The sequence below is a fragment of the Plectropomus leopardus genome, chromosome 1, assembly GCF_008729295.1.
Source record: "Plectropomus leopardus isolate mb chromosome 1, YSFRI_Pleo_2.0, whole genome shotgun sequence".
Taxonomy (NCBI): Eukaryota; Metazoa; Chordata; class Actinopteri; order Perciformes; family Serranidae; genus Plectropomus; species Plectropomus leopardus.
This window is the reverse complement of record NC_056463.1, coordinates 33,738,647-34,822,516: the sequence shown is the minus strand read 5'-3', so window position 1 is coordinate 34,822,516 and position 1,083,870 is coordinate 33,738,647. Positions and strand designations below refer to the sequence as shown.

The 1,083,870-nt window shown below is 39.1% G+C and overlaps 17 protein-coding genes and 1 non-coding gene across 24 annotated transcripts; 13 read left to right on the top strand and 5 right to left on the bottom strand.

Moving 5' to 3' along the window:
* Positions 1–281,944: 281,944 nt before the first annotated feature.
* phospho2 (phosphatase, orphan 2) lies at positions 281,945–284,435 on the bottom strand. The gene is made up of 4 exons (XM_042484354.1): positions 284,377–284,435; positions 283,589–283,669; positions 282,973–283,067; positions 281,945–282,830 (listed from the first exon to the last, which is right to left on the bottom strand). Exons 2-4 carry the CDS (start codon positions 283,660–283,662, stop codon positions 282,265–282,267), a joined length of 735 nt encoding a protein of 244 aa, XP_042340288.1. The 5' UTR covers positions 283,663–283,669; positions 284,377–284,435; the 3' UTR covers positions 281,945–282,264.
* A 1,113-nt stretch (positions 284,436–285,548) lies between these two features.
* LOC121941529 (synapse-associated protein 1-like) lies at positions 285,549–290,884 on the top strand. Its single transcript, XM_042484343.1, has 9 exons — positions 285,549–285,851; positions 286,247–286,365; positions 286,485–286,551; positions 287,844–287,917; positions 288,016–288,155; positions 288,259–288,410; positions 289,338–289,387; positions 289,509–289,665; positions 290,261–290,884. Exons 1-9 carry the CDS (start codon positions 285,653–285,655, stop codon positions 290,389–290,391), a joined length of 1,089 nt encoding a protein of 362 aa, XP_042340277.1. The 5' UTR covers positions 285,549–285,652; the 3' UTR covers positions 290,392–290,884.
* Positions 290,885–301,687: 10,803 nt separating this feature from the next.
* On the top strand, positions 301,688–321,947 carry LOC121941515 (adhesion G-protein coupled receptor G5-like). Of its 2 annotated transcripts, XM_042484331.1 has the most exons (16): positions 301,688–301,906; positions 310,149–310,227; positions 311,454–311,749; positions 312,431–312,617; positions 312,878–312,923; positions 313,203–313,317; positions 315,227–315,349; positions 315,566–315,682; positions 316,378–316,420; positions 316,554–316,660; positions 316,915–317,030; positions 317,140–317,402; positions 317,492–317,591; positions 317,818–318,092; positions 319,515–319,661; positions 320,289–321,947. In XM_042484331.1, exons 2-15 carry the CDS (start codon positions 310,164–310,166, stop codon positions 319,640–319,642), a joined length of 1,980 nt encoding a protein of 659 aa, XP_042340265.1. In that variant the 5' UTR covers positions 301,688–301,906; positions 310,149–310,163; the 3' UTR covers positions 319,643–319,661; positions 320,289–321,947. The 2 variants fall into 2 exon arrangements, with proteins under 2 accessions (XP_042340265.1, XP_042340256.1); XM_042484322.1 differs by having other exon boundaries at positions 319,515–321,947.
* A 1,447-nt stretch (positions 321,948–323,394) lies between these two features.
* Positions 323,395–335,467, top strand: slc7a6 (solute carrier family 7 member 6). The gene is made up of 10 exons (XM_042484310.1): positions 323,395–323,468; positions 328,586–329,167; positions 329,295–329,420; positions 330,364–330,508; positions 331,094–331,217; positions 331,316–331,419; positions 331,602–331,698; positions 332,124–332,273; positions 333,574–333,757; positions 333,875–335,467. The coding sequence occupies exons 2-10, from the start codon at positions 328,678–328,680 to the stop codon at positions 333,940–333,942; spliced, it is 1,488 nt and encodes a 495-aa protein (XP_042340244.1). The 5' UTR covers positions 323,395–323,468; positions 328,586–328,677; the 3' UTR covers positions 333,943–335,467.
* Positions 335,468–349,083: 13,616 nt separating this feature from the next.
* phkb (phosphorylase kinase, beta) lies at positions 349,084–495,301 on the bottom strand. Of its 3 annotated transcripts, XM_042484300.1 has the most exons (32): positions 495,237–495,297; positions 493,255–493,361; positions 490,696–490,782; positions 471,980–472,118; positions 465,927–466,026; positions 458,958–459,065; positions 457,969–458,049; positions 453,839–453,954; positions 446,533–446,596; positions 442,638–442,733; positions 440,169–440,366; positions 430,895–430,952; positions 429,094–429,171; positions 425,911–426,069; positions 425,360–425,454; positions 388,044–388,099; positions 387,212–387,305; positions 375,665–375,748; positions 374,714–374,818; positions 372,269–372,351; positions 371,468–371,558; positions 367,497–367,555; positions 367,076–367,238; positions 364,569–364,650; positions 364,120–364,177; positions 358,130–358,220; positions 356,703–356,908; positions 354,828–354,962; positions 354,353–354,482; positions 353,020–353,127; positions 351,814–351,954; positions 349,084–351,535 (listed from the first exon to the last, which is right to left on the bottom strand). In XM_042484300.1, exons 2-32 carry the CDS (start codon positions 493,307–493,309, stop codon positions 351,398–351,400), a joined length of 3,258 nt encoding a protein of 1,085 aa, XP_042340234.1. In that variant the 5' UTR covers positions 493,310–493,361; positions 495,237–495,297; the 3' UTR covers positions 349,084–351,397. The 3 variants fall into 3 exon arrangements, with proteins under 3 accessions (XP_042340234.1, XP_042340225.1, XP_042340217.1); XM_042484291.1 differs by lacking the exons at positions 358,130–358,220; positions 493,255–493,361 and adding an exon at positions 363,580–363,670 and having other exon boundaries at positions 495,237–495,301; XM_042484283.1 differs by lacking the exon at positions 493,255–493,361 and having other exon boundaries at positions 495,237–495,301.
* Positions 495,302–495,664: 363 nt separating this feature from the next.
* Positions 495,665–688,037, top strand: itfg1 (integrin alpha FG-GAP repeat containing 1). The gene is made up of 18 exons (XM_042484273.1): positions 495,665–496,036; positions 496,330–496,414; positions 496,617–496,750; positions 497,623–497,680; positions 498,194–498,271; positions 498,404–498,498; positions 540,638–540,687; positions 554,060–554,147; positions 572,516–572,610; positions 591,270–591,421; positions 622,768–622,918; positions 624,053–624,161; positions 644,856–644,884; positions 648,890–648,968; positions 671,109–671,233; positions 677,186–677,268; positions 678,048–678,165; positions 686,799–688,037. The coding sequence occupies exons 1-18, from the start codon at positions 495,859–495,861 to the stop codon at positions 686,856–686,858; spliced, it is 1,767 nt and encodes a 588-aa protein (XP_042340207.1). The 5' UTR covers positions 495,665–495,858; the 3' UTR covers positions 686,859–688,037.
* Positions 688,038–689,919: 1,882 nt separating this feature from the next.
* LOC121943310 (neuropilin and tolloid-like protein 2) lies at positions 689,920–711,674 on the top strand. Its single transcript, XM_042486824.1, has 10 exons — positions 689,920–690,316; positions 695,571–695,627; positions 695,862–696,005; positions 698,821–699,069; positions 699,571–699,618; positions 700,175–700,302; positions 703,757–703,985; positions 708,328–708,441; positions 708,613–708,743; positions 709,768–711,674. Exons 1-10 carry the CDS (start codon positions 690,307–690,309, stop codon positions 710,497–710,499), a joined length of 1,842 nt encoding a protein of 613 aa, XP_042342758.1. The 5' UTR covers positions 689,920–690,306; the 3' UTR covers positions 710,500–711,674.
* Positions 711,675–713,255: 1,581 nt separating this feature from the next.
* dnaja2a (DnaJ heat shock protein family (Hsp40) member A2a) lies at positions 713,256–726,055 on the top strand. The gene is made up of 9 exons (XM_042484262.1): positions 713,256–713,510; positions 714,790–714,849; positions 716,839–717,068; positions 717,169–717,249; positions 717,408–717,541; positions 717,644–717,840; positions 721,778–721,922; positions 723,312–723,439; positions 724,929–726,055. The coding sequence occupies exons 1-9, from the start codon at positions 713,436–713,438 to the stop codon at positions 725,115–725,117; spliced, it is 1,239 nt and encodes a 412-aa protein (XP_042340196.1). The 5' UTR covers positions 713,256–713,435; the 3' UTR covers positions 725,118–726,055.
* Positions 726,056–727,672: 1,617 nt separating this feature from the next.
* trnat-agu lies at positions 727,673–727,746 on the top strand. Its single transcript has one exon. It is a non-coding gene; the product is annotated as a tRNA-Thr (tRNA).
* Positions 727,747–729,147: 1,401 nt separating this feature from the next.
* On the top strand, positions 729,148–742,461 carry lrp3 (low density lipoprotein receptor-related protein 3). The gene is given in 8 exon segments (XM_042489222.1): positions 729,148–729,253; positions 729,256–729,339; positions 736,391–736,529; positions 736,612–736,817; positions 738,031–738,647; positions 739,175–739,647; positions 740,439–740,571; positions 741,038–742,461. Coding segments are annotated over 8 exon segments (2,598 nt in total). The 5' UTR covers positions 729,148–729,186; the 3' UTR covers positions 741,917–742,461.
* A 5,491-nt stretch (positions 742,462–747,952) lies between these two features.
* Positions 747,953–778,183, bottom strand: slc7a10a (solute carrier family 7 member 10a). The gene is made up of 11 exons (XM_042484249.1): positions 777,985–778,183; positions 770,348–770,552; positions 769,649–769,800; positions 755,178–755,303; positions 754,008–754,161; positions 753,647–753,770; positions 752,766–752,869; positions 752,484–752,580; positions 752,228–752,377; positions 749,847–750,024; positions 747,953–749,728 (listed from the first exon to the last, which is right to left on the bottom strand). The coding sequence occupies exons 1-11, from the start codon at positions 778,088–778,090 to the stop codon at positions 749,628–749,630; spliced, it is 1,497 nt and encodes a 498-aa protein (XP_042340183.1). The 5' UTR covers positions 778,091–778,183; the 3' UTR covers positions 747,953–749,627.
* An 18,374-nt stretch (positions 778,184–796,557) lies between these two features.
* On the top strand, positions 796,558–831,307 carry rhpn2 (rhophilin, Rho GTPase binding protein 2). The gene is given in 17 exon segments (XM_042484238.1): positions 796,558–796,689; positions 796,691–796,741; positions 803,039–803,154; positions 809,826–809,954; positions 816,439–816,514; positions 817,795–817,872; positions 818,337–818,461; positions 819,620–819,786; positions 821,825–822,012; positions 822,204–822,360; positions 823,933–824,052; positions 825,304–825,498; positions 825,904–825,980; positions 827,897–828,043; positions 829,134–829,289; positions 831,025–831,093; positions 831,096–831,307. Coding segments are annotated over 17 exon segments (2,064 nt in total). The 5' UTR covers positions 796,558–796,674; the 3' UTR covers positions 831,294–831,307.
* Positions 831,308–834,775: 3,468 nt separating this feature from the next.
* cep89 (centrosomal protein 89) lies at positions 834,776–915,831 on the top strand. 2 transcript variants are annotated; one of them, XM_042484220.1, is made up of 18 exons: positions 834,776–835,010; positions 835,646–835,752; positions 836,952–837,098; positions 838,361–838,556; positions 844,245–844,296; positions 845,635–845,730; positions 847,014–847,250; positions 848,796–848,938; positions 851,413–851,463; positions 851,946–852,029; positions 852,258–852,361; positions 853,756–853,871; positions 855,407–855,587; positions 856,548–856,715; positions 858,920–859,061; positions 865,692–865,781; positions 897,120–897,268; positions 914,554–915,831. In XM_042484220.1, the coding sequence occupies exons 1-18, from the start codon at positions 834,969–834,971 to the stop codon at positions 914,822–914,824; spliced, it is 2,376 nt and encodes a 791-aa protein (XP_042340154.1). In that variant the 5' UTR covers positions 834,776–834,968; the 3' UTR covers positions 914,825–915,831. The 2 variants fall into 2 exon arrangements, with proteins under 2 accessions (XP_042340154.1, XP_042340163.1); XM_042484229.1 differs by lacking the exons at positions 897,120–897,268; positions 914,554–915,831 and adding an exon at positions 893,824–893,864.
* zgc:165481 (uncharacterized protein LOC100073327 homolog) lies at positions 873,919–897,126 on the bottom strand. Its single transcript, XM_042484237.1, has 2 exons — positions 896,991–897,126; positions 873,919–876,129 (listed from the first exon to the last, which is right to left on the bottom strand). The coding sequence occupies exons 1-2, from the start codon at positions 897,052–897,054 to the stop codon at positions 875,387–875,389; spliced, it is 807 nt and encodes a 268-aa protein (XP_042340171.1). The 5' UTR covers positions 897,055–897,126; the 3' UTR covers positions 873,919–875,386.
* Positions 915,832–920,461: 4,630 nt separating the features above from the next.
* abcc12 (ATP-binding cassette, sub-family C (CFTR/MRP), member 12) lies at positions 920,462–950,886 on the top strand. The gene is given in 33 exon segments (XM_042484208.1): positions 920,462–920,488; positions 920,767–920,933; positions 923,858–923,914; positions 924,152–924,303; positions 924,402–924,548; positions 924,777–924,924; positions 925,875–926,111; positions 927,317–927,490; positions 928,035–928,182; positions 928,558–928,706; positions 929,024–929,131; positions 929,972–930,196; positions 930,281–930,352; positions 930,579–930,703; positions 932,633–932,705; positions 935,149–935,326; positions 935,329–935,351; positions 939,475–939,609; positions 940,479–940,575; positions 941,081–941,131; positions 942,149–942,244; positions 942,389–942,492; positions 943,501–943,680; positions 943,865–944,091; positions 944,355–944,492; positions 946,237–946,426; positions 946,533–946,622; positions 946,840–947,029; positions 947,826–947,985; positions 948,098–948,176; positions 949,157–949,270; positions 949,883–950,047; positions 950,129–950,886. Coding segments are annotated over 31 exon segments (4,119 nt in total). The 5' UTR covers positions 920,462–920,488; positions 920,767–920,933; positions 923,858–923,863; the 3' UTR covers positions 950,222–950,886.
* Positions 950,887–954,604: 3,718 nt separating this feature from the next.
* LOC121941399 (myocyte-specific enhancer factor 2A-like) lies at positions 954,605–1,009,506 on the top strand. The gene is made up of 10 exons (XM_042484196.1): positions 954,605–954,690; positions 979,684–979,857; positions 985,996–986,199; positions 997,209–997,343; positions 998,280–998,506; positions 998,947–998,999; positions 1,000,829–1,000,995; positions 1,007,182–1,007,308; positions 1,007,887–1,007,989; positions 1,008,450–1,009,506. Exons 2-10 carry the CDS (start codon positions 979,804–979,806, stop codon positions 1,008,769–1,008,771), a joined length of 1,392 nt encoding a protein of 463 aa, XP_042340130.1. The 5' UTR covers positions 954,605–954,690; positions 979,684–979,803; the 3' UTR covers positions 1,008,772–1,009,506.
* Positions 1,009,507–1,012,109: 2,603 nt separating this feature from the next.
* Positions 1,012,110–1,063,489, top strand: LOC121941378 (multiple C2 and transmembrane domain-containing protein 2-like). 3 transcript variants are annotated; one of them, XM_042484169.1, is made up of 23 exons: positions 1,012,110–1,012,228; positions 1,025,080–1,025,640; positions 1,030,397–1,030,441; positions 1,031,959–1,032,076; positions 1,036,551–1,036,693; positions 1,036,955–1,037,031; positions 1,038,434–1,038,548; positions 1,038,717–1,038,749; positions 1,040,844–1,041,014; positions 1,042,897–1,043,027; positions 1,043,646–1,043,832; positions 1,045,858–1,045,951; positions 1,046,048–1,046,150; positions 1,046,312–1,046,414; positions 1,046,604–1,046,705; positions 1,046,824–1,046,898; positions 1,050,357–1,050,476; positions 1,055,393–1,055,506; positions 1,057,835–1,057,876; positions 1,059,814–1,059,923; positions 1,060,134–1,060,243; positions 1,060,762–1,060,859; positions 1,062,551–1,063,489. In XM_042484169.1, exons 2-23 carry the CDS (start codon positions 1,025,128–1,025,130, stop codon positions 1,062,596–1,062,598), a joined length of 2,652 nt encoding a protein of 883 aa, XP_042340103.1. In that variant the 5' UTR covers positions 1,012,110–1,012,228; positions 1,025,080–1,025,127; the 3' UTR covers positions 1,062,599–1,063,489. The 3 variants fall into 3 exon arrangements, with proteins under 3 accessions (XP_042340103.1, XP_042340112.1, XP_042340119.1); XM_042484178.1 differs by lacking the exon at positions 1,038,717–1,038,749; XM_042484185.1 differs by lacking the exons at positions 1,059,814–1,059,923; positions 1,060,134–1,060,243; positions 1,060,762–1,060,859; positions 1,062,551–1,063,489 and adding an exon at positions 1,058,575–1,059,779.
* A 4,345-nt stretch (positions 1,063,490–1,067,834) lies between these two features.
* Positions 1,067,835–1,068,608, bottom strand: LOC121942931 (high choriolytic enzyme 1-like). The gene has a single exon (XM_042486244.1). It carries the CDS (start codon positions 1,068,606–1,068,608, stop codon positions 1,067,835–1,067,837), a length of 774 nt encoding a protein of 257 aa, XP_042342178.1.
* Between the last annotated feature and the right edge of the window lie 15,262 nt (positions 1,068,609–1,083,870).

The following is a 1,083,870-nucleotide window of genomic DNA, read 5'->3' as shown; positions in this document are numbered from 1 at the left end:
GTATGTTAAAAAGGTAAATTGGAAGGGCAAGAGAAACAGTGGGGCGGGACGAAAGAGGCCAGGGAAAAAAGAGAAACACCAGTGCTTTGACACCAGGGAAGCAAAGAACTTTTCTTTTATTCACATAAACAGAAAGAGCACTTCTTTTACTGTAAGTCACCTTTCATATAAGCCTCTTGATCCCCAAGGTGAGTGACTTTCCGAGAGGGGAGGAGAGAGGCACTGAGTAGAACATTTACAAATCCAGCAATGCTGCAGTGTTTGTGTGACACGGCTGGCAGCCCTCTTCTTTTCCAGCTTTTGTTAATATACATACCAAAAAACACACACACACGCACACAACTGAGCATGCAGGCATGCATCAAAACATCTGTATTCAGCAGCTTTAATTTCATTTCCTGCCACAGTGTTTCAACAGAGATTCCTGTGGGAGCGTGGCTTGGGTGCAGAATAGCAAGGTAAAAAATCTGTCGGTGAAATTCCCGACCTCTAAACCCCCCGCAATGTTTTTATAAGCTGGCTTTTATGCATATACTGTCTCGGAGGTGTTGTTTGCAGACACTGACAAAGCACATTCACTTAAATTGTCACACCTTGCACTTTTGTTTTCCTAATTGTGCCATCATTTCACATGAATGATGTAGCTCATTAACACAAATGCCTCGCAACATCCTGCACACTGAGAAACTCTTTAAATGAGCTCAAATTAATGATGGTCTGTCATTGTTTTTTTTTATCCTACGTGGGACTTCTTGTGTGTCGTGGTATGCCTGTGGCTCAGCATGTATGGCTGCATGTTTCCTCTCATAGGGGGGATAATTACATTTTAGCCTGCACATTGATTTTGATTGTGTTGTATATCACACATATTTTAAGCAACCCATTAACAATGTAATCCTCGTGTTCTTAAGACTCAGATACTCCACTTAGCATGAATACCATGAGGTAATCCATGTAAAAACGATGTGCAATTATGTTGAAATAGGTTGATTCCAAACCTGTTATAAAGGGACAGTTCACCCGAAAATACATATGTTTCCTCTTACCTGCAGAGCTATTTGTCAGTCTAGATTGTTTTGCTATGAGATGCAGATTGTTGGAGAATTTGGCCATCAAGATGTTTGTCTTCTTTCTAATATGATGGAACTAAATGGCACTCAACTTGTGGTGCTCAAAGTGCCCAAAAAAATACATTTGAAAACTCAACAGCGATGTCTCTGTCTTGAAATGATGACCACATTAATCGAGATAATCCACAGACCTCGTTGTGAGCAGTTTCATGAAGGGACTATTTTCTTTGTATGGAACAACACATGCCATATTACATAGTTTAGATCTTTATTTCAAAGTTACAAAATAAAATGGGAGGATAAAATTTAAAAAATGTGAATAAGAAAAGCAACACCAGAATACCCATCAGACATATTCTTTAAACAACATAAGTTTTCCATGTCCAAAAAGGAGTAGGAGGAAGTGAACACTTTAAATCAAATCCTGCTCGCTTTTTTGTTTTTTGTTTTTAATTTTATCCAAAGAAAAAACATCACAGAAGGAAGCATTCATCTACTAATGGAGAGGAGGCTTGTGCTCCTGACAGTGCGAGATGTTAACATTATCGCAGCTTCCTCTGAGTTGTAATGTTAACTAGCTCAGTAGTGCTGGGTAAGATGGCAGTAGATGCATGCTTCCTTCTGTGCAGTGAGCATAATACAGTTGGCGAGTGTAGTTCGCTAGAGAGAAAATAGTTCCTACATGAAACTGCTCCCAACAAGGTCTGTGGATTAATTTGAGTAACTGGGTCATAATCTGTGTAAAGACACATTGCTGCTGAGGGTTTCAGATGTTATTTTTTGATGCTTTGAGCACCACAAGCTGCGTGCCATCTAGTTCCATTATATTGGAGAGATGGCAGACATCTCCACAGGAGTTATCTCCAACACTTGGCAACTCACTCACTTATGAATAGCACCACAGGTCAGAGAAAAAATATGTATTTTTTTGATTTGGGGGTGAACTGTCCCGTCAATGTCAAAATCATGAAGCACAACTTTTAAGTCCAGTTAAATCTGAAGACTTCCAGTACTGTACAAATTCAATCTGCTGATGAGGACCAGGCGACATGGTTAAAAGTGAGTAAGTGGACCTTTATATTGTCTTGTCAACTGCTGTTTTCATGACAAAAGAATGAACTCTCAAGGACGCTAATGTCTATCAACATGCATAAGTTTGCTGCTTCACCTGACTTGGTATCATATTTTCAATATCACATTAATATTTGTTGAACATTGAAATTCATTAATGACCTTGTATATACACAAGCTTGGGAAAAAATACTAAAACCTTGAGGTGACCTGGTGGCAGGGGGCCTTTATTGCATATCATACCCTGTCTCTCTCTTTCATTATTTCCTGTCATCTCTGTCCATTCAACTACTGTATCAGATAAAAGCATACAGATGATTTTTTTTAAAAAGTATTGAAAATGGCTGACTTTGTATCTTTTGACTGTGTGCTAAAAAATTGAACTGTCACCTTAAAATTATAGTACTTTACCACAGCTACAATATGTTGCTTTATAAGTATGAATTAACAAATCGATCTGAATGCTCCCTATGGTCTAGGACTGTCCTGTCTACTCATAATCAAAAATAAAAAAAATATAGATGATAAAAGTGAACCAATACAATAAATAAAACAGATAAAAGACATAATACACAACAATAATGGTGATAAAACCAGGCTATAGAGTAAGAAGTAAGTATTTTAGATTTTTGACTTCAGCTGCTCTAAGGAGGCTATGTTCACCTAAACTTTTTGTTATGCTCTTTGGAACAGCATTAAGACTTGTGCCAGGTGAAGTAATGGCTCTTACTGGTATCCATTGATATCCACATGGTCATTCCAGGGCTGTGCCTTGTACAGCTATGAAGGGGGAGGGTCATGTACCACCCAAGCACTGTGACTTCATGACTGACAACAACACTGATACATATCTACCACACAGCAAGCTTACTGCTTTGATTTATTTAGATGATTGATTCCTCTGCTTTTGAACAGTTGTAACACTTAAACTGAGTTACCACCTTGTCTAGCTGTCTGGGTAGCACCAGCCACACCGCATTTTGTCTGACAAGTTAACAAAAATTACAGATTGATGACTAAATCCTCTATTTTACAAAAATGGCACACTGTGTACTTTCTTTAAAGGGGAAGAAAAAGAAATAGTCATGCAATCAATCATCAGTGCTATAAACTGCAGCTCTAACACTGCATTCTTTGAAAGTTGAGCCGAGCTGGCAGCAACCAGCTGCGGTTCTCAGAGTTGATGTATCCTCTAAATGCCCTGGTTGCCCACTTCTTAGACAGCCTTCGCACTGGAGTGCACAAATGGTCATCAAAGACCACAATTACTGAAGGATAGGGGGGGGTAAAAGTCTGTCACAAGTCCCTGTCATTAACTGAGTTGCCTGGGCAACTAAAACAGCACAGAGAATCAGTGACATTGACTGTGGCATTCAGGAAACAAGCAGATAATGGATAACAACATACTGTAGTCATGAAGATTATGTGCTAGAATGCAGACTGGAGTCGCAAAACAGCAATACCGTATTCTGAGCACGCACACAGATCATTGCCCTGCCTATGTTTATTTTATATTTGACTAGGAACTGTGGCGATGGAGCTGTAACCTGTCCTCACCAGCTGTAAACTCTGAGAAAACCTTCAGATTCCTTGAATAATACTGAGATGTGCTGCAGCTGTTGTGTAGTTTCAATCCACTTCTATCCAAAGTAAACAATATAATTGCTTTATTGTAAACAGAATATATCATAAAGAGGAAATAATGCCATTAGTGAGTACAGTGCGTGTTCACAGACTGGGAAAGTTATTATTACTCGCCTTAGCTGCTGTGCTGGTGAAAAGGCAGACATCCATATATTTTGAAGCTACAAGTCAGAATGATAAGAAAAGCCTTGATTGACTTAAAAAATTATCTAGTGGCAGTACTTCACAGTACTCTGCTTCCTGCACACCCACATACGCACACTCACATGCACACCTCCATTTGCCAACCACAACTCCCAATCAGGGGTTGCATGGGACTGCTTATCCTATCAGCGGTGGAGGAAATATGTCAGTCCCTGCTGAAGATGAGCTTTTACGGCAATCACTTGAGCAATCACTGTGTCCTAATGAGGAAGATTCTGCTCCCACCACCACCAGCCCCCCCACCCCTGCCTCGAGCCTGGGTTCCACATGCTGAAGTGTAGCCCAACAGAGAGAACTAATGATTTTGCTCCTTGTCAGGGCAAATCTTAGATAGGACATGTGCTCCTCCTATGTATGTACCAATAGGACTTGGGAATGAGAGTTAGACTGAAGCGAGGAGCAGGAGGGAGGAGATGCTGTCACTATGATGCAACTAGTCAGCTACTGTCTGCTAGAACAGACTGCACGGAGTACGTCGGACTGCCTTCACCAAATTCTGCCTCAGCTGGTTCTGAGTAAGGGTCAGTAACTACATTTGCTGGATAAACTCTGAGAAATGAGGGAAAAAAGGTAACGCCTGCACACTTCCGCCATGTCTCACACAAGTTTATTTATTTATTATTATCATTTATCATTTATTAAAGACAACATTTCGGTCCTGCTTGGATCTTTGTCAGGTCAAATGAATTAATTTTTTGAAATCCTTGCACCTACGTGAAGTGCATATAACTATCTACTATTGTCTACCAGGCCTTTTCTTTGTGTTTGATTATAATGGCTGTGTTTCCTTTCTTTTATTGCAAATCATATACTTTAACTCCTCATACATTTTCATGTGAAGCTGCTGCTCACTTGCTAACAACAACGCCACTTGTGTCTTCTCCATGTCTGCATCAGGAAAATCTGTGATCGACATCATGGTCTATTTGTGAAAGCTGTGAACGAGAATTTATTGGAAATACTTACACGAGGTTTGACAAAGTCGTATCTCCTCATCCTGGCTTGACAAACATGCAGCAGATTAAGCCAGGAGGCACTGATTAGACTAGGTCAAGCCTTGCTTTTTCCCTTATCCTGGATTTCTGAATTCTGTTTTTGATTTTTTGAGCCTCCAATAGCCTCCAGGTCTAACTGGCTCAAAGCCCTGGAGGAAAACTCCTCCAAACAGACATAAAACATGGATAAGCACAACATGTTTTTTTTTTTTTTTTTTTTTGTATTTAAAGTTTTAAGTAAGTAACTATTTAGATTTACAATATGTGGTTACTTCATCTAAGTCATCAGTTCCCAACTGGTGGGTCATAATCCAAAAGTGGTTCGCGGGTCCATTCTGAATGGACTTGTTAAACTTGTTAAAATCCATGCCAGTGAGCATTTCTCCTTTTCCATCCATCCACCTGACAGGTGTGGCACATAAAGATGCTGATTAAACTGCATCGTTACTGCAAAGGTGTGCCTTGGTAACAATCAAAGGTGACTCTAAAATGAGCAGTTTGATGACCCAACACAGAGCTACAGATGTCATAAATTTTAAGGCAACCACGTCATTGCCCTGTTTTTGATATTATTTGGCCTATTAACATGCTTTGCGTTCACAGTGTTTATCACTGGACATGGAAGCACAAATATGCACTATTTTTTGGTTGCAGTAATATATTTTTACCAAATTTTAAGTAATAGCACTTTATTCTTGCAGTAAGTAAATTTCACTGTGTTGTAAGCACATGTTTACATTTTGTAAAATAAAACTGAATATTTGGTCATTTATTTTATGTTTGGACCTTACACTATTGACTAAGGAGAAATCTGGACCCCAATTGGGAACTGCTAAATAACATTGGTTTGAAAAACTGCTGCAATGTTGTCAAGGATGTGAGATCCACTGGCTGTGTCAGATCGGCTGTCAGTCATGTGATACAGTCATGCTGCTTGAGTACACTTCAGTTTGAACTCTGTTGGTAATGGCATGCTTACGCGCTCTTTTAGTAGACAGTATATGCAGTACATGCAGTGCAAGTTTGTAGCAGGCTGTACAATAGCATGCAGTACAGAACACAGCCTTAGTTACTCTCCACCACTGCTATTTATTTTCATATGCAGCATTTGATGTTATTAAATGTAGCAAGTGATGCAAACTGGCAGAGACATGGAGCAGCATGAAAATGTGCTATAATGCATCACTGTGTTGACTTTAAATGTCATGTTTGGTGAGATCCTGACGGGGTGAAGATGAGATTGCATGACCAGACCGGGCGATCATACTAGAAAATGCCATGTTACGCATTAAATATGTAGTGGATTGCATGTTGTTATGTAAAATGTATGGGAACCCCAAGGCCATGCATCGCATGGACTAGTTTACATAGCACCTTTTGTAACAGCCAGATGTTGACCTTTTTCTATTTAGATCAGTCACTTATTATGGCCCAGTTCTCCTCATCTGGTCACTGTGACCCAGTCTCACAGAGCAAATCCAAAGAATTCATTCACACTGCAGTGAGGGATCAACAGGGCTAATTCATTGCCAAAAGTGGTAAAATTAGAGCTACCATTTTTTTCCCATCTGTACAGCCTTAGGCAACTGTAGCCTAAATAGTTACTCCAGATAGATTCTGCTCAAACATGTCTGGAAATTAATTGTAGCTTCTTCCCATTTGTTGGATTTTGACTCTGTTAATTACACCTACATGAATAATCTGTAATTCTAAATATTGCAATAACATTTTGAATGTACGGAACAGATGGCGCGATGCATGATATATGATACACTTAGCTATTCTTGGGAACATTTTCCCTGCAGTCTGTCTCATGGCACGTAGCGTTTTATCAACTTGGACAGAAAAGTTCCCTTCTGGTGTGAACCACAACAGACTTTATTGAAGGAAACTATAGAGTGAGCATCCATTGTGCTGGAACATTGGAAATGAAATATTTCATTCAGAAATATTATAGGCTCCCTAATTTTTTCTCATCAGACAAGATCAAATTTAAAGGTTTTACATGACTTTTTAACTATCATGAGTTTTTTTGTCCCTGTTGGATATAAGAACAAAAACTGAATATCTTACATTTAATTTTTGTTAGACTTGACACCAAAAGTGACATACCAAATTAAATAAAATATCAGTTATTATTTTTAATATTTAAAAAATTATTATTACTATTATTATTGTTGTTGCTGTTTTTATTATTAATTAATTTATTTTTTATTTTTACTATATTTCCTTTGTCCCTGAGCCATATTTTGGACATTCAACCTTCCTTAATTTTTAAATTTATATTGATTTGATTGATTATTGACACATAAATACTAATTTTAATTAATGGGTTCAAGATATACACAGAGCAAAAATTTAAATGCAACACTTTTGTTTTGCTCCAATTTTTCACAGGTCTAAGTTAAATATCTAAGACCTAAATAAATAAATATCTCACTTCATAGATATATTTCTCACAAATTTGGGTAACACATTTGTTAAAATCCATGTCAGTGAGCACCTGACAGGTGTGGCACATCAAGATGATGATTAAACAGCATTGTTACTGCAGAAGTATGCCTTGGGATGGTTACAAAGGCGACTCTGAAATTTGCAGTTTGATCACACCACACAGAGCTACAGATGTCACACACTTTAAGGAATAGTGTGCCACTGGCAGGCTGACAACCAGAGCTGTTGCCTGTGAACATATTCATGTCACTTACATATGATCTCCAATGTTGTTTCCATAAATTTGGCAGTATCAAACTTGCCCTACAATCACAGACCACATGGAGCCAGTCTTTGAGTTGCTAGAGTTTTCACCACATTTTACAAAATGTAAATTCTGTTTTTTTTTTTTTTGTTGTTGTTGTTGTTTTTTTTCATATATTTGATGAACACAAAGTCACATCAGGAGAGCACATGGCTGGAGGACAATTAGCTTCCACGAAGGGAAGTGAAATAAGCAGAAATAGAGGTTGTTTTTTTTTTCCTTAAATCAGGAATATGTTCATTGGCTGTCATTACCAAACAGCCTGTATTTCCTTTGAATGTATAAATAAGAAAAATAACATTTTATATTGTGTATTTTGTGTATGATTCATGCTAAAACACACTCTAGCAAACAAATGTATTCTGAGAATTAAAAAAAAAAAAGAACAAATGTCATTTCCAAAACAGCCATGTCCATCAGGATTTTCATGGTGATGGAAATGGGATATGCTAATGAAAATGACAATGCTTTTCTACCAAAATCTTTAAATATAATTTCTCTAAATATGAGTTTAGTTTTTTAGAAGTTTTCAAACCAAAATGGACCCCAGTTAAAGAAAGACCCAATAGCTACAAGACACATTTTTTTTTTTTTAATTTTGTTCTAAACAATATTTTTCTCTTAACTCAGTCTGGATAAAACTCTTTAAATGCTAGGTTATCTGGTGTTGCTCTCTTTCGCTGGCCACAAAGGAATTAATTCCATGGGGATTTGCGGGCATCTACAAAAGAACAATAATCAATATTGCTCGTCTGAGAGGTCAAACACAGTCTTCACAGAGGCCAGAGAGGGGAAAGAGCGTCGTGCATGTCTTCTTGTTTATTTATCACTGCAGACACTCTTCCTTTATTGAGACAATGGGAAAAAGATGGTGTCATGACCTGCACACAAGCAAAGGTGACAGTGTGTAATTGAAGCCTGCTCCACTCAGAAAAGGTACAGTAATTTCAATCAGCATTGAGACTCTTGTGTTATTCCTTTTTTTTTTTTTTCTCTTGGACAATCATGAATTAATGGGACAAAAAAAGACACAATTCGTACAGAATCGGTGTGCAATTTATACCAAGTCAATCAGGGCTAATGTGTTCCGTGTCTATCCCTGCACTTTGAGCAATGGCACATGTGGTGCGTTGATCAATGCGGGCGCATTATTGCTTCTGGAGAATAAGTCAAAGTCAAAGCAGCTACCTTTAGTACAAGAGGGCAACACAATTAGATTTAGCCACCCATGAAAAGCCTTTTGTTTGTGAGTTCGGATGCATGGAAGGATGCATTTTAATCATAGAAGGGCAGTGTCACCAGAGAGAGAATGGGAGATAGGAAAATAAAAACAACTCTGCATAATGCATCCAGGCTGTCGGCTGCAGCGGCTCTCATTCAGGAATGGCCTGGACGGTTGTATGCAAGCAATCTTCGGTATAGATTTTTTACCGCCTGCTCATTACAGCCTGTTGTACCAACAAGATAGTATTAGACAATCAGTCTGTGCATTGGTGTGTGCCCGTGGAAAAAAAGGTAAAAAGAAACTCCTGGCATAAAACATTTGTCCAATTTATGGCAACTCCACATGTGTCCTGTGAAGAGCTCTGCAGCCCGAATTAAGCTTGCAAAGAGAAAACCTGTGATTTGAACAAACCAAACAAAAAAAAAAATAAGAAAGGAACGCTGTAAACAATAAAGAGCCGTGAAAAAGTGTAAATGAGCTCATCTGCGGAGGCTGTGGCGCACACGCTGAGTGTTAAATAGAGGGAGATTTTTTAGCATTAACCTCGACTACTGTCATTACCCTACCTGTGGGCCCAAAACTCATCGGCATGCTGGAGGTGGGCGAATGTGGAGGGGGTGCAAAACAAAACAAGCTTAATCAAGGAGCACAACAGTTTTCTCTTTCTTCAGCGTGGCTGACCTAATCAAATCAAGGAATGAGATTGATTTCACGAGGTGCAGATGGATCCCGTAGCAAGTGTAATTCAATGTGCTGGCTCTCCACTATGATGCGTGTTTTCTCGGTCCAGATGGTGCTGCTCGGGTTTGTAATTCATATTTCAGCATTTTACCCCCCCCCCCCCCCCCCTTTCTTTCACTCTCTCACTAGCTCGTTCACCCCCTTTTTTGTTGCTAGTTTAACCACAGAGTAAATGAGTGTGAATGTGGGAGTATCACAAACTCATCCGTAAAACATGCGATCCTGTGATCCTGTTAAATGTAACAAACAACACATGCCCTCTGATGAATTTTATGTTGAGAGTTTGTAGCTCATGTGAGGAAAAGAGAACAGAGAACAAGTCCTATACAATGTAAGGGAAAGTACAAACTGGTGGTGGGAGCGACACAGTCGCACAGAAATTCCTGAAAACACGAAAGCAATACAAATGCAAAGTCTGTTTCTAAAAGTCACAGTTTTGTTGTGAAACGGTTGCAGTTTCGGTAGATTTAAAGAAAAAATATTATATTGACTAATTTAGCATAAAAATACAGAGCTCTCAAATACTTTCTATCTGTGAAAAGTGGTCTTCCCAAACTGTGAGAACACAACACATTTCATGTTATAGTATGTACTATGGAGAGCATAATCTGCTTTGAATCTGGAATAAATGAAACAAATAATTATAATGAAATACATAATAAAATGATTGAGAAAAACCTTCAGGGAGCAAGAGTCATGGTTATGATTTTTTTTTTTTTTGCATTGCAATCAGCATGTTCCAAGAAGTGTTTCATATATAGTATATATAGACATGCACATATTTTCATAATTGGAAGACATGAAGTGCCGAAGCCATTCTTGGGGCTTATTCCTGTGGAAAAATGCAGATGTGCTCCACAGTGCCTGTTCAAGCTGTCAAAGTCATTGTTCTCAACCTGAGAAGCCTTGCAAATTAGCCAGTTTCAATGCCAACTGCCACTGCTGGAAAGCCATGCATTGCTGGTGTTGGAAATTCCTGCAGGTATATAGTAAGTTTCCTCCATGGGGACTTGAATAATGGGCTCTGACAGCTTTTGCTAAGCACTTTTGTTTGTCTTATAGCAAGTCTCGACTGTGGGCCCTTTCTCAGGGAACACTGCAGGCTATAGCTTTATTATATCAATTGTAATGCGCATTAACTGCACGTGATCAGTCAAATCTCTGTAACTGTGAATGCCAAAATAAAGCTCCATCATGTATCAGATTTATGAGCAATCTATGGATCTATTTGTTGCCTAAAAAAAACCCATCATTTCTGATCTCATCTCTAATTGGATCAATACCTTGGCTACATTATTTTGACTAAGTATCTCTTTTGTACATCAGTCGCTTATTCCAGCGTCCAATCTGACACAGTGAGATGCACAAAGGATTCGCACGCATCTGCTGTGGTTTTTCCGCATTCAAAGCCAACACGTCTCTCTCTGGGAAACGGCTTTTAATAGTCAGGTATTGGAAAGCAGTATTTGCTCAGGCCTAAGAACAAAAGGCAGTATAAATGAGGGCTTCATTGGCTGTATTAATAATCATCTGTGCCTTCTCCTTTGAGAGGCCTGTGATATCGAGTATCATTAGACATGCAAATAACAGCTCCATTTTCCCGTCCCTGGGATTAGGAAGGAAAGAGAGAAAAATGAAGAAGAGGCATGGCTGTGGCAGAAACAATTAAGCCATCCTCTTCGCGGAAGCACTTGGCAGCCGGCTTCAGACTGGTACGGGGAGGCAGGGAGGGGGACAGGAGGGGTCCTTTGGCTAGGCAGCAACGTCAACACGCTTGTCTGAGTGAATGTGCAATTGCACAGAGCATCACTTTAAGATGTCAGATCACCTTGGAGTGGACGGCAACTACAAGCACAAGCACTCCCTCTGTGTGTCATGATGCCACTATATGTGTTTCACACTCTGCCTGGAACACAGAGCAGGAGATGGAGGGAGGGAGGGAGACCAAAGGAGCAAGTCTCAAGGAAAAGTAGACAAGAGAGAGGAGACAGAGTCATCTCTGTAGTTTTAACGCGGCGGACAGTGATGACATGTTCCTTTTATCCCTCCCTTCACCCCACGCGGCAGAGGCGACCATCGAGTGCATTACTGCGTCGAGACAGAAGCCCCCCAGCCTCCCTCCGCCACATTAGACAAATGTCCAAGGCTTCTCTCGCTTACATAATCATATCCTTTGGCTAAACACGGCCAACTTTTACATCCCGTTGCACCACTCCAATAGCACAAGAAGCAGCAAGAGGAATACCTCCTGGAATGCGACACTTGAGACAACTAAATATTTTCACAAAGTAAAAGTCATTTACTCGCTGCTTGGAAAGGGGGAGTGGGCATGGAAATTGCCTCTCATAACCCATTTCCCTGATTCCCTTGTTACCTTCACTTCATTTCCAAGTTATCTTCATTTTTTCCACTTCCTGCTTTCACACAACAAAGCTAGCTGAGATGGGGGAAAAAATCAATCTTTGTCTGTTAAAAGGTTACCAATGAAAAGTAAGAAAACAGGTTAGGCCTAGGGGGTATTAAGATCCAGCAGCTGAATTAAAGGTGCTTTTTTAAGACCGGTTAAAACAGGTAGTTTCTATGTCAGACTATCAAAGAAAAAGGAAGAGAAAAAAAGACATTAAACATGACAAATCTCAATGAGAGACTGGGGATGAAAGCGTACAGAGTCCGGTCAGGCATTGCGGAGAAGGAGACGAGACAGTGAGTCAAAAAGTAAGAAAGTCAAAAGTGACTCCATGAAATGCTCCCGTCTCCTCACATCTCTCTCTTTCTCGCTCCCTTTCCGTCTTTATCACTCCCCCACCCCCCCTCTTCTCCTGCTCCTGCTCTGTGTCTTTTTCTGGAATCGCCCGTCGGTAATGTCAACAGAGATTTCACGGCACAGTGCCGGTGCATCAGCCGGGCTCACATTTCCCCTACCTGTGATTTACATCAGTGAAGAGGCTCATGGGGGATTTTCCGTGCCAGCGCAGGGAGGGGAGCAGTGGTGATGGCGTTGGGTGAGGGGGTGAAAGTGGGGGGTGGAGCTTGTACCCTGGGGCTTGGTAAGGCACTCTAACAATGGTGGCATAGACAACCCAGCTGAGAGATGCTTTTACTGCAAAAGAGAACCTGCATGACTGCATTCAGGCCCCGCTCCTTAAATGTCACATCATCGTTCTCACACAGGACAAGGGTCTCACTCACTCACTTAGCATATTTGGAGGAGTTAGCACACGCTTCCGTGCTTATTGACCATTTGTTTGCATGTATGTATACCATGCTGAAGTTGCAATATTTTATGTTTTGAAGGCTAAAACTTTTATCAATATTTCATAGGGGTGAAAGAAATCCTCTGAAACAGCATTTAGATTATTACGGAAAATCAAAAAGGGCAATCAAATAATTCATGATACTACTGAAAGGGTCTATTCTTCCAAATAATAATAAATATATATATATATATATATATATATATATATATATAAAACACTATTCTTCACTTTGGCATTAAAACAGAAGCTAAACTTCAAGAGAAACTAAACCTCCACTTTTTAAGTTAGTCAACTACATGTACTATATTGATCCTGGTTTTATTTTGTTGTGTTCATTGCAACAAACGTTATTTACCTTTTCCAGAGAAAATACAGAAATCCTTTCTACTTAACCCCCAGAAATTAAGTGGTTTCCACAAGAAGTAATTCTGATCCGGAAAGCCCCGGACATTCATCCTGGAGACTGTTGATCATGTCCCATGTGAAACCAAAAGTCAACTTAGTGTTATTTTAAGGACGCACTGTAGAATATACATGTTTGTCATGTGACACATGTGATGTGTGCCATGTGACATTGATCGCATTGCGTTACCTTAGTTACAAAAGTACTTTATTTTAACCCATGATTAAGCCATGATCTGTTTTCTAAACCTAACCACGTATGTTTGGTGCAGCTGTGACTTTTTCAAAAATGTTGCCCTCATGTTAAAAAATGTAACTGTTCAGGGTCATAAATAAGCAATTCTGTGGTGCATAAATTTAGGAAATGCTCCTGTGTTTTGTATTCATAGGAAGGAACATGTGACAAATAGACATACAAACAGAAATTTGGAGGGGGGCATGTTCAAGTTAAAATAGGGTGTTATGTTGCTCTTCAAAAATACAAAAATGCTACTTAGGCTGAATTATTCACTGTTGTGAAGGGACAGGCTGAGCTTAAATTTAGCTAAGTGTGTTCAACACCATTTATTTATTTTTACATACACTCACATGCTCTATTTACAGGGATCCAGATCAAGAAATTTTGGAGTGAAAGTGATTAATTAGATATGAAACCCAAAATCAGACTTCAGCTCTTCCGTGCATTTTAGCAGCTGAAGTGGACAGTGTAAACGTTATTGCAAAACTAATTGAAATTTTGTTATTTGTCGTAAGCCTTACATTGTGGATTTCCAAAAATGCATCTCCAGTGACAGATTGTAATAAAGTGGTGTTAAGAATATTAACTTAAAGCAATCATTCATAGATAGCGAGGAATCCTCTGGGCAGGAATTAAGTGTGTGTGTGTATGTGTGTGTGTTTGTGTGTTTGTGTATTAGTGTTTTACCTGATGTTTTGTGTGTCTTAAATTGCTTGTTGTATTTACTTTGAACTGGATTGATCATTTCGATCATAAGCAAACTTTTGTTGACAGTGCTCCGTGGATTATTATAAAAGAAACTGGGACACCTTATCTGTATGGAGATGTTTTGTTTTTTTTTTCTGTAATTTTCTTAATGTTGTAAAAAAACACAAAATTATTTTTTCTTCTTTAAACTGAAAAACCCAGTCACATATATCCAAATCTGGAAAATACCACTGAAAAATCAGTGTACATTTTAATTGGGTGAACCATCCCACTAAGACAGAGTGACTTTAGTGTTAATATTATCTATGAGTGATAATCTACAAAAAATAAAATAAAAATAAAAATGAATTAAAAAAATATATATAGTGCAGTTATGGACAGAGAGGAACCTTTTATCATACCAGAAATGACACAGACAGGCTAATATCTATTATTTATCTGAAACCCCAAATCACCCTGATGCATCTACAACTACACTTCCCAACAATCCCAACATGTGTGCTGTCTGAGCACTCCCCATGATCCACCAATGAGAGCAGACACAGAGACGTGAAACATGTGGCGATGGTTGTCATGTCCGCAGCTAACGAGCGGAGACGCAGTGTTTGTACAACATGTCGTTTGTCTCCCATAATAAGACATGAGAGCTCGCAGACATTTGAAGGAAGTCAGCTTCGCAAAACGACTCCTTCCTGGAAAGACACACAGTGGAGCTTGCCAGGAAGGCTTTTTTTTTCCCCCTGAGTCGGTGTGTGTGTGTGTGTGTGTGTGTGTGTGCCTCAATGAGTGTGTATGTGTAGTTCACTTACAAGTGTGTGTGTGTGTGTGTGTGTGACAGATATGTGTGTGCATCCTTGCTTGCTAAAATTTGTAGAAAACACAGGCTTTAGCGTGCATGTGTGTTTATTCGTGTGTGTGTGTGTGTGTGTGTGTGTGTGTGTGTGTGTCCCTGTACAAATGCCCCCTCCCTATTACAGCTGACTAGTAGATGGATGCTGGCTGTCACACCTGCCTGACTTTGTTCCTGCCAGATGCGGAGGGGTCACAGGGAAAGCGCCCAAACACTCATCAATCTCAACCATTGTCCAACATTCTTTCGGCTCCGGCAACAGCTTCCAATATCCATTTAGTCGCCCCAGATGCTGGTGAAAATGCTTACATACACAGAAACGGGGTGGCCAAACCTATTGACCTGCACTGTCAGTAGGGGTGGATGAAAAAACAAAGGACGTCGCAGGATCAGGGAATTATCTCTAAGAGCTTGTGACAAATAAAAGTTGAACTTTAAAGGGACAGTTCAGATTTTTTGAAGTGGGGTTGTATGGGGTACTTATATACAGCATAATAAGTGTATTGCATACAGTAGTCGTCAGTGTGCAGGCCCCCAGTTTGGAGACGCAGGCTGGAGTCCAAACAGGGAAGCCAAGTGTTGCACCCACAAGTCACAGTAGACCTAAGGTCCACATATTTTTTTTTTTAAAATATGAAGAAACAGCCAACTCACCAGACTCAAATCAATAAAAATTAAAGCATATTAAATAATCACAGAATCATTTAAAAATCACAACACTGTATAAATATATAACATTAAATAGATGATTATTATAATGATCAAATGAAACATTTGCACATTTTCATGACAATATATCAAAAGGCATGTAAACTCATTCTGTCATCTCCAGTTTTTAGGATTAAACAAATCAGAAAACAAATCATTCGAAGATTGCAATCAATTAAATACATGTTACAAATGAAACTATTTCATACACATTTCCCTAACTATTGATAATATGCATATGCATATATATGCATACCACGCTAAATACAATTTAAGTTATATTTACAGAGTGAACAGTTTCTGCTGTCTAGTACAAGCATAGATTCTCACCTGAATATTTAATGTTGCCATAGCAATAGGTCTCTGCTAGCATTTTCAGGCTAATGTAACTAAGTGCTCAATAAATAATCACCATAAACTTAAAATTCAGAACTGACATCATCTACCAATGGTCATACTTCCCAAACCCTTAACTAATACATACCTGAGCAAGAAGATACATTGAGAATATATGCATACATATAAAATAACATATTTAAGAAACAGGGCAACAGGTTAGAAATATCCTCTGTGTGACATGAGCAATGTGCTGCTGTTGATGGGGGTCAACAACAAAATGTATGTTAACTGCCGAAAAAAAGTCACACCCTAAAAGATCCATATCACTTTAAGTATTTGCAATATTGAGAGTATTTTTGCTGCTTTACTTTTTAGGCAGACAGCAGGCAGCAAAGGGAAAGCCATTAATTGCTTCAAGTCCCCATTTATGCCCAAATCACCAGATAATAAGAGTAATTTTAACTCTCTGACCAGGAGTTGCTGGTCTGCCGCTGCTTTATCAGTTAGTTTGTGTTCAGGCTTTTCTCAGAAATGGTATGTACATTTTCCAACAAAGAGTAATGCACAAAGTAATTCATACATATCTTAGGTATTTTGAACGGTATTTTGATCATGTGACCAACGTGCTGACATGAGTTAGGAAGCAGTCTTGTCAGGTGGTAGGTTGGGGTGAAAGATGGGTCACAAAAATCCAGACTCTCACCTGAGTGAACTTTGAGTTATTTTGAAGTATGTCCTCACCACATTTGTTTGTCTAAACCCAGGAGTGGTTGAACTTTTTGAACGGGGGCCAGCTCAGATAATAAGAAAATACTAGGGGGCCAGCTGCCTCTGGCATCAAATTGATTTTTAAAAATAAAGAAAAAACAGACTAGACAAGCAGTTTGATCTTAGAGTGATAACCTATTCAACTTTCCACCATTCTTGAAAGCAGCTGTTTTTGTTGTTGACATCATGCTTCTTTGCTGGCAGGACATTTCTCCGGTTAGGTATTCTGTTTACTTGTCCATTGTGTGTTTATGACACATTAGCTCTGCATTATGTGCGTGTACAAACTGCATGATGATCCTACCTGTGTGAGGTAGGAGGGAGGTGGGAGGGAGGTGATCTTGCCTGATTATTGTGCGACTGGCCACACATATCATATGTTTGAAAATCAAGCAGAGGGCTGTTTAAAATTGGTCATCTGCCAAAACCTAGCATCAGTAACTTAAAATGCATAAATCTACCCCAAATAACTTTTATTGCCTAAACCTAGCCTTCATAACTGTATGTTAATTACATAACTTTATATCAGACAATGAGCATAAATCTAAATAAATTTTCAAAGGATATTACATGACCCTTTCCATTGAAAAGACCATTGTTGTTTCATTGTGTGACTTTTATGAAACCAAGCAATTGCCAAAGTAACACAACACAAACAAACTGACACAAACAAACTGAATGATCAAGGTGAGGTAGACCAGCAGCTCCTCTGTTCAGTGATGATAAATCATTGTTTTTCTCAATGGAGTCTGGCTTTGAAGAGGGCAATATAACCGCTGCATTTTCCTGTTGGAAATCATTGTTTTACATTAAGATAAAGCAATGAAAATACTCTCAATATAGCACTAACTTGAACTGATCATGATTTTTTTATATACATTTTGGCATTTTGGCTTGTAACAACACATTGTAACAACACAATGCTTTGCTTCAGTGTCAGACTTCAGTCTGCTTCCCCCGACTGGGGTCGTGCCGAACAACATCTGCTATATATAATTAACTGTCAATAGATGAGTATTCCATAGAACCCAACTTCAAAAACACTGAACTACCCCTTTAAGCATTTTACTCTGCGAGGTCGTCATTGTCATTAGGCTGCCAGTAAGAGAAATTGAATTTGGTGTGTTCCCAAATGCCGCTGTCGACTGCAATGCTGTGAGCAAGTGCCAGTATACTCCCCACAACCTTTTCATTTAATAACATCAAAGCCAAATGGAGGCGCATGGGAGTCACATTGAGGGGGGGGGTGTAACAACACAATGCTTTGCTTCAGTGTCAGACTTCAGTCTGCTTCCCCCGACTGGGGTCGTGCCGAACAACATCTGCTATATATAATTAACTGTCAATAGATGAGTATTCCATAGAACCCAACTTCAAAAACACTGAACTACGGGGGGGGGGGGGGGGGGGGGGGGGGGGGGGGGGGGGGGGGGGGTGGAAGGTCTTCCTAAAGGACGTAGGTATGAAACAAAAGCAATCACATAACATTAACAAGCAGATCCCGGGGTAGTTTTTGGAAGGAGGCAGATATAGCCACGCTAAAAAGTTTGGCTGCGAAATAATGTGCATCGTTTTGGTGACAAACACACCATTTTGCCTTTGTGAATGCACCAAACTCAATTACATTTGAAATACACTCCTGGCCTTATAGTCACGCCACACAGAGAAGCCAGAAAAGTAATTTCCATCATTCTGGCTTGTGTAGAGTTTTGCAGTTCCCTTGATAGAAAGCAGCACTTCAGCAGCCAATCCGCTAATGGGAAGGAGGGATAAACCTGACATATAAATTTTTATCCTGCTGGTGTTTTTTCACCCCCCCCCAACAAAAAAAAAAACAAAACATTTTGATGGGTTTGTAGAGTTTTAAATATTTATGGCAAAACGTGTAAAAAGTTGAAACAGAGGATATGCCTCTGAGCAATGATGTCTTTAAGCATAGAAAATCATTCAAGTTGTGTTTATAGTTTGTTGGTCAACTGCTATTGCTACGGGTCATGGTGTCGTATTCCACAAAGATGTTTTCATGCAGCAGCACAACACTTTTTTTTTTTTTTTTTTTTTTTTTTTTTTTGACATAGCGTAGTTACTCAGGGTGCTAAAACGCTCTCCAAACAGTAATGGTGTGAAAATACAGCCCTCTCACACTCTCCCCGCTCTGTCTGCTTCTCTCCGTCTTCCTCTCAGCAGCGTTCCTCTCCGTGTCTTTTTCTACATTTTCACTCCTCAGCTCTTTTCTCTCCCTTTTTAATTCTCCCTCTCCTCCGTGGAGCCTCCTGAGGGTTGGGGAATAATGTACACAAACATAACAGGCGAACGGGATAAGCGCTCATGTTGTTTACGGGAGGAAAAGGAGAGAGACAAAAAAAAAAAAAATAGGGGGAGGAAGAAATCATCACAGCATGTGTTTCCATTCCCCGCACCCATTGTAACTGTGAAGAAATCAGAAAGTTGGGAGAGTTCCCCGCAGTATGCAGATGCACTTTGATGCTGTCACTCACACCGTGTGGGGCTTTTGATTAGGCCTTGTCTGTGCACTGGAGGCTCATGACCACACTTGGCAAGCAGGAGCCATTAAAAACCAAGCAACTCTGGCTCCCCCCTCAGTCTCTCTGTCTCTCTTTGTCTTTCTCCCTCTCCCAACTGGGTCACCCGCTGTGCGAGACTTGATACCAAAGGTAACGCCATTAATAACTAGTGCTTGTAATGCAGGAGAAAGGGGCGGGGGAGGCTGGGGCATTACAAAATATTATGGAATGAGTTGAAATTTGGCAGAGAGAACAAATTATTTACACTGAGCCCATTCATACACATGTTAGAACTTGCAAGAAAGTTACTAAGTACATTTATTCAAGTACTGCACTTAAAAATATTAATGAGATGCTTGTACTGTTATTATGTATTCAATCTGTCCTATTACTCCACTGCATTTTGCCACCTTAGAATATAAGGATCTATCTGTGTTGTGAGCAGTTTTGAGATATTGAGCTTCAAAGTTTTGCATTCCAAATGGCAAAATTATATGAACCTTTTTGTTTTCTAAATAAAAAGTCCAAAATGCATACTACTTAAAAAAAAAAAAAAAAAAAAAACCCACCTCACTTTGTTCATAAGTAGTCACATAATAACTCAATTTTGACAGAAATGTCAGACAGAACCTTATAAGGTGATGATTTCACATGAAAATATTGCATTTTTAGCTCATTTATCTGACAGCAGCTACTTACTTTACAAATTAAAATATTACATCTAAAGCCCTATAAGCCTGGGACTAGTATTATCATGGAAACTCGTGATTTAGAATTTACTCTCCCTGTTATGTAAGAGAACTCAAAAGCTAAGTCTGTATTTTACTCAGATTTACTGACAATACATCATGCGCACAGTCATTTGTAACTTCACTCTATAAAACAGAATTACTACACAAAACTGGAGGAAATGTACAGTGCTAACCTCTTTTTCTTTCTATTTAATATATATATTTTTAAGTAAGTTAAAATAACTGAACCCATTCTGCCACACAACATGTCATCTATCTCAGATCTTTCAAAATGTTGCTCTGTAGATTGATTGAATTTGTTTTGCCTGTAAAGGTCTTCATGCTGTGTGTTGAGATGAGCTTCCAGCACCGGAAATGCCACCACTTTATTTATTATTATTTATTAATTTATTATATTATAACTCCTGACCAGGAAAGAGGCAGAAAAGAGGTGCAGAGCAAACAAAAAAAAAAAAAAATAAAATATGACACCAAATTCTAGGGATAGGCCTATCGATTGACAGAAGACTATTTGGCAAAAAAATAAAATTAAAAAAAAGGTAGATAATTTGCAGTGGAAGATTTTTTTCTTGAAGACATGGCAGATTCACATAATTAAGATCATAGACAGCCTGTGCAGTTATTAAATATTACTAGAGGTCCAGATAACACTTATCCTGTGCATATAATAGGGCTTACTGTACAACACAAAATATGTTAGAGATTAAACTGCCTGACAGTATATAAATCCATTATTATGAGGTCTGCATTGCAAACATTAAAATGCTACCTCCACATTAATGCATCAATGGTAATATTCCAGTAATATAAGAAGAAAATGATTAAAAGTACATTCCTGTATAGAAAGTATTTTCACTTTTAATACTACCAGCCAGTTTTTCAGCACATTTTTACATATAAACGTATAATTTAAAGCTTTTGCCTCAAAATAATCTAATGCATACTTTTTTTTTTTCGTATCAAAAACAGCCTGCCACAGTTTTTCTATGGTTACAGTGTGAGCAAGACATTTTAGTCGCACATGCAGTATTAGCTCATATCGGTTGCTCAGGTGGAGTCCACAGCATGCTCACTGATGTCATGTTACGTCACCTAAAGCAGATGGGAACCCTGCTGTAAACACTTCATATTTATCACAGATGGAAATGAGAAAAGATAAAACAGTTGAATAAACTACAAAACAAACAAAAAAAGATTTTGTTGTTTGTTTTGTTTCATGAATATGTTAGTTGTCTGAACGCACTTTCTTTTATTTCCATGATAAGAGGGTATTCTGCTCCATCCATTCATGTACTGTAAAACATGTTTGGTGTGCGCTTAAAACCTGTGGACACACAAATTAAAATAGCTTGATATTTATTATCCATAAAAAAAACAACCTCCAGCTGAGGCCTCACAGTAGCTGAGTGAATGAGGTGCATACCGCATCACCTCAATGTCCCCACCTTCCCTGTTCCACCTCATCCCATTCTTCCTCTCCCAATGTTTCGCATCCGTATTTCCTGTCAATATGGTCTAAAAAAAGTCTTTACAAAGGTGTTTTAGGAAAGTTACTCTTGACTGTATGCTTTCAATAGATTGGATGGCCTCTGTGGAATTTTCGAGTTTACTTTCTACCTCTGAAGGACTCACAACAATGTCGACCGAACACCTTAAAATATTGACTCTTTGATTTTAAAAGTATTGTTCCATTTGTTGAAAATGTGAAAAACATGCATGGTATGGTCACCTCTGCACCAAGCAAAAATCTAAAAGGGACTCAATGCCTTGTATTTCTTTCATGTTATGTGATCATTAGGTGATTTGTTAGCCTCTTGAAAGCTTTATACTGGTTTTGAACAGTCTGAGGGAAGAATAAACACAAACGCACTTTCTACAACTCACTAATTTCTCCAACTGTTGTCTCTTGTCTTGTCTCTCCACTGTGTGTGTGTGTGTGTGTGTGTGTGTGTGTGTGTATGCGTATGTGATTAGAATCGTAGTGCTTCTGGTAATGCACCGATATGTGTGTTTATTTACAGAGCATGCAACTGGTTCAGTTCCAGTGCCATACAGACTAGAAAGGCTGCGCCATTTAACCTTGTGAAACTTGGATCAGTGTTCTTGTGCTGCATTCAGACACCTTTCAGAAAGCTATTTAGGCCTTCGAACAGCAAATGGGCAAACAGCTTTTAGTTCTTTGGAAAACATCGGGGAAAAATGCAATGAAAAACTTGTCAAGTAATGTCACACAAAAAGCAAGAAATTGGTAATAGGTGACAAAATTTTTTTAGAAAATTAGATTTTAAAAAATGGGGGATTGTCAGAAAATTATTATTAGAAAAAACTAGGCAAAATGACAAAAAAAATATTTTCATTATATATATAAAATGTTGTATTTTTTATATAAATTTCAGCTCATTTTCTGGGTGTTTATCTTGTTTGTTTTTGTTTTTCACTTTTCTATTTTGCTGGTTTTCAGGGAATTTTCTTGTACATTTTCACTAATTTCTTGCTATTTTTGGGGCATTTTTTTGTTAAATTGCTCATTGACTTGTGTATGTTTTTGAAAGATATTCAATTAATTTTTTCAGGTTTCAGAGGGTTAAAATAAAGGGCTCAAACAAAATGTAATAATACTCAATAATCTATCAGTTGTAGGTCCAGAGTCAGGACAGAATGGCGCCTGGGTCTGGACCTGGATCACAGTCCGCCTATCAGTGACCCTGGGGACGATGGAGAGGAACAGCAGATCATCAAACGGGACACAGAAAGGGAGTCCCTTCTCAAATTACCTATTTTATGTAATATAAATTATTTTCTACAGTGTCTTTGAAAGGAAAAAAAAACTAAAGTCTAAAATTACAGTTTTTCACTCAAGAAAGATGTATGTGAAAGGTGTAGAGAATCCATTTGCTCCTTTCTTTGTATTATCATTCTCAGTAAGTGGTGGTAAAAATGTTACCAGTGACAATATACAGCATACCTAACAACAATATGCCAAGGGGCTGCAGAGAATGCTTGTCAAAGCAGCCCAGGGTTAAATGGGTTAAAAAAATATTTGTGGTTGAACATTTGGTAAAGCGTCAGCGAGTGTGAAGCAAAGATACAGCAGCCATGTGCGACAGACAGACAGGGAACCAGAGACAGAGTGACACTTACAGAGAGGGTGACACTTCCACTCTGCCGCCCACTCCTCTGCACGACCACACTTCCTCTCTGCCTTGCCGCCTTGCCGAGTCCTGGGGACATCTTCCATGCACGCTGGGTGTCACAGCAGACGGATGACTAGCTTCAGCAGCACCATGCCATTTCCCTTTCTCACACTAAACTGTCACACCCCCCTCTCCCTCCTCCTCCTCCATGCCTTCCCGGCCTGCCAGGCCTTACTGCTTTATGGCCCGAACTGCGATTCACACACACACATTCAGACAATGAGGAGGGCACACACATATTCACACAAAAGTCCATGCCTCTATCCTTCTTTCTGCGATTTACACTCAGTGGGAAACTGCGTGGCCAGGCACTAACCGGCTCCGGGAGCCTTTTCTCCCGGCTAAGTGAGTACCAGATTGCATCCACACTGTTATGCTATAAAGGTCACGCCACAAGTTCTTACTACACAACCCGGATGTTTCAAAACATCAGCAGGTTTTGGTCCTTGGATTCCAAACTATTTTGCCATCAGAATATGTTTCATAAAATCCATCAGTGCTGTTTTATAAACTTACACTTGACCTCACATAGCTGTTACAATGCTTTCTCAAGTATAAATGATAGATGATTTGGAGAGTGATGATTGCTGTGACTGAGTGCAACATTCAGTCCTGAAAGTGCACACACACACACACACACACACACACACACACACACACACACACACACACCCCTAAGCTGTGTGCCCAAGCAGCTCCCACCACCACCAGTGATTATTATTAGGACAGTTGCAACTGCGGCCAGGAAATTATCATAAGCAGCCTTTTGCTGCTCCCTCTGCCTTCCAATGATTGGGAGAATAAACTCGAGAAAAAACAAAATCGGGCATAAAACAAATGCTACCCCCAAGACAGCACACAACAAACAGAATATTCAAGAGAGAAGAAAAACTATGGACAGGGATGAAAATTCTTTTGCCTGGAGAATTCAAGATTTGCCAATATGAAAGCATTGCGTACTTACAAATCAAAATTTACCACCAATTTGCTCTTGTTCAGATTTCTGGAGGTTTCTGTGGCTTGTCTGTGTCCCCTGTCAGAAGGGTTCAGAAATTAAGCCGATGACAAAATACGCACAGTTACTGTACTGGAAAGAAGGGGGTCCACCAGCAGTGCACATCACCATTCATTCTTATCAATACAATTAGAGTTCATTTGCAAAACAGCATTAATACTGCTGGAGAAAAAAAAAAGAAAAAAAATCCCCCCTCCTCTGTCTCCCCTTTAAATCTGTCATAAATCTCTGAGCATCTACCAGTGTCATCACACGGAGCCACACTTTCCAATTTCTGGAGTGAGAAAGGGACAGGGGGTAAAAAGCCTCTTCCAGTATTACATCTTTTCTACTTTATTACCAGTCTTCTGGGAAAATGGGGGCAGCTTTGCAGCCTGGCAATCTGTTTACATTTTCTTTACAAGACTATATTGGAATTATAATTGTGTTCTATGGCGCCTTCTTCTGGTGCCTTGCTCTGTTTAAAGGTCCTGTGGACCTGGGGAGATGAAGAAAAATGGACCCCTTTTGAGGGATTCGATTACTGAGGAAGAAAATGCAGCTGCACACTGGCCCTTTTTTTTCTCTGCTCCTTTTCGTTTTCTGTTTTCCTCCGGGTGCCAATCTCTCGAGATGCTCTATATTAGCGCTGGAACGGCTCTGAAGCAAACACAAGAGTACCATGGTGTTGGGAAATAATTTCTCTCTGCAATTAAGGTGGAAGCGGACAAAGGAAATATAACTGTGAGATAGGTCATTATGAATTAGATAATTAAAAATGTTTCTGACCATTGGTTCTGCTGGGTGATAGTAATTGCTTTATTGACTTGGGTGACTCATGACTTCTTTCTTTCTCTCTTTTTTTTTTTTTTTGGCTCTCTGTTTCAAGGTTACCAGAGGTCACAGCGTTGAAGTGCCACATGTGGTGTTTGTGATTGCTTTGATTTATAGTCGAAATAGCACTGTGCTCAAAATTGGCCTTAAGAAAATAAAAAAAGCATGAAGTGCATTTACACAGTTTCCACAGAATCCAGCCTTTAGATTTATAATTTAGCAGAGGTGATTTTGTGTTGAAACAGACTGAGTAAGAACTTGCAACATGATGTTAATCAAAATAAACTAATTCTGAGATGTCACCTTTTTCAGTTTGCAATAGAATCTTGTTGGGCAAATTGGACTGATTTCTTTAAAAAAAAACCCAAAAAAAAAACAAAAAAAACAAACAAACATGGGAAGAAGGCAACAAGCAACCTATATGACCCAAAAATTAGCAAGAAAAAAAAGAATATGCAATTATAATAATTATTAATATAGTTTAAGTTGAAACTAAAAAAAAAAAAAAAGAAAAAAGATTCTAAATAAATCATGGAATTTGTGGGACATTTCTTGCTCATTGCCTTGCCATGTTTTCAAAGAAGAATTTGAAGGCCCTTTGCTCAGGGTTCATAGGTTTAAATAATTGGAAAAAAGCACAAGAAAAGTCATTCAGGTTTCAAAGGGTTAAACAAGAGAAATTGATTTGTTGTGTTTTCCAACTCTGCATGTTAAGGGTGAGAAAAAAAATGCTTTATCACCGGTCAGGACACAATGTGACATGCAGGTTACACAAACACAGCATAAATATTCCATCACAATATGGATAATTGCTGATATTCCTGCAGCTCGACTACATTGTGTAGTGCAGCGGAGTGAGACAGTGAATTTGTATCCTTAATAATGTTTGGAATTAATTAAAATGCAAAGCCACAAGCCCAGGGTGCAACCACAGGTGGCGGCGAGGAGAGTGCACTGAGAGAAACAAGCCTCCATAACTCACGTCCATTTAACTGATGATTTCTAATTTTATTATTGTTATTCTTATTATTTTTTCGCCACCATTTTCAATGAGATGAGTCTGCCATTTTATACAACAATTTCCTGTGTAATATCATTCTATCAATAAGTAATTACTTGCTTGGCAAATTGCTGTGCAAAATGTTCATCGGAGGGGAGAAGATCCATATCAATTGTTCATTTGCATAATGCAAATGAATCCACGGAGAGGGGGAAAAACAACTTTGCTGCCATCGCTGACAGTTGGATTGCAGCACTGCTGCTGGAAAAGCATAAGTGCCTCTACTACAGAGCAGCGCAAAGGTCTACAGCATTTTGCTGTCCGGAGCAGGAAAGTAAACTGAGTCCAAGCCCCAAGCTGATGGAATGATTTTGTTGTTGTTTTTTACAGATACAATTTCAACTGGCGGGAGAGGAAATGCTACCAATATTTGACAAGTGGAGCAGGGGGTTTGTGAGCAGTTGTCCGTTTGTCAGAGCTCAAGCATTAGCAGAGGATGAGCTCCCCGCCACCCTATTAGGCTTTCCCCTGATAGAGTAACACCATTTTAGCCCCCTGTTTACTTAATATGCAGGATCCGGCCCTGTCTATTTGCTTCTAATCAACTGATAAGACGAAAGGCCTTTTCTGTGGCCCCTGGAGGATGAAAACCAAACTCCTAATGGTCATTAGTAGCAATTATGTTCCGTAACTGGCACAACCCTCTCTCTTCTTTTGCTGCGTTGGCTGCTTCTGCGCATGTTGATCTGATGTAAATTCAGGGGGAGCAGCTCTGGTGCATCTCAGGATACACTTTTATAGGCCGGCCTCGGCTCCTATATGATGATGGACATGTTTAGTTTTCTCCATGATTGCCTGCTGGGAAAAGTTGTTATTTGCGCACATAGTGTTCAGAGTGTGTGCACGGTGTGTCAATTGCTGCATGACTCAAAACAGCCCTCTCCACTCTGAAAGCATCATTAACACAGCACTCTGACTTTACTGTAATTGCAGCGGTTGTCAAAGGCATCTTGAGGACACTATACGGAGCTACAGTGTGTCCATCCCGGCAACGCAGCAGCACCTCCCAATTAGCTAACTCAGCTCCTTTGCTGCAGGATTCAGGAGACTTGTGATTTTTATGCAAAACCACAAAGATCAAACGGCCTGTGCCCTAATCCCTGGAGTCGAACCTGGGGAGTGTGATCCTTATCGACAAAAACGCAGAGTTGGTGCCGAGCGGGATCCCATTACGTATGCACAGAGACCTTTCTGACATGCATTTTCCCTCTGCACAGGTGATGCAACAAAGGCAGGAATCCCACTCCGGTTTTTGCATTGTAAATGTTAGTGCACAAAGATCCCACTCAACACACCTGATCTGAATTCCGTCTTGATCTAATGCGGTATTTGTTGAAGTAATACAGAGCGCTGCTTGGTTAAATCCCCTCCATCCTATTTCCATCAACGTGTTCGGTGGATATGATCCATTTATGAATCCCCAGAGATCATTCCTAAGAAGCTCCTGTAGATGAACAACTGGATAATAAATGGGATATTATGGATTTTATTGTTGAGCTAAACTGACATAAATAGAGGCAACATCACACACTGGCTCCATTGTCTTTGGCAGCAGCGTGTACTATGAGGCATGCTGGTGTACTGTAGGATTCAGCTGTGTAAACAGGACAACAGAAGCACGCATTAACACACACACACACACACACACACACACACACACACACACACAGCACTCAGCGGTGATGAGGAAGGCCATTGTCAGAAAACTAATAAAGAGGCTTCGTGTTGCTGCTGTGCGGTAATTACAAATCCCAGGATATCAGCACGGTATTTATAAAAAAACACCGGGCATCAACAAAGAAGAAAAGGTCATCAAGGCAGATATGACATTAGCATTTTGACTGCACACACATTGTGCGGACATATGGGTGTGCACACAAATGCATGTGCATGCGTGTGTGTGTGTGCATGCATGTACGGCAGACACACCAAAACAGATAATGTCATGTTTTCTTATCTGGCCACTCAATGAGACACATAGACAATGTGTGTTTGTGTTTGCATGTGCATCTGTGTTTATGTGGCCCAGCGTGTTACTGTGTGCAGAGAGAGACGCTGATAAACATGCCACATCTTGGCAAGTGTGGATTCAAGCGGGCGCCGGCTTCTGTAAACACTGGGAGTGCTGCACAGATTGAGATGGAGGGAAATGAGGACCTGTGTGACTGCATCCATCCAGATGGAGGCTACAATGGTTTTGGGGGTTGGCCCAGGTCGTTTCCCCCGATGACAGACCATTCAAAGATCTGTGGAGCCATTAAAATATTGCTGCCTCACCACAGCTGCTCCTCGTCTTCATCAGCTAACAGCAGCGATGCGGCTTCGTGACGCGGATAAAGCACGGAAAGTAACATAAAAGGGCACTGTGCCATTTGGCAGAGTGTTCCTCTTCTTAGAGGCGAGAGGAGAGTCATCTCATGAGACTTGTAGGGGGTTTTCCCTCCGAGGCACGGCTCCTCACTTTTGTGAAATTTAAAGTATCTTTACACTTCTTTTTTTTCATGGCTCAGTACTTCAGGAGACTTTCCTCAAAGGATAATATTGTTGACTATGTTGTATTTGGGGATTTTCAGTTTAAAACGTTACTCAAATGGCATTCTTAATCACACAAGTGAATAGAAAATCAAGCATTAATTTTGATTTTAACTGTCATGGAGAACATTTTTTTAAGTATATTAGCAAAAACAAAAGAAAAAAAAAAAACATTAATTCATAAAGGCAGCCCAGTGGTGCAACATGCAGGTTGACTGGTGAACTGGAAATTCTAAATTGCCTGTAGGTGTGAATGTGAGTGTGAATGTGTCAGTGTGTGCTGAGCCCTGTGATAGATTGGCAGACTGTGATGGCGTACCCGCCCAATGCCCAGTGCATGCTGGGAGAGGTGCCAGCCTCCTGTGACCCTGAGAAGAATGGAATTAGAAAATGGAAGTCACATGCATTTATACATAATCACTGTTGGTGAGTTGTTAAATTAAATTACAAAACAAATGTAGCTGTAATCAGTTACAGTTACTGAGAAAAAAAAGTATGTATTTAAATTACAGTTACTAATCAAATGTGGGTAATTTCAAAGAGGTTACATAATTGAAAACCATTTCCCGTAACGTTCCAAAAGTAACCTTCCTAACACTGCATATATTGTTAAAGTGAAATTTATTTATAAATTTAATTACATTTTTTTGTTTATAAATCAGTACATATGGTCATGACTGCATGACTATTTTTACCTCTGCAACGACAGTGCCCTTTACCATATTTTTTCTCCAGTTGGTGTGAAATTCTTTTCTAACTGACAATGTCAGTATTGACATTTGATTGGTGCAAATTCTGTGTAGGTGAGCAGTAAAAATAATTAGTTTTATCACTTCCGTTCAAATTGCTTAAATGTTTTATCTGCTGCTCAGTCCCATGAGTAAACCAAGCCATCACCGCAACAAGACCCATAAAATGGAACAGCTAGTGCAAGCTAAAACCCCTCTGTTGCATAATGTAAGGTGAACACAACACAAAGTGTGCAGGGGCTGTCAATGCAGCAGGTGTTGGTAGTAACACAGCCCGAAGTCACATTGTAGCACTAAGTGCAGCCTGCGGGCCAATGGTGGCCCTCAGAAATATTTTGCTCAGACGCAGCATGAAACACATGCCTTATATTTTAATCATCCACAGTCCATTTCAATACTTACACTTCCAATACTTTAGAATTAATACATTTTGAGGCAACTACGTCAAACCATAGACAATATATCAAGACATGACAGCCCAAAAAAGTGAAGCCAAAATACCTAGATTGCCCCCTGCTGGCTGGTTGTAGTACAGGTCATTAACTGCCCCCCCACCATGTAAGTGGTCATAGGTCAAACTAAAAAAAAACGAAAAACTAAAAAAGTGCAAGTCAAAAGTGCAAGTCAGTTTTTTTTCTCCCGAAAATTATTTCTGTATTTGGGGTAGCTCTTGTCACCCTGTTTTTTTTTTTCCTTATTAGTTTGGTTTAATATGTCATTTGATGCTATTAAAAGGGGGTTTTGTATCATGATTGACCGCTGTGTGTGCTGATCATGTCACAGTCCTGCTGGAAGCACTTTTGCTAAAGACATTTTATTGAAGACTATCTGGAATATGTCATATCAGTAATCTATTTTTGTTTCATTATTTTGAGGATTTTCAGTGTTTCTGTGTTGCACCATGTTTTTTGTTTTATTCTGTTAAATTCTCCTAATGTGTCATAGCCATGTTTTTCTGTTTGTTTTTCTTTGTTTCATGCATTCATTTATGTTTTATCTGTTTCCTGTTTTATTGTGTAGGTTATCTCCTCATGTGTCATGTTATGTGTTGCTTCCTGCCTCTGTCTGCTTCCCGCCTGTTTTCTGTCACACCTGTCTTACATTAGCCTCGTCAGTCCCTCTCTGCTCCTCAGTGTCCCCCAGCCAATCAGCTCCCTGCCTGCTCTTCTGCCTGATCATCTTATCCTCCTCATCTAAACTTCTCCGCCCTTTTTTATCCACCTGCACGTCATCCCCTCGTCAGTCTAGCTTGCATTTAAGTCCTGGTTTTCATTCCAGTCTTTGTTGGGTCCTTGTTTTCCTTGTTACATACTGTTTGCTGTTTCCGTGTTCTGACTTGGAATAAAGACTTCTCTGTTTGAGTGTTCTGCAGCTCCACCTGCTCTGCATTATTGTACATATCAAACAAATCAGTGTGTTCATCATCAGTGATGCATTGTCAATCTTGATATACAGTCTATGCAATACAATCATCATCAGTACATATTGTAGTACTGACAATGATGATGACAATGATGATGATGACAATGATGATGATGACAATGATGATGATGATGAGGTAACAGTAACAGTACATACTGTACTCATAGTAATAATGACGTTGTTGATGATGATTGGGTGATAGTTAACAGTACATATTGTACTTGTGAGCTATATTGCAGCATTGGCCTTCATGGTACTGGCCCTGATGCGTCATTATTGTGAATGTCAAGACCCGTTAAAAGTGCTGTATACCACTCTGAAAGTGTTACATTATCAGGAGATGTTGTCATATTTAATGCTCATTGAATTATTATAAACTCTTTGGAATTATGGTGGACACTTACTAATCCGCTCCTGTGGAGCCTGAATGTGCATAGATGCAAGTCACCCTGTTTACAGATTAATGTCAACTGTTGTATGTTTCTGCCATATTGTTTGTGCTTTTTGTGTTTTTACACTGTTTTTACACTTGCTGCAACACAGACTGCACAAATAATAAAACTGAATTGCATCAATAGTGTCTGTCAGGTTAAGATTGACAACTTGTGCATCATTGTGCCTGTTGCACTCTATAATCAACACTTGTGCTGTTAACTAAAGTTAGTGATTCTGAAGGGCACCTCAGCCTGTCAATGTGGAAGTGACATTTTTGCATTTTTCCTGCTCAGCCTGCAGTCATGTGCTTGAAAAATTGCACTCAGTCATCCAATCTTTGACAACCTCTGATATAACGTGACAGAAAACGACACCATCTGTTCAAAACAAGTGCTAATGTTAGCAATTTAGGCTTCAACTTTGGAATTGCAAGCTAGTTAGCCTAGTTTGTTTTCTGAGTGGAATATGAAATTAACATCCTCCCAAATGTTGAGTGTTGCAAAGGAACAAGCAGCTGAAATTGCAAACGGTACATAACCGAAGCTACAGTTCTGTATGTGTGCTTGTTGAATAACGACAAAAAAAACCATTTCTTGTATCAACATTTGTAGAGACGTTCTTCAGTCAGTTAACAGCTCGTCTCGTAACGATGCTGGCTCTCAAATATCATTCAACTGTTGCCATGAGAACTCAGGGCTTAGTGTCTACAAATATGTACAACACTGATTTTATCCTCTTTCGAAAAACAGTAGTTTATGTTTCTTTACACAAAAAGTGAAACTCAAACTTCAGATTAACTTTAACCCTTTGAAAACCATCCAAAAACAGTTATCCAAAAACATGGAAAAAGGTAATGAGCAACTTAACAAGAAATGACCCCAAAAATAGTAAGAAATTACTAAAATGTTACAAGAAAATTACTTGGGGAAAAAAAAGCAAAAATGAAATAAACCAGAGTACAAAACAAAAACAAACAAGGACATGGCATGAAAAAAGGGCAAAACTATTAAATAATAATAAATGAAATATATTCTGTAACATGATTTCATATATATAGTTATTATAATCTGAACTATTTTTTTGGACATTTTCTCCTTTAAAAAAAAATCTAATAATCTCTCTTTTATTTTTTTTTGTATTTTTGTATTTTGTGAGCTATTTCTTGTGAATTGATTACCTTCGTTTCCATGTTTTTGAATGTAGTCAGACCACTTTGCTCACGTTTTAGAAGTTTAAATGCTTGTGAGAGGCGTCTGAACGCAGTACAAGAAAACTGATGCCAAAGGGTTAAATTCTGTTCAGAGTAACTCCCTTATTTGTAATTCTGTGTCAAAGCACTGCACGAGGTTGAAACTATAGGCTATGTATGACGTCGTCACCGAGTCATGAGCGATCGACCTACACAGGCCTCCTCCACTCAAACACTTTGATAACTTAACTAAATGTTCACATTCCTCCAACACCACACCAGTCCAGTCTTTCATCAAACTCATCTGCGATGATGTTACACTAATTGGATGTTCTATTATTCATAATAGCTGAAGTTTTTCTTGGAACTCTGCACTTTCATTAAAATACAATAGAGAAGACCGGGTGTTAGCAAAGATTTGTTAATATTTCAACAGATAGACCATCGGTGCGTGTCCGATCCGCAAGCACAACAACAGGCAGTTGCAGCCAGGATAAAGGCAATTAGCCAGACTTCGATAACAGACGGCCTCTAGCCCCTAAAAGCTTTTCACATGTTTCTGGCATCCTCTATTCAGTGTCCCTCAACACCTCATTTCGTTGCCGTCGAGAGAGACAGAGCGGCCGAGAGAGGCAACGTAACACGCCGTGTCCCTCTTTGTGCACGCGGTGCTGGCAGACAAAGCACATACACCAGGATTCTTTGAGAACAATTTTAACATCCTGCACGCTCGGCCCTGATTCCCATTAAGCATTCATGATTCATCTGGATTTTATATTATAACGTTTTGAATTTTTCATGCATGCACCCCCCCCCCCCCCCCCCCCCCCACCCCCAGGGATACAGGTGTCTTTTCTGATCCGACAGGAAAAAAAAAGAAGAATTAATCAAACATTGGAGGAGGGGGAAAAAAGAAATCCAAAGTGTCACTTTCATACACACAAGAGACGCATGTTTTACCACCTGCTTGTTACATCCAGAGTATTTTTTTCTTGAAGTTAGTTCATTTACACGGCTCAGGCTGGATGTGTCACATGCACCTTGGAGACACAAACACAAGGAAAAGGCATTATTAGAGGGATACAGGTGTCTTCACAGGTAGGGTGTTAGTGAGGTTGGAGAATAAAGTATAGGGTGTGTGTGGGTGCTGCCCTTTTACGTCCCCCCTCCCCTCCCTCTCCTCCCGTGGCTATTATTTCAGCTATCTTTTTGTTCTTTCTGCAGAAGGGATCATTAAACCGAAATAATTCATTTGTGAGAAAGGTCAAAGCCACAGTCTGTTGGCACCCAGATACCAGAGTTAGGAGTGGTTGCAATAAGGGGGAAAAGACAGCAAAGGACGGAACCATTGATTCTTCTTGTGTGTGTGTGTGTGTTTTTTCTTTTTTATTGTCAACTCAGTGATTGAGGTGAGCAACCTTCTGCCTTTCGCTCAGCATTAATGATAATCATCATCTTTAATACCTGTTATAGGTGAAGACACCGATCTTCAAGTAAATGTCACATCCGCTGTTTACTGAGGCCACTTTCTTGTCATTATGTTGGATGCACTCTTTGAAAAAAAGGTTCCAAAAGGTTTCATCCTGAAGGGCTGAGGTTCTACGCAGAACCATTTGCTTCTGAAGAATCCTCTTATGAATAAAGGGTCATTGTAAGACTAAGTTATCCACTAAAACAATGGTTAGTGGGAGAGAGATCTGTGGGTAATGTAGTCAATTCCTGGTTTTAGAGCCCGCCCCCCAATTGGATTCTCGAATAAACCCACGGAATATACAAGTGTTCTCGGTTCTACATTAGCCAGAGGAATAAAAATGTTGTCCTTGGTAGAATCCACTGGATGGGTTCTAGAATAAACCCTGGGGATTTAAATTTGATTCTAAGTAGAACCTCCTAGGTGGATTCTAGATTAAACGTTTGGACATAAAAGGGTTCTTGGTAAAATTCCCTGGGTGGATTCTAGATTAAACCCTTGGAATATAAAAAGGGTCTTGGCAGAGTCCCCAGTTGGGTTCCAGATTAAACCCTTGGAATATAAAAAGGTTCTCCTAGAGTCCCTGGGTGGGTTCTTGAATAAACCCTTACAATGTAGAGTGGTTCTCAGTAGAACATCATGGGTGTGTTTTTGATTAAAGCTGTGGAATATAAATTGGTTCTCGTGGGTAACTGTATGCATCCTTAGAAGGTGGAAAGGTCCTGGAAAGAACCTCCCATAGGGTTTTCTGTGTGGAACCTTTCCCAGATGTTCTCAGTATTACCCTTTATGTTGGATTCTAGGTAGATCCCTCCAAAAGAGTTCCAGTTGAAATATTCATACAATGTTCTAGGAGGAACCACATAGAGTTCTCCTGCGGCAACAAGACGAAGGACTCTTTATGGCTCTAATTAGCACCTTTATTTCTAAGAATGAGAGGAGGGAAAGTAAGGAGGCAGAGGAAGAGGACTGTCATCTTTTAAGTGCCAGAAATAGGCACTCACCCGCCCGATCCAAAACTCCCCTCCCCATTGTCTCTCCGGCTCCAGCCCACGTGTGCTCCCAGCTAACCGTGAAGCCAAATGCACATCCAGTCGCACAATAACAACATCCATTCTTAACAAGATTACTCCGGCAGTCCCAGTTTGGCTGATGGGACGTGTATGGGAGCAGAGGCGCAGGGATAAGCTGCCTGCAGCCGCCTGCAGCATTTCACATAGCTCTATCCATAGGAGAGGAGCCGCCTGGGGAGCGGAGCCAAACATTGAGCCCACAAGAGCACACTGGCACTGGGAGAAGGAATCTTGAGCTGCAACTGCTGCTGCTGCTGTGGCTTATGCCCACAACTACTATGTCAGAGGCAGGGGCCAATTAGCAGGTTTCAGATAATCATAATCTTTTGATTTGAATAATCAGATTTGAATAATTGTAACCTCATTTACTGCTACTGATGCTTGGCCAGTGTTTTGACTGGAAAACAGATTCATAAGTAAGCAGAATGTCCAACATCAGGCTCTTTTAATGTCGCCTTAATTTAGCCGTCTAACACTGCCTGGTGAAAATATGATTATACACGGGGCCGGTGTTTAGCCTAACAAATCAACAATCGCTTAAATGTCAGCACAAGACAAAGGCCAAGAGGCTTAAGCCTGTTAAATTGATGCTCTGAGAAAGATATTAACCAAACAAAGCAAAAAAAAAAAAAAAAAACCCTATTTTGAAAAGACTAATTTAGCCAAAGCTGCACACGAGCCAAGTGTTTTGAGGTGAACTGCTTTAATTCCTATAAATTAGTTAGAGCAAAGTTCAAGGCAGAGTGCCAGATGATTTAGCCTGCTAAGCGCTCCACCTCCGCAGAGCCAGCACAGGCCGGGGCCCGGTGAGCCAGGGAGTGCGAGAGGGAGGCGGGAGGAAAATGAGAGGAGAGGGGAGGGGAAGCAGTTAAGAGGGGGCTGGGTGGACTTAATGAGAGGTGGGGGGCTTTTCTGGATTTCCGCTGGAAGAGTTTGACACCGTCGACTGGCAAAAACTGACGTGGGAGCGAGCTAATCGCGGCGATGCAGTCCAAGGTGAAACCATAAAGGGGCCATTTGCTGTGAATTAGCAGTGATGTAGAAGCTCTGCAAAAAAAAAAAAAAAAAAGTGGCCCCCGTGCGCTCTCCTCACTGTACAACACGGATTTAATCACGCTGAGCCACAGATGTGAGTGATAGCAGCAAGCTTGTTATTTTGCTCAGGGACTCTGAAGCCGTGTGAATGGATGTGCTTTCCTGTTAAATTATAATTGCAGCTGATGCATGTACACAAGAGAGCTTCCAGGGATCGCGGACGAGACGCGTCATGCGCCTCCTTACAATACACTGAGCCGAGACATGATTTCAGCTCCCTTATGGAAATACACGGGGAGGAAAATACAATGTGTGATTTAATGCACAGCAGTCTGCAAGGTACATGTAAAAAGAGAGCTGCATGCTTTGTGTTTAGACATGTGGGTGTGTTTCCAAAGACATAAAGAGGGAAACTGAGCCAGTGATATTTAAAAAAAATGACACATCTGCCAATGGTTGGTAAAATTACTCGGCAATAACATTTAAGGCGCAAGCAGTGATGATGCTTTGAAAGTAATAATGCCAGCAAGGATGAGGTCACCGGTAAATTTGAAACAGCACAGCATTCAGACTGCAATTTCAGCTGGAAAACACATATCCAGCAGTTTAGAGAGAAATCTTTCATAAATATGACTCCGTCGACACTCCAGCAAATGTTTGCAAAGATACACCAGCTATAAAAGCTGCGCGGACACACGGTATTTACTGTTGTAACCCACATGTCTAAATATACTCCATCCAAGCCTGCTCGTCTCATTTCAGTCCATAACACCCCCGAATGGACTGCTGTACGACATGCACACAAACATACTTGTTAATGGGAAGCAGGACGACAACACGAAGCCATAGACAACCTGTCAAGCTCTTGGAGGGCAGCACTAATGTGATCCCACAGCTCTATCAGAGCCACCACTGGGCCCAGTGTTTTATTACAGACCGGGAGGGACAGACAGAGGGAGAGATTGGAAAGCAAGAGGGAGACTGTGACCATGGCCCATTGATATAATGGCCCTGCTGGCATTAGTGATATACAGTACAGGTGAGCCTCCAGGAGAGAGAGGAGCGCGCTAACCGAGCAGAGAAAAAGGAGGTAGAAGCAGAGGACAGAGGGATGTTAGTATGCCTTTTTTTTTCTAAATTACACAAGAGGAGGGGATGGAGATCTAAGGGCTGAGAGACAGAGGAGCTGCTGCTAGACTGCAGCTCAATACAGATCTTTGTGGTGCTGCCTGAGGAGAGATTACAGAGCTGTATTCCAGGAGCTGTTGTGGGTGTGAGAAACCAAATGGAATGAAATGAAGTCCAACAAACATCGATGGGCTTTCCCCCCGCCTGGATTTAATGACAGCTTTTTTTGACGCAATCCCTCTCACCATGGCACTGGAACCTGTGTCTAATTTGGGCTATAATTCAGAATTTATTATATCTGAGCCAATGCTTGTAATTTATGTGTCATAATGGCTATCAATCAAGGGCAATAATTCGGCTAATATTCTCGTTAACTCCCACTCCTCATCCATCCGTCAGAGGCAGCTCGATTGTTGAAGCCAGAGTAAATGCAGATTAAAGGGATAGTTCAGATTTTTTTTAAGTGGGGTTGTATGGGGTACTTACACCTCCAGTTTGGAGAAGCAGATTGGAGTTCGACACAGAGGCAAAGCACTGTACTGCTGTGGATGGGGTCCTGCATCAAAATGTATTTTAGCCTCCTAAGGAAAGTTTCACCTGAAAAAAAACAGTTCAAGTGTGCGCTATATTGACAATATTTTCACTGCTTTTCCCTTTCTATCAGACAGCCCCTTCCATGGGGAGCTGTTAACAGCTTCAGCTCTCTATCAACCCACCAGTCTCTGCTGTCATTTTAGCTCGCTGAACTCACGGGGCTGCTAGTCTACCGCTACTTCAGCCAGTTGGTTAGTTTGTGTTATTGTGTGACATTGGCAAGTATTTATTGGTATGTAATCCTAGTAAAGGCTCAAGTCACACAATCAAATGGTCAACAACATTAATTCTTTGAACCCTGGGTAAATTGTCTTGATTTCTTTCAAAGACATGGAAAAAAGGCAATGAGCAACTTACAGAAAAATGACCCAAATATTGGCAATAAATTTGCAAAAAAGGAAGAAAATTTCTTCAAAAATCTTTCTTGCAATTTGTGGGACATTTCTTTTCAGGTTGTTCATTGCCTTTTTTACCCATGTTTTCAAAAGAAAATAATTCGTTGAAAGATTTAAATACACAAGAAAGTAATGTTGATTCAGGTTTTAAAGGGTTAAATCAGTGCTATTTCTCATTGGAGTCTGGCTTTTATGAGAGCAACATAATGGCTTCATTTTCTCACTGGAGATCACTGTCTGGCATTTAGGTAAAACAGTGAAAATACTCTCAATATAGTGTTACATTTAACTAATGCAGAATTTTTTAGGTGAGCCTTTTTTTGGACAGCTAAAATACGTTTTGTCGCTAAACCCTCCACAGCTGACCATTGTTTTGCTTCCATGTCCAGCCTGCTTCTCCAACCTGAGGGTGTGCCAACTGACATCTACTGTATGTAATACAGTAACGATAAGTACCTCATACAACCCCACTTCAAAAAATCTGAACTATCTCTTTAAGACGGGGGGGGGTCCTCACTAATCAAAGGCCACATCGGCACAATGCATTCAAGAAGGGGGATCAACCTTTGATCTGCTGTAAACCAGCAACAGTCGGGCCCTTTGGCAGGACCAGGCAGTCTCAGCTGCATTCAGGAGTCAATCTTGCTGTAGCTTTGCCTCGCTGCCTCGCATCGACGACGCCAAACACTTGGAGAAAATTTTAACAATGTCATTGCACCACACCCCATCGGCCCTGGAGGCAAGCTTACTCAGGCTCAAGAGTCACTCTCTCTCCATAATCACCCCGTCACAGACAGAAAGAGAGAGAGCGGGGCAGAGGTGGAGGTGGGGGACAGAGACGGAGAGAGGCAATCCAGCCGAGCAGAAGTAGCTCGCATCAGTATTTATAGACTGATGTCCCACATCTTGTTCTGGCTCTCCAAAGTGCAGAAAGCAACAAGAAGTTCTGAATTGAATTTGGAAAAACCATGCTCAGATAAAAGATGGTTTACTGAGGTCCAAGTAGAGGTGGTAAACAGATAGGGAAAAAAGTAATCTTGTATCATTGTGAGCCATAGAAATCCCACTATATCAGATATACCATTCAGCAAATAAATACATGTTAAGGGTGCCTTTTTTCTGAGCAACACACCAAACCAATGATTCCAAGGGGTGATCTCTTATCACCTGAATGTACCTCGAAAGGGAAAAACAAGAAAGAAGGATTAAACCATTTCAGACAAGTCACAACAAAAAAAAAAAAATTGTCTTCAATTTTGGGGGCACACATCACTTTTATTATAGAATATCACCTCTGCTTTGAGCAAAACACCCTGCAGGCTTCTATTACACCACTGATGTGGTACTACCAGGGCCCTTTTTGTTGGGAATCCTGTCAAACAGCTTGTTTGGAAGAACGAAGCTTGTGTTTCTTTCTCTAACCACACACACACACACACACACACACACACACACACACACACACAGACAAAGCTATTTTTTCTTCTGGACATATCCGTTTTCTTTGCTGAATCAATAATCAAAGCCTTTCTTTTCTCTTCTGTATCACTGTCAGTCCTCACAATCTCACAGTTCAAGCTTGAATTGATGAATATTAATGGTTGATTATCAATTCTCTTTGTGCAAAAAAAAACACACACACAATGCCGCAGCGGATAAAAGCATTGGACAATGGGTACGAGGGATCAGTCAATTTACCACATCTACACTACAGACTGGAATCCATCATTATCAATCCACCGCACGCTATATGCTAAACGATCGCCGGGAAGGGAAGTAAAAGGAGTCTGGAAAAGTTAGCGTCTGAGGCTGTTAAGATGTTCCGGCGTTCGCTGCCATCCATCTGCCTCACACAACAAAGGCAGGAATTCTGATTTCTCTTTGGTGCAAACACAGCAATTTGTTCACTGTTTGTCTTTTGTTCTGAGGCGATGTTTTGCCTTTAATGGCCTGGTGTAATTGAGCTGCTTCTTTGTATGTTTTGAATAATTAAAATAGCTTTGATTGAAGAGGCGGGAATACATGGCTGACGTTGCAGAAGGTTTGCCAAACTGATCAACGATATTACAACAACCTCATGCACATTTTATTTTAAAACCCAGGCTTTTCCATTGCGGCTGTGCATTGGTAAATCAAGAGCTGCTTTACCTAAAAGTACCCTTGGCTTGCCTTCCAATGGCCTACATGAGAGTCTTTACTCGCTCAAGTGGCATCTCCTACTTGTCGTCAACAATGAGCGAATGCACGTCCCCCCAGCTCGGTCCGTGCGGGCGCTACGTTCAAGCCTATCTACCTTCACACTCCATTTGCCTATTTCTATCCTTAATGACGGGTTATTTCTGAAGCGTCCCTGGCTCATGATGAGTAATCCTAAAATCCCTTCCAACACCGTGTTCGTTTTAAGCTACAGCCGAGCAACAAGCTTTCACAGCTGTCTCCCCTGCTTCACTTTAACAGGTACTGCATGTCTGCTTCCCCGACGCCGACGGGACTGACGGGGGCTGACGAACACGCCGCTCAGTGAATCACAATGTCAAGAAACGACGCGCTGAAGAAGAACAGCAAAAGGGAAGGGTGCTGTCACGCCTTGTGGCCGTCCTTCTCACTCTTCCACACCTCCACCTCCTCTAAACCTCCTCCTCCTTCTCCCCTCTTGCTTTCCTGCGCTCGTGCTTTTGCCGAGAGAGAACACTGAGAGTGACACACCGTTAAAAATCGATGGCGCAATCTCTCTCTGTCCCTCGCACAAACACTATCTCTTACTCGCTTCCTCGCAGTGTTGGTGGAGTTGAGGGTTGCAGATTGGGGATGCACACATAATTAAACCTCAGAGTGTGCCCGACAATAAAAAACTATGGGATGGAAAGAGTCCAATATTGGCCCTGGACTTCCTTGATGATAGGCCCACAACCACAGACGGCCTCACACGCAGTGGAGGAAATTGTGCAAAACACACAGAGAGCTGTATGACCCATTTGAATCACACCTCCCACCCATTTGATTCATTTTTTAATTACGCGTGAGAAACACAGAGGAAAGGGGAAGAAAAAAGGAGAAGAGAGAGATTTATCGTCTTCAAACCAATGCAGTGCCATCTCGGTTTAACATAGGACTTATCTGAGCTCTGCCAGGCATAGTCATGAGCACTTAACCTTGCAGTGAACGCAACCTATCATCATCACCTCGCGAAAGGCAAGCTGAGTTCTTCTTCACCCTGAGCTGCCCCCCTACCCTGCGCCCGATCCCTGAATGTCCTTCAGAGGGAAGATGCTTATATCTAACCTATCCGAGAGTCGAGCTTGTTGCAAAGCATTAACCGAGGCCGAGGAGAGAAAGCATCCTTCATGAGCGGATACTTGATTTTGTGCCACCAACCCTAGCAACATTTCACACAAAGGCCACAGGCATCAAAGACAAAGTGTGTAAGCTTGAAATTATGAATCACAACTCTGTTTTTTTTGTCAGTAAATGTTCTTATTGATTGCATTTTCTGGTATTTTGTGTCAAATCTTTGATGCTCAAGCTCTCACAGCTGAGCTCTAACCTTTAAAATTCCAAGCTCTCCGGATGGTCACCGTGGCCCCGGTGAGTGCTTGTTTGTTTCCTGACGAGCAGCCATTGTCGAATCCAGCAGAGGCTGCCTAATTGACTCGCTTGAAAAATTAATGCATCGCTTAACAGCATTTTTGTGTTCGTATGGTATTTAGAAAACACAGGTGCAAATCCCACATGGTGGCGAATGTTTAATTGATTCAGCCGTATGACAATGCTCGGAACAGAAGAGGAAAAAACAGGAGGAGAAATTTAAACTTGGACCACACTTGACTTGTTTTCTTGTGCTACGGCAGCTTTTTTGCTCCTGTCAGGTGCCATGTCTGGAAAAAACATAGTAATACAAAGCACTACAATGGCACTATGTCATGAACAAGATAGGCATACCCAACAATTATCAAATATTAGGCACCACAACATTGTTTGCAAAAGCTATTACCGAACAAGATCAAATATGCTTGATGGCATGCAATCGGGTCCATGCCAGAGTGGCTGGGTGATATTCTGGGGGAGGGAAGCAAGCGTGGCTGCCAGGCTGACTCTCCCCAGGTGAGTCCCAGCAATGAGCTGTGAACAAGCTGCTTTGGCCGGGGCTGGCCAGCAGCCTCAACCCCCTCCTCCTCCCCTGAAACCTGCCTGACACTTCCACAGGCCAGGGAGCAGGTGGCCCCTTAGCCGCAGGATCAGCCCGCAGTTCTGTTCATTACAGAGCTCCGATGGAAAAAATAACCCTCTTTTATGTTATGCACAATTTCACCTTCAATCACAGGAAGACAATGTAAGCGAAAATGGGGGATATAAAGAAAGACTGTTTCATGCATGTAGATTTTTGTGTGAAAAATGTGATGAAGTAAAAACAATCTGACTACGACACAGTGTCTCCTATTTCAAGGACATCCAACAAAATGTTGCCACTATTATTTGATGAGAGTTTAATTATTTCCAAAGGCATTTTGCCCCCCCATCCCCTCCCCTTTCTCTTGTCCCCCCATATTTCTGCTTCCCCTTGACAACCAAAACCCTCCCACAGCCCATGGGGAAAGGAGGAAAAAAATTGGAGGGAGCATTCAAATGGCCGAATTAATGTTTCCACACGATAAGCGAGCTTAATATAATGCTGACAATCACAGCACTCACCCTGCCAACTAGAATTGGATCGGGTCCAGAAAATTCCTCCAGCACAAACATTTGATTCCAAACCCATCCTCTCTTGGCGCGGCTCAGTAATCTTTGTCCTTCGCCAGGACCGCTCGCCGCCACCACTGCGGACCCACCAGTTTGTGTACTTTTGGACTGCCCCATGATAGGAGTCATAGACACACAGGGAACACAAGTAATCCACACCAGCAGCAAGGACATCCACAGATCCACCAGCATCTCCTCGGACCGCTTTGGCATCCTGTCGTTGTGTGTTTTTTGTTTTGTTTTTGTTTGTTTGTTTTTTTTTCTCTTTATGAGACTCTTTCTCTCTCCCCCGGCCCCTCTCTCTCTCGTTTCCAGCTCCTCTCTTCAGATCAACAGCTCCTTCTTAGATAACAAGAAAAGGTTACTTGTGTCCTCTTTGAACGGCGGAGCTTGCATTCATGGTGTGATAAAGGTCACTTGCATGGCTTGGCATGCCTCCATAGCAGTTGGTGAGGGGGTGAGGAGCTCAGCGCAGCATCCATTTGGCATTATTCCGAGGGGGAGACCTGTATGGGAGCAATCGCAGTTGTTTGTTAGTTGTCTTTTAGTCTTGCGAGGAGTTCTTAGGAGGAGGGAGGGGGAATAAGAAAACAGAGACAAATAAACATTTGAGCAAATCAGACGAGACAGACAGATTGAGATAAAAGAAAATAAATGTTCCTGAGGCAAGCAAAAATAGATATTTAAAAAAGGGGATTTACTTTAAAAAAAAACAGGAAGAAAATTCTCATTCATAATGTCACTTCATCGTTACACATGATCCATCTGCACCAGTCATGACCCTTTATTGCAATCTTGTTTTCATATGATGCTGCTCCAATTGAACAACAAACGGGGATGTCTGTACTCTGAGGCTATTCAGCCCACAACATCAGATTGCCTTGCTTTAATCTGTTGTTCTGGGGATTATCCTGGAAAGATTTTGAGCAATTACATGTTCCTTGTGATTAATGTTTTCACAATTACATTTTGGGGTGAAACATTGTCATGGGCTGCAATCAAATTCTCTTAACATCCATGCATGATTGCATGCATGCAATAGTGTGAGCTTTGGGTAGAGGGGGTGGCTGCAGGTGAGCGCTACAGTGTCAACAGCGCTGCAGATCATTGATATCATAGTAATCCAGATCAGATAGTTGTGGAGGCATTTAGAGAGGCGTTTAATTAGTGAATCTAATATGTATTGTTACACCACAGCTGCTTTTTTTTTCTAACATAACAACTTCTTTTAAACACAGAAAAACTGTCATAAAATAAATCAAATTAAATACAACAGAATGAAGGATGTAGCCTAGTGTGAATTTTGCCAGTTAACCTGCTCACTCGCTTCACACTCAGAATGCTAAACCAAAGGGTTTTCCAAAAGCACTGACACAAAGGGCTGGTTTAGACTTGTCCTCGGCTAAAAACTGATGCAGGTGGACGTGCTATCACAGCCCGGAATGGCTCGCTTTCAGCACAGTGTCACTGTTAGTTCTGGTAACTTTTACCACGCACAGGGTTCCGCTGCTGTGTTCGTATGCTGGCTGCAGGAATGCAATCCCAAGGACAATAAACTGCACCGTATTCCACCTGAAGCCAACTGCAATATCATAAAGTGTGGAGTGATCCGAGTTACAGTGACAACTATACGATGCCTGGAGACTAAAAGATGCAGGAGCAGGTTAATAAAGGAGAGAAAGGAGGTGAATATACGTCTGATAAAATAGAAAATTATACATTATATAGAATTAAGCCATAAATATTTGGTGCATTTTCCTCTTTTTAGTGCGTTTTAAGTCTCTGTGGTGCGTGACTAAGCAGGAGGTTTCAGCACCACGGAGGTAGGACAGCTCCCCGCCTGAGAAGCAGCAGTTCCAGACAGCTCAGCCGCAAAGCGAGCGCCGGCAGCGGAGGAGCTGTCCAAGGTACACAGATGCAATCCATTTCGTTAATTCCTGATCACCCGGTGGAAAAAATAAAAAAATAAACCCACGAATTGATGTACAAAGTTTGAACCACTTGCCTTTTAACGCCTCTGCGATACTCTGCAGCACTACCCAGATTACCCAAATTCGCCCTCTCTCACTCTCCCCCTCTCTCTCTGAAGTTTTACCCTTTGAGGACACATTGTTTCCAATAAGCCCTGCTCGGTGCACCAAATGTGGCACTAGAGCGCACAAGCAGTCCGATTTACGGAGAATAAAGCACATGCAGACAGTATATGTGCCACTTAGACGGCGGCACAGGCAAGTGAAATGTGAATAAAGATGATAAGTTGCAGACCTTTCTGTCGCTCCGTGCCGGGGAAAAAAATGAGCGTATCCCCGCGATGGATAAAGGCTCTATGAGAAGTCCCCCCTCCGCTAAACACCAGTGTAATTCAGTAATACCTGTTTATATAAATATAACATTGGCGGGCTGTACTTACTAGTGAGATCATTTTCCGTTGCTGCACCATTTTTTTCTCCTTCAAAATACGCAAAAGAAAGTCCAATGCGTTTCATTCGAGGCGGTGGGAAAATGAGCAAAAACGGCGGAGAGGCTAGAAATCCTTCCTGCAGTTTGTCAAGGCGGAGTGACAGCGTTTGGGGTTTGTAGTTAAGAGCTCCGACAGGCTTGCTGGCCGACTGGAAAAGTGAGGAGGAGATGGAGGAGAGATGCACGGTGGCAAAGAGAGCCTCCCCTCCACGGCGCTCATTGGGTTGATGAGGAGCCGGGTCAACAGGCGCACAAATGAATGCATGCCGCTCTTGGCCAGGCACTGACGCGCAAAGGTTATCGTCTCATATTGCCAGCTCTACTGTAGCTGGAGATATCACATAGGTGCGTTCAGGTAAAAATCCCTCTCATTACTGTGTTCCTTTTCGCTCTATATTCTCTTCGCTTTGCTGAAGCAGCGACGCACAGTTGACCCTCACTTCTCTCCTATATTAGTGAAATGAAATAGGCCGGGCGATTAGTGAAACGAAACCGAGGCTGCTCATTTACACTGTCATTTGATAGGGTTAACATATGGACACGCACATTGTAGCCCCGTTGAAACATAGTAAAGCTTTTCATGTCATATTCTACTTCCTAAATCCCTTAAACGGAAACTTTTGTGGTTCAGTTTATTTACATTCTTGGCACACCAGTGCGTAAAAAAACATCAAAGCCCACATAATTAAAAGACAAGAAACAGAGAACGCGTTACACAGGTCTTATTGAGACAGTTAGTGAAAAGGTCATGCTCATCATTGCATAGCTGAGTGTGTGTGTTTGTGTGTTATGAGTGACAGCAGAGGGGGCCCATGCTGCTGTCCGTGAAGAGAGCCCTCTAGTGTTTGGTCGACTACTTGGCAGCAGCAGAGGAGGCCTTTGGGGAGCAGCCTTCATTAGTACAACAGGAGAGGATGGTCAGTGTCTGACACCAACCCTGACACTCATGACTTTTTTTTTTTTTTCAGCTGTGAGTCTCTTTATGAAATTAGCCCATCGAGTAATAAACTGCTCAAGTGATAGCGTCTCATTCCCACCACCTCAAACCAAGTGCTGAGGTGCATAGATGCATATTCAGCAAGTCAGAGGGGGAAAGTCTGCAAACACAACATGTGATTGTATCTTACCACCTTAGCACAAGGGAGTTGTTCCTCTTAGGCTTTGCCTGGTGGAGGCCTTTTGACCCAAGTGCCAGAGATCCCAATTAGCAAAGACATCAAGTCTACCATTATTTATTTCTGTACCATTTAATTTTCTTTCCGCTCATGCTTTGATGTTGCAGCTGCGTTTCAGATGGGAATTCTCCAATCATCTTTTTTAAAAGCTCCTGCTGCATAATACATTAGGCTGTAAATGTTGAGCCATGTTGCTCTTGCTCCATATGAATGAAGATTTCATTGACAGACACATATCTAATGTGTGTGTGGACAGAGTTAAATGTATTAGAAAGACTGCCTCAGGGGAGAGCTGTTCATTTAAAATCACAGTACATGTTTAAGTAAATAAACAGTGAAAAAGCACATGACAGTGGCTGAATCTGTTGGCGTGGTGGAATTAATTGCCACAATAATGGGCTAGTATTATTTTTAACCTTGTGATTCTGTGTGTGTGTGTGTGTGTGTGTGTGTGTGTGTGTGTCATTGTGGCAAAATGTGGTCCTGGAGAAACACATACTGTAGCAGGAACTACCACAGAAGTTGTTTTGAGTACTTTTTATAGGTGTTTGTAGCCCAATCAATTAACCCTAAATATGAATACACACAATGGAGGGTTAATGGCTAAGTATTAGGGGTAGGCTGTCCAGATTCCAGTTGTGATAGAGGGTCAGGGCAAAATGTCAAAGTTCATTTATACCGCCTTTACGTATAAGAACAGACACATCCATTTCAAACGTAAATATCATACTTCCATGCGTCCTTTATGATGTCATAGATATGGCCAATAGATGGCATTGAAGGGCAGAGCCAGAAGTTTCAGGGATCAGTGGAGGAGGTCTCAATATTTAACCTTTAAACTGAGGCATCTATTAATAAAGATTTAAATAGTACGATAACCATCATATTATCGTTATTATAGTTTCATGTTGTTTTGATGTATTATATTCCTTTTCTTTATAACAAGCATGACAAGAGAAATATCTAGCATTCAAGTGTCTCATTGTTAATATTGATTTGTGTATTGTATTAACACATTTTGACATATTCCCAAGTCACATTCCCCCCTCTGATGGCCATACGATGTCTGAAATTTAACAGAAGTACAGCAGCGAAGTTGCTGCACTTGTTACTGCCACTCTTCTATCAGTGCAGACTGGCAGGATTTCTAGCATTAGCCTGCAGATTACAGCTAGTGGTGTGGTAAAGAAGCAGTGTTCTTTTTCAATTTGATAACTTATGTGATCAATATGGGCTGAAAAATTAAGCAAACACATAAGTACTAAACACTGCATGTCATCAAATGGCCATTTGAGGCTGGCTCCAAAACGGTCAACCTCTGTAGGCCCCTATTTTAAAATACTCAACTTTACAGCAGACATACACATGTTTACACCCTGCTTTGGTCTCTAAAGCTAATTTCAACATTACTGACAACTATATGGGAGGTTAATTTTTGTTTAACTTACCTGTTGACCAAAATATGTTAAATACGGGGCCTGAATAAAATGCAGCTTTATTGACAGGATGTCTGCAAGGCATCACCATAATCTGTGAGTCAGGTCTATCCCTTGGTCTTCTACTTCTTGTCTTTGGTCACTTTTGGCTCCAAAACACCAGGATGATGACAGCCAAAATGCTGAATTTGACTTTTCAAAACAGCAGTCCACCCACCAGTCGGTGATGTGGCAGTAGCTATGTAACTATTTTTATACAGCCTATGGGTGAAACTTAGGTTTTAAATTAATTGTGAGCATCGTGACGATTGTAAAACTTTGCCTATGGCCCACATAACAGCAATTACCACTACAGAAGACAGCATATTTACGAGGTCCTGCAACATTCTTCTATTTACATGAATTCCAGCATACTAATGATGTATCAGGATCTTGAAGGGTTGTCCCATGTAATAGGGAATGCTTTTAACCACTTGTAACGCAGCTCTGGAGGGCAAGGTTGCGCTCAAAAACAAGGGGTGGGGCTAAAAAAATATTAAAAGGGATTGGGCCTGTCTGTATGTGGATTGATTTTGTCAGTGTGATAGTGTCACAACCATGCACGATGCGGTCTCAAAACTTCACAGGTGTGTAGTTGAGATCAAAATAAATGCTGATTACTAAGACTGAGGATAGGAAGAAGGGAAGGGGCAAATATTCACCCTCACTTTTTGTATCCCAGCTCGACCCTAACAAGATGGTCTCTTGTTATTTAATGACGCAGTCTGATCTCCCACTTTCTGTCACACACACACAAATATACACACACACACACACACACGCTGCTGGGGACTGAAAGCCATACACCCTATAGTGAAGTGTTAAAAATGGCGTGTGTGATTGAGTCATTAAAATACCTGCTCCAGCCAGCAGGTGCACAGCTGAGTATGGAAATTAACACACACACCTTCAGGTCCCCTCTTGGCAAAAATAAAAAAAATTCACTAGAGGCCTAAAGACAGAATTTAGTAAGATTTAGAGCCTGACCAAGTGGGGACTTAAAACACGTCCCCTTTTTGCACTTTAGTCCCCTGTTGGTGAATGTGTAACAACATGGAAGAACACTGTTATATAGGTTCACCAGTGCACAGACATACACACACACACACACACACACACACACTACACGGTAAAAGCAGAGGTCAAAGCATATCCTCTAATTCATGCTTAACAATATATACTACTTTAAAATTGAATTACTATTATTTGTGGCACGTTTTTTAAAAGGTGGGGCAAAACATCCATTGACAACCCATGAATCTGAAACAAACTAATCATTCCAAAATGTCTCAATGTGAGTGGAGTTCTGTCAAAATAAGAAGGCTCCAGCTTTAAATTAGTGATTAATTCCACTGACATGTCTCCTGCCAGTGATCAAAATATCAGATGGCTTTGAAAAAGGCAAAGTAAGTGAAGGGGAAATGGTCTTTAGAATGCAAGCGTCCTCAATCGATCATTAGTTACTGCTTTGTCAGTGGTATTAATCACAGAGCTGTTGCAGTGTGCGCCACCGACTTCTACATCTGAGAGTCCGCCGAACAAGTCACCACCACAGGGACCTTTACTATACCCACGTTATTGCTTGATTGAGGTTTTCTTGTATGTAATTTGTTCACTGACCAATCATTTAAAGCACGAGCCTGCCCACTCTTATGGTTATTCACACCACGGTATTCTCAAATGCAAGTGTAAGAGCCTGTTAAGGCAGGTGTATGTGTCGTCAAAGACACATTTTTGCAAATAACCCCACCACCACCAGCATCACCGCCGCCCCCGCACTCTCATTTGGCCGAGTGTCTGACTCAACACCTATCACTCGTTTGGATGAGTCTTCATTGAAACAGCATCCAGCCTGAGGTTGAGATAACCAGCAATGGCAAACTATGCTTTTAGCTTGATGTTCCTTCTTTGCTTTGCTTTACTTTACTGTTATTGCTGTCGTTGCTGGTTAGACTCCCCACTCCCCCTGCTGTGCCACCACAATGCTAATCTTGACAGCTGCGGCTGGCCAACTGAATCCACAGTAAATGCTGCAAATTCCTTTAAGGGAAACTCCTCATAACTGTAGACTATATAACATAAGGGACATAACCACCTTGATGTCACTCATTGGTTTGCAGACTCCTATTTTGAAGTCCTGAGCTTGGCTTTTTTTTGTTGTCACTAACTTTGAATTTTGGAATCAGAAGTGGCCATGTTTTTAAAAGAGTGGCATTTGCATTAATACTAGCTGCTAGCTCTTTTAGCATTGTACATTTAAAGCAATGATTAAATGTGATAATACAAATTTTTGCTGACGTAAAAAAAAAAAACATTTAAACAATGTACTAACAGGAAAACTGAACATCTGAGTCCTTATTGCACACAACGTCATTTGAGTGTGAGTTTTTTGGCATCCAGTTATTGAGGCATTGACATCCACATTTTGACTGGAACTGTGTCATATTTCTTACTCATCTAGCACTATTTTATTGTTAAAAATAAAATAAAATCACAGTGCAGCTTTAAAGGAAGTGGGGCCGTTGGGACCAATGCTCATTCACTTCCTCCTCTTAGGATTTCCCTGGTGATCAAGAGATTGAAACTACTGTAGTTTCCCTGTGGTCACAAATGTGTCTCTCTAATGTTTGAGCTACTGCTACAGTCACTACTGCAAAAAAAAAAAAAAGGTTACAATGACGATGTCATTACAGTTCAGGTGTTAGGGGTAGTGTTGGAGATGGAGGTTGGGGGAATGGCTCTGTATCTAAACTGACCAAACTGTCTTCCGCTTCCTCCGCTTCCTCCTCTTCACCTCGTCCCTCTGTCTCGGTCAATAAAAAATTAAATAGAATCAGTAAAAGTGCTCTACTCAATAGACATGCAGCTGGTGGACATGAAAGGCATGGAAATATTCATTGTTCTTCATTGTCAAGTGTTGCCCTCTCCATTTGACAGTATAATATTAACAGCACAATTGAATACCTGCGCTGGTTCCTTCCATTTGGCTCCTTCAAAAACTGCCATGGCTGATTTCAGGCAGGTTTTTAAAATCCCTTTTTTGAGCCGTGAATTGTTTAAAATGTCAAAATATGCAAATCACTCCTGACCTCTTTTGAATCATAAAACGCGGCATAAAATCAAACTTATATTCGACTCGAGTGTGAGGGAAAAAAATATGAAAAAAAATACCCCTCCTGCTTAAACACTTTTCCTGTTCAGGCAATACTCAAACCCCAGGCTTGAAGTCGCTGTGGAATTTCGGGTGACGTCTGTGTTTGAGCAAGCCGGGATATAAGTACAGCATGTGGCACATTAGCATTCCTAAAAGTCACACTTTAATTGGTTGCAGATTAAAGTTAATTGATTTAGCTGATAGTTTTAAAGCTCCTGAAGATAATTAAGTGCAGTGTTGAGAATTCTGATATGTTGACATTTTGGAGAATGAACAACCTGCAACGTGTGGGTACAACATAATGTTAACTAACATCTTAATCATGCAAATTAAAAAACACGGCAGATTTAATTATCATCGGTCGAATCATTGGTCCTCATTAATTACATTGGGCTTATTTATTCACTTCCACATATCTATTCCACTTACTTCCCAATTATGCAGGACAGTCCTCAGACCCCCGCTGCTATAACAAACAGTGATTCCATTCCTGCTTCATTAGGGGATGCATGTAATAAGACGCTAAGGGGATGGAGGGACAAATCAGCATCCAAGGTTGAGGAGCTGCATAAAAAAGAATCCTGAGTATCAGACATTATCATCAAACTTTCTTAATATGCACATATTTGTATATATTGTGTCTTCTGTGGGGGTAATGACGTGTGATGAGAGGCCTTAACTTACATATCAGAGTGACATATGTGAAATGACACACATTACACACAGCCCATCCATAAAAAAAAAAAAAAGTTTATCTGCTGTTTTAAAAGTGGAAGTTGAATCATGATGGTGATTAGTTGATGTTTGCACACAGAGTGACCTTAATTTTAACAAGGTTGATCAGCAGATGTTTAATCTGAAGCATTAATTAACACGAAGTATTCAAATTGTGTAGTGTTTGAGGGTCATGACTCAAACCGAATTTTGAGCATGGTTGTAAGACTTATTTTGATTGAATTATTCAACTAAGATATCTTTAGAACAACTCTGTCCCTTCATAACATCCTAAATTATTCAAACTATGTAAAAAGGAAGGTAATTGTCATGGTTCCTGCATTCTCCTCCTCCCCACTGCCAGTGTTTTTCCACTCACCTCACTCTGACCTGCTCTACCTGCCAGCCACGCCCACTGCTGCAGCCCGCTCTCCCTCAGCTGCAGTTCATCTCCAATCAGTCCAGTATTTAAGACACTCCCACACATTCACTCACTGCCAGATTGTTCCTCTGCTACTATGCACAACTCTCCAGCGTTTTATTGCCAGACTTCCTGTTGCCGACCCAGCCTGTTCCCAACCAGCTCTCTGCGCCTGCCACCCCGTGTACCTACCTGCCTTCTGTCCCCGACCACGTGCTTCGCTCCGGCGTTCCGGAAATCTGACGGCTCCACTGGCAAAGACCTCACTGCTCGACCACGACGATCCTCCTGCCTGCTCCTCGACGGTACCGTTATTCTTTCGGACTGTTTTCCCGGCTACAGATCCTCTGCCTGTCCCCGACCATGATTCAGCGCTATCCCCGACAACATTCCCACACGTGTTGTCGGCTCGTCGAGCTACGGGGTTTCCTGCTCTCCAGCCACAGTAGGTTCAAGCTTCGTGTCTTCGCTTCGTGGGATTCCCAGAGACATTGTTTGGGCTAACCGCCAGAAGAACGAACTGAATATCTGTGAGCTGATCTTCGTTTGTGTTGGTCTTAATAAAAGTCATTACCAACTGACTCTGAGTTTTGGCGTACTGCATCTGGGTTCAAACACAACCCATTTCAGTAATGAGTTTCTTTGATTAACAAAATAAATAAAGTAAAATAAATGTAAATGGCACTGAACATGTCTGCATTCCATACGTAAGTAACATTTGTAAGTTTCATGTATATGTTGAAACTTCATATTTCATCATTTTAATTTTAATGTAGTTAATGTGTGGTTATATTTAAGCACAAAAACCAGTTGGTTAGGGTTAGGGAAAGGTTACGTTTGAGCTTTAAATACCTGTTTCAGTTGCCACAACCATTGCTTAATATATTACAATTTCTTGCTAAAAATGACCTGGTTTTGTATCACAATTGCAGCTGGAAATGCTGCAATGTCTCCCTAAAAACTTTGAGTTACAGTTCCATAAACATGACTGAAAACGCGGCGACGTTTGCTAAATTAAAAGGCCTGGTTTTGGTTTCACAATCGCAGCTAGTTTTAGTGCCCAAGTTTTGGCTGGAAATGCTGTGATGCATCACTAAAATAGCCCAGTCTGGATTCATAAAATGCTGCTGAATGTTTGTTATATAAAAAAAAGCCCATCTGGTTTTTGGTGCCACGGTTGAAGCTGCAAATAAACCCATGTCTTAAAAAAAAACAACAAAAAACTATCAGCTTAGGTTCCATTAACATGCCTCAAAATGTTGCAATTTTTGCTATAAAAAAAAAAAAAAAAAACAATTTTAGTGCCACAATTGTAGCTAGAAATGCTGCAATGTGTAGATGAAAAAAATCCCACTAATAATTTGACAGGAATGCTGTAGGATATGCAGCTATGTGTGCTGAAAAAACATTGGTTTTGGTGCCTGTAGTTGGAAATGCTGCAATGTGTAGCTAAAAATTCCCAGTAAAAACACAGCAGGAACGCGGAAAGAACATGGTAGAATATGAAGCAATGTTTGAAAAACAAAGTTTTGGTGCCACAATTGTAGCTGGAAATGCAGCAATGTGTCACAAAAAAATAAAAATAAAAACATCTGATTTTGTTGTGTGTTAGTCTCAAACAGTGGTTTGCAGTGCTTGGCAGCCATTCCACCTAGGTTGCATGACATATACCATCCCCTCGCTCTAGTGATGACAAAATCAGCTCATGTACATCAGACATACTGTATACACACAACAAATGTCAATGTGCTACTTATGAAATGCACAGATGTAACATATCCATTGCTAGCAGAAATGTACATGCCAAAATATTCTCCTGGCGACTGCACTGACTTTTCCAAGGGGGGTCCCCAGGATAGCTGTGGGATTCATATCATTGGGTACAACACATGTGCATTGAAATCTGGTCTGCACTTACTGAAAGGCTCAATGGCTGGAACTCTACCATATAACACAGGGATGATTGATTTGTTTCACTGAGGCCTCCACAGTCAGCCTCAGGTCAATTACAATTCTGCAATTATTGAAAGGGTCCTTAATAAACAACAATAAACAAATGCTTTCTTCATGAAAATGATTTATTCTTTATCCTCCACCATGCATTCAAGCGTAGCCTAGGAGGCTTAAAAGAGTGCACTCAGAGAGCACCTGAGCGGACACCACATATCCAACGTATCCTCATAAAGCACTTCATATGATATCCTACGAACATGCACACGAGAGTTAGTTGAGGTAACAGTACATAATTAACATAAAGTACTGTTATTAGGTTTAGGCAAAGAAACATGGTGATCATGTTCCTCCTTATTTAATCGCATTAGCGCATTGGTCACGGGATCACAGCACTCCAAAAAAAAGCACAAATTAGTGGATCGTGATTACGTGGGATATGTATGAATTTGGTTGCCTTACCTTTTGCAGAAAAACTTTTACAGTTTACAAGATCAGCTTGTGCAGTTATATGACAAATGTGTAATAGCCCTTTGCTCCCAGGGGGTCGAAGACGGTGTCCCAGCCTACATGTAATAGCCTTTAGGAATGTGTCCCTTGAGTCCATGCAATGTAAATCACACCTTGACTGCAACATAACATTAGTTACCCAAAAAAATAAAAATACAAAAAGTACAGATGAGAAGTAGTTTCGACAGTGTTGGAAATTTCTTAGCAGTCCGTCTTTTAATTGTTGAGATTTTTTAAGTCCAGACCAAAAGACCAACAGTGCCATCCCTGGAGCCGCTAGTGAGGCGAGAAATCTGTTTTTGAAAAAGCCTTGTTGCTAATGACTGGTTGCAACAGCCTCAGTTTGAAAGTTGCTGCGCGCTTGTTAGAGCCAGTTAGGTGGAGTGGTTCAAAAGGTGATGCAAAATGACTTCTCATACAAAACGAGAGTGGTCATAACCCACAGAGGACTGTCCAAGGACGTTAAATATAGGAGTGGATACATCTGCTCATAGCTCAAGTTCCCAATCCTCTATTTATCTTCAGTGGACAATAACCTTTTCTTTCAGCAATTCCCCAGAATCACCCTGGATGAACGACATGAATGTTTTCACAACTCAGAATTAGATACAAATTACTAACTCTTTGGTAGGTATCCAGACAGCACACGTAGTGAGAGAAACCCGTAGACTTTGTTTCACTAAATTGCATTAAATTTTTAAGACGCTTCTTTGTGGAAACTCACTTTCAAGAGAAAGTTACAACAAAACTCCACATGAAGCTGTTCTATTTATTAACATCAGGCTGTCTCTCCATCTCTGTCAGCCACTCTGGCAGTTGTGATGCTTTATGAGCAGTGGGATACAATAGCAAAATGGAATGTGGCAAAAAGGAAGTAATTTGACATTAATCTCTTGTAATGTGAGAGGGAGGTTATAGATGAAGACAAGTGCTAGCAGAAGAGTTCTATGATTAGATGAAGACAGACATCAATAGACATTGATGGTTGTAATGAATAGACAGAGTGCTGTGGTAATGACACTTTACCTTTAATAGTGCTCATTAAGAAGACTAGCCACTTGGTTAACGAGGATGAGAGATGGGATCTGTCGTCATAGATGGAGGAAGGGTTTTATGAATTTCTTTGCTGATAAGAGATTAAAAAATATATCGAGAGAAGCCGGAAGGCTCTTATAGTGAAGTGTATGTAAACCAGAAATGGATCTATGCTATTTTAAAAACGGAGGCCAGATGGAGACACACATTGAAAGAGACAGGGGGCACATTTAGATAACAAATAAAAAGGTGTGAGCCTGAAATTAAAGCCTTGCCTCTACGGCCATGTATTATTAATATTTTGTTGTTGTTTTTTTCAGTGTAAGAAATGTAAAATACACAGCTTTACATGTTGTGATTTGCAATAATATTGGATCTGAATATATTCTGCTTTACTGTAATTATTTTTTTTGTCACAAGCAGTAAAGCATCTAAACAGAGGTGCAAAAAATGCACAGTACAGTACATACAGTACATACAGAATTAATAATAATAAATATACAATAAATATAGAAAATAGAATAAATGGAAGGGGACGATGTGAATATGCTTGAACCCAGCCAACAGTTGTATGTGGGTAATGAATGAGCTGGAAAATGAGGCCCTTTTTGGGATGATCCAAAAGTTCCATAATGACCGCATGCCAATTGCCCACATGAATGGGCCCCCGATAAGATGCCCATTTTGGGCCCATACCCCCTTTATAACCAGGTATCTCTAACATAACTTATGTGGGGCCTACTTCAGTAAACTTACTCATGAAGAGAGTTTGCATGGGGCCGTCGATCCTATTTGGGGCCCTTCTTTCAGCATAAGTACAAAAAAAGCTAATAGTAGAAAAACACAGAATACACAGCTGGATATGAATATTGTTAGTTTTCCACAGTCTCTCTCTTTACATCCTTGTGTGTCATTTTTTTCTTTTACTGTCCCTGCCCTCTGTGTGTGTCTTGTTTGTCTCTCCCTGTCTGTGAGTTGGTGTTTTGCTCAGGGCAGGGCTGGTCGGCTCTCCAATGGTTTCATCTCTGCCTCACCTGCACAGCTGTCGCCTTTCATCTAATCAGCCATGCCAATCAGACCTAACCTGCTTGCAGCTTAAAAGACTCACACCAGATCACCAGTAATCCTCAAACTGTCCATTGCTCCTTGTGGTAACTAGCTTGACTCAGAACTGAAGATTTTCGCCTTGCTTGTACGCCCACTGATCTCTGCTTCCGTCTGTCAGAAAACCCGTCGCCTGCCATAAGTCACCTGCCTCACCCTGAGAGAGTTCGTGCCACATTTGTCTGCTAGGTTCACTGCTTCAATTCTCATTCATCTCCTCATCATCAGTAGACTAGAGAAGACTTGTTTCCTGCCTTTCTGCTAGTTTAAAGACTGTTGGTCAAATCTGCCTGCCTGGCTCTGAGCACTGTAACCTGCGATCATTAAATTCACTGTTTTATCACTATCACTTTGCCTCTGTCTCTAAGTCTCATCATCTGGGTTCCATCTGTCCTGGTAAATCACAACAAAAATAGTGTATGGAAACGATATGTACACTATGGACAAGTGATACTCAACTTAAGGTCTGCATATCAGATATGGGTGCCAAGTGGCCCTCTGTCCCATTTTCTGATTTACAACGAAAATACTGGGACTTTCTTTGCAATTTCCATATAAATAAAGTGCCAAAGTGCACATAAAAAACATCAAAATAGAACTTGTAGAAGAACCCCAGCGTATACTCGGAGCCCTGAATGTCTTCATTGTCCTCCTATTAACTGGCCCCTGTCCTCTGTTACACTGCAAAAGTGGCCCCGGGCGAAGCATGTTCAGTTGTATGTTCAGTGGTATACATATGAATACTGTACATCACTGTAAACAGTATGGACAGCGGATGTATGGCTATGTGAGCGGGTATTTAGTGCAAAGTAAGTAAGTGTATGTTCAGTAGTTTGGCAGTGTAGAGTAAGTGTGAGCTAGCAGCCAATATCAATAAAAACAGCCATTTGTAACTTCAAACAGCCATAAACAATACGCAGAAGTGCTTTCTAACCCAGATCTTACTACTATTTAATTTTATTAACAGTGAGGTATACAAAAACCTGACTAACAGCTGTAGCCATGAGAAACTAACCTTTAAACCTCCATGTGAGCTCAGTGAGGAGCTGCAGCATTGACTTAACGCCCCCATTTCAACTATCAAAAGAAGTTGTCCTTTGCACAATTCAACATTTTAATAAGGTCACGATTGAAAAGATGATGGTTCTCTTTAAAGTCTTGGTTTTATGCACTAAATGTACATTCACAGTTTAACTGCTTTTGCACAAAACACAGTATCACAATATTAGCCTGATTTATGCCATGCTCCTCTCCCACCCCGTTCCTTTTCCTGCATACTAACTCTGCAGGTATTTCACACCATGCCATTCCCTCCTGACCTGCAGTAACCCCTGCTCCCACCATTCCCTATCATCTAACTGCCCCACCCAACTGTTCCTTCATCATCCCTCATCTGCCCTCCTGTTATCCGCCTACATGACTTTTAACTCTGAAACTTTTTTTTTTCCTGTCTACTTGTATTTTAAGTTGTGCTTTTGAATACTTTTTGTCACAATTTAAGCTTCTGAAACACATTAGTTTGTGCATAAGGATAGGTACCTGTGCGATGAGCCAACAACTAATGTAACGCTTAGTTCAATTAGATGTGTTTACTTTAGTAATTAGAACTGTTGCATTCAGTTAGTCATACAGAATGAGCATGGTTCTTGATCACAGCAGTGCTCCTGGAGAATGAGCATGAGTGCATAAAGACAGCAAACGTAAAAACGTCCATCTATATTCTTCTTGGCACGACAACTATTTGTTGTGTAACCACAACAAATAGTGTTTGGAGTTCATTTCGACTGAGAATTTCCAGACAGCTCTGATGGACCACAGGATTCACGAGATTGGCCTATACTATTCCCAGTTAAGACTACGTATAAACTATAAACTAAATGTGTGTACTACCTTACCCATCTGGCAGAATGTGAAAAAAAGACACACACACACATATACACACACACAACACTTAACGTTAGATCCTGGTGCCACATTAAAAGATGCAAATTAGTTAGTTACTAGTGTTGGAGGTTGAATTTTTTACAATCCATTCATGAATAACTGCCATAATTGTTAAAATTTGCATTTTGATGGGCATTTCAATCCTTTCCACTTTGAAGGTGAAATGTGTGGGATATAGCAGTATATAATGACTGAAAAAATATATAATATTCATGTTTTCATTGGTTTATAAGTACCTGAAACTAAGAATTGTGGTTTTTGTTATCTTAAAATGAGCTGTTCCTATCTACATATGGAACGGGTCTTCTTCTATGAAGTCCACCATGTTGTTTCTACAATAGCCCTGAATGGACAAACCAAGCCTTTTCACATTGGCCATCATAGGTCTGCTACATGCCTGGCACTTGAGTGATGTTTCTGTTGGTTGCAATCTGCAACCTCACCACTGGATGGCACTCAGTTCTACACATTAGACCTTTAAAAAGTGTAAAAGCAAAAGAGTGTAAATGTAAAAAAAAAAAGGCAACAAACAACAAAAGAAAGGTGTCATGTACTTTTGGAGTAGTGTGTGTGTGTGTGTGTGTGTGTGTGTGTGTGTGTGCGTGCGTGCGTGTGTGTGCATGTGTTCCGCTTCCATCTAAAGCAAGGTGGAAAAAAAACTATGCATCTCTGATGTTTCTTGATCCTAGTTGCACCCAGAGCACGCAAAAACACGAAATACCTTGAACTGAATTCTGCTTCAATCAACACTGATAATAACAAAATAACAAATGGCAGTGGTTACTTATAGTAATGAAAGAGAAGAATACAGAGAAAAACACCTGAATCTTCAGCCCCCCCTCGGTTATATGGAGCTTTATAGTGAGTTTAATCTCACTGTCCACCCCACAACCATTGCTGTTTAGGTTCAGCTCTCATAGGGTCATTTTGGGCCAAACCAAACAGCAGACAGACACAGCCAGCATCTATTGAAACAATTAGCTGCTTAAAGAGCCAGATATTTACAGCAGGAGTTGGTGGGGACCAAAAAAAAAAAGCTAAGATTTGGGGGGTGACCAGAAACGTGCCTCCAAATAAATACTAATATCAACTTAAAAGTTGATTTCAAGCCAATGCTGTGTTCACAATTTGTCTCTAAGTGGACAAAAAACATCAGTCATTGTTTGTTTAAATGATAAATGCTGAATTTTGCTAAATGAATAAATTCCATTTCAAATAAGGGAATTTCTGAAGATTTTAAACTAATATTCGAGAATTTGAAATACGATGGAAACCTCTTTTGTAATCATCACATTGCTCCGGGTTGGTTGATTTAAAAAAAAAAAAAAAAAATCTTATGCAGTTTAGCTTCTGCATCTTGCTGGCTAGTTTCTGGCAGTTTGTCATAAGCTTCAAGGTGGATAAGGTTTTCAGTGAGAGAAAAGACTTTCTAATTCCTGACATGATTTCAATATGCACACATGCACCAGCCTCAAGTTGGGAGCTAGAAGCAGACAGGTCGCTGTAAGGCAAAGATTGAAGAGAATGAAATTAAAAAAGAATAAAAAAAAAAAAATAAATAAATAAAAATAAATAATAATGACTTATTACTTGATTACTATGAGGAAAGTTTTTTTGTATAGAAATGATTTGGTTCCAAGCTTTTCAGTCACTGTAACCGTGACCATTATTAGTAGTTTCGTCTTTATTTATGTTGTTGCAAACAGAAGGTTATTTGTTACTACAGCCCAGAACAAAGAGCTCATGTATTTGTGTCACTATGTGTATATACGTATATATATATAAAATCTAACTGAAGACGCTGTGATTTATCTATCCCAACATCTCTTGGATACCTGGCATTACATCCCACATCTGAAGATGAACCTGATATAGCTCGCAGCTCGGTAACTCTGACAACCTAATTTTTTTTTTCTTGCACCAAGACGAGATCTCAGAGGGATTTCCAGTTTCTAATTAATAATTGGTATATGTGGCTGACGCTCTGTGAGATTATTTGAAGTCATTAGAAAACACCCCCTTCCACTGAATCTTAGGAGAGAACGAAAGCGACCAGCAATCCTGCAGGGATTGCACAGCCGCACCAAAAGTGTTTTGTTCAGGAAATTTAATTGCGGCATCCACAAACTTGTTCCTATGAGTATTACAAAATAATGACTCTGTTCTAACATGAAATTAAATGCAAAAAAAAAAAAAAAAAATTTCTCCAGGCTGGAATAATCTTAATGGAAAAATATTAACGCTAACACCCTAAGTCCTGTTGTTCTCAGTGCCTTATTTCATTGTTTGATGATAAATTGCCACTTGTCCCGACTCTCAATCAAATTCCCTCTGTGTTTGGTTTTCCATATCTTGTAGCTTTCACAGTCCAAAAAGGCTTCTCCCATGGTGCCGCATACAGAAACTTTCCTTTGTTCTCTATAAAATTAACCAAAACAGACAGCCAAGTGTGAAGTACTGTTTGATGACAAACACAGGGAAATACTGTGAAATACTGTATCATGACAAATTAGCAGAAGGCGCAATTTGCAACAGCTTTTAGATTATGTCTGAAAAATAAGCTTAAAAATAAGATGTAAAAGAAGAACAAAGGGACATAGATATCAAAGAGGACGTGTTGGGAGTAGCAAAAGGAAAGAAAGGTACTTGCCGAGCATATGGAAAGGGCTTGAGGAGAATGGAAAGCACCAGGACAAACACATCTAGGCTATTGATTTATTGGAGGGTATAGTCTTAGAGACGGGTGCAAGATTGATCAAATGGAAGGTTATCCTTACTCACAGAGGCAAGCTGTTTGCCAATATCCATCACTGGAAACTCAAAATGGCTCAAAGGATCTTTGACATTCTCCAACACTGCAGAGGCAGGAGCTGGACAGGTTAGGAGATGTTCTGTGTGTGGAGGGATTGTTTTAGACTACACACTGATTGAAAAGCTGTATCCTTCGTGGAGGTAAAGCCATGGCCAGTTTCAATAGATTTATTATTTTTCTTGTCTAAAAATACATATTATTTGACATTTATCAAGCTTCATACCTACAGATCTACTTACATCTTCATCTTCTCTTCTACCTACTAATGCTGCATTTATCACAATATTTTTTATGTCAGTTGCTACATGAACAATAATTTGATAGATATTAACTCACTATTTCTGTTGAGACCCTTTTATGCCCAGCTAACCTGTGTGCGTAAGGCCCATGTGGGTAATAAATGGTCTGAAAACTGGTCCTTATATGGGATTATCCATGGGTTCCATAACGAACCAATGCTTATACCTACCAAGTGAGTATAAGGGCCCAAAATCTTGCCTCAGGCCCACAGGTAAACAGACCCCTGTGGGCAATTGGCATGGGGACATTATTGAACCTGTGGACAGTTCCATATAGGCCCCATTTTTCAGCTCATTTACTACCCATATGGGCCCAACATACAAATGTTCACTTGGTAGTAGATTTGGAACCTGTAAAATGACCAACGACTACATCAGCTGTAAAACATATGATCATTTTAAGTAAATAAAATGTACAAAAATAAACAAAAATCTCAGTACATTTAACCCACATAGTGAAATGTTTGAAGCAAGTATCTCACATCTTGGGTTACATTCATCAATATAAATCATGCAAATCTATCTGTCTTTTGCAGTGAAAATAGAGAAACAAAACAGGTAATGCATGTTACTGTGTGTGTGTGTGTGTGTGTGTGTGTGTGTGTTTTATTGGATGATAATTCTAAAGGCTATACACAATTTACAAAGCATAGAGTGCAGTCGCTGGTATCACCATGAATTGTGCATGACTTGCAGCCGCTATCAGCCCTGTCTTAGGGTCTGATTCACAGAAGATATTACACTAATGATTTTACCACACAAACATGCCTTTGAAGTTTTGCAGCTGGGTGCAATTTACCTTTTATTGTTTTTTTATCTGATTGCAATTATCCATATGGGAAATTTTAGATGCTGCCTTTGTAACAGCAACAAAATATGTAGAACAATGAAAGAGTAAAATAAAATACCATGAGCTACAGGTCATGACCGACAAGGTGCAGAGGCATTCTTTAAAACTTAAGGCAAGGAAATCAGAGAGACACAGAGTAACAGAATTTGGGATTTTATATCCCAGTCAGTTGGTGTGCCTAACTTACCACCATCTCTCTGAAGACGCTAATAATTTCATCGTTTCTGCATGTGGCTATTAGCATTGATCTTTGTGAATTGGACTGTCTTTGCAATGAGGCTCATTTGCATAGAAAAGGGACAATTTTGCGCCAAATGTATGCATATTACCAAATTTAAATATGTGCAAAGACCACAGGAGCACCGAGACGATTTGCTTGGTAACGCAATTAGGGGTCCAACTCATCCTTTGCCGGTGCTTTGAGAATTGCAGTTCTTTTTGGTCTTATTTGTGCAATCCTTTTGTGAATTTGCCAGTTCGTCTTTGTCTGCATATATTTTTATTGGACTTAACAGACCTTGGTAACTCTAGGAGAAGGGAAACAACACAACACTGACATATTAACACATTTCAAGTAGATTAGGATAAATAGAACGCAGTTGCTTTTGTAAACGTCAAGTAGGCATGTACATAAGTTGTGTTTCTGGCCACCTGATGACCGTAAGTCCAATATTCACTCTACTTTTACCTCTGCTTTGGTCTCCACCAACTACAGAGGGGGATATTTTTCTTTTAACTTGCTTAAAGATCCATTATGTTCATCAGCTAACTTTTTTCACAGTGAGTTTGAGAGTGAACCAAAACAGTAAAACTGGGGCCATAAAACCACAATTAGCTAAAATTAAGCCACCCTATAGAGCTAAAGGGAACTGCAGAGTCAGGTGATAATTATCTGAAGGCGTGTCACCTCTTCCACATACATGTAGTCATTTAGTGTTATTAATCTAAAATATTGATTATAGAAGCTTTAAGTACCCATGCCCCCTGTCTCTGACCCCCTTTATGGCTAAGCAGGGCCTTAAGTAGAGCCATAACACTGATGTCTTGTTACCTCATTTATCCACACCAGCTCTTTAAGGTCATTGTGACCGTGGAGCAGAAGCCTTCTGTGCTGACACTTTAAGTTTCCTCTCCTCTGTCTGTCTGACTTTTGATACCAAACAATAGCATGTTGTGTGTTTAGTTAGCTGAGCCAAGGCCTCCGGGCTACTGTCTCTTCTCGCAAGGTTGTTATAATATAAGGTTGGTTAGAGAGAGCTTTGTTTCTTTGACACAATTTTAAAGTTGTCAAGGAATGTAAACTAAAGTGGAATAAAATATTTTATTGAAGAAATATTACAGTCTCAGTAAGTGTTTCTATTGTACGTGTATGGCAGAGGTGGGACCAGAGATTATTTTTAAGTCACAAGTAAGTCTCGAGTCTTTGACATCAAGTCCCAAGTCAAAACTGACAAGTCTAAAACTTTGAGTTTTGAGTCCTACACAAGTCAAATTGTGTCGCTTACCAAATGTAACGACAGAGTAGTAAGTATACTAAGTAAGTATTAATTTACAAAACTCATAAATTCTTTTTAATTTTTTTAATTCTTTGCGTAAGATTTTTTTTAAACAACAAATACATCAAAATAAAGAACACATCTTCTGTTTCCTTTACAAAAAAAGCTTTTTATTCTGGCTACTTCCATTCCCTTTTTTTATCAACACTTGAATTAGTGCGTTTCCATCAAAAAACAAAAATTCAGACATAAAGAGGAGAAAATTGCATTTTTGTAAAAAAAAAAAAAGAAATGAGAGTAGATTCGATTTCATATTTACATTTGTTGTTGTTGTTGTTTTTTTCCTCTTGCTTTTTTCTTGAATTGTATACAAATAATATTGAAAATAATATTCAGTTTGAGTAGAAGAGCTAGAGAGTGAAAGATTCCCCAAAATGTCAGGAAGCACCACAGCCTAAAGAACAGTTCTTAAGCAATGCCTTTGGTGCAAACTTTGCATATTCAGCTTCAAGGTGGGAGCTAGCAGGAATCATACATTCAAATATCAATTTATTATTTCAGCATAACCAGGCTAGACACCCACTACAGCTTTTTTCATTGAGAATAACATATTTTTCCAGCTTGCACTCTGTAACATGATAGGTCTTCATAGTTCTCTCCTGCAACTTGATTGGATATCTTTGGATTGGTGCAAAGAGAATTTCGGACTTAAATATCAGCTTACCTGGAATAAATCGTTTTAACGTTAGATGATTCAGGAAATCAATTGATTGTTGGCACATTTTTAAAAAACAGACTTTTTAATTTTAAGGAAAGGTATCAAGTACTTTAAAGTCAAGGGCACAAATCCAACTGAAGTCACGGGTCATTGGTGTTTGGTGTCAGTTTTGTCAAGTCAAGTCTGTCAACAGATTTGTGATTTGAGTCTGTGGTCTCTATCAGATTAATCAACTCATTAATTGGTTAATCAATGAATGCTTTATCAGTGAATTGAAAGAAAATAGTTATTTCGTAGAGGTTACAGTACAGACATTTTGCTGATGCATGTGCTGTACACAACACTTTGACTCTAACTGCGAACAATTGAAGGAGAAAACCAACATAAAAGGTTTTAGCACTGCAACACTCGGTAGGCTTTGTGCATATCCACTATATATCTCAAACCTGCTTAGACTGCTGTGGGAAGTTATGGCCTGTTGAGCATCTATTAATTTGCATCTGCACTCATGTTGACAAGAATCACCACCAGGTTTACTGGCCTGATTGTTTCATCTGTTGGGGCATGGGAGTAAAATGAGACACAATTAATTCCTGTGAACCAAAATCCACCCTGTCCATTTATCTTGTAATTGTAGCAGAACGCAGCGGTGGCAGCTTGTCAAGTGGGGGATGTAAGGTGAAGGACATCCAGTCATCCTGCAGATTGATCGAGAAAGCTTTAACACACCGCTGATTTTTCTAAAGACGTTTAAGTTCATCACTGGTGTTTTTTTTGTAGTTTCATGGAGCTGCACATAAAATCATATACACGGGCACACATACATACAGCATTACATTAAATGATACCAAGACATCGGTTGCTCATTCTTACTGCACATTTAAAAATACAAATATTCAAAAGCTGTAAATCCTAATAGATCACTATTATAATAATACTTTAATTTAACCCCCTATTCAATTTAATATTTATAAGCAGTAAATAAACAGTATATATATATTTTACTGTTATGCAGATGTATACATCAATCATAGGCAGATTTGAAAATGTTTCTTCATGTGATCAAACATGATGACGTCGTGTTGGTCTTGAATCTTAATTCTTGAAATAGCAAACAATAGTTTTGTCCAAATTCTGTATTCTATACAAATCTTAACCGCTATCCCCCCAAAATGTAGTTTTGCATGCCTAACGTTTGATTCTCAAACATGCTGTTGGCTAGTCTTACAATCTGAAAGCTTCTCACTGCTTCCAAATACATTGTGATTGGTGGACAGATTCAGGGAGATCTCTGAAGAAGTTTAATCGGCAGCTCCATTCAAAAGTTGCAGTTTGACATCTAACCCATCTTATTTCCTGTTAGTGTAAAACCCTCTTGCAAAGTAACTGTATGATATAAGGATCACTATGTTTTACGTACTATACACATTTAGTACAAATAATGGGCTGTATATCGCTGCTTGGGCACAAACCTTCTATTCCCAAAATTGCTATTTTTCAGGAATCATAAAAAACACTGTGTTTTTGAAATAATCCAGTGGAGATTAGAGGTTTACTCACAAGCTTTTTTAAATACATTTTATAGGTTCAGAAATGGTAAAACACACTGATAGACGTAGACGGGGGCCAATAGAATTGATTCACGAAAAAAAAAAGTAAAATTTGGAAATACATGGTTTGCACCCAACAGCGATGATATGAAGTATGTGTTCTATGTTGCCCATGAAGATAAATAGTTCCACATGTACTTTAAAAGGCTCAAGAGATATGAAATGAGCTATTTCTTCAGGATAAAGTAGTTCCAACTAACAACTGTCGACTGTATCCTCTTTGGATCACCGACCATAACTGGAACGCTGTTTCTAGAAGGATACACTGTTGTTGAGTCTTCCATATATCATTTTCCAATGCTCTGAGCACCACAAACAAAACTCCAGTCACCTCCAGTGCTTTGGGCTGGAGGCATAAATCTCAGAGACAACATCTCAGCAAACAAAGTCAGAATTATCTGCATGGGTAGATACTACAGAAGGTGAGTGATAAAATCGGCTTCTTTATTCTGATTCGGGTGAAGTGACCCTTAAAAGAGACAGTGGTGACACACCACAACTGCACCTTGAATGAACAACCTACAACCAGCAGCATTAGGATTGACTTGGTCACATTTGGAGGCTCCATTTTCAGGAAGAATCAATACATCATATACAGGAGTTCTATGATTCCATATTCTGAGATATTACAGCATAGTCTGCAGTAAGGCATTGTGAGCGTATATAAATTTCTTTACATGAAACATCAAAACATTGAGACAAAGAGCAAAGAAAACACATCATAGAATGACATTCCAGTACATATAAACTGACATAAAGCTGCATATTTAGTTTGCTTTGTTATCACCATTTTCAGTCATCTTTGAGTTTTTATACTTACTTTCCCTGCACACGCTGTATTTGATTAAATTGTAATTCCTCAGCACCCTGAATCTACTCTCAAAGAGAAGCGCCAGGTGTTTCACAGATAGCTCGATTTGTCATCTGGTATGTTCTGCTGGTGTGTAGGCCGCTATATCATAAGAAAAAGTCCCACAGTTTCCACTGCAGGCGCTTGTGTCACGCTCATCACGTTTGACAGCTGTTCAAACTTCACCGCATCTGCTTATTTGGAGGAAAAGTCTGCTGCTATCATTAGTACATTCACAACATTGCCATATTGCCCCCTTTTGCATCTGTTCTCAGAAGTAAACTGTAACTGATGGTATTATCTAAAGCCGTGATTCAATAATCTGGCTAATCCTTTGGGACTTCTTAGAACTGGATGTTGTAGGACTGAACACTTGCTGTGCTCTTGGAAAAGTAGGGAGCCTTAGAGTCAAGAGTTGAAATTATGGTGTGCAGGATAAAACTATTTTTGGGATTAGGAATATTTCATTTGTAAAATTAATGAACGTATTCTACAGAAGTGAAGAAAACTTTTTTTAGCTTGCACACAGATGATGAACACTATGAAAACTATAGGGTTTAATCCAAAAACTATTCCTATTTAACACAAACAGCAGCATTGCAGCGTGACAGCGATTAAAATGCATGCTTGTTTAGGGGATGCACTGGATTGGAAGGCCCCATTGTGTTTGCAGTGGGGCTATGTTTAGACTGGAGCAACACTAAGGTCATAAGAAGCTTTGGGGTGAAAAAAAATACACATACCACCTCCTACCCTCCATCCCTTATTCCTTCACACTTTCCTGCAAACCCTGCCATTTCAGAGATTTATAAATAGTATTAAGCCTGTTCTTGGCTCTCTTGTCGTTATGGGCCGCTCAGTTTGAGTGGCGGTTGTCACAGACAATTTCTATCATACTTTTATAGAAAAAGGCTGTTCATCGAGGAGTAGAAAATTCCCTTTGAGGAGGCAAAGTCTTAGTTAGAGGAAAATTGAGCACACCAAATGATGATATATTTTGGCGAGTCATTGTAAAGCTCAGTATTCTGAAGGTCTCAGAGGCTTTCAGGTAAACACTTTGACTTCAAGCAAATAATTTCAAGTGTTAACGCAACATGATTTGATGACCTGCAGCCATTCAAACCCAGTTTATAAACCTTTACATGTTAAAGTTTATGTTTTTGCGGGAAAGCAAAGAAAAAGAAAAACATTCCTGGACTATTTAAACTAATTTATGACATCATTAGCTGCACATCAGTCTAAGTCATTTATTTTATATTTCACCTCCTTTTGCTGCATATTCAGACGGTGTGAGTGGAATCAAGCGGGCTTATACAGCAATAAAACATTGTGGCTCGACAAATCATGCGCCTAATTGCCAGGGAGGTATAACAAATGCCAAACAAAGCTGTAATGTATATTTCAGTGTTGGAAGGGTTTAGGCAGACACTCTATGCACAATCTGACAGGCGTCAGGGGATATCAGCAAAAAAAAGGCAAATCCCTTTCAGACTCAGAAGTGAATAAAAAAATAACTGATGTAATTGGCAGAAAATGTCTCGGGTCTGAAGCCTCGTGTTCTGCAGAAGTTCTCCATTCAGAGTAAAATTTATACACATACTGCAATAAGTGAGAAATAGCCCTGACTCTGGGAAGGTTGCACGGAGCTGCGCTCTGTTTGTGCAGCTCTTTGCCCTCAGGTCCATGAGATGCCCTGAGATCTACCATCCACAAGACACCTACTCCGCTCCTATACTTTTCAACTCTTTTTGCCTACTAGCACAGTATCACCTCGCATTACTTCACTGCTTACAATATTCAGCATTTCACACTTATTGTAAATGCTATATGTCGCCTTATTTTAAAGGGTCTGAAGTGATCACAGCAAGATGCGGCCTCTTCATGTAATTGTTTTTAATGAGTGTGAAGCGAAGCATGCTGGTTCTGCGCCACAGGCACCTTACGTCTACCTGCTTCTGGCAGTTTTGAGGAAGCGCCTGGTACTCTCAAAGCTGAAAATGATCCAACTCTTGATGTGCTCCCAGTAGAAAAGCACCCTACGTTACTGTCATTATTTTCTCCTCTTGTCAAAACATATAAATACAGAGAAGGACCTTTCTCGTAAGCAACAGAAACAGTGGGAAAGTTTGATGCCTTACCACCAAAAGAGTGTGATAAGAGTGCTTGGCTTGTCATTTTCAAGACGGCTTCCCTAGTTGTTTTTATTTTTGCCTGTTCTGCCTCTATGTTCCTCCTTTTGGCCACATACCCATTTCCCTGAGTCTCCAGTAGGACCGGCAACGACAACTGTTGTGTCTCCTCATGTCACCTCTGTCTCACCTAAAACACACCGCAAAGACTACAGGCAACGGCCAACTAGCACGTACGTTCTTCACCTGTGTAAGAGGAAATAATTCCATACGAGCAGACAGCAGTCGTCTGTCTTCATTCAGTCCATCAATCAATGATTTCTTTCTGTACGGAATTATACAAGGTGCAACTCCAGTGAAATGTGATCCCATCAGCTCTTTGAAGTTGTGCTCTGTAATTTAATCTTTTTGGTGTCTTTTTACACTGTTGGCTACTGCTGATTGATGATTGTCCATGTTTCCAGGTGGTTTTAGTATTCCACAGTTTCTGGTTGTGGAGCAATTTAACTGTCCAAACAACCCGACCTTGACTGCAGTTTGTTGGTCCACTTGAACACAGGTAGAGAGTTCTGCTGCAGCCAGTTGTACACTGTTTAACTTCATGGGAGTGAGCCACAGCAGGAACGGGACAGTACTTAACAATCTTACTGTTGCACCAGTCCTTATTCAGCAGAGGTCATCCATTTTATCTCTAAAGCGAGCTGGTGTCCATCTCCATCTTTCCTAAATGCTTACTGATGTTTACATTTGAAAACCTTGATCTGACTAGCCAGCTAGCTAGCAGAATTCGGCAGGTGGAGAGATTACAGATTGGTGAGCTGATGTCCTCATCCTGATTGACTCCACACACCTCCACCCTCCAACAAACCGCAACCACAAAAAGCACCATCAACACTTGCAAAATAGACATAAGAGCCTAAATTTAGGACAAATTTAGCATACATTTATCTCAGCTGACAGAGAGGTGGCTGGAAGCATCTTTGCCTCAGTCATCATGTCGGCAAAAAGGGGGAAAAAAGGGAAACCACCAGGACAGAATCAAGAGGCTAGTTAGCAAATTACCAACAAAACCCAAAGCTAAAAGAATAGATTATAATACCTTGTAATAGTGAACAATCAAACACTTTAAAATAATTTCTGGTAAAGATCTCAATGGCTAAAATAATAATATTGCTTAATATAAAAAGATTGTCTGATCTTGCGCCATCTTGACTTTAGCTGTTTGTTTGCGATCATCACTTCGAAGTATCTTTTTTTGCACTGAGCTGAAAAGTCAATCTGAGTGTATATATTCATCAATGGGCTCCGCTGACTACACAACATCCTAAATTGGCAGAAAAGCCTCCCAAAATTGACCGACGGCTGACAGTCAACCTGGTGTGTCAGGGCCTTTAGACTGTATTGTCGCTCTTCATCACTCAGGCTTTCCTCCTCCTGGTCACCCACCCACATCCCCCTGCAGAATTAGTGGTAGCAGAATTACCACTTAAAATCTTTGATGATATTTTTGAGACGTTATGCACCAAATACAACAAATGTAGCATTATTTGATTGCATCAGTTTCAAAACTATTCAAATAGTGTTTTGCCCCTTTGACATAGATTTCCATGTCCATGTTAAGTCAGAAGCCCCTCCAAGCTATCCAACCACCAACAACAAACTGACGAATGGAAAAAAAAGTTTTGTGCAAAAATGATGCTGCTTCTCATGCAAAGCACACATGCAATGTGAGGAAACCGAATTCAGCAACAATAGCAGGGCATTTAATTGCCATTCATGTGAAATATCTTGAACAGGATTTGTCGGCTCTTGACATTTTAGTGTTCTGCCCATGTTGTTAGCGTTCAACAGGCAAATCAATGGCACCACCTGTAAAGCTATTTGCAGCCATCTTTGCCCAGGTCTTCTTCCCACTGTGTCAAAACAACAAGCCCAGGAAAATACTAAAAATATGTTGACAAGGGCAGACTGCCTACACAGCCTTTGGACAAAAAAAACAACAACAAACAGAAGAAGAATAAGAAGGGGAAAAAAAACTCGTCTTCACCTCCCACCAACCCCTTGGAGTCTGACCCCCCTTCCATTTGGATCACTTGCTCCTTGTTAAAAGGACCCAGCCCTGGATGGAGCGGGGGTGGTGATACCCTTAATGAAGATGAATATTCAGCTGCTCTAGAAAGGCTCCTGGAAGGCTGCCCGGCCTGCACTCGCTGTTCCAGTCAAATTGGCGGCATGGTGAGGGAGGGAGGGAGGGAAGGAGGGAGGGGCCTGCAACACTGGGCTGAAGTTGGGATGATGTGTGGAGGGGGCCGGTGGAGATGACTGGGGTGGCAGACAGGCAGGGAAGGCAGGCATGTCTGTGTCCTCCTGAAGAAAGGGATGCATAATCTGTATTTGCACACATTAACATGCGGACACACATGTGTGACCACCAATGCATTCTGTTTTCAAAGGGGTGAGGCAGACATGTAGAACTATTGTGGAAAGTAGAGAATAATCAAGAAAATGGATACAGTTATTTAACACGTATGAATGTTTTAAATTTTACATCTGATCACGTGCTTCCACTTAATCCAGTGACTAGCTGAAGTGGATTTAATGTTGCATTTTTACTTAAAGGATCACAGCCACCTGTAGCACCAACACGTTCTCATCCCAAGTCATCACATGGTAGCACAGCACCAAAGGTCAAATGTTAAAATTTCAAAGTCCAGTGTGTCAGGAATTTATTGGCTGAAACTGAATAAAATATTCATAACTAGGTTTTCATTTGTTGATAATCGGCTGGAACCAAGAATCCCCGTTTTTATCTTTATATCAAGTGAGCACTACTTCACAAAGTCTGCCCTTGTTGTTTCTAAGGTAGCCCAGAATGGACAAATCAAACACTTGCTCTAGATAGGACCATTTTGGCATTTTTGTGTTGGGAATGTGGGAGAAGGTTTGTTTGGTTGTAATCATGTCAGCGCCATGGTAGGAAATTAACAGTGTTTGCATTTCATGAATGTTCATGTTTATGTTACTCATTGCCCTTCTCCCAATTTTTTTGAAAGAAAGCAAATCAATGTGCTCAGAGTTTACAGGTTTAAATGTGAGAGGCGTCTGAGAAAAAATGATGTGATTCCAGGTATTAAAGGGTTAACCAGCTGTCTGAGCACACTGCGCTTCGCTAAATGCAACAGAAATAGACTCCTAGCATTATAGAATGTCTCTGGTTATCATGGAGATGACAGAAACCTGTCGCCACAGCATTAATTGAAAACATCATGCTGTTCTTTAATTTCTGTGGAGTGACACTCAAATGTCGAGTGCTCTATCATAAATCAACCCTTATGAGACATGCTGTTGTGTTCTGATAACCACATATTATAATATGTGGTTATCAGAAAACTGATCTGACCGAAAAACTGAGTTTAAACAGTAAAACTAAGCAGCGCTGATCAAATAAAAAACAAGATTCTGTCACTGTGTTACCTGTTTCTTGCCTCAAATGTTATCAGAAAAACATTTTTGCTCACCATGTGGCTGTAATACAAGACTGTTTCTTGCTATCCGGCCGCTTTTGTTTCACATGTATGAGTTATTTTCTACCACTTAAGCAAAAAATGAATGCCAGAGCCTTTTTTTTTGTCTTTTCTCCAGTCATGTAGCACCAATGTCAAAAATATTTTTCTGTCTACTTCATACACATTCTAGTTGTATTCCAGTAATGAAATATTTCTTCAAGAATAAGATATTACATCATAAATGTGGGTGGAATAAATATGACACTGCATCCATATTCCACCCACCCTCCGCACTGTAGGACAAGGTGAAATAGTGTTCAGGTAAAAAATAGGAGAGAATTAGGAGAGAGCATGTAGCCATACAAATATCTTGCATTTCACAAATTTGGAATTCTACTTCTGTAGGCTGCACATGTTCTGCACATGTCCACTAGAGAGTCATGTTAGCAAACCAAAATATAAACTACACAATTTTACTATTAGTGAGGGTGTTAAGACACGACTACATCAATTATCCCAGTTGCATATAAAACTGGGATAGTGGTTTATATTGGATTGGGTTGTATTATGTTATACTTTAGCAGGATCAAGGACAAATAAATCTTCCGTCTACCTCTACTTGTATATAAAACTGGGATAATTGTCCATATCGTAGCATGTTGTCTATAAAATTGGGCAAGTTGTTTATATAGAATGTTAATGTATAAATAGGAGTAGTAATAAATTCATTGCACTTGGCCATAAGGCCTGTTTTTGTGTGTATGTGTGTGTGTGTGTGTGTGTGTGTGTGTGTTTAGCTTTTTTTTCTTTGCTTGTTTTGTTTTGTATCAGTCATTTAAAAAAAATAATAGTAATCATGAAATAATTTGGATTTTTCAATGCACAATAATAATAATAATAATAATAATAATAATAATAATAATAATACAGTTTATTTATATAGCACTTACGAAAATCAACGTCACAAAGTGCTATACACAAAATACACAGGAAAAAAAATTAAAACACAACACAAAAGAAAAATATAAGAACAACACACAGCAAAAAATACAACACAGAGTAAAAGTTTATATCAGTGGTTGATAATGAAATCAAAACAGTGCAATGCAAGACTTGAGTGCAATTTCAGGTACCAGATATTAATAAAACAATCCATTAAAAAGAGACTATAGGACTGCCTTTCAATAGAAATAAGTTTTTTAAAGTGATTCAAGTTTTCAATAGTGATGTAGCAAGATGGAGATTCTCAGGCAGATCATTCCACAGCTGAGAAGCCCTAACAGCAAAGTCGTATAAGGGCAGGAAAATGATGACATGGATTGACGACAACATTAAGTTCCTTGATTTTTTTTTTTTTTTTTTTTTGTTCCCGATAATCTTTCAAATTACCACCTAAGAATTGTGTTGAAATGTGCATGCAAACAGCAGAAATACAGAAGACTTCCTGACAAGGTGCTGGAAGGACAAAATCAGGTTGCTGGAAGCTCAAGTTCGTAGTTCATGTTTTTGAGACTTTGAAGGTATGTATGCTGACAATGCAACATCCTTCCTTTGCTGCAAAAAACTATGATTTTTAAGAGTGAAATAAATCTGTAAAAAAATCTCTCAAAATACTATTTTAAGTTGATATTGTTAAAAAAAAGAAATGCACAATGATTAATTTCAAGTGGATGTCGATGCCATGTTCAAAAGCTCAGTGCTGTGCCATGTGCTGTCACAGTTCAGCCTACCTTGGCCGCGGCTGCGAGCACGCTGCTGTTGCCAGGTGGAGAGGGGAGATGGAGAGAGAGCGCCGGCCATTAGCGATGTTGGCTATTGGAAGTGAAAAGAGAAGAAATGTGGGGCAGCTTTGCCACCCGTTTGAAGTAGGGACAGCTTGTTTGTGAAGTGGAGGCCGAGTGCCTGGCTTTCATGTGCTGCTCTCATGTGACCTGGAGAGACCTCAACTTCATAAACCATATTGACTATATTGTCTGAAAAAAAAAAAAAAAAACACTGACACAATCTATTCCAGCACTTATGGGGCTGGGAAGCCTGAAGCCTTCTGAAGTGTGATGAATGAGAGAGAACTGGGTGTTTCAAGGCCAGCCCTTGACACAACTTACAAACAGACAAACATTTAAATGTCTCGAGTATTGACTCGTTACCTGGGTAATAAGTAATAAGTTTAAGAAAATTCCAAGCTGCATAACAATACCAACACTGTGACATTTGTTCATGAATCTTTTAGCAACACTGTCAGACTCCATCAGCACTCGCTCTGTGATCCCGCAAACGATTGTGTGATTAAACATGAATTAAAAGTGAAACCATGAAATTGCAAGTCCTCCCACCACCTTCTCTAAAGTTGAAATCTTGTGCTCTTAACGGGAGTTTTTGACACAACTGCTGATCCAGCTCTCGGGGATGAGGGCTTGAGAGACTTAGACCTTTTTTTGTCGTCTCTGCATTTCTTGGGAGGGAATTGGCAGATTATTTGGTCAACCTCGATCAGTTCCACCACAGCTTAGGGGGATACATGCTCACTGACTAATATTGCCCGGAAATCCATCAAAGTCAGAGGGCTTGTCCCCCTTTTAAAAACGTGTGTGTTCCAATCAAGCGCTCAGCTAGTCAAAGCCATCACAAACAGAGGCCACACTCTGCCTGCAACCGACGCTGACAGATCCCGATCAAAATAAATTATGCCGTCTCTGAGCATGAAAGTACCTACTGTAATGTCGAATGACGCGACAGTGAACTTTAATCTTCAAAGCGCTCTTATAACGTAATGCAGTTTTCTTTGCCGGTTTAATATCCCCAAAATAAAAAATAAAAAGTTAAGATGCTTTTCATACCCTCAAGAGTTTCAATGTAGGACACAAAAATGTCTTTCGCTGTTAAGGAGTTTGAGTGTTATACATGATTGTAAGTTTGCAGTTATTGTTAGCTGTGGGTGAAATTCTGGAGAGGTGATTGTACAAGGAAAATACAGTAAGCCAGAGGATCTGCTGAGAACGAAGGCCACTCAGGGAACAGACGGAGGCATTGTTGCAGTTTAAAGCTTAAATGAGAAGGAATAATAATTCAATAATTCAATTATTTTTAAAAAAAATGTTATTAATAAGCACAATATCATTCATTCATTCATTTAGTATGCCTCAGAGGGCTACAAAATGACACCAAAAGAAAGAAAGAAAAAGAAAGAAAAAAAACCTACAAGGAAAAAAATGGTAGAAACTTCAGAAGCAACTGAGGAGGCATCCCTCTCCTAAGACGGACAGATAACTTATAATTACTTAGGCACAACCTCCAAATTTGGCCCATCCTCCTTGGCAAAATTTGTGCTGTTTTATACACGTATATACATATATATATATATACATATATATATATATATATACATATATATATATATATATAGCTAATAAATACCAGGTGTGCCAGCTGATTGCATAGTTGCATCTGTTACACTAATGCTGATGTCACAGACTTATGTTGCATGTAAAGGTGTCAGTATGCTTAAACTAATGACATTAAGAAAAAATGCTTTTTGATGAAGTGAGGAAACATAAGAAAAAACAATAACAAAGTAACAGGAAAATTAAACCAAGTACAAACACTGTGTTACAAAACCAAGCAAGGCAGCAAATAACAAGGACAGGTTTGCCAAGAGCAATATGTGAATAACAGATAAAAACAAATGGCGACAAAAGAAGAATAAAACGTGAAATATAAGAAAACCAGTTCTCATGAAACTTCCTCCAACCACATTTGAGCTTCTCTGTTTACAGCTATTCCTAGCAGCCACATATGGATGGGGGTAGGATGTCATACTGTATATTCTGAAGCCCTCTGAGGCATATTATGAGTTTTGATATTGTGATCATATAATTAAAATTCAACTGATTCAAATTAACCAACAATTCCCACATAGCATTTATTTAAGCTTTAAACTGCAATAATGTCCTCCTCTGTTCTTTAACTTAAAGTCATGTATAACACCCAGGCTGGCAAACAAAACTGCACTATTTTATAGGAGTGCTTTGAGGATTAAAGTTTATAGTTCAATATCACAGTAGGTAATTTCATGGGCTGTCACAGACACATAAAGGCGCAACATATGAAGACATATAGGGGCCAGATTTTGTTCAATGACAGAATTATACATGAAAAGACAGAATTTTAAACTGAAAGTTAAAATTGAAAATCATGACAAAACCAAAATGTTATTGGTATTATTTTTTTATCATTTTGATATTGCTCATTTGAATTTCTTTGAGCAAATCATTTGCTTTTCTTTTTTTTTCCATTTCATATTTATTTATTCTCCTTAATTCCGAAAGTAATTACAACTTTTTTCCTATAACTGATTTTGTTTCTATTTTGTTCCTCTTACTGAGAAAAATGTGTGAAGTTGAACTTCAATCAAATTGTGTCTTTGATTTGACTTCCCATTAAATACACAAGGAGAAAATAAAATGCTTTTCTAAGATTTAATGTTTGTTTTTTGTTTTTTTGTTTTTTCAATTTATCTATTTTGTTTTGTTTCCCTGGATCTTTCTGGAGCTGTCTTACCACCACCCACAAACCTATTTTAGTGGTGACACTTAAATCAAGTAAGGTCAAGCTTTATTTAAACAGAATATACAGTACAGAAAGTAACAATACAACCACGATAATATCATACAAATGCAGAATATGCATAACAACAGGTTTATAATACAGTATAAACATTTATGACAACCTGATAATTGATGAATCATCAAAAACAAGCTCCTGAATAGCTGAGAATGTGTTGTGGTTTTGGGTTTTTGTGTTCAGGTTTTTGTTTTTTACTGTGTTTCTTTTTGCTTTCCCCTCCCTGTTCTGTTTCTGCCCCTGCAGTGTGTGTGGTGGGGGTGTGTCTGGTTCCCTCTCTCTCCTGATTTGGCAACAAGGCACACCTGGTCTTCATCAGCAGCAATCAACTCCTCCATAAAATCCTGCTCTTCATGCCACTAGACCGCCGTGTCATTCTGTCTCGTTTGGTTGTGCTTCTCAGTGCTCCTTTTTCCAGTGCTTTTCCTATGCTAACCTTTGAATACTTCCAGTGGTTTTGCTGCTTGTTTTTCAGCATTTGTTCTCACTGTATTCTTTTTTTCATTGCTGCTTTGCCAGCCGTCATGTGCTTCAGTGTTTTTCCTCTGTGTCACCTGGAGACTCACCTGCTCAGCTGCCGTCATCTTCCAGAAATCCTTGCCAGTGCCAGCCTTCTCTCTGACAGCATTGCCTGCATTTTTTTTTGTTTGAACTCATGTTTTATTAAAACTCTTAATACTGCTCCTTGTGTCTGTTTCAGCCATCCTGCATCAAGAACACAAAAACGCATAAACCACAGAATGATCTCTGATTAACTCTGAAACACATGCAGGGTGACACATGTACTATGAGACAATAGAACTATTAATAATGTGAAGTGATGTGTCATACTGAGAGTGATTCACCTTCATGTAGCACTTTACATGAGGGAGGACATTAGCAAGACACTTTATTTAATGGGGGCACAGAAATTAATGTTTATTTTCAATGAATTCATATTTAACAGTTAATATTTACATGGTAAAATACATTTACAATATTTACTTTGATATTTAAATATTTCTCTTTGCATTAGGCAGTTTGTGATTTACATCTTTGAGTATTTGCATTATTTGCATCTTAAAAGTGGTTCATCTGCCTCTGAGTTTATGTCATTGCATGGCAATAAGGAACTTGATATGACATGATCCACAAACAAGAAAATAGTAGATTTTGAAAATTATTTTTTTTTAAAAAGCTAGGGAAAAAATTCTAGGGAAAACTATATTTTTAATTATTATGATTACATATCTAAACTTGAGCTACAAAATTATTTTGTTTTTAAGCACTTTACCCAGTCTTGTTTCCCTTGTTTGGATTTTTTTGAGACTTTTCTTCTTTTGTAGCTCATTGCCCTCTACCTGTGTTTTTTAGATAAGTCAAGCCAATGCCCTCAGGTTTTAAAGGGTTAATATTACTATATTTATTAAATCGGTGACAATAGCTATTGAGAAATTAACACATATAAACATCTTGGAGAAAACAAGAACAAACACATTTTAAAATAAATGTATGTGCATGTCGGGGTGGCCATTAATGGTGTCTATGGGATCCACCATTAAAAACACCACCATCTGGCAGTGTTTGAAAGTAAAACTAAAAACTCGAAACTGCAACAATACCTCTGACTTTCATTTCAGTAAGTCCACTCAAATGTATAGAGAGATTTTAAACTTTTTATTCTCCTCTAACAAGCATAGAAATAAAGTTCACTGGACTTCTAGGTGGGCTTTAATTTGACATAGCCTGTGGTAAAAAGTTAAGAATCCATTGTTCCTTCATTTGGGGATAAATTGAAATAGGAAGGTTTCTTTCTCTTTTTTTGCTCACAGACACAGATAAATTTATGTGTGAACAGAACTGATGAGTCAAGGTAAAGTACGCTGTGTTATAGATCTTCGCCCAACTGTTCTCTTCTTACCTCCAGCCATTACAAACGTCGGTGCTGTGCTTCGCTCAGCAGGCCGCTCAGCGCACAAACACAGGCATGCACACAACTTCACATTCCTCCTGGTCCTCCACTGCAGCACGTGACAGAAAAACAGTTATTCGGCACAGGTCCCACGGGTTGACTGTCTGCTCGTTTGTTAATGACAGGCATTTGGGGTAGCCATCGATTTCCTGTGGCACTAATTAAGAGTAGACTCATTAAAACGTTTGCAATACATCCTGTGTTAACTTTGCCGGTTGTTTTTTTCTCTCTCTCTCTCTTTCTTTTCATTCTACTTTGATCGTCATTTGTCTTTTCTCTTGTTGAGGCAACTACGGAGAGACTGATCACAGAGAACAAATGGGGACGCTAAGATTCACGGCCCCGCTGCAGCTACGTTACAAATAGAGGCAGATACATAATTGTGTTTAATATGTTTCAATCACTGACCAAGTGTTTTTACTCTTGCCTTTAGGCTGGGTTTGTTCATTAAATTTGGCACAATATCAGTAAATAGAGCTATTTTCAGCTATTTTACCCCATATATTCATGCACTTAAGGGCCAGCACAGTTTACATGAGTGAGACAAAGACAGAACACTCTGGACTCTGATTCCAACAAAGCAACACTGGGAGGCATCTGAGCAGACGTTCACATCCATTTAGGAGAGCAATCTGTATTAAAAGCCAAGTACTTCTTATTCCGCACAGCCATATTGATCCGTCCAACTGTCCTCCTGGTGTGTGTGTTTACGTCTGGTGCCAGGTCGGATATCTGTTCCTGGTGCCTGCTGATGTCCATGTGCTGCAGCCTGATCACAGTTCACAGGGTAATACTGGTCTGGTCTGGTCTGTAAAGGGCTGGTTTGCCAAATTCGCCCACTCAAAAAATTAAAAAAAAGTCTCTGTCACCCTTTACGGTATCCAGCAATGTCGTTTTGGTTTTGCTTTCATGAAGCGATGTTTTTTGAGATATTCATCCACCTCTGAAATGTCTGCTGTTAGCCTAATAAAATAGAGGTGAAAGCAATTTTGTTTGTTGTGCTCAAATCTTTGAAAGATGACATTTGAAAAACTTTCCAGAAACAATGGCCCCAGACACTCAGGATACTCCACATAACTCACTGCCAACAGTTTTCACTTGAGCTACAGGATACTATTTTTTGGAAACACATGTTGCTAATGCTGATCTTTTTCTTGTTTTTTTCATTGTACTCTTTTGAGCAACACAGAGAAAAGTCCATTAAACTTCATTGTATTTTGCACCAGCCCAAAAACTTTCAGAGATGAGTATTTTTAAAACCGTAGCACATAAAACTCTGTGTGGTTAGATACAACAAGCAGTAAGTAACGAAAAAAAAAAAAAAAATGTGTGTGTGTGTGTGTGTGTGTTTTTTCTTTTTTTTCTTTACAAAAAAAAAAAAAAACTTATTATTTATTGCTAGGACAGTGGGATTTTCATGCTACTGTCTTAGTTGGTAACACAGTTGGTAATATGCCCTAATATTTTCTAACCTAGGCTGTTACCCAGTAAATGCTTATGTTATACAAGTTGATGTTACAGATCTCAAAACATAGAACAAACAAAGAAGATGACACACCATATCTCAGTATAACCGGCCCAGTCTCCGGAAAAATAGTTGACACTGAATATTTCTGCAAGCCAAGGATGTGTTATATTTGCATATTATTATAAAGCAAATGCGTTAAAACTAGGGGTGTTAAATGATAAATTTTCTAAATTGTGATTACTCGCAATTTTCAATCCTATGTTTTCAATTCCACTATTTTGCATTTCAATCAGTTTTGAAGTCAATATTGATAAGGTAAAGTAATTCTTACCAGATTGTTTTGATTAGGAATCGAATGACCGCAAAGAACTGCATGGGAGGAGCATAAAGTGGGAAGATCTGTAAAGGGGAGAGTCATGGGTACCCATAGAAGGCATTTTCATTTAGATATATTGCAGTCAAAGGGACCATACCATTTCTCAATTGCCAAAATTTAACCTAATGCTGGAGTGTTATTTAACCGACTTCCTGACAAGTCAGCATGACATCATTGATAACAGCTCAGGTCTTCTAGTTTCACATGATACCAGTAACATCAAGAAAGATGTAACATCTTGGCAATTAAAAAAAAAAACACATAAAAAGGGATGACATGTTCTGACTTTAAATACACAGTTTTGGGGACACAATTTCTGCTGGAAAAGCAGCTATGTCACTGTGGATAACAACAGCTCTCATGGCGCTGTCCCTGATACAAATAAAGCAGCTAAACACTGAAAAACACCCATCGTTTGGGAGCTAAAACACTGCTGGCAAAAGGGCCACAGTTCGCTAAAAAACAACTTATTGAGAAATCACTGGAAGCACTGCAATGCCACCACCCGGCGGCATTCCACGTGCTGGCAAAAGGTGCCTTTTAGCACTGGCACTGACACCAAAAGCACCTAAAAATGCCGCTATTGGAAGAGTTCGGAATGAGAACAGGCTAGGATAAAAAGAAAAGGAAAAGCTCTTATGTAAGCATCCCAGCATTACTTCAAGATAATTTTCCCCTGTTGCTAGCATAGTCCCACCAGACATATAAACTAGATTTTGGGGATTGTTTTGTTTATTTTCTAATTTTGTAGACTAGGAAAACCAGCCTTAAATAAAAAATGCGTTCTTTGGTTGCTAATAAATATGTTCTTTGCAGTACAGCATACATGGCATGCTACCTAATGAGAACATCAGTACTAAATGAAGAGAACCTCGGGAAATTTGTTCTGCCATAAATCTGTTCTACCATAAATAATATTTTTTTCATGCAGCTGCAAAAGCATCTATTTGTTTTTTTGTGGGTTTTTTTTGTGTGTGTTTTCTAAAATAAGAGCTCTCTTCTTGAAAAAGTCTCTGGCTGATACTTTCTCATCCCTAACTCTCTGAGCACCTTGTACCAGAAAAATCAATCAGCCGAACAAAGAAAGGAAACATAGTTAATGGCGTACCACCTTTCCACAGTCCACATGATGAACTGTTAGCTCCGTTGGCACTTTGCGAACACAACATTTGTCCCATTATAATGGCAGGCACTCTCTTCCTCCAATCATGCTCTGCTAGTGGGCAGCGCTTGGAAAATGTGTGGAATGAACAGCCTGCAACAATATCAAGTGTTAGCAGTCAACTCAACAGAAAGCTAATGAACCATAGCAAACAGCTTGTGGGGTGTAGCAAGAGAGAGCAGTTGCTTCAAAAACCCTTCATCGGCAGCTTGAGCATGCTTAAGTGAATAAACTATATCCTAAGGCTGGTGGAAAATCGACAAAATCCATTGACATGTATGCAACTCAAAGTGAGAGAAGGAACAGACAGTGTTGCACTAAACAATAGATGTCACACATAACCAAGATTCCACTGGACATGACTGTGGAAATGAATCACATTGACCTCGATATAGAGACTTGCTCCTTGTATAAGTAGTCACATGGTCTGGGGTTGATGTACAATGTACAGCATTGAGTATGTTTACATGCACAAAAAAAAAATCATTCTTTTGCCCTTATTCTGAAAAAGACAGTATTTCTATTTGGCTGTTTACATGTCGAAAGAAAATGACTATTCCACTAACGATCCCATTTACATGCAGTTGTGCATGCTTTGATTTATGTTCTCTAACATGTTTGTCACATCAAAATATTTTTTAAAAAAATTATTAAAATAATTTCTCTGCTCTACATAAAAATAGGATTTTTTTAAGGTTTCTTATCAATAGTGGATTTGTTGGACCATATGAACACAGCCTCCAAAGGGTTGATGTTGCAGTGTTGGTGTATAATCAAAAACTTGTTGATATCAGAATGTATCAGATTTCAAAATGCTAATAAGTACATACAGGACGGTGCAGGACGGTGCAGGATGGTGGGGGTTCAGTTCCTGTCTGTGTTGCGTTTGTTGACGTATTGGTATTGGTTGCCATGTGCTTGTGTTTTCAAAATAAAAACATTTGCAATGTCATCCCACCATGTGCTTGTGTTTTCAAAATAAAACCATGTGCAGTGTCATCCTATCATGTGCTTGTGTTGGCATCATGGTAGCACCATCCGGGAAAGTCAACAGCAGAAGGATACTTACAGTATAATATGTAGAAGCCGAAGTCCACTGCAAAGCGGCAGTTATGGTCACCTTGGGATGAAAACATGTCGGCATATTGCATGTCTTGATCAGAAAGTGCTGAAATAGCCTAACTTGGAATACCTACACAGAATATGCTGTGAAAATTACCTTCATCAAATACAGAATGTTGTCATGTTCTGAATAATAGAGGAATATTAGAGTGCATATAAACATACATAGCCACCGAGAGAAAGAACTTTAGACAGAGAGAAACCTAATTTTTTATTTAAATTTACTTATTTATTTTATTTTTTATTCAAATTTTGAACATCGATGATAAAAGTTTGACATGGAGGCTTTGTTTAAAACAAGATATCAAATCAGTTTGGTCAAGGTCAGGGCAATAATATGGCTGTAGTACAAATCTTTTCTTCAAGTCAGTAAATGTACCTGTGACCCCTTCCACCCTGCCATTCAATTCCAATGTCTTACCACAACCTGTGTGGAAAATAATGAAAATCATTTTTCAGTAAGTTAACAGCACACACAGCCCATGCTAACTGCTAACAGCGAAGAAATGCTGTTGGTTGATGATGAGAGCTCATGCTGCACTTCTTGTCGTGTGTGTGTCAGTACTTGTTTGTTTGTTTTTTTAGCCATTCTGCTTTAACGAGCTTTAAAGCTAAAAATACTTCATCCATGCAATATTTCAAACTGAGCTTTTAACAACAAATGTAGACAATGTACTTGAAGAGAAACTATGTCTAGTTAATGTCAGCTAACATTAGCAGACCGAAAATTATGTTGTCAACTGGTTTTACAGTAAAGGTCAACTGCCTTCACATACAAACGTTTTATTGTGTAGCACATAAGTAAGAGAAATAGTTTATTAAATTAAAAGTTGTTTAAGACAATTTTAATCAACAGGTCGTCAAATACTGACTCTTTGTCAAGCCCCTCAGCGTGTGCCATCGACGCCAAGGGCACCTTTGAGAATCTTAATGAATGACTCCATGCTTTCTACAAAATACTAACTCCAATGTAAAAACATCTTTAGCCACTCTTAATGATGAGAGTAAATGATGGAATTTAAAAACAGCAAGAAAGTCTACATAGGGCAAGAGGGTTTTTTTAAACCTAACTTTTTTTTGTCCGAACCTTATAACTGTGACTGTTTGCTAACATAACTGACATGTTACAATGTGTTTCAGAGATGTGTCACACTGAGACACAAAAGGCTGCCCTCTGCATCACTATATGTCACTGACAGGCATGGCAAAGCATAAGTCTTTGATGTCCTTGGAATGAGAACATGTTGGAAGCTCACAGCAACAAATAAACTGCAGGACAGAAAATGTTACATGTTAAAGTGCAATGTTGTTTTGTCATCTCTGGATATCAGTCAGTATCTCCCCATATAGCGATCTGAGTCGCCGGATTGGTTTGTCCCTGTAAAAAACACATGAATTAAAGGCATGCTGTGGCACTAAAGTCTATTTTGATTCTATTCTACTTGCATCGCCCTGCTGCCTATAATGATCTCTAAAGCACCAAATGTGTTTTAACCCACTGGAGAAAATAGTCAATAGTAAATGCACTATTTACTCCTGTTTGAGTATCGTTTGCTAAAAATCACTGTGCCCATCTGTTTTTGAAAACTGCATCACCTTTTTAAAAGATAAACCAATATTTATGACCAATTTCTAAAGAATTACAGTCAGAGAAGATGGGCTGAGTGCCCCAGACGGGAGGCAATTTGCAAAGTATTTTAGATAAACTACCACACTGCTGGTTTGTTTTGAATGTTTTGGGTTTTTTTATTTTTTTACTTCTATTTGTTGATAGTAAGAAAAATATAAAATATGCCACTAGACATTAAGAAGTGCTCGATTTATGGAATTTCAGGAGAAGATAGAAACATGCTGACACAAAGGATAAACGTCAAAGTTCTTATGAATTTGCTGCCCTCTCCTCCATCACCGCTGTAGCATTCAGACATTGGTAATAATTAAAATTCATGTCCTATGACTCCTCACTCACAAAAGTATCCTCCTCCCGGAGTCATCTGCCCTAGCGTTGTGATCCTCAGCTAGTCCTCCTCGCTGCAAATCCTGCTCCTGCTTCCCATGCAGGTGTTGGACTCACAACGTGAATGGCAGCATGAATGCTAATAGGCCGTTGTAATAAGGTCTTTGAAGTATGCAATACACTGTTGCAGAATCATAATGTGAAAATCCCTCTTTGAATCGGGAGACTCGGCCCTGCTTGACACTAGAAACCCCCCCACCCCCCTCTCTCCCTCTCTCTGTCTCCCCACTCACTGCCCCCCAACCCTCCCCCCGCCCCACCTCCCCTACATCTTTTAATAATCACTTCTGGCAGAAAGACTTCCCTTGCTCTGATAGGTCTTAGATGACAAGCAGGATCTCCAAATACCAACATGCGGGATGCTGCGATCCGTGGGAAAAAAAAAAAAAAGTAAAGGAGTAGAGAAGCGGAGTGGACCCAACAGGGAGGGGGTTGGATTATTGGTTTAGGTGAGAAATAGTAGGACGTGGTGGGGTTGGTCGGAGGGGGGGGCATAAAGGTGCATTAGACCAATGGTGAGGATGTTGTGAATATACTGTAAATATTTTTTTTTTTCTGACTACTATCAATATTTGGATATAGGAAGCAAGCAATGAGCCACGGAAAAAGAAATAAGCAAGAAAATATTAACAAGTACAAGAAAATTACCTGAAAATTTGTAAAAAAAAAAAAGAAAAAAGAAGTTTATATATATAAATATATATATGTGTGTGTGTGTGTGTGTGTGTGTGTATAAACGAAAAAAAGCAACCCTAGAATCATGAATAAATAGATAATTAAACAGATAAGAATAGAACAAGGCAAACAAGACTTTTGTGTTGGTGTTTTAGAAAATGAATAAAAAATCTGTAATAATTGTAAATATAGTTTTTTTTCCTTTGTTTTTTTCTTTTCTTTTTTTTGCCTTGGAAATTTTTCCTTAACTTTTTGAAAGATAATTTTCTTAATCTACTCATTTCATTTTATTTTTAGAACATTTCCCACCAAGTAGAAGGCTTAGTGCCATTCTTTTATGTTTTTTGAATGAAACTGCAGTAATATGTTAAAGGTTCAAAAGTTTTAAATACTTGTGAAAGGTGTCTGAAAGCAGCACAAGGACAGTGACGTCGCCCCATGTTTCAAAGGGTTTAACTATGAATAGTAAAGTCTAATTTGAGTGGAGTGGCCAATAGTAAATTGAACAACTGATGAACGAGATACTGAAGGTGCAAAAACACATAAAAGGGTTTGGTGCTGGAGTTCATTGGCTTGCATTACATGTATAAACTGTTTTGAGAGCTTCACTAGAGGGCTGCTGAATATTGTGAAACCCCTGAGATTTGGATTGCAATTGCCATAAGAGTTTAAAATGACAGAGGTCTTTGTTCATTTTGATTAACTGGATCCTAAAGCAGGAAATCGTCAAACCACTTGAAGTCCTGTTTGTAATTCAATCAAGACCACTTCAAATTTTAAAAGGCATCTCTAAAAGCTGACCATGTAATTAATTAATTAACTATTCATGCAGCCCTTATAATTGCATCGTGATTTTTTCACCACCAACCACAGGAAATATAACATTTAATACAAAATAAAAACAATTATATTCCATCTTCAAGTTTAATTCATAATCAATTAAAAAGTAATTTTAATCAAAACCCAACATCTGTTTATCTGGGTGCTCAGAACAAAAAATGTTGGGATGATTCACTGGGCATTCACACATTCAGGGTTTACTTTAAAAAAAATAAAATACATAGGATTGTAAATAAGTGCAATTTCTTTTGTTAGCAGCATATGCAAATGCCTAATTATGACCCACAGTAAGCCAGCAGTGAATTAAATTCGCCATTTGGAAAAGAAATTACTAAAAGGACTGGATCACAACCTTGCAAACAGTATGTTGTGCAACCACTCCATTTGTCTGAATAGGCATGGTGAATGTTATGTAATATATTTTATGTAATTCAATTTCAAATTTGAGCTGCTTTGAATGCACTTCATTTATTACAAACCTAAGTGTTTTGTGGATTAAATGTCACCAGTTTAAGTGAGCTGCCAACAGCTAGTTCAGACATGTTTGTAACAACAGCAGAGAGGGATACCAGAAGGAAGTACACTACTTTTTAGACTTGCATGGACAATGACATTAGAAGAGAACATTAATGAATAAGAAATAAACCAAATGTTATGATGATGTTGTACATATGCTGCCTCATTAGTAAAACTTAACTGGAGCTGCATTTCTGTTTGCTTACAAATTAATTGTCTAAAATTTTGAAAGGTTCAAATATGCATTGCTAGTGACTTAGTGAACATCCAAACTACATGCACACTAAACTCAGCACTTGCGTACTATTTTTTGACAGGCTATGAAATTAATATTGTATTGAAATGAGAACATTGTTAGTGTCATGACAGTTAGTCTTTATTGTGCAGTAGAAACTCCAGCCCCTTTTGTAACTTTCTTTCTTTCTTTCTTTCTTTCTTTCTTTCTTTTTAATAAGTAGTTGATGTTGATTTTGTTTTGTTATTTAAACTGCAATAACCTTTGTGGCCACTCGGGGGCAGTGAAAACAACTGTACACAAAAAAACCGACATATTATCATCTTATAAAGTTGATACATTAGCAAAGTGTTGCTCTCTATACATCCTGCAGATTCAGAGGCACATTCGTATGCATTTGGAGGTGTGTTTGTGTCTAAAATGACTATTGTAAATCCAATAAACACTAATTTTTTCTCTGATTTGGTCTCCACCAACTCCTCAGTCAAAGTATGTGGCTCTGCGGTTGACAACTGCACCACAATGTTCACCAGCTACTGACCAGCAAGCTAACTTTGCCAGCTGTTTGGTGCTTATCTGGTGGTATACAGTGTGTTTTTTTTTCTGTCTGCTGTGGACACAACAATGCTAGGACAGCAGTGAGATCAAAACAGTAAAGTTGTGGGAGAAATGACAATAACACTCAATAGCGCTGATAGAAACTGCACAGCTGAGTAAAATTTATTGTGGGTTAATGAGCAAGCCCTTTCACAACTTACAAGTAGTTAGGATAGATGTTAAAAAAAAAAAGTCCTAATTACAAGCAGCTGTCCTAAATCTGGAATCCCACTTTTTCCCAGCATTAGACTAAAATCAAGTTATAAATTAGTTATAGCCTCATAACAAATTAAACACTGATTGTTGTGAAACATCATTTAGGTTTTCAACATAGATGTGCACTGTTATGTCTTTAGCCCACATGAATCGTGACTGTTGCAGTTTTTTTTGTTTTCTTTTGGTGCCACAAATTGGCAAACAAGACTGCAACACAAAATTGTTCAAGTAAATTATTTATTGAGGAAAATGAAACCATTTATTGCTGACAGGCTGCTGACTTCATGTTCATGAACAATGCATTTTTCGTGTTGCGTTTTGACTACTACATGTTTTTCTGTTTCTGGTACAGTTTGCTGACCCTGAATGTAATGTACTTGAGGCCATGTCCATCAACTCACTCCCCTGTCCCAAATTTCACCCACTATCATCTGGTCACTCTTCATGTCATCATGTAGGCTTTGTATTATTAATTATAGCAGCTTCATACTGTATTTCTTGTTGAGAGAGAACTATTCAAAACATATACTTTAAATATTCATGTAAACTTTATTAAAATTTCAACACTGTGAAAAAAAAAACTTGTCCTAACTTTTTTTTCTCCACATAGGTATGGTAGCTGTACAAAGAGTAAGGTGCTAAGAGTAAGGTCCCAAAAAAGAGTGAAACATTGCAGACTCTTGCCAGATCCAATTGAACTCACAGTTAATGACTGTAGAGTGAAGAACTTTAAATTGCATTGAATTCACTGTACATTCTACAACATTTTCGAATGTATCTGTTCACAGTGCAGCCAGTTCCACCAATAGAATATTAACGATGATAACACATACAAACAAAGTAAGTGAAAGGGTAGCACATTTGAACAATTGAAGGTTCTGTGATTGGATTTTTATACTGCCATCAATTTTCCTTAAATTCAGCTGCTCCTTAGTTGGATTTTATATTTAATTTATTTGAAATCCCTCATGTTTTGATAAATTAAAGAGCTCGGTGCATATAATAAACAAAAATGAGTTAGTCTTATGATGCAAGAAAAATTGCAATGAGTCAATAGGGGTTAAAACATTTTATATCCACTCTACCCTGGAAACAATTACTCTGGACTAAATGAATAACAATATAAAAGGTTGTGAGCGATTCATTTGTTCTACCTTCTCTCATCCTGTATTGTCTACCTCTGCTTAGTGAAATTGTGCTTTCCCCTGAAACATGTTTTTGACAAGCTCTCAGTAAAGAGCTCCCTGAGCTGCATACATGTAGGTGGAGAGAGTGATAACGGCAGCACAGAAGGGTTTCGGAAAAAAAAAAAAAAAAAAAAAGGTGAGAATAGACAGAAAAGCACTGCTGTAATGTGCCATGCTATATAGAATGTATATATTTCAGGATGGATTTATCTTTTAAATGTCTGTGTGTGTGTGTGGCTTATCTTCGTATTTGCCTGCCCGTCCTCACTCATCTCTCCTCTTCCTCCCATCCATCTCCGCTGTCACTTCATCACTTATGCCGCTGTCAGTCACCCAGTCATGCTTATAAAGCAGCTGAGTTATGAAGTGCTTTTATTTGCCAGGAGCGCCATTGAACTTGACCCGTGATAAAGCCTTGACAGAGAACGTGTTAATGATGAAGCCGGGCTGACTGATGTGCCGCCATACAGGAGTCAGGAGGGGAGGTTGTGAGAGGTTGACCTTTGTCAGCTAAATGCGATGCGGGGCCTCCACTTCTTCGCTCACTTGTTGGCCGCCGGAATATCGACCTCATCGACATTATCATCAAAATAATTACATCCTGTCTGTAGCAGTAGTCTCTGTTTCTCACTGCTTTTCCTCTTCCCCACCGATTCCCCTTCCTGCATGCTTTTGTGAACAGATGACTCATTCTTCTCGCTGCATCTCTTATTCGGTCTCTTTTCAAGCTCCCCTAGTCCTATTTTATCTCTCCGAACAGGTGATTCACCCCGTCTCTCTGTCTCTGCTTTGCTCCTCTTGCTATCGCTCAGTCGTTCTCATTACAAAAGGTGATCACCCATTGAGCTCATCAGCCGAGAGTGAACTTCCCTCATCCGCTGACGGATGAGTCTGAGAAGGGGGCTGTCGCAGGGCTGACAGCTTCTTCTGAGCAGAAACATATTAATGGCTCTGCTTTCCGACTAAAATGCTACGCGCGGACCCTCCCGTCCCACCCACCCTGCCGATACCACGGCGCTCTTCGCTGGTATTTCTTAAATGCCAACGTCAGTCATGAATAGGTCAGGACAACAAGCACTTAAATAAGGCTTTGTCACTGATTAATGAGAGGTGGAGAGGACTGGGAAGGCCTCTGACTGCCTTGCACAGATAAAACAATGAATGTTTTGTAAATAGCCACGGGTGCCTCTCTTCGTCTCTGTCTCTCTCCCCCCATCTCTCTCTGTTCTGTCCTTCCACCGGTGGAGAGAAACATCGCTGTCAGAAAACTGACAGCCGCTCTGGGGATCGCAGAAACACATGTTCCCAGCCGCAGGACTGGGGGAAATCCAATCAGATCCCAGCGAGCCCACAGTGGCTCAATTTGCAAAGCCAACAGGCCTTTTACCAGTATTGTTGTAATGGTATTAACAGCTTGGATCCCAGCCAAGGAGCACTATGGCAGTAACATGCTGATGTTATTGACTACTTATCCATAAAAATGCATCCCTTCTCACTGCATTATACTCAAGCATGGCACAAATCGACTAATCTGAGCAGATTAAAGTCACTTAGAGGAGATTGGAGTTCACCCATGGTTTTATTAAAATGCACAAATCTAATCAGAGACGATGTGTAAATTGGCTGGCGAAAAGGCAAAGATGTTACATGGTGTAAAATGTGATGAAAAAAAGGGATGTTCACTTGGTTGTTTGGTCTTGGCTATCAATCACAATCACTCAGAAATAAAACACTGATGAAATCAAATAGCACAATAAGATTTTTGAGTTTTAATAATGAATTGTGAGAATGGAATATTTCTCTGGATGTAGTGTCCTGAGTAGGCTCGGGCGTAATCACAGTATAATGGTATACCAGGGTATTTATAATTCTTGAAGATATGTTTTTCAATACCGTCATAAGTAGAGGCACTTCTCTTTCTATTAAACTCTTTATATGTAGTGTACAGTATGCACCACCAAAGCTCAGTTTGCAGTCTCTACTGGTAGAACAGGAAACTGAGCTGAAATGCTACACTTAGTGGTATAGGGATAAGTTACAGGACTGTAAACAGCTGGCAGCCAGCTAAGCGAGCCTGTTGGAAATAGTGGCATATTTTTTACATCTAACTTGGTGAATTAAGGATTTATTTCGACCCCAACCAAAGCTGGTAATTGTTGGAACAGTTGGAACAAGATTACCAACTAGAGTAACCAAGACAGAGGTTTAGAGTTTTACTTTTGTTTCTGTCAAGTGTGAATGAAATGTGTTTTATGATGAGTTAACAAGGCAATTAAGCCTTGTCGGCCTTCAGTGACAGAGGAAAAAAATGTAATTTAAGCAATTACAGTTGCTTTTCCCCTTGTAGTAATGAACATAGAGGTGACAATATTACTTTTCTTAACATTTTTGTGGGTTTCTGTTGTGTATTTATCAGTATGAAAAACTTAAAGTAAGTCGCGCACCCCCTGTCAGTCATACACAGTATACCACAAAATTTCAGGAAGGTATGAAATATTACATACCATCCAAGCCTAGTTTTGAGCCCTTTTTCCACTGGGTAAAATATACAGTAGTGCTAATTTGCATACATTCCTAGGACAAATGACCCAATTGGCAGGGATGGTACGATAACAAACCAAGTGGACATGATAATTTTTGTCCTTTTTCTGGGGCCTCTGTCAGTAACTTCTGTCAACCGAAGAGACCATAATTTTGTTTTGTGCCAGGCTGTAGACATGTTTATTTCAGCTGTAAAGTTGGACATTTTAACATGGGGGTTTATGAGGATTGACTGTTTTGGAGCCAGCCTCAAGTGACCATTTGATGGAGTGCAGTTTTTGGCAAGTCTGCATTGGCTTAATTTCTCAGCCTTGGAGGTTGCTGGTTGATCCTGAGCTCCTTTTTCACTGAGGAAAAGTCCACTAACATCTGGCTTTTGTCTATATGCATAAAGGCTAGAATTGGCACTCATCCCTGAGACAAATAACTCTGCAGTACTTACAGGTATTTATCACCTTCAACTCTGATCTGCAGGAATACAAACATGAGACCGGGATGGACAAGCTTGTTTTCAACACTTGTCTGGTACCTCTTTAGGTAATTCTCAAAACTCTGTGATCTCAGCCAAAGATTCACCCCATCTCCATCCTAGCAGTACTCGAACATCGCTCCAAATTAGTCAGTTGAGAGAGGTTGAGAGAGAGGCTGAATAAGTACAGGCATAAAAAAGAAGTAACCTTTGCAATATTCTCGCTGCTGCTAAAAAATCTAAATATGTCCACTTATTTTGCTGGAAAAGAGGATTTTGAAAAGGCAGAAACTTTTAGTACACAGGTTTCCATATTATTTTACATCTGGGTATATATTCCTCAGCATCCTAGCAACATCAAACTGCCTTTATTTTTTTTAGCTATTTTGCTAAGGTTAATATACACAGCATGCATTAGGCAGTGTTACTTATCCCTAAGAACTGAAAATAACTAGTCAGCATAATCTAAAAATAATAAACCAATGTTGGATCTCACAGGATTGGAACACCAGTTTCTTGCATTAAAGTCCTGTGCTTGGCCTATTCATCCACATCTTACTCCCTCCATGGACTGTCACTCTTTTTTCTTAGTCACCTGACTTTCTGGCAGTACATTTGTGAGTTTTTTTTTTCTTGTAAATTTAACACTTAAATCCCATTGAATATCTGAGATTATCCAATATTAGCCCCAACCATGACCTCTTTGCTCAAATCCTAAATGTTTCTGACCTTGATATGTCAAACTGATGAGTTCTACCCAATCACAGCATTCAGTAGGATCCACACTAACTCGTTGATGGGTGTAAAAAGTTAAAAAGCTGCAGTAGTATCACCCAGGAGCAAACAGACATTCCTTTCTGAAAAAGTCCTTATTTAAAGTTCGACTAATCTATAAACAGCAGCTAACACAGAGCAGTGTGTGTGATCCATCAGTCGGTAAGTAGTGGTGTTCCCTCGGTACAGACCTGGCTCTTACACTCTGCACAGATGCCTCAGAGTTTCAGCCGTGTTTTTTTTTTTTTTGTTCTTCCAAAGTAATTAACTTGTGGAAATGATTTACCCTTGAATGGTTGTCAGATCAATTTCTCATTGGAGGTCTCTGTAAACCTGCTGTGGCACCCGTAGCCTGTCAGATCTCAGCCACTGGGCACATCATGTCCCACATGAGTGGTTTTAGAGTGTAACCTAGTGCAGTGAGCTCTTAAACAAAGGCCGGATGCCTATAGGTTTCAAGTGACAATATACTAATGACATGGAATTTTGTTAGGGTAGTTCATAGTGAAAGTCTATCACAAAAGTCTTGACCATTACAATAGATACATTTTTTAACACAAATAATACAAATAAGATTAAAAATTAATTATTGAACTGAATTTCTGTAGCATTGTAATCAATATTTTGCTAAATAGCTTCAAACTGTTGCTAGAAATTTTATTTTCCTTAATAATAATTCCAACTGTCAACCCTTCAGCCCAGTCGCCAGAAGTTTTTCTTCTGGCATTGTATGTTTCTGCAACTTATCACAGTGCTTCTAAAGTGACGTTGTACATGAGCTAATTTTGTCATCTGGGGGTGGAGGGGATGGTGGATAGTGTGACACACGAATAAGATTCCTGCCAAGCTGCAGACCACTGCAGACCCCTGTTCAAAACAACAAACAACAAAACTCATTGTTGTTTTAGCAAGTCAGAACTGTGTTTCCAGCTACTTTTTAGCCCCTAAATATGGGTGTCTTTTTGCAACCCCTAGCTTTTGTCCCCTTGGATAGTACCACAAAAAGTGATTGTTTTTAACTTACACCAAAAACACTGACAGAGCAGAGCTATTTGATGAGTTTGGGGTCAGAACGGATGGTATTTAAAAAAGATACGATCTTTCTCTCACCATAACCAAGTAGTTCTTGCACCTAAACCTAACCATACATCAACCAGCATTGTTAAAAAGCTAGGGTCCTGCCGATGGTCGACTGTTGTCAGGCTGTTGTATTGGGCTGTTAGTGAGTGTCTGTCGCCCTTGTTTTCACAGTGTGCCCTATGCTGTTGTTAGCCCTTATAGGCCCTTGAAATGACTCTGATTAGCAGTTCAGCTCAGTGGACAAGAAGAGAAACTAAAGTGTAGAAAACAAACTGACAGCTAAGTTAAGAGGGAATGAGATCAAAACAAACTTGTCACATAATGGGGATTTTTGTTGTTTTGTTTTTTAGCTATTGAGCTCTTTTGCATAACCACTTCTTAATTGTTTGTGTTGTACACATGGTAAATATTATGTGTTCTGTTAATAGTGGGTTGTGTTTTTAATGTGCAGATTGGCTAACTATCGTTTTGAAACTGTTCTGTCTTACAGTTTTATTTTTGAATGAGGAATACAGACAGACACCATCTGCTGGAATGGGGAGTTATTTATCCTCTCGCAGATGCAGAACATACATGCTATTTGGCTGCTGACTTTAGTCTTTGTAGTGTGTTTAAGTGCAACTTTTGAGGAAAGACACAAGATGTGAGGCATCGCATGGGTTGGCCTTTATTGCCACTGGTTATTTATTGGTGGTTTGGTGTGTCTAGACTTGAGAGTTTCAACATATCCACTAAATAATAGTGTACAAATGTCTTTTTTACTGTTTTTTTTCCTCTCCCTTATGTGGGAGTGTCTGTTCATTGTCTGTTCCTCCACTGTCTGTGTGTAAGTGTGTGTGTGTGTGTGTGTGTGTGTGCGTGTGTGTGCGTGCGTGCGTGCGTGCGTGTGTGTGTATGTTTTGTCTGGAGCTGGGCGGGGTCATGGAGTTTGGGATTATCCATACACCTGCAGTTCATCACTCACCTGCTGCTGATCATGCAATCAGGCCACTGCTGCAGGATAAAAGGACTGGCTCATTCCTCCACTCTTTGGGAGACTGTCTCTTACCTATAGGTGGTACATTGTCAGGCTCTCTTTTTGGTCTTATGCTCTTGTTGTGTTCGTGTTCCCTCAGTACCCAGCTCCAGAACCCGGCCAAGCCTCTGCCCCCCTCCAGAAACTCAGAGACTAAGTCAGTTGTTATTTTGTTCAATAAATAACTTCTTGTTGCAACTTACCTGTTGTTTCCAGGGGCCTCATGTACAAAGGGTGCGTACACACAAAAACGTGGCGTACGCTCTTTCTCACGGCAAAGTTCAGATGTATCGAGAGTGAAATGACCGTGGAAATGTGTGGTGCCTCACGCCAACTTCATAGCTGGCGTACGCACGTTTTTACAGCCGCTGATACTTTGGCGACACTTAGAGGTGATCCTGGGAAACATAAAATAAACACATGTGTAACCAATCCGTCCTCTGAATGATGACTTAATGATGTGCACATCAGAGACACATGAACAATTAACACCAGTGAACAATTAACACACACACACACACACATACGTGTCTCCAATTACATGAGTGGATATAAAAACGTGTGCAAAGTGGTGCAAAAAGTACCGCTGAAAACAATGGCAGCTTTAGCAGCATTAGAGGACATTGCAAATGGTGCAATTAGAAGAGAGCGTGTGTTTCGAGACAGAGACGATGTACTGGCACACGATGACGACTGGCTCATCAGCCGCTTTAGGTTCCCGAGGGCAATCCTCGTGGAACTGTGCGCAGAGCTGCGGCCGGCCTTGGAGCGCAACACAGCCAGGAGCCATGCGCTGCCTGTGCCCATACAGGTGCTGACCACACTGGGGTTCCTGGCAACCGGGGCATTCCAGAGGGAGCTGGCCGATCGATCGGGACTGTGCCAGTCGACCCTCAGCTGAGCCATGCCAGCCGTGTGGGACGGAATTATCCGCATGTCAGCCAGATATATTAAATTCCCATACCATGCAGCTGAACAGGTCAACATTAAAGCGCAATTTGCAGCGAGAGTCGGTTTTCCTAATGTTATCGGAGCTATCGACTGCACACACATTGCTATAAAAGCGCCGTCACATGATGAATTTGTATACGTGAACAGGAAACACTTTCATTCCATCAATGTACAGATCATATGTGATACGCAAATGCAGTTAACCAACATTGTGGCGAGGTGGCCTGGTTCAACGCACGAGTCACGCATTCTGAGTAACAGCATGGTTGGGAACAGACTACAAGCTGGCACTGTGCGCGATGGGTGGCTTCTTGGTAAATAAATTTGTAGTGTAATTGTCCTAATATTAGTCCCTGTGATGCGCATTGAGCATGTGCGCCCCCAAATCATATCCCGTCTTCACCGCATCATTACTAGTCAGCGGTTAGAGTTAGTGACTTGCTGTGTTTTGCTGGTTAAACTACAGTTTCAGATCTTTTTAACAAGCCCCTATTTGTCACTGTGCGCAACATACTTATGTTAATAACCCCGTGCGTAAAGTGTGTGTAAAGACTTATCAGCCTCACCTTCTCCCCGGCGCACTTCTGCACTAATTTACAACAATAGTATGTGATCCGTGTAAGTGTATAAACTTAATGAATGGAAGCTTAAAATCCTGTCTTACTCATCTTTTGTTTCTTATTTTCTGATCGTGCAGAGAGGGGAATCTCAGGTGCAGGGCTTATTTAAATATGATTTGCGTATTTAAATGGGGGCGTGGACAGGGAGTGGTCGGGTACTCCAACATGTGCGCTCAATTCCACACTTTGGATTCATGCGTGCGCACAGATTCATACATCAGGATTTTTTTGTGCGTACAACGTTTTCTGGAATGAGCGTACGCCATGTTTCAGTAGGAAGTCCACGCAAGTCTTTGTACATGAGGCCCCAGGTCTCTGTCTGCACTGTGCTCCAGCTGAAAAAAAAAAAAAAAAACTTTTTGTAACACTAAAGTGTTCATTGGGAGTTGCATTTGTTCTAACCAACAGTTTATAGGTTATAATTATTGCTCCCTTGACAGGATGGACTGTAGCAGCACTTTGGAAATTCTGCAATGCACATTCATTATTTTCAAAATACACAGGCACAGAAAGTCCAGTAGGATTCAGGGATCCCAAAATTGTCCAATACCAGCTACAGCAACAGTTGTATTGTTTACTCTCTTACAAAAACACATATAAGCTTTGGTTGAGCCTACTATAATGTTACCTGGCATTAGTTCAGGTAGTAATCAGTTCTGATTTCATCTTTATATCTCTTTATGAGATTTTGGTTGTTACACAGCCACCATACCCCAGTGTACTGTATATTCAGTCATTTAAAGTTGTTTTTTGTCTTTTATCCTATGGCAGCTATTTTTATTCCTAAAATATCTTACCCAGCGAAGAACAGAATCAGTCAATTCTGAAAAACTACAAATTATGCTCGCTAACAACTTTTTTTTTTTTTGCCCCAAACCATTACTTTTATCTTCCTACAGTATCTGCACATAGTAACACAACATGGTTGGGTGAGATCAGGAAAGAATGTTTATTGTTCAGAAAAGCTAATGTTCGCTTTTAGATTGTGATTGGTCACGATCCCCTGTTATTTGCATGAAAGTCAGGGTGTTTACATATCAGTATATCACTCTAATCTCCATACTCTTTGTAGTTCCTACTTCCAGAACAGATCTTCCTGCAATGCCACTAAATGTTGGTTTTAGACATAAAAAAATGCTTTGCATGTCCAGTATGAATGTCATTTCAGGGGAAACTGGATATCATGTTACCCAGTGCCAGCTGTAATTGCTCACATGGTGGTTTATGCAAAGCCTTGGACCTGGGTGAACTTTTCAGCTGCTTACATACTTCAGAGATGCTCGTCCTGCTTGGACAGGTACTACTGTCTTTGTTGATGAAACAGATTTCTGGTGTTGCATTCAAATCCCTTTGAAACTATGTGTCTCTTAAGAGAATCAACTCATGTTCATCATTAAGGTTCGCCTGCATAGCCTAGTGCACATGCTGCAAAACGCTACCGTGAATTTGGAATGAGGTTTTGATGACATAAACCCAACAAGACCTCAAAATGAAACAGAATGTCACAGAGAAAGTTTCTGAACCAACACCCAGTCTCCAGGGTGATCATTTGTCTGTCTTTCAAAATCAATACAAATCTCCAATTGAAAAAGGATTCTCTTTGATGATGTAAAAATGTTATAGTTAAGGTTTGGCTAGGTTTAGACCAATCTCAGAATCCATCAGCTTTGGTCTTATGACAAAAGTCTCCAGGGGCAACAGTCAGTTGTTCGAGGGTCCCAGTGAAGATAGCAGATATGCCTCCCAAGACTTCCTCTTCTGTTTGCTGCTAATTTTAGTTTATCTCTATATACAGATATCTGCATATGGATGCAGATAAATTAGAACAAACCTGATAAAAAGTGAAATAGTCTTCAAAGCAGATGGGCTCAAAGATGCATGTTGGCTAATGCAATCTGCCTCCTTTACTCCTCACTCGGACTATTTACCAGCTGCCCAAACATGATTGACCAATACTAATCAGACTACAGTCGGAAACCATAATGCCTCCATTATCAAAATCTTGTAGTGTTTGCTACAGATTCCCCAAGCAGATATTTTTTTTATAGAGATTAGGTTTGGGTATAATGTGACAGCCATTAAAATGATGGCTGGGGGGTTTAAATTACTACTCTGTTACAGTTAGGGGAATTTCACTGTCATGTTCACAATAATAAACACGTTATGGAACAGCCATCGTCAGGCTTTAAAAAGAAATAAATAAATCATGTTAAGCTGTACAGCAGTCTCTAGTGTCTGATGTTCTGTTGACACACTTCATTCTCCTCTCAAATTTGTGGCTCTATATCACCTGACTTCCTCTGTTGCTCCCGTCAAAATTACCAAACTGACAAAAGGGCTTTGTTGTTCAAACAGGTGTCATTTTGGGGTACTTGTTAAAACAAGATGTCATCAGTTTTGTTTAGGTTTAAAAGTAGGGCTTGAGACCAATGGTGTCCTGCCCGACTCATTAGTGATGCTTCAGGGGATGTACCCTACTTTTTCCATGATAACCGGGACATTAACAGGAGGAGTGCTAGTTATTGGCAACTGTTTGCAGCCAGTGACCAGAATTAAGTGCTCCCAGAGACTGTGCTTAGTTACATTATGATGCATTTAAGCTCTTCTCAGTAAAAATACAGAAGGTAAATTATAACGTTCTCTTGTGTTCAATGTAATCTTGTTATATGTCATTTTTCGTGAGACACTTAAATAAATACAGCTGTTTGAAGGATGAAGCTTTATTGTATTTATTGTACTCACAGTAATATAAAATGGATATTTGAGAGGGAATTACAATATTTTATATTGAGTAAAAAGTCTTTTGAAGCACTTTTTAAATATGTTTTTCATGTGAAAGGTTATATTAAAGGCAGTTTAATAAACGTGTATGATTGGATTTTTGCTCATTAATAGGTAGTGTAATGAAAGACTGAATGACTTTTAAACAGTTCGGTTACTTTTTTTATAATGAAGATTGATTTGCTTTTTCTGTTACAAGAGCCATCAGTCAAATTTTAATATCAAAGAACTGTACCATTATCAGTATCAGCCCAGTATTTTCAGCCCATTCTAACTCCAAACTTCAACATCAGATATCACCGCTCTGTAGCTGCTTTCAGCGTATGAGCATGACGAGTGTGCACTTCAACTTCAGCTTCTGCACAACCGTCCAACCTTTTGTACATGCATTTTATGTCCTCTATATTCTATTTTTCTTTTTTTTTATATATATATTTATTGCTTCTGTATTTTTATCTCTTACTATTTTTACTTCTTACTAAATGCTAATTGTTTTGTACCAAAACACCAAGTCAAATTCCCTGTATGTGTAAATGTATTTGGTAATATAACCAAATTCTGATTCTTATTCTGAAAAGCCACCTTTCATGTGCAACCGGAAAGCGGCTGGATGGCGTCGGATGAGAATGTGAATGGCACTGGCTGCGTCCACATGCAATGCACATGGGCAGTGTCACTTGAGAATGTGGCCAGTAGTGTGTGCACAAAATGCTAAAAGATGGTGTCAGGAAACAAAGCTGCCGGTAACCACGGTATTTAAGAGGCATGAGTGTGCATTTGTGCGCTTCCGACTTTTGACGGGAGTCTGCAGTTTGCTTCCCATGTGGATGTGTCCTAAAACCATTTGTCTATGTTGCCTTACCCTAACCATCTTGACGGTCCACGCTGTTGTGCAATCATAAGGACCGTGCTGCTTCATCCCACCATATGCATTTGTTGACATCATGGTAACGGCATTACGGTAACAGCATCACGGTAACGACATCACAGAGCGTAAACAGTTGCACAGAAGCACCATGTAAGTTGGGATGAAAACATATTGGTATTTTACAATCAGTGCATCCGTGCACTACACAGTCAAAAGTTTGTAAGAAATGTCCAACAGGGAAAACTGCTGAAAGTCATCAACAACTATGTTGGTTCATCAAATTGTTATATTTAGAATGCATTACTCTGTAAGGCAGTATATTCTTACTTTTATATCCTTGGTGATGAATGCAAGATAGACACAAACCAGACTGCACTCTGTCCTGTTGTGATATAGCTTGCCAACAAGTTCTCCTGTATATGTCTTACATGGAGCCAAGGAGTCTATTTTCAGATAGATGAACATTTCAGCTGTCTCATATGACAATGTCATTCCTGTGGTATGAAAGTGGTCATGTTGGAGTTAAGGTCTTTCTCTCATTCACATCAACTCTGACTCTTTTACAGAAGGAGTGCATGTTTAAATTCCCCCTGCTTTAAATAACACACTCTGCCACAGATAATCATGCGCCTGTGCAGTCTTTGCATGCGCTTTTATTATGACCACAATGATTTAGTGTGCTATGGCGTTGAGACATCGAGATGATACTTCTTGCCCTCTCGCAGTCTTCCTGGCAGCTTCCCAAGGACAGGCAGCAGAAAGCAATTGCTATTAGTGCACATATATAGTCCGAGCAGATAAATATAGGCTGCTTTTAGCAGATGAGCCACAGCGCCATCAATTAAGATTAGGGCAAGCGCTATCACAGTCTCATAAAGAACAACAAGACGGCATTCCCTCAATGTCAGAGGTAAGATGAACATGTACAAGCCGTTGGGAAAAATCAAAGAAACCCGATAGCTCATATACATAATGCTCACATTGACAAATAGCTATTGATGTTTCTTCATCAATGAGAGTGACACGGCTCAAACAGCTTGGAGGCGATCCCGATTGAGCACTGAAATGAAATTACACCGAAATTTGGCGAGGATGAATCTAATTAATTTATTTCAGGCATCGGTGTTATTTTTTCGATGGGTGGGTGGATGAAATCTTGGACTTCTTTGTGCAGCGAGGGAAACGTTTTTTTATTTTTTTTTTTATTTTTATTTTTTTTAGCTCAAGTTGAAGTCTGCCTCCATCCCACAGTTGCAAAATAAGACTTGGAAAACATGGACGAGGAGAACAGAAATAGAGCAGCTGGTTGTGTGTGAAAATGAGAAATGGATGGAAGGATGGAATCTGTCTCTGCTCTGTTGTCCAATCACATTCCACAGCCACCATCCGACCCTATCGCTGCCCGGTGTTCTTGTCTTGTTCCCCCTGTAGTGTCCTCTTTTCTCTGGCCTGGTTGTAGCAAAGAGTATGGCAGAAATCTCCATGCCAGGCCAAAGGGACGTGGACAATGTGTGTGCCCTGTGTCTCTCCAGTGGTTTCCAAGTAAAGGCCATCACTCTCCCTAATTAGCTGGTCTCTTTTGGGCTGAGACTAAAATCACCTCTGTGGCTCCTTCCTCCATCGGATCACACCTAATTTTAATTAGACCCCTCGGAATATTAGCCGGGGTCTTTGTTCCGCTTCCTCTCATTAAGGAGCCAGACAAATGAGTCTTTAAAATCCTTTATACATTTCCTCTACATTTCTCCCTCTAACCCACCCCCACACCCACACTCACATCCCACCACCCTCCTCTCTCTATTGTCCTCATCATTTTCTTGTGCATGCTCTTTTGCTGTGATATACTGTATATAATCAGCCCCCGGCCTAGCAAAAGCCATGTGAGCAGTGATTGCCCATTCTGTCCAAATATCCTGGCAAAGTCGCAGTCTGCAAGGGCAACAGATACAGTTTGGGATGGACCATACAAACCTATAGATTACAGAAAGCTACAGACCTGCAGAGCAGACAAGGGAAAGAAAAATAGCACTAGCAAACCAAATATTCAGCCATAGATTAGCAATGAGGTTTGGCTGGGAAAAAGATTATATTAACAATTCGAATGTTATTTGACACGGATGTATATTTTTTTGTCATTGTGTTAGTGGCAGACATGACAGAAAAACATGCAAATAAGAATACAACAATATTAAACTCTGTTTAATTTGAATTTAAAGCTTTGAATCACATTGAAATCATATTTTAGCGTATGTATGCGTAACCATACAAAACACACAAAGCAAAACAGCACTCACAAGAAAGACTCAGTTGTTAAGTCATTGATGGACAATTCATAGATCAGTCATTGTCCAGTTGGGCACCTTTCCTAGCAATTTCAGTGTATCCAGTATCTTGTTTTCATCAGAAGAGCTTCATCTCTACAACCTGCTTTTTAATACTTTATTGTTTCCTGCAGTGTTGTGGTACTCATAGTGGTAGTGTTACCTATTCCAAGACTAACACTGGTCTCAAAACCACTTTTTTAAAGATTATTCAGGGGCTTTTTACCTTTATTTGATGGGACAGCTTAAGTGTAAAAGGGAGAGAGAGAGGGGATGACATGCAGCGAAGGGCTGAGGAAGGAATTGACCCCGCAGCCGCTGCTGCAACATGTGGCCTCTGTACATGGGGCGCCCACTCTACAAACTGAACTACTGGGCACCCCTTGAAACCACTTTCTGAAGTGTCTCAGACTGGTTTAACTTGGTCTTTCCTTGGTCTCAGACAAAGAGGACTCTGGATTTTTTTTCCCGTCTGGGCTAGACCACTACTCCAGGGATATCATCAAACTGCCTGCGCAGTAAAGGGGTGTTAAATAATAATAAGTTAATTTTCAGCTCCTTCGTGTTTGTTAGTATTTGTTCGCTCATAGAAAAAAAGTAAGAATTCCCACACATAATATTTTGCTCTAAATGCCTTTTTGATTAGTTCATCAAGACTTTTCTCATGGTACACTTCTAAATACACACATTTATACACAGTAGGGAAATAAAAGGGGTGAATGAAGAGGAATCATTATTTGTTTTCTGCGGGTGTGTTTTTTATGGTAATGTGGATCTTTCAGATCAATCTGAGGAGTGCGTATTGCATGTTCACCATTTTATAGTGATTGTATCATCCATTGTGGGACTCTGATTGGTCTGGTCTTGGTCTCGACTTGGACTCAGTCCTTCAAGGTCTTGTCTCTGTCTCAATACACTCTGGTCTCAGCCATTACTTGGTCACTGCAGTGACTACAACACTGGTTTGCCATCTTGTTTCCAATTGTGGGTTGTGGCCTATGTAGAGGTAAACAGAGCATTAGTCATCGCTCATTAAGAAAATATGAGCATGGAGAGAGAACAAGGCATTGTGCCCAGTTGAAATTACAAAAATGCATTCTTGTCTTTTGTGGCGACTGGAGAAAATAATGTCTCCCATGTCCTTATATGACTGTTGAACAGTAATGTCTTGTGATATCCTCCCTGGCTTGTAGATTTTTGACCCCTTATAACATATTATGGCCTCAGTGTAGGCATGATCAGTGATCTTTTTTCTGTCTTATTTCATTTGAAGAACTGTTAAGGCCCAATGAGCATTTACATACACAAAAAGCAAAAACTCATGGGAAAAAATCTAAAACTAAATCCCATGGATTCACTCCAGATTGTGAACTACTGTTCTATTTATTAGCTAAATGTTCTTCTTTTAAAGGCCATCGTAGATTTACCTAAAAAATGTCTGAATGTGACATAATATTATATGGTAACAAAAATACACATCGACCCTAAACATTACCTCAGAGATATGAATTACGTTAGTAAGTCAAGAAAAAGAGGAAGCGGGCAAAGCAGGAGCAAATATTAAACAATAAACAGTGTGAATTAGATCCGTGCCATCGCAGAACACAGACTGCTTCAAGCATGCAGCGCAGTTCCTCGTTATGGGCAATGCTGTTAACAATGGGCATGTGGACACCCACCAGCTGCCAATCTTTTTTGGATGGCAGCGGCACCTGTAGGAAAAAAAACAAACAAACAACCACAACAGTCAAAACACATTAGTATCACCCAGTGGCAACTCACCCGAGTTCAAGTTCATAGTCTTACTCACTCACGATATTAACATCTGCAACCATTTAGCCCACATGCAAATTCCGGGCTTTGTGTTTTCCTTTGTGTGTGTGTGTGTGAGTGCACACACACAAACACACACACACACACACACACAAACACACACACACACACGCACGTGTTTACTATTTGTCTGTGTAGAGCAAGTGTGAGGATGCACTCATGGGTGGTTGAGTAATAGATGCTGGTGCTCTGCCAGTGCCGCACGCCCTTGTTCATGAATTATAAAACCAAGAGCAATTATGGCTTTTACACAAATTAACCAAAGCATGCTGGATGCAAACTGTAATTGGGTCAGTGGTTATTTCCTGCAACACACCTGGGCTTGCAGTAAACGTTGGGTATCAATTATGAATGGCTCCTGTCCTATCCGGGGTGTGTAGCAGACCATGGCCTAACACAGCATATACAAGTGCATTAGCATACACATGATGGCTGTAATAATCTCCCTGATAAAGTTCTATTGTCTCCTAAGCATAGTCTAACTCTCAGTGTGTGCATTCCAGGGTCAAAAGGGGATGAAATGTATTTGCTCTTTTGTTTTAAAGTACTCATTTTGAGCCACTTTTTTATGTACAGATAGGTCAATTGTAATATTTAATTTTATTTCTATGCAATTAAAAAGCATATTGAGACACTGTATTTATATGTTGAAGTGCCTTATATGTTTCATTGCCTCGGGATCAAGAACTATTCAGTTGCCTTGTTTTGGCAGACCGTCAATCCTTGGGTTTTTTAGTTCTTTCAGTTATGCACAATTCCGGCCCACCCACCAGGATAAAATTTTTGCATTGTACATTTTTTGCAACATGTTACATTTGTAAGTTCCACATGTATCATCATCATCAGCATTTCAATTTTTATCATATCAACATATATAAAGTGACACAGTTCAGAGTCCATGTATATCAATAGGGTTTTCAAAGTTGTCAAATACCACCGCTTGGTCGGTGATTTCAACACCAGACACCAATACCAACATCCACCTGTTACAAGGATATGATATTCCACAGAGAGCGTCAGTTTATGACTTGGCTTGGTGGCACCTTTTGAGGTAGTGTGATACGGCACCAGTCCTGGTGGTGTGATACGCTGATACGTGGTGTCAGCTCAGACTGAACCTGTCGCAGCAGAATCATACACCGTTGAAGAGTGTCAGTCTGAAACGCTGCCGGCAACAACGTAATGTGAGGAGCTGGAAAGTCCCAGTGGGGCGGGAAGGAGGGGAGGTGGATGCTTCGAATAAACCTGGACTTTCACCTGGGAGCCCACTGTTTTCTTCCTGCATGAAAGTTGAGCCAAACCATGGTGGGTTTTTTTCTAAACCTAGCCACATGCTTTTGTTGCACACGGAAATGAACATAAATACAGAATGTTTTGCTGGTGTAAGTTTATTTTGACAAAGACTGCATCATTTTCACATTTACTATCAAAATGTGTGTTTTAAAAAGACAAAAGGCATTTGACAGGTGAAAATTGTATCATCCATTGTGGGACTCTCATTGGTCTGGTCTTGGTCATGACTTGGTCTCAGTCCTTCAAAGTCTTGTCTCAGTCTCAATACACTCTGGTCTCGGCCATTACTTGGTCACTGTTTAAGTGTTCTTTATTACAACACTGAAAATGTCAACAACAGATTCAGTACCCAGTGCATAATATGTAGACGTGAACGGCACTTAGTAAGCGCCGACTTGGAATGAGAATGTGTTGGAGTTTTTCATCAAGAGGAGTATGGGGTGGCAGATGGCATGTCACCTTGGCAAGATGGCTGCCAAAGAGCAGACACCAGCAGACCACTGTTTGGGACCAACAAACAACAAAGCAGGCATTTTTAAAGAAATGTTTTGCCATTACAGACATATTTCCTGCATTAAAACCGCCCGTTAACAACAACCTTGCCACAACAAAAAACTGAAAATTGCAACTTAAATTTCAACACATCCGCTTCATGTGAAATGTACAAATTTAACATATGAAATACAAATATATAACATATTCATGGTATGCCGATACCAGCATTTATTTGGGGATTGGGTTGAAAATACAGCAACAACATGAAAACTCAATTTGATTTTATGGAAATTGGCAGAATGATGTCTAACAAAGCAACCAGTGGCATTACTGAGCATGTTGGGACGAATGTCACATACTTTCCATGCTCAAGTTTGGCGTACCTGATGTGGTTTCCCAATTATCAACTAAATATTCCTCTAAATGTCTTAAGGCATGCTGCTCAGCTGGTTGTTGGTGCCATTTACTTAAGAAACAATCTCTAGCTATAAAAGTGTTTTGTATGAAGAAGGATTAGCCATATGAAAAAAAAAAAGTTACAAGAATTAAAGTCAGAATTTTACGAGAAGTCATGATATTATGTGATTAAACTCGTAAATTTACGGGGAAATATACCAGATTTAGGCTGGAAAGAGGTGATATCTTTTTTGTCAGCTAATATTACAAAAAAAAAATTATTATAAAATTCCAACTTCATTCTTTTAATAGTGGGACTTCCTTTCTTGACATAGCATGACTGAATTCTCATTCAGTTACAACTTTATTCTCATAATGTTTTTTTTTTCTCTAAATTTTGACTTTATTCTTCTAATATTGTGACTTCATTCTCAAGACATAATCTTCTTTTCTTCAATGTGGCACTAACATTTAGAGTTTTGAAACACATAGTATTCAGTAAAGATTTGGCCTAAACATGTTGAGCCATACAGTATCTCAGCTGTGCTACATGTGACCCAAAAGTAAAGCACATGTTGTCAGGGAGTGGTGTGTGAACAGGCACAGCAGGTGGCTCCAGTTTATCAATGGAGCGACCGTGAGGAGTGTTTTCCGGTTGTGTTTGTGCTTGTTTGTGCAGCTTTAGCTGTGTAGTAAAGTTGCACTACACCAATATTCTTTAAGCGCCATTATAAATGTCACAACCACTTAATGTGTTTTACATATTATTACTCACAACAGCTATGGCAGTCATACTGAATCTTCTCAGCATCAATGTCAATCTTCCACCAATGGCTAAATTGCTGTTATCTAAGACGACCTTTGATGTACTATAGAATTTAGCTGTGTGAACTACACCTACACACTATATCTACAACATTTTTAACATTAATTTGAGCACTGAGAAACAACAGAGCCTTTGATAGCTAAAGTCAATGTCTTTAGTAATTTCTGCATATCTGCATGTGTAAACACCTGCCTTGGTATAAAAAAAATAATGTTCTGACCCCAGGCTTAGTGACAAAATTGTCAAATATACTCAAGATCTGTTCACCTAGCAAGTCAAGACCCCAAGGAAAGTTTCAGTATTTGAATTTATAATTCATTCTCATTAATAAAAGAGCTATTAGACAGTTTTAATGCTCTGTGCTCCCGCAGTTGCACAGTGTAACTAAAAACCAGATGCTTCAAAAAAACACAAGTATAAATAATATTTTTTTTAGCATCTGAGAATCCAAGTTTATCAAAGTCATAGCCTTTGGTTGAGTAATAATCCCGAGCAATAACAAATGAGATGTCACATTGGCAAAAACAACCTAGGCTGACATATCTGCTTTTAAAGCTATTAAAGGGGGATCAAGTACAAGAAAAATAGTTCCACTTTTGGTTTAAAAGAACATAATGAGCAGACAGCTGAATCAGCTGCACAGCCACAATGTGCTGGATGTCCCAAACAATTGCTTCGGTATTGCTTGTACTTTCCAGATAATAGTGTGATTAGACTGGGATGTGAATAAATGTTCCAAGGTCTGGACAAGTTTGGTCTAATTTTGATATTAAACCTGAAGTCTCTGTTAAATGTTAAGGGAGGTAGTTTGAACGAATTACATGAACAAATTTAATACACATGTTGCAGTTTGACAAATATGTAAATGTTTCCTCTTTACATTGACGACATGGACATAGACTTTTCAAATGTTATCGGACATACATACATTCATATATATATATATATATATATATATATATGGGCAATGTCAATTCCTGTGATATACATTATAATTTGAAATCTAATGACTGTAGTCTGTGTAATAGAATATATTAAATAGGTGTAGAAGTGAACAACCAAAACAAATTTTGAACAATCTGCTGTAATTAAGTGATGATTAGCTCTGTTGATCCAGACTGAGGAACAGGTATTACCTCACAGCCATACATGAACGTAACTCTCACCCCCCTTCTTATTTAACAGTTATTTGTTTTAATGTGTGAGTATATGAGTGTGTTTGAGCAGAGTGAATGGAAACAGTTTTTTATGAGAGACAGTAAATCTTGTTGTATGTGGACATGTAATGACAATAAAGGCATTCACTTATTCATTCATTCATTAATTCACCTATGCTTTTATGGCTCATTAGGGGTGTATCAGGAACTATTTACCAACTGGTCTTTAAGCAAGGTCTGTAAAAATGTCACTGCAGTAAGAAAGTGTATGAAACAGGCCTTTAGTCACAGATGAATCTACATCTGAATGTTTTAACTTCAGACTCAAGAGATCTGAATTGGAACAGAGGAAAATACTTGTAGTTGTACATCTAACAATTCGTATGTGTACAGGGAGTAAAAAGCTTTGCAACAGATAAACTCGGGCCAAGCCCTGTATTGATTTAAGAAGGGATCAGAAAACCTTAAATTCTAGTGCAATATAAACACAACAAACGAGAATAACATGTCTGGAAGTTATTACTCTTCTTCACACAACACTGATATATGTGCAAGCTAATCACGAACTTTACCATTACATACCATCTTTGATCATATAGTCAGTGAAGAAGAAAATGCAAAATAATGTTAATCAAGCTGTTTTGGATTTTAAGATTTCTCTGGAAACATTCAGCCTTTTCAGCAGCTGGGCTTCAGACCTTGTTTCTCTGCAGCTACTTTGCATGTATTGATCGGGGCTTTCACAGGCAAAAAAACAAAACATAATACAGGAATTTTAAAGTGTAAGAGCTGGATTGCATAGTCGCAACTGGATTGTAGCTGTAATGATTTTGCAGCCTCAGATCCCTGTTGAGCTGCAGTCTATTCTATCGCCAGGTAGTCCCATATGAGGCCTCTGGCAGAAAAGCCATTGCAACTTCTCCAAAAAGCCCATCTACTGCTCTGCAGGTGCATGAGTATAAAACTGAGCATGTTTTCAGGTCAAAATGAACCAAATCATTCTTTCCTCCAACAGCTTTCTTTTCTCTTTTTCTACAGCTGGCACTGTAACCAAGGTTTTTGTTATGTTAAGGACTCACTTATAACTTAATTTAATATCCTCCTATTTCTCCTTTGTGAGGCAAATTCTAAAGAAATACATAACATTAACAAGACAGGCTATTAAAGGCATTTTATTAAAAAGATTTGGCTTAAAAATGGTGACATTTCAAACTCCAGACAGTATTATTGTTGAGAAAGCCAGTGTGATGACGCTCTTCTGTGCCAATTTAAAAAAACATAAGCTGAGAAGAAGCAGTCAAATCTGAATTGGTCCAAAAAGGAAAAGGGCACGAAAGCTAAAGCTAAATCACAACTGCAGTGTTTTTACCCCAGTCATTTGTCTGATGTTCCTGTTCGAGCCGAGCTGACATCAAAGTTTCTGCAAAAGAAGACGTGAGGGCAGAAGAGGTTGCACTGCAATAAGGCAGCTTTGCAGCTAGATAATTTCCCTTTTTACAATTCAAGAGAGCCACTGTCACAGCTGTCATATCAGAATTACAGTAAAAAGGGGGCCAATATGTTCTAAGCACACACACACGCACACACACACACGCACACACACACACACACACACACACACACACACACACACACACTCATGCAGCATTTAAATTCCCAGAAATTCATCCTATATTGATAGTGACCGGTTTGGTTTTTGTACAGAAAGCTCAGGCAATGAATATTTCAACCCAACAAATCTATAAAATGTATTGTAGCTTCCAAAAGAAAGCACCCTATTTCAGTTTCAAGCTTCCCTTTAAAGAAACAGGAAACATGATATTTTACCCTCTACTTCCTGTTGCTGTACCTATGGGGGCATAAGCAAGTTCATATTAATAAAAGGAGGAAAAGCTACTGTCTTGAATTTTTTTCAACATACAAAACAACCATTTTAACTGGATAGCGGTGTAAATCTGATGCCCTTGTGATATACCAGCCCTTTCTTACTCTGAACTCGTCAAATACTTCCGCTCTGTCAGTGCGCTAAAAGCTACCTTCCGCATCTAACTGGAACACGGCTGGACAGTGTCAGATGAGAACACAGGCAGATAGAACTGGTGGCTTTGTTACTATATGTCGGTGGACAGCCAGACGGCTGGACAGCACCAGACGCATCCACATACACACTCAGGTAGCGTCACTTGAGAATACAAACAGTAACAACAAAATAAAATGTGTAACAAGTTTACTTCCAGTGTGAAGTGAAGGGTTTTTTCTCTCTTTTTTTCATTTTCTACACCTTACCATGTGCCTTTCTTGCCTAAACCTAACAATCCGTGACTTTGTTCCCTAAACCTCACCATCGTGACAGTCCACGTTGGTTACCATGTGCTGTTGTGTAAACATAAGGACCATACTGCTTCATCCCACCATGTGTGTTTATTGACATCCCAGTAACATCCCACCATGATGTCATCCCATCATGTACATTTTTTGAATCGAAGGTACTGACCATCTAGCTGCTGCTGACACTGGCTCTTCATTTTAAGTAATAAGTGAGTAATAGCAAGCTTGAAGGTCAACCTGAACCTGAACCTGATGTTTATTTAACTAAACATAATTAAAAGGAAAATAACGTGCATATCAGTAAATCAGTGTGTGAGGTGGAATGAGGTGTGTGTGTGTGTGTGTGTGTGCGCGCAACAAACAAAGAACAAACCAATCTAATCTAAACCATGTCGGCCATGTGGCGTCAGCTGCTCAACCACCAGAGAGAGAGAACAGAGTGACTCCAGCAGCCGTTTTATAGAGGTAGGCCCCGCCTACAGGTGTGGCCAGCCATTTAGACGGCCCAACTACTCTGGGGCTGCAGCAAAGGAAGAAGCTGAGGAGAGAGGCACAGATTAGTGAGGCCGTCACACTTGGAAACAGCTGTACTCTTACTGAGTGAAAGAAGAGAAGAGTAAGGTTAGTTTTGTTTCTACTGGTGACTGGTGAGAGGGTTGTCACAGCTCAGCTGTCATAAAAACAAATAGCTTGTTATGAAATAAATGTAGCATTTGGAAAAAACCCCAAAACTATTTCACAACTAAGTTTTTGCTTAATTGTTATATTCCACTTTATGTATCAAGTTTGCCCTGTATCTGTATGATATCTTATATATAAATGTATAATTTATTTATTTACTTTACAATATTATGGGAGCACAAATGAAGAAAAGCTACAATAGGGTTTTAAGTCATTTGTAGCCTACCTTTGTAAATAAAAAAAAAAGAAAAAACAGACTAAAATACTCCTCTGACATGACAAGAAGATAACAACCATTTTAATATCAACCCCTAAGTTATTTTGGTAAGCTACAAAAGCATCATGTGTTTCCATGGATTTATCTATTCACTGTGGGGTCTGTGAAATCTGAGGCTTGGGGCTATATGGACAGACGTCAGACTCTTAAGTGGTACAACTGCGAACAGATTTGGAGGACAGAGAATGAAACATGCTGTTGATTCACCAGACTCCTTTTCCTTCCTGCAGGAAACACCATCTCGGATCAGCAGGGGTTCTCAGCTATGTGGGTCAATCAGCTTAAAGAAGAGTGGAAGCATAGAATCTGTAAATCATGGCTTTCACATTTCCAATGGGGTGATCCCTTTCTCCGTAAATATGATGTCGACTCGGGCACTTTTGTTTATGATATCATGCCATCATCACGCTGCACACCAACTTCAATTATGGATTAGAGAGTGAGTCCAGAAGCATAAACCTTGAATTGGAGGATGCAGCTTTCTGAGACATATGGGAAGCATGCATACTTCAGAATGCGCCTTGGCCCTCCACCTCCACAAAGCATTGTTTCTCTTGCTCTGTTTTGAGTAGCTCACCTTGAGCTGTTCATCTGTTTCTATGGTGATTCTGCTTTTCAGTTGTCTCACTTTTTCATCGCCATTGGGTCTGAAATACTTTGGGCATTCTTTTTTATCTACTGTGCAGATTTTGGTATTTTGGATATACAGTATGTCAGTTATTTCATTGCATTAAACTTTTTTCAACTCCACATTATAGGTGACAGAATCCTACTGATAGTTGACAAAATACAGAATTGGTCAGTTTCTCTACAAAGACAAGATCGCCTTTCACAAACTTACATGTACAACTGACAGTTGGAATATATACAGTGGACCAACACATACTTTATAAAAATATAGCAAAATCTAATGACAAAAATAATACTTTTGACTTCAAAAAACTCCATGTGGGCTGCATTTATTCAGATTTTTTTTTTCTGCCTCAGGCAGCCCACAAGCAATGTTCCAGAGATGAAGACATGTTAATAAGATGGAAATACCTGGAATATCCCGTATGAGGAATACTGTCTTTAGTGTCATCATCACTCTCTAGGTGTCATGCCGGGCTTGCCAGTAGGTCAGTTTAGGCTATGGAGGAGGAACGAAGGCAAAATTAATCTCATGCAACAACTCCAAATGATGAATATGTGAAGTTTACGACAGGGGAAATAATGGAAACAAAGACACTTGAAGCTTGAAGACATTTTTTGTGCAAGTTATAATAATAATTTAAGAAAAGAGTGTTCTTATCTATTGCCTCTGCAATTACAAATCTTCATTGGTGCATCAAGGTAGTTGTCAAAATCTATGAAATACTGTACATTATTTTTGAACATATGCCCCTGAGCAAGTTTGAAAAGCATAGTTAGCAGAGAAGAGTGACATTTTTGTAAAACTTTTGTGAAGTTACAAAGATTTAAAGAGTTGGATGGAAAGTAATGTTTCTCAGATATTTATCAAAATTTAACTCATGACATAAATACCAGGCAGATGCAATAGGGTTTTGCCACCTTTTGACATGTTAGCGGCTCAAATGAACTTACTGTTTGTGAGAAACAGTGGATTTAAACATAACTTATTTTTTTTGGGTACCTTCACTGTCAGCTCATCAAGCTAATTGACCCTTTCCTTCTCCCCACTGGTCACTGTTTATTACATGACATGACACTCCACTCTCACTCCCTATGTGTATCACACTGCTGTTTTGTCAATGATATCCACGTCAGACACAAAGAGGTGGTGCATATCATACTACACAAAAGTTTTCAGTGCAGTGGACAACAACCCAATTTGTCATATACCTCCCCTTTGTTAGTGGATGTCAGTGTCACACAGACTCACAATGCCTTCCTTTGCGGTTGTATTATAAGTACCAGGCTGCAACAGTTTGAAACTCCACCGGCAGCTACCATAGTATAAAAAGCGAGAGTCCATATAGGGTGGGAAGGAGTGGCTGCAGATTGGTCGAACAATCCGGATTTTCCCTCAGGCTCTTCATTCCCCAAGGGAAACCAAAAATCAATGGAGTTATATTAATAGCATTGTAATGTGTTAGTATGCATAAACTACAATGGTAGTGACAAATTTCAAATGACGTTTCATTATGTTAGTAACAACTGTACTTATTTCATTATTACCGGAGCCCCCCGGGGCTGTGTGTTCAGCCCCCTTCTGTTCACACTGTACACCCATGACTGCACTGTGCGACCCCTCAACTCCTCCTTCCATGCCAAAAGGATGTAGCAGGATGTAGGAAGGTGCCTGGCATGTCATATTTTGACATGTAGGCGCACTGACAAAGCAGGGGTATTTGACTAGTTGGGATGAGAAAGTGTTAATCATGGATGGATTCAGAACATTAGCACAAACAGAGAGAGTGTCATGTTTCATTACCCAACTGGGTGAAGGGCTAAAGGTAGAAAATGCATTTTAAACCACTGCCAAAAAAAACAAAAAATAATTGAGAATTTGTTAGACTCGAGAAGAGGTAATATAACATGTCAAGTTGTGGTTCTGGGAAAAAAGTACAACTTGAAAGTTTGAGCCTGAAGAGGTCCCCTTGTCCTTGATATCCTCTAAAGTAGTATATTGCCCACTTTTTCCTACAACCCACGGGCCCCTGCTGCTTGTGAAAGTCATTCAGAACAATTTAGCTGCATCGTCTCTCAGCCCCATTGTTCAGTACACTATGAATACACTGCCACCCAAGATAATGCTAGCGCAGCAAGCCAATCTCCACAGAGAGACACCTCAAGCGTGAATCAATACCTCTGACTTCTATGACACAAAAGCTAAGACCTTGCCAAGCCAAGAGCCACTTTGCCAGGGACATGTACCCATGACTTTCCCATGTATGGCAAAAGCCCAGAGACACTCTGCTATTGTAACAAACAGTGACAAAGCTCGGTTTAGTTTAAATCTACTTTCTTCCCAGTTGATTCAGGAATTAGACACTCACTAATATTCGAGCAATAAGTGCTTTTTTGTACAAAGTTTCCATCTTTTGGCGTACAAACACAAACATTTGGGATTTAAAGCCCCTTTGATTAATGCACGATGTTTCAGCTTGTCACCTTGCTGTTTTCTGACTTTCTCACTGAAAGTGAAGTGAACTGTTGTGTCTGTGGCTTAATACAACACAGGGCTCTACAAAAAATAAGACTGCACGCAAATATACACCCACACAGGGACAGAGCAGGAGGCACCAAGAGACAGAGAAGAGAGGAACATGAGGAAACCCCGAAAAAGCAAGTTATAAAACACCAAAATCGCTTCTCGTTCTCCCTATGGAGCTGTTGAAGAAACAAAAACACCTAAAATCCTCAAAACATTAGAAACAGAAAGTTGATTTTATTGAAAATGAGTTAATGGAGTGATCTTTTTTTCTTTTTATTTATTCACAAAGCTCTGTCTGAAGTATAAAGACTGGCAGTGGATTTTGTTTCTCAGGTGGTGACTGCTTGTCACAAGCACTGAAAAAAAGTGTGCAGGAGGCAGGATTGTGTGGGTGGGTGCATCGGTCGATGGGGGAGCCACAAATCTGGGGTGCTCTGATGAGTTTGTTTGGAGCCCAGCTGTGTGTTTGCCTGTGACGCCTAAAATCCATTAGAAATCTGCTGGGGGTCAGGGCTCCACTTCGACTGCGATGGCTGTGTGCCTTGGAGAGGCCCGAGTGGCCCACCTCAACCTCATTTTCTCCACAGAGCAGGGGCTGTGAGGCAATCAGGCTCCACAGGACAGATGCCTGGAGAGCCCTGAAGCATCAAAACATGCTGTCCAACCTTCCCTAGAGAGTCTAACACAGTGTGGCCGGCTTGAAAAAGATCTTTAGGTGAAGACTGATTATGTAGTTGGGTCTGTGTGATGCATCAATGGCTTTGTGGTGTATATATATATATATATGATGTTTGAAGTCTATTTTTTTCCAACTGAATTTTGGGTTTCTCTTTTATGTCATGTTTTTAAGTTGACGACAATGCAACAGCAGGTTGCAATTTTAGCTGTACAAACAATTTTTGGAGGCAGATTGGGAGTACCATATGCAGTCTCCAAGCTGCTAGATTCACAACTGTTGGTGTTCTTATTATTATTATTATTATTATTAGTAGTAGTAGTAGTAGTAGTTGTTGTAGTTTTAAAAATGAATGGTAATATTAATTATAGTAGTGGTAGTAAGCAGTATCTTTTTCTTAGCTATAGCTATAGGCTTATAGGATTGTTGATCTTAATTTAGAGGGTTAGCCAGGCTGACAGGGCTTTATTCTTAAGGATGATTCCATTTTTTTTTTTCCTTTTTCCAACCATTTAAAAAGCATGGTTTGTCTGTATAATTTTTAGGATCCCCATATGTGCTTTAGGGCCTTGCTAATCTTCCTGGGGTCAACAAAAATTCATATGTTTTAGTTCATATTACTAAGTAATATACTTTGTCTACTTACTTTTAAATTTAATACATTGCATTTATCCTGGTTTAAAGTCCATGCTTCTTTGATACACCCACCACCTTTTCCATCTGTTCAACACAAACTTTTTACCTCACTTGTGTGGCCACCACAATGAAATCCTGAAATTTGAAACTTTGTGTCACATTTCTGAGGCTGAAATGTTTTTGTAAAAGAGAAAAAAAAGGGCTAAAACTATAACCTAAACCATTGTAAATACCCCCCCACAGTTTAGTGACCATCTTCTTTGTTCAACTTTCACCTACCATATTTGCTGTTCCCTTCACAAGATTATTAACCAACATTTTGGATGCGCTAACCTTCGGTTTTACCTTCAAATTAAGTTGTTCAAATACCCTGGCTAAACTGCTGTTTTGTTGTTTTTAACCCATCTCAGTGATTGTTTTTTTGTTTGTTTGTTTGTTTTGTATTGCATTTTTATAATAATAATTATAATAACAATAAGCTTTATTTGTATAGCACCTTTAATACATAAAATGCAATGCTTTGCATACAAGATTTAAAACCTAACAATTCATGAGAAACGTGTATGTAAATACATATATAAAATCATGCAAACACACAAATACAGCATATATATATATATGCTGTATACCCAAATAAGCACAAAAAAATAAGATAAAATAAAATAAATTACAAATTATTATAAAACACATGTATACCATAGCTTTGGTAGTGAGTTGCAGAATAGGTCAGTGGTTAAATAAAATGCAAAAATATAAAAGATATATTAAAACAAGAAGAGTTCAATTATAAAAGTGCATTAAAAGCATAAAACACATTTTTAAGAAAGTAAAACCATTATATGTGATTAAATGAGTTAGATGACTGGACTAGTTAAAAGCAAGAGTGTAGAAATGTTACTTAAGCTGCTTCTTAAAACTATCCACGGTTACCTCTCTTATTTGTGCTGGCAGTCTGCTCCAGGCCACAGGTGCGTAAAACAGAATGCTCACATACTTTTTGCATTTTACTTTAGGTATGTTAAGCAGACCAGCACCTGAAGACCAAAGACATTGGGTTGGAACATATTCAGATAGGCTAAACCATGTAGTGCTTTATAAACAAGTAATTTTAAAATCCCTTCTAAAAGCTATCGGAAGACAGTGCAGTGACGCTAAAACTGGAGCAATGTGATCTGCAGATCTGCAGTTCTACTATGACCGATTGCACCTCATAATGATAGCTAAAGATGGAAGTCACCAGAAGATGTTGGCACTGTACATTTCAGCAGAACATGATATCTGTAAATTCTACAGTAAGAATCAAATGTGTTGACACTGAATCCATTTGCATTAGCTTTCATCTCCAAGTTATTGGCAGAGCCGGTGGCTAATGCCAGGTTTCCTCAGGCAGTCCTTGAGCCATCACAGGGACAAATTGACAAGTGAGTGATATGTGCAGGAGCCCATCGGCGCCACCTGCTGTGAGGAAGAGACGGAAAGCATTTTTAGGAGAGGCAGATTTACTGGTAGCCCTCCCGTCTGTGTTGAGAGCTGGTAAAATGACCAGGTCTTGACAAGACTTCAATTCACGGGTCACAAAACATGTCAGAGTAATGGCAGAAAGGTTGAGAAGCACACTTAGCTTGACAGGTTCCTTTTAATGCTAGCTGCCTCCGAGCTGTGATCCACGTGATACGTTGCACATACAGATTAACTTTCAGCAGACATGGTTTGCATGTCAGTTTCCTCTTTAATGTCAATCTAAGGCAGTGGAGGGATCAGCGGTGTTTTCGCCCTGCTAACAGGAAGCACATATCCATGAATCTTTACACCGTATGAATTGCCTTGAATTAAAAAACACTTTCTTGTTTACAGAGCCACCAACTCTGTTTTACAGGATGAGATTAAAAGGCTTTAAAAAATCACTTTCGGATATTAAAGTTTCTCATCATAGCCTCACTAATCAATGGTTATCCAGCATGGCTAGATGGAAAATGATTTCTCTCTCATGTGTGGCCCTTTCAGAGGTGACTTCATCATTGGTGCCTGAAAGACACGGTGCCCCTGAGTAACAAATGATTACCTCTGAATGAATCCCTAAAGTCTCGCTGCTAATGCAGAACAATAGGTAGTGAGAATAGGGAGGCTGTGCTTTGCTTCAAGATCTATTTTTTATACCCGGCATCATTTTTTGCTTCACTGATCTATCACTAAACAACAGCTGCTGAGCAGGAGCCAAAGAGACGCACTGCAGGGAGGACGAGGCAAAGTGGTAGAGGGAGAGACATGGAGAAAGCAACACAGAAGGAGAGGAGAAGAGAAAAGGCATCTAAAATTGGAGACAGATGAGTTTTAAGAGGTGAGGTCACTGGTGATAGCCCGAAGCTCTTAGGTATGGTGGCCCACTGCGAGGGAGAGTGAGAAGAGGGATCCTGGCAGGTCTGCCTCTCTCATGACGGATAACAAGTCACCTGAAATGGCTTCCTGGGTGGCAGCCATTAGACAGACAATTTGCAATCATCCCTGGCCCAATTTCTCTCACCTTCCCTCCCTCTCTTTCTCTCTCACTTTTTCTCCTATTACTCGGCTTCTCGCTCTGGTGCCCCGTAGACCCTGGCAGCTTGAGTGACAGGGACTTAACTAGTCTAGTCATACAAATGTGAGAGGGGAAATGAGGAAAAGAGAGGGGAGAATTTCATTCATCTCACAAATACCAAATAACCTCTGCTGCCTCGGTCTATTTACATATTCTCCGCACACTCTCTGTTGGCCAGGTGCACTATCCTGTTTCCAAGTCACCTCATCTGGAACTCGCCGACGCCGTGTGACACCATGGAGGCATAAAGCAGAGGTGTAACTACAGTAGCAGATGTGAGGGCACAAAGGCCTGGACTTATGTCTGCATCATCAAAAATATGAGATGCAACATGTAACGGAATGGGCTGCTGCATCAGGTGCCGGGCACTGGTAAATACATGATGTGGCCAAAAGTATGTGGACATGGGAATGTTACACCCAAATATTAAGGTTTAATCTCTTATTCTAAAACCACCCGCATCAATCTGCTGCTATGACGGCCTACACTCCACCCTGGGTGTGAAAATATGGTTTCAAATCTGAGGTTTTTCTCTGTATCATTAAATATTCATAACTAAATAAACACCAATCAAAGTTAAAGCTCATAAAACATTATGTATTAGTGTGTTTTTATGATTAAAATGTAAAAAAAAAAACAGCTACTCTGTTACACAGGACTTTTGTTGGTGTGGTTTGATAGGATATTAATTAAACTTGTAGGTAGAAACCCCCTACGCTATGTACATAAAATGAAATGAAGCCAATCTCTCAGTTTTTTGATATTATTACTATTATTATGGCCCTGCGATGGTCTGGCGAACTGTCCAGGGTGTACCCCGCCTTTCGCCCGATGATAGCTGGGATTGGCTCCGGCCCCCCGTGACCCTTACGAGGACAAGCAGTTACAGAAAATGACTGACTGACTACTATTATCATTATTATTAGTAGTAGTAGTATTACATTATTCAGTTTTCTTATTCTCTAACAGCTACATTGTACATATTTGTCATGTTATTGTACTTTTTTACAATTTTTTATTGTGAATTCTTTCTATTTTACATTTAATATATTAAGAGGATAAAAATTAGAATAAGGCAAAGTACTGCAACACTTAAGAGCCTAAATATATGTTTAATGTTTGCATTAAGAACCAAAGCAAATTTCTTGCAAGTGAAAACCTAAGTGGCAATAGATCCCTTTCTTATTCTGATTCTGATTCTGAAAGCCACCAGACAAAATTGACCATTGACAAAAACATGAATGTTACTTTTGGCTGTACAGTGGTCCTTCGTTTATCGCGGGAGTTACGTTCTAAAAATAAACCGCAATAGGCGAAATCCGCGAAGTAGTCAGCTTTATTTTTTACATTAATACAATAATACAATTTACATTTTTTTTTATTATAGATGTTTTAAGGCTGTAAATTTGGCAAGCAGAACGCATTCTGTACTGTACAGGGGACACGGCACGGAGGAGATTGATTGACAATGGTCTACAGTCCCTTAGCCAATCAGGACGCAGAACACAATGCGCTGTAAAAAAAAAAAAAACGCATGCAAAATTGCACTAAAAAAAATCTGCGAAACTGTGAGGCCGCGAAAGGTGAACCGCGTTATAGCGAGGGACCACTGTAATACTAAAGTTTGTGAAACAGAAAGTGAGCCCATACTATTTCCTGTATCGTGAAATCTACCATTCTACTGTTTAAGTGTAATTTGATATTACTCACTACTAATCAACCATCATAATGTTTGTTTTGTGAAAAAGGCTAAGTACGCATAACATTACCAACCAGCAGGAGCGTTGATTATTGTGATGCAGTGCAGTGATTTCTGGTAGGCAAATGCCACAGCCCTTTTCCTTTGTTTCTTCTGGTTATGTAGCACCAATGTCAAAGGTATTTAGATCTTTCTGCTGCATAGACAGACCAGATTTATGAAAATAACCTCTTTCCACCAGTGAAATACATCTTAAAAGTATGCAAAAAGAAAAGATATTGTCAGCAGTGTACACATATGGCCAGTTTGTTAGTACACCACATCGTCATCATGGTGGCTTCAGGTTTGCTTTCAAGGTTCACTCTGGTAGTTTTTCATTGTACTGTAACAAGAAATGTGCTTGCTGAAAATTGGTTGTCAAGAACTATATGGGAGGACGATGTTATGAAGTGTCAGTGTACGTGTGCAGCCAGGGCGAAGAGGCACACAAAAGCCAATTGCCTTCATTTAGCTGCTAGACAGCAAGCGAGAAATACATTCCATCCATGACTACCTTCGGCCGCCAGCTTTATTATCTGCTTGTTACATCGTCCACTCTTAAAATTAACCATGATGCACTTAAGGGACAAAAGAAGCTTTTTGGAACTGAAAAAGCAGTTCTAAGAGGAAGAACTCACTGTCTTTTTTTCCCCATAACCAGAGCTCCATGAGGTGAGCTAAAGATCCTCCGACTCAACTGCTGAGCCAGATGTTGTCCTGTTCGTCAGTATGTGGCAGCACTCTGCGGCGCTGACACTGTTTCATCTTGTCAGAGCGAAGCCATGTGTGATGTGATTATGTTGGTGGTCTTGTGTTGTAGTAGCACCATGCAACAATAACAACAGGCATGTTAGCAATGTGCACTGTGCTGATAAATCTCACTTAAAAAGAGAAAACTTGCTGGCAGCTTGGCCCCGATTTGCTCTGTGGTGATGAAGATGTTTTTGAAAGTGCACTGTAAAATTTGACAAGTTGATCTTACTTAAAATAATCTTGGAGACTTAATTGCCTTGAAAAATGAAAGTAAATATAACTATTAATCTTAATTTATGTTTACTTATATTGACTAGTCTGCAACCAGCAGATTACAGATAAAGCACAGTCAACTTGGTTTACTGAACTTAGAAAGATTGATTTGATTGAACTTGTCATTTTGATTGAACTTGTCATTTCTGAACACAACCGGTGATGTTATTATACACCACTGGACAGCCCCGGGCTCGTCCACATGTTGTGCACACAGGCAGCGTCACTTGATATTGCGGCGGAATTAAACTGGTGGTGTGCACGTGAAAGACTGAAGGACAGCGTGAGAAAATAGCGCTGCCAATAACAATTAATATAAGGAGCGTGCATGCACTAATAGGGCGGATTGATGGGGTTGCGGGACTTGGACTTGCGGGAATCTGGAGTTTGCTTCCGGTGTGGTTGTTTAATTTTTTCTACATCTTACCATTGCCTAAATCTAACCATCCATGACTTATTTGTCTAATCCTAACCATCGTGACAGTCCACGTTGGTTGCCATGTGTTGTGTAAACATAAGGACCGTGCTGTGTCATTCCACCATGACGTCATCACACCATGTGCATTTGTTGACATCACAGTAACTATATCCCAGAGTGTAAACAGCTGATGCAGAAGGATAACTAAAATGTCAAAACTAGATGCAGAAGGTCACTGACACCATGTGACATGTTGAGATGAGAAAGTTTTTTGAGTAAAATCAACTTGTCAGATTTTACAGTATGACACCGAATGCATGATAGCAGCATGGCTGGTAGAATGATTGAAGGCCGAGGTCTGGTGCATTACATCACTCTTACCAGAAACTGGGGCATTTTATGTTTAATAAAGACAGACTGCTCACACGCAACACTCAAGAAAAAAAAAAGATCCAGCTGTTCACGGGCTTCTCTTGTTGTGAAATGTCAGATTGCCCCGAGATGAGCAACAGTGGAGAAGCAGCTATCAGGCCTGATGTAGTCTAACTCTAAAGGTTCAGCCGTCTGTTGCTGCCTGCTGTTGCACCCCCCCCACACCACACCTACATGTCCCAGTACTCCTATCTTCACACAACAGACATGCACACATGCTTGCTCACTGTGATGCTAATTTCTAGAGAACAGTGAGCAAATGCTGGGCAATGAATTAACACATCATTAACACCTGACCTACCAGACAGACAGCGGATTTGAGGCCTATAACATGTTTTTTTTTTTCTCTTTCCACATTATTTTTGTTCTTTCCTCTGACTTTTAGGAGGCCTGCTGCCATGTCTCCTCCTCCCCCACGTTGTGTACAGAAACGCGTACCACACTGCAGACTGAGTCACACTCCGTCTTCCACTTTCAAAACATTTCTGAGCGTTTCGTAAAGGAACACACTGCGCTGCGAGTGTTCATTTCCTTTTAATAGCACTTGAGCTGTGCAAAACAGAATAAAACTAATAGAACAAAATGGCAGCAACAACAGTGTTGACAATAACACCAAAGAGAGATGAAGACAAAGAGAGTGAGAGGCAGAGAAAGAGGGTGTGAAAGGTAACAGCTTTCCATTAAGAGTAAATCAGCTGCTATTGTCTGCTTTTCTTTGCACAGGTTAAAATAAAAATTGGACTCTATGAGTGTGGGTTTTATCCTCTAAACAAGAATATTGACTTGTGCTTTATTATATAGATATGGATATATGGCTCTTTAGTATATGTAGTTAGCAGAACATGCAACATTAGAATGATCTTATTTGCAATGCAACATCCACTGGTTGCAAATGATGTTCCACCAATTCATTGATATGAAGACATTTCCTACCCAGCTCTTGAGAGGTAATAAGATGAGCATCAATCTGTCATTGCTCCAAATGGCAGTAAGAGCTAGTGCTGCCTGTCTAAATATTTTCCATGTAAACTCGGAAATCCTATAAACCCAGTCACATCTCAGCTAATGAGGATAGGGATGCACATCTCTGTTGCATAAGCAAGAAGGAGGTGCACTTTCTCACTGTCAAATTGGGAAGAGGAGAGTTCATCTTTCCAACCTTTAACACACAGACACACCCACACACACACACAGAGGTCCCTGCTTTTATAAGTTAAAGGTTAAAGACTTAAAGGCTTGATTAGGGCTGTCAGACTATTATTCTTTTTTTTTAATTTCTATTATTCATTGAAATTCAATAGTTAATCAAGAACAATCACATTTAAAATCACTTGTTTAAAATTCCTTTATTTTGCAAAAGAGTTTTGAAGTCCATATTAACAAAATGAAGCAATTCTTACAGGAGTTTGTTGATGACTGGGAATCACATGAAGATATTTATGATCTTGACTTTTAGATTTATTGCTTTTGAATCAGTGCTGCAATGCTACAGCAGCTTGGTCTAGCAACCATGACTTAGAAAAGGAGACAACTTCAAAGTGGTAAGTCTTTGAAATACTGTGTTTGTTTTTGTTGTTTGGTGTGCAGTTACTCTGATATAATTTTATTACCCACTTTTGTCCACTCTTGTCCAAAGAACCCCATGCAATGCAAGAGCATTTGCACTATTGTTCCCCAAAATCTTAAGGTATACAACTGGTCAGGTGACCAGTCTCATGAGCTGCACCTCTGTGCTCAGCTTGTAGGTGGTAGCTCAAACTCAAAGTATTTTGGCGATATTTTGATTCAGTTGCATAGGTGCATATTACTTTTGTCTTGTCAACTGAGCCAGCTGGGAGTTTGTTTTTTAAGTGAAAGGAGCCATTCAAAGCACAGTAGTGTTGTTATTTTGTGTCACTGTGGCAGCAAGAAGAGGGAAGCCACTACAGCAACTTGACTAGGGTGTGTCAAAGAGATAAAATAGCAGAATGCAACTAATGTGATTAAAAATCAATAAAGCGTTATGTTTGGACCTTAATTGCATTGCAATTAATTAACATGCTTATACTGAATGTATCAGCGAAATTACCTTTTTGATATGTTTTTCTGCCAAAATAGGCCATCCAAATGCCTCTGTTGCCTTAATGGCAAAGAGCAGCACTTTGCACGCCAGACACTCTCTTTAACCACTACCTTGCAAAAGCCTGCGCAGTTCATGAATGTTGTGTTTTTGTTACATGAAAGAAATGTTGTCTCTGACCATAATGCAGGCAGTAATTTCGTTAACACAACAACATAATTGAGAAAACAGCTCAGCAACATAGAAAAAACATTTCTAGGTTAGACTGTTAGAGGAAACAGAGAATTTTAAAATGACACTGATAGAGAGACTAGATTGGTCACATCAGGGCAGATGCATTTTATAAGGTCAGTATCAGCGCCAAAACAGAGCATATCGGATCAATACATCCCTAGATAGAGATATTTATCACATCAGCCTGTGCACGGTCATCATCATTCAGTTGCTGCAAGAGTCAAGGGATACAAATATGACATCTGGCACTCTAAAACATTGTTTTGCATCCCGAACGAGTGGTCGAAAAATCCACATTACCTCAATAACTATAAAGTCTCCTTGTGTTTGGTCAAAACTTGCAGTTTGTTAGTGATTGGTGTACTGTACTATATGACATGTTAATTGTTGCCTGCAATCAAAAAATGTTATGTTGTTAGCTCAAAAATGAAATTCTCAAAAATGAAATTAAAATGACAGGGAAGACTTAACTGAATGATGTTTGGCAACTTTCTAAATGAGTCTCTTTATTGTCTAACTTAGAGCTTTCCCTGTCAAGACAGAGTCATTGACATTAACAGGGCTGGCCAAATCCACATTGTGCTTGCAAACCAGCTGAAGCCAAAAGATGGCACATTGTACAGAATTTGCACCTGTCTCAACTTGATTTGCATTCAGTGTCTTATTCAGAGACCACCCACTGCAGTGCAGGCAGGGGGGCTGCTTCCCAGGAATGGTTAGTGAGCATCTGGCACTCCCCGATGTCACTGAACTATTTAGCCGTCTTTCAAGGACTTAAACTTACACCCATAATGCTTTTAATACCACCTTAATTAAAACAACAGTGCACTCTGATGCTCCACTACATTGCGGTATCTAAAGTTATTTCCCAATAGTGTGATTTACGGCTTGATTCTGCCCATCTTTTGATGCTTTGATGCATGTGTCTTCCTCTTTTCTCCCCATCTATCTATCTAACTATCTATCTATCTATGTATTTGCGTTTTAAAACTGTGACTAAAATTCTATCTTTGATTCATATAAAGTAGATGTTTTATTTTCTTACCCAAACACAATGTGTCCATCCCTGATGACTAATTCACGTGTTGAATGCATATCCCTCCTCATAATCAGACCTAAATGGAATATGCACCCTCAGAATTCCAACAAAACCTTTGCAGGTTTTCTGCAGACTTAAAGAAAAATTATATTGTACATCAGATTAAAGCATAAAAAAGTGTATTTTTATTCTGGATCACTGATTGAAACGAAGAACAAAACAAACAAACAAACAAAAACAAAAAAAAATATGCAAATTCAATTTGGATCTGCCTATGAAACATCTTTGGAGATAATTTTTGAAATATTCTAAATGGTGCATTGTTTACATCCATGATGGGGTTTTTTTCAGTTTATTCATGAATTGCTGTTTCATCGCTGATTACAGCTGTTAATAAGCAGAAAACCACCATGTGCACATGCACGTGAGGATGCACATGCACAATGTGTATGATACAAAATGGGGATCCGCTCCTAAAAAGCATTGCTCTGTAGTGCTTCTAGCAGTGCTTTAAAGCAGGATGTTCTTATGCTGTTCTTATCTTATTCGTACATTTAAAAAGAAAAAAAGTAATGCACTAAACGTTGCATAAATTCCCACGTAATGATAAGCCAGTAATTCGGACATAACCCTCATATTTTGGAAGGTGACCAGTGCACTAAAGGAAGTAAAGAAGGAAACAGTCACGAACGGTCCAGTTAGGGGGCAGGTTGGGCTGTTGGATCGGTCACAAAATGTAGGAATTTCCCCCTGGAGTAAACTGTGTAAACTTGAAGTCATTTTAAGGTATGTCCTAACTATGTAACTATGCTAATTGTATAACTTTATGTTGTTTAATGAGGAGACATTGTTTAACAGTACCTTTAAAGGAATACTTCTCTCAAAAAATTACCTTTTGTAAATCAATTAATCATGCAGTTACCTTGACTTTGAAAAGAACATTTTGTTTTTCTAGCATTCTTGCAAAGAAAATGGCCAAATGTTGATTTATTAATTGATTGTCAACCATTTTACACAACAAAAAAAAATATATCAAAACATCAGCTTACAAACTTGTGCAGTATAATCCAAGTCTCATTTATCCAGTCTTATGCTCAGTTCTTCCAAAACATGTTTGCTAAAAAAAAAGTAGTACTAGAATCTTGCTTTGAAGAGAGCATAGATCAGTTTTATATTCAGTTCAGTTTTAAATAGTTATGTTTTAGTGAAAATGCTTGTGCATAAGTAATTGACATACAAATGTGTATGTTGTGGGTGAAGTATCCCTTAAACTAACCAACGCAAACAGTCTTTACATATGACAGGGTGCATCCTATGAAATGCTCGTATGTCTTTAGGCAAAGCACTACAAAATGTGCAAAAACAATCTGTCCCAAATTTTAACAGGAATTCCTTCATTTTCATTCATCTTCTCAGGTATATTATTGGAGAAGAGACATAGCTTTATTTTCTTAAGTCAACAACTCCATGTTCCTGTTTTAATGCCTTGAAATTACTTGATGTTTTCTGTTTTGTTTTGTTTTTTGTATTACTAACTCACCTTCATTGTACTATGTATACCACCAAAACAGACCTGGAGATAACAAAAACAAAACTTTTGAAATCATACCCAATTTGTTCAGCCCTACCAAGGCCTTTTTCTGAAGACAGGAGCCTGATTCATATTGAAGCCTCCCACACTCAAAGTTCATCCTCTCCCAATGCTGTAAAGCACTTGTGATAAGCACCTCCAATCCAAAATGGCAGATATAAATGTATGTGAGAATGTGAATGTGTGATTGCCAGGTGATATGTGCTTATGATGAGCTGTTTGATGGCTTACGGCCCCTCTCAACACATTATTAATCATATCTAACGACTTCAGATACTGCACTAAACACTTTGCCCCACAGGATTTCCCCACTGCTGCAGCCAGCGCTCAATACACTGCCCAAGGCATGACTATGTAACACATGATGAGCTGTGTGTGTGTGTGTGTGTGTGTGTGTGTGTGTGTGTGTGTGTGTGTGTGTGTGTGTGTGTGCACTTCCATAGTCGAGAGAAAAAGATGGTGAGGAAGAGGGTGGGGGGAGGGGAGAGAGAGAGGGAGCGGCCTGATCTCAAGCGGCAAATTAGGGCCTCTCTGAAATCGATAACAGGGGAGCCATGCACAGATTTCATTAGTTGGCAAACGTGTGCGGCTAAAGGGATGCAAACGGATATTGATGTTTCAGATTGATTGATCTCTTCTTTTCTCAAAAATGTACACACTGAGTTGCAATGCAGAGTTTGTTTTGGGTTTGTTTGCTCTCTGAGTGCACATTCAATCTTAAATACCAGTTTGTCCGTGACCTTTTCCCTAGAAAAACAAGCTCACTTTTTATTCAACAGATAGCCATCTGTTGAAACTTGATACCACAGATATATAAAATGGACTTGCTAGGTCAAATGACAGGCATACTCTGCCTGTCCCGCCCCGCCCAGACTCTCAGCTACCAGCCACAAAATATTTCTTCCACCAGATTTAAAAATCAATAAACAAAAGTGACATTCAGGCCTTTTGCATCTTAAGCAGGTCCACCTTGTCACAGAGGTGGCGTTACAAAATACATCTAATGCACCCTCTCAAGTAAATGTAACAGATAGACCTACATGACTCAAATTCTATTTGCTATTACATTTAGCCTAATTACGTCCCTGATGGGTGTGGTTTGCCACGTAAGGAGAAGCAGAGAGGGTTAGAAAGGTTAGGTAATTACAGGAAAGCCAATGTGGGGGAAACATTAAGTGATGGACTACTTCCTTTATGTTATCTGAATTTCTTAGATGAATTAAAGGCCACTTATGTGGTTGTTAGAGCAGGTAAAAAAAGGGTTTGCCTGAGTCAACACAAGACTGGCAGATCAGCAGTGGCCCAATATCTCTCTATCTCTCTATCTCTCTATCTATCTATCTACAGACAAGCACACACACGCACACACACACACACACACACACACACACACACACACATATATATATATATATACACAAATTAAATACCTGAATTCGGGAAGTAAACACTGGACCGCCATATAAAAGTCTGTTGTTGTGGGGCTGATCCACCACTGCTACTGCCCACCCTATAGGCACCCTCACACTTCTTATTTTAATGCCGTTATTATTTAAGCATTCTTGCATTCTCAAGTGGAGTTTTATGCGTCAAAGTGGCGGTATTTTGTAGAAATGAACAGGCTGATATATTTATGTGGATGCCACATCTATATATGTATGCATATTATAATGTGATATTCGTCCCGTCTTCATTTTTCATCACACCTTTGATTTCCTGCAGCCATTTGATAAAGGTGATGTTGTGATAGTCTTAAATGATTAATTGAGCTTGAATATGTGCTTTCAAATTTCCATTCATTATGGTGCGTCACTTTTTATCTGCCGCACATTTAATCACTTGCCATATGCATATTAATGATTACAGTGGTACCTGTGTAATGGGAGTGAGTCACTTGATGTAAGTGTCTGCTTCTGTACAGCCACACTGCCCACAGTGCTGTCTGTGTGACACGTAATCCCTCAGTGGAGAATTCTCAGCTTCATTGTGTCCCTTTTAAAGTTACAGTGAGATGACTAACAGCTTTTTCACGTCGTCAGCTGACTTAATTGACAATAAATGTAAATAAAATTTTTTTTTTTTCATTGTCCTATTATTTTAGCTCATTAATCTTAGTTCCAACACAAAATGGCTTTTCGATGGTTGTTTTATAGTTTACTAGAGCACAATTTGCATAACATTTCCACTAATAATGTCCTGTGCTTTAATATCATGTAAGTTGGACATTCTTTACACAATACCAAGAGATCGAGCAATGTTGTGTGCATGGCTGACTTCTTTCTTTTTTTTCTTTCCTTTTGTAAGCTTAAAATTACAGTATGAGCAAAGAATTGAGTCACTGTCTGTGTTTGTTGTGAGGCCACCTGCTCATTTTAAACAGCCTCCATCTACTTAATGTCCTGCCACATCCTGTTTTAACTGAAAATTAGTTGAATTAGCAGAGGCATTGTGCCATGGAGTATCATGAAATGAGGACAATATCAGCTTTGTACAAAAGCAAATAAATATAACCTTGCACAAAAGTGATAAATATCTGTTTCCTCATTTGAAAAGGGTTGCAAGAAGGAAGATAGTTAGGATATTTAGGAGGAGTATATAATAGATGCTCAAAGCAACTGTTGTGGTATCAAGAGCAAGAAAGTCAGTGCAGGAAGGAGGATAGGGTTGTGGATGAGTGAAACAAATACAGAATTTTCACCTGTAAGACAAATGTTTGTGTCCTGTGTCAAACCAAACGTCAACCTTATTTTAGCATACTATTCAGGCTGTTCTCATAAGGTGTTTGTACAGTTTCCTATGAAAAGTAGCACACCCAAATTCACACATATGTCATGTAATCACAAGCCAGTAATTTGTGCATATCCCATGTATTTTGGATAGCAGTGATCATGTGACTTATTCACTGACAGGAGCAAAACACAGGACTTACCGCTGGAATTTGGATGGATATGGTTGTGTGGAATCATGTGAACTTGGAGTCACTTTAAGAAACATCCTCACTGTGTTTCTTTTCCTAAACCTAAAAACAGTAATATTATTGCCTAAACCTAACCTTTGTAACTTTGGGTTAATAATGTAATAATGTTTTTGGTTAATAATGTCACTTTGCATTAAGAACATAATGTAATTTTTTGACTCCTAATTCTAGAAATTATCTAACAAACTGATGTGTGTGCATTTTCAAAATGTGAAACGTTCCATGAGGATATGTTTTATTGTTACAGAAGTACTTTTTAAAAAATCCTAATGAAACAGCTTTGTTGCTTCAACCTAGTCTCCCAAGTCATCGCCTATCAGTAAGACTGCAATAAGCCTCTTGGGGGGAACAGCCAATATTTCAGGACATTCAGTGTAGCCAGCTAATATCCCAGCCAAGACTTCCCCCTCCATGCAACGGTTATTTTGGCTAATCCCTATGAACAGCTATGCAGATACATATCTAAAAAGCTATTATGAAGCTTAATTTTTATCAGACAATAGTCGATGGGTTCTTAGATTGCATTGTTGCTGCTGAAGATGCTTCCGCCCCTCCACACGGACTGTTGACCTGCCACTCAAAGATGATTGGTCGTTTCTACTTGGACTACAAACCAAAATCTTGTTCTCCTCCCTAGAGATTCCACACACATATGCAGATATCAGATTAGCCTACACTTTATTGCAACAGTTTCCCAACATTAGCCATGTGTTGCAAGTTGTATCACACAGGAGATAGCGGGGCATTGCATACAGACACAAACGGGTGCCCTATGCATCAATATCAGAATTAGAGGGGGGCTGACAAAGTGTTAGTATTTGCTCCCTGGGAATGAGAACATTTTGTCTCTCCTAGCCCATTCTCACTCTGAACTTGACAAATAGTGGCATTCTGCCGTTCTCGACGCCAAAAGCCACCTTTAGCGTCCCATAAACAATTTAGTTTTGTGCAGGAGTCCGGAGTTAGACTTCCCATGTCAATGTGTGTTTGTTTTTTTTTCCTACACCTTACTACATGCCTCTTCTGCCTAACCTAAACATCCGTAAGTTTGTTGGCTAATCCTAACCATCGTGACAGTCTGCACTATTATGTAAACATTAGGACCGTGCTGTGTCATCCCACCATATGCATTTGTTAACATCACTGTAACGTCATCCCGGAGTGTAAACTGTCGATGCAGAATAATACCTAAAACGTCATGAGTAGACGTGGCAGAGCACCAACATGTGACGAGTTGGGATGAGAATGTGTTGTTTCTCCATATGGTCCTCACTACATTACAGTGACATTTTTTTAAAATTGTATTGTGGGCTGGGCATATTGTTTATGCATGGCACAATAATAAAATTAAATCAATCAATCATGTACAATATGTCAAATTACAACTAACTAAAAAAACTACAATACGTCATCATATCTTCAACTTCGCATCTAGCTGGTTTGAAAATCAGTCCCTCTCATTGCTGAAATGGAGGCCATATAGATAAAAAATAAAATAAAATGTCCTAAGCTCACTTTCAGCAAGCGGAATTCTTGAATACCTGATTAATAAGGCCCCTTGGTCTATCAGATGAGCATTTTCACCAGTCCAGTAAATGTTTCAGATCGTACTGAACTCTTTGTATTCCCACAAGGCTAGTTTTCTTCAATTATTCATCACTTATGTAATCACAGTTTACACAAACACACACACACACACACACACACAAACACACACACACACACTCAGGCACTTCTTCATCATTATTCTCATCCTACACTTTTTTGTTGAATTCAGAATGATTGTTAAGGGTATAATTGTGGGTATGGAGGGGTGAGGATATAAATGGTCGGCTACATTAGCCTTTAATGATAGAGTAACAGCTTTTGTTTTTTACATTCTGTTACCCTGAGTCATGCTCATAAACAACATCACACTATAATGATAATCACACATTATTTGCATTGTATGTCTTCATTGTATTTATGGATTAGTATCCACAGTGAAATTTGGAACTTTAGGCCAAATGCATGAATTTATAACACAGCCAACATTTTTAAACTGTAATATAAAACCAGTAAAATTAAACACGATCATAAAAATGGACAGCAACAGCCAACAATAGCTGAAAAAGCAACACATTAAGTTTATTTTCACCACTAGAACATTTTTTTCTAACAGCAAGCCCTTTTCTTGCCGTCATGAAGATCTCACAAAGGAGTCATTTTTTTTTAGAGTAGAGCATCTTCTGCATGTCTGACTGTGTGGTCAGCCTCTCACAACTGCGATTTTTCTTATTTCTAGAGGAGCACAGAGAAAAGTAATAGATGGTGACATGAAAAATTGGAGGTGGGAATAGAGAGTGGAGGTGTCTATGGTGGGGTGCAGGATAGAGGGGATGAATACCTAAGTATTTAGCCCAAGTTGGAACCACCCTCAACCCCCACCCAGAAGGAGAAGGATTTTCTCTGTGGGATATCAATCCCATTTCTTCATGCCTCCCGCTGTGCACAGGTCAATTATATCTTTATTACAGTAAAATGCAGATCATTTTCTTGCAGAATGTAGGCGCAGAAAGACTGATGATCAGGGAAGGTTGCAGAATCTCTTATTTCCAGGATATGTGGCTGCTTATACAGTAGGCATGTTGCGAACGGGGAGTTCACGGTCATAAACAAAGGCAGGATTTCACTAATCTAATCGTGACCTACTCTGAAACCCAGCCATAACCTTAAACAACATTAGTGTGGATTCGGCTTGACACTTTGAAGCATCAGCACCTTTGCCTGGGTGGGGAAAAGGTGTTGTTTTTGGCACCCCACACCACAGGATTGATGCCAGAGCTCAAAAGCTAAAGGTTTCCGGGGGGTGCTTTTTATTCATTTCACGCAATATTTAAAGATCAAAAGTTGGGAGAACAATATGGAAATGGCTGTTTGCAAAAGGCTTCAACCTGATTTGAAAAAAATCTGCTGAAATGTGACCCCTACATTCACCAACTGTGGGATATCTAGTGTATTCAGCAGTTTTTAATGCCTCTATCTGTTCTTAAAGCTGTCAGAATGTCCAGCACCCCCACAGTCCTGGAAATCCTGGAAAGTTGAGGAATTTAAAAATGACGTTACAGCTCTGGGAAAAACAAACATTGGAAAGGTCATTACTATGTGCTCATAATCTTTTTTTTTTTTCCTGCGTTGGAGGGTGTTTAATGTCAAGCTTGTCTGTTGGTAGATTTAATTAGTCTTGAAGGAATAACAAGCCATAAACATGTTTCTGTTTACAAAATGACGTAACAAGGCCTCCAACATTCAGATTGGCTTGATGAAAACAAATATTGCTAATGGAAATGACTCTAGATGTCAGGTAGTGCTTATGAAAAAGTCACTTACTTTCAATAGCCACTCTGTGCAGTTTTTTTTTCCCTCCAGTGGCCTTATTGGACCGTCGGGTCATAAAACTACAGGCCTTTTGATTTTTACTGGCCCCATTATCCATCTATCCATTTTCTACACCTGCCTGTCCAATTTAGGCTGGGGAGGGGCGAAGCCTCTCCCAGCATGCACTGGGAAGGAGGTTGTGAATAGACCTACAGGCCTACAGGTAATTAAGAGTTTCCAGTTCATGTGTTCCACAGAAAAGGCCCCCATTGGCCCTGCTCAGCACCAGTGTTGGGCAAGTAACTTGAATCTGATAAATAACTAATCAGGTTTAACAGAATGAAAGAGTACTTTACTCGTTACTCAACAACAAAATAGCTACATTACACATTGTATTACTTTCAGTACTCAGTACAGGTCGCTCAAAGGGCCTTTAAACAGTGTTGGAAAGGTTACTCTTGAAAAGTATTAGGTTACAGATTATCAGTTGCCCTGTAAAAATGTAATTAGTAATATAACTATTTTTATTTACCTAACATGACTTATTACATTTGATCAATTCCTGAGTGCTTTTCTAACAAATGGTTTAAACTGGGCAATATAGTTTGAAAGTCCAATAAACATATTTGCGTAAATATCAAATTTGTCCCAACAGCTTTGCTGACCCATGCTGTCTGGAAATGAGCCAAAAGAAAGCAGTCCTGCACAGCGAAAAGATGCAAATCAACAGAATAAATCAGAATCGGATCAGGAGCAGAAAAATATTTGATGCCAAGTAGGTTTTGTAGGAATTTGCTTTGATTTTCTGTTGCAAACATTAAACATAATGCAAAGAAACTTTTACAAAGCACTTAACAAAGTTGTACAATGTGGCTGTTTCAGAATAAGCTTTGCAGTTTTGTGCAGAATGTGCAAAATTATTAAAAGGGGATTTTACTTATTTTTTTTATTTATTTATTTTCATTTTCATTTATTTTATTTCATTTCAATTTTTTGGGGATGTAATATGGATGTTTGTTTAGTTACTTACCATTGTTGTGCAGAATTAATCACAAGACACTTGTGGAGGCGTGTTATGTTGAACATGGCCTCTCAGTGTGATCCACTGCTGTCACCCACCTGCATTCACTCAGCAATGAGAACTGGGTGACGTCCACTGCCAAGCTTATAAATTGTTTTCTTGATTCTTGTTCCCCCTTTTGCACCCTGATAAAGACCATTGTCTTGAAACCTGTCTGGTGTTTTAATGCAAGTAGCCACATTCTGAATAAAGGCTTTTTGATCAAATTCAACTGCATTTGTCCCTGCTCCATGCATGAGTGACTGAAGTTTATTTTTTCATCTGATAATGCAAAGATACTTTTTAGAAGTACTACAACAGTACAAAAAATGTACAGTGCTGTTACAGAATAAGCTGTACAGTTTTGTGCAGAACGTGCAAACAGGGGATGTACAAGTTTTAATTATTACTACTTTTTTTTACTTGCATATTTTATTTTTTATTTTCTATGTAATTTTGATGTTTGTATAGTTACTTATCATTTCTGTGATCATATTCTAAACACTTGTGGAGGTGTGTCATGCTCAACATGGCCTCTCAGTGTGATCCACTGATGTCAGCCACCTGCATTCACTCAACAGAACTGGGTGACACCCACTGCCAAGCTTATAAATTGTTTGCTTGGTTCTTTTTCCCAATTCAACTGCATTTGTCCCTGCTCCATGCATGAGTGTCTAAACTTTGTTTTTTTCCTCCCATAATGCAAAGATACTTTCAAAAAAAGTGCTACAACATAACAGATATATACAATGTAGTTGTTTCAGAATAAGCTGTACAAAACCCCTCTGTAATCACCAACATCTTGATTAGTGACTGTAATTTAAATACATATTTTTGTCTCAGTATCTGTAATGGTTTAAAATTACATGTATTATTGTTATTATTTAAAAAGCTAATGGATAAAAAATGAGGTATTCACTGACCATCAACAACAGCTTAATGTCAGCCCCAGTGACCACACACATATTCTAACCGCCTCCTCCACAACTCTAGCCACTTAGACCAAACTAACACATAGCAGTACCAGACCAGTTTGTCACTAGAAATAGATTTAACAGAACGTTAGAGTAGTTTACTTTTTTAGGGTCTTAGATGATTTTTAGGTGTTTTGTGTTTGTAGGTTATAAATATCACTGTGGAATACTTGCACTTAAAAAAAAAAACCCAAAAAAAACAAACAAATTTTTCTGCTTAGTGTCTGGGCCCCTATTCTCAGCTTCAGATAGCTGATCAGGGTTCCCCATTTCATATGTCGCCATGATCATTTATGGAATGTAAATTGTATTTCAACTGTTTTGTGACTAAATTGACTTTAAACTACTATCATTATGAAGTGCACATTTAAATACCTTACACTACACCGTGAGTGTTTTGACCTTAATGACAGGTTCACATAATAAGATTCCTGCATCAGGTGTCAGAAGAGCGATAATGCGTCCCTTTTTTAATCATTTATTTGTTATGTTTTGTTTTCTTCTTATTATTATTATCTGCACTGGGATAATTGAACAGTGAGCTCTGGAATTTTTCTTTGTGTGACTTTCAGAGACCAGCAGGGGTTTTAATATCCAGCTGAGGTGACAAAGTGACTAGATTAAGAAAAAATCTTTTTTTTTATTTCAGAATATTTTCTCTTTCTTTGTTTATTCTCACATTTGTAGTGAAAGGCTTGATTTATTAATTAATTTAGCTCGACACAGTCTGGATTTAGCAAGCATTTCAAAGATGAGATTTTGCATATATCACTGAAAAAAAATATTATTAGTCCTAACTTTTTTTTCAAGTTCATAACGCTTATTTAAAACTACATAATTCACAATGTTAACCATATCAGTTTAATGTTTCAACTGGTTGGTGGTCAGGAAAGGCCATATTTGAGGGGTTTAAGTGCAAGAAATAAGACTGATAGTTGCAAAAATTATGTAAAATTCTAATTTACCAGTCTTAGATAGAATATCAGTTTCTGTCTTGAGAGTATTCCTGAAGGACAGGTTGGAACATCAGACAGTAAGGCGTGTGCAAATGTTGATGCATATATCTGCATACGATCCTATGTTGTCTTAATTCTCCAGCTCGTTGCATTAATGAAAGCTGGTGACCCACAATTCCATGTTTTTCCCGGCGCCGCTGTTTGCTGCCTCCTTGTCCTTGTTATGCCAGATGCCTCACGCGGTACAGATGTTTACCGAGCACGTGCGTCAGCCTCCCCATGGCGTTTCAGCCGGTACGAGGATAGATGGAAGATGGGGAAAGAAAGCCTTCCCACCCCTCCCTGCGCAAGGTTAATCTCGTCCTCAGCCGCAGCTAGCGTGTCACCCTAATGAAGCCCCAACAGACGAACACTTAATAAGAGTTAAGAGTAAATTAACCTTGAAGACTTTGCACGCATCTCTCCTTTTTTCATACACTTTGCAATGCATCCATTTCCCACGATCAAGGACGAGCGTTCATTTAGCTGGAGGAGGTCAGAACAAAAACATTCCCTTGACGGTTGCAAATTTCTCTCTGACATCTATGTTCCAGACAGAGCAGTGAGGAGAGGATGAGCCTCTGTTTCCCTCTTTAATGTTGTCTGAGGCAGATAAAAGCTACAAGCTGCTCCCCCACCCACTCACTGTTTTTTCTCCTCGCTGCTGATCAATGCTCTTAATGACGGTAATCAATCAAGAAAATGAAAGATTTACTCTCCAATATTAATTTTGCTCAGCATCGATTGAGGAGCGAAGAGTATTACTGCCATTAATGCCTTTTGAGGTGCTGTATTGAGTTGCTCGCCTCTAAAAACAAGCCATTCATCTTTCATTTTAACAGTTTTATTACACCTTTAAACATAATTAGAAACAGATAACAGTCACCTGAGGTGCTATTTAGTAAGCTCTTTGATTATCTTGTGCCTTTTTTTGTTTGTTTTTGAGATAATTATGTTCAAATCAGATCTCAATTCCCAAGTGTAAAAGTTCTGCAACACTGAATTTGTCCAAATCCCTTTTCAAACTGTATTGTGCCGACGTAACTGCTGTCATGTAGGAACCTTTTATCTCCAGCATGTCAGCTTTTCGCAAGAAAAAAAAAGCCTTGTTTTTACCTTAATTTTTCATGCATTTTAAAGGGGTTTTATAAGGTATAATTTGCTTGTTCTCTTTCTCAGCCCAACAATAATAACCTCCTGTCTTCACCGAGCTATAATGCACATGTAGAAACACAATGATCCCTCAGCTGCGCTGACTGGAGGTATAGTGATGACAGCCGGCGCTAATGATACGCCACTCAGTGAACCACCAGGGGCAGACAACATGCCAAACCGACGAAAGGATTTATGCCACGAGCCGATTCCGCCTGCGATATGGTGTCATGTTATCGTATCAGCTGATCAAAGGCGGATAGGGAACTTGAAAGCTCTGTGCTGCTTTTATTGGCACTTGCACAAATCTTTTTTAACCTGTCTTGCAGCTTGAGCCCCGTGACGCAACGACAAGTCAGTGTCGCAGACGTGTTTAACTCTCTGAGCTCTGCAACAGAAATGGAAATGGTCCACCAGTACCTATGGTGTTTGTTTATCATAATAACATTTCATGAAGTATCTTCACACGCTTCATATCTCCAAAAATCTGTACCACCTTAGCTTAGCTGGTTTTGTAAGGAGCAGAAAGTGGGGATATTTCTGTTTAACATTACATTTTTTTTCTGTCTTCCTTTTTTTTTTATAAAAGGAAGTAGGATTTGATTTACATCCTACTTCTCCTTTTCAGACATGAAATAACTATTTTGTCTCCTAGATATGTCTGATGGGTATCTAGTGTTGTTTTTGCTTTCTTACTTATACTTTTATTTTTCATTTTATTTTTCACATTCAAAATAATTGATGATCTAAACTAAGTCAATAAGCAATAATAATTGATTAAAGTATTGAAATTGTGGCATTTAAAAAATAACAAAAATGGATACTTTTTTTAATCAGATTTCGGCTGACATCATTTTTATTGTGCTGCGTTCAGATGCCTTTCATAGGCAATTAAACCTCTGAAATCTGACAAAATTGGTTTGATTTCTTTTAAAAACATGGGGAAAAAACATAATGTGCATCGAATGTGCAGATGTCCATATGTCCAGATGAATAAATGTCTCTGTAATTGCCAGACAATTATCTAGGGAGAGATTATCAGGAAATCAATCAAAAAAATAAGAAAAACATTTATATTTCTTATAAGTACGTATTTAATTATGTGAGAGAAAAATACATGTTTTTAGTACATTTATTTTCTTGTTTGATTTTTACTTTTTTTAATATTCTTGTTTTTCAGTTAATTTTCTTTTAGTGTTTTACTTATTTCTTGCTTATTTTGGGCCATTTTCTGTCAACTTGCAGCCGCCTTTTGGAAGAAATCAAGCCAATATGCTCAGGTTTCAAAGAGTTAAACCATGACCATTTTTCAATTTATTTTCTTTTTTGATATGCTCATAATTATGAGCAGAGTGCAAAGTGATGGATTCATCATTGATTCCTCTGTCACCACTGCACGTTTTGCAGATAACGTAGTGCAGTGACGTCACTGAGAGCGCACAACATGACGAGACAGAAGACAGAAGCCTTAGCTTTCTGCTGCATAAAGAATAAATGCTCCAGCTGTTATGATTTTTATTTTGGATTGACATGGACGGGATTATGCAAATAGTTATCACCCATGGCCAGTAGAAGAAAATAATGCTGTAATTACAGCAAAATATGTTTGCACTGAATGTAAAGTTAGGTAACATAAGGTCAGGACAGGGATGACAGGAGCCATAGCTTTCTGCTGCAAGAAGAATTAATGATCCAGCTATAATAGCTCTTATAGATCTTATATTTGCTTAATTATCTTAATTCAGAAAGTGAACAAAACATAGTTTTTTTTTGTTATGGATATCAGTAATGTGCAGATAATGATCCCAGATATGGTCACTCTTCTTGTTATCTTCACACGGATAGAGTGCCTTTTCGTTCTGTTATTCCCTAGTATAACACAGCATAATACTTTTAAGCCAGGTTGCCAGAGCGTCTTCTTTATCCCCGTCTTTCCTTTTTCTTTTGTCAGTAGTATACATACTCCACAGCCAGAGTGAGAAAAGTGGAGCAGGTTTTGTTGATGACTTAAGGGATGGAAAGCACACCGGGGCTTCTAATGCACCTAGTATTTAAATAATCCCCGGGTCTCCTCCATCCTTTTGATGCCTTTGTTCACTTTGAAAAGTTATCACCATACAGCCTGTACTGTTGGCTTGGGGATGAAGAGAGAGAGAGAGAGAGAGAGAGAGAGAGAGAGAGAGAGAGAGAGATGTCGAATCGCGCCACCATACCTTTTCTTCTGCATCCGGTTCCCAGAGCGTGAAAGAACATCTGAATACACATTCGAAATCTTATCTCACTCCAGCTGTACTGCTGAATTCTTCCCCTTTTTCCAGGCACTCTAGAAAGCAAGGCAAAAAGGGAGCCCAGAAATAATCAGCCATGCTTATCTTTCTGCAGTACTGAGGGGAGCTATAATGAGACTCACTCATCCATAGTGGAGAGCTTAATAATTCATTGTGGTAGCTTTGCAGGTGAACCCTATCACATTACAATTTAAAAGCTCTAAAGCTAGTATTGCTGAAGGGGAGAGCAGCTAGGATGAACGCTAGGCTGGAAAGCCCTCGTGCATACAGGTATATGGACGCCACACACACTCTTAATGAGTGCCAATTTTCTCTAAATAGACTTGTATTGCAGTGTGCAGGCCTCCTCACAAGACTATCAACACCATAAGCAAAAACCAAGTGGTACTTTAAAGTGGTAAACACAAACATCGTTTATTGTGAAGTGGTCCTCCTTTTCTTCTTAATTTGAAAAGCGCTCATCATATTAGCGAGTGTAAATCACTCCTCCCCTGGGAACAAAAGTTAACATTCTGTAGGCACCGAAGCCGAGAGAGAAAAAGACATAAAACAAACCATTTCACTTGTTTTTGTCTCAAGGGCAAAAGAGTTACTGTCCGGTCTTTTTATAATGCCACCCATCTACCCTATCTTACCCCCTCCCTCCCTTCGCTGCTGGCAAGGTGCCATGAAAACTTTTGCGAAAGGAGGGGGAACATTAGTATTTCTACGCTTCGACACCCTTGTTTTCATGTGGACCTTTGCTCTGATTAAGGATCTAGAACAGTCTGCTGGCATTTTTTATTCCATCCTAAAACTCATTTTCTCGCAGGGAACCTTCAGACATTCTACAAAGATGGGGTCGGCTTTGTCAGTGACCTCTGGCACTGACTGTCTGTGGAGCGCATCCCAGATGGGTTGGACTGTGGCCCGCACTTCTTCCCAGCTCCCTCTCTCTCTTTCGGTGTCTCTCTCTATCTGTTGCTCTCTCTGCCCCCCCACCCCCTTGCCTCCTCCTCCTCCCTCCCTATAGGACAGACCAAAGAGCCTGGGTCGCTTGGCACAAGGACTGCATTCTGGAGTGACCTTGCAGGGCTCCCTAATGGAGAACTTGGCTTTGTTCCATAGTTTCTCAGCCAGCAGACATGCATCCCCACCCTTACCACCGCCACCTCCTCTTGGTCTATAGATCCGGGCTATATTCACCTCTAACCCATTTTGCCCTCAACGTCCCCACCCGAGAGCTGGAACACATCACATCACTGACATTAATTGTCACCAGCGACGGCGGCTGATAAAAGCTCCCTGCCCCGTTTCACCGCAGGAATACTGCCGAGTCACACGGGAATTCGGTTTTGCTCTAAGGAAACGCACTATACAAGAAGATGACAGAATAAGCGCTCTCGTGTGTGCACATGTGTGTGCAGTGTGTTTGCACATGCAATGATGAGAAATGTCAAAACATGCTGGAGTCACGTTAGCCCACTGTAACCCTCAGGATATGAGTGTGATGGGATTAACCGATAAGTAGATAATTCACATCCAAGAGTATTATCTCAGGATAAAACAGTGCTTAAGTCATCTTAGATGATGTGCCTCAACAACACACACCCCACAGTGAACCAACAATAATCTAATGATGTATCTTTTGTACAGATGAGTTTCAAAAGCTGGTATGTAATGTGTTTGATGGCTTGCAAGAGAATGGTGTATTTAAAGGGGAGCTATTATGCTTTTTGTTATATTCTGTCATATTATATATATATATATATATATATATATATTTATATATATATATATATATATATATATATATATTATATATATATATAATGTTAAAGTGACAGATGTTCATACTATATAATATATGGCTTCAAATAATGAGCTAAATGTATGTAAACGTTTCCATTAACCCTCATGCACAAATTGAAATTGCAAATACAACATGTGCCTAATGGAAACACATCAAAAACTCCTGTTTATCACAGAAAGTGTTTAATTAATCAAAAACTTACCCCATAGTCATACCCAGATGGCAACATCTAGGACTTAAAAAAAAATAAGCCAATTCAGAAGTGCCAAAAACAGTTGCAGTTCTTTGAACAGCCACTTGAGGCTGGCTCCAAAAGCAAGTCAATCCTCACAGAACCCCACTCTAAAGTGCCCATCTTTATAGCAGAAATAAACACATCCTCCCGCGACCCTTACAAGGACAAGCGGTTGCAGAAAATGACTGACTGACTGACTAAACACATCCTTGTTCAAAAAATTGGCTTTGGTTTCTATAGATAATTTCAACATTCATGACAACTGTGCGGAGCTGATTTTTTTTTAATTTTTTTTTTTTTTTTATGAATCACCCATTTACACATTTTATTAAGACCCAAAGTTGTGCATATGTAAGGGTAAGGCTGCTTAACTGACTGCGATGCATCGTGTACCGTGAAGTCATCAAATGCACATGGTGGGATGATGCTGCACGTCCTTATGTTTTCACAACATGAGCACATGGCAACCAACGTGGACTGTCACGATGGTTAGGATTAGGAAACAAAGTCTAGTATTTGATGAGTTTTTAGATGAGAACAGGCTCGTGAATCAGATCCACTCCTCGCTCCTCCCACAGCTTCATCCTCTCAAATATGGTCACTTCTGGCTCCAAAAAACCAAGATGGCGGCGGGAAAAAAATACCAAACTCAAGACTTCAAAATGTGAATCTACAAACCAATGGATGATTTCGCATTGGCTGCATCCATTACTTTTAAATACAGTCTAGGACTGTACCGTGTAATTTAATATTACTTGAACATGAATAAGCACATGAAGAATAATCTGAATTCCAGGAAATAAAATCTTTAACTAAGCTGATCACATCCCCCAAGTTCCTTTCTACTCTACTAGCGTTGTCTTATCAAAAAAGCACAATAATCTAGAGAGCAAAAACACACAAATTATGCTGCCATGTTTCAAGAAAGAGAGCAAGATTTCCAGTTATATTCACTGATACATTCTGTTTAAAGACCAACACAGCGTCAACTTTGACAGATTCTAATCACTACCTCAATGCCTTCACTTAGGATAAAAGGGTTTCCAACACCTTAGCCCAGAATCGAATCAATGTTGGGACAAAATGGAGGTCATATGGATCATTTCACCTGATGATTCCCAGATATCATCTGAGATCATCACACCAAAGTCATTCTGCTATTTTGCCTCAGCATAGTCCAAGGAGGGTGGGGCAACAGATTGGAAAACATCATAAATCTGAGACATAAAGTTGTTCTCAGGAGGATCTACATGAATACATCCCTCTGGCCAATTGATGAGAGGGAAGGCAGGAGTGGGTTTTTTTTTTGTTGTTGTTTTTTTTTTTTCAATATTTTAAATTTGAAGGTTATAAACAGCTGGATATGAATATGGATAGGATATGGAAATGTTATGTCTTTTACTGCTTTTATTGCTTTTGCTGTGACCTCTTCTATATATATATATATATTATATTATATATATTATATATTATATATATATAATATTATTTTTTTAAATTAAATTGATATAATTAAATAATAATAATAATTTGCAGTTCCATCCTAACTGATGTCCATACTGGTTTAAGTGGATCAGGGCGCCAAGTCAAATGCTAACGCCAACCAACCATCTTTTACACCCCCTCACATATGTAGTTTATAGAAAAAAAAAATCAAAATTTATTCTTTTCAATCAAGACCTTGGAACAACCAAAAGGGCCCAGCCTGGGGATGTGAACCTGCACTCGGGCTTGCACAGGACTTCAAGGATTGTGATATAGCCACGGGACATAGCCAGCTGAGCCATGAAAGTAGAATCTTAAAAAATCAATTCTGAAACTCACAGGTAGCTGCAGCAGAGATCATTTCTCCTTCAAGCATTGCTGTAGCATTTTAGAGGAGTTGTAAGGGGGGGGGGGGGGGGGGGGGGGAGAGAAACACTTTTCAGAAACTGCAGAGAGGAATAGAGTGAGTCACAGTAATCCAAACGAAAAAAAAAAAAAATATGGAGGACTTTCTCCAGGTGTCCCTGGGATAAAAAGGCCTCAGTTTAGATACATTTTTACTGTCGGCAGGTGGTTCGCTTGGATGTGCAGGTCAGCCAGGTAGATAAGATACAGCTTTTTGCCAACTGTCTGGATGGATAGAGACAACACAGAGGCGATATAAAAGGGAAAAGGTAAATGAGCCAAATATTTGACACCTCACATTTGATGTAGTAGCACTTTCCCTGTGATTTGAAGGTGGTTCGGTGGAGAAAAGAGAGATGCAGGGTTTAGTCTTCCCCCAGAGAATCTGCACAATCTTACACCAATTTTACAGCTATGGAAAAAAGTAAAAGGCGATGAGAAATGGTGTGTACCTCCAGAGGAAAAAAATCGCACATTATCGTTATTCTTTCTGCTGGCAGCGAAAAGGGAAATGTGATAATGCCCAATGTCCCCAAATCAACTGTCAGATGAAGTGTTGTTCAGTTAGAAGTTAAAGTTGAAATGGCATGAGCTGCTCTCTGTTAATTTGTGAACACTCAAAATGCCTCCCACACCTGAGACCTTTTGAGTGAACTCTAAAATCTGCTCCCAGTCATAGCAGGTTAATGAAGACAGCTACATGAGGCTGCACTCAAAATATAACTATTCTTGCCTTGACTTTTGGCAAGAGAAATCATAAGTGAAAACTGTAGTTTGGCTTGTCCACTTTCAACAAACTGATAGTCTGCTATATAGTAAAATATGTTAAGTGTCTTTATGTAGTCAGATTCTAGGTTTACATGCAAGGTTTGGTATTTTTACAAATCCTCTTACTGTGCAGCCCTGTTGTCAAGGGAAAATATTGGCACTGTGTGCGTCTGTAAACCATGAATACATTGTATTTGCACATTTCATCATACATATCATATCATGGTTTCTTAGCTGACACTCTCATAGGGAGGTGGAGGGGATGGTGGATGGCATGTCACCTTGGCGAGAGGCCTGCAACTGCGGAGCATTATTCCAAGAAAACAAATAACAAAAATCTGTGTGTTATATTGAGTCATTGCTGCATTTCCAGGGACTTTTTAGCCACAAAATGTGGCTGTTTTTAGAAATTACCTGCTGTTTTTTGACAAGAGGGATACCGCCCTAAAAAGAGGTGGGTTTTTTTTTTTGTTTTTTTACAGATACATTGCTGCATTTCCTGCCGGCATAGTACCACAAAAGTGTTTTGTTTTTTAACAAGATATGCTGCATTCCATGCAGGTATGGTGTCACCATTTTTTTTTTTTTTTTTACTGAGACATTTCTGCATTGCCTGCCTGGATTTTGTACCCAAAATCAGGTATTTTAAACCGAACAATGACCTTTTAAATATTTTTTTTTCATTACAACTTTGTCACTGGACCTTTAACATCAACATATGATGTGCTAGGTACCCCCCTGCATCTGTTGTTGATGTACCATGACAATGTGTCAATTTAGATTCATGACATGTATTTTTGTCTTTTCAAAATACACTTCTATTTTACAGGAACCTTGCAGTTACAAATTTCACATTTCACGTTTTCTTGTGCTGCATTCAGACACCTTCACAAGTATTTAAACCTTTAAAATCTGGGCAAATTGGTGGTGGGGGGGGGGGGGTTGCAAAAAAAGGCCATGAGCAACTTGGCAAGAACTGTCCTGCAAATTGCAAGAAATGGGTAGATTTTGACAATTAATTTCAAAGAAGCTGGGGAAAATGTCCAAAACACTGTATTTATAATATTCATGATTAAATATTTTAAATTATTTTACAGAATTATTTTTACTTTTAGCATTTTTTTTTTTAATCTTCCTAAGATATCTTTTTTATTTATTTATTTAGCCTGTCTTTTTCTTTTTCTTTCTTTTTCTGTTTTTTTTGGGTCATTTACCTGAAGTGCTTCCTAAACCATAACAAAGGCATAACATTTCAATATGTCAATCACAGTCATTTATCTTCTGTGCTATGTGGAGGCTGATCTCATCCACTGCTTGGAGGGTAATGAACTCCAGAATCTCATTGTTTTCTCAGCAGACATTTAAGGCCGCCAATCTTCTTCTGTGAATTAGCTGCTATGCTAACAGCTGCTTTTTAAATCTCCCTGTAGGGTCACGCACAGAAACTCGTGATCAAAACATCATGTCTTTCCAGCTTTACATTCCAACTTTACACTTTTTACAGATCTTGTTTTAGGGCTGTTACTACCTCCAATCGTGGCCACATTGAAGGTAAAGTTTAAAGTTTAAAGGTAAAGTTTCAACATATTAACTACATGATAATGAAACATGTCCATGTCCAGAAACATACAATTCCAACATTTTCTTCTGGCAATTTGGTTGCCTGTGCATCTGCTTATATTGAAAGTGAGTGGGAGCCATGTGACTGCATTTATAAATCACAAGCGTCTACACATAAAGCAGCTGATGTTAAGTTGCAGATGTACAGTGGATTACAATGGTTTCCATAGTGATCAGTCACCTGATGTGGCTGATTTAACCTCTTTTTAACTATGTGCATATTAAGTGACATTAATGACCCTACCAGTAATTACTTTTGAGCGCCACGTCTTTCAGCTCAAGCTTTGTGGACTATTTTTCCACACAGAACTTTTGAGGAACAAAAGAGAGAAAAAAAAAGAAGTTGCATTAACTTAATCCTGCAGTTTGTAAAGATTTATAACACTAAGCGCTGACTATCAGCAGGTGTCTGTGTGTGTGTGTGTGTGTGTGTGTGTGTGTGGGAGTTATGTGATGGTCATTATCATTTTTCGGCGACTGCAAGAATATCTAAGCATTTCAGGACTAATTTCTCATTCAGTGTATGGCCAAGGACCAAACCATATACTGCTATTTTAAAAGATTCTTCCCAGGAGAGTAATGTATGAGTCTCTGTTGCAATCACTGCCTCACACCAGCTCTGGGACATGGAAAATATCCCGGAAATGCAAAATTAACATATTTCTGGGAAACCTGAGATGAAGCTTGCTGTATTATAGTTAATTATAGTTCTGCTCCCACTGTTTTTCGCTGTAGTAGCTTATAAATTTGATGCTGTTTGACAGTTGGTGGTCAGTCTTGGCAAAAACAGTATTTTTTTTTTTCAAGATCTTGGCCAGCTGAGTCAGCAGGATGTATAATCTCACAGCCTATAGAGAAGAAAGTCATGTTGGAAAGACATGACGGCAGACACATGGAATTTTGTACTCCAGGGTATCTTCTTCTGTATGCTTTCCAATAACACCATGTTTTGTTCAGCTCTGCTCAAACAGAACCACCAACATCATGAAACAAGTCCTTGATCCATGCAAAAGCGGCAGTATTTTTTATATTAAGTGTTAGTTGCAGAGACTCATCAAAATGACTCCGGGTTGCTCATCATTGCACGATGACTATTGTTCAGCCAGCTGCCGTTTATGTTCTCTTAACAGAGGCTGGAACTGGTGTATGTTTGTTTCTTGGTTATCTCAGTAAAGCGCATCAAACAGAACATACATCTAGCCAAGCATAGCTGGACCTACCATCTGCTGTAAAATGAGATTAAACAACACTTAAATAATCGTTCCACAAAGTAGATACAGTAAAATTAAGTCATTGGTCAAAAAACTTTATTACCTCTGGCCAGCTTTTAGGAGTTATGGACAGAGGCACATATTGGGCCCCTCATGCACACCAACTCCAGCACCACCATTGTATGAGTGGATGCATTGGGCCATCTAGTTTCATATGATACCAGCCCCACCCTGACTTTAAAACTGAGCCCACAAGAGTGAGTTTCACTTGCTTGTCTGCCTCACTCCTCGCCTTTGGTTAAATGTTGACTTAGACGTTGGTGTGCATGAGGGGCCCAGTATGTGCCTCTGTCCATAACTCCTAATAGCTGGCCAGAGGGAATAAAGTTTTTTGACCAATGATTTAATTTTACTGTATCTACTTTGTGGAATACAAAATAATAGATCGAATATAAATACAAACAACAGAATACAAATACAAATAAAGAGGATGACAGTTCAGATTTAGGGAGGCAGTGGGAGACAGATATTGTGAGCTTTTTTGAAAAGGTGGACTGATTTTTTAAATGTGTGGAGTGAGTCTGAGTCAGTCAGTAATTTCTATATTTATTAGCCAGGTGAGAATGTGTAATATCTTGTGTTTTTCTTAGTTTTCATTTTTTAGTTTCATTTTCTGTTTTATGTAGTTCCACACCTCTCCTCCTGTTGCACATCCCCACTCCCTGCCCTTGTGTGTTTCCAGCTTCTGTGATTGTCTGCCCCGCCCTGATACGTTTCACCTGTGCCTAATTATTACCCCTGCCTTCCTTGAGTATTTAGTCAGTTTACGCCCGGCTTCAGTGCACCAGTTTCTTTTAGTACCTCATGTCTGGCGTTCCAGCATTCCTCTCTGTTCAAGTTTTCCTGGTTAGTTAGATCCCTGCATGTTTTTTTCGACCTCACCTTTTTGTCTAGTCTTTATGACTGCCTACCTGTGTACTGAACCATTTTTGGTAGTTAAGAGCATGACTCAGTCGACAGGTTCAGTGAAAAAACAAAAATCTTGAGCCCTTTTCTATGCAAATCAGTCTTGTCAGAGTGTTCCTTCATTGCCAGAGCAGATTTTGACACATTTTACTTGGATAATACTGATACTCGCTGAGGTTAGGGCTGCATCTGGGACTACCACTGTGGAACTCCTCAAAGAAAATACATAAAGATTCTTGAAAGCAGCACTGATTGATTTTTTTTTTATATTAACCCTTTGAAATCTGAGCAAATAGGTTTGATTTTTTTGAAAAACACGGGAAGAAGGAAATGTGCAACTTGAGAGGAAATTATCCAAATTTAGCATATATCATTCATTCATTCATTCATTTTCCGTAACCGCTGGGTCGCTGGGATTTAGCATATAATTACCCTAAAATTAGTAACAAAAAGAGGGTTAAAAACAAAAACAAACTAAGGATTTACTTGAAAAAGTGCTTAAAAATTACAATAATTGTGCATGTTTGCAAAAAAATCAAACCAATTTGGGTTGGGGGTTTCCAAAAAGTCTAAACAGAACAATAGAATGTACAAAAAATAATGTTGTTCAGGTTTCAAAGGGTTAACAGTCGGGAAAATATGACTACCCATCTAAAGAGAATTATTACCAATCACATTGTGTTTGTGTGTTTAAGCTAATTGTTGTGCTGTTTTTATCACCCACAACTTAACTGTTTCACTTTACTCTAATGGCTCTCATCAACTATGTTTCCAGTTACAGGTTGCAGCTATTTTCAGCAAGCATCTGCTCAACAAGCTACTGTTCTCAGTACCCAAGATAGCAGGCAAAGTTAGTAAATAGCTAACACAGTGGAGCATCTAGCAGCTAAAGATATTTTCTTAAGGAGTTAGACTGAAAAAAAAGTTAAAAGGAGGGTGAATATTAGACTTATATTCTTCAGGTGGCCAGAAACATTACACAAAGTAAATGCTAATAATGCTAAATAGACAGTCATCATGCTTAACTGTTAAATAGCACAATCATCATATCAAAAGGTGACAATATATTAATCTTATAAATAGCTTGTCGTGCTGCCCTGGAGTGTCCAATAAATCAATAAATGCAGATTAAAATATTCTTTGTTGAAACACAGCAGAGACATGTTAATAAGAATATATACTGTGATTTCTTGATTGATAGACGCTGGTTTTCAGTCTCCCAGAATCGTTAGTCGGACTGATTCCCTCCCCTCTAACAGACAGCCAACCATGACAAGCCATTTGCCTGCAGCTCTGCCAATTCCAATCAGTGCTGGTCAATGAAACCAAAAACAACACACACACGACCATGTGAACAGAGAGCAAACATACAGAGGCATCTGTTGAGTACTTCCTCATAAAGATGACTTTGCAATGAGGGGGATTTGTGGTTGAAAGTGAAACTTTAGAAAGATCAATAATGTCAGGGCTGTCAATAATGACTTGCTTACATGTATTGATATGCTGACAACCCCAAAGAATGGCTTGTTTGTCCAGAGGCTTACTACAAATCAATACACTTGTCTAAGTTCAGTGACATTATGTTCACTGGCCATCGCAGGACTTAATGATGTGTTGCTGCACAGACATACATCTGAACGTATTTCCCCTCTGGTATCAGCTGTTAGGGATGTGAGAACGTTTAAATGTATTCAAAGTTGCAGCACCTGTAGATTTTGGACAGGGTCATTTAAAGCCCACAAATTAAATCAATCAATTTACTGGCTAATCTGACATAAACCGTGTCTTGGATCCAGGTAATCTCTGTTGGACGCAAAAAAAGCCTAACCCAGATGTGGCTACACAATCTTGTGTATGTCAAGTCCCTGATGTTGTCTGAAAGCCCTGTTTTGATTTTTCACTGTGCAGCCATTTTGCCTCAGATTTCCACACATCCACTGATAATAATACTAGCCCTTTGAAACCTGAGCAAATTGGTGTGATCTCTTGCATAAAAAATGGGAAGAAGGCAATGAGCCACTTAACATCACATGGCCCAAAAAATGAGCAAGAAATTAGCAAAAATACAAGTGACAAAAAAAGGTAAAAAAAATAATCAAAAAATAGAAAAGTGTGGAAAAAAAAGAAAAAAAAATCTATAACATAATTTTAAATATATAATTCTGATAATTATGAATATTGTTTTGTGGACATTTTATCTAGTCTTTTGGTGTCCCCCTTTTTGAAATCATAATAATTTCCAGATCTTTCTCTTGCCACCTTTTAGTTTCTTGCAATTTGTGGGACAAAATTGTTCAATGCCTTTCCCCCCATGTTTTTGAAAGAAATCAAATCAATTTGCAGTTTTCAAAGGGTCAAAAAGCTTGTTAAAGGCATCTGAACACAGCAAAAGAAAACCAATGCTGATCCAGGTTTCAAAGGATTAAAGAGCATTTTGTAGAGCATTTTCTAAAAGTGTTTTCAGGGATGTTTTCAAGAGCCTTTCTACGAACACTCCTACCTCAACAAAAACTGGAAGATGTAGTTAATTTGTTTGTGAAATTAGTTTGAATTTGTGTACCATCGCAAACATTTTATCAAAGAGAATTTAAATGAAAGATGCAATTAAATGTTCAAATAAAATCGTGCTGAACCGTGCAGTTTGCAGTTTTTCCTGCAAGATTCAGAGCTTTTTTGATGACTCTTGGCTTGTTGTACCATTTCAACACTTCTCCATCAGTTTCCCTCAATAAAAAGTTAGGCTGTAACCCAGTAAATCTGTCCTCCAATCACATTAGAGATCGAAAGGGCACAAAGTCCAGTAGGCATTTCATTTCATTACAAAGCTGTGTTGTTAAAGCTCACATCTGTTCAAGTGAGTTCACTACTTGACCAACATAATGTGATCAAAAAGACATATGAACTTTTCAGTGCTGTAATTGTACTTTTGGATCTAACATATTAATGAAAAGTTAAAATTTTAAAAACATAAAATTGCAAGAAGATTGAGTGGGTGTGAGGTTCCCATAGCACTATTTGGTGTCTATAAGAGCTCATTTGCTTTTGGAAATTGTGACCCAAAACTTTATAGCTTTTACAGAATCATACAGTTAATATTTAGTGATTCAGAACAGTAACACCTTAAAACCATGTAAATTATACATAAGAATAAGGAGTGATGGTCAAAGACCACAGATACTGGCTTAAGAACATAAAATAAAAGGAAAAATGTACTTAGGGGACTAGGATTAAGCAAGTATGTGTACCAGACGCCACAACTATTGTTGGCACTGAATGTTCCTGCAAACATTATATTTGTACGTTATGTACATATCATAAAAATGTTTCTTAAGTGACATAGCTCTGATAACATGTATGAGCTGACCTTGTCATCGAGATGGTTGACGGTGTGCAACTGTGATGAGATGGCTACCAAAATGCACACCACTGTTAACCAATGTTTGAGAACAACAACAAAAACTTATTTTTAGTGAGACATTGCAGCACTTCCAGCTGCAATTGTGCCACCAAAAGCAGGTGGTTGGTTTTAGTGAGATGTCATTGCAGCAATTTGGTCATCAGAAACAAAGAAACAATTGGTTTTTTTTCACGAAGACATTTGTATTTTTTGGGGGGGGGGGGGTTGGTTTGGTTTTTTTAACAGAACATTACTGCTTTTCCAGCTGCACTTGTGCCACCAAAAGCAATTGTTTTTTTTGTACATGGGCTGCATTTCCAGCTTAGTTATTTTGTTTTTAAACAAAACAGCACTGCATTTCCAGCCAAAACTTTGCCACCAAAAGCAGTTGGGTTTTTTAGCAAGACATTAGTCACATTTCCAGCAGCATTTTTTACAAGATATCACTGCATTTTTTGTGGCAATTGTGCCACCAAATGCAGTTTTTTTTCTTTGTTGTTGTTTTTTAGGTCGACATCAGCAGCATTTGTAGGCACAATTTTGTCATCAAAAGCAAGCAATTTAAGCCAAAACATGACCTTTCTTACCATAACCAAGAGGTTTTTTTTTGCCCAAACATAAGCAAACATTAGCCACAGCATTGCTGAAACATAAAGTTTCAACACATCCATTTAATATCTGTCTAATATGTTATGAACAAATGTTACATGTCTGTGTTTTGCAGAAATGCACTTTGCACACAACCTTTATTCAGGCATTAAGAGTTGGTGTTGGCTGTCAATTTATTCAAACAGAGCTATGCATGACACTACTCTGCTAATATACATGACATCTAATCCAACACCGTTCTATGTGTTGAGATTTGGAAAAAAATGAATACATTATGATTTCCCACACAGTTGGCAATGTTTAAGTTGATGTAAATATTGTGAAAGGAAGCTGTATGCCAGGCAATCTTATTTCTGCAAGAGAAAAAAAAATCAATGTGGTTTCAGCGTGGACAGCCAAGATGCATTTTAATGTCAGGTGTGACTGAAATCAGACTAAATCGTATCTCGACAGAGTCAAGGGCCTGTATATGTCCCATGTAAAAGGTGACATTGATTTTGATTTTGTAATGATATTCTGCAGGCCACAATATCAGTGCAAGCTTTATTTAATCTGTGACCAAATGCCATCAGTCAGTATCCTAATGCATTTCATTCCTTTCACATATCCCAGGTAGTTTTTTATCTTGATCTAAACACATGCTAGGATTAGCCGAGAGTGTCACGCACAGATATTCTTCCCTGTCACATGATTGTTCCCCTAGGTGCATGGTGAGCTTTGCCAGACTTAATTATAAAACTATGAACTTGAAGAACTATGAAGAAAGCCTGACACTGTGTCAGTTTAAAGCTCATTTACCGCGATGGCGAAAAGCCTTGAAAAGGAACGGAACAAAAGGGAGGGAAGGAAACAGAGGGGATGAAAGAGAGGAGGAAAGGAGGGAGAGAATGAAAGGAAGTGGCTTTCCACGGATGGCTTGTCATCTGAGGTGAGACTGAACAGAACAGAGGTAAACAATGGATGTTTGGTAAAAGGCAGAAGCAGTCAGTCAGGCAGTAATAAAAAAAAAAAGAGGGAAAAAATAAAAAACAGCTGCAAGTCTTCCTGAAGGGAAGCTGCCAGACTCCATTTGTCTGAGCATGCAGCACACTCTGTCACCTGCCATAACTACCCATCAACCCCCTGGATTTTTCAGCCCCAACAATCCTCTGTAGTTGTGCACCTTGTTGTGTGTGTATGTGCATGTGTGTGTCTGTGCATGAGAGTGTGTGCCTGTCACATGGTCCAGACTGGTGTGAGGGCTTGTTTTGAAGTGTATGAGAGAGACACAGGTACTGATACCACATGACAGTCTTGACTGTGTTGTAGCGCCTTGAGTGTTGACCTGCTAAGATGGCTGTGCCAACTCAAGGCTTCTGTCTGAGCTTATCTCTAGACCTTCACTTCATTTTGCAGAGAGACAGCACACGTTTGCATTTCCCTCCTGTAAAGATCAAGGTATTAAAAGAATGACTGTGCACTACACTGAAGTAAAATAAAGCCAGTTTCAATAACTGGCACATTGTCACAATCCATAATTTAACTGAGATGCGGCAACACACTTCAACAAGCCAGAATATATCTTTATCATCATAATGAGGAAACGCTCACACTGAACACCTGCAAACGCTTCTCTGCCAAGGCAAAATGTTCACAGAGAACGTGTCTACACAACGATCAATGTCAACATATTTCATTTCTTTTTCTTATGATATCCACTCCTGGCAGCTGAAGCATTATTAATGTTGTTATGGTTTTGTTCAGGGAAATTCGATCTTGGTTAACCCTTTGAAACCTGAGCAAACTGGCTTGATTTCTTTCAAAAACATGAGAAGAGGGTAATAGGCAATGTGCAACTTATGAGGAAAAAAGCAAAAAGTACAACGAAATTACCTGAAAAATAGCAATAAAAATGTGAAAAGTGTTTTAAATCATGATGATTCTGTAACATAATTTTATTTCTAGAATTTTGATAATTATAAATTTAGTTTTCATGACATTTTCCCCTTTAAAAAAAATCCCCAAATCTTCTATTTTTTTGCCATTTGTCAAGTTGCTCATTTTCTTTTACCCCATGTTTTCTAAAATATCAAACCAATTTGCTAAGGGTCCAAATGTATAAATACTTGTAAAAGGTGCCTGACTGCAGCACAAGAAAAGTGATGTCAATCCTGGTTTCAAAGGATAAATGTTATACTTACAAACAAACATTTTGTTAATAAAAAAAAGTCCATAAAATGTTTTATTCTATCATGCTGTGAGCAACCGCAATCTGATTTCATGCTGAGCACTCGAAGTTTTTCACACAATAGCCCGACACAGTGAAATTGGTTAATCTAATAGCTCACTGTGGCTGCTCCTGCCTACTTCAGGACTAGCAATATTTAAAAATTTGGCAAATGCATTAATGAATGGCCACTGTCAGTGACAAACACATTGCATTTTCTGTGACAGCTTCACATTAAGAGCGACCCTGTGGTCAGCCAGTTGAAAGTTTTAGAAGGAGCAGCAGCAGTAAATATTGAGTTTGCATTAGTAGTAGCTTAATAGTTAATAGTTCTCATACAGCTGTAGAATAGTGAGCAGTAAGCAGTGAGGCTGATATCAGTGAGATAAAATGCTAAACAGTAACGCTAAATGACATGGTGCATCCTTTCTTTTGAATCCCTTGGGCAGGTAAAGACAATTAGAATCCAGGACGGGAATGGGGATCTCTGCCACTATGACTGAAAGTCAGCGATTCTAAACGTTAGTTGGAGACTTCTCTGTCTCGGCTGAGACACTTGAAGTCCAGCAGTTGTTGTTTTTGTCTGTCGGTGTGCAGCGTACATCTGAGGACATTTCCATTCCCAGATTAAACTGCATGATGAGTGGTCCCTGCTTACATGGTGCTCTTTGGTAAAGGTAGCTGCAGACCCAGACCCAGCATGAGAAAGAGGAACCTGCCTGGAGAAAGAGAGGCATTGCTAGTTAGGTTTCTGAGATAACCTCTAATTCTTAAGTTGTGCATTTACAGTTCACAGCAACTTAATACACAATGTTTGAAAGATTACATTTGAAATTTTTACTTCATCAAGTAATGCCACTTTTTACAACTGATAACTTCTTGATTACATTTCAAATAAAATTTTTAACTTGGGCAATAAAGTGGAAAAATGTCTGGGAATAAGCTAAACCAAGTGATTCCTGCAGGGCAAAAAAAAAACAAAAAACCCCCCAAAAAAACCAAAACACAGCAACAGAATGAATGTACATATTCTACACATAAGCTTATCACTGAAAATAATAAATTTGAATGTAATTCCTTTGTAATAAAAAACATTTGGTTTAGATTTAGATTACATTTATTTTGTAATATAATTACTTACATTTAACTAATTACTCCTCAACACTCTCAATATGATACAGTCTCTAGCTTTTGTTTGGCATCTGCAAAAAATGTTGCACATTTCCATTTCTATTTCCAATTTCGTTAGAGTAGTTAGCCAGCATTAGCTCAGAGGGCTAACTTGGCTTGTTTACCATACAATGTGAATGTCACTGTAAATGAACCCTGTTCAAACTCTGTATTGAAAAACAGACCAAATATCAAATATTTTTCCTGGACACTCAAATTTCATTTAACTGGCATGATTCTGAGTCAGGTACAGACTGCCGAAAGGTAAATATATTGATTGGCTATATCACCGACCATCAATAGTGTCAAAAATGGGGCTTGATATCATGAACATCCTATAAATTTAAGGGTTAAGAAAAAATAGTGGCCTTCGTTAAATATTCAAAAAGTCAACATGACCCATCATGTTGACTTTTTGAATATATAACTAGACCCTGATATCCTGTCATCTCGCTCAGTGTCAGCTTCGCTCTAGCTCTCCTGCGACCCTAAATTGGATAAGCGGTTATGGATAATGAATGAATAAATGAATGAATGATATCCTGACAGTGTCCTGGGTTTGTCAGACAGGGGCAGACTGTCAGACAATGGGCCGCTAGGCATATATATGCAAAAGCCCCCTTTCCAAAATAGGAGCAAAACACACACATACATTTTATACTTGTTTAGCCTCTTATTTGCATCTCTTCTTTAAGAATCTTTTTTTGTGGTTTTGCATCTCTTTGCATTCTTAATGCATCTCTATGTAGTTTTGAGTCTCGTTGTAGATATTTTGTGTCTCTGCGGTAATTGTGTGTCTTTTTGAGGGAATTTTGCATCTTTTTTAGTTGTTTTGTGTCTCATTGTGGTTTTTCCCCTCAGTGTTGTCGTTATTTTGTGACTCTTTGCAGTTCCTTTGCATCTCTTTGTGGTCATGACATGCTAATTTCAGTGACCTTTTGCCAGTGAGGGTGAGCTGCCCCCCCTTACAGTTTAGGCCCCTTGGCTTGTTCCCACTAAGCCAGTTCAGTAACCATTCCATTATGTCAGACCATTCTTTGCATAAGGCAAAAAATAGACTTCATGAATTGGAAAAATAACACAATAGCAGTTAATGTTATCCAGGCAGCAACATTTCCTCCCAAATCTATTTGATAAAAGCAAATTAGCTGCATATAAATCTGTATTTTAAGAAGACAATATTGCAGAAAACACTGCAGCCTACACTCTGCTATTAAGAAATGGTGTTATGTCGCATCTGCCTTTTAAACAATACCAGTAATGTATGTACTAAATAGAGCCAGCACATTCACACCACTCATTCATTTTCACACATCAAAATCACCCGCACCAGTGTGACACTTTGCTACTTGGCACACATTCCAGATTTTGAATAAACAGAAGGCTTCTACAAAACCCTTACCATAACTCTGACATCTTCCCTGTGCTTCCACTGTCACTTCAGCTACCACTCACGTCTGGGTAGGCTGACAAAGTGCAAAAGTTAAAGATTTCAGCTTAAGATTATATAAATTTTTGTCGTATCCATTGTGAAATCTCTCGCCAGGAGTCGAGGATCTGAATATGTCAGACTGATACTTGTTATAGACGTCTCCACCTTTGAGGGTACAGAAAAAAAGATTTCTGGACACCAGCCTTGAATAACATATCTTATAGTGTTTACTCCCCCAGTATTATCTTATAATACTAGCCATCATGTAGTGTTCACCCACCTGGTTCGTTCCTGTGAAGGACAGCAATTCCAGGTGCAGCGAGGAGCATGCAAATCAATCATTTTACTCTGAGAGAGATAATTTATGATGTGCTCGGAGGGTTACAGATTCAATCTCCACCATGTTCCCACTGTCATGTCCCATGTTTAGGCCTGTCATCAGTCTTCATCAGGCGCCCCACTCTGCTCCTGCCACCCCTATCTCCAGAGTCACGATTTATCCCACAAATAATTGATTATGACAGGTTGCATGCAAACAGAGAGGGAGCTAAATGTGATTAATCACTTTGTTCGATTAATTATGGCTGATTATGCATTTTAAGCGCCAATCTCACAGCAGATGATCACTGGAAAGGCGCCCATATATTCATTAGAACTTCACCTGGGATTGACCATTCTGTGTGTGGAAAAATCACACAACAGTCCCTTTTACAATGCCTCTTCAGGCTGAGATTTTCACTTCCTTCTGCCCCCTCGCCATTCTGTATAAAAGGTACAATTGCAGAATAGAAGGAAAGAGTTGTCTTGCCTTTAGGCTGTCATCGGAGGTAGTAACAGTGCTGAAACAATATCTGTAGAAACAGGACAGGCAGAGAGCAGCAGCTAGCAGCTAACTCAAAGAAAAAGAACTTAAATTAGTGTCAAAAAATGTCCACTAATTGGAAAAACAGTGAGGTCTGGGAGTTCCTTACCACTGAGGAGGTCATCCAGCATAGTACAGGGATGGTATACGATTTTTATTGAGGTGTGATACCATTTTTATTGTTTTTTAAAGCACTGCTGACGTGCAGTGTTGGGCAGTGATAATAATACTTTTTTTCAGTAACAAGTAGTGTAACAAATTATGAATACATTATCTGTAATGATATTACAGTTGCCACAAAACAAAATAACTCATAAAAAATTATTAGCATTACTTTTGTTTGCAACCCTCTACTGACTTGAAATACTAGCAGATATATTTTTATAATCATCACACTGCTCATACGCGTCACATAGTAGCAAGCTAGTCTAGAAGATGGAACATTTAGCTGCTGGAAATATTCCCATTACTTTGTTTTTGTCAGGAAGAAGATAACAAGAATTTTGCAACAATAACAATGCAAAGTGACACTCCAAAGGTGAGCCCTGCTCAGTCCCATAAGATGGCTGTCACCCTATGCTGGCTAAATAACAAATACTGGATTTTAATGGTGGATAACTGCAGGCCACAAGCAACAAAAAACTAATAAAGCTTATGGCTGGATATATGGTGGATTAATGTTGCCTATATCCTTGGGGGGGGTCACTGGCAACAGAACACCCCCAGGTAGAAAAAATAAATAAATAAATAAAATGAAATATTTGCAAGCTGTGTAGTCTTTGCTTCCCTTACCGGAGAACAGACAGTTGCACACGTGTAGTCTCAATTGAACAATTGAAAGGAGAAAGCATACAATTACCAGTCTTGTGGGGAGTAATGGAAAAGTATTGTAATAAGTAGTGTAATAAATTGTTGGCAGTGAGTAATAAGTAATGTGACATTACTTCTGAAACGAGTAATAAGTAGCAAATAGTGTATTTTTATAGGAATGAGCCAAACACTGCATGCTATATGTCAAACTAGAGGCAGACACTGTTGTGTTACAAGTCCTACCCAGCACACCTCTTTGCTATCTAAATTCACACACTGGAGTGGCATGATGTAGCTGTCATTTGGTTCAGTGTAAAAACGCAAAGGTGCAGAAAAAGGGACTTTCTGGCAGCCCTATAGCGTAATCCCTGTGTAAAAAAAATTCATATGGATCATGTGGCAAAAGGTTTTTATACTGTTTCAGAGGGAAACTAGTCACTTTTCCCTGTTTCAGTGAATTGAGTTTGGAAAAAAAGAGGAAAAAAAGGTAACATATTAATGCCCTTTTTGAAAAGAACAATTTAATTCATCTTTTTGACAATTATAATCCTTGAATCCTTTGAACTCTGTTTCATGCCATTAAAAGTCCAAGAGCAAATTGTGGAAAGCTTGTTGCCCTGTCTGACTTTCCTTGATATTCAAAGTAATACAATACCAATCCCACTGAAAATTGCAAATCAGATCACATAAGCAGGTTCACAAAAAAGCAATTAAGATTCAGTGAAACATGTAATTTAATCAGACAAAAAATGAAATATATTAAGGTTAAGAGTGGAGTATTCAGTCCTTTTTTTCCTCGCCTATTATTCAAATGAAGTCACCATGCAAATGGTGGTTTTGACAAGCACGCACCTGCCTTGAGTGACAGACAGTGCCGAGTGATTGAGAAGACAAGAAAATGACTGAGGCCAGGCACGCGTCGTGCCTCTTAAGTCACTGTGTCTCCAATAACATGATCGTGAAGAAGAGGGGCGCTTCTGCCGAGGTAGGTTGTCAAGCATTCACTTGTTTCATTGCCTTTACATTGAGAATTCTGCTGCAATGCTCAGCATCAATTAAGCTTGCCTTACAACAATCCATATCAGTAAAACGTGTTCTTGTCGGACGAGGCATTAAGTCGATTCCTTCCAAATTACAACAAATTAAAGGAAAATAGACAACAGCTGCCGATATGTAAGGAATAGCTTCACTAACTTCTAATTGTAACAATAGACTACTGAGGACGGTTAATTTGATGAGCATCAATTCTTCAGGGGGAATTTACATCCTGTCCGCCTCCTCAGATCGCTGTTTCTTATTCCTCTTAAGAGAAAAGACAAAGTAGTAGCTACATAGGATGATAAAAAGGATTTACAATTCATAAGTGCTTTGAGGCAATATCCAGTGTTGTGTACTGTATACAGTCTACACCCACGCAGACAGAGAGTCTCTTGCCATCAATTATAATGTGTATATTGAAATCTACTCGAACTTCTCTTTGCTAGAGACATTTTAATACAGTTTCTTGTAATCCATAAACTACATTGTATCACCACTCTCAGCCAGGGAGGGCACCGGGAGTGCACGGCATGGATGGACAGAATCAGCAGCAACAGAACTCTCAGAAAAAGGAAGCCCTGGACTATAAATTAAGAGGTTGTTGAGAGGATAAGGAAAAAGCTGAGCGCCTGTCGTCTCTCGTGAATGCTCCAGAGTGCTGATCTAGTGAGTCTGTGAAGTCTGTCTTGAAGTCGAGTCCTATTCCTCAGAGTCTGTCACAAGGAGCCAATACTTAGTCCCATCACAATGATAGATGGAGGTATAATCACACGCTGACACTCTTGACTGAGAATCGCACTCGTAAAAACACTTGAGTCAGCTCGATTGATCATGCGTTTTTGGAGGCCGGATACCAGGAAGAACTTAGTTTGTGACAGTTTTCCTTTGTAAGGTCAGGTCTGCCTGAGCTAATGGCCGCTTCATCACCACTGTGACCCGTCTCGAAGGCAGCTGGCTGTAAGATAAGAACAAGTTAAGGTTAAAAGGATTTTGTCAGATTGACTCTGTCCTACAGCTGCATACATCTGCCAGTTCTTGACAGATATAGATTTAGTAGCGATTGAAAAACTGAATAGTGGAATGACAACTTAAATACTAGAGCTGTCCACTATAAAATATTACAGCTTCTAAAGCAATTATTAAGGGGAGCTGAACAATTCCAAAGATTTCAGTGAGCAAGATGGCTGTGGTGAATCATTCTTGTTTGACAACTCTTCATTGATCCATCAGTCAGACTTTTGCTATAAAGCACCTTTTGTGCAACACTGCAAACTAAGGCACTTATAAAACTCTCTGACATTTAAACACAATCTTGAAGGGATCCTTTGCTGTGGAAGTCAGTTTCTGCCAGAAAAATAATGAAAAGTTGGCAATGACTTAAAAATGAAATAACACACACAATAGCTAAAAAAACATTATTACAAAATAAATTGCAAACTTGAAATCCCCAGTCCATGATATACGCACATCCAGATACTTTGCCCACATGTCATACCCCAGCTCTTTTGGGATGAAACGCGACCCTCCAATTTGACTGCCCGTCAATTCACATTCTGAGGTCTTTGCCATTTAATAGCATAAAATTATAATGTGGTATTTCTTCTCAGCTCTGCATGTAAATCTGAGGCAGAGAATTATGTTGTTGCTGATAAATGATCAACTGTGTTATACAAAAAGAAAAAAAAGAAAATAGAGGTTGAGGTCTTGACATAAAAAAAAACTTTCTCATTTAATCATCAGGTAATTCATAGACAGTCTATTTTTCAATTGTAATACTCCTACGTGATGTAACAGCAAACTAGCATCCTGCAGCTAACATTATATAGTGGGCTACTGATTTTGTTTTCTTTTATTGTCTTTCACTCTTTGGGAAACAAGAGAAAATCAGCTGGGTTTTATTTTAATGTTTGATATGTAAAATACCCATAAACTCTGGAACAATCTGACTGAAGGGCTCTAAATTTGTTGAAACCTTCAAAAAATTCTCAAGACACTTATTTTTACTATAGCTTTCTTATAAAGAATGTTTTAATTTATAGTTTTCTTAACCTGCAGTTTTGACTGATTTATATTTTGTTTTAAGTATTTTTTTAATTAATTCCATTTTTATGATCTTTTTCTTCTTCTATTTCTATTACATTTGTTTTACGTGGGTTTTTTTATGTTCACCACTTTGTGCTGCATTTTATATATTAATTCTGCTGTATAAATAAAGTTATTATGATATCATTTAAAAAATGACACAGCAGACTTTAGGTGTGGTATTTCTTACAACCTTTAAGTGATGTATGCCTGCTTTCATGAATTGAAATACTGAGATATCTTAATAATGATTTTGCCTCATGCATTTTTATTTAACGAGTTGAAAGTTAAATTTTACTTAATTCTAATTAAGTGTCATAATTCCTGGTTTAAAGCTGCTATCACTAAAATGTTATATTAGTAATAAAATAACTTGTTATGTATATGTGGAATAGGTGATTTTAACAAATACAAATAATTACTACAATACTCTGCAGTGTTGCTCAGCTCCACTGAGCAATTTAATATCTTTATAGCTATAGTTTTGGTTTTGCTGTGCACAACTTTACTGTTTTGTTTCACTCTCACCAATCTCATCAGTGTCAACCACTGTACACTGCCCAGCAGCAAGCAGCAGACAGACACAGTTAGAAAGATTTTCCTTTTTCCTTTCATTCTTTATGCTTCCCTCTAGCATCCAAAGAAGTCTATTAGGTTTAAGAAAGAACATGGAGGGTTAGGGGTTAGTTGTTGGGGGGGTTTGTTCATTTAATCTTTACTCACAGCATTCACTGCATTTTTTCAACTGCACAGATGTAAGCTATAAACTAGCTAGTAAAGCAAGCCTGCACACTGACATTTTGTGTGTGAAGTGCGTTTCAGTTGTGTTTATATATTAGCTTTATATATTGCCCCTTTGTCAGTGGACTTCCATGTCGACACATTAAGCTCTAGGTATCCTTTTGCGTCTGCTGTTGACATTCCAGTATGCCACTACCCATGCCAGTATGTAAATAAAAGCATGTGGTGAGATTAAGCTGCAAAAGCACATGGCAATTTTTTGGCAAAAGAAACACCGCGACAACAAAGTTTGGATGTCAACAAATGCACATGCTTAGGATTAGGCAACAAGAGCATGGATGGTTAGGTTTAGGCAAAGATGGCACATGGTAAATTGCAAAAAAAACAAAAAAAAACATCACATTCAGACAGGCACTTTAATACTCCTTCTATCGTGTCATTACAGGCAGCATTTCAACCTGACCCAACCAGTTGTGTCTGACGGAGTTTTCAACTGTCGCCGATCCTACCCCTACCAATTCTGTCCAGGTGCATTCTCAGCTGATGGCGTATCATACAGCCATAAAAGGTGGCTTTTAACATCAGGATCTTACACTGAAATCACTGCAAAAGTAATTAAGGACTTCAAAATGAGAATGGGCCAGTATTCCAGTCCTTTTGGTGTCATCCTTTCAGTTTCTCTCCCTTTTCCATCTTGTCTGTTGTCTCTTTATGTTTATGAAGTAAATTCCAAAAAGAAAAAGTTCAGGCAAATCCACAGATTCATTCCTTAAGCTGAAACTCAGGTTTAAGACACAAATCACCATGTGTAAATTTGCAGCCATCTCAACTTTCAATTGACTGGAATCTCTGCGCATCTGAAGTTCCTGTCTTTTCTGTCCGAACACCCTATCACATAACAAGCAAATGGGATCAGTGCACTCTATATGTAAATGTTAAGACTCCTGCTCAAAGTGGTATGTCTTTAGATCATCTTTGTAGATTGCAAAACCCTCAAGATCTTAGCAAGGAACATCTTTATTCTATATGACTATGACATGCATTTGATTACAATAATATAGCATCCAAAAGTCATCATATCATCAAAACTTTTTGCTCTGTATAATGTTTCACTCCGAGGCATCAACATGCAGCATTATAATGTCAGCGTGGTGACCCTTCACTTCTGATTTGAGGCATCTCATAATGGCGCCAGCTACTAATGATGAAGGAAAAAAGTCTTGCAGTTGCAGAGGACCATTTTTATCCTCAATTAGAAACCAGAGTGCATTTGCAAAATGAAAGCAGGCATTTATTCAAGAGCATAAGAAGTCAGATCAAAGGCAAGTAAGAAAGCAACACAACATGATAAACACAACAACTAGTCAACCTTACGATCCCGGAGAGATCTTTGAAAATACAATTAAACACCGGGAACAAACCAACACGTCAATCAAAGCCTCGTGTCTTTGAAATCTGGAAAAAAAATCTGAAACCTTGCTGTGTTGGAAATGTGCTTTCTAACAATTCACTGAAGACAGAACAGAACCAGCATATTTATAAATGTACTTTGGTTTTACTTGATAACCCCTGTCATTTTTTTAAGTGCTACTGTTTCACCGTTGTGTTTTCTTTGTAACATCTTTTTATTTCCAAGCTCGAAGCATCATTTCTTATTTTAACTGATTATTCAGTATTCCTAATATCTTCCTAATCCTAGTCAAGGGCGAAACAAGTGAAAACAGCCACTTTAGACAAATTACATATCACCGGGACTCACGACACAAGCATTTGACTCATCGGATTAATAAAATCATTAAACTGCATAAAAGCCCTTGCCATTCAACTCTGCTCCCCACAGTGTTTCACCTTGTCTGCTTGGCAGCGAGGGGCCCTCTGTCTTGTTGAGAAATGAGAAAGGGTTAGTCTCAGCTCTCGTAGCTCTCATCGAGCCCCTCTGCCGGCCGGCACTACTGTCTCACTCAACGCCATTGATTACGTGATGCAAGCAAAAGCCAAGTTTGGCTCTCTGATCATTAATCCTGCTGCAGCCTCGCTTTTAAACAACACTCCCCCCTTACCACTTCTTTCCCCCCTTCTTCCCATATCTGGCATTTATTGAAGTCATGGGGGTATTGGCTAAATGAGACCTGAGTGATGGAAGCTTTTTCACATGGAGGAGGTGGAGCTCGCCATCCACTGACGAGAGCTTGAAAATTTCACTGTACTTTATGGCATGAGAAGAAATTCCCACTGAAATCAATATTTCATGGCAGGATAGAATCCCTACTGTACTGTAAACTGCTTTGAGCAGATATCAGAAAGTTGTTTAGATCTTCATTTAACAAAATGAAGGGGGCACTGCAGCAGACAAGGTCAGGGCCTGTATTCATCAAACTTTTAACAGTCACACTCAGGAATGCTCTAAACTGCCAATTCAGGAGTAAGAAAGGTCTTCATTGTGAGTCTTTGAACGAGAACCCATTTATCAAGCTACTTAGTCCTACTTAAGGTAAAACGTAGAAGGAAACTTTGACAGAAACTTTCAAGGGATCACATGTTTAATCACATGTATTCTTTGAGTTAAAACTGTCTGAGAGACATGGATTTATAGAAAAAAAAGATCTATTCATGATCTTCAGTACTAAGCAAAACGTAATCTGAACATCAATAGTATAGCAATTTATTAATATAATTAAATTAATTTTAAAAACATTTAAAAAATAAAACAAATAGGAGGGACACTCCTGTAGGTACAGCATGGAAATTACTGAATACAAAAGGGAAAATTTAGTTCCACACTGACACATCCAAACAGTGAAGCTGCATGGAAAGTGATCAGAGACTAAATCAATGCCAGCATTATTTTTGCTGTTTGAACCAAGAAGGAACAAAAGAGGTGAAGTCACAGTTTCAAATGACATCACACGTGCAGTGAAATCTGGTCTGCAGTTGCCCAAAGGCTCTAGCTGGTGCACTTTCATAGAACAGAAAAGTCTGTAATAAAACAAACACTCTCTGTATGCAAACATTTAATTGTATATTAGCCACCATCAGTATGAGTGTACCTAAAAGTTTTGGAGGCTAAAAATAGCGCATCCAAAGAGCACCTGAGCAAACACCATCCCTTTACCTCTAGCGCTGCCTGCTGTAACCTACTTGCACTACTGATTTGTGAATAAGGATGATGAAGTTGTGAAACGTTGTTGGCACGGATGCTTCAAGCTGCTTCTCTATCAGCTCTGCTAAATTGGCCTAAATTTGTGCTTAATTTCAGCTTTTATGCCTATTTTGTGAGTGTTGGTGGTGCTTTTTGGATGGTTTTGGCATGAGGCTGCAAGTCAATCATCAGGATGTGACAGTCAACTCACCAGTCTGTAAAATCTCCTTCTGCCAACTTCTATCAGCTATCCAAGTCAAGATTTTCAAATACAAATATTAGTAAACATCAAGGAAAAGATTAAGGAGAATGGGTACCAGCTAAATTAGCATCCTACTAGTCATTGTACAGGCACTGGAAATGAAATGGACGATCTCTGTGCCACATCAGTTTCCATCAGGATATCAGGAACTGCAGTATCCTTTGACTGACCGAAACTTGGTTAAATTCCAGACGCCACCATTCAATCAGGTGTCTCCTTCTCAAGAATTTGGCAATCTTAAAGAGCAAAGGATTCTGGTGAGATAAGGTAAGGAGGCGTATGCTTTACGGTGCATAAGGACTGGTGTGATTGCTGTGCTGTCCTGTTCCTGCTATGGATCACTGCTACATGCTGTTCAGAGGTGCCTGCAGAGCTGCGCTGCCTGGGTTACTGGAGGGTCTTGTTGGGGTCAGGACGTGCTGGTAATTAAGTCTTTTCCCAACTAGAAACATGTATTACCAGACCCATCAAGCAAACATGGACAATTATAAAGCAGCAGCCAACTATGGAAAAAAGCCTGCGAGAATATCAACTCTAAAATCAGGATTTCTGGTAAGTGGGCTATCAAACAGTGTTGGTTATGGTTACTTAGCAACCTCAGAGTAAACACAAGAGTAACACCCAATGATCAACCTCATGTTTTCCAGGTGGTTAAACACAGTATTTATCCAGGCTCTTAGGTCTGCAAGCACTGTTGGCACTGCTAGTAGTCCACTCAGCCACCTCCATGATGAGAGCCGAGTGGAGACAATGTGAATCATAAATGTGCTCTGTTAGAGTCTCTTAAAGCTTCTTTAAGCAAGTATTTTGAATAAGACATTTGAAAAATAGCTTTAATTCCTAAGTGTGTGAGTAAGACTTAAAGTGAAAGGTTTTACCCTTATCTTTCTCTTAAATCTTAAGAGACTGAGACAAAGACTCTAAAAACAATATTCACGTCAGTAGTTTGATGACTACAGACATCCCAGACATCAGCAAACTGTCATTTCAGTGCTACAGATTTTCAAAAGCACAAGCTATTGTTTCAACATCTATTCAAAGTCAAAACACGCCCTGGGCTCTTACCTGTTGTGTTTTGTTTTTTGTTTTTTTTAAGAAAGGAAATCAAAAAGGAAAATCATTATTTTTAGAATTGCTCCTTCACCCCTGGGAGAGCACCTCCAACACAGGTGTCAACACAATAGCCTCATTGTACGTCCTCACAACCATAGTCTAATTTGAGTTGTGTGACACCCACAATGGTGCGGCGGAGGCACTGACTGCGAGGAAATTTCACACCAGGTAATTGTCTACTGTTTTTCTTTGCCTTTGGGGGGAAGGTGGGCGCGGGGGGAGGGAGCAGGGGGCTGAGGAGGGTGAGGTCTCCCTTACACCCTCAGATGTGAGGGTGAAAATTACACAGCCTCTCCACAGGCTTGGAGAGCCACCAGACCTCATCAAGCAGCAGGTGAGCGCTTTTTTGCATTTCTCCCTCAACGTCGCCCTATCCAGTATAAATAGAACAGTATGGCGGCACAAGTCACATCTCATTTGGTGTGTTGTGTTTCAGAGCACCTCCACTGAGACGCTGGGCACCGAGGGCGGCTGGGAGAAAGCAGAGCCTCACTAATGGACAGGAGCCAGGCCTGGAATGTACAGTCCCTGCCGAGAAGCCATTCTTTGGGCCCTCCAGTCGTACCTTGGTGTGTACAAACACACACTGAGCAACATTTCAGGGCTTTTTTTCCTCACCCCTTTGTGTTGGTGGACTGTAGGCGCCATCTCAACGATCTCAACGATTTTTCAGTGTCTGTCTGCTGAGAGCATGTTAGTGTTAGTCAGATATAAAAAGCCAACATTGGCCTTTTATTAAAGATCAGACAGCAGCATATGAGTTGAGTCAACCACGGATGCAGTCTGTGAAATCAAACTTCATACTGTTAGATTGGCCTCCGTCCGTGGTGTATTTATTAACGAGAAATCAACTAAGTTTGATCCCACAGGAACCTAATCATGGAATGAAATGAAATGTGATCGAAATGTTAATGATCTCTCATTAATGTGCCTGATGTGGGGGCAAATTTAGCACTGTGCCAGCTCTCTGAGCCGGTTTGATTCTGATATTCCATCTCCCATGAGTCTGGGTACCAGACTGTGCATTCTGCTTTCTGGAGGCATCTCTGCAGAATGTAAAAAGAAACATACCTCATTCTGCCTTGATTAGCATGGGTAAGATCTTAAAGCTGGAGTGGAGATTTCTTATTATCCTTCCTTCCTTCTTTACAGTTCACCTTGTTGATTGTTAATCTATAGCTGTGGTTCTAGTTTTGCATTAGGTTAGGATTTAGGATTATGTGATTTTTGGAGTAATTCTGTGAAACCAACAAAGTCTGCCAAAGTGATTTGATTAAATTTTTTAATAGCAGAGGATTGAAGGGTTACAGTTAGGGGTTAAGTGCCTTAATTGTCATAAAATGTTATGACACTTCTTTATTTATTTATTTTTTTCAGATCTGACCTTGACTGGTGACTATAAATTTGGATGAAACCATTCTAATTTTTACTGTAATGTATTTTTTTTCTTTTCTTTTCTTGTTTTTTTTTTTTTGAAGGCAGTGAAAACAAGCTGTAAACACAACACTGTAGGGCTTCAACAGTCATGGATTATTTGGAAAAGTCATGGAATTACACACATCTTATTTTTAAGGCCTGAAAAAGTCATAGGATAGAACAAAACATTGAAAGTTTTGGAAAAGTCATGGAATTTTGCAGTGTATAATGTAATTTTTACACGGATAACCTTTAGCGTAATTTAAAACAAACATAATCAACAACTAGAGAGTGGAAGAGGTTGATGTTTAATTTTCACACAATAATTAACATTTGGAGTGAAGTATAAGCCTAATGTATAGTTCTGTTTTTGTTATACATTGTGAATGGTCATTAAATTTTGTTATTGTCCTTGAAGAGTCATGGAAAATGTTGTCATTAAAAATGTGTAGGAACCCTGACACTGCCATTTCATGAATGACCTTATACTGTAAGTTGATATGGCCAACTCGGTAGCAACAAGTTGCCTGTTTACACATCCAGTTAGGGAGTAACATTAGCATTCAATATGAGTCATGATTGTGTCAATGAAAACAACGCTGATGAGCGTGAACCAAAACACTGATGTTGTCAGCCATAGAACCAAAACAACAAATTTAGAAATGATAAACCACCTAAGAGCTGAAATAAACACCTACATTGAATGATACATACCTTCACTATGAAAACCCTTTATGCATACACAGAGGCAGTTCATTAATTGTTGATTTTAGAAGCTTTAAAGACATATTAAATCATACTTTACAGCTAAAATGTGCCTCTTCTCACACATTCAAACTACAACAAAAATACAAGAGCATTTGTTGACATGTTAATGCAGGCTTTCATCCTATTCATTGTTTGTATGCAGTGCAGATGCCATCATTCACCGGGTACCTTGAAAACAAATGGAGGAATGAAGTTAGATGAAAGTGGCAATGTCAACTGGACAAGTGCAACACAAAAAATGTCTTTAAAATCCAATTTATCAAAGTATTGGCAGCATCTGCAACCTCAGAAAAAATGTGCCGATTTGATGCCTCCTCAGTATACACCATTATATATTGAGTTGCACTTGTCCAGTTGACAATGCCACTTTCATCTAACTTCATTCCTCCATTTGTTTTCAAGGTACTTATATATATATATTTACATTCAAATTTATATACAGTACTGTGCAAAAATCTTAGGCCACCATAGATTTTTTGTTTTAGAGAAGTTGTACATGTACAATGTTTTAAAACAGCAAAAAAGTCAAAACAAAATGGCTTCTTCTGACTAAAGTCAATATTTAGTGTGAAACACGGAATCATACAACCATAACAAAAGGTAGACATGTCCTGAATGTTACCTGGTGCAAATACACCAGAAGATTAGTACTGTAAATCTCATATTGCCTGCGTAAGAGAGTTCAATACATGCTAAGTGGAAATGGAGGAAATATGGAATGGAAAAATGGAAATATTTACAACTTATGCCTGATGAGGTTGTTTTATTCTGAAATATTTGAATTTTTAATACTCTGGTTGTATTTTAGTAAAGAGACTACTGACAAATAAATATGTATGGTAATTATAACCTTGCTAAAATAAAGTTCAAAGTCTCCTAAGAGTCTTGCACAGTACTGTATCTGTATATATATATAAAGAGATAGATAGATAGATAGAGATATAGATAAATATATATTGATATAAAGGCAAAACATAGCCTTCCAGACATGTCTTTCTAAAGCAACAGCTCATCATGGAGGATCCTGAGGCGTTCCCAGGCCAGATGAGATATACGTATAATCCCTAAAGCGTGTTCTGGGTCTGTCGCAGGCGTCCTACCATTGGACGTGCCTGGAAAACCGCTAACTGGAGTTGCCAGGAGGCATCCTGAGCAGATGCCCAAACCACCTCAACTGGCCCCTTTCAGTATGAAAGAGCAGTGGCTCTACGTAGAGCTTCCCACTCTATCTCAAAGGCTGAGCCCAACACACCCTGCAGAGGGAACTCATTTCCGCTGCTTGTATTCACAATCTCATTCTTTCGGTCACTACCCAGAGGTCATGTCCATAGGCAAGGGCTAGAGCATAGATGGACTAGTAAATAGAGAGATTTGCCTTCTAGCTCAGCTCCATCTTCACAACCTCAATGCTCTGCCAATTTGTCTGTCCACCTAGCATTCCATTTGACACTAACTCTGAACAAGATCCTAAGATACTTTAACTCCCTCACTTACTGTAGATAACTTTCCAAACCCAAGGAAAGCAATCCATTGTTGTAGTCGTATAGTATGTAATATGCATGCCAGGCCAGTAGTTGGCAGTGTACCTTTGTAATGACATAACATAGAAGAACACCATGCCTGCCCATACGGCCCTGACGTCACCGTTCTCACTGCACATTGCCGGTTTACACAGCGACAGAAAGAGTTGCATTTTCAGAAGATTACACTTTGGAATCCGGATTCAGAAGTCTGCATTTTCAGGCCCCCAAAAATGCCTTGGTGTGTGAATGAAAGGCCAAACCACGACTAAAGTTTAACATTTCAACCCTCACACCCTCAGGTACTGATTCTTATCTTGATCCCTTTACACTCTGTAAACCGCCATCAGAACCACAGTCGCATATAGTTTCTTGGTATACCAATTGGTCCAAAGTTTTTGTTTCTTGTATATACTGTAGCCATATATTTAGATGGCTACAGTGTTTTAAAAATGAGACAAAATCATCCAGACTTTTAACCAAATGCACAAAAACACACTCCCTTGACCACCAACACACAGACTGAACAAATAAGAAATCTTATCAAACCGCACTGAATCAGTCTCAGTTTATTTGCACAAAATAAACACTGCACTGCTGCATTCTTTTTGCATGTGAAACTATAAGCCAATGGGGGGGTTAATAACGTCATTCTCCTTCATTAGATATACAATAGGTGCAGGAGCGAACAGGAGAACAATAGAGGACTCACCAGCATCTCAAGAGGCTCCCAGCAAAACATGGATTAGGTGGAGATTATTAAATGTCAGCTCTTAAGACGAATACTTTTTACAGCCTCAAAGTAAATCAATACTACTTATCTTTGATAAAAGAGCCAGAGTAGATGTGCCAGCGTAGCAGTCTGACAGCTCTTTCTTTCTCTCTTTCTCTCTCCTCAAAACCTTTACTAATCAAATTGAAAAATCCCATAGGAATGCTTTCAAAATGCATTATAGTGCAGCTGTGATTTTTACATATGTATGTGTTTGTTTCTTTGTTATATTAGTGTATAGTCCAATATCCCTCCTTTCATTTCTGTCTTCTGCTGCTTGACAGACTCACTCTTTGTTTTTCATTTTAAAAAAGGCTTTACAAATCAAATTTGAAATTCTACTGGCATGTTTCCAATCTGCAGCACAAAGCACTCAGAATCTGAGAGAACCAAACTCTTTCAGGATATTACCGGACAATTTATAATCTCTCTCTCTCTCTCTGTGTCCGTCTTTCATGCCTGTCTGTCTACCTGGTTGTAAATGCAGGAGATATTTTCAGGTGCATTTGTGCACCTCCTGGTGTATCGCATCTGTCTCTCTCTATATGTATGTATTTCTTTCTCCTACTCAATCTCTGGCAGCACTAATACCAATGATTTCTCTGAACATTCTGCTTCATGCTGAAAAATCCATTTTCTCAAAGGCGCCCAGATTGACATCTGCAAATATTGATGGTAAACAAACCAATCAGAACGGCTCCGTCGATCGCTATGTGGAGGCTGCTCGCGGACCTCATCTCCCTGCTTTCAAAACAAGCGCAGGTTGCACGGCGCTGCGCCTGATCCCACATTACTCTGCCAATGATGCTTGCACGGGCAGTTAGAAGTTTCAAGTGCCTCCACCCAAGGAGTGTGTGCCATTACTGCACCTTTAGCTCTGTGTGTGTGTGCATACATTTTTGTACATTTGTAGTGCGCCCTCAGCGCTTTCTCAGTGCCTGCATCCAAATCATAATTACAATGTAATATCACGCGTAAGGCAGTGCCCCCGCTGTTGTTTCACTTTCTCCTCCTCTTCCCTTCTATGAATATCAAATGCTCTCATGCTGAGCTCTGAAAGCTGCACAGCTCTTTCCCAGACACACATACGGTGTGTGTGTATGTGTGTTTTGGAGGAAGGGGGGGTAGTTGGATAGTACCTTCCTCCTCTGGCTTTGACAGGAAAAGCCAGCGGCGGGACCTCGATTTTAAAAATACGCCTAGTATCCCTCTGGTCTGTTGTTACCCCTGTCCAAGCAAGACAACCTTACAGCCTATTCAGCTGTCCTCTGTAGGGTATACATGATATTTCTTATTCATGTCACACAAACTGCAGAAATCACAAAGGCTATCTCAGATGCAGTGAGAGGCTATATGCCAGAGTCTTGGCATGGCTATTGTATTGAATAGATGACGCCTGCGAGGCTGTAGCAACACCAGTGGCTTAGAAAAGAGGACATCTGTCAAACGCTCACTCAGAAGAGCCCTTCTTTTTGACAAGCTACTGAAACACTACGAGTTTGGTATATGTTATGCTTGTTGTCTGTTATTCAGTTGTCCACCATGTACTGTACTGTGCATGGCATTAGTTTCCCGATGTGTTTTCTCCGCTAGATGCAGACTTTCTTTCTTTTGATCTGCGAGTTTTTGTTCCCTCGGAGAAGAGATTTTTCAAGGGATCATTTGACAGATGTTGTCTTTTCAACCCACTACCACAGTCTAGAAGAAAGTAGCACTTTTTTTTCCTGCTAAGCAGTGTTTATTGAGTAAAGCACTAATTCAAAGAAACTGCCTGGAGCAGTAATATAAACAGATTATCTATTCAACTCAGGACTGGGGGTCTCTTTTATCTATGAATCAGAATCGACAGACACGTACTACACCATTCTGATGTTTGCTCTGCAGGCAACAAACAGATGCAAACACAAACAAATTCAATAATGTTTGAGGGCTAGATAATATCAATTTGTGGGAAACAGAGGCATGTTTATGGTGACTGGCAGACAGGAAAGACCATTTCAACAAAGGGAACTTAATACATGTGGTTAAGATCCTGTTTTCGCACATGATCCCCTTGATTTGCATACCATCCAGGTAGTTTCCACTGGCAATAATAAAACCAGGAGGGAACACATTTAGTTTGCTTTATATTTTTGTTTCTGTATCCAGTTTCCATCCCAAATGTAGCCAAAATTTTAACCAAATATTCAGAAATTTGGCAAAAGAAAAAGAGAATGCATGTGCTTTTCCATCCATTGCTGTTATGTTAACACAGAGTCGGTTAATACACAATAAGTGCCGCTAATTCTAATACCGTGTGCAGAGGATGCAAAGAGATGACAAATTTAAAGGGTGCCAGTCAAATCACAATGGAAGGAAAACAATGGATGTATTATAACAGAGAAAACAATAGAAACACACATGTTCTCATCTCAAGTCGTCACATATTGCTGCTTTGCAGTGGACATCTGTGACTGTATATTACACTGTAGATATCCTTCTGCATCTGCTACAGAAGTTCCAAGATGCCTCTATCATGATGACAACAAAAGCACACGGTGGGATCCTCTTCATCTGCAGTGGCACCTGATTTTAGAATTAGTACATGATGGACAACTGAATAACGGACAACAAGCATGTTTATGTGTAAGCAACACAAGCAAAAGGCAACCAATAATCAAACACACATGCCAGCACAGATTGTTAGGATTAGGCAACAAGGGCACAAAGGGTTAGGTTTAGTCAGAAGAGATGCATGTATTAAAAAACCCCAGAAACATCACATTTAGATGTGAAGTGAACACAGGACTCCCGCATGAAGGTCCAGGGTTTGTTGGATCCATCCACCGTCTTTTGACTTGAAAATACTTGATACCTTTCCTCAAGCCAACAAATGCAGAAGTTTGTTATTTAAAAAGTGCGTCGCAAATTGGCATATCCTGAATATTAATCATCATTCCCAACCAGTCGACACTTTATTCCCCTGATGATCCACTTTGATTCAACCGACAGAATCCAATCAAGTTGCAGGAGAAAACCATGAAGAACCAGCATTGCGTTACTTAGTGCCAGTTGGGAAAAATGACACCAAAGGTAATGTAATGTAATGTAATTGTGTTTGCACACAAAAACTGTGTGTTGGTCTCAAAAAATTACATGCAGTGTGCAAAACATGCAGGTCAAAAATTGAAAACTTCAAACTCCATTCAACATTTATAGTTGCAAAAAGAACAGTAAGTTAAGCTCAATAAAATAGTTGTCATCTTATTATTATCTGTTATGTTTATACACACAAGATACACAAAAGATTTTTGAAACAGCAAGAATTCAGTTTTCATCAACATAGGAACTTCTGTTAGCTAACATATCTGGAGAATGTCAACAGCCTTTGGAATTTATCAGTGAAAAGTTCATTGACAAAATAGCCTTCTTTTGTTTCCCTTTTAGAGCAAATTCTTGCAAAACAATGTCTACTCTTTCCATCTACAGCTTTACTGAGGGTTATGTTTAGGTACTCACAGCACTCAGATAAGGTGAGAAAAAGACTGTGGCCTTGTATGGTTCAGTAAAAGTCTGAAGTGACTTGAAGCAATACCCCTGAGAGCACTGCTCAGCTATGCTTCCAATTGTTTCCAGTGCCCACTTTAGGTATTGCAGCAAAAAAATTCCCCTGCAACCCCAATAGCATTTTCTCCATAGACCACCATAATGAAAGAGACATCTGTAAAACTGCTGACAGGACACCTCAAACTTCAAACAAGATCAATAATATATTCTATGTTTTGATTGTAGAGGTTTAATAATTGTAAAACTGACAAAAGTGATTTAAAAGTGTGTGACAAGCTCTTTATACAAAGAGGTTACACTACAGAGACGCCAGGAAGTCCCTTCATTACACCACTCCAGTATGTGATTTTAGACAGCACACCAGCATCACAGAAGCAAAGGAGGCATGACGGCACACAGAAGTGTCTCCCTCTAGTGTAACAAATAACAAACACGACAGCAGACCTTTTAATAAATCACAATAGCATTACATGGCAATTACAATAATTTACCATGCCTGTTTTATCACAACTTACCTCTGCTGGCAGGGAAAGCAGCTCCAACATGTTCCAGCATGTTCTCATTCCAACTCGTCATATGTTGCAGCTCTGTCAGTGGACCTTTACGTCTACATATTACGAGTTAGGTGTCATTCTGCATCTCTGTATGTACCAGGATGCTGCTGCTAGATGTGAACAAATTCACATGGTGGGATGACATGGCATGTGGTTGTGTTTAGGTAACAACAGCACATGCAACAACACCACAGATGGTTGGGTTTAGCTGATTAAGTCATGGATGGTTAGTGTCAGGGCAAGAAGGTACATGGTAAGGTAAAGTAAAAAAAAAAACACGACAATTTAATATCAGTTAACATTTAACTCCCGTATGAAAGTCTAGGTTTGTGAGATCCATACACTTGCCCTCCCATCCAACCTATAGGAAGCTTCATGCACCTTATTTTACGTTGTTCCCCAATATTACTATCTGATACATTTCATGTGCATGTGACAGGTTCCATTCAGCATACTGGGTAGACGCGGCAGGTGCTATCCGGCAATCTGCTTGCGTGCTGCGACTGGTTCTGTCTGGCTGTGTTCTCACCTGACGTTGTCAAGTAGTCCATAAACCTGAAAGGTGCCTTTTGGCGTTGCACACTTACCCATAAAGCACTGGCAGAGCAGAGCTATTTCAGAAGTATAGAAATAGAATGGGCAGACAGTTTGCCCAATTTGCAGATATTTTCAGTTTCTGTTTTTTTTTCTTTGAGTAAGTCACTATCTGCTAGTTGCTATATAAATCTCTCTTGCTGGGCGCGCACATATAACAAGTCAAAACATCACACCCACCCTGCCCATGGTCCTGCTGGCTGTCCCTTTTAGCTAAACCTCAATTCTGCGCTGTTACTACCTCTGCTGCCGGCTTCAAGGCTAGACAACTCTGTCCCCTCATTCCATGATTGTACTTTTTATACAGAATGATGAGGTAACACAAAAGCCCTGTAGTCCTTCCTTGAACAAGCAATGTAAAGGGGGCTTTTAAGCCCAGCAGGAACTTACAGTTGGGGCTGGCAAGAGAAATACTACTGTGCTTATTCAGTGGGCCTCATATTCCAGAAGTAAAACTGGAAACTAGAAACTTTATGCTGTATGCAGTTGTCATTGGACTATATAGGTACCATCTTGCAGTCCAGTATTCAGTATTCTAATAATACATCCATGCATGAAGCATTAGAAGGGCCTGCTAGCTTTTTTTCATTTAACCAAAGCTTCAAATTTCCCCTAACCTTAAGTGATTTTGTTGCCGAAACCTAACCACACACAGGGCTCAGCATGTGATCCCTGGTCTCTGGTGTCACAGCTGTGCTCTCTGTGTTGAAAACAAAAAAAAAAAAATGTAGCACTTCACTCAAAAATAAAACAATAAAATAAAGGCAGCAATTTAAGTTGGAAAGCAAATCAGTACAATATCAACCTCATTTGTAAGAGACAGAGTTGCATTAAGATGGCACGTTGCACAAATCTGACTTTCCTCTAACTAACTGGCCCTCCAGTTTTAAGAAGTCGGACTAAAATCAGAATTTCTTAAATGATTTATACACAAAATAATTATCTAAAGCATATTCATAATTCATCATCAAATATGTTTTTTGTGTAGTCTCGTGTACATGACCACAGTTCTCTACTCAGAGTATTAAATTATCTATAAAATCTATTTTTCTCATTTTATATCTATATGCCACAGCAGGAGAAAAAAATCATATTTAACTTTTAATAATCTTGACTGCAGCCGCTGGTTTGCCATATTTTGTGACTGTAAGACATTAACTGAACCTTACAGGATTCAGTCATATGACAGAGATGCTATAGTGCGAGTCAGAATCCATTTGGCTGCGATTCAGAGGAAAATGCCAGAATATTGAATCAGACTAATTTAATGAGGAACATTATGAGGGAAAACATTCACACTGTACTTAGCTGCAAACACATAAACATTCTGGTTGTGACTTGTTGCTCAACCTGCTCCAACTTTTTAATGTACTTGTTAATAATTGTGTTTGTTGCCCTGAAGCTGCTGTTAAAAAGAAACTATTACAGCAGCAGGTTTCATACAGGTACATGCTTTTTTCTTCTGTCACGGCTCGCATTAGCATTCATCATTAGATATGGAAGATATGGAAAAATAAATCAATTCAACAGCATTCTCCACATTAGTAAGGTGCTTCTGCTGCCTGCTGTCTCATGGGAACAAGTGAGATGATGACTGCAAATTAATTTGTGACACTCGGAATTGATTTTCTAATCCCGCATGGTATTTGATAAATAACCCTTCAGAAAACGAACACCTCAGACGATAAATACAGTTATTATCTCTTAGAGGGATAATTAGTGCTTCCTGCTAAGACGGAGCACCCTTGGTCCTCTGCTGCATTGCTGCAACCCCTAAAGTAACACAACTACTAAAAGTTACATTACTCGATGATCCACAAACATAAGAAGCATTATATTATTTCAGCTTCTGGTGATGCTGGGCCGCTGGTCACAAGTGGCGCGAGAGAGCGACGTGTAAACAGCAGCAGCTTTCCCAGAAGGTAGTAAAGTATTACAAGTTTTATTTAGCCAATTATGAAGTGGGGTTTTAAGTGGAGTTATTAAACTCACCTGAGGGCACATACTGACAATTAAATAAGTTTTGGCTGCTGTCGTTAGACCAGTTTTCTATGCCTCTGCACTCTCATTAATGGACTTTAAATGAGAGGTTTTTTGTTGTTGTTTAGTTGTTGGCTGAATCTGTGAAGTAAAATCATCTTTAATGGTACCACTAACTTTTCCATTTCCTAAGTGGGTCAGTTGGTCATCAGCCGAAGAAAAAATAGTCACATGTCAATTTTATTCATATTAAAGCTGAGGTAGGCAATTTTAGCCTGTGATATTTTTCAGCCTAACCCAGCTTCAAGACTAAAACTGTACAAGTATTTGTAGCCATGCTAGCAGCATGGCTTGAGGGATGACAGTTTTAGCTGGTCAACCACTGTAGTTCAAACTGATATATCTCAACAACTGCTAGATTGATTGCAAGATGAAACTTCAGAGGAATGTAGATGTGCCAAAAATTGTAGTTCGTCAAATGGCCACTTGAGGCTGGCTCCAAACAGAGACCCCCATGGTGAAATGTCCATCTTCACAGCAGAAATACACACATTTACAGCCTGGTACAAAAAAAAGTTTTGGTCTCTATAGCTAAATTCAAAATCTGTGAAAACTGTAAGGTGGGTGATTTTTTAAATTTTTAAATAGCTCACCTATTTCCATTTAATTAAGGGCCAAAGTTTTGCTTATTTTAGGGTGGGGCTACTTTTGCGACAGGCTGTCTGTGACTTGTCCCCATCAGTCATTGCAGTCTGTGAGTCAGATCAAGCCCTTGTTCCTTCACAGCACCAACCTCTAATCAAAATCAAAAGTGGTCACCTCTGAATTAAAAAAAAAAAAAAAACAACACGATGATGACCAAAATGCTGATCTTGAGGCTTCAGACCACCAGTCAACAAACCAATGGGTGATGGTAGCTATGTCCATTATTTATACAATCTATGATTGAAAAATAAAATATTAATCAGACATTAATTGTCCCAATAGGATGTATCCTAATTACTTTGATGATTCTCTGAGTTCTCCTCCAGCACCACCATGAGGTTGGAATTTGTGTCATTTGTGTTGAAATGACTTGGTTTATAAGCAAATACCTGTAAAACAAATCAGCCTCAGCTGTACTTTGTATTTAGTATCACTGTTTTGAATTACACTTTTGTCCATTTATCTCCATTCATTCACTTGATTCATTTGTACATTGCATTCTAACTCTGCTGCCATTTCAGATCCTGCCACTCCCACTGCCTGCCCTCATCAGCAGACTCACTCCACTTGCCAATCATCACTCACCTGTTCCTCATTACTTCATTAGCTCCCCAGTCCACTTTCACTAGCTCTCTGCCAGATTTGTCTTCGTGCCCTGTGCCCTAACTTTCCAGCGTTTCAAATCTGCATTGTGGGTTTTTCATGTAGAATTTGACCCTGCCTGTATTTTGGATCCTGCTTCAGCCTGACCCCTTGTTAATTTGTACATTGCCTGGATCATTTTGCATGCTTGAACTGTTTTTTTACTGAGTGAAGACTCTCTGTTGTGTTCACCTGACTTCTGAGTTATGCTCTTGGGTTTTCATCTGAAAAAGTGACAGTTGACTAAGACCCTGGATGTATTAAAAGGTCAGGATACTAGGCGCAAAATGCCGCATGGTCACTTGGTATGAAGTGATCCCCTTTTTATGTAATTCTTTTCATTTTTACATAGAAAGAAACAACAGTGGCATGCCGCTACGATGCATGATTACAGACAGCATGCCAGCTTAATGGAATCAGAAGAGGTGTTACAGGCATGATGTTTAAACACAACAGCGCCTGCCTTTTATGTGACATAAAACACATACACTGACAGTGCTTTCTAAACAAGAACTTTGCCATAACATGGCAATAACAATTTACCACCTGTGTTATCTGGTGGCTGATCTTGTCCAGTGCTATGAGGGTTAGGAGTTTCCAAATCTCATTGTGTTCCCAATTTGTGTACATTTACAGCAGCTGTTTTCCTTCTTCGCGTTAGCCACTAACTGCTATTAGCTGCTTTTTAGATCTCCTGGGATGGGTAGCACAGATAATAAGCTGTCAAAGCATTAAATATGTCCTTCCAGTGGTCCTGTCTTCCTGGCTATTCTGTTTATACAAACCTTGTCTATGCTGTTTCTACCTCCTGTGGTGGGTTAAAAATGCTTCCCCTCATTAAATGATTGTAGCTTATATACAGGCAATGTAAAAGGGGAAATAGAATGGAATGGCAAAAATGCAGTTGAAGGTTTTGTCTTCACCATTTTACATGTCTTTTATAATGACGGTCCATGATAAAAATGCCTTATAGATTGCAGGGGGTATTTTTTGTTGCAGTACCACGGTTTGCCACTGAGACTCACCTGATGAGCATAATGGCATTTAGCTCATAACACTGCTGTGCCAAATCCAAAGACTAACATTACCCTAAGGCAGTGTGATGAGCCAGTCGTAATAGAGCGGGCAAAATGCAAAATTGTTTTAACTAATACACATTTTCAGTCAGTGTCTCCCAAAAGACAGTCATAGTGTTGCATTTGGTTGTCCACACACACACACACACACACACACACACACACAAAAGAAAAAATCAAGCTTGAGAGAGAAGTTCAAAACTTGGCAACTGTCACAGTTCTGCCCACCTGGCCATTTGCTGCAGAAGGCTGGTGTTATGTAGGTTTTATAAAGTTGTACACATCAGCCACCCCAAAAGCTGTCTGATTATCCAACAAGCACTTCTGATAGAGCACACTGGCCCCTTAAGCGCAAACCTCACTAAGAAGACTCTTGTTTTCTGATTATTATCTTCAGTGTTATCTCAGCACCTGCAGTTGAAGGGGTGACCAGGCTCCGACTAAATGCTCAAACTCTGCAGCGAAATGTCCTCAAATAGTCTCAGCGGTCTAATGTGGTCTTGATATGAAAGGGTTTGAGTACCCTTCGAGTAAAGTTTGTGGACTCCTTCTAGCTCCATTTCAAAATTCATAGAAAAAAAAAGTTCAATTTTGCCACTTTCGACACGCTGAGATTTACTCTTTTCGATTCGCCCGGCAAAATAATACTTATCATTCTGGTAAGGACTTTTGCCATAACGCCAAATTAGTGTGTCTGATGCCTCCCCATCACGAGCGACTATTGTTTTACTCTCTGTGCTCTGCAAAGTAGTAGGCAGAGAGGCTGTGAGGGGCTCACTGACAGTATGGCATTCACTCTAAATGTAAATGAGAGGGTCTCGAGAGTGGTGGTGGTCAGGTAACATGTGCACGCCTACAGTAGAATGTGCTCCTTGAGTCTGGTTTCAAAGATGACAAATGCTGTTACCAAGCAGGGGGCCTGCCAATTGCCATCACACTCTAATGTCATACATAAAACACATGCAGTGCATGCACAAACGTATGGGGACACAGGCAAACAGAGGCATCAATAAGGTATTCAGCAGCACCTACACACAAAGGGCTTTACCCACGCATGTACACATTTGCAAATATAGAGTACATACAAAGATCTTGTGGTTGGTTTGTCGATTCACTTTTACAGCTTTTTATCTGCGTGTTTGCATTCCTAATTATTCACAAAAACAAATTTAAATGGCCCGGCGAATCCATTAGAAAGCTGCTCTCTCTTAAATTAAATCCACTTCAGGATGCTTCTGTCCTGCGCACTCAAAATACTCTTCAAAAGGAAACCTTGCAGTATACTGCATCAAATTAAAGCAATCTTGCATTATATTACATTTCAGTGTACATAACTGGGGGGGGGGGGGGGGGGGGGGGGGAGGATAATAAACCCTATTGTATACTGCATTTCTAATAATCTTTAATCTAATAACATTTTCTGAAGAATCTTTTCAAGACTGTAAGGCAGCACAGTTTTTTCATCAAGATGCATTTTTCTCTTGAGTTGTGGAAAATCAAGCTTACATAACATCGCAGTACAACTCCTACTACAATGTGGACCAAAAAGAAGAATAATTTCTATAAACTTTTTAGATTTTGTGTTTGAGCTTTAAGCTGCTGCTGGTGAAGCTCTGGATCTAGTTAAAATTCAAATTATGTAATTTCAGCCTCCATTGCGAGTAAATTACATGAATAGTACAATAAACTGGTGGTTGCCTTGGCAGGGCAGGCAGAAAGTTAGTTCATCAGGTAATTAAAGTTGTTCTTAGCCTTAGTTTTCCATTATCTCAGTCCCATCTTTGGAAAGATGGTTTCATCATTCTTGCAAGATTCTAATTCAGACAAAAATACTGCATTCAAATGGTAAGTGAAAGAAGTGAGGTTATAAAGACAGCAGTGAGGGGCCACGGGACTGAAATGCAATTTAAATTATGGGAGGAAATCATTTCTTTATTGTGCTCATTGAGGCAGCTTTGTGAAAAGAAAATCCTTTTATAGATTCAATGTGATGACATATCATTGTACAAATGGAAAGTGTGCCTACTGCTCCCTAATGACAGGGTAGTGATATGAGTGTTTACTGTATATTACACACTTACGCTATCTGCAATTTACCTTTAATTATCCTACATTTGGTAGCAGAACTGCTATTTACCGTTAAAGCTCCATTCAGTCATCTATTTATCCAGTTTCTTTGCTTGCTTATTTGTGTTCAGGGTCAAGAGGAGGCCGTAGACAATCTGGATTTCACAAAGGAAACACCCTGGATAAAGTCTATCACAGGGTTAACAAATACAGACAAAAAGACATATTCAAACTCATGACCATGGGATAGTTTAGAGTTTCCAGGTCTAAGTTGAGTTTTGGGGGGCTGCAGGAAGAAACCAGAGAACCCAGAACAGAGGCCCAGAGAGAAGACAAACTCACCATTGAAGGATTGTAGTCAGCCAGTGAAGCGACCAGTGAGTCTCTCTGGCCATTCCTCTTTGTTACATTCTACAGTCCAGTCTGATTGAACGTTGATTAACTTTGTATGACTATGGCCAAGAGGAGCTCACCTTACAGCAACATCTCCTGTTAAAGTTTAAAAAAGAAGTCTGTTTCAATATGTTTTTTCAGTTGTATGAGCTTTTGTTGCAATCAATTGAACAATCAATGTGCAAAGCAGAAATATGTGACAACTTGAGATAAGAATGTGTTTTTAGTTGTAAGATGTTGAGTGGACTGACATCATTAACTTCAGCGAAGACCTTTTCCAGACCCTAACCGTGTAGTTAGTGGTAGATTGACAGATACTTTTATGTTTTTGGGGTTTTTTTAGCTTGTAACTAGAGCTAAGAGCTAACCTGCACAACACCAGGACCCTAAAACTGAGGCAGCTAAAAGGAATTTAGTCATCCTTAACTTATTATTTACACCTGTACATTTCCTACTTTGACATGTCAACAATTTTTCAATAAAAAAACATTGTATCAGTCTCTCAAGAGTCTACCTATATTCTGTAGCTGCTAACTAACTAATGTTTTATAAATTAAATGGGAACTTAATGTGAATAGATAAAGTGTTTAAAGTAATTTGATGAATTCTTGGCAGACATCACTCTGTAGTATGACAACACAGCCTGCAACACCCATGCCATTTGTGAGGAGCATAGTGTTTGCACTAATGGTAATGCAACTGTGACTTCAGCCTGAAATTTCAAAAGTGAAAAACATATGTACCTTTTTAAGACAGTTCCACAGTTGGTGGATCAGAGCAGTGTGAAGTTCCCTGAGGGCAGGACTGATGATACATTCAAAGCCAGGGAATCTGTATGTGCTGTGTAAAAAAAAAAAAAAAAAAAAAAAAAAGCATTCAGCAATGCAAACAAACGATCAAAAAGCAGCACACAAGAGTGTTGGTAGCCAAAGAACAGAGTGAAGCATTAAAGGAGCAGAGGGGGCCAGCAGGCAGGGCCAGAACCTTAACTGCAGGTGTTTTCCTGCTGAGGGGAGGGCGGGGCACAGAGTGGGGGGTAATGGAGGGGCTGAGCCAGGTAGGAGGCACATACATGCCAGCAGAGGGATGTGCTTACTGTGTGTGTTTGTGTGGGTGTGTTTTAACAAAGGAAAGAATGGGCAGCAGAACACACATAGCACCTCCCTGGAGGCGTCCAGATAGCAGGGGGTTGAGTGGCAGCAAACCGCCTTCCAGTTGCCATCAGAGCACCACCTGCAGGAGAAAAACTTTCAGGACACACACAAGCACAAAGTGTCCACTGGCAATCACACACACATGCTGAGGCCTCCTCCGGGCACCTTTCTTCAGACTGTCAATTTGTAGGCCCCCTCCCTTCCTTGGTCGTTGGACTGTGCAAGGATTTTAACTTGCAAGAGAGGACATATATAGCACTTAGTAAGAAGTAAACAAATTCGCCAACATAAACAGCCTGTGGCTAATCTTTGAAGGCTCATATCAAACTCCTTTGAGTATCAAATTCAAACACAAGCTTGTTGTGCCATGCTGTCAAATGAATAATCTGTATTAAGGTAGCACTCACAGACAAAAAAATAATAATACATGGAAAAAAACATACAGGTTATACTCTGAATATGTTTAATAATCACTAAGCTTCATGGAGCTATAAGCACATCACAAGTTGGTGTATGCCAGGAAATTGACAAGTATTATTAAGGAGGGCAACAAAAGATCTCATATTCTCAAAAAGGATCAGTTTATGCAAGAGCAACCACAGCTTACATTACAGCAATGCTCTCAAAGATTGTCACTGAAATAAATGTCTCCTAAGTCCCACTGATGAAATGACTGCAATATTAAACTAAAATGTTGAATTAACCTGTTCAGATCCCCTGTCCATTCCAATGGACTTGAACTTTCTAGGATTTCTAGATCTATTATTACTGTCATCTGACTTTACCCAAATGCACAGACTTATTTGATGGGATGTCTTTAAGTCAGTTACACTGTTCCACCTCATCTTAAATGGATTGCAATAGAGCCACACACCCTTTTTTTAACAAGCATGACTGACTGTCAGGAGAGTAGAAAGCACAAGGCATGCTTTAGTCTATAAATCATGTTGATATTGTACAGAATTTGTGTTTAATTTTTTTTAAAAACATGAAACATTAAATGTTATGTAACTCATATATGTCAAAAAATCATATGACATAGTTTTAGCTTTTACACAGAAATGTTTTGTTTTATTTTGTTTTATTTTATTTTATTTTATTTTATTTTATTTTAGTTTAGTTTAGTTTAGTTTAGTTTAGTTTATGTCCACTGGAGTGGAAGGTGGATCTGGGTGTCACCAAAGAATAAGGAAGACATTCTGTTTTGATTGGATTTTAAAGTGATAAAATCAGCTTATAATACATCCTATTGATTATGTCCATGGCATCTTCATCATAAAAAACTGTTCAGACCATTTTTACCCTTTGGTGATTTCTGCATTCTTAGTTCATTGGAATGGAAAAAAAAATAATAATAATGAAGTATCACAAAATAAAAATGGTAAAAATGTATGAGTGCATTTAAAGTTGAAATTCACCATTGTAATGTATACTTGTTTGTGTGTGCTTGTGTTTGAAATAAAATAGTGTTCTGAATGGCAGGCAAAACATGAACTGACTTTTTTTTAAAAAGTTGTCACAGCCTAGCACTTACCACTTGTGTTCATCAAAAATGCATCTACAAAACAAGACAAGTCATTTTCAGCAGTTTGAAATATTGCAGAAAGCAGTGCAACAAGAAGAAACAGTGAGCTGCAGGGGACAGGCCAGACACCTCCCAGTTAGTGAGGTAACCAGCTCCTTCCCCTGTTTCCTGCTGTCCACTGACCTACGCCATGTGCAGTGTGAAATCAGATCACGACTGCTCACAGAATAATAGGAAAAGGCCAATTATTGCCCTGCTTTTTAATTAATGAAAATTATTTGTTTTGACGTGACCAGAGCTCTGTGAGCTGTGCTATTCAACCACATTTACTGGTGCCACCGGCAACTACAGGCACCACCAAATTTTCAAGATTTCCCCTCAAACTTAAAGCCTCGATTAGCACTGAGCTGTTTGTGTCAGTGTGCATGTGCAGGGTTATTGTTGCAATGAAAAACAAAAGAGTCAAGTCCTCTGGGTACCTTTGATGGGGAGGACGTTTAATCCAAATTTATGCAGCTCAGGTAGAGCTTCAGGTCAAGGACAGTGTGGGCTTGGATCTTGGAGCTATGTTGTAAACAGAGCAGCCACTTACCTGCCAATCACCAGCCCATCGCTGGAGGACCGGACACGGATCTGCAATATCCACAGTCAGCAGGCAAACAAGATGTGTATGTGTGTGTGTTTGTGTGTGTGTGCAGAGAGAGCTCTGCATCCAGAGTGCTTTTGACCTCCAGGGTGAGACAATTTGGAGTTCCTTCAAGCAGTATGAGTGGAGATGGCATGGCAGACCCTGCTGGCCCCGTCCTCCTCTATCACACCGCCGGTTAGTCCTAATCAGAACCGACATATTGTCTGTCTGTCAGTTCATTCAGCGGCCATGTTGGCTTCAAAGTTTGCGCCACTGCCAGAAATTGCTTTCTTTGCTATGGGATGAAGGACAAAATACCAGTTACAGAATGTGAAAGTGCAGCTGCAAAATGGCTTCCTGTGAGTGAAGGCTGTGTGTAGTCATAATAGTCATAATGCTAAAAATACAGATGCAAAGAATACAGCTCACACAAAGGCAGCGCCATTAAATTCAGCAGCCTCCCATGTTAAATTAAAATCACACTCTTTCTCTCCCTCCACCTCGCTACCCATCTCTCTTGTCTGGCCCTGATTGGTTGATGGGATCCATTAAAATGTCCACACGAGATTTGTCTTGCATTACTTTCAGAGAGACAAGTGAAAATGACTAAGAATACAGTAAATAGAGAGGCAACCTAGATGTACATGCAATAAAGCCTGGAGCTAAGCAGGGGCTTTTAAATTATTAGGTGAGCGCCGGGCACCGCGCTTGATGATATTTGCATTTTTATTTTTGATTTAAATTCTCACAAACCTAATCATTTCATTTCTGCAAATGTGGGACATTTGTAAGACTCCTACATGATGAAGCTTTCCAGTCTCCCATAGGCAGAGAATGGCAGACTAATGAAACAAGGTACTCCGCATGATATTTTAGTGCTCTTTTTTTTTATGCAAATTCATGCTGCAGTGCAGAGAGTGGCAAAAGATGATGTGCAAAATGTTTTTCCTAACAGTCAGTGCCAGTGAGCAGGGAACTGGAGTTGCTGGAGTAAACACACATAAGAAAGGACATCCACATAGATGTCCATAAGTATCTGGATGGGTGGTTTATGAGACAGTGGGCCCCTGGGCACAGACATGCAAAAGGCTACCTCTCCTAGAGAGGAAAAAGGTACACAATCTTTGTGGTGGCTTTGCCTCTTTTTTGTGGTTTTGAGTCTCTTTGTCATTTTCTGACTCTTCACAGTTGTTTTGTGTCCATGCATGTCTTTGTAGTTATTTTGTGTCTCTTTGGGGTATTTTTTTTTGTTTGTTTTATAGTAATTTTCTTTGCAAGAATTATTTTTTGAGTTGTTTGTGTCTCTCTGAGGTGATTTTGTGTCTTTTCTTGGTCATTTTATGTCTCCTTGTAGTCATTGTGTCACTTTGTCATTATTTGTCTCTTTGTTGTCATTTTGTGTGTCTCTGTAGCTGTTAAGCCCCTTTTTGTAGTTATTTTGTGCTCATTGCAGTGACAATTTGCCAGACCCGGGTGCCCCCTGACAGTTTGGGCCCCTGGGCCTGTGCCCAGTAGGTCCGTTCAGTAATCCATCTTCGGTACATGACAAACTACCAGCTTCCCAAAGGAAACTTTTAAACAAGTTCATTATTATGTAGACACATTCTTTGTCAGTTTCAGTTGGGGGGATTAGTTGGGATATTGTAATGGAATTTATTATAAGCAGAAATAAAATGTTCATAACAATGAAGATAACGCAACAAAGTTTAGAAGTCTTGAGTGCCCTTCTTCGCCGGCACTAAAACAATATGCAGTCATTTCTGTGATTTACTGGATGTAAAAATCAAATTGAGATTGCGTATCCATATAATAGATGTAGTCATTATTATCATGGGGAGATATAAGGACGTCGAGTTCCATTCCCCTACAGCTGCGGTAGAGCTCTCATCTCAATGTGATTGCTCAATTGCATGTTTATCATCCATGACATTGGCGAAATGTTTCCTTCTCAGAGTCACCTCATAAAACCCTCATTTACAAAAGTTTAGCTGAGATTAGTCCATTAGCCAAATTACCTAGCCAAGCAGTTGATTTCCAAACGCAGTGTCTTCAATCTGCAGCACAGCATGGGACCTCGCTCTGAGAAGAAATAAGAGGGGGAGTGAGAGACAGGGGAAGAAGTACGTGGGAAAGCACTCGGGCCGGGGGAAGCACGCGTTGCTTATAATGTCAGCTTCCTTCATAATAGTCACACCGGCTCTGTCCTGACACCGTGTCCTGCTCACACTTAACTGAGGGATCAGAGATGAGGTAAGAGTTCATTTTGAGTGTCCTTCACAGCCAGGGGTAAAATATCAGAATGAAGCTGAGCGTATGCAGCATGGATTCCAGTCAGCTCTGTGATTAGCAGTCTGAATCCAGACAACACGGCTAAAGTGGGAAGGGACTCTTGAGAGGGGTTTCTTAAGGGCTCTCTTGAGAAGATGCCTCAGTTTGGTTGCCCTCATAATAGGTCAATAAGTCAGTCTTTTTGCAAAGGCACATTCAAGGCGATGCAAACTCTCAACGCTGTCTGCCCTTTTCTTACTTTTTCATTATCACTCAATGGCTGAGGGAGAGATTAAAAGGCTTTAATTCAGAACTACAATTACTCAATTTTCTTTCCCAAACTCTTTCTTACTCTGTTCGTCCTTCCTGTTCTACTCTTTGGGACAGGTCTGGTGTCTAAACTAAGGCTTGACCTCTTATTTGAATAAGTTAATGCGTTGGCCTGTTTGTGGGGCGAGAAATGGGGGGAAGCCTGTATCACTTCCATACAGTTGGCTCTGGGGAGAATATGATTCCTTTTCATCTGTCACTCTAAAGGTGTCATTCTCCACCCCAGGTTGTTATCGCCACGCAGGCCCTGACAGCTTCAAGCCGCTTCCTCAAGGAAAGAAAAAAAAAGAAGAAAAGAAAAAAAAAAACGTTGCAAAGCTTGAAGATGAATGCATTTGAAGGGAGACGAAAATGACATATCGTTGTGCACAGACGTCGATTTATGCTGCATTACACACCGTTCTAATAAACAGAAAACCAAAGCACAATGTTCATTTTGTTATTCAAGGGTTTTTCTTGGATTACTTTGTAAGGTCTTGTTAATGCACATTGTAATACCTATAATAGCATTTTTTTTTTGTCATGCATTAGAAGGCCAGTATAAACAAAGCCATGCGCAGTGTGAGTTTTCCGTGGCAAGATACAGCATTCAGCTACTGTATGCGAAATCAGCAGCAGAATTGGAGCCAGAGCTGACCTGACATTGCATGCCAGGAGTATTCATAGATAATGAATAACAAATTTAAAAAGTACACACTGATATCATAGGATCTCTATGAAAATGTGCAAATCTTTAACCCTTTGAAACCTGGATCAACATCAATTTTGTTGTGCTACATTTAGGTGCCTTTCATAAGTACTCCAACCTCTGGACCCTGAACAAAATGGTTTTAGTTCTTATTAAGACGTGGGCAAAGGCAATGAGCAACTTGGCAAGAAATGTAGAAAATTCATCCATCCATTTTCTACTGCTTACCAGGGGTCAGGTTGTGGGGGCAGCCGCCTAAGCAGGGAAGCCCAGACTTCCAACTCCCTGGCCACTTCGTCCAGCTCTTCCCGGGGGATCCCGAGGTGTTCCCAGACCAGCTGAGAGACATAGTCTCTCCAGCATGTCCTGGGTCTTCCCCAGGGTCTCCTACGGTGGGATGTGCCCTGAACACCTCACCAGGGAGGCGTCCGGGAAACATCCTAATTAGATGCCCGAGCCACCTCATCTTGCTCTTCTCAACGTGGAGGAGCAGTGGCTCTACTCCGAGCTCCTCTCGGATGACCAAGCTTCTCACCCTATCTCTAAGGGAGAGCCCAGCCACCCTAAGGAGGAAGCTAATTTCGGCCGCTTGTACCTGCAATCTTGTTCTTTTGGTCACTACCCAAAGCTTGTGACCATAGGTGAGGTTAGGAATGAAGATTGACCGGTAAATCGAGAGCTTTGCCTTTCGGCTCAGCTCCCTCCTCACCACGACAGATCAGTGCAGAGTCCGATCAGCCTGTCAATCTCCTGCTCCATCCTTCCCTCACTCGTGAACACCCCAAGGTACTTAAATTCCTCTACTTGGGGCAGGATCTCATCCCCGATCTGGAGAGGGCACTCCACCCTTTTCCGGCTGAGAACCATGGCCTCAGGTTTGGAGGTACTGATTCTCATCCTGGCAGCTTCACACTCGGCTGGGAAATGATCCAGTGAGAGCTGAAGGTCATGGCCTCATGAAGCCAACAGGACCACATCATCTGCAAAAAGCAGCAACCTAATCCTGAGGTCACCAAACCAGACTCCCTCAACGCCCTGGCTGCACCTAGAAATTCTGCCCATAAAAGTTATGAACAGAATCGGTGACACCGATGTAGAAAATTATCTAAAAAAAGTTTATATATAGTACTTCGCAGAAGTCTTAGGCCACCTTAAACTTATTGTTATTTTAATAAGGTTATAATGATCTTGCATATTTATTTCCCAGTAGTCTCTTTACTTAAATATAACCAGAACATACAGGAAATATTTACACAGTATTACAAATGGAAATATTTCAACTTCAATAGGCTTAGGTTGCATGTATTTAGTGTGACCTTTCTTTCCACGTAGCATGTCTTGTACTCTCTAGGGCAGACAATATGAGATTTATGATACTAATCTTCTGGTGTATTTACACCAGGTTATATTCAAGACATTTCCAAAGCTCAATATTGATTCAACTACCTTTTGTTATGATTGTACGATTCCATGTTTCACACTAAATATTGACTTCAGTCTGAAAAACCCACTTTGTTGCAACTTTTTTTGGTGTTTTTATGTATTGTACATGTTGTCTGTATTCTTTGTATCTTAATAAAGAGACTGAGAAATAAATATATATTACATATCCTACAAGAAATCTATGATGGCCTAAGACTTTCGCACATTACTGTATATATATATATAAATATATATATATATACCCTTTCTTCCTTTTTTTTAAATTTTTGCCACAGCTGTGAAAAGATTGTGTAAACACAACACTGACATATCATCACCTTTGGAAGTGATATAGCAAAGGTGTCAGTGAACAGCTGCCCTTGTACACATTCAGCAGATACAGAGAAACGAGACTATAAGTCCAATATTCACTCTTCTTTCAGCTCTCTTTAGCTGCTAAATGCTGAAATATGCTAAATGGTATATGGACTTGCACTTGTATAGCACTTTTCTAGACATTTCTGACCTCTCAATGTGTTCGCAGATATAAGTAATATTACACAAGAGGGTGTGCTTTAACGTCATATGAGCATAATAGTGATGCGGCAAGGTCTGCAAGCATCACTAAAGTGCTGGATATGACGCTATGAGAGCAATAAGAGTCAACAGTGATAAAAACTGTAAAGTTACAGGCAGATAAACCTAAATAATAAGCTAAAAGATGTTGCAAATCTCAGAAGAGCTGAGGGCCACTTCAGAATTATATTATCTCAATGGCTTTATCACTATCACTTTCACATTAGTCATTCAATCCATTGTTATTAAAATATCGATTGAAGCTGCTTTAAATGCCACTGTGCAGACTGTGGAATTGAAATGTAAAGACATGATAAAACTGTATAAGGCCAAATCTCTGAAACGATATGTATGTAGGCCTATTAATTTCGAGAATTAAGCCACACTAGAGATGGTTTTCACTGATACAATATGTCATCTCATTGAGCATGTGGAAACATTTTTTATTCTCAAAGTCCACCTCATCTGCCAAGAGCCCTGTGCTGATCAGAGTGCAATACATTGCATCAATCACTCCTGGGATTCCTGTGAATTAATTCCAGCTCACTAAATATGCAACACATTGCATTCATTATTGATAACTACAGCCAACTAATGTAAGCTACCTGCAATGTAACAGAAGCCTACTTTTTATAGGGAGAGTGGCCTGAAAAAGCAACAAATATTTGTTATACCTCTGATCATCAGGGTGAACAAAGAGTGTCCCTTGTACCTTTTGATAATAATTCAAAAGCACGCTTCTGCACAACCCTATCAATTGGTCATTCATTTGCAGGCAATGTTTTTGTACATAATAAGGAGGGTTTTTATACATTTGGATCTCACAGCCTGAATGTGCACCTCTCCAGAGTAGTTTAGCCTTTCTTACAATGGTAATGTACGCAATGAAAGTCAAAGTGAGCCATCACTGTCAGAACATAGAGATTGCAATGCACTTTCAGTTTCAAAACCTTGAATTTAAACAGTAATGGTTGGTGCATTTCATCTGCCAGTATTTGAGGAAAAAACCCTCACAGATCTTCCAAATTCTGTCATTTAACAAAAGTGTTAATGATAAAAAGTTAAGATTTTTGTTTGAAACTTCCCACATCTCCATGATTTGCTTAACTTCCCAAAATGGGATAAAAATAATAACACACGCACACACACACACACACACACACACACACACATATATATATATATATATACACATAACATTTTGTTGTAGTGTACATGATTGAGACAGAAGCCTCAGATCAGAAAAACTCTTCTGCCTATATTTCATTCAGCTCTACTGAAGTCTTGGTCAGAGGAAAAATTGCTGTTTCATTACCTTAAGAAATTGAATTTTTTTCTGTCTTCAATTTTAATAACTATTGCATGACTTGCAATGAATATATTTTTTTACATTACATCTTTTATGTTATATTTTTTTTCTCTAGCACTTTTATTTTTATTTTTATTTTTTTTATTTTATTTTATTTATTTATTTATTTATTATTTTTGTGGCACACATGCCCATGGTGCGAAGACGATGAGTCCTTTTGACTTTGGATTGGATATCCCTACACTTCTCATATAGCACCATTATTAGGTGAAAATTTAATTTGTGCAGTACCATACTTTTTCTGTTTTCTTTACAATAAGCAATACAATTTTACGGAGCAGCTAGCATGACTATAGGTGCTGCACTTGTTATGAGTGTAGAAGCTAAATGTCCTGGAAAAAAGCCTCTGCCTGCAACTGCTTGTTGATCAGAGAGTGCAATTAATGGGGGTTGTCTGTAAATTATGTAAAATGGATAAACACAGATTCTGACATCAAATGAAATATTAGATTATGTGGGTATATTGACGCAAACAAACAAACAAACAAACTAATGAAAACTGCTTTATTCCAGTCCCAAAAATAATTTTAAAGGTTTTCTAAATGTCTAATGGGAAAACAATCTTTGAATCTGGTCTAGTATTGAGTAAGAGCATTTTAGCCACAAGTGGCAAACTCAAGGGACATTTGCATTGTTAAAGTACGACCACTAGAAGTGCTTGGTTTTGCTGCTAACAGGCTCGGATTGTCATTCTAAGTGTCACACAACTTCAGGTGTTTAAAAATAACATTTCTCTTTCAGAATGAAATGTACTGAATCTGATCTTAGATGATATGAAGCTGGTATTGCCTAGAATAGCCAACACCTGGTCATAACATTAGCCTTGCCTCCGTTTGGCACATCTTTGGCTATCTCATATTCTGCACTGTTCAGAGAAGAGAGTGCCTTGTTCAGCAGAGAATCCCCCTCTGCCCTCCCTGACACTTCCATTCCTCCTTCACATCTCTCTACGAGAAGAAAAACAGAAACACACAGTGATGGGAGAAATCCCCTGACACCCAGAGATTGTAATAATCTCTTCTCTTCTTTACATTCTTCGATTCCTAATACGTCCCTACAAAAAAACAAATTTATGGTAATCCCCCCGTCGCATATCCATTGCTGATGTTAAATCCACATGAGGGCAGCCAAACATGCTTTTTCTCTCCGTTCTGTGTTCGTAAATACAGAAGCACAACAGCATTGTGCTCTGTAATAATTACTTCAAGCACACTTTCATTCACATACTTGCGCAGCTCTATTTAGATTTGGGATTACCATATCACTGCAGTGATTTTTGAAGTTCACCTCATTCAGAACTCCCTGGATCTAATGTCTGAAGTCCTTATATTTCACGATGAACACATGCTAATCTGCTTTGATGTTCTAGGGATGTATGTACATGTATGTATAGCTCACGCATAGAACTATAGTCTTAGTCAGTCTCAGAAGCTTGCAGGATCAGCATATGTGAGGAGCACTGTATGATATTAATGGAGCGATGCTGCTGTTGTCTTGGCAGATTAGACTCCTCTCAACTAACTACTGGCGTCCTGCTTGTATGAGTGTGTGTGCAGGGTTTGAATTACACCACACCTTGTTTTTCGGTGATGGGGGGGTCAGAAAGGTATTGTATATAAGTACATGCATACATGAATGTGCTCACCTACACACAAAAATATATTATTGATACATTTCAATTCATACATAGACTATTTAGCCAGGAGAAGAAAAATTATTCAGCATTGCAATGCTTTTTTAATCGGCAGAAGACGATCATTCGAAAGACAACCTACTGTGTGGTGAGTGCTCCCCACGTGTGGTCCGCTAGAGCAGGAATAGACAGCATTATGCTTTTTGTTTTTATTTTAGACTAAAAATCTAAAGTATTGCTATTTCAAATTTTATAGAATAAAAAAAAAATGCTCCTTAAATTTAAATATTTTAGTGCCCCACCTAAATTTCTCAAATGAGGCTCCACATAGCTGTCTTGTATTTTGAATCCTGCGAGTGAGTGCGTGTGTGTGTGTGTGTGTGTGTGCGTGTGTGACTACTGCAGTGACATAATTGCTGATATAATGGCTAATTTCACACTTCGGTTTTCATACGGTGTTATGACCACTGTCCTCGCCTCATGTTAACTTTTCTTGTAGTTCTTTGTATGTAAATTAGAAAGTGTGGTCCCCTGCACCTGACTGGCTGTCTCCTCCTCCCCAGAGTAAGGATCCTGATTGGAGTGGCATCTGGACTGGCTCCTCCAATCAAAAAGGTGCAGCTCAGAGCCAGACTTTGTGTACATGTATGTGTGGCCAGCTTTACGGTCTGTGCAACACAAAGATTCACAAACTGGGAAAAGACCCACACAATTCCACAAGCTACCACCCCATAAGTCTCCTCAGCAATATCGGAAAATGCTTCGAAAGAATCCTCGTCTCACATCTCACAAATCACATAGTATCAATAGGCCTCCTTGGTATATAGGTTTTGGGAAAGGAAGAACCACAACAGACAACACTCTCAGACTCTCTGAAGACATCCACAGACATTTCAACAAAAAACAAATAACTGGCTTTTTTCATCAACATAGAAAAAGCATTTGACAAAATATTGCATCAAGGTCTCCATTACAGATTGACTCCAACCTTAAACTTCTGCTACCAACCCAATCCATACTTTTAAGCTTCCTCAGTAACCAACAGATCAAGGTCAAAGTATCCACCCCCATCTCGACACCTTTCATCCCCCAAGCAGGAGTTCCCCAAGGTTCAGTTTTAAGTCCACTTCTCTTCCTTCTGTACGTCTCTGACATTTACTAACCCCCAGCCACCACAGCCAAAGTCATCCAGTTGGAAGATGATCTTTGTTTCTGGTCTAGCTCCAAATCAGCCCACAAACTCCAACAATGCATCGCTGAAATAGAAAACTGGTCCATCATGTGGACAATCAAAAATAAACCCTGCCAAGACATAATGCATCCTCTTCACCAAAAACCCACACCTGCAGTCAAACGACATCAACCTGAAACTCAAGAAACAGCAGCTACCCTCCTGCCCCTCTCATGCTCCTTATATTACGTGGTAACCATCAGCGTTATTGCGTGATACTATCCTTCAGCGATTCATATGTCTGGCCGCATTCTCAAGTGACGCCATCCATGTATGTAACATATGGATGCACCCGGTGCCATCCAGCTAGCTGCCACCATATGATAATATTGCCAGCATTTCTGTTCAAGTGTGTTCTCATCTGTTCTGGTTGGATGCAGAAGGTGGCTTTTGGCATTACACCGAAAGCACTGACAGAGCAGTGCTATCTGATAAGCTGGAGTGAGAACAGGCTGGACTATCAGACAACGACACCAAACAATAGAACAGAAATATCTGAGGACCACCTCCAACAATCTTGCCCGCCAGAAAACTGTCCACGAAACAGACCTAATAGCTGCCTTTCCCCCGTCATTCATCTTACAGCTGGCAAAAGCCCCCCAAGGACCAAACCCCCACATAACCAAGTAACCAGTTTCTACACACACACACAGAATTCTGTCCACCACTGCAGCCTCACATCACATACACATCTATGTAAATACCACACACAAGCCTTCTCACTCTATTTCTTTGACTCTTCCATTATTTGTCTTCCTTTCTCTTTTTCCTTCATTTCTAGCTTTTTCCTGTTGTTTCGTGCCTTGGTTCACATGCTTCCTCCAACCTTATAAGTCCTTTTGCTCCTTCCACCTCTGCCACCAATCCACCAGCTCACCAGCAACGGATAGAAAGTCCTGAACTATCTCACCAGGCTCATGATCCTCCATGTCAACGTCTGTCTGTGCAGCTGGAATGTTTCTTCCCATCAGCAAACTTCTTATTTTGTTTCTGGTATTATTGTGGAATATTGACAAAGTATTTGGTCTAAACCGTGAGTGTCTTTAAGGAACTGCTCAAAACATACCTTTTACTCTGGCCTTCACTTAGATCTAAAACCTTATTGGACTAGTTCACCCCCTTATGCATCTGTACTTTTTATGCTGATTTTATGGTAATGTATCGATATACTTTTTTGACTGTTAATGTCTGGATCTGTTAATATTGTCATGTTTTTGTATCTTTTATCATACCTGCTGATTCGATATGATATGATATGATATGATATGATATGATATTATATTATATTATATTATATTATATTATATTATATTATATTGAACTGTCCACAGCACCCGTTAAGCTATTTAGGAGACTGGGCTAAGGTATATTTTAAAAACTGACTAAGCATTTACAAAGCAGAATTTTCTTTGTTAGAGGTACAGGGGTACTGTTTCATTTTTTTCACGTCTTTTTAGTTTCAAGTAAGCAATTGAGGATAGTTTGGTTTATATTTTTCCATTTACTTTGGTTTGGTCAATTAGTAACTCTGGTTTAAAGAATTCTCTTTTGATTTTATTTATTCATTAATGTAATGTATTTTATTTATTTATTTATTTTATTTCATTTAATTTTATTGAGTTAAACAGCACCCACTTTTTCTTTTGTAGTTTGCCATTTTGTAAATGTATCCCCTTGTTAATAAATAACTTTATTTCACCAAATTTATTTCATGATCCTTGGTATTTTTTGTAGTTTATTTCCTGGTTTATTCTGTAAGTCAGGCTCCACGTGTGTCATGTCTTATTCTTGTATTCGTCTGTTCTTCACCTGTTTTCTTACACACTTGCCTGATCAGTATTAGTCATGTTTGTTCCACCCTTGTGTTCCCTACCACACCCTTGTTGTCAGCCAATCCCTGTGTGTCCCTCCTTTTCTGGTCCACCTTCTCTAGCTTTGTCTCGTCCTTGTGATTAGTTTTCTGTGTATATATACCTGTGTCCTTCCCCTTGTCCTGTGTCAGTTTGTCTATGTTAATCCCTGTGTTTGTGATGTTGTTCTCAGTTTCTCCCGTCCACTTTTAGATTTTTTACCTTCTTTCCCTTGTGTCATACTGATTGGTTTTCAGTTTAGTTTGATTATTCTCTCTGTTGTACTTTGAGTTTTGTTGCCTGCCTGTTTTGAAGGTTTAACCAGCATTAAAGCTCATTTTTTGTTAACTATCTGCCTGCTGTTGTGCATTTGGGTCCGCCTCTAAATTGAAACGTAATACCTTTACAAACCAGGCCTTATCATATCGATCACAAACAAATTATCAGCTGTTAATTAGGAAATATTAGTGGTTCTTTGGGGAATTCTGGAGTTCATTTAAGTTTGTGTGCTTTACTAAGCAACCTTCTACTAACATCAGCTACATAATTTACATACAGACAGCGATTAGATGTGACTAAGGTCTGGTTCTGGTTCAGACTGTGGACCTTCTGGTGATTTGTTGGGCTGCACAATCAATTGGTTACATTTGAGGGTGGCAGGGCGATTGTGGGATTTAAAATCAGAGCCATGCTGGGATGTGTAGGGTATCAATCTTGTTGTAAGAAAGCAACTAAGCATATTTTCCCAAAAATTCACACTCCTTTAGGACACCCCCTGGTTGAATATGATTGTGCATGTTTGCATATCTTCATGTGTAAGCGCCTTGTGGTTAACGTGTGCGTACATGTTTTCAGTGCCCACTGCCAGTAATGGCACACTGGCAGTTTTCATATACAACCAAGCTGTGTGAGGTTTGGCTGCAGACGCTTCTGCTAATAGGTTTCATGTGAGTGGCCCTGCTGCCGCTCTCTAAAGGTAATATGTCACAGTCCAAGTCCCCCAGGCCGTGCGGTCTGTCTCACCACCGTCCAGCCCCACTCCATCAAGTCGTCCCTCTGCACAGACTAGCCTCTGGGGGAGACGCCCAGGAGTGTCTAGAAGTCTTTAGGTAATGCTAGATAGAGATATAGGATTGCAGTGGTGTGTGTGTGTGTGTGTGAGAGAGAGAGAGAGAGAGAGAGAGGCTGTGATGTTTTCATGGTGTGTATACAGAAAGCATGGGTGTTTAAAGAAACCCCCTCCTGCAAACTGCTGAAGAAAAGCATTTTGCCTTGACTGTCAAGTAAAGCAAAGAGACAAGTCAAATGGGTAATTAAGGGCTCACATTCAAGACCATATGCTGCTTCTGTTTTTTGTTTGTTTGTTTTTTTGTTTGTTTTTTCTGTTTCTGTTGCTGGAAGCCTCTGAGTATCTGAATGTCATAATTAATCACTCTGATTCAGGATCACTGACATTTGGAAGTTCACCACCAAGCCCATATGCTCTGACATTGATTCAGTGTCAGTTTTTGATGCCTAAATACCCAAGAACGTGTCTTGTCCATAGGCGCCTGTGCAGTGGAGTGAGTGCAGCAAATTTATCCCCATTATTCAATTAGGGGGAGTAAAGTTACAGTTTTTGCCACACCACTTTTTAAAAATTAAATTTATCATCATACAGTGCCTGCAATCAGCAGCCCATAACACTTTCAATTTTGCTATTTTCAGCTGCTGATAAAAACAAGTAAAAAAAAAAAAGCACATTTTTGGACCACCTTTTGAGTTGTTTCAGTCAAACCCTCTGCCACAGCATGCTTTGGCTGTCAATCACAGTTTGACAATCCACACAGGAGTCTGATTGTTTACAAAGGAAAGATACATGCCACTGTGATCATGGATTAAAAATAGAACAAAGGAAAAAATGGGCTTGGATATATTGAATGAACCTGCTTGGTCCACAGACTAGTTTCAAACTTCAAATTAGCTAAAATTACATAGGATTGTACTCTTTCTAAGGTGTCAAACTGGTTTACAGGTCAAAGTTTGCAAACTTTGTCAGCCAGGCAAAAAAATGTAACCTGTTCATCGGACAGGATTCCATTGTGGAGATGAGACATTCACGAAGGACCTAACCAGTGAGCTCTTTTCAACCTGATTGCCAGAATAAATGTTGGCATTGTATGTTTCTGCAAACTGTAGAAATGTAAAATTTGTACATTATTATGGAGAGGTAATGGTGAAACTTTACATTTCTTCATGATTTAACGCTGTGGTTAATAGACTGTTTTTATAATGGACATCGCTACCGTGATGTCACCCATTGGTTGTGAACTGCTGTTTTGAAGCCTCAAGTTCAGCATTTCAGCCATCCACATCTATCATCAAGAAGTGACCATATCTGACAAGAGGCTGGCACTGTAGAGGAGCGAGGGGTGGATCCTACTGGAAGTCAAAGACACTATCGGCAGACAACCTGTATCTCAAGCAGCCCCACCCTTAAATTTATGTTGGAAACAGCTATAGAGACCAAAATTGTTTTTTTGTACCAGGCTGTAAAAATATTTGTTTCTGCTGCAAAGTTGGGCATTTTAACGTGGGAGTTTGATAGGGATTCACTCGGTTTCCGAGGCAGCCTCAAATGGTCATTAGAGTAACTGCAGTTTTTGGCATTTCCTCGTTTGCTCTATTTTTTCAGCCTCAGAGGTTCCAACATGTTCTAATTGCAACTTGTCACATGTTGCAGCTTTGTCAGTGTACTTCGACATACACATATTGCAAGTTAGGTATCCTTCTGTGTCTGTTGTTTATGGTCTGGAATGCCGCTAGCCTGATGTCAACCCAAGTACATGGTAGAATAACAGGACACATGGTTGGGTTTACGCAACAATAGCACATGGCAATCAACACCAGAATGTCAACAAAATGTATATGCTGGTTAGGTTTACGTGACAAAGTCACAGATGGTTAGGTTTAGGGCACCACCCCGCCCTATAGACACAACAGGTTCTAATCGGCTGCATTCTCAAGTGATGCCGCCTGTGCGCATCATGTGGATGCAGCAGGTGCTGTCCAGCTGTCTGCTGGCGTATAATAACACTGCAACAGGTTTTGTCTGTCAGTGTTATCAGCTGACACAGTCTGGCCACGTTTCATGCACACGTGAAAGGTGACTTTTGTCGTCGCACACTTACGCCAAAGCACTGACAAAGGGGCACTATTTACCAAGTTCAGAATGAAGAACAGGCTGGAGGTTGCTGTTTGTGGTTAACGTGTGAATGTATCTAGCTTCCACTAGAACTTGTGTATAAATGAACAGGTGGGACTGGAATTCGACAGTTGTTGCTAGGCCATTTCATTCATCCAAACTGTGTTCTTTAATGCCGACCTTTGGAACACTAAACAATGTTTAACTTGGCTTAATTATCCAAATCACATTGGAATATGTTGTAAGGCTATTTTACTGAATTTGTTTGACCTTGCATGACCTTTAAGATGGCCTGTTATTTATTACCATTTAATGTTACATAATGTGTTTGAGAATAGAAATTCAATATGAATTTGCCATTTTTTTCCATCATTATCTAACCATTTTCTATCCTGATCCACCCAGGCACACTCAACCATATAAATGAAACAGTGTTGGCTTTGCTTCCATTTTCCATTAGTTAAAAAAAATCTATATTTTCTATTCAAACAAGAGGTTTAGGTGGCTTATGTAAAATTTTGCTCAGAAATTTGTTAAAGTCTTTTAGTGAGCACTTCTCCCTTGCCAAGATAATTCATCCAGCTGACAGGTGTGGTATATTAAAATGCTGATTAAACAGCCTGAGTGTTATGCAGGTGTCCCTTGGGCTAGTCACAATAAAGGGCCATTCTAAAATGTGCATTTTTATCTTGACATCAAGACATTTATTAGGATTTCACATGACTAGGGCAACAGAAATACATTTTTGGTCACAGATACCCCAAAATATCAGTCAGTATCAGCACAAGGCAACAAACATGAGAACTGAGATGATCTTCAGGATTGAAAATAAAACCCAATTTTAGGTTTAATTTGATTGGGAAACAAAATTAAGACAAACTACTTAAATTACTTCTTTACTTTGACCTACTATACTTACCATAGTTGTGAAAACTAAGTTTTCCTGTTCAGTGATCGATTATTAGTGACACTTTTGTATCATTTGTATCTTCACATAAAACTGTTAATAATCTGGTAAACTGCCAGATTGTTTACAACTCATGTGATCATGTGAGTGTTCATAGTTGTTGTGCTGTTGGACCTCCTTTTAGCAATGTATCAGTGTGTCAATTTCTCAGCAACTACTTTGAGGAGTTGTCATAATAACTAGGAATAAGAGCCAGAGCTACAGAAATAAACCCAAGTTGTTATAGAACACATTTGTCTTTACAGGAACATAAATTAGTGCACTGGAAGTCCCTGTAGCTGTTGAAACAAACTACCTAGCAGCAGTACATCAGTTATCTATAAATTAAGTCCCTGTCTATCATATTGTAGCAGTCATTGAAAACTGACAAACTACCCTGTCATGTTTGCTACTACTTGTCTTTAATGCACATGTTAAATCTAAAGGGGGCACTAATCTCAAGATAATAAGCGAGTGCAACACATTCTCGTCCCAAGTCTTCACATATTGCCACTTTGCAGTGGACTTCCATGTCCACATTTACGCTTTAGGTATCCTTCTGCATCTGCTTTTTCCATTTAAGGATGCTGCTACGGTGATGTCAAGACAAGCACATGGTAAGATAACCCTGCATGTGGTTATGTTTAGGCAACAAAAGCACATGCTGGCACAGACTGTTAGGATTAGGGGAAGGATGCGGTGCATGGACGTACATGGTAAAGTGTAGAAAAAAACTACCAAATTCAGACTGGAAGTGAACACCAGACTCTTACATGAATGTTTGGGGTTTGTTGGACCCATCCATTGCCCTCCCCGCCCATCTTATAGGGGCCTTCCCCCTCCATATATTATGTCATTAACAGCAGGGTTTCAACTTAAAGCTGTCCTGATGCTCTATCATGCTGCCGCAGCAGATGCCGTCCAGTCATCCGGCAGCATAAACAATAATAATACTGCAGACAGTTCTGTCTGGCCACATTCTTAGTTGACATCGTCCAGTGGCGTAGATGTGAGTGCAGATGTGAAAGGTAGCTTTTGACATTGTGATCTTACACCAAAATCCCGGCGAAAGTGGCAGTCTTTGATGACTTCAGAATGAGAACAGTAGTTGTTGTCCAGCCATCTTCTGCCGTATAATAACACGGTTCTGTCATGCTGCTTCCTAATCAGATACCATCCAGTGGCATATTAATCAGACACGAAAGCTTTTGGTGTCTGGATCTCACACTAAAAGCGATGCAAAAGCAGTGTTGTTTGATGGCGCCAGAATGAGAACAGGCTGAATGTCTATATTTCCACTTACATATTTAAAGATATACTTTTATTCTCCAACTTATACTTACGTATTACTTACGTATTTTATCCACACAATTATGTTATAAATAAAACCTCTCCCAGTTTAGGGAGCAAGGCATTGACCAAGATCTTCACTCCCCAGACATTTGTTGCAACTGCCTCTCCACCATTTTCTGTCATCTATCCAGTTTTGCTAACAAGATAAGGCTTAAAATGCTCAAAAGTAATTTAAAAAAAATGTCTGAAGCTGATGCTGACTGTACTTAAACAAACAACTCACCTATATTTTTCTTCTTTGAGCTTTATCTGAGACCTTTTCCCTGAAACCTGCCAGCTGCAAATATTCAAAGATTCTCTGCAACAAAATGCTATGTGTTCTGTGCTGTAACATTATGTACTCCTAAAACCTCTCCATGTGTGCTTTGTAAGCCCTGGCTTGGCATATGTCAGTATGTCATGGCTGATGTGCTGCTAACAAAAGCAGGTGCATGGTAGGTGTTGCTGCGCCCAACACCTTTATCTGTCAGCTGTGGTGTTAGCCAACACACCCTCACTCTCCCTTTCCCTGCAGCAGAGGCATTAGATTGGATTGATTCTCCCTTTCTCTCTGTCTGTTTCAGCAGAGGTATTGAAGGACGTTGATTCCCTCGCAGTTCAGGCGAGACCAGCCGCTGTGTTGCTCGGCGAGAGCCAGAGACGTAGTCGAGCAAGCGAGAGGTCACCGATATGATTATCCCAGAGTGTCAATACAAAAGGGAGACGCGAGAAAGGTCCCCGCTGAGCTGGAAAATGAATGGCTTTGACCTCATCAAACCTGCGGAAGCATCTCCACTTGCTAATTAAGATTGAGTAGAAGAAAGTCATCAGTGTACAGGGCCGGCCATCATAGCTGAAGCTAATCAAGCGCACTTCACTTCACTGCTCTTTGTATTTATCAAAAGAGAACGCCCAGGACAGGACAGGAAAGGGGTGATGCAGTTTGCAGCATTTTATAATCATGATAGAGGCATTTTCTCAATAACACCCGTCCATCCCACCCTGTAGTGTGCAGTATGAGACCCTCTGTGTTTGGTTCTAGTGTGTGCTCATTTTATCAACATGGTAAGGGAATGATGTCCCAATAAGAGGCTCATTATTCCCAATTAAACCCTCTAACATCCATCATAAACTGCCACTGTAAACCAAGCATAGAGCCATTATTGGCTCCCATTAATACTGTATATACAAGCAGATGGCGCTGGAGTGGGGACTGCGTGTGTGTGTGTGTGTGTGTGTGAGTGTGTAAAAAAGCATAATCCAGCTCCATATCTGTTTAAATATTCCCGAGTTTGCAAAGCCAAGAATTTTGATTTATGACACAGATGCACATAAAGCGCATGCAAACGAACGCACACAGACATGCACAGCCGCATTATCATATGCATTGAGCAATTAGTTCAGCAAATAGCCTGTCATCATCGGCGTGCCAGCAGCCACAGAGAGTGAGGTCTCTCCCCTTGGTTAGGGAGGTAAAAATCCCCGGCTGAAAGCTCATACAACGCTGTCACCCTGCCTCTGACACCTTTTAGAAGCTCTCAGCGGGTGTCTTGCTTTCACCTCTGCAGATGTGTGGTAATCACACTTCCCAGCTCCATAGAGTGCAGTGCCGCAGACACTGAGAGACACTGCCCAGCCTTATCAGAGGGAGAAACATGGATGACCCCGATTGCACGAGGAACCCAGTGATCCTCCAGGAAGGTGTCCTCCCTACAAAGTGCTCTGTGTGAGTAATGGGGATATTTGAAGTTGGATCTGATTATCGTACCCCTCCGTGCCTTACCTCCCCTCTCCCCAACAGGAAAAAAAAAGTAAAAATAACAGCTCCGGTGTCAAAGCTGCAGTCAGATGACAGCTAGCACAGCGAGGTGCCCAAGGCAGCCACCCGTCCGTTTCCTTTCGTTCACTTTTCTGAAGGTCAATCTTCAGCTGCCCTCCACGTGGCTGCAGTCCTGTTTACCTCTCTCTGAAAGCCAATTACATCGCCGCGGTGCTGTGCTAGTCAAAGCTGTTATATTCTCCGCACACAGACACACTTGGGGCATGCACTAACACAGATGCGCCGCGCACACCCACACACACAGACAAACACCTGCAGCAGCAACTCTTCGTGGCTGCAGTAAAAGGCGCGGATAATGCCTTTTGACCTGTCTGTGGTGAAATATATCGACTTGCGCACATGGAGCGATTATTTACAGCTCGGGCGCATCATGAGGCAAGTTAGTGAGTGCATGAAAAACGATGGTTTATTTACCATGGGGTTTTATATTGGGTTGAATGTGAGATGATTATAAACCTGTCTTCATTATCTGAAAAATGGAGAGGGCTTGCTAATGTTTGCTGATTTATTCTATAACCTCAAGGGTTTAGGTCTTGATTTATGATACTCAATGACAGCTTGTGTAATCATACAAGTGTTGGTAAAATAGTGATGGATGGCAGGTCGTTGTCCTCTTCAGTACTTCAGCTTTTACCTATTACACTGAATGATGGCAGCCGTAAGTATGATCATGTAAGAGTGTGAAATCTTCTCCACGTCTGTCTCTCAGCTAGCGCCCTTAGATTCAGGAGTTTTTGTCATGTTATTATAATTCCCAGCATTTCGAGTGAGCAGTTATTACCCATGTGGTCAAGTCAAGTCAGTTTTATTTATAAAGCCCATTATCACAAATCACAATTTGCCTCCCGAGGGCTTAACAGCATACAACAACATGAAAACAGTCTGCACACCTTATATGCAATTTATTGACACATCCACAAGTGATGTTTTCAGCTCACGCTCTTCTTGAGAGCTCTACTGCTGCTTTTCTTGTCCACCACCTGCCTGACATGGTTTTTGAATATGCGTAAGTACTATGTTTTTGTCTTTAACGCAAACAACGTCCCTCTTTCCTTAGACCCTCACAGCAGATGGTGAAAATCTCTTCCCCCCCAAAAAAATTAGCGGGAGGCAGAAACATCAGGAAGAGCAACTGAGGAGGGATCCCTTCCAAGACTGACAGATGTGCAATAGATGCTGTATGTACAGAACAGATGGATGAATTTATATCAATAACAGCAGTTTATGATCATATTTATGTTTGTTACGGCCGGCTCACACACCGCAACAAATAACAAGGATGTGTGCAAGTGTAAAGCAAACAACCAATATTTATTAATATAAATGAGGCAAAAGATGGTGGGATGTGGACATGAATATCAGGGGTGAGTGCGGGTGTATGGATGCAATGATCATGTGTGGTGCGTGTTGTAGAGTGCAAAAGAAACAAAAGGAAAAATAACGTAGGGCGGCGTGGCTGGCTGACAGCCAAGCAGGAACAACAATGGGCCCCACAGCAGCATTGCTTAAAAAATCAGGAGCACTGGCCAGGTGCCTCTGATTAGGCAGTCGGCTCAGGCCCAGGACCTGGAGACACAAAACACACACAGTATACATGCTCAGAGGACCACACCCTCCACAACTCCAGGCCCCAACTCTGGGATTGTCACAATGTTACAACCATATACAGTATTTAAGTATATGTATGTGACAAAAACAATCATAAGTGTTTGAAAATACTGGAGGTATGACCAATATTAATCAGCCTGTTCTCAGTCCAAACTCGTCAAATATGTCCACTCTTTCAGTGCTTTTGGCATATGAGTGTGATGCCAAAAGCCACCTTCTGCATCCAACTGAAATGTGGAATGTGTGAAATGCGGTTGAATGATGTCAGATGAGAACGCACTCGGGCATAATCGGTGGCGTCTATAACTGCATTGGTTGAATGCTGTTCGGTAAATAAAAGGACCGTGCTGCATTATCCCATCGTGTACATTTGCTGACATTACAGTAACAGCATCCCAAAGCGTTAACAGCTGACACAGAGGGATACCTAAAACATCATAAGTAGATGCATAAGGTCACTGACAGAGTAACACCATGTGCCGAGTTGGGATAAGAATGTGTTGTAATAACAGCAGTAGTAGTGCTGATCAGGCACGACTGCAGCATCAGCGCAACCATGACCCACAATCCAGGCGTAGCCACAATCTGAGGAATCTACGAGTCAAAGGAGCACAAAGGCTCCAGAGAAGAAGCCAAGCTAGTGATATGCAGTTAAAAGACATGAGTATTTGCAAATGATGAGAGAAAGAAGGAAAGAGGAGCTCAGAGTATCATGAGAAGTCCCCCAGCAGACTAGGCCTATATCAGCCTAACTATGGGCTTGTCCAAGGCGAGCCTGAGCCAGCCCTAACCATCAGCTTTATCAAAGAGGAAAGTCTTAAGTATACTCTTAAATTTGGAGATGATGTCTATCTCCTGGGATGAAACTGGAAGATGGTTTCACAAAAGAGAAGCCTGATAGGTGAAGGCTCTGGCTCTAAATCTACTGTAGCGACTCACACTGACGAGGCTACCAGGCGTTCTCTCGTTTCTCTGTTCTTTATTTCTGACACAACACAGGTTACTGTAGGCCGTAACCAATGCCAAAATAACACAAACAGCCTGTCTACTGCTCCGGTAACACAACTCATCAACTCTTAGCTTTGCCGCCGTCTCCCCCGAATCACACACACCACGCTCTCTCCAGGAAGAATAACAACCAACCCTCCTAACTTTCTGCCAATCACATGTGAGCCTTCTCATCCAAATCACTGTGATAGGCAGCAACAAGAGACTGACAGGCTTAACGTCAAAGCATCTCATATTACAGGCATGGTGTGTTCACTGACCTGAAGAAACACTGGTAACTCTGAACGCTCTAACTGATCTCTTCCTTAATTAAGCATAACTGCCTTAACACTGTGAACCTGATATCACAATTAACATAAACATGTCAGTCAGTCCGTTACACTACCCCTGCCCTTCAAAGTCCCTCGCCCCCGAGGGGCTGAACAAAGTCTCTCAGATAAGCAGGGGGCCTACGGGTCCTTTGTGGCCTCTGGCGCCTCGGAGCAAAGCTAGGACAGGGGGACAGGGATGGGTTTGTGGGGCAAGTTGAAGAGAGTCCGGTCTGTACAGGGTGGGGTAGCATGGCAAGGTCACTGGATGGGATTGACTGGGGGCCCGGTGGGGGGACTGGGAAGGAGCCTGATGGGGTGTCAGGGCAGGGGGCAGGAAACACTGTGAACCTGACATCACAATTAACATAAACATGTCAGTCAGTCCATTACACTACTTTCGGGGACTTCAGGAACCACAAGTAACCCTGCATTCTCAGAGTGCAGTGTTCTTGTGGTAATGGCCAAAAGTCAGATTATGGGAGAAAATTGTGCACACCCCTCCTGCACTGTCCATGTTTTTCCCTGCCATGCACGCATAATATACAGACCATGTGCCAGATGCACCTGCAAAGACTACACTGTACAAGACTCCCTTTATGTCTGTGAGTCTCTGCAGTATACCTGCCGCTGTCTCATCTGCTCTCTCATGTCTTGCAACTTCCAAACATTATGTGAAGATGTAAATAAATCTGAATTCTTGCTCTCTTTTTTGGATTCCTTAATATTTAATGCAACACCCGCGCATGCACGAATGCATCAAGAAACATGTGTAGATTTCCTGTAACAGCATCCAGCAGAAGTAGGGCAGCAGATGTAAGTATTCAAACCAGATGACCGCCATCTGCTACTTGTGGTGGTGCTGTGCGGACCAGAGATGATGCAGAAAGACAAAAAAATGGTTATCTGTCAGTGAAATGAACAATAAGCATTGTTTCTTTTGTGTGCTTTTCTGTCATCAAGCTTCAGGTAACCTTGGATTGAAGTTTCTGAGACAGAATGATGAAAAACAAGAGTGGGGGAGGTATTTAGCATGTAGACAGAGTGCTATGACATCACTGTGGTAAAAAAAGTACTAAATGAAGCAGCAACCATGATTTCAGGACAATTGGGACACTTCAATATGTGTCCAAGTGATAAAAAAGAAAAGAAGGAGGTAGTCCCTGTGTGGATTGCCAGTGTAAACAGGTCTTGCTCTACCTACTAAAAAGGAGAGAAAGAGCCCCGGGGTGGAGCAGAGACGACGGGCTCCATCTGGCGCCTGGGCAGCCAATGAAAAGAATAGAGAACTGTGGGAGCCAGGGAGAAGAGGGGAACATCATGAAAAGCTCCAATTGGATTTGTCGTCCAGTTCATTGGCACTGGCTGTGAGGTGGCTAACGAGGCAGGTGGCTAAACAGGAAGGAGAAGTATTATCAGCAGCATCAACTCTTTGTGTGAGTGTTTTTTCCGCTGGTGTTCTTTGATGGAGAAGAAATCAAGAGGGAACTGAAAGTGGGTATCTGGTAAACAATTAGGGCTCCTGTGCAGCGCTCAGGCATGTTCGCTCCTTAAAAATGACTACCCTGTAACTACTCCTTCCCATGGGGAGACAGAGTGTAGTATGTGCTCTGTGCGCTACGCTCCTGAAGCATTATGGGAGAGGAAATGATGGTAAGCAGAGAGCCATCTGCTTTGCCACTTGCCACGTCTGCCTGTGCCAATACCACCTCCTTCCCTCTATTTCTCAGGTAGGGAGTGGAGTGGAGCCACACTGTCTATACACACACACACACTTTTGCCAGATGTGTAGACACAAAATGCAACTATAGAGAAATATCACATTTTTCTACACCTAAACTCCCCTCATGACTCACACGTCTGGCACATTTTCTCATGCATTATTCCCTGCTATGATAATTGACAACTGGAAGTGATGTGGATGTGATGCAGGCCACAGATGGATAGCTCCTCATTGATAAGGGAGCCAACAGAGAGAAGGGACAGTTTTCTCTCTCTCTCTCTCTCTCTCTCTCTCTCTTTCTTTTTAACCACCAGTCTGTTTTCATTTTATCAGAGCAGGAGTGCAGCAAAGATAGGCCCCAGTGTCCTTGACAGTGGTGACACTGAAGAGATGGATGTACAGCCGGTCAAAGGAAAGTCATTTATTTCCGTTGACCCACTCGGTCAAGTGGATTGAAGCTGAGCCTTTTGATTTGGCTTTTACTTTGCCTTTTTCCCCCTGCAGAGTCCACACTGCTCCCGCAATTACTGCAAACAGAGAAGGTGATGGGTCTAAGATTTTGTCCAGATAAAGGAGTCAGGACCCTATCTCTCCTGTTGACACCATTAAGCCATCACTGAGACCAAGAAAGTAGGAGGGGGCCACTGAGGGACTGTCAGTCAAAGCGTACCACACAGCTCCTGCTTAAAACCATCTGCCACTGAACTCCCACTGGCCTCTTTGTATCTGATCCCAAAACCAGCAGCAGAGGGTCGATGGACTCAGTCGTCAGGAGGCATATTCACCACATACTGTCTTATCGAATGCAAGCAAGGGACTTCAGTAGCAAGCATATTCTTGGATCGAGGTAGTAGGTGGAAAGCGCTTAAGGGTTATTTGTCAAGCCAGGCGGCACTGACTGCCAGCGCCGGAATAGAAAGTCGCTCCAAGTAGCGATCGTCTGACTGAGAGAGCTGAAACAACCGCAATCCAGCTGTCACGCTTTGGATATACATACGCATGGAGGAGCATCATGTAAAAAAACGGGTGTGGTTAATTCTGAGGGAACAGCTCAGGAGCATGAAGGAATATTTTGGGGTGTTTTTTAACCGGTGCAGGCTAGAAAGTGTGGTACTATTTAGTAACTCCAAAACCAGTTCAACTCTAATCCAACGTCAGTGTCAGACAGCACACCTAAATCTCTTCTTGGTGGGACTTATCAAACAATAACAGACGCTATACAGATCCATTTATAGCTGTAAGAGATGAATATTGTGTTGTGACTTCAGGGATGTTGCGGCACATGTGTCAACTTGTTGTAATACCCTAATATTTGATCTATTGCATAAATGTATGAGGAGTTGTCACTAGCGTTTTATTTTCACATTTTGTTCAAACGCTTGTGAGGAGATTATGTCGGAAATTGAATCACCGATTACACTTGAATTCGTCTAATTCCACCTCAGGTGACAATTTAGGTCTGAAAAACAGACTAAAACAATCTCACACAACGTGCTAAGACAGCTGTCTCAAATCAAAGCAGAACGCCCACCTCTGCTTTTCACATGGAATCATCTCACAGAATAGTGCTTTTCTATCTGAAGTTGTATAACAACTATGTTCTGTATAGAGAGTTGTCAGATTCATAGACATGGAAGTGAAATAAAACACTTTTCTGTTTGAGACGGTATTAAAATAAGTCATGTTTTTCATATCAGCATGGACAGTCATGGAGCATCCATAACAATTTCAACTCCTCTGCTCAAAAGTATCAAAGTGTTGGTGTATTTTTAAATTTTGGGACAAAGGGAAACTGTCTTTGGAAGAAAAACACCATCTGTTGATGTTAATGTTTTAGAATTTACCACGCATAACAATATTTATAGGATAAGTGTGGTGATTTTCCTTTTTTAAATTTTAAATAAATGCATTTTTAGTCACCCTACCATCCTAGATGTATGGATAGCATATAGGCTACAGCTGAATGGTTGTCAATATCTATAATATTTGAATTAGCCTAACAGCTATTGGATGGAATGCCATGTGCTTTGGTTCAGATATTTCCGGTCTCATTCTCCTGATTAATTATATTACTGTAGGAATGATGTGAATTTTCCTTTAGTGACACCATGACGTGGTTCTGAGAGACATTTCTGGACTCATTATGGGGGAGGAAGGCCATTTAAGTTGGAACACATATTCACGATACCTCAGGGTAAATTGTAATAACTTAGGTGATTTTTTTTCACGTTTCATCCAATGCCCAATACCTAGGTTTTTGACTATACCACCAAACCAATGACACTGCCATCAGCTTTAGTTGAAGCTTGTGTTAAGTGCTATAATTTGTAAATTTCAGCCTGCTGAGATGTTAAACTAAGACAGTGAACATTGTCACCATTAGCTAATAATAAGCATGTTAGCAGTGTTATTGTGAGTGTGCATCTGCAGCTGAACAAACCTGCCAAACTGTAAACTGCTGTAAACTTTATGTAAAACTTCTGTAAAACATGTATGCTAAAATATCTATGTTCGTCTGCCAAAAGTACAACCATAAACATGTACACTGTCTTGCTGCTGTAAACATTCACAAGCCGGCCTCAAAAGTTTCATAATTCGCAGCTGGAAATAGTCCTCAACAAATGCACATACTCCCTATTTACTCCCTTTTTTTATTACTGGAGAAAGTTTTTCAAATGTATTTGTTGGGCTGTTTAAGTACCACAAGCTGAGTGCCAAAGAAGGCAGACATCTCTAAGGCCGATATCTCTACCACTCACGCCAAAACAATCTCGACTGATAAACAGCACTACGGGTAAGAGGAAAAATATGTATTTTTGATTTGGGAGTGAGCTGTGCGTTAAAAGTGGAATATGGAAGGAGGCGTGTCATGTTTCTGTTTGTAAACTGCTTTAAAGTTATAAATGAAATACATAAAAAAATGGGAAACATAGAATAACATCTGCCATATCCTTTAAATAAACTTGTCGCCATGATATGACCTCAGGCAAACACCTCTGGAGAATAACAACGTTCTACTTTTACACCTTTTTACAATAGCTGATTAAAGAAAATAACAGCTTAGATGTGTCTTCCAAACTCAAACACCTTTTCATGATGAAAGCCGGAGAGAAAGAGAGATAGAGATCAGACCATCTAAATACCAGTGCTGTTAAAGGAGTCGGCGCAATATGGGATAGGATGAGCCTCTCCATCTCTTGTGTAATGAAGAATGACTGAGAGGGATTGCATGGGCAACCAGCATCTGAAGATAGGGCCATTGCTATGCACCGAGCGTTGCATTTCAGACTGAGCAAGTTGAGACCTACAGCGCGTGAGGTTAGATTGCAAAAAGACGAGAGGAGCGCAAGGTTAAACGTCTCTCCTCTTGCTCTTTATCCCCTAAATGACATGGCTCATTCATACAAGCAGCTCACATTCAAGGACATGAGCAGGTCTAGTGAAAGAATAAAAAACAGACTTGAATGGCAGTCTTATAAAGACACGGAAAAGAATAAACAAAAAGAGGAAAAGGAAGAAGCTGGCAGTGGAAAAATGACATTTAATTAAAGACTAAATCTTCAACGCTATCCAAAAAAAAAAAGAACAAGGCAAATATAGGAAACTATGCTTTTTTTTTTTCTTTATATATTAAACGACAGGGGTTAAAAGAAAAGACTTCTTGCCAAGATTTCCCTCATGTATAGAGCAGGAGGGATTTGAAAGCCAATAAATATGAAAGTGTATTTTGTTCTTACTCTGAAATTCTACAAAATATTTGGCAAATGCATGTTAGTTTACACAGTTGGTAACAAAACTGAGTGGGCCCTTTGCTTTTCACACCAAATAAGCACTGGTAAGCAAAACACGACACAGCAAAATGGAACACAGAAGAGGAGCTGGTGGGGATATGAAACACAAAATCCATGGAAATCAGGCTTGGTTCACCTGTGTGAGTTTAGGTTGGTGAAACCATGCTAATAGTTAGCTCAATATTCTGTTTTGCTCCCCAAATTTATTAATCAGTGAAGACCTTTGTTATAATCCTAAATCAGTAATTGGTAGTAGTCGTCACTTTGACACAGGTTTCTTATTTTTTTTCTTTTTCTTTTTTTTTTAGCTCGTGGCTAAGATGCACAACACCAAGACTTGAAAACTGAAACAGCTAATTAGTTTTCTTTAATTTATTATTTACACCTATACGTTTCCTACTTTGACATGTCAACAATTCTTAAATGAAAAAGGCCTCTTAAAGATCAAAGCAGTCTCTCAAGAGTCTAGCTGCTAACTATGTTTTAGCTAATGTTTTATAAACTTTATGTAAACTGAGTGTGAATAAATTAAGTGTTCAAAGCAATTTCATGAACTCTTGGCAGTGGTATGACATCATAACCTGCAACACCCATGACCGCTGTGGGGAGCACCGTGTTTGCAATTTCCCCCCGGGGATCAATAAAGTATTCCTGATTTCTGATTTCTGATTAGCATGAATGATAATGCAAATGCTAGAATACCTGCATGCAGCGTCCTTGTTGTATGTCAGAAGCACTGTGAACACAGATCTGCATGGCCATGATCCCCAGCTTGAAAGTCTCTGATATCAGGTCCTCCATTAGTGGAATCAGTGGTGAAACAACAATGAACATTGGATTTGTACCAGGAAACATCTTCATCGCCAAGAGAGCAAGTTGATAAATCAAGCTTTTGCCAAATCCTCCTCTATTTACTCTACTAATGTTAGGTTGCTTTGTAAGCCTGCATTTTACGTCATCAACTACAAAGCGGCCTCTGATTGGCTGCTTACATTGTCAGCTACAGTGTGGATCCTAATGGAAAGTGTTTGGGCTGGCAGCGAGTCATGCCGGGACACTGATACACACAGCAAAATATAACATTATGCTCACGTCATCAGGGATGTCTTACCAGGCAAGAGTGACTTTGCATAGTGGTATGTATTATATAGATGTGTTTGATATGGCACAGTCCTTGAGGAGTGGCAGTAAGTCACTGACTTGTTATAGAGAGGGATAACTAAATGAATGCTTGCTGCAGGCCCTTCTCTTCTTCAGATTTCAATCTTGGGAACCAAAATCATTTATTCATATAAGAGGCTGCTTTGTAAACCACCCAAAGGGATCACATTTGACAGTGACAGTAAGTTTATTTATTCATAATACATTCCTAACGGCGCTTGAACAACAAGTGGATTTTTTTTTCCAGCTGCCTATAGCAAGGTGCACTTGAGCACATCTGCACTTGGAAACTTTTCTCCGCCAGGGAGGGCAGCATCTCCAGCCATGAATAGCTATAATATGACATTTTTTTCCTTGATTAGAAGTCCTTTACGGTAAAATGATTCCATTCATTGTGAGAGGTAGGGAAATAATTAAGGCGAAACTCACTAAGGATTTCTCCTCTAATTGGCCATATGGACTGGAAAGAAAAGTTTTATTGTTTTCTTTTGTCTTTCAGAGCAGATGTGCCAGGTCTTAGACTTTTGGCTTTAGAGACAATGTCATCTCTCCCTTGGTGGTTCCAACCATAATTGCTATACCATGTCTTGTGCTATTTTAGTCCATGCTAAGGTTAGAAAGTTAAGTACAGTCACAGTTTTCCTTCCATGGCCTCCTCTAGGTGTATTCAGTCAACTAGCACCTCTGAAGAGAGACATGTTGTCAGAGTGATGAATGACGTCAAATGTTTACACTCTGACATCCTTGTTGCCCTTTAACACAACAAAAATCAACTATATGCTGTTATTTTTATTTGTGCTATTTTTGTTTACCATGGAAAAGTTGTTGTTTTTTTTTTTAATTGAAGAGCAGCATTGATGAATGTTACAGCACAGGCCCCCAAAGTAGAAACCCACTGGACCATAATCCCTAACTTTCACATTTTGTCCTTGGGATCTACTACAGTAGTCCCTCGCTATAACGCGGTTCACCTTTCCCGGCCTCGCAGTTTTGCAGATTTTTTTTAGTGCAATTTTGCATGCTTTTTTTTTTTTTTTACAGCGCATTGTGTTCTGCGTCCTGATTGGCTAAGGGACTGTAGACCATTGTCAATCAGTCTCCTCCGTGCCGTGTCTCCTGTACAGTACAGAATGCGTTCAGCTTGCCAAATTAACATAAATCTTTGATCGCTAGGCACGGTCGGAGGAACTGTGAAATACTCGTGAGTCACTATTAATAATTTCTTATGTGTCCAACCTCGTAGGTTGATCGTTAAAATTAAATTCGTTAGTTCTAAAAGCCATCATAATTATTTATAGGAAAACATTTATATTTTTATTTCTCAAACAAATGTTTGGGCCTGAAAACAGGTTTTGATCTTTAGTTTTATTCTATAATACTGGACTTATTTTTCTAAGAAGGTTTGAACTTTGTGTTTGTGTTGATGTGTTATGTTATGATGATAATGCCTGTCCCAGAAAAGTGTATAAAGTGTGTAGTGACGGGTTTTACAGCCTTAAAACATCTATAATAAAAAAAAATTGTAAATTGTATTATTGTATTATTGTAAAAAAATAAAGCTAACCCTATTGCGGGTTATTTTTAGAACGTAACTCCTGCGATAAACGAGGGACCACTGTATATGGCTCTTTTTGTTATTTATTTTATTTTAAGACATATGATGTTTTTATAGATAACAGTAGCTATTTAGTTTATGTGTGTTAATCAAGCAGCAACATCCGAGGCTGAAAAATGATGCCAATGCAGAAGAGCCAAAAACTGCTAATGGTCACTTGAGGCTGGCTCCAAAACAGAGTCAATCCCTGTAGACCCCAGTTTAAAATACCAAAATTTTACAACAGAAATAAAAATGTTTACAGCCTGGTACGAAAATGGTTTTTGGTCTCTATGATTAATTTTAACATCCATGACATGTTTTATTTTATTTTATTCTATTTTATTTTATTTTATTTTATTTTTTATTACTTACCTGTTTACATTTAAGTAAGTCCCAAATTTAAGTGTATTTTACGGCAGGGCCACCTGAGTAACAGGCTGTCAGTTCATTTTTCTGTAACATGAGATGCATTTACCAGCAAACTGTTCGTCAGTTTTCTGAAGTACACAGAATGTGATAAATGCACTGTTTTATCATGAAACAACCTCATCAAAAGGAATGAAAAACTAGTAAGAATGAGGAAGTGCAATTGAGAAGAAAAAGAACAGCAGGTTAAAATCACCTGTGACCTGCTATAGCAGCTCCTCCTGGTGTTACTCACTGCTGACAGTGCTGCTTGGAAGGTCAGCCAACCTGCAGCCGGAGGAATAACCACTGGCTGCAGCCGTCGATTGTTCGCAGTCCTCTGTGGTTTACCACAGGAACTCCTGGGGGTGGCTCCCACTTTAAGAAGAAAGCACTCCTTTATAATACTTGTACTTGTCGAGGTGTGTTTGATTTATAATGCAAGAAACTCCAACAGTCAGATATTTTTACATTTTGAGCAAAAAAAAAAACATAATCACAGATATTGTTTTTTGTTTTTTTTTTCACCCACTGTGCTAAACTCAGATTTTGGCTTGCAATACAGTATAAGGGAGTATTCCAGGGCCCATGTGATCCCTCTGTAATTGCACAGAGAACGCCACAAGCAAGACCTGAATAGAGATTAGTCCCGTTTCTTCGTCTTTGATGTAGGGATTCAGAGCCAAGCCAACATTTTTAAATGACTGTCACCTGCTGTGCTGCTGTATATCCCCCAGGGATGCTGTGATCATTGGCAGGTTGCTGCAAATCAGACAGACACTTGACTACCTCTCAATGACAGAAGCATCGCTGCTAGGGGGACAGAAGTTGCTCTTTTTTATTTATCTGTCTTTCTGTGTGGATCTGGAAGAGACCAGTGAGTGTCCAAACATGAATACATGAATACATAAAGGTGGCTGATGTCATGGCGCTGGCCAAAGTGTCAACTCTAAAGAGTATCCAAAATAGAGCATTGATTCCTTTCTACACTATATGCAGATTCACTGGGACAATTTGTGCACATGTTGGCACCTCCATTGCAGCATTTCCCTGATAAAATTATGTAAATGAAGTTGTGGTGCAAACAAGCCCCAGAAAAGTGCAAGTAAATAGCTCCTCCATTACCAATTACAAGTGCAAATTGCCTCAGCTTTAAAATTAATCCACCAAGGCTGGCACCTCTGCACCCTAAAGCCCCTTTACAAATGAAGCCTCCTGTGATCAAGTTTCTCAGATAGGAAAAAAAAACCTCTCTTGCTTACCTGACTTGCTGGTGACCATAGTGTGTTTAGAGGCAATGGTAAAGGTGTAACTCTGAACGGGGAAGAAATCATCGTGGAAAGTCGTTACACTGCCTTTTCTGAAGATCCTTTTGGGAGTGTGGGAGGTGAGTGTTAGTGGATTAGACACAATCTCAATTTGCCTTACCTCAACTACAAATCACTATTAAGCAGGCAAAATGAGAAGATTTACATGAAATTTACATATGCATGGTTATGATAGACATGAAGAAGCTTTATTTTTTGCTGAAATTCTAGATAACTTAGTGCTTTGCACAGTTTCCTGAAAGTTATTCCATTGAGGGGATGCATGCTCCTACATCACTTCGGGGTCACTCAGAAGAAATCAAAGGCCTTTTTTTCAGCAATATCCACTAAATGTTTTTAGTTTCTAAAATTAACTCTTTTTGTTTGTGGCTGAGTCTGCCATTTGTGTTTGGATTCCAACTGTCTTCATATACAAAAGGGATTCACAAGAAATTATGCATGCATGTGATCTAGTGTAATACACACAGTTATACTGTGCTGTGTTACTATAATGTTGTCTCATTGATGTCAGCCTCACTGGTGACTGCTCTGTCTCCCACCTGTACTAAAGCTACAGTATATTAAGTTGCTAATGCCAACCAAATGTTTTGTACTGCTGCACAATAAAAGCACTCACCATGCAAAACACACAAGGCATTTTTCACAAAGGTTAAGGCTAAATAATCATAATATGGTCATATTCTGTATCTTGTGTTACTCAAATTAGTATTTTTATAATGCAGCATAGGCTTTATATTACAGCTTATGATTTCTGTCCTGGGTGATCTGGCAGAATCGTGGACTAAATAATGGACAAAGCTACCATGACCTCACCCACTGGTTTGCAGACTGCTTTTTTAAAGCCTTGAGTTTGACATTTCTGCTGCCACCATCTTGTGTTTTTGGAACCAGAAGTGACCATATTTTAACGAGAGGTTGGACCTGTGGAGGAGCAAGGGTTGGATCTGACTAGAGGCCAAGGACACTATCAGCAGATGGCGGGTCACTCAAGCGGCCCCACCCTTAATTATGTGTAATTTTAAGCTCTAGTAAAATGTAAACGGGTCAGTTATATAAAAATCCAACCTCTATACAGTTGAAATTAGCAGCAAAGACCAAAACAGTTTTTTGTACAAGGTTGTAAACATATTTTTTTCTGCTGTAAAATTTAACATGACAGTCTATGGGGACTGACTCTGGAGCCAGTGTCAAGTGGCCATTAGAGGAACTGCTATTTTAGGCACTTCAGCATTGGCGTAATTTTTAGCCTCGGAGGTTGCTGCTTGAGTAGCACATGCTGTTTCTAGTGGTTGAAGAGGTTCTATGCAAAATTCAAAGCCTGTAAGTTGTGTGCACATGATTATCAACATGGAGATGGATGAGATAGCAGTGAACAGCTAATGTTGCTAACTCTAGCTAAACAACGGCAAAAGAACTCATGCTGTATAAAAAAATGTACTGTGTGAGTGTTGAACTATTATATATAGTAGAATATAGTAAATGACTGAATTTGTATCACTTATTATCATTAAGTATACTTAAAGATGTACTATGTAAAAGAAAAAAAAAAAAAAAAAAAACAATGTTTAGACTCATGCAAAAGTAATTTCTGCCAGTCTTCTTTTATGACCCACTCTCAGTGTGTGGGGATGTATTTATTGGCTGAGGCTCTGCATTATGCGTGTGTTTTATTATTTTCTTTTTTATGTCATATATACTCAAGATTTTTATGGGCATTTACCCTTACAGCGCTCAGGTGAGGTTGGGGCTTTACAAAAAGGTAGTGACAAGGTGCCAGACCATAAGCAGCAAAGGTCTAAGATAAACACTGCTGAAAAAAAATATATACACCAAGGCAAACACCAAATGACAGCGAACCTGTTCACTTTCACTTTCGCTAGTGAGAATGATTACAAACAGTGACAGACTGCATAGTATACCTTTAATGTGTTAGTTTAACGTTCTGAGTAACAAAATGCACTTAACGTGTTTGTTAGACCACGAGGATACACACAGTGTGCTGAGCAACACTAGGTGTATACATTTTGTTGGTTTACAAGAAAATCCCACAGGGCCCCTTTAAAGGTACTACAGTGACTCCACTGTTAGCATGACAACATGACATCAGGTGTGCTACTGCTATGCACATGGTCATTGTTCAGAATGCAGTTTTTAGCAGCTCACAAAGCCTGGATGTAGAGATAAGGAAAGTGTTCTTTACAGTATGCCCTTTGCCATTATTCACAGAAGCTACAGAGACAAGTATATTGTTTTACATTTTTACCAAGTGCGAACAAGTCCAGCAACAGCCGATCTAGTTTGCAATGACTGTGGGTTTTCCACTCCTGACTATGCATTTGCATAATGGAATTATGGGCTCAGCCATGCTATGTCTTTAGTGGACCATTAGGCAGGCCTTTACTGGATTGTAATTAGTGGCTTCTGCCCTTCACCTTCATTAGCATGCAAATGAAAATTCTGAACACCAAGAAATATTTGGCACATTGGGAGAAAAATGCCAAAGTGATTAACAGGCAATCCGAAGTGGAATTGTCTATTTCTATCTATCACAGTTTAGAGCACTTGAAATGAGACATTACAAAGTGGTCGAGTTCTTACAGGTTGATCTGAACAAGCAGCTGTTGAAATGAATGTTGATGACATGACTGGTCATTGTGTGTTCATTTTGACCAAAGGGTCTTTGGCTTTAATCGGGGAAAAAAAATCCACCTGATGTTCAGGCTGTGTTCAATTTAGCCTTTAATCCTCTAGTTTCTGTTTTGAATCAAGTCCATTTCTGATATGCTTCCACCTTATAATACACATTTTTACATCACTGCTTGGTCTTCGCATTCACACCTACCTGGATATTTTTTAACCCTACCTAATAAGACGTTGTACTTGAACTTCTAAACCAGCTAGTAGCATTTGCAATTCTAATGCACTCATTTGAATTTAACACTGCTTTGCATGAATACAATTGAACTTTGGAGACATGTCAGACAAGACCCTGCCAAAAGTAGCCCTCGACATATACACATTAATCACAGGAGGTAGCCACTGGGCTGGCGAGTGAAAACATCCTTCCAAAGGCGGCATATGCCAGAGAGAGGTGAAGCCTGGGGGTCACTCTCCTTTTGTTAACCCTGTCTAATTAAGAGGCGAAAGTCATTGCAGGGAGACAGGTTGAAGGCAGCCGCTGTTGCATTACTCTAACCAGTTATTGAATTTATGCAGCTGTAATTGAAATAAATAGGAAGAGGCCATTCTGGGAGGACAGACAGGTTTGCAGCTTATGTTTTTTTTTTCATTCATAACCCTTAATTCCCATTTGAAGGCCAAGCAGTCGCTGCCAGTGGTGGCTATGTACAGAAAAACAACCTACACAATAATTTCAAAGCCACAAGACAAACAGTTCACAGATATGAACATTTCTTTAAAAAATAATGAAAAATGTGACTTTGACAGCTCCTTCTGTTAAAAATTGTGCAGTTCATCAGCCAATTGCTATTCATTGTTTGCTCATTACTATAATAGGTGCTTGTAGAATAATGACTTTAATGCATCAAAATGACAAAATAAATAAATAAATGAACAAATAATTAAGGAAAATAAGGATGAAGTGTGAGCACAGTCATTGATGTCTGTGAACCACTACTAGATAGTAAGCAGAACAATTATGTTTATATTGGATGACTCTACAGGTCACACGCTCCAGATTGTTAAATAATAATGTTTAGTGACAATGCAGGAAGTAGTGTGTTAAAGAGAACTGAGTACAGTGCTGGGGATGGGTCTCCATTTGTGCCTTTCATGAAAGTTGACAGTGGTGCATGAAGCCAAAAAACTTAAATTGCCACACATAAAGTCAAATGATTTTTGCTATAAAGTTGGGCATTTTGACAGAGGACTGACTCGCTCAATCTTGTAGCCAGCCTCTAGTGGTCATTAGAGGGACTGCAGTTTTTTGCATCTCCACATTCATTTTTCTCATGTTGTCACTTGGTTGTCTATATATTGAGGTGAAGAGTAAGGCTGTTGTGGTTGAGGTGATGAATATAATGACCCAACATGTTCTCATTGCGACTTGCACATGTTGCTGCTTTGTCAGTGGACATATTACGCTCTTCTGCGTCTGCTATTTATGTTTCAGGATGCTGCAACCACGATGTTATCAAATGCACATGGTGAATTATGTTTACGCAACAACAGCACATGGTAACAAACGCCAGAACAACAACAAACGTATATAGTGGCATGGATGGATTAGGGGAATGAGGAAAAAAAAAAAGAAAAAAAAGTATACTACATTATTACCAGCAGCGTTTCAACCTGACGTCTTCCTGCCACGTTTCATGCACACGTGACAGGTTCTGTCCACCTGCGTTCTCAAGAGACAGCACCTGTGCGCATTTCATGTAAACATAACAGGTGACCTCCTGCCATGTTTTGGAGTCGCAACCTCATGTGTTTCTGTTTTCCTGTTACTCAAGCTCTGTTTCCTGCTTAATTTTTTAGTTTTACATTCTGTCTTTGTGTGTTTTCCCGCCTGAGTGCTTCCCTGATTAGCTCCACCCGTCACTCACTAGATGTAAAGTCCTCACCTGTTCTTACTTTCCTTTGTGGTTTTCCTGTATCTTTAGTTCTCCCTGCATTTGTCTGTTTTTAACACACCTGTCTTTTATCAGTCTTGTTTGTCCTTCCCTTTTACTCGAGTCTTCCCTGCACACCTGTTCTGTTTAAGTCTTGTTTTCCACCCATGTGTCCTCTGCCACATTTTTGTGTTTGCCAATCCCTGTTTCCCTCATTTCACTGACCACCTCTCCCAGCTGTGTGTCATTGACCTGATTACTTCCCTGTGTATATATACCTGTGTGTCTCCCTTTGTTTCTTTTCAGTCCATCTGTAATTCTCAATGTTGTTTCCTCTGTCTTTGCTTTTATCTCCACTACTGACTTCCTCCTTGTGTGTTCCTGGCTGGTTTCCATTTAGTTTGTGATTTGTGTTTCATTTGTACTTTTTGTTTTGGTCACCTGCTTGTTTTTTGGACATTTTCATCAGCATTAAAGTTCACTTTTTTGTTTGAACCCCCTGTTTTTCGTTTTTGTTTCGCATTTGGGTCTGCACCCTCTACTTATCCGTAATACTGTCAGCACCAATATCAGATAAAAACATCTTAAGATATTTAACTGTGTTTAGTAGCTGAGGTCTCTGAGACTCCAAACACACGTCATTCATCATTTTGTCATGAATGTCTAAAACACATCACTTCATGTTTATTAGAAAATGTAAAATTAAGAGGATGATTATGTTGATTATGTTTTTGAGCTGTTGAAAAGAAACAGCATCAAACTTCCTCAACTATGTACTTTTTCATACCTTACCATAATCATACTGTAATTGTCATTTCCAGACATTATAGTTTTTATTATTTATGCAGTCATAAATATTCCCACTGGATGTAATTCATTGTTGAATAAGGCAGCTGTTGTTCTACATGCATCTGCTTTTTTATGTAGTGTGTATGCTGTGAATTCAAAAATGAAAAATGCCAAAACCTCCTGAACAGTAAAGCTTCATGTATACACCTGCCTGGCATTTTACCTGATATTTACAACCTACATATATTGAGGCTGGTAATTACATCACATGAAAACAGGTTTGTAACTCTTGTTTGAGAAATTCAGAAAACAATAATGTTTTCATTACACTATATGCACAAGGAGATGGTGAGAGAACCATCCTGAGCAAATCAGTAGTCCACAGAGCCCCTGTACCCTCCTGCAACAATTTAAAGCATGTGCTTTTCATGTGGGCCCATGCCTGGGCAATGATTTATCTCCATAGCATTTTCTAAATGCAATAATCATAAAATACAAGTGTATAATTGGATTAATTGTGTATTTAAATTTTTCACATGGAAATTCTAATAAACAAAACTCTGCTGTGCAATCAAGCACAGCAGATGTCAAGTGAGAGATTTGAGTAGTTAACTACCTGTATGTCAGAGAAGGAACTGAAAATTGTTTCTGTATTCAAAGTCTTGTGAAGTATATAGAGAGCTCTTGTTTTCTACTAGCCATGCTGTGGGGTTCCATCTGAATAGCAGCAGCACATTACTGACACTCAAATTTTGTGTTAAACACATTTTCTGCAGATTGGTTTTCACAGTCAGCCACTACAGTACGTTGCACTAAATAAATTGGATTAACACAACTTAAGTATTTAAAATGAAAAAGAGGTTATGCCTACTCATCACACAGGATGTATTCATAAGTTGTCAGGAACTGATTTCTGTCAACTTCCAATCGTCTGTCATGAATAAAGGATTAATTTTTCATAGATTTTCTCAGATGAGTAATCAGCCTTGATTGCATGTTTTTTTTGATTATGAATCTGAAACCGTTAATTGGTTTGGTAAATGTATGACCAAAAAAATCTATTAAATTGCAACGGCATGATAACCACCTCTTATTTTCTGCGTCCAGATAAATGGGCCTGTGAGGTTTATTACTTCTGTATCGCCCAGCACGTCTCTTCTTTGAATGTTTATAATTTGTATCTATGGCTGCAAATTTCTTCTGTCAATCTAGAATTACAGCCTTGTGGTATGCCTCTGACTACCAGGCAAGCAGGCAAGTTGCACTCACAGTTTACATCCATGTCTGTTAACACATGGATGCTTCACACACTTCTTCCTCCCGGCAGCACAGAAGCAGAACACAATCACCACAGTTTCAAGGTGGGTGGTGACAACCAAATTCGTTAGTCCTTTTTAGTCTCAGTGGACATTTATGCTAAAGTTGAAGAAATTCTCTTGTGATGTTCTTGAGATATCTTGTTCACAAAAATGCAATGGACAGGGTAAAAGTGGATGTTTGTGCCAAATTTGAAAAAAGTAAAATAAAATCTCCCAAGGTGTTCTTGAGATATTGTGTTCACACGATTTAGACAGACAAGGTAACAGTGACCTTAACCTTGAACCTATGAGCACCAAATCGATTCATTGTTGAGTCCAGGTGGAAGTTTGTGCCCAATGTTAAGAAATTCTCTCAAGGCAGACTTGAAAAATTGTGTTTACAAGAATGAGACAGACAAGGCCACAGTGACCTTGATCTCTGACCTGTGACCACCAAAATCTCTTAGTTCATTATCAAGTCCAGGTGGACATTTGTGCCAGATTTAAAGTGATTCCTTTTAAGCAGTCTTGAGATACCATGTTGGAGTGAATGGGACAGATGGACAACCTGAAAATATAGGGCCTCTGGCCATGGCTATTACTGTCATGGAGACATAAAAACATTTTGAACAAAAGTTGATACATGATTATGTGTGTTAAAGGATACAATAAGCTGACAACCTGGGTGGTAGTTACTCTCCCTAATTAGGCTAAAGACTTCTCAGACTAACAGTGTTCAACAGTTCAGTGACCAACCAAGAGAGATCCTGCTATAAGTCAGTCCTTCCGTGGCCGTTCTCTTACAGTAACTCAAGTTAAAGAAATATTTAGGTCCAGTGGGTACATTTCATTTTATTATTTATTTAGCTTTTTCCTCCCAAAAACCAATTGCATCATTGCTCAGAATGGACAGCTTGCTCAATAATTCATACAATTACTTTTTCTCCTTAAGCAAGCTCTCTTGTTTCAGTAACCTACCTCAACCTTAGCACTGGCCCCTGTCTTATTAATCAGCCCCCATCGATTTAGTGTTGAAACTAATTAAAGCTCTGACATGTGCAGTTGATTCCAGACATCTGTATGTGTCACGAATGCAAAAGCACACGCTCTCTGCCACTCTCTAACTCACTGCCACTGACACCCGCAGAGTAACTCGTTCCACTAAAGCCAAAGAGAACTGACACTGTGTCACCGGCACACTTAGTGTTTTTTAGCAGAATCATTGACACCACACAGCCGTCATCGAATACTAACAAGCCTGTCTAAAATGTTTGTTTCTTTTGTGTTGATTCTTAAAGAAAACAACTTGGGCCTTTTTTTTATGGCCCTGCTGGTTCAGATCACATTGCTTAGATCTCAGTGGTCCATCAGGGTAGAAATATGATCAGGTCAGACAATTATACTGACATCACACAAACTATCAGTTTTGCCAGATTAGCTGCCATTTTATTTGCAAGTTAAACTGAAACTGATTAATCACAATTGACAGTTTGGGTAATACATTTTGCCCTTGTTTCTTTCTTCCAAACAACCCATGGGGGTCTGCATAACCAGTGTAATTGTCCGACTTCATTGCACCAATGCTGCTACATTCCCGGGTTTCAGCAATAACTTATGTGAGCACAGTACTGTTCCAACTAATAACATTTTTTATGCTTTGAAATAAGACATAGCTCTCCTTTACATGCCCTTAAAATCTCTTTCCTCAAACAGCTTCATGAGTTTAGCAACATTTGATCCAAAATATGCTGCCAGTTGTGGGGGTGTTACCTTATATTGCCAGGTCGCTGTCAATCATATCTCTTTAAAGCGCACCCGCACAGTCTTGATGAAGGAGATACATTTTAAAAAAAAATTTTCCCCCACAAACTTTCACTTTGAAAGTCGCTTATTTAGTCATAAATAAACAGAAATACTTAAATATCCACTCCGCATATGTTTTTACACATATACAAATACTTGACTTTAAATAAAAATTGGTGTCTTCTGCAAAGAATGTTCAGTGACATGTAATAAGGTCAGCAACTGCGTAACGAAAAACAGTGTGAGGGTGATGTGATAGTCTAAGGACAAAGGGATGTCGTATGCTGTAAAGCCCTCTGAGGCAAAATGTGATTTGTGATAATGGGCTTTATAAATAAAATTCAACTGAATTGAATTGAACATACCCATGTAGGCATGCACCCAACGGCCAATATCAAGCAGGTTCTTATCACTGATGACACAGGATTCACATATTGTACAAGATTGGCATAGAAAATAACTGCTTCTGAAATGTAACTACTTGAGCACCAGTATCCTATATTCAATATAAGAATGCAACCATATCCTTGATTATGGCACAGCAACAAATTAACTTTGTTTAACCTTGTGTCTGGCTTGCGTCTAGTTAGAAAACAAAGAGGTCAGATCAATATGAAGCAAAAAAAAAATCATACAATTTTGCACTGTCTCACCAATCTGTAGATCTAGGCTACTTTACCACAACATCTATTCCTCAATCTTTAAAAACATCATTAACAGTGTTGTTAAACTTTTCTGTACGCCCAGAATAGAAGTACAGTCACTGACCGCTAGCACAGTCACATAGCCAAAATTCTTTTCAATATACAGTATTCATCTGTACCAGTCTTTCCAAAAAACACTCGTGTCCCTCTTTTTGATGTAGGTGTGGTTAGAGGCTTAGGTCCTTTCACTATAATGTCCTTTTAGCATTTAAAATCCAATTTTGCAAAACTGTCCACTCTGAGGTATCCCCAGCCTGTTGCTCTGACATCGTGATTGCATGTTTTTCCAGTGTGGAATCTCACCTGTCATACATGACAGTGTTTATTTGTGGCATATTTACTTTTTGATGCTCATGATGTAAAATACAGGATCAAAGCACGCATGCACAACATGTTTTGTTGACTTGCATTGACAATGAATGAACACCACCTTTCAACCCATCATTATTCAGTGATGCACAGCTTTTTCTTGTTGTCGCATCTAAACTACTTAATTCATACGCAAATGAAAGATAAAAATCACAAAACAAAACAGCTGTATTACAATTACAAGTTTATAATATTTAATATTACTGGCTTAGAAAAGGTTAACTACAAGGGAGCCAGGGTAGGCACCGCCCACCTTGTCCACCCTGACCACATCACTTATTTTGTCTCTGTCAGTGAAAAAAAAGTACATATATTTATATTTTTCATTTTAAAAGTTTAACTACTGGACACAAAATGCCACTTAAAGTCCATTCTCAGTGTATGGAGGTGTCCATGATCGGCTTCCAAACTAGCTGTGATGTCACAAACGCTCATGTCTGGCTTGTCTGCACAGTACACGTTTTAAACCCAGATTTAAGGTGAGCACTGAGAAACTTTTCACCTTGAGCAGATGAAAGTGAAAAAAGCCCTCTTGTGTCAAACTCAGCGTATACATCATTCTGCAGAGTGAAGCTCAAACATCGCAGTGAAGTAACAAGAAGAAAAACACATTTTTGAGTGGAGGGGGACTTGAAGATTTGATCGTTTGTGGTTGCTTTGATGTTGCAGAGGCTGAATAAGAACGTTGCCCTCTGAGAAATGTTAAAATCTAGGGAGAATAATGTAATTCTCGTCTTTTTATAATCAGTGAATAGGTACATCCTTGTGTTGATAACTTACATTTATAGCTTGAGCCTGAATGCAGGTTGTGACACTGCACGCCCCCTAAAGCAAACCTACTACTTAGTTGATTTAAACTCATAAACGCTTCATTTAGAAGTCTTTAAATCCTAAATTGTTCAAATCCAATATACGCTCAAAGACATTTTCTATAGCTTTCAACTACAGATGCATTTAAATACTGAGCTGCTTGTGAAACTGCTGAGTCACCTCAACTGTGAAAGGCCACAGACAGCAATAAGCAGTAATGCAGTGCACTAATTATCTCACACGCTGTACAGAAGAAATGAAGTCGAGGCTAAATAGTTGGGCCTTTGCTCCCGGCAGTGGCTCTTTGCCTTTTAAAATGTATAGTTTGTGTAGTAAATGTTCCTTGCCATGATAAACACTCAACACCATTCATTAAGTAGTATAAACACGCATAACTAGACTTCATGCCCCTGAAATGAATATGTGCTACTTAAAGTAGCAGTGGTGGGTAAACAATTAGCGTATTCAGCCCTTCAATGATGAAGCTTCCCACTACCCCTATTAAGATATGGCATCTTTATACAGTTTATCCCTGCTGTTTTATGAATTCACAATTACACCTCATTAATGTGTCATTTGCATAATTACAAGGAATGGGGACACCATTCACAGTGGGAATACACACGCTACCTTGAAGAAGAAAAAAAAAGATGCAACACGATGTTGTGAGCTGTAAGAGCACAGATATCTTGGTGTTGTTCTTTTACTCGTTTTTAGGCGCATTGATTATTGTTGAATTTACTTCTCAAAAACAAGTACAAAATTCATATATATGTGTGCCGTGAGAAATTCCTTTTCCAGCGATGCCTGATTGATGACAGTTGGAATTTCCCAAACTGAAGACACCTTTGTTCATATATTATTTTCCCTAATATTTCAGCCGTATTAATTCACAAAATTTAATTCTAACTCATCGTGGGCATGAAATAGGGTGTGAAGAAGTGATATCTGCAATAAACGCTATGTGAGAAACACAGCGACAGAGATTATTTGGCCTGCACAGGTACTTTAACCCACCCTCTCTAGGTTATTTGTAAGATAAATGAAACCACAGAAACAGATGACAGGTCTTTAGCTCAACTATAAAATGCAATTAACCAGCAAATGAGGCCAGGCAAGCCACTCTGACCATTCGCTATGAGCAACAGCAAGAGGGGAAGGAGGAGAATGGTAATTTATACCCAATCTGCAAACTGCTCTGCTGCCTTTACTGGGTTGATAAATTGCATTTGACATTTTAACTGCTGCTGATTTGGGTATTCAAAGGTATTTAACTCTTCGTTTCTAGGAATATTTTTTGTCATTGCTTGCTAGCAGAAATGATCAAATGGCCTGTTTTAGTGTGATTTGCTGTTTGTTTATCTGTTTGTTCAAATACATTTTTGTGAAATGGTTCTCACATGCTCCAGTTCACCTAAAATTTTGCACCAGAAGAATGGACTTTTTAATGGGTTTAAAGCTAGAATTGCTAAAAAGTAGGTGCTCTGTGATGCTTAGGCACAGAGGTGCTTTGTGTTACATGCTAAAGTCAATGCGCTAAAATTCCCACAATGCCAACGCGAACATGGGCTTTGTTTAGAATCGCATACTAACTTAATGTGAACTACAGACTTAGTTTATATACTGCCTACTAAATGAACGATTGACTCTGCCATTACCAGTGGATTTTTCTAACTTAAGTAGGCTTATTCTCAAGCAACACGAGTCTTTCACATGACTGGCAGTCAGTCTCATCTGGCCAACAGTTCTCAACAGCATATTTCCAAATGGGTATTTGGATGAATTGTCCACATATTGGGAATTTAAATATTTACATTCTTTCCTGAAAAAATATTGTAAAACTGCAAATAAAAGCTTAGTCCCAATTGGACACCCATTGTGGCTACACACTTTGAAAAACAAACACCTGTCTCAATTAGAGGCTCAGACGGGTTGCCTTGAAGTTCATTTTAAAGAAATTTCTTTGATGTATAAAATCGGGTTGTTGACTAGAGCAGTCAGCTGCTTAAATCGCACACACAAATAAAAATGTTCAAACGTTTGCCAATATGGAAATGCTACACATATAGTTAGCTTGGTAATATTATCTACAATTTAGTCACTCAGTTCATTTTACTGAAAACATGAGCACCAAAGAAGACAAGAATACCTGCATAGTAAGATACGCATAATATAGGTTTAAATAGATAATATGATTGTATTTCCCATCTTTGTGGAGCAACAGTTTTGTTTGAAAAGGTGCCTGTCCCAGATATAAGCCTGTTGAGGTAAATGATTTAAGCGCTGTTAATTGGAAGTTTTAAGATAAGTCTTGACCAAATGACAGACCAACATTGCCACCCACAAAGCCAGATTTAGATTCAGAAGAAAGAAGAATCTGATTGTGTAACTTCATCATGGCAGCCTTTCCATCACTCAATGTTAAGAATATAATCTGGTATATCACTGCAAAGCAGGCCTACATTTCATCAGGGAAAATGTACAGTTCAGTGCATACCACCCACCCTCCCTATCCACAACCAACCCACAAGCCCCAGTGGTCGGATACCTTGCCAAGGCCTTTTGTTCTCAGCCATAATACATCTTTATTAGTATAATCCCGTTGCTCCTGTGCTGTACTCACACTCCATTAGTCTTTATCCAAATCATGTAGTTACAAACAGACTGTCATTGAAGGCAGGAGAAATACTCTCCGGACATCAACGATGGATTATTGCTTTAACTTTCCTGTTTAGCGTAACTCTTTAGTGCATCAAGTCTGAAAAGCCTTTGGCAACGAGACAACAAGCAGCCCACATTTGAAGCTAGGGGCTGAAATGAAAAGCCTCCTTCTGACAGCTATGCTGTTTCCATGCGGAAGAAACCTGGCTCTGCTCAGTCCCCGTTTCTCTCCCCCAGTCCTGATACAACTCTGTGCACAGGGGTCCTGAGATTTATGGCAGCAGCTCAATGTAGCTGGTGGGGGAAAGTCTTTGGGGGTTTTCACATCCCTCCATTTGTTTTGCACATTACTGATGTTTCCCTTAATGTGCTCCGAGCATCCCCTTGAGAAGCTTAGATGGGGCTGTTCTCAAGTTCAGGCTTCATTTAGTTTTCTCCCTGTTCTTCTCTGGAGATAAAACCTGACATACAGACCTCTCTGGCTCTCCTGAGGAGCTATTAATACAAGGAAAGGAACAGAGGAGAGGAGGTGGCAAGCCCCAGATCCACCTGGCAGGCCAAGTACTGCCATGTTTATTTGGATCGTACATGGGAAATGGATGAATAGGCAAGCAATAGCTTTTAGTAATGGTGGCAAACTGATGCTTCCAGGGTCCCTTATGAGCAGTGGATGTTTTTGCCAGCCAGAGATCTCCCTCACTAATCATCATACCTCTAAACATCATTAATATTACTGTGAGCTGTTTGAGTCATATATCACGGCAAAAGCTTTCCTAAAATTGTTAATCATCTTTGATGTATGATCTTGAGTATTTAAGAGAATATGCAATGCAGTAACAATTGGTTGGCTTTGTGCCAGTGCATGAAATATTTTCCGCAGTCTTTACATAACAGAAAAAATGCATTTCTAGTGAGGGTGACTGACCTCATTCTATAGTTTCTTCTCATAACACGTATAGATATACTATGAACATGCAGCACACGTTAAAACGCTTGAAGAATTTTTCTGGAATCATGTAATCTGGTGTCAGTAAGTGCACTCGTCTGACCAGAATAGCTTCTTGAGCACATTGTTGGTAGACATGGTGAATCCAGCTTGAACAAAATGCTCACATTTTGTTGTTCACTCCATGTAAATGGTGATTACAGTGACCAAACAAATCACCTAAAATTAATTTAAGTAATGACAGAAAATTCCATGGTATTAAATGAACCCTTATGACATCCCTTTCCCTTAAAACATATGTTCCAATCATCGCTTAGTAATCAGAACTACACATAACAAGTGTGTCAATCTTTGGAGTCAAAGCCAAATATACAAAAGTGCAGAGAAAGGGTATAAGCTACCCAGCTGTATCCTCTAAAGTAGAAAGCTAATGTTAGCATATGTGGCTAATACCACCTACAGTCACACCATTAACTTATTCCAAAGGCTAAAGAGAAGCATATCAGGAAAATACAGTATTTTTAACAGCATCATTAAATGCTGCATTCCATTTACCTTGGAAGTTGGAGTCTGGAGACAGAAAGTACATCACACCCGAGTCATCTGAGTTCCAGTACAAGTCGTAAATCCACTATGTTAGAATCAACAGGCTACCAGTTCTAACCAGGTTAGCCATTTTAAGTACAATCAGTTGATAACAAAGTGTTACCCCTGAAATGTATGCAATAAAAAACAGTAACACGTCCACAAATAGAACTGTGTCTACAACTGTTTTGATAATACAGTAGTGCTAATAAACAGTAAAGTATTACAGCTATCGCTTGTGTTGATGCACAGAGCAGACATCTTTGATTTTGAGGTTGGGGTTGGTGAGGTTCCTCTGAGTTTCTGAGAAAATCTGATTTCAAGAGGCATTCCAGTTTAAATTTTCAACTGGGTTCTCTGAATTTTGAACTTTGTAGTGCAAATGGACACACCATAAGATATTTTGTCAAGCACTGGTATGACTTTGAGGTCTTCTTTCTTGAAAAAAAAAAAAAAATCTCACTGTACCATTCTACATAAACAAGCGCTGGTTTGTGGAACTGTGTTAAAATTACGAATACTGCCTACATTTATGCACATGTTTCTCTTAAAAATTGTCAGGGAGCCCATGTTTTTTTTTTTTTACTATTAATATGTTATCATATGTTTTTAGTTTTACTATTGTTGCACTACTTACATTTTCTAGTGAATTAGTTGGAGACAGTGTCTGTTGTTATTTCAGCCAGTAAAAACTAATGGTCCCTGGATAAAAAATTAGGACCCTGTTTTTTTTACTTCCATGCGAAATCAAGGAGCAATTATAGCAAAACCCCTTAAAAAGCAAATTTTGAGCCACTGTTACCACTGTTACCACAACTACATATGTGTCAAACTAAAATGTAGCCTGCACACATAGCAACAGAACAAATGTGGTCATGACAGCAAAGGGTCAGCTGGGGACGCTTATAACAATTGTAGTTCACATTGGTTTTTCAGTGAAAGTCTACATTTGTGTGATTGTCACTTACATCCCATCAGAGGAGATTAAAAAAGGTCATGTCCTTGTGAATGTGTCCTTTCTGCTTGTTTGCTTTTTTTCTTTCCGATTTCCCCTGCCAACCCCAGGAAATATACACAATACCCAATTCTATGTTATCTACCTTTGACATCTACGCATGGATAATACACCCAGACACAGCCAGAGTTGTCTATGCTATATTCAGCAACATACCCACATGTTTACCACTCTACCAGATAACTTTGCCATGCCCCAGTCTCCTCTGGCTGGCCTCGCAATGCCTTAACATAAGGACAATGAAGAGAAGGCGATAAATCTTTATTGAAGCAATTATAGAGCAAATGTTATTTACACCACCTAATTGGGCCTGGGTATCTCTCTGCTCATAGAAATTAAGGCTCGAGGGGAGTTAAAATGGACACCAATTAATTTTTGCTGACAGAATCAGCAAAACAGCAAATGGCAACAAAGGGAGTTTCCCCAGGAGGTAGTGACTTTAGAGGGAGGTGAGAATAACTCGGCTAATGTAGTCACAACATCACACCATTTCCATATAAATAACTTCCAAAGAAATAAGAAACTCATTTGCGCGGCTGAAAAGAAATCAATTACGGCAACAAACAGGCAAGCGCCATTTCCCTAGACCTTGAAAAGTACGAATGACATGGTTATAGTACGTTCTAATGTTTTGCTGGGGTTCTGGTAGAATATGCATAATGTGCACTGACGGACAGGGAGGAGTAACATCAGCTAGTAAATGTCAAGTACACATACAGGACCACACACAGCTTATTAAAAAGCTGTCACGAGGAGAGAAGAAGCTAACAGGATGTACCAGACTTGATGAGGATTTATTACCCAGTGCCATCTTTACTAAATGGCATTCTTAGACTCTCGGAGTCTTAAAATAAATCACCCTGCCAATGTGTGTGTATGTGTCTTCGGGTGTGTGTGCACGCGATATTGGGTCACTTTTGAAAAGTTGCTTTGTTTAGCATAGTTTTTGACAAGGTAAGGAATTACAAAGGGCACAAAGAGTAGCCTCAGTTTTAACAGCTTTGTCACCGTAGAGTAAATCAAATGATCAAGAGCAAATATGGGCAGCGTGGGTCATCGTTTACTAAACTTTGGCACCATTTTGTACCTGCCAATATCAATCAAATTGTCTATTGTTGCCACTTGAATACACAGTCAGTTCCAGCAGTCAGGGCAGCCACAGGAGTAAGGGTACCCTGAATAATTTAGGGGGCCCAGAGCTAAACAAGGACCCTGTGGTTTAGATATTTATTGTTTAAGTGCTCTTGAGTTGTTGTCATGGGGCCTGAATTCCAAGCACCCTGCAGGCAATTAAAGCAAGCGCTGTCTTTGCTCCTGTAACAGTTCATAAAATAAGCTGTCTCAAAAAGTGAATAACATCCCTGTTAGACAAACGGTGAGGTCTTGCCATATTTCTCACCACCAAAAGGCTGATTAATAGACTACTGGAAACAGGCAGCCATTTGACATTGAAGTATAATACGAGCAGAGGTGGAAAGTATCCCTCTCAAATGAAAGTGCTGAAACTGCTGCAACCATGCAGTTTCCAGCAGCCTCCTCTAAAATTTGGTTCAAGTTGATGACTTGTCCCTTGAGGCCGTACCTTCACCTGTATGGCATGCTCCAGGGGACAGTGTTAACAAACAGTATATTAACGACCTGACAAAGCTCTTTGCAATTTAGAAACCTGTGTTATATTAAAACTGCTATGCTCCCTTTCCAACCCTTCCTTTACAGATGTGTACAATTTTACCGAATATAACAGGAGAATTTAATCAAAAAGCCATCTTATTGGTGGCATGCAGTCAAGTGTGGGAACATCTGATCTGTTCCACTGCACCATCTGTCCACTATCACCTGCAACCTAGAAAAAATTCTCTGCTTAATACAATAGGAGTGTGTTTTGTTTACATAGCATTGTTGGATGAAAATTTTATTTTCTGGAGATTTTAATGAGGACTGTATTAACCTCTGTAACAGCTTTTACACATTTATCAAAATGAATTGAGGCATATAATGTATTGTAATGTACAGGTTCAGTTTTTCAATGCATTTGGTCAAGTAATTCGTTTTGGGTTTTTTTAATAACTATGTGTGAAAACGATGTTAAACAAATAGCCTATTAGTATTAGTAAAATATTAGTATCTATTGATATTTTATTAGTACTACAAGTTTTGAGGGGAACTTTAAAAATTGTGTTCCTATACAATAACAAATAGGTTAATTCTGCCTGGTTTACATTATTTTTTCTTTTTCTTTTTTTAATTGAAGTGAATTTAACCTTTAACACCTGTTACTCACAAATGCTGTGACTGAAGTACACTGTATTTTTCTGTTGTTGTTGTTGCTGTTAATAAAATTGCCTAATTGAGGACAGTGGTTAAAAGATGAAAGAGAAAATGCAGTAAAATATGATAAAAACCATCATCCCAAAAGGCCAGAAGTGGTAGACCTGGACAGTGCTGCTGGACAGATTGGACAGTGGCAGAGACAGATTTTATCTGAAACCAACCTTCTTTATTTTACAACAGTTAAAGAGACATCTCTGATTTTTAGAGTCCCTCCAGACAGTTCAGAATGGATGCTGAGTCAGTCAGCAGTGCAGCTGTGACACTCACCATAAGTTGGTGTATACAGGATCTTCACGCTCTGTCTAACACCTACAGCTAAATTAAAGATATCATTCACACAAATACCAACACATTTTCAGTTGTAAGTGTAAAAATGACAACTTTTCATCTGCTTTTATTGGATACTGGTAAGGATTTTACACATTCAATAACTTTGAATTGAAGTAGCCCGCATGTCAGCTGTTTAAAGAATAAAGTGTTGGAATTCAATCTGCTGAACAAACTGGGAGCAGTCTTCATTTGAAGCAGAAATGAGTGGGGCACCAGTGGGAAAACGCAATATTGTCTGCTCTTCCCTCACTGGACAAGGTCAATTAGAGAAGGACATGGATTGGCAATCAAACCTGACACCAAAGATTGACTGTAGTGATTATAACCATGCAGATGGGGGGCTTTAAAGGTTATTAATAATGATTTATGGAATTAATTAAAGAAGTAAGATAGGATTCCGTGCTTTAAATACATTATATAAGTCCAGCTGAGGGAACATTTACCACTTGCGGGAACTCCAGTTATAAATGCAATATGTTCTATGACTGGATGGTTTGTCATTTGGGCTGTGGTGGAGTTATGATTATGATTACAGAGTGAAGATGGATTAGCTGAAGGGACGCAACATAAATATCAGATATGAGATTCTGTGGATTAATTCTGAACACATTTGTCCCAGCATGATGCATGCATCATGATGCATGCATCATGCATGACATATGCATTGTTTATTAAAGACTTGGTTTATTATTGAGCTACAGTAGACATCAAGATGTCCTTTGTCTCTGCACTTGTTTCTGCACTTTACCTCAATGGAATTGTCAGTCTGTCTCTTCATTACTGTGATGTCTTTTCATGATGAATTTGAGATTTGACAGAGTTGTTAACTTTGGTATCATATTATATGTCTTATACCATTTTACCACATACCAAAAGTATGCAGTCTTTATGTAAATCTGCAGTAGCTTTTTTGGTTACCTGGGGGAAATGGTAACAACCTGTAAATGCTAAAGTTATTATTATCACCTCATGAGTTGATAACCCAAATATGTGAGCAAACAGTTACCTATTTGCACATAGAGGAGCAACATTACCATTCAATTGGAGTATATTTTTGGTCATCTGGCAAAAGTAAGTCCAATGTTCACTACCCTAATGGCTTTTTTTTTGTTCTCCACCGACTACTAGGGGAAATTCTTAGCTTCTAAATTACTTGCTTTGTCTGTCTGCTCATTGGTGATGAGCAGGTAGAGTGGAGTGGGTTAATCAGAGTGTTTTAACTGACAGTAGCTGCCCTCTGCAGCTGGAAATGGCACGTTTGAGAGGGGTGAGATGAACAACAAAAACAACGATGAAATTGGGAAAAAACAAAACAATCAGCTAAAAGATGCAAAAACACTCCATAAAGCTGAGGAGAACTGCAGAGTTGGTAATAACAATTTTATGTATCTTTTCAAATATATAAAAACTAAGGAAATTAGTCATTAACATCACAACAATCACAACGAACAATATTAAAACATCAGATAACAGCTATGCTGCAGACATGACAGCTCAGTTTGACTTTGTGACTTTTCCAGTACAAAGCAGGCAGACATGACAAGAAATACTGAGTTTAGAGAGATGCTAACATCTTAACACTCAATTTAGAATAACCTAAACTTCATCTGACATCTGATGCTGAACATCTGAACTGGCAAAGATATAGGTGTTACTAGGGAGGAGTTACATGTGTTTGGGTACGCTACACTCAATGACAGCTCACCAAAATTGAAGCCAAAACATCTGGATCGCCCCCTAGTGGCTGGCTGCAGTACACATCATAAACCTCGTCCCCTCCATGTTAGTGAGTGGGATATGTGCCAAATTTAATAAATCAAAGTTCATGTCAGAGTTTTTCCAATTATGGTTTCAGTCATTTTAGGTAGTTCTTATCTTAACTTGATAACGCAACTCCACTTTCAAACTGATACTGTACAGGCTCCAAATGATGTCACAGCACAAGGTGGCAGCAGCTGTATTTTATCTTCAGTTTTGTCCAGTGGGAGGAAGTGGAGAGGCATTGTCCATCTTTATATACAGTCTTTGGTGACACTCTGTCAGTCTCCATGGCATCATTAGGAACCTGCTATAGCCCACAGAGAAGACGTCCATTATATAAGAAAATGAGTTATTATCTATACGCGGTTTATGTTACCTATGCTGTAGGCTGTTGCTGTAGCCCATCAATATGTCACAGGGACAGCTGTCTGGGAGCTACAGGCACTGTATGTCTGAACATTAAAACTCAGTGGTGACCCCCTTACCCTATGGCTGGTCATTTCCTCCTCAGTGGACAAATCTGTCAGCATTGTTTTTATTGTACTTTGGAAAAGTTCTCCTAAGATGTAGCCCTAAAGGTGATAAATACATAAACATTGCATAAAAGAAAGGCTCTGGATACACAGGTTGGATATATCTTATCCCAATGGACTTAAAACAACAGCGACAAGAAAAAAAAGTTATGGAACACATACTTTACAGTATATAACAAATTATATTGGTTTTCAACTAATGAAGAAAGATATGCTTTCGGAGAAATTCTTGCGCCTTTCTTTCCTGGAAACACAGCAATGCTCACATCAATGAGAGCAGCAACACAGGCGCTTATTTATTTGAAAATGTTGTATGTTATTACCTTAAAGGAAAGTGCAACCCTGAAAAGTGAAGTCCTTTTTTTGCCCGGTGGCCATTTCAGACTGCGAGACAGCTCTTCTAGCTTGTTAATCATTCCCCGTGCACGGTCAAACACTGACATGATCATTTGATGCATTACTGTGTAATGCTCCAGTAATTATTCTTTCCTTTAACAAGGCAGGCAAGCGAAGCCAGGCTGCCCTCCTTCCCTCCCATGTCTCAGTCATTTATTTCTTCATTTTCTCTCAACTTAGGAACAATCTTGGTCGTACTGGAGCATGGAGGAAATGTGACCAGGGGAGTGGTGCTCTTTAGCTAATCTAGGATGGCTAATCGGTGTTCTAGCACACTGAGCTGCACTTTTCTAATACACATGATTGTTGTTTTTAACGTTTTTGTTGCCAGGGGAGCTTGAGTTATCTCATATATCCTTTTCTTGAACTGAACTCTTCTGCATTCAAAAGAACACCCACATGCGTGAGCTGCAGAGTCAAAAGATGGCTCCTATTGTTGCTCCACAAGCACGGTTAGGGGTTAAAGGGCCTTGCTTAAAGGCACCTGATAGGTATTTTTTGATGAAGGTCAGAGAGTGACTCATTCACTTCCCACGCTGAGGTTTTTCCCTGCTATATGGGGATTTAAACCAGATGACCTCAAGGTTGCATGCCTGCTTTTACCTCTGTGCACAATTGTGTTCCTTTTGCAGCTATCGGGTGATTGTCAGAGGTGTCAGAGCTACACTGAGTGTAATTGCAGGTCAAAACATAAGACTTACAGGAGACTGATTGTAACACCTGATTGCCAGATTTCAGTGAGCTCTTACTGCCTTCTTCTACATTCGAACACACATCTGTACAGGTGCAGATTGGGAGGATTTATTTGGGAGTTAGGATGAACAAGAAGAACAAGTCCTATTAATTTTCTTTGTAGACAATGTTAGGTGACAGACAGCTGGAGCACTTCCAAGGCTTGGATGGACATAAAACTTTCCCTTCTGAAGTAACAGTACAAAAGATAAGCAACTGTTTCAAACATGGTCTTGGTGCTTGATAAAAAAATAAAATAACTAAAAAACAGTACAAGCTTGCATACCTGAAAACTTCAGAAAAGAAGTCAGCTATCCCCAAAGTGCATGTAAATGACAAACATCCATCTATGCACTATTGTGTTCCCAGTTGTAGCAACAACATGTTCTAGATTTCATTCATTTCTGATTGTTCCCTTTAGTTGCCCTCTTTGTGGTATTACACCATGTAATAACTGGACGCAAGCATCAGACTATCCCGCCACATTGTGGTATATTGCACTCTCTGTCCACGCTGCATCCATGAAAATAAAACTCTCTCATATAATGTAAACAAACAACTTACCTATCAGCTGTGCACTTAAACATAACCACTGAAAAGACGGGTGAGATCTTATTTTCTCATTATTCATATTCAAAACAATACTATCACGGGTAACTTCTAGATATCAGTGTTGAAGCTTCCACACCATGTCATACCACCATCTCCACTTTGTAAAACAAGCCAGCTTGCTAGCAACCCTGAAAATATTTACAGAAATTCCTCTATCCAGATGCCAGTTTAATGTAGTGACACCCACATTCCCATCATGCCTAGTGCTAGACTGAGTAGTTTGTAGTTCATTTTGGTGATTTATGTTTTGAAACACAAATGACACTTTCTGTCAGTGTTTTGTTTCTGCTCAGAACATGGTGGGTTTTGCTGGTTGTTGCCATTTTTTTAGTAAGTTAGTTTATAGTTTACACCATTAGTGAATTGGCTGTTACATTTCATCAAACCACCTTTACTGGGCATGTATGTAGATGGGCACTTCCTCATTAAGTCAATCTGAAAAAACACAGCTTCCTTCTTGAATAACGTGATTTCTTTCTTAATAGAAAAAGGCTACAAGATTAGATAAATGGGGAAACTTGATATGAATGTCTTAATTTAAAACTTTTCAATCAGCCATTCCTTGACCATTGCAATGCTTTCAACGCAAGCAACAGGGATAAAATACAAACATCACATGCAACAAAAGTGATGCTTAAAATTGTGTGCAGCATCATGCTGTATTATTCTGCATTGCTCACGAGCAGTGAGCATGTCCAATAGGAAATAATGTAATCAAACAGATTTAGTCACTGATGCTCGCTCTTGTGATGTCCACTTAATAGACGGTGTTCGCAGTCAGTTTGGTATCCACTGTTCTAAACTGACTACAATAACATTATCATATATTATCATTACCCAGGAGACTCTTCTAGACATTGACAAGATTATTACAAGTCATTAAAAAAAACTTTGAAAAGAGTATTTACAGCAAGAAAACATACCTTTAAAGTGTCCTTTTTGCAACTCAAAAGGGAGTTTTCGAATAGCCCAGTCACCAAAAGAAAATGTTGGCATTGTACATTTCTGCAAACTATGAATACATTATGTGTATGTTTCATACCCATGACATAAAGGTTTCTCAAGTGAAATAGTATATGAGCTCTGTCATCAGGAGGCAAGGCGTATTTTGTAAAACGTAGACGAGACCCTGCCAAGCTGCAGACTTCTGTTCGAGACCAAAAGACAACAAAACCAGGAGTGTTTAATCAAAACAAAATGTTTCCATCCAGGATAGTGCCTTGAAAAGTGATTGTTTTTGACCAAGACATCACTTCATTTCCTGCCTGGATAGTGCCCCATAAACTGGTTGTGTTTTAACAAGACATGGCTGCGATTCCTGACAGGATTGTGCCCCTGAAAGTGGGTATTTTAAGCCAAACACAGTATTTTCCTTACTGTAACCACATGAATTTTCTCTATATAACTAAACATCTATTAACAACAACAATTTTGAAAGATAAAAAACGTTTGAAGAGTTTTATATCTGCTACATTATAATGTATAAATGTGTCCATGCTTTTCAGGAACATACATGTTAACATTTTTCTGGCAATTGAGTTGTTTTGAGTCAGCTACATAGAAACTGTAACAACAATACAGGAAAGAGAGCCAGTTCAGCACTGAGCAACTCTGTGCAGTATTACTGTTTCATTGTCTTACAGAGGTCAATGGCAACAAAAGAATTAAAAACAGCAGTGAACATCTGAGAGGGTTTTAGATTTTGACAGTGACTTCTCCTTTTGCATGTGTGGTCTTGGGAGAGTAGGAGAAGGGGAGAGTCAGTGAGGAGAGATCGAGAGACTTAGAGGGACAGGTATAAGTGAAAGAAGAGGAGGTGAGCCATCAAGAAACACATCCTACATGGTTCAGGAGACTAATTATACAAGAAGGCCAAGCTAAGTCGACCACTTCAGAGAGTCTGCAGGCTACACAGGGACCAAGCGACATGGATACCCCATTCAGAGGAGGGAAACAGCTTCTCATGCATGCCTTATTACCCCAAAGACCTCCGTCTGTGGCAGATAAGTCACCTACTCCTTCTAGCCTTGCTCCTCTGCGGACACAGATCCTGTAATGATACATTTCACTTCTGGCGATTTTCTAGTTTGATGAGTAGAAATGTGAAAACAAAAAAAGGAAAAAAGCGCCCAATATGGGACATCATCTCTGACCCCCATCAAAGAGTTCTCTCTTCACATAGTGTGGTAAGACGAAACAGTGCCAACCCCTCATTTTCCTGCGGTCCATCTCTAATGGGATTTGGGTTTTATATTAAGTCCACCTTCCCCTCCCCACCCTCCCCTTGTCCTGACACTGTGGTGTGAGTGATTTGAATTTAAAAAGTGGCTAAATCCACAGAGCAGGCTTCAAATAGGATTGTGTGCGCCTTTCACTGTTAAACAGGGCCTTCCAGGTAAGCCTGTCCTGTAAAATGACAGAAAAGGTGAGGGGTGCGGTTATGTAAGGCATCACTTACACACACGTTCGCTCACAAGAGAAAGCTCTCTTAGATCGTCTTGTACAACTCGGTAAGGGGAGATTTTCTCTCTCAGCTTTTCTGTTGGCTGGTCTTCATCCAAAGGGACCGGCTGAATATAACTGAGGGTATTCCACGAACATGAACGGTCAATGTATTTTGGCACATTGGTTTAATTATTCGTGATAATAAAGAAAGGGTGAGATGCTGTTGAATAAATGATTCAAGGTCAGGTATGGAGTAGCATCAGTTACATGAAGCGTTAAACTGCTTTAGTCTACAATTTATCATATGAGCCGGTGCGGCTATGTTTAAGATGCATGATAACACCACAGGATAGTACAGCATGCTCAAAACGTAAAGATATGTCAGCCCATTATCGTTCCAAAGTCGTCAAATGATGCCAGTTTTGCAGTGATTTCTGTGTAAAATCCCAATGCCAAAAGCCATTTTTTGTGTCTACATGATATGCCGCTGGACGTTGTCAGCTGAGAACGCGGCTGGACTGAACCATTCATGTTATTATTCACCACCAAACAGCTGGGTAGCACTACCGCCAGATCGCCCAACATAATACGCTGATGGGTGATGTCAGTTGAGTATGTGGCCGGATGGAACGTGTCGCGTTTGCATGATATGCTGCTGGATGGTGTTAGGTTGAAATGCTGCTGGTAATGACGTAATATCAGCAGCACAAAGGTGCCCATAGGGCAGGCAGGACGGGAGGTGAATGAATTAAACGAACACTGGACTTTCATGCAGGAGTGCAGTTTTTGCTTTCCGTCTGAATGTGATGGTTTTTTTTCTACACCTTACCTCTAGCCTCTAAAAATTAAAAGATCTGTACTTCTTACACCTCTGGATCAGACAAAAATTGTGTGTGGGCACTCACTAATTAAACCTGATTTCTCACCTGAGAACAGGCAATAACTTTTTTGTCAGTGTCTTTATAATGATGGTGTGGTGGGTAGTAAAGCACAGGATATTTTTCAACCTTTAGTCTCCTCTCATCCATTCTTGGACACACATGAGAGACAGCAAAGCAAGAGGTGCGAATCTCTTTATTCATCTATGGTGAGGAGAGGAGTCAAGTTGGAGAAGAGCTGCTGTGGGAGCCGTGATGTTTAAGTAGTGAGTGAGTGGGTGTCAGGGGCGGCAACACTGGGAATAAGACAGTAATGTGAAGTGTAGCAGGTTGGCCTGTGCACAAGCACTAACACACACCCAGCCAGCACTATTATTATTGTAGGGTTGTACTTTGGTCTCCAATGTGTTTTGGCCTTAAAAATGTACTTAGTCACAAGGGCAATGACAATATTAATATACTGATGTTTTGCAGGTAGTGTTCACAATGTTTATAAACATGGAAACACTTTTCCAAGTATTTATCCATAAACCATTAAAATTGTGGCCACTGAAATTCATATCGAGGGGACATGATCATGGTTATAGAATTTCATCATAACCCATTCAATGGTTGTAGAGACATTTCACAAAACAACAAAGCTGTCAACCTCATGGTGGCGGTAGAGGAAGAGATCAATAAAATGCATTGGGATTCAACCTCTGGGAACCATGTCTGCAAAATTTGGTGTCAGTTTATCCTGAGGATGTTCAAATATTTCACAAAATAAGTGAACAGATTGACCTGATGATGGCAGTGGAGGAAAAGTCAGGGGATCACCAAAGTCAGTAGGTGCCATCCTCTGGGGACCATGAATGTCTCCACAAATTTGTATCCAGTAGTTGTTAAGCTATTTCTGTCTTAACCAAGATCTGATTTATTTATCAATGTTGGAAAGACCAACCAAAAACCATCCCTGTACACTGCTGTGTTTTATTTCACATCAAAATGAATAAAAACCTGTTAATCTATTCCTCAGGTCAATTCTTATTTTCTTAATTAAGTGAAATATAATATTCAACTACGACCAAGATAAAACGCATGTCCATAATTTATTGGCATGCATCTGTCAGTGTGTGGTCTTTGTCATGCATTCAATCTTAATCTGGCTGACATGTTCAGTGTCATGGCTAATTACAGAAGTATTACATCGGTCCATTAGTATCTGCCTCAACAGCACAAGAGTAATTTCTACCATAACTAGTTGGGACATTTGCATTGGTCTAAAAGCATGTACAAAGCCATGTCTTCAGCCATGAATGTTCTCCGTATTCCAAGGAAATTGTACTTTTTTCTGAGCTTTTCACTTACTTTCCCTAGCTGTATTATGATACTGAAAATATAATACTGGCATTCCTATCTGTATTTTGGAGATTCCCATGCCTCCTTTTCCACTGGTTTAGGATTTTTATTGGTGGTAGGGTGGCTAGTGTTGCTGGGCATGGGAATGAAACACTACCAAAAGTAATGATGCCTTTTCCAAAAAATTCATTTCTCATAGGTGCTGTATTGATAAGCTTATTCTATACACAGCAGTGCCACCTTTTTGGTTTTTCTTACAGGTGCACAGACAAATTGGGGCCATATCTCAATGTTATTACCAAACAATCAATTAGCCGTCCCTTGGCCACATCCCTTATTGCCCACATTATGAACAAAAGAAACATAATTCAAGGTCCACTTTCTTACTTTTTCTGGCAAGGTTCTTGACAAGAGACTAAAGGAGCTCCAAAAAAGACATCAGCTGCCTGTAAGCATCAGACAAATGGTTTTTATAGTTGTTATAATCATTTTTTAAATAAAGTTAGTTATTATGAAGTTTCATACTGATGTTCACCTGATAACATTGAGGCATCTCCATGACAACTACGGAAACTCCATTTGTCGATGAGGACCATAAGGTGAAAGCCCTGAAGAAAGTGGATGTTGAGTTTGTATAATTTTGACTTTTTCTTCACCTGTTATTTAAAATATCAGTAACTATGATATTTGTAGAAAGGCTAGGAGCAGAATTTACTTTAAACATGCCAAAGTAATCGGGACAAAGAGCACATAGAGCTGTGATAGAAAAAACAGAAAAGTGAGGAGGTCCGCAATCTCCTGCAACCATCTATCACCAGCATTTGTGTCAGGCTGCACAACATCATTATCATGATTGTTATTTATCATTTTCATAAGCTGATTTAAATATATTGTATTCCAAATTACATAACAATCTTCTCCCTTTGAAATGAAATGTTTGGTGCTATTACCAACATTAATAATACTGATTTGGTTATATGCAGTATGAGATTGAAGCCAACATTTTCCTCTAAGAAACATGTTAAATAACTGCTTGTGCAACATCAACAACAAATATATTGAAGTCACACAAAGGATATAGCAAAAATGATTTTTTTAAATTTATTATTTATATAAATTTACTTTCTTGTAGTTGTTTAGACAGAAAATAATATCACACTATAATTTCAAATACCACCAAAAAAGCTGCACTGCACTGCAACTTCTTCAACTGAAGATGCAATTCCTTTAACAGGCATTGTTTTACAATTTATAAATACATACTGGATATTTCAGCCCATTCTTATTCTGAACTTAAAAAATAGTGCCGCTTTGATAGTGCTTTTGGCATCAGTTCATCTTGTCAAAATGTATGTTTCACATGCACATGACATGTTACAAGGTGTCAGGTGAAAACATAGCTGGAAAGAACTAGTTGCCGGCTGATGGCCCCTTCTGCAGCCACATGGAAGGCAGCAAGATGGCATCAGGTTGTAATGACATAATATTAGGAGCACAAGGCACCCATTGAATTTGATGTGTTTTTTACTACACCATGTGCATATTTCCCTTAAATCCTAACCATCCATGTCAGCATGTGCATTTGTTGACATCCCAGCGTTGGTTGCCATGTGTTCTTGTTGTGTTTACATAATCACGTTCAGCGCAATCTCACCCTGTATATTTGTTGACATCACAGTAGCAGCATCCCAGAACATCAAAAGCAGAAAAAAAGGATACCTTGAGCGTAATATGTAGTCATCACCAAGTCATCACATGTTGCTGCAAAGTGGCAACATGTGATGACTTGGGCTGAGAACGTGTTGATAATACTTTCTTTGGTTGCATGCAGTTTAAGATTGAAGCCAAAAAATGTTTACCTCCAAGAAGCATGTTAAACAAACAACTCAGCCATGTATCTTAAAGACACAACTGCTTGTTTTCCATCAACAACAAATATTTATTGAAGTCAGACAAAAGATTATACTTTGAAAATTAGCTTGATTTATAAAATTTAATTTAACTTTTTCATCACTGTTTGTGTAGTTTAGACATAAAGTATTTCACACTGTAATTTCAAATACCCCCTTAGTAAAGTGATTCTTCAAGTGCAAATCCAATTCCGAAACCTACATTGTTTAACAATTTGCAAATTCCATACTTTATAGAGGGAGGCAAGATTGTGATGAACATTTTGTGACTCAGCACGTTTACCTGTGACTTTCTTAAATCTTGAAGAATCATTCCTCAAAATTTCAAATACCAATGCTCTATTTACTCCTCCACCAACACAAGCACTAATACAGAACATAGCCTTAAAAAATTGAATGACAGAATTGACATATTCAGTCTCTCAATCAAATGTGCTCAAGTTCCTCATTGATAAAAAGAAATTCCTCCTCTCCAAACACTTCTTGAGTGGCAAAGGCTTGCTGATCTTTGACAATGCCGCACAGTACATTCTGGGTGCAGGGCACGCAGGCAGTTTTTTCCCACAGAAGCATCCTGTTCAACCACAGCCACTTTCTTGGGCCTATCCATACGTTTTGTGTCTGGGCATGCCAGAAAGCTCTTAAAGCATACAAGCTGTCACCTCCAAAGTGTATGTGCAGGAGATTGTAACAATTAATTAAGGATGCTGAGAATTTTGCAGTGTTCTCACCTTTCCCCGTTTTCACCGTTTCTCATCTTGTTCTCTTCACTAAGATTGGATTATCTTAACACAGCAATGCATATTGTGCATCACAAGTTAATTCTTACTACATTTTTCTTCCCATAGCAACAAAATGTTCTCTTTCAAGATACGGAGTTACTAGGTTGATTGTTATTGCAATTCCATTTTTGTCTCTTTGGAGACCAATCCAAAAGAGTGTGTGGTGATGTCATGGACTCTGTAAGTGCATACAAATCTTTTCTTGTTACTCAAACTAGCCAGGTTGCTATGGTGCTCCCTATAGTACTTTGGCGCCAAAGACCAAGTCACTTCAAGCAATACATGACCATAACTTTGGTGTTGATGAGAGAGCTGAAACAGAGGGAGGCTGAAGATCGAGTGAAGAATGAGAATGAAGAGACAGGTAAAGCTGCTCTTCGTCAACATGATTCCCCAGAGGTGACTCCACTTTGCTCAAAGGCTGCCTGACCTTCAGCATCAAGATCCCTACACTGTATTCTTTGTTTCATATCCCTGGTAAATACCCTAAAAAAATTAAATAAGATAAATAAGACCTATGTGGGCCAATTCAGTATTTGCAGACACAATTATGTAATCATTTCAGTTGTCACATAAAATAATATAGAGTGCATTTTCAGTGAAATGTGATCCTGTCATTTCCTTTGATTTGTGCATTACAAAAGAAAAAGATTGGCCAGATGGATCTGTGATTAGGCAATTTTAGATAGGGCTTGGTGTATCTCGTAGCTTCTTCCCAACCTTAGCAGGGAGAAAGGCCATGATGCAGGTGATTGGGATCTTTAGCAGGGCATGTTTAGGGAGTGTCCTGGGGTGACTCGGCCACCCATAAAATCTGATTGGCCACCCCAGGTGCCACCCCATTATGATCGGATTGATCTGCCCAGAGAGTTTGAACTGTTTGACAAGACACTGACACTTGGTTTATAGGTCCAATTTGATCTTAAACCTGAGAGTCAGCAATGTGCCAGACAAGTGTACAGCCTGATTACTTTCATATACCAAAAAAAATTATGTAGTGTACTGTAAAAAAAAAAATGTTAACATAGGCTTATTTATTTTAATATTTTGGCACTTTATACTTGCTGTTGTAGTAATTAATTATGGAGGAGATATTTCTTCAATAAAGTATGGAAGTATTATTTTTAGGGTTGTCAAATGATTATTAAGTCACGATTAATTAAAGAATTTCTGTAGTTAGTATAATTAATCACATTTTTTTAATTGCATGTTTTAAATTCCATTATTTTGCATTACAAAACAGTTTTTAAGTCTGTGTAGACAAGGTGAACCACTTCCCACCAGATTCTCTTAATTAGGAATCACATGAAAGCAAAAGACTGCATGGGACTAGCATGAAGTGGGCATATCTGTAAAGGGGATACATTCAGATATCTTGAGATGAGAAGTCAAGGGACCTCTGTTAAATATCCATGCCGTTATTCCTTTACCCGAAATTAGCCTAACTTTGGAGTGTTACTTCACCGCCTAACTGAGAAGCTAGTGATGTGGACACCAAGCCACTTGAAGCTGTCCACCCTCTCCACTGAGGACATGTTTATATTAAGGAGTATCTTAGTCTTGGTAAAGTTCAAGAGTAGGTTGTTGTCCTCTACTTCTTGAATATTGTGTTGCAGTCCAAGTTGCCTGCACATTTGTGAGTGTACAGGGAGTACAGCAGGGGTCCAAAACATATCCCTGGGGTGCTCCGGTGTAAAGGATGAGGGTGGAAGAGGTGTGTCTGCCAACTGGGGTCTACCTGTCAGGATGTCAAGGATCCACACTGATTAAATTATGAACAAACACAAAACACAAGCTCAGTCACTGAATGAAGTATTGAGTTAAACTCTGAGTTATGCTCATTTACTACTGATTTGAAAAAAATTAAAGGCAGAATGACCCTTATAATATTGCCTTGTAATGGCAATTTATTCAGTAGCTATTGCTGATCTATCAACATATATAAGCTGCATTTTAATGTTATAGTTCATGAAGATGGAGATGACTACTTAAATTATATATTTCTTGGTTTATTTAACAGGGATGGTGCACATTAATAAACTTTGCTGTAGTAAAGCAAAAGGCCATTTTTTATCAGTAGTGGTTCATCATCCGTGCACATTCATGTTGCAAAGTCACAGTTGGAAATAAATGTCTCCAATAAACATATATTTCAGATATTTCTATATGAATAATAAATAAAGCAGCATCTTATATGTAGGGACATTAACTCGAAATATGCGCTCATTTTAGCAGACATTGGATTTAGTAAATTTTTAGATGTTCACATCAATAAGAAATAATGCACATACCATAGATACGTAACTTAGACATGTCTCTTATCTGTTTCTAAGCATACAAAAATATACACTGCTCCAAAACCTATACTCTGATACAGACCCAGAGCATTATTGAACTGGAAAAGATTGCAGGCTAAAAACATTACATCTAAAATGCTTGTGTTCACATCAAAATGTATGATTGCATGTATCAAATACATGGCTTACTCGCTGCCTACAAGGTCTGCCGTGTTCTTGTTACTTTAAGCTCATTACTCGCGCAACACAGCTTGAAAACAAAACACAAAGAAATTCTCACCAGCAACTAGCAGACCCTCTGCTCAGGCTCATTCACAAATCACACAGTCAACAGGTGACTGAACAAGCAATAAATGCAATACTGGAGGAATTCCAAATTACTCAAAGCTCTGCAGGCCCTGTGTCTGTGACTGTGTCCGTGTAGATACAACAGCCTCATTGTCCAGGCGAGCAACTTGGAGTAGACTGCATAATAGGACTTGCTTGCTGTGTTCTTGTTAAAGTGGAAATCGACAAAGTTTTTTGCTTTAACTTTTCATTATGAAGTAAATGTTGACTACACAATGCTATAGAATGGCACCATCTGTGTTAAGATTGGTTCCCTGTAAGCCTTGCTTTTCCTATGAGATTATGTTTGCTGAGTTTCTCAGCCCAAAAATCAAGCACTAAAAGTATCCTCAAGATATGGCAAGAGGGATTTATCACCAACTAAAAATAAACATTCATTGTCTGTAACCGCTTTTCTTCACAAGGGTTGTGGGGAGGCTGGAGCCAATCCCAGCTGTCATTGGGCAAGAGGCGGGGTACACCCTGGACAGACAACCTTTGACAACCTTTGGGCAATTTAGAGTCACCAATTAACATGACCTGCATGTCGTTGGAATGTGGGAGGATGCCAGAGAACCCAGAGAGAACCCAAGCAGGCACAAGTAGAACATGCAAACTTCCCCGCCCACAGACCGAACCTTGTTCCAACCAGGGGACCCTCTTGCTGTGTGTAAATCTAGGAGGATTTCATCTAGCGGTGAACTGCAGATTGCAACAATCTAAAACTTCTCCCAGCTAGCATTCTTTCAGTTTTCATTATTCAGGTTTTAATCGGGAGCCGAATTATTCACAGAGGTTTCTTCTTCTCCAATACAAACAAATCAGGTGATTAAAGCAACCAAAAACACTGAATAAAGCAATTTCATGTTACAAATCAGTGAATCTCTGATGCAGTTTGGCATGCTCACATCGTTTATTCTCATAAATTAATGTGTGCTCACCTTTTTTTCTGATTCAGATGTCCAGGAGATTTTTTTTATGCTGAATTGTCTGTAGAGGTCTCCAAAATAAACAGATGCTGTGATTTAAACTGTTAAAAAACTGAATAAAGCAGTTTTAGCTCAAAAACGCACTTTGGCATGTTGTTACAGCTGGCTAGTCCAACACAGCGTCTCTGATAACCGAATTATCCACAGAGGTTCCTCTCCAAAATAAATGGATCTAGTGAATTAAACCACTGGAAACACTGAAGCACTTTGACATTAAAAACAGTGTAACTCCATCACTGCTCATGCAGTTGGGCTTTTTCTTCTATGGTAGCTGATGAAAAAATGCAAAAATGCAAATGGCTGTAACTGGAGCCAGTGTTGGTTTTAGTGTGGACCGTTCTGGGCTACTGTAGAAACATTGCAACATGTTGATCTCCATAAACTAGGACCTGCTCCCTATGTCGATAAAAACAGCTCATTTTAAGGTCAGGGGAATACAGCGATTCATATTTAAAGCTGATTTTACACTCAAAAAAACATACTTATTATATCTGAATCCATTCTGCCAATATATCACCCTAAATTTTACACACTGGTCCTTTAATTAAGAACAAAATAATGAGTGAAAAAAAAGAATGTCCCCCCTGCAGAAGGGGATATCCAATTGGCTAAAAAGAGGCAGACTCAGAAGAACAGATTAATTTCAGCAAGCCTCTTTGAGATCCATGCATGCCCTTTGCTGCTCCTCACTCCAGTCCAGCTTGGTTTTATTGGTGGCGTTGAGACAAAAGGGCAGCTCTTTTTTTTTTTTTTTTTTTTTTTTTTTTTTTAAGGTAATACCATCCCACCAGGGCCAAAAACATTCATAGCTGCCACCTGGTTTTATGTGCCATGATCTCTGGTTGCCTCCATTTCATCCTGTTGTCTGAAAGCAATCCCTCTCAGGATCCAATATGCAACTCTCAACTCAACTTGCGTGGATTTATGCTGAGATTTATGGTCAGTTTGATCTTTTGAAAGATGTCCTCCATGTGAATGAGTGTTCTTTCTGTGAGTTTCTGAAGATGACAACCAGGTAAGCTAGTTAAATTGATTCTCTGCTGGAGAGAACTTTTTTTTATCAAGGTTGGAGAAACCTGGCTTCTCCTGAGACAGGTGTGGCATTATGAGCACCTGTAACTGTGGGCTGTCTGGGAAATACATCGGCCACATTTGTTTGCCAGTAACTTTCCATCAAAGCAATATTCACCCTTCTCTGGCTCTGGATTTGGTCCCTACCATCTCCTGGGTGAAATATCTGGCTCTTTAGCTGCTCAATGCTCCACTATGTTCACCAGCTACATTGTGTCTGTCTGCTGTTTGTTGCTGAGCAGGTTGTGTACGATGGGTTTTCAGAGGTTTTTCACCAAAAACAGCTGTCTGCTGTGGCCAGAAACAACACAATGAGAGCTGTGAGAGTAAACCAAAATGGTGAAGTTGCAGCCAGACAGCTAAATAATGAGCTGGAACTCATTATAAAGCTCCATAAAGTCACGATGTTGGGCGATAATCTCTGTGTACGGCCATTACAACAACCGATCCATTTCCCATTATCTATTGTCATTTGCCAGATTGTTACTGTTAAACACTAGCAGCTTTTGGTGCAACCAGGTTTAATAAATTGTTATTTTGCAACAAGCTAGTAGTTAGTAGTTAACTTAGGAAGTACTTTAGGCACCAATTAAGTGATTGATTTACCAATAGCCAGAGCAAATATTGGTCATGATCATGGTGGGACTGTTATCTGTGTTGTACTTTTTCTCAGTTTTTTTGTCTACCTAGCAGCTGTGTCCATTTTCATCTATTGTCATTTATCACACATCTTCTGAGGAAAGACAAAGCATGCAGCCCACTCATCAGCAGAAAATGTTGGCATTGTAAGATTCTGCAAACCATGAATGTGTTACATACGTGTTACGCATGTTTCATACACTAATTCCAACGTTTCCAAAGTGACGTAGTGTGTGAGATGACTTTGTCATGAGGAGGTGGAGGGAATGGTGGATCACCTCAGCGAGATGCCTGCCAAGTTTTAGACCACTCTTAAAGACTAACAAACAGCTAAATTGGTTGTGCGTTAGCAAGTCATTGCTGTGTTTGAAATGGCTTTTTAGACACCAAACGCAGGCGCTTTGTAGCAACACGGTGCTGTGTGTCCAGCGGCTTTTTAAGCACCAAACATGGATGTTTTGAAGCGACTTGACACTGTTTTTTATGTTGTCTTTTTAGGCACCAGATGCGTTTTTCTTTTTCTTTTTGAATTGACCTATTGCTGTGTTTCCAAGTGATTTTTAGGCACCAAACAAAGGTGTTTTGTAGTGACCTGCCTTTGTTTTTCCAGTGGAGATAGTTTTACAAAAAGCAATGTTTATTACCCAGACATCACTGCTTTTCCAGCTAATCCAGATTGTGGGTATCTTAAGCAAAGCCATGATCTTTTTAACCATTAAAAGCATTATCCACAGCATTGCTGAAAAGTTTCAACGTTTGCATTACATAGTAACATTAAATGTAGTAATGAAATAATTATAATCAGTGGTGTGCAGAAATGTACAATGCCAACATTTTTTTTTTTCTGGTGATTGGTTTGAAGCATGTCGGAATGCTTCAAGTAGAGCAGTGGCAGTTCGCTCCTTCTAACTCTGAACATGGAGTTCTATCTGATCTGAAGTTTTCTTTGCTGAACTAGAGCCTTTTCCACTCCTTATACTGGGCCCACGTCTGGGATTATGTGGGCACAATTAGAGCCCATGCATGTTGTCACACAGACTGGTTGGATAATCATCCTCACTTGAAGTAGCACTACTACTGAGATCTATGCCTTTTGCAGGACTTCTTCAAGTGCAGAAACGAAGAGGGTTTTTGTGCGACCACCTGCTCTCTGGCCTGAAGTGTCTTCCTGTCTAAAGAGAAAAAAATGGAGATGAAGGACTGGCAGCTGCTGCCTTTTCTGCCTCAATACCAGCTCAACTAGTATCTAAATAGAACCCAACAGACCTTTCTCCTGGCTGCAGTGGGGTTCAACTGGGTCTTACAGAAGAAGGTCTTGATTTCTTGTCCTTTTTCAAAATAGGTCTCCATACCTGTGCAAACCACTTTCTGATCATGATCAATGACCCATACTTTGGCCTCTGGTGACAGCACAAGAAACAGAACTTTTGAAGAATGAGACTCTTACCAACCTGTACTGTGGTTCTGCTTGGCCACCTCTACTTGTGGAAGAGTACTCTTGGTGGCAGATCTCCCAGGGGACCTTGTCCTGCTTGGTGTCAAGCTCTGTGGGTTTCATTCTGAAGACCGCTACAGTGATTTTACAATTGGTTAACAGGGCTGAGCAATATAGTTTTGAAAAGAAGTGATTATCTGATTGTATTTTTGCTTTTTCCTTTGAATTCACACCAATGGGATGTCCTTTAAAGTATTTCCTTGGAGTAAAACTGAAGAAAGTAATTTAATTTATATCATTCCCCAATCATATTGCATTGTGACCGAAATGATATTGTATAAATATCACCCATGAACCTAAAACATGTAAGCCAGCAAGTCTGCAAAAACATTTTAGATCTAGGCTTTGTGAACAATGCATTTATCAGTGATATAATTGTAACATATCCAGAATACCATCTAAATACAAGACTAAAACTCTTTAAATCAGATAGTTGATGTAATGCATCTGTCCCAGTCTAGAAGGGCTGCTGTAAGTCTTCAAGCCACCAGATATTAGTGTTTGCTGTGTTTAAAGCACTGATGCTTTGAATCTTTGTTAGCACAAGTAGAAAGAGAGCCTTTAGGTTTAAATTATTGTGCTAATCCAAGAGAAAAAGATTGCCCTATATAGAGACATAAAATTGGAAGTCAGGGTGGTGGATAGGTGTAGAGCATGTCAGATTTTACTGACGGAAACCAGAGATTACATTTCTTTTCCTATTCTTTTTTTCTTAAATACCATGCCTAAAATCTTTCCCTAACCAAGTCTTAAAGATGCCTAACCTTTAAAATGGGTCAAATGAGTATGATGAGTCAAACCCACAAGTAATTAACACCGGACTCTGTAGATCCCCGCAGTGGTTTACTGTCCTTCTGCTGTTGTGGTTCAGTCTCTTGGCTCTCATCAACCTTGTAAAAGGTGCAGCACCGTAGTAATGCATTTATCAGCTAGAGAGCATTGTATTAACCTCAAGAGCAGGTGGAGCTCAAGCTAGAGCTCAAAGTGAATATTGGACTTACATTCATCAGTGACCATCGACAAGTCCAAATGAGTTTTGATGTAACGTTATGCCTGCTGGAGCAGCAACTGTTTGCCTTTCTTAGTTGATAATCTGTCACCAGGTTAGGTTTTCATCACAGATTTGCACAAAATTTAAGCAATATGTTCAAAAAGGTCAAAAAACACAATTGTGAGATGATTACATTTCCATTGAGTGATTCTATGCGACTTTTCTCGCGATAACATTCCAAGAAGCATGGGGATGGATATTCAGAAAATTAGTAGGTTTATTTCTATTGCAGCCACCGCACTAGCAGTCATTATTTCCAACTGAAGGCAACGTAAGCTTGTTATGTAAGCAAATATGGAAAGGCAAGCCCTTATAAGTGGGAGCAGCCACATATGAGGGATTTCTGGGAGGTGATAGCCCATGATTTCACAGAGGAATTGTGGATTCAAACCTTCCAGATGATCAGCTCACCTTCTGAAGAGTTATGTGATGATATAACGCCTCTTGTAGCGCTTGCTGCATCATGCCCGAGGGAGCCAGTTCCAGTTGCCTGAAATACCACCTCATGCGAGCCTAAAAACTTTTTTGCTATGATTTTTTTTCAAAATTGACATGTTTCCTTAACTTTGAATTTGCAATTTCAGTTTGTGCAGTTTTAGGGTTAATGGAAATTTGCCTATTGCTGTGTGCTCACAGCCAAGTTGCCAGAATAAAATTGTGGTGTATACATTTCTGCAAATCATAGATTTGTTACATTTGTACACATCATATCAAAATTTTCAGAGTGGCGTAGTTTAGATTGCGTTTATGATGTACGAGGAGATTTTGGGTGGAAGGACAGCTGCAGCAGACAGCAGCAGACATTGGCTTGAGTTCACCAAATATGAATATATTATAATGTCACATCAGGACATTCCAGCCGTGTTTTTTTTCAACCAAACCTGGTACTTTAAGCCGAAAGATGATGTATTTCTAACCCTTTTGTGCTTAAGCCTAACTACATGTTAACTGCAGGGCTGACACAACACTATTGTAAAGTGAAGCATAAAGAAAAATAAAGTTTTAACATATGTCTTTAAAAACACCGGCTTGGAGCGTCAGAAAAACATTATTTAATGACACGCTGAGTTTTTCTAAATTGGGTTACCCAAGTATAGGATGAGGTTTAGGTTGTAAATGTCATTATGGAGCACTGAAACCAGAAAATGCAAATTAACACAGATATATGAAAATTAAGTTTATTAAACACTTAAATAGGGTTATTTCTCACTAAACTAGGGAATGTGGGCACAGTGTAGTATGTGATATACAGGCCATGAAAGAAAAGTAACACCGTATGCAGTGCGGCTCAGCAGGTAGCTTGCCTTGATACTGCTGACTCCATGAAGTGTATTGTGATACTTAATAAAGACATTAGAAAGGCTTACTGGTCATCATGACATCTAAGTGTACCATAGGATACACATTTATTAGAGTGCTTGTGTAAGTGTGTGTGTGTGTGTGTGTGTGTGTGCGTGTGTGCGTGTGTGCGTGCGTGCCTGTTTGTGTGAGAGAGAGAGAGGGGGTGAGGGTGTCTTGAGTGACAGTGATAATGACTTCTTGGGTACAGGTGAGCAAAAAGTAAATGACAGCCTGCAGAGAAAAAATCAGGAGAAAAGAAGACTGCCAGTACCTTAACTGACATATGATCAGAGATGTGAGATCACTAGTGCTTAATTCTGGCTACAAGATAAATGTAATTTGATGTTTCCTTGCAGAACAGGCCTACATCTATCCAGTCGTTGTTCAGCCAAACAAAACTAAGGCAAATATCCCCTTTGCATCAGAAATCAGGTTTTTTTACTTCCCATACATACTTTAGAAGCAAATTGTTTTTCTCACTGACAAGCAATTAATCACACTGACTTCCAGATGATGTCAGCGAGTGAGCGGTGGGGGTCAAGATGGGCAAGAAAAAAAAAAGGACAGACTTAACCCTTTAAAACCTAAGCAAATTGGCTTGGTTTCTTTTAAAACATAGCAAGAAGGCAATGTGCAACTTAAAAAGAATGAACCAAAAGAAAAGCACAAAATTAATTAAAAAAATTAAAAAGTACAAAAAAATGACCTGAAAATTAGTTTTACATTAAAAAAAACAAAAACAAAAGGCAAATAAGCAAAGAAAATTACCTAAAAATGATTTTAAAAAGAAAGTTGGTTTTTTTTAAAAAAAAAAAAAAAAAAAAAACCAAAAAAAAAACCCAAAAAAATTTTGAAAAAAAAAGTTGGTTTTTTTTAAAAAAAAAAAAAAAAAAAAAGCACCAAGAAAAATACCTAAAAATCTAGGGAAAAAAGGAAAGCAAAGCAAGGAAATTACCTGGAAAAAAAGTTCTTAAGAAATAATAACAATGATTCTGTAAAATAAATGATTAAATACATAATTATGGTAATGATAAATATAGTCAATTGGACATTTTCCATACCTTTTTAAATAATTTTCTTTGTCTACTTATTTCTTACAATTTGCTGGATATTTCTTGCCAAGTTGTTCTATGCCTTTTTTTCCACATTTAAAAAAAAAATCTAACCAAATAGCTCAAGGTTCAAAGATTTAAATACTGAACCCAGTACAAGAAAACTGTCTATCCGGGTTTCAACACAGACTGAAAGTATTTCTGTGATCATCTAGTACAGATGTTGTGACGATAAACAGTATGATACTAATGGCAATGCTGAATGTTACCCATCCCCTGCCCCCCAAAGCACCTCACCTCACCACCATACCCTGATTCCTCAAATGGGAACAAAAGACAAGTCGTAACATATGTTGTATCTTCTCAAACATCAGCAATGTGACTTTGATAAGAGCACTTTGCTTGCAAATGATCCTCGCCTCATCATGTATTTTTCTTTCATTTTTCTCTTCACATCATCCTGAAGGTCCCGCAGTATTGTTACGGTACAATGTAGACACTTAAAGTCTTAGGAACAGGTGCCATATTGCTGCCATGCTGCAGCGCAGACAGCCCTTGTGTGCCTTATCAGATACTTTAAAGCAATATCTCACGTTTGTAGGACATTTTTACTTTTTGCACACATGACTCAACCACTGATATTGGCTGCCCCAGGTATCTGCAATACCTAATTTGCTCACAACTTTAAAAATCTAATCTTATAATCTTCTATTGTTCAACTCACCTTACAGCAATGTGAGGATTAATTTTTTCTCTGCACAGCATTTTTTAAACGAGGTAATTTTGCCTTGTGCAATAGGCGAAAGTGTTGAAGCTACTGAAACACCATGAAACATCACTCACAGGTAATTCTTAATAATATCCTTACAAGTCTGTGAATGTGTGAACACTGGACATCTCAGTAAACAACTAATGCAGCCTTGAGTGTGTGCATCAGGTCCCATGCAATGAACTAAACACTAGTTTATCATCATTTCCATTTCATCTAGTTAGCTAAGCCTGAACATGTGTGATGAGCTGAATGAGTGGCATCCAGCTTGAAAGTTGTAATTAATCTGAAGGCATAAAGCAAGCACCGTCAGGAGAATATTCAGTCTAACAGTAACAGACTAAATGTTTTAATGGTGTAGCCCTTAGGGAGATGACTTGCTGTAAACAAACACATTTTAGAAGAATGGAACCATAAATTACTTATAACATCTGATTTCAGTTATACTATGAGAGATAGTACAATAAAGAGATGAAAAAGGAATTAAGTAAAATACAATGCAGAATCTATGGGTGTGAGTTACTAGAGGCCCCACAATATGATATTATCGAGATACTTAACTCATGATACAGTATTATTACAATTTTAAATGTTTTGTGCTATGCTTAGTATTACAGTTACATATATTGCAATCAACTATAATGTCAACTGCAAATTATGTCCCCAAAGGAAACCTGTTTCCTGTATTATTAAGAAGTTTTCAGTCTGATTATCTCACCTCAGTCATAATTATTGCAGAAAAATGTTTTCTTTTAAAGAACATAGAAACCAAAGTGATACATTTGTGCCAACTGCACACAAACCTAGACTTAATATAAAGAGTAAAATTGTAAAATTAAATCAAATTAAATTAAAAATAACAACATGGGGAGGATATTTATCAACCATTTTAAAAGGTCAGACATATGCTTTATTTATTCATTTATTTATTTACTTATTTCTGGTTCGAGTGTGTTTCATTTGTTGTTTGTTGTTTATTTTGGCTTTTTGGATTTTTTTTATTCATTTCATTTTATGTAGATACAATATATGTCTGATTCTATTTTATTTCAGTGCTCTTTAAACTTTATTTTCCCATGGAAAGCTCTTTGTAACTGATTCGGACGATGCCATATAAATGAAGTCACAAATGATAGGCTACATAACACTGTAACATCATGGATTTAATGCATTTGTCCCCCACAATACATAAAGTAGCAGAGGACCTAAATCTGAAAAAAAAAAAAAAAAAGACAATTAACAGCATAAATTGGTCCTTTAAAATTCACCAGAATGCAGGTAATTACGTATTTCATGCTCAAAATTTTCTGGCAGAGGACCTCCAAACGCCTTATTTTATGTGTCCCCCACCAATGTTGATTTTAAACCTATACGCCCTTGCACAGAGCCACCAAAATGTGTGTCGAGCACTTTGGAGAAACTGCACTAGAATGTAACAGGAATACTCCTGTGCTATTTCTCTGAGGATATAACCACTATATTGTGCTATTAAATTGTCATCCCAGATTTATCAGGCCAGCAAATGCGACAACAGCCCACCAGCAGCCTTTTCGTTGGCCGGGATGAGACATGATCGCTTCTGAAGTGTGAGGACATTTCGGCACCAGCTAATTAATTGTAATAAGGCAGGCTGGCACATACGTTGGCAATGACAGCCACAGGGTGAGAGGCAAGGGCTCGGCTTCCCTACTAAAAACCAGTGTGGAGTTTGAGCCGTCAGGCCGCTGCGCACCGGAGACTTGCTCTGGCACTCACCTAGATACACATCTGCTGTGATTAATCGCCTGCTTCGCCCAGTGCATACATTTCATTATCAGCTTTAAGTGGGCGAAAACAACAAGGATCAGGACATGGAGCAGAGCTTTGATGAGAGGGAAGATGAAAGGAAGAAATATGAGAGGAATATATTAGGTGAGGAAAGGAGGAGGATTTGTAATGGCCCTCCTCATTTTCCTCTCGGCCATGTTAAATGTTTGACCTTTATTAACCTCTATTGATAACCACCGATCTTATCTGCTGAAATCCTTCAACCCTTTTATTAATGGTTTGCCACTGTCGCCACAATCTAGATATGACAATAACATTTAGTAAAAAGGTAATATTTCAAAATTTGAAGCCATGCTTTGTCTTGGGAACTTTTTATACTTTGAGGAGGAAATATTTTATCACACAGGTTGGTCCCTTCTTGCAGGGTGCAGTACTAGGCAGGGGGTTGCGTAGCACCTGTAGTTAATGGTAATCACCATTGTGATCAGAATCCTTATAAAGAACCCACAGATGTATTTGCTGCAGCTGCTCTTGGTTAACAGCCTTGCTTAAGGGCAAAGTGACAAAAGGTTTTGAGAAGGTTGTGAATGATACTTGCTTCCCAGCCTTCAACAGCCGGGCTGCATTCTGCAAGTGAAAGTGGTTTCGACGAGGGGGCTTTACCCTCCACCACATAACTGATGAAGGATGAACACTTACCCAGGCTACATCCAAAGGTAATTCACCAAGATTCTCTTGTCCATCAGCTCTTTCATTGATTTTATGATTGTTCGTGTCCTTGCTTGTCAAGAGCAAAGCTCCTCTGAGTTTGGTTTCAAGATGTAAGAAAAACTCAAAAGAGCATGGTACAAACCATTCACACTCACAGGGACTTTGTATTTCTTGCCAAGTCTCTTCACAGATTCCACATAGAGCAACACTGCCATCCCCTGGCACTGCCCGTTCATTACTGTGACTTTTAGCCATACAGGCTGTGCTGCAAAGCCACCAAATTTGTAAGAAAGAGCCGTCATGTGCGCCTGGTATTCAGCCTTCAGAGCATAGAAATGGAACTTGAAATGAAATGGGTCAAGGAGATTTATATCTGGGCCATTATTGTCAAAGAGAACAATGAGCATAGACTTTGGAGTAATTGGTAGAAAAGGGTAAGCATTTGTCATGTAAGTTCAGACTGGGTTCTGTGCATACCTAATAGGGTTTCACACAATTTACAAAGGCATATTTGCTTTACTGCCGCCAATGCCATATTAGCTCGGCCTATTCCCAAGCATAATTAATATGTGTCATCCTTCAGTTGCTTGATAAAGACACTGTCTTTGTCCAGTATAGAACACTTCAGACTGAATCAGTAAAGCCTTGAATTATAATTAATCATTTAACTTGTACTTATGTGACAGTGGTGATTTTATATGTAACAGTTTCACGATCCCAGAACATAAAGTCAGTCAGTAATAATTATTTTTTTTGGTATTAGGCTTGCTGTTACTCAAACATTGAACAATACCCCAAGGAACTGTAAAACCAACTGTGGGCCAATACTTAAAAAAAATAAATAGATAAAAAAATGAAAACATAAAATGTAAACAGTAGCATATTTAATTTACATTTGATTCACATTCAGACAGGAAGCAAACTCTGCGCTTCTTCATGAAAGTCTGGATTTTTTGGTTCAATCCACTGCCCCGCTGTCCTATAGGGACCTCTGTGCTCCTTATATTACGTCATTACCACCAGTGTTTCAACTTGACACTGTCCAGCAGTGTATCATGCAAGTGCCATCCATTCATCCGCGGGCATATAATAACACCGTGAACAGTTCTGTCCCATCACATTCTCATCTGACGCCATCCAGCCGTGTATCATGCAGAAAGGCGGCATCAGGATCTTACACCAAAAACACTGCAAAAGCAACAGTATTTGATAACTTGGGAATGGTAATGATATACTTAGTCACAGCATTGCTTTTAGCTAAAAGCTAGTATGCTGATTCGTAATTGCAGTGCTAACATGGTAATGTTTAGCAGATTGTTTACCATGTTAACCATCCTAGTTTTGCATTTTAGAGTGCTGTTCAATATACCAATTTACTAATATACATTGGTCTGTAATTATTTCAATACTCATTTTCAACAGTATCCATACTCTGGCATCAACTCTTATTGTTAATGTTAACCACTGTCATTCTACCGTTCTTTTTCTGTGTCATGTCATGGCCTTGTTACCTTTTATTTAAAAAATTTAAATTTAGGCCCTCAGTGTTCTATTTTTGTGGTGTCTGTGACGGCCCTACTACTTTTGCAGGGCCTGCTGTGGGTGTGTGTTTCCCATGCTCTGTTTGTCTCTCTGCTGTCTTGCAAGTCCTGATAGGCGAGGTCAGTTAATCAGTGCAAGTGGGAGCACCTGGCCAGTCTCTCAGTGGCAGCTCATTTAAGACCTGGCTGTTGTTCTCAGTCCCTTTCTTCCTTCATCGAGCACCATGTTCTTGTTTGGCTTTGGCCCTGTTGGTAGTTTCAGTTTACACTCTATAACCCCTTGCATTCATCTCTCACTCATGTATCCCCTTACACATTGATCATGCTGATTTACACACCACATGACTTTACTATGCTTTTAAAGATTAGCTCTTGTGTTAATTCACAAATGGACTTTTAGTTTGAAAGTGTGTTTCGCATCGTCTGTCATGGCTTATGACTTGGGTCATAACAAATATCAAATTAGAAATGAATACTGAAAAAAAAAAATACTGAAAATTTTCAACTTAGTTTATCGTAGTGAGAATTTCCAGTATCATGAAAACACTAATTGGCCGTAAACACAGCCAGTACAGCCAAAAGGCAATCTTTGAGGCTAAAAAATGAAGATTAACAGATCAGTTTAGTACACTGGACACAGATTACTGTATTGAGTAACTATTGGAGCTTTTTAACTTAACAAACTATAGAGTGTCACAAAGCTGTCAGAGGCACACTGGGTACTCCCTCAGCGCACAGTACCGGTGGTTTCTCTCTTATCGGTGTCTGCCTCATCTGTAATGTAGCCTATTGTCCTTGTCAAACACAGTATTTATAATCAGGTCAGCCCATTGCATCCTGGTCAACCTCACTGTTTCTTCCCGACTGGCTTTGACTTATATGACAAGGAAAAATTTGGACCAGCTAAGATTTATTATTTATTTTATTTTACACCAGTATTGGCTCTAAAATGCATCATGTCATGATGTGTAACTTGAAAAAAAATATTGTAGCTTGGGTTGCAACTTTTTAGAGAAGCTGAAGTGAAATCAAGCATTTCAGGCTGCAACAATCACAACAACAGCCTGCGAAATCCTGGAGGGACTGCAAATACTGCAGTTGACCACTTAAAGCTGGCTCCAGGAGCCAATCAATCACCATTGACCTCTGTGTTAAAATGCCTTATGCTTTTATGCTCTATAGATAATTTTAATATTCATGACAACTGTAGGACTGTTAATATTTATATAACTTGTCTGTTTCATGAGTGATGCATAACTGAGGGCGTGACTGCTATGAGTGACAGGCTGTTGAGGTGTCATCTTTGGCTCTTCACCCTTCCCCTCCCCCCTTCTCCATATTTAAATAAATATGGTCACCTCGGGTCACTTTTGGCTCCAAAAAACTAAACCCAAAGCTTCAAATGGGATGCCACAAACCAGTGGATGGCATCACGTTGGCTTGGTCCATTATTTTTACACAGTCTGTGAGTACAACTGATGGCAGTGTTTTGTTGGTCATAAACCAAAGTATAGGACAAATTGATGATAATGGAACTATATGGAAAATTTAGGGACTACCAACATTATCCCAAATCATCCTGAGGGAGACGCGGATGTCTGTTTCAAAGTTAATGGCCATTTATCCAATTGTTGAGACAGACCGACTGTCCAACAGAGCCATGCCACCAACATGGCTATAAAAAATACATTTAGAAAAATAAATTTAAAACAATGGCATTATTGATTTTCTCTAAAAGCTAGCTATGTTGGACATTCAAGCTAAAATGAGTTATAAAAATTAATGTAAAAATGATGTAAAATGCAGCCCCAGTTACATGAGGAGTTTGAAATATATTAAAGGCGTTCACACCTCTGATGGTGTCATTTCTCTGTGATGATCAGTGCCAGACTGTACAAAGAGAAACTCCCTGTGATTCAAGGATTCAGATAACGGTGAGGTAGAATGAAGGTAGATGACCGGAGACTGTCCCTTTGTGTCTGTCTCTGTCTGCCTCGCTATCTGCTAGACTGCCCGTCAATCTGTCTTCATCGATCTCTTTCTTTTACTTTGTTAACTCTCAAACAGCCACACACACCCACTCAGTGCCCCCTTTTCAGAATAGATAAAACTTTAAATTGTTTTGGAGGTACTACATGAACTTGCTTGCGGATATCCAGAAACAAGACACCAGCAAATACATTGGTTTTATTGGAGGAGTTTTTTTACTGGAGGCAGAAATAATCTTAAATTTGAGTCTAACCTCAACTGAGAAAAGCGTAAGAGCCTCAAGTACTGTCAGTCTGTCAACATGCCAAAAGGAATCCCCGAGGAATAGATAAGAAATGAGGTAGATACAAATAAGGAATCCATTCATAAAACTTGTCGTCTTATAAATGTATTTATAACATGGTATTTGAAAATACAAAGGGCTCTTGAATTTCTAACCTTGCAACACTAAAAGTTTAATTTTGCTATCATGGCCTTCTCTATTCAGTCTTTTATACAACAACAATAACCGTGCTCATTTGTGTTACTTCATCTATTTCACATAGTCTGCTGTTTTGTATGGTATTCATCTGACCTTTCGTGTTCATGAATGCCATCACCATTAACTGATGAAATATACATTTAGATTTCTTTATTCTATTTAGAATTCGATCTTAGCCATTCATGATTGACAGTTGAAGGTTACTTGCACAAGTTATTTGGTTCCATAAATTAAAGAGAGACACCCCATTCTCATTATCAGGATGTCAATTAGGGCAGCTTGGTTAGTTGCCCTTGGCTTCTGTTACTGAATGTTACTACAGCGCCTGCATGAGATGCACCAGGCTTTCAACTCACTCCAATGTAATGGCTAACTTGTGATGCACACTTCGACCCAAAACCCGCAGGTCCCCCAGGTTGAGCTGTGGGTCAGGCAGTTTCAGGTAAGCTTGTTAGAAAATATTGTTGGTTTCAGATGCAGATTATTAACAACAATGCAATGTTCAGAGTAAGTTATTAATGACTTTAAAAAAACGATTGCAATAGTCCACCTGCCACCTTCTCTTCCTCTCTCTCTCTGTCTCTCATCCTGTCTCTCATCCTGGCTCTCTCACACAGCAAGCAGCTTTATCATCAGCACGGCTGTGCTCAGGGTTGCAGTTATTCGGCTTTTGACAACAAAAATCTGTTGAAGTCCAACATATTTAAATCCCTCTGAGAATATGTAGGCCTAACACTATGTCCTAACAATAAGCAAGCATAAGTGTGCCCACACTGAATCTGTAAAATATGCTCTTCTGTTATGTCATGTAAACAAACTACTGTACCTATCAGCTGTGCGTTCATTTAAACAAATCACGTAGGATATCAGCTGTGCGTTCAAGAACATACTTAAGATGTAACCACTTTAAGGTGGATAAGGACTACTTGTCCGAGTACATTAAACCAAAAACACGTTTTATATTGTGATATTTAGTGCAAAGGGCATACAGTATAGCCAACAGCAAGTAGGTTTCAGCAAGTATTATTACCAGGTATTTTCAGGTATTTTCTGGTTTGCACGTTTGCAGGCAGGTTGGGTATGCAGGTAATAATGTGCAGAGTTGTTGCAGGTTTTAAAAAACCATGACCTGCACCTCACTTAGGGGTTTGAAGAGTAGGGCCACTGACTGAAAGCGTTGAGTGAGACTGTGAAACTCTAAAAAAATAAAACACTCATGCTCATTCAGGTATTTTGTAGCTACAAACTTAACTGGTCCACTATGAGCAGAAGCACATGGTGGATAACATTAGCTAATGTCTGCAAACTTTACATTAACTGAGTCAGATCATTGACTTAACAACTTCTTTTTACTTGTGCTACTGTAACATTTAATCCTTAACCATTGTCCCATTATTTCTATTTTTTGCCACAGTGGTTGCTGTTCAGAAAAAACTTTTAAAAGTTTACTGGAGTCTAACAGGCCTTTTTTCAGAGAACACATTCTGAAATGTCACAATAGGAAAAGCACAGGTAAGTAAATAATGTAATTAATAATGGCTGAATTCACATTGCCATGGCTCACAGGAACACTGCTGGAACTGAGTGTTATTACTTATACATCAGCACATTTCCTGCTACAAGTTAAAATTTCTGCTGTGAAAAATATTGGATTGGATTATTTCTGCCCCCAGGAAAACACCTGCCATCAGTCTCTGTCAGATTCTTGTATTCTTTGAGTCTATCTGAAATGTAGCAACGTGAGTCGCAAAAAAGGTTAAAGAAAAAAATGCTCATGAATTGGCAGAAGGGGTGGCTGTGAGTGAGAGAGAGAGAGAGTAGGGGATGAGTAAAAGAAGGAAGGGAAAGATTTTTAACTGTTCTTCATGTTACATGGTTGTGGCCACTGCTTCATATTCTATAAATTCTAAAATTTAAAGGTCCAGTTGCTGTGTCAGAATTAGGGCCAATCTTTAGGTAGAAACGGTATATTATGGTCATAACTATATTTTCTTTAGTTTATTATCACCAGAAAATAAGAATCTCTGTTTTTTTGCATTACCTGAGAATGAGCTATTCTTCTTATTATTATGATTATACTACATCATGCTCCCAGGAAGTGAGCAGAGCTTTAAAGCCAAATTTCCTAGTGGCCAAACTGTGGATTTACAACTCCAGGGTTTGTCACTTGATGCTATTGAGCCCAAAAAGACATTATCTTATAGATTTACATTGGGAAAGCGATGTCTGTAACAGCATGGATAAATTGTTTTAAGTGCCACAACCCCTGCAAAATGACTCATTTCAATATCGCAATTTAATCTATTCTGTGTAACAACATTTGGAAAGTTGAGACGAGCCAGAAGATCAAATCTTTTTATCCTCATTCAATTAAGCGGAGCACTAAACCAGAAATAGCCATCCCGGCCAGCAAAGTTTCTTGTGAGCTGTTTTATGGGCCAAATGATGCAGAAACAGCGCTTGGTCAACGAGGTAATTTTATATTGCAGAAATATAGCGTTTTTGGTTTCATTAAGCAACTTTCTTAGGAATGAATGGGGTCCCGCCTTGAATGTTGTATCCAGTTCTGTTATTCATGATCTACCTCTTCCACAGACTCCACCGTGTTCCTCTACAGAAGCCCAAAACAGACAAACCAAACATTGCCTCTAAATAGGTCTAATTGTTGTTTTTGCGTTTTCATGTTTTCACATTGGCCACCATGGTTCTCCTGAATATTTGACAAACATAATAAGTTTAAGTTTTGCAACCTTACTGCTGGATGCCACTCAATCCTTCATACTAGACCTCTAAAGGAATTGTTTGAGACTTTGGGAAACATTTTGATGCCCCCCTCCTGGATGGCTGCAGTATATACATATAGGACATAAATCTGTCCCCTAGTTAATGGGCCAAACTGAAAAACCAGTACAAGTACATGTCAAATCATTTTTTTTCCAAAGACTGATTCTGTCATTTAAGGTAGTTCTTATCATGCTGATTTATGTTCAAGTGTTCTCCTTTTTTTTTTATAAAAGTTAAGTTTTAATTGGTTATTTGATTCTATAAAAAGGTTTCACATCAAGGTTTAGAGTTATATGTGCCAATCGGTTTGCTTGCTAATGCTGGTGCTACTCACGATCTGTCGGACAGTGGGAATTCTGTACACCAGAGATCGCTACTGACTCCAAATGATGTTACCAGTGCAAGATGGCAGCACCCATATCTGGGATATTTTAGCAGTAAGGGTGAGTTCCAGTGCTAGTTATAGAGCTTTAGAGGTGCTGATTAAAGGATTTTATATCATATATTATATTATAAAGTAAATACACACATTTCCCAAATTTCAACTTTCTTTTCCTTATTTTTAAAACTCCAGAGAAAATGATGCGTTCATGAGCATTAAAAATTCCCTCTCCAATTTGGTTTCTTGTTTTCCCTGCTGGTCCGGAGGGGGCAGTTCAGGATACACACCCTGGGAGAACTTCATATAATACAATAAAACTCAAACCAGCTGGTACATGACTGTCAGACTGGGAGCTATTAAACCTACTGGCACTACAATCGTTCCAGTAGGAGGGTATGATGCATTATCTTTGGCTCGCCTTTCTACACTATGTGTGATTATAAAAACAGACAGCTATGCAAATGTGCCGCTTCAGTCAGACTGCCAAATATGTTCAATGTATCTGTGTGAGGTCATATTTCTCCAGACTCTGCAGGTAGTTAGGTCCCTTTAGAGCAGGAGTAGCCCCCAGTGCCGTACGCACAGCCCAGTATGGCCACTGCCCCACTCTCTATCCTCCTCTTCTTTACTCTGGCAAGCAAGATCCATTCTTCTTTGTCTAGGTCACAGCATTCGGTGATGGTGGTCCGGCCCCCTACCAGGTACAGGCTGCTGTTTAAAGACATCAGGCACATCCCTTACTCTGCAGGGAGCGGTGACATGATGCTAACTGGCTTTCAATACAAGCATTTTTATGCAAGTACAGATTTATTATAATAAACGGGAAACAGCAAATGCTGGGGCTTTGTGTTTTTGTTCAGGTACAATCAAGAGCAGTTGAGATTTCTTTAGTGCTTGTGAGGAGTTGTTTATTTTATAATTTAATCTGAAATCACAAGTACCTGGATGGGGGAAAAGTGGTTAGGATACACCGCTGGTTGACTATCACCTTGTTACTATGTATCACCTGCTACATAGATTTTATTCCCCGAGATAGTCACAGAGGTGTTCCCTACACCTGTAAAAACAGATAGGATAATTTTCTCTATATTATTGTGGTCAATTTACTTTTGACTTTCTAGCAATTAGAAAGAAGACTTTTTGTCTGCGCTGATGTTTTGTACAGTTTCTCCAAAGAGCCGTAATCTTAAGACTGACTTTCACTGCACAGTGGAAAATGCTCAATGACATGGAGAGCAAAAACTACTATTCAAAAAAACTTTGTCTTCTACTTTCACTAAAATTCAACTACACTGCAAAAAAACATTTCACTAAAAAGAAAGAACTGATCTCTGAGCTGCCAGCTAGCAGCCTGCGGGCTTCTTTCTCCAGGGAAAGGCATGCGTGGAGCTGGGAGAATGCCAGCATACCGAGGCATCCAGCAGACAAATGAAGGCCTCACAGGCCTTCTTTATTGCTCTGAACTGCAGCAGGTCAGCAGCCCTCAGCAAACTCTCCACATTCAGCTTGGTTAGGGTGCGTCTGGAGGAGAAGATGCAGTCTACTAAGGCTGGTATGATCTCCTCTTCCACCACTGGCAGCTTTGGAGGAGAGTTATGAAGTGTGAATTACCAAGCTATGGAGGAGCGTAGCCTTTCCTCACTGCCTGACTGTGTAAAATAATGTGGGTGTGTGGTTGGAGGGTGGGGGGGCTGGTGTGTGCTCATGCATGTCGGGTCACATTATGTGAGCAATGTACTATTTTCTGATCAAGAGAAGAAACGTTTTTCCATCCAAAACATTTTCGCCACTTTACAGTTTTAGGTTATGGAATAAGTGAGCTACCTGTTGTCGCTGCATTTGATGTACTGTGTTGTAATTAATTGTGGCTGCATGGGCGCTGTCCGGTGCTGAAGTCTGCCACCTTTGCATATCCAAGATATTTGCTTAAACTTTTTTAGACAACTCTTGTTTATAAATGCATTGTTACTATAAATCACATGACCGATGGTAACAGTGATAACAAAATGTATTCAGTTACCTTTAATCACTGGTTATACAAGTGTTAGTCTTACAGACTAACAACTAATATAAATCACTGTACCATTAAGGCCAAGATCTTACCAATGTGGCCTGGGCCCTTTGGTTGCATATAAGGTACAAGGTACAAGTTAGATTGTTTTTTGTCATTTTTCTTAAACGTGGTTTAAGAAGAAATGAAATTAAAGTTGCCCCTAAATCCTGCTATGTCTTTTTGACGTCAAAGGAGGAGCTGAGGAGTCTCACACCCTGGGGAAAGAAGTTGCTGGTGGTTAAACAGCAGATACTGCCCTCTATCCCCCGTCTTTTCTGTCTATCTCTAGTAATGCAGAAAAGTCTAAAGATAGTTTTGTATCTTGTGTGTCGGTCCCTTCACCAACCATTGATTGTTACTCTGTTGTGTTGCATTGATGCACTCTGATATTCCACTGACCCTGACTTTAACACCTCATTGTACTAATCATTGTGACTCACAGTAAGAAATTTCAGTTTGTTGTTGCTAAGTTTGGTGTGCATCTCCCCTGGCAAGCCACTTCTAACAATATTCGTAATTAAAATATGTTTTAGTTAAAGACCAAATTAACACCAGGCTGAAAAACAGTGTTTTGCTGCCCTCTCTGGTTGAAAGTTTCAAGCCTATTTTACCTCTCTGACCAGCATGACCAACAAGTTCTCATCCCAAGTCATCACATGTTGTTGCTTTGCAGTGGACTACCGTGTCTACATATTACGCTCTAAGTATCCTTCTGAATCTGCTTTTGACGTTCCGTGGTGCCGCTACCAGGATGTCAGCACCAGTACACGTGGAATTACACTGCACATGGTTAGCACATGGCAGCCAATGCTGAAATGTCAACAAACGCACATGCTGCCATGGATGGTTAGCATTATGATGATGATGTCACAGGTTCCTGGAGTACATCATTACTTCACTACAGCAAGGTGAAAAGTTAAACCACTGAAGGTCAAAAAATACATGATTTTCAGGGAGGGTTTAGTCAGTCATCAAAGAAATATGATGTGGAAAATTGATTCATCCAGCATATATACACAAAATGGACTTTAAAGTGAGATAACTGTAGCTCGGGAGGTAGAGCAGCCCTCCACTATGAGGTAATGAGTGAATGAGAGGTCAGTTGTAAAGCTTTTAATGTAGAACAGCTCTATACTATATAAGTGCAGTCCATTCACCATCTCCAGTACCTATAGGCCAAAGTCTTCTACCTGCAATTTAGCTACCTGTACCAGAAATGACAGACTGTGATGTTAAGGGGGTTAAAGTCATGTCTGCACAATTGAATAATGTTGTTGTTGGTGACATGATACAGTGTACACTTTCGACTTGCATTCTGATATACTTAAATTTACATCATGCAGTGCAATACAATATTTTGGATAAGGTTCTGCAGTATTTTTATCTGTAAATGCCCCTAATAATCCTAATAATCTGTAAACTGAGAGAAATGTAAGGACACAGGAAACGGCTTACTTATTAATGACATATGTACACTTAATTAAAAATTGCCTTTAGTAAGTTACAGGTGGCACTATCCACACTTCATACCGGGAAGAGAGTGAGGGCAAGCTAAGTAAGTATTATCTTGTTTTGACGCAGACAATAGGAAGTCATGCAGGAATTCTGAAAGTGGTCAGTTTGTAAATATTACTATAACAGCACATGAAAAATGTGCCAATATCTTCTAAAACCTTTGAAAGTTTTAAGAACTATTTCCCCCAAGTGCTGCTGAAATCCATTAAGGAGAAGTTCACACACATTTGTTACACTAATTTCCTTTGTGGGGGACAATATGGAAGAAAACAGTGGTTACTTGCAGCCTTCTCTTTTCATGGGCCAGCTCCCCTCTTAACAATTACCATCTGGTCACACAGAACACACAACCCTGATTACACATGTTACAGAGGATTTTGTGATAATTTATTAATCTCTGATGGAATCTTTTCTTGCTTCTCCCCTGCCTCCTCTCTTACAGGCAGGTCAGAGGTCATGGAGCTGGCTTCAGTGTTTAATGAAAGGCTATTACAGCTCAGAGGATATCTGCAGATATGAGCAACACAGAACATAAACCAAGGGTGTCCACTTGAATGACCACCTCTTTAAATCAGTAAACCATTGCCTTGCACTATGTCTTCTAACAAGGTAATCTCACAAACTACTGAACCAGTCAGCCTAACATTTTGTGTGCACATTTAAAAAATGTATACTCAAGGAGCTTTTATGGTTGCAGTGATTCACAATTGTTGCAAAAAACTGTTTTATTGACTGTTTTATACCGTCAGTAACTGGTGACCCCTTACTTCTCTCAACCGACTGGTAGGGGCCGCAAGTTTTATGGAAATCAGCTCTGCTAAGAACAACGAGCCCAGGCCACATATGGCCTTCGTGGTGGCTCAAAAACTGACATCCATAAAAAGGTTTAGTCTCATTTTTAACAAAAGCATCTGTAGATAAATTCCACACTCCATATGTTTCTATGGTGTTATTATTCAGTAAGTTAGGCATTGTACAGGATGAATGAATCCCCTGTTTTATTTTAGCCTGGTACAGCCTCTTTAAAAAAGGAAAATGACCAGCAGTTAACGCAATTTAAAAAAAAAAAACACACACATTATTGACCTTAATGGCATTGCAATTAATGTGTTAAAGCAGACAGCCCTGCTTTTGATACTTTAAGTACGGTTTCCTAATTATAGTTATGTACTGTTACTTAAGTAGCATTTTATCTGCAGGACCTAAACTTGTGACAGTGTTTCACACTGTGGTATTACTACTTGTACTTAAGTAAAGGAACTGCATTCTTCTACCACCACTGTTTGTGGCTGTGTTTTAACTACTGAAAATATATTCTTCCTCATTATTACATTGCATCTATATTTCACATAAATTATATGAGCTATGTATTTTTATCAGCTTCTGGGATGCTGCTGGAATTTAAATAATTGTCTAGAGTGGCTGCTATCAACCCTAAGTGTACACTTTTTTGTTTTTGCTGAGGGGCCCCAGGAAATCCAAACCTTTATAATGCCCTCATGCACCATCCCTCAGAGACTTCTTTCATGGAGACATGAGGCAGACCAGCGTTACCATAAAACATAACTATCTGACCAACTTAGTTTCATGGAGTTTACAGTCGCATGTTGACTAAGAGGGCCGTTCTCCCCCTCAACATCCATAGTATGTTGCTGTGAGTTTGTAACGGCCCGAGCTCCTCCACTACAATCTTTCTTGGGCTGGCGGATTATTGAGCCAGCAAACACCAAAGCATGTTGTGTTTTCATATTTCATGTTAATACATTTGACATTGCCCTAAGTGAGTCAGTCATCCAGACAAATTTACATTCAAGAGTGCCGTTCTTCAATATTTAGTATTGCTTAAACAATCATGAGACAAGGCGGACACATGTGTGGTCTTTTATTAGGTTTATACAGATCCACAGCTGAGTCAGTGCTGATTTCCTGCAGATGGCAGTGGGGCATCGAATCTGAGCTCTTCAGTGTCCTCAGCTGACACAATCCATCCACACTGACCCCTCCTTCTTCATTTCGCTGATATACTTGTGCATACCTGACGAGGATACTGGTCCTCTCCCTCATGTCAGCAGTGAACATGACCCTGAAGTATGAGCGGAGTGCACACGACATCCAGCAGCTTTTCAGGGTGGCTCCCATCGCGGAAATCATACACCTAGAGGTCCTGGGGTCATCCTGGTGACGCAGCTGTATTTGTCTGTTTGTGGAAGTGCAAAGTTTGACACATGTCACATATTAGCCATAGGTTTGGAGATGGTTTGGAGTCAGTTTCTTTTAAACAAAGCTATTTCAACCATTTGTAATGCATGTAAACTAGATTGAAAAGATGCTGGGTTTTGGAAAAAAGTGTAATGGGATGTAAATTCTTGTAATGTCCTCGAGATCTCTAACCCTATTCTTCAGTTTTGTGTGCAAATGAGTAAGATGCCTGCCGAAATCAAGGATTGCTCTTTTAAATATTTATCAACATTTCATGCATAATAAATGGTGTTATGGGGATATAATACATAAACATGCATCATATGTGGTGTTAAATGATGGTGCTGTGTTTCTCCTATAGATCTGGTTTCCGCTCAAACAGCTTTTGCTAATATTATAAACATGTTGGAAAATCATTAATAGTATTTTAGGCAAGCCCATTTGACACACAATTATTTTACTGCCTCTGAGTTTAAGCTTTGCAAACTGTCGGCTTTATGTGTTTCCCCTTGATAATGAACTTGCGTGGTATAATGAATTATTGAGTAAAATGAGAAAAAAAGTTTTCCACAGCAAAACCATATTTTTAGCATGATACATAAATGCATGTAGATGACAGCCATAACATACATGATTAACATGGACCATAGATGTTAATGGCAGTAACACTGACTTACACCTACTGAAGAAAAAGTGTGCAAAGTGAGCATTTTAATTGATTTCTCATTCTGAAATAATCCTATCAGATATAAGAGCTATTTTTAAGTTACATGGCTTTTAATTTGGCGATGTGTTTCTGTCTTACAGGGGGGTCAAATATACAGCCTGTGGGCCAGACCCAGCCCTCTAAAGGGTCCAGTGACCTCTTCTGTACTTCCTTCAACCCTAATTCTAACCCTGTTGTTCGGACCACACAAATCGTCAAACTCATTTTTATTTCAACTGCACACCTGTGAAGTTTTCATGACGGCATCTTGCATGATTGTTCATGCGCAAGGGAAAGTATTTTCGCTCAGGGCTTTTGTACAGTATAAATTGCCCTAGACACAATTTGTTTCTGGACTGCATATACCAAAATGTCTCCTCATATTTCTTTTTGAAGTATCGGACATTCAGTTGTCTGTTCCCTGAAGCGACTCACTTCCCCTTGGGCATTTCATAAGTATACATCTGCTGGTCATTTGCACCCTCATTAGCTGCTATAAAATCTATCCCACTGGCTATGCTTCAACAGGAAGTACCTTGCATCAACATTTTTTATGGATCTACAAAACAGATCCAAAACATTCTTGGCTTTTTTTCCGGTCTTTCTCAGTCTGTTCAACCTGTCTATGCTATTGATTAGTTGCTGCTACCGTGAATCTTTCCTGAAATTTATCTAGCCCATGACCTGACCCTAACCCTTGCACTTTTTAAACATCTTCTTTCATATATTTTTTCTCAGGCACCTCGACATAGTGTTAAAAATTTTAAACAAAGGTTCAGATTTATCATTAGTCATGGTAAAATAGACTGTGCTGTTCTAACCCTTGTCAATAGGAGTTGTTGCAGCACCGTCAGCACCCACCTTCCCGCCACTACCTCGCAGTTGTGACGCTATTGGGTTGGTAAAACCGTCCACAGACAGACAAGTTACCACCTGCAAACTTCCTAAAAGCAGGCTCTGTGGCAGTTCGTGCTAATAGGGGTAACCAGGACTACATTTTACCATGATGACACACACACACACACACACACACACACACACACACACACACACACACACAGACTCACAAGGTGAAAACAATACCACCTATTGCAACACTTCTGCAGCTGGTAACCAGGATCGCATGCAGATATTTTACAGTCTGCTGTCAGCCGAATTTGAAATGAGATTATTATGGAGGCTAAAAAATGCCTGCAGAAACATAACATGTCTTATTGCTGCAAAGCATGCTGGTCTATAGGGGCTATAAGCAGACTCATAGACCTGATTTGTGTTATTTTACATTTCTATTTATGCTATAATATGTTGTATACACAAAGAGGAGGTTTATCCAAAGACAGCACTGTATTAGACTATCCATGGCATAAACGCGACAGTTCATAATGGAGTTAAATCTCTGGACACCAATCGCTGGTCTCTGGACACCAGCTGTTTCCAAGCCGTCTCTTTCTCCTGAACACCACACTTTCAGAGTAAACTTGTCCAAACTTCCAGGAGTTGTATCCCAGTTTGACAGCCTCACTGCCTGGCTGTTACTTATGTAACCAAGCATTTTCCTTTAATACAGCCAGCCTCATCTAAAGCTTCTTCCCACTGAAGACCGAATTCAGAAAGTAAACAAAGCCTGCTGAGTCTTGGATCATAACACCAGGTTAGATCTTAGGGAAGAGCTGTCTCTGGGAGTTGTTGGCCTGCATCCCTCTCCAAATCCATCTTTAAATCCCTCCCCATTTGTGCCAATCCAGTGCTTTTTTTTTCTGTTAGTCTTGGGAAGGAATATCTCTGCATCTTCACAGGATGTATCGGAGAAGAGAGGATACATCAGTTCTTCAGTTAGGTTGAAGTTTGGGTGGAAACAGCATGCTACAGAACATCACTGAGGATATAACCAAAGAAAAGGATGACGCATCAATAACTGTTAACTAAGTTTTTATGTATTTTACGTCTCTCATCATTCCAAGAGGATGAAACCCACTTTGGTGATACCCTGAACCTTCCTCTGTACTGCCAGCAGGTCAAAATCTTAACTGGAGAAACATTTCAACACCTATCAGATGGATTGGTATAAAGTTTTGTACAGACAGTCATGGTTCCCAGAGGATGAATCCAAATGACCTTTGATGATCCCCTGAGCTACCACAATGTTTTGGTTTTGGTTTGATTGACATTTGTTTGGACAGTTTTGGTTTTGAGTGACATGTTTTCAACGACTGAATAGATTGCCCTGAAATTTGGGACACACATTCATGTTCCCCTCAGAATTAATCATAATCTCTTTGGTGATGCCTTATTGATTCATCTAGTACTATCATCTGGTCAAAATATTAATTTATTTAATATTTTGTTTTATGACTGATGCCTACAGAATTAACAGCATTGATGGTGTATTTGACAAAAAAATAAAAATCTTAGGGAAAAAAAAAAGATTTTTTTTGTCTTCAAATGAAAATGTGATAATGGAAAATGTGAATTGATACATTATCAAATATGAGCTCGTACTGTTAGTTACAGACTTTGATGATTACAAACATCATCTGGTAGGAGGAGTAAAGTGAATTTAGAGCATTTTGACACTGACTGGATACTGAACAAAAATTTAAACGCAAAACTTTTCTTTTTTGAAATAGTTTGAGTTTTTTTAGTTTGCGACCGATATTTGGAACTGATATGCATTTACAATAAAAATGAAAATCTTTATGTCAATAGACAGAATTTGGAATATAACAAACTCCAACACAAAACTTTGTTTAAATGCCTTGAGCAAATGTTTAATCAAAACTGAATTGGTCAACATCATATACAGCAAGTTCCCACCAACTTCCTTTTATGAAGTCAAGTAAAAATCCAAAATTTAAAAACAAAACAAAAAATAATATAACACAATCCCACACCACTACAATTTCATAATGCCATAAGTACTGGACTGTTAGAGTGCTGTTTGACTGCAGTGCAGTTTTCTGGTCACTCAGTGAAAGGTATACAAAGAAAAAATGGATCCAAGAGGTCTCTGGTTTTATTGCATCATCAGAGCAAGATTACAAATTAACACATAACATTCCACAGTGTCAACCACAATCTCGTAATACATGTGTTTCCAGTTACATTTAAGTTGGAAACACGTACTCTAACTACTTTTCTGGTTCTGGATATGCAGAAAAGTTATCCGTATAACTCAGTAAACCTGGATGGTTTTAAAAAAGATCCAGACCTCCATTCATTTAGCTTACCATTAGCTGAGGTTTATGCTACTTAAAGAAGCCAACTTAGAGAAAACATGATCAGGTTCATCCAAACCTGTATGACTACAAACCACCAACCACCAAATGTGAAACAGTCAAAATCACCAAAGGGCAGAGATGTTTGCAGCCGCAGAGCAGCACGTATTAGATAAACTGTATAAAAAGCAAAATATATACCCAAAAAAATCCTACTACAAGTAAATTGCTTAGTTTGTGTGTTTTCTCCTACTCTTAAAATCAAAGACTGCTGCAATGGAAATGCCAGTGTGTCAGATTTGGGGGGATATAGTGGCATCTTGCAATACGGGTTGCAGATTGCAACCGGCTAAAACCTCTCCCGGTTAGAATTTCTGCAGTGTTCATTGTTCAAGAGGTTTTTACTGGAAGCCAAATTATCCACGGAGGTCCCTTCATCTCTAAAAGAAACAAACCAGGAGATTTAAGTAAAAGCACTGAATAACTGCTTTTCAAAAAATCTGTGTTTTTCCAAAGCTCATGGCGCAGAGAAGCTTTTCACTACAGTGGCTAATGTGGAAAAAGTGAATGCCCCCTTCTAGAGCCAGTGTTTGTTTTTTTGTATTTTGGGCAACTATAGAAACTTCTTATTTTCAGGGGATTATGCACTTCAGGAAATATACTTGTTATATATTTAAATTTTGCCGATATATCCCCCTAACACTGACTTTGAATAGCATACAGCTAAGTAAAGTTAACCCCTTGGAACCTGAGCAAACTGGCTTGATTTCTTTTAAAAGCATGTTGTGTTGTAGTGTTAGCCGACGACTTTTCAGGAAAAGTGTACACTAATTTATATGGTGGATGGTAAGTTAATACTTTGTAATTTTAGTTGTAGAGTTGTTACTCATTATTTCATGTCTTAAGAAAATGTTGACATTCCCCACAGCCACGTCTTTTTTCTATGCCACTATGACTTTGCATTACCTGCATTACGTGACTCACTCACTAGCTTGCTAAATCCTTGGTCTCAGTGGCCCCTAGACACTAAAACTAGCATCCACGATGTTGTTTCTAGCAGCAATGCTCTCACGACTTAACCACTTGAACGCCAAACATGTCGTGTACACGGCTTCTCATGTCGTAACTGCGAGCTCACGAGTTCTATTTGAAAACAGCAGCACCAGAGGCAGATGCCATTGTGTTAAACATGACGCCTGTCACACTTCTTCTGATGCAATTTAAAATCACACACTGGAGCGGCACGATGCAGCCATCGTTTGGTTCTGTGTAAAAATGCAGAGGCATAAAGACGGGACTTTGTAGCAGCTCTATAGTGCGATTTCTGTGTAAAAAGGGCTGATGCTGCTTTAACCTGTTCCTCAGAATTATTGTATTTACGAGTTACGAGGGCATGAACGGCCCTCCAACGTTGTCATTATATGTCAAATTTCAGTGATACCCGAGTTGCCGAGTTGTGATGTTTGCGTGACGTTTCAGGGCAGAAGAAATGCCGAAAGGCATGGAAACAGCGTCAACAATTGAAGGTAAAAAATGATATATTTTGTTCCCAGTAGCTATCATTTCCTTCAGTAACTGCACATTTTATGCATCTATTAGCTGTAGCAAGCAAGCAAACTATGTGCTTTGTTCTGCCGCTGAGCACAAAGGAGCTCTGTGCTTCTTGCTTTTTGGTAAAACATCAGCCACAAAAAAAAAGGGTTTTTTTTACGTCTAGCGTCCATGTTTGCTGCTTTTTTTTTGACCAGAGCACTTGAATGCGTGTGTGTTGGAATTTCAAATGCACAATTAGGAAGTACAACATTTCAGAGGAGCATTTGAAGGCAGCATTAAGTTCATGAGCTTGAGAGTTTGACAGTAAGATCGATAGTTTTTTTTTTTTTTCAAAGGCATGTTCATTTCCCCTAATTTCATGACTACAAACTCTAATACATTTACAAAAATGCAGGGGCAAGTAAAAATGTACTTTGGGCAAGTAGATTTCTGCCCCATTTGCCCCTCAAAAACAACCTTGAGCCCTGGTAAAGTCATAAAACGTATGTGTTTGTTTTATAGTGGGATTTTTTTTTTTTTTTTTTTTTTTTTTTAAGCTGAAGTGCTCTGCAAATGCTTCATGCATTATAAACTCTTATTTCTAAACATATTGCAAAGACATTAAGTCATAACTTGTGGGGTGATTAAAATATTGCATTTCAATGTGGCTGGCAGATGCTATTAATAAGAGATTACTTTGACAGCAGCAGTGATCATTATAAGGTAAACTGCTTTGCCAGTCACCAGCAGGGCCTTTTCTGTAAACCTTGATCCCTTCAATGTAAACACTGTTTTTGAATTTTATTTGTATCTTAACTGAGCACTGATGCCTCTGAGTCCAACCTTGTTTGAGTGTACTGTTTTCAAACGAAAAGGTCAAATTTTCTGCAGACAAATCACCAATTTTCAAGGATTTGTACCTAAAATTAAAATTATTTTCCCAGCAAAATTGTACTTAAAGAAATTATAAATACTATAATTTAAAAATTTAAACATCTGCAAGGAGCAGCATGTCCCCTTGAAAGAACAATCAATATTTTCCATCCGTGCAATTTTCAGAGGTTGATCAAGTGTTGTTAATTCATGGCCCTGGCTACAACTGTATACTTGCTTTCAGTTCCTCGAGGATGTCAGTGCCACTGTCCCAGACAATGACTTTAGCTCTGAGAGAAGCATTATTCTGCTGGTTTTGGAGTTTAGCCAGCAGCTTCTCAAGAGCGTACCCCCTCCTGGGCATCACAACATCATGCCCTCTCAGACATAAAGCAGGGCAGAGATCGTTCCCACCGTCCCCCGCGTAAAATACCCGCTCGTACTCCACACCTCTGTCAGACTGCTCTGAGAGGTACTGCTCCAGGACTTTTCTCTTACAGAGGTTGGCGGCGCATCGTTTGCAGTCGTGAGAGTGGTGGTGCTGCAACTCCATGTACCCGAGGTCATTGACCTCAGCCGGGTTGCTGAAAACCTGATCGACAGCTGCTTGCAATCCAGAGGCGTGGAGGATCCACCCTATGAACATGGTGTTGGCGTCAGAGATGACGATGCAGTCGGTGGTGTTTTTGTGCTCTGATATGAACGTCAGCAGGTCTGTCATTCCAGGTGTGAAGGGAATGGTCTCCAGCACGCTGCGGACCCTGTCAGGGCTGACCTGCTGGTCTCCTGGATGGACAGATTTTGAAAAAAAAAAGAGAAGAATAGGCAAGTTGAGGTAGCAATAAAATGTTAGTGTACAAATATTTAGATCAGCTCAATGAATGTGCAAATTACTGAGAGGCCCACAGACGGGATCATAAACTCTCACCTATGTATTTCATCACTCTGCTCATGAACTCAGTCCAGTGGCCTTTGGTGTAGGTGTTCTTTACAGAGTCAGGAAGAGTCTGATCTGGAAGGCATCTGGGAGGAGAGGAACCCAAAAAAGACCCACAGTAAAAAAAAACAACAACAAAGACCAGGCATTTTGTTATTTTTCCTGCTGGACTCCTGGATGGACAGACTTTGAATAAATAGTGTAAAGTGATGATCCTGACACTCTTTTTAGAGCACTCCTATAGACCTTTAAAACATTTTTCAGCAATAAAAAAAGGTATTATTATTATTATAACAATTGTCATTATTATTATTATTATTATTATTATTATTATTATTATTATTATTATTATAATAATAATTATAATAATATTAATAATAATAGATAGGGAGTAAGAACTCAAAGACACCTTACATGAAATGCAAAAAGAAAACAAATACAAAATAAAGAATACACAATACAAAAGATGCTTACATGAAACAGAAGAAGAGATGCAAATACAAAGAACAAAATTGAAAATACAGAATACATATAGCCAACTTGCATTTTGTAATTGAATGTATTCAAGACTTTACTAATTAATTGATTCAGTCAATGTATTCCTTACCTAAAAACCCAAGTGTCACTGTTGTCATCGACCACAGTGTGGTCAAAATCAAACACCATCAGAGTCTTCTTCATTTTTCACCTGAAAAAAAAGCATTGTTTCATATAAAAAAAATATACAACAAGACCTGGAGTGAGGAAGCAGCTGTTAACAGTGTAAAATATGTAGAAATATGAATAAGAAACATATACAATATGAGTCGTGCTGGTAAGAATAAATTAAGTTACTGGAAAAATACTGCTCAGTTGAATAATTGCACAAAGCATTGCTGTAATTGCTGTAATAAAAAATGTTGTCGTTTGATTAAGTCGTTTTCCGTATGTTTGCTGGCTCTAGCCGTGACATCACGGTTACGATTATCTACTTGTAGCTGTTCTGTGTTACTCAGCCAGCTTATCTTTTATCAGCACAAACCATGACTGACCACAATAAAGTGTACCAACCGACCGCTATATCTCAATAAATCGATATTTCTTATAAGCCGATTGTGCCATGAAATCTTCATCAATTTTGAGACATTTTTAACTTTTTTTTTATTCTATAAACGCTGAGTTTACACTTATTACTTATTAAATTGCAATTTTTTATATGAGGTCTGGTCAATCCACGTCTCCTTACAAGAAAACGGTTAGCAGCCCGGCTAATCCTCTATTAGAACTCTGATCCAACAATTTAGTCTCAGTGGAGTCCTGCAGCGATTATAGCGGTTACTGCACTACATTGTACCCCTGTTTAAGAGACATTAAATACATTACATTAAGTGAAATTGTGATCAACGACAAACTCACCTCTGCTTGTCACTGACAGTCCGCCGGTCTGTCTTCCTGCTCGCCTTCTTATTGCCAAGATGTGAACCTGTTTTGGGCTCACTACCGCCACCTGCTGGTGAAGTGCCGCAACTACTGTAACAAATAGAGCTGCATCGTTAGTTCCTATTATGTCCCGTATGAAAATATAACTTGATGTGTTATACTACCTTACATTTTCTTATTTTTCTCAATTTCTTACATTTAAACATAAACGTGGCTTTGCCATACTGAAAAATTCTGTAATAAAATTGCCACAATGTATACATTTCTTACAGTATCACCAAAGTAGGGACACAGGAGCTGAAGGCAGCAAACTTTATTAGCTGCAGTGTTTTTTTGTTAGGGACTGTTTGTCTTCTATGAAAGGGGAGGGGGTGGTTAATTTTTTTTCTAAACACTGAGGAGAGTCTCATGTTTTTTTAAATTTTATTTCTATTTTGGCTTAGGAGAGGGGCATATAACTTGGTTGTATTTTGTAATTAATTTATTTTACTTACAATTTTTATAATCAAAATCATACTGTTTGACATAGCCAGACACTGTAAAAAACAGAAATAATTTTTTCTCAAATTTGTATTGGTCCTTGAACTCATTATATGAGAAGCTTTCATCAGGAAAAAAAAGAGAAAAAAAACATAAGACCCTCGTAGCATAAATCTTAGCTCAAAATTATGATATTTCATCAGAATTATTGTATTTTATATTACTCATTTAAAATTTCGCAGAAATAAACTGTTTGCACTAACTAACCGGCATGCACGACAATAGTGAAAAACAAGGGCTTTTTTGACTTTATGATTTCATCTTCAACTTTTAACTTTCAAACATCAGCGGATACATTTTTAAAATCTAACAACAATTCATGGTGGAGGGAGGGTCATGCATTTTCCCAAGTCACTCAGGGAGGTTCAAGGGAAAAAACGTAGTTTTGGAAGGGTAAAAAAAAAAGTCACACCCCAGTCACTCCCTCCTCTGATAAATAAATATAAATAATAAAGAACAGTCCCTTAAAATATCGCATTTATGAGAGCTGTAAATCTACACTCGGCGTTGCACCCTGAGAACACTTGAAGGCATTATGCCACCTTTTCACCGCTGGGTGGCAGCAGCACGGAACTTGAATTTCACAGAAACAAACAGAGAAGAAGAAAACCAGGCGATGTATTTCCTGGTTGAATAAAGTCAAGAATCACACTCTGCTCAGATCGTTGTTTTTCTCACATTTTAGCTAAACGGTAATTTTGTTCCAAGCAACATGTTTAAAGGTTTAGGGACGTGGTTGGGTCTGGAGAACCAGCCGCACACGAATACGTCGGAGGACAAAGAAGAGCTGAGTGTGGAGCAGGAAGAGAAGGTGGTGGAGGCACAAAACGAGGTAAACAAACAGCAGCCAGCTGAGCAGGATGAAGGACCAGAGATCCAAGAAAACTTCGAGCCCGGAAAAGGACTCGGTGGTGAGAAAAACTGCCTTTAATTTAACATAATTGTCGCTGTTTTGGAGATATAACTTTATTAGCCGTCAAGCTAGTTTATTAGCAAAATAGCTTCGTAGTAGCTCGAGGAATTAGCTGCCATAACTATCGTGTGATTAGCCTGTCTGCTTGAGTTAACAAATCAATTACCCGTTAAAAGGGACGGTTTTAGTTCTTGTTAAAATGTTTTTTTCCATAATGTAACTACATTTTCACTCTAAGTTTTATGTTTGTTGTCAATTGACACCATGAGGACATGTGACAGCAGGAGGAGCTGCCTTCTCATTTATGTCAGGTGTTGTACTAATGTTTTAGCAGCAGTCCCATAATATAATGCTGTTGTCAACCCTCTTGTCATCCTCCTACTCCTTCTGAAGACTACATCTTTAGTTTTGCATCCAGTGCCACCAAGAAGATATCTGAGTCCATGGTGGAGACAGCTCAGACCATCAAGAAGTCTGTGGAAGAGGGGAAGATCGACGGCATCATAGACAAGGTGTGCAGGCATTGTCACTTTTTTTGTATTGTCACAGGGTACAACTTGCTGTGCATCTGCAAACGGTTTTAAAGTCCTCTGCTTAGTGTTAATCAATGTGTGCACTTTTGTATTTGCAGACTTTCCTTGGAGACTTCCAAAAGGAGCAGGAGAAGTTCGTCCAGGAGAAGAAGGCAAAAAAATCAGGTAAAACTGAATAAAGAATATTCTTGACATTAAAAAATAACAATTACTTAAGTAATCTCTCAATTTTGGGCTAAACTATATGCACAAAAAATCATTTTGTGATTATTTTGACAGATAATGCTAAAATTTAACAATTTAAGTGGCTTTAAAAAAGTGTCTTGTGTCCCGAAGCATCTCCTGTTTCACACAAATACAAAACAACACTGAACCAAACAAAACCATATAACAAACGCTACAAATCACCTCAAACGTTGTGATCACATTAGTCATTCCTCATTACATTCAGTGTTTGACCCAGGCACACTGAGGCAACGTAGAAACCATGAAAATGATGGTCATGTGATATTTGCTGGGGTGTGGTCCAAACAGTCATGTTCCCTTACATCTGGAGAATACAATTTGTAGGCTAGGGCATCTTTGTCACACAGCAAAGCTTTATGTCCAAGTGTGGTATGCTGTGACGTGTATCAATAGATGCAGCTCCCTGGATTTGGATATTGCGCTTGACCATATTATGATTTCTGTAGTTTTGCTGGTGTTGTTGTTGTTGTTGTTGTTTATTAATCAGCCCTATCTTCAATGCTTTTTTAGTCTGTGAAAGACCTCTTGCTTTGCAGGATAAACTACTTTCCACTGAATAGTTTGGACATCATGGTTTGTTGAGGGAAATGCTTCTGAGGATTTCTAGGCGTTGAAACACTGGAAAAGTATCAGTAATGTGGTCACTTCTTCTCTAGTGGAAAAGCTAAATCCAACAGAATGTAATAATGCAGGTTTATTAGCTTAAAGGGGATTTTATTTTTTTATAACTACTTAAAGTCCTCCCAGATTGTGTCAATAAACCAATGTTTATTCAAGCTGGCACCAGCTTCTGCATCCATATTACCTTACAGATTTCTAAAGAGACACTGAGCAAATAGTAAAGATGACCGTTAAAAATACAGCACAGAGTAGCACCTGTTGTTCCTGTCATTTTCTAAAGATACAATGAGTAAATCAAACGTTATGCGTAGATCACATGATATACAGGTCACTACCACTCAAAGTGCTTTACTGGGACTCAAAAACTGAGAAGTTCCAATATTAACAATAATGCAAATGGAGACTAATGCACATAAAAATGTTGGAAACAAGACTTTATATAACGGCCAAGAAGCTGCTATTATAACGACAGATCCAGCTGCGTGCATGTGTATATTGTCTTATAAACTTTGTGCCACAGCAAGGTGTGTGTGTGTGTGTGTGTGTGTGTGTGTGTGTGTGTGTGTGTGCTGCTGCTGATGTTTGTCCAGACGCAGCAGTGCCTCCCTGGGTCGGCTACAATGAGGAGGAGACAATCCAGCAACAGATCCTCGCTCTGTCAGCAGTAAGAGAATACAGTACATAAATGTGACACGTCTTTCTCTATCTCTGGAATATTTTGCCTGTTTTGTACAAACTGAGCTCTCTGGCTGCTGATTTTAGGACAAGAGGAATTTCTTGCGAGACCCTCCTGCTGGTGTTCAGTTTAACTTCGACATGGAGCAGATGTATCCTCTGGCTGCAGTGATGCTGGAGGAGGACCAGCTCCTCAACCGCATGCGCTTTGACCTGGTTCCTAAACAGTTAGTAGTCTTTTGTGTTTATGCCTGTTTCTACAAGGGTGTTAACAGGTTATGGTTACCCATGAAATTAGCATTATGAAATTGTTGCATTTGTGTTTGACAGTGTAAAGGAGGAGGTTTTCTGGAGGAATTATTTCTACCGGGTGTCTCTGATCAAGCAGTCAGCTCAGCTAACAGCGTTGGCAGCCCATCAGCAGCAGAAGGACGGAGAGGACAGAGGGGCCAGTGTTTCACCTGAGGACGTCGTCTTAACCGGTCAGACTTTCATCCACGAGGCCATTTCACCTGTTGTTCACAGTAACCAGAGCCACTGCCAGACTTATATGTGCTTCTTGCAGAACTATACATGCATCTAAAAAGGGTTGAATGAATTACATACCATTGTCAGTGGATAACATACAGTACATGGTGGTTGGCTTTCCTCCCAGTTTAGAGAAGCATGCAGGAGTACAAAGACAGTAACTAACCTATGTACTGCCGTGGATAGGGGTCAGCAGCAAAATGTATTTTAGCCACCTAAAAGATCAAAAGGTTGTGTGCACATGATGTCATGTCACCGCAAAGAACTGCTGATGGAGGGCAGGAAGTGATTTCTGCATGGAGAAGTGCTCCAAAAATGCTTAAGCTTTGTGCATTTACGGGTGTGCCAACTGTTCAAATCGGGTTAAAAAAAGAGCCACTCTCGAGTCCCAAAAGTAGTTAGTTTGACCGAGAAGTTCAAAAAACCCACTAAGAAATGGCGGCAGACATGGATTTAAAGACCTCCGTCTAAAGTCTGAAGGAGAGTATATTCTCTATCCTCGTTCACGCAGTTTTTAAATAATGATGTTCTACCACAGAACATGTGGTGAGAGAGAGTAATCTGCTTTGTATGCATTTGTTTTGTATCCAGAGCAGCTCATGGATTTCTGCTTCGTTTACTGTGGGGAGAGTTTTTTGGAGAGCAGAGATCTGGTTAGACAGCTGAAGGCAAAAGAATTTAGAGTTGAAGTTGTGGTGTGAGCTCTGCGGGTGGAGCTCATTTGTGTATGTTGTCAGAAGCCTTAAGTTCTCACTATCCACCTCTTTATTATTACTCAGCTTTTCATTGTTGTTAATGACACTCATCTGCACATCACCTCAAACAGGGCTGTGGTTTTAAAGGAAATCTGTGAGTCACTAATAGCGCTCTGTTCTTCGTAGACAATGTCAGACCAAAAACTCCTCCAGTTTCCATCAGCGACATACAGAAGGTAAGAGTGCTAAAATGAAGATGGGTGTGTATGCACTTATTGATATTTTAACAATCATTTAAAAACTTAAGAGAGTAGTACAGTCAAATTTCTTTTTCTGTGTTGTATGTGTGACTCTCAGCCACCACATGAAGAGGAGGAGGAGATGTCGACAAGTCCCGGAGTGTCTGAGTTTGTGAGCGACGCTTTTGACTCGACGGCCATTAACCAGGAGGACCTGAGGAAAGAGATGGAGCAGCTGGTCCTGGATAAGAAGGAGAGCACCCCCTCTCCTGATGGTTAGTTTTACAACACTTCCTGCTGATTCTTTAGATACATGTTTCTGAGGTACTCACATTTCTGTACTTAATCAGCTAATTCAGGGCTTGAAATACTTTTCTTCTCTAGACATTGTTCCAGAGCATGTAACTTTAAAAATCCCATGCACTGTTTTTTTTTACCTGCACCATTTTTTAATATGCAACATTTGTTGTATTTGTCCTTCTTTATCTGCACTTCAACCACAGCCACAGCTGGGTCCAACAGAAATTACATAATGCACAGTAAAAATTCTGAGCAGCTTCTCAGCAAATCTACAATGAAAACTTCTTTTTTTTAAAAAAATAATTATATTAGTACTTGTTCACTTATGGTAGCATATGTGTAACTGTTGGTGATTTTTTTCCAGAACAATAGATAGATAGATGGATGCATGTAGAGCTGGGAATTACGAGCACAGCTCATATTTTACGTGCCTTAGCACAAATATGCATGTGATATTTCGAGCCTTGCACTGTAGATGTTGATTGATGATGTTGATTTGATGATTACACTGAGTTTTATTTTTTGTGGAATAAATAATTGCCTTGCTCGTTATCTTCCTCGTACACTCAGATGAGTCCGCAGACTGGGAGAAGGAGCTGCAGCAGGAGCTTCAGGAGTACGAGGTGGTGTCTGAGTCTGACAACAAAGACGACCAATGGGATCAAGAGATCGAGAAAATGCTCCAGGCTGACGAAAGCTAGAGGACCACCGCGTTTTTGTCTCCTGTTCAGTGATCTGGCCCAGAATGGAGGAGCAGTGACCGTTGATGCACAAGGAGATAAACTTCCACATTCTCTGCTCCACCTAACTGTGATTACTATCTTTTAAACATTCCCCTTTTATGTAATGAAGGTGTAGATCCAGTTATAGCAAGAGTGTGTCACCTCTGCTGTAAACAGTGGGTATGTTAAGGCGTATCGGTAAAGTGCTACTTCATCGTTCCTTCCTAAATGACTTTTCATCTACTTGTTCTCCCCGCTCTGTCATTGACGGGGAAAAGCCTTCAGAGGGCGCTCCAGTACAACTACAGTGAATTTTCTAATCGATGGGTCCTGTTTGAAATGACATGATATTTGATCTGTGTTTCCACTGCTGCTTTCTGGTGGGTTGTACAATAAAGTCTTAGTATAGTTATAGTTCAGTAAAGTTAAATGTAAAGTTACATTTATGTAAATAAAGAAGATTCTAACACTATATTTAAGTTGCATTTCCCTTTCATTACATTTGTTGGTCATTTTGCATTTTTTATTTCTTTTTGACAAACTTCTGTGTGCATGTCTGCTTTACTTTTATTTCTCTGCAACTGAAGTACTAAGTCCATTTTAACCCATTTTGGTCAATCATGGTGTCCAAACTGGCAGTGCTGAGTAAAGTTTACCCAGTACCTTTAAAAAACACTGGGTCATCATTCAAACCCCAAGCAATGGGTTATGTTAAAACATTTTGTTGTTTTATTAACATTCAGCCATATGTGGTTATTTTTGACCTAGTAATAATGTCATATTTGCAGTGGTCATAAATTTAACCAAAACTGTTAAAAACTGTCATTAGACCAATAAAAAAGTCATTTATTGACCTAGAGTTCGTGATATATTTGTACTTCTGTTTAGTCATAGACCCATGCAGTTATTTTGACCTATTAACAACATCATCTTTATATTTCTTCTTAATTTCTTTTCAGAAAAAAGGGTCATTACTATTTCTAATGATGTCATTTATAGGCCACGATCAGTTAAACCAAAAAATGCATATTTTTACAATGTTAGTGTTCTCCTTGCTTACAAGTTAACCTTAAAATTGCCACCACTTTATTTCATTGCTTTCAAAACTGGACAACTTGTGACACACAAGTTTTAAAAATGACTTCATAATTTGCTCTACACTCATTATGAGGACATAAATAGTGTTGCCAATCTTACACATTCCCATTGCATTAAAAATCCAGGTGTTAGCAGGTGTTAGCTGGGTTTCTGTACAGTGGAAAATAGACTTATGAGTAAGATCCACCCCTCGCTCACCCGCAGCTCCACCCTGTCATCTTCTAGATCCAGAAAACCAAAATGGTGAGGAACCCGAATTTCAGACTTCGAAACGGCAGTTCATTAACAAATGTGTGATGTCACAATAGCAAAGTCCATTTTTTATACAGTTGAGTGGGCAGTGCCTGCTGCCAGAGACATAATATTTGCAAAAAGTATCAAAATTCAAAGGTTCAATAAATTTCTATGTATCAGTTCAAAGGAACGGATCCTGAAAAGAATCGGCCCACCCATCACATGATCCCTCTATCCCACCTTATTCACTGTTAACTCTCTGCTATGCAGTGTCTGATAAAGGCTAAGGTGCTTTTTAAAAGTAGTAATTATGTGTTGACTTTCATTTCCCTCAACTGGGGGGATCAGTGGTAACCATCAGAAACGGAGCAGCTGCCATGGAGACTGTAATAAGTCTCTATAGGTTCAGTACTGCTGCCTCAACCCTCTGAAACCCAGCTCATCAGTTTTCTTCTGCTGCGATCAGAAACCTTCCACAAGCATTTAACCCTTTGAAACATCAGAAAATTTGGTTTGATTTCTTTCAGAAGCGCGGAAATAAAGGCAATAACAAACTTTACAAGAAAAAAGACTGTGACAAGAAAAAGACCTGGAAAATAGCTGAGAGAGCAAGAGAAAAAGAAGAGCAAGAGAACTGGTGTAAAATTATCCCCCCAAAAAAGGGAGAACCTAAAAACAATTTTCATAATTATTGAAATTATCTAATTAAAACTCTGTTACACAAAAATAGATATTAAGAATTATTAATATCATTATAGCTTTTTAAAAAAAAATTGATTTGTTTTGTCTTTTTGGGTTTTTTTCAGTTTTTTTTCTTGTAGGCTTACTTATCAATTTTTTATCATTTTTTTATTTTTTTATTTTTGGGTAATTTCTTAAGTTGCTCATTGCCCTTTTTTTTTTTAAAGAAATGAAGTCATTTTGCTCTGGTTTCAAAGGGTTAGCTCATGCGTTCAGCATTTTCCGTTAGACGATCACTCCAGGCAAGGCCCTGCTGTGTATGAACTGAAAACTAAGTTGACATAAGGTTTGACATCTAATACATGGTTTCTACAGACAAACGATAAAATTCGAGGTGAAATGGAGGTGGAGCTGAGGGCAGAGTGCAGAGGTGGGCAAGAAGAAAGCCAGTTGAGAGGGTGAGTCAGTAAGTGTGGAATGATGGAAAGGAGGCCTGGATGTTTTGGTAGTAGAAAGTCTGTAATCAACAAACACATAGCTGCGTTTGTGCCAACCAGACAACCAGACAAGTCCCTGCACGCCCCATACGTTTCTGTGTACGGGTGAAAACAGATGCTGTCTGGAGTGTGAACACCACCACTCCCACCAAATGAATTGGAGAATAAATACTCATTTGCAACTGGCAATCAATGCAAGGATCAATATGCTAATGCCTGCTGTGCTTTCCCTCATGGCTCTCAGGTGTGTGTCCGAGCATATAAGCAGGCAGGTTAATGAATAATTCTCCATGCTGCACGCCGTGTTCTTTCTTTGTTGTGTCTCTCTTTCTCATACACACGTCACTCCCCATCACAGCATCGCAGTCAGGGTCCACCAGCTGGTCTCCAGCAGGACACACAGTTGTCACCATGGTGACAAAGCCTGGCAGATGAGGACCCATGTGTGTGGTTTATGGCTTGTGTATGCTGTTGGTTTAACAATGTTTTAATAATGCATAAAGGAAGGCCTGTGTGTATGTGCTTTGGTGTGTGTGTGTGTGTGTGTGTGTGTGTTTCCCATATTCCCATATAGCCTTCAGGTTTCTTGTCTGTATTCCAGACAAAGAGACTATAGAGAATAACAGAGATGAGAGATAATCATGTTGATACCAACACATCAGTGAGTAGTGTGTTTCATGTGTGTCTGGCACAAATCCTTCTTAACTACCCAGACAATTGTTTTCAGATTTAGTTCTTAAAATTGGAGAGTTTTAAAGAAAAGCAAGGATAGGCCTGTAGAAGGTAAAAGATAAAGAGAGGAAGGATAAAAGGTGCTAGACTGAGAGGAATGAGGGTTAGGGAGAGAGGATAAGGGAGGTGGAGAGGAAGAAAAGGAGCTCAAAGGTAGCTCAGACCACCTGCCTCTCATACCACATCCTCATTTAAAATCTTTTGTTACCAGTAGCTCCAAAAACTATTCATAGAGAAATTTCAGCACCTTTTGGTATATTTTTTCTCATACCAGATGCAGAACTGAAGTCCTTAAACAGAATTCAGAACAAATGTATGTACAACGAGCTGTCCGAAATGATGTAAATGTAAGGAAGTCTCTTGCTTTTCAGGTGGCGCTACTATAAACTGTAGGGTTACTGTTCATGGTAACATTTGCATTCTGCTATAAAGCAAAAACAAAGGTCTATACCAAACCACTGACAAACATAATGGCTATGAAGGACAAATAAGGCCTTAATAATTTAAATTTTATTTGCATCTCAATGCAAAAAATCTAAATTTAACTACTACTTATTATTTAATGTTCACATTTAAATGTACAGCTTTTTGACTTTAAAAACCATCCAATTCATAAGGTTTGAATTTCTCTGTTAGAGTTTCCACAAGGGTTTGTTTTTTTAATTTTTCTTTTTCAGTTTCAAAAAGAGCCCATCTTGCAATGGGATTTATGAATTAAAGCGAATGTCAGCCAGGTACTTTTGGTACCCTTACTCAGACTGCACCCATCTTTGAACTTTTAATGTGATCGCAGTGATGCATCTGTAAGGTTTTGTCAGTCAGTGGCATAAAGACTGATATATAAACACCTGGCAAAACTGCTTCTGTGGTAGTTCCTGCTACAATTTGTATCACCAGGACCACATTTTGCCTTGATGACACACACACACTCACGAGGTGAGAACAATACCAGATGTCGCAACACCATAGTAATGGCTCTCCTTGGTAATGAAAATTAAAGTGTACAGGATTTCCTGTTGCTCACCCTGTTGGGTTACATAACTGAAGTCGGATTGATACAGACTTGATTGCTTATACATAGTAGCCCTGATGTTCAAATTTAGTTTTTCATATTGAATTTTGCTGTCAGAATCTTTCCATTTAAGCAACTAGTTTTTTTGTACTTAACCTTTTTGGATATATAAAGTATTTTTGGATCTGTTAAAAATACAGGTTAAGTACATTTTCACACACAGGTTAAGCATTTTCTAAAAAACTTGAACATAAACATGTGACTTTTGAGTAAATGGTGAAGTTGTGATCAAACAGTTGCTATTTACACACCCAGCAGAGAAACAATATTGTTCATTTGGAGATGTGTTTCTGTATACCTTTTAACAATAAGTCCAATATTCATTTTTTTTAGCTCAGTTTTTGGTCTCCAACCACTCCTGAAGGAAATATCAGGCTCAGATTTAGAAATGCTCCAAAATAATCATTGACTTTGTCTGCTGTTTGGTGCTGGGCATGTAGTCTACAGTCAGAGCTTTGTTTTTTCAGACTTATTTTCACTGCAAACATCTGCCTGTTCTCTCTTATCTTAGTCATTATTCATAGTTGCTGTTTTTTTAAAGTTGCAAACTCCAAATTACCTCCACTACTAGAAATTTCAAAAAAGGGTAATTCGAAACATATTCTAACTGATGGTTCTTTAATAAGATTCAAACTTATTTGCTTCCAAGATGTTCTAATATCCTGAGCCCATCTCATGCCAAACTTGGTAAACAGCACATATTCTGGGACTAAAAGACACCTGAGGGGCCTCGGGGAACGACAACTCTGTAAACTGTACTTCCTCTTTTGTAGACTTTAGGGAAGTGACTGTCAACTGGCAGTCTATGGGCCACATGGAACCTACCAAAGCTTTCCATCCTATCAACAGATTATTAGCCCTAATTAATTAAAATGTAAGGAGGAACCAGATGCAGTCCTGTGTTTAGGATAGATAGCATTTCCCCAAAAGGTTCTTTTTTATTCATCAGCCCTTCAGAACATTCTCCGTTGCAGCTGTTCTGCGGCTTTATGTTGGTTTATTCACCTAGTGTCTGAAAATATACTCCATCAAGCCTCAAAAATCTCTTTTTAAGGATACATTGTGTTTAATATCCTACTGTTATTTCATATTTTAATGAAATGTTTTTCCAAAAGCTTTTTATGTGATTTCTCGTCTGTATATCCTTGTTTAAACTCAGATTAGAAGCACTTTGCCCGGGATGCTATTGTTTTTATTAAATAAGTCCTTTATGCTTTCAGATGTCTATAACTTAATTCACCTCCTGCATGCAATCAGGTCTGTGTTCATGCATACTACAGCAACCTTGCACTGACTCTCTGAGGACCAGAAATAGGACCCACAGACACCCACTGCAAAAAAAAAGATAAAACAACTGCATTAGCTTTAGATTGTTGTGAATCGTTGCTTCTAATTTGTGCAAAATGAGCTTAAACACAAAACTCTGTGGATGAATGGCTGAACTCGTGACAGGTGCAGAGCTGATTTAAACCCCTGTAAAACAGTTGCTTTCATAGGGAAGGCTGTCCTTTTGCCTTTATGACCGTGCTGTAAAGTCATTTAAACTATAGAGGGTCTAGCCCTGAGACCCAGAAAGGCTCTGACTATTGTTGATGAATTTAACAAGAAAGGGCTCCTGTGAGCATCTTCCATTATATAAAGGCATACATGTTTGAAAATGTCCTTGAATAAGTTTGAGATATTTTGATTCTGGAATTTGGCTTAGCCAGTTTAATTTTGACATCATTGGGCAAAAATCCCAAAATAAACTTTGAGTGTATTGCAATTCAGGTAGTCGAAAAGAGAAAACTACACAGAAAACACACAGCTCCTATTGGCTCTGTTTTCAGGCTTTAAAAAATGTATCTCCTGAAGGGAGACTTTAGCCATTTCAGAAAGAGGTGTTCCTATTGGATGTTCTTCAAATGCAGACGCGTGTGCACTTACTTTCTGATGGTAAAGCCTGATACAATGTAGAGAATCCTGCAGAGGAAGTTGCTATTCCAGCATTGGCAACAACCCCTAAAAGGGGGACATTAAAAAGAGTCTACAAGATACTCTGGAAGAGAGTCTAAAATTTAGTCTGACAGTGAATGAGATAAATCACTCTCGGTTAAGTGTTTTAGAGCTGGAGAGAAAATGTTACTATCCTCTTATGCTGAGCCAAAGGATCACACCTGCAGCTGCGTATTCACATTTATGTCGCTAATGTTGGCTACAATTTCAAATAGCTGTATGTTTATCCTACAGACCACCTTGCAGGGTGGAGAGAAGAAGCCCTGCAGATGGAACCATGGTCAGCTGCCGCAGAAAAACCCTAATCTACCAAGGGCAAACTCAGCTTCGAGAGAATGGGCAGCCTAGATTCCCTACTGCCTCAGAAAACTTTCTGCTGCTGCCGTTACATAGGTCAGACCCAACGCTGCCGCTGGCCATCAGCCCCTTGTGACACTTTGTGCTGGCAAAATCCACGCTGCCACAGCTGCCAACAGAAGGTCCGTCCACCGAGCTGCTGCTGACTCTCCCCCAGGGAAGCGGCCCACAGTGGCAGGGAGCAAGGCAAAGGGACTGTGGAGTAAATAGCTAGATAATTGTTGTCCTATTCATGGTTTAGAAAACAGAGAAAGCATGGCAAGGACGGGCTGAACAAATGAGCCATATGCAGCTCGACAAAGAAATTAGATTAAATAAAGGGACATTCTGTATTCTGTATTTGCCTTTTCCAAATCTCTGAAAACTGCAGCTTCAAGGTCTACGTTCAGATTCAGAAAAATAATTATATTTTGGCAAAAATACGCATTACTCAAGGGCAAAGTCTTGCATGTGGTTAAGTGTGTTTTAGTTGCCAGTGTTGGGCCTTATAAATGCAGTAATACCAACATGTTTCTCACCACACAATGCATAATTGTTGATATGTCGGGCAGTTTCTCACTCTAGGAAGGTGTGTGCTTCCCCTTACAGTGCGGTGTATTTGCACAGTTCACAGAAAACACACAGTTGCAGACAGAACCCTGCTTTCACAGCATGTGATATTTGTCGCAAAATACTATGTCTAGGCATGATGGATTAAAGAAAATTTGCTTCCAGATATTATCCTTTGGTGGGTGCCTGTGGGATACCATAATTGTGATTCAGTCACTTAGCAGTTGATCTGACATCCTGCAAAGTGCTGTACTCTATTTCCTGTCAGACTCACACTCGTGATAGGCAACAAAAGCATTTGCCTTCAAATTCAGACAGTAGAGAACTATTTGACCATATTTGGAGCTTTTGACAGGAGATGACATTACACGCTCAGGGGCCAATATACAACTGTAGGACATTGTTTACTGCTGACATGAATGCACAAACATTTTCTGTTTTGTTGCACCTTACCCTGTTATTGTCAGCCCTAATAGTTCATCTATTAAGGAGGAACCTCAGATACCCTCAACGCCTGCTATGGTTTTTACATGGAGATGGATGATAAGATGACTAACTTGTGAAGGCTTGAGATTATCCATTCAGTCTTGGTGTCTCATGCTGATTTTATCTGTAGTCATTGTGCACGTGCATGTGTGTGTGTGTGTGTGTGTCTGTGTGTGTGTGTGTGTGATTGTGTGTGTGATTCCAAGCGCACCTGTCAACACTGAGACAGTAGGCCCTTTATTACCCAAGCCCACGCAATTCAACTGACAAATCCTGCTTCACACAAACATGCACACACACACACACACACACACACACACAAAACCACTTACAAAGACAGTTGAACAGAAGAGAGGAGCCAGGTGCTGAATCTAGCCATCCCCCTCTCTTTTCCTCTTTTTTTCTCATTAGTACAGATGTCGGCCTAAATTTAAAAATGAAGGTTGCGTTTGTAGTGGAAAATTTGCTTTAAATTGTCATGTGAGCACGGACAATGGCATCAGATAATGCTGTAAGTTTAAACATTAACCTGCTTTAACACCTACACCTGCAGCGACAGGGATACTTTTGTGCAAGCCAGCGTACAAAAACAGGTCAAAGTCACAATCATTCAAGCTTTATTTCTAGAACAAATTTTATTAGCGAGAAAATACATGCTTTAAACAACACACAACAGAAACAATAATATATTGTGGACACAAGGGGCTTTTGCACATACACAAATATTTAGGTCTTACAAAAAAGGCTCTTGCCTTTTGTTTTGGCAGTGTTTGCTTCAAACAAGCCAGTGCCAGGAGACCTGGGAGACCTTGTTGGCTCATATCCTGAAACAAAGAAGTTTATTGTGGTGCCATTCAGAGTTTTCTAGACAAGCAGGAGAGCCACAAAGTCAACTGTAATGTCCACTCGAAGCCTTTAGCTGGATAAAGTTCAGTTTAGCTTTTCTAGGTAACACACATTCAGGCAAAGCTGCTTCATAGAAGGCCAGAGTCATGGCTTTGCAGTTATTTAATCTATTTATGGTAAAGGACATCACAGTTCTGAGTTGATATTAACAGGAGTTCCAATGTGCAATGGTCTAGGTCCCAGTGATGCTATAAATATAATCTATGACTGTGCTCATTGTTTTTTATGAAATAAGAGAAATTACCATTAATGAACTGATGGCAAGTATCAGATCTTTGTTGTAGATGCTTGATCTAAATATCTCTTCAAGACTTGCGTCTTTTGCTATTTTCTTAGCTTCACACCTGCCTAAAACCGTTTTAGGGATTTCATAGCACACCCAAGGGATTTTATGTTTGCCAGAGAGCACTTGTTATTCAGAAGCAGTTATCAATACTGCTTTTTTATTCAAGGTTCAAAGCCTCTTCAGGATGAAGCTGTGGTTTGTGGTTATACTTGAAACCTGTATGAGTGCCAGCTGCCTGTGGCATTGAAGTCTTGCAGCTCTATCTGATACCAATGTCACAGAAAATGCCTATAATAATAAAAGCCTGCATCAAGCATGGGTCACTGTTAATGCTTTGGAGATAACCAAGTTAACATTTTTCTATATGGATATGCCCATAGACCAGACAGGGCTCCAACAGTCTCAAGACATTGATAGGGTACTTATTTGAGAACTTGTGCAATACCTTGAAGTATGCTCCTCCAAAACCCAAGGCTTTAACAGAGCAGTCATTAACACAATGAACATTTATTTTCATAGGATTTTGGGGGAGGTTAGCCTATCTGATGTAATTGTCAAACTTAACATCATGCAGGGCTATGACTCAATAACAATGAGATTAAATGGTTGTTTAACAAACTTTGAAGGTTAAGTTATGTAATGTAATGTAAAGTTTTGTCCGTGTCTTGGCCTGACGGTGGCTTTAGAAAGTGAGCTGACTGATTGTACTCTCACTTATGCAGCCCCTCCTCTGTGCTCCAAAGATCCAGTCACCCCGTCTGGCTTCCCGTCAACACCTTGCAGCTCGACCGACAGCAATCAAGTGAGAAACAATAGAATACAAAGAGGAAATGACTTTGCCTTCAAAATAAAGGCGCAAATTTTAACTGGGGTGAAAAAAAGTCACAATTTACATTAGTCATGGTGTTAAACTGAAATTTTGCAATATGGGTGAATAGGCTATATGCTTGCAATTCTTGGCTTAATAAGGAATCCATTAATGAGTATACATTTATCTGCAGTCAGCATAGGCTACAGCAGTTGTGTTTTAGGTGGAATAAATGAAAAATGGTGGGACAGCAACTACTTTGCACAGATGCCAAAGCACAGTTTGACAATGGCCATAATTTGTTAATGCTCGGTTCCCTGTTTGTAGCTATGCCCTGTCGGTTTGGGTAGCTTACTATGCTTGCTAGAGACCATTCTTCTCCAAAAAAGAACACGCAGCAGGCAAAAAATGCTTCTCTGACAAAGTATGTAGCAATGTTTTTTCTGCAGAACTACTCCACATTAAATCTGCAAATTCTTTTTCCTTAAACCAGTGTTTTTTTTAATAGCAATAGGCCCTATGAGGTGAAAATCCTTTTTTTCCTTATGGTTTAAGGCTTACTATTTTTAAATTCATGCTGATTCAGAAGCTAATCCACATCATGGTGACCACAGTAACTATATTCTTTAAAAGCAATATTAGACCCTGTGATTTCTGCCAGTTGAGCAAATGATGATGGCAGTAACAACTTGGCAAGCAGCCAATCAAAGTGCAGTGGGGCAATAAGCAGTCAGCCCCACATGGCACCAAAGTTGTGCCACTGGCTTTTATTACCTGGCCTTTTGTTAACTGGCATTTGGAACACCATTTAAAAACTTTTGACCATAAATAGTAAAACAGTGATACATACTAGCACCATCAAGGTTTATTTTATGAAATGAATGAATCCAGAATTACAATCATTCTTAAATTTGCCCCACTTGCCTTCACAAGAAATCAACATCAAGTCCTACTGTAGCCTATTTGTCTCTTGTATTTTGTTTATTGTGCATAAAAAATGATAATATCTCAATAATAAATACTAAAATATTTAGCTTCTGTATCCCAGAAATTTGTAGACAAAGTTAATCTGTAAATTAGCCCTTCAGTTTCAGGAAAATATATGGGTCTGAAGTAAGAGAACTAAAAACACTTAAGAGGTGATTTATCATGGTATTCATTTATTTTTACGTTTGTTTGTTTTTTTTAAATTATTATCCTTTAGAAGGAAAACAATAGGGAAAGATAAGATTACATAAATTATACATACACAGTTATATTAAGAGTGCTTCTCTATTCCGCCGCTCAGGTTGCATGTCAGGTTGAGAGCCTACACTGTCTATGGTTGAGAGATGTATTGTGAAAGTCAATATCGGAAACTGTACTCCTTTCATCGTAGCTGCCTTCACATCAGCTCTTGCTCACACCTCGCGCGCACTGATAGTGTCCGCGAGCACAGGCTGTGTGTGACGACTCTGATCAGCCCTTCAAGACTTTCCATTTTTTAAATATCTTTCAGCGTTGTCTCGTGTGTTGAAGACGCAAGAAATGACCTGAAAAACTACGAGTCAACACGAATTAAGTTTTTTTTCCCCTCTGGTCAGCCTCAGTTCATGTGGTTCACTGAATTTAAGCGTCCATCCTAGATTGTCACTGCGCTTTGAAACGTTAGCTATTTTGACATTTTTTACAGAGTCCAGTTTGTTTGGAACAGCGGGACAAAATTTTATCTGGAGACTTGAGGCATCAGGAAGTCTTGTGTTTTTCAGGAGGAGACCAGAATCCTTCGACTGCTGACAGGAAAAGTCCTCAAGGTAAGCCGAGGAAACATAGGTTACTAAGGTTATTTGTAGCATGTAGAAACAAGCTATGCTATGCAAAGCAATAAAATTCATTTGTCATTGAAATGACTGATATTCATTTGCAACGCTATTTGTGACCTAAACATATAATCACTGTTAAATGCTAAGGTGTAACAGTTTTGTTTTAAGAAAAAAATATATAAACCTATTATATGTAAATATATATATATATATTTTTTTTAATTTAATTAATCAATTGCGTGTCCTGTCGAGTAACGTGATAATGAGTTGAACCTGACTCTGCTTACGGGCAACTTTTTTACGGGCAACACCATTTTTGCGGTTATAGATTGAGTTGCTATAGCCTATATAATTGATTGTAGGTGGGCTAATATCTTATTTATTCATGTAGGGACTGTACTTTATTTATCGTAGTAGACAGGGGGCTGCGGCGTGACTTTGTTGGTTTTGTTTTTAATATCATGACCCTACCTGGAGTCGCAATTATATTTCTTCAGGCATCTCTGAGTGACTGAGGAGAAATGCATGATCCTCCCTCAGTCATTAGAATACCATATCTCACTGTTTCTGGCTATGATAAATGTTGTGGTTTAGGAGATTTTTAAAGAAAATATGCCTTTAAAAACCCACTTGCGGGCTGAGTTCTTAGGAGCATTTAAAATAAATATAAAACATGTCCATTTAAAGCTGAATGTCTCTACCCTAAGCCAAATAAAAAAAACTCCCTGGTGCGTAAAAATTATTTGAAATGCCTCCCCTGTTTTGCACCACCCCCTCCATGCTCATTAATAATGAACAGTCCCTTATTTGTTTGGTGCTGGGGGTCATTATTTACAGTAACAGGGTTGAACACAGACTTGTGCATTATTTTCTCATGAGTGTACCCATGATGGCGTTCGATGTGAAAAGGCAGACATCAAAGACAGGCAGCAGGGACTTTAGGGCTCTACCATGCTCTTAGTACAGCTCTCATATGCGGTTTCCTGACTGTGCTGAGGCGCACAATCAAAAGACTTCACTCAGTCAAAAAAAACCATAGTGTGAAAAAGCCTAAAAAAAATATGGGCATTGCACCAGTTTAAACATTTGTAAAGCAGCGCAGATCAGATGAGCGCTTGGTGTTTGAAACTGAAAGTGAAGTTAAGGGATTTTTTTTTTTTTTCCAAACGCTTCAGCCCTTGAAATGCAAATATTGCAGTGGATGTGTGACTCATTGTAAGAATAAAAAACTTCTCTTTTGTGCTGACTTCATTTTTCATAATGAGGAAAAGAAAGCCCCTGATGGCAAATCAGACCTCGTGACCCACACCTAATGCCACACTGGGGGTGATTTAGGCCCTAATAACATGCTGGCTTTTGTCTGTGTGTGTGTGTGTGTGCGCGTGTGTGTGTGTGTTGTTTTATTGATTCATTCATAGCCCCAAAGGAAATATCTGCAGCATTCCACCTGCTCCTCCAATTTCCTCACAGACAACGGCAAGATACAGATAAAGGAACACATACACACTCATGCAGACACTGCATCACTATGGCGCTGCCACAAAGAATGCAAGGTCCTTTGTAGCCCCGGGGAAATGCCATATCAGCAATATTATGTCTTTCACTTCAAGTTGAAATGTTTCTGTGCAGAAAGCTTTGATGCTCATTCCTGCTTTGACACAGCTCTGCTGGCTTTTATTTGTTTGTTGCATCTGGTGGAAAAAAAAAGTTCATAGGAATACTTTCCATTTGATGTTATGAGTCTCACTTTCAGAAAGGTATTCAGTTTCCGCTCAGTATATGACTGTAAGCCGCCGTTTTTATACGCAAGCCCTGAACTGCTAATATGCTGTAAATCAGCATGTCACCAGCTGCTGCTTGTATTGTGCCTCAGGAAAACAAACCCAAATCTTATCTTGTAACCATGTTGGCAGCAATGCATAACACTGTAGTACTGCAGTCTTCTCACAGCAGCAGCTCCTGCAAAAAGACAGTCGAGGTCAATGTGTTGCTTCAGCACTAAGAGTGAAAGTCTTTTTCTTAACCAGTTTGCCCAACATGACTGGTTTGTGTATTACACTGTTAATTTGATTCCGTCCTTATTACTAAAATTCTTAATGGGTGAAACTGGTATATTTCAGCCTGCACCCTATTTTTGTGTTTAAGTGACTAATGAGGGAGACCATTGCAGCCAGCAGCAGCAAAATAGGCTGCAATGTAACTATTCAGGGTGCACTTCTGCCTCCAAAAAGTGCTTGTTTTTGCCACTGGCAGGCTCAGACTGTTATTCTGAGAGTCGGACACTGTTTGGTTGTTTTCAAGCAAACCAGTAGTGGAAAGACAAACCAAGACAGTTGTTGTGAGTTCTATTTTTTTTTCTGTCTGACTTTGAATGAAGTGTGTTTTATGGTGATAAACTGCTTTTTATTTAAATGGAGTCTGGTGAGTTTGGCTGTAGCCTTTTCAGAACTGTTTCTAGTTAAATAAAAAGGATCTTACTCTTTAACAAAAAAGTCTGTCATGTACTTATATATATACAAAAACAAAAATCTTTAGTCTGTATAAATTAACTGTGCAAACATGCCCAAAGTGGTTACATTGCAGCCTGTGTTCACTATTGCCAGGTGCAGCATTCTGGCTTTATACTGGATCAATTTCAAATATTGTTGTTCCCATCAGTCACTTAGACCGTTACCCCTTACCCTTAAGAACTGGAAATAATATATCCAATTAAAATATGTATGATTTCAAGATATACATTTTCAAAGTGGTCAGAAACCTCAGTCCCCTCCCTGTCATTTTGACTGAGTGTGTCTGTTTTTTTTTTTGTTTTTTTTTGTGTGTGTGTGTGTGTGTGTGTCTTTTAGCCATTGGCTTAAACAGCCTCCAAACCAGCCAGTGGTCTTTGACCCATATTCACACTCGCTGTCACTTCAGCTCTACAGGCTGACAACAAAGAGCAGCTTTTGTTTCTTAAATTACGCTTCCGTGCACATTCTTTGCTCCTTCACTCTGCTGCTTGCTGCTTGTGGAGGAGTGGGGTGGATTCAAAGTTAAACTCATGCAGGACAAAATTTAAAGTCTACTGTGAATGCATGTGCAAGATAATGATGTGAATTTTGATTTGTGTCAGGCTTTGTCGTTAGCTGAACCAGAAATGCGCTGTGCAAGCGACACCTTACTCAAAGAGAAATTAGACATGAAAATTACTAATAAAATGTTGTTCAGAGGAGCAGTCAGCAACATAGAAGAACAGATATGAAAGGCAGTCAGAAAATGAGACATTCAGATGCTGTAACATCTTAAAGAAGAGCAGGAAGTGGTATTTTCTCGAGGTGCTTTAAGGTTCTGAAAACAGGTCATGTATATCACAGGGTTTTTAAGTTTAGATCATAGGTGTAGCTGAAGCTTAAAATCAGCCTTTTGGTGTAATTCATAGCCAGACCTGACAACTTCAATTATCTAGGGAATTTGGACAACTGCAGCCTGTGACATCATCATGCACAGTGGTGCTCTGAGTTAAAAGCTAATCTCAGCATACTCAGTGTGACGATACTAACACACTAATGTTTAGCTGGTATTATGTTTACCATGTTCACCATCCTGTCTCTGTGTTTTAGCATGCCAGCATTTGTAGAACGCAAAGAACAAACTGAAATGTTGACCCAATAATGGTGCTTATAGAAAAGCCAGGTGATCACCAAACTCATGTCATGCCAATCCATCAAATAGTTTTTGAGACATTTCACCCTAAAACCAGACTTTTCAGACATTGCTGAAAAGAGTTGGTACCTTGCCCACTCTCTGTCTGTCAACATTATCTGCTGTCTGTGTCGCGCATTGTTTCGGCTGCCATTCCAATTCGCATGAGGTCAAACGAGACTTGTGAATATGAGGGTGTGAGTCAGACCCTCATGTGACGCACAGATGGGAATACACATGCAAAATTTTACTGGAAAACACAAAGTGACAGACTGGGAGGTCAGGGGTTTGCGGCGTTTGTCTCGTTCACACATGCATGGGTTGGTGGAGGTTTTGCATGTGTTGACACATAAACACACATTAGGGCTCTATATGATCCTGTATGAGTGTAGGAGTGACGAGCACAGTAAGGCAGCAAGTTTCAAGATGAGTGTGCGCTTGGTACTTACAAATGAGAAATGCTGGTATGTGAGCAGCGTTCCAGTCTGCGTCTCGCACACACATCCATTTATGCCAGTCTTTGGTCAGTGCCTCTCACACACCCACATAAGGGTTGGAGAGTGAAAGAAAAGGGGAAATTCTTGCGCTGAGCTGATGCCTGGGCGCCATGCAGGGACAATAGAGAGGGTGTGGGGGTAGAGAGAGAGTTAGTTTACACGTAGTGGCAATTCAGCGAGTTGAAACATGTGAGAGAGCGACATTAAAGTAGTTTGAGTCGTACTTAATGTTCTCTTATGAAGCACCAAAGGAAAAGTTATGTTAAATGCACATACATATACACTCTATGTAGTGGTAAGACATTTTCAGACATGTTCATTTAGGGCAGCAAGCACATACAAAAGGGGTTTGTGTTGTCAGTGGGGGACATTTTCGCCTTCTCTCAAACATCTCTAGAGAACTGAGCCTTCCACTGTGGGTTCTTACTTTAAGCTGTGGGTGGGGTGACTTTGGCCACTTCCTTCAGTGCAGCGAGTCTTCATCAATACGCTGTCTATAGTCAGAGAGCCATCACAAGCAGTCAGGGCTGACGTGAGTGACACATTAATGCAGCCGGTGAATTCACCAGCAGTGTGATGCCAAACGACTGTTGTAGAATCTTGTTGTATAGTAATGTGTCATCACTTCACCCCAAAACATGACTGCGTAGTCCTGCTTGGGTCTAATTATAGCAGATGTGGAAATTGTTTTTATGTGTAGTTATCACCAAACCCCAGGCAGTTTAACAACATTTTTGATAACTTTTTGAAAATATCCCAATTTACCTTTATTGTCTTTGTCATAGGATTTTCTGTTGTAGGAATTTTAGATTGAGACAGTTGACACAATTCAGCTGATCTATTAAAGAAGCTTAAGTAAAATCACTCTGCTTTTTTTCTTTGTTTAGCTTTTTTTTAATGCAATGAACAATTCTGTATCTCTATATTCTATTCTAATCTAATTTTAATTGATAGAGATGATTACAGATCTAATATTTTACTTTTTCCCCATGTTTGAACAATAGTCAAGTTCTTAATTTTGAATAAAAAGTGATAAAGCAGTAAAGTGGTATGTACATATAAAGTAAGACAACTTCGTTTTTAACTGGTAGAGATTTTGGAATATCATTTATACTGAGGTAACTTTCTATGCACTACAAATTAATCTGCTGAATTACTTTGATTTTTCAGTTGTTTATTTAGCTGGATTTGGCAGCCAAATTGCCAGATGTAGTCTACATATGCCATGCTGCAAGTTTCTCTATGTGTAAGCATAATAGACTGCAACCACATTTGTAGGCTGTTTGACTGTGAAGTTTGTTATTGAGAGCGAGTCAGGCCTAAACCAAACCTGAACCATTTCTTGGTATTGGCCTCTATTTTTAAATAGAATCATTTAAACATTTTTTTCATAGAGATTTTTGTCCCATTTATCAAACAAGACATAAACATGAGCTTATCTCAAGGTACAAATAGAAAACTGTAACCAAAAGAAAGACAGAGACAGATCGCAAGAAGCAAAGAAGAAAAAAAAAAAAAAACAAAAAAAAATACATGTATCATAGTGGATTCAAGCAGGGCAGACCACCTGAGGAGGTATAATGTTATAATTCCAGGCCAGGTAGACTATTCACCTAGTTTATAATGGGTGCCAGGTGAAATAATAAAATAGCTTAATTGAGCCAGTTAGAGTGCATCTGAATTTCTCCAGATTGATGTTTTGCATCACATCTGTAATCTATTGGTAACATCCTTACCATTAAATAGAATTCAGTGTCTTGTAAATTGAGAAGAAAAAGCAATAACTTTCTGTAAGTGAAAACAGACACTGGAATTATCTGAAACCAAGAAGGCATTCTGTAAGCCTTGGAAATGATGTCAAAAAAGAATGAGCAGAAAGGGGCAGGTTTTGGGCAAGATCGCAGCATATGCAGCAGTGTGTGTGTGTATGTGTGTTATATATTAGTTCCTTAACAAAACCACTGTGAAGTCACACCTTAGTGCCTTTTCCCCATAAAGTTTTATTGTCGCTCTTGAATTTAAAAAAGGGAAGTGCCAAAACCACAAGTCATGCAGAGTAAAATACACAGAGGTTGCAGTTTCACACTATCTTCCTTTGCCTTGAAATGAAAGTACTCTAAATTATAGGTATTATAGTGCATCATCTTTTGTTATTGTAGAATGATAAAGTAAAACATAAATATAATGAAAACATTTTTTTTGCAAGATGTTTTTTTTTTCTTTCATGTGTGGTAGTCATGTAGCATGCTGTATATTTAAAATAACTTCTGGTAATGCAGTTTGAGTACACTTCCAACTGGTTGTCTGCCCCCCTTGTATTTTCATAAATAATCAAAAAGGTTTCTGTAAACATAATATTTAAACACATTTTTGAAATATAACTTTTCTATCATGCTAACCTATTGGCCAAACTTATTTACAGTATTAAATGGGGTTTAGTAACCTAAAGCCAGAAATTTTTATTTTAGAAGGGCATGTTTTTGCAGACACCGGACATTTGATTGATAGATGCTTGATAAGGCATCTATAGTGAGTGTCTGTTTGTTAGTCTGGCTTGTAAATGCTAATGCTAGTTAAGCCTGGTTCAAGATATCAACCTGAAAGCTATCCTGAACAGGACCAGGGCTAGGTCTGTTCTTTATTTTGAGTATCTGTTCATCTGCTGCTCCCTAACACTCTGACTTCAGTGTGCAAATGCTATGTCTGCTAAAGGTTAGCAAGCAAGATCGAGTGTCCCCAGGAGAGTGATGTGAGCACTGTTGATTTTGTTAAAATGACTTTGGAGCTAAACATTGGTCCCTGAATACAGTAAACAGTCAATACCAATGAAGCATGTATTGAAATATTTAACTTTGCCATCTGTTTAAGTGTTGAAGTGTCACATACCACACAAATTTATCCTAGCTTGTTTCTCTATATTGCTTTAACATACTGTGTGTGTTTGTTTATCAGTCTGTCTCTGAGTGGTTTTCCACGGCTCAGGTCCTTCTCCAGTATCAGGTGTGTGTTTCAGCATATGTAGTTATAAATAGCCAGTTGACCCCCCTAGGCAATGCAGCTTGATATGTTCCTCTGTTTCTTTTTGTCTGTTTTTTTTCTTTCCATCGCTGCCTCTCTGCTTTGTCTGTGGTTCAGCCGGTTCCTGTCTTGTGATGTCAAGGACAACCACGACAGCTCTGTTTCCCTTTCATACTCAGAGTCTGTATCTTCTCGCACGTTGTCGTGTGATGATGTGGTGTCTGTTTATTTTAAATTGCAAGGTTTGACCATGATCCGACAAAGTTGGTAAATGACATAAATCTGGAACATCTGTGTGAGCACAGCTGTCTGGAATGAGTTGGCATGTTCAGTAGAAAATGTCAGAAAGTCAGAGAGACACAGTCTGAAAGTCAGACGTGTGCGTGTGAGTGTGGTAAATTGACACATGCTGTGTGGTCACACTCACATGGTTCTCAGTAAGTCTAAAATGATGCAAAGTGTTTTTTTTTAGGGCAATGTATATTGTATTTTCTTCTACTCTAAATACTTGAATGTCTACAGTGTATTATTAAAATAGTCAGTATCAGCTCAGTGTCTTTCTTCCTGCAGTGAGTAAAATCTTACTATCAGCTGATGGAATGACTGAGTTGTCGGTTGTGTGTTAGGATGTGTGCATGTGCCCGTTAAAGAGAAAGACTGTTTCCATTGATAACAGCACAGAAAGGTCCCCTTTGTGGGTTTTTGACATGAACTCATTTGTATTCATTGATAAGAGAGTATAGATAAGAAAGCAGGCGTCTGGATAAGAATAGTATCGTTAAAAAAAAAAACGTGTCATGTCGAACCTATGCCGCCTCTGGATAGGGACTTTTTATTTTATAAAGAATGTGTGTTTGCACATAGAGTGAATGTAAAGGAAACAGTATGATTGTGTTTCATTGACCTTTTAGAGTCATAATCTGTCAAAAAATGCACAGCGGTGGAGTTTCCAATCTGCTGATTGTCCCTGCCGATGCAGGATAAACTAATGAATGGTTCCTCTTTTACAACTGTATTTCTCTTTCGTTGCTTTCCAGTGACAGCTGTTATCAATGGAGCCCCGACTCACAGATATCGTGAGGGTTGTGTTCATCTTGATCATCCTCATCTCTGCAGGTAAGATAACCACACTGGGAAAACAAAACATGTTCATCTTAATTAACTCTTTGAGCATTACTTTATTTGTCACAAGTAACCAACATATTGTAGCTCCGCCTTGCCTGTTTCTGTGTATGGTATACGTTGTCATGAGAGGAAACATTCAAGACGAGACATTCAAGATGAGATATTCAGATACGACGTATGGTAGAAACTTCAAACAGACACCACACATTTCCTCTGTGGAGGAGATGATCTGATTAGATTTTGAAGCATTTTCCGACCAATATTCATATTTGTGAGCAAAACACAGCAACTTTAAATTCCTGTAACTTCTCTGTATATGTGTAAGTAACAGTATTATGGCACAATTGATAACATATAATATATATATTGGAATTATGACCTGATTGCTATAGTTTGTTATGTTTAATATTTAGCAATGTGAATTTCAGGAACATGTGCCTCCTATATATGAAAATGAAAAATATTCTGCCGACATTCCGATAATTCCACTCCACCAATGCAGTTTTACTTGTACCGGGAAATGTGTGAGGGTCAGTATGTTGAAGCAAGGTAGGATGGGCTTCATTAAGAGATAGCAGATTCTGAGGTTTAGTAAATGATCTTCAGAAATCATTTAGAATCTTATCTGTTGTTGTAAATTGGCCTTTGTAAACTGTTTAAAAAACTCTGCAAGAGTACAGACAGCATGTGTAACATCAGTGTTGCTCACATATGCATGCACACACGTAGGTTGAATTTTGCATTTTTATTTTAAACATATATGTGCACATGTCAAACACAGGGCTCTGTTTTACTGCACTGACATATTGGCTTTTTCCTATTGTGCACTCACCTGAGACAGTTTGACACACCACCACAGGCAGACGCATGTACTGTAATTTTGGTGCTGATGATATGTTTTTTTCTGAACATCATTTCACAAGTCTGAAATCTTATTAAAAGTTTTATAAGCCCATATGAATATTGGAGGATGTGGTTTAAAATGTGCCTTATTTTCAGTAAAATAACATATACATATAACATATTTTATAATGGCTGTTTTTTGTAGTGTGAGCTCATCTGTGTGTAAACCTTGAATGTTTGTTCACAGAGTTGCATTCACAACTCTTCTTTAGATTGAATTTATTTTACTATTTTGTTTACTAAAAATACATTATGCTTAGAACCAAACATTAAGCCCCCTTTTGTCAATGTCCACCTTCCTTTGTCTTCTTCAGGTTTAAGCGAAAATGACCTGGACTGGAAGTTTTGCGGCACCTGGCGCCATGGCAATGACTCCCCGAGCCTGAAACTCAACCTCTCCCCAGGCTGTAGTATGATGTCCATCTCAGCTACTGGAAGCACTCTGTCCATCGATGGGCAGATCACAGCTCAGTGTAGGCAGTCTGATGTGATTCTCCTCAAGGACCTTGGAATTGGTTCTGGGGAGGAAACTCACTTCTGTCTGTACTGGGAGCCATTGCTGGACCAGTTGAAGCTACAGGTGAATCAGACAAAGGAAGAAGGAGGCGAGGTGAGGATTTGTAAACCAGGCGAGGCTGCTGCATAGAGGCAGAGGAGGTTGCTTCCACTATATTTTTTCACAACCAAGACAAAGATCATCATCATATTATTTATGAAATTAATTTTCAAAATCAGTTATTGAAATTGTGATTAAGAGAAAGACAGTGACACTTACAGGGCAGGCTCAAGGGGAACAGGCAGTCTGTGTGGAGTGGTGGGATGGGGTGGGGGGGCAGTCTGCTGTCCTCCTCAGGGTGCAATCTCTTTAATGTAATGTGAATTTAATGTACTACTTTTTTTATGCCAATCTGCTATTGGCCAAAACACATAAAATGATGCTTCAATGGAGTACATTCTCCTTCACCAGTCAACAATTAGAATACAATATTGACATTGCATCGGTCCACTGTATTGTACGTGTGTGTGTGATGAGCTGGCAGTGAGCAATATATAGATTTATACTGTAGCAATGCACTGCATTTTGGAAACTGGTTAAATGTGAGAGGATGGCAAGGACAGTTTGTACAGGCTGTAAAGTAGAAGGTTTCTGAAATGAAAGTACATGAAATGTGTTCGACTTAAAGAAATACCAAGTGAAAAGCGTTCCAGTTCCAGTTATGCTATCGTCTTAATTGCGTTCCTTGTTAAATAGCTTTATAAAAGTTTGTTATTTTCTTATTTTGTTGCACAGGTTGGAGGGAAGAACCTCACTCTGTGCTGGCCTGCCAGTGTGCAGGGCTCCTGCTGCACCGATCTGTCTGATGGTCCCAACACATCCGAAGCAGCCTACGGCATCATGAATGCTATAGTCAAAAATGATTTTGTCACCAGCAAAATTCGAACAGCCTACAAGTTCGATGCACATTCCATCGACTGCAGTAAGGAAGAATGAATGTTGTCTACAGTACATCTATAAATGGAATATATTTAGCAACATAAGGGTTTTACTGATTGTACACAGATTATTTATCTGCTCCTTTAAGTCAGTGGATTACATTTTAAACACAAGGACTCAAAACTTAATTCAACCCAAACTCCAAAGATAATGTGAATTAACTTTAGAGTCAGATTTCTGTTTAAGTGTGAACATTTTAAAGTTTAACATGTCTAATTCTACACTTTGCCTTTTTTTTTGCAGAAGCATTGTGTAGTCAAGAGAGCCAGGGATCCACCCAAGTCAACATGTAATTTCCTCTCTCTGTTTTCTCAAATGTACATTTACTGCCGAAGTAGCATTGAACTTTTTTTTGTCAACATCCTTTTTCACATGAGTTTGTCTTAATTGCAAAGGCCACTGTTTTGAACCTTTCTGTAATCAAAGGAACCTTTACCACAAACAGGAAGCTACTTTTTATACTATGTAGGGGTGGGGGTTACAAAAATAACCTTGCATCTTTGAGAAGGCCATATGGAACCACAGTTTCTAACGTAATATCATGGTGTGTGTTGATGTTTGTGTCCAGAGCTAAAGAGACTGCGGTGATGTCCTGGGATGGGGTTCATATTCAGCATCCCTGCGCTCGCAGCTACGAGGTGGAGATGAAGAAGGATTTCAGAGGCGAAAACGTCATATCACCTGTAAGACCAACGTGCAAACACTCACACATTGTAGATGTGTGAAGTCTGTTTAATGCTTGGGTTCTTGGAAACAGCAGTCGAGAGACCAATGTTACAAGGAGGTCAATTTGGTAGCTGTTCAGGAGCTTCAAACATATCATTACATCAAAGTATAAACTGTTTCTTAGCTCAAGAATAAATTGAACTTTAGAATTTACACCACATTGTCAGGTCATGTGTTAACATATGCTGCAGCGTGCACAGGCCACATCAGCACAATTGTGGCTACACTGGTTTCATTTGAGTTGCTTTTTAGCTACATATTGAAAAATTAAGCACATTTCCTCTGAGACAGAAACTCAAATACATCCGTTTTTTGTGCTTGTGTGCGTCTTTTGCTGGAATCATAGAATTTTAGAGATTTTTTTTTTCATTATGTATAAAACATCAGTGTGTTCAAAGAGTTTCATAAGCTAGCAGACTATGTGTCCTTGCAAACATTTTTTTTTGCTTATCACCAAAGTTACAATTTTCCTGCTAAGCTGTTAATATGGCTAATGAAAATAGATATTCCACTTATATTCCTGCAATTCCATGCAGTTGTGGTATTTGTGCATATTCCAAAATATTTTGATTCCAAGTCTTACACAATGTTTAAAAGTAGGTGTGTTTTCCCCTCTGACCAGAAATTTGGGGGTTTTTTTGGGCATGTGTCTCTACCCCAGTCTTGCACACTGTTGTCAAGTTGATTTGAGTACAACTTATCCATAACATTGCACAGTGTGGATTGTAAACTGGCAAGAGCCCAATGGTTTTAAACTGTGGCAAAACAAAACAAAAAAACAGTTTAGACACAGAGACAATATTCCGAATGCACTGTATCCAAAGAATGCTCCTAAAACCAGAATACTATCAGCATATCCCACATTTTAAGATGAAAGGCCTTACTCAGAATATCCAAAGAAAATGTTGTTTACATGACCGGTATCAAATTTGGAATATTTTGATATCCACAATAAAAAAGAACATTAGTGTGCATGTACATGTTGTCATTCAAAACACTGATTATTTTTCTTTATTAGTGACTTGATTGCTCAGTGTGTGTTTAGGAAAACCGAGATAGCAATAGGTGGAACGAGAATTTAAAAGTTCTTTATCAGTGGCAGCAAAGAGAGCATTCCTGGTTATAGATAGACAATCAGTTGATAATACATAATTTATTTGAAAATTAACTCATGACCTCACATATTCATTTATTCACTTGAAGCCTGTTATTGCACCAACAGTGGTCAGAGGGCATGGAAAGCATTGCGCTGACTTGTCTCCACTTCACAGTATAATGCTGCTTAATTGAGTAGGCTGCTTCACTCCTGTGACTGTTCATGTCCATCTTTAATCAGGGGCTTACTTTATAGCAGGTTTTTAACCCACTGAATGAGTAACCGTGTAAACGTTTTCATTCAAGTCAAGGGTGGTGGTGATTTAGTTAAGAAAATAGGTAAGAGGTTAACCACATAAAAGTGAATGATAGCTGCATTTTAGTGACAAGTAGAGGATGGATTTTAAAGGCTGACATTTTTCCTCCAAACTATGTATCTTAAAATAGGGCCATTTGTGTAAGTACCCAGCAATCCCACTTGCAGATCTACTAATTACAGCTGTGTACAGCATGGGGTTGTGATGCACTCTCACAAGCACAGCAACAGGGCGGTTCAAGACTCGCCATTGATGTGAGAACATTTTAGTTAGTTGTCATTGTTCCTACTTCCTGTATTTAATGTAATAATCAAGAACTGATGCTCAGTTTATGGATAGTGGTTTTATAGTGTCAGTGTTCACTTTGCATGTATTGACATGAAGCACAACTGATCTAAACCCTGCTGTGCTGTCTTTAACTGTGCAACCCTGTGGTCTTTACTCTGTTTTCCAGGCCACTAGAGGTGTATCTGCAGAGTCCAATACCACTGTCTTCCTCCCCCCTGCTCTCAAAAAAGCAGCAAAAAACACCAGCAAAGTAGTCTGCACTTTCTTTAAAAACAACTCACTGTTCCAGGTAAGGCTCTGTTTGTCCTCAGTCAACACAGGCAGTGGAGAGGAGAAGTCAGTATGACTTAATACACCTGCCTCCTGTGTGCCATTATTCTTGATCCAAACCAAGACTTTGATACAATACATACATTGACGCTGATATACTGAAGTTCTGTGAATTAATATGTAGACTGTGTTATATCAGGAGACAGATAAAGATGTGTGTTTGTGTGTGTTCCAGGACGGTCACAGGAAGAACAGGGTTCTTGATGATGTGGTGGAAATCAATGTGGGGAACGAGGTCATCACTGATCTGTCCGAGCCAATTAAGATTGACTTTTACCATGATGTCCTACCTGTAAGTTTGTGTGCTTTTAGTGCCCTTTTATCTGTATCAGTGTGATCAGTGTCCAGACTGGCCTGTATATAAAGCTAAATACAATGAATTGAGTGATTAACTAATTAAAGCAAAAATATGTGCTGGTCCATATCTTACTTTAATGGTTACCACAGATACATATTGCTTTTATGAGCAGTAGAGTTGGATATTTTTCACAAACTTCTCAAATGTTGGTTTGCTGCGGATGCTGTCAATCCAAAACAAGAGGCTTCTATTCAGTTTTGTGATGTTGGCCTCCAGCAGTTCAACTTATGAACACAGAGAACACACAGAAACCACTTGAAGGTTTCTTTTCTTGCCTCACATCTTGCAAAAACAAATGGTGATGATGTTTCTACTCTGAGGACAGTCTGTTGCTTCCTCTCTGCAGCGCACACATGCACATAAACCCACTGTTCAGTGTCATACGTGGTCTACATTATTTTTACGTGGTAACTTCAGCCATCTGTGACAATGTGTTTAAACACAGACTACAGACACATTATGCAGCAAGGACACAAGTAGTGAATATGATTATTGACAGTGGTAGATCTTTCAGTTACTGCAGAATCAATTGGCAGTTGTTACCTTGAAACATTACTATAAATATGAATGTGTGGCATCCTAATGGAAAGTGATAACAGCCCACATCTCTCTCTCCCTTTTCGTTTCAGGAAAAATATCCGAGGAAGTGTGTTTCATGGGACACCAGGAAAGGTTGGAGCCCTTTAGAACCAACCTCATAAACAATATTCATTCAACATATATATGAAGATTTTCCTGTTTATTTACTGTCACTCACCATAGATGCAAGATAAGTATGTTTAAATGCATATCTTTTTTTTTGCAGATCCATTGCAGGTCAATTGGTTGGTGGATGGATGTGAGACAAAACTGAGAGGGGCTAAACACACGGAGTGCCTCTGTAACCATCTGACCTACTTTACTGTACTTGTGGTGAGACATACAACAGAAAGACTGCTATTTTTTCACACAAGAAACAAAACATACAGAAAGTAATGTGATACAGGAACATTTTATTACCAAGAATTATCAACAGCCTACAGGAATTAGTTTATATACACATACAGACATAATCAAACATATCAATTTATGGTGAAGAAACACACAGCAATACATAGAGAATTAAACGTGTACACTCATATTTTGATGTATGAATGACTTGTTCATTGCTCCTCATATACTGACAGCAAATGGAGCCTCGTCCAGTGCGCCACCTCCTGGCCCTGACTGCTATTACATCTCTGGGCTGTGCTGTGTCTGTGATCAGCTGCATAGCTCTCATAATTTTTCTCTGCAAAAAGAGGTAAGAGTACTTTTCGGGGGCTTATGCGGTTTACCAAAAAAGATGTATATTATATGCTATATTTTAACAATTAAGTAACCTAGTCAATTCCATTTCACTCTCCCCCCAGCAAGCGATCTAAGGAACAGTCCATACCCATCCACTTAGGCCTAGCTGTGTCTCTCGCCCTTCTAAATCTGCTCTTCTTCTTTACTGGAGTACTTGCCAACGGGGTTGGGGAGAGCATGTGCTCCTGGGTGGGGGCAAGCCTCCACTACACCCTACTCAGCTCTTTCACCTGGATGGGCATAGAAATTTTTTACACTTTCTGGATGGTCTACTTGATTTTCAGCCCCTCACCAAAGCCGTATATATGGAACCTGATTGGCTTTGGTGAGTGTTTTAAGTAATATCTCTAAAAATGTACTTCATGGTGCATTAAAGTTAACATCATAATAATATATGAACTTTGAAAATTTCAGTTCTCCCTGCTGTTCCTGTAATCATCCTGGCTGCAGTTGGTGACATTTATGGAGTGAGAAAGGTGGTGCCAAGCGATGACATCCACAATCCCTATCTGATGTAAGCAAGATTGTTTCATTCAATTAGATATTTTTTTTGGGGGAAACATAATGCTTGGATAGTGTGGAAATAAAACAGTAAATTATTAAGTTACACATCCCATGATTTAACAGTTGTCTTCAACAGGAGCATGGTGGACTGTCTGTTGAATATTGTTGTAGCATTTTATTCATCCTTTTTGGGGATTATTTGCTTTTCCTTCACTGAGTGTATTTGGTGTTTTCAGGTGCTGGATGACAACTACCTACAGTGCCTTGCTGGCCCACTATTTCACCAATATGACAGTCCTGGTTATACTGGTGTCCTCGGGCATTGTGATGCTCTTCCTGGTCTACAGGAAGATCCGAACCAGAGATGAATGGAGGCAGAACCGTGTGGCTTTTTTCAGCATCTGGGGCCTCAGCTGTCTCTTCGGGACAACTTGGGGTCTGACATTCCTGGACTTTGGGCCCCTCTCTGACTTCATTCTTTTCCTCTCCTGCACCCTCAACTCTTTTCAAGGTCTGTGTTTGCTTAGGTTTATATCATGTTGAGACTTGCTTTTTCAGACATTCAACTGTGTCACCAGACACATATTTGTCACTTAGGCAAACACACTGATCCAACATGGAAAAAACACTTGAAATAAACCACGACACACTACATTTTTTATCATCATCTTATCGTTACCACCTTCACACAAGGCTTAACTATATATAGTCTGGGGTATTTTCATTGTTGGCTCAGAGATTTGTGGCTGTGTATTTGGAGCCAGTGGTCCATTGTATCAGTGTGGGAATGAGACAATGGCTATGGTTAATCAAGGCCTTCTGTTACTGGTGCCTATCAGAAGAAAAGCTGTTTCCTCTCACATGCAGGACGCTTGTTTTTGATTCAGGTCTCAACCTGTTAACCCCATTTTTGCTGCACATTTGCAGTTCAGTAAGAGAATTTCTCTGCCAAATGGCACGCCTAGTTTTTACAGAAGGTGAACTTTATGCACAAAAATTGTACAGTAAATATGTGAGGAAGTACTTGAGCATTATGAGAAATACACCTATTTGCTTTCTTACTGAGAGGTAGATGAGAAAACCAGAATATCTCTCATATCTGTTTTGTAAAAATTTAACTGCAGCCAGGAGCTGTTAGCTTAGCTTAGCACAAAGACTGGTAACCAGGGGAAACAGTTAGCCTTGCTCTGTCCAAAGGTAACAGTATCCGCCTACTAGCACCTCTAAGACTCACACATAATGTTAATCTGTACAAAAATCCAAAGTGTAAAAACATGTTGCAGATAGTATAGTATAGATAGAAGATAGTATAGTATAAAGATGGTCACAGACAGTAAACTCTTAGCAATAATCAATTTTGTCACATTATTTCGTCTCATATGAAGTCTTGTAAACTTGGTGCTATGATACAACTAAAACCTTAAGTGATGAGTTGCATCCAGTTAACTCTTAATTGACTAATTCGGGACTGAAACCAGGGATTACTAGCAGGCAAACATTTCCTTTATCAACACAGTAATACTAAAATGCGGATGAAATGCCTGAAAATTTTGGAATACATACACAAACATCTTGTGCCAGGTAATGAAGCAAGTTCTTTATTCACAGTCTACACCTTAAGCATGCAGGTTGAATCTTTTTTTTTTTTTTTTTTTTTAAAGGTGTCATATCCTATAGTTATTATTTTTCTTAATTTGAGAAAACACTGTTTACCTTAGATTTGATTTAGAAACAAGTTAATTTAGGTTCTCCCACTGGAAGATTGTCTTGTTTTAAATCAGATTGCAATAAAGTAATTGTACAAATGTATTTGAAACCTGCCTTGACCCATCTCTCTACCTTCCACTTAGTGCACAGCTCTTAGGGATACTGAAAAATTAGAATAGAAAAGGAAAACGAATGATTGCACCTTTGTTCTTGTCTGTTATCCCAGGTTTCCTCCTGATGCTGCGTTTCTTCATGCTGGACCGGATGCGGAAACAGGCTGGTGGCTCTTCTCTCGGCAGCACCAGCACCGGGTCCACCAGGCAACACATGCTACAGGCCCAGGAGAAGAGTTAGATGGACCTAAAAAGAAAAGGTGTGGCACATAAATCAATGCAAATCAAATCTGCAGCAGTAAAGCTTTTTATGTAAAAAAATAGTCTTCTTATCAAAGTAAATGATAAAATGGAGAAGAACGGTCCACCTCTGACTGCGGCACTGCAGAATCACTTTTTCTTCAGCCGTAAGTCAGTTGTCAGCTGTGGTTTTTCCTGGGAAAGCTGAGTCAAGTGAATTCCCACATTTGAAGAGTGACTCTAAAAAGCGCTGACTGAGCTCTCCATACATCCTACAGCTCTCATTCTTGGTGTCCTGGGTTGGTAAACACAAGTACACAGTGAAATTCACAGACATCACCTCACTGGAGCACCAGATTATCAAGTTAAATTGACTTAATCAGTGCAAAGTGTGCGTATGAGCCATCTCATGAGGAGAAGAACATTTTGATCCATTTTGTTGTAAATTATTTTTGTTTAGGTAGAGCTACAGATCAGACTCAGAAAAGTGTAAAGCACATGGATGGAGATTAAAGGTCTTCACGTGTCCCAAATGATGGACCTGAACCCTAAAAGACCTGGGAAATGTATTCAGTGATCCAACCGGACCTGAAACGAACGTTTCAAAAATATATTTACATGACACATATTTGCCTGATATATTACAGATTCGACAGGATGCATTTTGGAGAGGACTGAGGACTCAGGGATCTCGGGTCTTGGGTTTATTTTATTCACTCAACAAACCTGGTAATTTAAAATTGCAACTAAAAATGCTATGCTACTGCTTCAAATACCATGTCAGATAGGCTTACAACACAGACTACTGTTCTTCCTCGTCTAAATGGATATAATGTTTAATTACATTGCAGATGTCTATTTTTATTTTTTGTGTTTTTCAATTTTCACATTTTTTGTGCTAACAGTTTATGGTAGTTGCAAGCTGCTTAGATCGCATATAAAATAATACCAGTTTGAACTTTTGTCATGTGACACATCAGTAACTTGTTTAGATTGTCCACCATTAATTGTGCAGTTCAATTTATGGAAACCGTGAGCATCAGAGTACAGTTCATTCAGATTTACCGGCATGGGAAACAAAAAGGGGAAAAAAGTTGACTCCCTGCCTTTGAAGCAGTCATGGAGTCTATATGAGTCCATTCCTCAATCATTTATATTCCTTTAGACAGATGTAAAATGTTTTTTCATCAAATTAATCCAGGTTAGGAACAGTGTTGAGCTATCCTCTATCCTCGGCTCTGTCTCCAGCTCCACTGATCACAAGAGACCATACTTGGATATTACACAAAATGATGAACAGACCCATGACCACCACTCACAGACTGAGATTTGACTCAGAGCAAAAATGTGGACCTGAGCTTGCACAGGTCCTGCGTCTAAGGGTCTAGGTAGACCCTTAGAGACCTCCAATGGAGATTACTGTAATCACACTCTGCTGGAAGTATTTTAATCAACAAAATCCACTTTGCTGTCAAAACATCATGAAAAAGATACTTGATTCTTCTTCTCTGGGAAATAGAGAAGGAATGACAGCATCACTCAGGAACTCGTCATACAGGCCTGGAGCTTGTATTTGTAGAATACCTAGACTGGGTCTAGTTTAAGAAGGGAAAACTTTTTTTTTGTTTTATTTTTTTTTATTTTTTTTATGGTAAACTGGATGTAAAGTTAAGCTTTATAGTACTGTGTTGTCATTTTTGTAAAGTTGTCAGCAAAGAAAATCTATAGGCTATATTATTATTGAAGCTCTCTTTGAACCTTAGATAAGCTTTTTATTTTTTATTTTGTACTGTGTATGCTTTTGTGTTTTAGCTCATTTTAAATCTTTTTAGCACTTTAGATTCTCAGCCTTTGAAAAAATTTTAATTATAGAACCATAGTGAGTTCTTTTTTGTATTGTTCTGATGTGCATAATAGAAGGCATTATATATATGGCTTGTGCATTATAAAATAATAGCTGAATGTTTTATAATATATGACTCCATATTTTTTCCCAGACTGTATTCAGACCTTCAGTTAAAATGTTTAACATAAATGGACCAAGTTGCATTTAAATTAGGGTAATTTTAACTAGATGTGATGTTAGAATGTGATCCGATTTTAAAAAGAAATTTCACTTTTGTGTAAAGGAAAATTCATTGAGTAGGACATTTCTTTCATCTCATGTAGAAACCACAAGTAAGTTATTACATACTGTGATATTTGCACTTTTTTTATTTTCTAAGGGTAAATTTATGTCATTCAAAACAGTGTGTACAGTTGGGTGTATATAGAAAATAAAAAAAATGGCTGGGTATTAAAACAAATGGTTGTGTGTATGTGTTTGTGTCTAAAACTAAGTGTGCAGCAGTGCAAAGTAAGCACATTAGAGGCTTGCTGTTTTCCTGCTTTGCCGTCCCTCCTCCTTATCTATGCCTGTGTGTGTTTCCTCCCTGGAGGTTTCAAATTTCTTGTTCTCTTCACAAACATGCTGCTTGCTCATCATCGAAATTCTCAATGTCTCTTCTATAAATGTGTGTGTACAGTTTTTCTCTCCCAAGCTCATGATACCGTGCTGCCTTGCAAGAAGCTGACTAAACCAAAAGCAGAGAAACTTAAAGCTACCGCCTTTTTTTTTCTTTCTTACATAAGTTATCTAAACTGTCAACCCATGCAGACATGCCAAGTGAAAGTGTGATAAAGATGGCCTCGAGCCAGAGCCAGAGGAATACTGACAAAAGTAATTAAATATTCATAAAAGCAAAACATTGTGCAGTTCTCTACTGTTTATTCAGTCGAATTTTCATGGATATATAGTATATAGAATAGATATATAGTATATGCCAGCATCCTACCATTATTTTATAGTGTCAAAAAACATAAATTACTTCAATAGTATATTGCTGTTAAACTTATTTCAGTATTCTACAGCAGAATTTGAGGTCTGCAGTGTATTGTCTCCAAAAGGCATCAGTGTAAACCGCAGTTTGTGGCCTGTGCTTGTAAATGTGTTTGACCATCCCTGACACTTCACTAACATGATAATGGCACATACTGTTCAAAGGCCTGTCCCCTCTGCCCCATGCTCCTAGCAGGACCACTCTAATTACATGTCTACTCTTCACACACTAGCAGACTTGGAGTGTTTATTTCAATATAGTAGAGAGAAGTTGATTGGAGAAATGGCACATAAGGAAATGATAACAATGCAGATGACCATAATTCAAAGCTGACTTTCAATGTGCTTAGAGAATGTATAAATATATAGAAATATAAATAAATAAAAAGGAAAAACAAAACTTGACTCCACAGTGCTTTAAAAAAAATATTTAAAGGGCCTTTGCACCATTCCCTTCACTCACATAAATAACAAACAGTCCATTACAGTGAACTTACACTAGGCCTTTATGGAATTATTTGATTTTGCATGTCTAAATAGTAATTAATTAATTTGTTTTTTTCTATATGACATTTATCAATTTAGTTGTGATTAAAGTTTAAATTGTATCACTCTCACACAAACACACGCACACACACACAAAACTAAGAGGTCTCAGATATTGACTTTCTGTGAATAGAGGAAATAAGAAATAAAAAAAAATAAACGACTGAATGACAAGCATTTTTTGGTAACTGAAGAGATGTTCTGTTCTGAAAATAAACCCATATATAAACACATATGTAGGCATGTTGTGGTCATACGATGCTCCTGAAGTAGAGCGGGGTCACGTGACGTCTCTGAGCAGCAGCAGCCAGTTGTTTACGGGGACTGATGTATTTGCGGATGGACACCGTGTTGGCTGGCTGTCAAAAAACGCCAACGCTCGGCGGGAGGCAAACCAGCAAAGGTAAGACCAGCAAATGCCCTGTAACTGTTGCGGCTGAACGGGAACAGTTTATTTTAAAACGGGACATTATCTGTGTGTTCGCCGAAGATAGAGGTACCTGAATGTAGATAAAGCGAGGGGACAAAAGGGAAGTCCTGCTTGTTTGGAGTCGCGGCAAGGTAACCGCAGTTAGCCAAGACGGTACCGGAGGTAGAGAGGTTCACATTTAAAACAAAAGCCAACATTTGAAATGCATTGCTACACGTCGTGTGTTTTGTGTATGTGCCGTTTTATTGAAGGGAGGAGAACACAGACATGTTTTGTCTAGGTCACAGCAGTAGAATAAAAAGCCATTGGTGCGCAGTGGGTGGCAAAGAATAAGCTAACATTAGCAAAAAATTTATGCTAGCTATGAACACAAATTTAAAAAATAAATAATAAGAATTGTTACAGGGAAATTTTCACTAAGAGCGTATCAACGGTGTCATTAGATTCATCTTTTACTGTCTAAAGGATAGTAAATGTGCATATTTTCTCATTGTTTTGTTGTTGCACACCAGCTAGCCTTTTCCCAGATATGGGGCTCTCCCATTTAATTCCCCCCATCGTAAAACCCATATGGTATATGACTATGTGCGTCTGGTCTAAAGACAAAGAATCTTGACTTGATATATTAAGTAAAACATGGTTTGTGAGAGACAAAAAACTTTAACTTAAGTTGCGTGCGTTTTAATTTGGCTTTACTTTGAAAGTCATAAGCGGAAACCAGCTCTAGCTATTTTAATGCTGCTTGACGTATTTAAACAAGAAAACGCCGGCCCGGTGCTTTGTAGCGTTAAAAGCGTTTTATTTAATGATCGTGTTTTATATCTTTTTTTATTTTTTTTTTGTGTCACAAATTCGTCTGGCAGAGTGACATTAAATCAATAAATGGACATTTTACCACCGTTTTAGCCTCACAACAAATTAGCTAAACGAAAGCTAGTTGAGATCATCAGAGCTGTGGTGGCAGCATCATATTCAGTTAGGAGACATGGCATTTGCGAGAGGGGCATAAGAGGAGATTCCCATGGAAATAATATTTTCATCCACTTTTCAGTTGCTGTTTCACGCATATTGCTCTTTTGCCTTGTTAAAGTATACACAGTTTCACATTTTTCTGTTAAATATTGAAACTCTCTTGAATATTTCAGTTACAATTTATCCAATATGAAAAAAATAAAGTAACACTGGTCGTTTTATGTCTCATGACATTGTGTTTTTGTATACGGAATACTAATGTTTAGAACGTATATTTAGTTCAGTACTTTATTTATCAGAGGAGGGAGGTGGCTGGGTGTGCCTTTTTTTCCTTAACCATCCCTGAAACTATAAATATTATACCGTGAGCCTCCCTGTGTGACTGGGGGAAAATGCACCATGCTCACTCCAACATAAATTCCTTTTTTAAAATATTCTCACCACATCATTGTTGTATTGGAGTAAATGCAATGAGCAAACATCATGAGAGTTGGGGCATCATTAAAACAATATCAAAAGCAAAATGCTAATCCCTCTTAAAATGATATGCCTAAAGACTGTTGAGAATGTGAAAATTAATTGATATTTTCAGTTTTCACAATGTTTGGCCTGGATAAATGGTGTGATTTTGGCAATAAAAAAACCCATCAGTACTGAGGGTTTAGAGGGTATTTAAAATTAAGTTTAATGTCCCTCACCTAAGCCAAAATAAAAAAGCATAAGTCCCTCCCCAGTGTTAAAAAAAATTATTTGAGATGCCTCCCCTATTTTACTTTACTCTCTCCCTCCTCATAATTAATGAACAGTTCCTAAGTCAAAAACAAGAAAACTACACAATAACATAGGTGGGAGAGTGGCTTTACTTGCGTTTAGCTCCTCCAACACTGAGTTGTCTCTGGTTAGTCAATAGGCTGGAAACAACCTTTAAATGGCTGGAAGGTACATATGATAATAAGCTTGCAGTGTCAGACAAAGACATACTGTACATGCTCACATACATACTTAGTTGAAAATAATAAAGCTACAAAATTATCAATGTCCATAGGGCTGCTGTCAACAATAACTATTTTCATCATTGATTAATCTGGCAATTATTTTCTCCACCAATCATTTTTTGATCTATAAGTAGTAAGAAAATAGTGGAAAAAAGTGTGTCACAATTTTAAAAAAGCAATTCTTATATAATCTAGATTACATTAGAATTGCTATTTTAAATATGTGTCACACTTTTTTCCACTATTTTCTTACTACTTATAGATCAAAAAATGATTGGTGGAGAAAATAATTGCCAGATTAATCAATGATGAAAATAGTTATTGTTGTCAGCAGCCCTATATGCTGTGCACCACACCTTTGTTATGTCTTCTCCGGGCTCCTGAACTTAATTGCATAATGCATGACACATTTCACAGCTAACACACACAGCTTCATACACATATTAAGATAAGCAACACTAAACACGTTTAGCTCCTGGCATGAATCAAGCATCAGTCATGCTTTGACTTGCAGGAAAACGCTTCTGTTTGTTGGTCTGTGTATGGGGTAGTGTCTATTGTTGAGTAATGGTATTCAAATAAATAGCAGTGTGTTTGTTTGAGTCACTGATTGGGCTGTTATCATCAGCAGGTGGTGTGGTGGTGAGTTTGCGCATGTGGAACAGATGCTAATGTCTGATGATTGAAGTGAAGCATGCAGCACACATGTGCACTGACGCAACACACAAGCACCCACCAGCCCATTGTGAAAACTGACCCTTCAGTCTTATTTATAGTTATGTTACTGTCCTGTAAATTGTGCATTCCACACCTACATTCTCGCAGCGCTACCCCTGTTATTCCAACCTGCTTTTCCGTCATCCATGTGCTACTTCTGTCCTCTAACCTCTGCCTGGAGATAGTTTATATTATTTTCAGAAATTATACCATCTTCAGACCAATTTCACAATATTTGTTCCTTAAAACATTCAATACATTTTTAATAATAACTTTATTTATATAGCACCTTTAAAAACAGATGTTAACAAAGTGCTTTAAGATAAGATATTCCTTTATTGATCCCCTGAGGGGAAATTCAAGTATTTTCAGCAGTACAAGGGTAAAGGTCAAATAGAGTAGAATATAGTAGTTAAACAGACAAAGCAAAGGCAGGAACTTTGGGAACAATAAAATAAACTCCAAAAAACGGGCCAAACACAGACAGGGCTGAAACAGTCAAACATAAAGGCGTAAAAAATGTGTATACAAAGGGTCAACAAGATTACAAAAGTAATAAAAGTGATAGGGCCTGCAGATCTCGAATGGCAGTTCAAGAACTAAATTAATCAATTTAGGAAAATTAAAGGATAAAAGCAATAGAAGACAGTAAAAATAATTAGTAGAATAGAAGTAGTGTAAGGAGACAACATTAGATCAGAAGGGATAAAACAAAGATAAGATGATAAAAACAGATAAATAACAAATAAATAAGCAAGTAAATACATTAAAAACATTTACTAAATAAATACATAAATACATTCAAATAAATACATAAAATAAAAATAAATGTTACGAACAGGAACAACAGAAGGCTGACAAATGGATATAAAGAGTATGAGCGACATAATGAATGAACAGGTAAAGAGATTAAAGAAGAATAAAGAATAATAATAAAGAATAAAGAAAGAATAAATAAATAACGATAAGATCACATAAAAGCAAGTCTGTAAAAGTGAGTTTTAAGAAGTGATTTAACAGATGTTACTGATTCTGCCAGCCATATCTCCTCAGGCAGATTGTTCCAAAGCCGAAGGGCCCTAATAATAATAAAAACTTTATTTATAGAGCACCTTTAAAAACAGTTGTTTACAATCTGCTTTGGCTGACAAAGCAAAAGCAGGAACTCAGGGAATAATAAAAACAGACATCAACAATCAAGCCAAACAGAGAGAGGTATAGGACCGTCAAAAAGGCCAGATCAAAATAAACATACAAAGGTCAACAAGAATAAAGCAAATTTTTAATGGTAAATGGCAAAGGCACAGTCTGCTTGCCAGAAGGGCTGCACTTGAGGATCTGAGGCTGCACGTTGACTTATAGGGGGTCAGCATTTCAGAAGTGTGGAGGGAAGCAAGGATGGGAGTGATGTGATGTCATCTGTTAAAACCAGTAAGGAGCCTGGCTGCTGTGTTCTGAACCAGTTGGAGGTGGGAGAGTGATTTTTGAGTGATACCTGAGAGAAGGGAGTTGAAGTAATCCATTCGAGAGAAGATCAGGGAATGAATGACTTTTTCAAAGCCAGCAGGTTATGCGATTAGCCAGAAAATAGGGCATTCTATCTTGATGTCTTGTTTTTGTGTGTGAGCTATGAAACAGGATGGCCTTAAAACATGTTTTAACTTGTGGTATTAACATGAATAGATAGATGTTTGCTCATGCCATTTAACCAAGTGGGACAGCCAGTGTGTGATCAACAGAGCTTCCCTGCTATATTTAAAGGGACAGTTTACCTCCAAATAAGAAACACATTTTTTACTCTTATCTGTAGTGCTATTTATCAACCAAGATTGATATGTTGTAAATTGCTGAGCGTTGGAGATATCGGCTGTAGAGATGTCCACCTTCTTTCCAGTATAATGGAACTATATGGCACCTGTGGTGCTCAAAGCGCCAAAAAACAAAAAAACAAAAAAATACAAAAAATCAACAGCAATGCCTCTTCCCAGAAATCAGGTTACTCAAGATAATCCACAGACCTTATTCTGTCAACATGACAAAAAAGACTTATTTTTGGTCATGTAGTTGATGATGCTGCTTCATAAGCTGCAGAATCACCCTCTGTATCATGGTACATTAAATCCTCCTAAACAAGAGTGTGTGACTCAGGGCAATGTGTTATGTTTCCCCTCCTCCCCACTTCTGCAGTGACTGTTTCCACTTTCATTGACCTTTCTGTTATCTGATCATCCCAAACCTCTTTACTGTTTCCCTCCCTACTCTGTCATAACCCTGACCTTTCTTTTACCAGAGTTTGACACATTTCAGAAAAAAATACCAGCTAACACTCTTCTGACTCACCATTGGGCATTGAGCTCCTCTCTACGTCACTAGCAATGACTTGTTACATCTTAATCTGTCCGACAGGTTGTTTCAGAGGTTGCCAGAAAGGGACAAGGATCTGTAGTGTCCACAGCCAGTCCTCGGTTCCTGCTGGTCATCCCTGAGACGGAGGCACCATGGCCGACAGTGAAGAATCTAAGAAGATAAATGGCAGTGCTGGCCACTCTCCCTCTCTTTCGGAGCCACCTAAAGAGAGCATGCAGCTTAAGAAGGAGATCTCGCTGCTCAATGGAGTCAGCCTGATCGTAGGAAACATGATCGGCTCTGGTATCTTCGTCTCCCCCAAGGGTGTACTTATCTACAGCGCCTCTTACGGGCTGTCGCTAGTCATCTGGGTCATTGGGGGCCTGTTCTCTGTGGTGGGGGCCCTCTGTTACGCTGAGCTGGGCACCACCATCACCAAATCAGGGGCATCTTACGCATACATCCTGGAGTCATTCGGTGGCTTCATTGCATTCATTCGTCTGTGGACATCTTTATTGATTATTGAGCCCACCAGCCAAGCGGTCATAGCCATTACATTTGCAAACTACTTGGTGCAGCCGCTCTTTCCAACATGTGAACCGCCATATGTAGCAGCCAGGCTCATCGCTGCAGCTTGTATATGTAAGTACTCAGATCTACTGTGTGTGTGTGTGTGTCCCACTGCTCTTTGTTTATGTCTGCCTAGCTGTTTGTTTCTACAAGAGCAGACACAACACAGAGCATCTATTAAAGGTCTCTCTCTCCGCAGGTCTACTGACATTCATCAACTCTGCCTATGTAAAGTGGGGCACGCGCGTGCAGGATATTTTTACCTATGCAAAGGTGGCAGCCCTCGTCGTTATCATCATTACTGGCATTGTGAAGCTGTGCCAGGGTGAGTAGTGTCACCCTGTATTATTCATTAATATTGTTCCTGTAGGAATAATATTATTCCTGTAGCCCATGATTTTTAACCCTGAGTGGCTCATTTCACTGGCTTTTTTCTTCTTCTTTTTTTTATAATGTAGGCTGTGTTTATGCATATGGCACACATTTTCGTAAGATTTTGTTTAATCTTGGAACTTCGAACTCAGCTCCTGCAATAGGTCTAAAATACACTTCATAAATAAAAATTGTTACATTCATACTGTTAAGTGCAAAAAATTTGTCATTGAATCCAAATCCGAATTGCAATTTTTGAGCCCACAGCCATAAAAAAACACAGAATGATAACAAACACCTGGCATTTAAAGTGTTCAAAATCTGAAAATTAATGAATATTTGATATTCATGATTAGGACTCAAACTCAATGAAAGTAGGAAATAATGTAAATGTATAAAATTTTTAAAGCCTGATTTTGAAAAGCACATTTTGTGTGCAAAGCGATACGAGTGTGTGTAATATTAAAGTGGGCCCTAAGAGTTGAAAGTGCCATAAACTCACACTTTTGGTGAGCTCACGGTTAAAAGAAAAATCACATACATGGATGTTGTGCAGTTGGCAGTGTGGTTCATACAACAAAAGAAATAACACTTTACCTGTCTGTATTGCAAATACTTACTGACATGAACTGTATCCAGTCCTAATAAAGGAAAACCATTTGTGATTATTATTTTTTTATTCATTTATTTATGGGATATACTTTAATAACTTTTTTTGTCATACAGTCAGTACTGAAACATGCCAGTAATTTTCAAATCTCAGCAGCTATTGAATGATAATGGCTGCTCAGCAACAGTTTTGATGGGCCACAAATGCAGCGTTACGATAATTTTGTACATAAATGCAAAAAATATTCACAAATTGTTCCTTTAATTGTTTACTCTTTCTCTCTTAGGTTACACAACCAACTTTGAATCCTCCTTTCAGGGATCATCTACAGACCCTGGTGACATTGCGTTGGCACTCTACTCTGCCCTTTTCTCCTATTCCGGCTGGGACACCCTCAACTTTGTTACTGAGGAGATCAAAAACCCTGAAAGGTAACTTTTACGTCTGCGTCCTTTTCTGTGTTAACCCTTTGAAACCTGGACTGACATGAGTGTGTTGTGTTGAGACACCTTTCATAATCTCTTTGAACCTCTGAAAATGGAATAATTTGGTTTGATTTCTTTGAAAACCTGGGGAAACAAGGCAGTGACCAACTTGGCAAGGAATGTCCAACCAATTGCAAGAAATTAGTCAAATGTGATGAGAAATACTTAAAAATTAGTTTAGAAAAAGAGGGGAAGATTAGAAAACTGTTAGAAAAATTTTATAAATAAAATTATGTTACAGAAACAATAAAATAACATAAATACACACACACACACACACACACACACATATATATATATATATATATTTTTCTACATAGAATTTTTTTTTCAGGGTATTTTCTTGTAACTATTTTACTATTTTTTTGCAGATTTTTGGGCCATGTCTTGTTAAGTTGCTTGTTGCCCTCTCCCCATGTTTTTGAAAGAAATCTAACCAATTTCCTAAGTTTTTAAAGGGTTTTGTATGAGCAGAGGAGAGTCAAAATACATGAATCAGCCTGGTAATGATCCAATGCCCTGTTGTTCCAGGAACCTACCCCTGGCTATCGGCATCTCTATGCCCATCGTCACTATTATCTACATCCTCACCAATGTGGCCTACTATGCTGTTCTGGATGTCAGTGCTATACTGGCCAGTGACGCAGTGGCAGTGGTGAGTAAACTAACTCATAGGTGCATAAAATGGAAAACTGATGGATGTGTGTAAGTTGAAACTGCAGTTACCAAACCAGTTTCAAAATCTGCTTTCAGACATTTGCAGACCATACTCTTGGTGTGATGGGCTGGACCATCCCCATTGCTGTGGCTCTTTCCTGTTACGGAGGCCTCAATGCTTCCATTATAGCTGCATCCAGGTAGAACACTCACACACACACACACACCAATTTGAGCAGCACTGCAAAAATCTGTAATGGTTATTTATTAATTATTATTTACTCTGGCTTTGTAGCAGTTCCATTTTAAATGACCAGTATGAAAGGCCTGTACTTTACATGGTGTTGGGACATCTTTCTTAATTCACTTTTTTTGTGTCCAGGTTGTTCTTTGTGGGTTCTCGTGAGGGTCACCTTCCAGATGCTCTGTCCATGATCCACATACAGAGATTCACTCCGATTCCTGCTCTGATCTTCAATGTAGGAAAACAGATCACTCATTTGTAAATTATAGTGGAGGAAGTACAGGACATTTCACTTACTGGCAGTAAACTGTAGAGACCCTACAGTTTACAGCCTTCTTACCCACTAGTCTCCTTCATTGTATTTTCTGATTTGAAGCTGGAACTTCATATACATATCTTCTTTATTTTTTTTTCTATGCTTAACCTATTTTTTACAAAAAAAAAGTAAAATTAGATTCTAGTGTTAATGGAAACTAAAAGCATTTAACAACTCTTAGCCTGCTCATATGACACTCATCCACCTCAGTAAAATAAAAATGTCGGTCATTTAGAATGTGATAATAATACTAATAATGATATCTGTATTCATTGACATCTTAAAGTGGTTATGTTCTTGCTCTCTGTTTTCATTTTTCCTTTCTTTGTCCGTCCACTGTCCAGTGTGTGATGTCTCTGATCTACCTGACAGTGGAGGATGTCTTTCAACTCATCAACTACTACAGCTTTAGCTACTGGTTCTTTATGGGTCTGTCCATTGCCGGACAGATCTACCTCCGCTGGAAAGAGCCCGACAGACCTCGACCTCTCAAGGTAAGACAACTGTGTAATCGGCCCGTGCGTTCATCCATTCATTCCTGTTTTTTTCTGCCTCTTATCTGGTCTGGGTCACAGTAAAAGCATATTCTGTGCAGAATTGCACTTTAAAATGTGATCAGTAATAGTTATACTGTTTTTTGATACTTAACACAGGAGACCACAGTGGAGACTTTTAACTGTTTACCATTGCCACCATTTCACAATAAGACAGATGCTTTCCCATAGTGTTAAATCTTTAGCAGATGCAGGTGCTTAGTGCCTGGGTACAGAAATGCAAAATGCCCCACCACCTCTCCTACATAGGAGCAAGATGCACACAGTTTGTGGGAATTTAGCCTCTTTCTTGTGTCTCTTTGAGGTCTATTTTTTTGTCTCTTTGGGGTTATTTTAGGTTTTTTTGCCACGTTTTGTTAGTAGTTTACGCTTCTTTGCACTTTCTTTGCTTCTGTTTGTGGTCTTTTTGTGTCTCTTCATGGTGATTTCGAGTCTCTCCGTGGTTATATTGTGTAATATAAATGACATTTTGCAGGGGTGAATGCCAGGGGGGCCTCTGGGCCTGTGCCTGGTAGGCCCATTCCCTGACACAATCATACATTTGTGTTGTTTTTTTTTTTTTTCGTTACTGAAGATGAATATATATGTTATATTTTTGTTTCTGTGTTTGGTATAAAAAAGAAAACATTTCCCACTGCAAACTTTTAGAGATACTGCAGATGTGTCCTTAAAGATCCACTTAAATATACTGCTGAATTAATGAATTGTTGTTAATTACTATAAAACATTTTAAAAATAAAGCATATTATATTAAATTGCGTATCATTAAAGGACCTATTTGTTGGTGCCAGCCACCCAGTCCAACAGAATGAGGGGCAGTATTTTACTATTTCTTAATGTCACAACACTGTCAATGCGTAGTGCCCCCCTCAGTGGTTATGTTTAGGGCTAAGGGTTTGGGTCGGGTTTAAGTGGAAGGGAAACAAAACACAAAAACACCAGCTGGCTCAACTTCTTCATCCTCTCCTGTGGCATACTCGAGGCTACAGTGACTCACTATCGCCTCTCAAGCCAGGATGTAGTTTTACAGACAGACCGTCCCTGGCTGCTGAGCAGTGGATATCTCTGCAGTACAGTACAGCACCTTTGACATAGCATCAAAAGCGTTACTTCTTCACACTCTGTTAACAGGATTAGTTCATTTTTTGAATACATTTAAACTAAAATAATGTCTAGCTCTTTAAAGGCAATCAAGTTTTCAAATCAAGCTCACAGTCTTCTTCCTGGTCTCTCTCTACAGTTGACTTTAGTGTACCCAGTGGTGTTCTGTCTGTGCGCTGTTTTCCTGGTGGCAGTTCCTCTCTACAGCGATACCGTCAACTCCCTGATTGGCATCGCCATCGCTCTGTCAGGGATTCCTGTTTACTTCCTGGGTGTCCATCTACCAGAATCCAAGCGACCACCTATCATCACCAAGCTATTGCGTGAGTTCACCACACATTCAGCACACTTAGACAACAGGCACACTTTTCATTTAACTGCATCATTCCTTACCCTCTTTCAACAACACAGACTTAACTGGCTTACATCTTTTACTGCAGGTTCTCTCACATACTTCACCCAGTACACCTGCTACTGTGTACTGACAGAGATGGACAAAAGTGAATAGCAGCCAATACACTGAAAAACTTGATCCAGCAGTCTCTGCATCCTCACAGCTGACAGTCACCACAGGAGCTATATGAGGGATTCTTTGGTGAAAAGGGGATTTTATTGTACGGTTCACAGTGGTGAAGCTCTCAGACTTGACTGACTTGTTTACAACACTGAAATTGCTGCCACAGATGCCACGTTCAGATTTATCCTGAAACTCAAGGAAATTCAAAAACTGCAACTGTAAGGATAGACAGTACTGTTAAACTGCATACTGTGGACATTGCTTCTCTTTCATTTTTGCATCACACTATTTAATGACCTCTATACATATAGTATTATATCATGGTAAAAAATTTGCCCTGTTAATTCTATAGCTATGTGTATATAATCGTGCAATGCCTGTTCAAAGCGGGCTGACCTCTGGTATTGCTGCTTGCAGCCTTCTCAAGAACCACTCATCCAAACAACTTCACACTTGACTCGGCGCTTCCTTCCTGTGCAATACACCTGCCATGACATAGTTACATATCCTAGCTATGTCAGAGTATTACGCATCTTTTGGGTGCTCACACAAACATTTTATGGCCTCAATGAAGTCAAAGCCCGGCTGCACACGGGAACAAAAAGTGTTCATTCCAAAAGTTAAATCACTGATGGTTGAAATGCTTGCGTTTGCCACACTGAAACATCAGCCTTTCTTTGTCTGTTCTTAAATGTACTGTAGCGAGCGTCACAGAGCTAACAGTGGCCAGGGGTCCCCTGTGAACACACTACACATCATGTTCTTCAGGTGGTCGTACCCCATTACTAATAAATATGCCCCGTTGATCTCAAGAACTTGCACTTCACAATGCACTTTCGTGGGTCCTCAGCAATACACCTGGCAAGTGTGAAGTGGATTGGATGAACAGGGACAGACTTACAAAGATTCTTCCATTTTACTTCAATGCCTTCTAAACAGTGTGTGCCTGTGAGATCAGACAGCTGCTGCACATGACCACAGGGACTCCTATAATAGTAAATACAATTTTCTAATATGGATTTAACCCATTTTAAAGATATTATGTACAGTATGTGTGAATGTGCTTCATTACACCAGAATCACCAAAAAAAAAAACAAATCATAAGTTATCTCTTGTTTACTTCCTGAAAGAAAAAAATGGAAGAATTTTCTTTGTCTGCTGCTATGTGAAGACTTTTATGTTATTGCCTTTATGTATTTTTGGTGTCATTGTCTCTTTTTTTTTGGTATTATAACTACTGTATGTTGAAATGATCAGATGAGTTCTTCGTTTTTTTTTCTTTCTCTTACATTTGGTGGCTGAGGCAGTTAACTGTCTGCTAAATCCACTCTGTGTACCATTGTAAGAAGCTGTCCTGTTCTTTATGTTTGCTTTAAACTGTGTGCCCCTAAATCAGTTCATAATAAATATAATTTCTAAATAATATTTCATTTGTATGTTGAGGTAAATGTGCACAAACTGAAGTAATAATTCAATAGTAATATTCACATAACAGGTAAAATTACTTTAATCTTGAATGGCACCTCTTAGTCTGTTTTCATTAAAGTGTAACTTATGTATTTTCCATTACGAACAGGTTTCCCTCGTTTTTGTGTAAAGTAAAAAAATGGAAACAGCTATTTTTGAAATTGGTCCAGTATTGAGCGAGAGTGCTGCAGCCAGTAGCGGAGAAACAGGCTGCAATGTAACCACTTGGGGAATTTGTGTGCTGTTAATTTACATCTCACTCAAATGTTTTTGCCGCTTGGATTGTTACAACAAGTATGTGACAAAATTATAGAAAAAGATCCCCACAGAGACAGACCTGTGGTTAAAGAGTAAGATCCCTTTTGTTGAACAAGAAACAGCCCTGAAATAGCTATCACCAAACCAACCCGAGTTCATATAAATAAACAGTAATTTTATTGTGAACAGAGCTGGTATGTTTTCACATCTAACTGGGTGAATAAAGGCTTTATTGTCACAAAACCTGTATTGCACAGAAAGAAATCAGAAACGTTTGACATCACGTATAGCAAACAATTTATTTAAATGCTGTAAGTGCCAGTAATTTGATTATTGACAAAACTTTCAAAATCATATTTATACTGTACCATATTGTATTATATTATACTATACTGTACTGTACTATACTATACTATATTGTACTATCCAATACTATACTATACTGTTTGTTTGATTACATACTATGCTGTGATGTTTTGATTACTGCATTTTTAAAACATGATACTGGCTCACGAACCTAAAACTTTTTTTCTGGTATTTATGAAATACTTTATGAAATACTATTTACTGAAATACTATGTTTGCATCTTTTTGACATACTTTAGAATGATCTTTTTTGTGTTTTGTTGATATACTGTACAATTACTTTTTTTGACATGTTATACTATAACTATAGAGTTAGTTTGGTTCTATACCATGCTGACTTCGATGGAGAGCCTGTCCTAGTGAGCGCTTTTCAGAGAAGGGCTGTTTGGATACAGTTTGGTCAGCTGTGTCGGATTTCGTTCTTGGAGTGACTGAACCGATTCGCATCAGGATTTTGGATAAGTCAGAGTATAGGTGCTACATAGACTATGCATTTTTTCTTGTATTTTTCAGAAATACTATACTTTAATGTCCATTGAAATACAGTATTCTTACTTTTTTCCGCATTTTATAACACCATGCTGTGACTTTTTGTCTGATTATTATAATATAACAGTTTTTTTTTTGTTGCTATTTTATAATATGACTTTTTTTAATCCATCAATCAATATGGGACATGTCATATTTTGACAGTTTTAGCCATACTACAGCCTTGCCTTTTCGGTCAATTTTTCGACACGCATCATTGGTGTTTTTGGCTGTTTTTGCAAAATTCTATGTCATGGCGTGTCTTGGAACACTATTTTATAATGTTTTGAGTTTTTTTCAGCTGTTTTGGGGACGTCATATTTTTTTAGCCATACTATAGCCTTGCTTTTTTGGTCATTTTTCAACATCCATTATTTTAGTATTTTAGCTGTTTTTGCAACATTCTGTGCTATGGCTTGTCTTGGCACGCTATTTTTTTCTGTTTTGTGGTGTTTTCAGCTGTTTTTGGGGCATGTCACATTTTGACATTTTTAGCCTTACTATAGCCTTGCTTTTTCGGTCATTTTTTCAACATGCATAATTACACTGTTTTTGGCCAATTTTGCAACATCTTTTGCCATGCCGTGTCTTGGCACGCTATTTTATACTGTTTTGAGGTGTTTTCAGCTGTTTTTGGGGCATGTCATATTTTGACATTTTTAGCCTTACTATAGCCTTGCTTTTTGGACATGCATTATTATAGTGTTTTTGGCTGTTTTTCAAAATTCTTTGCTGTAGAGTGTCTTGGCATGCTGTTTTATGCTGTTTTGAGGTGTTTTAAAGAATTTTTGGGGCATGTCACATTTTGACATTTTTAGCCTTAATATAGCCTTGCTTTTTCGGTCATTTTTTCGACATGCATTATTACAGTGTTTTCAGCTGTTTTGCAACATTCTATTCTATGGCTTATCTAGACACGTGATTTTATGCTGTTAGCCTTGCCTTTTCAGTAATTTTTTCAACATGCATTATTTTAGTGTTTTTGGCTGTTTTGTCACATTCTATGCCATGGTTTGTCTCAGCGCACTATTTTATGCTGTTTTGAGGTGTTTTAAATTGTTTTTGGGACATGTCACATTTTTACATTTTTAGCCTTACTATAAACTTGCCTTTTCGGTCATTTTTTCAACATGCATAATTACACTGTTTTTGGCCAATTTTGCAACATCTTTTGCCATGCCGTGTCTTGGCACGCTATTTTATACTGTTTTGAGGTGTTTTCAGCTTTTTTTAGGACATGTCATATTTTGACATTTTTAGCCTTACTGTAGCCTTGCTTTTTTAAGTCATTTTTTCATCATGCATTATTACACTGTTTTTGGCTGATTTTGCAAAATTCTTTGCCGTAGAATGTCTTGGCACACTATTTTATGCTCTTTTCAGGTGTTTTAAACTTTTTTTGGGACATGTCATATTTTGACATTTTTAGCCATACTATAGCCTTGCCTTTTCAGTCATTTTTTCAGCATGCATAATTACACTGTTTTTGGCTGTTTTTGCAACATTTTTTGCCATGGCGTGTCTTGGCATGCGATTGGATGCTGTTTTGAGGTGTTTTAAAGAGTTTTTGGGACATGTCACATTTTGACATTTTTAGCCTTGCTTTTTCGGTCATTTTTTCGACAAGCATTATTACAGTGTTTTCAGCTGTTTTGCAACATTCTATGCTATGGCTTATCTAGGCACGTGATTTTATGCTGTTTTGAGGTGTTTTCAGCTATTTTTGGGACATGTCATTTTTGACATTTTTAGCCATACTATAGCCTTTCCCTTTCAGTCATCTTTTTCTACATGGATTATTATAATGTTTTTGGCTGTTTTTGCAAAATTCTTTGCGATGTAGAGTGTCTTGGCACACTATTGTATGCTGTTTTGAAGTGTTTTAAACTGTTTTTCGGACATGTCATAATTTGACATTTTAGCCATACTATAGCCTTGCCTTTTCGGCCTTTTTTTTTCAACATGCATTATTATGGTGATTTTGGCCATATTTGCAACATTACGTATATTGTGTGCTGTGTCTTGGCACGCTATTTTATGTTGTTTTGATGTGTTTTCAGGTGTTTTTTGGACATGTCATGTTTTGACGTTTTTATCCATACTATAGCCTTGCTTTTTTAGTCACTTTTTCAACATGCATTACACTGTTTTTGGCTGACACTGTTTTTGGCTGATTTTGCAACATTCATGCATGCCATAGCGTTTTTCGTAGCACAGTATTTCAGTCATGCTTTTCAACATGCATTTTTTTAGATGTGTTTTTCCAAATGCCATGTTTTCTCGGCGCTACGTGTCATATTTTGACATTTTTTGACCTTTATACTATAGCCTTGCCTTGTTCTTTTTTTTTCAGTCATTTTTTTGGCCGTTTTTGCAACATTTTTTGCATGGCGTGTCTTGGCATGCTATTTTTTGTTCTGAGTGATTTTGGCTGTTTTTCCAACATTCTATTGCCATTTTCGGTTTGTTCAGCGCGCTATTTTGATGGGCTATAGTTTTGAGGATTTTATGTATTCATCTTTTTTTGGGACATGTCATATTTTGACACTTTTAGTCATACTATAGCCTTGCCTTTTCGGTCATTTTTTCAGTATTCATTATTTTGGTGTTTTTGGCCATATTTGCAACATTCTATGCTATGGTGTGTGTTGGTACGCTATTTTATAATGTTTTGAGTTTTTTTCAGCTGTTTTGGGGACATGTCATATTTCCACATTTTTAGTCATACTATAGCCTTGCCTTTTCAGTCATTTTTTCAACATGCATAATTACACTTTTTTGGCCGTTTTTGCAACATTTTTTGCCATGACGTGTCTTGGCACGCTATTTAATACTGTTTTGAGTTTTTTCAGCTGTTTTGGGGACGTCATATTTCGACATTTTTAGCCATACTATAGCCTTGCTTTTTTGGTCATTTTTCGACATCCATTATTTTAGTATTTTAGCTGTTTTTGTAACATTCTGTGCTATGGCTTGTCTTGGCACGCTATTTTTTTCTGTTTTGTGGTGTTTTCAGCTATTTTTGGGACATGTCATTTTTGACATTTTTAGCCATACTATAGCCTTTCCCTTTCAGTCATCTTTTTCTACATGGATTATTATAATGTCTTTGGCTCTTTTTGCAAAATTCTTTGCTGTAGAGTGTCTTGGCACACTATTGTATGCTGTTTTGAAGTGTTTTAAACTGTTTTTCGGACATGTCATAATTTGACATTTTAGCCATACTATAGCCTTGCCTTTTCGGTCATTTTTTCAACATGCATTATTATGGTGATTTTGGACGTATTTGCAACATTATATTGTGTGCTGTGTCTTGGCACGCTATTTTATGTTGTTTTGATGTGTTTTCAGGTGTTTTTTGGACATGTCATGTTTTAACGTTTTTAGCCATACTATAGCCTTGCCCTTTCGGTCATTTTTTTTGGACCTGCATTATTATAGTGTTTTTGGCTGTTGTTGCAGAATTCTTTTCTATAGCGTGTCTTGGCACACTATTTTATGTTGTTTTCAGGTGTTTTAAACTGTTTTGGGGACATGTCATATTTTGCGATTTTAGTCATACTATAGCCTTGCCTTTTCGGTCATTTTTTCAACATGCATAATTACACTGTTTTTGACCAGTTTTGCAACATTTTTTGCCATGGCGTGTCTTGGCATGCTATTTTATGCTGTTTTGAGGTGTTTTCAGCTTTTTTTGGGACATGTCATATTTTGACATTTTTATCCATACTATAGCCTTGCCCTTTCGGTCATTTTTTTGGACATGCATTATTATAGTGTTTTTGGCTGTTTTTGCAAAATTTCTTTGCCGTAGAATGTCTTGGCACACTATTTTATGCTGTTTTCCGGTGATTTAAACTTTTTTTGGGACATGTCATATTTTGACATTTTCGCCATACTATAGCCTTGTCTTTTCAGTCATTTTTTCAACATGCATTATTTTAGTGATTTTGGCTGTTTTTCCAACATTCTATGCCATGGTTTGTCTCAGCGCGCTATTTTATGCTGTTTTGAGGATGTATTCATCTTTTTTTGGGACATGTCATATTTTGACACTTTTAGTCATACTATAGCCTTGCCTTTTCAGTCATTTTTTCAACATGCATAATTACACTTTTTTGGCCGTTTTTGCAACATTTTTTGCCATGACGTGTCTTGGCACGCTATTTATTTAATACTGTTTTGAGTTTTTTTCAGCTGTTTTGGGGACGTCATATTTCGACATTTTTAGCCATACTATAGCCTTGCTTTTTTGGTCATTTTTCGACATCCATTATTTTAGTATTTTAGCTGTTTTTGCAACATTCTGTGCTATGGCTTGTCTTGGCATGCTATTTTTTTCTGTTTTGTGGTGTTTTCAGCTGTTTTTGGGGCATGTCACATTTTGACATTTTTAGCCTTACTATAGCCTTGCTTTTTGGACATGCATAATTACACTGTTTTTGGCTGTTTTTGCAACATTTTTTTGCCATGGCATGTCTTGGCACGCTATTGTATGCTGTTTTGAGGTGTTTTAAAGAGTTTTTGGGACATGTCACATTTTGACATTTTTTAGCCTTACTATAGCCTTGCTTTTTCGGTCATTTTTTCGACAAGCATTATTACAGTGTTTTCAGCTGTTTTGCAACATTCTATGCTATGGCTTATCTAGGCACGTGATTTTATGCTGTTTCGAGGTGTTTTCAGCTGTTTTTGGGACATGTCATTTTTGACATTTTTAGCCATACTATAGCCTTTCCCTTTCAGTCATCTTTTTCTACATGCATTATTACACTGTTTTTGGCTGATTTTGCAACATTCCATGCCATAGTGTTTCATAGCACACTATTTCATGCTGTTTTGAGGTGTTTGAAATTGTTTTTGGGACATGTCATATTTTGACCATTTTTAGCCATACTATAGCCTTGCCCTTTCAGTCATTTTTTCAACATGCATTATTATGATGTTTTTGGCTTTTTTTTTTGCAAAATTCTTTGCAATAACGTGTCTTGGCACGCTATTTTATGCTGTTTTGAGGTGTTTTAAATTGTTTTTGGGACATGTCACATTTTGACATTTTTCGCCTTACTATAACCTTACCTGTTCGGTCATTTTTTCAACCTGCATAATTACACTGTTTTTGGCTGTTTTTGCAACATTTGTTGTCATGGTGTGTCTTGGCAAGCTATTTTATGCTGTTTTGAGGTGTTTTAAATTTTTTTTGGGACATGTCATATTTTGACATTTTTAGCAATACTAGCCTTGCCTTTTCAGTCGTTTTTTCAACATGCATAATTACACTGTTTTTGGCTGTTTTTCCAACATTCTATGCCATGGCGTGTCTTGGCACGCTATTTTATTTTGTTTTTTGAGGTGTTTTCAGCTGGTTTTGGGACATGTGATATTTTGATTTTTATTTTTCGCCATTCTATAGCTTTGCCATTTAGGTCATTTTTTCAACATGCATTATTGTGGTGTTTTCAGCTGTTTTGCAACATTGTACTCTATGGTGTGTCTTTGCATGCTATTTTATGCTGTTTTGAGTTTTTTTCAGCTGTTTTTGGAAACATATCATATTTCAACATTCTTAGCCTTGCCTTTTTTTGGACATGCATTATTATAATGTTTTTGGCTGTTTTTGCAGAATTCTTTGCTATAGTGTCTTGGCACACTATTTTATGCTGCTTGAGGTGTTTTAAAGTGTTTTTGGGACATGTCATATTTTGACATTTTTATCCTAGCTTTTTAGGACATTTTTTGAAATGCATTATTACAGTGTTTTTGGCTGTTTTTGCAACATTCTATGCCATGACATGCCTTAGCACACTATTTTATGAAAATTTTTAGCCATACTATAGCCTTGCCTTTTCTGTCATTTTTTCAACATGCATTATTTTAGTGATTTTGGCTGTTTTTCCAACATTCTATGCCATGGTTTGTCTCAGCGCGCTATTTTATGCTGTTTTGAGGATGTATTCATCTTTTTTTGGGACATGTCATATTTTGACACTTTTAGTCATACTATAGCCTTGCCTTTTCAGTCATTTTTTCAATATGCATAATTACACTTTTTTTGGCCGTTTTTGCAACATTTTTTGCCATGACGTGTCTTGGCACGCTATTTAATACTGTTTTGAGTTTTTTTCAGCTGTTTTGGGGACGTCATATTTCGACATTTTTAGCCATACTATAGCCTTGCTTTTTTGGTCATTTTTCGACATCCATTATTTTAGTATTTTAGCTGTTTTTGCAACATTCTGTGCTATGGCTTGTCTTGGCATGCTATTTTTTTCTGTTTTGTGGTGTTTTCAGCTGTTTTTGGGGCATGTCACATTTTGACATTTTTAGCCTTACTATAGCCTTGCTTTTTGGACATGCATAATTACACTGTTTTTGGCTGTTTTTGCAACATTTTTTTGCCATGGCATGTCTTGGCACGCTATTGTATGCTGTTTTGAGGTGTTTTAAAGAGTTTTTGGGACATGTCACATTTTGCGATTTTAGTCATACTATAGCCTTGCCTTTTCGGTCATTTTTTCAACCTGCATAATTACACTGTTTTTGACCAGTTCATTCTATGCCATGACATGCCTTAGCACACTATTTTATGAAAATTTTAGCCATACTATAGCCTTGCCTTTTCTGTCATTTTTTCAGCATGCATTATTATGGTGTTTTGGGTCGTGTTTGCAACATTCTGTGGCATGTCTTGGCATGCTATTTTGGTCATTTTTTAGACATGAGTTTTTGACTTTTTTTTGGACATTCTACACCATGGCATGTCTTGGCATGGTATTTCATGCTGTTTTGAGATGTTTTAAACTGGTTTTGGGACGTCATATTTTGACATTTTTAGCCATACTAAAGCCTTGTCTTTTCGTTCATTTTTTCAACATGCATTATTATGGTGTTTTGGCTATTTTTGCATGCTATTTACAGTGTTTTGGGGTGTTTTCAGCTGTTTTTGGGACATGTCATATTTTGACATTTTAAGCCATACTATAGCCTTGCTTTTTCGGTCATTTTTTAAACATGCATTATTGTGGTGTTTTTGGCCATTTTTGCAACATCCTATGGTATGGCGTGTCTCAGAACGCTATTTTACGCTGTGTTTTAGGTTACTTAAATGTGTTTTTGGACATGTCATCTTTTGGCATTTTTTGCCATAGTATCATATTGCTTTTTGGGTTGTTTTTTTTTAGACAATCCATATTATGGTGTTTTGGGGTTTTTTTTGTAACATTCTATGCTATGGCATGTCTCAGCACAGTATTTTTTGCAGTTTTCAGCTGTTTTTAGCTATTTTAATGGACACATTATTTTTTGACATTTTTCGTCATACTAAAGTATTGCTTTTTGAGTCATTTTTTTCGACATGCCATGTAATTCTTTTGTGTTTTTTCAACATTCTGTGCAATGTTGTGCCTCGGCAAACTATTTTATGCTGTTTTCAGCTTTTTTGGGGGGCATGTCATGTTTTGACATTTATTGTCATACTATAGTATTGCTTTTTGGGTTGTTTTTTTGATATGCCATATTATGGTGTTCGGCAGTTTTTGAAATATTCTAATGAATGGTGTGTCTCAGCACTCTGTTTTAATGCTGTTTTAAGCTGTTTTTTGGACATGTCATGTTTTGACGTTTTGGCCATGTTAAAGTATGGCAATTTTGGTCTTTTTTTACATGATATATTATGGTGTTTTGGACCATTTTTACAACCTTCTTTGTGTCTCTGCATGTGTCTCCATTTTTCGCCATACTATATTATGGCATTGTTGGTCATTTTTTCAACATGCTATAAATTGGTGTTTTTGGCCATTTTTGAAACTTGCTATGTTATGACATGTCTAAGCATGCTATTTTGTGTGGTTTTCAACAGTTTTTTGGACATGTCATATTTTCACATTTTTCTTGTCATACTATAGTACGGCATTTTGTTTGTTTTTTTGACATGTTATATTATGGTGTTTTTAGCCATTTTTGCAAAATTCTATGCTATGGGGTATATTGGCTTGCTGTATTAACTGGTTTCTGCTGTTTTTTGGACATGTCATATTTTTACATTTTTTGCCATTCTATACTATGGCATCTTGGGTCTTTTTTTTTGACATTCTATATTATGCTTTTTGGCAGTTTTTGAAACATTCTATGCGACGATGTATCCTAGCATGCTATTTTATGTGGTTTTCAGCTGTTTTTTCGACATGTTATATTATGGTGTTTCTGGCTGATTTTGCATTGTCGGGTTGACTTATATGCTTTTACAAAATATTAACGCAATAAGGTCTTTGATAAACGATTATCAGTAATTTGGATAGTGGGTAAATGCAAACAACAGAAGAGCTCATATTTTGACTTTTTTTTTTTTTTTCTTTTTTTTTCCATACTGCCATACTCGGCATGCTATTTTATGTAGTTTTCAGCTGTTTTTTCGGACATGTCATATTTTGACATTTTTTGCCATACTACAGCATGGCATTTTCTGTCTTTTTTTTTGACATGCTATATTTTGGTGTTTTGGGCCTTTTTGCATTGTAGGGTTGACTTATGTGCTTTTACAAAATACTGACATAATAAGGTCTCTGATAAATGATAATCAGTAATTTGGATATAATAACTAAGTGGGTAAAGGCAAACAACAGAGCTAGGACAGTCTGGTAAGGTCAGAAAACTTTACAGTAAAGCAGCCAGGTAAAGATAACACTTAGACAATTATGATATCCAAAATCTACGACTACATCTAGTATCAAATCATGCACTTGGGTTGGGTACGAATATATCTTGGTTGTGGCTGACCAGTTCACAAGATTTGCCCACGGGTATCCAAGGAGGAACAAGTCTGGACAAACAGCTGCTGAAAGAATCTTCAGCGACTTCATTCTCCGCTTTGGCTATCCATCAAAGTTACACCATGACCAGGGCAGAGAGTTAAAAAATAAACTATTTAAGACACTAGAACAATTTACCAGAGTAAGCCACTCTGGGACAATACCTTACCACCCTCAGGGCAATCAAGCAGAAAACCTCAATAGAATGCTGCTTCAGATGCTGAGAACCCTAGAAGAGAAAGAGAAGGGCAACTGGAAGCAACACTTTTCCCAGATTGTGCATGCGTATAATTGCACCAAACATGAAGCCACAGGCTTTTCACTGCACTATTTGATGTATAGAAGCCACCCTCGCCTCCCTGTTGACCTGTTTGGTCTGTCCATGGAAGAGGAAGCAGACTCTTTCAGGAGTTATGTGGAGAAATGGGCAAAGCAAATGAGAGAAGCCCATTGAGTAGCTTTCGAACATAGTCAACAATCAAGTGCTAAAGATATCATGATCGTCACCTGAAAGGGGTCGTCCTCCAGCCTGGTGATAGGGTTCTTCTCAACACGCACAATATTATCACAATGTTGTCATTGCTGACTACCAAATCAATGAAGAGTATTTACCTGCAGAACAAACACAACTGGAAGAGTATGAGTGTCAGGGAACACAAGCCAGTGCAGATGGAGATGAAAGACCTATGACCCCCGATGCAGTGGATACACAGAGTGAACCAGTCAGGAGATCCTCACGAGACAGAAGGCCCACCCAGATGTTGACATACGAGTCCGCCCTCCTACCTGCTCCGCAGCTATGTAAACACTGTGAAAGTACAGCCAATACCCTTCTGGGAGATCAAGCCGTATCTCAGGTTGCAGCAGGAACATTATCCAATATTTTACCAGTCATCTTACCAGATACCTTACCAGACGCTGATTTACCAAGAAATGCCTCACACCACTGTTGTCCCTTACTCTGTCTGTTTACTTACACTGAAGGACTAACCTCTACCTACCTGAGACATACTTACCTCTACCTTCATACTTACCTTTACCTATCCACCTAAAATACCAAACACATATTATCTAAATAACACATATTTACCTATACCTACCTGAAATACACATACTTACCTTGTTTTACATTTGCCAACAAATGAGTGTATTGTTAATTCCATTGGAAGACCCTAAAAATTTTCATGGTAATGTTTGAATAAGTGTTTTTCGATGCCAGCAGCCACATTTTATTTTGTGGGGAAGCGTGTGACACACACAAAATGTGTGGTCACAAGTTTTTGTGTGTGTTTATCTAATTATTATTTTCTTTTATTTTGTAATGTTGTCATATTTAAATATATTGTCTTATTTGAAAGAACAGCAAAAGAGCATTGTCTCAAAATACTAACTTCCTAGAAGTGTGCTCTAACCTATGGCCAGTAGGTGGCAGCGCAGCACTGTGGTAAACTTTTGGACTGTGGACTGTGTGCACCAGCTACATCTTCCCCATAGCGGGAAAAGATTTTGAACGAGACGTTTTATTATTGTTCCTGTTTTCTGAGACACACGCATGCCAGCCTGCATGCTCTCTTTTCACCTGATGACCTGATGAGATGTTGATTTTAATGACATACTATCCTGTGTCATTTTTTTATGATTTTTGGTTTACATACTGACCTATGTTATTTTTCATGATATTTGGACGACATACTAAACTTATTGTTTGCATGGATTTAAGACATACTATACTATGAGGAAGACATAGAAACAATATATGAGTATTGTACAGTATTGTGTATTGGTCTTCTGATTAAACACAGTGAAACAGCTCATGGATATGCCTCCACATCCATGGGATTTCTACACAGTGTTTTCCATTTTATTATGATTTATTTTCTGAAAAATAAAAACCACGGAAGCATATCATAAAAATAAAACCAGGATCATATCTATCTCATTTCTTGAACTATACTGCATCCTAGTGGACTTGTGAGGAATAAACTCCTCAAGTGCAGAATGCTATACTTTAAGTTTTTCTTTGTTTCTTTCTTTCCTTTTTTTGTAGATGGGAAGTTGACATTGAGGAAATTGAAATCTATGATTATAAATTGAATTTTTACAAAATTCTCTGGCTCTGCTGTTTTGTGTGAGTTAGTATTGCTCCTTCCATAAACTTGGGTAATGGAGAGATTTAAAAATAATCCTCAAAACTGAAGCAGTAGACACCTAAATATCCGGACTTTCAGTACCTAATGGACCTTTCCTAAACTGCCCCCCGCGCTCACTCCTCAGCCACTTCCAAACTTTCTCTGCATTCACATGGAGTGTCCACCACATTATGTGCCACCCCAAACCAATTAGCATGGAGTGGAAGTGGGCTATAAAACCCTCCAACAGTGAGCAGAAGATTGACAGTGATAGTCCTCTTACAAAAGCAACAACAGCTCAAGACAACAACAAAAGCTCAAGCTAAGGTAGAATTTAATATTGTAATATGGATGTTAACAACTAAATTGTTAAAAAACCAAACACACCTTTTTCTAGTCTGCTAAAAAAAAAAAAATCAGCTTCTACATTTAAGAGTGAAAAACAGGTAGGTTGTTATTTGATTTGAATTTGGTGAAAAAAGTATGTTATACATAAGAAAAATAAGAATTCAGATACCAAAATTCAGGTAAACAGTAGCAGCTCTATCCGTGGTTTCGCAATGATACAACAGTTCTGCTTTCTGCTGAAGGGGTAGGTTTGAAGCTTGCCACTGTATTTCTGCACCTACACCTAAACAAAGAATACTTCTTTCAGCTGTGACAGTGACTACAAATACAGGTACACTCCGTGACCGAGTCGGAGTGAGGTGTTTCCAGTGTGAAAGGCACAGAGTAGGTCAAGCTCCAAAGACACTGGATTTTAGACTTCCCATTATAGCATCTTTTTATTTTACCCTCTTTGATGGCATCGCCATTTTCTGGAAGGTGACAAAATATATTATACAAGTGTTTTAATAGTAGTAATCTATCTGTAAGACCAATATCTGTGGAATCCTTAGCGGTTAAAGGGAGATGCATTTTCTCTTAAATAACATGAAAACATGATCCTTTATGATACATTTACAGTTGTATAGCTAAGTAGCAATGAATATTTCAAATTTTAACTGATTAAAATTAATTATCTGAAAAATAGATTTTAAAAAGCTCAGAAACTTTTTGAGATCCCTCACTTTATAATGACAGAAACTAATTTCTTTTGGATTCCTTTCAGTGAAGAAGAGATTTATTTAACAAGACAGGCAAGATCTCTTCTCACCAGCATGCAAGTTGATTTGAATATATTGAGTGTGAGGCAGAGCTCATTTATCTTCTCCTCTGGCTCTCGCCCACCTTTCTCTGCCAGTCAGTTAGTCAGTGCTGCAGACAGCATATGCAGCCTCAGTAGCGAGATGCAGATTGATAAGGGTTTTGGGCAATATAAGTGGGTGTAACTGGTAGGATCCGATACAATGCCAAACGCGGCACTCAGGGCTGTCGCAGTCACGCTCCATTTCTGCTGCAGTTTTAGCCAAGAAACAAGAGGTTTCTGCATCACATGAAGCAATTACATGTCGGTATTTCATATTCACATAACTGTAGAGGAAAAAGGGAAATCTTCCAGAAGCAGCTGCATAATGCAAACTTATTTACACATACAGTTTAAAAAGGTGATAGTAAAGTGCCACAAAGGGAAGTGTTTATAGTTTCCATCATAACTTTATTCTTTGAAACTACAGTTTGAGTTAAAAATACTTCTTTTGAACAACGGTAAACAACACACACACACAGTGACAAGGTTGGGCGGATTCATCACAGTGATGATATTCAGAGAGGCACGCTTTTAAATAAGTCAAAGTGAATCTTATCATTTCCACCTAAGGATGACAGCAGTCTTTCCTGTTGCCGCACATTCATCAAAACAGCGGTTTCTAAAGGGTCGTCAGTCCCAGGACATCAGATGAGCAGTAGTCATTATCATGCAAAGCCCCATAGTGCAAAACAGGCCTCTCTGAAACTTTATTTTGTAGCCTAAAACATTCAGAAAAACCGTCACAATGGTTATGGCAAACAGCACCTACTGTCATGCGGCAAACTGTGCATGCATAGAGGTAAGAGGACACAGTGTCCCACTAAGAGAAACTCAACAACAAACACCAAACTTCAGCTGAATATACTGTGATTCACTATGAAATCTCAAATTCTCAGACCTTCTAATGCCAAACACACACTGACAGTTTAAATAAGGATAACCGCATTAAGTTGTAATTTGATGAGATTCATATATGAAATAAAGGCTGACTTTATGTGACTATGCGCACCTTTTTAAGGCCCCTGGGAGCCAAATGGATCAATTTAACAACCACACCTCTTATGATACAACATGACCTTGCACTAATTGCTGTGTAACAGCTATGGGCTATTGCTGGGGAAGTATAGCTTACATCTGAGCTCATGGTTCTCCCTTTATTATTTTAAAGTACTTGAAAGTCAGAGTGAAAACATTCAGATTGAGTTTTTGAGCAAAACCAAAAATTAAAAAAATAGTTCAGAAGTTTTTGATATCCACTGATTCAAAATAATTAAATAAGAGGACTGATAGAGCATACTTTAGAACAGAGCCAGGCTAGCTGTTTCCCCATGTTTGTGGTTTTGTTTTTATGCTAAGTTAAGCTAAAGGCCCTGACACACCAAGCTGACAGTAAGCCGTGGGTCAATGTTAGGCCGACAGTGAGTGTCTGCTGCCCTACTTGCACCACACCATTGGCCCCTGTTGGCCCTAGTCAGGGTTTTTTTGACACTCTGAAATCACATAGTGGGATTCACCTCAGTACACAAGAGAGACAGAAATGAGGAAAGTAAAAAACGGCTTAATTTATCTGGGAGTGAGTTAAAAAAAAAATTGCTCTTTAAAGTATGAATTTTTTTTTAGACATTGAGCTCTTTAGGAGAAAAAGTTCACGATGGACTGTGTTATCGTTCACTAGCACAAGAAATACATGTTCTTTGATGGTTAGACTGTGATGTGCTAACTGGCGAACTAGCATCGCGACGATCTTCCGATATCCCTTTTTGATTTAAGTAATACAGACAATTGCCATTTGCTAGCATGGAGAATTGCTTTCTTTTGAGCTTTACTTCCACTTTCTTTGTGGTATGTTCAAGTGCAACTTTTTGGCAAAGACACAGGTGACATGACACCAAAGATGGCTTTTGTCGCCCTTAGGTGTTTGATGTCAGTTTGGTGTGTCTGGGCCTTAAGATAACCCAAAACTATTATCACTTTTGTATTTTTTTTTTCAATTACTTTGTATTTCAATAAAAATCTGTATTAATGGAGAAAGAGCAAAATAACAGTTGGCTAGGTACAGTAATTAATAACACAATTAAAATGTTCATTTGAATACACAACACAGCTGGGAGACTAAACTCTGGCTATAAAAAGATGTATAAAGATTAGAGAAGGTCCTAAGTGCTACAGTCGTGAGTTCAGCACAACTGGTGTGTGTATACAATGTCAACCCTTTAAACAAAACGCAGACATCATAATCTACGGCATCCAGGTAGAGGATAACAAATCTGCTCAGTCAAGTGCAGTACAGTATGTGGCAACATTAGCTAGTTGTGTGGCATTTCACATGACTAGCTACCAATACTAATAAACAGCTACAGTTTTACGAGGTAACTCTATTAAAATGTTACTGAACAAAACTGTCTAGAGGTAAAAGAAATATTGCATTTTACTTTTTATATTAAACATGACTGGTGGATGTATTTTAAAGCCTGGAGCAAACATGCTAATCTACACCAACCGAGGCTTCTGCTCACAGCTTCTACTGCTGTTGAGGCAAAAGTCCAGCTAAAATGTAGCTTGCAGGAGTGGGCAGAGTGCTGCCACAGGGAGGACTGGAGAGGTTAGAGGTTACCTTCTGAATATATGTGATGGATACTCAGTAGACCATTTCATGACTACACTGCAGCGGGTCAGGATTAGGGGTCAAAGCGCTGTAAATCTAGCTAACGGAGCACGGGTCGTCCTTGCAGGGCTTGACATCGCCTTGCAGCAACAGGATCATAACAGCCTTGGTCAGGTAGCTAGAGGTGCCTCTTTTTCCCACTGGTGGTGTGTTGTAGAAAGCCTCCATGTCATCCTAGCAGAGTTAAAGGAATTTTCAGAATTTCAAAATAAACTGCTCACCAAATCTTAAAAGTTGAATAAAGAATTGGACCATGACAGTCTGTTTCTATGATGCTTCTACTCATTTAAGATACCTCTTTAGTGAAATTATCAGTGTATGGCTGGAACAGAAGCTCAAACACATCAATGAAGAAATGTAATGAGATCATTTTGTGTCTGACACTCAGGGCACATCCAGATGAGAAAATGTTATAATACCACTTAATATCAGTTGCAGCCAAGAGAGACTACCTGTTTCTCCATGCCTTCAAAATGACTGCGGTCCTTCTGGAAATCACTGAAGGCTTCCTTCACCAGACGGTCCAGATCCACCTTGTCGGTGAACTCCAGCTCCGGGTTTCTCTCCAGCACTATGGACACCACCATCAGCAACTAGTCACACAGTGGAGATAGGATAAGACTGTCAGAGACTAAGAAAAGAGCATTCTTTTTTTAAACCTAACTTAATTGTATTCACAAGAAATGTTAAAATCACTCTCAAAACATCACTACCACCTCACTGTTGTATGTCTCAGCAAACCAGTCAGAAAGCAGTACAGTTTACATCCATGTCTGTAAAACCATGGCTGCTTTACACATTTTCCACCGGCAGCACAGGGGAGCTATACAATGTCTCCCCTTCTGTTCCTGAGTTATGATCATGAGTAATGGTCAGGAAAGTGTTTTTACAGAACATTACGATGTCACAATGAAGTTAACCTTTGACCTTTCAGATACAAAAGTCAGTTCATTGTTGAATCCAAGTGAACATTCGTGCCAAAGAAATTCTCTCAAGATGTTCTTGAGATATTTTGCTCACAAGACTGAGGTGGATCCAAGGGCACTGTTACCTGACCAGTTTATGGTTTAGTTCAAGTGAACACTTTTGCCAAATTTGAAGAAATTTCCTCAAGGGGTTCTTGAGATATTGCTTTCACAAGAATGAGACAAACAAGGTCACAGTTACCTTGAACTTTGACCACCAAAATCTAATCAGTTTATCCTTGAGTCCAAGTTACTGTTTGTGTCAAATTTAAGACATTCCCTCAAGCCGTTTTTGACATTTCATGTTCACAAGAATGGAATAGATGAGGTCAAAATGACCTTGACCTTTGACGTTGTGCCGAATTTGAAGAAATTCCCCAAAAGCATCCTTGAGATATCACATTCACAAGAATGGAACGGACGGACAACCTGAAAGCATAATGCCTCTGGCCACGGCTATCGCCAGCACCGAAGCATAAAAATGGACATCAAGGAAGAACTGGAGTCACTTAATATCCTCGCCGCTCGACTGTGGACAAGCTGCAGTGCTTACACAGGTGTGTGATCAATGGCAGAATAAAGAGATCAAAGTCAGTGTCATGTTGAATACAAATCGATACACATTTAATTTGTTAGCTCAATTTATTTAGATTCTGTGTGCACTTTGGTTGTGTGTGTGCGTTTGGCGGGTACCTCTACTATGATTTGTCTGTACTCAGGCAGGACAATGTTCTTCAGCGTGTCCTCCACCAGCAGGGAGAAGTTCATCTCATACATGGTCATGTCAGACAGTGTCGGTTGCTGCAGGGAGACAGTTGGGAGTAAAAAATGAGGTTCATGTGAGCGTGAACAGACAGCTGCTGGGTGCTGTAATCAGTGATCATTGTGTATATCCTGTGTGTGTTTGTGACCAGTATACAATGATTAACGGCTGTTATTATTATTCTTTTTAATTATTTTGTCCTGATTAAAATGTCAAACTGAATCATCTGACTCCATCACTGTGAGCACAAAAGAGGCAGAGGAATGAGGGATCTCCCTCCTCCTGCGCACTAACAACCTGTCCATCATGGTGACTGCAGTAACTGTTAGAACAAGTCAGTCTTCGCACCTTCAGCTAAAGACTCTCCCTTTTCAAACAGATTATGAAAGATGTCGAGAAAATAAATAGAAATTGTGAAAACTTAAGAGTGGAATTGGCTGTGGTCCCTGACTACTTGGCAAATTGTGCTTACTGATACACTAACAAACAGTGCTTTGAAGCAACAGAATACCAGTGATGTGTGTAGGAATTTTTTCGACAACTGTCTTTCTAACATGAGTATAAAGAGAGCAATTATTCCTTTGAAATGAAATTCTAGCTCTGATACAGATTATTTGTCAGTGTATTTATAAAATTAAGGCCAATTAATCAAGTAATCCTTAGTCTTAAATATTTTTAAGAACAGGATGTTTTGGAATAGGTAACACAATTTCCACCTGCAGGCCTACATGAAAACAACTTTCATAAGCATGGTTAATATTGTAATAACCATGACATAATTACACAGTTTCCCTTTGGAGTTGTTTTGAATGAGACTTATTGATGAGGCATTTAGCTGGAATAGACCTACAATACTTACAATGTGTGAACGGAACACTTGTTACAGTAACCTAATTATGTTGTTTAAAAAAGGAGGTTGAATTAAAATACATTGTGACAACTTTTCTTTTAGTTTTAGTGGTTGCAAAATGAATCTATAAACGTCAAATCCAATAATGGGAATAGACCAAACAGCAGATGCAGTAGCAGTTTTGTAACTGGTCCCTGTTTGTAGAAAGAAGTATTTTGGCAGACATTGTCACTAATGTGTTATGTACTCACAACAGTCAGCATAACACATGTGCCTGCAAACATACATGTGCCCAAGGAATAAAAATATTCATGCAGGTTTCTATAAGCCGTAGCCGTTTGCATAGCAGCACACAATAGACCAGCATCGGTCATTGGTATTTATCCTGCAGCACAGTCAGGGGAGACAGGTACCTGTGGGAGGTGAGTTCCAGCCACCATAAAGCCGTTGGGGGTCCTCTCCAGGATCTGCCACACACGATCATAAAAGCCCAGAGGGGTTCTGTTCAGAGAGCCATCAATCTGACGCCTGTTCAGCCAAGACCTGAGGCAAAAAACAAGGGTGAAACTGCTGAACCAAGTTTGAGAGACTGAGGAAATGTAATGTTGATGGCTGCTGTGTTGGGGGAAATTGTCTATGAGTCAATCTGTATTAGATAAGATGAGATAAGATAAAAAACGTAATGTTTCCCATGGGGAAATTGGGTTGCAGCAGCGGCAGATCATACGATATGGATGTAGACAAGACAGAGGATGAAATAATTAAAACAAAAAAGATAATACAAGCGAATGTATTAAGATAACGACACTGCCTCTTCAAAGGCAGATTTGTGAGTAGAAAGGAAGAGAGCACGGTTATGTTACCATAGTGTGATGTCTCTTTGAGTACCTGCCAGTGTGTTGAGGCTGCAGCACGTCCAGCAGAAGCTGCTTGATGTCACCTGGGGACAGCTGGTAGATGTCCTGGGGTGGCATGTCTCCCGCCCTGATCTTCAGCTCATGTTTCATTGCCTGGACAATCCATCTAGAATCCACAATACAGCACCATGGAATTAAACTCTATACAGCTCTTTGTCAAAGACCAGTGTGTGTCAAAGTCCTTACTGTAGTATTGTTTCACAGTGTCAAGTTTCTCAGGAATTTTTGATCTTTTTTTTTGTGTTAAAGAAATAATACAGTAAATAAAATTAAATAATTATGCCAAGATTTATCTCTTATGTATGAAATATTGTCTCCTAGGCTACATATTATGTCCTAAGTATGGGATAAACTTTGAGAGTTAGAATACCATGCAGAATCTCTCTCTCGCTCTCGCTCTCCTTCTCGTTTGGTTTCACTATACCTACAACGGACAGCACCGCTATCCATGCTACTGAACTGTAGGCTATCTTGGAAAATAATTCTGTTATTTTTGCTATTTTTCTATAGATGAATAATTGCAATAATCCATGTGGCAAAGTATAAATGTTACCTCTGCGCCAAGAACAACATAGTCAGAACAATGGCAGCTCTACAAATAAAAACAATCAATCTAACTGGTTAAGTGGAGAGGCATTCCTCGAAACTTCAAGAAGGAATTTAAACATGACAGTGAGATTGAAATTTGAGTTATTTGTCATGTAAGCAATGCTACTGCAAAAAAACATGAATCAATCTGTCCCTCTCTCTTGCTGACTCACTTGTTTGCTGAGTTGACTGTGTAAGTGCATGCGTGGGAATGTAGACATTGTGGGCAGACGTTCTTGTGCGTACAAAATTAGAATCCTGCCTACACCACTGCACAGTTCCATTATGTTTTCCCCGGAACATTTATACTTCATGTATGCTACATTTGGCTGAACATTCAATGCCTTTTGTATTGTGGACTCAGCATTTCATTCTACTTGGCTTTCGCACTCTCAAAACAGCATAATTAAGTTTCACTTTATGTGACAAGTAGAATATATTATCTTCTATGTAAGAGATGACATCCCAAATAAGGAGTTAATATCTCTTATGTGGAAGACAAACTCAGGTTTTGACCAATATTACACGCTTTTTTTTTTTTTTAACTTTACCTCTCAGGGCTTCTGTAAAGAAAGTCCAAAAGTCTCAAACTTTATCTGCTACATAGGAGATATTGTCTCCTGTGCATTATCTCCTATGTAAGGGAAAAAATCCCATATGAGGAGTTCATATCTCCTACATAGCAGATAAACTTAGTTAACTTTTATTTAACTTCAGGCCTTCTACAAAAAAGTCAAACACAGACAGATAAAAACAGCTGCCTTGTTTGTCTAACTAAACTAATGGAAGAGAATTTTGAGTTTGCTGTACTTACCTCAGAACATTTCTACCTCTACTTTGACTTTTTATTTTCCTGACAATTTTTTTCCACACCAAACATGTTTGGAGAAATCTGTTCAAACTCAGGCACTTTTATCCAATAAGTACATAGAACACCTACAAATTGAGTTTAAGACTACTTCCAAGAGCACTGGAGCATGGTTTTTTTGGAGTAAAAAAACAGCTCTAGACAGATATTTGAAGCTCTGCTTTTCTGATGTTTTGATCAGCTAACATAAGAATATAAACTAAAGGGAAAGTGCTGCCTACACTGATGTCAGTATTCATTGAATTCATCACATTTTGTTGAGTGATCTAAAAGCTATGACAGAAGAATAATAGAAAAGATTACATACTGCACGAGGACATCTAGCTTGGCTTAATGTTCAAGAGTTGTTAAAGCACCAACGCAGCCACCCTGAACCTGAATTTGTCCTACCCGACTCTGATCTTGATCATGCCGCTGAACAGCTCTGGGTTGTTGGAGATAATCCATCCGATATGGATGACCAGCTCCTGCTGAAGAACAGCCTCTCGTTCCCCACCGTGAGGGGAGCACTTGCTGTAAATAATGCCCTGGATCACCCCTGGCGACAGAGGGTTGGAGATCACCTCCTCCTCTTGCCCGAATAGGCCGAGAGTCACCTGGTAATCACAGGCATTAGAACACACACAGGCAGGGAAAAAGAGCATATACCAAACACACATATGTTTAGAAAGTTCTCTGCCGTGCAAAAGAGTCAGTGTGTGTACTATTTCTAAGCTTTTGTGAGCATTTTTGCTTATGCGGGTGTGTGAAAAGTGTTCATGCGTAGACTGCCATGTGCACACAGTACTTCCTCCCAGGTCCAATTCCTACAAGTATCTTTGTTCCATCACTCTGAAATTGGCCTCCTCTCTGAGAGTCACATAAAAGTGAGTAGGGAAAAGAATCACAGACCTCAAGATTACTCTTTGTATTGAGTTTCTTCTGACAGCCATCTCATGAAAATTACACCTAACCAGTCTTTCTGATGGGAGGACACTCTTTTATCCTTACCTTCAGCAAATGAAACCCAGCACTTTGAAGGTATCATTTATCTTTACATCTGAAAAGATTATAACTCAGCAAAGAACAGCCTGGAGCTGAAAATGGAGTCTGAAAATGACCAAAGGGGAAATACATTGTTGAATTCTGATATTGACGAGAAATATAATCAAAAACTAGAGTCAGAATCGGCTTTCAAGGGGTGTCGCCTCATTTCTTCCAACTTGGCTGCAATTGTAAGCACAGGAACACAGCCGTCTCAAATCTTAAGTCAGCTTTTCCAATCATGTCGAGAGGAGCATTCCCCCCCGGTAAGCAATCTATATGCAGATTCACACCTTGAGCTACTTCAGCATAATGAAATGCCTAAAACTGTTCAGAAGGGTAAAAATGAGGCGAGATAACTGACACTCTCGAGAGGAGGCTAATCTCTGAGAAACACTTGACAGGAAATGATGCACCGAATCTCATCCAGCTCGAAGGGGCGGCATCAGACAAATTCCCAGGTCACAATATATCAATTGGCACATGGAGTGTGTCTAGACACGTGGACGCGGTGCATATTAGGATTCTGCGCTGGTCACACTGGCAGCCTTGCTACAAGTGCAGCTTAGATACACACACAATAGAGGTAAGCTGTGATGAGGAATATGAGTATGCAGCTGAAGTAATTCCCATAGGATGACAGTGTGAGAAGCTTATTATCATATCTTTCAAATTTCACTTCTTTTAATCAGTGAACATTAAAATGATTATCCCGACATGCCATTTTCCCAACGTAACCCCATAGAAAACACATGGTTACTGTAAACTACTCTGCGGTCTGTGTGTCCACTTACCTGCTTGCCATGCACTAAAACACTAGTAATACTGGGGGCAAGGCTGTCCACTAGCTTAGTTAAGAGACTGGCAGCAAGACGGACAACAGACCTAGTGGGCAAAAAGACACAAGAACATTCTTAACAATATGGCAGATAACCATTAAGAGCTAGGAACTTTTGTTTATTATATACTGTGTGTGACGTTCAGCTTCTAATCAAATTAAATGACTTGCCTTATAAAATGTGGAATATATGGAGAATATTCACCAAATAGCCAAAACATTAAAATCACTGACAGGTGAATAAAGAACATTGATCATCTTCTTACAGTGCAATGTTCTGCTGGGAAACCTTGGGTCCTGGCATTCATGAGCATACCACTAGACAAGCTCCACCCTTCCAAACACCACTATAGACCAAGTACATCCTCTCATGGTAGCGGTACTCCCTGATGGCAGTGCACAGAGCTCAAGGCCTCAATCTGGCCTCCAAATCACCCAGATCCCAATCTGATTGAGCATATGCAAAATGTGCTGGTACCCCACCTCACAACCCACAGGACTCAAAGGATCCGCCACCAACACCCTGGTGCCAGACATCGCAGGACAGCCCAGAGGTCCTGTGTCCATGTCTCGACAGGTTTAATCCATGGAGGGGCCTCCTTGCATGGGGGTACGTCTGGGGGACCAACCAACATGTTGCAATAATGCTCAATCAGATTGAAATCTAGGAAATTTGGAGGCTAGATCAATGCGTAGACCTCTTCATTAAGTTCCCTGGGACTACTCCTAAGCAGATTTTGCAGTGTGGTATACAGCATTGTCCTGCTGGGGGGCACTGCCTTCAGAGAGTGCTGTTGCCACCAGGGGATGTACTAAGTCTGGCAAGGTGTTTGGTCCTGGCATTCAAGTGGATGTCACTTGACACACTTTAACCACACAAAGACTTACAAGCAGAACATTACATCGTATTTAGGGCTGCCTCTTGAAAGTCTGAGATTCGAGTCATTAGTCGCAGAATCTCTATCAACTGAGATAGCTTCAAGTTTTGTGTGCTGTGCAGTGTACTTCTGGAGACAATTTGGTCCCCAGATTTTGCTACGGAGTGAGTGAGTGCTCTTGATTTATGCACTACTCTTTGGGAGCTGCAAACATGCAAGCAACAGCACAGAAGAGATGCGACCATCTGCTTAATAACGGTGACTTTGCAGCTTACAGCAGCTAAATATGACAGTCTAGCCTTTGTTGACATCTAGTGTTGGCAAAAAATGTTGTTGCGCATTTGCAATCCATCATTTGCGCAGTTAGCTTGATTGCTATATGATGTGAATGCTGCTGTGGAGCCTGTTCAGACTTTTAAACTTTATATGGAATAACAACGAATTGTTAAATATTTGTAATTAACAACCATATCCCATTTGATTTGCATAATTCTGAGTTGGGTACAGCTCTAATCATAACAAGATGATCAATGATATTAACTTCACCTGTCAATGGTTTTAACATTTTGGCTGACTGATGTCTATTAAGTGCAGTGGCCAAACAAAGTTCAATTACTCAAACATTTGATCTAGCATTATTTGGAATACATACTGTAGAAATTTAAAAAGTTAAACAAAGTATGAGTTTCTGCCCAGACATCATTGCCAGTTGCTTTCTTTCCTTATTATCACACTTCAATGCCCCCACACTTTCAAACTATCCAAACATCAGAATGAAACTGAAAACAAATCCGACAAATAATCACAGTTATTTTTTAATTAAACCTCAATATATGTGCTAGTCCCAGTCCTAGGTAAAGGGTTTGGCTTGATGATTCAATTATAAAAAAATAAAAGGTTGGCTTCCCAGAAAATATTTTAATGTTCACTAATTTCCCTGTCATTATACACAAGAGTCACTACACCCCTCAAACTGCCTCCTCTGGCCTGCAGGAATCCTATGACAAAGAAGCAGCACATTAACACTCATAATCTTCCCATGGTAGCCTACAGCCAGGGTTGCTATAGACACACACACACACAAACAGACACACACACACACACACACACACACACACACACACACACACACGCACACACACACACACGCACACACACAGACACACACAGACACACACACTCAATTGAAGCCATCCTCACAAATGCAGTGAGCAAACACAATAATTTAATTAATGGGGTCATAAATACAATCAGCTGAAACGCAACCTCTTATTATATGCTATCATATACACCTCTTTGTGTGTGTGTGTGTGTGTGTGTGTGCGTGTGCAGTTATTCAGTGCTTAAACCTGCTGAAATTTCAAAGGCAAATCTTGAGCTCGATGAATGAAAACTCAACAAAGCCTTAATGTTTAGGAGGCATGATGTGGTGTCAATCCACTGATGCTTTGTTGGGAAACCTATTTCAAGCTTCACTTCCCGGCCCGTGTTAGGTAAATGAGAAAGTAAATTGAACTGAGTATTGATGCTATTTCCCAGCAAGTTGGAAACCAGCCTCCAGGCTTTTTTTTCAACTCAAGGCATAATCAAATTTCTCTATGCTAAAATCCTGTTAATTAATAAAACAGCATATAAGAGTAGAGCTGCTACTCCTTTTAGTCAAATAGGGCAAGTTGAGGTGGTTTGGGCGTCTGATCAGGATGCCTCCTGGGCGCCTCCCATTTTTCTGGGCACATCTAACTGGCAAAAGGCCCCGGGGGTAGAACAAGACGAAAGGATTAGATATCTCGTATGACCTGGAAACGCTAGAATCCCCCATGAGGAGCTGAAAAATGTTGCTGGGGGGAGGGACATGTGGAGTAACTTGTATGGCCTGCTGATGATGGATGGATGGATGGATGGATGGATGGATGGACTAATTTTAAGTGACTTTGAGTAAGTAAAAGCATCAGTTAAGTAAATCTGATGTAATGTAATGTAACCTGGCACAAATTCAAATCAAACCATGGATTCAGAAATCACTGACCGATAAATAGGAGCTCACATGAGAAGTTGGGAAAACCATCTACAGTCTTTGGTCAGTTCTTGTTGAGTCAGGCCAGCAGTATACCACAAACAAAATAAAATCTTAGCAGTTTCATGATCTGAGATCAAAAAGAGAAAAATATTCAGTCTGACTAGAATGATGGGCAACAGCTTGCCAAACTTTCCATATAACTTTGTGTGTTACTCTGCAGTTGAATAGAGCATACTATTTTTATGACTGGGTAATACTAATTTATGCATTTCCTGGCTTTGAAAGTCCCTCATAATAAACTGTTATACTTTATCTCAGTCTATACAGACATATGTGTAGCAATACTGTAGTATGAGTAAAACTTTTACTAGAAAAACAGACATGGTATTTTTCATTATGATTATGAAAAATACCGTTATGATCTACATGCGACTGGAGCTGACGACATAAAGAGCAGTCAATTTTGATTGAAGCTTTAAAGGGTAACCAGTATTGTTCTAGCTGGCCTATATTTCCATATGTTTTTTGTGTCTGAGTGACTATAGGGAACAACAATTTTTTTAAATTGGTCCAGTGTTGAGCAATAGGGCTGCAGCCAGCAGCTGTAAAATAGGCTACAATGTCACCGCTTGGGGGACTGTCAATTTGTTTCTACTAAAAGTACTTTTTGCCACTGAAAACCTCAGATTGTTACTCTAAATGTCTGACAACATTATGGGAAGGATCCCTACAGAAGTTAACCTTTTTATTTAACCATAAACAGCCCTGAAACCACTATCCTCAAACCCACCAGACTCCAATTAAATAAACAGTATTTTTTGTTTTCCTAAAACACACAACACACTTAAAGTTAAGTCGACAGAAGCAAGGTAAAACTCACAAAAGCCACCTTGGTTCATTTCTCTACCATTCCAACAATCAACAACTCAGTTTTTTGTTTTTTTTATGAATCCTTAATTCTGCCAATTAGATGTGAAAATATGCTCTATACACAGTATAATTATTGTTAATTAAATGAAGTAAGACATACTTCATAGTCTTACTCTTTAACAAAAAAGGTCTATCTCTGTAGGGATTCTTTCCATAATGTTGTCAAACACTAACATAGTAATCTGAGCCTGTCAGTGGCAAAAGCGGCATGTAAACTGACGGGGGATTACACTGCAGCCGTGTTTGCAGCTGCTTGCTGCAGCCCTCTCACTAAATACTGAGCCACTTTCAATAACTGTTGTTTCTATTAGTAACTCAAACACACAAATAAGGGAAAATAGGGTCCAGGTTGCAAAAATACTAAATCCGCAAATCCTTTAACCCTATAGTGTTTTCATTTTACCTCCATAGAGGTACACTTGCTCTTGTACTGTGCTATGATGAATTTGTGAGTGGTGTCTGCATTGACAGCAGCTATCAAGCTCCTCCATCTAGCATGGGTGCCCTTGATGAAACAGACCTTGAGTGCCGCTGACTGTGAAAAGCATTTACAGCGCAATTTCCAAGAGTCAAATTCTATTTCATTTGGAGTACACAACCAGCCTTATTGCTTGGGGTGATGCTGCAGGAGGACATAAGAGCAGAAACGAGGGTCCAGCCTCTGCGATGGTTAATGGAGGGACAGCAAACAAGCTCCTGTACACATCTGAGTCAGTGTGCCTGCTAGCCTGTCCAGACTCATGACTGTGTGAGTGTTAGCCACCTTGTTATGCTAAACCTGGTGGTTAAGCCAGGAGTAGGTTTGGCTGATTAATATTTTAGCAAGCCTGCTAGTGCATTACAGCCCCTGTTACCAGGGTGACGACTGGTCAGTTAAATATCATTGTGAGAACTTAAATTTAACTTTTTTAAATATATGATAGCAAAATTTGGGATTAGCATTAGTTAAATACAAGAAGTTGGTGGACAGTTGACTTTTTTCTTTGAAGGTTTCCATTTGTTTCTTTTTAAATGTATTTAACATGTTTACAATTTTTTTTTAATTTACCCCTTCCAGGAAGCAAATTTGTAAATCTTGGGATACCGAAGGAATGACCCGCCCTACTCTCCCTAGGATTAGCTAGTATTCGTTGCCTTTGTTGGATGGGTTAGGTTTAGGTGAAAGGAGAGGGGTTGGTGAGGGTTGAGGTGTGAATGTGAAGGTAAGCCAATCAGAGGCAGAGTAAGGCAGAGTGGGGCGGGGCATGCCTTTGTTATCCTCGGAAACACAAATTTGCTTACTGGAAATGTAGGATACACACTTAGCATACATCTCTATTTCTCTTTACTCATCTACACAACGTAATAAAAAAGAGTAGAAATTAAAGAGTTGAAATATTTCAGGCAAATATTCAAATTTTCAACATATAAAACTCTTCTTTTTGACATTTAAAAATCTCTAATGGTTGTTTGGTTACAATAAGAAATTACAAAGTGTTAGGACAGGCTGACCTCACACAGCTCTCAAGCCAGACAGCTAGCTAGCCAGCTAACTTGAAGTGAACATGCAGAGTCTGCAGTCCACCTCTGCCTGAACATTACCTGTTTCCCATGCACCAGTATTGTGGTGATGTGAGGAGCTATAGAGCTGGCGAACTTCTTGGTAATGACAGCAGCTTGGCGCACTGCCAGCCTACATTTCGGCCAGATTAGATAGCAGTTATTTTTAAGTTTCAACATGACGCAATTTTGTGAAAAACAACACAGGGGGACACAAACAGGTAAAGAGATAAGTCATTTGGTTAGGAGACCCAGCAAAAAAACATTGGGGCGCACCATCTTGTACAATTTTTTTAACATTAATCCCCAACCCATTTTACGTCACGCTATATTATCCATAAAATGCTGAATGTAATAAATATCACAATTTTAGAAGAAATAAATCGTCCTGAAAACATCTTTAGATTTTTTTTTTTTTTTTTTTGATCTGGATACTTTTTGTAATCCTTATAATAGTTGAAACCTATCAGGACTGAAACTGATGACAATTTAAGATCAACAAATCTAATAGCACATTGGAAGGCTGCAAACAGTGAATGCACTCTCAGTTTTTGTGTTTGTGTGTGTGTAAGAATATCAGACCAAAGCTTTCTGCTGCCAGCTCTTCTGTAGATTCTCTCCAGTTCATCCATCATGTTCTCTAGAATCACAAATATATTTGTGTTCAGACATCAGAAAAAAAACTTTGTAAAGATGTATAAAGTCATATTAAAATTCATCCTCCAATCTCAGTAAATTGGAACTGCCAGATTCAACATTTACTACACATTCAATGACATCCTAAAGAGCTGTACTTGATTACTGGACTAATGAATGCACCAAAAGAGGGGATTTTACAGAAATGAAAAGGACAAATGATAATGTTAGCTAAGCTCAAAATTGGTAACACTTCTTTGCATTTAATGAGGAAACTTTGAATATCTGCTCTTCTGTTTCAGTACTATTTGCAACTAGTTCTTTAAGTTATGTAACTCTGTGTGTGTGTGTGTGTGTATGTGTGTGTGTGTGTGTGTTTGTGTGTGTACACATACCATCTTTGGCAAGGAAGTCCGGTCCCTCTCTCCTGAGCAGGATGCTTGCAAGTTGAGCCTGACTGGCCAAGCAGTCACAGTCCTGGGCGATGACACACACAGGCACACACACGCACAGAAGATACGCTTGGTTATGCATACAAACACGCTAGACTTAAGCAATTACACAATTATCTTTATTGCACACTATATACAGAGCTGCAATATTATCTGCTCATAGTAACAAGCCAGATTGAAGCTATTATTTTTAGACCATTTTCTGCAATCCAGCAATTGTGGTAATAGGCAATATGTTTTTAAAGTATTGCCTCATTTAAATGTGATAGCAGCATTAATGTGCCTAAAATATGGAAAAGAAAGCATCTTTCAGCATGCCAGAGGAAGTTTGGGGTAAATTGTTTACGGTTTGCTTGAAATCAAGTAGGGTGGTTATTGTTTTTCATAGCTTCAATATGGCCGCCAATATCAACTCAATTATAAACAAACCTCCAGTGAAAGAAAAAAAACAATAAGAGGAAAACTCAGCCTAGATAATGGGAAAAATCATATTAAGTCAAACTTAACAGTCAGTCAATAATTATATAATAATTTGGGCTTTTTATCCAATAATTTTGACGTTTTATCTCATAATTTTGACGTTTTATCTCATAATTTCTGACTTATCTCATAATTATGACTTTTTATCTCATAATTTTGAATTTTTATCTCATAATTTTGACTTAACAGGATTTTTTTAAACATGAAAACAGAAAAAAAAATCCTGTGAGTTAGACCACTAAAACACAACACTTTCAGTGACTTTTAGCCTGACTTCTATCCTCAGTAAATATGATATATATTTTAATAAATATCAAAAATTGAATTGAAAATAAATGCATTCTGTTCAGAATTTTTGCAACCTCAATGATATCTAGCACAGCAGCCCTATTTCTCCCACTTTTGAGCAGAAGCATTGTAATCAAGGATGTGTCATCAATCGAGGGCTTTGCACAGTACACAACCGAAGTGAACAGTCGTAGCAAAGTGGTGGATTAAGTTGATTACCTTCAACCTTTTGTTCATCACAGATTTTTTCTTTTTTATCCAAAAACAAGCATGGACCAACAAATAATGACAAGAAGATGTAGGGAGACTTTTAGGTGCATGACTCCATCCTCTGGATTTTTCAAACACTGATGAACACCTTTGAATATTCAAGTACAGAGCCAGACTGAAGAGCTATTAATTGTGAATAGACTTGGGCTGTTGGTACCCAAAAACCTGGCCTTGAGGCAAAAATATTTAAACACTTTCAAAAGATGTTATAATGAAAAAGGAGAAATATAAATAATGAGGCAAACTTTCACAATCCTCTGAGGAGGAGGCTGATGAAATTAGTAAATTTGAGAGTTTTTAACCCAAAATGAAAAGAAACCCCAGGCTGTATTGATGAATAAGAATATGCTGTAAGTATTATGAAGGATATATTTAACTTTCATATTTAAATGATTTACAAAATTTTGATCACAACTTCCCTGAAGTTAAGATGTTTCTGTATTCCTTGAAGGGCTGTCAGTGTGTTTCTCCACGGTTTCAATGAAGAATTTGCTCAACTGCAGTTCTTACCACAGATAAATTCTACTGTTTACCTGGGGTTGGATGCAGACCGTCAAGTGTCTCCTTGTATCAAGTGATCCATGATACATACATGCAACCAACACATGTTAAATTTTATAGCTGCACATAGATAAAGCACTTTGCAACTCCGGCATAATAACATGTTTATTTTATACTGATGTTCATTAATATGCTGTTAATATGCTTTTGTTGTTGTTTCTGTCAGCTTAAAGGTCTCATATTATGCTCATTTTTAGGTTCATATTTGTATTTTGAGTTTTCATAAAACATCTTTACATGCTTTAATTTTCAGAAAACAATTTATTTTCCTCATATTATCTGTGCTGGAGTACCTGTATTCACTCTCTGTCCGAAAAAAGCTAAGTCTGCTCTGATTGGTCAGCATTTTTGGGTCTTTCAAAACTGCACTCCTAGTGTCTCTGCATCATCTTTGCAACTGGAAAATGATTATTTTTTTGATGAGTTTTTATCTTTATATAGCATAGTTGTGACATCACAACTTCCCAGAAGTTTTGACGGCTTGTTTAAAGGCAAAGTTTCTTATCATGGACTGTGTGCATTTCTCTGTTGACTGAGAGTTTTGATACTTTTACTTAAAAAGCACCTATACCTGCTTTATAATTTTAAAACAAGACATGGAAATCTGACTTTTTATAATATGGGACCTTTAAGGAAGTGGCAAGAAATATAATAGCAATAAACTAAAGATGGCCACAAACATAAAAAGCAACATTTACACCATGCAACATTTTCAGCTTGTCTCTGGAACCTTACCTTTGCTTCCTTTAAAAAAAATGTTCTATTTGAAATATTACCATTTGCTGAGTTTTTGTTTTAATTATTGAATTTAGTCCTCCTATTTAGATTTTAAGCGAAGTCAGTTAACTCACATGGAACTTCTGGATGATCTCATGGGTGGGCTTCTGCAGCCACTCGTCCACATTGATCTCTGGCTGCTGCTCCAGGTCCGAGGCGTTGGGCGTGCTTGTCTGTCTCTTCACCTTGGAGTGCTTCGGCAGCTCCAGCTCCTCGAAGCTCTTGAACTCTGGGATCCTACGCACATGTGCACACATAATTTTTTGAAGACCGTATGACATTTTGTTAAATTGAGGACATATGGATTTATTGATCCTGAAAACATTGAAAACCGAGTCTATATGTCTCTATGCCAACAATTATCAAATTCTATACACGAAACACGAGTTACGTCCACTACCTAATTGCAGTCCTTTATGAGCTTTTTGAAATATCCTGCCAGCAGACAAACTGACCTCTGACAAGTCAAGCACAAAATTCAGAAAAAGCTCTTACTCTGCCTCGTTGACACGAAGGAAGTCCAACTGTTCCACTACTGCTCCAGATATCAGCGTCTAAAAGGTTGATAAGGAGAAAGAGCAAAATTAATGTTTTGCAAAGTAAATATTGTATCTATATACACATTATTATTCAGATAAAATACCTACAGTATACAGATGTGAATAAATGTATGAGGAAATCATACTCCAAAGGCTCATTCAGGAGCACAAAAATACAGGAGGTGAGAAAACAGCTCTATAAATCCCCGAGAGGAGGTTTGTCAGAGGAGTCGGTATACAAAACAATTGTTTGAATAACAAAGAACGCATGGAGTGAGTAGTAAGGTGTGAACTCAGTTCACTGCTTCAAATTTTACAAATGTGTACCGGAGCAGTAACAAGTGAGTGTCTAACACGGTAAAAGTGAAAGTTTTATTGTTTTAAAAGCACAGCAGTGTGGGAGCAAAGAGCGTAGTTCAAAACGACTTGCTCCTGTGGTCTAAATGTGATATTAGCCATTCCAAGTGAAGTCAAATCCAAAACAAAAATAAGAGGTGCAGGAGAGGAGCAATCCTGGTTCCCATAACAATGAGGTGATGAAGAGGAGAAGCGTTTCAAAGCTGGAGGAGTAAGCTGTGAAGTGAATAGCAAATAGGCGAGGGGAAGGAAGAACTTGAGAGAGAAAAAAAAGGTTCACATGAGTAAGTCTCTGTTGAACAGCGCAGACAGAGAGGGAGAGAAGTTAGGGTTGGAAAACCTGTCATAAGTTTGACAAAGCAGTTGGTTAAAGTTAACAAATTTGAAAAAAAAATCTAGTTCCAACTTGGCCTTTTGATATTTTTTTGCTTGTGTTCGAAACATTGCACCTTAAACCAAAATAATATGCTATAAAAGCAAGGAATTATCTGCAGTGAACTGTTTATGGCCAATTGTAAATTCATGAATGCTGCTTTGACCTTTCCAACGACTTAAATTTCAGATATGATATGAACAAGGCATCTAGCAAAATAAAGGGCGTGAGAACAATGCAACAATGAATCAAATGGGCTATTGAATCTGACCACTGAAAGGCAGTGAAGACAAGCATATGGCATTGAGATGTAGCGAGAATCACCTCTTCAGTGGACCACCATGGGACCTTATTTTGGAAAAAAATATGTATGATAGTTAATGGCGGATGACAATTTTTTTCTTCTTTCTTTCAGTTTTTTTATCCCATTTGAATTGTGCAGTGAAACACACATATGATGTTTCTCAATTTAAAAGTGAAAAAATGTAATTAGAAAGATTATGTAAGTGATATTATAGCTTTCTCTCTCACTGAAGCTACAAAGTCTGTGTGTTTCGTACTGGGATGTATTCACACAGGAAATAGATCTTGCTCATTTTTTTGCTTCCCAGCTGATAAAAAGACCAAAAGTCACTAGATAAATTACATCAGGTTAGATAGTGTGACATTTGTACATGGGGCAAAGCTAATACCATTTCCATACCATAATTACCAAGCTAGTTAGCTGGTGTGAGAGATGAGAGTTTAATGAGCAACTTTACACAAAACGTTCTTCTTTCTGCAACAATTATCTTTTCAATTGACAAACAACATATATCTAGTACATTTACGTGTTATTATGTAATACAATTCAACAAGATAAAAAAACAATTTGTCTCGCTGTTGATGACCAAACACATTTTTTCTGAAACAAAGTTCCATTGGGAATACCAACAGGGAGCACCTTGCCAGTAAACATTTTCTTATTTGCTCATCTAACAGATACAGAGAAATATTAGCATTCATTCAGAGTCTTGTTTGTATCCACCTGAGAAATGTTGGTTTAATATTCACTCTCCTTTTAATTTTATTTTTGGCCTCCACTAACTCCTGAGGGAAATATTTGGCTGTTTAGCTGTTAAACCCTCTACTGTGCTCACCAGCTAACTTTGTCTTGCTGCCTTTTGGGGCTGAGTAGGTCACTGTACAGTGGCTTTCTTGAGCTTTTTGCTGGAAGTAACTGCTTACTGCTATTAGAAATACGATGGATGGTCCAGTGATAACTCTCTGTGGTTGCAGGAATTTGTGTAATCCATTGTTTATGTCAAAATATTGATCATAGCAGATTTAAAGAAATTTGATGTTATGTTTTTAAGCCCTTCAACTGGCTTGGAGAGAGAACTGATTAAGCTGAAAGGAGCTACAACAAAGTCACTGCTCAACATGATTAACAGTCAGTTCTTCTTTCATGTGTTTGTGGTTTGCATGTAGTTACCCATTTTCCCACCTTGCACCTAGACCTGTCTGAACCCTTCTTAGTAATACCTCTGAATGAACTGTAGACTAATATTACAGTGTCTGTGATGCATAGATTTCATTCATGCCCCTATCCCACAAATATGCTATCACCCAGTAATGGAAATGGATTAAGGTTTCTTTAAAGTCTTGAAAGGATAAACCTCTAATCTAATAGCTTATCATTTAATTTGTCATTGTGACCAAAGGTCATTACAATGTATTCCTTAAAAGCTACAAAAGCCTAACCCCAGTGGTTTCCATCTCCTTTTTTAAAAAATTGTCTGAGCTTAATTCAGTTTCACCTTTTCCAGTCTCACCAAAACAGTTTGCCTTCTAAAATGAATCTGACAGACCAAGGTCAAAACACAGATAAACACTGGCACTATTCATATGAGGAGGGACCTTAGATTAAGGGCTAGGAAACTTTTTCTTTCCAGAGGAAAGAGCTGAAGCCCTGCACAATTTATTGAAACATCTGCAATATCAAGACATTGTTTACTTCAGAGACGACATTAATATCCGTTGTAACTGAGCCAACACAGGGGAGCAGGTGGAATATTTTACCCCCGACAGCCGTCTTTATTAACACCCTTCAAGATATGCAAAAAAACAAAAGTGTAGAAACATTAGTGCTAACTTTGTATCAGTGGTCCACTTGTATTAATTAAAACTGCGGCAAAAGACCGAACACCACTAATCCTCACATTAATATGTATGACCAACTGCTTTTTCATCACGCAAGAAAAAATACAGGCTATGGATATGAAATATACATAAAATATGATGGACACATAAGCAGAAAGCACTGCCTGGGACTAATTCTGATAGCCAAATATATATCTTGTAAAATTTAAAAGAAAAGTACTTGTGAATTTTTTTTTAAAGATTTACTCAGTGGATTTAGTGGAGATCACAATATTTAATCCTGAGCAGGTGTTTTCAGCTGTTGGGCAACAACTAAAGTGAACTATCTTCTTGACTCACCCCGAACATGCAGCTAAGGTATGCTTACCATCTTAAATAACATCAGTCAAGCTAAAATATCTTGTGGAAAGATCAGTGTAACCTATTTCATGTTTACTTGGTAACAGTTATGGCTACAGTCCTTTTATGATGGATTTCATGATGTTCATCTTATTCATGTCCACTTTTTACTAAATATACTGTTTTTTAACTTGTCTAGCCAATGGATGAATAAATGTAAAAGAGAGCCCAATCAAGGAATTATTTTGTTCTTCTAATTCAATCCAGCAGAACATGCAAACTCCACACAGAGTGGTTGCTCACAGCTACTGTTCATATACCTTTTTCTTATTTTTGTAGAGATTATGGGCCACTCTAATATTAAGTATTAACTATCTTTACACTTTAAAACTTTAGTATTAACTATTGATTGTTAACATGAGACATGACATGAGAGTATCCTGGCATCCCGTTGTACAGTATACAGTATGCACTGCAGAGGACAGGAGGGACCTACAGCGGATAATAAATTTAAAGCTGCTAAGTTTGGCAGATGCTCATAAACTAAATTTTGTTATGTAGTAAGATACAGTGACAATAAAGGATCTATGTATCTATCAATAATTCATTAAAAGTCCTTGAAATTTGCCTCCCTAGAATAAAGAATGGTTAAAAATGACTAAAATATAGAATCATTGAAAAAACATAACAGGTCTATTTGAACTGGATCCACAAACCTGAAGTCTGTCAACATGAACTTTGACCCCTCCGATGTTGCCTTTCTTGAACGAGGCCAGCATGTCCAGGACTGGATTGAAGCGGCTTCCCCTGGTGAGACAGAGAGCAGCAGAATGACTCTGTTTTTCTTTTCCTACAGTGCACAGTAGAGCAAATCTCTCCCCCTCTGAGTTTAAACATTTTGTGGTAACTATTATATTTCACATAGATCACATTTATTATCCTTATCAACAGTATGAAATCAAATTTTTCTCAATAAACTGGCACATTTCACCCAGACCCTCGCTGCTTTATTCCATCTGCTGTCGCCTTCTATACAGGTCATCATCCCGATCAATAGCAAACTAATGACTATTGAGTTGCTTCTTTGAGAGCCCATTGACTCATGCCAGATGCTGCAGTGTGGCTGTTTAAGCATTTGTAACACATTTAACATATGGCTTTTTAGATAATAGTCAATACTGCTGTAATCAGCCCACCAGCCAGGCTATAGTGATATAAATGATAAAACATTATCACCTGATCAGCAGGCAAATACAGTTGCACCTTGCTGCTATAAAGATAAACAGTACACACAGGAGAGATGAGCGGTCGAGAGCGAAGGAGAGAGAAATGTTGGATTTTTAAAAAATGAAGTCAAGACATTTTGCTGCGAGCTTGAGCCAAAATCAGACAGAAACAGAGAGATAGAGGTTGATGTATGAGGAGATAGGAGAAGGAAGAATGTTTTGAAAAAGCTATCAGAGGACAAGAAGACAGAAAGAAAAGATAAAAGAGCTATTATAGAGTGTGTATATTACTTGATGTTATCCTCGCGGATGAGAACCAGGAAGAGAGGACGTCCCTGCATCTTCCAGCACTGTTTGATGAACTGCAGGGCGTTCTGCACACACAGACAAACACAGGCGACGTCTCAGACTGGCATGGGTGGTGCCGCTTTAAAGATTTCAGCTTCCAGTGTTCCTGAGCAGAAACTGAATCAGTGCCAAGTTCAACCTCCCTAACTGTCAAAGTGATCAAAGTTTTGGACTGTGGAGATTAATTTATGTTCAAATTATGAACTACACTAAATTTAATGGTGTTATATTTTGAATACAAATACTGCAGTTATCCTTGATTGGTTTCACAGTCAGTGGTAACATTAAACATCCACTATTTTACTTATTTTACTTAGAATTTCAATTCTGTGTTTTGTTTCCATTTTTCCCTCCATAGTTATTATTTTTTACTTTTGCTGCAGTAATGTCAGTTCTCCATACAATAATAATCACGCTGTATATAGTTCATAGGTAATCTGAGCCAACATAGTGTAAAGGCTCTGGCTTGCTCATCATAACTATTCAGTTTCCTGTAGTGTGTTGTTGTCTTTAAGCCCGGACACCTCTTGTATGGTGCAACACAAGGACAATTGATTAGTTGCATTTAATTTTCTCTGTACATGTTACCCTCAAGCCACATTATGAAAAAGCATGGAGAGTTGTATCAATGGTTATGCTGATGACACGCTGTTGTATGTCCCTTTCAGACCTGGTGGCCTTGATGCGCTGAAAAGCCTGCTTGACTGCCTAAATGATAGCAAGCATTGGATGGCTAATCACTTTTAAAAACTTGACAAGAGTAAAACGGAAATTTGAATTTCTGGATCTACAGATGTTGCAAAAAATGACATTTGTGAGCTATAGAAGGAGTCTCTGGTTATGTTAAACCTACACTAAAAATCGCGGACTTTTATTTGACTCAATCTTTCATTTAATGAACAAATTGTTAAGTCATCTTTACACCATCTTTAGGTTTGAGGCAAATCAGGCACATGTTGTCTTTTAGAGATTTTGAGACAATAACCCAAGATTTTATTTCTTTTTGCCTGGATTATTTCAACACACTGTCATGCTTTCATCTGGTGCAAACTGTGACTGCACGTCTGCTAACAAAATCTAAACATCTGTGCCATATTATTCAGGTTTTGAAGTTTTGAACCCTGCTTGTTTTCTCTGGCTTTCTATGTGTTTTAGATATATCACTTTGTGTATTTCTTTGTCTCATTGTCATTTGTCAGTTTCAGTGAAGCTCTTTGGTCAACAGCTGGTTGTTGTACAACTGTACTATATTAGTAAACTGACTTGACTTTATAACTTCAAAAGGTTCAGAAGCTGTTCCACTTTTGCAATATATCTATAGAGTGCTCTACGGATGATGTTTTCATGTAGGCTGACGCAGAAGTTAGCTTTGTCCTTGTTCCCTCCTCAAAAAAGCCTATGGAATTTTTTTATTGGATTTTGGATCACGGCAGAACATAAGATATGTGGTAAAGAAAAGTCTATGATGCTTACACCTTGTGTAAAGCAAGATAATCCTCACAAATGAAGACCACTTTCAAGATTTTTGAAACCTTAATGCAATCACCAGTGATAAAAAGCGAAAGGCTATAAATGAACTACACCGGGGTCACGCCACCACCACTATGAGTCTGTAAAGCCATGCTTTGAACAGCTCGCAGTGATGATGTTCTGTAGTCTCATTTAGCCACTTATTAACAACTGCCTGTACAAAAAAAATTCACAAATGGGATATTTACTAGCATAATATTTTTTCTTGTAGAGCAACTGTTAAAGTCCCTCCAGCTTTTGTTAACCACAGACCGTATTTTCAGCCTTCTAACCAAAAACCAATTCAAAGAACCATTGACTTTGAGATGAGGGAACTGGAGGTGCTGAAATGCTTTAGGACTCTGGGGTACTCTATCAGTGACAAAATAAACAGAGATACAAACAAACTCAATAATCAATCAATAAATCTAGTTCTTGAATTGGGCCAGGACTCACAGAAACTTTCCATTTCTGTCCAACCACCTGTCCTGTTACTTTTAAATGTATGCACTGAAGGTACACATGATGTAGTTATCATAAATGCAGGGAAAATAGGACATTTTCCTTTTCAAATAAGCTGCAAGAAGAGGGAAAACTATTATTTACAGTACAGTATGTGGTGTTATTCAGTTAAGAAGCTGCTGATTAAGAGCTTAGATTTCTGGTATAGGCTATGACTTTAGTATGTGCCCTTCCTGTAAGGACATATGCAGTCAGAACAAATGAGCTGACTCTTTGTCTTTTTTTACAAATGTTAGGCTGCATCTCTTTAGACCAGCAAACTGAATATACCTCTGATATATTTCAGTTCTTCGAGTACATAATAAGTGGTTTGCTATAGAGTGGTGGCAATGACTCCATAAGTGTGGCCTGACTTACCTTAATGTCATCAATCAGCAGCATAACATCTTGGGACAAGTAAAAGTCACTTAGATCAAACACTATTGGGTAGCACACCACCGTCTTCCCCAGGATGCGATAAATCTGGAAGGAGACGAACACACACACACTATTGCATTAGAAGACGGATGGCTCACAAGTAGCCACGTATACATTATTCTGGGCGGCGTGTAAAACAAGCCATCAATCCTAAGATAGAGGGGACACACAGAGGCTACACAACCGCACACTGATAACACACATACAGTATAGGACTGGTACAAAGCTCCCTTCCACACATACAAATTGTCACGGGGTGCACACACACACACGCACACATATATAGACACACTGATGATGATAACGCCCTCTGGCAGTCTGCCATCTTCGCCATAAATGTTCCATTATAATATTGTCTTAGCAATGCGTTGGGAGCCATGATTCATTTGTTTGGCAAAGTCTTTGTTTGAGAAAGCTGCTATGGCTCAACTTCTGGTGACCTTCATTTAGGAGAAACTGCAAACAACATCCACAAGAGACATTAGCACACACACACACACATACACACACACACACACACAAACTGTGAAGCCACACACTGCCACAGCCACATAATATGCACACACACGGACACACGCACAGACTGCCTGACAGCAGCTTAGCATATTAAAATGCAATAAGTCCAGAGAATAAGCAAAATCTATTCAGCATTCACTGATGCATACTGGATGTCTGATGAAGAGCAAAACTCTTGGAACTGAATATTTTCTGTTCAGTTTTGTGAGCTGTAGTTGACTCCTTGGAGCTCTGGGAAATGTACGCACACTGACATGGGGGAGGTGTGTTTAGTGGTCACCCATGACCTCTGCAGCGGTGCAACATGTAGTGCAAATATGTGTGTGCGTGTGTGGGTTTGTTCAAGTGTGTAGGTGTGTTTGCAAATCTGTTTACCTTGCAGGTCCCAATGCAGCCAACTGGCCTCTCTGGGCGCCCACTCAACCCCAGCTTCTTATTGACGGCAAGGAAACGGTAGGCCTGCAGGAAGACACGCACACATTCATATACAGACATGAGCAAATACCTTTTCAGCAAACATAACATTCACATGATTGTACCGCGAGCCTTTTTAAAAAACATCTCCAGCTGACATTAAAAATAACATATTTGACTGGAAATGTTGTGCCGTACAGTGCCAAACCATATTGTAACAAAAGTACATCATCTGTCTGTCCCACTGAGACATTTCTGTTGCTGCAACTCATAAGCTGAAATTACCACCATATGGCAGAACCACCTACTGATATTAGCTCTGTGTAAAGTTATGAGACGTGGCGATAATGAAAGGTCCCTGTGCTGCCATCAGCAGTGTGCTTAGTGGACCCAAGCACACCCAGGGGCACCGGAGCTGATAACACTGTTGTGCAGAGATGCAGAGGCCCATAAGAAGAGACACTGAGACCTAGCTGAGCCCCTATTAGAATAAATAAATGACAGCAAGCTGTTTGATAGTCCCCATGTGAGCCACTTAGCATGTTGGAAACTGGGGCACAACGGTAGATTCTGAAGTAAAGTGTGCACCCCATGTAGGCTGAGACCTTAACAGTGGCAACATCGACCCACAACCCTTTGCTGTATCTTTCGCTACACTATCAAATACAGGCAAAAAAAGCCAAATCCATCTTAAAAATGATCTGTTGTTAACCGATACTTCAGTCCTATGCACCTTTTTGACTGTTACTCGTGGTGCTTTTCACTCTATCATGGCACCTTTGCAGTTTATAGTGATTATGGTGGCAGATTTACCCCTCAAATTTTACAATTTCTAAACAATGGGTCTTCAATTTCACACACAGGTAAACAAAAGCAGCTCTCTCTCTCTCTGGAAAAGCATCTTTAATTAACGCCAGCTCCATGAGTTGATTGAAAATTCCATCACCAGCTGACATGAAAGAGAAAGGAATAAAGAATTATTCTTGTATTGCAGGGTGAAGCTACGTCTAGTATTATAGAACAGTATCATGAGTAAAACTGTTCGCTTACTATAAAAACTATATACCATATAAACTAATGCTTGCTCAAGCAGTATGAGGATCAGATTTATGCTTCATTGTCTGTATTTTCAAATAATATAATTCTACAAGAGGAAAAGTTTTTTGGGTTTGAGGACTAACCCATGACTTATGTGCCACAATCCATGGTAATGAGTTGAGCTGGAGCGTAAACTTCCCCAAACCAAATAAAGAATTCCTTATATTTCCTGCTATGGTCACTCTTAGTCTCATTTTCGTTAAAGATGCAGTTCACCTCAAAATTAAATTTGACGAAAACGTATTTTTCCTCTCACCTGTAGTGCTTTTTATCATTCTAGATTGTTTTGGTGTGCGTTTTCAGACAACATGAACTGTTACTCAGGATAATCCACAGACCGTGTTGTGAGCAGTTTCATGTTGGAACTATTTCTTTCTCCCGCACAACAACCGACAACCGAATAACAGCGCAGAGAGAAGCATGCTCATGGATGAGAGGCTCGTGACTGTGACTCCTCGGCAGAGTCTTGTTGTCAGCTAGCAGAGCGGTGCTAAGTGCATGTTTCCTTCTCCACGGTGATATGGTTGGCAGGTGTATTTCAGTACAAAGAACAGCTCTAACATTAAAATGCTCACAACAAGGTCGTTAGGTCGTTGGATTGTCTTGAGTAAATGGGTCATGATTTATGGAAAAATAGCACTACAGGTAAGATGTATTGCATGATTCTTATTGTGTATTTTTGATTTTTTGGTGAAATACCCCTTTAAAGAAAAATAAAATTACAAACAAAAGCCTGTCCAGTCATGGAGAGTATTACTCAGTCTATGAAAACAGTTGCATAATGTCCTCTGTGAGTTAAGTCTGAGGAAATAACCCACATGATGTCATCCACTGTTTCCCACAGAGATCTTTTTTTCCACAATAGCAGTTTGTAGAGTTTGACTTGCAGGGTGGATAACTGATCGGTTTATCTGATCACAGCTGATCAGATTGTATTAATGGATGAGAGGAGGAGCTGCTGCAGAGGCAAATGAATGCAAACTGTAAGACCCAACACAATTAAAGGTTATGTTTCAAGTTCACTGTGTGTGGCATTCTGCTGCTCCATCTGTGCTGTGAGAGTCCAAATAACTGAATGGTAATAAGCACTTCTAATGACAGTCAAGCTCCAAAATTACAAAATCAATACCTGGCGGCAGATGTTTTATTTGTGGTGGACAAATACAAATAAATGAATGTGTGGGAAACCCTGTCATTGACGTCATCTTGGATAGGGCTCAAAGACTACACATTAATAAGAGTGAGCCTGTGTTTCAAACTAAGGGCATGGTGTTGGAGGGACTAAAGAAGAGAATATTTTGGTTGCATTATGGGAAATGTAGCAACCAGCATTTTTGGAGCTTGACCCATGCTATGGAGTAAAAGTGAGTACATTTGTCTCTGTTGCTTAAATCTCTTGTGAGTCAGCCAACTTTATGGAAATGTAATGCAACAATAAATCACTGGAGTACCACTTCGACAGGGTGTTTTTCTTGCTCTGGATCGCCCTACACTATATGACCTTGTGTCCAGACAAATTAAACCAAATCGGTGAAATTACCCATTTTAGATATCGAACACTACTCAAATTGATTTTATGCTTTGCCTTGGGTACAGCACCACACTCCCCACTCAATAAAATGCTGCAGTCTTACTTTCACCATTAGGACTGCTGTAGTTTTGACGTGGGAAGAGGTACTTTATTTTGAACATGGGAGTAGGTCGTTTCTACCTGGCCAATGCTGCATAATTCCATCCCCTTCAGCTCTACAGCAGAAGGACTTTAAGTTTAATCAAGTCAGAAGTCATGTCTCAAGACTCGGTCTCAGTCTTAAGTCAAGTCAAAGCAACTTTATGGGCTGAAAAATGTTAACACCAGCAGACGCAAGGTGAGAAGGTAATGCTCAACTCCAACAGGGTTTGGACGGGAAAGATGGGCTCAGAGTAGCTGAGGTCAAGTTTCACACTTAATTAGCGGACCAAAACTCTATGGTGTCAGTCAAGCTAGAAAAAGTATAATTTCCCCACAGGTTTGATTTTTATTTTCAGGGCTGATTCAGCTCAAACCCATACAAAAGCTCTTATCAACAACATTGTTTTACTTGAAGTCTTTAGCACTAAAAGTGGCAATATTTATACCGGCGCACAATTACCCAGATACAAAGAGCAAGACAGATAAATAGAAACCCTTGACTGTTTTCACAGGTACTGCTGTATAATTATGCAGTTGTTTCATCAAAGGGCCCCCTGGTTCGTCAAAACAAAGCAGAAGAAAAGGTCACCACCTTCTCTGTCAGCCATTTAATGAAACGCATTTAGAGATAGCAGCGAGGAGAATACAGGAGCTCCAGTGTATCAGTTTCTTGAGCATTTCTTTGGTGCTTGAGATAAAAGCTTCTTACTGCTGTGTCGCCTGCTGTCAAATGCACTGATTCAAAGATGCAAAGAGAAGATGGACATTGATTTCTCGGCTCTGCTTGCTCCGATTGCAGCAGTATGACACACTCACCGTAAGTTACCGTTTATATCTGTGTGTGTGAGCTGAAGTCTTTTGCACTCTTGTGTGAATTACTTTCTGATGTGTCTGGCTGAGTGTGAAACCAGAGTACTTATTCCCTTTGTGCCACCCTATAAATTCTAAATTTAAATACCTCCCAATCTGTGCTATCATGAAACAGCATCAATACACCCACACACCCAAGCGGCACTGCAGGAAATCTGCCTATCAAGCCCCTCTGTGCCGCATTCTTCTCTGCCAAACCAGCTGCACTTCATGGCACCAACCAAAAGGTGGTGCTCTGCTCCTCCAGTGAACTTCCTCGACTGTTTTGAGGAAGGCTGAGCTGAACACAACAGGGGAAGGCAACACTTGGACCAATTACAAGAAATTACACTAAAAGGAGGAAAAAGTACAGTCTTTAAAAGAAAGAGAAATGCTAATTGAGGATTAAGTGGCATTGCAAATCATGCCTGAACAGGCAAGGATGAGACCTGGAGGAGAAAAGCCACAGGAGGTTGGAGGAACCTCTGCACCCAACACTTCCTGCGTGCAGAATACCAATGAAGAAGGACAAGACGCAGGCAGCCTATCAAAGCATCCTTTCATTCCCTCACATTTCCACTGACCGCAGCACAAACAGAAAGCCTGACAGGTGGGAGAGATAATAAAAGGCTGTTTCCAAAAGCTGAAATTTTACACATCTGCAGCAGCTACACTGTGTGTGAGAACTTACAACAATTTACTGCGAAAGTCAGCAAAACTTTTTAATGCACTGTAAGGACAATCCTCAATTTGATAAGAGCTCACACAGGAGTAGGTTCCTGCACATTTGTATCGCTGCTAGGTTGGTGCCCCAAATAGTGAAAATGGAGCCGCTGGTGTCACAAAATGTGCATAAGAGATTTACTTATACAGGAGATGCTGTCATGCAGAGGGACTTAGCGTGCAGGTGGGGGTTCAGCAGCTTGCCACACAGCTCAAAATGATATTGTATGAGCGTACTGAGTCTGGGATTTAACCCTCTAGCTCTGAAATGGTTTCTTTGACTACTCGATTAAGCCATGAAAGGTATTTAAAGGGATGCATTTTTCAAGGCATCTGTCCAAACAATAGTCCTATCCTCATATATACTGAAAGTGTTGTTGGTTGCTTTTATTGCCCTTCCAGGAAAGTTATCCTTCACTAGAGTGGCTTCTACATAAGAAATAGGTTTAAAACTATTGTCATCCTCCAGTGTAAAAATGCAAACTTAACTTCAAGAGTAGCTAATGGGTACTAAAAAGGCTTTTACTTTGAGAGATACCCACCTGATTTGACCAACATTTTAGCATCTGTTAAACTTTATTCTGGTCCGCTGATTTTGACACCAATCTTTGTACTCACATAAGGAAAGGATCTTTTCACAGCTAGTATGAATGGGAGAAATAATTACATCGACCAGTAATGTTGGTCATGATACTTTAACCACCACCTCTGCTGGATGAATTTTGGAAATGCAAGAACGGGATAGGGACAATGTACTGCTGTTTACAAATAACTTCAGTTTAACAGAGATGAATTTCAAACACTTTGGGTCTTATCTTACATCAACAACAGTTGCTAGTTTTAGACCACCACAGCTATCATTTCCAAGGCCAGCACCCATGCTGTGTAAGTAGCATATGTACCAGCTGTGTAAGTAGCATTTGTACCAGCTGTGTAAGTAGCATATGTACCAGCTGTGTAAGTAGCATTTGTACCAGCTGTGTAAGTAGCATATGTACCAGCTGTGTAAGTAGCATTTGTACCAGCTGTGTAAGTAGCATTTGTACCTGTGTCCATTTGTGTGCCTATAAGTGTATAGGTCTTAAAATAAGGTTTGATTAAGCGCATTGTTGGCACATTGCTATTTTAGGGCAGCAGAAAGCGACAGACCAACAAAAACCTGGTCTAAAGTCAGAATGGTACAGTATTTTCCTGCTGTTTAAAGAGTGCGTTACTCAGACAGTAAGATGCACCTAAAGCGGCAAGTTCATAACGTGCGCACACTCTGCTTGATACACTTACACGTGTGTGAAATAAAAGTGAAATGAAACATTATTAATGAGCAAAATATTAATTACATTCTCTAAAATGTGAACACAGAAGAAAGCAGAGCAGAGCAGAGCAGAGCAGAGCTGCAGCAGAAACGCTGTCCAACTCCACATAAAGAAAGACACTGTGCACATTAATGCACAAGGAGCAGCATGACTCCATTGATTACTTCAGGATTTAAAAGTTTAGTTCAATTTCTTCAGTTAAGTTTATAACTATAGTTTTTAGTTTTGCTACTTTAATGTCCCACAATGTTTCCTGCAGTGACGTTACTGCTCTTAATGCTCTTTATTACTGCCAGCAAAAAAGTGCTCGTTTCTCCAATTTGACAAATCTGTCATGTAAATGGAAGCACTAGATGCAGGTGTACCTAGCTTTTTAAGGGACTGGCAGATGACACTTGATGACACTGAAACTTTGAATTCATGTTACACCCAAAACCCAACTATGAGGCACTAAATACAGCCCCTTAGCCCTTTGCACCTTGCTTTGCAACCAGATTATACACCATTTAAGTGGCAAAGGTGGAGTTGAACATGCCCTTGATGCATTTAATACTATGTGCTATAAAGCGTTTCAATAGGGCCCTATAAGTCTTACTAAAACAGAAAAAGTTGTCCCCAGGAAGTCCCTTAAAAAATATGAAGACATCCAGGTGAAAAAATAATTTCCCCTTCAAGACCTGTAAGACCAGAGTGTCTCCTCAGAACTTGACTTCAGCTGTTACTAATTTGCAACATGTGTGAAAGTCTTCATCAAACAAAAAGTCGTCCACAAAGACCTCTGCATTAACTGTCAGATATGAAAGTGGGAGAGAAAAAGCTCAAAGGAAGGCTATTTTGGGCAAAGCCGTGATTTGCAAGGGGATAAGCTTTAGGGTGTACGGGTGGGAATAACACATTGCAAAATGTAATTGCCACTTTCCCATCGTCAGACAGTTGTTGTCAACACAATCAAACAGCTGCGAGGGACGAGGTGAGGTGAGCAAATGCAGCCCGCAGCACTGGAGATGGTGGTGACTCCGAGATAAACAGATTCTGTCGAGGAAGAAACGTCTGTCTGGGCTTGGGATTTAATATTCAGCGCAGCTCCCACTCTGACTCACAATTGCATATCCATCTGAGAGGCTGAGCACCACGCAGCAGAGAGAGGCAGAGGGGAGAGAAGGGAAAAGTAACAGGTATGACAGTTCAAAGGCAGATGATAGACCTAGAGGGGAGAGTTGTTTTGGTGTAACGGACATAATGGGGGCGGGGCAGGATGTAAGGCCTGGAGGGGAGAATGGAGGTTAGAAAAAGTGGATGTGACGGATATAGCAGGAGAGGGACAAGAGGTGGAAAGGCCTGGAGGAAAGAACAGTACCCGGGTAGATGACAGGAGAAGAGAAATTGTTTGTATATAGAAGGTGGCGTGGAGAATAGACGCTACATAACAAACATGACAGATGAGGGACAGAGGCTTGGGAGGAGACCAGGGTTTGAGTGACGGATATGACAGAGAGAGTGGAGACAGAAGATGGGGAGATAGTAGATAGTAGACAAACAACACACATGCAGATGAGGGACAGTATCTAGAGGAGCGACCAGGGTTTGAGTGACAGATGGGATGGGAGTGAAACAGAAGTTGGAAGGGAGGTGGTGGGTGGTGTCACAGATATGACAGTACAAATGGTGTAATCTGCTGTAGATGAAAGGAGCAGAGTGGACTGGGTGGAAATAGCAGCTAGTGCTGAACTTGTTGCTGATAAAATGTTCAATAGACTGTAACTTACTGACAGAGTATCTCCATTGTTAATAATAAGTAACCAGACATCATAATTGGCGGTTCTTGCATCCAGTCTTTGAGTTTTAGATCTTATATATCAAGTTACCTGTGACTTCTGTTACTTGAAGTTAAATCTTAATAAATTCAATCAGGGATTTTAATGGATTTAGATTTGACGAGCAGAATTACTGGTGGATTCAGATTTGATGAAATTCTATCGAATCTCATCCCTTTAGTTCAGAAGGTTGAGTTATAATGAATATGTCAACAGGGATTTTTATGAAACCTTTTTTGATAGTGAATTTCAGTTTACTGATGCAACTGGGCTGTCATGAAACTTTCAAGTCTGACTTGTAAGAGTGGTATTACTACTGAGATAAAAAAAAATTACCTTTGTTCTTTCTCTCATAAAAAGAAAGATTTGTAATTATTGCACTGCAGCAGACACTTTGTGGTTACCATGATCAGTGTAGTTTACATAAGACAGCCATCAAGGTAAAGTGAATAAAGGGTTGAAGCTGAAGTATTTGATAAGCACCAAAAAAAAAATTAATTTAATTAAGTAAGGTAGGTAATGTTTGTTGATTAAAATCTATATCGTTAAGTAAGTATTGATTGTGTACTGTATATATGTGTATTGACTGACACATATTAGGCCCATTGAAACACCATTAAGTATTCGCAAAGACCTGACATTAGTTGATTCTCTGAACCATCCAACTGTAGCTTGCAGCTCGTAAATATTGTCTTTGGAAGTTCCAGCAACTTATCTGCTTATTTTGATCTCCAAGTTTTGCAGGACTTTGTTGTTCACAGTTGTTAAGGTAATGAATGAAGTAATTCCAAATAAATGATTCTCAATATCTCAAGTCTTCAATCAATTTTAATGAATTAATGTATCTGTCAAATGAAATCGCAGGTTCATTTCCAGGAATATGTGATGCAACCAGTTGCTTCAATGTAAGCATTAAAAACAATTTACATTTTGAACTGGAATTGTAGTAAATATGTGTTAGAATGGGAAGTCTAAGGCAGCGAAACTCATGTAGGATCCTAGTGATTTCAAGGTATAAGCTCCTCCTGAGCCTCTCAGTGCCGGGCCTGGTGTTACCAGCTCCTTCTTCCACACCTGAAAAAGCAGTTATCCGGGTGGTGGGATACTAAATGATTCTCCTGGCCTTATTATTACTGGTGTAAACATCCTTTGGGTAGGGAAGAGCAGCACCTATAGTATGTTCAGCTGAACAGAGCACTTTTTGTAGGGCCTTGAGGCCCTGTTCAGTGCTGTGTCTGTATCAGGCTGTGATGCTCCCTGGACACTCTTGCTGGGTTAAAAATTCCCCGGAATTTCTTTAAGCATTCAAGGTAAAACTGTCTCTGCCTTGCTTTTCTCACAACTGAGTTGGTATGCAGTACCCAGGTCAGGCTCTTTGTGATGTGGACACCAAGGTACTTGAAACTATCATCCTTCCCCAGGCCCACTGTGGATGTTCTGATACTGATGTGAGTGCTGTTGGCAATGTTGTATACATCAAAGTACTCTATTTACTCTCTTTAGAATATCTCTTAAGACTGTGGTCTAGAAACTTCGTTAAATAGCCTCCAGTTCTACTTTTTTTTTCTTTACTATGCTTCTTGGCACATAAATGGGTAAGTAAGTAGTATACAGAATTTTTTTTTGCAATGGCATTGGATAGGTACTCTATATTAGTTGATCTTCAAGTTCAGGTATCAGAATTGTTTTTGAGAAGATAAAAATTGTATTGGAACATCTCTACCACCCATTCTCACCACCTGGGGTTTGTGTGCTCTGGCACCTTTCGTTAATCGGTGGAGATGATAGTTAAACTGTAGCGGGTCCAGCGTGCTGGTTAGTGAGGACCAGATATAATCCTTAACCATCTGTTCAAAGCACTTCATCACGACAGAAGTGAGTGCAATTGGGCGGTAGTCTTTCAGGACTACCCCCCAATGGTTTTGTTTTTGTTTTCTTGGGCACAAGAATAATAAAGGACTTCGTTAAAGCACATGGGCATGACAAACTAAGCTAAGTACAAGTAGAATATAATTGTAAACACCAGCACTAGTCGGTCAACACATGGTCTGATACCGCTGGTCTTGCTGCTTTCTTTGAGTCCACGCACTAAAATGGCCACAGAGCGAGCAAAAAAGTAGTAACGCTCATATGCTTGAGACACATCATCACTGAGGGGGGTCCTTAAACCCTGCCACATGCCTCTAGGATTGCCCTACTGGAATTTCATCTCTTGCTGTCTGAGTACCCCTCTGAGATAAAATGTGGAAGCCACTCAACTCCATATGTCTCCAATTTGCCTGAGTGTCACAGTGATGGCTCCACCATTATGCTGATCAATCAACATGAACAATCGCTGTTCGACTTATCCATCACTTCAACCAATCCACAGCCCTGCTGTGATTGATGGGACAATCAAGAAGAAAATCTTAAGAGCAGGAAATCTTGGAGTGACAAGTAGATGGACTGACTGGGCCGAGTTCTGCTGTGATATTGACAGCTAACTGCTGAAATGTAATCTGGCTGACTGTTGGATTGATTTGTGGAGTTGTGGTGGAGTGGCATCAATAGTGTTTCACAGTTTCCTCCCCTATAATTTCAATCCAATCCATCACGGTAAACAGGAATGACTGGGAATTTTCTTTTTACAGTTAAAGATAAGCCATCAAATCAAGCAACAAGGCACTACAGGTAATCATGCACTGCAAAATTTCTGCAATCAGTGAGGTTTCAGTGAGGCAACAGTGAAACCCCTCCCTCTAAAAGTGATTGCCTAATCCTTTCCTAGCAACCATAACTAGGCATTTCTCCACATGCTAAAGTGGTGTGCCTTGGGTTATAGAAAGAGCGCTGAACTGTATAGTGACACATCCACTGCATGAGCGCTTGTGTAACAGTAGTCCCAGATGCTATTAACTGCCAAATCTGAGAGTAATATTGGGGACGTTGTCCTGCTCAGTATCTGATTTGAGGAAGCTTACCTGAGGTGACTTTACCAGACCCATCAATTTGTCCTCATTCTTCTTCTCCCATGTGTGAAACACACTATTTTAAAAATGACACTATAAAGCATAACTAACCTTTGTGTTGTTCATCTAAGTAAATTATCATGTATCTCTACAGCCTAATATTTGAGCACTGTTATGCTAAGACAAAATAACAGTCTGATATTATATTTTCTCGCAGATGGAACTGCAGTAGCACAATATCATGCAATACAAGATTGTTAGACTTCTTTATTCCCATGTCTCCTATTTGGATCATTGACTAGAAACAACTAAGCAAAGAACTCAGCTTTAGCTTCCATGCTTAGGAAAGTTCAATCACTATTTGTGAACATGAGCTACTCTCGCTCCACCAGAGATTTAAGTCTTAAACTTGTGACGTCATCACGTATGAAGTCTGGAGCTGCTTTATAGGAGACTGATTTTGTGGACCCACACAATGTTTTTCTTTTTTTAATACCAAAAGAAAAGAAGAAAACAGAAAATGTCCCCATATACTCGGAACATTCCTCTGGGTGCTCTCAGTGTCATCTAGAACACCTTTCACCATTGACTGTCAGCTCCAGACTTTATACCTTATGACATCACACATTTGAGTTTTAGCATTCTTGGATTTGGGAGAGAGTTGTTTTTTTTTTTTTGTTTTTTTTTTAATAATATCTTTGGACTGTCTATACCATAGGTATAACATGTATGAATTTTGAAAATGGGAACAGTTTCCCTTTAATACACCACTAAATTAGCAGAGCGCCATGTATGTAGTCACTGAATATGTAGAATCCTTCTAGGAGTTTCTCATTTTGGTACAGCTCTGCGACACCTGAGGCAAAATCAACGGCTCGCATATAATGAAAAGGCTGCTTTTGTCTACTTTTTTTCTGGAATCAAGAATACACTGTTTTAAAAATGACTATAAACTACTGTATTTCACTTGGAACCGTCTGCCATGCAAGAACAGAAATTTCGGCGTAACAGCAGTACATAAGGGGGATTGAACTCTGTAAACAGCATGTAAACTTGGTGACCAATGTGGGACAGACGTGTATCTTTGTTACCTTAACCAGTTCCTTCTGAGGCCAGATCTGGATGGGCTCCACCTGCTGGGGCGTCTGGGTCTGAATACCATAGGTGTTCAAAAACACCTGAAGTCTACACAAACACACAGGCAAAAAATACAATATAATGATTAGAATTTTAGTAATTTTGCATGTAGCCATTGACATAGTATATTAAGCACTGGAGCTAATCACCCCTTCCCTACCAAGTCCCAAATTACAAACACAAAAATGTTTATTTCAACCGTTCCTACTTTATATTTGTTAAAAAGAAATCCTTTAGTTACTTACTTACTTACTTACTAATTATCCCGTTATAAATCTACTTGGCTGTGATTCTACGGCAGCTTGTGACCTTTAAACCTAAATACATATATTTATTTTTTGTAAATCTGCAGGTTTATGAGTCGGTTAGTCCTTGGAGCTATAGCTCTGTCAATAGAAGGCCAATAATGTATGTCCTTGCACTCTTGCAAATACAAAACTCATGTATACTGGGTCTATTATAAATCTTAAAAAATAAATGAACTGATGTAAGGAAAGATGATGCGCAAGTCCTCATGGGGACTTGCAAGCAGAAGTAATTGAAGCTGCAGGTTAACAAGCTTCACAGACTGACCTTTTTCGACATACAAACAAACACACACACACAAAAAAAACCCCAACATCTGCAATAAGAAGAGTGACATATGATGGCAGAGGTCAGGCTGAGCTCCAGCTTTATGAGCTCACAACAATGAATGCATCCAGCACTGAAAGACCTGGACTGCAACATATTAAGACACACACACACACACACACACACACACACACACACACACACACACAATACCTCTGGCTCTCTGCGATCAGGGCCACGTGAATCACAACATCATTCTCTATGGGACCCTGCGAGAGATACAGAAAACAGAGATCAACATGTGGACCACATCTCTGCTACATGTGCATATGTAACATCAATGTTTAGATTACATTAGTATGTGTGTTTTCTCTCCTGAGAACATTCCTCCTTTGGCAACACTGAAAATGTACACAAGAACTAATGTAGACTTGCTGTATCTGTAAGGATGAATTACAAATGTTTAGCTCCAAGTGCTTGTTCAGTTATTTCTCTATCCAGTCTGCAGATGTTACTTAGTTTTGCTGGGATTATGCATTCTAGGATAAATGTTTTATGTGTGAACTGTTATTTAATATATAATTACATAACTATAATAACTGTAATTTCTGTTAGTTTTTATCACATTTTTGCTTTAATACATCATTTAATTAATGAATTTCCTTACTTTACCGTACATTTAACATTCATGCTGATTTGTGTGTGTATGTGAGAGAGAGAAAGGGAGAGACAGTGATTAAAATCAAAATTCAACTCACTCCCATATAAAATGGCATTACCCTGTGTTAATGATACCCGTTCTCTCACCAAATTTAAATGAAAGTAAAACTCTGAATAACCAACAAAGGTTGATGAGAGACGTGAGAGCGCTTGGTTGGGAGCGGTGGAGCTGAGAATTAAGAAGGATGGGGAAGATGTAAGGGGGAAGGAAGAGCGGTGATGGAGAGAAACATGCGGCTGGAATGCTGACATTTTCTCCACTTTGGCGCCCACACAATGAAATGAGTTGAAATTACATGAAATGGAGAAGTCGAATACAGGGAAAAAAAGAGAGGCAGAGAAGCATAACATTTATGATTATTTTTTCCATGTCAAATAACAAAACTATTTCAAGAATATTTGGATAATAATTTTAAGCCTTTTATTAGGTAGTAATTCTGCACATTTCTTGGTTGCAGCTTAAAGACTTGCTGCCTCTCTCATCATCATAATGCTTAATAACCCTTGGGGAAAGTGACTATGACTAATGTACAGACAGAGTCAGACCTATTAGTTACTGGGTTATGGTAAATTGTGGTCGGCATTTCGTTATCATTTTTTGGCACATTATGGATTAAATGATTAAAATAATGGCTGACAGGTTTCTGTTAAAATCACACACTCCACATACATACATAATAAGACTGATATAATATTTGCCTTATAGTGAGAAAACCCAAAGAACAAGTGAAAACCAACAATAAACTGATCCTACTAACAAGTATCATCTTTTAATCCAGTCTGATATATCTTTCTGCTCTTTCCCATGGAGCTCCATTGTTGTCCAAAAACTATCAAACACACATCAGTGAGCACTGGATCATTGCACTGAGTGACCTGTTATTTCATTACCGTATCCTCACATTGTATTTATTTTGGGGTGATCCCATGTACACCATCTTGCTGCTGTAAATACTCACTAACGGGCCAAATATGCATTAATCCGCAGCGGTAAACAGACCCAAACAAACACACTATTTACTCTTATTTGAACATTTGCAAAAAGAACTACAGTTCCCAGCTGTCATAGGCTTTTTTTTTTTTTTAGAAATGTATGTGAGAACTGTTTTTAGAGATCTACATCTTTATTAGGATAAAATGTGCATTGTGCTGAGTGCCATGGATATGGAGAGAGTGATTAGTAATAAGATATGGAGTGTTAAAGTGTCATATGTAAACATGTTATAGTAGAAAACCATAATACAAGTATCAACCTTAAAATGAGCATAATAGGTTATCTTTAAAGTTCAACCAATAGTCCAAATCATGGCGCAGGGTTAACAGCAGGCTTTGCACTGTAGCATTCTTTATCTCCACTGCATCTGTTATTTTTGCTTTCTTAACATTGCAACAGTGTGGTTGGACAATAACCTTAAGATATGTAGTAATAAAAGTGCATAATGACTAATATACAATGACTAATATATAATAATAAAATAAAAATGTTAATGTACTGTATACTACATCAATAATTCTTTCTATCAAGCTCAAGCTCCTCCTGAAGTAGTTAAAATGCATGTTTTTTCCCTGCTTTCAGAACTGCGGCCTCAGAAGGAGCCCGTCAAGGCAGTACTTTACAGCACCACCACAATAACACACTCACTATTGGCCAAAATCGCGCAACACATCAGTCTTGTTGCTTGCAGTGTGAATGCAGGGTGTGAAAAAACATGAAAGACAGCAAGAAAATACACAGAAGAAACGGAGAAAAGAGGGAACCTTCAGTCATTTCAGAGGTGTTTTCTGCGGTAATCTCAGACCTTTCGGGCTTGTGGACAATCAGGGAAAAACACAGACAAGAGACATCACAGTTGTTTGTCTTGTAGTGGAGCACCTGAATACATCACACAGAATAAATCACATGCAAATTAAGTGTTGAAAAGAAACAACTCGGATTTTTACATTTCTCTTACAAAAGCCACTATTGTATGCTTGGCGCAGCAAAAAAATGGAGAAATATCTGTAGCTAATCACTATTATTGTCAACAAAGAGAGGCACTATATTTATATACAGTCAGATGTATGTGTTTTTCCTACAGCTATTATTCATGATAGGTTTGTGTGCTTTAACAGGAGTGCAGCTCTCTTTCTTTTTGGCTTTTTCCTGTCCTAGAGTTATGCATATCAGTATGTTTATGCACATGTAAATGTATCTCTGTGCCTTTCATCTTCTCATTCTATATTTGTAGAAGTACCATTCATATGTGTAATTTGTAGTGTGTAATAGGTGAGTGTGTGTGTGTGTGTGTGTGTGTGTGTGTGTGTGTGTGTGTGTGAAATGTAAGCTGAGACAATCATATTCATTGCGCTGAGTGACGGTCTATTCAGGGCCATTTAGGAAGCAGGCAACAGCCTGTTACTCACAGGAGCAGCGGCCTTTCATCTCATTGTGGAGATGTACACACACACACACACACACACACACACACACACACACACACACACGTACTGATACATCTGTGCACACACAACACTTGCACATGAAGGCACAAGCACTGATACAGGCATGCACAGATGCTCAGATTCATAGTTAGTGACAGAACACAGAGATAAAGAACAACACACACAGATAAGCATGCCTGAGCGCGCGCGCACACACACACACACACACGCACAAACGAACGCATGCATGCACACGCACACAGGAATCTGGGAGACATTTTGTTTGGTCAATAAGAACTGGTTTTAGCCAACAACCGTGTTATCATCAATCAGAGAGTAGAGAGAGAACAGAGAAGAGGGGGTGGCTCAGCTGGAGTAGAAAAAAAACAGACGGCTGAGCACAAATCTCTCCTGATGAATGGAGGAGCAATGGCTTCTAAAACGCTGCAATGCAACTCTCTCATTAGCGTTGGTCTCTGAGCAGACAAAGGACTCATTTGGCGTAGGGGAAGATATGGAAATGCACAGTGGAGTACTGTAAAAGTACTCCCTCTCACTCTCACTCCCTTCTCCGCGCAACGCAGTCGAACCTCAGCGACAGACGACTGTGCAACTGCAGAAAAATGTCATGAAATGCTTCTTTTAACTACTTTTTCAGAGGCTCCAAAAAAAAACACCATCAATGTAGTGTGTCCACAACAGTCCAGAGTCTGAGAGGAAATCAGGAAAATGAAAGATGTGTTGTTTCACAAAAGGGGCTCTGCTGCGGACTGCTAAAAGGTATTTAACAAATCATGTTGGACCCTGAGTGTACCCGATGATGCGGCTACTGGTCTGATGTCAGCACAGCTCGGGCCAAATCTAACAGTTTAAAGATCTCTGTTGCACTCCCTGGGATTGGATTTCATACTGATTAATGAATTGGAAAAAACAGCTGGTAGAGCAAATGAGCAGCAATGGAAAACAGGTAATTAAAGTTGTGAAACTTTAACTATAGCATTATAATACACAGTGTGAAAGGAAATGGGCTGTTTATGGAGATCGTTTCCAAACATTGAAGCAGATCTAATGAAAAAAGAAGTGCTGTTTTGACCCTGTCTTACATGGCTCTGAAAGCAGATATGCATGTGAATATAATGTTTCTTGCCATGATCTCTGACACTTACGATGCTGTCTCCACCAATGCATTAAACCTACACATGAACCAACAACTGCTACAAGTTCAATCAGCTTCTCTTGAGGGATTCTGCTGGAAACTGCTAAGGAGACAAGGCAGGCTTAGAGAGGTTGAGTAAGCCACAAAAAAGAATTGCATCACCTTAACACTGAATAACTCCTAAAATGCACTCAATATCACAGGTTGATGATATCTAACAGTGTACGGTATGTATCCAGGAGGGAACTCAGCTGCTGGGCAAACAGCGGGATTGACATCTGAAGGGCAATGTATCATTGATCTGACTGAAGAGGTGAATTTACTGCGACATGGCCAACCAGAAAATGGAACAGTACATAAGACTGTTAAACCAATATCACTGCTGAAATCTTTAACACAGGAGTTTAGAAAACATACTCAGGTCCAACCTGTAGCCCTTCGGTTCCTGTCATCCCCTCTCTCTCTCCCTCTTTCATGCTTAATAATCTGTCCCATCTAATAAAGGCGGAAGCCAAAAAAAAAAAAAAAAAAAAAAAAGAATAAAAGACAAACAAAATCCAAGGTGGCCCCCAAATCGGGAATCCACATTTTCCTCTTACTTGTTGTACTTTTTATCAATCTAGATTGTTTTGGTGTTAGTTGCAGAGTTTTGGGATCTGGATTCTCTGCTAATAATGGAACTGGGTGACACTCGGCTTTTGGTGCTCAAAGAGCCAAAAAAAAAAAAAAAATACATTTGAAAAACACAACACCAATGTGTCTTTCCAGACCCAGTTACTCAAGATAATCCAGAGACTTTGTTGTGTGCAGTTTCATGTTGGAACTATTTTCTTTCTAACAAACTCCTCCCCCCAGCTGTATCACTACACACAGAGGACAAGTGCATCTAATGCTAGCTGACCTGGCACCCACTGAGCTAATGAACAGTGCAGCTCAGATGAGGAGGACGCCGTTTACATCTCGAGCTGTCACAAGCCTTTAGTTAATGAGTAGTTGTACGCTTCCTTCTCCTTCTGTTGGCAAGTGTTATTTTTCTAAACAGTGGTAATGTGGTCATATCTCTCACCTGTGTCCAGATGCTGTCTCATTCCCTCCTCCTTTCCTTGCAGTTCCTGTACTCATACAACTGAGGTTACATCCAATAGCTACTATGACTAACAGCAGATCATAACCAGCTGAAACCTGTGTCGTGTCTGGTATGTTTTTGCAACTTTAGTATAAGAGATTGTGATGTATATTACAACATTGAGGGAGGCTGCAGAGTGGTGAGTGGAGACAGAGGGGCTGCATCAGAGTCAAAGCAACATATTTTTCAATGAATATATTATATCAGCTCAACAAAAAGGAGATGAGGTGAGGACACTGTCTTCACAGCCCTAATTTTGGGAAGTACACTCTTTTTTGCCAAATGTTTATTTTTTTTTTTTTTAAAAAAGGTCAATAATACTCTTATATTTGTTCAATATAAAGCTTCAGCCAGTAGCTGGTTAGCTAAGGCTAGCATTAAGACTTAAAATACGTGGAAATAGTAGTGACCCTGTGTAAAACATAAAATATTTTTATGCTTCATTACAGTTTAAACAAATGAGATACAACATGTTAATTAATTAGCTTCAGAGTTGCTTTAGGCAAATTTTTTCCCCTTTGAACAGAACCAGCTGATTACCCATTCTTTACACCAAGCTAAGCTAACTGACCTCAATCATACCTGTTTTGGTTCACTCTCAACACTCTCATTAATGTGGTTTTGAGATGCAAAAGTCACTGCACACTACCTGTCAGCTCCAGAAAACTGGCTGACAAAGTTGTCAAATAGTTAGTGAATATAAAGGAGTATTAACCAGCTAAAGAGCCAGATATTTCCTTCAGGGCTTGGTAGAAACAAAAATAGAGCCAAAATGAGTGTGAACTTTAGATTTAAGTTCCTGGCGTATACGCAAGCATGACCCCTAATTCCTTAATAACTGTTGGATGTGTAAATAAACCATGTTTTGCTTATAAATGAACTAAATTAAGTTAAAAGTTGATGATAGTCTTGTGTTTAATACTTGCTTCCAATACCCTTAAGTGGCCCAAGAAATCTTTAAATGCAGGCATAACCATAGATATTATTAATGATTTTAATACACTGAGGTTCTGAATTTCCATGATTTTGTCAAGCCTTGTTTTATGGATCAGTAAGACCTGAAGAGGCTCTCTGAGTCATACATTTCAGCTTCCAAATTTGAGTGCTCTTCTGAACTATTCTTGCAAAAACACAACACAGAATATTAAAGATGTGTGTGCCAGAAGGAAATGCAGCTCAACAGGCCAGAATATTGAATACCTAAACAGTGTACACAATAGGGCACAGGCAGGAGCAGAGACCTCAGAGTTGCCACCGTGCAGAACCTCTGCTCCGTTAGCCTGAGGTTAGGGGTGAAGTAGAAAAAGATCATATCATCAGTGCAGTCATCCTGCTCCCCACCCATGCAACTGCACCAATGGTTAATTAAATCGTTGAATTCCACTGAGTTTTGCCTCCAAGTTTCTCCACTGACTTGATATGGAAATAGGATTCATTTATTCATGAATTAAGCAGAACAAAGCTAAAACAATCCAATGAAGTATTTAATATTAACTTGAGACCCCTTGTAGGGGGACTGTTTGAAAAAGCAGATGCAGCTTAGGCCATCGGTGGAGTATATGGTTAGATCAGGAATTGGCAGGTGGCTGGATGATTATTACACACACTGTAGTCGGGCCAAGAGCTTTAAATATGGAAATGAAAACAATAGAACCTTGGCAAGACAGAATTTGAAAGGTTCACTGGTTCCTTCTGGTCCCATATGGAGCATCCTGCTGAGTGTGATCTGGTCCAACCAAGTCAAGTTCATTTTCAAATCATTTTACCATAAGCATTTATCAAAGGAATTCATACAGAAATGGGCTTAATCAACATTCAGTCGCACAACAAAATGATACACTGTGGCACTCACAAAAAGAAACTGTATGAGTCTATGCCAAAATGCATTAAGGGAAATCTTTGTGCAGCCAACACAAAGGGCTGCAACAGCAAAAAGACATTTGTCTTGAACCTGGAGAACAACGACTCAGCATTCCTGCAGTCACAGCCCAGTGCTGAGCAAGGCTTGTCTGGGCCAGTTTAAAAAAATATTTATTCTTAGATTATAAAACTGCTGTTATTCTTTTTATTATCATAAAAATACAATAAAAAAACAAGCTAAACAATGAATTAAACATACTGTGAAGAGTCAACTGTTTTGCCAAAGCCTCATCCTTCAAATAGTATCTATACATTTCTGCTTTGTCACCCTAAGTTCTACCCACAACAGCCACAGTCTGCCTGAGTGAGGCCAAAATTCCTTATTCCTGCCTTCCACTCGATTATACAGCAAGGGTTAAGTACATGCTCCGATGCCTTATACCCCTTTCCCACCAAAATTAAAGTGCGCATGAGGGTTTTTCAAATGTGGGTAAACACACTAAATATATAGGCAATAGACAGCTTTCTCAATGCCAGTGAACACACCATTGCTGCAGACAATGCCTTTCTGTTAGCTTGTGTGTGTGTGTGTGTGTGTTGGTGTGTTTTGTTGGACCGGCCGGGGAGTAAATAAACAGTAGAAAGCAGTAGGAACAGAGGTCTTTGTAAACTTTTCAGTGATTTCCTCTCTTTATATATCACTTACTTATTCAGTGCCTTGCAAACTTGGTGCAGACTAACTTGGAATAATGTTCTAGTGCAGCTTGGAAGGAAATGCACCTGTTATTAATACCTGAGTTGACTTAAAATGCTCCATTTAACATATTGAGTATTCTAAGGAGTTGGTCTGCCAATAAAGACATCTTTCAATGTTTTGGGAAATATGCTTATTTGTTTTCTTTACGAGTCTTATGTCTGTATGCTAAATATGAAGCAACTACTGGGAGATGGTTATCTTAGCACAAAGACTGGAAACATGGGAAACCGCTAGCCCGCAGTGACTTCCTGAAGTCTGGATTTTACCATCAGAAGTCACTGAACATGGCCAAGAAATAGTCCACTGATATCCGACTAAATAGACAGCACAAATAACTAAAGATGAGAAGATGAACTACATCTAGTAAGTTTAAAAATTCAGTGTTTCTATGAATTACACAAATTATAGTGTGTTAAGCATTAGAAGTGCTGGAAGCATGATTTCTTTAACTTTTGGACACAGCAAGGATATGCTCAGTTAACCATGTCCTGGCTGTAGTTTATATTGCATACAGATAAAAGTGTGATGTTGATCTCTTAATCTAACTCTTGACAAAAAGGAAAAAATTTTTATTAGCCCACTGATGCAGGAAAGAGTCCCAGCAACACGTTCTTATCCCAAGTCGTCACCTATTGCCACTACGTATGCTTCTTTTGACGTTACGGGATGCTGCTATTGTGGATTAGGCAACAATGGCATGAATGGTTAGGGTTTAGGCAAAAGAGGCAAATAGTAAGGTGTAGAAAAAAACATCACATTCAGATGGGAAGTGAACACCAGACTCCTGCATGAAAGTCTGGGGTTTGTTCGATCCATCCACTTGTGCTACTGCTGACCACCAGCCCCCTGGCCCACCTGGCCTTGGGGAAATGGCATTGGCTGATTTTAAGCTGCTTTAGAGTACCCCAGGAAATATTCCTAAAACGAAGAAATGAGTTAGCATTTCAGCACCTCCGGTTCCCTCTTATCAACGTCAGTGGGTCTTTTGAATTGCTTTTTGGTTAGAAGCCTGAAATAAGGCCTGTGGTTAACACAAGCTTAAGAGACTTTCATGTTTTGTCATATGACATAAATGCATCAGTAAATATCCCACTCATGAATTTTGAAGCTTTCGCGTGTCTTTAAAAAGCCAGCTGCTAACACTGGGCTAAATGAGACTTCAGAAAATCATCAAACAGAGCACCGCTTTATGGCCTTGTTGTTGTAGTGACACTGAAGTAGTGCAACCGTGGTGCAGCTTCATACGTCTGGTGATCGGCTTTAGGCTTCAAAAATCCTAAAAGTGGTGTAATTTGTGAAGAATTTCTCGCAGAACAAAACATGTAAGTATCGTACATTTTTGTTTACCATAGATCTTATTTTCTGCAAAATCCAAAGGAAATATCCCAGTCATATTTGTTGAGAGAACCAGAGTGATGTTAACTTCCGAGTCAGCCTATGAAAAACGGTGATCCCTGCAGCACTATAGTGTCTAATTATAGGTCTTCAATGGTCAATAGTGTAGGAGTAAGTGTAGCTTACTCCTACACTGAGATCAGGCCCTAGTTATTTAGCCTTGGTGAGATTTCAGATAAGTGCCAGTTTTAATTTTGTAATCTTAGTGAATGTGTAAGAGCCTCACGTTACAAATATGCGTTGCTGTCCTGAAGTTTTGCCCTGCTGGCATTTAAACCTGAGGCAGCTTGGACATTTAGTTGATTTAAAAAAAACAATGCAGTCAAACCTGATTTCTGAAAGAGAGAGGCACTGATTAAAAAGATGCTTGTGTGTGAATGGGCGGGAGTGTGTGTGTGTTAGGAAAGGAGGGTAAGTAGGGAAAGCAAGAGTTTTTTTTAATATTGACAGTGCCATATAAAGCAGGTGAAAGCGACTTGTGGAGGGCGGGACAAAGGCAAGGAGTTGTGTTTCTTATTTGTTTTGCCTCAGTGCAATAACACTGTCTGTTTCCACTGTGTGTGCATGTGCGTACCAACCTCAGGCACTTCTCTGTGACAGGAAGAACAAACACTACTGTTTACCTACGCGTGCACGAACAGACACAGAGAATGACTAATGAAAGAGGCACATTAATAAACAGAGGTGGCACACATCTGTCACGAAAACCAAACAATTTAGAATAAATTACTCCTCGACTCTTCATCTCTGCGCGAGGTGAGAGTAGAGACGCACACTACTGGAAAGAAAGACACAGATCTGCAATTCAACCAAAATCAATCTCATGTCAGCTGTTACCTCTGCCGTCTAGTATACCTACAGAAAGTGTTGGAGAGGAGAGGAGTGAGAGGAAATACATAAGCTTCTCTGAATAGGCTACAGACTCTACTCTGCAACTGAGGTTATGAAATTATTAGAGCTTTCAAAATAACGCATAAATATGGATTAATTAATCACAGATAAAATAACGCTGATTAATCGCATTCCGTAGTGCCCTTTGACCCGGTGTGTCATTGAAGGCCACAGTGGTGCTGTAACACACAGCACAGCCTCTGATGTTAGTGCTAGCTGTCAGCCTCGTCAAGCCACACTCGACCAGGCCTTCACACGCAAACTGAGTAAATCTACCTGTGACCAACTAACTCACTTGCAAAATGGACTGCCATGGACTGCACATCAGTTTTGGTGGTGGAGGACAGGAGGTTGTCAGAGGTTTTACAAGGTACAAAGTTGATTTATTTGTTGTATTTATTAATTTATATATTTTTTAAAAGATTCTTTTAGTTTTTATGTACTTTCAAAAAAAAATTGAAATTAAAATGTGTCCCTAAATTCTGCTACATCTTTTCTACATTTACATCAAAGGAGGAGTTTATGAGTCTACAGATAGCAGCTAACAAGTCGCCATCAAGAAGCACAATTTTGTCCAAAATCCAGCAGCTATACAACACAGATAAGAGGAAAAAAAACACGTAATGTCGGGAGCCAAATATATTGTGCTGATTGGGGATCACTGGACTTCAGTTAGCAATCACAATTACTTGATGTTACTGCACACGTCACTGACAGTGAGTGGAAACTTAGGTCATTTGCATTAACCTTACTAAAAACTGACACCAGGCAGGACGCTGATGCCTGCGCAGAACAGTTTTTGTCTGTGGCTGAGGCATGGAGAGTTTGGTGCCAAGGAAAGACTGAGAAACTGTTAGACGTAATGCTATCATTGTTCTGAAGCATTTTTTAAATGTATTTCTTATTCATATTAGGTTATATTTTAGATTATTGGCCGTTATTGCATATGAACAGTGACATTTCTTTTCAGAAATATAAACTTCTATAGGTCTATATTAAAGACTATAATGTTAATTATTCATTGATTCACTCATATGCCATAATTCAGCTGAATTGAATTTTAAAAAAAAACTTTAGCAGCAAAAATGTATTTGATGACTTTTGATTAATTAATCAAAGATCATGTGATTAATTCGATTTTTTTTTCTTTTTTTAAATCACATGACTGCCCTAAAAATGACACATTATGTGTAAAAGTTGTGGATTAGAACATGGGAATGTCTCTAAAGAAAATGCATAATGTGGCCTCTGCACTGGAAAAAAAGCAAGAAACCCCAATCCACACAGACAGGAAGATTAAAAAAGGACATAAAGGAAGTGTTGCTATGGGACAAATTGAGACATGCTGTTGACAAGTGCTATACAGCGCGCAGCTGCAGGATGGCGTGGTGGTGGTTCACAGCGGGCCTGGCTGCTGCGTGCTGCCCCTCAGAGATATGGCCGCGCTAAATTTGACAAAGTGAAAAAGCCATTTGCCGGAGAACGCTGCTGTGAGTCCCCAGAAATGAATTTTCAGCTCTGCTTCATTTGACTTTTCCCCCAAAATTAAAAGCACTGACTTGTGACACGAGATGAGAAGCGTCTGAGATCTTGCTTTCTCTTTCCTCTCCCTTTTTATCCCTCATTTTCCTTCTGTCCTTTTTTCCTCTTGCCCCTCCCCCTACATCCCCTCTATCCTACCTCAATTTCCTTCTCTCTGTCCTTGTCCTTTCTTTTTCTTTTCTTTCTTTCCTTCCTCTCTTCCACCCCTTTATCTTCTATCAGTTGATCCAACCTTCTTTCTTCCCTAGCTTTCTATCCATTTATCTTACCATTGTATTTCCTTGCTTTCCTCTTTCTGTTCTTCTCTCTGTTCTTCTCTTTTCTCCCTCCTGTCTTTCTGTCCCTTAATTCTACCTTTCTTTCGATCTCTCCTTCCATACTTCTCTTTCTTCTTTTTGTCAAATCTCTTTCTGTCTTTCCCTCCATCTTTTTCTTTCCTTCTCTTTCTTCTTTTGTCATCTTGCTTTCTGTCTTTCCATCTTGCTTTTCCTCTTTCCATCTTTCGACCCATCTCTCCATCTTTCTGTCCTTTTTTCTTCTTCCTTTCCGTCTTTCTTCCCTTCCTCCTTTCTACCTGCCTTTCTATCTTTCCTCTTCTTTCCATCTTTCTACTTATCTTTTCTATTTGCTTTCCATGTTTTCTTCTTTTTCTCAATCTTTCTACCCATTTTCCTGTCTTTCCCTCCTCTCTGTTTTCATTCTCTTTCCTTCTTTCCATCTATTCTTCTGTCTTCCTTTCCCTCTTTCCTTCTTTCACTCTTTCTATCGTTCTAACTGTGACTCCCTTCTTTGCTGTTTTTCGTTCTTTCTACCATTCTCTCCTTCTGTTTTCCTTCCTCCATCCACCTGTTTTCATCCAGCCTGACATTTCTTATTTTCTCCCATATTTCTGTCTCCCTCTCCTTCCTCTTCTTTCTTATCTTACTTGTTTCAGCCCTTCATTGTTTCTTTCATTTATCTGTCCATACTTTGTCCCCTTCTCTTCTTCGCTACATCTCTCTAACACTCTCTTTTATTCTTTTATTCCCTCTCTGACTGACTCTGTCACTACCTGTCTTCATTCCTCTCACTCTCTCGCTCTCACTGTCACTTGAATTTCTCACAGGTCAGGAGTAAATCATTTGCACCCCCCCCCCCCCAAAAAAAAACATTTCTCAGAGTCAAATCTCAGACATTTCTGTCAAACGCCTCCGCCCGTAATTTAATCAAAACACCAACACAGGGTGAAAGTGACTTGAACCAGCAGTAGATTTATGTACACAGCTGTGAGTCTGCAAATCACACTGACAAAGCCGTCACCATGTGTGATTCATCTTGTGTGCTAAATGGAAAGTTCATGAATTTATACTATTTTATCCAACAATCAACGTCAACGTCTGGCATTTCTTTCCTTTTAGTTTCCTCCTAACTTTTTTTTTTTTGGAGTTAGCTATGAAGGTTTACTCTTGAATTCAATAAATGCAACAATTTGCCTTGAAAGTGGAGTATATATGATACTAAAAAAATACATATATATTTGTTCATACAGAACGAAGGATATGGGATTGAAAAGATAACGGAAAACGCAGATGTTCAGCTAGGATTATTGCTTATGTCTGGAGAGGGAGAAGACAAAAAGTTTTACAGTCTTGAAGCTGAATGATGCTGCAATTGTCTTCCAAGCAGAGATAACAAGCTGAAATCCTCTCTCTCTCTCTCACACTCACACTTACACACACACGCGCACACACACACACACACACACACACACACACACACACACACAGGTTATATTAGAGCTAAATGTCTCCTACATGTTCTCCTGTGCCTGAAACCACCACAGGGATAATATAAACTGTTTGACTGACACTATTTTCATGTATAGCAATGGTACTGTTTTGACTTCTAGCTCAATATTTAGCCATTTAAATAAAACTTAGAGTGGAAAAAAAACTTGAGCTGAACTCAATGAGATTCTGTGACACTATTTCAAGGTCAGATTCCTCCCAGTGTGTCGGCTGGCAAAGCGCAGCACGAGGGAGGCAGCCTCAAGCGAGCATCACACCACAAAGGAATAAAACATTCAAAGACTTTCATGAAGTTAAAAAGCAAGCCAGGGAATTTATCCGCCACCAAAAAAAAAAAAAAAAAAAACTATTTGAATGAAATTTAATCCCTTCTTTTCATGCCCCTGCACAGACGAATGACTCCGGGCTCTGTATCGTCCTCAGGAAGTTGGTCTCTGTGCAGCTCAGAGATTCATATTTTGATGGGGGTATTTCAAAGTGTCAGGGGTTTAGCAGAAATACGTTGGCAAGGCAGGAAAGAAAAACATGAAAGAAATGCTAAGTCATTTTCAATCCAGACAGCGGGAGAAGAAAATGTCTCTTGTGTATGTTTTTTTAAAGTTGGATCTTTTCAAAAGGTTATCTGGTGGTAATAACGCAGAGACCATGACAGGAATCAGTCGCAGTTATGAGACGAACACAATCGGAGGAGGAGGAGGAGGAGGTTTTGAGACGGGGGCTTGATTTAGGGAAATGCCTCCAGTGTGACAACATGGAGGAAAAAGAAACTGGCAGAGCTGGAGATGGAAAGAGGGACACAGAGGGAGGGAGACGGATGGAGGGTGAAGGAGGGTGGAATCACCTCAGCAGAGAAGAACTGAGTGAAGAATTGGATTGTATGCCGCTGGCCGGTGTAATTGTAAAAGGCGCTCTGACTGAGAAAGCGATACATCGCTCCCCGGATTCAGCGCAGAAATATTATCCTCGTCGAAGAATTTTTATGAGTGAGCAGTAGCAGTAAGAAAAAAAAAGCAATTGATATTAAAGGTGAGCCACGGGGTGAGCTACAGGAGCTGGGGCTAGTCAGAGCGGCCCTGTTTGATATGATGCTCAGAGACCCGGGAAGGCTGGGGAAGATAAGTGGCCTGATTACAACTGCTGTGTGTGCGGGGGGGGTGATGTGAGTGCATAATGACCCAAGTACTGCAGCGAAAAATAAATATACATGCAGCCAGTATGAAAATCGAGTTGTACAGGTGATGTTTTTCTTTGAGTGTGTCTTTGTGTGTGTGCAATTCTGAAACAAGGCCCTTGAACACCTAGATCAACATCAGTTTTCTTCTGCTATGTTTAGACAACTTTATAAGCATTTAAACCTTTGACACCTGAGAAAACTGGTTTTGATTTTTATTGAAAAAATATAATGAGCAATTTGGAAAGTCATGCAAATCCAATAATTTCATACAATGTGACTAATGAAATACATGAAATTTAGCTGGGGGGTTTATCAGATATAACACACCAAAAATGTCCAGAAAACTATATTTATAGTTCTATAATTACATATTTAGAATTATGTTACAGAAAAAAAATACATACATATTTCCTTTTTTGTTTTTGTTTTTTACTTTTCTTTTTGTTTTGTCTTATTTTCAGGTAAATTTACTTGAATTTTTTTATTATTTTCTTGCTGATTTTGGGGTCCTTTCTCCTTAAACTGCCCATTGCCTTCTTTCTTTTGTTTTTGAATGCCAATTCGTTCAGGTTTCAAAGAATTAAAAAGGAACACACCATTAGTTAAATCTTCCAATATGTTGTTTCCATGGCCTAGAAAGTTCAATTAATATTTGTGAATATGAGCTACTCTCTCTCAAAGCCAGAAACCAGAGAAGTCTCAAAGTTGTGATGCCATAGCACATAAACTCTGGAGCTGCTCCATAGATAATGTATGGGAGCCTGATTTTATGGACCCACAGAGCACAGAGTTTTTTGTTTTTTTTTTTATACCCAAATGAGTTCAGTTCTATTGTAGTGCTGAAACAGAAAATATTCCAATATACTCTGAATATTCCCCAGGGTGCTCTCAGCAACATCTTTCCCAATTCATTGTCTATGGAGCACACTTTATAACTCATGACATCAAAAATTTGAGTTTTAGCACACCAGTTTTTGGTTTGGGGTTTTTTGCTAATATTTTTGGACTGTCTTAGACAATAGGAATATGAATTTGAAAATGGACATAGTTTCCACTTAAAGGTGGGTAGGCAGTTTAATTTTGCCTCCATCGGACAAAAATGGCATCATCAACTTTGAGCATATTGTAATTTAAGTGGATAGAGAGAAAACGTCTGCACCTCCTCTTGGCTCTGTTTTCAGGCTTTAGAAAATCTGGTATGGCAGGTCATTTCAGAGAGAAAGCGTTTCGATTAGCTATTCTACAAATGCAGATGCATGTGCACGTCCCTTCCACAAAGGCCTGATTCAATAGCGGAGAATCCTGCAGAGAAAATTCCTATTCCAGAATTGGCAACAACTGCATACACTGCAAAGCAACCCAAAAAAAGAAGACGGATTTACTAAAAAGAGTCTAAAAAAGAATATGACAGTAAACAAAATAAAACACATGCCAATTTCTGCTAACTAAAGCTAAGGACTCAAAGCTGCAGCTTCAATTTTGCGTTTCTGTGGGTAACGTTAGCGAGAACTTTCAATAACAGCGTTTCCTCCACCTCACTCCCCGCCTCTACAGACCACCTCACACCTCACTGCGAATACAGTAGGCAGCAACTCCTGAGACAGACCCCAGTTAGCAGCTGCAGCAACCCAAATCCAGCCAACTGAAACCCCAGCTCTGAGGGACCAGAAAGCCCTGACTCCCCGCAGGATCAGCCACCTTTCTGTTGCTGCCTTTACACAGGTTGGATCTGGAGCTGCCACAGGCCACCACGCCACTGTGACACCCAGCACTGGGGGTGGGGGGTTTGAGGCACTTCAGTTGTCGACCAAACACCTGTCTCCCAAGCTGCTGCCTGCTTTTACTCCTGGGGAAGCAGTGCACAACGACAGAGCAAGGCGGAGGTATTGTGGGGTGTCTAGCTAGATAATTCTTGTCTCATTTGTGGTCTGATAAACAGAGAAAGACAGAGAGGCAAGGCAGGGCTGAGTAACCAGGCTGTGTGCAAACCTACAATGAAATAACATTAAATACATGAATGTTTGGGAAACACTGAGTCACTGTGTGGAGCAAGTGCATATGCCTGTGGTTGACTGGTGGTAGCGGCTAAAACAGGAAGAGCTGCAGGAGCAGACTTTTTTTTGTTGCTGTTGTTTCTGCTTCACCTTTTACAGATTTCTGCCTACTTTCGATCCCCTTACAAGTCCTTTTAAAGCCAGAAACACAAGCTGGCAAATAGCAAAACTTGCATTAACTGTGTGTGTGTGTGTGTGTGTGTGTGTGTGTGTCTGATTTATTCTGAATGAGTTCTAATGGACGCGTGTAGCCTGACAATGACCCTGGAACAGAAATACATCCTATAGTGTCTGTGCCAGGCTCCACTCAGAGAAACGCACAACACCCATACACACATAATTATAAACTTTAGGAACAGATGGGCATTATGGTTGAAATGTGTTCTCTATCCTACTCCCTGTCATTTACACTCACACACTCACTAATGCTCCAAAACCGCTCGATAAATAAACAGGCTGCCAGAGAAGCACTTATAAATCGGCCCCTACACTTTTCTTTCGTCATAGAGGACACACACTGAGAACCAAGATAAAATCTATTTCTAAACAAAAACCTGAAAAAATGCACAGCTGTTATTACACAAGGTGTTTCTCTGTGCCTTAAAAATCATCTCACTTTTAATCTCAAAAAGGCTGTATCAATGTGTTTTTCCATTAGAAGAAAAGCTTAAGACAAGTTTACAATTCATGTAAATCGGGAGGAAATACAGGAGTTGACTCACTTGACTCACTTCTTGATAAACATGCTAAAAAGCTGTGCAAGAAAGTTAAGACAAATCAAAACTTCTTTAAAATGATAAGACAATACTGTTCATGGATGCCATGATATTTTCCCATACATCATGCTGTGTTCCTGTTCGGGCCCAGGCCTCACAGTCAAATACACTATCAAACCCGTTACTTCACTGTATAATCAAGCTCTGAAAATAATGGACCAAAAACCCAAGGAATGGCATCATTGCACAATTCTGAAAAAATATTAATTGCTCAGCTTTGACAGCTTTATTAATTTTTCTTTTATTAAATTAATATTTCAATGTGTTGTGTTTTGTGATGCGTTTTGTTTCTGTTCTGTTTTATTCTTAGAGAGAAAAGCCCAACCAGGGACAGGGGTTGCAAATTAGCCTTGGCTAGAAGCCCTATATGCTACACAGTGGTAAATTATTTTCGAACTTGCTACTATGTTCACTGCATTGTCCCTGTCAAATAAACCAATAAATAAATAAATACATTTGTTGACAGTAAGGCCTAAATGAACTGGAATCTTAAGGCTGCATCTTTTCCTCCGCTTATATAAACATATTATAGAAAAAGAGACTCCTAATTTCATTCCTTCTGTCAGTCTCCTATCATATTTTGATACCTCTAAGAGCCTTGACAAAGTATTAAAGAACTGATGCTGCATTTCCTGCACGTCGACACCATGTGTCCTCTCTGGAGAGGCTTTTTGAAGTTAACCCATGTGAACCCACAGGTAAGGACAAAAGACAATTGGATTTCTCAGAACTTTATATCCCCGACTGTGCTGCAGTTGCGTGACTGCTCACATCATCATTGAGTTTCAGAATCTGTTACTCCATCACGAAAGGATTATGTGACAACGATTTTAATTACAGCGAGCAGATGAGGATGTTTGACACTCTGGATGGTAACACTTGAATTCAGGTGTGATTGTCAGAAGCCACATTTCCTAAATAGTTAAGAGTTGTTTGCCAACGTTTCTTTGTGTTTTACAAGCATATTGAAGTTGTGTTGGAGTTCATTTAGATGCAGTAACAGATGTTTTGGGGCTGATGTTTTCTCCTTTGAATCTTAATCTGCGTTTCCTGAATAGAGTGGCAGGAAAAACATCTCTGTGTCCCTCCTACATTCTCCATCTCTTTCTCTCACTACTTGCTTAGAAATGTGATTTATATGCAGTATTAGGCATTTATATACAATACATGACAACAAGGGAACTGAAGTTGTAGGGTGAGCTTTGAACAGGCACTAAAAAGGCATTCTAAAGAGAAAAAATAAGTCAAAAGCTTGATTTAGTCAGGCATATTAATGCTTTAAAATGCTAACTGGTTGTGGCCTCACAGAATGGATGAAGTAAACATTATTATGCTACCTTCACATTCTCCTCGGACATATCGCATTTGATATATTTATGAGTTATAAGAACAGTAGCAAAAATGGCAGAAAGCATGGAAACAGTGTCACCAATTGATGGTAAACAATTATACATTTTGCGTTTTTGTTCCTAGTGTCATTTACTTTTAGTAGGTACATATTTTGGCATATGCATCTATTAGCTGTAGCAAGCAAGCAAACTTTTAACTGTAAAGCATGCCAGGCGAGTATACTAACATGTATAACAACATTATTTTATACTATACTATACTATACTATACTATACTATACTACTACTACTATATACTACTACGAGCTGCATATATATATATATATATATATAATATACATTTTGGTGAGGGTGACCTAGAATAAATATACAAATATAATATATAAAATATATCAACCTCTTGTTTAAACGCTCTTACAATTAAAAACCATATCTTCTTTGTAGCTTCCATGTTGCTGCAAACATTATATCATGAAATTATGTAATAATACAAGAAACACATTTTTCCACTTTTTTTTTAAGCTTTTTTCTTTTTCAGATTTTTATATCATATATCATATATCAGTAGCTTCCCAATAGTGTTCCTTATGCATTCAAATAAAAAAAAAATCAAATTATCATCTAAGTATGCGTGTTTTGGTATCAAAATGCTTTTTTCCCAAGCCCTTCTAAAACATTTGACCATTTGACCTGAAGTAGGTTTTTGCACAATGTCATTGCTAGAAAGCGCAATGAATAGCTGCAGCCACATTCTGTTTGAAGGCTACGAGGCCCACCACTAGCACACGATAAACCCATTAATGTGATGATTAGCTGAACTCCATGCATCCTGTAGTGACTAAGTATGAGGCTAAATATAGCAACAAAACATTTTATCCATTTATTTCATTAATTAGGACGTGATTTAGAGGTACTTACAGGCACCCGTTGTAACCCATACACTAATCCTCATCCTTATCTTCGCTGCCTCTTTTTTAACCTAACTCTTTGTAGGTAGCTAAACACTAACAGCATTTTCTTGTGACTCATCTCTCTGTCTCATAGCTCAAGCTGCAGCTTTACCTACCTACCTGCATACAAACTCAAGTTCTGCTGTGAATGACATGTTATTCTGATTCTGAAAGTCACACAGTGGCACAAACAAACTAATAATCGAGCAGGCAGTAGACCAGTAATACCTCCTTTTGCTCTGCAGGGTAAAATTACTGTTTCTGTCAATCAAGTCTGGTGGCTTTAGTTTCCCAGCAGAAAGGTTTGTCTGATGGCACGGAAAAGTAATAAAATAATCTAAATACCAGACTACTGCCAGCAGACTCCTTTGAAAAAAACATTTGTTTTACCTTGCAGACCACAAAAAGTTACTGGTCTAGCGCTGCCTCGATTGATTAGTTTTGTTTGTGTTATTGTGTGACTTTTAGAACTAAACTTACATCCACAGCAATACATTGCATACTTATGACTGATCTCTTAATGTGTTTATATAGTACAAATGCAGTCATATATTGAACCTCAACATGTCCTCACCTGGTTAGATAAAGGTTTGATAATAACTTGAAATACCTCTTTGAGGTTGTATGCAAGGTCACAGTGACCTTTGACGACCAAATTCTAAACAGTGTATTCTTCAGTCCAAGTGGACGTTAGTGTCAAATTTGAAAACAAAACAAAACAAAAAATCCCTCAATGTGTTCTTGAGAAATTGTGTTCACAATGACAGAGACAGATACGGTCACAGTGACCATTATCTTGGACCTATGACCACCAGATTCTACTTAGTTAATTGTTGAGTCCAAGTGGAACTTTGTGCCAAATTGAGCTGTAGGCTATGTCGCTGCTTTTTGCTGATGGCTGACTGGGAGTTTCTAATGGAAAAATCTGGAAAAGATTGCAGATTGACCTGCCCATAAAAAATAATAGCTTAAGCATGCAAGTCTCGCATAAATTCATGCTGAATTTGACATTAGAGTTGCGTAAAAGGATCAACATCTAGCCAAAGGGCTACAGTTGAAAACAGCTGGCTCATTTACAGAAATGTTGATTAATGTGTGTTGTCCTTAAAAATAAAATTAAAACAATGAAATGAAATCTGTAAGGACTCCTTGAATGTGAAACTGACTGAGTATTTGGCCTCTGCATTTGTTTCAAGAGGCAGATTACTAAACTGGAAATGTGCCACTGCCATTTTGAGTAAAGTCATTCTGGTTATCATTTGTATTTTTAGGCAGTGGTGTAATGAAGTAATGATACTTTGTTACAGTATTTAAATATATTTTTTGAAAGTATCTGTACTTTACTTGAGTTTTCATATTTCTGTCAACTTCCACTTCTACTTTACTACATATTCTAAATAAAGTGTTTACTTTTGCTCCACTACAATTACCCTAAACATCTTATAAAATAGGTTAGGAACAGAGAAAGGGAGGAGGGAACGGACAGACTATTGAAAGAATGAGATGGAAACAAAAACTGGATTTTATTCTTTAGATCCTTTAAATTGCAAAAAAGACCTTGTTTATTACTTCAAGGGTTATGTAAGCTCCATTTTCAAAGTAGTACATGTTACGATTAATTCTCAAAATTCTGACCACTTGCTTTTTTTATTACCAGCATTTACTTATACTTTTACTTTTAAAAATTAAGTTATAAATAAATATTAGATGCTTTAAGGCATTTACTCGAGTAATATTGTAATAAGTGACTTTAAATTCTGTCAAAGTCAATTTCTGGCAAGATGTCTGTACTTTTACTCAAGTATGACTTTCAGGTACTTGCAGGTGTGAGTACTGTGAACAGCTGCCTCCCCATTGAGATCTTGTGCTTGTACACTGTCAGCAGTAACCATCAACAAGCAGCTAATAGAAGCCAAGATGCCTCCCTCTCAGCACACCTGGCTCCCAACACAAATCCCATCCTCATCTAACACTCCGCATCCAGCAGCAGGAGGGGCTGATGTACCTTAATATACGAGGGATGTGACAGCCTTTTGTTCAAGAGAGGGTTGGGATGAATTGAGCACAGCAGGTTCAAATATTTGATCTCAACTCAGGTGTTTTTTGTCATCCTCTCAGAGGTTGTGTATCCTGGCAGCTTGCTTCCCTTTTGTTTCTGTGTGATACGTTAGCTGTAAATAGGAAGACAGTGTACGCCAGAGTTGGCCAATAACCCTGACAGTGAGGCAATGGAACAGGAAGGGCCAGACCTATCAGACACGGCTAAATGGGGCCCCTGGCACGGAGAGCAGCTTGTAACACAGAAGAGGAGGCAGAGGTGTGTCTGAGAAGGACAGAAACACACACACATACACAACTACTGGGAGTACATAAAAGCAGTATGTGCATGTGCTGGTATGAGTGTGTCAAGAGTCAATGCATGCAAAGTGTGGAAGTGTGTGTGAGTGATGTCCATTTTCCTGCAGGTTAAGGTCAGTAGCCATCTCTCTGGGGCTTTTACTGTCACAGACCGCTGGGCTCGACATTTCCTGCGCGCCACCAGACCATTTGGCAAACAGCAGGGTCGAGCACACACTCAATCTGTGTATCTGTGCGTGTGTGTGTGGATACAGAAGGAAAGTATGTAGATATTGGTGAAAAAGTGTGTAAATTTTGGTTCTAGGGTTTGTGGAAGATATGCATGCAAGTGCGAAATTGCAGTGTTTTTGTTTGTTTTTTGTGTGTGTGCATGTGTGCATGTGTGCATGTGTGCGCGCGTGTGCATGCTTGAGTCAGAGAGGTCCTATCCTCAGTCTGTTCCTTGCTGTTCAGGGCGTCACTTTGCTCTTAAAAAAAGGGAGAGTCTGTAGATTATTCAATGGTGTCCTCCTAATGACCTCCAAACTGTGTTTTTTCTGTTTGAATCTAGAGTCAGCCACATGGTATGATCTCTCCACTGGAATGACCTCAATAGTAACACTTCTATGATGTCACTTTTTTTTGTCATCATTGGCAGACTTGTTTAACCTTGTAAATACAGTCTCCCTCTTTTTTTCATTCAGCCATCTTCTTTAAAAGGATGGCTCGTTATGATAATTGCATATATCCTTTTGATATCCAAAAATCACAATTGATTGAAAAATAAAAATATAATATTGCAAACTCAATTCATATGTCTATGCAATCTAATTTTGAAATGACAGCAATGAATTAGGTCCCATTTCCCTCTCATATCATGCTGCTGCATTCATGTGTTGAGCTATGTGCTGCGTTGTTAATAGCAACTGCGATAGCAATCCCAGTTGCTATAAGTGTTTCATGTACCAACATGAGTCCCCACCCCCAAAGAGATACAAAATGGTTTCTTAATGTTATTTACCTATGTGCATTTATAGTAGCTTTGTGTGGCTCTGTGTAAGAGCCTTTACTGTATTTTCCTGTCTGCAGTAAAGGAGAGAGAAACATGACGGATACAGGTGATGTCACTCGAGTAAACAACCCTTTGATTACATTACTGTGAGTGCAACAAAATCTTCCAGACAAGTGTAATACATTTATTATTGTAATCCACCTAAAACCAAAAATCCACCTAAAACCAAGTATGTGTTGTGGCTCATGACTGTGCAGCAGCCCACAATTCAGAACTTCGTTCTCTCTGGTGTTGCTGTTGTACTAACATATGTCTGCCTTATTTTACAGTTTCATGTTTGCTTTCAGGTAAATAGGATTTGTGTGCGGTCACTGCAGATGAAAACCCAATATTTCTTGTTTTGGCTACTTCACAATAAAAGCTATTACATAACAAAACATTCATTCATTCATTCATTTTTCGTAACCGCTTGTCCGCGCAAGGGTCGCGGGGGGCTGGAGCCATACCCAGCTGTCATCAGGCAGAAAGCGGGGTACACCCTGGACAGGTCGCCAGACTATCGCAGGGCCGACACATACAGACAGACAACCATACACGCTCACAATCACACCTAAGGGCAATTTAGAGTCACCAATCAACCTAAGCTGCATGTCTTTGGACTGTGGGAGGAAGCCGGAGAGCCCGGAGAGAACCCATGCAGACACGAGGGGGGGGACATGCAAACTCTGCACAGAAGGGCCCCCACATAATAAAACAGTGTGGGGCTTTTATTGTAAAGAATTTATAGGAAATTAAACATCCACTGTTTTACAGCTGCTTAACTCAAGCACGTCATATAATGGTAAGTGTATGTGTTATTTATTCTAAAGCTGTGACTTGACATTCTATTTGTTATATTCAGCAGCTTGCAAATGAATTATTCTGTTGTTCTAAACTAGGAGACAAAAAGAGACTTGAGGTTTTTTTTGTTTTGTTTTTTTTTGTTACAAAAGACTTTTAAATGTGTATATTACATGTAAATCAAGCACTTTCAAATGTTTTAATATCTGTTAAAAGCCCTGTCTAGTCAGCAAGTACATCAGAAGTGGGTTAATTTTTACTTTAGAATCTAGGTGCAATAAATTATTCCGTTAAAAAGAAGAAGAAGAAGAATTGTGTGAGAGAATTGTGATCTCAGTTCTTCCGAAAAAAAAATTGTGACTCGCATTTTAGCAAGAATCATGCAGCCCTTTATCTAAGTCTTTCATAAAAGTAGATGCGTTTCTCGTTCCAATCATAAATGAATCAATCTTCACCACAGCTTTACAAATGTACAATGCATTCATGACAATGCACAGAGCTGACTGCGATTAGGTAAGAGTCTGTGTCACACATTGTAGTAAAAACCCCAAATGAGATGCATATTCTAAATGCACTGCATACATGTTCAGAAAATATCCCTGAAACCCAACTAATATCTGCATATCCTATTGAATGCTATAGTCTTTCAAAGGCCTAATTTAGGAAATCCAAACAAAATATGCTGTTGACATGACCTGCATCAAATTCAGAATAATGTCATATTGGTTATAATAGTGGAATATTAGTGTTCATATAAGTGTGGCCAATGCTTATACAGAAAAACAAGCTGTCCAATAGAAACACTCTTGACACTCTTAATGTACAACTGCCTGTACACGCCACTCTATAAATAAACAACAAACCAACTGGAAAACATTGTACACAGCAGGAGAAGCCAGATTGCCTCTCCATTCCCAGCTGTACTCAAATGATAATCATCCGGATAACAAATTCAGACAAGCGGCTTCACAATGTTGCTTGAATCAAAAGGACTTTTTGATACTGGATTTATCATAACCAACAGTTTCATTCACTGGTTGCTATTTTCACAGGGTGTCTGATAATTATTTTGCCAGAACAATCATATACTTAAAGAGAAATTAAATGCTTTTTATTTCTGGTTTGTTTGGGGAACATAGAAGAAGTGTGTAATGCACAAACACTTAAAAAGAGTTATGGCACTTACATTTCATTTTTAGGCTGTTTGTTAGAGAATGATCTGTAATTTCAAGGTGGTTATCCTGTACTATCTCTGAGTGTAACTATTCTGTGCCACCAAATGGTACCCAAAAACAGATTAGATTTTAGGCTGTATTATGTAGGCTTTATCAGTAGATTTTATAATAAGTACCAAGGAAGATATAGAGGATAAAATACAAAAATAAGAAGAGATGCTCATTTACATTTAATGTTAAAACCTGCATTTTGACTATTAGAGACCATAAAGTTGAGTTCAAAATAAACAAGTTTTTAAAGACTCTGAAAATATGACTGCAAATATATTAAGTATTTCTCTATAATATTAAATATTCATGGATAAATCAAACTAAAAAACAGCACTAAAAAAAAACAAACATTTTCTTCATCGGAACTAGTGTGGGTGTGGTTTGATCAGATTGAAACAATCTAAAACAATCTAAACAATCAACTGTCGTAAAATTCTCATATAATGTTTTTGTTTTTCTTATTTTTGCTTAAGCTTTTATGAGACAAGAGTACTTATAACAAGATGAGAGAAAAACACTGAACACAAATTTCTGTCCAACAAAAAAAAAACAAGTTTTATATTTGAGGAATGCTATTAGGTGGCGTATGAACAAGTGGGATTAATCACTGAGAACACCTGGGTAAGAGCACATTTGGCTGGTTATGAACATTTGATGCATCTGGAGCTGACTTTTATTTTCTCTTACCTGAAAAAGAGAAAATATAGAAGAAATTTAAGAGAATGTTGCTGCATGAGGCCTATTGTCTTTAATCTGCCCGCTTCAGACCAGTGAGATACTGAATGTTTTTTTGGAAAAACATTCTTGTTAAATATACAGAATGAAGAGGCTTCATCTGTCTCTCTTCCTCCCTGCCTCTGCATATTTCAGCCTTCTCCCTCTCATCTCTCTCAACCTCTCTCGTTCCTCTTTCTCTGTCACGCCTCTAGGGAGGTATGTTTGTTCCCCACGCTGCACCATCAAATCGGGGGCCTCTCGTGACCCCCGCCTTATCTCAGATTGATGACTGACGGCTCCCGCAGTGTGGACCACAATGCAATTTTTCCATTAACCTTCCTCTAACACAGTGAGAGAAATCTGACGGAAGCCAAAGGTTCTTACAGAGTTTAACAATGACGGAGTTGAGTGGTACATTGCTTCGTTTTTAATGCACACAAGTGCTATTCTTGCATGTGCTCCAGCACTGCGCGTGGGTGTATGTGGGTTGTTGAACAAAAAAATAGAGCAGAATTTAAAGAGACGGATGGAGGAAAAGATAGAGAGTGAGAGAAGACAGACTGAGAGAGTGTGACACCGTGAGCATGCCTGAACAGCTGAGTAGATTAGGGGTGTAACATTAAAAGCAAGTGTGTGACATAAGCAACATAAGCAACTAATTTACTTTTACAGCCATTCGTGAATTTACAGATCCCCCCCAGTTGCTACAGCCGCTGCATATTATTGCATGTTTGTCAGTGGGATGTCACGCCACGCTCCCCAGGGTGCATTTGATCTGACTCACCCTCACAGCCCTGGGAGCGCGTCGTCTCTCATGCAGAAAAACCCCAACATAGTCGACCAGTGCAGTTTGGGAGCTGCTAAATATCAGGGGAAACTGCCCTTATCCACAGGGTCAAGCTTAAAAAATGATCCATTTGCTACTATTATGAGAGCAAAGAGGTGCCGGCAGCACTGTGGCAAAACACTTATGCTGATTTTTCACCATTTGCCATGTGGCTTACATACATATTTAAGCTCTGTGGCCTTATTTTACAGCCTCATATTCTATTTAACAGGTTTGCAGTTCATTATGGTAGTAAAAAGTTCCTGTGCATCAAGCTCCATTATGCACTGACGTTGCATTAACGCCCCATTCACCAACTAAATCACAACTTCCCACCCTCCATATGCTAGTAGTTTGAGGCAAAACAGCTTTCCCTTCCCGCTGAGATGCACACATGATGCAAATTTAATGCACGGTGCATTACCTATGTACAATATAGGGATATATGCTGCATAATCATTTTTAAATTTAGAATGGCTTTAAAATTGTTGCTGTGTTCTGCATATTCTTAATACACACTACTCAGGCATGTGAAAGAATATAAAATGTAGTGCCAGGTCAGCTGCAACGTGTCAGAGTCACTTCCTCCGCAGGGCATTGCAGTGTTTTGGAGTCATGGCAGGGTGTATTTAGGATTAATATGGCACAATAAAAAAAACTTAGAGGTTCTTTATGCAGCATTCAGAGCAATAATGTAGCACCAAACTAATATTTGCTATGTAAAGATATAGTGAAGTAATGGCGTCCTGAGCACAGAATGAAGTCAGGCTACCTCTGTGTGTTTGTTATATATGTCCCTACAGACACGTGAGATTTAAGTGCTTGTGTGTATCCCATTAACACACATTGCCATCGCTTTGCACTGCACTCTTACGGCCAGCCCACCCTCACTGAAAAAACGACCAAATAGGTTGACTGTGCAAGTCAAGCCCCCAGGAAGTGCTCCAGGCTCTGATGCAAATTTTTTCATAGTGGCCAACCAACCATCCAGGTCGGTTGGCCACTACTATCGGGAAAAAGACGTCTGTAAATCATTAAAAAAAAAATTTTCAGTGTTAAAAACCCCCTGAAATGACTTCTTTCTCTATCTAGATTTAAACCATCCAGTTTGATAACATTTGGAAAGTCTTAAAGAGTCGCAAGATTAAATTTTTTAGGCTGCCATTCAAGCTAGCGAAGCGCAAGTCCAGAAGTCGGTCGACCTGCCGGTGGAAGCTATCCGCTCAGGCAGACTCAACACGCTCAGCTGCCGTGAGTCTCTAGTACGCATGCTCTTTGGGCCAGTAGATCTAGGTAGATATTTTACACTGATTCTACACCCGGAAAAGAAGCTTTTTGTACTTCATGTGCCAATGAGCAGCTCGGGACAGGGCCCCGTCTCCATGGTTGTATCCAGACTTCCTTATAATACATCCATGGTGCAGCTTAATAGCACCCATATCTATGTTCATTGTAATTCAGAGTTCTCTGTAGAAACTATTACAGGAGCAGAGAAGGAAGTGACATGATATGAACTGAAGTGATGTGACATGAAGTTGCATAAAAAGCGACAATGTCTGTATAATGTTGCACGAATATCGAAGGCCCTATGGGTTGAATGAAGGGGTTGACTTGACTTCTTTTGATGCACTGTAAAACTGGAAAATTTGATTTTACATTAAAAAATCTTGGAAACCAATTGCCTTGAAAAGGTAGTATATATAACTATTTGTCTTAATTTATGTTTACTTTATTTCTCATTGTTAAGTTGACCTAAAACTTAGTTTGATTTATTTGATTTTGTGAAGTTGTTGCTACTTAAAATGGCAAGTTTAACTAAATCAATTTGTCTAAGTGTTTAGCAATTTTAGTAAACAAAGTTTACTGTGCTGTAAATCTGTATTCTGCTGGTCGCAAACAAGTCATATTTGTATATTCTTAACTCCTAACTTCATCATTAAAAAATCTCAGTGCTCAATGTAGTGGTATAACACACTGCTGTTTAAAATGGCTTTGACAAAGGATCTGTTGAAATTGAGTATTTTAGACATTTTGGTGGAAATGACTCAAACATCATGCATTAACTATTTAAACGGGCTTTTGTTGCGTCGTGTGAGAAAGTGCAACTTCACCAGCTCCTTTGAAAATGTATTGCCCGACTAAATGAAAGAGCTATTGTCAAATAACCCTGACTTCATACTAAGCTTGTATGTGGAACCAAACAGTACCATATTATAGGCTATTCATGGGTTTAATATTGCGAAGCATGTTATTGTCTCCAGCTGTGGAATGAATTGATGGGACTATGAATAAAACACATATACACACATGAACGTGTACTGCATAAGAGCGCACCCACAGAAACACTAACCTCTCTCACACATAAAGGCAGAGAGATTGATATGCAAAGATGGATGCACAAACACATAACACTTACATGTTTTTTTTCTTAGATGCACAAAATGGAAAGCAAATTACACACATGCACAAAGGAAGTAGGGGAGCGTACAAATCAAGCTTTAACTGTATGTGAAAGCCCAGCATGCCTATGTGCCTTTTCTGCCCGCAGAACAAACACTGCACGTCAATGATGCAGAGGGAACAAGACAGCTGCTACACACGCGCGCACACACACACTATTTCTTGCTTAAAACACAAAACTGTAAACTCAAAAAAGTCAATATACCTCCTTCTTTTTCCCCTTTTCCCCTTTTGCTGCACTTAACCTCTCTCTTATTTCTTCTCTGCCTATCTAAAGCGTCTTTGCTGACACAACATGAAAGCTACATTAAGAGTCTCGCTGAGACAGAAAAGGTGAGTGAACGAGATATAGAAGTAAAAATAGAAATAAGAAAAGGAAGAAAAAAGACTGAGAGCCAGAGACAGGTGGTATGAAGTAATAAGAAAGAATAAAAAGCAGAGATGCAGCAGAGGAGAGCGAGAATAAAGAGTCTGCAATTTGTGCGGCTGTTTGACCCCCACGAGTCGCTCAGCTTCCCACCAGCCACATGAATAAACAACCATCTAATTTCTCCGGGCTGAGGGCAGGATACAGGTACACTCTTTAAAATTAAAAGGAAGATAAAATATGCCTCACATCAGCTTTCAGGTGGTACGGCTTGAAAAACTCGATGTGGCAATGGAAGGTATTTCGCAGATTTACTGAATTCTAAATACAGAAAAGAAAAAAAACACCTGGAACACTTGTGCTTGAAATGATTCCTTGCCTTTAAATCATTTTACCTATAAAGTGAATGACCTCCATCACGTCAACTCTTTTTCTTAACATGACTTTTTAAATGACTTACGCAGCACACAATAAAAACTTGGGAGGTTGGGTGGTTAACACAATTTGTCACCGTAAAACATAAATTTAAATGAATCACTCAATTCAGACAGCTGTTTTCAACACCCCGTTGTCAGCTACATGTTTAACACCAAACAGCTGGCAGACAAAGTTAGCGTCTTGCTGGTGAAAATAATGGAGCATTTAGCAGCTAAAGAGCCAAATATTTCATTCAGGAGTTGGTGGAGACTGTGTGCTGAGTGAAAAAAAAGTGTAAAAAGACAAAATAATGAATCACTAAATAATGAATCAAATAGTGAATCAGTATATCATGGATGGAGTGATCTCATCACAATATAATCTATAGATATATAGAAAGATAGATAGATAGAAAGTTTCCTGCTGCTATATCGGTGGGGCCACACCTATATCTCGCATGTTTTTAACTCCCTGACAAAGTGTTCGAAACATGTTGGCTTTTTTTTGGATTCAGCCACTGTAATAAATACTTTATAGAATTCCTCCTGGTTGTTCACATTTTCGGAGTGCCGTGATTTCCTTTCTGTTCACCACTTTGTAGCAGTGGATATCCACTCAGATGTTTGCGCATTATTGTGCGACGGGGAGATGTAAACAGAAAGTATAATGTTGCAATTGAGACGAGTTAGTTGTATCACATGGATGATGGTTACTCGACTCAGTGATGGCAACCACTCACTTATACGTGTGATAATTGCTCCATAAGCACGTTAAAAAAAAAAAAAAAAAAGTTTTCTAGCCTCTGGGTTGACTTTGCAGTGTGTGTCCCATTTATAAATGGGCACCCATATGACCATACTGGGACCAGTTGCATTTTTCCTTGATGATAAATTCATTACCTCTTTCCCACCTACACACTCACTGGTGAAAGTGAGCACACCCAGTTAGCTTTCACAGTGTGCATTAACTCAGTTGTCAGTTCTTCAATAACCACATTAACAAGCTGTTCAGTCTCTAAATTACATTTAAAACGCTCATGAAAAGATTGTGTGTCATCACTGTGACAGCAAACCACCCGGCTTTCAATTCTTTCTGAAAAGAATTCGAAGGAAAACCATTCACTCACATTCACATTTATTTGGACCGCATGTGGCTGAAAACATCAAACTAATGTGAAAGGCTTTTGTTGATGGGCTGCACACAGAGCACTGCCTGCTACTATCAGAGGCCGGGCTCACAGCAGCTGTCACGCTGCCTACAAATCCAGTTTCAACAAAGTGTTATTGTGATAAAAGTAATCTCAACAAAATATGCAGCCTACCTGAGGGGAGTCAAGCTTTGCTCACACTGCATATTAGTTTAGGAGTTGAATTCATATAGGCAATGCTGCCAGCACAATGGAGCTGCAGTTTTCCTACAGACAAATATCACACTGCATCTGCTAATGCAATTAAGATGCTGATACTAACTATATGTTTACAACGAAAAAAAGAAATTGCTCTCTGTTTGATCCCAATTAAAGATGTAAACAACTTGTAATCTAAAATGCACAGATCACATTTTGATAAATACTTAATCTTCTCTTCAGCCCTTCAGGAACCCTAATGATTTAGACCAATGAATCCCAACAAGGGGTTCATGTTCCCAGGGGATACTTCTGCAGTTGCCAGTGGGTGCAGGGAAAGATAGTGAAGTAGCTAATTTGATCCATAAGACGTGTAAAGATGTAACTAAAAAATATATCCATGCATTGAGACAACAACAACAACACCTGAACACCACATGTTGCAAATAAAAGTGTGTGAAATCTAGTTAGTAATGAACTAACGGCTAAAGTAGATATGTTAGCCAAAAGTAGGCTAATGGGCCAAAAATGTGAAAATATTAGCATAAATGAATGTATTGATGGTTGGCATAGTAGCTAAAAGTAATGAATAAATTGGCGTAGATAGATTGCTGAAGTAGTGGATGAGCACCTGGGATTGTAAATGGATCGACAAATGACAGGAATAGCGAGTAGTAATAGAAAATAAGTTCACATTCTAACATGCTATTCATACTATGACATAAAAATGAGTATGTAAGGCGTTCACAATGCATAGTATGTGGATTTTGAGTCGTGGAGTCAGGTGAGAATCACACTCATTCCTATGAAAGCAGTTGTGAACTAGACACTTTGCTGGCAGAGTGTCTAACTTCCGGTTTAGCGCTCTGCTAACATAAAAAGGAATAAAATATTGAATCATGTGGCTCTTCCAAACCTTCAAATGTTATCAGACCTTAAGAATCAAATTCTCATAGTGAAATGTGTGGGGGGGGGTGAAAAGTGAAAAGTCTTTGGGCTTCAGGTAATAGACCCAGAAGTTGTAGTTATATACTGTATGGACACTACTGGTCTCAAAGACTGTCACAAGTCCTGGAGTCCTGTTTTGTGAGATGCCTGGATGTTTATTACATTGGCAAGAATTCCTGAGAACAAGATGTGAGCTCACTGAACATTCTCAGCTGTCCCACAATGTCCTGTGTCTTTTCGAATGGCAGCAAAGATTTTGAGCAAAGATACTGAGCCAGGAACAAAACGTTGAAGTTTTAATATTTTTTCAGGTGAGAATGTAACCATCTAGATTCCCAATAATATGGTCAGTTTATCCGAATAACACCTGTTTGGAATTGCTGCCTCAGAGTACATCAGTGTCAATAGTGTGTTGGTAATGGAATATCTAATCATTTGTTTAGTAGGCAGCGTGCAGTAGTAGTGTGCAGTGAGCCAAATAATGTATAAGGACATTCTTTAGGACATTTTTCTTTAAAGGACAGAGCATTCTCCATAGCTGCCCCCTCACTCTGGAACTCACTCCCCACACATATTCAGGACTGCACTGACACATCCATATTTAAATCCCTGCTAAAAACTCACCTTTTTAAACAAGCTTTTAATATGTGACTGTTGAGGCGCTTGTTTGTCACCGATTTGCTTAATTTTTTTTTAATTTTTTTAATTTTTTTTTGCGTGTGCTGATGTAATTTTGTTTATATTGCTTTTTACTTTTTACTACTTCCTTTTAAAAGCATTTTATAAATAAAATGTATTATTATTATTATTATTATTATCATTATTATTATAAATGGTTGAACTAGTTAGCTATTGAAACATACACCTTCTGCCAACTAACTAGTAGCTTTTAATTAAACTAAAATCCAGTTTCAAATCCATTTAATGCAACACATTTGGAATATCTGGGGTTGAAGGGGTGCGTACTTTAGTTTATCTGTCCGGGCTGTAACAATAAGGGTTGGTAATCACTTACAGACCATGATTACAAACAAACAATAGACTGACTGAATGCAGAGACTGACTGTGGCCGATAATGACAGTATGAGGCTGCTGCTGAAAGCCTCTTGGAGTTCTAGTAAAAAACAGTTTTTCAGTGCTGGTGTTCCTACTTGTTTTGCTGTAACAAGAAATTAGATTTATATATATATATATATATATATATATATATATATATATATATATATATATATATATATATATATATATATATATATATATGTGGGTATTTAAAATCTGAAAATTGCAATATTTTGGCCAATCCTGGACTGAGCTCAGTGACGTTAAAGTCCGGAATTTGGAGCCACTGGAGATTGTCTGTATGTAAATACCTGATTGACTGTAGTATTTTTTCTATGTCTCTTTTTCATTATTATTAACATTATTTTGTTTTATTGTCTATGGACCTCCCTACCAGCTGAGTCCTTATTATAGTTTTAAATTGAATTAAATAGCTCAATAAGTAAAGTGCGCCCTTAAACATTAATAGTTTCTCGATTTTCATAGGTGGTGCAAGATATTTGTTATCTGACGACTGCATAGTGAAATGGAAATGAAATCATATTTTTCGATATATATATTCCTCATCTAGGTTTGTAAATCTAAAACCACTTCCTTTTACAATAAGTCAGCACAGCGTAAGACAAAATAAGAAATGTCTTTACAAAAAAGATAAATGTCAAAACCTTTGAGAGAGAAAATTTACAATTCTGGCATCTTGAAGAGTTGGCCTTCTTCATATTAAAGAATATGTATGCCCTACAGAGTTAAATAATGACATTTGTACCTCTTTGGCAAATGTTCCTCTCTCTTATTCCATCTCTCAGCAAAGTTTTCCTACCAGCTGACATGCTCTTTTCTATCGTGGATATTTTGTCTGTGTGTGTGTGTGTGTGTGTGTGTGTGCGTGTGTGTTTTTCTTTGTCTTTGTTCTTCCTGTTGATCTTTCTTCCTCCAACCTATTTGATTCAGTCTGGCGTTCATAATACCTCTACGGACCGATCCTCTCTTGTGCACCTTGTTCTAGCACCACCTTATCAGCAACAAAATTCAACGCACAGGAGCAGAATGGGACTTATCAATCCACACTGTACAGCAAAGAGAATGAACATCAGGCCGCTGTACACGTATCTCTGCCCTTCATCTGTGCGATCCTCAGAGCTGCCAGCCCTCTCAGATATGGATTAAACCTGAGACATGATCGCCATTCAGAGTGGCCGTTCGTAGAGCAAATGGACGGGGTTTAATCCTTATCTGCAAGACTCGCCCTCGGCAAGGTAAAAAAAAGGATAGTTTCTGCTGTTTAGTGGATGAATTGCAATTAAAACTTTAGCGCACATGAATAAAATAACAAAGTAAGCAGGTCGGAGGACTGGAATTTTTTTTAGATGTGATATGGGAATGCCTGAGGTGGAGTTGGTGGGCGAGTGCGGGAGTAAAGGTGGATTTATAGTTGTTCATTAAGGGGGTATTGCATGGCTTTAAAGCCTACGCACACAGCTGCTGTTGCTATGCCGTAGTTGACATGTGCCTCCTCAAATATGTAGCTACACATAGGGGATACTGTGGCTACAAAATGAGATAGGTTAGGTTTTATCCTAGTTTCTGATGATTTCTGTGGTTGTTGATAGTGAAGTCAACGCTCAGTACATTTACATGCACAGTTTAGGCAAGCTACAGTTATGGCTCGATTAGACCATTTAACCCGACTACCATTTAACCCGACTACTTGTCCCCCGGTGCTTGTATACAAGCACCGGGGAAGATCTTATTTATTGACAGGAGTATGTCAGACCTCGCCACTGCAGGAGGAAATATGCCGCCTTTCATCTAGTTGCTATTGACTTACATTATTTATGCAGTCTAGCCTATAGACTGCATCATAATCACAACTGTATATTTGTAGTAACTTCAGGGTGGAAACCTGCCACGTCACGTACATATAATTAAACAGCGCTGAGCAAACTCTGCTGTCATTGATTCATTTTAAGCTATCTAAAAATATCAATATCAGTGTAACATGCTATATGTAGATTATTTTTACTGATCTACCTTGTCGTAAGACAGCCCTTACCGGCAGGGATTTGAAGCCGTTTTATCAAAAACACCAGTCTCCACTGAGAATCATTTTACTCCACTGAACAGCAGAGCTGCTGGTTTACCGCTGTCTCCATCACCTGGTGCGTAAGGTAGAGAGGAGCACATATTCAAATATAGTGTTCATGTAATTGATATTGATTTTTTAGGTGGCTAAAGTATGTTTTGCTGTGGTCCTGTCCATATCAAGACATCCACTGTGCCGGTGTTGTGGGACTGTACTTTATTTATCAGAGGAGGGGGATGGCTGGGGTGTAACTTTTTCATCAAAATAAATATAAAATGCTACCTTTTAAAGTTGTACGTCACACACCTAAGCCAAAATTAAAAACATTAAAAACACGGAGCAGCGACTAGGAACAAGCGCAGAACACCTAATCCATTTAAATTGCGACTAAGGTGTCTACATAACGGAATAGGTCGATCGAATCAACAGAGAGCGTTAGTCTGATTTTGAGAAATTTGATTAAGTCCAAGTTCAGTAGATGTATTTCAAAAGTCCACTTTTATTCACACTAACAGAATAATACAGCTTTTTCTAACATTATGTAAACGTCCTGACTGAGGAAGTTGAAGTATGGCTCTGTAATCTTCACTTTTTCAGCAACACACATCTAGCAATGTAATCTCCACTCCAACCCCTTATGCTCGGAATAAAAGCTGCTCCATCACAGTGACTGAAAGAGGCACAGTGATTGCATGTGGTACTATTTGCTGTAGTTTCCTTTCAGTAATGATACGAGGCAAAATACATGTCACCTTGATGTAACTCCAGTTCAAGTGCATGTGTTGCTCAGCATCACTTATATCACACAGTGAACGCAAGACTGTAAACACAGTTTGTGTGGAGAAAAATATTAAAACGTGATGCATCTGTCTAGTGTTGTGGGGATGTGATCAGCGGGTGACATCTGACACTGAACAATGACTCAAAACACTGTAGTTATCTGGGATTGGACTCCCATCAACCCTTCGCCACAAATAATCCAGCTCAACTGAGTGGACATATAGCAAGAGAGCTATATTTCACATGGCAATGTGTTTGCCATTTATGCAAGTGGCTAGTAGTGCTAAAACCTTTCTGAAAATATTTTTTATTGACTGTCTGTTCATTTCTGCACCTCTGATGCAGGTGTTTGTTAGTTGCTGTAATTTAATTTCCGGTAACACCTGGAATCAGACACCTTCCACTAGTATTTAAACCTCTGAAACCTGAGAAAAATAGTTTGATTTTCTTCCAAAACACATGAAAATCAAAATGAGCAATTTGGCAAGAAATGTCCTGCAAACTGCTAAACATGTCCAAAAGACTCTTTATCATTCTTTTAATTATATATTTAAAATGATGTTACAGAAAAAAGAACATTTTTCTAGCCCTTTTTGGGGGTAATTTTCTTGTCGTTTTTTTAATTTATGTGTTTTTTACTTTTTTTGGGTTATTTTCAGATAACTTTCTCGTAACTTTTTACCAATTTCTTGAACCATTTTTTTGTTAAATAGCTTGTCACCCTCCCATGTTTCTGAAAGAAATCAAGCCAATTTACTCAGGCTTCACAAAGCTTAAAGAATGTGGATAAATTGTGATGAGAACAATGCAACAATCTAACACCAAAACTGTTTGGCACTTGAGTGAATCTAAAACCTGACATGGAGGGAGTCGATGAAGACTGGCAGGAAGCCTGAGAGGAAAATAATCTTTATATCATGTGCTAAGTTTATTTCTATCTGCATACGACATGGTTAATACATCCCTATATTTCCATTTTATTCTTGTTTTATTTTCTTTTAATTCCCATGGAGTATTTCCACCTTGAATATTTACAGAATTTTGCAACCCCAGTTCACTTAAACGCTCTTAGAAGTCATATCAACAAGGTGTTCAATTAGAGTTCAGATAGGAGCCATGTGATGATGGTTAATAAAGGTCACATTAGAGCTTACCTGATTGGAGTATCGCATGCTGACGTTGCGCTGGTCCTGGCGGGGAACATAGCGGTGGATGGGATCAATATCTTTGGGGCTGATCAGCTCATCCACTGGATTGTGAGCATGCATACATACATGCATACATACATACATACATACATACACACACACACACAGAAAGAAATTCCATTGACATGTATACAAAACACATGCCCACATAGAAAAAGAAAAAACAAATCTATTTCCGACCATTTACACAAATACAGAAAAGCTTACAGACACAATGGATGAGTCAAGCTGCATCCTCTAATTCATGTCAGTGAAGAATTAAGCATTATTTACAGTCATTAGATAATCATGAATAATGAAAGACTAATAGATTTTTTGGGCAACTCTGAATATTTTGTGTCATACCAAATAACATGGTCTAATAAATCTCATAAAATATGACCTTAAGGCCACGTTAATGTTGCATTTTTAATGAACTTGATATTAGAATGCATGAATGAAGAGAGCGAGCGTGTGAGTTCACAGCATCATATGAAAGCACACACACAGATGCATACCCAGCAGCTTGGCGATGTTGTAAAGGGCCTGACCACACAGGAAGAACAGCCCATCACGGCCAGAGTTGCTGGGAAAACGCTTCTGGCTTCCATGCTTGTTCTGCTCCGCCTCCACAAAGTCAGCCGGGACGTAGTAGTATTTGGGGATCACAGCATGGCCTGGGGTGAGAAATGGGAAGTGAGGACTGTGTTCATGTAGACAGCACCTTCTCTGGACACGTGTTCTATGCGTGTTTTGAGCAAGATCAATCTGCATTGTTGTTACAAAAAACACACTTAAATAAGACTGCGGTGTTGAAACACAAAGCACAGTATGTAGCAGCAGAGTTTTGCAGAGAACTGCAGTGATTGTATGTTTTTAAACCAATTTTCTACTTAGGAGGAACATCTTTACGTTTCAGCATGTTCTGTACAAGCACAAGTCAACCACTGATGTGTGCACTGTTCAATCGCTGCATGCATGCCCCCAATCTGTTTATGCTTTACAAAAATTACTTCTGATTTTTTTTATTTAAAGTTCAAATGGGCTTTTCAAAGCAATTTAGGTATTATATACCTGCGTATATTTGGAAAAAACATGACATGAATAACAGGTGTACTAGAAGGAAATAACATTTTTGTACTAAAAGTGGGTTTTCACAGATCTACCATGACAGGCACATAATGGGCGCCAGGTGTGAAACCACCATAGTGGAGCAAAGTACTTCCTGATCGCTCAGGGTAAAAATTGTGCCACTCCAGTCGGAATTGAAAGGTACAGCCATTCATTCCAAGTCAGTGGAAGCAGCACACTAATTAGGTGTGTTAGGTAGTGCAGGAGAAAAAGCATTCACCCACCACTGTGGAGACTCGGGCTAAGGCAACTGGGAGAGTTTATGGGTGGGAGGCTGGTGAGGGATCATGCCTTTGGCACAGAACTAGCCACTCCTAATGTTTTGTTTGTGTACACTGTCTCTTTCTATTACATTCTCCTACGAGCATGAATTAAGGGTAGCAATGATAAAGACTGAAATGAGGGGGCAACCGGATGTTGTGCTTGAAAGAAACAAGGAAAACAAAAACAAGACTAAGGCCATGTTTACACCACAGACTGTATATAACAAAGGACAACATGACAATCCTCCAAAGTGTAGCTTTTCAATCTGGATCATAGTATAGGTCATAAATCCCTCCCCTCCATGTTAGTGAATGGGACAAAGACCGAACTAAAAAACTAAAAGTACATGCCACATCAATTTTTCCCAAAAATGGTTTCTGTCACTGAAGGTAGTTTTCATCCACCTAAAGTTTGTTCAAGTGATTGTTTATACGATATGTTTGGTTTTAATGAGTTATTCAAGTCTTCCAAAAAGGGGATTTTCCACTGGATGTTTTGGTAGGAACTCCCCCAATGCAGGTATCTTTACTGCGCAGACTCTGGCTCCGAATGACGTAACCAGAGCAGATGGCAGTGGCAGTACCCCACATATTTAAATAGGAGCATGTCGTTCATCTTTATATACAGTCTATGGTTTGCACCTGGTGTCAATATGCATTCTTGGTGATCAGATCACAAGTGGACAGCGTTGAATACAAGTGACCACAAAGGCATATTGTGACACAGTCACTCAAACCACTTGCCGAAGTGGTCTCGGATGCATTTGACCACATATTCTTTGTAAACACTAATGCATCCTAATGCATCCCCAACAAAGACTATGTCATCTGTGCAGGACGTAGTGGTTGATATGGTGACAGTACGCTAACATTCTATATATTGCTCATTTTACGACAAGCTAGGCCAAGTATCGTTTCACCATCTGTCGTTTTGCCTGATGACAGAGGATGTGTTAGATTCTGCAGGTGTCCACTTGTGTTCGGATCACTCAAACATGTTAATACCAGTTCAAAAAGGCTCTAAAGTCTATAGCCATTTAATTTTCACTTCACACAAAATACAACTTGTCTGATGAGAGTGTCATTAGTTTTTCAAGTGTTTGGGCATTATTCAAATTTAGACTCCATGGTTGCAAAAGAAGAAAATTTAAGGTTTAAACAAAGTTATTACATTTATCATTTCTTATAAGTTATTATATTTATCCCTATAGTTATCAATATACTTCACTCAAAAGTAAAGGGAAAACAAGCTTAAATAGCTCATCCCTCCAAAAAAGATATTGGCTGACATGAGCATGGTGTAAGACTGAGAAATGACAAGAAATTAAAAGGCAATATAGTGTGATATCAGGCTATATTTTGATCATTTCAGGTGAAGGTAGAAATAGTAAAAAAAATATGGCATGTGTGCCTGTATATGAGACAGCCCCAGCTACAATCGTTTTATTCCAAGCCATACAAGTTCTGCTCTAAATTTTCCTGAAAGTGTGGTTTAATATGAATCGAACCCCCTTCAAAGAAAAAAAATGACTCAAAGAATGGCACAATGGTAGTAAATGTTGCCCATTCACTACAATTCAGCAGCACGTCTCCCTGAGCTGCACCCTGCATGTGTGTGCATCATCCAAACAATGGGAGACCGTGACTCCCGGGGGGGGTCGGCTGAACCTGGAGCAGAACACATAATAGCAGCTTCTGACAGCTGCAGATACATTTGTGGGTTTAGACTTTTCATGGGCATTAATGGTAAATGGGGGGAAAAAACTTGTATTATCCTATAAAATCCAGCCAATTAACTTCAGGAGTTTTATTAATCCATACACAACCAGTACAAAGGCACTGTGGAGACATGTGGAGCAAGCTAGCTCTGCCACACATCATCATTATCCTTTCTACACTCCAATTATTCCTGTTCTTTTATGAACAGACCAACAGAAACTCAAAGCTCTTGACATCCCCATAATTTGGCTGACTACCCTCACAGCAATGGCTGCAGGTGACTACAGAAGCCAGGCTCGCCACACATGAAGAAAGGCTGAGTTCACTTGAATGTAACGCCCCTGTGAACCTGGGTCATAGCATGTGATGCATGAATATGGATGATGTGATATAACAAGAAAAGTTTTTCATCGCTAGAGGGAAAGAGAAAAGAGGCAGGAGCTCCAATACGGACCATATTGATATGGTGGTTACATGCGTGTGTTTGTGCATTTGTAATTGTCCATCAAAAAATCCATCAGTCACTGCATTTATGTGTGTGTGTGTGTGTGTGTGTATGTGTGTGTATATATTCATGTGACTGCCCACCCTCATAAGAGTGGAAGATGATGGGTTCAAGGAGGTCCTGGTATTCTTTGACTTGAGCATTATTTCCTCTGAACACCCCTGCAACAAACAAATAGACACACATTAAAAACACACACACACACACACACACACACACACACACACATTTGATCAAACTTTCAGATGAAACTTTTTGCAACAAATAACAACAACAGTTGTCTATTAATACAGCAGATAAAAAGCAAGATTAGCATTCATATGGAAGCATCTCTATGGCCTTCTGATGAATGTAAGTCCATGTTTACCAGTTAGTTGCTACCTTCATCTCTGCTGTTTGGTGCTGAGCAGGTAGTGTACAAAAGATTTATAAGACCTTTTTTTTGCTGTAAAAATCTGTGTATTGTGGCTGGAAACACTGCCCATGGGAGCTGAGAGTAGCAAAACAGTGAGGTTTGGGCCATAAAACCAAAACAATGAGCTGAAAGACACGGGTGGAAATTATCTGTAGATTGCTGCATAATTTAAGGAATACTTCAATCCCCAAATGACCATTTGTATGTCAATTACACACCCTGTGTTACAATGGATTCATGAAGAAAATGGAGAACATTTTGATGAATAGGGCTCCACATCTAACAACAGCAAATTTACACTCACAAACTCTTCCGTAACTCATGCTGCATAATCCAAGTCAAATTTATACAGTTGCATGCTCAGTATTTCTGAAACAGACATTCACATTCAAACAGCCATTTTTGACAGAGAACTGAACAAAAAAGTAAAACTTATCCATGCTCCCCTCAAATCCAGACTCCATGAACAAAAGCAGTCATTTTACCTCGCTGAACACAGAAGCTGCTGGTTTACAACTGCCTCGATCAGTTGTTTACTTGTGTTATTGTGTGACTTTTGGTGACTCACAGGTAACCCTTTAAAAACACCACAGTCACTCAATAACATAACAAAGAACAAAGAGAAGCAGTGGTAGAGCAGCAGTTTTGGTGATCACCAAGGTAAAATTACTGTTTTTGTCACTGGAGTCCGGCTTTGCAGAGAACTTCTGTAAGTGTCAGTTTCAGCTGAGTGTCCTAGTAAAAACAGCTTTCTGTTTAGGAAGTATCAATTTATACTACATGTGATGTGTCAGAGTTTGTAAAAGATGTGTTGACATAGTTTTGTTGTTGTAAAACTCAGCCATTTTTTATTTCAATTCATGAAGATTTTTCTCAGTTTTTGGAATCTACATTCACCAGAGGCATGCAAGAAAAGAGTTTTCTACACAAATTCAAAGTAACGCCGAGTTTATAATTGATAAAGAAATGGTCATTTGGGGGTCGTTAATGTTAAAGCACTGTTGTGTGCTTTTTAAATGAATGTATGACTAAACAGAAATCTGAATGTTGATCATTTAATTGATTTAGCTGCTTGGATCACTTTAAAAGGACAATTTATTGTTTTTGAGTTGTTAAAAGATGCTCCCATAAAGATGAGCAGTTTGAGGCATCTGAGATGGGACAACAGGCCATAAATCAGGTTGTTTGTTTGTCCTACAAATGTCAGTGGAGTATAAATCAGAACGAGAGTGATTAAATGATGCTTGAATTCACATTATTTGGAGAAACTCGCTGTATGTCTGACCATTCCCAGAGGTTCACACACAAATTTCACACATCACCTATTTTTGAAAAGTGTTTCAGAGCCCTCTAACGCCTAGCAAACACCAAAATGTAATTTCCTGTTAAATGCCTCAAGTCTGTCTTCTATCTTCACAATGACCCACTTGAGGCACCATAACAGCAGCTATGGGTAGAACAAGGCTTACCGTCAATCATCATGTAGATGAAAAATATGGGAAACTCGCACTCGATTCCATCAAAAAGCTGGAGAGAGACAGAGAGAGGAGGAATTATTGCTTTTCCATTTCAGAAAGGGGAGAGAGGCGCAGGGACTTTAAAGCAGCGGATGGCTGAACTTTAGTAGCGCTGAATATGGAACAGCGTGGCACAGGGAAGGTATATAGAAGACGTGACATTGTGGATGAAAACTGACAGATCACAATGGAATAATAATGCTCCCTTGCAAGGTCACTTTCTTTCATTCAAGTCTGCTATTTGTTTTCAGGAGGACATTTGAAGGTCTGAGATGTCAGAAAGTTTATGATGCAGAGACAAATATGAAATGAGTGAAATATAAGTGAGAGAAAAGATGCATCAGTGGACTATTTTCACAATTTGGCTGTGGGCCCACACTTCCACCACTTCAACAAAAAAATCTGTTACGTTACGAGACTTGAAAGTAGGAGATAACAATTAAAAGTACATAAATTGGATACCTGAGTTATTACAATTGAACCAACAACAGTGGGCATGAAGTCCTGTGGACTGACAGGTAACTCATTCATTGGATAATTTCAGTGATGTCAGCCTAAATCATCAGCGGTGCTACATGGATCCATCTGGGGAAATCACATTCTGATGGCAGCAGGTCATGCTACTGCACCCAGTCTGTTTATCTCGTCTGCTGTTGTCTGAGCTAACCAAGACATAACTGATTATGGGTATTATTACTTAAGACTGCAACTGGTACATCATAAAGAGTAAAACAGCAAAAACTAATTTTGCACCGTAACATTTATAGGGAGATAGTTGTGGTTGCCAGGTTCCAATTGTTTCACTTTTTGTTTTTTAAATAAATGTATAATTACTTACTTACTTATAATGTACAAAGAGTAACATCTATACACATCAGTATTTACACTGATACATCATACAATTACAAAAAGTTAGAGCAGAGTTGTGTTGCGCTTATGTCCATCTTTATTAAAAAGCAGGCAAAGTTTAGCAAACACACTTAAACACGCGACTTAAAGTAAAATTAATTTCTCGGGATTTCTTGTGTTATATTACGTCATCACCTGCAGCGTTATCACCTGATGCCATCCTTCCGCATTTCATGCACACGCGACCGATGATGCCGACCGTGCATGTATCATGTGGACGCGCCTGGTGCTGTACAGCCATGAGCTATATCCGGCCGCGTTCTCAGCTGACACCATCCAGTTGCATTACAGGTGGAAGCAAAATGTGGCTTTTGGCGTCATGCTCATATGCCAAAAGCACTAGCAGAGCGGAGGTATTTGTTGACAAGTTTAGAATGAGAACGGGCTGGTATCTTCAAGTCTGAACTCCACTGGGTGGCTGAACAACATTCTTCCAAAAGATCATGCGACTGAGATGTTATCAGTCCATTAAATGGCCATTATCTGCAGTTACACCTGCCAGTGCTACTCCTTTAAAAGGTTGTTTTCAGCCTATTCAATGGCCATTTCTAGTTAGATTAGGTTTCTCTTTTGCTTTTTTTAAGTTTAGGTGCCAGAACAACGTGGTTTAGGAAAACATTATGGTTCGGCATAAATATTGTTTTCATGTGTTTTCGTGTTTTCACTTTAACCCCGATCTCCTTGGTGAAGGTCCCATGTTTGACCCACCGTTCAATTATAAAGACATTATCACACAGGGAAGAAAGTCCCATGAAAGCCCCTTCTGGCAGAAAGTTTTCTTTTTAATGGCCTGATAGTAGCTTTCTCAACCTTTTAGTGGGTGTGGCAGGCCCCCACAAACCTATATCTGTGATGCTTATCACCACTGATAACAGCCATTAAATGACCTGACAGCCAAATCAGCTGGAAAGATTTTCTCTGTAAATGCTCCAAAACCTACCATGGGTGCAAAGCTGTGTTGAGATCTGGTAAATGTGAAAGCCAAAGCATATGATTAAATAACTAACTAATATCAGGTTTTTGATTTAGTTAAACCTGTCCCTCATAAACATTTTGCAAGCTGGGACTGACTGATTGAAATGAATGAGTAAGTGATGAGTGTGTGAGTAACTGTGCAACTGTCAAGTTGTTTCCAGTCAACAGAACTAAGAAAAATAAAACCCAGCATATGGCAGCATCTGGAGTGAATTTTCCAGAACAAACACTTGAACTGACATGAACACCATCATTTGTTGGATTATTTTCTGAATCTTACTCAGCCAGAAATCCTATTACAGATCACACATTGCATGTGTGTGTCATGTCACACACATACACAAACGCACAGCCTTCATTTGGGTACAAGTCACATGCAGTGAAGACAGTCAAGTGAATCACAGCCTTATTAATTCCTGTAATTCAATCCCATCTTGTTTGTGCTTGACTAAAGAGGATCAGCACCAACACACAGCAGAAATGTGAACAGCTCTATATTTACAAAATAACTCTTTTCTTTGTCACCAAATGTTTATAAAGAAAACAAATTATCACGGTCTGCATGAAAAGACAATCAAACAACCTGCAAATTTTGATCAGCTCATCCACAAATCATCATTTTAGCCAATCTGACCATAAATGCCACTATTCCTCACTATCTCTGTCCACCATCTTTTTCAATAATCTCCACACTGATGGAAGATTAAAGAGATGACGTCCTACTGCAATAACAAATGGCTGGTAGAGCTGGCACACACAAATAAAAGTATGAGAGCTGCATTCACTATTACCAAGCAAACACTACGGGTCATGTGCTCAGAATGTGATTACGTAAATGGCTAATGTTCGTAATTAAGTATATGTGGCTTCAAACTCTGTGTTTCAACACAACCCAGAATATAGTCAATTTCATTTACTTTGATGGTTAAGCTACCTATAAATCCCATACTTAGTTGAATTAAATTGTAAATTCATGTATTATATTGATTTCAAAATAAATATTAATGGAAGATGGACAGATAGACACAGAAACAATTAATTCCTTTAAGTTATGGACTGAAAATAATAACCAATTTGAAGTTCATTTTCTTAAACAAATGATAAATAATATATATAATAAATGGATAAAAAAAACTGAGAGAACACACAGGAGTTTCTGTGAAGATTATCCAAAGAGGGAGTGCGGTATCTGCATATTTTAGGTACTGTGTGGGTCCTATGGCAATGATTTTTTGGAGGGTACAATAATCTGCCTAAAAAGACATAAAATTATTTGCCTCAGTCTCACTGCTTCTCTAATTAATGCCTTTGTAGGGCAGAGTCATCGTGTGAGAGAGGGATGAGAGGGGGAAAAATGAAAAGACGGTACAAAGGTGCATACAGAGATACAAACGCAGAGGAGTGTTTATTTAGAGGGAGGGGGAGAGAGAACGGGAGAGCTAAGGCAGTCACCCAGTGAGGCCTGTGCTTTTTGGCCCGTTGAGGCTGTAAACAGGCAGGGATCCCTGGTGTTTTGTGCTTGAGTAGCTCAGCTGATTGGTAAAACTGTCTATCACACAGGCTGCTGCTCTCTGTCAATGGTAAACAGACAGGGAGCACAGACGTCTGCCCTGCTGTGAATTCTCTCTTAAACACCAACAACAGCTTCACTCCATGTCTTCTGCAGGGAGACCTGGTCTACCTGTGACTTCTCCTTCAGCAGACAGAGCTCACACTGTGTCAGACACTCGCTCAGCATTTCATTACTCTGTGTGTTTATCACTCCAAGGAGGTAACATTTTGCTGTTTTGTTTTCTACTTCCCTTGAAATGTCACACTTCTAAAATTGACATTTTTTCTTAAGTTTGGTTAAGTTTACCGAAAAATGGTAATGTTGTAATGTTTACAGCATTTTTAAAGCGTTAAGGACTGTTTGGCGCATTTTACGTGCTTTTCATTCTTCTATTTTTTTATAATTAAGGCTGTGTTCATGCATATGGCATTCATTTTGGCAGGACTGTTTATTTTTGTTTACTCTTTGAATTTCCAGCTTAGCTCCTACAGTAGGTCTAAAATACACAGCATAGACAAAATTGTTACATTCATACAGCTGAGTGCAAAAAATGCGCCACTGAAACCCATTTAAGGTGCAATTTATGATCCCACAGCCATCAAAGCATAAAGCATGCATTGTATTATTTCTGGGTGCCAGTCTGTGCTTTTGCTTTTGAATTGCTAATATTTACTTCTTCCCACCTGATGACATAATTTTTACCATATTTGGCATATGGAGAAAATCAATCAATGTTGCTGCAGATCAGTGACATATCCCAGGCTGGGATAATATGTATATGATAATACTAAATGAATATTTGATATTTATGATTAGGACTGATGCTGGTTAAAATCTTCATGAAAGTAGAAACTAAAATTAATGTATAATATATTTCAAAGCTTGATTTTAAAAAGCATAATTTGTGTGCAGAGCGATATGAGTGTAAGTAATATCAAAGTGAAGCCTATGACCACCTGGCACAGTTTCCCAATATAAAACTTGATTACTTGCAGTATTTGCCGATGAGGCAGCAAATATATTACTGTTGGTAAATGGACGGCAAATGGCAGCAGGAGTTGCGAAACTTAACTGTCTTTCACAATAAATCTGCATGCCTGCTGGTAGAACTGAAGGCAGAATGGAGCCTGAAGGAGCTGAGGCATTAAATACTGTTTGCTAATTCTTAGCCTTAGAGTTTTTGTATCGTATTAGCTGCAGGATTAAAGAAAGCTAATTTCAAAGCATCCTAAGTGGTTAAGAGTTGGTGCCCCACGAGTGCCCTCTTCCACTGAATATGCCTTTTTTTAAATTCCATTTTCAGCACCAAGGACCCACCTTTCTGCAAATGAAAGAGCAGCCGGAAGCAATCTAACTTTGTCAAAGGGATAGTGTTTCAAACATTCTTCAGAGCCACATAACAGCTGTGAGAGCTACGAGTCTATGATTCTGTCGAGTTCTGCTGCAGCACATTAAAAAACAGGTCACTGACAGCCACAACAGCTGAACTATATTTTATGTGCACAGCTATTTGAAAAACAAATACATATTTCAAGCAGTATTTTGTGTAAATTATAATATAGCAGTATTTTCTCTGCAAAATATGACTGGCAGAAATCTTCTCATTTTAACACACTTTTTTCTAACTTTAACCAAGAAATCCCTTTTTTGCAGACAGCCCTGTAGGCAGACTTCATCCAACAGCAAGAAAAAATAGTATTTGTATGGTTTTGTTTGCAGCCAATCACTGCAAGCATTCTTTAATTTATTGTGATGTGACTGGCCCACTACCACAGCAGCTACAACCCAATCAGTCTGTGATGAGGTGAAGTCAAGCGCGGTGCATTTGGTGAAGTTGGCAGTTCAGTGTGCCTAAAAATCACATAAGTAAGACTATATAGTATTGCTTTTATGTGATGTTGTCTTTTAATTTGTCTCTTTGTTTGTCTTTTAATTTTATCTCTTCATTTATCTTTATCTAACCAATCTTTTTATTGTGTCTTGGTCCTGCTTATTATTATCATTATCATTATTTATTTTCTGTGTTTACTGTTGTTTTCTGCCTCTAATCTCCTGTTTAATTCTACCTCAACTCTTGTCTGGTCTTTATTTGGCATTATTGTCTAACCTCTGTTGTTATTTTGCCTCAGGGGCTTATTGCCTCTGCTTTACTTTGTTTGTCAAAGCATTTTTTTTATTGCACCAAAGGACCACGAGCTGGAAGCAAACCTGCGGCTGCTGCGGTAAGGACACAGCCACCGCACATGGGGCGCCTGCTCCATCCACTGAGCTACTGGGCACCCTGTCAAAGCACTTTGTAACTGTGTTTTTAGGGATGCTATATAAAAAAAGTTATAATAATAGTGGATATTAGACAAGATAAGAAATCTCTATCCATCCATTTTCTTCTGCCTATCTGGTGCTGGGTTGCAGGAGCAGCATGCTGAGCAAGGCACCACAGCTGTCCCTCTTCACAGCAAAACTTTCAAGCTCCTCCAGGGGGACCCCGAGGCGCTCTCAGGCCAGATGAGATATATAATCTTTCCAGCGTGTTCTGGGTCTTCCCCGGGGTCTCCCACCAGTCGGACTTGCCCGGAAAACCGGCAGGCGCCCAGGAGGTGTTCTGATCAGATGCCCAAGCCACATCAACTGGCCCCTTTAGACACGAAGTAGCAGTGGCTCTCCTCCAAACTCCCTCCAGAAGTCTGAGCTCCTCACCCTATCTTTAAGGCTGAGCCCTGCACCCCATGGTAGAAACTAATTTGGCTGCTTGTATCATAAAATCATCTCTTCCGAGTCTTTCAGATAATGTTACATCAAAATTTTAAAATCGTCGCTATACAAACAGCATTTCCACATCTTTAATGACTTGACCGAATTGAGCTTTGATCAAATTAAAATGTGTGAATAGGACAGAAAGTTAGTTCTAATATTGGCTGGTTGTAATAAAGTGAGTTGACATCATTTTCTTTGGTCGTTCATGATCAGTTATTGTGCTTTGAGCCATGCATACTGACCTCAGTGCCCTGCCAGCCTCAGTCATACTGCTTGAAGAAGAGGAGTGGTTGATTCATCGGATTATAGCCTAACTTGATGCTCCAATGCACTGAAGAGCTCATTCATGTCTTTTGGCTACCTTTTTTAAGTCTAGATTAAAATCTATGAACTTTCTGAACAAATGTAACCCACCACCAGAAAACCAGCAACAAGTCAGCCCGGCACAAGTCGTCTAAACAAAGACAAATCTTTTTTTTTTTTTTTTTTAAATTAGTGATTTTCGTTTTTTTGCAGAATATGCAAGTTGAAATCACAAAGAATCCATTCCATGCTTCAAATACCAGTATTGGGGGCCTTAAAACCATAAACTTTATATTTGAATTTGGGTTGTTTTAGGGGAAAAGTCGGTTCCTAGTTGGGGGCGTGGAGATACCGCAGTAAATTAGCATACTGGCTTTCTTTGGCTATTCATGCGCTTTTGTTCCTTTTTTCGGCCAATCTGCTGCACGCTAAAGAGGAACCACATGGCTACTTAAGCAGCCTCTCCTGCATTTAAAGTAGGGTGGTTACTGTTACTGCTACTTCTGGAAGCTGTGTGTGTTTTCATCACTGAATGAAGATGGAGCAGAAAAAACGCATTGCAGAAGAACTAAAACGGGGCTGTTACAGCGCAAATCTTTGGCAGTGCTTCTTTGAGAAGCCAGATGCTTCTGGTCATGCCGACACCGATCTCACTTCTGATTCTGAACCCGAACCAGAAGATGAAACTGAAGAAATCAACAAAAAAATGCTACGGAAGAAGAAAGGAGAATTCTCTCCTCAGGACACAGTTGTGTAGCTGCAAACTTTCTCCAGAGCTTATGTACAACATACGGATGGATTCTTTAGCACCCGAAATAGAGTGGCAGGATATGAGAATAAATGAACACCTTGAAGCAAACAGGCGTACAGTAGTAACTTCTGAGATGACCACATCCACCAAGAAGCCTGCGACAAAAAGAAAGCACCCCCAAACTTGTTATCTGATTGGACGCAATAAAGTCTGCAGGAATACTTTTATGTTTCTTATGGGGTGAGTTTTTATTAACATCCAAGCTATCCACGTTATGTTAGTGTTCATTCGAAGTCACATACAGGGATTACAAACTGTTTTTCATGCTAGAAGCTATCTTTCAATAATCCACTGTGAGTTTCATTAATGTCCAAGTTAACTAGCTAACTAGTTCAGTATTGTCATTTTAAAATGTAATAATACGCACGTCGAAACTGTGAACATCTGCTATTAATTCGAATAACACACCAACCTGATAATGTGCTTGAATAATGTGTGCACTCATGGGTACATGAGTAAAGTATTGACTGTCCTGTCAATACTGACTCCCCAGGTAGGTGAGAATCTTTCAGAAACTTTGAGGCTGGATTTCTCACAAAACTAGTTTGAGGAGTGCCTTCATTTAAATGGCCACATCTTCTTTAGATATTTTCAGATTTCCATCTGTTAGACATCACTGGAAAGCTTAGAAACTACACTTTCAGAATCTGTAAATAACTCAAAATGCCCCTCTGGCGACTTCCTGTTTTTTCCATGGCTGGAAATAAATATAAGCTGCTCTTCCATAAGAGTCCCCATTACTCCTCCTTGAAACTGTAGTACAACAGTCCAAACCTCTGTGTCATGTGACCTTGAAGACCTATGACATGAATGACCCACCACTCAGCAGAACTGATTAGACCTCGTGGATGAGACAACAAACATCTAAATCAAACAGAAACTCCAGTTGCCTCTGACTTGCAGATCAACTTTGATTCTCCCCATGTGCCTCTCGGAGTTTATTAATTCTGGGCGGTTAGTTCTGCAGCTTGTGCGATGATTTGTTTAGCATTAAGAGCCCTGCCTTTGATTCACTCATTGTACGCTCACTGAGCTGATTCTGAAGTGAACACGCTGCCATTTCGCCGGGATCACGGGGGATTCAGAAAAGGACAGTGAATGCACCGTCATTCACATACATATATATGCAAGAGCACACCCACAGGCAGGGGCTCGCACGCACGCACGCACACACACACACACACACACACACACACACACACAAAGACTGGGAGTGAAATACCTGGAGGATTAAAACACTTGAAATGGGAGAGGCTAAGTCACACAGGCAGATTTCTGAGCACTATCATACAAGGATAATACCTTCCTTTGCAGGCTTAAACATTTCAAAAACTTTTCAAATGTCATACTCAAGCACTTTCAAGTTGTACTTTTTCAGGTTTTATATATCACCAAGCAGTGGCACTCTGCCTTTTGCTCTGCATTAACAAGTGCTTGCCTTAAATAACCTCTTGGTACATTTTTAAATGCTATAACATTCTTTGACTCTAAATCTGATATTGATTAACAGGTCATTCTTTGCAATGGAAGGAGAAACGGCCTCCTTTCTTCTCTGGTGGGGTTCCCCAGGGATATATCGTGGATCCTTTATTATTTTTATCCATGTCCTCTTTTTTAAACATATTATCCATGGGTTTCTTTTTTATTTTCAACTGTTATGATGATGACACTTAGTTGTACGCTTTGCTAAAGCTAGGAAGAACAAGCAACATTTCTGTGCTTTTGCATGTCTGTCTGACATGATAAAATATTCGCTTTAATAATAATTGCTTTTAGTTAGAACACCTTCAAAAGTCCAGGTGTTGTTTGGGAGGCCTACTGTGTAAAACTAAAAGTCTGAGAAATTCAACTGAGCAGTGAGGGAAAAAAAAATCCACGAATTATAGCACATATAAATAGAAAAAAAAAACATCAGCACCCACCTTCATTTCAGCAGGTTTGTAGTAGCGTCTATTCTTGTCTTCATTAGCAGTGCGGTAGCCATCACGGAGGAAACGCTTGAAGCCGTATTTGCCCCGCAGCTTGCGGACAATCTTGTCCAGTGTCTGACTATAGAGAGCATCGTCGTCTACTGCAAAGGCAGGGTAGCTGATGGTTGGAAGCAAGGCTGCGTCTGTATTCTACCATAAGGGAAAAGTTTTAGTTAAGACATTGTGCTACAACAAGGAACATTTTTGTGAAACTGTTGAATTGCATTTAGCAGCAGGCTCATAATATAAAATAATGAGTAGTACATAGTAGTAGCCAGTCATAGGAGAGGAGTGGATCATGCCTTGGCTGTCATAGAAAATGCAAACCACACATTGGACAGCTGTAGATGCCTTTTACCAGCCTAAAGGACTGTTCACCCCAAAGTTAAAATGACAGTTTTTGCTTACCTTACCTGTAGTTCTAATTATTAGTCTAAATTGTTTCGGTTCAGGGCGCCAGACATCTCTATAGCTTATATCTCCAACACTCAGCAACTCCAAAATAATCTAGATTGATAAAAAGCACTACCGGTAATAGAACAAATATGTATTTTTGGTTTTTGGGTGAACTGCCCCTTTGAGAATTAAAGCTCCTGGTTATGAACATCACACTACAGCCTTTTTTGTCTACATTTCAATTTGGACAATCATTAGGGTTGAATATTGTTATTAGGGGTGAAAAAACATAATGACTGGGCATCTAATTTGCTAATTTCATTTTTGCTTGGTTTGCTATATTAAGCTGTGAAAATGAAAGCTATTAGGCCCCGGCCTCACTGCAAACAGTTATGAATATTTAAGGTTTATTAATAGACGGAAGAGCTTCCTAAAATAACAAACTTGCAATCCATATTCTGCATGGACTGTGCTGTCAGTGAACTGAAGTCCTTACTAACTGCAGACATGCTTTCTTACAGCTACGAAGCAGTTTATCAACCAGCTTAAGGACTAGATTTCAGTCCAAGATGTGACTGTTTGATGCGGCTGTTACGTTTTGCATTGTAATCTTTTTAAATTCCCAACAAGGCTCTACAGTTCGCAGGAGAGCCGACTGCTGCTCTCTGGTCCAATCCTCTCTTATTCTTCGACTCCTTGTACAACTCCAATTTACATGTTAACATCCTCGGCAGCTGCAGCAGAAATGGGATATCAGCTTGCAGAACGCATTCAGCGCAGGTACTGAATGTGTCTGGAATTGAATATTGAATTCCTATCTTTTGCCATAGTGTGCAGGATACTGATATTGTATTGATATTTTGGTTAGCTTGACATTATCCTACAGTATGTTGGTCTCTCGCTACCTTGCTACACTCCATACTTCTAGCGCCTTAATGTGATACAACTATAATGCAAATGTAATCGTCTAATTACGCTCATTTCCTCGCAAGCTGACTGCGGCTATTCTGCTTGACACATTCAGCACAGAGAGAGAGAGAGAGAGAGAGAGAGAGAGGGAGAGAGAGAGCGAGAGAGAGAGATGTGATCATTTAAGTGTCTGCAAGTGGTGGAGTGGAGAGAAGGGAATGATTTTGCTCTTGCTTTACCTACGGCCTTTTTTTTTTTACCTCCCTGCAGCTCTGCAGCCACCTTTCACTTTCCCCATTTTTCGTCAAGACTGAACCATCAATAGAATAAGTATGGGCAGTGTAATGAGCGCACCGTGAGGGAATAGGCACTTTCTGCTTTCCAAAAATACCCTGACATTTTGACATAAGTACATCGTTTGTTTGATGTGTACAATTAACCTTTCAAGTATTCGGCATATGTATGGCAGGCATATATTTCAGTCTTTGATTGGTAGAGATTATGCACACAGCTGCTCCTCAAAGTAAAAAAAAAGGGCAAAAGAGGCGACAAGTTGAATCATTTGCACAACATTTGCACCTGAGGATATTTATCGATAACCTACAGAAGGTTAACCCTTTGAAACCTGAGTAAGTTGGCTTGATTTCTTTAAAGCATGGGAAGAAAGGAATAAGCAACAAAAGATCAAATGATCCAAAAATGTGAAAGAATTTAGCCAAAAGTAAAAGGAAAATATTTGAAAATTCGTTAAGAATAATTATTAAGAAATTAAACATAAACAATACAAGTAAATGATCTGAAAAAGGTGCTTGAAAATTAAAATAATTCTGTAATGTAATTTTAAATATGTAATTCTGATCATTTTGAATATAGTTTTTCCCTTGCTTTTTTCTCTTTTTTGCCCCCCCATACAGTTTTCCCCAGTTGTTTAAAAAGAATTTTCTACTACTTTCTTTCTAATCTACTAATTTCATGCAATTTGTAGAACATTTCCAATCACCCTAATTTGCTTAGTGTTGAAAGGCTTTTTACATTATCTCGTGCTTTATTTCTAGATTTTAGTCCTTTGTAGAGTGGTTTTAGCTGCTTCATAGGCAGATAGACATGTGAACTCACATGTGAGCGAGACTCTCGGGGCAGCAAGGAGCACAAGGTTTGCCTGTTCCTGTTGTGGGCGTCCAGATCCACAAATATCACTGACCACGAACAGCCCTGCAGAGCAAAACACATACATAGAAAGCATGCCAGTCACAACTGAACTATTAACCTGTTACGGCACACAGTTTTGTGTTCTGCATGTGCACACAGATAAAAATACACAGAGGAGACGTACAACAACCCCTCCATCATTTTTAGGTTAAAAAAAAAAAAAAAAATGACAGCAAAATGGCTAAAACGACTTAAGGACCACTTTAAAGCCCCCTTGTATCACACCTCACTCCTCCGCACATCAAAACACACTCTTTCACTGTAAAACCAGGCTGATATTTTTGGGTTGAACATGTTTTTGAAGTACCGTGTGGGAGTGCTTGAACAACAGCGAGTCGAGAGTCAACCTATCACTTCAAAAGTCCCTGTGTTCAAAAACGAAGTGCTGCTATTACAACACAGTCTGTCAGTCCAGTGCACTTATACAGAGAGAGAGAGAGAGAGAGAGAGAGAGAGGGAAAGGGGAGAGGGGCAGTTTATGCTTTTTACTTTGTGCGGGGAAGTGATCAAACCTTTCTAGTTCTAAAAAACTGGTTCAGTCCACTTCATCCATCCATCAGCAGCGCTTACATAAAACCGAGTCACTCCTGCAACCTGCTAAGCAGTTTCTAATGTAAGTCAAATGCATTATGTATGAAGATTGCCGGAGTCGACTTTTTTTCCTTCAAAAAACAGATCCAGCCAGGGCTTTTAGTCAAATCAGCAAGCTTTCCTGTCGCAATTTGCATAGGGCAGGGGATTGCTGGTCACCGATGTAGGCAGCTGTGTAACAAGTCAGTGAAATGGCACTCTCAGGGAAACCTGTTCTCATGTTACAGCTGCAGAGTGCATGGGAACGGAGCATGTAAGTTGAGTGATTTTGCTGTTGATGTGTGCTGATGACTGTGGTTTCCTTCAGTAAGCTGAAGATTTTCATTTTTATTAAAACTGAGCAGTCCAGACTGTAATTTCTGTATGTCTTTTTTTTGTTAATTTATAGATTTTTTTCAGCATTTCTGCTTTATTTGACCATGACAGAGATAGTCAGGGGAGAGAGTGGTAATAATGTGCAGAAACACGAGGCCCAGGGCCAGATGAGAATGTTTTCCGCTAAAGGACTTAGCCTTAATGATACAAGCTCGACCCGAAGAGCTACCAAAGCATCCCATATGTCATGTATGTCAACCCTTTTATAATTCCACACAGTAAAAAGCAATAGAAAATAATAATCTTTGCCACCTGATAAATAAACATTAAACAAATAACACAAATATGTAAAGACTTATATTGAATAAAAAAAAAGAAATCAAAAGAATGAACTGACCAATGTCCAACGATCTGCAGTATAGACTTTGTTTTTTTAAGCAATGGCTCCTAGAATTATTTCCTATAAACCATTGCTGACTGTCAAACAAGAGAAGTGAGTATTTCTCATTCACTTCCCCTTAACTTCCAGTGATTAGAGTCAAGACGCCAATATCCACAATTGTGCTTAAATTCTTTAATGCTAAAGGTACATTCAAAATCATTATTACTAAGAATGAGTGAGTACACCGTTATCTGTATCTGTATCCTTGTGAAACACTGTATAGCAGGCTTTGAGGTACTTGTTCTCTCGTTTGGTGGGTGTGGTAGAGGTGATACCCAATCAGCAGTGCCATGAATATCAATAAATAACCCTTATCATTACCTGTGTCAGATGTATCACACTGGATTTGCTCAATTACTGCATTTTCATCATAAAAAAATGTCAAAATCAAAAACCAACTGACATTACCACAATGACAAATTTTCCAAATGTTGTCAGAACTTCATATTTATATTTTGCATCATTTTATGTCAATATTCAGTTTTGGTTAAAAAAAAATGCAGCCAATATTTTTTTTTTACCATTAACAGACATTGCAACTGATTGAGCATATTTTTAAGCGTCCTTGGATCCCTGGAAATTTCCAATAAAAGTTCAATCTATAATTATTATAATTAATGAAACATAAGTCTTTCAGTGGAGGTTCTGAAAACTGCAGTGCACTCTAGGGATTTTTTTTAGGCCTAACACATACTTAATCTAAGTACTTGAGATGCTTGTAGAGATGAAAGATGAATTTTTGACTAAACCATTGTTAATCACGGGCAAAAAACTACCATTGTTTTTTAAAAAAAAAATCAGATTCATGGTCATATTTTTTTTTATGTATTTTTGTCTCCACCCCTACTTCTCCACACTATTCTACTTACCTTTTAGACCTATAAGTAATTAGCCCACGTCCCTCTGTAATGAAAATGTGACTGTATAATACAAGTCAATTACAGGCCACCACAATCTATGCCAGAAAGCCATCAGTGTCACTGTTCTTATTATAGGCTGCTAATAAATGTTGTCAGCATGTAGAATATATAATGTAAATTCATAATATACATTAACTTGACAAAGCTTTCTGTGTGCAGTGTGGATGAATTAAATTCAAAGATTTATGTCAGAAGAGAAAAAAAACTCTCTTTCACACACACATATAAAAAAAAAAAGAAAATTGTTGGATTGAGTTAGTTCGGCGTGTGTCCACTCCACTACTCAACTGGGTGTGAATTACTGTAGGTGACAATCCCAAGATAGGAAGTGGAGCCTGTTAGGATTTGATTGTCCGGCCGCGTGTACACAGCTCTGTGAATTTAATGACTGGCTTTAAAGTTGAAGGATCCTCCTCTTTGCAAGATCAATTCTATCCACAGAGTTCAATTTGTCACACCGAGAAGCCGCTGTCTTTGCATCCACCACGTGACTCAAAGGGATCAAGAAAAAATCAAAAGTTCACCAAACTGAAGGCTGAGTGTCCATTCAATTAAGGCTAAAAATGACAAACACCCACATGGGTCTGCAGCCAGAGTGAAATGTGATAGCGGAGCTCAGAAAGTACTAAATGTTACGGTTAGAGAGGTTGGGGAGTGGAGAGTTGCTTTTGGTGTTGGACGGATGAGAGTCAGTTGGGAAATCAAGATTGATAGAGATCGTTAATAACCAACTGGCTGGCTTGTAGCACTTCCACTTCCAGAGGGACAAGAGACTGGAGGAGACGCTCTCACTTACAAAAGCCCCACACAGCATGGGTCATAAAGCAGCTACCTCTATAAATTGATTCTTTCAACAAGCTGAACTTGATGACAAAATCAATTTCCAGGCACAGTTAAACCCCTCATTTTGCAGCTGATCAGGAGAGAAAAACAGAGACTTTAATATACACTTATCCTGACAGCCCCATATACAGTGATCGGAAAAATATGCCATGTTTCGATGGCTGGAGAAGCCGTCGCTGGCTAAAACCCAAGTGGAGAAAATAAGAAGAAAGAGAGGCTTGCTAAGTGCAGGGCTTCATTTTCCAATCCATTAGCAGATATAATGAATGTTCCTGTTCCTTTCCACCAAACAGCAAAAAAAAAGAAACATATTCACTAATGGACATTGTAAGGAGAATCAGAGAAAAACCAGGAATAAACATCAACTGTGGCGATTGATAAAAGTCGGCTGAGTCGAACATGCTAAATGAATCTCCTGATGGTCAAACTTCTACTTGAAGAAATCCTCTGGCATCAATGACAACAGCAGCAATTATGCTGAGGATGTGTCCTTGTTGAAAGAGCCATGGCTTTCCATAAATTCAGCTACCGACTCAGGTAATTCTTTGTTTGGGATGCAAACGTCAAGCGTATCTAAATGATATATGGAGCTGGTATTTGAAATAGGCTGTCCATGTATAATGTGATCTCATGTCATAGGACTTTTTGTGAGGAGGAAATGTGTAAGCAAATATTATAATTATTCAAATACCTGGTTTCCAAACAGGTTGAATCCATTGATGGCCTCCAGAGCAGCTTTGGCCAGGCCGACAGAGCTGCAGAGAAAAAAAATTGAGAATTACACGACACAAAATATGCAAAATGTTACAGACATTGGCTACTGTTGCATGTACACCATTATTTCCCTAATGTTCTTTTCTTTACACTGTCCACCTATTTATTAGTAACACTGCTATTTTTATTCTGCCTCAGTATGTGTTATCTTCTTTGTGTTGTCATCTATTGTTGACTATGAATGTGTATTTTATTGTTGTCTTTTATGTCATGTATGTACCCTGAAAAGATACTGAAAGACAGCAGCCACCCCAGCCACAAGCCTGTTCATACGGCTGCCATCTGGAAAAAGATACAGAAGTATCTGCTGCTACACCACCAGACTAAGGTACAGCTTCATTTCCCAGGCTGTGAGACTCCTCAACTTTTCATCCTTCAACTCCAAAAGAATGTAGCAGGTTCGAAGGACAAAACTTATCTTATTTTATCTTTCTGCAAAGATGACAATATCCTGAATTTGATGCAATCATATAAACAGCATATTCTGTTTAAATATTCTGAATCAGGCTGTTTTCCAAATTCAGCATTTTCCAATGAAAATACGCCAGAATTATTCATGTTTTATGGGCATGTATGCAGTCAATTTGGAACGTGTCTCTCAACAATGGATATATTAAGAAAACCTTTACAGCAATGGAGGCGTGGCCCCGTTTATTCCAATGAGAGCTGCTCAGTAGCACATGAGGCAAAAAAACAAACAACAAAACTCTATTTTTGTGATATGAAAGTACCGGGCTCTTCCCTGTTACCGGGCCCATAGAGCATGCACATTGTGTCCAAGCTGCTAACTTCTCCCGCCAGAGCAGCTGACTTCTGGTTGAGGACCTCATTAGCTTGAATGGCAACCAAATAATTTAATATTGTGGCTCTAACTAGAACTAGAACTAAATTGATTAAATCTTGATAGTGAAATTAATCATTTTGTGGAGGTTTTGGTTAACCCCCTAAAAAAAATGTATCTACTGTACTAGTATATCTGCACTCCATAGCCTCACATGACGATGTAATTCCACTTTTGGCCACTTTTTAAAATTTTTGTGAGGCTCTTCCCCGGTGTTTAGTCTCAATCAGGGGGATGTATCACCGCAGTTTGCGACACACAGCCTTTCATCTGTTTACAGTCAGCTCTGTGCATTGTCATGGATACATTGTACACAAACCAACTTGCCAACAGTTTGATTAAAAGACTTGGATATCAACCGGTTTTTGGATATGCGCAAATATCGCAGCACCGACTTTCTCAAGAAGGCGAAGGAAGGAAAGAGAGTCCGCCACAGGTGGGAAACTGTGAAAAAATCCTATTTAAGTGCAAAAAAAGCAAAACGACAAGCAGCTCCAGCTGTCCATATTTTGTGATAAACATGTTGGACACAAAATCAGGAGTAGGCACGACTGCATGTAAATGGGAGTGTTAGTTAAATATTCATTTTCATTAGACACGAACACAGTTTAGTAGGAAAATTGTCTTTTTCGGAATAAGGGGGGACAAGGAATATTTTGTGCATGTAAACTTACTCATTGGTGGTGAAAATTTGTAGGAGTATCTCACATTTCATGAGAGTGACAATAAAAGCTGTGATAGGGACCGTAAGTGTCTTTCAATTTCCAGAAGATCAAAAAAAAAAAAAACATTCAGAAAGGCTCTGAATCTTAAACAGCTATCTGTTAGGATTCAATAAAGTTGAAGGGCCCTGAGATTGTAGTCTACTGTAGATAATGGATCTCTTTAATAAAAACCTTATACTAAATTTCACACTGGCTGGCTACTGTGATTGTGATGCAGACTTAATGTGAATCAATTTCACTGTCATTTTGTTTCCCTTTCTACCCGGCCAAGTTTCCCAAGAAAAGAAAAGGAGCGGGGAGAAAAACATAAAATTGCAGGGGAACTTGGTGATGACTGGCAGTAGATCTGCTGACATATCAAAACGCATTCAATACCATTAGTGAAGGCGGAATCGATGCTTAAAATACAGATGACGGCTGGCTAATTCAGTCCAGAAAAGAGCTCTGCTGAAACTAGTTCTGTGAAACACACACACACACACACACACACACACACACAAAAAAAAAAAAAAAAAGGCCAGTGCCGGTCAGCAAGGCTGTCAGCACTTCACAGCAGAAGTAGAGGAGGTATGATGCTTGGTGGGGAAACGGAAGGTTAAAAAGTGATACCAGGAAACAGGCTCATAACAGCAGCATGATGCAACAGTTTCACCTGACAGTTTGAGATAAAGATTTGTGTGATGAAAATGTTGCTGTAGACTGTCGAGCTCACACTGTGAACTGTACAACAGCACTCCGTTGTTCATACTGTAAATGTGTTTACACACAGCAGCATTTTCCAGTTGAAGTCATGCTGGGTTAACTGCCTCATATGCTTCTTCATATATATACTGGAGTTTATTTTGGAATTGTGAACCATGTGACGAAAAATGTATACCAAAGGAATCAATATCCTTGACAGTAGATATTATGGCACCCACTGACATCAAAATTTGATCACCTTATTGAGACCAAAGTTTCATATGGAGGACATGTGATGACAAATGAACCATCTACATGACAAGTTAACAAACTCCACTTAGAAATGAGCAAAATGGAATATGGTTTTGAGTGCTTGAAAAAGCGAACAAGTGGAATTTATTTAAACTCAAGTAATTAATCTGCATGATTTGATATTTTTGACCAGTTAGTGACAGAAAAACAAGCTGTTAAGACAACATTATACTGACATATTATTACCTCAAAAAATTCATATGATGAACATGTAAATTAATTTACACCATGGAGGTATGAAGTCAGCTGCATACAATGGTGCAGGCATGGCCCTGTGCAGTCCTATGAGAGTTGCTCTGTGGGGCTTGACACCAAAACAGTTCAATTTCCAGGTACAAAATTTCCCAGATCTTCCGCAGTTTAGCCACTTTGTCTAATTGGCTTAGCGCTTTGAAACCTGTAGCAACATTACTTTTATTGTGCTGCTTTCAGATGGTTTTCACAAGTTTTTAACCATTGAAAAACCGAAGTAAATTGGTGTGATTCATTCAAAAACAAGGGGAGAAAAAAAGCAATGAGCAACCAGAAATTATGAAAAAAAATTGTAAGAAAAAAAGTAGATTCAGAAAAGTATTTTTAAAAAGGCTAGGGAAAAAAGAAAAAAGTTTGGAAAAAACTATATTTATTATTATCATAATTACAAATTTAAAATTAGAGTGAAATTATTGCTTAGAGTAGCTTTAAGGTCTAAATATGACAATAATTTAAATACAGACAGGATACATTCAGATGATGATTTACATTTTGGCTGTTGTAAAATGAATGAAAATTTGACAAATATGTTGAAATATTCATGAACTTTGGTCCTGTTTTTATATCTTTAAAAATGTGTTTATCACATAAGTTGAGATATTTCAAATAAACCAGCTGCTTACAAGATTAGACATGACACTTTAAATAAAACACTCTAGCCGAACCGTTTGACTGGGTGTGATGATAAACATGAGGCAGAAGCAATCATTTGATTTGATATGGACAAATGAATACTCTGCCAAAATGAACACATCCTCTGCTGTTCATTTCCACCGAGCCTCTCTCTGCCCATTGGCACTCTGGGAGTAGAAACGACTGCTCAATTTGATCATTTACACAGATCTTGTTTACATAGAAGCATTTTGAAACCACCCCTGCCAGAGTTGACTGTTTGCACACAGCATGTTAATGGGTATTACGCAACGACATGTATAAGCTCGCTCGCTAATTGTGGAAATCCAAAGCGTGACCTCGAGGGGAGGAAATACAAGAAGCGCGACAACACAGGGCTTCTTCACTACATCGAATCTGTTATCTTTTTCTTGAGGATATCTTGGCAAGATGCTGCCAATAGCCTTGGATTGTTGGAGAAAGAGAAAAAAAAACATGCTTTTCGGAGATAAGCAATGGCAGAAATTGGGGATCTTTATCAAGACACAGAGGGAGGAGAGGGAGGCCCGTTCGACCTTGGATGATAAGTCAGTTAAGAGGGCGTAACAAAAACTCACTGCAGTGTGAGTTTACTGGCCAAGGACGTTACTATGTTAACCATTTGAAATCTGAATCATCAGTTTTCTTGTGCTGTGTTCAGACACCTTTTACAAGTAGAACCTTTGAAAATGGAGCAAATAGGGTTGAATTCTTTCAACAAAAGGCAATCAGCAGCTTGCCATAAAATGTCCTGCAAAATTGCAAGCAATTATTAAAAGGTGACAGAATTTTTTTTTATTTTAGCACTTTTTTGTTTTGTATTTTTCACTTTTCACATACAAAACAGGAAACTACCGGAAATAAAAATTTAAAAAGGAAGAAAAAAAGTAATATATATAAATAACAAGAAGAAATTTTTGTTTCATTTTTGTAACTTCTTACTAATATCTTGCTAATATTTGAGTCAATTGTTATTAAGGTGCTCATTGCATTCTCTCCATATTTTTGAAAGAAATCAAGCCAGTTCATTGAAGATTCTGAAGGTTTAAGTTGTTTTGTTTTTTTCAAAAGATGTATTTATTCAACCAGCAGAGTCCTTTTTCGAGAAAGTCATAACAGGACTGACATAACCTCTTGTGACGAAGCGGCTGCCTGTGATTCTAAAACGCCCTGGCTAAACACCTCCGTTGTCCGCCATCTGGTCTCCCTGCTGCTACACCTGAACAGATCTGGTTGTCAGAGGTAGAATGCAAACTAGAAGTCGTACAGCTGAAATAAATTTTTATTTTCCTGATTAAATTTTCTGAAGCCAGCTTTCATAAAGACATAAAAGATAGTGCTAAACTAATAACAATAACTTTGAGGCATTCAGCAGTTACAATGAAGGCCAGAAAAAAGCCGATAAAAGGCTGTTTAGTATTTAACAAATATTTCACTTATGTAATCCTTCTTTTAAAGCAGGCATTCAAAATTAAAATGACTCATACCTCAAAGCAGATTTCCTCTCCTCTGATATTGTCATTAATTAAAATATTAAAGGCAGGTTCTGGTTTTATCAATGCTGAACTGAGTTCAATAAAAGTATTTGTCCTCTGTGGGCCTTTAGCACAAGCCTGCTGAGAAATGGTCACACACGGCGAACAAGTGTGGAATGGACAAATGTCTCATCCGTCGTAACAGCTTTAGTGTACTATTCTCTTCTCTCTTGTATTTTTCAGTTTAAGAAAGTTTCAACCCTCCTGTTAACACGCACCCACACACACTCTACATTGGCACTGGCTACAGAATTGAGAGGGATCTAGGTGAAGAGCTCCAGGTGCAGGCCAACCTCCTCCACTGGACCATTTCCATCCTCGAGCATGGAGGAGGAACTTTGAAATTGCTCAAACCCGCCAGAGACGATACGCCAGCATGTGTTCATTAGTGTGATAAGCCATAATGCCTCCATCAATGACATCAACATAAACAATACAACCTGGTATTTGGATATAACTGTAACTTACAAAGTTAAGTAACGTAACATTAAGCAGCAAATATTTTGTACTAACCTTATGAGTTTGCTTATGATAGCTAGCTATGCTAATGTCTTTAGAAAACTAATGTTAGCTGAAAGGACATAAGTTTGCTAACCACTTTAGCATAGCGAAATAACATTTGCAAACTTTGGTTATCATACTGCGCATCATATTGTTTTATCATGCTTATTGTTTATAAATAAGTAGTTTTATCTGTTGAGTGTATATGTTATACATTGTGTCATGTCCATTCGACTGTATAAATAGGCATATTATAAGGTGACTGATCACATTTGGTTTACTGTGTAAATGTCTTGTTTGTTAATAAATAAATGTATTATTTGTTTAAATGCCACTCTCAGATACCATATCATCCTTCTATTAGTTTCAATAGGCCACAGGCTCTCCACCAATAACACTGAGGCTAACAATACAAGCTAATAGTTCGATAGAACTATAACTTTAAAAGACATTTAAGGTAAAGTTAAGCAGAAAATGACTTGTGCTGTTTGTTAGCTATGCTAATGTGGTTGAAAGCTTGCATCTTTTCAGCTAATGATAATGTCAGTTTGCTAGTTCGCTGACAAAATTAGCATAGCTAGCTAATGTTAGCAAACTCATAAAGTTAGCAGAATTTATGTGTTGCTAAATGTTTTATTACCTTACTTTACAGTTGTATTAATAAAGATTTTAGCTAGGCCCACAGCTAGGTGTCAATATGGCTTTTAATTCCTTTCACACAAAAGTGCTGCTCAGCAAAAATGGAAAATAAAAATTGCATATTTAAACCTCTTTTTTGCATCTCCTGTTATGCCATTATTACTTCTGCTTTGGTGCACATACATGTAGCACATTTATATTGACAAAAGTTTAAACAATTGAATGTGTGATCTAAGCAGCTAACTAATCTTAATTCCAACAGGAGCTTCTATTAAAATGAACTGCATGGTAACCGGGCCTCTAACTGAGGCATTTACTTGTCATTTATTTGTCTATTTGTCAAAATGTGTAGGCATACTGGACTAGTGAAAGGGACCGGGCATTTAATTAGGACAGGTTTATATTTGAAGTTTTACGGTTAGTTGTACTTTTAACCTTCACATTATTGGTGGAGGATGTGTGGCTTATTCAAACTAATGAAAGCATCATATCCTGAAGTGGCATGTCAATATATAATACACTTACTTTTTAATGAGCATGACAAACAATACATATACTTGTAAAACCATATGTGAGTAGTCAGCTTACTAATAGGCCTACTTATACAGTGGCATGGACATGTTACAATGTATTAGATATATGCTCAGTAGGTTACTTATTTATCAACAATAAGTGCAATAAAAATAGACACTTTTGACAGAATTCAATAAAATATTAACATGCATATCACAGTATGACAGTGGCTCATGACACAGTGTATTCTATAAAGCTCTGTATGTATATAAATCAAGAATCCATTTTTGTGGCAGTGTGCTTCCCAGAGGCACTGAGCAGAAAATAAAACTCATGTCAGTCAAACTCTCCCTGTGGTTTAGTTTTATCTATTGACTTCTGTATACATTGCTGGATGACAAACTACGCTGATACATCTGGCGACAGCAATGCAGAGAACATTTGTAAAGTGTTGTAAAAATCTGAGAAGTGTTTAAAGAGACTAGATGCAGCATTTGCCGGTTCCCCTCAGCAACAACCTGTAAAAAAAACCCAGTTTAATTCTACTACATACATTTATTTTGTGATGCTGACCTGGAATGCAGCTCGGTGCTGCCGTTGTTGTATTTGCTGCCTCTCTCCCACATGCCGTAGTCAGGCACCCTGTAGGCTCTTTCCACACAGAACACCAGGTTCTGGATAAAGGAAACCTGCACACAGAAAACACATCAAACACAGGGCGGCACTTTGAGAATAGATGCAATACACACACCTGCATACACAATCACAGCACAGATACACGCATGCATGCACTCGTGGGCTGCAGGTAGGAGACATGTTTAAATAATGAGACACACAATAACACATACCATCAGCTACACATGCACACATAGCTTTGAACACACATACATACATATACCATAATGAGTGACCTTTGATATTGATCTGGGGCACAGTGTGTAACTCTCCGTCTCATTATACGGGTCAGTAAAGTGGACGAGAAAGCTGATTTCTCATCAACGCTCAAGGTCAAACTGTCCCCGCAGCTATAGACAAGGTATAATTAAGTAGTAAATTATGGCCGTATGTGATGATATAGCTTCATTGGCTTGTCAACTGTCTATGACACGCCACAGAATGGACATGTACCACAACATTTTTTAAAGCACTATTTAGATTATCAGCGCATCGCCCTGGTGAAAACTCTTCTGCAGTGTCCTTGATTTCCAAACAAAATGTTGCATTTTTTAAAGTTGTAATTAGCAGAGTTAGGGGGTTCTCGTGTCCATCATCTGCCCCACAATGGGTGTGGAGAAAGACCCTGCGTCTATGAGAGACATGTCAAAATCAATACTCACATTTAGAAAAAAAGCTAACACAGTGAGACATAAAATGTTTGATGACTTAAAGGCCTTGAATCATTAAAAAGAGCTGAAAGCTGCAGCGTGTGTGTGCGTGTGTATGTGTGTGTGTGTGTTTGTGCTTGACTGATGGGAGATTTAATCTAAAATGACAAAGTGAGGGGGAGAAAAAGAGAGAGATGAGGGAGTGAAAGATAGAGAGAAGCAGATACAACCTGTGCAGGACTTAAATAGGCCATTCTGCAAAGGAGGGCAGGGAGAGAGGGAGCGACGCAGGCGAAAGAGAGAAAGGTTCACCGCTCTTCTTATTTGGGGTTTTATGAGTGGAGTGATTAACGAGGGGAACTTTTTAGTATCTTAATGGTATCTTAATGAATGTTACTGCCCATCGGCCAAACAAGCCTCTCTGTCTCTCCCGGCCACTAGACAACGGTCCCTGCCAGTTCTGCCTTTTTTTTTTTCAGTTCTTCAGAGGTGGTTTGCACACATTTGCAGAATCATATAACATGTGCTGCTGCTTTTACACAAGTACTCCCATGGCACAAAAATGCACACACCTGTACTACAGTAATGTGAAAAAACAGACACAGGCTAATGAGACGCTCCATTTCATGCTGCATGAGACTGAAAATGGCATCTGGAAGGAGGTCGATAGTGCATCTTCTCAGAGGACACGCAGCAGCCTTTCTATACCTCCTACCTCAAGAAAATACTGCAATGCAGCTTCCAGCTCAGTCAAGTAAACACAAACGAACTTCACAAGCAGTGACAGCAAACAACAAAGTAATAAATGATACTGTAACAGTGTGATTAGTTCAAATGAAACGCCTTTCAACCAGTGTTAAGTGAGAAGTCCTTTTGCTCTCTGGATCTGATAACAGAGGGATGGTGGGCCGCCTCAGTCTGAATTATGCAAACTAATAAGCAGTGTTTAAACATGCAAATTAGGCTGCTGCACAAACAGGACTGCCCTCATGAAAAAAAAGGTGCTTTGTCAATTTGTTTGCCATCAGGAGCGAAAAAATAGAGAAAAATGAGAGGTTATTAGGAAGGGTTTTCTGTAAACAAAGTGAAGACTGCACACACTAATTGGTTAGTGGCAAAATGTTTTACCATGCCCTTACTTTTTTAAGATAAGCCCAATCTAGTACACAAATGGGTTCCTTCACCAGCGGCACAAATTTCACCGCTCCGTGGCAGTAAGTAAAGCTGTGAATGAGCAGACTATAAAAACTAACAGAATTAATGAAGTTCCAACTGCTCCTCGGGGCCCGCGTAATAAACAGCACAGTGTGTAAACTTAACAGCCAAGTTCCGTTGTTGTTTTATTAAGAGTCAAACATAAAGAAAATGACACCTGACATATACATCACACTCTGAAGGAAACTACTCAAAGCAGATTTTTCCGTAATACTCCGGGTTGGCGCACTGCCAAATAAGACGTTAGTGGTTCGACTCCCAGGAGGACATTAAAGCCTCCGCAATGAAATCATCTAAACGTTTCCCTGTTGAAAGTCAATTGAGCGGCTCAGCAAAAATATAAATGTGAGCCGAGCTATAAAAGTGAGATACTGTCCCCTGATCCTGCATTTGTGTCGGCTCTAGGATATCTGTAGGGGATTTAGGATACATCTAACTGCTTTTAGAAATCCCTTGCTCTTACTTTATAGCATCTTCTTGGATCTTCAGAAGGTAGCATCATATAATTTAAGACTTATGAATCTCATTAGGTCCCACAATTGGTTTTAAAATAAACTATTTTTCAGTGATACATTTTCACTATAAGGATTTTTATGTGCAGGCTGCAGACTCACAAAGGGAAAAAAAATGTTTCTCGTAAAGGTCAGAATGCAATTTGGACATGCTTCAACAATGCTGTGTATATATATATATATAGACTGGATTGAGAGTACTTGAAGACATAAGCTGTCAACTCATGTACAGAGAAAAAAAAAGACTAAACGTTGACAGGTATGCTGGCAGCTCTGTGACGCTGTGCTTGATACTAGCTGTAGCTGGTCGCACTAAATGCTGTTATCAGCATGCTAATAGCACTGCTTGCATTCTAATACAGGCATTTAATGCTATTTTCATCATCTAAATGCTAAAATTAAGTTTAAAAGACAATTCTACCCACAACCAAATACACTATTTTTCTTTAATCTTGCCTGCAGTGATCTATCCGTCTAGATTGTTTTGGTGTGAGGTGCAGAGTGTTGAAGATATCAGCCTTGGAGTTGTCTGCCTTATTGCCAATATAGTGCAACTAGACGGCACTACACCTGCCAACAGTATCACTGCATAGAAGAAGCATGCATCTCATGGATGAGAGGCTCATGCCTGTGAAAGTGCGGACTATACACATTAATGGCGTCCTCCTCAGCTGAGCTGTAATGACCTAGCTCAGTAGTGGCAGCTGAGCTAACAGTAGGTGCAAACTTCCTTCTGCGCTGTGATATGGTTGGCAGCTGTCGTTCAGTAGAAAAAAATAGTTCCTACACAAAACTGCTCATCACAAGGTCTGTGGATTATCTTGAGTAACTCAGTCATAATTTCTGGAAAGAGACGTTGCTGTTGAGTTTTACAAAAGTTTTTTTTTTTATGTTTTAAGCACCACAAGCCAAGTGCCATCTAGTTCTATTGTACTGGATGGACGACAGTACAGCCAAAATCTCCAACACTAGGCAACTCACAAGAAAACTGTCTATACTGATAAATAGCACTCCAGGAAAGAGGAGAAATTTGTATTTTCCATTATGGGGTGAACTGCCCCTTTACGAAAAGCTGAGGCTGATAGGGATAATGTTATTTTTTTGCAGGCATGTAGTCATAAACTAAAGTATTGGACAAATTAAAATGTTGACCTGCTGGTGGATCACCAATGCCAGTAGGATTCAGCCTATTGGGACCATGAATATCTTCATGCACAGTATGTGAGGTACTTCAGTCTAGACCAAAGTGATGGACCGCTGACAGACCGTGACAGATCTTGCCATTCCTACATCCACACAATCATGGCTAAAAAATACTCCAAGTGAACAAAATGTAGTCAAAAATAATGCAAGTGGTTATATTGCATGCAGTTTAAGTGGTTTACACTCATTCAAGGAGCTCTGAACAGTCTGAAATATATACAGTAACTTTAACATTGGCAGCTGCACTGAGAACAGGAAGAAGTATCTTACTCAATGTAATTATCCACATAGGGAAAAGAGGTTATTTTTAACTCTCTGGGACTTAAGATGGATACTGATTGCTGCTAGCAGATCAACAAGTAAATATCAAACCAATAAACAGGACAGGACGTAAATCCCCAGTGTCCAGAATCGATCACCTCAACACTCATTTTAGTGTCTTGTTTACCTCATCAGTGTTGTAAATTATCTGCAGGCCGGAGCAGATCATCTCCACCAGGTACAGCAGAAACAGAGAAACAGCATCGATCTGCAGCAATGACAGAAGGAAGGACAGAGTGGATTAGATACCAGTGAAAAAATTACCATCATTGTTACACTGTGTGATATTTCCAAATTTGTCAATACAGCTGTCTTTGGTTTCCTCCATAGTGTGGAGGGAGCTTTATATTAGCTATTAGGCCTTTGGCATTGGACTGGCATCATCAATAATGCAATTTACTTCACAGCAAAGTTGCAGGAGAAGAAATCACAGCCAAGGACTAAATGTATATACAGAAAGTGGTTAACATCTTTCAGGTTTTGATGATTTATGGAGTTTTTTTTGTCACAACATAATAATTTTGATTTTCTATCTGGTGCTCTTGATGTATTAGCCACCGCTCACTCGAAGTGTAGTCTCCATCCAAACATTGCACACCAAATTGACCTTTGTCAATACCATTGACAGACGAATAAGCTGTTTTAGTGCCAATTTAATGCACATCCACCTCTGAGGACAAGTCAATTTTCCAACCGGACATGAGTGCCAAGCAGAGGGATGAAGAAATTAAACACTTTTATGGGCATCTTTTACACTCAAAAACAAAACCTTGAGATCGATTAGCTCATTAGTACATCCCATTGTTCATTCAGTGTTAATGAGGTGACTACAGCCAGTGGTATTATTTTCAGTATTGCTACATACAATTTGTGACCACAGACATAATACCAGAGTAGTGTATGGGACTGTACAGTCAATAAAACATGCAGTAAAACCTGTCTGTAAGCCTTTGCAGACAAGATCGTTCTGTCCGGATATTTCATTGAGGTTAACAGAAAGTGCAACACCTATCCAAAACCCACCCGTACACTGTGTATATGCACGTTTGTAAAACTAATTTTCAATTAATTTTTTCAAATGAGGGTTGTCTCATTTCTGTGTGCTCGCTGGTTGACCTGCAGGTGGTGGTAGTCGCCGTAGGAGTACACCTCATCACCAGTGTCTACATGAAACACTGAGTGCAGACACTTGGAGGGGCTGGGATCCTGTTTAAACTGCTCCACCTGGCAAAGAGATAGACAGAGACAGAGAGGACAGGATGACAGAGAGAGAGGTCAAGGGTAAGCAGAGACAGAGAGACGGAGAGGCATTCATTTCCTCATGAATTTTACAGCACACCAGGACAGCAGCCTTGGACACATTCAAAAACACATCTTTGAAAACCTTGTGTATGAATTAAATGCATGGTAATGAACTTTGTTCTACTCCGCTGTAATATGTGATATGCTCAGTGGTTGTATTGCTTTAGTTGTACGTTGAAGCAACCTCCTTCACCTGTTACATTACATCTGCCACTTAAAATTCTTTAAGCGCTTCTATTTTAACTGCCAATTCACCTTTCTTTTGATGTTGCACTTCAACTAACAATTCATTTTAGCTTATTCACTTAAACCTTGACTTCAGCGCATCTATGTGCTACTTAAAGAAGGAAAGAAAACACACAATCTGTACAAAAGTAATGAACGCAGCCACCCTGAAGTGACCAATTGGTTTGTGGACTCCTGTTTTTAGGCCTCGAGTTATACATTTTGGTCATTGCCATTGCCTTTTTTTTTCTTTTTTTTTTGAGCCAGGAGTGACCATATTTGGACAAGAGGACTGTAGTAATGCCTTCCAGAGAACCTGTTACTCACGTGGCCCAGCTGCCTTCAATGACATGTAATTTTAAGGCTAAATAAAATGTAAACAGATGAGTTATATAAAAATCACCTCTCGCACAGCTGTCATGAATGGGGAAATTAGCTAAAGAGACCAAAACCCATTTTTGCACCGGGTTGTTAACATCATAAAATTTGACATTCTTATATGGGGGTCTATGGGGATTGACTCACTTTTGGAGCCAGCCTCAATTGACCATTTGAGAAACTGCAGTTTTTGGCAAATTCCTTTTTTTTTTTTTCCCTGGAGATTGTCGCCTGGTGCAACCAACAACTCCCCACACCCACCCCCAACATTGCCAAGTGGTATTATTGTTGGCACCTTGGACAGACAATCAGATTGCCTTCCCATTTTCTTCAGAGCCTAGCAACTACCAAGAACACTGGACAAATGCCTTTTATATTTCACAGCTGCTGAAGTTGTCACACTGTCTGCCATATCCACTACTGTCAATTATAACTACAAAGAACTTAGACCGATACTCTTAAGTGAGAGTAGCAACCAATAGCTACCAATAGTCAGAAAAGCACTATCCTCTTACTGTTTTGGTTGAACAATGGTTGATGTACTTCCTTTGTGCTTTAAGTCCAGTTTTCATTTTCCCTGGAGATCGTACCCAGTGGCAGACAGAACTGTATATTGTAAGTGAGTCCGAAAAGGAATCACTCTAAACCCTAGTGGTGTCATCATTTTATGGCCATTACACTTTGCAATCAACATTTACTTCATAATGAAGTAAAAAGAAAAAACATGTGTATTACCACTTTAAATAGCTCTGGATGCTGCAGTTTGGAATGCCACTTCAACTACTTTCATTTATCTATAACTTCAATACCTTTAAGTTCTTCAACTTGATCTATCACACCCACACAAATACAGTAAAAAAATGCCAAAAGAATCAAAAAATGTAGGCAGATTCAAATATTTGTAATGCAATATTTCAGCAGAAACAAGCATACGTATACACTATCTTCACTGCATCTAGCCATTTCCAGTGAGCCATACAAACTTTTAGCACAAGTGCCTCTGATGGGGTTGTCACTGCTGAGGATGACATTAAAGCAAAGTTCCCAAACTGCAGGAATACATGAATCCATAAACACTCTAGTGACAAATATCTTATAAAATGTGTTGTTTCTCAAAAACAATAAAGTGGAACAGTCAATATGTCCTATAAGCAATAACCCTGCCAGATGTATTGTACAACATAAGAGTCTACCGTGAAACAGATAAGGGTCGGATTTCGGGCAACTGCACTGTGACTTGGTTTACAACAAACACATAAAAAACCCTGAACAACATATTAGTCGTGTTTTGTGTTCTGTGAGTTGTTGTCAGCTTTGTGTGTGTGTGTTTGCTGCATCGACTCGACTACACTCCAAATTACAGCTGGGCCGCCAGCCCCGTCGTGCAGAGTTATAAATAATTGGCCCTTTGTCCCATTTTTACCTCGTTTGTTTCTCTTCTCTCCAGTTCTATTGCTGTGCTCTCCATCATCGAGCCCTCCCTCGCTGTCTCCATTTTTCTCCTTCGCCCTCCTGCGCTCCCTCGCCTCACTTCTACCTCTCTTTTCCCAGTACTTTCTATTATTCACTCTCCTTTTTTCTTTGTTGTCCCTCTTGCTCTTTGTGTCTTTATCTCTTTTCTCAGACTACCCCTTTTTTTCTCTTCTTCTTTCCTAAGGCACATTACCTCTGCCCACCTTTGTCTCTCGCTCTCACTTCCTTTCTCTCTTAGCCAGGTCATAGTGGAGACCCTCTGTCCCACTTTTACTCAAACTGCTCCACTTCCTGCCATCCCACAGCGGCTAATACCTGATTGTGTGTGTGTGTGTGTTTGTGTGTGTGTGGTGGTAGAAGAGCTACCTCTGTAAGCAGCTAACAATAGGTACTGCTGTTTATGTTTCGATAAAACCTACTTCTGTGTAGAGGTCTCTCAGATTCTCGCTCCAGCAGAACTGCAATGTCAAGTGGCTCTACTCTTGGGATATTCTGAGAGGCCCCAGATCTAGCTTATTGTTTCGAGTGCTGCATTGCGCCAGCGTCATTAGTGAAACACTTCAATTTCTGCTGCCCCATCCAGTAATAGGAAATTGTACGTGCATATATTTCATGTCAATCGCAAGCATCAAAGTCTTGCATGTTATCAGTAACCAGGCCATGCCTTCTTCTTTGTGGTTGAAGAGGAGAAATATCCACATTTGTTCAAGAAAAAAGAAGACATGATAAAGAAATAAAGTCAGCGGACGGCAGTAATTCAGAAGCAGGCAGGCAAAAATAGGACACCACCCCACACTTTTACACAAAGTTCTATTCATCTATTAGTTTAAACCAGCAAAAATTGATTTGCTGTGATCTTGGAGACAGTAAAAAAAACAATTAACAATTAAATAATATCAGCTTCTAAAGTTTATGTGTCAAACTTGTTAGCAACTTCTTTTACACAGCCAGCAGCCACAGAGCAACATAGCATTATTTGGAGTTGTGTTTTCAGGAATGTAAGTCCAATATTCACCCTCTTTTTTGCTCTGTTTTGGTCTTTACCAACTCTTACTTTAATGGTTTACTTATTTTTATGAACAAGCTTGTAACTGATGGCCCAAAATTTGGTATTTTTTGCTTGTATGAAATCAAAATAAATGTCTTAAATGGACTTTTCGTGCTTGTATTTTATCATCTTGTGTCCCTGTCTTGCTGCAAACATAAATTGCCCTTTCGAGACAACTAATAAATGCTAAAGTTTAGCTTTTGTTGCTGAAAACTGATGCAGCCAAAAATGTCACTATCAGTGCACTGAAAATGAGCCAACAGCTGTACAATTAAAACTGTGCTAGAATGCTCCGTACAGCTGAGGACATTCTGTGGAGTCGTGATCATTTTCTTAGGGTTAGTCACTGCAAACAAAATCTTTCACACAACATGTAGTATATTGATGACAGCAGCTTTAAACTCAGCATCTTTAAGTCTCCTGCATTGAAGTGACATGATTGTTGTGAAAGAGGTTTAGACACTGCAAAGCAGCTTGAAAAGCTTCCAACCAGAGTGTGATACAAGTACCACTGTATAGATGAAACGGGGAGAGGGTCTGGAGACATCTTGTTTAAGGTATAGATATGTATGTATTCAGAACAAGTGTTTTCCTTAAATAAGGTCTAGTGTTATTAGCTAGTGACTTTAAAATTGTTATTTGTAGCCTTAATGTTAGCTGGTTAATGAGTTTTAGTTTTCCTGTCTAGCAACCTCTTGGCCAGTGTTGTAGTGGTAGTTTATGAGTTAGTGGATGGGTATAACCTATAGTTTACCAAGGAGGAAGTGGGTATATTTTACAATTTATTTCAATGGCTTCATGGCTTATACCGTATATGTACTGTACCATATTTTGAAAAAAAAAAAAAAAAAAGTGGGTATACCCTGTATACCTGCATATACCCTCCACTAGACCACTGTTGTCCCCTAAAAATAATCTAAATTTAAATTTTGCAAACATAATGTTCTACTAAAGGCATCTGCAAAACATTCAACGCATCAACATATTGAGTTTAACCTTGACTATCTAAACAATTTTGACATTCCTCGGCCTTAACAAAGTGCTGTAGTGAGCTACACCTACAGTAACAACATGTACGCTCTCTCCAGCGTCAAAATCCAATGCTTTTGGATGCCTAAGAAAATAACGGCAATATACCCTCACATCTTCTGACTCCAAATGCTTTGCAGGTTTCCAAACAAAAAATCACCAGCTGCCTAAGTTACTTTTACTATTTGTTTATCCAAAAAGTTTCACATGAGAAAATTGTACCTTCACACCACACTGCAGACAGACAGTGGGGCCCAGCTGCTGTATCTGCTGTGTGATATTTGCCCAGCAGTGGCCCTGTGTCACGTCTCCATTAAAAATGCCATGTTCCTGGTAAGTGTTGGAGACGGGGCCGTAACGAACACTGCTCTGTGTAATTAACTGTGTAAACGCAGCTTTGTAATTAAGACACAGGAAAGCTCTCCCCTAAATTAGGTCGTCAAGGTCGAGGCAAGATGAAACAGAATGGCTTTCAAAAGCACACACTGTTCACGTGCACGTACACAGTGACACAGCCAGCTGCTCAGTTTAAAAATGTTGTTTAAAATAACAGAGGACATATCTGGTTTTGTTTAGGTTTCATAAAATTGTGCATTTTGCCAATTTTGGCTCAACCACAGCAAATAGGGATTAGCCCTATAAAAGTGAAAGTCTGTTAGATTTGCAAACAAACTGTTTCTGAATGACTCTTAGAGAGGTAAATTCTAATTTGATTTGCAAGCAGCTTACTAGTTACAGGCAAACAACATGGAACGGCTAACATAAAGAACCAGTCCTCTCTTCACTGTCTCTGATACACTAAGTGAGTGATCCAAACACCTCTTTTGTCCACAAATCCTGACCAAGAAATCCTCATATGAGAAATTTAGAGGGAGCTGTAAAATACTGTTATTTTAGTGGCACTATTTTTCTGTATAAATTTATATTTTCCAATATATTGTTTGTTTTAATGCTTTATTTGTGGGGCGTTGACACAGTTTGATACACATGTTATAAGAGTAGCCTTGTGCTTTACTGGCAAGTGTGTACATTGTTGTACTTTCTTGTTAGATTTAGCAATATGACTTTATTTATATATGACTTTATTTATTTAAAAAAAAAAAAACAACAAAAGCCTTATTTAGCAAATTCTCTTCTATTCTATTCAAATATGTTGGAATTTAATTAGAGCTGTCAGCATTAACACATTCATCGCAATGCAATTATGGTTCGTACATAATGCAGGTTTTGTTTTTTTTTTTTTAATTGCGTTAATAGCTGGAAGACATTTCTGTCTTTGAGAGGCTGCTAGCTTCTCAGGAAGAGGGCTAAATGACGCTCCAAAGTTAGTCTAAACTTTGGCGATGGAAAAACAACATGGATATTTAACAAGGGTCCCTTGACCTCTAACCTTAAGATATCTGAATGAAAACGGGCTCTGTGGGTACCCATGAGTCTCCACTTTACAGACATAGACTTTATTTTGGTTTTATTTGATTCCTCATCAAGACAATCTGGTAAAAAAAATAAATAACTTGTCAATATGGACTTCAAAATTGTTATAAAATGCAAAATAATTGAATTGAAAGTGTGATTAAAATGTGATTAATCATGATTAACTACTGAAATTCTATGATTAATTGCAATTTATTTTGAATCCATTCCCATGCATGCTGCACAGAGTAACACGGCGGACGCACTCAGAGCAGACAGGGTTTAGTGATAGAAGCAGAGAAGAAATTAACAGTTGTCGAGAGCCAGTAAATGTATATTGTATGTTTCAATTTGTCCATGAATAAATGCTGCAACAGCTCAACACAGTGAGCATCAACCTCAGCCCTGGAGGCAAAACAAAGTCTCCCCTGTGCTGGAAGCTGCGGCAGGAAAGTTATCTTGCTCTGTTTACTGTAAGACCAACATCTGAGGCCGTGGGGTATGTTCACAACTGTCATGGGATGCAGAAGCTCTGGTCTGTTTCACATTATTACCCAATAAACATTTTTAAATAAGTGATCCAGAACAACACACTGCATAAAACACACATGATTACATTGATGAACGTATTCAATAAAATCAGCCCTTAATTATTTGTGCCAAAAAGTATCTAAACTATGCCATGTGATACGTTACTTTAGCACACTTTAAACATAAATATTTCTGCGTCCACTGCAGACAACTGCATATGAACATTTGATCAAGGAATGAACTCTAAGGAAACTAGCGTTGACTATCTCTGTAACAATTTAGCCAAAACTTTGCACATTAACTACAACTGTCCAGCCACACACAAGGTTTCCACCTAGTCTTGTTCATTTACAGCATAGTCTTGCGCATGCTTCCTGCAGACATGGCGTGAAATATAAAATATTCCCCTGAGGAGCAAAAGTCTTTGGCAATTAACAGATTGTGGGTTATTAAGCCCTCAGGACTAAAGCAACCTGCTCTCATTGTCATTTGTTATGATATGAAAGAGGAACCAGATGTGTCCAGTGCTCCAGCTCTGAGAGGCTTTGATGAATAGCAGCTCAGAAATACACCTTTGATCTGACAATTCGGTGTGTAATTGCCGAGTGCTTTTATGCAAACATGCAGAGTGAAAGCAGGAGCTGAGTGGAGGCTGGCTAAAAAATAATAAAAAAAAAAAAACTCACCTTATCAGCCTGTCTCATGTAACAGTAGAGGATTCCTCTCATGCACTTGATGGCAGAATGCTCTAGTTCATGAGTCCGCCCCATATCGTCATCAATGCGTCTATAGAGGGGGTAGCATGGAGAATGAGGGAAGAACAAACAAAGAGTGGATGATACATAATGAACACAACTTTGATTTTTAAGGATAGTCCTGGTTTATTCCAACTTGGGTCTTTTTCATCATAACATTTTACCCACAGAAGTCATCGCATCATCTGACTTTTTACCGTCGCCACGTTGTCACACTTAACCATTTCACATGCTGACTTTAATGCTTCTACCATAGACTGTATATACAGATGGACAACTTGATAGTTCCCCCAAAGTGTAGCTTTTCAATCTCAATCACCCCCTGGTGTCTGTCTGCAGTATAGGTCATAAAACCCGCCACTCCATTTTAGTGAATGGTCATAGGCCAAACTAAAAGTAGTAGTAGACGCCAAATAAATTTTTTCCAAAGATGCTTTCTTGTCACTGAAGGTAGTCTCTAACATCCTATTACCCTGATGTTTGTTCAAGTGTTTGTATTTATGATATTTTTTTTAATTTTAATGAGTTATTAAATTATACAAAAGGGGGATTTTCCGCCTATGGCTATTACAACTGTTTGATCCGAAGTCTTGCCCCTCTTAGTTACTGTTGCTAGTTCTGACAAACTTGGCAAAGAGAAACATGGCGATACAGTTGCATTGAGCTTGGTGCAAATCAATGTGCAATTTTTAAAGCCTTATATAATCTTAACATTATATTTGCATGCATACCATCCTAAATACTGAGCACAAACACATTTATTTACTTTTGGGAGGAAATTTAAAAGTCATGTCAAGTCAATTTTATTTATAGAGCCCATTATCACAAAACATGGTTTGCCTCAGAGGGCTTTACAGTGTACAACATCCCTCTGCCCTTAGACCCTCACATCACCCAAGGAAAAACTCCCAGTTCACCCCAAAATTAAAAATAAGGAAGGAAGGAAGTGTGCATCTAATCCTGGACAAGAGGCTCTTGCTTGTGGCAGTGCAAGATGTAAACATTAACAGCTTCCTTTTTGGCTGACCTGTAATGTTAGCTAGGTCAATGGTGTTAGCAGTAGATGCGCGCTTTCTTCTGTGTGGTGATACACCTGGTGGGTGTAGATCTGTAGGAAGACAACAGTTTCTACATGAAACTGCTCACAACAAGGTCTGTGGATTATGTTGAGTAACCAGGTTTTTATTTCTGGAAAGAGATATTGCTGTTGACTTTTTCAAATGTCTTTTGTGGTGCTTTAATGAACTACAAGCTGACTGCCTTCTAGTTACATTATATTGGAGAGAAGGCAGACATCTCTACTGCTGATTTCTCAAAAACTGCAACTCACACCAAAACAATCTTGTTTTATAAACAACACTATAGGTAAGAGGAAAAATATGTCTTTTTGATTTAGGAGTGAACTGTCACTTTATTATGGTTGCAGTCACCACATTGGCAGTCAGCACATCCCTAGTGGGGCTGGCAGATCTCAGATGCACACACACAGGTCACGCTAATAATGGCTTTGGGTATCAACAGAGGAAAGGCAAGCCGATGAGGTGAAACTTCAGTTGTAAACGGCACATTAATTACACTGTCTTTCAGATGTGACCCTCCTCATCAAAAGTGATTGCAGGCAGAAAATACAGCAGGCAGCTTTTCATCTACAGATGTCCTGTTTTAAACTACTTCATTACTGGACTACAAGTATTCAACATTGTAATATGCATGAGGGGATCCAATGTTGGCCAGGGGTTACAGTGCCAAACCCAGCTCTTCAAATTTAATTACAACTAATCAGGGAAATACAATGGGTGTCAGGGAGGTTAGACAACTACAAGAAAATATTATAGAGACTTGTCAAACCATCCCACATTGAAAAATAATGTATATTATGATGAGTAAAATCTAAAAAATAGAAAAGAAAAAAACTAGAATTACTGCCTTATGGTTATATGCCTCCATGAACCACTCAAGTTGCAGTAACAGTTTGCATCTATGACTGCCGGGCATCATGTATTTATGACAGTAGACAATACTTCACATATTCGCAAAAAAGCTGCATTTTCTAAAACTGGATGCTTCAACCCAGCAGCACAGAAGATCTTTACAATCTGCACAGTTTCAAGGTGGAAACCTAAAATTAGTGTCACCAATTTAGTATCTGACCAAATGTCTCCACATCTGTTGCTTAGTAATGGTGATGAGTAAAGGCCAAAAAAGAGTTTTTGCAGAACATTATGATGTCACAGTGAAATTGACCTTTTACATTTTGGATATGAAATGTCACCACTTCATAATTTTCTCCTTTTAGACATGTGTGTGAAAGTTTGTAATAATTAACACATGAATTCTTGAATTATGGCCAAAAACATGATTTGTGAGGTCACGGTGAGCATAGTTCGCAAAATTTAATCAGTTCATCCTTGTTTTCAAGTGGATGCTTGTGCCAAACTTGAGGAATTCCCTAAAGGTCTTTTTGAGGTAAATCATGAGAATGAGACAAATGCAAGGTCACATTGACCTTTGACCTTTTACCACCTAAATCTAATCATTAGATCACTGAGTCAAAGTGGATGTTTAGGCCAACTTTGAAGAAATTCCCTCAAGGCATACTTGAGATATTATGTTCTTGAGAATGAGAGTTTCCCAAGGTCACAGCGATCTTGACCTTTGATCATCAGTTCATTACAGAGCTCAAGTGGACGTATTTGCCAAAATGGAGGAAATTCCCTCAAGGGTTCTTGGGTTCATGAGAATGAGAGGGACACAAGGTCATGGTGACCTCATGGTACCAAAATCTTATCAGGTTATTGTTAAGTACAAGTGGACATTTTTGGCAAATTTAATGGAAGTTCCCTTAAGGTGTTCTTAAAGATTGAGAAGGGGACAAGGTAACAGTTACCTTTGACCTCTGACTACCGAAATAGAATCAGTTTATTATTGAGTGCAAGTGGATATCTGCACCAAATTTCAAAAATGACTAAAATGAAGGTGGAATTCTCCTTCAAGTTGCATTTCTTTTTCAGTATCGTAGTTAAGCGAATGTACATGGTATGATAATCGTCAACTTTCATATCATTGTACGCCATAAAATCAGTATATCGCTTCAACGCTATATCAGGTTCTTGAGAATGAGACAGATGGACAGACAGATGGACGGATGGGCAGACAAAAAACCTGAAAACACATTGCCTCCTGTGATGTCTTTTGCCTGCGCTGACATAAAAATGTGACCAGGCAAAGTGGTGAATCAAACTTCTCATGTCTACTTAGAACAGGAGTTTGTGGCAAATCCGAGCACCACGCTCTTAAACACACACACCCAGCAGCTGGGCGTGAAGTAAGTAATGGCACCAGCCAAGCCTGTCAGATGAGAATCATCTTAATTAAATCCCAGTGACAATTCTAATAGGAGGCAGCCATGACTGATGACTGAGATCTGCCTCTGGTCACATCACTGCAGTACACTCTATTTTTACCCCTCTCTTTCCCTCTGTCTTCCCCCTCCATCTCATTCCTTCACCCTGTCTTCTCTCCATCTCCTTTTTTTCTCTCTTATCTCTCCATTTGCTTGATCTCCCCCTCTGCCCATCTCTCTCTCTCTAACTCGCTCCCTGTATCTCTACCTTCAGTATCTCCTCCTCTTTCCTCTGTGTCTCCATCCTCCCAATCTATCTCCCTCTCTCTTCCCACATCTTTCTCTCCGTCCTTTCTCCTCTGTGCTATTACAGGCTCATTTTGTGGAAGTGCTCTTTTCACTTGAAACATAATCACAGAGGAATGCAGGCATCAAGTGCAGGGGCGGCTGAGAAAGGAGTTTGGGGCCTTTAGACGGTTCTCAGTGAAATTCGAAAGTGTTCTCCTTGAACCAACAATCCAGATGTGTTTAAAAAGCAAAGGCTTCACATGACAGAGGCAGATTAGAGATCAGGGTCAGCAAGCATGAAATAGAGGAGAGCGGAACAAAACCAGAAGTCGAAGAAGAAGGGACGGGGGGAGGGCAGAACTGTAAACCGATGTAACTGAGCATTCTGGGTCTGTTTTGCACGTAATGCTCTATAAGGACTTGATGAGTGTATTTTGCTTTGGTGTGGGAAAAATGTGACGCCTTATTGTCTCTCTCATAAGTTACGTGACAAATATACATATCTCCCATGTGGACAATTTTGTAAGAAATACACAATAATTTTATCAGCCTAACAGAAGCAGACATCATCAAAACCAGCAGAAATATGCCTTATTTATCTGACATATTGGATTTCAAATGCCATATATGGTTAGCTTACATATTCACATGCACACAAAAATAATGTAATTATCATTAACTGTATATAGCAGCCAGCAAGCACCTTGCCAGAATGAATACATGTGTTCATCACCTTCAGCTACACACCAGACTGCAACCAGATGAATACGTTTTCATTTTAAAATGGTGTTTTACAACAAAAATGACCACTGTACATGCAAGCGTTTCAGCACCATTTCACAAATAATCTCCATTCTTACTAACAAACATGAAAATATCATATCACATGCACGTCATGGAAATGTCAATGCAAACAAGAAGCAGATTGTTACTCCGCAGGTGGTTGCTTTGTTTCACAAAATACTACAAAGATGGCAAAAAGTAACATTAGAGATGTCTTCGGTTGGACTGACTGAAAGTAGTGCATGAGTACAAAGTGCTCAAAGGTACAAAGGTAACAGAAAACAGACTGTGAGTCCTTGCATAGCAAATGAGGCAACATAGTGGAGCAGAATCAGCAGCATTAAAATTATCCATGGAAACGAATGGGGAAGGAGTACCCACACAGAAAGGCTAAGCATTGCTTTAGATTAAATGTTTGTAGATGTAGCTACAATGTTTTGGCTTTATATGTTGTGATTGATAAAACCCAATCAAGTAGGTAACATGGGTGTCTGTGTCATTGTTTTTAAATCGCTCTGTTTCCGCCTGTCAAGACCAAAATCACAACCCCCTGTGTTTTCAAAACACTGCAGTAGTGTATACATTAGGTGTAAACATAGCAATAAGTAGTTTTGAAATATAAAAATGTAAAAGTGTAGATGAGCCCAAGAATTATGGTTTTAGGGTGTCTTTGGTTTATTGGCACCAAAGTACATAAAGTATATAAACACTAAATTGAGCATTCGTTAAACCCCTTCCCCACACAGAAATGTTATAATTGCAGCTGAGCAACCAAAACTAGGTACGGCAGGTGTGTCAAGTTTTGGATTTCTCATGTTGAGGTGGTGTGCAAACAGTTGTAGTAAGAGCAGTACTCTAAGGTTATAACTGCCGTGTAAAGCCCCAAACTTTTCAAAAGTATGATCAGTTTATTCACCACTTGGGGCTGGTGAAGTTGGTTGGTGCAGCTTCAAACTGCAGCATCTGTTAGAGCTGACCGTGGGCTGGACTAGGGTGCAGAGGTATGGTGTGTGTATAAGTTACTGTATCATGTCATAGAACCAAGAACCAAGAGGGATGTCAAAGCTCAACTTATGCATTAAAAAAATGGAAAAATGACAACTTGTATATCAATTACTTATCACATTTACCTTGGATTCTTGAAGAAAGTGTTTTTCGCATGCCTCCACAGTGAACCAAAGAGAATGCAATTCAGAATTTTGATGGATAAACGAGACCTAAGTTATACTGCAGAAGTTGAGTGAGAGTTTATAAACAGATTTTTTGACATATTTTTGCTGCTGTTACACACAGACCCAGGTAACTTAAATTCATGAAGAAGGGTCGCCTTTCTAGAGTCTCCTTTCAGTTTTCTTTGCAAATTTAAGGTAACACGGGGTGAGTAATTGATATACAAATGTTCATTTTTCTGCTGCAAAAGCCTCAGCATATGGGACAAACACTCTACCAGGTGAGATACAGGAGTGCCCGCTTAAGGCAACACACATTTTAATTAATGGCACATTAAATTCTGCACCCATGAAACACATCCTGCAAGGTAAATCTGAGAGTGTGTGTTTTGTATACTAACCGGTAGGCCATAGCCAAGGCCCAGGCACCAGCAGCACAGTACAGGGAATCGCGGACCTTGGCCTCCTTGCAGTTGGGGCATGTTTTGACTGGGAAAAGACCAGTAGTGGGACTCTGGTAGTTCAGGATAGTTGCCTTGACTACATAAAGAGAGACAGAGAGAAAGATAGTAGAAGTGATGACACCAGAATTCCTGCAAAAACAGCATTTTTGTTAATATCTACTCACATCCAAATCAGCTGAAGTAACAGTAAAGAAAAGCCATGTTAAACCAGCTAACACTGCTCCATTACCCTATTTGAAAACAACTCAAGTGGCTCTAAAATGACTCTTTATGCAGCCGGTGCAGCTTGATGCACCTAATGTTCAGAAGATAAACGAGTCTGAGGATTTAGACCATAATTCATTACTAAGCTTCAGTGAGAATGCTGTTTATGAGCATATATACCTTCATACTCCCACACACTTTGCATGACCTTAGTTTGTCTTTTTTCACTCCTACACAGAGGTAATGCTCGCAAGCACCATCACTCCCATCACTAATGAGGAAATTCTTTATTTTGATGAATAATAAAATGAACTCGATGAGCCTCAGCTGTTCTAACTTGAATATATAAGTTTAATTATGGCACAAATCTGATATGCCTGTGTGTAAGAACTCATTTAGTGGATAACTAATACAGGTATTGTTTTAAGTCATTGTGCAAAGTAAGAAAAATACTTCACTGTGGTTGATTTGTTGTTTTGTTTGTTAATTTTGTCAATAAAAAGCATAAAGCTGTTTGTGATCTTGGCAGAAATCAGCATGTTGTCTGATTCTGTTTTTTCTTTTTTAATTTAAAGCCAATATCTGCTGATACTGATGACATGCTGATATTATGGCGCATTCCTATAAAGTAAAGAAAAATCCTTTCGGCCTGCATGTCCCACATCATTCAGATCCTCATATCATCCCGTCACCAGACAGGGGTTACTCGGGCATCAACAAGGTCGACCTCTTGTCTTGCAGACAGTCAAGGAAATTATGTTAAGTTGTTTTTTTGTCTTGTGCCTATGTTGTCTTGTGATTTCCTGTTTTATTTTGAAATCCTAACTCTCCTCTCGTTTCAGGTCACCTACTTCCTCCCTTTGTGTGTTTTCCCGCCAGTGTGATTGTCAGCCCCGCCCTGATTGTCTCCACCTGTTTCCCCTTACCTTGTGTATATATAGTCTGCGTCTCCCTTTGTCCTGTGCCAGTTCATCTTGTCTTGTCTGTCAGTGAGCCAATGCCATACTTATGCCCAAGTCAAGTTTTTGTTGTTCCTCGCTCAGTTGCATTGTTCAGGTTTGAAACCTATTTTCATTTGATACTTTGTTGAACTCTAGTTTTTTCATGTACCTCATTTGAGTGATTTTTTTGTTGATAATTTGTTTCCTCTTCTGGGAGATTTTTTGTTGTTACTTTTCCTCTTCGGAGTGATTTTGAGTTTTGCTTCTGCCTTTGTGAAGACTTTGCTGCTGCCTTTAAAAATAAAGTGTTTTTGACTTTTTGATACCTGGTGTCGTGCATTTGGGTTCAATTCCAGTTCCGTCTTGTCAGGAGCCTCTCAATATAAAATATGCTCAGCCTGAAGGACAATGATGCTCCTCAGGTTAACCACGTGTCAACACAACTGTTAAACATATCTTATGGGACACAGAATTAAACATTTATTAATGATCAAAAAATCCTGCACAATTACACCCGAGTCAGTCAGATACATTTCTGGTCCAGTTTTAGATGTTCATATGTCAGAGCAGTGTGTGTGTAAAGACATTTTATTCTGTTTTGCTGTGTCAGCTGGACAAGAAGCAGCCCCAGAATCAGACAGTACACAATAATGTACTACTAATGTGTTTTTTCTACTTCTTTAGGCTCTTCTGCATCCTGCATCTGGTACATGTGAAAATAGAATATTTACTAAGCTCCTCGCACAGGGTAACAGCTTATTCAGTGACCTGTGACCTTTATTCCGCCTTTTCTCCAAGTTCCTCTTATACAAGCTCGAATTAATAAATTCAACTCTGTTAATTCAATAGAGAAAAGGTTAGGCAAAGACATTTGGTTGTAATTGTTTCTTCTTTGATGAAAGTCAGCAAAAGTTAATTTAATACTTGTTGGAGAGCTTAATTTGTGTTATGTAGACACGTACAGTATACACTGTGAGTGTGCAATAACAGATGGATGCCTTTTCATGTTGAGCAAAGTGTGAACAGTGACATGGCAAGTGTGAATAGCTGTGACAGTAAAGAAAAACAATGATTCCTGGAGGAATAGCACTTGGACTCAGGGTGCCATGTTGTGCCGCAGAATACTTGTATTGTGCTGCACAAGCTGAACAGAGTCAAATTATGTTCATGTCAGTGCTTTGCAAGGCTTAGACAAGAGTGGTGCAAGAATGTGCACATTCTTCACCACCAGTTACAGACTTAACTCAGGCTCATATGAGGTGATGGAGGCATCATTTCCTTTTTGGCATAAGCTACATATTTCTGCAGTCTAAAAGAATGCTTCGGCCAGCTCCCTGTCTATCAGGGGTCAACCAATAATATTTTTTCAGGGCCGATTCCGATACTGATTATTAGTTAATGAGACCAATAATTGATATTTGAAACTGATATGCATTTACAATCAAAATGAAAATCTCTGTCAATACTTCGAATTTGGAATATAACAAACTCCAAAACAATGCTTTGTTTAAATGCCTATGGCAAATGTTTGCTCAAAACTTAATTGGTCAACAGCAAGTATCCCGGCAATTCAATGCAGTGAGATCTAGTCTTTAAGTATTTCAACTAGAGAATCAGGATTAATGTGAACTCTTCTGAAGTTACTTGGAGCAAAACACTGAATCCATTACAGTTTCAGTGTTGTTCTATAGCTGACCTTGACCTCTGGTCTCCCTCTGAGAAACTTCACTATTCTCACTTATATATTCAAAAACAGTTACAAAATACAACACTGCAGGAAATGAAGAAATAACCCAAGAAAACTTCCTCATGAGTTGCATGTCTGCGCCTCAAACATAAACTTAAACCAAAAATCTTACCCCGTAAAGTTGCCTGAGGAAAAAGGCCAATGGCTTGTTTATATGAAATTTGACTAATACTTTTCTTAAATGCGTGTACATACTTGCAGCATGTACATTTACTCTTGTTGGCTTTATAGCCATACATTTTGAACTGACACTCATGGTCCCCAGAGGATAGAGCTTAGTGTGTTTACATGCATTTAAGCAACCAGGTTACTCAGAGAAAGCAGGTTTTGTGTGTTAACATGCACTATAGTTCCCTGGTTATTGTAAATCAGATATATTGAGCATAGGGTTTCCTTATGGCATGAAAGTCTTTGAATTTCAAAAGAGCATTCAATGTTCAGCGGTGCAAACCCACTTATTCAGGCTTATCAAGGCTTCTTTGTATTAGTTTCAGTTCAACTTTGGATGGAATTATTTCAAATACAAAAACACATCTCTCTGTGTAATTATCTCACCATTTATTCATCTGCTCTGCTGTGACTTATTCCACCTGAATTCTCTGTAATGCACATAAGCACTTGTAAAAAGCAGATAAGAAATCCAGTGACCATATGCACGGCCACAAAATACAGGAGAAATTTATCTGAGGGAACCAGATTTCTCTTATCCCCTGCCCTGATTTCAGAAACCAGGTTTCTTGTTTGTACAACACTTAAGAAATGATCTTACTGGAAAGAGCTGGCTGTAACTCGATTACTTAAGTGCAGGTCAATTCACTCCACCTTGTGATCCTGTAACTCTGCGGCACATGGTTCACATTTTTGCTTTTTAGTGAAATATCTCATCAACTTTAATGTGTATTGCAATGAAAATTGGTAATGGTGTTTATATTCCCCTCAGGGTGAATTTTAATAAATTCAGGGGATTTCCTGACTTTTCATCTAGCACCATTGTCAGGCTGAAGTTTAGCTATTTTCCACTCAAAACGTTGGCTATTCTATGAGCACATATCAGCCGACTGGAGCATTGTCATTAAGAGCGTGCTAGCATGCTGACATTAGCATTTAGCTCAAAGCGCCACTGTGCCAAAGTACAGCCTCATTGAGCTGCTACAGTGTGGCTGTAGACTCATAGTCTTTTAGCTGTTTTAGCTCTTTTAGCATATAATTTAGCTGTTTATGCACTTTTCCTTACCCCGTTATTTCTATGATGTATAGTTTTTACTAATCACAAAAACAGGATTAAAGGACCAGTGTGTATGATTTAGGAATATCTATTGACATAAATGAAATATTATATTCACAGTTAGATTTGAATTAGTGTAAAAGTTTTTTTTTCATTCGCTCACAACAAGCCGTTTTACATAGGAAGCGAGTCCATTTCAACCAAGCGCTTGGAAAGGGTGGGGTGGAGGGAGGGCATGTTCAATTCACAATCTGCATCCTCACCACTATACGCTACTAAATACTGCACGCTGGTCCTTTAAATTTGGAACACCTGATTGTTCGTTTTGAAATTAACACTCGAACTCGAGACAATAGATGAACCGAGACAGCCCACTTCAGATTCATTACTTGTATCTGTGTCATGCAGGTTTCGCCACTGCCGCGCCCCTCTGGGAGACTAGCAGAAGCCCTGACGTTTAGTACACTTCCAAACAAGGCGGGGGTATGCCTGGGAGAGACAACCATGGCCACTTCAGAGACCAGAGGTGAATAGCATTTTGTATCATTGGCACAGCTTGTCATGAGGTATCTACTGTTATGGGTAATCTTTGCTAGAACTGTAAAACCACACAACTTTTACCCTTTACAGTTATAAACTGTGCAGTACTAATTAGGTGATGCATGGGCTAAAATACATTTTAGACAACTAGTTTAAAAAAGGGAATACAACTAACTACATTGCAAAATGAGGCACTTCCTATATAGTGATTGAAATGCTGTTGAAATATTTGATATACACAACCACGAAGGATGTCTGTAGGTGTTACAGCAACAGAAGTTCCTTGCTGTAGAGTGCAAGCATCAGGTAGTGTTAGGAGGAAGTACCAAGATATATTCATTATTTTAGAGTTAGCGGAATGCCTGTGCACTACAGAAGTTAATGACCGAGGTAATTTCTTTGGAAATAAGGGAGACATATTTCAGCTGGGGCTTATGACTATGAATGTCTGATTGCACCGAATGGATGAACAAAGACAAACTAAGATGCCTCTAATTCACCAAAGTTCATGTTCAGTATTAGTAACTGAAGACAGAAGAACAGATGGAAGCTCTTAATACGAATAGATCGCAGCCCTCCAATAATATATGCTGAAATATTACATATTCAAACAGAAAGCCTCTGGGAAAGTAATTTATCTGTTTCAAACACACACATGCACACACGCACACACACACACACACACACACACACACACACACACACATCCTCCTCTCCTGCAGAGGTCCCCTTACTGATGACTAATCTGTCTGGAGGGATCACTTCATTTTTCATCAGAACATTATGCCGGTGCAAATGACGGGGACATCCATTCTGCACTGTCATTTGTTACAGGGCAAAAAGAGAGACATGGAGGAAGAGACTGATGGAAAGAGGGACGGAAGGAGACTGAGATGAGGAAGAAATAGAGAGGAGGTGTGCGTATGAGTGTGTGGGAGAGCAAAAAAGAGGATGTATGTGCACCTCGGAGTAAAAGAGTGAAAGTAATACGCACTGGAAGAGAGACGGGGCGGAAATGTCATTCAATGTGTGTTTGTGTGTGTTTAGGGGAGCATGTTTAAATGTGTATTGGTGAATTGAAGGTGACAGTCCACTTGGCAGAGAGATATAGAGGCTGATGGGGTGAATTAAGCAGAATATTAATAAACCTGTCAGGCACTTCACCTCTAAGCGTCACACTAATTAAGAGCACATTTACATGTATGCACATCTGAAAACACAGTCTTGCATTATTACCTGTCTCTGGACATTACATGGGCTCTTATATGTAACTCTATACTTATTAAAGTAACTGGATTTATATAGATGAGCCCACACTATAAAAGCAGACCATGTGGAAAGACAAACAGCCTCTCTGGTTTATTCATTTCTGTGCCCCTGTAAGGACACTTGGTCTCAGCATAGAGTAAATGAAGTGTAAACATGCATGCTTAGACACACACACACACGCACGCACGCACGCACGCACACGCACGCACACGCACACGCACGCACACACACACACACACACACACACACACACACACACACACACGCACGCACGCACACACACGCACGCACACACACTGCAGTCCCCTATAGATTCATTCTGATTGCTAACCAGTAACAGGACAATGCCATTGGTAAGAGGCGAATTTTGACTGCAGCTACAATAGTGGTAGTCATATAGTCAACATATTGGTAGTCACACTCAGCAGAAACATCTGTAACAAGTTCTGTCTGTCTCGGTAATCAAAAATATATGTAAAAAAACATACATCATAATAAATCAAAATGCACATCTTCAGCTTTTTTTCAACAATTATGAATAGTTAGTAAAATGTACATCATTAATGGTGCACCCTTCAGCTCACCTGGTAGTGGAGTATGCGCCCCATTCACCCACCAATCCCATTAAAATCTATGTAAATCTAATCTATTATATCTATGATAATTATATGATCTAACAGGAGAATATATGTCTTGAAAACAACAAAAAAGAAAACTATTAACATGTTGCATAAGTGTCCTGAATGACATCAATTTCTGCAGCACTCTGTATTATAAAATTACAGAAATGATTGTATTTTACTTCAAGCCCTCATCCAACAAATGTAAAATAGTTCTGTCTTTAGCACCATGTATCCTAGCTACCGGAGGTTCCATATTAACATCATCATTGACTGGTGACATTTTGTAAGAGTGTGTTGAGGACTCCACTGTAGAGCAAGCATTATTTTTTTGTTGCAGGTAGACCATCTTGTAATATTTGTTTTTGATGTAGTGAAATATTTAACAGAGAAAAGTTATTACGGAGTGAAACAGTGGGGTGCATGGTACTTCAAAATCAATAATGTTTGTCAGGACAGCACAAACTAGTTTCCAAAGAAGAGATAAATCCTTACAAGGATAAAACATGTACAGAAAAGAGCCAACAGTATTCAAGCACAATGGGTAATTGACTCAACTTTAAATGACCATTTTGCAAATATTGCCTATTATGGGGTGACAGTATTTCAACAAAAGGAAGGATAATGATAAACAAAGGCCTTGCAGGTCCAGTGCGTCAGATTTAGCATTAAATATTGGCTGAAATGGAATCTAACATTCAAAACTATGTTTTCTTATGTGTATAATCAACTGAAACTAAGAAATCTTGTGTTTTTGTTTCCTTAAAGTGAGCTGTTTATGTCTACATATCCACAAAGTCCACTAGGTTGTTTCTACAGTAGCCATGAACGGATATACCAAACACTGACTCTAGGTAGGGCCATTAAGATTTTCCTGTCAGCCACCGTAGCTCTCTTATGTGCACATGGGAGAAGTATCAGTTGGCTGCAATCTCACACCTCACTAGATGACACTACTATTACTGGTCATTGGTCTCACAAAAAATAAAACATAAAAGTCATTATTACAGCTGTTACTGTTCATAATTATAAATCAACTTACTTATGTGTTGTTTTTGAAATTCAACTGGCATCTCAGAAGTTATTTCTCTATAAAAACCCCACTGCAATATAACATTTCAAAACTAATTTTAGTTTTAGGAAAGATGAATAGATTATCAAATGTTCACCAGCAATCTATTTTTATTCTGTCACTAAGTTAGTTCAATGCAGCAGTACACTTCTATAAAGCCCACACATGAAAAATCAAATCATTTACAGTGCACATGTAAAATGTATTTCAGAAAAAAAGCCCTGGATAAAATGGGTTGTGGAGGTCCAGTATCACTCAATTTGGAACTATAAAGGACTTAAGGTCTTCTGCAAAAACAGTGCTGCGGAAGTCATCATTAGACGCAGAACATAAACGATGAGAGTGCTTAACGCTGTTCAGTCTCAGACTGCAAGTTCCTCTGGATGCAAATCAACTGTTGTTGGGAGTTTTCTGCCAAACCATCCATCAAGCTAATGTCCCACTAAATCAGCAGCTAATGTCTCAGACGCACACAGTCTGCTCTTTTACAATGGGCCATTTCACTGCACCGACAGGGTGGAGAAAATGAGAGAAGATGATGAGAAACGAAGAAAAAAATACTAAGAGACAGATCTAAAAGAAAAAAAGATGGAAAGAGTGAGATGATATCTGTGAAGTAATGCAGCAGATGCTGCAGGAAAAAATGGAAATCCACAAACTGCGATATTCACCATTAGTACAATCTCAACAATAACTACTACCTACTCCTGCTGATGCTGTCATAATGTTTCCTGCAATATATTATCCGTGACATGAGGGTTTACTGAATAAAAAGCAAATGACTAGACTAGACTAGCCATTCTTCCTGAGAGTGAGATGAGGAGGAAAGATCAATATGCATGTCCAGTAGGGAGCTAAAGTCAAGAGATGACGTTGAGCCTAACTGAACATAGTTTGCTTTTTTTTTTTTTTTTAATTTACATTAGAGCCGGGTTATAGCTCGCTGATTAACCCTGCCTTCAGTCTTAATGCTTAGTTATGCCATGTTAAATTCTTGATTCCAACCACTTATAAGCCTATTTCCAAAAATATACTGTATGTAAATGTACTTTTCATGCACAGCAGGAGTCAGTACATGTTGAACGCTGAAAACTAGCTTTCAAATGATAAGAATAATCTATTGGCTTTTCATTTTTTTTCTAATTAAGAAAATTTAAAAAAAAGAGAGAGAAGATACATTACACTCCACTTGTATCAACCCTAACAGTAACTTTAAAAGTCAAATTCAGTAAATTTTCACTATTTTTGCATGTGTAAAGGTGCCATCTAACACACTGTTTACAACTGATTGTTGAAATGTGTAATATGTGTAAATATGTTAAATGAAAACATAATTATGCTCCTCAAGATGGCATGATATTTTATAAAAAGATCTGGTGTATTTTAATTAATGAGTAACTAAACTTTCATTTCAAACTAAACTTATCTTTAGTTGAAAAGCAATATATATGGGTATTTAGTAGTGATTTTTGATTGATTCAGGTCCAACTCTTGAAATTTGAGTACAAAATATTAAATTTCTACATATTCTTTTAAAAATATGCATAGTGACTGCCCTCTAAAAGTTGGATTATAATTAAATTTTGCTATTAGCTGACCCTGGTAGCAAGAGCCTGCTTTCATCACTAACCGTGCCCACTGACACCACCTGGTCAGGGAGGTGCTGTGGATCAAGAGTCAGCACGGTTGGGTGACTGGGTATAACTTAGCCCCCCTCCCAGCCATTCACATTTTTGAGACTTTTTTTTCATATTCCAGGGGGGCACTCAAGCCAAAAGTGGGGGGTTTGGCTTCTTGCTTCTGTCTTCTACTACAGTGCCATAACGCTTGCTGTTTACCATGGTTATATGGTTTGTATTATTATTTTGATATTATTTGTTTCTGAAAAAAAAGATATGTTTTATACTCAGTTAGATTACACTTTTTAAAGCAACTTCGATTCTCCTACTTTATTCTCTTACTTGTAACTGTTTAATTACAGACATGATATTTGCAGGAACTTGCTTTCTCATGTACTGTTAACCCTTCTGAAAGTGGTGTGTTTTTTTTTTAATTAAGTCACTGAAAAATAACAAACTGATTTGACTGATATGGTCTGAACTGGTTAAATATTGCAAAAGATGAGGTAAGGGAGTGCGGGAATCTGAAGCAGCAGATGGAAAGAGTTTAAAAAATGAAAAACAAAGTAGAGAAAAAACCAGCCGAGGCAACCTTATGTTTTTGCAATGAGCTCATAAAGACTATAAAAAGAAGAAAAAAAAACTTTTTTTTTTTTTATTCCTTAATCATTGTGAGCCAGACGGCGAGCAATAGCGCCTTCTGCCTCCAGTATTATCAGGAAGGAGTCAATGGAGTGTGGCCACATTGCCACATAAATAAGAAAGTATAGAGAGGGGAGGGAATGAAAGGAGAGGGGAGAAAAAGAGAGAGAGAGATGATGATGATGGAGTGATGGACTATGATAGATGGAGAATTTTCTCTACAAGTCCCGTATCACAACAGGATCGTAGTATGCTTAATACAGCTGGGGGAGGCTTTGCAACAAAACAACAAAGAAAAAGAAAGGAGGAAAAATGTAACTGGTTTGATTTGTCATTGTCACCCCAGTCTCACCCCTCTCCACCTCTCTCCCTCCCTGAAACTGAAAGAAAGCAGGTATATTGGCAGGCAGGTCTGGGTGCTAGCGATAACAATGCTGGCTTTGTTCCCCGCAAGAATTGGACAAGCGCTCCCAGCCCCCCGCCCAACACAACAATTAAACAAGCCCAGTGTTCAACTCCGCGTTCTCGACGTACTGCAATCTGGTGTCGGCTTTTCTCCGTAAATCTATGGGGTTTCAATGCAGCTGATGCTGGAGGCTATGCTGCGCGCGCTGATAGCAGCAAATCACTTCCAACTGAGAGCTACACCTGTTGCACACTAAGCTCCTGTTTATTGTCTTCTGTCTGTTTCCAAACGCACATACACATGCAGGCTAATGAATACCCAGCAACCGTACACAGACAGCACACACACAAACCGACAGGGGAGCGCGTGCGCACACACACACACACACACACACAAGCTGCCCTGTCTTCATCAGGATGGACCATTGGGCTGTGTCATATCTGCCAGGAGTGTGTTCATGTGAGAAAACGGTGCATCCAGCCTGGAACAGGCGCTTCAACACATTAACAATCCCTCCATCCACACCTGGGTTACAGGCAGTTACCATCCACTGCACTGTTTACTGCTGGCAAATGCTGTTCTTTATAGAGTCTTAAGTAAATCTGCCGTCTGAGCTAAATCCTGACCCAAAGCTGAGATTTGTCTTTGTTGTCTCAGTAAATGTTATCATTCTTCTTCCACTGTTTGCAGCTTTATGAAATTTATATTAGTTTGACATCATTTTATTACAGATACTGTGACTCTAATATTATAAACATCATTCAGTCAGCAAATAACAGTTTCTGCAATATAAAGCTGAGTATATAACCACCTGCTGTTGGGTAAATACTATATGGTATATTCAGCGGGAAAAATCTAATAAAACATTTTTTAGACTGAGACGACTCCAGGTTACAGGTTGTGTTGCAATCTGGCAATGCCTACTCCATATCAGCTGCTCCTGGCGAGCACAGACTTGTTTCCAACTTTCTGCTGTGATTTACTTCATGTTCTGTAGCTGGGTGCTTCTCTGTGGGTGACCTGATGTACTGTGTGTCCCACTACTCATACTTAGTATGCCAGACAAGGCAACATTTAGTATGCCCCAATATAAATACCTTAAAATTATTTTACATGTTCAAAAATGGTTTGTCTTCTTATTTAAGTTAAAGTATTTATGTTTCAGATTATCTATGCTTTACTCACAACTCACAATATAATCTATATGTATATATGTATGCATATGCATGTATGGAAATCTGTTTATATATGTATATATTTATGTGTGTGTGTGTGTGTGTGTGTGCGCGCATGTATGTTTATATAACTATTTTATTTTGCTGGTCAAATATTTGTTCATGGCCTCTTCGCGGCCATCAAGGGACTGTGTTACTCTTCTCTCAGATGATTTTGTGTTGTCTTAATTGTAGTTTGTCAGTTGAATTGTTGATTTTTGTTTTGTTTTTTCATTTAGTTTCTTGTTATTCACTTCTGTTTGTATGTACAACAGGACCCCCTCGAAAACAAGATGGTTCATCTCAAGAGGTTTACAATGAAATAAACTTGTACAACATATAGTATGTCGAATGCAGTCTGCCAAAAATAGACGGAATCACCATCACGTCGCTCTAACAACAACAGTCTCTTATGGGTTGAAAAGTGGCAGCTGTTTTGAATTGGGGAGCTATGTGAAATCTGTTGTCATTTTCAGCCAAAACTGTAGCGTTTGAAAATATAGAGTTAAACATGGTGGGGCAGCCTATCTGACAAACGCAGCCATTTCGTGAAGAAAATGAAGGCATAACGGCTTCAGTTACCCATCGGAAAAGGCTGTCTGAGGGCAAGGTAAAGTAGTGAAAATACTGTAATTATAGTGTGCACATAAAGTGATACACAGTCATGCAAATCAGCATCATAGCAGTTTGCTGCTGTATATAAATCAGCTGAGCAGACTTGTTGCCCTCAAACTACATTAATAAAGTGAAAACATTAATAGTCAAACACAGACGGAAGAAATGCATGAGGCTATATCACTGTCCACTTATGCATGACTTCAGAAAAAGTCGAGATTGAGTGTGACACAAATCCAAACAGCATGCAATGTGCAGCGATTGGCAGTGATTTATTCTGCGTATCTCTTAAAGGCCCATTGACAGCTCACTGACAGCTGACAGAAGCCACAAAAATAATCAGATGGATAATTAACAACAACAAAAAGACATATGGAAATAGCAATGACCAAGAAATGTCATTTTACTGCCATGAATATAACAATGCATGTTACAAACACTGCAAAGTAAGAACAGCTGAGCCCTTCAGGTGTACGCCAGTACAGTGTCCATATTAGGACATCCTCAGGTATGAGGGTTCAGAGTCAGAGCTTAGATGAAAAGGCATCAGGTCTCAGAGAAAACACTGTCAGACTTCAGAAAAAAAAGTCATCAGACCAAACGGCCTCAGAAATAAAGTCGTCAGGAAAAAAGGTAATCAGACAAAACAGCCTCAGAAAAAAAATCTTCAGAAAAAAAGGCCTCAGAAAATAAGTCGTCAGACAAAACAGACTCAGAAAATAAGTTGTCAGAAAAAAACAGACTCCCGGGAATAACCGACTGGGGACCGTAAATATGTCATCCAGATGCGACTTGAACTGTACTGATGCAGGCGCAGTGTACATGGAAGAAACTGAGCGTAAATTTTATTCATTCTCTTTCTTTTGTCGTACTTCAGCCACTGTTGAGATATGTTCTTTTGTAACGCTGCGTTTCTTAACGTTAATTATTACCCCCACTTACCCCTGCTATGCTGAAGTGAGGTTAAAGTATCCGTGATAGGCGCGTTGCCATTTTGCCAGGGTCTGTCATTGGGAGCCTTGCATCTGCGCAGTAACGATACCCATTATGAAGAGTTCCCGCCTAAACACACGTCCGACCAATCGCGTGCAGCTGCATTGAATGCGAATGCGCAGATTGGCTGTCACGGCTATCAATCATGGTTGGAAAAGCCCCATTTTTTATAATTTAATAACTCAATAAAACTGAACTGATCATGAAAAAAAAAAACACTTAAAAAAAAAACTCCCACAGTCCAAAGACATGCAGCTCAGGTTGATTGGTGACTCTGAATTGCCCTTAGGTGTGATTGTGAGCGTGTATGGTTGTCTGTCTATATGTGTCGGCCCTGCGATAGTCTGGCAGCCTGTCCAGGGTGTACCCCGCCTTCCGCCAAATGACAGCTGGGATTGGCTCCAGCCCCCTGCGACCCTTACGAGGACAAGCGGTTACAGAAAATGACTGACTGACAAACATCGGGGTGATGAGAACTACCTTCAGAGACAGAAATCATCTTTGGGAAACATTTGAGTTTTTAGTTCAGCCTATGACCATTCACTAACTTGGAAGGGCGGGTCTTAGAACCTGTACTGCAGTCGGAGATTGAGATTGAATAACCTCACTTTGGGGTAGCTGTCATGTCGTCCATCTTTATATACAGTCGATGAGTTAATGGCCTAAAAACTGTTTCATATAAAGCAATCAGACGCAAACAATACAGTAAATGCAAGTTGGAATGAGCGACGTAGCTTTTTAACTACTGTGTGATGCTGGTGAGGTGAGGTGAGGTGAAGCTGGTGTTGGATTGCAAGGAGAACAATTGTCTGTTGAACACTTTAAACAAACATAATCCCAACCTGTTAAACTGCAACATGGTGAACTACACTGTGACACCCGATGAGCCAGAGCTCTTCTTTAAAATCACTGTCTAATCACAGTAATTGATGCAAACAATGTAGAACAAGTACTGATCCGGCTGTTCAATATCTAACCTTCAAAAAACTTCAACTTGACGCTTTTGGTTAAGTCCAGCTCGTGATTATCAACCTAACTTTAGCCTGGAGTCTGATTGACAGTGCACTAATGATTTTTTTCCTCTCACATTCCTACCTTACTGTGACTCACAGAGCCATTTGCCTTGATTTTCCAACTTGTAAAAACATTAGGACATGCTGCTCTACATGATTACCCAAAAGCAAACATACAACGTAATCGATGGATACAATGTCCCCTGCCGAGTTGAATCAGACAGATTCTGGTCGTCTCATGATTGTTTAGTTGGTCTATGGTGGACATCACCATGGGACATTTGTGATGTGTCTTTACCAATAATTACAAATTAAGCTACATTTGTCTACAGATTTCTTCAGCTACACACAGTACACAGTTGTGGGCATATCTTAATGCACTAAAAACTCAGAAAATCCTCCTGAGAGCTTGTCCAGATTTTTCCGCTGTACTCCACAGTACATTTTTGTTACTTCAACAAGAGCAACTGAGAAAAGCCGAGCTTATGTCCACAGTGGCAAAATCAGCACTGATCCGTGGGGACAGCATCCTGAGCTGTATTACCAGAATCCAACAGCCACACACAGCCAGAGGCAACACATGATCCTGCCTTCTGCACACTAAACCCAACTCCATCTGCTTAGAAAAAGTGGTGTGTTTGGCCTTTCCTCTCAGTTGCTATCCAGCTCCTCTTGTATTGATTTTACTTTGAAAAGGAATCTAGTTTGTCCTCATAGGGCAAAACAAACACAAAAGATACACTCATACACTACATAATTCTTTGTTTTGTTTTTGGTTTGTGACCGTACACTGTGTCAAAATAATGGATGGAGTCACAAGCTTGGAGTTTGGCATATTGGCTTTCATCATCTTGAATTTTTGGAACCAGAAGTGACCATATGTGGACAAGAGGGTGAAGCTGCGGAGGAGTAAGGGGTGGATCTTACTCAAAAACATTGGCGATGCACCTCACACACAGCCTGTCACTCAAAGCAGAAACCTAACTAGTAAAGCATAACTTTAAGCCTTAATAAAATGTAAACAGATGAGTTACATAATAATTCACCCCTTGTACAATTGTCATGAATGTCGAAATTAGCTATAAAGACCAAAACGTTTATTTGTACATGGCTGTGAATATGTTTATTCTGCTGTAAAGTTGGGCATTTTAACATGAGGCTCTATGAGGATTGACTCATTTTTAAGTGTGCCTCAGGTGGCCATTAGAAGAACTGCAATTGTTGGCACTGCTGCTTTAGCTTCATTTTCAGGCTGGGACAAAGGTGGAGATTTTGTTTCAACATGAAATTCCTGCATTCTGGTTATTTTTATGTATCAGTTTAATGTGGAGATGTCCTCATTAATGTAAAATAAAACACAAAATTCAGGCAGCAGGCGAAAATTCAAAATATTAGGTAATATAATGCAGTAAGGCTCTTGGGCATTCTGTATTGCTTTAGAAAAAAGTTCATGTTATGTCTGCTGAGTCAACTCACATGTAGGCATGATGTACTCTATCCTCCGCTTTTGTGTCTTTTGTTTGGGGAAGTAACACCTCTTTATACTGTATGTGCATGTGTGCACATTTATACATTTAAATAATTTCATTTACAAACCCCTGAACTTTAATAGCTCACGTGTTCCAACAAGATTTCAGTTCATATTCAAATCTGCATATTCAAACATATCCTACATGTTTGCTGAGATTTTAAAGGAATTATTCACCCAGAAATGAAAAATCGGTTATTATCAACTCACCCTCATGCCGATGGAAAATCGGGTGAATTTTTTTATTCCTCAAAACACTGCTGGAGGTTCACAACGAAAAGGAATTGCACTCATCTCCCAAACAAGTGAAGCAAATGTTGACCAGGATGTGAACGTTCAAAAAAAACCCATAATAAAACCACAAAATTTCTCCATATTGGTCATCCAAAGTAATTGTTCAGCAGTGTTTTCTGGACTACAAAACTTCACCCAACGTTCCATCAGTATGAGGGTGAGTAGATAACCATTAGTTGTTTTGTTTCGCTGTGATTTTTGTTGATAATTCATTCCTCTTTTTCTTCCAGCTACATTTCATCTCACTGAGGCCTCATCTGGTGTGGATACACACTATTCTCACAGCAGACTTTTTGACGTCTGTACAAAAGTGTAAATAATGAGATTAATAACAGCCACACTCAGTTTCGGTGTTGCAGTGTAGGGGCCTTGCTATGGTGCTTTATGGCTCACATGCATTACTGTAATGGCACAATTACACCTCTGCTTTTATGAAATAACAAGCTAAGCCTAAATAAATCTGTATCATTAAACAAACAGATATTCATGCTGGCATAATTGTAGCACCAAATTTGACAGAAATGTGCTTACATCTCATATTTGGTGTTTAACCTTTAGCAAGCCTAATGGCCCAGTCACAGAGGCGTCCTTTTTACAGTAGAATCTCCACTTCAGTGTTAAAAGCTGGTTTTACTTTGACTGTTTGGCAGCTATACATACATGTAGGCAGAGCAGAGTGTGATATCTTTGTGTGTGCTGGGAGGTAGCACTGGCTGGCGCAGTGCTGCAGTCACAGCTGCAGGTAATTGAGTAATCAGTACTAATGTGTATTTATCTCTCCTGCAGTGAGGCTGGAGACTCCTCCACTGATTACACATGCCGAAACCATCACCTGGACTGGACTGACGCAGCTCTTCCATCCATCCATCCATCCTTCCATTGGTCCGTCCGTCCGTTCATCCATCTGTCCGTCCATCTATTACCATCCATCTATTAGCATCCATCCATCCATTCATTGGTCCGTCCGTCCGTCCGTCTGTCTGTCTGTTCGTCCATCTTACCATCCATCCATCCATCCATTAGCATCCATCCATTCATCCATCCATCCATCTATCCAAAAATCCATACAGAAATACATAACAACTACTAGCTACTTTCATACTAGTGATTTGGGACAACCTTTGTTAATAATGACTTATTCTTGTTTATGTCTTCATTCCGTGTTTCAGAGCTTGCAGTATGTTGTTCAAAATGAGTGGGCAATAAGAGATTATGCTGACAAGCAGAGTAGAATTTGGTGGCATAATATTTTCTTATTTTAGGGGCAAATTTCATTTTAGATCTTCATCATTATCGAACAGCATCTTTATCAAGTGTTGGTCAGACGTGTTGCCCACATTCCTTTACACTCAGTTACCTAAACAGCAGTTACACCTGGCAGTATGTGAACATTTTTAGTAATAACTCATCTTTACACACTAGTTTGTGCACTAGGGGTGTTGCAATATACTGGTAGTGACGATAACCATTAAAGTTAAAAATAAAATTTTGATATCTTGTTAGTAACAAATATAATTATTGTAGGTATTTAATTCAGTGCCTCTCAAGTGATTCTTTTTCTTCATGTTCTCACTCTGGCTCTCTCCCCCAACACCATCTGGTTGCCTTTTTACTGTCCATTAAGTGTAATTTCTCTTTTTTTTCTTATGATTTTGTAAAGTTATAATTAAAGACTCCTCCACCACCTCCTCACACTGGTATTTTGAGTATAATTCATTTGCCAAGTAAAAGACAAAATGCTCAATAAACAAAGTTAAAACTAAATTTGACTTTTTTTCCCCCAATTCTTCTAGATGTGATAGAGATAGAGGTGATACTGTTATCATAAACTCTTTTGGCCATGTTATTCGGGTAGTGAAAATCTGATATCGTGCCAACCATATTGTGTACATTGTTTTATCTTAGTGTAAATCTCTACTTAGGAAACTCTAACATTGAATCCAACTCAAGTTTAAAGTTAAAAACAGTCAGCGCCACCGGCCTCTGAGTCTTCTGGACTGCTGGACTGCTTTGAGAAATAACAAACCATTAATTGTACATGAATAGTGAGTGTCTGTTTGAGTGAGTGAGTGAGAGAGAGACAAAAGTGGGCCTTAATGCTATCTTCTCTATAAATATTCGGTCTCTACCCTCCTATTCTTGTTGGAAAAACCCCTGACAAAACAGTAAGATTATCTAGTGCAGCAACTCCCACATGATTCTCCACTGACTCCCCTCCAAACACTACCGGCTGAGTGCAGTGCCAAGCCAAGTCAGGACACCTTTGTGTGGAATTAAATTCAGGTCAGTGCATGTTGGGTGAATGCTTTTGCTTCTGTCACACCCGGGAACCCCCGTGCCTCGCTTTTATCTTGCTAGCCGAGAACAATTTCTCTCGAAACAAAACTGGAGATTGAATCTCTATACCAAAGACTGCAATTTGAACAGACTGGCAATGACAAAAGCAACTGCAATATACATTAGCTCAAGAGTGTGGTCGTGCTTTGGGTGGGCCGTTTGTTGAGGAGAAAAATGATCAATTTCTGGAACACGTTATCAGGAACAAACAGCGTGTTCAATAGCACATACTGCACTGGGTCACACTGTTCATAGCAGAGCCATTTGTTTCACAAAGCTTTACACTGCATACCTACAGCTATAAGTTTTAGTTTACCCCTGTCTCACACTATTTAAAGTTTGTCAATAGTGCATATGTGAATATGGGCTCTTACCGGCATTGTAGTAGCGGTCCAGCTTCTCCCACAGGGGCTCATCCTCACGCTGGAGATTGGACAGCTTAAGAGGTTCATAGATGGAACCTGAGAAAGGATGCATTTGTGTCACACAAACTTTGCAATGTTCAAAATATCTGCCTAAAACATTTTTTTCTTCAAAAAGTTGTCTCATAATTCCATAACGTAATAATAATACTTATAATAAAAATGAGTTTCAATTATGTCTCCTTGCCTTCATTAAAGGGACAGTACATATATTTTAAGGTGGGTTGTACTTATCTATAGACAGTGTTTTACATACAGTAGGTGGCCCTCAGCATGCCCAAAGTTTGGAGAAGTCCCAGGAGTGCCGACACGGAAGCTAAGCAATAAACTGCTGTGTATGGGGGCCTGCAGCAAAATATATTCTAGCCTCCAAACAAAAGTCCTACCTAAAAACATTTATAACAGTACAAATGTGCGCCATATTGACAGTATTTTCACAGCTTTCCCTTTCTGTCAGACAGCCCATTGTGACAGGGAAGTTGTTAACGGCTTCAGTTCTCCATCTATGCTCTCATCAAAGCCACCAGACTTCATTAGTGAAAACAGTCTTTTTAGCTCGCTGAATGCTGGAGTTGCCGATCTACCATTGCCTCCATCAATGAGTTAGTTTGAGTTATTGTGTGATTTTGGTTTCTTCTGGCTCTAAATAGGGTGGTAGTGGTAGGTGCCATGGTAATTTTTTTAGATTGATCATTTTTACAACTTATTAAATTCATGTCAATTAACCACAGTTTCAGATACTTCAGGCTAATCAGCTAATCAGTTTATAACAACTCAGATGGCAAAATGCGTCCTTTCGGGAAGTACATATTTTTAAGTGTGTTCTAGTGGTTCTTTCAATAAAATATACAAACATAAAAATATACAAATTTACACTGAAAGTGCCAAAAATGTGAACTATCCCTTTAAAAAGAATAAAGAAAAGTAGTTTACAGGATACAAACTTACTAACTAACTATCTAACCAACTCCGAGGAAAATTAAAGTTTACTGGAGGTTAGGAAGAGGTGAAGTTTATTTTTTTCCTCTGCTTCCAATCTGTGATGCGGTCAGTAAGGCACTGCGACTGCGCCACGACGGACAACTGCGGTCATTGCATTTAAAAAAAAAAAAAGAACTGACAAAGCTATGGTGGAATGATTATATTGCGTTAGTTTTTGCCATGGCCTAGAAATCAGCAGTGGTGGCCACCACCACAAATAATATGCAGGAAAAACCCTGTCAAACACCAAAGTCACAAAAAAGATCCAAACTTAATGTCTAATCTAGACCTAGGTCAAATAGATAAAGTATCATGGTTTTCATCTTGGAGTTGCATGGTGATTCCTTTTTTTCTATTTTACAATAGAATTTACAATAGTGCTATTTCCTATAATTCAATATGTAGTCTAGATGAAAAGACGGTCTGTAGTTATCAGCAGCCTGTGAAAACCCCATTTATCCATCAAACTCTCTTCTTTCCAATTAATACAATAGAATATATGAAGCAGAGGGAAAAAACAAAACAACTGACACATGCCATCAGTAAATTTTGTTTCTCACTGCAACACACTGCACCACAAAGGGCTCGGCACACAAAACAATATTCAGGCCCAGAGCTAGAAATTCAAATGGACATTTCCGAACATTTTCCTCTGAGCTGAGAGAGAGCCGGAGTTTGAGGGAAACCCCCATCTGTTAGACTTTCTCTATTTTCAGACACTTTTCCCTTTGCTGAGATTTGCATTTTAATAGGTTCGACCTTGGGTCAATACCACAGGTACTGAAAAATTCACATTCTGGCTGAAATTAGCATAATTTCCATCAGCTTAAAAGTTGCAGGGGACAAAGCCAATCCATCTCTTTAAAGATAACACTTTAAAAGAGCATAGAGGAAGTCCAATATTGCAATTTTAATTTCTAACATGAGATCAGACAAATGTGGGTAGTCAGTGTTTGGCTGGGTTTAAACAATCTCATGACTAACTTGAGTGATGCAGACCCCTCACACTATTATAGATGCAGTACGCTATATGACTTTTTAACACTGTACATTTATTTGGTGTCACTTTTGGGTCTGCCATGTTTACTGTGGAGGAACAAGATTATTCATGTAGCTAAACCAACACAAGACACACTGTCAACAGCATGAAGATTATGGGTAATATTACACTATTTGCACATCAGGTTTGCCAACAGCCCAAGAGAGCTTAAGCATGTGACTGTCTTATGTTTTGTTTTCTCAAGATCAAAAAATAATTATGTGGTGATCTCAACATAGCTGATTGCCTCATAATCAGGAGATAAAGTAACCAATATGAAATTATACCAAAATACATATGCCAACTTCAAATGTTAACTAAAACTAAAACATTTTTTTTCTGTGATCGTGGAACCATTATGTTGTGACTTGTTATAACCTTCTCATGTCGTGATAACAAATAATTCTCTTGTGATCTTTTCCTGTGTCCTCTCTGGCCTTCTGTGTGTGGCAGACTGCATTGTTTTCCTCAGATATGCTTCCACTACTTACCAATTCTATGAACTTTCCGACGAGGCTGGGCACTTGTGGCCACTGAGGCGGCCATTCTCAAAAGGTTGAGATTAAGGCCAATCGTCTCTCTCAGCTAAATCACAAATCTACAGCAATTCACAGGAAGGAGTTAATAGCACAGAGTTAGATTTTAGACATGCATGAATCAACAATGAATTATGATAATCATGAACAACATGCAAGGAATTATAATGCATTGTATTTGTTTAGAAATGTCAGTTATTTCAGTCCGAGGCATGATGAATTACTATATGATAATGCAATTATAAGAAGGACTTGAGCAGCATAACTACATCACTATACTGGGATAGCCCTTGATTGGTTATTGCCCTTTATGCTCCATAACATTCACTTCAAAATGTTATGCTGTACTGCTGGATTAACGCTGCTGTCAAATAGAAACTGGGAGAAAAGATGCACCCAGTACAAGTTAACAACAGAAAAGTCTGAATATTTGCTCTGAGATAAGGACATGGTTTCCTTTGCATCACCTCTCTTTGCAAGCTACCTTTTGACAGATACAAATTTAAAACAATAGCAGTTACTATAACACTACTTGATGATGTATGAAAGTTATATTATGGATTCTGTATAAAGCACATCAAAGAATGTATTACTACAGCCAAGTACAGCACTACCTCTACAATCATTGCAGTCACTCTATGATGGATTTATAGTGTCTCAGGGAAACCCCAAAGAAGGTTAGTTTTGACAGATCTGATTATAGTTTATTGGGGGTGGGGGGGAGTCGATGCAGCATAGTATCATAATATTTTCTGTGACAATATTGTATCAGTATATGGATGCCAGGTATTTATCATTGATATCATACACTTTGTGTACCCTACTTGAATAATTAAATCAATTGCCCCCCCCGAAAACTCCATGTAATTGTATACAGGATTCCCACATTCCCCCATTTTTATGGACACACATAATATTTTATTTTTTATGTGCCTGGTGTTTCTTAAGCAGACCAGATCCAAACTCTTTTTATACAGAATTTCAGCTAGCTGGCATACATGAGAGAGAGGGAAAGCTCGGGAAAAACAATGAAGAAAAAATGCTGTAAACAACATGTCACATATCAATGCATATTTGAGCTACTAAAAACACTATTGAAAATAAATTTGCCTTTATGTTACAGTAGATGAAAGATTATTCACGGAAAATTACTGTAACAATTTAATTTGTCCCAAAGACATTTTTTTTCTCAAATTCCCCGGCTTTTCCTGATCTGTAAAATGTGGTTGTCTAATTCCATTATTTTTCCAGGTCTTTCATGACTATGGGAACCTTGGAGATAAAACAAATGTTGACTAAGTTTACCTTTTGGGACATAATTTGCAGTTGGAAAAAGGTAATAAAATGCAATATACCTTACCACAATCCTCAATCCCAATGCCCAAAACATTTAAAATTACTTTAATATTGTATTGTCACTTTAGTATTGTGAAAATATTGTATCGTGGGGCCTCTGGTGATTGCCACCCCCATTAATTTATGGTGTTTTCTCAGTTTTATCACTACAAAGCATGGTGTTCCCACGTATCGTGATCAATAACAGTTGTTTTCTATCCTTACATTGTCTAGCAAAGTATTATAATGGGATCACTTTTCCTGGAGTGCCAAGCTGACAAGTGCAGGGATGACACAGTCTGCCGGCTTTCACAGGCCCTTGACTCACACCGCACAGTACAGTTTACCATGGGTGAGATATAACAGCGAGAGGAGACCTGGTGAGAAGTTCCTAAAATAGCCCCTGAGTGCTGCACATTTACACCTCTGACCTTTCAGGCTTGTACCGTCGCTGCAGTGGACAAATTAAATGGGAAGCTCGTGTCAAATGTAACACCGTGTTCCGTGGCTTTACAAACAGACAGTCTCATACAAACACCGTCACAACAGAAGCAGTCAGGAGTGTCACGCTGCACAGTGTCATGCAAAGTAATAAGTCTGACCTGATCTTTTTGACCGGGCTTTGAATTCCAGGAGTTTCCAGCTAACATCTGCCAAGCTCGCCATGTTAATACTATGTTTTGAACAGCCAAATTCGCTGGAAAGTTAAAGTATTTCCGATGCAGACCTTCAAAATAAAACAGAGTCAGTTCACGCATCGCTGTGTACTACAGACATGGAAAACATTATTGTGAAATTTAAGATAACTCATTACAGTAAAACATAATTCACGACGTGTCAATGAGCATAAATGTATGTACTTAAATCAACTTACTTTTTAACTTGACGATTTGATTTATTTTGAAGAGTAACGTCCTTCGCTTCCGATTTAGCGCTAGCTAGCTCTTTTTAGCTTGACACCGCTATCAACTGTCAAACTACCCGGCTCACGACACTGACGTAAACGAGGAAACTCAAAGATATCGAAGTTTACACGTATTTCAGTACATTGCCTCTACCTGTTCCTAGAACCATGAAAATGGCAGAGCAGACGTCTACCTCTAAAACAGATATTTATTAGAGTAATGCGTCATTTGTTCGAACGAAGCTGCTATTTCACCCTGCCGCAAAGCTGTGTGCCGTATTACAGTCGGCGTTGTTGTGAGGAGCTGCACTGGAACAAGGATGTGGATATTCAAGTTCAATATTTTCATATTTTTACTGCTTTTCGTGGCACAGTATAATGTATTTGCTCTTCAGGATGTAACGGCCGACCTCTTCGGTGCCGAAAATTATGGGACGGTGGCAGCGTTTGGAGATTTTTACGCGGATAAGCAGACAGACATCTTCCTTATCAGAGAGCGTATGTTTGTGTTTTTCCTGTCGTATAAACTGACATAAAACACGTATATTGTTTTTCAAATGTGCACTGCATGTAAATTTATGTGGTTAAGATTAAATCAATGTACCATAGCAACAATTAACCGCTATAATTCCGTGAATATCTATTCAACGCTGATGTTGAATAGCATATGTCATGTGCTGCTTATGAATGATTTACTTTCTCTCTTCGCTTAAAACAGCTAAACGCTTGTGGTGGAGATTAAATGAGCTGTAATTAATACACATACTCATGTTAACCTCTTGCTGTTGCAGAATCTGAACTGGTGATATTACTGGCTGACTCCAAAACACCTTACTTCAAGCCCAAACTCAACATCACAAAGGAATTTTTCCCAAGGTATGTGCCACTTCTAGTGCTATGTAATCTCAATACATCTCATTTACATAGTACTTTTAATTTGTCATGTGCTAATTTGTTGTTTATTATGATTACTGAGGATCCCGTTTCTGGGTGGTTGCGTTTGCTCTGTAGGAGGCAATGGTTATATGTAAGAGCACTCTCGTTTTTCCTCATTTTAATGAATACTCTTCCTGTTCAGTAACACTGTCATCACTGGTGTGGTTCCTGGGGACTATGATGGAGACTCTCAGATGGATGTCCTTCTTACAACTCAGATCCAGAGCGCCGCTGCGACCACTGTTTTCATCTTTTGGGGGAACAACCAGACATTAGGTACAAGCTTCTGTGAATGGAGGCCAGAGAGCACTGATCAAGAAATTGATTAGCCTCGGCTTCATATAGCACATAGGATTTCATAGGCCCCAGCATCATATTAATAGACTCTGTGATACACATGTCTGAGTGCCCTGGCAGATCAAAGAATCAATGAGAAAATGTGCAGTAAAACTAAAGTTGAGTATAAATCTTTTCAGCAGACATTTTGACTGGTCAAAGACAGGTGTTACTAATAATATCACTGATTGCTGGTCTGTGGAGCTATCATTGTGTAATTAGTTTCACCTGTGCTTTTCCTGCAATGACAAGTTAGAATGTCTATCGCAGAGAAATGGGAATCTTATTCATCTGGAAATAATACAGATAAAACCACATGTAATGTACGATATAAACAGAGTTTTTACAGTGTAGAAAATAAACTCTGGTGATCCTCATTGAGCAAATACATCAATCAAATCCAAGATGTCCATTTTTCTTTTTCCTTGTGCTTTTTGTGTGGAAGGACTCTGGTGTGTTGGGCAAAGTTTAACATCAATATGAATTTAGACTGGCAGTCTAAATATGTGCTACGAAAAAGGCAATAAAGGACAATACCTAAGTAGAAACTCACCAGCTAGTGTTTTATATGAAATAAGTTATTACATTTGTACTTTTTCTATTTAAGAGTCTTTTTTTTTTTGCTTTAAGTCAGGATGTAAAGAAGAAAATAAAGCCCTAATAAGAATATTGTATGCCCAACTCAAAAGTTTATTCAACTCTGTTCACAGCTGTTGACATTAGAATGTGTTTGGTCTGATTTGACCAGCCCACTGTTTTTTTGTCAGACCAACCATTACCTAGGACCTACTGAAACATTGTATTTTCTACAGATAAGAGTGGATTGCTCATGCTGAACAAGACCTTTCTGGATCAACCCCTTGTCATGGAGTGAGTATTAGTCAAAATGATGTTTACAGGATTTCTTATTTGGGTATCTTACTCATAATTCTGACTATGGAAAAATAATTATGGTATCTTAAGTTTAGTTTAGCGAGATTTCCATCTCCAGAAATCTTTTTAGAAAACGTTTCAATGCAAAACACATGTTTGATCTATTTGTTATTATTATATGTCACATTTTAGATGAGATTCAAGATGCCGGCATACTGCACTGCACTGTTTACTGGCTTACCAGTGTTTTAGATATACCTGTGCAATCAACAGAAAACCAATGCCATATCCCAAATTCTACCCCCTGCATTTAAGCAAAATATTTTGGACAACACATTTGAAAGACTTCACTATAATGCAGTCCAGTTCAATTCCTGCACTTGATCATGGCCTTGAAAATGACTGTGGATCTACGCCTCTCTGACAGTGTTAATAAGTGTGAACAGACTGTACGTAGTAAACTACCTCAGTGTAAGTATATTGTTTAATAAAGTAAACCTCTTCCCACAGTTTCAATGGGGACATGATCCCAGACATTTTTGGCATCACCAGCTCCCAACTCACTGAAGTGTGCTATCTCACCACCAGGTAATGTAATCATTCTCAAACTCACTGAGTGTATTTTATGTTTATTTGTAATTGTCTTATACCTTGAACTACTTAAATAAAGTACAGAGCTTTTAAATCCTACTGTTACTTTGTGTTTTTTCTCCCTTTCAGGAGTCCAGAGTGGCAGACTGCACTGAGTTCACCTGTCAGCATGCGCATCCCTCACTCTAATGCTTTCATTGACCTCAACAAGGACTTCACTGCTGGTGAGTCAGTAATGTTAAAGCAATGTCTAACTGTGATAAACAAATGTAAAATGCTTTTAGAGGACACAGCACTCTCTTAAGGGAAACTGTGCTATACTCCCATCACATATCTGTTTTCCAAATCTATGCATTTTTGGCTATGTATATATTTAAGTGTCACAAAAACTTATTTTTAAATTGACAAAAGCTCATACTATTTAACAGCAGATTTTATAGCTAAGTGGTCATGTGAGTTGCTTGTCCTGTGGGGTTGTGGGGATTTTATTAGTCAATTAAATGCATTTTAACTTGAGGTCATGTGACAGTTGTGGTTAAAGATTTTATACAAGAGCAAGGAAGATTATCTGTTCAGTTCTTCTGTTTCTCACCACTGGACTAAAAAGGCATTTCTACTCAGACATATACGTCTTATTATCCTCAAATCTCTATCCTCGAAACAATTTAGAATTCCTGCACAATTTCTTGGAAGTGCTTTCTTTTATTGCCACAAGCAGACCATTTTCTGAACTCTGGAAAGAAATTCCTGAATTGATCATTACGATTAGAGCTCTATGTTAAACTGTGCAAATTTCTCCCATAACTAGTCTTCTAGAGTAGAGATTTTTGTAATGTTGCCACAGCATGATGAAGTGAAGTCTTCTTCCTCTGTTGGCTTCAGTGAGTCCCTACATGGATCAATAAGTGTTATTAATATTTTAGGAGAAAGCTAGTTATTAAACAAGACACAGCTGAGATCTGTATTGGGGCACAAGAAGCTCAAATGGAATGAAGAAGCACCAGTGCTTAAATGGCAGATCCTTTGGGGTATCAGCATCTTGAAAAGGGTTTTAAGCCTGTGCAGTCATGCTTTAGGCGCAATTGGGTTTTTTTCTTTTTCACCTGCTTTGATTTTCCATAAAACATGCAAGATGAGTTTATTCAAATGCAACACATTTTAGGATCAAATAATTGTCAAACTGCTTTTTTTGGTTTGTGAGCCCTGACGTAAAACCAGCGTTCAGTAGGGGCTCCTGTCATCTTTCATACGTCTATGAGTTGTTTGATTTTACCAAAGAGACATTTCCCTAATTTTTTTTTTTCTTTCCTCTCCTGTCAGTCAAATAATGACCCCTCAGATATCTAGTGACTTGTGACCCTTTGGGTGGGCCCCACTCCCTAGGTTGACAACTTCTAGGCTACATTACCTGACAGTCATAACTTACAGCGGCCGTGGCTCAGGAGGTAGAGCAGCCGTCTATAAATTGGAAGGTCTGTGATTCGATCCCTGGCTGCTGAAATCTAAATGTGGAAGTATCCATGGGCAATATACAGAACTCCATATCATTTGTGCTGGCTGTGCCATCGGTGTGTGAATGTGCGTCGGGGATCATCTTGAGCAAGTGGTGCCTTCCATGGGAGCCTCACAGCTAGTGTATGAATGTTATGTATGTGTGAATAGGTTAATAGTGCCTGTTTTGTCAAGTGCTCTGAGTGGTCGTGAAGACTGAAATATAATATAATATAATATAATATAAATGCAGTTCATTTGCCCTTTACTGATACATTATTGCATCACTACTGATAATCTAATAACGTCATATATAATAACATGACAGATGTGTTTTTCTAAAGAATGAGTACTTCTAATTTTTTGATACTTTCAGTAGATGGGTTTTTTTTTTTTTTTTTTTTTTAAACTTGTGTGTGCCCCCTTTTTATCATTCTCTGTCTCCTGTCTAAATTCAGAGCATTTAGTGGGTTTTTGAATACAGCACAGGAGGAGCTCTCTATGAGTTCTTTTTTCCCTCAACAGCAGTTTGAGGAGTTTGAGTAGAGAGGTGGATAATTGATCTGCTGATCCGCTTAGAGCTAATGAGATCACATCAATGGATGAGAGAAGAAGCTGCAGCAGAGGAGAGTGAAAGCAAACTACTAGACCTAGCCCAATGAAAAGTTAAGCTGTGGATTAAGTTTCATTTTCGCTGCACCTGGCGTTTTGTTGCTCTGTCTGTGCTCAATATATGCTCTCAGCATTTCCCAGAGGTTTACTGGTTTGGGGGGGGGGGGGGGGAGGAGGGGGGCTGGGGGGGGGGGGGGGGGGGGGGGGGTCTTTAGAAAGTCATGATTTTGCACTCGCTGCTTCTCCACAAATAATGATAAATGAAGGTATATAGGGCTCAGTGTTTATGTATTTCTTATTTAAATTTTAAAAAATTCAGTCCATTTGGATTATTAATAATTTTAAAAGTAGTTGACATAAATAAATATACAAAAATGTGAATGGAAATTATACTTTTAAAACACAGTTCTCGGTTATAAGCCTTGCATCCATAGGCGTTGCACAAAGTCCACAAAGTTTCTCCTAAGGAACTTCAGGAACCAGACAAGAGACCAAAACATACATATAATGCCACCAATTTTCAAGTTGACTGAGAGAGAATGGAATAGCCATTTTCTTCACCAGTGAATGGAAAAATCACCTCGTTCTTGTTTTACAGCATCTCACTGCTGTCCCTCTGCCCACTAAGTGTAGCGCTGTCACTTAGACTTACAGGAGGATTTTTTCCCCCCTCTCTGGAAACTAATCCTCATGTTTAAGGTAATCAGAGAGGATTTAGTCATGTCATACTCACTGCAGGTATCTTTTTGTGCTGCATGGTTTTATTCCCAGGGCTGTCACACTTTAACCAGAGCAGGTTTTAATTCATATTCAATCTGTTTAGGGATTAATAGAAAGTCAGTAAACTTCCACTTGATGAAGCAGACTTTAATTAATCCTAGTAGCAATATTTGGTGTTTTGGGGTTTATTTAAATGTAGATTGGATTGTGTTGTGGGAATCATTGGTTGTTACTGCGTCACTGAGTATTCTGAAACTCATAAATCAGAGTGATTGCCTGTACATCAGCCTGTCTTTCACTCTTTTGATAGGCCCTGCACAGCCTATAACTGCTGCAGGAAGTCACCTCTCACTCCCTTTTCCACGCTCATCTGTACGTCATTCACACATACACACACAAGTGCAAAAGGACATTGATCATTAAATCCTTGTGACCTCCTAAGTGTGTTCAGCTGTGTTTAGTTTGGTGTGAGTGAATGTGCTGCAGGAACAACAGAGGGAGAGGAGGAGAATCAGTGGAAAAACACCCAACTGTACATCTGTTGGATGTCAGAGTCTTGGCTGCCACTGTCTGTGGGGATATGCAGATGGAGGGAGGAAGAGTTTAGAGCAAAGCAGGCAGGAAGGGATGGAGAAATAAAGCTGAGTCGAGAGGATGAATAGTTGCATAAATGGTTTGAAAGAAAGGGATGGTAAGAAAGATAAAGGGCAGAGGAAGGGGTACAGGAAGGCGGTGGGTGACTCCTCAGCATGACTCAGCTTACTGTCTGCTGTGACCACCTGCTCCTGTAAGCGGTACTGGCTGAAGCATCACCGTGTGGCTTAAGCAGGGAGGGAGTGAGTTTCAAAGACAATCTGGGTCTCACTTAGCCAGTTTAAGAGAAATTAAAGTTGGACGCTTTTCAACCGCCATTAATGTTATTAAAGATTCATATTAGGGTCATTTCAGTTGAACTGCTTCTTGCCTTAATAGTGGTCGAGATCAGGCAGCAGCAGGGGGCCGTGAGAAAAAGCTGTCGTCAAGTCGGACAGTTTCCAGGAGCCTTTCGTCTGTACAGGAAGTCAGCAAAACACTTACATCCTCTTAGATCCAATTATGATTTAGTAACATTTTTATTGGACCCATTTCTTGGTTTGTTTTCAATCTCTAATTGATATGTCTCTGTGCTGGCTATAGCCATGGACAGAGACATGATGTTTTCGGATTGTCCTTCCATATTTACCATACCCATTCTCATGAACACAGTATCTCAAGAACACCAATAGGGGATTTCTTCAAAAGTACACTTGGATTAACAATAAACTGATTAGATTTTGGTGGTCAAAAGTCAAAGTGCAAGTTCATTGTGACATCATCTTTCTCATTCTTGTGAACATGATAACTCAAAAACACCTTGAGGAAGTTTTTTTCTAATTCGCCACAAATGGTCCCTTGGATCCCTCAAACTGCATAAGTAAATCAAAAACACTGTTAATCAAAAGCAGAGGAAAGAAATACAGGCAATAGCTTTTACTAAAGATCAGTCAGATATAGTCAGGGCTTCACATCTGTACAGACCTCATAAGAATGTTCACATCTCACTGACCACAGGTCTTTGTGTTGTTCAATACTTCAATGATTAATCGTAGTCCAGAGTTCATATACAATAGATTATGTATAGTCTGTGAATGGATTTAGTCTCTCTAACCACTAATCATCACCATCAGCCACAAAGTGTACTTGTTCTTGTACTTCAAATCAGACAAATAAAAACAAATCTATCCTGTTAACAGAAATTAAAATGTTTATTTAAACACCATATTCTATAGTCAACATTTACACTAATCAGCTGTTAGATCAGATGAAAGCCAGGAGTCTCCCATCATGCCCTGGGTCTTGCAGCCGGTGGAGATTAACTGCAGAGCCTAGCCCTAAAAACCTGGGCGCCTCAGTCCTGTGAGGTAATTGTTGCCTGCATGTGCATGACCTCAGAGCAAGTCACAATAAAATCGGACACTAACCGGCATGCATTGTGCGGCGACTTGCCGCAATGGATTCTGCACAGGCCAGGCGCATCTTGAACGGGTCTTTTTGTTTCATGAATTCCTAAAGTTGTAGTCATAGTTAATAGGATTATTAATGTTTTGACCACAGCCTAGATACATGTGGGTATAATACTGGAAATGCTCTCTCATATTTTACTAAAGAACATGATCATATATGAAGCTCCCAAATGACCAGCTTTAGTCAAGTCCTCAGTTTTAAGTAAAACCAAACATGATAGCCTTCTTAAAGGTTGCATTCACTGCAGGGCTGTTGTACCTATTGCATTAGATATATCCTTCGGATGCCTAATAATATGCCAAACCAGTGTATTTTACTTAGCAAAACCACCTTGTATATCCATTTGTAATTGTTCACAACCAGCACCAGCATCACTGTTTCAAGGATACATCCTACATCATGTGTATTTGTATTTATCATTGTCCCTCTGGGTATCAAGTCTTTCAGTCTTTGTTCATGTTTTGGCTGAAGTTTGCCAAATGTTATTTCAGGCACCTCTAGCCACATAAATTTAAAGCTCAGAGTGACTGAAGATGCCTTAGAATTGTTGAATATTAATGAGTGTAAAACGAGGGTGCGAAAGCACATTAATCTTAATTAATCTTAATTAAGGCACACAGAGTTGAGTTACTGTGGGGAATAAGTGCGAAACCCTTGCAAATGCAGAATGCACAAACGGGAAAAAGAAAAAGGTTTTAAAAATGCAATTGAATTGCACAGAGGCCTAATAACAGTTCTGAAGGTAATAGTGGGGCTGAAGTTTCTGTGTAAAGTCTTTGGTCAGTAAAGTCAGTCTTTTGGTTATGCAGAATTGCAAGTTTAAGTGCAGCATTTTAATGAGTTGGTCTATAATTCCTGTCCAATGAAGGAACATAACTAGATTTACAAAAACAGTCACAGGATAAAGTGAAGTAACACCTGAAAGCACAAGATCGCAAGATAAAAACACTAGTAAAAAAATCTTTACAGTCTAAGTGGGACATCTTTCCTCTCATCATTTTGAGACAGGATTTCTGGTTAGGAAGCCCTAAGTGTCCCCTCTCTCACCTACCAGTACAGTAATACAGTGAGGTATTTTGTTAGTGTGGTCCAAAGAGGATGAAGGCTGTATCAGGGCCGTGTCACGACTCCAATCTCAGTCCAATGTCATAGCTGTAAACAGTCCCATGGTAGTGTATTGGCTGGCCTCACTACATCAGCACTGCCAGAGAGAAAAAAAAAAGTCTGGAATTGTTTCCTGGCCGGTGTCAAGGCCTCATTTAGCCCGCTTATTGGACTCTCCAGCCAACCAACCTGGCGGCGACATACTGCATATGGCTCGTAATCTCTTTTGTTACTATCGTCCTCCTCCAGCCAGTGTCTGTAACAGCAATGCATTCATAACAGCTTTGTGTTGATGCTCTTTAATTTCCCAGTTATTTTGTCTCTGTCTTCACACATTGAGGGATTTTAGGCCTATTTAAGGAAGTTGTTTATTTCCAACTTATTGTATGACTTTTGTACGTGTATTCTTCCTGAACTTTTAAATGTATGACATTTGGTTCAGTATGCTACATCTTTGTTTTGATATGCCCTGTCACCTAAACAATTACTGTCAAAATAGTCTTTTTTCTGCTACTCACTTGTGCAGAACAGAAATTCTGTAGAGTGAGTTTCACCTGGAAAGTTTTGAGGGTGCAACAGCTGTTGTCTACCAGCTGTACCATGTAGCATGCTAGTTACTTAAAATGGTCAGCTGAAGCTGGAGGCCATTTTTATACCTTTGTGCCAGCTATAGCCGTGGCTGGAGGCATTATGTTGTCTGTCCATCCATCCCATTCTTGTGAAGGCAATACAGTATCTCAAGGACGCCTTGAGGGAATTTTGCAACATCCACTTAGACTAAGCAATGAACTGATCTAATTTTTGTGGTCATAGGTCAAGATCACTGTAACCTTGTTCATCCCATACTTTTGAATGCAAAATCTCAAGAACACCTGGAGGAAATAACTCTACTTTATCCTTGGATGGCAAAGGCAGGACTTTTCGTGCACTCCTCTGATTGGCTAGTACTGCTTGATATGGTTGGTTGGGTTGGTTTAGGAAAGAGTAGTGGGATTGGTTAGGGTTCGGGTAAGAATGTCAGGGCAGCCATTCAAGAGCAGAGTAATGCAAAGTAGGGGGGTCATGTCTTTGTGGGTCATGTCTTCACCATCCTAGGTGAAGAAAAAAAACTTACAAGCCATTTGCCAGTTCTAGACACACTGGTTTTAGACGTAAACATGCACAAGTTTAAATAGCAGCTGGCAATGTCAGTAATGCAAACCGTAAAATCTGTGTAAATAATGGTTTATGATGTTGGGGATTGGTCAGGTAAGTCAAACTCAATGATTCATGTTAAACTGTATGCTGACATTGAACAACTGAATTCTGGTATATCTGTGGATATAACTTTGAATATTGCATTTATGTCGGCATCACCCAAATGTGCCCATTAGTGAAACAAGATGAAAAAAGCCTGTTAGATGAGTCTTGTTCCCCACATTGCTCAGACAGCTTCTCACTGCAGATTCAGACCATGCCAAAGCAATAATACCATAAGAGTGTCCATGTTGCGGATATGCAGCTGCAACCCGTAAGCTAACTGCTACACTGCAGATAATGACCAATGAGCCACTGTTGAATGTTGACATTTGCTAATTTTTGTTTTTGTTTTTTTGCTTTACCTCCTGTACTGAAAGTGTACCACACACAGCGAACCACAGGTTCTGTGCACCTTTACACTTAAATGCATCGTCTGCAGTCAATAGTGAAAGGAAAGACAGGAAAATGGAGTGGATAAAATATCACATAAGAAGTTTACATGGCTTGCAGCTCTTTGTACAGTTCTACAGGGAGAGAGTAAACCATGTCTTCAACATTTTTGGCCTAGTTACCTCAAGCTGTTCTAAGAGTTAGCACCCAGAAACAGTGTTGCCTCAAAAAAGTTGTATGTACAGTACATTACTATGTTTTCTTTGCACCACACAAGCAAAGATATCATTAAGAACTGAGCTGGCTTTCTAGACGTAGTTGTCCTGTTCTGGTTACTTCTCACCACTGTGACACCTAATTAGCAGGAGAATGGCTTTTGCAGGACAGCCAGGAGGTTCAGATTTATACAATACACTGCTGATGTGAGCAGGTGCTTCAATAGGCCTCAAAGCGTCTGTAATCATCAAAGCCAAATGACCACAGGAGATGTCCTTATCATTTGAATGGCATACAGATCTGTCTCCAGTACGGGATCACGTATGCCTACTGGGCCATATTACATCATGCCAAATCAGAAAGAGCCCCACTGGATGGGAAGCTATCAGGAGCACGTTAGGAACTTGTTTGAGGGAAAGGTAGTAATTGCAAAGTGATTAAACTGTGCCTGATGCCATTTTGGGGGGAAAAAACACAAGAAGACAGCAATACTGGCATAAAGATCTATTGCTAGGCAACGGGAATGGTAATGCTCTATGCAGCATCCAATTAAACTAGCTCTGTGTTGAAGTGGCTTGTTGATTGTCTGACTAATAATGTGGTGGCAGTGGGGGGAAAAGAACAGATTTGCCAACTAATAAGGGTGGCAAAGAAGAAGAATTGATTACACAGGGATTAAGTTTACATTTGGATTGCAGAGTAAGGCACTTTTAATAGTCGTTTTTGTTATCAGGGCACTATCACAGGGAGACATTCACACAGTGAGGAAGAATAATGCGGAAATTTTAGATTATATATTTGGTAATTCCTTTCTCTAATAAAAATAATATTTTTTTTTTCTTATTGCTTCCTTACTACTTGTCCTTTTCTATATGGCAAGCTGAGTTTACAGCATAAAGCTCTGTTCCTTTTATCCAGTAAGCTCTCATACATATCCTAGTTCATAGAGAAGTTGAATGATATGCTGTCATCAAAATAAGTGCTAGAGCAAACAGCCTCAGAGATTAAACCCAATCAGAGAGGCAACGTGATTCACTGCCCCATACCATTCACAGGCTGATGCACTGAAGCTCTAATTTTACTAGAGACTTGTGCAGCTGTCTTACAAAAAATGTAAAAATATGTCAGTATGACTACAGTGACTGAAAATAAAAGATGTAAAAAAAAAAAAAAAATAGGTGATTAAAGGGGAACTTTGCAGATTTATAACCAACTTTTTTGCATTAATTTGCAGAGTTTTGCTGGGTCTTGCTCAAAATATAAGCTGTACTTCTAGATTTTCGTATTGTCCGCGGCCCATACTGCCACAGCAGACACAAAGGCGCATCAAAAGACAGGCCTGCCTCTCTCCCTCTCTCTCACCCAAACCCGGGCTGAAATCTGATCAAACTACAAATCAGGCAGTGACGACTGAAGCTGAATTAAGATAATGTTACTGTATTGTCTATTTCTTGCCTAAAATGATTTTAGAAACACATTTTACTGCTGTGTTTAGTTGAAAGAGCGAGAGTTTGTGAACTAGAAGTGGGTGCCATACTGCTTCCTGCACAGTCCAAACAGAGGCTGAAAAAACTAAGATCAAACAGTAAAACTAAATAGTACTGATCAAATATAAACCAAGATTCTGTTACTGCATTGTGTATTTCTCACCTCAAAAGTTTCCAGAAACATATTTTAGCTTACCGTTTAACTCTAATAAATTCTGTGTTTTTTCGCTGTTCGGCCACCATTGTTTTACAGGTACGAGTTTGTATTATGAGAGCGTTTATTGGTCTGTTACGGCGCGGTGCATTCTGGTAGTTGTAGGTTTTCTACCTCTTAAGCAAAAATGCCCTTTTTCTCTGTTTTTTTTTCCAGCTCATGTAGCAACAGTTTCTAAAGTATTTGCATCTGTGTATTGCATAGACATCCTAGTTTTATTAAAAACCAGTCTTTGCTGCAATGAAATACTGCTTTAACTGTTGGCCTGTCAGATTGGTGGAAGTACATAAAAAAACTGACAAATGAGCAAGAAAAAATAAAGTTGAAGGCCAAAACAAATAATAATTAATTTGGGCTCATTTGGATGAGTAACTATACAACTGTCTTCTCAGTCTACAAATTCCTTCTCCACAAAAACCGAGGGGGACATATCCCAGTGCTAAACCCTTAGCACTCACAGTCACATGTAGCCTACAACTTCATTAACACATCAGTTGCATTCACTGCTGTTCCTCACATTCTAATTTCCCCATTTTATAGAGATTTGGAGTGAGCTCACAGGCATGTTAGGAGCGCCTGGTGCAGTGCGCCAGCCCTTTGAGGTGTGTCGTTTGTAGCATTTCCGCCTCCAGGAAAGCTGGCGTGGCGTCAAACGGGCAAAAGAGACGCCGTGTTTATTTTGGTGAGCACGGGGGTTTTTGCAGATAAATGAATAGTAGGAATAAATGAGGCAGAACATTTCCTCTCTGATTCGCACAGCACTGTGACCGTTGCCTCAGGTTATACTGTCTATCCATGTTCTGTCCCAAAATAAATTCCCTTGTCAAGAAGAAAACTGTACATGGGCAAGCATAAAGGGCAGTTTTGAATATTGATGTGAGTCACTTATGTTTAATCAACCTGCGCTGAGGTATTTGTAAATATAAATCAAATCTGATTTTGTCAACCTGTCCTACCAATTACATACATGCTTATACCTTAAAAAAAAAACAACAACAATTCCACCTTTAAAAAAAACAAAAAATTATTTATATTTTTTAAAAACACTCTAGCTAACTGTTATGGTTTCCTCCAGAATCACAAATAGGTTAAAATTTTTACATAACCATTAAAATATCTCAACATGTAAAAGATGGATTGACCAAAAAATTGGCACCGACAGTCATGGTTCCCTGAGGATGTATCCCAGAACTTCTGTTTGTGTCCAATACAACTGCTATTCCCATCAGCCTTAGCTGCACTTTTCATTTTGTGCTAGTTAGAAAATCGGGGGGGTTGTCTGCACTGATTTCACAGACCTGCAAAAACCTCTGAATTTAGAGAAGAAACACAGACTGATAATGGGCACACGGGCAAGGGGGAGAAAAACCCTCCCACCCCACTTAGATTCAAATTATGTGGGAAACAAACACTAAATATGGTGAACAATGTAACATTATGCTTTACCTACTAATAATCAGCCTGTTGCATTGTCATTGTAAGCACATTGACATGTTTGCATTAGCGTTTACCTTAAAGCACCGCTTTGCATAAGTATGGCCTCACAGAGCCACCGGTGTGGACCTTTTACGGCTCTGCCTTCATGTCAGTGCAGGACTCAGGATTTGGTGTCAGTCTTGCGAACTGGTATTTTCCAAGCGTGAAAGGCACCGTAGAAGGTGACAGAATAAAAATGGTTCATTCTCATTATTCTGTTCATTCTCCTCACAGCCATCTCAAAGTAGCAGGTATTTGTTCCATATGCAGTTTCTAACTGGAGTAATGTTGCACACTTTCATTAATCAACTTCACATGGCAAATCTGACTGGTATGTTTGATATGTGCATTTGTAATTTTCCTGTTGCACTGGACAGGGCACATTTGCCATAGATAGTCATCTACCACTCACACTCAGGGTTTGGGAAAACAGAGTCCCTAATCTTGTCATGGTATTTTTTGCCTTTATGAGCTTTTTAAAAGCAACAGAATATATAACAAGTGAAACAGTGCAGGGAAGGTCCCTGGTTGGATTTGAGGTCAAGTGGTTTCTTGGTATGCACTTCAGACCTGGTTGATGCTAGAATGTTGGATGATTTTTTATCGATCCCCCTGTGATTGGCAAAAGTGCAAAATGTTTGTCCAATCATAGAGAACAAACTTATGTAGAGCAGGGGCACAAAGCCCCCATAAATAAATGACAAAGTCCACAGTTCCACATCCAGAGGTATGTGGACACTGGAGGAAAGCTGACAGAGAGCCCTCGGCTGTGGGCACGGACCCTGCCGACCTCCAATCCTCCCTCTGGTTCTTTGGCGGAGAAGCAGAGCACAGCTTGAGTCAGTGAGGCTTGATGGAGGCTGCTTAGGGGTTGTGGGATAGAGCCAGGCGGCTGAGAGTCAAGCCAGCGACCCCGAGAGTCAGAGAGCGGGAAGTCTGCAGGGTCCTTGCCCATGTCACAGTGCCAGCTTTTGGCTGACCTCCAGAACAAAATATATATGAAGAGTTTATAAAAATATGATGTTCGGTGATAAATTAAACTTCCCGCAATGACAGCAGAACAAGCTTTGTGGCTGTGGTTAAAATCAATAGTTGCATTGTCCCACGTGAGCATTGACAACTGATGACGTAACAAAAAAATCCAGAAAAGCACACAGCAGAGCAGCTTCTAGCACAAACATGGTTGCTAAATAAGCAATGTCATTTCAGTCTGCAGTACTTCAGGTTTTCATCTGCCCTCTGTAAATGTAATGTAATTTATACTAATAAATACACAGATTTAGCAGTGTCTTCAAAAGACAATTCATGTCCATCTTGATGTTGGCACACTACACTGATGCACTTCCTGTATACACACTTGTAGTTTCAGTCCGTGGAATGAGCTTTCCTATGCTTGTTACAGTAGTTCCGCGAGCAGCTTCTGTTTACACACACGCACATGTGCAGCATAAATAAAGACAGCAAAATAGGATGGAAAGTGTGCACTCGCGCATATATATAACAGGGAACATACTCATCGTTACACAGTCACCAACAGGGAACGGCAAAACTAACAGGGGACATTTTTTAAGTCCCCACTTGGACATGCTCTAAATCATCATAAAATCATGTGTTATGGCCTCTGGTGAAATTTTTCAGATTTTGCCAAGAGGGGACCAAAGTGTGTGTGAGTGTTTATATCCATATTCAGAGCTCTCCCTCCTGGTTGGAGCTGGTATTTGAAACGACCCATTCACACACGTCGCTTTTAACACTCCTCTCCCCAGCAGCCTTTCAGACTGCAGATGGGCCGTTAAACAGGCTTTAGTAATGTTAATGTGGGTGACATGAAGGCCACAGAATGTAATGTATCAAATATGATACAAATAGCATGATAGGGTTAATAAAGACACCAGTCTCCTGAAAAGTGATTTGTTATTAGTCTTTGCATTAAAATTCAAGGCTTGGCTTTAGGTGATTTCATAAGTTTTAAGCTCTATACTGTATTAAAATAAAGGGCTACCCAGAAGGCAGGAGAGAAATCAGTATTTTAGAGCCTTAAAAAAAGCAAGAAAACTATAATCCAAGCAGAATAAACCTTTACATAAAATGATCAGCAGTAAGATTTTTTCTTTTTAGGTTTAATTATGTAAAATGATGTAACATCAGACCTTGACTAGACCTTTAAAGTTGTTCAGTCCCTGACGATACTGACCTGACCAGTTTTCACGAGCACTGAATGTCAATCAGTTTTTCAATATACTTCAATATACACTCTCAGTCTGTACGCATAGAAATGTAATTTGTTTGTGGGTGCACATTATAGAAAACATGTCCAAAACATAGGATAATGCAACATGAGTCCACTGTTGGCTGGTACATAATGACAATTAGTTCCCTCTTGGATAGCATGGAGTGACGTTCACACTCCACCATGTAAAGAATAAATAAAATGAGATAGATAAGACTTACACAAAAAGAATCTCACCTAAATAATTCAAAAATTATTCCTCAACTATGATTACAATGACTGTGATTATTATAATTATAACTAATATTTTATAACAAACTATAAAGGCTCAGTTTTAGTGGATGGCTTAACCATCTAGCTTGACACTGTTTTACAATACGGCTTCCCCAGAGGGCAAGGAAATATTTTTAAATCTAAAGAAAGGAGAAATAACAATAACAACAATAATAATAATAATAATAATAAGGGTAGGAAGAAAATGTGGAGAGAAAATACCAGCAAGATCTTTACTAATTTTAATGAATGCTTAAATTAGTTTATTATCAGAATTTAACTTAACCTTGAGATTAGCTCAATCCTCCAAAAAACTCCCTTTGAGTTTTTAGATGCACTAGAAGCACTAGATTTCTGTCAATCTTACAATGTACATATGTTTTTTTTCTCTATAATCACAGGAATGCATTTTATTTGCTGATCTACTTACAGGCAAAAGAGGTCCACACTTGTGTAGTATAAAGCAACAGGGGTCCACAGTTGGCTGGTACATAATGACACAAGTTACTTGTAAATATATCTAAACTAAATCATGTAATTTTTTTTTGCTTCTAAAAGGATCTGTAAGTATGTATTTTTGTAAAACTGAATATAAAGGCTCAGCCGTTGTGGATGTCTTTACCATTTTATAGCTTGACACTGTGTTTAAAAAGGGAGCTACCCCAGTCCATTTCATTGTTAACTTTTCAAATACATTCCCTCTGTCAGTGCTTTTGGCATACCTGCATCAATCTGGATCATGGCAGGATGATGTGAGATGAGAACATAGCCGGACAGAGCCAGCGGCATTGTTATTATACGTCAGTAGACAGCCAGACAGCACGAGGCACATCTGTATACATCTTGCGTGGCTAGCATCACTTGAGAATATGTATGGACGTACTCAAAACTTCCATTTAACAGTTTTTACAAGCAAAAAAAAAATGCCATGCAAGTTTTAGGTTTTATTTTTGAGGATTTAAAGTTTTTTTTTCTATTGGGAAAAGAATATTAAAACAAAAATGTTATTTTTTTTTAAAAAAAGGAATAAAGTTTCATCATCATTGAATGATGCCTTTTCAGAGCCAATATTTGCATAAAATGAAGCAAATAATTTAAAAATAGCTTTGCTGGTCCAAAGTCTTCTTTGTAAAACATCAGAGCCACTCAGAAATACTTAGAGGGCAACTGAGGAACTGAGTGGATTAGTTGTGGGCAGACATACAGTGAAAATCAGATTTTAACCGGTTTAAATAGTTAAGAATTCTGTATAGTTGCAGTGATTTGACAAATTGCAGGGTCTCCCAGAATTCACAGGAATCAGCTGAATTTGGCATTTATTGTTATGGTTGAAATCCAATGTATGTGTGCCCATCTATAGGAATCCATTTTATTTGTCGCTCCACATTACAGAAAAGAGGTCCACACTTGAGTTGTATAAAGTGACATGAGTCCACTGTTGGCTGGTATATAATGACACAAGTTCCATCTTAGATATATAGTATAGAGTGACATTCCCATTTCAACATGGATAAATGACAAAGAATAGGAAAAAAAGAAGTTAGATGCATTATTGTTCAAAGAAAATAATCTTACAAAAATGTAATAATAAAATTATTTATTTTTTTTTTAGGGAATTGGAGATAGAAATATCATTTTAGTTTTTTCGTACATTGCTTTTTGAATCGTGCACCTGAATAAGTTTTTGAGTTGCTGTTTAAGAGTGTGCTCCTTTTTTACCTTGTGTTGAAAACACATTGACAACCCATCATGATATAAATGACTAGAGCAATCTTTAATGGTATTTATAATATGGGAGGTTTTGTGAGCAATCAGTTTGTCTCAGTTACAGGGATAAGTCAGTTAGAGGAATGATTAACCTCTGAAACCCTCTGTTCAACTGCTGAGATGAACTATTTCAAATTCTATAGGTTTTTGGCTGTACTTTTGGCTGTACTTTAACTTTAAATTCTAAAAAAGGAAAGTCAGTCCACACTTTGTCCCCTCTTGGCCTGTACAAAATGACACTTCTTGTTTTGTTTTGTTTTGTTTTGTTTTATATTTTCTCCAATGTTTTAAATTAATCTTAAATCTGCATTAGACAGACAAAATTGTATATACACATTACTAGATCTCAAGAAAACCAAAACAACTACAACTACTAAAACAACTAAAGAAATATAAAACAGCCAACAATACAAAAAACTGCAGAACTAGGATCAAAATAGGATTCACTTTCAAGTAAAATAAAAAAATAACGCTGAGAGATTTGGATTGGATTGTCTGCTGTGTACGACCTTTAAAGTCTTTTGTTGTAGGAGAGGGAACTGAGAGTTTTTAAATGGGTGTACTGGCATGCAAAATTACCAGCACATTTATGGATTGTGTCTTTAACAGAGGCTGACTACTCATTTTGTATTGGATTAAATGATTTGCCATCTCTCTGTGTGCATGCTGCAGTGACCAGAGGGACTTATTATTATTCAACACAGTTTTGGTTTATATGAAGAATTTCAAATTCCTTAAAGGGTTTTTAGTTTATGATGTAAGCATTAAACAATCCTCCACATTGACTGAGTGGAGTGTCCAGCACCCATGTGCCTTTAAGGTTGCCTCTGAGAAATGAGTGACTTGGAGAGGGTGAGGGGTGTCAGCGTGTGCAGCTCTGTGCCAGGCCTTGATTCTCTGCAGTGTGGGGGTTGGTTTCTTTGTTGTTGACGATGGTCAATAGGCCATTCCACATTAAGCTTCAGAGATGCTAATTTATATTAGCTAGAATGTTACATCCAACTCTGACTGCCTGAGACATGGGTCTGTCCCCTGTCCTGGGTTAAGCAAGTGGCACACAGTGCTTATTTTAGCTGGTACAACATCTCTGGATTATTGGGAAGAACATCCTAAAAGTTTACAGATTGGGCATATAATTCTCCATCAAATTCCCACTAGCTTGAATACTGATACAAAAGTAGTACTTTTTTTACTGGATAGTTAAATATTTGAACATATTTAATCACTAATAATTACATGAATTTCTGGCAAACCATTGTGATGTTACATAGTTTATTGTGCCAAGTTAACATTTAATTGTTCTAATCATAATAAAAGGTTTGGTTTCAAACTATAGGAGTAAAAACAAAACTAAAGAGTAAGAGTGATCGTCTGATCATCATGTTAAACATATTCAGGAAACAGAAATAAAATGTCAGAATGCAACATTGAGCCAAAGAAAAAAATGGTGGATTATTGTAGTTTTGTAACATAGGTTTTGTTATTGATCTGTAATGTTGAATTTATGTAGTCCATTTTTCACCTCCTGAACCCTTTTCATTTGAGCTGCAGTGATATAAATTTAAAAGGTTTGGTCATAAATCAGTTTGAACTTATATATGAAAATAAATAGTTTTCTAACTATAAAACATTTAATGGGGGCAAACGTGTATGCATGCTTAACACAGCGCTGAGAAACAAAGCATTTTTTAAGTGACTGTAAGATTTAAAACAGCAAATGCAACTTTAAAATGGCCTCCCAAATAATATGTCAAGATCCACTACATGGTATTTTTTAACAGTTTAACAATATACCATCAGTAGTGTATCAGTGTATCAGCGTACCATCAGTAGTTGCAATTTATTTATTAGTTATCAAGTAGTATTGACAAAAGTGAAATTAACAGTCTGTTAACAGCCAGCTTAGGAAAGATGACACTGACATGTAAAAATTATCAGCACATTTATGGAGCGCGAAATGCATCCTAAAGGAGGTTAAATATTCATTTGTTTGTGAAAAAATTGTTGTTCATCTCTCTAAGATGTTAAACATTTGATTCAGTGGTGCTCTGCATTATTAAGTAAGCAATCACATGGTGTTATAGATATATTGTTAGATTTATGAGCCTTCAGTTGATGAAGCTGACAAAAATATGTAATTTCCTCTACACTGAAGAGGTGGAGTGACCAGCACCCATATGATTCTCAGATCCTAACTTTGATGTTGAACAGTGGAGACTGCTGCCACTGAGAAGTGAGTGACCTGCAGTGAGTGAGGGGTTTGACTCTGTGCAAGTCAGTCTGTGAAAATCTGTCAGGCCTTGATTCCCTGCAGTGCGGGGGATGGTTTCTTCTAGCTGACGATGGTCGTTAGCACATGACACATTGAGCTAAGGGGTTGCTAACTTTCATATCCAAGATGCTGTATCTGATTTAGACTGACTGAAACGTGGCTTATTCCCCATCCTGGGTTTAACAAGTAGCACACTGCTTATCTTGGTTAGTACAACATCCCTGGATTATTGGGAAGAACACCCTGAAATTGTACGGAGTAGGCATACAATTCTCCACTTTAATTCCCATTTTAAATACTGTTTTTTTTTTTTTTTTCAAAACTTGTACTATTATGGATATTTAAGTAGTTGAATATTCAGTTACCTAATGATTACATCTGTTATTTCATGACATACCATTTTGATGTTGCACAGGTTATTGCCTCAAGTTTACATTTCATTATTCTAATTATAATAAAAGGTTCTGTTTTAACTAAAGAGGTAAAAACAATACTACAGAATTAGATACTCTGTAAGCATCTACAAACATTATTTAGATAGTTAAAATGTTGTCAATGGTTATTGATTGTATGGAGTAAAACTAATTTGGCCCTTTTAAATGTTTTATAGGTGAGCTACATAAAGAGTACATGTTTGTGTCCTGATTGTGTGATTATCATTTTAAACACATATATGAACAGAAAGTCAATGTTGACATGCAACTTTGAGCCAAAGATAAATGTAGTGGGTTATTGTTGTTTTGCAACTTTTGTAACCTATTAAAAATTTAATGAAGGGCAAACATGTATGTATACCTACAAAGTGCTTAGAAAGACATTATTTATTAAGTGACTCAAAAGATTTAAATAGCAACTGCAACTTTATAATGGTCTTCCAAATAGTATTTCAAGATCTGCTACATGGTATTTGTTAACAGTTTAACAGTTTATTACCATTAGCAGTTGCAACTTTATAGAAACCATCCAAACAATGTTTATAAACAGTTTTCAAACCAACTATTAATAGTTAACAAAGTGTTATAAATATTTGGTCTATCTATCCAAGAGATATTTATATTGTATAATTTACTTTTTTTGTTTTTACAAAGGTTTACAAATTAGTTGGAAACCATTAATACTTAGTTTATGTATTTATACAAGACTGTATAAGTCTTGGTATTTGACTAATAAAATAACAATCTATAACATTACTTTATAATGGGTAAAGTTAATTAGTTATCATTTCTTCATTGGTTATCAAGGAGTATTGACAAAAGTATAATTAACAGTCAGTTAACAAATTATTAATGATGCCTATAATACAGTATTGCCAGCTTCAGAAAGATGATACCGACACGTAAAATTACCACATTTATGGAGTAAGATGCATCCCTAAAAGAGGCTGAGTATTCATATGTGTGAAAAAAAATGTTATTCATCTCTGTATGATCTATGTACATTTGATTCAATGGCTTTGTGCATTCTTTAGAAATACATCTGTCTTTAGTTACATTCACACACAGTTTTATAGATATATTTTTATATTTACTTGGCCTTCAGTTGATGAAGTGGACAAAAATATGTAATTTCTTCTACACTGAAGAGGTGGAGTGACCAGCACCCATATGATTCTCAGATCCTAACTTTGAGTGTTGAACAGTGGAGACTGCTGCCACTGAGAAGTGAGTGACCTGCAGTGGGTGAGGGGTTTGATTCTCTGCAAGTCAGCCTGTGAAAATCTGTCAGGCCTTGATTCCCTGCAGTGCGGGGGATGGTTTCTTCTAGCTGACGATGGTCGTTATGGTCGTGAGGACATTACACATTGGGCTTCAGGGTTGCTTACTTCTCATATCCTAGATGTTGTATCTGACTGAAACATGGCTTTTTTCCTCTTTCCTGTGTTAAACAAGTGGATGTTGGGTAAGATAATGTTAAACTGTAAAGAGTAGAAATACAAGCAGAATTCCACATTTGTCGTCAATTGCACAATTGACTACAAGCTATTCAAAAAAAAGGAGTTAAACATGTTTTTCACATGAAGAAACATCTGCTGGGAAGTGACATAATAACCACATGTATGTAATATCACTGAAATAATTGAAAGGTAATTATTTATTAAGTGGCCCTCTAAAGCAGTAGGGCATCTTGGCTCTCAGTGGCTCTGTTTGTCTGAATTTTTAACGCAATGGCCATCAGAAACACATTAACATTAGTTAAACTTTAAGTGCTAAAGAGTTGTTTCAGTTGACAACACTGGAATGTAAAGACCTGTAAAGCTGAGTGTCAATGTAAACTTATTTTAGCAATCTCACATGCCTTCATGCACACTCTCTGTGCCGCAGTGACAATGCTGTATACCAGCCCTGTATTTGCCAACTAATTTACAACTCTATGTGTTACCAACTATAGTTATCAAAAACAACCAAAAAATAGATATAACAAATAATAAAAACTTAGTTCTGGGTTGCACAAACCTCTTTGAATGGGGTCAACAGAAGATAACTAGTGAAGGCCCATTCATAGATGTGTATCCTGCTGTGATGGTTTTGAGATGAGGTGTTGGTGGCTCATCACCATTTCAATGCCCATCAAAAACACTAACATACCAGTTAAACTTTAAGTGCTAAAGAAAGGTTTTAGTTCACAATACTGGAATTTAAAGTCCTGTAAAGCTGAGTGTCATTGTGAACTTATCGTATTATTATATTATTTATTATGTGCCTTTCACTTCATGCACACTCTTTGTGCACTGTGACAATGCTGCATGCCAGTGTGTGTAGTATATGTTATAGACTGTAGTCATTAAAAAACAAACACCTTTGAATGGGGTCTAGATTAGATAATGCTAAAATACACTTACAAACACAGGTGTTTCATCCATCACTAAAAAACTATTCATTTTGAACACAATGGAACACATTACAAAACAAGATATTTGGTGTTCAAATCCATTACCTATCATAATAGCATGAAAAGGAGCCTTGAGAAATACATAAAAGAGACAAGGCTAAAAACCAAAAATGAATGGCCATGACCTTTGACCCATAAAGCTGCACTGCATTAAATACCAAACATGACTGAAGGATATCACAAAATGAGCTCGGGGACACTAAAAACCACTGACAGTGGACACAGTTTATCACTGTATCTATAAATGCAAATTAAGACTTAACTATGCAAAGTGAAAGCCAGATATCAGCAAAATCCAGAAACACTGCCAACTTCCCCGGACCTGAGCTCATCTGTCACGTCACAGTGAATATTAAGACAAGTTATAATTGTGTTCACATTATAGCCTTTATTTTAAAAAGCTACAATGGCAACATTTCTGGTGCCAATTTACTAAACAATGAGAAGCTTTACTGAATAGATACATTTTTTTTGTATTAGATATTTTTCTCTTTACAAAATGCACCTTTCTATTTCTTTTTCATTAATCTATGGTGGAGTGTGAATATCACTCTGTCCTATCCAAAAGGGAACTTGTGTCATTATGTACCAGCCAACTTGGGACCACCGTCGCTTTATTCTATATGTGTGGCCCTTTTTTTCTGTAATGTTGATCAACAAAGAAAATGCATTCTTATGCATATAAATTGAAAGCACGCACATACATTGTAAAAGAGATCCTGTGCTTGTAAAACTCTTAATGGGAATTTCCAGTAAAAGTCTGATAATAAATCTATTTTTATGATTAATCAGCAAATACTGTTGCTGACCTTTATATCGTTTTGGTCCTTTCTGGGAAACCCTTCATTGTAAATGGTGAACATCTAAAGTAGGAATTCCAGTATGTTTTTTCCATGGCCAAGGGATCAGCCAGTATGTGTGATATCTCTGATCTAGACACTAGAGAAAGAAGTCTCAGACTTGTAATGTCATGAAGTATAAAGTCTGGAGCTGCTCCTTCTGCTCATCGAGAGCCTAATTTTGGGGGACCAACAGAATGTTTGTTATCCCTTAAACCCAAATGAACTTTATTATATTGGTGTTGTCAGTTCTGTAACAGAAAATGTTCCCATATACTTATAACATTGTTCTGGCTGTTCTCAGTGTGTCATCTAGAAATCTTTCACAATTTCATGTCAATGGAGCAACTCTACACTTTATATCACATGACATCACAAGCACTCCAGTTTTTGGATATGGGAGCGAGTTGCCCATGTTTACTAATGTTTTTAGACTGCCTTAGATCATAGAAATAATATGTATGTATTTTAGAAATGGGCATAATTTCCCATTAATACAGTATCAAGCCATAAAAAGGTTAAGCCAGCCACTAAAGTTGAGCCTTTATATTCTGTTACACAAACATACTAACAAATCATATTTGAAGAAGAAATGTAACATTATTCAGATGAGATTTTTTTTCACAAGTATTATTAAATATGTTTGTATGTGCTTTACATGGTTGAGTGTGAATGTCACTCCGTGCTATCTAAGAAGGAACTTGTGACATTATGTACCAGCCAACAGTGGACTCATGTCATTATATCCTACTCAAGGGTGGACCTTCTTCTGTAATGTGCACCAACAAACAAGTTGCATTTCTTTAAGTACAGACTGAGAACACAAGTATATTGAAAACTTGATTGACATTCACTACTTGTGAAAACTGGTCAGGTAAGTATTTTGGAAATTGAACAATTTTAAAGGTCAAGTCAAAGTTTGATGTTACATAATTTTAATTTAAAACTCCTTTTTTAGTTTTCTTACAAAAGGAAATGGAGTGTGGACATTTTTTTTTTCTTTTTAGAGTGCAAAGTTCAAAGAGTACAAACAGAAGTCGACTTATGAAGGCCCATTCATAGATGTGTATCCTGTTTGTGATGGTTTTGAGATGAGTTGTTGGTGGCTCATCACCATTTCAATGCCCATCAAAAAACACTAACATACCAGTTAAACTTTAAGTGCTAAAGAAAAGTTTCAGTTTACAATACTGGAATGTAAAGTCCTGTAAAGCTGAGTGTCATTGTGAACTTATCGTAACATTTATTATGTGCCTTTCACTTCACGCACACTCTCTGTGCACTGTGACAATGCTGCATGCCAGTGTGTGTAGTATGTGTTACAGACTGTAGTCATTAAAAAAACAAACATCTTTGAATGGGGTCTAGATTAGATAATGCTAAAATACACTAACAAACACAGGTGTTTCATCCATCACTGAAAAACTATTGTGAACACAAAGGAATACATTACAAAACAAGATATTTGCTGTTCAAATCCATTAACTATCTGCCATAATAGCATGAAAAGATTTAGAGAACCTTGAGAAATCTCTGCATAAAAGGGACAAGGCTAAAACCAAAAATGAATGGCCATGACCTTTGACCCATAAAGCTGCACTGCATTAAATACCAACATGATATCACAAAATGAGCTTGGGGACACTGAAAACCACTGACAGTGAACACAGTTCATCACTGCATCTATAAATGCAATTTAAGACTCTACTATGCTAAGTGAAAGCCAGATTCAACAAAATCCAGAAACGCCACTGACTTCTCTGGACCTGAGCTCATCTGTCATGTCACAGTTTGATTTCTTTCTTTTGGAAGCAAACAGCTTTTAAGGATTAGTCACAGACTTGTGTTAAATCATTTTATAGTGATTTAACTAATTAAAATAAATATATTATTTATTAAAATAAGTAATTATATTGCTGATCATTTTATGTATAATGTTACTCGTTTATAGATTTATTTTTCTGAATTTTTGGTGATACATTGGTAGTTACAATTGGTCTGGTCTAAATATACAATATATATATATATATATATATATATATATATACATATATAAAACAAAGACAACAATAAAGTTATTAACAGTAAATAGTAAGATAAAACTGAATTCACAGGATTATGGGAGCCTTCTTTAAAAGATATACTTTGCTTTGGCAAGTATTATTTCTGTAATATTTATTATCACAAAAAATGTTGATATATTGCAAGCAATAAAGTTTACATACCCATTTTTAAAGATACAAATGAAGTTTTAGTGAAAAAGAAGCACTCTATAGGTGAGAGAACCAGGATAAACCAGTTTGACTGCAGTATATGGATGTCCCCCCTTTGATAGGCAGACGTCGCTCAAGGCTTCAGGTCCCCTCTTGGCAATTTCTTTAAAAAATTGTAAAAATCACATTTGCAGTAATATTGTGAAAGAAGACCTCAAAAGTAAATTTTCAATTCTAGTTTTGTATTTTTAAAATGACTGCTAATAAAGGTTCCCTCTTGGATAGTACACTTAGATAGTCCCCTATTATTCATGTTCGCATGTATGTGTGTGTGTGTGTGTGTGTGTGTGTGTGTGTGTGTGTGTGTGTGTGTATGTATGAGAGGGTCTGGCCATAATCCTCCCCATAGCTACTGCACCTACGTTGTTCCCTGTAATGGTTTTAGGAGATTATTTCCTCCGGGAATAGCATCGCTCCATTCTACGCGGGTGTGTTTTGCCATGTTTGTGAATGAGCCGTTTTGATAGATCGGGGTGGAAGTCACACATTGTGGAGTTCGGGCTACATATTGGCTTAGAGAAGGATTTATTCTGCAAAGCTTTTCACTTTGTTCTTGGCCTGGATTCTGCATTTTATCTATGTGTGTGTGTGTGAGGGAGGGTTGTGGGTGTGTTAATGTGACTGTGTGCACATCGGCACTAACATCAGGGTGTGAGGTACAGTTTCACTGATGTTCTTGTACGTGTTTGTTTGAGGAGTATACAGCAGGATACAGTGGTGCACATTTGTGTGCGTCATTGTGGTATTGAGTGTGTGTATTCATATAAATCAGTGTGGTTGCCATGACACTAATAGACATTATTCATTCTTTATTGAAAGTGTTGTGACAAACTTACCATGTTGTAGCCTCTGGGAAAAAATCTTTGAAAGAGAAAAGCATCTTTAAAGAGAATCTTTCAACCATCTCTACCTCTGTGAGACATTTTAACCGAGGGGAAAAAATTGACATATTTCACTGCATTAACAAGTGAAGTGTGTGTGATGGCACAGCTTACCCTGACTGTTCTCTCTCAGCGGACAAGGTAGCAGTACAAATGTATTTTTTTTTTAGGTTTTCTTCTGCTCCTTCTTTCGACACGATAGTAAATCGTCTTTGTGGGCTTTGGGCAAGTTTGGAAAAGCTCGTTTCACAGTCCGATGGTTCCTTGCTAGCAGAGGGACAGGGCCACATATCAATGGAGGTGGCCAGTGAAGATTTGGCTCCAACTCCACACAGTTTCCTCTCACACCTCTAAAAAGGACAGTGTGACATTGTGCGTTTCACTATGCTTTTCAAGAAACATACGGAAAAGCTTAAAATGTAGAAATATTAAATTAATAGTAAATGTCAGTGAAACAGAGAAGATTGTTCACAGATCAGAGTTGAAGTGAATAACATTGATTGTCTTTTTTACAATGCGATGTTTTGCTGGGAAACCTGGGGTCCTGACATTCATGTAGATGCCAGTAGACATGTACAGTAGACATGCAAGTACATCTCCTCATGTAATCAGCACTTCCCAATGACAGTTGCCCCTTCCGTGCAGCACCACAAAAACTGCTCAGGAATGGCCAGAGGAACATAAGAATGAGCTCAAGGAATCGAACTGGCCTCAAAAGTCTCCACATTCCAATCCGATCGGGCATCATCGGGACTTGCTAATACCCCACCTCACTACCTACAGGACTCAAAGGGTCTTCCTACAATGTCCTTGTGCCAGACACTACAGGACATCCTCCAAGGTGTCCGTGCCTCAACAGGTCAGAGTCAAATCCAATCCAAAGAGCCCCACCGTAGATCTGAATTGGCTCTGGGGTACCAGCATCTCCCACAGGTGTTCGATCGAATTGGAATATGGTGAATTTAGAGGCCAAGTGGATATTTTTCATTTAATGTTCCTCTAGTTGCTTATTTTACCTTTTTATTGTCTTGAAAGAAAAGACTGTAATTCTTCAGAATGCTCCTCTATGTAAAATCATATTCTTTATGCTTGCAACTTAGCCCATTGAAACATCTTGCCATTGGCTGGTTTTGTTTTAGAGCTGTTTTCATGCTGCTGCTGATTACTTTTAGGCTGACTGGTGTCCAGTTATTTATTATGTTGTTTTTACTTGTGAGCATGTGGTCTTTGCAGCCTGAGGTCTGCGGGTAGACCCTCCGAGCTATTCCTGTATCATTGTAAAAGGTTAAATGTGAGCAGGCCTTTGGTGTCAGGGCTCCACAGCTTTGGGATGACCTTCCTGTGGGTCTCAGCCTCACAGTATCATATTTTGAGTCTCTTTTTGGAACATATGTTCATATAGAGGCCTGCAGATGGCGGTTTAGCCTGCAGGTACAAGAGACCAGCAGCAGATGTTGGTAATGCAGATTCTATCTAGGAGGCCTACTGGATGCCATGCTGTAATGCAGGTTCGTGGAGCAGGATTGATAGCCCCCTGATCATATGCCATAGATCCTGGCTCTGCCTTTTTTTTACTATTTGGTGTTATGACATAATGTTGAATCTTTCATCATCTGAAGCACTTTAACAGTTTTGGAAAGTGCTGGAGAGATAGTGTTATTTTCTTTTCATTCATTTTTCTATATTTTTTTGCAACATTGTTAATAGATGTATTTACCAAATTTTCTTTTTAGAGCCTGCTGGAGGATAGCGTTCTCTTACAGCATGCAGGGTCCCTGCGGATCCTTAAAAAGTCTTAAAAGGCATTGAATTAATGATACTAAAAATAAGGCTTTAATTATTATTAAACGTCTTAATTCCATCTTCTAAAATCTTAAAAATGATAAGTCACGGGCAGAAGGATTTTATGAATCTTTTTTTGACAATACATTTTGAAATCTCACTAATAGGGTAACATTCACAGAAGAAATTAATAATTTACTGAATTCCTCTTGCATTAACATCATGCAGATCAGGGTCTACTTTCTTGCTGCAACTGTACCCTGGACAACCAACAATTTTGGTTATTGTAAAATGGAATGGTAATGGTCTTAAATTTAAATTTGAATGGCACTGATAAAGTATGAAATCTAACTTGCCTTGAGCTGTAGGAAGCCTGGTCTGTCAAGTGGCCAGTTTAATTATAAATGCATAAGCAGGTCAAAACTGTTGTGTTTGCTTTCTTTAACAAAAAGAGTGTGTCTGTAGGCTGGACATGAAGTTAAGAGAGTTTGTATGAGAGAGAGATGAATCATCACAGAGCCTGGTACACAGTCAAAATATCGTAAGTTGCAAAGTTTTAAAGCTCCCTTCCATACATGTTTTAAAGTGTGTAAAAACACTCTGCTATTGTCAATATTTTGTTTAACATCACTTTTTCACATAAAAAGTGAAAACAAAACTCTAAAATGGGGTGGAACCACTCTTTCTCCCTCATTGAGAAATTCTGGATCTGGCCTCAAGCCCCGCCCACTGCTGCAAAGCTGGGCTGAAACAGCAGTGCACATCAAGATGGCACATGTTAGCATTAGAGAAAGCATCAGAGAGATTCAGCCATACGTGTTTAAGTCTCAATCAGATCCACAGTCAGACCCCTGTCTGTTGTGCACCAAAATCAGTGACTAGCAGGTGTATCAGAATAGTTGGTGGAGTTCTTTATTTGTTTATCATTTAGCTTGTTAGCTTGTAATTGGCAGTGGCTAACACAGGGTTCATAGTTGAGAAATATACAATAATATTTGCTGTGTCCGCTTTGCGCTGGAGGTTTCAGGTTTCTTTGCTGGCATTTGCAAATTTGACAATGATTTGCTTTCGTATTAGTGACAAACCTAAGATAGCCTCCACGTTTGAATCTCAGATTTTAGGAAAATGGACAGACAACGCCCCCTTCAGAGAAGAGGAATGAGTCAAGACCTTTCCAGTGACAAACTTTGCACAAAGTCAGTAGAGTAGGGGTCAACAGATTATCGGCCTAGCGGATTATTGTGGCCGATATTTGTCGTTTTGCCAATTATCTGTATCAGCATTTTATTTTAATGATCGCCAATAAAATAATTAATTTAAAATTGCAATGAAAGTGCCAGCATGGGAGGAACTTTTACTTTGTAAAATCTCGGGGGGCTATTTTTACTTATTCATTTTTGAATTTAAATATCCACTTGACTTTATAATAAAAAAGTTGCTGGGAACTCTATGATATATATTTTGTTCAACATTTCAGTTTTGATTAAACATTTGCTGAAGGCATTTAAATCAAGTTTTGAGTTGGAGTTTGTTATATTCCAAATTCTAAATACTGAAAAAAAGATTTTCATTTTTATTGTAAAAGCATATTGGTTCAAATATTGGTTATCGCTCTCATTAACTAGTAATAATCGTTATAGATATCGGTTGCCATTTTTAGGGACATAAACATAAGAAAAACACATTTTTGAGCTGAGAGGATCTTTTATTTGGTTGTTTTCATGAACAGAAGATTTTGGCTATTATGTTGCTGTGTGTCCAGCCTGAATCAGTTTGTGCACACTATATGAAGTTTTGCTTTTCCAGGCATTTCAGCAGTCTCCGGATATCAGTAGATTGGACTTGAAGATCTGCATATTTTCAGACTAAGCGTCTTTGCTTTGCGTCTCACTCAGCTAGGAGGGAGCATTGCCTCCCAATGTCTGTCGGAGGCAAAGAATGTGTTTTCAGTAGTGACGGCTGTGACATTTCCCTCAGAATACCAAAGGCCCTTTCTCTGTCCAGCTGGGGCATGGATCAGTGCGAGGGTTAAAGACAGAGGGAACAAATCGATGCAAACAGACGAACACAGAGGGCTTGACTGATAGGCGGCAGGATGGCTTACAGCAGGCACACCGACAAATATACACAAGACACACAAACACAAAAACAAGCGCACACAAGTGCAGGCACGCACACTTTGTGCTTTCATCCTTCTCATTTTGCCTTATTACTGTCAGTCTCATTCAGACTCCATCTCACACACACACACACACACACACACACACACGCACGCACGCACACATGCACACACCCAACCCCCATAAACAGAGCATTAGATCAGTCAGCATGGCGGCCATCCTTGAGCCCATCTCCCCAGCAACCTAGAGGGGACAGAGTGCACAACTGTGCATTTGCACGTGTGTGTGTGTGTGTGTGTGTGTGTTAATACATTTGTATGTTTGTGTGTGTGTGTCCTTTTGACAGCCAGCGGGGGAGAGGAGTCACAGCTTGTTTACTGAGCAACAGGCCAACAAATAACCTGCTCAGGGGCATTAGAGACATGACGAAAAGAGAGGATCAGCTCTGTCTGTCTGTCTCTCTTTCTTTTTATCACTTTATCGCACTTACTCTCCAACTGTCTTCTTCTTTCGCTCTTCTCTGTAGATTCCTCTGTCCCTCTTTCCTGCTCTGCCCTCATCCCTTTATGTCGCATTCCTACATTTTCTCCTTCGAATTTCACTTTCTGTTGCCCCACCAACACACGCACAGACACACATAACCCTAATGGCTCGGAGCATGGTGATGAGGGAGGTGACAGTACACATGCACAAACACACACAGCATATCAGACACTAATGCAGCAGCCGCGGTGCTGGCTGTCACATCCACTCTGCACTGCGACCTGGATAAACCGCCGCTACTGCTGCTGCAAGGCCTTTTACAGGTACAAGGAGGGGGATGTAATACTGCTGCTGCTGTTACTGTTGTTGTTGGCCTCAGATTGCCCCTCTAGACTAAAGAAAGCACAGACAGGGACTGGATATCGGAGTATGGGTGAGGACTAGGAGGAATAAAAAGTTTCAAGAAGAGAAGGAGAGAAAGGAAGTTTTAGAAGGAAACATAAGTCTGATACTGGAATGAGTCACTGAGTTTCCCTCATCAGTTTTTACATCCTCAATTGAAGTAATGAATGTCATCATGCTCTGCTTTTTAGAAATAAATAAATAGGGGTGCATTGTTAGTTTGATAGCTTATATATTATGTATGTCTTAGACATTGCTGATTGGGTTTTCAAAATTTGCAGGAATCCAGGGGAGCAATTCAGCTCACTGCTGTGTTTTTGCAAATTACAAAGAACTACAACAGCAGTAAAAAAAAAAAATGCATGCAGTGTTTCTAACTTTTGACCAGAATTCTGCTTTTATCTCTCTGGACAAATGACTGAATCCTCAGAATTGTTCACCTATAGTATCACTTGGCTGCCTTCACCTCTATATGATGCACTGCTAGGAAACAAGTTAAAGGAAGGACAACAGAAAGAAAGGAAGAGAGACAAGTTCAGTTATGAAAGGAGTCATGCAGTCATCCGATTCCAATATATAGTCCCGGCACCATCCAGTGGAATCAATAATCCTGGCTTTCTCTACTAGCGGTCATGGCCTCCCTCATCTCTGCAGCTATCTCTACTGTTGTGCTTCCATGCAAGCACTCCAGAGTCATACACCGTATGTGTTGGATCTTGTATAAGGAATGTTGATATCCACTTCATGTATGTGTGCAGTATATAATTTAGGCAGTGGAAGACACAGTGACCTGACTTTTCTTGTGAGTCATTACTGAGGCCTAGCCGAGACTTGACAGCTCCATAAAAGCACAGCAGCACTTTTAATAAGCTGCTAATTGGAAGCTTACAAGCAGAGGCTGCAGAATAAAACGACTGCTCATTTTAATGAACGCTGGAGAAGCTCGTGGTTGCCACAATGCAAAAGGCAAAGGACACATGGAAAGGTAGCATGGTTGGGTTAGTGCATTGTATGTGTGTGTGTGTGTGTGTGTGTGTGTGTGTGTGTGTGTGTGTGTGTGTGTGTGTTTGTGCGTGTTTGTGCGTGTGTGTGCGTGTGTGTGTGTGTGTTTGTGCGTGTTTGTGCGTGTGTGTGTGTGTGTGTGTGTACTTCCATGTAACTGTGCTGTAGCAGGCATGAGAGTAACAGGGGACTGGTGTGAACAGAGTAATTAGCTACAACTCTGCACACCAACTCTCTTCCCTCTTCTCCCTTGCTGTTCTGCTCTTCTAGTGAATTTGGGTTGCAGCGTTATTGTTTTTTAATAATCTGTTTCTATATGGAAAAGAATGATAGGATACTGCAGAGTATAGACCGTTTTGAGTTAGGTAATCACTACAGTGAGGAAGAAATCAAGCCAACTGTAGTAACATTATCCATCTACATATTGAAAATTAAAAGAAATAATGAATAGTCATATTTTAACCCTGTTGTCCATATTTTGGCACATCTACTAAGAAACTGAAACAAGGCTCAGTGAGGTATTTCTGTTCCAAAAGGGCCTGGTTTTGCACCGTGTGGAGCATGGCAGGGTATTGGTTGTTACCTTTTAAAGTGATATTTCACTGACTACTTCTGCATTTCAGTATTGCGTGCCACCCCTGCTGCCACCGTGGACACAAAGAGTATACAAGCAGATCAAGAGACAGATTTGCCCCACTCTGTCTCTCTTTCTCTCTTCCAAGCTCAACCATAATCCAATCAAATGGTAAAACCAGGCAGTGCTGATTTAATATAAATCAAAGTTATGTTAGTGCACTGCCTATTTTTCTCCTAAAATGTTTTCAGAAACATACTTTAATTCTCTGTTTTTCCTTTGTGTTATTGTGAGAGTTTGTGAACGGGAAATAGGCACCATATGGCTTCCTGCACAGTGAAAACGGAAGCCGAAAAAAACTGAGATTAAATGGTAAAACTAAGTAGCGCTGGTCATATACAAACCAAGAATCCGTTACTGCATTGTCTACATTCAAATAATGCATCATTAATGCTCGCACTGGGAGATAGATTCAAACATGAGATTTTTTTTATTTAGTTTTTTTATACCAAATTCCCTCTTTGATGTCATAATATTGTAAGAATGACTATTGGTACTTGGAAGAAATATTAACACAATTTCATTTTTGATCAGTAATCATTAGTAAAGTAGATATAATGACTAAGTAGGTAAAGGCAAGTATTAAAACCAGTAGAACTGTCTGGTAGGTTGAGAAAAGTATTTCACTTTACTGAAATGCAACCTAAGTTTAGGAAAAAACACCATTTATTCCATATCACGAAATAACAAAATTCAATCTCTAAGGTGATATATAGTCTCATGTCTTGATAAGATATAATATCTTTTTATTGCCCAGCCCTAATACCCATCCCTAGTATTGACTGACTTATTACTGATATACTGTAAATGCCAAGTATTAGTCTATGCAGCAGTTTCCACTTCTGTGGTTCAAATTTCAGTGACATCCCTTTTGGTTACATTTGGGTCACAAATTGTGCCTCTGATGTTCTCATCCATTTGTTTCAAGTAACAGATCTGTAACTGTTCTCATCTCACTGTTCACTGACTCGTTACACCTCTTGATCCACAGCAATTGTGCTCCTGTCTTGGGCTACAGAGTATAGCAGATAAGGGGGTATGTTTGTGCAGAGGGAGAGACAGATAGAGGGAAGGTGATAGTGAGACAAAGCAAGGAGATAGTATAGGCTGCCGCCTGCCGCTGTCTATTCTCCTCAATGTCAGAGTTCTCCTTCTCTTCCGAGGCTTAGCACCCGCCTAGCATCACCCTATCTGTTTATACAGAGGCTAATAGGAAGCCTGGTCTTTATCCCCACACTGCGGCTCAACATAATGGAATAGAGAGACATAATGCTGCTCGAGTCAAACAGTCAGCGGAGGCCTTTAAATTGCTTCCAATCCCCTTAACAAATCTGATGGAGAGGCTATGAATAACTCAAGGACTGCTCATCTCCCCACGCTCGGCTTCTCTTCTCCTCTCCTCTCCGTCTAAACCTGAGTATCAACTTGGATTAACTCACTCTACTTGACTTTTTTTTTTAAATTAGCAAGTATCAGTTTACATTACCAGAATGATCTATTGGAAGTCCATCTTACATTCCAGTTTGACAGCCTCAAACTGACATCACTTGCTTGTAGAGAATATTGTGATAGAAAATCAGAGAAAAAAAAGTTTGCCCAGGAAGTTTAATCTTCTTCTTGAATGGATACCAAGAACAAATAATTGACTGCAGTCTCCCTTCTGGTGAGCTGTCTTGTATTAATGACTTGGGTCTGATGAAGAGCACCCTTTAAGATTCATTTCTCCTTTAAGGGAGGTGTGTCTTTCTGTCATGCTCACCCCTTCATTGGGTAGTCTAAATTATCTTCCAACAATCCACTGAAATGGGGTTGTGCCACATATCTAGAGTGTTGAGATCTGATGTTTTATTTTAAATTAGAAGAGTAAAGAGCTGAAAAAAAACAGATATATTTACCCCTGCACAACTGAAAATATTTCATCTATAGAGTTTTGGTAGAATTCAATAAGTGTTTTAAAGTTAAAATCTCACTGCACATTTGCAGCCTGTTGCATCATCTGTAACTTCAAACACACATTAGTCAGAATTACCCTATAATTTTGCAAAAACATTGTACCATACAGTTTACCAACAATGTGGAGTCGAGAGTCAAGACTGAACACCGAATATAGGCCTCCCCTGAGCAGTTAGACGTTGTTCCTTATGAACTGTTGCCCTGTTGGGATGGTTAGAAAAAAATTAGAGAGATTTGAGAGCAAGTGGGAAGGAAGGTTTGTGCTTGTGTTATAAAGCAAAGACCCCTTCCACTGTGACTGCCTAGCATTGCTTACATACATAAACAGCTGTGCTAACTTTAGCATTGGGTTTAGCTAAGTTTGTAACCTATATGCCTATTCACCATCTGAGTGTTGATATTTCACCTAACATTGGTCTTCCTGGCTAGATTGTGTTTTGTTTTTTAATAGTAGAGTTCAGGGAAGAGGATGAGTTTTTTTTCCCCATCATCCTCTATCTCCCCTGCTTTCATGTGTGGCTACTTTCTTCTGGCTATGACACATGTAGCTGTTATCTCATTGGTCGGGCTTTGAAAGGTAAGCAGCAAAAGAGGTCAATGTTTACTTAATGGGAACTGTAAGTGCAGCACTAGTTTGAAATTTCGAGCAGATAACCACAAAGGGTTAAGTTTCCCTCTAATTTGCTGCCACCCAAGTGGCCACCGCCAGTGCTGAAAAATGACGCCAACGCAGTAGTGCCAGAAATTGCAGTTTCTCTAAAGGCCAAGTGAAGCCGGCACCAAAAGTGAGTTAATCTCCATAGTCCTGCATGTTAAAATGCACAACTTTACAGCAGAAATATATATGTTTACAGCCTGGTACAATATGAAGATTTTGGTATTTAATTTCCCCATCCTGACAACTGTGTGGGAGGAGAATTTTTATATAACCCATCCATTTACATTATTATTAAGGCTTAAAGTTGCACAGACTTAAGGGCAGGGCTGCTTTGAGTGACAGGCTGTCTGCGAGGCATCACCATGATCTGTGAGTCAGTTCCACCCCTCACTCCTCCACAGCTTCCGCCTCATCCAAATATGGTCACTTCGTGCTCCAAAAATCTAAGATGGCTTCGGCCAAACTCAGAGCTTCAAAACAGGAGTTCACAAACTAATGGGTGATGTCACGGCATCCATATGCATTATTATATACAGTCTATGATGCCACTGCTTTTCCCATAGGAAAACCATGGTATAGCCAGCACAGAGCAGTTTTACAACTAGTCATGTGTGGGTGGCTTTAGGCCAGACTTTTACTTTACATTTATAATGATACTGATGTGCACACCTATTATTGAGCTGTACAGTTGCCATTACTTACATTACATTCAAACATATAATGAACTATTATGGAGGTACAACAAGCTGCAGATCTGTAGAGTGTGTAAGTGAAGCATAACTTCTCTTTGCTGTTTGGCTCACGCTATCATTAAATAAAACACATTCACCACTATTACTCTCATGTGGTTGCAGATGTTTATTCCCCGTGTGGCACATTGCACATTATGGTGCCAACTTGCGTCCAACAAACAGCAAACACCTGCCCCTTACCTGTTCAAGCTCATCTGTGTCCTGCTGTAATGGAAACAGCATAGAGCCAATTAAACCTTTGTGCAGCATGCTGATATTTGTTCCAACACAAACAGCACTGAGACCTGCAGCACGCTGGTCTGTGCAACTGTTCACCTGGTTGTGTTGTTTGTTTTAATATACTTAAGCAATGACAATGGTTGCTCTTAACACCCAGTTATTGGCAACAAACACTTTGCAATTATTCTGTTAGTGTGAAAGGACTGTCTGATTGTAGATGATGGGCTGGATTTACAACCCTGTGACAAAGAAATTCACATGCAGATGCACAAACAGATATTTAAATCAGCCATGCAGTGTGGGGGCGGCTGTACGTGTGTTTATGCAGCATGCTCATCATGTACTCATTCAGCGGGGTGTGACAGTGTGCTTCTTGAAGTGTCATTGGGAAGAGACAATTTGACAAAACAGAAAAAGCTAAGAGAGCAGAGGAACGCAGAGGGAATAATCAAGTGATTATAGATTGCCTCTCGTGCAATTAAAGGATTAGTACGCTTTTGCTTTGTAGTGATGTCCTTTGTAAGCCTGTACTTTTGTATTTACAAACACCTTGAAAACAGGATGGCCTAAGCATCTGGTTTCTATCTCTCTGTCTCCCTCTACCATGTGTCTTTTCGATGCCTAGCGTAGCCGTTGCTCCAGCCTTCACAGTTAGCATGTCTTTAATTATCCGGCAACATGACATACCACTTAGAGCTCTGAATCCCTGTTGCTGTTACGCAACCCTACCCTCCCACACACAAACACATTTATATACCTCAATTATGTATGCATCTTTCCCAAGTGGTGAAGTATGACAGCTCTACTAGCTTGTGCTTTGAATGTGTGTACGCACAGATAGTGCAGAGTGCCAGGATCTGTGGTGCTGTTGAATCATTTCAGACTTTGCCATCTGTAGTTAAGTTGTTGTTAACCTGCAGGTGGTAAATAAAACTAAATGTGTGACACAGCATTAGGGACAAATAAAACACTTGATAATATATATTTTTAAATATACATGTGTTATAGCATTTGATGACATCATTGGCAACACTGCAATATCACCAATATACACCACCAATCAAAACACAGTTACAAAAAAACATTGAAAGATGCCAGAAATGTTAGACTCTACCTTGACACACACGTCTCTATTCCCAATCCACGCTCTCATCAAAGCCACCAGACTCCATTGACAAAAACAGCAATTACCCTCGCTGAACACGGGGGCTGCTGGTTTCCTCCCTGCCTCAATAAATTAGTTACTTTGTGTTATTGAGTGACTTTGGTGAATCGGAACTAACCGTTATCAATGCCAAAGTCACTCATTAAGACAAACAAACAGTTAAAATACTGTTTTTCTTAATGGAGTCTGGCTATAAGAAAGCCATAGAATGGCTCCATTTATTCCTTAGAAATCACTGTCTGACATTAAGGAGTGAAAATGTTCTCAATATAGCATAAACTGATACTTATATTGATTTTTATTTTTTTTATTTTTTTCTAAGAGACGTTTCGTTGCTGACCCCTCCACAGCAGTAGATAGCTTCACTTTCATGTCCAACCCCAGCCTATGTTGACTGACCATAGGTAATATACTTTAGACAGTAGACAGCAAAGCAAAGAAGCTAAGGATAAAACAATTTTGCCATATTTTGGACTAATGGCAGTGTGAATGCAGCCCTAAAATAATGCCAATTAAATTGCATCAAAGGAATATATTGGAAGGAATAATCAAGGCAACACAGCTCATGTTTAAAGCCCTACTGACTGTTCACAACACTACAGCAGCGTCCCCGCTCTTCTTTCTCTACTGAGCCATGGTTTGATGGGATTAGCAGGCTTTGATGGTCGTGTTGGTCACTTCCAATCATACAGGTCTAACAGGATTACTAGTAGCTTGTCATGATACTGGGACAGCAACAGCGTTTGTTTGATGTCACCAGTGTGACCTCACAATCACCTCTTGACCAAAAGTCCTGTAGGTGTCAGTCAGAACTGCTGGCCGTTCTGTAATTATCAAACTTTGTCTTGTCAGAGGCAGAAAAGGTGGAAAAATGTGTCCTTTTGTTTCAGTGGTAGTGTGTGGGGAAAAGTAAAAATAAAAATCTCTGCCTCTGGTTGGGGACTGGGTGGCCTGGGTTTCAAGTGCAATTGGAGCATGTCCTCAATAAAGTGAAGTGGTCACAAATGTGATAGGTGATCAGTAAGTAAGGTTCTTTCCTGAGCCTCTAGAAATGCCATAAAGGTGCTTCAGGTATGCGTCCACACCCGCCCAGATGATTTGTTCTAAGGCTATGTGACCTTGCCTCCAGTGTCTTCAAAGAGTTCTCTACAAATTCAGCATTATACTAGTGTAATGTCAGAGTCACAATCGACAAGGTTTTTTAAATTCATTTGGGTTTGTTTTTTTAAAGCGAGCAGTACTGCTTTGTGTAATTTGTAGTGCCAGGAGCAGCTAATGTAGACTCAAGCAGAGATGGGCGGGCATCAGAGGTCTAGTAACTCCAAACCCCCAGATGCAGTGACATCATTTGAGGCAAATAAGTGAACTTTGGGCAGCCTCCTCTGGAGCCACAGAAAGCTTAATACAACATTTTCACATAAGCAGTGCATTTTAAAAAAAAAAAATAGTAGCTTACAGAGTAGTTGCCCTGTTAAAATGTAAGTAATTGAATTAATTTTAAGCCATGCATCGTACTACCGTTGATTACAACAACAAAACAAATGTTTTAAACTAGACAGGCTTGTTGACAACATTTTCCCTGCTGGTAAACAAGCGTTACTCTCTACAGTAATGTTAGGGCCCTTTCCTGATTTCAGAAGAAAAATATTGCTGTATTTTTAGCACTGAAAGCCTCTCTTGTCTGACATTATTGCCATATGCTTGATTGGCAGACGAGAGGCAGATCAAATTCAAACAAGCGAACCAATCGAACACAGCACTTAAATGAATGTCTGGATTTAGAGACAGCTCCTTGTAAACTAACCTGCTTGATGGTGTCACATTCAAATCTGCAGCAGCTTTGCAGTCCTGTGTTGTCTGGAGATATTGCATTCAAGGAATTCCTGTATGGCAAAAAGGTGCAAAGCAACAGAATGAATGTTATACTCTACATATAAGCTTTTTACTGACAATTATATTTTTGGATGTAACCCCTTTCTAATCACCATTATTTTGACAAGTAAATGTAATTTAATTACATAATTTTTCAAAGTGTTTGCTCTTACGACAAGTTCAGTTTTAATTTGTTATTCAATTCTATAAAAAGGGAATTTTCTGTCTTGATTGAACGCTGTGCGTGCCAATCCTTGCGCTTGCATTCAATGGAGCTGCTGGCGATTGGTTGGAAAAGTGTTTTGGCCGGAACTCCCCCACCGCAGATATCGCTACTGCGCAGACTCTGGCTCCAAACGACTTCACGAGCACAAGACGGCAGCGCCTGTATCTCGGATATTTTAGCTTCACTTAGGCAAAGTGGGGATAAATGGGGGTGTGTCGTCCATCTTTAGTTGTTTCATCAAAGTTGATGAAAACATAAAGCTGAGCTATTCGTAAATAATACAAGAGACTGACTGCAAATGACTTGTTTATCTTTAATTATGAAGAAGTAGTTAAAGGACTAAGTTTAAACAACAATCATATTACAAAAAATATGGTTAAATATTTGTGTATTTATGTATGAGGATTTTGTGGATGACTGAAAAAGCTTCCAGAAGAACCGAAAATAAAAATACTGAATATATAAATATTAGTATGCTTTAGTGTGCTTTACTGTGGTGAGCACATTAATATAAGTCAGAAACTGAGCTGCAAAAATTAAACTGGGGAAAAACAGGGCAATACAAAGGAACTACTTAATTACACAAAAGACTTTCACTTAGGATCCACTCTGTTTCTGTTCTGTTTGATTTCTCTCTACTCTGCTTTGTTCTGTTCCTCTTTATAATATCTCTTTTAACTTAAATGAGTCCCTAAAAGGCTCTTGGCGGCCCAGTAAAAGTCCCTGGAACAGTAAAACTGTGTTAAAGTGAGTGATGGTGGCAGCAGTTAGGTTTATATTGCTAGCTAGCAGCTCTTTATGAGACTGTGTAGAATACTTTCTGGCAGGGGCTGCAAGGAAGGGAGGGCAGAGTGGATAAGGACAATGCACTAAAGAGGATATGTCACACGGATCCCATTAAGATTACCTTATTGCTCAGTTTACCAAAGGGAATTGGCTTTTTTGTGTGTGCATATTCCCCTTGACAGACTCCTACAAATGCATTCCCTCTCAGGACAGATCACAGAGCAGGGTCATTTGTGGTGCAGTGTCCAAGGAGAGAGCAGCTTGAAGTTTAGTGTCCTGCTCAAGGGTGCTTTCCACTTTTAAGTTATCAGTTTACGCCCCCATTACACTGCCTGTCAGAGGCGAGAACCAAACCGACAAAGAGAAGTTTAAAGGGCCGTTTCAAGTTGGACTGGCATTTCGAGAAGAGGAAGACAAATTAGTGGAGAAAAGCGTTTGGCAGCGAACTTGGCTTAAAAAAAGGAGAGTGGTGAGATGAGAAGCACAGAGAGGAAGTGCCCCCACAGCGAGAATGTTAAGTGTTTACAAGATGAACATCTCTTCATGCATCCCTCTGCTCCTCCATCTGCCCCATGCCTCTCATGCTGACACAACGCCATCGCACCTAATCAGCCAATCACGGCTGGATCCTCTCTAAGAGGCCTGATTGGCTGATTAACCAAGCTCATCAACACACCACCCGGTGTGACTTCAGACACACACAGTAACACGGGTAAGCACATCCACAGTTTGCAAATTACAGAGCGTAGCCTGTAGTGTGTGTGTGTGTGTGTGTTCGTGTGTGTTCGTGTTTGTGTGTGTGTTTGTGTGTGTGTATGTGCGTGTGTATGTGTGTGTCTGTGCACATATGCATAATATATGCATGCATTTGTTATCTTCTCTGCATTTGTGAGTCTGTGTGGGCAACATGTCTGCAAGTCCACAAAGTTTTCAACATTGAAAGTTGAGCTGTTTCACCACCTTAAGCGCCTTAAAGTGGCTTAACTTGGCATTTGAATCTTAAATATTGTTTGAGATGGCTCTGTGTGCTCATATGTGTTTGTGTGTGTGTGTGTGTGTGTGTTGTGGATGGAAGATGGGTAGGTGGGGTATGGGGTGGTAGTAAGAAAGAAATTACAACCCTCTTTTACACAAACTGCCCAACAGCTGTAGTTATGTTCATAACCACCATCTTTTCCTGTGAGTGAACACAATGGCATAGAGCAGTTTGGGAACATAATAATTGATACAGCGTATAATACAGGGTTCCCTAAAGATGTATTTATTTGGGATGGCTTGCCACGATAAAGACATCTGCTGCCGCAAACAGATTTTTCTGTTTCTGGAGCTGAACTGTTCATTAGGAGCGCTATTAAAATATATAAACTGTTCACTGCACCACCCTCTTTGATCACAGAGCGTACTCTGGGCACAGATGAAGCAGCAGAACACCAGGGGCATTGAAAATAAAATGTAACCATCCATTGTGCTGGTCCTAAAGTTTGTGTTAGCAGCAGCTGCTTCTCTCATCCATCAATCCGATCTGCTCAGCGCTGAACTAATTTACAGATCAATTATCCATCCCGCAAGTCACAAACTGCTGCTGAGGAAAAAAGAACTCAGGGAAAGCTCAGGCTGTGCTCCGTTCACAGACTCGCTAAAACCCCAGAATTTAGAAAGGGGACACAGAATGATGCAGAGGGATACATGTATTGAAAAAAACCTTCTCTGTCATGATCACAACTGTGAAACATATGCTCTTATTTTGTGGTAAACACTGTAATATTATAATTATTTTAATAGCTGAAAAATAAACCACAAATGCATATATAGTGTAATCTGTATCTGGTATTATTCTAGAAAACACATCAAAACAAAATTTATACACAGTAAACTGTAAAACCAAATTAGTTTATAAAAAAATAAAAAGTAGAAAACCTAGATTTAAAAATACCTGTAGACCTTCCTGGAGAGTAGAGCTGTTCTTGAGAAAGCTCTTTTACTCTGCTTATTCTTCCTGGGTTCTGGCTCGAGATGACTGCAGTGAAATCCTGGGATAACATTTGAGAGTACAAGCAGGGCACTGGTAGACAAACGCTTTTTAGTCGTGTTTGACATGGAGCCAATGAAAGAGAGTCATTCAGTTTCATTTTTAAATTCTATTATATTCCATCTTTTTCACTTTTCGTCACACTGCGGCATTTTGAACTTGCTGCTGCAGTGGCCAAAGCAGTACTAACACTGGTAATGTACAGGATTTCCACAGTAGCCTTTGTCATTACACACAACCTTTACTCTTCCTGTCTTCCCTCCATCCATTCCCCATTCCATTATCATTAATATTTTCCCATGCACAGCACGGCAACACATGGAGTATAGCAGGGCCCTAAGGCAGATCAATGCCAATATTTATTTCATGTCCAATTACTGGGGCAGAACCACAGACCGGAGAACGCAGCGATGAAAGTAAACGTCCTCTCACAGAGAGGCACACACAGAAACCACATTAGAAGTGCAGCCTGCAGCCTAAGCTCCAAGAGCAAGGAATATGAGTACAAGCGCAGGTTATAGGATTCCAATAGAGCGAGCTACAGGCATTACCAGGAGGTGAAGCCTCCAGAAAGCTGAGCGAAATCCTGTTGCTTTCAGTGGGAGATCCCCCCCACTACTCTTTTTCCTTCTCTTCACCTGTTTTTTTCTACCACTTTAAGAAGCCAATTCATCCTTATCGTTTCAGAAATCCCACCTGTATATTGAAGAGTCACTGCCTGTCAGTGCCACAGTCAAAGAGAATGGCCAAAATATATCAAAGTTTTCTTACTAAACCAAGCTCTGAAAAGTTGACGTTTTCAAAACAATGTTGTTCTTTTTCTTCTTTTTTTTCTTTTAACCTGGAAGCTGAAAGAATGTGAAGATGATGTTTTCAATAGCCTAGTCCTACTATTTAAAGGTAGCCATCACGTCACCACACATGATGTTGACAGGTATTATAGCCAACTCTTGTCTTGTGCCAGCAGTAGTGGACATGCACCGAAAGCCATTTTTTCCATCACTGAAATAAAAAAAGACGCAATATATCAATTCAGTTATGTTTATTTGTATTTTTTTTCTACCAAAATACATTTCTTGCCATCACATAATGTAAAAAAATAAATACAGAAGCTCCTGAACATGCTTATTATCACTTGTATTAAAGGTCCCATACTATTTCTTTGTCATTTCTGAAAAATTTACACTTTAACCCCTGATATATAATCTTGCCATACCTGGGAATGCTGTGAAATGATAATATAGTTTCCTGGTATCAATTGATTGTGTAAAGTTTTCCTGACATTCTTCAGCTAAAGTCTTGTGGCTTGTTTTGTGTACAAAATGACAGCTTGAATGTGAATTGGATGTTGGGTCAGTTAGATTGATTTGCTATGGAGGGTGTGGGAGGGCATGGCCGGTATAGTTGTGACATCACAGGCTTATGGTAGTCCTGGCGGCTTGTTTAAAGGTAAACTCTATGATACAGGCTGCATGCATTTCTCAGGGGAATGAGAGTTTTGATACGTTCACAGTTTTTATTTAGCATCGCAGCCTGCTTTATGAAAAAGACACAACTATTTCTTTCAACAATATACGACCTTTAATAATTCTCCTGTGTAAACAAGGCAACATTAGCAATCTAAGCAATTACTGACTTTTTATTGATCTGTTCTTTTTTCATGATCAATTAATCAAGTCCATAAGGGTTCACAGCCAGCGCACAGTGTAAATTTTTATTGCTGTCATTTCCACTAATTTACAGCATTTTCTTCATCACCAATCAATAGTCCCTACTCCATGTTAGATTGTGATTGCCAGATAAACTCGTGTATCACTTAATAACTTTCTCCCTGCCTTCTGTCTCGCTCTCCTCCACACTCCAGATTTGTTCCTCACAACTGATGGGCCCAAGTTTGAGACCTGGATCAGCAAGGTAAGGAGCTTTTTTTGGACTTTGTTTTTCCTCTCCCAACTTTTCTTTCCACTGCCTGCGTTTTTAGGAGTCAAGTTCAGTCAGGGCAGCCATGACTGTGTTACTGTAGCAGTGCTGAAGGGGTGATCACTGTGGGGTAAATGTATTCAACTAATTAGGTTGTAGGTTTTATGGCTGTTAGTCCTCATATACTCTCTCTTGTACTAACATACACTACTATCTCAATATAACAGGGTTCCAGTGTAAAGTTTGTAAAATTGCAGAAGTATGACTGCAGCAGTTGCTGTCATTTTGATTGATCTGTCGTCCTTAAGGACAAATACAACACATCTTTGATTCTACAAATGCCCTTCACAACTTTCCACAATTCCCTAGTGATGCTCAAAATTGTTTATTCCGTTGAACCAACAGTCACAATCACCAAAAGTTCATTTGTAAAATATACAGAGGGGAGCGAAACACTTGATTTGAGAGGCGTTCAAGGAAGAGGCACTTAAGCTGAAATTCTAGGGTTTTGTTGCTCTTCAGTGCAGAAACAGTTAATCAGTTATAAAAACATTTACCGCAGAATCTGTTTCCGTATTCTCCAGTTGATCGTCTCTGCAGTGCAAAATATTCAAACAGATGTGTTTGAAGTTGTGAGTAGGTTAAACTGTGTAAACTCTAAAAACTGTCAGTGATGATTATCACTGATCTATTTCCCAGCTGGTGTGTCACAGTCCAATAGTGGATCATGGGTCCACTCTGAGTGAACTCAGTTAAGGGACTGTAGCGTTCTTCCCTGAGTCTCAGATCCTCGTAGCAGCGACTGAGAAGTTAGCTGAACAAAAAATGACAGTGGATATTAGACTTAGTTTCAGCTACAATAAAAACAGAAAAAAATTTCTTCTCTATATAATTTTCAACACTTATTTGTTGTATTGCTATGTTTTTTATCAGTCCTGTTTACAGTTAATTAAAGGCCAGATATGCCTGAATTAGCTGTAGCTGCTGTTGCGCTGCTTTTAATACATACATCAATACATGTTAATACACATTTTATTTGGATTTTTAGGCTTTAATTCCAATTTGTGAAATGAAATCGGGGGGGTAGCATAGTGTTAAGCACTGTCTACCAGTCCACTGACAGGCAGAATTGAGGGACATAAACGTAAAAGTGTAATTGGTCTATGTGTGACCTAAAGTCTAAGAGAAAGTTTGTACTCTGCAATTTGGTAACTGGATTAGAACCACATCAAATATCTGTTGCATGAATTTTATTACCTGGAATAAAATGACCAGTTTCTTACCTTACATAATAGACTTTTAAAGTGCATGTTTACAGTTTCCTGGTCTCATTGACTGTTCGCTAGTAACTAGGCATCTTCAATGTGGTCCATTAGAGGCATGTTCTGTGTGCCTCACTATGAACTAAGTCCAGTTTGTTCACCAATAGAAAGGCCATGTGTGTAAATACAACCAAATGTAGTTATGAGAGAGTGATGATCCACACACCTCCCCTCTGCTTGTTTCCTCAACGCAGCAAACGGATCTGCAAAGCTTTGGTGGGCTTGGAGGTGCAGGATTTTTAGCACTGCTGCAGGACTAGTTAATATTCTGAGAGAGCAGAGAGGGGAGACCAAGGCTCTGGGTTTTTGTCGAAAGGGCCTATTTGAAATTCAGCAGGTCGAGGCACAAGCCGAACAGTAGTCTATCTTATCACAGAGAGGGGGAATAGGAGAAAGGAAAGGGAGGAGGTAAGGAAGAAGAGAGAAACAGAGAGAGATTGAGGGATTTGGCAGACACAGAATGTGTGCCGAGGGTAGAGACTAGAGAGACACCATGCAGGAGCAAAACAGCAAATAAAATGCTTTACCAAAAAGAAATACTAGTGGGATGGGTGACGGATGGTAGGAATGTTGATCAGGTGAGAGCATGATGAAAGAGATTTTTTCAGCGCAGGAGCATGAAGATCGTTTTGATTTTTGATATTTTTTAAACCTGTGACTAGGATGTGTTTTCAGCCCTTTTTGTTGTTGATCCTCTTGTTAGTGAGAAGGATTTTTTTCAAAAACATGTTAGGAAAGTTAGGCCCATAGGCCAAGGGAAATTGATGTCTCAGTCTGTGGGTCAATTGGGCGAACACTTCAGGCTAAAATCTCTCAAAAGCTATTCGATGAAGTGCCATGAAATTTTGTACAGGTATCGTCATCCCCAGAGGATGGGTTCTACAGACTTTGGTGATCCCCTCACTTTTCTGTCTACACCACAATAGGGCTGACTTTTTTTTTTTTTTAAATTGAAATCCCTCAACAACTTTTGGATGGATTGCCATGAGATATGGAGCAGACCATCAGGCTCCCCAGAGAATGAGTACTTTCCAACTTTTATCTTCTGTCTACTTCTTTTCATCTAGCACCATGTTCAACTCAAAATTTTTGTCTATCTAATACTTTGGTGTATGACCAAATACTTCCCATCAGCCTCAGCCTACTTCGTGATGATTGCCAATATGCAAATATTAGCATTCTGACGGTGTAAACTAAGTCGAAAAATCAATACCTGCCAAAAATCAGAATGCTAGCATTATCACTGTGACCATGTTAGCATGCTAGCATTAGCATTAAGCTCTTAGCACCAGCATGGCTCTGAACATAATGTCTAGTGTAATTAAGCAATATTAATATTATCAAAATAAAATACTTTCTGCCACTGTTATCTCCATGAAAATACATGTGGTTTGACTAATAACTGGATAACAATCAGTCATATCAGTAGACTCCTATGCAATGAAACCTTAGCAAGCAGGCCGACCAAAACAGCCTAGCAACAGAGGAAAATTTCTAGTCCATTTAGCTAACGTAATGCTTTGTAGAGATAGTGGGATTTCCCAAACTGAATAAATACCTCACACATAAACACAAAACCACCTTACTAGCTCAATCTTGTTGTAACTAAAATATCTCCTGAAATAAAGAATTTTTCCATGCACAGATTTAGCCACTATGTCTGTTAATTTTACGTTTGCTATTTTTAAAATGTTACCATGTCATCGACTCAGTGGCACTGCTGATGTGATCCAAACTTTTCCATGAGTTAACTCAAGACGGAGCATTATAAAGTCCAAATTTATTGAAAAAAGATATGTACATTCACATGTAGATTCACAACATGTTTTTTTATATAATGAAATGCTCTGCTTTGATTCATATTTCAAAAACAACAATTTCTCTGCAGTTTCAAAACTGGCTTGCTGCATACAAGAGAGGCATCACCTTTATTAACTGCGTGATCTAGCAGCAATCTGACAGCACCATAAATTATATTTACTAAAGGAAGGTCTCATCAAAACGAAACATTTTGTATCAATATTGCAGTCTACTGGTTTTTGATTCAACTGTGGAGTAACATTTTAAGTGATGAGGAAGGTGTGCTGTCATGCTGATTTGATTTTGTTCTAAATGTCTAGTTGACCAATCCGATTGCTTAATCGAATCTTCTTGTTGTTTAATAGTTTTTGATAAAAAGACATAAGTCACTACTTGAATTAAAAAAACATCATGAATCATGTATCTGGTGCTTGTCTGACAGTAAAATGATGTAGATGTGAATCTCAATGCAAACTAAGATTTTCTTAACATTCTCTATTATGAAAAGAATAAATTTGCAGCCTTGGCAGTAGTCTCCGCTTTCAGAATGCTAATGTTGTTTCAGCCATAAGCCTTTGTTTATTTGCCATAAAACAAAGTAGAAAATGTGGAATTAGCATGTCAATGACAATTAGAGTGGTGCTTTGCCTCAGTAAAAATAGGAAGTCATTTGACATCAAAGGTTTGCTTTATCTGTGCAAGGAAACAGAGGTTATCTCCTTAAACTTACAACAAGCCCACTACAAAGTGTGTTATAATTTGGATAGTGGATCTAGATGTTTTCCTACCCTGACTCAGTGTGAAGCATTCTTTTGTTTGCTTTGTGTCATTAATTCACTGCAATTAATTCATCATTCTATCTTTTATAGTTCTTCTCTTTGTGGGAGGGTCAATATCTTATTTAGCGTATCTTGACATTCAGCTGAGTGTGCCAACTGCCAATTGATTGATAAAGATTCATTGTTTGATAAAGTAGATCTTTTAAATCCTGCAGGGACAGTATGTGGAGCAAAGGTTTTGGGAGCAAGACAAATTGAACACATGCACTCTGTGACAGACAGAGTGAGCTTTTCTTTGTCAGGAAAAATCAGGTCCTCTGCAGTTTACCTGCATCACTCTTTCTCAGTCTCTCCTTCAGCTCATGATGAAGCCAAACCCCTTCCTTTCACCCTGCCAAATTTCTCAGTACTTTCTCTGTTCCTGTTTCCTTACATGTACATACAAGTGCTCACATCTAAAGACACTTGAATAAATTCCAAAATGCTGTTGGTCCAAAGGTACATGACATATACATGGCCATGGTAGCGCACGCATATACTCGTGCACATATACACAAATACATTTTCCAGCATCCTCAGAGCATTAGACCCCTGTTAATCCTGTCACGGTATTCGGTTCAATGCCGCTGCATCTCTCGGTCACAGGCCAGCACGCTCCTCTTTCTCCAGCACTCTGTTTTAATTACTTTTCTCTGTTTTCTCTCCCCCTAAGTCTCCTTCCATCCCTCCCCATTCCTCTGTTTTCATGCGATTACACAAGAGAGGGCAGTCACCGGGGGGGGGGGTGAAAAGAGGTGTTTTCATTGGCCGTTAAGTAGAGCTAAGGGGTTTTAAAGGTCAATTCTACAAAGGCTGATAATATAATAATTTAGTTCATTTTTGAGGGATAAACTGATGCCTCTGGTCACAAATACAAAGTGCACTACAGTCTGACATGGAAACACACATGATATTTAGTCCATTTCTTTATGGTCATACCAAGAATATGCACTTTCAGATCAGCCCACATGCTCTTTATTATAGAAACAGGGTGAGTATGTCTCAGCAAGCATACACTGCAATTATGTCAATTTCTGTGGAAGGACAAAAATCATGTGTGGCCTAAACATTAGTGTATTTTCAAATTTTGCTTCCCTGGACTGTACATTTTCTCTGTTTTTTTCTCTGAAAAACAATGAAATGGCCACCTGCAAAATAGCTCATTTCATGCTAATTTGGCAATGTCATAACTATTACAAATGCTCCCCCGAGCCTTTCAAGCATAATATGCACATAATAGGGTGGTTACATGAGCTTATGTTGGCCTTACCTCATAGAGGGCAACTAAATATCATGACTTTGTTTAAAATGTTTAAATTCAGACATTTTATTTCTTTTATGATCTACTTATATGAGATACTATTGCAGTTTAGCATTCATTTAAAAGAAGTTGAACCTTACCCAACAGAAGCGTTTTTGTGAGTATTCAGGGTGTTCTATTTGACTTTCTTTTACGTGTGTTTTCAATTGAAATGAGAGTAAAGAAAAAGAATCCTGTCTACTATAGCTGTATATGAAATATTAATACACTGTATGACTGCAGTTTCACGCGCTACTGAGTAGATCAGAGCTTTAATCCCACTGTTCGCAGCACAAAAAAACAATTTATCCCAAATGTCATGCACCACTGCACTCCACACACCAGGCACGTTTGACACCAGCATTAGCGTCAATCTGCGCCATGTTTGCTCCCTTTGTTGTTAGCCATGTTAGAAATCTTCCAGTTGCTCCAGGATAGACTCAGACTCCTGCAGTTTTTTTAGGCAGGGGGTTTGTGAAAATGTCTTCGACTGCTACAACTCTGCATACCAGTATGTCATTCCACTGCACTCTCTGTGTGTGTGTGTGTGTGTGTGTGTGTGTGTGTGTGTGTGTGTGTGTGTGTGTGTATGTGTGTGTGTGTGTGTGTGTGTGCGCGCGCGTGCGTGCGTGCGTGTGTGTTGGAAATGATGTGAACAGAAGGGAAGAATGATAACAAGACCAGTAATCCTTTCATCTTCACACATCAATCAGCTGTCACACACAGACACTGTTTTAATCATGACATCTTGCAATCAGGCAACCAGCAGCAGTCAATCAAACTGGCTAAGATCTCATCCTCAATGCATAGAGAGTTAACACCCCGTCGTCACATCTGTGGGTGCGTCTGCATTTGTGTGTGTGACTTATAGCTTTTGATCTAATTGACATGAGCTGATTCTCCCTGCTTTGGAAGAGATCAGCTACAAAATGTGTCATTTTCTTTTGCAGTTGAACATATGCATGCATTTAAGAAAGCATAAAGGTATTACATATGTTGTAGTAGTAGTAGTAGTATTTTTATTCAGTCATCACACACAACACAGCAAAGACAAAAAATACTCACATTGTACACTTTATGAATTTGATCGACTTTACTTTTGTTTTACATAAATGAATCATGAATTATATAAGAAGTCACTTCAAAGCCTCTTGGTATAATATTAAAAAATCTAATTATTTAAAGGCTCTCTGTTTGACATCCAGAGCATTAACATAGCAGCAAAACGCTATTTGTTATGTAAAGACATAGTGGAATAATGGCATCCGAGGCAGAGAATTAAGTCAGCTACCTCTGTCTGTGTTGTAATCTGAGCATCTCTGATCGTTTTTGTGGCAGCTGGTGGGGTTCAGCAGGTGTGAACATTTTCAAACCAGTTTTATGTTAAGCCAAACCTCGGACCAGACCAATTTATCGATTTCTTCCAAGTGTCCCACATGATTCAGCAGCTGCACCTTCGTGGAACATAATGACACTGTGTGCCAACAGAAAATGAACATCCAGTTATTACGTAGCACTGTGTAACACCAGAGATCTCTGTCCTCATGAAAGCCATTAAATATGCACTTCTGTTACTTCATGTAAACTAACATGAAAAGTAGTGATCAGCTGTGTGCTCGAGATCAGACTGGAGACTTAACCACTTGATAGATGGGTTAGTAGCCTACTTGGTATCTTCCTAGGTTTGTAACGTTACTTTTTAAAACAGAAAACACATTTTATATTGTGATGTTTACTAGAAATTACATAAAGTATCGCAAACAGCAAGTAACGTTAGCCTAGCTTGTTTTTAGCAATGGTCATTTACATTGGCAGAAACTTCCATCTTCCCGGTGATCTCCCTTCAGCCAGCTGACACAGTGTTTAGATTTTTGTATTAAGATGAGGTTTCATATGAACTCCTTGTTTCAACTTCATAAATCAGCCGGTCCTTGTCTCAACTTCATAAATCAGCTGGTCCTCTTCAATTGAAGAGGTGCTTTCAAAGCGAGCAACAGAAATAATGTGGTGTCCGCCAAAAGTTCAGTTCACAATAATGCCAACATGTTGTCATATTGGCACAGCTTTAGTCTTCTTAAGACACTGGCATTAATTCTGCCGTATCTCCTCTCATCACACCACAGAGTAAACTTACATGATGTAATCTCTCTCATGTTGTTGCCACCGACCAGCTCTGTTCATCAGTGAATTTTACATGACCTGCTGGACACCTATTGCTCCGTTCACCCATTTACAAACATGATAGTACATTAATCACACTGTCATATTCCATTTTACGAATGCAATTTGAGTTGGACTCAGCACTGTGACATAGGCTGCATTTAAAATGACCAAAACATCATTCAGCCAGTTTGCTTAAATCAAGCGGGTTTAAGCTCCTACACAGGAACGGACCGGAAGTCATCCCAACTCTAGGAGACTGTTTGGTACCGCCTTCATTTTAGTGCATGTGAGTCCCTGTGTATGCATCCCACTGGCTAACTAGTTCCCTCCGCTTTGCATTGCGCTCATATTGCGATCACTGCTGATAACATTGTCCCGACCCATGACAGTGGGATAGCGCTGACGCCAAATATTAACACCCACCCTCAACCACCATTAGCTCTGTCAGCACTTTTGCTCTTGTTAGCACTGTTTGCACTGCTAGCACCACTTGCTGCTAGCCACCAGCTTAGCCACCATCTTGTGACCTGTGCACAAGCAATCTCGGCTCAAACTCTGAATAGTAGATAGTCAAAGCATTAATTCTCATCATGTTTCCAAATATGTACTGTATGAGTGTTTCTTGCACTCCCTCCTGGAAGATTTGTTTTCACATTCAATAATTGTGTTTACAGAACCAATAATTCTTTGCAAATTGAAACAAAAAGGGTTGGGTTACAAACATGTTAATCCACTACCAGCAGTACCTTGAATCTTTGGCTGACGGTTATGGCCCAATTATATCACCAAAATAAGTGCTTCTACAATCCTGCCGCATCAGCATTCCACACGTCAAACATGATACAAATAATTAACCCCTAAAAGCGTGGTTTGTGTGCTGTAAATAATTGCAAATTAATGTGATATTTAGTCGGAATCTGCACAATGCCCTGCACAGCCTAAAACACCTGCTGTAGCTTTTTAGGTGAAATAATTTCAGATGAGGGCTTCGTAACCCAGTGGTAGTCTTCAATTTTGTACATGCAGCAATTGTCAAAACAAATTCATGGACTTTTGATGCTATTGAATGTTTTCTATGATTTGTCCACATATCCATTCATTTGTCTGGTACCAATCTACTGCAAAAAACTACTGCTATAACCTCATTAGGATTTTTAGGCTTTCAGTCAAAGTCAGCACTATTTAGGCACTGTATGATAAGAAGGCACTGAAAGAAAAGTAAAGTGAAAATAAAGCCTAATGACATTCAGAAATAATGACTACATTCACTCTCAGTGTCTGTTTAAATGCAACTCTTGCAGGGACTTTACTGTAAAAGTGCAGAAACTTATCTGCAAAAATCAAGATAACTATTTAACCCTTGAAGTAATAATCATCATCAAGTCTAATGCTCAATTTTATTTCTTCTTTTTTTTGTTCTCTGGGTCTTTGTTGCTCGGTTGCCCTCTCTCTCACACAAATAAACAACAAAACAGAATATTACATAGTGAGTATGGGATGCTATTTTCTTTGTCTGTTCACTAGCACTGCTGATACTAACTACCAAGCTCATACTTATTCAAAACAAAATTATTTTCTTCCTCCAGAAACATAAAACTCTTTTTAGCAAAAGAAACACCCAAGAAAAACCCTGCCTGGCTTCAGATTATAACATTTACCAGTAGTCAGGATGAGATGTTCCAGTCCTCATGTCACAATCAAGGATGAGCAGTCCTGCAGAAGCCCCATTCAGATGTCAAAATATTGATGTACTAACTGACCTAAGGGGAACTTCAAGCCACACCGTCATAAATCTACTGGACCATCACAGTGGCAGCACCATTCATTAGTCTCCTAATCTAAATGTCTCAGGGTGGGGTCGGAGCCTATGAGTATGAGGTTGCCATTAGGATGATCAAGTGGGCACTTTATCTGACAGTTGCCCAGAGAAGGCTAAATAAAAACTTTCTGTATTTCAGAACTCTCAAGCAACACTCATCTACCTGCCTACTTTACTGATGCTCGTGTATATACAGACTCCACAATATTCACCCACAAATGGTGCAACTGGTCTTTTTCAAATAAGACATGTTGCGATATCACAGGCAGAAAAGCACAGTAATGAGGGCTGAATCCATTTGGCTGCCCTGATTTGTAGGGTTCTGATATTGTGCGTGCTGGCTCACTGTCACACTTTGCTTTCCCTTCTACAACGAGACTAAAGTATTAAATAAAGCAATAAGTGTGTGTTTTTTTTCTTAAGATCAAAACACTTTAAGAGCTGATGATTTAGTCATTAATGTCATTTAACCACATTCAAAAGTATATTTTACAGAAATGGTCAGTTACGGTATGCGTCTTAACATCTAACATCTTAACATGGCCCCCTCTCCCTACACTGCTTATAGACACACTACAAGCCACTGTACTATTTGTTGTATTAGAAAAGCAGATACATTAGCAAGCTAACTAAGCTAACTGCCGGCACCTACCTGTCCAACAGAAAACAGGCCAACTCCACATCGCTCTTTATCCCCATCCTCTCTGGTTGTCTGGCTGTACTTCCACACATCCCATTCTCGTGAATAGGAAATCTCAAGAACACACTGAGGGAAGTTCTTCACATTTACCACAAACATCCACTTAGACTCAACAATTAACTGATTAGATTTTGGAGGTCATAGGTCAAACATCAACATCACTCTACACTCGTTGTCATTCTTATTCTCAAGAACAGCATGAGGCATTTTTTTTTTTTTTTTTTTTTTACAAATTTGGCACAAACTTTAAATTTGACTGAAAGATGAACTGCATCTCCATCTCATTTTTGAGGGAGTTTCCTCAAATTTTGCACAATGTCCAGTTGAATTCAACAATGAACTGATTAGAATGTGATGGTCGAAGGTCAAGGTTGCTGTGACCTCACAGAGCTTATTTGTGGCAGTAATCCTAGTTTGCTGCTGTGTCTGCAATTTTCATAGCTCCTTCTTCCATGCACGCTGCTATTACCTGGTCACTACTTTTTCGACCTCCCCTGAATGCTGTTTTTGGCATCTCTGCACCACTGGCCAAACACCACTGGCCAAAGGTTGCAGCCCAAAAATGTTCCGAACACAGCAAAAAGCAGGGGTACTGCAGAGATGTGCAATTTCACACACTATTACCAGGTCGTAAGTGATGATTGAGTGGGTTAAACTTTGTATGAGTCTATACATTGTTTTAGGAAAATTCTGCATACCTTCAACATAGATGTCAGTGTGAAACTGCTTCTGAGTCAGTCAAAATGTTGAAGAGGCCAGTGTGAAAACAGTAATTGACCTTAAATGCAATATACTTAAAAAAGGCACCTTGAGTAACATTGTCTGTGGCATTTGGACTCAGAGACCAATCAGTTAAAATTATTCGGTTGTCATTTTCAGAACAGATGACTGTGCTTAAACATGATTAATGATGTGTTTCCTGGTTAGAAATTGTTGATGTCACTTTTTACAGTCACATTTTCAACTTGGATGAGTTTTTTTCATATGAGGACTTCCCTCTGCCGTTTAATAGCAGTGGATGTTGGCAACATTTCATTCCTGTATTGTGGAATTTCCCTCTGCAAGGAAAATCAATACCATGAAGAGTGTGTTGCATTTACAATTTTGGTGTTGCAAAAGCGAGGAGCAACATTTATTGAATTGAAAATGTTTGGGTTTATTTCTGTAAATGATGTGCAGCATTAAAAAGCTTTTGAATGAAATTGTTTTTCTTTTACAATCAAAATTATTCTGCGTACCAATATTTCATATTTATTTATATAATTTTTTATACACTATTGGTTTTCATACTCATAGTTCTTCAGTATTCCTTTTTTTTATAGTTTACTCTGACATAAGACATTAAGTGAATGTGTAGCCAAAGACTATATTAATATATTCTAATTAGTTTGCTGCATTACTTTGTAATGACTTTAAATCATGCCATGTAGCTGCCGATATGAGGAATATGGTGTCTGCTTTATCTCATCTTTATTCAGTTTCTATTTCCTAGTGTTTCAGTTCACCTCCTCTTTGCCACTCAATACATTTTCATAAACTTAAGTTAATGTCACAGCATCAACTTACTGAATATTAACAAAACAACATGTATAGTCAAAACTATAATGTAAATGCTGAACAGTTATGTAGTATGTGTAGTGTACGTAGTATACAGAATGTGCAATAATTGGCATGCACACAATAGCGACCACAGTGTTTAACCACATATGCACACACAGCCCTCAACACATACAGTACTTATACATAATGTATATGTTTCTCTCTCTGACTCGGTCCTTGTATCTCTCTCACCATCTCTCTCTCTCCCTGTCTTTCTTACTCTCTCTCTCTCTGTCCCTCTCTTTCTCATGAATCACTAATGTTGGTATCAGCAGGCAACAGTTACCCACTGCACAGACTCACATCTGCTCCTACACACACACACATACACACACACACACACACACACATACACACACACACACACACACACACACACACACACACACACACACACACACACACACGCGTCAAACACACCCTCTTTTCCCCCACTAATATGCTTATCCCCTCTTCCCTGTCCCTTGCCCTCTGTAAAGGGCACTACACACTGGCACTTTGACACCTTTGTCCAAACACACACACCAATTGATTTCTGTAAGCCTGTACTGTATAACAGCATCATCAAGACATAAGTAAATTTTAGGTGTTGTTTTTTTTGTCAGGATATTCTGTAGCACTCCTTCCCATCCAAAAAGTAGCATTCCCTTGCCAACCTCCTGTCAGTTCAGTGCTACCGGTGTGTGTGCACGACCTGAGTATATTAAGGGTTCACAAGACAGCTAAAGAATTAAATCAATTACATCTGAAAAGGATAGTCAATAAAGTGGTTAGTTAGTCGACAATTAATCTGCAACAGTTTTGAAACTTGCTAACATTTGAAGTCATTTAGGTATTCACAGCGTCTTAATTGTGAGGATCTGTCTCTCACCATATCTGACATCACAGTCATTTTAATATCTTTGGATATTGGACAGTTTGTCTGACAAACAAAGCAATTTAAAAGCACCCCCTTGTGTTCTGGGAAATTGGGATGGGCGTCTCTCAGAATTTTCTGATATTTTGTAGACCAAACAATGACTTCAAGTATGTTCTGCAGATTAATTGAAAATGATAAATTAATTTGTTGCAACATTAAAATTAATTGGTGCTGATGGATTTGTCAATTTATTTACTTAGTTGATTGAAAATAATAGACAGTCATTTAAACAGTCAATAAATTAAGTACATTTTAAGCAAAACAAAAAAAAATTGCTGTTGTTTTTTTAAAAGGGAGCATTTGCTGTTTAAATATTGGTTATATATACAAATATACAAGATAAGCAATTAATCAACAAATAATCCAAAATGGAAAATAATCATAATGGATGCAGCCCTTTTAAAAAAAATACTCTAATGATTTTAATTCAACTGTTTTTAAAACAACAGCAAATAAAGTGATTTTAAGCATACATATTTCTATTTTTATTTCCAGTATGCATGACCAAAATATTCAGTAATCAGGTTTTCAAATTTTTGCAATAAAAATGCTGTCACTAAATCTTATCATATATTATACATTATTTGACTGTTGAAATTGCCCATACAGTCCGCTGCTCTGAATGTTGGGGCTATTTAGAATCTGGCAGCTTCCAGCAGCTGCTAGAAAATATATGCATTTATGCAGCAAAGTGTTTGCACATGTACTTCTTATGTTTATGCACAAGCATAGATGCACACAAAAGCCATCCTTTGGGATTGTTCTTCTATGGTCGATTTCAGGCCCCATGAACCTTGGTCCTGTATAGAAAAAGAACCAAAACCATTATGATATCATTATAAAGCTGTTCTGTATATCTTAATGTCTCACACACCTCTCCTCTCTCTCTCTCTCTCTCTCTGTCTGTCTAATGGTCATTCTGTCAGGATGGAAAGTTCATCAGAGTTAATGATGTCATGCCAGCAGACCCACCTTCAGCCAAGACTGTCGGACAATCCTCCTTCGTCGACTTTGGTGAGAATGACTTGTCATTTGCTGTAATTTTTGACTAGCCCTGTGTGTTTGTGTGTGATTGAGGTATAGTAACGGAGAAATCCATTTTAAAATTCACTTTGAGGATTTTGGTTGTGATTGTAAGGACTCAAATTGTAAAAAACAAGTAAAAAACACTGGAAGTCAGTGTGTGAATGCACTCATAGACGCCTACAAAACCTTTGAAAGTCGTATGAGTTGTACTAGTATAGATTATACTCAAAAGTGCCCTGCCCCTTGTGCGTGTGTGCGTGCGTGCGTGCGTGTGTGTGTGTGGCAGATCCATTCCTCTCCTAAGTCCTTTAAGCTCCCTCTGCATTTGAAGCTGTGTTGCTTCAAAGGCTTCCAAATAGGACTGTCTGGTCTTTTTGGCTTTGGCATTTTCACTACAGCTCTCTCATCACATAACTTTCTTTCCTCACACACATACCGCACACACACACATCACAAATGCTCACCCCTTACCAGGCAGGCTAATCTCACGCGTGCACACACTGTCACAAACACACACTCCCACACAACACACTCTAATACACAAACTCAATCCCGCATGGAGCCAGATTTTTTGTGAACATCTTATCCCCTTAAACAATCTTGGCCAGTAGTATTCATTGTTCAGCTCAGCTTTACATTTATCCGCAGCAAATCTCCACTGGCTCTGTAATCTCCAGGCTGCAGCCTGCGCACCACACAGTGGCCCCTGGTCGCTCTTGTCAGAGCCACCACCTCAGTCAGGGGAGAGTTGTGGTGGCTTTTTATGCTTGTTTTAGAAACTAAAAACCATTTGGATTAAGAGTCCAATGGTGTACAACAGTCGAGTAAAATGAGGAACTTCTGGATGGAAAACTAAATGAGTAATAGTCCTCGCTCCCTCAAACTCTGGTTTGGAGATTGCCCTGAACAATGCTCTGTAACTCCGGTTGCTATAATGAAGCTGGTCAGGTGCCAGAAGTAAAAACTAGTTGTGCTGTGCACCTCGCAGAGTAAATGTGAATAACTCTCAGCACATACTACAGAATTTGCTGCTCCGGATGAATAAATAGTCTTCCAGAGCCTAAAGCCAAACGTAAGCTTTTCCTAGCTTTAAAGTGAGAGTGGGTTACTTTTGCTGAACGGTGGCCACAGTAAACAGAAGTGGCAATTCCAGGATAATTGAATTTGCCTACTTTCAATGAAATGATAATCTGAGACCTGCAATAATGTAAAAACAGGAGTGCAAGTAACAGTGATAAAATCTTCAGACTGACTCAGGAATGTTATATTAATAATATATATCTTTGATACAATTTACAAACGTATGCAAGTTTGCTAATATTGGCCGCAATCAGCTAATGCTCATTCTAATCGCAGTGAAGGCCCAGTCACATCAGAGTGGTACAGCACAATTTATTTGTAAGTGCAAAATCTGTGGTTGTAGAATCATGCGGATATAAATACTACTTAAAAGAGTAGGTGGCAAACTACCAAAGCCACATTATTTATGCAAAGCAATTATCTCTGTAGAGTCTAGGGCTGTACTCAACGCAGAATTATGTCTGCCATAAGAGATTTAGCTGTTCGGGTTATCCTGGTTGTCTGTCCATCCCATTTTCGTGTAAGTGATATTTCAGAAACGCCTTGAGGGAATTTCTTTAAATTCGGCACAAATGTTTACTTGGATTTAATAATGAACTGACTAGATTTTGGTGGTCAGATGTCATGGTCAGTCTGACCTCACAAAACATGTTTTTTGCCATAACTCAAAAATGTCTATGCTAATTATGATTACAGTTTCCATCAAAAAGGTAAAGCTACCGTGACATCATAATGTTCTACAAAACACTTTTGTAGTCACATTCAACATCATAACTCAGGAACAGAAGGGAAGGCATTTGGTCAGATACTGAATTGGTGACACTACTCTTGACAATCTTGAAACTCTGCTGATTGTATAGATCTTCTGTGCTGCTGGCGGTAAGATGTGTGTGAAGCATCCATTTCATTTTTTATTTCATTTCTTTATTAGGAATATACAGTGCATAATAAGAAAGAATGTGAAGGAGAATTGCCCAAAGCTCTCCAGGGGCTTGAAAAAATGGCATTCTCCAACGACTACAATAAATACACAACAGTACAACAGTAATAATAATCCTTTAAATAAATAAAAAAAATTAAAAACAAATACATCACAATGAGAATTAATCTCCCTATATGCACTCATCTGTAAAGTAAATCATTCAGGCTCAGATTAGCACACATTAATTGATTCAGGCTGTATGCACAACCACTGCTGATGTCAGTCTAAGAATGTATTTGTATATGTATGTATATAAAAGAGAGCTGAAAGAGAAGAAAAAACAATTAATTACACAAAAGAAGAACAAACATGTTTTTACAGACATGGATGCAAGCTGTACGTGCAACTTGACTGGTTTGCGGAGGTATACAATTCTAGTATACCTAGTTTAATCTAGTTTCTGTAGAGTTTGAACGGGGTTCTACAGAATGTTCAGGGTAACAGTGACCGCATAATATAGAAAACAAGACAAGTTAGCCCTCCGAGCAGATGCATGCTAACTACATCAACAAGAGATAGTAAATGCTCAGCAACGCTTTTTGCAGACACAAGATATCAAACAAAAGCCAGAGACTGTATCGTATTAAGATGCTATAAGCTGTAAATTCACCTCTTGTAAGCAGACGGCAGAAGATAACGTTATATCACAGTTTGACCAGGTAATGACTCTCTTCCTTTGTGCAGCTTAAGAGCACTCACTCTGCAACTACATCTGGGGACTGAGACATCTGCAGAAGTAACCCGCACATAGACAAACAAAAACAACAACAAAAAAAATCAGACTGCTCGATGTGAAAAATAACAGTCAACCAAGAGGTCTCATACTGGTGATTCAAATCTTCGGCTTTCAGGGCCCGAGTCAGTATCATATCATATTGTTTCTTGCAGTAGTTGTCCTTGAGAGAAGGAGGTTAGACTGTCTCCAACGTGCACATTTTCAAACAGCTTACCCAATGATTCAGGAGAAGCAGCATGGGGCTGCTTAATGTCTGGAGGGGGGACACTGCAGTGAGTCCACTTATGTGACCAGATTTCCTCTGCTGTACTGAGAGAACAATACATGAGAACAAAATATGTCATTTCCTATGAAACAAAGTATTTTCCCATGGAAGGCCCAACAATTAATCCAACTGCACACATTTATCTGTATGAAAATATATTACTTTCATTATGTATAAAAAGTATGATAAAAATCAAATGTAGTATCCAAACAAGGTTACAGTGTAGTCTGGTTTGCAGCATTTGTCTTTTGTTTTTGCCTTTTTTCAGTTGTTTTTCGTTTGTAGCATTAAGACCCATTTTTTTCATTTTGCCAGTGTGACCTTATCACATTAGTTTGAGCTATGTGATGTTGTTAGCTGTGTAATGTTTGATGCATTTTTAATTAACTTTTGGGCTCGTGTAGCACTGGCACACATGAGCACACACACACAAACACACACAAGCGTGCACACAGAGCTTCACACTGATAAACACATCCTTATTGGCAAGATTAATCTGTTAATCTCATCGCAGATAGGGGTGTCCATCAAATATTTAGTGAACAAACTTCCCTTTCCCAAACTGGCAATAATGTATGAGCCAGAGGGGAAATGACCTATATGCTGTGGGTGTGTGAGTGTATGTGTGTGTCATGAGGGAATCTGTCTCACAGCGTGTGAGTTTGTGTAATTTGCTGGCGAGTGTGTGTGTGTGCGTATTTAATTCATCATCTCTGGGGGCGGCGACCTTTTTTTGTTTAAATCTCTAGCTTATCTTGACAAAAACTTTTTCATTTCTTTAATCTTAGTCTCTTTTTTTCCCCCTCCTCCTTCGGCTGGGAAATGTCACGTCAAGACATTGCCCTCGTTAGCTTGGATTGAAGCCTTTGAGGGTCACGCTTCTAATAATCTGCCAAATTCCGGGAGAGAGATGCCTTGCAGGATATAATGTCTCTTATTTTTGTTCCGTTTTGTCTTCTCCACTCAGCCCGTCCTCGGCTGTCACTGTCTGTCTTTATTTCTCTTGATCTACTGTATATCTGCTATCTATGGCTTCATGCTTTTCACACTTTTTTTCCCTTCTCCTCCCACTATTCTTGATCGAAACAGCTTTTGGTGTCACTCTCATTATATTGTTGGAGGAGGGCTCTGTAGTGACCCACTATCACCCTGTCTATCCTCTTAAGTCCCTCTCTTTTTTCCTGAAGGATTCATAAAAGCTTCACTATTCACTTTGCTTAGGAGATAGAGAGATTAGTGTTTTACAAGATATAGAACAATATTATCCAACACTATGTTATAGGATTATAATATGGTGTGCTAGGCAATATTTAATTTGGTGATTTTAGTTGAGGCCAAATTATAAGACACGCTATATCAATTAATATTAATTTGATACACAATCATCACCTTATCTAACTATATATCTTAATCATTTTCTATCTTTTTCTTTATTTCTAAGGCCTTATTCAGAATGCCAGCCCAAATTCTTTTTTGGTATATCCCAAAAGTAACCAGATTGCTTTTAGAAAGCAGTTAATCACATAAAATGTGATTTTTGCAAATTGGATCCAAACATAGATTGGTTATGGTTATAGCCAACGTGACATCAGCCGTTGGTTTGAGGACTTTTAAAGCCTCAAATTTGGCATTTTGGCCATTGCTGTTATGGATTTTTGGAGCCAGAAGTGACCATATTTGGATAAAAAGCGAAAGGGTGAAAATAACCCTGACGCTGGCTGTATTCATGGTTAACTTCGATATTGCTATGCCAGGCAAAAAATTTTCAGGCACTAAAGCATTAGAATTAACTTGCATGAACTGAAAATACACTAAAAAGGGACAGTTGCAGCTACAACTATACTCTGTAAATCTAGTGTTAGACCATGGTTACGCTACCTGATCAAAGTTGTTGTCATGGATTTTTAACCGGCATAAAACCTGTCAAACAAAGCAGTCACACCCTCAATTACACAATACATTTTAAATGGGTGATTTATATAACAATTCATCCCTGCATCATGTCATGTTGTCATGAACAAGGAAGTAAGCTACAGAGATCCAAAATCCAGCTTGTGAAGACGTTCATTTTTGCTGTAAAGTTAGGCATTTTAACATGAGGGTCAATGAGGACTCACTTTTGGAGCCAGCCTTGAGTGGTCATTAGAGGTACTACAGTTTTGGGCACTATTGTTTTGGCTTCATTTTTCAGCTCAGAGTCAGTCGCTTGGATCCAAACCACATTTGGAGGTGGTTTGATTTGCGGCAACGCCATCCCAACTTGATGTCTTTTGAAACTTGATGCACAACTATAATGTCAAATCCAGAATGACAGAACTGCTGAGCAAAACCCATTCTGCTGTTAGCAGAGAGCTATGGAGAATAACAATTCATGGACAGAAGCCAAACTAAATTGTCTGCTGGCACTTTGGGCAGTGAGCTTTTGTATACGCAAAACTAGAGGAAACAAAGACCTTAATTTCTTATGCTTCCGCACTGGAAAGCTGTTAAAGTAGTTACCTGCAGTCTGAACCCTAGCCCAACTCTGATATTGTCAGGCAGAGACAAAAAGAGATGCTCCCTGCCAACAAGAGTGGAGTCATTGTTTGTTATAAAATCAATGGGGCTGAATGGGAGACTCAGTGTGAGGCAGAGGAGATTGGCTCTGACAAGAATTGCACACAAAACTGAAAGATATCCTGCACCCTAAGGTAAAAACTCTTTAAATATTTTAATGCCACAAGTCCAAAATGGATGCAAGTCAGCCTGAAGCAAGCTGTGTTCTGTCTTTTATATTCTACTATAGTTGTAAGACAGATGCACACATGCAGCTCGAGTGTGATACAAGAATATAGAAGTGAAGTTCTCTCTCCGTCATGCTTTTTACTGTATAGGTCCAAGTTTCTCAGGTCATATGACAATGATTATTTTAACTGGCATTAAAAGCTTGTTGTTATGGTGAACGGTGGCGTTGTCACAGTCATTTTAATAAGTTAAACATCTTAAATTTAAGGGCTTCTTAAAGGGATTGATGTTACATGTAAAGTAAACCGACAATAACAGCTAGATTTTATTCTGAGGTAAGTAACAATAATTATATAAAATATCTGAGAGGTGCTAACATTTGGGGCTGGCATTTATGTTTTTTTAATGGCAAGGCCCAACACTTTGGTCCTGATATATTGTTAAGGTGGGTGCCCTAAAGTTTTATCTAAACAGTAATGGTCCCCAGAGGATGTGTGCTCCTGAACTTTCCTGTGGTGCCACCATGGAGCTCACTTTTTCTTTTTTTTATGCCCCCGCGCTGGTGATTGCCGTGCCTGAAGGGATTATGTTTTCAAGTTGTGATGCATTACCTCAAGAACCCCTCGACGGCTTAGTTTTCAAATTTGGCACAAACGTTCATTTGGATTCAAGGATGAAGTGATTCGATTTTGGAGATCAAAGGGCAAGGTCACTTTGACATTGCTTTTGCCTCAGTCTCGTTAAAGCAATCTCACAAACACCTTGAGAGAATTTCATCAAATTTGGTACAAATGTATGCGTAAACTCAAAGATTAACTGATAAGAATTTGGTAGTCAAATGGTCAAGGTCACTGTGACCTTCAGTCTGTGTCATTCTCGTAAATTTGACATGGTGATTCAAGTTGGTACACTATAATAACCACTATTGGATAGATTGCTGGAACATTTGTGATAACAGCTTACCTTGTAAGTTGCTTGTATATATATATTTTTTTCTGGCTTGAGTCCAGTTAACAAATCAAGTTCATACTTATGGTGATCTTAAAATGTTGTCTAGCCTGAATCTAATATGATCAATTCACGAGTCCTTAGTCCTTAGTCCTTAGTTTATTTTAGTTTAGTTTAGTTATCAAAAGGACAGTATGCAATTACATTGATCATTTACAAGAAATGGAAACAAGGTTGCACCGCATTTAACAAGACGCTAATTTCCATCTGTAATCCTACGCTTAACAGGCTGACACAGAATATACAGTTACAACACAGTAAAGAAAAACATATGCCCCACACAACAAAGAACAGTAGGCACACAACCGACAGCACAAAACACAACATGATATACACAATAACCACATCTTTAAAGTGACCGAGTTACTTGTTCAAACAACACACACACACTGCAATACAAAAGTCAGCACGGAACACACAGCAACCACAGCTAAAGTGACCAGATTTCTGCAGATTTCTTGCTATATATAAAGTAACTACAAATTGTACAATGATGGATACAGTCTCCAGTATTTTAGCTATTTTGAGTCGTTGCAGGCCCACTCCCATGGTAGTGCATGCTTGAAGTGCAGAGAAAATAACAAGAATACCATAGAGTATGCAATGCAATCCAATACAAAATCACAAAACTCAGCCTGTTGAATCAAAACCTCTCTGACACAAAAAAAGACAATTGAATGTATCAGTGTTGCATTAAATTGTACAAGTGTTGCTGCTTTTGTGTGTGGCCCCTTTTCTAGTATTTACACACACATTTCTTCTTTATCTACTGACCTGCTTAAATTGTCCTCCCACTGCATCAGCATTATCTCTGTCCACCAGCCTAACTCTGTCAATATTATTATCAATCAGCGTGTGTCGCTCTCTGTGAGGCCATCTTATGAGCCCATCTGACCACCCTCTTTCCAGGCTAATGACAGACCACATTATGACTTTACCCAAAAACTTTCAGTGAATGACCGCAGGGTGGCTGGAGGAGAGTAAGGAGTGAGGCAAATGAAAGTGTGAGGTGCAATGGCGCACTTGAAAAAATGATATGAAATGAGATAGAAAAGAGGATAGAAAAGTAAACATAAGCCGAGGTGCATGATGTGGAGAGGGAGGATGGCAGGGAGGATAATGAAGGAGTGAAGGGAAAGTGTAGGAGAGGATGAGATGGAGCAGAGAGCAGCGTTGCGTCCCAGTGTGATCTGAAGTGGGAGTTATTTCCATCACAGTGTCATTTCTCCTTCTATCTTTCTACCTCTACCTTTCGCTATCTGTCTCTCACGACATTCCTCTCTATATTTTCTTTGTTTTTGTTCTCTGTTCTGAGTCCACCTTCCTCTACATCTTTCCCTTTATACATCCGTCTAGGAATTCATCTTGGAAAGCTCAGTCAGCTGCAGCAGTTTCAGATTATTATTATGCAAACAGTTCTCATATAACACTCTAATCATGAAAAATGTCCTTTTTATGGAACTATATTTAGAAATGTCTGTCATACTTTTTTTAGCCTTATGGTGATCTAGCCTGATCAGAGTTTGAACTAAGTGAGAGTCACTAGAGGCCCCCATGATATGATATAATCACGATACGATATGATCACGATACAATATTATTGGGATTTATTCATTTTGTGGTGGATGATATATTGCAGTTTTTCAACTGCAAATTATTATAGTGAAACATTGTTAGCATCTGCTTATTTAGTCTGTTCATCTTAAGTCATTTGTATTGCAGCAAATCGACTCTAGTCGACCGAAAGAGCAATTCATTTTATTTTTTTTTTTATTATTCTAGTCAGCTACCATTGTTAAATTTGAATTTAAAGTTTAATAATGAAATTGATATTTGCTTTCCATGTATCAATATGGTATCACCATGCAAAATATGATGATACTATGCTGTAATGACACCACCAACCCCTTGTTTGCACCTGGTGAGTGTTTTCCCTCTGTGTATGACATGGGCTAGTCCTTAAAAAAAAAAAAAAAAAAAAAAAGGAATTTAATTGCTGTCTTTTATTTTAGTGATTTTAAGGCCCAGACACACCAAACCAACATCAAACTTGTGGCAACAAAGGCAGACTGTTGTGTCCCAAAGGACTGGCCAAGATGCAGAAAATCAAATATCACAGTATCTTTTACCAAATACCACAATTTGGCCCCAGTAGGGACACCAGAAACAAGTTTTATTGCCTTTGCTTTTCGATTTTGGCTTATAATTGGATTACTTTGTTCTCACTGTTCAGCGGACATTGAAAAAATAAATGATTCAGAAGTCCCTCCTGAAGTGACCAATACCTCATCTGATAGTCCCAAGTAAGCTGAGTCCTTGGCTGCCTTGGTACATACTCTTTGCTGCATGTCACCCCTCATCCTCTCTCCTTTCTTACCTGTCACTCACCAGCTGCTCTATATTAAAACCAATAAAAGCCTTAAAATGTTTTAAAGAAAAAAAAGTCACTCCTTTTTGCTGATAAATGGACCGATCTCTTATGTCATTAATCTAGTTTTACGACTGAAACTGGCCTTTAATCTAACACACAGACATTTAAGATTTAATATCTACTACCACTTTCAGGCAATTGAATAGAACATGTTTGTAAATTGGAATTGAATTGCACCCTTTTTAGAATTAAAAAATGTCTCTTTTGTCTGTCCTTCGCTTTTTGCCACAGTAACAGAACACACATGCCCAACATGATAGATGCAGTTAACGCTGTACCGGAACAGTTCGTTTGGATGTGCTATATTTGTTCCAGTGTTTAGCCGAATGTCATGTTTTAACTAGCTCCCGCAGGCAGAACACATTAGCTAAACTTGAGTGTGCATGCATACTTCTTCTGCCACTAGACGGCAATACCTGTGACCAATCACACCTGAAGCACTTTTTGCACTTACTAAGGGTTTTTTCCTTAAGTCTAAATTCTTGCTTGTGTTGTACGTTGCTTTGGATAAAAGCGTCTGCTAAATGAAATTGTAGAATTGTAGAATGTGTATGTCCGTAGATGCAAAGGGGAATCTGTCCACACACCCATGTTTGTGTGCTTGCATTTCTGTTTCCAGCACTAGACTCTTAATAGATGCACAGCATATGCCAGACAAAACAGGCCCATCTGCCTTATCACTGAGGTAATTGCATTTTTCAAAGTGACAGCGGCAGATGCATAATTCATCATTAGGTAAAGCACAACGAAGTCCCACAACCAAGTGTGTCAGCTAGCCTCACTGCAGGTAGGATGGAGGGAGGCTGCGCCGCAACCAGCAGCTAAGATAGGAAGATTTCTCAGACAGCGCGACAGGAATGTGTTTGGAGGTGATATTTAAAATTGGAAAGGCTGTCATCATGCTGTGTGTGTATGTCTGTATGAGTGTGTGCGTGCGTGCGTGCAGGTAAGTCAGCATGTTAACAGGACAGCCTATTTCTCTCTGCTCTCCCCTCAGGCGTTCTTTCTCCACTCATCTTATTATATTGTGTTACATCCAACCTCTCCTCCTCTCTCTCTTTTCTGTCTGCTTCATTCTCCCCTCAACCACTGCATACCTTTCACACTATTTTTTTGCAGTCATTTCCCTTTGTTTTTTTTTTTATTTTTCTTTCACCGGCTGTCTTGTCATGTTTTCAGCCAGTCTGCTCCGCTTTCTCACTCGCTTTGCTTTTTCAGTCTCACGTTCTTCATCGCTCTCTCTCTTAGTGTCACACTCCTGCAGAAATGGGTGTACCTGTAAAACGGAAGAAGTGGAGCTCTGCCCGGCTAATTGACATCAGAGTCAGTTGTGTAAGCAGTATCACATAACAACATGTATCTGTTTAGACTATATTAATGAATAAAAAGAGCAGCAATGGGATAAAAAAAAATCTCCTAATCAGGCATCATTTTGCGATATCCCTGGCATTTAGAAATGTCCCAATCTTCATGCAAATGATTGAATCCCCCAGGTTCACAGTTTCAGTTTCAAGTTCAGATATTAATTTGCACATTTTAATATGCAATTCAATGCAAATTACAAAGTACATCTGCAACAAAAGTGTCCTTCATTGAAGGTACAAACCTGCGTCACCCTCTTTCTTATTCCAATATCTGCTGTGTGGTAATTATGCATAAGTAGCTCTGCCAATTATAAGGACCCACCCACAGTGATCTGCACACTAATTAGCAATTTACTTTTGAATATGTTTTAAAAAATGTTGCACATGTTGCAAGTGTGGTGTGTTGAAAGGGAAATTCACAACTTCCATTTTGTGTTTGCATCCACTATTATAATATAGCAGACAGTTTCAAGCTGTGAGGCGTGCCTCCCCAGGGAGGAATGGGAGAGTTGAAGGAGGGGGCACGGAGGGAGAGACGTGAGGCAAAGATACTGCAGGAGGTGAAAGGGACAGGTGCATGCCAGTCTTCCAAAAACAATGAGAAGTTTGTTGTTGTTTGGCTCACTGATTTGAGCTGCTGCAGTGTCTGTGACACGGTTGATATGCATATTGGTAGATTCATTTAGTTTTATGCTTTCTAGGGATATCGTTGTCTCCATCACTTGCAAGTAAACATCCATAAATGTGCTTAGAAATCGTAGGAAAGAATACATTTTATTTAACTCCAGAACATGCTCAAGAATCATCATGTTTTTATATTGTCTTCAGTATCAAAATGATTCAGTGATAGATGTCTGTGCATCCATAGATCGATTACAAGAACTATTACTAGCCTACTTTAAATATTATCAATTTGCCATAATAAACAAATGTAGTGCAAAAAAGAGTTAAACTGACTCCATGACAAGATTATACTTCCTGTGGACATTCTCTAAAATCCCTAACCATAATCCCAATTTATGAAAACTGTAGTTCCCAAACTTAAAGCATTATCATTACACAGTAAAATAATAGGAGTTACAAAATCCATGAATAATATCATTTTTAAGAGGGGAGACAAAGGTTTTATTTCTTTGTTTGTTGTTTGTTTTGTGGTGGGGGGTTCTCTACTTGGATCAACATTCACACTGCGATGGATAGTTTTGATTTTTTTTTTTTAAGTAGGGCTGTAGGAGGTACTTATCCATAATCAGTGTGTTGCTTACAGTAGACGGCAGTCAGCAAGCCTCCATTTTTTGAAGCAGGCAGGAGTACCACCATGTAAGCTAAGCAATGTGCCGCCACTGCCTCAGCAACTCCCATGTTCTGCAAGGTGAAATTACTGTTTCTGTTAATAGTGTGGTGGCTATGAAGGGAGCATAGATTGATAAAATGGCTTCAGTGAACTATTGGAAAGGGCTGTCTAAAGCTAAGGTAAAGGGATAAAAATATTCGAAATATAGCGTACACTGATATTGACTTTTTTTCAGTGGCTTAAATCTGTAATGTAATGTTAAAGTGTATGTAGTTTATATAATGCTCTTGTCCTTTGTCCACAGCACAGTGCCTAGCTTCAGTGATCATATTTCTGCCTCTTACTCCAAACTGCTGACTAACATCTACTCGATGTAATACAATGCCTTCCTTATACCACATTTAAGAGGATCCAGCTAACTCTTTAAGATTGGAGACTAGAGGGACTTAATTTGATCAAACACTTCAATGGGCCACTTCATAAGGACTGCACCCAAAGAAAATACTGAAGCACATGATTCACTTAAATGTTTAATAAAGTGCAAAACGACTTAAGTTTTAACTCGCACTGCATCTTCATCAAACAGTCATGGTGCAAATTAAAAAACTGAAATAACCTCCTTCATTCAAAGAACGATCTCTCATTAGACTTAATTTGATGTAAATAAAGTGAGCATGTTTGATGGCTATGAGTACATGCACCCTTTTTTAACATGACTTTACCTTAACAACTGGTAGATGAAATCCAATTCAACATGTAGAGTATGTCATGTGACAGTTTTGACTTTTGATATATGATCGATGCTGAATAAACCTTTCCTGGAGAAATAAATGTTAAATGGTTGTAGATGCACTCCTTTGGCTTTAGATCAGTTTTCATGTGAGAGCCCAGGACTTTTTTTTTTTTTTTCAAAAATTTTAATTTATCAGAAAATACCAACATGTTCTCACTTCGAACTCACACGATACCGCTCTGTCAGGAGTTCCCGTGTCAACCTATGATGTTTTAGGTATCCTTGTGTGTCAGCTGTTTACAAATGCACATGGTGGTATGACACTGCCCGTAACGTTACGTCAACAAATGCACGTGGTGGGATGACATCATGATGGGATTACGCGGCTCATTATTGTGATGTCAACAATTGCACGTGTGCAGGGATGAAGCAGCATTGTCTCTGTGTTCACACAACAGCGCTGATTGTCACAATGATTGAGATTAGGTAACAGAGGTACATGGTTAGGTGTAGAAAACACACACACACACACACACACACACAGGAAGCAAACTCAGATGCCTGCACGAAAGTCAGTTGCAGAACTCTCTCACCCTATGAGCACTTAAATGGTTACCGGTAGCGTTGTTACCTGCAGACATGCGACTGGTTTCCTCTGTTCGCATTATCAAGTAGCACTGCCAGTGCGCTTTGCATGTGGACAGGCCGCTGCTGTCTGCCGACTTATGATAACAACACCACCGGCTGTCATTAAATAAAGGAGAAAATACAAAAATTAAAAAAATCTTAAATAGAAAGAAATACACATAAGGATTCACAACAACTTTGTCTGTAAAATTTTCTCCCTTAAAAAACAAATACAAGCCAAGACTGCAGCCTGAGGCTGAAATGGCCCTCTGTCTGAAAACCTCCATCTGCCCACTTTAATATGCAATGCAGTTTTATAGAATATATGTCGTAGGGGTCTTTGCTCTGTCGTTCAGATAAGGGATCCTTGGCCTGAAAAATAATGAAGACCCCTGCGCTCGAGAGCTATGGGAGAAAGGTACATTTAATTACCTTGAGTTTATAGAGGCACACAGTACATAATATGTCCGGTGAAAGACTCCCGAAGTTGGAAATTAGTTTTGCGTATTTATGTAAGCATTTGTGTATTTTTGCTTTCTTCTAAACCTGGAAAAACATAACCAATATTATATAACATGCATGCCCCTCCCCTCCATTACACCTTTTGCACACACAATTGCAAAAAACACACAGATTTTTATCAGATCATAGGGTTTGTAATGAGACACAGTCTTCTGGCTGCATCCTGCAATGTGCATTGTGCATATGTGCGTGTCCATATTGCAATTTGCATTGTTATTGGCACAGTGTGGTACTCTATGAATGCCAATGTGTCAATGCATGTACCTGCACAGTCCCTGTAAATTGTCTCGCAGTCTCTGTCATCTTGTTGTCTTTACCAATTTTGTCCTCTGTTTTCTCTCCATTCTTCTGCCTCGTCCTTCCCGGGCCCTCCCCTCTCCTCCGCGCCCTCTTCGTTTCAACCCACACCTGCAGTTTCCTCCCTCTGCAAGTCTCTCAGCCAATCTCCATCACACCACGCATTGTCAGCAGGACTGAGAGATGAAAAGCGGGAGGGAGGGAAGATGGGCGGGAGGGAGAGAGTGATGGTGAATAAAGAGCAGGCGAGATGGACGGAGAAACAGAGGCATTAAGACTGAGAAGCGAGTAATAGGAGGGAGAGAGAGAGTGAGTGACAGAGAAGTGAGATAGAAGAGGAGAGGGGAGAAGGGCGAGAGAGGAATCAGGTGAAGGAGAGCATAACGGGAATAAAAGAGACAGATGAATAGATAGATGAAAGAAGGTATTCATGAAGGTAAGGACAGGTGGGACGAAGGGAAGGAACGTTACTGCGTGTGTGTAGCAGAAATGACAGTAAACATTGAAGACAGAATGGCGAGTTAAAACCTCTGTAGGACTGAATTAGCACACGTTCTGTCTCTATCTCTGCCTGCGTCTTTGTTTCTCTGCTTACAGTGTCTCAGCATCCACACATCTTTCCACACTCCACTACAATCATAGCAATGCAACAAATTAGACAGCAATGCCCATATTTAAATGTTTTGAAAAAGAAAATCACTGTTATGCTTCCAAACATGACAATGTGTTCTGCACAAGATATTTGTGGCCTGGATGTGTTTGTGTGCTAACTGATTGTACATTTAGAATCTTGAAAGATTAGGAGTTTGTTAAATTGTTTTGAACAGCTGTATTGCACCTCAAAAAGTTGAGGGCCTTGATAGAAACATGTTTTTTAAAAAAGAATGGTCCAAACATTTTGATTCAGTGGTACCTTGACTTTAGTCCCAGGCTGTCTGTTGTCTGTATGTATGTGTGTTTAATTGGTGTGTGAGTGTGTATGGATGCTAACTGAATAGCAGGTGGCATCCTGAATGGTAGCCCTGGTCTCCAGTATGGGAACATGTGTGAATGGATGAATGTGACACGTAGTGTTAAAGTGCTTTGAGTGGTCGGAGGACTAGAAGGGCAGTTAACAAGGAAAGTCCACACCATATAAAAAGTCTCTAGTCACCAAGCCCTTATCTCTATACAAAAATATATGTTAATGAATGCAGAATCTGTAAACAAGGTTTTGGTATCAAAGGAATTCAGCTTTCCATTTGTAATTAGAGTAGTATTGACCAATAATAATTGTCCGTGTTGAGAGGCCAAAATGACAATTATACTATACATTAACTGTCTTAAAAAGTTATCTGCAGTAATTTGCAGATATCTGTTAGAGTCAAAATGACCAGCAAATAAAAGAGGAAGTCTTGGCCTGCATTTCTGCTTGCTACACTGGATCTCCTGAAATATTGCCAAGAGCCAATTTTTTTATTTTATTTCATTTTTTGTAGCATATGTTACTTTTTTCAGAGAATGCAAATTTGCTTCATTTATTTGAACATTGAATTGAATGATTTCTTATTGTGCAAATAAGGCCTTCTCAGAGTTTTCTTATTTGTTAATTGACATTTTGTGGTGAAGACTATTTTCAAGAACATTTGTAACAAATAATGCGTTTAGAAAGAGATGGAGACAAATCCCATTTGAAAAAGTGGTGGGGAAAAGTGGCTGTTGCCCCTAGAAGATAATTTTTATTAAACTGATAGCTGATGGGTTCAGAGATTGACCTAGCCTAAGCCAAAATACCTTAATGACATCACCAGTTATTTTCTCAAACTTGAAAAAGCTTCTCCACAGCCACAGAAGACATGATACTGGATTTTACAAGTTGAGCAGTACTCTTCATAACAAGTTATATAAAGGTGTAATTGATGGATTGCCCCTTATCTGATGAGTCGGTCTAAATAAATATAATCAGTCGTGATACTTGATTCATTATTAATTTAGTAAACACTACAGATTAAGATTCAAGTATGAGTATTTGCTGGCATTCATTTAATTCATATAAGTGAGACATATCACTTCATGACTACATTATGTGCCACCTCTGAATATGTGAATCACTGCCTTGAAAATGGACTAAATTAAAAATAATGAACTGCAGTGTACCTTCTAAAGAGATTTACTTATTTCATATTCATCTATCATTTCTCTTTCTGTTTTTCATTTGTCCACACTGCAAGGGAAACTTTTTGTCTTTACACTGATTCAAAGGAAAGCAACTACAAACAGTGCAGTGTAAAGCTAGGACAAACAATGTATCTGCTCTATTCTCTATTCTCACTGCCCACTGATAGCTTCATTTAGTTTTCACCTTTTAACTCAGCATTTTTCATGATTATCAGTAGTGACCTTTTAAATGGCAGGGCAGTATGATCAAGAAATGACAGTTTGTGTCATTATGTTTTGTGATGTTTCTCTCCAAACTTTTAGAATTTTAAATTTGTTTTATCACCCACTGGCTTTGAGAATATTAGAAAGCAAATTCATGTAACTTTATACACAAATACAAAAAACAAATGTCAGTCACAGACATTTTTTTATGATTTTACAACAACAAATGTTAACTTGTTTTTTTTTAGTAGCCTATCTCTGTATCTGTCTCACTTTTTCTCTTCCTTTCTTCCTCTCGCTCAGTTGCCCCTGACAGCCACATTCAGTTTCTCCTCCTCCCCTGCTCTGTACTGTCATTCATAATCAGTGTCATTCAGTTTTCCCCTTCCACATGGCACAACATCTGTTTGGGAGCGTTGCACTTGCCCTGTTGAAAAGCATTCAGACAAACAGTGCGATGAGAAGCCTGGACGCGGCTTCACCTCTTTATGTCTGGTGTCAATTTACCTGCCAGCTTCTGAACACAGAGTGCATGTGCAGCATCTTTATGAAATAGCCAAATCTCAAATGCTGTCCAGCACACCAAATATCAGAAATTCAGAGGTTTCATTGTTTTATGCCCTTTTTTTATAAAAAAAAAAAAAAGAAAAGTGATTTGATCAGAAAACCTGCTTACTAAAATCTTGATATGTTTGTTTAAACATCAGCTTTTTTTGCACATTTAAAGACCTTTCTCATTGACTTGTCATAGCACAAAAAGCACTCTTTGTAATAACAGTAATGACTAGAGCACTTAACACTTATAAGTGTAAAAGGTCTGTAGCTCATTGGGGAAAAAATTGCAGGTTGAAGGACCATGACCATCATGTTAGTAAACAATGTCTTCAGACAATAATCCAAATGCATGTAATTCTTGACATTATCTGTTACAGATCTAAATGTCATGATATGATATTGCAAATTCCAATAATGTCTCAGTCTCATGTAATAAAACTGAGAATAATAACTAGTGTTAGTCAGTCTATATGTTGATGCAAAAAAAAAATCAAGACTCTTGCGTATATTAATCAAGAAGAGAAAGAGAACAGTACTCACCACACTGTCTTTAGTGACACATTCCCACAATGAGAGGGATTTTATTTATGTCTACAATGAGCTTTATTCGTATTTTTGCTGTAGTGGATGTGTGCGTCACTCTGCAGCTCAAATCTGTAATCTGAACCAGTTCTATAGCAAAAAAGTCTGCTTTCCTTCAGCACCCTTACAATGTTTGGTTTCATGTTTCACAGAGATGAAGACCTGAAGACATCAGAAACCAATAAGTAGATCACAACAGTGTCTGTTTTAGCAGACGTAAATGTGATGAAAAGTAAAAGTAATTTGTGATTCAGTCAAGGACACTTAATGAAGAATTGTTTTGCTATGTTAAGTGTGTGCCTGCGTGTGTGCGTGCATGTGTGGTGTGAAATGTGAAACTGAACCTGGTGCACTGAAGTGTTTTTGCTTTGAAGAGCTGTTGTTTTGATTTGGAAAGCTCTACCCCTGTTTGTACATTAGATGAAGTCTGCATGGCATTATGATAATATTAATTAATAGCAATGAAAATCAGTGGAGAAAATAATTTCTTCAAGTCAACTGACATTATTAAAAGGCATCAAAGAGACAAGTGCTGCTTGGATGTGTGTTTGCTCGTATGAAACAAGCAGGTGTTCCTGTGATCCGGCTCACACATGGAAAAAAACAGGAACAATGTCTTTGTTGCCAGAAACTGCGATGCGCTCAAAGTCAACTCCAAAACAAATCCGTGGCATTCTGACGGAGTAAAAATATCTAAAATAGCACAGTTTTAGAAAACAAAAGGATCACACTTCGCACTGGTTCAATCCAGCATTGCTGCCTCTCAGTCTAATTCTATGTGTCTGTTTCTGACAGATGGTGATGGCTACCAGGACCACCTCCTCCCTGTGTGCGCGGACGCCGCCTGTCAAAGCAGTGCCATCTACCTGGCCAAGTCAGGCTCAAAAGAGGTACATAACACACACATTACCACACTGTCAGCTGTGTTAAAAGTCATTCTAATGGATAAGCTTGGTTTTTTATGCATTATTATTCTATGAGCTGCTCTTTACTATTCTATTCTTTATAACACCACTTTGTACCACTCTCTGTACTTACCTCACGCTGAATGCTGTCAGACACTGCGACGACACTCTGTTCTTTGCAACGCTCTCTTGATTTTTTCAACGCTGTTGTGTTCAACTGACATCTTTTCTGCTAGTTCTTATATGCTGAGGAGTCATAGAAGCCAGAGGTCACTTCTGGTAGGAGAGGTCTTGTTTGAACCTACCATCCACCCTGACCTCTTCTCCAATTTTCTTTTTTAATGCAGTAAACTTAACACTACTTCTGCCTTTGCTTCTTGGAGAGGTTGTTGGTAATTGCTCACATGACTAAAAGAGGTGACTTTGAGACAGATTGCTTAAGTGAACAAATAGCTGATGCTGTCTTTTTTGTCTTGTAAGAACTGCCCACTCTACTGCCCTTTTCTTTATGTCTTAAGGCCAATGCATAGTTTCCACATATCCAAGAGACTGGAGTTTGGTCCACGTGAAGTAAATGTCATCACTAGCCCGTGTCCACAAGTGTCCACGCAGACTACATGGATGTTTTTTTTGTGACTGTCACTAACCATAGCCTGTAAAAAATAATGGATGTAATCGTCATGCCGTCACCGATGGTTTGTGGACTCCCACTTTGAAGTCTTGTGTTCGGCATTTCAGCCATCACCGGCTTGGCTTTTTGGAGCTAGAAGTGACCTTATTTGTGCGAGAGGCTGGTGTTGTGGAAGAGTGAGAAATGGATCTGAGCCAAGAATAGTATCAGCCAACAGCCTCTCACTCCAACATGTATACAGAAATTCTCCCCCCGAATAGTTGTCATGATTGTTAAAATAAGCTATAGAGACCAAAACTGTTTGGGTTTTTTTTGTTTTTTATTTTACTGGGCTCCAAACACGTTTTTTTTTAGCCCTGTACCCGACTCAGAATTAACAACATTTTTTGCTGACACTCAATATCAAATAAAAGCTAGAGACTGTCGCATTAAGTTTCTGTGAGCTGTAAATTAACCACTTTTAGGCAGAAAGTCTGTCCTCTCTCCCCCTCCGTGCTGCTTCCTGCATGTCCGCAGCTCCCTGTACCAAAGAGTTGCATGAAAGTCAGGAGCACTCACTCTGCAGCAAAATCTGGGGATTGAAACATCACCAGAAGTACACTGCATAGAGGGAAAAAAAACAAAAAAAAACTGTTCAACTTTAAGCAATCTCAGTACACTGAAGACTAATGATACGAACGTCCGACTTTAAAGGGGCGCCCCTGTTAATTTCTGCTGTAAGGTTTGGCATGTTTTCAAAGGGGTCTATCGGGGATAGCTTGCTTTAGCACCAGCCTCAAGTGGCTATTTAAGGAACTGCAGTTTTAGCCACTTTCCAGTTGGCTTAATTTTTCAGCCTGTGAGGTTTTCAATTGTTTCTGACTGCACATACTTTAACTAAAACTAAATAATGTTTTGCTCCACACTCCAGTCCAGTCCAAAACACTTCGGTCAAGCCAGTCACAGCCACCACACCTCGGTGAAGTTAGTTTTATGTTGGATCTTGTAGATTTAGTTTCAGCTGATGTTTGCAGTAGGAGAACAGTAAGCTCACCTCTCAGTCGTCACATATACCGTACTGCTGGGACCTGACCAGACCCTCAGTTGTACTATGGATGCAACCGCATGTGCATCCGCATGACTGCAGTTGTCTGCAGACGTTCAATGCTGAAAGTATGTCTGAGCCTTTATCAGGACTCCTCTCTCCCTCCTCACCAGTGGCTCCAATGCAATGCCAGCGCTCCCATTTCTCCACACAATGGCTGTCTATTTCAGGAAGGCATTAAACACGTGGCTCACTGCTTAGAAAGACATCGGGGGCTGATTCAGTTGGTGTCACTTTGTTTGCTGAGCCATGTGAGATAGAAGTAACTGATACGCACACACACATCAATCCTATTTAAATAATGTGCACACGCAGAAGAGAATATATGTGCACGGATATGCTCACACAGAGTTCTTAAATTCACATAAACACACACACATCACCACCACCACCACCTACATAGAATCTTGTGTGATTCTTTTCAGCTGCATCCTACCAGTTGACAGGAGCCCCCACTCTTTTTTTCTTCCTTCGCCACCAGAAAACTAGCTTCCACTTTTTTTTCTGTCCAAAATAGAAATATTACAGGCTTATCTGCATGTCCGCCCCCACACACACACACATGTGCTCACAATAGACACACACACAGATGCGCACTCCCTGTGGACATGCCTTCTTTTGTTTGCCTGTCAGCAACAACAAAAAATGGTTTAAGGAAGAAGTGAAAGGAGGGTGTTGAAGTAAGGGAAGGGGAGGCAGAGAGAGGAGAACTTATCCGCAATGATGGATGAAGTGAACACATGTTGTGTTCTGTGTCGCTATGTGTTTGAGAGACAGTCATCAATGTCAAAGAGAGAGACGGGCAGAGAGGGAAGGGTGAGCACAGTGAAGCAGAAAAAACAGGTTCTCTCAGAGCTACTATGCTTTAATGGAGTGGTGATAATAATGAGCAGTCATTCTAACCTCCTTGAGCAGAAGCCAACGCATACATGCTTATCTGCCTCACAGTATCCGTGTCATCTGTTAATCATTATTTGTGGTGTAAACACTGTATGAGCTGATATTTATGCTCGATGTTACTTCGTTTGTGTGTGTAGTGTATGTGTGTGTGTGGGTCCATTACAGTGGAGAAGCTAGTCAGCAGATGTCTCCCCTAGAGGTATCTGCCCACTGACAATAACAGAGAAAATGGAGGAAGACACAGAGGAAAGAGAAGAGTAAGAGATTGAGAAAGTAAATGAGGGAAGTAGTAATGACAGGAGAAAAGAGTAGGGATGGACGATTATATCGGCACATCATCAGTGTCAGCCGATATTGGCTTTAAAATGAAATATCAGAATGGGCCAACCTGCTGATTTCTACGAATATCACAAACCAATCATTTCTTAATTGACAAAGTGAGCATGTACAAAACTTCAACTCCAAGTTAAAGTATTTTTCTTATTTTAGACCTGCACTTGGCTCGATGAAACTGGTATCATATGAACCAAGAAGACCTGGTACCAACCATGTCATGCTAGCTTTTCATAAAGTGAGATGAGTGACGCTCCAATGTTAGGCTAAATTTTGGCAATGGAAAAATGGCATCAGTCAGTCTGGTAAGAATTACTTTAATTTGTCAGTATGGGCTTCATACCTGTTCTATAATTCCACAATGATGGAATTAAAGGAAGGCAAAGGAAGGCAAACAAAAATGTGACTTAACTATTTTGTTGGCTGGAAGAAAAGACCTCCTAAACATCAGAAATATATTCACAAGAACAAGCCAAATGTATATTGCATATTTAAGACCATGGCTCATTTCCAATACAATACAGTTTAAGGCTTGATGAAATGGCTTTACAAATGGACTTTTCTAATCAGAACAATAATTAAGACTAGCCATTGTTTAATAAACAGCATCAAATTTATGCAGACCATTGCAAACATTCTATTACTGAATATCTTTTGGGCTTCTAATCATTTTCTCAACATAACTGAGAAAAAACAACATGGCCATTTCACAAGGGTCCCTTGACCTCTGACCTCAAGATATCTGAATGAAAATGGGTTCTATGGGTACCCATGAGTCTCTTTATGATAGTTCTGATGAAGGTTTTTTTGCTGTTATTCGATTCCTAATCAAGACAGTCTGTTAAGAATTGCTTCAACTTTAACTGTTTTATAATGCACAATGATGAAATTGAAAGGTGCAATTAATCACCATTAACTTTTGAAATTCTGCAATTAATTACGATTTAAAAACTGAATTGTTTCATAGCCCTTATTAAAAAGTGTTGTATTTTATGTCTCCATCTGCTAGTGGGTCATCAGTATCAGTTTGCCTAATATGATGAAAATTCCACAACAGTAGAGACTTGATTATTGAAATTCCGTGGGCAAAAAAGTGGGTATATCACTATTGATATCGCTATCAGCCAAATAAGTTGGTATATATAAGCATATGAAATATCGCCAAAAATCCAATATCATGCAATCCCCAGAAAAGAGGAGAAGAGAGAGTTTAATGTGGATGAAGGGAGGGAGGAAGCACTGGTGGAAGGAAATGAAGAAAGTAAGGGCAAAAAAGCACTTTCTGTTGTCCCTTCATTGCCACTTTGAGAGGAACATCCCATGAGAGGGAATTGGGGCGGGAGAAGCTGAAAAGAGGAGTAGAGAGTGATAGTTACATGTATACCGTACAGGCACAAACATGATGAGATGCCTTCAGGTGTGTATGGAAGTCCTGCTGAGTAAAAACTGGTGTGTGTCTATAGTTCATCTCCAAACAGCAATTCATTCCTTCCTTCCTTCCTGTGGTCTCAGCCGCAGCTCTGCCTCTACCTCTGCAGTAGCTCCAGGCCTTTACATCACCATATTGAAAAGAAACCACAGGGGGCTTCCAACAATTTCTCCCCACTCCATTCTCCATCCTTACAGACACACACTGATCACATTTATTGTACTTTGCACCTCCCCTCTTCTGCTCCCACATTCCCTAATACAATCGGACATTACTGCAGAGAATAATGCAATTGTCTGCCCGTGGGTGTTACACCTGTCAAGGACATTGAAGCAAGGGAAAGCAAACAAAAATGTGCCTTCAGTATTTTATGTTGGCTGGAAGAAAAGACTCTTAAACATCAGAAATATATTCACAAGAACAAGCCAAAAGTATATTGCATATTAGACCATGGCTCATTTCCAGTTCAACACAGCAAAATGCAGACCGTGCAATATTGCTAAATAGCATTTCAATATGTTTAAGGCTTGATGAAATGGCTTTACAAATGGACTTTTCTAATCAGAACAATAATTAAGACTAACCATCCCTTAATAAACAGCATCAGATTTACACAGACCATTGCAAATATTCTATTACTGAATATCTTTTGGGCTTCCAATCATTTTCTCAACATAATTGAGAGTCACAATAATTGGGTTCCTGCTAAGTGCTTACATTACACTGCAACATACTCCGAGGTACTTTAATGACAAAATTCATCAAATTAAGTTTTCAACAAGCGTTACACTTAGCACATCTATGCATTTGGAGTTGTTGACTTGATTTTCGTTTCCCTGCATTCCCATACTGTAGTTAAAGTCATTGGTCAACTATAAAGTTCATTGTTAAATCCAGAAAAATCTGGCAGAAATAGACAATCAATCAAGGGCACCTTACAGGGCACTCTCCTTCTCTCGCTCACACACTACCAGCAAAGTCACAGCCTAACTTCATAGGTGCTTTTTTTAGGGATTTTTTTATACATATTTTGTCAGATAAAGTAAATAGGGGAGGAATTATCTGTCGTCATTTAGAAAATTCATGTGAGGAAATAAATCAAGAGGCGATGTCCTCTTGCCTATACCAGCACTGTATAACAATGTAATGTCCTATTGTTCTTTAAGGTCTGCACTACCAGTTTTTAAATTCATTTAAATCATTGCAATATTTGCAACAATGTTAATCTCGTACAACATTATCAAGAATATTTTTTTCACTACTTCACTCTTAACATATTAATTTTTGCTTCTCATCCTGGTTGATTTCACATGTACTGTCAAAGTTATGTCCTATCACCTCTGTGAATGACTCAGAGACTCATTTGCCTCTCGCATTAACACACGTGTATCTTGATATCCAGTCTAGATAAGAAAACGAGTGTAGTTACTTGTAGAACATATTGTGATTAGAATGCAAGCAGGTGGGTCACATCTGGATGTGCCCTTTATTGTGATCTGTTAAGTGTAAATGTAACCCTTACAGTACGACCACATTCTTAAAACAAAAATCTGCCCTGCTGTTTGAACAGTCACCTAACTAAATCTTCTCCTACTAGCTTAAAAAGGTATTTCATTGCTGGAAATATGTTTTTCTTTTCAAAACCTAGCCTTACTATGCAGTAGAGAGACAGAAATACTTTTGAAATTTGTACTAAATAACCAGAAAAAAACATCGGGCACAAAGAGCTGTGGCATTTGGTCTTGCTCAAGCGGTGGACAACCTACAACTACCAAAATGGACTGTGCCACCTCAGACCAAAAAATACTCCCGCTGGTGGGTGACGTAATGTGAGCTTGTCCATTTTGACAAAGGAAACAATATAGCTGCCAGTTGGTTAAAAAAAAAAAATCTTAAATTACATTTTAACAAGAAGCTAAATTCTGTTTCTGAAAACATTAGAGGCCTGAAATAGGAAACACAGCAACAGAATCTTGGTTCGTATTTGATAATCACTGCCTAGTTTTCCATTTGATCTGTTTTTTTCAGCCTGTTTTTACAGCACAGGAAACAGAATGGCACCGACTTCCTCTTAAAAAAACTCTTGTATTACAGCTTCAGATATTGGTGTGAGATTGAGAGAGAGAAGGAGACAGCTCACTCTGATGAAGGGAAGTTTGCCATAGTTCATTTACACATTAGACTCATATTGTTATAATACAAAGCTGCCCTTAGTATTAGCTGTAACACAAACGTTTTCCCCGACAAAAACTGTTTTTTTGACAATGAGTGACACCTATCCATTGCTTGCCTTGAACTGGATAATGACTGTTGCATATTGAGATATAATCACAATGCGGTCAGAATGTTTATTAATACCAGGTGTTAGTATTACTGGTTCGGATACAGATGACATGATAATACCAGGTGTGAATGGGATCATGCATTGTGAATATAATCAGGAGTCTGTCTGTCTGTGTGTAGTGAAAGAACCATGGTGGGACACAGGTTTCTAGAACACAGTCCATCAGTGAGTGAGTGACCACAAATGGCAAGTGTGTGGCCACAGGGCACATCCCCTGGCTCTGTGGGTGGCAAGAATTGATTAGCTTTGGGTCTATTGTTACTGTTCCTTTGTGCTATCTAATGTTGGCTATGGTGTCTGAAGCTAAAAACAAAGACATTTCTGTGCACCAACTAATGCCCACACTACAGTTTCACTGCAGGAGCTTATATATATATATATATATTGGATCAACAGCACATAGTGTATGAAATGTGCCATTTTTATTTGGCACTGTGTTGAGCTTGCATTGTTATTTTTTTGTTTGTTTTTTTACTTTTCTATATTCTTTAGTGGTGATGAACTTACTTCCTTTGTAGAATATCTCACTGTGCATTTACCTTAATGTGTATGTTTAGTTTTCTTTTTTTCTGAGCACATTTCTATGTGTATGTCGGTCTCTTGCTGACACCATTTACTCACATTCACAAATGCAAAACACACATACAGCACCCACGAAGACCAAACCAGCTGCCTACTGTTACAGCCCAGACGGTGTAAGGGCAGCCAGTGTGAGCTAGACAGCCTCCTCCAGTTATCCCAGTCAGCCGGTCAGTCAGTGGTCAAAGAGGTGACACTGACAGCAGGTAGCAGTGTCTCCGCCCTGCCCAGCAGACACAAAGACATATGGTCTCACTCCATCTCTGGCTCTGACCGCATCTTTCAAGGGACAAACCGTGACCTCATTTACACCTGCTCCTGAAAAACAGTCTGTATCTGGGTATGTCGGATAAGGACATGCAAGTGCAAGGTATATTGGTGCATAGTCAGTTAATGTAGAAGTCATTGCCACAGATAAAGGTGTAATCTTATGAATAGTAATATTTTGAAGGTAAGAAATGTCATGTTATGAGGAAACAATACTACTTGCTGTAAAGTTGCACAGTGAGTTGTAACATTCTCACTCTACCAACACTTCTATTGACCCAGACATTTACCATGTTTGCTTATGTGGGCAGTGGACCACCTTCGCAGCTACATTGCACATAGTGTTAAAGAAGAGTAGACTCCGAGTATAGTTCATACCAGTGGCCAGAAAAAAATGTTGACATTGTTTATTTATGCAAACCATGGATATTTTATATTTGCACATTGTTGTGCAGCAGGTAGATTGAAGCTATGCATTTTCACAACACTGTGGTAATGTGTGTTTAGGTTTAGGGGCAAAATCCACTCGGTGAAGATTAGAAAAAGATCATGTTTTGGCTAAAAGTACCTCGTTTTAGATCCCGGCAGGAAAAGCAGCAATGTCTCGCTCAAATACAGCCGTTTTTTTGTGGCACTATCCCCATTGACAGGTGACTACAAAATACCCATGTTTGGAGCCTAAAAATCCAATAGAAACACAAAGATATAACTGCAAAACGCCCACATTTGCAGCAGAAAAAGCAAATAGAAGCATTCAGACAAGTTGCTACAAAAAAAACAGGTTTAGGGCCTAAAATAAAACTTTGAAACATACCAACAGGTCACCACAAAAACACTCACATTTGGGGGGTTGCTACAAAACACTCACGTTTGACTCATAGTTTTGCCAGCTTACCAATACGTTTCTTAGTGTTGATTGTGAATAAACATCCATAAATGTGCTTAGAAAGCTTAAAAAACATTCATGGGCGCATTCCAAACAGGAACTGCTAATAGCTCATTCCAACCTGTCTCCTTATGTTTCAAAACTACATTCTCAATTATGTTGTGGCAACCTAATCGCTGCCTGGATCATGTCAGAGACATTTCTTTCAGGTAATGAAACCCTACATCCTCCCCTACAGGTAGTAGGGGAGGATGCTGGATGTACAAAGTGCAGGACCTTGAACTGTGTGTTCGTATCCAGACTCCTCTCTTAGGCAACAAAAGCGCTTTGGTTAAAGTTAGGGAAAGGTCATTAAAATTGTTTAAAATTAATAATAAAATTAAATGAATATGCTGTAATCACAAGTAGATACTGTATTGGAAGATTGCCTTTTTTGGCAGAAAACAACTGAAATATGACGTCAGTGAACATTTTGTTCATACGTTCAGTATCAACATTTTCTCAGTTGTACGCTAATTAGCATGACTACCTCATTATGTTAATGAAAAACATAATTTGCTCGGCATTACATGTCCCTCAAAACACGTTTGCTTCTATAAATCACAGGTATTTGTATATAACAGTAATCTCTAGGAGAAACTGTGGCTAATTTGGCATACTTTATACTGCCAGTTTGCCAATTGTAAACAATATATGAGGGTGTGAATATCATGAAAAACATTGTAGTTTTGCACACCCAAAAACAACATGAAAAAAGTCTGCATACGGTAGCTCCCTTTTGTGCAATTGATTGGTACATCCATAAGTAAAGTTTTGAGACCATGCTCTTCTTCAGACTTAGTTTAATATGAATAGGTTTCATCTTTAAATACCAAAGTGCTATCTCATGACAGTCACGTGGTGTTACAGGTGAAAAAAAACAATCGTCTCCTCAAATACATCACACAGTATATATACACAATAACTTCAAATACATGTTTTAACAGTTTAAAACAGTACATATAGAGAAAAAACATGGAAAAAAATACATAAGATACACCAGAAATGTTTAATGTATAGAGATGTATAAGTGTGTTAGATTTTTTTTTATATGAAATACCTCTGTGCACATAAGAATTAAACCTCTCACACGCTAAATCTATTTTAAGTATAAGAAATATAAGAAGGGGTGTGGATGTCTCACATCTGATCACTTTCATGTCCTGTGTGTTTTAAAACAGAAAAACTGAAAAAAGACATAAGTTGCCAACTCTGTCATTGCTAATTATACAGTATTTCAGGATGGAAAATTCCAAACATTGCATCACCTAAAACACTATCAGAATATACATGTAGACCCATAATCAAAGCCAACATTACACAATTGCCCAGACAGAGTATAGCAATACTGGCATAACTTCAACTTTGCAGTGAAGTAGTTATGCGCTTTTCCCGCCCACCGCTCCTGTTCAGTCCCATGCTGTCTTTCAGTGCCAGTTCTAATGTGATAAGCATTACAGGCGTTATATCCCTGGCATCATAAAAGCCCCTGCTTCATTACACGCCTTTTTTTTTTTTTTTTTTTTTGGAGGGGGGGTTTACATTTTATTGCCTTGGACAGCCTTGTTGTCGAACGATGTTACAGCACCTCCCCACACCAACACCCCCCATAAACCCCACCACTTCCACCGCAGGCCGCCCACATTTTAATTTCTTGGCCTAATGAAGCGGGAGCTCTCTCCGCCAAGTTGAATCAATGGGAGTCTGCAAGCATGCCGTCGCTTTTTCACTTTAGTCATCAGCAAAGCCAAGAGAACGATTTTATGTCGGGGGGGTCTGTGTTTGTGCCCCTTCTGGTTTTTATGCTTGTTTCTATATGCGTGCGTCCATGCTTTGTGTGTGAGCGTGTGCGTGCATGCAGAACCACAATGAGCTATCTGTGCACAGGCTGTGTTTTCCCGCTGTTTGATAAAAAGCTATTTGTATGCGGGATCCTTCCCCTCACTACCATTAAAGGTATCAGATTACCTCGCAAGCACAAATCCCATCATCGTCTTCATCTCCATTAACTAGGTCATTTGGAATCTCCGCACTAACACTCTCTCACACATGCTCAGACTCAATTCGGTGTTAATATGTTGACATTTGAACCAGCGAATGTCAGTATCGAGTTATTTAGACTCAGGAGTGCTCTGTTTGACTGGGAGGACGTTGGGCCACTGATTAATCTATAGACACACACTTGACATTATTCAAATACTCTGTTATATTTAGTGATTAAATGTCAAAACTTCCACGGCCAAGAGGAAGCAGTAACTGCTTCATGATTTATTTAAGGAGTTCCTCTGTCAGGTTGGCTATTCATTGTAGCTGTAGCTTCTCAAATAAAAAAATATTAGATTAGATTACAATCTTTAATATCCTCACAGGGGCCCATATGATTTCCCCCCAAGTTCGCAACACAATACTGCTGAGCAATAAAAAACAAACACAGGGGAAACACTGTCTTCCATGCTGAGAAAAAATGACATTCATTATTTTTTTTCTTTCCATAGCTGCATTGAAAGAGACAATTTTATGACTTCCACCTTGGCTGTCGGGCTTTGCGATATCGTCTTTACCACAATTACTGAAAATCTTTCATCACCTGCTTTTGTTCTGCCATATGTTCACACAATATGAATACACACATATCAGTGACATCAGGTAATGTTTGAGAGGCACAATCAAGCATCTCAGCAGGAAAAAATATAATGTATAAATTGCAGCGAGACAGCCATGGTTTTGCAACACTTATGTCTGATTTGACTGATTTAAATGAATTGCTAATATGGCAGGCTTAATCTCAGATTGATGAATCCTGCTTGATTAAGCATCTCTCTGTTATATGTTTGAGGGATTGCATGCCTACTTGTTTTTTTCCCTTTCTTTACTTTACTTTATTTCATCAGCCTGCTCTTCTTAAGGTTGCCATTAGGTAATCAACATTTACTTAAAGCTTAAAATGTCATATCCAGTTTAATGAGCTGTAATCATGCCATCACTGAGACGGTTACAGTTGACTCTCTTGAACCTGATGCACGAGAGACATCCTGCATGTTTGTGTGTCTGCATGTCTGCACTGTTGACTAGATGCTGTTGGTATTCTCCGTGCTGCTCCTCTTCTCCTCCTCTAATCAGTGTTAGAAGAGAGCAACAGACAGTACACTGATTGCCTTGGGGCCAACAGCAGCACAGTGGTGTGCTGATAAGCCTGCCGGCCAGCAAAGGCCTCACTCTGTCCTGAGAGAAAACGTCATGGCAGTGCTGAGCACAGACCAAAGGACTCCAGCGTAAAGATAACTCACCAGTGAATTAATTTGCCTTGTGGACTGAACAAGATTGAGGATATAGCTGCCATTTGAAAACATGATCACCTGCTCTGAGAATAACTGCTGACATGTGTAGTAAATACTTCATTCATTAGATCAACATATTTTTCCATTTCAAAGCAGCTGTTGCACTGTTTTCCTACATTTTGCATTATCTTTAATAGATAATGGACTTTTGATATAAGGGAAATATGATCTGGATTATAGAGCAATGTCCTCTCTTTAGGGAATTAATTTTTATCAAAAGTCATTTTATATCAAGACCTACAATAAGCAAGTAAGCAAGCAAAACTTTATTTATGTAGCACATTTCACTCCAGGTGGAAGCACAATGTGCTGCATAAAGTGCAAGGTACAAGATACAGGCACCAAACAAAACTGTCAACTGACCATAAAAGTGATTCAACCCATTTAGAATACATTTTAAAAATCGTAAAATAGCAATTAAGATGAAAAGTAAACCAATAAAAGATACAAAGATGTGCAAAACAGATTTTAAAAAAATGTTTAAATAAAATAAAGTAATGACACAAAAGTAGACCATTTAAAGAAGATGATTCATATAAATTAAAATGTATAAAGGAACTAAAAATAGAATGAATAAGTAAAACCAAAAAAACAAAATGCCAAATAATAGATAAACCAATAAAGCAGTAAAAGTAAAAACACATCTAAGTTGAAACCAATATGAAAATAAAATAAATAAAATAAAAATAGCAGTCAAAATAGTCTAACCAGAATACTCGGTTGATCTGTCGACACTAACTACGTTGGGCCATAGCTTTTTTTTTTTTTTTACACCATGGACTAGTGGTTCCACCTCTTTTAATGTGTCCAAATGTACGTTGATGTGCAGGACAGTATACTTTTCTGTGCATCCATGTCTAGCATTGTGTTTACTGACAGCAGCCTCTCTTGTGCTCTCTCTTCACTTCTCTATGTCAGCCACCACACAGTGGTCATCTCCAGCACTCCCAGCCACTCTGGACGGCAGTAATCATAGCCAAGCTTTACGCCCATATGGCAGGCAGTCAGCCTCTTAAACCGCATTGCAACATCACTCAACAGTCATTTAATGAGATCTTGACTGAGCAGCGTTGCATTAAAGCTACGAGCTTGCTCTTATCCTCTGAAAAATATTCACCCTGGTTTTATCACTCTTTTATGACACCATCTGTATGTCGAGGAGCATAATTGCTATCGTCCACAACTTACTTTTGCTCACTAGGCAGTCCATGTGACAATGGATCAAAACATAAAGAACTAAACTACTGTATTATTTTGTGTTACATTGTATTCATGAAGAAAACTCACATTAGTAAACAAAAAAGCCCAAAATGGAGAAAATTATTGATGAACTAAAGTTATTGTATTCAAAGCCACATTTCATTGACAGAAACTGCAATTTTACCTCACTGAATATGGGAGGTGCTGGTTTACCACTGCCTAGATCTATAGGTTTTTTTCACGTTATTGTGTGTCTTTGGTGAATCCAAACTAACCCTTTAAAACACCCAAATAACACAATAACATAAACTGATTGAGACAGCTGTAGACCAGCAGCTCCTGAGTTCAGTGAGGTAAAATTAGCACTTTGGTTGATGAAGTCTGACTTAGAAGACATAGGTTTCACTATAAGTTCAGTTCCCCATCAGAGAGAGTTGTCTGTTTGGGAAGTAATGGGCATATGTCTGGACAAATAAGACATTGGTTTTGTTGTTGTTAAAGGCGGCCCCCTATTAACTTCAGTTGAGTAAGAAATTTCTCTGTTTTTGGATTCTTCATTCATTCTTTGAGGGATGTGATTAAAGCAAAGTTTTCTTTTCAAATTTAACAAAACACTAGAAGAGTAATTGATATAGAAAGGGTCAGTTGGGGTTGAAGTATTCATTTAAAGTAAAATGAGCAGGGGTTTGTGTTAATCAAATGACACATTTTAATCAGTTTTAATGTAATATCAAAATGCGTCTGCTTTAGCTAAGGGCAAAATAAAATAAAAATTCTGGAATTAGCTTGGGTATAAAATCAACAAACATGATGACAATAAATTGAATTGCTTTCTATTAAAAAAAAGAGAGATAAACAACATTTGTTGAGGGAAGATCACAGTTTAAATGTTTTTCTCTTAAGTTATGCAGGTACACTACTTTTTACTACTCATGTAATAGGTGCAATATATAAGTTGGTGTAAACAGCTCCTTGATATTTGATTAAACTAAAAGTGATTATGTAAATTAAAAGAAACGTCCTCAATTATGTTGTTTGACCAAAAGATAAATGTAAATAGTAGGAGCAGATAAATGTGAATAGTACAGGCAGTAGTGATGTTGTTTTGGTTTATATCTTTTTGTAATGTGTTAAATTCCATTTTTAAACTACATAAAACTGAATGAAAGCTGTAAAGGTGGTTCGGGTTTGCTCAGTGTGCTCATTTCTATTTTTTTTAGTATTTTTGCTAGCAATGGTCGATCAGGTATCATCAATGCTTTACAGCTGAAAGTCTTTTGAAAGTTGGTCTTTCAAAGTTTATGAGTAAAGAGATCAGCCCTTATGGATATTCTCAAAGACCATTTTTCAGCATTCTTTAGCTGCATTATTGTTGTGACCCATGCCTATCACCAGCACCGCCTGCCACCTCTACAAACAGAGTGTTACCTCTATGTCAGTACCTGCGTTCATGTGGTGTGCAAAGCTGGTTTGGATTGAACTCAGATCAGTGAAGTCTCGGCTTGTGTGATGAATCTCACACTAATTCTGATTAGGCTCTGGTTGTCTTTTTCAGACATGCTGGTCGTATTAAGAGCAATTAGAGGCAGTCGTGGTGAATGTGAGCGTCTCTCTGGTGACTCCCCCCTGCACCTGCTCTCGCTGTTTAACATTCATGAATAGTTTAAACCTCCAGCATCTGGCCCCACGCCTTTCTAGGATCCGCACTCACACACACATACAGCACACACACACACACACACACAAACAAACACACAACGGAATATAATCTGGTCATTTTGGCATAGCTGTGACTCTCAAAATTCATTTTCAGAGTTCCAGTGGAGACTGAAACTTTTCACAAATATGCAATGCAAATTAACTAACTTTTTTTTTTTTTTTCAAATTCAATTTCACTTTGATACTACTTAAGGCATTATTGTCTGAGTGATACTGGATTTTTAAAGTCAATACCAACATTGATGTTTGAGAGTCCTAAACAATTAATATGTGGTTTATTTTATAACTATAATGTAAACAATGATCTTGTTTTGGATACCTGCGAAGAATTGTGACCAAGATGCATACTAAGTGAGATATTTTGCAGTTGAATACATGACCTTACCAGCAACTTTAGCAATCTTTCTAAATGACCTCAAACCTAGATCGCCATTTCTGTCTTGCAATTTCTTGCTTGGCTGATTCATCTGTCTAGCTCTAATTGGCATAATAATATTTCTAGACACCCTCTTCTTTATTCATGTTTTCCACATGCGCTTCTCTTTGAGACTGTGTTGCAATATTTCACATACATATTCGACACAAAGTCGCCTTGTGATGAGGGAAGTTGCAAGTCTGTTTAAGGGAGGGAAGCAAGGTTTTTTCCATTTATGTATCTTATTAGAAATTTGTTCAAATTTCAGTTTTCTTTGTCACAGAGAGCAGTTGATTAAACTGCATGGTCATTTGGACTCTGTGGTTTGTGGTGCTGTTGAATTTCATTTTGTTATACTGACTGGTTTTTCCAATATTCTGTCCACCCCATTTATATATCGATGAGGGTAGACTAATAGACACACCTCTCTGTACAATGCGTCGCAATTTAACTGCACCATAAACTAGCTAGCAGCCACCAAAATGGCCATACAGTTAAATCAACACCTCTATGAAACAGTTTCAAGAAGAACTGAACCTGATAACCTTCATAAAGATAGGATTTATTGCACAGCAGTTGTTTAACTGCATTAGCTGTAGTCAGGTGTACCTAATAAACTAGCAGCTAATTGCATATCCCACACGTGGCTGTAATTAAACTGTATTAATCTCATAAAAACAGAAATTATTTGGTCAATAGGGTGCACGAGTCGGAAACAATTTATCCGCTGAATGGCGATACTTGCTTCTCGTGAATTGCCGCTTGTGGATGGTGTTTGGTAAATGAGTAGGGATGCTAATGCATTCAGAAAAAAAGAGAATGATGTTATGACATAAATGGAGAGTCGAGGTTTTACCCATGCTCTTGTGTTGATGCAGCTGCTAAGTGAAGTAGTATTCATATTAAGAGAGAGGTGATAATGGTCTCAGCGAGGCCTTTCAAAGCGCTGTCTCTGGCGTGCTGTTTGTTGTTATGCAGTTTACTGTGTGTACCTCTTTAGTTTGAACATTTCCTTACACATGCATCTGTCAGTGGCAGTATTACAGCAAGGCCCTCCTTGAGGGCCCTGTTACGTTGGCATTTGAATTGTCAAGATGAGGGAATGATGCCTCAGATGTGTTTGGTTCAAACAGTGAGAGGGCTTTCTTCAGAACATGCGTCTGATGTGTTAAGAGAATGACTTTGAGTGCAAGACTGGAGGCAATGAGCCCACAAAGCACCTCTAAAACCCAGCTTTGACAAAAGGAATTTTGTTAATCTTATAAATCAAATATATTCTGATTTTTTTTTTTTTTTTGCTGGTTCCAATCAGTTTAGTCATATTTTGGCAAGTCATTTCTCTTTCTATTAGGTTTTGTTTCAAGACAATTTCTCTTCACCGAGAAGAGAAGTTTCTAAATTGAGGATTCAATCACAAGTCAGTTCTAGCAAATAATGTGATTTGCTTTTTACCTCTCAAGTAAATGCTTTTCTTAAAGTAATTGTGAAAAGTATTGCCGGCGTCTAAGTTTGCACTGTAGATTTATTCAAAGATTTGAGATTTCCATTAGCCGGGCAATTTAGGATTGAACTTCAGTCATATTATTATGTGATTTAAGTGTTAAGTGTTTCACATAAAGTCATTTTGGAACATTTTTTGTTGTCAAAGTGCTTCTAAAACTAGCCAGCATGAGACAATCAGGGAGTTTAATTGGAGTGCTCTAACTGCACTGAAAATGATTGCTGGGGATGTTGTTGGTAATGTCAGTCCCAAACCACTGCTCTCATCCTCCAAAGCAAGCATTTGCTATTAGTTTGAAATAGTTCTCAAACATCACTTATGACCCACTAGAAATGCTTGTATTTATCTGCAGACACTCTGCTCTCTTTATTTATTTTATTTTTTTCCTTATTTTGCTGTGTTCGGGACATCCCTGGACGCATTGAGGTGAGGTTGGGATTGTATAAAAAAGGTAATAGACAGTTGTTTGACCATAAGGAGCAAACATCCAAGAGGATGCTATGAAAATCGCTCACACGAAAAACACAAATACAGCAAGTTGAGACTGACTCAAAAGCGAGTTCAGTCCCATAGACTCTCATGCTGAAATGTCAAACTTTAAAGCAGAAATAAACTGGATTTTTATATAACTTGTCCATTTATATTTTATTAGGGCTTACATTTAAACATTGTTAAGGAATCTTTCAGGACTGTGGTTAGTGTCTTCCAGTTTGCAGTCAGATCATCCTTTCAGTCATCCACAGCTCCAACCTCTCGTCCAAATATGGTCACTTTTGGCTCCGAAAAACAAAGATGGCAGTGGTCAAAATGGTAAACTCAGGGCATCAAAACAGCAGTCTGCAAAACAATGGGTGATGTCCCCTCTCTCTTTCTTTTTTGTCATTATTGTAATTGAATTGTTATTTATGACATCTATTGCACGTCTGTCCGTCCTGGAAGAGGGATCCTTACTTAGCCGCTCTTCCTGAGGTTTCTACCATATTTTTTTCTCCTGTTACAGGTTTTTTTTGGGGGGAGAGTTTTTCCCTTAGGTGATGTGAGGGTCAAAGGACAGAGGGATGATTTATACAGTCTGAGATGAAACACCAAGCAAAGCTGGGGTTAGCTTTCACTTTCACTTTTACTGTCAATACTGTTTAAATATAGTAGCCGACATTTCCTGCATAGTATATCTTAAATTCCTATGGTGTTACTATGAGTGTTGCTATGTTTACATTGTATTACAGTGTGTGAGCACCATGCCATGCTCTGAGCAATTTTGACCGGAGCCCTAGATGCAGCCATTGCACAAATGGTTTATCCAAATGACAAACATGGCATGGTAACACCTGGATGACATATTTTAGCTTCACCCAAACAGTACTGTCGCCCGCAAGTCTTTGTCTGAGAAATTCACTTTTGGCTTCCTATTACTTCCCAATTCTTTCTGACAAAAACTCCAAGAAGTATCGACATTTGTGTTGTACTAATGATATTGCATACTTATTCAGTGTACACTACACTTACTATCTGTTGTATTTTTGTAGAATTTGTCCACCTTCCCAGAGAGACTAGATGGAAAGTACAGTAAAAACATGCATAGCCATGCATGGCATATGCCAGTGTTAAAACAAGATTGTAACCAACATTATGATCAAGCGCAAAAGACAGATAAATGTTTAATTGCCTTAACTTCAAATTGACTTACTTAAGTGACCTTCACTTCAAACAAGTTGAGCAATGCACCTTTTTCCCCACCTCATTCAGTTTCAAATTATTAATACCGTTTTCCACAGAAGTGGCAAAATCAAAAAATGATAATCAGTAAAATAAGACTTAAATTAAAAATGAAACTTCTTGATGAGGACTTTTTTAACTGCTCATCCACTGTTTCTCTTTCGTCCTTGACCCTCCTCCTATTCTCTATGTTCCTTATTATTGTGTTCAGCGTTATACTGGTTTATTGTGATTGATGTGAAATTTTTTGGATGTTGTTGCAGTGGGTGCCAGTGCTGTCAGATTTCAAGTGGAAGGAGACGGTTTGGAGCTTTGTGCCAGGGAAACCCAGCCAACCCCTGGCCCTGCACTTTGGGGACTACAACCTGGACGGCTTCCCTGATGCCCTGGTTGTCCTCCGCAACACCAGCGGCAGGTAAGAGAAATGTTTGTTGATGTGGTGATCTGAAGAAAAATTACCTTTGTGTGTGTTTAAGGTTGAGATATGTAGATAACGCTTTTGTTATTATCTTTTCATGTCAGATTATACACACAACAAGGAAGTCAAAGTCGCTGTGCCTCTAGGACCTTATTTACGATAATGTCTACTAAATGAATGAGATATTTCTGAAATTAATCTAATCCTTGCTTGGCAGGGGGTCCCTTGGAATCCTGTCAAGTAGGTCCCTGAACCCCAGTCCAACTAATCACTTCAGTAGTATGCCTCACTTCATCAGCCATCAGTGCAGAGGCAAACAGTTTCAGTGGTTACTCCTGTTTCAGGAAACTGATGTCATGAGAATCATGTTTGCCATGCTGATCCATACCCTCTAATGTCTCATGAACACTTGCTTCATTTGTTACCCACATTCGAATATGTCATGTAACATTCCACATTTTGATGAGATTATACTACACAAAGTGAAATTGATTGGAACCCAATAATAACTCAAGATTCATACTTAAATGGCTTATGTAAATCTGTTTAGCTTCAAAACTATTTTCTTTTTCCACAGACGCTACATAGATGGATTTACTCATTAAATCACTGTGAAATTACTGTACTTGCAATGACTTGTTCTCATGCTGCGGGAAAAAAGTCGCCCTATTCATATGAAATGCCAAACAAATTAGAGGAGGGATAATGTAACATAATGATTTAAATACATACAACTAATTTAGGATATACATTTTAATTCTGATCCGCATAGGGAAAAAACAATTTGATACATATATATATATATATATATATATATATATATATATAGATATATATTGTGTATAAATTGATAGTTAATTGTTTCTTAGCCAAATGACCAAGGCCGGTGGAATGTTAATCTCTGCCGCACAAATACATAAATGGACAACATCAGACAATCATGATAATGCATGTCCGATGTATGTGAGAAGGGGGCTAGGGAGAAGCAGGATTTTGGGGTTTAGGGATGATCTTTGCTCACTTTACAGTTCAGTCATAATGCAATAGAAGATGTGATGAGAATGAGAAGTTGTTGCTTGATCTGCTTTTCTTAAGCTGTGTGAGGAAGTGCAGCCATTTTTGAGCTTTTGCAGTGATGTGCTTAGTGTTAGTTTCCCACTTCAGGATGTTGGTAATGTGTGCTCCAAGGAATTTGAAAAGATAAGTCATGGTGATGGGTTCTCCATTTATTTGTTTGAGTGTTTTTGGATTTGGCATGCAACGGAAGTCAGTAAGGAGCTGCTGGGTTTTGGCTGTGTTAAAGAAGCATTTCACTGCTGGAAAGATGGCCTCTTTATAAAACTGGTCTGTCTATGAAGTAGAGAGACACAAATAATTGTGAGAAAATAGAGGAAAAGAGCTGTGGCATCTGCTTTGCAATTACAAGAATGCATTGCACAGCACTGGACCAATAAAAAGATCCTGCCGGTGGGTGACATAATCCAAGTTTGGCCGTTTTGACACAGGAGACAATATAACAGCCGGCTGGAAAAAACAATCTGTGATTACAGTAAGCTAAGATTTATGTCTGAAAACATTTTAGGCAAGAAATGGACATTGAATAAAAGAGTCTTTGTTTATATGTGATTAACACTGATTAGTTTTACTGTTTGACCTGAGTTTTTTCAGCTTCTGTTTTCATAATACAGGAAGGAGAAGGGCCCACTTCCTGTATGCAATTTTTTGTTTTACAACTACAAAATTTAGTCAGGACTGTCAAAGAGAGAGGGGCAACTCTCTCAATCCTATTCTTTTACTATACTCTTTGTGTAAGTGGTGGCGGCAGACATACAAAAATAAGGAGGAACAATTTATAGTTCTAGCAGCAGCCTGAAAGCCAATGAATTTTTTTCACTAGTAAAGGAGCAGGGAAATATGTATGTTGGCTTGAGAACGACATTTGCTATGGTTCATTTACACATACTTCCCTCGTGTTATGATACAAAGCTGGTTGAGAGTTAGCAAAGAACCTCTTAAAGCATGAGTTCATTGCTTGCGCATCACGTGACAGCTTGGGCATCCTCGATGCAGCAGTGAGTTTCAGCATTATTGGAGATGAAGCCTAAAATGGTTGTGTCATCTGCGTTTTTAATTGTGTTCACAGAACTGTCCTTGGATATAAAGGTGATTATGCACAGTGGCAATAAGCAGGGGAAGAGAACACAGCCCTGAGGAGCTCCTGTGCTGAGGGGCAGAAAGCGTGGGGTTCAGTTATTAACCTTTATAAATGGTTTCTGCAGTTGTACCCACTGAATAGCAATATTTTCAGAGTACAAAAGTTTTCAAAAGTAGATTAATTAAATCTTCCTATAAATAAATCAGAAGATATCAGATGAAGCATAAATTAAGGTGACACTGACTCCATGACACACTGCAAAATAGTCCTTGGCTGCAGGATATAGAGCTTTGAAATGTTTGCTGGGAGTATTTGGAATCTATGACATTGTAGTGTATTAGTGATTACCATCCAATTTACTAGAGCAGGGACTGGGAGAGACGACAGCTAAGGTGAGTGTGTTCTTCATCCTACGGACATGGCGACTGATAAGCCAGTCCTTTTAAAAATCACTACAGCATGTGCTAGGACAGAAGCACCATGGACACTAGGCTGTGTGTGTGTGTGTGTGTGTGTGTGTGTGTGTGTGCGTGCGTGCGTGCGTGCGTGCGTGCGTGCGTGCGTGCGTGCGTGCGCCTGCGTGCGTGCGTGCGTGTGTGTGCGCGTGTGTGTGTGTGTGTGTGTGTGGAGTGAGGACCTATGTGGATTATCTGGCCTCAGAGATGAAGATAAGATAGCTGAAGGGTCAAGCCTGTGATTGTCTATGCATACTGATTGTCCCTGGTGTGTTTGTGTGTGTGTGTGAGTTTGTGAGTTTGAACGCCTGTTGTGTCAGAAATAGTAAGATGTTGAGTATGAGCTTCAAAAGACACACACACACAACACACACACACAAACACGTACATGTGAACCCTACTTTCTTGTCAAGGTTCTTTATAATCACAAGTAAATCCTGTCGGGCTTAACTCTTTGTAGTCACCCTCATCTACAAATGACTTCTGTCTCACCAGTTCTAATCACACAAGCTATAGCTTCTCTCTTTTTCTCTCCCTTCCTCCATGTTCTTCTCATTTTAAGCCTGAGCATTGTAATCCCACACTGAGTCGTGGATGTTATTGCGGAACTGCTTCCCAATACAGTCTGACCCAGGCAGTAACATTTAAGAGCAAATCATCAGCATACAGAGGAGGTTCAGAGCGAGGATGAAGAGATGAAAATGGGTCAGGGGGGTAAAAAAAGAAGACTAGCTTTAAGGTTAGAGAACTGTGGATGTTCTCTGCTTTGAATCCCTGAACTTATAACATCAAGACTTCTAAGAGCTACCACTAATGTGCCCCAAATGGTGTTTTTACTAGAAAGTTCTCAGTGTGTGCACAGACAATTTTAGTAGCACTTCAATAAGTCAGCACATAAAGTAACAGTAGTTCCGATTTGCATTGCTTCTTTAGAGTAAAGGCACAGTGTTTCACAGGTCGTCTTTGAGTGATGGGATGTGCTTGTTTTTGTTTTTGCCCAGACATTTTATCAAATGCATCCTGTGGACTCGCCTGCTTTGGATTCTGCTGCACTCTGCAGTGCTAACCAAATGCTCTCCGCTTACCAAATATTTGCTACAGCCCACATCTGATCTATTTTAACTCCCCCTCCCGCTCCATCCCTCCTTTTTCTTTCCCTCTCCTTTCTCTCTATCTCTACTCCTTCTTCCATCCAAGTGGTTATTTATAGTTGCTTTTTTAGATAAAAGTCCTGCCAGTCCATGTCACTCCTCCTCCCAGCAAAATGAATGCCGATTTAAATGCTCAAAATAGGAAGACTGAGGGAGTAGAGGGTGTAAGATGGGAGTAATCGAGTGGAATCGATGGAACAATGAGAAGAAGGAATAAATAGAGAGTTGGGAGGTCGTTTATGTTTATAGCACCGGTTTGTTAGGCGTGGCTTTGACAAAACCAGTGATATGCTTATATTACCTCGGAAGGAAATATTTGTCTTCTCAGTGCTTTTTTTTCCAAGTGCCTTACTTATTTGACTATTTATAAGACCTTGTAAAACTAGTAGGCCATAAAATAGATTATGGCATCTGCATGTTGCTGCTGTATTTGAAAATGTGACAGTAAACTTGGGCCCAACATCCATTCAGTTTCTGACACCTGGATCTGGGGGTGGAAGCAGCGAGCTAAACAGACATTCAGCTCTTCTTTAGGGGCTGCCAAAGACCTTCAGTGTGTTCCTCGTTTGTCAAGGGTCTCCTCGTAGAACTGCCAATACCTCTGCAAGGGGGGGTTCATCTAGGATACACCATAATCAGGTGTTCATCTCGTCCCTAAGGGTGACCCTGACACCCTGCATAGGAACTGTGATCTCATTCTTTCAGTCACCACTCACAGCTAAAGGTGAACAGTGGAAACGTAGTAACATTGTAAATTTGAAGCTTTTTGCATCACCAACCGTCTGTGTTTCCCATTAGAATTCTTTGAATTTGTACTGATTACAATTTGAAGTTTAATTTTCTCTAAGTGATGCACAGTTTGTTGCTGCCACTCAAACTAGCAACTTGCTGTTGTCGCTGTCTATCAAATCACTGACTGTTTCAGTGTACCTGTAGAGTGGGCTGATTCACTGTTGGATGCTCTCTGTTGGGGGGGTACATGGGGGTAATTGATATATTGATCCATAGATGGATGAGAGGAGCAGCTGCTATGAGTGAACGCAAACTTTTAGAGCCAGTAGAATGACCTGCTAAGTTTCACTTACAGTGCTCCTGACGTTCTGCTACTCCATTTGTGTCTATAGTACTCTCTGGCTCAGAGGGGTGCAATGCATAACCGAACAGTTTTTTAAAATTTCAACAGTGCTCCTAATGAACGGTCAAGCTCCAAAAATAGGAAATCTGTTTGTGGCAGCAGATTTTTTCATGATGGAATTCCACAAATAAATGAATGTGACCATGAATGAATGAAACCATAAGCTTATTTACAAAACTCTAAAATCAAAATAAATAAAGTAATGTGTAACGGCAACAAATAAGGCGGTAACACTGCAGCCATGATAGGGGAAATTCCTTCACTGCAACAGCCTTATTTCAGTCCATTCCTTAATGGGATGTACACAGTAATTACTATATTGTGATATATATTTTTACCGTGATATAAATTTCTACGATTTTTGCCACATCGTTCAGCCCTAGGATGGATCATCCACTTACAGACTGTTTGGAAACACTGCCTTGAGGAACTGCTAGACAGCTCAAGGAGTGTGTGTCTGTGTGTGTGTTTGGGGGGGGCTGCGTTTATGTTTTCATGTTTGCACAGTATGTCATTTCCATAGGCAGCTCCTAAAACTGCACTCACAGGGTCCACATTATATCCAGGTCACAGGACAGACCATGCCTCCAGACTCTCTCTGTCGCTCTCTTTCGCACACACACACACACACACACACAGGCTCACGAAACCAACACTGTTAAATCACAGCAAAGAGTACACAGCTCTTGCTCCCTGCTGAAAGGAGATCCTATAGGTGTTTCAATGTTTGCAGAAAAGCAAGCAAGTAGGATCTTGAGGAGACAAGAGGTGACACAAAGAGACAGACTCTGGAAAAGAAGAGTGGGTGATACTAAGGAAGGGGAGATTTTTTTTCTCTCCCTTTTTGTTATCTTATATCAGTGTGAGAAACTTTCTGCAGGAAGCCTGATGATGAAGTGTTATTCTTTCAGGTGCAGATGACACAGCATGGCACCGCACAACATATACCACTTATGATCCAGTTTCTTAACTCTCTCCAGGCAAGACACAGACTACACAGCTTTATGACTATTCATGTACTTCTTTTGCTCGTCCCATTTTCCCTGCTGGCTTCTGCTAGGTAAAACAGTTCCTTATGGCATGCATTAAGTTGAAGTTTGTCTCACACACACACACACACACACACACACACACACACACACACACACACACACATGCACATTTTACACCCTTAAATCTTCATCCTGGAAGGCTGCACTTATGTATCAATTTCAATCATAATTATTATGCTAAATATCAGTATTGTGTTCCTGGTCATGAATGGCAATTACAATTAAATAAGTCCTTCAACATTTAATTATGTCCCATTGTCCAGGAGTAACATTTTGCATTACAGTTGCTGTTTAAGTCATTTTATACAGTTATTGATATTGCTACCCAAACAGACATAACAGCTCACAATTAACATTACAATTTCAATAAAATGAATAATGGATAAGACTTTTTAGAATTTGATTAGCAGCATTACTGTTTTGCTGAATAACAGAAAACCAATTGTAAAATGATTGTTTAGAGAGAAATAGAACATGAATCACCTGCTTGATCTCCTCTCCACTGGCTGACTCCAATGGACTGCCATAATAAGGTGGAACTTCAACCCATATTAATGTTAAGATATCACAACCAACAGTTTTGTGCAGCAGTGTTTTGCATTAGTGCTGTAGTGAAGGTGAGTGGGCTGGGTGAGTTCTCTCAACATAATAAGTAAGAATAGTAACAACCAAGACTGAATGTATTATTTAGATAGATTTCAATTGGGTGGTCATAATATACAGAGTTTGTTTAGTTCAGTAATTAGCGTTTTATGTTCTCAAGCACTGACTTTTTAAAAATAATATGAAAATATATTATAAGAAACAATTGTAGAAAACTTATGGATTTATCAATAGCACTAAAGTGTTGAATAAAAAGCTTAAGTCATATTGCAGTGATTATGTGCATAGACACAAATGCCAGCTTCATTTTGACCCAAGCAGTAACCTCTGTGGATGAGAAATGAAGCCAATGCAGAAGTGCCAAAAACTGCAGTTTGTCCAATGGCCACTTGTGGCTGGCTCCAAAACAGAGTCAATCCCCATAGATGCCCATGTTAATATACCCAACTTTAAAATAGAAATAAACATGTACATGTACAGTCTGGTACAAAAAACAGCTTAGGTCTTTGTAGCTAATTTCAACAATGGTGACAACTATACTTAACATTTTATAAAGACTTAAGGTTACACATAATTAAGGGTGGGCCACTTTGAGTGACAGGTTGACTGCATGTAGTATCCTTGGTGATTCAGTCAGGTCCACCCCTCACTCATCCACAGTTTCAGCCTCTCGCCCAAATAAGGTCACTTTTGGCTCCAAAAAAACAAAATGGCAATGGCCTCAATGCCAAACTCCAGGCTTCAAAACAGAATTTCAAGAAAAGAATGGTTGACGTAAAAGTATGTCTATGATCTGACCCTGTCAAATTAACATCAATAGAATGTTGTAGAATTAGACTCTGTCGTTTGCGACTTCCTTCACAGACTTTGGAAAAAAAAAAACTGTGGCACTGTTGTTCTCAACCAGGAGAATGTAGAGAGTTCCAGTGGGTCCCCAGTAAAATAGGGAATAGTTTAATTTTACGATTGAATTTTTTATAAAGGTGAGCCTAATTTAAGTAAAAGTTCGAAGAGGCATTATTCTGATCATAGGTTTCACTTCTTCCAAGGTTATCTCCTCAACTGAAGTCGAACTATAGAATTATGGTCCTAATCATAGCTTACAACCAGTATTTTCAGATGGAAGTCCCTAAAGCAGAATCATATCAAATTGTGTCTATGACTTAATGTGTATCAATTTAGGGTTCATTGGCAAAGGTTGAAAACTGTAGCAGACAGTGTCTCAGAAGGTATAGCAGTCGTCTACCAATCCGAAGGTCACTGGTCAGATCCCTGGCCCCATGTCCAAGCCTCCTTGGACAAGATACTGTGCCCCAAATTGCTCCCAATGGCTGTGTCATTGGTGTCTGAGTGCATGTGAATGAGCAGGTGGAACAGAATGCCAGCCCTGGTCACCAGTGTATGAGCATGTCCGTGAATGGGTCAATGATGCTTGTGTTGCACAGCATTTTAAGTGGTTTCTTTGACTCAAAATGCACTGTATAAATGTAGTCCATTTACCATTTCATCTTCTTGGTCTGTGCTTAGTTACTAAGCAAGTCATTTTGGCAGTACATCACCTTAACCTAAGCCTACAGCAAGAAATGCATATCAGGTGTTTTGTATAACTATTTATTTGATAAATGTTGCTGCAGAGCAAATCCTCTCACAGAGAGAGTACAACAGCATGCAAAGTGAATCCATATTTTCCTCATCATACTTATCGCTCCCTCTTTTTTTCTACTTACCTCTGCAGCTTCAACAATACTCACCATGTTACCTTCATCAGAATGCAAATTAACAGTAAGATTTGTTGACAAGTGTTAAAGCTTATGATGGCATTTGACATACAGCTGGAGTTGTAGAGAATTTACCACCTGCGTTATAGATACATCAGTAAATATCAGCACTTTCGAGGAATAACATCAACTACAGTTCACACTCACACTGCTTCTGTGTGTGTGTGTGTGTGTGTGTGTGTGTGTGTGTGTGTGTTTGTGTGTGTTTGTGTGTGTGTGTATAGGACAATATGTGCTAGCCACCAGGCCTCATAGCAGTAATCATGTTTTCTCCCACTTCACTATATCACATCCATGCGCTGATTAAAAGGCACATGGGTCAGCTTTAATGTGTGATCTGCCTCAAGCGACTTAGACAGAATTACATGTGTGTGTATGTCTAGTGTGCACGTGTTTCTCAAGCCATTGCAAACAACAGCCAGATCACCTTCCAGGCAGCCACCCTTTCAGCCAGATCAGCACTACCCCAGATCTAAAGGCTTTTTGAAAGCCGTCATCAACCACAGTGGCCTTTAACCTTAGCAGATGACCACGGGTCAGATGACACCGACAGATTACAAAGGGCCATAGATACTTCATTGCCCACTGGGGCACATTCGCATAAAGACGATGTTTTAACACCCTTACACTCTGTGTGAACATATCGAGCCCATGAAACCACGGTTCATTTCTAAGAGAATCTGCAATATGTTTTCACCCACTTTGAAAAAGATGACTCAATGTCAGCGTAAATGAGACATTGCAAACATTGTTCATATCACAATTTGTTGAACATGTAATACAAAATGTTTTTTTTTTGTTTTTTTTTGCTTTGGCCTCGGGGTATCCCAGCATGTGGCAACCAGCTTCCGATTAGTATTTCAGTCCTCTGGCACTCTCTCCATATGAAACCTTCAAACTGACAATTTTCAAGGTGTACGAATCAGTAAGCATCAACATGGCATGGCAATGACAAACTCCCGCCCCTTTTCAAAGACATGCCGGTCATCTCGCAGCAGCTGGAATTGATTCATTCAAGAATCTTTGGATTTGTATATATTGTATCTTTATGGCTATAAATCAAGTAGCAAGAGTACCAGTATAAAATACAACATTTTTTCTCTGCTTCCTGGCAGCTGCAATGTCACTTTCAAATTTCATTGTGGAAAGAATAATTCATTGATTTAATGCCCGTCTTACTTTTCTCCAGGATTGTGTTGTCGTCTCATGAGGGCTGAATAATTAAGAGCAATCAATAATGTATAACTTTCTGTGGTGAAGGCTTTTTTTAAAATTATTTTATTTATATATATTTCCCCCCTCTAATATTGCCAGAAAAAAATTTCCTTCATTTCCAAGATGAGAAACTTTTTGCTCATGTGAACCATTGATAAAGCTGCAGATTTTTGATATTTTTAGAAAGTCCTCCTTTGTGTTTTTCTCCATTTACAATAGACATTCATGATGCTGTAGAATCACTGACTTCATATATAGTTGTTTGTTTGTTATTGCCACAGTGCCTAGGCCTGAAAATACAATGCATAAATGCATATCACTATATTGACTATATGCGCCATACATAAGCAATGCCAGTGGTTTATTGGATGAACACAATTCCTATTTACCAACATAATTTTCAACCTTACAGGGGCTGGCTTTCATATGTGGGCTTTGTATGTAAATATGCAGTTTATGCATTGTACAATGTGGGGTGGCAACCAGTCTTAAAGGGACAGGTCACCCAAAATAAAAAAACAAAAAATTTTGTTCCTATTAGCTGCAGTGCTTTATCAGTCTAGATTGTTTTGGTGTGAGTTACCAAGTATTGGAGATAATAAAACTCAAAAAATAAAAACTCAACAGCAATGTCTTCTTCCAGAATTCAAGACACAGTTATTCAAGATAATCCACAGACCTCATTGTGAGAAGTTTCATATCAGAACAATTATCTTTCTACGAACCTTCATCCACCTACAGTATCACTGCACAGAACGAAGCAAGCATCTACTCATGGATTAGAGACTTTTCGTTGGCTCGCTCAGTGGTACAAGGTGAGCAGTGGATGCGCACTTTCTTCTGCACAGTGATTCAGTTGGCGGTGTAGTTAAGTACAAAAAAAACACTTTGTACATTAACCTTCTCACAACAGGGACTCTTTCTTTTGGTGTTTTGAGCAACACAAGCAGAGTGTCATTTAGTTCAGTTATTTTAGAGAGATGGCAGACATCTCCATGGTGTCTGCAACACTCTGCAACTCACATCGAAAAAATCTAGATTGATAAAGGGCACTACAGGTGAGACAAATATTAGGTATTTTGATCAGGGGTTGAACTGTCCGTTTAAGTTTACAGATTGGTAAAATTCTCACTTTGCTGCAGTATTTTAAACAAGGATTCAAGGTCGTATGTGCTAATTTTACTGACATATCTTCACATTTCTTTGTTAGAAACAAAATTGGACACCCCAAATACAACTTAATTAATTTGCTCGCTGTGGCATTTATAGACGCAGGCGCATGTGGCCTACTATATGTATACCCCAACCTCCAATAAATAAAAGATAAAGATCCTATTCAAATCTTATTTAAATGTTGCCAAACATGATCTTTTTAGACGAGTATTGACTATTCTTTTGCCCAAAAGTGGCAGAAATGTTAAGTTAGACAGGCAGAATCTCCTGATGTGTGCCTCCGGCTGGCTTTAGGAAGCTGCTTCACCTCTGGCATTGATTAACACTAAGAGAGACCTGAGCTGAGTAAGGTGAGTTAAGGACACTCTGCCTCACATTTACAGATTTTGAATATATTTTTCCCAACCTCCACAAATACAATCATAATATATCAAAGTTGTTAACGTTACTGTCTCAGTGTCTTAATAAATTAAAGGATATTAAGTGAAATTAAAAAACTTAGCAGTGCAGTTACAATGATGTTTAACAGAAAATCAAATTTTATGTGAAATGTGTGCACCTCACCACCTCCACACAGTGTGTGGAGGTGGTGTAGTCCACAGCGATCCTCAACATCTTTTGTTTGCTGCTGAAAATATTCAAAGGGCATTCATACGCGTTGTTTCCGTCAGTCAGTTCTCCCACTGTGTCATGCTGCTGCATTTGTGAAATTGTTAAATTCTCATCGGATAATGAGATGTGTTGAGTGTTTTTGTTTGGTGTTGGTTTTAAAGTGAAGAGTGTGTCGTGGGCAGCAGTTAGCAGCATTGCCTCGCTCTGCTCTTTTAGCTCTGACCAGCTGATGTCAGAGGAAAAAACACTGATCAGGCTTCTAAACCACCTTTAGGCTTTTAGAGCTAGATGCTAACTATTGTGCACGCACAGACACACAGGACAGATTTTGATTGTTGTTGGAGAAGGCAAGTGCAAAAAGGAAATAGAGCTTCTGGTTTGAGTGTAAGGCGCTACTGTTTGATGAGAAATTAGTTTCTGTTTCCTATGATTGCTCCGTGTATAATCCACGCAAACTCATAGCCCTTTTTACACAGAGTCCCTTCTTTACGCCTCTTTCACATTTTCACAGATTTCAGCACCAGTGTGTGTTTTTAGACAGCATCGCTGTGTCCCCCCTTTTTACCTTTTATATAGAACAGCGAGGAGGGATAATGGGCCATTTTTCCCATCGTGAACAGGTAGGGTAAAAGGGGCTCTTGACTCTTGGAGGAAGCTTTTGCTGTTTAGTTGTGACAGAACCTCTTATGATAATATGTTTAGATTGCTGCATTGCTGAACAGGAAATGATTCCTCTGTTATATAACCTATTCATGAGAATTAGAAACAACACCAAACAAAGTTACACAACGGGCCCAAAAAAATACAGTGCCTCAGCAAGAGCTCTTTGTCAAAGATTTTTTAAGATGGATTCCTTGTTTTTAAACACCTTGACTCATGTGATTATCAAGTCTCTGTAGGATTTACGTATACTACAATTAGGCAAAACCATCTTGTAACCAAGAAATGCTCTCTAAATGTAAGCTATAGAAACACACAAGAGAGAAATCAGTCTTCCTTTTCTCTCCCTCATTTATACATCAAAGCCGTACTGTTTGCCTAAATGCCACCAAATATTCTCTTTTCATGGGAACACACAACTGCTGCCATTCAGCATAAAGATAATGGCTTCTTCTTAGCTCACCAATTTACTTTGAAAATTAATTAAATCTCCCTTGTTAAGGTTTTAGGGCTCTAAGGGATTGAACATGAGAGGATTGTATAGTATATGTGTGTGTCAGAGAGATGAGGAGAACATGCATTGGCAAGTGTGTGTGAGAAATACTGTGATGTCTGAGGAGGAAGCTGCATGAAGAGAGGGAAACATGGAGGAGAGCTCCTAAGTGCATGAAAACCTCAACTCTAAAGTTCCGGACTGCTGGTTTGTTTTTAGGAATCAGTCGTACTGCTGCATTGGTGGCTACTTATTTAATCTCAGTCTAGACTGTGAAGAACAATAATTTACTTCAAAATCCCCACATATATATAGTAGGGCTTTGTTGTGTTCTTCCTCCCATATTTGCTTTGGTTTTTTTCTTTCTGGCTTACATGGAAATGAAAGGGAAAATTATGTGATTTCAACCAGGTTAATGAAGAATTCGCCGTAAACATGAAGTCCTCCAAATCTGCTGTTGTTTATTGCAGTGCGGCTTTGGTTTCAAGAAAAAATGTAAGATTATCCTCTTTGTAAAGCTAAATGTTGTCTTTTCTTTATTGCTGAAACTGTGTGCATGCTTTGTAAACTGGGAAGAGATAATGACAGCGCTCTTAGCACACAAACTAGGAGTGTAAATAATTCAACAATAAGAAAAACTAAGGTCTTAAAGTATGGAGACTTGTTAGTGAAATAGACTGCCTTGTAAGTAAAATACCTTAGTAACATTTGATTTGATCAAAAACCTTTAAATTTTTTTTTTACCTTAACCTCAAATCAGATGATCCATTGAAGAAATATATTAATCCCAGTTTATTATCTGTGATTTCAATTCATTCAAGAAATATTGGATTATTGGTTCACTGTGGAGGTATGTGAGAAAAACTTAATTTTTTTTTTGCCAGTTCACTGTAACACATATTGAGTAATTGCTATACAAATGATCATATGAGGAGTGAAGAATTCCTCTCAAAAAAACACAACAGAGGTTGCAGACTTATACAAATGTGTGATAGGACATTTCCTGTCAGCACGCCTGATCTTCTGCCAGTCTTCTCAGTCTTCTGTTTACAGAGTCATAGCCATCCTAATTTTGTGTTCTACCAACATAGGGACACAGTCTTGCCAAACCCATGTTTTTGGGTTTTTTTTAATTTTCTAAAAGCATTTGGTTTGGTAAAGGGCAGACTTTAACCAGTGTCTAACATATTATGCACAGTTCAGTTTTTTTTTCAAAGTCTTCCATCATTGTAGCCCAGAACAAGCAGTTTTAATTCTGAAAACACCAACTCAGTAATTTGATTTGTGCATTTAGATGCACATTAGACTAGTAAGTCAATATTAAGATCCAAATGTTGTAATTTGGCTTGCTGCCTCTCCAAACCACTCAGCATCAATAACAAGAATTAAAACTAGGCATTGTAGATAAAAATAAAGGATAATTCTACAAATGCATATCCTATTGCACTTTAAATTTATTCATAATCAGATTTTGGTGCAGAGTTTAGCAAACATTTGTTTGTTTTGTTTGGGTTTTTTTGTCAGTTAAGAATAAATAAATTAAAACATATGAGGGACATGCACTGCATCTGTGAGCCTGCCAATCACAACAATGATAAGCAGCCTGTTTATTTAATAGTAACAATGAAATGATTTAGTTTTCTCAGTAGTATTAGTAGTCATTTTAACAGTTTCTGCTCATCATAGTCAGAATGGAAGGACCTTAGCTAAATATTAAGGTTTGTGTAAAGTCTTCCAGAAATGTAGCGCTGAGAAAGAACTGCATGCAGCTACCGCAACCAATCATTAGGTAAACAAAGCACACATCAAGCGGCTTGATTTCCATATCAGCACAAAATGTGGTCTTGGCAGTTCCTTTCCTCCTCAAAGAAGGCAGCATAGAGTGAATGTGCTCTCACAGAACTTCCTGTTTCCCATCCTTATTAAATTTAGTTAGTAACATAATGATGTAGATGGAGAACAAGGCTCCTGCAGCTTTTTAGAGCCCTCTGCTGTAATGACAGTGACAAAAATGCTGTTTCCTTGTATCAAATAGCTCTACGCAGATGTGGGTAGACTACCAGACTATTTTTACAGGCACTACGGTTGTCTGTCAGATCAGCCGGCAACCCAGCCACTCTCTTTGCTCAGGTAGGCTTCACATTCACAGGAAGGCACACACACACTCTCCATTCATCCCCCTGCCCTCAGGAGACAGAGAGTCCTGCTGGCTGTGAGTGTTTGATGTCGAAATGGTCCACCTCGGCTTCATAAGAGCCCCCTATCGCAGGAGAAATGGTCTAAATGTCACACTCCACCCTCCACTGGGCCACTCTGCACGCGCATGTGTGTGTATGCAAGAGTGTACATGTAACATGTAGCCATGCATGTGGCAGTAAGTGTTGAGAGGGAGCTATTTCTGGATTACAAAATGAGGTCACAGATGGAAATGGCTGAACTTAAGTGATTTCTGTTCACACCACAACATGACAGCACACCGCAATGTCCTTACTATTTATTACTGGTGATTACACATACCAGAGACTAGAACCGTTATTGTCCGTCAAGATGCACCTCCACATGCCGGAAGTGTCTTTGGAAAGGAGCGTGAATCAACAGCAAGACAGGGAACACCTTCAGGAGATGTGGCACATTCACGCACAAACATTGCACACATTTTTGTGCAGAGCTCTTCAGGCTGTAGGTCAGTGAGTGTCTGACAGTAACAGAATAATGTAGTTAACCTCTGCTTGAGGTTGTTGCACAGCAAACATCTCTGCCCTCATCTCATACCATGCAATAAACAAATTTTTGAAAAATGGTTTGGTCAGAAAAGTTCTGCCTGTTTGTCTCAGCTTTATGTTTTTACCGTATGATTGACAACGCAATAACATGATAAGCTATATTATCCTGGAGTTGCTAGGATAATGTAATGGATAATGCCAGTCCGCTACAAGTGTTGGGCATCAGTTTTCAGCTCTGTGTCACCTGCTTCCACTAAAAATGACTCGTAGCCTGATGCTATGTCACTCTTAGTATAAACACAGCATTGCTGTTTTGCTTCTGTCAATTCTCTACGGTATGTTTTCTACAGTATGAGGCCCTTCACCACAATACACAGGTTTTGCTGAGTGAGGCATGTCTATGGTGTTGGATTCACTATTGCCTGCAGATTTACTTCAGCTGAACATTTGTGGGCAAAATATCTAATTGAAATGTTTCTTACCAATAATGTGGTTGTGATTTATATTGCTTTTCATGGGGGGAAAAAAGTTGCCCATTTACGGTAATAATGACAAAGCAGTGGTGAATCACATCTGACAGTGTAAAAGCAGACTTAATGATATTTCACAGATTACCTCCAATTATGCTGTTAGCAGCTCAGCATTCTACACAAGCTTTACCTTCACAGACTGTCATCACAGGTCTGGTTTCAGAGCTTTTAACACAATATCCTTAAAACACTGTGGAAAACATTTTACAGCCCTCTCACCAGAAGAAAATGTTGGCATACTATATGTCTGCAAACCAAGAATATGCTGCATTTGCATGTTTCATACATATCATATCAATGTTTCTAAACTGACAGAGTAAATAAGAAGACATTGTCACTGGGAAGTGGAGGGGATGGTGGATGGCATATTACCTAGACAAGACACCTGCCAAGCTGCAGTCCACTGTTTGAGACCAACAACAACAAAATCAGTTGTGTTTTAGAGAGCCAAGCTGTGTTTCCAGCAGTTATAAAATTCCAGTTATTTTTATATGAAACATTGCTGCTATTCCTGCAGAACCAAGTATTTTAAGCCAACTAATGATCTTTTTCTGACCATTACCATGTGTTTTTTGTGCTTTTACCTTACCGCACATTAACCATAGCGATTGGGTTGCATTTTAATTGACAGAACCCAAATTCTGTTCGCTCGTGGCCAGCTGCTGAGTATGTTTCTGAAAATGATGAAATGTGATTAGCTAGATCATTTAGCAAAAAACAAACTCACTACTCTTTTGATCAGTTCATTCTGCCTTCAGGACACCATCTTTCAACTGCAAATACTGTATATAGTTACCCCGACTCATGAATGTTGATTAGCTTTGGAACAGATTTGGTCTCTGCTAAAACATTCACCTTTTATAAACAACTGTTTTTGGGTTGACGCTTCACTGAGCTTTGGGGTCTGATTGTTGTGGATTTTTCCACAGCACAGACTACATTACAAAAGTGCAGTGGTCAGTCCTAAATGGACCAGAGCAGATGTTTGTGAGCATCAGTGGTTGCACACACTTTGCACATTGCTGCAGAAGGAATTCCACATAAAGTGTTGCAGAGACCATGCTATGTATGGCTAAGGTCAAAATCATTGGAGGCTAGGAAATGATGATAAGCACACAGTTCTCAGCAATAGTAGTAGTTCTCAGTCATTCATGGCACAGTTTGCATTACACTACCTCTGGGCGTGCCTCTGCCTTGTATTCCTGGATGAGCACCTGTTAATAAAACTTCTGTGACTTCTACTTATTGGGGTCAACAACCTCAAATAAAAAAGAAAAATAGTCATAAAAACTTGTAAGACACTTGTTCTTAGATGTAAATAAATGTTTGTGCTGTTTTATAAGTGGTGATTTGCATCACTAAGCATGAATGAAGGGAAAATTAAGTACATAATAATTCCTTATTGATATCTCTGTAATGGACTGCAGATATGGTAGTCAGAAATTATAGCAGCAAACTTGGCAGGAGTGTTACGTCTATATCTGTACTGAATTCAGATAAGATGTAATAAACCCAGAGTTGAAGTTTAAGTCAAGACAACACGTCAGTCTGTGCCCACTCACGTGTAGCAGAGCAACTATTAATGTTCTCGGTTATGTAAAGCTCGCTGCTCTTCACCTTTTTGATGCCTGGATGAGTTCCATCACATTAAGTTTTAGTGTTGCTCACAGTGTATGAGTGTGTGTGTGTGTGTGTGTGTGTGTGTGTGTGTGTGTGTGTGTGTGTGTGTGTCTGCGTGTGTGTCTCCGTCTATCAGTATGCAACCCGACCGAGCAGCTGCCAAGAGCTTAGCAGGCTGTTGCTAGGCAATGCCATTTAAAATCCATCCTTCCCTGTATGTTGGAAGCAGGTTAGCTGTGTTTGTCTCTCGGTTTTGTCGCTAATACCAGGGTGGAAACTTGAGTAGCACGAGGCATTTGCCTCGATAGTCCCGCACAATATTTTTCTTCCCAAAGTGCAGCTTTGTTGGTGGGAGGCTGGTTTGGCCTCAGATGACTTCCTAAACAAAGAAAATTAAGCAGCTTTCGAGGGAGCTATTCAGTAATAGCATAATGAAAGAGGGGTGTTTGCCATTTGATGATTAGTTTTAAAGAATGTCATTATGCCACATTCTAGTGTGGAAGGCAGCAGTGCTATTGCAGCAAAATCTGCAGAGGCGTGTGTGTGTGAGCTTCATTGAACAGCAAGCACATCTTCTTCTTTGAAGTTCTAATCTTCAGTGTGGGCATATAATACATCTCTGGTTTCTATTCTCTTTCATGGGTTGATATGACACAGAAGTAATTCAACCTATATTCAGGTTATATAATGTTTTCAATAGCACCCAGTGTCTGATAGGTCTTGGAATTAAGCCTTTTTTTTTTCATTTTTTTGGAATGGATTTAACCAGCTAGTTGGTCTGAGCAGTGATTATTAAAAAAAGCACAAAGCAGCACCTTTGAAAACATAGTACAACTGTTTGATTAATAGGTGATCTGTGAGGACTGAAGTACAACTAGTCACACTTGCTGCTCTTCAAGGCTGCACTGAGACAGAGCAGTGCTTTGTGCTAAATGCTAATGTCAGAATCCTCACAATGACAATGCTAAAGGCAGATTTTTAGCAGGAAGAATGTTTACCTTCTTACCCTGTTAGTCAAGCTGAGTACTGCTGGGTAGCACTGAACACATAGTAGTCTGAGGTTGGTGGGAATGTCATTACTTTTGCAGATATTTGGTCATAAACAGGGCATTTTCGAAATCATAATGTTGAGGGTGGCACTTAAAGAAAAGTTAAGGGATCACAAAAGTTATTACAATTCATTATTTGAGCACAATGATGTCTGTATCAGTAGTTGCAGTTGCATTGACAATATTTCTTAATGTGAAATGGTTACGATTAGAGTTTCTAACTGAACTGTTTACATGGACACTAAATAATGTGATCCAAGAGCCCTTTTACACAGATATTGCTCTATAGGGCTGCTATGAAGTCACTTCTTTGTGCCTCCTTTGCATTTTTATACCAAAAACCAAATGACTGCAGCATCATTCCACTCCAGTGTTGTGATTAGAGACAGCATGCCAGCATCGTGGAATCCAAAAAGGCTACTTGAGCAGCGAATAGTGTTTCCATTGCATAAGAACCTTATGGGGGCAGTAATGATTATTCAGAGTAGTAGGTAAACCCTCTGGAGTTACCAGGAAAACCAAGTTATGACTTGTAAAAAAAACTTGAGATTTTCATTTCCAAAAGGATAAGAATATGAATTAATATTTGTGCTTTGTATTTCTTTGGTAAATTACCATGGTGTATATATTCTAATTTGGCTATTATTCTTATTACTAGTGTAATTTTAGGGTCCATGTAAACACATGTACACACATGTAAATTCATCATATAGTTTCAGTGTGGAGCAAAGTGGTGAGTCACTTTCTCAGTCCTTAATGTGTCACGTCTGTCTGGTATCACTGTCTTCTCTTTTTCCACAAAAGTGAAGCCATCCTGCGAAAAGATGGATTATCCATCATAATCTGACATAACAAAAAACACGTCTTTTTTATTTTTTATTCTCATAGTTGATTGCAGTGTTAACATGCTGTCTGTTACTGTATCAGAGGCTCAGTCAGTCATTTTGGGATGTTATTCCTGTGAAAACATTAACAAAGCCAGTGTTTAGGCCACAGGGGTTGCAGTACCGCAGTGACAGATGGGGACTTCAAGCCCAGTGCCCAAATTCACACCCAGGCTTTAGCATTGATCCGTCTCACTCTTCCACCCACAATCTCAGCCTCTCAAGTATTCAGTAATGCAAGATTTTTATTGCTTTCCAGCTGAGTTTATTGGCAAGCTAATAACACTAATCTAGCCTTAATATGAATCGCAGTACATGTGGATTTGCATCCTGTAGCAACTCTGTGAGGGAAGGAAATGTGAGACTTGAATTTTCTTGCGTTACTTTTTTTTTCTTTTCCAATGAAAATCTTGTTTTACTTCATGAAGAAACAAGCTCATTTGTAGGTTGTTGTTTTTTGATATTGTGAACCAAAAGACAAATAAGGACGGACTCAAAAAAAAGCTGACTTTAGAACACAACAGAGTTAGAGGCGAGGAAACAGCCAGGGAAAGACAGGGAGGATAAAAGAGTGAGTGGTGGCAGGCAGCTTGTGTAGAGCAGTGACACTACCAAAGAATGTTCTTTGACTTTGATTGCGTGTTGCCGTTAGTCACTACCTGTGTTCATCACCACAGTGGCCAGCAGAATGAGAAACCATAGTGTCTCAGAGCCTTGACAACGAATCGCTGTCTCGCTGTCACTTTATCAATGTGGACCTGCCCACTCCCTCCCTTCAGTCACCTTTCGTTCACATCCCTTTCTCTGTCAGTCTGTCTCTCTCTCACTGTCAATCTGTCAATAGCTCGGTGACTTGTTAAATCTGAGTCATTCCAGCGGGGGATTTCGCAGGGAGAGTGTGTTTGTGTGTGTATTTACAGAATATGTCTATGTCCTGAAAACATCTACATCAACACTAACTAATAATGTTATTTAAATGCCCTAAATGAACTGTTAAAAGAAAGTGACTTAGTATTCAATATATTTTCATTTGGAAGACTTGCAAGAGACATATATTAAAAAGGTGAATAAAAGAAGCAGAGGTTTAGTTATCCTGACTTTGCTATCCATATACTGCGTCAAACCTCTTAACCAATTGATCCTACATGTCTCACACTATTTCTCCAGTGTAAAACTCAGGTTTTCTGTTCTTAATGCCTGCTTCAAAAACAAAGTGAGAAAAATTAGATAAAATTCTAGAAAATAGCCCAGACGATACAATCATTTATTTTCTTAAACTCTCAAATGCACCTCCAGTATATAACAATCTGAGAAGTGCTCATTATGACTGACCTTTATTTGTAAAATGGCTAAACTGTCTGTGAGTGTATAAGTCACTTTTCACTTGAATTGCTCAAAAGTCACAGTGTGACAAGTGGTCACAAGCTGAAATTGCTTTGTATTTAGGGGTCACATTAGAGCAATGTTTGGAACAAAGGATGTAATAAACAGACTTTCACCTTGGCTAAAAGCAATTTCAGTTAATACGTTTAGCAGACCTTTCTGCACAAAGAAATGTACAAAGGTTGCACAATCTAAGACACAGTAGATCAAGCAGAGGCTGACTGTATTTTGTCTCTACATACCTCAACATGTTATGTTCCTAGTGCTTTTTCCCTTATTGTTTGGAATTCCAAAAAGCCATTTTCTGACCATGTTTTTTGCTTTAAAATTTTATTACAGCTAACGAAAGCCAACAAAGGTAAAAGTGAAGTTTTTGTTCTCCAAAACTTGCTGTTAACTCTGCACGACCACAGAAAATATGTGTACACGTGTTGTACTTTACCACAAAGATGAAGGACAATAGCACTTCAGAGGATGAAAACTCCTGTAGATGATAAATGGGACTGAGAGAGTAAAAATTATAAAAGCATCATCAAGCAAAATACAGTGATTTTAACAGGCATTACTGACTAGAACAATAATTGTCATGTTGACTAGAGCATTATATAAGACCCAAAAAACAAGTTATCATATCTGATTGCCATGAGGCAGGGTGTCCTTACACAAAGCCTGTGCAACAGGTGTTAAACTGTGAAACTTCATAGTGAAATTCTTTTCCTCTAAAACCATTAAAGAATTGTTTCAAATATATAGTTTCAAATCATATGAATATGAGGAAACAGTTAATGAAAGACAAAAAGTGTCATGTGTTCAGTTTTATTTCTCCTGGTGAAAAAGTCATATTAATAGGTGAAAAAAATGACCAAATCAAATAAAACAGAAGATGACTAAAGCCAGCCAACCTGAAAAACATTTGATCGAGAGACAAGGGGGGTTTGTGAAGTGGTGTGGCAGGAGAGAGGAGAGAGTTAGAAGTGGGACGATAGGTCATTTTGTCAAGGAAAGAAGAGATGAGTCTGCCGCTGTGTTGCTCCATCATCAAAACTGGAAAGAGCTTCATAAAATGCACCCACATCAGCCTCTGTAAAAATAACACACAGCTTGAAGGCATTTTAATAGAGTCCTTGGTATTGTGATTGGTGGGTAAAAAGGGCAAAAATGTGGAACAAAGGCAGACAATATCTTCAAGGCAATTATTTGACTTCATTCTTTTTGACGCCAACTGACAGAAATTAAGTCTTAAAATCGTTATGAATATGAGAAGCTCCCATACAGATGGCAAAGATGAAATCTGTAGCAAAAAAAGCTATTGTGAATGAAATTGTGGAGCCTCGTGTTTACTCTGTCAATCTTTCTCTACTTTGTGGTATTATACCTTAAATGACAGATTGGTAGAGTTGTATTTACATCGACTCTCACCAATGTATTGGAGAGAATTGTGTGTCGTAAACTAAGTAATTAGGGATGAATCAAAATGTCTTGTCCTATCACAATATAATTTTAGAAAAAGAGCACCATTCAATGATGATACTTGATTTCATTGAGAAAAAAAAAATCAATGACACTATTGATAACAGTGACTGCGGCATTGTATTTTTTCTTGATTTATCCAAAGCATTTGACACTATTGACTTTTAAATTCTTCTAAGCAGACCCAGTGCTCAGATGGTTCACATGTTAAACCATCTGAGCACTGGGTCTCAATCTCAAAGTTAGCAATCTCAAAGTAAAACCATTAAATATGGGGATCCACAGGGATCCATTTTTGGGCCACTCTTTTTTGTACTGTGTATTAATGACATTGTGATGTCCTGGGTGATAAAACTAATGAAAACAATCTTGACATAATTTTCCTTAATAGCCCCCCCATCCCCAAACCCCCATAGAGGGAAGCGACAATGTTCCTAAAATGCCATTTGCTAGCCCCCTTTAATTAGAAGAAGTTATCTAATAGTCGTAGAAGAAGAAGCAACCAAGCTAATGTTTATGGTAACGTTAAAAAGTTACAACATGCTTATGCCATATGCCATATGCCAAGTTATTTTAGTGTGACTGTTCTGTACAAACTTTAGTGTGGTTTGCAGAGGTCCAAAGGATTGGACTGAGATTAGTAGCACTATGAAACTTTCATTATCTGTGTCTGTTTCAAAAAGGACCTTAAGGCCGCAGTTACACCAGTAAGATTAGTTAAATCTTGAATACCCCAAATCGCCGGGGACTTGTAAGCTAGTAACTCTACTCTGAAATCCATTGAAGTTACACTTTTATTTCCACTTGCCATATGTCTTTATTGTATTTATTTAACCAGTGTTAATGGACTAATAGAATAAATGTCTAAGGACCATACAGTTGTTAGGGTTTATGTAGTTAGTACTCAAGGCCTTTGGTTAGTCTCATAGCTCCTAAATATTACTGTATAATAAATACCCATTTTAAAATATAGACATGATGTTAGTAAACATATACTGTATCTGCTTAGTGTCCAGGCACCTATCCTCAAGATTCAGATAGCTTATCTGGGTGCCCGATTTCACATATCTCCAATATGTCTTATGATTGTACTTGCATTTTAACTTTGTTGTCAATAAACTGAAACTAAACTGATGGGTGGATGGAGGTGGATAGCAGATGTGAGTTAAGAGGAAATGAGAAAGAAAAGGAAAAGACAGAGATCAAGAAGTAGGCGGCCAGGTTAGCGTAGCCTCTCAGTTTGAGGGAGATGAGTAGAAAGATGGTGGAATGAGTGGATGGAGAGATGGGGAAACAGTAAAAGTGGGCAGGAAACAGTGGCCTCTCTGAGTGTCTGAGGTGCAGGGTGAGGATGGTCATAGTTGTGATCAGTGGTTGGCCTCCCGCCAGCCAACTGCCCCTCTGGAGGCCAATTAGAGCGGAGGCCAGTAGAGCCAGGAACAGTGGAAGACTCCCCACAGGCACACACACACAAATTCACACATCAGTGCTGACACTGGGTTCATACAATAATCGAAGCCCCCAGGCACACACCCTCAAACCCACACACACATGCTGACATTGCTGCAGAAACACAGGCTTAAAGTGCACATTTCTCTTTCTTTTCACGTCACATTTTATTGTTTTTCATCATTTTATTTACCCAAGTTTTTTTTTTTCAAGCTGACATTTTTACAATTACAAAATAATCTACTTTACTCACTGTTGTTTAATTGCAGGAGAACTTGACGCCAAACAAGATGAAAACATTTTGTGCATTGCATTTAACTTTTCTCAAAGGGAAGAGGTTAAACTTTATTAGCCAGCAAGGTAATTCCCCAGTTAAACATTAGGTGGAATGGTCCAGCATGAAGTTTAATGAGACATTTTGATTGGAAGACTGCTCAGTTATAAATTTAGCCCGCATAATCACCTTAACTTTTATATTTAAATCTGGGGGAGTTTTGTTTTCGCAAGTTATTTAATACTTTGATAATGGGTATCTGCTGATACCAGGTATTATTAACATAATCATAAATGATTGATATGATATGAATAAGAGTTTAACTGGGTGAATGCAATTTCTGAAATTGGAGTGGGACAATCAGCTGGAGAGAAGAAACCTCACTTTTTTGGTCTTGTCAGAAATACTAAAACATGTGGTTGTATAGTGGTGTTTGGAGCAGAATTCCATCCCTCATAAATGATCTTTGGCTTAATGTGAGACCAGCTTGCAGACAATACACAAACCCCAAAAATCAGCCTAGTTCTATATTGACCTATCATCAAGCTACTCATAAAAATTGGCCCAAATTAGCAACAGCTGATATGATCTGCTGGTTAGCTAATAATAAGTAGCCGCTACCTGGATGGTTTTCTGCTTTGCTAATAAGAGAAAGAGAGTTAGAGATAAAAGATTCAATAACAGATTATTTAGCTTCCTAGTTTAACCAATCTGTGTATTTTGTTTTTGGTCATTTGCACCAGTGGAGCCACAATATTTTTCACAATTAAAAAACACTAATTTTCACTCATACATTCAACTAAGATGCTGTTTGTGTCCAGCTGTTTAAAGAAGAGCAGCTTAACAACACTAGCAGGCTGAGTGGACAAAATGCTGTAGTGTGCAAGAGATCCGCATTTTGTCAGGTTTATTTTGGTTTATATGATCCATCAGAATACATCAGGATCCACCCCATTACTGAGCTTTAGGATTGGCTTGGGACATCTATTAATGATATTTTGACATTTTGTTGATATGGATTTGTTTGTGTGTGTGTGTGTGTGTGTGTGTGTGTGTTTGTGTGTGTGTGCGTGCGTGCGTGTGTTTGTGTAAATGCACTCAAAAAATATGAGTAGGTTTGCAGCCAAATCTATTTTCTTTTTAGGATTATTTTTGTGGGCTTTTAGCCTTTAAAGGAAAGGACAGTAGAAATGGGAAAGGGGGAGAGAGAGGGGATGACATGCAGCAAAGGGCCAAGGCTGAAATCGAACCTGCGGCCACTGCAGCGAGGACTTTTATTACTATTAACGTCTTGTCTACCAACTGAGCTACAGGGCACCTTACAAAACTAATTTCTAAAAACAAATATCTTAATATTTATGTAGACTCTGTATTTAGAATCTGTAGGCAACAAAAGGACAAGATTTTTATATTGTAAGCATTTTGGTTTTGGAAGTTTTGACCAAATACATTTAAGCAGCAGATAAACAGTCTGTGTGGAGAGGCAGATCACTTGACCAAAACACAGTCTGGGAATCCATGGGTTATTGGTATGAAAACAATATGGCTTTTTATTAGCATTTTTAAAATGTGTCTGCGTTCATATACAGATATTTGTTTCTAAAAATTAGCAGAAATGATTGGCACATAAAAGTGGATTTCTTTCCCCCAATATCCACTGGCTACACCAGAAACCCAAAAATGTTGGCCATTGCCAATGATCATCATCAGAGTGATAGCTGATGGTTTTAGAGAGAATTTATGGATGTAAGAGGGAAGGGGTTTTTTGCTTTCTCTTTAGGGGTGTGTGTGTGTGTGTGTGTGTGTGTGTGTGTGTGTGTGTGTGTGTGAGTGACCTTGAGTTCATTGCCACCACCATCACCCCTGCAGTGCTGGGGAGAGGTTCTTTTGAAGTACAAAAATCTCAGAAAGGACACACACATATTGGTGAATAACAATCAAATGCCTCCTAAAGTTCAGCCTGAAACTTTGAAAGGTCCACATTTCTATCTGCACACACCCACACACACACACAAATTTGCTGTCCCTGAAAAATTGCGACAATTTCCTGCAGCCGGAGACCTGATTATCTGCCGATGAGCCAATCAGTGCTCACCATTAGGAGTGCGTCTTGACCAATAGGTGCTGCAGTGGCAGGTCCTTAGTGACAACTGGTCATTTTCTGTGGGTTCTGTGCTGGTAATACTAGGCCTAATGAGACGGGAGGAAGGGTCTAGTGCATATGCTGTATTGATGGATTACACAGAATGACCTTAAACCAAACCTCCAGCTAGTATATGTATAATCACAGCCAAAGTCAATTAATCCAGCCTCCCCTCCTCCAGCACACACAGAGATGCAGACATCCTGAAACGCCAGCATGTCTGTGGAGAACATTGTCATCTGAACGGATGCTATTTTAATCCGTGTGCTCGAGGCATTATGTGCCCGCTTTAGGAATTAATTAAATTCTTGCTCTTTCCTGTACTTTGCAGTGTTTTAAATACAGATGCTTGTCATATTGGCAGCTGGATCCAGACCATATACCACTAAGTGAGCATTTGTAATTCCTGTACATTAACCAGAATATTGCACTTACTCCTTATATTTCAGTGCCAGCTGCTGATTCCAGCTAAGTGTCAGACAAAATTTAAGGGACTATTTGAAATGTTGCAACAAAATTAAAAGGTGAATTTGTTTCCTTCAGTTGAGTGCAGATGATAAATCAGCTTCCCCTAGCAAACGAAAAATCATTTCAGGCTTGATTCTTGTTTCATGTTGGTCTTTTTATGGCCATTTGTGGTGCTGTATGATCTAAATTAAATTGACAATACTGTTATAAACAGGCAAGATACCATGGCATATACTTGTACTTGTGTGGGATAGGCATGAGGTATGTTATGTTTCATATCCATTTTTGTCAGTCTAGTAATGTTGTGCTTATTTCATTATTTGAATTTCCATTGCCGTTTATAGAGTGGTTATTGAAATTAATACTATTCTAAGTCCATTCCATAATTCAAGTTTCATTGTATTTTGCCTTCTTCTTGAAGCTTTCCTACTGCCATGCATCATAATTTGAATAAAAAGTATTGTAAATGAAAACCCAGGGGTTGATTCAGAGAACTACAAGGTCTTACATCAAACCATCCAGCACCGCCAGGATTCAGCTGAACTGACGAACTATGCCTGCTGCTGATTACCACAGCTTGTGTATACTATTTGAAAAACAGAAATCAAAGCAGCCATTAGATACTTTATGAAAAAAACTATGATAATACAATAGCAACAAAGCTAGTTAACTGGCACTCTGCTGCTCCTTCACTGCAGTACTTCAGCTGTTTTTACACCCTTTTTTACACCAGGCTAAGAGTGCTGGAGAGGCATACAGAGCACATTTCAAGTACCAATCTGACCACTTGGATTGTGAGTTTGATGCCAGCCCATGCATGTGTCTGTTGTGTGTGTTTGAGACAGAGAGAGAGAAAGAAACGTCATTATTGGCACCTACATCGCGCTTTGCTGTTTTCATGCTTTCTCAATCTCCTTTTGTGAAAGCAATAACAATAATGATAAGCTTGTGCTGTCACAGTGTAGGGACATTGTACAGACAAGAAAACACATTTATCCGTCTCTATCATGCTGCATATCATCACTTCAATATGAATTACTCACATATGTGCATTTTCCTGTGCACAGTCAACAAGGCATCATATAAATGATAGTAATCAATCAGCATTTGTCATTAAATAGTCTATACATTGCAGTGTTTCTATTTTTATGCCTGATGCCCATCCTTTTTTGACAATGTGACAGTGGAATATTTTGCTGCAAGTATGGCAGATTTTATGTTTTCCAACACCGCCTCAAAATCTTTCAAGTTTTTAAAAGCATCCTAGACGACAGATCTCCCATCAGGCTCTTAGCTTGTAGTCTGCCTTCACCTCCACTCCCAAGACACTTGCATTGGGATAGAGCGAAGGGGTAGGGAGTCATCTAACATCCTGAGAGAGGGAGGCTTTCACGATTGGTCTATTTTTAGACCAGAGCTTTTTTTTTTCTGTTGCCACTCCCACAGAGATCTAAGAACAGGTACAGAGAGCCATCTCCAAATACAGAGAGACACATAGATAGAGAAAGAGGGGGATTCAATCTCCACAGAATCAAAGGGAGATGGTGACAAATACTGAGAGCACAAAGTGCACACAGAGACGTGGAGAAAAAATTAGATAGAGTGAGTGGCTGGGTTTATTTCAGTTCGAGTAAATCACCATGCCACTTGTCCACATCTGCAGAAACAGGCCAAATACAGGGTGTGGTCTCAGCAAGGTCTGCCCTATATCCAACCAAGCAGAAGATGATAAAATATAAAAATCATTTGAACTTGTTCGTAGGCACATTTGTGTCTTGCTACAAATGTGTGAATGCCTTGTAGGAGTGGTGCTGTATGTGTAATAACAAGGTATTATTTCCTTAACTGGGGGTAAACATATATACAGCACAGCAAAGGAGCTGTGTTTGTGGAGGTTGTACTATCACTGGTGCTTGGGGCTCCAGCCTGAGGCAGATCACATTCTCTTAAACACTGATGCTCTTATTCTGAAAAGAGAAAATCCACCGTAAAGTGATGGTAAAGGATTTTTGAAGTGGGGCTGTATGAGATACGTACGTATAGTCAATGTATTGCATACAGTAGCGGGAGGTCGGGGCGTTTCCAGCTTGTAGAAACAGACAGGGCACACACCCAACAGGGGTTGACATCAAAATGTATTTTAGCAACTTTAAAAAGCTTACCTAAAAAAATCAATATCAGCCTAAGCGGATGCTGTATTTAGAGTATTTTTACTGATTTACCTCGCAGTCACATAGCCTTTTCCTTTGGCACTACCGTTCTCATCCTCCGTCGGTTTGGGTCAGAAAGTGCTGTTAGCATTGCTGATGTTACGCGATCCGACTGAAATGAAACTTCACTTTGAAAGCACTCTCAATAAAGCATCTACTTAGACTGATATTGTATTTTTTAGGTGGCCGTTCTTTTAAGTGGCTAAAACATCAACCCCTCTATACAACAGGATAATGCTGAGCTGTTGGCTGCGCGCCCCTTCTTTTTCTATGAACTGCGAGCGCACCAACCGCCAGCTTCTGCATGTAATACATTGACTCTACATATGAATCTCATACAACCCCACTTGAAAAATCCTGAAATATCACTTTAAAACCTTTTATATTGAAGAAGGTGAACTTGTGCACATAACACTTTCAAAGCAAGAAAGCAATCCCCATAGTCACTATATACTATTAAATAATTGATGAATGTATGTTGAGAATGGCTGTTTCAGTACTGCCTTTTGCACAAACCCTGATTGACAAATGTAATTTATGTGACTGACAGTTTGGCAGTAAATCAGCAGCTCATGGATAGTCTGCTCAATGACTGTGCTGAGGAATCATAGATTGGAGATTGCTCATAATTACCAGCTGTAGTGGGTCAAGGTTTAGCTTCTTGAGTAATACTTTGACAGCTGTACATTTAAGAGGGTAAAATTCCCTGACATCTATTATGTAATGTAGCATCACAAAAAGTGTTGCCTCCCAATGATAAGAGTACATTAAAGGCGAAGTAAGTAGGCGTTACAGACAGTGAGTGTTTCAAAGCTGTGAAATATTACTTATGTCATTTGGTAATAAAAGCCCAAGTAAATTTCACAAGGTCACCATTTACAGTTCAGTGGAAGACATTTACATCAAACAGGACTGTGGACTATTTATTGTAACACATACAGCACTATTATGTTTGGCATCAGACCCCAAGCTTATGTTTGTCATGCCCATGTTTATGCTGATGACACTATTGTTTGTTGTATTGCTGAGTCTATACAACCTGTTATGGGGGAGCTGCAGCTTTCTTTAATGCTCTGCAGGATGCTCCTATTAATCTTAAAATGGGTTAAAGGTAATAAAGAAGATTGTTCCTTTGCTCAGGAAAACCAAAAAAACAGTTATCCATTGATCTGTAGCAAGAGAATTGTTGAATCAACTTGGCAATTTTGGATTATGGGGATGTAATTAACAGACATGCTGCTTTCTCTACACTTAGTCCCTTAGATTGTGTTAACCACAGGTTTTTTAGCGGTGATGGCTACAATACTCACCACTGTATCACCTATGAGAAAGTCGGTTGGCCTTCTGTGACTGAGAGACGCCGGGATTCCTGGTATTTGGATATTTTGAGTGATCTGATCAGAGAATTACCATCATACATTGAATCCACATTGCAGGAACCCCGGTCCACTTTAAACTCGCTCCAGTGACTGGCTTTTTCATCATGTACTTCACGTAAGGATTTATTTTGGAAAGACTGCTTTTAGTGTTAGTGCAGCAGATTCATAACCTCTTGCAAAACATCCTAACACTAGAGACTCATATATTGCTTATAGATGCATAACATTTTCAACTGATATTCTTTGTTGTTTTGTATGGTTGTATTTCTGTCTTGGTTTGCTTTTGATTGTTTGATGTCTTAGTGAGTTCAGCATTATTAATAACGAGGGTTTCCTTCAATTGATTCCCTGAGTCCTAATTGGATGGTTCACCCCAGCATCAATAATACACGTTAGTCCTCTTGACTTAAGTGCTGTTTATCTATCTTGATTGTTTGACTGTGATTTACTGAGTGTCGGCGATATCAGCCATAGATTCTCTCCAACATAACTGGATTGCCCTCAGCTTGCACTCGATGCACGGTTCTACTTGGTGACACGGTGGGTGGATGTAGTTTGGTATAAAGATAATAGTTCCTACGTGAAACTCCTCACAACGAGATGTGGGGATTATCTTGAGTAGCCAGGTCATGATTTCTGGGAAGAGGCATTGCTGTTGAGTTTTTCAAATGTATTTTTTTGGTGATTTGAGAACCACAAGTCAAGTGCTGTCTATGTAGTTCCATTACATTCAAAAGAAGGCAGACATCTCTAGAGCTGATATCTCCAACACTCTGCAACTCACACTAAAACAATCTAGACTGCTAAACAACACCACAGGTAAAAGGAAAAATATGTATTTCTGACTGAAGTGAGAACTGTCGCTTTAAATAAGGGTTTGAATAAATGCATAAACTTAGACACATCATTGTGATATAAAACCAAACCCCTGCTTCACACTTACTGGAGAAATGTCCTCCTTAGACTCTTGTGTCCAGCTCATAGGAAGCTGAGGCTGGTGGGGGCAGTTTGCAGAGGTCGCCGTGGTCAGCATTAGAAATGGCCAATGATGAGTCACCAGTGAGTGAATAATCAGATTATAAATATCATCAGATTGGTGTGCGTTGCCTTGGTGATTTTAAGAGTCAGCTGGTGTGATTCAGCAAATAAACTGTCAGACTTATCAGCAGGTGACACAAACAGTTTTCCTCGTCTGTCTAATCAAAATGCTTCATTGTCATCATCAAAGATCCAATAATAACACGCATTTTCTCTCTTTCTCTCTCTCTCTGCCTCCCAGCGGTCAGCAGGCCTTCCTGTTGGAGAACGTGCCCTGTAATGTCCCCAGTTGCCATAGCATTGGAAGGATGTTTCACATCCACTGGGACCAATCAGATTTGGGAGCCATCCAAAATGCCGTCATGGCAACATTTTTTGACATCTATGAGGACGTAAGTAGTTTGTGCAGAGTTAATGTTCAGATCTAGTGTCTTTATACATAAAGCACACAGCACTATCCTTTCTCTTATTCTTTTTTCCTCCATTTCCCCACACCTTTAACTACGTCTGTCTCTTTGCAAAATGTCCACCACTTTCATCCATCCTCTCTTGTCTAAGTAATGCACTGAAATTTACAATGATCCTGGTATCAGATAGTCAGATATGGCACTAAAATGACATCCCCTTGTTGAGAATCTCTACACTATTAAACAATTTGATCGCAAATGAAGAAGAAAACGAATAAATCTCACAGAGCACTGAAGAATATTTGATTTCTCTAATGCAGAAAATAGGATTATGCGTAAAGCTTTTTTCTGCACTGACGTCAATAAAATGATTTAAGTTTATGCTTTTCCTTTCATGCTCAGCAGTAATATTCCAGAATTGGACTGAGGACAGAACAATGTCGTGTTCAGTTTAGTGCTTGTTTCTAATCAGTGATGCTGTTTAAAGTGCGTACAGAAGCTTGTGTGCTAGCATAATTTAGTCCATCTTTGCCAGCTTTGTATTTACAAGACAAAGCGTTATTATTTATCTTGGGTTTTTTTACACATCTTATACATGCTGTTTTTACACTGACACTGGCTCTCTTTTTCATTTATGTCAGCCTGGATTTCTATCCATGGTGACAACGGTGTGTTCATTTTAAAAAGTAATGCACCCCTGCAGAGGTGCAGGACTCCAAAAAATACACACACACTCTCACACACACTTGTTTCATAGAAACAATACACACACTCCTACTCACACCCAGAATGTGCTACTGCACTTAGTACAAAGGCTGTACAGCAATCTGCTCTTTGTGCCTGTCTTATCAGAATTAATTATTACCACTAATGCAGCCTGTCTGTTAAATTCTGCTCTTTCCCTCTCTCTCTCTCTTTGTCTCTCGCTCTCTCACTCACTTATGAGAGAATTTATAAATGGGAAAGAGAGATGTAGTGAGGAGAAGAAAGGGGGAAGAATAAAGATAAGATAATGCTGGATCAGTTACCCAGTATGTTAGAGGGATAAAAATGTACATCAGAAGACACACACACCATGCTCCCATTGTCCCTTATCTATATGCCTGTCTTCATTTGCAGGGTATATTAGACATGCTGGTTCTAAGCCAGGCAGAGGGCAAAAATGACTTGATCATCCACGCTTTGAAGAACAATTTTGAAGCTGATGCCTACTTCGTTAAAGTGATGGGTAAGTGACTGATTTGCCAAGTAGTAGGAGCCGTATTCCTCTCTACTGTCTACATGCCAGTTTATTGAGTGTGGCACATGAAGAAAGACAAAGGCACCATTTTGCCTCTTTCCATCTTTGTTTTTTTTTCCAAAACATCACATCGAGAAATACAACTGAAATTTTAATATTTCATGGTCTAGTGCATTATTTTGTACTCATACCATAACCACCCCTCCTGGACCAATTAGAATCATTGAACATGAGCAGGTCTTTTGCCAAGCTTGAAAACCAGATGGTCATAACTATTATCTGTCATGTTATTAAGATTTTTAGCCTCAGGCTACTCAATTGGTGGGAAAAAGCAACAAAGATCTACTGTAAATACAGCACTGAAGGGCACATAGCTCCCACTCTAGTTGCTGCAGTTGATAATGCACCATTGATGACACAAGAGTGGAAGCAGAACTCAAAATTTATCATGTGACAATAAAATACCCATATATTGTACTAGAAGTTTCCATCAAAGCTCGGGTAGACAGAAATCTGGAGACAGAAATCTGGAGAGAAAAAATGCAGAATTTGAAAATACACCCTCTTCCTGCAGCTCTTCAATACCCTCCCACCAGACAACCACAGACATATGTGTGCACTTCACCCAGGATCTTCCTTTGCAGCTATTTATTTTGTCTAATTTCAGAGTAGGGTTATGTGTAGCACAATCGCTCAGCCCCTCCTGGCCCCACCCACACTCTCTTTCGGTTTATCAGACCACAAATGAGACAAGAATTAGCTAGTTAGTCACTCCATGGTCCCTCCGCCTCACTCCCTCCCCCTGTGTCCTGTTGCAGCAGTTCAGGAGATGGACCTCCAGTTGGTGGTTTTAGTAGCTTTGGCTCGTGCAAACCTCCCAGCGCTGGGGGTCACAGCAGTTTGGTCTAACTTGTGTATTGGCAGCAACAGAAAGTTCACTAATCCAGCAGGAAGTCGGGACTCTTCGGTCCCCCAGAGCTGGGGTTTGCGCTGGCTGGATTTGGGTTGCTGTGGCCACTGACTCGGGGTCAGTCTTGGTGCTTCTGGACACACTGTGATTCACGGCTCTGTCTAATGTTAGCTACGTACACATGAATTTGAAGCCACAGACATGGCAGCAGTTAACATAAGGCTAAACTATGAATGCTTTTCTCCGAAAGGCTTTGCCAATACCAACATGTTTTATTTGTGTATTGTCAAACTCTCTTTTAGATTCTTTGATAAGTCTATCTTCCTTTGTTGGGTTGCTTTGTCGTGTAGGCAGCTGTTGCCCCTGCTGAAGTAGCAACTTTCTGTGCAGGATTCTCCAACATTCAATCATGCTTTTACTGAATGGACGTGCATCAAATCTTTATATACAGCCTACAGTAATCTCTCTGAAATTACCTGTGATTGGCCGAAGCCTCCCGTCACGGTCTAGATTTTCTAACCAAAACAGAGCCAAGAGGAGAGATGCAGAAGTCTAGTATTCTCTAAGACCACTTGAATTACAATATACAATACTGTTATGGGATTTTTGCCCTATGACACCTACCCCTGTTTAAAAAGCAGATACTATGAACTTTGTGTCTGTTTTAAGTTGGACTGATTTCTCACTAGATGTTTTTTATGGTTTCTGGTGTTCTGGGTCATTGTTATAAAGTGATACAATCATTCTCAACCTGTGTGTAGCATATATTTGCACACCAGATTGTCTCAGTACAGAACTATGAATTAAAATAAAACTAAATGATAAAGATAAAAGTCAAATGTAAAATTTTTAATTAAGTTTATGCTTTCCTGTTTTACTACTAAACAAATATGCCTGTGGTGCACACAACTTGAAGTCATGAAATCCTGGATCCAAAGCCAGATTGGCATCTTTACTGCATGTCAGCCTCCTCCCTCTCTCCTTGTGTAACCCGTCACTTTCCACTTTTGACTGCCTGATGAAGGTGTCAAAATGCCAGAAAAATAAGCTTTATTCCATCTGCGCTACGAAGATGACTAAATGTTAATTCAGAAGGAATATCACACACCGTTTGTGCAGCACGCTGTATATCAGTCACACTTTAAACCCGGTATTCATAAATGATGTCTGACTAGAAGCAACTGTAGCTTCAATATCTGCATGCAATGCTCAGAAATAGTTTTTATATTTTTGGCTCTCTGCTTTTTTCCTTTCAGTTAATAGATTTTATTTCTTCTATTGTAACATTGTTTGAGTAAAAATCAAGACACTGTCTTTTGAAGTCAAAATGTTGGTACAGCGTTAGTACCTAGTGACATTTGAGGAAAGCAAAAATAGTTCCACTCTAGGGTGGGCCTGTGCACAGTTTAATCTGTCACTCTACTCTGCTCATTAGTAGGAAAGAGAGCATTGTTCATCCCTCTCTGTTACAGAGCAGTTGGCGAACAGTTGTTGTTTTGTCTTATGTTGAAGGGAGGGGCTACAACTCACACACATAAATCATCACCATGTCCTTGTAAACACTAGTATACACATTTAGCATACGTACAGTACGTAATCAATATTCTCTGCCAAGAGCTACGTACATTTACACACAGATTTGACCGATCTAATGCGTACTGACTGAGATACATTAATAGTATTGATGGTCCCAAGTTATTAAAAACTTATCAGGAACTTTTTAGGAACTTTTATTTTATAGTTTATTTTTATAAAATGCAGTCATCACACTTTTATACAGCCAACCAATACAACATTTATCTCAGTAGGAAATACTCACAGGACTTCAGTGTAACAATAATGTGAATTAAACTGAATTGAGTCATAACATGAAACAAAATGAGAAGAATCTGACGGTACAGATAAGTCATATGTGGTATTCAGCAACTTTTAAGTTGAAATGGCAAAGGAAATTGGCACAGCCTGGGCAATCAGCATATATTTCATGTGGATTTTAGCAGCATTTAGTAAGTCAAGGATTGTGTTTGCTGTGCCAAAGATTGATTGATGATGCGACAGTGCTTTTAATGATGAGACTGGAGAGAGACCCTTTATCTAGTGTGGAGGAAAATGAGCTAAATCACGCCTATAATGTCCTGTGGTCCTGGCTTAAGGTCAATGCAGGGTCCTTGTGTAGGACCCCCATGGTTTCCAGATGCTCAGTAGAAGTCTGGATCACATTACTATTTGTTTTGGTCATTTACTGTTTTACACACTATCATTTGTCCAAACTTGTACTGAAAGGTTTTGCTTTGTTTTTTTTTAACTGGAAGAGGGCAGCCTAGATCCCAAGTATAGATATCAAAACTTTTAGTTAAGTTGTAGAATGTGAGTAAGCACTTTGTCATTATTATCATCTATGTAGCTGCTAGCAATAAATATTTTTCATCTACTGTAGGATGAAGATAGTTTTGTGATTATGCTCAGGAGTTATCTCTGTAAAGAGATATCTGCATATTAATGCAAAATCTGTAGGCGACGGGACAAGATTTCGATAATGTAGGCATTCAGATTTTTATTAATATCCAAATATCATTCACCAATCACATATTTGAGTTGGCGTTCCTGCAGGTGAACAGTCCGAGAGCAAAAGGGACAGAACGCACTGGCCAGAATCCAGTTTCGGAAGCCATTGGCTTTCATCTGAAGATGAAGCTTTTTTCTAATTTATCTGCATTCATATGCAGTTGTCTGTTTATAGAGATTACCTTAAATGTTGTCTGGACCTTTCTCATCTTGCAAATCAAATTGTAAACAATAAGCAGCACAGCAGATAGGAAGTCTGTCCTGTATATCCACTGGCTACACTGGATCTCCATAAATGGCAGATGGGTTCCAAAATCAGCTCAGTGGAGACTCATTCAGTTTAAAAAAGGTTAGGGCTCTGCATACCACCAATCAGTCAGTCAGTCAGTCAGTCAGTCAGTTGAGCAATCAATCAATCATTTATTTGCCACATGAAATTATACAAGATACAACTCCAGTGAAATGTGATCCCATCATTTCATTTGTTCACTATAATCAAGTCCTTCTTTGCATCTTCTTATGATTGTTGTATTGCTGCTTTATAGTTGTCCATGTTTCTAGATGGTTCTGGTAATTCATGGTTTCTGGTTATGGGATGATTTAACTCTCCACACACCTCAACAAGACTGCTGTAATGGTCGCTGCTCCAGGACAAGAGCAGCACAGTAATGCTGCCGCTTCTGAATGGAGTGTAGCAGTGATCTACAGCAGGAACAGGACAACAGCTCACATTACTACTGATACACCAGTCCTTATTCACTGTAAAGCACACACCTATTCTCCTTATCTCCCCACAGCCCTCATCTATGTAGTATCATCATATGGCAAAGCAGCCTCTGTGTTGAATGGCTCTGTCCAAAATTTAGCCAAGTTTCAGTGAATCACAGGATATTACGTTTCCTGATATGTCTTTCTAGCAGTGAGTAAGCTGTAGGTCAGCAGAAGTAGATTTTACAGACTATTTGATATCCTCATACCAATGAGTGAGTCGCAGGCATCACAGTTTAAAGCCAACCATCCAAAGCACCACTATGACTTGCAAAATAGACATAAGAGCCTAGATTTAGCACAAAATTTGGCAGGGCTGACAGAAAGGCGACTCGAAACATCCACACCTAAATGGGCAGATAATGATTTAAATCAGAGTTACAATATCGATCAGAACAGTTCAGATTATATCCTTCGTCCTTTGACAATATGATCTATAGTCCAAATACAGCCCATCTTGTTCACGTGGAATACATGGAGGCTCGTTGTAGTCTCTATTCTCTCCAGGCACAGTGGGCTCAACAGCAGCATGCATTGTGATACAAACTAAGAAGCTGAAACGACTATATTTGGGAAAAATTGCCAAAAATGTCACATATTATTTCATATGTCAATGCAGGAAAAAAACGTAAAAGGAAGAGTCATGTATTTTCAGTGCGCCTGACAGCCTCTGTGTGTGTACAGTATGTTTGTGTGACCTTGACTCGTCCCCCTTCCTTCTGCTGTAACATGAATTCCTTTAGTGCCGCCTCTCTAAACACTGTTGTTCTTTTCGTTATCCATGTCTTGTCTCACTGCAGCACATCAAACAAAACACACTGATACACCCGCACCAAAATGCCTGCCTCCCCCCTTGTTGATGCAAACACTGTCAGCTCCCCCACTCCTCCTCTTTATTCGACTTCAGTTATTACACGTTTGGTTGTGAATATTTCATACATGTTCAGCGTAGCCGACTACAGACTAGCGAGCAAACAACAAGCAACCGAAATAAAAATGTATCTGTCAAGTGTTACACCCTGTCGACATTTCATTCCTCTCCCCGGTGAACGTGAGCTCAAATGCAGTTTAATAGTCTCGCACCTCCCGTGAAACTCCCCGGAGGGCAAATTGTTTATTTACCATTCTTTTCAGGCGTCTCTGATAGCATGGCTGATAGCATTACACAGTAATAAGTGAGACTGACTGTGTGAACTTCATATTCAGACTTGACACATTATGTCAGCCAGTGATGTGTCTGTGTAGACAGCCTGATCCAGTCCTCCGATCTGTAAGATGGAATCCTATTTTCTCAAGATGACATCCCTCAACCCTCCCCAGAGCATTATTGAACAACACCCGCTGATGGGATTGACTTTGTGTCTGCCATGGTGTGTGTGTGTATATGTGCAGTTTGTGAGTGAAAGGTAAGATCCCATGATGCACACAGACTTCCTGGGATAAATCCATCACATTCTGGCCTCGGACAGCAGCCCTGCCTCTTGGACTGCCAGAGGCCTGGAGTCTTGCTGGGCTTTTCACACTGAGATGACCTGAACCTGTACCACTCTGACATCTTATCCTTCCGTGCATCCGACATGCAATAGTTCACTTGCTGGCACATTCCATCGAGACTCGTACCTCTGTTGCCATAGGTGCATATATTATTTAGGAGGAGGCTAGAGGGTTTTTTAATACAACTGCAGACCAACAGAAGATTGGCAGCTGGGATGCCATTCCGCAAAAGGAAAAGAAAAAGATGTATATACAGTATCTATACTGTATATGCAGGGATGACAGTGTTGGTCTATGGGTCAGTCAGTTGGTCCACCACTTTGGTCCAGACCGGAATATTTCTCCATCTATTTAATGGATTGCCATTAAATTTTATACATCCATGGTCCCCAGAGGATGAATCTAGTTCCCTTTTTTTATATTCAGCACAACCGTGAGGCATGACATCTTTGCTTCTTGTTAAAAATCTTGGCAAATGGTGGATGGATTGCTGTGAAATTTGGTGCACACGTTTATAGTGCCAAAGGGAGGATGAATTGTTGTAACTTTGATCTCTTGTCCTTTCATGTAGCGCCACCATCTGGTCTAAATTTTATTTGCTCATTACTTTGGTTTATGATCAAATACCTGCAAAACTCGTGACACTCCCATCAGCCTCAGCATTACCTTCAGTTTGTGATAATAAGCCAATGATAGTATGCTAAAATGCTTATCTAAGACAGTGAACATGGTGAGTTGCATCATTAACCCATGACCGTTCTCAGGTCACCAATTGTTTTAGTTAATTTGCTAAAGGTTATTAACCATTAATCGTTACCATTCTGTAGCACACCAGTTTTTCCTTGCCTTTCCTGCAAGGCTCATATTAGATTAGGTCCTTCTTCCTTGACATTCAGCAGCCAGTCAACAGAAGATGATAGTCATGTGATTGTGTGAATGGCAGCAAAGAGCTGTCCCACAACTGAAGCCAGTCAAGTATGAATTATACTGATTCTTTTCGGATCATCGGATCATGCTGGGTCCTGTTGTATAGCTGTGGGTTTCGTGTCTGTATGACTCATAATCAGCTGCAATCATGTCATTGCAGGTAAATGCATACGTTTGTTTTGTGTGTGTGTGTGTGTGTGTGTTTTGTTTTGTTTTGTTTTGTTTTGTTTTGTTTTGTTTTGTTTTGTTTTGTTTTGTTTTGTTTTGTTTTGTTTTGTTTTGTTTTTTGTTTTTTAAGTGAGGCAGAGTTTGACAATGACATGTTTTGCGACTCATTTTGAACACAGTGAATCATTCATCATGCTGCCAGTGTTGGCGTTGACACCCCTTTAGGGTTTGTTCAGGTCAAACACATTGGATCAGGTCTATCTGGACTGGGTGTGAATGAAAATTAAGTAATTAAGTAAGTTTCATAATTCTGGCTCCGGTTTGGGTCGGTTGTCCACTGGTCTCTTTTAGACCCCGTCATTGAAGAGACATGTACATATGATACACATATGCCTTTTGTTTATTCATATAGTGTTCAGTTTTTCCAGAAACATAACAGGGACATGCATGGAGCTATTAAGTCTTACACAAAGCAAAATGGTTCCACTTTAAGCTGTGAGACACAATGAGGCACAAATTGGTTACGGGGTGGACAGATGGATGGATGATTACTGCTGAGGAGGGAGGAGATGGGAGAAATCATAAACTCCAAAATTAGAAAGAAAGATAAAATGATGGGGAGTGGGAGGGGGTATCTCTGTGTGTGTGTGTGTGTGTGTGTGTGTGTGTGTGTGTGTGTGTGTGTGTGTGTGTGTGTGTGTGTGTGTGTGTGTATGTGTTGGGAGGGGGGTGTGAAGGAAAAGAGTGGCAGGCAGAACTGTATGAGTTGATTAGTTTCCTGCTCACTTATTAGGATGCAGATTAGCTGCATTGAGAAACATCTGGGAGCTTTTCTCAGGCCCACATACTGCCTTCTCCTCTCTCCACTCCTCACCTCTCCTTTCATCTCTCCTCCTCCTCCACCATATCCAGCTCTCTATTTTCCTCTTTCCACATTTCTTCCTCTCCTCTGCTCTTCTCCCCTTTCCTCTTTCTTTCTCCCATCTTTTCTCATTCCTGCCTCTCTCATTTCCTCCCCTCTAACCCTCTCCACCGTCTGTTTTTATCTCGCTCTCACCTCTCCTCCTGCCCTCATCCTGCCTTCACTCCTCTCTTGTTTCTCTTCACCAAATGTCTCGTTTCCTGTCCTCCTGCTTCCCCTCCAACTCTCGCAGTCTCAGTCACTCAGAGCTGTCTTTTATTCCCTCTTTTCATTTCATTCAAATGAGAACGAGGCGATTTACATGAAGTCATTCAGTGTGGCTCTGTCGTCCGGAGGAGGATTTGACTGGAGGCTGTATATTCAGATTGGTGTGAATACTTTTTCAGTGTCTGCAGCAACACACAAAGACAGCTGAGTGGGAGCACCCGCTCCCATGTTTGTCAAAATAGCATCCTGCACCAGCTTATGTTGACAGTTGAAGCCATCATGGCTCTGCCTGCAAATATGACAACAAGCAAGCTATACAGCACATTAGACTACATTTACAGCCATTTTATTCATCACCTACATGAAGCAGTAATTCATATTTCTTGTTTTAGTACAATATCTTCTAATCCCTCTCCCAGAACATTTGTCATGTTTCCCCCCTTTTGCCCAAAAGCGAAATAGCAGGAATACATCAGCCCATGTGCTTTGCATGCCTCTGTGTCAGCAGTAATGGACAGAGGCATAATGTTTTCGGGTTGTCCTTCTGTCCGTCCACCCAACCGTCCGTCTCCTTCTCGTGAATGTAATGTCTCAAGAACTCCTCAAAGGAATTTCTCCAAATTTGACACAAACATCCACTTGGACTCAAAGATGAACTGATTAGATTTTTAAGGTCAAAGGTCACTGTGAACTAGTTTTTGTCATTTTTGTAAATGCAATATCTCAAGAACACCTTGAGGAAAGTTTTACAAATGTCCACTTCGACTCACTGATGAACTGATTAGATTTTAGCGGGCAATGTGACCTTACATTCATCTTATTATCTTCCGATACCCTGAGGGAATTTCTTGAAATTTGGCACAAACATTCATGTGTAGTCAAGAATAAACTAATGAGAATTTGTTAATGGAAGGTCAATGTCACTGTGACCTCTCCAAAAACACTTTTCTGGCCATTATTCAGCGTTATATCTCAGGAACAGAGGGGGAGACATTTGGTCAGACACTGGACTGATGGCAGTAATCTTGGATGTCCACCTTGAAACGGTGCTAATTGTGTAGATCCTCGATGCTACCAGGTGAAGATGTGTTTCAAGCATCCATGTTTTCACAAACATGTATGTATACTAAGTGCAACTTGACTGGTGCAAAGGGGCATAGAACCAAAAAGTAGTAATTCTAGTTGATGATGGAACTCCAATATGGTGTAAAAATGGCCACTAGTCATGCTTCAGTTGTTTTCTGTGGAAGAAAAATTGAAAGTTTACAACCTAACATACCAGCAGCAGAAAGGAGACCATTGTACTTGAAAAGTCAGCCTATATCAATTTTATGTTTTATCAAATTCAAATTCAGTAGTGCGGACGACATCCACTGAGAATTGAAAGAGCCCAAAGATGGACTAATTAACAATTATATATAGTGGATTAAAGGATGAAAACAACTTTGAGCACCTAATTCTGAGTTATATTATTTGATTTATGGCTCTGAAAGCTAATTCAATTACCTCAAAACATTTACTCTGCTGCCATTTGCAATGCCTCTAACTCTAGTAAAGTCCCAGGTAGCCTACCAAGCACACACACAACAGCAGAGGAAACGTGGGCTGTGTTTCTAAGGCTGACATCAACCTGCATGACCCAGGGCTGCAGGCCAGTCAGTTGTCTTTTACAGCTCCAGGAAACTGGGATAATTCAGATTCGGATTATGCTGTTTGTTTTTTTTTATGCATCATGTTTGATGTACAATTTTCCTGTGTAAGTTTTCAAAAGCGTATTTGATCATGGAACAAAAAAAAGAGAGATGGCACAGCTGTGATTTTACTGTAATGTGCTGCCAACCGAAAACCATTTTGGATGAGGAGAACATGTTCTCTCTAGACAGTTAGCCTCTGTGAGGATGTTAAACTTTATTCTAATTGATATAGCTAATTAACTCGGTGGTCACATTGCATTTGTAGCGTTCATCCGAAAGTGAAACACTGTGGAAGCCACTGCCAGCTGTTCAGGGGCAGTGGGCATACAACAATGTTATAATGATGCGACCCAAAGTGAGCACTGAACAGGCCGGGCTCCCTGTGGGATTTGAATCCCCATGGAGGTGCAGTGCCTTGTCTTACTTACACTTAGACTAGACAAAACAATAGCTGTTAAAGTATGTCTAATGAGGGTGGATAAGGATATTTTTTTTAGTTTTCAGTCAGGCACACATGGGGAAACCAGCTTAACGGGAGACATTTTGTTAGGTAACGATTAAATGTCCTTTTTTATTGCAGAGCTTCCACAATAAAACCCAAATGTTTAATGCAACAAAGGCTTTCATTTACCAGACAGATAAGCCAAATCTCTGTGCAGTACATGCTGTACATACCATATGTAACAATACTGCATATCGCCTTGTAACATGGATAACAAAGCTTTTAGCAGGTGGTCATTTTTGGAGATGGTATGTTAAGACCAGATGTCAGCTCACTGTCAATCACAGTGTGTGTGGTAGTGTATATGGAGTGGAGCGAGGCTGTGTTTTGTGTCCATGCATTTCTGCAAGCAGCCCTGCAGTCAGCAAAAGCAGCCTGAGGACAATGAGAAGTGATGAGCATCTCAGAGCAAATGCTGCTCAGCTGTCAGATTGTTGTGTTTGTGTGTCAGTGTGTTTGCGTGTATAGCGTTGGTCTGCTTAACTCTCGTTGACTCTCACTTGTAGCCACTAGAGCTGACATGGCATGTCATGTTTCCCCGTCAGGGTCTGCTCATCGCATTTTGCTCTTTATGTATATGCGCATCTGTGTATGACGTCAGTTGACCTAACAGCTCAGGACCACGTTGTGACGTGTGGTTACCATGGCTCCCTGTAGTTTCTTTTTTTAGAGTGCCAGTGAGGATACAATTACAGGTGAGGCTCCGACCAAATAAAGGCAATCTTTCTGTCACACATCATACACAAAGTTAACAAAGCTATATAAAGCTAAACATGTAATTTCAGCATCTACTATTACAAAAACAAAAAATACTTTTGGATGTAGTTATAAAATTATTTCCCATGAAATTACCTCTATATGTGTTGCAAAATCTTAGGCAGGCCTTTTAAACTGGCAGCCCATAGGCCACATCCAGCCCAGAGACAACCTCCAAGTGCCTCAGCGTACATCAATCTGATACACCAGTATGACAAAATATGTAAACTATGCCTAGGGAGTGAGCCATCTCTCTTCTTTCTCATCCCTGTTAAATTACACGTGTGCAATAGCAATCGTGCAGGATGTAGGGATCAATAAAGTAACACGGTCAATCATATCTTTCACAAATCAATGTTTTCTTATGTAACACAGTCCACACCATGCTTAATAGCTTTTCACAACCTTGAGCTGAAGTCGAATAGGTGAAAATATATCCCTTTTGCCTCGACCTTCGAGAAAAACATCATGAGGTGACGTGTGTGTGTGTGTGTGTGTGTGTGTGTGTGTGTGTGTGTGTGTGTGTGTGTGTGTGTGTAATGTGGGAGACAGGGAAAGAAAGGATAATGCGCCCACTCTCATTCCGAAGTTGTAAAATACCACTGCTTTTTCAGTAATTTTGGCATCAGACAGCAGAAAGCCAAAAGCCACCTTTTGTGACAGTGTGATACACCAATGGGCAGCGACAGTTTGTAACACAGACGGAACCTTTCAATGTTTTTTGATACGCCTCTGGTCAGCTAGATGGCACCTGTCCCGGCCATATGACACACCGCTGATCGCTGTCAAAGTGAAACGCTGTTAGTAACTACATAAAATATGAAACTGGAAAGTCCCCAGGGCATTTGGAAGGGAGGTGGATGTTTCCAACAAACCCCAGACTTTCACCTGGGAGCCTGTTGTTCACTTTCTCCGTGATGTTTTTCTAACCTTGTGCTTTTTTGACGTGCCAGCTTAGGTTGCGTCCCAGAACGTCAGAGAGTAGATGCAGGCGGATATGTCACGCATTGTATGTAGTTGTGGAAGTCCACTGACAAAGTGGCGATATGTGACCACTTCAGATGAGAATGTGGGTTTTGTTTTTGTTTTTTGTTTTTTGATTTCAAAAGTGAAACAATTAACATTTCTTTAAATTTGTATTTTAATAAGATGTAATCAGATAATAATGAGAGAAAGCAAATATGTTGATCCTTCTCTCTCATAAAGTAGACCTTTTAAGAATGTAGTTAGTATTTTAAATTTGATCATTGAAATTTTCTGTCAACAATATATATATATATATATATAATACCAGCTGATGAAAGCACCAAACCTAATGCAGGTTTTAGTTTCTGCAAGATTTCAAGCTCCTGTCTGCTCTTCATGAGAAAGATCAAATTATCACCTGGGCATGTAAATGATTGCTTGAAATCAAAGCTAGCAACTCATTAATATTTAATGTCAACACATCAAATTTCAGAAAATTCATTTTAAACCTGGCAGTCTTTAACAAGAAGGGTTTGTTTTACAGAATATAAGAAACAGCTAATTTTATTCCCTGCATTTCATACATGAGCGACCATCTGAGCAATGTGGGAGACATATGCATAGATGAGTTTGAATAAGTAGATTTGTAAGGAATCTTTGTTGCCACATTTCTGAAACTTGTAAACAACACCCACGGCATTTAGTATCAGTAATAACAGTAAAGCACTCTACACCCATGAGTTTTTAGTGGTGAGAAATGGCCTGATTTTCAGTGTCCCAGACCACAAACTGGCAGCACGGATTAAGAGTACAGACCACTGTATATCACTAAGTGATGCATTTTCATCCAAAGCCATCAGTGTGCCTCGTCTTTTCAATCTGAGTTACAGCAGCTGTCATCAAGCTGTCACTAAATACGGCCCGTAAAAAGGCCCGACATACTGATCACATTATCGTCTGGTCATAGAATCTTACTTTTGCTTTTTATTAAATCAGCCACAAACCTACACTGAGAGCTGCGTTTCTGTAAACCAAATATTTCTTCCTCACCAGGTTCTGGGCAAAAGCATCTGCTGTGTTTTCCAGAGTTTTGTTCTGAGTCAATCTGATATAATTGCCACAGACCAAGATGCCTAAACACTGTAGAAACATCTTGGTTGTTATTTTGTTTGTTTGGAAAAACAAGTGTTCTTCCACACAATTTCTGACTGGCCAGTGCATATTTTAAACTGCCTGCATTAGAAGAAATAAGTACTTAATTGGGATGCAGTGGTTAATCTTGCACAGGCTAGTTAATCACTCCTTTGGGATGTTAGTTTCCTAGCAGGAGGCCAGCACTCTGTCTGTGTATTCAGCAGTGTTTGAGAACCACACAGCTGGATTCCCATGGCAACTGGCCTAATTTGTCCAGTTCAGAGTCCCTGCTTGTAAATAGGCACGAAACAGCTGAAACACCCTGACACGTGTATTTGATCAAGAATCCCAGTGTGTATACCAAAGAGTTTTCATAAATCAATTGTTGTATATAACTATCTGCTCTGATCTGGAAGAGATGTGTCCTTGAGATATTAAACAGATGTGTCCTTATGTGTGTCCTCCAATATTAAACATTTTACACCTGTCACTTGTTGTGATTTTAAAAAATAACCTTATTTCAAACTTGAGACTAGGTAGAACTCTATAATTTCTACCCCTAAACTGAATCATAAATCTTATAATAATTTTAATGTCCAATTTACCAAGTTAAAACTAAATCAAAGCCCTAATATTGAATTCACTCAAGCTTTCTTTTTCCTTCCTAAGGTATGGAAAACTTCACCTTCCCATTTTTATTGCAATGTTTTGTCTACGATCTACGATTTATAATTTCTCATGAAGACTTAAACATGCTATCTGTATTTTTATCCCATCCACAGCCAATCACACGAGGGCTATTTTGCTCACGGAGACTGCTGATTTTTTTTGATAACACACCTAAAAGCAGTATTCAAGATAGGCTGCTCACTGGTTGACTCATTGTCACGATGATGAAAACACACATACAGGCCCATACAGACTACACCGACCAGTTCATCCAACACTTTATTAGGTTAGTCCTGCGAAGGAGCTGCCATCAGTCTTAATATTACACTAGAAAATAGGCTAGCTCAGTCCCACAGAGGCTGTTTTGGCTGTGCGGTGCGTGTGTGTGTGTGTAAGATAGAGAGACTGCTGTATTAGCAAGAGACAAAATCTGCTCCCTACTGGATGTGCGAAAGCTATTCCAGGGAACTTGTTTTGGCCATGGAAGAGCTGTTATGTGCTTGTTACATGTCAACCAAGGATTGAAGTATGAAATACAAAGCGGCCTCACAGAAGCAACACTCAATTTCAGTTTCCTCCTCTCTCTTGAGTGTAGTTACAGACTTGCCCACACACACACACACACACACACACACACACACACACACACACACACACACACACACACACACAGATGCCCGCCCCGACTCATCTACTTCCTGGAGCGACGGCGTGCCCACTGAGTTGTGAAGGACTTCTGCATTCATGCAGTTTACGTCTCTCTTTTTCTCTCCTCTTTCTCTTTATGCATCAGTGATTTCATGTCATGGAATTCCTAATGTTGCATGTGTGTGTGTCCCTGTCTCACTGATAACATTTATTAATTTCTCTATTGTCACGCATACCTTACATTCAGGAGTTTCAGTGGATGCGTAGAGACGAAAAGTGCCTCCTTTTTTGGTTTTGACTTGGACTTTATTGGGTGTTTCACATTTGACAGGAAATAAAAAGGAGAGAGACAGTTTGACATGAGGCTAGGGCGCTCCGACAGTGTTATTACCATGGGGTGCCAAGTGTGATTTAGTTTTATTACATCTATGCTGGAAATTAAAATGTCTCTAAATTCTGACGTTTTGTTTTCAATCACCCAAACACAGATCGCCATTCACATTAATTCGTCTTAAATATGTCAATTTAAGTGACAGTAAATGCTTCATCTCTCTTGTTTCCCACTAAGAGAGTGTCCTGACAATAATTTGTGACATACAATTTATATTCAAGCTGTGTGACATTGTTTTGTCCTCTTGGTCCCTTTGTGCATCGACGTCTTTCATCAGGTGTTTTGTAAGATCATTTCATTTCATTTTCATTTCATTTTCAAGATTATTTTAAGTCTTGCTCAAGATGCATTCTAAAGATTGAAAGAGGGAAAACTGTTGAAGTGCAAATGGTTACTGTCCAGTGTGTGAGAATAGAAATCAATACATTAATCTTGGCTCTTAAAGGAGTACTTCATCCCCAAAATGACACAGTGTTAGGTTGAATTTGTGAGGAAGACATTGTTGTCACCTGCCTTAACTGATCGAAGAATCCAAAAATGGATAAAATTCTAAATGGACTGAAGTTAATAGGCATTAACAGCAGCAAAACCATACAATCATACATTAACAAACTTTCACACAACTTTAGCAGTACAATCAAGTCTTATTTATATATTTCACCTCACTGAACATGGGAGCTGCTGGTCTCCCGTTGCCTCAATCAGTTAGTTATTTTTTGTTATTGTGTGACTTCTGTGTTTTAAAGCGTTTGTTTTGATTCAGTAAAAGTCACACAATAACATAAACAAACTACTGATGCAGGAAGCTCCTGTGTTAAGTGAGGTAAAATTAGTGTATTTGTCAACGGAATCTGGCTTTGGAGAGTGTAGATAAGTTTTACTTTCATTTAAGCTCCTTGTTGAAAATGGCTGTCTTTTTATGAAGTATTGAGCAAACAGATGGATAAATGAGACCTGGATTAATCTGCAAGGGTTGTGTGAGAGTTTGTAAACTCATGTTTTGATATAGTTTTGCTAGTTTTTTTTTCACCAAAGGCATGTGCTATGTGCTAATTGTGCAGTGGCTTTTAGTCCTGCTATATACCCTGTGTACTGTTTCTTTATAATCCCAAATGAGACTGACTTCAAACAAATGACAGTCTAACCCTTCTGCATTATTGATTTACAGTTTCACTGACAGTGGTGCCTGTAGCCTGACCCCAAACAGCATGAAATTCAAACAAGATGTATTGATCATCTGCAGCCTTCATCAGTGACTTTAGTCCAAAGCCAAAGCCAAAGTGATGTGATGATGTGGTGTTTGCTCAGAGTTGACAAGCAATATAATTACATGCAGAGCTTTTTCTGATCACTTTGGTGCACTTGGCCAGACTTTCACCGCCACTGCTAAAGGCTTTGATCTTATAAATAATAAAACAACCTGATGTTTTTATTTTATTTTATTAAACTTAACTCAACTTGTAGGACACTCGGATAGCTGCCTTGGGCTCTGAGCACGAACTGCAGTCATTTAAGAGGTTTCAGATTTCTCTCTGACATACATTATACCCACAGCAAAAAGGAATACAGTACAAAGCAATTACTGAAGGTTTTACATTCTCATTAGATTATGAATCATCTGTGGTCACTGCAGGCCTGTTTTGATATCCTTGACTTGAAAACATTTTCTAGCCCTGTTTTTGGAATACCTGTGTGATTACTAAACATGCTTTGAAAAGCAATGTTAAACGGCAACACTCAGGGCCTCGCTAAGCAATAAAAGTGTTTTTTTCCCTCATGAAATTAAACCTGTTTATCAAGGATGTTAAGTAGCAGCATGTACGCAGTGTGGTCAGTCAGGGTCAAGGAACACATGTTTGTCTTTGATGGGTGCTCCATCTGAATTCTGCTTCAGGCATATAATTAATAAGCTTGTGAACTTCAAAGCAGCAAATTTGCCCTTGCCACACGTACGCCATTTCTTTTTATATCAAAGCTTAAAAGAAAAAAATCCTCTTGTTTATTCACACAAAGTGATGGCAGAAGGGTTACCGAGTGCAAGGCTCAGAGCATAAAAAAATGATGCAATGCAGTCCTCAACCCTGGACCAGCATCGCATTTGCATACAGCATTAACATCATCGGTCAAAATTAGTTTGGACAATCCAGTGCGAGCAGTCATCTTATGTAATATAGTCATACAGTGATGTTGTACATGGGCACAGTGCTTTGAACAGGTTGATGGCCAATAGACTTGCACTAGCATAGCACTTTTCTAGTAGGTTGACCACTCAAAGTGCTCCTACACTACTTACACTAACATTCATACACCTCTAACCAAGGCTACAATACAAGGTGCTGCCTTCTATTCAGTTTTTATACATTCATACACAATTATATACAAGTGGAACGGTAATCAGGAGCAATTTGGGGTTCAGCATCTTGCCCAGGGTTACTTCGACATGCGGACTGGAAGAGCCAGGTATCGAACCACCAGCCTTTTAAAGTAGAGGACGACCTTACCTCTTGAGCCACAGCTGATTTTGACCAACCTAGTTTATCGTTTTAGCAGGCTACCATTTGCTAATTAGCACAAGGGGGGAGCTCTAATAGTCCACTATTTGCCAATTCAATCTGAGGAGCCTGATTCAACTGCCTGTCACAGTCGAATTGTTGCAGAAAAATATGGTCACAAAACAAAAGATCAGTCAATTCAGGCTATATGTCTGATTTTACATCGAACTGTTGGTTTCTCCCAATAGATAATGATATAACCTATTTATTTACTAGGTATTAATCAGAGCACTCATAAGAAAGTGATGATGACAGTTCTTTGTCAAAATAAACAGGGGGTGGTGTGTAGAAACAGCTTTTTGTGGCTTGCATCTCTCTCTCTCTCTCTCTCTCTCTCTCTCTCGCTCTCTCTCTAGAAAGTTACAAGTTCTGCTTACAACAAGGGAAAGAAAGCAAAAACCAAACTTACTGATGTGCTCTGTCCGTCTGTCTATCGATCTCTTCCGCTCCCTTTCAGTACTATGGACAGCTCCACTGCGGCACCAATGAACACACAGAGTAACATGCAGCCTCAGCACACAGCAAACAGCACTGGATGGCATGCCTTATATTATGAATTAATGGAAACTGAGAATAAGGATCAATGAGTAAAGCAGACTTAACAAATAAGATCCCACTGTGTATATTCTGAGTTGGGACACCCCTAATTAGCACTAAACACAAAGAACAGCTGAGACTGGTTTTGTAGATGTTTGATCGTTACCAAGGTTTTTGGCCTAAATTTTTGACCTGATCAGTGGTCAAGATGAAAAGTTAGAGATCAGCACCTCACACCTGGTAGAGTGTGCGCCACATATAGGCTGAGGCCTTTGCTGCAGCCCTTTGCTGCATGTTATACCCCCTCATTCTCCCCACTTTCCTCAATATCTGCACTCAATGGCAAACAATTCAAAATTACTAATTTAAAACCTAAGAATATCAATAAAGGAGAAGTCACCCTTTGGGGACCAAATTTTATTTTACCCATGAACATGCAGCCAGGCATCCTAAATGTTAAAAATAATTATCAAGTGTGCAACATGAAAATAAACAGAAAGAAAAGTGGCATTTTTATATATCATTCATTTATTAAGTACTTTTATTTTGTTTGCTAATCAAATTGTCTATCATGAAGTTTAAAGGCTCATAGTGAAACTGGAGGTTGATTGTTGCAGATATGCTTCACAAATGAAAAACATAGAGAGGGTTGCAGATTTGTGTGATGTTGAATGGCTTCCTATACTGCACAGGTGGGCAGGTAGGTCGGCTGCGTATTGACACAAGCTCTTCTCTGAGATGTTGTGAATTGACACATTTGTAGAAACAGAAGCGTATTTGTTCCGTTAGATAACACTGCAGAAGCATTTCATAAAACACTGCCGGTGCAGACTGCCCTTTAGACCTGCTGTGTTTAAGCCTTTTCTAATAGTTTTTTTTTATTAATGCTTAATGGTGTGTAGCAGAGTTCTATAAATATTCTTAATAGTGTGGAAGAATAAATAGAGGAACCACACTGATGAGTGAATGTGGAGCTGTGGACACGAATCAATTGTAATTAAATGAATGGAGATATGTAATGGGGCATTGCAGTTTGTTATAAATATCAGAGTGACGTCAGGGTCAATGTTCACCTGCCAATGCATTAGTGTACTATAGCAACCCATTTTAAAGAGTCTTTATATAACAGAAAACCATGAAAATAATTACAGTGCCCACTTGTTGTTCAGGTGGGTTATTGAGGCTATGCGTACAGTAAATGTTTCTGATTAACATGTTTGTAGCAAATTAGTGCTGAACAATTTCATACGAAGGCGTCATCCACACACTGTGTGCAGGATGGCGCTGGGGGCACTGTGATGTTTCTTGTGAATAGGTGCATTGAGTTTGGCTGCTGTTTAGTACCGTGCTGGGTGCAGACCTTATTATCAGAGTATTGGGCTTCAGCATGACTCCATCAGGCAAATCAAGGCAACCTAGACCCAGGACCCTATTAGTATGCTAATAAAGTCACTTCTCTAATGACTGATTAGCAATTCAGCGGATTTTGTCCTCTCCGCTTGTACACACAAATAAGTGAAAGGCTTTCTTAGTACGCACATATACGCGCACACTCACAGCGTTAATAGCATGCACATTTGTTTTTTATGTTTCTCATTGCTGGCAATTTATTTGTAAGCCTCCCCTCCCCGCTTTCTTTGGTTGTCCATCTTGTCCATATTCACCTAGCACGCAGGAAAGAATGTTCAATTATATGTGAGGAACGCTTAAGCACAGTTAATATGAGTTTGATTATTGTATTTTGACTACCAGCCACAGTGGAACTTGTGTCATTGTGCAACAAAGGTTTTTCTGTTCAAGTTAACCTCCTAAAGAGGGCAGAAAGGTTGATTTGGTGGCCCTCAGGGCATGGCAGCGCTGTGTTATGGCTGATTTCTAGTTGTACCGTAGCTTACACCTATTCTGTTGTGAGCATGTATACTGCCCTGGTGTGTCTGTGTTGCTCTGCAATTACAACTCTATAACACTAGCTGGTGGAGTTTCTATGCCACTGTGTTGAGTTTCTGTGAAGTAGACTTAAGCTTGTTTGATCCAAAACACACCAAACACAAGGACAAAATGTGACTCCATTATAACTCGTAATGTTCGCAGAGAAAACACTTTTGCTGGACATGTCACCCCACGAATACAACATGCTAACATTATCAGCATAAGCCTATGACATTTTAAATCGCATGATTGAGCCTAGCGGATAGCACCGTTTTTCTTATATGAAGACACGAACAGCAATATTTAACAAAGGTAACAATACAAAAACACACAGGACTCAATATTCTATTTTTTATTTATTTATTTATTTATTTTCTTTTTCAGGGGGAAATTTATCATCTTCACAATTTGTTTCTAATCTGCGAAATAAAATGAAAGAAAAGCTTAGTTTTCATTGAGGGAAATGGTTTTTAGTTTTTATATATACTGAGCCAATTTGCTACTTGAACATTGACCCTCAAGAATATGTATCGATAGGAAAAGCAAGCAAGCACCTTAAAAAGAAATGGATGTAGCAGCATATGCACTTTAGGGACTTTTTTTTCTTATTATTCTCTATATGATACTGAAGGTTTGACTTTTAGTATGAATCTATATTTCTTCAACTGTTTTTGCTGTCTGCGAAATGTGTTTGGGGCTTTTTGACTTTTTTTTAAAGAGCTGTACTGAGTCACATTCCTATCAACTGTTTTGATATGGCAATAAAGTACTGAATCTTGAATCTTGAATTTTACAGCAATAAACAGGAGGACATGTTTGATTTGACTTTGTATGGAATGAGCGCCATACCTACAACATAGATTCTGTATAGACGCAGAGTAATCTTAGACATATAACACATACTGAGCAACATGTCTAACTCTTGCTTCTCTGTCTTCCTCAGTGCTCAGCGGCCTCTCAGAAGATGTCAAGGTAAGAACACTGTCTTTATTTGTCCACTTTTCTAATGACAGCATAGAAAAGTTAAATTATTTCTTATCTGTCTGAGCACTGACCACTCTGACCAGGTGTGTCTCTGTCTGAGTGTTCTGTCTTCGTACCCATTCCACTTATCTATCCATGCATGCAGCTTTATCGTCCTCCAGAGTCCGTACTCAGCACCTTTTTTTTCAGCAAGTACAGAGAGCGATAGGCTGAAATATCCTGACTGCTGGCCAAACTTCATGTCTATATGGAGGATCAACTTTATTCAGGAAATTAGGGAAGGGGATTTGAATGGGTGATGTGTTTTTGAGCCGTAAGGCAGTATAAGCTCCTCTTTATATGTAAAGTACCGTTTTTTTTGTGCAGCCTTAAAAAAAAGTACTAAAAATGTAAAGGACAAAAATATATGAGGGTTGTTTTCATGCAATAAAATAGCTAGTGATTTCCACCTTACCCTCCCTGGTTCGCTTTTTGTTGTTGGAGATGAGTGGCAGACCTTCATCATAAAAGTCAGTCGCCCACACTTACTTTTTGTATCTCGTGCCCTTCCTTGTCGTGAGCATTTTCCAATAAAATATCAGTGTAAGAATTTTTTTAGCACAGGGGCAAATAAAAGCCAGGTGTGCCTGTTTTCCAGCTCCTGTCCTTGGTAAATAGATTTTGGGGTTTGTTGCTTTTTGGTGTTGTTCAGGGATACTTTGACAGTAATGGTCTCTGCTGAGACTGGGTTTGTACTACAATAACAGGTATCTGTCATAGTTTACCATCTGCTCACATTCTTGAAGTTTATGAGGGATCCAAGGCTTTATGTCTGCGTGATGAGGCCAGACAGAGCTTATCAGCTTGATACAGACAAGCTTCAACAAGGTTAACTTTTGACTCCTTTCACAGTGGTCCTTGGCCTTGAGCTTCATTTTGTTTGATTAACAAAAGCTTGGCAAAGAAAACAGTCAGTACCTTCTATGTTGTGTGTGCTTGTTCTTTTTTTTCCTTTTTTTTTATTTTTCTTTGTCCCTTCGAACTTTTCAAACATCTTGATGTGGAAAAGATCCAAGTAGGGTGAAACATTGTCACAATTATTATTTTTGAAGCATGGAGTCTGTGTGCAGGCATGACTTATTTCCTTCATATACGCTGTTTTCTGATAGCCTTGAACGTATATGATGTGGGTATAATTATTCTCCCAGTTTGATTAATTGATCATAAGTTTGAGGGCTTCATCAGATGTCAAAACACTTCAAAACAGTTCATATGAGGGAGGATTTTATAACCCACAGCAGCAATTATTTTATCCTCCATCTCAGCAATCATAAACAATAGAAATATGCCATTTGCATTCAGAATGTGCCTACCTGGAATGTGTCCTTGCATGTATTTGATTGGACAGTTATAATGTCGGTTTAGACATGGCCTAACTACTGAACAAAGAGATTGAAGAAGATGAGCGCCATAAACCATGTTCTACTCTATTACATCATCCAACAGCTGTAGCTCCTAGTAAAGTTGCAGAATTCCCCTTTCAGATGGCAGATGTGCGTGTGTTGCAGGTCTGATGGACATGCATCTGATCCATACATTAGATGCATTCACAACACAGCTGTCCTGCGTCTTACTGTTAGCAAAGACTCCGCTCTGCATTGCAGTTCAAACATTTTACTGATAGATCTGAGAATGACAATGAGCTACTGAAATAATTACCAGTTTCGGTGTAATCTCACTGTCCGTCTTTCTGCGCTCTTCCTCTGATTGCCAATGCGTGCACACTTTCTATTTGTTTCTCGCTCTCTCGGACTCTTCCTTTTTTTCTCTCTGTCTTCGTGGGGAGTGGGTTAAAAGACATTCAAACGTATGTCTTTGAGTTAATTTTCAGTCCTGGTAGTAACACCAGTTCACCAATGCCAGGCAGCCTCTGACCTGCGTCCAACCTGGTGAGGAGGAGAGTCATACATACAGATCAACCACTGTTGTACAACTTGTGTCATTTTGTCTGTGTAAAGGGGATCTAAGGTTTTGCTTATAAAACCATGAGCTCTTTGGAGTTAAAGGGACTTTTAACAGATTTTTAACAAGCTAAGCTCATCTCTTAGCTCGAAAATACATTTTTCACTGTCTCTATGGCTGTTGCTCGAACTACAGATTGTACTTCACATTCACGTATGCCCGCCACCACGTTCACACAGAATAAGTAGATGGAGAAATAGAGAGCCACCCCTCTCTCACTCTTTCTCTCAAAGTCAGACTAAAACTAGGCAGTGCTGATCAAATATAAACCAAGATTATGTTACTGTGTTACCTATTTTTGGCCTAAAATGTTTTCAGAAACATATTCAACATATTTTTGTGCATTGTTTGGCTGTAATATGAGATTTTGTGAAAAGGATTAGGGTGCCATACTGTTTCCTAAGTTGTAAAAATGGTTGCTGAAAATACTGAGATCAAACTCTAAAACCACTGACTATGTGCAGTAGTGTTTCTCCCACTGCGGGTTTTGCTCAACTCATAGACTTTACATCATGATGATGTCACAGATTTTTCAATCACTTTCTTCAGCTTGAGGAAAATTTCACAAATACAAAACCTCCACTGAAAAGCACTCAAAAATTCATAGTAGAAGAAATAATAAATTACCTTGTTTTCAGTTTGAGGTGTCCTGCCAGCAGTTTTACAGACATCTCTTCTATAATGGAGGTCAATGGGCAAAATGCCTTTTGGACCACAGGGGATTTTTAGCTACAATACCACCAGTGGTCACTGCTTTCTTAGGGCCCTGGTCAAAAGGGACATGCTTTTAGTCGTCACCCACCAGCAGGAGCGTTTGTTGGTCTGGTCGTTGCAGTGCATTATGGTAGTTGTAGGTTATTTACTTCTTGAGCAAAATCGATTGCTACAACCCATTTTCTCTTTTTTTTTCTGGTCATATAGCACCAATTTCATAAGTACGTGCGTCTCTCTACTGCATAGACAGCCTAATTTTATTAGAAGATCATATTTTCAGTAGTGAAAAGCTTCTTTCAATGTAGCCATTAATTTACAGAGCAGTTAGCTGTAAGCTTTTTTTATTTCCCTCAAAGAGCTAATGTCTGATGATCATGTGTAGGTGGACAGAAAAATGTGACACAAATACGGCAGCCAATAGCATCTCTGCTTATATAACCTTTCACCAGTGGAAAGCCCTTTGCAAAACACATTAGCTTTGACATCAACAAGAGGGTGCAGGTATTAGGGTTGTTTTGGTTTGCTGTCTGTCTACTCTTCCACCCGCTTGTTGTCTGACTGAAAGGTATGATGAATGCAGTAGACGAGTGGAGCTTGCGGCTGTTTCTCCTCCTCTCCTCTCCCATCCATCACCCCCTCTATCTTTTCATTTCACTCTCCTGCTCCTCTTCCTCTTAGTCACACCTCTCCTCTCGTCATCTTTTTTTGAGCCCACTAATCTGCTTCTCTGTGGCTTTCTCATCTTTCTCTCCCTCACTTTTTTTGACCTCATTTCTATTCCTTCCTCACCCGACTGCCGAGTGTCACAGCATAAAGGGCCAAGTCTCTCTCTTGCAGCGTGCATGTGTACGTGTGTAACAAGCTCGTGATTAGCTGATGTAGAGCGAAGGATGGCTCTGCGGATCTCTTCATTAGTTGTCATCCTTTCGTAATGAAGAGATAAGACATCCCCTCTGCATCCGCCCACACAGGCGCACAAAAACACAGCCGTCACACTCATTTACGCTCAGTCAGATTCAAGCCAGCTAGGTCAGACATGTCACCTAGTGAAAATAAACCAAAAAAAAGCTGCTCAAGGTCGCTGTGGTAACAAAATGCCTGTCTGTCTTTCTGCCCACTCTCTCTCTTGTCTTCTGTACTCCTCCGTCACCCCTCCCCTGCCTGTTTCTCCCTGTCCTCTTTTGCCCTCGCTGACAGACAGCTGATACAAAAATATTCTTACAAACATCAAAATTTGTCCGTTTTTTTATGTCATATTTGCATGTGTGTTTTTTGCAGCCTTTCGGTGTTAACCAGCCAGGTCCTTATGTCATGTACACCACAACGGACGCCAACGGCTACCTGAAAAACGCCTCAGGTAGGGACTTTGTTTAATGTGTTTCCATTGTAGCTTTCACTCTGTATGCCAAACTGCCCACTTCAGTGACAGAGAATAGCCAGAGAGGCATTTATTTCACCGCCTGAGCTTTTATATAGCCACGTCAGATTTATTAATAACTTCACCTCCTAACAATGACAGCTGTCCTTAGTCTGGCTGAACACCACAGTGTTTGTTTTGGAGGATTTTAAGAAAACAGAGAATGAGAGGAAGAGGGACGTATTGATTTTTTTGCTTGTTTTCTTTTTTCTTTTTCTTTTTTAATAAATGAGAATATAGCCTGTATGCCTCAAAGACAAACACTGAAGCAAAGGGCAGCAAAAGCAAAGGCTCAAAAATGGCTGTTATTAAAAGAAAAATGAATCTGTTTGATAAGGCTGGAATGCTTGCCTTGTGTTGCTTGTGAAGTTTGTGCCCACTGGAGTTCACACTTATTCCATGTGCACGTTAAATTATTCACCTATATAAATGTCGTTATATATATGTAAAGATAATGAAAATTGATAATCAACCATTACTGGTCCAGATTTATTTTCAAAGGATGGTTTTCTGCGCTGTCTGTCAAATATTCAGCCTGGAGTGACTGCAGAGGCACTGTCTATGGGATACAGCTTTCTCATAGTTTCTGCAAGACTATTACAGGAAAAAAAAACTGTCAAAGTCTGCAAAACACTAGAGGCTTTTTTTCCTCCAAAGTTTCTTCCATAGCAACAAGAAGCAATATTCAACAAGCTGTAGCTTCCTAGTTTTTGCTTCTCATTAAAGTCCAAGGTACATATATTTCTAGAAAGGGCCAGTGTCTTCATTATAATTTGAAAAATCAGACAAGACTTGTGGATGTGTAAAGTTTTGTTTTGCAGCCTTGAGTCACTTACATTTTTTCTTCTTTTAAAGGAGAAGTGTGTAAGATTTAGGCGGCGAGGACTGCAGATTGCAGCCAGATAAAACTTGTCCTGGTTAGGATTCCTTCATTTTTCATTGTTCAGAAGATTTTTACCTGGGAGATGAATTATGTGCAGAGGTTTCATCATCTCCAAAACAATTAGACCTGGTGATTTAAAGCGGTAAAAACACTGAACAAAGCAGTTTCACATTACAAATGAGTGTTTCTCGAAAGGCTGTTTGGTATGTTGGAGATGAGCGGCTTGCCCAGCATGTGCTAATGTGTGCTCACCTTTTTTCTCTGATAACGTTCGATCCAGACATTTAAGAGGTTTTCACCGGGAGCCAAATTGTCTGCAGAGGTCTCTCTCTCTCCAAAACAATTGAACCGAGTGATTAAAAACCCCAAATAAACACTGAATGATGCCGTTTTACATCAAAATCTGTGTTTTTCTGACACTGCTCAATGCAGTTGGAGAATTTGGTTTGTCCTCTTTGGGCCACTATAGTGATATGGCAGTGCAACATGTCAATCTCCATTAGCAAGGGCCCATTCTAATTGTAGATATAAACAGCTCATTCTGTGGTCACAAAAAAACAACAGTTTTTATTTTTAGTTGATTATACACTAAAAACAATTCTTATATTCAATTTCTGCCAAAATATCCCCCAAAATCCAACACACTGGACCTTTACCAAAGTTCAATAGGGAAGATGATGATCGTGCATGGGACAAGATAGGACAGGGTGATTTAGAGTGTTTTCAATCTCAAACAGCTCCACCTCATGTATTCTCAAAGGGCTATTCCCTTCTGTTGTTGTTAAGCAGTCCTGTTAACATCTGGCTGTGTTCTGTACTAGAATACACAAGGTACCACACTGTTGGTAGGAGATTTTGGTCACAAATCACCCTCTCACATACATTATGACAAGTATTTTGTTAATGAAATTCGAAAGCCTAGTGACTCCAGGTTCACTGATTGTTATGTTGTAACCTGTAGGATCTCTGGAATTCCATAGGACAAGACATTTCTGTACAGAAATAGATGCATAGAGAGATAAGCCAAGACACTGTGGACAGCAATGCTGTGTCGTATTAGCCACAGTTAACCTAGTTGATGTTACACTGTGGGAAGGACAAAGAGCTGGATGAGGACAAGATGCACTGACAGCCTGGGGTCAGGGATATATATAGTGTGTGTGTGTGTGTGTGTGTGTGTGTGTGTGTGTGTGTGTGTGTGTGTGTGTGTGTGTGTGTGCGCGCGCGTGCGCGTGTGTGTGTGCGTGTGTGTGTTTGGGCGTGCATGCGTGCAGCATAATCCCACTTTGTCTGATTTCATTGTTTCATTTATCTGTTGGCACACTTGGAGTATATACATATTTAAAGAAAGAATAGACAGATCACTGTCTAACATCATTATTATTTCACCACCATTAGACAGGTAGAAGTTTTTGGAGACAAACACTGCTGAAACTAATCTTCCAATGGCTGTGAGCCTTTTTCAATTACATGCTCTGCATTCAAGCCCAAAACAAGTGGACATAATATTACAGGGGACCTACATATATTGCTCATTTTCACAGTCATACTCGTATTTTGGGTTTTTTACTTGAACATGTTTTCACACTTTAATGTTAAAATATAAAAATAAATATTAAAAAAAATATAAAAATAAAAAATATAAAAAAATTTCTCATGCAGTCTGTGCTGCAACACCTGTATCCACCCACTTCCTGCAATGTTGTTCAGGCACCTGTCTCTTTAAGACCCAACTCCCAAAAAAGCCCAGTCTACTCTGAATGGTCAGTACTTTCGGGTCTTTCGTATCTGTGCTTTTGTTATCTAGGCATTTTAGTCAGGGGAATGACTTTAACAAAGTACAGCGGTAGTTACGACAGTGAAAAACCACCCACGAAAGCTTCCCAACCAAAATCTTCCCAATTGGAAATGTTGCAACAGGAATATGATCCATAATTGAGGGGAATTGAACTTTTGCAACCAAGATAGCATGTTTTCCTAACATTAGCTTGTAGCTGCATGTAGCAGTGTACTTGCAGCTGAGGAATGACTGTAACAAACTATAGCTGCACACAAAGAGACATTTTCCAATAGGAATAGGGAAATTATCAACATCCACAACCAAGTTTACATGTTTCCCCAGCATTGGTTTGTAGCTTCATGCAGTTTATGTAATGTAAACACTTACAGTAGTGTGCCTGAAGCTGATGACCATATAAAGACATACATCACAAGCTGACATCAGCTAAAAGGGTATTCATAATAGTTTTTGTTTTTGTTATTTTTTGCTCAGAGGGATAACTTTGACATCATTTCTTCATAATTTTAAACTTTGATTAAATTCGATAAAAACATCTGACACTGTAGCATTCCACGTTTGATAGAAATTGAGGATAAACGTCCCCTTTAACCCTTTGAAACCTGAGCAAATCTGCTTTATTTCTTGGTAAGAAGGCAATAAAAAACTTAAAAAGAAATGGACAAAGAAATTGCAAGAGATTTGTAAAAGGTTACAAGGAAATTGCTTGATAATGTGTGACAAAACAGAAAAGAAAAACACAAACAAGAAAATTACCCGTTAAAGTGCTATTTAAACTATTTTTTCGGTAATATAAGTTTAAATACATAATTATAGTTTTCTGCACATTTTTGGACAGTGTTTTTTAATAATATCTAATAACCCCCCTCCCCAAACTAATTTTAAGGACATTTTCTTGTCACCTTTTACTAGGTTTTTTTTTCAATTTGCAAGACATTTGTTGCCATTTGGTCATTATGGTTTTTTTTCCCTGTTTTTAAAAGAAATCAAACCAATTTTCTCAGTTTTCAGAGGTTTACATGCTTGAAAAAGGCATTAGAACACAGCACAAGAAAACTAATGTTGTTCCAGGTGTTTAAGGGTTAAGACTGGCCGTCCTCTTTTTAGTTGTTTTGTCTGTATTTAAAAAGCGTGTTGAAATCCACAGTTTTTCTCCCTTTTTGCACACACTCAACTGGTTTAACATGTGCAGTCAAATGAGCATAAAGAGCAACAGTGGAGAGGGAGGGAGAGCGGGGGAGGAGGGGGGAGGGGTATCACCACCTGCACCCACGCCCACTGCAGACAAGATAGAGAGTAATACAGAATCCCACTAAATGTGGAGGCGGCGACATTTTTAAAATCATACTAAAGTGAGATGCTGAAAAAGATTCATGAGGGTACATTCCCTTTTCGATCTGAACTTTCAGGTAATTTATAAAAACTACCTGAAACATTTGTGGTTAAAAAAAAAGGCAGTTATTGATGGAGGGAATTAGTTTACACATACCAAAGGATTTGCAGTCCTACATGGCCAGAAGAATGTGGACACTTTAACATTACATTATCTAATTGCAAAACTTTGGGTGTTGCGATTTGATCTGATTTGATTTGACTTTATTGTGCTTCCTCTTTTCCGGGATGCTTTAAACAAGACATTTTTAAGAGCAGAAGTTGGCCTGCAGTCTCACGTCCAGTGTTTCAATTCATCCCCAAGGTTTCTGATGTGGCGGAGGTTAGGGCTCTGTGCAGGCCAGTCAAGTTGTTAGAAGCACACAGTTTAACTGAAACAGTGATTCTCAACTTGTGGGTTGCAACTCAAAAGTAGGTCGCAGACCCATTTTCAGTGGTGTCACGGGCCTTCTCCTGGGCAAATAAAAAAAATGTTTAGAAAAAAAATCCTGTGCTTTTATTTTGAAGGGGATTTTTTATGCAGTGGAGTGACCTCTATTCACACTCCTTCCACAGTAGGCAGCGATAATGCCCTATTATGCTAACTGACACCCGCCATTTCAGCTGAGTCCGGTAAAAATGGCTGTTACTGAAATGTTGTGATTGTTATGTCAGCCTTATGATTAATGCTTGAATACATCACTGAATAGTGTTAATAACATAATTAGTATTTTTGTGTCAGTATACTGTGATATTCTGTACTATCTCGGGTTCAAACTGCACCATCTTTTCATTAAATACATTTGAGAAGTTGAACATTTTCCTCGATTTGGGTCGTGGCTTGTCATTAAGGGGTGATGGTGGGTCCCCAAGTCAGACCAGTTAAGAACCACTGGTCTAAAATATCCCTTAATAAAGTTTCAGATGCATTTAATTTCCCTTTCCATTTCCTGTTATTTCTTTATTCTATTATTATAACTATGTATCAAATGACAGTGTGAAAACAATATGACAGTGTGAACAAGGTCGCTCGTCCCGATTAACCTACAGTTATCACCTGAGTCAAACACACTGTGGACATGGATGTGTAACTCTGGAGACTAAATTACTGGCAACTGGCAAAATCAATTTTCTGTCAAAAATAGGAGAATCTCTCCCAGGCATTCTGGGAGGTGAGATGGAACAGGATGGGGCAATACCCGTTGGTTTGCTGACTCTCCCCATGCAGGAAACTTAAGTCATTTATGTTTTTCACAACTCAAAGACTCTACACAAACACACAAAAAGAAACATTTCAATAAAGGTGTTCTTTTTTTCATCTAGTTCATGTGAGGCGCAGACTTGTCTTGACATTTTGTCCACTCAGCCGGTACTTCTCTTTCTGGAGAAAGTCTCACAGTGTCTCTCCAGACTGTGTCTTTATGTTCCTGGTTCGGTATGCTCAGTAAGCAGAATCCCATTTATTTAACATCAAAATATCCTGGCTTAATACAGTGTGCCCATCATAACTACAGCTTATTTTTCCAGTGTGTGTTTGACTGGAGTGCACCGAGAGAGGAGGAGAGTGAGAGTAGCCAAAGGCTTTGCCGGCACAACTCCCCAGACCCCTCATTTAACAGCTGCAAAGTGCTGCCAGGGAGCAGGATGTGTGTGTGTGTGTGTGTGTGTGGGTGTGGGTGTGGGTGTGGGTGTGGGTGCGTGTGTGTGGGTGTGTGTGTCCGTGTGCGCGGTAATTTAAAGTGTATTTATTCTGTAGCTTGTAGCTCGGGGAACAGCCAGCGAGGCTGCCAGAGATGAGCAATGATGGGGTGCACACAAACACACACACTCTCACACACACCCACGATGTCTAGGCCTCTCCACTGGGGCCCAACGATCTTCACTTACCCTTCACCCTCCTGAAAGGGAGAGAGCACGGAGAGGAAAGGAGAGATTATAATATGCTGAGAGATAGAGAGAAGGGGCCGAGGAGGCAGAGTGTATGAATGAATGGAGTTACTGTCGAACAAAAGGAGAGACGGAGGGAGGGAACAAGAGGAAGTTCAGAAAAAATGAGGGAAATGGGTCAGAGGACATGAAGAGCTGGTAGGATGAGAGAGAGCAGAAATAGAGCAATCATATTCTGGTGAGATACCTAAGAGACACACTGCTAAAACACACACACACACACACACACACACACACACACACACACACTGTATATCCTGCATACACACGCAGCCATATTAAGTGATAATGCCACCCTCTTATCTGACACGAAAAGGTCAACAGCAAAACCGACAAGGCTTTCCTCCAACTCTTTCCTACATGTGTGGTTTGTGCAGGACATTCATACAGTGCGTGCACCTGTACAGGTGTGTGTACATTATGTGTGTGTTCTTGCACATAAACTCCAGTCTGTGTGTACTCAGCGCCCATATGTGTCTATGTCAGCATGTGTGCACGCGTGCATGCCGTGACATCTGTCTCTTGACCTTGTGTGTGTGTGTGCGCGCGTGTGTGTGTGCCAGACAGTGGTGTGCCATGCCCCTTACTAAGCAGGTTGGATGGATGAGCACGGGCTGTGATTTTGACAACACCACACCTCATTATCACGTAGCTCCTGCTGAGACAGGGGAAGAGAGAGGGGCAGAGACAGGTGGGGTGGTGGAGATAAATAGTTGAAGTTCTTCATTAACAACCTCTTTTTTGGTCTCGCTCTCTTTTTCTCGCTCGCTGTGTGACACTCAGAGGCACAGCGCAGTAGAAACTGCACTGCGTTTCCCTCTGGGCTGCAGGTCACACAGGGTCATCCATTTATCTTTAGATAGACTGGGGGACATGTAACTTTCAGGGGGATGGTCAAAATTAGGGTTATACTCCACAAATCACCACCTCATATACAAGATTTGATTCGATCTATCCAGAAAAAATAGCCCACCCCCCACCCTCCATTTACAGCTTCATTTTTCAGTAGTTGCCATCTACTCAGCTAGTGAAGTTGACTTCCTTTTGTTCAGAGTTGATCCACTGCTTTGGATTTATCAGGTGTATTGATGGCAGAGTCTGTGTTATCACCTTTTATATGGTTGTCTTATGAGTCATAGGACAAAGAGACAAATTAGCTTCATTTTAAAGGTAACGGGAGAGAAAAAACAAACTCTCTGGTCTCTAAGACACTATCAGGAGCAATGACAAAGCAGAGTAATAACATTGTTCATGGTGTAATACTTTTTAAACCTTCCCCAGCCCAGTATTCCCACATTAATGGTATGAATCCAAAAACAAGGGGCACTATCTTGCTTTTATTTTTTATACTATATACTTAAAGAAATGTGTCTGTTTTCAGTTTAGAGAAGCATTAAGGGCATCAAAAGATGTAGATGTCTGAATATTGATAATTATGTAATGTACCAGAAGTTTTTATAGATGGCTGCTAAACCTCCTCAAGTAAGACAAATAGAAACTGTGTAACTCTCAAAACACCTGCAAAGGGTGAAATGCACCCGATAAGCAGTGGCTGTCACTCTTTCTTTAGCTATAGTACATCATGTTTTAACAAACATTAAACTCATTGCAACAAAGGAAACAGGGAAATAACAGTTACAGTGATATTTTACAATTTACAGATTAATTACTTGAAAATATAAACTTTCTGTTCGAATGCTTTTTTTGTTGTTACTGCAAACCACACCTCAGTGAGTTTGTGACTTGCTATAAATTGGTTTGCTTATACGTTAGTTTATACAGAGGTTAGCCACATACAGTGGTTGCAATATGTACCATAAACATAAAAATGTCCACAGCTCTGACCATCTTGCAATGTGATTTGGATGGAAATGTCCATTCTAGCCTTGTTACATTGCCCTGTTCAGCAATAGTCGAGGCCAGAGGCATTATGATTCTGGGTTGTCCGTACTTGCATAGATCCCATTCTTGTAAACGTGATATCTCAACACCTTGAGAGAATTTTTCATATTTGGCACAAATGTCCAATCAGACTTAACGATGGACTGATAAGAATTGGTTGTTCAAAGGTCAAGGTCACCGTGACCTTGTGATTATCTCATTCTCGTGAAAGCAATATCTCAAGAAGGCCTTGAGGGAGTTTTCTCAAACTTTGGCACAAACTTTTACTTGAACTGATTAGAATTTGGTTGTTAAAGGTCAAGGTCACCATGACTTTGCAAAGCATGTTTTTGGCCATAATTTAAGAATTAATACACTAACTGTGAAAAGATTTCACACAAATATCTAGAAGATGAAATGATAAAGTGATGACGTTTTATATCTAATAGGTCAAAGGTCAGCTTCATTGTGACATCGTAATATTATGCTAAAACACTTTTCTGTACATTGTTCACTGTTATATCTCAGGAACAGAAGACAAGATATCTGGTCAGATACTAAATTGCTGACTCTAATTTTGGGTGTTCACCTTAACGCTGTGCTGACTGTATTCTTTTGTGCTGCTGGAGGAAAATGTTTGTCAAACATCCACATTGTCACAGACTTGAATATAAACTTCAAGTATAACTTGACATGCGCAGAGGCATACAACTGCATGGCGCTAATTCTAGTTTTATATCTATTGTCTCTGTGCACTTGTGCAATTTAGCACATATTTAAATTAGGTGATATTCATACATGTGGTACAAAATCGTCCCCTTTTGTGCAAATGAGCCTCACAATAAAAACAGTCCCATTCACAAATGTCAGTGCTAACAGCCACACAGTTACAGTAAAATCTTTTGCGTCTTCAGACAGTTGGTGGTAACTGAAGCACATTTACAGGGGTGTCAGGTTTCATTTTTTTTTACAGTCAGAAGGTGTGTTTGAAAACACCAACAGCACTAACAGAAGGTTTCTTTCTGTCACTTTTATATTCTTTGCCTGAAGTTTTAAGCATGCCTTTGCACCTCAAAGGTCAGGACCTGTAGCTCACTGTCTAAAAAGTTTTCTTCTTCTCTCTGCCATTTTTTTACTTACTGTTTCCTGTTGCAAAAGCAATATTTGTACTTTGGTACTTTGACTCATGGATATAAAAGAAAAGTCTAAAAAAGGGCAAATTTCCCTCAGACGCAAAACTTAATAGGCATGTTTGCGCTGTTATATCATTAGCACAGTGTCTTTTGTGAATCAAACTTTGAGACGGGGCAGGTAGCAGTTTTAAGTCATGCACAATTCATGGTAATATGTGGCTGCTGTCCATTCTTTGGGAATTCACCCCGGAATTTTTGCCACGACTAGCTTAGGTTTTGTACATTGTCCTTTGAGAAACTTTTTTTTTTTTTTTTGCATTTCCAATTTGTAAACATATTTTATTGTACCTGTGTGTGTCTTGGCTGGTTCATTTCATGTTTCAACTCAAACAGCCATTTATGCTACCTGAAGAAAAAGAAATGTATCTGAAATGCTCTAAATTACTTGCTAATGGCCTTATTATCACAACAGTAATCAGCACTCTGCACAGCTTTTTCGAGAAATTGTGGAGTCTGCTTATTTAACAGCTTTTGAAAATATTGAAAGGGACTCATAAAGGTGTCAGTTGTGCGGTGAGATAAAACCGTGCTTACGCTCTGTCAGTTTCCTTAAAGCTCATAAGTCATTTTCTCTTGTGAAATGAAGTGTGGTTTGTCAAAAGACACCATTTGAGTTTCTTTTAATTTGATGCAGCGTCACTCCCATAAATAAGCTTGGATGGAAACCCAGTTATTGTCCTCACCAGCAGGCTGTTCGTGCCACCAAGCTGCAAATGGAAATAATGTTGTAACACCAGCAGGCATAAGGAAAGAATAGTAACAACTCCGGGGTAGTTAACTGTGTCCAGACGTTACAAGTGTGCCAAAGATTATTATGCACGGAGCAGGAATAGAGCAGAGGGAGGACATTTGAGAGAGAAGTGACAGGAAGAGGGAGGACAGAAACGGAAAAGAGGAGTGCTCATAAGGAGGAGAATCATAACAGGCCCAGATCAATGTGGAGCTCTCTGCAGACTGTCCAATTAGGCTAATGAGTTCAGGGGATTAGCCACGGCTTGCTCACACACACACACACACACACACACACACACACACACACACACACAGCTCACATACTCATTGTACATGCACAAAAAAAACACATGGTTACCAGCAGCAACTCATCCACAAACATATTTATCATATCTTAACCTTTTAGACATTTAGAATATCCAAAACAAATTGGATGCAAATTCAAACTGTGTGCTGAGTTGTGTTGACCCACACATTCACTCGCAGCAGCTCATGTTGTGTTTTGCTACATCATGCTGGTGCCTCAAGTGGTGTCGTAAAACAAAGCCAGCCGATCGCGTTTGACAAGGATAGTGATCCTCGGCCACCCCTGTTCTCAGAGACCTTGTGCATTCAGCAGCGAGCTTTACCCTATTCTCAAACCATTTTACTGCACAGTATTTGATATAGGCTTGAAACACACACACACACACACAGGGAGAATTCACAATATGTGAGATAGGATAAGATGGAAGAGTAGGTGGATGAGAGAAATGAAAAGGGGAGAAAATGAGAGGGTGCAGAGGAGCGAGCTGAGAGCATACAGTCGAGCTGCAGAGAGAAAAGGAGAGGAGTGAAAATGAGGGTGGAACAAAAGAGAAAGATAGGAGATGGGAGGGGAAGAGCACGCAGAGATCAGCACAGAGGAGAGGGAAATATTGGTGTGGAACGGGAAAAAAAACGAGTGGAGAGGTAACCCTCCACAGAGACATGGTGAATTACTATTGATCGAGCTTAGCATGCTTTTTCTCTTCCCTGTTTTTCACTCCTTTGCCTCCCTCCTACGTTCTTTCTTCCCTCATCTATTTTTCTCCTCCGCATTCCTCCTCCAGCCCTCCTGCTTTCATATCTCTCTCTTTTCTCTTTCTCCTCTCACCCTGTAACCCCTCTCCTCTGCAGCCAGTTTTTAGATCCAATAAATTGTCAGGAGACTGTTTAAATTTTAATTTGTCGCCGTTGTTGTCAACCTGGTTGTTGATCTGTTGGTCTCCAGATATCTTTGGGCTTCAATAATTGAAATGCTTGTATGATATGTACCTAATCACAGAGAGTCATACTAAGCTAATGAAGTTACAATATATCTCTAGCAGTAAGTGTGTCCGAGGATTCATCCTCCTCAGTTTTTTGTTGGGTTAAAGAGTTTCGAAAGAGGCTGCCAACAACAGTTTGATGAAGTTTTCAGCTCTACCACCTCCCCTCCCACCCAGCTTATGGGCATCCTTGCACTCTTAGTATTATGTCATTACCGGCAGTGTTTCAAACTGACGGCTTCCTAACCCATTTCATGCGCAAACAACATGTTCCGTCTCGCCATGTTGACAAGTGACGCCACCCATGCTTGTATCTGCCGGATGCGCCAGGTGCCATCAAGTTGTCCGCTGGCGTTTAATTTCACTGTGAGCAGCCACATTTTCAGCTGTATTCGTCCAGTGGCGTTCCATGCACACACCATAGGTGCCTTTGGGCGTCGCCTACATACACCAAAAGCCTTGTCAAAGCAGCGCTGTTTTAGGAGTCTGAAATGAGAACGGGCTAAAATATATCTACACAATTACTGAATTAATCTTGTACGCACACTCATGTCATACTAGTTTGTGACCAAATACCTGCAAAACTGATTCCACTCCCATCACCTCCGCTGTACTTTGTGTTCAGTTCTAATGTCAGCATGCTAACACCCTGAACATAATACAGTGGAAACCTTTATAGTGATCACAGTTCAAGCTAATGATTATTATATCCAAATTTCTGTTCCTTTATTTCTCATCCAGATTACCATCTTGTTAACATTTGTATCTTTATTTATTGATTGTAAAGTAACAAAACTGACAGCTCATTACGTGATCAGACACTATCACTGGACCATCAGGCTCAACCACAGGTGCTTTCTTGTGTGCATTTGTTTTCTGTTTCCATCGCTGGCAGTCATGACTTATTCTCAGTATCAAGGCATCCTGAAGAACCCAAAGCTCTGCTGCTGCATTCCGTTGGCTTGTTTTTGGCACTTTGTTATAAACTCAGAGAAGACTACATTTTTCATTGAGAGGAAATGACTTCCTTTTCCCATCACAATTTTAATGTGCATGCAGCAGCAGCCTCAGGTAGCCAGCTTAAAAACAGATGGGTTACCACAAGGCAAAGAAGACTAGAACTGAAGTAAAATTTAAAAAAAGAAATAGATGATGAATTACTGTGTTTTTCTTTTTTTCCACGTCGTCATTTATGAAAATACCGAAAGTGAACACGGTAAGCAGGCTACTTGGTTGCAATAAGCAAATAATTTAAACAGCATTTGTATAGGAATGATTCTGTCCCAAACGTTTTGATCCTTTTCAGCAGTTGATCAGTGTAAACATGATAGCTATAAGCAGTTTCCACTGTACCTGCTATATATCAGCATGTCTGTGTGAGCGTATTGCCATTCTAGCATTAGCACTTAGCTCAAAGCTTTGCTAAGTCCAGCTTTACAGAGCTGCTTATATTGCAGTGGACTTTTAGTCCTGTTTGCTGACTGTTGATAAACCAGTGCAGATCTCTGTAACAGAAGGGCAGACACAGGCAACAGCAGCATTTTTCTGTTGTAATGGAGGCTTTTATGAGTCCCTTCAAAAATCTCTCAAGATGAGATCAACTTCATCAAGCCATCTTTTCACCAAATCATTGAAGTTTATAAAAATCTTGACCGAACCTGAGGTATAGATGCAAATATTTTTAAATACACCCAGTACCTGCTGAAAGAATATTCTTTTTGGCATACCGTCACGTTTCTATTCCTTCTGCCAGTCTTGCAGTAACCAGGTGTCATTTCAAATGACATTATATCACACTGAAACTCACAGCACTGAAAATTCACTCTGTTAGCACTGTTGATGCTATTCAATTGAGTCTCCAAAAGCTTTAAGTATTTATAAATGCTTCTATTCTTCTAAATGTACAAAGACAAGGTCATCTCTTACACAAGCAAGTACGCAGCTCATTATGCTCTTAAGGGCCTTTTCACACCTCAAAGTCCAAACCAAGGTTCACATTTTTGTTACATTGTATACATTTGATCCAGTGAATTTTGGTTTCACATTGAATTTATGTGAGCACACTAAAGAACTATATTTGACACACCAGTGTCCTTTTGTCATCAACTACATGTGCTGTGTTTCTCTATACTTGACATTGATTGGTTTGGAGACAGGCTCTCTCTCCCCTCGCTCTCATCCTTGTAAAAAAATGAAAAATGTCTACGTTTTTGTGAGTTTCTCCAACTGACTCGTTATAATGTCATCTCCACCTCTCCCCGTGTGCTTCCATGGCTCATTTTGTCATGTTGTGTTATTCATGGACAAACTGAAACCTACACTGTACATTTAATACCATTTGACAGCTTGACTGCTAATTTCTCCTCTGCTCTGATTCTCCAACACCAGCCACCATCACTCTCTAGGTCGCTGACTGCGCATTCCAGTACCCATACTACCATACTATATATGATGCCAGAAAAAGATTTAGTATGTCCCAATACATAGTATGTCAGATGCTGTATGCCAGGATGTTCTATTACATCCAGTCGGATTTTGCATGATTCAAGGCAACTTGCTTTTCTGGCTATTCTTACCCATAATAACTTATTTTTATCTTTGTCCTCATTCATTCACATACCATAATAGCTTATCCTCTTAGGATGGTGAGGGGACTGGAGCCTATCCCAGCTGACATTGGACGAGAGGCGGGGTACATCCTGGACGGGTCACCAATTTTCAACGATTTTCAATTATCAATTTTCATTATCCAATTTTCATTATCCTCTATTGCTTTCTAGTTTCAGAAGTTGCTTGTCTTTTATTTTTGAAAACAGATATAAAAATGAAAGTGATGGCATCACTGGATAGACACTTTGTAGAAAAAAACTGTGGTCAACCTGTTATTTCTAATTCGTTTTCAGTATGTCAAACTCGGGTATGATGGCTGTCATTAGGTCTGTTCTCTCTTTCTCTCTCTCTCGCTCTCTCTCTCTCTCTCTCTCACACACACACACACACAGAGTCATTTCCGTCGTCGTCTGGGCACAAGTGTCAACATGCTTCGGTGCCATAGTGTTTGAGAGGCAGTGCAAAGCTGGGTGGTGATAAGGACGGAACAACTGACCCTCCGGGTCCTTCAGTGAATTGCCATACTCTCACCCACACACACATAGACACACATTTTTTTCCTCACAAATCAATGTCCAGATCTTGACACCATTGTATGGACACTGAAGGGGGCTCTCCGGGCGAGGCAGACTGTGTGTGGAGAGTGTGTGTTATGTGTGTGTGTATTCATTCCATCCCTCATGGCTCCACCCTCTATCTCTGCAATTTGCTCCTTTTATCGCCATCAGGGGAGCAAATGGTTTCTATAGCGACAGGCACTAGGAATTTCTCTGAAAAAAAATGTTTTCTTTCAGTTTTGGAGCCCTGGGGAGTGTGTGTGTGTGTGTGTGTGTGTGTGTGTGTGTGTGTGTGTGTGTGTGTGTGTCTGCACTGGAAGCCAATTATGTTTATGACCCTTTTTCCTTTCACTGCGAGATCATGATCTTAGGATTTGCACATATGTTGTCACTTTTAACAGTAGTGTTTCACATATTTTTTTCTGTTAAGGTTCTCATTTATAGTTGATTTGTTATATTTCTTGTTGTCTGTCCATATTTCGCTCTGTGCCTATATGCACACTTGACTCGGTTTCAGACTGATGCCAGATGTCACATTGTCACTCTGCATGTCTCCCTGAGGTGGCAAAACCTCCAGACAGGATGAGGTTTTTTATCAGGATGTGTGTCCTAAGACCCTGGCAGGTGGACACATACACACGCACATTAACATGATGAAGCTCCCTCAGAGGCATTTATGTCCTCTCTGTGTCTGTCTGTCTCTCTCTAATATCTCTCACTTTTTTTCTTTTTTACCATATTATGCCCATAAGGAATTAGTTTGTCAATTTCAATATTGGAGGAGAGAGTTTGCATCCTAAAATCCTAGATATTGTCCCTTCACTGTTTGGCATTCTGCTGTGAAAAATATGAGGAACAATAAATGGAGGATTCCTTTCACCATGCAGGAAAAATACTACAAATCAATGCAGGTAACATGGAATTGACATATCCTAATCCAAGTTCCACATTGCTACATCTATAATAATTTAATGTGCACATGCAGTATCAGTGACGAGCATGCAGCACTCAGCTACAATTTGAGATCAAACTTGCATCATAGCATTCGAGGGGACTTGCAGTAAACATAAAAGTGTATCACATCAGACAGTGCCATGCCACACTGACGATGACACAGACCTCTCCATTGACAAGCGGCTTTGCAAAGATGAACACAGCTTAAACCTTAACAAATGTTGCATTACTTTTGCCTCTCTTCAGTGCAAATTACAGCAACTCAACTCAACCCAACTGCTGGAACATTTGTTGCCTCCCAGTTTGTTGTGGCAACAAAATGCAGTCTTTGGAAGTGTGTTCCTCAAAGAGAAATTTAAGTGTGTGCATAAAAGAAATCCTGCAAACACCAGTTATGAAGTACACACTGCATGATTGTTTCAGTGTTTAAAGCTTAAGCCACGTTTGTATTAGACATTTCACACACCAGCTACATTGATAATATGGAGTAGAGGCTAATAGAAGTCTGTAGGCTACTTTCAGCCCCTAAAGAAACCTTGCTTTGCGCTGTGATGTCTTAAATATGATGTCTTGTATATATGTGTGTGTGCGCGCGCGCGCACGCGTGTGTGCGTGCATGCGCGTGTGTGTGTGTGTGTGTGTGTGTGTGTGTGTGTGTGTGTGTGTGTAAATGAAGCACTCGTATGGAGAAAAGCAGCTTCTTCTACTTCCTTTTGTGTATTTTAGTTTTCTTTCCTACCCTTTATCTCTCCGTAAATTGGGTTATAACCTTTAGAAATCTGTGTATATTATTGTGTGTGTGTGTGTGTGTGTGTGTTCCCTTGCATTATTGCCTGGGCCTGGAACAATAACTCGTTGAATGTAATGCATACCGTGCCCACCTAGATGTGGGTGTGTGTGTGTTTAGAACACATACACACTAGAGCCGACTGCTTGTATTAATTTGAATCCACTTTGTCTTCGAGATAGAGATTGATTGTAGGCTGTCAGTCATGTGTACAGTGTGGAATTCCCTGCCAAGGCCTCCACTGGCTCTGCCATAGGGAGATAGGACAAAAACACACTAACACACACACACACACACACACACACACACACGCACACACACACACACACACACACACTTATACACACAAAACACAGAAACTCTGATACACTGCTCTGCATAATACTCTTTGCCAGCCTCCCCATGTTGTGAAATGGCTTTGCTCCAGCCATGGCCACATTTCCAAGCCAGTCTACTCACACACACACCCACATACACACACAGCACTCAGTCAACACGCAGCCAGGCTCCCTGCCTGCAACGTAACCCTCCTTGATCCTCCATCAGACACACAGACACACTCCACCCTGCTGAGTGGCCGAGTGCAAGCCATCCACCTCTTGCCTACTGACAGGGAGCAGCAGTCTGTCAAAAAACATCAAACCAAGACTGGCTTTAAGGTCCGATCCCTTCTAAAATCCTGTTCTGTCCAGCCTGATGGACGCAGTTCAGTGTGAAGTAGCGGGCTGATTTAAAACGGGTTCCCCTGTTGGGTCTATCTCAAAGTAACTCTTTGTAACACTCCTGCTCTTACTTCTGTGGGACAGTATGGCCCTGTTAGTCTGTCTGGCATTTGATTGGTGGATATCAACAACAAGAAGTGGCATTACCATAAAGGCGACTTCATGGTTCATAATAAAGTCAGAAGCTGCACAGTTGCTCAGCATAAGCAGCCAAAACTTAAAGCATTCATATGGTCGCTGGTGGGTTTCCTTCATGGTTTCCTTTACATATAGTGGGGGTCTCAGATCAGTTATAGTCTGTAGACAACCTACATTAGTTAGGCTCGTTTTGGCTCTCTTTTATGTTTTTGCATACATTATTTACCATATTTCTTGGAAGCTTTATGATTGTTGATGAAGATACTTTATTAATCCTGCCCAGGGAAATTCATTATGGTAAGGGTGTATACGATTGTTCTATGTAAACTCATGTAAAGCCTGTTTGTTAGGCCTTCATGAAAAACCCAGCTGGATGAAAAAGTTTTGACCTCCACAGCTTTCAGTTTTGTAAAGTTTTCTTCTCGGTTATGTAGAGGTATGACAGCTCTGCGTGTGTTTGCAACTCAGTAATGAATATATTACATAAGGCTATGCATGCCGCTGGCCAGGATATGACTTTTGTCACCTCCCACAGATTCACAGCAGTAGGATGTGTGTGTGTGTGTGTGTGTGTGTGTGTGTGTGTGTGTGTGTGTGTGTGTTCATACATTATATTAGAATGCACACACTTCTTGTGCATTTTATTTTCTTCATCAGGCTACAGGTCACCTTGGAAAAAGGCTTACATCTTACAAAAGTCTACAGCCACTCTGTGAAACTGTACTTAGGCACAACAGTGCTTTGAGATTAATGTTAACATAAGCCTGCTAAAATGCTAACAAAGACAACCCTAACATGCTGATATATAATTATTATCATGTTCACAACCTTAATTAAGTCTTAAAGCATGCTAACATCCTAATAAGTATTCCATGTACAGTATAGCAGACTCTTATGGGAATGTCATATATGTTATATTTTGGCCATTTTATGTGTAAGATATATATGTGTTAGAGATATTTCACTGGATAGGTTGTTATCATTCATCCTCTGGGCAGGTGTGCAACAATTTCAACAATCCATCCAACAGTAGTTAAAATATTTCAATAAAACCCAAGAATGTTGATGTTAACAGAAGAGGAAAAGTCCATTTTGAGGCAAAACATCCATTAGTTTATTCATTAGATACTTTAAATTCAAGCTTCAAAAAACTTTATTGTCTATCACATAATGACAGAAAATTGCCTTCAGTTAGGGGCTCAAACAACATGAAAAAACATTCACACCGAAATGTTTGGACCAAAATGATGGACTGACTGAAAGACATTGCCAATCCTAAAGCCACACTGCTAGCAAGGCTAAAAAGTGATGGTAGTTGTCAATGTGATTTGATATCTCTCCGTCATATCATCTTGTTTCAACAAATTTACTAAATTATTGTTACAAATAATGTATAATAAGTCTTACAGCAGAGGAACACAGCTTTCCACTGAATTGGTACATTTCCACACACACTCACTCCCATGCACACCTCTCAGTAAATGTCAGACACCCCAGGAGTCATCTTAAATGTTAGAAGCAGAGGTGTGGTTCTGTTTGTTTGAGTACTGGAGCACACTGTGATGTGTATGCATGTGTGTGCAACTGACAACACGATTAAATCGTGTGGACTTTGTGAATTATGTCATCGTGTTGAGAATTTTGCACAGCAGTCAATCAAATATTTATAGTAATGTACAGTAGTATGAGGTGATGCCATGTATCTAGTAGGTTGTAATTAGTGGGCATCAAGCAATGTAGGCAAATTAAGTAGTTTTTGATGTGTAGTTTATTTCATTTGCTTACTTGTGTCGAGGAAATTAGGTAGCAATCATAATGTCCATTCAGTGACGGCAGTGCTTAGGCAGTGCTTCATCTAAGGTATCACGTACGTTTGTGATTGGCATTAATTGAAACACATCACCTGGTTGAACATATCAATTTTAGGCCCTGTAACCGGTGAATCCAACGACGCACCACCACAAAATACCATCTGTCTCAACCAAAGCAGCACTCCAACATTGATCTACGTTAGTTTGCACCGAGTTTGAAAAGGAGTTTGAAGAAATAAGATTTACAGCATATTAAAAGAAGTGACCTCCATAAAGTTTTTACAGGCTTCCATGCTGCTTTTAACAGTTTATTAATCTGAGGGTTTTCCGGCCTGTCCATGAAGTGAAATGTGACACACCAAGAAAAAAAAAAAGCTGCACGCACACACAATAAGGCATACTCCCCTGCTGCAGAGTCGTGTGCACAGCTGTGGTTTACTGGTAAAAAAAAAAAAAAAAAAAAAAAACTTCTATAGAGTGAAATACAGTTAGCAGCTATGGACTGAGAAAAAATCATTTCAGTCCCTGTGCCACTCAAAGGCAACTTGCAGCTATCAGCAACTTTAAAGGTGGAATGTTTTCTTGCATGTAACTTAATGCATCAGTTGACATCATGACACAGCCAACACACCATAAATTTGAATTTGACAGTTTGTTTTAATTGGCTCTCTTACATTACAAACCCTTTAGTGATAACTATATGGCTCTCTTACATTACAAACCCTTTAGTGATAACTATATCTTTAAGCGCTTAAAAAATGTATATGAATTCCACAGATTGTGTGAATTGAATGTACTGTTTTTCCTAACTTGGATTTTAAAAAATTGCGAAGCATCGTCCTGTTGCGTTTCATCAGCGTTAAACCTTGATTAAAAGCCAGGGTTTTTTACTTACTTTACTGAACTAGTCAATTTCCATAAAACCCTGCCCAGCTCTTCCTGGAAACAGACAATATTTCTGTCCCTCTCCCCCTCTTTTTTGCTATCTGTGGTGTGCGATTAAGGCAATTATGCTGCCTCTTCACAACACCCAGCAGCCCAGCACTAAAAAGCTGGAAAGATAGACTACACAGAGCGATAGCAAGCAAGAAGTAAAGAGAGAAGACTGATGAAAAGCTTTCTCGGGTAGAAGGTGGCAAAAGTCAATGGGTCTATTCATTGGTCAGACCGGCTGGAGCCAGCGCATGTAGTACATTACAGCATCATGGACAAGCTTTTATTGGGCGAACATACAGTACATCTATACAATGGCCACAGCTTGTTTCACCTGAAATGACTCACTTTCACCCCCTGGCTGATGATTTACGATGATATGTGATGTCCCCAGGATGAAACACCAGCTTTATAACTAATATGAACGAGAATTGAGAGAGAAATATTGAGCCACAGTGACCTGGACTGACCTGACCCAGGTTCAGTTAAGATGGCCAAAAATTAGCAGGACGAATCTCTTTTTTTTTAAACTGAACTGAGGTTAGGCACGGATTAAAAAAAACTCGAGAGAAGCTAAGCTGTTGTGCTCCTCTCGGCCTGCAATACGCAGTCCATCCACATTAGTTCTGATCACTGGCTGCCTCGAGGCTTTCTCTCTCTCTTCCTCTACCCCTCTCTCTCTCTCTCTCTCTCTCTCTCTCTCTCTCTCCTTCTCTTTGTTTACCACGTAGAGGTTGATTTATGTCGGCTGCACTTGGCAGAGTTGGGTGGCGTGGGCGAGATATAGCAGCTGAAGGGGAGAGAGAGGGGAGACGAGCAGGAGGGAGGAGAAGAAGGGGAAGCAAAATGAGTAAGGCCAAGTCGGATTGATGTATCAGGGGAGAGGAGAGAGACATGAGCAGAGAGGAGAAACAAGAGACTAAGGGTTGGATTGGAATAGTAAGTGAGGACGGAGAGATTAAAGGATGAAGGCGGGGGCTAGCGAGGAAGGAGACGGGGAGAGGTGTTAGACTGGCCTCAGGTGTCTCACCTTGATTTGTATCTTTTATGATGCGTCTCCATGTCAGAGCACAAGGTCTCACGCTGCAGTCCCTCTGGCTCGCTCGCTCCTGTTGTGCATTTCGTCTTCATTCCTCTCATTATATTTACTTGTACGTTTTATCACAGACAGTCATGGTCAGGATAGGTTAGAGCAGAGTGCATTGCGTAAACCTTTAAGGATTCCTTTGGGAGAGCAGGGTTATTACAGCTATATAGCAGTATCATACGATCACTAAAGCGAATGGGGGCTATGACTACATACACAGACCTTGTTTTGTATGTGCAAAGCTCATCGGCCGCCCTGTTCACGGAATGTTTAAAAGCGGAAGCAAAACTAAATATCTATGAGAAAGAGATATAGATTGACCAATGTGCATTATGAAAAATATATAATGTTTAATTGTTTAAAAATCTACACATGCAAAATTTACAAGGCCAAAGAGAAAAGAGTGTCAAGTGTAAGATGCAAGTAAGGATGTGGGTTGAAATTTACATTTATTCAGTGTCTGGTATGTCAAATCTGAGAGAAGTATAAATTGTGGGTAACAAATGCCGTTTTTGTGTTGTAACTTGTTTTGTGTCCTTCTGGACAACCACGGGTGATGCACAGAAGGCTGCAGGCTTGTTACTAATGTATGGAGTACAAAAAAAAACAATAGCAAAAAGAATTACTCAGAAAACTACTGGAGTAAGTTGCCAATAGCAGTCAAAAGTATTGGCACCACTCAGACAAAAAATGTTGACCTCACACAAAAATGCGGCTTTGAAAATGGTAAAACAATCCAATGTGTCAAAGTGTAAGACAAAATACACGTTTTCACCAATAGTTGAGAAACAAGACCATCTACAACCATGCTAGTAGTTCTGTGAGGCACAGTAGTGCTTTGAGCATGCTTGAGTTTTACACCTGCATCTAAGTAATGTTTAGTGTGCTACAAATGTCAGTAACTTTTCTGGGATTTGGTCATAATTTTAACTTGATGATGGAGCTAGAAGAAAAATCAAGGGATCATTAACATTACTAAACTTGATACTGAGTAGAACACAAATTTGTGCACAAAATTCCGTGCCAATCAGATGCAGAGATATTTCAATGGGTAGATGAAAACTTTGACCGGCTAGAGGACTTATAGGAAAAGCCAAGGGATTACCAGGTTTCATTGTCTTGGCTTTATAAATGTGTGTACAAAATGTCATGGCAATCCAGTTAGTAATATTTAAGATTTTTCACTAAAACCAACAACCTAATAGTGTACAAGAAGAAATGGGGAAAAAATCCTAAAACTCAGTAGGGTTCATCCTCTTGGGACGATAATTAACCAATAGTAAAAGGACCAAAATGTGCTTAAGGCAAACCGCTGGGGGCTAATACTCTTCCGAGATAAGGCTTTTATGGTGCTTAAATTTGTCTTTCTCTCCCTCCCTTCCTGCAGCCGGTCAGCTGAGCCAGTCAGCCCACTTCTCCCTCCAGCTGCCCTACAATGTGCTAGGCCTCGGACGCAGCGCCAACTTCCTGGACCACCTTTTCGTCGGCATCCCCCGGCAGCCTGGAGAGACGGTGAGGAAATATGAGAGGGTGATATTACCTGGACACTTCCCAGCATTCCTGCAGGAGCAGCCACAGGCTGTGCAGTCTCACAGAATATCTGAAGGAGAAGCACTTCTAGAGGTGCATCTTAGACCCGCAGCAGATGGAGAAAAGGAAGAAGGTGTGCTGAGCAACTAAAGATTTAGAAACCTCTTCAACCCTCTGGCTGCAAATTGCATCAAAATAGTTGTCTTCTTGAAAAACAGTTTGAACATGTTTAACACCACTCACATACCCAATCAAGTCATTTCAGAGCTGCCTAACTTGTCTGAAACATAACAGTGTATGGCATGCGTGGCTGAGAGATTTAATGTCTGTGCAGTAAGTCTTGGAAAAAATTGGAGAGAGCAGCAAGCAGAAATAGCCCCAGGATCATGGTGTTAAGAACCAGAACACTTTCCAAGAAAAATATCAAATGATGGTCTAATCCACGATAAGTGCAATTCAAGCACTTTGAAAGTCAGAAGCAGAGAGTAAATCAGTTGTTTTTCTCCTTCGGCTCAGGCTCCATTTCACAATGAACTGGATGTAACACGTCGTCTGGGGATTGCGATACTTGTTTGAAAGATATTTCATGAAGATGCAGAAGAGGGATTTCCCTCCATGTATTTCTTATCAAAATTTAGAATTGCTGAAAAGAAACATCGTCTCTGCACTGTTGCAAAAACAATGTGGGGATAATCCTGTTGTCTACAAATTGTTTGTGAAATAACTGATCGATATTTATTTAAAAAACAATTAAGGCCGACACAATGCAATCAGTTCTTCATTCTTTTCAATTTTCTACTGGAAGTTTTTGCTTTGCTTGCATTTTTATGGATACTTTTAATTCTTTTAAATACGAGCAAGTAGTATTATATTTTTGAAAACTAAATCCTGCTTAATAAGAGTAAGTTAAGGGTTTTCACAGGTACTCTAACCAATGTTTTGATAGCACTCACTATTTAAGAAGCATATTTTGGAGCCCTCATCATTAGAAAGAGTCTAAGAGTCAAATTTTGGCAGAATAAATATGATGGCATACTGAAACACAAGAGGTGAGAACAGGCAGTAAAAAGGCAGTAAGGAAAATCTTTTTTTCCTTGCCCGATCTAGTGATTAAAAAGGTTGAATAGACAGTTCCTTGATCATAGATAGATTCCACATCCAATTTATAATGTATAGAATGATTGATGGCATCACTCAGGGGATATGTGACGGTGCAGTGACCTCCCCGTTTAAACGGAAATAAAATCTACGCCCCATCATTGCTTCATGATTCAAACGCATCTGTTTAACAGCTCTGAGAGCGGAGGATTTACTGTATGAATGACGCTCGGGAAGCAGCCCATGTGTACCTCCTGTCATACAACAAGCCATCATTATATTGATATAGTAAATAATTTATAGAGTTTACATTTTTAATTTATTCGTCAGCTGTATTTCCACACTACACTACTTCAAATGACAGCGTTCCTCAGTTCCGCTCATTCACCATCTCCGCATCCATCTCATCTCTGTTCTCCCTCTCTCGCTCGCTCTCACGTTGCACTTGTCACACTCAATATTAGGCACGACAGGGCCCTTTTTTTTTTCCTTCTCCCGTGTGGTACCGAGATCTTCGTCAAGCAGCTGATTAGAATTGTAGATGGCTTGGTCCGCGACTCAGAAGCTGTAGTGCACCGAGAACACTCATCTCAAACAAGCTGCTTTGTTGTCCCCTTTCCGCGCACTCCTTTTTCCTATGCAAAGAAATGTGATCTTTTTTTCCCTCCTCGCCCATTCCTTCTACAAAGTGAATTAATGAATGCCTAAAGATGCGGCCCATTATGCAGAGTAGATATTTTTTACCCAGAGGGCCTGGAGAGAGGAGCTACTTCATCAAATCTACCTGTAATGAGGAAGAGAAGCTTTGGAAAGCTCTTTAGAAGCAAAATCCCGACCGCCATGCCACCCTGCTCAGTCGGCAGGTTCGGATCGTTCCCTCTTCATCCATCCTTCTCTCATTTTTGCTTTCCTTCTCTGTCAGTCTTTATATCTGTCCTGCTCCCATTCTCTCACTATCTCCCCCGCTGTGCCCTTTACAATTTTCTCCTCCACAATGAGAGTTTCAGCCCGCTGTTTCACAGAAGGAGAGGTTTTGTAAAATCTACTTGGGTATCTTCCATCTTCTGTCCAATCATTCGTCTCTTTAAGTAACCCCCTCCCCCCTTCCTATCTCTGTCTCTGTGCGTCTCTCTCCTCCCCTCCTGTTCACTTATCTTCCACCCAGGGGATTCCCTTTGCTGCTCAAAGTGGTTTACTTCACTAATCAGTCCCCTACTTGTCACTCTCTCTCTCTGTTTCCCTCACCCTCCATCTCTGTGTCTGTCTCCCTCGCTCTGTGTGTGTGCCAGTTTCCCTGGCTTTGAACCAGAGTGTCTCTCTTTCTCTCTGAAGACTTGGGAACACTTTTCTCTTCCAAACAGCCAGATCGGATCTGCTCCCAGGCAGCCGTAGTGGAGGCTGACTCGTCTCCAGCTCTGCTCCCCCGCCAGTTGCTGCACCGACGGCAGCGCTTTCCAAGAGCTAAGCGACAATGGCTGGCGGCGAGAATGTGCTCGTTATGTAAAAAGCAAACGCCGTTGTTGCACGCTTATTCAAAATAGCTGCGAGATGTGGTTCCTCTCAATTGATGAAGAACGGAGAGCAACAATTAAAGAGCAGCGGCACTTCCAGATCCTTCCAAATGTAGAACTGGAAATTCCTCACAGCTACAGGAATGATTACAGCTTTTTAAATCATTGATACGACTCCCCCTCCCCTGTTTATATCAGTGAACTCTTAACCCCTCAAGAGCCTGAGCAGGGGCTAAATCCAGACACAAGGCAAAACTGGACTTAGAAGAGGATGAAGAAGAAAACCAAGCAAGAGTATTGATGGCACTGGGCTTTTCCACAAATCAAAGCGCTGTTGTATTCAGAGGTTAAATACAGTCTGTGTCAGTCTTGTGTCAGATGCCATCATTGGTTGTTGAGCCTTAAGGCGGCAAACTACTAAAAATGAAACTTGAACTTGTGCAAAGTCAAACAGCTGTCAAACACAGTGCTGCAAGCAAATGTTTTTAAGATCCCTGCAACTTCACTTCTGATGGTTAACTCTTCCCAAAGGACATGCGAAAAACTGGAACTATTTATGTGACAGGGTTGTTCGGGGATTTCAATTGAAGGGTCTCATCATGCACCCCTAAGCAGTGACGTTTTAGTAATTTCTAAATCTAAACATAAAGATTAATTCACTAATACACTACACCCCGAGGAAGGTGCAAGCTAATATGCATTGGTGTGTTTTTTAATATTTCTAGTCTACTGAAATAACGGCCTTTTATATTCTTTAAAACATCTTGAATGCCTGGACCTGGCTAATATATGCCTTTTTTTGGCAATAAGTCTTTTTTTGAAACATTCCCTTCCGTGTGCACTGTTGGTTTTAGGGACACCAATCGCACTCCTGCCACCTTACTCCTGGAAAAGAGAATTATTTGAGTTTCTTCAAAGACTTTCCCTAAATCTCAAGTCCAGAAGATTCTTGATATGATTTAAATTTTCCACCCTCTTTAAGATGCCCTCATAACTTTAGCCACATAGCCCACTTGCATTTAAAGGTCCTGCACACTCACACTGTGCTGTATTTTCAATCACTCTGCTAGTTTGACCGATGATCAGGGAGCTGTGTCTGGGGTCACATGATGTAGTCAAACTCTGAGAGGTAATATTGTACATGGTAAATGTACTTATTATCACTGCAACTAAGCCTTACTGTATTGTACTCAGTTCACTAGAAGGTATGGAAAAAAACTTTAAAAGACTAAAATCTGACTCCTTCTCACATCTTAAAACAAGAAAGTCACACTAGTCACACTATAACTATAACACTATAAAATTTGGCAGTGACTCGGGATCTTGCAGGGTCACTATTTTGTAAGAGTACAAATTCCTTTAAGGAATTATGCTCCTGGTGGAAAATTTCCCAACAAACTCCCTTTAAGAAATTTGACATATTCATAATTCCTTATGTGTTCACAAAACTGCATAACTCTACAAACACAAGATAAACAATGTCATATGTGCAAAGTATTCTTGTTAAATTGGTGTCAATACAATCCATAAAGATAAACTCTGAGTGTGTGTGCAAGTTTCCATTTTGGATTTTGTCGCCTCAATTTGTTATCGGTCTCTGTTGGTTAGCTGCGCTATTTTAATGGGAGGACTAAACCATTTCAAAAAGAGGATTTCTCACAAAGATAAGTGCCAGTTGGGGGATCAGATACAAGCCAAATCAAACAACGACTTGCTCACGCCACAACTCCAACAGTTTCTCCTTCCTTTCCACAATACAAGAAAACCAAGACTAAAATCTGACAAAGGTCCCAAAATCCTAGAAACACCCTAAAATCCTGGAGACTTCCTAAATCCTAGAAATGTCTTAAAGTCCTAGAAATGTCCTTAAATCCTAAAAACATGTACAGGCAAGATGACCCTTGCTTTAGTGACAATAAACACTCAAAGTAAGAATTTTTCAGGGTGATCAAGCACAGAATCTGGGGTCTTTTGCTTCTTATTAACTGTTTATTCAGATTTTATGTGATTTTTATTCCCTTTTTTGCTCACTATATTCTTCTGTCCAATGAAATCATACAGTAAAGTGGATTACACGTCCCTCAGTATCCTTAGTATGGACAAAAATCAGGTTAATCATCAAAAAACTTTGAAAAAAAAAAAGCTGTGACAATTATGACCCAAAGTCACCTCAGAGTTTGTATGCACTTTTTATATTTGTGCTAACACTCAAGCTGTGGTTCCACTTTCCTCCTGTGAATTCTGTCTTCAAGGCAGACCTCAAGTGCTGTTGCAACAACAAGTTGAGTTACAGGATGAGAAAAGACGATGTATATTTTATCAGGACAGAGACTGAGATTATGACTTGTTCTGCAGATGGCTGAAGCCTCTCACACACAGCCACACAAATACTTAATCACACATGCAAACATACACACCCAGTTTACACATGCCAGAAAAACTGTGTTGCTCCCCACAGTCAGAGTCATTTATTTCATGTAGCAGGCTGTCTGTGTCTTAAAAGCACAGCTTAAAATAGCCACGCAACAGTAGCTAAGGAAAACCATGAGACCTTATTATTCTGCCCCATAGGACTTCACATACATATTCTGTGTGTGTCTGTGTGTCTCTATGGAAATCTGTGTGTAATTGCTTATTTTCTGACCATAATGAATTACCATGTATGTGCATACTTTGGCTGCTCAGTTCTGGCAAAAAATCATAAACACTATTATTATGGTCAGTATTGTTGGAAACTTGCATTTTGAACATAAAAAATGTATTTTTAATAGTGGATTTTCTTGAACCTTAAATATAATTCAACTGAAAAACAACATTTTAAACAATAAAAATAATAAGAAATTATATATATTATAATAATAATAGTAAGAGAATAAAAATAAAGATATTAATAAATCTATAAATATAAACATGGTACAAGAGAGAGGTAGAGACCCCGAACTGTTGGCAGAAGAGCTGCAGAATGTGATTCCTTTGAGCATCATGCATGAAAGTACTTACAATATAACATATATATTCCTTGCTTTTTCCCAGATTGGGTGAATAAGTCCCTGTATTTGTTGCTAGCAGCTTTTTCAAGAAAAATAATAAAAGTCACTAAGAAATTCACAAAATCTAGTGAGAAAGTGAAATCTAGTGAGAAAGCGAACACAGGGGGAGTACTGGATTTATAACAAATCCAGAACAAAACAAGAGCATCATTGCAAAACAGAATGTTTAACAATGGTCGGTTTATTTTGTTTTCGTAATCACCCGGAAGCCAAAACTGTAACTGGAAATAAAAGTTGGTGCATAACCAGTTAGTGTGTTTTCTGTGTCTTTTCAGGAAATAAGAAAGCAGGAGTGGACGGCCATCATCCCCAACTCTCAGCTCATCGTCATCCCCTTCCCGCACAATCAGCCCCGCAGGTACATAAACACACCTCGCACTGTAAATGGAAAGTTTCCTTCTTCACAGCAGTGTAATTTGCTTGGAGTGCTGTTGATGCTTTTTGCTAAGGATACCATTCAACAGTTTAACCACTGCATCTTTTACACCACTTAACAATATATTCAACTTAATGTTAGCTCAACTCCATACAGACAGTGTCTCTGTGGTGTTCTCTTCCAAAGCAATCTCTTTATACACAGAGACACCTCACAGCAACAACAACAGCACAACATGTTATCATGACGTTGCTCACATGTAGCTGAAACCCCAGGAGGAGCTCCAGATGGCTGTTTAGCACTCACACACTCGTACACACACGCACACACACATGCACACTCCTCTATATAGCCACATAACACTTGTGTCCTCGCCAGCACTTGCCGGCACAGACGCACACCTACATATTGAGTGAAATGGGATCGAATTAAAAAGAAACAGGTGCCTGGGCATTCTTCTCACATACAGTCTAAGCTAACAGATTGTGAGATGATGAATTTAATATATCAAAGCGGTTGGAATGCTGGAAATACATAAACATTCTTGGAAACCAAAAAAGGGAGCAGTGCTTCATCCTGTTCAGCTGTGACAAGAAAGTGAGAGAGATGTTCATTTATTTATTTTAACTTAATGAGGACACAATCCCTGCTAATGTGCGCCATTTGGTAATTACATTGTTTTTCTGTCAGATAAAACATAAAACAGCATATGGCAAATGCTCTCCCTGTCTGTCTGTGTCTGTCTCTCTCTCTCTTTTTAGTTGGAGCGCTAAGTTGTACCTGACTCCTAGCAACAGCGTGCTGCTGACGGCCATCGCACTGATCGGAGTGTGCGTTTTCATCCTCGTCATTATTGGCATCCTCCACTGGCAAGAGAAGGTCAGGACGCACACACACACACATACAATGGTGTAGTTAATGTTGCCCTCTTCCTGGTGATTTACTGCTTCAGAGTGTGTGTGTGTGTGTGTGTGTGTGTGTGTGTGTGTGTGTGTGTGTGTGTGTGTGTGTGTGTGTGTGTGTGTGTGTGTGTGTGTGTGTGTGTGTGTGTGTGTGTGTGTGTGTGTGTGTGTGTGAGAGAGAGAGCAGATTGGTCACAACCAGCAGCAGATGGGTCTCACTGCCCCTGTCCTGTAGTCCTCCAGCCTCCCACAGAGACACACATAAACACCCTTTTCCTCTCTCTCCCTCGTCTTCTTTTCTTTCTCTCTCTCTCTCTCTCTCTCTCTATCTATCTCTTTCTCTCTGGGCCACAACCTGGAAGGACGTTCAGCCATAATTGCCCGCTTCTGTCCTTTCAGGATGGCAGATCTGCTGTTACATTATTGCCATAAATATGCTCTCCAGGGAGTTGATGCATGTTTTCATGTTTTGTGCGTCCTCCTGGTCCGGTTGTTGTGTCAGTCACACACACAGCACAGTCACAGCAAAATGTAACCTGGTACAGCACGGTCGAGGACGCGCAGAAATTATTTAGCAGTAATTCAGGCTTTTTTTTCTTTTGTGGGGGGGTTTCTTTATTTGCTCCCTTTTTCATCTACACCCTGGTAATTCTGTCTGCTGGGCTGAGCTGTGCAGAAAGTTGCTGGCATCTTCTCCAAGCCATCTGCCGTGTGAGTGTGTGCGTTTATTGTGCGCCTGTGTCTGTGTGTGTCTGCATGCAGGATGGCATGTGTGCATGGCTACACTCACAGACGCGCTCTAATTGCCCTCTTTTTGGGATACGTGGGCGCGAGCATCAGCTTCATCTGAACCGACGCTTCATTTAAAAAAAACACACGGCTGGTGCCTAAGCCGACTGTCTTCATACACCTAGCAGGCTCAGGTGTATAGGAGGAAATATGTGTGTATGTGTGGGGAGGCGAAGGCTATGTGGCGCCACATTAGGGTCGAGGACCCAGAGACTGAGAGGAAGAAAGAGAAAAATGCTCATTTGAAAAACTGTTCTATCACAGTTGCAGCCGCTGGCAGTATACTTCACATGAAATCATGTCTTCACACAGGCACAATTATGGGTTTGAAGCCGCAGAGAAGCAATGTATTTGGCTTTGATCAGTGCAATGTGCTTGGGCTGACCAGTCAAAGTAATCAAAAAATGGCTGCCTTGTTCACTATTTCCCCAAATACAGCTGCAAAGCAAGCTGGTTCTTTTTTACTACTCTGATTACCCAGTTAAATTTAGTCTTTTGTCGTTACTCACAATGCTCCTGAAAATAGAAACACAGGAGTCTTTTGGTTTATTAAAAGATGCTGTTGGTTTATCTTAAAGGGACAGTTCACCCCAAAATCAAAAATATTTTTTTTTCCTCTTACCTGTTGTGCTATTAATCAGTCTAGATTGTTTTGGTGTGAGTTGCCAAGTTCTGGAGATGTAAGCCGTAGAGATGTCTTCCTTCTTTTCAATATAATGGAACTAGATGGCACTCGTCTTGTGGTGCTCAAAGCACCAAAACGATCAGTTTGAAAAACTCAAAAGTAATTTTTCTCTCCAGAAATGATGAAGTGGTTACTCAAGATAATCCTCAGACCTTGTTGTGAGCAGTTTCATTTAGGAACTATTTTCTTTCTTCTGAAGTACACCCGCCAACTGTATCACTGCGCAGAAGGAAACGCACATCAACTCATGGATAATGGGCTCATGTTTGTGACGGTGTGAAATTAAAACAATAATGGCCTCCAGGGCTTAGCTGTGGCATTAGCTAGCTCAGTGGAGTGAGGGAGTTAGCAGTTAATGCATGCTCTCTGCTGTGCGGTGATACAAGCAGCTGGTGTAGTTTGTTGGAAAGAAAATAGCTCAGACATGAAACTGCTCACAACAAGATCTGTGGATTATGTTGAGTAACTGGCTCGTGATTTCTGGAAAGAGACATTGCGGTTGAATTTTGTTGTTTGTTTGTTTTTTGTTGGCGCATCAAGCATCACAGAGTGCCAACTACTTCTATTGTGCACAAAGATATCTCCAACACTTGGCAAGTCACACCAGAACAATCTAGATTGAAAAATAGCACTATATGAAAGAGAAAATGTGTATTTTGAAGTTTGGGCTGAACTGACCCTTTAGGCCATTAATTATCTCAGCTTCCTTTAACAGCACTCAGGAGCCCCTGTTACCACAGCTGCTGTGGAGCAGAAGTCAGAGCTGAAGCACATCCTCAGTTCTTTGTTGTTGCAATTCACAACAAAAATGTTCTGTTTATGCTGGATATACATTTATTTAACGCTGACTTTAAACTGCTGAATGTGTTATCATGTTTCTACAAACATAATGTCTAGTGTCTGTTACTGTAGCAGCACACACAGCAGGATTTTATGTCGTATTCAGATGTTTCACACTGAAACGCTCCTTCAGATTCACAGTGGACATTTTCGCTCAACGGGCTTTCAGCTTTTTACACAAGAATTAGAATCCCTCATCTTTTCTTGTGCTGATTCAGCCAGGAGAGTGTCATGCTCATCCAAGTCATGGAAGTTTGCCAGCTTTGAGTCAGAGCTCATTGTCTGTGCAGAAAAATGAATACGTCTTTTACTCACTGGACCTTGGGCTCCTGAAAAAAACTTCTCATAACTGCACACACATCACCTGAAGTGAACCGAAAGGAGCCTAAAGAAGAGGTCAACACTCCAACTTTTGTTTAGAAAGTAAAATGAAACAGCTCTCATGATTAAGTACATACACATACAGTACATAACAACCAGTTTGGTATTTAAACATAGATGGGTTTGTCATGTGGTCATTTAAGGTCAATCACATTGACTAGTACAAAGGCAAGAGGTGTTTCTACGGATATGGGTGATGTCATGATCACCATTATCAGGAGAAGAGCATCAAAGTGCATGGGGAGGTACACAAGCTGCTATAGGGAAGGTCTTTACCCAAAATGTGCCAGAATGTTAGTGTGGCATACTTTCTTTATAAAGTACTACCAAGCAGCAACTTCTAGGGCTGAAAATGAAGCTAACTGGAAGTGCCAACAACTGCAGTTCCTTGAGTGAATACTTGAGGCTGACTCCAAAAACAGAGCCATTACCTCCATGTTAAAATGCCCAACTTTGCAGCAGAAATAAACATCTTTACAGCCTGGTACAAAAAACGATTTTAGTCTCTAAAGCTAATGTCCTCGTTCATGACAACGTACAGGGGTGAATTTTTATATAAATCACCTGTTTCCATTTTATTAAGGCTTAAAGTTGTGCATATTTAAGGGTTTTTGCTTTAAGTGACAAACTGTCTACCGAAAGTGTCCCGGCTTCTCAGTCAGATCCACCCCTCACTCCTCCAAAAAAACAAAACGGTGAAGGTCGTTAATGCGGAACTCGAGGCTTCAAAACAGGAGTCCTCAAACTAATTGGTGATGATAGCAAGTCACAGGAAGTGTCTGAAAGATATGAAAGCTAAGATAAAAAGTAATGAGGAATGAAGAAGTAATGAGATACATTATGAAAGCATATTTATAAGAGATCTGGAAATATTTAAGAAGTTATTAAACACAGTTTTAAGAACTTAATTGAGAAATCCTCATTCATGACTCCCGGGGAAAGAAACTTTTAAATAAAAATCCAAAATGTTAATTTCTTTTTCTGAGCTGTGTTTAATCACTTTCATGCCTAAAAACAATGATGAATTAGTTAAATTATCCCTCCTGTGTTCTGTGATCCACTCAGAATGTGGTCATTTGCATATTTTACCAGAGGGGCACTCTATCATAATAATAATAACATATACTTAAGCATGTAATGAAATTCATAATTCTGATGCTCTTGTCTTTGATATGGACTTGTGATATACCATTTTTAAACTTAAACATCCCAATTTCTAACCATTTATCAAACCTTTTCCCCTCCTAACTGAAACAGAAAGGTTGATCTGAAATTATGCCGCAGCAGTTTTATCTCCTTACACACCTCCTAGACTGCAGCAGCGTGTTCGGACTGACAGCTTTTGAAAACGTAGCACATTTGATTTAATTTGGAATACCTGGCTGGCCTCAATAACCAAAAGACAATTGTCTGGACCGACGGGCTAATGTGGCGTAACTTTCTGCACCATCCAGGGAATCATGATTGAGGGTGAATCCCATACAGCCGTCGCTAACACCCTCCCTCATATCTCATCTTCTCCTACCTCTTTTACGGCGAGGCATCCAGTAAGGTCAGGGCAAGCCCGCTGATTGACATTTGGCATTTCTGTGTGTTTGCGCTGCCGCCTCTGGTATTTGGTCTTCTAATAACAAAGTCAGGTAGAGGGCAGAAGCACAGGGGGCAAAGACGTGTTGTCCTGCCTAACAAGCTAACAGGGCTTTTACACAGCTCCCTGTGAACGTCTGTGCAATGCGATATTAGCCTGGGTAATAAGGGATATTAAACAGAGATATGAATATGAGTCAGAAAGGAAAATAGATGGAAAGAAAATATGTAATGAAGCAGAATGTAATCAATTTCCTCACCTAAGATTCATCATCTTCTCACAGGACATGGAGGCCACACTTAATTAGTTGACATCAGAGCCCGATGAGACTACACCATACCTCTCAGTAGCTCTCCACCTGCTTTCAGACGCACCACTGTGTCATTAAAACCTTTAAATGGACACAAACCAATGCTCTGCTGCTTAATGATGAGCCAGGCCTCAGGATGACAATTTGGTGTAATCCCCTCGATACTCAATTAGACCAGGCTTCAACAGCAGCACAGCCCAGTGGCTCGCTTATCCAAAGGAAAGAACATCACATCAATCCATCTGCTCCTCAGAAAATGTGTTGCCCTAAAAAAAGCAAAAAAAAAAAAAAAGCTCGGCATCAATCAATATGAGGCGCTGGTATCTTGGAAGATAGATGAAGGCTTTATTACAAATCAAAACTGATGAGAAAAAAAACGCACTAAATGTGTTGCTGCCCATCTTTTGGGGTGCGGCAAATATAAGTCAACATCAGTGAGGGATTGGCCGTCCTTTAAAAAAAAAAAAAAGAGTTTACTTAAACATGAGCTGCAACATTTAGACAAAATGTTGAGGGAATGAGAAAAAGGATTGTTCCATTCAGACACTTTAAAATTGATGTCCATTTTCTCGCCGTCCATCTCACATAACAGATCTAAATGCATTATTGACTGCACTGTCACCAGTCCTGATGATATGGGATCTTTTTTTTTTTTTTTTATTCTCAACTGCTGTCAAATGGGGACCTCTAAAAAAAGTCTGACGTGCTTCACTGCTTTAATCTTGAGCCTCATCAAACCTCATTACAATCTACTGCTGTTTGAAATGATGTCCGCTCTTTTCTGAGCCATTAGGGTTTAAGGAAGTAAAGGTGAAATTTTACCCTTCCATGCAAAATCTATCTTTTTATTATGTAACACTAACCTTCTGTCGGCTCGAGAGTGAAATTACACGAATGTACTTAAATGCAATTGTGAGGTACATGTATATATTTGCAAATGTCATTTTTGAGCTGCTTTTTACATCTTCTCTAACATACTTCTGAGGAAAGTAATGTACTTTTTTCTCCACTACACTGTAAACTTGGACAAGTTGATCTTGCTTAAAATAATCTAGGAAACTGATTGCCTTGAAAAAGGAAAGTAAATACAACTATAAATCTTTATTTATGTTTACTTTTTTCTCAGTGTAAAGTTCACTAGAAATTCAGTTGTATTTGCTTAATTTTGTGAAGTTGTTGCCACTTAAAAATGGCAGGTGAAATTCCCTTGTTCTTTTTAAGTGATAGCAACTTAAATTTACCAAGCGAGTCTGACTTAACTTTTTCATTTAGCCAATGACGAAGTTAGGAGATCTACAAGTTCCATTTTCTTAGCATGTTTAAGAAAATACAAATATGACTGACTAGTTTGCAACCAGCAGAAGAAACCTGGTTTACTGAAGTTGCTAAAACTGAAGATTGATTTAAATAAACTTGTCATTTAAGTTGCAACAACTTCACAAAATTAAGTACATATTACTGAATTATAGGTAAACTTAATAATTAGATATAAAGTTAACATAAATCTAGATTAATTGTTGTATTTACTAAAAATTTTTAAGGCAATCGGTCTCCTAGAATTTTTTAAGTAAAATAACCGTGTCAGATTTTACAGTGTACATTCATTCGACAACGAGTTACAAGAAATCAGGCAGATTAAGGTCTTACTGACAAAGCATGTACTCAGTTTATAAAATATGATGTGTTGTTATAGATGAAACTTAGCATATAGCTAAGCATATAAATTGGGTAAAATTAGCTCCACATGGCCCAGCTCAAACATTAAATGTTGTTTGTGCTTCTTTTATGGGAGAAAGAGTTTTTGGTCGCTGTATATGTTCCCTCTGTCCGTGATGGCTGTGAAAAGATCCTGTTCTATCGTGATTCCAGAGTAAGAGATGGACGACCATGTGACTCAGATGTCATTCTGGAGACAATGCAAAATTGAGGAAAAGACGCTTATGCTGCGATGCTTCAGCAGTCTGAGTTAGTTAAATCAAGCAAGGATCATAGCACAAATGTCTGTCTCAGTGTTAAAGTTCCTCCACTTAAGCTCAGCAATGAAACATTAGGTGTTTTCAGGCTTGAGGCATTTCTTCAGAGCTCGAAGAACATGATTTCAAGAATTAGTAATGATCGTAGTTTTTGAAACAGCATTTTGAGAGACCTTTTTAGCTCCTATTTAAGAGAAGCCCTTTGCTGCATGTCACCCCGCCTCTCTCTCCCACCATTCCTGTTTACTAACCACTTAGCCATGTAAACAACAGATAAAACTAAACAAAAACAACAAAAAGAAGGAAGAAAACAGACAAATGGACCAACCGTGAAGCACCAACAGAGAAGTTTAAGCTTTACTGAATGTCTGTAGCAGAAATGACATCACTATACCAACCAACAGCCAGCTTACATCACCTCAGGGTTACTATGGGTACTGTGGATGCAAACAGAGAAAAAGCCTTTGAGCGCATGTAGTTTTTGGGAGAGCTTCCCAGTTGGCAACAAGAGAACTTTGTACTAAAAGTATTGTAACCTTTGGAAGAAGTCCACTTGGTTTCATTAACTCAGACTGCAGAAGTCTTTATGAGCTTCAGGTAAATATTTAAATGCATTTTTACACAGAATGAGGGCTGTGGCTGTTTTCCTCCATCTCACACACAACAGCCTGTATGGATAGTAATTAATAACTATTTTAATGTATATATGGGAATATGAGTATTGCATTGAAACAGACTTGACAAAAATGTTGATCTGTCCTTTGAAGTGCTTCTTGCACATTAATGCAATCCAATAGTGTATATATGTTATAAAATAACAATAATAATGCATTAAAACAATGTTGTTCTAATATAAAAGTGGTCATGCAGAATAATTTAACTTTTGATACTTTAGGTACATTTCATACAGTCTGAGAGTACTTAGTATACTTGTACTCAAGAACATTTTTAAACAGAAGACTTTTACTTGTATTGAAGTACTGCTACTTTTACTTGGTAAAGTCGCTAAGTATTAATTCCACCTCTGTCTTCAATAAACAAAATACCAGTCAAATTCATGCTCACATTTGGACTTCTTACATTATATTTTATTTATTGCATTGTATCTTGTACAACTACTTGTGTTCTGATGACATTTTACGCGTCTTTTACATGTCTGTCAGCTTGTTCTCGCTTAGCTTGCATCCAGCTATCGCACCTGCCTGCATGTCTCAGTATGTGTGTGTGTGTGTGTGTGTGTGTGGTGTTTTGAGCTGGTTTGTTATTATTTTCCATGTTTTCTTCAATCCCTCCTGAGACCGTATAAGACTTGGATTTGCTAATATGATGATAATTGAGATGACTGTATTTTCTACCTTTGGCACTATAACTGAATATTAAAAGGTTAACTTCCCTACTAAAAGTCTAATTGAACACATGCTCCATCTGTTTGGCTGCTCATATGTGATAATTAGACTACAAAGTTCACTATATTTTACTTCCTGCGCATTCCCAAAAGACTTTTTTTCATTTTAAACCAATTAATTAGTGGTTGTTGTTGCACAAGCAAAAGAGACCTAATACGCCATTAATCTACCACTGGGTCCATTTAATTAAACTATGTGGGCATGGTTAATAAGTGAATATATGTATGGGTCCGGCCTCACACAACTGACTTTAACCCTTGAACACTGGTCAGTTTGGTCCTGACTGGTGGAAGCCACCGCTGTTCCATCATGAAGGGATATCTGTGTGGCATACTGCTGCTTGTAAATCCACATTTTCACCATTTTTTCTTTGTTTTAGCTTGAGGTTTATGATGAATACAGTGTGCTTGCATACACATAAACCGTGTTAATTTAGGCAACTGATCACCAGCACAGCTGGTGTTGTTTTCACCTTGTGAGTCTGTGTGTGTCATCATGGCAAAATGTGGTCCAGGGGACACCAGCTGACCACAGAAACTGACTGTGATTGTGATACATGAAGTTAAACGCCAAACACCAAAATTAATTCTGCAAGTTTCTCTCTGTGTGTATGTGTGTGTTTCTGTGTCCATGTTTAGAAAGCGGACGACCGAGAGAAGAGGCAGGAAGCCCATCGTTTCCATTTCGATGCCATGTGAAGGAAGAAAACCGCACAGTGGGAGATCATCCTCTTCTGCGCTCCTCCTCCTCACCCTCCTCCTTCCCACACACATTTTCACTCAGTCTTCTTTCAAGGGCCAATAAATGAATCCTCATTTGCCCCAAAACGTTTCTTTTTGATATTTTTCAGTCCTTCAGTCATTTGTGAAATATTTATGTTCCTTTTCATTTATTCATTCCAGTGATAGATGTACAGGAGCTGCGACAAGGCCATGGAGACGCACAGAAATCCTAACGGAGATCACTCACAAGTTTAAAGCAGGGATTTCTTTGGAGTGGCTGTAGTGAGCAGCATGATCATCAGTGCTGTTATTAGAGGATCATTTTGACAAAATGACTCAGATTTCTGTTGAAACGCCCAACAAGTTACTCCAATATCATAAGCTGTTTGTTTACTCACTGGAAGGGAAGCACCTTTGGCACCGAGTGTTAAAATGTGTCATGTTACTTGAAATCCATGTGTGTGTGTTACTGTTCATTGTCTTTGTCTAACTGACTCGCCTCTGTCTGTTTCATTTGACTGAGATATCGTCAAGAAATTCTTCAGATTTTATTACCTGTGAAATTAAACTGAATAGTATTCGGTGATATCAATCTCAGCCGTGCAACTGCAGCAGCAGCCGCCGGTGCAAAGTGAACAAAGACGGACACACGCAACATAATGATTCTGCGGAACATTTTTCTGCTACCAATCTCACCAAAAATGATGAATTGCCTTCAGGTCTTCTGAGTGCAAATTCATCTTTTTCTCAGTTGATTGTATCACAGTGCATCGTGGGAGTGCCAAAAAAAGAGTTTCTGTGTTGCATCCTGCAAATTTCTAATGGTACAGCATCAAAAGTCTGAAAAATAGTCTAAAAACTGTTTGATTTTAAACTGCTGAATGAAGGCACCGTTAACTCCAGCTCATTTTCAAATGTTTTAATTTACATTGTCATTTTAAAAACTAATCGGGCCAAGCTCTTTGGTGAATTCCGATATTTATTTCACAAGAATAAGATCATGCCTTTCCAAGTTGTCTGCACTTTTTAACTCATGATTAACTCTGGATGTGTGTATTTATTATGTTTTGTAAATTTGATTTGCAAATGAATGTTCAAGCTACTAAATGTGTTTACTTACTGAAGTTCAGAATAAAGATGTGCTTGCTTAAATCAGCTCTGGGGTGATAAATTTGCGCATTATTGGAATTCATGTGTTTTTCATGTTGCATTCTCCTTAAAGCTGCTTGTGAAATTGTTAAATACACCACTTGTAAGAATTCCTCCCCTGAAAATCATTCCTAAGAACATCATTTTTTGTTTATTTTGTTGCTGGGAAACTAGAGGGAAATTTACACTGAATATAATCATCTTTACATGCTCTCATTATCTGAGTGTGTGGAGCTGAAGCAGCATTGAAATTAAACTGCCTTTAATTTTCCAGAGGACCCCTGGAGGTCCCTTTGAGCACCCCTCTGGGCTTGGCACCCCACTTCAGGAGCCACCCTGCTAAATAATGCAAGCAGAGAGTAAACCTTCCCTGCATCGCCAATGAGAGTAAGATTGTCTCAAGCTTGGTAACGTATAAGCAGATCCCAGCCGATGCACAGCGGTGGGGGGGCCAACATACAGTATTGGTATTCAATAACTGCGTGTGTGTGTGTGTGTGTGTGTGTGTGTGTGTGTGTGTGTGTGTGTGTGTGCGCGCGCGCGCGCGCGCGCGTGTGCCGGGAGGGACACGGAGAGAGGGAGAGGGACTTAAAGCAAGGAGTAGGTGGTGCACGCTATACGCTGTGTTAAGCTGTGCAGAGGGAGCTGGACCAAAACCGGAAAGGGCATGATTGACATAAAAAAATAAAAGCATAGAAACAAAACAAAAAAAGAGAAAATAAAGTACTATTGAGGTGCACAGAGTCATTGCTAAATTTCAAAACCATATGGGAAGAACAAAGTAATTGATTTTATTTGCATAATCATGATAAAGCAGCACGTGTCTACCTCAAACATACTGGGCTTCTTTTTTTCTATGAACTATCCAGATTTCCCATCTTTTTTATGCAACCTATCCATTTCCCCCACTAATATTAACCCAAAAGACAATGTGTTATTTAATAAGTAACCTATAACAGCACAACGTAAACATTTTTTTATAAAAAAAAAAATATATATATATTTTTTTTTTTCATATTGACCCTATTATTTTCTCTAAACTATCAGAAAGGTTTTCATGAAAAAAAGTCTGCTCCTATTTTCCAAAATTTACTAGCTAATAATTTTGTATCTTGGGCCTACAATTTTATAATATCTGGTAAAAAACTAGAAAAAAGGGCTGTTTATCCATGAAAACTTTTCAGAATTCTCAGGAAAAAGTGTCTCCTTAACTTGGAAAACAGAAACAAAACAGACTTTTTTTCTCAAATGAATGTTTTACCATTTTGTAATACTTTCACGTCACTTTTTTTAAACTTATTTAATCATATTTTCTTGCAATAAGTTCGCCAGTGATGTTTTACTTTGCTTAGGTTTGTTTTTCACTTTTTTATTTGAAATTCTCTCTTTATTGAGTTATGACAAGGTCCAAACAGATAGTCCTCATGGGGCTTAGTAGCTTTATCTCTTCAAGCCTTCTGTAAATCACAGATACATCAGGAGATACAACAAAAATGAGTTCTATTTTAAAAAGAGAGAAGCCAAAAAGGACCAATGAAGTAAATATAAGTACAGATATGAACCTTGAAAAAACAAACAACTTTTGTTTAAATAAAAACCATAGTTGCAACAAGTTTACCAGTAAGGCTTTATTCTGAAAGGCACTACCGGAAAAGTATTTTCTTCATCGTTTCTACCTTAACGATGCTCATGACAAGCCGCTCATTGATGTAAGCAGCGCCCACGGCTTAAATGAGCCTCGTTCAGGAGCATTTCTTAGTTCAGACACGGACAGAGAGCAGACAGTGACGGACTCTCCTCCTCTTCCTTCTTCTCCTACTCCTCCTCCATCTCTCTCTCTCTCTCTCTCTCTCTCTCTCTCCCGCTCTCTCTCTCTCTTTCTCTGTCTCTCTCTTTCTCTCTCTCTGTCTCTCGCCATCCATCATCCATCCACATGCGTCTTTTGGATATCTACCTCTCCTAGAGCGCGTCAGCTCTCCTGGATCAGTCCAGCCTCCACATGTCATCTCCACTGTGGGAGCTGTACCCATGATGCCTGGCTGAAAGGCTCGCAGCAGTCTTCATCCTCCAGCTAAACGCAGCGGGATCGCACACTGACCCACAGCGTTGGTGCGGCTGCTTCCCTTCTTGGAGCGCGGCTCTGCGTAATGGATTTACGGGTGTCGGAGAAAAGTTGGATTTTGTGAAGAGCCCTTCGTGGACCCCCTAAAATGGACAGAATAGGTGGGCGTTTTTAGAAAGGTGCTTTTGGGTTGGAATCACACCGTGAGAGGAAATGCACAGAGGTGAGTTGGATACGAGATGCGCGAGAATCCGTGATGCGCGTCAAGGTCCAGCGCCTCGCGCAGAAACAGTCGACAGTTTATTTTAATTTTGGATGAAATACATTTAGCTCCTAACCTCTTCTCTTTTTTTGTTAGCACAGTGGGTTTTTTATTTGCAGGTGGTGTGGATTTCACGTTCAAAGGAATTAGGGTGGCATGTAATTATAAAACACTCACTATGGACCAGCCTCTAGTAAAATTACCTCGTATTTATATGCATTTCTCCAAAAAATGAGAGCAAATTACAGGTCAAGAAACGCAATCGGACTTATCTCTCCAGCGCTCTCTGCTTCATCTTCTCTTTTCCCTTCTTTATTTGTCTTTTGCACTAACTTGCCATCTTGCGACTGTTTAAATCTCCCTGTTTTAATGCCCAAATCACCGATCATCGCCATTAGTAACCACTGACTGCTCAATTCAAGTTCCAGCATCTGTTGATCTGCTTCCCATTTTTCTAAGATTCGGCACAAGACGCGCAGGCTCTTCTGAGTTTGGTTGGTTTTTGCTCGCTCAAACAGAAATAAAAATGACCAATTAGCTCTGATGTAGTTTTTTTTTAGCATTTGATCAAATAAAAACGATCCATTATTATACTAGAGGTGCTCCTATGTGCTGGATCATATGAGCGTAATGTGAAGAGGGAGCAGAGGAGGTGAGGTTCAGCAGCCGGTGTGGGCACTGCGAGGTGTGCCTCTGCTCAGCCTATGTGAGCGCAATCTGATTGTAACTGGTGATTCTGATGGACAGCAAAGGTTAAAAGCTAATCGAAATCAGTCATTGCATTGTGCTTCCAATAAGAGGACAGTTTTACTATCTACATTTATCTCACTGTCATAAAAACATCTTGTCTATCATAAATAGCGTACAATACTGCTCCCGTGATTTTAGCTGCCATATTTTTTCATTATTTTTATTATTCTTGCAAATAATATAAAATAATATAAAAATAAAATAGCTCCTATTTCTGCAAACTATGTGCACGCCTGCAGTCCTACATTTCACCTCCCCGTGGCGAAAGAAGCTCCAACAAGTTCAGAGCCAGACACTGACGTCCGTTGTGTGCGCGTGCTGCTGCTCAAGTGACACCCGCTCCAGCCACTGTCTCGCGCTATCAACACCAGAGGCACGCGCCGCAGCGCACGGCTGCAGCACGTCTTGATGAGTTCAGTGAAGCGTCTTGATGCTTTGGTTTGGGCGGTTTACTGCAGTAGGGTACCGAGCTGTGTGCTTAAACAGGTAAATATCTGTCAAATGTGTGTTCGTGGGCCATAAGATACTTCTTAACTGTAGATTTAACCCTTAATAATGTCGAGTCTAATTAGCTTTCAAGTGGCCACAGGTGTAGGCTAGCTTACCTGTAGCTATCACATATACCACAAGGGCATCATTCTTAATTTTTCACACAGCCTGAAACCTGACCAATAATAATATGTGTTTATATGGAGTGACATTGTGTGGTATTAGTTGCTTTATTATGGTTGACCTGTTCTTGCCTTACTTTCTTAAGTGTTAGCTTACTCAGCTTTATTGTCTGCTAGCTGGTTTTTAGCATTTCCTTACAATAGACGTCATATAGAGCTAATTAAGGCCGCGGTTCCTTTATAGGACAGAGTAGCCTGCAGAAGGATCCCACACTATCAGCTCTAATATTATTTCCAATCCATCTTTAGTACTATGTCACAGAAAGCCACGGTGGTCTCTGTTTATTTTTAAATGTCTAGTCGGTTTCCAGAGAGACAAAAGCAGATTATAGCCTCAACTTGGCTTCTAAGCCGAAGTGAGAAGTGATGTAAAAATGAAATGACATGACCTAGAATCGCTGGGTTGAACCCGAGGTAATTTTTCCTCTCGTTCCTAAAAATGACCGGAGGTTAGACGAAACTTCTGTCAGTGGGATGTGAGGATGCCTTCAAATGTTGGACACATTTTTTTAAAGAAATAGCTGCACATGAATGACCCAACCTACATGTTGACCCTTCTTGTTGTGGAATTAAAGGGAGAGGACGACAGATACACTGCAAAATACGAGAAGATGATTTTACCCAAAGAAAATCTAGGAAACCAATTGTCCTGAAAAACACCAGTATATATAACTATTAATTAGACCTTATATTTACTTATTTACCTTTATTTACTTATATCTAATTGTTAAGTTTACTTAACATTTAGTTGCATTTACTTAATTTTGTGAAGTTGCTGCAACTTAAAACTGACAAGTTTAATTTAATTAGATTTTTTAAATTATAGCAGCTTCAATAAACCAAGTATACTATGCTATATATATGTAATCTGCTGGCTGCATACTAGTCAGTCATATTTGTATATTCTTAAACATGTTAACAAAACAGAACTTGCAGATCTCCTAACTTCATTATTGGAAAAATCCTCTTTGTCATGACTGAGTTAAGCCAGACTAACATGGTTTACTGAAGACCATGTTGACTGTAAGACTGAACACCTAGAAAGGACGAGGTAATATCATTTGTCATTTTTAAGTTGCAACAACTAAGTAAAGTAAATACAGATTGCCTTGAAAAGATATGATAGACGTTTACAAGTTGTTCCTATGGTGTTGAAGTGACAAAGGCTCTGAATCTATTTAGCTTGTGATTTATTTATAATCATACAAATGATGTTACAAATGCCTGCATAAATTATGCAATTTTTGCCTAATATGTGAATTTAAATATTTATATGCTTGATACACATTTCTGCCACAGCAGCTCAAGGCAGTTCTTTGGTTCATAACTCTTACAGGTAAAACAACAGTGTGTGTTTTGTTAATATTTCCAAACAAAAGCATTTGAAATGATGGTATTTTAGTTTTGTTGAAGGCAGCAGCTTTTTACAGTGCTCCTGCTATCTACAAGATTTAATGACTGGCTTATAGTGGGAAAAAAAGGTTTGAATGAGAGCCAGCAGTATCTCTCTGCTATCTGGCTCTTAAGTTTGGGTGGTCCGTTCTCAAAATGTGCCTGTGGTAGTTCATACTCCCACCTACGATACTTCATTGCAAGATAATGGAGATAGAGGTAATGAGGAGCCTGGAGCCTTGGGGCATTTCAAAACAAGTCCATACAAACATGCATGGTTATTTGTGCAGTTGTGTTCAATGCATATGTTAACCATGCATTCTTCTTTATCAGCCACCGACCTCAACATCTCTCTTTCCTCCTCTCTCTATCTGTTCCATCCTTTCTTCCTGGGTGCCATTATGCAACGTGCCAGACTCATGCTCGCTCTCTAATTCGATGTGAGTGGGCCAACCTATTATGAACTCAGTGGGGATCAGGTCTGCAGTGGCTTATCAGAGCAAGACAGTGTCAGAAGCTGTAACATGCTCGCGCACAGTGCAGATATCATTGTAATAAAACATATTTCACCTATTGTCTGTAGCCGTGCTCTGCCCAAATGACTCTCCTCATCAGTGCTGTAAGCCTCGGAGCCTGTAATCCTGTTTTTTCTGCTAATGCGTTATGTTTCTGGTGCCTAGAGGCTGCAGATTAGTAGGTTAGAGTCTCATGGTATGGATGAGAGTTGATGTTTTTAAACTATCTTTAATGAACTACTACTTGCTGCTCCTGCTTCTTCTAACATGGCTGTTATTACTGCGAGCCAATTCCCACTGCACAGCTACTGTTCTGCTTATTCTAATGATGCGACTAACTCCAATAATTCTGCTTTACGGGTCCATACTAGTAGTAGAAATAATAGTACTGCTTTTGCATGTATTCATTCTGGTGCCACCACAGGTAGTTATTGCAACCACTTTGACCAAACTACTACTACTACAAGCATCTCTGCGGGTGTAACTTCACCAGCAACTTTTGTTCGGATTATATTTTACAGCAGCTACCATACTATTACCTATTTTAGAGATGTTTTGCCATTGCAGCTGCTGCTGAAGTTAACAAAGTTACCCTGAACCACTGTGACCCCACTCTTTAACTCTGCTCAGCAAATTTCTACAACAATGAATCAATAAACCAAAAAAACAAAGGCAGCTTAATCGAGAGTGAAAATAATGATTAGTCGCAGTTGAGTCTGATGAGTACTGGACTATCTTCTTGTCAAAAATATTGCCTTATTGATACGTATCAATACTTTTCTCAGTATCAATACTATCGTTCCTACTTTTTCACTCTCTCTTCCGTCCAACAGTGAGCTGACAAACGCACCGCTGCAGTGCCCCCATAGCCCCACCTTCCCTCACTCACAGTGCTGTCTTCTCATCACTCATCTCATTTGCTCCGGCTGTTTGGTTTTTTACATGCACTTTATTGCCTTTTGAGTGTGCGACAATCTCCGAAGCTTTTGAATATGTGCACAACTACGGGAAGAATATAGTTTTCATTATTGTTAATTTTTATTGCAGTCATTATTTTCTCCTCTACTGACTCAGAGAAGAAAAGTTGCCATCATGTTATAGCGTTATATTTTTAGTTTATAGCAAAGAAATATAAATTGTATGCTCTCAATGTCAGTTTTTTTCCCATGGTATTAACATTTTATCCAGTATCGATCATTTTCAGGGTATTGTATTAAAGTTAGAAATTCAGTATTGTGACAACACTACTGGACCACAGAACCGAAATAGAAAAAAAGACAAAAATGAATGAATTTTGATTGAGAAAAACAGTCATATGCAAATACTTTATTAACTACAATGGAAGCATGGTGTTTAATATTGCTGGTTATATTATAACAGTTGAAATATTTAATAAGTGTATGGCAACCCATCTTTCCCCTGCTTGAAGTCAGAAATGTTCATTTCAGCAGCTACATCTCTTTCAGAGGGTTGCTCAATCATTCACAAGATCATTTATTACTAAAAGCCTCTGTGGTATTTCTCCAGCATTTCCCTTTCATGAATGCTTTGTATCGACAACAACATGATTATATCCTGAACTTACATCAGTATTATAAAGACATGGCTACACTGATAGATACCTTATCATTATCGTTTCCCTCACAGCTCTCCTCCTTTCTCAGCAATACATATTTTAAATTTACCAATCCAAGGAAGGATTAAATAAAACATTGTATTGATCTATATTTTACTCACTATTTATCAAGGACAGGTTAAGTCAATAATGCAGTTGATCACACACATTTGTTCTATGGGTGTTTAGGGATTTCCATCGTTGTTGAACACATGGATATAAATGCAGCTGTTTGTCACCTGTGACTGATTTGTTATATCTCTGTTTTGCAGCGTGGATACTCTTCTTTCTAATAGAAGAGGGTTTCGCTCTGGCACAGAGAACTAAAGGTAAGCAAGAGCTAAAATTCATTAATGAGAGGCGTTATCTTGTCTTGTAGCATAGGACAAAATGGTTCTTTTCTTAATTCTGTCCTGCCTCTCCTTCCTCTTTATTGCCTGCCTGCTTTTTCCTTTCCTCACGCCAACGATCCTTCCACCCTCCCTGCCTTGCAATCGTTCCCTCATTGATCCCCTGACTCAATAACCCATCTGTTCGTCTGTTCTCTGCCTTTCTGCTTCAAGATTCCCCAAGCGAACATGGCGGCCAGAGCCCTAACCAGAACGACTGTGGCACGTGGGTCCGCAACATCAATGGCGGTGTGTTCACATCGCCAAACTACCCCAACACCTACCCGCCCAACAAGGAGTGTGTTTACATTCTGGAAGGTAAAGCAGGGCCCTTTTCCATCCGAACACTTCATCTTCTCCTCGCTGGCTGTTGTCATCAGAACAGCTGACACAGTTTCCCGCCTTTCAGCATATTGCCTCCTTCAGTGAATGTCATTAGTCTGACTGACGTTGTTTTATATAACCTCGCCCCTATCTGATTTTCTATTCCTTCGCTGGCGGGCAGTCAGCCTGACATTTTTCGAATGAGCCATCCTGAGTTTGTTTCACCCCACAGAAATAACCCTTTGAAAATGATGGAGAGTGGCGCATTGTGGGTAGCCCCTGACTTTTGGCCTAATCAGAGTAGTGCTGTGTTCATCTCTATTGGCAGGGTGTGCCAGAAGACTCCGCTATTGAATGAGACATTAAAAAAGATGAACATCTGCTCCACAACTGAGCTGCGGTTGCATTTCACTGGAATGCAAGCGTCCTTGTCAACACTTTGGTGTTTACTGGAAATATCACATCCATCAGTAATTTGGTGGCCTGCCGCTCGGGAGCCATAATGGAAGTAGCATCATTAGCAGCTATATGAGATAAGGTCTGGGATGTTGGTTGATGTGTTTTCAGGCTAAATTGATAAACTGTCTGTCCACTGAGTTGAAGTACGGCCCTTCATGATATGTGTGTGGTGCTTCTCTTGCTGTGGTGGGGAGGAGATTTTAGTCATGGCTCAAGGGCTCCCCCTGTGGACAAATGAATCTATTGTTGATGAATAAGCCGTGACTCCATCACAGGCTGGCTACTGGTGTATGCAGTGCTACATGGCAGTGTGTCTGAGAAGGGACAGATGGAACCAATCATTTGGTATTGATGCTCAGAATCACATTTATTTGAAAAATATGTGTGCACATTCAAGGAATTTTGACTCAGTTGTTTTGTTTTGTTTTTGCATTCCTCTCATGTACTTTGAAAGAAAAAGACATGACAGCTAGGAACAAGGACATGAAAGCTGGACAAATAAAGATAACGAATAGTCAGATTTATGATGTGCACAAGTATGTGAAAGAATAGTGTTTATATGAATAAATTTAAAAAGCACCAATGACCATTAATAATAATAATGAATAAATAGAATACAAGTCAAGTGTTCTGTAAATTGTAGACGATACAAAAAGTGCAAAGAAATAAATACTTAATGGATATACATAGACTGGATAAGAATGTATAGCATATGCATGTATGTCTATATGCTGTATATACAGCGTGCAGGATTTATATTGACAGATTATATGTATAGTAAAATTATAATCTTTAATAATGACAATAATCTTGAATGGCCTGAGCTGTATTCATATCCGAGCTCCAGTGTTGAGCCTTTTGTCCTGCTTCTCCTAGAGTCACAGAGATGCTCACGTTTGGCACAGTGCTAATCAGATAGCTTTGTAATCATAATTTGTGGTTAGTGAGACTCATTGATTATGTCACGTCCCACTGTTCATCAGCTCAATAGATGCAGTGATTGTAATTTCTGCTCTTTCTGTATCGTGCTGTGCCATTTGTGTGTCAGTGTGCATAGAGAGAATGAGACTCAACGCAACAGGGAACGAACCCACAGATAGCAGGAAGTGCAGGCACACAAGCTGCGCGCTCGAGCAGAAAGGGAGAACACTCAGGCTCACATTCAAAGACAAGAACAGAGACATAAATTCAGTTGCACACTGTACCATACACATGTACCGCCCTTGACATGGCTCTTTTTTCTCTAACGAGGCATGCTCGGCTTCTTCATGCCAGAGATGATTCAGAGCCCCACCTCCCACCCTCAGCATCTTTATTTAGTATGATTCATCTCCCACGGCAGGCATGAATTGCCCTTGTTAAATACTTCCTCTGTGTGTATATGTGTGTGTATGTTGGGGGGGTAATGTTATTAGAAAGCTCTGTCCATTTAGTATAAAGCCGTACTGTGGATTTGCATGACAGGTGAACTTATGAACTACATTTCATGCTGTGGTTGCAATGTTCTGGATTCACTGAGTCAGATATAGCAATGCTGACATGTCAGACTGTGTCTCTGTTTCTGTGGCTGTATGTCTGTTTGCTTTGCACATGCAACTGTGTGACGGATGCTTGCATATGTGAATATGTGTTTATGTTATGTTATCTGTAACGAAAAGGAGAGTGAGTGTTAAGCTCATGCTTTATGCATGCATAGTTCCTAGATGAAGAAATGTACTTATAATGCTGTCAACCACAATTGGAAAGCACAAACCAAAGCATAAACATGTCAGGGTGATCTAATTAGGTAAACATCTATGTTAATCTGTATAATTGTTTCTTTTGCTGTTTTGAGAGAGCATCCAGGCAGATTTTTTTCTATGAGGTTGAGCCAAAGCAGGTACTTCATTGGGTTCATCCAGTTTGTCCAACAGAACACATGAAGTACATGTAAGTGGAGCAAGCATCCCTTGTGTTCACGATGGTCATTAGTCACAGCCTGTGAGAGGACATAAAACTCTCCTTCCTTTATATTAATACTTTAAGCTCATTGCATTTTAACAGATAGATAAACCCAGCAGTGTTTCACGTTCCATGTCTGAAAAGGGCTTTACATACATACAGTACCCCTCATCTAAGACTTATCCAACTTCTAAAAAGTTTGCTCTCCACGCAGTCAGCTGAGGGTTTAGAAATAACAGCCGATGTGCTCAACTTCAAAATCCAGATTAACTCATATTTGACTCTACTTTGTGCTTTAGAATACCATACAGATTTTTCTTTGTCCCGCAAAAGCTAGATTTAATTTTATTCCTGTTGTGGATTTACCCCTTTTGTCTCCTTTCTCTCCCCTCTCCCTGGCTCATTAAAGCTCTCCCAAGACAAAGGATTCAGCTGGCTTTTGATAAGAATTACTACATCGAGCCATCATTTGAGTGCCGCTTCGATCATATCGAAATCCGCGACGGGCCGTTTGGGTTCTCACCGCTCATTGATCGCTTCTGTGGGGGCAAGAACCCTGGCCTGGTTACATCGACGGGACGTTTCATGTGGATCAAATTCACCAGCGATGAGGAGCTGGAAGGCCTTGGCTTCCGCATCAAGTACACCTTCATTGCAGGTAGGGACACCCAAACTGTATGCAGCTAATATAATTGCACAGTACACCCTCATTTTTGTTTGTTTGTTTGTTTTTTACAATAATTTCTGTAAGCAAAGGTTTTGGGTAACCTGAAAACTGTATCTGGTTGGTTTGGAGGAGAATTTGATCTTAGTGTGAAAGAAACAATACCATTCTTACCTAAAACTGTCTTTTCTTGTTTGTGTTCATTAACAATACGCTAGCTGGACATCCACAGGTCGCTCATCCAAAATCATAGCCTTCCTTCCTTCACTTTTCTTGCTCTACAGCAGACACATGCTCAACACCAGAGCCTCCTGAATATAAACCTAATATGCCTAGAAATCAGTTTCTCCCATCAGGCGACAAATATTAGCTTCAAACAGACCCCTTTCTGCTTTATCTGGCCTGCCTTAATGGGATCTTATCTCGTGTTCTCTGCACACCCATTTCTGCGGTGTGGATTGAGAGTAATGTGCCTCCCAAATCTTATCATTTCAGACCCTGATTTCCATCTGCACGTGGGCGGACTGCTAAACCCCATCCCAGGTAAGCTCTTCAGCATTTTGCAGATTTGTGTTCGATCTTTTTTGAAGAGCTCCTCGGTCCTCAGAAGCTTACCGGGGGCGATCTCTGCCTCTGACGTGAATGCTAAACGTGCAAATGTACCTTGACAAGCACACAATTGTACATGAGGTGAAAGGATGTACAGACACACACATGCACAAATTGAAACACATTAAGAAGCACACACCTCTTTTATCCTGCTCTTCTCTCTATCTCTTTCTGTCTTTGTTCCCGCTTATTGTCCTTTGTCCTAATCTGCTGTGCTCACTTCAATTCCACCTTAAATCCTTTACTTCTTTCAATAAAATCCTTCATCTGTCTCTCTGTCTGTCATCCCTTCTTCTCATCCTAACCCTTTTTCTCTTTATCTTCTGCTCTTTCTTCTCCCTCTCTCTCTGTTTCTGCACTCTTTTTTCCTTTCTTGCTTCTCTCATGTACCTCCATGTGACCCCTTCCTCACCCTCCCTGGCTTTTACCTTTCTCTTTCTTTCCCTTTCTTCTCACCTCTCCTGCACATTTCCTCTCTCTCTCCGCACAGACTGTCAGTTTGAAATTGGCGGATGGGATGGAGTTATTCGCTCCAGTCAGGTGGAGGAGGAAGAGAGAGTGAAGCCTGGTGATGCTCTGGACTGCATCTGGACCATCAGGGCTCCTCCCCAGTCCAAGGTCAGTACAAATGAACACATTAGTCATCAGGAGTCATGGTTTTGTTTCGATCATATCCTCCAACCCATGTTTGGTGCTTCAGAATTCTCAGTTTTAAAAAAGTTTCCATCTAGGGTCTGGTCTGTGCTTCTGTTTCAAAAAAGCTGACAAATGTACGCTTAATGTACTTAAATTAGTTACATAAGTATCATCATCCTGACATCTCATAAGATATTTAAGTATTCAAAGACTTGTATTCATCTCATCTCTTGGGGAAATTTGCTGAAGACACCAGCTCCACTAAAAGACTGAAGAATATTAGAGTCAACTTTTACATCTGAATCATCAGCAACATTACTCTCAGTTATGTTCTACCATTTCACTACCCTGGAAGGCACTTATTTTGCTACACATCTGTCTGACTGCATTTGATAAGCTGAATGTTTATTTTGGTCAAAGCACTAATGTTTTCTAAATATTGTAATCCGTATGAATGTTGAAAAACTGCACATTACAAGTGATACAAAATCTCAGCTTGCTGGTGACGCATGCACTCCACCCCAGAATAGATTTGAACAGTCATCCAAAAAAAGAAATCTTATGAGGAATCATTTAGAAACTTATCAAGAAGTCTTGCAGTGTAAACAGAGTTGAATCGGGGTGATGCTCTGAATATAAACAAGAACAATTCTGAACTTCTAAACAGCTGTAGAGCTGACTCTAAAATCATCCCATGTACTATCACTCTGCTCAGCGTGTTCCCCTTTCTGTTTGTAGAGTTGCTCCAGCACTTCACCTTAACAGTTCCTTTTTTCTCTTTCTATACTAGCAAATGTTAGGTCAGTGCACGTTTCAATGGATGTTTCGAAGATCGACATACATCATGGATTTGTTTGTCCGTGGTTTTTCTGATTTGCATGTTTTGTATGAATACATATAGCTGCATATAGTTTTGTTCTACAGTCATTGAGATCAAATCCTCCAGTTGTCATGTCTGTATTGTGATCATGATTTAATGCATAATTGGTATGAGCACTGCAGATACACATACAGAGTGGCAGCATGGGAAAAAGAAATACAGGCAAATTTTATTTATAAAATACAATCCTGGAGACTCATAAAAACATCCTCTAGCCAGTAGTGATTGTGTTCTCATAAGTTCTGGTATTTATGAGTGGATATCTAAAAGCCTGTTTACAACCATAACTGGCCTAGCCTTGATTCACTGCTGCTCTGCTTCTCCCTCATGACTTAATGAGTCATCAGCACGCTCCTGTGCTACTCGCCACAATATATGGACACACACAAATTCATGCACAACTAATTAAGTATAAAATAGCAGATGTGCACATTCAGCCACACATTCCATAATATACCGTCACACAGTGAGCTGTAAGCAATTATCCAAACACATTTTACACTCATATGTCTACAAAGTAATATTCAGTGCACATGCAAACCTCCACACACACACACAGTTTAGTCTCCACAGTGATTTCACTGGTACTACATATGCAGTGTGAGGCAGCAGTGAAGAGGATCTGAATTTAGAAACAGCACTGAGTTGCCTGGTCAGATATTAGCTCAACGAAGCAGAAAGAACAGAGCAGCACACTCAGCAGCAGCATAAAAGCAGCTACTTAACTGCTGCATGGTTACAGGTGCCTGTGTGTGAAATGTGCCAAAGTTTCATCTAAGTTGTCTCCCTGTGGCCAAGATGTTGCTATGTAAATTCTGCTGACTTATTCAAATAATAAAAAGGTTATTTTTTAAATACTTTGAAGGTTGAAATGTAACACTACAGTATGTTCAGTGTACAAACAATAGGCTGCTGTGCAGGCAGGTGGCTGGACAAGTGGGCAAACCACAGGCTCTGTAATATTTAACAGGGGACACTTTGACATGTCACAGTTTGTAATGTGCAGGTGTAAATTATAAAATGAAAGATGGCTGAATTCCATTTGGCTGTGTCAGTTTCAGGGTCTTGGTATTTAACACCTGTGCTTTTGCTACTATGACAAATCTAAATGTCTGCTGGGAAAGAGGTATATGTAAACACAGGACACAGGACAAAGGCACAAACACAACTTGTGCCATAATAGATCTTTTTTACAGGAGACATTTTGACATGTGATAGTGAGAGAAGCACAGATACCAACATTAGAAGCAACACATTTGGTTTAAGTGAGCTAGTTTCGGAGCTCTGTTGAACGCACTCACTAATGGGAATGGCTTATCCCTAATGTTATTAGTTACACAAGTGAAAGGGGGGGGGGGGTTCATAAAATTGGAGGACATGCTGGTATATTTTGGGAAGTTATTCCTGTGTTCCCAAACTCTATAGAGCACATTATAAGAAACCTGAGAAAGATGCTTTCCAGCTCTTTTTTTGCTTTATATGACATTAAGTACATTAGGGTACTATAATCACAACTCTGAGAGTGATGAAACTGTACTGGCAAAGGTCTTTGTCTTAATATAGTTGCAGTCAAGAGAACAGTTCCAAAATTAATTGCAGCCCAATAAATTAAAAATCTATTCTAAGGATAAGTTAATTAAAAAAATAACAACCAACTAATTAAGATATGAAAAAAGGGCTAACTTAAGGTAAGAAAAGACATTGAGGACAAGAGTTTAAATCCCATTTCTAAACAGGTGAAGGTCAGGAAAGAGGTCAAATTTCAAGCTAAGTAGGAAATCCATAAAAACTGAATATTCACATCTCCAGGCAGGTTAAGGTTAGAAAACAGGCCCTAGAAAGTGGGTCCAAAATCTTCACAAACACACACACACACACACACACACACACACACACACACACACACACACACACACACACACACTCATCAAATTTATTTTACATTATAATCTATTCATGGCTCTTCATCTGATATGTCTTGTGTATTGGTATACAGAGTATGTTTACTGGTATTTACTGCTCTACTACTACTGAGGACCACCGAGCACTGCACTAGTTTACACTCTGAGGCCAGACCCTCATGTAGGCATGAGGTTCAGCTCACTGGCCTTCAGTCCTTGAGGAATTCTCGGAATTGAGACACTTCAGAGAAAAGAAGAGGGTGAGGGAGACAGAGCTGGCAGAACCATGAAACATAAAGACAGACTTCTCTCAGTCAGTTGTCATAAGTCCATAAGTCATATTTTCCATTGTTGCATGTTCTACCCATCTTCTAAACTGTTTTTCCTGTTCATATCCCAGGATGCTCTGGTGAAAGTGGGCAGGTTGACGATCTTTCATAGTACTTACTTCTCTGATCTTTCCTGTTGATGAACTGTATCTGCTCATTTTTGCTTTACTGTTTTAATGCAATGCAGTATATTTAATGCATTTGCCTTCGTAAAGAAGACAATTAATGATCATGATTAGACAGCTGGGAGGTGAAGCTCAGTATCGCTGTGGAGTTCTGGCATTCATTTGCCTCCACACTGATTTGCATCTTCTTCCTACCTGCAGATTTACCTGCGCTTCCTGGAGTACCAGATGGAACACTCTAATGAGTGCAAGAAGAACTTTGTGGCTGTGTACGATGGCAGCAGTGCCATCGAGAACCTCAAGGCCAAGTTCTGCAGCACCGTGGCCAATGATGTGATGCTGGATAACGGTGTAGGAGTTGTGCGGATGTGGGCTGATGAGAAGAGCCGACTCAGTCGATTCCGCATGCTCTTCACCTCATTTGTTGATCGTGAGTATCAGTCTACTTAACAACATGCTACAATTTTGACCCTCTTGTTCTATCTTGCTCCACAGTCATCTCTGCTAGGCTTATGCCTGTTGCATTTGGTCAAGTGTGAGTGTGTGTAGCTGTCTATCTGCAGTTTATCTCGCACACTGCTGAACAAATCAGCCCAATGTTTTGTGTGAGTATTTATGACTGTATGCTCAAGGACCTCTCATTTACGATGATTTGCAATAGTCAGAAAACCTGTTTTATTGAGTGTTTCATACCACCATTGACTGCTGACTCCTCTTAACCAGCCGTTGAAGGTCGCAAGTCCTCAACAAAATACCATAGTAAAAGCATAAAGCAAAAGGAATTTCCAGCAAACCGCTTGGCTAAAAACAGTAAGCCTTACCTAGCCTGTGATAAGCAACATTTTGGTCGTTGTTTAGGCTAAAAAAACTACATCCATAGAAAAATTTGGTCTCATTCTGCACCGAATATATTTTGATTCACAGACTGACTTGGAGAGATCTGAACTCTTCTAACTGCACTCTAGTTTTTGTTGTGCTTACATCTTGCACTCTTTCACAAGTGTGACACTATGCTAATGCTCAGCACTATTGTTTCCTGCCCTCCATAGCCCTGTCTTCATGTAATAATACCATATAATAATGTAATGATTTATTATATTCAAAGTTGAATATTATGACGAAGCAAGATGATCCAGGTTGATCTGATTCCATGTCCTTGATGCAGTTTGATCTGAACGTTTTACGAGGTATGGAGATCACTGATAGCTAGTTTCTCTTGCCCCTTATGACTGTGCAATTCTCTGTTATGGACTAAAAGCACAATATGTCATTACTTTACTGTAACAGCTATTACTTTATCCACCCACACACAGAAACAGACAAAAAAAACAGTTAATTTATGAAGTCCTGCATTGTGCCTGCGTCAGTTGTCACTAACGGACACTGTGTGTCAAGTGTCATTTCAGCGTGGAAAGCTAATTACACTGTGCCATGTTTAGAGCATAGATATGAGAAAACCAATTATTTACTCCAGCATTTTTAAATAACTGAAAGCATCAAATAATTTTCTGATAGGCATTTCACAGCATGGTACTCTGCTTATTATAGGCCACTTAGAACAGGAAAATAAGAATTTATCTATTTTGGTGAAAAGAAAAGCTGAGTAGGGTTAATGGATCTACCAGGAGTAATTATACGTTAAACTTCCTCATTTTTTGAAGGACAAGAAACTTTCAAACAGATGCTGTTTAAGGTTGCACATAAAGTAGCCGGAATTGCCATGCAGAAAACCGTTTTTCTGTTGGCACACCGTAATATTTTCATTAAATGCCTGAATAGACTGAGATATTAATTGCCACATTCTCCTACGCACTTTCCAAACCCTGGGTGAATGCTAATGTTGTTTTCATCAGCAAACCCATAACCATTGCAGTCAGAACTTAATGGCCTTTTAAATTCAGCAAGGGTGTTTTTTTTTTAACTCCGAGAGTCCTTAAGACCATTTGGATCCTCATTAATTCTGATCACACAGTTCATCTCAGAGAAGTCTGAAGTCTCTTGAATAACTCCCAAACTTTATTTGGTCAGAGTCAGCGACTGGCTCAAAGTTTGCTTGGAGGTCAGAGGGAACCATTAATCTTTGTCACTCAGAGAACAAGATGAGTTTTGCCTTCCGCACTCCATCATCCTTAATGTGCTATAATCTTCCGACAGAACGCCCTCTGACATGTAAACCAGACATATTGAGGCTGTGCTGAATACACTCACACCCTCACACACACAGTGCATGCATTCAGACATGAGTTGTGCGCTTGTGTGTGTATGCAGAGCGGATGAGGGTAAGAGGGTGAAACGTTGTTGACACCCTGTGAGAGGCTACATTTTGAAGGCGGGACACGCATAATGAGTTTGGAAGCGATCACGGTGTCAGGGGAGCGAACCCGTCTACAGGCTCACTGGGAGATGGATGGGGCAGACACTCCAACACACACACTGTTTCATACACAACCCGACACACACATATGCATGTCCCTTTGTCAGAATGATTTAACCCTGAGGCAGAGGACGCATGCAGGGAAAGGGAAGTGGAGGCTCAGAGCTCTCATCATGATGAACCGTGGAGCAGTGGGTGAAGCTGGCGGAGCAGACCAGTCTGTTTAGGCTGGAAAATCTTTGTCAAAGGGGCTGGGAGAGGACACAAGCTGTGAGACACAGGCTGAATATTATATAAATGTATTCAACTCTGATTAAAAAAACATAAGGACAGATCTTCTGTTTTTTAACTCAGCTCTCATGATAGAGAGGAGGTTGTGTGGATCAGTTCCTACCTGTTATGGCATCTTCTCCTGGGTATTCACAAAGCTTCTTTTTTACAAAGAGTAGCTCCTGGTGACGAAATTCTAGGAAAGTTTTTTGAATCATGACATTATCTAGAAAATACCCCTGACATTCAAGACTAGATCCTGGTGAAGATAAAAGTTATTAACAAAGCCTCTTAGTCCTTAAGAGAGCTCCTAGGGTGAAAAAGTATCAGGAACAAGGAGGAGGATTTTTAAGGGGTTTAATAATTAAGTAGAGGAGAAAATGGTGGACAGACAAAGAGGTTGAAGAAATACTCTCAAGATGTGAAATGACAGTGAATTGTTGAAATGCTATGGATTATATTATGCAGGAATAATGTTTCTTACATGCTCTCAAATCTCCCACCAAACACAATAATGCTACAGAGCCAGAAATTAATGTGATCGTAACACTAAGATTTTTGGCAACTGGAAAAATGCATCAGTGCAGCAGTAATGACTCGGTTCTGTCTCAGCCCTCTATCAGCAGTTCTCTGTGTGTTTGCAATCTTTGTATGTAAAAGTGTCATTCAGAATTTTAATGTTACAATCTTTCAGTTATTTCTGTCTGCTCTGTAAACACCACACGTATTGCATGTCCCTCTTCTGTTGCTCTCTCTGAGGTTTCTGCTTTTTTTTACCTGTTGAAGTTCATTTCACAGACAAATTTATAAAATATGTAATTCAGGTTTTTAAGCTTTCAAATCAACTTGTGAAACGTGACTCAACAAGAGTAAAAGGAAATACTATTATTTGTATCTTAAATTTGTATTTGTTCTTAAGACCACAAAATAGCAACATTGTAATTTCTTTTGATCACAAAATGCAGTTAATGTAATTGTACATAGTAACAATGTGACACCACAGAGTATTCATTTAATCAGGTGATGTTTCAGAGAGATTTAATCTTTTGTCTTATACATTTTTTGTGTGTGGTGGACCCAACAAAGGATTACACATAAGATAGACATCAAACCTGTCTAGTTCTTGAGTATCATCTCCGGTACTCCTTTGCTTTGTATTTGAAGTAAATCACGATTCTTTCAAACTAATAAACAAGGCCGACGGCTTATTTTTACCTGTTAGGCCCGTGTTTGATCCAGTATATCAAAGCCGAAAAGTAACTCTCAACCACATCACATGATCAATGGCAAATTTTGTGCTTGCCTGCTGCACAATTCCTCACGCCTGATAAAAGAAAAAAACATAAGAAGACACATAAGAAGTGTTATGCCACAGGTTTTTAACCGACCTCCACATCAGCCATCACCTGGAGCCCCACATCACACATAAGAGCCAGGTTTTCCTTAGCTTTTGCTGCAGTCCCAAATCATCTATACCCAAACCCAGACATCTTCGTCTTCCCTCAGCCTTGCAGCTCTTCCTTCTGACTAGCAGCGCATCGATCTCCTGGGCCTAGCAGCCAGCATCAATTACCAGTCATCTCTGTCTCTGCCACTGAAGCCTTCATACGCCAACAGTCACTTTAATGTGGGGTGTCTCAGGGCACTTTCCTGACCATTTGCACCACATGAAGCCATTTCGACCACCCCACCCCTTGCCTTTCTTTTCATCTTTTCCATATTTTCTCCTTTCTGCCTACTCCTAGCTTTCCACCCCCTCCCTCTCCTGCCTCTCAAACTCCCCTGACACACAGGCTGAGGTTCAGTGAAGCTGCCATCACCTCCCCTCATCCCCCCTGATGTTGTGTCTGCAGGAAATGATGATGTATGGGTTTGTGTGGACTGCCTTCATTAGACCTCTAGTGTTTCAAAAAAGAACGTTTCATATTTTTGTTACATATCTCTACACGTTAACAAATTATCCATCTTTTATTGTTTTCATTGTTATTGTTTTATCATTATTGTCGAAATAGCTTCCAGTCTTTTTCCCAGTGCAGTCATCTTTTACTCAGCGCTGTTATACAGCTGCCTTCCTGTTGTTGTTTTTTTCTGAATTTCATTGTCTGTGTGTATTGTGTTTTGCCTGCAGCCCCCTGTTCAGCCAATACGTTCTTCTGCCACAGCAACATGTGTATTAATAACTCCCTGGTGTGCAATGGAGTTCAGAACTGTGTCTATCCATGGGATGAAAACCACTGCAAAGGTAATTGAATTCTTTCTGCCAGCTTTTACCATTTGAGGTTATTATGGTTAATTGGGATTTATTTTTGCCAGTTCTCAGGTTGGATTTTTTTTCTTTCTGTACATAATTATTTTTCAATTACTTTGTTTGCCTTAATCTTTACTCTCTTCTCCTCACCCCTTCCCACTGTAGAGAAGAGATCCAAGGGACTTTTTCATCAGATCACTAAGACCCATGGCACCGTGATTGGTGTCTCATCAGGCATAGTGCTGGTTCTTCTTATCATCTCCATCCTGGTCCAGATGAAGCAGCCGAGGAAAAAGGTAACTCTTCCTTTGAGGCTGACCTTTTGTTCAGCAGGAGAGCAGAGTGAGTCAGAAAAGACGAGGCACATAATTGAAAGCGATGGTGAGATTCTAGTCCAGGTGGGGTACATGTAGTTTTGGAGACAGGGAAGAAAGACAAAATCTTATGCAGTATATCACAGAAGATGTGTAGTTTCAAGGTGATTTTATTTTTAGGTTTAACCAAACCTAAAACCTTTCTTTACTTGGGTTTATGAAAAGCATGTCTTTATAGCTGCTCTATTGAGGCTTCTGTAGGTAAAGAAATCGGTTTCTTTTACTCCTCTGTAATGGATTTCATCCTGTGTGACAGCTGAATGTTGTGAAAAATTGTGACTTTATAAAGGACCTACGGCTTTTTGATACTGAGCAGAAATTTACAAGCAAAAAGCGATTGTGTATTTCATTGATTACGCAATAAAATGAAAAATATAGCACCAAAAATCAGAAACCAAGGTGTTTTAAGTGGTTGTTTTAAGGTGGAAATCTCCTGTAAACCCTTTTTTGTACCACCTTTTTAAACTTAAAATCTGAAAGTACCTGAGAACTCGATTTCAAATCTGAAGTAATATAAGTGATTGATTGATGTCTTCATTGATTTTGAACATGTATTTGCTTGTGAGATTTGTTAAACGATGGTCTGACAATATCAACAATCTGCCAACTGTAATAAGATTCTAATTCAAATGTTCCCAATTTGATTGGTGGACAGAAGTGTGTGACATTTGTTTTTTTCCAGCTGAGCACCACCCACTATAAAAAAAGTTTAAAAAATAATGATTTTTTTAAAAAGTAGAGACAAAAGTGCTATTGTTTATGACCCCCTTACCTCATAGTTAAAAACTAAGGTGAAACTAAGAAAATAGGGTTTAACTTTAAGTTACAAGTCCTAAGAGTATTTTTTCATATTTTGTCTTGATAGATATACTCCTATCAGAGTAAAAACTAGTGGCCTGCTAATGATTAAAATTTAACTTTCTGAATGGATCCTTCTCTTTTCAAGGTTGTGGCTCGCCGGCCCGGTGTTTTCAACAAGGCGGGCTTCCAGGAGGTCTTCGACCCGCCCCACTACGAGCTCTTCTCTCTGCGAGACAAGGAGATATCATCAGATTTAGCCGACCTGTCTGAGGAGCTGGACAGCTTCCACAAGCTGCGGCGCTCCTCCACCATGTCCCGCTGTGTCCACGAGCACCACTGCGGCTCACAGGCCTCGGTGGCTACAGGTGGCGGCAGTATGAAGCACAGCCGCACCACCCTGAGCTCCATGGAGCTGTCGTACCACAATGACTTCTCCAAGCCACCACCCATGAAGACTTTCAACTCCACGGCCAGCTACAAGAAGAGCTGCTACGGCTACAAGCAGCACTCACAGACTCACGACTGCGACCAGCAGGTCATCGAGGACCGCGTCACAGAGGAGATCCCATGTGAGATCTATGGGCGTGGAGGAGGAGTGGGAGGAGGGGCCACAGGTGGAGCAATGGGAGGAGGAGGACCATCAGGGATTGCAGGAGGAGGGATTGGAGGAGCGGTGGGAATAACGGGAGGAGTGGCGATGGCAGGGGGAATGGGTATGCCGGGAGGAGTGGGCATGGCGGGGCCTAGTGGCATCGCTGGAGGTATCGGTGGCGGGATGGCAGGAGCCTGCGGAACCCTCAGTGTCCGTGGCAACAGCGCTCGTAACAGTACCACTATAGTTGACCCACAACAGCGCTCCATGTCCATGGACTTCTAGATGACGAAGGAGGGAGGGAAAAGAGAACAGGAGTGCAGAAAGAGCTCGCATTTCACTCATGGAAAGAAGAGAAGGAAGAAGAGAAGACAGGAGAGTCACAATAATCTTAAACGGATCACTCCTCTTCCCTCTTCTGCCTCTGCTTTCAAAGCAGTATGAAAAATATTGCACATAAGGATCTTCTCCCCTCAAAGTCTCCTCTGAAGGTTTGGGATTGTGGCAGATAAGAAGCAAGGATCTAAAAGAGGAAACGAACAGAAAATGTTGGTTGTTTTCTTCGGGATGCTGAAGGCTGAAGGATGAGGGGAGGGTGGAGACACCTCGTCTCTCCTCCTGTCTTATACTCATTTAATCTCCCCTTTCACAAGACACTTATGAGAAGAGGGTTCTCGCATGCAGACCCTGACTTCCCTCTGATTGGTAGCCTAGAAGACCAGGTGACCACTCAGAAACAAGGAGAGACAAAGATGAAGAGATGTCCTAGACTGAGTTTCTACATTTATTCACCTGCCATGCACAGATATATGATATATAGTGCGTCCTCTAATGATTTGAGTCTTTATTTTTGTCAGTGTACTGTACTGTTAAAACCAGTATATATCCAGCCTCATGATGATGCTTGGCTTTTAACTCTTTAATCTTTTTCAAATGTTGCTCAGATGATTTTATGAAGATGACCTGTCCACGACATATGGTGTAGATGATGATGATGGTGAACTTTCTGTTGTTGATGATGATGAGAAAAATAATGATGACAATGTTAATGATGTGATCTATAATCTGTATTTTTCATGGTTACCTCACACATACACAGACGGTATGCTCCATTCAGTCTCTCCTCAGGAAGAGCACATGAAGAGACTATCTTATTTTGGTAAGAAATAGAGAAAAAAAAGTCTATTTCTATTTCTTATAGGATATGGGCATTCAGGCTTTGAGTGATCGTTTATGGAATATGACATGTTTGGCTGTGACCTGGACTGAATCAAAATAGAAACCATCCCACTCCCAAACCCCACCCTTACCAGAAGAAAATGTAATTTCTCAATTTCCCCATGAACTGAGTGTGTAAAACAAGCACAACCTGTTTCCCTAAAGAGACAGACATGTAGCCTATATGGGACTCATTTATGATTTTAACCACTGGTTGTATAATTTCATTCTGTTGAATTAAATGAGAGCTTACTCACCTCCCTGTGCAAGCTTTTCTGTTCACTTTAACCAAGAAAGATGGCACCACCCCAAGGCTGGAGATATCACAGCAAGGTAAGACACACACTGTGCCATGCAGATAGACAAGAAACAGCCTTTGCAAGGTGTTTGGCTATGCCAACATATATATTTACACACAAAGATTCTTTAACCGTGATTCATTTGCTGACTTGTATGAACCATTAGATGTAGTTTTGAGTTTAATATACACGATTTAAGGCTGATTATTTCCCTTTTTTGCAATACAATCAGTTCTGCTCCAAAGATTATTGAACAAAATGCATAAAGATGGTGCATATCCTCTTGACTGTCAACCATTAAATAGGTTTAATGAGTCTTTGCAGATTTTTGGTCTGTCACTCACTAGCGCATATTCCACTCACCCCTTCCTTTGCTGTCACGATGCGTTTGTCCTGTCTAATGCCCAAGGCAGTCTTTTAAAATATGTGACCTTCAGACACTCATTCCCACATGCATCAGGTGCTGGTGATGTACTCCTCAGTGACACAGATGTATATCGTCCTAGGTCTGCATGTATCATAAGTAATATATTATGCTGGGATGATCAGATGTTACTGAGAAGCAGATTTTACTGGTTAAAGTAACTGTAATGTGAGCATTATGAAACTGAGTTGTTAAACATACAAGGTTACGTATCACTCTGTAACTACTTAGACCTGGTAAAACTATGTCATTATTTATGTCTACAATTCACATGATTAGCAGGAATTATGTAATAAGATAAAGCATGGTTTAGTTAATGGGTTAAGTGGGATATGTCAATGATTTGCAGCAACATTGATTGTGACAGTGCACCTAGTTAAATTGCATGTATTTGCGGTTAAAAAAAACCCAAAATCCTTAGTTGATGTGAGGGTCTCAGGACAGAGGGATATTGTATGCCATAAAGCCCTCTGAGGAAAACTGTGATTTGTAATAATGGGCTTTATAAATAAAACTGACTTGACTTGATTTAAAAATGATGTCATCAGGTGCAAAATAGTAAAAATTCCAAATTCCAAGGCAAAAGTCCAGAATGACACTCAGAAATAATACAATGCATGTTTTATGCTTTGATGGCTGTGGAGTCAAAACTTGCAGTTTGAGTGGGTTTCAGTGGTACATTTTTCATTTCATTTTTTTTGCACTTAACAGTATGAATGAATTAATGGATGATTTTATTTTTTTTTTTTACACAGACTTATTGTAGGAACTGAGATTTTGAACAGAGAAATTCCACGATTAAACAAAAATACACAATCTTGCCAAAATGTATGCATGAACACAACCAAAATTAGTTTAAATAATTAAGAATGAAAACTGCATGAAATGTCTCAAACAGTTCCTGAGGCTTAGAATGGAGTGGGAAGTGGATGGGAAAGGTTATTATAGTTAAAAGTAGTAGAAGCAGTATTACTATTTAATATAGTAAGAAGGGGCCTTTGTATAACTCCAATAAGTGGCGGCAGTGCGACTTTTTTTTATGCCAATCGCCATTAAACACCAAAGAAGAAGAGAAAGACCTGATCCATGATCTGTAGTTTGTGTGGCGGTAGATCAGATCAGTAGTCATTTGGCATACCCGCAGCCTGGAGGCAGCAGCGGACACGCAGAGCCTCTACTGTAACTATCCGGAAACAGACACGAGGCGAGCAAAACATTTTCCACCGGCTCTTTCTCTTTGTCCATCACCTCCCTGCTGAAGCAACATCCACAGCAACACCATGGCGACTGTAGATACAAAACTATACGACATTCTCGGAGTGTCGCCATCCGCTACTGAAAATGAGCTGAAGAAGGTAATTACACGAGAACGACCGACCAAACTACGACATTACATCACGTTTCTGATCCGAGTTTCAAAATGCTACAGTTGATATAATCAGGAAATGCGTTGCTATGCGGAGCTAGCTTGTTAGCTGTGAGACGGGCTAGCCTGCTTAACAAGCTAACTGGCCTGAATGTTCATGTGACGATGCTGCTGAATTGTTTAACGGTCATGAGATCTGACAGAACAGGGGTTTATTTACGTTTACCCACAGACACTCGGCATTGTCTTAAACAGGACTGTTGACTTGGTTATCATAAACTAAACGGGAGGTTGACTTAATCTAGCTAGCCGGTGACGTTACGAATCAAGTGATTGACCTCACGTTAGCTTTAGCTCAGGTGTTTGTCATATAGTTAGCTAGCTAACCCCGTCGACGGTTGTAGAAAAGGGTAAGCTAACGATAGTGTGATTTTCTCAAAGGCTCGAAAATATTAACAGCTTACTTTAGCTGAGTTGGCTACGCACATTTGTGTAGTGTGACAAAATAATGACAAGAAGCTGACTTAAGTGTCGTTTTTTTCATTACTGAACGCCAGTTAAGCCCTACAATAACGTTACTGTTAATGTTTGTCAAGAGGGAAGGTTGACTGTTATTGGGACTCTCAGTGGCGCCCGGAATCTCCCCTCATATCTAGCTAGTTTACGACATTAAATGATAAAATTAAACAACATTGTTAGCGTTAAAACCCCCGCTAGCATCAGCTAACGCTAGCCGATTAACGTTGCTCGTTGTGTGTAATTTAAACCATCTCTTTTTGAGCTAACCTACATAAGATACGTGGGTTTCTGGGTGTCCAGCCTTAAGTATTTATTTCCAGGCTCTTTATTGAAGTTTATCAAAGAAACGCTCGCAACGTTTGATAACCGAAAGCGATATCTCCTAACGCCATCTGTGGTTGGTGTTAGCAAGGGCTAATTAGCATACCCACGTAAACGTTAGTGATTAAATTGTCAGACATTTTGAACTGCCATTTTTTATCAAAGTGGTAATTAACTTCATTAAAGTAAACGTCGTGAATAACTGCAGTCATTTTAGAAAACTGAGAGACAGCTTTTCGGTAAACTATTGGGTACAAACTTCGCGTCGTGTGCGCTGACCGCAGTGGCAGGTCGTGTTTTGCCGGCAGGAACAAATGGTTTTGTCAGGGAGGCGCGTGTGATTGCGTAAACTGTAGATACGACTCCTTTACATGAGTGAGTCATGCCGGTGTGAGGTACTAAGACTCCCTTTTTCTGTGTACTTCTAGGCATACCGGAAACTTGCGAAAGAATACCACCCCGACAAGAACCCAAATGCCGGTGACAAGGTAAGTCACCTGTTAAGAGTCTCCTCTGGTTTATGCTTTTACTGAAGGGCGACTGTGGATCAGGAGGTACAGCAGATCCTCCTCCAGTCACAAGGTTGGCCCCCAGCTCCTCCTGTTTGCATGTCACGTATGAATGGTGTATGAATGTGTGTGAATAAGAGGGATATAGTAAGTGCTTTGTCTGTTAAGGTATGAATGTAGGATAGAAATACAGTACAATGAGCATTATTGTATCATATCGTAGGCACATTCAGTAACTGATCGATAATGCGGTTTCTGTGTAAATCAAAATGGGGAGCAAACCAAATGTATGAGTAGAATGATATGTTGATTTATGATATTTGTTTCCTCAACGTAACAGAGAAGATAAATGATTGTGGTTGACATGCCATTGTTATTGTTTAGATAGTGCTGTCGATGCATATGTGTTACGCTAGATGTGGACGCTTTGTTGAGCATCACGCCTGTCATGCCTCTGTTGATGGTAGCATGCTGTGATGCTGTGTAAAATCACACACTGGGGCAGCATGATGCAGTCATTGTTTGTTTCTGTGTAAAAATGCAGGGGCAGTGTAAAGGGGGGACTTATTAGCAGCCCTATGGCGTGATATCTGTGTAAAAGTGGCTAATGGAAGTGTTGCTGCGTGTGCTTCTATGCGTGTATGTTGTATGTATGATGCAGCGGCTTTTAGTCCAAAACAAATTTCCTTGTGGGACAATAAAGTATACCATACCTTATCTTGCCTTACCTTGCAGCATGGTTAAAAGTTATTAAGGTTTGGGGGTCTTTTTGGCTTTTTTGCCTTTATTACAGCACAGTTGTAGAGTGACAGGAAAGGGTGTCAGAGAGCAGGGATAACATGCAGCAAAGGCCCGCAGGCCAGCATTGAACTCAGGCAAAGGACTCAGCCTACATGGGACGGACACTCTAGTCACTGAGCTAGAGGCCACCCCTGGTTAAAAGTTTTTTATAGTTTTAAAAGTTTTATAGTTTAAAGCGATTTTTTTCTGTAGTTTCAGCAGTTGTGCAAAATAACTTCACATCTCAGTTTGTCTTTTCTTTTCTATTAGGCTTGGTATTAGGTTCTACAACTTTTTGTTTTTGAACATGCTATTGAATATCCTCAGCTCTTTCATCACAGACCTCCCACAGCGCTACATAATATTCTCATTAGCTTAAAAATGTAGCATTTTTGTAAAATCAGTGGCAACATTAAGAATTAAGGGCCTCTCCTCCATCATTTCCCATATGGCATTGTGCCAGTTTCTCTGCAGGGGATCATACTGTTAGCAATAGGACATGGCAGCTTCAGAGAATTAAGCCTGGGGGCTGTATGTGCAATAAGAAAAACACTTGCTTTTAAGCAAAGTGCCCAGTTCACCTTTAACAGTGTCACTGAGATGGCCACATAACTCATGTTGAATTTGTGTCGAGATGATGTCAGAAGTGCTGATTCAACTCTGCAGTGATGGTTTTGACTGTAGTCTTTGGCATCCAGTTGAATTCACCTTCATTTTGATTTTCAGATTTTCTAGTGTAACGTGTTCTGTCTTAGTGTTTAAAACCTAAATCATTTGTGAAATAACTGGTTCAAATTAGGTGGTGTTATTTGTACGAATTGTGCTTGTGCTGATTGTTGACATTTGTGTATGTTTAGTACAAAGTCTTTGTAATGATTTTAAAGATTGGCTTGTCTGACTGGTTTCTAACTCCAGGACCTTTAAAGGTTTATATGGGAGTTGAGTGACAGGGCATGTGATCAGGTGTGGAATGACCCTTATGTAAGGATATAGCCATCTGAGACATCCTTTACTTGGGATTGTTGTCATTTTTGTTCCCACCAGAGCTCAGACTAAAGATCAGTTCAAATCTTACTCTGTCCTGAGCTTCTGCTTTGCTGTCTGAATGTCTCCACTGTTCTGACAGTTAGAATTTCATCTTGTCACATTTGTTGTTGTTGTTGTTGTTGTTGTCCTCTCCAAACACAGTTCAAAGAAATTAGTTTTGCCTATGAGGTCCTGACCAACCCTGAAAAGAAGGAACTTTATGACCGCTATGGAGAGCAAGGCTTGCGGGAAGGAGGTGGGGGTGGACCTGGGATGGACGATATCTTCTCCCATATCTTTGGCGGTGGACTTTTTGGATTCAGGGGAGGCCAGAGCAGTCGTTCCAGAAATGGAGGCCGGAGGAGAGGAGAAGACATGGTCCATCCGCTCAAGTAAGACCAGGCTCCAATCACATATTATAGGCTAATAAAGTAAAATGTCTGTACTTTCTTAGTCTGTGTTAGTAATCTATTCCATCTTCTTTTTTAACAGGGTGTCACTGGAGGACGTTTACAATGGGAAGACAACTAAACTACAACTTAGCAAGAATGTACTGTGTAGCACTTGTAATGGGTAAGTTTGTATAATCACCACGGTGCTAAAGTCCATGTCAATTATTATATAGTCTATTGCAGTTTTGTTATATTTCCTAAGTTTCTCACAATGACTGCATCTGTGTGTGTGTGTGTGTGTGTGTGTGTGTGTGTGTGCGCGCGCATGCGTGCGTGCAGGCAGGGAGGTAAGACGGGCGCTGTACAAAAATGTACAACATGTCGGGGGCGTGGCATGCGCATCATGATCAGACAGCTGGCCCCTGGAATGGTCCAACAGATGCAGTCTGTGTGTACTGATTGTAATGGAGAAGGTAAGGGACCCAGTGATGTAAACTGTAAAGAAGCAATTTGTCCGTATTATGGTCCTCGGCCTGCACAAATCCCTCACCTTGTCTCCTCTTAACCCACTCAAGGTGAAGTTATCAGTGAGAAAGACCGCTGTAAAAAATGTGAGGGCAAGAAAGTGGTGAAGGAGGTGAAGATTCTGGAGGTACACGTGGACAAGGGCATGAAGCACGGCCAGAAAATTACCTTCGGAGGGGAGGCTGACCAGGCGCCTGGCGTCGAGCCTGGGGATATAGTCCTTGTCCTGCAGGAAAAAGAGCATGAGGTAGGAAAGCCACAACCCAATACTGTAATCACACTCATCTTAACCTGCCCTCTATTCATAGGCAGTCTTTGTCAGAGGGGTAATATTTTTGAAAAATGCATTAAGAACACTGTTTAAGTTTTGTATGCAAGTTTGATTATTTCCTGCTCATAAGAAAGTGGCTATACGTTTTAGTTTAGTTTAGTTCAGTTGCACACAATTAAAAATATCATAAAATCCAGATCGTGTAAAAAAAAAAAAAAAAAACAAATGCGTCAGCTGAGGTCAAGAACCCAGAGGCTTATACAAATGGACCCCCCTCAACTTGTAAACAGCCAACCAAAAAGGGAGAAAAAACAACACCCCCTTGTGAAATTCTCTATATGTATAAAAATAAACCATGTGCACAGCATGTATATATTTTGGTGCCTGCTACATCAGACACCAGCATGTGTGTGCAGAGGTAACAAAGAGGCTGTGTGGGAGAGGAGTTTGTTTCTTATTCATCCATAAATAGTTTGAAATTGGTTAATCTTTTTTCTTGATTGTCTTTTTTCTCTACACAGTTTAGATCAATAAAACCAGAATTAAAGTTAAAAAGTTGCCTCATATAAAACCTTACTAACCAAAGCTTGATTGCCATCAGTGAATGCAGCTTATCAGTTCTCACAGCTGCTTCACAGTAAATACCAAATGGAAATAACAGTTACTTAAATCACAAACGCCATATTTTCTGCATGCTGTCTGACAACTGTCATCCACCATACTTGTTCTTTAGCTTTGCTTTGTCCCTTTGATGCATCGTGCTCAAGCTTTGTGTTTGTTGTCTTCCGACTCATTCCGGTTTAGACAGTTAAACTAATTCGGTCACGGCCTGCCTTGGATTTAGATGTGCAGGAAAAACCTTCAGTATTGAAATCTAGTGCCTTAGCTACTACTTGAGTGCTGTTTTTGAAGTATTCAATGTTTTGTGTGACAGATTGTGGAGAAATTACTCTCAGATCCTAAAGAGCTGTCAAAACACTTGTCTGCCAAGAGGGCCCTGTCGCTTGATTAAATTAAAAAACGAGGCAGGGTAGGTTTGTTTAGTAAAATATTAGACTGTTACACTTAGAAGAGAACCTTAAGAAAAGATTTCACAGACTCCACATTTAACATACATACTGTACATATGTCCTTAGGTAAGCTAGTGTAGGACACTACAGCAGATAGGTGACCTGTCCTTGTGTTTTCCTTGTGTGGCTGTATTCCAGACCTCTCTGGAAAAACGTGAGAGTTTGTTTACCTGCAGTGTTTATGGAAATGATAACATTGGCCACTACGGGCTTTCTTAAAAACATCTCACTGCTTCGAGTCTGAAAGGTCAAGCATGGTGTTGAAAAACCAGAATGCATACTGGTTTCAGAATATGTAGTAATTGTGCAGAGTGTTTCATTACAAATCAGATTTTCCTCGCACAGGCCAGAAAATGAGTGATATGCCATGTCTGTGAGAGGGTTACAGAGATCAGTGAGCACAGCAGTCTGGTCCGGTTGGTGCTGCTTCAAACCACTCGGCTGTCTGAGTGCTAAGAAGCAGATTGTCTTGACAGTGCTGAGCTGTCAGAGCAGTGTATTGCACTACCTTAGGACATGGAATTACTTTGGTGGATATCTGTCCTGATGAGTATTTTTCGAACTATAATAACCAAGATCTCCTGATTTCAAATGTGACAAAGAATGTTCAGCTATGTTCTTACTGTTGTTGGACCAGACACCCTCTCATATATCCTTCACTTAGAAACAATTAAGTTCATTTTATGTGAGGGCAGGTGCACCAACATGTCTGGGCTGAGTTTTCTAACACCTCAAACTTGGTGGGTGTGTATTTTTTCTTGCTAACTTGCACTTCCAGTGCAGCTACTCCCCTCCAGTTCAGCCACAGACACACGGCGACACTCTCGATTTACGGCTTTTATTACACAAACATGCGGCCACACATGTTGTCAATCATGTTGTGAGAACTAAAAACACTCACAAAATCACAAGATAAGACGATCAGTACAAAAAGTCTCACAAAATACTCAGAAATGTTGTAACCTAATTAGCATAAATAATAAGCCCAAATCTATAAAAAAAAAAATCTGTACCTTATTGGCCACGTTAAGTTAAACAGGAGAACAGAACGGTGTCTAGCATCTTCACAGCTCGTAGTTTTATCTTGACAATTTATCTTCTTCAGAAATGCGACCACTCAGCCTTCATTACCTGCAGATAAGGAGCTCCGCTCTTAAGGAAGAAGCTGGAACACAGTAAACAAGGGAATTTATCAGTTCCTGTATTCGGGTACAAAGGTCCTTCCTTTTATAATTCATTTTAAACTGTATTAATGTTAATTAATAAAAGGCAAACAAAGCATTATTTAATTCACCTAAAACATTCAGAATGAAATTAAAAGACTAACTTAGGGCAACTACACCCAGCATACTTCAGAGGCATGCCATTCATGAGTGGCAGGACTGTGCTTGACGAGACTAGTATGATAATCTGGTCACGGATATATGGCTGTCCCCAGGCAGACTCACTTCCTCTTCCTTTCCTTCCACTTCTCATACAAGTGAAGTCACATCCAGTAAATACTATTAACAGCCGAATGTCCACAGTGGAAACTCTTTGTCACTTCATTGTATTGGACTGTGATTTCTAAAACTTCAGCAAGATCTGCTGGCTGACGTTCCGTCGGCAAAGCAGCTCCAGTCTGCTTTCATCTTTGCAGTCTGTGGCCTTCAGTGTTTGTTGAGTGTAACTTGTGATGTGTAACTCATCAGATGGGACACTGAGCGATGCAACGGAGTGGTGACTGTAGACTGAGACAGGAAGCTGCATCACAGTCAAAGTAGGACACTTTCCAACTAATTTTTTTATAGGCCCAAAAAACAGTTGCAGTGATGCAGGTAATGAGCTTTATCTCGCGGTAGGCATCACATGACTCTGGTATTGCATTCATCGCACAACCTTTATGGATTCAAGAAAAGCAGCTCCACAGGAGGTTTATGGAAATTGCTGAGGACTAGGTTCTTAGCCAGCCACTCAGAGGTTTAGCACAAATGATTTTCTCAACAAAAGGAAATTAAATACATGCATAACATAACATAAATAAAGCAGTGTGAGTACCGGTGGAAGCAGTAGTGTAAGGTGTGTGTGAGGGATGAGATGGTTTGTGAGTGTGGTAAGGTGCACAAAAGAAATCGAAATATCACTGAGGTAATGTTGCTGTCCTAACACTACGGCCAGTGTGCCTGCAGGAGGGGACACACTGGGACAGTGGGACAAGGAGACACTAATTGACATCATGCCTAACAATGATATGCAGTGCTTCAAAGCACACAGACACCGCTGCACGATCAAAGTTGTACTTGAATAATTAGAAGCAGCTGACACTCAGCTAGCTGCCCCTGTCTTGATTGGGATTCTGACTTACTGAACGTGGTAAGCCAGGTTGTGTCTGACAGTGCAACGAGATTTCGGCTTAACAGAAACAGCAGGCTGAGCTGTAGCGATGCCCCTGGCTCTTTCTTCCAGGAACTAATGATGTCACAATATGTTAGTGAATGGTGGAAGCACAATGAGTCGCGACAGCTGGTGATAGCAACACAGATCAAACTGACAAGTACTTATTGACAGGCCACTGCTTTGGTTAATACACGGAAATAAAGTAAAGACAAACAAGCAAACAGTTGCTATGTTAACAGGCAGTTAAAATTGCCTTCAGTTACTGGCGTTCAGTAACTGAAGATAAGCTAAACAAATATTTTGGCTTGTGAGAAAAAAACCGACATCAAACCTCTGTGGATTATGTTGCACTAATTTAATCAGTTCTCCAGATAATGTATAATTCTGCAAAAGACAAATGACCCATGATGTTGATATAAAATAGTTCACCAAGCAATGTTTTTAACAATCTCTTTGTATATTTTCAGACATTCAGGCGAGATGGCAATGACCTGTTCATGAACCACAAGCTCGGGCTGGTGGAGGCGCTGTGCGGCTTCCAGTTCATGCTCAAACACTTAGACGGAAGACAGATCGTCGTCAAGTACCCTGCTGGCAAAGTCATTGAACCAGGTTATCACTCTTTCTGCCTCCTCTGTTTCCCTTCTCTATTTTTTAAACATTGTTTCACCCATCCAATGAACACATAATGATAAATAATAAAACAATAAGATGAAGTCATGGAGAAAAGGTGTTAGCTTAACATGACCTGACACCGCAGCACACCCCAGAATAACTTTTGGACTGTTTTGCCTAAAAAAAAAAAAAGAATGTGTAAAGAATGTTGTCTCCAGGCATCAGTGCAAAGGAAGCCATGGATGTCTAGATTATTCTTGCACATGCATAATTGGTGTTAACCCTTTGAAGCCTCGTTTTCTTGTTCTGTGTTCAGACGCCTTTCACAAGCTATTTAACCCTTCGACTGCTGAGCAAATTGGTTTGATTTCTTTCAAAAACAAAGGGGGAAAAGGCAGCCAGCAACATGGTAAAAAGTTATGAGAAAATGTTCTGAAAGTTAGATCTGAAAGTATATAGTAAATTTTTTTTGTTTTTTGGTTTTTTTTTTTTTTCAGCTCTTCTTAAAAATGTATTTTTTTGTTCCTTTCTTTCCCTTATATCCCTATTTTAATGTATTTTTTTGTAATTTGTAAGAAATGTGCAGATTGTTCAGAGGAGCTGTAAATGACACCCAGAGCATTAATATAGCAGCAAACCGTTATTTGTTATCTTAAGATAGAGTGGAATAATGGCGTCATAAGCAGAGAAAAAAAGTCGTCCACTTTTGTGTTGTAATCAGAGTATCTCTGTTTGCTGCTGTGGTTGAAGGTATGGATACACATGCATGTGTACCTCACTGCCGAGCTTATCACAGCCGCTCTGCACTGCGCTCATACTGCAGTTACAGCTGACAAATGGTGTCATTTGCAAAACGTGAAACACCCATCCTCTGGTTACCCCCTGGTTAACACCATCAGCTCTGTCAGCAGTGTAGCCACTGTTAGCAGTGTAACACCGTTAGCTGCTAGCCGCCAGCTCAGCCACCTCTATGTTGACACCGTGGTGCAGACAGTCCAGGACTTTGAATTATAGAAGTGCTCTGAGTGCCGCACACATCTTTTTTTTTTCACATATGTATGCAAGTAAAATGCTCACACAGTGGATTCCTGCTGCGAGCTGAATATAAGGAGGCACAGTCAGAGGGCACTATGCTGCTTCAGTGACTTGAGCACCTGATTCAAGGACACAACAACAGTGCTTGATAAATGATGGGAGAGTGAGGTTATCAGCATCCTCATCACACCTTCTAAAACCCCGAGGCTTCTTTTAATGCCTGTAACTTCAGGACGACACATCTTTGATCAGCTATAATATAGTATGCTGCATGAATTAATTAGGCTCAGTAGAAAGTCAAGCAATTTGTGAATTAACCTTTTTTTTTTTAACACGCTGCATCTTTTCCAGGCTCGGTGAGGGTGGTGCGAGGAGAAGGCATGCCCCAGTACCGAAACCCTTTTGAGAAAGGAGACCTGTTTATCAAGTTTGATGTTCAGTTCCCAGACAACAACTGGATCAGCCCCGAGAAACTTGCGGTATGACATATAATTGCTTTAATTATTAACTCTCATGCAAACATTCAGAAGAACTACTGGACTAAACTAATGCTTCATACTACCTGTGTTCATTATAACATTGAAGATCAGTATTTGTCATGAGCTTCAGGAGCGATTTAGCAACCTCAACAGCAATAAAAATCCTAAACACAATAAGGGTCAAGATATTCAGCACCTCTGTTGGGTTTCTTTGCAGATTTGTATAAATGAGCTAGTCGTCACAAAAAAATAGCACTAGGAGTTTCACAAGTATACAGTGAGCCTTTTTACACAACTGAAAAAGATCATGTTCTACAGTCATATGATTTTAAATGTTTTGTTTAAAGGCTGGAGGTCAGCGATGCTCCTCAGCCTTCAAGCCTTTTAGCGACATCTCCGCTGCCTGTGGCACATAGACACAATGTAAACACACTTGTTTGAAATGTGTAGGTACGGATGGTGTATTGTTGGCAGTGGTATTGAAGAGGGAGGATCACACCATTTTTCATCTTAAATAACCAATGTTTAATTTTTCAGACAGCTATAACTTACTCGTGCTACTGCTGCACAGTTTCCTGTGGGATAAATGATTGATCTTAATTTATCTTTCGGAAGCTCACTAGCAAATCTTTTGTTAGCAAGTGCGCTTTTGCCTGATGGACGCTTGTTTGCAAGCTTTTTAAACATTTGGCAGAAAACCAAGTAATGTAAGCAAGGAGGAAATTTGAAAGAAAACAAAAAAATGTTTGCTGTGCTTCTTTAGACTTACAAATATTGAATGTGAAAAAGAGCTGAAAAGATAAGTCGACTGACAGAAAATGAAAAGGCAACTATTAGTGTAAAAATGAGAAGTATTTGGTGGTGTTATTTTCTCAGTTATGAATATTTTCTGTCTGTCTTAGTCATCTGTGAGAAATGGAATATATTTGGGTTTTGATCCGTTGCTAGAAAAAAACAGGATGTCACTGTGGGTGTTGAGGGATTGTAATGGGCTTTTTCTTATTATTTTCCGAACATGAATTAAATCTAGAAATAGTCTCTGGATTTAATAAAAACAAACATTAGGTTAAGTCATATTCATTTTCCAAGACGGTTTACACAATGATGTAAAAATGTGTGTATTAAAATCAGTCAGACTTCAGTATGTAATCGTGCTACATCAGCTAAAGCCAGCACACTCACGCTCTGTTTCAGTGAAAAGGCTTTGGCCTCCACAAGAAAGAGTTAGCAGCTGAATTCATAGCAGTAATCCCATTCAGGGATAAGAGTTATTCTGGTCACAAGTGCTTTACTTATTGAGTGCTTAGGTTCTCATGGTAACACTTGTTATTCTCCTTGAAGATGTTGCACTCTGAAAAGAGTTCATTTTTGTTCCTCAGCGAAGGTTAAATTCCTTCTGCACTCAACCGAATGACACGACTGCGCTGTTAGGACACATGATGGGGCTGTCTTTTATAGCTGCGTGATGATCAATGTTTTCCGCGTGTAGGAGCTGGAGGACATGCTGCCCTCACGGTCAGAGCCGCCCATCATCACGGGAGACACAGAGGAGGTGGATCTGCAGGATTACAACGTCAGCCAGAGCTCGTCGTCGGGCAGCCGCAGAGAGGCCTACAACGACAGCTCCGACGAGGAGGGTGGCCACCACGGGCCGGGGGTGCAGTGTGCCCACCAGTAGTCTCATACTCTCTCACATACACACACATACGACCCACGGTCTACTTGGGGAGAAAATGTATGAGTTGCAGAGTAAACAAGGACTGAAAAGGCTTGGTAGTTCATCAGACACAGATCAAACACATGTTGAGTCACGGCACCTGGAATTATTGATGTTATTGACTCGTGTGCTGGGATTATTTTGATCTGTGTGTGAAGAACTCACACTGGGGCAGCCAAAGACTTACTACACTGCACCTGAAACAGATTTAGACACTTTAAACTTCAGGCAGAAGTCATATATGTATTTAAGATGTATCTAAAGAAATGGTCGCCCCAGTGAACGCCATGCCACGTAGGACAGTGATCTGGTGTTTAAGGTGAACCCCCACTCCTCTACTTCTCCGTCACCCCTGTTAGAGTCCGCTAATGGGAACTCCAGATCAGTCGAAGAACGGAATGTTTCTTGTTTGCTGAGTGTGTGACTTGCATTTTGTTTTCATAGTATTTACAATAATTAAGAACTAACCGATGTGCATACACAGACAAAGCAGCTGAGCAATGTGACGTGCAAATCCTTGGACTCATGTACTCATGGATTCATCCACTCAGCCCCATTCGTAGGATTTGTTTCTGATTTTTACAGCTTTATTTTCTTTGTAGGTTTTTACTTGTTAATTTTTTTCCCCTTTCTTTATATTTTAATTGAAAGAGAAATTTGGTTATTGTGTTTATCATTGAACTGGTTGTTGGTAGCTTCATCAGCTGCTGTGTTCAAAGCTGTGTGATTTTTAAAAAAAAATGACAAGTGAAATGATAAAAACGTATAGCCTGTGTCTGTGCAGAGACCATGTGCATGTAAAAAGCTTTGGTTCCCGCACTTATAAAAACATCAAAATAAAGCAGCACACTTCTTAAGAAAATGTCTATGAAGTTGTTGAATAAATGGGTGAAATATCATATTTTGTGTGTGTGTGGTGCCTTATTTTTTTTCTGTTCTCGTTAATCACAGCCAGGGTTCCTGCAGACCCTTAAAAAGTCTAAAAATAAAACCTAAAAATAAGGCCTTAATTGGTATCAAAATGTCTGAAATGAGTCTCTCAAAACTCTTAAAAATGCAAGACATGGGAAGTAGGATTTGAGGGAATGTTTTTCTGACATTGCATTTCAAAAGTGAAAAATAAAGGTAACTTTGAAAAAGTAATAATTTACTGAATGCCTCTTAACATTAATGTCAGCAAAACGTTTTATGTCACAAATATATGGCAAAGTTCTCTCGTATCTAAAGTGAAGAAAAGTATTTTTAAAGTCTTAAATCCCCTTTTCTTAAAGCTGTGGTCACATCATGAAAACAGCCTCAGTTGTATTTAGCCAAACAAATTGGTTTTGAGGTCTTTGCTGCTGACAGTTTAGCTGCAACACAGCACAGTGATGCACAGAATTCTCTTTGTGCGACTCAGAGCCTCAAAACATAATCACACTGGAAAGTAATCAACTGTTTCTTTCCGGAAACAATGCTACAGTGACTAGAGCTAATCCACAGATACCATCAGCGTTGATTGCCAACTGTTCTCAATAATAGCTGTTGACAGCAAATACCACCTGACTAAAATGCCACGATGCTCATTTTAGATCCATCCAAAGTTTCCATCATCAGTCAGTCACCCTGTAAAAGTGAATGAGATCACACTCATCCTCTCTTAGTCTGAGTAACTGGAAAGACTTGCAGACAAACAATGAGCTGTAATGGCTTGTGGTGAGGTCAGACAGTGAGAGGCAGATAATCACGACACCCACAGAGCAGACAGAGTTTCCTCTTAACCTATAATGTAAGTTCACTTTTTTTCTATTGCATAGTGAAATGAGATGGCAGTGACTACACCACTGCCCTGAAAAGTTACCTAATAAAATGATGTGTGATTGTGAAAAATGCCTTTATGAATTTAATAAAAGTGTTGATTGTCGAAAGAAGTCCAATAAAACTTCACTAATTAAGGTATTATATACTTGAATTTCATAAATTCGTGTCATAATCAAAATCCCCATCTGCTCTGAGAGTCCATAACTTAATATAAAATTATGTCCTGTTCAAATGCTGCACTAATTTAGGAACTGTACTTTATTTATCACAGTAGGGGATGTGTGGGGTGCAATTTAACTTTTTTTTGTTTTTAATTAATGACCTTCCTTGGAGCTACAAATGTTTTTCCTTAACTTAGTGATGGGGGAGAAGGCATAAATAACAATATTTCACAATTTCTGGTTGTGATAAATGTGATTTAGCACAATTTTTAAGAAAACATGCTTTTGTAACCCACTTTCTGGTTTGGGGGTTCTAAGTGTATTTACAAGGACAACAAACTAAAACAATCCCCTATGCATCCCAGAATCCCAAAAAATATCCCAAAAAACACAAGTCCCTCCCCACTGCTTAAAGAATATTTTAAATTCCTCCCCTGTTTTGCGCCCCCGCCCTTTTCATAAATAAAGAACAGTTCCTTCGAAATGTCAGACTATAATCGATAATCATTTTATACAGTACTTTCAAGAAGTCATATTTTCGCTGCAGTACTCAGCGGCGCCGTGGCTTAGTTGGTTAAAGCGCCTGTCTAGTAAACAGGAGATCCTGGGTTCGAATCCCAGCGGTGCCTTTTGTGGCTGAAAGTAGTAAATCTTCCTGTTGTCCGTCAATTTTCAGCACTGACTCACGCAATAAGGCCAGTATCAGCTACTGCTCTAGCTCTTTATAGAAACACGGGGAGCGGCTACTCTGAAAATACAGAAATGTAATGTAATTGTACAGTTTTTTCACTTTGTGAGAAGGATTTGTAGTACACCCCTCTGACCACACGGGGGAGGCAGTGAAACGGCCTCCTGAATCCTGAATCAAGACTCCGTCTGACTACAATGGAGGGATTGGAAAAGACGGTCATCAAAGAGCCGTGTCTCGGATGTAGCCTGCTCTTCATTTCAGCCAGCACACCCCGTTCACTGTGCCATCTATACATGTCTACAGTTTATATCCGAGTGTTTGTTACATTCAGTCCGGGTGTGAGGATTGAAGAAGACATGAATAACGAGGACCACTTTGTCCTGTTTGATGCGGCAAGCTCAACACAGAGAGGGCCATCAGCAGAGCGGAAGTTAGATAGTTATGTCTTCAAAATAAGAAATCTTACGCCATCATTACCATGATGTTTTAGAATCTCAAATTAGGGAGACCAAATCAAACATAACAGAGATATTTAACTTTTACCATTGTATAACCATTGGTTGAGTGCAGTGTTAGCCTTCTGTCCATGTCTATTGTTGATATATGAGACACTAATTATTTAATTTCCTTTGTTCCTTTGCTATTTGCAATTTGACATTTTGGACTTCTGGTGCCCCCCCCCCCCCCCCCCCCCTTTTCCTTTTTTTGCCTAATTATTCCTTTGTTTTTATTTGTAATGCATTTTGACTTCAAATATGTTTTCTGCAAAACAATGTTGGAAAATTCAAACTACATCTTTTGCTGACCCACATTGTCCAAAAATATACTAAAAGAAGGCATTCCTGCATGGCAAAAAGATGTAAAGTAAGATAATTAATGTTTCAGTCAACATATTTTCATTAACAAATTTTATCCATATGTATCCCCTTTGTAATCAACAACAACCTGAGTAGTAATGGTAATGTAATTATATATATTTCTTTCTTAGTAACTGTATTTGATCACAATCACATTTATTTAGTAATCTTTCAGTAACTAGTTATATTTAACGATTTACTCTCCAACACTGTAAGTCTGTAATTTTATTCTAGTTGGCTGTTCAGACCCACTACAACACAGTGTTGATGTTCACTTCATGAATTATTGTCTCTGTATGAATTTTAAACACGTGACCTCAAAATGCAGTCTTTATTGTGGATGTTTGGCGTTACAGATATTGTCACGTTGATGATTAAATACGGATTTTATTTTGAAAACCTTGACCGGAAGCTGCGCGGTTTTTCGTAGTTAGCTTTACTCTGGTGTCTTGGCTACGGCTGCAAAGGACACAATGCTTTTCCACGGTGAGGATCTTTCGGTGTGTCGGGGCTGAAAACAGATGCGGGGAGTCTCGCAGGAGGACACAGATGTGGAGCAAACCGTGGAGAGAGTGTCCGAGATAAGAGCAGGAGTCCCCGGCGGAGCATGGGGCTGACGGAGCTGCTGCTGCCCGGACTGCTGCTGTGGTTCCGCTCTGCTCTGCTCTGTGCAGGTGAGGAACAACAATGCGTCCACACTGCTGTAATGTTTACATGCAAATCTGGGCACACATTTCATTTAAATGCACTGTTGATGGGAAATATGTGATTTTGTGCAAGAGGTTCAGCAATGAGGAAAATTCAGTGATTTTATATTTGTTTATCCTCATTGGAGGTCTTGTAGTTTGAAAGCTTCTAACATTTGTGACTATTCACAGCAGCAGAGCACTCATATAAAGCTGATCACACCCGGATAGGAGTGGGTGTTATTTAGCTTGCTGCTCTCTCTGTGTCCCTTTCTTAAAGTGATGTGACAGATGGAGACAGAAGTGTTTTCATTGTTGTGATCAGATGCAGTGAAGAGATGAGCCTATCATCCTCTGCAGAAACCCAGCTGGTATTGATCTGTGGTGGCTAAATGATCAGGCTTAGTGTGGAAACATGGATGCTCTTTCACAAATGTGATGCTGCTATCAGCATTACATCACTGCTTCTCTGCAGCCAGTCCCCACCACCTCCACCCCTCCTCCTCTCTGTTATCATATCCTCCACTCTGTTGGCATGAAGATGAAGCAGGAGGCTGCCAGAGCGACAAACAGGGGTCAAACTGTTTCACATTTTAGAAGAGTGTGTGTGTGGGGAACTGCACACACCGTCCCATCAAACACACACTATCCCAAACACGTGTCAGTACTTGTTTTGGCACCTTTTCACACACAAAGTATAATCTTTCTCTCTCTCTCTCACACACACACACACACACACACACACAGTATTTTAGAGCAGAGGGAGCAGAAAACCACGTTTGTGTCAGTGAAAAATCACACAAAAGATCTACACACTGTATTAAAAGCTCCAGGCTGTTTTTTTTTAAAAAAAATTATTGTGCAGCATTCCTGCAGAGATCTTTGTCAGACATTGTTGACTCTTGCCTTAGTTTGATTTTTAATGCAGCACCTGCAAAGGTTTTTTGGGAAGTGTGTAGCTTTCACCCTGTTTGTCAGTGTTAGTGAAGCAAGTGTCTCTTTATTTTAATTCTTTTTTTTTTTAGAAACACTTACAGAGCTCCAAGGGATTAAACTTTGTTTTTGAAAACAACGCAGATGAAAAATTGAAGGGATTATTACTATAACACTGCAGAATGACATCTAAAAACAAAAACTTAATCCAAATGTTCCACTCTGTTTCAGTTGTGGAATGAAACTTGGTTAAATCACTCGGTGTACTCTATTTAAGTAGAAGTTTGAGTTTTTCTAGTATATGTAGTATATGTAATTTTATAGTTATACTCATTTTACATTACATTTACATTTCTGAAGAGAATATTTTGCTTATTATTGCTTATATGCTTTTCTGTGCATTTAAAAGGTAGTTGCTAAGAAATTGCAAAAGAGCGTCATCACCCTGAACACGGCTTTGCAGCTTTGTTGTGGTGGCAACATTGATTTGTACAACTGTAGTTTAGTTTGCAGTTGGTAGCCTAACATTAGCTTTCTACTTCTAGCAATTGAATTTTGGCTTAAAAAATACTAAAAGTGGTGATAATGTGTGAAGATTATCTGAACAAAATATGGAAGTATCATAAACATTTGTTTGCCACGGACTTCATTTTTTTTAATAATCTAAAATCCAATGGCAAAATCCAATAGGCTTTTTGATGAGGGAACCAGGGTGATGCTAGTTTCAGCGTCCACCTACAGATAAACATCGTCCCTGGAGCACTCTATTTACAGATATATTTCCTAGTTGCTTTTGGGTGTAAATAGGAACACCACCCAAAATTAAGAAATCCAATATGTTAATCCCATGTTCAAGGAGAGTTCAATAAATACTTGTGAACACGAATTACTCTCTCAGAGGCAGAAATGGAAAAAAAAAAAGTTTGAAGCTTGTGATACCACAAAGTCTGGAGCTCCCCCTGTTTTCTTTTTTTTATACACAAATGAGCTTTTTCTATTGCAGTGTTCTCAGTTTTGAAACAGAAAACATACACACATATACTCATATACATATACTCATATACATCCTCATACAGAACATCTTTGGCCATTCATTGTCTGTGGAGCAGCTCCAGACTTTATACTCTATGACATCAAAAATTTGAGTTTTAGCACTCTAATTTTTGTATTTGGGTAAGTGTTGGTTATGTTTACTGATATTTTTTGACTGTATTAGACCAAAGGTATAAAATATATGAATTTTGAAAATGGGTGTAGTTTCCCTTTAAGATTTGAGTGATCTTTTAGTATTATGTCACAGTCCTATGTAGTACAGGGGGCATTTTCTGCATGAGTACCTTAACTTTTGTCATTGTAGTTCATTTTTACTTGTAGTACTTCTTAAATGTCTGCGATTAAATTAATTGCCAACTAATTTGATAATTGATTAATCATTTTGAATTATTTAGATAACTATTTAGAAACAAATGTCTAAATTCTCTGATTCAAGCTTTTTAATAGTAATATTTCTGGTTTCTGTACTCCTCATAGACAGTTTTTTGGGTTGTAGACCAAAAAAACATGAGGACGTCGTTTTTGGCTTATGGAAACAGTAATCTGCATAGTTTCACCGCTTTCTGACATTTTATAAACCAAATAAACTTCATTTTAAAATGAAAAAATGTGATATTATCATTTACTGAATAGGTTATCGGCCATGAGAAATCAGGTTATTATTGGTTATTGGTATCGGTTGAAAACAATCCACATTGCACATACCTACAAATAACTAATTCATTAACTGAGAAAATAATCAACAGATGAATTAACAATGATAGCCTATAGTTGCAGCTTGACTTTACTTTAGTCAAAAAAATGAATAGTTTCACTACTGAATGTTATAAAACATATCAGAAATCAGAAAAACTAATTACATTCAATTAAATCTCTTTTGACTATTTTCATGAACTTGTTGGCAGTTGAACTTATTGCATTAGATCTTAAGTTAGGAAAAATGCTGCAGTGGATTCTGGTCTTTTGAGGCTACTATAGGGAGAAAAAAATGGCATTTTATCTCTCTTGCTGTGATCAGATATTAAATATCTTTACAAGTCTGCAGCAAAGCAGGCCAACGTTAACATCATTATAATTTGTGCATAAGCTTGGCAAAAACGAAACTCAGTACCTCAACCAATACAATACTCCATTTTGCCTCCATTGGGTTACTTTACAAACTTTGAGTTTCAGAATCAGAATCAGAAACACTTTATTGATCCCCGAGGGGAAATTTGAGGTCAGAGGAAGCAGCAGTCACACAGTATGGTCATTAAATGTACTGATAACCATAAAAAATATAATTTAAAAGATCTGCCAGAATAAAAAAACAGTCAAACTGTGATTATAAACTCGTTGCGCCAAACAGCCACATTGTGCAGCTCCACTTTCCAGGCTGTTTGGTCCAGTCCAGTTTCATCTGTGTGTATTTATGTGTGCTAAGGTAGCCGTGTCGGCGTAGTCGATATCCATCACTGAGCTCTAAACGATTTCTCCTCCCGCCCCCTTCGTTGACTCTGCTGACTTAACTGATTCATCAATAAAGCCTGAAACAAACACACACACTCAGCACAAGTGAGCGGACTCTGTGCTGTGTGACCGTGTTGGCTAATCATTGTTAAGCAGAGCCGCTGATGTTCTGTCTCTGTGGCCCTGTTTAATCAACGGGCTTGTTATACAGCCTCTTCTTACACGTGTGTCTTTGCCACTGTGGCATTAAGCAGTAATGAGATGATTAAACACAGCAGCTCTTTATTCTTGTTCTCAGTATATGAAAGCAGATAAAATCCTTCCCATTGAGATTAACGGCACAGTTTAACTCACAAACTCTTTAGAAATCCTGATGCTTTTATCTATTATAAAACAATCGCACCCACTGCCTGCACTCTATAGAGGTCTGTGTCGTTCCTGTTGATCCTCTCGGCCACCTAGCAGCGCGTGCTGTTCCCAGGAGCAATGGTGCGATGGCAGCAGGCGATGTTGTTGCCTTGGCTGCCAGTTTGACTGCTGCTGCTTCTGTTTTAGCCCCCATGTGATCAGCACAGAGCTCCCCCGAAAGGCACTAAGGTCATTTGTCTTGTCAAGGCATTGTTTTAAGGTCTCTGCACTGATTAAAATTGAATGCATTTATTGTTGAGTGCTGCAGCAATGTGTTAATGTCCTATAAAGTGTTTCTGCTCCTGGTACTGGCATGGTAAGGCACTGACAAATTGTGCACAGGAGTTTGAATGAAGGAATGTGTGTGTGTGTGTGTGTGTGTGTGTGTGTGTGTGTGTGTTTGTGTGTGTGTTTCCCAGTTCTGGCAGTAGCAGTATGGTTCCTGCTGAGCATGCATAATTCGTAGTTCATCATGAATAAAGGAACAGGCCGTATCTCTCTCGGGCAAAGTAGTGTAGTTTCCCTCTTAAGAACTGAAGATGATAAGGGTGCATCACACTTATATAAAGTACTCAGTGAGAGAAAGGTCACATGTTTAAAGATGCTGTGCGGTAGTATGCAAAGTCTAGCTGTGATCTAGATTTTTCTTTTTGTATAAGCCTCTGGGAAGCCAAATCACCCAAAACTTTCTTTTTATATAATTTAGGATCTTACACGCATAGTAAAAAGCTGAAAAATTATCAGTCATTAGCCTCAATACAAATTTGAAATATTGTCATTTTAGTTTTTTCACAGTTTCCTGAAGCTGTTTTGATATGGGCCCTGATCCATATCACATAATATGGATAAATATGGATGAAACCAAAACCAGATGTCAGTTGATACTAATTTAACATGCCAAATTGAAATCCCTCATCGGCCCTTTCAATAGGGTGCATTCGGAAGCACTCTGAGTGTCGGAGCGCACTCTGGCACACACTGGACCGCTTGTAAACTCAGAGCGCTGTTGGAATGTACCATTGGGTTATCCAGAGCAGTGCTTAGTGTAGAGCGGCAGATTGGATTTACAAACGTACCCAGAGTCAGAGGACCGGAGCAGATAGAGCTGTACCACACCAACTCAACAAAGGTTGACAAAGGTGGGATACAAGGAGGTGTCAATGAAAACGTGATCTGCCACACCCACACAGTCTGGAGAAATGCTATAGAGTGGTGAAGGGATGACTTACTCTTGTAGGCCAACCAGGAAGTTGGCATCGCACCGGTTCCCTTGTCAAAAACCTTATTGGATTTTTGAATGGGATTTGCCTTTATCGCCAAAAAATAAGCTCTCTGATGAATACAAGTTTATGAGATTTACACATTTTGTTTGGCATGATAATCTTCACAGATGAACACAATTTTTGTGTGTTTTGAAGCATAAATGAAATTGCCACAAGCGAAAAGCTATTGTTAGGCTATACACAAACTACATCGTGGTCACACAACTTAAACATCACAACTACAAACACTGTAAAAACACGATAAAACATGATTGAAAAATATTCTAAACAGATAAATCTACAAGTTCGAGTGTGACTCGGTAAAGCTGTAAAGGCGGACAAGTGGGTTTAATGAGTTTCTCTGTCTGCTGTGATGACGTCTAACGTCCCTGACACACACTATAGTCCCATTTAGCCACTCGTTAGCAACCACCTTTTTTAAGACGAGTAAAACCTTAACAGTTCAAAAATCGTGTTTAAGTGGACGTATTTTATGTTGCAGAACAAAACGTCTAAATATCTTTAGCCTGTGTAAACCACAGACCTTATTTAAGGCGTTTTACCGAAAAACCATTCAAAAAACCCATAGACTTAAACATGAGGGAACCGGACATGCTAAAAGGCTAACGGATTTCTGCGTTTTAGGACTCAATTCTTCACCACTATGTTATCCTCAAAATGAGCTGTTTTCAACTTGGTTTTCTGTTAGTTCTGATATTTGTTTTCACTCAGATTTTTGTAAATACTTAGTGAGACACTCAACTTGGATGTAATATGTTCATTCTTACTGTTACAAGCCATGTCTTAGACTCAAATCCCTTGAAAAGACCTGAACCAAAAATGAATTGGTCATTGTGACAAGTGTATTCTGTGTAGCTATTGCAAAGCATAATATGAGCTGCATTGTTGTCCACTGATGTGTTGACTCATTTCCACATACACCATTGTCCAGCCACAAGTACTCACTAGCGACCAAGTATATTTTGAACCACAGCTTAAAACAGTCCCAAAGAGACACGCTATTTACTCTTGTTTAAGCAAGGCAGTAATAACTATATATTTTGGGGGTATTCAGTTGTCACAGTGGTGTTGCCGTGCCCCAACAAAAGCCATTGCTTGACTGCCAATGTCACCCTACTGTCTGTCCATATCATTATTTTCCAATGTGTGCAGAAGAATGTAATATGAATGTTACGTAGGCTATGCCACTGTCAATTCCGATAGTTTTTGTAAAGTAAAAAAATTGCAATTCTTTTTAATGGTTATCTTCTCGCAGCGTAATGCTAAATTCCTAGCAGAATGTTAAGGAAGTAGTATTGAGAGTTGGACATTGTTGGTTTTGGTCTTATAGTGGGATTCACAGAAAGATCGACAGTCTTATCCATCAAACATACAGTTGTTTACTTTATGTGTCATATAAAAGAAGATGAGACAGATTGTCAGTGGGAAAAAAAGTAATTTATTAACAAAGAAAATTAGGATTATGGTGACAAACAAATTGTGAGGCAAAACCACAAAGGAAAGGGCTCACGATTGGTGTTTAACACAAAGAAATAAATATAACCAAGAGAGGAGTCATTTTAACAAAGGAAGACACTAAGGACAGTAACAACAGGCACAGCGGTCGTTGATTGGAAGAGGCTGATGTAACACTGCTCCAATCACAATCTTCACCTCGAGGAAAGGCAACATCATCTGGAGAGGAGCCGATCAAACATAGGGGACCGCACACTATAATAAACAAGATGGTAATTACAAACCGAGCCGCAACTACAGACTAACAACAAAAACAGAATTCATTGAATTACTTTTGTTACTTCTTCACTTGCTGTCTGTTTATTCATACTGACTTAAATGTTCCTCGAGGTCTGTTTTTATGTTGTTGACACAGAAACATCCACTAAAAACCTCAGACATCTCTGTGTGGCTCCCAGCAGGCTGCAGTGAGCGCGTGGAGGTCCACACGGAGCGGAGGGGTGTGATCTACAGCCCCTCGTGGCCTCTAAACTACCCGCCTGGAGTTAACTGCAGCTGGCACATCCAGGGAGGTCAGGGAGAGGTCATCACCATCAGGTAGAGCCCGTCACGCTTTCACTCAGTACATCTGATTTGTGTTGTGGAGGAAACACCTGAAAGCATCCATCCTCTGCTCTAGTTTCCGAAACTTTGATGTGGCGGAGTCAGGAGGTTGTTTGGGAGACTGGCTCCTGCTGACTCCCACGAGGAGCGGAGACTCCAGGCTGTGTGGCTCCATGCTGCCTCCGCCCTTCATCTCCACCAGGGGGCGCGTGTGGCTCTATTTCCACTCTCAGGCCAACAGCTCCGGGCAGGCGCAGGGCTTCCGCCTCTCCTACATCAGAGGTAAAACCATGGATCTATAAACTCCACCGCGGAGGACATCTTCTGTCCAATGTGTAACCTAACTGAATTCACATTTGTGATTTATGTGTCAAATATAGGTCATCTTATTTGCATGATTAAATTTTCAGTAAAGATGACACAGAAATTAGCAGAGCTTTGAGTTGATGGTTTACAATGCCATATTTTCTAAATAGCAGTGTTTAAATAATGTATAAAACACTTTATATGACATAGAAGTGTGTCACTAGGGCTGTCAATAAATAATAATTTTAAAAAATATTGATTACCTGCTGAATTCCAATAGTTTAATTGCTATTAATCAGATTTTTAATCATGTTTAAGTTACATTATTTTGTATTTTAAAAGTTTCAAAGTCCATATTAACAAGGTAAATCAATTCTCACAAGTTTCTTGATCAATAGCTGATTTTCAGTAGTTAACCTCAATTAATTGCATTTTTAATTGCATTATTAAAATTGTCATTATTTTGCAGTTCAGACCAGTTTTAAGGTCTATGATAACAACCCAGCCAGCAATTTTTGGTTCTAAAATGATCTGCAAACGGTACAATGCAATCAATGCAATGTTTTAGCAACATTTTCAGTGGCAAGTTTTCTTTTACATACTAGAATGTTCTTCTTAAATTTAGGGTAACATTCTCTATAAACAAAAAAAAAAACTTTTTTATTATTTCATTTTGTTATTATTTGTAATGCTTACATCACATTACATTTTCATTTTAAAAATGGTCTGTAATCTCAGTCCTCACTAACATGTACTAAATGTTGCTTTTTATAAAACGTTTATACAATGTTACATGAGAACAAAGGAAGAATATTTTCTATTAACATTCTATTACTGTCACGTCTCAACATCAACAAAACATCCTCAGAATGTTGCAGTGAAAACGTTACCTCTTAGTCAGCATTTAACCTTTATAGGGACATTATTTGAAATGATAAACATCCTTAAAACGGTTTTTGATTAAACTTAAAAACATTACTGCAACTTATAAGTAAGGTTAGCCAATGTCGTGGGAACGTTCTCTGCTAGCTGGGTAGACAAACTGTGTGTGTTAGGAAGCGATGTCACAAAAGACTGTTTACAATGTGTATTATGGAGTTCACTATTAATTGTGTGTTTCATTGTTGCCTTCAGTTTAAATGCCAACATGTCCATTTGTGTTGCATCTGTCCTTTTCTTGTCTTTGCAGGACATTTGGGTCAGAGCAGCTGTCAGTCAGATGAGTTCCTGTGTGGGAATGGGAAGTGTCTTCCTCGCTCCTGGAAGTGCAACGGTCAGGATGAGTGTGGCGATGCCACGGACGAACGCAGCTGCTCCCCCCCTCCCACCGAGGCCCGGCCCGGCCTCTGCCCTTTCGGATCCCTCCCCTGCACCGAGGCCCAGTCCACCCGCTGTCTGCCCGCCGCCCTGCGCTGCAATGGAGCCCGTGACTGTCACGATGGCACCGACGAGCTGGGCTGCCCCGACACCACCTGCGGCAAACGTCTGGGGAACTTCTACGGCTCCTTTGCGTCCCCAGATTTTTTCCGGGCCAACAGGAGCGCAGCGACAGAGCTGAGGTGTTCGTGGTCTCTAGACACCCAGGACCCCAAGCCCATCGTGCTGCAGCTGGACCTGCAGCTGGGGCCCGGAGACTCTTTGCATGTGTACGATGGCCTGCTGCAGCGTGCAGAACACCTCCTACAGGTGCTGTCCTATCACAACAACAGGCGGCCGGCACTGCTGGAGTCAAGTCGGGGTCAGATGAGTGTTTTGTACATGGCCCAGCCTCATAGCCCCGGACATGGCTTTAACGCCACATACCAGGTACTACAGACTGGGAATAATGCATCCTGTTTTTTGGGTTGTTTTTTTTTGAAAACTTCACCCAACCATTTCCAGACCCATCATTCACATCCGTCTCTCACAAGTTATAGTTTAAACCCTTCTTCTCTAACCCTTTGAACCTGAATAAATTGGCTTGATTTTTATTCAAAACATGGGAAGAAGTTACAAGTTAGGTGTTACAAGAAGATTACTTACAACATGGCAAAAACAGAAAAATAAGTAGAAAAATAAGTAGAAAAGCTGGCAGCAGTAGAAATCTGATGCTGTTCCAGGTTTTAAGGGGTTAGGTTTCTATTTCCTCTTTATCTCTGAGTCATACTGAATGTTTGAAACATCGTCTTTTGGGTTCCTTTCACCATTTCCAGCTTCTCTAAGTATCTACACTTGTCTGATTAATTTGTTTTGAAGACAGAGTAGCTGTTCTGTTGCTGCAGAGAGCACAATCGATCAAACACGTCGTCCTCTCGCTGTCTAGACAGTGATGCATTTCTCCTCCGCCCACTCAGGTCAAAGGTTACTGCTTCCCTGGCGAGCGTCCCTGTGGCAGCGATCAGGGCTGCTACTCTGAACGCCAACGCTGTGACGGATACTGGCACTGTCCATCTGGCCGCGACGAGGAGGCCTGCCCAATGTGCCCAGTCGGTGAGTTCCCCTGTGAGGGCGGCACTGGAGTGTGCTACCCGGCGTCTGAGCGCTGCAACAACCAGAAGAGGTGCCCGGATGGGTCGGACGAGAAGAACTGCTATGACTGCCAGCCTGGAAACTTCCACTGTGGGACGAACCTGTGCATCTTTGAAACGTGGCGGTGTGACGGCCAGGAGGACTGCTTGGACGGGAGCGATGAGAGGGACTGCCTGGCGGCGGTGCCCAGGAAAGTGATCACGGCCGCACTGATCGGCAGTCTGGTCTGCAGCCTCCTGCTCGTCATTGCCCTCGGCTGTGCGCTCAAACTCCACTCCCTCAGGAGCAGAGAGTACAGGTGGGCACACGTCCATCTGTTCCTGTATCCAGCATTTATCACTGCTCCCCTGCTTATGCTACTTTTGCATGTTATGTGCTTGTTTATTTCATCCCTTTGATTTATTAATCTTTGATTCTGAATAAATCTATCACCATAGTAACACGTTTTATCTCCTGCATGTGGGTCCAAAAGCACATTGTCACACAGCCTGTTATTGCATCTGATTGCTGTTGATGGTGCAGATGCCCCGGGTTTCTTTTGAATTCAGAATGTTTCTAAACCCTTTGAACCAGGGAATACTGGTTTGATTACTTTAAAAAGCATATGAAAAAAGGCAATGACAAACTCAAGAAGAAATGACCCATAAATTAGCAAGAAACCCCTCAAAAAAACAAAAACAAACACACACACACAGGACAAATTAAATAATAAATGAAAAAAATACGTGGGAAAAAACATTTAAAAAATATAAGAAGTTGGTAAAAGTAAAAAATAAAAAAGGATAATATTTAATTAATCAATTAATTAAATAATTATAGATCTCAGAAAGTTTTCCTACCTTTTTTAAAATAAAAAATTCTGAATCTACTAATTTCTTGCAATTTGTGGGACATTTCATTTTCATTTTGCTCAGTGGTCAAAAGTTTACTTACTTGTGAAGGGCATCTAAATGTAGCGCAAGAAAATTTATGTTGATCCAGGTTTAAAAGGGTTTATCACCTTAAACTTGCTCATGCTCCATCTACATCACCTAAATTCTTTCTCTTTTCTTCGGTCCGTCTTCTGTCCTCCTTTTCTCTCCCGTGCAGAGCGTTTGAGACTCAGATGACTCGCATGGAGGCCGAGTTTGTTCAAAGAGAGGCTCCCCCTTCATATGGTCAGTTAATCGCCCAGGGCCTCATCCCTCCAGTGGAGGATTTCCCAGTGTACAACCCCACACAGGTACTGCATTCACACACACTAATACACTCTAAAACTTATTGGTGGGACCAACAATTTTTTGCAATATTAAAGCAGACAACGGCAGTCAACATGTCTTTGCAGATTCAATTTCTGTTTCAGTAAATACAGAATCTCCTGACTGAGCCAAACCAATATTTGGTAATCACACAAAGAAAAAACTGAAATGTAGAAAAATGAGGAGTGGGACCTGAAGAGGTGGACTATTGGTCTTTCATGTACTGTAGCACTGGGTTCCAGTTGGCCATTTTAGCATGGTGGTCTATGGGGATTGATTTGCTTTGGAGCCAGACTCAAGTGGCCATCAAAGGAGCAGCAGTTTTTGGCACTTCCACACTGGCTTCATCTTTCAGCCCTGGTAGTTGCTGCTGGCTCTGTACTTGATAGATAGAAACAGAATTTTAGTTTCTCTGTGTCTCCCTCGCTGTCCGCCCTTTCCCTCCTCCAGGCCTCCGTGTTACAGAACCTGCGGCTGGCGATGCGCAGACAGATCAGACGCCACTCGACACGGCGCTCCACCACCTCCTCCTCTCGTCGACGTCTGGGGCATTTGTGGAATCGCCTTTTCCACAGTGGAGGGCGAACCAGAGGCCACGCCCCCCTGCTTGACTCCCCAGGACCCACACAGATCACACTGGGGCTCCACAGCTACAGAACTGTGGGTGGGCCGGGGCCCCAATCAAGGGTCAGGCCTGGAGCTGGACTTGGGGATGAGGCGGATGCAGCTCCGGGCTCTTTCTGCTCGGCGGCCATGGACACACAGTCCTGCACGCCAGAGAGCCCCGCATCGCCGCTCTCGTCACAGTCAGTGGACAGTCCAGAGGACGAGGACCTGTCACCTGTCAGCAGGGAGAGCAGCAGGGCCCCACAGTCAGATCCCTCCACCCCTGTTCAGAGTGACTCTTCTGCCCATAGCGGGGCCCCTCCCTCCCCCCAGGAAGACTCTGCACCCCTGTGCCCCCCCCGGGCATCAAGGAAACTGGTTCTGGAGCTGGCTGTTAATCTAAAGGGTGTTTCCTTGAGACGTTACTCCCCCTTGGGGCCTTTGTCCCCGATCTCACCCCCTGTGTTCCCCAGTAGCTCCCAGACACCAACAAGCCCCCTTTACCCAGAGGGGCTGGAGGTGATGTCACCTCCAGAGCCCTCGTCTTCCTCGGTGAAAGCAGAGGACAGAAACAGCCATTTTAATGTGGAAGTGCCAAGCAGGGAAATAAGAAGCAGGGAGGAGAGGAGGAGGGAGGAGAGGAGGAGGGAGGGCAAGAGCAGGCTCTGCAGATTCAGCGGTGATGAGGGTGGAGATTCAGGGAGGGGGACAACGCCATGCTGAGGAGTTTAGGAAAATACACTCTGTCCCCTCGCTCCATTGAGACCTGACGTCAGCAATATCTGCTCTGCTAAAGTGTCCTTGAAATGTGTCCCAACCAGATCCAGAGGTCTAAGACTTGTACGTCAGCCCACCGCATGGAGAAAGTTAAGTAGAATATAATTCGCTCATGTCCATTTAAGTCTATGAGTGCATATGCACAAAATGATGCACATGCAGCATTTTGCTAAGATGAATAAAACCAGCGTTGGTAGTGCTAATGGTCTGTGTTGTACAGTAAATCTCTGTCAGATAGGAGCTTCATGTTGACTCCCAAAATTAAATACAAACAGACGCCCCCGTTTCACTGTTTCAACTCAGTTTCAAATCAACTCAGTTCTGGCCATCAGTACCAATACAATAATGGCATCATGTTCCTACAACGCCAAAGCAGCCTTTGTGTCGTTAACCCAGAGCCATTATGCACCGCTAGATACTGTGAACCATAAAAGCCTGTTAAGTGATCCTATATGAATTTACCAGATAAATGATCCCCTTGTCGTTCTTATTCCCACTATATTGTATGAGGTGGTGTTATTATTATTATATGACATTTATAGATGGTTAAGGTGTCATTTTAAAGGATTAAGTTGGTGATATTTCATGTTTTTGATATTGGAAACAAATCATGTGAAAAGGCCAAAACCAATATGTTTATGTTCTTTTCTCAGTACTTTTTGACCTCACATAATATTTTTATAAAACAACAAGGTACTGGAGTTTTCATGAAACATTACTCAAACAGTAACAAGTAGTGCATTTGTGGGGGACTATTTTCAGCTGTGGATTAATACACATTTGGCTTGGTAAGTACTTGTGGCAGCAGGATAGTGTGTGTGGGATGGAGTCACAATAAAACCAACACTGTCACCCAGTGCAAAAGTGTGGCTCACTGATTTATTTTTAATAGTTTTGTCACAAAAGTGTAGCTCAATGGCGCAGAGGAATATACTGTATATCAGGCTACTCACACAGTATTTGTTAGTAGGATTAATAAATTGTTGGTTTTGGTTTTTTCATGGAATTTGCCAACATAGAAATATATAATACATCACCAGACCTACTTTTTAAACCCAATTTTGATCCATACAAGTTTGACATTTTGGGAAATAAAATGAAATATTAGTTTTCTGATGGAGAGTTAGGGCCCTGATACCAAGCTGACAGTTGGCCGTTGGTCATTGTCGGGGCCATCAGTGAGCGTCTGACACCCTAGTTTTTGCGGCGTCGGCCCTTGTCAGCTTTTATTCTGCCGATTCAGCATGTAGAATCAGCAGCCGAGCCTGTGAATGAATGAAATCACTCTGATTGATAGTTCAATTCAGCACGAGAAGAGAAAGAAAATGGGCTGAGATAAAAACAAACCTGTGACATTAAGTAAGATCTTTTTTTTTTGTCTATCAGGCTCTTTAGCAGAAACTCATAATTGTTTGTGTTATTGTTTGCTAGCGCACTGTAAATATGATTTTTTTTTAACATCAGGTTGTGTTGCTAATTTGCTAACTGGCTAATTAGCATTTTCAATTCATCAGGTGGTCGTCCAGTTTCTTCACTTTTTGAATGATGAAAGCTGACTGCCGCTGCCTGCTGGTATTGAGAGTTAATTTCCTCTCGTGCATGTGCAGAAGGTATGCGCTTAGCTGTGGGCTGTAGTCTTTGTGATGTGTTAAAATGCAACATTTGGTGACAAGAGGCGAGGCAACAGCTTTAGTTGCTGCTAGTTCTGTGATGTCAGTTTGGTGTGTCTGGGCCTTTAAATGAGAAGATCAATACCCCTCTCAGATCTCTCTGTATAGTATAAGGCTACACCCACTAGCCAGTTAGCTTAGCCTAGCTTAGCATAGCTTAGCCTAGCTCAGCACAAAGGCTAATAACAGGGGAAACAGCCTGACTCTGAAGGTAGTGAGTGAGCTACAGAGGTTTTGTAGCTTCACACCCAGCAAGGTTAGCTGTTACCACCTGTTTCCAGTCTTTGTGCTAAGCTATGCTAACCTGCTGCTAGCTGTAGCCTTGTTAATCAAGATATCTGAGAGTGGTATCAATCTTTTCATGTAACTCTTAGCCAAAGAGCAAATGTCAAACTTTTCCTCCAAAGTGTCAAACTATTCCTTTAACAGTGCATTGTCACTGAATTATTCAGCGCTTCAATCATGCCAAAACTTTGTATTTATAAACATATGCTGTATGTTTCCAGTGCTCTTCTTCCTCAGTTATACTTTAGTAACCCCTGTTAAACATGAATAACCTTTTCCTTATATTTCAGAAGTTGTGTCAATTCGCTTTTTCAGTTCAGCATATTTAACTTTATACATCATCAGTTTTAAAAAGCTAAACTTGGATGGAAAGTGATGCAGTGAGTCCAAGTAAAAATGCCCCAAACTCTGCTCAGCCTCCCGTCTTCCTCAAATCAAACCCAAACTGTCCTCCCAGTGAAGCCTTTCCTCACTTGAATGAGCACTGCTGTGTCTGCTCCGATTTCTGTTCAGTGCAGCGAAGATTTCACATGAATGTTCAGGAAATGTCGGGAAGAGAAGCTTCACTTCAGAATATTGATTGTTTGTGGAGCCGTACCTCTGCAGTGCTGCTAACTGCAGACGCCAGGACTGCTGTTTTTTTTTCATCAGAAATTTGTATCTATGCTGAGGAATTTTCTATGACAGGATGTTAAAACAAAGGCCTCTATTTTTCAGTCTTCAGTGGAGACCTGTACTAGTCCTACTTTATATCTCTCCCCTGCCTTGGCAAAATTTGAACTTGATTATTCGCCTGTGTCTCCGATTTTTTTTTTGTATTGCTTGTCTCTCCTCGGTGACCCTGGTGACCTTTTACTAATTACTGTTGGACCTCTTAAGAATGTATCAACTTCGTTTTTCTTGAAATCTATGGATTTCTCCCTCTTTTACTGCAGGATATTGACACTGAACAGAAAGAGAAATGACTAGAAACGAAATGCTGGTTGATTTGTTAGGATTCTGTACTAAATACATCTTTCCTTCTTATAGAAGTTTTCTCATAAACAGCTGCTACATGTTCCGTGCCATTTGAGATGTCCCCACAAGCATTTCCCGCCAAATGATCTGCTCTGATTCCATTTCAAATCAGTTTACTTATCCTAAGCTCTACATTTTTATATGCTCTTTTCTTCCTTGTACCTTGTTATTTAAGTTCAAAGCTGTCCGTCCTCATTTGACTTAAAGTTAGTTTAGAAAAAAATCACATCTGCAGAATGTATTTCCTTCCTTGCTTTGTGATGTACAGAAGTGTGTTAAAATGCCTTAATGGTTTTTCCTTGCTGTTGTAAATATCACAGGCAGTTTGATAGCCGACAGTTGTGGTTTACATGTTTGAAGAGATTTGTTTATGTGTCAGGACACAGATTTATGACTTGTGATTGGTACAACTGACTGCTCTGAAGTTATAGTGCACTACTGCATCAGGAATCTCTGGGATTATTATGGCAGGAGAGTCAGGGAAAAGAAAATATAATATTCCAGTGTATTTACCTGTTGATTGAAATGCTAATCCCTAACAGCCTTGGTGAAATTCATTGCTTTGATGTTTTTCAAACTGCAGTGTCATGTTAACTGCTTATGTAGTTAAAATTATTGTTTTGCCAGGCAAGATCAAGTGTTTCTGTTCTTTATTCTGGGTTTTACTCATTTTTATATAGCCAGCGAAAGCCGTGGCTCGATGCATTATGTTTTCCAGTTGTCTGTCTGTACATAAGCCCTATTCTCGTGAACTGATATCTCAGGAGGTAATTGCTTCAAATTTGGCAAAAAAGTCCACCTGCACTCAAGAATGAACACATTTGATTTTTGTGAGGTCACTGTGACCTTGTTTTTCCTAATTCTCCTGAGCATGATATCTAAAAAAGGCCTTGAGGGAGTTTCCTCAAATTTGGCACAAACGTCCACTTGGATTCAAGAATGAACTGATAAGAATGTGGCGCTCAAAGGTCAGAATCAATGTGACCTCATGTTTTTGGCCATAGCTTGAGAATTCATATTCTAATTATGACATTATGTCACACAAATGTTTAATAGGATGTAATGATAAAGTCCTCATAATGTTCTGCAACTTCTCTGGCCATTACTCATGATCATATCTCAGGAACAGATACTGAATTAGTGACGCTAATCTTGGGTGTTCACCTTGAAACTGCTGTTTGTAGAGATCTTCTGTGCTGCTATGGGCAAAATGTGTGTGAAGCATCCATGTTTTCACAGATATAGATGTAAACTGTAACTGCAACTTGACTGGTGGGCAGATGCATACAACTGAGAGACTTCATTCTAGTTTTAAGTTGTGATAAACTGCTGGGCAGAAGCCACATCAATACCTTCTAAACTGCTCTGTCAGTTCTCCTTTGCATTTCTTTACTATAATGTAAAATATTAAAACTTTTCCAATATGATACAATCAGTGAGAAACAACTTGACTTTTCAGTGGGTTAACACAGGTAAATACACTGGAGGGGGCCACTGGAGAGTAAAGTACTACTGAACCAGGTTTTCTAAGAATGGCTTACCCTCTCCTTGCTGTTTGATTTTGAAGCTTCTTCCCCGTCAAAGGCTGAAGTCAGCGTATACTGTGTTTGTATGAAAGCATTTCTCTTATTTTGAGAACTAAATTTGTATATTTTGTGCTGAAAGAGAAATGCCACCATGGCGTCTTAGGGTTTGCTGATCAGTACCCTAAACAGCCTTCTGCTGATTAGTCATTGTTTTCCTGTGCCTGCAATTAATAAACTTTAAGCTCTTTATCATTTACTGAATTATTTCAGAGTACGTAATCTGTGCCATATTGTTTTCTTTTTTTGATTGAAATAATACAACACTTTCCCCTACACTGCCAGTAGTAGGGGAGAGCGGGGTCAGTTGGAACCATTATTTTTTTTAGCAAGGTAGAGAGCATCTATGCCTATGCTATATTTCAACATCAAAGTGGAGATCATCTGACTATTCCTCACATTTTACTCCGTTTTAAAGTCTTCAGGGTGTAAGTCAGTTTTTTGTTGTTATCTTTTTAAAATGATTTTCCTTTCACCATATTTTTTTTACACATACAAAAAAGCATCACTGGAAAACAAATTTTAAGGTCTATCAGTTCATGCTAAAATTAGCTGTCTGAATTGTTAATGTTAGCCTGCAGAGAAGTGTGTGTGTGTGTGTGTGTGTGCGTGCTCTCCCTGAGACAGTATTTCTTATTCCTGCCTATAACAAATTAACAAAAAGTAGACAAAAATAAGATAAAGGCTTTCCCTAACTGAATAAGACCCACTTTTAAATAAATTCCATGTTGATAGAAAAATGTTCCAACGGACCCCACTCTCCACTACTACCACCATATTAGTGGTAGTTTATGGCCAGCCATTTATTCACAATATTTAGTCAGTAATTTATTTTGCAGTCATTATATGGCTGGGCAATATATCTTTTATATTGATACTGTGATATGCCACACTATCATCTTACATTTGGATATCATAATATCATTAGTGTTGCTTGTTTAAAGGCTGCATTATAGTGATGTGATTTTCTGAACTCACCAGACTGTTCAAGCTGTTCTTTTACTGTGAAAATATTTTGTGAAAGTGCCAATAGCCAACTCTACACTGTCTTTGCAATATTGATCTTGAGGTATTTGGTCAAAAATATTTGATTTTCTCCTGCCCTATGTCATATGTCAAATTTGTGATGAGTCTACAACCATGCTAGCGGCTCTCTTTGGCTGTATGCACATGAACAAAAGTGCTATTTCGCAAACTGCTAGTATGTCATAATAATGTCAAAATGTTCACAGTGGCAGTGCTAACCTATTTACAATGTTAACCATCGTCATTTAGTGTGACAGCATGTTTAGCCACTTGGCACCAAAAACAAACATACAGCTGAAATGACCTTTTTTGGCCTGATGGTGGTGCTAAATGAAAAGTCAGGGGATGCTTTTTAGGACACAACACCCAATTATATTATCAAAAACAAAGAAGATGCATTGTAGAGGTCGCTATATTTAATAAGTAATGACATTGTTATTCTTGTACAACTTCACACTCTTTACAAAACACAGAAGTGCGCCCATCAATTTTACAGTATGCAAATGTATCACAACATGTCTGAGGAATGTGATCTTTATAGAGTCCCTGGCGCATTTATAACAGTTTTTTTTTCTTTACAAAGTATTTACAGATCTCAACCGTGCTAAAAACGCCTGAATGCGGCGTTGTCTGAAGTGTGAGTCTCTTAGTGGATTAGATGTAGGGGCAAATCTGCTGGCCTGGAGAAGGACCGAATTCATACTGGTTTACATCATGTTAAAAAAGGCCTCTGTCCCAAACCTTCATAGACAGCTCATACACAAGTGCGATAAGAGGTTACTTAAATACATGTAAACACCAATATCACCAAGAGCACAGTAAATTAGCATACTGGCACTGGTGGGACCACAACTCCATTAAGTACATCATAATAATTTGGGGGCAACTTAGTATTTAAAGAGGTCAAAATAAGTCTATATTTTAAGTCAGCAGGACCACAGAAAGTCATAGTAGGTCAATTTAACTATATTATGTCAATAGTACCACAATATGTCAGTTGATCAATAAAAAGTCAGTGGGCCTTGGGACTTTGCAGTGATGATAAGTCTTTGGGGAAGTGGGACACAAGTAAACACCTATATGTCTGTGTGGGTTCTGGTTATGTTTTTCAACATATTAATAGTAAGCACTGTTTCATAACATGAGGTGAGAAATCTGAAATCAAATAACTGTCTTGGCAGGTCAAGCACCTTGAAAGAGTTCACAGTGGCATTCCCAAAGCAGAGCAGCCTGTCGACATGTGTTTTAAAGATGCAGCTTATTCATTTCTGAGTGAGGCGGCCATTAGTCCAACTGACAGCCACAAACTCCCCGTCATTCTCGTTCGTGTCTCTCCTGTGCTGTAAATATTGCTGGGAAAGATGAGTGTCATGTAGAGAATCTAATAACAATATGAAGGCACCTACAGTATCTCTCAGGAGACAGTGGTGATATAATAAGAGCAGAGAGAACAGGGGGTGTAAAGGAAAAAGATACTATAGCTAGGCAGAGATACTGACAGAAAAATACTCATCTACAGTTGACACACAGTAAACGTCGTGAATAATTAGTGAAAATGGAGCTGGAAGTAGCAGCAGTAATAGAGAAGTATTGCTTAGTGCAGAAACTGCTTGCATATTTACCTCAAAAAAGTTATCACATAATCAAAATACCCGCACAAACCAATACCAACAAACACATTTCATAAGGCACATTAGCTCAAAGATCTAGCTAAAGTCATAAAAGAAGAGTATCTTGGAAAATGAAGCAGAAAATGAGTGAGTAGAGGGAGAAGATGATATAAAGATGAAATTGCAAACAACATACTGATGGGGAGAATGGAGGAACAATACCAACCAACGAATAAAAACATATTCCGCAGCTTTAGGGTTTAACATGCTAATGCCCTAAGAGTAACCACCTGCTTCTTTTGTAGTGGAGCTTTGTTGCAGTCCCATTCAGACAGCACCTTTGCGAGAACATGGACGTAACCATCTCTTCACCATCCAAACACTGACCAACATGAAAAACTGTAACACAAAAACTGGAAGTACAGGTGCTGATGTAAAAAGAGAACTCCTGGTTTGACTGCACTGCTCAGTCAGTGGCTTTGGAGGCAGTGAGGGGTTCAGTCTCTGAAGGGTCTTCCTGAGGAAACACCACGTAACACAGTTTCTGGCCCACGTATGTGACTTTTTCTGCAAAGCCAAAGATAACAGGAGGAGTTTTAATTTCAGGGACTGCTAACATAGTGATGCATTTTACAAAAAAAATAGCATTTAATTATGCACCGTAAAGTGGCACAGAGCAACTCACCGACTACCCTGTAGACCCATTTAGGTTTGTCTTTCCACTGAACGCCCACAAAGTACACAGGGACTCCAGTCAGCATGATGACCATTCCCAGGCCACAAACCACAGGTTCAGAGTACAGACTGAAGCACAGCAGCACAGCCCAGAATATCAAGTAGGCGATGGGGATCAACAAGCTCACCTGCACAGCACAAAAACACACACAAATCCTGAGGATTTTTGTCTTTTTCTGTTTTTTTCTTTTTTTGCCTCTTTAGCAAAATAGCCATGTATTATTAATAGAGATTAGAATTTTTACATTTCCTCCATCTGAAATAAAAAACATATTTCAGGATTCAGGAAATCTATATTATCCCAGAGGGGAAATTTGTTGTGCAGTCAGCAGTGTCAAACACACATTAATTAATTAAAAAAACAAATACAAAAACAACATAAAAGAAATACAAAAAAAGAAATCACACTAGGTTACTTCAAAATAGCAATAATAAAAATATCACATGAAATGGTCATGTGACATTGAAGAGGCCATTGGCTTTTGGGACAAATTAGTGTTTTTGCCTCTATGTCCTACAAATTGACATAATGAAATGCACGCACTAATGAGCTTTTTTGCACACAGCGTCCACCTGATACTCGACGGTCAGCTTGACATCGGTGCGAATACACGTGCACTGCTTCACAACCTCAGCAACCTGATCACTGATAAAAACAGGAGAGACGGCAATCTGACTCTTTCTAAAGTCTATTGCCATCTCCTTGATTTAAGGCACATTAATGATTAATGTTATTACAGTTTTTGATACAATATACTGTATAAAAATGTATAAGACAAAATTATTGAAAATATTGTATATGTTTAATATTTTTGTCAAATAAAAACAGTGCATTTACTCTGTCTATTAAAATAGACGCAAATCATGTAATTGATCTTTCTGACATTAGGGGGCGCCAGAATATTGTCCACGTCCTTCAACCACTTCAAATGACAACCTAACTGAGAGTCACACCTGACATCTGATTAACGGCCGAGATGACGGCTCCACTGCTGAGGAAACGTGACGGGACAGGAAAAGCTGCAGCTCAGCTGAGGTAATAAACAGTTCAAATATTTACGTGTTGGGTGTTACTGTTAACGGGTGGGTAAAAGTCTAATTAGGCTTTCTTTCTGTTTGCGTCGGATAAAAACGCAACAAGAAAATGACGTGACAGGCGCCAGCAGAGTGCCATCATTACCAAATTAGCAACGTTTCAACTGTTACTTTTTGAGCCCAATCCTGCTGACTAGTAGAGCAGGTTTGTTGAATATTTTCAAGCAACTGCTAAGTTTTTTTTTTTGTTTGTTTTTGTTCTGTTTTTTTAGTTCGGCCCGTACACATTATTAACGTTAATTGTATACAGCTGGTACACCTGTCAGTGGCATCTCCTAGCTAACGAGAAACCTAATTATGCTAACGTTTCTCCCGTCGGTTGTTGTATTAAATTTGGTATTAAATGCTGCGTAGACAATGATCACGAAGACCTACCTTTTGCATACACATGAGCATTGAGCAAATTAAATTCAAGTACATTTAAACTGTTTCAAGTTATATTGTCCTTGTCCTCCGTTTAACCCTTTGAAACATGGCAAATTGGTTTCATGTCTTTCATGGGAAGAGCAACTTAACAAGACATGGCAAAAAAAAAAAGTACAAGAAAACAAAAGAAGTGCCCCAAAAAAAGAAGGAAGAAACAAAAACAAACAAGAAAATGTCCAAGAAAGTACTGAAAATTACAAATAAATAAATACATAAATATATATAATATTTTTTTCCGTACAATTTTCTCTATTTTTTGGTTAAATTTGTAATAATCCTTGCCTCTTTTGTAGAACTGATGATTTTGAGGAAATTCTCCTTTTTACTAATTTCTTGCAATTTGTGGTACATTTCTTGCCAAGTTGGTCACTGCCTTTTCCCCCATGTTTTAAAAAGAAATGAAACCAATTTGCTCTGGTTTCAGAGAATTAATTAAATTAGCTTCAAGATTTTTATAACACCAAGTGTAATTTTAATTATTGCCAATTCAGTAATTGTTCATACATAAATGAGTGACCAAAGCCCTATAGTCATGTAACTTGTATATTGCTTTAAATGAGAAAGGTCTATTCCTCATTGTGTTCTGCTGTTATTTTGTACCTTTTTGATTTTTTAACATTTCCTAGTTACACATAAGTTCAAACATTTTGAGCAATTGCATTAGTTTCTGAACAGGGGACATTGTTAGATAATTTGAAGTAAACTGATGGCTACAAGTTTATATTTAAATAATGTGTACTAAAAGGCAGTTCAATAAAACAAGTTGAATTTAGTTTCTGCAATGTATCTGTGGTTGTCAGGTCTCTGTACCTTGATGGGTCTGACCAGGTTGGGTCTCTTCTTGCGGAGGTAGAGGAGGCCAGCAATGGTGACCCCATAGGACAGATAGTTGATAAAGGATACATAGTTGATCAGGTTGTGTGTCTCTCCGATGCACAGAATGATTATGGTGGCAAAGCACTGTGGGAGATAAGGTTCAGAAGAAGAATTTCAGTGTGTGACCCCTTCTGTTGTGCGTCCCTGTGAAGTTTGACAAAGTGGACAAAACTGTGAGAGTAGCACTCACGCAGACCAGCAGGGCGGGGATCGGAGTGCAGTTCTTGAGGTGGATCATTGCCAGCAGATAAGGCAGGTGACCCTCTCTCGCTCCAGAGAAACACAACCTAAAAATATACAGAGACATTATGCATGTGAATGTGTGTATGTTCAGGTTTGCTATACTGTTGGGAGTAACTCCTGACACAGTTTTTCTTAATTTTAGGACATAATAGCCAGTTATAAAAGTAACATTAAAATGAGGGCTGGTAGTGTGCAACAAAGCTAGGGGGGTGTGTGTGTGTTTTTTAACCTGGAGGAGGTGAACAGATATCCGTTGATTCCTCCAAAGGTTGACAGTGCAACAGAGATCGGCATCACCCAGGAAAACATGCCCAGCAGCTTTTCCCCAAATGTCTGGAACAACAGAACATCTGATAGGTCAGATTTTTGACTTTGACTGAGTGATTGACTTATTGATTAACCCTGTAAAACCTGAGCAAAGAGGTGTGATTTCTTTCAAAACATGCGAAGATGGCAATAAGCAACAAAAGCAGATATTGCCCAAAAAGCAAGAAATTAGTAAAAAAAAAGCACAAGAAAACTAGTAAAAACAAAACAAATGAACTAAAACACAAGGAAATTGCCTAAAAATGCTGTGACATAATTTTTCAATATGTAATGATGATAATTTGCTGTTTTTCTTTTCCCCAGAGGCATTTTCCCCTAGCTTTTAAGAAAATACTTTTCTGTCTTTTTTCTCTCCTTAATAGTGATGCATTCATTGGCTAATTTCACTGAAAGATGCAATATGCATCAATACGCATGTTGAACACCCTGCATAGCTATCTCAGACCATTGCTTCACATATAAAACTTGTTTGTAGTCTCTTTTGGTAATTTTTTTAATTTAAGAATTCTAATAATGACCAGTTTGTATTTTAATATCCCAAGATACTGCTTATTTAATTTAAATCAGTCAAAGGAAAGTAGTCACAAACTGAACTCATGACTCTTTCACACTTAAAAAAAATGTAATCACAGTGACTGATTATTTGGTTAAGGTCTGTCTCATGCTCGGATTCTTGGCTTCAGTAGACTTCAGACAGCTGAGACTCACTCTTGTGTCTTGTTAAACAGTAAATAAGCTCCTATTTAAAAAAATATACAATCATGGAGATGGAGAGCTGCTCACCACTGCCACAGCGTTGGATGCCAGCAGCTCCTCAGGGGTCATGGAGGAGAAGTAGGCAATGTTGGTCATAGTGTAGACAAGGGTCACCAGTGGAATGGAAATGTAGATGGCACGGGGCAGGTTCCTAATAAAAATAATGATATAAGTAATGGCAATAATTAAAATGTTGGTCTTCTAGTGTTTTACAGAGCACTGATCAGATGTGAAAACATGACCCAAACCAATAATGCAGTATTTAATTAAGGGCCTGAGCTGCACATCATAGGTGCAAGTGTCGCCATTTAGACAAATATTGTGTCTACTGTTGTTTATATGAAAAACTGTAGAGGTATGGAATACTATCTAGGTGCGTGTGCCGTACTTGCGTGGCTCCACAACCTCCTCTGTGACATAGTTGAGGAAATTCCAGCCGCTGTAGGCGAAGGAGGCCTGAAGGAAGGCCAGTGCTATCTGTCCCACTGAGGGGTCCGCGCTGAATTCAAAGGCCACACTGGGCCGCAGGGCATCATAGTGACCTAGAGAAGGTGGGAGGAAGGGAGGTGTGAATAAAACAGTGATGAGATCCTTTAAAAAAATCCATAGTTTAATTTCTCCATTGGTTTAATGGTTTTTAACAGTTCAAAAAAGTGTTCCTAATGGTTTACACTGGACTACAACATCTTGAGTATTTTTTTCACTAGTTGGTCGCCATATTATTACTTATTGGTACTCTCTAAATGTGTTTTTTCATTTGTCACTATTGTTTCCACTTGAAGAACTTTAGTGGTATGTCCCATTATGTGCACTAGGGGTCAGCACTGTCAATACATGATAATCTGCTGTGACAGAATTTACAGTCTGGCAGCAGCAGCAGCTTTTTCCCCGGATGACCTCATTACAAACAAACCAAAATACTACACAAAGTTTTTAAAGGTTTATCAACATTTTAATAATCTTTAAACATAAAGTCTACTCTGCAAATACTGTTTGTACAGATGATTTCTTTGTTGCAGCCAGCCAAAAAAAAGCTGATATATTGATACATCTGTTGACTGATATATAGATATTTGGAGATAAACCTCCACTACGCCTTTTAACTGTGTTTTACTTGGTTGTTTTTCATTTCGCTGAATGTGTCATCCTGCACACAGATTCATTCTAAATATTCACACAACAACAGCAACACTCGGGCTATACTTACTGGAGTTTAAATTGATCACAGTTTGACCATTTTAATATTTTTATGAGATTTATTTAATTAATGTAAATTGTATACACTTCCTGTGTCAGTGAGTTCAACTGCCATTACTTTTCACATGACCCTAATGCTAAACTCTGTCATTATCCTGTCCTTGAAAATGTAGGTGGTCTACTTAATTTCCTCTGTTCTTTTATACACAGTTTTTCTTAGCTTTGTCAGTATTTGTTATTTCAACAGTTGTCCCCAAAGATAAAATCAAATCAGTGATCAAACAATCAGTCAATGAATTGTATCTCGACATACATACTTAATTCCAGCATAATTCTCACCAGAATGTACGTGTGTATTTACCTCTACAGATCTGGATGAGTCCTACCACTATGATGAGTACCAGAGCGAGGAGTTTTCCGACAGTGAAAACATCCTGGATCCTTGTCGCCCAGCGCACACTGGAGCAGTTCACCCAGGTCAGGAATACTGCAGAAACACACAACACATACGTACATGCAGATACTATAAATCATTTGAAAGCGTCACCTTTCTGACAGGCTTTGGCTTATAAATGCAAGGCTTCTTACAGCCCAGTGTAACACATTAGTATCACCCCTACTATATTAATTTCCTCTCCTAATATCAAAAGAAATAAATACACTTTTATGAAATAAAACTATAACCTAGCTTGATTAGTGGACTACATGCATTCTGCAGCATCTTTCATAAATAGGTTAAAGCTTAAAGTCTGTTCGTTCTCACACTCCACATTGCTCTCATCAGCACACAGAGGTAAAAGAAAGAAAACATTTTTCCTTTCAAAACAGACAGAAGTCCATGGAATTTAACACTTCCTACTTCCTGTTTCCTCCTAGTATAGAGTGTCTTTGTGTGTGGGTGTATGCCCCTGCTCCCTTTGCCCACTGACCCTCACACTGACCCTCAGTTTGCGTGTTTGCGAGTGCCACCAATACAAGGGCTGGCCAAATTCCAAGTGAGCCAGTCCGAACAAGTGCAAGTGGCTCTCCAGTTGCCCTCAAACTCAAGTGCAGGCTTGCAAGTAAGACGTAACGCAGTAGGAAGTGTGAGTCGGGTGAACAGCAGAGATGGAAAGACAGAGAGAGTAAACAAGACTTTTGTGTTGTACTTTTCTTCTTTTAAGTCTCAAAGGTTTGCAATCTTACATTACACTATACATTATACTACATATTTGAGTTTGAAAAACAGTGTACTTTGAGTGTGATTCAGTCAGACAACTCAGCTGTAAATGTAGAATATATATACAGCATTAAAATTTGACATCTCAATTCTGACCTTGTCGCTTCCCACAAGGAAACATCAAGATCAGCCCAGCCTATTCTGTAGGTGGATGCTATCAGATAGGGTTAGGTATGTTTGGTATGTTATGCAGCAAGAGGAGTATTTTATGTGACATAAAAAGTAGAGAAAGCAAAATATTAAAAAAAAAATAATGAAAGATATTAAATGTATGTTGTTCTGTCTTTTTAAAGGTTCCATCTTATAAAAAGTCAGATTTTCATGTACGTATTTCTACTAAAAGTCAGGTATAGGTGCTGTATGAATACTGTTAAGTATCTAAATGCTCAATCCATCATATTCAGAAACTGTAACTTTAAACAAGCCATAAAGATTTCCATGAAGTTGTGATGTCACAAATATACTATATAGACTTGGGCTGCCCTGTGAAAGTCAGAGATTCGAATCATCAGTCAGAGACCTCAGTCAGCTGAGACTGCTCCAAGTCGAGCAGTCTTTTTTTTTTCTGTGCAGTGTGGGGACCAATATGTCCCCACATTTTCCTGCGGAGTGAGTGCTCTTGACTTTCACGCTACTCTTTGGCACAAGGAGCTGCAGACATGCAGGCAGCTGCATAGGTGAGGCCTTCTTCAAGCTCAACAATCATTGATCCAATCATGGTCGTTGATCTTGACGAAGGCCTAAGGGCCGACACCTCATCATCAAAATAAAAGAAATGCATATGGAGCGAGCGTGTGCGACATACTGTGTATACACACTTGCATGTTTGGTGAATAAGTATCTGTCCACAATTTAATACCAAATGTATGTCATATCAATTGCTGTCACTTTCTGATGGCCTTTACTTTTGTGAGACTATTTTTTTGTTTTCTTGTCTGTATTACAGCTCGCAGCAACCTGTTGGTTTGCTTTGCCACATGAGATGAGATGAGATATGATGAGATGAGACTTAAAATTGAATTAATTTCCATCCATCTCTATACATTGCAGTACAGGACACAGAGGAATGAAATTGGGTTCCTCTGGTCCGAGCGCAAAACAAAAAAAAGAACAAATGAGCATAAGCTGCAAGTAACAAGATATAAAAACAGGTAAGAACACAGTATAAGACAAAGTACAAACATTTAGTACTAGGGTTGGGGGAAGTAATTGGTTCTTAAATGCATCACGATGCGGACATGAACCATTCGGCATCGATTCACAAATGTCACTAATCAATGATCTAAATGTTTGTTAATGACCTGATGCTGACAGAACGAAAGAGGAGGAACTCAACTGCAACGGCAGTGCAGTGCCGAGACAGTCTACAGGGCGGCATGTGCTAAAGATAATTTGGAATTCATTTTTACAGAAGGCAGCCGCTGTGCACATTTTAATTTAATCTGCCATGACAAAGATGTGGGGCAACAATAGGAAAATATAAATACAAACAGTCTAAATGTATTTTTATTGCACCACATGTTTGCCATTACACTATACACTTACCCACAATTTTCTTGTCCTCTCAACGAGTGTGTTTCCATGGATAAGAATAACCCGTCTATGATTAGGTTTTTTTAACCTGATTATGCTATGGAGAAATTTTAAAGAAACCAGAGTGTGTAAGAGGCATGTGAATAACCTGATTTCTCTGTTCCCATTTAAACACTTTATCCTGAATGAGATCATAACCAGGATAAGCCTCATAAATGTTTTTAATGTCCATGTAACCACACTCAGTGACATCAACAGGAAACGGTGGTGTAATTCATTCACTTACTGACCATTGCTTGTATTTCACATGCACTCAGACCAGTGCGGCACTTCAAATCAAGAGCTAGAGATTATGAGGCAGTTTAAGCCATGCGGTCTATATGAACTTGAGGCTCTTGTCTCTCAGTTTTCTGCATCTTTTCTTTTGTCTTGTTTCCCTCCCCTTTTTATTTTGTTTAATTGCTCTAAATCCTCGCTTTTACACACAAAACGCTCTCTCTCGCAAGAGTGGCACAGAAGTGCGTGTGTGTGCACGAGCATATATGGGTGGAAGGTGTTATCGGCCATGTCATCCATCACCGGGGCAAGGTTCCCCTCCTACCACAGAAATCTGAACAAACTGCTTCCGCTGGCGCGGGCACACACACATACACACACGTGTGAATGTTTGGCAGGAGGTTTTGGTGGCACTGGGCAGAGCTTTCTCTCCCCTACAACACTGCTGTGTTTTATAGTCAGCTACCCTCAGGGTGTTGCATCCATTTCCGTTCCTGTGTTCCTGTGAAACCCCCCCACACTACCACCACCTCCTCCCTCTACTTCCCTCAGTGTTAACCCTGACAGAAAGGAGGTGCCAGCGGGCTTTGAATGCGACAGCGCAGGTAAATCTGTGTCCTGCCATCACAGCTTCTATTGAAAGCGGCCTAAGCACTAGAATACTAAACTAATTACTGCTTTTACTCTTAATGGATTCTGATCCCAACTTGGTGGAGATTTATCAGGGGGCTTTAACCTCAGGAACGCCTCCCCTTGGTCCAGGATCTGGTCACAGATGTCGCTGAACTGGAAATAACCCTGCAGTCCTGTCTGTCCACCACAAGGTATCTGGCATCAGAATCTGTCCAAATTACAGTAAATCTACAGGATTAACTCCAGCTGAAATACATGCTAAAACACACTAACAACTAGCATAGTATGGTCCGTGATGTAGTGTAGGGGTAGATAAAAGGGAGGCTGCACCCAGCCATCACTGTTAATTTGTCTTTATTCCGTTCCCATTCAGACTTAAATGCTCTTCCTTAACAGAGATGTGGCCAAGAGGGCGACACGCAGACTGTTACTGATAGATGGAGAATCACATAGGTGTATGTTACCTGGTGGTTAAACTGGTTTTGAAGACACAAAAATTAATCTCTATTACCAGTTTTTGTTTGTTTTAAACAAAGATCCCCTGGATGGATTTTGGTGTACAGTGCAAATAACAGACTCTGGAATGACACCCATATCATACCTACTACCTCTCATTTAAATTTGACTATCCTCAGGGGAAAAAAAACATCATAAAGTTTATAACTTCATTGGACTAACAGTGCTTTGATTTGTTCATTTATGTTTCTATGCAATTTTCCTCTCGGGGATGAACTAAAACCAGTTGCTGTAAATCAAATAAAGATTTCGACAGAAACAGGCTTTTTATGTGTCTGTACCAACAGCATTACAGTCTCAGGTTGTCCTTTTGCCTGTCTCATTCTTGTGAATACAATATCTCAAGAATGCTTTGAAGGATTTCCTTCAAACTCGTCCACTCAAAGGATTCAAGAATTTTAAAGAACTGTATTGGTCAAAGGTCAAAGGTCACTGTGACCTCACAAAATACCTTTTTTAGCCATAACTCAAGAACTGGCATGCTGGTTATGACAAATTTTCGTACAAATGACTTATTGAATAAAAATGTTGAAGTGATAGTATTTGTATCCAAAAGGTCAAAGGTCAGCTTTACTGGTACATCATAATGTTGTGAAAAAACACTTTTCTGGACATTATTTAACATCATATTACAAGAACAGAAAAGGAGATATGTGGTCAGATACTAAATTGGTGACTTTAGTCTTGTGCTGCCATCAACTCCTGCCGATTGTATAGATTTTCTTTGCTGCCAGGGGAAAGGATTTGTAGCTTCTTTGAAGCAACATCATTATTTGAAGCAAAGCCAGCCGTCATGCCAGCATATGAGTTTGCACAGACATGGATATTAACTGCTACCTTACTGCATAGGCGGTGACTCTAGTTTTTATCCTGCAATTCTCTGTAACTCTGGTGACATTCTCTTTGTTTTGCTGGCAGGTTTCTTGTAACCATGGTATGTTTACATTTTATTGTGTTCACTTTTTAACAGAGGAGATGCAATGTTGTTACTGTCATAAAAAAAACAACATTTTGATGCAGAGGCAATTTAAACATTGGTTCTCCTTATTGATATTTAATGCATTAGGCTTATGAGTCCATCCAGAACAGCTCCAAGTGAACAGGTGGCATTTACATTTTTGTTTTTATTTTTATAATAGTAACGTAAATAATATTTAATAATAATAATTTTTTATTTTCATAATACAACATATGGAAGAGAAGGGATCAAACCAATATGGGTATTATGTGATGATCTCATTACCCTAGATTTACTTTTTGTTCTTTTTTCATTGAACTACTTTCACTTTTTCATCCTAAGAGCAGCTGTAACTGCTGTGACTCTGCTGACTGACCATGATCCCCCAATCAAACTCTAAAGTAGTTTTGTGCTGCATTCAATATAAAAAGGCCAACATGGTCAGGAAATATGTGGAAGTCTGATATGATATGATTAATCACTCAACCACATCAAAGTGTGATTTGCACATGATGTCTGGATTTATTCTTAGCCTGCGTAATGTGTGCTGCTTGATTTGTTTGTCTCTACGCTCTTCACTGACTGTGAAAGGCACTAGCCTTAGTTTACTGCATAACATCGGGTAAAAGTTAATTCAATCTACCTTTTTTCTGATATCTTCCATTAAAATGAAATGGATGAAGCAGTCTGCATTTTTGTTTGAATACGATTCATAGGCTTGTGAAAGTCGTCCATCAAAACCAGTGAGCAAGATTTTAGATCTGACTGGTCGGAACATAGTACTGCTCCCTCTCTTTCCACCACTGCTGCACCACCACACTGATGTGGCACAAGTGGTGACTAGAAAATCGACTCCCTGCGGCACTGGAATGAACAACTGAAACTGTTATTGCTGGTTCTCCTCAGGAAAAAAGGAAGTAATAATGAGTGTGTGTGTGTGTGTGTGTGTGTCTGTGTGTGTGTTTGTGTGTGTGTGCCCCACCTGCTTTAAAAAGAATAACATCATCAGGTGTCAAGTGACTGATGAGTATGAAATTACTGATATTCAGTCATTTGCAGATTGGAGATATCTATCTCGTAAAAGTGATCAAAATTTGACAGGATAAAGTGGTGTGACTGAGTCAATCTCCTGAAATGGGAGAACTAGGCACATGACTGTGCTGCTGCAGGCTGTCCAGTGCTCCTATTCTTAGAGAAACACTACCAACCCCAACTGGACCTGTCTGGTTCTCACCCACCCCCCACTGACACACACACACACACACACACACACACACACACACACACACACACACACACACACACACACACACACACACACACACACACACACACACACACACACACCACCTGGGTCACTTGTGACCCTCATGCTGTACACTCTGCAGGCGAGGAAGGAGAGGGGACAAATGTCTAGACTGACTCACATTTATAAACCCTTCACTAAGGAAAGTTCAGTTGACATAACAGGGACCTCAGTAAAACTCATTAGTGCAGAACAACATTTAATCCAGTTAATCTCGCTGAGCGTTTGAAACACTGTACAACAAACAATGGAGAATGTTAACAATTTAGCCCTGATAACCAAGACATATTAACCTTTTCTGTCCTAAAGTGAATTAAATCTTAATTTTTGCTAGTTCCCTTTAGGCAGATTATAAGCAATTTCTCAGGTTTTTTTGCTTTTGTGGGTTTATGTATGGTGTGTGCTTTATGGTCCTGAAATTTTCTATAAGTGCATTTATGATGAAAAATACTGCAGAGTGATTCACTGTATGCAGAGCTGTGTAGGCCAGAGGCTAAATGAATGTGACCATGGGATGAAAACAGCGATCTATCCTCTTCTCTCAGTAAAGGCTGTAGATGAGACGAGAAAGGGATCCCTGGTACCTTCCAGCCAGTGCCGCCACTCCTCCAATGCTAGCTTCACTGCTAGCAGTTCCCGATTCCCAATGTCATAATTCCTCTCGCTGGAGACAGACGTCGGGAGAAGAAGGCACAGGGGTGCAACTTCCCATCTTCTGCCGAGCGTTGGGAGAGCACAGCCCCTACCCCCACATCGGAGGCGTCCACCTCCACCACGAACTGCCGGTCTGGGTCAGGGATGAGTAAGATGGGAGCTGAGCTGAAGCGTTCTTTCAGGTGCTGGAAGGCCTTTTCTGCAGCCGTGGTCCAGCGGAACTGGGTCTTGGAAGAGGTGAGGGCAATGAGAGGAGCGGCTACCGTGCTGTAGCCTCGAATGAAACGTCTGTAAAAGTTGGCGAACCCCAGGAACCGCTGCAGCTGCTTCCGTGAGTCAGGTACAGGCCAGGAGGACACAGCGGATACTTTGGAGGGGTCCATTTCCATGTGATTGTGGCTGATGATGTAACCCAGGAAGGCGACAGAAGGGGTGTGGAATTCACATTTTTCAGCCTTTACAAACAGAGAGTTCTCCAAAAGGCGCTGCAGAACCCTCTGTACATGATGAATGTGTTCTTGCTTGGACCGGGAGAAAATCAAAATATCGTCAAGATAGACGAAAACAAACTTATTCAGCATGTCTCTGAGCACATCATTTATGAGGGCTTGAAATACGGCTGGAGCGTTAGTGAGTCCAAATGGCATTACCAGATATTCGTAATGTCCTGTAGGAGTGTTGAACGCCGTCTTCCACTCATCCCCCTCTCGAATGCGGACCAGGTGGTAGGCGTTGCGGAGATCTAGTTTGGTGAAAACAGTGTGGAACCCTGCAACAGCTCGAAGGCAGAGGCGATGAGGGGAAGAGGGTAGCGGTTCTTCACCGTGATGTCGTTCAGACCTCTGTAATCGATGCATGGTCTGAGCGAACCGTCCTTCTTTCCTACGAAGAAAAATCCGGCCCCAGCAGGTGACGAGGAGGGTCGGATGATACCGGAAGCCAAGGACTCAGAGATGTAGGTCTCCATGGCCTCCCTCTCAGGTGCAGACAGCGAGTAGAGACGGCCCTTGGGAAACAGACCCAGGCAGGAGATCGATGGCACAGTCATATGGTCGATGAGGTGGTAGAGAGGTGGCTCTGGACTTGTTGAAGACCTCCCGAAAGTCGAGGGCTTGAAATACGGCTGGAGCGTTAGTGAGTCCAAATGGCATTACCAGATATTCGTAATGTCCTGTAGGAGTGTTGAACGCCGTCTTCCACTCATCCCCCTCTCGAATGCGGACCAGGTGGTAGGCGTTGCGGAGATCTAGTTTGGTGAAAACAGTGGAACCCTGCAACAGCTCGAAGGCAGAGGCGATGAGGGGAAGAGGGTAGCGGTTCTTCACCGTGATGTCGTTCAGACCTCTGTAATCGATGCATGGTCTGAGCGAACCGTCCTTCTTTCCTACGAAGAAAAATCCGGCCCCAGCAGGTGACGAGGAGGGTCGGATGATACCGGAAGCCAAGGACTCAGAGATGTAGGTCTCCATGGCCTCCCTCTCAGGTGCAGACAGCGAGTAGAGACGGCCCTTGGGAGGAACAGACCCAGGCAGGAGATCGATGGCACAGTCATATGGTCGATGAGGTGGTAGAGAGGTGGCTCTGGACTTGTTGAAGACCTCCCGAAAGTCGTGGTAATCAGAGGGCACCCCGGAGAGGTCTGGAGAGGAACTGGAGCTGACAGACGGTGCGGGCGTGACCCTTTGTTGGAGGCATATCTGCTGACAGGAAGGACTCCATGACAGAATCGATCCCGTGGCCCAGTCTATGTGTGGATTATGGCGTCGCAGCCATGGATATCCAAGGATCAGCGGTACGTTGGGGGAATCCAGAATGTGAAACTGGATGGTCTCGTGATGTTCACCTGCCAGGAGCATGGAGAGGGGGACGGTCTGGTGAATGACTGTCCCCAGTAAATGTCCATCCAGTGCATGGGCCGGCACGGGACGAGGAAGGGGAACCTGCTCAATCCCCAGCTGATGGGCGAGTTCCATATCGATGAGGTTGATGTCGGCCCCAGAGTCAACGAAGGTAGCGAGGGTGTGGGACCCCTCTTTCAACAGGAGCTGGACGTGGAACAACGGACGAGGGTTAGGGACAGAGTTCTGGGATCGGCTCAGCAGGATGCCCCTCTCGACTGCTGAGCCCTCCCTTTTACCGGGCATTTGGAGACACAGGCTGGCGTGCCTCTCTCCCACTCCGCCGTTCCCCACAGGCGTGCTCTACCCGTGAGGTGGTTGATGGCGAAGGCGACCCGAGCCCCTTCCGTGGCGAATGTGTGGGGCTGCAGGGCAAACAGGATCGAGCAGTTGGTGATGAATGGATTGCACCCCTCCGGATCCCCGGCATAGCGTTCTGTCGCTCCCACACGCGGTTCTGATGCCATGCTGGGGGAGGGCGTTACAGGAGGAGCGGGAGGAGCAGGGCTTGGAGCAGGAACGGCGTGCTGGGTTAGCGATGTAGCCATCTGTTGAACCTGGTTGGCTAACAAGGTTAGCGCCCGTTTGAGAGCTGATGCGGACTGATGAGCCTCCGCCGCATTGGAGGTTAGCTGAGCCTCGTGTTGCTGGAGCATGCCCTCCACGCGGGCTAGGCGGGACTGCAGAGCAGTGGAGTCTGCTGGGTCCATGACTGGCCAGATTGTACTGAAACGAGTGAGTGTTGGACCCAAATGCAGTACTCTGATGCTCAGGGACGGTTGGTAATAAACTTTATTTAAACCAACACGATTAAAGTCAATACTGCTCAAAGTCAATGATGTGGAAAGTTCGTTCTTCAGGCTGAGAGCCCAAACACAGTCTCTGGGAATCCCACGAAGAGAGGACACGAACCTTGCAGTTGCTGCAGCTGGAGAGCAGGAAGCCCCGTAGCCCGTCGAGCCGACAACACGTGGTGAACGATCGTCGTCGGTTGAGCACAGGGATAGTCGAGGGCAGGCAGGAGTTCCGTAACCAGGAAAGCAGTCCGCGAAGGCAGCAGTACCGATGAGGAGAGAGCAGAAGGATTGTCGAAGCCAGGCAGAGGAGACGTAACCAGGAGAGCAGTCAGGATTCCGAAACGCCGATGCAGAGCACGTGGTCAGGGACGGAAGGCAGGTAGGTACACGAGGAGTCAGGCGAGGAGGGTATGTCGGGGACAGGCAGAGTCGGCGTCGGAAGATCTGGCAGAATATCGCTGGAGAGTCTCGCATAATGCTGAAGAACAATCTGGCAGAGAGTGAGTGTGCTGGAGTGGCTTATATGCAGGGTTGATTGGTGATCAGTTGCAGCTGTGAGGTGAGCAGGCTGTGGAGGTGGGCGTGGTTTGCAGGTGGAGTGAGCAGAGGGAGGGTGAGTGGCAGCAGAGGAGGAGAAGGAGGCAGGTAGGTAGGTATACACCATGACAGTAGATGGTGATAATAACAACCATTCCCATATTTGCAATGGAGGTGTATAGGCCTTACTAAAGATTTTTTAAAAAAGAAATAGGCACCTGTGCTGTATCTGCCACATTTTTAATGTGATATTTAAATAAATAAATTCATGGCACAAATCCATTTTGCCGGTGATCATTTGTGGGCTGCTATAAAGAGCCTCTTGGGCTGATGTGGCCATTGTGCACTTTCTATGATAATGTTGCTATTGCCCAAATGTTAATTTAATTTCAATTTGATTTTATTGTCTTGTCTTTGCCTTTGGTTTCATATACTTTTGATGTTAGTTGGAACATTTTGACATAGCCTATTTTTTAAACTTCTATAGTCTGTTATATGAAAAAAAAAAACAAGAAATACATAAGAAATATGTCAAATATATTTTCACTAGGGCTTCACAATTAATCAAAAATATTATCAAAATTGATATATGACCAAGTGCAATATCCACATTACAGGAGCTGCAAATTATTTGATAAAGGTAAAATGTGTCACAACATACTGCTATAAATCAGTCCCCATTTTAAGAATCATTGCTGTAACCAGATATAAAGGAGTGACATATCTCACTTCCTCTTATCTGCTTTGGTGCAGAGGCTGATGGAGATGTAGTAAAAGACTTATCACACTGTCCATCGCTTTATCTCTTTTATCCAAGATTTTTGTAGGCCTCAGAGGAACATCTTCTCTTCTGGTATCAGTGGACTCTCCCTGCTTTTTTTTAACCATAATGAAGCTTATACTGTATACCAGCTGATCACAGATAGATGACAGCTATCTCACTGTGACTGCAGGTCTGAAATGTGATGCTGTGGACCAGAGAAGAGGACAGAGGCGGTGCCTAGCAGCCAATAGCAACATCAAACAGCCAACCAGAAAGTCAGCTGGCCAATGGGATTCCCCATCATTGATGTGCAAGGTGTCCTGCCCATTTCCTGTTTCCATGGTGTTCAGTGACAGGAGCTTCACGGTAACCACTGAAACAATGCACAATGGCGTAGACACACCCTCTCATTAGCGGCGTTCACAAAGGCTGGCACCATTATACAGTCTGACACTGATACTGACACACAAACTCGTACCACACTCAAGAGAACAACACATTAAAACACTCACACACAGAGTAGGCCTCTGGCCTAACCAGGCTGCAGTTATAGCATTCTGTTGCCAAAAATAGTGGAGGTCCACCGCCAGCATGCTCTGCAATTGCTAACTCCAGCCCAACACATGCACATGGTCGCAGGCACAGATACACAGCCCTCTCCTGTCAGGCCCCCGTTTCTCCATCCAGTTCAGACAAGACCAAACTGGCTGGCTTGTTGAACAGATACATGCACAGTCTGCCTTTGCCACTGGCTATTTTAATACAGATTGCTGTACTGTACCGCATTTTAAGGAACAGCTCTAGTCAGATTAGAGGCTGTAAAGTAGAGCACAGCGCTTGAAAAGAAATCATCAAATGACAATGACAGCCGTCAGCACACTATGAACTATCACAGTATCATAATATCTTCAAGGCATGAGATCAAAGTGGTTGGATTTGGTTTGCAGAGGGGTTTTTTTTTCACCCTTTGTAAATATGTGGCTTTTCCCTTGTTTTACATTCACCAACGAGCTGCTCACTCCCAACACGTTGGCTACTAGGTGCTCAGGTCTATCCTGCTGGATGGACACTCTGTCTGGACAGGGACTATTTCTGCTTTCTCCTGTCTCTCATTTGTTTTCCCAGCACCTATTTTTAATCTACCATCATTCATTGCTCAATCAGTATTTCTGCCCTGACCTTTTCCTCCAAGATCAGTTGCTCATAAAGATGACATAGAAAAGGAAGATGGTTTGATGTTTACCTCACTGGGAGTCACTCAGGGTCAAACAATCAGGTGACCTGAATGTCTGAAGCAGCAGACGGTTTGATACTGTGAACCAACATGTCATGATGACAGAGACTGAAACCGCAGAGGCAGCAAGCAGCCAACAGGAATGCAAACTGCAAACAAGTCCATCAACAGCTCCATCAGCAACTCATCCTTTTACTCAAACATTATGGAGTCAATTCACCTGACAAACTTGGCAAATATCAACTGGCCTGTCAGTTTGGAAACTGATCATTGACAGTCAATCAAAAATCTGTTTTCATACCAACAAGGCAACAGTTTTGTACTTAAGCATTTCAGAGGAGCTGCTTTCTAGCTGATGAATGGTTTGCACTAGGGGTGGGTGATACAGCCTTCAAATAACATCACAGTATTTCAGGTTACTTTTGCAATAGCAATATTCCAGTATTATTGGAATAATATAATCATTTTCTTTTCAACCCAAAATAAATAAATAAATAACAAAAAAACAACCAAACCAACCTACCAAACAAACTTGTATCCGATACACTAATATTCAGATATAGTCCTAGAAACAACTAGCCAGGCTCTGCCCAAATATAACAACATCCGCCAACCAGCAACCCTAATTACCAGCACCTCCCTATTGCCACGCTTTATGCTATGCTAACCTTAGCTAAGCATCACCTGAACGGACAACTTAGCTACCATGAGAATGGATTTTCCCCAAAGTCTGCAAGAGAGCTAACTGGTGCATGGTTATTTGTTCTTAAGAAGTCAGTAACTCAAGTCCAACTTCAAAAAATGTGAATGTATAATATAAAAGTAACATACACTGTATAAAAAAAAAGTTCTCTACACATCAAAACATTTCTGTATATGTTAACATATTGATAGTCACGTCTTGGCTAAATAAAGTGGACTGCCCTTTGCAGTTTGGACGTCATTAGAGCCTCACTGATCTTTGTTTAGACATCAGTGAGTAAAATACACTCGGACATTGTTTGTTGGGCTTGTACATTTGCTGTTTGAATGCTGCGTTCCTGAAGTGGAAGGTCAGACATTCCTGGCTGCCAGGTTGTATACACTCTGTGCATTGCAGAGGCACAGCTCTTCTCCTCTCACAACTTTCAAGGACACGGAAGGCTTGAAATCAAACCTTAGTGTGTTTTGAAGACATCAACATGTACTGTTGCATGTAGTTTACAGTGATTGCTGCCATGTTGATGTGGCACACCATGACTGACAGCATTTCAGAAACCTCACAGGATGAAAGCCTGCCAAGGTTTGCTACTTGAAATTCTGACTCTGTGGCCTCTGACTTTAAATTTAGTGAAAAGAAGCACCCAGTGTCTCCTTGCCATTGCCCTGGAAAACTCCACTGCATTGAATTTAAAGTTTAAAGTCTTTTTTTAGTTTTGAGGGAATGACTATGTGGATAACATGAGCAGCAGTAGTTACCTGGCTGACTAGAAAGAAACCAGAATGCCTCTGCAAACAGGTCAAGTAGCATTCACAGTTTACATCCATGTCTGTGAAAACATGGATGCTTCACACACATTTTCCCTGCAAACAGTACAATCAGCACATTTTCAAGAGTAGTGTCATCAATTCAGTATCTGGCTAAAATGTCTCCCCTTCTGTTCCTGAGTTATGAAGTTGCATAATGGACAGAGTGTAATGTCACAGTGAGGTTGACCTTTGACCTTTTGTAAATAAATTATTGTCAGTCCTTTTGTTCAACCCAAAACATGTTGTGTGAGGTCACAAGAAGGGTTGGAAATGAACCTTTTTGTCCACCTGCCACTGTGGCTGGTGGATTCCAAAATCTATCAGCCACTCATAAAATTACCACTGTTTTTTTGGCTGGCAAGTTGATGCAAATCTAGCAGCCACTTTCATAATTTACCAGCATTTGGCTGGTGGCTGGTGGCTGGTGCTAGTTTCCAGCCCTGGTGACATTGACGTTTCACCACCAAATTCTTAGCAGTTCATCCTTGAGTCCAAGTCCGTTTGTGCCAGATTTGAGGAAATTCCCTCAGCGCATGTTCGAGATATCATGTTCACAAGAATAAGACAGTTAAGATCACAGTGAGGTTGACTTTCATCCTATGACCACCAAAATCCAGTCACTGCATTGTTGAGTCCAAGTGGACTTTTCTGCAAGATTTGAAGAAATTCCTTCCGTTGTTTCTTGAGAATGTTCACGAGAATTGGGCGGATGGACGGACATAGAGATATTCAACCCAAAAAAATAATGCCTCTGGCCATTGCTGTCACCAACGCAAAGGCATAAAGAAATGCCGCCTATAGAAGCTCAAGCCTCATCAACAGAAAACCAGAAGACACACACTGAAGAGTTTGGATACACTGACTGACAGATGATCTCTGGGAAGCACAGTTTGGAAACATCATAGCAAAGCACCAAAAATAGACTCGACAGAAGAAGGCACGAATCATGACTAAAACTCAACTGGACTTTGAGAGGGCTTTGGGCTGTGTGTGACTCACAGATACAGATGGTGGCGAGGAGTCTGGTGGCGATGTACGGAGGCAGGCAGTTAGTGAAGGCTGGCTGCAAGACGTAATTGGAGAAGGTGAGCGCGATGACAGCCAATGTGGTCGGATACATGATAAGGACGGCACTCCATAACAACAGGAAGCTACAGGAAGAAAAACAAAACACTCAGGATTATGTGAGAATAAAAAGACCTTTTCTTGCTGCTCCATGTGGTGGCTGTATTTAGACAGAAAAGGAGCTCTTGCTGCTGTCTGTGACTTCACAGTCACATTTTTGCACAGAGCTGCTCAGCACAGCTCAAACATGATGAGACAGTGAAAAAAGCGCTTTATAGCAGTTTGAAACTGTCGCTGAAACCAGAATATAGTATGCCTTATCTCACTGCGACCGTGACTCTCTATTTTACATAATTTTTTATTATTTTTATTATAATTTTGTATCATTTTCTTCGTATCATGCAAATAAATGAGCCAATCATGCACAGTGCGAGGCATGTTAGACCCTCTCAGTCTTACAATACTGCTCTGTGATCAGCTGACATGTCACATGACTATATGAAAGTCACAAGACCTTAAGAGCTGATTGGTTCCACACAGGCAGTCTATGAAACCAGCCCTCTTGTGTACAGACTCTGGACTGTTAGTTAAGAAAAAAAAGGTTAACAGGACAAAAATGACAACTGTACTTACCCCACCAGCCCTCCAAAGATTTCTGTAACGTATGAATAGTCTCCTCCAGACTTTGGGATGGTGACACCTAGTTCAGCGTAGCACATGGATCCAAGGGCACAGATCCCCCCTCCACAAACCCAGACGATGAGTGACAGCCCCACTGAGCCCGCATGCTCTAACACTCCTTTAGGTGAGATGAATATCCCAGAGCCAATGATGTTTCCTGAAGAGTAAAACAAAGATTAACTCTCAGGGACTGTTTGGCATGTTTTATGCACTTCTCATTCTTCATTTTTTTATAATTTAGGCTGTGTTCATGAATATAGCATATATTTAGTCAAGATTGTGTACTTTTGTTTAATTCTGGAGTTTTTTAAGCTCAGCTCCTACAATAAGTCCAAAATGCAGTGTAAAAAAAACTGTTACGTTCAGACTGTTAAGAGCAAAACAATGGACCATTGAAACCTATTCAAACTTCAATTTATGATCCCACAGCCATCAAAGCATAAAAAGATGCATTGCATTATTTCTGGGTGTCATTTTGGGCCTTGGAATTTGTCATTTTTACTTTGTTCCACCCAATGACATCATTTTTACCGTATTTGGCATATGGTAATCAATGTTGCGGCTAAATATTGACATATCCTAGGCTGTGATAATAAAAATCTCCTTAGCATGTGGTATATTGATAATAATTTTTAGTGGCATCATACAAGAAAAAGCCTGGCATTTAAAGGGTTAAAATTCTGAAACTTGAATATTTGATATTTATGATTAGGACTTACGTTGGTTAAAAAATCAATGAAAGTAGAAAACAATTTTAATGTATAATATTTTTAATGCTTGATTTTAAAAAGTGCAATTTGTGCGCAGAGCGATACGAGTGTGTGTAATATTAAAGCGGGCCCTCAGGGTTAAGGCGGTGCCTAATAGTTCATAAAACAGTAGTTAAGAAGGTACTCCAGGAGCAGTCACTTTGACACAGCAAGTCTCATCAGTTGTGGGGCTTGATGAACCACTCATAACATTTATTTAACTAGGAAGTAATGTTGACATTTAAAACCTCCTAAGATTATGTATATTTTATAATTCAACATATATTAGAGCATATGAGCTGTCTGGACACAACAACACAACAAAGGAAACAACACAACAGGTAGTAATGACTTCATTTTCTGCTTAGGACGCCAGTACTCTGTTGCATCTCTTCAAAGTAAAATAGTTATTTGCTGCTATAAAAGTGCTCTGAATGTTGTATACAGAACCTTTAATAATTTGAGATATATCCATATGCAGGTTTTTTAAGACAAACTCAAAGGTCGACAACAAAAACTGATATGACAAAGAAAAAACTAAACAGCCGCCAAGAAATTCTAAGAGCCTTGTTAAACATCCCAAACATTTAAAATAAAAATCTCTTTTTACTGACCGTTTTTGATCTGGTTTTATTTTGGGACTTTTACATTGTAAGTATTTGGCTCACTTGTATCAATGCACTCATGAGGTTAAGGGTCAGAGGTCAAATCACCCTAATACCAGGTGTTGCAACTTTAAGGTTTAATTTTGGATGACACGGAGCAAAAAGAAAAAGAATGCATGTATGACAAAATACAGAAAAAAGACCAAAACTTCAATTCACATAATGACAAAGAAAATTGACAATTTTTTTCTCTTTTTTTCTCCTTTCGATTTGAATTAGCAAACAAACTTTGTTTTTGTAGCCATCATTTGGTAATGAGTGTAGTTAGATGTAGAGATGTTTGACAGACATGACTGCAGACATCAGCATAGTCTTAGCAGGGCCTATATTTCCATCTTTGTTATTTTTAGGCTGCTATATTGAAAACCTCAATCAAATCATTATTTTATGCTTCTAAAGTCGTCTGACAGCACAGACCTAAATGCAGCTTAATGACTGAAACTAGTGCTATGTGATCAGCTTTTAACTTAAATCACTGTCGAGTGTAAACAAACTAGCCTGTATGTCAATGTATGACAGACGTGAAAGTTAATGTCTCTTCATACAACTCATGCCCCTTTCCCTCTAGACAAAACCCCCACTAACACTAACATCTGGCTTTTTTTATTTAGTGCCAAAAGTTACAATCTGCATTCATATGCAGGACGTATGACTCTGCAGTTGTGTTGGGTATTTATCGGCTCTGAACATGACACGCTGGCAGACATGCTAGTTTTCACCCCTTCTCAGGCGCCTCAGTAACCTCTGTGACTCTGTCATCTCAGCCACATATTCCATCCATCTGTGTCCAGGCAGCGCTCAAACATTGTTACAAATTAGTCTGCATTGAGTTTGAAAGAAAAATTGAATAACACCCAGAACACACTACATGCATAAGCAGTGCGCCCTCGTCCTGCCTCCTCCTCATCTTGCACGTTTGCAGTGTTCACACACTGCGATGCTGCTGCAGAGTTACCTGCAGTCACGAGTACAGTAATACCACAATTATAAGCACATGTTCCACTCATTTATGAAGCCCTGCATGCCCCTGCATTCTAAACAACACATTCCCTGCAAATATTTCACAATAAAACGCCTTGTGTCATCAAAAGGACATATCAACATGGCCAGGAACGTTGTCAGACGGCTTTTATTTTGAAAAAGGAAAGGTTGAAACATATATTTGTATTTCCTCATGTCTGTGACAGAGAAATTGAAACTGCAGTAAAATGTGGTATAACATCAATATAATTATTAAAACACCATGTTCACTGTCAATTTTCAATAAGATTTTGGGGGAAGCAAATTATGGAATGACTTCTTTTATTTGGCAAAAAACTGTATCTCCATACAATGTTACAGAAGATGCTTGAAAAAGCATTTAATTGCTTCTGTATTGTTATCCATGCCTTATTTGTTTTATTTGAAGATGTGTTCTATTATGCATACTATTAAAATTGCACAGGGGTTGATAGAAAAAGCTAATCCCCCTCACATGCACACGTACACACACACTCATACATAGATGTATATACATATTATACCATATGCTTAATTATTGTTGTTATTGTTGTTATCTTACATATTTGTTTTAATTTGGCATCATTAGTATTATTTTTTGTGTTCTTCCTGTATTTTAAGTTTTTAATAATTCAGAAAAGTTTTTTAGGTAGAGGCTTTAAATAAGCCCTTTGGGTTTTTTGCCTCTCCCTGCACTGTATATTACCTGTCTTTCTTGTTATTTTTTTTCTCTGTATGTTTTAAACTGTGCAAAATGAATAAATACAAAAGATTAATTTATTTATGATTCTAAAGATGTTTTTTTGATTATTAAAATAATGAAACAATTATTTTACCCAAATATAAATATTACATTTTATTCAATCGTCTTTTCTTAAAATTATTTTTTTTCCACATCAATGCTGTGTTATCATCATAATTAATAATAATAATAATAAATAATAATAATAATAATAATAATAATTGTTATTATTGTTATTATTATCATTATTATTATTATTATAACACAGTGGTGATTATTATTATTAGCCCGGCAATAGTCTGCTGACGTGTCCAGGGTGTACCCCACCTCTCACCCAATGATGAGGAAAAATCGGTTACGGACAATGACTCCTAAGATTCAGATTTTAGGATTTTCATTATGGAAGATTCAATTTATACACCAAAGCCATACAGAGCATACATATGGCGTCACAGATCAAGTTTTCCGGGAAGACCTTTAATACTCATTGGTTCTCGTACATCAGAACAGAGATGTGCTTCACATCATCGCGGCGAGCCAGTTGGTGAATAACGCCCTTTGTGATTTATGGTGACACCTGGTGCACCAAGTCCTTTTTCTCCTTTGCTTCTGCCACTAAACCTCTGATTAGTTACTCTGTCCAACAGACTGCTTCTTTCTTAAGGCTAGCTTATTTTCAAGTTATTTTATTTTAGGTGTTTTATTGCTGTTTCATTATAGGCTATTTTATAGCTATTTAAAAAAATACTTTATGTCCAGTAGTTGTCCTATAAGGCTGGAATTCTGGAATTTTAAAAAAAGTCTAACGTCAACCCTGATCTCACCAAGTGTTTTTCTTTCCCTACACCTAACCAAACTGTGCCCGGTCTTGATAAACTTGGCATTGTTTTTGCGTTGCAAGCACATAATTTTACACATTTCATGCCCACCACCATGTAATGCGTTATGTTGAGGTTGTGTCAGTTTCATGTATTTCTGTGAGACTGTGTCTAACATACCGTATATGCAGTACTTGTAGAAAATAACCTACAAAAGCCACAGAGGAAATAGAGGCAACACCTGTCCCAGGTATGTAATAACACAACAACAGTTAATAGCTGATAAGAAAAAATGGTTTATCCAATTTGGCCTTGTGGTGCAGTGGAAACATGGCTCACTGAGGTCCTGGCTCAGCTGTACCCAAAACAGGGATAAACACAGGCCCCCTGGTGGCTCAGTTGGCTAGGACACATCCTAATAAGCCACCATGTCATGATTTTAAATCCAGCCTGGCACTCGCATGTCATCACCCCCCTATGAAAAGAAAAAACAAAACAAAAACTAACACGCACGAGAAAGTAACCAAACAGCAGCTGTCTAAGCAAAACATGTTTTGCACTGTGGTCCATGTTTTTCCTCCTCTTTGGAGAACTTTGGGACAAGAGGAGTCGTCACGAAAAAATATAACACTGTCCTCTCCACTGTAAACATTTTAGCTGTTGAAACCCAGTGAGGCACACCATCGCCGTTTACCCGTTGGAGCAGCTCTGAATGCTCCCTAATGATGCACAGGGAGATGGGAGGTCCGAACGGTGCATTTATCACTGTCAGATTTGATTGTGGAGGCCGTGGTGAGATGCGGTGTCGTTACATAATGCCTATGTTGTGTTTGTTATGTCATGAAGTTTGGCATCGCAGGCTGAAAGCGTGAATCCTACTGACCCTCTCATCCTCCTCGTACTTTAGCTGAGAAATGGTGTCAAAATGACTGCCTAGATTAATCACCATTATTTTTTCAAATCATGGTGAAGAGTTTAGTTTCTCCTGTGTGAAACTTAAAAAAAAACACTGTCATTTCAGTCTGTATGCTTGTATGAAAAGTAAATGTCTTTCTTTGGCATCATGAAACTATCCTACCAGTATTAACAAGCATGACAGTGATGATAACAGACTTGCCCTGAGGGTAGACAATGTGCAGATGCTTGCTGGAGTGTAGGTGGGGCTGGTAAAATGAGGAAATAGGGGTTAACCTAGATGTTATTGTCATATCTATGTGGGACTTACTCAGTTTGATTAGAGTTTGTCATTTAATACATTTGCTTTACTGTCTAGCCCTAAATGTAAGCAGAAATAGTTGCACACAGAGAGGCAGCAGCCAATTGTCCACCTCACTGCAGAGGGGTGTTGGATATGTGAGTAGGCTGTATCTGGTGGGTAGTAGCATGACTCAAGTTGTATGTGTGTACGAGCTGCGCAGGCTTCACTCCATCTGTGCTTCACAGAAAAGACTTGGCAAGAGGTAAGTATCAACCTGAGTGATTTAAGCACTCATTTCACACCAGCAGTATTAAATTAGACAAAGTACATAACCCTTAAGGCTCTAAAGCAGTCAGAACTGTGGATGCACTTTGAAAGTTTAGCAAAGCAGTTGCAGCTTGCCAAATGAACAGAAATTTGGGCAAGCAAGCCAAAGAATGAGTATGAATTGGGACGATATTAGCCTCTATCAAAGTATAATAGATGTGACCTATAAAGACAAGCCATAAAATAATAATAGCACTTGACAACACTTGAAGCCCGCTTCAGATGCCACAGATTTTTTTCATTTTCCACCCGTTTGTTGATTTAATGATAAAACTGACAATTATTTGTTCTAGTGGGTTTGTACCTGTTTGCTCAGTAAAATACTTTTCCACTCGATTTTCATTTATATTCATACTATAAACTGTAACACATGGGGATCTGTGGGCTGCAGGCACAGGGGGTAATCAGCACTGTAAAAACTGCTGTAGAAACCACAGTTTAACAAACTATAATGTCTAACATCTGTCCTCAGCTTCCCGTCATCTTGGTTTGTACCGCCATCCCTTTTACCATGAGGGATCCGCCCACTTGTGGTGAAAGACCTTATCATTTGGAGACCTTGTCAGCAGAGGTACACTTGGGAGTTATGAAAGTCGTGGCAGTACTGTATGTTATCAATGGCACATTCCTTTTGCTTCATAACGTGTAGCTGGCACCAAACACAGTCTGAGTTCTATGACTCCACTACCCCTGTTTTATGGACACACATATAGTAGGTGATTTACTGAGGCTGAAAAAACATGGATGGAAAAGCAGCACATTCCAAGATGCAATTAAATTGTAACTCCAGAGTTAAAAGCAATTAGTGCGGAATGTCAGCAAGCAAGGTGATCTCACTATACATTCTCATTCAACCAGTACGTCACAATCTGTCCAGTTATGTCTTGTCTTTTCTTCGTGGATACTCTTTATTCATATTATAATCTGACTAGAAAGTGAATATATTTTAAGTAAGCGGTAAGAATGTATTAATAAAGGCTAATTAACTGATCTGAAAATAGTACAATGCTGAATATAGTCCTACAGAGTTTGCCTTCACTAAAACATGCAAGTGAACACTCCGTAGCATTCAATAATAGGTGAGTTAAATCATCTAATAAATACACTCCAAGAACAGAATGTCTCACACAGAAATAACTTCATGACCTCATGACAAAATTCATTTCATGACTTGATGTCAGTAGCCTGTGCTTGCCCCACCTCCATAGAGGCCAGAGGCCAGTTATCAGCTGGCAGTGGTGCTTGGGGAACCCTCTGAATGACTGTCAGATTAGAATAGCACATACTGCAACCTGTTGGGTTACTGCTGTGGTTGAGGTTGTTCACACTGTTACACCACAGCACCGCTCAGTACATCGTGATGTACAGGAAACGGTTTACAACAACGCAACTTCCTGTATCAAATCAGACTTCTCTCTATGGCTGCATTTCTCTGATGCAGCTCACATGTGCGGTGCTGCAGCACGAGTGCATTTTTATTATGAGCGCGTGATAATAAGATGCACGGAACAGCAGTATTGCGTTGCTGTACTCACAGAAATACGCGGGAATTGAGCCCTTAACTCTGTTACTGTAACAGGGCTTATGCTCAACTGTCCCACAGAACCATATGGAGTCTGTGCTTTGTGTGCATGCCTTTAAAGTTCAACGTGAGGGGATCCAGCCACGTAGGCATGTCCATATTCAGATCATCCCGACTGATGCAACAGTTTCCACACAAAACCTAAAACTGGACCCAGACATCAGACGGCGAGCATCAGCGCGTAAAAGCCACTCTTTCTGTGCGTATTTTGGCGGTTTGTGCCAAAGCCAGACAGTTAAACCATTTCTGAATGACAAGTCAAACTCATGTCCCCTCCGTTTCTTACAGTACATCCGGACCCGAACAAAACTTGACCCACTCTTTGACTGTCTCCTGCTGCGTGTCATGATATTGTAATTTTAACAACTAGAAACAACTGCACACCCGCCACGTTACAATAATCATTCTCTCAGCCGGTCGCTCAGACACGTTTCCTCTTGTAGCTGAATTACCCGTATCGACCCGCTCTTCATGAATACACCATTTAACAAAAGCTGTCACACACTCACCGATGATAATAGCGCAAGCGCTCATCAGTCCAATTTCTTTTTTCAAAGTCACTCTGTCGCTCTTGGAGGAGTTTTTATCCTTCTTCTTTTTCTCTTTGTCCTCCATCTCATCCGCCTTGCAAGTGTGCTTCCTGCCCGCCTCGGTCCGGTCCAGTTACTGTAGACTGAACCACGCTCCGCTCCCCGGGCTGCCCTTATAATATCCTACTGATGAGGAGGACATGCGCATGCGCACCACTCACCACTGGCGGCACCACCCTGCCTCAGGTGGGCTGATGTAAAGGTATAACAAGATTACAAAAGTGATGATGGGTGAAAAAATACATAATTAGGCTGCCCAATCTAAAAATTAATCTGTTAAGGCTAATGGTATTTTTCTATCTTGGACATACCCAACTTCCCAACCTTCCAAACAAACATGACACTAATGACTGTGACACTCATCACTTGTTGTCAGCCAGACAGGATTCAGGTGAGTCTGTTTATCCTCTGGGCTACTGTAATTTGAGTCTATGCTTTGGAAGTGGAAGCCGGTCAACACTTTTGTTATACACACTTTCTTCACCCAGTGGGCCCAGATTAGATTTGTTAGTTAACCATTAGATGCTCTTTATTTATTTCTTTTCCTTGTGATGTTGTACAAGTGCATTCTGAACAAGATAAATATGAAAACACACATTACAACAAATGTCAGTGAGATCAATGTGTGACAAGATTCAGGGATCTAACACCTGAAGCAAGATGGTGTCAGTGATTAATGTTATCTAATTCATATGGACTCAGGGATGGTCTGGCTGTTAATTACACTACCCAGATTCCATGTGCATAGGCCTTTCAATTAACCCTTTTAAACCTGGATTGACATCAGTTTTAATGTGCTGTGTTCAGAAGGCTTTCATATGCTTTTAAACCTTTGAAACCTGAGAAAATTGGTTTGATTTATTTCGAAAACATGGGGAAAAAAGGCACTTAGAGACTTGGGTACTGCAAATTGCAAAAAAAAAGTAAAATGTGACAAGAAAATTACCTCAGCAATTAGGGTTATGAGGAAATTACACACAAAAAAGGGGGAAATCTCTTTATTTATAATTTAAATGGTTTTATATTTAAAATTGTGAAACAAATCTAACAAAATATATAAAATAGATAGATATCTTATTATTTTGTCATTTTGTTGTTTCTGATTTCCCCTTTTTTGTGCATATTTTCAGATAATTTTCTCGTAACTTTTTACTAATTGCTTCAACTTTCTGGGTCATTTCTTGGCAAGTTACTCGTTGCCTTCTATCCATGTTTCTGAAAGAAATCAAACCTGTTTTTCTGGTTTCAAAGGGTTAATACCAAGGGCATAACTTTGAGTTGAACCTTGGGGGGGGGTTGAGTGACACAGGCATTGTTTTGTCTTTTTTGTTTACATTTTTTTTACTGTGTGCGTGCCTGTGTGTGTGTGTGTGTGTGTGTGTGTGTGTGTGTGTGTGTGTGCGCGCGCGCGCAAGCGTGAGTGTGTGTGTAGGCGTGTGTTTAGGCGATAACGTGTGGATCACTGTGTGTGTTTGTGTGCGGAGAAACACTGGGCTGGTTTCGGTTCGGTCCGGCGGGTTTTTAGCAGAAACACGGCCACTTTGGACTCTGATCTTTCTTCCTGTGACCCTCTTTTCAGCATGTAGTATAGGCTACACTCACACACACACGTACACACACACCCAGGCGCGTTATGCAGGTGTAACATCCAATTGGGTCCGCACCCCGCACTCCGAACCCGGACGAATTGTGAAGAACACGCTGCCGTCGGCTCGCCTACACACTAGATCGTGAGATTTCCAGACCACTATATGAGTGTTGCCAACTTTCTGGTAAAATCAGACGACTGTCCAAACTCTCTGGAGACTTTTTTATTCAAACTTTCTTGTCAAAGCGACCGACGAAGCCGCCGTAAACACCGCCCGGTCCGAGCAGCATCTGCCCCGCAACAGCAGCAGCAGCAGCAGGCTGTGTTAAATAACAGCTCAGAGACACAGCACAGCAGAGAGCAGGACTAACTTTCATTCATTCAACATTTGACCATGAGTCAAATGTTGAATGAATGAAAGTGGTGGCACTGAAGCTCTAGCAATATCGTACCTCCTGTTGGGAAGACATTTTCATTCTTTTGCCCAGCCAACAATTTAAAAGTGTTGGCTGGGTTTTCTTTTCCCCCTCGGCTCTCTTCATACCACCGCGAATGCTTCCGAAACATAACATTAAAGGGACTCTCAGGTCCGTGGTGGGCGAAACCAAATCTCAGCGCGGGAGGGGGGGGCGCAGACCAGTCACTTTTTTTTTCTTTTTTACTGCCATTGAGAAAATCTACCACATTGTCATGTTTATAATACCTAACATTCATTTTCACCAATGCAGCATTGCGTATTTACAGCTAGCTGGCTAACTTAGCTTGCTTGCTCACTAGCGTTATTGCTAGCAAAATACTATCTGATTGGACATGTTAGCTAGCTAGCTTTCAAAGTTACCTCCCCAGCTACTGTGATTCATGATTTATATTTTCGGTAAACAATACTGATTTATTCAGCAATAAGTAATGTAACGATACAAAGTGCTTTCTACAAGCCAGGAGTGATACAGAGTCATGGAGTTAGCTAACAAGCTAACGGTAACGTGAGATACGGTTAGCCATTGATTTGCTACTCGTCATGGATCTGCCGTTGATAAAGTAATTTGCAAACAGCAAGATACTTAGTCTTATGGAGCCATATGCCCAAATGAAATATAGGAACATTGCAGCTTGTAATGTTTCTAGTTTTGTTAACTCAACAAACAGGATGGTGGTCGGTCATGGTCAGTCTTGAATTCCCAGCCACTTGCTTGCAGCTACAGAGTGCATATACCGGAGCAAAGGTCACTAGAAACAGGTTACATACAGAACCTTTAACAAGCCTAACCTAAAGTATGTATGTTTTACTTTTTTTTTTTTTTAAACTTAGCATCCACCAAGATAAAAGTTTAAATGTATGTTTTTTTATTTACCCCTGAAAACACACTGTATCGTCATGACCTAGCTCAGTTTGATCTTGCACGCTGTAAATGTGTAGTTGGAATATATGTCACCAGATCATAGTAAACCCAAAGATGTCTGCTAGTAGTTTAAAAAAGATTAACAAATCAAGCTGCACAGGGAAACTGTCCTCTTCAATTAATACAAAATAATATGTAGAAATTATCCAAATTTTATTGCTTTTTTTTTGGCAAACTCCTTCAAATTTACAAACCAATATTACAAACACGTCTGCCTGCCCCTCCTTGGAAATAGATTATTGTTAGTCTGACAGGATTAGGTGTGTCTGTTTTCCCTCAGGGCTGCTGTAATATGAGCCCTTTGCTTTTAACGTGGAGGAGGGTCGACACTATACTGTTCAACACACTGTCTTCAGTCAGCCACAAGATTAAGTTGGTTAACAATCAGATACTCTCAATTTATTGACTACCTTTCCCTTGTGATGGTATACAGGTGCATTCTGTTGACTCACTGTATTTCTGAACAAGATAAATATGGAATTAGAAAACACAGATATTACGAAATATGTCACTGACAGGCTGAGTGATGAATGCAGAAACAAACAAGACTGAGTTCAATAATTTGAATAATAAATAGAAAACAGGACTATAAACAGTTGCATTAGTTGCTCTGTTAGGCTTTATGTAAACACAGTAATGCATATGTGCTCACCATAGACTGTTTAAATAATAATGGATGTTTTGAAGCCTGGCGCTGTGGATCTGACTGAAAGCTGAGGACATTATCAGTAGACAGCCTGCCACTCATGCAGCCCGTCACCTCAAATGGGTAACTTTGGGCGTGAATGGGCCTAACTAGTATATTATGTTGATAACAATTGTTGACAGAAGGACTAAAAGACATAACCTACCATAGAGTCACGCTGCTAGCATTGCAAAAAAACAGAATCTGCCAACATATTTCATTCAGAAAAGATGTGTTTATGAGTGGGGCAGTTGAGGCACCTCAACAGGCAAACATAATTCCATACTGAGTCAGTTCAGCCCTGGCATAAATCTGGTATGCAACACCTGAGAACAAATTCATTATTGTGTGAAATAATTTGCTTGCCAAAAATCCATCAATCAACACTCAGATGCTCCCATATGGAAATGGCCAGGTGATAGCTAATAACCTGCCTCACACAAAAATTATTTTTTATCAGTTTTTTGTCACACCATCACGTAGCTTTCTTGGTCATCTGCTTGAAGTGGCAACAGATACTGAAAGAGCAGAAAAGTGAGCAGGTGGATGCAAAAAGTCATATGTGGGAGCATTTTTCACAGAAGACATTTTGACATGTCACAGTAGGAAAAGCGTAGGTGAATGAAGACTGACTGACTTGCTGTCAGACCGTCATGATTCACTGGGATAGTTAAATCGAACAAAGCCATTGTTAAAGTGCCTTAGTCTGGTGAAAGGCTAGGCCAGAGGCATTATGTTTTTAGGTTGTTTCATTCTTGTGAATGTGATATCTCAAGAACACCTTGAGGGAATTTCTTCAAATTTGGCACAATTTTTCACTTTGACTCAAGGACGAATGGATTCGGTTTTGGTTGTCAAAGGTTAAGGTCACAGGGACCTTGCATTTGTCTCATTCTTGTGAAAACTATATCTCAATAACACCTTAAGGGAGTTTCTTTAGATTTGACAAAGAAAACAAACATTCAGTTGGATTCAACATTGAGCTGATTAGAATATGGTGTTTAGAGGTCAAAATCCCTGTGACCTTTCATGTGTCTCATTCTTGTGAACATAATACCTTATGATGGCCTTCAAGGATTTTCCTAAAATTTGTCACAAACATCCACTTGGACCCGTGAATGAACTGATTAGAATCTAGTCTTCAAAGGTCAAAGGTCAAGGTCATGGTGACATCACAAACATATTTTTTGGCCATCACTCATGCATTATTCTTTATGGAAGCCCTAAGCGGACGTGTTTTTTTTTTTTTACAAGCCGTTTTCTCGATATAACGAGATAGATATTATCTTGTTATAACAAGATATTATCTCGTTATCTTGAAAAAACGAACTTTGTTTTTTGGTTTGTTTTTTTAAACTTTATTGAATGAACGTCAGAAGAAGAAGTGGCGGGTGGATGATGTTACAGCAGGTGCCGTGCGGTGTTCAGCGCGGACAAATGCGTGCAGGGGCGAGAACCTGCACGTACCAAAAAGCACCGGAGCAACAGTATAATAATCTAGTTATGATTACTGATGAATTTGGGTGATGTGTTCCTGTAATAATCATCTTACCTTGCGCATTTGTCCGCGCTGAACACCGCACGGCACCTGCTGTCACATCATCCACCCGCCACTTCTTCGTTCATTCAATAAAGTTAAAAAAAAAAAAAAAAAAAAAACAAAGTTCGTTTTCTCGAGATAACGACTTAATATCTCGGGAAAACAAAGTTCGTTTTCTCGAGATAACGAGATAATATCTCAGGAAAACAAACGAGATAATATCTCGTTATATCGAGAAAACGGCTTGTAAAAAAAAAAAAAAAAAAAAAAAAACACGTCCGCTTAGGGCTTCCGTAATTCTTGGCTCAAATTTCACACAAATATTTAATAAGAAGTAATAATGAGGATCAAACATTTTATACCCAAGAGGTCAAAGGTCAACTATGGCATGAATGTTCTGCAAAACACTTTTCAGGCCATTACTCAGCATCATAACTCAGGAACAGAAGGGGAGACATTTATTCAGATACTGAATTGGTGGCATTGGTAGAAACTGTGCTGATTGTATAGATCTTCTGTGCTGCCGGGGGGGTATGTGTGAGAAATATCCATGTTTTCAAAGACATGGATATAAAATATAGACCGGTTTGCGGAGTCATACAACCACTTGGCAGTAATTCTAATTAAATTTGTTAGCATGAAGGCCACAGGTGTAATTAAGAAATACGAACAATGGCTGCATTCAATTTTGTTGGTGTTCATGCTGGCTTACTGGGAAGGCTTACTGGCACACTTTAATGGAACAGAGCCATTGTTAATGTTGTTAGCTGCACCTGTGTTCCTCCTGCTGAGAGGAGGTCTGTGTAGAAAACTCGATTGGGTTGTTCTTTAAACCTTGACGACTGCAGTTCAACAAAAATAGTTTTTTGTGTGTGTGTGTCTTTTCAAAGTTGAAATATAAGTAATTAAAAAAACATTACCTGGAGTCCTCTTCTTTTCTGAACCAAATCTGGATGGTAGAATAGTGGTTTTGGATTTACCAGTACATAGTTTCTTGCTTTGTTTGCACGCCAGGGGTGGTCGTCTGGTCTCCTCTTCAGAAGGACCTTTGAAAGACTTCACACTCATACCAATTAGCCAAGTAGGCATACATGTGCCACAGGGACAGAGAGAATGAAACATTACTACAGAATGATTAATTATTTCTCCTGCGGTGTATTTGTGTGCAGTGATGACTTCCTGGAGGAGAATGGACTCCAGCTGAACTAGCATCCTAGTTACTGTACAGCCGTTACATAATAAACTGACCTCCATGCCACATCAGTTTCCAACAGAATATCAGGTAGTCTAATATCCTCTTATTCACTGAAACTTGGCTTAATCCCAGGTAGCACAAATCAACCAGGTGACTCCTTTTCAATGTGTAGATCTGACAGAAAGGGCTCTGGCGAGAGAAAGAGAGGAAGTTTGTGGTTTATGGTGAAAAACAACTGGTGTGACAGTGGGAATTGAAAGTCCTGTTCCTGCTGTGGATCCATGCAGAGGTGGCTGCTGAGTGGAGTTGCTGCCTGTGTTGTGGGAGGAGCAACCATGCAGTTGTCATTTTTTTTAAGACATTGTCAGGGGATAATGCATTATACACAAAAAAAGTGAGATTACTATCAAAAATGATGATGCAATACATGCCAGTGCCCCCAGTTTTCACAGGGACACACAGACTAAGGGTATTGAAATATTGAAAAGACTGTCCTGACATTGTAAAGACATTTATGTTCCACAGAGAGATAAATCCCAAACACTTTAGTGATCACCTGGCTTTTCATGTAGCTCCTACAGCAGGACAAAGTTTTCACTTTGTGAAATATCTCTACTTACTGATTGTCACATCACTTGGTACAGACATTCATGGTTCCCAGATGACGTATCCTCATGACTCTGATGATGCCTGACTTTTCCTTTAGTGTCACCACAAAGTTTGCATTTGTGATTTGAATGAAACAAGTATAGGATGAATGAACCCTTGTCATTAAAGCAATGTCTAAGTAGTGATGACTTAGCAGGTGACCACTGCAATTAACATGTAGAAGTGTCCCAGAGCAAGATACTGAACCCCCAAATTACACCATTGGTGTGTGAGTGCATGTGAATGTTTATCTGATGAGTAAGTGGCACTTTTATGGTTCCCTTGGTCACCAGTGTATGAATGTGTGTGTGAATGGTGCCTGTGTTGTCAAGCACTTTAAGCGGCTCTTTAACTATATACATATTACTTTATAAACATAGTCCATCTAATTTGTCCATTCCATTAAATGACAACATCAGCAGAGATAAGTGTCATGGATATAGGTTAGAAGGGTTTTGCGCCACTACCTTGTTATAGGGGCCATTATCATGCAATCAAATAAACCCTCTGTCAGATAGGGCAAAATATTAAACTTTCACTCAAGAGCTTTTTTCAAGATCTATGTAAAACCAACATTTTAGCCCAGCTGTGATTGTTTCTAAACCTAACCATGTTGTTTTGGCACTTAAACCTAAGAAAACTGAAACACTACAAACTTGTAATGACCATTGAATGGGCTGATAACGGCCTTCTGAATCTACAAGTAGGTGTAGCAGGCCTTTATATGGGGCTTAGCCGCTGATAATGCCCTTTCAGTTGAGTGATAACATTCAAGGCACGTGAATATGATGCACATATTTATATTCGCGGTGGAATTATTTGCCAAATCTTTGGTGATCCCTTAGCTTTCTGTCGGGTGGAATTTTGAATGTATCCAGTTCTTTGGTTGGTGACAAAGTATTTGCAAAGCTAATGACATTCCCATCAGTCTCAGCTGATATCCAATATGTGAATTTCCAACCTCTTTGAGCTTTCTTTAAAGGCTCTGAGCTTCAATACAATTTAAAATGCAATATAATATTGTTGACAGCATTTGTGTTGCATCAAGTGATGTGTCTGCAGCCTTAAACAGTAAATAATGAGAAAAATTAAAAAAATACACACCCTCACACCACACCGCCTCATCTACAGTTAAGGAGTTAAGTTGTTAAGTTGCGGCAGGCGAATGCTAACGAATGCACAATTAACTTGGAGGGCGGCCTCCCTCTCCAAAAGGAGGCCCCAACAAAGAGAGGAGATGCTTTGTTGGCGACAGGAAGGCAGGCTGAAACACTGGCTTCAGTGTGATGGCAGGAGGGGATGAGGAAGAGGAGGAGATGGAGGGGGCAACAGCCAAAATACTGTGGTGGCATAAGGGGAGGAGTCGTGCTGTAAACAAATACATCACAGCATCCCAATACAGCGGCAGGAGGAAGAAGAAGACCATAGAGGCAGGAGGAGGAGCTCGCGGACAGGGAGAACAGAAGGAAGAGGAGTAGGAGAAATAATGAGAGAATAATGGGACAGAATGAGGGAGAAGAAGAGGCAAGGTTTAGAGGGTGCATTGGAGGATGAACCAAAGGATTTGTGTTGATAAGAAGCTTCCTCTGGCCTCATCAAAAGAGAGCTGTCTATTGACCTGGATGCATTTGACACCATCTGATAAAAAGTATGCCCCAGTTAAGAAGCTGGATCCTATTAAGTCTGTATTTTTACACTCAATAGTTCATAACAGGCTGAGAAGGCTTGTACCATTTTTAAAGGGAACTACACCCATTTTCAAAATTCATACGTGTTATTCCTATAGTCTATCACAGTGAAAAACATTCTAGTAAACAGGATAAACTCTCTCCCAAATCCAAGATTGCTAAAACTCAAATATGTGACATCATAAGGTATTAAGTCTGGAGCTGCTCCTTACACAATGAATAAGAAAAGATGCTACAAATGACACTGAGAGCAGTCAGGGGAATGTCTTGAATATTGTGGTACATTTTCTATTTCAGAACTGAGAACACTACAATAGAATAAAGTTCATTTGGGTATAATAAAAAAAAACAACAATCTGTGGCTCCAAAAGTCTATGGAGCAGCTCAAACTTTATACATAATGACATCACACGTTTTAGACTTTCTTCTCCAGTCTCTGTCTTTGAGAGAGAGTAGCTCATGTTCACAAATATTGATTGAACTTTCCTCGACCATGGTTGGGATGCTTAATTTCTGTGGTATTCCCTTTTAAAGACTGGTCTAAATACAGCCAAGAAATTGTTGCCAGCCATGACAACTTTGTGGCAACTGGTTTTGTTTTCACCAAGTGAGTCTGTGTATGTGTCATTATGGTAAATGTGGTGTTGGTGACATCAATTGTAGTAGGAGCTAGATCACAATGAAGACTGAGTTCAGAGATAGATGTTGTACAAATGTCAAACTTACATCAAGCAATAGAGGTAGTGAGGTAGACAGTAGGGAAAGGACCACCTTCCCCACATTACGCCCCTGGCCAACATTCGCTTTAAATTGTGGATTGCTGTATCGTGGCTGAAGGGATCCTGTTGTTGGTCCTCTGTTTTTTTTTTGTAAGTTTGAAAGACACAGTCGGTGCATTGTGTGCACCCATTAGTTATTTACTGGTGTCTCGGATATTACACAGCTTGTGTAGGAACACATCTATTCTAATGTAACCTACTCTGATTTTGTGTTGAACATACAGTAGGTCAGGTCAGTGGTTAAAATGGTTTTCTAATGGGAAAAATAAATAATTAATGATTGCCGATCATATAATTGTTAAGCATGCCAACTATTGGCTGGAGAAATTGCTTCAAATTTGCATCCCTAGAGCAAGAGATTGTATTTTGTAACTAAAGCATGTGCAGTCAGCACACTTGCTATGCGCACCGTCTGTACGGTCACAAATTTTGGGCTGCATATGAACGTCCACACAGACATGCATGGACCGTTGTGGGTATGGGCGGTTGACGATATTTACGTTATGCAAATCAAGGCGGACCCTCACCACCACGTGGACACAGAAGTATAGGCAGGGCAAGGCAGCTTTTTTTGTACAGCACACTTTATACAATAGGGCAATTCAAGTGCTTTACAGAGCTCTGAAATAAGTATAAAGCAAATTTGGGTGTGAAGGTCAGCTTGCAGGTCGGTTTGACCTTCAGTGTGCAGAAATCTTTCATCAAACCATCCTCTTCTATTCCTGTGTGAAGCTCTTATCTTCCTGTTCTCACAGAGATAAATTATAAAACTCTCTAGAGGAAAGAGTGAAGATAAGACAGCCAGGTGTAACTTGGTTATGAGTGCTTGTATTGTTCAAACAGAAAGGATCACTGTTATAGCAGCTTTCACTTCTTTTTGTCCCTTCCAAGAAGAGAATGAGAGAATAATCTATAAAGGTTTAGTTTAACTTTATAGCTTTGGGCTTTTGTCTTATGAATGCATGAGCCCTATATGCACACTAAAAGCTGTAGTAAACTGTTTTATTGGATTCACTTTATGACAGAAATTTTTACAACACACTCCAACTGGGGTCTTTTCTGTCATGCCTTTCAGTCTGTCAGTTGCATCTGCAACGTTCCAGCGCTTAATGAATAAAGTTGGAGGCAAGGCTCACATGTCAGCATGCTGAGCATTAGCATTTAGCTCAAAGCACAGTGTCACAGCACAGTTAGCATGGCTGTCGACTCTTAGGCTTGTTTGCATTTATTTTGTATGAAGTACTCCAGATTCTTTACTGTCTTAGCAGATCCCTTAGATTTTCCAGCTATCTCATTCCAAAATAAAACTGCATTGATTACAATTTGTCGATTAAGATTATCCAACTGTCCACCAGACAGTTTTCACTGTTTATTCGTCCCTACATTACACATCAGCAAATCTGCACCATCAGCCAGATCCAGCTAATGTCAGCGCCCTTACAGTAACATCACACCATTGCCAAGAAAGCACAAATCAGTAATCTGAGGACACAAAATACAAAGATTATCAGGAGCTAATAGCTAATGGGATGTTTTGTTCTCCTCAAACTGATACTCATTCCTCATTTCAGTTGTTAGAGCAATATTTAATTTACATTGTCAAGACTTGTTCTTATCTCGGGTTCACGTGGGCCTGAAATGATTTGGCAGTCACTATCCCCACAGGTGGTGGCTGAATCCTCCATGTCATCTTTATATGTGGTTTCAGTCAAATTGCTCTGAATTTTAATACCTTTGACTATTTCAGCATGGGCCATATATTTGAAAACTTCTGTTCACAGATCTAATGCGATTATCAGGGGATAATTTTCCGTTCTAATGAGGAAGTCTCCAGTTACGGTTTTAAAATTCTGAAAAATAAAATCTGATATTTTTGATGTGTTTAAATCTGTTTAGGGTGTAATATAGTGTGGGGAGGTTCATTTTTATTCTACTCTACTGTAGTATGGTCTTATCATCAGATACACTAAGGTGCTGACGATTTACTGAATCATGTGACTACAGCATATTGACGAGTCTATAAAAAGTATCAGAAGCAGAAATGTAGAGAAAGAAAAATAGAATTAAAAAATGATGGAAGGAGAGATAGAAGGAAGGGAAAGTGGATTGAATTTGTGAGGGAGCTAGAGACAAAAAAGGATTTAGAAAAGAGAATGGAAAGAAGGGACAGAGACAGGTAGAGATGAAGGAGTGGTGGAGGGAAACAAAAGGAGGAATGAGGAAAGGGGGACCAAAACATGTAAGAAGAAAGAAAGGTAGGAGAAGAGGCCAATAGCCCAACATCACTTTGCAGCCAAGGATAAGCTATCACTCTGGCTCCTTCTCTCTTTCATCCAGCTCTTGATCTATTCTTACTGTAGAGCTTCTTGAGTGGCTGCTCAAATGGTTTGCCATACTGCCCGCACCACACATCATTTGTTAACAGGGAACCCAGAGTTCTTGCAGTTGGGGAGCAGAGCTGCATAGCAACCCCTCAGCTCTTCCTGTTGGGCCGGGGGTTGAACGCCGGTGCCCGTTGTTCACTGCAGTGCCCCCTCTGCCTTTTGAAAAGCGGCCGGGAAGCAGTTCACTTACAATCGGCTTTGTGCTTCGTTGTGAGGAGAAGAGAAATGAGCGGAAAGGCAAAGTGCCCTCAGTTCACTGCACTCTTTAACAGGCAGGGACCTCTATATGGTTTCACTAATATGGGTCTCTGAGGGCCAACTTTTGGAATGATGGTACTGATAGCCGAGCATGGCTATCTGTATTCAATGCCTTTAAAGAAATACTCCTCCCTGCCCTAAACCATCATTTGTATATCAGTTACTCATCCTGTGTTACGTTGAATTCTGGAAGAAAACTTTGTATTTCTCCTATGCCTCCATGAATGAAGAATCTAAAAAATGAGAGAATTCTTAACAACAGCAAAACATCTGTTAGAAACTCTCAGACAACTCGTGCAATATAATTCAAGTCTCATTAATCCAGTCATATGCTCGGTACTTCCCCAAAACTTCATTTTTACTAAAACCTACTACTATTCAAAACACTTAAACGCCTGCTTAGACAACGCAGGCACACTACACCTCTGTGTGTGACACTGATTTTGCAGAAGTGTGTAAAGTATTAGTCAAAACACACATTTTAAAGGTACTGAGCATAAAATGGATAATTGAGACTCAGATTTTACTGCACAAGTTATGTGAGAGTTTTTAAACACATGTTTTACTGTGGATAAACTTGGGCCATTATTGCTTTAATTCACTGAGAATTTTCTATGTTTTTGGATTCTTCATTCACTGCGTGGGCATGCAAGAAAAACAAAGTTTTCTTCCATAGTTCAACATAAAATGTGGTAAGTAATTGATTTACAGATGATCATTTGGGAGGTGAAGTATTTCTTTAATTCTAACCATTTAATGTTCCAGGTCCGAAATCCCCTAAACATTTAAAATGTGTAACAGTGCCTGTGAAGACTACAGACTGCCCATTTTTCATAGCAAAAACACTGCAAAATATGTTCTGAATAAAAACACACAGTTTCTGACCACCCTGCCAAGTTCTGTGATTATAGGCAAAACCTTTAAAGTGGTTTTACAGCCACAAGTGCCAGGGCCTGCTGGGTTAACTCAAATAAGCAGCTTAAGTAAGTTCAGACGTTTACTTGACATGCCCTCTTGACATTGCGTGCAATGTCAATGGGAACTCGGATATTTATCATCCCTGCATCCATGGTCATGTGAGTGCATATGCTCTCAAAACTTTAGAGGAGTACTCACAATGAACAGGACACAAAAACAAAGTGCAAGACATCTTGAAACACATGCCACGTGTTCCTTTGATTGTAAGCTGTTCATTATTCCTGTGATTAGAAGGACTGTGTGATATATGTTTGACCCACAAACGAACAATGTTTTCCCTGTTATAAGATAGCATGGAGTTCACTTTGAAACTAATCTCTATATTCCTAGTAATTTATTTCCCAGTTAAATGAAGAACAATAAAACAATATCCTCATCCTTTTATAGGTCAGTTTTTTTTTTTTTTTACAGCAGATCTGTCATAGCAGGAAAAGCAGGTATATTTAGTTAATTAATAAAGCTGCACTTCATTTACGTATGTGTGCACGCTCCAGAGCCCTTGTGTGGCTCAGTGACATAATTTACTGGAATAGTTAAAGGTACTTAGCTATATTTCCTAATAACACATATATGCAAGGTAGATTTTTTTTGTAACCTGTCAATCAATGGAATAGTGCAAACTGATGGATGTCATATTGCAAGCTTTCATGTCACGCTTACAGTAACATATATGTACATGTGAAAAGTCAGTTGGTGACAAGGAAGAAAGACTTTTCTCAGACAGAAAGTCTGGATGAGAGGTGTGGATGCTCTCAGGCACTGGCATTGCTTATGGCTTATAGACACACCTAAATGGCATTGGGCCATTAGATGAAGAGAGAGGAGAGGAAGACAGTGTCTACAGTGCTAAGACAATAGTTTATTTTATTAATTAGTAAGAGTTTTTAAAAACTGATGACTTGATTCAACACAAACACCATACAGCTTGAGTCAGCTTATCACACAAATACATAAATGTGTGCTGGTTATAGTAAAGTAGAATTATTTTTATTTTTATTATTCAAAGAAACAAACTGAAAACTGAAGGAGGAGAGAAGCATCTAGTAATTCAAAAGTGTAAAACGATAAATAATGGACAATGTTATTGCTTAAATATTGACCTCTAGTCCCATCTAGTGGTGGATATTATTTAGTACAACAGCAGTCATCTCACTCAGTAGTTCCCAACGTTTTACTTTAACTAACCCTTTTCTGTCATTGAGTAAACTGGTGACAGTGACATATTTGATGGATAATTCATATAGATCAACTGATAAACTGTACAATTAACCCACAAAGTGAATGCAATAACTGCAAGAAGTTTGTGGATGAATTTTAAGATTATTTCTTCTAAAAAGATGAGTTTCATTTTGATAGTGTTCTATAGTATTCTCTGTCTCTTATTATTAATAACAATCACACATATGACTCCTTTTTAAATTATTTATTTATTTATTTTTAACAAAATCTTCAATTGATTTCTTCTTCCTGACGCTTGGCCGTTGTTTCATTAGTACTTTGTTCATGTGGCTGTGTATTTCACTAATGCAGGATGAGGCTGTTTAGCAGAGACTACTTAACTTTAAAGATAGCTATTTAATTTAGTTTTCTCCACATAGAATTGATGAAATATTAAGATATTGGTCTAGTGTATATATATTTTTTTTAAAGTTCTCTCACACCCCTAAAAATCAAGAAAGCCTTGGGACCTCTGGTGAATCTATGGTGACCCCTAGTTGGGGTCAGTACCCTCAGGTTGGGAACCAATAATCCAACAGATTCTCATAGTTCAAAAACTTAGAACCAACATATGTTTTGCATTTTCCCTGATTATTTAAATAATGAGTCAATTCTCAAAAATATTGGCAATTTGTTTTCTGTTGATCAATAATTACACTATTATAGTGCGGGTGGTAATTGTATCAAAACTATTTACAGCATAATTAGCCATCACACTTATTTTTTGTGGCTCTATATTTTCCTGATCCCACATGCAGAAGCTTCTGCATTAATTTGCAGTATTTTGGGTAACTAAAGTGCAGACCTCTGTAATGACGTTAAGAGCGACAGTGATACATACATATATTCTGTCACTTCATGTATGATTTTCAGACCATCATGTCTGTCAGTTTAAACAACGTCAGACACAACATCTTGTGTTGATGGTCTTTGTAAGCTGGTCACCAACATAACCAGCCTGACTGGTTTGAACAGTATTGTGTCATCCATCAGTACTGTGGGAAAGTGCTCCGCCTGAGGAGAGTGAATGGTCATTTAAGACTTGAACTCAGACCTCCAGTCCTCACCTCTTCCAATTTTTTTAAAGATGATTTTTTGGGGGGGGGGCAAGCAGCCGAGGCTGAAATCGACCCCGTGGCCGCTGCGGTGAGGTCACAGCCTCTATACATGGGGCTCTTGAGCTATCCACTGAGCCACCAGGCACCCCAGTTCTCACGTCTTCTGTCAAACATTAGTGTTTTCTGTAATGTTCCCCCTTTGAAGTATTTTTGACCAGCACCCCCTGACCAGCACAAAACATGTTTGGTAGAAAAAAAAATAGAGGTACAACACAGCACTGTGCCATCAGTGTCTGATTTATTAAACAACATTGTAACTGAAAAACATTTTAAATTTCAGGGTTGCAACTCATGGACATAAATCCCATTAAAACATAATCTTCTGCATACTGACGGTATCTCGTCGATTCTGGTTTCGCCTTCTTTGTTACTTGTCTCTCCGTGTTTTCAGCAGCATTACTGCTATGCTTCAACCATGACTCCATTGTTTGTGTCTTGACGGCGGCAAGTGATTGATTGACAGGTGATGGCATTTGACAGGTAGAGTCAAACGATCCTGGTTTGGGGAGAGTCTGTTTTTTTTAAGGATAGTGAAATTGAATATTGAGTATAAAATTCAGTTTATGAACTTAGAGTTATATTTTTACTGAACGTTTTATAATATAACTATTTTTTAGGAGTTATGCATGACTGCTATTTTTTAAAATACATTTTTTTTAAAAATCTCACGTACCCCCTGGAGTACCTCCACGTACCCCCAGGGGTATGCATATCCCTATATGAGAAACAGTGCTCTACACAAAGGTATTAGCTGGTATTTATGTGAATGTCTTAATTGAGCTATAAACCTTTGTGACTTGTGGTTTCGTGCCGACATGGTGCTTCCTGTCAAGTTAGTTTTATTTTTATAGCACCAAATCATAACAAAAGTTGTCTCGTACAGAGCAGATCTAGACCATACCCTTTTCATTTATGTAGAACCAACTATTCCACCATGAGCAAACAGTTGGCGCAACAGCAAGGAAAAACTTCCTTAAACTGTCAGAATCCTCCAACAGAAGCAGGCTTGAGGTTGGCAGCTATCTGCACTGACTGTGTGGTATATGTACAAACTGATACGAGTACTTTAATGAACTGCTTACTTTCAGTCTGTAATTATGGTTTTGATAAGCCCAAGAGAAAATGCCACAGAAAAAAGAAAATCTGTATGCACTTTTTAATGTGTTCAGCATTCATGAGTCAAATGGAAACAAATTTATTCAGCTACACAGATGTTGAATGAGGCTAGGAATAAAAATGTTTCCGTATTAACCTTTGTCTGGCTTTCAGATGGAGAAATGTCCCAGACAAAGAGAGCCGTGGCCTAGTTTACGAGCTTCAGCAACACCCTCGCTCCACTCAGCTCTGTTTAATTGTTATCAATAATCCTCCCCTGACATTAATAACCACCTCTTCCACAAACAGGAGTTTAACCTGCTTTCTAAATGACAAAACCAGCCACACACAAACAGATGGTTTCTCTTGTTTCACCACAGAAACAAACAGACCTAAACACACCACAATATAGACAAACACATGTGTACTTGACACATCTTTGAAACCTAGGGTGACATCTTTTTTCTTGTGCTGCTTTGAGATGCCCTTCAGAAGTATTTAAATCCTTGTGGCAACGAGCCACTTGTAAACAATGTTTGAGGCTCTGCAAGAAATAAGTAGATTTGGAAAATTATTTTATTAATTGATTAATTACATATTTTTATATTATGTAATATATTATGTAAATGTTTAAGCACCTTTTCCAGGAAATGTCCTTGTTACCTTGTTGTTGTTTGTTTTTTGTTCTTGCAAATCTTCTCTCTTCCCAAGTTTTTTTTTTTTTTAAATAAATCAAGATATTTGCTCAAGTTTCAAAAGGTTAAACACAGCACTGTCAAAAAATAAAAGTTAGCTGAAAGGTAAAGTTCAGTTCGCCCACAGTTCCTTTCACTGCTGTTCTCAGGCAAACACTTAAAACTGCAGTTAGAAATAGCATGTCCTACATTATATTACTTTTAATAGTCTTTGTATCGATGTATCTGTTTATGTCAGTACCATCTGTCTCCTTCCCCTTTATGTAATAGATGTGCATGTCTTTGTCAGTAAGTCTACAAGGGAAAAAAACACTTCTCATGCTCAACACTCAGCAGTGCTGTCAAAATATTAAAAATAAAAAGTGTTATTGTGGATTTAAGACATTTCTTTCCTAAAATGCACATTCTTTTCATTTATGTCTTTGCATCACAACAATGCCAAACTTTTTTGTCAAACAATTTTTCAAATGCCACGCTTTCAAAATTAGGACTTTGATAACAACCGTCAATATAAAATGTAAATACAGCTTTTAACAAATCCAGTAGGCCTTTATTAACCCTTTGAAACCTAAGCAAATTGGCTTGATTTCTGTCAGACATGGGAAGGGGGCAATGAAAAACCACAGAAAAAATGACCCAAAAAATAGGAAGAATCTCATAAAGAGTTCAAGAAAATTACCTGAAAATGTATGTAAAAAATACATTTAAAAAGTTGAATAAAAGTTTAATTAAATACAATAGCAATAAAATAATAATAAAGCAAGACAAGTACCTAGAAAAAGTGATTACAGAAAATTATAGCAATTTTGTGACATACATTTAAATATGTAATTATGGTTATTAGAAATTAGTTTTTTTCCCTGGATATTTTCCCCTAGCTTTTTAAAACTAATTTTCTAAATATACTCATTTCTTGGGAATTGTGAAACATTTATTACCAAGTTGCTTGCTTGCTTTTATTTATTTAAGACAGACTTAAATTTAGGGGATATCAAATAAAAATTATGTTGGTGAAAAATATTTTCAGGGTGAAACTTGTAAGTCTTACGGTCTGACGTATCATGACGTTACTACAGCCCGCGTGACCTGAGTAAAACAGGTGCTGCCCGGTGAGTTTTTGGGGTGAGGGTTTTGAACGCACCACCCAGTCCTTGTTTCCATGTGGGCGGAGTTTGTATTTTGTGCTGGAAAAGTCCCGGCTGAGCTGAGTGAGCGCACACACACACACCGACGGAGGAGAGAGGATACACACACCTGTTGAACAGCAGCGGTCTGCTTTGTACACACGCTGAATTCACTTGTTTCTTTCCCCGGATAGTTTCAGAGTGTGAGCTTTCAGGATGACAGACACGCTTTTTACCAAACGGCATCAAAGACAGCGGAGGGGACAGCACTTATTTCAAAAAGGTGAGCTTTTCTTTCTCGTCACATCACTTTGGAAACAAAATATATCCGTCTGCGTAATACACGCCGACACGGAGATGCTAGCGGACATTTTTTACAGTTGAAAATAGCTAAATAACGATTTTAGCTTAATGTTAGCTCACTGTTTTCGACATGGTTACGGCTTGACTTAAATTTTGTTCTATTTTTTGAGCGTATTTTTCAGTTTATGCTAGCAGACAAGTTGTATTTAAATGAGCACTCTTCACCAGATGAGCTGTAATTAAGCTGTATTGTGATTTTTGCTAATCTTATGTCGTAATTCTAGGCTCATGTAACTACAGGATATATGTAATTAACCCACCTATGTTCACTGTTTGAAACTAAATGATAACTGACGGGAACTATATTTTGCTCATGTGTTCGGCTAAAACAAACAACAACAACAACAACAACATAATAATAATAATAATAATAATAATAATAATAATAATAATAATAATAATAAAGGTGTACAAACCACACATGGAGAAAACTCACTTTAAAATAAAGTTTGAAAATGCCACATTATTGTTTAAAACAGCATGGCTCTGGTCTCAAATTTAGCATAACAAAAACTGCAGCTCCCCATGTGTCACCAACAGCAGCAGAAAGCACAGCACTGTCAGCCACAGCTGTGTGTGTGTGTGTGTGTGTGTGTGTGTGTGTGTGTGTGTCTCCAAGAATAGCTGCATCTCCTGCAGTAACTGATAGTGGGAGAACCTGAAAGGTCAGTGACCAAACATCCCATCATTAACACCATCAGCTCCCGGCTGGCTGTGATGATGATTGACATTGAACAGGAAGTGTTGTGGATGATGATTCCTTTGCTGACATGCCTTTTAAATTTAGCCTCCTTGTCGCTACCTCTTGAATGAGGGCAATACCTCCGTAAAGCCCATTTTTTGTTTCTTTTATAATTTCTTCACTACAGATGACTGCTGTGTTTATTAGTGTAAGAACACTCAAGCCCTGACCTTTGACCTTTTTGATGATTACCTCCAGTTGCACACATTAGAGGCGCTGTGGATAACAGCATCAGCTCAATGATTGAAATGGAAATCTAAGTGCCAGGTTATCTAAATTAATAGACCAGATAAGATGTGTATTTCCCCTGCTGGTGTTTGTGTGGAACTTGATGCCTTTTCATCATGTAAATGAGCTGATGAGCTATCATATAAATGTAATCTTTAAAATAATTATCAACTGCATCAGGACCAGCGGAGAAACCTCTTTAGCCAGTTTCACGTTTAATGTAACCGTAGCATTTCCTAGAGCTGTGCGTTTGAGGCTATGAGAAAAGCACTTGGCAGTGGCTGAGTGATTATCTAATGTGTTTTTACTGAGTTCCCTGTCTGCCATGCTGTGGTCCGTGTCTCATTCCTCTACATTTGTACTAGTGTCCTCAACCAAAGTGTTTTTATAGAAAAGCTTGTTTAGATGGGCATCTGAACAGGGCCTTTGTGTCTCTCAATCCCCCCGAATCCCCCTCTGAACGCTGTCTGGATTTAGGCTCTGTGCTGCACTTCCTGTGTCTATAAAAAAATGTCAGTGGGAGCCGGGGTCTGGCACTGTCACAGGACATGATGGGAGACTGCAGAGCCTAATATCTCAATCACGAACTGTTTACTACTGTAACGCACATTGTAGAGTCTAACTCATCCTACTTTTCCGAATCATCTACATTTCCTTTGTCCTCTGTATTTCTCAGGGTTGAACACTGAAACCCCTCTCAGTATAGAAAGACTTGCACATTCACCGAAACCACAAAGCAATGACTTATGTGTTCTCATTGTGTCATGTTAAAGAGATTTGCAATTTGGAAACTTTTTGGTCAAATTTTAACCATGCAAAGCCAAAGCGATCTTTGCTTCCAATTTTCTGTGCCCCTCTTCCTCTTGGGTGAAAATGACTTTAATGATTTACAAGGCCTCACTGGGCTCGACCGATGCTCCGGGGAGCTGTTGTGGCTCAGGGCTGCCTTCCCAGCCGTCCACTGTTTCACCTCCAGCTGGCTGAGGCCCGACTGGACCGCTGCGGGATGGAAAGATGGCAGAACAAAAAGCCGAATCGGCATGATTCTTCTCCTTATCCTCCTCGGCCAGCGAGAGCATTGACGTAGCATCTGGCCCAAGGCCGTCCTTCAGCCAGACCACAGACACAAATTGACAACATGTGTCCCGGTTCAGAAACCAGACAAGCTCCCTCGACTCGGAGACACACTTAGACTCCCTCAGCAGGGTTTGTGTTGGAAAAAGACAGATGAGAGCTTAAGCTGTGATCAAATGTTGTGTCTTTCTTGGGATATAAAGATGTCTTTCTTTGGACTGAATGAAGAGCACCCCCTTTTGAGCAATCTGCCAAATCGTCCCCAGCGTAATTGGAGTAGATTTAATGTGTGAAGTCAATTAGGGAACATATGAATTCAGCTTCACATTTGCTTCATCTTAAAGAGGCGTAGATATTGATGTACTAAACCCATTCTGTGTATTTCTAGGGTGAACAAGCAATTGTGAGTCTGTTCTGCTGTCAGCACTGGTTAGTGGCTGCAGCCTCTGCTTGGCTGGATGCCAGTCTTAAGCACCAGTTGTATAAACCAACTGGTGTCCCATGAATACATGTTCTTTATGAAGCCTCAGTTATACAACAGGAGAGTGATTGGCTGTTTGTGGGATATGACAGCGGACAGGACTGTCTTTGTTTTATGCTGTGACAAAGTATTTTGTGCGCATGTAGATAATGGCCCTACTGTATGAGTTTGCCAATTGGTAGGACTGGTTCAATTACCGGAGTGGTTCAGAGGTTAGGCAGAGCTACATGTTCACTTGCATGTGTCACTTGATATAATGTTGATCAAGTTCTCATCTTAATGGTCTGTAAAGTGACAGCAAACAATGTCCAAGACAAACCAAAACTTGTCGTGGAATCTAACTAAGTACAGTTAATCAAATATTGTACTTAAGTACAATTTTAATTTTAGCTTCTTGTACTTTACTTTAGTATTTCAATTTTGTTTCTCCAGACCTCTCAGAGTGAAATATTATCATTTTTACTTCACTACATTTCCCTGACAGCTTAGTCAGATTATTAATACGAAATATAAATCAACTATTAAATAATAATGTAACTACCCAGCAGTATATAACATAATTATGAATGAGCTCCAACTTTTGTAGCTGCAACATTTTGGTGATAAACAAATTATTGCATCAATAATTATTATCCAGTTATACGGTACATATGAATCTGAAATAAGCCATTCTGCATAATTATTACTTTTATTTTTGGTACTTTAAGTGTATGCGATGCTAATACTTTTGTACTTTTACTTGAGTAGCATTTTCATTTTCAGCAGGAATTTTACTTGTAACATTTTTCTAGACTACTACTTTTACTGAAGTACAAGATCTGGTTACTTCTTTCATTACTGTCCAAAAGAAAAAGTCACAATGTCCCTTAGCTTATGAGAATTACAGGTGTGATATCAAAGCGTCAGTTTTATGGACTAACTGTAACTAACATGACGTAATGCTCAGTGACCAGCTGATCAGAGCCATGTTGCTACACAGTCATCACTCTGGAATGCATCGGTTGAAGTTTCATAGGTTGCTACATATTAAAAATGGAAACGCGATCACTAACCACTCCCTTGTTCTTTCACACATACATACACCTCACTTTTGATGTAATGATTGATGTGACAAGATACTGCAACAAGTCGACGCCCTCTCCAGTCATACGTGACGTCCTGGGCTTGCTGTCTTTCTAAGAATAGCCGCGCCACGCCCCCGGCAGCCTTGATATGGCTCTGTTGTGCAATTAACAAAGCTCTTATTTGTGTGAATGGTTAATCATTAAACTCTTAGGTCAGTGAAATGTTTGTACAAGTACACCCAAGTGTCTACAGTGGAGTGGTTGTAGAGAAAATGTCAAGTTAAATGCGACCAGTTGACCTGAGATCTTGAAATTCGTACTTGAGACACTGTCACCTATATCTTAATCAACTTCTGCTTACTAATTTTAAGAAGCCTCTAGAAAAGAGCATCAGCAATATGAGATGTAAATGTAAAAAATGAGGTATGGCAGGTGACGCGCAGGCAAAACACTCATCAACAAATACACGTTGAGTTACTTGAATAAATAAAAACAATTCCTTCAAGCAGTATAATAATAACTGATTTTGTTTTTCCTTTTAAGATTACTTTTTGTGCATTTCTCCTTTATTAGAGAATTGCCAGTGTAGAGACAGACAGGAAACAAGAGAGCAGAGACGGGAAAGAAATGCAATAAAAATCATCTTCTCGGCTTGAATGTAGGATGTTAAAGTTATGTGGAATGTGCCTCCAACTGTTTGGCAACAGGGAGTTCACTCATATCAATAGTTGTTGAATCCTGTAGAGCCTTATGGTCCACAAATTAAGTGTTTGTGTGTGTGTGTGTGTGTGTGTGTGTGTGTGTGTGTGTGTGTGTGTTGTGGATATTGTAAGTAGATTTAAATAAATGAAAAATAAAACATTATCCATATCAGGTGTTAGAATAAGCCTTAATGCTGCACACCTGTCACTGATCATGTAACAAGCAAACCTGAGGATGCCAAAAAAAGAATACAAAAATAAATACAAAAAAAGAAACAACAAAAAACCCTGTCTTTCTTGACGGATGTGGTTTTTACGGATACTTCTGCTGGTGTCAATGTGGGAAATCAGATTATATGACTTACTTACAGTAGTGGTGAGGTGGGGATCAGAGGGATAGTGTGAATCTGAGGTGTTCTTTTTCAGCTAACAGACATGTAATTCTTCGTCTCCTGCCAAGGGACCACTGATGTATAACTAGCATATAGTTAGCTCTGGGACAGCTAAGTAGCTGTGAATTGTCCTTGTCAAAAAAACACATGAAAAGAAAAACAAGAAAAAAAAATCCTGTGTGTTATGCCCTCCTGACGGAACTCCTTGACGTCAGAAAAAAGGTGACATCGTGTGTAGGTGGTTGTCTTTGTCCCAAAATTGTATCGTGGCAAACGGTGTGATATCAGTAAAAATTGTGCTGATATCCAAAGACTTGATAGGATAAAGCAGCACCCCTGTTTCAAGGTAACAGAGGAGTTTTTTGGAATCAGGCTGTCTGCTCTGCTGAGCACGAGTCAGTGGATCCTCCCTGTTGCTGATGTTTATCAAAGAATGTGAACTTGCACTTTGAGATTTAAAAAAAGTATGAGACATGAATATGTAACAACACCGATGAGCTTTCTCGTTGGTTCTGTTTCACCTGTGATCATTCTGCAGTCACAGGTTATCACATGTTATTTGAGTGTTAAGACTTTGGACTGTTTACCTTGATGTTGCTAATGTAAAAACTGAAACAGTGTCATGTCCCAAGTTGCTGACTGTAAACTAACTGGTTTTACTGAGCTGACTGGTTTTTGTGCATCATGCCGATCTTATGATATCGGGTACAGTACACACCACGCCTCTGCTGCACTGTGAGTCAACCAGTATGAATGTCTAAGGCCAGTTTATCTGCACTGGTGTGAGTGACGGCCTGTTGACTTAGTTAGGCTGGGTCACTTATGGTTGTGATAGGGACAAGGACACACAGTCCAGTTATGTACTGGCTATTGTGTGTAAACACAGAGAGTGAGAGTACAGTAAAACAAGGTGCAGCTCCTTCCATACCCGGCTTAGCTTTATTTCTACTGTTACATAAGGGAATAAAGTAAATTCAAAATTCACATTAAATAATTTTGAAGCCAAATGTACAAACATCTTGACCTCAGAGGAATTTTTAAATCAAATGTTGTCTTGTTATTAAGTACATTGACTTAAGAATAATATTTGCCAGCTCTGTTGAAGTGAATTGATCTGGGGTGGAAGATCTAAGAATAAACCTGTGAAGCTGGTCAGTTTTGACCCGAACTGACTCATATTTAAACAAAAGCCTTTTCTGAATTCTCTGAACAAGAACAAAGACATTTGTTGAGTCGATTGTGCAGCCACAATTCACAGTTGTTAAGCAACAATCTTTTATGAAAGAAAAGCCTGGGACTCACCTGGTATAAGTAAATACAAAACTTGAATGACTTGAAGAAAATTGAGAATTTATTTTATGATTTAAAAAAAAAAATCATTGCAGCATAAAACCCTCAATGAGAAAAAAAAAATCCTCTTTTCTTTGCAGTATGCACATTTTTTTTTTTATGCCCATCCAAGTTTTTTCCCCCGACTTATAACACAAAATATGACCTCCTGCTGACATATTTGTCCCGTCATCTCTTTGTCTCAGGGTTGTAACCCGTTCGCACAGACTGGACGAAGCAAACTGCAGAATAAGCGAGCCAGCCTGAACCAGCAGATCATCAAACAGATGAGGATGAGGGCTGGAGCTGAGAACCTGCTGAAGTAAGAATCACACTGATAAACCATAATACAAACATGCTTACATACTGTACATTTGTGTGTCTGCTGAATATATCAGTTTCCTACAAAGTGTTTTTTTAATTGGGACGTGCAGGATGGTGTAAACTCAGTTATGCATTGGCATGTATTACATAAGCTGTTCTAAGTTTATCTCCCTTTTCTCAGGCCATTCATCCATGTCTCATTCACTCGGCTGTATTGCTAGTCAGTTATGTCACTGTGGTAAATGTGACCTCTAGTAAACTCCAGCTGGCCTGTTGATGTTGGGACAAGTTTGGCTTCATGTCCGTCGTCGTTCGGTCGTGAGTTGTCATGAATTCTTGGTGAGACTTAAAACAACACAGGAGGACAGATAATATGAGGTAGCAATCTGGAGGACGAGCATTCCACGCAGCATGGAAACAAAGAGCTATTGTGATGTGGTTTTGAAGAAACTTCCGATAAATGTGAACATTTTGCTAAGCATATAGTTTTTAAAATGATGTGGGTGCTTTTTGTAATTTTACTCTTGCTGTTGTTGCTGCCTTTGTACGTAGCTACAGTACGTAAAATACTTTTTCCTCTGTCACTCGGAAGAGTTTGGCTTTCTGCTGTGTGTTGTCGAGTTTCATGTGGCTATAGAGGTAAAACTTACTGTGGAGAAAGGTGCGACATATCTAGTCAACAGCTCCCAGACTGTGTGTCTCCATTCTCTAGGATTTAAAAAATAAATGGAGAAATGTCCTCTTACTGCTGAAATACCTGTTACAGTTTGAGTGAATGGCTAAATTTGAGATCAGATTCCTCGGCAGATACAATATGACAGAGAAAAATGCGAATGTTTACTGTCCTGTCATGCACCTTGCAACCTCAGGCTTTTTCTTCAGTCTGTCTGGGGGGCTTCTCTTGACATAAAGCTACCATTCTGAAGGCTGTTTCCGGCATTTCCACGTGAATTTTGGACTACCTGTTGACAAGCACTTTGTTTTTGAACTAGTCGTCGTGCTTTGGCCTAAGGGTCAAAATACACGTTAAGAGAATTGCACCGTGTTGTTGAAATTAGAGTGCAAAGCCAGACATTATACAGAGAAAGGGGAGGACATAAGACATTCCTGGAAGACACTCAGTTGTACATGAGAAAAGTGACAGAAGTGGTTGTTTAAAGAATGAAAAAAGACATCTCGAGAGACAAGTGCAGATCCTTTCTCACCTTTGCAAAGCTGGCTAATCATTGTGTGTTTGTGTTGTTGGAGTTGCAGGAATTGTCAGACACAGCCCCCACTAACTAGGTAGACAGTGGAAACAGCAGAAAAGGGATTTCTGAAGCTATTCAACCATTCAGCAAGCACTTATGATTATAGGTGTTTGATAATTTTGGCACTAGGGCTGTGTAATATAGAGATATTATATCATATCAAGATGTGAGACGATATATCATTGTAGATACTGGATATTGTTATATTGTAACATGTAGTAAATAATTTTTTCTTGATTTTAAAGGTTACATTACAGTAAAATGGTATACTTTTCTCGACTTCGACTGCTCTACTTGTTTTAATACTCACCTTTACCCACTTTGTCATCATATTTGAATTACCAATGGTTATTAATCAAAAATAGAATTGTATTATATTTTTTTCAAAGTACCAGTAGTCATTCCGACAATATCGTCACATCAAAATGGGAATTTGGTTTAAAAAATTTAAAAAAATGCAGTGCTTGATTCTGTCTCCAAGTACTAGCATTAATGCAGTGTTTTTGAGGAGATTTAATTATACCAAGATTTATATCATGTATTGAGATATAGCCGTAAAGTATCATACTATAATTTTCAGCCCATATCACCCAGCCCTAATATGGCCTGGCACGTCATTAGTATCGGCCAGCATTGGCTTTAAAATGAAAAATTGAAGTTGGCCAACATTCTGATTTCATACAGATATAACAAACCGATTTATTAATTTTTTTGGCAAGGAGAACATGTACAAAAATCAGCCATAAGTTAAAGTTTGTTTTTTTTTTTTAAATTTTGCACAATAAATGAATTGAAAAGAATTGCATTTCATGCTTCAGTCTGCTGGTGGGCCATCATGATAAGAGTATGCATAATATGATTCCACTACAGCAGAGACTTGATGATCACTAAAATTAGGTGGGGGAAAAGGTGGATATATCAGTATTGGTTGTCAGCCAAATGAGCTGTTTTAAAGTTTATATATGTAATATCAGCAAAAAATCCAATATTGCATCTCTAGTTATAATGAAGCATATTGACAGCTTATTTATATCTTTTACACCAGTGTCAGCCAGACATAAGACTGTAAGTGGCATCAATTGTTTAAAACATACTGTGTGTTTAACTGAGATATTTTAATGCTAGGCTCATTTTTATGTTCAGTGCTTGTCAAGGATATCAAATCAAGGATATAGCACGATATGCAGTCACCTGTAAAGCAAAATATAGGCTTTGCTTCTGATATAGTGAAAGTAGGTACTTTGGACGGAACAGATTTATTCATTTAATTAATTATTTATTGATTTTTTTGCCCCAAGCCGCAGAGCTTCAAGCCAGGCTGAGGCCCTGCTGCACCAGTCAAAAAGTGATTTGTGCGTTTGTACAGTTTCTGTAGAATGTTTAAGGGTCGTCAGTTGTACTTGACCTTTTTAACGTTTGTTGATGCTCTCTTCTGTAGTCTTTAAGGCAAATGCTTCAGATGTGCCATAGAACATAGGTGACTTTCAGAAATACTTTGTGATCTTGCACAACTGCCCTGTAATTACAAGTCTCTGTTATTAGTGTCACATTTAGAAAAATCTTGACTTTCTTCCCTTGTGTTTTTGGTCTTCTCAAAAGGTCAGTGCTGGCCTGTGTAAACTGTAGAAAAAAGTTTTAGTGTCCACGATGAGCTGACATTCTGGTTTATCATTTATTTATTGTGTTTTTTGTGGTGATCTGAGGTGTATTTTTTGTTACATTTTAAATTGCCAAGGAAAAGAAAGGGAGGAACAGTTGTCAACATTTTCTACATTTGACATAGATCTACTGGTTAGTCTGATATCCAATCTGGGCCTGAGCAGTGACAGAAAATGATGATGTGTTTCCCTCAACACTTTTTAAATGCAACACCACCCAAACCTGCTATACTGGAAAAAAACAAGTCAGTCAACAGCGAGCTGCCTGGAAACACAAAATTAGAAGTTCGAAAACATCTAGAGCCATAAGTCATCTTATTATAACTTTTTGTTGTCGTTAACTGCAGGAAATCTACAGGGAAACGTGGGAAAAGCACAGCCTCAAAAAATCCCAGAGTTGAATCAACAGCTCTGTGACGAAGTGTCAACAGACGTGGAATATTGTAAGCTTCATAAAAGAAGTGTTTATTGCAGGCTCACTGTGTTGGATTGCATTAGGTTATACAGTTCCTCCTGTTACTGTCCACCTTCTGTTTGGCAAGGATCAAATGCCCCACAGCAGTCAGGGTGGTGTTAGGCTTAGCGAGCTGTAAGGGGCTGCTGTTAAAAAGTGTCTTGTAGTATCTACTGTCACACTGGGTTTAAAGAAACAAAAGGTATAACCGTCCACCTCCTCTCCCACTGGGATTCTCAGATCAACTCTCTTTCCGTTTGTGTAAAGACTATGAGGTAGGATACTGCTGTGTGTGTGTGTGTGTGTGTGTGTGTGTGTGTGTGTGTGCTAGTATGTGTATGTGTCCTGTTAGGTCTGTACAAGCCCACTGGCCCTCTGTCAGCCTGAGAAGCCCCCGCATTCCTCCAGTACTTCACATAGTCTGCCCAGCCAGGCCAGGGGCAAATGGACTTAGTCTCCCCACACAAGGCCCGGGGCACATGGGCTCTGTGTGTGTGTGTGTGTGTGTGTGTGTGTGTGTGTGTGTGTGTGTGTGTGTGTGTGTGTGTGTGTCTTTATCAGCCCAGCTGCAGCACAGAGAGCAGCCTGGATGCATTTCTGAGTTTCAGGTATGCTCTTAGCTTTATATGTACAGCTTTAAATCATATGCAGGTCTGACTGTAGCCCTACCTGCGAGGCTCCATCTGTGTGTGGATAACAGGGTTACCATGGCTGTTCTACTTAATTGGACATCAACATGGACCATCATGTTAAAAACAGATTTGTGTCAATAAACTAAACATCTTCATGCAACCTTGTGCAAAAATATGACCCTTTTTAAGTAAGATTTTAACAAAACAGCAGCATAATAAAAGAACCTATAAAGAGAGTTTATTTGAGTTATGACCCATGTAGAGCCTAAACCTAGTTTTTCTTGAGTACACTCACTGTGGGTGTATGTGTGTTTGTCTTCTGTTTTGTCTCATTTGGTGCTGTCAGTTTCTCAACTTCAGTTTTTTCTTCTTTTCTCTGGTTCTGCATTCCTCTCTCTATCAGCAACAGGTGGAGTCAGTCTGGTCTGACCAGTTCTCTCCTCTTCTCTTCTCTTCTCTTCTCTTCTCTTCTCTTCTCTTCTCTTCTCTCCTCTCCTCTCCTCTCCTCTCCTCTCCTCTCCTCTCCTCTCCTCGCCTCGCCTCGCCTCGCCTCGCCTCGCCTCGCCTCGCCTCTCCTCTCCTTTCCAGCAATAATGACAGAGACTGACAGAGATTCAGCAAACTCAAAATATTTACATCCATATGTAGTGCTTAAATTGAATACTCCAGCGATTTTAATATTGCACGTCCATAAATTTGGGACTACATTTCTCATAATGTAATGCAATCAAGGCTTGACTTAGAACCCTCTGTGCGTCCTAAATCCTATTTTATTTTCTCAAAAACAGCACTTCCAGTATGTAATACAGTAAGATAAGAGTAAGATCTCAAACTTAAGTCACGCTAACTTGGTGAAGCAATCTGAGCAAGTTTATTTAATAGAGAGTAAATTATCTCTGCCAACTCCAACCAGTGTTAGTGCCATCTATCTCTTTTCAGATTGAAAAGGCTTCGAGGAAAAATACAACTAACTGTAAGTCTGCCAAACACCCAAAAACAGTCCCTCCAGAAAAGAGGTTTGGGGAACTTCAGTGAAACCACGCTTTCTGGTTTACAGTCTCATTCCCACGCTCTGTGGGATGATATTAGATATTAAATTAGATATTAATAACAGCCCCTGGGCTGGCGAGCTGGCATCTACTCTGTCCAAACCACAGCACCTCCGCCTCCTCCACCCTGATGGATTCCCCAGACCAAACCCCCTCAGAACCCACTCAGCAGGCCAAGAGGAAGTGATGGTGTGCAGTTAATGCTGAGCAGGACCTGATCCCCCTGTTATGTTCCGATGGAGAGAAACAAAACAATATTTGACCAATATAAACAGCAAACTATGTTCTTTTTAAGAGCATGACTCAAGACCAAAGAGCAGAGTGAGACAGTTTTAAAGAACAAACTATGCAAACATTTGTTTGCAGGAGACTCTGTGGATTCCTGTAAAGCTTAAACACATACTCCATTATATGTAAGGCAACATGATATTACATTTTCCCAGGATGTAATGGTTTTTTTAGCGCTTAGACCTGATAACATATCTGTAGTAAACTTTGGTCAAGTCGAAGCTTGTGGAAAGATTTCTGTAAAAAAAGTTTAAAATGTAAGAGAATTAATTATCAATATTCAGTCGGTCGTCAACAGCTATGTAGGTCAAAACCTATTTTTCTCTTTTTGTCTCTTTAACCTTCAGGTTAACTTTGTTTGTTTTAACTCCTGTCTGCTGGCGCTTCTTCACGTCTCACCTTTCTTGTTAAAAATCACATCCTCTGTAATTGCAGGGTCGAGAGAGAGATCATGTGACAGCGAGACTGACACTGAAACATCTCTGGACCGGATGTCTGGGTGGGGGCGTGTGTGTGTATGTCTCCCATTAGTTACGGCTGACAGAGAATTTGTTGGGATTCACTGTAAAACGGAGATAACAATGGCGTGTTACCACCTTGTATCACCACGGATGCATGTGAATGGCAGTTTGTGTTTTCACAAAGTAACAATGCATCATAAATTCTGCTTTACAAAAGATCCAGCCGCTTTGTCTTTGTATGCTAACACAAACACAAGCCACACACGTCACATGTATCATTATAACCTTATCTCGGCTGTGCAGGGGCTTTGCAGTGAGTGCTAACCACACACACATAAACACAGTCGGTGTAATGCTTGAGTCTTCCTCACGTTAACACATTTACAAAACAGTATTTACACATTTGCATAATGTACATACCCATTTTTTCTATAAATGTACAGAAAAATGTACAAACAATAATATTAAGAATTGCTGGACCTCTGACTTTTGATCTTTCCAAGCTATGTAGTGCAAAATATGGTGCAACTATGCATCACTTTTGTCATGTGATGTGATGTGTGGGTTTTATTTAAAACAGTAATTTTGCCATTGGAATGAGCTGCTGAACTTGCAGAGATTGCAGCTGTGAGTCAAAGATCTCAGTTAAGCTGTTGTTGTGATGGAGAGTAAATCAAGTGCACAGCAGGGCACAGTGATGCAGGTCCGTGGTCCAGAATACCAGGGGAAGCACGCTTATTTTAATAATCAGCTGCAGGATGGTTTGGTTATGTCAGACTGGATAATAACAAGGCTTTCCTTCTCTTTCCTTTAAACGCTTCTGACCTTTTTGTCTCACGCGTGATGTATTTTCATTTTTTGTGTCTCCTGTGTGCAGGGCTACATCTAACAACAAGGTTAAAGAGATGGTTCTGTTGGAGTTGAGCTACGTTAACTCCAACCTGCAGCTGCTGATGGGACAGCTGGAAGGACTCAACAGCTCAGTGGAGGTCTACCAGAACATGCAGTAAGTCCAAGTATTGCTGCTTTACTGATTCTGCTGCTGCCACAGGTAGTTCAATATGTCAGCTGCTTCAAAGTGACACGTCTAATCATTAGAGAAACTAAGCAAAACCAAACGTTACATCTGGAAATATGAGGTATAATAGTAAAAGCGTCTATATGTTCCATGTATGGGGGACTTGTGAAATGGGAGATAAAACGTAACCAGAAAATAGGATCTTGTGTGACTGCTTCTGTGACTTATTTTTTTGGGCTTGTTTGTAAGCCACACAGCTATTTTGGCCTTAAAATGGCTTCACCATTTAAATAGACTATGGTTTTGTTGTCAGTGGCAATGCATCCACAGGCAATAGAATGTAATTACTTACATTTTTTCAGATTAATTAAAGGTTTACTTGCATGCCAACTTCCTGTGATAAGGCTATTAAATTTATTGCAGAGTAAAATGCATGCACAGCAGCCAGAGCGCTCCAGAGCAGACACAAAAGAATTTGGCGCCAGTCCTCTTGTCACATAATGAGGACATCAATGAGCCAAGCGTCTGTACAGTTTTGACCTTAATCTAAATCTGATCGTAATTTTATTTTCCAAAACATGCAGCAGGGAGGCCCGATCAAAGTGATCTCAGTATGCAAATAAGTCCATGATCTGGGATCCAAACCTCAGACCACTGTTCATACAGAACACAGACAAACCGTAGATTGGAAGCCAACAAAAGACTAATCTGTCTCTGGCACTCTGTGGTTAAGTCATCACGCGCTCTTTCAGATGAAAGACGCTTGATGACAGAGGAGCAGAGAACATGGAGGGAACGCGAGACATACAGAAATAAAAAAGAGTTTGTTGCTGTTAAACCGGACCGGCTGGTTTCTGTAGCACAATGCACAAAGCAACAAGGAAACTATGAGCTGAACTTGTATGCAAACCGAGCATGGAGTGCAGCCTTCTCGGTGTGATGAGCGGGTGTGTTTGGGTGTGTGTCAGTCATAGGTTCTTGTGTTTTCTTTCTTTAAAGACAAGCCAAGTTAATAGGGTGTGAAAATGCAGTATGTGTGTCATGATGATACACGTGATGTCTCAATCACGTTTCAGATACGCTTTTACAAGACACAAAGCTCCTTATAACAGCAATATAAAAATATTGAGGTTTATAGAAGCGATGACAGATTTGACTAGAAAATTGACATCTGATTGTGCTGTAAATAACTTCTAACACATGTCCTCATGATAACGTAGTATGAAGCTAAGCGTGTTGCTTTGCAATGGAACGGCACTTCAGCTTCAGTTGCTGGGTCTCAATTTTAGAGATAGATGATAAAGTGAAGGCAATAAACACTTTAAAGGTGAAGTGTGTAAGATTTTGGGGTATTTGGTGGCTTCTAGCTATGAATTGCAGATTGCAACCAGCCACAGCTTCTACTGGTTAGAATCCCTTCAGTCTGTAAAGGGTTTCTTTTTTTTTTACTGGGAGCTGGCTTATCTGCAGAGGTCTGTAGTTCCCCAAAACAAATAGACAGGTGATTTAAATTGATTTAAAATGATTTAAACTGGAAGAAAAATGCTGAATAAAGCAGTTTCACATCACAAATCATGTATTTATGACACTGTTTTGCATGTCGCTGCAGGCAGCTCTCACAGCGCATGGTAATTTGTGGTTTTCTCCAATAGCTTAAGATTCAGGTTAGGATGTTTTTTAGCTGAAGCTAAATTATGCACAGACGATCTTCCAAAACAAACAACAGACACGTTGATTTAAACCAGTAAAAACACGGAATATGTGCTTCTTCAAATGATGTTGTTAATGCAATTTTTGATGATTAAAAGGCTCTTAGATTGAAGCATGTCTGCAACAGGTGGCTCTTATTATTAGGGACACTTGAGACCTCCATGAACCATCTGCCCACTCACACAAACACAAAACACACCATACACATGCTGAACACACTAAACCCTCAGTACACATTCATGCAGGTGCACATAAGACAATGCCAAAATGCATATACTCATATACCACAAGCATGTTAGATTCACCACACTATAAATATACACGTATTATACATATAATCATTGTTACGCAAACGCAAACCACAGCGCACACTTCTGTAGAGTATGTCGTGTTGCCCATGACAACAAATCAAAACAGTAAAGAGAAAAGTAAGGGAGGGGGGAGGGGGTTGCGGAGGATTGTGGGAGATGGGGTGTGTTGTATGGTGGTAACTATGGTAACAGTTGCGAGGGTCGTTGAGAGAAATTTTACATGGTGTTTCCAAAGCACCAAGCTGCTGCCATTAGGCTGTTTGATTTATTGTAAAAATATTTATTTTTAATGAGCTACTGACCTAGTTAGGGCTTTAAGATTCTGACATAAATCTGCAGATGACCTTGTAAATGCCAAGTTTCATCGGCACACCCTGATTAGTTTGTTTAGCTCCTAAGGTTTTCGTGTTACAAGGACCAGAAGGCTTTAACATGGTTTAAGACAGACTGTGTTAGTGAGTAAGAACACAGGCGCTCCCCCTCAGGAATCCACACACGCTCATATTTTCCTAAATGTATTTTGTGTTCCACTCCATTTCGCTGATGTTGTTACACACAGAAGCTTACAATGTGTGAGCTTTTAGGGTATGACGCCCTCAAGAAATAAGAAAACAACCTCTTCTATACGAACTTGGAGAGAACATTGCAGCCACTAAAAAAAGACATTGAGTTCATAAGCTACCTAACACGGACATCCTCAAAATTCATCAGCTGCCTCTTGGTACAGCCTGAAAGCACAAGTGTCCTCTGTCACAGGGGATCAGTGAGGCTCAAGTGTGGGAACATTCAGCCTCCTTGTCAAGCTCTTAGAGAAACACCTGCTCCTTCCACAGACAATAAGCATGCTGTGAAACTACCATCAGCTCTCCATTGTGTGTCTGTTATAACAAGAAACACGTGCAAAGTCCAAAGTGTTCACATCATCATATGCACACCACCACATCGACAAAAGGCCCTACATACAGGTGCACAGGTAACACGCACATGGGAATATTGGATATGTTGGGAAGGTGTGAGCAGGAGTCTCAGTGGGATGACGCTGTTCAGCCACAATAGAGAGTCAGCCTCCTCCTCTCACCCTGAAATACTACCTCAGCCTTAAGTACGGAGACAAAAACCGCTCCTCGCCTCTCTAGGGTTTTCCCACCGGTCCACTGTCCTCTGAATAGAGTCTCTGAGGTTATTTCTTACTCAGACCAGTCTCAGCTGGTTTTGGCATGAGGTAATGCATAACAGAATATGTGACTGGCGTGCTGAACATGATGTTACTGACCCTCTTAAACCACCCCATGAGAAGAAGCAGCTCCTGTATTTTTTGACGTTCTTATCAGTATTTATTCATTAACACTGTGTTAATGGCATAGTGCTTATTGTGTATGTTTACGTTTGTTCAGTCCCTCCGTGTAATGTTCCTGATCGAGACAACAAACTGAACGTACTCACAGACCTGCTGAATCAGCACAGCTAAAGTGATGACAAATGAAAACAGGAAGATAAAGATATCAGAGCTTACAGGCCCCTTCATTAACGCTGCTCCCCTGCTGAGAGAGAGGAAGGAGTCATTTACTCTGTTATTTGAGATTAGATTAAAGAGATGAGACGCTCAGCTTTTGCAACCTCTGACAACTTTGTGCTTGTTCTTTAAATGATCCAATAATAAATACTATGAAAAACAGAATGTGAACTATTTGGTGTTATAACAAAATGAATGCTTTTTTGGCTTCAGAGTCTTTTTTTCCTAGTAAATAAGACTTTAATGAATAAATCAGTCATCAGTAACAAACCATGACTTATCATTTTTGTAAACAAATGAAATTTATTGAGTTTTAGAGCTTTAGAAGTGGATTTCCTCCAGTCTTAATGCTAAGATAACCTAACAGTATAGCTTCATATTTAATTTTCAGACATGGGAAGAGTATAAATCTTCTGTTATGACTTTTGGCAAGAAAGCAAGTAAGCATACCTCCCACTGTCAAAAACATGGATTTATCGATATATATTCATTATGAATATAAATAAATAATTCTGCAGTATTGATACAACAGTACCAGCTGCACTTTCTTGCTCTGTCTGGTGTGTGTGATTATACACTGCATTGCAGCATCAATCAAAAGATGCATGAAGAGCGTGACATGTAACACAACAGCGTCGGCCTCTAGTGTGACATACAATATATGCATTAATAGCACTTTCTAACCAAGAACAAAGGCGTAACATGTCAGTCACAATCACTGACCCTCTCTGTTATATGGTGGCTAATCTCGTCCTCTGCTCAGAGGGTAAGGAGCTCCCCAATCTCATTATTTGTTTGTGGACATTTACGATTGCTGTTCTTCTTCTTTGGATTAGCCGCTACGCTATTATCTGCTTTTTCAATCTCCCACAGTGTGGTCGCCAAGGAAGTTCCTAATAAAAGTGTCTCAACTCCCCACCCATGGTCACGTCTTTACAGCTTCACATTTTACACAGACCTCGTTTCAGCGCTGCTCCTATGCCTATTCCCAGCTCAGAGGCGATACCACTCTATTCCCCCTTTTTGCGATTGCACAGTATATACAAAATAGTCAGGTAGCACAATGACGTGATATTCCTGTCTTGAACGGGCAGTGTAAGTGCGGCTGATGTTAACTCCAGTCATTCTGCTGTTCTTTGCAACTATCCAAGGAAAGGAAAGATGCTGTCATGTTAAAACCTTGATAAATTCATCGTTGAATAAAAATGTTAACTTCTAACCCCCAATGTCAGCTTTTCTCAGTCGTATCAAAAACAGTATTGAATATTGATATATTTCAAAATATTGTGTCAAACATAGATTTTCAAGTGTTATGACAACACTAGTTCCTCTCATGTGTAACTGTTCTTTTTAAACAGACCAAAAAATTGCTGTAAATGCAACTCAACATAGCTGTAACATTTAGTAAAGGGTTAAAGTTGTGCTGGGATCTCTGTAGCTCTGCTTCACTGCCGCGGCAATGGTTGTCTGTTCCATGTCTTGCCTTGCACACTGGCACTCGTGTGTTGGTGTGTGTGTGTGTGTCTGTCTGTGCGTGCAGGGAGGGCGAGTGAGCTTGTGAGAGGCTTTTAACATTTCAGATTCCCTGCAGAACAGATACCCCCCCCCCTCCACACACACACACACACACACACACACACACACACACACACACACACACCCCCTCCCTCTGCTAAACCGGAGAAAAGACCCGTGATCTCATCTACTAGTACTAATGGATTACACTGCAGCCACTATCTTGCTCTGTCACTGTTACTGATGAATGAGGTTTTCTGTGATTCACAGAGCCGGTATGCCAGAGGAATGCTGCCTTATCATCAAGTGATGAATGAGAGTGAAGACTTGTTTTACGAACCTTTTGGTTTTGATGTCTTGTGCATTGAAAAGGCTTTATCAGGCAGTCTTTGATGGAAAGAGTCCTGATTAATATCAGTTTGGGATAACAACATCATGATGATTTGTTAACGTTGGAACTTGTGTTTGCCCTCATTGAAAGCTGTTTCAAGCAATAAAAATCCAGAAGCAACTAGTTTTTAAAGAAAAGCACTTTATTTAGTAACACCTCATTGTCTTGCTTTCAGTAGGAGGAGGGTTTTTGTTTTTTATAGACTCTCTCTGATCAGCAGCAGGTTTCTGTCAGGTTATTTTCCTCAGCTCTGATAACAAGCTGAACCTGCTTTCCATCTGTCAGCAACAAGGACCTCCAGGTTCATACAACCAGAAAAAACCCAAACCATTATAGCCACAGCTGAGATCAGAAGAGAAGATTAACCCTATGTTTTATGGCAACCTGTTACTTTTTGGCGGGTTAAAATAATAGAAAATAAAGATCCTGCTTTGACTTTAGAGGTACTTACACATGGCTGCAACTCCAGAATGATTTATCAACAGAGAGATGTGAGAGTTGACAATACAAGGAGACATGTGGGGCCCACTTACCTTTAAATCCTAACTCCTACAGTGTGTGTGCTTACAGCACCATCTGTCTAATCCTGACTCCCCCTCTGAAACCACACCAAAGATTAGACTAAAATGTAAACTTTCTCAAAGCTGTCGCTTGTGTGATCAAGCTGCTCCTGGCACTGTACATATTATTATTTACTAATAATATGATGTGATATTCCGAACAAGGCTTGGTCTGTTGTCAAAGGGAGTGTCTCATTGTTTGATAACTCGCACCACACCTTAGCGCCTGTTTTTCCTCAGCGTTGACCCTGTTAATATATCTGTGCTTTTCTGCTTGGCTTGCGTACATTAATCACATTAAGATAAGATCCTTTTGTCCAGATTTATCATGTATTGTTGGCAGTTACTGAGTTGTTGTCCTTGTTGCCGACATGTCCGTGAGCAAAGCGCAAGATTATTTCCTTTCATGTGTATTATAATGAGCATAAGATGGCTGATCATGATGTCACTATTTTCTGTTTTTTGCTTACAGAGAAACAGCCAACATCCCCCTCATTGCTCTTGGTCTGAAGGAGACAAAAGACATCGACTTCTCCACTTTTTTCAAGGTACAGACGCAACAACAAGCTTCACCACCCAACCTGATTTACATCAAATGTGTACAAATAGTTGACATTCAGAATTTTCCATTTGACGTAATTAGGGCATTCTGACATTCTTAAGATTTTTTACCTTAAAGTAAATGCCATAGAGTTTCAATTAAATTTTGGAGCAAAGAGATACATAATAATGTGATGTTTTAAATTGTGTTCAATCATAATTTGAAGGCACATTAGGTTTCATACTAAGAATGCGATTTGACATTTTTAAAAGCAACAACTGACATCCCACTCAGCTTCAAAGCGGTCAAAAGATTGATGCTCACCTGCATGTCATTGCCATTGGTTAAACAAAACCGCCATTTTTTTAATATGTCAAGGGGAACAATCTCAAACATACGGAGGGCGTAAACACAGACTGTATGGAAACGGAGGATTAGCAAATTTAAAGGGACAGTTTACCTTAAAATCAAAATGCATATTTTACCTCGTAACTGTAGTTCTAAGGCAGATATCTCTATAGCCAATATCTCCAACACTCCAAAACTCACTCAAACCCATCCAAATTGATAAATAGCACTACAGTTACGAAGAAAAATATATATTTTTGATAATGTGGTGAACTGTGCCTTTAAATTGAAATCAACCAACAGGAACAGGACAGAGATATGCAAACAAAGGTTTATAAATACCGCTAATTTGCATCCAACAAATCTGACCCACATCGGTTGGCAGTGTTTTCTTTAAGGATTAAGTTGCACAAAATTAAAGTCTCCTTTCAGGAAGTAATTGGGTCACATTGTCTGTGCCCTGTACTCCTGCTACTACATACCACATTATTTATTCATTAAGGAACAATAAATCAAACAACAAGATTTGTCTTGTTAACAGAACTGGGTCAGTAGTTATTGAAACTAGTAAAGTTATCATGTTGCTATGTCACAGTGCAGGGACATTAGCTACAGGCATTGGCAGACATTGAGAGACTCGTGAGTTTATGAGCACGTTAACGCTGCTCCACTTATTGACTGCAGTCACACCTCACTCTGTTATTGACTATGTGTTTTCTTCCTCTCTGGCTGGCTCTGATAGAGTTAAGCTCTCATCAGCCTACTTGGCTCAGCACAATTGGACATGGCTTCAGTGTTGAGTTAAGAGTGATGTGGATTAGTTGTGAGAAAGGTTGCCAGTAACTGAAAGGTCAAATGATTGAGCCATTCAGAGCGCTCCCAAACAACAGTACATATACATACTGTCTTGAGATGTTGAGTTTTATTTGTTTCCGACAGGACTTCATCTTGGAGCACTACAGTGAAGACCGAAATAGCTTTGAAGATGAGATTGCTGACCTGATGGACCTGCGACAGGTAGTGTTTGCGCGCGCGCACACACACACACACACACACACACACACACACACACACAAACACAGTCTGATCTGACATTATACTATATGGTAATCATCACTGATGTGTGGATTTTTAACCAGTATATTGGGTGCGGAGGTAACCAGTATATGTGCGGTGGGAGACACGCCCCCTTTCATAAATCACAAGCACATTGTAATGGGGAGGTATCTTTGTACAATTCACAATTGTATTACCCCGTAATAATATAATAGTAATAAAATGTCTAGCACCCATATTTTCTACCACACAAATCCCCATGAAATGTTTTGTTAGTGAAAAGGTTGGTTCACCCAAATCACATAAACATCTGAGGTTTTGAGATATTTGTCTCTGAGTGAGACTTTGTCTATCTAGAGGCTGCAAATGAGAAAAAAACTTCATTACAGCAGAATGTATCAGATCTTTTTTCTTTCATGTTATAGGCCTGCAGAACACCAAGTCGGGATGAAGCCGGGGTGGAACTGCTGGCAAAATACTTCGGCCATCTTCCTCTGATGGAGAGCCGATTTTTCTCCCCATCACGCCAGACTGGCATCTTCTTCACCTGGTACACACCAGTTTTTAATAATTAGCACCAATTAAAAAGATGACTATAATAACAACACCACTTCTACTACTACCACAACTAGTAGTACTACTTCTTCTTATGATAATGATAAAATAAAATAAAAATAATAATAATAATGACAACAACTGATTCATGAAATTCTTCATAGGATACTGCTAAAATAAAACTGAGGGCAAGATAAGACCAATGCAAATATTAACATAATATAATGTAAGATAATATTACCTTAACTGACTGTAAGATGGAAAGGCAACAGGTGAGATTACTGCATTGTTAACATAGAAAATAAGAATATTATAGAAAAAGCTGTCCTGCTCTTTAATCTAGCTGCCTTAAGCCCCAACACCAGGGTTTTCTCAAAGCCTTTGAGCTTAAGCAGCAAAGGCTCAGTCATGTTACTTTCTTAAATCCACGCATCACATACAGTATCAGTCAATGTATATCTCTGACAGAAGACACCAGACTGTGCCGTGACCCACAGGAGAGATTTATTAAAAGGACTAGTTTGATCACAGCTTTTTGATTTGGTCTACCTGCATTTTACGCCTGTTAAAAGCAGAGAGCTGTAATCTGCACGAGAAGACAAAGTCAAAACACTTACTGTAGAATTCTCTTTAAAAATTTAAAAGTCAAAGTGGGTCTGAAAGAAGCAATTTCTGCTCATGTTATTGTTATCAGATAAGTCATTAATACTGAATCTTATCGGTGGAGTTTTCTGGGGCAATTAAATCAATTCACACTCATTTGGAGTGAATTTTATGACATTAGGCACTAAGTATATGAAAAGCATCTGACCCTCATCTGACCTCATGCTTAATGCACTTTATTCATTCATGCAGCAGAGGAGGAGAAGATTAGCGTAAACCGTCATAACCTTTAGTTGTGATGTCAAATGTTTTTTTACAACACATTGTGACAAACAGGCTTTTATTCTTGCTGTATTAACTTGCTTAATCCCTACCTACAGAGAGTATTTTTTTAAACTTGAAATGCCATATTCCTTACTACTAGCTGTATCTCTTAAATTGTTTCTTTTTTTTTGCTTTTAGTCAACATCATTTTATTTTTAAGGTACTCTGTGACTGTTTTGATTTGTGTTTTTTAAAAAAAGTGACAGCTTATGCCTCTTTCCTTCAGGTATGACTCCTTCACAGGAGTACCAGTATGCCAACAGAACCTGTCACTGGAGAAGGCCAGCATCCTCTTCAACATGGCCGCCCTCTATTCTCAGATCGGTACCCGAAGTAACAGACAGACGATAGCCGGCCTTGAAGAGGCCATCTCTTCCTTTCAGAAGGCGGCAGGTAGGAAGAGATGGGAGCCACAAAGTGGTTTAATACTTTGTCAGCACTCATCCACTCCACTGTCTCTATCTCCCCTCTCTTAAGCTCCCGTGTGTGTGTAACAGCAGCGGCTAAGCAGTGGCTGAGCCCCACTTGCTGCAAAACACCACACAAAAATTGCCAGGTGTAGTGGTTCACTCAAACTGAATATGCTGTTCCCCTTGCACACATTTCCTAATGACCTTGACATTAAATCGGCACACTGTTCAGAAAAAGCACACTGGTATGAACTCAGCCTTATTTTCAGAATTTGTGCCAGCCTCCACCCTCTGACTTCTGCTTCATGACGGAGAATGAACGCAGTTGATATTTCTTTGGCTCCTTGTCATGTGGCTGGGCTCCAGAGAAGCACCCATCACATGGACTGGTTTCCCAACCCTTTGAGGTTTCAGGAAGCTCAGACGAGTCTTGATAGAATTATGACTTGGCAGTATGAGCAGTATCGCAGTATAATTACAGCTGTGAGAAGGCCATAGCTCTGGTGATGTTGCTTTATTGGCTATAATTTGGGCTTGTACTAAGTAAAAACAATTATGTTGTTATGAGGAACATTGTCACCAGTGTACAGAGCCAGTAATAAACTGAGCTGGGAGGTGAGATGCAGGGATGCTCTCTGTAGATGGGCTGCTGCAGTGCTCTTTAGCCAGGGACATGGGGAGGTTCAGAGGGTGGGAGGAGCCAGCCAACAATGGCAGAACCTTAGAGGAAGACTGGCGAGGCAGCGCTCTGTTATTAAGTTGTCTACATCTCTCTGCTGCTAGGTTATTAATCTGTAAAATAAGAGGGAGGCGCTCTCAGTTGGAATGCAGATGGTCGTATTGCTTCCATTGAACATGAAAAACTAATTTAAGAAGGTTTGTGTCTTGGCGCAACTTTAAAGAAGCAAGCAGAGATTGATCTCAAGTGAGCACTGGATACTGTAGTAAAAGCAGCAAAACCAGGGAGAGGAACAAACTGGATCACCTCATTCTCCGTGTGGAACCCTTTAAAACATAGAGTGTCAGTAATTAGGGTTACTGTGCCAGCATGCTGAAGTCATTTCATCAAACCAGCAAACTAAGCCTCTCCAAAATGGACCATTTGATTTTTGCCCATGAGTGTTCACTGTTGCCAGGCCAACTATACAGTCAGGCTACTACCAGTAGTGCTAACTATTATTATCAAAGTAACTTGTTAAATGCTGTGAGGTCACATTTCATAATTCTGGACTAGACAGAGGACAGTCTCTCTGATAACCTCTCTCTTTTCCCCACTGATCTTCTGTCCACACATGAGACCAAAACCCAAAGTAGTATTCACTGTGTAGATATTATCTTGTCTATAGGACTTCACAGCCTTCCAGGTGACCTAAAGCATTTCGTGTTTTCTTGGAATAATTTGCGTCTGCTGGGCCTCTAAAAGTCTCAAAGTATCTTAAATTACACTTTTTAAATAAAGATTAGGCCTTAAAGGTCATTGAATAGTCTTAAAATTGAATTTGTGATGTCTTAATTGCAAATTTATTTTCTAATGTTACAAGTCTTTTTACTTTATACTTGCTCTTACATATTTAATTTAGTTTAGTTTAGTTTAGATTGGTTTAGTTTAGTTGCACTCAATTAAAAACTGTGTTTAAATCCAGAATTTAAAAAAAAATGTGTCAGGAGAGGTCAAAAAGCCAGAGGTTCATACAACTTGAAAACTAACAAAAACTAAGAAAAGACAAACAACAAACAAACAAAATGAACAAAAAACCCCAAATTAATATAAGCTGATGGCAAAACTAAGATTGACCTAATTTACTTTAATAACCATATTCCTATATAAAACCTCCCCTGCTCAGGACTACATATGTCTTGCTTTGCTAGAATAAGAAAAAGATGACTATTCAAAAATCAGTTGGAAATTTGATTAAAAATGATATGGAAAAGGTCTTAAAAAACATTGAATTGCAGTGTCTGATGACTATAGATACTCTGGTTTGATTTCAAGCTTTACCGAGCTCTTGTTTTCCCACCAGGTATCCTGAACCACCTGAAGGAAACGTTCACCCACACCCCCAGCTACGACATGAGCCCGGCCATGCTCAGTATGTTGATTCGGATGATGCTAGCTCAGGCTCAGGAGTGCCTGTTTGAGAAGACTGCGCTGCCTGGGATCCGAAACCAGTTCAGTCCCCTAATGAAAATGGCTCAAGAGGCTGCAAAGGTAAATAGCAGCAAAGACACACACATTTCTTACATCATTTAGGCAGAGTGTTGTTGCTTTAGCTGTTGACTCAGTGGAATATACTGTAGGTACAGTGAATGTAAAATAATAATGTCACCACTGTCAGATCCCTCACGTCCATCAGTGCTCTTAACGTCCTCTCAGTAACTCTATCCTCCTTTTCCTGGCAGGTCTCTGAAATCTACGACCATGTTCATCAGTCCATGATCCAGACACCAATCAAAGACAATGTCCCATTCTTCTGGTCCACCATGTCGCAAGTCAAAACCAACCACTACCGCTCCATGGCACACTACTTTGTAGCCTCAGCTCTCCTGGACCACCAGTGTAAGAAAAACTGAAAGATGATGATTGTTTTCAACAGATTTGTATGTAAAAGATGGTACAGGGAGGTGGATCTGAGTCCACAATTTATAGAGGGAAAAATGAAAAACTTAAGTGATTTGGGATTCAAGCTACGTTACATGAGCATGCACATTATTCCATTTTCTGCTTGTGAAAAGCAGTCCTGTCAGAGCAGGACTATTTTTGCATTTATTTGCATATAGTGTGCCCTGCATCAGGAACAGAGAGTGGCCTAGATGCTAAACAGAGACAGGTGTCCTCTTCACAGACATACTTTAACACACAGTCATTTAATAATCCTCTAATTAAGTGGCAATGTCAACACATATCAAGTATTGCCTCCTTCCCTTTGAACAACAGCACAGGTTGAGTTTACATCAACAGAGTTTTATCTACTCTATTCATGAGCAACCTCCACCCCCACTCTGTCTGCACAGCTACTGAACAAGTTTGTCAGATCTATCTGTCCTGTGGTATTACTTTGGCTTTTGGCTGCTCAGGTGTAAAACAACCCCTGGATTGTTGTTATAAGACTTAAGCTGCCTGGTTTATACACCCTGGAAAACCTGGTCGGTCTCTTAAAGCGCTGTTGGGCCTGCTGGGTTGCTCAGATGGCTGGACTGAACCACAGCAAGCCACAATGCTGTTACATAACAGCTATTTAGAGACACACACACACACACACACATACACACACACACACACACACACACTGGCACACACACATCCCATGGTAAAGAGAGGCTAAGTTTCCAGGAACTTGGTGGCAGCATGGACAGCGCGAGTGAGAATGAAGGAAAAAAGAGAGATGGTTGGAGCGAGTGAATGTGAGGTGATGGACTGTAGACTGCTGGAGGCTTACAGTTATGTAGCTTCTTACACTGCCTACATCATCAAGTGGCAAAGAGTGCCAGTTAGAGAGCCAGCGAATGAGTGAGAGAGGAAGGGAAGGATATTTAGTTGGAGAAGAAACCCCTAGTGGAGCGGATGCTAATTTTGTATCATACTTTTGTAGTTTTTGGCGGCTTGTTATTATTTTTGACACGGTAAAGACTTCACAACTAATAATATCGTTGAAAAAAAAAAGATTAATTTCAGCTCTGTACTGGGTTCATGATTCAAACTGCCCTACCGCTACACATTAACATTGTTGCAGTTTAACTGAAAACCAAGTTAAACAATATACAGCAGATTTTCTAGAGTTTGCAGTGGATGGTCATAGTCTTACCCAGCGCTATGAGCGAGACAGGACTGAATAGAGGAACGATGGAGCGAAGCAGCTTTGAGTTTGGCAGCTCATTAACGGATTCCTGTGTGAATGAGGAGAATAGAGCAATTACCCGCAGGACTGTAGAGAGAGCACTCAGCCCAGAGACAGGAGAGAATGAAGACTGCTGTAGTAAACAGATGAAGTGCAAACACAAAGCGATCTCGTCATCACATCATGTCATTCCAGAGTGTTTGCTATTTGTTTGAGTGTTGACCCAGATCTCAGTGGTGGACAACATTCAGTTTTCTGTTAATTTTAACACTGATTTTTGACTGTGTGTTCAGTGGGTCTCAGTGACGATGAAGACCAGCAGGAGAAGACCCTGTCTCAGGTCTATGACCGTCTTCCTGAGGGACGCTCTCCTCTCGACATCCTGAAAAAGAAAGAAGAACGTGAACGCATTGGTAAGCATATAAGCTGGGCACAGCAGAAGGCAAAGCAAGACAATAGAACACAGTAGAGTGCCAAAAACTAGGGATGCAACGATTTCAAAGTCCAGGGCTGATACTAATACTGATGTGGTTTTTATTTGTATTTGTTTAGGGGTCTTTTGATTGTTTTTGTTGCTCATCACCCTCTTCCTATGTTTTCAAAAGAAATCAAGCCATTTTTTTAGGTATCAAAGAGTCTTAAAGTAATTTAGTCCTTCATTACACTACCTTTGAATAAGCACAAATTCAATCAGACACATTTATGAAACAACCTTAAGTTTAACTTTCTTTCACATGAAAAGTAACCTTTTAAACAAAGCAAATATACCTGCCTCAAAAGCTTTTTTATTGTCGTTATCATAATTCCCTCTCAAATATCTATTTTATATTGTTCAAACAGCTATGTTTATTCAAGCTTTGCACCAAAAAATACATTTTACTAGATGACATTGAACATGATAACATTATAAGTTTCCTGCTAACACTGCTAATGCTAACTAGCTCTCCTCCTGCTTATTTCAACACTGATTCCATCATCGTCGGGCACAAACCTTGTATCGTATCTGTTTTCTGTATGTTTTCTTTTTTTTTTTGGTCTGAATTAATTTCATTGGTCCCCCTCTACATCCATCAGCGGGTTTTACCATTTCTCAACCAATTAAATGTATTTTAAAAAAACATGACTAAACCACTTATCTCCATTGGATCCTTTTAAAAACCCCTTTTTTCTCTAATTCCTGAAAAACAGCAGTTTTAGAGATAGGAGGTCTGCACCTGACAGCAGCGATTTATTGTTTACCTTTGAGCATTATCATGAAAAAAAAAGGCAACGTCCCCTAATATGCTGATAGTGAGTTTACTGGGTCTTCGAAGGCGTCCACCTTTTTTATCCCAAACACATTTGCAGTTGTCCTGGGGATGACGGGTGACATTAGTCTCAAGCCCTGCTTTTTAACCTGCACAAATATGATGTGACAACGAAAAAACATCGGCCACTGCCATCAGTGAATGTCATGTTATTTGCCAATAGGTTGATGGGAGTCTACAAGGTGAATATCGGCTCATACTGATATTTGGACTGCAAACTGGTGCATCCCTACTATTAACAGCAGACCTGACTCTCTTTTCATCTCTGTCCCTCTTCTTTCCTCTTTATTCTCTTATTCACCCCCCCCCCCCCCCCCCCTCCCCCTGTCCTGTGGTGATTCTCCATCTTCCTCCCAGGTAAAGCACACATTCGTCGAGCCATACTGGGTCACGAAGAGGCTCTAAGGATCTACAGTTTGTGCCACCACTTGAACAAGTTGGACGTCCTGCAGGACATTTTAAAAGCCAGTCACCAGCGGTCGCTCAACAAGTGCAGTGACAGTGAGGATGAGGAAGAGTTCACTGACTACATGGAGGCCCCAGACATCATCTGTGAGTCTCTGTTTTTAACAGAAGAAAAACAATTAGAGCAACTGTTTATTTGGAGTCTCTGAGACAACAGCTCTTCTCCTTGTGGTTGACATAGAAACTAATCTTAGTCACCTTAGTGTCACCACAACAAACAGTTCACGAAAGACACTAATGTCAAACAGCAGCAGTGTGTTCATTTGTGAGCTTTGTCTCTCAGGAAACGGTTCATAAAAAGGCTGCAGTGTTATTTGCCACTCCTGCTGCAATCAGATATGTGATAAGTGGCATTTCATTCCAGGTACAGCTGATGTAATGTTTACACTGCTAACTCCCTGCCCGTCTCCCTGCAAGGCATCAGTTGAAATGTGGTTGTGACAGTAAACACTGTCGAATAACAGCTTTGTTTGTCTCTCTTTCCCTCTTTAGCTAAAACAGAGCACAAAGCAGAGATGGAGGTTCCTACAGCCACAAAGGTGAAAGTCACAGACTTCTTCCAGAGGCTGGTATGTGGGTTACTAATATTTTTCCACTTACATTGCCCTTTTTCTGTACACACTGGTTGGTTTATTCATCAAGTGACATGAAATTGCTCTGGATTTGTGTTTCAGACGTGGGCAATTTACTTGTTTTTCAACACCCAGAGTGTATTTTTTGTTATTTCTGAATACAACCAGCCGAGGGTGAATCTCCTGGAGGCTTTGGCACATTTGACCAACATCCAGTCCAAAATCTTATCTTGTTTTCAAAGCCCTCTGGACTTCCATCCATAGCAACAAATGCAGAACTAACACTAACCACAGACAGAGGTGCTCTGACCCTGGTGTGAGCGTCATGGTGGTGACTGATGGGGGTGTGGGGTGAGGCACTGGCATCATCTGTCACTGGAACTGCAATCTTTTGGTCACTTACTCTGAAACATACATTCAGTTGCAAGTCTCTTTTTTCATCTAGCACAGTTTATAATTACTACAACAAAAAACAGGCTTCAATTTTAGGGTGACTAAGCAACGGCTCAGTAAGGAGGACAGGGGTCAGGGCAGACGATCCCAGACAGCAGGTGTCAGGAGTCTCTGTGAATCAGTACCAATGGTTTCTGTTGTGAAATCCAACCTAGCTCTTCATTAACAGCAACAAGACCCAAACCCCTCTGGATCCACAGATAGATAAAGAGAAGATAAATCTGTCACAGTCTCTTCATATAATCACTAGTTATAATAAACCATTTGAAACCTAAGCATATTGGCTGGATTTCTTTCAAAAAAATGGGAAGAGGGCAATGAGAAGCTTAACACAAAATGGCTCAAAAATTAGGAAGAAATTAGTCAAAAGTTACAAGAAAATGACCTGAAAATAAGAAAAATAAACATCATTAAAAAAACACAAACAAAAAAACAAAACTGAAGAAAATTAAAAGAAAGAGGTAAATATTAAAAATATTTTCTTTCTGTAACATAGTATTATGTTTTATGTTTCTCTGGACATTTTCCCTAATTTTTTGATAATATCTAATAATCTTCCCCTGCTAATTTTCTGGTCATTTTCTTGTCACTTTTTACTTTTAGTGAGCAGGGATGAGAGGTATTATCTTGGGGTTACATAGGATTGATTGTTGAGAAGAGATTTTCCCATCTGATAAGAAGTGTATTAATGGGACATTAATTAATTGGACAGGTTTTTCAGCATTTTAAAAAGCAGGACATGCTTTTGTTCTATAATAACAAATTTTTAAATGTTTAACAGAAAGTAACTGATGACAATTTTAATTGATTTAGTCATTTTAGTCATTTTACAATTAAAAAAAGCACTTTCTTAAATATGACTGCTTTCAAAGGAAGGTTTATTTATTATTTTACTGTCTTTGTGTCTGACAAAAAAGAAGCACTTCAGCCAAGTTTTTGGATTTTCTGTACTAAAATGTATTGAATAGAATGAATTGATAATCGCACACACACTTTGGTCATGCAGCTATAACTGTGCAGTGTGGTAGGTGCTGCATATCTGCAGGTCAACATTCAGGCAGGCATAACTGTTCAGTATGTTGAGAATGTTTTTCATATGAATCACTTTGTTTAAAGAGTACACAAAGGATTATGTGCCTTTTCAAAGGGAAACGTGACTGCCCTGGTGAGAGAGCAATTCTGAAAAAAAGGGGGCTGGTGTAACAGAGATTTATCATCGGCCACATGACTTTATGTACGACCTTAGTGTACACACAGTGTAGATACAAACAAATCATAGATGTGGACTTTGATTATGTTTAAAGAGCCTGTAAGAACACAAGAAAGGATTATTATACTGGATTTTTTTTCCAAGACTGTCACCAAAAACTTAAAATTCTTCAAAGTAGGATACTATGCGCTTAGGTCAAAAAAACCCGTAACCATACTGATTCTTGCATCGCCACACTGTCTCCACTCAGGGCCCTCTGACAGTCTTCTCAGCCAAGCAGCGGTGGACGGCCCCACGCACAATATGCCTTTGTACAGAAGACAGAGACCTGGGCTTCACCCTGAAGGGAGAAGCACCAGTCCAGGTGGTTTCGTTGGACCCCCTCTGCCCGGCTGCTGTGAGTTAACCTATATTCCTTACCTTTGGCAGAACATTGGAAGATAGCTAGATTTTGTTTTGCCTTAGAATAAACTGTGGTGACCAACTGGAGGTCATAGTTTACTCTTATCTTTATTAACTGATGGGTCACAGGTTGAGTCTGTAGTTTCACACTCAGGGCAGGGGAACGGTGTCCATCATCTGCAGGCTGTTAGCAATAATTCAACAAGGTATGTTATTTTAGAGCACACAAGATATTTCCGGGCCCATGTTCTGTTAAACTTTAACAAAACCCAGATGCATAGGTTTCTTAATATTAACTCCCTGACACATTATTAACTAGCTGGAGGTAACTCTGTCTATAGTGGAAGGACTAACAGTTTGAAACTTCATGCATGCTTGCACCCTGAATATCAAATAAGTTCCAATGACATACTCTGATTTACTCAGAGAACCATTGATTACATAAAGTAATTCTCGGAAACCTAACAAGGATTCAGCCTCAAAGAATGTTTTGGAGGCGCTCCCGCCCCCTCTGCAGCCGCTCTGGCTACTAATTTAATTAAGAATCAGAGTGTATTTACTCTCTGCAGTGCTTTGCAGTCTGACAGCTCATTAAGAGGTGCTGACAAAGAGCAGACTCTTATTAGGGCCTGCAGGCTATGCAGAGAAACAGATTAGTAGTATTACATAAGCCTAACTAGGCCAAACTCCTTATAACTTTTAATACTGCATTCAACAGAATTTCTTTTGGGGCTGCCTGATTCTCAGATGTTGTTGGCCTGCCTCTGGCGAGCACAGATCAAGTTATCAGACAGGAATAGCCGAGCTCATGTAGATAAGACAGATTTCCCACAGTGATGAAGTAATGTGCCCTGGTACACACACACAGTCCACCAAATGTTTGGCCTTTGTTTGGGACTAAACCTCAGTGTTTTCTCTGCTGATCCCAGCTGCCTCCAGGGTGTTGAAGTAAAGTAGGTGAACCTGACTCGGTTGCCTTTTTTCAACAAACCTCCAGCTGTAAATATTTACTCTGTCTGCTGCAGCGTGGGGACATTTCACTGGCCCTCCTCCCTGACTCCTGCTCTTCTTTGTGTCTTTTCCAGGCTGATGGTCTGAAAGAGGGCGACTACATTGTTGCAGTGGGCGGCACAGATTGCAAATGGTTGGGTGTGAGTGATGTGATGCGGCTCCTGAAGGATGTCAGTGAGGAGGGGATCGAAATCCAGGTGATCAGCGTCATGGACAGCAACCCTTCAATGGTATGACATGCCTTCTAGTCTTCCTATTGGCTGAGAAAAAAGTTATCTATCTGGTTTCCTCGACTGACAGCAAAATTGTTCGTTTAAATTACTGAACTACGCGGTTAGAGTTTCAGATTTCTCCTTTGAGGTAGTGTTTCCTGCCAAGGTAAGTTGTCTAAACAGTTTCCCATGAGAAATCTTTGGATATGATATAGTGTGTAAAACAGATTCCAGCTCTTTACATTTTTAAATAATTTGACCAGAGAGTAAGATGGAAAATTTACAGAAGAAAAGTTTTTATTTAGTTGGATTGTGGAGGAAATGGTTAATGAGCCAGTAGCTTGATTATCAGGACAAAGAGCTAAATGCATTTATTTTTAGGCTTATTCTCAGTGGAACATGCACAGGGTGGACAGAAAGAGCAATGTCTAGCAAAATGCAATCCAATTTTTGTTAGAAAATGACAGAGAAAATTATTTAATGGTACCATACTATGCAAATTTTCAGGTTTTACTTGTATTTGGGGTTTCTACTAGAACATGTCAACATGCTTTGATTTTCAGAAAAAAGAAAACAAAAACATGTTTTTTTTCATACTGTCTGCCTGATGATACCTGTATCCACCCTTTGTTGAAAACGCTCAGTTTTAGTGCCTGTCTCTTAAATGCCTCCTCCCGAAAAAGCCCAGTCTGCTCTGATTGGTCAATGTTTCCGGGTCTTACACATTTGTGTTCTTGGTATCTTTGCAGTGTCATTGCAGAGGGGAATGACTTTAACAGCACTGTAGCAGCAGTTTCTACCTTTATATAGTACAGTTGTGACGTCACAACTTCACAGAAGTCCTGATGGCTCATTTCAAGACACAGTTTTACTATAATAATAGTAAAAAGATATGTAAATATGTCTCTTACATCATGCAACCTTTAATTCTTCAGGTTTTTAAGGAGTTGATAAAACTGCTTCTGTTATTTTTCTTCCTACCTATGCATGTTTCATATTAGGCACAGCTGCTTCACAATAGTCTGTTAATGATTCTGGGTACATATTGACCTAATGGACTTAAAACAGTGAGAAAATGTCTAAGTTAAATTGCTCACTTATTGACCTAATATATTGACTGAGACTGTATGTCATCCAGAGTGACTCTTTGATTAAAGCTACAGTTGGTAATGTTTATAAAAATTACTATTTGGAAATGTCACTACATAGTGACAGTAGTACATGAGACAGATCTATGGAAAAATGTTCCTCCTTCTCATAGTGTCTGGTTTGTGGCTGAACGAAAACAACCAATCTGAGCTGAGGAGTCTCTAACACAGCTATCAAACATGTCAATCTGCTGATGAACTGCAGTCATACAAGGCAGTGCTGATTAATAATGAATCAAGAGTCTTTTACTGCATTGCATATTTATTGCATGAAATGTTTTAAGAAATATTATAGTGTATTATTATGTAAGTTTTGTTCCGGCTGGTGGGTGGTGCTTTGGTTCAGCTTGACTGTTTTCAACATGGCAGCTGGGTCACAAATGTTCTCCTTTTACAGCTTAACAGTACACTAAAATGTTTTTCTAAAAATATAAAAAGAAATAGGCAAAGCATCTTTTATCTGTCTCATGTACTGTACATGTCAAGATATCTTGACAGTTTTAGCGAATATGACAAAAACATATTTTTGTAAAACTTCGCTGCAGCTTTAAACAAACAATGACTATCACTTTCCACTAACTGTCACCGTCCATCTCCCTGTCCAGCCTACCAAGAGTGCCACCTTCTGCGGAAACCTGCCTAAGACCTACTCCATGATCTGTCTGGCCTATGACTTGGCGAAGACAAGAAATCAAAGTCCCGCAAAGTAACCAAGAAGCCATCCTTCCTAAGCTGGGGTCTGAAGAACCGCCTGAAAAGCGCCAGCACCCTCAGCCTTCCCACAGCCGACAACTCGGGCGCTCTCCCCTGGAATAAACCTTGTCCCACCTTCCCCAGCTCCAGCTCCTACAACAACGACAGTGCCCTCTACTGAGCCAGCTGCAGACTCTTTACTGTCTACAAAAGTGTGCATATCAGGCCTAGTATGGCTGTACTGTGTTGTACCCATACTGGACCTGCTATAACTATGGTACAGTACCAGCCCTTTGGTGTTTCCACTGGAATACTGAGAAGTAGTGCATTAAGCTTGTTTGTCACCATTACGATGACATTCCTGCCAGCTACCTTGTAAAGTGGCTGTGCCAAAAACTGTACATACATGGGTGCCTTTGTTGGTACAAGGGCGCCTTTCCAGCACAGCTCAGTACCTGAAGTAAACTGCGCTGCTCATTAGACATAATGGGAAATCATTCTGTACCATGCCAGTATGCGTACAGCACAGTACAACTGCACAGTGGGAAAAACAAGTTATCATTCCAGTCTCTCTCTCTCTCTCTCTCTCTCTCTCTGTCTCTCTCTCTCTCTCTCTCTCTCTATATATATATATATATATATATATATATATTTATTTATACTCAGCACTGAGACAGGCCTCAAAGCTTAACTGTCATCTCAGTATGTTTTGTTGATGAAAACTCTCCAGACAGAATTGAAGGAACAAACACACCCAGAGCCAGTTTCTACTTGACTGCAAAGGGGTAATTTGATTGTGGTTCAAACAGTCCCTTGTTAGTTCCATTGTGTACTGATGTAGCTGTGCACTGTGCAATTAAGTTTCCTGTGCGTCCTCAATATCTGTTTCATACTGTAAATGCTAAGGAGTAGGTCATGTTGCAATCAGTGGATCAGTTTTGGGGTTTTGAATACATTTTCTAAACAGATATGTAGAAGTTATAAACCTTGTTGCAGTATGTTAAACAGTGATTGAGGGAAAAACAAATTGTGCTGTGCAGTTGTTTTTTGGGGAGAGTTAATGAATGCAATGTTTTATAAGCTGCTAAAAAAAGCACATATATACCTTTGTCGTGTATTATTGTCACTTTTGTATTTGTGAGACAGCCTTTGAGGATTCTTGTGTCTGCTGAGTGTCTTGCCTGGGACACAGTGTAAATGGAAATATTGGTATTTGTACCAGTTATGCCACAGACCAAAATGCCTCCGTGTCCCTAATATGCCAGGATGACCTCATCCTGACTCATCGTACCCAGTTCTGGCCCTCTTGTATCAGTTTGTCCATTTGTAAAAAAGAGCTGTGTGTCTCTCTGTTAATGTGAATCTTGATGTAGTTAAAAGGTTACTTTGCCTCCAGAAGGGAAGAATGTGGGCAGACCGATGACGTTCCTGCACCGTACCCGGACAGCCGGTCACCCAGCAGTGACTTCGATCAAAGCCCGCAGTCAGGTTTCTACTATTCATCTAAATCCTTGTCACATCCCATATTTTACTGACACTCTGCAGTGTTGGACTATCTCTTTATCTACAAAGTAGATTCTTAAAACACATTTGATAATCAAATTATTTATGTAATAAAAAAAAATGCACACAAAAAAATTATATATATACCTGTATGTTGTAGGTTTCAGAACTAGTTTGTGAATGGTCAGGTTCTGAATTTTTGCACGCTGGATTTCTCGGTTGGTTTCTTGGAGGAATGTATTTTACTAGCCTTGCTTAATCCTTTGGTGAACTCATATACTGGTACATTTTGTCTTTGTAAAGATGTTCTTAAAATGTTTTTAAACCGTAACACTGAGAAGATGTAACACTCTTTACTGTCTCTGTTTACCTAATGTGGTGTCTTAAGTGCCATTTATGCTTAGTCACAAAGAAAATTGTTATAAGAAGTATAAAAAAAGAGTATAAAGTATAACATGAATTTGCAGTTATTGATTACAAAGTGCATACAGAGGGTGTTGTAGACTTAACAGATCTATCCATGCATTTCAGCATGCATAGTGATCTTAATGCCTTGGTCTATATGCAGAGGGTTATTTTACCTGTTTGTCTGAAGGTTTCAGGTTGCCTTTGCTTCTTTCTTTGTACTTTGTACTGCATAGCAACTCTGGTGTGAATGTTTTCTCTGTAAGTCTTTGTGTCGTATGTATAAACTCAGATTTCAATAAAAGGGGACAAAACTAATTTTCTTGGATTTTTCTTTTTTCAACAGTTATATATTTGATTTTGCATATCTGAGTGATTGAAACTACCAAGCAGGTTGGGAATGAGTGGAATGAGGTTTGAGCGCAGCCAACACACACAAAGTCAACACTCATGGGTTTGGAGCTCTCAAGAGTCTGTCCTGGGATCACATGACATCCTAATCTGCCATCACGGAAACACAAGAGAAACAACATTTGATGAAGTTTTACCCATCAAGCCACTCTTAACCCATACCAGTCACGGTCTTCGAGTAATGTCAGTGTCTTTGTGTGTTTTTATACTATAGCATGTGTGTTATTTTATGCGGTAGGTTGTTTTACAAAAATAAAAGAGCTGACTGTTTATTGTCAAAGCTTTGAACTTTAAAATGAATCCCCCTTTGGGCAAATTCACCTCAGAATTTAGGTTTATTTTAGTCAGTTAAAATTAACATTGCAGGAACCAGATCTGCTGACTTTTCGATATAAGATTCATACTTCCACCATTTCTAAGGGCAAAGAGGAGCACTTGAAAAATCTAATTTTCAGCTGATTTATAGTCCATAGTTGAAAATACATGATTTTTGTGAAGTATATTATTACAATCACTGTGTATAATACAGGTGGGTATGCAACTACATGGATGGGTGGATAGTATGACAAAATATGTTTTCCCTTTCTGTCCAAGCTCTGAGAATCTCAATTCCATCAATCAAGGGATTAGGGACTGTTTGTTATTTATGAGTGGGGAGGGGGTGAGGCAAAAAAAGGAGATTTGGCAAATATATTTAAGCACTGGGGAGTGGCCTATGTTTTTTATTTTGGCTTAGTGTAAGGACATAAAACTTTAAATAGCTGCATTTTGTATTTAAGAACCCCTGAACCCCAGAATTTGACTATAGGCTTGTGGGGCACGTTTTCTTTAAAAAAAAAAAAATGCAAAACTTATACTATTTTCCACAGCCAGAAACTATAAAAACAGAAAATGTTGTTGAAGTTTTACATTTTGGATTGCTGGATGCTCTGTCATATGATATGTCCGTATCCTTTTTATTTATTTATTCATTTATTTTTTTTACTAATATGTGATTTTTGGAGACATCCAATTTTATGCTGTACATTGTATGCAAAATAAATAACATAGTCCGTTCACTGAAGAAGAAAGAAAGAAAGAACGAAAAAGAAAGACTTCCTCATAACACGTCCATGCTGTGTGCTGACAGAGAGGTGACAGTTGACCATTCAGTGGAACGACATCGCCCCCTGTCGGCCTGGCCGCCTGTCGGTAAGGACGTCGTTGCTAGGTCAATCATACCAGTCGCTGATTGGCTTCTCCCCTCGCTTTAAGCCAATCAGCACTACTTTTATACCGAGGTACCTCCTTGTGGTGAAGCGTCTAGATACGAGGGATGTGCAGGCAGACAGCCTGTTGAACGTAGTTAGCTTGCCCATTTTTCCTCTGTTGTTTAAGGGCAAAAGAGGAAATATGCTTTTAAACACATTTCAACGACGAGTAAACTTTTCTAATACTATTTGACTAAAGGAATGGCGGCCAGACGAGTCAGGCTTTTCGCCTAAACTGAAACAACAACTTTAGTCGGTTTAGGAAGGGTCAAAAACCCATTTCCACCATGTTAAAATTCAGCTTCAGGAGGGAGAAAGACAAGGACTTTGTAAGTTTTGTGTCTTTTACCATTTTTTTTTTTAATTCACCATGTTATTTTTTTAGCTAGCTTGGCGTTTAGCTTAAACGAGTCTAAACATTTAGCTTACATTAACCCAGCGTTAGATAACTTCTGTGGTGAGCTAACGTTAGATCAGCGTCAGCGTTAGGTAAATATTGTTGCTAACGTTAATACGGCTTGTGTTTGGAATTCATTGTCTTGACCAAAATTAAAACGGCGAGTAAACAGAGTGGCACATTGTTCAGCACCTCTCTGCTGTTATTTAGCTTTAGAAAGGCAGCTGAAGTCTGTGTGACAGCTGAATGCTGGGTATATTATGGACAAAATAATGTTACATTCATAGTGGTGTTTCCAATGGAAACACTCCACTGCTGTAACTGCTGTTTGAATACTTCAGTGTTTGGTATCACATTGATCAACTGACCATGTTGTGATTCTGTTATCATCATTGTTATCCTTCCCATTATAGCCTCCTTGTCTTTCCTTGATTAGTGTATGAAACAGTTATTTAATGTTCTAGCTAAAACTCTACCCCACCATTGTCATAGGACACATATTGTTTGTTAATGTTTGTCTCTGTGATATTAACCCTCTCCCTGACCTTTCCTGTATGTGTTGTGTAGAAGCACATAGCGCATGGTCTGATCCCTGCTGCCTCCATTGCTCCCAAGCCTGCTGTGCCTCGTACCCCACCCCCACGCAGCCCAAACCCCTCGCCTGAGAGACCCAGGTACCTCTCCAACACCTCCAACCTCCAACACCCCTTCATTTTGCTGTGTTTCCCTGTTGAACCACTTTTTTGTTAGCCTAGCACAGTGTTGAGTGAAGTACTCAAAAGCCACACTTGAGTAAAAGTACAAATATATTGCCAGAACATGACATTGATAGAAGTTAGTCACCTATTAGAATATTACGTGAATAAAAGTATTTGACATTTTCTATACTTAAGTATCAAAAGTGTTTTATGGTATTGAAAGTGCTTAGTATTGAAATGCTGGAAATTGAAAAGAAGGCAGTGAGAATTTTGAGAATTATGACATTTATTTCTTTGTATCATACACCATGTTTAAAGAGCAAAATCCAGTTTTTCCTTCTCTCCCATCTCTTCATTTGTCCCCCCTTCCTTTCTTCCTTCCTTCCCTGCTTTGTAGTAAGTAAATAAAATATAGCAGAGTAAAAGGTAAAGTGGGATAAAGTGAAAGTTGACAAAAATGTAAAAACTCAGGAAAAGTACAGATACTCCTCAAAAATACTTAAGCACTGTAACAAAGTATTATCATCGCCACACCGTTTTGCAATTGCGGTGAAACACAAGCTCACCGATTTGTCTGGTTCACAGGCTATTATTTTGTAATGTTTAGTCTGTTTGACTTTCAATAAGGACTGAAATAATTGTCTCTGTTAAGAAAGGTGAAGGTACGGCGAAGCTTAGTGATGAAAAACTCAGTAATGGCAACAGTCTTCTGCATCACAAACTTAACTGATAAAGCAGGATTGAATCTTTTTCTTCTCAAACTTAACATACTGTATCTGATCAACCTGGTCAACAGTATTTTATTTCATTTTATTGTATTTAACCTGTATTTAACAGGGAACTGTCCTATAGAGATTCAAGAATATTTTGTCAATGGTGCCCTGGCCAAGACAGCAGCATGATGGATTTTATATAAAAGAACAAACAGACTAAAAACACAAGAGCAAAAGTAAAAAAAAACTAAAAATAAAGAGCCATTTTACCATTTTACATGTTGGATTTTAAAACAATGCTATCAAACTCATCTTTTAGGGAACTTGAAGCAGAGGCTCCCTTTTCTAACAATGTGCGACACCAACATCAACATCAGAAATAATAAACTCTGACTTTTTTTTTTAAATGTGGTAAGCAGCATCCTTATATTATACAATGTCTCTCTTTTCATCCATCTGCAGATCAGCCTTAGCAGCAGCCATCTTGTCTTCTTCGCTCACTGGACAGACATGGGCCATCCCCCCTGCACGGCCGAGGTCTTTCTCTGCGAGTGATCAGTCAGAGTCCTTCATATCTGAGCCAAACATCAGCAAAGCACTTTTTAACAGGTAAACTCCCTCTGGCAAATACACCAGTGTTATCACAAACTTTGTGACAAACGATTCTAACTACAAGAGGTGACTCCAATTTTAAATCTGACCTGGGGGTGTATTTTTCAAGCGTGTCACAGTAAGTTCAAAATGGAACAACATTGGACCTACTTTAAGGATTACCTGAGCTCTCTCAACGGAGAATTCCATGAGAATTTACAAGAGCAAAAGAGATGTTTGTAAAAAGTGACGTGACCTTAAAACACTAAAAACATCGACACATAGTTTATGTGGTTATTCTTCATTTTTTGATATTTTTGGCTGTGTACATGCATATGATTTACAGTTTGGCAAGTGTGTAGTTTTGTTAAATCTTGGAATTTCCAGTTCAGCTTCTACAGTAAATCTAAAATACACTGTGTAAACAAAACTGTTAAACTGATACTATGAAGTGCAAAAAATGAGCCACTGAAACCCATTAAACTGCATTTTTTGATCCCACAGCCATCAAAGCATAAAAACACGCATTCATTGTATTATTTCTAGGTGTCATTCTGGGCTTTTGCCTTGGAATTTGTAAGTTTTACTATTTTCCACCTGAACAAGTCTTTTATTTTTCTATTGTATTTATTTAATTATTTTTTATTTTTTTTTTTTTTTACCGTTTTGGCATATGGAGAAAAGACATGCTATTTCTACCAAGTGCACTGTCACGTCAATGTTGCTGTAAATCATTGACATATCCCAGGCTGTGATAATCAAAATCAATCTACTTTGCATGTAGTATATTGAAAAATAATACTTTTTTTAAAAATCTAAAAACATGAAAAAAATTGGTATCTAAAGGGTAAAAAGTTCTGGATATGAATGAAAATTTCTTATTTATGGTTAGGACTAAATTTTGGTGTAAGATTACCTCAATGAAAATAGAAAATAATATCAATGTATAATAATTTTAAAGCTTGATTTTGAGAAGTGCTTTTTGTGCACAGAGTGATACGAGTGTGTGTAATATTAAAGGGGCCCTAAGGGTTAAAAATGGCTGAATTCCATTAGCTGTTTTGGGAGAAATGTCCTTGTATCGTGTGTTCTTGCATTGTGTCCTATTGGTATGGCTCATTGGAAGAGAACAGATACACTGCTAATGTTATTAGGTCTTGTGCTTTTTCCTGCTATGACAAGTCAAAATTTCTTTTGTGAAAAAGACCTGCTGCAGAACTTTAATAGCTTGTATTACCCTCCACTGTTACTGTGAGATATTAATCTCTTACCTTCCTCAGAGACAGATGGTCAGAAGATTTCGATAGCCGACCACGCCTGCCCTCCTCTGACCACTCAGAGGAGGAGCTGGAGGACAAGGAAGAGGACGTGGAGAGTGAAGAGGACAGGGAAGAAGAGCATGTTTACCAAACTCTTGACAGACGGGAGGATTGTTCAATCACAGAGCCCGTCTATTCCACGCCACTGAAACCTAAGGTAAGATTTTACTGGAAGATTGCATTGTTCTGTGTAAGCAACTTTTCAACAAGAAAGCAGGTGGTTCCAACATGGTCCTTAATGTATCAAAAACAAAGGAGCTTATCACTGATTTTAGAAAAAAACAACAAGTACTTAAAAGTAGCTCCCCTCATAACAAGGAAGTAGCGATTGTTGACGCCTACAAATATTTGGGAGCACTGTTCGACTCTCTCTTAGCTCTCAGTTAACTCATATAAAGCATCATTCAAAGTCCTTCATTCTGTTTGCTGTCATGCTGTTAAACCTAGACATTAGTCTCTGAGAATGAACATTTTATTTTGCTATCCTGGGTATTCACCGCTTGTTTATCCTTTGTCTTGTTACCTTATTTATTTACTTGTTTATTTTTTCATTGTCTTTTTCAACTTTGAACTGTGTACTCCTTGCTCGGCCCTTGTGTGTTTTCACTACTTAGAGGGCCACACGAGGACGCCAGTTTGCAAGTCGACATATCGATTTAGTTAGTTATTGTGTCTGACATACTCCTTGCTCCTGTCTGCTCTTCGTTTGTAAACGTTTGTATGGTCTGTGGACTGTAAAAATCAAAGTGCCCTTTGGCATTAATAAAGTTGTTTGAATTGAACTGACTTAATCCCAATTGAAAAAATGTTGTCATTGAAAACAAATGAAAACAATTCTTCCCACCATAAATAACTGCTGTTAAAGATCTTTTTAGTGAACAAGTTAACCTGCATTTTGACTCTTTAGTCCAGCAGAGGACTGGAGTCAATAGTCCATGTTATAGTAGGAAAGACAGGTTCAGGTGTGATTAATTCCCTAAATAACAACACACATTATATTCTAGCAAGACAGTTTTAGGGCCCTGTGTGTACACTGTAATGGCCTACTGAGACATCATGATTGAAATCTGTTACACTTTTTACTTTCTTGCTATGAAAAGTCAGGATACCTGCTTTCTAAACTGTTGTATTGAGAGAAGAAAACTATTCTTTCTCAAATATCTGTTATACTAGGTTCAGTTTGTGTTCAGTTTGTGTTATCGCTGAAGCATGGACATTGTTATACCAGCCTGACCCACTGGGAGGCACAGTTATACACACAAAAAAGGAAATGTAGTCTCTTTCTAGTCTTTTATTGTTGAGATGTGATTTGCACAGTTTACTGTCACAGGATTTTGCTCTTAGGCAGTTACATAAATTTTGCTTGCAGTGTTGAGATGTCCTTTTAGTATTCCTGAATCACTACTTTCTTTTTGCTGTTGGTTTCTTTTTTCCCCACAATCTGTTTATTGATTTTTGTCAATAGAACAGTTAGAAAAGACACAAATAATTGGTCAGTCCAATAGAGATGAAATAAAAGCATGTATTAAGCAAGTATTAAGTAAAATAGAAAATATACAAAACCAAGACAGGACTAAAACAAGCTAACGTCAGCGTTAGGTAAATGTTGTTGCTAACGTTAATACGGCTTGTGTTTAGAATTCATTGTCTTGACCAAAATTAAAACGGCGAGTAAACAGAGTGGCACATTGTCCAGCACCTCTCTGCTGTTATTTAGCTTTAGAAAGGCAGCTGAAGTCTGTGTGACAGCTGAATGCTGGGTATATTATGGACAAAATAATGTTACATTCATAGTGGTGTTTCCAATGGAAACACTCCACTGCTGTAACTGCTGTTTGAATACTTCAGTGTTTGGTATCACATTGATCAACTGACCATGTTGTGATTCTGTTATCATCATTGTTATCCTTCCCATTATAGCCTCCTTGTCTTTCCTTAATTAGTGTATGAAACAGTTATTTAATGTTCTAGCTAAAACTCTACCCCACCATTGTCATAGGACACATAGATAATTGGTCAGTCCAATAGAGATGAAATAAAAGCAAGTATTAAGTAAAATAGAAAATATACAAAACCAAGACAGGACTAAAACAAGATGAATACTACAAATCAAATCTGCACCCAGACCAGACAAAAACAAAAAAAGGATGTAAATACATGTGTATAATGATGGTTGTCTGTCAGACAGTTGCCTGTCACATCGCAATCTAATGTCCCTAAAATACATGATCGATCATTCAGGAATATCTGAAAAGTCCAGCTCTCGTATATGCTTGAAAAAGGGCTCTTTCCTTCATTATGCACCTGATTCTTTCTAGCTTGACAAAATGAAGGACTTCCCTTATCCATAGAGTGTGGGAAGGAAGTAAAGGAGACTTAAACTTAATACTAAGCATCTGGTTAAAGCTGTTGGCTTCAGTACCATGGCAGGATTTCTATGTAATTTATTTAAGTATATCCTGAGACTTATCACATAATGACTTTATTTGTGTAGCACTTATCTAAAAAAGTGCTTCACAAAGTGCATAAGAACAAAACTAATAAATATATACAATAAACAAAATACAATAAATAAAACAGAACAAAAGAACAAATGCACAAATCAGGCATTAAAAGGAAAAGCTCTGCTATAAAAACTATGTTTCAAGCAATGATTTAAAGACAGGCAATGTGTTAGGAAGCCTAAGCTCTTTGGGCAGAGGCTGCCGTCGGAAAGTCCAAATAATCTTCTTTCCTAACCACTTTTCCTTAACCTCTACAGAAAATGTCATGAAGTCAAGGAAACTTGTGAAGGAGAATTCTTAGGGACTTAGGGAAAAAACACTGCAGTGTTATCCCTGGCTCTGTAATGATGCAACGGTGGATGTTATTGGCGTGGGTCTGCTGTGATGAAACTACAGTGTTCAGATGCTGGACTACTAAAAGCACATCCTCACTGTATTGGTTTTTATGCACCAAATATTTTTAATTATATTAAATATTTATTTTAAATATATTTAATTATATTTTTTAACTATCTGTTTTCTTTTAAATACTTTGAGCGTTGATTTGCTGCCTTCTTGAAGGATTTTGTGATGCAGATCTTAAAAAGTTTGCTATAAATTAGGATTATTATTATTATTATTAGTAGTAGTAGTTATAGTAGTATTAGTAATATTATTATTGCTGTTGTTGACGATAATGATAATGTCGATATTATTGTTATTACTTTGCCCAGTGTGTTTTTACGTTGTTGTTCCATGCGTATCATAAAGGCTAAATGACAACAACCTAGTGAAAAATATAACATTTATAGCAAGGTTAGAATTAAAATAAAAAGTAATTTAGGCTCCCAGTCATGGAGGTGAATTGTAACGTTGTCTCAGGTGACGGTTGCTCCCACTGACCGTCTTTCTCATATTTATCGCCATGAATCCTATTATGATTATATAAAAATATTTGTTTTAACAATTTTAGCAAGATATGTACATCCTGTAAGACCTACTAGTGTTCAAACATGCTGAATTAGAAAACGTCATCTGTCTCAAAGCACCCCCTGGTATTATGGTTAAAATGCTAATTATGATCTTATAGAGATGTTTATTGTCACTCCGGTTATAGAATTACAATCTCATGAAATATTTTGGCTAGAAGCTCCATTATAGAAAAGAGTAAATAGTTAATATTAAATACATATAATGTGTATATATACGTATTTTTGTAGAATATATAGCCCACATTCAGGGCAAAGACCAGATTTTAAGCTTGTGGCATGGTGGTCGATGTGGCACGTTGCTTTAAATGTTGCTGTAGCAAGGAATTGTGGGATGGATATCCCCTTTCCTCTGGTAAAGGATTGTACACTGTATCTTATTGCTGAAAGAGATAATAAAGGAAGCATTGAAGCACCTTTTCCTTAATATTGGGAGAATTCAAACAGCTCTTATCATGGCAGCTGCTCAGATACTTCCAGTTAGGAACCCTCCTAAGCCAAAAGGACTATTCAGCCGTAGCAAGAGGCTTCCAGAGCGTGGGGGCCATAGTGGCAGAAGCCAGGTCACCTTTAGTCGCTAGCCTTGAACTCGGGACTAGTAAGAGTGGACTAGAGGATCTAGGACCACGATCAGGAACATCAGGAGTCAGAAGTTCAGTTATATAGCTTGGGACTAAACCATGTTGATCCGGCAATCAGGTGGCAACAATTTAGTCTTATTCTAACCCTGTAATTTCATAGAAAATTGACTGTAATTGCAACATATGGTAGTCACTGACAGTAGGATATTAGCAAATGGTACTTTTTCCCCAACCACACACCTGAAATATCTCTCTCTACCTGCTTATAGTGAAGTCTGTCCCACGGTCTGTGTCTGTAATTTCTGCCTGTGGGATCTCTTCCCAATTATTATATCCCAAGAGTCTGCTCTCTCACAGACTCTATTCCATTTTTCTATTCTATTCATGCTCTTGTCCTGCTACATGGGGTTGCTCACCTGTAATGGTCCCAGTGGGCTCTTTGTCCCCTGCCAGTTTTTCTTCCCAGGTTATCAGAGTCTCGCTGCCAGCTACTTTATTTATCAGTTAAAGTTAGCTGAAAATATTATAACATTTTATTTTTTTAACAGTATTTATTGTCTTTATTAACAAATCATGTAAAATGATACATTACAATCAACTCAATCAATCAACATTTACATCCATACACACACTCATGTACAGTATCAAAAGCAGCACAAAATAATAAAAGATAGTGAGTAAAAGAGGGAAAGAAAGACCGCAGTACACATTCATATATAGGATACATTGGGTCCCAATATTATTAAATAATCATTAATTTCCACTGTCTCCACTCAACCACTATGGTATTACTTGTCATTGTCCATCGGTTTTGGCATGCCAAGAGCATATTCAAAAGAGATTTTACCTTTGGAAAATGTGACAGTCCAGTGCGTGTAGCAACATTCGATATCAGTTAGTACTGATGACCTATATCTCTCCATAGATAATGAGTATACATAAAAATAAATTGATTTAATCTAGAAAAGAAAAGAAAAGAAAAGAAAAGAAAAAGAAGTCTGATCCTTTATTCCTTTCCCTTATATCCTTGTTAACATTTTAACTTTCTTTAATATAGTAGTGTATTGTAAAAGAATGATTTACCACCATACAAATGTGATCCATAAGAAAAATCTGTCTGTGCTGTCATAAATCAACAGGATTGTCAACAGACAGCCACATTTAGCCGCTCTTTATCATTCAGAGTGAGGATGTGGGTTAGTGTAAGAAGTTAAACTAGCAAGTGTTTCTGTTATTTTGTTCACCCCATTTGTAGGCAGGCTGAATAGCAGAAACACAGCTCAACAGCACCACAGACTGCAGACTCCAAACTAACAATACAGTTCAATTAACATCTCTCTGAATAACTTTCATTAAGGTGCAATTTATTGCAAGACTGTTATATTAAACTGCATTAGGTTTACCTAATAAACTGCCAATTGAGTGTATACACATTTTTTTTATCATTTGATAGGTGTTCCTAGTGCCATTCGACACATAATTATGGTGTGAAATAAACAGGTTATAGCCTCAGAGCATTCTTCTGCCTGCCACAGTTATGTATTTTGTCTTGCTCTTTTCACCACTGTGACTCATTCAAATTGCTTGAATGTGTCTCTGAAGATTTGCAACAATAAATGCACCGGCAAGATCTTATTTTCCATATTTTGACAATGGCCATAAAGGCAGTGGTCTCTGAAACAGCCCTGCACAAAAGGGATCCAGACAGTGGGGCTTTTGAAATCTCTTTGTAAAGATGTACTCATTATCTGTCTGACTGCATGTCTGTTGGTGTTGCCTGTCTGTCTTTCAGGCCAGCCCACCCCAGCTGATTCAGATGTCTGGCAGGAGAGTGCCTTCTCCAGGTACTAACTTGAACTTCACACTAATGGGAGATGGGCGGACTAGTATTGGCAGATGTTACACAAGTGAATGAACACAGCAGTGACAAACTCGTAATCTGTCAGTAATGGCAAAATAACCCTGGCTATGAATAGGGCTAAATGCTGAGTATGATGTAATGAAGCAATCCATGGTAGATTTACCTTAGATTGCTGTTTATATTAAAATTATACACAGCCAAAGAAGCTGTGAAGGATGCTTTTTGAAGTTACCATGGTGATTTAACCAGGTTAAAAAACAGCGCCTTCATAGCACAGGAAACCCTGGCTTTATACTTAACATACCTCGCTAAGACACTAATCTTGCTTTGTAGTACACCTTTCTGATCTAGAGATGGTAGGAACTCAGCTTCAACACAGTGACATACTGTCTTTGACTTTTCTGAGATCATCAGGGTCCACTCAGTTTACATATTACATTCAAAGCATTTAAGCTGATACTGCTGCTGGTTGTAACCACTTAAGTGAAGGCAGTAGTATTAACTTTAACAGACAGTATTTTGGTGGATGTCAGTAAATAGAAAGCAAAATCTCATGGCTGCCATCAGCAGCATACGGAGTAGTTGTATTACTTGCAATTATTAATTGTTACCTGACAAAATAAAATCAAATGAAGTAGCAAATGTTCTATGAAAATGTCTCAAACAGCATGCAGCAAAACTAATGTAATTATGTTGGGGATATTTTGCTGGTGCACTTTGAAATTAGGGTCTGATTTAAATTCTCCAGAAAAACAAATCTATGAAATGAATCTATAAAATGTTGATGTACACCTCCATTAAACCTATCTAACAAAGATTTGCATTTTTCTATTTAATATATAAAAAACAGAGACATGCAAGATGATTTCAGAATTTTCTCCCATCCAAAGAAAAAGGAGTGAATAGTGAGACTAAGCCACACCATGTCTGACTCCTCAGCCTTAAGCGAAGGACGAATATATAGCTCTTAATCAACCAAAATGTAGTTTCACAACAGACATAATGTAGCCTCACATCATTAGAGCTAAATGGAAAGTCTCATTATAGCTGTTATTACCAGCACTGGCCTCAGGCTTTTGATGGTGCTAAATTAAAATGTTTTATGTGTCCCTAGAATGCTCCTACCTTAATCACTCAATTCTGTGTGCTACACAGAGGCTGGCTGTATTCCTAAGTAACTCATTAAAGCTATGGAGAAAGTCACTTTTACAAAACAATATGCAGTTCATGGTCAAATTGGTTTATGTAAAGCACATGGGGCCCAGTGCTACATCTGCAGTTGTAATCATTTAATGATAGCGTGATTTTTCCTGTCTCTCAGATGTCCCTGAGGAAACCAGTGTCCAGTCTGCCGGAGCCAGCAGTGATTCTTCCAAGAAGAAAGCATCTACCAGGAAGAGCCGTAAAGATGTGCCACGTAGGTGTAATTCGAAAGTGTAAAATAAAGCAAAATAAATGTCTCTTTCTTTCTGTGCTGTCATGTTGTGACAGACCAGTACTTTTGGATCAATATTATAGTCTGTATCTATGATACTTAACCTTTTGTCATGTTTTCATGGCACCCATCTTTGTGCACAACCGAGATATACATAAACATATACTATAAGCTGGGTATATTCAGTGTATTTAATGTAGTAGCAAGCATGTGTATTGTTAGGTTTTATTTCTTGGTTGCTCGGCAGGCTGTATTTTTGCTTCTCTGAGCTTCCATGCTAAAAGATGTCTCCCCTTAAATAAGAAGGCACGAGTGGCAATTAAATGGATAGTTTATATTTTTTGAGCTGGGGTATCTATCCATAGTCAGTGTATTACATACTATATTACATACCGCGGATGTCAATTGATGTAATATCGCCCCAAGTTTGGAGAAGCAGGCTTGGGTCCAACATTTAGGCTACACAATATACTGCTGTGGATGGGGGCAGCTACAAAATGTATTTTAGCCACCTTAAAAAAGTCCTGCCTAAAATAAATTCATTTTAGTTCATGTGTATGCTATATTGAGAGCATTTTCTACATTTTACCTTTTCATCAGACAACCAAAACATTAATGGCTTCAGTTCCCCAAATATGCTCTCCTTAAAACTAGCAGACTCCATTGAGGAAACCAGTTATTTTGGCTTACTTAAATAACTGGAACTGCTGGTCTACAGCTGCCTCAATCAGTTAGTTAGCTAGTGTTATTTTGTGATTTTGGTGAATCAGAACAAACTGTTTTAAGCTGTAGACCAGCAGCTCCTGCAATCAGCGATATTAAATCACAGTTTTTAACAGTGGAGTCTGGCTTTAAAGACATGAATATGACTGTGTCATTTTCCCACTATCTGAAAGTAAGGTAAAGCAATGAAAATATTCTAAATATAATATAATCTTTAATCTTTAACTGATGTTGATTTTTTTTTTTTTAGGTGGGACATTTTTAAGTGGCTAAAATATGTTTTGTTGATGACCACTGACTATGAAAAATCTGAACTATCCCTTTAAGGACATTTGCATCACGCTTCCCACTAGATATTGGCTAACTACACAAAACAAAACAAAATACACATTTCTTTTTTGATTTATTGCCTTAAGTACATATTTCCATGCAAATAAGTACTGAGACTACATTTTTTTATGAATACAGTACATTTTCACATATTATTCCATTTAGAATGTGGTTATGTACTGCCATTAAAAGTATTTATCTTCCTTCTACAGCTGTGCTACCCGTCTTAACCACCAACCACCCCAGTCAAGCCCAAAACCCCAAACAGCCCACCCAGCTCTCTCCAGAGCCCAGCAGGGTGTGCGGTGAGGAGCAGAGAGAGTCAGCGTGGGCCTCACAGAACAACACAAGGATGGCAGATGAACAGAAGCTTCTGGAGGAGAGACTGCAGCGGCTGGAACAGGAGATCAGTCACAGTCCATCCTCCTCAAACATGAGGTCATCTGCAGGTAGAGGAGTGGAGGTGCCACGAGAGATACACAGAGGAACTGATATATAGAAAATGAGGAAAGGGTGAAAGAGAATCAATAAAGTGAAATAAAGAGTAACGGGAAAAATAGATGAAGGGAGGGGGAATGAAGCAGTGAGTCACAACAGGTCTGTGCAGGGCTGACAGGAGGGAGGTGGAGAGAGTGCTGTCAGTGGATATGGCTCTTATCCTTTAGCTCCATAGCAGCATCTCAGCATGATAAGAAGAAGGGGGCGAGGGACATGAAAAGGAAATGAATCAAAAAGAGTTAAAAGAAGGATTGAAAATTGGCAGCTGAAATGGTTTGCAGGTTGGCTTGGTGGTTAGAGACTGACCACCTGGTGGGCAGAAAGAAGCAGCATACTGTCATTCTCTGACTCTGGGGCATTAATAATCTTTTCTTTATTATACCCTTGGGGTGAAATTCTGTTGCGGTTCAGGGTCAGCTAGCAGAGCACATGGAACATCAAAGCCATTTTGAAGAAACACCAAAGCTATCTTGCCATAAATTATAGTTGCCTTTTAGTATAGACTTCATAACGCTCTCCTCCTGAAACTATAATAATGAACATGGCTATTGAAGTGAATTGTTTTAAACCCTTAACACTTTTTACAGTAATGTATTTGTTGGAATATTTCTGAATTATTCTTTTCATTATATTTAACCCTTTGAAAGCAACTTGGCTTGATTTCTTTTAAAACATGGGAAGGGAAGGCAATGAGCAATGAAAAAAGAAATCTTCCAAACATTTACAAGAAATAAGAAAAAAGTATAAGAAAATTACCTGGAAATTAGTTTAAAAATATTTAATCATTTAAAACCTGGAATGACACCAGTTTTTGTACTGTTTTAAGCCTTTGAAAACTGAGCAAATTGGTTTGATTTCTTTTGAAAAGATGGGTAAAAAGGAAATGGCCAACTGCAAAAATATTTTACCCGAACATTCGTTTTAAAAACAGGAAGAGGATTATTTGGAAACAATCCAAAAAGTAATGACAAAAATGTCCAGAAAACTGTATTTATAATTAAATAATGTTATAATTAAGATTATGTTACAGAAAAAAATATAATAATATTTATAAAATAAATCCTTATTTTCACCACTTTTTCAATGGCCATTTTTTTTGTTTGTTTTGTACCTTTTTTATTTTCAGGTAATTTTCTTACTATTTTGCAAAGTTTTGGGCAATGAAAATTCTAATAATTCTGTAACTTTATTTTAAATTTGTAATTATGATCATTTTAAACATTTTTTCCCCAAGCTTTTTTCTTTTTTCACAATAGTTTTCTCTAGCTTCTATATCTACTAATTTCTTACCAAGTTGCTCTTTGCATTTTCACCCATGTTTTTGAAAGAAATTGCCCCAATTAGCTCTTTGTTCAAAGGTTAAACTACCTGTAAAAGGCATCTGAAAGCAGCACAAAAAATTGATGATGCCCCAGGTTTTAAATGAACTATTCTAAAAAAAAGAGCATTGTTTAATGTCTCAAAAATATTTGTAATCTTCTCTGCTGTGCTTATAGGCAGCCAGGCAGAGCTCCTAAATCTGAGGCAGCATGCTCAGGAGCTGGTGGATGAAAATGACGCCCTCAAATTGACAGTTCACCGCCTGAATGTGGAGCTGAGCCGCTACCAAACTCACTACAGACCACTTTCCAAACAGGAGGTATGACTAGCTACAAGGTAACACCTCTGCTTTCTGAGTAGTTCCTCGCCTCAATCTATTTAACACATTGACAAATTATGAATAAGACCTCCTGTAAGTTGAGTGAAGCCCTCATGAAAGGCTAATGTAGGTAGCCTTAATAGAGCGTCGTACCTGTAGAAGTTTGATACCTTCATTGAATTGCAGCAGGGCTTACAGCCCATGTTGTCAGACTGTAATGATGAAAACAGGTGTATGTGTTTTAATGTACTCTCCTCCTCTGCTCTCTTCACCAGCGGGAGGAATTTAAGTCTGTTTCATTCTGTACTGCAACCCCCCCAGTGGCTCCCTGTCCATTCTGGGATGTTAGTGTTTACACTGCAGACAAAAGCTGGCCTTGGGTTTTAATCATGCCTGCCTCATGCTGTGTCTTCTCACTGAGAGATCTCCTGCTCTCATAACAACCAGTTTGCTTCTGCTGTGGCTGCATATCTTTGCTAGCCCTCATTACTGACAGCTGTGGTGCTGCTGGTGAAAGGGAGAGATACAGGAAAAGATTAAGGAGTAGTTTTATAGTAGAATAATGCAATACTAAGAAATTAGTATTGCATTATCCCCCCCCCCATGTTTTATTTACAAAAAAAAGCAACAGTATAAAACCATTTTCTGTCATATTTTACAGATAAAACTGAAAATGGCTGATTTATATGAATAATATTATGGTAACTAAGATATTTGCTGAAAAACATGTTTTTTTTTTACATAGCTAGATGATCAGCTAGTTTCACTTTAGCATCTCCTGTATTTATTCAGAAAGTTGCTGGTGCTGCAGCTTGAGGGTCTGTGCTGATGCAAGCACTGTTTGAATGTTTACAATTGCCCATGCCCTGTCGTTGCGCCACCTGCTTGGTCCGCATCGCAGGCATCCCAGCATGCTCTGTACGGCGAATCAGTAGCTGCTAATACACAATGAATGGGAATGAATTTCCGGTTGTGCATCATTGCGTACAGTGGGCATGCAACGTGAGTCTAAATTGGTTTAATTAGCCAAGCTAGAATTGAAATTTGTTTCCCTCCGCTAATCGCACAAACAATAGGCCTCAGTCACCAACCATTCTTAAGAGGAAATTCATTCTTAAAACTTATCAACAAAGTTTTTACAGAGATTCTGACATTACATTTGCCATTGTTTTCTTATTTGGGATTCCTTCCTCGGTAAGAACAGAATCTTTGCACACAAAAGAGCACACTCACGCATATTTTGTGCTGACATGTTTGTGCGGAATAAAAAGTTATTGTGTTTTCTTCAATGCTACAGTTGTATGCTAATAAAGAATCTGAATTTCATATATATCTTTATAATTTCTAATATATTTTTAATAACTTTTTTGACGATTTCACTAAAAGCTTTTTGTTTTTTTTAAACTAAACTCTTCAATTCACATCAGTAATGTTAATGGGAACCCTGCCATCTAATCATTAGTGATGGATCACCGTAGAAAATATCAAAGGCTGTTTAGGTGTGTGTGACAAAAAGTGGCAAAGCAGCGTTCTGTGTAAGTTATTAAAGAAATTAGAGACACTGCGTGAAATATTGCCCCTTCTACCTTCTTTCCCCTCTCTCTGTCTCACAAGCACGCACATGCGCTCCCTGGAAAGCACCTTGGTGTTTGACTCCTCAGTCCTGACAATTTTGCTACTGTAATGTGTAAGGTTTGCAGTTGTGGGTGGTTAATCAGTGCATATTTTTTTAGCACCCCATGCATCTTTTTTGTCCACTCCAGGTGCTAATAAATATGACAGCTTGTTTAATGTTTAATTTCTGCAGGAAACTATTCTATTCTAACTTCTCCCCAAAAAGAGCACTATTGAAGTTTTTTTTTTTTTGAGTCAGTTGCTCCATCGTTCTTCAGACTTTCATTTGGGCAGTCTTGACTTAATTCTCTCAGCCTTTCTTCCTCTTCTTCAGTCTCTGTGTGTACCCATGACCTTGCAGTCTCATGTCCTTTTGTTGGGGATTTGCAGGGTGTTTACCTATGGATTAGGATTAACTGGCATGCACTTTTATTTTACAAGAGCAATGACATTCATCATTATGAGACCACAGTGTGCAAACAATTCTGCTGTCTAAGAACATTTTATGAATCAGATGCAGACTTTTTTTGGATGTTTCTTAAGAACAAATTAAGGGAAACTGATAAAAAAAAAAGATACTGAGGCCCATTGTTGTTTGTTTGTGATTGCCCATTTGTTCTATTATCAAACCTTAATGTTCTTTGCTCTATAAATGTTGGACTAACTTCCCTGTGAAATCCCTTAAACACCTGCACACAAGAACATATCAAACATTTTTTGACTTTCATCCTCTGGTTGTATTAACAAACTTTTATATTTACTTTACTTTTTATATTTAATTTGTGTGATGTAAAATATTTAAAGCTGCATATTAACAATAGCTATAACTTTCTTTCTCTTCCATACTGTGTCTCATTCAGAGCTCCAGAATCAGTGGCTTACCAAAGACAGGGCCTCCTCCTCCCTGGCTGGTTAGTATGTTTATATAGCATTAGGGCATTAGTCGAAGCTCATGGCTGGTTCAAATTAATATTGCTATGTTTTCATTGTTTTTTTTTTTTTAGTTCAGCTGTGTGATAATTTAATCTAGTACCTCTTATACTAAAACAGTTTTTCAGCCAATAATGTGGATTTAAAATGGGAAAGTGTGGTCATACATAGCTGGTATGACAGTTTGGAAGTGCTGGCCCAGTTTGACTAAAGAGTTTCAGAAGAAATAGATCTTTCAAATGACTAAAGCAGAATGCCAAGTTGCTCACTATCTGTCCACAATAAAACCTGCTGGATAGATCATGAAAATGAATAGGCACCTGGCACAGTTCAGATTTACCAACCAATGACACTCGGGCTGTGAAGTTATTTTACGGTCTTGAATAAGCCTTGTGTGGGAAAAGATTCATGGCTTTGATGTTGTAGCTAATTTAAATCATATGTCTTCATCCTTTTTTTGTAGCTTGACATGAAGTATTTATCTCCTTTGCTGCTGGCATATGAAGACAGGATGAATGAGAAAGATGCATGTCTGCAAACCACAGAGGTAAAGTTTATGTGAGAGACTGTGTGTGTTTTTTCTCTCTTCTGATTATCCCTTCAATCATCAGTCATCCGATCACTCAGGAGAATGTGACATGTTATCAGACACATAAGCAGCTCTTCCTGCAGGTTCCTGCAGGAGTAATGACTCATAAAGTTAAAGAGTTCTTTTTTGTTTTTAGCTGTCTGTTAAAATTAGAAGTTCTTCTGCTTCCTTGTCTGCTCGGCACAGGAGGAGGTGAAGAAGTTGCGCGTTCATGTACAGGAGGTGATCAAAGAAAATGAGAGACTCCATGATGAAATTGCAAAGATTGGAGGGATCAGCCAAAAGAACTGGTAAGACAAAATATACTCTGTGCATATGTATTGGTTCAGCACTGTCAGCACTTGCTTAGCTGTCACCATTCATTACCCTGACGTAGTGAAAATTAAATGCCTCTTTTATTCTCTTCTGTCCCGCTGCTTCTGGCCGTCTTACTATATCGAATATTGTGTGAAACAATGAAATAAAAGCAGTAAAACTTTTACATCTTTTGTGCCCATCGCTACTCTTTCAGAGTACACTCTAGCTTGAAATGCTGCTGACGCCTACAAATTTGCATCTAATCTACTCATTGTAAGTAACTCCAGAGGGCAGATATAGTCATTTAGACATTTCAACCTGTTTTAAATTGTGTACCAACTCCAGAACAATCTAAGGATTTAGTAAGACATTAGTCATGTGTGTCTTGATGTTTAATAAATGTGCATACATTTGCATTTAGTGCATAACTAACTGCTTAGTATTCACGATCAAAAACACCACCTGCTCAAGTGAAGGCAGGCAGAGACTGCAGGTCGGATGCTCTAGAAGAGATATGAAATGAAATCCTTTCCTCCCTACAGAATATAACAACATGATGTATCATTATTGTGCCAACATGTTAGACTAAATGTTAAGAGCTGCATATAGTTCATCAATTTGCATACTGACTAAATAATCACTTCAGGGGCTCTCAGTCAAACACCTGCACACTTTTCATCAACTCGAGCTTGATTCTTCTCCCACAGGTTTGTCAAGCTTAATGGGAAATGCTGTGTTTTCCAAGTGTTAATAATAATGATAATAATTCATTTTGTTTATAGAGCGCTTTTCACAATACTCAAAGACGCTTTACAGCAAGAAAAACAAGTGTTGCACTGTTTGTTCAGTATTATCTTAGTGCTTTCCCTGATTTCACTCAGAGGTCATTGATTGTACTCAATGATTTAAAGCATTGCAAAACTAGTTATCAAGAACAAAAATACCCAAATGATCGCATTTGATTGTAAACATACAAACAGTGAGGTTTCAGTTTCCTACAAAATACTGCTGTATAGTGGTTATTAGTATGAATAAATCATAACATACACACAGCTAAGTGCCACAACACATTAATACAAAAAGTACAACAATAGGCCTGTAAAAAAATGTAACTTGTTACAAGGATCATTATAAATGAAATGTGGTACTAACACTGCTACAAAAAAGTTCCCGTAACTAGTTATATTCTCAATGATATATTTAAGAATGGATGTACCAATACCCAGTGTTGATTCAGACCACATGTGTATTTAAAGTAAAAATTATTTCATTTTCAAAAAGTTGTAACCTGTTCAAGACCAATAAGGTGAGCTGCTGATTATCCATGTGCCATATTGTAGCAGCTTTGTGTTATAGACATATTTGTTCTCCTTCTTTCTCTATTCAGTCACCAGCTACAACAGCAGGCCCTACTGGTTTTGCAGGAGAACCAGGTTCTGATTGATCAGCTCGAGGCTCAACATGTTAAGGCAAAGGCCAACCACAGCAAACACTTTTCTGAAGGTAACAGATAATTAGTACATGGATAATACAAGCAAACAATAAAAATAGTTTTATGAAGTTTATATGATCACGTCAAGCTGATGCTATTTTAGTCATAATTCATCACTATTTGTAACTGTAATGGTTACCTCATATTTGTTTTTTTTTTTAAAAACATTTAACAGTTTTTTTGTTGTTTTTCTAAATTTGGAAGGGAGACTGTGATACATAGGATTAATGATGATTAATGAGTAATCTGCTGTCTCTTGTCTCCTGTGTGTGTACAGGGTATGTGTGGTTATTCTGTAGTGGCCTGGTGTCATGTCTGATGCCTGCAGGGATTCGGTAAACTGAAGGAGAAGCTTTTTGTACAGTCCTAAGCAGCTGTGGACAACAGATGCTAAAAGAATCATCCACTCTGGATTTATTTATAGATGTACCTGCATTTAAGTGACATGCAAAAAGTTAAAGATACGCGCATCCATAAAAACTTTGAAGAAGTTGCTGGAACCACATTAAAATGCAAACATTGCACAAAGGAAGGTCTGCACACTTTAGCTCCCTTTACAGTTTTTTTTGTTGAGATACTTACAAACCCAACGACGTTTCGAGCTAAAAAAAACTGTAAAGGGAGCTGAAGTGTGCGGACATTCTTCTGTTCAATGTTCCTGCATTTATCCACATTAAACATTACTACCGTATGCTTGTTTAGGCATTTTTATACTTCTACTACTACTACTACTACTATTAATAATAATATGACATAACCAAAATGACATAGCCAAAATTAAGAACAGATAGCACTGCATGCATAAACAGACTGGGGTGCAAGAACAAAAATACAATTTCATAAATACATAAGTAAAATGCAGATAAGAGAATTAAACTCATATAAGCAGATAAAATTAAGAGTAAAAGATATAAGCAGATAAGATGCTAATAAAGGAGATGATCTTATATAAAACAGGTAGAATGCCGATAAAAGAACAAACTAATTTAAAACAGGTAAAAGTGTGAAGTATATGACAGTGCATAAAATAGTTACATGGGGAAACTAAAACAAGGCCACTATAAAAATATTTAAAAAAAAATATAACACCATCAAATAATATTAATAATAATGTTAAAGGTAGGCTTTCTTGTGAAAGTGAGTTTTGGGGAGGCACTAAAAGCTTCATTGGTGTCTGTTTCATTGCCACACAGTAGCGTCTAGATTTAGTTTGCTCTCCAAAACCACCAAAGCGATAAGACATATTTTCCACAACTTTCTCTGCACTCCTTTGTTTGAATGGATCTCCTACCTGTTTGCACCTCTCCTTCCGCCTGTGCACAGTGTGATCTGTGCTGGGTGCCAAACAGATGAGTAAAGTCAATTTCATGGTCAAGAAAATACCAAACAGTTGGAGTGCTACCTGTTAATAAGTGAAAATTAAAAGAATTCTTCAAAGCAAGCTATAGGTACAAAGGAAAACTATCTATGGTTAAAAAAACATTTGCTCATTTTACTCCACTTTACATCTCCACCTCTCCTCCCTGTGTCCTCTCTCTCATTGCAGTTTCCAAGGTGTCGAAGCAGCTGATGTTGCTGGAGGCAGAAAAGCAGCGTCTGCAGGAGGAGCTGGAAGAGAGCAGGAGGGAAGTGCAGAAAAATGGGAGGGAGGTACAAGTTCTGCAGGCTCGCCTGAAGGATGCCATCACCTGGGAAGAACACTGCAACATCACTGGGAAACTCAGACGGTACTGCTAAACATAACCTTCTCGATAAGAAAAACCAGTCAGTGTCAAAACCAGTTCTGCTCCTGAATTGGGACACCGCTTTTTTGTTTCACCTCAGTTCCCAGAGTTCACCTTAGTTCAGTTTATTATTTATTCTGTTAACAATTGATTTATGGCAGATAAACAAGAACAAAACAAAAAGAGCAGGCAAGATTACTGCATGAAGTGCATTACAATCCACTGGAAATCTGATCACCCTCCTACATTATTACATCTGCGAATTGAGTTTTCAAGCTACATCCCATAAGATAAAATCTACTGCAGCATGAGATGTAAGAGTCAGGACTTTTTGAAAATATAGCAACCACATCTAGATTGTATGGCAAGGTTTGCAGCTTTTGGTTGATAATGTGTGTTATGCATTAGTGGTTTGTGGCCATGTATTTGTTATTGTTATTGTTTAGATCTCCAGTGCAAATTATGATGCAATATGGCACACCTCCTTGTGAACAAAATGCCAATCAAATCATGTAAATCTTTAAAAACTATTTTTTGTTCTTCCTTTTCATATTTGTTTTTTTTTCTTCAATGTGTTTATTGTTTCTCTTATAAATTATTATTATTATTTTCTTTAATCACTTGCGCTGTGGGTAGAGGAAAAGCATAGTTGTATAATAAACTGTCATCACTTTAAGCATGTCATTAATTGCAATAGAGAGCAGCTTGGTGATGTAACAACTTGATAATTGATAATTGATAACTTGATAGAGGGGAGAAAGGAAACCCAGTGAGATTCGACAGAAAACTCCACAAATTCATTGAAAGAAGTAGAATAAGGATGCAAGTTAGCAGGAGTTATTAAAAGTCAGACAAATCTCTGTGGGTTTGTACAGTTTATTATAACAAGACACACTTTGTTGAAAAGTGTTTACCAAGTACGGGATGTTTTTTTGTAATGGACTATCTGCTTTTGGCTTTTAGACAATTGGAGCAGCAGGAGAGTAGGAATAAGAGCGAGATGGACGAGTTGCTTCTCAGACTGTCCAGGCTGCAGGAGGAGAACAGGAGTCTGGCTCTGGACAGAGCCAACCTGACTGCGGATAGAAAGAGACTAGAGGCTGAGCAGGAGCTCACCAAACAGGCCAGCAGGTACTAAATACACCGCTGTCTTTGTCTGATATCACCTGACACATGAAGCTTACACGGAAAGCCAGTTGGCCCCAATTCCATCTCCTTAAGAAGGGTTTGACACTATATTTCATAAACACCTCCCCAGACTGTGTTTTTTTTCACCTCCTTTAATCTGTAAATAACTTTCAGCCAAGTTGTGTGACAGTTAAGAACAAAAACCTGCTGACACCACACTATTAACTCAAATGTTTAGGCCAAAAGTGTGGGAAGATGTTAAAAAACTTCTCCTTCAAACCAAAGTTTGTGTGTATATGTGAGAGTGTACTGTTACTGTCACTATACCCACTGTTATCGCTACTATTACTGCTGATGAGACTAAAAATGTGCAGTCAATACTTGTCAGGCTTATGGCATTTGGTATGTTTATTCATTTATTTTTTCAGCACAAAGATATGCAACATACAGATCTGTTTAAAGGTAGGGTGGCAAATAATGATCTTGATTTATCAATTAATTTTTATCCATAAAATGCCAGAAAATCCTAAAAAATGTCAATCAGTGCTTTATAAAGCCTAGAATGACATCCTTAAATATCCTGTTTTGTCCACAATCCAGTTTACTGTCATAGAGGATTTACACAGAAAGAAAATATTTGAGGGATTTTTTTTTCTCAAAAATAAACTCAGACCATTTCATCGATTATCAAATTAGTTGGGGATTCATTTAATAATCAACAATTAATTAATCATTGCAGATCCAGCTTCCAAAAGTGAATGACCACACTATTAAATTGACTTAGAAAATCTTCTAAGATTCATATATGACTGTTTATATTTTAGTATGAAAGTACAACCACTGAAGCACATTTTTAAATCATTTTTATTATAATTGCAGAAGAATGTGATTATTTAAAGCCCGTTCATGCTCATTGTCCTCCCACCTTCTGTGTTTGATTGGCATCTCCCTCAATGTCCTGCCGCTGATGAGAATGCCCAGCTAAATCCTGAAGCAGGGTTTCTGTGGATCCTTAAAAAGTCTCTTAAAAGGCATTTAATTCATCATTCTGAAAATAAGTCTTAAATTGGTATTAAAATGGCTCACATGAATATTTCAAAGTTCAAAGTCTTACAAATGCTCAGATATGGGAAATAGCATTTTATGCATTTATCCTGACTTAAAATCTCAAAATAATTGGTAACTTCTATATTTTTTAATAAATTCCTTTTCTTAAACTTGACTCATGATGGGAATTTAAGCAGTTGAATCTCAGGAGTGCAAGATATTTCCCACTTGAGTTGGTAAACCAGAAATATACTTTTATGATAAACTAACATTGTCACTGGACAAAATACATTTCATGTTTAATGTCATGCTAAACATTTGGGCAAAATAATAATTGACAAATTGTCCCTCTTTGATTTTGGTTATTACAAAATTAGTCTTAAACTTCATTCCAAGTAGCATAAAAAAAGTCTTAAGACTAACTTGCCTTAAGCTGAAGAAACCTTGTGAAGTGAAATTTTGAATTGGTGGCTTCATCCCTGGTTGCAGGAGATGTCAGAGGTGTGACACCTAGAGCCATGCACAGATGGCCCTCTTTGTTTTGAAGATGGAGATAATCTTCTCTTCTTTAAAATATGCCCACTCCACTCAAAAAATAAAATCAGAATGATCATGCAAGTTTCAGAGTGAGAGTGTAATTTCACACTCTGTGCAGACATGAGCTGAAATCAGGACACATCTTACCTTTGTTGAGATCCAGTTATTTTCTTCAGAACATTTTTTTTTTGTTGGAAGTGATTACAGCTGTTCTATGATCTGTCCATTTGGTCTCTGGAAGCTTCCTCTCCTCCCTCTAGACCTGAGCTGTGATTTATGTGGAGTATCTCATTGTGAAGTGTGAAGACTGGCAGAAGGTGTTTGATTGTTGTTTTCCTGCTTGCATCAAGATGAAAGGGTCTCAAAATATCATCCAATTAACTCTTTGTCTCTCTTTTGTTTTCTGATCCTGCCCTGATCCTTTCTGTCTGCCCTGATTCCCCCTGCATTTAAAAAAATCTCTTCCCTTCTCCATTTTATTTGTCCTGCATTTTTCTTTTTTTACAATCCTCCTTTCCCTGTCTGTCTTGTTGTATTTCGCTCTCCCAATCTTTTTTCTTCCTCACTTGCTTTGATTCTGTTTCACCATTTCTTGTCTTCTCTCATGTCTCTCTATCATCCAGGAAGGCTGAGAGGAAGATGAGTGTACTGAAGAGGCAGAAGGAGGAGTGTGTGTTGAAAGAGGAAAAGACTCGGCAATACATGGGAGCTGTCATTTCTGTGGCGGAGCACATTTCCCAGGAGAGAGACCAGCTGTTACAGATGGTACTACTGATTCTACTGATACTGTAGAAAGATGTTTTTATATCACGTGGTACACATGATACACATAATAGCAGTATTACTACTGACACCCTGTAGGGACCAGGGGCCTCATTACAGAAAAATATCCTACTGCTTCTTCAGTTTCAGTTAGGAAAAATCCTATTACTTAGATTCCTATTACAGAAACAATTTCTAAATTAATGGCTGTATACTTCCCTATCTCTGACCTCTACCTTATCTTAATTTAAGATACCCTAACTGTAACTGTAAGTTTGATTCTTCAGAAGGCATTTACCCTGTCATGCCTGTATCTTTGATTAGAATGTGCCTGTAGGCTGCTCCAGATGGACAAGCCATTATAATGGCTCTCACTTGTTAAGCTTAATTAATTTGAATTATTTATTTAAACTCAGAGATTCATCATATAGTTTGAGTAGTCTTATATTTTGGTGTTTATGTAGTTCCCCATCTTTATTGTCATTGTCATACAGAAGTAGCAACAGTGCTGGTGCCTTTGGCAGATATTTTGAATTAAGGGCGTGATCTATGCCATCCTAACTTGTAACTTGGAAAATCTCTACATTGGGACTGTTCTGTAATAGCTATATTGTTATTCTCAGATACGATGGATTTTTTAATTAAATGCAGTCACTAAACATGTTTCCGCACTACCAAAAGTGATAAATGTAACCCCAAACTGAGATAACACTTTGAATGTTCTCTCATAAGTACAAATTTCATACACATAATATCCCTGACACTTCTGTCGCTGCAGAGAAAGGCTGTCCTTGAACCCCCTAAATATTGGCTGTTGCCCTTTAGAGGCAAACTTGACGTCAGACTGATGATGTTGTTCAAAGATTTGACTAGATGTGGCATATGATAATATAGACACTCACACTCACATACACACACAAACACTGATCATTTATACTGGACAAAAATCTGATTAATTCGTATGTTTATTAGTTTCTGTGAGCTTTCATAGAACACTAATTTAAAAAATCTATAAAATAAATTAAAAATGTACCAAACAAGAACACTTAAACATAAAATTACAAGGGAAACAGTATGCAGTACTGTACCCATGACCAATGTTGTATTTTACAGTGCACTGCTGTCCCTTAACTGAAGTGATATAGTTGAGTGATTAATAGCTGCAAAATAAGCAATGTAAAGTCGATGTAAGGTCAATATCATATCATTTGCTTAAACAATGTATACCCGAGTAATACATAATGTGATAAACTAATAATAATATTTAATTTTATCTGTGCAATATAGAAAGACAATGTGGTACATAATGTACTGAAACAGTATAATATAATATGAAATAATATGGGATGTAGAATATAGGGTGAATTTATTGCTTTAATATATTTTTTACCCTGTACAATATATTTTACTGCACTATATCACACTATATGTTCATATTTTTTTACCATTTCATTTCCTGCAGTATTTCATATTAAAAAACCTTTAGGCTGTTGATAGCAGACACCAAAACTAGCAGGTATGGTTTAAAGGCAGGTGAAATGGTAATTTGTAAGGCTCCTAACTGCTGTGAAAGCAGGTAGGATTAGAAAAACAACCAGAGGAGAGCTGGCAGTCACCCAGAACATAAACTGGCAGGCAGGAATCAGTCAAATGCTACAGCAACAAGGCAGCACAGACAATTTGGCAAATGCCTGATAAAGCTGCCGTCTACATATACTGCGGAGTTATTGAGTAATAAGGAGCAGCTGTGCAGCATGTGGCTGATGACAGTTGATCCACAGAGACAAAGTAGTCTGAGGGCAGACTCTGGAAACCTTTTGTTTTTGTGCCAGAAGTCGTGTGTGCCATTAATCTAACAGGTGCAGTCACCTGCAGCACACTCTTCATGTTAGCAATGAGATGCAGGGATGATACTGCAAATAACAGCAGGCGATGTGAAAAGTGTGACAGATTAAACATTCCAATGATTCCATATACCAAGGTGCCTGCAATAGATGTTTTTTTTTTTTTTTGTTTGTTTTGGAAATTCATAGCAGGAAAAGCACAGGCATAATTCATAATCATTTTGGTAAGCCAGCTCCAGGGTCCTGGTAATGTGGCACTTTACCCAGTTCAGCATGTATGATAAAGCCGATGCACTTCATTGATTTTTGGGAGGTTGTACCCACATGGCTGAATTCACTTTGTGTCGTCACTCTTAAAAAAGGGTCACCTAAATAAATGAAAAGTGCATGTTGGTTCACTGTCATGGTTTAGTGGGACACTTGATGGAGCTGAACCATTGTTGAACAAATGTATTTCACTTGTGCTTTGCTGGCTTTGACCTGTAATGATAGAATGTCAGCCGTGTGAAAGGTCTAGTCAGTTTTGTATGATGGTCTTCACATGTGAAGACCAGGTGTAAAAAGAGCAGGTACATCTACAATAATAAAAAAAATCTTCAGCTTTGCAGTCAGCAGTTACCTTAAGGACAGCAGACACAGGATGAATTAAATAAGTGACTTTGCTATGTAAACTGAAAGCAATGGTGGCTTTCTTGCTGCATCTCCCCTCAGGATGCAGTAGATTGTGTTTACTTTGTTCATGAGGTGGTAAGAAGAAAAGGTCTGAATATGATATATGTTATCTTGATCTAAATTAAAAGATAATAGTATAGAAATAAATCTTAAGTCACTATGAGTAAAAAGTATATTGCAAGATTGCCCAATGTTATGTAATGTTATTTAGACAGGGCATAATAAAACATTAACCTTATATAATATAAGGAGAGATGCATTGTACCAGGTTGTAGCAAGATTTCCGCCCATAGTCACTGGGCAGATACATCGGCAGAATGATAACTGACATACACTGCAAATGAACATTTTGCTTCTGAGTTCAATATCAACAATATTCAACTAACCAGGTTTATTAATAAGCAACATTTTCTCATTTTGTTTTAGAAAACGTAATCTGCAGTACAGTACAGTTCACTCAAAAATGTATTTGTTGTTTTAAATTACTGGTATATAAATGTAATTTCTAGGAGACAGGGTAAAATCTGCTCTGACCAGTGGAAGTGTAAAACTGCTGGGTGTCCAAACTGTACTGAGTTCCAACTCTTTGCCATAAAGTGTTATTCTAACCAGCTTTCAGAGGGCAGCATATTCACATTAGAAAGATTACATTTAATATATATAGTCAGCTAAAAAAGCATGGTTTTAGTGTCGGCTGTTGACTGACAATCTTGTCCCACAATGCAATGCACGGGGTAAAATTAAAAGCTGTTCAGAGCTGCAATAACATTAAAACAAGGTGACAGTCACAAAATATGGTATTTTTTTCTTTGACTAAGGTTTTAATATAGTAAGTAAAGGTGTTTACTTCATTTTATAGTTGATGGTTGAGAGAGAAAGGAATACTGGGAACAAATGAGATCTCAAACAAAACCTAACATCTCTCAGCTGTTACGTGTACATGTTTGCTATAATTTTTAGTGACTTGATCTTTTTTCAGCAAGAATAAATATCCAAGTATGAAATAATTGGAAAGTAGCTTTTAAAGTAGGTGTGCTTCTCCTGCTGTAGCTGTGGAGCATTGTATTGATCAACACCAACTCCAATTCCATCAATAGCACATTCTGTTGATTCAGAGCCTCGCTACCTGACTGAATAAGTGTTTTTTTAATGGCAATTCTAACTTGGTAGAGGAGATGCTGTGCAATGTTGGGAGACGAATGTACAGTCAGAGTCATGAGATACATGTCAACCCCCCAAAAGAGAGCTATTCTAAAACAAACAGAAAGATGAAGTGTGTGCTTGGCTCAGTTGGCTGTGTGTATGGCAGAGAAGCGGAGGACATTTTTCTGGTAAATGTTAATAGATTCAGGGACTTTGCCATGGCTCGCCTTTTTAGAGAATAAGCAAGAGCCCATCATGTGCAGAAGGTCAGACTGACACCATATTAAAGGTAGCAGGTCTAAAGCTAACAAGAAGTGATTTGTCTGGAAGAGAACAGGATGACCACAAGTGTGTTTATGTGGGTGTGCTGTGAGTACAGATATTATTGGCTATTTGCAGTGTTGTGGCTAGATCACATTATGTGAGTAGTTAAGCTGTTTAAGAGCAGATTTAAAGACAAATGCTGATAAATTAGATTATGATTAAGCAACATTACATGAGAGGGTGTGCTTAAACGTTATTTGAACATGACAGTGATGCGGTTAGGACCGTTGCGCCTGCGCCAAGGTTAGCAAGCATCACTGAAGTGTTCTGCTTCATTCTGCTTCTTGATGGCATTTAGCCTGTCAAAAACAACGTTTTCACTGCGGTCCCAGTCTGCCTGTATTTCATGCTTATATCTGAACTGAGCAGTTTTTAGTTTGCAGTGGAGTTTGCTGTTTTATGGTCCTACATGCAAATGTCATGCTGCTTTTTGTCATCTTTGTGTTAGTTTATAGTTTATTCTTTCAGTGAGTCGGCTGTTACTTTTTATTTGGTCAGCTTTCTTTCCTCAGGAAGTTCTCTCTTCTCTTCGATGCAGATAATTTGACATTCATTGATACTATTCTTTAATGCATCTTGTCCTCTGCCTGATCTGGTATGATTATCATAAGATTTCTTCAAGAGCAGTGATTAAGAAACGACAGAGTAATTCTTGAAGTGACGAAGAAAGCATGCTGTCATGCATAATTGAGCACATTCTAAATGTCTTGTGGACGAATCAGATTGCTTGGTTGGAACTACTTGTTGTATAGTTGTAGTTTTCAACGTCTGGCTGTGACCTCCAGGATAACTGTATTTGTGTTAATATCCAAGGCACTTAGCTGATGTTAACCTTTTGGGCACAATTCAAAAACATCTTTACGATTCAATTTAGGTTTCCCGTCTCTCTTCACTGCATTTTTCCTTGAACAGTCCTGCCTATGATGCAATCAGTAGTCTGAATCACATGTGGACTGTTGGTATACGCCTGGCATTGGCCGTGTATGTCAGACAGAATTCTCGTCCCCATCTGATTTCTGTATGTTACTGTTTTCAAAGTTTCCGTCACTGTGTGAAACTAGCATCCTCAGATCGTTTTCCCTTTACAAAAAAGACGTATACTTTGAGTTCATTTAAGTATATTTCAAGTTAAGTTCAAGTTTATTGATCAAGTATACTACTTCTATACAACACTTTTGGGGACTAAACTGGCACACTCTTTAGATTAGAAAAGTATACTTATTAATATACTTGAAGTGTCAGAGTTGTAAATTTGAGTACATACAACTATTTTACAGCTAACTTTTATTTTGCCCTGCAACTATAAAAGGAACTAAACTAAAAGTAAACTTATAAGTACTAGTTATATATTTCAAGCCTACTTTTTAGTGTATGAAATATATATATAAATGTTTATATACACCTGGCATTGGCCGTGTATGACAGACAGAATTCTCGTCCCCATCTGATTTCTGTATGTTAATGTTTTCAAAGTTTCCGTCACTGTGTGAAACTACTAGTTATATACTTCCAGCCCACTTTTTGGTTCATGAAAGTACATTTTAAAGTATCCTCTCAGTAAACTACAAGTTTAATAGTTTTTATACTACAAGTACACTTGGAAGTTTTTGTAAGTGTCCACACATCATTTCAGGGTTGTGTGTGAACAGCGACAACCTCCAAGCTAGCAGCTCATATTTTGAATGTCTTTAAAGGTTCTAGGATGTTTTTTTTTGGGTTTTTTTGCAGGTATTTAGCCATTTTAATGCCAGGGGTTACCTCCCCACATACTGATGTTCCACCAGAACCATATCCCCTGCGGACACTATTTTCCAAGAGCAACATTGATACGTCTGGGCTTAGTGCTGCCTGAGACATCTGTGATTGGTTTAAAGAAATATTAACAACCCAGAGCCTTTTATTCCCGTAGTGCAAAATTATGGTTCAGCCAGGCCTTTCTCTACCTCTGGCACATCGTCAGATTGATCTGGCTATGTGAAAACTATACACTCAGTGAGTGGAACAGTTTCAAGTTTCACAAGTGTAGTATTTCTGAAAATAATACTCTGTGAATCAGATTACGCTCCAAAACATTTACTTGGGTGCATTTTAATGCATTTTCCTCTTTATCACAAGCTTTTTTAAAAAAAAAAAATACCCGTGCTGATTTGTACGCACTCTTTAGAGGTAGAGAACAGAAGAGATCCATGTCAGCCTTAATGAGGTGAAATTGTTTTTTCTTTGGCTGCAGCTGTAATGTGCAATCGCTCAGCTGTAAAACATCTTCATTATACTACACAAGCTGATGTTAAAGTCATTTTATTCTACATTAGCACAGCACTGGCTGTAGTTGTTAGGCTGACAGGTATTTCACCATTGTTTGAATGCTATGTTACTATTTTCCAAGAATCCTCTTCATGTCCTTCTCACTTTTCTGCGCACCTATCTTGGTTCTATCTGGACCACTGACTGGTTAAATTAAACTGCAAATTGACAGTTTTTCTGTGCATGTGCCTCACACAGGACTACTGTAAATTGGCAACTGTTTCAACAGACTTTCCTTCTTTTCCTTTATCCTTCACCATCCTTTGTCCAATTGTGTGTTCTACTCCCTCCTCTGTGTTCCTCTGTTAGATCAGTAACCCCCCGTCCTTCCTCTCTCCCTCCTTAGGCTTCAGTTCTTCAGCAGGAAAAGCAGGGATTCGTCAAAAGGATTCTGAATGGCACAGTTCGATTCGGAAAGCTACAGGAAGAAGTCAAAGTAAGTTCCTTTATTGAACACTCTGAAATGCAGCAAATTGGCTTGATTTCTTGCAAAAACATCAGAAGAATGCAATGAGCAATGAAAGAAGAATTTACCCTAAAATTAGCAAGAACTTTGTAAAATGTACAAGAAAATAACTTGAAAGTTTGTGAAAAGAAAAGAAAAAATGTAAAAAACAAACAAACAAACAAAAAAACCAAAGAAACAAGATTTGGAAAATGTATTTATGATTATTTTAAATATAGTTTTTCCCTATTTTTTTCTTTTTTCCCTAGACATTTTTCCCAAGCTTTTTTTTTTTTTTTAATGAAAAAATAAATTCTCAATTTGCTAATTTCTTGTGATTTGTAGAACATTTCTTACCGAGTTGATCTGTGCCTTTCTTCCATGTTCTTGAAAGAAATTTCACATCTGTGCCCAAGGTTTAAATACTTGTGATAGTTACCTGAAAGCAGCACAAGAAAAGTGATGATGTTGCTCCAGGTTTCAAAGCATCACTTTTACATTTCAGTCAACGCACCTGAAGGTTCTGTGTTTCCAAAGATGGGGAGAGTCTGTAAACCACAGTGCTACATGGTAGGCAGGTTAATCTTATCCTAACCCTTTATGCCAGGGGAGCTTGTGGGGCTACAACTTTCGTTTAGCTGCTGTCTCAACAGTCCACACTGAAACACAGCCTCTTATCCTTAGTCAGTTTTGCCCAAGATAAGTGTCCAATCTATTTCCTATTGATCAGTCCACTCCACTGCACTTAATAATCCATCTACATCTCTCTCCAACACTCGGAAAGCATAAATTGATGAACACTTGTGTCTCTCAGATTGCCATCTGTCAAGATGAGCTTATTGAGCCTCAAGAGCCTTTTTTCCCATTGGACAAATGACTGCAGTAGTCACAAATATTTATCAGCTCCAATCGGCCGTGATGGAGACATAAAACATAGGTGAACAGGTTCATTTTTGTCTTTCAGTAACTTCTACAACTCGTATTTTGACGATATGCAATTTCTATTTTTCAGTATGCAAAGCAATAAGTGTACACCAATCGGGTGTACAAGTACAACATAAATCCTACCCCATCTTCCCCTCTAGAACATGAGGGATAATCAACAATTCAACAGATCAATAATGTGCCTTAATAGACACAAAGTATTTGGAAAATAATTAATACTGTCACTAATAAACAAATAAGTCCTCGGTACAGATGAGTGCTTTTAAGAAGATAAAAACAAACAAATCACCTGACTTGTTATTTTTGTGCTTTCACCTTACCCTTACTCTTGTGCACTTACAAAAGCAATGTACCACCCCCATTTTAAGCCGATAACTTTACAAGTACAATTTCTATATGGCATCGTTTTATATGCAGCAACCTTTCCCATTTCAGTAACAAATCCTGAAAAACAGGTGTTACTAAGTGCTACTTTCTGCAGCTCTTTATCATCTCAGCCACAAACTCTGTCCATCTTAATTCAAGCAGCTCTTGAGTGTCCTCCCAAATGAGTCGGCACCGAGTTTGAAGGAGATACCCAATAAGTAAGAGGCGTAATAAAGTAAAAGTAACCACTGTTACATCTTCACTGGCCTCCACGTAGCTTTCTATTACCATTAACCCTGTTTTCTGATGCCTTTGTGCATCAAATGTGCCACACAAGAACATAACATAAAGCCATACTCATTTACTGGCAATGGGTCTGTTGCTTATTTTCAGCAGATTTTCCCACGTTTACAAAACCTGCATAAACGCTTAAAATTTGGTGGGAGAACAGTATATTTAATTTCCAAAAAAACACCATCAGTGATAACAGTATATAGCTGCGTGAGCTGGTCTCTTTGACTCTGGTCCACTGATCTCAGAGTTCCCCTGTGGCACTACCAGTATGGTGCTTACTTGCTTTTATCTGTGGCAGTGGACAGGACCTTGCAGGCAGTCGCACATTGTTTGATTATGTCCATTGTATTTCTGCAGCTCATTACTGTGTGATGTCTGCTGCTAACTGAAACCACTACTGTTATACTGTAACTGCAAATCACTGGCCAGTGGTTAAAACTCACCTGCCGGCTGGAAATGTCCCTGAATGCTGATATTTTTAGCTAAATTTGTGGACCATATGTGACACAGATTTTTCGAACTGTGACTTGGATGCACAAGACATTTTAAACATATACAAGCAGGTTTTCAGTTAGCAATGGGCAGATCATAAACAGAAAGATCAGTTGCACAAGGACAGTAAGAGGATGACGCTGTTCTAGCAACTGATATAAAGGTTTAAAAGCAATATTGTAAACTTGCCACTTAGTTTAGACCTGCTTTGATATAAAAAAGAAAAAGTAAGACTTGTAAGGATGTTTTATCTTTTATTTTTTTATTTTGCTCACTTGTAGATGGCTGTAATAGACATAGGTATTGTCATGACTGATTGTGGGCAAGAAGACAGAGCATAATTTTGTCCTCATCCATTCTGTGACTAAAACCATTTTAAGTCCATCCCTTTCCATGGAAACACATGGAGATTTTTCAAGGAAATCGCCATGGCAACCTTTACATGTACATCTACCTACAGTGCCATCATGTTTTACTGCTGTGGTTGACAGTTGTCCTGCAATACTGGTTGGTGCAACCCTTGTTTGTTATGCTGAACGTGAACATGGCATTCGTCTGGCATTATTAGTGCCTTGCTCTCGGACCAGCTGTTCCAGCTGTCAGCAGCTCTTGTCATTCAAGACACATCAGGGAAAAATATTTTAGAGGTTCTGTTCTGACAATTTTAATTGTGTCTCTATAGCAACAGCCCAGAGAGGAAGAGGTGTGTGTTTGTGTGTGTGTGAGTTCTATTGGTGGTGATCAGACCATTGAAAGAGGAGTGCTGTAAATGTTAAATGTTCAGAGGACATTATTCCCTTGCTCCTTTTGTACTTCATTAGTCTACCCTCTCAATTGTTGCCAGCTGAACTAGATATTGACCAAGATGAGCACTTAAAGGTGGAATTATACCTCATCTTCAAGGTGTTGCAGTAAGTTGTTATACTGGAACTGTATAACACAGAGACTGTTTTCTTTTTTTAGAATTTTTTCTTGGCATTTTTGACTTAATTTGACAGAGACCAGTATAAACATGGAGAAGAGAGAAAGGTATGACATCCCAAGGCTGGATTTAGATCTGCAACATTGCGGTAATATGGCATGCGGTGTAACCACCTGGCTATCATTCTTTCATTCTTGGTCTTCTTTAGTCTGTATATATGATTAGACGGATGTTTTACTTTCTCTTTGTGATATTGTCCTTTTACTTAAAATGGGATGTGGTGCCATCCATGTTGCCCATCATCACTTATATGAACAATGTGATGCTGTGATTGATAACATCAGTAGTTCAGTGGTTGTGACTGAAAAGCTGTTTTGCTGAAAGTTTGAGATTCAATTCATCAAACAGAGCCTCCTCAGTCAACTGAGAGTCCTTCAAGTCTTGAAAGCATAGTTGTTTCTTTTTTTTTTGCCAGGGCCCATCTGGGGACATTTGGGTCCCCAGATTTCCTGCAGAATGAGCACTCCTTATTTTCTCGCTGCTCTTTGGTAGACTAACACGAAGCTGCTGGCAATGTTCTGCAGGAAGCTGCAGACATGGACACAGCTTTACAGAAGAAGAGAGGCTTTGCTTGGTCAGGCTCCGAAATAGTGTTATCTTCTCCCTTATGCTTAGAAGAGGTGAATATACAGCTCACAGCTTAATACAATACAGTTTGGCTTTTGTTTGATTTTAAGTGTCTGCAAAAATTTCCAATCCGTGAACTTTGCTGTCACCTTGAACAAACTGCTGAACCCCGTTCAATCTCTCAAACTCTGTGTGAAAAAAAGAGCCAATAATTTAATAGTTTCAATAGATTATTTGTATTGAATAGCCAAATCTGATTCGACTGACTAATTCTGAGTTGGGTATGAAATATCACACTGTTATGCTGCCTTGCCATTCTGCATAAAAGGTGCAATTGCAGAATGGGGGGAAAGAATTGCCTCACCTTTGAGTTGGCACGGTCGGTAGTAACAGCACCGATATGGTGTGTGTGTGTGTGTGTGTGTAAACAGGACAGCCAGAAGAATGGGTGTGAGGAGTGTTGTGCATCGTAGGAGATTTAAAAAGCAGCTTGTAGCAATTCGCAGCTAACCCAAAGAAGAAGCACATATCCTAAAATTGGGAAAACAATGAAGTTTGGGAGCTCCTTATCCTCAGAGCAGAAGACGAGATCAGCCACCACGTAACTGGGTTGGAATATGATTGTCATTGCCGTGTTATGCCATTGTTATTGTTAAGAAAACACTGCCAACAGGTATGTTATTTATGACACCAAAAGCTTGCATCGTTGTGTTAAAAGTCACGCCTGTCACGGCTTCCGGGATGCTGGCATGCTATCTAAAAATCACACACTGGTGTGGCATGATGCTGCAGGTGTTTAGGGTTAAGTAAAAATGCATAGGCGGCGTAAAGAAAGGAATAGTAGCACCTCTATAGCGCTATTTCTGTGTAAAAGGGCTTGTGAGACCAGTTACAAGATATTTGAGGCCAAGTACCAGATACAGCATCTTTCCACAAGCGCATGACCTCCTTCTCGCCCCCATCCCCTCCCTGTTTGACGACCTCAAATAAACTCTGAACTCGTATCAATTGATCGCGGCCAATCTGTTCAAATGACACTAAACGTCTGCTAGATGATGGCTTTACATTTTCACAAATGTTCCATTTTAAAGCTCAATGATTCCCCAGAAGACATCAGAATTGAATTTCAAATGCTGTACATTTCTTGGCTTAGCTTTTTACATTTTCCACAGAACAGACCCTTTTGTATTCCACTGCAGCAGCTGATGGGGGCTGCTGATGAGACGCTCATTCTCACAGCAGCAGGTGATTCACTCTGAGATAGGAATGCTAATTCAAAGTTATCTGCCTCTCACTTTTCATACCAACCTGAAATGCTATCAATTTCCAGCAGTTGCTTTTTTTAGTGATAAACTAAAAACTCGACTCAACCTTTGACTAACAACCTTTAGTGATTGCAATGCACCTTAAGAACTGAAGATAAGGATTGTGTGCCATAAAAAAAGAGAGCAGATTGCAACTACATTATTCATGTGTAATTAAAATTAATGCTCCTCCTTCTCTTTGAAACACCTTAAAATGTTGAATATTTTAGTGAATGCATGTATAAATATAGCCAGGTCACAGGTTTGCGTGACCCATGCTGCTTGGCGTCAGTGTAAGTTCACTTTTCTTCCCCTCTGCTGTTGGCTGATATTCCTTTTCCAAGAACATTCACATAACACTGATTGCCCATGATCTGTTAATAATTGTGAACTCTGACCTTAAGCTCATTATCTCTAGTGCTTAAATTGCAAGTGATGAAAGAATTGAAGAAATCAATTAGTCTTTCACCGCCTTCATTAGCTCAATTTGGCTAATAGTGTCAGCTAGAGCATAAATGTTTCAAGGCACTCTCTGGCTCCTACTTGGAAACTTAAAAAAAAAAAGTTGAATTCTCAAGTATCTTAACTTCTCCTTGACAAAGCACACTTCACTCTGCTACACATTGCATGATTTGTACCATGATTTGTGGACAGTTTCTCCCATGTTCAGGGTCATCTTATTTGGACCAATGTGGTAATTTTCTAATTTTCAACTGTAGTGGAGGAGAGGTTTTTAATTTAACGTGCCTCACAGCTCAGAAAGATGAAAGCAGGGTCCTGATGTCAGTTCATAAAACCAACAGGACAAACGCTCCACTGACAAGCACTCTGTCCTACAGCTCTGCCAACTCAGGCAGAAAATGAAATCTCTTTCTACTGTATGACCTGCTGCTGTTGTCTGTCATCTCTCATTTCTTTGTTTCTTTTGTCTGTCTCTAGCTGGTTGTGCTGAATAAACCAGTTTCAGCACTTTGTTGATTTATTATTTTTGACCATCATAGCTTAAAAATGAAATACTACCTTGCTGAGTTACCATTTTTAATTGTGAAAGAAAATGTCTCATTTTGGAGTGATCACTTTTGGCAACAACTGTAATTAATCTTGTGCCATCAGATCTCCATCTTATCAATTTTGTGAGGGTTTGGAGAATCTCTGCTCAGTCACTAGAATAAATTGTTTCCATTGTACGTTTCTGCAAACCATAAACATATTACATTTGCATGTTTCAGCTATGTTTCTTAAGTAGTATATAAGCTGACTTCGCTATAGGGAGGTGAAGGGGATGGGGGATGGTGTGACACCTTGGCATGGCGAGCAAAGCTGCAGACTACTGTCGACCCTGTGCGTGTTCATGTGTGTGTTAAAGATTATTACCTAAGACTACTGCAGAGCTATCTGCGTCAGGGTGTTAGTGGTTTTTTTTGGTTTTGTTTGGTTTTCTTGTGCAGTGGAAAATGGGCTTTATTCAGAGACATTGCTGTGTTTCCTGCCGGAATAGTGCCATGAAAAGGGGTTGTTTTTTACTGAAACATCAGCTGATTTTCCAGCTGGTATTGTGCCCTCTACATCGGGTACTTTTAGACAAAAAATGATCTTTTCCAGGGGCACCCAGTAGTGCAACTGGTAGAGCGCGCACCTCATGTACAGAGGTTAAGTGTCCTTGCCGCAGCGGCTGCAGGTTCCACTCCAACTTGCGGCCCCTTGTTGCAGGTCATCTCCTCTCTCTCTCCCTTTCACACTTAAGCAGTCCTATCTCTCTGATCAAGGCAAAAAGCCAATAATAATGATAATAATAACCTTCAATGAAAAATCTTTTCCTAACCATAACAATTTGCCTAAACCAAGCTACACATTAACCACAGCATTATTGAAACATACTTGAAAACTATTTAAACAAGTTTCAATGTATCTGCTACATAAAAAAAATGTAAAAAAAAATGTTAAGTGTCCATGGTTATCAGAGACTTTAGAAATTGATTGGAGATTAAAATGTCCCTCTTGTTTTCTCAGCAGAATAACAAATAAGCCCACGGCTTTGTAATTTTATTGGTTAGAAATTGAAAAAAAAAACAGCATCTTGTCTCCTTGAGCTTGATAAGACAAACAATGCAAGATTGAACTATGATGAAAGTGATGTTGACTGTTGCAGACTAAATAAGCATGCAGCAGACATAAAATAAGTCCACAAACAGAAATGTAGAAAATAATTCTCCATTTATTTGATTGTAGCTTCTGTAATCAGTAGTGTGGCACTAAGCTGAGAGCTGCAGGAGATCAGGAGATCACAGACAGAAACACAGGAAAACAGAGGGAGCAGGTATGGAGACACATAGAGAAACAGTGGTAGAAAGAAGGTGAGAAAGGAAAGGTAAGAAAGGATATATAGAACCCAAACGTCAGAGCCTGAACAGTCCATTTACCATTTACCAGTCCATTTAGAATAAGCAGGACTTATAGAGGAGGGGTTTAGCATGAAATGAATTAACATTCCAAAATGCTACATATCCATTTTGATGAGAAATGTCATCACCTGAAGTTTAGCATTAAATATATATAAAAGTTATAAGCCAAGGGCCCTCAGTTATCAACATTGTACAGAAAAGGTTCTAAATTGGCTCCTAGGGGGAAAATGTTGAATGTGTGTGAAGAAATTCAGTTCCTGTCAAATGTGCATAATGCTCCAAGCAACCCCCAAAGTCATCTGAATTAATAAAACCCACAAATTATAAACCACCATGCTCGTGAACAATTCCACTCTCAAAACGAAATGCTCAATGTGTACCCTAAATTCTTTTTGAATTCATTTCTTATTCTTTTAAATAGCCAAATGTCACACATTGCTGGGTATGACTGTACAGTTCAAGAATTCCCAGGAGACAAACTTCTGACACAAAAATGTATGTCTTGGTCACAGGGGAAACCACTTTTTAGTTCGCACGGGGGACTTTAAAGCTTCAGCAGACATGATCAAAAATGGCATTTTTCCTGCGAATGCATGGGAAATTATGTTAAAATGACACCATCGTTTATTGTGACCTTTCTTCCATATGCCAGCATGGTACATGTAGGGGAGCTTTTCGCTTACATGCAAAATCAAGATACCACATGAATAATGCACACAACCTTGAGGTGCTACTCAACATCAAATCCACATGGCTTTAGTATGGCACTATGTGCATGTGACTAACAGCATGAGGACTCCCACATCAAGGCAAGTTAGCTTTTAACAACCGGTACCACAAAATTCAACAGAGCAACCTTGCTATGTTCAACCCAAGAAGGAACTCAATGAAAAGTTTGTTGCGTATCACTAAAAGAGTATCAAAAAACCTGAGATATGAATCTGGTTTATGCCTCACATTAACTAAATCTATTTAACACAACAACTGTGAGTAGCATTGTCTGCATTTGAGGCAAAGAAAGATAGGGAGACAACAGGGGGGCACATTTAGTAAGCAATACTAACAACCTCATCAGACCTGTGCCCAAAGCCATTGCTGTGGCAGTAAAATAGGCGACAAAAAATACAACAAACAATCCACACGCTTTTTAGAGCTGATAGAAAGACCAGTATCATAATTTATATGTGTTCATCTTTGAAATACCTTTTACTTGGTAACATGTAGTGCCTCCACGAATGCTGTCTTGTAGATGGGATGAACACTAACAAAAAAATTTGTGGGAAAAAAAGAAACATTTGCAGTATTTTTATTGTTAATTAGTGCCTAAGAGGTGCATTTAAGTTTAACTGGTATCCAAAAATAGCCACAACACTGTTTGTACCTGCAATTGTCCAGTCATATGTGAGCTAGGTGAAATTGAGTTTCATTTTTTTGTTTTGTTGTTCTATTTGTAAGGACATGTGGGATGTGCTTTATGTGAAAATGACATCCATTTACGTTGATTTTGTTTGGCTGGGTGATTATGAAAAACCTTACTTGTGCTTCAGAAGAGAGAGCGGAATATTTTGTTTCAGACTGAGCTGTAAAACAACAAGTAAATATGTAATGAAATGAAATATAATGAAATGTTTGACCAGTGCAACTGCACTTTTGGTGTCTTGTAAATCCATGAGGCTCGAGCATGTTGTGTGTAAGACATGGAAATTAAGAAAGTCAATCAATCATGCTTAAATGCAATTGTTAATTAACTTAAAAACATCCTGAGAGTAGTAAATATTCAGACGATTGCGTGCAAGATTTTTGTTGGGTACACGGCGTTGATAAATGAGGGCCCAGGACTCTATCAGAGCTGTCGATATGCAAGTCAAAGATTAAAAGTCTGCTCCCAAATGTGATGTTAGGCTAGGTCATACACACAACACCGAACAAATTAAGGTTACAGAAATACATTACAGAAATGTAGGCGCTGCTCCGACTAACACACCTTGTCAGGGGCTCTGTTCCTGGTGGGCCAAACTGGTCAAACCGGCTGGCCTAACAAAAGGACGGACCAATGCTAGAGGTTTCTTTGCTGGCCCATTATTTGCATGAAGATAATAAACAGGTAGACTTGCAAAGTCTGTGTAAGAGAGGTCATCATCTTTACCCCTGGCCCACCATCTATTCACAAAACACATCAAATACCTGTTTACTGCAGCTGACTTTGACCCAACCTCACACCACCAGTTTTTGGATAGTGTCCTATCAGCCCCTGGAGGAGCAGTCACACATGCCCTGGCATAGACACTGGCAGAACCCGTAGACCAGGCAAACTGTCAGGCTTGATGGAACCAAGCTAACGCACACAATGCCCAGCGTCACTCTTTGGATCACCAACAAGTAGATTCCTAGAGGCAGTGATCCAAAGTACAAGAAACCCAGCAGCCAGACCAGGATGCGTGGGACATGATTACAGAACTTGGACAGGGCGTCCTGATCAGCCGGCCCATTGGAGCCCATCGATACAGAGTCCAGGCTCTGCTCAGCATAGACGTCAGAGCTGCCATTTTGGCTTGGCGAGTGCTGCAAGTCCCTCTGCACCTCCATTATAGTGATGACCAGGCAGTTGGAGGAGTCGTGAGACGGGCTGGAGGAGGAGAAACTCGTTGGAGTCAGGACCACCTCCCTATTGTGGTCGGAGCTCCAGGATTTGTCCCGCATTGCCAAATGGGACATGATGATGGCATCATCAGGGAGGGCTGATATCTCATACTCTGTGATCTCGGTTTGGTGTCTGCAGAAGGGGCAGGAAATGAAGCCTGCCCCGTCGGCAATGTCCAAGATCTTAATGAGGCAGCGGGCGCAGACCCGGTGCAGGCAGTCCAGGATCTTAGGCTTGCGGTTGTTGGCATTGTAGCGTTGGTAACAGATTTTACATTCTAGTTCCTCTGGGGGAGGACACTCGTCCTCTAACTCAGTCTGTGGACAACTCATCTTCAAGTCATGTTCTGGTGAAGGACAAAAAAATACAGAGGCAGATTAAGACATTTTAAGAAAAAGAGTTAGAAGCATAATGGTACTGTACTTATTAAGTCCAGCATTACATTTGACTTCAGCTATTTTTTACTTTTTTATTTAAGCAGAATAACCTTTTAAAATTAAAAATCTCTTTTCCAAGAGTTACCTCGCCAAGATGGGCAGCAACAGAAGTTACAGACAACATGGAACAAAAATACAAAAATAAAAATATACAACTAACAACAGAGCAACAATATAAAACACAAATAAATTTAACATAAGGAAGGACTACAAAATATGTTAATATAGGCTAAAATTAAAACCATAAAAACAAGATAATTAAAAGACCAGCTAAGACACTCCCTGACATTGGCATGCAGAAGATGACATGCAAAAGTCCTGCAACTGTGCTTTGAAACGGCAGAGAGGAACCAAAAAGTTCAGCTTTACGCTTTTCTGCGGAGGATTCCAAATATATGACGCTGCGCACATAAAGGCTCTTTTCCCAAACTTCTTATGAACTCTAGCTATAGACAATAAGAACAAGTTCTATGAATGGAGAGCATAGCCATTTTCAAGTTTTTGTTTAATGTAGACACATAAATATGCTGGAAGTAGGTCAAGAACAACTTTATAAATAAGAGAATGCCAATGAAAAAGTCTACGCAGTTTTAAAGACAGCCACTCAGCCCGAGCATACAGGGCACAGTGATGAGTAAGGGGACTGAAGTTAGTAATGAATCTCAGTGCACTGTGATGCACAGAGTCCAGAGCAAGCAAACACTGGGAGGGTGCATTCTTATGTAATACATCTCCATAAGCAGGCACAGTCAAAATGCAGCACTAGAATGTTGGCAATTGCAGTGAAGCAGGCTGATGTTTCTGTTATCTGCTGTATCTCTTCCCAGCAGGGAAAGGTCAGGTCTTTGCCTTCTCTGGCTGCTTCTATTCTCTGTACCTGCTGCTGATGAATGATTTATGGTTTGGGAGTTGGATCAGGGTGTCATCCCAGAGCCCTTTCTGACAAAGCAAGAGACCTGAATGCTACTGATCTTTGGGGGAGAGGTGGTAGGGATAGCTGATCTTTTAACATTTCTTGGTGAATTTGAAATTTTGTTGTAAACAGGATATTGTTGCAGGTCTGAATTAAAATGACCAGTCCCTGAATTTAAGCTGATATTGTTACTTTTAGGGATTTTGTAAATATGTATTTATTGTTCTTTGGATGTCGGAAACCCATTTATAGCTTTCCGTTAAGATATGGAACTACAGTATAGAGCAATGAGATTTTGTTGTTGAAAGCCATTCACTTTTTTATGTGTATACTGACCTTAAGAGTGTTTTAGTTAGTAGTAATATGAATAAATTCAGGTTAAAAGCAGAACAGTTGAAAGAAAAAACAAGATGATGATGGGTGGCAATTATTATGTGCAAAAAAAGACGCTTGAAAACCATCAGTGACCACTGACTGTTCAAAGGGAACATCCCCACTATACACGACTTCACACAACCAGATATCCGGTCCCACTCATTTTGTACTGGGAAGCGACTGATTTTCCATACAAAGCATACTGGGACACCTGGGATGCGAACCGAGCTGGCAGCAGGACCAGAGGGCATGACAATTTCAAAAATTAAAACATATCTCACATCAAAACAGCCACTCAAGCTGCAGCTCCAGATACTTTCTGAACAGCTCTGCATAAATTCAGGAAATAACTTTCTGTGGAAGAAAAGGGGGTGGGGGATTATGGATGGATACAAGGGACCAGTGTGGCAGGGCGGACGTGAATTGAGGCGAATTGGTCGCATGTAGTGGGGATGCACTGTAAGATGACTCATTGCTGTCACCCATGCCTAAAATGCACATATTTGCAGTATTTGATGAGTCTCAGTTGTCATGTATGCAAGAAATTAAACAAAGTTAAAAAGTAAATCAAACACAAGGATCATCAGATGTCGCAGTTTTCACCCCCAAAACTAAGCATATCCTTTCTGTGCAGCATGCTTTTAAGGGACTGTTCACCCAAATCAAAAATACTTTTTTTCCCCTCTTACCTGTAGTGCTGCTTATATCAGTCTAGGTTGTTTTGGTGTGAGTTACTGGAATTTGGAGATATAGGTCACAGAGATGTCTGCCTCCTCTCCAGTGTAATGGAACTAGATGGCATTTGGCTTATGGTGCTCCAAGTGACAAAAAAAGGTGTTTCTACATGAAACTGCTTACAGCAAGGTCTGTGGATTATCTTGAGTAACTGGGTCATGATTCCTCAAAAGAGACATTGCTGTTGAGTTTTTCAAATGTTGCTTTCCAGTGCTTTAAACACCACAAGCCATCTAGTTCAATTATATTGAGAAGAGCAGACATCTTATTGGCAGATATCTCCAACACTCGGCACCCCACACCAACACAATCTAAATTGATAAATGGCACAACAGGTAAGAGGAAAAATGTGTATTTTTGATTTTGCGGTGAACTGCCCCTTTAAAGACAGCACTCTATTGCCATCACCCACCAACCATAAAGATAGATTCAAGCTAAGATCTGGGGTCAAGGTTCAGGACAGTGCGTGTACAAGTTACTACACTCACACTGGCATATTGGTTGATGCCAACAGCTTCAGAGGGAACGTACATAATTATCAGCTGACAAGAGGAAACCCTAATGATCAGTTGCCTCCATGGAGGAACAGCAAGAAACTGTCAGTCATGATTAATAAGGTCAAATAGCTGTGAGCATGTATCCATAGACACTAAGCATGAATGGAATTTAGGTGAAGGAGCCTCCACTCTGCCTCAGACCTTTACAGTAGCAGACGAGATCACTGACATCTTCAGGTAGAGAAGAGGTGTAGTGAGATTTCAGCATCATTCTATTATGAAAATATAGTTTTCATAATATAATTTGTGTCCCTGAGGATTGTCAAATAGTTGTGATCACACTTGCTTTGTCCTCTGGTCTGTACAATGTCATAGATAGACTTGTTCCACTTCTTCAGATTGAAGAAAAACAGAAGCCTGCAGCAGAGCTTAAAATGTGAATCCCAATTTGCTATATGTAGACAAATATACAGTAGTTCTTTGATTTAACTAACTTCTCTTGTTATGTAAGTATGACAGTTTATGTGTGTGTGTGTGTGTGTGTGTGTGTGTGTGTGTGTGTGTGTGTGTGTATGTGTGTGTGCCCTAGAACATTGCCATCATAGGTATGTGTGCCAAAAAGCCCCCACACTGTTGGTGGGTTTCACTGTCAATCGTGCCAAGAGCAATTGACAGGCATGAGGTTAATGGGCAGGTACCATTTCTGTAGCTGAGTCAACAAACATAGTACCAGGAACTGCTGGAGGCTGTCCTCAGGAACAAACATTACATACTGTGTGGTCTATATGAGCCTGGCCTCCTCCTCACGAGGGCTGACTTTGTGTCAATGGAGGGGCACACCAGTACAGGTACCCCAAAGTGGCAAAGATCAGTCATCCAAAGAGGAAAAGCTACATTGCCTTTAGTTCTCCCTAGTGATGGTCATCACTGGAAATATTTGCCTTCCCACTGTGAGTACAGAGAGTAGAGTTAGCATTAGCAAACACAGTAGAGTTGTGTGTAGTTTTTGGATGTAAAACTGACCCCTTGAGCTTCCTTTTCTAAATACTCCATTGTAGCAAATATAATTGTATGTGTCACAACCACTAACCCTGTGTCAGCCATTGCCAGTTACAAGCTAACAAACAACATAAACAAAGAAGGGATCCAAACTACATGTCTGCTAGTCACCAATTTTTGCAAACAGCAGACTTTTCATCTGAGTCTGGGTCTGGAAACCCTTCTGAAAGTAGCAGTGAGCAGGGTGGAGGAGGAAGAAGAGTAGATCAGCTTCCAGCCCCTTTTAAGAGGTTTATTTTTTAAACTGTTATACCCTTGTTAATCAAAAACTTGCATCAGAATAATTATACTTGAAAACATGTCTGGAGGAAGACTTTAATGCTTGCTAAGATGGTGAAGTGATGGTGAACGTGCATTCTTTAGTGTATCCCCCAAGCGAGGCAGAATTTGAAACTGGCCTGTCTTTCCTCAGGTCCAGGTCTGTTTGGTCAAATTAAGTATGATTCAGTAAAGGTTAAAAAGTTTGGAGAGGGTTCAGTAAAACCCTAAAAACATCACTGTGTGCATATGTGAGTTATAGTTGCAGACAGTTACTTCATTCCTGTTGTTACTTCTTACTTTACCTCTATTTTTCATTAACCAGTCCCCCTCCCGTCAGGAAGATGCTATATAAAGAAAAGTCATTCATTCATTCATTCATGACCATGAAATATAGATTGAATAGGTGAATGTTGCACTGGCAGTTGCCCAGCAGGCCTCTCTGTGACTTGCTGACTGTTAAATATTTTAGCCAGCAGTCTGTTGCGTTAAAAAGCCTTCTGAAACATGTCTAAAAGATGTCAGAAAAAAACAACTTGTGCTGTAGAGATCCCTGGAGGAGAATTGCCCAGTTTTCCCAGACAAACAAAGGTTGTAAATAAAGGGCACTGCACTTGGATTGTGCAAGAGAAAATACAGCTTCTTGTTATGCAACATTAACTTGAACATGGGTACAGTTGTTCTTAAAGCTATCCTGTGGAGTTTACATTGTATACACACGTTTAGCTTTTTTACCAGAAAGAATTGTGTGTGTTCTTAAAGGGATAATTTCCCAATTTTGAACCAGTTCTGTATCATAACAATATGTGTCAATGAACTGTGGTAAACCTCCTTAAACTAAGCTGCAATAGCGAGAGATGAACAGGGAGTGGGACCAAGCTGTTTCCTGACAGTGAAAACGGAGGCTGACAAAACGGTAAATGGAGCGGTAATCAAATATAAAATATGATTCTATTACAGAACTCTGCTGCCTATTTCTTTCCTCAAATGTTTTCCGCAACATTTTTTTAGGTTACGGTTTAACAGTACTACAAGATTTTTTGTTAGCTGGCCGCAATTGTGTCAAATGGACAAGTTGAAAAAAAAAATTTAAAGCCTGCACACTTACTCCATGGATGAATTCACATTAAGTCACCTACCAACTGGAGCGTTTATTTATCTGGTGTTAAGCAGTGCGTTCTGGTAGTTGTAGGTTTTCTACCTCTTAAGCAAAAGTGAATGCCACAGTCTTTTCTTCTCTGTTTTCTCTAGTCATATAGTACTAATTTCAAAGGTATTTGCATCTTAATACTGCAGAGACAGCCTAGTGTTGTTAAAAGACCCTCTTTCCAGCAGTGAAATACTTCTTTATGACCTTAAAACATCTTACTTATCTCATAAAACATCTTCTAAATGTTTGAAACATCATCAATATTGTTTTTGTAAGATTCTTTTCTTCTTTTGGAGTTCTTTTATCGGCTTATTGCTACCTTTAACACTACAGTATTGTTACCAACTGTCAATATAAATTAACTATTTGTAGTTGCTGAAATGTGCATCCATTTACTGTGCATGCAACAATCCTCTGTTTTTCCATTTCACACCTCTAGTTAATCTTTGTACAAAGCAGTCGAAAAAGGCCCACTGCTGGAATAGAGTTTGGGATGTTGTGAGTCTGTGGCATGCCCTCTACCCAATTGGCTGTAGAGGCTGTTAATATATTTTGAACACTTGCAAATATTGCCATTAGTTTTTGTAGGTAGAGTCGACTAATTACCTTGCAGAGTCTGCCATTGTGAGGTTCCTAGTCAGTGAGAGGGAACACTGTGTGTGGAAAGCTATTAATCACCACAGGCTTTTCCATCTCTGCAGACCCAACCAGATGGATGGTCCAGAGCAGATCAGAGCAGTTGTCATTTGAGACAAGTTTTCACTGGGTTGCAATGGTTCAACAATCAACCATGATTTTCTATTCTTTATCATTGCCAGATTCTCAACCTTGAAATTGTTTTCAGCTTGGTGTTGAAAGGTATCTGAACAAAATCTGCATCATGCCTGTGAGGAATCACACTAATAACCTCACAACAAAGAAAGCATTAATTACGAGTAATGTAGCCTGTAGGCAATATATTGTTTGTAAAATCAAGTGGCAGCCTTCGAGGCTAAAAAAATGAAGCCAACGTAGAAGTGTGAAAAACTGCAGTTCCTCTAATGGCCACATGGTCAATAAGTCAATCCCCATAGACCCCTGTGTTAAAATGCCCAACTTAACAGCAGAAATGAATATGTTTACAGCCTGATAAAAAAAACAAAAAAAACCAAAAAAAACCAAAAACATTTTTGATCTTTATAGCTAATTTCCCTGCTCACAGGGGATGAAATATTATATAACTCGCCCTTTCAAATGTCAGGCTTAAAGTTATACATAATTGAGGATGTGGCTGCTTTGAGGCGATGTGTTTGTTCATTGCTTGAAACACCATTTAGTGGCCATTAGAGAAACTGCAGCTGACACTGACGTATTAGCTTAACTACTCATTTTCAGTAGTTGCTGGCTGCTGTAGATTCTATGACAAAGATATTCACATAAATTCCCAGATATCCATTGGTATTGTAAAACATCCCAATTAGCAGTGAACTGTCTCCCACTGAACAACCATGCTTCATACCTGGGATACTATTGCTTGGTTATAAAGCTGCTGTGGCAGGTGGCTAACTGGATATAGGGATTGTAGAGAGGTAAAGAGGGATATGGTTGGCTAATCAAGGCTTGAAAAAGGGATAAATGACAGAGGGCTCATGTTGGGGTCGAAAATGGAGCTATAATTGTAGTGAGGTTTGACAGAAGGACAATAAATAATCAAAGGCAGGGATAACCAATGGAGTGACACTGTGTTGATTAATAAATCAACCACTATGTGATTAATAAATCAACCACCCTGTGTCTACTAGTTGCAGTGGTGTTGTAAATTTCACATGGAGAGTGAAGAAATGTAGGACAAAAGCTTTAATGTTGGAATATGTATGTTCAAATATATATGCTGTGACTGATTGGTTGGTTGGTTGACTAGTGCACTGACTAGTGCACTGACTGTCTGACAGGCTGATTAATTGGCTGGTTGACTGACTTAATGACAGGTTAACTGATAAGTTGGTCCTTGTGGTAAATATGTTGAATTTGAAAGGTGAAAGATTGATTTGAAAGCTATTTTCTGCACTATGCAGGAGGAATGACACAGGGAAGAGGTGGACAGAAGCTGACATTTGACATTTATGTAACTGATTGGAGGGGAGTTAAGGAAGTCTTGATGCTGGAAAGGATGAAAATGTGTTCTTGTCCTCCAGAGTAATTATCGATCCAGTTATGTTACTATCGTTCTCCTGAAAACACTGGAGAGTTACTCCTATTATATCCTATTATATTGGAATTTTTAGAAATCATACTGACAGTCAGTCAAGGAACTCACAGGCCTTGTGTCATTCAGAATTGCTCTTCATTTAGGCAAGGCTTTATTTTAATTAAAGACCGCAGAACATGCAAACTTGTCCTAACACCTTTAGATAGTTCGATAGAATTCAATTCACTTAAAGTAAAGGCCCTGACACACCAAGGTTACAGAAGGCTGTCTGGCAGTGTTGCTGTTGATACTGAAGGATACACTTCCAAAATCACGTACTGCATTATCTTGTGCACAGTGAATTAACAGGCAAAGCGTGATTCAAGTTTAGGAAACTATCAGCTGATTATTAAAGTTTATTATTAAAGTAAAGATTATTATTAAAGTTTCTAGATTATAAGTATGCATTGGAGTGCAACTACTTCAGGATTTTATGATATTAGTGCATAATTGTCTGTTTCCTTATTAAGTCACTTTCTCTTTTCACACATGCAGTTAGAACAAGACTGTCCTCCCCAGAAGAACGACAGCATCAATCATTTCAGCAAGTGCTCCAGTTCATACTTTACCCCAAGCTATGATCTTCCCTTAACCTAGCCAAATCTTTCTTGTGCCTAATCTTCACCATCGTTTTGTCAGATGATGAAACAAATACATTTTTTAAAAGTGACTTAGAAAAATTTTGGCTGGCACTGACAAATTATATTGCCCTGGTGCTAGGGGCATCAGATGATAAAACATGTAGTTCTCAAGGGCAGCTACTTACAACATATTTTGTCATTCAGTTTAGAGGACTAGTATTTCAGAACATTATGTATGTCTGCCTGTGAATCCCAACCAGCTTAATTCATGCTGTTTTTCAGCTGACCCTGAGCTCTCATAGGAGGTAGAAACAGAGGAGAATTTCCCCGTCGGGAAAATCAATGAAGTATCACCTTGAGTTTTTCTACAAACTACCATCAGTAACAAGTCAATCTTTTTAAAAGCAGAAAAGTACTTTGATCAACATATTTTGCAGCATAGTGGAAAATACTTTGATCATCAAGATAAAAGCAAAGTCTGAGCTGTGTTATCACAGCTACAGAAGTCTGTAGAGCTCCAGACGCTCTGTTGGATCTGCACCTTAGCAGCCAGAATTACTCAACAATCAATATTCTGCATAGATCTTGGCAAGATGAACTAGATGAAATGCTGTGTTTACCTGCATTTGTAGCATCTAATAAGGGGAAATAGGTTAGTAGATTTATGTTCTCCTCTACAAAACACCATTTACTTTTGCTTTTAGCTGGTGAGTTCTGCTCAGTGGCTTGGGGGTTAAGATTTGCAGTCTGAGTTTGTCTGATTTCACTGACAATGTTATATTCATTCTTTGAAAAAAAAAAAGTTATTTTCCTTACATGTGTCAACAATTTGCCATCACAGCATTTTGACTGACAAACTTACAGCAGGCATCCAACAACACATGCCTCTTAAAAAAGCTCCTTGTGCACCCCACAGTTCTTAGCTGGCTGCACATTTGTGTGTGTGTGTGTGTGTGTGTGTGTGTGTGTGTGTGTGTGTGTGTGTGTGTGTGTGTGTGTGTGTGTGTGTGTGTGTGTGTGTGTGTTTGGCTCACGATTTGTAAAATGTCCCTTTACAATATGGAAAGCAAGATGGGACACTTATCTTCCCCATCCCTTATGTTATGTGCTCCTTTGTCCCCTCCTCTCTTCTGTCTCCTTCTTTCAGTGTGGATTATTGATGATAGCTTTGACCTTTGATGTCAGAATATCTGCTTGGTGATGCATCTCTGAATTATTCCATTGATCCAGAGGATTATTTTCATGCTGCTGTTGGCAGATCTTTCATTCTTGATCACAACAATTAAGCGTAAACATAAAGCAGTCTTTTGGTAAACTGCTCTCATAACAAAAGTATATACATACTAGAATAAGCTGCAGTTGATCAGTCTTTATGTATACTTTGAAATAACAGCACAAGAACTTTGCCTTTTGCAACAATATTTTGGTAAAACTTAAGATTTTCATACATCTGACTGCATGTATATTTAGAAGCCATTTAGATAATGCCCACACTTCTAATGTTTGATATTAAAGATGCAATAATGTCTAGATCATTGACATAACAAGCAACCAATAGTCCCTTTTACAGCTGGCTACATTAAAATCGCTCATGTTGGCAACATAAGCAGAATTTTCCACCAGCTGTTGCGATAAGTCAGCAAGCTTTAAAAATGGAACCAAACTGTTAGCATCAAACTGTCTGGCTGTTGCATGTTCGTTTGTTAGAGGTCATATTTGACAAGATCAGGATTGTTTCAGAGCAACAGCTCTGATTTTCCAGTTTTGGAGCTGCGTCTCTTTCTTCTGCATTCTCTGGGCACAGATGGAGCAGTACAGTACCAAGCAAAGTGAAAGTGAAATTGAACCTTTCATTATTTTATACAGATCTGATCATCTGATCAGCTCTGACTGATACAAGTGATCGCAAGGAAGTCTTTAGTGTGATAATAGTTAATTCCACTGGAGGACATGATAAAATATGCTTGTGTTACAATAAGACAGAGGCAGAATTCACTTTTGCATGAAAACAGTTTCATCAAGCTCTGAACTATGCAATCTACCAAGCTAACAACACAAAATCAGGTACATTTTTTCTGTTAGGTAGTATTGTTTTAATTATAAACCAAGCCCCATACATAGTGGTTATATTTTCTTCACCTTAGCTAAGGAGGATTTCTAATTTCACAACACAAATCTCTTGAGTCTGTGTAATGGTATTTGAAGTTCTGCACATAACCAAAGAGTACATGGTCATTAGCATCTAGTGACTGGTATGCTCGTAATTTCTACTGAGCTTACACAATATGTTTCTTCACCAAATATATGTATATATCTGGCCATTGAATATTGGGCTACTTGCAGAAGTCCTCTACCCACTCATTATTTGTGCACAGATCTCGTCTATTAACATTTGTCAAGTCTGTTTGTTGTTAAACTTTTCAAACTCATGCCACAGAGCTGTCTAATTAAGATGGTTTAGGGTAAATAGGGTTGGGGCCTAAGTAGTAATCATCTTTGATAGAACAGTTGGTATCTGTGCTTCATTTGGTGGATTGGTACATTTATCTGAACACACTGCTGTATAATTAGTTATGGTCTCTCTGCTCTGCATTCTGCACATTGATCTGTGAAAAACGTGTAAACCTGTTACAATGATGGATGTGTGGCTTTAAAATGACACGTGTTTCTGAAAATAATCTGTCTGGACAACATTTGTCAAAGTGTAAGTGTAAGCAACAATTACTATATGTCTAGGGATATGGCTCAGTTTAGGAGGCTCTCTGCTATTTAATCCAGGCACGCACAACAGTGTGAGGCAGGGAAAAAGTGATCACTAATGAAACATACCCTGCTGCAACATGACATAGGTTCTAAAACATTTAGATAAGCTACAGCATTCAGGATACAAAAGGGTTGAAGTAGTTATATTCTGTGTATCAATAAGGTAGTTGTATAATGAGTTAATGGGGTTAAATGGCACGGAAAGCTTACTGACATATTTTAAGATTCTGTTGTTATGATTATGAAGTCAAATGATTTAGGTTTTAGTATAGTTCTTATGATAATTACTAATTTTAACACTTTTTGGAACATTATTTATTCTAATATTGCTTTTAGTGTAATGTGCGAATCACTTTGGTAATGCACTTTATACTGTGCACTTTTTATTGTATCCACAATAGCATTGTATTGTGTGGGACATCATGTGCTGGGCAAGGGGGCAAGACCCAAGAATTTTGCTCTTTTTGTATTTTTAATACGATAAGATGCAAAAATAAAGTGAATCTGAATCTGAATTTCAGCATATAATCTGAGCAGTTGACTCATTACTGTTTTGGAATCACTATACTCTTGCTGTTTCATTTTTGAGGAGACATCAGTCAGTCCTTCCAGCATAGATGCAGGAGTCACAGAAATAGGCCCCTGTGACACTGTCACAAAATCACAAATGAGAGCTGAGAGTCAGCTGAGAGTTTTAATCCACTAGCTGATCCAGCCAATATTAACAGTGTGGCCTGTCAGAACAAGCCCAATAAACCGGAAAAAAATTCTTGAAAGCTGTGGGGTGGCTGATCACTGCTCTTCAGAATAAGGAAGTCCTGGGTTTCAAGCTAACTTAGCTGTTTTGTGGTGGCATGTTCTCCTTATATGTCTTTGCAGGTTTACTTTCAGAGCATATTTTTACCCCATCCATGTACCAAAAGACAAAGGGCTTTTAGAAATTAGCCTCCATATTTTGCAGTGCAAACATGATGGTAGTCCTGTTGCTACTGTTCGGGCTAATTTATATTCAATGTTACATACGTATACGGACATGGATGGAGCCTTACTTACATACTTTGCGTTAGAGCCCAAGTGATATATCGATATCAGCTTATATGTTGTCCAATATGCTTGATATGAAACGTTTATTTTTAATTTCCCAATGAAGTTTACTGTTTGGGTGCACTGATGTCATTTTTGAAATAATGGTTATTTTTAAGCTGTCAAATATCCTGCCTCTATTACATGTCTTTGTTGCAAAAATCTGATGATCATACCTAAGGGATATTTGCATTGCATAATGGAATATAATATCAGCTGATATAGAAATATTAGATTTTTTTACTCCCTAATGTCTATATCGGCATTGGCCCCAAAAATACAGTATCTGTCAGGCTTTACTCTGCGTTAATTTCATTGGGGCAGTGTAGCGTAGTTTGTGTGAGATATTCAAAAATTAGACATTTAAAAAATTGCAGAAAGGGAATGAATTGCTTTTGCAGTGAAAAAAATTCTCTGTCCACATCGCAGTGTTTTTAATGGCCTCACAACGCTGCCTCATTTGGCCATGTTTGTCGTTTGTTTGTTGATTCCGGCCTCCAGTGCCATTTGTTGGCTGTATCTATGCTGTCATAATGGATGCATGGAAATATGAGGACAGTGAAGTTTACAACATTTGAAACAGACATATCTATTTTTCTATGTAAATGAGCCCCAAGTGTGTGGCAGTAGGTCTCATGTACTGCACATCCCTGTCTAATTGCTGCTTCTGCTTGAGTAGCAGATAGCTGGCCAGCTTTATAACACAGTGACAACAACCTCAGTGTCCTCATCATGATGGCAGTGCTACTCCCTGTTCCCTAATCAAAATGTGGAACACAAACGGTAACAGCATATCTGGGCAGTAAGCGTCTGCTATCTGTCAACACTATTAGCACTGCAGAAATACAAAGCATAAATTCAAGACAGGTGTCAAACCATTTACTTAGATATTCTACCTTCACCTCAAAATGTTCATGTCAGAGAAGAGAAGAACAAAAAATAGGAAATCAACCAGAATGGGTAAACACGGAAGAAAACTATCATGGAGTTTATGATTACATGATTTAAATCCTTCAGTCCTACTATAGACCAACAAAACACTAGCATGCCACAATTAGGCCAATGTTAGCCATTTGCGTTGTTTCACCTTCCAACAAGATTTTTATAATTCAAGTACCAATTATGTGCCTGAGTGTGTTTTTCAGTTTGTTTTCAGTTATTCTCCATAGATGGATGTGTCTGTTAACTTATTTATGACCAGAACTAACTGTGACATTGACCTTGGCTATGGCAGATGTTTGTGACACACCTGAGTATAGAGCTGAGTTTATCTGATGACCGGTCGGCTGTGTTGTCCTCCCAGTTCTCTACCAAAGGAGGTTGCATGTTTGTGTGTGTAATGCCTGTGTTTGTGTAGTATTGGCAAAAATGCTGCTTTTTCTTTGAAGTTTTTTATACTTAGCAGCCAAAAAAAGGCCTGCTTATCTTATTTCTTTCATGGCACTAACCCCATAGAGTTATCCTTTGCCATTGCAAGCCAACTCCCAAAAAACCTCTTCACACCTGTGGACTCGCCCCAGTCGCAAGAGCTTCACTTCCGAGCAAAAGTCAGAGATCTTTAACTAGAAGGGCATGACAGCAGGGTCTTATGAGAATTGGCAAATCAGATCCTTCCTTGGAGGGAGAAATGTCATCATTTCTAACTTTTATTAAGCCAAGAAAGGATAGCTGACACTTAGAGCTCTTTTTCAAAGCCCACCCTGCTTCTCATTTAGGAAGTTTTAAATTATTACATCTTGGAGCTGCCCAGATACAAACAGGATTCTGCTCTTGGCCACAGGGAGATGCCCAGTATATTTTTAGTTTATTATCATTCGGTGGTTAGCCACTGGAAGTCAACAAGTACAACCACAGTGTTTTTCTGTTGGCCTCTGGGAACTAAGAATTGCTGCCACCGTCTTACATTATCTACCACAGCAAGCTGTCTAGTAAGCAACCACTGCAGTGAAACATACAATATCTAGCTTGTTCCGTCAGCTCCAGCTCTACTTCCTCTTGCTTCACAGCGTGCCTTCAGCAGGTGAACCAGTTTAATCCCTTCAATCCCTATATTCTCTTCTTTTGTTTCACAATGCTCCCATCCAGTGTATCCATTTGTCTTCTATTGAAAGCAGTAAGATTTGGTGTAGTGTAAGGTTTTGTGTCATTGAGGTCTACCTGCCCTATGTGACATATCAATTACCTAATGATAAATGGCAGACAATTTCAGCAGAAAAGGTCAGTCTGTTTATACATGCAATGATTCCTTGTAGCTGAGAGAATGGAGTTAGTTGCAGGGCATTTAAACATTTGGATTTTTGACTTAATCAGTTCGAGAAAGGGGTGTTTTTAGCTATTTGACCAAATGATTAGTGCAAGCATTTGTGTTATCATAGTTAGATTATTGTTCATTGATTTGGTCAAATATAACATGAAGTAACTTAAATATGTTACAGGTTCAACCTATCATTATGCAACAGTCCATATGATATTTTACAGAATTTTATGCACACATTACTTATGATATCTTATGTATTAGTGTTCCTGCTGGCTATAAAAAAAAATTATGGTTGCACTACAGAAGTGACGTGACGTGACGTGACGTGACGTGACGTGACGTGACGTCATGTTGGTACAAAGCTTAAAATAACTCAACTTTGACTGTTGACCTGGTTTTACACAGGACAGGACTCCTGGTTGCCAGGGTCAAAGTCCTATGTTTGTTAGACCCGTCCATCCCGTGATTTATACTACATCACCTGACTTCCTCCTTCACTCCATCATACAATAAAGGACAACCAGCAGCACATAGATCGCATGACCTCTGCCTCACATCTGGCTCACATCATAGTTCATTACTAATGTCAAAAGATGTTGGCATGAAATTCATTATCAAGGTAATGTTTTACTGAAAGTAATACATGTTTTTACAAAAATTTAAGATCGTATTTGTTTGCACAAAGAAAAGTGCATATTATTTCATGACCTTTTGTCTGTAGTTTTTTTCTGTTCTTGAAGACTGGATATGGATGTAGAGAAGTGATTTGTTTTGTCCGTTACTTAAGAGATTAAATTATTATATAGAGCTATGGTATGAATTGGACAGACTTGTGAGTTAGTGTTTGTTGTAGTGAAGTTATATATTATCTTAATGTGAGTATGAATTTTATGGATGTGTAAAAATGTATTGTTAAAATAAGAATGAGTAGTTACTGGTACAATATAGTAGCTAAAGGAGATAAAAGATAGAAAGAAAGTGAAAGGTTGCGAGGTGTTACTTAGAATAATGGCAGGTTGATAGATAAAAGCAGGGGAGGGTGTATATACAGTAGCCTTTAATACAAGCTCAAGATTTACTGTGCATTCAGACAGCTATTGGCTGTAGCACAAATTGTATTTCAGCATAAGGCAGGACACATGGCAGCACTAGTTCATGGTTGGCTTTGAACTGGCAGTAGGACACTAAGGATCAATTTTTTCATATTTTCTGAAACTGGAAACACTATAGTCACACAGCACAAAGTGAGACAGATAATCTGTAATCAAACATGCACCACCAATAGCCGTGAGTTGGCTGATTGAAATGTACTTCTAATGATTTTAAGATTTAGAGGTTATTCTGACATGTACATGGAAAGCTGATGCTCACATACAATATAGCTGTATTGTAACTCTTAAGGGTGCTATCAGACCCGCAGTTCGCTTCATTTTTTTTCTGTACCAAAGGGGAAAAACAGCACATTTTTACATTTTGGTTCTGGTCCGGTTTCTTATTCACTCTAATGTTTAACAAACAAACCAAGAGGAGATAACCGACTGACTTGTAACTTATTGACTGGACAGTGTTGATGATTGCTTTCTTGCATCCTCGGGACTCCTGTCAAATTCAGGTGACTGTCAGAAGTTTAGCAGCACCTTAGTGCTCCTGATGTGTATATCTGTGTTCTGTGGTGTCACAAAGAGATTGCAAAGAAATTAAAAGATTTTAAATAGTATTAGCAGGCTATTAATAGACTTCAAATGGCCACATATTATGAATAATGACTTACAGGTAGGGACAGGATGAAAAGGAGGCATCTTGTACAAAATTGATTCAGGGCTCATTACTGTGGGATCTCTGTCATACTCTTTTTAATGGACTTAATGAACTGACAAAGTGCTTGGTGTGGATACAAGCACAGCAGTTTTAACAGCTTTTGACCTGTTAATCAAGGAAAATACCCACTTCGACGTGTGAAAGTGGTACCATGGTTACCAAATGATTTGCATAAATAAGTCATATACATTACTTTATACGGATCCATTATAAGATCACCCCTGAACAGATTTCACGATGAGCAGATGAATTTATTGGTAGTGTAGCTTTTAATATCATGCCAAAACCACATATCTGCTCTCATAGAATCCTGTGGTTGGTTTGTTTGCTTTCACACCTCAAACAATCAACACCAGCATACTTTGTGCTGAAATAATAATTTAAAAAAAACATTTTTAATGCAACTTAAACCCCACTGGATTCGTGTTTAAAACGAGTCTGCTCTGAATTTTTAGTATTTTTGTTGTTACTGTGTGGAGAAGGTCAGCCAGCCTCTTGGCTACAGCTAGAAGGGGGGGATACATTGGTTTAGCGTTGCTCAGCTGAGCATGTTGTGAGGGTTAAATGTCAGTGCTTCAGCTGGGCTGATGCTGTCCCCCTCCTGACTCCTAAGGGGGTTGATGGAGATTCAGACCCATCTTTGAAGACATTTTGCTTTCCAGGTTATAGTTCTCCAACGAAAAAAATACCAATTCTATCCATTACTGGGCACAACTAGGAATTTGCATGCTGACTAGGGAGACAGTAGGCCCATACTGAAGGCTTAGATGGAACTAGACTTGGATAAAATGAATTTTTAGAATCCACTTGTCAGCAGGGCCTTGTACAGTAGCCACTCTGCTAAGACAAGGTGGGCACCCTGCTGTTTTTCAGCTTCTCAAACTTTTATTGAGTGCATCCTGAACATTTTTGGCAAAGATGTTTGAAATTGTAAGCTACCCCATGTCTTTAATCTCTCTGTCACTTTAAAAAAGATTACACATTATCTGGTGATTCATTTCCCCCATAAAACTACAACAAAATACCACATATGTGAATACATTAAGAAAATATGAATGAAGCATTGGACTATGTTTAACATATCCAAGCTGCAACATGAAATAATGAACATGTTAAGTTCTAGTCATAGCATATTGCTCAATATATTGACTAATTTGGTTATCTTAAGACATTTTGATAGCTTTCTCAGTGTAAGATGCTGGTGTAAGAAGTGTAAGAAGCTTTGTAACAGTGTAGGGTGGCTGGTTAAATTATTGTCGTGGTTTGATTAAGTATTTTAATGAGTGATGTCAAACACTGAGAAATCAGTCAGACTTTCACTTGTAAGGACCATGTGAAATCTAGAAGGTCACAATCTTTGGCCACAAGTGGGGCAAAGGAAAATTGCCTGTCATAGCTGCTGGCCACTAAGTACGTCAGAGTACAGCAGGGTGGTGGCTGATGACATATGCTGCCATCTAATAACCACATAGATGTTCTTCTGCTGAGAAGCGATGGTAGGAGAGAGGTGAGAGTGTCACCTCTACAGGGTTAATTGGCCAGTCCTGCCCAGCTCTTTAAAGGGTGAAAAATGTGTAAAATCATTACTGTACAATATGATACAATACAATATGATACTAATATTAATACTGTTTACTTATTAACACTATATTGATATTAATAATATTTATGTGCTTAGATTTAGTTACATGTAGATCATTTTTTTCAATCAGTCCTAATTAGATTCTTTGTGGCACTTGTGTCGTTCTGAGCTGTATCTAATTGCATTGTGAGTCATCTGACATTGTCTCTTTCTCTTTTTTTTTCTTGCTCTTGCTCTCTTTCTCTCTCTCTCTCTCTCTCTCTCACACACACACACACACACACACACACACACACACACACCAGCCTGCACTCCACAGTGTTTGGTAAGAAGTCAATAAATAAAATCCAGGTCAGATACTTCATCAGTCAGACACATTACTTACGACACTATGATTGACTGCCTAACTCACAGTTTGCATATTGTCTTGTCACGCTGAAATACAGCTTGCACTTTGTGGCCTCTTTTGTCAACTTTGAGGAAACCGATTAGCCTGTCGAGCACAGCATGCTAAGCTTTACAGCTACGCAGAAGTCAATGAATGAAAAGCACAGCTTTTGAAATGTTTTCCACTTTTGACCTGGTGATGCACTTTATATATATTCAGTGCTTGAAACTTCTAATGCTTGTTTGCTAAAATACAGACTTTCGCACCTTAAGGTGACAAAACAGTTAAACAGTTAAATATACCAGTGTCAGCATTAGTACTGGTCAGTATAGAGCTAATCTTAACCCTGTGGAACCTGGATCGACATCAGTTTTCTTGTGCTGCATTCAAACACTTTTTACAAGGAATATAACATTTTGAAGCCAGAACAAATTGGTCTGATTTCTGCAAAAAAACATGGTAAGAGATGAAAGAAATTAGTAAGATGAGATTTTTTAAAAAAAGAGGGAAAAGCCCTTTTTTTCCAGGGAATTTCCTTGTTTGCTTGTTTTTACTTTTTCTTACAATTTATCTGTGCTAATTTGCATGTAATTTATATAATTTTACTCATTTTTCTAGCTATTGTTGTTAAGTTGCTAATTTCCTTATCTCTGTTTTTGAAAGAAATCAAGCCAATTTGTTTAGATTTCAAAGGGTTACGAAAGAAAACTAAAACAATCCAGGTTGTGTCATATAGCATATTTAGACTGTGTCTGTGATGAAACAAGGCACTTTATGGTTAAAAAGCTTTTTAGGAACCTTAACCTGGCATTCTGTCATCCTGTACATTCAGAAACAGTGAGTTCATCTACAGTGGCCAAAGCCCTTTACCAAATGATTTAATGGATGACATAGGTGCAGTATAATAACAATGTTGTAAACTATATATTCAGGTGAAGGGTAAAGTGGTGTACATTTATTTCACGTGACTCATTGATGTCAAGGTCTGACTGTTAAAGACATTAAAGGAATACTTCATCCTTAAAATAATGATTTCAGTATCAGTTACTAACCCCGTGTTACCTTGAGTTCTTGAAGAAAAAGTTGTTTTACCGCATTCCTCCACAGTGAACGGAGAATCCAAAAACATGAGAAAAGTCTTGATGAATTTAAGTAAATGGGGATTGCGTTTTAACAAAAGCAAAACTATATCAAAACCTTCCTTTACAAACTCTCACACAACTCTTGCAGTGTAATGCAAGTTTAGTTTATCCAAATGTATGGTCAATACTTCCCAAACACATGCTTTTTTTGGCTGAAACCCTACTTTTTAAAACATTTCTCCATACAAGTAGTACAGCCTGATAGTGCCATTGAACTGGCTGCTCATCTGTGCATATTTGTTCAGAAATTATATGTCACAACCAAGTTTTCTGTACAATTTTAGGTAACACCAGGTAAGTATTTGATATACAAATAATACCACTGAGCTCCATATAGTACTGTTATCAGTTAGAGTTTTACTGATGTTGGTCTGATATAATTCTATAATGAGCTGAAAATTGAGAGCATGTCAGAATTGTTGCTTCTGGTAGAAAGGGCTTAGATAAGGAGGTGGGCACTTCTTCCACATAGCTAAAAATTGTTGGGATAGAGTTGCTATCAACAATTTTGACATGCTCTTAATTTCCAACTCCTGGCTATTTTTTTTTCTTTTTTTCCCCCCTGTTTTTCTTAAGGTGGCCTCTTTAAGAACAAACTAATTCTTAAGTGAGGCCCAAACATTCATACAGTAAAATTAAAAGAAATGGGAAAATGCATAGCAATTGCATAACTGTCAAACACTTAACAAGTGCATATATTTAAATCTCCAACCATTGACCAAATCATAGGAAATGTTTAATATTATTGCTTTACAGTCATTAAGGAAGTAATAAAGTTCATGTAATTCCAAAGGATATTTAAAAAGTAGTTCCCATACAACACTGTTAGTAGTAGGAGTACAGGTAATAAGATGAAAAAAAGCAATTTATCCACTTGTTTTCATTAGAAATGTTTTATTTTAGCTACCTGATACCCTGTATGTTATCCCTCTGCCCATTCAACAGCACATGTTTTTTTTTAAATGAGCATTTTTTCCTCATGTACTTATGCCATGTTTTTGTTGTTGGGAAAAATATGATTATCTCCTTGGTTTTGATTGGTTGGCTAACAGAAAAGCACTTGACCTGTGTTGGCGCTTTTCTGAAGGGCTTTTTTTGAAAGTGAAGCCATGTTGTCAATGCTTTGTGGTTGCAGCAGGCAGGAGCAGTTGGGGGTAAAAAATGCTTTGTATGAACACATCATGTTTAGATAATTACAATTCACAAGTCCTGATTATCGTGATTGTCCTGTCCATAATTACTAGATTAAAAGAAGGGATGGGACAGCTTCTGAAATACAGCCATATATAAACCAGTATCAAATCTATCATCAGTATTAAAACACAAAACACTTTGCAAAACTGCTTCTGTCCAAAATGGCTTAGAATCAAATCCAGACAAGACAACTACAGGATGACCCATAATTATTAAGAGTGAAAGGGTGAAAACAACTTGTTTGCTTTAACCTTTATCAAGCAGACAGAGTGATAAACTGCAATGCACACACACAAGTAGAGGGCACACACACACACACAGTGTTTGTCCTTATGCAGACCTTGTTTTTCTCATCACTAAATCTCCAAATGCAGAGCAGCAGCACACAGTATCCACCCTCTGTCACTTATTGTGCATCCTTGTATTGCTCTGCCTTTCTTTGTCTCTCAAAGTATTTTCTTGCATTTATTTTTCTGGTTTACTTTACTGACCCTCCTTTTGCTTTATTGCCGAGACTTACCCTGCACCAACTGAGACAAACTAGTCCACATAACAACAAACATGTATTCCACTTGTATGAGTGTGTGTGCTGCAGTACTTCTGGTCTCCAGCTCCACTTCAATTTTGGTCTGAAACACACACACACACACCTCTAATAAGTGAACACCTATTGCAGCAGACGCACCCACACCAGCCTCTCCATAAAAGATCTGCAGGTTAGTGTGTGTGTGTTTGTGTTGTTGCTCACCTTGTCCCAGTGTGTGTGACTCCCCCTCCTCCACTCCAGTTGTCTCTGCTGCGCTGTCCTTCATTGAAATCCACCTCCTTCATAGCAACACTCCACATCTCATTCCTATGTGTGTATGTGTGTGTGCAGGTGTACCGGAGGCAGGCGTCAACCAGACTGGCAGTGTTGGAGGAGGCAGCGGAGGGGAGGACAGCCTCTTACCAGAGGGAGATCCTTCACCTGCAGAGGCTGCTGAGAGAAAGACAGGAGGCTGAGGAGAGACTGCTGCAGTCCAAACGGTAGGAGGGGAGCGAGGAGGAGAGACAGAGAGAGAGAGAGAGAGAGAGAGAGAGAGAGAGAGAGAGAGGAGAGTGTGGAGCAGGAACGGTAGGATGCAGGCAGGCAGGAAAAGGGTGGAGGGTAGGGAGCGAATGTGTGAATGAAAGGAGGAGGAGAAAGACAGAGGAGGTTGTGTGTGTAGCAAGAGGGAGGGCAGAGACAGCCAGAAGCAGCAGTGAGGTGTGCATGGAGGCACAGTGGTCACATCAACAAAACAATTACTGACAAGAAACAGATAGAAATGTCTAGACAAAGAAAGGGGTGTCACCCTTTTTTCTTCTTTTTTTTTTTTTTTTTTTTTAAAGTTGTCTGTCTTTGCCTTATTCTGTTTTCCCTTAGAAGAATAAGTCAGACCAATTACCGTCTGATTTAGCTCATTATAAAGTGTTAACTCAGTTTGTCCACCAGACAGCACTTCCTCAAATGCCTTGCTCAGTACATACTTGGTCACAAAGCTTTAATAACTGAATTTAAAGCTGATATAAAAAATAATTTTGTATTAATATCAAATAGATATGTGTATGTGAGAGTGGTTGTTTGTAGCGACAAACCTGTGTTTGGATTCAAGTGAATATTGGGCTGACATTTACGAGGTCGCCAGAAACACCAAGCGATTGCTAATGGCACTGTGTGTCCGTCGGATGGGAAATTAGTAGCTGTTTGCAAATACATTCGACTACATGAGGCGATAATATGTCAGTATGTCATTTACACAAAACAAATAATGGATGGCATAATAGGCACCTCGACATCTCCTGGCTCAGACCCCCAGGCTGTTAGCGTGCTCATTTCTGCTGTAAAGTTGGCCATTTTAACGTGGGTGTCTGTGGGCATTGACTTGTTTTGAAGCCATCTAGTGGCCATAAGAGGAATGGCAGTTTTTGGTACTTCAGCGTTGCTCATGAGTATGCCTGCAGGTAAGTTTGCCAAGCCCACCACCGTCTCTTTCCCGGGAGCGTGTTTCAGGAGCATCCACCCCAGAAGCTTTTTTGGAGGCTTTTTAGGATACACTCCCATAACTTTTTCCATGTGAGTGTTTCGTAGCTGCTGCTCCGGCGCTATTCCTTCTTGCCCCCTTTTGATCAGGCTGGTTAAAGGAGCGCATCACTTTCAATACAGTAAAGTCGCCACCATACACCCCAACTCCAGTACGCCGTAAATTACAGAAAGCTTTCCCCTCTTGACCATAGGCACAATCTCTTTGAACTTGTTTTGCAAGGGCTTGAATGTAACATTCATTAGCTGTACCGCTTATAGGCTAGAGCCTATCCCAGCTGACTTTGGGCAAAGGGTGGGGTACACCCACATGTTGCCAGAGTATTGCAGGGCTGAGACATAGAGACAGACAACCATTCATGCTTACATTCACATTTATGGACAATTTCCAGTTAACGTGACCCAAATGTTTTTGGACTGTGGGAGGAAGCTGGAGAACCAAGAGAAAACCCACGCTGGGCGAACATGCAAACTCCGCAAAAAAGGGCCCCTCTGACAAAGATCTAATCCCCACCCCACCCCGGGTTCAAACCCTGGACCCTCATGCTGTGACGCGACAGTGCTAATCACTACACCAGTGTACCATCCTTGAATGTAACAGACATTCATTTATATGTAATTGTCCCACACTACAGCTTTAAGGGATCCTTATCAAAATTGTTCGCTTGCTTATTAACTAATAGTAACAGATTTATTATTATTTGATTTGTTAAATCTCTAAAATCATTTGTAACAGCCTTGACATGTAGAAGCAATCTGGCACACAGTGCCAAAACACAGTGCAACCAACAATAGGTCAACAATTCAACAAGGTAGAGTACACAAGATAACAGCACCACCTGATAACGCTGCAACAACATATCACAACACATGACTTTTGCTAAAGTAAGACATCAGCTCCCTGCTACTGTGTATCTATGTATTCTCCACAGTTTCTGTATTTGTTACGACGCAGTTTCCACTCTGTTGGCTGGGTTTAGGAGGATAGATGCTGACATCCCTTTGAACCACAGGACACAGCAGATCACACAGCTCTATTCTAAATTCTCTCTCCACACATAAGCAGTAACCTCCCTCAGGGCTGTCCAGTGCTACCAGTTCTCTAATCCCTACTGTGTTTCCTCATTTACATATGTTACATTGCTAGGGGTGGAACAAACACATCTGATTTTCAACAGGATTAGCATAAATAGTGCCTGGAGCATTTTATTTTAGAATTACAAAGAAAGGCCTACTGTTGTGACAAACAGCATAGGGCTGTGGCCAATATTAGGTTTGGGAAAATGCGTTGTGTTTTAAATATTGTTTTTGTTGTATTTATGTATATGTTGGAGAAGTAATGATTAATTGATTAATCGATTTATTTGTCAACTAATAAATTAATCACCAACTAAGAAACAAGAAAGATAATCATTATAATAATGATGGTGATGATAAGATAATTAAATAATTGTTTTAAGTATTTTTTTTTTTACTCAAAAAAAAAATAAAAAAATAAATAAATAAAAATAAATACATCCCAGATTTTCTAATTCCAGTTTCTTAAAAGTGGATATTTTCTGGGTTCTTAGTAAATTGAATATCTTTGGGCTTTGGACAAAACAAGACATTTTAGGACATATGACGCTTTGGAATACACCAATCAAAAACATTTTCTTACATTTTATAAAACAAACAACTAACTAATTAGTTGAAAAAATATCCGACAGATTAATCAGTCATGAAAATATTTTTTATTTGCAGTCTTATGCACACTGTGTATTCTTGTATATACATTGTATATTCTTAATTCTTTTGAGATTGTACTTGATGCCAGGATAGGATGAGAGAAAAATTGTAAATGAAGGCTACTTGTTAAATAATAACTCTAGGCCATTGCCGTGCAGCCAACCATTTGAGTAAAGACTGATTTTCAGGAAGAGATTATTTTAGGATATTCTGACTGCTACTGTACGATAGCCTTGAAAAACTCAACTGGCACTTTGTTTCTCCTGAAACAATCTACCACATCCCCTTTATTCCCCTGTTGGTATGTCTGTTTTTAGCTCGGTCTCTCTCTGGGCCTGCTGCCTGCTGCTATCAAATGAAAGCTAGCTAATCAGATTGTTAGAAGATCCTGTCCTGCTCTGCCCTGAGGGCATCGTAATGACAAATCTCACACACTGCCACACACATTGCTCACATTACTTGCACTGGCTTTGTGGAACTGCATTCACCACCACATTTACCAAACATGCAGCCTACCTTAAAAGTCATTAGGGTGCATGTGGGTGAAACTCTGACTGACCTCCGAATAATAGCAGCCAGTTTACCAACCACAGCAAAAATGTGAAACTATGAGTGTAGTTGTTGTTGAGTTTCTGTCCTACTTGTGGTTTTGAGAAACCAGTTTTTCCCTGTTCTCAGCTCGAGCATTAGGAGTTCAGCCAAGTAGCGATATACTCGGCAGAAGTCAAACTTCTCACCTCCACACAGAAGAAAATCTTTCTCTGCCTCATTCTCTCTTCTCTCTGATCCACTGCTTTGTATTCTGCCTGTGCCGTAGCAGCAGACGTGCTGATAGGCTGTGATTGCCATCTGCCTGCTGAGTTCTGCCTAGCCTCCAGAGAAGCAGCACTGCCTGAGACTTCCAGGAGCTCAGGGGGGGATTCAGCCTTCAGATCACTGTTTTTCCTCTAAAAGCAGTCCTGTCTTCCCCATAGCCAGCCACAAAAACATAGACAGATCTGCCAGATATGAGCAAAAAGTGATCTTGATAAAGGTAGCTGAAATCCCCAGTGTATTTGCATTTTGGCAAATAGTTCTGCTTTCTTTTACCCGATTGTATAATCCATCTGCTCTACATTTAGGATTTGTTGTAAGATTGAAAGAGTTGATAGATATCTGGCTGAAATTGAAAAGGCATTCCCTGATGGCAGTGGCCAGTGGCAGGACAATGCACCATACCATATTACAAAAACTGTTCAGGAATGGCCGAAGAACGTGTTGACGGCATTGACCTGGGCTCCAAATTCCCCAGATCCCAATCTGATCAAGCATTGGTGGGAAGTGCCGGTACCCCAGAGGCACCATTGTTCCATGTTGGGGCCTTCTGACTTGGTTCTGACCTGTCGAGGCATGGACACAGAACCTCTGGGGGGAGTCCTGTGGTGTCTGGCACCACAGCGTTTGGAGACAGATCCATTGAGTCCTGTGGGTTTTGAGGTGGGACACCAGCAAGTCCCACAGATGCTCTGTCAGATTGGGGTCTGAAGAATTTGGAGGCCAGGATGATGCCTTGAGCTTTTGTCATGTTCCTCGGGTCATTCCTGAACATGGTTTGCTGTGGGGTACTTGGTTTGCAGTGGAGCTTTGGTGGGTGGAGCAAGTCAGGTGGCATTCACATGAATGCCAGGACCCAAGGTTTCTCAGCAGAGCATTGCATTAAAACAATATGATCATCACTTCACCAACCAGTGGTTTTAATGTTTTAGCTGACTGGTGTATATCTTTAATAATTTCATGATTTTTTGTGATGTGAGTAAAATATTGTAAATTCTATTTATAATTGAAAATGGTATGTAGTGTTAAGGTTTAGAATATCTGAAGGAAATATTAATGCAGGGTAAACTTGTGCTTTAGAAATAAGTGTTAGATTTTCTTAAAGATTATTTTTTGGGGCGTTTAGCCTTTATTTGATAGAACAGTTTAAGCGTGAAAGGGAGAGAGAGAGGGGATGACATGCATTGCGGATGATCCCAGCCAACAGTCCTGTCTCAAAGAGGCTGTACCGGGTTGAGTTTTAGAGCCAGAGTTATGATACTGGTATCATAAAAAACTAAAAGACCAGCGTTAACAACCACGTCATGCTTCTCATGAAGGGGGCTAAATTTTGGTAAGGAAAAACAGCAAGGCCATTTCACAGGTGTCTCACCTCAAGATATGTGAATGAAAATGGATTCTACCCATGAGTCTGCCCTTTACAGACATGTCCACTTTATGCAAACCCCATGCAGCGTAGCCTTTTTTTCTGCTTGCAGTACAAATGTGTTAACTTTGCATATAGGATTTGAATATTTCTGCATATTGGGATCCATAAACAGTCAAAATTGGTACCACCTACAAACTGATTATACAGGTGCAGATAATCACATTGATGCCAGTGGGCAACCACATCATCAGAGCTGGCAAAGCATTATTTTGGAGTGTGGGAATCTCCACAGACATGTGGATGAAACTTAATTGAAGAAGTTAACTACAGCGCTGCTAAATGGCTGGAAACTGACTACAGACCAGAAAACATTGTGGAAGACTCAGGTCTAACTGACATCCTCAGGTTGGCGTTTTGTGACCAGTTATATACCATTTTGGTAAAAAAATAGTTTCACACATACAAAAACTGTATGAATAAGAGAAAGCAACTCCTGAAGAATGCAAATGCTGTCATTTGATTCCAAATCAAGTAAAACTGGAAAGAACTGCTTCACGTTGTCAATACGGTCTTCAAAACTGCTTTGAAATGCAAAATCTTGGAATTGTAAACATGCGATAAAAACTGTGATTAATTACAAGTAGCTATTGAAATCCAAAGATTAATCACGATTTTAAAAATTCATTGTTTGACAGCCCTAGTTTCAACTTGGTAAAACACTGATTATAATTTGGATCCATAGTATACTCAGTCTTCCTCCTTAAAAGTGTGTTGGAACTTATGGATGCTGCAGTCTTAAAGTCTCCTGTTTTCACATGCTGAAAAACAAGCAGTGTAAATTGCTGACATTCTTTTATGTTAATGGCGTACACACTTGGAACCCCATGCATAATTAATGCTAAAGCCAGTGAATGCAGATAAACACATTTTAGTATTTAATTATCCCCCTGGTTTACAGTCAGGTTTAGGAGTGGCTCTCTGCTGCATCCAGCAGAGTGGATCATGGTGGATTTTCTGCTCCTTTTATGTTACTTTTTCCTTGCTAGCTGTCATTAAAGATTGTAAGAAAGGCACATGTGCTGTATTTCTTGGTGAGGGTCATGTTGTGGCCAAGTGTTTTATAACTTGTACTTCCTTGCAATGACTTGAGTACTTTCAAGAAGACATCTAACAAGAGTGGAATTGACAGTGATGGGTGGTGATTATATAGTGACCTTTACACAAGTAGCTACTGTTTTCTCTGCCCACTACTCTTCTGTTTCTCTCAAGAAGGTTTGTTTTGTGGTCTAAAGAAAGTAGAGGATGAAGTCTGGCACAGACACACAGAAGGAGTATTTTGCTAATAGCAGCACTCTGCTCACATAGAAAATCCATAATATTTTTGCAGAGCTGTAACCAGCACCAATATACCAAATTCTACTGAAATAAATCAGTGAATAGACACCAGAAGCGTTTTTAGGATATCAGGACATCAGGGGCCCAGAACTGTTTTTTTTTTTTTTTGTTTTGTTTTTTTATGAATAAGCTCTATTTTGATGCTTTTTATGCACTCTGGCATTGTGTTTACACCTGCAAGTGCTTTTAATTATTTATTTTGTAGATCATTTATGAATTGTGATGTTAAAAATATTAACAGTAATTAGTACTGGGTAGAAACAGCATACTTTGCAGCTGCTATTATTAAGATTTAGAGAACTTTTTCTTCCACTATATTAATTTTTCCGCTTTAGTTATTTTGAAAACAAAATATAATCAAATAATAAGTAGTAAGTATTGTTGCATAATTAAAAATTAATTCCCAGCACTATATAAAGCATTTAAAATGAGCTCCAGCTGCAACATTAAAGTAATTACTGGTCCACTTTCTCTCTCTTGCTCACTATCACAAAATTTATATCCATACAGCCTACAGATCCGGGGCTATTCCTAAAACATTTGTGGGCGAAGCCTTGGATGCCCAGACCTATCAACAGTACTGGTGGACATGCTGATTGCTTATAGTGTTGCAGTATAATTCACCCTCTAATTTAATAAGAAATTTTTTTTGTTTCCATAAAACAGAAACCAAAGTTGAACGTATTGTATGGTTAATAATCATGGACAGGAAAAGAAACCTAAATCTATCTTTTGATGTAAATAACCACTGAGTATTGCCCAAAGCATGCTGGACGCCAAATTTAAAATTTCCTCTAGGACCCTCTCCTGATATGTTGATCGAAGAATAACATGTACTGATGTAAATATATGAGTATTTGTTGTGAAATGACACACTTCTGTTAAGTTATGAAACAGACGGACAAAGACTTTTTTGAAGTGATAATTAAGGAATGATTGTCTAGTGCAAGTGCTTGCGTTGTTCCCTGTGGCTGTCTGACAGCCAGACTTATAAACCCCACTGCTTGTAATGTTAGTGTCTGGGCTGGCAGGGCAAGGATGGTGAATGGGGAGTTGTTCTGTTGCAGAGCGTTAGACCAAATCCTGAGATGGCTGCAGCTTACTGAAGCTATAATTGTAATGGAGATGTACTGAGGTAGTGGAGCCGCTGCTGAGCCTATCGCTACAGGTCAGCTGCAGCTGTACAGCCCAGTGGTCACCACACCTATCCCACCAAAACACACACACACACACACACACACACACACACACACACACAGAGAGAGAGAGAGAGAGAGAGAGAGAGAGAGAGAGAGACAGACATGCTGCTGTTGAATGCTCCATCTTTTATGGCTGCAAGATTTATCTTTGTATTCTGTCTGAGTAGCTTCATCGGATGCAATGATGTGAGTGGTTGCCATGGGTAACGTGTGTGTGCATGCTGTTTGGGGTGGAGGTAATTAGCAGATGATGGAGTTTGAGAGAGGGACAAGGAAGACAGGGGACAAAGAGGTTTCAGTCGATCACTCAAAGAAACATTATAAATGAATCTTTACTTTAATAAAAATGAGAGCTTTTTTCCCCTGTCCTTTTTGTCAAATCAGTGTTGTCAAAAATCAATTTGTGTCCTCAGAGAAGTTTGATGAAATGAAATTTAATTGAAAATACTGTGTTTGAAACCCCATCAGTAACCAGTCTTGTCAAAGTGTTGTTTAGAAAACAAGTCACCATGCTTGAACAACACAATAAATGGATTCTGTTGTCTTTAAAATAATACTTATGACAGTTAACTTACTTGAATAGGTTCGAGATCAAGAATGAAAAATGACTGCTTTAACAGGCTCTCTTAACTTTTTACAGTTGTCTAATCACCTTGTGACCAATTACCAATGCAGCAGGTATTGTGTTGAGGATTCATAGCACAGTATACATCCTGGCAGTACATCCTGGCAGCAGGGACTAGGGGCGGGGGGGCTTGAAAACAGAATGATACATCTGAAAATTTTCATCCTGATACAATTCATTTGAACTCAAATTGTGGTTGAGGCTGATGGGAATGTCATTAGTTAGTTTGTTTAGAAAACCAAAACATTGGCCAAATTAAAATCTTCACCACAATATCACCACAATAGATGTTGGCATTATATGTTTCTGCAGACCATGGACATATAACATTTTTATGAAGGTGGCATGTCAAAACTAGGGCTGTCAGCATTATTGTGTTTAACACGATGCAATCAAGATATCTGAATGAAAATTGGTTCTATGGGTACCCACAAGTCACCCCTTTACAGTCATGCCCACTTTATGCCTTTCCGATGCAGTTTTTTTGCTGCCATTTGATTCCTTATCAATACACTCTGGTAAGAATTGCTTCACTTTTGTTGTGGTCTGATATTTGGCTGTGTTTTGTTCTGCGGGTGCCTGACTTTCTTCTCCCTGTCATTGCGAGTGAGCACCAAGGGGCGAGGCGATCTCCTGGAGCACAGGGCGTCCGGCACACCTGCAGCTTGTTCTGCCCAAATTGGCTGGCTTTATAAGCCACGCTCCCTTTGTCTCCTGTGCCGGATGATTCCCCTGTGTTTCAGCGTCTCACTCGTGCTTCCTGTGATCTCCTGCCTCTTGCCTCGTGTTCCGCTCCTGCCTTTTTGTTAGTGTTTGTAAGTCTTGGGTGCCTCGTCACCGTTTTCTTTGTCATTTCTAGATTTACTGTTTTGTCCCATTTTGATGGTGATTTTTAGTTTACCTTTTTGTTGTTACTTTTCCCTTCGGGTGATTTTCTGTTGCTACTTTTCTCGTTTTTTCTGTGTACCGCTTCCTGATTTGTAATAAAGACTGTTTTTGGTTGAAACTCTGCAACTGGGTCCTGGCGTTCGTGACTGGCACGTAACAACTTTGTCAATATTTTGAAATACAAAATAATGGAATTGAAAAAAATTTGATTTTAAAAATTAATTGCGATTAACTATTAAAATTCTGTGATCAATCGCTGTTAAACAGATTAATTGTTTCCCAGCCCTAGTTGATACTTCTAGCATTTCTTTGCATTTCAATGCTGTAGTCAACATCTGGTTATGTTTAGGCACACAAAACACTTGCTTATCCTAGCAGGAAAAGACCATGTTTTAGCTTAAAATAAGAATTTCTGATGCCACAGTCTTGGCTGGAAAAACTGTCGATGTTTGCTAAGACCATAGGCTAAGACAACTGGTTTTGTTGTTTGTTGGTCTCAAACAGTGGTCTGCAACTGGGCAGCTGTCTAGCCTTGGTGTCACGCCCTTCACCTCCTAATGACAAAGTCAGCTCATATGCAAGCTTAATCAAAACTAGGTCATTTTAGAAATGTTGATATGATACTTATGAAATGTATAAATGTAACATATCCATGGCTTGTAGAAATGTCCAATGCCAATATTTTCTTCTGGTGACTGAACTGATGCGCTTAACTGAGATGGTGACAATGCTAAACATTAGCATTTTAGCGTGTCATTGTGAGTATGTTAGCATGCTGGCATTAGCATTTAGCTCAAAAAATGCTGCTATGCTGAAGTTCAGCCTCACAGAGCTGTAGACTCTCTGTTTCACTGCTTTAAGACAGAAAAATAACATATACAAAACCCAGCTCTTATTTATCCACCATAAGCAATGGTTTAATGTGTACCTGTTGAATCCACTTAAATGAGTCTTCATTATTAACCCATGTATCACCCTGACTTTTCCTCCTCTAGCTTTGAGTCAGAAGGTGGAGGGTTAGTGTGTCATCACCTTAAAAAGAGCAGATTATACACTGATTTGTCTGTGGCTCTATTGGAAGCCTGTTTTTTGTACTTTTTTTCATTTTAAATTTCCATGTGGAACATTTGTTTTTTATAGATATGCTGATATTCACTCCACTATAATAACTGAGTCCAGACAGGGAAGCTGTTTGCTTCAGTTCCTGACGTATGAGCAGCATGTGACATCAGCGCTTTAATCCATCAGCCATTATAACAATAACAGCCCACACAGGTAACTACGTGCTGTCTCCTTGGAGCTTATTCTTTTGTATTATCACTAGCCCTCTTTCTATGAACTTAGGTTGTCAGTTGATTCATGAAACCAGCAAGCATAAATAAAATGAGAGGCCCATGAACAAAATTAAAGGAACAGTGTTTGAACTGATCATGATCTGTGTGAGTAGACAGAAACTCCAGCTTTAACATGAAATGTCAACATCAAACTTAAAATGTACACAGAAAACACATCAAGCTAAACATTAATTATACACATTGCTCTGTCTCAGTTGTTTATGTATGCAAGTTTGCATGAACATGCACGTGTGGAGAAAAAGTAGTAAGTAAGGATATATACAAAACATATTGATGATTTTCCATGGTGTGGTGGTCACTTGCTTTTGGTGCCCATGCTGAGCAGTCAGACAGTTCACAATGGATGCACTGCAGCCCTGAGCCCTGAGCTCCACATCAGGCTAACGATCTGCAGCAATAGCTTCGGCATCTGGTTTATTATTTTCACATGGCAAGAGACACACAAGCAAGCAGGGACAAAGAGACAGGGACAGAGAAGTGGAATCGCTGCTGACCAGTCCAGACAAATGCACTCCTGGTGTGAACCATGGCGCGAATGGCCAGGTGACTGTTGTCAGGCGGGAGTGCGACAAGTGGTTGATTTTCCTGTATACCTCCATGATGAATGAAGAATCCGAAAAGACAAAAGTCTTGACGAATAAATGTGAAGAGGAATCACATTTAACAACAGCAACACTAAAAAACATTGTTAGAAAAACTCTCACACACTAGTGCAGTTTAATCCAAGTCTCATTTATCCAGTTGTAAGCTCTGTACTTCCCAAAACATTACAATATAAAATATGTCAGTACAGTCTCATGCGTGGCCGAGTAACGTGCTTGAGCACTTGCATACTTTTGAACTCTGCTCTGGCAGAGCTCATAAGCACGTGCATGCTTAGGCACACCTAGGTTGTGATTGACATTGGCAGATATGTTTTAATCATCATTGGCAGCTACCCTAAAGGCAATTCAGGATCAATGGTGAACGCAGAGTGATGGCCTACTACCTGAATATGGATCTGAACATGTTAACAGGTAATCACAATTGGTCAGTAACAGCATCAACTGGGAAAGGGTAAAAGTAATTTGGCAGGAGTTGGTGAGCGGCTGGAGAAAGATCAAGCAGGCCGGTCATGTTCCCAGTAAGATCATAGCCTTGGCATTACTGTCATCACTGTGGTTTATTTTGCGTCTGGAGGTCTGCTTGGTTTTCAAATGCGTCAACACAGTCTTATAAAATGTGGCAAAAGCTCAAACTCTGAAACATTGATTATGTGCTGTGATAGGTTTGTAAAGGTGAAGGCCTTGTGCCTTCACTCCATATCAACTAGTGGGTATAATAATTTAGGTTATTGTATGTTAAAGTAATGGTGAAAATAAGTGCAAAAACAGAACCTAACCATTTTAGTCTCACAAAGGTAGTATTCACTTTACTATAAAGTAGTTCAGTATGTAATATATTGTCTTAAATGGTGCCACGTTAAGTGTTCCTTTTTAGAGGATATAAAGATTTTGCTCTTGTTGTCAGCAGCACACAGGTTTTGCTGGGGTTAAAAATATGGTTTCTGTATGGACAATTTTATCTTCAGATTAAGGTCAGGTTGCTGAATCATTTTGACAAGGCTCTTTTGAACTAAAGCTTGAGGCCATGTTTTATGGGACAGAACACAGATTTTTTTCCTCGACAGAACACATTTACATTATGTGATATTATGCTCATTTCACAACCATGGTGTGGCCAGACTCAAATGTCATCACATCTGTCATTGCTCTTATTATGCTGAAATAGCCTGTTATCCCTCTGGGTGTTAGAAAGGTAATCTGGAGGAAAATTCCAGAAAACTGAGTTTCATGGCATCAGTTGAGTTTGAATATGTGAACACTTCCAAGTCAGAGCCTTTCACCATCATGCTACTTTGACAGTTATTCCCATATGATGTGAATGCAGTGTAACACTCTGGCAGAACCCAATGATTGCTGCTTTATTTAGAAACACTCCTCTTGTTCCTGCATTGTGCCTGGTGGATTCATTTGATGAAACAATGCTGTTGTGCTTAAGTTGATCTCTAAAAACACAGATCTGCATATGGATGCAGAATGTGTAAGTAACTGGACATGATTTTGATATTGGAAGTTTTCTGCTGTCTGTAGTACGAATAGTATTGACCAATTCAGGCGGCAAACTCAGAGGCTGAAAAATGAAGTCAACATGGAAACTTGGTTTTTCAAGTGGCTACTTGGTGCTGGCTCCAGAGGCGAGTCATAGATCCCCATGTTAAAATGCCCAACTTTACAGCAGAGATGAACACATTAACAGCCTGGTACAAAATAAAAACATTTTGGTCTCAACTGTACAGGAGGTGATTTTTATATAACTCATCCTTTTACGATTTATTAAGGCTTAAATTTGTGCATGAATAAGAGCGGGCCACTTTGAATGATGGACGGTCTGCTGATAGTGTCCTCGGCTTCTCAGTCAAATCCATGCCTCGCTCCTCCACATCTCCACCCTCTCACCTAAATATGGTCACTATAGCTCCAAAAAAATAAGATGGCAATGGCTGAAATGCCAAACTCAGGGCTTTCAAATGGGAGTTCACAAACCAATAGGTAACGTCACACTAGCTATGTCCAATATTTTCACGGTCTAAGGACCAATCACGTTTGAGCGGGCTTTGGCTGCATGCAGGTAAACAGTCCATATGGAAAGAATCAAAAGAATCGGACGCATTGGCTAAAAGGCTGTCTTGGAATGACAATTTAGTTGTTTTATATTCATATGCTGGCTTATTGTGAAACAGTTCAGTTGTAGATGTCGTCTTTCAACTTCAACTCAACTCTTGGGCCTCAAGTTTCTAATCTAACTGTAAAAAAATGACCGATGCACAAAAGATGAAGTCTCAGCCACTGGTCAATGGCTACACCAAAATATTATCCTTGGCCCCCAGAGGCTAAATCGTCGTCAGAGGGATAGCCAACTCTCGGCGATCTGAGATTGTGCTTTAGCCAAAAGATCCCTACTAATAATAAGGTGAATGTTCAGGCCAATGGGACGTAAAGCATTTAGGCACGCTAATTTTAGAAAAGCCTGATGTTTTATTCATAAACTTGAAGGTGTCGCTCTGATGTATGAGGTTTAATCCAATCCAGTCGTAAGTGTGGTTTGTTAAACAGGTTTGAAAAATGTCATCCAAAGCAATTTAGCATGCCATCTTAACTATTAGTGCATGTCACTGATCCCAATAGAAACACCCAGATTATCAGATAAATCAAATGAACTCATATGTTGATCCATATGATGTTTATTCAGCACATTTCAGTTAAATCTGCTTGCAATTTGTTGCATAAACCTCTCAGATTAACAGGTAGAGATGAAAAGAGTATCACCATAAAGCTCTCTTGCTGGAGCTGCTGTGTATATTGTCGCCCTCAATGTTCCACTGCCAGACAGCCTGCTGTTCAGTCACTGCATCTATTAAGCATTTATAAAGTGCCTGCACCAGTCAGTGGGTTTTGCTTGATCAAAATCAGTCAGCAGTTCTTAAATATCTGTTATGTCTTCAGATGTTCACATAGGGTCATAGTCTTCTTATATCTGACTTCATATCTGACTAATTCCCAAGTCCTAAACTTTGAGTGTTGAGTTCCAAACAAGTCATGATCTGCTCACCACATGTAATGCCATTCCCAGACATATATTCAACAAAGTAATTGGTATAAGAGTCCAAGTGGAGCTGCTAATCTTTTTTGATTTTATCAAATCCAGTCAGTCGAAAGTCATCAAATTTGGGACTGAACTTGAGTCAAAGTCATGTGATTCAAATCAACACCTTAAAAGGAAAGTACAAGCCTGATAATATGCCCATTAGTACAATTTGTTATACTGGCAGTATTACACAATGCTAAACATGTGCTGATGTTTTGCTGATTTTGATCTTTATGCTTATAAGCTCACACACACATGCACACACACACACACACACACACATGCACGTGCACGCGCGCGCACACACACACACACACACACACACACACACACATACACACACATACATACTTCTCTTGGTGCATGTAATAGACCTCTTTGACAGCACACATTTTAGTTTGTCATATGAGGAAAACCATAGTGTAGTTAATGACATTAAAAACAACTGTGTTCCATTAAGGTGATCCAGCTCCAGGGTACTGAAATGAGGCATGCTTGATCACTGTCATGGCTTACTGGGACACTCGATGGTATTAAACCATCATTAATGAGATAAGCTTCACCTGTGCTTTTCTGCTATGACAAGTCTAAATGTCTGCTGCAAAAAAGGGCTATAATATTTATTTCATTTGCAGATGTTGGATGTTATGGCCAATGCTTTGGCTTAATATGTCATTTAAACTTCAAAACGTATTCCCACACGTAATATAACCGAGTTGATAGTAGTCAGTCTGCTTGTGTAGACAGCAGGTGTTTCAACATTTTTTCTTTACAGGATAACTGAATGATAAGATGGGTTGTTACATTGTGAGGTCTTGACATCAAAGCAATTCTTTGAATCAGGGGAGAAATGGAAAACAACAATGAAACTACACTCAGCTGCCAGTTTATGAGACACATCGAGTTGAAACTAATGTGTTCTAATACATCTGTACAGTAATATATCATGCCAGAAATTAGAAAGTTTAGCTTTTCAGATGTGTTGATTCAACTTCATGATCACTTTGGATGCTGTAGATTGTGGTACTTTTTAAGTGCATTGCAGTATCATGAGAGGTATTTCTAGTATTTAGCCACTTCATTTATAAAATTGTACATTTTTTGGCTGACCTTTCTAAGGGTATTTTAAGGCAATGATGCAAATTCATAACAAGATTTCTTTTATTCTATCTGCATACTCCCTCATCCTCCAGTTTACTCATGCACAAACTCTTTATTTTGCAGTCTATGAAATTAAACCAAACCAACTACAGCAATGTTTCTGCCCTGTCACATTCTGACGGCCATTGCTGCTATGGGCCTCTTTTTCCATTTACAAAATACAATGCTTCAGGCACTACTTAAGAAATAATTGGAAGGGGGGATGACGCATGCAGTGGTACTCTCGGTAGCACAACTGTTTCTGTGGTGATCTGCACAACGCAGATAGAAGTTTGAAATGGAGCTGTGTGAGCTTGTGCAGCTAGTGTGTCCCCAGGGTGTCACTATTGTCTGCTGTAGTCATGATGGTGGAGGCAGTTGCACAGTACAAATCAGCACCCTGATACCCTGACACTGCTTAAAGATTCAAAAGCAGGCAGTTTTCTAAAAAGGGCCGAAAAAAAGGGAAAATTCAAAATTGCAACCTCTTCCTGCAGCTGTCCCCTCTCTGTCCTAAGCCCCTCCCACCAGACGACCAGAGGTTTATGCATATGCTTCATACTGAAACCCAGTGTATCCCATACACTGATTTATTTAAAGAGTAACTAAATTCCCAAACCACTTTTTTTCAGTTGAAAAGCGATATGAATGGGTATTTAGTAGTGTAGTTTATTGATTCAGGTCCAACTATTGACATTTGAGTGCAAAAAATTGAAATATTTAAAAGTAAATGTTGTGATATAAATATGCAAAGTGACTGCCCTCTAAAGGTTTAATTGCAATTGAATTTGCACCAACCGACTACTTTGTGTGCGTTCATGGGGCAGGGAGGTGCTGTGGTTTGAGAGGTGGCACGAATGGGCAACTGGGTGTAACTTAGCCCTCCTCCCAGCCCTGCCCATTTTTGAGACTTTTTTGGCATTCCAGGGAGGAGGCACTCAAACCAAAGTTGGGGGGTTTAGTTACTTTTTACTCTAATTTCATTTTATTGCTCTCACTCTGTTCATCAGAACAAAAATGAGACAAGAATTAGCAAGCTACACATCCTGTTTCCCCTCCACTTTGCTCTCCGCCACTGTGGACCTCTTCGCTGAGAGGAGAGTGAGCAGCACCTCAGGGGATGGACCCTCAGTCAGCGCCTGTAACAACTCAAATTCAGCAGCCACAGCAGTGTTCTATCAGACCACTTCAATTACAATACGCTTAGAGTTTATGATGGGATTTTTGCCCTATGATACCAGAATCAAACTGCCTTCCCCAGCTTTTTAAGCCTGAGGAAATTGGCTTGATTTCTTTCAAAAACATGGGAAGAGGGCAAGCGCAATGAAAGAAGAAATGACCCCCAAATTAACAAGAAATTAGTAAAAAGTTCAACAAAATTACCTGAAATTTGAAGTTTAAAAAAAAATACTTGGAAAAAGTGCTTAAATTAAATTTTAAAAAAAAGGTTTTAATATAACTTCAAATATGTAATTATGATGATTTTAAAAGTTTTTTCTTTTTCTCTAGACCCTAAAATAAGAGGGTTAAAGGACATGATACACTAAAAATGAAACAGCCTTTAGTTTTTAGATTATGGTTAAAGATGTTTCAGGATTTCCACTGAATAAGAAAATAGAGATACACCTTTAGGTCTTCCTGTGGTCAGTCGGATCCATTTCTGCAGCCACAGTCATGTATGAATGAGCTTTATGACATCAGCAAAGCTGCATGTCACCTGTGATTTAATCTTGCCTACCAAGACACACACACACACACACGCACACACATGCACACACACACTTATCTTCAGTGTATTAGCTCTACCTCAGTCTGTTTACCTTCTTCGTTCTTTCCTTTCTTCTATATTTAATGTCTTTGCTAGTCATTTCTGTTCAGTTTAGTTTGTCAGTCTACACAATATTGGTAGTATTTTCTATTTTTTATTTTTTGTTGATTAGGTGAAATTTTCAAAACTTCGTTGTGTATTTCAGTTTCCCTTTTCTCACTCCATCAGCTTGCACTTTACTCACTCGCCTCCTTGCCTTCTCTCCCCTCTTTGCTCCTTCAGGGAAGTAGAGGAAGAGTTGGAGGTTGTGTGGCAGGCAGCGACCAGGGAGAACCAGCGGATGAAGGATAGTCTTCTGGACTCTAGGCTCACTGTGGACCTCCCAGGTCGTACCTCTCCTGGCTGGACCTCTCAGGCTCCAGATGAGGCCATTACATCCTCCCATCATCAAAGCCCTGGGCTCCAGAGAAGGTCCACATTTAAATCTGACTATGATAGCCAAAACAAATCATTGGAGGAGAAACACAAGCATGGGCTGGATTTCTATTGCTAAGATTCTCTGAGCCATAAAATGTAGGTGTTCACTCATAACGGCAACATAGAATGGGTAGGTAACTGCATTAGTTACAGTCCTCAACATGTCAACAAACAGGCATCTGTCAGACCTTATTTCATATATAAAACCTTAAACATGCACCAGCACCGGCAACAGCACTGGGTAAAAGTCACTTCACAATTTTGTGACATAAGAACACAAGGATTACAAAACATAAAAAAACATATAAAAAATCTAAGGGGGAAAATCATTATGAAACAGCTCACAAAGCTCAGTTGAGACAGTGTGGCCAAATATACCTGACATCATTCTGGGTAGTCAGATAGACTTTCATTTTATAGGATTTTTAATCTAGTTGTCTTTTTAAATTTATCTCAGGATTTTATGCCAAGTATGATAGATTAACAAGTATAACCAATAGTGCAGAAAGTTGTATTATTTAAGGTGACTAGTCCCAAAGAAGAAAGCCAGTGTTGCCACCTGCTGGGCACATATGGTAGTGGTATTATCAACATCAGTTGTAACTGATGAGGTACACAACAGATAGATATGGAAAATCTACAGGTATGCGAAGTGTGTGTGTGTGTGTGTGTGTATGTGTGTGTGTACGTGCGTGTGAAGGCTGGGGTCAAGAGTAACATAGGGCATGTCATCGACACTTTATAAACTTGATAATCACAGGAAATCAAAGTGAATGTTTAAAATGACCAAAATAGTACTGAGTGAGGTAACAGGAGGCTAGACTTTTGATGGTATTTTAAGTGGACTACCTTGTCATAAAAGTAAGGTAAAAAAATAAAATAAAATAAAAAGGTGAAAAAAAATAAAAGGTGTTTATACACAAAGAAATGCATATATATTGTACATGCTTGGTTCTATTTTGCTATTGTTATTATTATCTTTTTTTAAAATGTCATATTACATATTGGACATGGCTGATATAGTTGGATTTGTTAAATGATTTCAACGTACAATTAAATGTGTGTTAGACACAGTAGATGCAACTCAAAGTGGTATTTATCCAGATAGTTTGTTTAAGAATAATTGTTAAAAGTAGCAGTGGTACTTAATGTTTAGAGTACACCCTCTAAAATACAGTGATAACACAAACTGACTCATCACAGGTTTTTCTCTGACTGAGACACCATAACATCACCTCTGTGGCACGACCACAGCCCTGCTGGATTACACTGAGACCACAAGGCAGAGTACTGTCTACCACAAATCCCTGCTGACGAACGCAGACTGGTGTGACGGCGGTGCAGTGGCTCAGACACGTATGATGGGATAGACCTAATACCTGGTGTCATGGTAGAACGTGCAGCTTGCCAACAAATCAAAACAGCCAAATTACGGCACTGAGCCTCTCAGACAGTACCGTTGGTAAGAAGCATTTACACACATGTATTTTGATAACTTAGCAATGCAAAGGCAACATTATAGTGACTGCCCCACCCCCATACATATACAGTATATATAAAATGAATAAGCAAATTTAAATATGTATATTTCCGGTGCCAACAGAAGCAGCTTCTCACACCAGAAACGCTATCACATATTGCAGCAAAACCCCCAGCAATGACGCCTGGTTACATATCTTTAGCCTCATTTCCACTGCATGGTACCAGCATGGCTCGACTCATCTGAGTTTGCTTGAAGACACTATTTAATTTTTTTTACATTTTTTTTACATTTATTTTACTATTGGCAAAAGTTATTTTAGTACCAACTCGGTCAAGGTTCACACTCAGCGGCACATTACACCGTGCACAGACCTGTCATTTGTAAACAGACTGCCTCAGTGATGATGTTTTTCTGAAGGCTGACACGGAAGTTAGCATTGCCCTGGTTTCCTCTTCAAAAAACATACAGGATTTTTCCATTGGATTTTGAATCACTGTCGAAAATAACCTCTGTGGCAATCAAGTGCTTAAAATAATTGTGTTTTATTCAGCAAGATAACAACAAATAAAAACTTTTTTAAGGATTTTTGAGACCAAATCCAATCTCCAAAAGTAAAAAGTGACTAGGAGGCTACAAATGTACTACACTGTGGTCGCATGATTTGACATTGCCACAACAACAAGGCAGTAAAGCCTTGTTCAGCAAGACTTGATGATGTTCTGAGGTCCCATTTAACCATCAACCACCCTTTTAAAGACACAAAAGCTTTAATGTTCATGAGTGGGGCATTGACTGATCTTCTATGTAGTAGAAGAAAATCTAAAAGGCACTTAAGCTTGTGTTAACCACAGACCTTATTTCAGGCATCTAACCAGAAACCCATTCAAAACACCAATGGACTTCAAGACAAGGGCACTGGGAGTGCTTAAATGCTAACTTATCTCCAGGTTTTAGGACACATTACTAAAGCGCTCTATAGCCAAACTAGCAATGGCATTTCTTTCTTCATTTGACACAGATTAAAAAAAAATTGCAGCCTCCAAAACTACCGCTTAATCAAATGATGATGTGCAGATGTTCCTCTGTTTATCGTTTATGAAAGGATCTAGCTGCATGAGTGTGAACTGAACAAAATTAAGAAAAGCTCCTATAAAAAAATAGGTCAAATAGAGTGGAGGTGAGGCGGACCATGACGTGAAAATGAGGCATTAGAATTCAAATAATTGGAGAAGGTTTTAGCATTAATCCAACAAAGGTACAGCATGTTTCCTTTAATAAATTATCAGCAAGGCTGATAGCACAATTTTTTATATTACGAGCTCATTTTCAGTATAGTTAATCTTTTAACAGATATTTTCACTCTCTGCAGTGTATGCATGAAACCCTGCTCTTTGTCTGATATATTTAGAAGACAGTGTTCCAGTTTAAATCATTAAAACTCATTAGTCGTTTGTAATATGTAACAAGTTAAAGCTTGAGTAGGCAGTGTCATTGGACAATAATACCATATTTACCTTAATTAAAGTCTGCACCTTCTCTTGGCTCAGTTTTTAGGCTTTAGAAAATGTACCCCATGATAGGACTTTTGCCAATTGCAGGTCATTTCAGAGAGAGAGCATCCCTGTTGGCTATTTCACAAATACAGATGCATGTTCATGTCCCTTCAGTGAAAGCATGATTCAGTGATGGAGAATCTTGCAGAGAGAGTTGGTTTTTGAGCATCAGCAAAAAATTTACAAATGAAGATCAATTATTTTAGTGTCATCTGTAAATGAATTATGCTGAAGGCTTGTTACTGCTAGACATTTAATATCAAATCATTCCTAAACCAGTGGGTGTGTTAGTCTGTTAAATAAAATATTTGTTGAATCCTTTGAAACCTCAGCAAATTTGTTTAATTTCTTCCAAGAACATGGGGAGAAGGCAATGAGCAGCTTAACAATACATGGTCCAAAAAATAACATGAATTTTGTCAAAAAGGTAAAAGAATGTCAACTGAAAATAAGCAAAAAAAAGAAGAAAGAAAAAAAGTGGGGATTTTTTTTTTTTTTTAAAAAAAAGACCAGAAAAAAGTGGGGATTTTTTTTAAAAAGACCAGAAAAAAAGTGCAGAAAATAAAAAACTATAATTATAATAGTTTTTCCTGTAACATGTATCTGTACTTGTGAAAGGCATCTGAAAACAGCACAAGGAAAGTGATGTCACTCCAGGTTTCAAAGGGTTAAATCAGTTAGACCTGTCATCTCTTTGCATGACACCATGAAGTGAAGAAATACTGAGGCACTTCAAAGTGTATGAGTGACCACCAACCTTTTCATTGTTTTTTATGTCATTTTAATTTTACATACAAAGTCAGTTCCTCTAGATATGTTTTGCAGAGTTTCTGTGTTGTGCAGCATTTGCGACACTATAGGACAGAATAAGTTAGTAGTTTGTGTTGATATTGAGTGGACATGAGGCATTTTTTGAATCTATTTTTATTCTTCCATTAACACAATGGCAATGGAATAAGAAATGGAATGTCAAAATTCAAATATTCTTTTCATTAATATATAAAACAAGCAACCTGACTAATAACAAAAACTATAAGATCTACCTCACTAAACTCTCTGACCACATTATCAGTAGGTTTTTGAGCTGAAACAATGAATTAATTAATTGATTAGTTAATTGATTGAAAACTAATGGCTAGCTGTTTTGATTATCTTCCAATTTATTTTTTTAAAACCAAAAATTATATTAACTGGTTCTGATTCCTTTAATGTGAATATTTATTATAGCTGTCTATGATAGTAAACTAAATATCTTTGGATTTCTGAATATGAATTGGATTAAACAAAATCTTTAAATTGTTATTTGTATGATAATGAAATAATTGTTAGTTTATGCACTAAAATGCCAACTTCCATCACAATCTACACTGATAAAAGCAGTATTTCGTACCAACAGTGAGCTCAAACAAGTTTCACTGTTTGAGTTTTTGAGCACAAAAATGAATTGGTTATTTTTGCACAATGCAATTAACAGTTGATAATGTGGACAGATAGCACCTGTTGCAGCCGTATGATACGTCCTGGGATGGCATCACGTTGATGCTGCCCATTACGACACAATAGAAGGAGCTGGAAGGGGTGGTGTATGAATCCAACAAACCCCTGACTTTCACCCAAAAGGCTGCTGTTCACTTTCTGTATGAATGTTAAGCTCCACCATGATGTTTTTTTCTCAACCTAAACATGTGCTTTTGTTGATGTCTTGGTGTTAGTTGCCATGTGCTTTTGTTGCCTAAACCTAAAAATGTCCTTTTGTATACGAGAAGCCTTGGTTGCTGTGTTCTGGAACGTCAACAGCAGATGCAGGAGGATTAGTCACAAGTAACTTTCTGCAAATAAACTTCAAGGAGTCAGGACCTGTAGAGGTTTACACCTCGACTAGTAAATTGACTTTTAGACGTTTTTGCCACGTTTAGATGAGAATGGCCCGACTAAATACAGAAAAGTCTTTCCTTTGCACCTTAAAAAAAATCTACATTCCAATGATAACACTGTTAAAATGATCCTTGTATACACAGATCTGCAAAAACATCTGAAAATGTAGTATGCATGCCAGGCCAGTAGTTGGTGGTGTAACTTTGTAAAGACACACCATAGAAGAACACCATGTGCATGCGCTAAGTGCAATGGTGAGGTCACCGTTTTCACACGATGCACGTTGCTGGCGTACATGATGACAGAAGGTTCAAAAGTTTGCATTTTCAGGCCCCCAAAACACTGTTACCTTGCGAATGACAGGCTAAACTGCAGCAAAAGTGGCAGACGGTGCTGGTCAGTCCAGGAGGCGTATAACAGATACTGTGAAAGTTCCAGGGTTCACATTAAATCAGAATACAAAAGCTTGACTAAGATGCCGAATGTGCTAGGTCTGGCACTAGATGTTCCTCCTAATAGGTGCCCTGAACCAACGTCCTGATGGTAAAAACTTAAACTCATCCAGCCGAGGGTGGTCCTGACAGTCCAATATAATCTAAGCCCTTTCAAAGAACCTGTATGTTATAAATGTCCAAAACCTGGTTTGACTCCTCCCTGAAATCTGACTGGCCTTTTGAACAAGACCTTTAACTCTGTTTTTATTGGACAGATTCAGGTTATGGGAGGAGTTCAACATTCTGCATGTTCTTATTTCCTTGAACACATAAAAAAGCTTGTTTTTTAGCTTGAGTTGAAAAGTCTTTGAGTAGAACGCATTGCCATGCATCAGGTGAGTATTCACTTTTGCTCATTTTTTGCTCATATCTTCCACCAGACAGAAAATTAAGATATCTATTCATTCTTTTTTCCTCTTCAAACTATGTCATCTTATACATACTATCAGTCAGTAACTGTCCTGGATCACCTGACTGCTTTTGGCACCTGCTACCTCCCCTCACAGCTGTGCTTGATTGACATAAAAGCTCATCATGATAAACAGCAGAGGGCAGTTTTTATTGCTAACCCCGCCTTTAGTCCTTATCTTCTGATCTTATTTGTTTTTGCGAGGTTGACCACATTGTCCTTCAAGGATTGAGGAGGGACATCTACCTCTGAACAGGCCAGCCTTTGATCTACATAAAAGACATTTATGTAACACAGTAACATATTGCTGCACTGTTAGCTTTGGAGTCCATCAACAAGCAGCAGCAAGTCTTCCAGTCCTTCACTCAGAGGTATTGTTTTAGTTTGCTTTACATTTTCGCATAATTTTGAATGACTTTTGATACGTTTTGGTTGTTTAGTCTACTGCAGTCTTTGTAATTCAGCTCAGTTATATCAGTTTAGGTTTGGGTTGTTTCTCTTTGTTAAGAGCGCATGATCATTTTATTTCAAGTTTAGCTTTTTCATATTAGCTTTTTTATTAACATACATTGCCATTCAAAAGTTTGGAATCTCCTACAAAAGCGTGATTGTATTGAGTCTATTGCCTGAAGGACTACTATATACTTTTGTATGGTCTTTCTTGCTTTTAGCTTGTCGAAATTCCTCTTTACAAATAGGCTTACTTGTTTCAACCATGCTGAGACTTGAAGGGACAGAAAGGGACAGAGCTCAGTTTGAGCATCAGTTGGATAAGAATAGAACATAAACAGTCACTGGTAAAAAAAAAAAAAAAAAAAAAATCTGGATGCTTGGCATCAAAATGTGTGCAGATTTAGAATAAGAACAGGTTCCTTTTGCAGTGTCAAGTGCACAATAATACCGTTAACAAACCGGAAATAACTTTAGCAAAGCTCTTCTTCAGACTTTACAATAGAAACATCATCAATATAGGTGATTTCCATTTTTTTAACAGTTGTACATGTTTATTTAATTGTTCTATGGTTTAGCCCAAATACCTCATTTTTGTTTAGTCTAGTTCATCTTAATTGAATAATAGCACAGTACCTCTTTACAGGTGCATTTAGCTGATATATATCCCAAATATAGCACTAAGATATTTTTCTGAATATTCAGTATTTTGAGGCAATTGAAAAGTTACAGGACACGAAAAAAGAAGACTTTAAAAATCTAATTTCAGGGTGTCCAGGCTCTTATATATTGCTTCTCACCACTGTGTTTGTCTCTCAAAAGTGCTGCTGGAGTGAAGCCCCTAAAACTGTTTACATAGCCCTTTGTGCTTCAAATAACCATTTACAGAGATAAGATGAGTCTAAACACTTGTCTAAACAGTTGCGTCAACCTGATTTTGCACTTTGTTTTAGGTCTAACCATGTGTACATGTCCTTGTAATATAGTTTAACATGCAGTTGCCACACGTAATCTCCATTTGCTTGTAGGGTTGTAAAGCATTGCTTGTTCAGCTCTTTATATATTTTACTGTGCAGTAACAAGGGTCACATGGACTCATCTTTCTGAATGTGCATTTCATTTGACATGGTATGAATGGAGGTGAGAGGCAGATAGGACAGGGGTAAGTCTAGATCATTGACACTGTCATTTCAGATATCCTTGATGAGGCATGAAAAGCTGTGGCATTCAGAGGTCCTGCAGTAAAAACACAGATTATTTTAACAAGGCTGTTTTTGAATGATTCCTTCACTCTATCACAGTTTGATATCAGTATTCTGTGTCTGTCTGAGCCTTATCAAATCTGTGCAACCTTTGATGCAGTATGGGCATATTTGTGATGTTTTACCAAAATCATATTGGACAGATTTATATTGGGAAAACAATATAGTTATTATTGGTGGTCCAAAACAGAAAAAAAAATCAGTAAATTTCCACTCTGGCATACTTATGATTAATTTAATTTGAGAAATAATTAAATTATATGAGTTGTGTTAAATTGTCAGGGATACAGGAGGATCTACTTACCTCAATCACTGACATTGGTTCTATGTATATCTTTCTACATCTGGCAAAAAAAATTAAATGCAACACTTTTTTTTCACCGGTTGAAGTTAAATATATAACAAAATACATGAGACTTTTTTGCAGGAATTTCTTTATTTTTCTCTCAAATTTTGGTAACGTGTTCAAATCTGTGTTGGTGAGCACTTATCCTTTTCCAAGATAATCATCCACCAAACAGGTATGGCATTAGTTCAAAAGCAACAGCTCTGGTGGACATTTCTGCAGTCAGCATGCCAATGTCACGCTCCCTCAACACCAGTGTCAGGTCAGCACTAGTGTTGTGTGATCAAACTGCATATTTTAGAGGGACCTTTAATTGTGACCATCACAAAGTACATCTGTGTAGAAATGATGTCATTTAACCAGCACGTTGATATGCCAACTTTGTCAGGTGGATGGATTATTTCTTTTTAAAAAGGAGAAATGCTCACTAACATGGATTTCAACAATTTTGTGCACAAAATTTGAGAGAAATCTTTCTATCAAGTGCATAAAGAATCTTAGATTTTTAACTTAAATCTGTGAAATCCTGGTGCAAAAACATACAGAGATGCTATCTTTGAACACCAACACTCTCTCATATTACATATATAAATTTATGCTTATATTCTGGTAATTTTCTTGTAAATTTTTAAAAACTTCTTCCTATTTTTGGGCCATTTGTTGTTAAATTGCTCATTAAATTGCTCACCTTCTCCCCATGCTTTTGAGAGAAATCAAACTAATTTGCTCAGGGTTCAAAGGGTTTAACAGGTTGGATTTCAGCAGTTTTGGGTTTTTTTTTTGCTTGCATTTCATGGCAGCCAGTTTATTATCTTTGGTTATTTGATATGAAGCTTTGTATGCTTATCACGTGGTTTTTAATTGCGTATACTGTTATGGTTTTATGTTTCACACAGCTGTCTGTCAAGGTCATGAGATGGGCTGTTTTTTATTGAATTGGGTGGTTTTCTAAATTGTGTAATTGAGTTGTAAACTGTCAATCTGAGCTGGTGTCACTGAATACCCATAGTCACATATTCTAAAATAATGCTTCCAGCAGCTCTTGTGATTGTAGATTGTGTTGATATGTGTTGTGAATCTTCAAACACATAATAATGTTGTTACACATAGCAGAATGAGTAATTATTGCAACCTCTAGCTATATGCTATTGTATCTAGTATTTTTGTCTAAATTACCTAACATCTCTTGTTTACTGGTAAAATACTAACCTTGTATATTTGCTGTCCCTCAAACCAGGACAAAATGAAGAAAGACTATTCAATGGATTTCAACAACACTCGAGGAATCTCTTTTGTGAGTACCAAACAAACAGCAGCTTCCACCAAACCACTCCTCGCCCTCGAATGTTTCTTTCACTGCCTCAGATTTTTCCACCGCCATTGTTCCTCCTGCATCCTGTGTTTTTGTTGCAGATTTGTTTGATCCACTTTATGAGACTGGAATACTGATGAAAGATTCTCCCTCTCTCTCCTTGCCATCTCTGCTTCTTTTGCCTTTCTCTCTGATTTTTTTGCATTTCTGACTCTTAAGATTGAAGATAGTTTCAGAGAGAGAACTGAATCTGTGACCTTCAGAACTGAACATAATAATGTGGAAAACAACAAAAGAGCCCACCCAACGCTTTTTGGGAAATACAACCAGAGCATTCAGACCCTCAAACCCTTCCGATGGTTCTCAACCAAGTCAGTGTCAGAGATGAATCACTTTGTCTGTTTTGGTGTACTTTTATATTATTTGATAAATCATTTTAATAAACACTGGGTGATGTGTTCATGTCTAGGTCCCACCCTCTGGACGATGCAGGTTTCCTGTCCTTTGCAACCTTTGCCTGGATGACCCCCATTATGTGGTCCTTGTTCAGGAATAAGCTGGACATAAGCTCTCTCCGCCTGTCTCCTTTGGATGTATCGGACACCAGTGGGGAAAGGTCTGACACTCTTCTTGCTGATTCATGGTGGCCCCACATTACTGTCCTTTGACACAGTTGCAGTGTATTATAGACATATTGCAAGCCTAATTGCTGAAATTCATATTTGGGAAATGAATCATGAAAGTGCGAGGAAATGAAACAACAGGGAATCAGTGTTGTGTGTCTCATGAGTGGTACTGTTTAGTGTGAGACATTAACATGGTTGAATGCCTGCGTTGTGCACAGGCTCTACAGACTCTGGGAGGAAGAAGTGGCAAAGGTGGGCCTGGAGAAAGCCTCTTTGTTTCGAGTGATCCTTCGCTTTCAACGAACCAGGCTGATTTTGTCTGTTCTTGTTGGTTTCCTTGCCATAACTTCAATGTTTCTGGGCCCGGTAATTTCTTTTCAGTTGATTATAAAAACTATTAGCATTTTCTTTATTGGCCGCATTCAGTGGCCCTCCCTGAGGTTTTCCCTAATATCACATTAAGTGTAAATATGGTGAAAGAAGTATTCATATCTTTTACTTCAAGGGACAGTTCACCCCCAAATCAAAAATACATATTTTTTCTCTTGCCTGTAGGGCTGTTTATCAGCCAAGATAGTTTTGATGTGAGTTGACAAATGTTGGAGATATTGACAGTAGAGATGTCTGTCTTCGTTCCATTATAACGGAACTAAATAGCACTCAGCTTGTGGTGCTCAAAGCACCCAAAAAAACCCCAAAAAAACTACATTTGAAAAACTCAACAGCAATGTCTCTTTCTAGGAACCATGACCCAGTTACTCAAGAGAATGCACAGACCTTGTTGACCATTTTCATGTAGGAACTACTTTGTTTCTATCAAAACTACATCCACCAACTGTATCACTGTGCAGAAGGAAGTGTCACGGACTCATGGACAAGAGTCTCATACTCATACTCGTGAAAGCGTAGATGTAAATATTAATAGTGTCCTCCTTGGCTAAGCTGTAAAGTGAGTTAACTCAGAAGTGCTAGCTGAGCTGGCAGTAGATGCACAGTTCCCTCTGCACATTCATACGATTGGAGGGTGTAGATCAGTAGAATGAAAAAAGTTCCTAAAATTGGACAAAAAGAACAGGACTTGAGTAAATCTATTTAGTTACTTTACAACACTGTTAGAAAAACACAAGTTGTGTGCTGTGTATGTCTCATCACTTTGGGGAGTTGATGGTAATTTCGGTGGAGTGCTGCCAAACAAACCAGCTCAAGTCTCTATGGGTGATATCCCGGTTTAAGGTCTAATGACTGATAAATTTAGTGCTGGTTTAGTGTTTGATGTTTTTTCTCTTTTTTAAGTTTAAACCTCTCTGTCTTCTCAGGCTGTTCTGGTCTATGAAATCCTGAACTATGTTGAGGAGCCAGAGAAGTCGCCAGTATACCATGGTGTTGGTCTGGCTATTGCTTTGTTTACCACAGAGTTCCTCAAAGCCTTCTTTATATCCTTGTTGTGGGCAGTGAGCCTGCGCACTGCAGTCAGACTTAAGGGGGCCTACTCTGCAGTCGCCTTTCAGAAAGTCATCTCTCTGCGAGTGCACAGCGGCATTTCAGCGGGAGAGGTAAAGACAGGGTAGCACACATTCAGGTTCAATGCTTATTTATGGAAGACAAGGACAGCCGCAGTTTCAATTATATTTTTTCTGTCATTTTCTCAAGATATTTTTTTCATTATCTTGAAACAACAAAGCTTGCTCTCTAAAGATAGTGAAATAATTAACTAGTTGTGTCGAGATAATGGCATTTAAGAAACAGTTGGATTTATGGCCATTCTGGCCTTCCATACTTTGCATGCCTCCATTTCTCCAGGAAAGCAATCCTATAGGCCAGATATGCAATTTTCCCATCATTTCTGCTTCTTATTCTTAGTAGACAGTAGGAAATGAGTGAAGAAAGAATAATTCTGATCGACCATTTATGTTGTTACATCAGTCCAAATTAGTCTGCACCGACTTTGAAAATGAGACTGTATAAGTAAGAGATACATTAAAAGAAGTACCCACCATAAAGTCTTCACAGACCTCTATTCATGCTTTTTTTCTACATTTTACAAACCTGTTTTTTGACCTGCCTGTGACATCGAATGTGACACACTAAGAAAACCCTCGCACACATCGAAAGGCATAGTCGTACTGCAGAGCCGTGTACACAGCTCTTGTCTACTGGCAATGGGAAATGAATCTACTGCCTATTTTTAACATTGTAACCCGTGTTTAAAAAAATGCATACATGCAATAATATTATTATAGTGTCTTAGATGAATTGAGTAATTACTGTGGAGAAGACTTTGTGGCCATGTTGGTTATTTAAACAGAGACAAAAACTATGCTACTCTTAACTTCATGCTCTTCTGCCAGAGCAAACAAACAGTATCACCAATAGTATTTGGTGTAATAATGAATGAATAAAGTTACCCTCTGATTCAGCTAAACAGCAGTCATGTGGGGACTGCCAACAATTTAATTCCAAATATTATGACTGCCAGGGCCATAGAGGTTTTTTATGCATATGCACCTGTGATTAAACATCAAATCATCCCATATAAACATTCTGGCTGCACATGTAAATGGTGTTACTTAAAACTTTTTTGCATACCTGCTTGAATTATGCATTTTGATGTCAAATATTTGGGATTTTGTTCTTGTTTATAACTAACTGTTGTTTCCAAACTTCTGTGTCATTGATATCTAGTGGAATTCATCAACACTGACTATTAATCTTGGCAAATGTGGATTACAATCTTTCTCTCCCTCTTTCTCACATCCAGATGATTACTGTTTTGACCAACGATGGCCACCGAATGTTTGAGGCAGTGTTGTTTGTGAGCTTCACTCTGTGCACCCCAGTGCTCTTTATTGTGTGTATTGTCTATGCCTGCTACATTTTGGGCTACACCGCACTGATTGGAATCGCCGTCTATATCATCTTTGTCCCTGTACAGGTCTGTATAAGAGAGCTTGCACATGAACCGTAGTTCTTACATAGACATATTTATAAGCAGTGTAACATTAAAAGAGGCTAACCCACAGTCTAAAGGAGTACAGCAATTACTAAGTCAATATGGTTAACTAGAAAAACGGGAAAGAATGTGAAGAATTTGTAATGCTCCAATATGGATCTTGATTTATGCGTGGTGGTGGACTGGTCTAAATTATCACAGATTTATTATATTGTGTGTGTTTTTTTATGAATTGTACGTGGAATGTTAAGGCATGATTATGGCTCATTTCAGAGATATGTCACAACTGATACTTGTGGTAACCTGGACAATACATCACAAAGTCTGTAATTGGTTGTGTATCCTCCACCTTATTTTTCTGCAGTTTAATTTGCAAATATCTGGCAACATTTAAAGCTTGCCCTGTTACACATGGGGTCTTTTCTTCAACTAATTCAGCCCCAAGCACAATCCCAAATTCAATATTTCTACTCTTTTGCTTCTAATTTTGCAATGCAACTAAAATTAGTATTTTTTCTGCTTTCAGTCTATCCTGGCCAAGCTCATTAACATGTTCAGATGGAAAGCCATATTGATAACGGACAGCCGTGTTCGCACAATGAATGAGATTCTCAGCAGCATCAAACTTATCAAAATGTACGCCTGGGAAGATTCCTTTGAGGAGAAGATTGCAGGTATGAATTTGGACAGGGGGGTCTATGCTGGTCAGTTTGTAGTGTTGTATTCCAAGTACTTACACAAAGCCCAACACAAATTCACAAATGTCGATATTTACTTCACATCCACCTTTCTCAAAAGCATCTATATCAATATTTAGAATCTATTTTAAACATTTATGATCAGTAGTGGGATTGTAGCAGATGGGATAACAAACTCATCCATGAGCGCATTTTCATATTTTATGTGTGTGTAAACTTTAGGAATTGACTCCATGCAGCTCAAATACTTAGTGTAAAAACATGATTGCAGCACAAGAAATATGGGTTAAAAACATACAAACAAAAAAAACCCAAATATTCTCCAAATATGTGATGTTGTCTCTCTTATAGGCTTAAGGAAAACTGAGAAGAAAGAGCTGAGGAAGGTCAGTTACATTCAGAATGCCAATACCAGCATCGCCAGCATCATCCCCACCCTCGCCACTGTCCTCACCTTCATGCTACACACTTTGTTGGGTATAAAGCTCAACATATCTGATGTAAGTACCACAGCAGTGAAGCAACCTTTGCCTATCTTCCCACTGAGTGATTTACATGGCTAATAAAAATGTATTGAAAAAAAGGGAATGGAGAGCATTTTAAGAATAGTTAACCAGGATCTGATACATGAAATTGTAAATATGTGTTGACATGATCATCTTTCAGTTTGTGTCACTAATTGTTTACCTTTTTCTTTTGTCTTTGCACTAAGCCAGAGCAGGCTACAGACAAGAATGTCCATATGAAACTAATATATGTCCTTGCCAGTGTGGTATGCTCTGAGGTAGTATTTTGCACCATTCTTTATTATTTCAAGGCCTTCACCACCATCGCCATCTTCAACTCCATGAGGTTCCTCCTGGGTCTGATGCCAATGTCTGTGAAGGCCCTGGCTGAGGCCGCTGTGTCTCTAACACGACTCAGGGTAAACTCCTGTCTTTGTGTCCTGCTCAGCAGTTATAGTGTAGTGACCAATATAAGTACTACTAGTAGTATTCGTTTCTACCCTGATCTTACATCCAGCAATAAAAACTACAAGATTGTAATATCTTAACTTCTAGTGATGTTTGATGATTTGTGAATATGACTTTTTCTTTCCAAAGTTCATATTCTGCAAAACCACAAGAGGGATTTAGCTTGTATGTAGTTTTTATTACTTTTTTTTATTTGTCAAATTTTAAACATAACTAACAGCTATAGTTTTGACATGTGATGCCAACCTGAAATGCAAGTCTTGAACACTTGTGTAATAATTTTTTTATTTTCACATTTGCCTCCAAAAGTGACTCATAATTGCTTTTTTTCTATAACCAGATGAAATATGCAGCCTAGAATAAAATGCTGGCATTGTGCAGTTCTGCAAACTATGTACAGTATATGTTGCATTTGTGACTGTATCCTGATACAATGGTACATATGATATCTTCTGAGAATGCACAGACAGTTCATATAAAAGTTACATAATTAACATCAAATTATGTTGGTAAAGGAAAGGAAACATGGTAACAACCCACTTGAAAATAACTTAAAGCTCACATGGTTTCCTGGGGTGAACTACCTGTGTGGTAATATGAAACATACAAATGTAACATGTCTGTTGTTTGCAGAAACATACATTTATTCTGCTATTGGGTTGGAAAAAGTTATTTTTACACTATTGTATTTATTTAGGCACATTCATTGCTGCTTGCAGCTTTAATTTATTTATTGTTATTCTAAATATCAATTTTGAAAATGTTGAAAATGCAATGTGTGGCTGTTTCAGAAAATATTGCTGATCCAGAATCCCGAGCCCTACCTGATCCAGAAAGACAGTGACTCAGCAATAGTGATGAAAAACGCTACACTTTCTTGGACCAAACCAGAGATCCAGCCAAACTCCCCACCCAGCTCAGCCAATGGGGTGAAGGGGCACAAAGTGGAGATTACTCAGAATAGGAAGACTGAAACGTTGCCAACCCTGAGAAACATTTCCTTCACCGTGCCTAAGGTGTGCTTTACCACTGATAAGGATCAATGAGGTGAAGCGGATTGGGTTAAAGGTAACGTATGCTCTGTGTGTTTTCTCCTGAAGGGCAACCTGCTGGGTGTCTGTGGGAACGTGGGGAGCGGAAAGACATCACTGATTTCCAGCATTTTGGAACAGGTTGGCCCCTCCTTTGTCATTTACATATAAAATTACTCTCTTTAGCAATCTCTGCAGCTCTCTGGCGTCATGATTGAAATTTCTGTTGGCTGTTAATGTTTTACTATTTAATGGTCCGTCACTCTGTTATGCAATTGTATTGCATAATCATGCCTTATTTACACTGTGTTACCTCTAAACCAGATTCAAGTCATGTGTCTGACTTGCCTTCATTTTTATATTTTAGATGCACCTCCTACAGGGCTCCATCTCAGCCAACGGGACATTTGCCTACGTTTCCCAGCAGGCCTGGATATTCCATGGAACCGTTCAAGAAAACATCCTGATGGGGGAACCTTTTGACCAGTCAAAGTAAATAATCACTTAACTCACCTTACTTGTTAATGATAAGTAACTGTGCACTTTTGAGGGTGTAAACAATGGGAAATATTACAACTAAAGGGATCTCATTCGTGATGTTAATATGTCACTACTGTCACTCATTACTGCAGTTACACAGACCAGTAAACCAAGGCTTTTATAGGTCTGTTTTTATCTCACATGACAAATGTTTAACTGGGAAAAGTTCCTAGTTCCAAGTTCATATATCTATGTAGTCAGACAAGAACAGAGGTCATCCCTGACTGAAATGATTATCATTAGAAAACCCCTGCCTGCTGCCAAAGATGGCAGAGGGCATGACCGCCGACCTGTGCTCAGTAGCAATGGGAGTTAAGGTTCCTTGAAGTTTCTTTGGAGTGCCCCACAAAAAACACTAGGACAATGACGGCGTAACATCTGGTTCAGATTCAAGCTTAGACATCCCACCAATATAATATCATTTAACATGTGTGTTTGCTGTTATAACCTTAAATCATGTGAAAATATCAAGAACCATATGCAACCCAGGTTGTCAAATACCGATGCTTTGTCACACCCCTCAGCGCCTCATAGCAATCCATAGGGCACCCGATCTCTGTGTGATGAACAGAAGAAACACAGCGTAGGACGAGGTGTATTCGAGTGCTGAACAAGCTCAAAAAATCAGCCTGAGGGAATAGTGAGGAAGTACCAAAATTAAAAAACCTGGTGGGTCAGATTGAGTCAAGCCCAGTCAGGTTTGGGCAGAGAATCAAAGCTCTATGGTGTATGTTGTGAAACTATTGTGGTTAGGTTTAAGCAACAAAACAACTTGGTTAAGTTTTTAAAATAGCATGTTTGGAGTTAAAAATTTGTTTGTTTGATACATAATGTGACATACAGTAAGTGTGCTACAACTGTACAGATATTATGTAATGTTACATCAAAAATACACTGACTTTCAATTTCACTAGACAAAACCTGCATTTTTTCTGGAAAGTCTTCTTTTGTTCAACTCACCCACCTCTACTTTCTCACACTGTGTGCAGACTTTCTCGCTCTTTATATTATGTCAGTTGCTCTCAGTGTCAAGCACTAAATTAGAGTTTGTTGAAAATCCGGTGCATCTCATACAGATGTTAAAGGGTGCCTTTGGTGTCAATACCACACACCGGGGGGCTTGACAAAGTTTTGGTATTTGATGAGCGAGTGATGACAACAGGATGATAAAGACACATTTGACTTCCTGAGTTAATTTCTTGTTTGTTGCAAGCAATAAACAGGCAAGATTCTTCATCTGCAGTACATTGAAATGTTGGGTCACAAGTGGTAATATATCAAGAATAACTGTGCTAGTTGTAAGCGATTGTATGATATAATATGAAACAAAAATATCATTAATATTACTGTTATTCTGTCTTGCAATTATTTACAAACAACAACAGCAAAAAGGAATGGCTCTCAGACAGGAGCCAGCTTTCATTGTTTAGAACTGACTAGGTGACCTACCCATCCCTAGTGCTCAGTATTTTGATTTGATGAGTCACAGCAATTATTACTGTGATTAGGGTTATAACTGCACTGTGTTTATGTAAATACTGCAGGGAAAGTCATCATGCACATTACTCTGACAGTATTTTTTGAAAGCACTTAATTATCTTAACTGGGCACTAAACTAATGTGTGCTTAAAAGTTCCAAAATTAAACAATTATGTCAAGCAATAGTAACCACTGCCTGTGATTATTGTATGTGATGATATTAAGATTTATAAGACAATGCATACAAAATGTTTCTGAAGACTGAATTATGTTTTTCATCTCTTGGTGTATTTTAGACTAATTTTTTCATCATGTCAGATCATGTATTTTAAATGGCTCTGTTGATTATCGTATACATGGTTGTCCCTTGACCTAAATGCAATTTATTGTCTTACTCCACAGATATGACAGAGTTTTGGATGTTTGTAGCCTCAGAGCTGACCTGAAAATCCTTCCGTATGGTGATCAAACTGAGGTAAGAGCTCTCTGCTGTTCTCTCAACTCTCCAAATGTCACGTTTTATTTCCCCAAAGCTTTATATATATAATATATATATATATATATATATATAGAGAGAGAGAGAGAGAGAGAGAGAGAGATATTCTGTCTTTTTTTTTTTTTACAAGCATAGTGGAACATTTAACACAAATACCCCCAATGTATGGTAAGAAACCTCTGTGGATTCACAAAATTTAACAATTCATCGCTCAGTATAGCCTGTCAGTGCAGTCCAGTGGTCTGAGGCTCTTCTTTGCAAATTCCAGGGAGAAGCAGATTTGAGACAAGGTTTGACTGTTACAGTTGAATTGCTAATAATAGCCTAAGCTGGTTTATTAAAGAATGCATGTTGTGTCCACATAATATTCAGAAACTTCACTAATCTTTTCCTCAGGTTGGATAAAGACCCCCAAATGCAGCTTAATACAGAATCTGTCTGTGGTTGCAAAGTGATTGGTAAAAAAAACCAAAAACAACATTATAGTTTTTAGGGTTAACAAGCACTGCTCACTTTTAACGTGAAGTCTAAAATCTTGAAAAGAAGCTTCTTGTACAAGGCTCTGTAGCAGACAGGTATGCCCTAATTTCTTTTTTTTTTTTTTTTTTATTTTCTTTTATGTCATTTGATATCATGGACAGGCTGTAAAACAGGGTTAGTACAAACAGTAGAAAGCAGCATGGAGGGCAGTGAAAATGTCATGGTAATAACTTATTTTATATCTCTTATTCTGATTAAACTGAACGATGTTAGGGAGCTTCTTAGATGTAGATGGACAGTGTTTTGTGGTAGGCTGTCATTGATTCTTGCCTGCAAAGAGGCTAAAATTAACGTGTTCACCTGGGTGTAGTATTCTCATCATTGCTGATGGGAGCTTGAGCCAATAAATACCCATGGCCACTGCAGAGTCATTTGTCCCAGAAGTGAATGCCGATTGTATTATTTCCATTAAGAACAAAAAACAGATGTTAGTGTACTTTTTGTCCAGTGAGAGAAGGGCTTCAGAGAGTTACTTGCACAACAGCAGTCTTATACAAACATTTGGCAGTTTTGAGCAGCACATTCAACACATTAACTTTTTTTCTCTCAAGCTGCTCACTAGGTCTTTGTAATTCAGACACTTGAATAACAATAAAAGCCAAAGATGAAGCTAGGTGTGTTCTGAGCCAGGGTGCTGGAAGTGCAGAGGTAGGAGGTATGGAAGGGGTCATTGGCCTGCCAACTTCCTGTCCTTGACTGAGATTACTTTGTCACAGCTGAGGTAATCCCATCACTAGATTGTCTCTCATTTATTTACTTCTAAAGACACCATGCACTTACCATGTAAACGTTAGTGGGAACAATTGATCATTCAGCAGGCTTCTCGTTCTCTAGACAGTTTTAAAGTCCATTTTAGTCTTTTGTTTTTCTGTTAGTTGCAGCATAATCTTTGATACAAAAAACTGTTTGGGATAACATTTCAATTAATTTTGAAACTTTAAAGAAATATTTTCTAAGAATTTTCCCTTAAAGTTAAGACTTGGTGCTGGTAAAGATACAAGTTATTCACAATGCATCTTAACCCTCTAAGAGAGAACTCCTGAGGTGAAAGTCTTAGGAATAGGGATGAGCACTTTTAAGAGGCTTAATAATTTCTTAAGCAGAGGAGAAAACAGCAGAAAGATAAAAGGCTCTAAGAAATATTCACCAAACATGGAATGACAATGACTTGAAATGCAATGGACTAGATAGTGCAGGGATCATGTTTGTGGTTGATGTCATTGAAGATGCACTCACATCTCCCACCCAACACAACAACAAATACCATGCCAGGAGAGTGATCACAACACTAAAACTTTTGCAGCTGGAAAAATGTTACAGTGCATCAGTGTGATCACACACGAAACTGGTTCAATCTCATATTGTGACAGTTTTATTTTATTTCCACTGGATGTCCACACCTTGCAGGCTCACAAAGTGTGTGTCTGTGACAAACAATCACATCTTTTAAAAGAATGCATCATAATTAGCAATAGGGCCAACCACACATCCTCACTAATGTAAAGGTTTCTGTCCTTTCCTGGCTCAGAGTTACTTTGAGAGTTTTTAGGCTAAATTAAGAGCTCTAAGAGTATCCTCAGAATGTTTGCAAATACAACCTGAGGTCTATTTATTTAGGTATGTAGAGTTTGGCATATACAAGTGTTCAAATCAATTTGGGATCAAATCCAAGTCTGACTGATGTTCATGAGTTTATTTGAAGCTATGAGCACTTGACTGTCTTCAGATTCTTCATGCAATTGCTCCCTCATTTTTTGCCAAGTGTGTTCAGCCTTTATTATTCTATCTTGTTGTAAGTTAGTAAAAGAGGAATTTGGATTTTCTTTTGCACTGGACCCTGTTGCCACTGTTCTTAGTAGTTTTCTGCTTTTTTTGTTGGCAGATTGGAGAACGGGGGCTGAATCTGTCAGGGGGGCAGAAGCAGAGGATCAGCCTAGCCAGAGCTGTTTACTCCAATAAGGACATCTTCCTCCTTGACGATCCGCTCTCTGCTGTCGACGCCCATGTGGGGAAACACATTTTTGAGGAATGCATTAAAAAGGAGCTCCAGGGAAAATCTGTTAACTGGTTACACACCAGCTCCAGGTGGGACAATAGATAGTTTTATTCATGAGCAGATAGTGAGTCCTAAATTGTGTATTGTTAAGCATAGCACTTCTCAGTCAAATGTCAATTAAGTTGTTTATACTTACGGTACATTCTTTCTATTGTTATGACCTTATGTTGGTCTAGGAGAGAGGAAAAAAAAAACATAAGGCAAGATGATGAAATAAGAAGAGTCCGGTGGTGCAGTTTAGCACTTTGATTACCAGTCACAAAAAGCTTAAGAGATCAGACAGCCCAGGCCAACATAACCAACAAAATAACCCTAGATACAAGGAAACCATAGCTAACTAACTAAAAGAAAAGAAAGGTACAGTTCTGCATCTAACTCCCTGACAGCACAAGAAAAACAGGAGAAAAGGGGTGCAACAAAAATGCTCATATCAAAAGAGGGCACTCTAAGGGTGAGAGTGTTGGTCAATGGTTGTGCCTCAGAGGCTTCACATGTAGGACCAGCAACAAGACAGGGCTCTTCCTTGTCCCCTCTGTTGTTTTTTTCTGACAACAAACCCACTTGCAGAGGCCACAAAGTGCACAAATTGTATCTTTGGTGTCAGCCTTGGTGGAGTTAAATTGGATCTCTATGCAGATGATGTTATTATCTTCTTGACTAAGCCAGAAATTTCTCAACCATAGACGCCTTGGTAAATTCTCAGGCTGTAGAAATACTTATGACAAACCAGAAGCTCCTTTTTTAATGGTCAGTATCGTGATTCACATATTTAGGGTTAAAAAAAGACCCTGCTAGTTTAAATAATCTCTTTAAATGTAATTTTGCCACGATTATATCTTTGGTTAAAAGAGATCTGTTTATATGGATCAGCCTCCCACTCAATTGGATGAGTCGGGCCAGTCTTGCTGAATCTTACAGGTAAGGGGCTCTCTTTGACAAGTGTCAAGCAAAAACTTTTAAACAATCTTCTCCTATAAGCAAGAATGTTCATTTTATTTCAGTGGATTCAATCTAGACTTCCCTCTGTTAACCAGGAGTACGGTGGAAAGTTTTGCTGCATGAGTGCTTGATGCAGTCTTACATGGGAATGACAGAGTTTTTGATAAGATGTGGGCGTCTTTTCCAAACTACCTTCCATATTGCACAGCAGACTTTGTGTGCAGGGGTCATTGCACTCCAGACTGGCATCCTTCCTGTAAATGTTCTCTGCTGGGTGTTTTTCTGTGTGTCTGTGTGCATGCCTACATGCAATTCAGCTTTTTCCCCTTTTTATGCTTGTTTGTTGTTTATTCCCCTTCCCGTAGGGTCTGTGATTTGCTCATGTCTTTTTTACATATGATTTATTTATGAGATTTTCAAGAAATTACAAATAATTCAGTCTTCAGAAATACAAAACTTCAAAAACACAATGTGCAAGGCCATACATGTCCATAAGAGATAAAATTGGCAGAAAACTAGACAAATAATACAGCAAAGCAAGGTTGTTTGTAGAGACATTCATAGAAAAAATGCATGGGAACAAGCAGTATAGTCTTAAAAGGTAATCATAAATAATAACTACAAGGACAACAACAGCAACAGGAAATAAGAAAACAAAATCAAAGACAAAGACAAATAAAACAGACAAAAAAGGAAAAAAAAAAAAGCAGATAATATGCGTAATCACAAATACAAAATGACCTGCTCAATGCAGATATACCACTAGGACTGGAAAAGCAGGGTTAGCAGGCCAGAGGGTTCAAGATGGTGGTACAGTGACAGGGGGCACACCACTGATGGGGACAATATTCAACTGAATGGACCTGACATGTTCTAGGAAGGGGAGCCAAATTTTAGAAAATTTAACGTTGGAACCTCGAAGACAGTGTTTTATTTTCTCCAATTTCATAAAAAAAGGGCGTCTTTTATCCAGTGACAATGGGAGGGTGGATGGGGGTCTTCCAATGCATCAGTATTACACGCCTTGCTAGTAGTGTCAAAAAGGCAACAAGTCCAGAAGAGTAGGATGGCAGTGAGTGGTCAAGGGGCAGGACACCAAACAAGCCAACTAAAGGCGATGGGTGAATATTAACAGATGTGCTGGCTGAAAGTGAATCAAAAACAGAATTCCAGAATGCAGACAGAGCAGGACACGACCAAAACATTTGGGTGAGGTCAGCAGGTCCTAGATGACATTTGTCACAATTAGGGTCTGTGCCAGGGAATATGCGAGATAATTTACTTTTAGACCAGTGGACTCTATGAACTATCTTACACTGTATGACACCATGGCGGGCACAGATAGATAATGTTTGGATGCGTTTCAAAACAGACTGCCAAACATCAGTCTCTATCTCTATGCCAAGATCCTCAGACCAGGAGGTGCGGAGATTATCAGAGGACAAAGTCTGGCAAGTGAAAAAGGTGTCATATAATTTGGAAATGGTACCTTTAAGGTGAGGAGTTATACCAAAAATGGTGTCAGACAAAGTCAGAGGCGAGAGAGGAAAACCAGGAAATCGATTTCGAATGAAGTCTCTGACCTGCAAGTACCTGAAAAAATGGGTCCTTGGAAGGTTGTAAATAGAAACCAATTGATTAAAAGATGCAAAGGTTCCGTTGATATAAAGGTGCTTTACAGAAATAATCCCATGATCTTCCCAGGTAGCAAAAGTCCTATCAGTAATAGAGGGGGGAAATAAAGGGTTGGAATTTATGGGGGTATAGGGGTATTACCTGAGATCCAAAGTGACGTTTGATTTGGGCCTAGATCTTCAGACTATTTTTAACCACAACATTATTGGAATAAGATGATGAGGATAACATCAAGGGGAAGCACAAAAGAGACATCAAAGAAGAAGACCCACACGAAGTGGCTTCCACTTGTAACCATGGCAAGGCTTGATTGTCAATATGGCACCAGTGTAACATGGTCCGAATGTTTGCAGCCTAGTAATAATATAAAAAATTTGGTAATGCTAAACCCCCCATTTCTTTGTTTTTTTGTAAAATACTCTTTCTGATTCTGGGTGTTTTATTGTTATTGTTCCATATAAACTGGGATATAGAGTTATCAAGTGATTGAAAAAAGTGTTTGGGATTAAAACTGGTAAACATTGAAAAAGATATAAAAACTTAGGGGGAACATTCATTTTTATACAATTTATCCGACCAGCGAGAGATAAAGGTAAGAGAGACCAACGCTGAAGATCTTAAGTCAAATGTACCAGCAGAGGAGAAAAGTTACACTTAAATAAATCTGAGTGGTTCTTAGTTATACAAACACCAAGATATCTAAAGCATTCTGGAGATGTCCTAAATGGCAAATTTGAAAGGGGATATGTTGAAGCAGCATGGTTAATGGGGAAAACTTCATTCTTATTATAGTTTAATTTGTAGCCTGAAATCTGCCCAAACTGTTTCAGCAAAGCTAACACCACAGGGGTTGATCTGTCTGGGTCAGAGATAAACAGTAAGAGGTTGTCAGCGTAGAGGGCCACTTTATGTTCCAAGCCCCCTCTTGAGATGCCTACCACCTGACTGGATCTGAGAGCCACTGCTAGTGGTTCGATTGCAATGGCGAACAACAAAAGGGATAATGGACAGCCCTGCCGGTACCACGATTGAGGGGAAAATAATTAGAATAGTCATTATTAGTCCTAACACAAGCTAAAGGTGATGTATATAGAAGCGTAATCCATGAGATGAATTTACTGCCAAATCCGAACCTTTTTAGCGCAAAAAACAAATATGACCATTCCACACGGTCGAAAGCTTTCTCCGGTCCATCGTAATTATCATTTCTGGGCTGTCAGAGGATGAGGGTGAATATAGTATATCAAATACCCATCTAACATTATGAAAAGAGTGTCTATTCTTTACAAACCCTGTCTGATCTATTGAAATTATTGTTGGGAGAACTGACTCTAGACGTCTTGCCAGCATCTTTGCTAGCAACTTGACATCTGCACAAAGCAAAGAAATAGGGCGGTAATTGCCGCAAAAAATAGGATCTTTATCCTTTTTTAATATAAGAGAAATTATGGCCTGACGCAAGGTGGGGGGAAGTACACCAAACATGTACACGTGCTGTTTAGACTGGGATGGTTAGACCTCTGCCAACATTGCTGGGATAGTGTTGTTGACATGGTTGTCCTTGCTTGTGTCTGTCAGTATTTGGAGTTCTGTGATGACATTTTGGTCCTGGAGGATGGCGAGGTGCGAGAGGCTGGAGACCACCAAGTCCTGATGACAGCCAAAGGGCGCTATGCTCAGCTGATCAGCAACTACCAGATGGAACAGTCCAAAGTAAAAAAAATGATAAACAAATTGCAGTACAAAACTCAGATTTACTGTAGCTCCGCAATTATGTGTCTTTGCTCAATGTTTGACTTGCTGCAAAACCTTTTCACCAGCTCTTTACTGATTTACCAGCTCAAAAACAGTACACTGCTACATGTAAGCTGTAAACCAAATATTGAGAGGGTGGCACCTATATTACTACGATAGATCTGCCACTGTCCCTGCAGGCAAATAAACAGCGTCAATTTATGTCAACTAAAAGTGATTGTTTTTGTCATTGATAGGCTCACATTATTTGAAATGCTTTTGGAAAGGAGCCCTAAAGAGATAAATCTTTTTTAAAGAATACGATCCTTTTGGTTTAATCAGAAACAGCCTCAAAAATCACCATCACCAAACACACCAGACTTCATTAAAATACACTTCACTCTAGTATGTATAGAGCAAGCATATTTGCTGATCTAACTCTGGTATGGTTAAAATAAACCCTTAATTCACAGAGTTGGTAATTGTTGGAGCAATTAAAAGATGAATAAAGATGTTTTTGATAGTTTTATTTTGCTTCTGTCAGCTTTGAATGAAGTGTGTGTTTCAATGATAAAATAACTGATTATTTGAATAGAATCTGGTGGAATTGTCAATGGCGATTTTGAGGCTGTTTCTGATGTCCGATTATAACAAACTGAGCCTGTCAGAAGCAAAAACAAGCACTTTTAGTGGATGTAAATGGATCGACTTTTTTTCTGATTAGTCACTTATAGACACAGAAACATGGGAGAGGGCCAAGGATGAAAAAGAAGAAGTCACCCTTTAATGGTTCTTTGTCTACTTTAGCGTGAACACATTATCACTGTGTTTTTTCTCATCATTTGCAGACTGAGAATGAGGAGGAGGAAGAATCAAACCAGGACGCTACCCAGCTGAGGGAAGTTGAGCTAAGAGATCGCACAGGCAGTGGCTTAGTGAACCCAGGTTAGGAAACCAGGAATAAAAAGCAGTAAAGAACTTGAAATGAATTAAATAAGGCTTGAATTCTTAAGTACAAAGACACAATACAATTATAGTATTCTATAGTCTTTTTTAGCGAGAAGAGCTAGTCAGATCATACTAATGGGGAAAATATAGAGAGGTCCAAGATGTTCTGTACTTATGGCACAATAATCTGTGGAGCAAAGGGTCATTTGAAAAGTGTAGGCTTGTAAAGGAACCAATATGTAACCGGGAGGAAGTAAAAGTCACAGCAGTTCATTGAGGTGACGACTGAACCTTGAGTGAGAAAAGGAAGAACTATATTGCTTTGTAAAAGTTTTATAACAGCAGACAGTGCAACAAATGTACAATCCTGACCATCAGTGCACTGTTATTATGTAATATTTGAGTAATCTTATGTCTTGATTACACTCTGCAGTATAGGGATGACAGACATTTCTTCTGACATTTTATTCATATCTTACTCAGTAACTGTGTTTCCTTTCAGCATTTGACATGTCAGATGAAATGGATGATGTAACAACAACTGACCAAAAATGTAAGTCTACAAAACTCATTAAATTGTAATTTTGATGTTGGTGCAGCGTCAGTGAGTTCAAATGTCATAAATCTAGTGTCTGTAAGGATGCCAGACTTAGTTAATGATGGAACCTACCTAAAGACAAAGGACACGCAAGTTAGAGGCATATCTTTTCCCCAAATTACCATTTGTATATCAATAACTAACCTCATGTTAGGTATGGTTACGGAGAACCAAACCCAATGTCAGAAAAATGTCATGATTTTAATGTTCACACAATGTGAAATTCTACATTGTTAGACATTTAAAATATTGTCTGCTCGATTTGCATTCCAACCAAAATTCAACATCTGTCTAACATAAGAGTCCAGTGTCTTTCCAACAACTTCCAACCCTCAAGCTGGGTTGTAAAAAGATATTTTGATACTGTTTTGCTGTTGTAAAAATTCATCAAAAATTTTCACCATTTTTGGATTTTTTTGTTTACTGGGGGTCTGCCAAAAACATTTTCTTTAAAAATTCAAACAACATGGTTGGAATATATTCTATAGCAATGGTCATTTGCAGGTTGAAGTATTAGTAAATGCTGGCTCTGTGGTGTGTGTGTTTTACACGGCTATTTCTGTCAGTTTTTGTGTTGACAACAACCAAGTGCAACTCTATGAATGATCTCCCAGAGAGAATTTGTGCTCTGTTGCAGCAGAAATTAGCTCTAGGTTTATCTCCAGAATATATAAATGATAAAAATTTTGAATATAAATACTGTAGCATGTTAAAAAAAAAATCATCTTGGTGTCTGTATAAAAATAGCAAAATCATGATACTACATGTTAATCAAGGTACTTTTCATTGACACTTTTGTGAATGTAGCAAATGTCTGAATGATTGGACCGTCAGTAAGGCTGCTGTACATTTATTTTTCAAAAACATTCTTTTTATTCAGTCAGTGCAGACATAGGCTGATGAAAGACTGCTGATGCAGGAAGTCACTTTGATCCTACCATGTGTTCCATAAATCCTTTTCCTCCTCTGCAGCTGCTGTTGTCGGTGATCAGCTGGTCAGTCAGGAGGCTACCACAGAAGGTGCTGTTTCCTGCAGAGTCTATCAGCAGTACTGCAAGGCAGCTGGAGGTTTGATTCAGCACACACACTCACACACACACACACACACACACACACACACACACACACACACACACAACACACAACACACAACACACAACACATACACGTCAGCATGATTCTCTGGTGTTTGATGTGACTGTGCTACTGCAGGCTACGTTGTCTGCTTCCTTGTGATCCTGAACATCATCCTGATGATTGGATCCACAGCCTTCAGCAACTGGTGGCTCAGCTACTGGCTTGGGCAGGGGGATGGGGTGAGAACCTATAACACACACACACACACACACACACACGCACGCACACACACACCAACAAACACACACACACACACACACACACACACACACACACACACACTAATGCATAAAGCCATGGTTGAAATATGATTGTGATTTCATATGTGATGTCATCTATAACATTAGCCATCTTACCATTCCAACAAACAGTGCTGCCAGCTCATTTCCAGTAAAAGTAGTTAGCATTATTGCCAAATGTCGCCAGATGATGTCATATGCTCATTTGGCAATGTCATGGCGCTTTCAGAGAGGCATTAAAACTATTGTTATAAATCAATTCAATAGAAAAATCCTAAATCTTAACATTTTATGTAAATATACACTCATTCTGAATATGATGCCCGCAACATGTTCCAAAAAAGTTGCGACAGAAGCTTATTTACATCTGTTTTATGTCACCTTTCCTTTTAACAACACTCATTGTTGCAGTTTTAAAAGTGTTGTTTTTTTCCCCATTTTTGCTTGATATATAACACGTACACATGGTTGAGTAGTCACATGGACAACCAAACCACAACCACAAGGGTTGCCTTAAAATTTTAAGTTGACTGAATATGAGAAAACAAGTTGAAGGAATTTTGTAATGATTCAACTTGTCTAGCATCCTGGACACTAGCCTTTAAGTTAAAACAAATGGTTTCTTTTTACAGTGTAGTGACTGGCTTGTAAAATCTAAAACCACTTCCCCGTGGAATTCAGTTTGAGTGGATGCAAACTCAGACCGAGGGTGGAGCTATAGTGTAATAAGTCGACATTTCTGTCTGATATCAGGCAAATAACACTTGGAAACACTCGATCTACAACTATAAATTGACTGATCGCACATAAGCAGCACTCATATATGATGAATTTCTGCACTATATGGTGACAATATTAACAGTAGTATAAAAAATATGTTGTGTTGATAAATTATCTCTCTGACCCTGCTCTCCACCAGCATAATATTTCTTCTTTTTTTTTCCCTAGTCCAATAAGACAAATGCAGACAAGGGCGACATCTCACAAAATCCACAGCTGCATTTCTACCAAACAATTTATGGAGTGATGGTGGTTGTCATGTTGGGTCTTGCCCTCATTAAATGCTTTCTCTACACTTGGGTCACCTTGAATGCCTCCTGCAAACTTCATAACACCATGTTCAAGAAGGTACTGTTGAATGGCTGATTGCCCAAGCCACTTATACACCAGCAATCTGACATGTTTTCTCATCATAAGTCAGTTTAATATTAAATATCTGTTTAAAAAGTCACATAATATACAGTCGAGTGTTTAAAAAGGATAACCTCTTTCATGCTAAAAGAATGAAGATTTGTTTGTTTTCCTTTCTCAGATTATCGCTAGTCCTATGAGTTTCTTTGACACGACGCCAACAGGCCGTATTCTCAATCGCTTCTCCAAAGATCAAGAGGAGGTGGACACTGTACTCCCCCTCCACATGGACCCTTTCTTGCAGTTTTCTCTGCTGGTCACCTTCACCATTATCACCGTCTCGGCTGTCTTCCCTGCCTTGCTGGCAGCTGTGGCTGTTATGGGAGCTATGTTCACCCTCATTCTCTTGTGAGTAGACACCAGTTATGTCTTAACACAATGAAATTTTCACAGGGACTGTTGGAAAATCAGATCCTAGCAATTCATGATCTGGTAACTGCTGTTTGCACCTTTAGTGAATTAGTAAGTTAGTAACATAGTAACAAATTAGTAACATTCATGCAAGATTTAGATTTTCACAGGAGTTTTTGCATATCTTAAAAGCAGGTGCATGAATAGATGGTAAAGAGTTATTTAAGGTATTCTGTGCTGTGATTGTGATTCCTCTGCAGTATATTCCAGAGGAGTATCCGTCAGATGAAGAGGATGGAGAACATTAGCCGCTCTCCCTGCATCTCACTCACCACCTCTACCCTGCAGGGCCTCAGCACCATCCATGCCTACAACATAAGAGACAACCACATAAAATTGTAAGTTACCACTGTTCCTCAACAAGAAATACTTTATATTTTTGCATTTTTTACAACAGCCGTGGCTAGAGGTATTGTGTTTTCAGATTGTCTGTCCATCCCATTCTCTTGAACGTGATATTTCAATAATGCCTTTAGGGACTTTCCTTTAATTTTGCACAAACATCCACTTGGACTCAAGGATGAATTGATTTGATTTTAGTGGTCAAAGTTCATGGTCACTGTGACCTTGCGTCTATTCCATTCTCACAAATGCAAAATCTCTGGATCACCTTGAGGGGGTTTCCTTAAATTTGGCACAAACGTCCACCTGGACTTAGGGATGAACTTATTACAATTTGGTGGTTGAAAGTCAAGTTGGCCACACAACACACCTTTTTGGCCATAACTCAAGAATTAATGCGCTAATTATGACAAAATGTCACACAAAGAGAGGGAACATTCTCTTGGACTCCAGGATGAACTGATTAGATTTAAGTGGTAAAAAGTTAGTGTCACTGTGACCTTGTGTTGATCTAATTCTCTTGAACTCAGTATCTCAAGAAAATCGGTAATCTCATCAAACCTAATTATAGCAAAACTTCACATTATGTCTAGTGGGATAAAATGATGGAGTGATGACATTTTATATCCAAGTGGTCAAAGGTCAACTTCACTGTGACATCATTATGTTCTGTAAAAACATTTTTCTGTTTTCATTATTCAACCCCAGGTATAAAGGTGTAACTCAGGTATAAAGGGGAGACACTTTGTCAGATACTCAATAGGTGACAGTAATCTTGGGTGCCAATCATGAAACTGTGGTAATTGTAGAGATTTTCTGTGCTGCAGGGTTGGAAATCTATATTTGAAGCATTTTCAACTGACATAGCTACGCATGAGTCTGAACAGATATATGTAAACAGTAATTTAAAAAAACTTTTTATTTATACATTTTTGGACAGACAGAAATGGACTGATAACAACAGATGTAGGAAGTACACTTAAAAAAAAAAAAATAAAATTTTACCCAGCGAACCACATCCTGTGTCCCTCACGACCCCTTCCAACCATTCTCTCCTGCTTCCCACCAACATCCCACCCTGTCGAAATCTCCCCCGATCACTTGAACATGATCAAAGTACATGCACACGTGAATATATATGTGAAATGACTTAAATTGAAATCAAGACATTAAATGAATTACTTCTGTAAATAATAACGATAATAATAATAACAATAATAATAATAATAATAATAATAATAATAATAATAATAATAATAATAATAATAATAATAATAATATTCATTTTAAAAGTTTTTTTAAAAACTTTTAAAACGGGGGGTTGGGGGCTCTGTAATTTGACTGGTTGACATAGTCCAACCACGGGTTAATTGTTGTTTGCTGAGCTTTCAGGCTTGCTGAATGTATGCTCTGTTTCAACNAGCTCCGCAATCTTCACTCCCCCCCTGGTGGGCGTACGTCACCCATTCCAATTACGGATAATAATAATCCTAATAATATTCATTTTAAAAGTTTTTTTAAAAATGTTTTAAACGGGGGGTTGGGGGCTCTGTAATTTGACTGGTTGACATAGTCCAACCACGGGTTAATTGTTGTTTGCTGAGCTTTCAGGCTTGCTGAATGTATGCTCTGTTTCAACTCTTTAGTCACAGTATTTGATCCTGGTGTGCATGTAAATACTGTTTTAATGATCTTTGGTGGTATGTTGAAAGCCTTGGCATGTCTTTTATCATGTTGCAGGTTCAAGTCACTGAATGACATCAACTCCAACCACTATTTACTGTTTGCCTGTGGGACACGTTGGCTCTCCTTCTGGCTGGACTTCATGGCTGCAACCATGACCTTGTTGGTGTCACTGTTTGTGGTGCTCAGCAGTAATGACGTCATCAGTTCATCTTTGAAGGGCTTGGCCATGTCTTACACCATACAGGTAAATGTGGACAGCAAATTAATGAACATTTGGTTTATTTTTGTAAAGGAACGTTGCCAGCAACTGCAACATGTGTGTTAACGGACTGTGTTTGTGTGTTGTTTAGCTGACAAATATGCTTCAGTACGTAGTGAGGCAGGCGACAGAGGTGGAGGCTAGATTTAACTCGGTGGAGCGGCTGCAGGAGTACATCACGGTAAGACGTCCCTGCCGCAGTAAAATCCTGTTTATACACAGATTATCCAGCTGCTACAATTAATCCATTCATCTGTTCTGGTCCTCTTAAAACTGCCCATTAAACCACTCAAGAAGAGCCCGTATTAAAGCTATTTGTGCCTCTGCTATGCAGTTAATAATCATCAGACACACCTCCTAACCCCTCCTTCAAAGTTATTCTTACTTATTGTGAACAGGGTTGTAAGCCGGAGGCCCCCAGACACATAAAGGAGGCTAAAGTCCCAGAGGACTGGCCAAAGAGTGGAACCATCACCTTCCAGGACTATCAGATGAGGTACAGAGAGAACACACCCATTGTCCTCAACGGGCTCAGTTTCTTCATCCGAGCTGGAGAGAAGCTGGGCATCGTGGGAAGGACGGGCTCTGGTAAGACCTCCTGTAGTTTTTAGTTATAACTTCTTTTTTTTTTTTTTTTTTAACTGACTCACGCATAACTTTATGTATTTGAGTATGTCACATTTTAAAGTAAACATAATGCAGTGCAGTTAACCATGAAACCTATAGTCTATGTTGATCAACAGCATCTACAATTAAAATCTAGAATTTATATATTATACTTTAAATATGCAATCAGGTAGGTGCAATAATTCCTTATATTAATGTCCTAACTGCAATATTTGTTAGAATATTTCAACCACAGCATTCCTCTGTGCAATTATTCAAATGTGCAGAATTCTTCCAACTCTTGAATGTAGGCTATATTTAACATGTGACACATATTGTATATACTCTTATTGTTATTCTTACTTATGTATATCTCTGTTGTTTGTTGTAGAATTGCGCACACACTTATTTTTTGATACTTTGAACTTACATACACATTTTATACATTGCATTGTAGCATAACACACAGTTTTATATTTTACACACTTTACACACTAAGCACATTATCCATAATATAATTTAAATATTCACATATAAGTGGTAATTGTCTATTATTATTTTTATTTACTTTCGCTTGTTCTTTCTTGCAATAATTCTCTATGTTGACATCAAGAAAAGTATTACTGATTCTGATTCTGATTCTGATTCTAAATCTAGATTTGTAAACGAAAGAATTTAATGGTATCAATGTAATTTTTTTATGCCACGGCTGTGGACTGTTGAGGGACACCATACCGCTGTTTGGGTTACTATTCTTAGGTACTCTTTGTGTCTGTAGGGAAGTCCTCTTTAGGCGTGGCTCTGTACAGGTTGGTGGAGCCCGCCGCAGGAACCATCCTGATAGATGGTGTGGACATTATGGAGATCGGTCTGCAGGATCTGCGCAGCAAATTGTCCATTATCCCCCAGGACCCTGTGCTATTTATTGGCACAATCAGGTAATTATAGTTAACCACTAACTTCACAGAGCTTCATGATAACACACACTAATCTTACTGTGCTGATTTTCTCACTGTTTTATTAACTGTAATTATGCATTTTTGCCTGCAGATACAACTTAGACCCCTTTAATAATTACAAAGATGAGGAGATCTGGGCGGCGCTGGAGAAAACCTACATGAAGGACTCAGTATGTTCGCTGTGCAATATGAATCAAAGCACATTAACAGTTTTATTTTAGTGTTTGGTCATTTATTCAGTGCCAGCATACAACTTTTTTTCTTGGTGTATACGTTTACATAGATGCTTTTCTCCAGATTTTTATCATCTGACTACAGTCACTTAAGCACAATGCTTAGAGACACAATACCAAGTGTATGTGATGCATATCTGGAATTGCAATGTTATCTGAAACTCTTTACTGGGAGTGTTAGCAGTGGTCCTGGTCGTAGCAGCTGTCTCTTTGGTGAAGTGTTGTGGTCGAACCCTTATTTTCACATATTAACTGTGGTAAGAGTGGAGGAAGTATTCAGATTTATTTAAGTACAATTTGCAATGCCACGCTGTAAAAATACTCCATCACAAGTAAATAGTCCTGCATGTAAGATAATAAGAGATAATAAGAGTAGAGAACTGTTATCAGCTTAATGTACCTAATGCATCAAAGTAAGTGCATTAGTAATGCATTAAAGTACTCAGAGCAGAAAAATGCACTTTGTGAGTGTTAAACAATTATATTATTAAATTATAGAATCAGGAACAGTGCATCTTATTCTATCAGCTCATCATACACTGTGGAAAGTGATGAGTGATGCAAAGTTGCATAAATGAAGCTGGAAAGTAATGAGTAAAGTACAAATACTTCAAAGTTTTATGAAAAGGTAGGTTTGGTATTTTTCAACCTGGATCCTATTTTCTCATTTTTTGTGTCAAACTGACCAGTGGAGACAACAGTTTTTGAAATCAGTCCAGTATTAAATGAGTCCGTTCATGAGACAACTGGACATATGCACACTGTCAAACACAAAAAGAAAGTGCATAAGTATTTTTCTCAAAATTTCAGAACGATTGCTTGACTTTTTGATCTCTGTCACTTTAGGTTACTCTGAGTAAAGTAATCACAGTCATCAAAGTTGTACTGTAAGTATTGTTTGTTTTTTTCTTTTCCAGATTTCCAGGCTAGAGGGGAAACTACAGGCACCAGTGCTGGAGAATGGAGAAAATTTCTCTGTAGGAGAAAGGCAACTCATGTGTATGGCCCGAGCACTACTCCGCAACTCCAAGGTTTCTGCCTCTTCTGATTTATTTTTATTTCCACAACAATTTTATTGCTGCTGACCAGCCATTGGATTACTACTGCCCCATACACCAATCAAACTCACCCTTAGGGCCTGTTTTAATATTGCACACACTGGTATAGCTCTGCACCCAAAATGCGCTTTTGGAAAAATCAAGCTTTAAAAAAAGATATATTTATGTTATGTTCTACTTTTATTGTGTTATTTAGCGTGTGTTTTTTTTTTGTTTTTGTTTTTTTTTATCAAAATCAACCTTAATTTTAAACATCAAATATTCATTGATCTTCAGAATTTTCACCCTTTATATACCAGGTTTTTGTCATGATGCCACTATGTCTTCAGATGAAATATATATATATATATATATAAATTTCAATATTCTACGTGCAATGTAGTTTTTTCTTTTTTTTCTTTTTTTTAGTCACAGCCTGGGATATGTTAGTGATTTGCTGCAACATTGATTGTGACAGTGTACCTAGTTGAAATAGCTTGTATTTTCTCCATATGCCTAATATGGTAAAAATTACGTCATTGATGGAGAATAGTTTTCCAGCCAATCTCTTTGTCTCTGCTTACTGTCCTTCCTGTTGTCCAACAGATCATTATTTTGGACGAGGCAACAGCATCCATCGATGCAGAGACAGACGCCCTGATCCAGAACACCATCAAAGAAGCGTTCGAGGACTGCACCATGCTCACCATTGCCCATCGGATTAACACTGTGATGGATGCGGATCGTATTCTGGTCATGGACAACGGAGAGGTAACAAACAAACACAAATACACAAAGATAACATTTGTCTGATCATAAGCCTAGACTTACAGTAAGCATTATGTCCACCAGGTGGCAGAGTTAGACCATCCAGATGTGCTGAGGGAAAGACCGGACTCTCTGTTCTCCTCACTACTGATTGCATCAAATACTGTGAACACATGAACCACCTGAGACACCACTGCGCCAAGGCACAGTGAAACTGTAAGATAACACAGTGAAAACCTCTTAAAGTGATGTGCTCTGTCTGAGTCAAACTGATCATTATAAACTTATGATAATTGAAGCATTTTTTTATTTCTCATACACATCACTATAATAGAATTGACATTTGTATATTTGTTACATGATTGTGAGGAACAGACTAAGTTTTTCTGCTGCATTCTGTTGGCTCATCTTTGGCAGTTTGTCATGAGCTTTCAGGAGAATACATTTTTCATTGAAAATCATTGTCATGATTTTCATGTACACACAGCACCAGCCTGATGTGGTCAGCTGGTAGCAGATGGGTTACTGTTAGGCAAAGTATCATAAAAGTAAAGTAAACAAGGAAAAAAAAAAGAAAAAAAAAAAAGAATTCCACATGTGGTCATGTATGAAAAGACCTAAAATGAACACTATTTTCAGAATACTTGATTACTGAGTGAATTATTTAAACAGCATTTTTTATGATTCTGTCCAGAGCTTTTTGAAAAATGTACACATAACACTTCTTTTTTTTATGCACATTAAAAGTTAGATTTCTCTCAAATTTTGGTTGCAAAATTGTTAAAATCCCTATAATCCCGAAGTAAGCACTTCTCCTTTCCAAGATAATCCATTCACCTGCATATGGCATATTAGGATGCTGATTAAACAGCATCATCAGTATGAATGTGTGCTTTGGGATGGTCACAGTAAAAGGCCACTCTTAAATGTACAGTTTGGTTGCACAACACAATGACACAGATGTTGTAAGGTTCAAGAGATCATGTCATCGGCATGCTGACTGACTGGAATGTCCACCAGAGCTGCTGTTCGTGACCTAAATGTTTATTTCTCTTTAACTGTCTCCAATGTTGTTTCTGTTCATTTGGCAGTACATCCAACCAGCCTCATGATCCCATACCCAATGTAACCATACCAGTCTAGGACCTCCATCCAGTGTCTTTACACGTAACATTGTCTGAGACCAGTCACCCAAACTGCTGATGCAAGAAATGGTTTGCGCAACCAAAAAATGTCTGCACAATCAGAAACAGTCTCAGTGAAGCTCATCTTGACACTTGTCGTTGACCGACAGCAGTTTGTTATCCTAACTAGCTTGTTTGGTTATGAGGCTAGTTGTGAGTACTGCCAAATATAGGGAAACAACATTTGTACATATGGTTAAGGTTATGGACAGCAGCTCTGGTTGACATTCCTGCAGTCAGCATTCCAATAGCACACACCCTCAAAACTTGCAACATCTGCAGCACTGTGTTGTGTGATCAAACTGCACATATCAGAGCAGCCTTTCATTGTGACCATCATAAGACACACCAGTGTAGAAATGATGCTGTTAAATCAGTAACTTGATATGCCACACCTGTCAGGTGGATGGATTAACATGGAAAAGGAGAAATTCTTGCTAATACCGGTTACAACAAATTTGCAACCAAATTTTGAAAGAAATGTATCTATGGAATGTATGAAAAAAGTCTTGGGCCTTTAACTTGAAACTGTAAAAAATAGAAGCAAAAACTAAAGTGTTGGGTGTAAGTTTTTGTTCAGTGTAAGCAGTCGATTACTGTAACCCTGATCTTTCTAAGCAGTTTAAACCTCAAGCATTTTGTTTTTCATCTGTCAAACTGTGTAAATAGTTTTGTATTTATCTTGCCTATCTGCTGAAAAAAAGTATAGACAATGTTTTTTAGGAGTGGATATGAATGTATTTTTTAAAACCTATTATTTATTGATGCAGCACATTTTGTAACAACTATTGCATTTTATCCCCTCAAAGACCTGTATATAGAATATGTACTGTAGCTCATGAACATAAAGTGACTGCAGACAAATAGATAATGTTGCTGCTGGCAAAGAGTGAAAATAAATCATAGAAATTTTTACATTTCAAAAAAACTGTCTGTTTTTTTTTCTTTTTTTTGCAATCAATGCAAAATCAATTCCTCCTCATCTCCTTTAATTTGCATTTAAAAGTGTTAAAGCATATCATTAGCTTTTTATGTAATAATTAGAGCTTACTGCTTCTTGCTCATTTCCACAAACTATTTCTGACCTACCTATTGCGTATATAATTGACCCAACATCCACTATCCTCTTCAGCGAAACCTTTAGGAAAAGCGTAATGAAGCGGATATAATGCTCTATAGTTTAAGAGCAGTGGATTTACTTGAGAATCAGTTGATAGAGAAAGTTTGCCACTACAGTTGTGGCTCTTTTAAAAGAGCATTTCACACACATTAAATCCTGCCTGTGTCTTATGAGGAAGAGGGTACTCTGCTGTTAAATCCTGTTAAGGCATTCAGCTGTGGTTATTGGGTTTTAGAGGCGAGGTCTCGTCCCCTGCCTGCTCTTTCAATCCCTCCTTTATCTCTCCGCTCTCCATCCTCTCACCTTTCACTCATGATGAAAACCATAGAGATACACAATACATACATATTAAGATATTTATAATCTTTATACTTGCAGATATATATATAGGATACCACGCTTAAAAAAAAACCATTTTAAGAGCAAATCTAATGAGTACTTCACATTTAAGCCTCTTTCTTGTCGCACAGACATCCAGTTTGGGGTGGGGGGGGGTCATAGACACAAACAAAAAGTCATAAAACACAATATAATGACATTCACTGTTTGATGTATTAGCAAGAAATGGCATTCAAGCCTTTGAAATGAGCAAAAAAGAAAAAAAGTTGATTCATCCACTTCTCTGATAGCTCCTGATTCCTTTCGCCTGCTGTTTCTATCCACTGCTGCAGTTGTCATCTGACTCAAGGACACATGATGGCACCAGAGTGTGTTTTTTCCCCTCGATGGGCCAATGATGGAATGACTAGAAAATTAGTTTAGCGAAAGCTTGAAGGACAATACATCTATTCCCCATCTCGATTTTTTTCATCAAAATGTCCTTGCCAAAGTAAATTTTCCAACCCAACAACTTACTTTTTTTCAAGTGCCAAAATGCCTGAAGTATTTTCAATGATAAACATTTGACAACTCTACATAGTATAGAGCAATCTATAAATCAATACAATTACTTTTTACCATTTGCTACAAAAAAACATCACAAGATAAGACTGTGTTTGGTATTTATTACACAAAATGGTTATATGTGGGAGTAAATGCTCAATATTCCAGAAATAAGAAAAAAAGAATCCCTGCAACCTTGACTACCTCATTAGCAAAGTGGGAGTACAAATAAGTCCATCATCATAAATTACAAAGCGATGACATATTTTTGTAAGTTTGAATACTATTTTTGAAACAAGTATTGTATTCTCAACAGACGTGCCTGAGAATATTTGTAGATCTTGAGCTTATTTGAATATTTATTTATAAATATTTATTTATCTAGCACTGACAAAGTTGTGTGATGTTGTATGTTGACTGTCATCGTAAGTAGTGATACTGAGATTGCTGAATCTCAGATGCTGAGATCGCTACTGGTTATTACTTTGGTTTCAAAAAAAAGAAAAAAAAAAAGGGGGGGGGGCTATGCGGCACTTCTTCTGCCACTAGACGGCAATACCTGTGACCAATCACACCTGAAGCACTTTTTGAACGTACTAAGGGTTTTTTTCCTTAAGTCTAAATTCTTGCTTGTGTTGTACGTCGCTTTGGATAAAAGCGTCTGCTAAATGAAATTGTAGAATTGTAGAATTGTAGAATATATATATATATATATATATATATATATAAAAAAATCAATTAATAGCCTGGGTTTTGGCCACAAAATTTGGAGTGTCAAACACTGAAACACCTCCATTCTGATGTTTTTTTTTAAAAGCAAATTTGTGCTTTTTTCACGCCAGTTCATGGTGTAAATGTCTGCCTCTGCTACTTTTAGGTTTTTATTGGGTGGAACATTTATCTACGCCGAGTCCTATGCTCCGAGCAAATCTTAGTTGGTTCAGAAACATGAACTCGTGGCCTTTCAGTCACAAGCTTTCTTCTTCTCCCCCCAGGCCAGGGCTAAATAAAAGATCAATGGATCAGTTATTACTTTGGGCTTATTTGGGTTGACACTGTGCTGTGTGGTTTTATGTAATCACAGTTTATAGTGTCCTTATTAGGCCTACAATGAGCTACATTGTGTGAGAAGTTTTATCTGAATCAGAGTTGAGCTACTCCAACAGCCAAACTCAAAACATAAAGCATTATTTATAGAATATCTGAAACACGTGCACACAATTTCTAAAAAAAACAAAACAAACACTCATAGGCTCATACCTCATACCATAGACTTCAATAATAACTCATGCCCATACTGTAGGATGACACAAACACGACGTAGCTGCGCGCACTCTGGTGGGAGGAGCTAACCCTCGCGCTGCTCTGAGTTTGTCAGTTTCCTAAATATAGCGGACGAGGGTCTGTAGGCGCTGTAGTCACTTTGATAAGAAAAGAGGCAACACAGAAGCGAACAAAAGGTAAGTCTGCTTCCTTTAAATGTTCGAAAGTGTGTTTACAGTCTGTCTGCTGTAGAGACTGAGAGGGAGCGGAGACAAACTGCTGTGTAATGTTGCGATATTCTCGTTAACATTGTGTAACTTGGTCCGTTACACTGTTTTTTTTCCAAAACAAGCTAAAATATTAATAGTAAATGCTCTGTAAAACCGAATGTCCGTTTATTTTCAAGTTGTTTTTTTGTTTTTGTGATTTTGGGGCTGAGTGTCATTTCATGTGACTTCAGGTCGACCACTGAATATGTTGTGATAAGACGAAGTGTCCCGTGGAAAGCCTTATAAAACTTTGATTTACTTTGCTTCATTTCTTATTTGGATACGTCTACTTGTAAGTTACTACACCCTGTCACACTAAGTGTAGTGGACCCTGCTGTTAAAAAAAAGTGTGGTATGTCTGAAAGGGATACCGCTATTGAAGCACAAGGAGCTAATATCTAAAAGTACGTTATATTTCAACAGCACAGTCCTATTGGAAGTCTGTACAGTAATGTTTCAGTACCATTACAGTGACTCCATAGCATAGATACATGAAGGTAGCCTTAGTCTTAGGTATTGGTCCACCAAAACTTTAATGTTACACTCACAGCGAAACTCTAAGCACTGCAATGCAATTTTAAGAGTTTTATTATGCTATGTAGGCCTACCTTTAAAAAAGAACAGCCACACTGTATGTCCCAAAGACTAGACACCCTGTATTAAATCACTAACTGAAGCAAAATGATATGGGAAAGTAACACCACAAACATCAGCTTTACAAACATCACAGAGGGAATCTGAGGTGGACTTGTAGTAATTTGCTTTTTGTAAAAAGACAGTTGTTTTGTCAGAGCTGATGTCATTTTGTTTATAAATGACAGTATCAACATTTGGTAAAGTGTCTATCCTTATATTAAACTTAAATGCTGAAAGGGTACTATGGTGCTATATTTTTCTTCTGGTCCATAATGGCCATAGAGAGATCCCTTCCCAAAATGATTTCCATTTAAGTGACAAAATTGACAGCCTTAGTTTTGTTTAGATATAGATTCTTAAGTTCAACTAAAGATAATATGATGTGCCAGCAGCCAGACTTTAAGAAGGGATCTCTTTGTGGCAGGAGGACCCATTACAGAATCCAGTAATGCTTTCAAAGTGCGTATGGGCGTGTGATTGCTTCAAGACAGCATTTGAAAAATGTAAATCTACTGTCCCACCCAGTTTTAAAACAAACTGCACTGATGTTTGTCAGTGTTGCTCTGACAGAAATATGAAAATTCAAGACTTACCATTTAACTAAAAAGGGAAGTATTCATTTTTTATGAGTAAAAATCAAATATTCACTCTTATGTCCTGTAGAGCTGGATATGGAGAAAATCAAATATCACAGTGTTTTTGGCCAAATAGCTCGACATCAACATTGTGACGACATTGTGGGGCTGACTATTGTTTCTTTTACAAAATATTTTCACAATGACATTTTTGATAAATAATCATCATTAATAAATATAATGACAAAGTGGATAAAGGCAAATAATAGAACAGCTAGAACAGTCTGATTAGTTCAGAAAACGACATCACTTTGCTGTAATTTAACCTTTAGAACCAAGAAAAGAGAAAACATAGACCATATAAAATCCAAAATCTAATATATCAAATATCTTATATATATATATATAACATATCTTATCTGATGCCATAATATCGATATAATATCAACAATTGCCCCGACATAATGACACATAAATGCAACAGCAATGTCAAACAAGTGTTTGGAAAATTAGATCCAGTTAAATTCACAATTTTTCCTGCTGTTGTTTATGTTTGTGTTTCAACATGTTATGTTATGTTTCATAATTGTAAAAACATGATAAACATCAATAACTGAATGCTACGTCTGTGATGTGACAGGACCGAAAAAGGGAACAATGACGAAGCCTTGCTGACTCGAGAAAAGCTATTTTAGGATTAAAAATTCTTTTGAACTCCTTCACAGTAAAAAAAAATGAATTAGGAAACTTTTTAACTTTGTGTGCACATGCCTGTGTCTTTTTTTATTGATCCAACTTGGCCCTTTTGAACGATGTTTGAAGCTTTTTGGCAGGTGCAGGAAAATTACATCACCAAAAGCAATGTCAGTTAGAAAAGAGAGAATGGCAAAACTTAATGTTCACAAACACACAGCTCTTTTTTGAAGGCTGGCTGTGGTTGCTTTATCAGTGCCTGTTATTGCTTTACAAATGTTCAGTCATATAACAGACAGCTCATTAAGATGATAAGCTTTGGGATGGGAACTTAACCAACTGAAGGGTGGGTGAGCAGACGTTCCAGCACACTTTGTGGCTCGAGGCAGATGTCATTTTAGCACCCCTGAATGTTATTCAACAGTACAATTCAATAAATTAATGGAAATATCCAGGTTCTTCTGACCAAGCATCCACGGTCTAACTTGCTCACATAACTTGGCAGGGCCGAGGGGGGAATAATGAAAAAGTTGATAGCTAGTTTTGGAGTGAACCATTACCATTTCCTGGCCTCTCCTCCTTGAATAACACTCCTTCTCTCAATATTCTCAAAAATGTTAAATTGTTAAGAACATAATCACACTAAAGCCTTTGAAACCTGAAAGAACAACAATTTTCTTTTGCTACATTCAGACGCCTTTCAAAAGCTGTTTAACCCTTTGAAATAAGCAAACTGGTTTGATTTCTTTCAAGAAACATGGTAGAGAAGACAGTCAGAAACTTGGCAAGAAATGTCCCTAAAATTGCAAGAATTTAGTGCCAAGAAAAATACCTGAAAAATAGTTTTTGTTATGTTTTTTAAGAGAAAATAAAAAATAGGAAAAATGTACATATAATATATTATAATAATATATATATATATATTTTGAAATGTTGTTACATATAAATATTTCTACATCGTTTTCTCAGTTCTCTGCACTTTTTTGGGATCATTTTCATGTTTTTTTTGTTAACCTTTTTTTGAGTGTGCTTGTTCTCAGATATTTTCTTGTCTTTTTATTAATTACTTTCCAATTTTCGTGTCTTGTTAAGTTGCTCATTGCCTTCTCTCCATGTTTTTCCATGAGATCAAACCAATGTGCTCAGGTTTGAAAGGGTTAAAGGAGATGTTTGTTTTGGCCAGTTATTTGCTGTTGGTCTTTGAGCCTGTCACAGTTTGCCAGTTAAAAGCCTTTTCAGAGCGTTATGGATGACCTAACTGATGCAGGTTTAATGTATTTTTTAATAGTTTATACTTTAACCGTGGAATCTTGAGAGACAGCCCACAGTGCATCAGCATTTTATCACCAAATTAATTTTACAACACCCTTTTGTCTTTGAAGAACACGAGTAATGAGAAAACCTGAGACTTCATGGGAACGTCTATGGAAAAGATCAGTCGTTAAAAAAGATATTGTTTAGGCTTGTAAGGGAGTCTAATCCACAGAACATCTCTCCACAAAGACCATTATTTTAAAAGTCTGATACGCAGGTAAATTGGAAAGTGGCTGGTGGATAGACCGAAAATATCCTGTTGTGGAGTTCATGCCTCTTTGGTGCCCCGCTACCTCGTCCCTGCTCTTTGTTTTCATATTCCATTAGAGGGGATAGCAGCATGTAGCATCACCTTCAATTATCCTCCCTGTCAGCGGACTGACAGTGCCTGTCTGCTGGCTTTAGTGATTACAGGCTTCAGGGGACAGGTAATCAGGTCATGGTTACACTGTCACCCTGTCAGACTGCTGAGACCACAGGGAGCATATGGGATGAAAGAACTCTCCCATCTCGAGTCAGTTATCGTTCAGCAGGCTCGGATACATGCTGATGTTTCTCTTCTTTTAGAGGTTTGTTATCATGTGAGCAAAGTTTTTTTGTTCTTTTGTGTGTATTTGTCCCTTTGTATCTTTTTGTGAGAAGCAGCATAAGTGAACATGTGCAAATCATCAACCCTAAGTTGAAGTACTTTTCTTACTTTGCATAATAAATGAATATTACATACACTATAAGCTACCTCAGAGCACCGCTGTGCCTGGTGGAGACAAAGTGTGGCTAAAAAGAAAGGGAAATTGTCTTTGTAGCTTACTTTATCCAGATAATTTAGTAATTCTGAACATCTTGTGTCCTGAAGCTTTGGAATGCATTTAACTTTACTTGTGGCCAAGTCACACACACGATCAAATTAGGACTTAAAATTTTATAATGTACTTCACTTAACGTATGACTATTACTATGTTCATTGCACAATCTTGTGCATTATGGTACATGCACATAATGTTCCGCTTACTGTAAATGAGATTAAGATGTATGTTTCACATGTTTACATCGAAAGGAACATTACTTCCATCTTCTCGTGATGGTTAGGTCAGCCTATTGACTGAAGGATGTGACATCAAGGAAACCCAATCATTGGTCATCTCTTCATGACTCAAATAATACAGGAATATTTATGGTGCTGCAGGGAAAAACTAATATCAAGACTGTGAGCATGTGGATAACATAGTATAACATATTTGCATGAAAGAAATTTCGGCATGTGTGCCAAGAAATATACCCCTCAAAAACAAGTCATCATACTCTGCACAATGACTGGCTGGATGTTTGATATCATTTCATGATAATGGCCATCACAACGTTGTTGTGTCCTTATGTAATCCAGCTTGAAACATTTCTGGGATCCCCGCCCATTTAATCAAATGCACTTGGTATGTATTATAGAGAAATGTGATTGCATGACTATAAATTTGATGCATACCATTTTGTTGCTGTGGAGTGCATTGGTTTAGTTTTTTTGCACTGTGGTTACTGGTAAAACTGAGAGTCCCTCTAGACTCTCAAGATTAAGCTACAACAACAGTGATTGAAGTGACTGATACCAGTTAATGTGATGTTTGTTGGTGGTTTGATAGAGATTTAGCTGTATTGGTGCAATATATGTAAACTGAACAGGGTAAAGAAATCTAGAGAATCACAAAATAAGAGAATTAGTAGTAGAAAAATCTATAAATTAACCTCTGACACCAGACAGTGTTAAAAAGTCAACAAGAAATGTGTAAGGAAAGGCCTGTGTACTTGATGTTACTCACGGTATAAAGGACTGAAATTTGTATTCAGTTAGCTAACATGAGGTTACTGATTTTATCACAATAGTAATTTATCTGAATATTTAGCTGCAGATTTTAGATCTAAGTACAAATGATGCACCTAACCTTGTGTTTGAATCCCATGTTTTCATTGTTTTCACCATGTAAAGGCCTGTTTACTAATAGTCACCCTAATCTTGAAGTGATTTCCGTCTCTGTTCCATCTGGCTTGTGTGGTTGGCCGATTGCTCAGATAAATTCTTCTCTTTATTTACATCTGTTGCTAAAAACTGTGTTTGTATTGAAACTGGCCAATGCAGAAGTTAAAATACAGGATTTGAATAGAAATCCATTGTCACCTACAGTTAGCAAGTGCAACCTGGATAAATGTAACAAAACTCTGCCATTCAGAACCCCCTAAATAAAAGATATGAAAGTCACTGTATTGTAAAGCGATAAAATAACTTTTACCATCATGATTTATTTTGATAAAAATGATTTAAAGAAGAAGCTTTCTAAACACAATCATATGCAAGCTGCATTTTATTAAGTCAACATATGTATTCAAGCATTTTCACATTGTTTCATACCCTTTTTTTCCAGATTTTTTTTCCATGAAAGTAAACCAAATTCCTGGTGTTACAATGATAACTGTAAAAAACTTGAGGTACTGAATATAGGCTGTTGATCAGTTAGTGAAAGAGTTGATGATTTCCTACAAGAAGTGAAAAAAAATCTCACTTTTGTGGCACTTTTACACTGACGGTCAGTAAACCTGGGCATTATATCGGCGCTATATCGGCATTATATCGATATCATGATTGGAGACTAGATGTAGTGTAAGATTTTGGATATCGTAATATATATTAATATTAATATAAGTGTTGTCTTTATTTAATTTAAAGGCTGCTTTACCGTAAAGTGAAGTAGTTCTCTGACCTTACCAGACTGTCCTACTTGTTCTGTTGTTTTCCTTTACTCAGTATGTCAATATTTTGTAAAAGCACCAAAGGTCAACCCTACAATGCTGTTGCATACTGATATCAAGGTACATGGTCAAAAATATCATGATATTTCATTTTCTCCACATCGCCCAGCCCTATACAGACTTAAAGGTAGTGTGGAAATAAAAGCTGTTCCCAGTGACATGACTGTCTTTAACCACTTGTCCTCCATGACAGTTAGGTTCCTTTGTGTGGCTGTATGGAGTCCATGTGTTCCCCAGTGGTATTTCCTCTCCCTCCTAGTTTCCTTAATGATAGAATTTTTGGGGCCTTGTGGTAAACAGAAATAGCAACACTTCTGAAGGACAGACTTCTCTTTTTGCACCACACGCTGAGGAAATAGAGGCTGCACTGTGTGTGTGTGTGTGTGTGTGTGTGTGTGTGTGTGTGTGTGTGTGTGTGTGTGTGTGTGTCTCTGTCTGTCTGTCTGTCTATTTTATTGAGAAGCTATTTCAAGTCTGTGACCGACTGACTGACTTCGTTTTTTCTAGTCAATTACATGGACTGCTTTAGCGAGGCCGAGCTAATGCAGGCTGCTACTGTGTGCACTAATGCATTTCTTATCCACTTTGATTAGCTGTGGCGATGCCTGGCTAAACCAATGACATGCTGTATCACACACAGAGGAGAAGATGAGAGGTTTAGATGACCGCTCCTGCTGTGGAGGCTTGTTGTGTGCTTGTTACCTGTCCGTGCTGATGCTAACATCCAGACTGATGTGATTATGGAACAGCACAGGCTGATATTAGTTCGGTCTAATGCACACAAATCTTCAAGTTTTTTGCAGCACACATGGAATATCCCTTTTTTATTTTATGTGATTATACAGACATCATATCTGTTTTGGAAAAAATATTCTTGTTTCCAGAAAGGCTTCATTCATTGCAGATGGTCCTCACAAACAGTTGTGTGCACACTTGTGTTATGTGTGATGAGTCATTTTAGGAGAAAAGCAGTCTGTTCTGAATGAGAGGGGTGTTCTGGAGAGGTGAATTACTGCTGTTATTGAATCTGCAGAATAACAGAACTGGGGGATCATTTTCCTTCTTCGGTATTTAAAGCAGAAAACTAACATCTTTGTCAGTTGCAACTACAATTTAAAGTTGGCAGATGCTATAAGCACTCAGGTGTCCAAAACCAACAATGTTATATTCACCTGGGTGGAACAGTCAATGTGACTATTTACACCTGGGTGTGTACAGTATAGCATAATGGCAGAGGCAAGCACCCAGGTTTCTGTAGCCATCAATGTTATTTACACCCATGTGTATATGAGCATCCTAGCAACGTTGTAATATGATGTACACACCAACAGGTCTATTCAGCTATGCTGCTAAAGTTTATGTGCACAATGTGCATCCAGCAGCTTTATACGTCAAAAAACTGAAAATAATAAGTCAACAAAGTCTAAAATAATGAGCTAATGTTGACTCACACAGGACTTGAAAGCCAGTCTCGAGCGTAAAAAATTCCTCTGCTTGACCCATTGATCCACTACGACTTACTCCCTCCATGGGCAGTGTTGCTCTTTATACATGGGGCCGACCGATATTGGTTTTTCAGGGCTGATACAGATACCGATTATTAGTAGTTAATGAAACCAATAACAGATATTTGGAATCAATAGGCATTTACAATAAAATGAAAATCTTTTGGTCGATATTTAGAATTTGGAGTATAACAAACTCAAACACAAAACTTTGTTTAAATGCCTTTGCAAATGTTTAATCAAAACTGAAATGTTCAACATCATAGACGGAAAGTTCCCAGCAACTTAAAAAAAAAAAAAAAAAAAAGAATCAGGTTAAAATTAAAATTAAAAAATGAATAAATTAAAATAGCTCCCTGAGGATTTACAAAGTAAAAGTTCCTCCCATGCTGACACTTTCTTTGCACTTTTTAATTTATTAATTTTATTGGCAATCGTTAAAATAAAAAGCTGATACAGATAATTGGCAAAATGCCAAATATTGGTCCCAATAATCAGCCAGGCCAATAATCTGTTGATCCCTACTCCATATCACCTGGCAGTACGTCCATGGGGTTTTTCATATAAATGTATTAATCTCAGAGAATATCCAAGATTGGCTTGTGCTAGCGCCAAAATATGACCTCCTTGCCCTAATCCGAACCACTTCCGACCTCCATATGTCAGCGTGACAAGCACTAGCAATTACAGCATGCAGTGAGATCCATGATAATGTGTTGAAGGTATGGGTGTTGATAGCCAAATAGCTGCAGTGTGACTATTCTCAGCCGGATAAAACAGACACTAGAAATTAAGAAACAAAGGCTTTTTTCTTTTTTTTCTTTTAGAGTCTCAGATCTAAAAGAGGAATTGCTGTTTTGTGTATCCGTCCTCCCAGTTTGAGGTTGAAGTTCATCCTCCTGCCAGGGCACGTACCAAACACTTTCAGGTAATATCTCATGTCTCTTTATGATTTTTACTCAGTCCTTCCTTAAAGTTCTTGGAGCAGCTCCCACAAGATCCAGTCCAAGTGTCTGTCATCCAACACCACAACAGTTTTATTGATTGGGCCTCCATCTCTGGCTGTACTTAGGCCGGGGCTGTCCAAAGCCTTTTTTAATCGGGGCCAGACAAGATCATGTGAAAATACATGATCAAAATACATACATACCTCGACATAGGTTGCGATTCAGTGTATTGGGATATATTGCAATACTGTAGGCAAGGCGAAATACTGTGGTATTTTTAAAAACTAAACTTAAAGAAAACTGTCATAAAGATCCACCATATGCATAAAATTTGTCGTTTACTTTTTTAAACTGTATTGATTTAAAAAAAATACTGTATCACGAAACATAAAAAATCAATATTTAAATGTATCGATATTTTCTGACAACCCTACTTTGCTGTGGCCATTTCTGCTACCTAGCAGGAAATGTCGGCTGTTACTTAACCGTGCGTTTGCTTGTTTGTTATCTGTTCATAAAAACACGTTTGTTCCGGCTGTGTATTTTCTGCTTGGTACATGTCTTGGTACATGTGATAGTCCTGCCACCGTGAGATGAACGAAAAAATGTGAAGTGATCTGCTTTTATTAACCAATAATGTGCAGTGTTTCCTCTAGGATTTTTTTCAGCAGCGGGGGCAGGCTCTCCGGGGAGCTGTGGCGGCGTAAACAAATGACGCTTTTTAAAGGCTGAATGTAAAAATAAAAAATAATAACAAAAATTCAACAATAAAATAATAAAAACAATAAATAATAATTTCTTGATGGGGCTGTAATCAGTGGCAAAGTTTGCACCCAGGCTCAGAACAATGGATTTTTCTTGGTTTTTTGTAGAACAGCTCTAAGGCTCTGTTGTACGGAAATTCCCCAAGAGGTGGCCCTTTGATGCTCAGCAGCATACATGCTGCAAGGTGATCCCCCTGCAGCCTGTTTCTCAAGTCAGTCTTTACCTACAAATAGAAACAATAAATTTTTATTTTTTTTTTTTATTTATTTTTTTCAACCCATTTAGGGTCCCAGCCTGATAGCCTGTGTTTCCCTTTATGTTTTTCTCCTCTACTCTCATCTCTCTCTCCTGCACCATCACTTTGCTCTCCTGCTCCTTCACTCGGCACTCCCCCTCCTGTACTCTGCTCTCCTTCACTTTGTTGCACTGCTCCTCCCTGTCTGTTACTTGTCTTATACGATTACATAAAACATTAACGTTAGATAATTTACACTCACGTCACATTTGATTACAAGTGTGAACATAATTTTTTACCTAACCATCATAATTTGAGTCAGTAAAAAGGCTAATGATACCTGACTAGCGCCATCCTCATCAGGTGTCTTTCTCTTCTTTGATATTTGAACAAGCTCATCTGAAAATGCAGTCAGCAGTTACATCATGGCGTGTATATCGCTTAATGCTATCAATTAGTTTACTCACGTTAGCGACACTGAGTTGAGTTGGCACCGGGCCCAATTAACTTAAGCTACTTAACCTTAGCTGGCCATCAATATTTTGCGAATGTTTATTTAACTAATAAAATCTATTATAAGTTTTCTTAAGCTAATAAGTCTACCTTTTCTCTGGTAAGTTGCACGCTGTTTTCAAGCCGACACTCCTCTGACTCTCCGACCTGATGCCTGGATGCGAGTAGCTAATTAACGTCGGCACCAGTTAGTTGTGTTGGGGGGTGGGAGGGGCGGTGGTATCTACCCCAAAGAGTAGATACGGAGCAAGATAGTTATCTGCCTCAGCACTCGCGACACCCAACGCAGTGCAGGACTGTGCTGTGATGCGGCGGTGGTGTATTTGCAATTTAAAAAAAAAAAAAAAAAAAAAAACAACCAAAAAAAAAAACGACATTTGAAGGAGCGGCGGGTAGGATTTAGGAGTGGCGGGCCGCCACTCCTAAATGAGTGTAGAGGAAACACTGATGTGTGGGGCCTTATATAGTATATTTTGAACAACAAGTCAAGAGCTGTTAAAATTGGTTTGAGGGCCACGATTGGCCATCAAGCCAAACTTTGGACATGCCTGTCCATATCTTTTCTCTTTGCCTGGGGACAGCTCTGTCTCATAAATACAACTATTTTGGTTTTAATGTTATAAAGCCACATATTCAGTTAACTGAAATAAGCTACAGTAAGCCCGGCACTGAATATTTACTGAAATGCTCAGAACTGCATTATGCAACTCCGGTTCTCCTGATTCAAATTACTTGCAGACAGTATTGAGGGGTCAGGGGAAATATAAAATTTGTTTAATGTGTATCTTTATGTGGAAGTAAGATTGCAATCATGTTTACTGTGTTGAGCAATACCTTCTGGTGAAGGCTATAGCTGATGTTCTCTCCAGTCTCCTCTCCTTTCACTGTGGTTTCTGGAAGACCTCCTAATCTATTGGACTTGAGAACTCTTCCTGTGGGGACGCCCCAGTAATCAGGCCTGAGCTGATCCTTCCAAACCAGCCAAACCTCTGGCTGCCTGCCGTCTGACCGCTGGGCCACACACCCGCACGTTTGATGCTAAAAATGCCGCAGAGGAGCTCAGAAATTACACTCAGTAAATACAGAAATCAAATATAACAATTTCCAAATATTAGCCTTGCAATCTACTTTCCTGCAGGCATATAAAACTACCTTTGTTGCTCACAGTAAATAGGTTTCCCTTTGCTCTGCCAAGTCAAACAGTAATATTGGGTCAATGGCAGCGTGGCCTGGCTTAATTAAACTCAGTGTTGATTTGCAGAGACAGGGTCCAGACCAGAGAGCGGTTTGGGTCTACTCAGAGTCCTGACGCTGTTCTTAATAGTGCCAACACTTTATTAATGAGGCTGTACATGGAGATGCTCTCACTCCTTGCTGAGTTGAGCAATAGGTTATACTAGCAGCTTTCTCAGACCCTATACAAGAGTATAATGTTTAACTTAAAGCAATGAGAGAAAAAATAAATATATTGCTGCAAGTGGGCCTCCAGGGTTAAAGCAGAAATTGAAAGTTAAAAGCTGTGAAGGATCAAAAACGTATTTTCCAATGGACCTGTTAAAGATGGGTGAGGTTTTATGAGGATTGGACAGAGACGTCTTCATTTATGACCAAATCTGTGCTACTTTTGATAATCTTGGCCCAATAATGATCCACTAATAATCTAGCCAGGCAGACTTTGGTAGTTCTTGAGGCAAATCTGTAGTGGAGTGTCCATCGATGGATGTCTTTACCAGGTTTCGTATAAACCAGACTCATGTGTAGGAGTAATGACTGTGAGTTGACCTTTAATTAGTTGACCATCTGGCCAATTGACATCATATTTGTTGAGTAGCAGTTGGTCACAGCATCCAGTCTCCAAATAATCAATAAACCAGCACAAAAACAATAGAGTTTCTGCTAGGGCTGGGCAATACGTAGGTATTATATTAATGTTGTGATATAAGACTGGATATTGTCTCAGATTGTGGATATTATAATATCCAAGTGTGCTGGTTTTAAAGGCTGAATTACAATAAAAGGGTGTACTTTTCTGGACTTACCAGACTGTTGTACCTGTTACCCAATTAGTCATTATATCCACATTACTTACCAAAAATGTCATTGTCTAGGCCTATATATTTTGTGAGGTTTTTGAGGTATTTGGTCAAATATTTAGGGGGTTTGTTTCTCTCCCTATCACCCAGCCCTAGTTTTATCCCATCTAGCATGAACCCCTTTGATATTATTATGAAATGAATATGTCGTTGTAAATGCAGGACCCCTCATATCTAAGTTGCTAAAAGGAAATTTTGGTTAAATCCAGCCTCTGGCTTATTTTGCTTGGTTTTTACATTATAATGATTATAGAACGCTTCTCATACCTTCAGTTAACTGGTTATCTTATGATGTGCTGTTTTTTAGAAAAAAAAATTGAATGATACTGTGCATGATATTGGTTGGCTGATCGGTTGTAGCTCTTCTCAACTGATGTACAGTATACAGGATTGTCTGTTTGAGGACTGGAATAGTAAACTTAGTTCAGTAAAAATGCATAATGTCACTAAAAAAGAGGAATAAATTGGGTTTTTGTTGAAACTGAAGTCAGCTTGCCTTGTTGTTGCCCTTCAGTTCAGGCTGACATTAATTTCCCACAGAAGCACCCAGTGTGATCTCACACATGGTTTACAGCAATTATACACCCCAATCCCAGGTGACACATCTGATCCCCACTGTAATATCTCTTCTCATGCCAGCAATTCAGTGAAAATATACATGTGTACTCACAATCTCATAATTTGTCCCCAGAATTATCTGCAAAGCTTTTATCAAAGACAGGAAATGTATATGGTACAAGGTACAAGGTAGATTTATTGTCATTTTTCTTGAACGTGGTTTTAAGAGGAAATTAAATTAAAGTTGATCCTAAATCCTGCTACATGTATAATAACAAGGTTATTTTATAATGCAAACTTTACAAGCACTTAATCCATCCTATAATGAGAGTGAGACTTAATTCTGATTAAAATGTGTGCAGCACTTTTGTTTCATTAAATGATACTCAAACAATGAACAGCTTGAATGGGGGCTGTTGAATGATAGTAGTTTCTCTCTTTACAATGGACAGAAGCTGTAGTTGAAAAGTTGGAGTGTGTGTTGGTTTGCACTTTTGAAGCACCCACTTCTTATCCATCTATTAATCGGGGGAAATACTTGTCTTTGGTGTCGAACACAGCAAATTCAAGGTTGAACTTAAAATTTCACCATAAAAAAGTTCAGCCACTTGGATAATGCCAAAGCTTTGATTTTTTTAAGTTATTCATCTCCATATTCCACTCACACTCCACCTGAAATGATGACGTACAATGCTGTAGTGAATTCACTTGAAGTGCCACTTGCAAAAAGCACTTTCTGATACTTCTGTATAACACTGATGTAAAATTGATAAAGGATGAATGTACGTGGAATGACTTGTATAATGTTTTCCACTGAACTCTGCATGTCCTGTTCATATTCCAACTTTAAAAAGAGTCCACTGCTTCACCAGTAATCTTAAAGATAGATGATAGTGTATGTGTGTGTGAGAATGTGTGTGTGTGTCTATGGGGGTTAGGGGTGGGGGAGAGGAGATTGCCTGAAGGACCCTCAGGATAGAGGCCTCAGATCTACTTACCAACGCTTCACAACATTAAAAGGATGATATTACTTTGCTGAAAGCACAGAATTTCAATGAGAGCAGGAACAAACAAAAATGTTAAAGAATTCATTATAATATCATTTAGTAGATCAAAGGCTAGAGATACTTCTCAGTGATGAAGATATGTGGCTCTGCAAACTCATCTGCAGTGAGCGTAGAGCAGGAGACGATCTACAATAGATACCTGCACATTTTGCAAAGGCAGGTCAGTTCAGGACTGCGACCAGTTCACGCAATTATCTGATATTGGCAAAATTTACAAAATAATGTCTGCAGCCAAACAAAAAATGGGATCTGAACAATAAATGCAGTCTGAGCACTACAAGGCTTGCAGTGTGAATGTAGCCCATGAGAGCCTATGTAAAGCTCTGAAAAAAATGGTGGGAGCTGAAGATTTGGGTCTCTGTAGATTCATCACTATGACTGAAGGCCTTTGCATACTGAGTCAGTTTTTAGTCTAAAAATAAAATAAATAAATACAACCTCACCCTGTGTCAGTCACGTTTGCACATTAAGTCCAAAACCTTTGCTGTTACTAAAGTTTTTGGAACGGGTTCAATGTCCTGTGAAGACACATCACATTTTAAATCCCCAACATTAAGTTAAGCTGCACTTCGTCCCAGAATCAGATGGCCGCAGCTAAGAGCGGCTGCTGCAGCTTTCCATAGATGTTGCGTGGCAGCGCGCAGCAGACTGCACATTGCTGCTTCTGGTGCATTTTGGCGGTAGTCTCTTGGCCAGGCAACCTGGTACTGCAGTCAAAGTAGATTTCTTATATGTGAGTGTGTTGGGGGGTCCATGACATGGAATTGTTTGGGGGCAGTTGTGGTTGGAATTTTTATTTTATTTTATTGGCCCAGCTGAGCTGCGGGTTCTTTTGCCTGTTATACATATTATATTCTACATGCTGCATTATTACAGTGTGGAAACAACATATTTAACCAGGACAGCGCCACTTCACTCAGTCCAAGATCACTTCACCTCAGTGTCACAGCTGATAGCTTTGCAGGGAAACATGACAGTGGCAGAGAGCAGAATGGACATATTGTGTCAGTATTGAAAGTTCAGCTGAAGACCAATTAGTGTTTTTTATGAAAGGAGCGGGGTATGGAAGCATAGCCATATTTTACAGGGCAGCTTGTGTTTCCATCTGTGCTGCAGGCATGACATCAGTGTCTCTGTGTTGAGACAGGAAAATCTTATCCCACTGCCACTGTCATAAAAGCAACACAATAATGAAATGACATCACAGTGGGCCAGTAATTAAATGAGTAGACTGCTGTCTTGGACTTTTTACAAGGCTGGAAGATTGTGAGTAACAGTGCAGTGGAAAAGGGTGTCAGAGAACGCAGCTCTGAAGCTATTAGCTTATTGAGTGTAAAATTCACTAGCTTATTATCATATTTCTTTGATAAAAACACATTTTGTCATCATGATGCCCTCACATAAACATATATACACACTCACAGAGCCTTTTCTGTACAGTCTCCTTATAGTGACTCACACTTGACACAGAACCACAGCATCTTAGTTTGCAAGCTGACCGGGTTGAGTTGGGTGGTATGGCAGATGACACTTTAAGCCATCTAATCTCCCTGGCCTTCAGCCTGGCATTAAATGGCTGGGCTGCTGGTGGAGGGAGATGAGTTTAATTATTACATTTCGGGCAAAAACTCATTAGCTCAGTGACCTGCAAAGCAGCAGAGGCCAGCGTCGATACTGAGGCTGCATGATACCAGAGGCTAGCCCGTCTGACTGTGGGTGATGAATTAATCACAGTCCGTGCTCCTGCCGTGCCTCGCAGCAGACAACACCAGCTCTTGGTTCCCTCGCTCCTGCCTTGCTATAAAAGACACAATAAGCCACAGAAAAGGGTGAAGTGGAACATTTTAAACTTGACTTCACTGAATCTCAGGTTTTGTCATTGGGCAGATTTACAAGGAGACTCATTTGCGACCGCTTTTGCTGGTTGTGATGTGTGATTGTGTATTGCGCCAGAGCATCATTTGCATAAGAAAATGCAAATTTCATTGCTGGTTCTTTTAAGTAGCTGCAACTCCATTATGTTTTTACATAAATTGTCATTCACTTTCCTTACATCAAAGAAAACTCACAACTGGGCATGTGGGGAGGGTCGGCACATCGAGTGCTTCTCTAAACAGGGAAGTGTTAAACACTTCAGACAGTAAACAAGCCTGATCTCACTCCACCTCCCTCGGGGAGCAGGTCCACCACATAGCCTGCCTGTTTAACATGGAGAAGTTCCCTTAAGAACTTTTATAAAAAACTCCACTTATGAGAACTTCAAAGAATGTCCAGGCTAGCAGGGGAGAGGAATCTTCCATCAGACCGCCTGGTTACGCCTTGAGCAAGAGAGCCTCTCTCTCCGTGCTGATGGATACAATGCAAATAAGCTGCAATAGAGGAAGAAGGACATGATTGAGGGAAAAAGGGAAAAGAGAGCAAGGAGATGAGCAAAGCTGCAGGGAAGGTAAAGACGTGACTATGGAATCTGTGTCATCAGTCCTTAACACTTTTACAAACAGCGATGAAACAGAAACTCTTTCATCTTCCAGCAAATAGACACGAATCTCACCATGGCTGTTTCCAGGCCCAGCATCAGCGTCGCACACATCGGAGACAGTGCCTTACTTTATGCTACTGGTAGCAGAATACTGGGGGGTTTACCCGGTGGTGCATGCTGGGTAACATCAGCTTGACGCCTCATTGATTCACTGTGGGAGTGACTGGAGCAGAGGTCATGGTAGGGTCAACACAATTAGAGATGAACCCATGGTCTTTAATGAGGAGGAGGGATGAAAGGGTCGCCAATTACTCTGTGCTGCTTTATGCTGCAAAACAACCTGGTTCTTTTAAGAGCCAGCGTGATTAACCTTCAGCAGCTCTGCCTCTGTTTATTCTTTACATGAGAAGACGTTGAAAGAGGGGGGCTGTTAATTAGAGCTCATGATGTTAGAACTGTTTTTTTTTTTCCCTAGAATTTGCTATTATTTCACTTATTGTTGACCCGTTTATTGGGGTGTATTGGGGTCAACAGGCCAGTGTTAGAGGGGCCCTGCCATGTTTTCTGGCACACTGGATGCTACAAGATAAAATGTATGGTACTGTATGTGTACACACATGCAAACACACATGGGGGGAGTGATGTAAGAGTTTCTAAACCATCATCTAAAGAACGACTGGAAGAATACTTTTCTGCGTTCTAAAGGTAGCACTTAAAAAACGCTAAGTAAAGTATGAAAAAAACATCAGTATGTGTGAAAGTGTTGAAAATCAAGTTTTGAGCAGTCAGTAGTCCTTTTTACATGGAGATTGTGCCACAGGGCCGCTAGGTCCCTTCTTTACACTGCCTTTACATTTTTACTCAGAACCAAGCAACGGCAGCATCATGCTGCTCCAGTGTGTGATTTTTAGACAGCATGCCATCATAGGGGAACCAAAAACAGGTGGAACGGGTCTACGCATCTGCCTCTATCGAGACATGTAACATATGTGTTGGCAGTGTGTCATTTAGAATATTAACCGCATTAACACGGGTATAACAATTATTTTACTTCTCTGTTATAAGGTGGTTGATCTTGTCCTCTGTTTGGAGAGGAAGGAACTTATTATTGTTGAAAGTTATTGTGTTTACTGTTTGCAGACATTAATGGCTGTTTTTTGTTTAGTTAGCTGATAACTGCTGCTAGCTGCTCTGTAAATCTCCTGCCATCAGTCGCACACATAACATGTTGTCAAAATATCACACCTGCCCTGCCCATGGTCTTGTCCTGCTAGCAGTCTCTTTGACATTGATTCGGCACTGTTACAGCCTCCCATGGCAGCTTAAAAGCGAGATAACTCCGTCCCCGCATTCCATGAACGTACCTTTAATACTGAACAGTGAGGTGGCCTAACAGCATGATATTACCGCCTTGAACAAGTAGTTTAAAAGAGGCTAGTGTCTACAGACAACCTTAATCAGAAAACTAAGATGAACTCAGTCTGAGTTGCTGAAGTGTTTGTATCATCTCTGTCATCTGTGTTCCTGGATGGTTAGTCAAAAGACTTATTCAGTAAATGTGAAGCTGGAGCCAGCAGCTGGCTTGCTTATCTTAAAAACTTAAATAGAACTTGCATAAATACTTGAAAAAGTGGGAAACGGACAAAAACTGGATTGTAAAAATGTTAAGATGTGGTTTTACAGCGGGGAGGGTTTTGGTGGATTTTACCTTTTTACAGAGTCAGGCTGACTATCTGAGTGGCTCCTTTCCCCTGCTTCCAGTTTATGTGTAAACCTAAAGTAACTGTAACTGTCTCTTGGCTAACTCTCAAGAAAGTAAATAAGCATATTTCCCAAAATGGTAAAACTATTCTTTTAAATGCTCCCAAGTTTAAATGAAATAACCTTTGATTTTGTCTGTTAGTTGTTTCGATAGGAACCACAAGTTATTCTGCTCTGGCACTTTGTGTAAGTCAGTTTAGATATTACGTTAATGTCCAGCTTCATGAGAAAAATGTTCATCTTGACATGTGTGGGAGGAGGCAGTTGAGAGGGGGAGTTCTCCCTCTCTTGTGGTCAGACAGATAGGTCATGAAACAGGAAGTACTGTAGTTGTCATGGCTAACAGGAAGCTGGCAGTGTGGAGGAGTTTTCCTCTGTGTTTTAGCCATGTCCCATGCTGCTGTCATCATTCTGTGGTAATGAATACTTTTCTATGACTTTACCATGTGGTGATTTCAATTCAGATGCCCTGCATTTCCAAGTCTCAAAAGCTGCACAACATATCTTTGCTCATAAGAACACAAAGATCATGACATTATTGATTTTCATTGAAAGTTGGTCATCGAACCTGTGTGTCTTTGGACAGTGGAAGGAAACTGGAGCCCCCAGAGGAAATTCACACAGGCACAGGGAAACAATGTAAACACAGAAAGCTCCTGGCTGGCTGGTTGAACACACTTGCTGGAGACAGCACTTAAATGCATCACCAGTGCAGTGCTGTGACGCCTCACTCCCACATTGTACACCTCATATTTCCTAAGAACTGCTCAGTAAAGTCATAGGTCAACATCATCTGTCACCAACATTTTGGAGTAGTATGGAGTTAGCTGACTTGCAACTCCAAAGCTTGATATTTCAAGATCCTGTAAATTAATAATATATATCAGTCAATTATCAATTACATTTCTAAATAAATAAATAAAAGACATTAATAAAGTCAAACTGGATATAGACAGTAATTTTTGCTTCAATCTATAATTATAACCTAAATGTTTGTTTGTTTTAAGCCCTAAAATCTAGGAATTCTATTGATAAAAATTTTGGGAAGTATGCTTTTTGGTTTCTTACAGACAATTTGATGAGAGGTTTCATACCATTCTCATAATTGCACCATATGGAGCCAGGCTAACTGATTCATCTGTTTTTTCCAAACTTTATGCTAGGCAAAACTGGTTTCAGCTTTATATTTAACATACAGATATGGGAGTGATATTGATGTTATCTAACCCTTGACAAGAAAGCTGGGAACAACAAGTTCCCAAAATTTTAAACACTTCCTTTATACCTGCCTGATGTTCATGTGAGCTCAAACCTGCAACTGTGCACTTTTTCACATTGTAATTATCTTAAAGTGGAGGTAAAGGATGAATTTATTGACAGCTGTATTAGACAGAAAGACTGTTTTTATCAAACTGATAAGACACCATTTTTACTTTCTGCTCATCATGCAGTCATGCACAACATTCAGTGTACTTAATGTGTTGAAAAATACCTTAGGCTCCATTTATCGAAGCAACTTTAATGGACACTCTGCTATTGTATCAGCAGGCATAATAACAGATATGAAATCCTGTGCAATCCAACCTTGGAAAAGTGTGTTTCACACCCTCACAAAGCATGGTCACGCTTCCAAAGATCCACAGGAATTGGATTTCATGGGTGAGATAAAGAGGAGAGCGTTTGGCTGTGAGGTTCGCTCCGGGGGCTTAGCACTTCTTGTTAAGGATACATCCAGAGGGGGGAGTGGGGGTGTATTTTGAAGTTAAACAGAGGCGTTGAGAAGGTCAGAGGCAAGTTAGATTAGAAAAGTACTGAGCTGGTTCACTGATTTTTTTTCAGGAAATTAATCATATAAATGTAGAAATAATTTTTAAAAATGCTAAATATACAGAAAATTAATAATACAATACCAAATACATACAGTATGATCAAAGGAAAATCACACAGATTTATTCAGTGTTTGACTCATGTAGGTTGTCTTTTGAGTTCAGTGTAAAATTGTATAACGAGTGGTTTTATTCCAAAGTGCTACATACCCATTTTAATATCTCATTTGAAGAGACTTGAAAATTGCCAGAGGTTAACTGTTCAAAAATATAAAGAGACTCAAGAGGATTCAGTCCTCAATTACCATAAAACTGTGTTTAAATTGTGCTGCTCATCATGTTAGATTAGGTGTGACTTTTCTTTAGGATGTAATTAAATTATCATGTATTGCCTAGCCTTGTAGATGTTTGTGTGAGTGCTGGCTGCTGCAGACCGTTGGCTCATCCTGTGGGTTGTATTGATTTTTACATCAGCAAGATAGAATTTCTGCCATAGTAACATATTACATCTGCATTGATCAGGACAACTTGTCTGGGATGTGGATGTAGATGTAGAACAGGCTCCATTGCTGCTTCACAGACTCTGCAGCCATTTATCACCAAAGAGAGAAATTGTCTATAAACAGTTGGTAATATTTGTACTTTATTTGTAATGTGTGTATGCTGTATTCAAGCTTCCATTTCTCGCTGACATTACAAATAATAAAGCAGTCACAGGACAGCATGAGGACGCTAGATATCTACTGTCTGTGTGAACAATGAACCTTTACAAGAAGCACATTACATGTTATTAATTTCCAACAGAAAATTTGTTTTGTAAGAAATTTATTACCTTTTTTTTAATCAACATAATGACAAAATGCTGTTAATGAACATTTCCAAAGTCGCAAAATGCAATATAAATATCCACCCCTAACAACTGCAGCATTTTAAATCTTTTTTATGGTTATGTTTAGGCACTCACAGCACTTGGTTAAGGTTAGGACAAGATATTGTTTTAATATCGACAAAGTTCACAAATACTTGAAGCATGAAACCATACATTTTGATTTTATTAACATTTAACTGAAACCACATTTTTTTCAATAACCTTTACCAATTTGTGTTCATTAATGCACATCATCGGCACTGCTGCTGGTCATGCGGCACATCCACACCATAAAGTTGCACTCAAACCTGTATAAATGTGAATTTCAATGTAAATATCAATATATATCTTGCACTCCAACCATTCTTGTATATAACACTTTAATTCCATGGTTCTGTTTCTTGCACTGTTACACTGTTACTTGTGTTACTTGTTTTGTTTTGCACTGCTAGACTCGTACTTTTTATATTTTCTATTTTCTATTTTATATTTGTATCTTCTATTTTAATTATTTTAGTTTAATTATAATTCTGTTTCCTTAGAAAATGTTTTTGGGAAAATGAATTAGTGGTGCATAAAGGGCTGACAGAGTTTATTAGGGATTTGAATTGCTTACTTAATAAGCAATCTGATGAAATTTGATTTGGTAAGTCGGCCGTTCAGTTTAGGAGTGATTATTGAGTTTCTTTCGTAATTTAATTTGATTTTAGAAACCATTATTTATTTCAGTAGGCATTAGTCAAGCTGTATACCGGTATTCGTTAAATTAACTTTTTCACGACAATGTGAAACTACTCTTAATATTAATTAAAAATAAACTAAATTTTACATGAAAATTGTAAGACTATCTGACAGTGCTTTCAAAATGATAGATCTTCATATCTAAAGATTAAATGTCAGCTGTACTGAACAAATTATAATACATACATTAAGTTGGGACATTAGCAGCAGTAGCCATAATATTTAATATTGGTATTGGCAGCAGTAACAGAAGCAGTACTAGAGTCAATTCCAGTATTAGTATTTCTATCGTGGCAGAAAAGAGAATACTGAAGTTTCTATTCAGTTTGAATAAAGTGATAAAATGTTTAAGGGACCAATTATGATCATTTTCAGGTTCATACTTGTATTTTGGGTCTCTACTAGAATACATTTACATGCTGTGATAGTAAAAAAAAACATTTTATTTCCCTGATACTGTCTGCACCTTAATTCACTGTCTGAAACACTCCTGATCTGACTGGTCAGCATTTCTGGATGCATTTCTTGACATCTCTGTACCGTCATTGCAGCGGGGCAAATTACTCTAATGAAGACTAGCGGCACTTTCTGCTGTGAACAACAACCAATAAAAGACCATTGAACAAAATCGTTACAACCGGACATGTTCTAGTGAGAATATGATCTAAAATCAGGGAGAAATTTACATCAGCAACTAAGATAAAATTTTAGTGTGATGGTAGCATGTAGCTATGTGTAGCAGTGTATTTGCAGCTGGGGAATGACTGTTTATATCGGCAATATGTCCCATTAAATCACTAATAAAAGTTTCTACACACTGGTCATAAAATATGATATTGAGGAGAAATAAACATCTTCAACCAAGCCTAAATGTTACTGCATGTAGCATCATGTAGCAGTGTAGGCTAAATAAAAAAACTGGTGGTAGAGTGCCAGGAGCAGATGACCATATAAAGAAATTTTCTCCATCCAACCTCAGCTTGGAGACAAAGGGAAAAATAAACAACTAATGGAAACGGAACAAATGCACTTGTGTACTTCTGTTTTTTATTTTGGCAACATTTAATATCAAATTCCAACGTTAACTTGACTTTTAAAAAATGTATTATTGCTAAAGCCATTGCATTTTGTCTTTTAGCAGGTCATTGCATTATTATCGACACCATAACTCAATTATTATTCCCCTATCAGCATGTTACAAAAGTGATTTTCGGGGATTTTCTTAACCAGACCAGGGCACTAGAGTGACTTAACACTGCTCAAAGGATGTAACCGATTCATATGTAGCAAAATGACATAGCAATTAAACTGAATCATCACTCGAGCTGAAAGATCTCTCCCCAAAATCCACACAGGAAAGTATGACAAAGGATATATTCTTTTTCTCTTTTCGAAGTATTTGAGTCTTGCCATCAAATCATCCAGATTGTAAAACAGATAAATCCTCATGACCTTTAAATCCCAAATATACAAGGAGCCTTTGTCTGTTACAGAGTGTACCCTGAACTGACTTGGTAGGGTCAGCTGGGATCTGGGCTGCTGGTGAACTGGAAGGGTTAGCGGATGGCGTGCTATCTCTTGCAAACCAATTGCAGTAATATACAACTCAGCTTTTACATTTTTAAGGGCTGCATTGTCTATAGTGATCTCTTAAACAATTAGTCAAAAGGAGAAGACCTCATTATCATAAAAAGCCTTTTGAAAATAGCAAATAGCTTTGAAATGCATTTAAATTTTGATTTATTCTTTATTATCTTCAACATTTCAGTGACTGGCACTTCATTATATTATTTTTATTAAATACAGAGGTCATTTAAATCAACAAGTAATCACCAATAAATGTTCACTGGCGCATGTTAAATGTATTTCTTCTGTCTCCTAACCCTGTGAACTGGGTCTGCAGAGGCGGTTTGGTGGCTCAGCTCTAGGATCCACATGCTGCAGTAATCCAGAGAGGGTTAGGATAAAGCCTGGCTTCGCCTCACTCACTGCCTCCTCCCAGATCAGATGAGATTAGGAAGGAGCTAAGGAGCTCTGAGGGAAGGCAGGGCTCAGAAACGTTGAGGGCTGAGGAGAGGAGGGACACAGCAAGGCAGGTGGGCGCTCCTGCAGGAGGAGAGGGAGCAAGAGAGGGAGTTCAGTCAAGACTGCAGGGCTGAATATTCATGCTGCCGCATGTGAAGGACTGTTGCTGTGGAGGAGAGTCTGGAGCCAGTTAGACGAGGTGTGTGAGGAAGTAGATACACTTGATTTAATGCTGATGGTCTGTCTCAGCTATTGTTCTCTTAAGTCCTTCTTGATGTGCTTAAATCCAATGGTCACAGATTATATTTCAAGGCAAAGGACTTTGGAAGAGACTGTGAGGAACGAATGGGAGCAGCATTCCAGTAATCTGCTGTGGCAGAGTTGCTGGTCCCCAGTAGCAGTGTCTTTGCCTTGGTTGTGCGTTTGTGGGTGGGGAAACCAGTGACAGATCAAGTCTTTATCGCTGTACGTGTTGGCAAGTCCGGTTGGTTGATCATTGAACGTTTGTGCACTTTATACCCTCCTGGTGGAGCTCCTTGTCAGTGAAACAGAGCAGCTGGTGTCATCTTTTCAGGACAAAAGTGGAATTAGCAGTGACAAAGAGTTCAGTGCAGCAGAATGGCTATACCAAATTTATGGAGGAAATGGACAAATAAGAAAAAAGTGAGCATGAAGCCTGACACAGAAAGCAGTGTTCTATTGCGTTGCGGTGATGTCTCTACAGAATCATTTTGTAAACTGGCTTCATTTCTAAAAAAAAATATATGAAAAAGACGATGAGCAGCAAAGAAGAAATTACCCAAAATTAGCAAGAAATAAGAAAAAATAGAAGAGAATTACATGAAAATTAATTTTGATTTTTTTTAAAAAAAAAGTTTTTAAAAAAAAAGGCTTGGAAAAAAGTGCTTTAAAAATATGATAATTCTGTAACATAATGTAAATTTGTAATTATGATAATTGTAAATATTTTCCCCCATGACTTGTGTTTTTCTCTAGAAATTTTTTCCTAGCTTTTCTTAAAAATCATTTTTAAAATCAGAATTTTTCCAACCAAGTTGCTGTTTGCCTATATCTCATGTTTTTGAAAACAATTGCACCAGGCTACTCAGGGTTCAAAGGTTTAAAGTCTTGCGAAAAGCATCTGAAAGCAGCACAAGAAAGGTGTTGTCACTCCAGGTTTCAAAGGGTTTAATAGTGAGTAAAAATGGCTCAATCCAACAGTCCATTGAAAACTGTGTAGATGTGCTTTGTTCATTCATCATTCTTTAACTATGAGGACTGTATCTGTTATTCAGTCCATCCTAGAGTGCACAGATTTTCTGCCCAAGGACTTGGATTTTTCTCTTTATCTCTTGGTACAAGCAATATAATGACCTTTTGTGTACTTTGTGGACATTAGCTATAGAATTTGTGCAAGTATTTCAATGCATTATTTGCTGAATATAAGTTTGTGCCCCTGCTCATAGTGTGATGGATGAATAACATTGGGATTAAGTTGACCCCTGTGTCTGCCTCGCTCTTTTTCAGCAAGCCATGCCAAACTGAAACTGGAGTATCAGAGCTGACAGTGGAGCGATGTGTTAAGGAGTGTCTGTTGAACTGCGCGCTGATATTCTTATTTGGCTGTTGGAGAAAGTTGTTTTGGCAATGGGGAGGAAGAAGATCCAGATCACCCGGATCGTAGATGAGAGGAACCGACAGGTCAGTGTCTTATTCTTATACTTTCATCTCATTTTATGTCCTAGCCATTCAGTTGTTTACTTATTCAAAGCCCCTTAAAGTACTACAATATAACGAGTGCAGTACTGTTTACTTCTTATACCCATTGGATAGTAAAGGCGCTGTCAGCAGTCAGCTCTTACATTTAAGGAGTGCTATAACAAGGCAGTGAGCTCTGGGGATAAAATAATGAAGCCAACATGAAGTGCCAAAAATTGCAGTTCATTGAATGGTCACTTGAGGCTGGCTCCAAAAACAGAGTCAATCTCCAAAGACACCCATGTTAAAATGCCCAACTTTATAGCAGAACTGAACATCTTTACAGCCCCCTGTAGAATTGTAAAAATCCACATTGTTGACAACTTTACAGAGGTTACATTTTTATATAACTCACGCCTTTAACTTTTGTTGAGTGTTAAAGTAATGCAAAACTGAGGGCCGGTGCACTTTAGTTTACAGACTGTCTCAAGCTGCTGTTACACTGCCCATTCAAGGTAGAAATAATGCACCATTACGCCACCTTGCCGTTCTATAAACCACGCACAGTTGTGGGCCGAGAGTGACGTTTTGACATGTTATGCCTTTGACCCACTATGGGACATTTAAGTTGCTGTTAGCGGATAATCTAAATGTTTGCAATTTAAGACAACAATGAGATTCAAGAGTTGCTTACCCTCCGAGCTGAGGACAAGATCTGCCACCATAGAAAAGGACCTATAAGTGATTGTTATACCAATGTTAATGCCATTGTTGCTGTCTAGAAAGCGCTGCAGACGCTGTTTTATGTCACACACTGTGGCTGACGCTGTTGTGTTACACGTTACGCCTGTCATGCAAAGCTGCAATGCTAATGTATAATCCCACATTGGAGTGGAAAGATGATGCTGTAGTTTGATTCTATGTATAATTGCAAAGCAGGTATAAAGAAGGGACCTCCTATTAGCCCTACAGTGAGATCTCTGTTTAAAAAGGGTGTCAGACGAGGTGTCTTTGAGCTCTTAATCAGATCCACTGCTTGTTCCCTGATAGCCCCACCCTCCTGTCCAAATATGGTCACTTCTGGCTCCAAAAATCCAAGATGGCAACAGCCACAATGCCAAACTCAAACCTTTTAAAATGGGATTCCACTAACCAATAGGTGACATCATGTTGGCCTCATCTATTATTTTTATACAATCTATGGCAATAACCGATATAATAAGCGCATCCACTGTAGAAGAATTATGCCCTCTTTTTTTTCGGCACAAAAAGCTTTTAGCTGAAGACTTCCTGTGCATTTAAGCCTCTGTAATGTATAAGCTCCTTCTTAGTGGAACTATTATGTTTAACATTTTCTCAGTCTTCTGTATCACAACATACATCCATACAGAAACACACCGTATATTTCTGCTGTGGTAAATTGTATCTAGAGGCAGCTTTGGTAAGGTTTTATAATATGTGATGTGTTGATGTGTGGCACCGAATCCAAGATCTCATTCTCACAGCCAAGGATTTTCACTGCGCTGGTCCAAAGGAGCAACAAGCTGAGTTGGAACTGACACTTTACAAGTAGCCCTTTCTAGTATCCTAAAAAGAGACCAAATATTAAATGGATGTGCAAGAATAGACAGGTTCACAAACACTTTACAAAGGGGTCCCTCAGGTAACCTTCTGTGGATCCTCTTTGGTGTCAATCTAAAGAACTCTGCATGGTTCCTCTAAGCAGTTTTACTTTGGAGAGTGCAGTGGTCACAGCTGGTGGCAGGGCAGTAATTTGGGGTTAGCTTGGTCCGGACGGCACCCTGTCATTAGCAGGGTGGGTCAGTGTAAGGGACACACAGTGGCCTTCTCTCCTCACAGCCACACTGCTGCCCACTGGAATCTCTCTCTGTCTGTCTCCTCTATATATATCACCCCCAACAGCACAACAAATACCAGCCTGTCTGGAAGGAAGGCACAGGCTCTGGAAATAGGGATGTGGCTGGAAAATAAATATCTGGGATGATGTTTATATTTGATGTTTGGTTGTCTTGGCCAGTGACTTTTTAGATAGACACTGCTTTAGCTGTCGGGCGTGCATCACTGGAGCCTGCAGTATATTTAGCTACTTGTACTCTATTTTGGGAAGTTGGCTTGTGTTCTCATTTTATCATTCAAGTGCATCAAGTGTTTTTAGCTGGTTTTCCTCTTTTTTTCAAACTATCACACTATTACACACTATACAGAATATGTAATAATGACAGTAGAAAGATTCAGCAGCGATATACCAGCTATCAGCAGTCACACTTATATTCTAAAACAGGAACAAGGTGGTTCTTTGTTACGGGAATCTATTTGCAAGTCATGCTGAAGAAATAATGATCATAATTTCAAACATGATTTACGCAAGATTTAACTCTAAAATGACTCACAACTTTAAACTGTGGCATCTGTTTTACCACTATTGTCTAATATAGTTACCATAATGAGATGCAACATTTATTCATATTATTGACTACAAATGTTCCAAATGCTTCTGGCATTAGCACAAATGTTAGGCTTGGTTGAACATGAACTTGGTTGGCCATCTAATGCCGGCTTTGCTTCCGAACTGGAACATGTGATGTTGCACAAGAACCAAGATCTTGGCTTAGGACCCTTTGCTCCTCATACATTTTGAAAACAAATTAAACAGCACTGGAAATGAAATGTGACATTATATCACCCCTATTGGGAAATATGTTAAAATGTTATAAGAAAATAGGCTGCACGTTGTGACCAAATAGGAAATTGAATAACTGCCTCTACCTGGCTTTCTGTGCAATAAAATATAAAAAGCCACAGTGCTATCGTGCATATAATGGCACTCTCCACAGCTTCCTACATAAAAGCCTCCAAGTTAGGCTGAAAGTGGCTGTAAGTCATCAAGTTCCACACATTTAACCCAACAAACAACTTATGAAGGCTACAGTTTACAGTCTCAGTTAGTTATCTCAGTCAGTTATCTGACTTCCAGTGATTACCACTTAAGAGGATGCACAATTTCTTCCAAGGAGCTCAGTGCTCAAGACATTACAGCTGATATCCCAGTGATGGTGAGATGGTGTTGTAAAAAGCTATCAGCTGTAAGATACCATGGCATAGAGAAATATAGTTTTGTATTTCAGGAGCATGCATATCTCTGTGAGATGCGCACACATTTGCTTGCAACACCTCAGTAGAAAACTGCTGGTCTATACAACCGATTTGGCTGTTATCAGGCCACTAAATGGTTGTTATCAGTGATGGTGAGCATTATAGATGTGGGTTAGTAGGGGATTACCACACCTGCTGTTAGTTTTAGAGGGCAAATATCAAGAAATTAAATGAATCTGTCTGTAAAAAGGGGCTTTCATGGGACTTTCTATGTATGAGAAAGTCTAGATATGGGACAGGAGGGATGAGTAGTGCATGAGTCAAAACCAGGACTTTTACCCAGGTCACCAGGGTCCAAGCTCCATGTAAAACCAGTATTTGTACCAACCCATGGTCATTTTCTTAACCAAACCACACTGTTTTGGTGCCTATATTTAAGGAAAGGGAAAGTGAAATCTAACAAACTGGTTACTGCCATTGAAAAGACTGATAACGATTTTCTGACCCTACTAGTAGGTCCAGCAGGGCCCAGCTTACTCCTATCTGCCACCGATAACATACATTTAATTGGCTGATAACATTGAGATTGGGTATAATTCATAGATTCTTAATCCCTCATCTTCTTACTAACCAATCTCTTACTAACCGATCTCTTACTAACCGATCTCTTCCAAGTCATTTCTATAGGGTAATTTAGATTTACCCTCTCTGAATTCCAACTTTTGACAGAACACCTATTTAAATCTTTGGAGATACTCAAACTGGAAAAAGTGTAAATCTACTTAGAATCCAAATTGCTGTCCTGTGCCTTCATGTGTCAGAACTAATATTTTGTAGAATTTAAGTGTTTTCAGGGGCAATTGTAGTCCTTATTAGTATTTATATTTCATGTTGGTACTACTGAAGACTCTTGGCTTTCACACCAACTTCTGATACAGCGCCTCGGAGAATGTACTTGAACTTCTTACTGCTCCAGTAAAACTGCACGGCAGCCAACAGCAGAAGACTGTGTTTGAGCTGCAGGCAAGCAGAGGAGTACCAATACACCTTATACTCTGCATTACTGGAAATATTGGCGGTGTGAAGGCAGCTTCTAGATACGTGATGAGTCAGGATCCCTGAGGCCATGATGGAAAGAAGGAAGACATACACAGATAAACACAGATGACTCACTGCAGGGAGTTAGCTGCACACCAAAAAAAGGGATGAGAATATGATCAATGTGTGATCTGTTTGCTCCAAACATTTTATTTTAGCCTTGTGGTAGAGAAGCATTTTATGGTTTAAGGGAACATGGAGGTTTCAAGACTGCTTGGTATCATTTTAGATGTCACAATACATTATAACACTGTATGCTCAGAATGGTTTTTAGCTTTATATCTCCAAGGAAGGTTTATTATCAGTATGTGGACTTTCACATACTGATAATAAACCTTCTGACATGTTCACGATTAAGGCTGAACACCATGATAATTATCATTAACGGAGGGGAAACATACACAGTTGCTCTCCCCACCCACTCAATCAGTGGTGCTCCAGTAGATTCCCATTTCCAGGTTATTGCCACCCTTTTTTGGGAAGCCCCCTCCCTTCACCTCCTCCTCCCCTTCCTGTGTAACACAGACACATTTTGAATCACTTCTTCTCTGGTTCTGTCAGCAACTGGCTGTGTTTCAGTGTCAGTTGATTTTGTGTCAGTAGCTCGTGCTACAGCTCTATTTGTTAGCTCATTATCAGATGATCTGCGGAAGAGCAGCAGTTGAAATTATTCTAATTTTGTTCACTCACAAAGAAAGCTTATAAGATGCATTATTGGCCATGCAACAGGAATCTCTGTTTGAGGGGCAAAGGATGCTTGAAACCTCAAGAAACTTGTCACACACATCCAAAGTCCTAAAATGTGAAATCTGATATGATTTTTTTGCTTTGGCATGCCAAAGGGGCTCTGTACCACCCCCTCTAGAAAATGTCAATGAAGCAGCCCCCGTGGCATGTTTTACCTAGAGGTACCAAACTTAGTCCACCATTTTGGATTTTATTTTAATGTTTAGGTGATTTTTTTTTTTTTTTTTTGGCCATTTCCAGCCCTCATACCTTAATGAACTCCTCCTACAGATTTCAGTGGATCGACTTGAAATTCAGGCAATAGTATCTACAGAAGTTGACAACACTAAATTGCAAAGCTTTCTAGTTTTCAATGAACCATCAGTGACTTTTAGCATGCAGTCTCAGCTTCCTACAGGTTATAAATAATAGTGCGTGTCAAAGTACTTGAAGACAATGTTTTGATCCTACTTGAATTGTTGTCATGTTAAAAATGTCTTTGATGATCTGTAGGGTCAGAAAGATTTTTGACCTTTTGAAAATCCAAGCAGTGTCAAAACCTCCTCAAACTTGGGCATGGAGTTACTGTTCCTCTGTTACTTTTTTTCCCCAATGTACACTGTTTTTTGATGGCCTATGATTGTTCTCCCTAAACATGTCAAAGTACATACCACTAAATTGTACAAGGGTTTGGTAAGCAAGTCCAACGGGTGGAGATTTGGATTCAGAACAAAATTGCATAGGTCAAAATACCAAACTCGAGGCTTCAAAGTGAGAGTCCACAAACTACTGGGTGATGTCACAGTGGCCACATCAGTGCTACTTTTTTTATATTCAATGGTCCTCTACCGTTATGTGTTAATTGTACAAATAATGACTCTTTAAATAATCTTCTTTTCAACCAAAGCTCAGAATATGTTTTAGGTAATAGGAAATTAAGATAAAATGGTAAGAAAATGCAGATGTGTAACAAGTTCTGGTTTTAGAATAATTTAAAAATGAGCTCAGTTGTCCATTTTGTCCCCCCCTGCATGTTAAGTGCTTGTATGTCAGTCCAAATTGTGCCTCTGAACAAGCACTGTTTTGAATGAAGCTGTTAAGTTTCCAATTCATCTTATTGTTCTTCCTTCATCCTTTTATATCAGAGGACAGGAGTGCACCTTTGAAGAAAAGGAGATAAATACTCGGTTTGTGTCTTTCTAGGTGACTTTTATGAAGAGGAAGTTTGGTTTGATGAAGAAGGCCTATGAGTTGAGCGTTCTGTGCGACTGCGAAATTGCCCTCATCATCTTCAACAGCTCCAACAAGCTGTTCCAGTATGCCAGCACTGACATGGACAAAGTCCTCCTCAAATACACCGAGTACAACGAACCCCATGAGAGCAGAACCAACTCTGACATTGTAGAGGTGAGTGGCAGTGTATTAAAATGGTCATCTTAATGCCATGTCCCAACAAAATATAGGACCCAGTTCAGCCTTATTAATGTTGAGTTTTTGTGGAGAAAATGTGACCTTTTAATTTTTCCTCTTTACTTTTGATATGTAATATTGTCCTGCTCTCGTCCACCAAAATGATGTCTGGTATGGCGTTTACCTTCTGCCTGATTCCATGTGAAGGCAGCATAAGTGTGATGAAGAGTCATTTTTATTAACTAGCATTGTCATAAAAGAGAAAAACAAGTGAATTTGTAGCAGCTGTAAGGCTTGCTAGTTTGTTCATTTTTAATGAGGAAACATGCCAGGCCTGTTTGTTGAGCGGGTGAAAAGACATAAACGTCAAAATAAGACATGGCTTTAATGGTGGCACATCTGCTATGTCAGACATTCAGTGTATCTTGTTTTATTTATTTTACAGGAAAAGCTGCACGGCAAGATTTTGCAGTGCTGACACAAAATGGACTTAAAATAATGAAGACTGAGAATTTTACATTATCAATGTGCAGGATTTAGATAAACGATTGCTTGGATAATGCAAATCATCTGTGAGACTGTTTATTAAGCATTAACACACATCAGTCATAGCTGGACTACTGGAGACATACACTAGATGCTCTCAGTGATAAAATACGATCCAGCCGGTCGCCTGTTCTGTGGGTTCATTCTGTTGCATCATGGTCCCCGAGCAGTGCTGTCCTGTCTCTCACAGCACGTACTCGTTGCGGCTGCCATTAAAAATGAATGGCCATCGTGACTCACGTTCTGGCTGTTTATGTAAGCGTCTAATGTGTGTTTGCCTTGCTGAGAGCCTGAATTTACTGCACACACACACACACAGACTGTCAACTGTAAAGGAAGCTAAACTTCCAAAACTAAATGTGTTTATTTTCAAACTGCCTCTTCCTGCTTCCTGAAAAATAGGGGAGCCTCACTGCTCAAGTTTGTTTCGGGAGAGTCCAGGCATGTTTTTATATCTGCTCTCTGTCTTCATATACAGACAGATACAGTCTGGGATGAACAGAAGCATGCATGTGAAACAGTAAAGCCTCTCCAAAGACCACGACTGTCGAATGCTGAATCCATTCATTTAGTTGTTGTGATAGTAGTGGCAGAGGTGGTTAATATGCATCATTAACATCACCATAATTGATCTAAATAGCATAATCATTTCTATTCTCCTGCTGTAAACCACATGCGGACACCTGTGTTGGCTCTGTAAGCCATTAGCTCAGCTCCATTTGCCTGCTTTGAGCCCTTATTTGTTTTTTTCTTGTAAACGCCGCGCATACAGACAAGCTGGAAAGTCTGGAAAGTGAGAGGATGATGTTTTACATATGGGTCAGTCCATTTGCAACATTCAAGCATGAGATTTGACTATGTTTAATGCCATACCCCCCATGGCTGCAACAGTTTCCCATGTCGTGATAGACCGGCAGAAAGCTGCTTTAGATGCATAGTTGTTTCATGGAACATGATTTGTTTGCTGATTAGTATCTCAGCTCCCAAGTTTACAGGTAATCTACATGTCCAGCATGCAGTGCATCTCCTCACTTTGTTTGGTAGTTTAGAGTTCTCCTAAAGACACATTTAAAAGTATGTAAAAATACTCTGCCATGATTAATACTTTATTTTACAGTGTTTTCTCACATAAAAAGTAAAATGTGGGGATAGATCTGGCTTTGGGAGACTAAACATCGGAAAGGCTCAGCTATTTGATCTCAGAGTTAGATGAGGGGTTTCGTGGTCCAAAATTGGTGACTAGTAGATGTATCAGAATGGTAAGTGTATGGTAAGTGTTGGCATCTTTTATTTTTTTAATATTGTTTGTTAGATTGTTAGCTTGTAACCGACAGTGGCTGACTTAGTGTTTGTGGTTGTGAAACATACAACATCCGATATGATGTTACAGTATGTTTACATTGTCACCTTGTCATCATGTAAATATACACTACTAATGAAAGTTTGCAGAATCTGTTTACCTCAAATTTTTATTTTATTTGGGTTTTTTTTGTTAAGTGTACTAAGTCCACTCTGTGTTGGAGGCTTCAGGTTTCAATGCTGGTGTTGTGTCAAAGTCTTTTACCCTGTCAATATGTGTTTTCTGTATTAGACAGTGATTGGCTTTCGAATTTATGACATATCTAATCTAATTTACCCGGTGTATCTATGAATCTCAGGCCATGTTTAGATGAGAACAAAGTTTTTCCTTTGCGTTTTAACACGATAACATTATGAAGTTTTTGAGTGAAGGATCTCTAAGTGTTTTTCAAAGTCAAATTGAAAGTTGAATCCTCCTCACTTATGTAATAATATAGCAGATGTTATTGAGTGCTTTTTCATTTTGAAAGGAGGATAAATTCATTTTGGGCGAGAGTTAGATAAAAAGATAGATAACACTCTTTTCAACTTTCTATACCCTTTAGCATATTTTAGTCCTCCACCAATATAGCACCTAGCAACAATAGCCACTTCTCTGGCAGACCTTAACTTTATTACCTACATCAGAATCACCAATGTTTGCCTGTGAATAATCTCTCATGTGGCACATTGAGACACCATGACAATGAGGAACACACATAATGGTATCAAAAACTTGACATCTGGAAATTTTTGTAAGAAATGCATTTTCAGCAATTACATGAAATATGACCACTTCTGTGCTGGTAACTGCTGAGATATCTCCTTTTTGTCGAAACAGCTATGAGTGCTATACATCCTCTGAATGCTGTAGGTCTCTAGTTTGTGGCTATAAAGTTTTATGAGGCTCTGATTATTGTAGAGGTCCCAATAGGTCACGTTATGCAGCAATGTCAGTTTAAAAAAATGAACAAAGCCCACTACAGCCTCAGAACGACAGTAACATCAGTTGATGTTAACTTGACTATTCGATTGTTGCTGTTTTTTGTTTTTTTCTCAAAGTACAGTGTTCTAAAAGTGAATTTATTTGACTGTGTGGATCCTCTCTAATAATGATTCTTGTGTTGCACAGTCTATGCTACACCTTTTATAAAAAGCTTTTTAAATTAGAGGTACATTCATATGAATATTGATGAGATGATAGCAGAAATTATTGACTTTAAGCCCTAACAGTCTTTTTCTTTAAAAAAAAATTACTCTACAGAGGAGATAAAAGTATAATGTCAACCAAAATGAAGGATGCCAGGAAACCTCTTTTTTTACTGATGATGGTCTGCCAGCTAAAACAACTACAAAGTCAGTCAACTGGTCAGCTAATCCCACTGACAGATTACTTTTGTCATCATAATGAGACAGGTTTGTGTGCAGCAGAGTTGAGTTTCAGCAACAACAGAGCAGCCGTCCAAGGTATGCAATGCAGTCATCTCAGCCTGCAGAGTCCAGAGATAAATGAGAACCATAACAGAAAGTGAAAACTACAATACACTCAAACCTGACACTGTAGCATACAGCAGAGCGGTTGATTTGGTTTAGTTCAAGTATGATAGGAAGGTTCATGAAAAAACAATCCGTAGAAACTGTGTGGAGTGGTGTTTAAGCTGCCACAGATGTGTCCAATTGCATCTCAAAAACACAACCTTCCCCATTCTTAGCCTGTAGGGCAATCACTCAGGGGGAAAAGACTCTCTCCAGGGAAAAAGGGGGGGCTTATTTTATCTTTGAAGCAGGCCCAACAGCAACAAGACATCACTCTCACATGTTAGGATGCTTAATGTTGCAGCTCGTGCCTCATGGTGGCAAAGATCCACATGCCTTTGGAGATCCACTAAAGCCGACTTTGACATTTGAGATGATAAGGAGACACACACTCTCAGATCCTCCAACAGACACTTTAAGATAGTCGCCAGTGCCCAGACATGATGTAGTGCTTTAAACAAGCATTGTGGAGCCACTTATAGGCGGCTGGGTCTTGGACCAAATCCCAGTAGACCCTTCTCTCCTGAGTCTACTCTGTGTCCCTTTGTGCCCTCATACTGTCCCACTGTCCATTTTCCAGAGAAAACAACCTTTTTTATAGGAGCTGGAATGCTAAAGCTAAACTGTAAAGCTACCTGAGAATGGTGTAAAACATTTAGAGAAACCAGAGTGATCACATGATGGGTAACAGCTGTCCCCCTCCCTCCCCTTTGGTTGCTTGTAAGGTCAAGCAGAGTTTACACCTGAATCAGAGAAGTAGAGTAACAAACTCCTGATGCTGAGCAGAAAAAAACTTTCCATCTGTTGTAATTTGGCTCATTTCTCCTTGCATCATTTGCTGAGTCATTATGTGTAGAATATCATTTCTGAAAAGTTTTATTTTGCCCTGGACACGTGTCAACTTGCTGTAATATTTATGATATTTGCAGGTATTTTATGATTGCAATCAGACAGCCAGATTGGGATCAGTCCTGCGTCTTTTTCTGTTGTAAACGTGGCAGTAGTAGCAGAATCTGTGCCTCAGTTTTATTTTCACATGATGGGCATAAATTTTAGGTTCTGTGAGAAGGGATGAACATTTAATCGTACTACAGTGCTCCTTGTTTACACAGACACATTCCAGCCTTAGCTGACTTTTGTGTGATTTCTCAGTAAAGGTTATGCACTTCCCTGCAATAAGCTTGTTGTGATAAAACTGATACATGATACTGCAGTGCTTTCATGTAGCAGGGCTTTTGCTTTGACTGAACTGTTGCAGGGAATAAGTATTGAATGTTTAACAGTACAACCTAATGTGTTTATTGGAATACCAAACTCTTGTGCTTGCCTTTGGCATTTGATGGTGGAAAAATATGTAAAGGATCTCTTTGCTGATGTTAAAACTTAAAGTGTGTGTTTGCCTTGTCCTTTCACATATTAAAAAGTCTTTTTGTCCTTTACCATGTGTGTTAGAATGTGTCAAGGTGTGAGTTTACATGGACAGAAATAACCTATTTATAATCTGGTTTTTGGAATATCCCTTTTATGTGTTTAAGCATGTAAACATCATATTCTGTATTTGAGAAACCTGAATATGCTGGCTGGAGTACTCTGAAAGAAACTGGCACATATAAGAGATTTATGAATAACCCAAAATCTCTGTGTTCACATTAACATCATATCCCAAATTTCATCACGACTGGGATAAGTCCCATAAGTGCGTCAGTTTTGTCCATGTAATCATACTCATGGCCATATTACCTGTAATTTTCAGAAATGAAAAGTGTAATAAGTACATTTTCTTTAGTTAATAATCACTTGAGAATAAGAATTGTATTCGGTTGCCTTAGAATGAGAGAATTAGTTATCAGAGAAAAAAGGTGAGCTCATATTAGCAGGTGCTGGGACTTGCCTGTCTGTGACTTGCCGAACTGCTTAGGTAAAACATTGATTTGTAACAAGAAACTACTCAACCACCTTTTCTGTTTATTACCGGCTCTCAGTAAAAATCTTCTAAACAATGACCGTTGATGGAATTAACCAGGAGAAGTTTCAGCTGGTTGCAATCTGCATCACCACTGGAAACCGTTAAAAAAAAACCCTTAATCTTACACGCTGCTCCTTTGAATCACCGATGGATCAGTCCTTTGCCACTTGTCATTCTGACTAATAATAAAGAATTGCTGGCACTGCTACATGGTAACTCACATAATGTACTGTCCCATAATTAGACAAATGGCATAGTTGTCAAATGGTCCACCAAACAAACTGACAGACAGCTTCAGTGAAAGCACGTCCGTAGTTGAACGAGGTAAACACTGCGTGCGTTTTCATTTTAACTGGCCAGCTTGATGTTTACTGGAGAGTGAAAATAACCAGCCATTGACTTGAGTGTGTGACTTCTCTAATTGGTCACCAGTTGCTAAAATGTAGTTTCAGGCCTGTGGTGAAAATAGCCTTGCAAGTGTGCATTTAAAGCTCCTAATAACTAGCAGTGTCTGGGAATGCAGAGGACATGTGGTGGACAGACTGTCAGCTGGCTGCTGTGTTGCTCTGTCTTTTTCACGCTATGACGTGTAATGTAATGAGCAGCAGAGATGAGATGGATACCAGAGGAATGATGTCATCTCACAGGCTCGCATCATGCTGGTATGATTTGATTTTTTTTTTTTTTTTGTGACTCCTGTACTGAAGTCCAGGTGCTGTATATTAACATCCATCAATTCATCCGTCCATGTTCTAAACTCAGTAACCTAAACCTAATCTTTCTAAACCACCTCAATTAAGCCAAGTTCTTGCTTGGCTTCATTTTTATTTACAAAAGTAATTCTATATGTTTTTTTTCAATAAGATGCATTAGACATTTTGAATTTAAGTATTTGAAATGTCTGGTCAAAATGTCTTTTAGTTTAGTTTTGTTTATTTGATACACACGTCACAGTAGCATTAGAACTGTACATTTATGCACAAGAACCAGATGTACTGTGTTAAGTGTTTTAGGCAAAACGCTGATTTGCAACACCTGCTTTTTATGCCTCCGCACCGGCCATAGTTTTTGGATTATGAAGACAATGTCTCAAGAACACCTTGAGGGAATTGTTTCAACTTTGGCACAAACATTCATTTGGACTAATAAGATTTTGGTAGTCAACGGTCACTGTGACCTTGTGTCTGATCTTGAATCTGATTCTTGTGAACTCGATATCTCAAGAGCATCTTTAGGGAATTTCTTAAGCCTTGGCTCAGATGCCCACTTAAACTCGAATATATTTGAGATATATATGTGATTTGATTTTGATGGTCAAAGGTTTTTCTCTAGTTATTACATGTACATATTTACACATATCGATTGCATAATTATCTGGTCATTATTCAACATCATAACCGAAGGGGAGACATTAATCTTGGGTACTAATCTTTAAACTGTGCTGATTGTACAGATCTTCTGTGCTGTCAGGTTGAAGATGTGTGTAAAGCATCCATGTTTTAGAATGTGTTGCTTCTTTGCAGCAACATCCATATTTGAAGTATTGTCAGCGGTCATGGTTACATATGAGTCTTTACAGACAAGGATGTAAACTGCATCTTGACTGGTCTGCGGAGGTGTACAACCCCAAGGCGGTAATTCTAGTTAAAAGTTAAAAAATAAAAAAACAACAAAGGAAATAAAAGACATGCTCCACAAATACATCCACAAATCCATACACAGAAATACATACACACAAAATACAAAATACTAGTGTTTCATTCATAGCTTTTTATGTATAAATGTGAACCCCTCTCTTTGGACTTAAAGTTAAGCTGTTGTTATCAATATTTTTGGATCAACTATGGGTCACATAACTATGAAAAAGGTGTTGCTTGTATTGATGACCCTTCAGAGACTTATCAGCCAACTTTGCAGCTCCCTTCAGCTCTATGCAGTGTGTCAGTTTCTCTCAGCTCATTATTACAGTTTTGGTTCCCTGTCATTGGCCTAGTTTCCAAAAAAAGCTCTTAAAACCCCAACTGTACACTACCTGATCACCACCAAATGATTGAAAAAATAAGTGAGTTGCTAGTGTACATAATGGAACATTTAGCCATTGAAGAGTAAGATATTTCCCTCTGGAGTTTGTAAAGACAAAACAAATTTAAAAGGAGAGTATATATGGAACTAACATTCATCAGGTGGACAGTAACAAAGTCCCAAAAGAGCACTGATGTTGTGCTGTATTTGCTGAAGGCAACTGCTTGCAAACAAGTTTGTTATAGCATCTTAGAAAGTGATAATATGTCATTATTATGCTTATTGTCCTACCCTCAAGTGGCCAAAAAATCCGCAAGCATGTCGAAATGGTAACTATTTAACACAACAACAAAATAGATGCTTCCATGCTTAAAAACGGAAGAATTCACACCTTTATGGGTGTGTAAAGGGCGTTGTGTTGTCATTGCAGGGGACAGAGTTATAAAATAGTGGATATTATAAAGATATGATGCAGTGTAAAGGCACTTTCATGATCCCAGTATGTAACAGTAGGAGTTAGAAATCATTAAGCCATAAACAGGCTGTTGATGCAAGGATCTGCAAATGTTATGACAGAGTGTCAAGTTGTTAACTTTTATTAAAGCTATAGTGTTTTGAAGTTTCACATAAATCTGGTATCATTAGCAGAGACGTTTCTGATAATGTTATTATCACTTGTTTCAGTTCCATGTCCTAATGTAAGTGTGTATACTTTTATCTGTCACAATAACTGTAATTATAACTGTTTATGTCATTGCGATTTCATGCCTATTACTCCAGCCGTTACCCTAAGCCTAATCTAAATGTAACTCTTACCCGAGCTGCTGTTAAAATGAGGTCCTTCCTTCTTTAAACAATATTTTCTTAACAAGACTGCCTCCTCCCTGCAGAGCTGTTGATATTTGCTCTAGCTTTACTGCTGACAGTAATATGATCCTCTACAGATTTGTTTGTGCTAATGAATCTCATTTGACGGGTATATCGTGGTTGTGCTCGGGGATGCATAAACAGCCAACTTTTTGCCTTTAATTTCCCTGTCTATCCACCCAACACCACTATAAACACCCCAACCAAACTCAAAGTTGTGTCAGGCTCACTATAAAAATATCTGCTTACTCCAGTCCATTGTGTTTAAAGGGCTGCTGTGAATATAGATGAGTAGGTCTGTGATATGGTGCAGCATCTCTCTAGAGGAAGACCGCTGTTAATATGTGCTCTACTCAGACCGGCTTTGTGTCTGTCACGCTGCTTTAAAGCCCATAAAGGCAAACAAACTGTCAGACACTGGCGAAAGGATATTATATGCTCAGTATGATATTGTATGCAAAATATGAATAAATTAATATATAATTCAATCTAGACACATCTTTACGTTGAATTTGTGGAGGCTGAAATGATTGTGATTCACAAAATACTGAATATGCTTGACCTCACATCAGCAACTCCCAGAAAATAATCAATAAGAGGTTTAGCATCTTGCTTGAGCATTTTACTGTTTGACCTTATATATGTAAATTCATAATAACTATATTTCACACATCCTGCAGATCAAAGCCTCCATTACTGTTTTGGTGCAGTTAGCAAGGGGGGAGATACATACTCCGGTTCAAATGGGGTCGTGTTTAATGGGTTTACAAGAAGAGTTCATGTGAACACCTCTTGTGGTATTCACAACCACTTCAGTGGAAATATTCTGAGATCTCTGAGTTCACAATTTTGTGTATGCGACTATCTATGTCGTAAACACAATCTCATGAGTTACATTTGAGCGCAGCATTACATGCACTGCAGGCTGAGTAATAAGTAACACATTTTATGAATGTATTTTCCCCCACAAGTTTGTTGCCCAAAATGTTCAAATGTATTTTTTACATTTTTTAGCCATCCCGGACAAACTGTGAAGTAGCAGCGCTTACATAGAGTCAGCTAAAAAAAAAAGAAGTAAGCCTCACAAATGTATTAAACTATAGATGATTTATACCCGACACATGGTGCTGTAACAGTTAAAAAGAACAGACAAAAACAAGACCCAGAGTTTTTAGCAGTACTAGCTCTGCAAGGTTGTACGAACAGCTGTGCTGTGAACTAAATGCTAAAGTCAAAATGCTTAACATGCTCAGAAGGACAATTTCACTCAATATGTTTAATAACAGTAACTAGCTTAATATAAATACATCATGTAGAGCATGCTAACATTTGCTAATTAGCACCAAATGCAATTTTTGACCTGATGATGTTGCAAAATAAAAAGTCAGAGTATGCAGTTTATCTTGTGGGGAACATGAACGTCTAAACCAAATTTTGTATCAGTCCATCTATCAGTTATGGAGACAGTGTGCTTGAAACCACAAATGTCAACCACATGATTACTCAAGAAGAAAATTCACCAATGTCATTAGGATGCATCAGCTGGTGAACATGAATGTCTGCAAAAAGATTTGTGCCAATCCATTAAGTTGATGTAGAGATATTTCACTGAATAAGTGAAACATTTGACATCCTGGTGGCGCTACATGAAAAGAAATAATGTCAAAATACTTTGACATTAAGATTTGTCCTCCTGAGGACCATGAATGCTTTACAGCCATTAGCAGCTCAGGAACTGTCAAACTTTACACCAATCAATCTAAAAGTAGATCAGCTGCCAGACTGACAGCACAGACACACATTGCTAATCCTGGAGCAATGGTGCTGTGTGATTAAAATGATACAATTACTGCGCTTTTTTGCAGCAGCTGGTAAAGTGTCCTGCCTAAGAAGTCCTCAGAAACATTTTTTTAGACAAAACATAAATAATGTTTAGTAATGAACCAAACACTAACAACTTTGTTTTAATGCTGCTGCAAAGTGATTCATGCATTAGAGGCATTTTACCGCAGTGTTAAAATGTGTTTCCAAGCCCCTATGTATTGAAAATCACAGTAAAGAATTCAGCTGGATTTCATTAGCAGACATTAATATGTGTGTGTGAGCCTCTTGGGAGTCAGATCTGGTTTCTAGTCTTGTTAGTGGTTGGTTGTCTTCCTGCTTTTTAACCACATTTTAGATAGGGAGCAACCAGAGCCATACACATCCTGTGCTCTGCAATATCTTAGCTTGTGACATTGACAAATGTTATTGTCGAGTAATACTGAATAATTCATATGTTTTAAGTTTGAACTGGGCAGCTTGAGTCTTAAAATATACAATAATTTTTTCTTTTTAAACAAATTGTTCTTATCTGTGTTTCTGTGTAATTCTGACCAAACCTTTTTATGTTTCAAAGCTGTGTGTTTTCTGTAAATTCAACTATATTTTAGAAATAGTGGAGTGTAAATGAAGGAGTTTTCCATCAGGAAGAATTCATAAAGAACTTAAATAGATATGCAAATCATTTTTTGACAAACTGGTTTGTTGTGATTTATGAAGTCCTGCCTGCTCTCAGTAGTCCGCAAACCATTCTCTCTGGAGAAAATGTGGCTTTATAATGAATGTCAGCTACAGGCCACTATAAGCTGAGCCAAAGAAGTATTGATGTCAATGCAATTTTTATGTTTTTTATTTATATTTGAATTTTTTAAATCAATATTTTTAATGCTTTTTTTCCCCCACCACACAGGCCCTGAACAAGAAGGAGCACAGAGGCTGTGACAGTCCGGATGCTGATGCCTCCTACATCCTCACCCCCAGCACTGAGGAGAAATACAAGAAGATTAATGAAGAGTTTGACAACATGATGAAGAGTCATAAAATTGTAAGTTGCACTGTTGTGGGTGATGCGGACCAAAACCTTTCTTAACAATATCGGAAGTTTGTTAAGCCAATGGCATTTCTCCCACTGGTTTCAAATCCTATGGGGTTTGATTGGGATTCTTCCCTTTTTTTGTTTGTTTTTATGGCTCAAAATGTGGGGCAAATTGTCACATTAAAGTACATAGAGAGACAAAGATTTGGTCCCAAGTATGGGCTTCTGTAGCACACGGGCTTGAGGCAACAAACATTATTAGAGGACAAACACTTTGACACCAGGTGGGTCTTCATCAGTCTTCCTCTTTTTGACCCTTATGAATATGCACCTGCAGTTGAAATGCTAGTTCTCAAACAAAGTATGTGTGCTACAGGATACTTAAGACCAAATTTCTGAAGTCTCTCCTGATACAAGAATGTCCTATTCTGAGAGCACTGGACATGCCTGTAATTCCTTGTGAGCGGCTGAAGCACATTAAATCTCTTCCTTCTTCTATCAAATTTATGTCAGTCATTTGGTGATGATATGATTGACCTCTTTGGAGAGGTACCTGGTAGGGTTGCAAATTGTAGGCATTTTTCAGATAAAATAATCAATTAATTGTTGTCTCAGAAAACCTAAAAACCTTGCATATACAAAACAAAATCCATCACATTACTTTTCTTGTGTCACTTTGATATGCCTTTAACAAGTATTTAAACCTCTGAACGCTGAGGGTATTGGTTTAATTTCTTTCAAAAACATGGGGAAAAGGTAAAAAATAATACAGATTCATTGTAATTTTTTAATTACTTTTTACTATGTATTTTTATTTATTTTTTTACTTATTCTTAGGTAATTTTCTCATGCTTTTTACTAACTTCTTGTAAATTTTGGGCGCATCATTTCTTCTTGCGTTGCTCATTGCCTGTCATTGCCTGCCTATCTGTCACTTTCTTCCAGCCCACTGGCCTTCCACAGCAGAACTTCATGCATGGCAGCATGTCTTACAGCCTCGGTACAGGAGGAGGAGCAGGAGGAGGAGGAGCGACCTCTCAAGCTCTAGCTGCAGCCACAGCAGCTCTCGCTGATAGTGGGATCCTCTCCTCACCACACACACACCTCCACAGAAACATCCACCCTCCACAAAGACCTCCCAGCACTGGAAATGCAGGTGTGTGCATGCATGTGTGAGTGTGCTTACAGTATTATTCCAGAGAAATGCAGGTAAATATTTGTTTTGCTCTTTGGTTACTAAATACATTACGCACACTGAGCTGATGACACTCAATCATAGGAAAAAATTTGTTCATGTACATTTATAGATTCATTTTTCGTCTGGATGGGATTTGAAATTCTGAGAGGATCAATAACTATAACCAAAAAATAAAACTGTAGGCAAATAGCATTGTGTTTAAAATCCAGAGAAGGGGCGTCTATCTACACATTTAGTGTGGATTCTTGCCCTCTCTGTGAATATTTTCCCCACAGAACAGGGATTTAAATTAAACGTTAGAAAAAGATATCAAAAATCAATCGTGTGTCTGTGTCTGTGTGTGTGTGTCTGTGTGTGTGTGTGTGTGTGTGTGTGTGTGTGTGTGTGTGTGTGTGTGTGTGTTTTTATCCTCAGGTGGCCTGCAGGCAGTTCTGACATGGCTCTGCAGAACGGCTCTGGAGCAGTTGGTTGTATCGCTCAGTAGTCATACAAATACACTCTGACAAACTTCACCCTCGAGCCTCACCATCACTATGTCCTTAGATATGTAATTCAACTCATTGTTCAAAGGAAGTGCTAAACATAACTCAGCTATTCAGAGAAAAAAAATCATTCTTTAGAAAGAAATCTACATGTACTTGTTACATTTTAATGTATGGCTTTGTAATTTATTTCTGGAAAATCCTTCATTACCAGTGCTGGTTAGATACAGAATCAATTAATAAGAGTTCGTCTACAAATCTTCCTACCTCTTATCCTAATACTACATATTTTTATCAGTCATGATTATTCTGACTTGGTCAGTCTGATCTTTGACCTCCTTACAATTGGTTGCTTCAAGAAAACTATAAAAGTGATATAGAAAGTATTTTATAGTTTCCTCAGGTAGCCTCAGAATGTTTTCATCAAGGATGTCTGGTTCATCATTTATTCTTTTGATCATCATTAAAAGTAGCTCTGCAATATATAAAAAGTAAAAGTATTGCTTACTGTAACCTCCCTTTGCCCCCCCCAATCTTAACCTAGCAGCATGCCTGATAGTTACATAAATATAAATGTTTCATAGTCTAAAAAGTCAGGACAAGACATTTACTAGCCTGTAAGTCAATTCTAAATTTAGAAAAAAAATATCAGAACTTGAATGTTGTTAATAATAAACGTAATTATTTGAAAAACTAAAATGCAGTTTCAGTAGTTACTGTAAATTGGCGTTTGAGGAAATGTTAGATGAGTGGTATGACATAAAAAGATCACAGAAAAGCTAAAACACTGTTCATGTCTTATCACATGCAGAGTCAGGCACTAACAGCTCAGGGTCCAGGCTGATTATGTTTGTCCATCACTTATTCCTACATTATGCCTTTGTATATGTAGAAAAATTCACGAACAGCCGACCCTTGCAAATTTTGTGTGCTTAAGTAAACAAAGAAGAATGCACACTGAACCGCACCCACTGTATACATGTCCTCCCAAGAGGGAGAGAGTCACACTTTGCTCACTATTTGCAATCTGCTGCTCAGATGACTGTGATTGCAGGTTGGTCACGATCCTCAGGTTGGAAGCCACTGATCTGGAGGGTGTGTCCTGTAAATCTGCCATGTTTGAACCAAATAATTGAACAAGCTGCCATACTGCAGGAGGTTTTGTGACTACTTAATACTAGAACATTTGAACGGTTTCATCTTAATGCTTTTGGAAGGATCGGTGTTATTTATCGAGTCTGGATGCTCCACAGTGTCATTTGTTACCGCTTTATGTCAGCTGTATTTGTCTGCACTGCTGGATCTTTAACCTGCGTCACACACTGTCCTCCTTGCAAACTGTCCTGCCTGTCATCTTCGTGCTCTCCCTCCCAGAACAGCATGTCCCATAAGAACACTGCCATTATGTAATGTCAAGAGCAAGAAAAGATCAATTATTCATTATTATCTCCTGTATAATATATAGCTGTACTTTTTCCTTTCTCCGTTCAGAGCCTGCTGGTGGACAGCTTTATTTAATGGATCTAACACTTGGGACTGTAACCTGCAGTTTTTTACATACACATCCCAAATCTTGAATATTCCTAAATATAGGTGTCTTGTGCTTTTATGCTAAAAAGAAAAAAATGTAAGAGGCTCTGAAAATAACCTGGCAAAATGTTTATTTGAGCAGATTTCGCTTACTCCTGGTTCATGTAGAAAATCTCATATTCCCCATCGATCATTCAACCTGTTAGTCAGTTCTCAAGGGATGGTTGGGAATCCCCTACCGTAACTTCTCATATGTCCTTGTACTTCTTAATGTCTGTGTTCAGTGAACGGATTTGTGGGCTCGCCTGGTGGAGGCAGCATGGGGAAGATCATACCACCCAAATCTCCTCCTCCTCCTCTCCCACCTCCTGGGAACAGCCTGGGCCCTACCAACCGCAAGACAGACCTGCGAGTCGTCATCCCTCAGTCCAAAGGAATGATGCAAACTCTGGTAAGTGTGTGTGTGTGTGTGTGGTCCTTATATTTATGACCTTAACAAAAGTCCTTACAGCCATAAATAACAACAAAGAACTTCCTCCATTTTTTGGTACTTGGCACTTGACACTTGAAGGAATCTGGTTGTTAATACAATAACACTTAAAGCTGCCTTATTTGATTTAGGACCAGTAGCGGACAGTCATGAAAACATGCAGATACAGAGCTACATCCTTAATACTATCTCATAAAATTGTTATGCTTTCAAATTTTTGCACTTCTCGGCTGCTTGTGAACAATTCTGTGAAAACACAGTACTTATAGCGACGCTTCCATCTGCATGGTGATGCAGTTGGTGGGTATATTTTGGTGGAAAGAAAATATTTCCTACTTAAAACTGCTCACAAAAAGGTCTGTGGATTATCTTGAGTAACCGCGTCATGATTTCTGGGAAGAGACATTGCTCTCAAGGTTTTTCAATGTATTTTTTGGTAATCTGAGCACCATAAGCCGAGTGCCATCTAGTTTCATTATATTACAGAGAAGGCAGACATCTCTATGGCTTGTATCGCCAACGCTCAGCAGCTCACGCCAAAACAAGCTAGACGGATAAATAGCACTAAAGGTAGGAGGAAAAATAAGCATTTTTCATTTGAGATGAACTGTTCCTTTAAACCTTTCAGCGCCTCAGTCTGAGGTTGATCAGGAACAGTGTTTTTCAAGCCAGAGAGATGTTGGACACAGACGAGAACAGGGTAAATAGATGATGCATATTACCGCAGAGTTGGTCAGCAACTTTTCAGAACAATTGGTTCGACACCATCTGGAGCAGATGGTTGGTGAGTGTGCAAATGAAATCATTGTTCTCTTAAAGAGGAGCGGATCTCTCTGTTCCACACATCAATATTGGCAAAGAATTGCTTGCCTGATTTGAAAAAAAGAATTGACTTAAAGCCAGAAGTTTTCAGTGCCTCAACCAGTAATCCTCTTCATCATCAATTGTCCCTTTCAGTGGAGTCACTTTTAATGGTGAACGAACAGTTTTGTTTACATCCGTGTTTCTCACGTCAATGCGCTGTTTACATCCATAAGGCCTCACAGACAGATTGAATGCATTTCATACCTCATGAAACAGCCTCGTTTTGGCTGCATCTTTTACATCAGCTTTTACTTCTTTTCCTCTTTTATTGTTGTGTTGCTCCACTTTACCGCACTTTACAGCCACTAACTGACAATATGTGTATCATGAGCCAATGCCTGTGGGCTATAAGACAAGACCCAAACAATATTTGGACCTGTTCATCAAAACAGTGTAGCATTAGTGGTCATAAACTCCTATGGAAACCATTCTGTCATTATCCATTTCTTCTGTATGATTGTGTCCACACTAAAAAAAAGATATGCCTTTGCTTTTTCTTGCCTCTTTAATTTCCTTTATTCATGTTATTATTAGCTAAACATTTTTTTAATCCTAGAAGTCTGAATAATGAATGATGTAACATGATATTCACAGCATGTGAATATATATTTTCTAATTTGTGTAGTACCTTTCATACAATAGCAATACAGCCTAAGGTACTTCACATGAAAAGACATAGAAGACATAAAGACATGATAAAACCTGCATGTAAAAATAATATAAGATCAGAATAGAATACATAGAATGCATTTCAGTTGATAAAACCCACATGATAATACTATTAAAAGTAAGATAAAAACAAGGATGAAAATAGAATGCAGAGAATGCATTACATAAGATGGAAAATAAAAACCATGGACATAATATTAATAAAAATAAAGCTAAAAAATAGAGTATATAAAATGCATACAATAAGGAAAATACATTTTAAAGAGGTGCAGCAGTGGATAAGTGACAGAAGAGCAGATAGCAGCCTGTTGTTCAAACAGTGGACTAATTACGCTCGTACACCCTGGCATTTTAAAGAAGGCAAAGGTTAAGGTTACCTCTGGTAATCACAAGGGCATCTTGTGCTTTATCTTTAATATTATGAAGGACTGTAGATACACCTTTTGTAGCTTATAGCATTTGCAGAAAGAACAGAAGAATCCTTCTTTGTGTTTTTCTTTGTTGTACACACAGTATGACACCACTGCTTGTTCACATAGACCGACACCCCGATGATCGTTTTGCCAGATTTAAATTTTCTCCAAAGAACGTGGAAAAATTATGTGTGTCAGTGAAAGATACGCAAAGTCACATTTGGGCTGCTGGACACACAAAAATAGGATGGTGATGATATTTCAAGTAGGCTGCCAGCTCATTCACTTTATTGGAAAAGGGAGTGCAGATTCAGGTCAGGTTTCGACACATTACCACTAGAACAAAAAAGCGGAAATAATATGCTGCTTAGTCTACTCACATCCCAAATTGTGGCAGAAATGAACCCTCAGAATGTACACTGTACAAGACGTTTCAGTGATGAGATGTATGAAATCTCGCAGAGTTCATGGTTTGGTGAGGTGACTCTCCACTCTGTGCAGAAGGAGTCTTCGGTCTCTCTCCCTCCAGATTGTACATTCAGCAACTGAGATGCGTTATTGAAGTTATTGACTTGCCCTAAACTCTCTTGCTGTTGCCCTTCCCTCCCACACTATGCTCAAACATGATGTAACGATTAGCAAACAATGGAGATCTTTTTTTCCTTTATTATGGTGTCCAAGATTGCTCCAGTACTCTTCTAGCTGTGGGATACTGGGGGTTTTTACATTTTGCAGTGATCCATCAGTATAAGGATGGCATTTGTTATTTCTCCTGTTATCTCCTGTTAAAATTAATAAATCCTGCTTTTCAGGAGATGATGTACCTACAATAAAACCATAACATAAAAAAACTTGTGGCAAACCAATTTCACAGTTTTTTGTGACTATGAGAATAAAATGTTTTACTTTTTTAGAACTTAAAGCCAAATCAGAAATGGATTACAAATTTAAGCACGTCATAAGCTCGGTAAGTACACATAAGACTCATTTAAGGATAGTCATTTGTATTAATAAAATATGATAAATGAATACATACCCCTCCATCATACGTGTGACAGTCCGCACTGCCTGCACAGTAATGAGTCAAATGTGATTATGTATTTGTTAAACATCATAATTTCTCATCATTCTCATCTTTCTGAGATGATTATTTTTAAACACAGGATGACAGATACTTAATTGTCTGCATGTTTGCAGTTAACATGTTGTTTTTCAGTGGTGTGAGAGTGTTAAATACCAGCTTTTATGGGTTGACGCTGGCGTGCAACACCATAAACAATAGCATGCTAATATTTCCACAATGTTTAAAGAAACAGAAGAGGGCGAGAGCTGCTCAGATGATGACGTGTCTTAGTTGTGGTCTGACAGCAATTCTTCTATTTAATCATTTTGAAACTGCCTTTCACTTCCTTCTCCGTGCATGTTTGTGTGTATGGTGTGTTTTGTGTGTGCTGTTTGTGATTTGCACAAATGGGCAAGCACCACTCTCTTATGTTTAATTTTTTTTTTTACTTTTATATTTTAAAGTTTCTTCAGAGCAATGTTCATAAAAAACTGAGCAGGTCTGCCTTCCCTCACAAGCTGCATGTGTTAACTGTCATTATTACCAGCGTTAGCTCACACTTGAATTCTCTACTATGCATTTGTCACTCATAGTGACAGGAATACCACAATCAACACAGGGAAAGAGGAAGGAAACACTGAGTTACTTTTTTGAGCGTGTTAGTTTTAGGTGTACATCGGTATCACTGTTTGTGCGTTCGGAATTACCTCATTCAGGGTGATGTCATTGCTGACATTATCAAGCTGGAACGGCAACAGCCCAGAGAGGAACAACACCAAACTTCTAATGACTGTTAGAAATGTGTTAAGTTAAAAAGCCACCAGTTTTGATTACAGCAGCTTCACCAGCCGGGCAGAAAGTGTGCCAAACCAACTTGGTTTCGATCGTAACTTGAAACTGTGACTGATTAAGAACAAATTGCCTGCTGGTATTTAGTGGTGTTTTGATTAATTGTTAAAACACTCAATCAAGTAGATTAGCACTGAGGTTGCAGCAGTAGGCTTGATTATATTTACTTAATGAGACTGCTACCAGTCAAAATGCAAAACACCTCATGTGGCTAAACAGATCCAAATTGAACCAAGTAATTAAGAGGATAAGATTGGTTTTATTTGAATTTAAGCATTTGATAAAAACTATTTGCATCCTCCTCTCGGATGACTGAGCTTCTCACCCTATCTCGAAGGGAAAGCCCAGCCACCCTACGGAGGAAGTTCATTTCAGCCGCTTGTACCTGCGATCTTGTTCTTTTGGTTACTACCCAAAGCTCATGACCATAGGTGAGAGTAGGAACGAAGATCGACCGGTAAATCGAGAACTTTGCCTTTCTGCTCAGCTCCCTCATCACCACGACAGATCAGTGCAGAGTCCGATCCGCCTGTCGATCTCCCGCTCCATCCTTCCCTCACTCGTGAACAAGACCCCGAGGTACTTAAACTCCTCCACTTGGGGCAGGATCTCATCCTCGATCTGGAGAGGGCACTCCACCCTTTTCCGGCTGAGAACCATGGCCTCAGGCTTGGAGGTGCTGATTCTCCAGTGTGTGAATTTATATAGCATGCCGGCATCATAGAAGCAAAAGAGGCATGACTAGTGAGGTTTACCACAACAGCTTCAGCCTTTTGTGTGACATATAACATACATGTAAGCAGTGCTTTATGAACAATAACAATGGCATAAAATGTTACTGTCCCTGTTATATAGTGACTGATTTCGTCCTCTGCTTGGAGGATAAATCTCCTGCAGTGGGTTGCACACAAAATACTACACCCGTTTTGCTACCCATGATTCCTTCCTACCAGCATTCCTGTTCATACAGACAGTTTATGCGCTGTTAGTACCTCCCATGGTGACTTAAAGGCGAGACCACTCTGTCGCCCTGTTCTGCAATCATACCTTTTACACAGAACAATAAGGCGGCATAATGGCATGATGTTCCCGCCTTGAACAGGCAGTGTAAAAGGGGCTTGTCTATCTCCCACAGTCTAAAGACAGTGGGAGGTGTCACTGCTGCAGGTGTGAATGTAAGAATGAATGGTTAGATGTGTATAGCCTCTTTTACTTTGTCTGTTCAGGTGGTGATATCGCCTTATATATCAAATATCATGTCTCTACACTAGTGTTTTCCTTTGATAGTCTGGTGGCCTGTCCTGGGTGCACGCTGCCTCTCGTCTACTGTCAGTGTCAGCAGGAATAGGTTCCAGCTCTGAGGCAATCCTGAATAGGATTAGCAGCAATGGAAAATGAATGAATGTATAAAAAGTTTACAAACTCGGGCATCTGTAATTTGAAATACTGAGTGATCTAAACTATCATGGAGGGATTTACCGGTTTATGAACTGAACTCATTATGGTGAATGTCTGACTGACTTTTAATAACACAAAACGTTCAGCATCCATCAAGAGCCTTGTGCCTTCCAGCATTTTCTTGAGCAGGATGCTGAACCAAAGTTCAGACACTTTTTCTGGAGGTTGGAGGCATTCTGGGGAATACAGTAAATTAGATAGTAAAGAATAAGTAGATATAGACGGACAGACGGACAGATAGATAGATCCTTTATTGTCATTGTGTTACTATTATTTGTATTACTACAAATTTAGTTTGGCAGCATTTGTCAAACTTAGCAGCTTTACTGTAAATTAAAACAGATAGAAAATAGACAAATAAAAGTAATGCAGGTTTACGAACAGTGGACACACCAAAAAGGCATATTTCACATCATATCTAGAATACAGTCTAAAAGTGTTTGTGGTTTAATTTTTCTTTGGGGAAATACTGTAGTTCTCACTCGCTGTGGAAGACTACAGAAAAAGTAATTAATACTGACACCATGTGGTGGAAATGGAGCATCACAAGCAGCTGCATGCCATCCACAGTACAGTAAAACTGCATGATGAGTAGTGGAAGAAGTAACTTTGATTTTGATCCTTAAAAAAAAACAAATCTTGAAGGAATGCACATGAAAGGAAATAAATAACCATAAGGCATTATTAAATTAAAGGGGAAAACAAAAGGGCTGAATGTTGAAGCTTCAACTTATTGAACCTACCCTTTTTACAAGCATATTCTCACAGGCAACCCTCTCACAACTGCTGTGAATAAGCATTGTGACCCTCTGTGTTTTTGTGTATTTTCAGAGTAATCAGAGGCTGAGCAGCAGTCAGTCCAGCCAGCCTCTGTCCACTCCGCTGGTCTCCATCACCACACCCAGTCTGCCTCACCAGAGTCTGGTTTACTCCGGCATCAGCTCTGCCTACAACAACGGTACCTGATGATTCTGAGGATTTTTCGTATATTGCTTCCATTAGTGTAGCCGGAGCGGACCTGAAGACATTAAAATGTTACTGTTTCTCTTAATGTACTTTCATTCAATTGATAGGTGACATTATTATTTATGTGTTACTCAGTTTAAAATGAAAGACAGAGGACCACAGAGGACTGTATGTTCAGATGGTGCAGACATTCTTAGCATTAAGCTATATATGGAAGGCAGCTCTTTTGAACATTTTAAGTTAGATTAACTTTGTCGGTGTTTTGAAATAACAAAAAAAAAAGAAATATATATATATATATTCCATTAGTGTAGCCGGAGCGTATATAGAGAGAGAGAGTGAGAGATATGTATAATATTCTGTATCTTTTTCATTTGACGATTTTTATTCAATATGATCACCAAAAGCCAATATTCATCATGGGACACTAAAACTAAAAAGTAATATATAGTCAAAGCAGCTCATTTTGAACAAAATTACACAATAGACTTGTAGTATGATACTGAAGTTGTATCAAGGAAGGCTTGATAATGCTCCTTGTGTGCTACATGTCATTTTTCTCTTTGCCAGATTACTCTCTGAACAGTGCCGAGCTGTCAGGCTTCAACTCCCCTGCAGGTCCCTCTATGGGCTCCATGACGGCATGGCAACAACACCAGCTGAGCTCTCTCGGGTAACTACCGGACACAGTTCACCTTTCTTTCTTTAAACAGTTTGTTAGCTGACGAAGTTAGCAATTACACTTAGTTAAAGGTAGAGAAGTAATGTATACAAGGGATGTACTGTTTAATTTTTGCTGAGCAGCAGGCCGATGTGACCACAAGTGACAAATGTATTATTCTAGGATAATTGTAAGTGATAAACTTAGTGAAACAGTAGCACAAACAGAAAAAAGTTCTAAAGTCAACATTGTCCTTTATACAGCAATACCTGTCTTAATTTGGCAAATAGAGCTAACGTTAGTATTGCAGTACTTGAATGAGTGCAGCTGTGCCACCACAGGACAAGTCTCAGTATTAGTCAGCCTTCTCTGTCTAAAGGCTTGTTAGTTTCCCCACAAGGTGGCGCCTTCACTCTACAGTCACAGCCTTAAAACATGCTCTCCCTCTCTCCGTCTCTCCCTCCATCTGTAGGTCTGGGAGCTCCAATCTCTCCATCAACACAAACCACAACATCAACATCAAAGCCGAGCCAATCTCCCCACCCCGCGACCATCTCAGCCAGTCAGGGTACATGACCCAGGCTCATGCCCCTCCTCATCCTCACTCCTCCACCAGAGCAGAGATGGGGAGGTCCCCTGCAGACAGCGTCAGCTCCTCCTGCAGCTCCCACGAGGGCGGCAGCGACCGGGAGGAGCAGCAGCGTCTGGACTTCCACGTGCTCCCTGTGAGTCGCTCAGAGGGAAGAGAGAGTCCAACGGTCAAACGAATGCGAATGGACAGCTGGGTGACATAGAGCGTACAGTCACATGAGGTCACAACACCAGGGCAAACACAGGAAGGACATTGTTATGCAAATGAAATGTGGATTTTATTGATGTGTTCTGTTATTTTTATTAAGTTATCTTTTTTTTTTTTTATTTGGCGGTCAGATTTTTTAGAAGGGTTGAGCAAAACGTGTCAGATTCATCTCATCAACTTTCAGAAAATTTTCAGTGGTACTTAAAACGAAAAACACCATCCTTTCATTCAATCATTTAAGCATCACAGACTGATAACATGGGTCCAATCGCAGTACAATCTGTCATTTTCTTCTCCAGTGGGATGCAGTACTGCACACACACAAGGATCAAAAGATGTGAAATTAGTGTCATCTGTCAGTCTCGTGGCTTCATCATTTTTGGTAGGAAAGCAGTGAAGTGCTTCTGGATGTCTCCCACTGGGTGTCACCCAATCCATTTCTGATCTACTCAGGGTTTGAAACATTGAACGAGTCCAACATGAAAGCAATACTCCCACCACATCACCCCTGTTACTCCTCTTTATACAAACACGTATTTATATCAGCCAAAGCAGTATGCTGTTTTTATGTTTGTGTGTGTTTTTATATCGTGCACAGAATAAGACAGAATATTTCATTCAGATTTAAAACTGAAAGCCATGGACACTTGTTCTCTATGTACTATGGAAATATGTCGTTATTGTTTTGTATATACTATCTTTAATATATATCACTTTTGGTGTAACTCTACATTGTTGATCTGTCTTTTATCTGCCTGGGTGACAGTGGATGCATGCTTCCTTCTGTGCAGTGATATGGTTAATAGGCCTAGTTTGGTAGAAAGAAAAAAGTTCCTATAGGAAACTGCTCTCATTAAGGTCTGTGGCTGTTATCTTAAATAACCAGGTCAGGGTTTCTGGAAACATTTCTGCTGAGTTTTTCAGCACCACAAGCCGCGTGCCATCTAGTTCTTTTATATTGGAGAGAAGGCAGACATCTCCATGGCTGATTTCTCAAACACTCTGCAACTCACACCAAAACCTTCTAGATTAATAGAATAGCTCTACAAATAAGAGAAAATGAGTCCAAATAGATTTTAGAATGAACTGTCCCTTCAATTATAGACAAACTCACAAATACAAAATGTATGTTGCCTGTTAAGTTGTGCGTTTGCACATGAGGTAACTTCCCGTGGTGTGTATTTAAACTGGCACAATGAAGGAACTAAACTTAAAGATGCAAAGAGAAGTTTGAGCAGAAGTTCAGACCCGGATGACTATCGACTGTTATAATGTATTTCTCCTTTTACGGCTTTAATGCTATTTTATATAAAAAATGATATACACACAAGTCTTAACTAACCACAGACGAACGTGTTCAACTGAAATGTATAAATGCACAGACTGATGCTTTTGTCAGACAGATTGATATTCATTAGTATGAGAGTGCGTCAGTGAATCAGTTTATCTTCACAAGAGTGCTGAGAGATAAGTCAGAGAAACTAAACTTTTTGGGGTACTTGGAGTTGGGAATTTACTTAACAGTTGTGCGACTTCATAGTTAATGCTGACAAAATGGGACGTCTGGGAAAGTACAAGGCAGCTACTGTGGTGAGGGGTGCAAAAGCTGCAAGCAACCACAGTGGTGATAGCATGAATGGAAGAATATATCAGTCATGAACAGAAAGACAGAGAAAGAGCTCAGGGTAGGTTATGTGCCACATCCCTGATACACTTTTCTGTAAGAGGAAAGAAAATAAATCTTGGCTTTTTGCCCAATTACATTTTGTAAAAGGAATGTCATTAAAATACTTAGAAAAGCAAGGAGTATTTCAACAATACCAGCTTTTTTTATCTGCATATTCCGATGCACAAGTGACCATATATGGACAATGCGGCAAAATACAGTTGTGCAAAATACAAGTGTAGAGGAAGTCATATTACTGGTTAATGGAAATGCAAAAATGAGAGGAGAAAGAAAACAAATACGGCTGAGAGTCAATTTGGCTGTTTAGAACACAGGAAGGGTGGACACTGATAGCATCAGTATGTGCTGGATTGGATTGTTATGATTGCTAGACTACAATGGGCTGCTGCAGACATACAGGAACAAAGTAGTTCACTGAGGATGTGCTGGGTACAGTAAATCTGTAATATAGAGCAGACCTGGCTTTCACTGTGTTGTTTAGAAGAGAACTGAAACAAGAATTAAGTTACAACCATTCAGGAGGTAAGTTCTGAATGAAGCGAAGGAAGTTGACTCAGAGCAGACGGCTGTTTGATGTGAGAGGTGACATGAGGAGCACCTGTCTGGCTGCTGATGTTATCTGCCATGTTAAAGTTGACCGATTGTGTGAAAAGATGATAGTGCTAAGCAGTTATTTGTCAATCTCGAAGAAAAGGGGATTATCTTCAGGCAGCATCACTGATGAAAGAAATTGCATTTAAGAATACAGTGTGATACTTTCAGTTAACTTTGGTCAGTGATTAAAGCATAGATTACAGCAACAGGATTATACGTATAGACAACTAGAAAACTGCTGGCCAAGGCCTCACTCTCTCATTACACTGAGGTGGGGAATTGGGGGGATTAAATGTACCAAGGTTAAAGGGTATGATAAGGCAAAACAGCTGTGTGAGATAAGGATAAGGTTTATGGAAGCCACAAAAAACTCTTGAGGTAAGTCCAGGAAATAAAAATTTACACTAAACAAAAAAATTTATGCAACACTTTTGTTATGTTTTTTTTTTCTTTTCACTTTTTTGTTTCTGATGAGGTGAGGTATGCTGACTGCAGGAATGTCCACCAGAGCTGAGCTGAATGTAAATGAAGGGTTAAATAACGCAAAACATAACACAGGAGTCTGATTTGCTGTGAGATTTTGGCAACATGCTTCCTGTTGACATACCAACGATGTGAATGCCCCCATAACACTCAAGTTCACTGGAGTGATAGCATACCGGAAAACATGTACATGTTACTTTCAAAATAAACTACATATTGTTGCGTAAAATAAATTCGTATTCAAAAATATAGTGCGTTAGCATAATATTATGATAAAATCAAATTTATAATAAGTCTATTTATGAAAGATTTTGGGTGTTCGGGCATCTTGACCACTAAAACAATATCTTCCAAAAAAAGAAAATCTAGCCTACATACTGCACGCAAATATACTTTGCAAAACTGTGTCAAAGTGCTTTAAAATTACCTTTTTATTATGACCTCTATCTTGTTTACGCGTCTCCTTGATCTTTAGTGCACGCGCTCACAGGAAGCGTGTCAGTGTCACAGTGGTTGCGTGCAGCTTTATATTTGATGCTCACACAGACCGAGAGGAGGAAGTCCGAGAGCGCCACACAGCACGGTCGATGTCCTGAGCGGTTTGCGTCGATTTTCTAACCTCAGAGTTAAGCAGCCATGAGGTGAACGCTCAGTGGACACTCGGCGGAGGTTCATAACAGCGGAAAAGGTAAAGCTCCACTCTTTATTGTCTTTTTCCAGAGAAAAGCAGAAAGTTTAGTTACCTGTGGGGGTCGGTGAGGTGGGGCTGTTCAGGTAAGCCCCCCCTCCTCCCTGCCCGGAAAACATGTCCTCTGGCGGGCAGTTGAGGAGTCCCCCCGGCCTCCGTTTGCATTTTTGGAATATTTCGTTTACTGTTCACATGAGGTCAAACGCCGTCCAGGCAATAGATTTGCACATATATTGTGCAACAGGATTTAAAAAGTTTACGTGCCGACAGAAGTCGAGGTTGCGTCGATATTAAACAAACCAAATGTAGTCAGCCAGTCCAAGACACCACAGGATGCAGCGAGGGGTTGCAAATGTGAAATTGGGTGTCATTTCTAAAAACGTGTTGGTCAGGGTGCTAGTCAGCTGCCGAATGAAAGAGCAAACTCCGTCGACTAAGTTATGATTTTGAGATACAATATTATCATATATCTTTTTCTAGCTATAGGCGGGATAAAGTTATTTTCAGTATTGTTTGAATGGAGATTGGTGTGCTCTTTTCTCAGGGAGCAGTGGCCACCTGTAGGCAACGCTTTTGCAGGTGGCTTTTTCAGGTGCCCCTTTTACAGGACTCATTTTTGGAAAGATACCAGCCTAAAACTTAAACTAAATCTGGATGCAAATTGAAACCTCTTTGGGGGTTATAGATATTTAAAGGGTATTTTCCCACAGAAATTCCAGCATCTTCTAGACCAAGAGGTCTTGGTTTTGTTGTTACATTGTGCAAAAGCTTTCCTACTAAACTGACAGCCATAAAGTTTGCAATCTTCTTGAACTGCAGATTTCTCATTAATGCATGTGTTATTTAAAGTTTTGTGGTGTGTGTTGTGCAGTAGTCTTTAGTGTGCTCCATATCAAAGTGTAGAAACCGCAAACTGTGAAATAGTTTCAGGAAATGGCTTCTTGTCTAGCTCTGACAAGACAGGGCTGGGATGCTGTTGCTTAATTTTGCACACTGACTAAGTAAAAAAAACATTAAAGGCATGCAAAGTCTTTTAATATCGGTATCTGCTATTAGAATTAGAATTCATACAGAGGTAATATCACATTGTACAGGTGCGTTTGTTATCTACCCATTTGGCCAGACAAGATCATTGCTCGTTATCTCTAGATCTCTAAAATAAGAGGATCCAGTCAAGAGTGCTTATGTGTAACATGGATTAACCCAGTATCATGTTTAAAACGCTACCATCTGTTAGTTGCATTTTATCAGGTGCTTTGTAAAATCAGTGTCTTTTCTTATTCAGATGGTGTTGACCTTACACTTGGGAAAGTAGAAATCATCCGTAGAGGTGCAAAGTTTTTGTACAGTCCAGTGCATGTGTCAACCTGCCCAAGCACCTTTAATAACAGCGGCTGAGGCTCACTGCATACAGAATCTCTTTGCTGTCCTAGTTGGCTTAATTTTGGCAATACAATCCCAAATGTATAGCTGCAACAATTTATTGCTTATCGCTGACTGTTAAATTAATCGCCAACTAATTTTGTAATCAATTTATCGGTTAAAGGAATTTTTAAAGAAAAAGAGATCGAATTTCTCTGATTCCAGCTTCTTACTTGTTATCATTTTCTGGTTTATTTACTCCCTTTATGCAAGTAAACTGAATATTTTTGAACTGTGGACGAAACAGGATATTTTACGACCAAACAACTAGTTGATTAATTGAGAAAATAATCAACAGATTAACCAATAATGAAGAATAATCGTCAGATGCAGCCTCATAGATGTATGTTTTTCCAGTTTTTGTTTCCGCTACAGCACTTCATCAATTTATATCTCTGTTATAGTGTTCTCTCAACTTTGCAGTGGCCACTCTCTATTCTCATATAGCAACAATAGAAGTCATCTTTATTAGCATTTTTCTTTTTATCCACTTGTATTACATAATTCCAAAGAGATTTGTTATCAGTAGAATCAACAGCTTTTTAAGGGTAATGTGTATTACAGTAAAATTCATGAGATAATATATCTGAATTTCAGAATTGCTGACTTTTAAGTGATAGAATTTGTACACAGGTACTCAAGGTTAACTGGTGTGTTTGTTCTCTTCTGTCCAACATGTTTCCATAAAATATACTGCAACTTTCTTACTTATTGCCTTTCTTTTTTTAACTTACTTCAGAACACTCGTCTTGGTCATTTTGTGTTTCCTTTATGAATTTTTTCACCCATCATCATGTTGGGTTCACTATCTTGTTTGTTCAATGCTGAAATAATTGATAATTGACTGAAATGTGATGCAGATGAGGTTAGTGAGTTGAGTTTCTGGACAAGGTTTTCTGCAGAAGGGATGGATTTATCATCACTGCCACCTTGAACCCAGCGAGCACTGCGTTACAGCCTTCACATGTCCACAGATAGCGCTGGCATTGGACATGTACTGTACACGGGATGTCATTTGCCATCTAAACTGGAAAAGGACTGTATTTTTAAATCTAGATTTGAAGAAAATTTTATTTATCCCCATTGAGAAACTGGAACGCGGGTTTGGTTTGACCCATATCTGTCCAGCTGTGGAGTCTGTGTATTCAAACTGTATCTGTTTAGTCCAGCTTAAGTCTGGCTGACCCCTCTGGCTTCACTGCAGTTCTCAGATCAACGTCATGGCCCTCTCAGCTGTGTGGCCACCTGGTTGTATTATTCAGTTACATGATATCATCAGGGTTTTGTTTATCAGCAATGGACCGTTTTTTTGGGACCATACCTACAGTAAACATTAGGTTTAAGCTCAACTCATTTGATAGCCAAATCATGTAGCTATGGTCAAGGACACTTCAGTAGTGGTCACATGGTTATTGTAGACGTTTGTTTCCCACCATGCTCTCTGTAAATCCTGTTTGCTGGTGTAATAGTTCAGAGCTGGTTATTCAGAGTGTTTATTGACAGGGAGGGTCTCTGTATAAAGACTGTAGAGTGATGTGTACGGAGCACAGCTAAGATCTATGTCAGCACAACAGTTTTGATTTTCTAAATGCCTTCAATACATCAAAACTTTTAACAATAAACACAAGAAACAATAGGAGTGGTGGAAAAGTTACAGCCTTGTATTGCAGTATTTTGCATGGCAATATTGTAATCAGTACACAGACGCCAAATGTAATTTTTAAAAAATAATTATTCTATATAAATTATTAATATTAAAAAAATAATAATAACTTGCAGCCTTCTAGGAAAATAAAATCAATGAATTTTTTTTGTTTTTTTTTCTGCAATGGGGAATTACATTGATTACCTGCAAACTTTCATTATTACAGATATTTGTTTTTTAGCCAAGAAGCAAGAACCAACTATAAATGAGACAAGTGACCCGTATTTTTTTGTCTGACACTTTCTCACTTGACTTCTTCATTGTTGTCCTCTCCGTCCTCTTTTTCCAGTCTGGAGAATATGACACGTCCACTGATGTTGTCATGGTTTGCACTTCAGGTCAAGGAAAACCTGCTGGTTTTTGGTTCCAGCTGAGAACCAGTTTTTTGGGGATCTGAACCTCTTTTTTTTGTTTGGTTTAGAATTAGCTGCGGGACCTGGAATGGAACCAGTTCCGTGTTGGTGGAAAAGGGTTATGTCTGAGTGGCCACACAAAAAAGCTGGAGCACTGTAAAAACAGATGCCTTCGTATAAAGTTGTTGATTCTAGAATGTAAGCCTAAATGGATTGTAAGATGCTCTGACACGAGTGGAAGTACAGTAGTAATAAAGAAGTAAAACACCCAACCAATAAAATGTGATGGTGAGAAAGAAATGCAAGCTTTAATCCCTGTAGGCAGGGATGCTGGTTAACTGGTTTGTCCTCTGCTGAGTAACAATGATTATAGTAGGTAAAAGATATTTCCTGTTTTCAAACTGGTGCTCCCTGCAAGGCTCCTTTTCTGGATCACCACAGCATTGGGTTGAACTAGCCAGTCAAGATTTCAGTTTCAGCTAAAAATAGGAATATAAGCCTGGTTATATTTAAAGGATCTGGAATAATGAAGTGGGGAATTTTAAAATGGAAAAGCACAAGACGTCACTACTTTAGATCGTGTCTCAATTATCTGCTATTTAACGTAATAGCGGGTGGCCGTGGTGTAGGAGGTAGAGCTAATCTGAAGAATGGCGGTTCAATACTGAACACAGAATTGTTGCCATTATGGCCATGCCATGAGTGTGTGAGTGCGTGATGATGTTTAACTCAGCACAGCACTGACGCATTAAAACCTCATAAAGTCGACACACAAACCTATTTACAGCTTGTGGTTTGTCACTATGAGCAAACATTTTCACTTAAAGGGGAACTTCTGTATTTTTTTTTTTTAACATGGATCCTATTTTCAGATGTTTTTGTGTCAAAGTGACTAACGGAGCCAACAAATTTTGATATTGGTTCGGTATTTAGAGAAAGCACTGTGACCACTTAAATGGCTGTAATGCATGCATTTTATGCATAGTCATGCATGCTTAGTGTTCTCTAAAAGAAGAAATCTAAAAGATTTTCAATGTCATGGCTGAATATCTAGCTGATTTTGGCTGTGTGAAAAAAGTCTGCAAGATTTCAGACCAGACTTGGTTACACATAATAACAAAACAGACTCGGACAAGTAAGGGGTAAAGAAAAATGATTCATTTCTCTGCAGGGATCCCTTATGTATGAGACACACTTACACTGACAGTATGAGCCTGTCAGAGGCAAAAACAAGCAATAAATTGTCAATTGATGGTGCAAACATGCCCCAAGTGGTTACATTGCAGTCTGTTCTGTGGCTGCTGACTGCAACAGGCTTGCTCAATACTGGACCAATTTAAAAAAATGCTTTTCTTTTTTAGTCTCTAAGACACCAAAACATGGGGACGTAGAGTTCAATGTTGAAAAACACTGGTTTCCCTTTAAGATGTTGTTATTTGATCCATTATTATTGTAAAAATATTGATAAGCGTGGCTTATCGGATCACAGCAGTAGCTGCGCGGTATATAGAGCTATAGAGAGATGCAGAGATGCAGAGCTCTGAAGCTGCAGAGGATTGTTGGAAGGATGTTAATACCAGTAAATTAGACCTCAACCATCATTTTTGGAAAGGTAAACAAAGTTTTTTGCCAGCTGGAATCCAAACACACACCTCCTGCTAATGCCTTGCTCTACTAACTGAACTCCAATAAATCTTTATATGATGAATGGGGTTAACCCCCCCCCCCATCATATTTCATTGGATACATTTATTTACCCACCCCCATGTTTGAGAGTAGTCATCAAAAATAATATAATGTTTTGCAGCAAAAGAAAATATATTGACATAAAATTCTCAAAATGGATGTTTTGAGCCATGAACATTGGAAAAATGTATTTTTCATGTCACTGTGACTTTAAAGACATAAAAATTTTGGTTAAATAAAGCCTCAGTCTTTTGTCATTTCAACACAATGTATCTGTTGAAACACTAATGGACAGGATCATGACAAATTTGTATACTTAAGATTAAACTGTTCCTCTCGGTCAGTCGTCTCTTGAATAAATAGACAGATTTGCAGTCAGGCCGCTGTCAGGCCATCATCCTTTTCCTCTGCCTGCTGTCTCTCTCAGCCTTTCAGTCATCAACCATCTAATCCCTGTATTTGGGTCAGGATAGAGAATTCTGAATCTAGGATATCTGAGTCATTAGTTCACTCATTCTCTGCAAACTGGATCTAGAGATAAGTGGGTGTAGACTAATTCCTGGGAAAACGGTTTGTCCGTACTAAAATCCCCTTGCGACAAAAAATGTCAGTGAAAACTTTGATTAATTATTGTTGATGTTGTAATTTATTATTAGTGTCTGAGATTAGATGTCACATTTTAAAATACTTGGACTCTTTACCTCTGTATTTATTTATTTCACTTTAGGGCTGCACAATTAACCCGTTAACCTGGAGTAACATCACTTTCCTTGTGCTGCTTTTACACACCTTTTATAAGTAATTTAACCTTTGAATCCTGAGCAAATTGATGTGATTTTCTCAAAAACAAGGAAAAAAGGCACTTCGCAACTTGGTAATAAATGTTTCATTAATTGCAAGAAACTTGTAAATGTAGAAAATTATTTTTAAAAAGCTAGGGAAATATATAGGGGAAACAAAGAAAAATGCAAGGGGAAAATTATATTTCTGATAATCATAATTACTTATTTAAAATTATGTCACTAAATTGTTATATTTTTAAGCCCTTCAGTTTTGTGCCATTTCTTGTTTTGGTGCTCGCTGCCTTCTTCCCGTGTTTTTGCTCAGGTATGAAAGGGTTAATTGAAATATTATCGAAATGCAATATGGCCAAGTAATGGAGGAGCATCACTTTTTTGATCAAGGAAAACCATGCAACCAATGCTATGGCCTAAAAATGATTTTTCAGATGGGTTGTAACATGCTTGTGTGCTACAGACCCCATCCAGAATCACATCATCATATTTTTTATATTTTGTCAGTGAAAATGAAATGCAAAAATGACCAATGCTGCAAAATTCTGTCATCATGAATCATATTATGATCCCATTTATGTCAATAACTGAATATATATATGTATATATATATTTCACATATCGTGCAGTCCTATGTTTCTTAACATCTGTCATCATCTCTGTGGGTTGTGTAAACACTGATTCTTGTCTTACTCTTTCATCTGTCCCCTCCCCCTTTCTTCCTCCACTTCCTCTGCCCAGCTGATAACATGGCAGGTCGCTGGTCGCAGTTAATGACCGTACAAAGTATGGGGCTCAGTAAGAGGCTTATGAGGCTGCTGCTTTACAAAATCAGGTTTTGTTAGAAGCTGCGGCGGGGCAGGTACTGCTGCCGTTTGTACTGCAGAGATCATTTAGAGAGATGACAGCTTAAAGCATTAGTGACGCATCACAATATGCACTGACTGCTTTGTCTTCCTTCCTCCTGTTCATTTCAGTCTAAATGGAGATGTTTTACATAATGAGGGAGACTTTGCACTAAACTGAATGAATGATGGGTGACTCAGCTTGATACACACACAGTTTCAGGAACAAGCCTTGATGACATAGTAGTGGCTGTATTCCAAAAATGACATACCTCTGTCACACCATGTTTGTACTGATAATCCCATTAGACACACCTCCAAAAGGTTCGACAGTATGATGATGATGCAAAGCAGGTCAGCAGCATTTTATGAAATACTTCCTCCATCGCCCTGAGTAAGAGAAGGTGTTGTGAAGAATATTGATTTACAGTATCAATACAGATTCTTAATATCTGACACAGTTCCATATCAATATCACTTTCTCTCTCTCTCCTCTCCGACAGTGAGTTTCCAAACACGCCGCTCCATTTACTTTCACTCACAGTGCAATTTTCTCGTCACTCGTCACACTTACTCCAGTTGCATATAGACTTTTGCAGCAAAGTTTTATTTATTTATTTGTTGTGCAGTTTATGGTTGTTTTAGAAAATTAATTTCAGTAATACAAAAATATGTAATTATTAATGTTCATAGACATCAAGAAAAGAGAAGTGGTTGTTGTCATGTTATAGCCTTGCTATAATTGCAATGAAAATGGTTACATATATTAATATATTTAGTTAGAAGTTAGAAATTCCAGTATTGTGTCAACGCCAGTCAGAAGTGTCGCTTCAAATGTACGTTTGCATTGTTTTTTACTATAGCATCATACCATTTCATTCATGTTCACCTTGCAGTTTCTGCATAATTGCAGGGCATGAACTGCACCTACAATGCAGCACATGCCAGAGTTGTGGTTTAGGGCGTTTTGGCTTTGTTGGTTGAAGTGTCAGTGAAGTGTTGATTTACTGTAGCTAGCAAGGCCATGGCTATGTAGTGTTTGTATTTTGTTCCTGCTCTCATGTTTGTAGAATAATCCTTGATAAGGTTACAAACAACTGGAAAAAAAAGGTTTAGAGTCCCATGTCCTTAGGCGATGTGAGGGTCTAAGGGCAGAGGGATGTCGTACGCTATAAAGCCCTCTGAGGCAAACTGTGTTTTGTGATAATGGGCTTTATAAATAAAATTGACTTGACTTGACGTGAAAGATTCAACTGATCTTGTGGGGTCTGCTGTCGAGATGTTGTGCAGTCTTTCAAAAAGATTGTGTTTTTTGTTACAGATTCAGCATCAGGTCAGGAGAGTAAAACATTGCATCGGCTTAACAGTGATAAAACAGCTACGTCCAAAGGAGAGATCTGATGATGTCACACATAGATGTGCATACATATAGCTCACTATAAGACAATACGCAGGGATCTTTGCCCCTTTACCCAAGAAATATTTTCATGTGACCACTTGGTTCTGGATGAAGGACTTCCTGCCTTCTTCCTGAACTGTATGTTCCCCCCCTACTTATTTGCTAGGGAGCTTTGAGAGTCATGTTCAAACAGACAGCATTTTTCAGTCATGTGCTCTGTAAGGCATTTTGACATGTCACAGGAGGAAAAGCACATGTGTAAATAATTAAATCGATGAGTGATGTCAATTTAGCTGCTTACTTGTGTTGTGCACACTGGCCCACTAGTTGGGTTTACATTAACCCTCAAACTGCAGAAATTGAAATTGTGAATGAAAAATATGCGTAATGGAAACACCTCAGTGTAGAAAAAACATGCATTGCAAAAAACTTTTTTCGTTTTTCTAAGTCACATGATGCTATGTCTATGTGCTTGTTGGTAGGAACTGGCTCCCTCCAGCATGATGCAGCAGGCGCTACAAGAGCTGTTATTGCATCACATTACCCTTCAAAAGTTCAGCGGATCATCCAGAGATTTGAATCCACAATTCCTCTATGAAACTGTGGACTTATCACTCAGAAATTCCTCATACATGGCTGCCTAATATTGATTAATGTTCTCGCGAGAGAAGAAGTTACATAACATCATGACAGAAGTCGCACACATCACTCAGTGGAAACGCAGTCATTTTACATTGAGTTTTATTGACATTTGGAAAATTTCGCTTAAGTTTTGCATAAATCTGTAATGGAAAGCCACCTACTGTCAAACCTACCTGGACATTTGAATAGAAAAGAATCATTTTAAATACTATTCAGTAAGGCTGGGTGATAAAATGATAACGTTATCAATTGCGAAGTACCTTTTCCTCGATTGAAATATGAAACGTAGTCGATTAAAGTGTTGACAGAGCGCATTCCAGCCATGTTTTGACAGATGTTTTGACTAACAGCCAATGATAACAAGAATAGCGCTGCAGCGAACCAAATGCAGTGAACGACTTTGACTCTAGAGTACAGCTGAGTGTTTGATAACCGGGTGGTATGTGCTTCCACAGCGTTTCATTGTCACCACAAAATATAATATAATCACAAAAAAAAGGCAGAAAACAAAAAAATTGTCCATTAATCGTAATCAAAGTAAAAGGGTCAATTAAGTGTGATATTGATTTTTGGGTATGAGGTTCAGACCTTTGCTAGGAGGGAATTTTAGTAACTGGACCTCCTTTGAATTTTAGTTGAATAGGTCTATCAGTTGGTGATGCCTGTTCTACAGTATATTTGTCATGTTCAGTGTCTGACAGAATATAAATATATAAATATTTAAACCGAAATGAACTTTATGATTACTTCATATTCACATTTAGGTGTACATGGGAACCTTTAAGCTTGACAGAAATAGTGTGTATATATATATATATATATATATATATATATATATATTCGATATTGACAAAGTCATTGAATTACACAATTTCACATTTTCCAGGCCTGGAAAAGTCATGGAATTAGTCAAAAATTGTAAGTTTTGGAAAAGTCATGGAGTTTTGTTGTGTCCAGTGAAATGTTTACAGTCATCTGCTGGATAACCTTGCATGTGATGAAACATAACGGAGAATGTATTTTCTAAAGCTTTTGACATAACATAGCTCTTATGTGTTGATTTAAGATAACATTGGTTTATCAGATTTCCTGCTGAAATCTGATATCAGACATAGGACCCAGAAGAATGATATATTATTTAATGATTATCTTATGCAACATGAGTTAATCATCAGTCTCCAGAGGACTGTTTACATTGATGCTTGCTACTTTTCTTTCCTTCCTTCTTGTCTTCCTCCTTTGCTCTTTTGTGTCAGTACTAAGACCTGATCATGTGTCATCTGTCTGCGATGGTCTCTGTCATTACACTGTTTAGATCTCCTCCTAAATGGAGAACAGGTGTTGATTGCTTCAACAGAGAGATATTTTCTGTAAATACCCTGTCAGTGCTGGTATTAAAGTGAAGGTCACCACTGTGTGCATAAGTGAAGGTGATTCTTGTTATATATTGTGTACAGACCGCATGTCTGGTGAATGACTTAAGAACAAACAAAGGACTTGAAGGGATAGTTATACATTTTGGAAAATGCACCTGTTTGCTTTCTTGGTTGGGTGTACCTGTCAGTAGAGGCCCTCAGAGTTCTGCAGTTGAAACAGTAGAGTATTGAAAATAACCAATTCTGAAATCGTTTAACTGTCATTCAACATTAGATCCATGTTAACACATTGTGCAATTCGTTGTGTTTAAAGTAGTAGACCATTGGTCTGTTGTAATGGGATAAAACGACATCTCTAGGAGTTAAAAAGGCATAACCCATTATGAACTACGGAAGCCTAAAGAGAGCAGCGGAAGAAGTTAAAGAGAAAATCTAGATTTTCATTTTAAAAATTGTCCTAAACCACAACAATCTACATTAATTGATAAAAATCGATTTTATCGCCCAGCCCTAGGATGTAGGATTTCTTTTTGTCTTTTCTGAAGACGGTGTGTGCTGAGTGGAGGATGGTCTCATGTTTGAGTTCAGGGAGTCTGGTGTTGCCGTGTTTGTGAGGACATTTAGATACTATAACCAACAGGAGATTGTGTGTATGTGTATCTGCAGACTGTAGCTTTACTTAATATGAAGCTACAGTATGCAGATAGTTAAAAGGATACTTAGTTTGATGATTTTCAATCAGCTTTGTATCTAAACAATGTGGGTAGTAGCGTATGTGAAAATAAATGATGTAATTAACATCATTTGACAATGTTTCACCATCTCCTGGACTTTTGCTCGAACTACAAACTGTACTTTTTTCGTATTGCCTGCCATCGTAAACACAGAGTATGGAGCTGATTTAAAGGACTGACCTGGCCCTCCTTCTCTCTCTCTCGCTCTCAGTTAGGCAGAAATCCGGTCAAACTGTAAAACTAGACAGTGATGATTGAATATAAATCAAGATAATGTTACTGCACTGCCTATTTCTCTCATAAAATGTTTTAAAAAAACATATTTAGGTGCCCTGTTTATATGTAATAGTGAAAGTTTGTGAACTGGAAGTGGGTGCCCTTATATTGGAGAAATACTTCTTTCACTAAACTAAGCATAAAGACTAAAAATAAGGGGAAACAGTTAGTCTGACTCTGCCCAATGGTAACTTCTAAAGCTCAGTAATAAACACTTTATCTCATTTGTTTAATATGTTAACAAACTAACAAAAGAAAAAAAATGGCATCGTAAAGATGACACCTTGTTGTGTTGCGGTGTATTATGTGCTGGACTGTTACTCCAGAAAGTCACAACCAGGGCAAGACATGGTCCCACACATAACCCTTAAACCACAACTTGCCATTTTGTTTTGATATGTATTAAATCAATAAGATATAAATTGTTAATTCACGAGCTTTAGAGATTTTGTTACTTTTGGACAAAGCCAAGTTAACTGTTTCCCGTCTTTAAGCTAAACTAAGCAAAGTGGCTGGTAGAATGAAATTCAACAGACAGTCTCCTGAAAACTATTGATTCCAGTCACTTCTCAATCAATTTCACCCGTGTTTTATATACCCCTAACTCATGGAGGATGATAATTTTACGGCTGATGAAGACCTGATGGAGCTGCATTGCATGTACATATTCTGATGTAGGGCTGCAACGATTATTTTGATAATTGATGAATCTGTCAATTATTTTTTCGATTAATCGCTGAATCGGATTTAATAAAAATAGAAATAATAATAAAACAGGCATTTTTTTCTCCTAACACTTTGTTCAAAAACAATTATCATTGACAACAGTGCAAAAAGTGCAGTGCATAAACAGGGGTTTGCTTGAACATCCCTGAGCTGTCAAAATAAAATAAAATTATGAATAATAAATAACTACAAAATCAAATATGAAACAATCCAAAAACTAAATGTTGACAGCTTTGACAACATACGTTGTTACGTTTCCTCACTTTAAAACTGAACATATGTCATTTTTTGTTGAGGCTGTTTCACACAGCGTGCATCAGGAGCGCGCCTGAGCGTGCTCCCAAACTTTTGAAGTTTTTTTATATGAAACGTCCTCTCTGCCTCCGCCGTGCCCCTTCAAAACACCGGCTTCTCCAGTCTGCATGTGACATAAACAGTCCTGTGACACAGCGAGTGATGTAATCGATAATTTTATTCATCACCAACACATTTAATAATCGATTATAATTGATTTTATCGATTCATTGTTGCAGCCCTACTGTGATGCAAATTAAAAAAAAATGCACTGCAGGAATTGAATGATGCAACCTGCAGCAACATGCAAACAACTGGATGGAATCTTCATATTAGCTGCTGATTTAATCAACTCATCCCTTAACTCCTCAGATGTACGTTGTTTACTTTGTTTAAAAAATGACTAATAAATCTACACAACTATTCATGTCACTTACAACAGAGACTGTTTTAGTCAGACTGAGAGTTTGTCAGTCAGTTATGAATGTCTGGAATTGTAAGCACGTCGGGATAGACATTGATATATTGCAGTGTTATGTCTGTCATAGCTGCATATAAATAAGCGTGACTGACTCTTCCCTTTCTGTTTTGCTGTGTAGCTGTCGGTGATGTCCAGATCTTAGACACACACTGAAACTTCTCCCATCATGGACTCTAAGAAGCCAGGCGTGCTGCAGCATCTCCGCCAGAAGATGCTGCCACACCTCCGGCGAGGCAAGATGAGCCCAAGCAAGAAGCCCGTGCTGCCGGAACACAGCATGGACCATCGGATGAGCTCCTCCGTTCCAGACATGCGGGACATGAGGCAAGAGTACGCTCAAACAACCTACCGCACACACTTCCAGCAGTACGACTCTACCTACTACAGCAACCCCTCCACACCACTTGTCAAGCCTGTTCGGGGCCTGGGAGGAGGCAGGAGTGGCCTAACGATGGGTGAAGTGGGTGGAGGAGCTGGGAGGAGTGTACCTGCAGACTACACAGACTGGGCTTCCTCCCAGGACTCATTCAACAGTATCTGTGAGGAGGAGAAGAGCCCTACGGAGACAAACTACAGACCTGCCAGGGGCATGGAGCCTGAGGAGCTGGCCCTGCCGGAGATGATGACCGTGTACAGCCCAGACCCTCCCTCTGTGGAGGCGTCCCAGGACAGCTCACAGGTACGGACTCTGCTTTTGAAACGTTCATTGAATTTAAAAAAGAACAGTTAAGTCCTCCAAATAAAAGCAAAAGGTCTCTATATCATAATGTAAAAAAATTAAAACTTCTTGGGTGGTAGCATTTGGAGAGATATTTGTTTTCAAATATGGGCTCTTACTTTGGTATCATGTTTTATTTTATGTATAAGGCTTTTGTGGAATCATTGCAAGTGTGCAGGACAGTAGAGTAAGCTTGTATTGTATTGTATTTAGTTTCCCACTGACACACAAGTAGAGAGATAAGGTGCTTCCAGTGAAATGTCTGCAGGTTTATTGTACCGGGGTGTGAGGTGTCAGGTGTCAGGTGTATTTGCACAGGATGTACAAAGTTTAACTTGGAGGAGCTGGATGAAGCTGAAGTTATAGGACCTTCCAAAATCAATAGTGTCCAGCAGCACTGCACAAATGCCGTATGTGTTTTTATGCAGCCGGTTTATGAAATTTAATCACTCATATCTCATGGCACGGGTGCCAAACTGGCATGTTTACATTTAACACTTGGTAGCTATAACTTAGATAATTGATCTTTCACTGTATTGTTAATGATAGAGGAAAGATCAATGAGACGCAAATTACAATTTTTTAGGAGGACATACCTGAAATATCCGATTGACAAATTCAGGGCTGACATTTCTTTTTAGACAAAGATAGGTTGCCCAAGATGTAGTGATCCACCGCCATTTATTGATCATTGACTAAATATTATTTGGTCATTCATGAGGTATAAATCTTTAGAAACAAACCTTTCCATTTCTCAGGATTTGCAAATTGTGCAACACTCCCTCTTATAAATGCTCCAAAAGTATGAGAATGTATTTGGAGATGTTTTGTTGCCATACATATTTGCATATGTCAAGACCTGAGAGAAATGTCTGTTACGGTGTAAACACTGCAGCCATGGGGGGGTGTCAATTTCTGGCATGTTGTTTTTGTTACCTGATAGTTAAAAAACCGCACCTTGTGTCAGGTAGATACCCAGCAGACCTGTCAATCATGTTTCCCTCTTGGTGTAATAGCAGTTTTTAACGGGACTTATGTAAACTGTAGCTTGCTAAATTCTGCATCTGTAAGACATTTGTAGAAATCTGTGATTTAAGCTACCGTTATTCCAGAAAGTTGAACGACTGAGCAGTTTAGTCAATTAGTTATTTTCGCTCCATAATGATGGTGTACTATGCTGTTTTACGTGATTTCATGAATTCGATCTTTATTGGTGTTACACTGGAGACTTCTTGAGTTTTTATCAACTGTAGTACTTTGTAGTAGATCAAAGTAAAAGAAAGATAATGTTATCTCAGAGCCTCTTTCTCTGCGCCGCTGCATCGTGTCTGCACCTGCTTGCACTAAAGAGTAATGTGAAAGTCAAGAGTACTCACTCCGCAGCAAAATCTGGGGACCACAATGTCCTCAGAAGTAAAACAAACAAACAAAACAAAACCCAACTCTCAAACTGAAGCTATCTCAGTTAAATGAGGGGTCTCCGGCTGATGATTCGAATCTCTGACTTTGTTATTGGCTCCTCAAAGTCACTAGATGGACAAAGCCTTCAGCAACCACTGCCACATTGAGACACTTGGTATATAACTGCTCTTTAATCAGGTAATAAGATCCAAAACCTTTTGCAAGAGAGGCCTGAGTACAGCAGAGGAAAATGAACACACCCAGACAAACAGAAGCACATGTACATACAAATACTAGGGATGAAATGGTCACTCTTTTCACGTAGACCGCAGTGAAATTACAGACAGTTAGAGGCCTATGACTGTTTCAGATTCAAGTTATCATTAAAACCGTGTTTAAGTCTTCTGCTTTGAAAAACTTTCAGTAAATACTGTCCAGCATCAACCAAAGTTAACAACAGTCCCGCAGGTACAGCAGCGTGGATCCATTTTGCTAAGTTCCCCTGTTTACAGACTGGGTGTGCAGCAGCCAAACCCAGTGATGCTACTGGTCCCATGTCCTCTTCTATAGTGACACAGACTCTAACAAGCATTTCAAAGACAGGCTATATTTAAAGGTTATGCACATTTGATATGCTTTTCATATTTTTGCATAGGGTAACCTGTGTAAGACCGTGTTATTGTTTTAATGTCTGTGCAAAAAATAGTGCATAGTGTTGTTGATTTTATTGGTAGTTTTCCATATAGAACTAGGTGAATGATTGCAGTGTGTATATCAGTATTTTTCCGACATTATTGGTGCCTTTTGGCACTACTGGGAAGCTACTAATAATCGTTATAAGTTTGATCACTATAATCATGATAGGAAAGTTTTTTACTATTTCATCTTTACAAAACACTTCATCACAGACATCGATAAACAGATTTAAAGACATGCATCAAGGGGAAGAAATGGACAAAATTTATGTGGTTCAAAATGACTGACTTGATTGTGTGTTTACCTCAAGTTCTGGGTAGTTAGCGCATGTCTCACTACAGTACCAGTGCACTTAAAGTGGGAGTTTTAATGTCCCAGTTCATAACTTTTTACAAAGGCTACATCTATAAATGTATTTGCATTAAAATGTAACGTAGTTTTTGGTCATTCAAAGACTTTTTCAAACAATTAGTAACATAAGTAAAGTTAATTAAGTATGCCTAATTTTCTAAAGTTAATTTTTACATTAAAATGTCATGCCTGTTGGACCAATGGTACCATTTAACTATTGTTCTGTAAGTTGCCTGTCTTTAAACATCACAGTAGTCTAAATTTCCCAAATCATTAGTCAAAACTGGACACAAAGAGTCAAAGGAGTCTGAATTCATGATTAGGTCTGCATACCGTCATGATAATATTGCCCGTGTTTAAATACAGAACAAAGTCCAGAGACACCTGTGCAATCATAGCCTGACACGATGCTCTTTTCATCATGTTTGCTACTGACTTATGTCAGCTCAGTAAACACCTCAGAAGTTCATGACTCAGTAAATACCTTGTTTGTTGGATAATACACAAACAAAGAATAATGTCATGTGCCATGTGTCTGCCCTCACTGCGCAGTTCAGGGTGGCAGATCTTCCCTTACTTCAGTAGATTAATAAATAATCCCTGTAGAATCATTTTCATGCCTCCGCGCTGGCGATAGGCAAGGCCGGAAACATTGTGTTTTCAGGTTGTCCGCACGTCCATACGTTTCATTCTCATGAACACGATATTTCAAGAACCCCTTGAGGGAATTTCTTCAAATTTAGCACACACACATCCACTAAGACTCATGGACAAAACTGATTTTGATGGTCAAAGGTCATGGTCACTGTGACCTTGCATCCATCTCATTCCTATAAACATAATAATAATAAATAATAAAGAAGGCCCTAAGGAATTTTCTCAAGAATGAACTGATTAGAATTTTGTGATTGGAGGTCAAAGGTCAGGGTCATTGTGACCTAACAAAACTGACTGTATAGATCTTCTGTGCTGCAGGAGGGAAGATATATGTGTGAAGCATCTATGTTGTACCAGACATGGATGTAAACTGCAAGTATAATTTGACTCGTGCACAGAGGCATACATATTTGGGGATATTTGTTTTCACAGCCAGTATACATACTGATAGAAACAGAACCCCATACACCCCAAAGACCTAAATTACACTGGTCTCATTTACAAACAGTGCATATGCACAAATCTGTGCTTAAACTGTGCATATGAACGCTTTATGCAAAGAGCTAGTATTTAATATTTTCTTACCTGACTGTGTTCATAGTCTGCAAGCAAATTTATAACTGCCTCAGACAATGTGTACATTCATTAAAAAGGTTTTTAATTGGAAACTATATTTAAAACCATTGTTTTACTAGTGCATGTACTTGACTATAGTGTATCAAATATGAGTATTTGACTATAAAACTAAGTGTCCCAGTCCTAGCTTACAATTGATTTTATGAGAATATCCATACAGACATAACAGTTTTGGGTTCATTGTTTTTATGTTGAATCTGGCTGTAATGATGGCTACTCCCAACTATTCTGGTGCCATGAAAATAATATAGCTAGACCATTTTTACACATATAAGTGATAAGGACCAAAACAGTTCACTACAAGCAGTGCTATTGCAGCATAGGACTACTTTAGTAAATCTGTATGTAGCAGATGTATTGTACAAAGTGTGAAACAGAGTTTATCAGTCATTTTTGTCTTTGTCTTTGTCCCCAGAGCATGATCTCTTGAACTCACTGAGTTTTTGAAAAACACATGAATCCAAACAGGAAAATCACCATTCTCGTCTTCATTCCTAAGACAGACGTGTCGCAGATGCAAATTGCTTTTCTCCAACCAAAACAAGAAACAGATGCACTTTCTCCTTGTTATGTAACCAAGGAATAATTCTGTACCTTTTTTTTAATTTCAACACCAAATTTTCTTAAACAACATGAATATTGTTCCTTTGGGCAAATGCTCAGTCACTTGTGGTTTACATGGAGGTAAAGGCTCAGAAATGTAGTAACTTTGAACTGAGCAACAGGGCAGAAAGAGAGCAGAAAAGCAAATTCCCCTTTTTTCATTACTGTGTTCTTTGGTGTAATGCTGTTCAGTCCCCAGGATACAGGAATTTTTAATAAATGCTCAGAGGATTTGCACTGGTGGTAGAAATGCCAAAGAGAGAGTTCAGTTCCTGAACCTTTAACTGATCAGCAGACTGAAACCTGGGACTTGACACTTTTTTCATATATCACATGACAGATTTCTGACATGTTTTTGTCTTTGTCTCCACAGTATGACATCAACAATCAAAGGCTACAAGACGGGGACAACCAAAATGTAAGTGCTGCTATTCATTTTGAATGGTGATTCTGTACTCTTGAAGTGATGCCATTTTATTCACTGTGTCCCGAATGATTTATTTCACAAATGATAATATCATGCAGAAAAATTGAGTGTATTGTTTTTTTTATCTTGAGCTACATCTTTTAAATGACTGTGTCTGTCAAGTGGCTCTGCTGGTGTTTTTTTTTTTTTATTTGTTAAGCATCATGCTGACAAGCATTGTGCTTTGGCTGACACACGCCCGTGTCAAAGTTTAATTCCAGATTATTGTGTTCAGGACATGATGGGACAGTAGGCAGTGTGTAGTTCAGCTCTCACTGTGTGTCATCCTGGCTTTTGTGGCTGGGCAGGGTTGGGATGCTGAGCCGGGTGACTCCAGGCGACTGGGGTTTATTTTGTGAAAGATGCTTGGGTTTTGCGGAGAGGCTTAATAGTGATTAAATAATCCATTGCATGGACAGAAAACATAGACAGCATACATATGCATGCAGCCTTCCATAGAGTGTGCTTTTTATATTGTATCAAAACAATATTAAAAACATGGTCAAAACACAACTAAAAAAAGTACAAAAATGTGAGGCACAGACATAATGCAACAGATAAATTCCAGTATTTGAGGAATATGTCACTTTAGATTGAATAAGTGAAAGAAGAACAAAACTGCAGAGCTTCAGTCAAGTGTCACATGTTGTAAAAAAAAAAAGTCCCGTAACAGCTTTTGTTCATAGGAAGGGCTTGTGTAGTGAGGGGAAATGTGGACATAACTAGGTCTCTACTCAGTGTTTTCTTTTTTTTCTTTTTTACATTTAAAGCTTCCACTGAGGTTTTCAAATAAAACGTCAAATGTTTGTCATCATCCTAAAAAAGGGTCTTTAGACAAAATTCGCTATTTGAAGTAATTCTTTTTTTTTTTTAATCAAACTTTATTTCATGAATAAATGTTATTTGTGGCTGTTACAAAAAGCAATGCAAAAAGAGCATTGGAATGTTAATTCGAATGTCAGTATAATGAATAAAGCTTCTAAATGTCAAACAATTTGGTTTGGTTGTAGACCCACAGTTTTTTTATTGATGTTATTCTAAAATGATTGATAAACAAAAACACTTCATGGTGTTTGATCAGCAGCTTAGATAACTGATCAGCTGATTTAATCAGAACTGATCAGCTCATACTGATGGATCAGAGGAGCAGCTGCTGCAAAGGCGAGTGAAAACAATCTTTCAGAGCCAGCGTAACGAACAGTTAAGTTTCACTTAAACAATGCCTGGCATTTTACTGCTCCATCTGTGTCGACCAGTATGCTCTGCACTCCAAGAGTGTGGTGCAATAAATAACTGAATGGTACATTTATTCCAGCAGCACTCCCAGTGAACAGACCAGCTCAAAAAAATAGAAAATGACTATATGGTGCCAGATGTTGGTATTGTGACAAGCTGCCACAAATAAATGAATGTCTGGGCAACCCTGAATGAAATGAATAATGATAATGTATTGGTGTGATTGTGTCTAGAGTGAAATGGGCAACGACACCCCAAGTGTGTCTGAAGGCATCAGGGATCTTCCCAGGTCCTTCCTGCTCACCATCAACCTGAAGGAAGGACGCAACCTGGTCATCAGGGACCGCTGTGGTGAGAAACCCCATCCTACTACAACAACTACTGTACAACACCATCAACAACACCACCACTATAACAGCTGCATCATCTGTCCCAAGTGTGTGATGATGATGTTATACAACAGGGAAATGCAAAGATCATTTTACATGTGAAGAACAATGTATACAGCAGATCCTTCTTTGTGTATTCATGTACTGTAGTTGTGTGTGCAGAAGGTGGCAGGTGTTCTGTAGCTCAGAGCTGCACGACACAATGGACCCACACGGTGTGGTTGGACTGGTAAGATGCCTGTAGTCTGATATTATGCAAACAACGCTAAATAAACAGGATCTTCAGCAACCAGAAAGTAAAATGAAACCTAAATGGTCAAAACAAAGAAGCTTCAGGAGCACATAATACTTTAGTACGTTAGAAAACTCAATAAGAGGTGCAGAAGTGGAATTTTATTCAGTATCACCCTCCGGCCCAAATCTACACTGACACTCAGTTGTAAAATGTCACTCAAATGAATGGGTATCAACCAGGCAGACACAAAAAGACCACAAAGAGACACAAAGGAACTTCAAAGGGACACAGATAACTATAGAGAGACACAAAACAAGTACAGGGAGACACAAAATGACCAAAAACACAAATAATTTCAAAGGGACACAAAACAACTACAAACTGAGACATAATGACTACAAAGAGATACAAAATGATTACAGACACAGGAAACGACCAAATCAGACAAAATTATATGTAGAGACACAAAACACCCAAAAGAAACAAAATGACCACAAAAAGACACAAAGCTATTACAAAGAGATACATAATTACTAAAAATAGATACAAAACAACAACAAAAAGAAACAAAATGACTACAAAGACACACAAAATAACTGCAAAGAGACCCCTCAAAAAAAGACAAAATTATCTCAGACAGTTACATTACAAAGAGACAAGGGTCTGAAATCAACACCCGCCAAGCATTAAGTGCTGGTAGATTTTCCGTTTGGTGAGTAAATCTGGGAGGGGTTTCCCGCACACTAGCTGGTAAAAGTTAGCACCAAAATAGTCACGTGAGAGTCTCGATGCTGAGAGTCGCTGTTGTGTTTTGGTGTCATGTAGGAGCGCCAGGCTCTGATGCTCCTCCACTCTCTGTGTCTCTGACAAACACACGAGTCCAGTGTGGCGAAACCTGACCGTCTTGAGCGCTCCTGGTTTTGGGGCAATGTTTACCATGCAGGACATCTGCTGATCACCAAACTAACACTTGCTGCTGGTTTGCTGCTAACTAGCATTGTGCCCATACTCGTGAAGGTTATAAAATAATAACACAGTTTAAACCAAGACACTAAACTCTTTTTTGCCTCCCATACTGTCAAGCAGAAGCACATCAGCTCCAATTCTTTCATTCCCGACCTTCACAATAAAATCCCTAGATGGATGCACTGCATCGCTGCTTACCAGAGTGAACTTATTGAAATGCTCGGGCTGTGGTGATAAGTTTTACATTTAAAAAACTGTGCTTCGTATTACAGTTTGCAGTCAACTTTATTATCTCAATGAAGAGTACCAAAACAAATGTGTATGTGAAGCACAAAAGACAGTTTATCATTTTGGCCTGTGAAACAGATGCTTGGCTGGTATGTTTTTTTTTTATCTATCAGCCACCTTGGCCAGTTAGTCAAAAAATAATTTCTGACATAAAATAACAAAAAAAAAAAATTGAATAACAGCAACAAACGAGGCAAAACCACCACAAAGTCTGTGTGTCTTACTCTTATGGAGGAGAGGTGGTGCGGCCCTCTGCACATCTTTGCCTCGGATCCCACTGTCTCTTAATCCACTCATGCAGGGTGCTGTTACATTAGTCTTATTCATTTATACCCGTTAGTTCTGACACATGGGTTTACGGTTTATCACCTCTGTCATCATTTATGATGCATATGTGAATGTCTGTCCCAGTGAGTAAGTGCTACTACTGTTTTTCATTTATTCCACCCATTCTCACACTTATGTTGCAAATGGTGCTTGAGTGTGATATGTGTGTGTGTGTGTGTGTGTGTGTGTGTGTGTGTGTGTGTGTGTCTGTGTGTCTGTGTGTCTGTGTGTCTGTGTGTCTGTGTCTGTGTGTCTGTGTGTGTGTGTGTGTGTGTCTGTGTGTCTGTTTGGTTACACAGAGAACAGCCGATTGTCAGGTTGGCTCTGAAGCTCCTACAACAGCCAGGGCAGGATTCCACACAACGTATTAGAACCTGTCTGAGCCACACCCAGCATTCATTACACCAGGCCTCTCACTCTGGGCATGAGATTGGAGAATATGAAGGGGAGAATCGAGGCGCAGGAGGATTTAGTTTCTCCTGCATTATTCTTAAGAGCATAATGTCTTTTAAAAGCGGCACATAAACAACCTTTTATTTTTTCTGTTTGATCAGATTAAAAAAACACTGCATGCATGGCAGGTTGCTGGTGGACAACTCTTGTTTGTTTTGTAAGAGGTTTGTAATGTAATGTTTATATTGTAACAGCAAAACCTTAAAAAAACAGGCATGATCATAGGGCATGGAGACAGCGGAGATCATGTTGATGGTCCGTTTAAGTGGCCCGCTGCCCTCAGCTGGTCAATTGATAGAATAGCAGGAAGTCACAGGTTGTGCTTCCTGAAAATGGTTTGAGCAAACAGAAAGGTATAAAAACACTCTCATCAAACCTAATAGTAAAGAACTGCGTGCTGTTATTCTGAATTCACACTTCCACTCGTTGTCCTATCTACATGTGATAATGTAGTCATACAATACTAATAAACGCAAGGTTTTCAGCTATGTCGTCACTTTTCACAAGAGGCTGGAAGCCGAATTCTGATTGGTTATTGATTCAGGAAGTTGTGGTCCCATCGGTTGGGGAGGACAGAAACCACATCCTCCATACAAATGCATGAGAGTTGACACTGTGAGCAGGCTGGTCCTCCCTATTACTGGAAACCACTGCATGTTCCTAGAAGAAACATGCAATGATGGTTATTTAGAAATACCATGGACATTAGAGGCAGGGTCACTTCATTGGTATTTACAGGCAGACATGATGACAGGTCAATGCTGCTTTTAAAAGACACCAAAAAGAGTAGTGGTTTCTTAAAGTCTGTCAAAAATACTTTGTGTCCTTTACCAGCTGAGGGAGAATATTTTATAGCCTATATATTAAAGTAATGCCTTTAAAAAATCCATCCAAGTAATTAACATTATAATAATAATCATCATTTGAAAAGCAGCTTTCAAAACAAAGTTACAGAGTGCTTTGCAAGGCTGAGATTTGAAAAAGAAAGCATGGTAAACGGACCAGCACCTTTCTAGTCTTCTGCCCACTTTAGCTCTACTACAAATTTCCCCATTAAACCATACATTCATATACTGGTGAGTGAGGTAGGCCTGCAATAAAACAAAATGAGACAATTACAATAACACATATTTAAATGGAAATAAAATACCCAAAAGTAACATAAAAAAATAAAAAATGATGATGAATTAAAATGATGTGCTTTTATTAGTAAAACAAAGCTTTTTTAAAGTAAGGTTTTGAGAAATGGTTCACAAGATGCCGCTGACTCAATAAGCCTCTGATAATTTAATGCCATCAATTAATTTTGGTCTAAGTCAGTTCATCTCATAAAATGGAAATTTTCATTCGTTACAGTCGCTCTGATGCCAGCATTGAGAATTATAGACAGTAGAAATGAGTACAAGTATATAGAAATATAATATAAGAATAGAATTACAATTATATTCAACAATTTGCATTAGTATATATATATTTTAATATTTTAAAAAATAAGGTATGTATAATATGCTGAGTATTTAAGTGTGTTAAAATATAAATGTAAAGAAATACATTAATTGACAATTATCATGAATATGTGAATATTTAAATTTTAAAACGGGTAGTGTGCCTTGTGTGTAAAGTGTGTATAATATAAAACTGTGTCTTATGTTACACTGCAATGTATAAAACTAGTATGTAAATTCAAATTATAGAAATATGAATATATGTGCAATACTACAATGAACAGAAGAGATATACATTAGTAAGAATAACAATAAGAAAATATATAGTATGTGTCACGTGTTAAATACAGCCTACATTCAAGATTTGGAAGAATATTACACATTTGAATAATTGCACAGAGGAATGCTGTGGTTGAAATATTGCACCAAATATTGCAGTTAAGACAGTGATATAAAGAATTTGAAGTACGATAAATAAATTCTATAAAAATTATTAAATAAAAATTCCTAAGCCTTACATGCAGGCTAATTTAACAGCTGTGGTTTGGTCTGTTGGTGTATGTTTTATCTTCAATAGCACAAACTGTCTTCACAAACAACTGTGTGTCCTGGTGAGGGGTCATCACCGTCCCCTCTACCAGTCTGATCAGTGTGAGGAACACTAACAAGAAGGGTCTGGAAATAATCTGAACTGCTTGTTTGTGCATTTATATCATTTTCAGGTACCAGCGACCCTTATGTGAAATTCAAGTTGGAGGGGAAAACATTCTACAAAAGCAAAGTGGTTTATAAAGACCTCAACCCCAAATGGAATGAGACCTTCTCCCTACCCGTGAAGGATCTGAACCAGAAACTGTACATTAAGGTAACTTAGTGTCAGTTTTTTATTAAATAAATGCATTATTCTGTGACAAAAGGTCATTATTCTAAAATGGAGGCATGTTACCATTGTCTAGTGTTTCCTAGGTGGGTAAGATTTTTGCAATGCACAGTCTTTGTAGGCGGATTATGGAGATTGCTCAGGTGATGCAGCTCTAGAGTCATGCATAATTTGCAGCAATATTTCACTACTGCAATAATAGTCCCCATAATTCAGTCTGTATTGACACTCTTTGACATGACACAGGTATACGACCGTGATCTGACAACTGATGACTTCATGGGCTCCACTGGTGTCTTCCTGAGTGACCTAGAGATGGACAAGTGAGTGCTCAGTGAGACGATGATGGTAACTCTGTGTGGGTGTCATATGTGTTTGAAGCCACTGAAGAGAGCGCAGTTAATGTGAAGCTTATAAATGAATACTGGATTCTTAAAAAAAATCTGCTGACAATTTATCAGCCTTTATTTTAAATAGTAGTTTGTGACCATGATATGTGGGTATACTGAGTGGGAGAGTCTACAGTTTTAAAATAAACTTTCACTGCTCTCTGGTGGACAAACTATGTAATAGACACACTTGTCAACTATTACCTCAAAGGTGTCTGTAGCATTTGCCTACTACAATTTCTTGTTACTTATTGACAGACATACTGTACACTGATAACTGTATTTCTCCACTAAGCTGTTACTAGATGATATACCACCCTGGCCATTCATCGGTCAAGCTCAAGTGTGGCGATTCACTTGAGTAAGAGGTGAAAATTAGGTGTTTTGAAAAAAGTTTTACTCAACAGTGAGTTTTACTGTATATTTTTGTTATGATTATCTTTTTGTTGGTTTATTTGAATTTACAAAAAACTAAACGAAAAGATAAAGAAATAAATATAAAGTAAAATAGAATAATCTAATAAGTAGGTGGGATAAAAAAAGAAAAAAAGGGGGGGTTATTAAATAAATAAATACAATAAAAGAAAATGAGGGTTGAAAATAAGTAGAGAGGTAAACAAAAAATACAATCTATATACAAAGGTATTAGATTAAAGAACACACACCTAGACAAGGGGTTCACTGTATAATTTAATATCAATATCAATGTTTAGTTAAACCACTGGTTCCCAGCAGTTTTGGTTTGTTACCCTTTAAAAGAAAACTTTGTCATCTAGGGGTGAAAGTATGAATTGTTTTTCCTATGTATTTTTATTAAGAAACATCACTTTTCTTTCAACAATAATATTGTAACCCTAAAATTATAAAATATTTATTATACTGCATTACACTACATTCTACATTTTACCTCCTCCCAAAAGTCCAGCTCAATTCTCAACCAGCCCGTTTGAGCACAATCCACCTCTTCAAGTCCATACACTGAATTACCATGTTACTGCATACAGTATAGATGCACAGTATAAAACTTATTTTTTGCATTTTTGTGTTTGTAACTCAACTGTATGGTATTTTTGGTGTGCTCTCTTTTGCAAGCAAATGCAAAATCATCGCTCGCAGCACCCTTAAAAATGATGAGTCACATCTGCACCAGTCCAGCTACTCAATGTCCAATATCAGAAGATTGCTGGTTACTTTACTCTCTGTTGTTAATGCTGTGCTTCTTAGTCAAAACACATAGTATTTTGGTTTGGCTCTGAATAACTTGCACCCACCATGACACATGGTGGCCCATCTCTAATATAGAGTTGTATGACTGATGCTAAAATTCTTTTTACAGGGTAAACGAGATGTCTTTGCCATTGAATGACCCAAACAGCCTGGAGGACGACATGGGGGTCGTGCTGGTGGATCTGAGTCTCTCACACAGAGATGGAGACAGCAAAAGGGGCAATGTATGACAAGGCCCTTCTCATATGTCATGCATGTTATCTAGCAGAAGGGACACTTGTTGTGCATAGTATTTATTGCACATGTATGGTTTCACCCAATGTTTCTCTCTATGTCCTACTAACCACAGTGTTGTTTTGTTTTGCTGCTAACATGCATGCTCCTGTCGGCAGCGGTGGCCCCAAAAAAGAAAACGAAGTATTAGGGTAAGGCATGATGGAGGGAACACACTGGACGGACATTAAATAACATTTATTTTGTTTGTGCAACATTCTACAGATATGTACAAGCTATAAAAGGAAAATTTTACTTACATCAAGGATAAAAGCAAGTCAAATGTTGAACGAGAAATCTAAAGCTGGAATTTTTGGCAGCTAACTGCACTGAAGTTGATCAGAATCTTTTTAGCCTCTTTGCACAAGAGGGCAGCAAATCACCATGTTCCTCAAAGAAACTGTGTGTCTGTTGTAGTGAATACAATCTGAGAAATATCTTCAGTAACTCTAAGATTAAATAGTAATAGTTATTAACAGTTAGTGCTTACTTAGGTTTTAGGTATACCTACCTAATACTGAGCAGAACCAATTCATGATTCCAAAACAACAAAACCCTTTACAGTTATTAATTGAGTTTTTTTCTGTGACACAACTCAAACTCAACTCGATTTGTTGAGCTTTTAGAGTCGCCCTTCTGCACATTGCTGCTAAAATTCAGCAACAGTTACTCGCGACCTTCCTGTTAATTTTCAGAATAATGTGTGATGGTCTATATTTTTGTAATTGTCAGCAAATTCCACAAACAGGCCAATACCAGCAATGATCTGGTCCTACTAAAATATATTGCCTGTGTAGCAAACACTTGATATACCTTATTATTCTGGTCCTCTATAGACCTTCATTGTTGTCCAAAAACTATGAATACTGTGAACATGAGCACCACATACACTGTCCTGCTGCTGACAATACTTTTATAGGAAATTAATTTGCGTTCTAAAGGAAGGAGAATAATAAATAAATACATGGCTTGCCAGGTTGCCTTTGGGAACTGTTTTTAGCAATTGGCAAACAATTCTTGGCCTCTGGGTTGCCATCAGACAATAATTTTTTTTATTTTTATTTTCATTTTTAAAAAGAGGAATGATTTTCTTTTTCTCAAAGATGGTGTTGCTTTAAAAAAAAATGAAATACGATAGTTGTGACCTTTTCTAAAAATGTACATTGTCAGTAAGAACCGGTGGAGTCGGGGCCACAGAGAGGAAGGGGAAGAAGGGAACTTGAGGTGGATTAATGCATTGCTGGTTTTGTTTTATCCATGGGATTAGTTGACAGTTGATACAAATTTATATATATTGCTGGCCTTATCCATAAAATGAGTCTGGTGGTTGTGTTCTGATGTCTCACTGAAAAGGTGATTTCACCTACAGAACAGCTGCTGAGTGCATGGGGGGTTTTTGCTTATCATGCTCATTTTTGTACACTATCTTGCATCGTGCATGAGTCTGAGTAGGGCAGCTCTTTCTGCAATGCTGGAACCTCCACACCCTGCATGTTTGCTCATTCCACTCTGTGTTTCAAGTTTGAGTTGCAGCCGCATGATTCTGCGCTTGCGATACTGCACAGTTGTACCTAATAAAGTGGTCACTCAGCATGTTCCCCTGCTACTTCAGATGCCAATTGTACTCTGTCTCTCAAGTGCATTAAGTGCGCTCTGTTAATTGAAACATGACTTTCTGTTGATGTGTGTGGGAGAGCAGATTCAGACGGGACGTCACTGTCAGCTTTATCTACATTAATTGAATCTGGGTTAAATATATCTCCCTACAGCGCTGCGTCTCCATGTAAGCTCAGCTAATTATCTTAGAATATGGCTCCTTATTATATATGGATGAGAGAGACGCTGTTCTGCATTGTAGCTGCTGCAGGCTTTACCTAATCTCTCTGTGAAATGACAGAACAATTTCATCCTCTTTTCACTGGAGAAGCAAGATAACGCTGTCCAATTCAGCTGTCTTCCAAAGGGTGTTTGTTTAAAAAGCACTGATTCAGAGCATGTTGCTAACTGATTTAATCTTAATGTTTTATAGGTGACAATTTCTAAGTAGAATCCCTCCCCTCTATTTACTAGTTTATGCTTTGTTTCCTTTCTTTGCATGCATGCATTGTTATAAAAGAGGTCATGGATTTGCAAATATGTAAAAGGAATTTGATTTAATTTAATTTTAGATATCCTGATATTGAATTCACCTTTTCTATATTTATTCTGAATCTCTTTCTCCTTTGTTTTAAATCGCTCTCCTGCAGTCGGGAAGTTCTTCTTACAGTTTTCGTCTGTCAGACACGATGAGGAAGAGTCAGCTGTGGACTTCTGTTGTGTCTGTGACTCTGATCGAGGGTCGGGAGATGCCGCTGGACTCTCAGGGAGGTCAGCTCTTTGTTCGCTTCAGACTTGGAGAGCAGATATACAAAAGCAAGGTACTAGAAGGAGGACTTGTTCTTTTATCTCCCCCTCTTGAATTGTCCTTGTTATTCTTACTCTGTCTATACTCATCCTCCCCCCTCCTTTCTACTAAAATTTCCAATCCTCACACTGCCCTTTCTCTGCTCATCCTCCTCTCCTCTATTCAAAACACCTTTATTTTTCTAACCTCTCCTCTGAAATCATTTTCTTCCCTAAACTTTTCTTTTCTTCTTCCCCACTTCTTCTGCAAGTGTGTAATTATGCTAAGCCCATAATATATTTGCTTACCATACACACACAATTATTGTGATGTTTGAAGTAAAATATAAGAAGTTTTTAACATTTTTATGCTTCAGCGCCAGCGATGGCTACTACTGGAAGCATTATGTTTTTGGTTTGTACGTTGGTTTGTACCTTGATCTATACGTCTTTCTTATAAACACAATATCTCAAGAGTGCCTGGAAGGAATTTCTTCAAATTTGGCACAAATGTCCACTTAGATTCAGCAGTGACCTTATTAGATTTTGATGGTCACAGGTCAAAGGTCAAGGTCACTGTGAACTCATCTGTCTCATTCTTATGAACACAATCTCAAGAACACCTTGAAGGATTTTTTTCATATTTGCCACAAATGTCCACTTGGACTCAATGATGAATTAAGTTAGAATTAAGTGGTCAAAGGTCTCTGTGACCTTTTGTCCCAACGCCAACGCCATGCTTCAAAATGGTCTTGAGGGAGTTTCCTCAAATTTGGCATACACCAATTGTGACAAAATTTTACATAAATGTCTAATAGGATAAATCATGAAGTGATGACATTTTATATCCAAAAGGTCAGAATTCAACTTCACTTTGACATCCTAATGTCTCAATGCAAAATCACTTTTCTGACCATTATTTAACATCATAACTCAGTAACGGAAGAGGTGACATTTGATCAGATACTGAATTGGTGACACTGATCTTGTACCCACCTTAAAATTGTGCTGACTGTGTAGATCTTCTTTACTGCCTGGGGAAAGATGTGTGTGAAGCATATAACTGTCATGTTATGCTTACCTTCAAATTGGCATTATACAGTATAATGTGTATTTTATGCAGTAGATCTCAGAGTTCATACTATGTATGTAATATTGCATTCATATTTGCCAAACCTGTACTGTGTCCAGAGTTACTTATAATAAATACAATAATGTTACTGTTCAGAAGTGCAAATGTTAAGGGGCTTAATGCCCGTCTATTCTCTGATGTGGTCACAGATTATGTATAAGAGCCAGTGGTGGAATAAGATAATATGGCTTTTTGCTGTGTGACATGAAAAGCTGTAATCACTGCTCATCCTGGCAGCTGGATGATGTCTAGCAGTGTTGCTCACTTTCTTGCACTGCCTGAGCTGCAGCTGCTGTCACTGATGATTATCTTGCTGTTTTGCAACATCATCCATTACACATCAAAGCTACATGCTAATGAGCAGCATCACGCCTTTTCTTTTCTCATATGCAGGTTCAGAATGACAGTAATTACTTTTTATGCCTTTATGTGTGATTGGAGTTTCTGTTGCTGATTTCTGAAGCTGAAGAACTGAAACATTCACACACTAATCAGTTAGAAAATGAAACTCACAGATGTGTTTAATGAGTCTGGACGTACTGCAACAGGTTAATTTTCTGAATAATAGATTATAGCAGGCAAACCTTAAAACAAAGTTATGTTTTTCGGACATTTGACCAACATAGAATTGACTTTTAAAGCATGTTGAAAACAAGATTTACATGGAAATTACAGTATTTTCTGACTGTTATCTGAATTTTATTTGGCTCCTCTCAGGGTTTAATGTATATGCATGTGGATTTGGAAAAAAAATGTATATTTCATGTTCTGTCCTCATTTTTCAGAATCACTGCAAAGTGCCCAAGCCTCAGTGGAGAGAGAGATTCACTTTAAACCACTTCATAGACAGGCCAGACATCCTGGAGGTGGAGCTCTGGTCCAAGGGAGGACGAAGGACTGAGGAGTGTTTGGGAATGTGAGTCTGATTTCAGAACCTGTTTGTTTTTCGTGTGTGTGTGTGTGTGTGTGCGTGCGTGTGTGTGTGTGTGTGTGTGTGTGTGTGTGTGTGTGTGTGTGTGTGTGTGCGCGCGCGCGCGTGCGTGTGTGTGCGTGCGTGCGCGTGTGTGCTCACCCTACAAAGTTAGCGTGGGAACAAACTCAAAATTAATGGTATGATTGGTCTTGCTGCATAACACCTGAGCATTGCATGGCATTTCCAGAGCAGCTGCTCTGATTTTCCACTTGATAATTTGGAAGCAGACCAGTGTCAGCACAGTCAGTGGTGTGTTTGTCCAGTTAGGTGAAGAAACGGCTCTTTAGTCATAATGTTACTCCAAGCAAATGGCTACTGAGCCTTCCCATACAGCAGCGTACAATGTGAAAAATGTAGGCTGGCGCTGTGATGATTGAGTACAAGATGTACAGATATGTTTATCTTGTGAAGGCGGCTGTCTGCACACGTGTAGACTCACTATTATGACCATACACGTCTGTGCACAATGTATATACGTTTTTCATGTTTTCATGACTGCAACTGTACTTGCATGTGCTGCAGTATATAAAGGCCTGTGCATGTGTGTGTTTGTGTATACAGGTGTGAAGTTGACTTGTCCAGGATACCTTTCAATGAGAGACAGCTGTTCACACACACCCTGGACAAAGGGAGGGGACTGTTGGTGTTCCTGCTCACACTGAGCACATGCAGCGGCGTCTCCATCTCTGACCTCTGTGCGGCACCACTCGATGAACCTCGTGAACAACAGAACCAGCTGGACAACTATGTTAGTACCTGTACTCCTCTTTCTAATCGATCTTTACTGAAACATTGCATCACTTCACGATTGAAGTGTCTGTATATGTAACTTTTATTGGATTATTATCAGTAAAATCTTTCACAGAATTTTGAAATATAAAAGCAGGTAAAGTAAGCTTTAGAGAATCTGGGTCTGTCTAAAGATTGTTAATTAAGACCCAGTTAATTAAGGTAAAAACCCACTATATCAGGAGATAAGAGTTAGGGGAAAGGCGTGTTATGTTAGCATCTGTGATTAGAAAGTGAATACTCAGTCTGAACTTTATTATGGCCTGAAGCTGATAAAACATATAGATTAATGTTTTGTTTTTGTCGTCAGTTTTAGGTTTTAAATTTGAATCAAAACTGTTCCCAAAATTCTTGCGTTTCATTTTGTGTTGAAAGGCCAAGAGATGGCAGTATCTGCAAGGTAACGTGCCAGCAGTCAGTAACCAGTTTTTAACATCAGCCAAGCAGCCATGTAGTGAGAAGTATCAAGTTAAGATATAGCTGGTTTGGCTTGATAAAGTAAACACATTGAGAAGAAAACAGAGCCAGTGTGAACCTGTCTGGTAAACTGTACTTGATGATAAAAATAGAATAAATATTTAGGACTCTACTGAAGGTGATCAACACATTACAATCTGACTTAAATTTTGACAGACTTTGCTCTTAAAGGTATACCATGCTGGCATTACCGGTTATTGTCCTTAAACAATACCGCAAGTAAAAGTGAAAGCCAACCTCAAATTAAAACTCGATTTGGAACCAGTTTTGTCGTGTTGCCATTTCGCCTCATTGTTTTGGGGGGAGGGGGGTTTCAGCGCTGTGTCCGCAATTTTCGGAGCTTCCTTTAGGATGTTTGCTGCTTACAGTCTGGCACTTGGTTGCTACCTTTTTCTAAAATCCCAGCTTCACCTATGGGCTGTGCTCAGGAACGTCCCTGGACACAGCAAGATAGGAAGAAAATAAGAAAATACAGGCCAAGTGCAGCGTCTCTGCCGATACATGCGCACATCTATTGACTAGAAATCAGGTATATTTTCCGGTCAACCATTTTCCAAAAATTAACACAGCTATTTAGATGTTATAGCTAGTTATATCTTACCTGTGTGGCAGCTGCTGGTTTCACTTCATGCCAGAAAAGTCTGAAAATAAACTTGCAGTGGCTTGAAACTTGCATAAGATGGTCAATCCATTATGGCAGTCATGGCATTGCAAATTGAAGCAAAGATCATTTTTGATAATATGTCTTGAAGTTCTTTTGGAAAACAGTGACATGAGCTTTCAAGTCAGCTGCTGAAGAGAAACCTTTCTACTGCTGAATTAAAAAAAAAAAACAGATCCTCAAAATCCCTCCATGTCTTCATCAAGTTTCTCTTTTCTAATATATTTTTTCCCAACAACATAATGTAGCTTGTAAAAGCAGTTTTTTGGTGGCTGATATCACAGCTTCAAAAAAAACCTAACTCAATGTCCTCACGAGATTTACGATAATTACTTTAAACTCATTTCTTTTATCAAAAGTGCACAATCTATGTGGCATTGAGGTGACAAACATCTGCTTGCTTAGATTAGCAGGACTGTCTTCAATGCTAAAGATTTATTATCTCGTGCAAATAATATGGATGACATGGCTACTTTATACATGATTATAGACAATATAAGCCTGTATATATTCACATAATAAAATGTGAATCTGACGTCATATTAAATCCAACAGAAAACTGGACCAAGGAACATTATCAGTTACTTATTATCAGTTTCTGAAGCAAGTATTTCGATCTTGATTTTAAACAATTTCCTATTATAAGGTAGAACATGTTTGAACATTTTTTGCTATTTTTTCTCACCACTGCACTTGAATGAAAATAAAGTCTGGCTTATGTTTCCTATGATGCATTAATAAACTAGATGATTGTGCAGGCTTTGTGGCAGTAGGGGCTCTAAGTGTTTTCTAATTTAAACATACCCACACCCTCATGTGTCCCGTCTTCTTTCCTGTCCCCCACAGAGCTTAAAGAGATCCCTGAATAACCTCCGTGACGTTGGTTTCCTTCAAATTAAAGTTCTCAAGGCAGCAGATCTGCTGGCTGCTGATTTAAATGGTACATTACACATTCAGATTTTCTTTGTTCTGCTGTTGCATTAAAGCGACAGAGGGAGCCCAGTGTGAACGTGTCTTCTGTCGTTGTGTTCTGCAGGCAAGAGTGATCCCTTCTGTGTGTTGGAAGTGGGGAACGACAGACTGCAGACACACACTGTCTACAAGAGCCTCCACCCAGAGTGGAATAAAGTCTTCACACTGTCAGTTTGAGTTTTCCCAAACATTCCCTCATTTATCCTATGAGATGTATGTATGTTTGCTGTATGTTGTGTGCTGTTTTAACAACAGAAAAACTGAGACATAAAGCTGTAGTGTGCGCTGGTTTGTGAGGAGTATCTGACCTCCTTGTTTGTCCCCACAGCCCTGTCAAAGACATTCATGATGTTCTGGTGGTGACTATCTTTGATGAGGATGGAGACAAGGCGCCAGACTTCCTGGGAAAAGTTGCCATTCCGCTGCTCTCGGTACACACTACCTCACCAAGAGTCCGTCATGCAGACAATACTCTCATCTATTTACACTCTGCGTCTAAATTAAAGTGAAGAGGGTGATAACACTCGAGCGCGTTGAAGACTTGCTAAGATGTAATCGAGCATGACTGACGGTCAGGTTCATGGATGAGTTCAGCACCTGATGCCCTTTCTGTCCCACAGATCCGCAGGGGACAGCAGATCACCTACCCGCTGAAGAAAGAGGACTTAGGTGGGCTGACGAAGGGGAGCATCACTCTGGAGCTGGAGGTTATTTTTAACCCTGTGAGTAAAAGTTCAGCCTGCAATGAGGACTTGAGGGCATGATGGCCATGATAGATGGGCCTGAATCTGTTTGCCTATTATTGCTTCATGACTTTTTTTTCTCTTTTTTTTTAATCAGGTCAGAGCGAGTATCAGAACCTTCCAACCAAGAGAGAGAAAATTCATGGAGGATAATCCCAAATTTTCCAAAAAGGTTTGACAAAATTTGATTAATTTACTGCATATTTACAGGATTTTAAGGAATAATCACTTTGCATTGAGTCAAAGATATATAATTTGTAAGGCACATGATATATTTAGATATAAGTAGAGCTTTCAGCGTTAATGTCTGTACATAATGTATTATTTTTCTAAATGCATTAGTCGCCGGCTCACATTCCTGTGTTTAGGAGGCTGCAATAGGCTGATGATGCTGTGATCATATGAAATTACAGTAGGAGACTTAAGGAATCCAGTGGTATGTCAACCCTGTCATGCTAGCTTCTCAGAAAGCGGCCTAAATAACACTCCAATCTTAGGCTAAATTTTAGCAATGGACAAACGGCATGGTTATTTAAAAGGGGTTCCTTGACCTCTGACCTTAAGGTATCTGACTGAAAATTGGTTTTATGGGTACCCATGAGCCTCTCTTTTACAGACATGCCCACTTAATGAACGTCCCATGCAGTTTTTTTGCTGTCATTTGATTCCTTTACCTTGTCAATATGAAACTGTTTTGAAATGCAAGATAATGAAATTGAAAATGTGATTTAAAAAAAGTGATAAGTTGTGATTAACTATTGAAATTTTGCGATTAATCACAATTACAAAAGCATAATCATTTGACCCTAATTTTAAGTGTTTTTTTTTTTTCATTGAGAGCAGCATACGCTTATATACAAAGTTAAGAATACCATTCAACTCAATTAGTGCTGAAACCATCAATCGATAAAGGAATTAGTTGATTGGCAGAAAATTAAAGGTGAACCGTGTGAGGTTTAGGGGGATTTGATGGTGTCCTCTGGTTAAATTCCAGATTGCAACCAGCTGAAACTTCTCCTGGCTTAGAATTCCTTCATTGTTCCTTGTTCAGGAGGTTTGTACAGAGAGCAAAATTATCTGCAGAGGTCTCGTCCTCTACGATACAAATGATCAGGTGATTAAAATAGCTAAAATCACTGAATGAAGCAGTTTAAAGTGACAAATCAGTGTACCTCAGATGCTGTTTTGCATCTCGGAAACTAGCGGCTCACCTACTACATGCTATTTAATGTACTCACCCCTTGTTTCTGGAAAGATAATATGTTCTCACCTTTTTCTTATCCAGATATTCAGGAGCTTTTTACCGTTAGCCAAATTATTCAAAGAGGGAAACTGCTGGTGATTTGAACCACTAGAAAGGCTGTATAAAGCAGTTTCACGCCACAAATCATATATTTCAGATGCTTTTCGGCATGTCGCTGCTGGCGGCTTATCCAACACATTCTAATGTGTGGTCACCTTTTCTTCTATGATATCTTAATATCCAGCAGTGCAGGAGGTTCTTACCGGAAGCTGAATTATCCCCAGAGATTTCTTCCTCCCCAAAACAAATTCAGATTCAAACTGATAAAAACACTGAATAAAACTGTTTCATGTTACGAATCACTGCATCTTCAGAGCTGTTCTTCGCAGTTGGCCTTCTAACTATGAACACTGTAGTGAATGTGAATGGCCCTACCTGGAGCCGTTTGTTCGTCCATTGTAGGCTTCTGTAGATGATTGGCAGTGCAACATGACAGATCTCCATAAACAAAGACCTGTTCCCTATATAGAGATGAATTGCTCGTTCTGAGGCAACAAAAACACAACAACAATTCTTAATATATATTACATTTAATTTCTGCAATAATCCCACAAAACTGTACCTTTAGGAAAATTCTGAAAAGTTGCAAATTTTAAAAATAATTTTGCCATTTTATGTACCAAACAATGAACTATCTCTTCAGGAAAAGTTATGGAAAGATTAATCAGTCATGGAAATGATTGGCCGAACCCCTAAAGTCCATAGCAATAAACGTTAGAAGCAACCAGCAGTAAAGAGGGCAAAGGTCAGAGGTCACTGCACTTTTGACAACATTCTTGTGATGTTTGAATAATTCAAATAAAAAAAGTGGGGTTTAAAACATGTGCAAATGTTGCATGTTTATGATCAATTAGCTCTTTATGAACAAAACATGTTGAACATTTTAGTTTTCTCTGAAAGCCAGCGCTCGCAGAAGCAGAGACTTTCCTTCGCCTGAATTAGTTGAATTGAGCTTTAATTGACCCCAACTGTGACTGAGTTCTTGTCCACTGTTCTGCTACATTAGTTTGATATACAGTGTGCAGGACAGGGTGCCTGACTGTCTGTACTTCCCACAAAGACTCATTGTTGTTAGACAATACATTGCTCACTAACGCCGAAATTGGCTTACACACTGAGGACTCGGGCGGTAATTGGCAGGTTTTTTCTTCAGATTTAACGTCGAAAATCTTGTTTGACAAAATCAGGTCAGAATCCTGCCACTTTTGGCTGGACTGCAGCATAGTCTATTTTCCAGCCTATAGAGCCCTATTGTGAACCTAAGAAACGTTTAGTAAAAGTAGTTTTATGTTATAACTGTATAGTTTGGGTCCCTAACAGTAAGAAACTGCCAGATGCTAGCTTGCATATGTTGAACAATTAGCTTTTTTGCATAAATTTGCATAATCACATATACTGACAGTACTTTAAAAACTGCTTGGCCAATTTTGATATTATTTGTATGGCTTTGGGGTTTTTTATTTTGGACTGTCATGAGAGTTGGGATTCGGCAACAAAGTCAGATGCGGTTAGATTTAGGCAAAAGAGGCACATGGTAAGGTGCAGAAAAAAACAAAAAAACACAAATCCACAAAGGAAGTGAACTCCGGAAACCCGCATGCAAGTCAGTTGTTTTTGTGACCCGTCCACTTCTCCACCTGCTCGCCCTGTAAGCGCACTTGACCTGAACACGTGATATATTCACAAAGCCTTTACTCTCTGATAAACATCCTCATCCTGTCGGAGAAAAAGATGGTCAAGCAAAATAAATTTCTCAAAAAAGCAGCCTTTAAAGAATGTATGATTGTGGGTGTATAGAATCTTATAAAAAGTTTCAACAAATATTAGGAAAACTCATCTCTGATGCAATATTAACAGGAAATAATCTGCTCCAAATCCATCATAATTGCTAATTTAACACAAACTCCCTGCAGTTAGGCACTTGGGTTAATTGTACAGTTTATCAGTTGTTCTCTACTGTTATTGTTATGAATTTAATATAATATGAAACATCTCTAAAATATGTCATCAGTTTACTTAACAATAGTAAAGAAGTCCCTGAAGGAAAAAATGTTGGGAATCACTGCACATGCTTCAGATGTATATTAGCTTTTAACTTAGTGTTGTTTGTCCCCTGACCACAGTGGCTCATGCATGAACCTACCAGCTACTCTGACTGTCACACAGGCTGACTGGATGTTTACAGTTTCAAAATAGTTCAAATAAACTTCTCACAAAATTAAACCTTTACTCAATGAAAACATCATTAGGAGCTCTCTAATCCATATTTCCAACATAACTACTGTAATATTTATATGTTTTGCATGCTTATAATCTGTATCTTTCAGGTTCTGGCCAGGAACGTGATGCGTGTACAGACACTGTACAGGGCTATCGTGTCGACTCTGCAGTACATCAAAAGCTGCTTCCAGTGGGAGAGCGTTCAGAGGAGCCTGCTAGCCTTCCTGGTGAATTGCTTTAACTGCTTATCAACACACTATCTGCATTTCCCTCTGTTTTCCCTCCAAGCTGCGGAAGACAACCGCAGTCTGGCTATCCCCTACTTGAACTCTCCCAGCGAGATGCTTAATCAATGCGGTGTTGGGCTCAGCAGAAACGCAGGCTTGGCCCCCGTCTCTGTGTTGGAGTGGACTCTCTTAGCGCTGTGTGTCTTGTGGATGCAGAGTTAAGCCTCAGCTGGAGAGAGTAGAGTCCCAGTGGAGTCCAGATAGAGTCTATTTTTGTTCTACTTCCCTGACAACTCATTAACCCTCTGTCCAATCTCTGCTTGGTTTGATTTAGACCCCATTATGCAGACAGAAGTCCAATTAAAAGGCTCTTCAGAGATAAGGCTTATTCTCCATCCTGCCATTGTTGAGTACAAGTGTTAAGCAAGTGTGAAGACAGAAACACGGGAGAAGCCTCTCCGCCCGTGTCTTTAAACTGCAGAGTGGAGTGGGTGCTGATCTTGTTGACATTATTCTCTCCCAGATTTTGCTCGATTGAAATTGCATACAGCACGTTGTGCATTAACTATGCAGGCAATCAAGGTCACGGAAAGTTCTTTTTGTTTTTTCGTCCGACGCCCTGTAGATGGCACTAAAGTTTTGCTCAGCATCTAAAGACTTTTTCATGAGACTTGTGAAGAGATACTGTACGCTGGCCAATAGTACAGTTTGTTCAATTTGCTGTGAAAAATGTGAGCTGCAGCACAGAGCTGTTATCTGAACAGAAGCCACTCTTTAGCTTTGAGTCGTGCATTTAGTTTTGCAATTGAGGATCACTTGGACGTCTAGAACTGTGTCGTCCAGGATGGGTTCAAAGGTCGATGTGCTGTAACCAGAAAGTGCTTGCAATGAAAATATTAACACCATAGTTGATGCACAGGTACTCACAATGCAACAGACACTGCTTAATAATACCCCCCTCTCGTATATAGAGTTAAATGTTAGCAATAATTTTGTTCTGCCTGACAGATCACTCTCAGATCATACAAGCATGAACAAGTGTACAACGTACACACTCATCCTCCCACTGTATCTCTGTGTTTGAAAGACAGTACCATCTGTACTCGTGCTTTCACACTAACGCTCCCTGCCATTTCAAGCCTCACTGAGGAGAAATAAATGCCTGTTTAATACCTCCACATGAGAGTAACGAAATCAAAGCTCTACTCTGCATGACAGAGTGACAAACTACCTGCAACATCTGCCCATTGTCAGACACGTCCTGCTTTAGTCAGCGCAGTTTACTGTGAATGTATTATGGGTACATGGGTATTCATATGTACATTATGGGTTATCTCACTGAGGAGCCTCAGTCCTGGCTGTGTGGATGTCTCTACTTGTCGAACTCTAATAGATCACGCACTGTAGCCCCGCATTACTTTGTTTTGTAAAAGGTGGTGAGAGTTACCGTTTAATTTTTCTTTTTTATGGCTTTCATTTTTTTATTTTGGGGGGGGTTCAATGTGAGGGTCCAAGGACAGAGGGATGTCGTACGCTCTAAAGCCTTCTGAAGTTAATTGTGTTTTTTGATATTGGGCTTCATAAAGAAAACTGCATTGAAATACAAATACAAAATAAAATACCATAAAATTATACATCTTGGCAATAACAATACAGAAATGTACATCCCATATCATACAAGTCTATACAATATACAGTATACAACATACACAACATACAAGTGTCCATGAAACGAGATGGACCTATTGTGCAAAGAGCTGCAGCAAAGTATCAGGAGCATCATCCTGTATCATAGACCGACGTGCAAATCCTAGTTTCATTCATCACCTTAACAGCAAGCAACATTTATAATCCTTTAGGTTCAGGTATGGACAGCCATTAGCACATTAAGAAAAAGAACTAATTGCCAATGTTGCTGATATGTTAGATGAGGTTCTGTATGTATTAGCTCTTATTTGTATCCCAATGCACACACACCACCTGACACACTGTCTGTATATGAGGGCGTGCTGTAAAAACAGCAAACACTAGGTATTTCTCCATATTTTAAGTATTAACTCTTTAACTTGCAACTACATGTTGGATGTGCAGCACTCATAGAAAGATCTGTGCACAGCAGACAGTGTTTGAGTGTTTTATAACCTGGTTTACAATGATAGAAATCAACTACAGACCAAGTTTTCAAGAGAAAAGTGACTCAGATCATCTATCAACCTGTTACACAGAAAAACATCTGACCATCATCAGCAACACTAACACACTGCTTTATATTCAACATGTGCATAATCAGAGTTTTTTCCATGTAGTAGACATGGGCAGATTATGAGCCAATGGGCCCTTGGGCACAGACATGTAAAAGGCCTCACCACCTCTTAGGACTGGAAACACACATAGACTTTATGGTGATTGTGCCTGTTTTGTTCATTTTGTGTCTCTTCAGTCTTGTTGTGTCTTTTTTTTTTTTTTTTTTTTAGTTGTGTCTCTGTAGACCCTTTGTGTGTCTTTTAGTGCTGCCCGTTGAAAGTAATAAATTGGAATCATCAGTCGGAGACTCTCAGTGGACTGAGACTGCTTCAAGTCGAGCAATCTTTTTTTTATTCGGTGCAGTGTAATTCTGTGGCTATTTTGGTCCCTTGATTTTTCTGCATAGTGCTCTTGATTTTCATGTTACTCTATGGTACAGAAAACTGTGAAAATGCAGGCAGCGGCACAGAGGAGAAGCAAGGATAGACCTTCTGCTTAGAAGTGATGAATTTACAGCTCACGGCAAGTTAATAGATACAGTCTCTGGCTTTAAAAAAAAAAGTGTTACATTTACAACCCAAGGTTAGTGCACTAAATGAACAAAAATTAAAACTTTGTTTGGAGAACAAAACAAATTGTTGTATATTCATATAAAACCGCCAAATCCGATTCAACTGTCATAAGTCTTAGTCAAGTACAGCCCTGGTCTCCTTAAAGTAATTTTTTATGGAGATTTTTGTTTGCCATTTTATGTCTTTTTATGGTTGTTTTATGTCTCTTTGTAATAATTTTTGTCTCTATATAGTTGTTTTGCCCCTTTTGTAGTTATTTCGAGTCTCTTTTAGGTCATTTGTCTTTTTTGGGTCATTTTTTTGTCTCCCTGTAGTCTTTTTGGGTCTCTTTGTGGTTGTTTAGCATCTGCTTGTAATGTTTTTAAGTCATTTCCAGGTTGGTATGTGTCAATTTTAGCGACATTTTGCAGGTGAAGGCCAGGGGGGCTCTGACACTTTGGGCCCCTGAGCCTAAGCCCAGTAGGCCCATACAGTAATCCATCCATGGTAGTCGACCTGTGAGTGTGCAGAGCCAAAACGTAGATTGTTGTGTTTGCTGTTGCTGGATGACATGAACACCATCATGTTGCAGGAGTTCAGCAGCCATTCAGTGTGTTTTGGAGTTGGCTGAACCCTGAAGATTGAGGGGAGAAAATTAGCTTTTGGAAGTGTTTGATGACTCTTGATTCCTTTTTCAAATATTGGGGGGGCGCAACCTTAATTAAAAGCACCATTGCTCAATTCAATACACTCAGCCTTACTTGATCTGGTATGTCCAGAAGCTTATGGTGGCTAATGTTCATAAACTTGGGTAGATATTAGGGTTCTCTGACTTTATGACTCCACTTTTAGCATTATCCCATAATTATCCATAATAATCAGTAGCTGCGGCTGAGCAAAAGTTACACAGTCCCACTATGTAAAACGCGAATGTTGTCAATGATGTCAGTGATATCTGGATTACCGCTGTGCCATGCAAACCCTTCCCCGAGCATTAGTGTGGAAATCCTGCTGCATTCCGAAAATGTGCTACTCTCCAGTTCAGTAGCTCTCCTAACATTAGGTAGCCTTTCTTTTTTTTTTTTTTCTTTTTTCTTTTTCTCCTCTGATCCGGATCGTATTTCCAGAGCCCTTTTTGCTGTCGAAGACTATGTAATGCCTCTCAAGCTGAAATGGGCTGCAATTATCACAATCTTTATGGGTCGGGTATACATTTCCACCAAAGCGTGACTTGGCTCTCCCCCCCGTCCCGGCTCTTCCAGTCATTACAAAGTCGGCTCTAATAAAACATAACCCTTTCAGTGAGGAACTGGTTTCATCTCCTCTCCCAGGCCCTGTTTTGGCTTGTGATAACACAGACAAGAGCATGCTTGGCTTTTTGCACATTAAAGCTGATGGAGGTGGTGTGTATGTGCGGGGGGGGGGGGGTTGATCTGCCATCTTTTATGTCAGTTGGTGCCTCAGAGGAGAGTGATGTCTTTACCAGATGTTCGCTTCTATTTTTATTAGCGTATAAAAACCTGTAAACCCTTCCCCACGCCTTGTGGCTTGCTGCCATCTTGGCTGCCGTTGCCTCCCTGACAGGATTATTTTATCGTTCCATTTAGCCGTGCAATCGAGACATCACAGGCCATATTTCTTCATCCTCTTTATCCTTTTTACCTGAGCCACGCACAGGTGGAATGTCCATCACACGTGCCATTATAGATACTAATGACATATTCACACACAGGCACCCCGCAGCTGCAGTGAATCGCGTGGTCGGCTTTAATGTACATAAGATGAGAGAGGCAGATCAATTAGACTTATGTGGTTAATGTCAATGCGTATACAGGGGGTGGAGGGAGAGTCAAATCCAGCTGAGCCGAGTGGTCGTCCCGCACAGCGTATGCAGAATAACCGTACGGAGGGAGCGAGGCTTTGATAGTGGTGGGGTAGCCTTCATCCACTTGACCACAGCTAATTAAATCAATAGCAGATTGGATCAACCTTTAGCTAGCAGGGAATCAGGGTCTATTGAAAATGTCTTTAGATGTGACTTAATGAAGAGCAGTTTGTTTCATACTCTGACCCCCTTCTGACCTAACTGATATCTGACCCCCGTGCCCCCTCTGTCTGCAGGTGTTTATGGTGACAGTTTGGTATTGGGAGTTTTACATGCTGCCCTTCTCCCTGGTCCTGCTCATCTCCTGGAACTACCTCCAGATCCGGTCCGGGCGAGTCAGTCATGACTTGGTGAGTCCAGAGCGGCTCCGTCAGCCTTCTTTTCTTTCAGCCAACTGACCTGCTGGCTCCTGTTCACTCTTTTTTTTTTCTTTAATTTTGTGCAACTAGAGCTCCCTCAACTACATTTTGTTCTCTTAATTCAAATCTGGTTTGTTTCCATAGCAACCAGCTGCACCTAGCTACATAATAATAAAATCACACATAATACATAAGCATAAAAAATTGACTGAATAGACTAATGCAACGTATTATTACAGCCTAAGCTAATTTGCAGTGCTTGTCCCTTGCTAACACTGCTTTCTTTTTTTCAGTCGGCTTCTAGTCATTTTCCTGACTCCTTCCTCTTCTCCTGTTATTGGTCTGTTGGCCTCTTCTCGTTGTGACTGGTCGAATTAGACCGTTACTCTCTACGTTTCCACACAGACTATAAGTTACAGTAAATGACATAAACAGAGCACTGTTCAGACAACAATGTGCTTTATTATATTTTACAAGGAGTAAAATATGTGGTGATTAATAACCATGTTGGGCTGCAACCATTATTTTCACTATCAATTTAACAGCTAATCATTTCCCCTTATTTAATTATGTTTTAGTGTTTGAAAGTGCAAATATTATTAAAAAAAATAGCCAATCACTAGCTCCCACAACCAAAGGTGATGTCCTCTTAATTGTTTTTTAAATTTTGTTTATTTCTATTGAGCCAGGAGCCCAAAACACATAGATTTAAATCAATTATAAATAAGCTTAGCAATGAATATATCAGAATAGTTGGTAGATAATTTTGCCGATCCACTGATCGATTAATTGACTCGTCAGCACAGATAAAAGAGACTTTATTGGCATTACTACAGAATATTGCACTTAACCATTTACAATAACAAGTATATCCATCATGTGACACTGAAATCATTTTACACGCTTGAAAGGTAATGGAAGAATAGGTGTGAGTAAATATTAAAGGAATATTTCTCAATGAAATGATCATTTGTATATCAGGTACTTACCTTATGTTACGTTGAATAGGGAAGAAAACTTTGTTTTTCTTTATGCTTCCATGATGAAAAAAGAATCCAAAAACGGCAGATATTTTTGATGAGTTGAGGTAAATGGGGGCTGTGATTTAAAAACAGCAAAACTACATCAAAACATCCATTTACAAATTATCACACAACTCATGCAGTATAATCCAACTCTTCATTTATCTATCTGTATGCTCAGTACTTCCCAAACATATGCATTTTTGCTAAAAACTAAATGACTAAATGACTGTTTTCGTGAAATTGCATGTGTTTGTGAAGTACTGTGCTTAAGACTGGATACATGAGAGTTGAATTATACAGCTTGTGTGAGTTTAGTCAAAAGATTACTGTTGTTAACTGTTGTACTCCATTTATATTAATTTATCAACATTTTTGTCAGTTTTTGGATTCTTTGTTCACCGTGGAGCCACTGAGAAATTCTGCGTAATTCAAATGGACATTCATAGTGTCAAATGTATAAAAAAATGTATAAAGTGTGAGTAATTGACTGATTACAAATGATCATTTTTTGGGTGACGGATTCCTTTAATAACCCTAATAATTCAAAAGTCAGAGTTAAATTTAAACAGTCCTAAAGAAGCAGTTTAGCTAACAATCGCTCAAGTGTCATTCAATCTTTATACAAATGTTGCTCGATCCTGATTGGTGGATAGAAAATATGTGATGTCACATTAATTAATTTTAAACCAAGTCAGACAAATTAATAGCACAATCTCTCATATGACTAAAACAAAACGATTTGAACGTTTTGAAAATTGTGTGTTCATGTAGGATCCCATTACTCATCGTCACAATCAGATTAAGAAAAAAGGGTTTTCAGATCCTTTAATGTGGTTGTTATTTACATATTGCAGCGATGTTCGGAGAATGAACAAGAGCTGAAAGATGCTCAGTAGATTTGAGGGAAACTACTGAGTCGGGTAACATTTCTCGGATTTGTCACTTTGCAACTCTTTTCATATATAAGTAATCATGTGATCGACTGTTCATACAAAAATATTGATTAATGCCACTTTAACCCAATCTGCTAAAAAGGTTTGAGTTGTTCGCAACAAACACAACAGACTAAGGCAACTAAAGGTGAGACAAGGCCAACATGTCCTGTCAGTCAGCTGTCCTGCAGTGCTGAGTGTTTTTGGAGGCTGACCTCAGGGTCACGGCTGATGCCTGCACTTTGTCAAATGACGACTCCATACGCACAATGGAGTTAATACAGAGTCCCAGTGTCACAATGAGACAAAGTTAAGATTATAGAAAATCTTAACTCTATAATACAATTTCTGTTTTATTTCAGGACAATATGGATTTGGCGGATGAGGAGGAGGATGATGAGAAGGTGCGTACCTGTGGTTTTTGTTTGTAGTTCTTTGTTGACTAAGGGTCTGTATTTCTATATGCCGATGAACAGAAAAGCTTTCTTTGTACATGTTGACAAAGGTATCTGTCTGTGATCTATCATTTTATGCCGTTAAGCTCTTTATTCAGCACTAAATCTTCTGATGTGTTTTATTCTTGCCAACCAAAAGTTGCTTTTTTTTCTTTTTTTTTTTTTGCAAATTTACCGAAAGACATTTGGGCTTAATGAAGACCTCACCAACCCGTTTCCACATGTCACAACTCATTCATATGGTAATAGAGGGGCGGGGAAAAAGGTTGTGCTGCATTTGGGAAAGTCCCTGAGCTTAACACACCATATAATACCATCAATATGGAACTAATGACAGCACTTAGACATGCTCTTTCAAAGCTCATTTTGGAAGTTGGCATTGGAAGTGTTACAATGCTTTTAGGCAATGAAATATTCCTCCAGAGTGACAGCAGTTTATTGTAGACATTGTGAATTGCCTGCAGCAGCCTGATGTAAAGTGGTTCTCATACTGGTTTCAGTGGGAATGTGACCCCTAAAATGGCTAAAGTGGTTTATGGCAGTGAGGAGGTTTGATATATATTTGACTGAGGTGGATGTAAATTGTCCTACATGTGGTGATAAGTCACTGTGCATTTGGAATATCTCAGGTTTGATCTGCTCTGCAGCTCTTTTCCCAGGCTCGTCCCCAACGTCTGGATGGAAGTGAGCCAGCGATCCCTCACTGTGTTTCTGAACAGAAGCAAACATATATCACAGAGATCACATAGTGACAAAGACCACGGCTCTGGCCAGTAAACAGTCCCCGATAACCACCACCCCACCGACCCCGGCTCCTCTCTCCTCTAACCCTCCCTCAGCCTCTGTGTGTTTGATGTGGACATGTGGCCATGTCTCCGTCTGAAGTCTGGCTCTCTGCACAGAGTCTGCTCTCCTCTGTTTACTTTAAAGCCAGCCTTCCCTCCTGGGATCTCGACTCGCCTGAGAAAGAGCCTTGACTCTTTCATAATGTGAAGTCCAGTCCTGAAGAGCTTTCACTTCAAAAGGCCACTTTCAAACTTGCTCTTAAAGAATCTGCCTTTACATTCCCATTTTGCAGAATGCTAGAGGGCCGATGAATGAGTCTGTTTCAATGTTTTGTTGTCTTTCTGACAGATACTTAGGCATTATTATTTAGTTAGATAAGGATGAAAGCAGCAGCCTTGAGAATGTGATATGCATGATGGGATAAAGCTCATAAAGGTCTGTTACTGGGTAGTCGAGCCAACAAAGTACTCCTCAAACTTTTCTTTCATTTTGAGGATTTTAAAGGCAGAAAGCAAACTAAAATCAAGATATTTCTCATACAGATTTTATCTACTTCAGAAGAGGTCCACTTAAATAATCACTGATGATTAAAACTTAAACCTTTTATTTTCCAGTTAACTCTATTTTTTTTTTTTTTGAACTGTTGAACCATTACTTTTAACACACCGCCTCATGATAACACATACAAACAACAAACCGAGACCAAAACATCTTTGTAAAACAATTTAACATGAATCAAGAAAATTACCAATTTTTATTTTCTAATTATTTATTTGTGCTTGTATTGTTTTACTTCCTTTTCAATCATGCATTTAATCAGTGTTATTTGGTACTGAAAGAGTAATTTAATGAGCTGCATGTCTGACAGTCTGTCACTACATGTTACAGCTGCCATCTCTTTCAGCCACCACAAACCTTTTATTTAATTCATCAAAGCAGGCGTTTATTTTTTAAATATGCACTTTTGTTGAAATTCTAATCTAATTAGCTACTGATAATGATGTACTTTCCCCAACAGTATATACCAAAATAAGATTCAACACACTCTCCCGAACTCTATGAAGACTTTGTGTCCTGTTTGTTGTGTTTTTCTGCTGCAGGAGTCAGAAAAAAAAGGGCTGATGGAGAAAATCCACATGGTCCAAGACATCATCATCACCCTTCAGAACCTGCTTGAGGAGATCGCCAGTTTTGGGGAGAGGATAAAAAAGTAAGAATCAAAGTTTAATCATGAATTACAGTCCAAAACATTTATTTTTATTTCAGCAAAGTGTTTACAATCGCATCATGAAAAGGATAATATGTTCTTGAAATGTTTTACTGAATATTTTAATTGTCCTGTCCTGTTGGTTAAAAACATAAGTCTGCGTTAGGCCTAATTTTCTGAAATGTACTGATGTTAGTGATGTTAACTTGTCAGCACTTTCAACTGGTCGGTGCCATTCCTGTCCGGCCTGGCTTTCCTGGTCTTTGTCATTGCAACACTTCTTACATACTACATCCCCGTACGCTACGTGGTTTTATTATGGGGTAAGTCTCATAACTGTTTATTATGTCATCTGTCTGGTGTTGATGTGTCTGTTTATTGTGGTAAGAGGTGTTTTTTATTAACCTTTGTTTTAGAGGCGTACCCAACTGCTCTAATATGTTGTTGTGATAAAAATTCTCCTTCATTTTTCTTTTGGTTGCATCTTTCTATTATCCATGAAATTTGCAAGGTCACAGGAGTATTTGCTTCTTAAATTTTCCATCTCCTGAGAGTCCCCGTTAATTCTTTCACATTAGGTGCTTTTAGTAAGATGTATAATTTGAAACATGTCCTGTTGTTAAGGTTTATATTATTGACTCAATGAATAGCATTGAATGTTGCAAGTCTTTCAGCCTAAAAAGTGAAAGTAAAAGAAGAAAATGGAAGATACTGTCATACTCGCAGCAGTAGCTGTTGGGCAGCGTGCGTCTCCTCTGCAGGTATTTGTTTGTGTGGAAACAAAGAGCGCAGCCACGAGAGACTAGTGCTAATGATATGTTGGTGTGAATTTCTGTTTTAGGTATCAATAAATTCACCAAGAAATTACGGAACCCGTACAGCATTGACAACAATGAAGTGCTTGATTTCCTGTCGAGGGTGCCTTCAGATGTGCAGAAGGTAAGCCCCGCCGGATCAGCCGGCCAGGAAGCCCAAAATCCCAGAGCCCGCTAGCTTTGCATTTTGCTACAACAACTCCCAGGCATTCTTCCCTCTTGTCTGTATAATTAGCTTCATCTGTATAATTATGAAGCGCTGTATAATTTCTGTTGTGTTTTGGTCATGATACATCCCTGGTGGAGGTCTGCTGCTTAGCTGCTTTGCAGGGCAGGCTGTTCCCAGGCTGAGACAGGAGACGCTGCTGCTGCTGGTGTCTCCTGCGTGAACTCCCCGACCTCAGCAAGAGCAAAACATCAGTCTGCATATTCACATCAAACAAAAAGAACCAAAACAAGTTTAAGCTCTGGCTGGGCGATACAGAGAAAATCAAATATCTCTCAATATTTCCCTCAATGACCCAAATACCTCCATGTCGATATTGTGACAATATTGTAGAGCTGACTATTGGTGCTCTCTCAAAATATTTTCACAATGAAATTTCTTTTAAAATAATCCCATGGCCATGTAAATGGAAAAGCCCTGGGATTTCACAGTCACATTTTCAAGGCCTGGAAAGGTCATAGAATTGGTAAAAACCATTGAAATTTTTAGAAATGTCCTGAAATTTTGTTGTGTACTAAACTTTTACAGTAATCTTCCTTGGATAACCCTTCATCAAATAACATAACATAACATAACAGCAAATGTTTTTTCTATATGTAACGTAGCTCTAATATGCTTTAGAGTGTGAATTTTGTTCGCCCTCACATACGTCTTGTTCTGTCTCTCCCTCCATAAATGCCCTCTGGCTAAAATTACAATTATGTGGAGGTAGGGCAAGAAAAAACAATAGTATGGGTCCCTGAAAAGTCATGGAAAAGTTTTGAAAATTTGGCCATGAAAATGTGTTGGAATCCTCCATGAGTAATGTGAAAAAAATGACTTAGTTGCAAAAGGCAAATAACAGAACAGCTAAAACAGTCTGCTAAGTTTTTATTACATCACTTTATTGTAAAGCAGCCATTAAAAACAGGAAGAGACAACATGTATGATGTTATGATACCTCGTCTTAGATCACAGTATCCATATGATGATAATATATTTCCCAGCCTTTAGTGAGCTGATTTTTTGTAGAAAAATTTACATAGCTTTACTAGCAAAATAACACTTTTTCTACAAAAGTCTACATGAAAGTCACAGGATTTTTTGAATTGATGCTCCCAAGTGGCTTCTTCAGGTCCTCAAACCAGACACCTTTTAAAATATAAACTATTCAAAAGAAATCTATTTCTCCCCCATCTCTCTTCTTCCATGTGTGTCCTCTCCTCTTCCTTTATTTCCTCTGTCTTCTCTCTTTTTGCCGGCCGTGGTCTCTCCTCCTCACCCTCTCTGTCCTTTTCTCTGTTTAAGCTGTTTGACCCCATTTGCCTCCTCCCTCTCCTGCTCCGATGCCCTTGGGCCTCTAGGTTTAGTGTCGGTGACTCTCTCTAGTTCCTCAGCTGACCACTGTTATTCTTTCTTGCTCAGTAGTACTTAGTCATACACTTCCTCTGCGAAATTGTTTTGAAATATAATATGAAATATATTTTTGCAATAGTATTTCAAAGCACTGTAAGATAGCAGAAAGTAATGCATCAATGATAGAAAATAAAATAAAATGATGTTTCACACCTTGTTTTCTCTGACTTTAATGTGACTCTTGTGTCCTGCAGGTTCAGTACAGTGAACTGAGAGGCAACAAGAAGAAGAAACTCCTGTAGGTTTCCTTCCTAAAAAAAACATTTCCAGAGGAAATGCTTGTCTCGGAGTGCGTGGTAGGTTTAAATCCTAATTCACTGTGGTGATGCACAAAACCGCACGGCTCACATTAACCAGCACCTTTTAACCAAAGACGTCCACACTGAGGACCCTGCACGGGAGAAATTTGTAATATTAATTCCAAAGATTGTGGGTGTTTTCTTGTCTGTACACTTTATTCTGTACGACAATCGATCAGAAGCTGCTTTTTCTTACGTTACCTGCCGGCTGGTTATGTCCTCCAGAAACCAACTGGGATATCAGTCTGTATTATTCTGAATGTATATGCTTGATTTGTAATATTTGTGTGTATATTTTTACATAATTAACTGATATTGATCGATGTGCAGACTTTTATTGCAGAAGGGATTATTCACCTTTTGAAAAACAAAAACAAAATTGTTGCTGGGATGAAAGTAAATTTCATTATGGGTCATTTGAAAAGTTATAAGATGTTTCTTAGAAAATGTTATAATTTTAAGTACAACACCTTTGTTTTTAAAAATTCTGTCTTTCTCAAAACAAATTCAGATTGAGTTTTTTCATATGTCCGTATACAGAAACATAAGTAAGTAGCAAATATTCTGCATTATATTTCTTTGTTTCTTACATTTACCTTTGAAAAGCGATGTGCACATGATGACTGATTTTACTTCAATGTGACATTTTTGACTTATTTTTAAAAGCAAATATGCGTGCCTACATTTAGATTTTTATTCATCCTACATGGTGTATTTTACTTTTTGCTTGTGAGTGGGATGGGGCCAGATCTGTACACATTTTATTTATTAACGACAATCACAAATGAAGACTTTGTGTCTCATCTCTATCAGCAATAAATGCAGACAATCACAGTTTAGTGTATGTAAGCCTCTGTGTCTCAGCTCTGCGTCTCTTTGAATTCCCCTGCACTCATCCCCTCTGTGCTCCCGTGCTGCAGGATTGTGGGCGTCTTAACAGCACTGTTTTCCAAGACCCCCTCTCTTCATTAGGCTTTCATGAAGCGAGGCGAGGCTGTGCGAGACCTCACCAGCACCCGGGCTCTCCTGCTGTGTTGATGGCCCTTGGGCGTCGCCACGAGCAGGAGGACCTCGGTGACCTCCTCTCAGCTGCTGTGACGAGATGCCTGCAGCCAGCATCCTATCAAGCACAGCAGCCAGATAAACCTCCGGTACTGGGCTGCTGCTGCACGCCGCCTCTCAGGAGCAGGATTTTAAAAGCAGCCACAAGCAACAACAGCCGCACCAATTTAGGGATTGGAGAATTGGAATAGTTAAGATGTTGGCGTTCAGAGTAATACCCCGGGATTTATGGCTTTTAAGTCAGAGCGCGTGGGCTCTAAGTCAGCAGCCTCTTAAATGAGAAATGAGTTCAATTAGAGGAAAACTGCCCTCATGAAATACAATCAGATATCCCATAATTTTGGTGTCAAATGCTGCACAAATCTGAAAGTATTTGTTGATTGACCTGATTAGATACTTTAGATGTCGGCATTCGGAGCGTAATTGATGTGTGTTAACAGTGGATTGTTTTAGAAATTTATGAAATAATACCTTCACCAGAGAAGTCATCTATAACTGCTCCATACAATCTACACATATCCTACACAGCGCGACACCATATAAAATAATTTGATGATTTGTCCAATTGTCTTGAGGACAGAAGGTGTGGAGAACGTGGCAGACGGTGACCTGTATATCTCTTCATCTAGTTATAATGTTGACTTAGGTATTCAATATTAATAACCCGCTGTCAAGGACACTGGAAGGACATCTCAATTTGACACTTATAGGCTCAGCATGAATATGTATAGGCAGCGAGACGCTTCAAAATTACCAAGTAAAATCACAGTTCACACGTGGGGACTAATGTGATGTGGCACACGCATTCTGATGAGCCACAAATACAGCGGCTGATCGGTCTCAAAAGACTTGTTATAACTCTATCGGACCTGAGAACACTCAGGTGTGTGTGTGTGTGTGTGTGTGTGTGTGTGTGTGTGTGTGTGTGTGGACAGACGCTGCATAAAGCCTTGTAGAAGATGTGAATGTCTATTATTGTCCATTAACAGTCTTTATTAATGCATTAATAATTGCATCGAGCACGGCTCATTTGTGTGTGTGTGTGTGTGGAGATGGCACAGGGGTATCTAATGAGCAATAGTGTTTAACTGGTTCCCACCGTTAAACATTTCCACTGAGCAAACTGCAGAGCAGCAGGAAGCTGTTTCCACACTGACTGAACCTGCTCGGTTGGTTTGTGGATTTTTTTTGTCTCTATTTCTATGACGCTTAAATTCTCACACTGCTGTCTTGGCATTGAATTTTTTATATGTTTGTACTAATGTGTGTACTAATTCTCATGAGCATGGCATAGCAATTAAATCTAACAGACGATAAGGATCATTTGTTCATTCTTCCTGTCTGGTTCCAAACATCACCACTCATCTTAAAGGAACACTTCACGATTCTCAATTACATTTATACTTAAAACATGGCCCGAATTTTCTTCGTTTTCAGATTCCTTTCACCGTAGACGCATTAGAGAAAAATAAAGTTTTCTTCACAAATAATGTAACACAGGGTAATTAACTAATAAACAAACGATAATATTTTTTGGGGAAAGTATTCCTTTAAAGGATGTATAATTATCATGAAATTATTCTGATACTGAGAATATTTGGGATATCATTAACATGATTGCTTTTGATCTCTTGCTAGCAGCTGTTAATCTGCTAATGTGTTTTAATAAAGCAGGGCTTTTCAGACTGATGGGGTGGAATTGGCTAGAAATGTAATTGTAATAATTTCCCTCATGCCGGACTATTCCTGTAGAAGATCAGGCTGTAGAATCTCTGATCAACCTTTTTTTTTCTTAAGATTCTTTTTTTATGTTTGTCTTCTCACAATTGTTTTATTCTTGTACAACAACCATTAGTCTAATTAATGAGCTTGATTTTGACCATGTGGACAACTCAAATGCCCCCCACCACTCCCCATAGTGTTTACAATCCTTGAGGGAGTCTGGGTCCAGGTAAATCACAGGCACAGTGTGTACGAGCCGGGCTGCTGCCCAGAGGCTGTGGGGCGACGGTGTCGTCCCAGAGCAGGCCGACATCAAAGCCTTTGATCCAGAAGAGCCCGAGGCTACAACAGCCGACAGCTCTGATTGACAGACAAGATGCAAAATGATTTTGTGAGCGAGACCACCACACTGATGGTAAGTTGGCCTTTTGTTTGTGCTTTGTTTTATCTTGTTTTGCTTCAGACAGTACTTGAATATTACCCATTTTTAACAATGATCTTTCTCCTAAAATTTTTTTAGAATAACACAGTGTCGTGTGTAAATACATAAAAGTTCACAGGGTGTATTGACCTACTTTGTAGAAGTCTGTACAGGGAAACAGACCTCGTACTGCCCTCTGAGAAACTGGAACAATCACAGTCATATTTTTGTGTTTGTTGCCATATTTAAATCTCTTGAAGTGTTTGCTTTTGTCTAAAGCTTTTGCTCTCTGCAACAGGCGAGATGCATTGATCTTCAGTCAGGATGTGTGTGATGCACTAGTTCCTGTTTAAAGAAATTACATCGACGTGAAATATACAACACTACAATGTTGTCATAAAAATCAACTTAAAAAGCAAAATATATGTTTTATCTTAAAGGATAAGGTTAGGAAATGTATATTTTTGTTATCATCAACAAATATCTCAATACTTTGACTCCTCCAGCATGTCTTGGCACTCAGCCCACTGCTCACTCTTTCCTGCTGATGAGGTTCAATAGTTGGCCTTAAGCCGACAGTTTCAGCTTTGTAAATATGGCAAAATATTTTCCTGAAACTGCTTGGCGCAGTTTGATATGCATTTGTTTGGGAATATTTTCAGCTGCAGAAAACTCTTCGATAAATGGCCTACATATTTGGTTCTCCAGTGGAAGGGTTCCCAATGTTTTTTTGTCAGATCAGATGACCTTGAGTACCCGCTTTCATGTTCTGAATGTGTAATATAGCCACTGGGTGTAATATTTAGCTACTGGTGATGAAATGAATATAGCCTATTGTAACAAAAAAATAATAATTTGTCAATATTCGGTTTGGTTAAGTTTGCATGCCACTGGGACGACCACTGGGGATGTCCAACGATGAAAGTTTTAACCATTTGTTCATTATTTTTAGCTATCTTTCTAACTGTTAACTATTAGCTACATTTAGCTATGTTTTCCAACCATAGCCTATTATTATATTAATTAGCTTTTTCAAACAATCATCCATGACCTTTACTTAATAAATATTTATCCATTAGCCCTAGTTTTAGCCCTTTCAACCATGTATCCATTAATTTTAGCAAGCTGTTTAAAACTTTGTCCATTACATATAGCTAACTTTTAGATAGCTATTTATTTATTGATTGTTGCTAGCTATTTAGACCTTTGTCCATTTTAGCCAGCTATTTAAACTATTTATTCATTAATCATGGCTACCTATTTAGATCCTTTTCTGTTTCGTTTAGCTAGCAAGGCTCAACCATTTATCCATGAATTACAGCTAGCTTTTTACATCTTTGTCCATTACTTTTAATTAGCTAGGCTCAACCAATTATCCATTAGCCTACGTTTAGCCAACTGTTTCAACTTTTCTGCATGTTTGCTCAAGTTTTTATACATTTTTAAGTTCAACAAATGTTTTTCACGTATAATTTCGGGTTTATCAATTTTGAGCCCACCCCCAGTGTTTGGACCGCCAGATCTAGTATTCACGGCAGCAGGTCAGTGGAAATGGGTCTGACTTAAAACATTAACTACATAAAATAAGCTACTGTGTTCATTTATGGTAAAGAAAGAAGGATAACAATTGAGGTCGATGACAGAGAGGATTGAGCCACATAAAGCTTTGAATACACAAACAACACTTGTTGGTAGGATTAATACATTGTTGGTTCTGGTCTTTTCAGGGGATTTGTAGACAACAACAAAAATAGAATAGAACCAGAATATCCTTTAAATGAAAACCCGTGGGATTACATTGTGGAGGTTCTGTAAAAATACAGAAATAAACAACACAAACAAAAATTGCATGTTTGCTTTGATTTTATAATGTACAGTATTGTAAGACTCGCAGACCCCGTTTTAGATTCTGCTTTCTGCTTATTAATGATTTTTCTAAAAAAGTAGCTACTTGTTTTAAGGAATGACACATCATTAGCAGCCGTAGAGTGCGTTGATCCTGGCGATGTCCCAGTAGGACATGCCCTGCCTCTGGCCGATCTGGACGTTGGGGTCGGGGATTGGGGTGATGGAGTCTTTCCCGTACTGGATGGAGAAGGCTGTTCTTCCGTAGTGCATGATGGAGGAGTAGTCGTAGGGAGTGTTGAGGTTGTTGGTGCTCTGCTTGTAGAAGTTGTAGGCCATCTGCGGGTCGATGTTCTCCCAGTTGATCCTGACGTAGTAGTCGCGGTCGCTCCTGGTCTGTTCGTGCTGGAAGCCCAGAGCGTGGTTGATCTCGTGCTGGATGATGCCGTGGTAGAGGCAGCCCTGCCTGTTGAGAGAGAGCACCTGTCTGCCTCCCGCTCTGCCCAGGGCCGAGAAACATCCGGCTCTGTTCTCGATGCTGATGTAGTCGTACTCACTCTGACGGGGGACGAAGCGGAGGCAGGTGCGGCTGTGGAAGGACTTCATGGCGTTGTCGATGAGCTGCCTCTCCCAGCTGGTGAAGTCACTGCTCACGGTGAAGGGGATCATCACCAAGCCGCTGGAGGCTTTCCTCCACAGGCAGTTCTGGGACCAGCACATCAAGGCGTTTCTGGTTGTGGGAGCCAGCAGGTCTCCTTCCAGCAGGAGCTCATCTGTGCCGTTGTTGGTGGTCAGAATCCTGGTGGTGATGTCCACGGTGTCTTCGCCTGCCTCCTCCTGGAGAGGAAGTGCCTGAGAGAGGCCGAGCAGGAGCAGCAGCAGCAGGCTGGCAGAGAGAGTCATCTTCAGGGTCGCTCTGGAGGTTGTGGAGCTTCTGTGGAGAGACTCCTTCAAGTTTGATGTCTGACTCAGTTCAGTCCAGGGTCTTTATACTCTCCTCTGCAGGAGGATTATGGGTTGGGGTCCACACTGCTAGGCCTGAACAAACCTCTGAAGGGAGGACTCCACAGACAAACCTACTTTTTAAACATTGTGTCTAATCCCCTCAAAGCTTATTTAGCCATTTTATCCTCTTAGCTCCTTAACCACACCGAATTCCGTTTGTTTTATTTTCCTTTGGTTTTACAAATGGCTTTCACCAACCTTTACCAAAGTATATATGTTCAAATTAAATGTGTGACCCAAATACAGTTTCTTCACTCTCTGATGACCTGCGTAATTGAAATCCCCTGTGCGTCTCTGATGACAAGCTGTTAAAGTTGTAGCAAAAGCTGCGTGTCCCTCTGTGAGGATGATAGACGGCCTATTGAAACTCTTGCATATGTAGAAGATGGTAATAGGTTCCTGTGGGACATGTTGCTGTGGCCGTGCCCGAGACGGCTCTCTATAGTCAAAAAATGAATACTAAATTGTATGAAACAGACCTATTGTACAAAACCATCATGGCATAAAAGTAACATCTGTTTACTGATGCATGCATTCTGATTTATTACGCGTTTATATTAAATTACAATAGTGTGCAAAAGTCTTAGGCCACCTTAAACTTTTTTTAACAAGGTAATAATGATCATATGTGTGTATTTCTCAGAAATCTTATTACTAAAATACAACCAGAACATGCAGGAAGTATGTACGCAATATTATAATTGCAAATATTTCAGAATAAAACAACTTAAACAGGCTAAAGTTAGTATTTAGTGTGACCTCCCTTTCCACTTAGCATGTCTTATCAAAGAAAACTTCAAGATAGTCTGAGTTCAAGAAAGTCTTTGTGAAAGGAGGTCACTCCAATTATTGACTTCATTTTAAAGAGGCAATTTTGCTCTGGCTTTTTGGTGTTTTAATGCATTGTACATGTTATTATTATTTTGTATTATCTTAGTCTATCTTAGAAATAAAATATATATATCCTCTTTGCAACTTTGCTAAAACAACAAATCTATTGTGGCCTATGACTTTTGCAGAGAACTGTAGTTTGACAAGACTGTAGCACCTTTAATTTTTCTTTTTTTTTTGTTTTGCTTTTTGTGATTTGAAAATAAACAGGAAAGACAAGATGAATGGTTTTAATTTCAGCTTTGCCCTTGAAAACAGCTCCATTTTATAATACATTTTTAAAATCAATGATACAGTTGTTTATTGGTATTCAACTGTGTGCGCAGGGTGTGATATGTCCTCCTGTCGCGTGAAAATATGGACTCCAATTTGTTCAATTTAATTATCGCATATAAACCGACTACACCTCCCTTGAATCCTGGCCTCATATAAAGTGTAAAGATGAATTGTGAAAAGAATGCGTGTTTTCTCTCAAACCGCACCCCCCCCTCTCAATCTCATCAGCCACCGTGATTAAGGTCTGGCATTGGGGATTGTGCTGTCTTTTTGGAGAGATATTTCAGCTGCATTTCTGACACTCTGAAAGGAGAGGAAGATAAAGGAGGCGTCGGGGAAAAAACTCCTTCCCGTTGTGTGAGTCCTAGAGAGGGCCTTGAACCCTGCCATTCACGCCTTTCTCTCCATCAGCTGAGTCTAATTGCCAGAGAGGACAGGAGACCCCAGGCCCGATCGTTCCTTATCCTCTTTAGCGCTTTCAGGCGAGTGAAAGGCGAGCTTCTGCTTTTGATCTTTTCTCTGATTCGCTTTTTCTTCTCTGTCATCCCTACCATCCTCTCCTCAGGAGTGACACCAGCTCCTTTCACTGCCTGCCCCCGTCTCCATCTGCCCAAAATAATGACCAAGGCCCAGGCATTATTAAACAGAGGTGGAGAAGGGAGGTCAGCACTGGGAGAGGGAGAGGGAGGTCTGGATGGGGACTCCAAAACTCGTCTAAGGAGGGGTGCCCCTATTCCAAATCTACTCCGTAGCCTCTCTGTGTTCCCCTAGATTCATCCCTTACAGTTTTCATGGCCTTAGCCGCGAGAAAGCCCATTCTTTACCAGACTACGGACGTGAAGGCTCGTCCTTTCCCAGAGCCGCTGCTACAATAAGACCCCGGGCTGCTTGAGACAATGGGGCCTGTGTGATCTCTCAGCCAGACTCGGGATGAGACGATGCCTTGCTTGCCAGTCCCATGGGAGGGTAGACCCAGTGGTCATTGTTGACAGCTAATGGACAGCATCTTTCCACTGGCAGGCCCCCCTGCAGACTGTGTCATTTTAGGTTGCTTAATAACAACACTCAGGCCGCAGTGACGGAGGAATTCTATCAAGAGCAGCAGTTTGTTTGCAGATGAAAATCATTCCCCTCACAAATCTCAAAAGCTAACACTGGGGGGTGATTGGATGAATGCAGCCGGCGAGCAAAGACAGCATTCAGCTGGGGAAATTCAATATAACTTATGAAAAGGGGAAACTGGTCATATGTGTGAAAAGCCCAGCATTAGAATCACTTCATTCAGCAGGGACAATCAAATTACAGGCGTTTGTTTTTCTTAAACCAGAGCAGAGACATACTTATCACTAATGATAGTGCGGTACATACATGCTGACATTCAAGACTTAAAGAAGACTCCACAGATCACATTTATAGCAGTAAAAAACGCAGACCTTGTATTTGGCATAAGTCCGATCAATATTGGAGAACAGCCGTCGCCCCTCTGATGGCTGCTCAAGGTTCCCATAGCAATGAAGTGCATGCTGTGCAGTAAATGCATATATACTACAGTGTATATATAGACTTGTGTACATTTCATATTTTGATTATTTATGCACAAGCACTCTCAAAAGCACAAGTGCACTTACTGTGCGTTTGAAGCCTGTGAAAGATACAAACAGCAGTGTGGACTGTGTCGTTGTCCTTGCCGTGTTTTCCAGACTTTTCATCATTAACACTGAGTCGTAAAGGACACATAACAAGTCTGAAGGACAAATATATGACATCCTTTCTGTCATACGTGGCCAAAATCCCAATATAACAGAAAACAGCCAGTCAAAGCTTTGCATTCACTTTCAGCATTATATATAATATGATTTGTCATACTTATTGTATAAAGCATTTGGTGTGATGCTTTAAGGTAATAGCCACTAACGTGCGCAGTGATCAGCCTAAATGACTGTTTTCATCCTCTGCATGAAATCACAAGGCCTGCTCTTTGATTTGCCTCTGCGTCTCCGCTCTGAGCAGAAAATCTGCTCTGTAAACAGTTTTGCATCTGTCACTATATCAATTTCACTTTGTCACACTGGTGGTCTAAAAGTCAGCCGTATTTGCACAATGTGTGTAAAACTCCATAAAATCATTCTCACAATTTCTCTTCTTTTATGAAGACAACAAACACCAGTGCATTCAACCCCCGGAGAGCTTAGGAACTGTTGTCTCCCATGAAAGTGGATTAAAACTTTCTACAAGACTGAAATAGAAAATGCATTCCTGCTTGGGGTCATTATATTTCAAAGAAATTTAATTTTAATTGCAATTTTAGGAACAGTGAAAAATCAGAAATGCACATTTCATTTTATTTATTTAATTGTTTTAAACTGTAGGTTGCTCTGAGGCACCACCATGTATTTGTGTGAATTTAGCAAGCTAACATGCATGCAGTGACAATGTTAATGTTCTGATGTTTAGCGGGTTTGAATTTTACTATGTTCAGCTTCTGATCCGAGCATGTTATTATGCTAACATTTGCTGGTTAGCACTAAAGCAGATCACAGCACAAAATGAATTAGAGGATGAGCAATATTATTACAACTGATTCTGAGTGAGGCATGACAGCACTGCTAAATGTGAAATGTTGAACTATTGTACCAGAGATTTAACATGATCATATCTTGGGGAAAATTATCATGTGCAAGTCATAACCATGAGAATAAATAATGTGTAATTCTACAAAACACAAATTTAATCAACTTTTTGACACACCTACAAATATACTGACATAGCTTTAGCTATAGCTATGATGTGTGCAAGGGAGTATGAGCCCATAGGTTGACAGTCTGACAGTTTTTCTAAAAACCCCACTATTACAAAATTTATTACAAGACAGCACAACTAGAAGCCTGGTCATATTTTACATAAAAACAGTGAAGGCAAAGCTAAGCTAATTGAATAAATAGCTGCACTTAGTGTTGCATATAAAACAACACAGCATACCTTAGTGAGAAAGTTCAAGCTACAGCTCTGAAATGGTTCGAGTCACTTTCAGGTAGTTTACACCAAGCATAATTGGCTGAAAAAAGGTCACGTGAGAAGAGCTGCATAAACGCAGAGGTAGATTCCATATTTAGCAATACTGATCATATCGGGATATGAACTAAAATAAGACTATAGTTATTGCAAGCATCACAATATGGTCAAATTCTAATATGTCATGGCACTTTTTGTGCAGATTTCATGGCACTCCATCCAATAGATGTTAAAACATTTCACACAAAACTACAAGTGTCAACCTTTTAGTGGTAGCAGAGGTAAAATCAGAGCCAAAGTCATTATGGTCCATCCTCTTGGAGCCATCAATAGGCAGGTTAACATTACAGATTTGCGCAAAACTAAAGTGATTATTTTTGAAATGTCAAAGCACAATTCCGAGATGACTGCGTTATGTGACTTTTCCTCTTGTGAATTCCAAGAAGCATGGCAGTGTATGTCCAAAATATTAGCAGGTTTATTGCTATTGCAGCAACTTCACTAGCCGTCATTATTTCCAATTTAAGGTGATATAGGCATGTAATGCGAGCGATAATAGAAAGGCAATATGACGGATTTCTAGGAGGTGATAGTCCACAATTTCACAGTGGAATTGTGGATTCAAAACTTCAGATGATCCGAACAGTTTTTGAAGACTTAAGCAATGCAACAACACCTCTCGTAGCGCCTGCTGCATCATGAGGGAGCCAGTTTAGTTTGTAGAATGTCATGTGACTCCTTTTTTTGCATCATGTGCCCAATAAAAGCAAAAAAAGTGTTTCTGTTTCAGTTTTGCTAAATATGGCTTTTTCGGATCACCTGAAATACCACCTTGTGTGACTGTAAAAACTTTTTTTGCAATAAATGCGAGGTTTGTCTTCATTTGACATATTTTATCATCTCAGTTTCAATTTGTGCATTTTGAGTGATATTGGAAACCTGCCTAATGTCTTTGACAACTAATGAATGGATTGCCATGAGATTTTGTAGACTATTTCATTTTGACAGAACATAGCCATCCACAGCGCAACACTGTGAGGGTAGTAAAAAACACATTTTTAAAAATACATTTCCTGGAATTATTCTATATTTTCAGTAAAAACAAAATATGGATGGATGTGTGGGTGAGTGGAAAATAGCATAATATGAGTTAAAGGTCTCTGTTTAGATTTAAACATATTACATTTATATAGTCCATGAACACATTAGCCAACTAAACCATGGGGATGCCCTGGACAAACCTCCTGGAAATGGAGAAAGACTGCAGTCTTATCTGAATCACTGTTAAATGCTGGAGGCAGTAAAGTGTTTATTTCATGTACTGCCTGCTGGAGAGGAAAAACTTTATTTTTCTTTTTGTGTTTTTGTTCCCCTTTTTATTTTTTTTAATGTGTGGTAGTGAGCGGCTGAGGCCAGAGTGTGATGGATCCTGGAGTGTTGGAGGAGGAGGAGGAGGAGAGTAGAGGGAGGGAGGAAAAGGGCAGAGTGTTAGGTCAGGCTGATAGAGATGTCAGCACTGCTTCAGTAATCTTGTGACGCCTAAGAGAGCGGCAAAAAAAAAAAAAAAACAGGGAGGGAGCGGGACGGCTGAAAGACCGGCGGCTTGGTGACAGCAGAAGCAGAGACCCACCCCAACAACAGCAGCAGGGGATGCTGGGAGGGGAGGGGGGAGGGCTGGGGGGGGGTGGAGGGTGTGGCGGGAGAGAGGGGTTGCGGTGGTTGTGGCGATGGTGGGGGGAGTGTGAGGAGTGAAGCCGGAGGGGGAAGCTGATCTTCAGTTACACATTATGGCTGATAGTTAACCCTCCTCCTCGCAGCAGTGTGTTAGAAAGAGAGAGTGGCGAGCCAGTTATCAACGCAGTAGAGGATTTAAGCCTTGTCTACCTCATTTAACATCTCCAACAGGCTGCAGTCATTTATTGTGGTGCCAAATGTAATGTACCTAATGGAAGACACTAGCACACACGGGTAGGGACACCACAAGGCGTCCTTTAAAATAAGTCAGATTGGATTAAAGTGTAATTTCTGAATGTTCATTTTCTAACCATCTATATCTGTTATTTTAACATATTCCATTAGCTAAATGTTTTTTCTACAGCACATACACGCTGTAAAAAATTGGCCATACTCTCTCTGCTCTCTCCTAATACACGCACATATATAGAACCTATGTTACCTACTATGTCGTGTACATTCATTAACATTAAATCTACCCACAGAAACAATGCCAGCTTGTGTATTAGGTACTAAAAATGAGCTTTTGGAGTCTGGCTTTCTGACCCAGTAATGAAATGTGATTCAGGTGGTAGATGGATATCTGCAGTGAAATATTTCCCCCTGCTCACTGGCTGCAGCCCAGACGTCGCCTTCTGCTCACTCCCGCTGTAAAGTGTGATTCGCTGTGTTTGGCCTTTTGTCTAGGACAATTATGTTCACCATTAACAAGCTTTCTTCTGTTATTGTTCATATCAATCAGGGGTGGACGCTGATTTGAGCTGATGGTGGAGATGGTGCTAAGAGATTTAGTGGGGATATTGCGGGGAATATGTAGGGTGATAAATGCCACAAAGAAGGGCAAGTTAGACATTGCTGACTCTTGTTCTCTCAGTTTTGATTTATTTTTCCGGCTATTTTGTGTCAGCATGTAGAGTGCAGCAACATTTATCTATGTGTTCTTTCCTCACGTAGGACAGACTGTGTCAGTCCAAGGCGAGGATGCCCAATTTTTTTCCCTTGTAAGGCCAAAAGTGGCAATCAATGGTGGGCTACAGGCCTAAAGCAAACACTTATTGCATTGTTAGGATGCAAAACGGTACTAGAATCCCGTTTCCCTCAACTGAAATGCCTTTAATCCATTTACTAATGTCTCTGCCTCTCCTTTTTTTTTTCTTACCACACTTGCAGCACAATTATAATATAATAATCACAATCATAATCACAATTTATAAATGTAGAAACAATCAACAGTCTGCAACAGCAATGCATTTTTTTACTTTTTCAAAAGTCAATTTAATTTTTTTTTTTTTACTAAGAAACATCTGGGGGGCAGCACTGGTCTAAGAATTCCTTATTTATTTTTATTTCGCTACCGAACTGGCACAGCAATGCAACATACATTTATCTGTCCTGCAAAGTTGAAAAGTTGAAAAAGTGGCTAAACTTTTGTCGCAAAGCAATGCAGTGTCATCTGCAAACGTGCTGCATGGGGCAATCACAAGCAAGCTCTGTTCCTACAAAATAACTCTGCAACTCAAACAGTACATTGTACTTTTTATCTAATAATTTTAAATGTTATGTAATTAGCTACACAGTTAATACACTAACCCCACAATCACATTTTGTTTCCTTGATAGAGACCTGATACTTTATTATAAATAATGTTGCATATTTACCTTTACATAGCATTTTAGCATATTTGTAGCAGAATGTTAATTATAGATCAAGAAAATTAAACAAATAATAGTAATAATACCTTTTTGGCTGAAAAACATCCAGCCCTGAGCAGTGTCTGCATACGACTCCAACAACCTCCACCAGGAGGACAGGGCAGTCAAAAGCCTCTTTCACACATACCTATCTCCTGGTGCGATAACCTTTTAGGTAATGATTTCCACTATTCACACCTGCAATACATTCAGTAACATTTCTTTCTTGCACTTTTTCAGATATGCCATGGCACTACCAGAATAGATGGGTCCAGCAGAAGGCAGTGATGCAACACGCATTGATGCTTACCGCCATAAAATTCAACAAAAGAAGAGGGGATATGGCTGGATATTTGTGTACGCAGAGGAAGATGTCTCCTATGGCAGGTGAGGAGCTGTTTTTGTCTGCTGCCAGTATTCTTGTAGTGTATTTGATATTTTACCAGTTTGTGAAACATTCAATGGTAAATGCTGAGTCATAAACAAGTCGATTCATATACATTATCAGGGCAGTCTTGTGATATGTTCACCTGCTCAATGTAAAAACAAAATGTGTCTTTTATAAAATCGATATTGCCCTTTATGTGCCTGTGCCCTGCAATGTTACTGCTTTTCTCACAATGCAGGTGTAACAGTATTTACTTGAAATGTTTTCAAGGTCTTGAGGTGATAAAGTGGTAGCCCAGTTTCTCCTAAATGTTGATCCTTGTGCCCATTCACACATGACGCCATGTGGGAAATTGGTCTGAACATGTCAGGGATGTAGTGCAAGTGTGAAAGGGGCTTGAGGCGAAATCTGGGGTTAGAAAGTCTGCAAAACATGTGTAAAGCTTATTTCTGTGGGTCCTCTGTAATATTTGTCATTGCCTGACATGAATTTGTCAACATTTTTATCTACACAGTGCTTCTGTCTTCTAGATTATCGCTATGGTGTTTAGATTATTTAGTGAGTAAATTAAACTCAACCTGTAAAGGTGGTGAGAGACTCAATTCAGCCTGAACTGGCGTCTATGTCGTGGTGTTGTTCATGCCCTCCGTATGGCATGATTAACATCTCATACATGGGCAGAATTCCAACATTCCCTCCATCCTCTTTGTCTGCTCTGCAGAGTGGTCTGCAGGATGCCCATCAGTGGCATGGCTCAGATAATGACTTATTGATAGGAGAGGATGACGGGTGCCCCGTGCATATTAGCATGACGCCAGCTGGTCGCAGCACTGCTGCTTCACCACCGGGAGCATCGCTAAGGCAATTACCTGCACAGGGCCAGTACACAGAGGTCGCTTTGCCGACAGTTTATATCTCCGTCTATAAATCTTAGTCTTGGTGGTTTGGTCAGTTTGGTCAAGCAACCAGCAACCTGTTTTTGTTTGTTTGTCAGTAACATCAGTTACTAAAATTTGAAGTACATTTTTATATTTGCCACCAAAAATGTAAAAAAGTTAACTTGAGAAAGATGGGTTGTACATTACGAAAAGAAGTGCACATTTTCAACTTAAAGCTCACATTATGCTGTTGTTTATTATATCTTTGTGTGTTTTTTTGGCAGTGATGGGAAGTAACTAGGTATTTGTAATTACTAATAGTAATTAAATTAAATTACAAAATAAATGTCATTGTAATCACTTACAGTTACTGAGGGAAAGATATGTAATTAAATTACAAATACTGCTCAAAATGTTTGGTGTTACAAAAGGGTTACGTATGATGATAAGGCATGCAGGAATGCCTTCTTATGGCATATTTTTGGGTGGGTACAGATTGTTTTATTTATTTATTTTTTTCAGCAACATGGGAGGAGGGTAATGAGTAAGCAAAGAAAAAATGACCCAGAAGTTAGCAAGAAATATGTGAAAAGTATAAGAAAATTACTTGAATATTTACCAAACAACCTTTACAAAAAAAGTTAAAAAAAAAAAAAATACAAAGCGAGAAACAACTTGGAGAGAGAAAAACCTTGAAAATGATAAAATTCTGTAAAATAATTTAAAATATATAATTATGATAATTATGACTATAGTTCAGTGGACATTTTTCCCTAGCTTTTTTTTTAAAAATAGTCTTCTACATCTACTAATCTTTTTTTCTTTTTTCGTCTCTTATTTATTTATGCCGGTAATACTGTCTTCTTTGGTGCTCAAAGTCTCAGTAAAATTAACGAAATGATTTAATTGTGGGAATCTTACCAAGCTAACATTGTTAGTAGTACTACCACATTGACAAAAGTTTAAACATATATACATATTTTTTACATGATCTAATCAGCTAACTAACATTAATTCCAGCAGGTAGCCAACAAATCGGCTTTATACATCCAAAAAATCACTATAACAATGAACTGCATGGCAACAAGACTGGGTTTCCAATTAAGACGGGTATTTATTTATCAAAATTTGTAGCCACATCCAGCTTGTAAAAGGAACTAGGCGTTTATTTGGGACTAGGCTTTTATTTGGAGTGTTAAAGTATCTACATATTTCTATTTACGTGCATTTAGATATCTATATATACATGTATTTAGGCGTGGCTTACACATACTTTTCTGTTTCATCTTTTCATTATGATAAAGCCAACAAAAGCATGGACTCTCTCTAGGCAATGGAGGGTTCCCACATGTTACCCAGTTGACATCCTAGTACCCTGAGATGAAAAACATTTCTAACAGGGCCAAAAAAAATAATTCTGGCATATCAAGGGAGCTTGGGAGAGGGGAGGGCGGGGACATGGTTGCGAGATTCCCAGCATGTCCACAGATGACAGTCCTTCGCCCAGGGCTGGCGGACGCGGCGACATTGTGCGCCTGTCATAGCTGCCCTTCAACAGCAGATGAAGCTGTCAGCAGGACGATGACTTTATTCTGACAGCCGCTCCACCCTCTCTCTTCAGAGCGTTGCAAATAAATATGTTGGGTTTCAAAGCTGCCAAGGCAGACGTTGGACAGTGGGTCAGGGGGCCAAACGCAGAGCAAAAGCATTCCCTTCCCCTCGTAACCTGTTCTCAATGAGCCTGGTCACCTCGCCAGGGCAGCCATTCAGTGTGAGCCATCCAAAGGGCCCCTGGGGCCCCAAGATCTCACACACTGCCTGCCGGGGGAGTTCTGTGAGCCTCTCTCTCCCTCTGACAGCCATCACTCTCTCTCTCTCTCTTTCTCTATGCATCTCTGTGTTTGCCACATTGGAGAGCCAAAAATATCCTGAGCAGAGAGAAATAGTGAGTACACCAGCAGTTCAAACCATTTATGACAGAATGTGATTCAGTATGATGACTTCTCCCCACCGACTCAGTCCTAAAAGGAATATTTATTCATAAACTTTTTCTTGATGATGAAGTGAGAATTTCATCATCAGAGCAACAAGCAGGTGAAAGAGAAGCTCTGGTTTGTGTTATGTTGTTTGAATGGAGCTGACAGACCATCTGCAGGATCCAGGGCCTCTCTTCCTTCTCTCACCTACTAGTTTCCCTCTTGTGTAATACATAAAACCATGACTTGTTTCAACTTCCTTCATATTCATTTTGCAAAATAACTAAACATCATAGGTGTAGATTTTGGAGGAATGCCGGGGACATCTATTTAAAACGTGCATTTGTCCCCCAGAATACAGCTGAAACCATTAGCTGATAAACAAAATCATTCGACAACAATTTTGGTTATACTCTTATTATTAGTTTGCTCAGACATGCCAAGCGATCTAAAGACATCCCCTTGTATTCCCCAAAATGCAATAAGCATTTTTAACCATTTTCCCAAAGATTAATAAAAAAGGGGCAGATTATTTCTTGCTGAAAGTAGCCATTAGATGCAGCCCTGTATCAGAGTAAAATTAAAGGTATTATATCATGCTCATTTTCAGGTTCATACTTTTGGGGGGGGGGGTTTACTAGAATGTTTTTTCACGCTTTTTCAAAAAACACATTATTATTTTCAGACTGTCTGAATAATATGCCTGTATTCAACTTCCTTCTGAAACACTCCGTTTTTCGCATACACTGCAAAACATTCCAACAGCCCATTCACAATGTTTATGTTTATATTTTAAAAGGTTCATAAAGTAGCCTGTAGTTGTGACATCACAAATTCACAGAAATCCTGTCATCCCGTTTAAAGGCAGAGTTTCTGAATATGGGCTGCGTGCATTTCTCTGTGAATTGTGCACTTTGATACTTTCACATTATTTATATAACACCTCTACCTGCTTTATATTAGGCATGGCAGTCTGACTTTTTACAATATGGGACCTTTAATGTTAGTATTTCCACTAGTTATAAGAATAATCTCCAGGACACACAAGGCAGGATTTCCCATTTTCAGTTTGTTTATGACCACAGCAAATCATTTTAAAAAATCATAGTGTGGGCCAAAAGGCAGTTAAAGTTAATGCAACCCAACACTAATAGTTGACAAGGGAAATACAGAGTATTTCTCGGTGAGCTGGAGGAAAACAAATGTATACGAAGTAAACACTTGTCAGAGGTTTTCTGACAACACATTTCAATCGTTTGGCACACTTTCTGCAAATTCCCATTCTGTTCTTTTCTTAAATCCAACCACATTCTCTAACATTATTGGGTCAACCATGTTGTAGTCTATTTTTAAGCTTGTTGTGTCCTTCATTCCTTCATACAGGACCCCTACGAGACGTCTTTGTGAAAAGAACACAGTATGTGAAGGTCCAATTCTCAAAGGAGTGGAGGAAAGAAATATATTTCAGACTCAGAGCAAAATAAATCTGCAGCAAAATGCACATTTTTCCCAAGATTTTCTTTATGATGTTTTTTCCCCTTTATTTGATAGCTAAAACATTGTGAGAATTGTGCCAAATAAAATACAACCACTGTGACCTATATCTCACATGTGTCCTCTGCTATAGCCATGAAAGCCCAAAGCCAGGCTGAAAAGGTTAATTTAACATTATGTAAGCAATATTTTAACTTTAATTTCTACTATCTTACAGATGTTAAAGAGAACAAACAATTTGGGATAAAAACAAATCCTGGAATTCACCAATGTAAGCACAGCACATTTCACTTACCCTGTTATTATATAACAGATTACAGCCTCCCATTACATAACACGTCTAAATGGAGAGACTCTCTTTGCACGCAACCAAAATGCAAAACTAATGCTAGTTTTTTGGTCAAGATTTGTTTCCTCCATTTGTTTCACAGCATGGACTAAAAAGTAGGACAATAATATATTGCACTAAATGAAACATGGTAAGTATGCTATTATGATATTAGAAATACAAATCTAGATCTAGTTCTAATACACAGACAGACAGATAATAATCCTGACCTACACCTTTTAAAATGTAAAACTAAAGCCTTTCATACGTCATGCGCTTTCTGTAAAATGCATGCCGTTAATGCTGCTGTTAATTTTCCCTAGACAGTACTCTGAATTAGGCCCACAAAGCCGACCCAATGTATGTAACCTGATATAAAGCAATCCCACCTAATACTGTAGACTCATGCCTCAGCTTGCATTCAGACACAATTGAAGCTCCAAGGTTTGAGTTTTTAGTCGATTTACTTTGCTCACTAAAATGACCATTGCATTTCCCTTATAGGCTGCACTGGACACAAACTCTCTGTAGGGATCCAAACGTCTCATTAGATACATGTAGATAAGTAGCTGCAGCAGAATGCAAAGTCCCATCTCTAATGTAATACATTAGACTCTGCCCACTTACCCAAATAATATCAGCATGGGCACCAGTGGTGACACCTCTCTACACGTCAGGTGACGACTTAAGATTCAAAGTATTAAACAGAATCGATTAGAAAACTTTTGGTTCATTTACCTGTTAATACTTTAGGAGTACAATTTCCAAATTGTTAATGAATGCAACTGCATGGCATTACATTATAATGCTGGCTACCTCCTCACATAACATGCACATAACAAATCATCATTTAAAACAACCATATATATATATATATATATATATATATATATATATATATATATATATATATATATATATATATGTAATCTCTATTAATGGCCCCCTGCAGTAGCTTTGAGGAGGGCCATGCACTAAAGGCACACCTACACCACAGACCAACTTTATTACATTTGACGTGTTCTGATCCTTTTGATTCTTTTTTTAAGAAGTTATGAAGGCAATGGCCATTTAAATGTATATTCTTTGTACTTATACTATACATCTAAGTATGAGTATATAGGCTACTATTTACTGTACTGCACTATTTCAGCTGTATGTTTTATGCCTTGTATTATGTCTTATTTCCTTATTTTTGTTGACACACAAGATTAGTCGTCGCCAACATGTTGCCAATGAGGCTCCGGGGAATTTTAAAAATTTGTAGGAATTACATCTTACACCACTTTTTAATAAAAATAAATATGATGACAATGTCTTTTTAAAATGTAACTGCTGTCACTGTCTTTTTACAGACCTTGGTCAGATGCAGTGAAATATATGGGCAAATCGGAATTTGGACTGAACCAAATGAGGACTCCACACTCACTATGAGGTATTATTACCTTTAATGAGAGATCCATGCTCTATAAGAGTGAATAGCTGCAAATGGCTTCCTGTGAATGGAGGAATAAACCGTGATATCTGTGACTATACAGGCTGCTTGCCAGGAAAAATTTAAAGCAGAAGGACAAACTCAACCATTGACTCCAACTCAGAAGAGAACAGCTGGAATCCTTCATGATCAAAGTTCAGAGGATTCTCCTGGTGAGCTGAACTCATTTGTGTTTCTTTTTAAAAAAAGCATCAGAGATCGGCTGAGGCTGTGGCTGTTTATTGGCACAAACTGGTTTTAAAAAACTCAAGCTACATGTGTTCTTTTTTTGCAGTTTAAGGCTGCAATATGCAAAACTGCACATTTCACTATATTAACTATTGGCTTAAGATCAATACATTCTCAGTTTGCTGCTTGCATGCACCCAGAGCCCCCACCCCACATGTGTCAGAACCACTGCCATATCATCCTTAAACACGGTCAGAAAAACAAAAGTGACATCATTTGGAATAATACAAGTTAACTTTGAGGAATTTCAGTGATTCTCTGAGCCACCATCCTCCGCTTCCCTAGATTAGCAAGATAACAAACAACCAGTGGCCATGAGATCAAGAGGTCAAAGGTCACAGCACACAGACAATATTCCAGTGACCCATGAATGATCACTGATGATTAAGAAGTGGTCAGACAGAAATCAGCATCTTTCCGTCTTTGTTAGGAACAATGCTGCACAATAGGCAACAGCAAACACAGGAGACAAGTTAGCATAAGGAATCCTCTGTGAAATCAAATGTGTCTTTGTGTGATCGTACCTTATATCATTGCCCACAAATGTCTACGTGCATCAGTGCTCTGTCAGTGAGATGTTTGTTTGATAGTTTCATGTCCAACATTCCCTCCAGATGTCTGAAATCTGAGTTTTGTCTTGTAACATCAATTGACTTCTGTCTGCCTTCATAGGTCTCCAAGACAAAAACAGAAAAACAGAGCTTGAACCTATTTTATTATTTTTATTTTTTTTATTTAATAATTGAATTATATTTTCTGCACATTAAAG

What these genes read in the sequence shown, in the direction of transcription:
- phospho2 (XM_042484354.1), bottom strand. Translation starts at nt 283,662, where the DNA reads ATGAAGAAGACTCTGATGGTGTTTGATTTTGACCACACTGTGGTCGAT. An exon ending in AGTGACACTTGGGTTTTTAG is followed by an intron (nt 283,068 to 283,588) that starts GTAAGGAATACA and finishes CTCTCCTCCCAG; the next exon opens with ATGCCTTCCAGATCAGACTC. An exon ending in CAGAGTGATGAAATACATAG is followed by an intron (nt 282,831 to 282,972) that starts GTGAGAGTTTAT and finishes CTGTCCATCCAG; the next exon opens with GAGACCAGCAGGTCAGCCCT.
- LOC121941529 (XM_042484343.1), top strand. Translation starts at nt 285,653, where the DNA reads ATGTTTAAAGGTTTAGGGACGTGGTTGGGTCTGGAGAACCAGCCGCAC. An exon ending in TGAGGACGTCGTCTTAACCG is followed by an intron (nt 288,411 to 289,337) that starts GTCAGACTTTCA and finishes TGTTCTTCGTAG; the next exon opens with ACAATGTCAGACCAAAAACT. An exon ending in GAGCACCCCCTCTCCTGATG is followed by an intron (nt 289,666 to 290,260) that starts GTTAGTTTTACA and finishes TCGTACACTCAG; the next exon opens with ATGAGTCCGCAGACTGGGAG.
- LOC121941515 (XM_042484331.1), top strand. Translation starts at nt 310,164, where the DNA reads ATGGAGCCCCGACTCACAGATATCGTGAGGGTTGTGTTCATCTTGATC. An exon ending in CCTACTTTACTGTACTTGTG is followed by an intron (nt 316,661 to 316,914) that starts GTGAGACATACA and finishes ATATACTGACAG; the next exon opens with CAAATGGAGCCTCGTCCAGT. An exon ending in ATTTTTCTCTGCAAAAAGAG is followed by an intron (nt 317,031 to 317,139) that starts GTAAGAGTACTT and finishes CTCTCCCCCCAG; the next exon opens with CAAGCGATCTAAGGAACAGT.
- slc7a6 (XM_042484310.1), top strand. Translation starts at nt 328,678, where the DNA reads ATGGCCGACAGTGAAGAATCTAAGAAGATAAATGGCAGTGCTGGCCAC. An exon ending in GAGATCAAAAACCCTGAAAG is followed by an intron (nt 330,509 to 331,093) that starts GTAACTTTTACG and finishes CTGTTGTTCCAG; the next exon opens with GAACCTACCCCTGGCTATCG. An exon ending in CCAGTGACGCAGTGGCAGTG is followed by an intron (nt 331,218 to 331,315) that starts GTGAGTAAACTA and finishes ATCTGCTTTCAG; the next exon opens with ACATTTGCAGACCATACTCT.
- phkb (XM_042484291.1), bottom strand. Translation starts at nt 495,300, where the DNA reads ATGGCGAGCTTGGCAGATGTTAGCTGGAAACTCCTGGAATTCAAAGCC. An exon ending in GGACCGCTACTACAATGCCG is followed by an intron (nt 472,119 to 490,695) that starts GTAAGAGCCCAT and finishes CTCTTTATGTAG; the next exon opens with TCAAGGCAACTATCCTGAAC. An exon ending in ACAAACCTGCTGAAATGAAG is followed by an intron (nt 430,953 to 440,168) that starts GTGGGTGCTGAT and finishes GTCTCTCTCCAG; the next exon opens with CTTTTTGATGGAATCGAGTG.
- itfg1 (XM_042484273.1), top strand. Translation starts at nt 495,859, where the DNA reads ATGTGGATATTCAAGTTCAATATTTTCATATTTTTACTGCTTTTCGTG. An exon ending in CTACCTGAAAAACGCCTCAG is followed by an intron (nt 648,969 to 671,108) that starts GTAGGGACTTTG and finishes CCCTTCCTGCAG; the next exon opens with CCGGTCAGCTGAGCCAGTCA. An exon ending in TCCTCCACTGGCAAGAGAAG is followed by an intron (nt 678,166 to 686,798) that starts GTCAGGACGCAC and finishes GTCCATGTTTAG; the next exon opens with AAAGCGGACGACCGAGAGAA.
- LOC121943310 (XM_042486824.1), top strand. An exon ending in TCTGGCACAGAGAACTAAAG is followed by an intron (nt 695,628 to 695,861) that starts GTAAGCAAGAGC and finishes TTCTGCTTCAAG; the next exon opens with ATTCCCCAAGCGAACATGGC. An exon ending in GGGCTCCTCCCCAGTCCAAG is followed by an intron (nt 700,303 to 703,756) that starts GTCAGTACAAAT and finishes TCCTACCTGCAG; the next exon opens with ATTTACCTGCGCTTCCTGGA.
- dnaja2a (XM_042484262.1), top strand. Translation starts at nt 713,436, where the DNA reads ATGGCGACTGTAGATACAAAACTATACGACATTCTCGGAGTGTCGCCA. An exon ending in CTGAAAATGAGCTGAAGAAG is followed by an intron (nt 713,511 to 714,789) that starts GTAATTACACGA and finishes GTGTACTTCTAG; the next exon opens with GCATACCGGAAACTTGCGAA. An exon ending in TACTGATTGTAATGGAGAAG is followed by an intron (nt 717,542 to 717,643) that starts GTAAGGGACCCA and finishes AACCCACTCAAG; the next exon opens with GTGAAGTTATCAGTGAGAAA.
- slc7a10a (XM_042484249.1), bottom strand. Translation starts at nt 778,090, where the DNA reads ATGGAGGACAAAGAGAAAAAGAAGAAGGATAAAAACTCCTCCAAGAGC. An exon ending in TATCTGTTCACCTCCTCCAG is followed by an intron (nt 752,581 to 752,765) that starts GTTAAAAAACAC and finishes GTATATTTTTAG; the next exon opens with GTTGTGTTTCTCTGGAGCGA. An exon ending in TCCCCGCCCTGCTGGTCTGC is followed by an intron (nt 752,378 to 752,483) that starts GTGAGTGCTACT and finishes TATCTCCCACAG; the next exon opens with TGCTTTGCCACCATAATCAT.
- cep89 (XM_042484220.1), top strand. Translation starts at nt 834,969, where the DNA reads ATGTTAAAATTCAGCTTCAGGAGGGAGAAAGACAAGGACTTT. An exon ending in ATCACTGGGAAACTCAGACG is followed by an intron (nt 855,588 to 856,547) that starts GTACTGCTAAAC and finishes TTTGGCTTTTAG; the next exon opens with ACAATTGGAGCAGCAGGAGA. An exon ending in GAGACCAGCTGTTACAGATG is followed by an intron (nt 859,062 to 865,691) that starts GTACTACTGATT and finishes CTCCCTCCTTAG; the next exon opens with GCTTCAGTTCTTCAGCAGGA.
- zgc:165481 (XM_042484237.1), bottom strand. Translation starts at nt 897,054, where the DNA reads ATGAAGGACAGCGCAGCAGAGACAACTGGAGTGGAGGAGGGGGAGTCA. An exon ending in GTCACACACACTGGGACAAG is followed by an intron (nt 876,130 to 896,990) that starts GTGAGCAACAAC and finishes GTCCTTCACCAG; the next exon opens with AACATGACTTGAAGATGAGT.
- LOC121941399 (XM_042484196.1), top strand. Translation starts at nt 979,804, where the DNA reads ATGGGGAGGAAGAAGATCCAGATCACCCGGATCGTAGATGAGAGGAAC. An exon ending in GAACGGCTCTGGAGCAGTTG is followed by an intron (nt 999,000 to 1,000,828) that starts GTTGTATCGCTC and finishes GTCTGTGTTCAG; the next exon opens with TGAACGGATTTGTGGGCTCG. An exon ending in CAGCTCTGCCTACAACAACG is followed by an intron (nt 1,007,309 to 1,007,886) that starts GTACCTGATGAT and finishes TCTCTTTGCCAG; the next exon opens with ATTACTCTCTGAACAGTGCC.
- LOC121941378 (XM_042484169.1), top strand. Translation starts at nt 1,025,128, where the DNA reads ATGGACTCTAAGAAGCCAGGCGTGCTGCAGCATCTCCGCCAGAAGATG. An exon ending in GGCGAGTCAGTCATGACTTG is followed by an intron (nt 1,055,507 to 1,057,834) that starts GTGAGTCCAGAG and finishes GTTTTATTTCAG; the next exon opens with GACAATATGGATTTGGCGGA. An exon ending in AGGAGGAGGATGATGAGAAG is followed by an intron (nt 1,057,877 to 1,059,813) that starts GTGCGTACCTGT and finishes TTTCTGCTGCAG; the next exon opens with GAGTCAGAAAAAAAAGGGCT.
- LOC121942931 (XM_042486244.1), bottom strand. Translation starts at nt 1,068,608, where the DNA reads ATGACTCTCTCTGCCAGCCTGCTGCTGCTGCTCCTGCTCGGCCTCTCT.